We start from the raw sequence: 1,153,433 nt of genomic DNA, 5'->3' as shown, positions 1-1,153,433 counted from the left end.
CTCCTTCCCTCTCCGAATGAGCTCTCTGCGGCACTTACGACCTACTCAACCATCCTAAACACGCCTTTTTATGACATATGCCACTGCAAATGATACTTCCTAACACATTATTCGCAGTTGTTCCTTGTGGGTTTTAAATTTCCCTTCAGTTCCAAGGAACTTGATGATTCCAACAGTTGTCGCAATGTGTGACTGATACATGGATTTCATCGTAGCACTATTTATGTTTCAAAAATATTTAACAAGTGGTATATGCAACGCAGAGGCATTGTGGGCCACAAAATTTTTCGTCACTGTGGCATTTGAATGTAATAAGTCCCTTTAGCTTTGTAAATAAACAACCTATCTCAACATTTCTATACTCGTTAGAGAAATGTGGGACTCCTCCACCCCTTACAGCCCTCCTTCCCTCTCCGAATGAGCCTTCTGCGGCAATTGCGAACTTGCAACCGTCCTAAAACGCGTTTTTAAGACATATGCCACTGCAAATGATACTTCCTAACACATTATTCGCAGTTGTTCCTTGTGGGTTCTAAATTTCCCTTCAGTTCCAAGGAACTTGATGATTCCAACAGTTGTCGCAATGTGTGACAGATACATGGAGGTCGTCGTAGCACTATTTTTGTTTCAGAAATATTTAACAAGTGGTATATGAAACGCACAGGCATTGTGAGCCACGAAATTTTACGTCACTATGGAATTTGAATGTAATAGGTCCCTTTAGCATTGTAAATAAAGAACCTATCTCAACATTTCTATACTCGTTAGAGAAATGTGGGCCTCCTCCTCCCCTTACAGCCCTCCTTCCCTCTCCGAATGGGCTCTCTGCGGCACTTACGACCAACGCAACCGTCCTAAGCACGCCTTTCTAAGACATACACCACTGCAAATGATACTTCCTAACACAATATTCGCTGTTGTTCCTTGTGGCTTCTAAATTTCCTTTCAGTTCCAAGGATCTTGATGATTCCAACAGTTGTCGCAATGTGTGACTGATACATGGAGGTCGTCGTAGCACTATTTATGTTTCAGAAATATTTGACAAGTGGTATATGCAACGCAGAGGCATTGTGAGCCACAAAATTTTTGGTCTCTGTGGCATTTGAATGTAATAAGTCCCTTTAGCTTTGTAAATAAGGAACCTATCTCAACATTTCTATACTCGTTAGATAAATGTGGGCCTCCTCCTCCCTTTACAGCCCTCCTTCCCTCTCCGAATGAGCCTTCTGCGGCAATTGCGAACTTGCAACCGTCCTAAAACGCGTTTTATGACATATGCCACTGCAAATGATACTTCCTAACACATTATTCGCAGTTGTTGCTTGTGGGTTCTAAATTTCCTTTCAGTTCCAAGGATCTTGATGATTCCAAAAGTTGTCGCAATGTGTGACTGATACATGAAGGTCGTCGTAGCACTATTTATGTTTCAGAAATATTTAACAAGTGGTATATGCAACGCAGAGGCATTGTGAGCCACAAAATTTTTCGTCACTGTGGCATTTGAATGTAATAAGTCCATTTAGCTTTTATAAATATAGTACCTATTTTAAAACATCTCAACTAGTTTGAGATATGTGTGTCTCCTCCTCCCCTTACAGCCCTCCTTCCGTCTCCGAATGGGCCTACTGCGGGAATTGCGACGATCGCTACCGTCATAAACTCGCGTTTTTAAGACATATGCCACTACAAATGATACTTCCTAACACATTATTCGTAGTTGTTCCTTGTGGGTTCTAACTTTTCCTTTCAGTACCAAGGATCTTGATGATCCCAACAGTTGTCGCAATGTGTGACTGATACATGGAGGTCGTCGTAACACTATTTATGTTTCAGAAATATTTAACAAGTGGTATTTGCATCCCAGACTCATTGTGAGCCGCAAAATTTTTTGTCACTGTGGCATTAGAATGTAATAAGTTCCTTTAGCTTTGTAAATATAGTACCTATATAAAAATTTCTCCACTAGTTGGAGAAGTGGGGGCCTCCTCCTCCCCTTACAGCCCTCCTTCCCTCTCCGAAAGAGCCTTCTGCGGCAATTGCGACGTTCGCTACCGTCCTAAACACGCGTTTTTATGACATTTGCCACTGCAAATGATACTTCCTAACACATTATTCGCAGTTGTTCCTTGTGGGTTCTAAATTTTCCTTTCAGTTCAAAGGATCTTGATGATCCCAACAGTTGTCGCAATGTGTGACTGATACATGGAGGTCGTCGTAGCTCTATTTATGTATCAGAAATATTTAACAAGTGGTATATGCAACGCAGAGGCATTGCGAGCCACAAAATTTTTCGTCACTCTGGCATTAGAATGTAATAAGTCCCTTTAGCGTTGTAAATATAGTACCTATCTTAAAATATCTCCACTAGTTGGAGAAATGTGGGCCCCCTCCTCCCCTTACAGCCCTCCTTCCTTCTCCACATAAGCCTTCTGCGGCAATTGCGAACGTGCCACCGTCCTAAACACGTGTTTTTAAGAAATATGCCACTGCAAATGTAACTTCCAGACACATTATTCGCAGTTGTTCCTTGTGGGTTCTAAATTTTCTTTCAGTTCCAAGGATCTTGATGATTCCAACAGTTGTCGCAATGTGTGACTGATACATGGAGGTCGTCGTAGCACTATTTATGTTTCAGAAATATGTAACAAGTGGTATATGCAACGCAGAGGCATTGTGAGCCACAAAATTTTTCGTCACTGTGGCATTTGAATGTAATAAGTCGTTTTAGCTTTGTAAATAAAGAACCTATCTCCACATTTCTATACTCGTTAGAGAAATGTGGGCCTCCTCCTCCCCTTACAGCCCTCTTCCCTCTCCGAATGAGCTCTCTGCGGCACTTACGACCTACGCAACCGTCCAAAACACGCCTTTTTATGACATATGCCACTGCAAATGAAACTTCCTAACACATTGTTCGCAGTTGTTCCTTGTGGGTTCTAAATTTTCTTTCAGTTCCAAGGATCTTGATGATTGCAACTGTTGTCGCAATGTGTGACTGATACATGGTGGTCGTCGTTGCACTATTTATGATTCAGAAATGTTTAACAAGTGGTATATGCAACGCAGAGGCATTGTGAGAAAGAAAATTTTTCGTCACTGTGGCATTTGAATGTAATAAGTCCCTTTAGCTCTGTAAATATAGTACCTACTTAAAATTTCTCCACAGGTTGGAGGAATTTGGGGCCCTCCTTCCCTTACAGCCCTCCTTCCCTCTCCGAATGAGCCTTCTGCGGCAATTGCGACGTTCGCTACCGTCCTAAACACGCGTTTTTATGACATTTTCCACTGCAAATGATACTTCCTAACACATTATTCGCAGTTGTTCCTTGTGGGTTCTAAATTTTCCTTTCAGTTCAAAGGATCTTGATGATCCCAACAATTGTCGCAATGTGTGACTGATACATGGAGGTCGTCGTAGCTCTGTTTATGTATCAGAAATATTTAACAAGTGGTATATGCAACGCAGAGGCATTGTGAGAAAGAAAATTTTTCGTCACTGTGGCATTTGAATGTAATAAGTCCCTTTAGCTCTGTAAATATAGTACCTACTTAAAATTTCTCCACAGGTTGGAGGAATTTGGGCCCCTCCTCCCCTTACAGCCCTCCTTCCCTCTCCGAATGAGCCCTCTGCAGCAATTGCGACCTACGCAACCGTCCTAAACACGCGTGTTTAAGACATATGCCACTGCAAATGATACTTCCTAACATATTTTTCGCAGTTGTTCCTTGTGGGTTCTAAATTTTCTTTCAGTTCCAAGGATCTTGATGATTCCAATAGTTGTCGCAATGTGTGACTGATACATGGAGGTCGTCGTAGCACTATTTATGTTTCACATATATTTAACAAGTGGTATATGCAACGCAGAGGCATTGTGAGGCCTCAATATTTTTCGTCACTGTGGCATTACAATGTAATAAGTCCCTTTAGCTTTGTAAATATAGTACCTATCTTAAAATTTCTCCATCAGTTGGAGAAATGTGGGCCCCCTCCTCCCCTTACAGCCCTCCTTCCTTTTCCAAATAAGCCTTCTGCGGCAATTGCGAACGTGACACCGTCCTAAACACGTGTTTTTAAGACATATGCCACTGCAAATGTAACTTCCAGACACATTATTCGCAGTTGTTCCTTGTGGGTTCTAAATTTTCTTTCAGTTCCAAGGATCTTGATGATTCCAACAGTTGTCGCAATGTGTGACTGATACATGGAGGTCGTCGTAGCACTATTTATGTTTCAGAAATATTTAACAAGTGGAATTTGCATCCCAGACTCATTGTGAGCCGCAAAATTTTTTGTCACTGTGGCATTAGAATGTAATAAGTTCCTTTAGCTTTGTACATATAGTACCTATATAAAAATTTCTCCACTAGTTGGAGAAGTGGGGGCCTCCTCCTCCCCTTACAGCCCTCCATCCCTCTCCGAATGAGCCTTCTGCGACGATTGCGACGTTCGCTACCGTCCCAAACACGCGTTTTTATGACATATGCCACTGCAAATGATACTTCCTAACACATTATTCGCAGTTGTTATTTGTGGGTTCTAAATTTTCTTTCAGTTCCAAGGATCTTGATGATTCCAACAGTTGTCGCAATGTGTGACTGATACATGGAGGACGTCGTAGCACTATTTATGTTTCAGAAATATTTAACAAGTGGTATATGCAACGCAGAGGCATTGTGAGCCACAAAATGTTTCGTCACTCTGGCATTAGATTGTAATAAGTCCCTTTAGCGTTGTAAATATAGTACCTATCTTAAAATATCTCCACTAGTTGGAGAAATGTGGGCCCCCTCCTCCCCTTACAGCCCTCCTTCCTTCTCCAAATAAGCCTTCTGCGGCAATTGCGAACGTGCCACCGTCCTAAACACGTGTTTTTAAGAAATATGCCACTGCAAATGTAACTTCCAGACACATTATTCGCAGTTGTTCCTTGTGGGTTCTAAATTTCCTTTCAGTTCCTAGGATCTTGATGATTCCAACAGTTGTCGCAATGTGTGACTGATACATGGAGGTCGTCGTAGCACTATATATGTTTCACATATATTTAACAAGTGGTATATGCAACGCAGAGGCATTGTGAGCCTCAATATTTTTCGTCACTGTGGCATTACAATGTAATAAGTCCCTTTAGCTTTGTAAATATAGTACCTATCTTAAAATTTCTCCACCAGTTGGAGAAATGTGGGCCTCCTCCTCCCCTTACAGCCCTCCTTCCCTCTCCGAATGAGCCTTGTGTGGAAATTGCGAATTTGCTATCCTCCTAAACACGCGTTTCCAAGACATATACCACTGCAAATGATACTTCCTAACACATTATTCGCAGTTGTTCCTTGTGGGTTCTAAATTATCCTTTCAGTTCCAAGGATCTTGATGATTCCAACAGTTGTCGCAATGTGTGACTGATACATGGAGGTCGTCGTAGCACTATTTATGTTTCACATATATTTAACAAGTGGTATATGCAACGCAGAGGCACTGTGAGCCACAAAATTTTTCGTCACTGTGGCATTAGAATGTAATAAGTCCCTTTAGCTTTGTAAATATAGTACCTATTTTAAAATTTCTCCACTAGTTTGAGATATGTGTGCCTCCTCCTCCCCTTACAGCCCTCCTTCCGTCTCCGAATGAGCCTTCTGCGGCAATTGCGACGTTCGCTACCGTCCTAAACAGGCGTTTTTAAGACATTTGCCACTGCAAATGATACTTCCTAACACATTATTCGCAGTTGTTCCTTGTGGGTTCTAAATTTTCCTTTCAGTTCCAAGGATCTTGATGATTCCAACAGTTGTCGCAATGTGTGACTGATACATGGAGGTCGTCGTAGCACTATTTATGTTTCACATATATTTAACAAGTGGTATTTGCAACGCAGAGGCACTGTGAGCCGCAATGTTTTTCGTCACTGTGGCATTAGAATGTAATAAGTCCCTTTAGCTTTGTAAATATAGTACCTATTTTAAAATTTCTCCACTAGTTTGAGATATGTGTGCCTCCTCCTCCCCTTACAGCCCTCCTTCCGTCTCCGAATGAGCCTTCTGCGGCAATTGCGACGTTCGCTACCGTCCTATACACGCGTTTTGAAGACATATGCCACTGTAAATGATACTTCCTACACAGTATTCGCAGTTGTTCCTTTTGTGTTGTAGTAATGAGTGTCGGTTCCAATGAGCGTAATGAGTGAGTGATACAAAGACATTGACGTAGTACTATTTATGTTTCGGAAGTATATAACAAGTGGTATATGCAACGCTGGGCCGTGGTAAGGGTTTAAAGTTCTTGTCGTCTGTGACATTATAATGGAACACCTCTCTTTAGCCGGCCGCGGTGGCCGAGCGGTTCTAGGCGCTCTGTCCGGAGCCGCGCGACTGCTACGGTCGCAGGTTCGAATCCTGCCTAGGGCATGGATGTGTGTGATGTCCTTAGGTTAGTTAGTTTTAAGTAGTTCTAAGTTCTAGGGGACTGATGAGCACAGATGTTAAGTCCCATAGTTTTCAGAGGCATGTGAACCATTTTTGAACCACCTCTCTTTAGCCTTGTAAGTATACTCATTCGACCAAATATTGAAATTTAAGGGAAATTTAGTTAGAGTCCCCTGTACCTATTTAGTTAGCTTTATGTAGTTCTTTAATGACTGAATTATGTTATTTATAGTGTTTTGTGTTCATTGACTGTGTTTATGGCAACCATACAAGGATTGTGCAAAAAAGCGAAGAATAGGAAGGAAAATACGAAAGGGAAAAACCTTACGGAAGTATGTTTCCTGAAGATGAACCGAATAATATCTCTACGAGTTTTAAGTGTAGAGTCAAGATGAATGTTTGGTGTGCTCCCTGACAGTTCTGGTACATTCTTCCGTCCAGTCCCTTTCCATATTGAGTCACCACAGTAGCTCGAGTCATACCTCGTCTCAAATCTAACCCCACATATATTGACTTTGTGATGATGACGAAACAATCATAAGACAAGAGAATCAGGTCTATCTAAATTGTCCAATCCAGTCAGCGTTAGAATCACGAGCAACATGAACTTTGTCCTTGACGCTGCGTTCGCCTTACACCGACTTGCGTGAAGTACTCGTGAATTGTTTTCCTCCATCCTTGGAAAGTACATATACTATCTCAAATAATACTTTGGATTAAATTATACTCTGCTGTTTGATGGATACGCTGAGAAGAGAGCTGAAGAAATGGACAAAATCCGCTGAACGGGCCTGAAGAACCCTCGCTATGCCATCCGCTTTTGCTTTATTTGATCAGTCAATGTCGCCAACTATGCAAAATAATGTTTCTTAATAAACGAACTTGACAGTACATGTCTTATCTCTGTGTTGACGGAGAAAATATGTGTTGAGGAGTCCAACAGCCCGCTGAGGACGCGAACCCCCTGCTTGTTGGTACAGTCATAGAAAGTCCAGACCGGGGGTCAGCGTCCATTGTTGTGAAGATATTAATTTGTTGGTGCTGCTAACTTACAAGATAGCCAATAGCAGTCAGCGTAAAGAGCCCGGCACCAACAGCTTCCTTATGAAGCCTGGAAAAGGGAACCAAGAAACATTCTTCTACACTGACAACAGTTGTAAGCTTTCTCAAGAAGTCAAACAACACGTGTTATTTCTTTATGTTATCAGTGGCTGTGACACCACATCTACATTTCCTTAACATGGTAAAATCCAATTTGTTGTTGTTGTGGTCTTCAGTCCTGAGACTGGTTTGATGCAGCTCTCCATGCTACTCTATCCTGTGCAAGCTTCTTCATCTCCCAGTACCTACTGCAACCTACCTCCTTAGTATTTGTTTAGTGTATTCACCTCTTGGTCTCCCTCTACGATTTTTACCCTCCACGCTGCCCTCCAATGCTAAATTTGTGGTCCCCTGATGCCTCAGAACAAGTCCTACCAACCGGTCCCTTCTTCTAGTCAAGTTGTGCCACAAACTCCTCTTCTCCTCAATTCTATTCAATACCTCCTCATTATTTATGTGATCTACCCATCTAACCTTCAGCATTCTTCTGTAGCACCACATTTCGAAAGCTTCTATTCTCTTCTTGTCTAAACTATTTATCGTCCATGTTTCACTTCCATACATGGCTACGCTCCACACAAATACTTTCAGAAACGACTTCCTGACACTTAAATTAATACTCGATGTTAACCAATTTCTCTTCTTCAGAAACTCTGTCCTTGCCATTGCCAGTCTACATTTCATATTCTCTCTACTTCGACCATCATCAGTTATTTTACTCCCCAAATAGCAAAACTCCTTTACTACTTTAAGTGTCTCATTTCCTAATCTAATTTAATTCGACTAGATTCCATTATCCTCGTTTTGCTTTTGTTGATGTTCATCTTATATCCTCCTTTCAAGACACTGTCCATTCCATTCAACTGCTCTTCCAAGTCCTTCGCTGTCTCTGACAGAATTACAATGTCATCGGCAAACCTCAAAGTTTTTATTTCTTCTCCGTGGATTTTAATACCTACTCCGAACTTTTCTTTTGTTTCCTTTACTGCTTGCTCTATACACAGATTGAATAGCAACGGGGAGAGGCTACAACCCTGCCTCACTCCCTTGCCAACCACTGCTTCCCTTTCATGTCCCTCGACTCTTATAAATGCCATCTGCTTTCTGTACAAATTGTAAATAGCCTTTCGCTCCCTGTATTTTACCCCCGCCACCTTCAGAATTTGAAATCCATTTTATAAACACATATTTCGAAAGAACGCGAACCTCCAACACGTCCGCTCAGAATTTACGGATCCTAACGCCACTCCAGATGAGACCGCTGCGGCACAAGTTCATTGCGTGTCTATACACGTGTGGCAGCTTCCAACATTTCAATGAAATTCGTCCGCTGCTGTGCCAGAGATGTTTGTGGAGATATAACAACTTCAGTTTGGTATGTTTGCCTCCCACCGAAGCCACCCCTCGTCAGGACTCCCTAACTGTCTGCTTGCAAATTCAGATCTGGCAGCGCAACCACCCAACCGACCATACCCCAGGAACTGCTTCATCACAATATCCTATACGCGCAACATTTGATGCCAGACGAATTGTTTCTCCAAGAAAGAGCCTGTAAAGTGCTCGGCTATACGCAAGGACTGCAAGGGGATTTTATGTTTTATCTCTCTAACAGAAAAGGACATCTTCCTTGACTCGACACATATCGACTATGAGATTGACATCGTCGAAGAGGAAATCGAGTTAGATCGCATTGCCGCAAGAAGACGAAGGAGTAGATATTTCCTCCCCGGGAGCCTCTTCTCAAAATCACAGAGAAAAGTCAAAAAATGAACTGTAAGCTAATGTAATCGCCTCAAAAACGTTTGTAAAAAAATTTGGCGCTCACCAATTTTATACTATAATTTGAAGTATTTTTCCATTAATAATACATTTCATATCGTTTGTTCATTTGTAATCTCTCTTATTATCATCTTCCACTGCCGTGATAGTTAATTAATTGCAACACATAGAGCTAACTTCATACGTACTTAGGTACCTAATCTTGTTGCCCTGAAATATAAATACTTGGACAAATGTGGATGAATTGAGGACAGAATATAATTCCATTTCACAAACGAGTCTTAGCAGAAATTTAGCGCTGCGAATTCGAATTTTTATTTGTATCTTTGCAAAGGAATGAGTGAATTTTTAAGTTTAGGAAGCTCTTCTTAGGCAGAATTTGATACTGTACAGCTTTACTTGACCGCTAAGTTCGTAAAAATAGCCGTTCTCTGACGATCGAGTGTGGCTAAACTGCTGAACCGATTTTAACATTTAAGTAAGTCATTCTCCGTGAAATTTTAAGTTTTTTTTTATTCCGGTATTTCAGAAATTTTCGGTAGGCTGTATCGTTTTCGATTTATAAGCAAAGAACTGAAAAAGTCGAAAAATTTCGTGGTTTTTCGCCCCTCAAAAGCTTACCACAAGCCAGAAATCGTGGCACACTCATTTAACGTTTACCTGGGTGGTACGAAATGTTTCCTCCGCAACACATCGTAGGGGATCGCAGAGTGTGGGTGATGATGACTAGCACGATAAAGGTGAAAGTGAGCATGAAGGTGTGCGTTAAAGCGAGTTGTAAAGCACTGATGTAGATGCAAAGGTAGCTTGCAGGGTATAGGTGTAGATATAAACGTCCGTGCAGGTGTAGGTGTAGATAGTAGAGTTGGATGCAGATGTAGATGCAATGTAAGGTAGCTTGTAGAATGTAGAGACAGACGCAGACGGGACGTAGATGTAGACATAGACATGGACACTGGTCAGCCAGAACGTTATGATCACCGACGTGCTATAGATACAAACCCGTCCAGGAGGTGGCAGAGCCACTTGGAGAACAACGACTGCTAGTCAGACACACGCAAGGTGCATCTGGTATCAGCGAGCGTGCTGCCCTTGTGTAGAATGAGGAAGACGCGCGATCTGATAAACAACGACTCCAGGAATCATTGATGAAACCCATGATATGGTAATGGATGACAGAAGAGTTAAGGTGCATGAGATTGCTAGTGCTGTTGGCATCTCGAATGAATGGGTATACAATATTTTGCATAAACATTTGGATATGAGAAAGCTATCCGAAAGTTGAGTTCCGCGATTGCTCACGCTTGACCGAAAACGGAATCGTGTGCAGTGTTGCAGGAAGTTTTACAGCTGTTCAGGGAGAATCTGCAGCACTTTAAGCGTCGTTTCGTCACTGTGGATACATTACTATACTCCTGAGACCAAACAACAATCTAAACAATGGGTTACAAAGGGAAAATCTGCAGTAAAAAACACGGAGACCATTCCTTCGGCCGAAAAGTTTATGACGACTGTCTTTTGGGATTCGCAAGGGATAATCCTCACCGACTATCTAGAAAAGGGTAAAACTACTATAGGTGCATAATATTATTCATCGTTATTGGACCGTTCGAAAACCGAGCTGCAAAAAATACGCTGGCGATTGGACTGCAAAAAATTTCCTTTTCCATCACGACAGTGCACCAGCACACACCTCAGCAGTTGTGGCCACAAAAGTGATGGAAATAGGATTCCAACTCGTTTCACATCCCCCTTATTCTGCAAAACGTGACTCCCTCGGACTAGTATTTGTTCCACAATTTGAAGAAATGGCTGGCGGGAGAAAGATTTTATTCAAACGAGGAGCTGACTGCAGCAACTACTTGCTGTTTTGCAGACTAGGATAATTCCTATTATTCGTAAGGGATAAACAAATTAGAATAGTGTTGGACAAAGTGTATAAGTCTAAAAGGAGACTATATCGAAAAATAAAAAAAGGTTTACCCACAACACGTAAGTAGTTTTTATTTTTGCACGGACTTTCCAAACGCCCCTCATAGTATCTCTGTACACACAATGCACCGAACATTACAAACGACAGACCTCCGGAGCCGACGACCCATGTGTGTGCCAATGTTAACACCACGACAATGGCAATTACGATTGAAACGGGCACGTGACCATCGGCACTGGACTTTGGTGCCGTGGCAGACCGTTGCTTGGTCTGACGAATCCCGGTGCCTTCTTCATCACGCCGAAGTGGGAGCACGAATCTGTAGTCTTCCAGGGGACAGCTTATTGACACCTGTACTGCGGGACAGAGACAAGCTGGCGGCAGCTCCATTATGCTCTGGGTAACATTCACTTGGGCAGCGATTGGGCCAGTGGAGCTCATGCAAGGCAGTATGACGGCCAAGGAGTATCGTACACCGGTTGAAGACTACGTACACCCCTTCATGACAATCATGTTTCCTGGCGGCAGTGGCATTTTTCAACGCAAGGCGAAGAGTGTAATCGAGTGGTTCGAGGAACACACTGGCTAGTTCCAATTGATCTGCTGGCTCCCCAAATCGCCAGATCTGAACCCAATCGAACATATCTGGGATGTGATTCAATGTGGCGTTACAGCTCATAGCCATCCCCACCCCAACCGTAATTTACACGAATTAGGTGATTTTTGTGTGCAGATCTGGAGTCAACTCCATCCAGCGGCCTGCCGATATGTAGAGGAACTGTAATGTAGCTTGCAGAGGATAGATAAAGATGCAGATGTGGACGTGAGATGAAGATGAAGGTAATATCAATATGAAGATTAAGAGAAGATGTAAATTTAGATGCAGTGTGAGGTAGCATGAAGAGTATAAATGTAAATATAAATGTAGAAGTCCAAAAATATAAAGCAGCTTTCTACATCTACATTTATACTCAGCAAGCCACCCAAAGGTGTGTGGCGGAGGGCACTTTACGTACCACTGTCATTACCTCCCTTTTCTGCTCCAGTCGCGTATGGTTCGCGGGAAGAACGACTGTCTGAAAGCCTCCGTGCGCGCTCGAATCTCTCCAATTTTACATTCGTGATCTCCTCGGGAGGTATAAGGAAGGGGAAGCAATATATTCGATACCTCATCCAGAAACGCACCCTCTCGAAACCTGAACATCAAGCTACACCGCGATGCAGAGCACCTCTCTTGCAGAGTCTGCCACTTGAGTTTGCTAAACATCTCCGTAACGCTATCACGCTTACCAAATAACCCTGTGACGAAACGCGCCGCTCTTCTTTCGATCTTCTCTATCTCCTCCGTCAACCCGTAGTGGTACGGATCCCACACTGATGAGCAATACTCAAGTATAGGTCGAAAGAGTGTTTTGTAAGCCACCTCCTTTGTTGATGGACTACATTTTCTAAGGACTCTCCCAATGAGTCTCAACCTGGTACCCGCCTTACCAACAATTAATTTTATACGATCATTCCACTTCAAATCGTTCCGTACGCATACTCCCAGATATTTTACAGAAGTAACTGCTACCAGTGTTTGTTCTGCTATCATATAATCATACAATAAAAGTTCTTTCTTTCTATGCATTCGCAATACATTACATTTGTCTATGTTAAGGTTCAGTTGCCACTCCCTGCACCAAGTGCCTATCCGGTGCAGATTTTCCTGCATTTCGTTGCAATTTTCTAATGCTGCAACTTCTCCGTATACTACATATCATCCGCGAAAAGCCGCATGGAACTTCCGACACCGTCTACTAGGTCATTTATATATATTGTGAAAAGGAATGGTCCCATAGCACTCCCTTGTGGCACGCCAGAGGTTACTTTAACGTCTGTAGACGTCTCTCTATTGAGAACAATATACTGTGTTCTGTTTGCTAAAAACTCTTCGCTCCAGCCACACAGCTGGTCTGATATTCCGTAGGCTCTTACTTTGTTTATCAGGTGACAGTGCGGAACTGTATCGAACGCCTTCCGGAAGATCTACCTGGGAGCCTGTATCTAACATTTTCTGGGTCTCATGAACAAATAAAGCGAGTTGGGTCTCGCACAATCGCTCTTTCCGGAATCCGTGTTGATTCCTACAGAGCAGATTCTGGGCTTCCAGAAATGACATGATACGCTAGGAAAAAACACGTCCTAAAATTCTACAACAGATCGATGTCAGAGATATAGGCCTATAGTTTTGAGCATCTGCTCGACAGCTTTAAGTGTATAGGCAAAGATGTAGATGTGGATGTAGGTGAAGGTGTACATCTAGGTGCAGATTCAGTCTATCATTTACGCTAACTCCATTTGTTGAAGAAGACTGTGAGTGAGTACAAGCTACTGCGTACCACACGGCAGAGGTCACTTGCTACAATTGCTATATGGCGTGAGATGGGCGGGGACTGACCTTCAAAGTGCGGTTTCCGCCGCAGGCGGCCTGCTGCAGCTGCTCTGGACTCTGCAGCAGCCCGTCCCTCGTCGTCCAGTGCCCTGGAGACGCCGAGCAGCAGACGGCGACGCTCCAGCGGCGCCCCGCCGTCGCCGAAGCACGCCGACTCGGCCTGCTCTACCGTGGCGCGCAGCATGGCCCTGCAAACACGAGAGGTGCCACCGAGACGTTCGGCACACGGTCTATCTAGCTGGCACGGCAACGACGTAGTCCAACCCGTGGCTGCCTTTAAGGGTCGAGTACATCGGCCGAGTCGCGCTAGACACAGCACCCCTCCTATATCACAATCTGTGGAAGACATCGCGACCAGGCTTTCAGCAATGATCGAGAACAGAAGGAGCTCGTTCTTCACACACAAACAGAGGGTTCCAAAAAAATGTATCCACTGTTTAAAGGTCCATAACTGGCAAACTAATTGACGGAATTGTCTCATCTCAGACAGATATATTCCTTGCCTTCCGGAAAGCGTTTGCCCCACTGCAGACTCCTAACTAAGGTACAAGCATATGGGACTGGTTCCCAAGTATGTGAGTGGCTCGAAGACTTCTTAAGTAATAGAACCCAGTACGTTGTCCTCGGTGGTGAGTGTTCATCGGAGGTGAGGGTGTCATCTGGAGTGCCCCAGGGAAGTGTGGTAGGTCCGCTGTTGTTTTCTATCTACATAAATGATCTTTTGGATAGGGTAGATAGCAATGTGCGGCTGTTCCTGATGATGCTGTGGTGTACGGGAAGGTGTCGTCGTTGAGTGACTGTAGGAGGATACAAGATGACATGGACAGGATTTGTGATTGGTGTAAAGAATGGCAGCTAACTCTAAATATAGTAAATGCAGATGAATAGGAAAAAGAATCCTGTAATGTTTGAATACTCCATTAGTAGTGTAGCGCTTGACACAGTCACGTCGATTAAATATTTGGGCGTAACACTGCAGAGCGATATGAAGTGGAACAAGCATGTAATGGCAGTTGTGGGGAAGGCGGATAGTCGTCTTCGGTTCATTGGTAGAATTTTGGGAAGATGTGTTTCATCTGTAAAGGAGACCACTTATAAAACACTAATACGACCTATTCTCGGGTACTGCTGGAGCGTTTGGGATCCCTATCAGGTCGTATTGAGGGAGGGTATAGAAGCAATTCAGAGGCGGGCTGCTAGATTTGTTACTGGTAGGTTTGATCATCACGTGAGTGTTACGGAAATGCTTCAGGAACTCGGGTGGGAGACTCTAGAGGAAAGAAGGTTTTCGTGAATCACTACTGAGGTAATTTAGAGAACCAGCATTTGAGGCTGACTGCAGTACAATTTTACTGCCGCCAACTTATATTTCGCGGAAAGACCACAAATATAAGATAAGAGAGATTAGGGCTCATACAGAGGCATATAGGCAGTCATTTTTCCCTCGTTCTGTTTGGGAATGGAACAGGGAGAGAAGATGCTAGTTGTGGTACGAGGTACCCTCCGCCACGCACCGTATGGTGGATTGCGGAGTATGTATGTAGATGTAGATCTTTGAATGTGCAATAGTTTGTAGTTCCGGCAATCGCCACACAAGCTATTGCCTTGTTTTGTTTTGTCAGATGATACTTGCCAGATAGTTTTGTTCTTAGTTGGACATAGTTACTCGAGTAAACATGGCTGGCGCAAAGCTAACATTCGATGAAAGGAAGTCAGTTTTGAAGTGGTATTTTAAGTACGAAAACATTAATGAGGTTGAACGGCAATGGCGAAATGAGTATCAAACAGAGCCACCGACACGTTCAACGATTCGTCGCATTCGAGACAAATTTGAAGCTGAAGGCTGTGTTAAAGATGTACACAAACAACGATCTGGACGACCTGTAACAGTAACAAGTCCAGCTAACTCCCGTCGTGTGTTACAACAATTCAGCCCGCTACCAAAATCGTGTTAGGGCATATCTCGACGCCGGCCGAAGTGGCCGTGCGGTTAAAGGCGCTGCAGTCTGGAGCCGCAAGACCGCTACGGTCGCAGGTTCGAATCCTGCCTCGGGCATGGATGTTTGTGATGTTCTTAGGTTAGTTAGGTTTAACTAGTTCTAAGTTCTAGGGGACTAATGACCTCAGAAGTTGAGTCCCATAGTGCTCAGAGCCATTTGAACCATTTGAGCCATATCTCGACGAAAATCTACCAGGAAGATGGATAGGCCGTAGGGGTGCTGGGGAGTATCCACCACGTTCCCCTGACCTAACTCCTCTGGAGTCTGTGTGACAGTGTGCCCGTGAAACTGGAGTGAGTCGCTCAAGTGTTCGGCGAATTTTGTAGCCAGCAAAGTGGAAGTGCTACATCCCACGATTGCTACACGCCATGAACGAGGACGACCCAGATCGTAGAATGAAGTACTGCGAGTGGTTTACTAACATGGTGCCCAACGATGAAGAGTTTGCAGAGATGATTGTGTGGTCTGATGAGGCACAGCCGGCCAGAGTGGCCGAGCGCTTCTACGCGCTACAGTCTGGAACCGCGCGACCGCTACGGTCGCAGGTTCGAATCCTGCCTCGGGCATGGATGTGTGTGATGTCCTTAGGTTAGTTAGGTTTAAGTAGTTCTAATTTCTAGGGGACTGATGGCCACTGCAGTTAAGTCCCATAGTGCTCAGAGCCATTTTTTTGATGAGGCACAGTTCAAACTCAGTGATACAGTAAATCTCCACAATTGCATCTACTGGGCCGCCGAAAATCCGAACGTCCATGTAGACAAAGCCGTCAATTTTCCGGGAGTAAATGTGTGGTGTGGGTTGTCTTAACGGGGCCTGATTGGGCCATTCTTATTTGACGGCACAGCTACCGGTGAGGTGCGCCTTCAGAAGCTTCATACACCCATTTCACCTGCCATCCGAGAATAGTATGGAGACGGAAAAGGTTACTTTCAACAAGATGGTGCCCCAGCTAACTACCAAAATCGTGTTAGGGCGTATCTCGACGAAAATCTACCAGGAAGATGGATAGGCCGTAGAGGTGCTGTGGAGTATCCACCACGTTCCCCAGACCTAAGTCCTCTGGAATTTTACCTGTGGGGAACACTAAAGGACGTCGTTTATCGACAAAAGCCACGCACATTGGATGAACTTCGAGAATCCGTCGTACATTCATGTGTAAGTATCCAACTGAACACGCTGCAGTCAGTAGTTCGTGCTGCAGTTCGGCGGCATCGTTTGTGTGTGGATGTTAATGGTGACCATTTCGAACACCTGCAGTGATATCTTTAAGTTCGACTTTAAGCTATACTTTCACCACAAATGAGACAACTCCGTCAATTAGTTTGCAAGTTATGGACTTTTAAACAGTGGATACATTTTTTTGGATCCCTTTGTATTTGGAATGGACTAGGCGAGACTGGCACACTAGATGGTACACTTTAACACATCAAACGACGCATCACGTTCGAATTAATCGAATGGGATGGAATTCGGTAGATGTGATCTACATGTGTACAGACAAACAAACGACTAAAATTTCAGAAAAAACTGTTGATTTATTCAAGACCTCCACGAACTCAACAATTCAATAACGCATTGGTCCGCGTGTGGCCGTTATGCAAGCAGCTATTCAGCCTGGCTTGATTGATACACTTGTTGGATGTCCTCCCGAGGGACATCATGCCCAATTCTGTCCAGCTGGTGCGTCAGGTGGTCAAAACAGAAAGCTCCAAACGTTCTCAATTGGGGAAGAATCCGGCGATCTTGCTGGCCAAGGTCGAATTTGATACCATCAAACGCCGTATCACAGCAGTCTTCTTTTCGATGCCGTTAAAGGGAGTACTACATGCCATTTAAAAAAATTATTTTTGTTTCAATGTCTTGGTTGATACAAGACTTAACAGCATTAACTCTGCAAGAAAATACGTTTCTTTCTGCCTAATACAATTTGCGGGAAGCCTCCATTTCATATTATGAAACGACTCAAGATAGAAAACGTGTGTTAAGTCTTACACATGGAGAAAAATATGTTCAAAAGCAGGATATACGTATCTGCAGACAGGAACAGGGCAAACATAAACTTTTTATGTAGCTTCAATGTAAACAAGAAAATTAAGAATTGTATTACAGCTACAGAGAGCCTCCCAGGTACAGTAGCAAGACATATTTAAAAATAAACGAAAGCTGTTCCCCGCAAACCATGTAAGTTGTTGAGAGAAATTTGTTGCATTTGCTCTGTAAATTCATTTACATGGTAATGGATTTATTACATGCATTTACTAACGATAAGTAACGCATTTGGTTGCAGCTTCTGCAGTTAATATCATACAAAACGATTAGCTAAGCCAGATGCAGGAAAGTAGTTAGAGTGCGATAAATTTTGAAGTCAGCAACAGTGAAACTTTATCTACCTTGAACATGGCTTGCAGTTGATCCTTGCATGTTTGAATGTTACTCAGTATGTTTCTGTCAAGCAATTCACATGTTTCCATGCCACATAAAGATAAAAAGAAAAAAAAAATATAGCATTGTATTCATAATTGTCACAGGGTCACTTACCTGGGTGTTAGTTATGACTTTCAGACGAACGAAGTACTGGCCGACGAGGTGTTTCTGCAGAGTTTTGGTGCCTGTCGCCACCACGTGGTGATCGCTCTGTAGTCGTGGGCGGCAGTGGTGCTGTGTGTCTGCGACTGACGTGAGCAGGCGGCGCGTGCTGGCGGTGGCTGCGGCTGTGCCCATCTCGACCACCACTGGCATCTCCTGCCCATGGCTTTCACTGCCTAATCTTAGACCAGTGTCTTCAGTGAACTACCAGCAGATGCAGGAACTCTTCACCTAAGGCCTAGAAGGCCTAGTGTCTCACAAAGGAGAGTTTCGCAAATGTTTCTGTAAGTGTCTTTGTATCACCATTCGAATGATTTCTTAGTAACTCTCGTTGGTGGTGTGTGACACCCTGCCTACCCAAACAAAAGGAATACCCGTTAGCCAAAAATATTCGTTTCTTAAAATTGCTGCACCAAGAAGAAATGCAGATGATAAACTGGTATTCACTGGACAAATATATTATACTACAACTGACATGTCATTACATTTTCACGCAATTTGGGTGCATAGATCCTGTGAAATCAGTATCCAGAACAACCACCTCTGGGCGTAATAACGGCCTTGATAAGCCTGGGCATTGAGTCAAACAGAGCTTGGATGGCGTGGACAGGTACAGCTGCCCATGCAGCTTCAACACGATACCACAGTTCATCAAGAGCAGTGACTGGCGTATTGTGACGAGCCAGTTTCTCGGCCACCATTGACCAGACGTTTTCAATTGGTGAGAGATCTGGAGAATGTGCTGGCCAGGGCAGCAGTCGAACATTTTCTGTATCCAGAAAGGCCCGTACGGGACCTGCAACATGCGGTCGTATATTATCCTGCTGAAATGTAGGGTTTCCCAGGCATCGAATGAAGAGTAGAGCCACTGGTCGCAACATATCTGAAATGTAACGTCCACTGTCCAAGTGCCGTCAATGCGAACAAGACGTGACCGAGACGTGTAACCAATGGCACTCTATACCATCACGCCGGGTGATACGCCAGTATGGCGATGACGAATACACGCTTCTAATGTGCGTTCACCGCGATGCCGGCAAACACTGATACGACCATCATGATGCTGTAAACAGAAAAAATGACGTTTTGCCATTCGTACACCCTGATTCGACGTTGAGTACACCATCGCAGGCGCTCCTGTCTGTGATGCAGCGTCAAGGGTAACCGCAGCCATGGGCTCCGAGCTGATAGTTCATGCTGCTGCAAACGTCGTCGAACTGTTCGTGCAGATGGTTGTTGTCTTGCAAACGTCCCCATCTGTTGACTCAGGGATCGAGACGTGGCTGCACGACCCGTTACAGCCATGCGGATAAGATGCCTGTCATCTCGACTACTAGTGATACGAGGCCGTTCGGGGCCAGCACGGCGTTCCGTATTACCCTCCTGAACCCACCGATTCCATATTCTGGTAACAGTCATTGGATCTCGACCAATGCGAGCAGCATTGTCGCGATACGATAAACCGCAATCGCGATGGGCTACAATCCGACCTTTATCAAAGTCGGAAACGTTGTGGTACGCATTTCTCCTCCTTACACGAGGCATCACAACAACGTTTTACCAGGCAACGCCGATCAACTGCTGTTTGTGTATGAGAAATCGGTTGGAAACTTTCCTCACGTCAGCTTGTTGTACGTGTTGCCACCGGCGCCAATGTTTTGTGAATGCTCTGAAAAGCTAATCATTTGTATATCACAGCATCTTCTTCCTGTCGGTTAAATTTAGCGTCTATAGCACGTCATCTTCGTGCTGTAGCAATTTTAATGGCCAGTAGTGTACTTACTTTTTCCAAATGTGTAATTTCCATGTCCCGTTGAGTCATGAATCTAGTCACGCCCCTGTGATAGGTTCCTCTAGGGTTCTGCTTATCACTGACCTAGTAGATCGTGTCTATGGGTACCGATCTTTTCTATCTACACTCAGCAACCCAGACAATAATGCTTCTAGTTACCTATATGGTCGTTGTCTGCAGAAATGACTTCTCTTTCCTCCACGTCCTTTGTGGTCCCCTGAGGTGTATTACAAAACGCGTGCACAAATATTGTCACATTGTGATCGAGAGGCGTTAGACTTTACAAAGATTTATTTTGTTTGTTTGTTTTATTTTGTTTTAGGGCGTAAAAACAACTAGGGTCATAGGCTTCCATGTCAAAACTGTAGAACACCAAGACAAAGAGGAATTAAAAACGACAGCACTTATAAACATATTTTCGAGACTAGAAATCTACTCTGTAGGAATCAGCATGGGTTTCGAAAAAGACGATCGTGTGAAACCCAGCTCGCGCTGTTCGTCCACGAGACTCAAAGGGCCATAGACACGGGTTCCCAGGTAGATGCCGTGTTTCTTGACTTTCGCAAGGCGTTAGATACAGTTCCCCAGCAAATTTTTGAAGCTCTTATCTTGAATGAAACATCCATTTCTAATCATCTGTTTGTCTGTGCGTGTACATCATCTACATCTACATCTACATAGATACTCCCCAATCCACCATACGGTGAGTGGCGAAGGGTACCGCGTACCACCACTAGCACCTTCTCTCCCTGTTCCACTCCCAGACAGAACGAGGGAAAAATGACTGCCTATATGCCTCTGTAGGAGCCCTAATCTCTCGTATCTTACCTTTGTTGTCTTTCCGCGAAATCTAAGTTGTCGGTAGTAAAATTGTACTGCAGTCAGCCTCAAATGCTGGTTCTCTAAATTTCCCCAGTGGCAATTCACGAAAAGAATGCCTCCTTTCGTCCAGGGACTCCCACCTGCGTTCCTGAAGCATTTCCGAAACACTCGCGTGATGATCAAACCTACCAGTAACAAATATAGCAGCCCGCCTCTGAATTGCTTCTATATCCCCCCTCAATACGACCTGATAGGGATCCCAAACGCTCGAGCAGTACTCAAGAATAGGTCGTATTAGTGTTTTATAAGCGGTCTCCTTTACAGATGAACCACATCTTCCCTAAATTCTACCAATGAACCGAAGACTACTATCCGCCTTCCCCACAACTGCCATTACATGCTTGTCCCACTTCATATCGCTCTGCGATGTTACGCCCAAATATTTAATCGACGTGACTGTGTCAAGCGCTACACTACTAATGGAGTATTCAAACATTACAGGATTCTTTTTGCTATTCATCTGCATTAATTTACATTTATCTATATTTAGAGTTTGCTGCCATTCTTTACACCAATCACAAATCCTGTCCATGTCATCTTGTATCCTCCTACAGTCACTCAACGACGACACCTTCCCGTACACCACAGCATCATCAGGAAACAGCCGCACATTGCTATCCACCCTATCCAAAAGATCATTTATGTAGATAGAAAACAACAGCGGACCTACCATACTTCCCTGGGGCACTCCAGATGAAGCCCTCACCTCCGATGAACACTCACCATCGAGGACAACGTACTGGGTTCTACTACTTAAGAAGTCTTCGAGCCACTCACATACTTGGGAACCAATCCCATATGCTCGTACCTTAGTTAGGAGTGTGTAGGGGGGCACCGAGTCAAACGCTTTCCGGAAGTCAAGGAATATGGCACCCGTCTGTTACCCTTCATCCATGGTTCGCAAGATATCATGTGAAAAAAAGGCGAGTTGCGTTTCGCAGGAACGATGCTTTCTAAAGCCGTGCTGATGCATGGACAGCAACTTCTCTGTCTCAAGGAAATTCGTTATATTCGAACTGAGAATAAGTTCAAGAATTCTGCAGCAAACCCATGTTAAGGATGTTGGTCTGTATTTTTGAGGATCTGTCCTTCTACCCTTCTTACATACAGGCGTCACCTGCACTTTTTTCCAGTCGCTCGGGATTTTACGTTGGGCATCACATCTACCGATTTACTTTTCGTTCAAATAACCCCTTCGTGGTCCGTCTTTTTTTATTTTATTCAATTATTATTTATTTATTTATTTACTTATTTATTTTAGTGAATTTTCACGGGAAAGTTCCTCATAATAAGACTGAACGCTTTTACATAAATTATGAGAAACTGGTATTTGTAAGGAATCTGAGTGCGATGCTTTGTTAGTACCTGTGGATAGGCACACCGTAGCGGCGTTGACAGAGGCGACTGTTGAGCACGTTCTCCAGGACGTACCGCAGGAGGCAGGGCGAGCTGCGGGCAGTGGTGCTGGCCCGCTGCCTGCTCAGCGGCCGTGCAGAGTTCTCCCCCGACGCGGGAAGACCCAGCTTCGGCCCAGTGGCAGAGGATTCACCAGCAGGGACGGCGCGACCTGACGTGTCCCGTGTCGAACAGCAGCCGCACGGGAGGACCACGCTCTCCCAGAATCCGCGCTGCCGCTCCCACTGATGGAAGTTGCAAAAGCTTCCGCTGTAGAACAACCTTTGTTGTTGTTGTGGTCTTCAGTCCAGAGACTGGTTTGATGCAGCTCTCCATGCTACTCTATCCTGTGCAACCCTCTTCATCTCCCAGTACTTACTGCAACCTACATCCTTCTGAATCTGCTTAGTGTGTCCATCTCTTGGTCTCTCTCTACGATTTTTACCCTCCACGCTGCCCTCCAGTACTAAATTGGTGATGCCTTGATGCGTCAGAACACGTCCTACCAGCCGATCCCTTCTTCTAGTCAGGTTGTGCCACAAACTCCTCTTCTCTCCAATTCTATTCAGTACCTCCTCATTAGTTACGTGATCTACCCATCTAATCTTCAGAATTCTTCTGTAGCACCACATTTCGAAAACTTCTATTCTCTTCTTGCCCAAACTATTTATCGTCCATGTTTCACTTCCATACATACCTACACTCCATACAAATACTCTCAGAAACGACTTCGTGACACTTAAATCTATACTCGATGTTAACAAATTTCTCTTCTTCAGAAACGCTTTCCTTGCCATTGCCAGTCTACATTTTATATCCTCTCTACTTCGACCATCATCGCCTAGAACTTAAAATAAGTGAAGAGGTCGAAAAGAGACAATGACAAATTCAATAGTCCCCTTTATTCATAAACACAATTATGGGAGCAACAAAAAAATGAATAACTCAAAACCTATGACAATCATATCATCCATTTTTGCATTTACATTAAATGGAAAGCAGTGTCGCTCTCCTGGCAATGAAATTACTTCTTGCCCTCTTAAGAATTTAGTCTCTCTCAAATTCTAAAGGTGGCAGGGGTAAAATACAGGGAGCGAAAGGCTATTTACAATTTGTACAAAAACTAGATGGCAGTTACAAGAGTCGAGGGGCATGGAAGGGGAAACATTGGTTGGAAAGGGAGTGAGACAGGGTTGTAGACACTCCCCGATGTTATTCAATCTGTATATTGAGCAAGCAATAAAGGAAACAAAAGAATAATTCGGAGTAGGAATTAAAATCCATGGCGAAGAAATTAAAACTATGATGTTCGCCGATGACGTTGTAATTCTGTCAGATACAGCAAAGGACTTGGAGGAGCAGCTGAACGGAATGGACAGTGTCTTGAAAGGAGGATATAAGATGAACATAAACAAAAGCAAAACGACGATAATGGAATGTAGTCTAATTAAATCGGGCGATGTTGAGGGTATTAGATTAGGAAATGAGACACTTAAAGTAGTAAACGATATTTGCTATTTGGCGAGCAAAATAACTGATGATGGTCGAAGTAGACAGGATATAAAATGTAGACTGGCAATGCCAAGGAAAGCGCTTCTGAAGAAGAAAAATTTGTTAACATCGAGTATAGATTTAAATGTCAGGAAGTCTTTCCTGAAAGTATTTGTATGGAGTGTAGCCATGTATGGAAGTGAAACGTGGACGATAAATAGTTTAGACAAGAAGAGAATAGAAGCTTTCGAAATGTGGTGTTACAGAAGAATGCTGAAGATTAGATGGGTAGATCACATAAATAATGAGGAGGTATTGAATAGAATTGGGGAGAAGAGGAGTTTGTGGCACAACTTGACTAGAAGAAGGGACCGGTTGGTAGGACTTGTTCTGAGGCATCAGGGGATCACAAATTTAGCATTGGAGGGCCGCGTGGCGGGTAAAAATCGTAGAGGGAGACCAAGAGATGAATACACTAAGCAGATTCAGAAGGATGTAGGTTGCAGTAAGTAGTGGGAGCTGAAGAAGCTTGCACAGGATAGAGTAGCATGGAGAGCTGCATCAAACCAGTCTCAGGACTGAAGACCACAACAACGACAAGGTGTTCGAGATAACTGGCAACTATTTAATCCCGTAATTCTCCATCGGAACAGCGAATAAAAGCTGGCGACTGAGCCACACATTCAGCACCACTGCAAAAGGACGTGAGACAGGCCATCGACTTGGATTCCACAAGTGTGAAATCAAATTGAACTACTCTGCAAAATATGTTCACCGTAAAGGAGTGTTTGTATGAGGAAAGTAATGTCCGATCGCGCACGAAGTGGAAACCACAGTGAAAATCCGACGAAGCTTCGCACATATATGTTGGGCAGTACCTCTTGTATACCAGTCGATAGCGTCAAATCGCTCGTTTCAGTTCTGAGCGCACAGGGAGCACTTAAATATTCCAAGGACAAAAGTGTCTCCATATGAAGATGGTACCTGTTCTTTCGGACATGTCTGATAGAACATATACAATCTTCATATAGATAACGTATACTGGCGAATGATCTTCTTCAGTGCGGATGCACTCACATTGCCCAAACTCTTACAGGAATCGATAGATTGACTGCCACGAGTAATGAGTATAGTGGGCAGGGACACTACAAATGTAGTGTGTGGACAGTAAGTTGGAAATGTGGGTCTCACGGGGAGCGTGCAATGATTCAAATGGCTCTGAGCACTATGGGACTTAACATCTGAGGTCATCAGTCCCCTAGACATAGAACTACTTAAACCTAACTAACCTAAGGACATCACACACATCCATGCCCGAGGCAGGATTCGAACCTGCGACCGTAGCGGTCGCGTGGTTCCAGACTGAAGCGCCCAGAACCGCTCGGCCACACAGGCTTGCAGAGGTAAGTCCCTGTAGTCAGACTATGCTCTGTGTCCTCGATGGCTCAGATGGATAGAGCGTCTGCCATGTAAGCGGGAGAACTGCCCTTCGAGTCCCGGTCGAGGCGCACTTTTTCAACTATCCCTGTTGATATTTATCACCTCCTGTAAGCAGCTAAAGGTCTGGATTTCACTATAATTTCAAAAGTGTCTCCCGTTTGGTATGAAATCCTTGTGGGAGATTTCGCCCGATGTTATGCAGCCCACCTAGCATAACTGTCATGCGTTTCGTTTTACATGACAATTCTCGGTCTGCAGGGGAAATGAAGATGCTCCAGTAGCTTTTTCGATGGGAAGTGTTTTATTACCCGCAATACAGATCCTAATTGGCTCCTTTCGAATTTCATGGCTGCTCACATGAGCAGCTGGCTATTAAGACAACATTTTGGCACAGACAACGAACTGTCCACCAGCATAGAGAAGTGTCGGAAAATGTAGGCGGCTGGCCTGTACGACGAGGGTAATGGAATATTGCTTCAACGTTACGGCAGATGCCGAAGTCGGAGCGGTGACTATAGAGGGTGTTACAAAAAGGTACGGCCAAACTTTCAGGAAACATTCCTCACACACAAATAAAGAGAAGATGTTATGTGGACATGTGTCCAAAAGCGTTTACTTTCCATGTTAGAGCTCATTTTATTACTTCTCTTCAAATCACATTAATCATGGAATGGAAACACACAGCAACAGAACGTACCAGCGTGACTTCAAACACTTTGTTACAGGAAATGTGCAATATATCCTCCGTTAGCGAGGATACATGCATCCACCCTCCGTCGCATGGAATCCCTGATGCGCTGATGCAGCCCTGGAGAATGGCGTATTGTATCACAGCCGTCCACAATACGAGCACGAAGAGTCTCTACATTTGGTACCGGGGTTGCGTAGACAGGAGCTTTCAAATGCCCCCATAAATGAAAGTCAAGAGGGTTGAGGTCAGGAGAGCGTGGAGGCCACGGAATTGGTCCGCCTCTACCAATCCATTGGTCACCGAATCTGTTGCTGAGAAGCGTACGAACACTTCGACTGAAATGTGCAGGAGCTCCATCGTGCATGAACCACATGTTGTGTCGTACTTGTAAAGGCACATGTTCTACCAGCACAGGTAGAGTATCCCGTATGAAATCATGATAACGTGCTCCATTGAGCGCAGGTGGAAGAACATGGGGCCCAATCAAGACATCACTAACAATGCCTGCCCAAACGTTCACAGAAAATCTGTGTTGATGACGTGACTACACAATTGCGTGCCGATTCTCGTCAGCCCACACTATCCGAAAATTACCTCGAGCAATTAAACAGAGAACCGACTCGTGGAGATAACATCTTGGACCTACTGATAACAAACAGACCCGAACTTTTCGACTCTGTATGTACAGAACAGGGAATCAGTGATCATAAGGCCGTTGCAGCATCCCTGAATGTGGAAGTTAATAGGAATATAAAAAAAGGGAGGAAGGTTTATCTGTTTAGCAAGAGTAATAGAAGGCAGATTTCAGACTACCTAACAGATCAAAGCGAAAATTTCTGTTCCGACACTGACAATGTTGAGTGTTTATGGAAAAAGTTCAAGGCAATCGTAAAATGCGTTTTAGACAGGTACGTGCCGAGTAAAACTGTGAGGGACGGGAAAAACCCACCGTGGTACAACAGCAAAGTTAGGAAACTACTGCGAAAGCAAAGAGAGCTCCACTCCAAGTTTAAACGCAGCCAAAACCTCTCAGACAAACAGAAGCTAAACGATGTCAAAGTTAGCGTAAGGAGGGCTATGCGTGAAGCGTTCATTGAATTCGAAAGTAAAATTCTATGTACCGACTTGACAGAAAATCCTAGGAAGTTCTGGTCTTACGTTAAATCAGTAAGTGGCTCGAAACAGCATATCCAGACACTACGGGATGATGATGGCATTGAAACAGAGGGTGACACGCGTAAAGCTGAAATACTAAACACCTTTTTCCAAAGCTGTTTCACAGAGGAAGACCGCACTGCAGTTCCTTCTCTAAATCCTCGCACAAACGAAAAAATGGCTGACATCGAAATAAGTGTCCAAGGAATAGAAAAGCAACTGGAATCACTCAATAGAGGAAAGTCCACTGGACCTGACGGGATACCAATTCGATTCTACACAGAGTACGCGAAAGAACTTGCCCCCCTTCTAACAGCCGTGTACCGCAAGTCTCTAGAGGAACGGAGGGTTCCAAATGATTGGAAAAGAGCACAGATAGTCCCAGTCTTCAAGAAGGGTCGTCGAGCAGATGCGCAAAACTATAGACCTATATCTCTTACGTCGATCTCTTGTAGAATTTTAGAACATGTTTTTTGCTCGCGTATCATGTCATTTCTGGAAACCCAGAATCTACTATGTAGGAATCAACATGGATTCCGGAAACAGCGATCGTGTGAGACCCAACTCGCCTTATTTGTTCATGAGACCCAGAAAATATTAGATACAGGCTCCCAGGTAGATGCTATTTTTCTTGACTTCCGGAAGGCGTTCGATACAGTTCCGCACTGTCGCCTGATAAACAAAGTAAGAGCCTACGGAATATCAGACCAGCTGTGTGGCTGGATTGAAGAGTTTTTAGCAAACAGAACACAGCATGTTGTTATCAATGGAGAGACGTCTACAGACGTTAAAGTAACCTCTGGCGTGCCACAGGGGAGTGTTATGGGACCATTGCTTTTCACAATATATATAAATGACTTAGTAGATAGTGTCGGAAGTTCCATGCGGCTTTTCGCGGATGATGCTGTAGTATACAGAGAAGTTGCTGCATTAGAAAATTGTAGCGAAATACAGGAAGATCTGCAGCGGATAGGCACTTGGTGCAGGGAGTGGCAACTGACCCTTAACATAGACAAATGTAATGTATTGCGAATACATAGAAAGAAGGATCCTTTATTGTATGATTATATGATAGCGGAACAAACACTGGTAGCAGTTACTTCTGTAAAATATCTGGGAGTATGCGTACGGAACGATTTGAAGTGGAATGATCATATAAAATTAATTGTTGGTAAGGCGGGTACCAGGTTGAGATTCATTGGGAGAGTGCTTAGAAAATGTAGTCCATCAACAAAGGAGGTGGCTTACAAAACACTCGTTCGACCTATACTTGAGTATTGCTCATCAGTGTGGGATCCGTACCAGGTCGGGTTGACGGAGGAGATAGAAAAGATCCAAAGAAGAGCGGCGCGTTTCGTCACCGGGTTATTTGGTAACCGTGATAGCGTTACGGAGATGTTTAATAAACTCAAGTGGCAGACTCTGCAAGAGAGGCGCTCTGCATCGCGGTGTAGCTTGCTGTCCAGGTTTCGAGAGGGTGCGTTTCTGGATGAGGTATCGAATATATTGCTTCCCCCTACTTATACCTCCCGAGGAGATCACGAATGTAAAATTAGAGAGATTAGAGCGCGCACGGAGGCTTTCAGACAGTCGTTCTTCCCGCGAACCATACGCGACTGGAACAGGAAAGGGAGGTAATGACAGTGGCACGTAAAGTGCCCTCCGCCACACACCGTTGGGTGGCTTGCGGAGTATCAATGTAGATGTAGATGTAGATGTTGATTGTGAAAATTTACAATTTGATCACGTTGGAATGAAGCCTCATCCGTAAAGAGAAAATTTGCACTGAAATGAGGATTGACACATTGTGGGATGAACCATTTGCAGAAGTGTACCCGTGGAGGTCAATCAGCTGCTGATACTGCCTGCACACGCTGTACATGGTACGGAAACAACTGGTTCTCCCGTAGCACTCTCCATACAGTGACGTGGTCAACGTTACCTTGTACAGCAGCAACTTCTCTGACGCTGACGTTAGGGTTATAGTCAACTGCACGAAGAATTGCCTCGTCCATTGCAGATGTCCTCGTCGTTCTAGGTCTTCCCCAGTCGCGAGTCATAGGCTGGAATGTTCCGTGCTGCCTAAGACGCCGATCAGTTGCTTCGAACGTCTTCCTGTCGGGACACCTTCGTTCTGGAAATCTGTCTCGATACAAACGTACCGCGCCACGGCTATTGCCCCGTGCTAATCCATACATCAAATGGACATCTGCTAAGTTCGCATTTGTAAACATTGCACTGACTGCAAAACCACGTTCGTGATGAACACTAACCTGTTGATGCTACGTACTGATGTGCTTGATGCTAGTACTGTAGAGCAATGAGTCGCATGTCAACACAGGCACCGAAGTCAACATTACCTTCCTTCAATTGGGCCAACTGGCGGTGAATCGAGGAAGTACAGTACATAGTGACGAAACTAAAATGAGCTCTAACATGGAAATTATTTGTGTGTGAGGAATGTTTCCCCCTACCTTTTTGTAACACCCTGTATAATGATATGCCACAAACATACGCGGCCGTCGGAGTTGCTGCCGAAAACATTCCGAGCAGGTAATCAGCGTAACTCCCTTTGACCGTCACATACGTAAAGGCCACTTCCAGCTAACCAAGATGAGCCAAACTCACCATACGGCCATGGTCGAGCAGACTTGACCGGCGGAGCTACCACTGCAAGAGCTTGCGGTACCATCGTCCCTTCCCGTCTGTTGCCGGGGAAACGCCTACGACGTGCAACAACAAACATTTCCCTCCTAACATCTCTTGTTTTCGAAACTGTACCGAACGGGAGGGGAAGTAGGTTACTGTTCCATCTCTGGAAATGTATGCTAAGTGACATACGAGAGCGGTGGATGCCGCGTCTGGCGAAGCAAACCCTTTACTAACAGAGTTCTACTTTCTAGCTAAGTATAACACTGCCCGCGAGGTCGAAGTTGTGCCGTGAGCACATCATAAACCTCATCAGCCAACGTATTCAGCCTACCATCACATCTCTTAATCGAGGATTTTAATGATTCTTAGGTACGTTGTACACGGACTGCTTCTTAATACCTAGCTAGCGACTTTTCTTGCCAGTTCTAGTTTCCACGAAAACCGATGTGGATATTTTGTCCGTACCTCCTGTATCTTAACGTTAGTTACCTTTCAACCCAGTGAACGCAGCACCAAGGTTATGGTTAACAGCTGCCATGCTGTTAGTACGGTTTCAAATTTTTCCCGTATACCTTCTTTTCTTCAGTTTCAGCATACAGGATACAGTAATTAAATGATATATGTCAAGCAAAATTTTTCAGAAATAGTCGTTTTTGCCGCAGTAATTCCATTAATGAATCAGCCATTACAGTAGATTGTCTTAAAATGTGTATTCCATTTGTTACAGAATAGCTAGCAGAATCGACTTATTTCCTATTGCTTGCATCGCTTGCTGTGCTAGAACGGAACTTTTGCCGTGGAAGCAACCGAAACGCAAATTAGTATAGCATCAAGCACATTTAATGAAAGTTACTGCCTTGCAGGCACACTGATTTTTCAGAACTTATACCGGACAATACAGTTTGTTTGAATTCAAAAAAATTGTTCTTTCTTCGACCAACTTCGATGCGAACCACGCGTATATAGTCATTCCCGTGAATGCAGGTTTACAAAATAGTTGCTGAATTATAGAATGTACTATTATGCACTCTTCCCTCGAAACGATTTCTCTATGTGTCTTTAGCAAGTAGAAAATCTGTGCTGTGAAAATTTTAACCCGCCTGTAAAAATAAACATCAAGAGTTAGCAAAGCGGAGTACATTTGGGTGGGGTAATTTTTACGGTGCAAGTGCATGCTTTCCTCTCTTCTACAAAGCTGGGAGAGTCCTTAGAAAATGTAGTCCATCAACAAAGGAGGTGGCTTACAAAACACTCGTTCGGCCTATACTTGAGTATTGCTCATCAGCGTGGGATCCGTACCAGGTCGGGTTGACGGAGGAGATAGAGAAGATCCAAAGAAGAGCGGCGCGTTTCGTCACAGGGTTATTTGGTAAGCGTGACAGCGTTACGGAGATGTTTAGCAAACTCAAGTGGCAGACTCTGCAAGAGAGGCGCTCTGCATCGCGGTGTAGCTTGCTCGCCAGGTTTCGACAGGGTGCGTTTTTGGATGAGATAACGAATATATTGCTTCCCCCTGCTTATACCTCCCGAGGAGATCACGAATGTAAAATTAGAGAGATTCGAGCGTGCACGGAGGCTTTCAGACAGTCGTTCTTTCCGAGAACCATACGCGACTGGAACAGAAAAGGGAGGTAATGACAGTGGCACGCCCTCCACCACACACCGTTTGGTGGCTTGCGGAGCATAAATGTAGATGTACATATAGATGTACATGTAGATGTAGTATGTATGTCTTGACTTCCGAAAAGCATTTGACTAAGTATCACATCGACGCTCGTTCAGGAAACTGAGACCGTACTGGGTATCAAACGAAATTCGAACTGGTCTGACGACGTAGCGTTTTATCTTCGACTGAACGACGTCGACAGATGCAGGAGCAGCGTACCACAGGAAAGTGCACTGGGGCCCTTACTGTCTGTATTGTATATTAATAACCTACTGGACAATATTCGTAGTAACATCAGTCTTTTTGTAGATGATGCAGTTATCCAAGATCAAATACTACACCAAAATTGGCAGAAATATCCAGTCGGGTCTTGATAGTAAGTTCTTCTAAAAGTTCAGAAATTTAAAGCTGTGTCTTGCACAAACCGTATAAATTAATTTCCTATGACTATAATATCAATGAGTCACAATTGGAATCAGTCAACTCATACACACACCTGGATGTAAAAGTTTGTGAGGGTATTGCATGCAATGATTATACAAGACCCTTCGTTGGTAAAGTTGGTGGCAGAGTATTGGGGAAATGCACTCAGTCTCGAATGGAGATTGCTTAAAAAAGACCCATGCGATCTATCTTGGAAGTGGAGGCCACGAGATTGGGATCGCTTAGGCGTATCAAGAGACGGTTTGACTCCCGATGATACGTAGCAATTTTTTTTTTTCATCACTGGTGATATTATTTGAATTATATCACATATGAGAGGCAATATAATGAAAAAAAATACCATGTGTATTTGCATGAAGTTTCAATTTATGTTCCCCGTATCTGTGTGACAAATACCATCCTGCAACGTTTTATGTCGAGAACACATTCAACGAGTAATTGTACATCACCCTTGTGGTTTGGCACTTTGTGACTTGCTATATTTCTTACTGTGAATAACGTCGTTCGCATTATTGTTTATCGAGGTTTGACTTGGGCTTCCCAAGCCTGTCCTTCGTCCTTCAAAATTTAATTGCAAATAGTAAAGAGACCCATAACACTTCATGGAAATGTTCGCGGTGTTTCTTTTCGCCGGCCGGAGTGGCCGAGTGGTTCTAGGCGCTACAGTCTGGAGCCGCGCGACCGCTACGGTCGCAGGTTCGAATCCTCCCTCGGGCATGGATGTGTGTGATGTCCTTAGGTTAGTTAGGTTTAAGTAGTTCTAAGTTCTAGGGGACTGATGACCTCAGTAGTTGAGTCCCATAGTGCTCAGAGCCATTTGAACCATTTTTTTTTTGTTTCTTTTCATTATACTGCCTCTTAAATGTATAAATTAAGTAATGTGACCAGTAATGAAAAATAAAATAAAATAAATAAGTATTGGCTGGATTTGAACTATCGACTCGTCCACGATCTTCTAGCAAAACGTTAATAGTAATCGCTTGACCACAAAGACTTCTTACGACAGACGTCTACGCACAGATACATCAGTTACATAATAGACACGTGTAACTTCTCTTGCGATTTTCTCGGAATTGGCAGATAGTGCACCTACTTGCACGTTCTTTTGTTTTAACGGCCTACTAAAGGTGTGCACAGTTTGATGCAAATTGAGACCCAAACGTCGTGGCGTCACCTTGTTAGAAAATTGCAGAAGTGTGTGTGACCAATATCAGATAGCACTAACAGGAAATACTGAACTTACACAGCGGGGAGCCGCACGAATGGTCATAGGTTTTATCACTCGCTGGAGATCATCTCCGATATGCTCTAAAACCTGAACTGGTAGAATGGCTTGAAGGGATATCCCACAAAACCCTACGTACTAAGTTTCGAGAACCAGTATGAAGTGACAAATCCCCAAATGTACTGCCGCCTCCAAAGTATCGGAACCATAGGAACTGTGTAGGCGAGACTGACTAATTACAGAACCCACAGAAGCATTTAAGTAATCTTTCTTCCCGAGTTCCATAAGTGAATGGAGCTGGATGGAATTCTGTTGTGCAACTGAACTGGGTGTACTCTCTGCCATGCGCTTCACAGTAATTTGCGAAGTACCGGTTTAAATATAGAACACTCTTTTTGAATTACTAGACGCTTCACTTTATAAAATTTAAAATAACGTTAAAAAACGTATACAACCCCATTAAAAATGCTTGCTCTCTGTTCATACAACAGGTGACATTATTAATTATATAACAAAATTACGTGGCCGTCTGCGTACTATTATTAGCAAGAAACCGCCTTTCCATATCTTTAAATTGGGGATACGTTCGAATTATTCGCTGCGTTGACATTTAGACACACTATCCGTCCATACAGACACGTGTGTCATGTCAGCGCAGTGAAATCAGTAAACCGAGAATCGTCATTTATCTCTGACCAGAGGGAGCACTTACCTTAAAGGATAAGATGGCTCCACGCCGTACACATTCAGTCCCTCCGCGAAGGTCATCAAGATAAGCACCACGCACGACGACGACGACATCTCGCCTTCGCAGCGGCTGCGAAACGAATTCCGAACAAATAATCAGTATTCTTCCATTTAAGTGTCACTTTCAGTTTCAGAAGAAGAGATGAACTCACCGTAATATAGAACTCAAGCAGACAGATCGGTGAGGCGAGTACATCAGGAAGCTACGGCTGCATTTGTTTCTTCTCCCGGTTACCACGGAAACATCCACGACTTATATCAACAAAATGCTTCTCTCGATCTTCGGTTGTTTCCCAAAGGGCCGTAATTTCATTCGAGTATACAGCCTTATTTACATTCATTTTTAGTTGGAGTACGGATCAGCTTCCAATGTAAAGCACTTGAACTTTACTTTTAAAGTCGACGTTTACAAATATGTGTGTGAGTGCATCCGTGCGTGCGTCTATGTGTGTGTGTGTGTGTGTGTGTGTGTGTGTGTGTGTGTGTGTGTCCGCAAGTGTGCGTGTATAAAAGAAGTAAAAGTGGTTTGATAGCTATAAATTTAAATCAGAATCTCCACCCATACTCTGAAAACCATTGTGAAGTGCATGACAGAGGATACATACTAATATTGCCCTACATATTAGCGTTTCTGCCTTTGATAAGTTCTACAGTTCAATTCTTTTATCTTGACGGTTCGCGGATGCCCGCCCAGACGCGGGAGATTGCTGCGTTGCCAGTTGCAAACGACGCACGCGCCAAGAGAAGCAGCGCCATAGTATAGTTCGCAAACTTACGTTTAGGGGGACCGCGCAGTTTATGAAGAAAAGCCAACATGGCCGCATTAAGCCTTTCGCTGCTACAGAGACGTGCTCCCCGCATTCCGCGCTGTGCGCGATTTTGTCATCACTGCACTGCTCGCCTGTGCAGACACATGGTGTTTCGATTGCTTTGACACACTTTATCATTCGATTTCACAAAAACTATGTGGCCCAAAAATTTGGGCTAAAAATTTTATTTTTACACATCTTTTTGACTGATACGTTCCCCCAATAAATGACTTAATTTTGTTTCGATGTTCAAAGCAGTTATTGTGCAGCATTAGATGTACTAAACCATTGCACGAAATTTTGAAGAGTTTGCAGAGGTGAAAGTCCACAGCGTATACTTTCCATATGGTCTATTTTAGTTGCCACTAGAAATTTCAAAAAATTACATTCAAACGAATAAAATTAATGAAGTAAGACACTTCGATATTGTTTTTAAATAAAGAAAATATTAAGCACGGAACATGGTTTGAATTCAAAACCTTTCACATAGCAGCCATTCACTTTAACCATTACGCTAACACAACTCGTCATTCAATAGATCTCCCGGCGGAGGAGTTTAAAATATCACGCAAAATAACGACAAACACTGTAGGTATGACTATGAATTACTTACGTTTCGTCGAAGTACAATAGGAAATAAACAATTACCGCTGTTCTTTATTGCGAAAAAGCGGTTAGTGAGAATGATACAAACACCTTTTCTTGCTGTCGCCTGAATTAGGAGGCTTGTTGCTTATTTGGTTTAATTAATTAATAGAATATGAAGCAATTGGTATAAAGAATGCTTTTTCCAAACTTTCTATAAAAGAAAGTCTGCTATCAAGACATTGCTTCTGTTCAATTACTTTATTTATGGCTGAACGTTTCTAAAACTGAAGACACTCGTCCGTGCTCTGCTCTGCAGTTGAGACTGGCCACGTCGTTCTCTGTTCATTGGCTGACTGTGGTTTGTGACGTCAGATGCGCAGAACGAACGTAAACGGCCGCCGTCATAAATGACGCGCACTTCAGTGTCTGATTACATTTGAAACTGACTGGTGAATAGGACACCAGCATTCCTGCTCATTCCGTTCAAGTAATGCAGCGGGAGAAAAATAACTGCTTAATGAGTTTGTGAGTGCTATCATTAGTCTATGTGTGGTTGCTGTGGGAGTCATGCGTTCGAGGCTGTAGCATATTACTATGCACTGAGGTGACCGCGCTCACGGCACATCGATTTGCACGTGTACACATGGCGCTAGTATCGCGTACAGAAGGTATAAAGGGCCAGTATATTGGCTGAGACGTCATTTGTACTCCGGTGATTCATGTGAAAATATTTCCTACATGATTGTGCTCGCAAGGCGGGAATTAACATACTCTGAAAACAGAATGCTATTACAATGGAATGAACACCCTTAGCTGCTTACGGGCGTTGACATACGTCAACGGGGACAGATGAAAATGTGTGCCCCGATCGAGACTCGAACCCGGGATCTCCTGTTTACATGGCAGACGCTCTACCCATCTGAGCCACCGAGGACACAGAGGGTAGTGCGACTGCAGGGATTTATCTCTGGCACGCCTCCCGCGAAACCCACATTCTCAACGTATTGTCCCGCACTACATTCGTAGTGCCCCCGCCCATTATACTCATTACTCGCGGCGCGTTGCCGATTCCCGTAAGAGTTCGGGCACTGTTTGTGCATTCGCACAGAAGAAGAAGATGGTCAAGTGGACGGTGAGCCTTAACTATATATATACATATTGGGTATCCCGAGATTCACAGTATCAAATTTGTGCCAACAATACCAAATTACAGGCACTGCTCCTCACTTCGGACAAAGCAGTGGCCGACAGCTTACACTTAACGGTGGCGTTTGCGTAGAGTTGTCTGTGCTAACAGACAAGCAACACTGCGTGAAACAACCGCAGAAATCAATTTGGATTGTACGATTAACGTATCCGTTAGAAGAGTGCTGTGAAATTTACCATTAATGGGGCTATTACAGCAGACGACCGACGCTAGTGCCCTCGCTAACAGCACATGACCTGCTGCGGGCCGGCCTCTGTGGCCGAGCGGTTCTAGGCGCTTCATTCCGGAACCGCGCTGCCGCTACGGTCGCAGGTTCGAAACCTGGCTCGGGTATCGACGTGTGTGATGTCCTTACGTTGGTTAGGTTTAAGGGGGGTAGGACGTCAAACGGGACGACTTGGAGCAGCAGAGTCACCACACGACATTTTAGTTCCCACTGTCTATACTTTTAGAAATAAACTCATAAAACTTTGTCACCATGACCAGAAAGGATTGAGGACTCACACTCATCGCAGTGGAAGTTCTAAAACGTAGCAAAATACCTTTTTTTACATGTGAAATTTAATCATTTTTTCACTTATTACTGGCTGCATTTGTTGCTATATGTACACTTTTCTTCCTAAGTAAGAAAGATTCTTCGATGAATTTTTCATAGCATACAAACCATAGTTACAGCTGTATGAAACTCTAAAATTTTCCAAATCTATTAAAAAAACTGTGGAAGAAATTGAGATAATTAACTATAAAACTTGAGTTTTTTCTAAATATGAAGTTTAAAATGTAACAGTTCGTGAATTTTTTCATAAATTAAATAACTTCTACAGTTTCATACACCTGTAACTATGGTTTGTATTCTGTACAAAAGTCATCGAAGAATCTCTTTTACTTAGGAAGAAAAGTGTACCTATAGCAACAAATACAGCCAGTAGTAAGTGAAAAAATGATGAAATTTCACATGTAAAAAATTGTGTTTTGTTACGTTTTTGAGCTTCCACTGTTATTAGTATGAATCCTGAATCCTTCCCGGTCATGCTGTTAAAGTTTTATTAATTTATTTGTAAAATTATACACAGTGGAAATTAAAACGTCCTGTGGTGCCTCTCCTGCTCCAAGTCGGCCCGTTTGACGTCCTACCCCCCTTAAGTAGTTCTAAGTTCTAGGGGACTGATGACCTCAGATGTTGAGTCCCATAGTGCTGCTTACAGCCATTCGAACCATTTGAACCTGCAGCGCCGCTCCTGGGCTCGTAACCATATCGCTCGAACCCTAGACGACCGGAAAATCGTGGTCTAGTCGGATGAGTCCTTATTAAGTCCTTATTGCAGTCTGTAAGAACGGATGATAGCATTCGAGTGTCGCGCAGGCCCCACTAGCCATGGACCGACCCAAGTTGACAACAAAACACTGTGCAAGCTAGTGGTGGCTCGGTAACGTTTTGGGTTGTGTTCATGTGGAATTGACTGAGTCCTCTGGTCGAACTGAACCGATAATTTACTGTAAAAGGTTGCATTCGGCAACTTGAAGACAATTTTCAGCCATTCATGGACTTCATGTTCCAAGACAACTATGGAATTTTCATGGATGACAATGGGCCATATCAGAACGTCTACATCTACTTTATTCACACTGATGGCTCAAAAACATCATTTGGTGTTGGGAGTGCCTATATTGTTGGCGACACCCCAAATCGGTTTTGTACTGCGGAGCTTTACGCTGTTCTCCAGGCTGTCCGATACATCCGTCGCCATCAGCGGATATAGTATGTTATCTGCTCAGATTTGCTCAGCTCTCTCGTCAGTCTCCAAGCGCTCTACCCTGTCCACCCTCTGGTCCACCGGATTCAGGACTGCCTCCACTTGCTCCACTTGGGGGGCGTCTCTGTGGCGTTCCTCTGTGTCCATGTTGGTATCTGTGGAAATGAGGCAGCCGATATACCGGCCAAGGCTGCAGTCTCTCTTCTTCAGCCAGCTATCCGCATGATTCCCTTCGCCGATCTACGGAGTGTTTTATGTCGTCGTGTTGCTCTTCTATGGCACGCACATTGGTCGACACTTCCCAATAATAAATTGCGGGACGTGAAAGCTCTTCCCTGTGCTTGGACCTCTTCCTCCCGAACGCCCCGTCGGGAGGAGGTAATTTTAACTAGACTCCGGATAGGGCACTGTCTTTTTAGCCATCGACATCTTTTAAGGGGCGATCCTCCCCCACTCTGTCCCCACTGCTCTCAGCTGTGGACGGTGAGGCACCTTTTACTTGAGTGCCCCTATTTTATTCCGTTACGCGCCCGTCTACAGCTCACGCCTGATATATCTTCCATTTTAGCAGATGGCACGCTCTCAGCCGATCGCGTTCTCGAGTTTTTTAGTGCCAGTGAGATGACGTCAGTCATTTGAAGCTCTTTTTGGGGACAAACAACCCCCCTTCCATAGTGGTTTTTTTTAAGCTTCCCTTCTGTATTTAGTTTCCCCACTTTTTTGAGTTTCGTTCCCATTGCTGCTGGTTTCCAGTTTCGTTTTTTTTTACCTTTTCCTAAGTCATAGCCGGCCGCTGGTGGCCGAGCGGTTCTGGCGCTACAGTTTGGAACCGCGCGACCGCTATGGTCGCAGGTTCGAATCCTCCCTCGGGCATTGATGTGTGTGTTGTCCTTAGGTTAGTTAGGTTTAAGTAGTTCTAAGTTCTAGGGGACTTATGACCTCAGCAGTTGAGTCCCATAGTGCTCAGAGCCATTTGAACCATTTGAACCGGGTGCTAATGACAGTAGCAGTTTTGCGCCCTAAAACCATAACAAAAAAAATCTACATGTACGTGATTACTCTGCTATTCACAATAAAGTGCCTGGCAGAAGGTTCAATGAACCACCTTCGTGGTGTCTCTCTATCGTTCCATTCTCGAAAGGAACGCGGGAAAAACGAGCACTTAAATTTTTCCGTGCGAGACCTGATTTCTCTTATTTTATCGCCATGATCATTTCTCCCTATGTAGGTGGGTGCCAACAGAATGTTTTTGCAATCCGAGGAGAAAACTGGTGATTGAAACTTCTCGAGAAGATCCCGGAAACGCCTTTGTTTTAATGATTGCCACTCCAATTCATGTATCATGTGTGTGACACTATCCCACCTATTTCGCGATAATACAAAACGAGCTGCCCTTCTTTGTACTTTTTCGGTGTCATCCGTCAGTCCCACCTAATGCGGATCCCACACCGCACGTCAGTACTCCAGAATAGGGCGTACAAGCGTAGTGTAAACAGTCTCTTTGGTAGACCTGAACAATTCGACCGAATGAGCTGGACACCCACGTCACCTGACACGAATCCCATCGAATATTTATGGAATATAATCGAGAGGTCAATTCATGCACAGATTGCTGCACCGGCAACAGTTTTAGCAATTGTGGACGGCTATAGAGGCAGAATGGCTCAGCATTTCTGCAGGGGATTTCCAACGACTTGTTGAGTCCATGTCACGTCTATTTGCTGTACTATTCCGGGCAAAAGCAGGTCTGAGATGATACTGGGAGGTGTACCATGACTTTTTTCACCTCGGTGTATTCCCAACAACGTTTCACAGTTCCTAAATATAAATGGGAATTTTATATATGTCTTAATCTCGTCCTCTCCCTATCCCCCCTCCCTGTAAATCTCCTCCTCCTCCTGCTTTTCTCAATCATCTCTTCCTCCCTCGTTTCTCTGTGCATATTCTTCCCTTCCTGTCCATGCCCTCCTACCCCCTTTCTAAATTCACTTCCTCCCCCACTCTGTCCACCTCCTCTGCTCCCCACTCTCTGATTTATTGTTGTTGAAAAGGAAACCATGATTGGTAACTGAATTCGCTTAAAATGAATTGGTAAATCGGTTGCAATCACTCCGTGGACTAGCAAATTACTACCGAAAATTCGTCAAAGGGTTATGTGGAAATTGTACAACCATTGACTTGATTACTGAAAAGTAAGTTACATTTCACTGGATATCAGAGTGTCAAACAGAACTTCAATATTTAAGAGATAATAACTTCAATCCTGTATTAGTTTTTCCTTATTTTATCCAAGAATTTATACTATCGTGTGATGTAAGCAATTGTGCTTTAGGTGTCATTTTAAGTCAAAATGTAGTTGTTCAGGAATATCCAGTAGCGTCTTGCCAGCTAAAGAAGGCTGAACACAAATATCCCATTATTTAAAAAGAGATGTTAGCCTTAATATACAGTATTCTGTATTTGTATTGTTATTTATGCTATGTGATCAAAAGTATCCGAACACCTGGCTGAAAATAACTTACAAGTTCGTGGCGCCCTCCATCGGTAATACTGGGATTCAATATGGTGTTCGCCCACCCTTAGCGTTGATGAAAGCTTCCCCTCTCTCAGACATACGTTCAGTCAGATGCTGGAAGGTGTTTTGGGGAATGGCAGCCCATTTTTCACGGAGTGCTGCTCAGAGGAGCGGTATCGATGTCGGTCGGTGAGGCCTGGCACGAAATCGGCGTTTCAAAACATCCCAAAGGTGTTCTATAGGATTCAGGTCAGGAATCTGTGCATAAGAGTCCATTACAGGGATGTTATTGTCGTATAACCACTCCACTACAGTCCGTGCATTATGGAAAGGTGCTCGATTGTGTTGAAAGATGCAATCGCCATCCCTGAATTGCTCTTCAAAAGTGAGAAGCAAGAACGTGCTTAAAACATCAATGTAGGCCTGTGTTGTGATCCTGCCACGCAAAACAACAAGGTGTGCAAGACCCCTCCACGAAAACCACGACTACATCGTAACACCACCAGCTCCGAATTTTAGTATTGGCACTACACACGCTGGCAGATGACGTTCACTTGGCATTCGCCATACCCACACGCTGCCATCGGATCACCACATTGTGTACCGTTTTTCGTCACTCCACACGACGTTTTTCCACTGTCCAATCGTCCAATGTTTACGCGTCGTTTGGCATTTACCTACATTATGTGTGCCTATGAGCTGCCGCTCGGCCATGAAATCCAAGTTTTCTGACCTCCCGCCTATCTTTCATAGTACTTGAAGTGGATCCTGATGCAGTTTGGGATTCCAGTGTCATAGTCTGGATAGATGTCTGCCTATTACACATTACGACGCTCTTCAACTGTTGACAGTCTCTGTCACTTAACAGACGAGGTCGGCCTGTACGCTTTTGTTCTGTGCGTGTCCCTTCACTTTTCCACTTCACTATCACATCGGAAACAGTGGACCTAGGCATGTGTGGAAATCTCGCGTACAGACGTATGACACAAGTTACAGCCTAACACCTGAACACTTTCGAAGTCCGCGAGTTCCGTGGAGCGCCCCATTCTCCTCTCTGACGATGTCTAATAACTATTGAGGTCGCTGATATGGAGTACCTGGCAGTAGGTGACAGCACAATGCACCTAATATGAAAAACGTATGTTTCTAGGGCTGTCCGGATACTTTTGATCATATAGTGTACGTGGTTGTAAATTTAAAGCAGTTATACACTGATGAGCCAAAACACTATGGCCACCTGCCTTATGGCTCGTTTGTCGGTCTTTGAAAAGAAATACACCACTGATTCTGCGTATCAGGGATCCAACAGTTTGTTGGTACGTTTATGGAGGTATGTAACATCAAATGTCTACGCGTAGGTCATGTCATTTGCGTACATAATGGGCTACTGACTTACATGTGCATTGATGGCGCCCAGTAGGGACCCATACGAGTTCCACAGGATTTACAGCAGGCGAATTTGGTCACCGAGACATCAACGTGAGTTCACTATAATGCTCTTCGAACCACTGTAACACGGTTTGATTCTGAGACACGGACGATTATATTGTTGAAGGATGACATCGCCATCCAGGAAGACATCAAGCACGAAGGGATGCAGGAGGTCCGCAGCTGTCAGCGTGTCTTTGATTAGTACAGGTGCCATGCAAGTGCAGGAGAATCTCCCAAAGCATAATACTACTCCTGGCAGTCTGCTTCCATGGCACGCTGCGTGTTTTTGAGCCGCCCTTCTGCTCGATGACGGCATTTGTGGAACGACCATCGATCAAGTTATAGCGTCCCCAGGGAAATAACAAGAAAAGACTTAAAAAACAGTATTTATAAAGAAAAGACATTTAAAAAGTTAATTATATACATTTTTCTCATATGCCCGTATTATAATAATTTCTCAGTGTAAGCTTCGAGGGCAAAGATATAGAACAAAATTGTCCAAAGAGACGACAAGATACACTCTTTTGTTAATTTTTTAGTCGTCTTCACTTCTTCTCTTGTCTTGGTTGCGTGTAGACGGACCTCTTGCGAGTGCTGGCAAATGTAAGCATACTTGTACTAATTAAGCAGATAATATATTGATTTAATATTATTGTTTACTTTTAATTTGTAAGAGGTGATCCCGACTTCATGTCCACCTTCCTTTAAATTAACGTGCATTCGAGTAATTGACAGTGCAACAATCGCAGCGGCCGATGCAGCCAACGACGCCATTACGTGGCGATATTAACTTATAAAAAATTAGCGGAAGCGAAAAACTCGCCCGCTATTAACGTAATATACATTTTTCTCCACAGCCGCCCGACGTTGCAGAAAATACGTAGCTTTAAGATTCTTACTTTCAGTACAACAGCCGAGAGCCAGAGCCAGGACTCCGACTACAATGCAATGGTTAACGGTGGTAAGAAGAAATACCCTCGCGCGTGTGTGGGCCGCAATTGTAATTAATAACTAAAGATTTTTTGCTTTAAACTGAGTTGACTAGCCGAGGGAATTAATATGAGAAGTTTATTCCATTGTTCGACTTATATACTCATGTTTTAAGATTCAGCGAGTCTAACATTCATTAAAGTAACAAATAATTTAAGGTTAGTATTGTTAAAATGGAGAACTTCACAAAAGCATTTAATTGTAAATCAAGATTGAATGAAATAATTTGATTAAGGCCCACCACGTAAGTCGGCAACAATCAACGTTACTAACAAATAATAAACTAAATTACGACGGCCGACGGACGCGAGAAAGTGTAGCAAAAATGTGATTCACCCGAAGACCCGACACATTTCCACTGATCGACAGTCGAATCCTAATGAGCTCCTGCCCATTGCAGTCATAATTGACGATGTCGGTAGGTCAACATGTGAGCACATCGGGGTGGTCTGCTGTGGAACTCCATGTTCAACAATGTGTAATGAACAGTGTGCTCTGAAACACTTGTGTGTGCACCAGTATTGTGCTCTTTCAGCAGAGATGACACACATCACCATCTATTCTACTTTACGGAGCAAACAACCCTCCGAACCACAAGTTCCGTGAAGAGTCGTGGACACCCAGCCATTTAGCTCCTAGTGCTGGTTTGACTGTCCTTCTACGTCTTTCCCTATATGATAAAGCGAAGTTATTGAACGTAGTTTTCCGAAATTCCGTCACCAGGGAAGACGAATGGAATATTCCAGAATTTGAAACACGAACATCTGCTAGCATGAGTTTCTTAGAAGTAGATACCTTAGGGGTTGCGCAGCAACTCAAATCGCTTGATACGGGCAAGTCTTCAGGTCCAGATTGTATACCGATTAGGTTCCTTTCAGATTACGCTGATACAATAGCTCCCTACTTAGCAATCATATACAACCGCTCGCTCACCCATAGATCTGTACCTACAGATTGGAAAATTGCGCAGGTCGCACCAGTGTTTAAGAAGGGTAGTAGGAGTAATCCATCGAACTACAGACCTATATCATTGACGTCGGTTTGCAGTAGGGTTTTGGAGCATATACTGTATTCAAACATTATGAATCACCTCGAAGGGAACGATCTATTGATACGTAATCAGCATGGTTTCAGAAAACATCGTTCTTGTGCAACGCAGGTAGCTCTTTATTCGCTATCGACAGGGGATCGCAAGTTGATTCCGTATTTCTAGATTTCCGGAAAGCTTTTGACACCGTTCCTCAAAATTAGATTAGATTAGATTAGATTAGATTTACTTTCATTCCAATTGATCCGTAGTGAGGAGGTCCTCCAGGATGTGGAACATGTCAGAAAAACAACAATACATGACAAATATTTAAACTAAAAAAGCGACTTCTAATCAAGCTGCGGGGCTATAGGGTATCGTCTCAGTTGTGCGACTGGATTCGTGATTTCCTGTCAGGAAGGTCGCAGTTCGTAGTAATAGACGGAAAATCATTGAGTAAAATTGAAGTGATATCAGGTGTACACGAAGGAAGCGTCCTGGGACCTCTGCTGTTCCTGATCTATATAAATGACCTGGGTGACAATCTGAGCAGTTCTCTTAGGTTGTTCGCAGATGATGCTGTAATTTACCGTCTAGTAAGGTCATCCGAAGACCAGTATCAGTTGCAAAGCGATTTAGAAAAGATTGCTGTATGGTGTGGCAGGTGGCAGTTGAAGCTAAATTACGAAAAGTGTGAGGTGATCCACATGAGTTCCAAAAGAAATCCGTTGGAATTCGATTACTCGATAAATAGTACAATTCTCAAGGCTGTCAATTCAACTAAGTACCTGGGTGTTAAAATTACGGACAACTTCAGTTGGAAAGACCACATAGATAATATTGTGGATAAGGCGAGCCAAAGGTTGCGTACAATTGGCAGGACACTTAGAATATGCAACAAGTCCACCAAAGAGACAGCTCACACTACAATCGTTCGTCCTCTGTTAGAATATTGCTGCGCGGTGTGGGATCCTTACCAGCTGGGATTGACGGAGGACATCGAAAGGGTGCAAAAAAGGGCAGCTCGTTTTGTATTATCACATAATAGGGGAGAGAGTGTGGCAGATATGATACGCGAGTTGGGATGGAAGTCATTAAAGCAAAGACATTTTTCGTCGCGGCGAGATCTATTTACGAAATTTCAGTCACCAACTTTCTCATCCGAATGCGAAAATATTTTGTTGAGACCAACCTACATAGGTAGGAATCATCATTAAAATAAAATAAGAGAAATCAGAGCTCGAGCAGAAAGGTTTAGGTGTTCGTTTTTCCTGCGCGCTGTTCGGGAGTGGAATGGTAGAGAGATAGTATGATTGTGGTTCGATGAACCATCTACCGAGCACATAAATGTGAATTGCAGAGTAATCATGTAGATGTAGATGTAGATGTAGATGCTCATACCAGTAGCATGTGAACATTCGACCAGTTTCACCGTGTTCGAGATACTCGTTCACAGACTCTGCGTAATAATAATCCGTCCTTTGTCGAATTCGCTTATCTCAGTGGATTTCCCCATTCTCAGGGTGACCCCCCGTCTGTGTCTGCTCCACTTACCTTATCACGTGCCCGCAATGCCACCCGGCGGCATCCAACAAGGCGATCGGCAGTGTTCATAATGTTTCGATTTTTACTGTAGATGATCCATCCTTGAAGTATTTATTGGGACTAAAAGACGCTTCCAGTCGGTTAACAAGATGGACGGTGAAATTCAGCGAGTTTCAATATGAAGTAGTTTACAAGCCTGGTGTCAAACACATACACTAATGGCCATTAAAATTGCTACACCAAGAAGAAATGCAGATGATAAACGGGTATTCATTGGACAAATATATTATACTACAACTGACATGTGATTACATTTTCACGCAATTTGGGTGCATAGATCTTGAGAAATCAGTACCCAGAACAACCACCTCTGGCCGTAATAACGTCCTCGATACGCCTGGGCATTGAGTCAAACAGAGCTTGGATGGCGTGGACAGGTACAGCTGCCCATGCAGCTTCATCATGATACCACAGTTCATCAAAAGTAGTGACTGGCGTATTGTGACGAGCCAGTTTCTCGGCCACCATTGACCAGAGGTTTTCAATTGATGGGATATCCGGAGAATGTGCTGGCCAGGCCAGCAGTCGAACATTTTCTGTATCCAGAAAAGCCCGTACAGGACCTGCAACATGGGGTCGTGCATTATCCTGCTGAAATGTAGGGTTTCACGGGGATCGAATGAAAGGTAGAGCCACGGGTCGTAACACATCTGAAATATAACGTCCACTGTGCAAAGTGCCGTCAGTGCGAACAAGAGGTCACCGAGGCGTGTAACCAATGGCACCCCATACCATCACGCCGGGTGATACGCCAGTATGGCGATGACGAATACACGCTTCCTATGTGCGTTCACCGCGATGTCGCCAAACACGGATGCGACCATCATGATGTTGTAAACAGAACCTGCATTCATCCAAAAAATGACGATTTGCCATTCGTGCAGCCAGGTTCGTCGTTGAGTACACCATCGCAGGCGCTCCTGTCTGTGATGTAGCGTCAAGGGTAACCGTAGCCACGGTCTCCGAGCTGATAGTCCGTGCTGCTGCAAAACGTCGTCGAACTGTTCGTGCAGATTGTTGTTGTCTTGCAGACGTCCTCATCTTTTGACTCAGGGATCGAGACGTGGCTGCACGATCCGTTACAGCCATGCGGATAAGATGCCTGTCATCTCGACAGCTAGTGATACGAGGCCGTTTAGATCCAGTACGGCGATCCGTGTTACCCTCCAGAACCCACCGATTCCATATTCTGCTAACAGTCATTGGATCTCGACCAACGCGAGCAGCAGTGTCGCGACACGATAAACCGCGATAGGCTACAATCCGACCTTTATCAAAGTCGAAAACGTGATGATACGCATTTCTCCTCCATACACGAGGCAGCACAACAACGATTCACCAGGCAATGCCGGTCAACTGCTGTTTGTGTATGAGAAATTGGTGCCGGCCGCGGTGGTCTCGCGGTTCTAGGCGCGCAGTCCAGAACAGTGCGACCGCTACGGTCGCAGGTTCGAATCCTGCCTCGGGCATGGATGTGTGTGATGTCCTTAGGTTATTTAGGTTTAAGTAGTTCTAAGTTCTAGGGGACTGATGACCACAGCAGTTGAGTCCCATAGTGCTCAGAGCCATTTGAACCATTTTTTGAGAAATTGGTTGGAAACTTTCCTCATGTCAGCACGTCGTAGTTGTCGCCACAGGTGCCAGCCTTGTGTGAATGCTCTGAAAAGCTAATCATTTGCATATCACAGCATCTTCTTCCTGTCAGTTGAATTTCGCGTCTGTATCATGTCATCTTCGTGGTGTAGCAATTTTAATGGCCAGTAGTGTAAAAGTGGACATGCTTAGTAGGAAAATTGCCGTGTTGCAAGTAACTGGATTAAGTTGGACAGATCTGAAGAAGGCACAAACAGCTTACAAGAAATTCCAGTTATACAGCAAAAAGCCTCAGTTCCTCATGCATTATGGTTTTCACTGTAGGGGTTCTAATGCTGAACTGACCAAGCATAAAATCGTCTTTAGTTGTCATTGCTATTAAGATACTGATAACGTCATAACGAGCATCTAGGCTAAAAGTTTCGTCACAAGATCCCGCAACGATGCCTACGACATAGACAGGCCGCGGTGCGTACTTCGAGAAGGTAGGCCTGCGATAGCTCGCTCGCTCAACTCAGCAGACAAACTTCGTTTCTAGACCTATTAACTCGTAACTAGGTGTGTACGTGAGGTGTCAGGTCAGAGGGGTGTTCTGAACACAATTTCGACACAAAGCAGCTCAATAGGTTGTGGAGTGGAAGGGGTAGGCTAGCAATAGAACAGCGCATCACCATTGACTAGACACTCATTTATTGAACTCATAAGTCAGGTATTTCCCAAAGGGAACAATCAGTACAAATTACAAAATAATTATCTTTTCCTTTAAGTCACTCAAACATTTAAACAGGCAAATAGCAATCATTTAACTGAAAGCCTTTTAAGAAAGCAAATTTGAATGATGAGTTAAAATCATATTTAAATAGGCTCTGACCGAGCACATATTTTAAAACGAAATACTTCCCTTAAGGAACTAGTGATCAAAATTAATTACATAATCCTCAACAACCATATTACATCCAAGACATTTAAGATTAAACGGTAATATATAACATCAGAGGGCCGCAGTCCCAAGTTTTAAGCAGCACGTTTCAGATGGACTGCACTGCAACAGTACAACACAAGTCCCTCAGAGGATCTCCCCACGCAGGAAGTTATTGCCGCAATCGACAAAATATCAACATCATTCCATGTACAGACCTAAAACAAGCTAAAAGTTTGGTACAGTTAAATCCCTTTCAACGTAACATACATCACAAGTCTAACCCTAGGACGGCACCGACACCCCACAATTTAGCACGCGAAAAACTACAGCGAAGCACTCGTCACGTATCCTTGCAAGATCCAAGAACAGTGTGCGGGTTTGCGGGATGCTGATCTCGCCCTTAACCTCAACACCAGTTCAAATACTAGTCAGCCTACAATCTTGAACCACCATACACATTCCTTCAGTTAGTGCATAGAAAGCCAATGTGATAGGCAAACAGACCAGTATATGATAAAAGCTTAAGCAATTTCCTTACTAGACAACCCTTATGAATAGTAGCCGTATTTTTTTTAACGTGAGCACACCCACAATCAAAAGACCAACAACGCTAATCATAAGGACAGTAGTACATAAGCAAGTAGCAATGGTAACTTCTGCTTAGATTGGCTACAAATCAGCGCGTGATTTAACACACCAGAGAAAAGTCTTTACAACATAACCATCAATACAATAGCAAATTACTCGCACTTGTACTCCCACAGGATTTCGATTCGCAAAGCCATAGACAAAACGTGGAGAACGTATCACTTAGACCAACATAATGGTGCTCCCTCATTTACCCCAAATAACTGACTCCCTTAGTTGCACAGCAAAGAACCAGACCTAATGAAACCACCACTGTTTTCGCCTCTAAATTGTCACAGTACAAGTGAGACTCCATCACAAATGTAATTTTACATCACCAGTTCCCATATAGCCAATACAAGCGCCTGATTTTCACCCGTTTATGACGGCAGGCAGCAACATCGTACAGAAAAGAGCGTAGACACAAGCTCTTACCAATTCTCTTCTCCGAAAGCAGCCACCGCAACTCTCGGAAACCACTGGGATATCCAATGCAAAATCGTTACTCCTTCACACAAATTACAGGACGCCCGCTTCCCGCTGCTTGCTACGGCGCCTTCTTGTACGTATATCTCCATGCGATAGGTCCGGTCCCACACTCGCTGCGTCAACCCGACAGCCGTCTTCCACCACGTCCCGAAGCAAATCCCCCACAGGACCTCGCTTCGTTACTCCTCGCATAGGCCCCAGAAGGAGCTGCTTACCGCCCTGACCGTGGCAGGAAAGATAAACGACCAGAGTGGCACTATCGATATGAGCCGCCACGGCTCAATACGTACAAACGAGAATTGTGTTTTCTACTGGAATCAGCTATTGTGGAGTCTTACTGTTATTAGTCCTGCAGTGATTGGAAGTCCATAGGCCTAGTTTTAATTTGTTACGGCTGTACTGAGGTACAATAAAATTAAATGCATGCCAATATAATCAGTTGCGTAAGGCACCTCTTCTTGTATGAAATGAGGACTGTTAAGAGACTAAATGCTATAAACAACCCGTTGTACCATTTATATCAAGTATTAGTCTTAAATGCCGGCCGCGGTGGCCGAGCTGTTCTAGGCGCTTCAGTCCGGAACCGCGCTACTGCTACGGTCGCATGGATGTGTGTGATGTCCTTAGGTTGGTTAGGTTTAAGTGGTTCTAAGTTGCAGCGGACTGATGACCTCAGATGTTAAGTCCCATAGTGCTCAGAGCCATTTGAACCATTTTGATCTTAAATTGAATGCGAAGGAGGCATTCAACAGAAAGAGGAGACTCTTATGTGGTAAATTAGATAAAGGACTAAGAAAAAGGCTTGGAAAATGTTTTGTGTGGAGTGTGGCGCTATATGGGGCAGAAAAATGGACGCTGAGACGAGAGGATGAAAAAAGGTTAGAAGCATTTGAGATGTGGATGCATATGGAGAGCATAAGCTGTATGGAAAGAGTGAGTGTTGAAAGAGTATTGGAAAGGGCTGGTGAGAGAAGATGTCTCCTGAAGGTTGTAAGAGAAAGGAAAAAGAACTGGTTGGGACATTCATTGAGAAGGGAGTGCTTGCTAGCAGATGTTTTGGCAGGATTGGTTTGTGGGAGAAGACTGAGAGGAAGAAGGAGATACAAGATGATGGACGACACGAAGGGAAGAGGAAATTGTGCAGACCTGAAGAAGATGGCAGAAGACCGGACAGCCTGGAGAACTACCATGTGAAAACCTGCCTTTTGCCAGAACACATGATGATGATGATCTTAAATTTTGTTGTAGTACTGTTAATCAGTAAGACTTCATAATAGCAAATTCGAGTAGAAGACGCAATTCTCGTTGGTGCGTACACGCCCAGTTGCGAGTTAATAGACTTGGAAACGCATTTTGTCTGCTAAGCCTACCTTCGTGACGTGCGCGCCGCAGCCTGTCTTTCTCGTGGGTTGGGGTTGTTTGGGGAAGGAGACCAGACAGCGATGTCATCGGTCTCATCGGATTAGGGAAGGATGGGGAAGGAAGTCGGCCGTGCCCTTTCACAGGAACCATCCCGGCATTTGCTTGGAGCGATTTAGGGAAATCACGGAAAACCTAAATCAGGATAGCCGGACGTGGGATTGAAGTCGTCCTCCCGAATGCGAGTCCAGTGTTTCTCGTGGGCCTCGACCCAGCAGACTACCAAGCAACCATGGTATCGATTAACAGGTGTATCAGGTTCATATTTTACAAGAAGTACCCATCGATTATCGACAGTATGTTTACCGTTAGGCAGCCCTACTAACTTCCGAGTACCATTTTTGTCAAAGGCCTTCGTTTCTTCTTTTATTGAACAAAATCACTTGTCGGAATCATTTTCCACGGCTGCGAGCTCTTCATGTATTACTATTGTCAGGCAAAGTAATGTATTTGTTTCTCCAGAGGGACGAGCCTACTAACTTCATACGTCATCACTAAAGCTCACTGGTCGGTGTATTTTACGAACTGGACGACAAGCTGGCAATTCATCCCAACATTCTTGGTTACTAGTTTCCATTTCGTCAACAATAAATTTAACTTTCTGATACGATCGAGAATTACTCATCAAGTCACTCTCCTCTTCTATTTCTTCAGGTATGAAATTAAATACTATACGAACAGAATTTCCAGTTGTAGTTGTACATAACTTCTTTAGGAGGAAGTCAATATTGCATGATTTATTACACAATATTTTGATACGCTCCATACTTTGTTACCATCTTTGGCATTCACATGTCCATTAAAATGGACTTGGAACGAAATTTTTTGGGAAATAAACATAGCACTTTGACCCAAAAATGCGTAAATATCTAAAACTGTCAAACACTTTGTCAGTCCACAACTCGGAAGATGTTTCACCTTGAACACTGATCTCCGAGTACGACCGAGTAGTAAAACATATGTGTCGCATCTATGAACCCAAAAACATTAATGTAACTTGCAATATGATAACATGGAGCGAGCTAATTTCACAGTGTGTCAATCTGCTTTTTGAGCAGCACCATTTTGTTTGGGAGTATCGGGAGACGTGAGACGAAACTCAGTAAAACGATCACGTAGCACTGCAGTTACCGAGTGACAGTTGAGACACTGAGAACCATAGGAGCCCAAAGCCCAGAAACAAAGTTTGGAGAAAACAGATGTTTGTGAAAATCAAATTTATAGACAAACCAACAGTCTCAGAAGTCTGGATTGTTTCTTAAGCAAGTCTCAGCGTCCTATAATGCCTATAAAAAATGATTTACCCACTTCATGTTGTGAAATATTAATTAATATTTAAGATTATGTTTATTATTAAAGTTAATTCATAATAATTCCATATATAGGTAGGTAACAATACTTCCGGGAGTGCTAGTTCTGCAGCTCCGCAGGAGAGCTTCTGTGAAGTTTGGAAGGTAGGATACGAGGTACTGGCGAAACTACAGCTGTGGGGACGGGGCGTGAGTCGTGCTTGGATATCCCAGACGGTAGAAAAGTCGAACTCTGGACCTTTGAATTTCGCGGGCGAGTCTCGGTCCCGAACACAGTTTTTATCTGCCAGAAAGTTTCATACAGCGCAGAGTGAAAATTTCACTCTGGAAAGAATAGTGTTTTTTGACAGTTGTAATGCTTGTAAATAATACGAAATTAAAATCAGAGCGTAAAGAAAAGATGCTAAATTCACCATACACGCAGTTATGATGTATTCCAAAAGTTTATTGCCATCTTATTATCATTCTCATTAAGAACCTTCAACATCGCAGCGCGTCAGCAATCGTTGGTTAATATATTAAAAAACTAAAAACCCGCCTCGATTGCGAAAAAAGCACCTAGTGTTGACCCAGGTTTCGGCGTAGATAACTACACCTTCTTCAGAACAACAATAAAGCCCACAAGTGCCTAAGAAGACCTTTGTCAATGATTAAAAGAACACCATAGCTATACATTTATAAACTAAAAAGAAAAGGAAACACAAGCAGTACATATGTACAAAGTCAAAACCAGCATATTCCTACTAGAAGCGGTGACGGTACTAAGGGCTCTACTTATGCGAGACACCTTGTGCAAACGGCTCATGCGCCGAGCCCTCCAGTTAATATCGAGTTACTTCATGCCGAGGTTAAGGGCTTAAAACTGGATGTTTTTGAAGAAATGCAGACCTTTAAGCATCTGCAACATACTAAAGACAATATCCTTAACGACCAACTCCTACTAAGAAACAGAAAATTTTTTGAAGGTTTCGCACCTCTAATTTGTTCTTCATACTTGTAAATCTGATGATCTGGGGATTTTCACATGCGTACGCTGATTGGCGAACGCAGTTGGTCAAGCCGTTCATCTTCTTTCTTTTTATCCTCATTTTCCTTTTACGATGAAGGTGATGGTTCAAATGGTTCAAATGGCTCTGAGCACTGTGGGACTTAACATCTGTGGTCATCAGTCCCCTAGAACTTAGAACTACTTAAACCTAACTAACCTAAGGACATCACACACATCCACGCCCGAGGCAGGATTCGAACCTGCGACCGTAGCAGCCGAGCGGTTCCGGACTGCGCGCCTAGAACCGCTAGACCACCGCGGCCGGCTGAAGGTGATTTTAGCCCGTTGAACACCTCACGTTTTATCCCTATATCTTTATTACCACGACGTCTTTAGATTACGTCCCCTTAGCCCCCCTCCCCCCCCCCCCCGCCCTCCCCCAGTCTAACTACTGGCTTTAGGTTTAGTTTTTAAGAGTTCATCCTGTTGTCATAGGTAGCTTCATATATTTTTTTTTCCTAGCATAAGCAACCGTGTGCGGTTATTTTTAGGTTTCATCTCCTATTTATCTCGTCACTTATTCTATCCATTCCATTTTTTGATACACGTTGATCCACGGTTGGGAATATATGGGCTATTTAGTCCCGACCCATGTACAAACTTTCTCGTATTCGTATACGTATGCGCATTCAAGTAACTTCCCTTGTCTTGCGCATGTGCATAGGTAGCGGGTCGGGCTTGTAAGTGAGCGACCGTTTGTAGGTGCAGTTTGGTTCAAATGGCTCTGAGCGCTATGCGACTTAACTTCTGAGGTCATCAGTCGCCTAGCACTTAGAACTACTTAAACCTAACTAACCTAAGGACATCACACACATCCATGCCCGAGGCAGGATTCGAACCTGCGACCGTAGCGGTCGCTCGGTTCCAGATTGAAGCGCCTAGAACCGCTCGGCCACCCCGGCCGGCATAAAAAGAAATGTTAGCCCTAATATGCAGTATTTTGTATTTATATTGTTATTTATGCTATGTGATCAAAAGTATCCGAACACCTGGTTGAAAATAACTTACAAGTTCGTGGCGCCCTCCACATCCTAAGGCTTGAGGTTCAGATAAAACTTTCGATACAACTCTGACGGTGAAGTAGTCCTACTACATACACACATCAAAAAGTTTTGTATCACTCCAGTTCCCTGAATTCCTGAAGATAGACGTTGACTGTGGATATTGTATCACAGACACAGTCCCTTTCACTGTTCAGAGATGTCACTAAAGCCGCCCAAAGATGTAAACAACCATGGATGAGTAGCGCCTATTAGACAGAGGGGGTCATTCCTCCAGGAAGGAGGTACACGGCTCGTAATGTCTGTGGTTCAACCATGCCTAGACGGTCAATACCGCGGTTAGATCGCGTTCACATTGTTACTTTGTGCCGGGAAGGGCTTTCAACAAGGGAAGTGTCCAGGCGTCTCGGAGTGAACCAAAGCGATGTTGTTCCGACATGGAGGAGATATAGAGAGACAGGAACTGTCGAAGACATGCCTCGTTCAGGCTGCCCACCTGCTGCTACTGCAGTGGATGGCCGCTACCTACGGATTATGGCTCGGAGGTTACCTGACAGCAACGCCACCATGTTGAATAATGCTTTTTGTGCAACCACAGGACGTCGTGTTACAACCCAAACTATGCGCAATAGACTGCATGATGCTCCACTTCACTCCCGACGTCCATGGCGTCCACGATTCCATGCAGCGCGGTGCAGATGGGGCCAACAACATGATGAATGGACCGTTCACGACTGGCATCAGGTTCTCTTCACTGGTGAGTGTCGCATATGCCTTCAACCAGACAATTGTTGGAGACGTGCTTGGAGGCAACCCGGTCAGGCTGAATGCCTTATAAACACTGTCCAGCGAGAGCAGCAATGTGGAGGTTCCTTGCTGTTTCAGGGTGGCATTATGGGGGCCGACGTACGCCGCTGGTGGTCATGGAAAGCACCGTAATGGTTGTACGATACGTGAATGCCATCCTCCGACCGACAGTGAAACCATATCGGCAGCATATTGGCTAGGCATTCGTCTTCTTGGACGACAATTCGCGCCTCCATCGTGCACATCTTTTGAATGATTTCCTTCAGGATAACGGCATCGCTCGACTGGAGTGGCCAGCATGTTCTCCAGGCATGAACCCTATCGAACATGCCAAGGATAGATTGAAAAGGGCTGTTTATGGGCGACGATACCCACCAACCACTCTCAATTATGTACACCAAATCACCGTAGAGGAGTGGGACAATCTGGACAACTTGTAGATAGGATGCCACGACGAATACAGCCCTGCATCAATGCAAGAGGGGGTGCTACTGGGTATTAGAGGTAGTGGTGTGGACCACCACCTCTGAAGGTCTCGCTTTATGGTGGTACAACATGCAACGTATGGTTTTCATGAGCAATAAAAAGGGCGGAAATGATGTTTATGTTGATCTCTATTCCGATTTTCACATCTACAGGAAGGCAACGGCATACTAATTACTATATGTTTGGTATCGATAGCAACACATAGTTTCGAAGGTTGGCACTACCACGAGACACAGACGACACCGCCCTCTAGCCGGTGCTGTCGAGGTCTACGAGCTCCGCTTCAGCATTCAGCCTTTTTCATCAGGTGCAGCCAGCCAGTAAACTTCGTTTCAGTTTTCTCTCCACACGACGAGTCGAAGACTTCGCATCTGTACAAAGCTATGTATTCTTTCTCGCACCAGTAAACCATTTTTAAACTCGATCTTGTACGTTTTCAGGCTCAGCAAATGTCGCAGCTGCTTACTGCCATACATCTTCATCTACATCTACATTTATACTCCGCAAGCCACCCAACGGTGTGTGGCGGAGGGCACTTTACGGGCCACTGTCATTACCTCCCTTTCCTGTTCCAGTCGCGTATGGTTCGCGGGAAGAACGACTGCCGGAAAGCCTCCGTGCGCGCTGGAATCTAATTTTACATTTGTGATCTCCTCGGGAGGTATAAGTAGAGGGAAGCAATATATTCGATACCTCATCCAGAAACGCACCCTCTCGAAACCTGGACAGCAAGCTACACCGCGATGCAGAGCGCCTCTCTTGCAGAGTCTGCCACTTGAGTTTGTTAAACATCTCCGTAACGCTATCACGGTTACCAAATAACCCTGTGACGAAACGCGTCGCTCTTCTTTGGATCTTCTCTATCTCCTCTGTCAACCCGACCTGGTCCGGATCCCACACTGATCAGCAATACTCAAGTATAGGTTGAACGAGTGTTTTGTAAGCCACCTCCTTTGTTGATGGACTACATTTTCTAAGGACTCTCCCAATGAATCTCAACCTGGCACCCGCCGTACCAACAATTAATTTCATATGATCATTCCTCTTCAAATCGTTCCGCACGCATACTCCCAGGTATATAAATATAAATGGACTGGTCACGCTACAGACTGCAGCTACTTCGGCGCCTCCGACGCCACCGACTGTACCGACGCCGTCGCTGACGGAGCCGCCATTTCGTGCCTTCAAATGACTCTGAGCACTATGGGACCTGACATCTGATGTCATCAGTCCCCTAGAACTTAGAACTACTTAAACCTAACTAACCTAAGGACATCACACACACCCATGCCCGAGGCAGGATGCGAACCTGCGACCGTAGCGGTCGCGCGGTTCCAGCTTGTAGCGCCTATAACCGCTCGGCCACCCCGGCCGGCTTCGTGCCTTCAATCCAGACGTCGAACGCTGGCCAGAATACATCGCCCAGCTCGAGGCACACTTCACAGCCTGCAACATACCAGGTACAGAGCGGCTTGCTTTTTTCGTTGCCAACGCGGGTGTTGTGTCGGACCGTATATTCGTGAAATTGTTTCCCACCGCCCGCGCAGAAACTGAAACTTATGACGTAGTGATTGATGCTTTGAACTCCCACTTCCGTGACAGTGTAAATGTGGTAGCTGCACGTTACCCGTTTCAGACCCGATACGCACAATTGTGTGGGTGCGGTTTATTTGCGTTGCAGCATCATATTATTCCGCTATGCAGTTGAGTCCCAAGTCACACCAGTGTTCAGGAATTGCTGTTTCGCATACAACTCTATTTATATCGATATCTCGTTACAGCCGCGAGATATTGTGTCTTAATCTTTGGTAATTTTCAAGATGGCGGGTCGGAAGCATGTCTGTCGAGGTAAATGTTTATTGTGCTTTATTTATTGCGTTTTCACATTTCGAAAAATGTGTTTGAGATTCCGAAAGGTGTACAGAAGTAAATAAAAATATGTCCGCCACAATTATTTGAATACTTTCATAGCTACAATGACTGTAACATCCACACGCACAATTGTTGGTGTTGGAATATTTTACCGGCATATGATCGTTTTCGGTCGATGTTTGTGGTTACGATTCGGAACAGATTACGGAATAGATAAGTCATTTTACTATTGTATTTATGCATTATTTTCCCAGTTCGTTTGTTTGTTTCGTTTTAGGGCTTACCGACGAGGAAATTCTAGCCATATTAGATGACTCTGAAGTGGAAGTCTTCAGTAGTGGTGACGAATTGGTAGATACAACTTGGACTCTTCCAACAATCAAACCTAGACTTGGAGAAAGCTCTGAATCTTCTGACGAGGAGGAAAATTGTAACAATGCTTCTGCAACAATACTACCAGTTGCTCCAGAAGTTCAGGACAATTTTCCCAGTCAACTCAGTAGAAAGAATTCTAAAAAGAAAAAAAAAACAGTGGAAACACATCGTCGTTTGTCCACTTGGAGAAAAAGACCATTCACCTCCAAAATTTTTGCGCACTCAGAGAGTGAGGTAGGACAGGAAATTAAAACTCCAATGAGCTATTTCAGCGAGTACTACCCAGAAGATTGTTTTCAGTTAGCATCTGACTGCACTAACAGTTACTACTTTTCGAAGAAAGGGAAGTTGCTTCATACAAATCCTCAAGAGATAAAAAAGCTATATGGCATGCATGTACTTATGGGATACATTAGATGTCCTCGTACACATATGTACTGGCAGAAGTCATTGCGTATGCCAACTATTGCAGATTGTATGCCTAGAGACAGGTTCTTCACTCTCAGAACAGCACTGCATGTTGTGGACATTAACAACATTCCACGTGAATCAGAAACTAATAGATTGTGGAAAGTACAACCTGCAATTAATGTTGTATGCAGTGCTTGTTTGAGACTTCCACGCCCCTCTGAAAATGATTATTCCATTGATGAGCAAATGGCACCATTTACTGGACGCTCCACATTGTCTCAGCATGTTCCAAACAAACCGCGCCCTTTGGGAATTAAAAGCTTTGTTTTGGCAACAACGAAAGGTTTAGTACTTGATTTTGAATTTTATCAAGGTAAATCAACTCCTCTGCTAGATCTTGGCCTTGGGCCATCTAATACTACGCATTGCTCAAACATTACCTCAAGGTGCAAGACTATATTTTGACAGATATTTTACAGCTTTGCCATTATTGCAACACTTACTTGACGTAGGGTGGAAGGAACAGGAACCATAATGAAAAACAGAGAGAAACCAGTTCACCTAACAGAAGAAAAAAGACTGAAGAGAGGAGATATGGAAGAATTCTGCAGGGACGATGATAAAATGGTCATTGTACAGTGGAAAGATTCAAAAGCTGTGACCCTTTCCTCTACTTGTACAGGATGTGAACCTGTAAGCAATGTTGAGAGATGAACCAGAAAAGAAGTAAATCTTAGTGCAACGTCCTGCAATCTTAGTGAAGTACAACCTGTGTATGGGAGGAGTGGACCTCTGCGATCAAATGATGGAGACCTACAGTACTTTCTTGAAGACAAAAAAGTGGACTTTAAAAGTTTTGATTCATTGACTTGATTTGGCTTGCGACAATTCTTGGTTACAATACAAAGTTGAATGCGAAGCCAATAAAGTACAAATGAAAAACACTTTAGATCTTCTTGGATTCCGACAAGTGATTGGGGAGGCGCTAATTTCTTCTTCTTCTGGACAGGAACATGAAAGTGAATCCGATGAAGAGCCACCAAATAAAATGTACAAACCAGCAAACACACCATGTGATGAGAAGCGGCTAGACGGATATCGTCACTGGCCAACTGTTGATGATTTGCCTTCAGCTCGTTGCTGCAGGCAAAAACATTGCAAGAAGAGGACGAGAACAACATGTCTGAATTGTAATATTTATTTGTGTTTGTCAAAAGACACTAATTGCTTCCGTGAATATCACTGCAAGAAATGACATAAATATGTAAGATAATCCCAACCCACACAATCGTGTGGGTTCAACATTTGTATCAAAATTAAAAAATTAAATTTTCTAAGCAATTGGTCTACAATTCTATTTCTTTTTCAGTTACAAAAATGCATTTATTTGGGGGTCTGAAAGGGTTACAAATTCTTTCGTCTCCGGCGTGGCCCTACTCAGTCTAATAAATCTTGGTTAGCGGACCTTCAGGGACTAACTACTGATTGTGATTTTAACTGCTCATGTGGACGCTCATATGCGGACATAATGATTAGAGACGCTATTGCGCAGAATGTGACGGATCTCCGCATACGCGAGCAAATCCTCAGATTTAAAAACCCGTCTTTGCAGGGAGTAGTGGACTTGCTAGACAGGCAAGATACACTAGACATTGCTACTTCCGCGTTCGACGTGACCCCGGGTGTGTGTACTGTTAGCGCGGCACAGCACGTATCCGCACGTAAACATGGTTCAAACTAGGCACCCTCTAAGAAACTGAAATCATGTCCGAACTGCTTTCGTGCCCACCCACGAGACAGTTGCCCATCCCGTCAAGCACAGTGTTATTTTTGTAGTAAGAAAGGACATGTGCAAGCTGTTTGTAGTAAGAGAATTCACAACTTTTCTCCCGTTCGCGTGACTCGCATGGGCGTCACCGCAACGGAAACCGCCGTGATCATGATTGACATCAGCCTATGGACGTTAATGTCATTTACTCAAAGCCTTCTGCTTCACGTGCGCCAACAGCTCGTCGTGTGAATCAAGTTTTGTCAGACGCTTCCTGTCGCATTCAGCGCGATGCGGGGAAACTTTTTGTGACTTTCAACATTTGTGACCGTTCCGTTCACATGCAGTTGGACACTGGTGCGTCAGTTTCTTTACTGAACAAATCTAATTCTTAAGTAATGGAACCCAGTACGTTGTCCTCGATGGTGAGTGTTCATCGGAGGTGAGGGTTTCATCTGGAGTGCCCCAGGGAAGTATGGTAGGTCCGCTGTTGTTTTCTATCTACATAAATGATCTTTTGGATAGGGTGGATAGCAATGTGCGGCTGTTTGCTGATGATGCTGTGGTGTAAGGGAAAGTGTCGTCGTTGAGTGACTGTAGGAGGATACAAAATGACTTGGATTTGTGATTGGTGTAAGGAATGGCAGCTAACTCTAAATATAGATAAATTGAAATTAATGCAGATGAATAGGAAAAAGAATCCTGTAATGTTTGAATACTCCATTAGTAGTGTAGCGCTTGACACTGTCACGTCGATTAAACATTTGGGCGTAACACTGCAGAGCGATATGAAGTGGGACAAGCATGTAATGGCAGTTGTGGGGAAGGCGGATAGTCGTCTTCGGTTCATTGGTAGAATTTAGGGAAGATGTGGTTCATCTGCAAAGGAGACCGCTTATAAAACACTAATACGACTTACTCTTGAGAACTGCTCGAGCGTTTGGGATCCCTATCAGGTCGGATTGAGGGAGGACATAGAAGCAATTCAGAGGCGGGCTGCTAGATTTGTTACTGGTAGGTTTTATCATCACGCGAGTGTTACGGAAATGCTTCAGGAACTCAGGTGGGAGTCTCTAGAGAAGAGGAGGCGTTCTTTTCGTGAATTGCTACTGAGGAAATCTAGAGAACCAGCATTTGAGGCTGACTGCAGTACAACTTTACTACCGCCAACTTACATTTCGCGGAAAGACCACAAAGACAAGAGAGATTAGGGCTCGTACAGAGGCATATAGGCAGTCATTTTTCCCTCGTTCTGTTTGGGAATGGAACAGGGAGCAAAGATGCTAGTTGTGGTACGGAAATGCTTCAGGAACTCAGGTGGGAGTCTCTAGAGAAAAGGAGGCGTTCTTTTCGTGAATCGCTACTGAGGAAATTTAGAGAACCAGCATTTGAGGCTGGCTGCAGTACAACTTTACTACCGCCAACTTACATTTCGCGGAAAGACCACAAAGACAAGAGAGATTAGGGCCCGTACAGAGGCATATAGGCAGTCATTTTTCCCTCGTTTTGTTTGGGAATGGAACAGGGAGCAAAGATGCTAGTTGTGATACGAGGTACCCTCCGCCAGACACCGTATGGTGGATTACGGAGTATGTATGTAGACGTAGATGTAAATGAGCGTATGACTTGCTTGTTTCGCCCCCGCTCCGTCGTTCGCATTCCACGCTGACTGCATTTACTGGACAGGAGATATCAGTGCTCTGCGTTTGTAGTTTGCAAACCACGTATGGTGGAACGACGCGTACAGTGTCTTTCCATGTGCTCCGCTCTAGTGATGCAACCAACATTTTTGGCATGGACGCATTTGAACTTTTTGGCCTCGAAATTCGGGACAATGTGCTTTGCATCAGCGCTAGTGACCATGCCGACAGTGTTGCCGCACTCTGCGACGATTTTGCTGAACTCTTTTCTGATGGCCTTGGTTGTGCCACGGACTATGCAGCGCATGTTGTGGTTAAAGACAATGCCATGCCTATTTTCCGGCGCGCACGCCCGGTACCGCACGCACTACGCAACGCCGTAGCAGCTGAACTTACGCATTTACAAGACATTGGTGTCATTGAACCTGTTTCTGCTTCGCAAGGGGTTTCCCCTATTGTTGTTGTTGTTGTGGTCTTCAGTCCTGAGACTGGTTTGATGCAGCTCTCCATGCTACTCTATCCTGTGCAAACTTCTTCATCTCCCAGTACCTACTGCAGCCTACATCCTTCTGAATCTGCTTAGTGTATTCATCTCTTAGTCTCGTCGACGATTTTTACCCTCCACGCTGCCCTCCAATACTAAATTGGTGATCCCTCGATGTCTCACAATATGTCCTACCAACCGGTCCATTCTTCTAGTCAAGTTGTGCCACAAGCTCCTCTTCTCCCCAATTCTATTCAATACCCCCTCATTAGTTATGTGGTCTACCCATCTAATCTACAGCATTCTTCTGGAGCATCACATTTCGAAAGTTTCTATTCTCTTCTTGTCTAAACTATTTATCGTTCACATTTCACTTCCATACATGGCTACACTCCACACAAATACTTTCAGAAACGACTTCCTGACATTTAAATCTATACTCGATGTTAACAAATTTTTCTTCTTCAGAAACGCTTTCCTTGCCACTCACAGTCTACATTTTATATCCTCCCTACTTCTACCATCATCAGTTATTTTGCTCCCCAAATAGCAAAACTCCTTTACTACTTTAAGTGTCTCATTTCCTAATCTAATTCCCTCAGCATCACCCGACTTAATTCGACTACATTCCATTATCCTCGTTTTGCTTTTGTTGATTTTCATCTTATATCCTCCTTTCAAGACACTGTCCATTCCGTTCAACTGCTCTTCCAAGTCCTTTGCTGTCTCTCATAGAATTACAATGTCATCGGCGAACCTCAAAGTTTTTATTTCTTCTCCATGGATTTTAATACCTACTCCGAATTCTTCTTTTGTTTCCTTTACTGCTTGCTCAATATACAGATTGAATAGCATCGGGGAGAGGCTGCAACCCTGTCTCACTTCCTTCCCAACCACTGCTTCCCTTTCCTGTCCCTCGACTCTTATAACTGCCATCTGCTTTCTGTACAAATTGTAAATAGCCTTTCGCTCCCTGTATTTTACCCCTGCCAACTTCAGAATTTGAAAGAGACTATTCCAATCAACATTGTCAAACGCTTTCTCTAAGTCTACAAATGCTAGAAACTTAGGTTTGCCTTTCCTTAATCTTTCATCTAAGATAAGTCGTAGGGTCAGTATTGCCTTACGTGTTCCAACATTTCTGTGGAATCCAAACTGATGTTACGCGAGGTCGGCTTCTACCAGTTTTTTCATTCGTCTGTAAGGAAATCGCGTTAGTATTTTGCAGCTGTGACTTATTAAACTGATAGTTCGGTAATTTTCACATCTGTCAACATCTGCTTTCTTTATGATTGGAATTATTATATTCTTCTTGAAGTCTGATGGTATTTCGCCTGTCTCATACGTCTTGCTCTCCAGATGGTAGAGTTTTGTCAGCTTCTCCCAAGGCTGTCAGTAGTCTACTCCAGGGGCCTTGTTTCGACTCAGTGTGTGTGAAAAAACCAAACGGTCGTCTCCGTATTTGTGCTGAGTTTAAGTCTACAGTAAATCCCCAGACGGTGGTAGCTACATTTCCCTTGCCGCGTCCTGAAGACATTTTTGATAAGTTTGGTGCGGGAAAACTCTTTTCCACGATTTACTTGCGGGACGCCTACTTTCAGATTCCGCTCAACGAACAGTCGCAGCGCTATTTTGTGATCAACACCCATCTTGGCTTGTTCGAGTTTCGCCGCCTTCCCTTCGGTTGTGCTTCGGCTCCTGCTATTTTCCAGTCTTATTTGCAGCAGTTGTGTGCCACTATCCCTGGTTGTTCCAACTATCTGAACGATATAGTTGTATCAGGTCGCACCCGTGACGAACATTTGCAGAATTTGCGTGCCTTATTTACTCTACTTTTGCAGGCAGGACTAAAGTGTAACAGGGACATGTGGAAATTTTTTCAAACTGAGATTCAGTATTTAGGACATACGATTAATGGACAGGGTATCCACCCCTCGCCGTCACATCTCAGTGCAATTAGAGACTTGCCAGTATCCAGGAACTTGAAAGAACTTTGTTTTTTGGGCAAAATCACTTACTATGTTCGGTTTATATCAAATGCAGCGCAGATTGCAGTGTCTTTGCCTCGCCTTCGGCGTAAGGACTTTCCTTTTGTTTGGTCTTCGGAATCTACATACATACTCCGCAATCCACCATACGGTGCGTGGCGAAGGGTACCTCGTACCACAACTAGCATCTTCTCTCCCTGTTCCACTCCCAAACACAACGAGGGAAAAACGACCGCCTACACGCCTCTGTACGAGCCCTAATCTCTCTTATCTTATCTTTGTGGTCTTTCCGCGAAATGTAAGTTGTCGGCAGTAAAATTGTACTGCAGTCAGCCTCAAATGTTGGTTCTCTAAATTTCCTCAGTACCGATTCACGAAAAGAACGCCTCCTTTCCTCCAGAGACTCCCACCCGAGTTCCTGAAGCATTTCCGTAATACTCGCGTGATGTTCAATCCTACCAGTAACAAATCTAGCAGCCCGCCTCTGAATTGCTTCTACACTCCTGGAAATTGAAATAAGAACACCGTGAATTCATTGTCCCAGGAAGGGGAAACTTTATTGACACATTCCTGGGGTCAGATACATCACATGATCACACTGACAGAACCACAGGCACATAGACACAGGCAACAGAGCATGCACAATGTCGCCACTAGTACAGTGTATATCCACCTTTCGCAGCAATGCAGGCTGCTATTCTCCCATGGAGACGATCGTAGAGATGCTGGATGTAGTCCTGTGGAACGGCTTGCCATGCCATTTCCACCTGGCGCCTCAGTTGGACCAGAGTTCGTGCTGGACGTGCAGACCGCGTGAGACGACGCTTCATTCAGTCCCAAACATGCTCAATGGGGGACAGATCTGGAGATCTTGCTGGCCAGGGTAGTTGACTTACACCTTCTAGAGCACGTTGGGTGGCACGGGATACATGCGGACGTGCATTGTCCTGTTGGAACAGCAAGTTCCCTTGCCGGTCTAGGAATGGTAGAACGATGGGTTCGATGAAGGTTTGGATGTACCGTGCACTATTCAGTGTCCCCTCGACGATCACCAGTGGTGTACGGCCAGTGTAGGAGATCGCTCCCCACACCATGATGCCGGGTGTTGGCCCTGTGTGCCTCGGTCGTATGCAGTCCTGATTGTGGCGCTCACCTGCACGGCGCCAAACACGCATACGACCATCATTGGCACCAAGGCAGAAGCGACTCTCATCGCTGAAGACGACACGTCTCCATTCGTCCCTCCATTCACGCCTGTCGCGACACCACTGGAGGCGGGCTGCACGATGTTGTGGCGTGAGCGGAAGACGGCCTAACGGTGTGCGGGACCGTAGCCCAGCTTCATGGAGACGGTTGCGAATGGTCCTCGCCGATACCCCAGGAGCAACGGTGTCCCTAATTTGCTGGGAAGTGGCGGTGCGGTCCCCTACGGCACTGCGTAGGATCCTACGGTCTTGGCGTGCATCCGTGCGTCGCTGCGGTCCGGTCCCAGGTCGACGGGCACGTGCACCTTCCGCCGACCACTGGCGACAACATCGATGTACTGTGGAGACCTCACGCCCCACGTGTTGAGCAATTCGGCGGTACGTCCACCCGGCATCCCGCATGCCCACTATACGCCCTCGCTCAAAGTCCGTCAACTGCACATATGGTTCACGTCCACGCTGTTGCGGCATGCTACCAGTGTTAAAGACTGCGATGGAGCTCCGTATGCCACGGCAAACTGGCTGACACTGACGGCGGCGGTGCACAAATGCTGCGCAGCTAGCGCCATTCGACGGCCAACACCGCGGTTCCTGGTGTGTCCGCTGTGCCGTGCGTGTGATCATTGCTTGTACAGCCCTCTCGCAGTGTCCGGAGCAAGTATGGTGGGTCTGACACACCGGTGTCAATGTGTTCTTTTTTCCATTTCCAGGAGTGTATATCCTCCGTCAATACGACCTGATAGGGATCCCAAACGCTCGAGCAGTATTCTAGAATAGGTCGTATTAGTGTTTTATAAGCGGTCTCCTTTACAGATGAACCACATCTTCCCCAAATTCTACCAATGAACCGAAGACGACTATCCACCTTCCCCACAACTGCCATTACATGCTTGTCCCACTTCATATCGCTCTGCAATGTTACGCCCAAATATTTAATCGACGTGACTGTGTCAAGCGCTACACTACTAGTGGAGTATTCAAACATTATAGGATTCTTTTTGCTATTCATCTGCATTAATTTACATTTATCTATATTTAGAGTTTGCTGCCATTCTTCCCAGCAATCACAAATGCTGTCCAAGTCATCTTGTATCCTCCTACAGTCACTCAACGACGACACCTTCCCGTACACCACAGCATCATCAGCAAACAGCCGCACATTGCTATCCACCCTATCCAAAAGATCATTTATGTAGGTAGAAAACAACAGCGGACCTACCACACTTACTTGGGGCACTCCAGATGATACCCTCACCTCCGATGAACACTCAGCATCGAGGACAACGTACTGGGTTCTGTTACTTAAGAAGTCCTTGCTTCCTATCGCTCCCAGCTGTGTGGCACCCGCTCCCCAGCTGAATTGCTACATGGACGCACCCATCGGTCGCTCCCGCAGCTATTGCACCCGCCGCTGAACGCTCCCGCCGCATCGTTCTGGCTTGGCGCCGCGCCAATTGGTGTTCTACCGTGTTTTCTCTGGCAGGCAGCGCTGGGAGCAGGGTGTTGGGAACAATCATATTTTACTCTTTGATGTGTTATATGTGTGGTAGTTTATGTTTTCTCTTAGATCTTCGTTATGTAACATCGCTGAATAAATAGTCTCTAAAAATGTTTGTTCCTGGCAATATGGTGTATTGTGTGCTTGATTAAAAGGTCAACTTTATAATCTCACAGAGGACTAATTAGAGTCAATATCTAATAGGTTATGGGCCCAGGAGAAATTAGTGAACTTTCCATACCAAAGAAATAAACTGTTAAATCATGGTTACACAATTTTCGCGCGTGTTCAACGTGTTGCTATCGTATTTTCTGTTTGCAGGGAAACTATCAAGTTTTATTTGTTTAACGACCGCTAAAGAAGCATGGCAAAATTTACAATCTCCATTTGAAGATTAGAGTTTATCTGGTTATATTGGGCTGTTACAATGCTTAATGAATGTATGATTGGCTTCTGAGAAAAATATGGAGGCGTATTTGTCGAAAATTATGTCACTTGCTCAATAAATTTGAAACATTGATAAGAAAATGGACGATGATTTCGTAGCTGCAATTATGCTAAGTGGACTTCCAGCACATTTACAACCCTTGATTATGGCAGTTGGGAATTCGGGTGTGAAGATTACTACTGATTTAGTAAGTCAGCGATTAATTCAAGAATCGACGAAACGTCAGTTTGCATCCACAAATGAGACCACAGATTCGGCGCTGGTAGCTAGTAAGCAGGACAGTAAACACCAGAAGACAAATATCCCTGCGGAACACCTGATATGGTGTATTGTGTATTTGGTTAAAAGGTCAACTTTATAATCTCACAGGGGACTAATTAGAGCTAATATCTAATACAGGGGCGTATTCTTCGCCAGCTTGGCCGCGCCTTATTTGTCATTTCTGGTCCCTCCGGCGCTGTCAAGCGACACCAGAACCAGATTCGTTTGTGCCGTCCTCTGTTTACTGCTGCCGGTTGTTCTCCGGCAGAACTGGAGGCTTTGCGGCTCCCGCCGCCTCGGCCCACGACGCCACCGGCGGCGCCTCCGGAGCGGGCGCTCCTCCGGTCGTAGCCGCTGCCGGTCCAGTCACCTGCTTCGGATGGACGCCTCCCGCCGTGGCCTCGTTCCTCCGCGGTGCCAGAACCAATGGACGCTGAGGCGTCATTCCTCCGCCTCCTCCTCCTCCAAACATACCGAGTAGCAGTACGCGCCCTGGGCAGGTTTTCAACGGGGCGTTTTCCTGCTGTGAGGACATTCGCCGCGCCGGACATTTGCCACGCCGGACATTTGCCACGCCGGACATTTGCCACGCCGGACATTTGCCACGATTTTACGTGCTCCGAAGGGTTGGGCCCCTTGTATCCCCCTCTTCCTCCTCCTCATCACTGTCGCGCAGTAAGGGTACTTACTGAGCCTTTCCGCTGGTTTACTTAACATAGGACCAGAATCTCTTCGGATTTTCTGCCACATTTATAGAGCGAGTTTCGTTGTGGAAACTATTAAATGCATCTCCCATTAAAATCCGCACCCAATTTCGAACCTCAGTAAAACTTCGCCCATCTTGGAGATTTTGCGCTCGTCTAAATTATACGTGCCTTTCTTTGGTTCTCCTGCAGCAGTTTTCTGTCATGTTTTGTGTACCGTGGGGGATCAGTTCCGTTTCTTTTTAATTTATTTGGTATGAATCTCTAGAGTGCTGTTGATACTATTTCTTTGAACGTAAGCCACATATGGTCTTCACTTACATAGTTTGGAAACGTTGGAGACTGTCCTTAGAAAGCTGTCAACCGAATTTTTGGTTGCTTTTACAAACAGATATATTTCGCGTTTAGTTTTGGTGAATTTCTATGTTACGGAATTGAGCCTCGCTCGACTGTGTGTTCACTAATCTCTGTATCCGTCGTGACGCTCAGGATTATTTGTGGCTAAGAGGTCAAGTGTGTTTTCGTAACCATTTACAATTTGAGTGGCCTCGTGAACTAATTGATCAAAATAATATTAAAACAATCATTTAGAACAATTACGGAAGTTGTTTTCTATCTACAATATGGTCTGAAAATGTGTTTTTGTCAACATACGGAGGTGGATTGGAGTCACTGTCAACTATAATTATATGAGTATCGTGTTCGAGTCTCGGTCTGGCACACAGTTTTAATCTGTCAACAAGTTTCATATGAGTAGGGGACCTATTTCTGATGAGACTCAAGTTTTCTTTGAACTGTTCAGCAACTGTTTCATCTGAGACCAGGGGTCGGTAAAAGGAGCCAGTTATTAATTTATTCCGGTTGTCGAATATAACCTCTGCCCATACTAAGTCACAGGAGCAAACTGCTTCAATGTCGCTTGTGAGCTGAAACACACATTTCATTATTTTTCCTTAAGTTGTGCTTCTTGTTTCTGTTGCAGTGCAGATCATTACAATTACGGCTTTTCCCTCCAAAACCTAGGATGCTTTCTCTGTGATCCTGTAAATACCAGAGCTAAACAATGTAGAACAACAACGTACATTATAAGCATAGCACGCTGTATTACTTTGTTTCCTTATTTCTAACATTTTAAAATTGTATGTTGACTTTAGGTGACATGTCAGTCATAGATGTTCTTATCTCTATTTTGTGAACGTATCTGTAGTCATGTTTTGAACATTGCCCCGCTACACTTTACTAACTAATGTTTCGCCACAAGGGATATCGGATTTTAGAGAGTAAATTAATATGGAGTATGTCGTTCTTCTTTTCAAACATTCCCATTCCCATTTCATCTTTCCTTATTGTCTTTTGGGCATGCAGTTGTAGTAATTACAGTAGGTGCACATGGAGTGATCAAAAAGAAATGATTAGTGTACATTCGCATTCTCTTTACATCGTTCCTTTCTTGTTGCTCCCATGCCGATGGACTGTTTCTGTTGCAATCAGTAAGCGTGAAAGGAAGCTACTCTACAGACAGAGGGATCTATATTTATACTTGGCAGAACTAATTACATACTGACATAATCGTCGGTATTGCTTTCGTTTCCCAAAAGTTGTATATATTTCGATTTCGGAAAAGTAGCTCTTTATTTCGCCAAGATGTCGAAGAAGAAGGTCCCTTACTTACTGGTTGTATTGAGTAAGATGTGGAGACGCCGGGTTGAAAGCGGACAGAAGTACAAGGAAGGGCGTCCCTTACCTGAGGGATTGCTACTCAAGCTACCTGGCGAAGGGGCAAGTGTGGCAAATGTCTGGCGTGGCAAATGTCCGGTATTCGTTTCCCTCGCCCCCTCGGGAGCAGTTCGGGGTCGGGGTTGGACAGCGTGCCCTGGCGTATCCGCTGTCCACCCCCTCAGCTGGGCCGCCCCTGGGTCCCTCCACCCGCCATCGGCAACTGTACTCAACGACGGTCCGTCATTTCAGGGGGGGAGGGATGTGGTGTCGATAGCAACGCCTAGTTTCAAAGGTTGGCACTACCACGAGACGCAGACGACAGCGCCCTCTAGCCGGTGCTGTCGAGGTCTACGAGCTCCACGACTGCTTCAGCCTTTTTCATCAGGTGCAGCCAGCCAGGAAACTTCGCTTCAGTTTGCTCTCCATACGACGGGTCAAAGAATTCGCATCTGTACAAAGTTATGCATTCTTTCTCGCACCAGTAAACCATTTTTAAACTCACTGCAGTACCAACGTATTTTTCCTGCTCCTTCTCCTACCCAAGCGCCGCCTTCCAGGTGGGATACAAAAATATTACTCTGCTTCCTGAAGCATGTAGAGCGTGAATCAATATTTAAGGATACAGGGTACTTATAAATGGTGGAAAAGTCGATTTTTGTATGTGTTTATTAAATTCTATAATCATTCCTGGTTACATTGATGTATACAGTATAGGGTTTCAAATGAAAAATGACCTATATATACTAAATTTTAAAGTTACGGTCGTGTATGCTGCCACACCTCCTATATTTCTGTTACAGAAATTGTTTCCAGCGATTATACGTATGATGCATTGTATATGTTGGTAACAGCGCAGAATTCTAGTGTCTCTAAATGATTATCTTTGCTAGTATTTACTTTTATTTCACTGAAGCGTTCACGTGTAACTGAGTGTTTGTTGCCCAAGTGCTACATATATTTGTGGAAGTACATATCCTTCAGTGTGTAATAGATATGAACTATGCCACGCATCAATAAATTCAATAAAAGGAAATTCCGTGCTAACCAGTTCACAAAGAAAGCAAGCCACACTGTTGAAAGTAAGCTATGTATCACTTCTTCAGGGACGAAACTCCCACATGGCACGCCTCCTGCTGATTCAAATTTTTATGTTAACAATGACACTGTTTGTAGTGGATTTGTCGTTCTTATCTTCTTTGATAAAGGAAGTGGCGAAATGTAAACAATGTGATGCTGTAAGTTGTCTGGAAATAACTGAACAACAAAGTAGCAGGAAAGGTTTAGTGTCAAACTTTGTTGTTCTGTGTAGATCCTGCAATAAATCCACCTCGAAAATGGCTTCGAATGTTGTGCATAACTCATATGATGCGAATTTGAAGTTATTGAATGCAATGCATGCAATAGGAAAAGGAAAAAAGGCCGCTCAAACGTTTTGTGCTTTGATGGACCTTCCTTCTCCTAGTAAGTTCAGCAAGTACATAAAAATACTTTTAGGTGCCTTGACGATTGTGTCTAAACCATCTATGAAATGTGCAGTAAAAGAAACTGTAAATATTAGTGGATTCAGGGATATTTCTGTTGCACTTGATGGGACAAAGCAATGTCGAGGACATTGTTCCTTGAATGGTGTTGTAAGTGCTACTTCTCTGAAGAATGGCCAAGCAGCTGAAGTTGAATGCTTATTGAAGCACTGCAGCACCTGCAACGGTAACACTGAATGACATATCATCAGTGTTCTAAGAATTATGATGGTTACAGTGGAGGTATGGACTGTGATGGAGCTCTAAAAATATTTCAGAGGTCGGTGCCCATTTATAACATTAGATACACCATGTACCTAACCGATGGGGACTCTAAAGCTGTCAATAAAATTAATGAGTTCAATGTATATGGTGATACCCCAGTAACAAAACTGGAGTGTTGTGGGCATGTGCAAAAGGGGATGGCTGCTAGATTGAGGAAACTACGAAGAGAAATGAAAGGAAAGTTGCAATGTGATGGAAAATCTCTGTCTGACCGAGGCAGATAAACAGAAACTGAAATAGACATTCTTCAGAGCTATTATGTACTGGCCACAGACGAACTGGACCTCTGAATGATGTTAAAGCAATGAGAAAAGCTGTATGGGCCACCTACTTTCCACAGATGACCACCCTGTTTACAGAATTCGCCCTAAAGGAGCAGATTCTTGGTGTGGTTACCAAAAACCAAAGAAAATGGTCAAATATACCATCATAATCACTCTCTTCCTGAGCCCTTATGAATGAAATAAAACCGAATTTTTAGAGACCTAAGTGACCCTGTCTTCATGGGAGCACTCACAATACAAATGAAAGGTTCAACCATTCCATATGGGAAAGATTACCCAAGAATGTTTTTCTAGTGCTAAATACATTAAAAGTTGGTGTACTACATGCAGTGATATGTTTCAATGATGGAGTGATAGGAAGGTTTGAAGTCTTAAGAAATTTAAGCATAAAATGTGGCTCTAATATGGAAGATCAGTTGCTTGCATATGAGAGACAATCGGTGCATGAAGCTGAAAGATTCGCTCTTCAAGTTACCCAAGAAGGAAGAAGTGCTAAAAGGAATGCCAAGAGGAAGTTTGAAGATAAATAAATGCTACAGGATGAAGACTATGCTCCAGGAATGTTCTAAGGCACAGTTTAATTGGACTCATATCTTTATTTGCACCATCCTGCAAGTTGTATTTTTCAGAATTCTGCTACAAATGTTTCCTAAAGATTATAAAGCATTGCTCTAATTTTTTATGTAACTTTCAGTAGTCCATACTCATGTAGTAGATCTAAGCTTTACTGCAGAATCAACTAAATTATAGAAAAAATGACATTTTTATTAAAAAATTATGTAAGCTAGTCACTAAAAACCAGAAGAGTCCTCTAACTGGGTAGGTATCAAGAACGGTGTCCCACAGGGTTCCATCTTGTGTCCCTTATTGTTCTTAATTCATGAAGATGCAAAGCTAGTTCTTTTTGGTGATGATACAAGTATAGTAATCATACCAAACAAGCAAGAATCAGCTGAGGAAGTTGCAAATGGACTCTCACTAAATTTTGAGAAAACACAGTTTATACAGTTCTATACAGTAAATGGCATAACACCATTGATAAATATAAACTATGCACTATTTCTCAAAATTTCTGGGTGTGTGCGTTGTTGAGAAATTGGATTGGAAGAAACGCATCGATGATCTGCTGTAAAGGTTAGGCTCAGCTACTTATGCTATTAGGGTTATTGCAAATTATGGTGATAAACATATCAGTAAATTAGTCTACTATGCCCGTTTTCACTCACTGCTTTCATATGGCATAATATTTTGGAGCAATTCGTCATTAAGAGAGAAAGTATTCATTGCACAAAAGCGTGTAATCAGAATAATAGCTGGAGCCCACCTGAGATCACCTTGCAGACATTTATTTAAGGAACTCAGGATATTCACAGTATCTTCGCAACACATATATTCACTTATGAAATTTGTCACAAGTAACCCATCCAAATTCGTAAATAACAGCGAAGTGCATAGCTACAACACTAGAAGAAAGGATGATCTTCACTATTCTGGATTAAATCTCACTTTGGCACAGAAAGGGGTGAATTATGCTGCCACAAAAATTTTTGGTCATCTGCCAAATAGTATGAAAAGTCTGACAGATAGCCAACCAACATTTAAAAGCTAATTAAAAGAATTTCTGAATGACAGCTGCTTCTACTCAATAGATGAATTCTGAGATATGAAGTAATAACTAAAAATTAATTATTTTGGGTGAGGAAACTTATGTTAAAGTGACACATTCCACATCATTAAGAAATGTCATATTCATTATCTATGGAACAAGAATTAATGTGTGTATGGATGTTGTAATATACATAATAGGTGGAATTAAATGGGTCTAGTACCTCAGCCATCATGTCATGCATGTCTGGTAAAAATTTGGTCTCCTTAAAATGTATAACATTGAATTAAATGATACTTCAATATGAGGAAGCATTTGGGAAAAAAATTGCATCAATTTCTTTGTAATTTTTAATAGCCCTAAGCAGGTTCAACAATATTCAGAATATTTCTCATTTGTTTAGAAAGTGCGCTGCATTACCTGATATCAACAAAAAATCTGTAAAACATATACATTATAAACAGTGCCTCAAAGAAATAGGTGTTGATTCGACATAATATTGAGGTTTAAAAGTACCCTGTATCCTTAAGTTGATGACCTTTCTCGTTTAAATGCCGATATAAGATTAGGTAAAGATGGAAGGCAATGAAAACCTCGTAACTACTGTATTGGTGATGTATAGTAGAAGCCTTGAAATTGACATATTAGAGATATCTATGAACTTTCAAATCTTTCTTTGATAACGGTTTTATTTATTACTGCAGTTACGAGGTTTCCACAGAGAGATGGAATTACGAGGTTTTCGTTGCCTACCATCGAAATTTGAAACGCTGAACTCTGAAATTTCGTATTACTTAGTTGGCAGCATTGTGGTGATTCACCGAAGTAGCAAACCTGGAATAATCTGCAGTAGCTATTTAGCTGTTGGCTACTGTGGGTTTGCCGAGAAGCTTCTGTGCTGTGGTGATTTTCGTAGCTGACATAATGGTAGCAGACCTATGTCGGTCAATTATTTTAAGTGTGTTGACCGCAGTGATGTTCACCAAGTCACACTTTAGCTTTAAGCATATTTCCACTGTCATCCCCAAAGTTCAATGGCAGTGGTCACCAGTCCTTACAGTATGTGTGTGGATCACCTCCATGGAGGCAAACTCCGTACCCCATTGCCGCCACATTTCCCCTGCTTTAGTGTTTTCTGCAACTCATAACCATAAATTCGCTAAGAAGCTCAATCAGGCACATGTATTAGTTTTTGACTTGATTCTAGACCATTTCAGGTCAAATATACTAATCTTGAATAATGATCATCTATTTTATATGGCTCGTATTGCCGGATGCTACAGATTAGGTATAGACTTGTTCCTAAGTTCAGTCATGACCATTTGTGTGCTAAGTGAATAAGATGTTCATGCGTTGTAACCATAGCTAAGCAAGTGCTTAACAATTATGTCTTAAAAACTTCTAGACCTAGTCGTAATAATGATGATGTTGGTTTTATATTATTATTCCCATTCCTAAGTTCTTCTTAGGTGATTAAACTTCGTGCTTAAGCACAAAAATTGTCCTAGATAGGCCATATCTTGTAAGCATATGTCTTCCTCATATCATGATCAATGAATACTTCATAAATGTTAACACAGTCGATCTAATTACGTTCTGCACAGGTTAATATATACGCCCTTTTCCCCAGCTATACCTTTTATTTCACTTTACTAGTAAATTAAAGGTCAGGAGTTAAGTTCACGTTTTGTCCCAACAAATAACTATCATACAGTTTATGCGCAGGCGCAAGTTGTTGTGTCCGCCTAGGCGGGCCTCATGACGCTACGGTCAGTTCCAGTGGCTGCCGCATCGCAGTCGCGAAGTGGGGCCGAGGCAGTTCCAAATAAGTTTTTACAGTCTGACGATAATTTATGGATTTGTAGTTTTAGCTTGATGATGTCCACTATGGAAAGACGGTAGTTACTGTAAACTGAAGAAGGTTGGGTTATCCCGACTGAAACCTAGGTAAATTCTAGGCAAACAGTGCAAGTAAGGCTGTTAATTATTAAAATTAAAATTAACATTTACACAGTTGCTGACAGGGCCGTCAAATGTTGAAGGTCTGCCTAACACAGGCACCCTTAGGCGCAGCAAATCTAAGTCACTATACTGACGTATCGATTCACTCATTTAAAGTAAGGCACATGCTGCGGCTCCACGACCGCGTCGTTCGCGATGGCTGCTGGCTAAAGATTTTGCCCCTCAAAAGATCTAACCCTTTACAAAAGTATAATTTTCATCGGTCGCACTCTCGTGGTGTTGTATGAACCCTAGTAGAGGGTTGACCAGTGCAAGTAGGTGAAGTAGAGGGAGCATCTTTGGGTGCAAGCACAAACTTATCCACAACTGGTGATCGATCCAGTCTGTAGGTGCAGTTATCATCATATGTTCTTTCTTTGTTGTGATCAGGAGATGTAGTGGTGTGCTTATGTAGGTTGTGTACTGTGTGTCAGTGAAAATATCTCACAAATTTCTGATCCGAACTAATGATCAGCCGCGTCATGGGCTCACTATTTTCTACTGCAATTTCATATAGAGGCTGTATAGCTATTGACGTGGAGTGCACACGTGCCTCGAAACTATGCTCCAGTTCTTTGGGAGACATTACGGTGAGCGAGTTCCCTCCAGTTCTTTCTGTTCTGCAGTGCTCGCCCTGCAGCAAGCAGACTAGCCAATATTTCTCACTTTCGCCGGTGAAGCAGTGTAAGAAACGAGCACATTGGCAGATTGCCTGCGAGTGGAAGCATAGTCTCCGGCAAGATTTTATCGCAAAGGCCGTCTCCATTTGCAAACTCAGAAGTATCATCTGTCTTGCCTTTTTCTTATGTTCGCGGAAACAGGAACCTCTGCCTGGTAATATCGAGCACGGAACGGAAAGGGGAGAAAAACGTGAAAAACTTGATTTATGCGTGACGGCGCTCTCTAAAGGAAATACTCGCTGAAGACGGGACTCGTAGAGTCGTAGATTGATGAACAGAGCAGACTGAATTCATTCTTGGTTGAAGGTTACCTCTTCGAGAAACAGTTTCCGCTACCAAGGCCTTCCCCACCGGAACATTCCCGTTCGAGTTCAGTCTGCCTTTCCAGGTTTTCCTAATTTTTTTGGTAAGCTGTCCACGTCATATTCACTGTGTAGATTCGTGAAATACAAAAATCAGCCCTCTCTTCAAAAATAATTTCTCGCTAAGAATTCTCAGTTGTTCTCTCGTAGAAAGCAACATTAAAGCGACGACGTATTAAACGCAAAGTTCTAAGGCTGCGTGCGTATTTCACTGGGAAAATGACTACCACTGCATGATTAACAATTGCCTCACATGGAGCAGTTACCTAAAAATAGTACACAAATAGTTGTAGATGTACAGGGTATCCATAAATTATCTTTACAACTTAAGACTTAAATACCCTTAAAACTATACTAGATATCAACGAATGGTTTTCAACTTGTGACAAAATAACTCAAAAAGTTTTGTTTCCTCATTCATACGAGGGTGAATCAAATGAAAACCTTAAATATTTTTGTATATTATTTATTATGCAGAAGTGGTACAAAGATGTATCACTTTTCGACATAATCTCCCCCACGCTCAATGCAAGTCCTCCAGCGCTTACAAAGTGCATAATTCCTTTAGAAAAAGTTCTTTTTTTAGTCCGCGCAACCACTCATGCACCGCGTGGCGTACCTCTTCATCAGAACGGAACATGTTCCTCCCACTGCGTCTTTGAGTGGTCCAGACATACGGAAATCACTTGGGGCAAGGTCTGGTGAGTATGGTGGATGAGGAAGACACTCAAAATGCAGGTCTGTGATTGTTGCAACTGTTGTACGGGCAATGTGGGGCCTTACATTGTCATGTTGCAAAAGGACACCTGCTGACACCATTCCACGTCTCTTTGATTTGATTGCAGACCGCAGATGATTTTTAGGAGATCTGTGTATGATGCAGTGGTGACAACGGTCCCTCTAGGCATGTAATGCTCCAAAATTACGTTTTTTTCGTCCCAAAGGAGAATCAGCATAACCTTACCAGCTGATGGTTCTGTTCTCAACTTATTTGATTTTGGTGATGAGGAATGGCGCCATTGCTTGCTCGCTCTCTTCGTTACCGGTTGGTGGAAGTGAACCCAGGTTTAGTCACCAATAACGATTCTTGCAAGGAAGCCATCACTTTCTTGTTCAAAGCGCCGAAGAAGCTCTTCACAAGCATCAACACGTCGTTCTCTCATTTCAGGAGTCAGCTGCCGTGGCACCTATCTTGCAGACACTTTGCGAAACTGGAGCACATCATGCACAATGTGGAGTGCTGACCCATGACTAATCTGTAAACATGCTTCAATGTCATTCAGCGTCTCTCGGAGGTTTTCCTTCATTATGGCTCCAACTGCTGCAATGTTCTGTGGACACAACTCGTTGTGCCTGACCTGGACGAGGAGCATCTTCCACTGAAGTCACACCATTTGCGAACTTCCAACTCCATTCGTAGACTTGCTGCTGCGACAAACATGCATCACCGTACTGAACCTTCATTCGCCGTTGAATTTCAATAGGTTTCACACCTTCACTACGCAAAAACCGAATAACAGAATGATGTTCTTCCCTAGTTCCATCTTTATACTGATACTGCGATGGTATGTGTGCATTTGCACTACGCTGCCACCTACAGGCCATTCTGCACGCTGTTTGTAGCACGCTTACCAACTTACTGGATAACGGCGTGAAATTTCGATTTGTTATTACAAATTTAAGATTTTCATTTGACTTCCCCTAGTACACATCAACGTGTGCATCCTTAGTGACACGGATAATACCTAGTCGGTATTACATTTCTTTCCACGTACTTTTCGGGATCTCCATGCTGACATGTTCAAATGCATTGCGAACGCGTGCGTTCAAATCCTGTAGATCTCTAACCCTGGTTCGTTATACCAGATCCCCTACAAAACCCCACAGGAATAAGTCTAGCTATGTGAGATCAGGGGATCGTGGCGGCCATCGAATTGGACCATGTCGTCCAGCCCACCTATCCGAAAACTTTTCATCTAGAAATTGACGGACATTTAGGAACCAATGGAGTGGCGCCGCATTCTGCTGAAATATGACATCAGGTTGCAAGTGTTCCAATTGTGGCCCAGCAGACTCTAGTAACATGTCTGGGTAACCACCATCACTGACGACCGACTCGATGAAAAAGAATGCACTAATGATGCAATAGTGCATCAGTGCACACCAAACTTGGACTGTCTCTTTCCGTTACACGAGTAACATGAGGATGCAGTGAATCTCATATATAAATGTTATGACGATTCAGTTTTGCCGGATATATGAAACGTTGCCTCATAGGAGAAACAAATTGGTGTCTCTTGGCTTCGCCTTCGACGCAGCCAACCCGCTAAGCTCTGTACTACAAGAGAAACTCCCTCAGATTTATATGAAGATGGTATCTGTTCTTTCGGACATGTCCTACAGAACAGATACCATCTTTATGTAGTTAAGGCTAACCGGCCATTAACCTTCTTCTTCTGTGCGGATGTACACGCATTGCCCGAACTCTGACGGGACTCGGTAAGATTGTCTGCCGCGAGTAATGAAACTAATGGGCAGGGGCACTACGAATGTAGTGTGTGGGCATTAAGTTGTTAGTGTGGGTCTCACGGGGAGCGTGCAAGGGGTAAGTCCCTGCAGTCGCACTATCCTCTGTGCCCTCGGTGCCTCAGGTCGATAGAGCGTCTGTCATGTAAGCTGGAGATCCCGGGTTCGAGTCCCGATCGGGGCACACATTTTTCAACTGTCCCCTCTTGATGTATATCAACGCCTGTCGGCAGCGTAGGACCTTGATTCAATTACCATTCCCTCAAATTTAGTCGTAAGGATGGCCCAATTGATTGCCCGTCAAGAACTGAACACAGGCCAAGGATGAAAACAAGAAGAAGATGTACTGAACTGTGACAAAAATGTAAAATTAAGAAAATGAACGGTCCAAGCTTAACATGGGCAACATCGTTTTAACTTCAATAGCCGTGGCATCGTTGTTACGTGGTCACGATGTTGGCCTCCAAAAACGGAGACCCATTTTTTGATCTCAGTCTTACCCCATATCGTTTCACAGAATTATGAACTGTCCATCCAGTCATTGATGTGTCTGTTCGTTATATTCAAATTTGTGACTGTGCCGTGCTGTAACTTCCGTTTCCCACAGCGAGGTGTAGGGAAGGGGCCTTCAGTCTATGTACATCCTATTTGTTCTACACAAGTAACACATGTTATGCCTCTTGCGTTCCGTTTTGGAAGTTTTGACTCTTGAAATCCTTTGTTATAACATAGTTCACATTTTATTTGTTGTTTTCATTTCTGTGAGAGGTCATTTCAACATGCCGCCTGCTCTCACTATTCATCTCATTTACTTGCAACGGTAATACAGGGTGAGCACAAAGTCTTGCCCTGATTATAAAAATTTATAACAGAATAACCGTTTGACATAATAAGGTACATTTGATGCCATTACATAGGTTAGTGTTACTAGTTGTTGCCACCAATAGATGGCGCTAGTGCTCCACAACACCGACGCGGACTGTTAGGTCACGTTAGGTGCTGGCGAAATGGCGTCGAAGCAGGAGAAAGCGTAATGAGTGCTTTGGTTTCACGAAACGAAGTCGCCCATCAGTGTTCAGCGTAAATTTCGGGCTTCTTATGGACGCAGCCCTCCTGATGTTAAATCAATAAAGCGATGGTATGCAAAATTTAAGGAAACAGGCAGCGTTGAAGATCGTCATCGAAGTGGCAGGCCTCATGTGAGTGATACAACTGTTGATCGTGTTCAGCAATCGTTCCGCCTCGCCTTCCATGTACGCCTCCCGTTCCCCACGCGCATCCTCTATGACATCATTCCTTTCCCCCATCTGCTGCTATTCCTCGAACATCTCCGCATACTCTACATCTCCCGCCGCCTTAATCCCCCTCACCCCCTGGTTGCTCCTCTCCTCTCCCATCCCCGCCCCCTGCAACGGCTTCACTGTTGTGTCCCCCCTACCCCCCATCTCTACACCCTTCATCTCCTTTCCCGAGGTGGCTTCCATCAACTCCCCCTCCCGGATGACGCCCTCTCTCCCTCCATTTATCCCTCCTATCAACTCTGAGTCACCGTCGTCTAGGGGTAGCGTCTTTGATTCATAATCAAAAACGTCTTCGGCCCCGGGTTCGATCCCCGCCACTGCCTAAATTTTGATAAATAATCAGCATTGGCGGCCGAAGACTTCCGGCATAAGAAGTCAGCCTCATTCTGCCAACGGCCTTGTCAAAGAGGGCGGAGGAGCGGATAGAGGTTCAGGGCACTCTCTTGTCCTAGGGGTGGGAAATTGCCCCTAAAGGCGGAAGAATCAGCAATGATCAACGACATGAGGATGCAGAAGGCAATGGAAACCACTGCATTAAAGACACGTAATGTGTATCCACAGGACATGTGGCCTGTAATTGAAGAAGTGTCATGATGATCTCTCCATTGGCAAAAGATTCCGGAATAGTCCCCCATTCGGATCTCCGGGAGGGGACTGCCAAGGGGGAGGTTACCATGAGAAAAAGATTGAATAATCGACGAAAGGATAACGTTCTACGAGTCGGGGCGTGGAACGTCTAAAATTTGAAGGTGGTAGGGAAACTAGAAAATCTGAAAAGGGAAATGCAAAGGCTCAATCTAGATATAGTAGGGGTCAGTGAAGTGAAGTGGAAGGAAGACAAGGATTTCTGGTCAGATGAGTATCGGGTAATATCAACAGCAGCAGAAAATGGTATAACAGGTGTAGGATTCGTTATGAATAGGAAGGTAGGCCAGAGGGTGTGTTATTGTGAACAGTTCAGTGACTGGGTTGTTCTAATCAGAATCGACAGCAGACCAACACCGACAACGATAGTTCAGGTATACATGCCGACGTCGCAAGCTGAAGATGAACAGATAGAGAAAGTGTATGAGGATATTGAAAGGGTAATGCAGTATGTAAAGGGGGACGAAAATCTAATAGTCATGGGTGACTGGAATGCAGTTGTAGGGGAAGGAGTAGAAGAAAAGGTTACAGGAGAATATGGGCTTGGGTCAAGGAATGAAAGACGAGAAAGACTAATTGAGTTCTGTAACAAGTTTCAGCTAGTAATAGCGAATACACTGTTCAAGAATCACAAGAGGAGGAGGTATACTTGGAAAAGGCCGGGAGATACGTGAAGATTTCAATTAGATTACATCATGGTCAGACAGAGATTCCGAAATCAGATACTGGACTGTAAGGCGTACCCAGGAGCAGATATAGACTCAGATCACAATATGGTAGTGATGAAGAGCAGGCTGAAGTTCAAGACATTAGTCAGGAAGAATCAATACGCAAAGAAGTGGGATACGGAAGTACTAAGGAATGACGAGATACGTTTGAAGTTCTCTAACGCTATAGATACAGCAATAAGGAATAGCGCAGTAGGCAGTACAGTTGAAGAGGAATGGACATCTCTAAAAAGGGCCATCACAGAAGTTGGGAAGGAAAACATAGGTACACAGAAGGTAGCTGCGAGGAAACCATGGGTAACGGAAGAAATACTTCAGTTGATTGATGAAAGGAGGAAGTACAAACATGTTCCGGGAAAATCAGGAATACAGAAATACAAGTCGCTGAGGAATGAAATGAATAGGAAGTGCAGGGAAGCTAAGACGGAATGGCTGCAGGAAAAATGTGAAGACATCGAAAAAGATATGATTGTTGGAAGGACAGACACAGCATACAGAAAAGTCAAAACAACCGTTGGTGACATTAAAAGCAACGGTGGTAACATTAAGAGTGCAACGGGAATTCCACTGTTAAATGCAGAGGAGAGAGCAGATAGGTGGAAAGAATACATTGAAAGCCTCTATGAGGGTGAAGATTTGTCTGATGTGATAGAAGAAGAAACAGGAGTCGATTTAGAAGAGATAGGGGATCCAGTATTAGAATCGGAATTTAAAAGAGCTTTGGACGACTTACGGTCAAATAAGGCAGAAGGGATAGATACATTCCATCAGAATTTCTAAAATAATTGGGGGAAGTGGCAACAAAACGACTATTCACGTTGGTGTGTAGAATATATTAGTCTGGCGACATACCATCTGACTTTCGGAAAAGCATCATCCACACAATTCCGAAGACGGCAAGAGCTGACAAGTGCGAGAATTATCGCACAATCAGCTTAACAGCTCATGCATCGAAGCTGCTTACAAGAATAATATACAGAAGAATGGAAAAGAAAATTGAGAATGCGCTAGGTGACGATCAGTTTGGCTTTAGGAAAAGTAAAGGGACGAGAGAGGCGATTCTGACGTTACGGCTAATAATGGAAGCAAGGCTAAAGAAAAATCAAGACACTTTCATAGGATTTGTCGACCAGGAAAAAGCGTTCGACAATATAAAATGGTGCAAGCTGTTCGAGATTCTGAAAAAAGTAGGGGTAAGCTATAGGGAGAGACGGATCATATACAATATGTACAACAACCAAGAGGGAATAATAAGAGTGGACGATCAAGAACGAAGTGCTCGTATTAAGAAGGGTGTAATACAAGGCTGTAGCCTTTCGCCCCTACTCTTCAATCTGTACATCGAGGAAGCAATGATGGAAATAAAAGAAAGGTTTAGGAATGGAATTAAAATACAAGGTGAAAGGATATCAATGATACGATTCGCTGATGACATTGCTATCATGAGAGAAAGTGAAGAAGAATTAAATGATCTGCTGAACGGAATGAACAGTCTAATGAGTACACAGTATGGTTTGAGAGTAAATCGGAGAAAGACGAAGGTAATGAGAAGTAGTAGAAATGAGAACAGCGAGAAACTTAACATTAGGATTGATGGTCATGAAGTCAATGAAGTTAAGGAATTCTGCTACCTAGGCAGTAAAATAACCAATGACGGACGGAGCAAAGAGGACAACAAAAGCAGACTCGCTATGGCAAGAAAGGCATTTCTGGCCAAGAGAAGTCTACTAATATCAAATACCGGCCTTAATTTGAGGAAGAAATTTCTGAGGATGTACATCTGGAGTACAGCTTTGTATGGTGGTGAAACATGGACTGTGGGAAAACCAAAACAGAAGACAATCGAAGCATTTGAGATGTGGTGCTATAGTCAAATGTTGAAAATTAGGTGGACTGATAAGGTAAGGAATGAGGAGGTTCTACGCAGAATCGGAGAGGAAAGGGATATGTGGGAAACACTGATAAGGAGAAGGGACAGGATGATAGGACCTGCTAAGACATGAGGGAATAACTTCCATGGTACTAGAGGGAGCTGTAGAGGGCAAAAACTGTAGAGGAAGACAGAGATTGGAATACGTCAAGCAAATAATTGAGGTTAGCACAGGAAAGGAATTCGTGGCGGGCCGTATCAAACCAGTCAGAAGACTGATGACAAAAAAAAAAAAAAAGAAAATCAACTCTGATCCTCACCCCCCTCCTTTCCTCCGACTTTTCCCTGGGCTCCCACTTCTGCCCCTTCCATCCTGTTTTCTCCTCACCTACCCTCTTCCTACCTCCCTTCTCTCCCCTGAATCATTTCGTATTCCCCTCCTCTGCCTTCCCCACTCCTTGTCGCATCTGCCCAGCAACCCCCCCCCCCCCCTCTTATGGGTCCTCGGCTCCTTTCCACCCCTTCCCCCACTTCGTTTTTCCTCTCCTTCCCCCCTTTTTTATTTTCCCATCATCTGTCCAGGTTCCACCCCACTCGCCCTCGGCTGTGGTATGTCATATTTGCCAACTTTTTAGTGCAGTATTCAAGTGAGTGTTCGGTGTTGTTCGTCTTTCCAAAGTGTTGCGAACAGAAATCATGCTGTCGCTGGGTGTGAATTTTATGTCTCTTGCGAACAGAAACCAGACTGTCGCCGTGTTTTTTTAATTGTCTGCCTATTATTTTACCTGTCTGCTTCATGTGTATTTTATTAGTATCATCATCTCATTGTTTCTATGCTTTAAGTTCCACGATTTTTTCCCCCATGTTACCATTTAAGTCTCCGATTTTATCGCCTGTTTGTATTATTTATTATCTTCCACTTTTTAAAACAAATTCTGTAGGCTGAAAAGCGGCATACTAAGCTGCTGCCAGCCCGCCACCTCCGGGGGGGGGGGGGGGGGGGGGGGGGAATCAAAACTCAATAAAGCAAAAAATAATCGGCAATCGTTTCCAGCGGAGTCTGTCTAAATCAATTCGTCAAGAATCACGTGAACTTCAAATACCACAAGCAAGTGTGGTGAACATTCTTCATGAAATGCTTAGGTTGCATGCTTACAAAGTGAAAATCGTGCAGGCCTTGCAACCAAATGATTTGCTGACACGTGCTGAATTTGCAACTGAGATTCTCAACAGGATTGATGGCGCTAACGATTACTTAAATCGCACATGCTTTACCGATGAATCCATCTTTCATGTCAGTGGAATGTTAAATAGGCATAATGTCCGTATATGTGGTTCAGAGTCTCCACATGCTACTGTACAGTTACAGCGAGACAGCGAAAAAGTGAATGTTTGGTGCGGCCTCGTGCATAACAAGGTATTTGGACCGTTTTTCTTCGCCCAAAAATCCATTACCGCTAACATTTACTTAGGCGTTTTGCAACAGTTCATTGCCCCACAGTTAGGACAATATCAACCATGGATAATTTTCCAGCAAGACGAAGCACCCACCCCCACCCCCACTCCACCCCCCACTGGGCTTTGATAGAGCGTGATTTCCGGGATGAAACATTTCCGGATCGGTGGACTGGAAGGAACGGTCCAACACCCTGGCCACCCCGCTCTCCACACATTACATCCCTTGACTTTTTTTCTGGGACAATATCAAGGACAGAGTCTTCGTCACACCAGTTGCTGACTTCGACGAACTGAAGGCTAGGATTGAAGCTGCTGTGGGTACTGTGACAGAAAACATGTTACGAGACACATGGCGGGAACTGGAATACCGTCTCGACATTCTCCGAGCTACCAAGGGAGCACACGTTGAGGTTTACTAACGTAAGTGGTCTTCAAAAAAACTAATAACCCTAACCTATGTAATTGCATCAAATGTAAATTACTATGTAAAATGGTTATTCTGTAATACATTATAATCAGGGCAAGACTTTGTGCTCACCCTATACAGGGTATTACAAAAAGGTACGGCCAAACTTTCAGGAAACATTCCTCACACACAAATAAAGAAAAGATGTTATGTGGACATGTGTCCGGAAACGCTTAATTTCCATGTTAGAGCTCATTTTAGTTTCATCAGTATGTACTGTACTTCCTCGATTCACCGCCCTGATTTCATGCGGGATACTCCACCTGTGCTGCTAGAACATGTGCCTTTGCCAGTACGACACAACATGTGGTTCATGCACGATGGAGCTCCTGCACATTTCAGTCGAAGTTTTCGTACGCTTCTCAACAACAGATTCGGTGACCGACGGATTGGTAGAGGCGGACCAATTCCATGGCCTCCACGCTCTCCTGACCTCAACCCTCTTGACTTTCATTTATGGGGGCATTTGAAAGCTCTTGTCTACGCAACCCCGGTACCAAACGTAGGGACTCTTCGTGCTCGTATTGTGGACGGATGTGATACAATACGCCATTCTCCAGGGCTGCATCAGCGCATCAGGGATTCCATGCGACAGAGGGCCGATGTATGTATCCTCGCTAACGGAGGACATTTTGAACATTTCCTGTAACAAAGTATTTGAAGTCACGCTGGTACGTTCTGTTGCTGTGTGTTTCCATTACATGATTAATGTGATTAGAAGAGAAGTAATAAAATGAGCTCTAACATGGAAAGTAAGCGTTTCCGGACACATGTCCACATAGCATATTTTCTTTCTTTGTGCGTGAGGAATGTTTCCTGAAAGTTTGGCCGTACCTTTTTGTAACACCCTGTGTATTCTTACCACATGACTCACATACTACAGCCAGTTTGTAGTATGACAACTGCAAAGACTACAGAAGGAGAACAGACAAGTCAATGACCAAACGGGGGCTTCAAAATTTTGTGAGAAAGGAATAGGGCCCCGAGGGAGAGTTGAAAACGGATCTCGCGCGTTGCAGTTTAACACCGTGAGCACACAATCACGACGCCTTGATTCTTGCAATTCACATCTTGAGCTTGGACCGTTCACTGTTTTTGTTTTGCTTTTGTTTTCTATCCAGTGCACCTTCTTCACGATTTCATGCTTGATCTCTGTTCAGTTGATGTCGGGCTATCCACTGGGCCAGTTTATCACTAAATCTGAGGGGGATGCAATGGGGAGATTCCCTCGTTAGTGGGTTATCGTCAGCTCGACACGTGCATGTAGGCTGGTTTCCGCGGTATCCGGCTCAACCTCGAGACGGCCTCCCTGTAACCAGCCAGAGCGTGCAGAAAACAGCAACAGGGGTCGCCCCAGGCAAGCACATCTCGCTGCATCCGCCGCAAGTTCGATAAAACTTGTAACCTTCCGCGGCATGAGTATCTCTGCCAGCGTGGTGCCGGCTAGAGCCAGTTCGGTCTTTGCCAGCCAGCGACTGACGCGTCATCACCGTCTGGATACCATATCGATCGGCTGTCGCCTTCGCCTCCCAGAGGCCGCCCTCCCGCAGCCTGTGCTCCGAGTCTTGGTGCTCTGCGCCGTGGACAAGTCGTGGTGCTGGTGAATTAGAGATGGGTCGTTCGCGAACTAACGGGACCAAAGGAACGATTCACCAAGATGAACGGAACGAGCGAGGAACGAATTCTAAGGAACGGTCGTTCATACAGGTTTATTACGTATGATCGAAGCGATTTCACAGCTCTACAATAACTTTATTCTTTGAGATATTTTCACAATGCTTTGCACACACATACAAAAACTCAAAAAGTTTTTTTAGGCATTCACAAATGTTCGATATGTGCCCCTTTAGTGATTCGGCAGACATCAAGCCGATAATCAAGTTCCTCCCACATTCGGCACAGCATGTCCCCATCAATGAGTTCGAAAGCATCGTTGATGCGAGCTCGCAGTTCTGGCACGTTTCTTGGTAGAGGAGGTTTAAACACTGAATCTTTCACATAACCCCACAGAAAGAAATCGCATGGGGTTAAGTCGGGAGAGCGTGGAGGCCATGACATGAATTGCTGATCATGATCTCCACCACGACCGATCCATCGGTTTTCCAATCTCCTGTTGAAGAAATGCCGAACTGGCATTCTGCTTTAGCCTTTTCCGTAAGATTTTCCAAACCGTCGGCTGTGGTACGTTTAGCTCCCTGCTTGCTTTATTCGTCGACTTCCGCGGGCTACACGTGAAACTAGCCCGCGCGCGTTCAACCGTTTCTTCGCTCACTGCAGGCCGACCCGTTGATTTCCCCTTACAGAGGCATCCAGAAGCTTTAAACTGCGCATACCATCGCCGAATGGAGTTAGCAGTTGGTGGATCTTTGTTGAACTTCGTCCTGAAGTGTCGTTGCACTGTTATGACTGACTGATGTGAGTGCATTTCAAGCACGACATACGCTTTCTCGGCTCCTGTCGCCATTTTGTCTCACTGCGCTCTCGAGCGCTCTGGCGGCAGAAACCTGAAGTGCGGCTTCAGCCGAACAAAACTTTATGAGTTTTTCTACGTATCTGTAGTGTGTCGTGACCATATGTCAATGAATGGGGCTACAGTGAATTTATGAAATCGCTTCAATCATTTGTAATAGCCCTGTAGTTCACTTCGGTCGCGGCTTTCTACATATAGTTCCCGGGAGCGGGAAACGGCCGGTCCCGTTCCCGCAACGGCACGTCGGCCGGTCTCGTTCCAGCCTCGGTCCCGTTCCGTCTGTCTCGGTCTCGGTCTCGGTCTCGCTCGGCCGGACTCGTTCTTCGCGAGGCCGCTCGTCGCAGTTCCATTGCCCACTGCTCATAGTTCAGTATCGAGTTGTTGCTGTTCGTTTCGTTCGCTTCGCACGCCCATTCTAGATCTGTTTGAAACCTGTTTTGAACTCTCTTCTGATTCTTTTCGTATTCTATTCAGCGTCCACGACCGGTAATTAAAATATAATTTATAATTACGTAAATTACATACAAGTTATGTAGTATGTAATACATACATCTTTTCAGGTAACAAAACGGCGTATCAGCTTACTTCACTATTTCGATAAACAGCAGATGAAGTACTTGTGAAAAGCCAAGAATTTTTTGTTATTACACATGCAAAGGACTTCGGCAAGGCACACACGAGTGGCCATTTTCCGTCCTTTTTTTTTTATCCAAGGGACCGACTTATAACCGAATGAAGTCCGCGCTTCGTAGTCGAGTGTATGGTGTCACATTCTGTAAAGAGAATGTGATAACTCCTACAATATTATTTCTGTGGTACAGGGTGGCGCACGAAAAATCGGCCCCGAGTACTAGACTGCTCATTGTCGCTTACCAATGGTCAGCTATTGTTTGGAAGTTGTTTGCATTAATTTATTTGTTATTTCTTCACTAATTAATTATTGCATGTTTATCTATTCTGCTCGTAGCGATCAACAAATCGTGCGTAATTGGCGAGCAGTCTGCACTCGGGGCCGGTTTTTCGTGCGCCACCTTATATCATTTCACTGTGATCAGCCACAAAACGCTACAGTTAGATAAACGAAATGTTTTGCAGAATCACGCAAATTACAAATGTGTGAGAATTCTGTAATGTATAAAAACTCTGTACTCCAGGGGGAAGGCAAGTGCCCCCTCTTGGCGCTTTCAATCAGTCACCTATGCTACTAATTTTCAATTTTTCATAAGAACCATATACCAAGCACAATGAACGGTGAACGAGTAAAAATGAACTGTTCCCAAGAAAGAGCGATCACCAGTTAAGTAATTCCCAAGGATGAACGGATTTGCCCATCTCTACTTTGAATACGTACTTTGTTAGTTTTGAAGACAAACTTTTCATTGGCCAAGAGAACGTAATCTACGCTCTCAAAAAACTATTTTCTTTTCGTTGAACAACAATTGTTTGCAATGAACTTTCCCTTCACATTACTGAGAAGAATTACTCGAGAACGTTTATTTACTTTTGCTGCACTGCATCAGAAACAGCAGACTGTATGTGTCACAAGTTTCGTTGTTCGAATAAGCAAAGTTTAATGACGTCTACTTGTGGTCTTGTGGAAGTATTCCGAATGAGGACTAATTAACAAATCTTTTCCAATAGGTCGTTGTTTATGTCAATCTTGCCCAGCATAACCACTGCAAACTGTTCGCGCTGAGGTTTGGCCGTAGGTTTCAATACCTTGAAGCAGCTGCACCTTGCTCGTATAGAGCTGTCACCTCTTATGAAAGACACTGTGCACTGTTGATCGCGTCATGTCCAATTCTCTGGCCCCGTACGCACTCTGATATTGTCGGACCCCTTGCAAACGCCTGCCTTACCTCGTTCACGTTGGAATCTGAAACAGAGTGGCGACCTTCCCCCTTTTTACGGAAACCACGATCTGTTACCATAAATGACGCATGCCAAACACGAATAGTTGGTCAGGATGGTCGTTGCATTCTACACCGTTCTCGAAAGTTTCGTTGAGCTTGGTAATCTGATGTCGTGTGTATGAACCAGATCACACACTAAGCTTTCTCCTGTGGCGTCCACATGTTATCAGGATTTCAGGGTGTCAAAATTGTGTCACCTGGAAGGTGAAGAAGAACTTTATGAGTTATCTTATCACTTATTGTCTGTACAGAATTACGGCCAATCAGGACTGACTTTCAGGGCGCGGCTCGCGCCAAAATCTAGCAAGAACCAACCACTCCTCTCAGCTCAGTGACGTCATTAAAATAATCAACTCAAAACTCTCTTGTTAAACAAATAAAATGAAATAAACTTTAAGCTGTACTTTACGTCTGGAATTTAACTATATAGTCGCGAACGTTCTGGCAGTCTCTTATACAGGGTGAGTCACCTAACATTACCGCTGGATATATTTAGTAAACCACATCAAATACTGACGAATCGATTCCACAGACCGAACGTGAGGAGAGGGGCTAGTGTAATTGGTTAATACAAACCGTACAAAAATGCACGGAAGTATGTTTTTTAATACAAACATACATTTTTTTTAAATGGAACCCCGTTAGTTTTGTTAGCACATCTGAACATACAAACAAACAAATACGTAATCAGTGCCGTTTGTTGCATTGTAAAATGTTAATTGCATCCGGAGATATTGTAACCGAAAGTTGACGCTTGAGTACCACTCCTCCGCTGTTCGATCGTGTGTATCGGAGAGCACCGACTTACGTAGGGATCCAAATGGAACAGTGATGGACTTTAGGTACAGAAGAGACTGGAACAGCACATTACGTCCACATGTTAACACCTTTTTATTGGTCTTTTTCACTGACGCACATGTACATTACCATGAGGGTTGGGGTACACGTACACACGTGGTTTCCGTTTTCAATTACGGAGTGGAATAGAGTGTGCCCCGACATGTCAGGCCAATAGATGTTCAATGTGGTGGCCATCATTTGCTGCACACAATTGAAATCTCTGGCGTGATGAATGTCGTACACGCCGCAGTACATCTGGTGTAATGTCGCCGCAGACTGCCACAATACGTTGTTTCATATCCTCTGGGGTTGTAGGCACATCACGGTACACATTCTCCTTTAACGTACCCCACAGAAAGAAGTCCAGAGGTGTAAGGTCAGGAGAACGGGCTGGCCAATTTATGCGTCCTCCACGTCCTATGAAACGGCCGTCGAACATCCTGTCAAGGGTCAGCCCAGTGTTAATTACGGAATGTGCAGGTGCACCATCATGCTGATACCACATATGTCGACGCGTTTCCAGTGGGACATTTTCGAGCAACGTTGGCAGATCATTCTGTAGAAACACGATGTATGTTGCAGCTGTTTGGGCCCCTGCAATGAAGTGAGGACCAATGAGGTGGTCGCCAATGATTCCGCACCATACATTTACAGTCCACGGTCGCTGTCGCTCTACCTGTCTGAGCCAGCGAGGATTGACCACGGACCAGTAATGCATGTTCCGTAGATTCACTGCCCCGTGGTTTGTGAAACCCGCTTCATCGGAAAACAGGTAGAACTGCAACGCATTCTCTGTTAATGCCCATTGACAGAATTGCACTCGATGATTAAAGTCATCACCATGTAATTGCTGATGTAGCGACACATGAAACGGGTGAAAGCCGTGACGATGCAGTATGCGCATGACACTACTTTGACTCAGTCCACCGGCTCTCGCAATGTCCCGTGTACTCATTTGTGGGTTCATAGCAACAGCAGCTAACACACCAACTGCACCCACTGCACCCGCTTCTCCTGTGACGGGCCTGTTACGGATCCGTTTGCGTGTTACGACCATACCTGTTGCATACAGTTGGCGGTAGATGTTTTGCAATGCTGCTCGCCGACCGCTGCCCGTGTTTGTTACAACACGCAACTGAACGTCGGAGGTTTCAAGCGTCAACTTTAGGTTACAAAAATGGTTCAAATGGCTCTGAGCACTATGGGACTCAACTGCTGAGGTCATTAGTCCCCTAGAACTTAGAACTAGTTAAACCTAACTAACCTAAGGACATCACAAACATCCATGCCCGAGGCAGGATTCGAACCAGCGACCGTAGTGGTCTCGCGGTTCCAGACTGCAGCGCCTTTAACCGCACGGCCACTTCGGCCGGCCTTTAGGTTACAATATCTCCGGATATAATTAACATTTTACAATGCAACAAACGGCACTGATTACGTATTTCTTTATATGTTCAGATGTGCTAACAAAACTAACGGGGTTCCATTTAAAAAAACGTATGTTTGTGTTAAAAAACATACTTCGTGCATTTTTGTGTGGTTTGTATTAAACAATTACACTAGCCCCTCTCCTCACGTTCGGTCTGTTGACTCGGTTCGTCAGTATTTGATGTGGTTTACGAACTATATCTAGCGGTAACGTTAGGTGACTCACCCTGTATATTCAGACATGCTTGGACATCCGTCATCCACTAGTAGGGGAACCACTGGTGGATTCGTTCCCACGATACAAAGCTGGAACACTTGCAAGTTTCTGTAGAGAATTACAATAATAAATAAGTTGGTGAACTATTAACATATATTGATCTAGTTTTTTAAGTGTCGGATAACTACGTTTTTTACTGACTTTTTTGTAACTTGCAAATTATGACAGTTATTGACTTCAGATTTTGACAGATTGTTCCTTTACACAACAGAAGGTTATGTATCTAATGTATGGGACTTAACTTCTGAGGTCATCATTCCCCTAGAACTTAGAACTACTTAAACTCAACTAACCTAAGGACTTCACACACACCCATGCGCGAGGCAGGATCGAACCTGCGACCGTAGCGGTCGCGCGGTTCCAGACTGTAGCGCCTAGAACCGCTTGGCCACCCTGGCCGGCCTACCGTTCATGTTGGGAAGAAACATATTTCTCGATTCGTCCTGTTATAGCTAACTGTTTCAAAGCCCTCTGTTCTGTCCACAAACGGGAAATTAGTGTGGAACACAACAGCAATACTTTCCTCTCTCACCATGCGAAAACTACAGGTAAGTTAATTTCATAGAATGATTTTTGTGATCGGTGCAATTTACAACTACGTAAACATGAATTTAATTTAGTAATAACTGTCTTCAATATCATTAGGTCATACAAACAAGGAGAAAACACAAAGAAATCTTCCAAGATTTCTAGCTCCTTTTCTGCTAGATATAGCTGAGCCACAAGTGGATTAAGCAGACCTGTTGCAGCAGAACTGACATTTGTGTATCACACAATGAAACATAATCTCAACTACAACACCTTTGCCTGCATTATTAAAGTGGCGAAGAGTGTATTCAGTGATTTGGCAAAACTATTGTACATACACGTCTAGGATAGTTTTATTAGATTCACCAGACCAATAACAACAAAATAAATGGAAATCGTGCTTTACTTTAACCTTGTACAGTTTTGCGATGACTTCATATTAGCGAAGTTGGTAAATTTCAAGCAAAATCTGTTATTAGCCGTAACTCCGTAACTGAACATTTGGGGACCTATGTTCATATGAACAGTTTTCTTCAGTTTTACTTGTAGAATGTCATATTAAAATATTTGCATATCTTCGTGAATCACCCTGTATATATCAGCCGGAACCCCTTTCATTCTTATTAAGTCCTTTAACATCCTACCAAGAGGCAAGAGCCACCTAGCGTCTTATTTAACCAGTATTAGTTGTATTAACGTGGGTGCCCAACTCGCAGACGAGTGCAACCACTGCCACTCGCTCTGTTGTCTACTAAAACATTTGGGTCATTGGCCTACTTCACAGAAGACAAGTACAGTGTAGGTACTTGCTCTCACCAACAGTTGAATACTGATCACTAACTATTTGCGAGAAAGGCCTACTATCCTTGTTCAACTCTAAGCATGAAAATACAACAACACTTATAAAACACTTACTACTTGTGTACTAGTAGTGTCTCCTTGCCGGATTGTTACTGTCTTCTCTTGGATGAAATTCTACCACTCCGTCAGTTGTTGCTGCAATTAGGACTGTAACTGTTTGCCGGCAATGCCACTGGCCATGGCTTCGGCCTCGGCTTCTACTGCTTGATGCTAACTTATTGATGGTGACTACTTGATAGTGACTACTTGTTACTGATCGCACAGCCCTTTTATGTGCCTTGCGAAGACATTTCCCGCTCGTCTACATTGTCTTATTTCCACTTCCCTATGTATCCAAATTATTTTATGGGGCTTCTGGAATACGTCGTAGCCTGCCTCTGCATGTCAGTATTGACTTCTTTCCAGCAGGCAGACTGCCTTGTCGAAACTTTGCTAGGATGAGCAAGCGATGGCCCATCCGTGGTCACACAGTGTTTACCCTCAGTGTGGCTGTTAGCCCTCTATATATTCAGGACGTCTGCATGTCACTAAGTAGACCATGTGGACGTGCATGCCCAGAGGTTTTTGGTTGAATATTTTCCCAGAACAGTTTGAGTGATAATTAAAATTTTCTGTGGTCACCACATCTTCCCCAAAAGTGCATTAATGTGCACTACAAAAATTTCTGTTAATATGTGGAAGTTTTGACATGGTTTTCTTATGCTATCCTGAAAGAAATGTATACATACTACACATTATCTCCTATATGACTACCGTATCATCCATATGTTTTTCACATATTTCTATTTCCTCATCACTCTTTCCTGCCCACAGACGCAATCTAGGCGTCTCTGTTGCGTTTACTACCGTTGTCTTAAGACAAACGAAATAGCAACAGTTCCCTCCTCCATGCTCATCAGACAATTTCTTATACAAATATTTACAACAATTATATCTGGAACAACACAAAATACTATAAGAGTTATGATTAAACTCATCTCCACATACGAGATGTGTGAGAAAAATGCGACTAACAACACTGCGAGCGATCTCGCAACGCTGTGTTGTTCTACGTGTGTAGACTGGTGCGTTCATCACTTCCAGGTGCTCAGTCCGAGTTTAAGCTCCGTATAGCCATCACGTGATTTTTGAGAGCGCCATAATGATAAGTTGCGTTTTGTTTTGTGTTACGTAAATGGAACAGCGGAATTTAGAGCGACGTTATGACATCAAGTTTTGTGGGCCGCCCCGGTAGCTGAGTGGTCAGCGCGACAGGCTGTCAATCCAAAGGGCCCGGGTTCGATTCCCGGCTGGGTCGGAGATTTTCTCCGCTCAGGGACTGGGTGTTGTGTTGTCCTAATCATCATCATTTCATCCTCATCGACGCGCAAGTCGCCGAAGTGGCGTCAAATCGAAAGACTTGCCCCAGGCGAACGGTCTACCCGACGGGAGGCCCTCGTCACACGACATTTCATTTCATCAAGTTTTGTGTTAAACTTGGGAATCCGTGATAGTTAAAACAGGCCTGTTGCGAAAATTATTTATCAAAAGCAGAAGTTTTTCGATAGCACAAATCGTTTTTGAAAGGCCGAGAACACATTGAACTTGCGCCTGGCTCACGGAGACCGACAAAAAGGTCGAATGTGTGCGTGCTCTTGTGAGATGAGACCGATGTTTAACAATAAGGACCATGGGTGATCTGTTAAACACTTTCAACGTACATCAAATTTTGAGTGTAGTTTTGCACATTGCAGACAAGTGGGTGCTACATCATGTCAACGCCCCATGTCACAACGGCGACTTCCATCACGGAATTTTTGTCCTCAAACGGCATTCTTGATGGTCCACAGCCCACCTACTCACCATTACTGTAACGAGCTGTACTCTGGAGTTGGAGTAGGCCTGTTTCTTGCTACCTTGGTTGGGTGACGTAGCCACATACATTATCCTTAGTTCTTACAGGCCCTGCATAGGAATAAACGTGTATGTACTAAATCATTTGGGACATGGGCTCAGCTCGAGTCGGTTATCAAAGCGTTGGCTATTCCACGCCTTTCAGCTCCTTTATTTGCTTTGAATTTGTCCTTGGGTGTTCTTGTCAATAACTGCTTATGCTTGTTGATTTCCCAATGCTCCCTTTCTCATTTTGAAGAAGATTCGGAAGTCTCACACTCTGCTGTTTGAAAGATTTTTTGAATGTTTAAAGTATTATTCACATTGTAGTTATTGTAATATTGATTTTCAAGTAGTCAAAATAATTGTTATATCGATTGAATACGTCTATGGGCGATTTTGTAATGTTAATAAAATTCAGAGATTTTGCTTTGTTGTAAATTGAAAACGGGAATTCTCTCACATGTTCAAAGCACAGTTACTTACATTTCTGCTCAATTATTATGATGTTACCTTGAGCTTAATTGTTCGTCATAGTTTATGCTAAATTTAGTCTCAGTGGCAAATAACTGTGTTGAAAATTATTATCTTCGTAGTGCTCAGCACCTTACCACTCCCAGACCCATGGTCACTGCCATTTCAGTGACAGCAGAGCATGGTTCTAATAGTGTTTTGGTGTTATAAACAAATTCAGGAATTTTGGTAATTAACGACCTATCATAATGTCCTCCCCGATAGCTGAATGGTCATCGTGACGGACTGCCGTCCTAAGGGGCCCGAGTTCGATTCCTGGCTAGGTCGGGGATTTCCTCCGCTCAGGGATTTGGTGTTGTGTTGTCTTCATAACTATTTCATCCCCATCCGGCGCGCAGGTTGCCCAATGTGGCGTCGAAAGTAATAAGACCTGCACCAAGGCAGCCGAACCTGCCCCGTAGGGGGCCTCCTGGCCAATGATGGCAAACGCTCATTTCCATTTCCACCTGTCATAATTTATAATCCATTTAAAGAATAACGCTTTATTACCAAAAAATAGCATTTCCCCCACTATTCCAATCGTCAGAGTGACTCCTCACTTGGGCTTAGAACACCACAGAGCATTAGTCAGAATAAATTATTTAGTCAACTATACACTCATGCCTTGTCTTTATTTTATATATGTAGTACGACTGTTAATTTGATTGGGTTTGAGGACTGAATGTATGGTTTCGTAAATAATAACATGGAAATGGAGTAATTAATTTTCTACATTTGTTCATAATTTTTTTGCAATATGTTCTTGGTTACAACGTACAATACTTTCTGGTAACTATTTGTTTGTATGAAAACACACACACCACAAAAAAGTTTTGCGTCACCTCAGTTCCAAGAGTTCCGGAAGTTGTACAGAAAACTGAAATAGAGATCAACATAAATACGATTTCCGCCCTTTTTATTGCCCATGAAAACCACACATTGCATGTTGTACCACCATTCAGCGAGACCTTCAGAAGTGGATGGTTCAGATTGCTGTACACACCAGTACCTTTAATACCCAGTAGAATGTAATCTTGCATTGATACATGCCTGTATTCGTCGTGGCATACTACCCACAAGCTCATCAGGGCACTGTTGATCCAGATTGTCCCACTCCTCATTGGCGATTTGGACGTAGATCCCTCAGAGTCGTTGGTGGCTCACGTCGCCCATATACAGCCCTTTTCAATCTATCCTAGGTATGTTCGATAGCGTTAATGTCTGGAGAACATGCTGGCTTCTCTAGCCGAGCGATGTCGTTACCCTGAAGAAAGTCACAGGATGTGCACTATGGGGGCGCGAATTGTCGTCCATGAAGGCGAGTGCTTCGCCAATATGCTGCCGATGTGGTTGCACTATCGGTCGAAGGATGGCATTCACGTATCGTACAGCCGTTACGGCGCCTTCCATGACCACCAGCGGCGTACGTCAGCCCCACATAATGCCACCCCAAAACAGCAGGGAACCTCAACCTTGTTGCACTCGCTAGACACTGTGTCTAAGGCGTTTAGCCTGACCGGGTTGCCTCCAGACACGTCTCCGACGATAGTCTGGTTGTAGGCATTTGCGACACTCATCGGTGAAGAGAAAGTGATGACGTTTATCTTCAGGAGTCCTGGGAACTGGGATGATGCAAAAGTTTTTTTGATGTGTGTACTATAGGAATAACGACTAGAACCTAATACAGAGATACCACTTCTTTTTACTGTCATAATGCCTAGTAGCATGAAAATCTGACATAACAAAATGAACAGTTGAGTATGTTTCCCGAGAATGGTTTCACAGCTATCATTCTCTGTTGCAAAGGAATAAATCTTTACAATGTCAGTCGAAAGTAACTTCTTTCATCAGTGCTAAAAAAAGGATTAGGGAAGGAAATACGTAATACTAATGCCTTTGATGACCAGCAGCAATACACGCACGAATCCTCAGACACTCACACAGTACACATTTGCAGTTTACACACACACACACATGTTCTGCAGTTAGTTCATTCACACACTGATGTATACACACGCATTTACACAATTACAAATGGTCCATACTATTCCGCACACACACACACACACACACACACACACACACACAGGCACTGAGTGGGGTTACGTAGTCGTTAGCACTCTGGAATCGCATTCAGCAGTATGATGGTTCAGACCCGTGTCCGGCTGTCCTGATTTGGTTTTCTGTGGTTTCCCTAAATCGCTAAGTGTGAAAAAATAATCTCTCTTTCTTTACAATACGCTGTCACTACGATCATATCGAAATACTTTGTTTTATTATGAAAATGTCTCTCATTAATTCGGAATATCTGTATTAGCTGATCGTAATGTTTAGCAGCGAAAATGCAACCTCTGATTATCTGCGAACACACACAGCAACTATGGAAAGAATTTACATAAACGAAAGTTATCTTTCCATACCAAACTCATTTATCAGTTCTTTTCTTTTAACTAGTTTTCTTTTCATTCAGTCGGTAATTACGTAATAACCCTTCCTTCCCCGCTTTAACTATGTTAATAGCAAACTATACGATCAACTTACTTTTCACCAACCAATGATACGAATACTCTTTACTTTTCATAAGCTAATACTACTTAATTATTGTCGTTGTAGGTTTTTTCCGCCTTTGCCGATATTAACTCATTAATAATGGTAACTTTAGCTTTCCTAGGCAAAAGTAAAATTTGTAAACGTCTTTTTCTCTCAATAAACTTTCGTTTTCTTAGGACGTAGTACCAAAATATTTCAGAGATCAGAAACGCTACTATATACTGGAATGAAAAATTAATACAAATCATTTATTTTGGTTTACTCTTCAGGAACGTACGTAACTCTCCTTATCTGGACTTTAGGTATTTCAGACAAAACCAGTAGTTACTTTTTTTTTTTTTTTTTTTTTGAGTCTTCAGGCTTCTGACTGGTTTGATGCGGCCCGCCACGAAGTCCTCTCCTGTGCCAACCTCTTCATCTCAGAGTAGCACTTGCAACCTACGTCCTCAACTATACGCTGGATGTATTGCAACCAGTCTTCCTCTACAGTTTTTGTCCTGTAGTGTCATGGAAGTCATTCCCTGACGCCTTAACACGTGTCCTATCATTTTGTCTCTCCTCCTTGTCAGAGTCTTCCACACACTCCTTTCCTCTCCGATTCTGCGCAGAACCTCCTCATCATTCCTTACCTTATTTGCCCACCTAATTTTCAACATTCGTCTGTAGCACTATATCTCAAATGTTTCCATTGTCTCTGTTCCGGTTTTACCACAGTCCATGTTTCACTACCATACATTGCTGTACTCCAAACGTACATTCTCAGAAACTTATTCCTCAAATTAAGTCCTATGTTTGATACTAGTAGACCTCTCTTGACCAGGAATGCCCTTTTTGCCAGTGCTAATCTGCTTTTGATGTCCTCTTTACTCCGTCCGTCATTTTCTATTATGCTGCCTAGGTAGCAGAGTTCCTTAACATCATCTTCTTCGTGCCCATGGTAAGTTTCTCGCTGTTTTCATTGCTGCTCTTCTCATTACTTTCGTCTTTCTTCGAGTTACTCCCAGTCCATATGCTTTACTCATTAGACAGTTCATTCCATTCAGCAGATTAAGTAATTTCACTTTCAATCAGAACAGCAATGTCATCAGCGAAACTTATCATTTATATCCTTTCACCTTGAACTTTAATTCCATACCTTTCTTTTATTTCGTCATTGCTTCTTCGATGTACAGATTGAACAGTAGGGACGAAAGACTACATCCCTGTCTCACACCCTTTTTAATCCGCTCTTGATCGTCCACTCCTATTTTTCCCTCTTGGCTCTTGTAGATATTGTATATTACCTGTCTCTCCCTGTACCTCACACCTATTTTTCTCAGTATTTCGAATACCCTGCACCATTTTACATTGTCGAACGCTTTATCCAGGTCGACAAATCCTGTGAACGTATCTTGATTTTTCTTTAGTCTTGCTACCATTATCAATCGCAATGTCAGAATTGCCTCTCTCGTGCCTTTTCCTTTTCTAATATCAAACTAATCGTCATCTAACATATCCTCAATTTTCTGCTTCATTCTTCTGTATATTATTCTCGTCAGCAGCTTGGATGCAAGAGCTGTGCCATAATTCTCGTATTTGTCAGCTCTTGCAGTCTTCGGAATTGTGTGGATGATGTATTTCCGAAAGTCAGATGGTATGTCGCCAGACTCATAAATTCTACACACCAACGTGAACAGTCGTTTCGTTGCTACTTCCCGAATTATTTTAAAAATTCTGATGGAATGTTATCGATCCCTTCTGCCTTATTTAATATTAAAGCCTCCTAAACTCTCTTAAATTCTGATTCTAATACCGGACCCCCTACCTCTTCTAAATCGACTCATGTTTCATCTTGTATCAGACAAATCTCGCCCCTCATACAGGCCTTCAATGTACTGTTTCCAGCTATCCGATCTCTCCTCTGCATTTAACGGCGGAATTCCCGTTGCACTCTTAATGCCACCACCCTTGCTTTTAATTTCACCGAAGGTTGTTTTGACTTTTCTGTAAGCTGAGTCATTCCTTGCCACGATCATTTCTTTTTCGATTTCTTCACATTTTTCATGTAGCCATTTCGCATTAGCTTCCCTGTACTTCATATTTATTTCATTTCTCAGCGACTTGTATTTCTGTATTCCTGAACTTCCAGGAACATTTTTTACTTCCTTCTTTCACCGACCAATTGAAGTATTTCTTCTGTTATCCATGATTTCTTCGCAATTACCTTCTTCGTACAACGTCTTTCTTTCCATCTTCTTTGACTGCCCTTTTTAGATATTTCTATTCCTGTTCGACAGTACTGCTTTATTACTGTATGTGAGCCTTAGAGAACTTCAAGCGTATCTCGTCATTCCTTAGTTCTTCCGTATCCCACTTCTTTGCATATTGGTTCTTCCTGAATCATGTATTAAACTTTAGCCTACTCTTCATCACTACTATATTGTGATCTGTGTCTGTATCTGCTCCTCGATACGCCTTACAGCCCAGTATCTGATTTTGGAATCTCTGCCCGACCATGATGTAATCTAACAGAAATCATCCCATATCACCCAGTCTTTTCCGAGTATACCTCCTCCTCTTGTGGTTCTTGAACAGAGTAAACGCTTTTACTAGGTGAAATTTATTACATAACTCAATTAGTCTTTATCCTCTCTCATTCCTTGTCCCACGCCCATCTTCTCCTGTAGCTTTTTCTTCTAGTCTTTCCCTTATAACAGCATCCCAATCGTTCATGACTATTAGATTTTCATCTCCCTTTACGTGCTATATTAGCTTTTTAGTATCCTCATATACTTTCTCTATATGTTCATCTTCAGCTTGCGACGTCGGCATGTATACCTGAACTATCGTTGTAGGTGTTGGTTTGCTGTCGATTCTGATAAGAACAACCCTATCACTGAACTGTCCACAGTAACATACTCTCTGCCCCACCTTCCTATTCATAACGAATCCTACTCCAGTTACACCATTTTCTGCTGCTGCTGATATTATCCTATACTCATCTGATCAGAAATCCTTGTCTTCTTTCATTTCACTTCACTGACCCCTACTGTATCTAGACATAACCTTTGCATTTTCCTTTTCAGACTTTCTAGCTTCCCTACCACCTTCAAATTTTAGACGTTCCACGCCCCGACTCGTAGAACGTTACGCTTTCGTTGGGTATTCAATCTTTTTCTCATGGTCACCACCCCCTTGGCAGTCCCCTCCAGGAGATCCGGTTGGGGGACTATTCCGAAATCTTTTGCCAATGGAGAGACCATCATGAAACTTTTTCAATTAGAGGCCACTTGTCCTTTGGATACACATTATGTTTCTTTAACACAGTGGTTTCCGTTGCCTTCTGCAACGTCATGCCGTTCATCATTGCTGATTCATCCGCCTTTAGGGGCTGTTTCCCACCCCAAGGACAAGGGAGTGCCCTGAACCTCTGTCCGCTCCTCCGCCCTCTCTGACAAGGCCGTTGGCAACTTGAGGATGACATCAAACGGCGATTCCTTACCCAATGCAGCTTCCTTAAATGAAATTTGGCCTCTTGTCTTTAATAGTCGAATCAGGACTCAGTTGACCAGGCATGGTTTTCCAGTCGTTTAGGATCTATCTGATATGGTCATGAGCGCAGCAGAGGTGTTGCAAGCAATGTCGTCAGAGTATACGCTACACATCGCTAGAAGTGTGGCAAATTCTATCAAATACTAAGTTTCATAATTAGCGTTACGAGCAATGGCGAACGTAGGAGGAATCTGACAAGATGACATTACTGTTTACTTGTACAACACATTCCAGTGACAAAAGTCGCGTGATACATCTAAATAGCGTGTAGGGCCTCCTTTTGCCCACAGCAGTGTAGCAGCCCGACGTGGCAAGGAAAATCCCCTGCAGAAATATTGAGCTGATGCTGAGTCCATAGCCGTCCATAACTGCGAAAGTGTTGCTGGTGCAGGAATTTGTGCACGAGCTGAGTCTCGATTAAGTCCCGTAAATGTTCGATGCGATTCATGTTGGGCGATAAGAGTGTCCAAATCATTCGCTCGAAGTGTCCAGAATGTTCTTCAAACCATTCACGAACTGTTGTGGCCAAGTGACGTGGTGCATTGTCATCCACAACAATTCCATCGTTGTTTGGCAACGTGAAGTCCATGAATGGTTGCAAATAGTCAAGTCAATGACCGGTTCAATTGGACCACGGGACCAAGTCCATAAAATTATGGAGCTACCACCAGCATTCACTGTGTCTTGGTGACAACTTGGGTCCATGGCTTCGTCAGGTCTGCCCCACACTCGAACGCGGCGCTTACCCACTGAAATCGGGACTCACCTGAGCAGGCACGGTTTTCCAGTCGTCTGGGGTCTAGCCGGTATGGTCAGCCCAGGAGAGGCGATGCAGCCTGTGTCGTGCTCTTAGCAAAGGCGCTCTGCTGCCGTAGCCCATTAACACCATATTTCGTCACACTATCCTAATAGACACGTTCGCCGTAGGGTCCCACAGTCTGTTAGCACTGACGAATCTACGAAAACGCCGCTGCTCTCAGTCGTTAAGTGAACGCTCTCAGTTACTGCATTACCCGTGATGAGATATACTGCCCGAGATGTCATATTCTCAGCACACTCTTGACACTGGATCACGGAATATTGAATTTCCTAACGATTTCTGAAACGGTATGTCCCATGCATCTACACTCCTGGAAATGGAAAAAAGAACACATTGACACCGGTGTGTCAGACCCACCATACTTGCTCCGGACACTGCGAGAGGGCTGTACAAGCAATGATCACACGCACGGCACAGCGGACACACCAGGAACCGCGGTGTTGGCCGTCGAATGGCGCTAGCTGCGCAGCATTTGTGCACCGCCGCCGTCAGTGTCAGCCAGTTTGCCGTGGCATACGGAGCTCCATCGCAGTCTTTAACACTGGTAGCATGCCGCGACAGCGTGGACGTGAACCGTATGTGCAGTTGACGGACTTTGAGCGAGGGCGTATAGTGGGCATGCGGGAGGCCGGGTGGACGTACCGCCGAATTGCTCAACACGTAGGGCGTGAGGTCTCCACAGTACATCGATGTTGTCGCCAGTGGTCGGCGGAAAGTGCACGTGCCCGTCGACCTGGGACCGGACCGCAGCGACGCACGGATGCACGCCAAGACCGTAGGATCCTACGCAGTGCCGTAGGGGACCGCACCGCCACTTCCCAGCAAATTAGGGACACTGTTGCTCCTGGGGTATCGGCGAGGACCATTCGCAACCGTCTCCATGAAGCTGGGCTACGGTCCCGCACACCGTTAGGCCGTCTTCCGCTCACGCCCCAACATCGTGTAGCCCGCCTCCAGTGGTGTCGCGACAGGCGTGAATGGAGGGACCAATGGAGACGTGTCGTCTTCAGCGATGAGAGTCGCTTCTGCCTTGGTGCCAATGATGGTCGTATGCGTGTTTGGCGCCGTGCAGGTGAGCGCCACAATCCGGACTGCATACGACCGAGGCACACAGGGCCAACACCCGGCATCATGGTGTGGGGAGCGATCTCCTACACTGGCCGTACACCACTGGTGATCGTCGAGGGGACACTGAATAGTGCACGGTACATCCAAACCGTCATCGAACCCATCGTTCTACCATTCCTAGACCGGCAAGGGAACTTGCTGTTCCAACAGGACAATGCACGTCCGCATGTATCCCGTGCCACCCAACGTGCTCTAGAAGGTGTAAGTCAACTACCCTGGCCAGCAAGATCTCCGGATCTGTCCCCCATTGAGCATGTTTGGGACTGGATGAAGCGTCGTCTCACGCGGTCTGCACGTCCAGCACGAACGCTGGTCCAACTGAGGCGCCAGGTGGAAATGGCATGGCAAGCCGTTCCACAGGACTACATCCAGCATCTCTACGATCGTCTCCATGGGAGAATAGCAGCCTGCATTGCTGCGAAAGGTGGATATACACTGTACTAGTGCCGACATTGTGCATGCTCTGTTGCCTGTGTCTATGTGCCTGTGGTTCTGTCAGTGTGATCATGTGATGTATCTGACCCCAGGAATGTGTCAATAAAGTTTCCCCTTCCTGGGACAATGAATTCATGGTGTTCTTATTTCAATTTCCAGGAGTGTAGGACCAACTACTATTCCGTGTTGAAAGTCTATTAATTCCTGTTGTCTGGCCATAATCACGTCGGAATCCTTTCATATGAATCACCTGAGTACAAATGACAGCTTCGCCAGTAAACTGTCCTTTTATACGTTCTGTACGCAATACTACCGCCATCTTTATATGTGCGTATCGCTAGCCCATGACTTTTGTCACCTCACTATAATAGGGGAAATTAGAAATTTTTCTACAGACGAGTCACACACTGCTGGTCACAAACACACAATACATCTCTGTTATCACTAGGATGTGAATGGAGGAGGAGGAGGAGGACGAGGTACGCAATTTATTTAAAAATATTTTTCTGTGACCCACGCCATCAATGCACATAATATGTATGCCACCAGAAGAGCCCAGCTGGTGTGGCAGCTGACAGCTGCAATCGGCCTCTGTCCCCCAGTTCGGAGATCACCACAGCTACCGCCATCAGTGTGTCACACCATCCAGTAACCCTCAAAGCCAGATAGCAAAAATGTTTCAAATGGCTCTAAGCACTATGGGACTCAACGTCTGAGGTCATCAGTCCCCTAGACTTATAACTACTTAAACCTAACTAACCTAAGGATATCACACATATCCATGCCCGAGACAGGATTCGAACCTGCGACCGTAGCAGCAGCGTGGTTCCGGACTGAAGAGCCTAGAACCGCTCGGCCACAGCGGCCGGCGCCAGATAACAGATCAGTGCTAACAAACTAGTAGCAGCAGAAGCAGAGCCCCATTACCAAAATGCTGTATTAATTAGACAGTTTACACTGACATCCTTCGTTTAAACGTTGACAGCCTACTATGATCTTGGAAATCAAAACTTAACAATGGTTAGATCTGCACTGTACCACACAAGCGGCTCGTAGTGAAATTGCATGTTTATGGAATATCGTCTCAGTTATGTGACTGGATTTGTGATTTCCTGTCAGAGAGGTCACAGTTCGAGGTAATTGACGGAAAGTCATCAAGTAAAACAAAAATGATTTCTGACTTTCCCCAAGGTAGTGTTATAGGCCCTTTGCTGTTCCTTATCTGTATACACGATTTGGGAGACAATTTGAACAGCCATCTTAAGCTGTTTGCAGATGACACCGTCGTTTAGCGACTAGTAAAGTCGTCAGAAGATCAAAACAAAGTGCAAAACGACTTAATAAAGATATCTGAATGGTGCGAGAAGTGCCAGTTGACCCTAAATAACGAAAAGTGTGAGGTCATCCACATGAGTGCTAAAAAGAATTCGTTAAACTTCGGTTACACGGTAAATCAGTCTAATCTAAAAGCCGTAAATTCAACTAAATACCTAGGTATTAAAATTACGAACAACTTAAATTGGGAGGAACACATAGAAAATGTTGTGGGGAAGGCTAACCAAAGACTGCCTTTTATTGGCAGGACAATTAGAAAATCTAACAGACCTACTAAGGAGACTGCCTACACAACACTTGTCCGTCCTCTTTTAGAATACTGCTGCGCGGTGTGGTATCCTTACCAGATAGGACTGACGGAGTACATCGAAAAAGTTCAAAGGAAGGCAGCACGTTTTGTATTATCGCGAAATATGGGAGTGTCACAGAAATGATAAAGGATTTGGGCTGGAAATCATTAAAAGAAAGGCGTTTTTCGTTGCGACGAAATCTTCTCACGAAATTCCAATCACCAACTTTTTCCTCCGAATGCGAAAATATTTTGTTGACACCGACCTACACAGGAAGGAACGATCACCAAGAGAAAATAAGGGAAATCAGAGCTCGTACGGAAAGATATAGGTGTTCATTTTTTCCGCGCGTTATATGAGATTGGAATAATAGAGAATTGTGAAGGTGGTTCGATGAACCCTCCGCCAGGCACTTACATGTGATTTGCAGAATATCCATGTAGATGTAGATGCAAACCAACCAGTTACTTAGATATGTTAAAAAACAGTAGTCTACGCACTATTATATCGACATTGTAATAGATTGCTCTATTTTTGTATAAGCCTCTGCTTAAGAAACAAATACCTTACCCACCCAGCTATAGTGGCTGCACGTTTTTATAATCTCACAGGATGGGGTTGTGGGAACACAAGGCAGTTTTGCAAGAAAATATTGTTATTCATTAGATATTTCGATAAATCAGTAAAAATCGTACATTGGGTGCAGTAATTCATCATATTTTTAAATAATCACTGATTGTTCTTTTTTGCTACACCAACAGCTATTCGGTATTTTCCAAATAACTTTTTCTTAGACACCCTAAATCCAGCTGGTATCACAGTAGAACACATGGGTGCAACAACAAACTTAGATATTCCATCTGCAAATATCGTTTTTTTAAATTTAATACTTATGGGGTGATAACAGCAGACTTTGTCACTGGATGGACACATGAATTTAGACACTGTATTAAGTCATCTACTGTACACAATGCTCAGTCAGATGACATACAACATCCCTGAATACAGCTCTGCCATATGGTTGCAATCGCGCCAGTCTGTTTATACAATCCACAATGAGCTGCCTAGGTCGCATAAATTCAGAACGTGTAAGTAGCGAAACTAGATAGCGGAGTCATCCTATTTTACTTCGAGTACTGCATCCTTGTACATTTCTATGATAGTTTCAAATCAAAAATGTGGATGTCTTGAGGAGAAAGATATGGGCATATGAGCACTAACATATGGCCTCCAAGAACTGGCAGGCCACATCAAACTAGTCATTAAACAAACAAACAAAAACGTTACACTGGATGGTGAATGTTTTACAAAAACGAAAGTAAGATCGGTTGTTCACGAATGAAGCGTGATAGAACTACAGAGTTCTAATCTAAAAATCTCAATATACATAAACAATGAGATTGTTCAATGACGATGCTCTTGTCTGCAGGGAAGTATCATCGTTCGACGGTCGTAAGAAAATTTAGGAAGACTTGAGGCGAATTTCCACAACATGTCATGAATAACAGCTTTCTTTAAATACCAATACTTACTATGTCTCTAAAAAAGACCATGAAGGATTAAAAGATTGATGAACATATTAACAACATTGTATAAATATTTAGAGGCAATAATAAGAAGCGAAAATATAAAAATGCAGTAAATGAAGCAGGCAAAAACGAATACAAACGTCTCAAAAAGGAGATCGACAGGAAGTGCAAAATGCCTAAGCAGAGATGGCTAGAGGACAAATGTAAGGATGTAGAGGCTTATCTCACTAGGGGGAAAATAGATATTGCCTACAGGAAAATTAAAGAGACCTTTGGAGAAAAGAGAACCACTTGTTTGAATATAAAGAGCTCAGATGGAAACCCAGTTCTAAGCAAAGAAGGGAAATCAGAAAGGTGGAAGGAGTATATAGAGGGTCTATACAAGGGCAATGTACTTGAGGATAATATTAGGGAAATGGAAGAGGATGTAGATGAAGATGAAATGGGAGATACGATACTGCGTGAAGAGTTTGACAGAGCACTGAAAGACCTGAGTCGAAACAAGGCCCCGGGAGTAGACAACATTCCATTGGAACTACTGACGGCCTTGGGTGAGCCAGTCTTGGCAAAACTCTACCATCTGGTGAACAAGATGTACGAGACAGGCGAAAGACCCTCAGACTTCAAGAAGAATATAATAGTACCAATCCCAAAGAAATCAGGTGCTGACAGATGTGAAAATTACCGAACAATCAGTTTAATAAGTCACGGATGCAAAATACTAACGCGAATTCTTTACAGACGAATGGAAAAACTGGTAGAAGTCGACCTCGGGGAAGATCGGTTTGGATTCCGTAGAAATATTGGAACACGTGAGGCAATACTGACCCTACGATTTATCTTAGAAGCTAGACTAAGGAAAGGCCAACCTACGTTTCTAGCATTTGTAGACTTAGAGAAAGCTTTTGACAATGTTGACTGGAATACTCTCTTTCAAATTCTGAAGGTGGTAGGGGTAAAATACAGGGAGCAGAAGGCTATTTACAATTTGTACAGAAACCAGATGGCAGTTATAAGAGTCGAGGGTCATGAAAGGGAAGCAGTGGTTGGGAAGAGAGTGAGACAGGGTTGTAGCCTATCCCCGATGTTATTCAATCTGTATATTGAGCAAGCAATAAAGGAAACAAAAGCAAAATTAGGAGTAGGTATTGAAATCCATGGAGAAGAAATAAAAACTTTGAGGTTTGTCGGTGACATTGTAATTCTGTCAGAGACAGCACAGGACTTGGAAGAGCAGTTGAACGGAATGGACAGCGTCATGAAAGGAGGGTATAATATGAACATCAACAAAAGCAAAACGAGGATAATGGAATGTAGTCGAATTAAGTTGGGTGATGCTGAGGGAATTAGATTAAGAAATGAGACACTTAAAGTAGTAAAGGAGTTTTGCTATTTGGGGAGCAAAATAACTGATGATGGTCGAAGTAGAGAGGATATGAAATGTAGACTGGCAATGGCAAGGAAAGCGTTTCTGAAGAAGAGAAATTTGTTAACATCGAATATAGATTTAAGTGTCAGGAAGTCGTTTCTGAAAGTATTTGTATGGAGCGTAGCCATGTATGGAAGTGAAACATGGACGATAACTAGTTTTCTACAAGAAGAGAGTAGAAGCTTTCGAAATGTGGTGCTACAGAAGAATGCTGAAGATTAGATGGGTAGATCATATAACTAATGCGGGGTATTGAATAGGATTGGGGAGAAGAGAAGTTTGTGACACAACTTGACTAGAAGAAGGGATCGGTTGGTAGGACATGTTCTGAGGCATCAAGGGATCACCAATTTAGTATTGGAAGGCAGCGTGGAGGATAAAAATCGTAGAGGGAGACCAAGAGATGAATACACTAAGCAGATGCAGAAGTATGTAGGTTGCAGAAGGTACTGGGAGATGAAGAAGCTTGCACAGGATAGAGTAGCATGGAGAGCTGCATCAAACCAGTCTCAGGACTGAAGACCACAACAACAACAACAATAAGAAGCGTTATGAAACGGGATGGTAACATAAAATGAGTATTAGGAAAGGCGATTGTATGACTTAGCTTTCCTGGTTCTGGGGAAATGCAATGCGTCTAAAATGGGAAAAAATGAAATGGTCATATGGGATTATTGGACAGGAAACCCGCCGGGAGTTACCCGGCCGTATGGTGGAAGTCTTCCGATTTTACGCCACTGCAGCGACTTGCGTGTCAATGAAAATGAGATGAAGCTGCACTGTCCAGTCATATTAATATGGTCACCTATCAAAAGCCCAAATACGAGGCGTGTAAGGTCCGTTTTTTTGTAGACTCTAGTTGTTCGCGAACATACCGCAACGAGCACATGCGTCGTGTACCGGCATGCCTCGGGAACAACTGTGCTCAGTTTCAGATCTGTAGTTAACCTGGACGGTTCTGTTCCATGCTTTCAAAATGTTTAAGACTATCAATTCCCCCACAGCGTGTGAGGTTCGCTCAGTGATACTGTTTTTGTCAGGAAGGAATCTGTCTGCTGCAGAAATTCATCGACAGATTTGCGAAGTGTATGGTGATACTGTTATGAGTGAAAGCAAAGTGCGTAAGTGGGTACAAGAATTCAAAGACGGCCGTGACAACGTCCATGATGAGGACCCCTCCGGTCGCCCTTCTTTGATTACAGACGATTTGGTGGCTTCAATTGAAGCGAGGATTCGTGTGAACAGGCGCTTCACAATAACGCCGGCCGTTGTGGCCGAGCGGTTCTAGGCGCTACAGTCTAGAAGCGCGCGATCGCTACGGTCGCAGGTTCGAATCCTGCCTTGGACATGGATGTGTGTGATGTCCTTAGGTTAGTTAGGTTTTAGTAGTTCTAAGTTCTAGGGGACTGATGACCTTAGAAGTTAAGTCCCATAGTGCTCAGAGCCATTTGAACCATTTTTTCCCAATAACAGATCTCTCAAATGAATTTCCTGACTTGTCGAAATCAGTCCATTACAACATTGTTTCTGAACACCTAAAGTTTAGGAAACTGTGGTCCCACTGGGTCCCGAAACTCCTAACAGACGATCACAAAAACCTAAGATCTGAGTGTACGATGAAGTTCTTGACTCGTTATTACGAAAAAGGTGACGGCGTCTTGAGTCAGATCATAACTGGAGACGAAACATGGGTTTCGCATATCACGGCCGAATCGAAGCAACAGAGGATGCAATGGAGACATACGCTCGCCTGTAAAGGTGAAGGCCAAACAGACTCTGTCCCAGTCCAAAATCATGGCTTCGGTGTTTTGGGATAGGCATGGTGTTTTGTTGGTCCACTTCATGCAACGTGGAGCCACTGTCAATGCAGAAGCATACTAAGAAAGCTACGCAGAGCGATTCAAACCAAAAGATGCGGCATGCTGTCAAAGGGAACTGACCTTCTCCATGACAATGCAAGACAGCAGGTCAGACCTGCGATTTATTGGACAGTTTTGGCTAGGAAGTTTTGGACCACCCACCCTACAGTCCTGATCTTGCGCCGAGCGATTACCATCTGTTTCTCCACCTCAGACAACACCTCAGTGGCAACCATTACAATGATGGTGACGACGTGAAAACGGCAGTGAACTCTTGGTTATCAGAGCAGGCGGCAAGTTTTTCTGAAGAGGGTACTTTAAAATTGGTTGAGAGGTATGATACGTGTTTCAACCAACTTGGCAACTATGTCGAAAAGTAGATTGAAGTGTGTAGTTTCTGAAAATAAATTTACTTTTTCGAAATAACCTTACATTGTGTACTTATGTTCAAACGGACCTTACTTAAAAAGCACACCTCGTAACTACCGTTTGCAGTGCGGTCTGCTGTGAGACATGCAGATGAGTCAATGAGATTCTGGAAGGTACCGACAGGGATGTGTAGCCATACCGATTTTGGTACCATAACCGGCTGCGCTAAGTCGCTCGGCTGATGATCCATGGCGCGAACAGTCTGATCCAAGCGGTTATCAGATTCTCGTCTGGGTTTAAACCCGAGGATTTTGGTTCCCAGGGCGTAGGGGAAACTCATCCTGGTCCTCTTAGAACCATGCACGTAAACTTGCGAGCCGTGTAACATATTGCTTTGTCCTGCTCATAGATGCCATCGTGCTGAGGAAAACCAAACTGCATGTAGGAGTGGACATAGCCGCCAAGGATAAATGTATACTTGTGTTGATCGATTGTGCCTTCCAGAATGACGAGATAACCCAGGGAGTGCCAGGAAAACATTCTCCAAACTATGATGCTGTTGCATAATGTTTACTTTCAGACGTTTCACGGCACACACGGTTACGACCATTTGCCCGACGGAGCATAAAACGTGAGTCATCTGAAAAGACCACCTGCAGTATTGGCCAGCAAATTCCAGCCTTCGTCGCTGATGAACAGCGGTCGTCATGGGTGCATGAGCCAGGCGCCTATTGCGAAGGCCCGTACACATCAACGTTCGCTGAATGGTCATTAAGGAGATGCTGCTGGTAGCCCCTTGGTTCATCTGGGTGGTCAGTTGTTCAACAGTTGCACTTCTAGTCGCCCACACACTCCTCTACAGTTGTCATCCATCCCTGTTATCTGCAGCCCCACGCGCATCACAGTTGCCTCAGCACTGCTTTTGGATAGCGCCACTTTGCCATGCTTGGGCCAAAAGCTAACGATCATGCCATTTTTTATGTCAAGTGGATCGCACCATTTTCGCATTAGCAATCTAGGGGCAACGACACTAACACTTTTTCTTCGCTCTGCCTGTTTCTTTGTCATTTCCCGTCAGCAGTCTGTGCAGATGTCGCACGATACTCGTCAAATTCCATACATGAAAACTTCAGTCAGTTTTCTCACTATGGAGGGCGGCCCATCCCCTGACGGAACATGGTGACCTACCGTCCCAGCTATAGTGTGAGCACGAGCTGCGATGCACAATCTGTAAGGAATATCGTGTACGAGATGATAGTGCAAGCAAGTTCACAGTGTTGTTTCAGTGCTCAGAGTGCTTATCAAGAAGGCATGATAACAGACACCGAACGATTTCAGGATCGTAGCAGGTCAGTGCGCGCCCATACAAAAGGGTAACAGAAATCCTTGGCGGACATAAGTGGGCATCCTTAGAAAAAGAGGACGAATTTTTCAAGAAACGCTGTTGGGTAAATTTAGAAGACGGCTGTGCGGCCATTACGCTGCCACCATCGTATATCTCCCATAAGGACCATGAGATTAAGGTAAGAAAGATTAAGCCACCTACAGAGGCATATAGACAACTCCTTTGCTCAGTGCGCGAGTGGAATAAGAAAATCAGTGTACTGGTACGATGTGCCCTTTGTCACGCACTGTACAGTGGCTTTCGGGATATACAGTGTGTTCCAGGAGGAATGGTGAATATTCAGGGACATGACAGCAACGATCATACGAAGCAAAAAGTCTAGTAAACATGGGCTCTACAATGAATACCATATTAACTATGAGGAGTTCTTCGTGTTTCATACTGTGAACCAAGTCTCTTCTACTGCAAGCTCCTCCATATTTAGGAAGAGGTATTATGGATCAAAACAGAACAAAAATGTCCAATAAACATGGGCTCTAAAGTAAATATCTTAATAGCTAAGAGCAATTGTTCACCTTCGCTACTGTGAAACACATGTCTTCTCCAAACAAGTACTCATAACTCTTAAGGTATTCATTTTAGAGTCCACGTTTACTTGACATTTGTGCTTCGAATGATCGTTCCTGTCATGACCCTGAATATTGACCGTGCGTCCAGAGTCATCCTCTATTTATATAAAGGTAGAAATGCGTAAGCCCCGCGTATACAAGACTATAATAATTGCAGCTCGTGCAAGAGGCATTTAAACAGTTATTCTCCCCGCACTCCATACGAAAACTGAATGGGAGGAAACCCAAATAATTGATACTAAGCGAAGCACCCTCTGCCTTGCATTTCACTAGGTTTCCAGAGTATGGAAGTAGATGTAGATGCATGTACTAAATCAATGTACAGTAGTTGCCATAAACAATAAAATGTAGTGTGCCCTTTCTGTTTATTTAGTGAAGTAACTGGAAACTTGCCTATAACTGCCAACAGTCCCAACCTGCTGCTGCATGTGCTTAAACAATAATATAGTTCTGGTTTGTGTGAAGGTGTGTCAACAGGAGCATAATACATATAATGCCTGAAAATGCGCATTTGACTAAATTGTCCAATTGTGTCCTTAAATGTGCATCTGACTGTGCTCTTCTCTACATAAAAGTTTAAGTTCCAAGGAAACTCTAGCTCTCTCAAGGAATAAATGGCCAGGTTAGCTGCCAAGTGGTGTAAGTCACAAAACTTGGAAAATGGGCTGATACCAGTTATCATCACTACACAGGTCGACCTTTGTATCTAACAAGCAGCAGCATGGTCTTAGTTCAATAGTTCGCTCAAACTGAATGAAGCTGCTGATCGCCTTGGTAATCGAATGACATACTGTACATCCAAATGCTCGTGGCAGTCAGGTCTGCTACCACCAACCGATAATGAATAAGTCTGTGGTTTATGAAATGCGACATTCAGATTTTCTGACAAAGACCTTCAAGAGTGTGTCACTAAGACAAAAAAAGTTTTCCCAGAAATGAAAGCAACTGTCAGAAAATGAGTTGTATCAAGTACAATATCAAGTACAATAAAGCACATGGAACATCTGTTCTTTATGAATATACCTTTAATGTCAATGTTGAATTCCAGGAACTTGGTTTGAGAAAAGGGCTTTCATTAAATGCTGTTGGGCTCCACAGACTCTTTGGCCATAGACTCGTTGTCATGCTGACATCATCATGCGCGCTCCGGGGCACACAAGAAATGCGGGCCCCCACAACGAACTTGTGACGTCACACTAGGCGCCTTATCGGCAATAGCAAAAGCTCAGCTGCGTGCAGGGCCCACAGGAAATCAATATGTCACTTAAAAGATACCCACTAAAGTTCTTAACTTTGTCATGTGCTATCGAGAGCTTGCAAATATTTAAAGACGTAGTTAAAAATTATAAAATTTATCTGTAATAGTTACTCACTCCCCCGACGGAAGCAGCTGCTAGCACTCGTAAGTGCAGTGTCAAAGTGCTGCGGGCGAGTTACTTTACTGAAACAGTTTTCAAAAATATTAATACTCGTAGCTTAATTCTGTCGCTCAGTAACACTTCTATTTCACATCGACATAGTCCTATTACTTAACAGGAGGGAATAAAATAGGCGTCTGGATGGTCGATATAGGTAAATGATCACAACAGTGATTCTGTCTTGCTTTCAATTTTTTTAGAAAATTTACACAGTTTGTAAAACAATGGAAAGTCCAGGATGGAATGTAACAATATTATGCAGAGGACAGCTGCTACTTACAATATAGCGGACATGTTGAGTCGCAGATAGGCACAACAAAAAGACTGTCACAAAATGAGCTTTCGGCCAACAAGGCCTCTGTCGATAATACACACATACACACTGTTGTGGCGTAGCAAGACAGCCACGCCACGGAAGTAGCCGAAAGGCACGCGTTTAGCAGGCAAGAGATAGGTCTGTAACAGGATACATAATGAATGCTATAAGTAATACTTAACTTTAATCCATCCGTTTGGTACATCTGGAGATTGTGGCGATACAAGTGAGACTCTTTAGATACATGCAATGTTACTAATGGCGCCTTGCTAGGTCGAAGCCATTGACTTAGCTGAAGGCTATTCTAACTATTGGCTCGGCTAATGAGCAATGCTTCGTCCATGTAGTCGCTAGCAAAGTCGTCCGTACAACTGGGGGGAGTGCTAGTCCGTATCTCGAGACCTGCCTTGTGGTGGCGCTCGGTCTGCGATCACACAGTGGCGACACGCGGGTCCGACATGTACTAATGGACCGCGGCCGATTTAAAGATACCACCTAGCAAGTGTGGTGTCTGGCGGTGACACCACACACACACACACACACACACACACACACATACATACACACACACACACACACACACACACACACACACATACATAGACACACACACACATACACAAATACACTCTCACTCATGCAAACGCAACACACACACACATGACCACAGTGTCTGGAAGCTGAAGGCAAACCAGCTTCAGCCACCAGAGACTGTGCTCATGTCTGTGTGTGAGTTGCGTTAGTGTATGAGTTTGCGTGTGTGTGTGTGTGTGTGTGTGTGTGTGTGTGTGTGTGTGTGTATGTGTGTATGTGTATGTGTGTGTGTGTGTGTGTGTGTGTGTGTGTGTGTGTGTCGTCTATTTTCGACGGAGGCCTTGTTGGCCGAAAGCTCATTTTGTCACAGCTTTGTTCCTATCTGCGACTCAACATGTCCGCTATATTGTAAGTAGCAACTACCATTTTCATAATATTGTTGTGTACAATTTGTAATTTATTTCATTCTTGGAGGTGCGGTTCTCTCACTGATGCCAGTCGATCCTTGAAATCTGCGTCTTTGGATTGTTGAGGCTGTGAACTTAATGGCTTGAGACCAGCTGATCTGGTAAAAATTTAACTATCTAATTTATTAGAGGATGTCTTCAAAATACCATGAGCTCGCGCTTGAAATTTTTATTTGTCAAAGCGGTATTCGTGTGTGTAACTCATTGTCAGTGACATCTGATACAGAGGAACAAACAACTGCATGTAGATCGATTTCACAACACGCCGCTGACCATAGGTTATACATCCGACCGACTACTGGTTTGGCTAATAAACGTTTCAACTGCAGCTCATGGTATTTTGAAGATGTCCTCTATTAAATATCTTAAGGATGCGGAGCACCAAGCATTCAATTTCTTTTAATTGTCGATTTATTTTATGTCAACCACAGTACTTACACTGAGTGCATAAAACGTTGAATCTTTCTCTGTACATTAAATCTGGAATTTTATTTTCAATCAGTGAGGAATAACTTTTTTCCATAGTCCTTCAAAGAAGAAGTTGCGGCTCTGTATGAATCTCGGCTAAGATCAGAAGAATTGATGACGACGAAAGCAAGGCAATAAAAACATGAAATGTTTTTATGGAAACGTTACTGTTTAATTAGAAAAATATATTTACCGCGTGACGTTAATCAGTTGCTGCTTTTTTATACTCATTATCGATCTGTAAACAGCTCCTCTGGTTCAAAACCTGTAAGCAGACCCTAATAATCAAATGCACCCTACTACCGGTATGGTTCAGGTCTACTACTGTGACTCCTGTTAGCATGTTTGCATCAAAATTCGTTTAGAGTTTCTTAATGCGAAAATTTTCAATATGTGGATAGTTTATTTCATCCACTTTCTGCTAAGTTGCTTCTAACCATCGTTAAAAGAGAAGGTGTACACAAAATGCAGGAGTAGATTATACAGCGACGTACAGAAATTCCTGTTCGATTTTCAAATTTCCTCCGAACTGCCTTGCCGAGGCTGGTATAATTTCAGATTCACCTTCTCGAAACGTAGCGCCGTGCCGCGGCGTGTCCGTCAGAAAGCTCTGCGAAGAATACCTTGCGCGCTATCTGTACACAGCGCTTTCAACTACATCAAGGTGAACCGGGAGTGGCAAATCGTCCGGGGGCCGATTTTTTATAGAATGGGCGGGATATGGACAATACTTAGCGTCACGTGGAATGCAGTCACACATTTCAGAGAGGCTGAAGCTATTTCAGTTTTTGCTGCTTATATATTCATCACTGAAGTTAGTATCCACTAAGCGTTGAAAATTTTCTCGTGTCTCCTCATGAAGTATGTTCGACGTATCATCGCAGCTCTAATAACTTTTTCTTCACCCCACCTTCTGCACTTAACACTCCCATCACTACACAGGACATCAGCCTCACACTCCGCACTAAACGCAACACTGCTCCCGGCCACGACTGCGTTACCTACACTGCCCTCCCTCCTTCCTTTCCCTCCTTGCCACCCTCTACAATGTCATCCTTGCCACTGGCTTCTATCCCGACCTGTGGAAAACCTCCCGTATCCTGATGTTCTCCAAACCCAATAAGCCTCCATCTGATGCCTCTTCCTATCGTCCTATCTGTCTCACATCGGTGTTCAGCAAGCTCTTGGAATCCATCCTTTCCCGGCGCATCCATCTCCACCTCCACCAAAACCACCTCCTCCCAAACACCCAATGTGGCTTTCGACCCTCCTTCTCTGCTGATGACCAACTCCTCCGCCTCACTCATCTCCTCTCCCTCCAGCTTAACTCCCGTCGCTCCGCCATTTTTGTCTCACTTGACCTCGAAAAGGCCTACGACCGTGTCTGGCATCCCGGTCTCCTGTTTAAACTCCAAACCTACGCCCTTCCTATCAACTACATCCGTCTGGTGGCCTCCTTCCTCTCCCACCGCCCCTCCTATGTTACCGTCCATCATGCCAATTCCCACACCTTCTACCCCTCTGCCGGTGTGCCCCAGGGCTCTGTCCTCTCCCCTCTCCTCTACCTCCTGTACACGGCAGATATGCCCCAACCCCCCCCCCCCCCTCCAGTACACCTCTTGCAATATGCTGATGACACCGCATTCCTCGCCCTCGCTCCTACCCTCCAACGGTCCCAACGCCTTCTCCAGAATCACCTTGACCTTTTTGCTGCATGGTGTAACCAGTGGCTCCTGAAACTCAACCCTTCCAAGACCCAGGCAATCATTGTAGGTCATACCACTCGCTCCTTCCGGCTCCTGGATTTCTCCCTTACTGTCTGCGCACGTCCTGTTCGCCTCACCCCCACCCTCACCTACCTTGGCCTCACCATTGACCGTCACCTCACCTGGATACCTCATCTCCGCTCCATCCAATCCAAAGCCCACAACCGCCTCCGACTCCTCAAACTCCTCTCTGGCCGGACATGGGGGTTGCACCCCTCTACCATCCTCCACACCTACAAATCCTTCATCTGTCCCATCCTCTGTTATGCCAGTCCTGCCTGGATATCTGCCCCCCCAAATTCTATCAGTCCCTCCAGATCCTTGAGCGTCATGCACTCCGCCTCGCCTTCCGTATCCGCCTCCCGTCCCTCACGTGGATCCTCTATGATCTCATTCCTTTCCCCCATCTGCTCCTATTCCTCGAACATATCCGCATCCTCTACACCTCCCGCCGTCTTGAACCCCCTCACCCCCTGGTTGCTCCTCTCCTCTCCCGTCCCCGCCCCCTGCCACGTCTTCACCGTTGTGTCCCCCCTACCCTCCATCTCTTCACCCTCCATCTCCTTTCCCAAGGTGGCTTCCATCAACTCCCCCTCCCAGATGATGCCCTCTCTCCCTCCATTTATCCTTCCTATCAACTCTGATCCTCCATCCCCCTCCTTTCCTCTGTCCTTTCCCTGGGCTCCCTCTCCCCCCCCCCCCTTCTGTCCTGTTTTTCTCCCCACTAAACCTCTCCCTACCTCCCTTTTCCCCCCCAGTCCTTTTGTATTCCCCTCCTGTGCCTACCCCACTCCCTGTCGCGTCTGCCCCCCACCCCTCTTATGGGTCCTCATCCTCCTTCAGCTCCTTTCCCGGCTCCCCCCCTTCTTTTTTACTCTCCTTTCCCCCCTTTTTTGTTTTCCCATCTTCTGTCCAGTTTCCCCCCACCTGCTCTCGACTGTGGTGTCACATTTGCCTACTTTTTAGTGCAGTGTTCCAGTGACTATTCAGTGTTGTTTGTTTTTCTCGTGTTGCAAACAGAAACCATGCTGTCGCTAGGTGTGAATTTTATGTCCTTTGCGAACAGAATCCAGACTGTCGCCGTGTTTTTTAATTGTCTTGTTTTCCCTGTCTGCTTTGTATGTATTTTATTAGCGTCATCATCCCTATGTTGTTGTTTTAAGTTCCACGATTTCTTTTCGCCTTGTTACTCTCTAAGTCTCCGATTTTATCGCCTGTATTTCATTATTTGTTCTCTTGATCTTTGTCACAAAATCTGTCGGCTGAAGAGCGGCATACTAAGCTGCTGCCAGCCCGCCCCCTTCGGGGGGAATTGAAATTCAATAAATGAAAAAAAAAAAAAAAACTTTTTCTTGTAGTGGGGACTAAGGAGGACGTTTTCCTGCGTTAATATTTCGAATCACTAAAAAATAACGATGGTTGGCAGCGTAAACCTCGTAACTGTATTTTCGTAAATTTTCCAGGAGAAGCAAAAACGGTTTCTTAAATAAACAGTATAAAGTGATATAGATAACGTTGCTATATGTATAACTATGTAGCAGGAGCCTAGCTGCTGACAGATTAGCAAAATCCATGCACTTTCAAAGCTCTCTTCGACAATGAAAATACTAGTTGGTACTGGAATTACGTGATTTTCAAAGACAGATGAAATTACGAGGTTTTCATTACCTACTATCGATGAAGATCTTTATTTACTTTAATGTTACATGAAGGTATCGTCATAGGCGATGAAGAGGAATTTGCACATATGTGTATCAAATTCAACAAATTTTGTCGTTATGTTCATGGAGAGACTAAAATAAAATAGAAACGTGTGTACTTTGATAAGTCAATAGTCCGCAGTGTAACATTAATTATCCACGGTTCACAATGCATTATGCAGTAAATGAGGAGATTGCAGTATATAGACTCACGCCCACGAAAATACAGAATTTTTGTTCTTCTGTTAGCAACAAATGTACGCTGCAACGCCAATCTGTAGCCTGCGACGCTAGTAAGTTATTTTAGCAATAGATAGTATGAAAAATTACGAAATGTTCACTTCAAATAGAAAGGAACTATCCACTACGTAGCTTTACGATTTCTATCTTTCCCGTAAATTACCGGTCCGCTATTTCCATTTTTATGTGTTCGTGAAATAAGCATGTGATGCTATTGTCAAAAAAATGGTTCAAATGGCTCTGAGCACTATGGGACTCAACTGCTGAGGTCATTAGTCCCCTAGAACTTAGAACTAGTTAAACCTAACTAACCTAAGGACATCACAAACATCCATGCCCGAGGCAGGATTCGAACCTGCGACCGTAGCGGTCTTGCGGTACCAGACTGCAGCGCCTTTAACCGCACGGCCACTTTTTTTTTTTTTTTATCTCATTTTGTTCGTTAGTGTACGTTGCAATTGTTCGTGGTGGACGTCCCCAGACGCCAGTTGAAGTTCATTATTGATCCATTAACTCAGTTTTTTTTATTACAGAGGGCAGCTAACCCTCTGACCGAACACGCTGAGCTACCGTGCCGGCATCACTTCGGCCGGCTGCTATTGTCACTTATGCGTTTACAGCCAGCCAGTAGTGCTCGTGAAACAAGCATATGAAGCTATTGTCAGTTATGCGTTTACAGCCAGCAGTGGAAGTTTGCTTCTAGATCGTCGTTCATAATTATGAAAGTCAGCTACAACCAGTAAATCACTGTTAGTCAAAATTTAGCCTACAAAAACTGCTGCAAAAATTCGTAGACTATTGTCAGAGAACCGATGTACAGGACTAATCCTTCTAGATGTTACGGAATGACAGAAGACATGTGATGATTCGACGAGACGCACCATTTTTCCATATACAAAAAATATACCACATAACGCCATTTGGAGATTTTACACAATCTATAACACTCGTAATATCACGCACCTTACACTAGCGCAGTGGTTCCCAACCTTTCTTAGACAATTACCCCCGAGTGCAGTCAGACATTAGCTAGTACCCTACCATCTCCTCCCCCCCCCCCCCACCCCCCACACACACATTATAGACTGAAAGATTTTTCTTGGAACACTTTTATTTTTAAAATGACGAAAGATGAACGGCATTTTGTTTTTATGTGTCTGAACTGGAGCAAATTGAAAGACTTCAGGCCGTTAATGCTCCATGTCTGACCACAGCCACTAATAGTATAGTAATAATAATAATAATAATAATAATAATAATAATAATAATATTGTGTACCAGCCCTTATGTTGTTACTGCTGTGTCGTGCTGTCAGTTAATTCATTTCTGTGTCACGAAGCAAGTAATGAAGCAATTTCTGGACTACTGTAGGTACTATATACAACTTGGAGAAGACATTTGATGAGATATTTAGCAATTTTTATGTATATGTGTAGCCTAGAGTCATACAAAAAATCAAATGGCTCTGAGCACTATGGGACTTAACATCTATGGTCATCAGTCCCCTAGAACTTAGAACTACTTAAACCTAACTAACCCAAGGACATCACACACATCCATGCCCGAGGCAGGATTCGAACCTGCGACGTAGAGGTCGCGCGGGTCCAGACTGTAGCGCCTAGAACCGCTCGGCCACCCCGGCCGTCTACCATTGATGCATGTATCTAGCAGTTATCTGAGAAAACGGGAATAACTGTTCATAAATTTGTTACAAACTTCAAATAAAACCCCTCATTACACCTAACCGCGACAGCACATGAAAGTAGAAGTTCTGCGACCACTCCCCCCCGTCGGAGGTTCGAGTCCCCCCTCGGGAATGAGTGTGTGTGTTACCCTTCTGGTAAGTTAGTTTAAGTTAGATTTAGTAGTATCTAAGCCTAGGGACCGATGACCTCAGCAGTTTGGTTCCATAGGAACTTACCACAAATTTCCCCCCCCCCCCCCCCCCCAAAAAAAAAGTGCACACACTGCCGTGCAAAGCATCATATTCTTATTCATCCACCCAGAAATCCTAGTTTAAACCCATCACCAACATCCAAGTCCTTACCTGTCCCTACTGCTGCCTCTATAACCGTGTGAAAGTGTAGCTAGCGCAAGATTTTGTGCACGAACTGACCTCTCGATTATTGCCCATGAAAGTTCGATGGGATTCATATCGGACGATGTGAATGATCAAATCACTTGCTCCAATAGTCCAGAATGTTCTTCAAACCAATCGTGAACAATTGTGGCCCGGTGACATGATATCGTTTTTTGGAAACATGAGGTCCAAGAATGGCGGCAAATGTTCGAGTAACTTACGGGTTTGCTGCCGGGTGACGTCATCGGCCACCGCCGATATTTCGTCAGGAGCACACCCTGCCATTCTCAAGGCACAACTGCAAGGAGGAAGCAATGCGCAAGGGAATTTGATACCTCGGTTCACAGAGGAGAAACAAGGCATTCCCGGCGAGATCTTGACATGTCGTATAATCGGATCTACTGCCGGATGTTTGTGTCGCTCTGGCACAATATTTCGACCAAGTAACTCGTTGCCTTCTTCAGGTGCTACCTGACACTGCCGTACTGGAGGATCTTCTCCAGTTCCCGCGCCCGGGTTCCCGGGTTCGATTCCCGGCGGGGTCAGGGATTTTCTCTGCCTCGTGATGACTGGGTGTTGTGTGATGTCCTTAGGTTAGTTAGTTTTAAGTAGTTCTAAGTTCTAGGGGACTGATGACCATAGATGTTAAGTCCCATAGTGCTCAGAGCCATTTGAACCATTTTGATCTTGTCCAGTATTTACCCTCTAGGCATAAATACTGGACAAGATCCTCCAATACGGCAGTCTCAGGCAGCACCTGATGAAGGCAACGAGTTACGTGGCCGAAATATTGTGCCAGAACGACACAAACATTCGGCAGTAGACCCGATTACTCCACATGTCAAGGATAGTGTTATTAAGGAAGCTGTTGAAAACAAACTACCAAGCCACCTTATAAACAGAGATGCTGGATTCTGTTTAAATGTTACGTGGATTCCGGCTCTGTCTCTCATCAAAAAACGGAGGGACAGAGTTAGTGCTACGTCACCTGTTGATTAATAGTCACTATCGATATTACTGATGTTGGTTATCTTTGGTTGTGTGTTGACTCTGCGGTTACTTGTTCTGTGTGTGGTACAACGAGTTAAAATTTCATAGAGTGGCTGAGATACTAGTTACAGCGCTCCTAGCGGCAACCAACGCTAACTCGGCCGCCATGTTCTCCTTAGTCAAAACATTAGGAAAGCGTTACTGTTGTTTGTGTTGGAAGTGTGTCAGCTGTTGTGATATTACTGCAATATTTAACTTTTCTAGTTGACTTTTTTGTTACAAAATATAAAGTCAACATGCCTGCAGTGCGTTCAGCGTTCAACTGCACAAATCGCAGCGATAAAACAACAAATATTTCATATTATAAGTAAGTATATTAGTACCGAAATACGATACACGTTTTTTAATGTTTATTAAAGAGTCATTTGCATTGGAACTGTAATTATGCTTAAGACAAATGCAGGAAAGTAATTTATTTATCGTTGATTACAGATTTCCTTTAAAAGATAAGGAAATTGCAAAAAGATGGGTTATAAATATGAAGCGAGAAAACTGGTTTCCTACTACAGCCAGTTACCTCTGTTCAGCTCATTTTGAAGAGAAATATATGTACCACACAAATGTCCAGAGGCGCCTTTTGTCAAAAGCAGGACCTACTATTTTTAACTTTCCACCACATTTACAAAAGCAAGATAAAGTATTACGACCACAACCCAGAAAGCGATCTTTCGACAATTTGCAAGATAGTGCTGTTACAGTGACATCATTAGCACAAAGTAAGTCAATAATTTAATTTTACTCCGTGTTCTTATTACTTTGAATTACATACTTTCTATTATAATCTTATGGTGTAACTCTGTTATAAACTTATGATGTAACTGCATTCTTTCAGTGCCTGTCGGACCCACATCTGTTTCTGCTGACCACAATTACTGTCTACCAAGCCCTAAGAAGTTGAAAACACAATATAACAGAGTACAAGCAGAGAATGTGCGACTAAAGAAGCGGATAAAGCAAATGAAGCAACTTAGTGTACGACACAAAAGAAGAATAGTGCTGTTACAGACTTTAGTTGCTGGTTTGAGAAGGAGGCTATGTAGTTCAATTTCTGATATGTTAAACAGCGAACATGTAGTTGGTTTGTTGAAGGAGCTATTGGAACTTCAGTGCAGTGCTAAAGTATGCCATTATTCTCAGCAAATATGGAAATTTGCCCTGACCCTACACTTTTATTCTGCCAAGGCATAGCGATAAAAATACCGCATTTCTGCACCCGTTACTGTTTCTAATAGTTAACCACAGCATGTTTAGAAGTTTCACCATAATATTCTGGTGGTACCTGCTCTAATTGCATTAATTTATGGGCAACAAGTAACGTTATAGTGGATGGACAGACTTATTTGAGTTGTCTTGTAGTGTCATCTACATCGAAAAGTTTAGCCATATTTCGACAAAAACATCTCTTTTTGCTGTGAGTGTACACTGAAATCACTGCTGTCTATTGCTTGTTTTAGAAAAAATAAAGCTAGTATGGGCTATTTCAAGTAAGTCAAACGTAGTTACAAGGGGGCGGGACACAGCAGACGATTGCCTTGACTAAAGAAAACATGGCGGCCAGAACTTCAATTTGCTTCAAACATGGCGGACCTATAGCCACTCTATGAAATTTTAACTCGTTGGAACAGAGGTATTAAATTCTCTTGCACATTGCTTCCTCCTTGCAGTTGTGCCTTGAGAATGGCAAGGTGTGCTCCTGTCGAAATATCGGCGGTGGTCGATGACGTCACCCGGCATCAAACCCGTAAGTTATTTAAACATTCAATTCGCCGGAAAAAGTTAAGGTCTCACATGGCTGCAAATGGTCTCCAAGAAGCCAAACATAACCATTTACAGTCAGTGATCGGTTCAGTTGGATCACAGGATGCAGTCCATTCCATGTAAACACAACCGGCAGCATTACGGAGCCACCACCAATTTGAACAGTGCCTTGTTGACAACTTGGGCCATAGCTTCGTGGTGTGGGGGCCACACTCAAATCCTACCACCAGCCCAACTGAAGTCGGCACTCATCTGACAAGGCCACAGTTTTCTAGTCCAACCGATGTGGTCTCGAACCAAGGCGAGGCGCTGCAGGCAATGTCATACTGTTAGCAAATGCACTCGCGTCGATCGTCTGCTGCCATAGCCCGTTAATGCCAGATTTCGCCGGACTACCCTAACTGACTGGCAATGGCAAGGAAAGCGTTTCTGAAGAAGAGAAATTTGTTAACATCCAGTATTGATTTAAGTGTCAGGAAGTCATTTCTGAAAGTATTCGTATGGAGTGTAGCCATGTATGGAAGTGAAACATGGACGATAAATAGTTTGGACAAGAAGAGAATAGAAGCTTTCGAAATGTGGTGCTACAGAAGAATGCTGAAGATTAGATGGGTAGATCACACAACTAATGAGGAAGTATTGAATAGGATTGGGGAGAAGAGAAGTTTGTGGCACAACCTGACCAGAAGAAGGGATCGGTTGGTAGGACATGTTCTGAGGCATCAAGGGATCACCAATTTAGTATTGGAGGGCAGCGTGGAGGGTAAAAATCGTAGAGGGAGACCAAGAGATGAATACACTAAGCAGATTCAGAAGGATGTAGGTTGCAGTAGGTACTGGGAGATGAAAAAGCTTGCACAGGATAGAGTAGCATGGAGAGCTGCATCAAACCAGTCTCAGGACTGAAGACCACAACAACAACAACCCTAACGTATACGTTCGTCGTACGTCCCACACTGATTTCTGCTGTTATTTCCCGCAGTGTTGCATGTCTGTTAGCACTGACAACTCTAATCAAATGCCATAGCTACGGTCGTTAGCTGAAGGTCGGCGTCCACTGCGGTGCCCGTTGTGAAAGGTAATGACTGAATCTTGGTATTCTTTGTACACTCTTGACGTTGTAGATCTCGGAATGTTAAATTCTCTAACGATTTCCGAAATGGAATCCCATGCGCCTAGCTCCAACTATGATTCCGCGTTCAGAGTCTGTTAACTTGCATCGTGCGGCCATAATCACGTCGGAAACCTTTCCACATGAATCACCTGAGTACGAATGACATCTCCGCCAGTGCATTGCCCTTTCTTACTAAATGTTCAAATGTGTGTGAATTCCTAAGGGACCAAACTGCTGAGGTCATCGGTCCCTAGACTTACGCACTACTTTAACTAACTTATGCTAAGAACAACACACATACCCATGCCCAAGGGAGGACTAGAACCTCTGGTGAGAGGGGCCAAAGGCAACACTACCACCACCTGTATATGTGCGTATTGCTGTCCTATGACTTTTGGCACCTCGGTGTAATTCGATATCCATCACCAACGCCAACACTGTAGACCTGGTGAGAGTTGGCAATACTCTCTAAGGATCTAAAGGTTGGCTACAGCGTGCATACACACAAGCTCTGGAATCTAAGATATTGTTGTCGCACTTCGCAGACCACGGATTAATAAGTGACAGTTTTGAATCCAGTGTAGGAGCTCGGCTGCTGTGGTGCGCACGTGTATTGGGCGAGGGGGTCGTCGCCGAGCTGCCGTACTGCCGTGTCCGCCAGCAGCGACACAGGATTTGGTATTTAGTTGATATTTTTTATAATTTGCAGCGCTCTTACTAATTTAAAGAAAAGGGTTTGTGTATGTTCGTAGCATAATTTTGATAATGATGGGAACTGAATTCTTAAGGGAAACTGTTGTCAGACGAATAGATTAAGAATTGATTTTTTGTCATTGTTTTCTTTTGTAATTGTCAGGGAATTTTTTCACTATGTATTTAATTGAGAAGTATTTCAGTCTGTCTCAAGAGGTTGATTAATTTGTAATATTGCTTTAATGCCACTGGAGGCAGATTTACATACGAAGCGATTGTTCAAAGAGCTTCTAGCGTTTTGTTAACTGAATGAGAAAGAATCGCTTTCAGAATATAGTTTTTAAAAAAAGGGATTACTTGTTTTGGTTATCATTTATCAAATGGTTCAAATGGCTCTGAGCACTATGGAACTCAACTGCTGTGGTCATTAGTCCCCTAGAACTTAGAACTAGTTAAACCTAACTAACCTAAGGACATCACAAACATCCACGCCCGAGGCAGGATTCGAACCTGCGACCGTAGCGGTCTTGTGGTTCCAGACTGCAGCGCCTTTAACCGCACGGCCACTTCAGCCGGCTATCATTTATCGAGTTTAGATTTGACCAAACCCTTTCTCTTGAATTATATGTAGTTGTAGTAAGCAGCAGCAGCAGTCGCAGCAACAGCAGGAGCCGCCATACAGAACATGCATTGCACTCAGCATGGATAATAGGTTTTTTTATGTTTTTGTTAAATAATGGAATGCAGCAGATCAAGCAGTGGCAGCAGAAAGACCAAGTAAGTTTTTTCTTGCGCGCAGGACCAATTTAAAAAAAAAAAAAAAGTTTAGGTGATCTCTGTAATAGTAAAGTTAACAAGAGTACAAGCACGATATTTTCAGTAGAAAACACGAGATAAGAAGAAAGAGCTGGGGTGTCATTGGGAATGTTCTGCGTTGTCTGTCGCTGACGTAAGAACAGTCTCACCACAGTTCTTTCCTCCATTTTCCCTTCTTTGTTTCCGTACTCCTCTCATTCCTCCGCTTCGGCGTTTGAGATTCCTCTTTTTCTTCTTCCTCCCCGTGCGCCCCTGAAGACCGGCCCACGAGTCTGACGCGTAAAAGGTGACTGGATAACACGTAATCCCCAGCCCTGGGCCGACAAGTAGGGTTTGCACGTACCCCCTGGTACAGGAAAGGCCCAGGGAGGGATGACTGCCTGAACTGCAACCTTCCCAAATTGACGATTGGTCCCTCTGTCAGGTGTTCGGGAGGTGTGACCTGAGGTGCGAACAATCACCTACGGCGGGTGCGCCCCCTTGTGAAGGGGGTCCCCAGTTGGAAGTAGCCCGCCTTCGGAGACGATGGCAGTTATGGGGGATTTTCTCGCAATGAGTCAATCATCTTCACAATCAACGTCTATGAAACGTATTGATTCAAAGATCCTTCCCGCTGCACCGCGGTTCCTTGTGGTCTCAAGTACTGATGACGGTCAGTCCTTCGCCACGATAAATCTGTTCATTAGTCATAAAGGTGTTGATGCAGTTGCCAGCCCTGTGAAATCCTGCTCTCGTTTATGGAATGACACTTTGCTTTTGGAGACTACTTCTGATTCTCGAGCACACCAACTGCTTGCCGCCTCGCTTCTCCATGGCTACCCTGCTCATGTCGAGGTCCATAGAACTTTAATTCTTCCCGTTGTAATTTACACTAGGCTGCTCGGCAGACTAACCGAGGCCGAAATCTAGTGGCTCTGAGCACTATGGGACTTAACACCTATGGTCATCAGTCCCCTATAACTCAGAACTGCTTAAACCTAACTAACCTAAGGACATCACACACATCCATGCCCAAGGCAGGATTCGAACCTGCGACCGTAGCGGTCACGCGGTTCCAGACTGAAGCGCCTAGAACCGCATGGCCACACCGGCCGGCCCGAAATCTAGTCTTACCTCTTTGATCATGATGTCATTGCCATCCATCATGTAATGAAAAAGGTAGATTCCTCCTTAGGGCCCACCTGCACTCTTTTCCTCACCTTTGACAGAGTGGTGCTTCCATCCAAGATCAAAACAGGCTATGAAATTATCACAGTCTGGCCGTACATTCCAATCTCGATGCATTGTTGTGTCATCGTTTCAACCACACTATAATGTCTTGTCGACACCCAGCCAAATGTGTAACCTGTGGTAGAGATGTGCACAAGGACAATTGTCCGCCTCCTTCTCTCCACCATATCAACTGCAATGGCAGCCATGTCGTCTCCTCTCTAGATTGTCGCATCTATCTTGATGAGCAGGCTGTCCAAGAGATCCGGTTAAAGGAAAAAGTGCCTTACCCAGTCGCTCGCAAGCTATTCGCTAGTCGCAAACCCTGTGTTCTCCCATCTGGCACCTATAGCTCTGTTCTTGTTACCCCTTTCTCCGTGAAGGACATGGCCACACAGACATGTGACCTCCAGTTCCGCTCTGAGGTTGTGAAATCGCCCAGTGTCAAGGCAGCATCGCCATCCCCCTGTCCAGCTGTGCAACAAGCCATCAAATTCTCGCCTCAAGAGGCGAAGCCACCAGCTACACAACTGGTAAGCCAGAAAGGACAAAGAGTAATCCCTTGAAGACTTCCTCCATCCCCCCAGCCAAACAACACCCGTGCCTTCCTCTAACCGGAAAGGCTCAAAGAAGTCCACCAAAGGCAAATGGTCTTCCCCTTCGCCAACTCGAAGATCCTCTTCAACGGTGTTGCCACATGCTACCTTAGCTCTACCAGCCTCCATGTCGCTGGTGTGCACCACCAACTGTTTCTCGGTGTTGGACTCCACAGACTGACCGTACAAGCAATCTGATGCTTCTGTGGACCCCATGGAGCAGGATCCTCCTGCTTCTGTGCCCTTTAGTAGCGACTCTTCAAGGTTGTCACTCAGAAGCTACTGAGGTGACACCCCTTCATCTCTTCCTCGTCATGACTCTCCTCCAATAGAACGTTTGCGGCCTTCAGTGCCACAAAGAGGATTTACAGCTGCTTTATCATCACAGTGTCCTCTTGTACTCTGCCTTCAGGAAACGAAATTGCGCCCTCACGACTGCTTTGACCTTTCACATTTCTTACTGGTTCGTTTTGACCTTCCCCATAAGGTTGGCATTCCATCTCATGGGGGCGTCATGCTGCTCATAAGGGATGACATTCATAGTCAATCCATCTCCCTGACTACCCATCTTCAACCCATTGCAGTTCACCTTTTCCTTCCCCACCTGATTTTTCCCCTGTACCATTTATGTCCCTCCATCATTCGATGTCACCACGGCAGACTTCCTTCAGCTTATTGGGCTGCTGACTCCCCCATTTCTGCTACTTGGTGACTTTAATGCGCATCATCCCCTTTGGGGCTCTCTCATGATCTGTCAGAGAGGTGCCCTCTTCACTGACCTACTTAACTGACTTAACCTTTTCTGCCTTAACACTGGCGCACCCACTTTCCCTTCCGACTCCTCGCACACCTATTCCCATTTGGACCTATCCTTCTGCACTGCCCAGCTTGTCCATAGTTTGAGTGGTCCGTTGTTTCTAACACCTACTCGAGCGACCATTTCCCGTGTGCTATCCATTTGCTGACTCCTACCCCATCCGTGTGCGTGCCCAAATGGCATCTTCCTAAGGCTGACTGGCAGCTTTACTCCTCCTTGGCGACCTTCGAAGAACAAGATTTCCCCAGTTGTGACGACCAGGTAAATATCTCACAAACGCTATCCTTACTGCTGCAGAACGTTCCATTCCCCGCACTTCCTCTTTACCACGCCGTGTCCCGGCCCCTTGGTGGACTGAGGCATGCCGCGACGCAATTCGCGCACGTAGACGTGCTCTCCGAGTTTTTAACCGTCGTTCCACGATGGAAAACTGCATTCATTATAAACAGATGTGTGCAAAGTGTCGTCGTGTTCTTCGGGATAGCAAAAAAGCTAGCTGGATATCATTCACTAGTTCTTTTAACAGTTCCACCCCTTCCTCTATCGTATAGGCCAACCTCCGACGGCTCTCTGGGACCCAGATTCATTTCCTAATTTCCGGCCTGACAGTAGCAGACGATGTCATCGTGGACCCTATTGCTATCTCCAACACCTTGGGCCCCTATTTTGCGGACATTTGGAGCTCTTCCCACTATCGGAAACGAGCGGAGGAGGCTTGGGCGATACCCTTCTCTTCTGCAAATCGTGAGTGCTACAGTGCCGCCTGTACTATGAGGTAGCTAGATCATGCTCTCAGTTCATTCCGATCCTCCGCCCCAGAGCCAGATGCCGTCCACATTCAGATGTTGCAGCACCTCTCTCTTGTGGGCAAGCACTCAACACATACAACCGCATCTGGGCAGAGGGCACATTTCCTGGACGTTGGCGTGAAGCCACCATCATACCCATACCTAAGCCCGGTAAGGAGAAAAACCTTCCTTCTAGCTACCACACCGTCTCTCTTACCAGCTGCGTTTGTTTCTGCAGTTGACGATCTCGTTACTTTGTCCACCCATGTCATGAATGGTTTTCTGCGGAAACCCAAGACTGTAGCAGTGTTTTTAAATTAGGAGAAGGCCTATGATATCTGCTGGAGAACTGGTATCCTCTGTACGCTTTACACGTGGGGCTTCCGTGGCCTTCTTCCCTGTTTCCTACAGGAGTTTTTAAAAGACCAAGTTTTCAAGGTGCCTGTAGGTTCTGCTTCGTCGGACACCTTTATCCAGGAAAACGGTGTGTTATTTCTACAGCGTTCTGAAAGTTTAGCTTTAATTATGATCACACAGTATATTAATAATTAAACAGTAAATGTAAATGACGGAAGTTACGCTCCTTTGCACCAAGCCTCGCAGGTGAATCCCTGTTGCCTGTACTATAAATTCCAGCATGATACGGCTCTCTGCTACTGATCGAGCTTGAGGCATTATCAAGTGATGTGGATGCATCGTCACGGTGCTGGGAGCTGTTTAATCAGGCGATTGACGATTATCCGTCGCTATCCATCGTCAATGTACACCTACTTTCTCGCAGTTATCTTTCAGAAGAGCCGAAACATTTAGTAGGAGGTATTTAGGTTATGCTGAAACGTGCTCAGAAATAAAAAGCATCCTCCAGTCTCCCTGTGGCAACAGTTGGCCACCCCAGAACTCAATTCGACATTCATTGAATTCCTGTGACTTAATCAAGCTCTCCAGGCTCTTGGGGAAGACGTGAACAGATACGGGTGAGTCTCCACACCAACAATTCGCCGCGCTTTTCGGATGACACATGCCGCTACTAAATAATTCATGCCAAGAGTACGGGACTATCCGAGGACGATGTTTTGCAGCTCATAGAATTTATGGGCGAGGAAGTCGATGGGCGCTTACCACGCAAAATATTAGCGGCGGTCTTTCCACCACCTCTAGCACGACACCCACGGCTGCCGCACTCCACGTGAACACGAAATCGGTAACACCATCCCTGAAAGATACTAGGGCACAAGAACGATTCTGCGTCCTTTGTGAACCTCGCGGCATTAAGCGCTGGGGTGTAGCGATATCTTACGTGTAAGTGATCGAAGATATTGAAACGAGCAAACGGATATTTTCTTTGTCTCCAAGATGGGCATATAGTCTCAGATTGCAGGAAGAAGGAAAAAGCTCACTGTCCTAAGTGAAGAAAACTGTATAATAAGTGCGATTCGCGCTAAGGGAAGGGGTAATAAGACTCTTGAGGCTCACACAAACATTATTTCCGTGGGAAAAATGGTTGTTGCTCCCCACGGATTCACGTACCTTCAGACAGCTCAAGTACGCGCCTCAGAACTTACAGGCTTGAGCAGTACAACTCGGTGTGTGTTGGATACCGGAAGTCAATCCAGCTTCATAGCAAAATCGCTGACTGATAATTTGAAACTGCAGACTAGATCGACAAGAATTATCTTCACACCACCGCAGACTTGTTCAGTTTAACATGAACGGGCTTTGAGAGAATTCTTCGGTGTTACTCACCGCCTACGAAAATCTTCATAGGTTTTCATACTCGTCACCTGCTCCTCGGCATATTTATCATGCGCCCTTAAGATTACTCTAGCAGATCCCAAATGTGTCGTGCGGACACGTTTCGATATCGGTAGTTTCCGCTCGTTATTAGCCTCTCTGGGCGCAAAAGCTTCTCGAGGGTTTGTCTCCTGCCGAGAACAGATCTGTAGGCCAGCACACAAGCGCTGTCGCCGCCAAGACACACTCTCGAAGTGACGGGCGGTTGTGCGGTGTGTGTGACAGCCCAACTGTATCCTTGACCCACTGCTAAAAGTTCCGTTTACGGTCACTGCGAGATTCTGTGGGATAGAGTGAGTGTTGGCTTGAATCGTGAAGACTGCTCGTTGAAAAAGCTATCTCTACGCAGTACACGGAACGCGACTTGTTCTCGGCATCTGAATTTGCAGGAAGCTAGTGTCCAGTGTGGTACCAGGTTGGATTCCTGTCTGCCAGTTTGAAGAACAGAGTGCGGTGGCTCTGGTGAAGAGGATACTTCGGTGCCTGAGTCTTAGCAAACTCGTCACAACACCTACTTGATGGCAGCCCTTGGTCGAGCGGTTCCCAACTTACTCTTCGATCTGCAAGAAGTTAAGGTGAGCGTCCGATTATAGTGTGCATGATTATGTTGTGTCACTCAGTGGTTATTCTAACTCGCCATTCTGGTTGTCCATCGTGAAATGTAAACATCTTCATTCACGAATACTTCAAACTACCTCACCCAAGTTACATTTCTATGAATGTGTGTGGCTAAACTAGTTGTGCTCGAGCTGTTTAACTTAGTTTGGCGCATCTATAAGAAAAATATGTTGTTCATTTTGAAATCAGGTCGCCTTTTGCAATTGTTTTTACAATGTCTATTTGTTCTGTAAATGCAAATTGTTAATTAGTGTTTCGTATGTTACAGGATAGCTTGATGTGTCTGTTGTTTACATTATGGGTCCAGCGAACGAGGCCTGGCATTTATCGAAATGTCTTTATTGAGAGTGTTTATCTCTCTAGTGGCGATCGTCATCCACACTTAAGAGAAGAAAGAGAAATTGCTTGGTTCTGCAACTCCCACATGTATCATACTTTGAATTTAATGCTGTCAGATTATTCCGCTTGCTTGGACCAACGGTATTCCCTCTAATTATCTGCAAACAGTCACCTGATAGTGGATGGCTGATGTTATTGACCTGGTAGCTATTTTCATGATGTTTTTGGAACTTGTAATGTGGAATCTGTAGGTTAATTTTATAGTCTTGTGATCTCACTAGAAATCTGTGCTAAGTATCTATCAAACCTTTTGAACTTAATGTTGTTCTCAAATTTTTTTTTTTTTTAAATTTCAATCAGTCATTTCTGAAGGTTATGTAGTATCTACCTACGGGTGTATTGTTGGAAATTAATTTAATTCATTTCAGGGGTAGCTGCTCAGACTGTCTTGCATCATTTTCTGTGTTTCAATATATTGGTTTGTGTTTTTAATAAATATGTTAATTTTGTGCCTAAGTATCCTTCCATTCAACACCAGTTCCCTACCACATTGCACAAGAGCCGACTCAGTGGAAGATATTTCCGTGGAGTTTCTTATAGGGGTTGATTTTTAGTGGAAAATAGTGAAGGATAGTTCGCCAGTATGCATCTCTGAATCTTTATTCTTCGTTCCTTCCATATTTGGCTGGATACTGAGTGTGCAGGGCAGAAGTTTGTCTGTGTTCATGCATCTGTGGTGAATTTTGATCACACTGACTTGTCGCCTCTGCCCTCGGATTACAACATCAGGCACTTTTTGGACTATAGGGATTACTGCCAATCAAGATCGATCCACGAGCAATAAGGACATCAGACTCCTTGAGTTCAGAGCACCTTCCTGTATAAAGGGGCAAGGTGCAGTGGTTTCATGTACAGAGAGGCAGGATAAAACCCTTCCGAGTACAGACTGACTGTGGAGAAATTTTTCAACCACTTGAATATAAGACATTTAGGCAGATATACTATGACTCAGTGCCAGACTACATTACGAAGAGGCAAGTAGAAGTTACTCCCACCCAGCTCTCAGAGAAGGCACTCTTTTATCTCCTACATCATGCAGTGAGGAAAGAGAAACATGGGAAGACTAAGTGGAGGATAGTTGTCCACACTTCATCTCACGAAAGCAATGCTTCTTCTCTGAACAAAGTGCTAGAGGCAAGACCCTATCTACTACTTGAGATCCCAGAGATTTCATTGTGATACAGACTACATTCCACTGCTGTTGTCATGGACGTCAGGCAGGCGTTCCTTCGACGAGTTTTTAATGAAGAAGACAAATACTTGACCAGATTTTTCTGGTTCAGAGTTAACCAGAACAAATTGGATATCTTCAAACCACGGACGACATAATACAATACTGCTTCACCAGACTCCCATTCGGTCTGACCTGCAACCCATTTTTACTGTCTGCAACTCTTAAGACAACATGCTGACAAGTTTATGACATGATTTCCCACGGTGGCGGCTGTTATAAACAGGAATACATACATCTACAGCTTCGAGATCGAAGTAGAAAATGATAATTTGGGGATCACCATATACTATGGACTTGTAGCCCTAGAAAAATTGATCAGCCTCCCTTTATCGAAATGTGCTACAAACTCTCAATACCTTAAAACTATATTGAAGGCAGAAGGACAGTTTTAGGTGTAGACTGGAACACCAAGGATGACTATATCTGTATTGACCCCAGCAACATCACCAGAAAGTCATCAGGAGAGCCAGAGCCACCAAATGACAGCTCTTGCAATGTATGGCTAGTTTTCATTACCCACTTAGACTATTCTCCCCTGCCCCTCTTGTTGGAACATTGTTATTCCAGGACAGGATGTATGGTGGAGGGAAACTGGATGGGATGAACTCATGCAACGGGGCCTAGGAGCACGTTGACACACTTGGGTATCTAGCTTACAATCATTGTCACTGGTATGTGTCTCCAGATGGCTAGCCACAGCTCACGGAAGAGAGACTAAGGTGCACGTATTCTACAACTCACCAAAAAAGGCATAAGGCGCAGCTGTGTACATTCATACAGCCTTAGAGAATAATGCCTTTACTCATTTAATCTGTAGCAAGAACAGACTTGCTGGTATTAAGGAGGTGGCCCTGCCCCGATTAGAACGTTTAGTGGCTGCAATGAGAACCTGACTGCTGTGTCACTTCTGCCGTGCAACAGATGTTTAAATTACTCATGTGATATTGTGGACAGATGCTGCAGTCACACTAAGTTGGATTCGCAGGTGGAAGACCTTCGTTTGTAATCATGTGATGGAGATATGAGCACACTTGACTCCCACACAGTGGAGGCACTGTTCAGGACAAGATAACCCAGCTGATTATCTTTTATGAGGACTCCTTGGGAGTTGAATACATCCACTGGCAATCTGGCAGCATTGACCACCTTGGCTTACATGCCATCCTGAGTGTTGGCCATCCGACTGCATCCTGAGGAGAAGATGAAGAAAAATTATAGCCAAATTCTGTTGATGTCTAAACCAACCAGCCTCATGAACCTATCTAAATTCAGTTTGTACTGGAGGCTCACTCATACTAGAGAATGGACACACTGTTTTCCACACAACATTTGTCAGAAGGAGAAATCTTGAGGAAAGCTTACATACACTGATTATCAGCTGCCTGAATGTATTGGATATGAATCCTTTTACACATAACTATGCACACTTCAAAATAACTTACCACTGCCAAGAGAGGAAAAAATTGCACAATACAACTCTTTCATGGAAGACGGACTGATATGTCTAGGAGATCGACTGCAGAGCACTTGCCTCAATAGGGAACACAAACATCCAGCACTCCTTGATAGTGTCCACTATTTCACACAATTGATCATTCCAGAGACATATGTCCACCCTCATCACTTTGGCATTCACTCTGTACTGTCAAACTCCAAACTGAATTTTGGATCCTCAATCCTACACTCTTGCTTCTTGTGTAAGATCCTGAGGAACCCACAATGACAACAAACAGAATGGGTTATGCTTGCTACCCCACTCTGTGTAACAGAGGTCGACTTTACTAGACCACCATTCATCAAAGTTGGAAGAGAAATGCACAAGTTACTTATCACACTTTTCACATGTGCTACCAAGTAAGCAGTGCATTTCAATCTCTTTACAGACTTGTCAAAAGAAAAGTTTCTCATGACACTGTAATGATTTGTGCACTATCCCATACCTTTTAACAGACAATGTGAAAACATTCCACATCACAAATATGGAATTAGCATAATTTTGGAAGGCATTAACTACCACAAAGACTTACCAATTCCTTACCCACCAAGGTACTACATGGGAATTCATTACTTCATGTGTAGCATGATGGGAAGGATGGTACGAAAGATTGGTGGCCACCATAAAGCATTGCCAGTGGAAGGTGTTGGGGATTCTAAGGCTCAGTGAGGAACCATTGAACTCCACCTTGATTATGCAAAAGCTGCTGTGAACCCAATGCCCAGCACACAAGGAGACAATGTAGATACTCTGCGCCCTTCCAATTTTCTGACTGGAGAGGAACATGCAACAATTCCAGCAGGACCATAGTCTATGGTGAACATGAACCTCCTGTGACAGCAGTTCTCTGTCAGCTTTTGTAAACAATGGACAAAAGAATACCTGTTGGAACTGAGAAACTTCCATGAAGTTAAACACCCACTGGTACAACTCATCAAATTTCACCCTGGAGATGTTCTGATACAAGACAGCACATGCCCATGACACATCTGGGGGAAAGTCACAAAATAGAGAGAGTACTACCAGGAAAAGGTGACAACATAAGAACAATAATCCTTTTCACACCAGGTCACACAACTGGTCATCCTATGCAGCTGGTCATTACTTTAGAGGTCGACCAGGGAGGCAAAGATGTTGTAGAATGGGATACCTGTTATGAATGAGAGACTGTATGGTTATTCTTTGGTGTAGTATCATTGACTTGTTGAGGTTTGTTAGTATATATACTTCTCTGATGAGAAATAAAGTGGATCTAGTACACTCTGTCACTACTATATTTTGATGACAACTTTATTGTTGCCATCAAATCTATAACCAAAGTTCCTGTCTGGTCCTTTTGCTAAGTGTTTTTTTGTTTGAGGTTGACAGGAAGCCACTAGGATCTCTTTCACTGTACCAGTTGCAAACAATTTCATTTTTGACCACAAGGTAAGAACATAATCACTTGTGAAGAAGTTATCAAAAAATATAGTATCATTTTCAGGATGATGAACAACTTTCAACAAGTTCGTTACAAACTTTTGACTTAAACCCAGGTTTTCATTAGTCTTCTGTGTAGCTCCACCATAAAGGTCAAACTGATGCTCGTATCATCCAGCTGTGGATATACATCATAATTTGAATCCACACCTTACTGGTCTCCCTTATATGTACACATTCACAGAGTGGCATTCAAAAAAAATGTGCCATATCTTAGAAAAATACACAGAGGTACATGTATCATTTATTTAGTTCATAAAAAAAATGTTTTAGGTTCAAAACTTTACAGATTTGCCTGACTTATCATTATCAAAAAGATATATGTACTTCTTCATTTCAACAAATCTGACTCATGGCATTCTTTTTCATACAAGATGGAGCCCTTTATCTTCATTTAAACACCAGCAAAATTTTTTTTGAGGGAGGGGCTGATAACCAGTGAATATAAGCATAACAATAAATTTGTTTTGAGTCAGTATATGACATAGCAATCTACATCTACATCTACATCCATATTTTGCAAGCCACCTGACGATGTGTGGCAGAGGGTACCTTGTGTACCTCTATCAGTTCTCATTGTTGGTATGCCTCTGTGTGGGCTCTAATCTCTCTGATTTTATCCTCATGGTCTCTTCATGAGATATATGTAAGAGGGAGCAATATACTGCTTGACTCCTCGATGAAGGTATGTTCTCAGAACTTCAACAAAAGCCCGTACTGAGCTACTGAGTGTCTCTCTTGCAGAGTCTACCACTGGAGTTTATCTATCATCTCCATAACACTTTCACGATTACTAAATGATCCTGTAACGAAGCGCGCTGTTCTCCGTTGGATCTTCTCTATCTCTTCTATCAACCCTATCTGGTGCGGATCCCACACTGGTGAGCAGTATTCAAGCAGTGTGCAAACAAGTGTACTGTAACCCACTTCCTTTGTTTTCGGACTGCATTTCCTTAGGACTCTTCCAATGAATATATCTGGCACCTGGTTTACCAACGATTAATTTTATATGGTCACTCCATTTTAAATAACTCCTAATGGCTACTCCCAGATAATTTATGGATTTAACTGCTTCCAGTTGTTGACCTGCTATATTGCAGCTAAATGATAAAGGATCTTTCTTTCTATGTATTCGCAGCACATTACACTTGTCTACATTGAGATTCAATTGCCATTCCCTGCACCATGTATCAATTCGTTGCAGATCTTCCCGCATTTCAGTACAATTTTCCATTGTTACAGCCTCTTGATATACTACAGCATCATCCACAAAAAGCCGCAGTGATCTTCCGATGTTATCCACAAGGTCATTTATAAATATTGTGAATAGCGACAGTCCTACAACACTCCCCTGCGGCATACCTGAAATCACTCTTACTTCGGAAGACTTCTCTCCATTGAGAATGACATGCTGCGTTCTGTTATCTAGGAACCCTTCAATCCAATCAAACAATTGGTCTGATAGCCCATATGCTCTTACTTTGTTCATTAAACAACTGTGGAGAACTCTATCAGACGCCTTGCGGAAGTCAAGAAACACGTCATCTACCTGGGAACCCGTGTCTGTGGCCCTTTGAGTCTCATGGATGAATAGCGCAAGCTGGGTTTGACATGATCATCTTTTTTGAAACCCATGCTGATTCCTACAGAGTAGATTTCTAGTCTCCAGAAAAGTCATTATACTTGAACATAAAATGTGTTCCAAAATTCTACAACTGATCAAAGTTAGATACATAGGTCTGTAGTTCTGCACCTCTGTTCAACATCCCTTCTTGAGAATGGGGATGGCATGTGCCCTTTTCCAATCTTTTGGAATGCTATGCTATTCTAGAGCCCTACAGTACACTGCTGCAAGAATGGGGGCAAGTTCCTTCACGTACTCTGTGTAAAATCGAACTGGTATCCCATCAGGTCCTGTGGCCTTTCCTCTTTTGACCAATTTTAATTCTTTTTCTATTCCTCTGTCATCTATTTTGATATCTACCATTTTTTCATCTGTGCAACAATCTACAGAAGGAACTACAGTGCAGTCTTCCTCTGTGAAACAGCTTTGGAAAAAGACATTTAGTATTTCGGCTTTAGTCTGTCATCCTCTGTTTCAGTACCATTTTGGTCACAGAGTGGCTGGACATTTTGTTTTGTTCCACCTACCGCTTTGACATAAGACCAAAATTTCTTAGGATTTTCTGCCAAATCAGTACATAGAACTTTACTTTAGAATTCATTGAACACCTCTCGCATAGCCTTCTTCACACTACATTTCCCTTAGTTTAATTTTTGTTTGTCTGCAAGGCTTTGGCTATGTTTATGTTTGCTGTGTAGTTTCCTTTTGTTTTGTCACAGTTTTCTGACTCTGTTGTTGTACCATGGTGGCTCTATTCCATCTCTTACGATCTTGCTTGGCACATACTCATCTAATGCATATTGTTCGATGGTTTTGAACTTTGTCCACTGATCTTCAACACTATCTGCACTTGAGATAAAACTTTTGTGTTGAACCGTCAAGTACTCTGAAATCTGCTTTTTGTCACTTTCACTAAACAGAAAAATCTTCCTACTGTTTTTAATATTTCTATTTATGGCTGAAATCACTGATGCTTAACCACTTTATGATCACTGGTTCTGTGTTCTGCGTTAGCTGTTTCAAATAGTTTGGGTCTGCTTGTCACCAGAATGTCTAATATGTTATTGCCACGAATGTGATGGTTTTCACCTTGAGCATATTTAATTGAAAATTGTACTATGTCAACCAAAATTGGTTTACCTAAGAAAATTTCAAACATTTGTATGGGTGTCAATCCCCCACTCTTATTCTTTTTTTTTCTTTAACTAATTTCACAGTTTTTAAGGAGTGTCAGTGTAAGTTGGGGCACACTTCAGCCATTTTGTTATAGGTTTCTTCTTTTTCTGATTTAGTTCTTCAGAAGTATTTCATAAAGTTTCAGGTGCCAATATATCTGTTTTGTCATCTAAGATAGCATTAATTTCAAATGTATCCACCACATCTATTGGTAAACCATCACACCTCTAATTGATTATCATAAGTCAATCTTGTATTTCTTCTTCATCAGTAAGATCCTCTAATTCAGGAAGTACAATGACTGCTTCAGTGACTTCTCTGCCTCTAATCCCTCAAGAACATCTACAGTTTCCTCACCTGTTTGAAATCTCTGTGAGGAGAAAGCCATTTCCAAATTCTGTATTTGAAAAATAGGGCCATTAATGCATCCTGCTCTAAAAATGCAGCATTGCTTGTGTGGAAAACTAAATGTCATAATAAATATGAAACTCATAATGTAATATTATAATACAATGTACTTACAAGGTAGGTACAATGTTTCAAAAATATTCACATTGAAACATAAAGCCAGATATCATTCTAAATTAATGACATTAGCTACTAGTGGTCATTGATTAAATCAATGGGGGAAGTTGAAAATTTGTCCCACACTGGAATTCAAACCCAAGTATCCCCATCCAGACACAGTGGTCTTCGCAACTGCACGGACTACCCTAGCATGCCTCCTGTCAGAGCCAAATTCTTAACTTATCGACACACTACTGATGTAGTGTCCCTTGCCCATCACCCTCAATACTCATGGCATTTTTCAGAATCCCGCAAGAGTTCAAGCATGGTGTGCATCCACACTGAAGTGACTATTGGTTGTCCTCACCTTAATTATATATGTTGTGTCTATTCTTTCAGACATGTCCTAAAGAACAGACACCATTTTGATCCTGCAGCCAGTATGAAAAAGACACAAAGGAATTAATGCCACTAGCTGCCAGTGAGCATTGATTAAATCAATGGTGAAAATTGAAAATTTGTACCAGATAAAGATTTGAACTCAGCTCTCCTGCCTAGATGAGGACGGCCAATGATCACTTCAGTGCAGATGCACACCATGCTCAAACTCTTATAGGATTCAGCAAAATGCCATAAGTAATGAGGATAATAGGCAACAGTTACTACATCAGTAGCCTATGGATAAGTTGAGAATTTGTGTCTCAGGGAAGGAGTTCAAGGCTAGTCTGTGCAGTTTTAATGAGCACTGTGTCCTAATGGTGCACTGGGCAGCACATCTGCCTAGTCAACAGGAGACCTGGTTTTTAATCGTGGTCCAGCAAAATTTTCAACTTTTTCCATTGAATCAATCAATGCCCACTGCAGCTCGTGTCATTGACTCCTTTGTGTCTTGATTCAGAGTGGCTACAGGATCAAATTGGTGTCTGTTCTTTTGGATAGATCTGAAGGAACAGACACCACATAAAGCAAATGTTCATTTAGTTGACACCATAGGTCATGACTCATCACAGAATGAACATGAGGTAGGCAATTCCCTGCGTTGCTTCAGGGCCCAGGAATATAAATCATTCACTGCTGTGTCATAGGTCTAATACATTCAAGGAAAAAATATTTATGTATCCCGCGTATATTGCTCTATTTTCAAGATGAACAGGAAAGGAAATGACTTGTAATAGTACAGAGTACCCTCCTCCATACACTGTATGGTGGTTTGCAGAGTATGTATGTAGATGGATATGTATACAAAATCAGGAATATGCTAATAAAGTTGAACTAAATACATTTTGACACTTCACATAAATATCTAGAAAAAACAGGTTTTCAATCATTCATTTTTTTCACAAACTGTTAGACTATTTGTGGAACATAAACTCATAGAAAGATATGCCTGGACGCCTTTAACACATGTATGATGAGCTTTGTGCAATAAGTTCATTTTTATGGCATTTTCTGAAGTTAGACTTTGTATTGCCTGTATGCAGCACTGGTAAGATGAGCATGCCGAAATACAAAAAAAGTAAAGAAAAAAGACCAATTACCAGAAAAAGACCATTACTGCCATAATGGGTAGGACTTCTTCATTTTGGGAGGAGATCGATGATATCATCAGTCAGCTCTGTGGAAGCAGCAACCTGGCAATATGGCAAATGTCCAACCAGACAAATGTTGATCTGAAGCATGTTTGCCTAGAGCCAGTGATATCATAAACTTGTGGGAATCCAGATAGCTGCTGTACCCAATGCTTCACCGTCTAGTACTGAGAAGATGCCGTGTCAGTGCCTGCGAGCATATCATTATGAAAGGGGAACTAATATCCCCTGAAACAAGTAACTGGCTCACTTCTAGTAAAATATGTCAAATTTTGTTTATAAATCATAACACTGATTAGTTCCTTTCTCTTACACAAATATTTTGTCATGTTGATTATAAATGACAACAGTAGATAATTTCAGGAGATGGAAGTTAATTTTAATTATTTTGCAGTTTTTATTTTATCTTTTGTTTTCAATAAAATTATGAAAAGATAACAAGAATGTGTCAACATAATCTATTCCAAAATGTTAAGTATATCCTTTTGCTACCAGACTAGCCTTATATCAAACTATTTCATTACTTGCATTTAATTTTGTAGTAAAGACCCATCAATTTGCAATCATTTGTTTGTTTTTGCTTTGCAAACTAGTTCCCATGTTTTATTTCCTTTTAGAGCACTCATTTCTCTCTCCATTGCTTTCTCTCATTCTTCAGAATTTTCTGACTGCACTGCTTCTTTACAGTTCCCTGGTGTATCACAAAGAAGCATCAGTTTTGATTGGTGGGCTGAATCTTCACAGTAGCATGATGGTTTCTTCCAATTTCACCATTCACGCAAATTTTAGCTTCCTCTGTCTTCAATTATTGCTTCCAAGTTGCTCTCAACTTGTCTTTTAATGTCACACAGTTGGTTAGTAACATTTTCATCACTTATTGCTACATCTTGGTTCATACAATCCCATTGACTACCTCCTTCAAAATAAACATTTTCATGTTGATTTTCTGTAACATTTTCATCTCCATCTGATACGTCAACAACCCTTTTAGTCTCTTTAGTAACAGGATCCTGTATTTGTTTGCAGTTGAATTTTACATCTCTGCTACATACCCAAGCACCTTTTCAGGAAAATAAACACAGCATCCTCGATCATCACAACCAACCACATATCCTATTAAAGATTTAGCATCAAACTTCTTCTATTTCTTGGAGGAACCCAAGCATAGCATTCCACTCCGAATATCACCAAATTATCCAAACAACCTATTCCTTCAAAACTATTTCAGATAATCTTTGAGGGACCAAATCGATTTAAAGTGTATGTTGCAGCCAGAACAGCCTCACCTCACAATGCTTTTGGTAGGTATTCAGCAGAGCAGAGCCAAGAGCATACCCTCTCGCAAAGTATTCTATTTTCCCACACAGTAATTCCATTCTGAAGTATATGGTGCAGTAACTGAATGTTTCAGTTCAGTTCAGTCAGCAAACCTTTCTTATGAAACTGCTTGCCACTGTCTGTGCATAATTCTTTCACAGTAGCATTAGCTTCAGTCTTTATCATTTTAATGAATAGTGGTAATTTTTCTTTAATTTCATCTCTGTGTTGCAAAAGGAATATTACTCTAAAACTGGAAAAATTATCCTTAAAAACAGCAAAGTATTGACGACCTTACAAATCATTTTCTTCCATTGGTCCACAAACATTTGCATACAGCAATTCTCCAAGTTTAGTGGGTTGCTGCACTCTTTCACCAAACACTACCCGATGATGTTTACCATAGGCACATACCTCATAAAAGCTACTGTCAGTTTTTGTTTCTGCACCACAATCCTTCAAAAACTGGTCCACTTAGCATTTATTTTGATGATCCATTTTTTCATGCCATCACTGTAAAGTGTCATCAGTTTCAGCTACAACACAAGACTTTTCTTGAGAACCAACCTTCACAGCTAAACGATGAAGCTCATTTTCACCATTGAATGTAGTAACTGCATTATAATATTGTTTTTGAAAAATGCCAAAGATTTGTCATTATTTTTGATTATTCGATTTATTCATTTCTGGGTAGCTTTTGTTAAAAAAAAAATAGGTCACAGGATCCATCAAGGCAAAACAAAACATATTTAAATAATCGTTCTGTCCATCTTTGTTCTTTGAACACCTTGAACATCAATTCGACCTGTACCAAATGCTTCAATTTTCTCACCATTCTTGGCACTATTCATCTTCCTCGGAGTTTTAAATAGTTCATAGATAGTGTACCAGTCACAATACTTTGTTATGTGATTTTTCGCCCCACTGACAATGTATCACTCATCACAGTCTAATGAATTTACATTTACAGAAAAATTGTTGCATTCCACAATTAAAATATTTTTTCTCAGTTTTTTAAGTAGGCCTATCTGTGCAACTACAACTTCTTAAATGTTCCATTGATGTTACACCTTTTGATGGTGTAGTACACTCCTCTCTTTTCTCTGTGGTAATAAATGCATTTAACCAATGGCCCTTTTTCTTATATTTGAAACAAACCAACGTTTTACACTGTTTTGATAAGTGACCTGCTTTACCACATGAAAAGCATTTTCTGTCGTCATTCATTTTATAATGAGTTGTTTTTAATGTATTAGCTTCAGATAAAGAGTGTTTGTGTCTTGGTTGCTGTTTATTAATCTTCATTTTCAACATCATTGCTGTAGCAACACTTTCATCATCATGGTCTGTTATCCTCATTTCATGATTTAAACACTGTTTCTATAACTCATTCCACATCTTCTCTTCAGCAGGTAAGTCATGCCATGTAATAATATAACTGTAATGGAACTCTTTGGGAAAAGTTTTCAAAAATCGTCCACAGAGGACACCATCGTCAATCAGCTTCCCTAACAATGAAAGTTGAGTTTGTACTTCATCAAATTTGGCTGAATGGTCTTCTATACCATCAGTTGCTTCCCACATAATGTTATGAAATTTGTGTCAAAGGAGATCAATCTTTTCAGCTAAGTGAACTTCATAACATTCATGTAGCTTATCCCAAATCTTTTTAGTAGTCTTGCATTCTCCAACATGAAGTAAACGCTTGGTATCAAGCAATAGAAATAGCCAATTCCTTGCCTATATATTAGCCTTGATTCATTTAGTGAGGTAGGTTTCATAATTATGTTCACTTTCTTCTGGCTTAAGGAGCTCACCATTTATGACGTCAAAGATTTCATCACATTCTAAGATAGTTCTCATTATGATTCTCGATGCCCCCAGTTTTCTTCACCAGTTAATTTTCCAATTTGCTGTCTTTTGTCGGCCATTGTCGTCTTTTACTCTGCAAGAATGTCGAGTTACTGTGGAAATCAGCTACAACAATCACACGTTTCGAAAAATGTATCAACCATGCACGTCTGCTACCATGTCGATAAAACACTAAATACCATTTTGAAATGAGACATTTATTCAAAAAAACCACAAAAGTATGACAATACATACCATCATTGAATAGCAATAACACCCTTTACATCACAGCCAGTCATTACACACAACTGAAAAACCAAAGAACAAAACTGTGATGACCTATGAGATGCAACTTCCAACGATAATTAATACACATACATAAAACAGCACTGAAAACACTATTACTTTCACAATTTTGATCTGCAATGGTCTAAGTGGGACTCCCAGAATATTTGGCTGCTCATCACTACAGAAGCAATGAGCACAGATGAATGAGCTGTACAAAGGGCCTTCTTGGTGTGGAATGGATATCAGCTGTCAAAATGGGGGTATTTTAGAGGGTTGGTGGGTTTGATGTGGTCTGAGTTACTGATGGAGCCATCCATGAGCTCAACATCAAGACAGGAAGTGAATTATTGGGGTCAGAAAGAACAGATGAACTGAATGATGGAGAAGCATCTACAGTTCTGGAGGAATTTGGATAGGGTGTCCACACCCTTGGCCCAGATCATGCAGTTGTCATCAGTGAATCTGAACCAGGTGTGAGATTTGGGATTCTGGGTCATAGGAAAGCTTCCTCTTGATGGCCATGAAGAGGTTGGCATAGGCTAGAGCCAGGTGGGTTTCCCTAGATCCACAGGGAATTTCTTTGTAGCTTTCTCTAGAATGTGTACTGATTATTGACAAAATTGTGACAGTCTCACTTCTGTTTTGTGACGTGGTAGTTTCTGAACTTCCTGCCCACACCAGGGTGGGGAAGTGGGGCTCACATTTCACACTACCAGTGCTGAGACTGTAGTGTCTTTTTTTTTAGGCATTAGACTTCTGACTGGTTTTATGCAGTCCACCAGGGATTCCTCTCTTCTGCCATTCTCTTCATCTCAGAGTAGCACTTGCACCTGACATCCTTCCTTATTTGATGGATGTATTCAATCCCAGTCCTCCCCTACGGATTTTCTCTCTACTGTTCCACCTGGTACCATGAATGTTATTCCCTGATCTCTTAAGAAATATACTATCAGCCTGTCCCTTATTCTTGTCAATACTTTCCATTCGTTCCCTCCTTCAGTTATTCTGTGGAGACCTAATTCTTGGTTAGGAATTGTTAATTAATAATATTCTGTCATCAGACACAAATTTATTTTCTAATTGCTTTCCTATGTGTTTTGGAGCTTCACTTTTTCATCTAACAGTAACATGATGACACCGATGTTAGATTTAATGAGATAAATTACACCTCCAGTGAGATTAATGAGATAAAGAAAGAGAAATGTGAGAAATATCGTCTAGTAACATATTTTCTGCGTTTGACCACATTACTTCCATTTTCTGTATTGGTGAAAACCGTCCACATTTGCAAAAAAAAAAAAAAAAATGGTCAAATGGCTCTGAGCACCATGGGACTTAACTTCTGCGATCATCAGTCCCCCAGAACTTAGAAGTACTTACACCTAACTAACCTAAGGACATCACACACATCCATACCCAAGGCAGGATTCGAACCTGCAACCGTAGTGGTCGCGCAGTTCCAGACTGTAGCACCTAGAACCACTTGGCCACCCCGGCCGGCCCACATTTGCACTTATATTTTTAAACTACTCATAATTAACTTGTTAACTGCAGTAGTGTATGACTCAGATGGTGTATGTTAACCTAAGTTACAGTGATGTATTAGATTTCCTGTTATTTGCATTTACATAACTGATGAAATAAAATAGGGGAACTGAAAAATTATTTAGAGAAGTGACAGTTAACAATTTCAATTAGACATGCTTACATATTTGAGACCAAATTCAACATGTTTACTTACATACAGAGTGACTTAACAATCATTGCAGTTTACTTCTTCTATTGATAAGTATATCAACAGTGTCATTCTGCTACTGTTAAGTGAAAAACTGGATCAGATATAAGAACTAGTATAACCATACAGTCTTTGAAACTGCAGTTGTAGCTCTGAAACATGTTGGACAGCAATTAGAAAATTTAAAAAATTGTGACCTTCAAGATACAGTCTCAGACAGCCCACAACATAATGCCTATTAATACATCTACATCTATGAGATTACTCTACTATTCACAATAAAGTGCCTGGCACAGGGTTCAATGAACCACCTTCAAACTGTCTCTCTACCGTTCCACTCTTGATCGGCACGTGGGAAAAACGAGCACTTAAATTTTTCTGTGCGAGCCCTGATTTCTCTTATTTTATCATGATGACCATTTGTCCCTATGTAGGTGGGTGCCAACAGAATGTTGTCACAATCAGAGGAGAAAACTGATGAGTGAAATTTCATGAGAAGATCCCATGACAACAAAAAATGTCTTTGATTTAATGATTGCCACTCCAATTCACGTACCATGTCTGTGACACTATCTTCCCTATTTCATGATAATACAAAACAAGCTGCCCTTCTTTGCACTTTTTTGATGTCATCCATCAGTTCCACCTGATTCAGATCCCACACCGCACAGCAATACTCCAGAACAGGGTGGGTAAGCGTGGTGTAAGCAGTCTCTCTAGTAGATCTGTTGCACCTTCTAAGTGTCCTACCAAGGAATCACAGCTTTTCGTTTGCTCTACCCACAATATTATCTATGTGATCGTTCCAATTTAGGTTATTTGTAATTGTAATCCTTAAGTATTTAGCTGAATTTACAGCCTTCAGATTTCTTATTGCTGAAATTAGTTTCAGCTCTCTGAGATTGCAGATGTTTGTGCAAGTTGCACTTGCGCGTGTGTGTGTGTGTGTGTGTGTGTGTGTGTGTGTGTGTTTGTGTGTGTGTGTCTACTGCTGACAAAGGCCATAATGGCTGAATGCTATGATTGTGTGAATCTTTTTATTGGGCCTATCGCAGCTCAGCATCTCCGCTATATGGTGAGTAGCAACTTTCCTTCTCTCGTATTGTTACATTCCATCCTGATTTTCCATTGTTTGTCTTTCTGGTTTCTGTTGTTCGCTATCATACTATGCTGTGCTTCCACATGGGAAAAATATATTAAAAAAAGATGCTGTGACTTACCAAACGGGAAAGTGCTGGTAGATAGGCACAACAAAAAACACACATTCTCAGACATTTCTTCCTCAAATTAAGGCCAATGTTTGCTGCTAGTAGACTCCTTTAGGCCTGGAATGCCCTCTTTGACTGTTTTGGTCTGCTTATTACTTTCTCCTTTTTTATGTTACTGTGTTCTTTTGCGTCCAAGGTAGCAGAATTCCTTCACTTCATCTACTTAGCGATCACCAATTTTGGTGTTAAGCTTATGACTAATCTCATGTCTAATACTCTCCATTACTTTTCTCTTTCATTGGTTTACTCTCAATCCATAGAATGTGCTGATTAGACAATTCATTCCATTCAACGATCCTGAAATTCTTCCTCACTTTCACTGATGACAGCAATGTCATCACTGAATCTTATCACTGATATCCTTTCACTCTCAGTTTTAATCCCACCCCTGAACCTCTCTCTTCTATCTATCACTGCTACTTTGATGTAAAGTGTACACAGTGGGGAAAAAAAGGCTATATTATATCTTACCCTTTTTTTAATCCAGGCACTTTGCTCCTGGTCTTCCATTCTTATTGTGCCCTCTTGATTCTTGTACATATTTTACATTAACCATCTTTCCTGTAGCTTACTCCTATTTTCTTCAGCATTTTAAACATGTTACATCATTTTACATTGTCAAACATTTTCTTTAGGTTGACAAATCATATGAACATCTCTTGATTTTTCTTAAGTTTTGCTTCCATTACCAACCACAATGTCAGAACTGCCTCTGGCCTCATTAACCTTCTGAAAGCTGAAATGATTGTCATTTCATAGATCCTCAGTTTCCTTTCCCAGTTAGCATTTTGTATGCATGAACTGTTAAGCTGATCAAAACTACTTATCTACTCTTGGTATCTTTGGGACAGTGTGAAAGACATTTCTCTGAAAATTTGGTGATATGTCTCCAGTCTCATTCTACATATAAACGCCAATGGTCATTTGGTTGTCACTTTGGCTAGTGATTTTACAAATTCTGAACGAATATTATCTATTCTGGCTGCCTTATTTGATTACAAGTCTTCTACACTTTGTTAAAATTTTATTCTAATAATGGATCCTTTATGACTTCCATATCTGCTCTCCTTCATTCTTCTATCAGGTTATTAGATGACAGTTCCTCACTCTCACAGACACCTTCAGTGCACTCATTCCATCTGTCTGGTATTTCTTTGCATTTACCAGTGGAATTCCCATTGCACACTAATATTCTTCTTCCTTCTCTTGTTAGTCAGTTGAAGTATTACTTCTGTTACCTTCCTTGTACCCATATTTGCCTGTACAACTTCCATGACTGATGCTTTGAGAGATGTACAGTCTTCAACTGAACTACCTACTCTGGTATTCATTATCACAATATCTACATCCTTAGAGAACTCCAAACATATTACATCATCACTCAATACTTCCATATCACTCTTTTTCCCGCATTGATTCTTCCAGATAATCATCTCAAAATTCAGTCTCCTATTTGTCATTATTAAACTGTGCTCTGAGTCTATATCTGCTTCTACATATGCCTTGCAATCCAATACCTAATTTCAGAATCTCTATCTGCCTATGATGTAATCCATCTAGAATCTTCCTTGGTCACTGGGCCACTTCCCAAGTATGCGCATGCCTCCTCCTCTTGTGAATTTTGAACAGTGTATTCACTATAACTAGCTGCATGCCTCCTCCCCTTGTGAAATTTGAACAGTGTATTCACTATAACTAGCTGAAATTTACTCCAGAACTCAATTAGCTTTTCTCCTCTTTCATTTCTACTACCAAGCTCATATTCCTCCAAAACTCTGTCTTTCATTCCTTCTACTCCAACAGAATTGCAATCCTCCATGATTATTAGATTACCATCTCCCTTTACAAACTGAATTACCCATTCAGTGTCCTAAAACATTTTCCCTACCAACTCATATTCTACTTTTTGTTGGCATGTATACCTGAACTATTTTTGTTGCAATTATTTTGTTGTAGATTGTGATGAGAACAGTCCTAAAACTGGGTGTTCCTACTATCTTACTCTCCCTATCTTTATATTCAAAATGAATCCTACTTTCATTGTATGATGTTCTGCTGCTGCTGATATTACATACCCGAATATGTATTTATTTATTCTATGTGCCCAGAACTTAGATAACACAAAATGATATATATAATAACAAAATTCTGCAAGGCACTGCTAATTTTCTGTTAGGTGGAACACAAGCTCCAAAATTCTGCTGTCTTGATGGCTTTATCAGTTGCTGCATATAATATCTTCTGTGGTGCAAGAATCTGGCAGGTTTCTGCCAACTAGGAGATGTTGTGGGTCCTGCAGGTTACCACACTTGCAGGGCTTATCTTCAGTCATTTAGCCCCACTTCTTGAAGTTCACCTTGCTCATGCCACTCATGTCCTCAGTTGGTTTAGTGCTTTTCATGTAATATATGACAGATGAAAGCTCACAGCAGGTTTCTCTTTCATGTTCTCCCCAGCCCTACAGTTAATGACTTTTGCAATAGGTCTTTTCAGCAAGGTGCTGATGGAGTTGTTCTTGTTGTGTGTGTAGAGCCCCTCCATGACTTTAGACTAGGTTTTTGTGGTTCATATCCAGACAGGAGGTGTCTGGGATCAGTTCCCAGCTTCTTTTTCTCCACTTCCGTGACTGTTCTTCTGCAGATGCCACATGACACTGCACCCATAATCTGATAAATTTTGGTGACAGGAATTAGTCATAGGCAGTCCAGTCACAAATTGTCCAACATCATTCAACATCATATCCACCCATTTACAGATGATGTTGTTCTGGATAGATACTTTTAGCTTTGTTTCTTGGCAGTGGTCTTTGAATGTGAGACTATAATCCGGGGTATTCTGGAGTATCATAGTGGCAACTTCCTCCTGGCTTCCCAGTTTCTCAGATAAAAGGTACAACTGATGCCTTTCCAGGATTTGGTTTTATGTGATTATCATCATAACACTTGCTGAGATATTCAAGGGCTACTCCCAGATTCATCTCCACTTTCTCAAAGGTTTTGCCTTGAGATGCAGTTGCTGTGTCATCTGCGTAAATAAATGTCCTTGTTCCTGATTGGTTTGTGTAGATGCTGTACAGCAGGCATTACAATAGACTGCCCTGAGGTACACTATTCTTCTAAGTCCTCCATAGGCTCTTCTTGTTAAACAGAGTGACAAAACCTCCTGTTTTGCAGCAGACACTGGATAAACTGTGTTAAATGGTTGTCTTTTGTGATTGACAGCTGCCAGATATATGAATGTCACTTCTGTAATTTGTTCTCATTCACATCCATATTCAAGGATTTGAGCACAGCATGATTTTCCTGGGTGGAAACCTGACAGCTCTTTTACAAAGTTTTTATCAAGAGAGGTGACTGAGTGATCAGCCTTTCCAAGATTTTATACAGTTAGCAAAGAAGAGAATCTGTTTCTGACCATATTTCACTTGACTCACCCACCACTATATCTATATTGAACCTTTGCATTTTCCATTTCATATTTTCTACTCTCCCTACCATGTACAAACTTCCAGTTTTCCAAACCTGACTCAAAAGAACATAATCCTTTCATTGATTATCCAATTTTTTCCATAACATTACCTCCCTCTTGTCAGTCTCCTCCTAGAGATTCAAATGAGGGATTAATCCAGATCCTTTTGAAAACTGAGAGATTATCATTACAGTCTTCTTCAATTTCAGAGTGCATGTCCTTTGGATAAACCTTATGTGTCTTCAGTGTAACAGTTTTAATTGATTCCTGCATCCTTGCACCCTTGATCATGGCTGATTGACCCACTTTTTTAGGGGTAGTTTCCCAGCCCAAGAACAATAGGGTGCCCTGAAACTGTGTCTTCTCCTCCACGCTCTTTAACAAGGCTATTGACAAAATTATAGTGACTCCTTATACCAGATGTTTTCTGTCACCATTGGTGATAATTCTTATTCAAAATGTAAGCTGTAGTGGGGATCAAACCTGAGACCCAGGACATTTTGAATACTTGTCAAAGATGATACCTCTAGACCATGGTGGCCCATGGGCCCATGTACCCCTGTCCAAATAAACCACTCATGTTTCAGAGGAGAAATAATTGTGACAGAGTATATAGATGATCATAGCGACCAGAAAGGAGAGTGTTAGTTTGGAGTTAGGTATTGGGAAACATAAGTTGTGGATATTTGGGATGCTGGTGTAGAGTGAGGTGGTATCAACAATGCCACAATAATCTGGTAATAGGCTTTCTGGAAACTGATGACAGTGAGTAGCTGAGGAAGAAGATGTGTAATATGACGATCAGTTTGCCTTTAGGGAAGATAAAGGCACCAGAGAGGCAGTTCTGTAATTGCAGTTGATAATGGAAGCAAGACTAAAGAAAAATCAAGACACATTCATAGGATTTGACGACCTGGAAAAAGCATTTGACAATGTCAAATGGTGCAAGATGTTCGAAATTCTGAGGAAATTAGGGATTCTCTATAGGGAGAGATGGGTAATACATAACATGTACAAGAGCCATGAGGGAATAATAAGAGTGGAAGACTAAGTACAAAGTCTTCAGACTGAAAAGGGATGTAGTCTTTGCCCCTGTTGTTCAATCTATGCATCAAAGAAGCAATGAGAGAAATAAAAGAAAGGTACAGGAATGGAACTGATATTAAAGGTGAAAGGATATAAATGATGCAATTCACTGATGACATTGCTATCCTCAGTGTAAGTGAAGAATTACATGATCTGTTGAATGAAATAAACAGCGTATTGAGTACAGAATATGGTTTGAGAGTAAACTGAAGAAAAATGAAACTAATGAGAAATATCAGAAATGAGAACAGCAAGAAACTTAACACCAGGATTGGTGATCACAAAGTAGACGAAGTTAAGGAATTCTGTTATCTAGACAGCAAAATAACCCATGATGCATGAAACAAGGAGGACATAACAAGCAGACTAGTACTGGCAAAATAGGAATTTTCAGCTAAGAGAAGTCTATCAGTATTAAACATATACCTTAATTTGAGGAAGAAATTTCTGAGAATGTTGGAGCACAACATTGTGGGTACTGAGACATGGAGTGAGGGAAAACTGAAACAGAAGAGAATTGAAGCATTTGAGATGTGGTGCTACAGAAGAATGTTGAAAGTTAGAAGGTAGAAAGGTAAGGAATAAGGAGGTTCTCCAGAGAATTGATGAGGAAAGGAATGTATGGAAAACACCAATAAGAAGAAGGAAAGGATGGTAGGACATCTGCTATAGTGTCAGGGAATAACTTCCATGGTACTAGAGGGAGCTGTAGAGCGTAAAAACTGTAGAAGAAGACAGAGATTTGAATACACCCAGAAAAAAATTGAGGGTGTAGTTTGCAGGTGCTACTCTGAGATGAAGAGGTTGGCATGGGACAGGAATTTGTGAGACGAAACCAGTCAGAAAACTGATGACTGAAAAAGATTTCAAGTGTCCACACTAAAAATCCAAGAGATTTAGATTGGGGAAATGAGCTGTCCAACATGCTGGACATCCATGACCAATCTGTTGCCTTTAAATTTCTGTGCAAGATGTTCTCAGATGTTTTGGAGAAAATGGGCCGGTGTTCCATCAAGTATGAATCACATCCCCAGTCATTGCTAAGATAGTATCTCCTCTAGCAGTGCAGGTAAGTTATTTTAAAGGAACTGAAGATGCATTGCACAAGTCAGTCTGTTGATAGAATTTAAGATCCTATTAATCTGTTGTCAATAATACCTGCCATACAGTCACTGAAAATTGGTGCCAATGCTTTGCTTTGCTTTGACCGCATGTGCATTTCCATCAGACCATGCATTGGCTTATGAAAAATTAACAATCCTGTATTAATTGCAACCAGCCTTTACATGTAAACAGTATCTTTGTTGAGAAAAGTAGGTCTTCACATTTTTTAAACAGCCATTAGAAAAGCTGCATTCTTGCAGACTGATCTTGCAGCCAAAGGGTTCAGACATGTTGTATGTGATATGGGTATAGCAATTGTTCATGCAGGATAACCCAGACGAGAGAGTGTTTAACCTTGATAGATGCTGAAATTCACAGCAGTTGTTAAGGTGCGCGTTTTAGAACATATATTTGCTGGACATTTTTGTTTTGTTTGGTATATAACACCATCTTATTAGCCATACTGAAACCAAATAAAGATCCCACAAAAGTGGAAAACTATCGTCCAATAGCACTCTTAAGTATCACTTATAAACTCCTTGAGCGCCTGATCTACAACAGAATCTGTGAAACAATCAACCATCATATTCCTATCGAGCAAGCAGGATTTAGACCTGGGAGAAGTTGTAACGATCAGGTACTATCTCTCACTACGCACATTGAAAATGGGTATGAGAAGAAATCAGTAAGTGTGGCTGCCTTTTTGGATCTATCTGCTGCCTATGACACTGTCTGGCGAGAAGGACTCCTTTTAAAATTTGTGAGTGTTATCCCATGTCGTAAACTCACGGCCTTACTCAACAATATGCTAAGCAATAGGTACTTTCAGATCTACTCAGATAATGATAGGAGCAGAATGTTTAAACTAAATGACGGCTTACCTCAAGGGTCTGTTCTGGCTCCCCTCCTTTTCAATTTGTATACACACGACTTACCAGAAACATCTTCAAGGAAATTCATATATGCTGATGATATTTGTCTGGTGACTCAGTGCTCCAACTTTGCTGATGCTGAAACTATTCTATCCACTGATCTGGAAGCCTTAGACAAATATTTCAAGAAATGGTGCCTCCACCTAAATCCTCAGAAAACAGTTATATCTGCATTCCACCTACGTAACAGACAGTCAAATTACAAACCAGAAGTTGTATTCAGAGACCAAGTGTTGCCATACTGTAGTACACCAAAGTACCTGGGATTAACACTAGATAGAACTCTGTCTTTCAAGCAGCATTTATCAAATGTGGCTGCTAAAGTTAAAACTAGAAATAATATTCTTCAGAAGCTTGTTGGTACATCATGGGGAGCCAATACTAACGTCCTGAGATCTACAGCATTAGCTCTGTCATATTCTGTTGCTGAATATTGCTGCCCAACCTGGATCAACAGTGTTCACACTAAGAAGATAGACGTGCAACTCAATCAGGCAATGCGATTAATCACAGAATGTATTCGGAGCACAAACACGCTGTGGCTGCCGGTTCTAAGCAATATCCCACCTCCAGCCCTAAGAAGATCAGAAGCTCTCCTAAAGACGTGGAAAAACATTCAGCAGAACCCCCAGCTCCCCATCCATCAAGATATTGTACAAGGAACACACCAACGCTTGAAATCGAGGAAACCACCATGGCGCACAGCACTCGACCTTGAAGGATCTGCTTTCAACATTAACAGTTCATGGAAACTCCAGTGGGATCAGTCTTCAGTAGCCAATAAACATCTAGTCGAGGACCCTTCCAAGCAGACGCAAGGATTTGATCTTCCAAGGCGTCAGTGGAGGATCATTAACCGCATTCGAACTGGACAAGGCAGATGTGGCTATCTACTGCACAAATGGGGATGGGTTGGCTCTGCAAATTGTGACTGTGGTGCCCCCTCACAGACGATTCATCACATTGTTGCTGACTGCCCTCATCGTACTTTCAGAGGAACTTTAATGGACATTCATCGTACATCGGATGAAGCAGTCAAGTGGATTGAAGAACTAGACATAGAGCTGTAAAATTGTACGAACTTGTGATTGTACATTTTAGTCCTGAAAATATTGTATATAAATGTAAATCAATGTACACATCATACGATAAATAAATAAATAACCATCTCTTTTAATACCCTGTACATGCATACACACACACACACACACACACACACACACACACACACACACACACACAAGCATGGGCATTAATATTTGTGTGTTTTTGCTGATGAATAATGCTTTACATATTAGATAAACAACTGCTGTCTCCCTCTATACTATCACATGTAATAGATCAGGACATTCAAAGCAAAATTATACAAACACTGTGTCTGAGTATCAAGCTATGGAGCCAATCCTCATAATAAGTATAGATTGGATATTATTTCATCAATTGGTGGTCTCCATCCATTTCTACACCCTGAAACTTACATAGCGAAAAGGTTATTACAAAGATATCTTCTTTCACAGTACTTCGTTTATTTGATGCACTTAATTTAAAGTGTAGGAGATTTGTTTTGTATATAATAACTTGTGGGAACATCAGTCCACAATAAGCCATGAAAGATGTTAATGACACACAGCTATCACCATCCATAGAGCCTAGATTCTAGGATGAATGTGTATTTGTGCCAGACAATCCTTCTAGCTCTTGCACTGACTGGATGTAAGACTAGGGAAACTGGATGAGTGTCCTGTGGGGTTTAAAATGGTAATGTTGTAATCTTGCCAGCAACTGCATGAGTTGATGTAGGTATCAAGTGTGGAGACTGGTCTGGTGACAGTTTAGGTTGGTCAGCAGCTGCATTATGTGACACAGGTGTCGAGTTGTGATGAAGCAAGCTGGGATGATTTTTCTTCCACTCTTGTTTCGCCATCTGCCTACTTAAATACGTTTCTTTTTTTTTTTTTTTTTAATTTTAACTTATTACCATTAACATACATTAATATAATCTGCATTTTCATAAAAGAGAAAGGCTGGCCCTCAGTTTTAAAGAATATAACACCAGATATAATTTTGTGCTTAGTTTTAGTTATGTAATTGATTTTATAATTTATTTTGACTATGCCTAGTTAGCATCTTTTGTTATAGCATGAAATCAGTGATTGTTTCACAACTTAAATTCTATTGTTGATGTATAAACAAATATAAATTCTGTAATAATTATAAATGTTTGGAAGACAAAATACTAGTAATCTTAAAGGATCTATTTAGCTCTATTCTAAAACATGTTAGCAAAGCCAGCCATAATTAATTCCAAAGTAATTAACAGTTTTATCAAAAGTATAGTTTGCATAACAGTATTTGTTAATTTCATAATTTAAACAAATAATTTGGCTTAACTCTTGCGGTAGAAGAAACTTAAAAAAAGTGCAATTTTTCGATGTATTCAGTTAATTTAATGAGTTAAGTTTTTATTGTGATTTCTGTAAATTAAAGATTGAACAATGTGTAGTTGCAGGGCCTGTTATTGTAATGATATATAAGGGCCCGATTTTTGGTCACAAGACAGTGAGTCCACGGCTGAGTTTCAGACGAGGAACCTGCATTGGTTAGAACGACAACAATGCTTCAACTTAACAGTGAAATAAGTGTTACACCACTAGGCGATGTGTTAAAGCAATGACAGTGTCTGTTCCATATGTACCTGATTATTCTGAAAGAACTGCGAATTATGTTATGTTTTTACTCCTCTTAGATGTTCAACAGGAAACTATTGTAGCAGTATGTGGATGTTTGCCTGAAAACTATTAATGAGGCTTATGGAAAGTTAAACAATAGTGTATTGGCCATATAAATGGTTGTGAAAAATGAAAGTAAAAGACAGTGAAATGCAAAGATGCATCTGTCGGCTACATCATTTACAGTAGACAGTACTGCATGTCCACCCCTTATTTTTTTCAGTCAGTACATCGACACCAAGGACAGCAAACAAAGAAACAAAGTAGGTGAACTACTACAGTTTGACAAAGGGAGCCCAAATCGCAGCTTCATCCACCTGGAGCAGATAGACTGCCTTGGCATATTTGACAGACACCTTGATGCACTTATCATTGACCAATATTGTCACCATGCTTTGATTGTGTTCCAGTACTAGATATCGATCTATGTAAGGCATTTTTAACAGATATTTTATGGAGCCATATGTATCATAACCTGAGAGCATGTACTTTGATCTTCGTGAACTGTGTGATGGATGAAAGTTGGAAATATAGTTCCTGATTTCTTGTAGTAAGAATGGAGGATCTCTAGGTGGATGGTCATGTTGTTGGGTGCGAGATGTTGAAGGTAGCCTGAATGGTTTGTTGTACACAAACTTCACAACTGAAACACAAATATTGGGTTGGAATGCAGCATCTTGACCCAGCAACACTAGGGGCAGGGCCAAAAACCAAGAAGAACCACAACACATCAGAGCCATTTTTAAAGTTCAATTCCAAAGTTACACAATTCCTTTAGTGGACAGATGATAAGTGATGGGGTGATGATGTGTGAAACCATATAAATTTGCCAGTTCACAGAATGAAGTGGACTCAAATTGATGGCCTTAATCCACAGTTATATTGGTTTGACAGCCAAACCACAAGACCACAAGAACCAAGAGATTACAAAGGTCTGTGCAACAGCTTGTGCCAATCGGTCCTTGATGGGCACTGCTTCTACCAAGCAGGTAGACCTAACATTCGCCAAAAAAATATACTCAAAGCCTTGCACAAGGGTCAGAGGTCTGACCAAGTCAATATGGATGTGAAAAAAATGATGTGTAGGCTCCTTGAATGAACCAATATGTTTTTGGGTATGGGATGCCATCTTAGACATTTGACAAGACAAGCTGCAGTCCCGCTTGATGCCTGGCCACACAAATCTTTCTTGCACAATCCATATAGTGCAACTGGCTCCAGAATGAGTGAGTCCATGGATGGAATTGAGAACTTGTTTCTGAAAATACAGTAGAACAAAGGGACAAAGTCAGTTTTGGGGAAGTATCACACAGCATTAGACATTTTGTCCTTTGGAAAGTTCTGCAGATGTAAACCTACCTTTGGGTTCTTCATAAACTCTTGTAATACCACATCAGTGTCTTGTGCCATTACTAATCACCTGAAGCCAGTGCTTGCAAAAATCACATTACTTCTGGAAAAATGATTGGCCACAATATTACCTGCACCCCATACATGCCTAATGTCAGTGGTTAACTGACGGACAAATTCCAAATGTCAGAATTGTCTTGCTAAAAATGAGTTGCATGGGATGCTGAAGGAAAGGAAATAGGTTTCTGATCAGTGAAAACTGTGATGTGACATGCTTCTGCATTCAACCTGAAATGATTAATGACTTCATACACCATCAACAAAAGTTCTCTGTCATAGGTGCCCCATTTTGTTTGCAATTCCAACAGTTTGTGGGAAAAGAACCCGAGCAGTCGCCACATATCTCTGCTGTTGAAGAACCACTCCTACTGCTGTCTAGCTAGCATCAACTAAAATAGCTAGAGGCATGGAAGGGACAGGATGCACCAAAAGAACGGCATCCCTTAAACTGGACTTGATCCTGTTGAATGCCTATTACAACTCTGAAATCCAAATGACGGGGCATTGTCCCCTTGAAGTTGGTCCTGACATTGTGGCAATGAGGGGCATCTGTAAGGCTGCAGCACGGAAAAAATGGAATCTGTAGAAGTTCACTATACCCCGAAAATGGTGTAACTTTTGGAATGTGTCCAGAAAAGGCACAGACTGAAACAGGAGCTGAATGCTGGAAGGATTAATATGATGACACAAAAATACCACTTCTTTCTTTCTGAAAACACATTTGACTTTGTTGATCTATAACCCGTACTTTGAAAGGTTATCAAAAATAATTTGTACATGCTTGTGATATTCTAGCAGAGAGTTTCAGAAAACTAACACATTGTCCAGATACACAAAACAATAGGGCAGACCATGAGGCACTTCATCAATGAAATGTTGTCCTCTTTCAGCCACATTCTCTAGACCAAATGGCATTCTGATGTATTCCAAGGGATCAAAAGACTTTATCACTGTTGTTTTCGGTATATCTGTCAGTGCCACAAGAATCTTGTAATAGGCTTTCTGGAAACTGATGACACTGAGAAGCTGAGGACCTGCTAATGCATATGTGAAGTCCTGGAGGTATGGAGCAGGGTAATAGTCTGGAGTTGTCTATGCATTCAAAGCATGATAGTCCCTGTGAGGACACCTAAACTGTCTTTCTTCTTTACTAAATGGAGGGCCAGTACCCACAGGCTGTTGAAATATTGGATAACCCATGCAGTTAATAAATCCTCAAATTCTTTCTTTGCTGCAGCAAACTTTTCAGGCATAAACTTGCGGGCTTTGAAAGCAACTGGCAGTCCCAATGTAGATGGAATGTGAAGGCCAGTGTTGTGTACCACACCAAGTCAGCGAAGGTTAGGAAGAGAGAGACTTCTTCATTTAATTTCCATAGCTCAGTCTGAGCTTTTCATAGGGCAGCAGTGTGTTCACCAATTTGAGCACATTAACACTTCATTGTCTTTAGCTAAGCTTGCTTTCACTTCCTTCTAAGGCCACTAATTTTCCAAGCAACTCACTGGCTTGGTTTGAATTTCTTCTTTCAATGACACTTCTGTGTTGATAGAACTTAGTCGTTGCTGCACCTGAAACAGTGGTGTTATACAATTCATGATGTATGTCCGTAAACAGTCTCAGCATTCATGCAGAGTTGAGCCTTCCATATGGCCATGTCAATGTGAAAATGATGTAGGAAATCTGAATCAAGAATAGGTTCAATGACATCAGCATCCAGGAAGGTCTATTGCAGTTGCTTCTTAAAATCCAAGCTCACCACCCCATTATATTGTCTGAAAGTAGGTATCTTTCAGTTATTAGCTGCATTAGCCCAGGAGGTAACAGAAGATCACTTTACCAGCTTCATCAGAAGAATCCTGACACATGTTATTGAATTGAATTAATAACTTCGTGAAATGCATTGACATGGGAAAAGACACAAAAATAAGACAGGATTTTGAAGCATTGTTAATTCAGCATAACATGAAAGTAACAATAACTGCACCAACAAGAGTGACTTCCCAAAGTGAGACAGTTATTGACAACATAATTACTAGTATGTGTAACTATGAGTCACATGTAGTTCAGACAGAAATATCTGATCATCATGGACAGCTAATCAGCTTTTGCAGAAGTAATGACACAGTATCAGAACCAAAACAAACAACCAAAGAAATTAGGATCATCAGTGAACAAAATATCAACATCTTTAGAACAATGTTAAGTAAGAAAACCTGGAGTGAAACCCTACAGGCCCAGAGTGTAAATGAAAAATATGATGCATTTATTTCAACAGTTAAATACCATTTTAATGTAGCATTTCCAAAAGTAAAGAGACAAGAAAGGCTGCAAGATCAAACACAGTGGATTACCAGTGAAATACTAGAACAGCAAAGGAAGGTGCAGGGTCTGAGATGGATGGGCAAAGCTGAAAACTATAAAATGTTAAAAAAGAGTTATAGAAAAACAATAAGGGAAGCAAAGGCAAGAGCAATTGACACCACCATAACGAACTCAAAAAACAAGGTAAAGGCAGCTTGGAATGCAATTAATGCTAAAAGAAAGGAAAAAGATGGATCAAACAAAGAAGAAGGTATTAGGTCAATTAAAATAGACAACACAGTGGTCACAGATGGTGTGGAAATAGCAAATATGCTGAATAATAACTATATCAGTGTAGTAGAAAACTTAAAATTGGAAAGAAATAGTCAAAAACAGAAGATAATTAAGGTACCAAAAAGATCATGACCGGTCACAGAAGATGAACTACAGAAAACTATACAGAAACTTAAGTCCAAGAAATCAGGTGGTGATGATGAAATATCAAATCATGTAATAAAGCTGGTAAGTGAGCAGATAATAACACATAACACCATTGCTGTACATAGCAAACTGTTCTTTCAGACATGGAATTTTTCCAGAAAAACTGAAGATAATGAAGGTGGTGACAGTGTACAAGAAAGAGGATAAGGATGACCCCAACAAGTACAGACCAGTTTCACTTATGTCAGGTTTCTCGAAAATCCTAGAAATGCTTATGTATACCAGATTAGTTAATTATTTGGACAAACATAACTTTCCATACCCTCACAACATTGTTTCAGAAAGGGTAAATCTACAGAATCAGCAATTGCCAGTCTAACAGAATACATTTTACAGTCCTTAGATGAAAAAAAAGGTTGTCTCTGCAATGTTTCTGGATCTTTCAAAAGCATTTGACACCACTGACCATGAAATGCTGTACATAAATTAGGTGACTATGGCATTCGAGGGCAACCAGGTGAATGGATAAAATCATACTTGTACAGCCGCAAGCAGTATATATCATTAGGAAACTCACACCAATCAAAAACCAAACCCATCAAATATGGAGTGCCGCAGGGTTCCGTAATGGGGCCATTGTTATTTAATGTGTTTGTTAATGATATAGGTGTTGAGGAGGAAGAAAAGAAAATATTGTATGCTGATGACATGACAATACTAATTAGTGATCAAAATATAGAACAGCTTGAGAGAAGAGCATACATATCTGCAAATGTCACAGCTCAATGGCTGTTGGAAAATGAACTGGTTATAAATCTAAAAAAGACTATGTTTTGGGTGTTTAAAAACAAGGAGAAGGATGTAGACATGGCTTAATGTTGATGGAACAAGGCTGGAAGAAGTAGAATCTGCTAGATTCTTAGGTATTTTTGTGGATAATGAACTGAAATGGAGAAAAACATATTAATAACGTCTGCAAGAAACTGAGCTCTGTCATATTTTTAATGATGCAGCTATCATAGTATTCAGGCAAGAACATTCTGTGTACAGTGTTATCATGGACATTTCGAACCATACTTACAGTATGGAGTGACTGTGTGGGGAAACTCAAACAAACAAGAGACAAAACCAGTGTTCACATTACCAAAAAAAAAAAGCAATTAGGACCATTTTAAGAAGAAAGACCTCTGAAACGTGCAGAAATTGTTTCAAGAAGTTAGGTATCTTAACTTTTCAATGTTGTATGTATACAAAACAATAATGTACATCACAAAAGCTAGTGAGGACTGGATTACAAATACTTGTGTACCCACCTACAATACAATAAGGAGAATGAAGTACGGTGCATACCCCACCGACTGGCAAAGATAGAAAAAGGACCCAGTACTCTGGTATCAGACTACTAAGAAGTCTGCCTAAAAGACTGCAGGATAGCGTACTTGACAATGACTTTCCAAAGAAACTTAAAGACTATCTCATTGAAAAAGAGTTTTACAGTATTGTAGAATACTTATGCCAATAAATTTGTATATATTGTTATTCATTATCAATTATGTAAAAATGTAAGCTAAAGGGGTAGAAAAATAAGTGGTAATGAATGTTACTACTTTGACATGTCTTATATTAAATGTACATTTACTGTACATAATGTAATCTTACAGGATCAAATAAAATTCAAATCAATTCAATTCAATCCAATTGCCAATAACCTCTAGACTTGTTGGATTCAAAGATCTGTTGGTTTGCACACTTGATGAAGCACATTGTCCTTAATGTGCATGTATTTGCACATAGATGCCATGTAATGAACAAACAATGTCTGACAATAACAGCAAAGTTTCAGTGTTTAAAGTACTGATGGTCAGAACAAATTGTAGGTTGTCATCACAAATACCAAATTCTGTAAAAAGAGTTATAGAAGCTGGAACCATGGATCTAGCTGTTGTGATATGTATTGAGAATCACAAATTTTTCTCACAGCATGGGAGATGCAATGCAGCTTATCGGCAAATTCTCCATGAACTGTAAATCATGTGAAGTTCCCAACACGTGTCCAACATTTTTTTCCACTAGAGGAACACCAAACTGCACAATGTCTATTCTGGTGAGCCAGTGTCCAGAGTAGCCAGTAGAGTGTCCCCACACTTAATATGTTTTTATTGGCTATGACCTTCCCCAGTGTCATCACTTGTGGGACAATAAAGCTGAACGATATTAATGCACACACTTTATTAAATTGTCAAGTTAATACATGCAACACTATAAAAAAGGTACTCACTATGTGAAACATGAAACACACTGTCAGGAAAAGAATACAAACAAAAATATTCTACATTTCCATTTTTATTCTTAGTCTTCGAGTGACTGTGTCGTCACAAACTCTTAAATTTCTCAAAATTATGTTTTGATTTGTCTATAAAGTGTTGTTCCTCTCTACTCAGACTAATACTATCTTCCCAGCTGATTCCATTAGTATCACCAGCATACAACATAATCTGAGTGTTGTTGTCTAGAGCAACTAGGAAACCACTGACATAACTGCTACAGTCATCACAGAAACCTACTGCAGTGGCTCTACCACAGACAGACCAGCAACATGGGTTGCCCACTTGTCCTATATCATCATATACTTTTCTGCACACAATGTATGATTTACAGGATAAATAAAATTACAATTACAATTACAATGTCACTGACACTAACGGCCTTATTTCCATCTTGGAAAATTATGGAAAAAATTAGTAATATAATTTCATTGTAGGGGTACACACCATGTTATCTTGGATGGAGAGTAATCAACAGATGCAGAACTAATTTCAGGTGTGGACCAGGAATGTGTATTAGCATCATTGCTGTTCATGTTGTATATTAGTGACCTTGCTGACAATATTAATAGTAACTTAAGATTTTTTGCAGATGATGCAGTTATCTATAGTGAAGTACTGTGTGAGAAAAGCTTCACAAATATTCACTGAGGCCTTGATAAGATATCAAAATGGTGCAAATATTGAAAACATGCTTTAAATCTTCATAAATGTAAAATATTGTACTTCACAAAATGAAAAGTCATAGTATCCTATGACTACAATATCAATGAGTCACAGTTGTAATTTATCATAAAAATACCTCAATGTAATAGTTTGTGGTGATATGAAATTAAATTATTACAAATGGTAATGCAGGAGCAGGCTTTCATTCGTGAATAGAATACAAGGGAAATGCAATCTGTATACAAACAATACAGCATAATAAACACTTTATATATAATAGCTACATATACAGTGAGAATATACTCCATTCATTAGACAATAAATTACAGGCTACTGGTATATCTTGTGATCTTTCAAAGTCATTTGACTGTGTAAATCACAATACAGGGTGGCCACTCTAGTGGCTGGTTGGATTTCCCTGACTGTTCCAGGACTTTACCACACTTTTATTATATTTTTCATGGATAGTCTTTTCAGGGATGGAAACTGAATGTTGAGCATGCTTTAAATATTCAGTATTTCTACTGCTTTTATTTTTAATTGTTGGTTTTATATGATAGTGTATAACAGAAAAAATGTAATGTACTCAAGTATTCTGGCATTGCAGTGTACCACCAAATGCCAAGGTAACTGCAATAGACAGGTAAAGTACAACGTATCAGACAAGAAATATTCCAGATGTTCCAGATGTGAAGTGTGCATATACTAAATTGATCCCTAAAATACAATTAAATTAACTGACTTGACCATCAAAAATTGTGATAAAAATTGAAAGTAATACATGAATTCATTGTCTGTGGTCAGGTAATGATAAGTTTAACTAATGATCTACTACTTAAATAAAAAATATTGGCAAAATACTTACAGTGTAACGTAAATCCAAAATTTACACACTCTTTGGAAGACTTCTCGTGAATCAGTATTTAATAAATTGAGCTTCCCTTTGATGATGTGGAAAGTATAGTTCCTTTATTTTAATGTTACACAAATGAATATTTAACAGAACAATACACAAGTTACATTAATACACATTATGTGTACATAATCTTCTCCATACACTGATTTAAAGAAATCTATTTTAAAATTATAATAAATTCTGTAGAAGTCTCAAACATACAAAACTATAAGGAAGAAAGTTTTATGTGAAATTACTTTTTAAGAGCTTGCATTTATTCTTCAACAAGGGCCACATCCCTCTCAGTATTTGCTAATAATTTTAACTTTTTCATTGTAAGAAGTTTAATTTCTTCAGCAGCTGTCTTTTTATACCTCGCTTTTCCTTCTGTTCTCTTTTTCCTGCTTTTCCAGTGACTCCACATAATGAGAAAGCATTTTTCACTGAATGTATCAATTGTTTCATTATTTCAACATTTACTATCCCTCCAGAAGAAATGCTAGCATTAATAATCTGCCATTGAGCAGTCAGCATTATTTCTTTTCAATGTCCTATGACACATTCTGAAATCACAGAAAACCTCCATTCCAATGACACATTCCCATGAGAGAGTATGGGAATAAATCTTACCAAAGATCTTAGATTAGGAAATTCCCCTTCTTCAGATGAGCTTAAAAGTATGACCTAACGATGACCTAGTCTATGTCCCTTTCATTTGTACATGGACATTTCTTCTTTTATTCACAGTAATGAAATTAATTCCTTAAATTGATGGTTTCAATTACCAGCCTGCATTCCAGGAAGCCATTCTCTCTGAAGGCATAAATGTAAATGAGTGGTTGCTTCTTCTGATTTGAACGCCACCAAATTTGGATCTAAAATTAAAATTGCCTTTGTCAAAAGAAATTTCAGTGGTGACTCTCCATTAACTTCTGTAACAGCATCTTTACACAGGTTGAACAGTCATTTCATAAATGCAGCATTGCAAATCAGTGATGACTTTAGTAATATTTAAATCACTTTTTGTTACAAAACCTTGATCATTACTTTTCGAAGGAATAAAATTATCTTTCCTATTTATGTCGTTGAAGGAAAAGAATATATGCTGTTTAAAGCACTTATTTTGTGACATGTTCCATAAAAATGGACTCATGGTGAGGCTGACCTGGAATTTTCATTCCTGAAATCTCTTAATATCTCCTCCAAATTAAATTTCACATTGTCCTATTCCAAATCCTGTGCCACTTTCCTTGATGTTGATCATGTCCTCACCACAGGCCAGCTACACACTTCTGCCACATTAAACCTACCAACAAACAACAGTACTTACATTTTGACAGATGCCATCCTTTGCATGCCAAACATTCCCTCCCAAACAGCCTTGTGATTCGAGGCAAACGTATTTGTTTGGATGCAGACTCTTTACAGCAATACACCACCATTCTCACCTCAGCCTTCATTGGGCATAATTACCCCTTCAGCCTAGTTCAAAAGCAGATTTCCCAGGCCATCACATTCAATCCTGGTACTGCTGATCCCTCCATACAAGCAACTATGTAGCACACCACTGGTCAGTCAGTATTATCCTGGCCTTGACTGTATTAATCAGCTATTTCAACAAGGCCATGACTTCCTAAAATCATGCCCTGAAATGAGATCCATTCTGTCCAACATTTTGCAACCACACCTAGAATAGCTTTTTGCCACCCTCACAATCTCCTTCCACGCCCTTCTCCTTGTGACCATCTCCACTCCAAGACTTGCCCTTTGCACCCTCTTGCCACCACCTATACCAGATCTGTAACTGGCAAAACATATACTATCAAAGGGAGAGGCACTTGTGAAACGGCACATGTCGTATACCAGCTGTCATGTAAACACTGTTTGGCTTTTTACATCAACATGACTACCACCAAATCATCAATTAGGATGAATGGACATAGACAGAGGGTGTGTACTGGAAACATGCTGTATCCTGTTGCAGAGCGTGCTCTACAACATGAAAATCATGGCATCGGTGCCTGTTTCACCACATGCGCCATCTGGATTCTTCCCCAAGACACCAGTTTTTCAGAACTCCGCATGTGGGAACCAGCATTCCAACATGTCCCTCCTTGGTTCTCACCAGCCACCTAGCCTTAATTTATGTTGATTTCTTCCATCTCAGCAATATTTCACAGTAACTACTCTTTATTCACTCTGTTTCAATTTTCTACATCTTTCATTGTCTTACCTGTCTATTTTTCACCACATCCTCCTCCCGCCTCTGTTACATACAATGCGCTTAGCTTCTAAATCTCATTAACTCATGGATGATGTTTAAGCAGTAATCTCTGTTTTGCATATTACCCTGTCTTTCACCTTTAAGCTCTCAGGTTTTAAAATCTCATCCGATGCAGTCCTCACAAGTCAGTCTTCCCTCTCATCATGTCCGGTAAGTCTCTCCTGACCCACAGTTCTGGGTGACTTTCCCAAAATCTACCCCTTTTCCTACACCTCTCCAGTCCTTTCCCTTCATCCCTCTTCCTTCCCCTTCACCCCTTCTGCCTGTAGAAGGAGCCACTGGTCCCAAAAGCTTGCCTAATTTTAACCTTCTTTTATGTGTGTGTTCTGCCGCCATTTGGTGAGAAGATTTTTTATCTGTTCAATTAAATGACCTTTCATTTGTAACATTACTGGCTGCCAATTTTGATTTGTTTGCAAATGATACAGATATTTCCATAAATAGCAAATTAAGCATAGTCTTGGAAAAACATCAATACATGTTCTTAACCAATTCACTAAATTGCAAAACATACATTATATGCAGTTTAGAGCTTGCAAGAGGTTTTCTACCAGTATATGACTAAAATATGATGATAAGCAGATAGAAGAAACAGACAGTGTTAAATTCTTCGGATTTCAGCTTTATAATAAATTCAACATGGGTTAATATACTGCAAAACTGCTAAAGTGTCTAAACAAATCTCTATTTGCAACAAGAATATTGTCAGATATAGGCATTATAAAAATTAAAAAGCCAACAAACAGTGCTTATTTTCATTCTATGATGTCATCAAGCCAAGCTGAAGTCTTCTGAGTCCAAAGTGTGTAGTAGAAATTATTTATGGTGTGAACTCAAGAACATCCTATAGAGGACTGTTTAGGGAATCAGGAATACTTTACTAACTACTGCTTCCCACTACATTCATTAAGGGTAATGAAATCTGTCATTCAAAACACATCTCTTTTTCAAGCCAACAAATCAGTTCATACAATAATCTTCACAAAGATTTACAGTCATTTACTTTAGACCAAGAGGGTGACGATATTCAGGAATACACTATTTTCAAAACCTTTCCAGCAGCCATAAATAGATTAACATCTAATAAATATCAGTTCAGGAGGAGCCTAAAGGATTTATTGGTGGCCATCTCCTTATACTCCATTGATGAAATTCTCAGTAATACCAACAGATGTACATATATTACTAATAATACCAAACAATACAAGTATTATGTACAATCTGACAACTGTACAAATTTAGTGCAGTAATGCAATCATTGTAAATAAATGTTGTAAAATGATTTTTCTGTTTGAAGATGCATGGCTGCAGTAGCTTAAGAATTATCATAGGCACATCAGGGTACTGAACATTTACATGTTTTTTGACAAGCTTGATATTACCTTTTAAATGAAAATATTTTTAAAATTTTTTGACTCTACTCCATGTCCGTAAGGGCCATTTCACTTGGATTCTGTTGAAGACACATTAACATATTTGTTTTTCAGTGTACATATTTTTTGTGTTTTCTTGTTTTCTGACATGCTCTACATCTGGAGGCTCTCCACACTTGCTCAGTATTGATTTATTTATTTCATCTTTGATCATTTTTCATTCTATTGATGTTAAGTTTGTACAAATTGAATAATATATAAAGGTACATACAATAATAAAGAAAAACGTTACATCACATAGACTTACATTCAAACATAAGTTAAAATTTTAGATCTTCTTTTGCACAACCAGAAAATTCCCCTATGGCACAGAAAACCATCTTTTTAAGCCAGTTTTGTAGAACATTTCTGAGGGTTTTCAGTGAGGTAGTGTATGCTTCTGGCAGCAGTGAAGTCAACAGATTTACTCCAAGGTATATATAGCTATTGTGAGTATCAGTTACTTTTGTAAAGGGCTGGTCAATCTTTTCTTTGTGGCATGTATTGTGATGATGAAATGATTGCCTTAATGTGTAGTTCCCTTGGTTTTCTTTTGTGCAGAGTAGGCAACGAAGTATTAATAATGATGAGACTGTTATGAAACCCAGTTTCTTGAAAAGCATGTTGTGAAGCAAGCTGGGATCTCTTTACTTCCTCTCTTGTTTTTCCCTCTGCTCCATAAATTCATTTTATTTTCATTTTTTCCTAATTATCATTAACACGCATGAGTGTAATCTGCATTTCCATAAAAGAGAGAGGTTGCCCCTCAGTCTTAAGGAATATAGCACCAACTCTAATTTTGTACTTAGTTTTTGGTATGTAAATAATTTCCTAATTTATTTTGACCACTCCTGGTTAATATCTTTTGCTATATATCATTGTAGGGTGAAATTAGTAATTGTTTTCTGACTTAGATTCTATTGTTGACTTATAAACAAAAGTAAATTCAGTACTAATTATAAACATTTGGAAGAAGAACTACTAGGATTCTTAAAGTATTTATTTGTCTCTATTCAAAAACACATTAAAAAAGTCAGCCCTTAATTAATTCCAAAATAATTACCAGGTTTGTCAAAAGTGTTGTTTGTATAATTATATCTGGTAATTTCTTTAATTAAACAAATAATTTGGCCTAACCTTAGTGATAGAACAAACTGTTAAAAAGAAGGAATTTTTTGATGTATTCAGTTACTTGAGTGAGTTATGTTTGAATAGTAATTTCTGTAACTTATACATCGAACAATGTATAGTTTCACTGTCTATTATTGTGAGGATATATAAAGACCAATTTTTGGACCCTAGGCAGTCAGTCCACAGCCAATTTCCAGATGTGAAACATGAATTGGTTAGATTAACAACAATGCATCAACTTAAGTGGAATAAGTGTAACACAAATAGGCTGTGTGTTAGAACAATTAATGACAATGTCTGTTTAATTTATTTGAAAAATAGCGTCACACGTACTGTATTATTCTGCAAGAACTGTGAATTGTGTGGTTAGGATTTTACTGCTCATAGATGTACAACAGCAAACTATTGTAGCAGGCAACATGTTGCCTGCAACCTATTAATGAGGCTTATCAACATTTACCAACAGTGAACTGGCCATATAATTGTGTTATCTTGGGCGGTTGTGAACAGTGAAAGTAAAGCACTGTGAAATGCAGTTATGAAACTATCAGCTGCATCATTTACAGTAGTCAGTGTTGAACTTCCATCCCCCATTTTTCAGCCAGTATAATAATGCAGTAAGTTGACACTGAGGACTATCAACGAATAAATAAAGCAGGCGAATGTCACAAGCAGCCTACATGATAGATTGTTTTTGAAAATACCCACTACACATCTGATCCTTTTTCTGCTACACGGAAACTTTTTTTTGACCCAGTGGAGCTACACTAAAGCAGCCTGCAGTATGTTATGCGACTACAAAAAAAAAGTGTAATAGGAGCTGGGCACAATGTTTTCACTCATACACACTCTAAGTTTATGTAACAGGTATATGACTCTTGATGATTTTGTGCATATTGAATCTGTGTGGAGGTTCCAAGTTAATTTGGAACACAAGTGTACACCAAGTAGCCAACACAGAGTCATTGTTGGTACTATATAAACTAAAAATTAGATTTTTTATTTTATTTTGGTTTATGGTTAATTCATTGTCTTTCAACCAGTTACCAGAAATTCTTAGGTCAGCTTTGCTTTGTTCCTTTAGATCCTTTATGTCATTCCCAGTTGCAATGAAAGTGATATTTTCAGCAAATGGAACAGATTTACAAGGCATGATACTACATATGTAATAAATATAGATTATAAACAATAAGGGTCCGAGTACAGAACCTTCATGCATGCCTCTTGAAACCTAGAAATCCAGAACTCACACCATTAAAGTATACCTTCTGCTTCTGCTTTCTATTGTCAAGATATGATTCTATAAGGCTGAGTTCTGTATCTTGATACCATAGCACCTCAGTTTATCTATTAGAATCCCGTGACTCATAGTGTGAAATGCCTTGCTTAGGTCAGTAAATGGAGCATCAACAGATTTTCCTTCAAAGGCACTGAGTATTGTTGAAACAACATTTTCAGAACCTTTCAGTGTTTTCCCTGAATCCATACTGAGTCTCTGCCAGTGTTCCATAGCAGGTGAAATGTTTGTAAATTTGTAGGTACACACAAAGTCCTACTATTTGGAAAGTATTGCTACAAGACAAATAGGCTGGAAGTTATCAACACATGTTTATGTAGATGGATAACTACTGTTATATTTATGCAGGTTGTAAAAGAACAATTCATAAAAATCCAATTTATTGCTACACAAAGTCACTGTATTATAATGTCCACTATCTTTTGAGAACAATATTTGACAGACCATACTTGTATTCTCATTTTGAGTTGCTCTATTTTTAGTGGAACCACAAGTGATTGTATTGGTAGAACCCAGTTCTGCTTTGCTAACTCTCCAAGCAACCTTGCATTCATTTTGTGATTGCTGAATATAGTTTCTCTTTTCTCCACTTGAATGTAGATGTTGCAGGTTTGTTGCATGATATGAATCTTTTTTTTTATTTTTTATTTTTTTTATGCCTGACTTACAGTTGTCATTTTGTTGAGTTGGATTGAGTTGGATGTCCTTTATTGCCAGAATTAATAAGGAGTTATTCATTTCGTCAGGTGTGATATTGGTAGTATCACAAGTAGTTCTGTTAGTATTATCCTGTTCCGCTTTGAGTAACCTTGCACTTGTTTTGTGACTGCTTTGCTAACTCTCCAAGCAACCTTGCATTCATTTTGTGATTGCTGAATATAGTTTCTCTTTTCTCCATTTGAATGTAGATGTTGCAGGTTTGTTGCATGATATGAATCTTTTTTTTTATTTTTTATTTTTTTTATGCCTGACTTACAGTTGTCATTTTGTTGAGTTGGATTGAGTTGGATGTCCTTTATTGCCAGAATTAATAAGAAGTTATTCATTTCGTCAGGTGTGATATTGGTGGTATCACAAGTAGTTCTGTTAGTATTATCCTGTTCCGCTTTGAGTAACCTTGCACTTGTTTTGTGACTGCTGAATATAGTTGCCTTGATGTAAACTTCTATGATTACTTTTGCTTTGTTTCTCCTGGTGTCTTTTTAATACTTCCGGGCAGCACTTATTAAACAATTTAGAAACTAGATTGACAAAGTTGTCAAAAGCTTTATTAACATTTGTAAATTGATGCAGGAAGTTGGCCCATTCTATCATACATAGCTGCAATCTGGAAGCATTGATATGAATATCATTAGTGATTCTAACATACCTTTAAGATTTTTTGTCAGCAATTTTATGCATATCCTTCATGATCTGATAGATACACAGTATTAAAAATCCCTGTTTCATATATATTTCTTTCTATATTTGTTATAATGTTATTCATATATGGTAACTTTCTTGTTGGATTGTTGTTTACACAAAAGATATTGTGTAACCTGAGGATGTTAAGCAAGTGTAAGAGCTTTGTTGTTGTAACCCTAAGGTCAATATTTATATCCCCAAAGATTAAAATTCTATGTTGATGTATTTTTGCAAGTGGGAGATTATTCTATCTAGTACCTCTATGAAGACATCACCATTGCTGTACAGACTCCACAATTAGTTTGGGACCTGACAATAATATAGCAGCTGCCTCAAATACACAATCAGTGCACAAATTATAGATGTCAAGATTAATGCATTTTGCCCAATGATCATTGCTGATGTATACTGAAGTACCTCTATAGTACTTCAGACTTCAATAGAAACTTGATATTAAACATAGCATGATGGCTCACACAACTACAGTTGATTCACATTTAGCCAGTGTTCATTAATTCATAGAACAGAATTTTTGCTTTCTCCTAGTTGAACACTTGTGGTGTGCGTACTGTAAGACCTTCATTACACACACCATCAGATTATTTTACTTGTCACTCTAACGAAGTAGGCGAGTGTCAGCAATATGTCTCGTGGTCTCATCGTGGTGTGTTTATCTTCCTGGCGCTGCAGTCCGGAACCGCGGGACTGCTACGGTCGCAGGTTCGAATCCTGCCTCGGGCATGTGTGTGTGTGTGATGTCCTTAGGTTAGTTAGGTTTAAGTAGTTCTAAGTTCTAGGGGACTTATGACCTAAGATGTTGAGTCCCATAGTGCTCAGAGCCATTTTTTTTGTTTATCTTCTGCCGTTAGGTCGACGATAGAAATGCCACTTGCACGCTTAGAGTAGCAGATTAACAGTGACCAACTTTAAACAGAACTTGATTAATTTTCACACACATTTATTAAAATAATAAAAAGCATAGACATTATGTAACTTCATTCTGGGTGCTATTTACAATTGACAATCTGAAGTTCCTTCGGTCTTGGTACGTTAATCTTATTCTCACATATCTCTGATACTTGACAAAGTGTCTATACATTTCTCATCATGGCTATGTACAGGAATATGATAATCTTATTAGGTGCAGACTGAAACTTGACTACAGACTAATGCAGACTGAGTAATCAGAGGTCTGTACACTCGTTATAATACCTCGCACGTTCAGGTATCACTGCGCGAGTGTGATCCGTGAGGGGAAAAGGTTCTACGTTAGCAGCAATCTCACTGGCTGTGTTACATATTAATACACGGATCGGCGGAAGCAGAATTTGGTCTGTCTCTAAGACAGCGCCATCTCGTAGTGCAGAGATGGACGAGTGCTGCGCCTGCGCTGTTGTGCTTAGCGGGGCACGCTCTAGTGGGAAATTTGTGTACGCGCTGACTACGCGGAACTATGTACACAACAACACTAAAGTCACCTGCCTTATTTTTTAAAGATCTGATGTAGACGTGCAAAAATAACTTTGAGTTGTTACAAGACGGAGTTTGTCCTGTCTGAATGTACACACATCAAAAGAAGTTTTGCATCACCCTGGTTCCCAGAACTCTTGAAGATAGATGTTGACTGTTGATACTGTAACACAGGCATAGTCCTTTTAACTGTTCAGAGATGTCACTAAACCCACCCAAAGATGTAAACAACCATGCATGAGCAGCACCTATTAGACAGAGAGGGACCGCCAGCAGATCAGTTCCACTCATTCCACCAGGGAGGAGGTACACGGCTCGTGTTATCTGTAGTCCAACCATGCCTAGACAGTCAATACCACAGTTCAGTCATGTCTGCATTGTTATTTTGTGCCAGGAAGGGCTCTCAGCAAGGGAAGTGTCCAGGTGTCTCGGAGTGAACCAAAGTGATGTTCGGACATTGGGGAGCTACCGAGAGGCAGGAACTGTCAATGACATGCCTCACTCAGGCCGCCCAAGGGCTGCTACTGCAGTGGATGACCACTACTTATGGATTATGGCTCGGAGGAATTCTGATACCAATGCCACCATGTTGAATGTTGCTTTTTGTGCAGCCACAGGATGTCATGTTATGACTCAAACTGTGTGCAATAGGCTGCAAGATGTGCAACTTCACTCCCAAAGTTCATGGCGAGGTCCATCTCTGCAACCATGACACCAAGCAGCGACGTACAGATGGGCCCAACAACATGCTGAATGGATGCTCAGGATTGGCATCACAATCTCTTCACCAATGAGTGTCACTTATGCCTTCAACCAGACAGTCATCAGAGATGTGTTTGGAGGCAACCCAGTCAGGCTGAAGGCCTTAGACACACTGTCCAGCGAGTGTAGCAAGGTGGAAGTTCGCTGCTGTTTTGGGGTGGCATTATGTGGGGCCGACGTACATCGCTGGTGATCATGGAAGGCATAGTGCAACCATATTGACAGCATATTGGCGAGGCATTCACCTTCATGGATGACTATTCGTGCCCCCATCATGCACATCTTGTGAATGACTTCCTTCAGGATAATGACATCACTCAACTAAAGTGGCCAGCATATTCTCCAGACATGCTTGGGATAGATTGAAAAGGGCTGATTATGGATGATGTGACCCACCAACCACTCTGAGGGATCTACCTCGAATCACCGTTGAGAAGTGGGTCAGTCTGGATCAACAGTGCCTTGATGAATTTGTGGATAGTATGCCATGACGAATACAACCATGTATGAATGCAAGAGGGCATGCTACTTGGTATTAGAGATACCGGTGTGTACAACAATTTGGACCACCGCCTCTGAAGGTCTCACTGTATGGTGCTACAACTTGCAATGTGTGGTTTTCATGAGCAATAAAAAGGATGGAAATGATATTTATGTTGATCTCTATTCCAATTTTCCGCACAGGTTGCGGAACTCTCAGAAGTGAGGTGATGCAAAACTTTTTTTGATGTGTGTAGTTCACTTTGAAATTTGTCAGCACAATCAGTCTTCACATGTAAACTAAAAAAGAACTGTAGTGTGTCTGTTGATCCAATTCTAGCGTTATTTTCTGTGCATTTAGTATGGGAGGCTTGTTTACTATTATACAAAGCATGTTCTTTGTTACTAGATATTTAACTAGCCCATTTAAATGTAAACCTTGGCAAGTGTGAAATCTGCATCCAGTTCCATTTCCATTTATCATATTAACATTTTTGAAGTATTTACATATATTTTTGAACTGTTCACTTACTGCAGTATTTCTTAGTTAACTCTGGACCACCATGGCAGATCATAGCAGTGCAGTGTTGAACACTAGAGCGTTCGTATACACCAGCAGTCCCAAATATTTCTCCAATTTCCGGGTGGATATGGTTGGTTTGTTGTTATAAGCATCATTCAATGCTTCAATGAGCACAATGAAACTGTTGGAAGACAGCTCGCCTATTTCTGATAGCTTTGTAAGTTTGTTAATTTTTGTAAATGACACATCAGCCTTGACGAATGTAGTTACACATATTTTAGTGCACTCAGTTCTCTTTTCACTTCATAGCAGTTGCCCACTAAATTTGCACTGCTTTCACACTTTTTTCAGTTTCCCGCTTTTTTGCTATTTCAATTGCTTATCCTCACCATTCTAGAGTACTTTATTCACTTGCAGAGTCTTCATAATTCATTCTAGTCGGACCTGCCGGAGATGATGGTCACATGTGCTTTAGTGTGCTTGCTTGTGTGAATGAATGTGTGTGTTTCTCTGTCTTTTTCTAAGTAATGTTGTGGCCAAAAGCTAATGTGCCTGCCTGTCTGAAACTTAACGTGTCAGCATTACGGTAAGTAGCAATTTATCTTTTCCTTATATTGTTCATTGTTCATTATAGTTAGTGCTCCATAGAGGTTGTTGTGTGTGAAATTTGCACTGTTTTCACACTTCTTTCAGTTTTCCACTTTCTGTGGACTGTTTTTGTACACAACTTATCTCCACTTGTCTGAAGAAGTCATGATTTCTTGATTGAATTTCATCGTATTTTCCTTCGACATCAGCTCATGATTTTTGAATGTAATTTTACTTACATCTACTTTTAGCACATTCATCATAAGTCATAAACTAGATATATATTCATTTAGCTTTGATATTTCCTCTTTAAATTTTATACACACTTTCTTTTTACCAGCAAAATTTACTCGTTTTTGAGGAGCTGTACTACAATATTTCAAACTGACTGTCATCTTCCTTGCCTCTTATCTATCTGCCTATCCATCATCTGCCTACTGGAATGAATAGTACACCAAATCTAATATAGCGTTTATAATAGAGGGAAACATTTCACGTGGGAAAAATACACTCCTGGAAATTGAAATAAGAACACCGTGAATTCATTGTCCCAGGAAGGGGAAACTTTATTGACACATTCCTGGGGTCAGATACATCACATGATCGCACTGACAGAACCACAGGCCCATAGACACAGGCAACAGAGCATGCACAATGTCGGCACTAGTACAGTGTATATCCACCTTTCGCAGCAACGCAGGCTGCTATTCTCCCATGGAGACGATCGTAGAGATGCTGGATGTAGTCCTGTGGAACGGCTTGCCATGCCATTTCCACCTGGCGCCTCAGTTGGACCAGCGTTCGTGCTGGACGTGCAGACCGCGTGAGACGACGCTTCATCCGGTCCCAAACAATCTCAATGGGGGACAGATCCGGAGATCTTGCTGGCCAGGGTAGTTGACTTACACCTTCTAGAGCACGTTGGGTGGCACGGGATACATGCGGATGTGCATTGTCCTGTTGGAACAGCAAGTTCCCTTGCCGGTCTAGGAATGGTAGAACGATGGGTTCGATGACGGTTTGGATGTACCGTGCACTATTCAGTGTCTCCTCGACGATCAACAGTGGTGTACGGCCAGTGTAGGAGATCGCTCCCCACACCATGATGCCGGGTGTTGGCCCTGTGTGCCTCGGTCGTATGCAGTCCTGATTGTGGCGCTCACCTGCACGGCGCCAAACACGCATACGACCATCATTGGCACCAAGGCAGAAGCGACTCTCATCTCTGAAGACGACACGTCTCCATTCGTCCCTCGATTCACGCCTGTCGCGACACCACTGGAGGCGGGCTGCACGATGTTGGGGCGTGAGCGGAAGACGGCCTAACGGTGTGCGGGACCGTAGCCCAGCTTCATGGAGACGGTTGCGAATGGTCCTCGCCGATACCCCAGGAGCAACAGTGTCCCTAATTTGCTGGGAAGTGGCGGTGCGGTCCCCTACGGCACTGCGTAGGATCCTACGGTCTTGGCGTGCATCCGTGCGTCGCTGCGGTCCGGTCCCAGGTCGACGGGCATGTGCACCTTCCGCCGACCACTGGCGACAACATCGATGTACTGTGGAGACCTCACGCCCCACGTGTTGAGCAATTCGGCGGTACGTCCACCCGGCCTCCCGCATGCCCACTATACGCCCTCGCTCAAAGTCCGTCAACTGCACATACGGTTCACGTCCACACTGTCGCGGCATGCTACCAGTGTTAAAGACTACAATGGAGCTCTGTATGCCACGGCAAACTGGCTGACACTGACGGCGGCGGTGCACAAATGCTGCGCAGCTAGCGCCATTCGACGGCCAACACCGCGGTTCCTGGTGTGTCCGCTGTGCCGTGCGTGTGATCATTGCTTGTACAGCCCTCTCGCAGTGTCCGGAGCAAGTATGGTGGGTCTGACACACTGGTGTCAATGTGTTCTTTTTTCGATTTCCAGGAGTGTATATCTAAAAACAAAGATGATGTGACTTACCAAACAAAAGTGCTGGCAGGTCGATAGACACACAAAACAAACACAAACACACACACAAAATTCAAGCTTTCACAACAAACGGTTGTTCATCAGGAAAGAGGGAAGGAGAGGGAAAGACGAAAGGATGTGGGTTTTCCTTTCGTCTGCCACCCTACCTAAAACCTCTTTCCTCATTACCTTAGCCAGCTTCATCCTGACCCACAACTTCTTCACTTTCGAAGGCCAGACATACCAACAATTAAAGGGAACAGCCATGGGTACCAGGATGGCCCCTCATACGCCAACCTATTCGTGGGTTGCTTAGAGGAAGCCTTCTTGGTTACCCAGGCCTGCCAACCCAAAGTTTGGTACAGATTTATTGATGACATCTTCATGATCTGGACTCACAGTGAAGAAGAAGAAGAACTCCAGAATTTCCTCTACAACCTCAACTCCTTTGGTTCCATCAGATTCACCTGATCCTACTCCAAATCCCATGCCACTTTCCCTGACTTTGACCTCCACCTGTCCAATGGCCAGCTTCACACGTCTATCCACATCAAACCCACCAACAAGCAACAGTACCTCCATTATGACAGCTGCCACCCATTCCACATCAAACGGTCCCTTCCCTACAGCCTAGGTACTCGTGGCAAATGAATCTGCTCCAGTCCGGAATCCCTGAACCATTACACCAACAACCTGAAAACAGCTTTCGCATCCCGCAACTACCCACCTGACCTGGTACAGAAGCAAATAACCAGAGCCACTTCCTCATCTCCTCAAACCCAGAACCTCCCACAGAAGAACCCCAAAAGTGCCCCACTTGTGACAGGATACTTTTCAGGACTGGATCAGACTCTGAATGTGGCTCTCCAGCAGGGATACGACTTCCTCAAATCCTGCCCTGAAATGAGATCCATCCTTCATGAAATCCTCCCCACTCCACCAAGAGTGTCTTTCCGCCGTCTACCTAACCTTCGTAACCTCCTAGTTCATCCCTATGAAATCCCCAAACCACCTTCCCTACCCTCTGGCTCCTACCCTTGTAACCGCCCCCGGTGTAAAACCTGTCCCATGCACCCTCCCACCACCACCTACTCCAGTCCTGTAACCCGGAAGGTGTGCACGATCAAAGGCAGAGCCACGTGTGAAAGCACCCACGTGATTTACCAACTGACCTGCCTACACTGTGAAGCTTTCTATGTGGGAATGACCAGCAACAAACTGTCCATTCGCATATGGACACAGGCAGACAGTGTTTGTTGGTAATGAGGATCACCCTGTGGCTAAACATGCCTTGGTGCACGCCAACACATCTTGGCACAGTGTTACACCGTCCGGGTTATCTGGATACTTCCCACTAACACCAACCTGTCAGAACTCCGGAGATGGGAACTTGCCCTTCAGTATATCCTCTCTTCTCGCTATCCGCCAGGCCTCAATCTCCGCTAATTTCAATTTGCCGCCGCTCATACCTCACCTGTCTTTCAACAACATCTTTGCCTCTGTACTTCCGCCTCGACTGACATCTCTGCCCAAACTCTTTGCCTTTACAAATGTCTGCTTGTGTCTGTGTATGTGCAGATGGATATGTGTGTGTGTGAAAGTGTATACCTGTCCTTTTTTCCCCCTAAGGTAAGTCTTTCCGCTCCCGGGATTGGAAAAACCCACATCCTTTCGTCTTCCCCTCTCCTTCCCTCTTTCCTGATGAAGCAACCATTTGTTGCGAAAGCTTGAATTTTGTGTGTATGTTTGTGTTTGTTTGTGTGTCTATCGACCTGCCAGCACTTTCGTTTGGTAAGTCACATCACCTTTGTTTTTAGATATAATGTAGCGTTTGACGCTTAAACAGGTGAACAATGTCTGAGGTGAACTCCTAAACCTCCCCATAGTGTATCATGAAGCAAAGATTGTTGATACATTCCTTTGATGCAGAGATTAACACTAGAACTGCACGAGTCAATTTAATACTTTTCATTTTAAGATGCAAATTTCTTTTGTGTTTAAAATGGCCTACTCCTGTGATTTTATTCCTTTTAAGTGTTACAGAGGATATTTAACTTGCTTTAATTGTTTTGTTTGGTAACTGCAATTTTTTAAGATAATTACACATTTACCATTGGTTCCCAATGATGGTCAAATGACAACTTCTTGCAGCATGCATTTTCCCTAATTTATTTGGCACTTTTATTAGCCAAAAATGATGAACTTCATACAGTGGTGCATGCAACAGTTTCTGTGCATCTGTTTGTTGTCACTAGCAGTTCAACTGGTAACTATTGGGTTGGTCCATAAGTTCGTAGTATTTTTCCATAACACAACAGATACTTGCCACAGAGACATTATTTATCAATAATATATTCTGCTCCACTAACTACAACAGTCTATCAATGCTAATTGTAGAAATAATGTGGATTTGAGGTGAGGAACTCATTGAAACATGTTCAAAATGCATTTTCATCTGGTTCCTTGAAGAATGTTTGATAGAGAGCAGAAAGGTGAAAAAGTGAGGGTGCAAGATCAGGAGAGTAAGGTGGGTGCAAAATGGCTTCCCAACTCAACTTCTGTACATCTACATTGATACTCCGCAAGCCACCCAATGGTGTGTGGCGGAGGGCACTTTACGTGCCACTGTCATTACCTCCCTTTCCTGTTCCAGTCGCGTATGGTTCGCGGGAAGAACGACTGTCTGAAAGCCTCCGTGCGCGCTCTAATCTCTCTAATTTTACATTCGTGATCTCCTCGGGAGGTATAAGTAGGGGGAAGCAATATATTCGATACCTCATCCAGAAGCGCACCTTCTCGAAACCTGGCGAGCAAGCTACACCGCGATGCAGAGCGCCTCTCTTGCAGAGTCTGCCACTTGAGTTTATTAAACATCTCCGTAACGCTATCACGGTTACCAAATAACCCTGTGACGAAACGCGCCGCTCTTCTTTGGATCTTCTCTATCTCCTCCGTCAGACCGATCTGGTACGGATCCCACACTGATGAGCAATACTCAAGTATAGGTCAAACGAGTGTTTTGTAAGCCACCTCCTTTGTTGATGGACTACATTTTCTAAGCACTCTCCCAATGAATCTCAACCTGGTACCCGCCTTACCAACAATTAATTTTATATGATCATTCCACTTCAAACCGTTTCTTACACATACTCCCAGATATTTTACAGAAGTAACTGCTACCAGTGTTTGTTCCGCTATCATATAATCATACAATAAAGGATCCTTCTTTCTATGTATTCGCAATACAGTGTTTTTAGATGTCCAGCAGAATGCGGGCGGTGTTATCATGGAGTTGCATCACTTCATGCTGTCTTCCTGGTCATTGTTCTTGAATTACATCTGTAACATGCCTCTGTTGTTGATAATAAATGTCAGCAGTCATGGGTGTGGAAGCAATTCTTAGTACGCCACTCCATCACTGTTATACCAGATGCAAAACAATATTTTTTGTGAAGGCACACAGATTTTTGTATGAAGAGCTGTTGCTTTGTTTGGCCTCAACAATTCCTTTCTTTTCCTCATGTTAGCATAAAGACATCATTTCTCATTGCCAGTAACGACACACGATGGGAATGGTCAGTGTTGTTCGCAATCCAATTGATGACAAGCAAGCAGAGATGCACAAATGTCCACCCATTGATTTTTGTGATTTTGGCTTTGAGCATGCACTACACACACAACTGATTTGAACCTTCCTCATTGTATGCAAATGTCACACGATTGTGTAATGATCACATTTCATCACGTCTGTCAGTTGTCAAGTACACTGAAAAGGATCATTGTGGATTAATGCGTTTAACTGCTCTTCATCGAACCACAAATGTGGGAATCACTACTGTCAAAATTATCCTCCCTAAAATCAGGAAACCATTTTCTTGTTGTGCTCTGTCCAATGGCGTAATCCTCATACATATTGCAAATATTTCTGATTGCCTCCACTGCTGTCACTCCTGCATTGACCTGAAACAGAAGAATATGTTGGAAATGTTCCAATCCTTCCACTTGGCATTCCATTTTCTAGTGTCGACATCTCCACACACTGTATCCAAATGACAATATGTAAACTCAAATAGCAACAGTTAACTACAAATAAAAAATTGTAATTGAAAAATAAAACCATAATAACTGGAATGTCAAGGCGCAAAACAAAACTGCTACGGATTTATGCAACAACTTAATATAATAGATTAAAGAAGCTCTTCAGATTCCTCCAATTTAGTCTGAAGCAGAAGAATTTCAGAGAGAGTGCAATGTAAGTGACACACTGGACAATGAATACAGTCCTCTTGCACATTCAAGTAGTGATTCATCAGAAATCAATTACAATAATGGCCAACCACTGGTTTCTTCCAACCACAATGATGATGTAACTTGTGTTGATAGATATGGCATTGATTTGTGACCTGTTAAAATTGGTACTCATCATAGAGGGAGAGGGAGAGGAAGTAAAATATTACACTTAGAATAATTGTAAAATACAAAATTTATTTATTATTATTATTATTTTTTTTTTTTTTTTTTGTCTAACCTACATTTATAAAATTTATTTTCATATTATTTACATTGATATTTCTCACAAATCCAAATTTTGTATGTTCTACAGTGAGAGCTGATATTGACCACCAAGATTGTTCAGGAGTAACGACAAGTGCTGGCATGAAGATCAGAGAAGAGAGGGCTGTGAGACGACGTCAGCCAGAAGTACCCTCTCTAGGATGACACCAAGACAGGAGCGACATCTACTCGAAGAGAATATAAGCATCGCACCACATTGCCATGGCCACAGTGGAGGACGGGCCATCATAGAAATGCTACAGCAGGGACTTATGAACTGTATTGTTTTGCCTGCAGTGAAATTGTATATACCAAAGGATGCTGATTATTTGCATGTCACCATTTGCTTGCGACACATCTTTGTGAAGATGCAAAGTTAATTATTGTCAATTTAACTTGCTGTAATAAGCTTCATTAATAAGATGTGATTGAACTGTTGTCTAGCAATCCAAGAAAACATTTTTCTAGGCACCTTATATTAGAGGAGTAGGCAGGATACAAAAAATTGATGATGTGGATTCAAAAAGAAACCCCATGCCTCATGGCCATGGAATTTTCTTTTGTGTTTTGCTGGCGCCTTAATTCTCTCTTGTCTTTTCTTAGCAGGGGTGTTTACTTGCTTTAACAGTCTCTTATCATGTTTTTGCTAATCGGTGTTTTCGAGTGGGCATTGCAGACATTTTCTTTGCTTTTGTACTTATTTTTCTTGTTTGCCTTGTCTGTTTCTTGCATTTGTCTCTTCTGACATGCCCACCCCACCTATCCCACCCCCTGCTGAAGCGCCACAGCTGCCACCATTAGATGCAACACAGCTAACGCAGATGTTTCAGTTTCAGAGCCAGCAAATATCCTCACTGCTAAACACGGCACAGAAGCTCCTGGTGAACCAAACTACTAATGCAGCACAAGCAACACCCACAGCAGCTCCAAGTGCTAAACCACCTTTTCTCCAGTTTCATGAACAAGAAGAGGAATAGCTTGAGTGGTTGCAACAGTTTGAAGCCCAGGTAATTGCACACAATGTACCAGGTACTGTGAAACTTCCCTAGCTATTGTCTATGGTAGGAAGTGCAGTGTTTAGACTCATCCAAAAACTGTTTCCTAATGCCACTTTCATATGATCAGGTTGTAGATTCACTAACTAACTATTATGACCAACAAGTGAATGTGGTAGCAGCTAGGGATCAGTTCTTTAATTGCAAAGAGCAGTCAGAACAAATTTATCAAGAATGGGTAACAAGTGAATGTGGTAGCAGCTAGGGATCAGGTCTTTAATTGCAAAGAGCAGTCAGAACAAATTTATCAAGAATGGGTAACAGATTTTCATGGTATGATGAGGAAATGCAAATTCAAATGTGCTTGTGGTGCTTTATATTCAGATGTTATGTTGCTTGATGTGATCGTGTACAATGTAACCGATGTCAAACTCAGAGAACAGATTTTGAAACAGTCTGATCCATCATTTCAGCAAGTACTGCAAATACTATACCAGTACAATTCAGGGGCCCTGACGGCCAATAAATTTGAGCAGCCAGCAATTTGTTGCATTGAGTCCCTTGTTTGTGAACCAGCCCATTCAGCAGTGGCAGCTTGTGCTCATCACACCGAGTAAACAACTCTCCACACCATATTAAGAGCTTGCTAGACAGGCAGCTACACAGGCGAACAGAATTAAGTCATGCCCTCAGTGTTATTCATGGCACAAATGCCAAGACTGCCTCTCCTGACAAGCACAGTGTTACGCTTGTGTTAAGAAAGTCCATGTACAATCCATATGTTTCCAATGGAACAAACTTAAGAATTCGGCCCACTCACAAAAATCTAGTCACAAGGTCCACGTCATCAATGCAGTATAATCAAAGTCTGCAACAAGCAGTAGCAAAACTAGCAAGCGAGCATTTTCTTCAGTGCTACGCCAGTCCAACGAACTTTTTGTTCATTTGCTTCTTTCTGTGAAACGTGGGAAATTTCATTTGGACACGGGTACCACTGTTACACCGCTGAACCATCAGACATACAAGGTTTGTCTGGAAAATACGTATAAAAGTTGAATAATAACTTTATTTTACAATTATTCAGGTATTACAATCTGGTCTCCTTCAAAGTACTTGCCCTGAGACGCGATACACTTCTGCCAACACCGTTTCCACTGTTGATGACATTGCTGAAAGTCTTCAGTTGTGATGTTGTTCAGTTGCCATGTTGTTTACACCTTAATGGCTTCCACATCTCCCAAGTGCCTCCCCCGAAGCACCATTTTGCATTTCGAGAACATGAAGAAGTCACACGGGGCTAAATCAGGTGAATAAGGCGGGTGGTCTGTCACGGTGATTGAGCTTCGGGCCAAATACTCACGCACAACGAGTGACGTGTGAGCGGGCGCATTATCGTGATGAAAGATCTACCTGCCCCATTTTGCCAACTCCGGTCGAACTCGGGTCACACGAGCTCTGAGACGTGTCAGAACTTCAACGTAAAAATTTCTGTTCACTCTCTGGCCGGGAGGGACAAATTCCTTGTGAACAATGCCTCTATAATCAAAGAAAACAATCAACATTGTCTTCGCATTGGACCTTGATTTTCACAACTTTTTTGTTCTCGGTTCTCCTGCTAGTTTCCATTCCTTGCTTTGAGATTTGAGCTCCACATCAAATTTGTAAAACCAGGACTCATCTCCAGTGATGACTCGGTTGACAAAGTCCCCTCGTTCCTCTGCTTCCAACCAATCCTCATAGCACTCAACCCTCTTTGCTTTCTGTTCTGGCGTCAAGAGCTTCGGTACAATTTTCGTACACAATTTCTTCATTTGAAATTTTTGTGTCAGGATTTCGTGAACGATTGTTTTGGGGATTGACAGCTCATCAGCAATCATTCTGACTGTCAACCTATGGTCTTTAAGAACACAAGCCCGAATTCGTCCAACATTTGTGTCAATACTCGATGTCGACGAGCGTCCTGGGCGAGGGTCATCGTTCACTTCTTCTCGGCCATCCCTGAACCTTTTTAACCACTTGTTCACGGTTGGTTCCTTCAGAGAATTGTTTAAAACACTCAAAAATCTCACGGCCATTCTTGCCTAGCTTTGCAAGAAACTTGATGTTGACGCGCTGTTCCTCAATCAGAGAGAGCTCCATGCCGATGGCAGGTGAAAATGGGTAACTGTCAACAAGCTGCCACACACTCCCACCTTAACACAGAGTGCTCTGACTCGAACTGAGCATTGATGGGATTGAATACAGCAGTAGTCCCACCTGGCAGTGACTGCAACTTGTAACATAAAGACATTATTCAACTTTTATACGTATTTTCCGGACAAACCTCGTATGAAATGTTAGGCTCCCCACGGATGTCTGATATTAACACACACCTCACGACTTATAATGGACAAGACATTCCCATTCTCAGAAAATGTACTTTGCCTGCCATGTATCACCCACATATGAGAACAGTGACTTTTACAGTGATACAGTCACGCAATGTGAGAACATGTTTGGTCTTGATTAATTTGATTTGTATGGCTTTAACATTCAGGACAACATGTTGTCAGTATCAGCATTCCAGGCAAAAGACAGTCTACCTAGCTTGCTGAAAGGATTCCTGGAACTCTTTTCTGGAGTTTTAGGCAAGGCTAACAATTTTGTTGCAAAGACAATGCTCAGCCAAAATTTTGCCAAGAGAGAACAATCCCTATTACATTACGGGACAAAGTCACTGCTGAACTCAAAGAATTGCATGATAGTGGAGCTACTGCACTTGTACAAGCTACTCGATGGGTGAGTCCACTGGTTTTGCCAACCAAACCTTCAGATCGCATTCGCCTCTGTGTTGACTTTAAGTCTACGGTCAACCCACAGACTGTGATTGATACTTACCCATTGCCACACGCAGAGGATCTCATGGACAGATTAGGCACTGGTTGCAACTTTTCGATAATTGATTTGTACGATGCGTATCTTCAAATACCGCTGGAGGAAGAACCTTAAAAAGTGTGTGTAGTGAATACTCATTTGGGCTTGTTTAAATATTTGCATTTGCCTTTTGGCAGTGCTTCCACACCTGCCATTTTCCAATTGTATTTAGAACAGCTCAAGTGCCAAACTGTTCAAACTATGTGGATGATATTGTCGTAGCTGGTCATACACCTAAAGATCATATTGCAAATTTGCATGCTTTGTTTCATGTGTTATCTGATGCAGGACTAAAGTGTAGACTGGACAAGCGTGATTTTTTAAAACCTGAGTTTCAGTATCTTGGTCATGTCATAAACAGTTAAGGTGTACACCCTCTTCAGTCGCATTTATTAGCCACATGAGATTTGCCAGTTCCTCGCAATGTCCCAGAATTGCACTCAGTCTTTGGGAAAATGGACTATTATATTTGGTTCATACTGAATGCTCAGTGATCAATGCTTAGTTCACTTTGATCCTGACAAACCAGTTACCTTGCAAGCCGATGCTTCCTCTTATGGAATTGGTGCAGTGCTTTTGCACAGAATTGATGATGCAGTCCTTGTTTCATCCAAAGAAAATGGTTCCTGTATGAACTGCGCAAAAATTGCAAAGATGGTCTTTGTTGTTGCCTCAATACCAGTACAACCTTGTGTATTGTCCAACAGCTCAACATGGTAATGCGGACACACATCCACGTCTTCTGATTGGCCCTGATACAGACTTTGATGCTTCTGCTGAATCTTGTTCTCACATCAATGCTCAGGATTCTGAATAACTTGAATCTTTTCTGCTGAACTATAGGAAAATTGCACAGGCCAAGGAAGCTGATTCACATTTGAACATTTTGCTAACATACATTCACACATTTTGGCCTCGTTCCTTGCATAGCATAATGAACCCAATAGTGGGCCGATACTTTGCGTGTTGGTATAGTCTCACTATACATAAAGGTGTGATTTTTGTTCAAAATGATAGTAGACAGTCACATGTTTTGATCCCTAAAGCTTTGCAAAAGGAAGTGCTGCAGTTACTTCACGCAGAACACTGGAGGATTGTTCGTACGAAACAGCATCTCGACACTGTACTTGGCAGGGTATGGACACAAAAATAGAACAGATGACCTCACAGTGTCACACATGTGCAGAAAACCATCATGCCCCACCACAAAAATTCTCTGCTTGGCCTAAGTTGCAATCACCATGGGAATGTGTGCACATAGACTTAGCGGCACCTTTTTGGAACACTCGTTGGTTGACTGTGGTTGACTCTTATAGCAAGTTTCCTTTTGCTGTGCCAGTGAACAATTCAGGTGTGGTCCTCTATTTTTTGCCTCGAAGGTTTACCTGAAGTCATTGTGTTGGAACACTGTCCTCAATTCACGTCAAATGAATTTGAAACAGTCTGTGAAACGCAATGGCATACAGCATCTAGCTAGTGCACCATTCCATCCACAGTCAAACAGTGATGTGGAACGTTTTGTCACAATGTTCAAGCAGCAGATGGCCAAACTTGCATCACACACACCAGAGATCAAGCATTGCCACTGATTCTTGTCTCCTATTGTTCACACCCACGAGACAAACCATTGCCAGCAAAATTACTTCATGGCCACCGCCGTCGGACACTGCTCTACCTGCTCCACCCATCTCAGCATCCAGCACCAAAGGAAGGCCGCAAGCATCACTTCATGCCACATGATATTGTCTTTACAGGGTGTTTAGCAGCTGCGGACGGTGGGCACAAGGCGAGATCATCCGTCGACTTGGCGCTTACACTTATCTTATTTCAGGTCCAGAAGGATTGCAGCAGCAATGTCACAATCAACTTCAGCACTGTCATGTGCACAGTGATCCTTCTGTGTATCTTCCCCCAGATTCAGAGATCCTGAGGACACCTTGGTCATAGCAGCTGCAGAGGGTGTCATCACGACACTGCAGGATGACCCCATGGGGACGGAGTCTTTGCCTCCTCCACCTCCTCCCCTTCTACTGATGGAGCTGGACCCACCCACACCACAGCAGCTGACACCTTCTACATATGGTTAGTGGCCTCCGGAGGTGGACACATACCCTTCTGGTTGTTTTCCGGGGGACGTTTCCGCCAGAGTGCAGGCCGGATGGTGGGGTATGACTGGAAGCTTGACACCCGCTGCAGCCACAGCTTCTTGTCTGGTGAAGCATCCACCCTCCTGCCTCCCCTGCCATTTGTCTCACTCCCTACATGACAATGGCTCACCGCTTTTGGGGGGGGGAGGAATGTTCCAGCGTAACGACAAGTGCCGGCACGAAGATCAATAACAGAAGAGCAGAGAGGGCTGTGAGACAATGTCGGCTGATAGTACACTCTCTACGAAGACACCAAGACAGGAGCAGCATCTACATGAAGAGAATATAAGGGCCGCGCCACCTAGCCGTGGCCACAGTGGAGGATGAGCCATCATACAAATGCTACATCAGTGACTTATGAACTGTATTGTTTTGCTTGCAATGAAATTATATATACTGAAAGATACTGATTATTTGCATGTCACCATTTGCTTGCGACACATTTTTGTGAATATGCAAAGTTAATTATTGTCAATTTCACTTGCTGTAATAAACCCCATTAATAAGATGTGCTTGAATTGTTCTCTAGCGATGCAAGAAAATACCTTCTTAGGCACCATATATTGGAGGAGTGGGCAGGATACAAAAAAGAGTGTGGTACCGATGGAACAGCATGGACACACATTGCACCTACAAACTCTGCAGGAAGGAAGGGGCAGCAAAATGTTATTCAAAAGATTGCTGGACCTACAGGGCATGAAAAGCATATTGTTGGGGAAAATCACCAGCTAGTGCACTTCACCTATTCATTAGTGAAAATATGTTGGGCCTGGCGAAAAAAGTGCCTTGAAACACTCACTATAATCTGTGGAACTTGAGTTTAAAGGAGTTGGAAGTATTTATTGCCATATTGTATGCTTGAGGGGCATGTGTTGCATAGAGTCTGTGTGAGAGATTCATAGAGTCATGAGAGGGGTCCTGCCTTTGTCATTCAAAAAATGGCAAGAAATAAATTTTTAGAAATTATACGATTTCCTCACATTGACATCAGGGATACCAATTAGCAGTGTAAAGAAGCAAACATGTTTTATGTGGCATTTGACATCTGATACATATTTATAGACAATGCACTGCATGTTACAAACCATCTGAATTCTTAGCTGTGGATGAGCTTTTATATCCGACAAAATGCCAATGTCCTTTCACTGATTATGTGAGTGACAAAGTATTGTCTGCTCACAGATGATAGAGTCAGATATGTTCCAAATCATTTCCCTCATTTGGGAAAAGATGAAGAAAGACTTGCAGATACTAGCATGGGAGAACAAATTACACTAGACCTCACGGAATTACTTACTTACAAGGGAACCTCCCCATCGCACCCCCCTCAGATTTAGTTATAAGTTGGCACAGTGGGTAGACCTTGAAAAACTGAACACAGATCAATCAAGAAAACAGGAAGAAGTTGTGTTGAACTATGAAAAAAATTAGTAAAATATACAAACTGAGTAGTCCATGCGAAAATAGGCAACATCAAGGACACTCGGAGTCAAGGTGCGCCGTGGTCCTGTGGTTAGCGAGAGCAGCTACGGAATGAGAGGTCCTAGGTTCAAGTCTTCCTTTGAGTGAAAAGTTTAGTTTTTTATTTTCAGTTTACGTGACAAACTCTTATGTTTTCATCACTATTTTGGGAGTGATTATCACATCTACAAGAAAACCTAAATTGGGCAAGGTAGAAGAATCTTTTTACCCATTCGCTAAGTGTACAAGTTAGGTGGGTCGACAACATATTCCTGTCCGTTATAATTATCCGGGCTGTTATGCCGTGGTCGGTTGACGAATTCTGTGTCGATTCCCAACGTTTCGTCTCCGACTGCGGGAGACATCTTCAAGGGGGCCTGTAGCTCAATGGAAGGTCCAACACACCCACTGGCTTGCTACTGACTGACACCAGATAATTATAATGGACATGATATTTCCGGCCGTGAAAGTCTACATTTTAGTATCAACATATTCCTGTCATGTGACGCACATGCCGTCACCAGTGTCATATAGAATATATCAGACGTGTTTTCCCATGGAGGAATCGGTTGACCTATGACCTTGCGATCAAATGTTTTCGGTTTCCATTGGAGAGGCACGTCCTTTCGTCTACTAATCGCACGGTTTTGCGGTGCGGGTGCAAAACACAGACACTAAACTTATAGCAGTGAACAGAAATGTCAATGAACAAACGGACAGATCATAACTTTGCGAAAATAAAGAAAGTAAAATTTTCAGTCGAGGAAAGACTTGAACCAAGGACATCTTGTTCCGCAGCTACTCACGCTAACCATGGGACCACGGCGCTGCTGAGCTCGCATTCTCCTTGATGTTGCCTATGTTGCGTATGGACTACTCAGTTTGTATATTTTACTATTTTTTTTCATGGTTCCACACAACTTCTTCCTGTTTTCTCGATTGATCTGTGTTCAGTTTTTCAAGGCCTATCCACTGTGCCAACTTATAACTAAATCTGAGGGGGGTGCGATGGGGAGGTTCCCCTGTTAGGATAAAAGTGTAATTAGTGAAAAGGTAAGCAGTTCTACGATAATAGCATTTTTTCCTATTGTTGTGTGATGTAAAACACAAACACTGAATGTGTAAGCAATTTTATGTACCCCTAACACAGTGTCACTTATTCTTGTGTGGTGTAACAAAAATAAAATTTAGCAGATTCAAATAAGAAATGTGCAAAATTAATTACTGTACTTGAAGAGAAATATTAAAGACAAGAAATATGAAATGTCATTACATTTTGTAAAAATGAGTGAGGGAGCTAAAAAAAAAAAAAAAAGGGTGTTCTAGCAGATAATTCAAAGCTGGGTGTTCAAGTGCTATGCTTGGAAGCTCCCAAGGTTATATTCAAGAGAAGCAGTACGCAACATCAGTACAAAACATGAGTCTGCACTCTACATGTAATCGTGTCACTGACATTAAACAATTACACTTACTACATTGCATTTACATTGCACCAATACTAGCCAATACTGACACATTCATCAGGTTCTCCCAGCCAACATTACAAAAAGACCTTGCTTTCTATTAAATCAGATTATCTACTAACATTGATTACCAATGCTGTGCATATGAATGTTCATCTAGAAGAATATGCTGATCGAAATTCTTAATGGCCAATTTATTTGATTTTCATATACAATAGACTTTACACACAGCTAAAATGACAGGTGTATTGTGACCTCTCAATCACTGGTATTGTGAACAAATACAGAGTTTAATCTTAGGTTCTGACTGGACACTTTCTCTTTGACATACCTTGGGGCTTCAGCTAAAGCTTGGCATTCTTGTTGTTGTTGTTTCAGGTAATGAATCTGGGCTTAGCAGATTTCCTTGTAGTCTGTTCCTTCCTTCTAGTACTGGTAAATATTGTACTGTTTTAGCCCTTTGTTTTACTTTTTAACCTTGATTCTTATTTACACAATAGGTCACATCTTCAGGTCATACTTCACAACAGCAACCTTATTGACATTATTGATTGCAAGGAAAGAAAAAACATAGTAATTTTCTAACGAAAGAAGAATAATGACATCATAAATTAAGTTCACACATTTTATGAGAAGTCACAGCTGACTGAAAATGTGTGTACTATTAGAACACATCCATCATTTAAACAATTTTTCCAGTATTTTTTGCATTTACTATAGCTCATGCTATTAATCTTCCATCTGTGTATTTTTTCTATACATAGTAGCAATGAGTCCAGAACACCACACTCTCTCTCTCTCTCTCTCTCTCTCTCTCTCTCTCTCTCTCTCTCTCTCTTCACAGGGCATGGTGAGTGAATTATCCCAACAATTATCAATAAATGACATAAAAGACCAAGAATAGCCGAAAAGGTACATACAAAAACAATGTAACTTCTTAATGTAATTGGATAGATAAAAAAAATCTGCTCACCAGGTGGCAGCAGGAAAACACACACATTAAAGAAGGTTATACTTATGCAAGTTTTCAGAGCCTGTGATGCCTTCTTCCGGCACAAGGGTTGAAGAGGAAGGAAGTGGAGTACAGGGAAAGAACTGGAAAGGTCTAGGAAACATGGTAGCTTCTGGAGAAGTCACCCAAAGCTGCAAATCAGGGGAGACTTACTGGACAAGATGAGGGGAAAAGACTGATTGTTGAGGAATGCACTGGATGAGATTTGAAAACCTGAGTGCTTAAAGGTGGAAGACAGGGAAATATGCAAGACAGGGATTGCTGCTGAAACATCATGCATGAGTTAATAAGAGTGAAGACCAAACAGAGGTGGGACTCTGCAGCATAGAACAGACAGGTCAAAATATGAAATAAATATAAAACTAAAATGGAGTGAAGATATTAATGTAAATTATGGCCAGGTTGGTGGCAAGGACAACACAGGACTGCCTGAAATTGTGCCCTGAACTGAGATCCATTCTGTATGAGATTTTGCCCATCACACCTATAATAGCTTTTCATCACCCTCCAAATCTCCACAATATCCTTTTCAGACCCTATGCTTCTTCTGCACCCATCTCACTGCTATATGTCTCCTACCTCTGTGACTGTCCCCACTGCAAGACTTGCCCTATGCACCCTCCTACCACCACCTATACCAGCCCAGTAACTGGCAGAACATATACTATCAAAGGGAGAGCCACGTGTGAAACAACATTTCATGTAGCAGCTGTTAAGTAAACACTGTTCGAACTTTTAAATAAGCATGACTACCATCAAGTTATCAGTTAGGATGAATGGGCATAGGCAACATGACAATCATGACCTCAGTACCTGTTTCTCCACATGTACCATCTGGATTCTTCCCCCAGACACTGGTTTCTCAGAACTCTGCAGGTGGGAACTAGCACTACAACATGTCCTTCCTTGGCTCTCACCACCCACCTTGCCTTAATTTATGTTAACTTCTCCAGTCTCAGTATTTCTTCACAGTAACTACTTCTTTCTTCACCCTGTTTTAGTTTTTTGTTTCATTTTCTGACATGTCTGTTTCTTGCTGTCCCCCCCCCCCCCCACCTGCCCCCCTCCCACCCCCTATCTTCCATCTTTAAGATTTCAGGTTTTCAAATCTTGTCCTGTGCCATCTGCAACAATCAGTCTTTACATCTCATCCTCTCCAGTAAGGGGAGTTCTGGGTGACTTCTATGTAGTCTACCACTTTTCCTAAACCTCTCAGTCCTTTTCTCTCACCCCTCTTCCTTCCCTTTCAACACTTCTGTCAAAAGAAAGAGCCAATGGCTCTGATAGCTTGCATAAGTATAACCTTCTTTTATGTGTGTATTTCCCTGTCACCGATTGCTGAATAGATTTTTTTTTTATCTATCCAATTACATTATACTGTAAAAAATTACCTTCATTATAACTTCTTAGTTAGTTATTCATCAGTACCAGTCATCATGAATTATACTGTTATAAGAAAATGAATAGTTGTGTGTCATGTGATCTGTTTAAATGTGAAAGCTATGTTTCTTACCAATCCAGTAATCAGATCTGAGTGAAATGAAGTTCGTAATATGAATGGACATTCCATGGAATAAGCTGAATAATCTAACATTCAACATAGTGAACATCAATGAACACAGCAATGGAAAATCCAGGACAGGGCATAAACGTATTATGGAAAATAAATATTTTATATACAGAGTGTTTCACAATTAATGTTACACTTCTAGAGGTTGTAGACAGAACTTAGTAAATAAAGTTTTACACAGGAACCCCTGTCCAGAAAAGTCATCCAACAATGTTACAGACATAAAAGTTATAGGCACCATTGCCTGTAAATATATGTATTTACACAGTGATTCCATGATGATGTTACAAACTTTCTGGGATGATGGAGAAGGAGAAAAGTATGAATCCTCAGAAGGGTTCCTGTACTGGAAAAGAACAAGTTGAAAGTTATAAGCAAAAACCATTCTGATACCTGTGACAGTGAAATACATGTACTAGTGCTGTTGTTGCCAAGACTGTAGGGTAAGTAATGTTCAGAGGGGGTAGTATGGACCAAAACAAGGAAAAAATGTCCAGTAAACATGGGCTATAAAAATTGTACTTGAGGAGCTATTGCATTTACCTGAGTGTAAGACGATCCTGAATATAAAATAACCCCCTCCTCACCCCCATTTTTTTTAAGAGGATCCTTGAGAAAAATTTATTTATAAACTGTTTTACACACAAAGTATCTATCATTGTAGATATTCTAAACTTAGGCCATTTATTGATTGCCTACATTTTGAGAAACAAAGTAAAGAATTGGTTAACATTAATTTTTATCTTCACTACCTGTTTTGCTTACTAAGTTGTGATCTGGGGTATCATTATTTTTAATCATCACCATCATTCTAATAGCACAGCTGTGAAATTTATATCTTCATTACCTCAAATATTTGGCTGTTCTTTCCAAATACGTTGCAATTTTTGAGTCTGTTTTTGTGGTGGGACCTGAGAACTTAGTGGTTTTTGGCTGAATAAATATTGGATGTTGCATGTCTACTGACATGAGTATGTGACAATGTTTCTTGTTTCCAAATATATTGTCTCCCAGCCACCCTCTCATTGGCTGTATAGAACTAGCAAGTGACACACCCCGCCGCAGGTAACATGTTAAGTACACCTCTGGCCCCTCTTCCATAGTGCTGTGCTTGAGCCATTGTGAAACATGGACTGCAATATCTTCTAGGATTCAGGTCGTATGTCAACTAATACATATATATCAACTAATAAATATATAAAAGATTGCAATCACAATTCAGCCCAGCTCTCAAACTTTTGCTCATCACACGATCTAGCAAATGTCTGTCAGTTTTATTTTCATGATGGGTCTCCCCACTGTAATTTATTCTCACAATAACAGTTACAGTCAGTTTAATATGATTTATTTCATTTTTAGATGTTTAATTCTAGATTAATATTCTTTCTTGCTTCATATGAATGTCACCATCTTGTTCGAAAGCTGATTAAAAGGCAGTAACATTTTTAGCCAGTACTCTAATACATGAACAGTGATTGAATTTCTCATTTGCAACCCACTTGATAAATCAAAACACTGTTTCACAACCAAATTAAATATTGTGTTCAGAATCAAGTAACAGTTTTTAAAGGTGATATTTTCATGTTTTCATATTAACATTATTTAAGAAGCACTATAAGTATTTGTATCCACAAATGTATGAGAACTTTTATCACAAACCTGTTCAAATACAACATGAGTTTATAGGCTGATAGAATTTAATGCTATGTCCTCTTGTGTTGCCAAATTTCAAGCAGAGTAATAGATCGTCGTGGTGGCTACTTCTTAGTTACTCATTTATCCCTTGCACTAGTGCCGTGCGAGTCAAATGTCACATGACTGTTCAAGCAACACAATACTATATCGAGCATTTCAGTGTATTGGGAAATCTTGAGCATGTTCAAGCGTGAATATAATTTGTCTGTCTTACCCTTCCATACATAATCTCTAAAATAAATCTGCACGCGACCTCAATAGCCAAAGCTTCATCTGTAAACATAAACCAACCCCTATATGAATCTGTTAAACAATGTACAAATGTTGACCTCAGCAACAATAGTCAATAGTGTAACCTGCAGGTGTAAGATGACCCCACTTTTTTCCTGATGATTTTGGGGGGGGGGGGGGGGGGGGGCAGGGGGGGGGGGGGGAACCTCATCCTATAATCAAGTAAATACACTATAAGCAGTTGTTCAAGTTCACTACTTGAAACATATCTCCTGTATTGAACAAGTGCTCATAGCTCTTAAAGTGTGCATTTTAGAGTCCATGTTTACTGGACAATTTTTCCTTGTTTTGATCCATACTACCCCCACTGAAAGTTGCCTACCCTACAACCTTAGCAACAACAGTACCAGTACAGGCATTTCCACTGTCAGAGGTATCAGAATGGTCTTTGCTTATAACTTTCAACTTGTTCATTTCCAGTACAGGAACTCTTACCTCAAATTGATAAATTTATCCTTCTCCAACATCCTAGAAAGTTTGTAACATCATCATAGAATCACTCTGTACATACATACATTTACAGGTGCCAGTGCCTGTGACTTTGACACTCTGTAATGTCATTGGATGACATTTCCAGACGTGGGTTCCTGTGTAAAACTTGATCTATGAAGGCCCTTCTACAAGTGTAAAGTGTAACATGAATTGTGAAACACCCTGCAGATATCCAGTATTCAGTTTATTCACCATTGACCACTTACAGTGGAATAGGTCTGAACATTAAATATACAATTAACAATAACTTTACAGTAAAGTTTTTACAATTTAATTCCTTTTCTTTTTGGAATATTCTTATATACTAATGTCAATGATTATTTCAAAATATTCTGTTATCTTATAAAATGGGTGTTTGAGTAACCAGTCATAAACCTTACATTTGAAAATATTACTGGTCAGTGACCGAGCAGATGCTGGAAGTTTATTGACGAGTTTTAAACTCATTATTTTGTGTGAGTTTGCAGTCTTTGTGAGTCTGTGTCTTGGTATGTCGAAGTCCAGTTTGCCTCTGGTGTTGTGGGGATGTATGTTCTCTCTGGTCTTGAACTCATTTAAGTTGCTTTTGACATAAAGCAGTGCTGTGTAGATGTACAGATTCACAACAGTTAATATCATGTGCTTGATAAAGAGGGGGCGGCAGTGTTCCTTGGGCTTAACTTTGCTCATTATTCTGATTACTTTTTTTTTAATTTTCAGAATTTCACTGACAAAGCAAGAATGTCCCCATAACAATATGCCGTAGGAAATGTGTGACTGAAAGAGGCCAAAATATACCACCTTTAGATACTCATTAGTGATTACATGTGTCAGTCTCCAGATGAGATAACACACTCTTGCTATTCTCTTGCAGATATGGCTAATGTGTTCCTCTCAGTTTAATTTTGAATCAATGTGGAATCCTAACAATTTTATTGATTTGCTTTCAACAGCTGTAGTTAAACCCAGAATTAGTTCTTGTGTTTTATCAGGATTACACAGGAGTTCATTAGAAGAAAACCAATCCATTACTAGTTCTAGTTTTTCCTGTGTTGCCTGATGCAGTTCTATTGTGTCATGGTGTGCATTGAGCAATGTTGTATCATCTGCATAACACACAATTGGATTTGCTCCTACATGGTAAGGTAAGTCATTAACAGCAATGATGAACAAAAAAGGACCTAGGATCGAGCTCTGAGCCACTCCAGTCCGAACTTCCTTCAGTGAGGAGTATCTATTTTTAATTGATACAAGCTGTCTCCTGTTGCTTAAGTATGATTCGATTACATCCAAAGATGGTTTGTGTATGCCATAAAATTCCAGTTTTGCAAGTAGGGTGTTAGATGGTATGCAGTCGAAGGATTTGCTAAGATCACAAAGTACGACTGATACTAGATCCTTATTTTCGAATGCAGTTAACACCTGGTTAACAACTTCAGTGACAGCAGTAGTGGTATTTTTACCATGTTGATATGCAAACTGTCTGTTGGAGAGGAGATCATGCTTATCCAAATAGTTATTTAGTTGACTGTACATTACATATTCAAAAACTTTAGAGAAAATTGGGACAATAGAAACTGGTTGATAGTTTTGGGGCAGATGCTTATCTCCCTCTTTAAAGACTGGTATCACTTTAGCATTTTTGAGTGCATCTGGGAAAACTCCAGATTCTAAACACATATTAAAAATGAAAGAAAGAGGTTGTCAGATAAAGTGTATTATTTTTTTCATTACATAGTTAGAAAACCAATAACAGTCCGTGATTTTTGGAGTTGGTGAACCTTGCCACAGCTTTTACAATATCCTCGGGGGTGACAACATTCCAGTGGAAAATATACATCCTATGGAGCACAGCACCAAGATGATCTAGTGCACAAGTGCCATTTTGCTTGATTTTGTTTTTCAGCTCGCTCACTGTGGTTAGGAAGAAATTATTTACTTCTTCTGGGACCAGCATTGCATCTTGTGTATGGGTTTGTGAATTATATTGGTTGATGATATCCCATGCTGCTTTACATTTGTTGGGAGCACTTTCAATGTAATGTTCACATACTTGTTTTTTGACCAAGGACAGTTTGTCTTTGTAGATTTTTTTACATTTTAGATAAGCTCTATAAGAGGTATTATCTAGCTCAGGTCCTTGTTTACAAGAATTTTTATATATTCTGTACAGTCTGAGCATCTACTCCCTAGTGAGAGCTAGCTCATCTGTATACCAGTTTAGCTCTTTGTTTTTCTGTTTATGCTTAGGGCTACTTTTGATTAATGATTTCATTGGCATATGACCTACTTACCATATCAGATAGTGAGATGAAGCCTCTTACAACTAATTCTTTAATGCTAGAAATTACATACAACTATAGAGATACAATGGCTTGACTAAGTTTCTACTCTATAAGAAATGAGCTCTAACTCGAAGTTAAAAATGCAAATTCTTGCTTTCTACAATTTTTGTAAATTTCCAGCATTTTTAATAAGAATGATCATCACAGGAATTCAAGGAGCCTTTGGCACTGATGTATGATGTAGTTTTCAATAGTGCATTCACTGTGTTTTCCTGGCATTCAATTTCATGGGTATTTATTCCTTCTTGTGTCAAAATTTAAAAAAGTGACTAACATATGTATCCATCTACTAATTTTGATACTTTGCAGTTTTTAGCTGCTGGAGTTTTTATGATACACTATCTGGTCGAAAGTAGCCAGACACCCCAATGTAATGCAGAATTGGCCACTGCATGTCATGAAAGGCACATCCAACAGTAACAAGGAAGTGAATATTGTTTTGGCGGTGGAGAAGCAGTAACAGGAGAGCTCACTGGCTTCAAACATGAACTAGTCGCTGGGTGCTACCTGAGAAGCAAACCCATCAGTGACATTTCAGAACTTCTAAAGCTGCCCAACTTCACTGTTAATGTAATTGTGAAGTGGAAATGCAAACAAACATGGCTAAACCAAAACCGGGTAGACCTCATGGACTGACAGACAGTGATGTTGGGCATCACAGAGGTTGTCTGTAAAAAATCCTGTGAAATAACTAGAAAGAATCACTTGAGAATTCCAAAGTGCTACCAGAAGTCCAGCTAGCAAAGTGGCTGTGCATAGGGAGTTCAAAAGAAAGGGGTACAATGGTCAAGCATCTCCTCATAAGCCACACATTTCTGTACTGAGTGCTAAGTAATGCTTGAGACAGTTAAAGACCGACACTGCTGGAAAGTGAATGACATGAATCGATAAACCACATTGTATCCTGTGAAAATATGATGGAAATATTTGGTTTTGGTAAATGCCTGGATAACATTAGCTGCCATTATGTGGAGCACCAGCAGTGAAGTTCAGAGGAGGCAGTGTTACAGAATGGGGATGTTTTTCATGGTTAGGCATACGGTCCTTGTATTCCACTTAAGTAAACACTAAATGTGGAAGGATATTGTGTAGTGTGTACAGTAGAGGAATAGTTTGGAGACGATAAATGTTTCCATTAGCATGACAATGCACCCTGTCATAAAGCACCAACTGTGAAAAAATGGTTTGTGGACAATAACATTCCTCTCTAGGACTGGCCTACCCAGTGTCCTGACCTGAAACCAATGGAACAGCTTTGGGGTATTTATTTATTTACACATCTAGTTTCATAGGGCCAAATTTAGAAGCAATCTTCAAGCTTATGGAATGTGCCAGTACATGAAATTATAACATAAAGTGATAACAGATAAAATAAAATATTTATGAACCCAAAAAAAAGTCAAGCCATAAGTTTAAGTAAACACAGTCAACAATATAACATGAGAATCAGCTTGATTTTCTAAGGAACTCCTTGGCAGAATAGGAGTGACCCATGAGGGAACTTCAGTTTCAATATGAAAGTGATTGGATTACTGCTAAGATTTTTGAATACTTGTGGTAGCTTATCGAAAATGGATGTATACCTTTCTGCACAAGAGTTACAGAAGTGTGATCCAAATGCATATTGGATTTCTGCCTGACATTAATTGAGTGAAAGCTGCTAATTCTTGGGAATAAGCTGATGTTAAAGAATATATATATTGAGGGGCCAATGTCAGAATACCCCAACTAGTGAACAGAGGTCAACAAAAGGTTTGAAAACTTACACCACTTATTGCCCAAACTGCCCGTTTCTGAGCCAGAAATATCATTTGAGAATGGGCAGAGTTACCTCAAAATATAATGCCATATGATACAAGCAAATCAAAATAATCAAAGTAGACTAATTTTTGTGTCGAGTGATCACTTACTTCAGATACCCTTCAAATAGCAAAAATGGCAGCATTAAGCCTTAGAACAAGATCCTGAATGTGGGCTTTCCATGACAGTTTACTGTTTATCTGAACACCTAGAAATTTGAACTGTTCAGTTTCACTGATCATATGCCCACTCTGTAAAGTTAAAAAACCTGGTTTTGTTGAATTGTGTGTTAGAAACTGTTAAAACTAAGTCTTACTGTGATTTAGCATTATTTTATTTTCTGCAACCCATGAACTAATGTTTTGAGCTGCACTATTTGAAATAGAGCCAGTGTTGCACACAACATACTTTACTACCAAGCTAGTGTCATCAACAAACAGAAATATTTTAGAATTACTTTCTTCAAGACACCAGCGTCAAATATGACTACCTTGTCTAGTTTTAGCTCTTGAGGAAGAATGGGCTGCCATTCTCTGATTGACTTTCAGATACCTCACTGAAAGTGTCCCCAGCAGAGTTCAATCTATCATCAAGGTGAAGGGTGGACATACCTCATATTAATGTCCTGTAACAATGTATTTAAGACTTCCTTTCTGAAAAAAAAGTTCCCTATAGTGGCTGGATGATCAGCATGCCTCACTGGTAAACAAAGGATCCATATTTTACCTGCAATACTGCTAGGAACATTTTCCTGATAGTGAGAATGAAATAGAACCTACTCCATCTCATGATAGCAACTTCAAAGCTACTTGAAGAAGCAGCTGTCATTAATAGCTGGAAAAGCATAAAAAATGGTCAGACAGCTCACCAGTATCCACTAGGATTACAATACCATGGTGTTTCATTTGAATTTATTTGCTTTTTCTTTAATTAACATTTGTTATTAAAGCTGTGTAATTACCACCATGAGATATAACATTAAGGAAACATCTCACTGATGTCACAAAGCTTTCACAACTTTGACCACCATGAAACATAAGAGAGGACGATTAGGGTTACTGTCCCAATCACATCACAATTATGTAGCTCCAATTGTACAAACAAGAGCAAGGAATCAGCTGCAACCCTATTACGGGGATCTCCCAGAAACCAACCCAAAGTAATTATGAAACCACATAGAACTACAAGCAGAATAGACGGATATTAATTTGTGTATTACCCCAGAATATAAGTCCAGTGGCTAAACCACTGCATCACCTTGCTAAGCTATGAAACTGAAGTACTAAACAAAAATCAGCTGCAACACTTTTAAAATAGGAATACATACTCAGTAAAATAACAACCTTACCAAATTTTACTTTTCTGTCTCTTTCTACAGAAAAGCAAAGTGTGTCAATACATTTTAACATGAGGCTTAACAGGCACTGTAGAAAGTATATCCACACCACAATATGATTCCTTTTCAGTTTGTATTAACAAGTTATATTGGGGTATGAAACTGGCATCAGATACTCAAAACACAAATGCCTAGACTTAATTCATGTTCGACACATCAGGGTGGAAAGGAACAAACTACTGTTTCATTTTCATTATAAAACACATTTATTTATCAGCTCTGTGTGCTTCAATACTATTTGTACATGAAAATCAATTGCTGCAGTACAGAAAATTAATAAATTTCATTTGTAATATATGTCAGTTAGTCACTTTCTGAGGTAATATCTTATTAGAACATCAGACATGGAAGTATTTCATGGCTGTTCTTATTCTCAGTAGCATACTAATATTCTTTGCTTAGAAAAACAGCAAAGTCTGGCAAGTTATTGCACAGTAATAGTAATTTTCTCATTTTTTAACCACTAATTTGTAATGATTCTATTTAAAATTTCAAGTTACGATTATAAGAAATAATAAATTATTATAGCTAATTGATCAGCTGACAACCACATTCAAGGTATGTACCAGTTTTCATTCTCACTGTACAATATGTTCTGTTGTACATAGGCAATAACATTTGAAATAATCACTTTGGTGTAATTTTGTTTATCTGCACATATTTTGCACATGATGACAACTGGTAACTTTTTAAGTAGATCATTCGAGCCAGCTATTTCCATAACGACAAAATCTTTCACCTTCACCTTTATCATTTGGTATAGTGAACACATTTCTTTGCTATGACACTTATGCTTTAACAAAGAATACCAAAACACTGACAAGTACAAAAAGTTAATACACATCCTTTACACTCAGTGCAAATAATCAGCAAACATATATGTAAGAAATCTATTTTTTATGGAATGTACCTGAGACCAGTCTACCACATTATTCACATAAATTCTATCAAATATATTTTACATGGGGTTTGACAATAATAAATAAAATACTGCTTTTAGTCTTCACTGTTGACAACAATGTGGACGGGTTCATTCAAAAAATAAGTAGGAAGCTGCCTGTTTAGTCATTGACATATGACTTTTACAGAGAACATTGCACCTTAGCATGGACTATGAGAAGTACTCAAAGATCCAGCAGCAAAATACTGACCAACACTGGCCGTCTGTTATTCAGTCCTAGAATCAATGGTTTTCTTTAATATCAGTCAATGTCTCGAGCATGATTTGTGTGCCCATTCATACTGATAGTATGTATAACTCCTGGTCCATCTTGCATTGTGTCTGGAGATGTTGGAGTTGCAGCTTGCAAAGCCTGATTTAGGCCAGAGGGAGGAACATAAAACCACCATGCCAAGAAGAAAAACAGTAGGGATGCTGCCTTTCCTATGAAAGCCAGTGCAAGCATGTATCTGTAAAAGGAAAACAATGTAATAGTTTTATTAACTTAACTTTCATGTTTACTGAAAAAACAAGTTTGCAGTTCCGTCTAGCGAAAACATTATAAATTACAACCATTCCCAGTAATTACTGTATAGTTATATTAAATTAACACTGATGATAAAAACTCAAAAAGTTACATACAAGCACTTATTTCATTTACATAACCATTACATGAACCTAAAATTTTGACTTCACAATTTTTTTTATTTACCAATGGCTGAATCAATTCTGATCACAAAGAGTTCTTCTTAAGGGGCAGCTGCATCTGCACAAGTCCATTTTGAAAAACGAAGAACATCGCAGAACAGGTGCTTAATGCACAATCTTTTATTGAGTACATAACCAATTTTGGAACATTTGCAGTTCCATTATCTGGTACAAAAAATAACATCACTGAATCATCTGAGGTCATACTAACTCCAATGTTGTCATGGAACCAAAGATTCCATGTCAACAAAGTAAAGGAACAAAAATTCCATAAAAACCATTCTCTCATCATGCATGACCAGGAGTAAAAACAGGAAAACTGTAATAGCAAATATTGGCTGTTATAGAATTTTTGTCCCTTTTACATTTTTGACATGGAATCTTTGGTTCCACGACAACATTAACATTGGGGTGAGGATCACCTCAGATGATTAAGTGATTTTATTTTCTTTTTTTCGCGAGATGATGGTACTGTAACTGTTCCTCATTTTTCAAAATTCTGATCAGTTCTCAATGTAGTTTCCTTGTGAATAACATTACAGTCTTTCATGGTGGCCAGGGCTCGACATATTCTAAATAGACATTGCATTGAATGGTGACAAATTTATAAATCTTTTGTATCTATACATATTTTTAAATTCAAATCTACTGTTAGCAGCTGACACTCCAACTGCAGCAACAAAGTTATGTATTATTTTACTATTTGACATTAGATGTAGAATTAATTAACATCTGAATTCTCTGTTCATGAACAGCACCTGTTCCTCACTCCTGTATCGACTAAAAAACCACACAGTGAGCAAAGACATCATATCATAGACAAAGCTCCAAGGTTTGATGGAACGTCTGTCACATTCTGTACAGAATTTGCAGCTGAATTAGCTCCTATTTTAACCACAATATACCATAGATCCCTTGAACAGAAAACTATGACCAGTGACTGAAGAAAGCACAGGTCAAACCCATCTACAAGAAGGGTAGCAGAAGTGATCCACAAAACTGCCTCCAGTATCCTTGAAATTCATTTGGTGTAGAGTCTTAGAATATATTCTGAGCTCAAATGTAACAAGACGTCTTGAAAAAAAAAAAGATTCAGAAACCATCAGTCATGTAAAACCCAAAGCACATTTTTCTCACATGACATTCTGAAAGTCAGATTCTCAGGTAGATGCAGTATTTCTTGATTTCTGAAAAGCATTTTACTCAGTACCTCACATACATCTGTTATCAAGAATAATTTTATAAGGTACCAAGTAAAATTTGGGTTTAGGATTTCTTTGTAGGGGGACATATTATGTTATCTTGGATGGAGAATCATCAACAGATACAGAAATAATTTCTTGGAGCCCCAGGAAGTGTTTTGGGACTCTTCCTGTAAATGTATATCAACAATCTTGCAGACAATATTAATAGTAACCTCTTAGTTTTGCAGATGATGCAGTTACCTGTTATGAAGTACTGTCTGAATAAAGCTGCACAAATATCCAGATGGATCTTGATAAGATTTCTTCTTTAGATGCATGGGAAAAAAACTGGGAGATATGAGAAGTGACAATTGTGGTGCTGCAGTCACTGTTGTAGTCACTGTCACTGTTGTAGTCACTGATCTTGTGGCAGTAGAATTCTCTTTGTATACAAAATGTAATGAAGGTCAGAATACAAATAATAAACAAAAATGAGTAAAGACAACCACTCACTTGCACTTGCAGATGATGTACAAGTGTCACACAGACACATGTAACAGGTAAGAAATTCTATCATTACATTGCCCTCTTACCAATTTTGCTCACTAGGGTCATTTCCCTTTGGGTGATCCAGGTTTAAGATCTATCCCATACACACATCCACCAGAGCATACATCATTCTAGGAGGTAGGAATCCGCTACATTCTGCCAGCATTGTATACTTATGACAACTAACAACCTGCCTACTGCCACAAATGACTTCTGCCAAACTGCAAATCACTGCAAACTTGACCACCCAGTTTTCGAAGAGGCCGCACCACATGAAACTATTGACTTCGGTAAATGCTACAGTACCACAACATTTAGTTCCTTCACTAACTAAAGCTCTCATGAAATGCACAATGATAACTGTCCCTCCACCATGCTCTCTGTTCCAACAATTTACTGGCACTCTTTTGCTCCCAGCCTTTCCTCTCATGTTATTTTCGACCCAGTTCCTTCTTTGCCCCACCATTTCACTCCCCCAGTTCCACATCTCTATTCCTATCCCTTTCATCCCCTCTCATACCTCCCAAGGGAAGAAGCTACTCCATCAGTTCTCCATTCGTAATAATCGATCACAATATTATTGCACCTAGGAATGAGGGTGCTTCAGTTGGATTATCACAAGTTTTTACCATGATGTTTCATGAGGTCACACTGAAACATTTGTTAGTGTATGCACTTCTTTCATGATCATTCACAGTGACATGCATTTTCCTTAGTCACTGCTCTACTTGTTTACTGTAAAGTTACCGTATATTTCTGATAATGACCTTGGGAGACCAAGTACAATACTATGATGGTGGGGTAGCACTATTTACTAAGATATAAACAACATGCCTATTATCTAATCATAGGGTTTTTCTCTTCATTTTTGCACAGAAATGAAATTATAGCAACATCGTGTTTCTGTTCATCAATGATACATCAGCACAGCTCTTCAAGATGGAACAAGTACAAATAATAACACTGTCAAATTCTTAAATTTTGAGATGTACACTCTTAGTTGGAAAATGAAAGTGAGTGAAGTCTACTGAATTGACCTACTGTGTCTGGGACAGTACTATTCTGTATCACTTAAAAATTCGATAAAGTGTATTTAGAATTTTTTCTTCAGTTCATCCTATTCCTTCCTGTGACACATAAGTCTTGAATCTGCATTAATATTATTTTATTTCTACACCTCTTGAAATTCCCACCTGCACCTATTATGCTTCTGTTATTACCATTTTTTAATGTTTTCCTACCAGGGTCTCTCTTTTATCTTCTCTCAATTTATCCTATTTCATTATGTTTTCATCATCATCATCATAATCATCATCTTCTTCTTCTTCTCCTTCTTCTGATACCCACACACCCTCTCCTCTTATTCCACTGAACCTCTCTTCTAGTCCTTTGTAATCTCCTTCTGAAGACCCATTGTCTTGTTACTCCCACCCCCTCCCTACCTGCCACATTTGTCATTCTGTTTCCTACAACTCAATTTATTCTCTCCAGTTTAACCAGCACTCCAACAGCAGACATCCTTCTCCATTCTCCTGTATTTGGGATTGTTGTCTATTTCCCACCCCTCTTACAGTCTTCCTGCTGGAAATACTGGTCTTCTAACTCCATTACATGGTCTTATTCCACCTACAGCCCTCTGATACTCTGTGCTATCCTATCTTTCCTCATTGTCAAGTTCTCTCACAGTTCTCCATCTTCCCTTGACCCCCAAATCGTATAACATTTTGCAGCAACATGCACATAATGTGCATACATCATGACTGCATGTGAGACTTGCTCTTCCTCACCTTGGATAATGTTGTTAATTTACAGACTTAAGAATAAATAGTCGCATTTTGCAGTTCTAGTCAACACTTGACATTTCATCTTTAATGTGATGGGACATCCATTAATTCTGCCACAACATACTACCGTCATGCGTTTCCCCTTGCCTTTAAAACTTGTCAGCACATCTTTTTTAATTTTATGACTATATTACAATAATACAAATGCAACCAGTACTTACCTTCCCATGTAAGTATTGTCATAAACCTGACAAGCACCTCTTTCGTGACAACTCTCAAACCACTGGAGGCAAGTTTCATCAATTAAGGCACCAAATACCATTGGTGCAGGAATGGTACCGATAAGCCGTACCTTTATCCACTGGATTCCGAGGGCAAAAGAACGCTGATCATCCTGCACACACCTAAAGAGAGAGAACATGAGTCATCAGATGGGTAATTTTGTTCTAATTTATATTGACTAAAATAATTTCAGCCATTGTTTCTCCTTATTATCTAACAGCTTCTTTTTCGAATTTTTAAATATGTATGAGGGGACTTCAAAAAGTAAGTTACACATTACCAGTGGGAAGTTGCTCCTGTCAGAGCACAAAAAAGGTGTACATTCCTTTTTAAAAAACTCTGACAGAAAAGGGAGGAACCAGCTGCCTCAGTCATCAACAAAAATTTTGGCATGTGAACATATGCATGCTCTTTTAACACATAACACTCTAAATCCTTTTACCCAGTCTCTCTTTGTAATGAAGCCTACATACACAACAGCTGCCTCTCACTGCAATTGTCTATTTAAGTCTCTATGTCTGTGTCTCTCTCTCCCACACTGTATCCTTTTTCTGCCATTGATTTACCGTATATCCCACAGCCACTGTCTCCGCACTCAATTACACTGTCTCCCTTGGCCTTTCTTTCCCATCTCCACCATATCTTGGCAGCTCAAAAATTCTAGTACCACTTTGGGCATAGTAGTATAGGCATATAGGCATGAAGTGCCCATTATACAGAGACAGTGTGTCATAAGGTTGTATTGGTGAAAAAACATGTTTTGGTTACCTCAAAAACCCTGCAATGACTCTAGAACCCTTTCCATGTTCCACTACACCAGTTAAAAATATATTTATGCCTCAGACTGGGGATTATGTGCATATTTTTTATGCATAAGTACAAATGTATAAAGAATGTATAGTTAAAATTTTAACCACTTGCCATGGTTAATTATTTTGTTATTTGCAGCTCATGGATCAAAAAGCTAAAAACCAATTTCTGCAGTTTTCTCCTGTATAGGCAAGGTAATTTTGAATCTCTGAATCAAGGTAATGGATAATGATATCAAAAAAGTTTTGAAGTTTCCCAAGAATATCATCTTAAGAACATATGGTAAAACTTTTGACAATCCTCCATGGATAGAAACTATAGAAATGGCCATCTCCACAACTAGTACTTTTTGTACCCAACAATCATATTTTCTTCAGGTTTTCTCAGGACTGTCCATGAACAAATGGTGCTTTTATAAGCTGCTTAAGTCCACCTTACATGCCTAACGCAAACAAACCAACCGATTTGCACAATTTGCTGATCTGGAGGAAATATGTAATGTTCAAATTTTGACTCTGTGTTGCAGGATAACTACAGAATGACCATTCTTCCGATAGGTATACAAATGGTCACCACATCACAGGCTGTCCAAAATGTGGCCCTCTGAAAAATTGGATTTTCGCACGCAGCTTTTTGGAACATATTGGTAGCATGTTTTGGTGTGCACAGAGTGATTAAGGCAGGTGATGTAACTTTTACTGAATGCTGCACTACGGTTCAAAGTGACATTGATACATGACACTACTTTTTAACATAGTCACCAAGTGTTGGTAAACAAGGATTTGAACATTCTACCAATCATTCAGTTCCTCAATGAAAGAAATATACTTCTCAACAATTGAGTCAATTGAGAACTGCTGTGTGTCCTTATCATTGTAAAATCTTTTTTTCTGCAGATGTTCTTCCAGCCTGCTGGAAACACTGCCAGGAGATTTTCATCTCTTGTTGATGTCAATGGCTTTCCTTTCCCAATCAGCATCACCCATATCTGTGCAGTGTTGGTCAAATTCTTGGACCTATTTTGCTATGGCTGGACCTGACATTGCATTTGGTCCATATACTCCCAGAATTTCACAATGAATCTGTGTAAAACTTGACATTTTCCCACAAGAGTTCTACTGTCTGCATGCTTCATCTTTGGAGTATGTTTCCAGCTGCCACCTCATTAGACTTGCACACTATGATGCAATGGTTATCCATATCACAGCAGAGATGTGTCTGCAGAAAACCTGGATCATGTACTCTTTTCTGATAATGTGTCACTCTTGCTGCACGATGGTCTCAGGAAAGGACAACATGGGTACCTATTCTCTGAAGTCTCTAAATATTTTATGTTTCTTATACTCATTGAAATTGATTAATTATTTTCTGTGAAGCTATATTTTAGTATTTCACTCTAAGGAAGCCTAAACAAAGAGTGATAAAATGTCTGCACCAGGAACAACCAAAATTCTGTTGCTAAGTGCTGTTCAAAATAGTAACAATGTTCCAGCAACTTATTTCATCACTCACATCACATGGACATCTTCAACTCTTCAAAACCGGGTACCCCTCATCCTGGAGTCTGCGTGACCTGCCCTTCCTTTTTGAGCTTCCCCACCCCATACCTCTCTCCTGCGTACAGAAGCAACCATTAGTTCTGAAAGCTAGATAGAGTGTTGTTTTTACTTTTATATGTATCTGTGAGTGATACTACACATATTGCCTGGACAGGAATAATCTTAGAAGAAAGATTAAGAAAAGGCAAACCTACATTTCTAGCATTTGTAGACTTAGAGAAAGCTTTTGACAATGTTAACTGGAATACTGTCCTTCAAATTCTGAAGGTGGCAGGGGTAAAATACAGGGAGCGAAAGGCTATTTACAATTTGTACAGAAACCAGATGGCAGTTATAAGAGTCAAGGGACATGAAAGGGAAGCAATGGTTGGGAAGGGAGTGAGACAGGGTTGTAGCCTATCCCCAATGTTATTCAATCTGTATATTGAGCAAGCAGTAAAGGAAACAAAAGAAAAATTCGGAGTAGGTATTAAAATTCATGGAGAAGAAATAAAAACTTTGAGGTTCGCCGATGACATTGTAATTCTGTCAGAGACAGCAAAGGACTTGGAAGAGCAGTTGAACGGAATGGACAGTGTCTTGAAAGGAGGATATAAGATGAACATCAACAAAAGCAAAACGAGGATAATGGAATGTAGCCAAATTAAATCGGGTGATGCTGAGGGAATTAGATTAGGAAATGAGACACTTAAAGTAGTAAAGGAGTTTTGCTATTTAGGGAGTAAAATAACTGATGATGGTTGAAGTAGAGAGGACATAAAATGTAGACTGTCAATGGCAAGGAAAGCATTTCTGAAGAAGAGAAATTTGTTAACATCGAGTATAGATTTAAGTGTCAGGAAGTCATTTTCTAAAAGTATGAGTGTAGCCATGTATGGAAGTGAAACATGGACGATAAATAGTTTGGACAAGAAGAGAATAGAAGCTTTCGAAATGTGGTGCTACAGAAGAATGCTGAAGATTAGATGGGTAGATCACATAACTAATGAGGAGGTATTGAATAGAATTGGGGAGAAGAGGAGTTTGTGGCACAACTTGACAAAAAGAAGGAACCGGTTGGTAGGACATGTTTTGAGGCATCAAGGGATCACAAATGTAGCATTGGAGGACAGTGTGGAGGGTAAAAATCAAAGAGGGAGACCAAGAGATCAATACACTAAGCAGATTCAGAAGGATGTAGGTTGCAGTAAGTACTGGGAGATGAAGAAGCTTGCACAGGATAGAGTTGCATGGAGAGCTGCATCAAACCAGTCTCAGGACTGAAGACCACAACAACAACAACTATTTTGTCTCATAATTTATTACTATTTTCAACTGAATTATCCTTTGATACACTTTCACCTGGTCTTACAATTATTTCTTCCCTTTTTGTCTTCTAAGCTTTCCTTCTACATTCCCAGTTTTTTCTTGCATTTATTAACTTTTTATTCCTGTCTGTACCTTTCATATAGTACTTGAATATATATAATAGTTTTCATCTGTTACCTACTAATTACCACCTCATTATTATTATCACAACGGATTTTTATCCTCAACTATTATGTGCTGTAGCTTCATTTTTCCTTCCTTCAGAGAGACATACATCTGCTTCTTTCTTTTCCCATTCTCCAGAAAAAGAATAATTTTAAGTGGCTAAAAGTTAGAGAGGCAACAGGTCCTATATTTTTGTAACCTTATTACACACAGTCAGCTTCATCAAACATTATTATTATTCATTCTTGACCGTCACTTCAAACCAACTCAGTTTCCTGGGCTATGATGTTTGCATTGGCTTTTATCTCTGATCTTATGGAAGATGTTTAGGTGGGAGCTATTATACAACGTACACAAAGACGAAAATTTGTTGTCACCTCAGTGAAGTACAGTGAACATTATCAGCTATAAACAAGTACAGTGAACATCGTCAGCTACAAATGCCACAAAAGTTCCATATTTTATTGTGTTATGCTATAATAGTAATTTTTACCTAAAGATAATGTAAAATTATTAAACCTTTTAGCCGTAAGCAAATTTCATGATTAGGTTTATATCTGACGTGTGTGATGGAGAACTGCAGTGGTAACGTGTGGTCCCCTTCCCTGAATCAGCTAATCAACCAGCGATTAACATTCACTGCATTTTAATTCACTGAAAAATGTGGTCCAAGAGTATGATTAAAAGAAACAACTTGTACAGCTATTTGTTTTCCAGAAATAATCAGTTCTTGAATTCACTACTTAAACTTCATTTATGCCTTTTAAATGGAGAGAGGTTATAAACTGAAAATTATAACCTGCACCTGAAAGTGGACTTTAAGTCTAGAAGATTGATGTTCACCTATTTAGTCAATCTATTAATTTCTAAAGGCTATAACTCAACACTCCAAACACTCTTCTCTTTTTTGTGTCATCCTCTTCATTTCTTCTTAATTTTGACTATTGTTATTTCCAATATATTTAATACTATTTCTTTCTTGGCCTCCCCTTGTTTTTGTTTCCCAAAACTTTTCTGTGCAACATATTTGTTAAAATCTGATTGTTTCTACATATATGCACAAAAAGTTTTGTTCTCTTTTTATGAATGATTCCTGTACCCCCCAGGTTTCTTCCAAAATATTTTCATTGGATTTTCTTTCTCTCCATATCATCCTTTTTAGACTTTTCCAAAAAAAACACATTTCCATTGCTTCTAAGTGTTTTCTGTGTCATCAACACTGTCCATCTTTCACGGATACACAGCAAATTCCAAATGAATGTCTTGAACATTGTTTCCTGCTTTACATCTACATCTAGATCAATACTCCACAAGCCACCTGACAGTGTGTGGCGGAGGGTACCTTGAGTACCTCTATCGGTTCTCCCTTCTATTCCGGTCTCGTATTGTTCATGGAAAGAAAGATTGTCGGTATGCCTCTGCGTGGGCTCTAATCTCTCTGATTTTATCCTCATGGTCTCTTCGTGAGATATAAGTAGGAGGGAGCAATATACTGCTTGACTCTTCAGTGAAGGTATGTTCTCGAAAGTACAACAAAAGCCCATACCGAGCTACTGAGTGTCTCTCGTGCAGTCTTCCACTGGAGTTTATCTATCATCTCCGTAACGCTTTCGTGAATACTAAATGATCCTGTAACGAAGTGCACTGCTCTCCGCTGGATCTTCTCTATCTCTTCTATCAAACCTATCTGCTACAGATCCCACAACGGTGAGTAGTATTCAAGCAGTGGGCAAACAAGTATACTGTAACCTACTTCCTTTGTTTTCAGACTGCATTCCTTAGGATTCTTCCAATTAATCTCAGTCTGGCATCTGCTTTACCAACGATTAATTTTATATGGTCATTCCATTTTAAATCACCCCTAATGCCTACTCCCAGTTAATTTATGGATTTATCTGCTTCCAATTGCTGACCCGCTATATTGTAGCTAAATGATAAAGGATCTTTCTTTCTGTGTATTCGCAGCACATTACACTTGACTACATTGAGATTCAATTGCCATTCCCTGCACCATGCGTCAATTTGTTGCAGATCCTCCTGCATTTCAGTACAATTTTCCATTGTTACAACCTCTCAATATACTAAGCATCATCCGCAAAAAGCCTCAGTGAACTTCCGATGTTATCCACCATATATATTGTGAATAGCAATGGTCCTACAACACTCCCCTGTGGCACACCTGAAATCACTCTTACTTTGGAAGACTTCTCTCCATTGAGAATGACATGCTGTGTTTTGTTATCTAGGAACTCTTCAATCCAATGACACAATTGGTCTGATAGTCCATATGCTCTTACTTTGTTCATTAAACAACTGTGGGGAACTGTATCAAATGACTTGTAGAATTCAAGAAGCACAGCATCTACCTGGGAACCTGTGTCTATGGCCCTCTGAGTCTCAAGGACGAATAGCGCGAGCCGGGTTTCAAACGATTGTCTTTTTCGAAACCCATGCTGATTCCTACAGAGTAGCTTTCTGGTCTCCAGAAAAGTCATTAAACTCGAACATAATAAGTGCTCCAAAATTCTACAATTGATCGACATTAGAGATATAGGTCTATAGTTCTGCACATCTGTTCGACGTCCCTTCTTGAAAACGGGGATGACCTGTGCCCTTTACCAATCTTTTGGAACACCACTGCAAGAAGGGGGGCAAGTTCCTTCGTGTACTCTGTGTAAAATCAAACTGGTTTCCCATCAGGTCCAGCAGCCTTTGCTCTTTTGAGTGATTTTAATTGTTTTTCTATCCCTCTATCATCTGTTTCGATATCTATCATTTTGTCATCTGTGCGACAATCTAGAGAAGGAACTACAGTGCAGTCTTCCTCTGTGAAACAGCTTTGGAAAAAGACATTTAGTATTTTGGCCTTTAGTCTGTCATACTCTGTTTCAGTACCATTTTGGTCACAGAGTGTCTGGACATTTTGTTTTGATCCACCTACCGCTTTGACATACGACCAAAATTTCTTAGGATTTTCTGCCAAGTCAGTACATAGCCCTCCTCACACTACATTTTGCTTCATGTAATTTTTGTTTGTCTGCAAGGCTTTGGCTATGTTTATGTTTGCTGTGAAGTTCTCATTGCTTCCGTAGCAGTTTCCTAACTTGGTTGTTGTACCATGGTGGCTCTTTTCCATCTCTTACAAACTTGCTTGGCACATACTCATCAAATGCATATTGTACAATTATTTGAACTTTGTCCACTGATCCTCAACACCATCTGTACTTGTGTTAAAACTTTTGTGTTGAGCTGTCAAGTACTCTGAAATCTGCTTTTTGTCACTTTTGCTAAACAGAAAAATCTTCCTACCTTTTTTAATATTTCTATTTACGGCTGAAATCACCGATGCTGTAACCACTTTATGATCGCTGATTCCCTGTTTTGTGCTAACTGTTTCAAATAGTTCAGGTCTGTTTGTCACCAGAAGGTCTAAAATGTTATCACTAAGAGTCATTTCTCTATTTAACTGCTCAAGGTAGTTTTCAGATAATGCACTTAAAACAATTTCACTGGATTCTTTGTCCCTACCACCCATTATAAACGTTTGAGTCTCCCAGTCTATATCTGGTAAATTAAAATCTCCACTCAAAACTATAACATGGTCAGGAAATCTATTCGAAATATTTTCCAGATTTTCCTTCAGGTGTTCTGCCACAACAGCTGCTGAGCCAGGGGGCCTATAGAGACATCAAATTACCATGTTTGAGCCAGCTTTAACCGCGACCTTCACCCAAATTATTTCACATTTTTGATATCCATCAATTTCCTTTGATATTATTGCACTTTTTATTGCTATAAACACACCTCCCCCTTCACTGTCCAGCCTGTGTCTGTGGTATACATTCCAATCTGAGTTTAGAATTTCATTACTGTTTACATCAGGCTTCAGCCAACTTTCTGTGCCTAGTACTATGGGGGGATTGTGACCGTTGATTAATGAGAGCAGTTCTGGGACCTCTCTATAGATGCTCCTGGAGTTTGCTATTACCACATTAATATTGTCATTCCCTGTTGAGTTTTGCCTACTGCTACGTTGTTGCATCTCAGGAGGTGTCTTGCAGGGCCTAGGGAGGGAATTCTCTAACCTAAAAATCCCCACATGTGCACTCCACATGTACTCCGCTACACTTGTAGCCACTTCCTGCATGTAGTGTACACCTGACCTATTCAGGGGGACCCTACATTTCTCCACCCAATAGCGAAGGTCGAGAAATTTGCACCCCAGATCTCCACAGAATCGTCTGAGTCTCTGGTTTAAGCCTTCCACTCGGCTCCAGACCAGAGGACCGTGATCGGTCCTGGGAACAACACTACAAATAGTTAGCTCAGATTCCACCCCGCAAGCGAAGGGTGCAGAGATGAGTTCTCTTGTTGTTAAGCCAAATTGTTCTTCAGATTCTAGTTATGTTTCTCATTTCTTAATGCTATATTTCAGTATTTTTGCCAAATGTGAAAATTACGCTTATCATTCTGGAAATGGAGCCATTTGTTGCATAGTGTTTTTTAATGAATGTGTGTTGTTTTTCTTTCTAGAAAAACAATTGGAAGAAACCTAGTTGTAAGAGCAGCAGATAATTTTGAACTGTTCACCTTTCAATTTTCTCAACAATTCTGCCAGAGCTCAGGTAGCACCTGACCCGTACAACTTTCCGTGGGCTGTCAGTGCTGCTTCAAATCCCATTTTTGTAACTGGAGGACTTACTTCATCAACGGGGATAGTTGAAAATGTGTGCCCCGACCGGGACTCTAACCTGGGATCTCTGAAAGAACAGATACCATCTTCATATTACTTCATCTGTGTCGCATAAAACAGGAAGAAAAATCTCTAAATCCTGAACTTATGAATGCACTTGCAGAAGTGAAAGTAATGGGTACAAAAGACACAGATGTCAAATACCAAGAAACCCTTTCATTCCCATCACAATTCTATATAAAATATTGTCCACTGCAACATGCAGTCAATATTAGGAACAGCACACTGAACCTCTGTATTCCATAGCACCATTAAGATACAGTAGGACTTACAAGAAGATTAGAATATATCATCTTCAGAACCTTCTGTGGGTGATAGTGAAAGTTTTTTAATTCCTTTGATATCCCTAAAATAAGTCGCTTCAACCTACAGTTGTCTAAACCACAAAGACAGGTGCAGTTGCAGTATGTGTACAAGACCACACTCTCTCACTGATCTTTACCACAGTTCTACACCGTTAATTCCCCTCTACTTCAGTTTTCACCATTTGTATATTTGCCATGAATTGATATATTTTTATCTTTTTTCTACAAGATCCACTCTGTAACTCTGATTTTGTAAGGCTAATGTGATAAAGAAAAGGAATGAACAAAACCTAAATCATTACCAGTCGATGAGAACTGGATCTTAATGCATAGTGCTCTTCTTAACTAAATTTCCAAAAATTTATATTCTGCATTGCAATTATAAATTAAGTTCTGCAGTTTTTTTTTCCCTCACCAACTACCTTACCCTTATGAACAACATTTACTGTAGGAAACATCTTACGTGAAAATTACTTTTAGCAGATAGTTAGAGAACCAAAATGAGAGGCCAATTCTTAGATGTCTTAGTAACTAGCAGACCTGAACTTTTCAAATCAGTTAACATTAAGGAATAAATTAGTATGATTAGGTTGTGACAACATCAATAATTGTGTGTACTGCAAAGAATGTGAAAAAAGTATAGGAAAATATTTTTTTTTAACTGCAGTGACAGGATACAAATTTCAGAACACCAACATCAAGTATTCAGCTTTGTGAATGAAGATGAGGAGCACATATGGATAAAACTCAAAAGCATTGCACAATAATCCTTAGAAAAGTATCCCAGCAAGGTTGTGAGAGATGGAAAAGACCCATCACAGTTCAATATCCATGTTAGAAAGTTCCAGAAAAAGCAAAGAGAGCTTCAACTCTGATTTAAATGAACTCAAGGCTGAGTAGACCAGAAAAAGGTGAATGAAGCCAAAATGAGCATAAGGAGGAAGAAGCATTTATTGAATGTGAAAGTAAAATTTTGTCTAACAATCTGACTAAAGGAAAACTTATGTAAGGTCACTAAGCAGACCAAAATCATCTGATCAGTCACTGATTGACTGAAACAAATGATAACACACAGGAGGCCAAAATACTTAATTCGGTCTCCCAAAATTGTCTTAATCATCACAGGAATGCCGAAACTGGAGTACCTCAAGGGAGTGTTCTAGGACAGATTCTGTTTATTGTCTATATTCATGGTCAAATGAGTAATGCTGGAGGTTCTGTGAGGCTTGGCAGTTGGCCCTGAATGTAATTAAATGTAATATAATGCACATAAATAGGCAAAAGGTCAACCGTTATTTAATTATACTATTGATGCCATATCACTGGGAACAGTAACTACAATAAAATACCAAAGTGTGACAGTCCAAAGTGACCTAAAGTGGACTGATCACATGAAACAAATTGTAGGAAAAGCAGACATCAGGCTGAGGTTCATTGCAAAAATCATAAGCAAATGTAAGTCACCTGTAAAAGATGTGGCTTAAAATGTCATTTGTTTGACTGATATTTGAATATTCTTCATCAGTCTTGGACCTTTACCAAGTAAGATTAATAGAGGAGATCTAGAAGATCCAATTAAGACTGAAGTATTTCATCATGGGATGGTTTATTAAGTGCTGTGGTGTTACAGAGATTCTCACTCAACAAACTCCAATGGCAGACATTTCAGAAGACATATTGTGCATCATGAAGAGGTTTACTGTTGAAATTTTGAGACCATACATTCAAACAAGATTCAGGCAATATGTTTCCTCTCACGTATCTCATGTGAAATGGCCATAATGAGAAAATCAGAGAAAATAGAGCTCACACAGAGATTTACCAATGACTGTCCTCCTATATGCCATTTGTGAATGCAACAATGAAGGGGGGAAAAACAGTGGTACCAGAAGTGCCCTCTACCATACAAGAAAAATACACATTCTCTCAAAAATAAGAGCTGATCTGGATTTTATGGTGTTTCTGGCAGAGTACTAAAGACTTGTTAATATATGATAAGTGCTATCTTTTCTGAAATTTGTAATCCATCACCAACAGAGGGCATTTTTCCAGAGCGATTGAAATACACCAATGTTAAACACCTTTATAAGGAAGGTGATGTGAGAGAGGATAACAACTCCTGACCTATTTCATCACTAACATAATTTTCCAAAATTTTTGAGAAGGTCATGTATTCTAAAATGCACTGCCCAGTCACTTTAACGTGACCACTTGTCAAAAGCATGAATAACCAACTTTTGCAGTGTGGATCACTGTGAGGTGGGCAGGAAGAGAGGCAGTGAGGTTCTGGAAGGTACTGACAGGAATGTGGCGCCTTGCTGACTCCAGTACTGTAGTCAGCTGCACCAAGTTTCTTGGTTGAGGATCCATATTGCAAATAGCCAAATTGAGCTGGTCCCACAGATTCTCAGTTGAGTTTAAAGCCCAAGAGTTTGGTGGCCAGGAGAGTACAGTGAAATACCGGTGCTCCTCGAACCACATGTGTTCACTGGAAGCTGTGTGATGTACTACGTTGTCCTGCTGGTAGATGCCATCGTGTCAAGGGAAAAAAAAATTGCATGTGGGGGTGGACATGGTCCCCAGGGATAGATCATACTTGTGTTGATCTCTTTCACCTTAAAGACCGATAAGATCACCCAGACCATAACACATGTAGGGTGTTCACTTTCAGATGTTTCAAGCCATACACACCTATGGTCATCTGTCTGATGCAGCATAAAATGCGATTCATCTGAAAAGGCCACCTGTTGCCACTCAGCGAATGTATAGTTCAGTGAACATCCAGTTGCAGTACTGACTTGCAAATTCCAGCTTCCATCAACAACGAACAACAGTCAGCATGGGAGCGTGAACCAGGTGATTGCTGCAGAGGCCCATATGCAGCAACGCTCACTGAATAGTTGTTGAGGAGACACTTTTGGTAGCTCCTTGTTTCATCTTGGCAGTCAGTTGCTCAACATCTGCACATCTATTCCCCGACAAACATCTCCATAGCCATCATTCACCCTGTCATCTATGGCCCATGGTGCACCACAGATGCATCGACTCAGTTTCACATAGTGCCATTTTGCCATGCACTGCATACTTTAACCATGGCAGCATGCAAACAGTTTACAAAGTTAGCCATTTCAGAAATGCTTTCACCCTTGGTCCGAAAGCCAGTGATTATGCTCTTTTGGGCATTAACTACATCCTTCCATTTCCACATTTTGACAAAGACTGCTCTGTTTTCCACGTCTTGCCCTCCCTTCCTCCAACATGCTGTATATACCCTCCACTGCTAGTGCTGCTGCCACCTGCAGTATGTGAATTGATTGTTGCATGTTGAAGTCGAACATATGGAGAGGTCAATTTAGTGACTGGACTGTGTAATATCTTCCCAGAGCAACAGTAATATTCTCAGTAAATCATAGTTTGGATTTCAGAAGTATTGCTCTATTGAGAATGTCATTTACATGTTCACTCACTAAATTTTACAAGCCCTATATAACAAAATAGAACTGGTTGGCATTTTCTGTGGCCTAAGACATTTGACTTTGTGAATCACAATATTCTTATAGATAAACTGACATTTTATGCCATTGTCAGTACAGTCAGCCATTTGATAATGTCATATCTAACAAAAAAAATGCAAAAAATTGTACTTAGTAATTCAACCAATGTAGCCCAGGAACGTTATTATGACTGGGGAGAAATCATGTACGGAATTCCCCAACACTCAGTTTTAGGTCCACTATCCTTCATTGTATATGTAAATGATCTTCCATCTAATATGCAACAAGCAGAATTAGTTCTTTTTCCAGATGACACTAGTGTTGTAATTAAGCCAAGCACATATAAGCAACAGAAGAAATGGTAAAGAATGTTCTTAAAAGTATGATTGACTGGTTTTCTGCAAATAGTCTCACCCTCCACTTTAAAAAGTTGAGTTATGAAAATGTTGGAGTACTACACTTGCAACACATGGTGAGGAAATAATAAATACAGTGGAAACTTCCAAATTCTTAAGTGTCCATAATGATGGAAATTTAAACTGGAAAAAGCACAGTTTGAAACCCCTACAACAACTACTCAGCTAAGTGTTCAATGCTCAAAAATGTAGATGGTCAATGCCACAACCAAAACTTTTTAGCACTTACCCAGTGACATAAAATGTCTGACACACAGCAAAGTAAAAGTTGAAAATGAATTGAAAAGATTTCTCCTTGACAACTCCTCCTATTCCGGAACAGAATTTCTATTATTGCAATGTGTAAAAAGTGGTGGGTAGGAATTACTAACCAACATCTTTCTAAAGAATAAATAAATAACAATAAAAAATAAATCATCTGTAAATGATCACCATATAGGCATATTTACAAAATAATTTGTGATATGAATATAATGACTCATTCCACATCATTACAATTTATAGTGCAAATGATCTATGGAACATGAAACTAACTGACTAACTAAGAGTAACTCAGCTGCTTATCAGCATAGCTGTTGCCCTATATCTATATTACTATAAATATTAATAGTAAAATGAGTAATTTGTACCTTAGTGTTGCAGAAAGAGCAGGCATTGTGCTGAGGAATGTGAAGAACATGGTGCAGAATGCAAGGACAACAAATGGCCAAAGGTAGGGGCATTCTGAGGCACACATGCGATTTTCTGCTTGAAAGTAGCCATCCCCTGCTTCTGGCCAAAGATCTGTAAGGTTGCGTCCTGCATCTGATATACAAGCACAGTCCGTATAAACCTGAAACAAAGCAGAAAGACTTTACAAGCTTGCCATGGCCAAAATAATTATGATAATTTCATTAGCAGTCACCTATATGTTACACAATGTTTTACATTAATTAAGTGGAATATGCACAAGAACATAAGAAAGCTCCTTGACCCATTACCAAAAACAGAAGTAAGAGGAGTCAATGCTAAACGTTTTTAATACCCACTATGTCATCACAGTCTATATGGATTCATAACACAACGAACTGATGCTAAACCAAATCAATATGAATATGATAACATAGTCCCACTGATACAATATAATAAGAACAATGGATGATGATGATCATTAGAGCTGTAGGATGCTAAATATCAAAGTCATCAGTGCCCTTGCATAAAATAAATAGAGATGAGGAAACGAAAATCTATTAAAAATAACAAGAAATTTCAAAACCAAGCTGTATCAACACATAGGTATTTAAAAAACAACATTCGCATTTCAAAAAATACAAATCACAAAATTCCAATAAACACAGCAGGAATAATGGAGCCCTGCATGTGTATGCTTGTGTGCATGTGTGAATTCTGTATTAGTCAGCTCTGAAGGACATTATTCAAAAGCTTATCTACATTTTCAGTCTTTATTATGTGCGTATTGACCACTCAAAACCTCAGCTATAAGGTGAGTTATTATCTTTACTCCTGATATGAAACCACTTGCCAGAGTGCACATGTGGGACATTCATGTAACATCTGTCTATTTCATATACCTTCTTCACATGCAAGGCAAGCCTCAGTACTAGCTGATGTTTAGTCTTACTTGAATTATATTTTCTAACTGACCAATTATCAAATACAAACTGGATGGCATTATGCACACAAATATATTTTTGCCTTGTTGTTTAACTTCTCTGAAGTCTCAAATGTCATTCACATTTAGTGTGGGATATTTATTATTTTACAAAAAAAATAGTTCAAATGGCTCTGAGCACTACGGGACTTAACTTCTGAGGTCATCAGTCCCCTAGAACTTAGAACTACTTAAACCTAACTAACCTAAGGACATCACACACACCCATGCCCGAGGCAGGATTCGAACCTACGACCGTAGCGGTCGCGCGGTTCCAGACTGTAGCGCCCAGAACTGCTCGGCCATCCGGCCGGCTATCATTTTACACTATATTATAGCCACAGTGTAGTTAGGTGTGCAAAGTGCATGCAAGTTCTTGTGGTATGAGTGTCATATTTAATGACTTTCTAAATTCACTATGGTCTGTAGTATTACAACAACAAAAATTTTTTCACTAACTGACAAAACTGCTTAACTTCATAGTTAAAAATATAAAATTTCATCATTCAAAAATTTAATATTCCTGTTTTTCCATGATAACTATGTGATATTCAGCCTGCTTGTTCAGTTGTTTGCAGTTTTGGATATGTCAGCGATCACTGTGACTTAAACATGGGAAACCTATTAACACAAAAACTGCTGATTTTGTAGACCTATTTTGTATGGTTCTGTACTGTTGTATTGTAATAGGCAAATACTCTACTTAGAGGATATGTGATGAAATTGTTTCATTGAGAAACAAGCTTGAAATTTAATAAAGAACCAGTAGCCATCCCGCCAACACTCAGAGCCTATGTAATTACTGTAGTACCAATTGTTTTCCAGAGCTGATAGTATGTCTAGTTGTATTGCTCACATCTGTAGCCACTGGGCAGTGAAATAGTATCTCAGTTTCTAAAACTGAGACAGTACTTAAACACAATGTTTAGTATTGTGATTTTAATGTCATTTTGTCTTCAATGAACCTCTTCCTGGCTGTGTGATATCACACACTCGACTGAGGCATGATAGAAGAAACAACAAGAATTTTGACATTAAAGAAGAGTGGTGCAGGAGGTGTAATCAGCAACAATAAAACATTAAGGTGTTCAAGATCCATCTGCCAGTCTACCAGCATGTAATCTGAAGGCAAGTGAGTAGACGCGATTGAACAGGATAGGAACCAGTCACACCAGGTGCAATCATCTGATGCACAGATGCGGTTTAGACTCTCCACAGCCTGTGATTGTGGAGACCATGAACAAACCATTCAGCATATTGTCAGAGATTGCCCTCTGAGAAAATGCGCAGGACCATTCAGCGATTTTATTAATGCTGCTCCCTCTTCTATCAATTGGCTTCATTGGCAGATGTTGATCTCTAAATGTATCTGTTTTAATTAACAGTCCTAATTTTATAGTTCAAATGTCCTCCTTTTAATTTTATTGAATTATTAACTTTAATAATTTGAATATATTAATTCTGTGCCTAAATCCTTAAATGTATAATTGTAAACTGCATGTATTTCTCAATATTTGCTGTTTTTGCCATATGATAAAGAAATAAATAAATTTTGCTCTGTGCCTGATGAAGGTGGGTGAAATTATTTATAATCTCTTAATAACTTAATACAATATCTGACTATTTTTTGTTTTCTGGAAATTTTACGCTAATATTATGCTATAGCAATGCCCATTCCACATGATTTATATTTGCCTGAAACACATTATTTATACTGATGTTATGTGCAGTTCTTTGTCTTTTTTGTAGTTTCAGAGCCATCTGACACTTTACAAGTCAATCTTGTATATAAAAGTATCTGAGGACTGATTAGCAACCTGTTGCATCTTAGACTACACTTTATCCTGTGTTATGTGACAGAAATTAATACTTTTAATTTAAATTTTATATTGTGTATATAGACAGAATAATAGACATTATCTCTTTTCCCTGCAGAGAGCCTAAGAAGGCAAAGAATAACTGCTCTATTAAGCAACCTCTAACACACTCTTCATAATGGCTGATCTGTTTCAAGAGCTGGTAATAACTGCCTATCCAACACACTAAACATAGTAATTTTCTTACTCTGATGAAACTGCTGAGGTTCTACCACTATCAAAAATAAAAAGCTATGGATATCAGTCTAAATGGCAAATACACTTATCGTGTACATTTTGGAACATACCTAACTCAAATTGTCTGCTTATTTAACACACCTTTTCTTTAAAATCAAATATATTAACATAATTTCTAAGCTATTTTTTTTTTTTAATGTGATTGACGGAATGTATGCTATGAGATATCTAGCTTAATAATTTTTTGATAATGTGGGTCCAAAGTCATAATATATTTCTTTAAAGTCAGTACCACCATTAGACTGTTGTTTATTTACAGTGTTACATTTACACTTACACAATAATGATTTTGGCTTCAAAGTACCATTATCAAGTGTTTTGAAGTGTTATAAATTGCTTGTTGACAGTATTCCATGGGATGGCATACTGTTGTCCCAAGCAATTTAGAACACTTAAAACACTTGATAATGACACTTTGAAGCCAAAATCATGATTGTGTAAGTGTAAATGTAACACTGTAAATAAACAACAGTCTAATGGTGGTAGTGACTTTAAAGAAATATCTAGCTTAGATGACCATTTAATTGTTAATTTATTTGTACATTCACAGACAATATGCACAGATGCATGTTGTCAGCATCTGTACATTGATTAAATGCACATAACTGCTAACAGTTTAAATAATTACAAATACCTACACACAATTTTTCATACCTCATGTTACATATTTGTACAGTTTACATGTCTGCTGTATTGTAAATATTGTAAACTGTCTCTTGATCATATTGCATTGTGTTTATTTGGAAACCATTTATACAGACAATTCAGAACACAAGTATATGTCACTGTCACATTAAGACTATTACTGAGACCATTTTATCATGTCACAGGAGAATTAATTTAGAAATTGCATTAATTTAATGTTAATGTATTGTTGAGACCATTTTATCATGTCACAGGAGAATTGATTTCGAAATTGCATTAATTTAATGTTAATGTATTACTGAGACCATTTTATCATGTCACAGGAGAATTAACTTAGAAATTGCATTAATTTAATGTTAATGTTTCATCAATTCTATAGAAGCTGTTGTCTGTCAGCATGTTCTTTCAGTATTTTTTAACTTGTGCAATTCTGAAATATGCTTGCGTCTCTGAGGTAAAGAACAGGATAAAATCTTTGGTTTATGCAGCACATCTTTTTATACAGACTTGCTCTTTGCATTTTCTTCTAATTTCTCTCTCTCTCTCTCTCTCTCTCTCTCTCTCTCTCTCTCTCTCTCTCTCTCTTCATACTTATGAAAATTTCTGTTTAATACAGCCAGGACCTAACGAAACTCACTCCATATATAATGGCTTACACAGTCAAAATTTTGATAGACTGTTCACTTCGGCAAACCCCTCTTACGATTTATACACCTTTTATCTAAAGTTTAAGGATTCAGTGTGCTACACTCAGTTTTCTGTTTACTGACTTTCCCACTTTTTCATACTTCTAAGAATTTTGTTTGAATGCCTCCTGAAGTTTACAGTTCCCAAATTCCATTACTACGTTAGATTATTCCTTGGTTCTTAAGTAGCTGCAACTCAGACACACACTTTTTTTATCATTCGCTGCCAAACAGTAATGGAAAAGTCATTTTCCTACCCCTTACTTTGGTTTTCTGCTTCAGTTCTGCTTCATTTAGTCCTTTAATAAAAGAAAATGGTATCATCTTCAAAAATTAATGCATCTGCTGCAGATAACTGTTGTAGTAATTCATCAAAAAAAGCCAAGAACAGCTAAGGACTTCACACAGAGCCATTCATTGTTCAAGTTTTTGACAACCGATACAATGGTCTTTTTCAGATACTACAGGCAAAAGCACACACCATCCTGGGTGGGTGGGAGTTCAGGCAATGAACACATAAGACAACTGGTCAGAATATCTTAAGAAGATGACTGGGTCAGATGGCAAAATGATGTGTACAAAGTGGACTCATCAACTCAGCTATAAACCTGAAAGCATGTCATAATATTAATGTACACTGCCTGATAAAAGAAACTGAAGCACCCACAAGGAAATCAAGAAATGAAAGAATCTTCATGGTTTGTGGGAGGATGGGGTGGGGGAGTGGGGGGTGGGTATGTGATGTTATTTTGGTGACTATAGAATCGAGTCAAATCTACAATGACACTGTACACCCCCCCCCCCCCCTCCCCCCACTCTGGCCTGGATACATGCACTGTTTCAGTTGTACAGGGTGTCATAAAGCTGTTGTATCCTCTGGTGAGTCAATTTGTCCCACAACTGTTGCAACTGATCCTAGATATTGGCACGGCCAGGATAGTGCCAAGGGACGGACCAATGACCTCCACAGTTTGGTCCCATTGTCCTTACTACAAATTCAATTCAACAGTGCCCAGGGCTAGGCCATTCTTTTGTCAGTGCCATCCAGGATTACATAAAACTGTCTGTTTTGTAATAAGCATCCAATTATTTTAGTGAGCTGGTTGTGATGGGGAATCACAATACCTTCTAAATACTTGTCTCACAGAGATGCCCCATGAAAATTTCAACAAGAAAAGCAAGCTTGTTGAACCATAGTTACATCTTTCTCTGAGAATAACAAGAGGCTTTGTCTTCTTGCACAATCAGACAATAAGCTGAGTGACAAAAAAGTTTAAGGTGTATCTGTCCAGTGTCACAATATACAATCATTTCCATGTTACATAAGAAATATTCATTATGAAATAGTGTAATACTTAAGAGCTAATACGAATCAAGTCATAACCAAAAATAGCAGTTTCAGGATTTCCTTTGACTATATGGAGTTGAACAATTTTACTAACAGAAAATCTTTAATTCATTCTTAAACTCTACTATATTACTTTTGCTTTCAGAATAGATAGGCCTGCATACTGATAATGGCAAAGGACATTAAGCTGTCAAAATTCAATCCGTATACAACATCACTGCTTGATCTTCTAGGAACATAAGGAATATTATTTCTACCTGGCTTTTGCATTCTGAAAGTGTCACCTTTTTAAGTTGAAAGTCTCGAGAAAATTAATCTGTGAGTCACCAGTGAATGGAATAGTAATAAAGAAATAGCTTCCTAATTTTTAAATCACCTACAGCTATAATCACACATACTGCAAAAGTTGTTCAGCTAAAGTGATTCGTTACCTCTATTATGTGGGTTTTCCAGTTCAGGTTTTGAATTGTTGTAGCTTACTTTTTTTATTCTGTTTCTGATAAGGTTACTGCTACATGCTATATCATCAATTGGAAAGCACTGACTTTCTTCAGAAACTGAAAGACAATCTATTTGATTTGAACCAATTACCAATATTTTCAAATATTTTATAAGTTGCCCTTTCAATAAATTTACGTTCCATTACTTAAAGTCTCTTCACACAAAACCTTCAATTTGAAAATCAGAGACAAAAAGGGAGAGGTCATATGGTAGATAACTAATGGAGTTAACAGTGTGGAAACCACTTTCCACTGGATGGAAAGTGACATGTCAATGGACAAAGCTGGAGATACCCTCTTTGACAGAGCCACTCAAAATCTTTAAGCAAAACAACTTATTGAGAAAGAAACTATGACTCTTGTGACTCCTGCTGTTCATCTCATAATTTATATTTCCATCACAACTTGAACAGCTTTGCAGCTGCAAGTGTTTGCTTGGTGTGAGTGAAACATGTTGAGAGACTAAATTGAAATGTGTGTGAAATCTTATGGGACTTAACTGCTAAGGTCATCAGTCCCTAAGCTTACACACTACTTAACCTAAATTATCCTAAGGAAAAACACACACACCCATGCCCGAGGGAGGACTCGAACATCCGATGTGACCAGCCGCACAGTCCATGACTGCAGTGCCTTAGACCACAAGAGACTAAAGTAATGTAATATAGTTATTCTTTATGTTAAGCAGCTAATGTGTTCCAAGTATGTAGATATATAAGAGAACTGTATGTTAGGTATAAATAATGAGGTGCTGGTAGTGCATTTGTGAAGACACTTCCGGGAGGATGGAGGTTCATGTTCATACTGGTTTTCTTAAATCACTTCAGGCAAAAGCCAAGATGGTTCCTTCACAATGTTACAGCCAAACAACTATTCCTGCCTCATTATACACATGTGTACACTTATATGTCCGTATATCTGACATATGCTTTCGCCAGCATTCAGCTGAGAAATCCTACATCATTCTAAAATCAACATTGCATGAACAATTACTAATTACTAAACTAAATAATTCATATACAGGATGTTGGCACATACCTTAACGTTGGAGAGGAGCACCTCACTGCGGCAGCCAGCATAGCAAGGTGAGTAGTACATGACACCATCTGCACCACACACTGGGTCAAACTGGGCAGCACTGCACCCACACTGGGCATTGCAAGAACTATCCAACCCCAATGCCGTCACAGGACTGCTGCTGCTGGGGAAGCATGTATCATTTTATTTTGAGAACATTAGATGCAATGTTTATTCATTTAATTGCTTACGGTGAATAAAAAATTATTTGTATGGATGTTTTCAGACTCCTAAAAAAAGTTTAATATTATATGGTTCAGAAGTGTGGACAACAAAATGGCAACTGAAATCAAAATTATTAGCCACAGAAATGGATTTCTGGAGACGTTCAGCAAGAATATCAAGACGAGAAAGAATAAGAAATGAAGTAATCAGAGACAAGATGAAATGTAAAAATTCAATTATTGATTTCATCGAGCACAAACAACTTAAATGGTATGGACACATCAGACGAATGGAACAGGAAAGGCTACCAAAATGCATAATCGACTGGGTACCAATTGGAAGAAGAAAAAGGGGACGACCACCTGATACATGGATACAGGGAGTTCAGTCAGCAATGAGGAAGAACAACATTCCTGAAGATTTATGGACAAATAGAAAAGAGTGGAGAACAATAATTAGTGACTTACTGTAATCTAGGATAGGTGCTGGAAAAATGTACTCACATTGTAAATAATAATATAATTATTATTTATGAATAAAACAAAAAATTATGGTACACACAATTGCTAATGTTACATACTTGTCTTCCAAAATTTTATAAATTGTGCTTCTTAAACAGGATATGTCTTTTATTAAATTGTGTTCGTACATTGAGTATATCACTAATTTCTTTTGGCAGAATCGACTTGTGTATAACGTGGGATGCTGATTTTAAATTTCTTTTTTAAGGTTAGAGGTAAACACTGATGAGACTGGTTCCATATCCAGAAATCTTTGTTATAAATCATTTAGAGCTATGAGCGCTTATAACACTTCTGGCTACTATTCTGATTACTCTTTTCCACAGAAAAAAGTTTTTTATTAGTTCAAGAATTTTTAATATTTAGTGGGAAACACTTTCTAATGTTCTGCCAAATTATATTTATTTGGTCGTAAATTGGCTTTTGGCTTCTTAGGCCATCTTATGGTGACACCTAAATGTTGCAAATACAGACAAAATAATGATGTTAGTATTTTAAGCATTCTGAATATGGGTTTGCAGTATTCTGTGGAGGATCATGCATTATTATTTGAATAGCCTCTTGGGCAGTACCAAAACAAGTTGTTTTAAATAGCAAATGGTGGAATCCCAAAACATTACTCTATATGTTGCAAGACACTGAAAATAGCCAAAGTATGTCATCTAAGCAATTTTTTTCTTTATTGCTCATCATTGTGCAGACTGAATAACATTGGGGATAGACTACAACCCTTTCCAATAACCTCCTCAGCTACCACCTCTCTTCCCTGCATTTCCACAATTACAACTTGTATCCAGTTTCTGTACAATTTTTAGGTAATTTTGTGCTCCCTGTATTTATACCCTGATACTTTCGGATTTTCAAATAGTGTGTCCCACCCAATGTTGTCAAAAGCTTTCCCTAAATCTAAAAAGATGATACAGAATCTGAAGGGTCACCAATGCCTCATTTTCACCTGCATTTCTCTAGAACTCAAACTGGTCTGCCCTGTCGGCCGGTGTGGCCGAGCGGTTCTAGGTGCTTCAGTCTGGAGCTGCGCGACTGCTACGGTGGCAGGTTCGAATCCTGCCTCGGGCATGGATGTGTGTGATGTCCTTAGGTTAGTTAGGTTTAGGTAGTTCTAAGTTCTAGGGGACTGATGATCTCAGATGTTATGTCCCGTAGTGCTCAGAGCCAGTTTTTTGATCTGCCCCGAGGTCACCTTCTACCAGTATTTCTATTTTTCTAAAAATAATTTGTGTTATTTTATAACCATGCCTTATTCAACCGATGGTCCCAACGACAACTGACAACAACCGACCACGACCGACTATGAGCAACACAACAAGGAAGAGATAAACAACGGAGGCTTGTGGAAACCACAACACCAAACGTAAATCCACTCGGAACCAGAGCATGTCAACAACGAGCAACGACCAGAACGCAGTACCGCCGAGATAGAAACGAAATTCAGAGCAAGTACCAGACTGGCTGGACTAGGTCAGAGCAGGTCCCTATATACGAAACCGGAGGGAGCGGCTATTGGGTGCTGTCTGCACGTGGCTTAGCAGTGGCACCCTCGCTGCGCGAGAGCTGCTGCACGGAATAGCCGCCGCGGAGGCGGAGCCCTCTATGGGCTGACCACGTCCATTTGTTCTGCCGCCTGTTCGACTTCCGCGGCAGAAGGTACTAGACAGTAGTACTCACACATGTGAGCACTTACTGTCTCTGATATTGGGATTATTGCATTCTTCTTGAAGTCGGAGAGTATTTCACCTGTCTTGATATATCTTCATACCAGGTGGAATAGTCTTGTTATGGTTGGTCCTCACAAAGATCTTGATAATTCTAAGTAATGCCATCTATTCCAGGTACTCTCTTTTCTTTTTTCATTATATTTTCTTCAAGTTTCTATCCCTTGTATATTCCTCCTATTTATTCCTTCCATCTTCCTGTCCTCTCACGAAAGGAGTCTTTAACTTTTCTGTATGCAGCATCCATCTTCCCCATAGTTATGCATGCTACTACGACTTTTCACTTCACCTCTAACCATTCCCACTTTGCCATTTTGCTCTTTCTGTTTATCACAATTTTTAGACATCTGTATTTTCTTTTTACTGCTTAATTTGCTGCAAAGTTATCTTTTCTCTTTTTGTCAAAAAATCCATTGTCTTGTGTCTTTTCTAAGAAAAAAAGGAATGAAATGATCATGTGGCACTGATGGTAAGTAGGCCCCACCTGGGGAAGTTTGACCACCAAGGCGCAAGTCTTTTCAGTTGACACCACACTGGGCGACTTGCATGCCTATAATGATGAAGTGATGATGAGGACAACACAACACCCAGTTGCCAATCAGAGAAAACTTCTGACCCAGCTGGGAATCAAACCTTGAGCCCACTGCATGGCAGTCAGACACACTGATCACTCAGCTAAGTGGGCAAACCTCTTTTCTAAAGTTTGCTACTGAACCTTTTGCCTCATTGTTCCACTACTGCCTTCACTTTTTCATCACCCAAAGCTACTCACTCTAATTCTGTTGAATTGCTTTCCTCTGTGTCAGCCAACAGTAGCATTATGCTCCCTTTGAAACTTTCTGCAACTTGTGATTCTTTCAACTCATTCAGGTCCCATCTTCTTAATTCCGTACCTTTCTACAATTTCTTCAGTTCTAATTTGCATTCTATAGCCAACACATTGTGGTCAGGATCCACATATGCCCATGGAAATGCTTTATTACAGTTTAAACTTTGTTTTCAAAATTTCTGCCTATGATTACATAATCTACCTTAAATTGTGCAGTGTCCCCAAGTCTCTTTCATTTATACAACCATCAACAGTAACTCTTAAATCAGTATTAACAATGTTTAAGTTGTGTTCTGTTCAGATCTCACCAGGTGGGTTCCCTTTCATTCCATTCCTCAGTCCACATTTTATTAATGTTTTCTCTTTTCTTCCTTTCAATGCTGTTCAATTCCAAGTGTGGGAATAATGATCCACGATTAAGTGTGAACAATATTGGCAATACACACTTCATTAATTTACCAAAAGGATACATGCAAAACATAATGGAGGACATGCTTTCCAGAACATAGCAAGAATACAATGGCAGGAAAAACAGAATACAGTAAAAAACTCATCAGTAAGAAAAACAAAGGTATTCCACACCATCACTTTCTCCTATGTTTGCCACACAGTCCCCCACCACAACTATAACTGCTCCCCAGCAAAATATTTTACATGTCTAATAAAAATTTTAATTGTACTGGACAGATTATGTAATTTATATTTTTTAATGTATACATCAGTGAAACTTTTGTGATTTTGAGAAGATATATGTTAATTTACTCATAAGTTAAAATGTTAATGTGGATGACGCTGATTCGGCTGTGATATAATGGTGTTGTTGATGGTGCTTGAAAATTATCAAGTTCACAGCAGATGTGGAACAGCAGGGAGCAACTATGATGTTTATGGAGGAGTAGGATGGAAGAGTAAGAAAACAGAAGGATGGTATGAGGTGGAGGATTGTTGATTAGGATGAACAGAAAGGTGTTTCCTAAATGAATCTAACTATTGGGTAGCGTGAGTTGGTTGAAGCTCTGCTGGAAGAGGTTAAGATATGGGAAGTAAGATACGGATGTAATGGCACAGTAGGGTGCCTGGGTTGGTGATTAGCGGACGGAATATTGGATGCCGGTACTGGATTTTCTGGTTAATGTATCTGGTTCATAGTTGCTTCAAGAAGAGAAGGATTTATGGGAAATGGATGAGCTGGTATAGGATGCAAGTTGTGGTATGAAAGTATATGTGGAAGATGAGGTGGAGTGCATGTCTTTCAATGAATTAGTAGGATTTATAGGATAATGATACAAGGATTAAAACTCAAGGTATGGCTTGTTAGTAGTTTTATTTGGTTTTGGGACTTAATGTTGGATTGTGATGTGTGCATTCCATTTTAGTTTGCTGTCAATGGTTAGTCCTAAATACTTTGCTGTGTTAGTGAGAGAAATGTGTTGGCCACAGATGGAGAGATGGAAATCCAGATGACAAAAACACGAAGTGGTGTGGCCAGAAATGGTGGCTAGACTTTTCTACGGATTTCTTTAAGTTTCCACACAGTACTGCCATGCAATGAAATGTCCACTGCCAGAGGGACAAAATGCATGGTGATGGGAAGTGCCCTGTGAATGTGTGCTACACAAGTATCAACATCCTAGTGTCAAACATGAACCATCTCTTTGTGAGCTCGGTAAGTGGGCAAATATTGTTTGTTCATGTTGTCGCATCTTCACCATCTAACATGACTAGAACCTGGCACTGCTTCTTCTGATGAGGGATAGTGTTACACCACTCCACCAGGAGATTCAAGAGGCAATGGATGGTGCTTGTGGGCACTCAACGGTGAGGTTATCAGCAAAAATTGCGATGGAGGGAGATGTGGGAGGACTGGAGTGGTGAAGCCAAAGATGATGGCTTGGCTTTTCTGTGGTGTGGCCAAAGATGAAGGCTTCACCTTCGGTGGATTTTTTTTAAGTTTGCATATATTGCACTCCTTGACCATGTGGTTCAGATGACATTGGAGGGAGGTATGACAGTGTTGGAGGGTGTGGTGTGCAGTTAGGAAGGCAGTGTTGGCAGCATATATTAGGATGTAAAAGAGGGGGGATAAGAGCCTTGTAGCACACCAGCAGTAGGGTAAAGATGCGGGAGCAGGTGTGGTTTATTTACTTATTTATCCAAGTCCAAAGAACATTAAAATATAATATAAGAAAAACAACAATGTAATAGTAATCACAGCGAATTTTGCACTTTATAATTCCAACATTCAACAAGTAGAATGGCATGGTTATTTGCTGCAAACAAGTCTTCCATGTCACGAGGTTTGCTCGGGTTACTACAGACCAACAAGTGTTCAGAGTCCTGCCTTACGACACATTCACGACATTCATTATCACACATATCCCACTTCTTCAGATTAGTCTTGCACGCTGTCACCCCTGTTCTCAACCTGTTGATTGTAATGTGTGTAGGACGGTGGTGGAGGAATGATGCTCTAATGCAAACATTGTTTGTTGCTTGAAGAGCAGTCCAGAATTCCCTACCTAATCGAAAGCTTCTTGGATACCAAAAGAGACAAATATGGTGGAGAATCATTTATTTGGTTGATGGGAGGTAATGTGGGTAGGGTAAAGAAGACGTTTTTTTCCTTTCTCCCCTTTGCCCCCTGTGGGAGGGTTGAAGGGGGATAGGGCTTGGCAGTGGTACAAACAACCCACACTTCAGCCAGTAGTAGTGTCTCTAACTTAGATAATAAAATTAAAAAAAACTAGGTGAGATATGTACCATGAATTTAAAGTTATTTTAAAGGTGATATTAATGGAAGAAAGTAATATAATGCTATCTTCATGAACTATTTGAAACCAGTGATAAAAATGCAGAGAGACAGCACAGTTAAAAGCATCTGAAAAACACCTGAAAAACACTAAACACCTGAAAAACACTCAACATGATGGAAGATACATTGACTATTAAAAACAGAGCACTGTACACTTCACTAAACCTGGAAAAGGACCTGCTCTGTGATGGTGGATTGTTGATAAAAATAAAGGTGAACCATGGACCTTGAAGTTGGTGGGGAGGCTTGCGTACCTCAACGATACAGATAGCTGTACCGTAGGTGCAACCACAACAGAGGGGTATCTGTTGAGAGGCCAGACAAACGTGTGGTTCCTGAAGAGGGGCTGCAGCCTTTTTAGTAGTTGCAGGGGCAACAGTCTGGATGATTGACTGATCTGGCCTTGTAACACTAAGCAAAATGGCCTTGCGGTTCTGGTACTGCGAACGGCTGAAAGCAAGGGGAAACTACAGCAGTAATTTTTCCCGAGGGCATGCAGCTTTACTATATGATTAAATGATGATGGCGTCATCTTGGGTAAAATATTCTGGAGGTAAAATAGTCCCCCATTCGGATCTCTGGGCGAAGACTACTCAAGAGGACGTCGTTATTAGGAGAAAGAAAACTGGCGTTCTACGGATCGGAGCGTGGAATGTCAGATCCCTTAATCGGGCAGGTACGTTAGAAAATTTAAAAAGGGAAATGGATAGGTTAAAGTTAGATATAGTGGGAATTAGTGAAGTTTGGTGGCAGGAGGAACAAGACTTTTGGTCAGGTGAATACAGGGTTATAAATACAAAATCAAATAGGGGTAATGCAGGAGTAGTTTTAATAATGAATAAAAAAATAGTAGTACAGGTAAGCTACTACAAACAGCATAGTGAACACATTACTGTGGCTAAGATAGACACGAAGCCCACGCCTACTACAGTAGTACAAGTTTATATGCCAGCTAGCTCTGCAGATGATGAAGAAATTGATGAAACGCATGATGAGATAAAATAAATTATTCAGGTAGTGAAGGGAGATGAAAATTTAATAGTCATGGGTGACTGGGATTCAAGAGTAGGAAAAGGGAGAGAAGGAAACATAGTAGGTGAATATGGATTGGGGCTAAGAAATGAAAGAGGAAGCAGCCTGGTAGAATTTTGTGCAGAGCATAAATTAATCATAGCTAACACTTGGTTTAAGAATCATAAAAGAAGGTTGCATACATGGAAGAACCCTGGAGATACTAAAAGGTATCAGATAGAATATATAATGGTAAGACAGAGATTTAGGAACCAGGTGTTTAATTGTAAGACATTTCCAGGGGCAGATGTGGACTCTGACCACAATCTATTGGTTATGAACTGTAGATTAAAACTGAAGAAACTGCAAAAAGGTGGGAATTTAAGGAGATGGGACCTGGATAAACTGACTAAACCAGAGGTTGTACAGAGTTTCAGGGAACAATTGACAGGAATGGGGGAAACAAATACAGTAGAAGAAGAATGGATAGCTTTGAGGGATGAAATAGTGAAGGCAGCAGAGAATCAAATAGGTAAAAAGACGAGGGCTAGTAGAATCCCTTGGGTAACAGAAGAAATATTGAATTTAACTGATGGAAGGAGAAAATATAAAAATGCAGTAAATGAAGCAGGCAAAGAGGAATACAAACGTCTCAAAAATGATATTGACAGGAAGTGCAAAATAGCTAAGCAGGGATGGCTAGAGGACAAATGTAAGGATGTAGAGGCCCGTCTCACTAGGGGTAAGTTAGATAGTGCCTACAGGAAAATTAGAGAGACCTTTGGAGAAAGGAGAACCGCTTGCATGAATATCAAGAGCTTTGATGGAAACCCAGTTTTAAGCAAAGAAGGGAAAGCAGAAAGGTGGAAGGAGTATATGTACTTATGGAGAATATTGTGGAAATGGAAGAGGATGTAGATGAAGATGAAATGGGAGATATGATACTGCGTGAAGAGTTTGACAGAGCTCTGAAAGACCTGAGTCGAAATAAGGCCCCCGGAGTAGACAACATTCCATTAGAACTACTGACAGCTTTAGGAGAGCCAGTCCTGACAAAACTCTACCATCTGGTGAGCAAGATGTAAGAGTCAGGTGAAATACCCTCAGACTTCAAGAAGAATATAATAATTCCAATCCCAAAGGAAGCATGTGTTGACAGATGTGAAAATTACCGAACTATCAGTTTAATAAGTCACAGCTGCAAAATACTAACGCGAATTCTTTACAGACGAATGGAAAAACTGATAGAAGCCGACTCCGGGAAAGATCAGTTTGGATTCTGTAGAAATGTTGGAAAACATGAGGCAATACTGACCCTACAACTTATCTTAGAAGACAGATTAAGGAACAGCAAACCTACTTTTCTAGCATTTGTAGACTTAGAGAAAGCATTTGACAATGTTGACTGGAATACTCTCTTTCAAATTCTGAAGGTGGCAGGGGTAAAATACTGGGAGTGAAAGGCTATTTACAATTTGTACAGAAGGCAGATGACAGTTATAAGAGTCGAGGGGTATGAAAGGGTAGGGAGTGATACAGGGTTGTAGCCTATCCCCGATGTTATTCAATCTGTATATTGAGCAAGCAATAAAGGAAACAAAAGAAAAGTTCGGAGTAGGTATTAAAATCCAGGGAGAAGAAATAAAAATATCAACAAAAGCAAAACGAGGATAATGGAATGCAGTCGAATTAAGTCGGGTGATGCTGAGGGAATTAGATTAGGAAATAAGACAGTTAAAGTTGTAAAGGAGTTTTGCTATTTGGGGAGCAAAATAACTGATGATGGTCGAAGTAGAGAGGATGTAAAATGTAGACTTGCAATGGCAAGGAAAGAGTTTCTGAAGAAGAAAAATTTGTTAACATCGAGTATAGATTTAAATGTCAGGAAGTCGTTTCTGAAAGTATTTGTGTGGAGTGTAGCCATGTATGGAAGTGAAATGTGGATGATAAATAGTTTAGACAAGAACAGAATAGAAGCTTTCGAAATGTGGTGCTACAGAAGAATGCTGAAGATTACATGGGTGGATCACATAACTAATGAGGAGGTATTGAATAGAATTGGGGAGAAGAGGAGCTTGTGGCACAACTTGACAAGAAGAAGGGATCGGTTGGTAGGACATGTTCTGAAACATCGAGGGATCACCAATGTAGTATTGGAGGGCAGCGTGGAGGGTAAAAATCGTAGAGGAAGAACAAGAGAGGAATACACTAAGCAGATTCTGAAGGATGTAGGCTGCAGTAGGTACTGGGAGATGAAGGAGCTTGCACAAGATAGAGTAGCATGGAGAGCTGCATCAAACCAGTCTCAGGACTGAAGACCACAACAACAACAACAACAACAACATGGAGGGAAACAGGAGAGTGGTGATGATTAGGACTGGTAAGAGGTGGTGATGAAATGAGGTGACTGTGGGAGACGAGAAGAGATTGGCTGCAGGTATTGGGAGTTACAGGTTTGATAAGAAAAGGGGATGGGGCCACAGGGAAGGGGAAAAGAACAAAAGGTGTGGTATGGGATGTGGAAGGAGGATGAGGAGGGAGCGCCTTTGGGGGATGGGGGGAGGAGGGCTGAGATGGATGAGTAGGATGAGTATATGTTGGGGTAGATTTTGTGTTCCAGAAGAGGGAGACAGTTGAAATTGTTTTGGGAGAGGACATGGAGGTTGTGTGCAGGTGGAGGTCTGGTACGACTTGTAGGTAGAGATTGGATGTGTAGGCAGAGACGCAGCACACTAGGACTGGAAATGAGAGGGGAGCACATTAGGACTGCTGGAGTTAAGTTGACAGATGGTATAGGTTATTGGGAGGTGTTCGGTATGAGTGAGGTGAATAATGGAGGTGTTTTTCTTTTTCCTTTATTTTCTTTCTGTGCCCCATCTGGGGCAAGCTGGCAGCAGCATATGCACTGCTCTTCAGCTGAAAGACATTAATTATACTATAGAAGACATTTAAAATAACATAAGGAGAAAATATGTTGCACATAGATATAAAAAGGGGGAACATTATGTAAGAGAACAGACAAAAAGGGGGCGACTGCAAAATGGAGGTAAAAACCATAAAGGAGTAGCACACACAAAAACAAACTCACACACTGGGACAATTAAAAGAACACAAGGCGAAGTATGGCCAGAGCATAAAAGTGTCTATGTACAGCGTAGCACATGACAGTAACGTTATGTACAAGTCCAGCACACAACTAAAATCACAGCACTTGACGTCACGGGAGAACAGCACCAAACACAACACTGATGTAGTACACTGATGACGATTAGTAAACTGAAAGGATCTGTCAGGGGCATATTGACAAGGGAGGAAGGAAGAAGGGACGGAGAAGGGGGCGAGATGGGAGGGGGGGCACACCGGAGATGGGTGGGGAGGGAAGGGCATAGGAGGGAAACAGTCGAGGAGGTGGGTGCAGGGGCTCAGGAGGGGAAGGAGGAGTATCCATCTGGGAGAAGGAGGGGAGAGGAAAAGGGGGGCCCTGGGGAGGGGGTGAAGTTCAACATCCGGGAGGGAGACATGCTGGAAATTGCCCCGATGATATAAAGGAGTTTTTTTTCCTTTATTGTATTTCAGTTCCCCATTAGGGCAGCAGCATATGCTTCTTCCGAAAGACATTCTTCTGCTGAAAGACATTAATTATACAACAGAAGACTATTAAAATTACAAAGGAGAAAATATGGCGTACATAAATATAAAAATAGAGAACATAATGGAAGCGAACAGACAAAAAGGGGGCAGTTGTAAAATGGAGATAAAAACCTTAAAAAAGTATTGTGCACAAAAAACCACACACTGGGACAGTTAAAAGAACACAAGGCAAAGTATGGCTGGAGCATAAAAGTAGCGATGGATGGCGTAGCACATAACAATCACTGACAGTAACACTATGTACAAGTCCAGCATTCAATTAAAATCACCGCTCTGGACGCGCAGGAGAACAGCACCCAACACAACACTGACATAGCACACTGATATCGATGAGCAAACACTGGATCTGCCAGGGGCATTGAGATGAGGGAGAAGGGAAGAAGGAAAGAAGGAGGGGTGGAGAGGGGGAGGAAATGGGCGGGGGCACTTCAAAGAGGGCTGGGGAGGGAAGGATGTGGGAGGGACACAGTGGAGAAGGGGGTACAGGGACTCAGGGGTGGGGGGAAGGAGGAAAAATCTGCTCTGGGAGGAGGGAGAGGAAAAGGGGGACCCTGGGGAGGGGAGGGAACAAGGCCATGTTACAGTTGGAAGGAAGGGTAGATGTCACGACAAAGTTCAACATCCAGGAGGGGAAGGCGCTGGAAATTGACCTGATGAAGGAGATGGAGGGAGTGAACGTGGAGAGAGGGAGGGGTACAGTGATAGAGGCATGGCAAAAGGCGGGGAATGGAGAGGAAGGAGGAATTCAGGAGGTGGGGGGGATCAAGCCTGCGGACAGTGTAAAGGATGCGGAGATGTTGGAGGAAAAGGAGGAGGTGGGGGAAGGGGATGAGGTCATACAGGGGTCGCATGGGGGATGGAGGGCAGATACGGAAGGCAAGGCGGAGCGTATGGCATTCAAGGATTTGGAGGGACTTGTAAAAGTGGGGGGTGGAGATCCAGGCAATGCTGGCGTAACAGGGGATAGGACGTATGAGGGATTTGTAGGTGTGGAGGATGGTGGAAGCATGCAACTCCATGTCCGGCCAGACAGGAGTTTCAGGAGGTGGAAATGGGCTTTCAGCTGGAGAGGGGGCCAGGTGAAGTGAGGTGACGGTCGAGGGTGGGGTCAAGGTATCTCAAGGTGGGGGTGAGTTGGATGGGACGATCATATATGGAGAGGTAGAAATCGTGGAGACGGAAGGAGCGGATGGTGCGGCCTATGATGATTGCCTGGGTTTCAGAGGGGTTGAGATGAAGTGACCACTGGTTACACTAAGTGCTGAATTGGTCGAGGTGGGTTTGGAAGGAGCGTTGGCACCATTAAAGAGTAGGATACGGAGCCAGGAAGACGGTGTCGTCAGCATATTGGAGAATATATGAGGTGATCATCGATGTAATAGTCGAGTGGAAAGCCACATTAGGTGCTGAGAATGGATAGGTGGGTTGCAAGGTGCTGCTAGATTCGTTGTGTCAGGATGCTTTCAAGCCTTTTGCTGGAGACTTACATGTGACTGATAGGTTATTAAGCAGCGGAAGTAAGTACCATCCTTGCATACACCTTGTACATTCTTTCTGATGGTAGTAGTACAGGCAGCATACAGTGTACAGTTTCAGCGGAGCGTGGTTCACAACTTCGCCACTTGGCGGCGCTCCAGGTCGCCGGATACCTCTGAGCCCCGCGCGAAATGAGCGCCGGCTGGACGCCGGCCGAGGAATTTAATAAACGCCCGACGTCGCGACACGAACCGCCGTAAAGATAGGAGGGGAGCTCCGGGGCGCTGATAGCGGATGCGTCGTCTTACCAGCAGGGAGCCGTCCAGTCTCGGCCTCGCTGGTGTAGTATGCGACGGCCGTGACTGCGCGATCGTTTTATGGCCTTCGGGGACGAGTGGTCGGCGGAACCGCATTGAATGCTACGCGCACAGGTCAGGGGAAATGGTATGCGCGCGCAGAACTCAGCGACTGACGGCGTAATTACGCTCTAAAGCTCATTCGCGTTATTTCTGTGATTTTAAGTCCGAAGACTGTCTTGTGGCAGCTCTCCACGCTATTCAAACCACGCAAGCTTCTTCATCTCTGTGCGACTACTGTTAGCTACATCTATTTAAACCTGCTTATTGTTTGACACTTGGTCTCCCTCTACAATTTTCACTCTCACACTTCCCTCCGTAACCAAAATGACGGAACAGTCTCAGAATGGTCCCTATCAATCCACCCCTTCAGTTAGAAAAGATGCGTCATAAATTTCTTTTTTCTCCAATTTCAATCAGTACTTCGTTGTTAGCTATCCAACATATTCATGCAATTTTCAGCATTCTCGCGAAGCAGAGCATTTTAAAAGCACTTATTATCTTCTTGTGGTTCATGGTGTGGGTTCCTGTAGTCATGTCCTAGTTCATGAACCACGGGCAACGTATGAGTGGCCAAGTAAGTGGTCCCGACAGTCGGGATACCAGTTACTTTGGAATAAGGCTGGGCATCTCGGACATATTCTAAGTCGTGGTCACCTTTGTGCTCATACGGCAAAGACTACCAAATCCACCGGTTAGTCCCTCAGCCGTTAGGGGTAAAACCCAATGGGACTCGGGGCAAGTAAGGCTAGCAACCTGCTTCCCTGGTACTTTAAATATGATGCTGGCAACAATCAGAGCAAAATGCCTCGGACCTTTGGAGGTGATGGAGTCCTACCTCTAACTGACAAACCAGGGACTCCTAAGATACAACTTGGCAAACAAATGGTAATGAGATGAGGAGCTATTAATATCAATGGAGGCTACTCTGGGAAGAAGGTAGAACTGGCAGAGGCTGCAAGTAAGATGGGGCTGGACGTTTCAGCTGTTAGTGACACTCGGGTAAGGGGTGAGAAAGAAGAGGTAGTGGGAGAATACAAGGTCTACCCGTCAGGAGTCAAAGCAGGAATAGCACAATGGGGTGTAGGGCTTTACATCAGGAAAGAAATGGAACCCAGCGTAGTTGCAATAAGGTATGTAAACGAACGACTGATGTGGATAGATTTGACAGTGTCTAGCAAGAAAATTAGGATTGTGTCAGTATATTCGCATTGTGAAGGGACAGATCAAGATAAGATGGATAGTTTTTATGAGGCACTCAGTGATGTAGTTGTTAGAGTAAAGGACAAGGACAGTGTTCTGCTCATGGGTGATTTTAACGCCAGGATTGGAAATCGAACAGAAGGGTATGAAAAGGTTATGGGTAAGTTTGGAGAGGATATGGAGGCCAACAGGAACGGGAAACAACCCTTGGATTTCTGTGCCAGTATGGGCTTAGTAATCACAAACTCCTTTTTTAAACATAAGAACATTCACCGGCATACTTGGGAAGGCAGGGGAACCAGATTTGTCACTGACTATAATAACAGATCAGGAATTCAGGAAGGCTGTGAGGGACACACGTGTATTCAGGGGATTCTTTGATGACACTGATCATTATTTAATCTGCAGTGAAATTGGGATTGTGAGGCCGAAAGTGCAGGAGGTCAGGTCCATATGTAGGAGGATAAGAGTGGAGAAACTTCAGGATAAGGAAATCAGGCACAAGTACATAACAGCGATCTCAGAAAGGTACCAGTTAGTTGAATGTAGTCAATTACAGTCATTGGAAAAGGAATGGACAAGGTACAGGGACACAGTACTAAAAGTGGCTAAAGAATGTCTTGGAACAGTAGTGTGTAAAAGTAGGATGAAGCAAACAGCTTGGTGGAATGATACAGTCAAGGCAGCCTGTAAAAGGAAAAAGAAGGCGTATCAAAAATGGCTACATACCAGAACCCAGGTAGACAGAGAAAGTTATGTTGAAGAAAGAAACAAAGCCAAACAGATAATTGCAGCATCCAAGAAGAAATCGTGGGAAGACTTTGGAAACAGGTTGGAGACTATGGGTCAAGCTGCTGGAAAACCATTCTGGAGTGTAATTAGCAGTCTTCGAAAGGGAGGTAAGAAGGAAATGACAAGTATTTTGGACAGGTCAGGAAAACTGCTGGTGAATCCTGTGGATGCCTTGGGCAGATGGAGGGAATATTTTGAAGAGTTGCTCAATGTAGGTGAAAATGCGATCAGTAATGTTTCAGATTTCGAGGTAGAATGGGATAGGAATGATGATGGAAATAGGATCACATTTGAGGAAGTGGAAAAAATGGTCAATAGATTGCAGTGCAATAAAGCGGCTGGGGTGGATGAAATTAAGTCGGAACTCATCAAATACAGTGGACTGTCAGGTCTTAAATGGCTACACAGGATAATTGAAATGGCCTGGGAGTCGGGACAGGTTCCATCAGACTGGACAAAAGCAGTAATCACACCAATCTTTAAACATGGAAACAGAAAATATTGTAACAACTACAGAGGTATCTCTTTAATCAGTGTTGTGGGTAAAATCTTCTCAGGTATTGTTGAAAGGAAAGTGCGAGTATTAGTTGAGGACCAATTGGATGAAAATCAGTGTGGGTTTAGGCCTCTTAGAGGTTGTCAGGACCAGATCTTTAGCTTAGGGCAAATAATGGAGAAGGGTTATGAGTGGAACAGGGAATTGTATCTATGCTTTATAGATCTAGAAAAGGCATATGACCGGGTTCCTAGGAGGAAGTTATTGTCTGTTCTACAAGATTATGGAATAGGAGGCAAACTTTTGCAAGCAATTAAAGGTCTTTACATGGATAGTCTGGCAGCAGTTAGAGTTGACGGTAAATTGAGTTCATGGTTCAGAGTAGTTTCAGGGGTAAGACAAGGCTGCAACCTGTCTCCACTCTTGTTCATATTATTTATGGATCATATGTTGAAAACAATAGACTGGCTGGGTGAGGTTAAGATATGTGAACACAAAATAAGCAGATGACTTAGTTGTGATGGCAGATTCGATTGAAAGTTTGCAAAGTAATATTTCAGAGCTAGATCAGAAATGTAAGGACTATGGTATGAAGATAAGCATCTCCAAAACGAAAGTAATGTCAGTGGGAAAGAAATATAAACGGATTGAGTGCCAAATAGGAGGAACAAAGTTAGAACAGGTGGACGGTTTCAAGTACTTAGGATGCATATTCTCACAGGATGGCAACATAGTGAAAGAACTGGAAGCGAGGTGTAGCAAAGCTAATGCAGTGAGCGCTCAGCTACGATCTACTCTCTTCTGCAAGAAGGAAGTCAGTACCAAGACTAAGTTATCTGTGCACCGTTCAATCTTTCGACCAACTTTGTTGTATGGGAGCGAAAGCTGGGTGGATTCAGGTTACCTTATCAACAAGGTAGAGGTTACGGATATGAAAGTAGCTAGGATGATTGCAGGTACTAGTAGATGGGAACAATGGCAGGAGGGTGTCCACAATGAGGAAATCAAAGAAAAACTGGGAATGAACTCTATAGATGTAGCAGTCAGGGCGAACAGGCTTAGATGGTGGGGTCATGTTACACGCATGGGAGAAGCAAGGTTACCCAAGAGACTCATGGATTCAGCAGTAGAGGGTAGGAGGAGTCGGGGCAGACCGAGGAGAAGGTACCTGGATTCGGTTAAGAATGATTTTGAAGTAATAGGTTTAGCATCAGAAGAGGCACCAATGTTAGCACTGAATAGGGGATCATGGAGGAACTGTATAAGGGGGGCTATGCTCCAGACTGAACGCTGAAAGGCATAATCAGTCTTAAATGATGATGATGATGATGATGATATTATCTTCTTGTCTGAACAGTTTATCGTCGTCGCTTATCTTCCGTACACAGCTACACTCCAGATCCTTAGAAAAGACTTAAATTTCCATTCTATTTCAACAAATTTTTATTTTTCAGAAATATTGTTCCTGGTACTGCCAGTTTCCATTGCAAATCCTCTCTACTTTGCCATCGACATTTATTTTGCTCCCCAAATACAAGAACTCCTTCTACAAGTTGCAGTGTCTCATTTACTTAACTAATTCTCCCACCGACACCTGACTCAACTAGACTGCAATCCATCACCCTTGATCTCGTTTTGTTCACGTTCATCTTATAGCCTCTTTTCAGGACCCTACTACTCTTCCAAGTCCTTTCCAGTCTATGACAGAATTACAGTGTCACTGGCAAACCTGGAAGGTCACCACTGTAGAATTTTTTATAAATCATTTTTATTGCCTTAAAACACGCTTTGAACCTAAAAAATGAGGCAAAAGTCTAATCCATGAAAAAAACCTGTCCTATAAAATTCCGAGCTGCTCCTCTAGCGCTTCCTATGACCCAAAACGGCCTACCTGCGCCAGCTCGATACCCCATGTAGTGTCTTTGTACAATTAGAAGCTTTCCAAAATAATAATACGTTAGCCTGGCGTCGCAAGCGTCAGAATGTAAACGAAAAAAGACGTTCTTTCGCTTCGAATCTTGATTTTTGTGTACAATATTGACTTTTGATAGGGTTTTTTTGATACAGTTTTGCCTTTCAAATAAGAATGAGCGGTGAGAAAATGTACTCGGACAGAAAAGGTACATCGTACCCAATGCGGCGTCGAAGCAGTACGTCATCAAATCGTCCAAATAATGTATCTGAGACCGAAAGCAGTTCAGGAGGCAGTGCCTCCACTAAGAAATCGAAAGACAGTGACCAGGATTTTGATGAGAATTACGGATTAAACAGTAGGATTTAAAAAATTTCTTGCCTTTTCTCTCTTATTTCTCAACATGCGAAATGTAAAACGTGCAGAGCAGACATCACGCTGCAGGCACGAAGTCATGGAGGCTTAGGCTTCGCAATAGTTATTGCTTGTCCAGACAGCCCAGAAGTTGTTATACCATGTAATAAGTTTATACGGAACGCATATGAAATCCTTGCAATGCGCCTGCTTGGAGTAGACCTAAACGAAATTGTTTTGTGCGTTCATGGAATTGCCACGAGCGATATTTCAAACTTTCTATGTTAAAATAGTGGATATGATTTCGATGGCAACGGCAAAAGTATGACAGGTCAGTTCTGGGGTATCAGATTAATTGTGAAGAGTTGTCTAAAAGAAGAATTTTTTCATTTGTTCATGTCTGTAACACATTTCAAAACTTCACACGCGTTTTTCTCGAAATATGATTTTTCAGAACGGCAATTTAACTTTTCAAATGAGCCACATAGGGGATTTCCGATTAGTTAATTTTAACAATATTAACAAACAGCTATCCTTTATTGGTGAAAATTGAACGATTTTATTAAAACACAAGTCAATTACACAAAAATCAATATTTCTAAAATCCTCTTCGTGGTTCACTAGCTACACTCATGTAGATAACATAGAACTTTTTTTTCCAGATTCAAGTTGGCACCAGTTACAGTGCACGCCGCACATCGTCTCAAATTTAAAATGCCTTGGGAAAGTTGCTGTAATGTAGCAATTTCGTAAAAATTTTATTATATATTTAAATATACGCTGAATAACTTCCCAAGCATTATTTCTGTATCACCTTTCCTTCCGCCCCCCCCCCCCTCCCCGCCCCCACCAGAAAAAAAGAGTAAAGAAAACGCTTCCTTTTAGATCGTTACAATGGTGTTACCCCTTAATTTCTTGACCCAGAATTTTAATTCCATTTGCAAATGTCTCCTTTGTTTCTTTTACTACTTTTCAACGTTAACACTGAACAACATTAGAGACTGGCTACAAGCCGTGTGTCACTTCCTTTTCAACTACTGTTTCTTTTCCGTATACTTCGATTTCATAACAGTTATCTGATTTTGTAAAAGTTGAGTACTGAAATATAAGTTGCAGGTACGGACACGCAGACGTTTCCAACCTCCACAGCGCTGTTGATGTTTTGAGTTTTCAGCTAAAGCTGCCGCATAGCTAACCACTGAATACACCGGCCAAATTGGAAACTTCGAATCAAACTACAGTTGACCAAACTGAATCCATCCTATTCTGGAAAAAATATGTTGTACAAAAACATGCCCAACCGTATACATGTTGTGTAAGAAATAGTTTCATGTGGTATGTTTGTATGTGCTGTTCCTGCGTTTTTCCCAGAGGACCGGTATAACCGTACAGAGGTTTAGTCACTCCCTTAAGAAGGCACACTTGTTGTGGAGCGCTGTTGGTGGTGTAGATTTTAAAATATTTGTTTTCTTAAAATACATAAATTATTCTCGAGACATATCAAATCATAAGTACTGAATATTATAGGTAACACAAAAAATTTACTAAATAAGGTTTATGGACGAAAGAGCAACCAGCCACAAGTTGAATCAAACGATGCCCAGTTCGGATTCCTTCCATCTTCAGATGGTTGTCACAGGTTTCGTTGTTTTCCTGCTGGGGCCTCGATATGTATTCGTTAATAGTTTGCTGCACTAGGATAGACAGGAACGAAAACTATAGCCACCATCTGAAAATGGATTTGTAAGAAATCCGAAATAGGTCTGGTTTTAAACCATGCTTGTGGCTGGTTGCTGTTTCAGTTAAAACCTTATAATATCACAGCCACGGTTCTCAAAATCGTCAGTTTTCGTCAAAATATCGTAAATTTATTATATCGCACAGAACTGATGGATATCCACTATAAATACGGATAAAAGCTCTGAACTCCAGATTCCGAGGAGAGAATGTGATGGGCGCCCCCCTTCCCCTTGCTGTTGCCTATGGCAATCCAGAACCTTCCCACTGCGCTACCTCCTTAGGCGCTAACAAAGTTTACTTCTAGAGCTGATGCTGCTCATAGCACCTGTTCCTTGAACTTTCTTTGCGCCACGTCTAGGAAAAGAACGAACTGTTTGGTCCACTGCTTATTTGTACACACTTCAAAAAAAGGTTTCGCATCACCTCAGTTCCGAGAGTTCCGGAACCTGTACAGAAAACTGGAATAGAGATCAACATAAACATCACTTTCGCCCTTTTTATTGCCCATGAAACCGCATATTGCATGTTGTACCACCATACAGGGAGACCTTCAGACGTGGTGGTGCAGATTGCTGTACAGCGGTACCTCTAATACCCTATAGCACGTCCTCTTGCATTGATGCATGCCTGTATTCGTTGTTGTATACTATCCACAAGTTCATCAAGGCACTGTTGGTTCAAATTGTCCCACTCCTCAAAGTTGATTCGTCGTAGATCCTTCAGAGTCGTTGGTGGGTCACGTCGTCCATAAACAGCCTTTTTCAATCTATCCCAGGCGTGTTCGATAGGGTCCATGTCTGGATTACATGCTAGCCACTCTGGTCGAGTGATGTCATTATCCTGAAGGAAGCCATTCACAAGATGTGCACGATGGGGGCGCAAACTGTCGTCCATGAAGGTGAATGCCTCGCCAATATGCTGCCGATATGGTTGCACTATCCATTGGAGGATGGTATTCACGTATCGTTCAGCCGTTACGGCGCCATCCATGACGACCAGCGGCGTACGTCGTCCCCACATAATGCCATCCCAAAACAGCAGGGACCTCCACATTGCTGCACTCGCTGGCCAGTGTGTCTAAGGCGTTCAGCCTGACCGGATTGCCTCCAAACACGTCTCCGACGGTTGTCTGGTTGAAGGCATATGCTACACTCATCCATGAAGAGAACGTGATGCCAATCCTCAGCAGTCCATTCAGCATGTTGTTAGAATAATCTATACCGCGATGCATGGTGTCGTGGTTGCAAAGATGGACCTCGCCATGGACATCGGGAGTGAAGTGCGCATCATGCAGCCTATTGCGCACAGTTTGAGTCGTAACACGACGTCCTGTGGCTGCGCGAAAAGCATTATTCAACATGGTGGCGTTGTTGTCAGGGTTTCTTCAAGCCATAATTCGTAGGTAGCGGTCACCCACTGCAGTAGTAGCCCTTGGACGGCCTGAGCGAGGCATGTCATCGACAGTTCCTGTCTCTCTGTATCTCATCCGTTTCCGAACAACATCGCTTTGGTTCACACCGAGACGCCTGGACACTTCCCTTGTTGAGAGCCCTTCCTGGCACAAAGTAACAATGCGGACGCGATCGAACCACGGTATTGACCGTCTAGGCATGAGCCGTGTACCTCCTTTCTGGTGGAATGACTGGAATTGATCGGCTGTCGGACCCCTTCCGTCTAATAGGCGCTGCTCATGAATGGTTGTTTACATCTTTGGTTCAAATGGCTCAAATGGTTCAGAGCACTATGGGACTTAACATCTGTGGTCATCAGTCCCCTAGAACTTAGAACTACTTAAACCTAACTAACCTAAGGACAACACACACATCCATGCCCGAGGCAGGATTCGAACCTGCGACCGTAGCAGTCGCGCGGTTCCGGACTGAGCGCCTTAACCGCGAGACCACCGGCTGTTTACATCTTTGGGCGGGTTTAGTGATATATCTGAATAGTCAAAGGGACTGTGTCTGTGATACAATACCCACAGTCAACAGCTGTCTTCAGTTCTGGGAACCGGGGTGATGCAAAACTTTTTTTGATGCGTGTAATTTTGAAAGTACGGATTCTACGTTTCTTCTTTACACTGATGAACCAAAACAATATGACCACTGCCCACTGTGACTCTGAATGACGCCTGGTGGCGTGGAGGCAAACAGCGCTGTAAGGAAAGTATGTGAGCGGAGCAGAGCGAATGGCGGATCATTCTAGCGACGATACGGGTGCCAGGCAAACGGGTAAGTGCACTGACGTAAGTGACTTTGATAAAGGGCAGATCGTTGTATAGGACCGGCGCCTGGGAAGGAGCTTCTCGGATACAGCTGACCGGATATTTAAGTGCAAGTGTGGGGAACATCTATGGAAAGTGGCTGAGAGACGGTGAAACTATGAATAGGTGACAAGGTGTCGTACGTCCACACCTCACAACAGGACGTGTAGTTCTGAGGCTTGTCCATTCTGAAAAGCAGGATAGGTTGCGAGCTGTGGCAGATCTGACGACAGGGTGCAATGCTGGAGCGAGCGCAAGTGTTCCGGAGCACGCCGCTAAGCGCACGTTGTTAAACATGGGCCTCCGCAACAGACGACCCTTACGCCGCTTTCACACTATACGGTTTTGACCGTACGGCAAAAAGCCGTACGAGTTTTAGCCGTGCCTGTGTTGCTTTCACATTACACGGCTTTTTGACGTGACCAGTTGTTGGTGTCTATTCAGTTTGCTTAATGTGTGTATCAAGATGAACCGTAAACGAGTTGTTGCTTTGTGGTTGCTTCATCGTCGCCGCAAAAGAAAAGGTCGTCTTTTGTGGGTACACCCCATTAACCAGAGAAGAGACGAAGTGGGTTTATTTTATACACTCTTTGAAGATTTGAGGAACGACGGAAATAAATTCTTTAACTATTTCCGAATGTCTATTACCTCGTTTGACGAATTACATAGAAAACTAAAGGATGTGTTACAACGACAAAACACACAATTCCGCAATTGCATCCAACCTGTTCAAATGCTGGCTATCACGTTAAGGTAATTTAATACATAAAAACTAGTTCTGTTTATTTACTTATTTATTTGTGTTTTACATTTTTATTACGCTCAGATTATGAAGTAGAAAAGTCAATATCAATATCAGCAGTTGAAACCAAAGAGTTTGTAGCAGGACTGACTGTACTGTCACTTTGTGGCGACAGGCTCTCTGCAAAAACGTTGTAGAACTGCGTTGTTGATGGTGGGCCTTCATGGCTACTTGTGGAAGGCGAAGGGTATGGTGGTGGCACTTTATTAATTCGTTGATAAGAACTGCGACCTTGAGAAGTCTGTAATGGTTGTTCGAGAAAAGTAGTTGGGTTTGGTGCAGCTGGAGGAGGACGAATCTGATGCGTATGGTAAGAGGATATTGGAGCAGCATTTTCCATAGGTGAATAAGAATAAGCTTGAAATCTATTATTATAGGGCATGGGAGGTGTGTAATGGGTAAATGGAGGAGGTTGAGCTGTCAATATATTTCTCCTTTCATATATATTTTCTATAACTTTGAGGACTCCCATCTGAAACTGAAGATAATCCTGTTCATCAAATTTTTCCAGATGAGGCTTCAGACTAAGTAAAAATGACATTTTGCTGCAAGGTTTGTCTTCTTCCAGAGCTCGTAATATTTTCATTTCGATTGCATCAGGTTTTCTATGTTTTCTGTTTGTATGGCACTCGCTTTTGGATGTTTGTTGTGTGGGTGCTGTATCAAATGGCCCAGAAACATTCTCAGTATTTTCGACGGAGCCCTGCGTTTCTATATCTTCTTCCAGTCTGGCGGTGCGTTCCGATTGAAAACTGTCCTCCGTCTCTCGAGCATCATACAGCTTTTTTAGAAACTGCAGCTGATCAGAATATACATACTTTTTCATTTTCTTTGCTGCTGAGCCACTTTTTTTCGCAGCTTGAATTTTTATGTTTGACTTCACAAAGGAGTCTCGTAGATTGGTCCACCTCCGTATTACTTCTATACCTACATCAAAAGAAAACAAAACTGTATGAAAACATTTTAATTTTGTATAGAAAAAAGCAAAACTGTAACAAAAAATGTCCACTGCAAACTAAATGTCACTGATTTTTTTTCGTTTTGTTCAGGTATCTGGCAAGCGGTTGTTCCTTCACTGACTTACATTTCCAGTACAGAATTGGGATTTCTACAGCAAGTAAAGTGGTTAATGATGTATGCACAGCAATTTGGTCATCACTGCGGGAAGAATGTATACAAAGACCGACCAAAGAGGTATGGGAATCAATAGCGGCTGGATTTGAACGTACTGCTAATTTCCCCCACTGCTTAGGAGCGGTGGATGGAAAACATATCCGTCTTACTGCCCCATTTAATAGCGGATCAATGTACTTCAATTACAAAGAATACTTTTCTGTGGTTCTGATGGCTGTAGCGGATTCCAACTACAGGTTCATTTATGTCGACGTAGGAAGTTATGGCAAAGACTGTGACTCTTCAGTGTTCAGACGGTCCAGTTTATGGAAGTCAATAGAAAGTAATTCCCTGGAATTTCCAGACGTCCAATGTCTGCCTGGTACGGAAGGTCCAAAAGTACCCTACTTCTTCGTGGGAGACGCAGCATTTGGCCTACACACGCATTTGCTCCGGCCTTTTGGGGGAACAAACTTGACAGTTGAGAAACGTGTATTTAATTACCGTTTGTGCAGAGCAAGGAGGTATGTGGAATGTGCTTTTGGCATCCTCACCAATAAGTGGCGGTTGTTTCACCGACCTTTAAATGTTCATCCAGATTTTGCAGTAAAAATGGTTAAAGCTTGCATTGTTTTACACAATTTTGTACGTCAGAGAGATGGATTTATAATTGAAGACACCACATCCTTCACTGGTTTGGAAGACTTAGCCCAAGATGCCAACATAAGAGGAGGACTGACAGCCAACGCCATAAGGAACACTCTTTGTAAATATTTTATGACAAATGCTGGAAGCGTGTCATGGCAGATGTCAAAGATATAAATTAACAAGCCTTTTCCTTTTTGTAGATTGTTTGTGAAAGCCTGCGACTGTATAGTAAATAGTTTTCTTTATAAATAAATTACTGCTACCACTCACGTTTTTAATCGTTTTGTTTATATTTTGTACGACGCGTTTCGGGAAATAATTCCGATCTTCAAGTGCGTTTTTTTCTCTAAGTTTTCATTATGTGTAGTGTTTTTTTATTTGTGAGGTCTTGTGCGTGTTTCTCTTATAAATTACAGTAAAGAAAACAGAATGCAAGACCTGACACATAAAAAGACACCACACATGATGAAAACTTAGAGAAAAACGCACTTAAGGATGGGAATTATTTCCCGAAACGCGTCGTGCAAAATATAAACAAAACAAAAAAAACGTGACTGGTAGCAGTAATTTACTTATAAACAAACGATTTACTTTTAGAATAAAATTTATAACGTTAAATAAAAACTGTTTAAAACGTATTAAATGTAATATTAATATATTAAATAAATACTTACCAAACGCATTTTTATCTTTGTCTTCCATCTCATCAAAATCTTGCTTCAGTGCTACGCAAACTTCCCGCCAAGCATTCTTTGTAGCAATACGATCTCTATACGCATCTAGAGTTTTGTCCCACAGAACAGGTCTTACTTCCACCAAGGTTATCAAAAGTTCAGTATCAATTTCATCCATTCTTCTACACTTTTCAGTAAACAAGAATAAACACAAATGAATAAAACGACACTACAACGAACTAGTCGACGCCGTACGGCTCAAAACCGTCCAGTGTGAAAGCATGCACTTAGTCACGTAGGCCACTGTTGTCGAACTTGCCGTACGGCGACCGTCTGTTGTAGTGGCAAGACACGGCTGCAGCACGGCACGGCAGCGGCATTTTGCCGTCGCCGTATAATGTGAAAGGCGCCATACATTTCTTCACACCTACAGCCGTACGGCTTTTTGCCGTACGGTCAAAACCGTATAGTGTGAAAGCGGCGTTACACGTCACAATCTAACGTGTATAGTCACTACTGGGAATACGAAAATGTCAGAAGTGCAAGGCCCGTGTTACGACACGGAAAGAGAAGACACCAGCGCTCCAAGTGGCGTAGCAGTGAACTTTGAATACGAGAAGTATGGCGCGGAAATCCGTATTTTTGCTTTTCGAAATACGAGTACTGGATGATAATATTTTTTATTTATACTCTATGGGGGGATCTAGATGTCTGACGGTAATGTGTATTTATTTGTAAAACCCAATATTGCAATGTCGATCGTCTGTCTGTTACAAGCGAAAATTATGTTCCAGATTACGACCTTCTTGTGCGAATTGCACTCTTTGATCTGCTACGTAAATATGAGGCTCGTAGTCTGCTTAATGTTTGCTCTCATCCGTAATATTCGGCGAGGCATATTATTCCATATTCGTTTTTGTTTCATATGATACAGAGGCTGATTTCGTCGCATGGTATTCTGTGGACTCGTGCCTATTTTTTATTACTTACGAATTCGTGTGTGAAATGCTCGGTTTAAATGGAATATCAGTACATTGCTCGTATCCTGCGTAATTTTTGTTAACATCTGTTTTTCGCACTCTCGCGTTTAATAGAGGCCACCGAAATTTTCGCTGACTTTGCAAAGATATACTGTTTATAATAACTTGTGAAAACACTTGCGTAACTACTACCGCATTTTTACACTGAAGCGCCAAAGAAACTGGAACAGCCGCGCGTTCTAGGGCGTCTTGTCACGGTCCACGCGGATCCCCCGTCGGAGGTTCGAGTCCTCCCTCGGGCATGAGTGTGTGTGTTGTCCATAGCGTAAGTTAGATTAAGTAGTGCGTAAGCTTAGGGACTGATGATCTAAGCGGTTTGGTCCCATAAGACCTTACCACAAATTTACAAACGGGTACAACTGTACTCAAGTACAGAGATATGTAAACAGCCAGAACATGGCGCTGCGATCGGCAGCGCCTATATAAGACAACGAGTGTCTGTTATAATGGCAGGTTATCAAGATTTAAGTGACTTTGAACGAGGTGTTATAGTCGGCGTACGAGCTATGGGACACAGCATCTACGAGGTAGTGATGAAGTGGGGATTTTCCCATACGACTATTTCACGATTTTTATTAAAAATGAAACTCCTCCAGCTGTAGTTAAGGTTTTATATTTATTTGGCTACTAGTTTCGACGTTGCGTCAACACTGAGCGAGGTGGCGCAGTGGTTAGACACTGGACTCGCATTCGGGAGGACGACGGTTCAATCCCGCGTCCGGCCATCCTGATTTAGGTTTTCCGTGAGTTCCCTAAATCGCTCCAGGCAAATATCGGGATGGTTCCTTTGAAAGGGCACGGCCGACTTCCTTCCCCATCCTTCCCTAATCCGATGAGACCGATGACCTCGCTGTCTGGTCTCCTTCCCCAAACAACCCAACCCAACCCCGTTGCGTCAACGCCACCTTCAGGCCCGTACACTTTGACGAAACCAATTGCCTGTGGCTGAGTACTAAAAGTCCGCGGTGAGACCAATACGTGCTCCACATGGACGGCGGGCAGTATCGTGAATATCCGGGAAAACATCAAATCTCCGACATCGCTGCGGCCCGAAATCGTTCAACGTGACGGAAGTGCGACCCCTCCGGAAATTGCTGCAGATTCCAATGCTGGGCCATTAACGAGTGTCTGCGTGCGAACCATCCAACGAAAAATCATCGATATGGGCTTTCGTAGCCGAAGGCCCACTCGTGTACCCTTGATGACTGCGCGACACAAAGTTTTACGCCTCGCCTGACCATGAGTGGAAGCATGTTGCCTGGTCGGACGAGTCTCGCTTCAAGTTATATTGAGCGGATGGACGTGTACGGGTATGGAGACATTCGGGCTGCTAGACTTGCTACCGGTAGGTTCGAACAACACGCACGTATCATCACAGACATGCTTTGGGAACTCAAATGGGAATCTCTGGACGGGAAGGCGACGTTATTTTTGAGGAGCACTACCGAAAAAATTTAGAGAACCGGCATCTGAAGATGACTGCAGAACGATTACATTTCGCGTAAGGATCACGACGATAGGAGAAAGTAGGGCTTGTATGGAGGCATATAGACGGTTTTTTTCCACTTGCTCTATTTGCGCTTGGTACAGGACAGAAAATGACTGGAAGTGGCACAGGTTACCCTCAGCCACGCACCGTACTGATCTTGCGGAGTACGTGTATAGATATAGATTTCAACTAGTGTCTGTCCTGCTTTAAGCCACGAAATAGCAGCAACTTGGTTCTGTTTGGACGCATTTGGTAATAATGTCGCCATAGTTAATGTTTACCATTAACCACAACAAGGTCGGAAAGAGACGAATGTCACACTAATCTCTGGACTGTATGTCGATGCTTATATACCCGCATCGGAGTCTCGCTATGCTGTACATACACCGCAGCAACGCCCTAGGGTTGCTATGACTTCCATATTTAAGGGTTCTCTCGTATTTTACCCAATTTCCTCCTGTATTTTCGACAGGTCTCCTATATTTTACGGGTTTTCCCGTATTTCACCCATCTCACGTTTTTTACGTGTTTGATATTATTTTCCCTCGTGTTTCACAAAGTTTTATTTATTTATTTATTTACGCTAAGATCTCCGTAACACGCAAAGATTATCGTTCCCTTATCAACAATGAAAGTTGCTGTAATTAAATATTACGGTAAATACGAAATTATGCTTAATGCTATGAAAATTGTTTTAATTATTCTTAAGTACCATCTACAATGACGAATTCTCGTTAATTTGCAACCCGTTTTGTGAAAGGAGTCAATATGTAAACGCTTCCGGAAACACTCATTATTTGCGTACATGTTTGCGTGCAATTGTCTATAATGGCCTCGTAAAGGTAAATCATGCCGATAATGTCGCGATGGGACTATTTTGGTCATCGTTTCCAAAATCTCCCGTATTTTTAGTTTGAAAACCTAACAGCCCTACAACAGCCTCAAACGGAAACTTTTTGATCTCCCCTTATACAATATATCGGGTGATCAAAAAGTCAATATAAATTTGAAAATTGAATAAATCACGGAATAATGTAGATAGAGAGGTACAAATTGACACACATGCTTGGAATGACATGGAGTTTTCTTAGAACCAAAAACATACAAAAGTTCAAAAAATGTCCGACAGATGGCGCTTCATCAGATCAGAATATCAATAATTAGCATAACAAAGTAAGACAAAGCAAAGATGGTGTTCTTTACAGGAAATGCTCAATATGTCCACCATCATTCCTCAAGAATAGCTGTAGTCGAGGAATAATGTTGTGAGCAGCACTGTAAAGCATGTCCGGAGTTATGGTGAGGCATTGGCGTCGGATGTTGTCTTTCAGCATCCCTAGAGATGTCGGTCGATCACGATACACTTGCGACTTCAGATAACCCCAAAGCCAATAATCGCACGGACTGAGGTCTGGTGATCTGGGAGGCCAAGCATGACGAAACTGGCGGCTTAGCACACGATCATCACCAAACGACGCGCGCAAGAGATCTTTCACGTGTCTAGCAATATGGGGTGGAGCGTCATCCTGCATAAACATCGTACGTTCCAGCAGGTGTTTATCAGCCAGGCTGGGGATGATGCGATTCTGTAACATATCGGCGTACCTCTCACCCGTCACGGTAGCAGTTGCAAAACCAGAATCACGCATTTCCTCGAAGAAAAAAGGCCCGATAACGGTAGATGTGGTAAATCTAACCCATACCGTGACTTTCTGGTCGTGCAATGGAGTTTCCACGATAGTTTTAGGATTTTCGGTAGCCCAAATTCTGCAGTTCTGGGCGTTGACAGACCCTCGGAGCGTGAAATGAGCTACGTCGGTCCACAACACGTTACTCAACCAATCGTCATCTTCCACCATCTTTTGAAACGCCCACACCGCAAATGCCCTTCGCTTCACTAAATCGCCAGGTAATAGTTCATGATGCCGATGGATTTTGTACGGATAGCATCGGAGGGTACGCCTCAGTGCCAACCAAACAGTAGCGTGTGGAATGCCGGTGAATGGCGGTGCGACGTCCGATTGTACGAGCGCTGACTTCCCCGTGCATAGACGAACCCGCTACAGTCTCCATTTCTTCCTGAACTGTCTCAGCAGCATTACGCCTTGTGCTCGGTCGGCCACTATGGGGTCTATCGTCTAAACAACCCGTGGCTTCGAACTTCGAAATCACTCTCGCCACAGTTGCATTTGTCAACGGACCTTTACCCGATCGAATCCCCTTTCTATGGTGATAGGATCGTAACGCTGAACTAGCACATTCCCCATTCTGATAATACAGCTTCACTAAAAGCTAACGTCAACATGCTGCGACTGCTGGCGCATCTGATTCTCTCTCTCATTACAGCTCCTTTTATACACGATTGTCATGCGCAGTCACTGACGTTTTGCTGTCCAGCGCTATCTGTCGGACATCTTGTGAACCTTTTTTTTTTTTTCTTCTAATAAAACCCCATGTCATTCCAAGCATGTGTGTAAATTTTTACCTCTCTATCTACATTATTCCGTGGTTTATTAAGTTTTCAAATGTATACTGACTTTTTGATCACCCGGTACTCATGTTCGCAGAACTCACAAGTAACCAGATTCAATTGATGAGCGATTTCCAGTAGCGCTGACACTTTAATATCCATACATGATACCCCATTCCAGATTTCATCCCTCTTAGCACGTCTATCAAGTAAAAAAAAATTGCTTCTCCCTACAATCTTCTACAGAACTGCTAAGTCTGTCTCATTTAATTTATTAAGGAAATCTGCATAGCGAGAGTGGCCGGGTTGTGTGTTTTCTTACGTAGATTGCGGTGGAAATTGTCGGAAATTATCCCCGGCTTGGCCCGGAAAATATGGCTGTTTAATGCAGATTGCCTGGCACGCTGCGCGCCGTGCCTGGTACAGTACCTGAAGAGGCCTGCTTTAATTCCGTATGCGACAATGGCGGCTCCTTTGGTTTATGACTTTAATTTAGTCTCGTGTTATTCTTAGGGCGCATCTGTCACTGGGAACTTAGCAGCTCCGTACTGGCGGTTTAATAGACTCAATTTCGTCAGCGTCTTCTTACCCCGGCGAAGGAAGCTTTTAATTACGCTATACAATTCTTCTCGGCTGATATGTGCGGCTGTTCTGTGCAAGGAAAACCACGAATATGTTCCTGCAAATGTTAGACTTCGTTTGTTTATTCGCTACTGTCAAGTACGGCATCTTCTCTCTGTTTCCCTTTTCAGAACCCTTTCTTATTGTTTCATTTCCCTCTACAATTAACTAAAATGCAGCGTGGGCATAACAAGTAGTATCAGTTTCACGGTAGTATTGAACTACGCATCTACCGCTTTTTCTGTGTGCAGAATATCCGGGCAAGTTGGGACGCAATAACCGTCAAGAGAGAAAAACGGTAAGCGAAGAAAAGAATTCTGAATCGACATTTTCAGTTTTTGGATGATGTTGTGTGTTTTCAGTACTTCGCCAATCGTTTGCAGACGTTACTTAAATGATAAGCTGTCTAGCATAATTCCTGGGTGTTTTATTGTGCTCAGTGAGACGAGTACCCACCATCATTACCATTAACCACGCACTGCTCAGAACTCTTCTTAAAGGAGAAGCAAAATGACATTTTTCCATGATGTCCTGAGTGGCTCTGATTTCACTGCCTGTGGAAAACTTGTAGCTTGTCTGGCAGCATACGTCCTAACTACACCGGCTCGATCGCGCTGTCTCTTAGCAGGTGTGGTTTCTCGGTTTTTGTTTCCTATGGCTAGATGTCTTTTCTCGAACACTTGTGCCAAATTAAAACTTTGTACCATTCTAGACTCGAATCCCAATACTTGCTGTTTCCTGGTAGTGACACCCAATCAGACCTCATAGATTTTAATATTCCAACAACAGTTTTTTTTTTCCTTTTTTTAGTCTGCAAAGTTACCGACCGACTGTTCTTTTTAATCTTCTCTCCTGGTTCGAATCACTGCGGTAGACTGTCCACAACAATCTCCCTTCCGCAATTTAAATGCTTTTATGTTATTCGGCTATGTAATGTGGAAAATCCGTATCACAGCACAGGATACGTATCAGTTCTGTCACCAGACGTCGAAAAATCAGAACAAACAGGAAGTCACCCATTTAGCAAAGAGACCTATGGAAGCGGTGTGATTTAGTGAACATCGAATCTGGTTTACTATGTTTCTTGATAATTGCTCTTGCCTTTGCATTTTTCATTCCCCCTCCATTCACAACGTTAACCCTCGTCTTCCTCCCCTCCCCATTTTCCTAACGGCAGTGGCGCTCACCTGGGCAAATACGTGTAACTACAAATAGCAAGAAGTCATCAGCATCTCTCCATTCCCTACAAAAATATATAAAGCTTTTCCCTTTCGACCAGCAAATGAAACATGTACAAACGATTATACCTCCAGTCGTTCATTACAACGGTGTTATCGTGAAAGCTTTTTCTCAATAAACTTCAGGGCGTCTAGAACTGGTGATAAACGCTCGTGTGCAATTTATCAATGCCCTTCGACATTTTGATCGTATTTCACCGTCTTATGCTTGGCTACCCTATTCACGGACGGAGATCTACACATTCTCTGCCGTCTTTGACGTCTTATCAACACATACGGTGCCTCATATCTGTCTTCGACCTTCAGGCTCTTGTCTGGACAATATAGTAGGTACACTCTTTCATGTCTGAACAACATCCTTTCTGTCCCACTCCATAAGACAGCCGTCTTCCCGAAGTCCTTTTCAGAACCAGAAACCTCACTTTGTAATGATTTTTTTTGAGTCATCAGTCTTCTGACTAGTTTGATGCGGCCGGTAACGAATTCCTCTCCTGTGTCAATCTTAGAGTACCACTTGCAACCTACATGATCAATTATAATCTGGATGTGTTCCAGTCTCTGTCCTCCTCTACAGTTTTTGTCCTCTACAGCTCCCTCTAGTACCATGGAAATCATTTCCTGATTCCTTAACAGATGTCCTATCATCCTGTCCCTTCTCCTTGTCAATGTTTTCCACATATTTCTTTCCTCTCCGATTCTGCGCAAAATCTCCTCACTCCTTACCTTACAAGCCCTCCTAATGTTCAACATTCGTCTTTAACACCTCGTCTCAAATGCTTCGATTCTCCTCTACCCCGGTTTTCCCACAGTCCATACAATGCTGTGCTGCAAAGGTACATTGTCAGAAATTTCTTCCTCACGGCCAACGTTTGGTACTACGAGGGTATTTTTTAAAGTACATAGACCTGTTTATTTCTACAATGGTTTACATCACTTTACAGCTTCAACATTTAGCTATTTTTCGACTAATCACCATTTCTGTCGATGCATTTTTGTAGACGCTGTGGCAGTTTTTGTATGCCCATGTCATACCAGCTCGCCGCCATGCTGTTCAGAAAGTTACGAAACTCTTCTTCCACCTCGCCGTCAGAGCTGAATCGCTTTCCGGCTAAATGTTCTTTTAACCCAGGGAACAGGTGAGTCACTGGGTGCCAAGTCATGACTATAGGGTGGGTGGGTGGGTGAGTGATTATGTTCCACTGAAACGGTTTGCCGAGCGATGTGTGGGCGAGCGTTGTCATGGAGAATGTGTACGCTCTTGCTCAACATTCCTCTTCTCCGGTTCTGAATTGCCCGTTTGACTTTTTTCAGAGTTTCATAGTACCTGTCAGCGTTAATTGTGGTCCCAGTGGGTTTAAAGTCAACCAACAATACCCCTTTCCGATCCCAAAAAAGGGTTGTCATGACTTTACCGGCAGACTGTGTTTGTTTGAATTTCCGCGGCTTTGGCGAAGAAGGATGCCGCCACTGGCGTAAAGTGGTAGGCCCAGGTTTCGTCACTCGTGACAATTGAGTCCAGAAAGTTGCCCTGTTCGGCTGCATGGCGGTGAAGAAATGTGCAGGAAGAATCAGCTCGTTGCCGCATGTGGTCCTCAGTCAGCATGCGTGGCACCCATCTTGCGCACACCTCCCGGTAGTTCAATGTCTCCGTTAAACTTCTGTGAGCGATGCTTCGGGAAACCTCAGGAACCAAAGGGCAAAGATCATCCAGGGTGATCCGCCGACCTTCACGCATGCTTTGCTCAACCTTCAACACTGTCTCCTCATAAATTGACGGACTCCCGCTCCTTTGTTCGTCGTGAATTTCGGTGCGATCAGCTGCAAACTCTCTGCACCACTTACGAACATTTTTGACATCCATGCACGACTCATCATACACTTCCGTCAATTTCCGATGGATTTCAATCGGCGCAGTGTCCTTTGCGTTCAAAAACCGAATAACTGCGCGCAATTCGCACTTGGCGGTAACATCCAACGGGAGCTCCATTCTCAACGGCTGCCAAGCCTAGACTTTGCGCCTCAGCGCGGCGTGCGCATGTTTACACAGCGCGTGAAGTGTGACCAACTGCCACACAAACAGAGTTCTGTACTTATAAAAAATAGGAGACCTTATTTTTGGGATTACCCTCTAACAGACTTCTCCTGGCCAGTAATGCCCTTTTTGGAAGTGCTAGTCTGCTTTCGATGTCCTCCTTACTTCGTCCGTCATGGGTTATTTTGCTGCCTAGGTAACACAATCCCTTAACTTCATCTATTTCGTGACCATAAATCCTGGTGTTAAATTTCTGGCTTTTCTCGTTGCTGCTACTTCACATTACTTTCGTCTTTCTTCGATTTACTCTCAGTCCAAATTCTGTACTCATTAGACTGTTCATTCCATTCAGCAGATCATATAATTCTTCATCACTTTCACTCACGATAGCAATGTCATTAGCGAATCGTATCATTGATATTCTTTCACTTTTAATTTAATTCCACTCCTGAACCTTTCCTTTATTTCTATCATTGCTTCTTCGATGTACAGATTGAACAGTAGGGGCGAAAGACTGCATCCCTGTCTTACCCCCATTTTAATCGGAGCACTGCGTTCCTGGTCATCCACTCTTATTATTCCCTCTTGGCTCCTGTATACATTGTATACTACTAGTCTCTCCTTCTTTGTCTTTCCTATTTGTCTCAGAATTTCGAATATCTTGCACCATTTTACATTGTCGAACGCTTTTCCAATTCGAAAAATCCTATGAACATGTCTTGATTTTTCTTTAGCCTTGTTTCCATTATCAAGCGCAACTTCAGAACTGCCTCTCTCGTGCCTTTACCTGTCCTAATTCGAAACTGATCGTCACATAACACATCCTCAATTTTCTTTTCCATTCTTCTGTATATCATTCTTGTAAGCAACTTGGATGCGTAAGCTGTTAACCTGATGGTTCGATAATTCTCGCACTTGTCAGCTCTTGCCGTCTTCGGAATTGTGTGGAAGATATTTTTCCGAAAGTCAGATGGTATGTCGCCAGACACTCAAATTTTGCACACCAACGTGACTAGTGATTTTGTTGCTACTATCCCCAGTGATTTTAGAAATTCTAATGGAATGGTATCAATCCCTCTTGCTTTATTTGATCTTAAGTCCTCCAAAGCTCTCTTAAATTCTGGTTCTAATACTGGATACCCTATCTGTTCTAAATCGACTCATGTTTCTTCTTCTATCACATCAACCAAATCTTCCCCCTCGTTGAGGTCTCAATATACTCCCACCTATCCGCTCTCTGCTCTGCATTGAACTACGGAATTCCCGTTGCACTCTTAACGTTACCATCCTTGCTTTTAATTTCACCGATGGTTATTATGACTTTCCTATACGCTGAGTCAATCCTTCCGACTATCATTTGTTTTGATTTCTTCACATTTTTCATGCAGCCGTTTCGTCTTTGCTTCCCTGCACTTCCTATTTATTTCATTCCTCAGCGACTTGCATTTCTCTATTCCTGTCTCTCCCGGAACATTTTTGTACTTCCTTCTTCCATCGATCAAATGAAGTATTTCCTCTGTTACTCATGGTTTCTTCGCAGTCACCGTCTTTACACCTATGTTTTTCTTTCCAACTTCTGTGACTGCCCTTTTTAGAGATGTCCATTGCTCTTCAACTGTACTGCCTGCTGAGCTATTCCTCATTGCTCTATCTATAGTCTTGGAGAACTTTAAGCGTATCTCGTCATTTCGTACTACATCCATATCCCACTCCTTTGCGTGTTGATTCTTCCTGACTAATCTCTTAAATTTCAGCTTACTCTTCATCACTACTACTCGTACGTTATGAGGTGAGTCTATAACTGCTCTTGGGTACGCCTTACTATCCACTATCTGATTTCGAATTTCTGTCCGACAATGATAATCTAACTGAAATCTTCCTGTATAGCCCGGCCTTTTCCAAGTATACCTCCGCCTCTTGTGATTACTCGACAGAGTATTTGCTATTACTAGCTTAAATTTATTACAGAACTCAATTAGTCTTTCTCCTCTCTCGTTCCTTTTCCCAAGCCCATATTCTCCTGTAACATTTTCTTCTACTACTTCCCCTACAACAGCATCCCAGTCCCTCATGACTATTAGATTTTCATCTCCATTTACATACTGTATTACCCTTTCAATATCCTCATATACTTTCTCTATCTCTTCAACTTGCGACGTCGACATGTATACCTGAACTATCGTTGTCGATGTTGGTCTGCTGCCCATTCTGATAAGAATAACCCTATCACTGAATTATTCACAGTAACACATTCTTTGCGCTACGCTTCTATTCATAACGAATCCTACTCTAGTTATGCCATTTTTTCTGCTGCTGTTGATGTTACCCTATACTCATCTGACCAGAAATCATTGTCTTCTTTCCATTTCACTACACTGACCCCTATTACATCCAGATTGAGCTTTTTCATTTCCCTTTTCAGATTCTCTAGCTTCTCTACCACGCCCAGACTCGTAGAACGTTATCCTTTCGCTGCTGATTCAGTCATGGTCACCTCCCTCCTGGCGGTCCCCTCCCAGAGATCCGAATAGAGGACTATTCTGGACTCTATTACCAATGGACAGATCATCACGACACTTTTTCAATTGCGGGCCACATGTCCTGTGAGTACACGTTACCTGACTTTAATGCAGTGGTTTCCATTGCCTTCTGCATCCTCAGGCCATTGATGGTTGCTAATTCTTCCGTCTTTACGAGCAGTTTGCTATCCCAAGGACAAGAGAGTGCCTTGAACTTCTATCCGCTCATCCGCCCTCTTTGACAAGGTCGTTGGCAGAATGAGGGTGACTTCTTGTACCGGAAGTCTTCGACCGCCAATGCTGATTTTTATTCAAAATTTGAGCGGTGGCATGTTTCGAACCCGGGACCGAGGACGGAAATTGGAAATTTGTGGTAATGTCTTATGGGACCAAACTGCTGAGGTCATCGGTCCCTAAGCCAACACACTACTTAATCTAACTTAAACTAATTTACAATAAGGACGATAGCCACACGCAAGTCCGAGGGAGGATTCGAACCTCCGACGGGGAGGCGCCGCGTGGACGGTGACAAGACCCCTTAGAACCCGCGGCTACCACGCGCGGCGGACCAAGAAAGTTTTTGATTACTAATGAAAGACGCTACCCTTCTTTTTTTAATCTCATTTTGTTCGTTGTTATTCGTTCTATTTGTTCGGTGCGGATGTCCCATGACGCTTATTCAAATTGATCGTCGATCCATTAACTCAATTTGTTATTACAGATGGCAGCTATCCCTCTGACCCAGCACGCTGAGCTATAGTGCTGGCAACGTGCTGACCTACCGTGCCGGCTGCCCTAGACCACGGGTGCTCTCTGGTAATGATATGCCTCACTAATTCAGATAACTGATTAAGATCCCTAGGTAATGATTTATTTACTAAAACACCAATAATGTCAACCCCCTGCTCTGTACGAACACCTTACCCCCATGATGCAAAGTATCCTCCATTCCCAACAAATCTCTCTTGTTTCCCAGTTCTTGCTGGTCAATATATCTAATTTACTCTTTCGCAGAATACGCCTATGCCATGAACTCTTGATCTTGTACACCCATACACGTGTCTTGTATCTCCAGCTGTCACTGTCATTATTATTTTACTGTTATGATTATTATAAGTTCCCATTTGAGAGCGTTGCTGCAGCGTATATGCGACGTAGCGCGACTCCGATGGGGGTATGTAGGTAAGGGATTAGCGCCGCATTCTTGTGTTTTCGACGTGCGTTTGGTAAACTCGGAAATTTAGACTATGACGACGTTATTACCAAATGCGTCCAACAGCATGTTACCAAATGCGTCCAAACAGGACCAACATGCTGTTGGACGCATTTGGTAATAACGTCGTCATAGTCTAAATTTCCGAGTTTACCAAACGCTCGTCGAAAACACAAGAATGCGGCGCTAATCCCTTACCTACATACCCCCATCGGAGTCGCGCTACGTCGCATATACGCTGCAGCAACGCTCTCAAATGGGAACTTATAATAATCATAACAGTAAAATAATAATGACAGTGACAGCTGGAGATACAAGACACGTATATGGGTGTACAAGATCAAGAGTTCATGGCATAGGCGTATTCTGCGAAAGAGTAAATTAGATATATTGACCAGCAAGAACTGGGAAACAAGAGAGATTTGTTGGGAAAGGAGGATACTTTGCTGTCATGGGGGTAAGGTGTTCGTACACAGCAGGGGGTTGACATTATTGGTGTTTTAGTAAATAAATCATTACCTAGGGATCTTAATCAGTTATCTGAATTAGGGAGGCATGTCATTGCCAGAGAGCACCCGTGGTCTAGGGGAGCCGGCACGGTAGTGAGCAAGTTTCCCAGACGACTTACCTGTCTGCTGCATAGGACGCAGTGATGCAAGCATAAAACAGGTTGGAGTAGATGAGGAAGACGCAGATGTATACTGTGGAGGTATGCACAGTGGAACTGACCTGTCTGCAGAATAGCGTGCGGCGACGCTGGCATAGCATAGGTTGGGGCAGGTGAGGAAGAAGTACACAGACAGTAGGTAGGCATACCAGAGAACGGAACTGCGCGCAGGATGGGGGCCGGTGATGCTGGAGTAACGCTGGTTGGGGCAGCTGAGAAAAAAGTAGGCAGGTAATAGGTAGGTACGCGCAGTGGACTGACCTGTCTGCGCTACAGGGCGTAATGTGGGTTGGGGCAGGTGAGGAAGCAGCAGGTGAGAACTATGGAGGTATGCACAGTGGACTAAGCTGTCTGCAGCATAGAGCATGTTGGGGCAGCTGTTGAAGACGCAGACAGGTACTAGGTAGGTATATGCAGTGGACCGACCTGTCTGTGACACAGGGCACGGTGATGCAGACATAAAGCAGGCTTGGGTAGGTGAGGAAGAAGTGGGTGAGTTATATGGTCTGTAGCATAGGACGTGGTGATGCTGGCGTAGCACAGGTTGGGGCACTGAGGAAGAAGTAGTTGATGGGTAAGTATATGCAGTGGACTCACCTGTCTGTGGTATAGGGCATGGTGATGCAAGCATAAAGCAGGTTGGGACAGCTAAGGAAGAAGCAGTGAGTACTATGGAGGTACACACAGTTACCTGACCTAATGAAACAGACGGCGCAGGTTGGGGCAGATGAGGAAGAAGTAAGGTAGTTATGCCTGGGGGCTGAACTGTCGGCAGCATAGGGTGTAGTGATGCCGGCATATCGCAGGTTGGGGCTTCTGAGGAAGAAGCATGTAGATAGTAGGACTGACCTGTCTGCAGCGTAGGGCGCGGTGATGCCTGCGTAGCGCAGGTTGGGGCAGGTGAGGAAGAAGCAGGCGGTGAAGCCGGCGGCGACCAGCGTGGCTGCCACGCACAGCTTGATGATGCCGGCGCAGTGCAGGCTGAGCCGCTTCACCAGGTAGCCCCCCAGGAAGGTGCCGCCCCCGCCCGCCGGCACCGTGATCAGGCCTGCGGAAACACATTTCCTCACTGCAGTCGCTGCACCTCAGGTCCAGTCTCCTCATACTTCTCAGTGAGGTACAGATATTTTTTTATTCTTACAGCTCATATCTTTTAAGAGGCTCGATGCCTCAGATGTTGTAGTTGTACTGGGAAAGTCCCTGAGCTGCAAGCGCTAATAGAAAGCACAGAAGCTGAAATCGTTATAGGTACAGAAAGCTGGCTAAAGCCTGAAATAAGTTCTGCAGAAATTTTTACGAAGTCTCAGACGGTGTTCAGGAAAGATAGAGTAGGCAGAATTGGTGGTGGAGTGTTTGTGTCTGTCAGTAGTGGTTTATCTTGTAGTGAAGTCGAAGTAGATACTCCGTGCGAATTGGTATGGGTGGAGGTTATACTTAACAGCCGAACTAAGTTAATAATTGGCTCCTTCTTACCGACCCCCAGACTCCGATGATACAGTTGCTGAATATTTCAGAGAAAATTTGAGTCTCGTAACAAATAAATACCCCACTCATACGGTTATAGTTGGTGGAGACTTTAACCTTCCCTCGATATGTTGGCAAAAATACTTGTTCAAAACCGGTGGTAGGCAGATCACATCTTCCGAGATTGTCCTAAATGCTTTCTCCGAAAATTATTTCGAGCAGTTAGTCCACGAACCCACGCGAATTGTAAATGGTTGCGAAAACACACTTGACCTCTTCGCAACAAACAATCCAGAGCTAATAGAGAGCATCATGACTGATACAGGGATTAGTGATCACAAGGTCATTGTAGCTAGGCTCAATACCGTCTCTTCCAAATCCACCAGAAACAAACGCAAAATAGTTTTATTTAAAAAAGCGGATAAAGTGTCACTAGAAGCCTTCCTAAAAGACAATCTCCATTCCTTCCGAACTAACTATGCAAATGTAGACGAGATGTGGCTCAAATTCAGAGATATAGTAGCAACAGCAATTGAGAAATTCATACCTTATAAATTGGTAAGAGATGGAACTGATCCCCCATGGTACACAAAATAGGTCCGAACGCTGTTGCAGAGGCAACGGAAAAAACATCCAAAGTTCAGATGACCGCGAAATCCCGAAGATTGGCTAAAATTTACAAACGCGAGAAATTTGGCACGGACTTCAACGCGAGATGCCTTTAATAGGTTCCACAACGAAACATTGTCTCAAAATTTGGTAGAAAATCCGAAGAAATTGTGGTCGTATGTAAAGTACACAAACGGGAAGACGCAGTCAATACCCTCGCTGCGCAGTGCCGATGGTACTGTAACCGACGACTGTGCCCCGCTAAAGCGGAGTTATTGAACGCAGTTTTCCGAAATTCCTTCACCAGGGAAGACGAATGGAATATTCCATAACTTGAAACACGAACAGCTGCTAGCATGAGTTTCTTAGAAGTAGATACCTTAGGGGTATCGCTTGATACGGGCAAGTCTTCAGGTCCAGATTGTATACCGATTAGGTTCCTTTCAGATTACGCTGATGCAATAGCTCCCTGCTTAGCAATCACATACAACCGCTCGCTCACCGATAGATCTGTACCTACAGATTGGAAAATTGCGCAGGTCAAACCAGTGTTTAAGAAGGGTAGTAGGAGTAATCCATCGAACTACAGACCTATATCATTGACGTCGGTTTGCAGTAGGGTTTTGGAGCATATACTGTATTCAAACATTATGAATCACCTCGAAGGGAACGATCTATTGATACGTGATCAGCATGGTTTCAGAAAACATCGTTCTTGTGCAACGCAGCTAGCTCTTTATTCGCACGAAGTAATGGCCGCTATCGACAGGGGATCGCAAGTTGATTCCGTATTTCTAGATTTCCGGAAAGCTTTTGACACCGTTCCTCAAAAGCGACTTCTAATCAAGCTGCGGGGCTATAGGGTATCGTCTCAGTTGTGAGACTGGATTCGTGATTTCCTGTCAGGAAGGTCGCAGTTCGTAGTAATAGACGGCAAATCATCGAGTAAAACTGAAGTGATATCAGGTGTTCCCCAGGGAAGCGTCCTGGGACCTCTGCTGTTCCTGATCTATATAAATGAACTGGGTGATAATCTGAGCAGTTCTCTTAGGTTGTTCGCAGATGATGCTGTAATTTACCGTCTAGTAAGGTCATCCGAAGACCAGTATGAGTTGCAAAGCGATTTAGAAAAGATTGCTGTATGGTGTGGCAGGTGGCAGTTGACGCTAAATAACGAAAAGTGTGAGGTGATCCACATGAGTTCCAAAAGAAATCCGTTGGAATTCGATTACTCGATAAATAGTACAATTCTCAAGGCTATCAATTCAACTAAGTACCTGGGTGTTAAAATTACGAACAACTTCAGTTGGAAAGACCACATAAATAATATTGTGGGGAAGGCGAGCCAAAGGTTGCGTTTCATTGGCAGGACACTTAGAAGATGCAACAACTCCACTAAAGAGACAGCTTACACTACACTCCTTCATCCTCTGTTATAATATTGCTGCGCGGTGTGGGATCCTTACCAGGTGGGATTGACGGAGGACATCGAAAGGGTGCAAAAAAGGGCAGCTCGTTTTGTATTATCACGTAATAGGGGAGAGAGTGTGGCAGATATGATACGCGAGTTGGGATGGAAGTCATTAAAGCAAAGACGTTTTTCGTCGCGGCGAGATCTATTTACGAAATTTCAGTCACCAACTTTCTCTTCCGATTGCGAAAACATTTTGTTGAGCCCAACCTACATAGGTAGGAATGATCATCAAAATAAAATAAGAGAAATCAGAGCTCGAACAAAAAGGTTTAGGTGTTCGTTTTTCCCGCGCGCTGTTCGGGAGTGGAATGGTAGAGAGATAGTATGATTGTGGTTCGATGAACCCTCTGCCAACCACTTAAATGTGAATTGCAGAGTAATCATGTAGATGTAGACGTTACTCCACAAGTGCTTGAATCCAAGGGAGTGTGGCCATAGCTTGTTAGGCACCATAATCATTTGAGATGATAAGATTATACAAGTTCACTGCACATAGGCAGGTAGGTATGTATGAAATTGCTACTCCATATGTTGTATCAACATTTATTCGCTTGCAGCGACTAGAACTTGGACTACTTCAGTTAAGTGTATAGTATTCTTTGGAAATATGATTAGAAAAGGAGCCTGTGACTGCTGAAAGATAGTATGACACAATGGCCAAACATTGTACAGGGTGCGTCAAAAAAATGTATACACACTTTAACTGTCATAGACAATTTATTTCCCGTTCTACAAGGTTAAATATCTGTGAGAAAGTAATGTTATGTTTCTTCAACAGGTGGCAGCAGTGGCAAGGAAGTAACTGCAACATGGCGGACGTGCGTTTGAGCTTTGAAGCGCGGAAGCAGATAATTAAGTGGTACTGGAAGTTTGAGAATGTAGCTGCGGTTCGAAGACAGTGGAGAAGTGAGTATGGTACAGAACCACCTTCAAAGTTAACAATTACACATCTACGAGACAAATTCGAAATTCATGGAACAGTGTGTGATGTGCATAAAGGTCGATCAGGGCGACCTCGTACAGCTACAAGTGATGATTCCACAACTGCGGTCTTGGAACTGTTTCAGCGTTCGCCTCAAAAATCTTCAAGGCAAGCGGAACGTGAGAGTAATATAAGTGCGAGTGGTGTGCTACGCATTCTGAAGAAAGACAAGTTTAGTGTGCAGATTCCAAGGCTGGTGCAACAGCTAAGTGACGACGATCCAGATCGAAGGTTAGAATTTTGTGAATGGGTTCAGGAGACGGTGAGACGTGAACCGGGATTTATGGGTAGCATAATTTTGTCGGATAAAGCCCAATTCAAATTCAAAGGAACTGTCAATAGGCACAATTGGGTGCACTGGGCTGAAGATAATCCTCACATTACAGTTGAAATGGCTGTGAATTTGCCTGGTGTAAATGTGTGGTGTGGTTTGTCTGCAAGGAGACTCATCGGGCCCTTCCGCTTTGAAGGTACTGTTACTGGAGAAACGTACCTAACAATGCTTGCTGACTCCATATTCCCTGCCATTCATGCATTATACGGTAATGATGAGTTTTGTTTCCAACAAGATGGCGCCCCGCCGCACTATCATAGGGACGTACGAGCATACCTGGATCACAATGTGCCAGGCCAGTGGATAGGACGCAGGGGACAAATCGAGTTTCCTGCACGCTCTCCAGACCTCACGCCGCTGGATTTCTTCTTATGGGGCACAGTAAAAGATGAGGTGTACGAACGTAAACCACGTAACGTGGACACACTTTGGAATGAGATTCAGGCGGTGTGCGTAGAAATCTCATTGCACACTTTGATACGATGTATGGAATCAGTGGTGACTCTTACTCAGAAATGTATTGATGCTGAAGACCACCAGTTTGAACATTAATCACATTTGCAAAGTACATTTATTCTTCCATTTCCAGAAATTTAACATTGTAAAACGGGAAATAAATTTTGCTATGACGCTTCAAAGTGTGTATACATTTTTTTGATGCACCCCATATATACAGTGTAAGAGGGCCATGACAAAGGAATTTATTGCTAGCGCACTCGAAAAGGTGTAATTTCGATGGACTGCTCACGCGCTGCCTGCGATATGTGAGCTACAATAGAATCGCAGACCAGAGAGCAGTGTCGGCAGTAATAGGAGTAGTAAGTAACTCGCAGTCGAGCGGTTGGGTCAGGTCGTTCTTAGAGAGCAGTTGTCTCGTTGTGTAGCTCACAGAGAGCACTTATGTCCTATATGGAATTACCAAGGACGGTTGCGGAGAACGATGGCGGTGCCTGACCGATGTAGTATAAGGTAAAAGCAAAAATCATTATTTATAGCCGCGCGCATGTGTAATTTGTAACAACTGATTTTGTGCTATTGTTATATCAAGTCCCACGTAAATGCTTTTAAAAAAATCTTTTAATAATAATCATTTTTATAAAAGTAACTTTTGACAATCATTCACCTGAATTTAAAGATTTTACTAATTTCTTCTATCCATGGTCATCCCGATTACCGTAAAGAAAAATCAGTTGTTTCTCTTTATACATAACAAATCTAGTGGCCAGCATTGCACTGGGCTGTGCCACAAAAATTTATTATAGGAGCAGATATACAGGGTGAGTCACCAAACGTTACCGCTGAATATATTTCGTAAACCACATCAAATACTGACGAACCGATTCCACAGACCGAACGTGAGGAGAGGGGCTAGTGTAATTGTTTAATACAAACCATACAAAAATGCACGGAAGTATGTTTATTAAAACAAACCTACGTTTTTTTAATGGAACCACGTTAGTTTTGTTAGCACATCTGAACATATAAACAAATACGTAATCAATGCCTTTTGTTGCATTGTAAAATGTTAATTACAACCGGAGATATTGTAACCTAAAGTTTCAGTTTATTCAGAATAACTTTTCAGGGCCATGACGCAGCATTGCTGACGTCCAGATTTACCAATTTAGATTCACAGTAAGTTAATTAATGAAAGGTTATATATAAGTCACATTTTTATTGAGAGGTTAGACACATTTTTATTGCGAGGTTACGGAATATAATAAACTGTTCGGAGGTTACAACAGTACATATACATCTAAATCTAGATCTACAAACGTATTCCTCAAGTTACTATACGGTGCGTGGCGGAGGGTACCTCGTACCCTTTCCTGTTTCGGCTGGATGACCATTATCAAGCTATCTGCAAACATATGGAGTTGTTAGTTCACATATCTGTGCCTGTTTATAACTAATAACAATTCTGTATGTATCTGTCGTAGTACTTATTCCCATAACATATCGTCAACGCTGTCGCTTTCTGATAACTTGTATTGCTGCTTATTGTAGGTTTAGCGTAGACAAAATTATTTTCTTGATATGTAATGTCTCAGCAATGGAATAATTGGCTGAGCTGAAACTACTAGCGCACACCCACACATACGTACGAGGGTGAGTCAAATGAAAACCTTAAATATTTTTTTAAAATATTATTTATTGTGCAGAAGTGGTACAAAGCTGTATCACTTTTCAACATAATCTCCCCCACGCTCAATGCAAGTCCTCCAGCGCTTACAAGGTGCATAATTCCTCTAGAAAAAATTCTTTTGTTAGTCCGCGCAACCACTCATGCTCCGCGTGGTGTACCTCTTCATCAGAACGGAGCTTCTTTCCTCCCATTGCGTCTTTGAGTGGTCCAAACATATGGAAATCACTTGGGGCAAGGTCTGGTGAGTATGGTGGATGAGGAAGACATTCAAAATGCAGGTCTGAGATTGTTGCAGCTGTTGTATGGGCAGTGTGGGGCCTTGCATTGTCATGTTGCAAAAGGACACTTTCTGACAGCAATCCACGTCGCTTTGATTTGATTGTAGGCCGCATATGATTTTTTAGGAGATCTGTGTATGATGCACTGGTGACAGTGGTCCCTCTAGGCATGTAATGCTCTAAAATGATGCCTTTTTCGTCCCAAAAGAGAGTCAGCATAACCTGCCCTGCTGATGGTTCTGTTTGAAACTTCTTTGGTTTTGGTGATGAGGAATGGCGCCATTCCTTGTTCGGTCCCTTAGTTTCCGGTTGGTAGAAGTGAACCCAGGTTTCGTCCCCAGTAACGATTCTTGCAAGGAAGCCATCACCTTCTCGTTCAAGGCGCCGAAGAAGTTCTTCACAAGCATCAACACGTCGTTGTCTCATTTCAGGAGTCAGCTGTAGTGGCACCCATCTTGAAGACACTTTCTGAAACTGGAGCACATCATGCACAATGTGGTGTGCTGAGCCATGACTAATCTGTAAACATGCTGCAATGTCGTTCAGTGTCACTCGGCGGTTTTCCTTCACTATGGCTTCAACTGCTGCAATGTTCTGTGGAGTCACAACTCGTTGTGCCTGACCAGGACGAGGAGCATCTTCCACCGAAGTCACACCATTTGCGAACTTCCTACTCCATTCGTAGACTTGCTGCTGTGACAAACATGCATCACCGTACTGAACCTTCATTCGTCGGTGAATTTCAATAGGTTTCACACCTTTGCTACGCAAAAACCGAATAACAGAACACTGTTCTTCCCTGGTGCAAGTTGCAAATGGGGCGGCCATCTTTATACTGATACTGCGACGGTATGTGTGCATCTGCACTATGCTGCCACCTACAGGCCATTCTGCACGCTGTTTGTAGCAAGCTTACCAACTTACAGGATAACAGAGCGAAATTTCGATTTGTTATTACAAATTTAAGGTTTTCATTTGACTCACCCTCGTATATAAAATCAACTGTAATGACTGCGAAAAATTCTATGCAGACCAAACGAACAAGAATTTCAAAATCAGATACCGAGAACATACCAGAAACGGTTTCACAAACCCATTACAGTCTTCAGCCACACGCAGACAGAAAACAATAAAGTAAAGCAGATCGAAAATGCGATGGAAATTCGTTTGCAAACTGACTACTGCGTAATACCCAGAAGTCAGCTAACACTAGCAGTTTGAGGTTCTGTTGTTTGTTGTTTTCCGAGAAGCAACAAAAAGAAATTCAACTGCACAAAAGCGTGTATTTGTTTTGCAGACATGGCTGAAACATGATCATAATTACAGCGATGTTTGTGATTTATTTGTGGAAAGCTTTCCAAACACCCACCTTTTACAAAGGTCCAACATCTAACACGACGTGATGTTCGACCGAGCGAGGTGGCGCAGTGGTTAGCACATTGGGCTCACATTCGGAAGGACGGCGGTTCAAACCCGCGTCCGCCCATCCTGATTTAGGTTTACCCTGATTTTCCTAATTCGCTACAGGCAAATGCTGGGATGGTTCTTTTGAAAGGGCACGGCCTACTTTCCCAATCGTTCCCTATTCCGATATGACTGACACGTCGCAGTTCGGACTCTTCCCGCAAATCTGTCAACTAACCAATACAGCCTTCGCAATGAATGTTCTTATCTGAAATTCCGGTGAATTATATTTGAAGTATAAACAATGGCAACTAAATGTTGTTGCAATGCACCTTTACAGTGTTTTGAAGCTAAAATTTAGTTTATTCAATGCATTTCCACTGTTTTTACTAGCTGGGCCAGTTAACCTAGTCGGTTTGGTTAACGGATCACTTTTCGAGTTAGTTAATTAGCTCAGATTTCACAATGCGTTGAAAAAAATATGTGACCCAGACTTCCTACAAAATCTGATGAAGGTGATTTACATAGAAACACATTTTTGAAATCCCTTTCCGTAAACTCGGGCCTTCATTAACAGTCTGCAATTTGGCACTGTGTCAGAAGCTTCCGGGAAATCTACGAACGTGCAATTCATCTATGGCCCACAGGACATCGTGGGAGACAAGGACAAACTGTGTTTCACGTGAACAGTGTTTCCTAATTCCGTGCTTATTTCTGGACAGAAAATTTTCGTTCAAGGAAATGTATTACATTCGAACATTGAAAGGGTCCTGTAGCCACCTTTCACTGCCAACTCTCGTAGTGGTCAAGTCGGCAAAGAGGTTTCCGCTACTTGGGAGAAATCCACCTGCGTTAGGTTGGTTGCGGAAATGGCATCCTGGGGTTTTCCGGTCCACGCGGAGCGTGGAAGAGGCTGGAGAAGCGGGAGGCAGTCTGCCGCCGGTACGGGAAGCGTACACAGCTGTGCTCCAGTTGAAGAAGGGTGAGTTGGACTGACCGCGTGGCGCGTTGTCACATAGAGAGGGGAGCTTTTAGCTTTTGGTCTCGAATTTCGTCTTATAAAGATTTACTTGCTGGGTTGCAGCAGGGAATGCAAGGCTTTTGTAGACTTTCAGTTTGATTCCCAATGCAGTCTTGACTTTGATCCGTGAGAGGAACACAGCACAAAGGAGTTGCATATGTTGAAGTGCCCTCGGTTCAGTGTGAATGTTTATGTGCCTACAACTGTGTGTGTATGCTTCTAATCTTTTCCGGATCTTGGTAATTTTTGTGTATTTGTGAATTTTCTTTGTCTCATGTGATTAAAATTTGGCCACGGTCCATAGAAATTGTCTCCGCGGACCGAGTGGGCACGCGAGTCTGTTATGAAACGTATAGTATTTCACAAGCAATTGTACATAGTTAGCATGCAACAGCAGTCTATAGATGCACTACATCAATGTTTTAAGTAATAAATAATTTTGCCTTCAATCTTATCTTGTGTACCGATGTTACGTCGCCGTTACCTTCGCCATTTACCTTGTTGGCCCACCTATAGCGTTTCCATGTGCACAGGTGTAGTGATTAGTGTCCCTTTTTTTTATCTGAAACAAATGCTCTGGAATAGATCGTGTTTTCACGAATCTTGCTGCAGGCTGCACTTACGCATGGTGTTCACGACCTATTTACTTTACTCAATATTTGATTCACGGGAAGAATGCCTGGATCATATTAATAACTACATCCCATTCTCTATCAATGACTTTACAATGAATGTTCTTTTGTGAGTTTTTCTTATTAATAAATTAAGTAATTTTCCGACTCAGTGCTACTTCTTCTTTGTCGTGTGGCTAGAGTTGGTGGCGACCCTATCTTTTATATTGATTTCAGTGTCAAGTAGCATTTTCTTATTCTAAGTGCGCGTGGCTCTTTTAGCTATCAGGATACATTCAAAGGGCGCTTCATGCTTCTTGCACATAGCGTCCTTTTATCCACGCTACTTACACATGGCTTACCCTGCTCACGGATTTCGGTAAACCAGAGATCTTCTGATGCGCAGTGAGGATTAGTTATTTACGGTTGTATGTGCTAATTGGTATATTGTCTTTCTGTGATACAGAATTTACGTGAATTTATGATATAGGTGTGCATTTTCTTACATGTTTTATCTTGTATATGTATTACTGTATAGATATTGTGATTTAGTATTCAATTGTGTTACAAGTGTGGGTTGACTCTTGTCCTGTGGCGTGTATCGGTGTCATATAGTAAATCTTGGGTGCTTTGTGGGGACTGTGAGTCCATTAGGAGACTTTGGCATTATTCTTGTTGTATTTTGGAGCACGGAGTAACTATCCTTATAATGGAGACGCGTAGCTGTTCAGGGAGCCGCGATCGGAAAAACCTGCCAGACAATAACCCTGAACAAGGACGAGGTCAAAACGTCGAGTCCGACCAGGAACGAAACGCGGAAAACACAAGTACAAGTGTTGTCCATCCTGAGCCCGCCGTAGTGATTTCGAATCATTCGATAGATGCAAATTCATTACAAGCTATGCTACGACAATTACTAGACAGTAATAGGAGACATATCGAGGAAGTGAATAAAAAACAAGCAGAAGAAAATAGGAGACATATCGAGGAAGTGAATAAAAAACAAGCAGAAGAAAATAGGAGGCATATCGAGGAAGCGAATAAAAGATTGACTAGTGAAATAGTACAGGGTATTGGGGAGAAACTGGCGATCATTGACCAACGCATCTCCGCCTTAGAAGAGGGGTACCAAGTCATTAGCAAGCAAGTGATGGAGCAAGAAGAAAGGTTCGCTGGGAATATACGTATACTAGCAGAACAATGCCAGAGTGAACAAGCGGCTCTCGAGTCCCGAGTAGGACGAAATACCGCCAGGGATCTCTGCGCGTTAGCAGAACAATGCCAGAGTGACCACGCGGCTCTTGTGTCCCGAATAGAGGACACTGCGGCTAAGTGCCCGGTCCACCTTAGCGCGCAGGTAGAAACCCTCAGCCAGGCGATAATAGCTCTCGAGCGAGAGCAAGGGCTTACGCAAACAAAACAAGACACGGCCCACCGAGAGATGCGAGAAGAAATAGCCAGGATCTCAGAGGCAGTGGCGCGTAAGTCTGACAATAATAGGGAAACGATTACCTCGTCATCAGCGGATGCAGACGAAATACGGTCGATAACGAAATGTCCGCGTGGACAGTGTGAAATAAAAATACAACAAAGAGGGGTTACCGAGGGAATATGTGAGCGCATGGCCCGTTTAGAACTTCACCTAAAAGGGTTAAAGGCCCGTGAAGTTGAAAGAAATGAACGAAAGGGCCATTATTCCGACGATGATTCCGGGAACGATGGCGAATTTGATCATCGTCATGATCACGGATCTCGTACCAGGTGGGAACGGCGCGGATCCCCTCAGGAACGTTCGCCAAGGGAAACTCACGAGTTTGACTTTAAACATTTTCTGACCGTGAGGAAGTTTGAAGTCTTCCGTAACTCGGCTACGGGGATTCACCCGCGGGCCTGGTTACAGCAGTTCGAGTTCTCCCTCCCTCCTACGTGGCCCAGTGCGCACAAAATAGAGTATATGTGCGGCTACCTCGAAGGTGAGCCAGCGGCGCGGATGAGGTCAATTGCACGCAATTGCTACACTGTTGGGGAGTTTCGTCAACACTTCCTGTCGATATATTGGTCAGTGGCAGCGCAAAGTCGTGTAAAACACGGACTCATGCTACCAGAGTTAAACAGGTCAAAATTCTCCAGCCCTGTGCAGATGTTCGAGCACATGCTGCAGGCGAATGAACATCTTGACGATCCTTATGGACCTGCAGAAATTATTCGTATTTGCCTGGGAAAGTTTCCAATGCAGTTGCGGCACGTTATCCTTGCAGGACGATGTAAGGATGACGTAGAGGGGTTTCGCAATTTCCTTTTAGAGCTTGAGTGCGATGCGAATGGCACCACGCAGAATTACGGTCAGAGCGCCTACGAGCAGCGGCCGCGCGAGCGAAGCCGCAGCCGTAGAGACAGGTGGCACTCCAGACGTAACGGGTCGCCTCAGAGTTACAGGGCGCGCGAGCGTTGGCAGCGTCGCGATTCCTCACGGAACGCGGGCAGAACGAACGATGCCAATCGTCATCATTCGCCGAGAGTAAATCAAAGACACCCCCGGGAGTTTAGAAGATATGGTAATGAGCAGAGATATTGGAGTAATTATAGCGGACCTAGGAACGGTAGTCGTGACCGACCACAGAATAATTATCGAACAAGCAACAACAGGGGTGCTGTAAACAGTACGGGTGGTCCGCCATTGGGTGTTGAAATTCGTCCCGCAAACCCGCGTCACAATCCGCCACATGACCCTAATCAAAGGGATCAATGACTAGCGGTTGACTCGGTTGGTGACAACTTAATGAGGACCAGTGATATTGATGTGCATTTGATAGAGGAAGACGATATTAGGGAAGATTTGTTGAGGGAGGACCACAGTATTGGTGTGCCCGCGGTAAACCCAGTCGTGTCTGTTTACATTCGGGGAGTCAGTCTTAGATGTGTACTCGATACAGGCAGCCCCTTTTCGCTGATTAGTGAGGCGGCGTTTCGGAAGTCTGAGGAAACGGGTAGTTGGCCAACTTTCCAGGTGAGAGGAACTACAGTCAGGGGCGCGATATATGGAAAAAGTGTTAAAATTAAAGTTCAGACTCGAGTAAACTTCGTCTGTCAAGGACATGAGTTTGAATTCAATTTTTTTGTGATGCCGCTGATGAGCGTGGCGATGATATTGGGGACTGACTTCATGAATGCCCACCGCGCCGTAATCGACGTGGTTGGCGGTGTTATGACTATCATTGCCGGGAGCAACCCTGTCAGTCTAATTTTCGAGGAATGTGTTTTGCGCAAGGAGTCTGAGGTGAGCTGTCTGAAATTCCACGTTAGGACTGAGTCGCGACCTGGGCAGGAGGTTTTGGTCAATCTGATTAGTGACCTAGATTCACAACCTAATGAGTATGGTAGGAACGATGTTTTCACGAGCGCGGTGAAAAGGTGTATTGCTGGTGCGGGAGCCTCGGAAGCGAATCGTATGGAACTGTGTCGCGTTCTGAGAAGCCATTCCCGAGTATTTTCGGATTCACCGGGGGCAATTGATGGATTTCTGTACCGCTTTACGGTGCGCGAGCATCTTCCTTTCTTTGTCAAGCCCTACCCCATCCCACTGGTGCACAAGAGCAGTGTGGAAGCCGAAATAAGTAGGATGCTGGAGCAGGGTATAATAGAGCGAGCTAGGAGTTCATACAACTCGCCATTACTCGTTGTGCCAAAGCGGGACAAGTCCGTGCGTTTGGTGTTGGACTCGCGGCAAATAAATACGGTAATCATGTCTGAGACAGATAGGCCAGAAGGATTGGAGGAACTGCTGCAAAGGTTTCATGGCGTGAAAGTTTTGTCATCCGTTGACCTCCGAAACAGCTATTGGCAAATTATGCTCGATTCGTCTTGCAGGCAATACACTGCCTTCCTCTGCTATGGGAGCTGCTACCAGTTTAAACGCCTCCCTTTCGGGTTGAATGTTTCTTCAGCTGCCTTCATAAGAGGCCTGAATAGCATACTACCTGACGACCTAAGAGCGCGCGTAACTGTGTATGTGGACGACATTCTAATTGCAGAGAAGTCATGGGAGGAACACAACCGGGTTCTAAATCGATTGCTCGAAGTATTCGAGAAAGCGGGGGTGACCGTGAATCTGGACAAATCCCAGTTCGGGCGTGAAAGCATAAAGTTTCTGGGTCATATTGTGTCGGCGGATGGAATTCATCCGGATCCCGAAAAAATTTCAGCAATTGCGGAGTGCGCAACGCCCACGTCAAAGCGTAAGCTCAGGGGATATTTGGGGCTTTGCAATTTCTACAAGAGATTTATAAATCTCAATGTGTTGTCCACCCCTCGTTTATGTGCACTGACGGGTAAGAACACCGTTTGGATGTGGGACGAACAAGCACAGAGCGAATTTGACGAATTAAAGAATGCACTCGTTAACGCTCCATTGCTCGCCCATCCGGATTTGAATCAGGAGTTTTGCCTGATGACAGATAGTTCGCTGACGGGGCTGGGAGCGGCGTTGTTCCAGACGGATGGTGGAAAGGACCCGTCCACCTGGAAAACTATCTCGTTCGCCAGCCGTGTGCTCTCGCGGAGTGAACGGAAGTACTCTGTCACGGAGCTTGAAGCCCTGGCGATTGTCTGGGCATTCAAGAAATTCCGTTACTATTTGTTCGGGCGCACGACCAGGGTGTACAGTGACCACCGAGCACTACAATTCCTAATGAGCGCCAAAATCAATCACGGTAGACTCGGACGGTGGACGGTGTTCCTCCAGGAATACCACTTCACGATAGAGTACATTCCGGGGCACAAGAACATCATTGCTGATGCTCTATCTCGGATGCCTATCGGGCTCACCCATGCTGAGGATAACGCTATTGATGAAAACAATTTCATTGTGTTATACCTTCAAAATGTGGCATTCGAGAATTATGTCACTACGTCACTAGGCAATATCGGGGCGGAACAAGACAAGGACGAAGTCTTGCGTGACATCAAAGAGAAATGGCATGATAAATCCCACGCGGCCATCAGGCAGTATTATATTATCCGGAATGGCATCCTATTTAAGAGGCGAGCTCTGGATGACTCCAGGTGGCTGTTAGCGATTCCGGAGGAACTGGTGAACAAGCTCGTGTGGTACGTGCATTTGAGCTACGGTCACTTTGGTGCGAGGAAATGCTTGGAGAAGCTGCGGGAAACCTGTTACTTTAATAATATGCTTCGGCGTATACGTAAAGTAATTAGGGTATGCAAGCCCTGTCAGCAAGCCAAGCCGCCCACTGTGTCGTTTGCCGCACCAATACACCCGATCGTTCCCAATAAACTCAGGGATCTCGCAGCAGTAGATCTATTCGGTCCGCTAGTGCGTTCTAGGAACGGATTTACGTACATTTTTGTGGCAGTAGAGCTGACGTCAAAATTCGTCTGCCTCACCCCGCTGCGTAGGGCCACCGGGAAGGCAGTGGCTGCCGCGTTCGCAAATCACTTCTTATGGGAGGTTGGCACTGTGAAGCGTGTGATTTCGGACAACGGGCCACAATTCAGGTCACGTCACTGGGAGTATATGCTTCGGAGAAAGCGAGTGAAACCGATCTTTATCTCCCTATTCTGCCCTTCAGCAAATCCTTGTGAAAGGTGGATGAAGGAGATTGGAAAATTGTGTAGGTTATACTGCCACCGTGACCACCGGACGTGGGACACGAAACTAGCCGGTTTCCAGAACATACTAAATGAGTTGCCAAATTCCTCGACGACGTTGCCACCGATTCTGGTCCTGAAAAACAAGGAGCCTCCGAGTAAAATAAAAGAGGTGGTTCCCTGGCCAGTAGAACCCAGGTTACGAAGATCTGCAATTGTGGAGCTTGCCCTGAAAAATATAAAGAGTGCCGCCGAGGCTCGGATAAGAACCTACAAAAAGAAGGTGCGGAATATAACTTTTCACGTGGGCCAGAAAGTACTTGTACGCTCGCACAAGCTCTCTAATAAACGGGCTGGGTTGTCAAAGAAGTTCTTCTTCTTATTCAACGGGCCGTACAGAATCAAGCGGATTCCACATCCGAATGCGCTTGAAGTAGAAACACTCCGCTCTCGAAAGTCGAAGGGCTTGCACCACATCTCCAACGTAAAACCTTACATTGAATAAGAAGCAGAAGATCTTGCCCCTCGGAGGTCGGAATGACGTATTGCCCATATGCTTTTTCGCACTCATTCTTTTGGAGTAAAATTACAGTGCATATTTTCCAATGTTTTGATTCACACTGGTGTGATTAAAATTAAAGTGTATATTTTCTGTGTATTGTAAAGGGTCCCCCAATATGTGTGTAGTTATTTCTTCTTGTCAGCAGAAAGGAGTAGTGTTGTGCAGTTTCAAAACATCTGAATGTGAATGATTATGAGGCTCATATGAAGCGTTTCCTATTACAGTAAGATGGCTTTCGTTCTTTGATGACTAAAAAGGTATCGGGTGTGTTGGCGTGGCGAGTCAATGGTCGTAAGGTAATTCTTGATGATAAATTACTGTTTTAGTGTTCTTATTCCCCTTAGGTGAGCATGATTCAGTGAGATTTTTCAAATGTACTGCGATGTTAATGAAGCAACTTGGCGACTTGTAGGTGAAGGACTTGTGTATGAAGGGAGATTAATAGTGTTTGATTTTCAGAGTTGCCATCTTATAAGATATTTAGAAAGTGTAACTTGCCGTCACATACTACTAGGTACGGTTGAGGACACCAGGGTGTGAAACCCCAGAAGATGTATATGGAAACAGCTTATAACCTCAAGCAGCTTGATATTTAATAGAGAATCAATGCGACTACCTCCAAGCTAAAATAACATGACGAGGACCCCTGGGGACATGTGGTGAGTAAGTGTGTAATCATTATGAGTATCTTATGATAGCAGTAAGTTGGGTACTCATGGCCCTGGACAATGAATTTCTTTTGACAGTATTTTTTTATGTGCTTATAGGACGAAGTGTTTATGTGTTTGCTAATAGGATAGGATGATTTTTATTTTCATTTTTATGCCCACTGACCTTTTGCATTAGTCTGATGAATAGATGTTGAAACATTTACCATTCCAGATGTGACTTGAATGAACCTTCTGTGTCTCATTAATCATAACTTTTATTATGCAATATCCATAGAAAAGAAGTCTCGGAAATTTTTCACAGATCAGCAAACATGTTCTGCAAACCTTGGAGGAGCAGTCAATGAACAACGATATGGGTATTGGTGTTGAAAGGAATATTTTGTTTATATGTGGGAATTGTAGTCGGGCTATATGGTGATGGTGACTAGTACGAGCTGTGTAGATTGTGTGTGAGAGCGTAGTTAGGAGTAGGTAGAGTTTTGTGTCTGTAGCTAGCAGCGGCGCCAAATCCTATCCAAATCCTGACCAAAACTTGTACAAGATCTACCCTGAATGATTGACAGCAGATGTAATGCTGGAACTATATTTTATAAAAAGGATTTTTTTGTTTGTTTGAATATTGGTTATTTAATTTTCTTCATTGTTTTTTTTTATTAGTAATGTTAAGAAGGCCCTTTTTGTCAAGTTAATTTTGGGCACTATTCCATGTATTGATCAGGAGTGAGAAACTCCGAAGATTTTGTGGTAATCTGTACACATGATATTTTGTAACGATCCCTGTGAGCGCAGTTCTTAAGTGGGTGCAAGGCCGCCTAGGGAGCCTCCGCATCAGAAAGCACAGGGCTTGGTCCACCGGCAGGCGTTGCCGAATCCTGGCATCAACGGCGAAGCAGTGATGCGGCGAGCGGTCACAGCTGTTTCCCCGTCAGAGGGGAGGGGATGCTGGTCTTCCCCCCGGCGCAGGCTCACACCGGAGCCCGCAGGCGTGTCACCACGGCAGCGCCAGCTGATGGCCGGCGTTCCACCCCATGCGCTAGTCATCTGACAAGCGAAAGGGAAAGTATGACGCACACCAGGCGAGGCCGCCGATCCCTGAGCGCCGCTAGTCCAGACGGCTGCTGCGGTGAGGTAACGCCCACTGCCCGGAGGGACGCGGGTCCCACCACTGACGCATCAGCTGAGACGGTGCAAAGAGGTGACAAGCGGGTCTCAAGCCCGACACCCGCACGAGTTTACGTCGACCTCGATGCGACGCAGAAGAGCGCGTGTCTCCCCATTGACACGACAGGAGACGGGGGCGTGTGTCGGTAAAACACATTCCTCCACAACACACGGACGACGACCGCCAAGCCGCCTTCTCGATGATGAGGCAGGGCCCACAAGTGGCGATGTCCTGCAAATCTGCAACGCCGAAACATCCCACAGTATGGACGCAGAGAGTGGAAACGGGCACGAGGTAACGTCGCGGGGTGCTGTCTAGGATGAACAACCTGGGTTACAACGGACGTTACAATCAACGCCGCTGCGAACTCCCCAGTTCAGTGTTGTGGTCCCCTAGTAGCTTATCCTCCAAGTCGCCTTTAGAAGAGACGCCCACCCCAGCACCTAAAGAGAATACCCAGTGAAACAACCATGTGGCGAAACTGAAAAATGACAGCGTGTCAACGAGTTGATTTCTGGATGTGTTTTTGTACTCATGTCTTATTTTCCATAGGTGATTATTTATCAGCTGTCATACCACTGGGTTCATTAATGATTTTGTATCAGTGTATTTGTTGTGAATATTGTATTTTGCACTTTCACTTGCATGTTTTTATATATGTCAGCACCAGACGATACTGCTTTGGTTCGTGATAATGATTTTGCATCATTGTATTTGTTTATATATTTATATATATTATGTACCTGTTCACCTATGTCTCTATGTTAACTTTTGATAGTTGGTTAAAGCAATTTTAGAATAATATCTCATGGTTGTGGTCGTAGTAGGTCAGATGACATGATGTTAGCGTAGTATATCACGCTTAATTTAATTTGTTCTGTTTGCTTTGCGGACCACATGAGGTCACAATTATTGACTAAGGTCAGATAAAGCTCACTTGGATATAAGAGATTAATCAACTCCTTTGTGCTGCTGTTTACTGTTGCAGTTGTTACTCGTTAGGGTATGTTTGTTTCGAAGACTGTTGGCGAATCTCCTAGCATGGCGAGAAAATTCGCGGCACCGTCTTCTCCGGGACGTTTGGGGTGATGAAAGGGTCCTGTAGCCACCTTTCACTGCCAACTCTCGTAGTGGTCAAGTCGGCAAAGAGGTTTCCGCTACTTGGGAGAAATCCACCTGCGTTAGGTTGGTTGCGGAAATGGCATCCTGGGGTTTTCCGGTCCACGCGGAGCGTGGAAGAGGCTGGAGAAGCGGGAGGCAGTCTGCCGCCGGTACGGGAAGCGTACACAGCTGTGCTCCAGTTGAAGAAGGGTGAGTTGGACTGACCGCGTGGCGCGTTGTCACATAGAGAGGGGAGCTTTTAGCTTTTGGTCTCGAATTTCGTCTTATAAAGATTTACTTGCTGGGTTGCAGCAGGGAATGCAAGGCTTTTGTAGACTTTCAGTTTGATTCCCAATGCAGTCTTGACTTTGATCCGTGAGAGGAACACAGCACAAAGGAGTTGCATATGTTGAAGTGCCCTCGGTTCAGTGTGAATGTTTATGTGCCTACAACTGTGTGTGTATGCTTCTAATCTTTTCCGGATCTTGGTAATTTTTGTGTATTTGTGAATTTTCTTTGTCTCATGTGATTAAAATTTGGCCACGGTCCATAGAAATTGTCTCCGCGGACCGAGTGGGCACGCGAGTCTGTTATGAAACGTATAGTATTTCACAAGCAATTGTACATAGTTAGCATGCAACAGCAGTCTATAGATGCACTACATCAATGTTTTAAGTAATAAATAATTTTGCCTTCAATCTTATCTTGTGTACCGATGTTACGTCGCCGTTACCTTCGCCATTTACCTTGTAGTTTTCCTTGTTGGCCCACCTATAGCGTTTCCATGTGCACAGGTGTAGTGATTAGTGTCCCTTTTTTTATCTGAAACAAATGCTCTGGAATAGATCGTGTTTTCACGAATCTTGCTGCAGGCTGCACTTACGCATGGTGTTCACGACCTATTTACTTTACTCAATATTTGATTCACGGGAAGAATGCCTGGATCATATTAATAACTACAGCCCATTCTCTATCAATGACTTTACAATGAATGTTCTTTTGCGAGTTTTTCTTATTAATAAATTAAGTAATTTTCCGACTCAGTGCTACTTCTTCTTTGTCGTGTGGCTAGAGTTGGTGGCGACCCTATCTTTTATATTGATTTCAGTGTCAAGTAGCATTTTCTTATTCTAAGTGCGCGTGGCTCTTTTAGCTATCAGGATACATTCAAAGGGCGCTTCATGCTTCTTGCACATAGCGTCCTTTTATCCACGCTACTTACAACATGATACCTAATCAACTTAGATAAATCCACGTAATGATGGAGATATAATCCTCCGAAACGCACAGCGAAAAATATTCATATACACTATAAAAATGGATGCCCGTGTATATAAATGTATGTATGTATGCATGTGCTACACCTCCTCCTAAACTACAGGACCGATTTCAGCCAAACAGGGTACACGTATCACTTACTGTCTGGAAATCATCGCTGTGGAGGTAAGAACCGCTTACGTATCAAATGAGTGGTAGCTTGGGTGCAAAAGTAGTGCAGCCCACGACGCATGAATATCCATACGTTTGTCGTCCAGTATTTGAGAGCGAGAGCACTTAAGAGACTTGCAAGAAGCTTTACACATAGTTACAAACCTTTACAAAACTTTTTCTCGCTGATGACTCCGCACAATATGATAAAATAAGAAAATGTATGAATGCAGAGTCTCGCGGCGATAACATTGAATAAAATGTTCTCGGGTTTCCAACCGCGTCAATTGCTTAAAACTACACGAGCTTTCGGCCAAGCACTCCCCTGCCATTGTCAAGTGGTATGACTTGACAATACTCGTACCACTTTGACAATGGCCAAGGAGTGCTTGGCCGAAAGCTCGTGTAGTTTTAAGCAATTGACGCGGTTGGAAACCCGAGAACATTTTATTCAAATAAGAAAACGTTTATCTCTTGCTATATTTTCGCTTTTCACGCAGTAAAACTGCCGCATGAGGTTGACGTTTTAATTTATTACTTCTTTAGCAGTAACTCCATACCCAACACTATTTGCAGACAGTATAATCGAACTTAAAACCTAATTAACTTGGATAAATTCACCTAATGATGGAGATATAATCCTCCACATGTACCTATAAAAATACTGTACGACACATAGTGTAGGAGATATGACGTCAAATACTGAGATGCGTGAAAAACTGCGGCATCGTGTATGACCTTTCAATTTATTACTTATTTAGAACTACGTCTATTCGGAACATATTTCGGAGACAGTATTAACATATGCTGCTGAACGTACCTAGAAAACCATATCACTGTACGACACATAATTCAGGAGATATGATGCCATAAACAATAAGCTGAGTGAAAATGAAGGTGCAGGGCGCGAAACTCACTAGAGAAACAGGTGAAATTTGCGTACAAATACGTGTGGAATATGTTAAATATATCTGAAATATATATATGACTTCAAAGCTACGAGTAAAAAGCTCACTGTAAACCCCTGGAACGACACCAGTCAAATGTGGTACACACATTAGTTACAGTCTGGAAAGAAGTACTGTGGTGGTAAGAATGACCAGCCTACTCTACGAGTGAGAGAAAGGGAGAGGGGGGGGGGGAGGGAGGAGATGGCCACAGACAGGGACAGGAAGAGGTGGATAGAGGGGGGACAACCAGAGGAGGGAGGAGGGGATGGGCAGAGAAAGGAAAGAGGGAGAGATGAACAGAGGAAGGGGGAGGAAGAGCTAGGCAGAGAGAGGAGAAAGGAGGAGATGAACAGAGAGAGGGGGAGGAGGAGACTGAGAGAGAAAGAGAGGACGAGGAGATGGACAGAGAGAGGGGAGAGGAGGAGCTGCACAGAAAAAGCAAAGAGGACTAACTGATCAGGGAGAGGCGGGGGGGGGGGGGGGAAGAGATGGACAGAGAGAGGGGTGAGGTGGAATCAGATAGGGGGGGGGGGGAGAAACAGAGGGGGAAAGAGCAGTTGGACAGAGAGGGAGGAGGGGAGCAGATAGAGAGTGGGAAGAGATGGATAGAGAGGGAGTGAAGGAGGAGATAGGCAAAGAGAGTGGGAGGAAGGAGGTAGAGTGGCACAAGATTGAAATAAAAAAGTGTTATTGCCCAGATGACAATTGATACATATACTGATTACTTATTTCAGCAAAGTTTTCTTGACATCTTCAGAATACGTTAATTATACATGAGCCGTGGTAAAATTTGCTGTTTTGAAGAGCGCGCCGCAGCGCGTTGTGTGAAGCAGTTGCCTTCAATTTTTGGCGGTGGCGGCGCAGTGGCAATCGCAGCTTTGATGTCTCCTTCTGGTGGGAATGGGGAAAAGTTGCCTGTTCACGTGCATTTAAGGGGCGCTTTGAGCTCGGCAGTGGGTCAGTCTGTCAGTCCTCGGCGAGTGCGGTCAGTTGGTCAGCCGGGTCAGTGGGGGGCAGTGTCCGTCTGTCGTCCGTGGTGCTAGTATGTGTTAGGCCGCCAGTCTGCTCGAGTTTGTTCAGGCAATGGGCATTGGCGGTTGGATCGATCGGTTAGTCACAAGATGACTTGTCGGCGCATGTGTGGTCGCCACGTCAGTCCAGTGGGCCGCGCCGTTTAGCGAGGGATAGTGACTTCGTGACCGTCACGAGAGCAACAGGAGTCAACCCACGACGTCGGTCTGGCCGGGGCGAGATGCGACGCCGTGAGACGGGAGATCGGCGCGCCTTCCTGCGTCCGTTGAAGCGGCTGGCAGCAGACGGTTCGGGAGAGCGTTTTGGGGGTGCTGCGCCAAGTCTTCGCCAGAAATCGCAGTTATTGGAAGTTAAGTGATTCCTTATATGTTGTTTCAGTTACTTGTTAAATTCTACTTCTTTTGTTGGTCAGTCTCTCGTCCCCAGTTTGCTCGTCTGTCTCCCGTCCGCATTTGTTCGGCAGTTAGTGTCGGTCTGCCATACGTTAATAGCTGCCTCTGTCATGTTTGTCGGATTCGGTGTTAACGAATTTATTGCTTAAGGTATAAAGGCCGAATTCCTGAAATATGTTTTTATCTTGCCTATCATCTTGCGAGGTGGTATATGTGTAATGTACAGCATGTTGGTACATTTTATGTAAAATTGCATTTCATGGATTTTATTTAAATGGTCATTTTAGTATATAAAGTTGCCACCCTCCCACCGTAAGAGTTCTCTTAAAAACAAGTTGCACTTTCGGTGGCAAATAATTTTTTATGTGAGTGTTGTACCATTTCCATCCCTTTTACGGGATGCGTAGTTTATGTGTTTGTGTGAGTTGTTAAAATTTTTAGTTTAAAGTAATCTGATGTGTTGCAGATTTGCACCAGTGTAGTCTTTCAGAGGCTGTAGTGAGCGGTCGTGACTACGGCCGTGTTAAAAGGCAGCGGCAAGGTTCTCAGCCCGAAAGCTCATACTATCAACAAAAAAAAGATTGTTATTTCTGCCTCTGAATTAATTGTAACTTGATATTTACAGGGCGGTTTCTGACTATAATTTTAAATCTGTTTAAAAAAAAAAGGCGGCTTTTAAGAATAAAATTTCCATTTATTAAAAAAAAATTAATTTGTTTCATCAGTTACCAATTGGCAACTACTTCCACGCCCACATAGTGTTAAATGTGTTAATGTTCTTGATGAATCGCTAGTAAATAAAGTAAATTCTTTAAGAAAAGATATTGAAAGTTAAATTCACGGTTCAATAAAGCCACACGTGGCTCCAAACTGGGCAATAAAACTTTTAGTTTGGAAGTTTTTTGACACTGATACAGGGTTATTTGGTAAGCGTGATAGCGTTACGGAGATGTTTAACAAACTCAAGTGGCAGACTCTGCAAGAGAGGCGCTCTGCATCGCGGTGTAGCTTGCTGTCCAGGTTTCGAGACGGTGCGTTTCTGGATGAGGTATCGAATATATTGTTTCCCCCTACTTATACCTCCCGAGGAGATCACGAATGTAAAATTAGAGAGATTCGAGAGTGCATGGAGGCTTTCCGGCAGTCGTTCTTCCCGCGAACCATACGCGACTGGAACAGGAAAGGGAGGTAATGACAGTGGCACGTAAAGTGCCCTCCGCCACACACCATTGGGTGGCTTGCGGAGTATAAATGTAGATGTAGATGTAGATCGCTCTCCTCCTGAAAATGCGACTGGTTATAGCAATTCGTGTTTTCAGTCGATATTCATACTGGTCACGCCCAAAGATAACGTCGATTAACCACTTTTCATATCTTAGCTGTCCCCCGTGGACGAAGGACGCAATAAGTTTATAGAGGCGGCCCGGAACAGCGAGGGAAGAGACGAGATGAAAAGCGTGTGTCGCCTGCAAGTGTGGCGGGCAGCAGTGGCAGCGGCCGGAGATTGCGCAGCGTCTTGGTCGTAACTCAGGATGCGACGTCTGTTGCCGGCAATGCCACGAGCTCCCGGCGGACGCCGTCCGTTACGGTGGGGAGGGACGGTGTGGGGGAGGGGTGGAGCACAGGCGGCAGGCAGAGGCGCTGAAATTTGTCTTTATGAGCGGGAATTCCATATGCTCGATAGAGCAGACCAGTTCCAAGGCAAGGCTGAAGCCGTGGCAACGATTTCAACGAGTTTATTTATACCCACTCTGGCACACATTAACTCTCTCTCTTTCTCTCTCTCTCTCTCTCTCTCTCTCTCACACACACACAAAACACACACACATGCCCCCCCCCCCCCCCCGTATCTCTCTCTCTCTCTCTCCCTCTCTCTCTCTCTCTCTCTCTCTCTCTCTCTCTCTCTTCTCCATTTGAATGGGAATATTGAGAAACCCTCCCATTTTCAAAAAACTAAACTTTTCAGCAAACACTAGAAATTTTTCCAGACCTTAAAATCATGCGGAAATTTCGTCTTTCATCTCATTTTTCTTTAAAATGAACGTAGAGGGAAGAATGCCAATCCACTGTAGACAGTCTTGATACATTTTCTTGACATTACATTAAAATTTATGTAGTAAACATGTGGGCTTTCTCAATATTTTGTTCAAATGGCTCAAATGGCTCTGAGCACTATGGGACAACATCTGAGGTCATCACTCCCCTAGACTTAGAACTACTTAAACCTAACTAACCTAAGGACACCACACACATCCATGACCGAGGCAGGATTCGAACCTGCGACAGTAGCAGCAGCGCGGTTCCGGACTGAAGCGCCTAGAACCGCTCGGCCACAACGGCCGGCTCAATATTTTGCAATAAATAAACATAAATAATTAGTTAACTTGTACTTTATTGCTAATATGGGCAAAAAAGAAGCAGATTACGCCTATTTTCCATTCTCTTTGGCTTTATACTGCACACATGGTTCATTCTTTGACACATGTTGCTAACTACACATGTCAAAACAGAAGTTCGTGATGATTTCCTCTTTTCGTTGGCATGTCACGCTACTTGATAAATTTGCTAGATTTTTTCATGAGCAGTAAGATTTTCTCATATGCTATCAAGCAACTGAAGTTGGAAGTTACATCCTGAAACCCGTTCCGTGTGTACAATTTTATGCAAGTAAAAAATTTATCAAATACAATCGGTGTGGATTTATTCATCATGAAGAAAATCACTAATTTTGTCTTTTTAATTTCTTCATATTCAGATTGAAAATTACATAATTACATGGTTGAAGACTGGCAATTTGGGTGATTCTATCCCGCCCCCAGTAAGGAAAATGTAAACGCCTTTAATTAATTTACAAAAAACATTTAAGAGAGTGAGTCAACTGAAAACCTTAAATACTTTTTTTCTTACAAGTGATTTATTGCACGAATGTGGAAGATAGGTGTATCTTTTTCGATATAGTACTCCTGACGTTCAACACACTTCCTCCAGGACATAGGAAGTGCATCAATTCCTCTGGAAAAAAATTCTTTTGGGCTGTGTGTGCAATCACTCGTGCACTGCCTGCTGCACGTCTTCCTCGGAGCATAGTTGCTTTCCCCAATCGCTCGTCATGAACAGTGCACTGAGTCATGACTAATGTTTAGATGCACAGCTATTTCACACACGATCGCAAGGCAGTTGGCCACCACAATAGTTTGCGCTGCCGTAACAAGATTCGAACGCAGGTCTCCTGCTTACTAGGCAGATACACTGAACACTATGCCATCCGAACACAGTGGTCACCACAACTGCATGGACCACCCCAGCACGCCCTCCCATCAGACCGAAATTCTCAACATGTACCACACACTACTCATACAGTGGCCCTTCTCATTAGCCTCATTACACTCGCGGCATCTCGCCAATTCCTGTAAGAACCAAGCGAGGCGGGGCAGTGGTTAGAACACTGGACTCGCATTGGGTAGGACGACGGTTCAAACTCGCGTCCAGCCATCCTGATTTAGGTTTTCCGTGATTTCCCTAAATCGCTTCAGGCAACTGCTGGGATGGTTCCTTTGAAAGGGCGCGCCTGATTTCCTTCCCCATCCTTTCCTAATCCGATGGGGCCGATGACCTCACTGTTTGATCCCCTGCCCTGAATAACCCAACCAACCAATCCACGAGAGTTCGAGCTTTGTGTGCATCTGCACTGAAAGGTTCATTGGTGGTTACCGCCTGAATTACACACGGTGTCCCTCTCAAACCTCCCTGATTTCAAAGACCCAGGGAAAAAAAAAACACAGTAGACACGACAATGAAAAATGCACCACACTGTAGAGCATCTTAAAGAATTTATTTATTTATCATCAATACACCTCTATATGTGAACCATCTGTAGCACGAAGAATGTCGAGTCTATATTCACTTTCTTGCCAAGTTCTTTGTAACATTTCCTCTGTTACTGTTGCAAGCGCATTAATGATGCGATGTCGCAACGTAGGAATAGCGTCCAATTTGGTCTCATACACGTGATCCTTCACGAATCCCCACATGAAGAAATCATGCGGCGTAATGTCAGATGAACGTGGTGGCCAGGCAATGGGTCCTCCGTGTCTGATCCAATGATTGGGAAATTTCCCATCCTGGAACTTGCCAACAGCCATTGACCAATGCGGCGGAGCTGCATCTTGTTGAAAAAAATGTTGAGTTGCAAGTCTTATATCTGAGAGGATATACAAACTGCTCCAACATGTCCAGATACACTGACCCATTCACTGTTTGTTCCACAAACAAGAATGGTCCAACAATCCTGTCGTACGTTAGCCTGCACCAGAGGTTTAGTTTAGGGCTATCGCTAACATGTTCAATGACAATGTGCGGATTTTGCGAACCCCAAAACTTAACATTATGCCTATTAACCCTTCCTGATAGATGAAAGGTTGCATCATCTGCGAATAAACATCTTTTCAGGAAACTGGCATCCACATCAATACGCTGTAGCATACCCGGAGCAAATTGCTGTCGGCGTGGTTTGTCGTCCGGCGTCAGATGTTGCAGAATTTGCACTTTGTAAGCACACATACGAAGGCGCTGGTGAACTACATGATACAATGTTGATCGAGGTACATCAAGTTGCCTAGATGCTTGACGAATTGACTTACGTGGGCTTCTGGGAAACGTTTGTCCTCCACTGTCTCTTCTGAAACTCCATAACGTGCACCGCCAGAATGTTTGAGAACACTTCCTGTTGCCAGAAATTTTGCAGTGAAAATCATTTCTGTGACAATGATTTTATATCAGCTGGTCTGCCTTATGTATCGTTATATCCAAATGATTTATGCATGTTAAGCGACATTCAGGTATGGTTCAAATGGATCTGAGCACTATGGGACTTAACATCTATGGTCATCAGTCCCCTAGAACTTAAAACTACTTAAACCTAACTAACCTAAGGACAGCACACAACACCCAGCCATCACGAGGCAGAGAAAATCTCTGACCCTGCCGGGAATCGAACCCGGGAACCCGGGCGTGGGAAGCGAGAACGCTACTGCACGACCACGAGATGCGGGCACATTCAGGCATATGGTGCTGTACTAATAGTAATATATATAGTGTAATGCATGTAAGCCCTCCCTCAAACATGTCATGTTAAAACTTCACAGTTCCGATGATGGCACCATTAGTGTGTTGAAACCGGTCATCTAGTAAACAGTGTTTAAACGATCTTGGCTTTTGAATTATTTATGCTTGACGAATTGACTTACGTGGGCTTCTGAGAAGCGTTTGTCTTATGTCCTCCACTGTCTCTTCTGAAACTCCATAACGTGCACCGCCAGAATGTTTCAGGACACTTCCTGTTGCCAGAAACTTCTTATATCATTCCTTAATTGTTTTCACATCAGGTGGATCGCATTCATACACACGACGATAATTTCTTTGCACAGTAACCGACGAGTTTGTTTCTGCAAACCACACTGCTGCTTGCGCGCACTGCCTTTGGAGTCGCCATTTTCACTTCATGCGACCGTACTGCGCTCTGGCGACGACGCTTGGTACTTCTGACGCGGGAATATAAATTCTTTGAGATGCTCTACAATTTGGTGCATTTTTCACTGTCGTATGTACTGTGGTTTTTCTCCCCTGGATCCTTAAAACAGGGAGGTCTGAGTGGGACACCCTGTATTGTAGTGTCTCTTCTTTAGGACATTTCCAAAAGAACAGACACCATATACGCAGTGCAGTATGCCTGTCCTGGGTGGCAGGCTTCGTGCCGTTCCTCTGGTTCCTACTCCACTCGTACTCCTTGATGTCTCTCGATCTTCCACCATAATCGAGTCCATCAACATGAGGAGGCAAATATGAGGTAGCCAAGGAGGTGGAAACGTGGGTTCTGCTATGCCGAGACTGCTTGGTAGCTACAACAGGGAAACACAGTTAATTATCAGGAGTACAAAATAAGAAAGTACTTATTACTTAACTTTGCTGTAGTCCATGATCAGTTGGTTGACAGTTATAGAAGACGTGACTAGACTAAGCGTCTGAAAATGACCGAATTTACAAGTCACAAATCTTGCATTGACGAATTAATCTCTCGTAATCTTGGATGTCGAATCCGGTGACTTTTAAGACTAACTTGGAACGGAGCTACAAAGGCTTGATGGCAACAATGACTGAGCTTGCAGACGATGGCTAACATCGGCGCTGACAGACCACTGAGCGCGGCTACGAACTGTAGACTGGCACAACTGCACTACACACGAAGTGTCCTAGAGGCGCCTCGCGGCGAGCATTAAGTACTGCGACTGGCTGTGTACTCTTTGTCTAACACAGCCGTTCTTCGATTTATCGAGAGAATCACATCGGGCGGATCGATCTCTCAGGCGGCGGTGTGGCCGTATGACTGACGACATCACACTCCTATTGCAATCATAAACACGCCTCACCTTCGCTCCTCAGAAAGCATATGGATGAACGCCGCTCTGCGTTCGTGCTTGCCGCGCAATTGTGGCAGCCGTAGTAGACAGGTATTGTGGCAGCGTTTGGCTTGCCTTCTGTATGCTGTCACTTAGGTTTTCTTTAAAGCAGTGATACGTTACAGAACAATGGAAATAGAACTTTTATTACGTTGTTAATGTTTTCAACTTACTCGCCTCGCGCAACACGAGGTGAAAAGGCCAAGTCACTGGAAGGGCAGAAGACGAAGATACTGACCCATGAGCATGGCGGCCCAGGTGGCGTTGACGCTGAACTGGTTCTCGATGAGCTTGGGCAGGAAGGCGGCGAAGCCGGCGATGAGCAGCCCCTCGCTGGCGCCGGCCAGGTTCAGGAAGAAGAAGGTGGGGTTGGCCACGAGGTGTCGCAGCGCGCGCGGCATCTCGCGCACCTTGCTGAACGCCTCCACGCGGCAGTTTCCGTGCGCCTCCGACACCTTCTGCGCGCGCAGCGCCGCCGAGCCTGTGCAGAATAGGACTTGTAAACAAACTTCAGCAGCCGCGCGACTCTGTGGCAGAGCCGCCCTATATTTTTCAGTAATGGATTACAGATTGGGCGAATATCAAGGTGGTTTCAGGACATCAAGATCCTGTGCAGAGCGGATCCATAACCTGACACCTGTTATATCATACGCCAAATCAAGATCAAAAACGTTTGTTGTGACCGTTGTCGACTTTCAAAAAGCGTATGACTCAATTGATCGAGAAACAATAAAGAACACCCTTGCCGAATTTGGTCTAGATAGGAAAACAAGGGAAAGCAGAAAGGTGGAAGGAGTATATAGAGAGTCTATACAACGGCGCTATGTGCTTGAGGGCAAATTATGGAAATGGAAGAGGATGTACACTGCTGGCCACCGTAAATGCAACACCAAGAAAGACAAGAGGTAGCACAACAAAATTTATTTTGTAGATAACATGTTGACCAAGTATCAAATGATTACGTTTACAGACGTCTGTGACATGTGGTTCCTGCCAGAATCAGTAGCCAGAGTAGCCGCCATTGTTGGAGATCACCGCTGCCACACGTCTCGGCATTGAGTCAAAGAGACGTTGCATGTGTTCCTGGGGTACAGCAGCCCAAGCAGCTTCCACACGTTGCCAAAGATCATCTGGTGTGGCAGCTGGGGATGTAATCTGGGTCACTCGTTGAGCAACCATGGACCACATGTTTTCTATCGGCGAAAGATCCGGAAAGCGAGCCGGCCAGGGAAGCACTTCAATCTGGTTATTGACGAAGAACCTTTGGACAATGCGTGCCACGTGTGGTCGCGCATTATCCTGTTGAAATATGGCTGTGGCCGAGCCCTGAAGGTAAGGAAGGACAACTGGCTCCAGCACCTCGGATATGTAGCGCCGGCTATTTAAAGTACCAGCAATGCGTACTAGAGGCGTGCGAGAGTAATATCCAATACCGCCCCATACCATAATACCCGGTGCAAGACCAGTGTGGCGGTGCATAATGCAGCTGTCCAGCATACTCTCTCCACGGTGTCTCCACACTCTAATCCGACCATCGTGGTGCTGCAGACAGAAGCGTGCCTCGTCAGTAAAGACAACGTCATTCCATTCTGCCGTCCACATCCGTCTGTCATCACACCATTGGCGACGGAGACGTCTGTGGTTCTGCGTCAATGGTAGACGAAGCAATGGACGTCTTGCGGACAGACCACTCTGCTGTAAACGGCGTCGAATGGTACGCGCAGACACTGGATGATGCGTTACATACGCAATGTGCTGTGCTATGGTTCGGGATGTCACTGAGCGATCCGTCACTGCCATGCGCACAATTTGACTATCAGCACGTGCAGTGGTGCACCGAGGTGAATGCGATCGACCACGTCGGTCCGTCGTACCCTCCTGCATCCAACGGTCACATATCCGCATTACAGTTGTTTGGTTTCGTCCAACACGACTGGCGATTTCTCTGTATGATAATCCACAATCTCGGTAAGCCACTATCCTTCCTCTGTCGAACTCGGATACTTGATCAAACGATGTTCGCTGTTGTCTACGAGGCATAACTGATCGTCTTGTGAAACAACCATAGGTAAACACACGTGCCGAACGTACACTCGTCGAAATCGCCAAGCCTTAAATTGCGCTATGAGGTGGCGCCACAGGCGCGCGTGATGTGCGTCTGCGCTGAAATTCTGATCAGTTGCATATCTCATCGCTGTGAACCCATGGTGTAAATTTCACTTGATTCGGATGCTTCCTTCAGGGTGTTGCATTTACGGTGGCCAGCAGTGTAGATGAAGATGGGAGATATGATACTGCGTGAAGAGTTTGACAGAGCACTGAAAGACCTAAGTCGAAACAAGGCCCTGGGAGTAGACAACATTCCATTAGAACTACTGACAGCCTTCGGAGAGCCGGTCCTGACAAAACTCTACCATCTGGTGAGCAAAGTGTATGAGACAGGCGAAATACCCTCAGACTTCAAGAAGAATATAATAATTCCAATCCCAAAGAAAGCAGGTGTTGACAGATGTGAAAATTACCGAACTATCAGTTTAATAAGACACGGCTGCAAAATACTAACGCGAATTCTTTACAAACGAATGGAAAAACTGGTAGAAGCCGACCTCGGGAAAGATCAGTTTGGATTCCGTAGAAATATCGGAACACGTGAGGCAATACTGACCCTACGACTTGTCTTAGAAGCTAGATTAAGGAAAGGCAAACCTATGTTTCTAGCATTTGTAGACATAGAGAAAGCTTTTGACAATGTTGACTGGAATACTCTCTTTCAAACTCTAAAGGTGGCAGGGGTAAAATACAGGAGCGAAAGGCTATTTACAATTTGTACAGAAACCAGATGGCAGTTATAAGAGTCGAGGGGCATGAAAGGGAAGCAGTGGTTGGGAAGGGATTAAGACAGGGTTGTAGCCTCTCCCCGATGTTGTTCAATCTGTATATTGAGAAAGCAGTGAAGGAAACAAAAGAAAAATTCGGAGTAGATATTAAAATCCATGGAGAAGAAATAAAAACTTTGAGGTTCGCCGATGACATTGTAATTCTGTCAGAGACAGCAAAGGACTTGGAAGAGCAGTTGAACGGAATGGACAGAGTAGATCACATAACTAATGAGGAGGTACTGAATAGAATTGGAGAGAAGAGAAATTTGTGGCACAACTTGGCTAGAAGAAGGGATCGGTTGGTAGAGCATATTCTGAGGCATCAAGGTATCACCAATTTGGTATTGGAGGGCAGCGTGGAGGGTAAAAATCGTAGAGGGGGACCAAGAGATGAATACACCAAACAGATTCAGAAGGATGTAGGTTGCAGTAGATACTGGGAGATGAAGAAGCTTGCACAGGATAGAGTAGCATGGAGAGCTGCGTCAAACCAGTCTCTGGACTGAAGACCACAACAAAAACAACAACAACAGGAAAACAATCAATCTGATAAGCGCCACTTTAAATAACACAGTGTCAAAGGTCCAGTTCAGAGGCGATCTGTCAGAACCATTTGAAATCTGTACAGCAGTGAGACAAGGTGACCTGCTCTCTCCATTGCTTTGCAACTGTGTCCTGGAAAAGATAGTCAGAGAGTGGAAAACAACCGTACCGCCAGATAATCGGATTCAACTTGGACACAAAAGAAATGGCCTCAGTGGAAAATGTTTGGCTTTTGCTGATGATCAGGAACTCATTGCAAATAATAATGACGAAGCTAAGGTTCAAGTGTCCAGCCTACAATCAACTGCTGCTAAGACTGGCCTAAAAATAGCATTTAATAAAACGGAATTCATCACAAACATCAAACACGCTCCTCCTCATATTGAAATACAACAAGAGAAAATCAAGCAGTAGAAGAAATTTAAATATCTTGGAGAAATAATTACACCTGACGGTTCAGAAAATGCAGCTGTAGAAAGCAGGTGTTCTAAACTAGAAGGTGCTTTTCATCTGTGCAAAGACTTATACAAAAGCAAAAGCCTGTCTTTAAATCTAAAACTTTGTCATTATAACACCGTAACCAGACCATCAGTTTTGTATGTATCAGAATATTTAAACATGACGAAGAAAGGACCACTACGAAAACTTGAAATAAAAGACCGGAAAATTTTTGGCCCTATCAAAGAAAACGGAGAATTTCGCCGAAGACACAACTGTGAATTATACGAACATACAGAAGACATTGTTAACAGCATGAGGAAGCGGGGAATGATGCTTTTTGGTCATCTGGAAAGAAAGAACGCGCAAAGACTTACTCATCGCATAGATTCCACAATTTCAAAAACAAAATCGCGTTCAAAATGAGCAAGCTATGTTAAAAAGGATTTGCAGGAAGCTGAAATTTCATTTGAGGACATTCAGGATCGAGAAGTTTTCAGAGAAAAAGTCAAAATTTCTAAAAACCTTATTTCGCTTACTACGCCAGTTCCACGTCCTGCCTGCAAATGGTTAAAACAGAGAAAAGAAGCACAGTCAGCCAAAATGAAAATCTACTGGCAAAATAGGAAAACACAATCAGGGAAGAGATAAAAATCTTCGTGGTCCATAGCAGGCCGAAACGATAGAAAAAACACGTCGCATTTCCAACACGTATTTAAATAATGACAGCTACAGTTTTTGAAATGGTTGATACCTAGTGATGTTTTTCAAACAGTTAGCAGCTAGTCTTAATGCTGCATACTGAAATGGCCGTTAGCTCCATGCAGCAAAAGTTTTGGGGGCGTGGCTGCTACGGTAGAGTTATTAAACTACCGTCGCCTACCGTAGAATAAAATACGTAATCGCAGACTACGGTACTTTTCCTAGTAGTTTTGGTCAGTTAAGATAGTATCCGCCTTCCCTACATGCTGGATGTGTTGCATACGTATTGGGCGTTACCTTATAACACAATCGCTTTCTTTAGGGATGCACTCAGTGTCTTATTACATTCCAGTAAAAACCGGAAGCGGTGTACTTTGTAGAAACTAACTGATGATACATAAAGGACCCAGTAACCTACGCAACATTCTTCTTCTGCATACTTATCCTCCTGTATGTTACTTGAACAACCAGCATTTATAGCAAAACTGAAACTGCCAATGTTTAATTCAGGTTCTATTCGAAAATTGTTGATTTTTAACGTGAAACAGGGGATGCTGTAGTAAAAATAAAGAAGACAATATAATTTACCACACAGCACTAGAAAACGCAAATTCCTCAAGAAAAAGGTAAAGTAGAAAAGAATCGCAAAACAAAAATACATCAAACATCGCTTCAATACTTGGTCGAACTGATATAAAACATGTTTCTATTACTCATAAACAACCTCCTCATTTATCAGTAATAACAGAGAACTCTTGCCTTTGATCATGATGAAGAAAGTTGAGTGCAACATAACAACAATAATTATGTACATGTGTTTATGTTTGTGCTCGTAAACTGTACTTGTATAAAAAGTAATTGCTTTAGTTACATAAAAGCGCAGAAGCTATGCGAGCAACAGATCTTGTGTGCTTCAAATAAACCACAAAAGAACAAAGAGGAATTGTCGGCTCCCATTTTCTGTCTTACACATTCATAGCTCTGTTCTTTACCTCCACATGATTTTACGTTTCGCTGGTTAAAACGAAAGGGAATCAACAGACTTGCTGAGACCTCGCTGTCGAATCCCTGTCTCTATAAACTTCCATTATGCTTCAATGTGTCATTAATCGACGAATAATATTAATGTTACGATAGTGCTGAAGACAGTTTTTTGTTTCTGGCGAGAGTAGTTCTAACCCGTTACTGGGAAGGCAGTTCTAATCCGTTATAGGACAGACATATCTGTAAATTAATGCGCTACAGAAGTCGCACCACCTAGCGACAGTTTTACGAATGATTACAAAGAGTAAGCAAGCGAAACATGTCCCGTACCTTTCGTTAGGCATTTGCGGCAAAAAGTGTGTTATTAGCAAGTTTCTTTTTGTGTGTTTTATTTTCTTGTGAATAATTGTAGCATACCGCGCGTCTGAAAACAGCTCAATATGGATTAACTGTGCAGATCACCATAGTTAAGCGATGTCGGGCTGGGCTACAACTTGGATGGGTGACCATCCGGTCTGCCGAGCGCTATTGCCAAGCGGGGTGCACTCAGCGCTTGTGAGGCAAACTGAGGAGCTACTTCACTGAGAAGGTGCTTACTGTTGGGCCTTCATGGCCTGTTCGGGAGGAGTGCAGTTTATTAGGCACTAATTTGGAACATGAGCTTAAAATGGAAGAGTATGAACAAAGTGCCCCGAAACTCAACCTAAACATCAATCAAGAACGAAAACAGTGCAAATCCTGGCAAGGACCTATATGTAATTTCAACGGAGCAATGAGCTATAGGATCGACGTCACATTTTGTGACTCTTCAGCGCAACTAAACGTACTAAAAATAACGCCTGTTGGAAAGATTTTTAATATAGTGCATGCTTAAACTGATCTCGGAATCTCTGTCTGACCATGATGTAATCTAACTGAAATCTTCCCGTGTCTCACGCCCTTTTCCAAGCATACCTCCTCCTCTTGTGATTCCTGAACAGACTACTCGCTGTCAGTAGCGAAATTGATTACAGAACTCAAATTAGTCTTTCTCCCCTCACATTAGTAGGACCCAGCCCATATTCTCCCGTAACCCTTTCTTCTACTCCTTCCCCTACAACAGCATTCAAATCCCCATGACTATTGAATTTTCATTTACCGTTACGTACTGCATTACCCGTGCAATATCCTCATATATTTTCTCTATCTTTTCATCTTCAGCTTGTGACTTCGGCATGTATACTTAAACTATCGTTATCGATGTTGGTTTGCTGTCAGTTCTGGCAAGAACAACCCTGTCACTCAACTGTTCCCAGTAACTCACTCTCTGCCCCACCTTCATATTTATAACGAATCCTACTTCCGTTATACCATTTTGTGCTGCTGTTGACATTACCCTTTACTCATCTGACCATAAATCCTTGTTTTCTTTTCATTTCACTTCACTGACCCCCACTACATGCAGAATGAACATTTGCATTTGCATTTTTAGATTTTCTAGCTTCCCTACCACGTTCAAGCTTCTGACATTCCACGCCCTGACTCGTAGAACGTTATCTTTTCGCTTATTATTCAATCTTTTTCTCATGGTAACCTCACTCTTGGCAGTCCCCTCCCGGAGATCCGAATGAGGGACTATTCTGGAATCTTTCGCCAAAGAAGAGATCATCATGACACTTTTTCAATTACAGGTCACATGTCCTGTGGATATACATTATGTGCCATTACTGCAGTCGTTCCCATTGGCTTCTGTATTCTCATGCCGTTGAGCATTGTTGATCTTCTGCCTTTAAGGGCAGATCCCCATCTCAGGACAAGAGAGAGCCCTAAACCTCTGTCCGCTCCTCCGCCCTCTTAGGTAAGGGCCTTTGGCAGAATGAGTGTGACTTCTTAGGTTGGTAGTCATCGGCCGCCAAAATTTACACGTTGGTGGCGTTCGAAACCAGGACCGAGGACGTTTTGATGACTAAACAAAGATGCTACCCCGAGACCACGAGTGCAACTTAGACGACAGTGTAGTAATGATGAAGAGTAGGCTGGACAGGCAGTACAGTTGACGAGCAATGGACATCTCTAAAACGGGCAATCACAAGAGTTGGAAAGAAAAATATAGGTACAAAGAGGTAACTGGGAAATAACTATGGGTAACAGTAGAAATACTTCAGTTGATCGACGAAAAAAGGAAGTACAAAAATGTTCATGGAAAGGCACTGAGGAATGAAATAAATGAGAAGTGCAAGTAAGCTAAGACGAAACTGCTGCATGAAAAATGTGAAGAAAGCGAAAAAGAAATGACTGTCGGAAGTACTGACTCAGCATAGAGGAGAGTCAAAACAACTTTCGGTGAAATTAAAAGCAAGGGTAGTCTTGTCTGATGACGTGACAGAAGAAAAAACAGGAGTCGATTTAGCACAGGGGATCTAGTATCAGAAAAGAGCGCTCTAAAATGCGTATCTTAAGAGCTAGTAGCACTTGTTCAATAAAGGAAATGTGTTTCACAGTAGCGAAAGTGAACAACTGCTCATACCCTCTCAGGTATGCATTCTAGAGCCCATGTTTACTAATCATTTTTTGCTTGCTACTGTCTCTGAAAGTTGGCTAACCTACAGTCTTTGCAACAACAGTACCAGTACATAAGTTCCACTGTCAGAGGTATCAGAAAGGTTTTCACTTACAGCTTTCGACGCGTACGTTTCAGTTATATGGACCCTCACCTCTAACTGATGCATATATCCTTCATCATCCTAGAAAGTCTGTAACATCTTCACGTAATCATCCTGTCTACACCGCATTCACAGGCGCCGGCGACGGTAACTTTGGCGGTCTGTAGCGTCGTCGGATGACATTTCTGGATATGAGTTCCTATTCAGAATATTACGTAATCATTCTACAAGTCCTAGAAGTCTGTAACGGGAATTTCTGAACATCCTGTTTAAGCGAAACACTGTGGCAGTCGAGGCAGCCAGTGATTTCACCTCCTGGTTACGTGCCGGAGACAGCTATCTAAAAATCGAGTGTTTTGTTCGACATGCCGAGGCATGAAAACCAAGAACATTTTACTGAAGCAGTCCACCACGAAGGACTCCAAGGACAAATCCCCTGTTGTTAACAGTTTCCAAGGAAACTAATGAAAACACTAGGGAAGTCTACCATCAACTGCAATGCATTTTGCAGCTCTTGTGGACAGCTGCTGTGTTGCTGGTTTGAGCTCATTCGTACGATCCTTTGCTTGAACATACGCATGTAAAATACGAGAGAGACGTTCCATGTAGTAAAGAATATCCTGGCTGTTGTTTCTGTCGAAATGTCCATAATGGAAGCAGCATCACTCAATTGCCGTGAAGGCATATACACTCATGCTCATAAATTAAGGATAATGCTGATACATGGTGAAACAACGCTCTGGTGGGCGGTTTGCGAGTTTAAATTACCTCGGGCTATGACCATGCGACGCATCTGACCTGCGCTCGTCGCGCGGTGGCGCTGGCAGCAGTCCACATACGCAGAGGTGTGTTGGTGCATGTCAGAGTACGGTGCAGCGAGTAAATGTGCAGACGTTTTCAGACGTGCTAATGGTGACTGTGTGTTCAAAATGGCTCCAAGAACACATATTGATGACGTTATGTGGGGTAGAAGACTAGGGTGACTAGAGGCTGGTCAAACACAGCAGGTCATAGCACGGGCCCTCCTTGTGCCACAAAATGGGATCTCACGATTATGGCAACGATTCCAGCAGACAGGAAATGTGTCCAGGCGCTACAGTACGGGACGTCTACAGCGTACAACACCACAAGAAGACCGATATCTCACCATCAGTGCCCGCATACGGCCAGGGAGTACTGCAGGTTGTCTGGCTCAGGACCTTACCGCAGCCATTGCAACAGTTGTCTCCAGACACACAGTCTACAGACGACTGAGTAGACATGGTTCATTCGCCCGGAGACCTGCAAGGTGCATTCCACTGACCCCTGGTCACAGGAGAGCTCGTAAAGCCTGGTATCAAGAACTCAGTACATGGGCATTGGAACAGTGATCCCAGGTTATGTTCAAGGACGAGTCCAGGTACAGTCTGAACAGTGATTCTCGCCGGGTTTTCATCTGGCGTGAACCAGGAACCATATACCAACCCCTTAATGTCCTTGAAAGTTGCCTTTAAGGAGGTCGTGGTTTGATGGTATGGGGTGGTATTATGATTGGTGCACGTACACCCCTACATGTCTTTGACCGAGGAATTGCAACATGTCAGGTGTATCGTGATGTCATTTTGCACCACTATGTCCGCCTTTTCAGGGGTGCAGTGGGTCACACCTTCCTCCTGATAGATGATAACGCACGGCCCCACCGAGCTGCCATGGAGAAGTACCTTGAAACAGAAGATGTCAGGCGAATGGCGTGGCCTGCCTGTTCTCCAGACGTAAACCCCATCGAGCACGTCTAGGATGCTCTTGGTCGACGTATCGCTGCACGTCTTCAAACCCCTGCGACACTTCAGGAACTCCGACAGGCACTGGTGCAAGAATGGGAGGCTATACCCCAGCAGCTGCTTGACCATCTGATCCAGAGTATGCCCACCCGTTGCGCGGCCTTTGTACGTGTGCCTGGTGATCATATCCCATATTGGTGTCGGGGTACATGCGCAGGAAACAGTGGCGTTTTGTAGGTCATGAGTTTCGGGAAGGTTTTCTCAAGTTATCACCAATACCGTGGACTTACAGATCTGTGTCATGCGTGTTCCCCACGTGCCTATGCTATTAGCGCCAGTTTTGTGTAGTGCCACGTTGTGTGGCACCACATTCTGCAATTATCCTTAATTTATGAGCATGAGTGTAGGAACCCTAAGGCTGAAAGCTGCGGGTCCGCTAAGTCAACGTGTATGAGGGAAAAAATGAGTTGTTTCAGAAAAACGAGTTATGGTCATTAAAGACAACACTACGTGGCCTAATGTTGCTTTGGTTGTATTTGCATTTAAGTGCTGGTGAGGGAGGACATATGGCAGACGCCCCTGATTTTCAAACAGCTGGCTGTCGGAAAAAGGCATATATTCATTTGAAGTTTTTTGTTCAGAATCACAATTACTACCATCCCTTAAAGCTTGTAACTTTCCTCCTGACTCACCCTGTTTAAGGGTCTATCAAAGAGTTTCCGTTTGAAGGCCGTAGAGTGCAGAATCGGTATACCAATCAGGCAAAATCGCAGTGAGCATTGAGACAATCATCCAACCGAGGCGCCGTGTTGAAGATACCCATTTAATAAAACACCGTGCACTGTTGCATGAAAAAGTCCCTAACCGCCTGCTGCACATCCTAGGCCGACAGGAATCGTCGACCCTTCAAGACCCTTTTTAAGGAACCGTAGGCGTGATAATTGTATAATCGCATGGGAAGAGATCAAGTCTATGTGGCGTGTGCTGTAGTGTCTCCCACTTGACTTGGCGTAACTTCTGGGAGGTGCATTCAAGTTCTAAGGCCTCCGATTTTTTTTCTCCGGACTGGAAAGAGATAGAAACATGCGCATTGTTTTAAAATGAGGCCGCATTCATTGTCAATACGGCCCAGAGATGGCAGCACCGTACGGCAGATGGAATTTTACCGCTAGCGGCGAGAATGAGAACTGTTTTAAATACTTAAAATGGCGACGTTTTCCTTACTTGAACAGCGTGCAATCATTCGTTTTCTGAATTGGCGTGGTGTGAAACCAATTGAAATTCATTGATGTTGAAGGAGACATGTGGTGATGGAGTTATGGATGTGTCGAAAGTGCATTCATGAGTGCGACAGTTTAATGAAGGCAGAACATCATGTGACAACAAACCGAAACAACCTCGGGTTCGCACAAGCCGTTCTGACGACATGATCGAGAAAGTGGAGAGAATTGTTTTGGGGGATCGCCAAATGACTGTTGAACAGATCACCTCCAGAGTTGGCATATCTGTGGGTTCTGTGCACACAATCCTGCACGACGATCTGAAAATGCAAAAAGTGTCATCCAGGTGGGTGCCACGAATGCTGACGGACGACCACACGGCTGCCCGTGTGGCATCTTGCCAAGCAATGTTGACGCGCAACGACAGCATGAATGGGACTTTCTTTTCATCGGTTGTGACAATGGATGAGACGTGGATGCCATTTTTCAATCCAGAAACAAAGCGCCAGTCAGCTCATTGGAAGCACACAGATTCACCGCCACCCAAAAATTTTGGGTAACCGCCAGTGCTGAAAAAATGATGGTGTCCATGTTCTGGCACAGCGAGGGCGTAATCCTTACCCATTGCGTTCCAAAGGGCACTACGGTAACAGGTGCATCCTACGAAAATGTTTTGAAGAACAAATTCCTTCCTGCACTGCAACAAAAACCTCCGGGAAGGGCTGCGCGTGTGCTGTTTCACCAAGACAACACACCCGCACATCGAGCTAACGTTACGCAACAGTTTCTTCGTGATAACAACTTTGAAATGATTCCGCATGCTCCCTACTCACCTGACCTGGCTCCTAGTGACTTTTGGTTTCTTCCAACAATGAAAGACACTCTCCGTGGCCGCACATTCACCAGCCGTGCTGCTATTGCCTCAGCGATTTTCCAGTGGTCAAAACAGACTTCTAAAGAAGCCTTCGCCGCTGCCATGGAATCATGGCGTCAGCGTTGTGAAAAATGTGTACGTCTGCAGGATGATTACGTCGAGAAGTAACGCCAGTTTCATCGATTTCGGGTGAGTAGTTAACTAGAAAAAAAATCGGAGGCCTTAGAACTTGAATGCACCTCGTACATTACGACATTTGCGATATGGGGATGTGCAGCAAGCCTTGTCGCACATTCCACAGCGATTGTATCCGACAGGCATGCTGCCCCATACACATTCTTCATTCTCCAATGGATGTTTACCGCCGTTTCTCCTTCGGCATCAAAGAGAAGAATAACAGCATGTTGTTCCTGTTTGGATGAATCTGGTAATAACGTCGTCATAGTATACGTTTCCGAAATTACGGCACGCGCGTCGGAAAGACATGAATGTCACACTAATCCCTTTCCCAAAATGGCGGTGATTAGATACCCCATACGGAGTCGCGCTACGTTGTATATACGTTGCAGCAACGCCCTCACACGGGGATGATTTGATCGCCCCTTATACTCGTATTAAGACAGAAGTATTCATAATATTTTTGATCATTTATCAGTAATGTTAGTTTGACCCAGAAGATTAAAAGGCATGTAAACAAAAAATTTCTGAGATCAGCAGAAAATCCTGTTGGTTATTAACAGAAACATTTAGCAGAAATGTCACCGAATAATGCTCTTCAATGTGGCTTTACAGGACATAAACTTTAAAAACAGTTGTTCAATTTTTAACTGTGGTGTCACTGCCAGACACCACACTTGCTAGGTGGTAGCCTTTAAATCGGCCGCGGTCCGTTAGTATACGTCGGACCCGCGTGTCGCCTCTATCAGTGATTGCAGACCGAGCGCCACCACACGGCAGGTCTAATCTAGAGAGATTCCCTAGCACTCGCTCCAGTTGTACAGCCGACTTTGCTAGCGATGGTTCACTGTCTACATACGCTTTCATTTGCAGAGACGACAGTTTAGCATAGCCTTCAGCTACGTCATTTGCTACGACCTAGCAAGGTGCCAATTTCAGTTACTATACTTAACTTCAAGAATGTATTCTGAACAGATAATATTGTGAATCATGTACCGTCAAGAGCGACGTTCATCATTGATGGATTAAAGTATCAAACTAATTACGTCCGCTTTCTGAATTCTCATTCCTTGTCATGTTCCAGACCTCACGTCAGTATAGTTCTTCCCTCCTCCCTCCTCACGCCAGCCTGCGTGAGCTAAAACGCGTGCATTTCGGCCTCCACTCGTAACACGGTGTTGGCTCTTCTGCTAACACAAAATTAACACTTATTTTGGTTACAAAACGTCTGATCACATTATGTTAATGTATTTTATGAGTTATTTTCATGCTTGCTATTGTTTTCGGTGTTCGATGGCGTATTTAAACTTCAACAAAGATGTTTATTAAAATTAGGTATTTTTCTTGTTTGGGTGAGACCCAGCTCGCGCCAGACAACCTCTTAAAACAACCTTCCATAACAACTTCCCAAAGCTAGCTCAAACTGCCTGCTGCAACCGCTTCTCGAGAGTGTACAGTTGAATTCAAATTCTCTACGTCTTTCCAGTGTGACACTCCATTGTACAGCAATGGAAGCTGGATTGCTGTATTCGTAATTCTACGACTATGACTGCAGCTATTTTTGTCACCATGAGTTTCGAAAAGGTCCCGGTTCCTGGAGTGGAGAACTTTTGTGTCTTGAGATTTCTCAGTTATTTCGTCTCTTCTATCGCAGAGAATGTTCTCTTCTGTTTCTTACACCTCTTGCGCCGCCTCCCCCGTCCCTCCAACACACACACACACACACGCACACACACACACACACACACACACGCACACACACACACGCGGTCGGTCGCCTATGCCTGCTGACAGAACTTTCCGACTTTCAAGGACCAGGTGTCGTGACCATCTGTCAGTTGTGGGGTAAGAAACCTGTCAGTATACCAGCTCACACAGCAGCGAACACAGTTATTCTGAATGTAAACGGGACAGTCAAATGGAAACCTGTCTGTATACCAACTTGCACATCTACAGCAGCGAATGCAGTTATTGTGAATGTATACAGGACAATCAATTGAAAACCGAACATCCGCCACAACGAAACCATAGAATGGTCCACTTCAAATGTAATCGCCACACGCGTTAAGACATTTATCCCTCTGGGAGACGAAACGATCAATTCCTGTTTCTAGAACGCGGTCGGCCGTTAACGGGCCCACAATCGCACACACTCTTGCGCCTCCTCGTCCGACTAAAGCCGACGTCAACGGTGAAAGATCTGGGCTGTACGGAGGACGTTACACCGTTTCTCAGCAAAATTGCTGAAATATAGCCTTCGTCCGATAGGAAGTGTGTGTGCACACGTTATCGTAGAACAGAACGATTCCGTCCGACAGTATTCCTGGACACTTTGACTTCATGGCACGCTGCAGTTTCTGCAAAGTGTCTTGGTGCCGCTGCGCACTGATTGTGGTACCACTCTCGAGGGACTCATCCAGAGGGGCCCTGCAGTCGAAGAAGAAGGTTATCATGAAATAGCGTGATGCCACAATTTCGATCCCAAGGAAGTGGTAAAGCCTACAGTGGAAACAGCCCACCTCTCCCCTGCGAAAGAAATCCAAAGCTGTTCACACACGTTCCGGTAAGGTCATGATGACCTCCTTCGACTGCAGGGGCTCTCCGCTCGTCGAGTTTTTCGAGAGTGGAACCAAAATCAATGTGCAGCGCTTTGAAGACACTTTGCAGATACTGCGACGCACCATAAAGTCAAAACGCCCAGGAAATGTTGTCTGACGGAATCATCCGATGATTATGCCCGCCTAGACACTGTCAGTCGGACGAGGCGATCTGGTTGAGAAACGCTGAAACATCCTCCGCACAGCTCAGATCCTTCACCGCGTGATCTTCACGTCTTTGGTGACCTGAAGAAGGACGTGCATGGACGTAGGTTTCAGTCGGGCGAGGTGGTGCGGTTGTGGATCCCTCACAGGTCGACCGCGTTTTTCGAAACAGCAATTGATCGTCTCTCCTCCCAATGGGATAAATATCTTAATGCGTATCCTAAAGTAAAAAAATGTCGTGTGACGAGGGCCTCCCGTCGGGTAGACCGTTCGACTGGTGCAAGTCTTTCGATTTGACGCCACTTCGGCGACTGGCGCGTCGATGGGGATGTGAAATGATGATGATTAGGACAACACAACACCCAGTCCCTGAGCGGAGAAAATCTCCGACCCAGCCGGGAATCGAATCCGGGCCCTTAGGATTGACAGCGTCACGCTGATCACTTAGTTACTGGGGGTGGACAAATGCGTATTGTGATTACTTCTGAATGGAACACTTCCATGGTTCCGTTCTGGTGGGTGTTTGGTTTTCATTTGACTGCCCCTCATATAACCAAAATGGTTCAAACGGCTCTGCGCACTATGGGACTTAACATCTGTGGTCATCAGTCCCCTAGAACTTAGAACTACTTAAACCTAACTAACCTAAGGACACCACACACATCCATGCCCGAGGCAGGATTCGAACCTGCGACCGTAGCGGTCACGCGGTTCCAGACTGAAGCGCCTAGAACCGCACGGCCACACCGGCCGGCTTTATGTAACCGATCAGGACTCGCAATGTGGTATATACGCCACAGTGGTTCCATTCTCGTAGTGTCGGAAATGTTCACTGTCTTTATTAGAGGTATTCAAATTGGCTCCTTACTGAGAAGTGCCTTTCGTGCATGGTGTTCAACGGGTAAGAGCGACTTACCCGGTAGGGCCGGTGGGAAGGCGAGCAGCGGCACGGCGAGGGCGAGGCAGACGAAGGCGGCGAGCACGAAGCCGATCCACCAGGCGCCCACCCACACATTGCTGTCCTGCGTCAGGCCCATCCTGCAACAACAGCCACACGGCAACCATGTCAGTAGCGCTCCAGTTAACTCCTGCTGCTCCGCCAACGTGCCAGTAGACTGAGGTGTGATACAAAATGACACAGTAACAATACACACAACACGACAAAGAAAAAGTTGGTGGCAATTGAATAGTCTCGAGCTTGTGCCAGTGGAAGTCACAATAATGAAAGTTGTTTAAGTATACAAAGGCAATCCCAGAATAAGTTCTGCTATTTTTTAGGGACGTAGAGAAACTGTTAAGGCAGGCTCTCAATCAAAACGGTTGAAAATTCGATTTTTTAATTCCATTTCTGAAGAGTATATGTTTCTAGAATGTTGGGATAAAAAGGCATTTTTAATCCGTGCAATACAAAAGTTTCTACACAGCCCATTGTTCGAAGCAGTGTCACAGCCGCTGTGGCACACTCTCAGCCGGAAACGCCCATCTCAGAAAACTTGTTGTGCCTTGACGTACGTTCACAAAATGGTTTATAATCCAGTATTCATGCAAACATATTCGTCGTAAAAGATGACGAACAACATGTGCAACTGCCTAACACAGCGTGTTCAGCTCAGCCAGGTCGGCTTTTCTCTCCCAGAAGAATGAGAGAATTGCTCTCCAGGTACAATTCTCGAGTTATAGGAAGGGTTGATATACGGTCCTGCAGTTGCAGCCTAAACGTAAGTAAAAGTATTTTTTTTTTGTCAAATTTTGGTCGAAACTGATCAAAAACTAATTTTTGGTCCAGCAAAATGGATTGACCATTTTGGACTTCGGATTTTGCAAATCTAACTTCAGATTTGTGTTCAGCGACGTCAAAAATATCTAATAACATGTAGTTTTTATGCAAATTGAACTAACAATAAATATAAAAAGTTTTTCCTAGACTTTAAACAGGTGTTTCTCGAGAAACGATTTTTCAAAACTGTGTGCAACATAAAATAAAAAATGTTCAAGCTATTAACTTCTAATTTTGACTGCCCTCAAGTAAACACTTTTCTTGGGAGCCTATACCTGTAACATATGAAATTTGTTGTTAATAACTGTTTTTTGTAAAGCCATAAAGAGTGAAACAGACTCCCAAAAGTCGAACTCAAAGTTGGAGTTAGCACCATAACGTTAAATTTAAGGTTATTTCATTGTGGTTAGGTATAAGCTCCCATAAATTTAATGTAGTATCGACTGATGTTATCCATATTTTATTCCAGATAACTCCTGAGGGGATACACTGCACGCAATCTGCGTACTTCCAACTCGCAGGCCCTTGATCAAACCATAATTACGGCCGCCATTTTGTTTTTTGTATTGAGAATCTAAAATAAAGTTCAAAATATGCTCTAGCATAATCCCCAAACAGATCCTTTGTATGTCTTTAAACTGTCTCAAAAAATATTTCTGAATTTTGCCTATATTTTGCTCATTTGAATCAGAACTTGGCCTTAATACGGTAGTGTGATTATAGGTTTCCCCGACCACAAAAGTCTCGGGTATTCATCAGGGTGTCATTGTCCAAAAGTTACGGTGTTTCGGCAAGCCGATTTCTTGCCATCTTGATGCTTTGTGATATCTGCTAGATGCCGCCTTTATATCCTCTCCCTCACTTCCGCCGTGTCCAGTCAGCCGCGGACCTGATGCGGCGGTGGGGAAAGACGTCGGGCGTCGATCCAGGGTCCTCGGTAGCGCAGTGGCCGGCGCCGGATGCTGATTTCTGCTGGCTTGGCGACAGTACTCCTCTGTCCAATCCCAGAAGGTCTTGGATTGTTGCGACAACTTGGTATCGTCATAATTCATGGGATGTCTGTCAGATATGCAGCGCTCTACTACGGTGGGCTTTGTCAGCTTAACCTTGTCAGTGTGGCGTTTACGCTCAGTGCAATTCTCCTGGATCGTCCGAATAGTCTGGCCTACATAATCTTCTCACACTCACTGGTGGACGGAACACGCAGTTGACGTTATGTTTCCGGAGTATTCTTCCGATTTTTGCTGAAATGTTCCCATTATATGGAATAATCGCCGTCGCAGCCGCTTTATCCTCGTCTTCTCTCTTTTATTCTCAAAGAAGCTGTAGAGGTCCGACTGGATAACAGACTAATAAATAAGGACAGCGGTTTTCAATTAAGCAAGACCGGCACCCGGCCTTGAGCGTTACCAGAACACAATGGCATTCTACGTGGAGGCCCGCTCCCGTCATGACAACTGAAGAAGCAATGTCACCACGCCAGCAGCAGTCAGCGCCCGCACTGGTTACGACGCTACTGAAGACCGTGGATCGTCTCTCGAAGTTGCACTTCCCCCACCACCGCACCAGTTCCGCGCCCAGCGGGGCGGGGGAGGGGAGAGGGGAAGGCTGGAGACGGCGGGAGGTGTGGGATTGGGGGAAGGCGGCAAAGATCCAATATTACTCACTTATCAGTCATTAGGAACAGCTGAAGAAGGCAAGAAGTCGATGTGACGAAATACCCGCCTTTTGGACGACGCCACCCGGCTGATCACCCGAGAACATTTCAATGTTAATATGGTTGTCGGCCCCACTTTTGTGAGAGGCGCTTCCTCCAGTCCCTAATTAGCACGCACAAGCTCCGCTCGGATTCTGAGTCTAGCCTTGGTAGCCAATCAAAATGGAGCTCCGTTGAAAACTACTGCCAAGCGCGAAGTTCTCCCAGTTATTCGATTTTTTAACGCAAAAAAACGTTAAACGGACTGAAATTCATCGCCAGTTCAGGAAGTGTATGGTCGGTGGTGCCTGGATGTCACAAACGTTCGCGAGTAGTGTGGAGAGCTTACAGCCGGTCGTACCGAAATTCACCACGAAGAAAGGAGCCAGACAGCCAATTTCCGATGGCACAGCTGCGAAAGTTGAGAAAATCACGCGTATAAGATCGGAGGAGCACTCTGGATGCTCTCTGCATTTTGGCTCCTGAGCTTACACAAAACACTATCCACAGGATTTTGACGGAAAAGTTGGAATATCGGGAGGCGTGTGCAAGATGGGTACCGCGTATGCTGACCACAAACGGCAATGACTTGATTCTACCTCGAATCTCTTTGCCGCTATGCGGACGAAGAGGACAACTTCTTGGACTCGATTGTCATGGGTGACGAAACCTGGACATGCCGCTCTACACCTGAGACAAAACAACAGTCATCCGACTAGCGGCGCCCAAACCGCGAAAGTCATGTTAAAGCCAAGGCAACTGTGTTTTGGGACTGCAAGGGGGTACTGTACGTCTACTTTTTACCTGCTGGGACAACATCAAACGCTGACGGGTAATGTGGAACACGGCTATGAAGCATGTAAGGAATGTTAAATGAATGAATTGTTTTAGAGCTTCCACAGAATATGGCATCCCATACAGAACACTGAAATCCCGTCTGGTGAAGAACGATGAAAACATGCATGCAATGGGCTCACAAAGTAAGCAGTATTATATTGATTATAATGTTATCCTCAATTAAGGACCAAAATAAGTATAGTTTTAGCCGTAAAAGTGTACTGAATTAAAAGTTAAAGATTCAAAGGCAAATATTTGAAAAAAATTAAAGCAGTCTAGATCGCGAGCACATTTGTTCAAAGGTGACCAATTCGATTATTACACGACCATTCTCAGACTTAGCTGTAATATAATACAGGATATGAATTAGGGGAATACACTAAAAGATCTTAAAATTGGCTATAGAATTACAAAACGTAGATGTATCCATTTTGAAGAACAATGGCTATGAATAGAGCAGGAGCCGCTGAATGACAGTAATCAACTGCTGGAGACAACAGTACAGCTATTTCTAAAATAGTGGAGGCTTCTATTTTCGAAATGGAATGTCTTGTTTGTCTAGCCCCAATTATCATCCCTCGTTCAGTCTACGCGATACTACTGCTGTCTGTATATGTGCCTATCGCTATCCCACAGCTTTCGTCCCCTCAGTGTATACTGTCCTCTGTTTACGTAGTATGTGATACACAGACAGGAGCAAGACGAAAAAATGTGTGTGAAATCTTATGGGACTTAACTGCTAAGGTCATCAGTCCCTAAGCTTAGACACTACTTAACCTAAATCATCCTAAGGACAAACACACACACCCATGCCCGAGGGAGGACTCGAACCTCCGCCCGGATCAGCCGCACAGTCCATGACTGCAGCGCCCAAGACCGCTCGGCCAATCCCGCGCGGCGAACAAGACAATTCAGAGAAGATTCCAGTGGACGGAGTGTCTCAGAGTAGCCTTCGGTTCACTTTGTTACAGCTTTCAGTAGTTATGTAAGTTACTTTAGGCAAACGAAACAGGGATAACTGAGACATAATTCGGCTGGTGTTACGACGGAAGAAGGATGTACTTGTAATTCATCGAAACATCAGGAAGACCACCATGTCGTTATCTTTAGATCTGCAGATGACAACACATTTACCGTCTCCAGGACATTGCGCATTCAAGCCAACATACAACTTTTTTATGCCTATTTGGTAATAGTAATGAATTAAATACGAGGTCTGTTCAAAAAATTCCGGAACATTCGTAATTTCGCACCAACTGGAGCGAAATGCGGTTTGCATCCCTGCACACGCCTGTGTTTAATGTATAACTGCCAGAACTTTTATTGTTGTGCGTCTGTTAGTTATTGTTGAGTGCTGTATTGAATAGAACGTTGTGTCGCACAGTTTGCGAATTTCGAGAAGGCACAGTTTGAGGAGCAACGCATCTACACTAAATTTTGCGTGAAACTCAAAGAAACCTCTACAGGAACACATCAAATAGTGTAGGAAGCCTACGGTGATGAGTGCTTCAGCCGTACTCGCGAATGGTTCGCATGGTTTAAAAATGGCCAAATGGAAGTTAAAGACCATCCTCGTTCAGGACGCCCTTCGATGTCTACCGACGACGATCATGTCAGGAACGTCGACGAAACTGTGCGTCCAAATCTAAGACTGACCGTGCGAGAGATTACAGAAGATCAAAACACTTCAGTTGGATCATTTCACGAAATCCTGACAAATCATCTTAGAATGCATCGTGTTGCCGCCAAGTTCGTCCCACGGCTCATGAGTCAAAACCAGAAAGACATCCGCCTTTCAATCTGTGAAAAGGTTTTGGATCGCGCAAATGATAACGAGATGTTCCTTAACGAGAATCATAACTGGTAATGAGACGTCGGTTTACGGTTATGATGTTGAGACCAAGGTTCAATCATGAGGTAAGTTTCTCCAAGACCAAAATAAGCTCGTCAGGTCAGGTCAAATGTCAAAGCCGTGCTAATACTTTTTTTTTTTTTTTTTTACTCTGAAAGATTAGTTCATCATGAACTCGTGCCACAGCGACAAATCGATGGTACGCCTGCGAGAAAATGTGAGAAGGAAACGGCATGAAATGTGGCGAGACAATTCGTGGCTCTTGCATCACGATAACGCACCCACATATTCATCGCTGTTGGTGAGTGACTACTGCACAAAAAACTAAATCACTGTGCTGCTTCATCCTCCATACTCTCCAGACCTGGCCCCAGCGGACACTTTTTTTAATTTCCAAAGTTTAAAACCCCACTGAAAGAAAGATTTGCAACAATGGACGAGATAAAGAAAATTCGCAGACGGCGCTTCGCGCGATCCTACAAGAGGCGTACCAAGACTTTCCGGAAGTGGAAACGGTGTTGGGAGCGGTGTATCAATTGTGGGGGAGAGTATTTTGAAGGAGACCATGCGCAATAAGGAAAAGATAAGAGTAGAACAATTTTGTGGACAAAGTTCCGGAAATTTCTGAACAGACGTCGTTATACTGGTGTGCAAAACGTAAGGACGAAAGTAAATTTCGCACGATGTGTAACTGCCAAGTAACATAGCTCAATGAAGCTTGTACCATATAATGAACAACTGACACAGAAGAGTACAGAAAGCTACTGAAAAAAATATGCAGCGAGACGAAAGTCTTCCCATCTCTCGTCATATGATGGTACATAATGCACCATCGTTTTGTTGGTCCAGGTGTTACGGTGTGGGGAGGTATATTCTTGCATGGGCGTACTTACCTCCAAATCTTTCAGTTCGTTACAGGTGCTCCAGCTGCACTGTTTGATGCCATCATTTACTGTCATCCATAAACACACATTCAGGGCCGAATGAACTCATGGAGAGACGCATATGGGGAAGGAGTACCGTGTTACAATAATGTTGACCCGTGATTGTACCGCATTAAAAGATTTGGAAGTAAGTACCCTCAGGCAATATTATACTTCCCCGCACCATAACACCTGGACCAACAAAACAATCATATTCGACAATACTTGTGGGTGCATTACGCACTCTCATATGGCGAGTGCTGGGAAGACTTTCGTCTCACTGCGTAAATCTTTCAGTCACTACTAGACTGTGTCAGTTCTTTCTATGTATGATCAATCTTTCATCAAACTATGTTACTTGACAGTTACAAACCATGCGAAAATTACTTTCGTCCGTAAATTTTGCAGTCCCGTGTAATTGTTGCTTTCTGTGAATCAGAGTATTCAAAATAAATGCCCTTGACTATTTTATCCTTATTTCAAAATTTTTTTGTATCACGTACCGTTTCTTCTTAATGGAATAAGGTTTATTTTACTTTTAGTTATAGCAATTTTATAGGATAGCGAGCTGGGTACACGAAAATGTGCCGCTTTTTGAGTGAGCAGGTTAGCTGGTCAAAGGAAAAGCATTAGAATTTAAAGGTTACGCCAAATCGGATACTTCGAACTAAATGGTCCAAATGGCTCCGACCACTATGGGACTTAACATCTGAGGTCATCCGTGCCCTAGAACTTAGAACTACTTAAACCTAACTAACCTAAGGACATCACACATATCCATACCCGAGGCAGGATTCGAACATTAGAATTTAAAGGTTAGGCCAAATCGGATACTTCGAACTAAATGGTCCAAATGGCTCCGACCACTATGGGACTTAACATCTGAGGTCATCCGTGCCCTAGAACTTAGAACTACTTAAACCTAACTAACCTAAGGACATCACACATATCCATGCCCGAGGCAGGATTTGAACCTGCGACTGTAGAGGTTGCACGGTTCCAGACTGAAGCGCCTAGAACCGCTCGGTCACAACGGCCGGCGCTTCGAACTAGAAACATCTTTCATGAACCGCTTACACACCACAATTATGTATTTATATTGCTTCCACCACTACATAAGTGCCCTTCATCAGCCAAGAAACATTCTTGGTCCTCTATTTCAGTAGTTAATGAAGGAATACAAGTTCAAGACTATAATACGTTTTTGAGAAATATATGCACAGACTGCCTCCACATCTGATACTGATACATTTCTAGCGCATAAGGAGCATTACAAATACACTGACAAAACCTGGGTGTAAACGCAGGAAACGTTTCCACCAGCTCATTAAGAACATGGAGACGAGATGCCAGGAAAGGTGAAATGAAAGTAGCATGGCTGCTGTTGTTGGATGTTGAAGTGGTAAAGTAAAGATAAAGGTTCTGCAAGAAAATGAAAAAGTGTTTGAAAATTAAATGTTGCTAAGGAAAGTATTTGTACGAGGGCGTGCTGAAAAGTAATGCCTCCGAATTGTTTTTCCGTTCTCAATATCGGTGAAAGTATTACGCGTGATGCATATTACACGATCGACTTTCCTGATTTCCTGACGAAAAGCTGCAACCCTCTGTTGCTAGAAGCCTTCGAACTGAAGCGTGTAACATGGCGATTTGTAACTATGTCGATGAGTGAGAAACGGCGTGCCGTAATTAGGTTTCTAACAGCAGAAAACAGAAATGTGCAGAAGAGTTCGTCCAACCATGGAGCAGCCTGTCCCTGAGCAGTGCGACGTCTGCGACAATCCGACGCCTTGGACTCACTGTCATCGATAATGCTCCATAAAGCCCCGACTTCGTCCCACCCGATTTTCACTTAAAGGACACCTTCGCAGAAGCAGATGTGAGGTTGTGGCTCTGTCAACAAAATCGAACATTCTACAATGAAAGTATCAAAAAACTGTTCTCTCGTTACGAGACGTGCTCGTCGCCAGGGAGGAATAAATAAGCAGAGATGAAGAATAAAGAAGATAGAACGTTAATAAAGTTTGCTTCATTTAAGAGTTTTCACATAAAATATTCAGAGACATCACTCTCAGTACGCTCTCGTTGTATTATTAGTATATGGCTAAAAAAATTAAACAATAATTTTAAAAATATGGAAGTTGACTGAAATTTTATTTTAATATTTGTACTTCAATTACGTATATCTTTGAAATACGATTTATGGTGGGAAACCATGAAGTGGTAGGACAAAATAAAGGTAACTTTCAGAATCAGCATTACAAATTACTTCTAGATCATATGGTTTTGAGAAATCGCCTGAAAATTTTTTTTTAAATGCAGCCTTGTGGTATTATTATTAATGATCGCCTGTAATATTTTAAAAAAAGACGAAAATTGTAATACTGACACAGCCCTCTAACTTTTAACCACAAAGCAATTACTATTGCGAATACTCGCAGATACACCGTTACATATTCGCATCGCCGCAGGCTGTTATCCGCAAAGTCAATAATACTGCGGGCATCTGTTGAGTCCTATAACTACCGGGGACGCAGTAGAGATGGAAGGCAGGCGCGCAGACAAGACAGACTGCCCGCCCGATGCTATCGCGGAGCATATGAGGCTAATACACTTGTAATATCCGCCCCCCCCGCGCTGATTCATAGCGTTTACACACTTGACGCTCCCGGCCCCTAGCCGCAGTGACGCAGTCGCGCGGGACAAAAGACGGTCGCGGCGGCAGTAATCAAGAGCAACAGATCTCCAGAGGGGTCGCCCTCCACCCACGCCAAGCAGGGGAGCGCTCCATATTCCGGCCGCAATAATGGAGTCGCCCAGAGACGCCGGCCTGCAGCAACAGAGGGACCCCTGTGGGCCAGCAAAGTGCGTTTGTCCCCTCGCACCACCCTACCGACGTGACGCAGGGAAGCGCTGTGCGTGAAACCCTATCTACTGGCGCCTCCCGCCGACGCCAATAAACCCCAGTTAGCAAACAGTTCCACAATCTGTGGCGGCCTGATTTACGCTCCTTCATCCCTCCATCCAACCTCTCCATTCTCTCTCTCTCTCTCTCTCTCTCTCTCTCTCTCTCTCTCTCTCTCTCTCTCTCTGCCTCCTCCCCCTCCCTCATAGCCTACTCCCCCTTTAAAAAAAGTCACAGATCTTACTAAAAAAAAAGGGAGGCCACGACGTTCAGGTCACCGATTTACTCCAAATTTTGCATCCTTTCAGTTGTCCATTACGATAACATAATGTGCAATCATCAATGAAATTCGCCAACATCCGTGTAATTGAGATGTTATTTTGTTTTATTTTAGTTAATTCTGATTACCGGTTTCGGCATTCAACTATGCAAACCGGTCGTGTGGGAGCAGGAGAGGTGCCACAGGACATTTTAATTCCACTGTCCTGAATATAGGTCTGATGGCTTCCATTACAAAATATACACGTGAAACATCCCCTTAGAAAAATTATGAATGACTGTGCTGGTAAACTTCTACGTTATTTGATTTTCAAACAGCTGAGCAAAACTGAACGTACTCGGACAGTTCTCTCCTTACTTATTCCGATCACCACTAAATTGACACACAATATTTTTAGCGCAACGCAACCTGACTTCTCAATAATCCCTACAAAAGAATGGCCCTAGCAATAACCTGTACCTTTCGTGAATCACTTACCTCACAAAAATCTTGGTTACTCGAACTACTGCAATACAGCGAGTGCCAATACTGCCAGCTAAATTAAAGATGCTAACTACTGAAGGCATTAACTACTGATAGGTATGTTAGCGAATGAAAGATTTTGATAGAGGACAATCAATGTATTTACCTTAATAGCATCCAAAAGTCATAATTTTGTGACATCCAACTAAACAAATTTCCTTTTTCTGACGGACACACGTCCAGATTGTCCGCTCAAAACTCTGTCATCTGTCTCCCCACATCCATCACTGCTGGCCGCTCACCTCCAATTGTTCACATCCAACTGCCCAACATTACACAAGCCAACCAACCAGGGACTGCACACAGCACAGTCAGTGATTTTCATACGGAGTGCTACGTGGCGTTACCAACATAAAAACCTAAACAGCCTACTTACACACTTCTGAATTCCACAGAGAGAAACACAGTGACATGCGATAGCACCTCCAGGCATTTTTCAAAAATAAACGATATTGTCATATACTATCGTATATTCCTGAATATCGTGAATTCATAATCATATTCCAAGTGCTTTATTCGAAGACTTGATTGTGATCAAGTTTATCGGTGGATCGCTGCATCGAGTGGTCGATCGGTGCATCGAGTCTCACTCACTTTCTTTTCGTTTTTTTTTTTTATTTATAATTTTTTCACCACTAGTCATATTATTTCATACACGTTACATTCGAAAGGTAGTGTGATGAAAACATACGTGTATTTACTTGAACTTTTATTGAATTTCGAATGATATTTGGTTCTTTGCTAACTTTTATTACCATAACAAAGGTTATAAACTGCTGAAAAAACATTAGTACACCTCCAAAGACGACATCGATTTTGATCTGATGACGGCATATTCCACTCGGTGGATAGAAGATGTACTGATAACGGTTTCAAGTCGTCCAGCAACAGACACCGTAATGGCATAGCTACCAGACCTCCATCCTACAGCCAACCGAGCGAGTCTGAAAGAGTGACACCTTGTGGCCTTCCGAGTGGCGGGATGGTCCTTTCGGAGAACTGCCACACAAGTTGGACGCGCAGCGTCGGTTGTACAACGATGCTTGTATTAGATGTCACGTAAACATTCTCACACCCACTGACGAGATTCTGGACGTCATGCACCACAGACACCCGCAAGGATCTTCGAGTTTCAAGGGCAGCAATGGCGGATCATACATCTACCATGGCGCAGTTAAGAGGGCTTGTAAGTCCAGACTTGTCGCCGGCCGCTGCGACCGAGCCGTTCTAGGCGCTTCAGTCCGGAACCATGCGCCTGCTACGGTCGCAAGTTCGAATCCTGCCTCGGGGTTGGATGTGTGTGATGTCCTTTGGTTAGTTAGGTTTAAGTCTAGGGCACTGATGACCTGAGATGTTAAGTCCCATAGTGCATAGAGCCATTTGAACCCAGACGTGTCAAAACGAACTGTTGCGAACCAGTTATGAGCAGTGCGACTTCGGGCACGCACGTCTGTACCCCGTCTTCCACTCACACCGCAATATCGACATCCACGGCTCGACTGTGCCATTAGAGGATCACCTGGAAGATTGAATCGCGCGCCGTGGACTTCAGCGACGAAAGCAGATTCTGCCTGTACATAAGTGATGGTCGTTTGCACGCTCGACGTAGTCCTGGTGAGCGCTGTCTCGTAGAGTGCATTTGTCCAAGACAGACTGGCCCCACCGCAGCCCTATGGTCTGGGGAGCGATAAGATACAACCCCAGATCACGTAAGAAACAGATTGCCCGATCGCTTGGTCTAGCAGGCAACCCTTGTCAGGGAACTGCCACCAGGCGGCAACAGCGCCACACCCTTACTTCTGGAATCAACCACTAGATGGCACTCCGTTCTGTGAAATATGTGGCAACATCGGCCAAATGTGTGCAGCTTTCCACTATTTGGCGTCTGTGAAGTACAGCTGTTTCTGACATACCGGTGGTAGTGGGTCGAGTCGTCATACCGAGGACCTACGAGTATATCAACTGTGGAAGGAGTAGACGAACAAATCCTCAACTAAAAATGTTCAGATTTCCCGTCGAAGATAAAGAAAGGTTACGCGAGTGGATTTTAAATTCAGGCAAATCAATAAATCAGTTACGAGTAAGAATTAATAAAGAGCCATAAGCATTCGATCCTATTTAAATTTTGTCGATGTTATATTCGATATAACGTGGCAGCCCTTCCTGTACAAGAATCATATCATATAATTTTTAAATGAAATCTTTGCTGCGATTTGGACTTTTTAAAAGTGTTTATTCACTTCACTATCGTAATTTTGGGTGTAGAGGCATTTTTGTGTGCAATGTGAAAACTGAAACCAATCTAACATATGGATAACAAAATGCAAAGCATAGTGTGGTAACATTTGGTAAACAATTTAAGAAGCATTACCTTACAAGACCTTTCCCTTGGTACTCGAAAATGGCTCTAGAGCTGAAATCGCAACAGTGAAATAAATGAATAATAGCCGTCATCTAACTGCTAGATCATCGGTCCCCCTAAATCCTGGTATATACTAGAGCGAACGAGTGTAAAACATCGTTTACACTGCTGCAAACGAGTATTCATAGATAATTCGCCAATGTTCACTGCCATTCGTTTATACTTGTGAACAAACGTTTATACTGGAATGAAGGGAGGAGAATAGAAGAGAACGAGCATAACACGCAAACTATAGACGCTGCCTATTTTAATTTTTTTTAATCTGTGCGCTAATAATCCTCTCACAACTTTCACTTGAAAACAACATTACTTATAGTAACAGGTCTGCGCGAGTGCGGATATCCCTAGTAATAACTGTGTCTGTTGCCAATATTTGCGGGTTATCTTTAAACTGTACAAAGTAAATTTTTAACATAATTATGGTTTGCCGTCTGTGGCTCTTCAAAGTTGACACCGCCAAAATATGCTCGAAAAACACGCTTTCACTTGTATATTACCGCGTTTGCAGCCCCCTTTCAACAACAATCCAAAATTCATCGTTTTGTGCCACTCTTACATCATTTACGATAAGTTACATGCAAAGTAAAAGAATTTAAATTAGAAATGACTGTCACTGAAATATGTCCAGCCTTAATTCGCATCATAACCGAGTGCGGATTTTGAAAACTTTCTAGTGTTAACCTGCACGTGGAGATCTTTTTTACCACCATAATCCGTATCAGAAGAGCTGTATAGCAAAGAGGAAATCGACGGCATGGAAGGCGAGTGTAAAACCCTTGCGACTGCAATACAGTCTGCATTTAAACAGTAACTCGCGATAAATGTTTGTGTGTTACTTTTCATTTATTTCATTTCGCATATGATTGTGAGAAATAAACTTGGTTTGTAGAATTACAGGAGCTAATCTACATTCTTAGATTGAAAACTCGGGAAAAACCACAGCCGATAATGAGCTACAGTCAGCAGTGTGACGAATGCATTTCGCGCGCAGCGCTCTAGCCGAACGCAAATGAGCTTCATCACGTCACCGAAGATACAGCGTTGCCAATTCCGCGACATGGACAGGTCAGTTAGCATTGTAGCGTCCCCTGCGACATCTGTTGACCGACGGGAAAACTATTTTTACGGTTGCCTGTTTCGCCGTAAGGATGATCAATTTGTTTCTTACGTGATCTGGGATACAACGCTCGTTCACCTTTGGTCTTTGTGGTGGGGACCCTAATCAGCCGAACGCAAATGAGCGTCATCACGTCACCGAAGATACAGCGTTGCCAATTCCGCGACATGGACAGGTCAGTTAGCATTGTAGCGTCGCCTGCGACATCTGTTGAGCGACGGGAAAACTATTTTTACGGTTGCCTGTTTCGCCGTAAGGATGGTCAATCTGTTTCTTACGTGATCTGGGATACAACGCTCGTTCACCTTTGGTGTTTGTGGTGGGGACCCTAATCAGCGCTCTTGTACGTGCGGAATGTTGTTGGACACGTTCTTGCAACAGGAAGGTGATGTGTTGTTCCAACAGGATAATGCTCACCCAGTCTGCCCATGAAAACGTGCTCTGAAAGACGTGCAGCAACTTCCCTGGCTAGCACGATCTCCGCAGACTTGTCTCCAAGCAAGCACGTGGGGGATATGAAGGGACGAAAAGTGACTCGTCAACCAATAACTCTCACATAACTGCGTGAACAGGTCGAGCAGGCGTGGAATAACATATTCCAGGACAGTATTCGTCATCTGTACGATCCACTGGATGGTCGGCGCCTGCATTGCTGACCGTGGAGGCCACACACACACGGGTGTTTCAGCATGGGTAGATATATGGTACCTCAGAACCGCTTGTGCTACTGATCTGGAAATGCGATCATTTCGTGCACTCCATATGCGCTGTTGCAACAATAAATCGTGAGTGAATGGGAAATCTCTGAAAGGGTGTACTAATTGTTTTTTCGGCAGTGTATTTATAACTATCGACAAGTAAACGACTACATACATAAGGTTTTCCTGAGAATGTATGCCCGTCGTGATTTTCGCAAATCCCTTATACGAGAATTGGAACTTAAATAGTGGTAACTACTTATTCACAGCTGATACAAAAGAGTTACATGTTTGCACCTGTTACTATCCTTCAAATTAGTCATTAGTGTTGTGTAGAACCCGTTGCCAGCGATGTGTAAGGCGTAGTATACCGTTAGCAGAGCCTGTTCTGTTGACGGTGCGAATGGAGCGGCCTACTGCCTGTCGAATCTGTGGAACAGTTCTGAAGCGAATGCCACGAAGTGGTTCCTTCATCTTCGGAATCAAATCAAAGTCACAAGGACTTAAGTCCGGGGAGTATGGTGGATGGTACATTACTTCCCAGTCCCATCGACCGAACAGAGCAGCCACAGCTTGCGTTGTATGCGCCGGCGCATTGTCGTGCAATATGATGGATGGGTTGCGCAGAAAGTGTCGCCTCTTCTTTCGCAAAGCTGATAGCGGGTGATGCTTCATAAACGAACAGTAATACTGTGCATTGACGGTCTGCCGTGGAGGAACGTAATGCGTTAGGATAACATCATCACAGTCGTACACGAGAATCACCATAACTTTCACCATACTGGGGCTCTGACGCACTTTCGAATTTCGCGGCGACCCGTAATGACGCCATTCGTTTGATTGGCGTTTCAGTTTTGGCTCGTACGATGTGGCCCATGTCTCATCCAGTGTTACGATACGGCGTAAGAAAGCCTCTCCTTCGCGCTCATAGCGCTCCAAGTGCGTCTGAGCAGTGTCGTAACGCATCCATTTCTACATACCCGTCAAGTCATGCGGAACCCATCATGATGCAATTTTTTACGCATGTCCAGGCGTCCTTCAGGATGCGAAGCACAGTCCTATGCGCTAATCCGGTTTCGCGGGCGAGCTCACGAATCGTATGGCGTCGATCACTGTCCACTAATGCGGCAACGGCATGCACTTCTTCTTCAGAGACGCTAGAACGACCTGCCAGATGCATGTCTGCCACACTTTGCCGACTTTCGTTGAAGGCTTTTACCCAACGTGCCACTGTTATGTACCGCAATACCAACTCCCCGCACGCCTCGTGAAGACCTTGATGACACTGTCGTGCTGTACGACCTCTGGCACATTCAATCTTGATCCGACTCCGTTGTCCCTGTTTCGAAAACATAGTAACATCGTTGCGTTAGACCGCTCGCTCACAAGTTATTGTTTCCCCTGATTGTGTGCACGCCAGTGACGTGGGACGAGCGAGTCCATTTGCTCGGAGGTAAGGTAGGTATGTCAACAACGTGTGCAATCAACGACAATAGCAGATTCCATTGCAAAAATGGCTCTGAGCACTATGGGACTTAACGTCTGAGGTCATCAGTCCCCTAGACTTAGAACTACTAAAACCTAACTAACCTAAGGACATCACATACATCCACGCCCGAGGCAGGATTCGAACCTGCGACCGTAGCAGCAGCGCGGTTCTGGACTGAAGCGCCTAGAACCGCTCGGCCTCAGTGGCCGGCGATTCCATTGCACAGTGTCTCCACAGCAGTGTTGCCACTATTTAAGTTCCAACCTACGTACCTGCACTCGGGTAAGGGACCGAAAAATGCTTTGCACCTGGACGCTCCGATCTGCAGACACTTAGTTTCAAGGACGAGAGAGACACTTTAAGTAGCTTTATTCAATACTGCAATGAGTTACATTATCCAGAATACGAGGATAATGTGCGATTAGTCATCAGATGTGTTTTCGACATTACAAGTTGCAGGATGATATCTTCTATACAGACACGGAAAACAAAGTTGCACCTACTAGATCGAATGAATACAATTTTTCCGCTTGCGTAAGAAATCTTCAGGGTTTCTAAGGAAAAACAAAGTTCATTGAAATTTTGAGAAATTTTTATTTCTTCCAACAGTTTAGATGTAAATTATGGATAACTCAATATTTTTGCAAATATCGGTGTCGAAAATTGGCTATGTACGTCTGAATGTGTTTAATAGTATCTTCACCAGAAGCAATTTCCGGTTCGTTGTCAATCAATTACGAACAACTTTAAAGAGGCTTGATAAAGCTTTTAAGTAGCCTATAGAAATAAAAGTCGCATAACATTTGCTGTATACAGCGAAATAACATTAAAATTCAATAAAAGTTCATGCAAATACACGTGTCTTTCTATCATTTTACCTTTCATATGTAATACGTACCAAACAACATGACTAGTGTGCAAAAATATTTAAATTTAGAAAAAAATGAGAGGAACTCAATCCAGCGATTACCCGCCACAACGCTAACCAAACGATCGCCGCCATTTCGCGCTCAGGGGTGAGTGGGTGTGGTGGTTTGGGAGGAGGGGGCCAAACAGCGAGGTCATCGGTCCCATGGGATTAGGTAAAGAAACCGGCCGCGCCCTTTCAAAGGAACAATCCTGGCATTTGAATGAAACGATTTAGGGAAATTACGGAAAACCTAAATCTGTATGGCCGTACGCGGGTTTGAACCGTCGTCTTCCCGAATGCGTGTGTAGTGTGCTAAAAAACACTGCGCCATCTCGCTAGGTGGTCAGAGACGCAATTCACCGGTACATCACTAACACGTAAAATTTCTCTTGCGATTTTTTCCAAATCATTTAAGTTGTACGTCTTACTTGCATATTGCGTTGTCCTAATGGACTACTAAATTTGTAGAAAGTTTGAAGTAAATTCGTGATCCGAACGTCGTGGTCTTCTCTTGTCAGTACTCCACGGCTAGCCCTGTGGACGGTCCCAGTTGCTGGTTCCTAATCTAACATCTTCCACGGGCAACAAAAACTTGATTTTCAGTATTTCGTGTAATTATTTACCGAATTTAATAATTTAAAATGCTGTTGCAGTGTACTGAAAATGGTTCAGATGGCTCTAAGCACATCTGAGGTCATCAGTCCCCTAGACTTAGAACTACTTAAATGTAACTAACATAAGGACAGCACACACAAGACCGAGCGAGGTGGCGCAGTGCCTAGCACACTGGACTCGCATTCGGGAGGACGACGGTTCAATCCCGTCTCCGGCCATCGTGATTTAGGTTTTCCGTGATTTCCCTAAATCGCTTCAGGCAAATGCCGGGATGGTTCCTTTGAAAGGGCACGACCGATTTCCTTCCCCATCCTTCCCTCACCCGAGCTTGCGCTCCGTCTCTAATGACCTCCTTGTCGACGGGACGTTAAACACTAATATCCTCCTCCTCCTCCTCCAGCACACACATCCATGCCCGAGGCAGGATTCGAACCTGCGACCGTAGCAGCAACACGGTTCCGGACTGAAGCGCCTAGAACCGCTCGGTCACAACGGCCGGCTCGCAGTGTACTCATTAAATGTACAATTTTAGGTTAAAAATTTAACACAGTAAGACAAGTACTAAAGAGATGATATACAGGGTGATTCTGTGATGATGTTACTAACTTTCAGGGATGGTGGAGAAGGGTAACTGTGTCAATATAAGGAAACGACTAAGTCGAAAGGTATAAGGGAAAATCGTTCTGGTATCTCGGATCGTTTTGTACACCTGACAGCGGGATAGGTATACCGGTGCTGTTGTAACTAAGATTGTAGGGTAGGCAATTTTCAGAGGTTCTAATACAGACCAAAACAAAAAAAGTCTAGCAAACATGGGCGTACCTTAGCAGCTATGGGCACTTGTTCATCTTGGGTACTGTGAAAAACAGCTCTTCTACTGTAAGCTCTTTGGTTTCCATTTTTTGGAGGAGGTAATGTGGACCAAAACAAAAAAATATATTTACAGTAAACTTGGGCTCTAAAACGCATACCTCAAGAACTATGGGCACTCGTTCATAGGAATAATGTGTTTCACAGCTGCGAAGACGAACAAGTGCTCATAGCCGTTAAGGTATGCACTTTAGAGCCCATGTTTACTAAAGGTTTTTGTCTTGTTTTGGTCCGTAAAATCTCCTGGAATACTTTTTTTGGCACCCTGCATGTTACTAGACAGCTTATAACGGTCACCCAATTAAACGACTCCCGGTTGCTGGTTGCCTATATAACGGCTTCCAGGGGTAACAAAAATGTGATTTTCAGTATTTCATATAATTGTAGACGGAATTAAAAATTTTAAAATGCTGTTATAATCTACTCATTAAGAGGTACAATGTTACGTTAAAGGTTTAAAACACTACGTCAGGTATTAAAGTAAGAAACTGTGTACATGTATTCTTCTTCTTCTTCCTGGACTTTATCCTCTACCTTCACTGGGTCGTCATGTTATTTACTGGATTTGTCACTGTTAGTGGTAGACGGTGTCCAAAGGCCTTTCTTGTCGCCATCTCTCAGAGTAGGAATTTTCCAACAGCCTCAGTTATTTGCCGGATGTATTCCATTCTCTGTCTTCTACAGTTTTTACCCTCTACAGCTCCCGCTAAAACCATGGAAGCTCTCCGATATCGAAACACATATGCTATCATCCTATCTCTCCCCACTGTTACTGTTCTCCAAAAGTTCCTTTCCTCGCCAGTACCACAGAGAATATCCTAATTTCTGAATTACGACGTGTCTTAAAAATTAAAGTTTCCTATAATTTTAAGCTGTGCTGATAGCCAGTTACAGAGATAATTCAGTACACTGAAATGACGTTGGAAGTCCCACATACATTATATACCGCTTCTGATCACATGCAAATCGTGTTTGTAATATATTGGTTCAAACTAGGTGAAAGGAGGTCGAAGCGCTAGAAACATACGAGTACAAAAACAAAAATCATTAGAAAGATGCCATAATAAAATTCAAACAGAATATTATCGTGTTGTGTAGCACGCAAGTCCATTTTACCAAAGGATTATGAAACTATAATCGGATTTTGCCTAGGCAAATCCATACGAAAATTATTGATACGCATTTATCGATGTTTTAATTACAAACAGTAATTGCAACACTGTCATTACAGTGAAACTAGTTATCAGACTCGTGGTATTTTGACCTCGTCCGTCGATTGAAATACATTGTTTACTTCAAAAAGCTTTTCTTATAAAGTGTCCAAATGAAGACGAGCCGTTTTCTCGTATCCAGCTTCGCAGTTCATGTGCGCTATCCACCGCAATACCTGTTATGTCACCGAGAATAAAGGGTGAGTCTAACTTCCAATATATAGACTGATTCCGAGACGATGTTACGAACTTTGAGGGATGATGGAAAAGGATAAATGTAACAATTTCAGGTAAGGGGCCCTGGTCCGGAAACGACAGAATCGAAAGTTCTAAGCGAAATCGTTCTGATACCTCTGTTCAAAAATGTGTGCGAATTCTTATGGGACTTAACTGCTAAGGTCATCAGTCCCTAAGCTTACACACTACTTAACTTAAATTATCTTAAGGACAAACACAAACACCCATGCCCGGGGGAGGACTCGAACCTCCGCCGGGACCAGCCGCACAGTCCATGACTGCAGCGCCTTAGACCGCTCGGCTAACACCACGCGCCGATACCTCTCTCACTGGAATGCATGTAACGATACTAGATTGCAGGGTATGCATCTTTGAGAGGTTGTAATGAGGACCGAAATAAGATAAAAATGTCGAGTAAGCATGGGTTCTAAAATTCCTACGTTAAGAGCTATGGCAACTCCTCCAGTATTTAAGAGATGGGTTTCGCAGTAGCGAAGATGAACAAGAACTCATAGCCCTTAAGGTAAGCATTTTAGAGTCCATATTTACTGGGCATTTGTTATTGCTTTGGTCCATACTACCTTCTCTAAAAATATGGAAACGAAAGAGCTGGCAGAAGACGAGATGTGTTTCTCAGTATCGAAGATCAACAAGTGCTCGTAGCTTTTAAAGTTTACATTTCAGAACCAATGATTACTAAACATTTTTTCATGTTTTGATCTCTACCACCACTCCTGAAAGTTACCTACTCCACAATTTAGGCAGCAACAGTTTCTTTAAATGCATTCCACTGTCAGAACTATTTCGCTTATAAGTTTGGTCTCGGTCGTTTCCAGACCAGAGTCCCTTACCTCAGATTGATGCATTTACTCTTCTCCATGATCCCTGACAGTTTGTAACATCTTCACGGAATCATCCGGCATGTATGTGTCTTGAGGCAGAGGAACTCACGGGGCGCTAATTATCCAAATTACACCCATCTATATTTGAGAATGAAAGCATTCAGCGACCTTCAACGAACTTTCCACATAATTTCAGACCTCTTCGAAGCTTTATCTCGTTGTCACTCCCACAAAATAATGAAGGAAAAAAGTATATTGCTTACTAGATTTTCGCTGTCCAAAAACTATAATTTCAGCACCAGGAATAATATTTTAGTTTATTACTTCTTTACTACTAACGGTATTCGAAACACACTTTGAAGACAGTATCTACATAACTGGATGCACCTACAAAATTACAACATTCTGCGACACATACTGCATGAAGTTAGCATTAAGATGTGGGGAAAATTTACTTTTCTTGAAACAGAGCGGAAATTACCCAGACTACACTTATCCAGTGTTTGATAAAGCGAGTTCCAAAGTAAAGTAATCAGACGTCTGAAACTATTTTACATATGAGAGACCGATTCTTTGAAAAGTCGAAGTGAAGGGTTATTGGTCGAATTGATTAAAAATGATCGCTTGACCACTTAACTGCAGAAGGTGACCAAATTCCATTGACTGGGCGTGGCATTGTCAAAACTGTTAAAGCGTGCTGAGACGTGACCACATTATTTCGATAAATCTTATAAAGGTGAGAGGTGGCATGAGCCCCCTCTCATATTTCTATCTTACTCTGAGTAATTCGATTTTCCTCTCTAATTGCATGCGGTGAAAAGTCGCTATCCTTCACACGCGGACTTACCACGCAGAGTCTCTCGACACCCAGGTGGTCCGGTGACAGGCGGGTTCTGCTGAACTTGAAAGAGTTAAGCTGACGGGTGTGATGGAGTCGAGTGGATGCTTTCCAGACGCCGACATTGTCATAAGAGCAGGAGCGGCATGCCCACAGGGGTCTGACGGAGCGGCTGGGCAAGAGATTCCGTTACTTCGCAGAAACTTGTTGAAAACACTTTCTGGCGGGCTACCAGCGAGGCGTGCGAATGACCTGTGCTCCCAGGCAGTCTTGGCGGGCAAATTCCCGCGTTTTCTGCAAAATCATAACTGTGATTGGCTGGCTCAGGGTATAGCTCTGTGGCGTAGCAAAATTGGCGCAATAGAGTGGAATTTTCCGCCGGTTTTGCTGATTGGAACGTTTTAACCACAGCCACTGTCGTGGGGGCGGGAATGTTCTGTGTTCGGCTTGTACAGGTGCTCTTCAGAGGGTTGGTTCTCGCCTTTCGGTCGGAATAGGTTACAAGACTGAGCTCTCGCTGCTCTGGACAGCCTGCCTTCCGTTGGTTGTCTAATATACTTTCATTTAATTGTAACTGTTTGATGAAGTTGCTGAAGTTTCGACTTCAATGTAACTTTCCGAGTACAGTTGGCAAGTGAGCGTTCTGCGTACAAGCGGCCTATGTTGTCCGTCTTGAGCAGTTTTGGCTAAAGTTGACTGTATCGGAGTTACTGTGTGACTTCTCTTGTTAAAATCACTCACTGTACCGTCAGTGCTTGTGTAGCGAGCCTTCTTCGTCTCCCTCAGAGACGTATTTGTGTTGCTAGGAAGTCTTTAGTCTGGAACGACCAGACCAGGAGAATTTGTTTCGGGCTATACTCACGACATTATAATCACCACGATGGGACGTCGAAGCAACCAGCCATCGCCTCTGGTACGCCAGATCGTGTCCTTGCAGTTAAGAAGACAGCTTGGTAATGTATGTCCGCAGCACCGGTAGATTAGGGAATTTTGCTCTGTGATAATCAGAGCTCAGCAGAGCACGCCTGTTCCCGTTTTTTCTTACGTGGTTCTGTCTTGGATGTTCATTGTCTGAGTTCTCACTACTGTAGCAGCAATTAATGTTGGGTTGGCCGGGTGTTTCTCTTAAGATTTGAGTTGCAAGGAATTGGCTCCACATACTGCTTGCTCATAAACGTCACAAGCTAGTTTATGGACAACCTCACCTTCACAACATTCATTTGAGTATCCAATTTGACGTGTTGTAAATGTTTCATGTGTATTGTTTATTATTTTGAGTTTAGTCATAATAAATCAAATTGTTATTTTGTACAGAAGTTTCATCCTGTGAATCGGTAAAGCAACCCTTTCATTTCTCACTACGTTAATGAAACTTTCCTTTATCTAATTAATTTCAATTCAATTAAATTATTGCAGGTGCCAAACTTGCAGGGTCGATTACAGTCAGTTCGCGTTTCATTTTCATATGTAGATTCTAGAAGAATGTAGTATTAAATACACTGCTAGCCCTGGCACCTCGTAAAGCGACCTTAGTGTTTATCTGTTTTGAAAAGGCATTCGAACCGGTCAGTTATCGTTACCTTTTTAACACTGGGAGAAATGAGATTTGGAGGACAATTATTAAAACACCAAGAAAAATGGTCGTAGTGTTAAAAGCTCGAATAACCATTCATGGAAACTGCGCTGGGGTAGACCACTCTCCATTTGGCTATATGTTGTAGCAATTAAACCACTGATTATTAAATTTCATGACATTCACAAAAAAGTGACAAATATCTACGCAGATGTTTAGGAGTTATAACTAGAAATTATGACAACTTTGTAAAATTAAAGGACAGAATCCATCATCACTGCAGTGCCACGGTTGCTGAAGTGAGAAAAAAAAAGTCCATTTATTAATAAAGGGCGGAGCAAATAAGTGTCCAGGATGAATGGATTTGACTGGACGTGAATGTATGCATATAACTAAACACCGTGATGTGCACACCGTTTGTACGGCCGCCACGTAATCCACACCGGTTCAGAGCGTAGTGCGGGCTGTGTCAGTGTGAGTGGGGCAGCTGTCTTCACATTTTCCGCAAGTCTGCTTGAATCACACATTTTCGAAAAGCAGTCAACAACAGTTCTGTTACTCTGTGCAGGTTTAACATTTATGTGTTTAACTGGGGAAGCGTGACTTTCTATTTCGCTTTTAACGCAAGTAACAATCACGTTACACACTTAACACCACGTCTTTCTGTTGTCTGCTTCAGCGGTCTCCAACCACCGTTTAAATCTGTCAATTTGTAAGCCAAGAGTCTTGGAAAGTTTTAGCATGTTTTTTCCACATCTAACTCACTGCGCCCGGATTTCGATTTCTGTGCACTCGAAGGACCGCAGTCTGACATTCTTAAATGAGTAGAAAACAAACCTCTCAGAAACAATTTTTATTTAATAAGATCAAGATTCACACATAAGTCCACGCGGCAACCAACGGTAAGTAAATTCAAGTGACACTGAACTGAGCAAATTAAACCACTTCAAACAATACCATATAACAACGTGCTCATTACAGTTTAACGCGCCGCTTGACGTGGACTCCCGTTTACTTGCAGTCTGAAATACACTGTTTTTTCGGAAATTCGAAAATACTTCACACGTATAATTCATAAAGAATGACGTATTTAAGTCGTGCATACGAAACGAAATTTGAACTAACAATAGCTACTATAACGTGTGCTGACCGCTGGTTGAACAACTGACAGTCAGTGGGTGTCGTGTAATTACTTCCGTGAGCTGTTTCACCTCATTTTCGCGGTATGTGACTATCTATAACAGTGCATGTGTGTTACCGTTACGTAAGCAAACCAGTTGTCCCCATAGTGAGAATGTTGACTGCTGGTTGTACAAATGACAGTTTGCCGGCGTCGTGTACTTAACGTCCGTGTAATGTTTTATCTTTGGTGTCGTATGTACCATAACCATTACTACACTGTGCTCGAGGCAGCAATTAAACGTCCTGTACTCATCTAACTTTTTGAAAAAAAAATCCCTCTGTCCTTTCCTGAAAAATATTTGTCAAAATGCCCCACAATATGGGACAAATTCCACAGGTTGGCAAAACTGCTACCGACGCGCGTTTACGGAAACAAAGGAGTTACGCGCATGCGCATACGGTACCAACTGCCGCAAGCAAACACAGAAAACATTTTTAGTTTCCATTTTTATAGAAGCATACCGCCAATAAATATCGTAATTACTTCTCAAATTATTACATTTTATATTATTATATGTTTAACCCAGATACCCTGTATCTGTGTCCGAGACAGGGAAACAGGAGACCACTTTCGACGTGATGTGTGAAGAGAGATGAGGCCAGTTGGCGACCACAGATCAAAAGCGCCTGCCGGCCAGACTAGTTGTTTCGGCTCAGCCCCGAGGCTCACGCACGTGCGTGTGTCGGCGACAAAGAGCGGCGGCGCTGCACGTGGCAGGACACGTGGGCCTCGGTAATGAGCCTGTCACCGCAGGCAGCGGGCAGCCCATCATACGCCCACCGGCACAACGACAAACAAGACACTGCGCCGTCCTGTCAGTGCGCTCCACTGGACTTCCGCCGTCGCAACTGGCTCTCATTCAGCAGGCAGCAGTTGCGATGCGACAGCGGCCAACCAGGTTCCAGTAAGTTACCACTGCATTTATGGTCAAACAGGTTGTGCGGAGCTTGCAAGCACATTCCCGATAACAAATTAAAAAAAAAAAAAAAAAAACAAAAAAAAAAAACTGAAGAACCCACTAGAGGAGGAGGAAATAAAGTGAAACTTCACGGGTTGCGACGCCCTCTCGAAACTACGATCGTCTGGGCTTAGCTGTGAGTTCTTTGATTGCTCTTCGGTATGGCTGATCGGAACTACAACATATGAAACATTAGTTCACTTTATTATATGAATGATAAAAAGATATACTAACTTTATACAATCCATTGCCACAGGAATATATCGAATATTTACAACTATCTTTGAACAGTGAACCATGACTTGACGCACGCAATTACAAACTCTTATCTTGAAGTACAACATCTACGAAGTGTTCCATCTGAGACTTGAATAGCACTGGTGTTGTACCTAGAGGATGTTGCCTGCTTCATCTGATGTCTCGAACTGAGTTACAGCGAGTCTATGCTCAGCTCTATATTGACCTCCGTGCGATGGCGCTGCGGTGCTGAGGCAGGGGATGCGTCTTCAGGAGTGTCTCCCATTCGTCATTACAGACTGCAGTGAGACATCGCTAATTTTTCTAGTACCGATGCGTGTTACCGACTTTGGTGTGGCACTGTCATCCTTGGACGATACCGCAATATGATTATAAAGTCAAATCAAGTCAATTTAGAAACATGATGTCGCATTCCCTCTAACCTGGCTGCAAGCACTGGTTCTGTTGGGAAAGGTGTTATAAAGCCATTGTGTCCACTTCTGAGGCAAGCTGGCCCTCAGCTGTTGTAACAGGTCCTTGATATCCTGGATATTGCCGCGCTGGGTAGCCGTGCGGTCTAAGACGCTGCAGGCATGGGCTGTGCGGCTGGTCCCGGCGGAGGTTCGAGTCCTCCCTCGGGCATGGGTGTGTGTGTTTGTCTTTAGGATAATTTAGGTTAAGTCCCATAAGATGTCACGCACATTTTTGAACATATCCTGGATATTGACACTTGGACAGAGTTCATGTCAGAGTTGGTCTTATATATGTTCTATTGGGGACACATCTGGGGGACATTGCTGGCCATAGGAGTTCCTCGTCGTCATGTCAGCAGTTCTTAGAGGCATATGTCATGTGTGGATAAGAGTTGTCCTGTTGAAAAATGGCATCATGATACTATCGCATGAGGTAAAACATGAGGACTCAAGGTGTCTGTAACGTACCGTTGCGGCGCCAGAGTTCCCTAGTCACTGCCAGCAGTCACCTGAAGTCATACCCGATGGCTCCCATAACCTGACGCCAGAAGTAACACCGTTGTGCTTCTCGAAAACAGTGGAAGAATGTGAACTCTTCCTCTCCGCCAAACTCGCCAATGATGATGATCATAGGTAGCGGAGAACCGCTTTTAATCTCTGAAGACAATGTGACGCCAACAATAAGCAGTCTATGTTTCCAGTCGCGGTACCCCTGTAAACACAACTGTTTGTGCTGTTGACGGTAGCCTACACATGGTTCGATGGTCATTTCCTATTCAGGCTGCTGCTAACCTCCGCCCGATGGTGCAGGATCTCACAGAATGTTGCAGGGAGTCCATTACTTGTTCTGAGAAGACGGGAGCAGAGGTAAAGGGGTCACGATGTGCCTGGTACACAATGCGGCAGTCCTCCACCGTGGTGGTCACTCGTGGTCGACCAGAACACTGACGATGAGCAAGCTTTCCCTCGCGTTCCCATACAGTCCAACATCAGACCAGTATCACAACTGAATGCCTCACGAATCTGGATAATGCACGATTCGACTACCCGGCCGTATGGAGACCCACAATGGGGGTAAGGTGCTGATAATGCTGTCCTATACGAGTACGAGGCATCTCTGTGTCCTTCACAGCGATTAACATGTGACGCTGTTCACACCCTTGGTAGTAACAGTAAACACAAACAACACTATTGAAATCTGGTATGTTTTCTACCTGTCGCAAGGAATTTAAACCCTAGTCATTTCCATACCCGCCTATGGCGTGTAAATATACGAAGTTACATTGATATATTGGCATTCGATCATGTCTTCCCGGTGATTCACTTTTTTTGTCAGGTATGGTATTACTCTATTGCTTTTAAGACGAGAGTAGTCGTAAAGTTTTAATTATCACCTTGAGGAAATCCAGTCACGTAATAATTTTTTTGTTTATTAGCAGGTATATGTCTGCAATTCTCGTGCATATTGAATCCCAGAGCCACGGTGTAGTAACAGGCCGGTAGAGGAGCCATAACAAAATGGCGCAGACTTCTACTCCACAAGTTCACAAGTAAGTCATCCAACATCGCATTGAAATCGGAATATTTAGAAAAGTAAATCCTCACCAAGTTTCATGGTTGCGTGCCTAATTACAATAAGTTTAGTTACCAAGTAGGTTAATTAAAAAATGAGGCTTGTCGTAAATAAAACTGGTACCCTTGTGACGTAAACTATTTCAGTAGGCGAAGTGGAGACTTTCATTATATATTAATGACCAGTTTCAGAAATCCAGTAGGTCCGGGCAGGTCATGGGAACAAACGGTTAATGTGATGAGTTTAGCAATTTGTATCCGTTTTCTGATGCTTATAGGCGGAGGAATACCAGCTGGAGAGAAAAATATTGTTTAGTAATCCTACAACGACACCCCCTGGAGAGGAAGAAGGCACCCTGTGACCAGAATTTCTCCTTGTTATGACGTATGGATTACCACAAACCAGTGGAGGAAGTGGCGACCAACGACTATTCAACCTGGTTTGTGGAATCTATGAGTCACGAGTCATAGCAACAGATTTTCGTAAGTGTGTTATCCACATAATCCACAAGATATCAAGGGCAGATAACTGACTGAACTATCACATAACCAGCTTAAAAGCTCGTGCTACGTTGCTGATAATAATAGCTTGCAGAAGAAAGGAAAAGAAAATTGAGGATATGTTAGTTGACGCCCAGTTTGGTTTCAGGAAAGGTATTTCTGATGATGTGGTTGAAAATGACAACAGGACTTAAAAAATATCAGCACACGCTTATGGCGTATGTCGACCTAGAAAAAGCGTTCGACGATGTAAAATATAGGGTTATTGTAAATGATGGACCCATACTTAAAAATTCGTATGTATTCAAGTACAAATCCAAAATGAACAAGCTTTATACCAATAAAAAGAGGACATTGCAAAGTTTTTGGAGGGCGGTGATGGTTTCAGAAGCGGCCAGAAGTGTTTGCGCCACAATATGGCCGTCATTCCGTTTCACTGTCTGTTGTGTGTGAGATGGCGACTGTGGAACACAAGATTTTCTGCGTTCTTTAGTTCGCGAAAAGAGAATCACAAATTGCAGTGCAGCGGGCATTTCGAACCAAATTCGGTATTCAACCACCAACTCGAAAAAGCATTACACGTTGGTTTAAGCAATTTAAACAGACTGGGAGTGTGTGCACAGGAAAAAGCACAGGCCGACCACGTGTGTCAGGGGATGATGTCTGACGGATTCAAGAAAGTTTTGTGTGCAGTTCCGGTAAGTCTACCAATAGAGCCAATCGAGAACTTGGAATACCCCAAACAACTGTATGGGAACTTCTGAGACGGCGTTTGCTGTACAAGCCCTACCGATTACAACTTGTGCAGGCTCTCAACCCCAATGACAAAGAGAAGCGTCTCGCATTTTGTGGTTATGTGCTAGGATGACGTATTTCTGCAGCGTGTAATTTTTAGCGATGAAGCGACGTTCCACCTTAGTGGAAAAGTCAACAAACACAATGTTCGCATATGGGGTTTGGAAAATCCACATTCACCATTGCAACGCGAAAGAGGCTCACGGAGGATCAACGTGCTCTGTGCTGTATCCCATACAAAGGTTTATGGACCATTTTTCTTTGCGGAAAGAACTATAATGGGAATCACATACTGGACATGTTGGAACAATGGCTGTTCCCTCAAGCTACGCAAGATTCCCAGGACTTCATTTTCCAACAGGATCGAGCTCCGCCCCATTGGCACCGTGATGTACGAGGCTTTTGAATGACTCTCTTTCTCAGCGCTGGCTCTGCACTTTGGCCACCGAGATCTCCTGATCTCACATCCTGCGACTGTTTCTTATGGGGCTATATGAAGGAAGCTGTTTACGTCCCGCCTCTACCAACCACTCTGAACGATCTGCGGAACTGGATCACTGCTGCCGTGCCCTCAGTAACAGCAGATACGCTTTCGCGTGTGTGAGACGAGTTTGGCTACCGCATCCGTGTTTTCCGTGCAGCCAACGGTGACCACATTGAACATTTATAACATTTATTACATTTCTAATTATTAAATAATTATTAAAAAACTAATTACAAATTATCATTAATTATTAAATTGATATCAAACATTATGACAAAAACAGTGAAACTTTCTCTTTTCATTGGTATAAAGCTTGCCCATTTCGGATTTGTACTTGAATAAATACGAAGTTTTGAAAATGGGGCCATCATTTAGAATAACCCTGTAGTCTACGATTTTTTAAATGCTCATAAAAACAGGAGTAAGCTATATGGAAATAAGATTAGTACAAAATGTGTGCAAGAGTCAAGGCGCAAAACAAAGAAGAATGAATGGCCAAGAACAGTGTTCGGATTAGATTGGGTATAATACAAGGATTCTTGCGCCCCTAATGTTCACTCTGCACATCGAAGAAGCAATGAAGGAAACAAAAGAAAGGTTCAGGAGTAGGATTAAGATTCTATGACGACATTACTAACCACAGTGGAGGAAGAATTGCAGGACTTCTTGAATGGAATAGTCTAATGTGTATAGAAAATGGAGTGAAAGTAAACATAAGAAGAACGAAAGTAAGGGGAAGTAGCAAACATGAGGTTAGCGATTAATTTAATATGAAAATTAGTGACTACGAAGAAGACTAAGTGAAGGAATTCTGTTACCTTGGAAGCAAAATAACACAACACAGGCGAAAGAAGGAGGACATAAAAGACGACTAGCACACACAAAGGGGGCATTCCTAGCGAAAATAAGTCCACCAGTATCAACCATCGGCCTTAATTTGAGGAAGAAATTTTTGAGACCATCCCTTTGGAGCACAGAATTGTATGGAAGTGAATCGTGGTTTGTGGAAAAATCCAGAAAAGAAGAAAATCGAAGTTTTTTTAGATGTAGTGCTATAAAAAAAGTAGAAAATTAAGTACTCCGCAAAATCGGCGAGGAGAGGAACGTGTGGAAAACATTGACAAGAAAAATAAACAAGCTTTTCCAGATATGACAAAAGTCGTAAGCTTTGCAAATATTTGCATTTGAAAAGTTACTGGTGATAGCCTTGTATAACATCCTAAAACAAACAGTGGTTCCTTATAAATAAATTAGCTGTAAACAAGAAAAAGTTCAAGCTTGGAACATTGGAACATATGTATGCTACAGCGTTGTCAAATCAGCTTTTTTTAGAACTAACACTAACTTCTTTTTCGTACCATTTACCTAGCAAATGAATGAATTAACTGGGGCTCAACAATAGCTTTTTTCACACTTATTTGGCTTTCTGCCGGGTCTCTTCTTCTTGAGTATAGGAAAAGTATTAAAGTCGATGTTGACTACGGAAAATTATTTGCACTGAAGTAAGATTTCAGGGAACAGGTTTCAAATTGTAAGACATTTCCAGGGGCAGATGTGGACTCTGACCACAATCTATTGGTTATGAACTGTAGATTAAAACTGAAGAAACTACAAAAAGGTGGGAGTTTAAGATGGGACCTGGATAAACTGACTAAACCAGAGGTTGTACAGAGTTTCAGGGAGAGCATAAGGGAACAATTGACAGGAATGGGAGAAATAAACACAGTAGAAGAAGAATGGGTAGCTCTGAGGGATGAAGTAGTGAAGGCGGCAGAGGATCAAGTAGGTAAAAAGACAAGGATTAGTAGAAATCCTTGGGTAACAGAAGAAATATTGAATTTAATTTATGAAAGGAGAAAATATAAAAATGCAGTAAACGAAGCTGGCAAAAAGGAATACAAACGTCTCAAAAATGAGATTGACAGGAAGTGCAAAATGGCTAAGCAGGGATGGCTAGAGGACAAATGTAAAGATGTAGAGGCTTATCTCACTAGGGGTAAGATAGATACTGCCTACAGGAAAATTAAAGAGACCTTTGGAGAAAAGAGAGGCACTTGTATGAATATCAAGAGCTCAGATGGAAACCCAGTTCTAAGCAAAGAAGGGAAAGCAGAAAGGTGGAAGGAGTATATAGCGGGTCTATACAAGGGTGATGTACTTGAGGACAATATTATGGAAATTGAAGAGGATGTAGATGAAGATGAAATGGGAGACACGATACTACGTGAAGCGTTTGACAGAGCACTGAAGGACCTGAGTCGAAACAAGGACCCGGGAGTAGACAACATTCTATTGGAACTACTGACGGCCTTGGGAGAGCCAGTCCTGACAAAACTCTACCATCTGGTGAGCAAGATGTATGAGACAGGTGAAATACCCTCAGACTTCAAGAAGAATATAATAATTCCAATCCCAAAGAAAGCAGGTGTTGACAGATGTGAAAATTACCGAACTATCAGTTTAATAAGTCGCTGCTGCAAAATACTAATGCGAATTCTTTACAGACGAATGGAAAAACTGGTAGAAGCCGACCTCGGGGAAGATCAGTTTGGATTCCGCAGAAATGTTGGAACACGTGAGGCAATACTGACCCTACGACTTATCTTAGAAAATAGATTATCGAAAGGTAAACCTACGTTTCTAGCATTTGTAGACTTAGAGAAAGCTTTTGACAATGTTGACTGGAATACTCTCAAATTCTAAAGATGGCAGGGGTAAAATACAGGGAGCGAAAGGCTACTTACAATTTGTACAGAAACCAGATGGCAGTTATAAGACTCGAGGGGCATGAAAGGGAAGCAGCGGTTGGGAAGGGAGTGAGAAAGGGCTGTAGCCTGTCCCCGATGTTATTCAATCTGTATATTGAGCAAGCAGTAAAGGAAAGAAAAATTCGGAGTAGGTATTAAAATCCATGGAGAAGAAATAAAAATGTTGAGGTTCGCCGATGACATTGTAATTCTGTCAGAGACAGCAAAGGACTTGGAAGAGCAGTTGAATGGAATGGATAGTGTCTTGAAGGGAGGATATAAGATGAACATCAACAAAAGCCAAACGAGGATAATGGAATGTAGTCGAATTAAGTCGGGTGATGCTGAGGGAATTAGATTAGGAAATGAGACACTTAAAGTAGTAAAGGAGTTTTGCTATTTGGGGAGCAAAATAACAGATGATGGTCGAAGTAGAGAGGATATAAAATGTAGACTGGCAATGCCAAGGAAAGCGTTTCTGAAGAAGAGAAATTTGTTAACATCGAGTGTAAATTTAAGTGTCCGGAAGTCGTTTCTGAAAGTATTTGTATGGAGTGTAGCCACGTATGGAAGTGAAACATGGACGATAAATAGTTTGGACAAGAAGAGAATAGAAGCTTTTGAAATGTGGTCCCATAGAAGAATGCTGAAGATTGGATGGGTAGATCACGTAACTAATGAGGAGGTATTGAGTAGAATTGGGGAGAAGAGGAGTTTGTGGCACAACTTGACAAGAAGAAGGGATCGGTTGGTAGGACATGTTCTGAGGCAACAAGGGATCACAAATTTAGTACTGGAGGGCAGCGTGGAGGGTAAAAATCGTAGAGCGAGACCAAGAGATGAATACACTAAGCAAATTCAGAAGGATTTAGGTTGCAGTAGGTACTGGGAGATGAAGAAGCTTGCACGGATAGAGTAGCATGAAGAGCTGCATCAAACCAATCTCAGGAGTGAAGACAACAACAACAACAACAAGATTTCAATACACGCTTTAATATCCCATGAATATGTATTACTAGATAGCATTAAAAAGCACAACAAAACAAACTAAAGATGTGCTGGTGTGTGTTCTGGGCTCGTCAGAATACATAAACAAGAACAAGATATAACTACGAAATACATACAGTTGGCAGCGTAACTGGAAACGCGGTTGCAGCAAAGTTGACATTGGCAAAGTATCGCAACTTCACAATTATAAAGGAAGCTTTTCTAAGCAAAGACGAAATTGATTTATGTAGGGATGAATGAGAAGTAAGACGATTCACAGTTCCAATAAACAATGTGCCAGCGACTAAACTGAGGAGACGAACTGCGAGCTTCTATGCAGCGCAGTAGTTTGCTAAGGTGTCAACCTCCGTACGATGCACCGATGATTTGGCTTCAGTTATACTAAGAATACTTTCATGGATACAAAGTAATGTTAAAGTTAACATGTATGTCACCCATTTTGAAGTTTTAGAAACGCACGTCTATTGATCGGGTATTATCAACGATGCGTAATTCAAATAATGCTATACATTCACAGTAATTGTTCGCGTTACTGCAGTGTCCAGCAGATTCCAAATTAAGAAGATAAATATAAATTTATGCTAGTCTGTTACACGATATAATTATTGCAGAAATAATATTGCACATAATACACCTTATTTTATTTCAGTTTCCTTCTGGCTTTTTTGTAGAAACAATGAGATTCTTTCCTTTTGGAGAATAGGCAGTACTGGCACTTCCGCATTGTTACAGTCAAGAGCAGAAGCAGAAAGTGAACAGTCGGCTAGCAGCCATTAAAATCGTCGACAGTGCTTGCCGTTATCATGGTTATGTCATAATAGAGATAAAGTGTTGGCGTCTCTCAAATCTTTACGCAGCTTCTGTACAAAATTAATCTACTGCTTTGACGTGGAGGAATAATAAAAGAACAATTAGGTTAGAATACTCAGTCAAGCCGGAGGACACGTCGACGAGCAATGAGCCGGAATTTCGAAGCCGTAGTCAAAATTTAAAAAAATATAAAATTAATAGTTACGAAATTTCAGCTAGACGATAGGGTATGGTGATGTTCAGACTGTTAAATCCCGCTCAACGAAACAGCCGCCAGCTTAATCCGATTATTGTATTTCAGGTAAAATTTTTTGCGCTGTTTTGGGTGATACGTCGAGCTAGCCGGGCGGAGAAAAGTGGAGGTCTTTCATGTTAAATATTTTTGTTCTCTATACTCGGACCACGAAGTTTTAAAATGGAGGCTGCTGCAGGAAATATTTGTTTAAATACGAATGCTTATTTAATACTTTAATCGTATAGCCACAACTGTTTTTTGTTACTTAATGTTCATACTGAAAATCAATGAAAGAATTGTAAAGAGACAACTTTCACATTGTTCCGCCCTCCGAATTTTCTAATTAAATATCCACTGTTTTTTTCGTGAAAAGTAAAATTTAACCACTACTGTTCCAGCAGCTTATTACATTTGACATGACAGCTGCTTTATGCAATCAGTTGAACATTTCGTGAATATCGATTAAAAAGTGTAAAATTTAGTCCAGAGCGATGCAAAAAGGGCAATAGCCGAACGCTACAGCACCATTATGCAAACACAAACATCTTATCGAATGGTGATACAACGAATAATGGTAGTGTTACATGAAATAAATAAAGTGACTTTCGGTATTGTAACTAACATGTAGAACTAATAATGTTACAATATCCGGCGATGACGGCGTAGATCTGTCGAAACCAGTCATAATAATATAAAGAATTGTTAGCGATCTTGGCTAACTTGATTCTTCAAGCATAATATAACTTTCAAAGCGCCTGTTAAACATATTATAATATTTCATGATGCTGAAAAGTCCCCTCCCAAATAAACTTCAGGTAATTTTTATCATACTGGGAAGTCTCTGGACAGAAATGAATGGACGTTCCACTTCAGTGCTTTACAGTGTGAGGCAAATTATTTTAAAGCAAAACTGAGGGCAAAACATCTGGAAGAAGGGAATATGACTACTTTTATAAGTTAAACGAACGTCTGAATAGTTGTATCCTTTCGTTGCGCAGACAAGAAAGAAATCATCGGGTCGTCCTTAAAAATAGTTTGAAGAATTATTCTACAGTTCAAAACAAGGAAATTTCGGTGATCTTTTTCAAATTATATCAGCCGAGCTATCATACTCCGCAGAAATGATTCACATAATTTCAGGAAAGTTGGACGTTTCACAGGTTTAAGTTAGGAATATTCATCACTCTTGTTTTTAATTTAATACTAATTTTTCCGTCGGGTTCCCTAAGAATCATGTTGCCGGAGTTTTGCCGTATATTATTTCGTTCCGCTCAAAAGTTGAATTGCATTCGAAACAATATTGTTTTGGGGTCGTGTCTTTTTACGTCTGAACTGCTACTTTTCACATCGGTGCAGGTTAGTTGGACCAGCTGGCTGGCCATGCTGTCCAAGTTAAAATGCACCGGTAAAGACGTTGTCCCGTATTATCTCAGAGTCGACGTGCGAATAATGCAAAAAAGGTATCACTATAGTCTACTTCAGTGTTATGGAAACTATTTGGGTTCCGCTCCGCTTGAAACGAAATCCAGTGAGATTCCAGCAAACGCGGAAAAATAGATAGTTCAGGTGTTTTCTTATGGTGTACACAATTTAGTCTCTGCGGTCGAGTCAGCTGTATGAATGCTTTCGCTGATACTGTAGGTTTGAGTGTTTTCATTTACAGCCTGTTGTCTGACAAAAGTCTCTGTCACTTACTGCTGTTATACGAATGGCTTCACTCCGGACTTGACTTTCGTCTTTCCGGAACCTTTACTAGAGGGTTACCAGCTTGCTTTTTTAAGAGACAAATAAAATACTTCATTTCCAGGAGTAGTGAAATAAAAAATTGTAAAAAATAAATATTAACAAAATTAATGTTTTTTTAATGAAGTTTACATACTTCTAGCATTAAATATGGATTTGTTGTCGGTTTTAAAAGATTACGTTATAAAGTAATGTTCAAATAAATGAACAATTACTTTTTAATTTAAATTTATTGAAGCTCTGCATTCATCGCCGATAATTCTATTTCGGTAAATGCTGAGGTGACGTGAACAGCAAGCATATAAGGTACAACTTCTTAAATTGTTTGGTGACTTACTCGCTTGCTTTTTAAGCATATACTGCACCTGTCCGAAGTATTTATTTTGCGAGAATTATTTGTAATCATTCGTCAGTTTTCACTGACTTTCTTTAAGCAGTACAGTGTCATAATATGAATCTGTCCTTGCAGATATTGTATACCGCATTGAATTTCTCTAAAGGACCTTTTTTTATCCAGCCAATGAGCGTTCCAGTATTCTGTTCCGGACACAAAGTTCACTACTAAGACAACCTCTTCATAAGTCATGGACGAAACACTGAACTAAAAGCTATTTGTTGGCACTCAATAAAACGAAAATGTCGAAATGCCACTAAACAGTGACGACTGGTGGCAACAGCGTGCAGTCAACAATAATAACTTAACAATGGCAAAACGATCGAATGCGCCAGGCTGCGTCGACTGTTAACAATCGGTCGCTCCCATAAGACTGGTTTTACTCGAAAGAAATGAATGAATAATAAAACCTCAGATATTTCAACAATAAACGGTAACTAACAGAAATATAAACTGAATTTTCTTCTAGTTATTCACAGTTATGTAAATTAGGCTATCAGAATAAATATATTCCCATACACTCGCTTGCACTGCCATTCCCAGTGTTATGTTTACAAATTAATCTACAACATTTATTTGGGACGTAACTTGTCGATTTCGGCTGAACTGATATGCAATAACGTGACTGAATCACAAAAATCGTCGAATGATGCGGATGTATCTGCACGTTAATGTGACCAATCTTTCCAGTGAAACTGAAGCAAAATTACGCTCAATTACGACAAAATATAATGCTTTTCCGGTAGTGGATGTCCGACAAAAGTAAAAAAATGCCTCCACCGTGACAGTGTTTTACCACTGCCGTGACCAGGATTCGAACCTGGGTTATTGCGGCCACAACGCAATGTCCTAACCACTAGACGATCACGGCTAACCGGAGGACGGACGTTAATGGTCTTCGCAGCGGCACACACTGCACTAACCCAGCGCCATCTGCCAGTGTTATCTCGCCCTAGACGTTGGCGCCATCTGTGAGCTCTACAACGAACTTAACTCACAGCTGAAGGAATCGCCGCGCACGTGGCTGCCGCAGTAAATATCGGGTCACAGTCAGTTCCATACATTGCCTGACACCTCAAAACCAGAAAAACGATAGAGGCCACACGCTGCGGGCGTTTTTAATCCTCTAATGGGGCGGGGTTGTATGGACATACTACCTCCCTATCTCTACTCTGCACAAATTTAAAATCTGCTGTTGGTGAGCATTAATATTTCCTGAAATAATCGTGAAAAAGATAGGTTAATGAGCAGTGTATATTACAATTTGTTACTCATATTAATCTTCTTCCTGTGGAAATACAGATATAAAAACACTCCACGTGTGACTTACCAAGAGCACTCAAACATGTAAGCACTACCTTTCTAAAATATTGTAGTCCGAACATGAACATTGTTACCAGTTTATATACCTTTCGTTGTTCCTTTGTCGGTAACTTGATTATTGCGATCTTCTTGAATATACGAGTATACGATCCTTCTTCGTGCCGAATTTTGATTTGAACTGCCAAAGGCTATTCGATAGTTTTACTTTTGAAGCATACTTCTACATTACAGCAACACAGAAACAACATTGAAACCTTTTCATCACGAATCTCCTTGTATTACACACATGGTAAAAAGCAAAAAATGTACTATAACCCTATAAGGATAAGAAAAAACACTCAAGACAATAATAAATGTTTTATGAAGCTAGTGCTTACGCAATTGGATTGTTATTGATAAATATTTGAGAAGTGTTAATGAAAGAGCTACTACAAATGATTCATTCGTTTTCAGAGCTCTGTGTTCTCTAAAGTATTACATGTACAAATATGACTGATGCATGAATAGATCGTAAACTCATGAAGTACGCATTTTGCGCACCACTAATGTTCTATGAATGCCCTATGGTCACACGACACACGTCAAGCGGTAGTGAAGTTCGTTCCATACATTATGTAGCCAACATACTGTCAGTGTGAACAGGGTAGCACTGATACGTTCTCTGAGCTGTTCCATTGTTTTTGGCCGTGGAGGGTACATAAACACGGTCCTTAATAAAGGTGCCGGTCATAATCGTACGGTTTTAGTTATTGCACGAGCTGGAGACGGTACGATTTGAAATGTAACCGCCGCTCAAAATCTTCCATACAGTTTGTTGCCCTTATTCCAAGTTCGTACCTTGTGTAGATCGTTGATTCTTTTCACCCTCTCCATGGTTTCATCTGCCAAACTTGCTCGACCGGTACCTTTCTGTTATCAGAGACAACCGGTGCCTCTAAGTTGTTGATACCAAAGCACTACACTCTGTTTACATGGCGGTTCTTCTCCGTAATTCCTTCTGAATAAGAACTGCACTGCCATGACAGTCAAAACATCTTGCATATTCCAAGATACAAGAACTGTTTTCTCGCTTTGTCGCCATTTGCCAAGACACTGCACTCGTAACGCCAACTGGTGGTCACAATGCAAACCCGGTGAGTTTACGGTTCTATTCGCACATCAATTAGGCTTGTTCATGTAATATAGAACTCTGAAAACAAACGAATCATTTATAGCAGTCCTGTAGCGGTGTATCTGTTGTGGCCAGAATATCAAAAAAATTCTGTAAAAAGAAAATGAGTGCCTACGAACAAGATCTGCACACAACGCATATAGTTGAAGATCTGCGATGATCTGTGATTGGACAATTATTGGAGCAACGCTGGATGTCTAATGACAGTTAAGGGAACGATAAAGTGATGCATACATTCCAAGAGTGCCATGAGTGATAACAATGTCTGCACCACAACACATTAACTTCAAGAATGATACTCATGTCTTTCTAAATAAATGATGATAAACTCCAATCCACTCAGTTTCGTAGGTAGAGTGTGTAAAGTCTAGAAGAAACTTTCTGAGATAACTACATCTAAAACTTTGAAACTACTTTTAAAACTTTCGGCAAATCGAATTATTAAGGTGAAATACCCAATAATTGAATTAATATTTCATTATGTCTCTTACAACACTTAAATTTCTTCCTTCATTTATTTATTTTTTATTTTATTAATCAAAACAACCATAGGAAATTTGATGTGAACGCACTTCACTGATAAAACGAACAGCTAGTATTCGAGAGGAAAAAATGAATACATCAACAAAGTCGATCAATTTTTCAATATTTCTTATTTTCACCAGCTCTTTAAACATCGGTCTGCCATTTCTATAACGATAAAATAACATTATATAAGACCATTGTTACTAACGCTATTAGTCGGTTATTCGTTAACATGAACCCCAAGGCGTTCTTTACGCCCATTGATGTCATACTTAACCTACTTCCTTTACTTGATAGAAAAAGAAAATATATACGGCTGAAAAAAAACAAAATTTAAATCTAAGTTACGAGTTGCTCACTCCATACGTTTTGCGGGCGGAATTAAAAATTTACGACGCCCTCCCAGTTCTTATCATTCAATATGACTACCTTCTTTGTATGAATCTGTCTACTTTTAACAACTTATTGAATCTCTTGATTGGTAGAACTCAGAGCTAAATGCTTTCTTTGAACATCAAAATACTCAACATAAAATAAAAACGTCTTATGTATCAGGGAGGCACTTCCACAAATTTGTTAGTCCGTAATTCCGCTGCATAGTGCATCACCTTAAGTCTCTTCCAATACCGGAATCAGGTTTTCAAAAGAGCAGACTGACGGCAAATGTTACACATTGACTGCATGAACCGGCGTCTTTTCAAATATTATATACCGAATTTCGATTACGACTGTATCAGTACAAATGCAGAACGGAATCCCGTTTGTCTTCGTAATGAAAGAGCAAAAAGTTTCACTTGTCTCCCTGCTAACAGGGACACCATGAATGTAACCGATTGCTACTATCATCGAACCTATTCTTACGTAAAAATATCGTATTCAATTCGAAATGAATACTTCGCTGTTGTTTTTCAAGCTGCAGTGAAATCCGAACATTTGTTTTGGCTACTCTGGCCCCCATCCAATTCAACTCGTTGAGTCGCAGAAGACAATAGCATACGTTCCCGCGTGGTGTATTGTTCGAAAAGCATTGTCAGCATGTTTTATAACACGTAAAAGCCACAGTAAGGCAGTCGCTCAGACAAAACAACCACGCTGAATTTTGATATTTCGAATTTTCATTTCTAGAAGATGCAATGAAAGTAGAAACGATTTGTTATTGACAATTGTTAATCTGAAAAGCACTGTGTAAACCATTGACAGTTGTGCACTTGCTCCATATTCAAGTACGAAACAAGTGAAATTATTGTTAACTAAAATAACAACTGCAAAAATGTACTGATTAATAAAAATGTAGCCGGCCGGGGTGGCCGAACGGTTCTAGGCGCTTCAGTCTGGATCCGCGCGACCGCTACGGTCGCAGGTTCGAATCCTGCCTCGGGCATGGATGTGTGTGATGTCCTTAGATTAGTTAGGTTTAAGTAGTTCTAAGTTCTAGGACACTGATGACCTTAGAAGTTAAGTCCCATAGTGCTCAGAGCCATTTAAAAAAAAAAAATGTAACGGAATAACTGTGGTGTCACCGCCAGACACCACACTTGCTAGGTGGTAGCCTTTAAATCGGCCGCGGTCCGTTAGTATACGTCGGACCCGCGTTTCGCCACTATCAGTGTTTGCAGACCGAGCGCCGCCACACGGCAGGTCTAGAGAGACGTCCTAGCACTCGCCCCTGTTGTACAACCGACTTTGCTAGCGATGGTTCACTGACAAAATACGCTCTCAATTGCCGAGACGATAGTTAGTATAGCCTTCAGCTACGTCATTTGCTACGACCTAGCAAGGCGCCATTATCATTTGCTATTTATCTTGTGATGCATGTCCCGTCAAGAGCTATGTTCACCTCTTATGGATTAAAGTTAAGTATTCCAGCAGCTTCGTACTTTATTTGCTAGTCTCAATTACTTTACCTGTTCCAGACCTCACGCCAGCCTGCGTGAGGTTAAACGCGTGCCTTTCGGCTACCCGTCACTGTGGATTGGCTGTCTTGCCAGCCCACAACAATAACGTGGCCATTTTGAGCACAAACTTCGCTCTTACTTGGCATGGTTTCTAACTCAAGTCCTGCCACAATATACTATCTCTCTCTACAGTGTTGTTTGTACTTGATGAAGCACATGGTAACGTTGCATGATGTGAAAAATAGTAAAGAAATGTTGCTTAAGAGTTGAACTTCACATTTTTCATACCGAACTAATAATTTAAGCTGTACTTCAGATTTACAATTAGAAAACATGCCTTTAGTGATATTAATACCGCAGGAAAACACATCAATATAGAATTCGGCGAGGTTAGCGCAGAACAATTTGCATTTCCGAATGTAGATTCTAGACACCGTATTTCATAGACTTCAAAGAGTCATGCTGATTCTTTGAAAAGAGCTCTTCCTAGTGAAATATAATATTCGTAGTCTGGATGTGCCCTATGGTCCTGCAACACGACAGTCATATTGGTATGTAATTCTATTCATCTGTTCTTTTACCCTTTTGTAAACAGGATTAGCCTGCTTTCTTTTCTTGATATGCGGGAATGTTTGCTGTGCGAGAGATTCCAAGTAAACATGATGTATGAAATTCGTTGTCTTTAAAAAGCCTTTGACACATGAAAAGCGGAAAGCCTATTTGAACCCACAGCACAATCAAGAATTTTCAGAGTTACTGAAATTGACACAGTGTTACTTTGCTGTTTGAGGCTATAATGACAACATCGTAAGGTTTTGTCTTTCATAAACGGCCAACGGACAATGATGCGCAATAAACTGAAAACCGACACAGTCACAAATATGATAATGTTGTTGAGTAATTTAAAATTATCCTGTGAAGAGTACCACAAAATGATCTCCGTGAAAAATAATGTTCTTGACAAGGTGGGTTCAAACAAGGAATGTTAGTATTTGACTAGAGACTACTGTTATTCCTCCCCCCCATGAACCATGGACCTTGCCGTTGGTGGGGAGGCTTGCGTGCCTCAGCGATACAGATGGCCGTACTGTAGGTGCAACCACAACGGAGGGGTATCCGTGGAGAGGCCAGACAAATGTGTGGTTCCTGAAGAGGGGCAGCAGCCTTTTCAGTAGTTGCAGGGGCAACAGTCTGGATGATCGACTGATCAGGCCTTGTAACACTAACCAAAACGGCCTTGCTGTGCTGGTACTGCGAACGGCTGAAAGCAAGGGGAAACTACGGCCGTAATTTTTCCCAACGGCATGCAGCTTTACTGTATGGTTAAATGATGATGGCGTCCTGTTGGGTAAAATATTCCGGAGGTAAAATAGTCCCCCATTCGAATCTCCGGACGGAGACTACTCAAGATGACGTCATTATCAGGAGAAAGAAAACTGGCGTTCTGCGGATCGGAGCGTGGAATGTCAGATCCCTTAATCGGGCAGGTAGGTTAGAAAATTTAAAAAGGGAAATGGATAGGTTAAATTTAGATATAGTGGGAATTAGTGAAGTTCGGCGGCAGGAGTAACAAGACTTTTGGTCAGGTGAATACAGGGTTATAAATACAAAAACAAATAGGGGTAATGCAGGAGTAGGTTTAATAATGAATAAAAAAAATAGGAGTGCGGGTAAGCTACTACAAACAGCATAGTGAACGCATTATTGTGGCCAAGATAGACACAAAGCCCACACCTACTACAATAGTACAAGTTTATATACCAACTAGCTCTGCAGATGATGATGAAATTGATGAAATGTATGAAGAGATAAAAGAAATTATTCAGGTAGTGAAGGGAGACGAAAATTTGTCATGGGTGACTGGAATTCGAGAGTAGGAAAAGGGAGAGAAGGAAACATAGTAGGTGAATATGGATTGGGGGAAAGAAATGAAAGAGGAAGCCGTCTAGTAGAATTTTACACAGAGCATAACCTAATCATAGCTAATACTTCGTTCAAGAATCATAAAAGAATGTTGTACACATGGAAGAATCCTGGAAATGCTAGAAGGTATCAGATAGATTATATAATGGTAAGACAGAGATTTAGGAACCAGGTATTAAATTGTAAGAAATTTCCAGGAGCAGAAGTGGACTCTGACCACAATCTATTGGCTATGAGCTTTAGATTAAAACTGAAGAAACTGCAAAAAGGTGGGAATTTAAGGAGATGGGATCTGGACAAGCCGAAGGAACCAGAGGTTGTACAGAGTTTCAGGAAGACCATAAGGGAACAATTGTCACAAATGGGGGAAAGAAATACAGTAGAAGAAGAATGGGTAGCTCTGAGGGATGAAGTAGTGAAGGCAGCAGAGGATCAAGTAGGTAAAAAGACGGGGGCTAGTAGAAATCCTTGGGTAACAGAAGAAATATTGAATTTAATTGATGAAAGAAGAAAATATAAAAATGCAGTAAATGAAGCAGGCAAAAAGGAATACAAACGTCTCAAAAATGAGATCGAGAGTAAATGCAAAATAGCTAAGCAGGGATGGCTAGAGGACAAATGTAAGGATGTAGAGGCTTATCTCACTAGGGGTAAGATAGATACTGCCTACAGGAAAATTAAAGAGATCGTTGGAGAAAAGAGAACCACTTGTATGAATATCAAGAGCTCAGACGGAAACCCAGTTCTAAGCAGAGAAGGGAAAGCAGAGAGGTGGAAGGAGTATATAGAGGGTCTATACAAGGGCGACGTACTCGAGGACAATATTCTGGAAATGGAAGAGAATGTAGATGAAGACGAAATGGGAGATACAATACTGCGTGAAGAGTTTGACAGAGCACTGAAAGACCTGAGTCGAAACAAGGCCCCGGGAGTAGACAACACTACTGACGGCCTTGGGAGAGCCAGTCCTGACAATACTCTTCCATCTGGTGAGCAAGATGTATGAGACAGGCGAAATTCCCTCAGACTTCAAGAAGAATATAATAATTCCAATCCCAATTAAAGTAAGTGTTGACAGATGTGAAAATTACCGAACAATCAGTTTAATAAGCCACAGCTGCAAAATACTAACGCGAATTCTTTACAGACGAATGGAAAAACTAGTAGAAGCCAACCTTGGGGAAGATCAGTTTGGATTCCGTAGAAATATTGGAACACGTGAGCCAATACCGACCTTACGACTTATCTTAGAAGAAAGATTAAGAAAAGGCAAACCTACGTATCTAACATTTGTAGACTTGGAGAAAGCTTTTGACAATGATGACTGGAATACTCTCTATCAAATTCTCAAGGTGGCAGGGGTAAAATACAGGGAGCGAAAGGCTATTTACAATTTTTACAGATACCAGATGGCAGTTATAAGAGGGATTCAATCTGTATATTGAGCAAGCAGTAAAGGAAACAAAAGAAAAATTCGGAGTAGGTATTAAAATCCATGGAGAAGAAATAAAAACTTTGAGGTTCACCGATGGCATTGTATTTCTGTCAGAAACAGCAAAGGACTTGGAAGGGCAGTTGAATGGAATGGATAGGGTGTTGAAAGGAGGATATAAGATGAACATCAACAACAGCAAAACGAGGATAATGGAATGTAGTCGAATTAAGTCGGGTGATGCTGAGGAAATTACATTAGGAAATGAGACACTTCACGTAGTAAATGAGTTTTGCTATTTGGGGAGCAAAATAACAGATGATGATCGAAGTAGAGAGGATATAAAATGTAGACTGGCAAAGGCAAGAAAAGCGTTTCTGAAGCAGAGAAATTTGTTAACATCGAGTCTAGATTTAAGTGTCAGGAAGTTGTTTCTGAAAGTAATTGTATGGAGTGTAGCCATGTATGGAAGTGAAACATGGACGATAAATAGTTTGGACAAGAAGAGAATAGAAGCTTTCGAAATGTGGTGCTACAGAAGAATGCTGAAGTAGATGGGAAGATCACATAACTAATGAGGAGGTATGGAATAGAATTGGGGAGAAGAGGAGTTTGTGGCACAACTGGACAAGAAGAAGGGACCGGTTGGTAGGACATGTTCTGAGGCATCAAGGGATCACAAATTTAGCATTGGAGGGCAGTGTGGAGGGTAAAAATCATAGAGGGAGACCAAGAGATGAATACACTAAGCAGATTCAGAAGGACGTAGGTTGCAGTAAGTAGTGGGAGACGAAGAAGCTTGCACAGGATAGAGTAGCATGGAGAGCTGCATCAAACCAGTCGCAGGACTGAAGACCACAACAACAACATTGTTATTCCTTTATGAATCTAACTGAAATGACAAAAGTTATGAATATATTTTCGTTTTCCGTCCCTGAAGAATGGATACATATTTATTTTGTCTAATGCAGAACTTTTAGTTTATTCTGAAATAAGATCATCTTAGGAAGAAAACTGAGCAGTTAAGATGTCTGAGCACTTAATTACTATAATAATTGGAAAATTATAGTACTCTAAAATTTCTGAAAGCCTTCTGTAACTGGAGCACAGCGATCGGTATAAAATGTTGTAAATCAAATAAAAACAGTCTCGATCTCGTTTTCAAATTTTTTCTCTACGGATGTCACTCCGTCTGCCGCCAGCAATTGCCATAATGGCTAGGAAAATCTTGAAGATGGTGTGAGGAAAGGGTCGTAACCGGTTGTTACAGAGTAAAAATCTGAAAACGCGGTCAAGACTGCTTTTATCTGATTTTGAGAATTATAGATCTGTTTCCTTTTTTTAAAGCACGTCTAAGGTTGATCTCACAAAAATTCAGAGTAATTAGTTATTAATAAAATAGGTAGTCCGGCTTTTAGGGCAAAATCTCCGACTAAATAAAACGGCGGGCCTGGTTTCTCTGTTTTTGGATCTAGCAACCCAGTCTGAGGCACAACATTGTATGGAATTAAATCAATGGAACACTATGTAACCGTACCTTCCGAAACGAAGGGGAGGGGGAAAAAAAGCAAATATGTTATCATCTTCCTGTTACAGGTTCGCCCCAACGTCTTCACCTTGACAAAGGGTAACGCCAGTCTACAATACACGAGCACTTTGTGTGAATATGTAATTATCGCGACATGTCTGGTTTTCGCTAAAGCACTGTAGCAGAGAAGAGAGACACTCAGTTCTTCGTGCTAGCAAATATCTGCACAGCTATCAAATCTTTGGCTCTTCCCGACAGGCGGATGTCCGCGAACGTCCAGCGAGTATTATCTGGCGAGAACATCACATTAGGAAGGGTGGGTAGGAGAGGAGGGGGGAGTGGTGGGGAGGGGAGCGGAGGGGAGGGAAGGAGAGAGGAGGGGTAGGGACGGCGTATCGGGCTGCTATCGCATTAGCGCGCAGCGTCTCGTGGGGGATTCGCGGCCACTTCCCGGCTCACAAAGCTCGCGCCGGACTCGGCTGCGAGGCCAGAGCGCTGTTTGCACAGCCCGGAGCCCCCCAGGGGGCAATATCGCCGCCGCCGCAGCCTGTTTAACTTCCTGCCGCGGACCGATTCGTAAACACCGTCTTATTTGCATCCGCTCGTACGACTTGCCGGCGACTCGTTGCTCGAAATTGGATAACGTCCTTAGCTGTCCGGCCAGGCGGCCTTGCCCGCGGTGGACTGTTGGCAAATACGGTCCCCAGAGGCGGCCAGCTGCTCACGGAGAGCAGGGAAGGAAAATCGTGTGCCGTCGTCTGTCCAACTGGGGATTTGATCTCCTCATTCGAAAATACCGTGTCGCTATAATTTAAATGCGGCTTCTCACGGAAGTCCAGTGGGCGCTGTAATTATCGTATGACATCGAAAATTATGCGTTAATGCGGTACCGATTTACGTTGGAAAAAGTAGTTCTAACTGTGGCCACTAGGTGCAAGTCTAGCGCTCTACACTATTTATATGACTATGATATCCACGCTGTCATTTAACAATCCATAACGTGAGTGAGCAGTATGTTTATCGAGAAGAGAGACCGTGCGTTGTCAGTGTGTTTTATGTGAATGACAGCAATTATATATGTGGTGTTTGTTGTTTCGAACACGCCCAAAGGAATAAATGACATTTAACTGCTAGTGGGCATTGACTTACATCCACGTGGAAAGTTAAAAACTTGTACCAGACGAGGATTCGAACCTCCAGCTCCTGCCTACTAGGCAGATACTCTGAGTATAAAACCATACAGACTCAGCGGCCATCGCAACTACATGGATTACCCGATCACGCCTCCAGTCAGACCCAAATTCTGAACTTATTCACACACTACTGTCGTACTGGCCCTGCCCATTATCCTCATTACTCGCGGTGTTTCGTCGATTCGCGTAAGAGTCAGAGTGTGGTGTGCATCTGCACTGAATGGATCATTGGGCAGCGTCGCCCCAAATATATATATAAGGTGAGGCTGGCCAACGATCCCTCCCTCCCCCCCTCTCTCTCTCTCTCTCTCTCTCTCTCTCTCTCTCTCTGCAGAGACCGGGCCAAATAGCGTCAAACGAAAAAACTACAAAGAACGAAACTTGTCTAGCTTGAAGGGGGAAACCAGATGGCGCTATGGTTGGCCCGTTAGAGTGCGCAGCCATAGGTCAAACGCATATCAACTGCGTTTTTTTAAAATAGGAACTTCCATTTTTATTACATATTCGTGTAGTACGTAAAGAAATATGAATGTTTTAGTTGGACGACTTTTTTCGCTTTGTGACAGATGGCGCTGTAATAGTCACAAACGTATAAGTACGTGGTATCACGTAACATTCCGCCAGTGCGGACGGTATTTGCTTCCTGACACATTACCCGTGTTAAAATGGACCGTTTACCAATTGCGGAAAAGGTCGATATCGTGTTGATGTATGGCTATTGTAATCATAATGCCCAACGGGCGTCTGCTATGTATGCTGCTCGGTATCCTGGACGACATCATCCAAATGTCCGGACCGTTCGCCGGATAGTTACGTTATTTAACGATACGGGAAGTGTTCAGCCACATGTGAAACGTCAACCACGACCTGCAACAAATGATGATGCCCAAATAGGTGTTTTAGCTACTGTCGCGGCTAATCCGCACATCAATAGCAGACAAATTGCGCGAGAATCGGGAATCTCAAAAACGTCGGTGTTGAGAATGCTACATCAACATCTATTCCACCCGTACCGCATTTCTATGCACCAGGAATTGCATTGCGACGACTTTGAACGTCGTGTACAGTTCTGCCACTGGGCACAAGAGAAATTACGGGGCGATGACAGATTTTTTGCACGCGTCCTATTTAGCGACGAAGCGTCATTCAACAACATCGGTAACGTAAACCGGCATTATATGCACTATTGGGCAACAGAAAATACACGATGGCTGTGACAAGTGGAACATCAGCGACCTTGGCGGATTAATGTATGGTGCGGCATTATGGGAGGAAGGATAATTAGCCCCCATTTTAACGATGGCAATCTAAATGGTGCAATTTATGCTGATTTCCTATGTAATGTTCTACCGATGTTACTACAAGCTGTTTCACTGCATGACAGAATGGCGATGTTCTTCTAACATGATGGGTGTCCGGCACATAGCTCGCGTGCGGTTGAAGCGGGATTGAATGGCATATTTCATGACAGGTGGATTGGTCGTCGAAGCACCATACCATGGCCCGCATGTTCACCGCATCTGACGTCCCCGGATTTCTTTCTGTGGGGAAAGTTGAAGGATATTTGCTATCGTGATCCACCGACAACACCTGACAACATGCGTCAGCGCATTGTCAATGCATGTGCGAACATTACGGAAGGTGAACTACTCGCTGTTGAGAGGAATGTCGTTACACGTATTGCGAAATGCATTGAGGTTGACGGACATCATTTTGAGCATTTATTGCATTAATGTGGTATTTTCAGGTAATGACGCTGTAACAGCATGCGTTCTCAAAAATGATAAGTTCACAAAGGTACATGTATCACATTGGAACAACCGAAATAAAATGTTCAAACGTACCTGCTTTCTGTATTTTAATTTAAAACACCTACCTGTTACCATCTGTTCCTCTAAAATTGTGAGCCATATGTTTGTGACTATTACAGCGCCATTTATCACAAAGCGAAAAAAGTGGTGCATCTAAAACATTCATATTTCTTTACGTACTACACGAATATGTAATAATAAATGGGGGTTCCTATTTTTAAAAAAAACGCAGATGATATCCGTTTGACCTATGGCAGCGCCATCTAGCGAGCCAAACATAGCGCCATTTGGCTTCCCCCTTCAAGCTAGACAAGTTTCGTTCTTTGTAGTTTTTTCGTTTGACGCATATTTCGTGAGATATTTGCCCCGGTCACGATCAATGGACCACCCTGTATATATGAGATCACTGTGTCCGGATGGCTTAGTAGTCGGAGCATCTGCGTAGCGAGCAGGAGCCCTGGATTCGAATCTCTAATTTCGGTCTGGCACAAATTTTCAACTTTCCTCATCGATATAGTGTCCACTAGCAGCTAAATGTCTGATTCCTTTATATCTTAAAGCATTGTGAGCATCACCGAATGAAAGGTCTGAGGAGAAGAACGATGTCATTAAATGGTTTAAAGAAGATGATAATGAAACTCGAAAACGCAGATGAACTTGATTAGGTACGTGGAAGAGGAAGGCGTCCTATCCCATTGGAAATTATTGACGAGGTTGCTGTTGCTGTAACGAGAATCGTCCATCTTGTGGTTAACTACACGGGAAGTTTAGCCGTCTATCTTACACCAGTCTCTGTACAAGATGCACGCGGTGCAGCAACTGAAACCTCATGATCCGCAGCAAAGTTCTGGATTTTCTCTTCGGCTTCTGGCAACACAAACAGAAGTTGATGACATGTGGACGAGCAATATTCCGTGGAGCAACGAGGAACATTTTACAGCACAGGGTGCAGTGAATACGCAGAAATGCCGAATTACCGTTAAGCCGTGTCTTGTGAACGAAGAGCCACTGCACCCACCGTATGTGACTCTGTGGTGTGGATTCAAATGCACCTTTATTCTCTGTCCGTTCTTCTTTGAAAAGGACTTGTCAAGTGCCCTGACTTAATGCAAGCTTCTACGAACATGTTACCTCTACATGTTTTTCAAAAATGGCTCTGAGCACTATGGGACTTACCTCCTGAGGTCATCAGTCCCCTAGAACTTAAACCTAACTAACCTAAGGACATCACACACATCCATGCCCGAGGCAGGATTCGAACCTGCGACCGTAGCGGTCACGCGGTTCCAGACTGAAGCGCCTAGAACCGCACTGCCACACCGGCCGGCTACATGTTTTTCAGATGAATGGCCTGCAAGGTCATCTAATCTGAACCAATGTGAATTTTGGCTCTGGGGATATATAAAAGAACGCATTTGCCATGGACACGTTCGGTCTGCACTTGAACTGTAGTCCAGTACACGGGAACACGTTGCTCAGATTCCATAGGAACTGCTGCGAGCAGTGTTGATCTCGCTGGTTTATGGATGCAGCACATCGTCAACATCTCTGGTGCTCATAGTGAAGAAATAGTCTACGGTGGTTTATGGATGCAGCACCTTGTCAACGTCTCTGGTGCTCATACTGAAGAAATAGTCTACGCCGGTCTGTGGATGCAGTTTCTCGTCAACGTCTCTGATGCTCATACTGAAGAAATAGTCTACGCTGGTTTATGGATGCAGCACCTCGTCAATGTCTCTGGTGCTCATACTGAAGAAATAGTCTACAGTGGTTTACGGATGCAGCACCTCGTCAACGTCTCTGGTGGTCATACTGAAGAAATAGTCTACACCGGTTTATGGATGCAGCACATCGTCAACATCTCTGGTGCTCATAGTGAAGAAATAGTCTACGGTGGTTTATGGATGCAGTACCTCGTCAACGTCTCTGGTGCTCATAATGAAGAAATAGTCTACTCTGGTTTATGGATGCAGCACCTCGTCAATGTCTCTGGTGCTCATACTGAAGAAATAGTCTACGGTGGTTTATGGATGCAGCACCTCGTCAATGTCTCTGGCGCTCATACTGAAGAAATAGTCTACGCTGGTTTACAGATGCAGCAGCTCGTCAACATCTCTGGTGCTCATACTGAAGAAGTAGTCTACGCAGTGGTATATTATAAAATCAACATTACGCCTTTCTCGCTTGTTTGACATCTTCTGCCCACATCCTTTTACATACAGAAACATTTCTATAAGTCTTTTTTGCATTCACAGCGCCAGATTTGTACCTGGTGGCGAAAATTGGAACTAATTTTTTTCCAGCGTAAAACGATTTCGCATTAACGCATGAGAATATCTACCAACCTGCCCTGCCATACGATGATTACATCCCACACTGGACGTCTGTGAGTAGCTGCTCTTTAATTATAACGACCCCTTAGTTTTTGCTTATTAGAGACTTTTCTTCGCCAGAGTGAGATTTTCACTCTGCAGTTTGGAAGGTAGGAGGCGAGGTGCTGGCAGAAGTAAAAGCTGTGTGGACAGGGCGTGAGTCGTGCTTGGGTAGCTCAGTGAGTAGAGCAGTTGCCCGCGAAAGGCAAAGATCCCGAGTTTGAGTCTCGGTCCGGGACACAGTTTTAACCTGCCAGGAAGTTTTCTTCGCTAAATAACTAATCTAGGAATAAATATGTATTGTTAAAACAGTTACTTCTATCAGACTTACTCATTTCATAAAAACCGATATCTTAGTAAATTTCTGTGAATAATGGAATAACATGTTTACTGTAAAGGGTGAGCCAGGTGAGAGACTGCCGCAAAATTTATCCTGACAGATCAAATATATCGAGGCGTAGTTTTCGCTAAGTTATAGCAAGCAATACAAAAAAAATTTCTGTCGTATGCTATAATTTTTAATTTTCGTAGCTGCCGACCTATACCGACAATAGGTAATTTTCTTCTAGAGTGTTTGGCGGGTAAGAGCTGGCAGTCTAGGTGTAAACGTGCCTTTAAATAGAATGGTTGCTTAGTAGTGCAGCAGAAGAGACAAGAACGATTAGGGTGCAATAAGAATGGAAGACCAAGAATGAAGTGACAGTGAAAAAAAGGTGTCTTTCATCGCTACTGTTCAATCTATACATAGAAGACGCTATGACAGAAATAAAACAACGGTTCAAGAATGGAATTAAAATTCTTAGTGAATAGATATCAGTGATAATGTTGGCCGATGACTTTCCTACCCTCAATAACAGTAAAAAAAGAATAACATCTTTTGAATGAAATGAACGGTCTAAAGTGTACAGAATATGGAAAAAGAGTAAAACGGAGGCAGATGAAAGTAATAACGAGTATCAGAAATTAGATTCGTGATAAAAGTAACACCAAAATTGGTGACCACTAAGTAGATGACAGCTCGGAAGAAAAATAGCACATGACGAACAAAGCGAGGACGACGTAAAAAGTAGACTCCACGCCACCACAATTTCGATGATGGGACTTCCTCTACTTCGTCCTTGTGTTTCGTGAACGACTGAGTGAAGTGTTCCTTGGTCAGTGGATAGGACGTGGGATTCCAAATTCACCATCCTCTTATCTCGCCTCGAAGTCCGTCCTGACCTTACGACGACCATAAAATCATGCGTCACAAAGAAGCAGTTCGTGAATAACAATGGTCTACAGGCTAGTGTACCTCAAACCTTACAGCAAGCGACACTGCAGCTGCTAAAGCGGGTGAATAGGACAACAAGGAGGCGTATGAAACTATACAGGGATAGCGGTAATTGCAAGGACGTTTCGGGCAAATATTTTAAGTTACAATGAAGTAACTGCACTCGTAAAGGGACGTTCTGGCCACCTCGTACGGCAACCAAGCAAACCACACCTCGTACAGCAACCAAGCAAACCGGGTGCGTCGACCTTGTGTTCAGTGATCGATGTAGCTACGTTGTCATGGTCCCCCACGACAATGCCTTTTATATCTCAGGGATCAGTGACGGGGGTGCGCGTCATGTAACTGTGGTGGTCGCGCATTGTTAATCAGGATGGAGTGTAATCACGCCAACAGGCGCCGGATTTTGTGTGTGACTAAGCAAAATCTAGCGCCGTATGCAATCCTATTGCTGTTTCAACATTCTCTGCATCCTGCTTAGCTGGGTGGGCCGGCACGGTAGCTCAGCTTGTTCAGTCAGAGAGCCGGTTGGCCTCCCTAATAAAAAAAAAAAAAAAAAAACTGAGTGAAAGGATCAACAAACGAACTTCAGCGGAAGTCATGTCCGCAACGCCAAAAATTTTTTTTTTTTTTTTTAATTTTAAAAAATGGTGATAACGTGTTTGCCTACCATGCAGAGGGCTCGGGTTGGGTTTCGTGCCAGGTTGGGAATTCTCCCTGCTCGTGGACTGGGTGTTGTGGTGTCATCATCATCGCCTCATCATCACCACACGCAAGTCGCCCAAGGTGGCGTCACGTGAAATAAGACTTGCATTCGGAGGCCCAGTTCCCTGGATGGGGCCTCCCGGCCATCATTGCCACACGATCATTTCATTTTTCATTTCCTGCAGACCATTTCATGCTCTCAGTGCTACAAGCGACAATATTCATATAAAATAAACGTCTTCGAAAGATTTATTTCATGTTAACCCTAACCTTAACGAATTCACGACATTAAAGCCAGCACAAATGTTTCGTATATCGCATACGGCACACCAACACACGATCTACACTATTGGCCATTAAAATTGCTACACCACGAAGATGACGTGCTACAGACGCGACATTTAACCGACACGACGAAGATGCTGTGATATGCAAATCATTAGCTTTTCAGAGCATTCACACAAGGTTGGCGCGGTGGCGACACCTACAACGTGCTGACATAAGGAAAGTTTCTAACCGATTTCTCATACACAAACAGCAGATGACCGGCGTTGCCTGGTGAAACATGTAAGGAGGAGAACTGCGTACCATCACATTTCCGACTTTGATAAAGGTCGGATTGTAAGCCTATCGCGATTGCGGTTTATCGTATCGCGACATTGCTGCTCGCGTTGGTCGAGATCCAATAACTGTTAGCAGAATATGGAATCGGTGGGTTCAGGAGGGTAATGCGGAACGCCGTGCTGGATGCCAACGGCGTCGTATCACTAGCAGTCGAGATGACAGGCATCTCATCCACACGGCTGTAACGGATCGTGCAGCCACGTCTCGATCCCTGAGTCAACAGATGGGGACGTTTGCAAGTCAACAACCATCTGCACGAACAGTTCGACGACGTTTGCAGCAGCATGGACTATCAGCTCGGAGACCATGGCTGCGGTTACCCTTGACGCTGCATCACACACAGGAGCGTCTGCGATGGTGTACTCAACGATGAACCTGGGTGCACGAATGGCAAACGTCATTTTTTCGGATGAATCCAGGTAGTGTTTACAGCATCATGATGGTCGCATCCGTGTTTGGCGACATCGCAGTAAACGCACTTTGGAAGCGTGCATTCGTCATCGCCATAGTGGCGTATCACCTGACGTGATGGTATGGGGTGCCATTGGTTACACGTCTCGGTCACCTCTTGTTTGCATTGACGACACTTTGAACAGTGGACGTCACATTTGAAATGTGTTACGACCCGTGGCTTTCATTCGATCCCTGTGAAACCCTACATCTCAGCAGGATAACGCACGACCGCTTGTTGCAGGTCCTGTACGGGCCTTTCTGGATACAGAAAATGTTCGACTGCAGCCCTGGCCAGCACATTCTCCAGATCTCTCACCAATTGAAAACGTCTGGTCAATGGTGGCCGAGCAACTGGCTTGTCACAATACTCCGGTCACTACTCTTGATGAACTGTGGTATCGTGTTGAATCTGCATGGGCAGCTGTACCTGTACACGCCATCCAAGTTCTGTCTGACTCAATGCCCAGGAATACCAAGGCCGTTACTACGGCCAGGCGTGGTTGTTCTGGGTACTGATTTCTCAGGATCTATGCATCCAAATTGCGTGAAAATGTAATCACATGTCAGTTCTAGTATATATTTGTGCAATGTATACACGTTTATCATCTGCATTTCTTCTTAGTGTAGAAATTTTATAGTTCCACGATCGTCACTTAGATGATGTATATTATTGTCTTTCCATTGTATGTAAAGGGGTCTTTATTAACGGACGATTATACTAGGCATGTATGGGAATTTAAGAAGAAGAAGAAGAAGAAGAAGAAGAAGAAGAAGAAGAGGGGAGAAAAAAACCTCATAAAACATTTTTTAAACCAAAATTTACTTTTACATGAAAGGGCATTTGTATAACTATTTTTTATATAGCTTCCTCCATAGTTCAGACATCTGTCATGGCGGGAAATCAACTTTTCTATGCCCTCTTCACAGAAAGGTGCCGCATTCCACTGCTTTTGTTTTGAGATGCGCGGCGAAATTTTCTCGGTGTTTCACAGTTCATTACGGCATTGTCGATTTAACCTCTGGATAGGGACTCAACATGCAGAATGCACTTTCTGTCCCAGCAGAACACAGTACACAGGTTTTTTTTTTTTGTGCTGACAATGTTGTTCTGAATTTTTTTTTTTGGAGGGGGGGGGGGAAGGGGGGGATTGTGAATGCCTCCACTCTATCGACTGTTGTTTTGTTTCTGGAGTGACACGACAGACCCAGTTTCGTCACCAGTCACAATTCTGTTTAAGAATTCCTCTCCCTCGTCACTGCATCGGGTAAGAAATGTCACAGCACTGCCAAGTCGCTTCGTTTTGCGGACACCCGTAAACATTTTCAGCACCAAACTGAATACAATTCACGAAAATTAAAGCCATTTGTGACAGCCTCATGCAAAACAGTTCTTGAACTATTTGGTAACTCATCACAAAGTATTCTTATTATGAACCGTCTGTTTTCACGAATTTTCTTATTCACTTTCTCACCCATACCATCACTGACAGTAGCAGACTGCCCACTCTGTGCGTCGTCACGAACATCGTTTCGTCCATCTGTGAACTGTCTCACCCGCCGACGAGGTGGCCGAGCGGTTCTAGGTGCTACAGTCTGGAACCGTGCGACCGCTACGGTCGCAGGTTCGAATCCTGCCTCGGGCATGGATGTGTGTGATGTCCTTAGGTTAGTTAGGTTTAAGTAGTTCTAAGTTCTCGGGGACTGATGACCTTTAGAAGTTAAGTCCCATAGTGCTCAGAGCCCTTTGAAGCATTTGAACTGTCTCACCCACTCTCTCGCCATTGCATCAGACATTACATTTTCACTGTAAATCTCTGCAAATTGGCGACGAATTTTAGTTCGCTTAACATTCTTTGCATTCAAGAACAGTCTTACAGCCTGCGGTCCCACAGATTGTCTTAATCATTCTTTATGATCGCTAACAAATATAAACACAGTACGGCTGTAATGCTGTCATAGGAAAGACAATGAACCAGAGAGACGAGTGCAAATTTGCGGAACTGCGCCATTAGTGCTGCGGTGGCGGGAGAACGAAACGGTACTTAACTTTTCGGACACGCCTCGTACCAACGTCCGCCTCTGTAACAAACAATAAGTGGTCAGCGTGTGTGACTGCTATGCGGAGAATCCGGGTTGAGTTCGCGGTATTGCCAGGTATTTGTCCTTGGTGGCAGGACTGGAACGGCGTGCGGTCGGCATCCTGATACCACATGAGAAGCTGCTTGAGTGGGAAGCAGCGACACCAAGATCTGGAAAACACATGGTTGCGAGAGCGGTGTGTTGACCCCACGTCCCTCCATACCGCATGCGAGTGACATTGGCAAGAGGACGGACGACACCACCACCGGAAGGTACTGAATGGCTCGTCAGAAAGAGTGGGCGGTGCTGGTTATTCTACGGTTTAAAGTACTCGGTTGTTGCATTAAAAGGATGTGTTCCGACTAGTATTACAAAATAGGAAAAAAAGTGAGCCAAGAGAAAATATAAAAGAAAGTAAAATCCCCTCCCATCTACAGAGTGTTTCACAATTCATCTTTCACACTTCTAGATGTTGTAGAGGGGACTTAGTAGATCAGGTTTTACGAGGAAACCCATAACCGGACGCGGTTCGTTTCCATGTTACGAGTGTCACTCCAAAAGAAAGGCACACTATTTTTTTTAAAATACAGTTTTCATTCTGCATGTGTGAAAGTTGTACAGTCTGTAGATACATCCTTCCCGCTTGTTTTCAAACTTAGTTCAACCTGTTCCCGTGAGTGGCCCCGTCACAGCATGTCTTCAAGATGGCTGCTACATTTGACGTTCGTCAGAAGCAACGTGCTCTCATAGAATTCCTGTGCTGTGAAAACGAGATAGTGGGAAACATCCGCAAGAGGTTGAAAAAGGTGTATGGAGATGCTGCTGTCGATCGCAATACAGTTAGTCGGTGGGCAAGCAGGTTACGTGTTGAAAGCGGGCACGGCAATATTGAGGATTGTCCTCGCAGCGGCAGGCCTCGTACTGCACACACTCCAGACAATGTGCAGAGAGTTAACGAAATGGTGACTGCTGACAGACGCATCACAGTGAACGAATTGTCACCCTACGTTGGGATAGGGGAAGGAAGTGTCTGCAGAATACGGAAAGTGTTGGCGTTAAAAAAGGTTTGTGCCAGGTGGGTTCCCAGGTTGTTGACAGTGACTCACAAAGAGACAAGAGAAACGGTATGCAGCGAACTTTTGGAACAGTACGAGAATGGTGGAGATGAATTTCTTGGAAGAATTGTGACAGGTGATGAAACATGGCTCCATCATTTTTCTGCAGAGATGAAGAGGCAATCAATGGAGTGGCTCCAACAGGTTGGTCCAGAATTTTACCGTGCGGGTATACAGGCGCTGGTTCCAAGATGGCGTAAGGCAGTTGAGAGGGATGAAATTATGTGGAGAAATGAAAACATGGTTCCCAAAGGACGTATCTACACACTGTAAAACTTTCAAACATGTAGAACAAAAGATGGATTTAAAAAAAATAGTGTGCATTTCTTTTGGAGTGACCCTCGTACAATGAAAACAAGAAGCTACTCAACCGCGTGCTATGTGTTTCTTACGCAGTTCGCCTGCTACACACATTCATGAATGGTACGATGACGCGGTGTCCTCTGTTCCCAGCCGGCCGGAGTAGCCGTGCGGTTCTAGGCGCTACAGTCTGGAACCGAGCGACCGATACGGTCGCAGGTTCGAATCCTGCCTCGGGCATGGATGTGTGTGATGTCCTTAGGTTAGTTAGGTTTAAGCAGTTCTAAGTTCTAGGCGACTGATGACGTCAGAAGTTAGGTCGCATAGTGCTCAGAGCCATTTGAACCATTTGAACCTCTGTTCCCATCTGCCTAGCTTTCATGCTTCCTGGTGATGCGTCAGTTGACATTACGGTGACTGGTACTACAGTAACAGTATGCCTGAGTACAAGTTCGCGGAGTACACCGATACGTTGTTAATCTAGGGTCAACCTCGCCATAAACGTCTGTGCTACGCGTACTTTCCAAACCGTGTGACTCCATCTCATCCCATGTGTGCCAAAGTAGAACAACAGCTGCGGGAAAGCGGGAAATTGACGAGCGATATAACAAACTGCGGTGCTCCAAGGAGGCAGCGCATTGTCGTATTGTAAGAGGAAGTGCTTCATGAAGTCGAAGAGAACTCGTCGATGAGCACTCGAGCCATTCCACGTGACTTGCATGCTCTGCACGAATAGCAACTCCATCCACGTCAGCCTCAGTAGGCACGCCATGATCCCGGCTGATTTTGTGTCTCAGCCGTGGTCCGGCTCGCGTTTGTGCCGATGACAGGTTGGCGTCGTGTGCTCGGATTGTGACCTCTCGTTTTCTTAGTCCGTTCACTTGCGCCACTACGTTTGCTCGCTTTGTCTGTCCGTCAGTGACAGCAGCAGCGCTTATCGATAGCGAGTTTTGGGGCACTACCTTTGGAACGACCTCTAGTATTTCCGGGTCGTCGTGTGTCGGAGTTCAGTTGAGTTGGGACGGAGCAGCAGCGAGGTCCGCACAGCGCCAGTACTCGCCGAGTGATCTGGCGACACATGCACTGCCCCATGGAAGGATGTGGCCACGAGAGTGCACGACCACGTCAAGGTCCGGATTCAGCGAGTTTAAGTTGAATGGATCGTTATGTTCGAGTAGTGCAACTTCGCTTGTGTGTGTGTGTCCGTCCGTTGAAGTGACCTCATGCCATCAAGCTGTCAGTTGGCGGTTTTATACTTCGACGTTTCCCTTGCCTGACTTGATTGGCATCGACTGATGGTTAGTCGTTCGGTCGGTCGTCTCAGTGGACGACGTGTATCTGGTCTTTCGACTGTTTCTGTGTTCTTAGCGTTCATGTCTAGGCGCTACAGTCTGGAACCGCGCGACCGCTACGGTGCAGTTTCGAATCCTGCCTCGGGCATGGATGTGTGTGATGTCCTTAGGTTGGTTAGGTTTAAGTAGTTCTAAGTTCTAGGCGACTGATGACCACAGATGTTAAGTCCCATACTGCTCAGAGCCATTTGAACCATTTCGTTCATGTCTACGTGCAATTCGTCTGCCTGACATGGGTTATTCCATCGTTGTATTGGGCATCGGACGTTAGCTAGATTTTGCGAGAGTGTTGGTCTTGCGTTTAAACTGTGGCTGGTTTGAGTTGCCATCCTGTTAAGTGAGCATAACACTGGGCTGCCTGTCTGACCTTGCTTACGCTTGAGCGATTTTCCCAGGTCGATCCTTGGATCACTCCCTTCTTTATTTCGTCTGATTGTGTCAACTGTTTAAAAATAATATTATGTTTAAATTACTCCTATTGCTTGTGTCATTCTGCCGACAAATAATTTGAATTCTTCTTAAGGGGGGTAGGACGTCAAACGGGCTGACTTGGAGTGGGAGAGGCACCACAGGACATTTTAATTTCCAGTGTCTATCCTTTTACAAATAAATTCATTAAACTTTGTCAGCAACACCAGGAAGTATTCAGAATTCACACTAATAGCAGTGGAAGTTCTAAAACATAACGAAGTAATTTTTTGCGTGTGAAATTTCATCATTTTTTTCACTTACTAATGGTAGCATTTGTTGCTATAGTTACACGTTTCTTCATAAGTTAGAGAGATTCTTCGATGAATTTTGCACAGCATAATTAACTATAAAATTTGTGTTTTTTCTAAACATGAAGTTTAAAATATAAGAGTTCATTCGTTTTTTCATAAATTAAATAAATTCTAGAGTTTCATACACCTGTGAGTACGGTATGTATGTTGTGCAAAATTCATCTAAGAATCTCTCTAACTTGTGAAGAAAAGTGTACCTATAGCAACAAATGCAGCCATTAGTAAGTGAAAAAGTGATGAAATTTCTCACGTAAAAAAAATTTATTTTGTTATATTTTCGAACTTCCACTGCAACGAGTGTGAATCCTGAATTCTTCCTGGTGATGCCGACAAAGTTTTATGAATTTATTTGTGAAAGTATAGGCACTGGAAATTAAAATGTCCTGAGATGCCTCTCCTGCTCCAAGTCAGCCCGTTTGACGTCCTACCCCTCTTAATAAGTCCTTCAGCCGTCAGTGTAGCTTGTCTTACAGTCAATTTTTTTAATATGATTGTTTTGAAAAATGATTTCGGTATTTTCAACGTGTAATTGTCTTCCTTATTTGTAATTCAGGCCTTCAGCCGTTAATTGTTCTGAAGTATTGCTCGTGGCCTTCAGCCGACAAATAATTTGAATTCTTTATTAGTAAGGCCTTCAGCCGACAGTGTAGCTTGTCTTACAGTCAACTTTTTTAATGATTCTCTTAAAAATTATTTTGGTATTTTCAACGTGTACTTGTCTCCCTCGCTTGTAATTCAGGCCTTCAGCTGCTAATTGTTCCGAAGTATTGCTTGTGGCCTTCAGCCGACAAATAATTTTGAATTCTTTCGTAATAAGTTAGCCGTTAGTGTAGCTTGTGTTTCAGTCAAATTTATTTTAAAATAATTGTTTTTAAAAAATTATTTCCTTAAATAAAGTGTACGTGTTTACTGTGCAATCAACGCTAACTGATTACGCCCCGTCCACACCTTTTCCTGCCTTCCCTAAGTCCCACATTTCAGTGTCAATTTTTGTGCTTGGTTTTTAGACCGTTGTGTGGATTTTCTTCAGTTTCCAAGGCGCATTTTGTTCACCGGCGAAGCATATTTGAACAGGGAAGGTGTTTTGAACGCTCCAAATAGCCACATATGGGATCAAGAAAAACCCAAAGCCATGTGCTCACAGCATACCTTCAACATCAATATATGTTTCTACGCACCGAAGGAAGGATTCCCTGCCAGCATGAGGCGAAACATAATGATCCTAGAACGAAATTTTCGCTCTACAGCGGAGTGTGCGCTGATATGAAACTTCCTGGCGGATTAAAACTGTGTGCCGGACCGAGACTCGAACTCGGGACCTTTGCCTATCGCGGGCAATTACTCTACCAACTGAGCTACCCAAGCACGACTCACGCCCCGTCCTCACAGCTTTACTTCTGCCAGTACCTCGTCTCCTATCTTCCAAACTTTACAGAAGCTCTCCTGCGAACCTTGCAGAACTAACATTCCTGAAAGAAAGGATATTGCGGAGACATGGCTTAGCCACAGCCTGGGGGATGTTTCTAGAATGAAGGTCCCGAGTTCGAGTCTCGGTCCGGCACACAGTTTTAATCTAGCAGGAAGTTTGATATAAGCGCACACGCCGCTGTAGAGTGAAAATTTCATTCTAGAAACATCCCCCAGGCTGTGGCTAAGCCATGTCTCCGCAATATCCTTTCTTTCAGGAGTGCTAGTTCTGCAAGGTTCGCAGGAGAGCTTCTGTAAAGTTTGGAAGGTAGGAGACGAGTTACTGGCAGAAGTAAAGCTATGAGGACGGGGCGTGAGTCGTGCGTGGGTAGCTCAGTTGGTAGAGCACTTGCCCGCGAAAGGCAAAGGTCCCGAGTTCGAGTCTCGGTCCGGCACACAGTTTTAATCTGCCAGGAAGTTTCATAATGATCCTGTTTCCTTACCATAACACTTTTACCGCAGTCATTCGCCCACTATCGCATCACATGAAGCCCTGTGTGCTACGCAAGCGCCACTGTGGACAACAGCAGCATCCTGTAGGTAGAGGGAGGAGCTTAATGCTGCATTTCACAGTAGACCCACGCTTTCCCAATAGTTGTGCACTAGGTCAAGATTGGGTGGACCGATGGCTTGACGTTCGTCATAGACCGTAGGGATGAAACCATAAAGACTGTTGGGAAAGGCAGTACATTTTGAAGTTGGCGTTCGAAACCTTCTGAACGAAGCCTCCGGGGATAGTTGGATCGGTCAAGGTGGACCACATGCGTGGCAACCGAGATCCCCAGATTTAACCCCTTTGGAATTTTTCTTGTGAGAATACATGAAGAGTATTGTTTGCGAGACTCCTGTCCAATCGGAGGACGATCTGGTTAGTCACTTCTGCTGCAGTAGAAGTGACAGCTACACGGTGTGCGCCGAACTTGGTGGTCGTCATATCGAACAGCTGTTGTAATTTCACAGTAAATAGGAGTGAAATCTGTACATCTTGTTTTCCCTCTAACATGGAAAAGAAACGTTTCCAGACATGGGCTCTTGATGTACAGGTTGTTTCAAAAAGGTCTTTGCAACTTTAAAAACTCATATAAATTTATTGAAAGAACATATAGAGCTAGTTTTAGTGTTATTTTGTAGAGAAACACATCAAGTTTTTTACCTTAAACTAAACGGGCCTGAAGATGGCGTTGAGGCAACGTCGAAACTAGTAGCCAAATAGATATGAAATCTTAAGTGAAGCTAGAAGATGTTCAATTTTAACAAAAATTATACCAGCTGATGTCGCACCATCATCCAATCCAAATATCGATGTACACGGTTAGCCTGCACATATCCCATTCGAAGTCAATTTCTTCCCAAACTCGCTGTAGCATTACAGGTGTATCTTCCTCATTGGCGGCGTAAATTCATGCTCTTAAGTTCAGGTAGAGAAGCCGACACAGGAGGTACAAACATGATATCCTTGATGAATCCCGATTTAAAAAAAAATCGAGTGGTGTCGGGTCTAGGGAACGTGGGGGCCATGCAATCGGTACATCATGACCATTGACCTGGAAAGCGCTCACTTAGAACATCCCGGACGTCAGCAATCATCTTTCATGTAGTAAATAATTCGTTTTTGGTCATGATCATCAATCTGTGGTATCAAAAATTGTTGTATCATATCCAGGTAAACTATCACTTTGATGGTTCTCTCACGGAAAAAAGGGGCCGTACACTTTGTTCTTGCTCAGTGCACAAAAATCGTTCAGTTTAGGGCAACCACAAACATGTTGCAATGTTTGATGTGGATTTTCACTGCCCCAACTCCTACAGTTATGTGTGTTAACCTTGCCATATAAGTGAAAAGTCGACTCGTCAGAAAAGATGATTTTTTCCAAGAAATGTTCATCCTCACGTAATCGATTTAACATATCCTCACAGAAGTTATTGTGAGGAATTTTATCGGTGTCTTTTATTGCTTGTACGATCGTCAATCTGTTCAGTTTCAAATGCAAACGGTTTCTCAACACACGCCAAAGAGTCGTATGGGGGATTTGTAGTTCGCGAGATGTACGCCGGGTCGATTTTGTAGGTCTGTTGACAAAACGTTGTCTCACTCGCTCAACAACGTCGTCAGAAGTACTTGGACGACCTGATGATTTCCCATGTCTTACCTAGCACCCTGTTTTACTAAACCTTTCTGCCACTTGGGATAATTCTTGTTTTGTTAATTTTATATATGACAAGTGCCTCTTCGGCTTCGTCTAATCTAATGAACTACCATCAACCGAAACAATTAGTCACACCGTCTTCTGTTGACAATCGTCTCCTACCAGTTCCAGAACTTTTGCTCACTATAAGTCGCCGACTGTCCCCCATCTCTAACGTGTGAACTGTACGAGGCCTTTTACTGTTAAGCTTCCCAAGTGCTACAGAACCTATGCCTATAATGCGCTGCAAAAGTTGACCGAACAGGTAATCGGATGGTGCTTTGCGACCTGGATGTTTTTCTCCCGAGAGGACACAGCCTTCTGTTAGCTAAATCATAGCAGAAAATCGTCTTAACCCTGTCAGTTACATTACCAGTACAGACAAAAGTTAAGTAATTTTTGTAAGTAGGTAAGACACTACCCAGAACTGCAAGTACTTTCCTGTAAAATAATATTACCACAAATGAAACTAGAGAACCACACAAATCGAGCCACACAACTGACTGCAATCTATCTGTTATTTCTCGTTCTAATGTGTACCTCTAGTGATACAGAGCAACAGAGAAAAGCACTGTGGACCCTGTTGGCTGAGAGCCGGTGCAGTTACTGTGTTCATATCCGCAACAAAAACGCCTTTCGGCCCTTCGTGTGAACAAGTTTTCAGATCTCATAAATGTGAGTTTCCAAACCCATGTTTACTAAATTTGTTTATCTAGTTTCAATGGGCACAGTCACCTCTCAAAATTTTCGACACTTCTTTTTTTTTAACACCCTGATCGACAATGATCATCATTGCCCTCACTTGTGTCATGGCTTTGCTTACTTCTTGCCTTTTGGATCTTTCATCCCTAAAATGTGAGTCTGCTATTTTTATATCACTACCGTATCTTCATAACGGGAGCTAGCACTCGGACGTGGCTGCCACGGGAACTGAATAGAAAGCTGCGCATCTGCGGGATTTACTCGCTTGAAAGCCTCCGCGTAATTGGAAAGAGTGCTGCAATCTTCTTCCGGTAGCGGAAAAAGTGTTTTAGAATCTCAATTATACAGTTTAAATAAAAATGACTCGAGCGGGCTCCGCAGATTGCCATTTTATAGCGGAGAAAATATAATAGGCCAGCCGCCCCGTTCATTAGTCATATCTGCGATGAGAGCCGAGCGCGCTACGAGTGTCTCACAGCGATAAGGCGGAAGGCGGCGCCGGCCAAGAATGGTCGCCCCTGGCAGGGAGGGGGGGAGGGGGGGGGAGGATACTGGGAGAGAGAGGAGCGTGTTGTGGAGTGGTGGGAGAAGGCAGCAGGGAGGGCGCACTTCTGTGAAGACGGCATCTAAAACTCAGCAAGCTGAACACTGCTACCACACACAATATTTTTGTTATTCTGTAGTTTCGTTTTCGTAATGTTTTTGTTGTCATTATTGCTCACATTTAGAATAATGTCCTGATGGGCAGACTTTCTGACTACAAACATTACTGTCAGCTGTTGTACACCTGTTTTTTTTGTTTACTTATGTATGAAGTGGTAGTTTAACCAATGATGTCTTCAATTGTAATACGAGGTGAATTCAAGTTCTAAGGCCTCCGATTTTTTTTCTAATTAACTACTCACCCGAAATCGATGAAACTGGCGTTACTTCTCGACGTAATCGCCCTGCAGACGTACACATTTTTCACAACGCTGACGCCATGATTCCATGGCAGCGGCGAAGGCTTCTTTAGGAGTCTGTTTTGACCACTGGAAAACCGCTGAGGCAATAGCAGCATGGCTGGTGAATGTACGGCCACGGAGAGTGTCTTTCATTGTTGGAAAAAGCCAAAAGTCACTAGGAGCCACGTCAGGTGAGTAGGGAGCATGAGGAATCACTTCAAAGTTGTTATCACGAAGAAACTGTTGCGTAACGTTAGCTCGATGTGCAGGTGCGTTGTATTGGTGAAACAACACACGCGCAGCCCTTCCCGGACGTTTTTGCTGCAGTGCAGGAAGGAATTTGTTCTTCAAAACGTTTTCGTAGGATGCACCTGTTACCATAGTGCCCTTTGGAACGCATGGGTAAGGATTACGCCCTCGCTGTCCCAGAACATGGACACCATGATTTTTTCAGCACTGGCAGTTACCTGAAATTTTTTTGGTGGTGGTGAATCTGTGGGCTTCCATTGAGCTGACTGGCGCTTTGTTTCTGGATTGAAAAATGGCATCCACGTCTCATCCATTGTCACAACCGACGAAAAGAAAGTCCCATTCACGCTGTCGTTGCGCGACAACATTGCTTGGCAACATGCCACACGGGCAGCCGTGTGGTCGTCCATCAGCATTCGTGGCACCCACCTGATGACACTTTTCGCATTTTCAGGTCGTCATGCAGGATTGTGTGCACAGAACCCAAAGAAATGGCAACTCTGGAGGCAATCTGTTCAACAGTCATTCGGCGATCCCCCAAAACAATTCTCTCTACTTTCTCGATCATGTCGTCAGACCGGCTTGTGCGAGCCCGAGGTTGTTTCAGTTTGTTGTCACACGATGTTCTGCCTTAAACTGTTGCACCCACAAACACACTTTCGACACATCCATAACTCCATCACCACATGTCTCCTTCAACTGTCGATGAATTTAAATTGGTTTCACACCATGCAAATTCAGAAAACGAATGATTGCACGCTGTTCAAGTAAGAAAAACGTCGCCATTTTAAGTATCTAAAACAGTTCTCATTCTCGCCGCTGGCGGTAAAATTCCATCTGCCGTACGGTGCTGCCATCTCTGGGGCGTATTGACAATGAACGCGGCCTCATTTTAAAACAATGCGCATGCTTCTATCTCTTTCCAGTCCGGAGAAAAAAAATCGGAGGCCTTAGAACTTGAATGCACCTCGTAACTCTTACTTTGCCAAAAATGTTTTGCTTCATTCCAAAGCAACACTCATGTTAAAAATTAAGGTTTCACTTTTCTAATTCAATTTAGTGCATAATGTACCTACACTGGGTGTCCCAGAAATGTTGTGACAAACAGTGACTTGCTGTAGAGGGTGTCTTGACTAACAAATCGAGGACAGGAACCCATATCTGGAAACGTCATTCGAAGACACTACAGAGCGTCAAAGTTATAGACGCCAGTGCCTGACACTAGGCCATCCCCTTGGCAGCAAAGTGGACTTCGCACGCTGGTGGATCATAGGTGGAGTGTATCGCAATGTTGCTTTTTATTCAGTGATTGCGAGTGACTACCACCATCGCCAGTGGAGAAGATGCAGCTAGCTGCTATGTAGACTAACTTTGTCACCTATGAACGCAATGCTCTTTTGCCTTATTGGTTGACAAAGACAGTATCTACACGCAGTTTCTTTTTCTCCTGTACACCAAAAAAACACTGTAGATTTAAAGGGTTCCACGGGAAAACTAAAGTGCAGATGGAAGCAAGTGTTCGAAACGGTCATCCACCGGGATAACGGAGCATCGCATTCATAGGAGACAAGGCTTTTCTATGCAGCAGCTAGCACCATCTTCTCCACTGGCGATCGTGGCCATCAGTCGTGGTCATTGAATAAGGAACAACATTGCGAGATGTTCTGCGTATTGTCCGTCAGCATACAAAGTCACGTTTGCTGCCAAAGGGGCAGGTGCTAGCGCCTGTAACTTCGTCGCTCTATAGAGTCGTTGGGTGACATGTTCAGACACAGGTTCCTATCCTCGATCTGTTCCTCAATTCACTCTCTACGACCACCCGAAGTCTGTCGCAAGATTTTTGGGATACCTTGCATTCACAGCCTGACAAAAGAAGTGAAGCACCCAGAAGACATGGTTGGAAGCCAGTATGTCTTGTACACATACACGCTCTCAGTGGATTTATAAATGACTAGAGCTGCAGTTCTCTGTGACAGGTACAATTGCCACTAGAATTCATTAGTGTTGTTCATACTCCGTATTCTTACCAGGCCTGGTAGGGTATATAAGGAGCACCTACAGCACCAGATGTTGAGTGATCAATGTGAAGGACATGGTGATGCCTTGACTCTTGTGAGGCATCTTCATCAGCACCTGACAGAGTTTGAAAGGGATCTCATTGTAGATTTCCATTTGGCCAGTTGGTCAAAACATGCTGCATCCAGATCTGTGGAGCATTTGGATGTGAGAGTGGCCCGATGTTTAACTGCATGGGAATGTGAGGAAGCTACACCCGTCGTCAAGATGCTGGTCGACCACATCTGACCACCACAGAGGAAGATCGCCAATTTGTGCACCAATCACATCGTAACCCCTTCACGTCTGCACCTGCTTTACGAGAACAAGTAACGTACTCCGTACAACATTTTGTGTCAACCTGCACCATTCGTCAGAGTCTAGTAACAGCCAGACTAAGGATAAGTCCACCCACACCACAGCATACATGGCTGTGTTTGGAGTGTTGCTGTGACAGTGAAGCATTGTGATCAGCGATAGATCGCGGATCCACACTACCCTGGATGACCATCATGCCGTGTATGGAGACGAGCTGCGGAGAGATCTCATCCTTCCAACGTTTTGGAAAGGCACAGTGGTATTACTTCTGGCGTCATGGTGTGGGGAGCCATCAGGTGTGACTTCAATGCATGGCTGTTAGCGACTGAGGGAGCTCTGAAAGCACAATAGTACGTCCTGGACAACCTGCGTCCTCATGTGTTACCTCTCGTGCCACAGTATGGTGATGCGATTTTTTATCTGAACAATACCCGTACACCCATGGTATGCGTCTACAGGGTGGTCCATTGATCGTGACCGGGCCAAATATCTCACGAAATAAGCGTCAAACGAAGGGACGAAACTTGTCTAGCTTGAAGGAGGAAACCAGATGGCGCTATGGTTGGCCCAGTACATGGCGCTGCCATAGGTCAAACGGGCATCAACTGCGTTTTTAAAAAATAGGAAGCCCCATTTTTTATTACATATTCGTGTAGTACGTAAAGAAATACGAATGTTTTATTTGGACCACTTTTTTCGCTTTGTGATAGATGGCGCTGTAATAGTCACAAACATATGACTCACAATTTTAGATGAACAGTTGGTAACAGGTAGGTTTTTTAAATTAAAATACAGAACGTAGGCACGTTTGAACATTTTATTTCGGTTGTTCCAATGTGATACATGCACCTTTGTGAACTTATCGTTTCTGAGAACGCATGCTGTTACAGCGTGATTACCTGTAAATACCACATTAATGCAATAAATGCTCAAAATGATGTCCGTCAACCTCAATGTATTTGGCAATACGTGTAACGACATTCCTCTCAACAGCGAGGAGTTCGTCTTCCGTAATGTTCGCACATGTATTGACAATACGCTGACGCATGTTGTCAGGCGTTGTCGATGGATCACGATAGCAAATATCCTTCAACTTTCCCCACAGAAAGAAAACCGGGGACGTCAGATCCGGTGAACGTGCGGGCCATGGTATGATGCTTCGACGACCAATCCACCTTGTCATGAAATATGCCATTCAATACCGCTTCAACCGCACGCGCGCTATGTGCCGGACACCCATCATGTTGGAAGTACATCGCCATTCTGTCATGCAGTGAAACATCTTGTAGTAACATCGGTAGAACATTACGTAGGAAATCAGCATACATTGCACCATTTAGACTGCACATCGATAAAATGGGGGCCAATTATCCTTCCTCCCATAATGCCGCACCATACATTAACCCGCCAAGGTCGCTGATGTTCCACTTGTCGCAGCCATCCTGGATTTTCCGTTGCCCAGTAGTGCATATTATGCCAGTTTACGTTACCACTGGCTGCTGAATGAAGCTTCGTCGCTAAATAGAACGCGTACAAAAAATCTGTCATCGCCCCGTAATTTCTCTTGTGCCCAGTAGCAGAATTGTACACGACGTTCAAAGTCGTCGCCAAGCCATTCCTGGTGCATAGAAATATGGTACGGGTGGAATCGATGTTGATGTAGCATTCTCAACACCGACGTTTATTAGATTCCCGATTCTCGCGCAATTTGTCTGCTACCGATGTGCGGATTAGCGGCGACAGCAGCTAAAACACCTACTTGGGCATCATAATTTGTTGCAGGTCGTGGTTGACGTTTCACATGTGGCTGAACACTTCCTGTTTTCTTAAATAACATAACTATCCGGCGAACGGTCCGGACACTTGGATGATGTCGTCCAGGATACCGAGCAGCATACATAGCACACGCCCGTTGGGCATTTTGATCACAATAGCCATACATAGACACGATATCGACCTTTTCCGCAATTGGTAAACGGTCCATTTTAACACGGGTAATGTATCAGGAAGCAAATACCGTCCGCACTGGCGGAATGTTACGTGATAGCACGTACTTACACGTTTGTGACTATTACAGCGCCATCTACCACAAAGCGAAAAAAGTGGTCCAACTAAAATATTCATATTTCTTTACGTACTACACGAATATGTAATAAAAATGGACGTTCCTATTTTTTAAAAAAACGCAGTTGATATTCGTTTGACCTATGGCATCGCCATCTAGCGGGCCAACCATAGCGCCATCTGGTTTCCCCCTTCAAGCTAGACAAGATTCGTTCTTTGTAGTTGTTTTGTTTGATGCTTATTTCGTGAGATATTTGGCCCCGTCACTATCAATGGACCTCCCTGTATATGATCTGACTGCACAATGGTGAGGTACTCACGTGCTTAACAGTATCCCCAGATCTGACCTGTGACTCTGTCGTAGTGCCAGTATGCAGGTATAAAAGGCCAGTTACAAAAATTGCGCCACCAGCTTGGCTCAGGAGAGGCACAAAGTTTTTGGGGTATCCTTTCCATCCGAATAAGCACATCCATGCGAGAGGAGGTGCAAAACCTTACTGAGAAGTGGGTTCATATTGCCAAGTTCTTTGTAAATCTGACTCGATTTTGTAATCTCTGCAGTAACATCACATACCCTCTCAACCGGGGAAGTTTCATTTCGTTACCTCCTCTCCTTCTGGGTGCTTCACCATTTTTGTTAGGCAGTGAAAGTGGATTTTTATTAATTTTCTGAATTATGTACTGTTGAGTAAGTTTCAGAGTACATTAATGTCAGTTTCTGGCCTAAACAATGGGCCAGGTTTGGCATGTGCCAGTTTGCAGCGTACATTGTGTAGTAGTGTGCATGAGAGTGAGTCACTGTGTAAATGCACATGTGGGAGGTAGTTCATACTTGATAGCTTCTGGCCACATCGGTCTGTTCTGAAGTATGACTTGTATTATTTGTAGGGCTGTCCGTGTGATAGTAGCACGTGCTCTGTCAAGAAAGGAAATGAGACAGAACTGATAAAAAAAAAACATAGTACCACATTTGACAACTTCTGAGTTAAATTGCGACCATCGCAGGAATTTCCTGAACCATCAGAATCAGTTTGTGTGCTCGATCCTTGTGCAGCCCTCATGCTAGCAGCTTGATCAGAATTATATCTAACAAGTCAATAGCAAAAGTCTTCTTACTAGTTTATGTGGCCCACCACGAATTCCTCTCCTGTGCCTGTGCACCGCATATGCGGATGATCTGATGATCGTCATGCGTAGAGCTGCCGATATGACGGCGGCTTTGGACTGGATTGCAACCTACGGCACAGCTTCTGGTAGCCAAATCAACGTTGACAAGTCCGTCGCCTTGAGCATAGGGGTAGGACTACCGCAGGAACACATTGCCCCCCTTACGCTTCAGTATGCTGTCCGCTGCTTGGCCTTAGATTTCATGAACGACATGCAACGCGTGACGACACTCAATTATCGACGCCTTCTTAACTAAATTCAGGCCGGAATTGCAAATCAGCGCTTGCGGTCCCTCAACATCGTTGAGCGGGCGCTTTATGCCAATGTATACCTTGCGTCCCCAAACGCTACCCATTCCGAACCCCTTGGCGAGTAGCATTATGGCATCGCTGGGATGCTTTGTCAGCGCTGGTATGTTACTGAAGATCAGATACGTATCTCTTACTCCCCCCCCCCCCCCAAGGAAAAAGGTGGTCTCGGCCTAGTTAATGTACTTGACAGGGCCGTTGTCCTCTATTTTAGCTCACATTTACGTCGGCTGCGCCGTTGTCCTACAAGCCTCACAAGTTTGCTTCTGACGGCGCTACTACCTGCTTCGCAAAGAGCGCCGGTGCCGCTACAGGACATCCCAGCGCCCATCTTTATCTGAGAGTAGCACTTGCAACCCACGTCCTCAATTATTTGCTGGATGTATTCCAATCTCAGTCTTCCACTACAGTTTTTACCCTTAGAGAACCAGAAATTTCTATTGAAAAACACAAAAAAACTGTAACCGAACGTAGGAAATCTGACAAACAAATTAGTCACCGTGTAACACTGCCTCTAGCTTGATAACGGCCTCAATTCGTCTAGGAAAAAAGTTCACATATTTCTTCAGGCATGTCAGATACAATTGTAGCAATCATTGTATAGAGACGCTGACTGCTAGTGTGCACCCAATTTTCCACGTTGTATCAGATATTTTTATGAGATTAAGATCGCGTGATTTAGTGGGACGAATAGGGTGCCTGAGCGTTTGTCAAACCAGAAAAATGTACGTGCAGAGCAACGAACAAGACTGCTATCTCATAAGGCAGCGTACTTATCCAGATATAGAAGAGAGGGCAAAACTTGGCCACCACATGTCGAGTTTGAAACTAACTGTCACTGACAAGGTGTCACCGGTCTCTGTCAGTTAGGATCTTTCTACACTGCAAAATCATATAATGGTAAAAATTAAGATGCGTTCCCTGGTAACGCAAGAAGCCAAGGAATGGAGGAATGTTAGGCAATGCCCATGTGCAGGCCATTGAACCATCTAGCAGCATAGAATAAAACGGTCTTATGAAGAAGTATTCCATCATTTTGGTGGCCAAACACGACTGAACTGGAAACCATGTCAGACGCAAGAGTAACTATGCAGCATAGTGAAATGCAGAATTAACCACCCAGAGTGCCTGAAAAGTAAAGCTGGAGCATCACGGAGCGTGCAGAAAAGTTGGTAAGATGGGAAAAGCAGACCAAGTGATGTCACTATCGCCTCACGGTAGCATGACAAACATGACAAACATGACGTAGTCTTGCGTGCATATCTCTCGTTTCGAGTGAAGGTTTTTTGGTCTGCAGCCAGTCAGCCCGGAGGAGGGACCTATGTCGCTCTGCCATCTGCTCAACTAGCTGCCTGTGAGCTTCTATGAAACAGCAAGTTACCCTGGGGACTTCAATGATGTTAGCAACAGCACCGTCATCCATGGTGAGTATGATGAGAAGAACTTCGACCTTTGGGCTGTTTGGAGTGATCTTCTACAACGCACCTTCCACCATGGAGGTCTCTAGTTCCCATCTGGAGCTTGCAGCTACCCTTCTTTCATCAAGAAGGGTGAGCTATTTCGACTGCCGACCTCCTGCTCCTGAGGGCAGACTCTTACGTTTGGTGCCATGATGTTTATCGAAATGTTGGGGAACGAGCCAGTACGAATTACGTATACATAATTTGTTTGTCACCATGACTACTATTACACACTTAAGTTTTACTAAATGGCACACTAGCTAAAACTTAGTAAGAATTGATATATTAGTTTTTAATACTACTCATGTGACTAGCAACACACTTTAGCTTTTTTAGCTACATACGTTATTAGTCCTCAACTGAAAAAAGTAATCTAAGGGACAGAAGCAGTTATCCAAAAAAAACTTAGTTTGGGCAAGATCAAAAATATTCTTTGCTACCTGCAAGGCGTTTTGTGATGTTGAGAAAATGACCTAAGATTTTTGTGGCGGCCTACCCTACCAAACCCGTTCTAAGTCACTGAGAGCTTTAGTTGTAAGGTTCTAGTGAATGCCCTTCTGAGTCCATTATGACTTTAGTTGTGGGCTTTTAGTGTTGTGGCTGTGGATGTCAGCATTCTTTCAAATTTAGATCGATTATTTGCGACGAATTTCAATAGAGAACATACATAACAGTGACCAAAATACCTAACCTCTTGAATAGCCATATACAATATGAGTGTGGATTAATGGATCACTGTTCGCTTTTGGGCAATCAGTACTTGCTTTCTGATTGGTGAGTTGCTCAAAAAATATTCCAGAAGACATTAATAAAGGGAGATAAGCGAAAGGCGTTATGACACTGTTTTTTTCTCTACGTACAAGAAGTTGCTGAACTTATTTGTCTGAGTTGCTCATGCCACTTAAACACTCCATCAGTAGCAACACGCAAAAATGTGGAACATTCTATCCTATTTACTTAATTATGTTCATGTACTACATTACTTGGTAGTGTTATCACATTCGTTATCCAGAACTCAATATACTGTTTTTCTTTCTTTTTTTTCTTCAAAATTAAGGAAGATTACATTTCCAGTGAATCACATAATAATTCTTCAAAAACAAAGCTTATAGTCTCTTGTGTTGGTGTATTTCTAACAGGATTAATGAAAACACTTGTGTGGCCTACAAAAAGTGTATTGCCTCTGCCTGATTATGTTACGTGGAAGTCGTTCACATACACAGAGTACAGTGTGATTCGCATAATAAGTAACACTAATTTCATTTCGTGAAAGTCTTGCGATACCGAAACGAGTTTTTCGGTAAATAATAGCAAACGCGTTCTATGGTCAATCCTTTTAATTCCTGCATCAACGGAGACATACACAGATGAGCTTAATAGCTTGTTTGTCCTTCTTTGGAACGAAACAGATCAGTGATTCTGCGTATCAGGGGTCCAACAGTCTGTTGGTACGTTTGTGTGGGTATGTGGCATTAGATGTCTACGCACACAGGCCATGTAATTTGCGTAAATAACGGGCCACTTGCAGGAGTAGGTTTAATAATGAATAAAAAATAGGAGTGCGGGTTATCTACTACAAACAGCATTGTGAACGCATTATTGTGGCCAAAATAGACACAAAGCCCATGCCTACTACAGTAGTACAAGTTTATATGCCAACTAGCTCTGCAGATGATGAAGAAATTGATGAAATGTATGACGAGATAAAAGAAATTATTCAGGTAGTGAAGGGAGACGAAAATTTAATAGTCATGGGTGACTGGAATTCGTCAGTAGGAAAAGGGAGAGAAGAAAACATAGTAGGTGAATATGGATTGGGGGGAAGAAATGAAAGAGGAAGCCGCCTTGTACATTTTTGCACAGAGCATAACTTAATCATAGCTAACACTTCGTTCAAGAATCATAAAAGAAGATTGTATACCTGGAAGAATCCTGGAGATACTGAAAGGTATCAGGTAGATTATATAATGGTAAGACACAGATTTAGGAACCAGGTTTTAAATTATAAGACATTTCCAGGGGCAGATGTGGATTCTGACCACAGTCTATTGGTTATGAACTGCAGATTAAAACTGAAGAAACTGCAAAAAGGTGGGAATTTAAGGAGATGGGACCTGGATAAACTGAAAGAACCAGAGGTTGTAGAGAGTTTCAGGGAGAGCATAAGGGAACAATTGACAGGAATGGGGGAAAGAAATACAGTAGAAGAAGAATGGGTAGCTCTGAGGGATGAAGTAGTGAAGGCAGCAGAGGATCAAGTAGGTAAAAAGACGAGGGCTACTAGAAATCCTTGGGTAACAGAAGAAATATTGAATTTAATTGATGAAAGGAGAAAATATAAAAATTCAGTAAATGAAGCAGGCAAAAAGGAATACAAACGTCTCAAAAATGAGATCGACAGGAAGTGCAAAATGGCTAAGCAGGGGTGGCTAGAGGACAAATGTAAGGATGTAGAGGCTTGTCTCACTAGGGGTAAGATAGATACTGCCTACAGGAAAATTAAAGAGACCTTTGGAGAGAAGAGAACCACTTGTATGAATATCAAGATCTCAGATGGCAACCCAGTTCTAAGCAAAGAAGGGAAGGCAGAAAGTTAGAAGGAGTATATAGAGGGTTTATAAAAGGGCGATGTACTTGAGGACAGTATTATAGAAATGGAAGTGGATGTACATGAAGATGAAATGGGAGATAAGATACTGCGTGAAGAGTTTGACAGAGCACTGAAAGACCTGAGTCGAAGCAAGGGCCCGGGAGTAGACAACATTCCATTAGAACTACTGATGGCCTTGGGAGAGCCAGTCATGACAAAACTCTACCATCTGGTGAACAAGATGTATGAGACAGGCGAAATACCCACAGACTTCAAGAAGAATATAATAATTCCAATCCCAAAGAAAGCAGGTGTTGACAGATGTGAAAATTACCGAACTATCAGTTTAATAAGTCACAGCTGCAAAATACTAACACGAATTCTTTACAGACGAATGGAAAAACTGGTAGAAGCGAACCTCGGGGAAGATCAGTTTGGATTCCGTAGAAATGTTGGAACACGTGAGGCAATACTAACCTTACGACGTATCTTAGAAGAAAGATTAAGAAAAGGCAAACCTACGTTCCTAGCATTTGTAGACTTAGAGAAAGCTTTTGACAATGATGACTGGAATACTCTCTATCAAATTCTGAAGGTGGCAGGGGTAAAATACAGGGAGCGAAAGGCTATTTACAATTTGTACAGAAACCAGATGGCAGTTATAAGAGTCTAGGGGCATGAAAGGGAAGCAGTGGTTGGGAAAGGAGTGAGACAGGGTTGTAGCCTCTCCCCGATGTTATTCAATCTGTATATTGAGCAAGCAGTGAACGAAACAAAAGAAAAATTCGGAGTAGGTATTAAAGTCCATGGAGAAGAAGTAAAAACTTCGAGGTTCGCCGATGACATTGTAATTCTGTCGGAGACAGCAAAGGACTTGGAAGAGCAGTTGAACCGAATGGACAGTGTCTTGAGAGGAGGATATAAGATAAACATCAACAAAAGCAAAACGAGGATAATGGAATGCAGTCAAATTAAATCGGGTGAGGCTGAGGGGATTAGATTAGGAAATGAGACACTTAAAGTAGTAAAGGAGTTTTGCTGTTTAGGGAGTAAAATAACTGATGATGGTCGAAGTAGAGAGGATATAAAATGTAGACTGGCAACGGCAAGGAAATCGTTTCTGAAGAAGAGAAATTTGTTAACATCTAGTATAGATTTAAGTGTCAGGAAGTCGTTTCTGAAAGTATTTGTATGGAGTGTAGCCATGTATGGAAGTGAAACATGGACAATAACCAGTTTGGACAAGAAGAGAATAGAAGCTTTCGAAATGTGGTGCTACAGAAGAATGCTGAAGATAAGGTGGGTAGATCACATAACTAATGAGGAGGTATTGAATAGGATTGGGGAGAAGAGAAGTTTGTGGCACAACTTGACTAGAAGAAGGGATCGGTTGGTAGGACATGTTTTGAGGCATTAAGGGATCACAAATTTAGCATTGGAGGGCAGCGTGGAGGGTAAAAATCGTAGAGGGAGACCAAGAGATGAATACACTAAGCAGATTCAGAAGGATGTAGGTTGCAGTAGGTACTGGGAGATGAAGAAGCTTGCACAGGATAGAGTAGCATGGAGAGCTGCATCAAACCAGTCTCAGGACTGAAGACCACAACAACAACAACGGGCCACTGATTTGCGTACGCGATGATGGCGTCCGATAGCGACCCAGATGGGTCCCATATAATTTACATCAGTCGAATTCGGTCGCTGGGACATTAACTTGGGCTCACTATTCTGTTCCTCGAACCACTGAAGCACGGTCCTGGCTCTGAGACACGGACAATTATACTACTGAAAGATGACATCGCCGTCGGGGAAGACGTCAAGCACGGAGGGATGCAGGTGGAGGTGGTTCGCAGCTGCCAGCGTGTCTTCGATTACTACCACAGGTCTCATTCAAGCGCAGGAGAATGTCTCCTACCAGCCTGTGTCTGTGACGCGTTGCAGGTGTCGAGCCGCCGTTCACCTCGATGACGGCGTTTGTGGAGACGACGATCGACGGAAGTGTAGCAAGATACGATTCACCCGAAGAGCCGACACGTTTCCTTTGATCGACGGTCGAACCCCGATGGTCCAGAGCCGACTGCAATGGTAACTGACGTCGTTGGGTCAACATGTGAACACGCAAGGGTGGTTGTAACGCCGGAAATGCATATCCTCCTATTTCCATCTATTGTACCATATTTTTTCCTTATTTTGTTACCTGAAGATATAACATTTCTGTGTTTTAATATTTGTATATATATATATATATATATATATATATATATATATATATATATATATATATATATATGCATTTACGTCGATATATAATTGGTTTGTTTTGTAAATATTATTTGTATTTTTCGCTGGGTCTTGCCTAGGGAAAACTATGCTATCGAACGAGCGAAAGTGTGTAGGATCTTTGGTAGTGTTAACTCTGCCGCGTGGAGCGCGGGCAGCGAGGGGGAGTCTGGTTGGAGTAGTGCGATTGAGCAGGTGTGTTGTGTGACGCTCCCGCAAGTTGCAGGGCTTTCGGGGTTTGGCAGCATGTAGTTGCGATCGACTGGCTATGGTAGTTTCTAGCACGGTGTCGCGGACGGGAAACATTAGCTGGCACACATCAAGAGCCCGTTTCGCCTGGTGACCGTGTCGAGAAGAAGGCGCGCCAGCATCCAGCTTCTGCAACAGCGACGGGCGACAATGAGTGACTGTCGCCACCTCCTCGATCGGCGACTTCAAACCTTCAATCAACCAACAAGGAAGACTAAAAGCACGTAAAGTTTCAGAACTGTATGGCAGACCTCAGCTTTTCAAACTGTTCAAATCACAAAATTACAGCAACGTAGCATGAACCTTTGTTGCTCCTTGTCCCAATTGCATTGCCAAGCAGGGTCCCTTCCTTTTCCGAAATGAACCCGAGTGTCGTTGAAATTCAAACGCCAGCATTAAAGCATTATAATTCGATTTCACTGCTTTAATTTCAAAGTTCAGTTAAAGTATTCATAGCTGGCTACAATATTGAGATTACACAAGCACAAATTAAGAGTGCGAGTTTTGTTACCGTATTTTAGCTTACCTGTGACTGCAGCTCAGCTTGGTACGTACAAAATTTTACTATTGTTAATTGTTCAGAACCATTTAATTCAAGTTCAAAGTTAAATCTCTTATTTCTAAATTGCGTAGAGTCAAGTTGCTTTTGAAATGATTGTTGAGGTAGTCCAAGACTAACCGTATTTTACTGAATTTCGATGTGCTTCAGAAAGAAAGCTCACTATTAACTTCAGTCACTAAATTAACTTTCGATTTTCCGGTTTTATTAATTCTTTTGCTAAATTAAGTCAGAGTGTAGCGAAATTTATTACTTCTGACAAACTTTCAGTTTTCACACTACGCGTGTCAATCTTCAGTTGCCACGCTTCTAGTGCTAATTATATGTGTAATAACCTTCCTTTTTCAGTTACTATAGTAATTGTCCTTAGGACTGGCGACCGTAATTTCCCCCAAATCTCAAATATCTAATTACCGCTAGGTAATTGTTAACGTAACGGCCGCACATTTACTTTCTTTATTAACTTTACCCCTTTTCAAAATTAATTTCCACCAGTGTCATTTGCATTTTTTCTTTCATTTAGATGTAACCCTTTCCTCCCTCTTTACCGACAGATTAACTTCGGTGACGATTGCTTTCCCAAATTTCCATTAGGTACACGCGGTTTAATTTTTCACTGTCATTAAGGTCGATAAGTGTGGGGGAGGTTACATGGTCTGCTGCGAAGCTCCATGTCCAACAATGTACGATGGACGGTGTGCTTCGAAACACTTGTGCGTGCATCAGCATTGTGCTCTTTCGGCAGAGATGCCACAGATCACCATCTGTCATGCTTTGCAGGGCATCCAAGCCTCCGAACCCTACGTTCTGTGAAGAATCGTGGACGTCCAATTATCTATCGCCTAGTGGTAGTTTCATTGGCTTTATACCTCTTTCCGTTGATGCCCACGACAGTAGCACGTAAACATTCGACTAGCTTCGCCGATTTCGATATACTCGTTTACAGGCTCTGTGTAATAATAATCCTCCCTTTGTCAAAGACGCGTAATGCAATAGATTTCGCCATTTGCGGCCCATATCATAACTAGGGTGATCCCCCCCGCCTGTGTCTGCTCAACTTACATACTTTTGTTACCGCGTCACGTGCCCGCAACGCCATCAGATGGCATCCAAAGTCACGGTGGGCAGTGGTCATAACGTTTTGACTTATAAGTGTAGAAGCAAGTATGGTTGTTAATTGAACGATATGCTTTTTTAGCCGTTGAAAACTATAGGGAAGATGAGTGAAACGATAAAACGCAGTTGGCGTTAAAGCTTTCTGGAAAATATCCGAGAAATATGCAACGATGTAAAGGCAAGGCCACCGGAATCGGCAGTTGTGTCGTAAACACCACGAAGCGGGGATTTCGTATCACGCCTCGTCATCGTAGCAAATCTTTCGACTGTTTATTTGGTTCCACAAAATCTGTTTACTTAACGTGAATATCACACAGTTTTAATCTGTCAGAAAGTTTCGTATCAGCGCACACTCCACTGCAGAGTGAAAATCTCATTCTGGAAACATATGAAATAGCTTTCCTGAGTCCCTTCTGATAACCTCGACATCAGCATACAGCTCCATTTACAACGTCGTTGCTGACCCTGTATCTATGTTGTATAAACTGCAGCGTCGCACAGTGAGCCAGAATCTTGAAAACGTGGCCAAAAAGGAAAAAAAAAGTTTAAAGATGGGGATTTTGGACTATCAGGTTGGCAGCAGCAATGCTGGGACAACTGAATGCCGGCTGTGCGGACGACCAGATGTTCATTTGTTCGGTAATATCTCAGGTCAAATGCGGCAGTTCATTGTTTGCGTGCGCGCAGCTGGCAAGGCTACAAAAACAGTCGTGTTGTTGAAGGAAGTTATTTATCTTTTGTGCAAAGCATGTATAAAATGAAGTTTTCAGATTCGAGTATTTCAGATGCAACTTTATTTCTCACATCGCTTGTTCCACTGAAAGTTGCAGGTGTAAACTAAGAAACTAAAGAAGAAAAGATCTTATGGATTAATCCGAAGCCGTCTTCAACCCTCTTTTGCAGACCACTGAAGTTAGAATTTACAAAGGAAACAGAGCAAACGTCTTTAAATAAGAAAGCTTATTACGACAAACAGATCGAACAACTCCAGTCATTCGAAACAGTTATTCATGGGAAAGACATATCGATTAAATACAATTTAAGCATGACCATGGTAGATGGTAAAGTGTGCAATGCTATCACCAACACGAAATCTGCGCATCGGTGCTATCTCTGCAAGGCTACGTCTGCCCAATTTAATAACATTGAGATGTTTTGAAAAAACAAGTTACCGCCGATTATCTGCAGTACCGACTATCAACTCTTCACGCCTGGATTCGATGTTTTGAATGTTGTATTCATTTGGCATACCAAATGAAAACAAAAAAGTGGCAGGCACGTAAAGCAGAAGATAAAGAGGAAAAAGCAATACTGAAAGCCAACATTCAAAAAGCTTTCAAAGAGCAGCTTGTAATTGTAATTGACATGCCGAAACAAGGGTTTGGCAGTACGAATGACGGAAACACCGCTCGACGTTTTTTTGAAAACACTCCAACATCAGCGCTGATAACTGGAGTTTTCGAAGAACTAATCCACCGTTTCCATATAATTTTGCAGACGATTTCGAGCGGACGTCAGATCGACGTTGAAAAGTTTCGAGCATACGCCTTAGCAACTGCCAGGCACTACGTGAAAGAATACCCCTGGTACAACATGCCAACAGCAGTCCATAGATTGTTGATTCACGGTCCAGACATTATTTCTTCGGCCATTCTACCCATCGGTCAACTATCGGAGGATGCTCAGGAATCAACCAATAAGTTGATAAAGCAATATCGCCTGAGTTTTTCTCGAAAGTTTTCAAGAGTTAAGACTATGGAAGACGTGTTCAGGAGATTGTTGGCAACGACAGATCCCTACGTTTCTTCCTTACGCAAATCTTCGCCGAAGAAACTGAAGAGTTTGTCGCCAGAAGCCGTTGCCCTCTTAGTTCCTGTGGCGGAAGACTATGAAGATTCAGGTGCAGATGCAGATAATGAGGAAACAGTGTTTGAGGATGATGACGATTCAGTTGAAGCAGAAGATGAAAAAGAATAAGAAAATGAAAACTTGTAAATTAAGTTATAAAAAATTTACAAAATAAATAATTGTAATTAAAATGAAATAATTTTTTGTAATATTTTACACCATCTTGTAACCTATATTTGGTCCTTTCTTCGAGTTTTCCACTTTTTTGGTTTATTTTTTAAGCATTAACTACAATAACCCCTAAATACTGACTTTTATATGAATAAAAATATATAAATATAAATAAATGAAAAGACATAGATTTTGACTGCCATCTTGGATCCACCATTTTTAAATTTTTTGAACTCTGTCATCATCAGTAACCTCGATAATTCCCTAAAAATTACTTTTATACGTAAAAAATGATAGTAGGGTACATAGAGCCTGCCATCTTGGGTCCGCCATTTTGTTTTTTTCGCTTTTTGATATCATATTCTTAATCAGAAACTCCGTAAACCCTTACATATTAAGTTTGGTACAAATTGAACATCTACTTATATTTTGACCAGCTTTTTGGGATTCTGACCCACTGTGCGTCGCCAAGTGACAAACAGTGTACTGACGTGGAAACAGGGAACATTTCACATTATGAGGCTTACAGCGCCATATTTTCGCCTGGTGGCTGAAAGCGCAACTATAATTTTTTCAGCATACTCCGCGAGCGCACCGATTACTGAACATGCCTACGATGCTTCAGCGTTCTGTGATGTGTACGATCAATACAGCAGCACTCGGAACGCCGTCAGTTTAATTAAAACCACACAATATTTTGAAATGTTCCCACTACTTTAGGAAGCATTCCAATTGCTATCGATTTGATAAGAGGGTTCTTCACACGTTAAAGTTTACATCGAATAGTAATGACTGCAGTTACAGAATTAGGCGCACACATATTTGTCTCCTCCACCACAGATAAACATCCGGAAAAGCTAAAAGAATTGTGTCTATAACGCCAGTTCTCTGTTTCTGTATGTGTTATGGTAAAGGCAATACTTAAATTCCTTGAGATGTAGATTGCTCCGCAAGGAAAGGAAATCCTAGGTCTCACTGCAGCTGGTCTTTCTATATGCGTACGACAGAATAATAATCTGCAGAATTTGTATTTGAATCATCGTCGTTTCTTTACGGATAATACAAACACATTTCCACTTCCAAAATGTTCTATCACAACGAGCCACGTGCATTCAACTGCCGTTAAAAACTAGCCTCCAAAACCGATCTTCCCCCTCCTCCAGCCTATCTCCTCCCAAGAACAAACAACTGACAATCATTAATATCTTTGGAAATGGAAAAATAATTAACAATTAATATCAATAATTATGTCACACCAGAAAACGCGTAATTAAAATCTGCACATAACATAAAAGTTATTTTCATAAAACCGGATGTAGAACATATTGCTATAAAACGTTTGGTTAAATAATATTACAGAAGTTATTTACATAAAACTGACAATGGACAATGGGCTTGGCAAAACAATCATCAACTTTGGATAAAGTACATAAGTGGCAACACTCCCATCAACCGACGGATAATATAATAACAAGGACAATGCCCTGGTGTAGGCAGAGTTTCGGTACCACTGGTACTACTGGAGCAGGTGGCTGTAATTCGTTGCAAAATTAGTTAAATAATTATAAAATGGGTCTCTTCAGAGGGTTTATGGTTAAAGGAAGGAATGAGGCGGACGAGAGAGTAGGAAGGAAAGGGGATGGTAATGGGAAGGATAGAAATGGGAAAGTGGTTCCGTTTCACTACCTTGCAGACCTTTTACTAACATCCGTTAGTGGAAAGCTCTGCTACAACCAGCAGGACGATTGTATGTGATACTTGGAAAATTAATGGAAAGGATAGAAATGGGAAAGTACTTCCGTTTCAGTATGAAAGTTCAACTTTTTGTGCACCGCCAAGGGTCTTTACATCTCAGTATATGACATAAATTTCGACTTGATTCCACCACCTGTTCCTGAGAGAAAGGGGTCTTAAGAGATCCACAGATAGACGGACAACAAGTGATCCTGCATTTACAGGAAAACAGTGTACAGTAGTACTTGCTCTTCTCTTTTAATAACATGCTAATATCCTGGAAGAATCCTAAGGCAATGCAGTCCGAAAACAAAGGAAGTAGGTTACAGTACACTTGTTCGCCCACTGCTTGAGTACTGCTCACCGGTGTGGGATCCGTACCAGATGTTACAGGATCATTTAGTAATCGCGAGGCTGGTCCCGGCGGAGGTTCGAGTCCTCCATAGGGCATGGGTGTGTGTGTTTGTCCGCAGGATAATTTAGGTTAAGTAGTGTGTAAGCTTAGGCACTGATGACCTTAGCATTTAAGTCCCATAAGATTTCACACACGTTTGAACTTTTTTTTTCTTTTTAAGTAATCGCGAAAGCGTAACGGAGATGATACATAAACTCCAGTGGAAGACTCTGCAAGAGAGACGCTCAGTAGCTCAGTACGGGCTTTTGTTGAAGTTTCGAGAACATACCTTCACCGAGGAGTCAAGCAGTATATTGCTCCCTCCTACGTATATCTCGTGAAGAGACCACGAGGATAAAGTCAGAGAGATTAGAGCCCACACAGAGACATACCGACAATCTTTCTTTCCACGAACAATACGAGACTGTCTAACAACCCTACCACAACAAAGGTCGGCATTTAATAACGACTGTGGTGTTGCTCACGCTGCTAAATACTGCATTTTCGGGCAACAACAGTCATATTATGTGGCAGGTGTCATTAGAGCACAGTTAATAAAGTCATTTCATGTAATAATCAAAAACTAGGCACTCATCTTTTTGTGTTTCCCACGCTGGTCTCGTATTATCATGGCTCAATCATTGAAAATCTAGGTGGTTATGATTCCAAGCTCGGATGCAAAGAGGCCTAGTTTTATCCTGCTATATTCAAAAGTTTTGTAGATGCGCTTCACAAAACATTCTTCATGATTAAACCTTTCAAAGTTAGCACAAAAGTGATGTAAAAATAACAATCAGCACTCCGAATTTAAGATACACTTCCTTTTAATTGCTTTTATTGCAATATCACGTAACACACAAAACATCAATTCACAATACAAAACATACTTGAAGACATCTTCCTCACAGTCACTGTTAAAGTTCACATTTTATAAGCTGACGACAATATTCGTCTTTCCAACATGACGCCCACGACTTGACTTTCTCAAGGTCCGACTCTCTAACAACTTAACAACTAACTAACTATCGCTTACGCGCCAAAAAATCAGAGTTACGAGTACGTCAAAGATCATAGTGACAAAAGAAACAATACACATAAGAATAATATCATTGCAATATAAACGTATCGATGTATCACAAATCAAATCAAATCTGAATGTTGTCTCAGAAATATGTCAACTACTTTGCAGAAACACAGTAGAATATAGCTGGTATCGAGAGGTTCAGGTGAGGTGCCGTAATGGTTGCGTAATTCAAGTACCATTACAACTGGAATAGAAGGGAGAACCGATAGGGGTACTCAAGGTACCCTCCGCCACACACCGTCAGGTGGCTTGCGGAGTATGCATGTTGATGTAGATGTAGATATATTTCTTAATTTGTGGAGTATACTCAAGTGCTTACGTCAGTGTCAATTTTAGATGGCTAAATACTTCGCGCACGCGCTTTTGTTTGTGTGTGTGTGTGTGTGTGTGTGTGTGTGTGTGTCTGGGAAGGATGAGGTGAAGTATGAGGGCTACGTGAGTCAGTGCCACCGCTAGCACGTACAAGGTCGCTGCTTGCGGCCTACAACGAGGAGTCGGTAAGTCCTCGACGGAGGCGCTGTTGAACCGTCCTGGGCACAGTGACCCTCTTAAGGCGTCCCGTGAATGGGAAGCAATCTCAGAGACACAAGGGACCCGCCGGCTGCTCATAATTCCGGCATTCTCGGCCGCGCGGTAAGGGCAAACGACTCGGCCTCCTAAATAAGCCGCGGAGCGTCGTCAAGGAACCGACCGCGCCGCCACAAGTCGCGGCCGTTATTCTGCATCTGCCCTCCTCCCCCTCCCCTCCTCACCCCTGTTGTGGGGCTGAAAAAGAGGAGCAGAGAGAGGCGGGGAGGGCTGGGTGGCGACGGGGGTCGTCGACAGCGACGAGATGAAACACGCAAGGAAGCTAAACAGGAATACATAATATGGCGGCAATGGTGCGGCGACTGGCGGGTCCAGACAAAGGAGGGCGTGCTGAATAATTCAGCGCCGGCGCCAGACGCCTGGAATTGCTCTCGTGCATCAGCGTGTCCACGCGCTGCTGAGGTGCCCGCCCACCCCGCGGAATTAAAGTTTTTCTTCTCCGCGAGCGGGCTGGGCTAGCTGCGCGCGGGGGTTTGTGTTTACTACTCTGAGCACGCGGAGAGGTCCGGATATCCCGTCCCACCGCCGCGTCTCTCTCTCATAACACGCTTTGTCCTGAAACAACAATACGCGCCACTTGCTGGAAATCCATCTCTTAGCAGAACTTCTCGTCAGGCTTCCCCAGCCAGTCGATCTTGAAGCGGACCGGTCTCGCTTACGTCCCATTTAAGGGGCCTGCACATGTTCAGTATTTATTGATGATGGTAGTTTGTCAAACCTGCATTATATTGAAGCGACCTCATATCGTCAATAATATTTACAGAAATCGTGAGCTGACATCCCGCTTTTACAAGGTTAACGTCGAAAACACGGTTCACTAACTAATTGCGCTTTGAAAAATAACGAAGCTGTATTATGAAATAGAAAGAGCACAAAAGACTGCAAAGAAGTCGTACTGAAAAAAAGTACTCGTTTCTCAACCACAGTTCAGGGTGTAAAAAATAATTAATCAACTGCTTCACTTTGCGGTTCATTCTACATCCATATAGCATCTGTATAGCTTGCGAGCAACAGAAAACAGCGAAAAGGAGGAAATGGGTCCGAGAACAGTTGGAAAAAAGGAGAGACTGGTAGAGATAGGAAAACACGACCGGTTAAAACCGATTTCAATTCTGAATAACCGGTATTTTTCGGTACTTGTTTGATCTTGATTATGACAGGTGTTTCTATTTTTTGGTGATAACATGTTATAAAACGTATATACCAATTTTCCGCGGCAGTAGTGCTAAAATTTCAGGTTTTTAAATAAAAAGCCTTTTCTAAAAGCGAGTCAACCTACAGATCGACGCTTTAAAGAAAGAGTATTTATGAACATTAACCAACGCATTAATTCATCACTGAAATTTTAACTATTGTCATATAACTGTTCCTACTAAATGTCATATTTTGCCTGTTATCTAACATTTACATTTCAGTCTTTTGAAAGAGCACTTTTTGTTTGGCAAGTAAAAAATCAATTGTATTCAAATTCCCGTTAAAAAGTAAAGATATATATCTGACGAAAACATGCGTTTTTCATGGGAAATAATAACAAAAAAAACAACGTATTTTACATAAAAACTTATTATTTGCTGTCATTTATATGAAATAATAACACAGAAATGAACTTATTGAATCAGTAATAAAAACTTAAAAATTCATTCGTAGTTTGCAATAAAATTGGAATATAGCCGGTCTATATAATGTATATTTATCTGCTTGGACACTTACCATGAAAAATAGAGTTCTCCAACCTCAATTTTCACCCTTTAGCACTGACTATTCATAATGCCCAAATACTGGAATTACCCTCGTTTACAACAAGATTTTTGAAGAATAATATAAAAATTTTGCATCCGCACAGGAATACTGTTGCAATTTTTGTAGTATTCTACCTCTCATGACTTTTCGAGAAAAATAATAATTGGTGGAGAGATTAAGTTTTCTTTTATTTACCTATTTTATTTGATATTTTGATTGTATTTACACTACTGGCCATTATAATTGCTACACCAAGAAGATATGCAGATGATAAACGGGTATTCATTGCACAAATATATTATACTAGAACTGACATATGATTACATTTTCACGCAGTTTGGGTGCATATATCCTGAGAAATCAGTACCCAGAACAACCACCTCTGGCCGTAATAACGGCCTTGATACGCATGGGCATTGAGTCAGACAGAGCTTGGATGGCGTGTACAGGTACAGCTGCTATGCAGCTTCAACACGATACCACAGTTCATCAAGAGTAGTGACTGGCGTATTATGACGAGCCAGTTGCTCGACCACCATTGACCAGACGTTTTCAATTAGTGAGAGATCTGGAGAATGTGCTGGCTAGGGCAGCAGTCGAACATTTTCTGTATCCAGAAAGGCCCGTACAGGACCTGCAACATGTGGTCGTGCATTACCCTGTAAAATGTAGGTTTTCGCAGGGATCGAATGAAGGGTAGAGCCACGGGTCGTAACACATCTGAAATGTAACGTCCACTGTTCAAAGTGCCGTCAATGGGAACAAGACGTGACCGAGATGTGTAACCAATGGCACCGCATACCATCACGCCGGGTGATACGCCAGTATGGCGATGACGAATACACGCTTCCAATGTGCGTTCACCGCGATGTCGCCAAACACGGATGCGACCATAATGGTGCTGTAAACAGAACCTGGATTCATCCGAAAAAATGATGTTTTGCCATTCGTGCAACTAGGTTCGTCGTTGAGTACACCATTGCAGGCGCTCCTGTCTATGATGCAGCGTCAAGGGTAACCGCAGCCATTATCTCCGAGCTGGTAGTCCATGCTGCTGCAAACGTCGTCGAACTGTTCGTGCAGATGGTTGTTGTCTTGCAAACGTCCCATCTGTTGGATCAGGCATCGAGACGTGGCTGCACGATCCGTGACAGCCATGCCGATAAGATGCCTGTCATCTCGACTGCTAGTGATACGAGGCCGTTGGGATCCAGCACGGCGTTCCGTATTACCCTCCTGAACCCACCGATTCCATATTCTGCTAACAGTCATTGGATCTCGACCAACGCGAGCAGTAATTTCGCGATAAGATAAACCGCAATCGCAATAGGCTACAATCCTACCTTTATCAAAGTCGGAAACATGATGGTACGCATTTCTCCTCCTTACACGAGGTTCAAATACGGCTCTGAGCACTATGGGACTTAACATCTGAGGTCATAAGTTCCCTAGAACTTAGAACTACTTAAACCTAACTAACCTAAGGACGTCACACACATCAATGCCTGATGCAGGATTCGAACCTGCCACCGTAGCAGTTGCGTGGTTCCAGACTGAAGCGCCTAGAACCGCTCGGCCACACCGGCCGGTTCGTTACACGAGGTATCACAACAACGTTTCACCAGGCAACGCCGGTCAACTGCTGTTTGTGTATGAGAAATCGGTTGGAAACTTTCCTCATGTCAGTACGCTGTAGGTGTAGCCACCGGCGCCAACTTTGTGTGAATGCTCTGAAAAGCTAATCATCTGCATATCACAGCATCTTCTTCCTGTCGGTTAAATTTCTTCGTGGTGTAGCAATTTTAATGGCCAGTAGTGTATCTACATCTACATCTACATCTATACTCCGCGAGCCACCTTACGGTGTGTGGCGGAGGGTACTTATTGTACCACTATCTGATCCCCCCTTCCCTGTTCCATTCACGAATTGTGCGTGGGAAGAACGACTGCTTGTAAGTCTCCGTATTTGCTCTAATTTCTCGGATCTTTTCGTTGTGATCATTACGCGAGATATATGTGGGCGGTAGTAATATGTTGCCCATCTCTTCCCGGAATGTGCTCTCTCGTAATTTCGATAATAAACCTCTCCGTATTGCGTAACGCCTTTCTTGAAGTGTCCGCCACTGGAGCTTGTTCAGCATCTCCGTAACGCTCTCGCGCTGACTAAATGTCCCCATGACGAATCGCGCTGCTTTTCGCTGGATCATGTCTATCTCTTCTATTAATCCAACCTGGTAAGGGTCCCATACTGATGAGCAATACTCAAGAATCGGACGAACAAGCGTTTTGTAAGCTACTTCTTTCGTCGATGAGTCACATTTTCTTAGAATTCTTCCTATGAATCTCAACCTGGCGCCTGCTTTTCCCACTATTTGTTTTATGTGATCATTCCACTTCAGATCGCTCCGGATAGTAACTCCTAAGTATTTTACGGTCGTTACCGCTTCCAATGATTTACCACCTATGGCATAATCGTACTGGAATGGATTTCTGCCCCCATGTATGCGCATTATATTACATTTATCTACGTTTAGGGAAAGCTGCCAGCTGTCGCACCATGCATTAATCCTCTGCAGGTCCTCCTGGAGTACGTACGAGTCTTCTGATGTTGCTACTTTCTTGTAGACAACCGTGTCATCTGCAAATAGCCTCACGGAGCTACCGATGTTGTCAACTAAGTCATTTATGTATATTGTAAACAATAAAGGTCCTATCACGCTTCCCTGCGGTACTCCCGAAATTACCTCTACATCTGCAGATTTTGAACCGTTAAGAATGACATGTTGTGTTCTTTCTTCTAGGAAATCCTGAATCCAATCACAAACCTGGTCCGATATTCCGTAAGCTCGTATTTTTTTCACTAAACGTAAGTGCGGAACCGTATCAAATGCCTTCCTGAAGTCCAGGAATACGGCATCAATCTGCTCGCCAGTGTCTACGGCACTGTGAATTTCTTGGGCAAACAGGGCGAGCTGAGTTTCACATGATCTCTGTTTGCGGAATCCATGTTGGTTATGATGAAGGAGATTTGTATTATCTAAGAACGTCATAATACGAGAACACAAAACATGTTCCATTATTCTACAACAGATTGACGTAAGCGAAATAGGCCTATAATTATTCGCATCTGATTTATGACCCTTCTTGAAAATGGGAACGACCTGCGCTTTCTTCCAGTCGCTAGGTACTTTACGTTCTTCCAGCGATCTACGATAAATTGCTGATAGAAAGGGGGCAAGTTCTTTAGCATAATCACTGTAGAATCTTAAGGGTATCTCGTCTGGTCCGGATGCTTTTCCGCTACTAAGTGATAGCAGTTGTTTTTCAATTCCGATATCGTTTATTTCAATATTTTCCATTTTGGCGTCCGTGCGACGGCTGAAGTCAGGGACCGTGTTACGATTTTCCGCGGTGAAACAGTTTCGGAACACTGAATTCAGTATTTCTGCCTTTCTTCGGTCGTCCTCTGTTTCGGTGCCATCGTGGTCAACGAGTGACTGAATAGGGGATTTAGATCCGCTTACCGATTTTACATATGACCAAAACTTTTTAGGGTTCTTGTTTAGATTGTTTGCCAATGTTTTATGTTCGAATTCGTTGAATGCTTCTCTCATTGCTCTCTTTACGCTCTTTTTCGCTTCGTTCAGCTTTTCCTTATCAGCTATGATTCGACTACTCTTAAACCTATGATGAAGCTTTCTTTGTTTCCGTAGTACCTTTCGTACATGATTGTTATACCACGGTGGATCTTTCCCCTCGCTTTGGACCTTAGTCGGTACGAACTTATCTAAGGCGTACTGGACGATGTTCCTGAATTTTTTCCATTTTTGTTCCACATCCTCTTCCTCAGAAATGAACGTTTGATGGTGGTCACTCAGATATTCTGCGATTTGTGCCCTATCACTCTTGTTAAGCAAATATATTTTCCTTCCTTTCTTGGCATTTCTTATTACACTTGTAGTCATTGATGCAACCACTGACTTATGATCACTGATACCCTCTTCTACATTCACGGAGTCGAAAAGTTCCGGTCTATTTGTTGCTATGAGGTCTAAAACGTTAGCTTCACGAGTTGGTTCTCTAACTATGTGCTCGAAGTAATTCTCGGACAAGGCAGTCAGGATAATGTCACAAGAGTCTCTGTCCCTGGCTCCAGTTCTGATTGTGTGACTATCCCATTCTATACCTGGTAGATTGAAGTCTCCCCCTATTACAATAGTATGATCACGAAACTTCTTCACGACGTTCTGCAGGTTCTCTCTGAGGCGCTCAACTACTACGGTTGCTGATGCAGGTGGTCTATAGAAGCTTCCGACTATCATATCTCGAAACGTATAACGTAAATATGTGAGGGAATGTCAGAATTTTTCAGTCTTTGCTCGATGTCTGTGCTTATTGCTGAAATTAAAGCAATAAAAAACCGAAACTCATTTCCTTCAGAAACCGATTCTTTTGAGCGGTTTTAGCAGGTTAAACTGGAAATAGAAAAGAGCGTACAGCCAGCGGAAAACCGGTTGTTTCGACGAAGAATAGCCGCCGTTCATAACGACCAATCACATGTTAATTTACTGACAAATCAGAACCGCGGACCAGAAAGATTTCATAAATTATTTTCCAACGAGTCTTGCATTGTACAAGTTATTAATGTTGATACGAAATAAAATACGTTCAGGAGAGAAGCAGCCGCAGTCGACAAGAGATTTTGAGTAACTTTTGAGATTTCTGGTGACAGGTAAGTCATTCGAATGCTCGAAATTTAGTTCTGTAATATCAGCAAACATAACTAGGGAAATTCAATGTAAGGGGGTGAAGCACTCATATATGCCTGGCAAGGATACATTTGTTTTGTCTCTAGGCAACTGATGTAAATAATTTTTTACGCATTTTAATAACTTGGTGAAACTGACATACATTTCGCTTTACTTTTACTAGTCATTGCAGATATATGACGTATTTTTCGTTTTTCCAAAGTGCTATGTAATTCACCAACCTATACCATATTTTCAAATTAATACAGTACGCCGTGTAATAGAGAATTCTCCACTGACCTTCCTGAAATGGTGCATGCAATGATTGCCCTCTTAGGTCTATTAAAATTGTTTTGTAGTAAATACTACTTGAAAAACTGGATGTAGGCAATGACATGGACAAAGGCGAAATGAAAACATAAATTGTGCACACGAACGTCGTGTGCCTGATTCATGAAGCTCTGTCAACATCTGAATGGAGAACGTCAAACCGTCAATACTTCACCTCATACGCTGAGTATCTACTGACAATACTAAAATATCTTCCGGGCCGTCAGACCCGCTCGTCAATATTTCTAGCATTGAAAATACGTCACTAAGACCTCAGACAGTCAATATATTGACAGTTTGTCAGTATTACTGAAGGTGTGAAGGCCTTTTTTTTACAACCAGCTTTCTTGCCTCAGTCGACTACTCGTGGCAAGTAATTCTACTACATCGTCCCTGACGTTTTATACTTGTGCTGACAAGGGGACATCATGGACTGGCCTCATCGATTTACCTCATACCTATATGACCTGAAGTTCAGTGCCCAGATATCAACTTCCTGAAGGATTCAGCTCTGTATGTCCGTAACGCAATAAATATACTTTTCCGGCCATTGGTTCCCTATCTCCATTCAATCAGTTGTGGACCCACTATCACCGGTTTCAGTTTGACCCAAAAGATTTGTGACATCCTGTATTCGTGTGCAAGAAAGGTGACATCAATCAACTCTAAAAAGTTCATTTAACTTTTTACGATGGCGTCAGTGTTGATAGAAGTTGAAATTTGCGTAATATAACATTTGGGATCTAGGGTGTCAAATGACACGGCGTGGGATTAATAGTTATTCTGTCAGGAAATGTAGTTTATTTATCATTCCACTTGTAGTTCCACATGTCCACATGAAAATCTCGACACATAAAACACGGAACTTTTCTGTGGTCTATCTACCGTACAGATTGTAAAAGAGCTTTACAGGTGTTATTTCAATCCACATCGAAAACAGTATGACACAGTTAATGTCTGAGAACAATAATATAAAACTGTTTTCTTTCGAAGCTTCTAGAACTTTCGATGAATATTACGAGCTGTTGTCTCTCTAAGCATCTAGAACTTTCGACTAGTGAACATTACGTTAGTGTGATTCCAGTTTTTAGATTACTCATCAAATTTAGTCTATTGAACGTTTCTTGAGGACATGTATTTGTGTGAAGATTTTTGCTAATAATATCTGATAACAAAAGTTAAAACATTTGCAAATATTAAAAATGGAAACTCCCTGTTACACAACAACATTTATTACAGCTCGGCGTAAGAAATCTAAAAATGTAAATGGTAACGCAAATTCTAACTTCAGTTGGAATAGTCAGTTGAAATTATTAATAAATATTTAGTTTTGTTGCTGATGAATTTTTGTAAACAAGTTAAGTGCATCTTTGCATGAAGTGAATATGTCGATGCATAAACAAAAAATGTATTTACGGCAAAATTACGCTCAGGAGCTAGAAGCGTTCGTAGACATGCAGAGTAACGGATTATGTACTTTATAAACGAAAACAAGACCAAATATGGCCTTGATTTGGGTGGTAATCACATACTTCACTAGTTGGGAAGAAGGTTCCTTCAGACCATGTTTTGTTACACGGTTAAATGGGCACTGCTTTTTACCCAGACCTTGAAGGTTTTTTATCTGTAGCATCACTTCACGAAAAATATTCTGTTTCCCTCTGGAGGCTTGTAATGTCATGCTTACCACCATAATTTCGCTATAAACGAAGAACCTTCAGTCATGCCGAATGAAGACTAAATGCTTACCAATAAAACGGAGGCACGCTCCATACGGAATCAGCGTTCCTCTGACAGCGGTGATGTTAGGATATCTTCTTCTCAGTAAATAAACTAAACATTTACCTATACGGTGCACAAGCATATCCGCAACATTTGCTGAATTATATAGTTTACGGAAACAAGACAATGCGGCAATGTGAATAAAGACAATGCGGCAGCCTAAGTTTCCAGTTCCCTTGCGGGTTCGTTGATAGCAAGGAAGCCCCGCTATCTCCTTCCGCTACCAAATGAGTCTTCGTTTCATTGTTCTACCAAAGTGGTGGGCAGGGGAGGATGATTGCAAGGGAATTTCGAGATAGCAGCTCCGTTCGGATATCCCCGGGGTGCCGTTCCCGACTTCCCCGCAACTGAATGAAATTGCCCCCCGGCCGAGTACGGCTCTATGCGGAGCTGGTACACCGAGCTGCGCGGTTGGCCAACCTCATGCTACACAGCGAATGGGGGATCAAGGAAATTTCTTGTTACAGCAGAACAATAATGGCATTTCCTTGTCGAATAAAACTGATCGTGAGGGATCAGAAAGTACAAGGCGATACAAATATAAAAAATTACAATGGGTCACAATTTTCGTCCGAAAACTCGTAGAAACGGGAAATTTTTTTAATGATTTCAGCAGAAAACTCGTAGAGACTTGTCACTTTTTTAGCCCTTTCGCGGGCCGTGGGGGATACACTTCCCATTGAACGTATTTCCTCACAGCGTTTAAGGGAATCTATGTTCCCACTTCTGTACGCTTCTGGCATCTAGTGACACTCCGATGCACCAGCTGTAGTTTCTGTTTGTGATGACGTATAGCCTTCACAGGGGTGCCGACTTATAAAAAATATTGGGGGGTCATACTGGGGGTCTTGCTCCGGGAAATTTTCTAAATTTTAGATGAAAAATAGTAACTTTAAAGTTTTTTTAAGTATTTTAGAGTCATATGATCAACATTAGAACCCCGAAAACAGGACTCTCGATAACTCGACACTCCAGAATACTCGACAAGCCTGACACATTTTTCGGCTTTGAAAAAAGAAACAAAACATTAACACGCACAATATTTTCGTAAAAAGCTAATGTAATTTACAGTTAAGAATCATGCTTATAGACTATTAAAGAGCAGTGAATATATAGCTCTGAAAAGTCTGAAATTATATTTGAATAAATCCTAAATTATCATTAAAAGAATAAAACATAAAATATTGCTGTCGCACAGTAATAGCACTTTCATTAATAAGTTAAATAGCTAATTTAAGCTTACTTTGAATAAGGCTTAGGGTTCATTAAATAAAAAAAAATCTCAAAGTTAATGCTTTAATAAAGTTAATACAGTACACCTAATACTTTTAGTCAAAAAGTATGTAAATAGCTGGTTTTAATTGGGTCTTACACCCTAAAAATATTTAAATATTTGAAAATAACTAATACAATACTACAATAATATAGTAATACAGTACTAAACTAGTACTAACATTTCGAAACTGAAAATTTAACATTATGTTTGTATTTTATTCTCTATTTTACAAAGATTTTTAATATTGCTCTAAATGCCATTATTAGGGCTAGAGTGTCCTTATAAAGGTGCAAATATCGACCGTCTGACTGGATTACTGAATATGAAGTCGTTGATGACTGGTCGGACCGATTCATCCAAAACATCTCGGTGGCCATGAAGAACAGCCAAGTTGTTCAATCGCTTCTGTCCCATTGTTGATCGGAGATATGACTTCAGACGTCTAGGGGCGCTAAATGACCGTTCTGCTGTTGTTGTCGTGATTGGAACTACTTGGAGAAGCTTAATGCACTGCACTACTTCACATAACATTTCTCCAACTGCAGGCTCTTGTGTAATGTACTTTCTTACAACATGCATGCTTTTTAAGACCAGTTGTTTTTTTTTATTAGCGATATCGACTAACATGTTCAAGTGCAAGTGCAGTCTCTCAATGTCTAGGACATTTTTGAAAAACTCAGTTGATTTTTTCCAAATTTGTTTCACCTCTGTTTACTAAAAGCAAGCACTCTTGTTCAACTGCAATGACCTGTGTGAGTCCAGTTGAAGCAAACCGCTCAGTAAAGCAAGATTGCACCGTTCCACAAACTTCAATCTAAATAGCTTCGTACATTCCTTTGGGGTTTTGGAACTGTGCGGTGAGCTGGCTTCGTTGTTTTCACACTTCTTTGATACACTTCGATTCCGAGGAAGCAAAGGATCATCAGTTTGTGAAGGTTTTTCTTTTAAACACAATTCCCAAAAGTGCTCAAAATTATCACGCCTTCCATTCAGTATAAATCAAGCCCTCATATATTTTTTCCAGATCAGCAACACTTATATGAGGTTACTGAATTTTTTCATTGACATCCTCTACTGGGTTCATTGTATGGCAATAAAGACGTAAAAAGAAATAAGTCTTGAATTGTAACATTGACTCAAGGTAGCCTGCACATTTGTAACCTGCCGCTGTTTGTCCTCTGCAGAAAATGTTTCATAAAACTCCAGAAGTTCTTCAAAGTTTTTGAATATTCTCAAGATACTAGAAGCTCGGATAGCCCATCCAGTCGAGCAAAGGGGTCGTAGACCAGCTTGGTCGTTGGCGCTCTCACAGCTTATTGTTCTGAAAAGTCCCATCCTTTTGTTGGATTCCTTTGCTGTGTTTATTAAGTTCTTGGTTAAATCCATAATATCCCTCATAGACGTATGATGGCGGAGACTGTCTACAACTGCCAAGTCTAAAGTGTGAGCAGTGCAGTGCACATAACGTGCTTTTGGATGTATATCCAAAATTAACTTTTTTAGTGCTTTGAACTTACCTCTCATATTCGAGGCACCATCATAGCACTGTCCTCTTAAGTTATCCACTGAAAAACCTAGACGAGTAAAAACGTCTTTTAAAATACTAAGCAGAGTTTGTGATTCAGTGTTGGAGGTCTCGTATAAGGCAATAAAGTCTTCGTTGATGATGAAGGTATCATCGACAGTACGAATACAAAAGGACACTTGTTCGTGAATCGAAAAGTCATTTGTTTCGACAACCATAATAGAAAAATGTTCAGTCTTCTTGATTGAAGCCAATACCTTTCTCAACACAGACTTTCCCAGTAGAGCAACGATCTGGTTTTGAATGTCGTGGGACGTCCACTTATACCCCGAACGCTTTAACCAATCTTTAAACTCAGGTATGTCATTCTTTCGAAGATCCAACAATTGAAAAAAAATTGATTTTATATCTTCGTGCCCTCTAGTTGCTAGAAATTGCACGACAGTAAAAATTGTCTCAAGAGCTAAAAGGCCTTTCTTCATATCACTATCTAACTGTTCATTCCATTGGGAGGCCACACTTCGGTTAGTGATAGAATTTCTTTATGCGTAAACGTAGTTTCATGAAGATGGAATTCTTCCAAATTCCTTTTTCCAGTCAGAAAACTCTACGGAAGTAAGTGCATCTTCTTTCTTTGAAGAAAATTATAATACAATTTTAGCATCTGCTCTTTGCAGGTTTTGCAAAAAACTTCTTTGGTAGATGCTTCACACTCTAGCCATGCATATTTGATCAACCAAGACTTCTGAAATAACCTTCCCTTACCGGATTGTCCAGGTTTTGGCTGTGAACGGTTCTCGCCCGAAGACGACGAGGCAATTGACGACACAATAATTGTTGGAGGTTGACTTGCAGTATCATCAACTTCCATGCGCGCCTTTTTGGTAACAAATTTATACATTGAGAACCTAATTCACAATACAGTAAGAGACTAAAGCAAACGAATAAAATACAGTCATATAAAACAGCCCACTAGTCACTAAAGTCGGAACACTAAATACGCCTGCAGCATGCACTGAACGAAACTATCAACAATGAATGACTGCGACAGAAGGGTGGGCTTTATATAGCCGCGGCGCCGTAGTGTCTCGAAGCATCAAGGCGACGCGAGGCATAAGGTTCCAGGCGCCTCTACTCCAGTCCTTTTGATGTCGCCGCGGCCGCAGCGCTGGCCCGCCGGCGCCAGACTTTGCCCGAAAGTTCGTGCACCGGGACAAATTCTAAGTGTGTCTGGAGCACCGTAACACTGTCATGATTCACACCACTCGTTTTCAGCTAATCTGCTTACTACCGTAATACACTACTGGCCATTAAAATTGCTACACCACGAAGATGACGTGCTACAGACGCGAAATTTAACCGACAGGCAGAACATGCTGCGATGTGCAAATGATTAGCTTTTCAGAGCATTCACACAAGGTTGGCACCGGTGGCGTCACCTACAACGTGCTGACATGAGGAAAGTTTCCAACCGATTTCTCATACACAAACAGCAGTTGACCGGGGTTGTCTGGTGAAACGTTGTGATGGCTCGTGTAAGGAGGAGAAATGCGTACCATCACGTTTCCGACTTTGATAAAGGTCGCATTGTAGCCTATCGCGATTGCGGTTTATCGTATCGCGACATTGATGCTCGCGTTGGTCGAGATCCAATGACTGTTAGCAGAATATGGAATCGGTGGGTTCAGCAGGGTAATACGGAACGCCGTGCTAGATCCCAACGGCCTCGTATCACCAGCAGTCGAGAAGACAGGCATCTTATCCGCATGGCTGTAACGGTTCGTGCAGCCACGTCTCAATCCATGAGTCAACAGATGGGGCCGTTTGCATGACAACAACCATCTGCACGAACAGTTCGACGACGTTTGCAGCAGCATAGACTATCAGCTCGGAGACCGTGGCTGCGGTTACCCTTGACGCTGCATCACAGACAGGAGCGCCTGCGATGGTGTACTCAACGACGAACCTGGGTGCACGAATGGCAAAACGTCATTTTTTCGGATGAATCCAGGTTCCGTTTATAGCATCATGATAGTCGCATCCGTGTTTGGCGACATCGCGGTGAACGCATATTCTTGGCTTGGCTCTGAGCACTATGGGACTTAACTGCTGTGGTCATCAGTCCCCTAGAACTTAGAACTACTTAAACCTATCTAACTTAAGGACATCACACACATCCATGCCCGAGGCAGGATTCGAACCTGCGACCATAGCCGTCGCGCGGTTCCAGACTGTAACGCCTAGAACCGCTCGGCCACTCCGGCCGGCGAACGCACATTGGAAGCGTTTATTCGTCATCGCCATACTGGCGTATCATCCGGCGTGACGGTATGGGGTGCCATTGGTTACACGTCTCGGTCACCTCTTGTTCGCATTGACGGCTACTTTGAACAGTGGACGTTACATTTCAGATGTGTTACTACCCGAGGCTCTACCCTTCATTCGATCCCTGCGAAACCCTGCATTTCATCAGGATAATGCACGACCGCATGTTGCAGGTCCTGTACAGGCCTTTCTGGATACAGAAAATGTTCGAATGCTGCCCTGGCCAGCACATTCTCCAGATCTCTCTCGAATTGAAAACGTCTGGTCAATGGTGCCCGAGCAACTGGCTTGTCACAATACGGCATTCACTATTCTTGATGAACTATGGTATTGTGTTGAAGCTACATGGGCAGCTGTACCTGTACACGCCATTCAAGCTCTGTTTGACTCAATGCACAGGCGTATCAAGGTCGTTATTACGGCCAAATGTTTCTTAGAACTACTTAAACCTAACCAACCTGAGGACATCACACACATCCATGCCCGAGGCAGGATTAGAACCTGCGACCGTAGCGGTCACGCGGTTCCAGACTGAAGCGCCTAGAACCGCACGGCCACACCGGCCGGCTATTACGGCCAGAGGTGGTTGTTCTGCGTACTGATTTCTCAGGATCTATGCACCCAAATTGCGTGAAATGTCAGTTCTAGTATAATATATTTGTCCAATGAATATCTGTTTATCATCTGCATTTCTTCTTGGTGCAGCAATTTTAATGGCCAGTAGTGTAATTATTAGTTATTAACTCATTACTGGATGTATTTGAGAAGGTAACTATCGTCAAACAAGAAAAATAAAAAATTTCAACTTAATTTTGTGATTTTACAAAGGATAATATAACTAATAATTTTCTTAAATTATTGGGGGGCTCTGCCCTCCCCCCCCCTCCCCCTCCCCAACGAATTTTTGAGGGGTCTCGGGCCGCCTCAGGTCCCGTGGAGTTGGCGCCTGTGAGCCATCAGGACTGTGGGACATATATACCGCACCAAACAACGGTGTTTGAATGGTTATTGGGAAGTATGGTTATCGCCAACGTAGTTTCTGAAGGGGTTTGGGATGTATATTTACCACAAAATTAATCTGTCATTTGTGGTCCTTATTTACCACCAACTTAAGGTATCAGAAAACTTTTGGAATACGTTTTACCACCTCTATCTATGCCTGACATCTTGTGGTAGTACGCTGCACCAGGCGTATAAAAACTGCTATCACAATCAGTTTCTGTTTGTCGTGGGATCACTACTGTTGTCGGAAGACGTTGCTTTGCATCTGCAGTCTACATTATTTTGACCTGTATCGGCTCATACCTTTATTGCGTGATAAAGTTTCAAGCAGTGTTTACACTGTGTTAAGTACACATTAATAACGGTAACACACATTTTTTTTAAAAACAAAGTTAAAGTAAACAGTGTTCATTTTTTTACGAGTAATGGCAACACATTAACCAACATAAAAGGGAAGTGGAAAATCCATTACCACCAACTTTAATGCCTCACAAAAGTGCCATGGTGATATGTGTACCACCGTTGTGTTTGGTCCTAACCCACGAAAATAAAATTATCAAAAAATAAATATAATCAGTTGATCACATTTCTAATAGGACAGCAAAAAATTATCTTCGATGAGTTGCTACAAAAAATGCGCCCGTGAAAGGGTTAATGATCTCAGTAGTTCTGGGAGAATCAGAAGTATCTCTCGTTGTTGGCAAGCTGGTTGTTGTTTCTTCGCATGAGGTCCTTTGCCCGGTATAACACAGCGCTTGCTCGGCTCGTGTTAGTTCGTTCTTAGTCCCGTCACGGGAGATTTCTGAAATTTGCGAGTGTGTAGTTGGGGTCGTGTGACAACAACGAGCAAATTTGTGATTAGTTCGCAGTCTTTCGCTGGCAGAAAAATGTAGTACATACTTCGAGGGAAGGCAGACCCTTTGATTACAACACAACGGACATTACTGAGAGGATTCAGCGTGCGCGATGTTACAACAAAGCCAATAATTTAATCTATTGTAAGGAAGCTGGATAAACTGGTGTACTAAACAAAATGGTAAACACAGACCACCACTGAGTGCAGAGGTTAATGAAAAGACTAATGTTCGAAGGCGCTTGGAGAACTCTTCAAGGATATCGTTGCGTCGACCGAGCCAGGTGACAGGCATTTCGTATGAGACGAGAGCTGCCAAGAACTCGCCAGTGCGACCGTACAGAGCGCACATGATGCAAACATTGCAACACAGATAATGAGAAAAGAATGCATTACTGTCGATGGTTTCAGGTATTCCTTATTCAATGTCCGGACACTGTCTCCATAACTTGCTTTAAAGATGAGAGATGCTTCCATCTGTCAGGTTACATCAACACACAAAACATCAGGTACTGGGCTAGTATAAACCCCACATATCTTCAAGAAGAATATAAAAATTCCGATCCCAAAGAAAGCAGGCGTTGACAGATGCGAAAATTACAGAACTATCAGTTTAATAAGTCACGGCTGCAAAATACTAACACGAATTCTTTACAGACGAATGGAAAAACTGGTAGAAGCCGACCGCGGGGAAGATCAGTTTGGATTCCATAGAAATGTTGGAACACGTGAGGCAATACTGACCTTACGACTTTTCTTAGAAGAAAGATTAAGGAACGGCAAAGCTACGTTTCTAGCGTTTGTAGACTTAGAGAAAGCTTTTGACAATGTTGACTAGAATACTTTCTTTCAAATTCTAAAGGTGGCAGGGATAAATAGAGGGAGCGAAAGGCTATTTACAATTTGTACAGAAACCAGATGGCACTTATCAGAGTCGAGGGGCATGAAAGGGAAGCAGTGGTTGGGAAGGGGGTGAGACAGGGTTGTAGCCTCTCCCCAATGTCATTCAACCTGTATATTGAGCAAGTAGTAAAGGAAACAAAAGAAAAATTCGGAGTAGGTATTAAAATCCATGGAGAAGAAATAAAAACTTTGCGGTTCGCCTTTGGAATTGTAATTCTGTCAGAGACAGCAAGCGACCTGGAAGAGCAGTTGATCGGAATGGACAGTGTCTTGAAAGAGTATATAAGATGAACATCAACAGAAGCAAAACGAGGATAATGGAATGTAGTCGAATTAAATCGGGTGATGCTGAGGGTATTAGATTGGGAAATGAGACGCTTAAAGTAGTAAATGAGTGTTGCTATTTGGGAAGCAAAATAACTGATGATGGTCGAAGTAGAGAGGATATAAAATGTAGACCGGCAATCGTAAGGAAAGCATTTCTGAAGAAGAGAAATTTGTTAACATCGAGTATAGATTTAAGTGTCAGGAAGTCGTTTCTGAAAGTATTTGTATGGAGTGTAGTCATGTATGAAAGTGAAACACGGACGATAAATAGTTTAGACAAGAAGAGAAGCTTTCGGAAAGTGGTGCTACAGAAGAATGCTGAAAATTACATGGATAGATCACGTAACTAATGAGGACGTATTGAACAGAATTGGGGAGAAGAGTAATTTGTGGCACAACTTGACTAGAAGAAGGGATCGGTTGGTAGGACATGTTCTGAGGCATCAAGGGATCACCAATTTAATATTGGAGGGCAGTGTGGAGGGTAAAAATCGTAGAGGGAGACCAAGAGATGAATACACTAAGCAGATTCAGAAGGATGTAACTTTCAGTAGGTACTAGGAGATGAAGAAGGTTGCAAAGGATAGAGTAGCATGGAGAGCTACATCAGACCAGTCTCTGGACTGAAGACCACAACAACAGCAACATCTTCCACGAAACACCGCTGCATACGAAAAGGTTGGAGTGTGGTGTGCGCTGATAGCTTCCAGAATTTAGGCCCCATTTTCTTTGATACGACAGTTTATACTACAGTTTGTACGGGCATCTTCAATACATTTGTGGGGCAACTGGACGACGGCGAACTTACAGAACGTTATTTCCAACAAGACAGAGCAACGTGTCACACAAAAGCAACTTGTAACCAGTTTCTTTGGTGACCCAATAATCCCAAATAATAATAATAATAATAAAGAATTGCGGCCCTCCGATCACTTGACCTAACCCTTCCCCCTGGATTTTTTCTGTTGGGAGTATTTTGAAAGCTAAGTGTACAAGAATACATCATTGTCAACCGCAGAGCTCCATGATGTCGTTACACATCATTCACAGAACGTCGCGGAATAGCGAGAAACGAATGTAGTTGTGCATCGATACTGGTGGAGGGCATTTCCAGCATTTGCTGTGAGGACTTTGTGTGTATGTATGTACGTACGTATGTACTCTCCAAATTGTGTATTATCACCTCCAAAAATTGGAAATTTGTCCCATTATTCGCTGAAATATTATGACTCAGTAAAGTAGTTCAGGTCTATATGGGTCGCAATGTATAATTCTTATTGCACGCTTATTCAGCTACTTTATGTCCGTGAATTAGGCTCGTTCCGTAGGCCAATTTAGCGACATACAAGGGCAATTTTAAAAATAAAGAACATTGTTTTCTCCAGGAATTTTTATTCAAGTAATGAAAGGAAACTTACCGGGAGTTTCAAATTGAGTATTTGGTTTTTAAGGCTTTCTGGGCTTTTAAGTTTTTCTAGAATTTAAGTTGGTCAGATCAACTGGTAGCAGAAGCACACATACATGGCCCTTTATGAACCCTCAAAGATAAAAATTGCATGGCGTCGGATCGCGTAAACGTGGAGACCATGTGAAACAAGCTCTGATATCCAGCCTCTTACGACCAATCCAGCAGTCGCTTATAACAACGTTTAACCAATCACGTAATGAGTTACACCAGTGAGGCGGCGTACTAGCTTGCTGCCAAATACAGTTCTGTGGTTCAGCTTCTTTCAGTAGTGGAAGGAGCCATAGGTGTAGCGCACCAAAATAAGACACATCATTTACAGTTGCTACACTGAAAAGAAAGGTCCACACACTTTCTGCCAGGATATTACACAAAAAACATTCGAGTGTGGGGAATATCGTTGCAACTTTGCTATCTCCAAGCCTGTTACCGCTTCATTAGATAGATCAGAGTTGAGCAAATTGCCTTCGCTAGATCTATATCTGGCTAAGCCTTATTTCTGTTCTCGCCTGTGAGGGGTAACTTAATTCTTCCCACACATACACACGATCACACTTGCATACATAGTTTGCAAATAAAAAAATCACAATAATATTTATGCAAATATTTAGATAGATAAGTTATTTCTCTGTCGTGTTTGAATGGTTGCGCAACACTGTAATTGGAGTGAATTTTCTTGTGTAAAATTAAAAATGTTTAAAACTGGTGTGAATTATGGATATGTGTGTAAAAGTGAAGATCGTAAGGAGGCAGTAACATGGAGAGTCTATCGCGACATTGCTACTGCATTCAGTTCGCGTATCGACAGTTCAGTCTCAGTTAATATACACTAAGTGATCAAAAGTATCCGGACACCACAAAAACATAGGTTTTTATATTTGGTACATTGTACTGCCACCTACTGCCAGGTACTCCATATCAGCGACCTCAGTAGTCATTAGATATCGTTAGAGGCCAGAGTGGGGCGCTCCGCGGAACGCAAGGACTTCGAACGTGGTCAGGCGACTGGGTGTCACTTGTGTCACACATCTGCACGCGAGATTTACACACACTCCTAAACTTCCCTAGTTCCACTGTTTTCGATGTGAAAGTGAGGTGGAAACGTGAAGACACATGTACAGCACAAAAGCCCAGGCCAACCTGGTCTGTTGACTGACAGAGACCGCCGACAGTTGAAAAGGTTCGTAATGTGTAATAGGCAGACATCTATCCAGACCATCACATAGGAATTCCAAACTGCATCAGGATCCACTGCAAGTACTATGACAGGCGCGAGGTGAGAAAGCTTGGATTTCATGGTCGAGCGGCTGCTCATAAGCCACTCTTCTTGACGGTAAATGCCAAAGAACGCCTCGCTTGGTGTAAGGAGCGTAAACATTGGACGATTGAACAATGGAAAAACGTTGTGTGGAGTGACGAATCACGGTGCACAATGTGGCGATCCGATGGCAGGGTGTGGGTATGGCGTATGCCCGGTGAGCGTCATCTGCCAGCGTCTGTAGTGCCAACAGTAAAATTCGGAGGCTATGGTGTTATGGTGTAGTCATGTTTTTCATGGAGGGGGGGGGGCTGGCACCCCTTGTTATTTTGCGTGCCACTATCACAGCACAGGCCTACATTGACGTTTTAAGCACCTTTTTGCTTCCCACTGTTGAAGAGCAATTTGCGGACGGCGATTGCATCTTTCAATACGAACGAGCACCTTGTTCATAATGCACGGCCCGTGGTGGAGTGGTTACACGACAATAACATCCCTGTAATGAACTGGCCGGCACAGAGTCCTGATCTGAATCCTATAGAACACCTTTGGGATGTTTTGGAACGCCGACTTCGTGCCAGGCCTCGCCAACCGACATCGATACCTCTCCTCACTGCAGCACTCCGTGAAGAATGGGCTGTCATTCCCCAAGAAACCTTCCAGCACTTGATTGAATGTATGCCCGCTAGAATAGTGGCTGTCATCAAGGCTACAGGTATCCGGATTGTGGAAGTTTTGATGTGCATGTCCTTGCTATGCTAATAAAATAGTATAGCAACGTATAATGCTTGTTTTGGTCCTCACAGTAAGTAATTTAACAATAATGAATCTGTTCGCAGTGAACTTCCTGAAACACGGAGATCAACATTCATGTTCCATACCATCACTGTAGTTCACGGTCTCATGGTGTCTCTTGGATGAAATAGCACTGTTATCTCCGTGGCACATAACCTCTGCTGTTAGATATTTCCATTTTTGTGATGAAAACTGTTTGCCACTCTCTTCTTTCCAACGTCTTGTGAATCTTGACCTCCTGTTGTCTTTTCCACTGATCCTTATACTAATTCTTTAGTCTTGAGTCTTGCTTCTCGATTCTTCTCTCTAGCAGTCTTTTCATTTGATGATTCTAAATCACTGAGCCACTTCTTAAAATAATCTGCTGGCAACGTCTTCGTTCCGATAATCTCTGCACTCTCAAAATTCTCTTTTGCACGTTACACCTTCCCATTATTACCACAAAGAAAACCACCCCTTTTCCGCTGCAAAACATTGCTGTTTTCTACTAATAAACCGACAAATCCCATCCGTCCGTCTTTACAACTGAACTACCCAGTTTCAACCTCAACTGTTCATCTTCATCTGTCGCTTATGTCTACCTATCACGCCGCAGCACATACACTGGTGTCCAAAATTAAAGCAACAAATCGTTATTTCCCCGTACTTGTCTTATTCACGATATAATCATCAACTAGATGCCCGTATAATCTTGTTCTGCACGGAAAATGGCATTACGGTCAACGGACAACCATGCCAACGATGACGTCAGGGCACCTATGAAACGAGGTTGTTTGCCGTGTAGTCCCACATCCACAATCGCTGTGTACACAGTCACAGACGGAGCAGTGTAGCACAGAGAGAATCCTACCAGATTCTCTGCTCTCGAGAGCCGCAGACAGAACGGAAGCAGGATCGTCGCAAGCTGATATGGACCGATGGCTTAGTGTGAATGGTTCCGTTGTTTCTCGGACGTGGCGACAGTTTCTAGAGACCGAAACTGTATCCCGAAGACCAGGACAGGGCCGACCAAGTGTGACTTCAGAGGAGAGGACCGCCATTTCGCTGTAAGGCCACGACAGTACCGTCTTAGCCGCGGCAACTGGCATGTGAGTTGGCAGCATCCACTGGACGTGTTGGCAAACGGCGTGCAGAAGGCTTCAGCAGAGTGGCTTTTATGTCCGAGACCTGCTTTATGTGTACCTCTGACGCGTCTTCACAGAAGAGAACGTCTAGGGTGGAGTCATCAACATGCCACCTGGACGGTCAAACAGTCCAAATTTAGTCTGCAGAGTGATTGTCGATGGATTCGCATCTGGAGGGAACGTGAAAAAACGATTTAGGGACCCAAACATTGGAAAGAGACCGATATCGAGGAGGATCCCAAATCGTGTGGGAAGGAACTATGTTTACCAGTCGAACCCCTACTCATGAAATGTACGGGTGAGTCGGCAAGGTTTAACTGCTGTCAGATATGGTGACGATATCTTGGGACCTCATTTGCCGTTGTTGCGAGATGCTGTGGGCCCAGACTTCGTATTGATGGACAATAATGCTCGACCTTATAGAGCACGGGTGGTTGATGTTTCCTTGGAAATGGAAGATATTGAACCTATGGCTTGGCCTGCTCGCTATCCCTATTTGAATCCCATTCAGCATGTCTGGGATGCACTAAGGAGGTGACTTGCATCACGTCAGCATCCACCAACCAAAAGGATGGGCGTTATTGCTTCAACATGAGACTGATGACATCATTCACTGCGTGCCCCATCGTTCTAAGGCCTGTATTGCTGCCAGAGGGGGTCACACCCCATACTGAGCACATCAACCAGTTGTCGGATGTGTATGCAAGTTGGAAAAAATGAAGAACGCTACAGTCTGGAACCGCGCGACCGCTACGGTTGCAGGTTCGAATCCTGCCTCGGGCATGGATGTGTGTGATGTCCTTAGGTTAGTTAGGTTTAAGTAGTTCTAAGTTCTAGGGAACTGATGACCACAGCAGTTAAGTCCCATAGTGCTCAGAGCCATTTGAACCATTTTCTACTTTACTATCATCTGTTTATACTGTTTTGTGGCAAAATAAAAGCAACCTTCTAAAATTTTTGTTTGTTGCTTTAATTATGGAGAGCAGTGTATTAAATTTTCTTTAATTTGTACCAATGTATACATACATATGTATATAAGAAAGAATTCAGTAAGATATAAGCTAAGTTAGGTCAACATTAGACAGGATGGTCAGTAGCAGTCTGAAAACATTGTAAGGCTGTGCTGAGAAATAACTCTTAAGGAAAAACTTGGTAAGTTGCGCCGTTTCCGATTTAATTTTAACTGATATTAGGCAATCTGCCGGTTGCGCGCGCAAATTCCAATGGCCCGTCAGGGACGACGTCGCCAAACGAATGCTTCGTTTGATTTCCCAAAACTGAGAAAGAGAGAGCGATACAAACGGTAGTAGGGATCGTACCCGAGCCACAGACTGAGCGTACATTATGTTATTTAGGTAGTGGAGAAAATATCCGCCACGGAATCAAAAGTTATTAAAGGTAGCAAAAGTTAGCCGCCTCGCCCCGTGCGGTGGATGAACCGCTACTCGCCTCGTTAGCGGACACCGATACCGAGCTGGGGTGCCGTCACTGGACGCCCAGATCCCCTTGACTGATGCCTGTTGTTGACATCGACGTCGGCGCTACGCTGGGACATGAGCATCAGAGGCCAGCTGCAGAGTGACGGGGGCAGGGAGCGTGACAGAGTACAGGGCCGTGACTCAACGGGGGCTGTCGCCCCGGATGAGGCGATATTGAACTTGATCAGATGCTGCGGCTGCAGTTCCTTCCCACGCGCTTTGGTGACGCATTAAATATTTGCGGTGTGATGCAGTAATTTCCGCGGTCACGGTGAATCAGTCTTTATTTGATAGTATCATCATTGGAGTATAGAAAAATCAAAATAACCATCTGTACAGTTAGTTACAAACAAGGGCGATTATGTTAAGAAGTTGAAAGCAAGGGCGGTTGTTATGTTAAGTGTGCAATGATAATTACACTGCTAAGCGCAGAGGAGAGAGTGGACAGGTGAAAACAGTACATCAAAGGCCTCTACGTTGGTGAGGATTACATGATTGAGGAAAAAAATGAGAGGAGAATCGGTATGGAAGATGGTGGGGGTTCCAGTATTACAACCAGAGATTAATAGAACTTCAGAAGGCTTCCGACCAAAGACGGTAGAAGTGATAGATAACATTACTTCAAAATTTCTGAGATCTTCAGGGAACTGGTGACCAATTGACTGCTAAGGATTTGTCTGATTGCATGACTGAGGAAATAATGGGTTCAAAATGATTTAAATGGCTCTGAGCACTAAGGGACTTAACATCTGGTGGTCATCAGTCCCCTAGAACTTAGAACTACATAAACCTAACTAACCTAAGGACATCACACACATCCATTCCCGAGGCAGGATTCCAACCTGCGACCGTAGCGGTCGCGCGGTTCCAGACTGTAGCGCCTAGAACTGCTCGGCCACCACGGCCGGCGAAATAATGGGAGTCAGTATGGAAGATGGGGGGGTTCCAGTATTACAACCAGAGATTAACTTCAGAAGACATCCGATAAAATACGTTGTAAGGGATACATAACATTACTTTGAAATTTCTGAAATCCTCAGGGTAACTGGTAACTAAGTGGCTATTAAAGTTGGCGTGTAGAATTTCTAAGTCTGGTGACACACCATCTGACCTTCGGAAAAATATCATCCACACAATCACGAAAACAGCAAGGTAAAATAACTGCGAGAACTATCGACAATCCGCTTGATAACTCATATATACAAGATGCTGGCAAGAATAATACGGAAGAAGGGAAGAGAAAATTCAGGGTATGATATACGACGATCAGTTTCATTTTCAGAGAGTTAAAGACACCAGAGAGAACAGTTCTCACGTTGTGTCTGATAATGAAAGCAAGACTTCAGGTAAAACAACACACGTTCATAGGATTTCTCGACCTAGGAAAAGCGTTTGACAGGATATAAGCCCCAGGATGTTCGAAATTCTGCGAAAACTGGGGTTTTAAGCTGTAGGGCAAGACGGGTAGTATTCAATATGTACAAGAACCACGAGGGAGCAATAAAACTGGAAGAGCAAGAACGAATCTCTCGGATTAAAAACGGTTTCAGTCAGTTATGCAGCCTATCGCACCTACACCGAAGAACATTCGCAGAAATGAAAGAAAGGTTCCAGAGTGGGATTGCAATTCGAGGTGAGAGGATATCATTGGTAAGATTCGCTGATGAGATTGCTGTCCTCAGTGAATGTGAAGAAGAATTACAGGATCTGTTGAAAGGATTGAACAGTCTAATGAGAAAGATGAAAGTAATGAGAAGTAGCAGAAACGAGATAAGTGAGAAATTTAACAACAGAAATTGAGGACCGCGGAGCAAAATAACACGACGGATGAAGGAAGGAGGGCATAAAAAGCAGACTAGCACATGCAAGGAGGGGTATCGTGGCCAAGATAAGTCTGCTGGTTTCAAACATCGGCTTCATTCAGAGGAAGGAATTGCTGAGAATGTACGTTTGGACCACAATATTGTATGTTAGTGAATGACAGACTTTGAGAAAACCATAACAGAAGTGAATCGAAGCGCTTGAGATGTGTTGCTATAGAAGAATGTTGAAAATTAGTGGACTGATAAGATAAGGAATGAAGAGGTTTTCTGCAGAATCGGCAAAGAAAGGAACATATGGAAAACGCTGACAAGACAAAGCGACAGGACGATGAGACGTGTGTTAAGACATCAGAAAATAGCTTTCATGGTACTAGAGGGACTTGTAGAAGGTAAAAACTGTATGGGAAGGCAGGGTTTGGAATACATCCAACAAATATTTGGGGCTGTAGTGTGCAAGTGCTCTAGTGAACCAGTGGGACTGACGCCTCGAAAAATTATCGTTTCTCTGTTGGCATCGCAATGATAAGCGAAACACCTTACAACTGGAGATCGAAAGTCGTAGGCTTTCTGATACGAAGACACAACATTTTTGGATTTGAAACTCAATACCGCGGATTAGCTTACGACTCGCAAAGGAATGGAAAGTAAAGATGCAGATCTGGTGGAAATGGCAGGAAACAACATTTTTCATTCAGAGCAGCACTACCATTTCCATAATTCGCCAGACCAAAATGATTCCACTATTATGCTCGAAAAGAGAGATGAAAAAAGCCCAATTCATTTGAAGCTCGTGCTCTTAAAAAAAAAAAAAAAAAAAAAAAGGAACTTCTTTTGTTTTTCATTCCGAGCTTGTGAGAACAGGATGAAGTGTTGTAGTATTCCGTCGTTTTCAACCAAATACTCTCTTTCAAATCCTGAAGATGGCAGGGGTCAAATAGAGGGAGCGAAGGGCTATTTACAATTTGTGTAGAAACCAGATGGCAGTTATAAGGGTCGAGGGACATGAAAGAGAAACAGTGGTTGGGAAGGGAGTGAGAGCTGTAGCCTATCACCGATATTATTCAGTCTACGAGGGTTGGAACTTTAATAGTGGCAACTATTTATTTACAGCTCGTACAAAATAGATACGTGTTTCAAAGTTTTACTGACGTTCAAAGTAGTCATCAGCATTGTGTATAACCCGTTGCTAGCGATATGTAAGTCGTAGAATGCTCTTAGGAGTGCCAGTTGTGCTGGCAGTTCGAGCGGCGCGGTCTATTGCTCGACGAATTTGTAGCAGTTCTGAAGCGAATGCCGTGAAGTGTTTCCTTCAGTTTAGAAATCGAGTTGAGCTCACGAGGGCTTAAGTCAGGCGAGTGCAGTAGGTGGTATAGTACTTAGCAGCCACATCAGTCAAACAAATCAGTAACAGCTTGCACTGTACGTGCTTGAGCATTGTCCTGCAAAATGATGGTCAGATCCTGCAGAAAGGGTCACCACTTCTGTCGATATGCTGTTCATTTTTGGAACACAACCTACGACCAGCTCCCCCTTCAAACGTCATACTTTGTGTGATCTTGGAGACGTGTGGTCGCGCGTTATCGTGGAACGCTATCACTCTCTCCGTGAACAGCCAAGGCTGTTCGTCCTTGATGGACTTATGTAAGCTACAAGCTACGGAATGCCTCACAGGACACGTAACTGTCAGTGGGTTTTCTGTGCTCAAGGAATTCCGAAAGTGTCGACCCCGGACGTCGAAAAAGACGGTGACGGTCACCTCGCCTGCTGTAGGCACTGTTTGTTGTTGTTGCGGTCTTCAGTCCCGAGACTGGTTTGATGCAGCTCTCCATGCTACTCCATCCTGTGCAAGCTTCTTCATCTCCCAGTACCTACTGCAACCTACATCCTTCTGAATCTGCTTAGTGTAGTCATCTCTAGGTCTCCCTCTACGATTTATACCCTCCACGCTGCCCTCCAGTACTAAATTGGTGATCCTTGATGCCTCAGACCATGTCTTGCCAACCGATCCCTTCTTCTAGTCAGGTTGTGCCACAAACTCCTCTTCCCCCCAATTCTATTCAATACCTCCTCATTATTTATGCGATCTACCCATCTAATCTTCAGCATTCTTCTGTAGTACCACATTTCGAAAGCTTCTATTCTCTCCTTGTCTAAACTATTTATCGTCCATGTTTCACTTCCATACATGGCTACACTCCATACAAATACTTTCAGAAACAACTTCCTGACACTTAAATCAATACTCGATGTTAACAAATTTCTCTTCTTCAGAAACGATTTCCTTGCCATTGCCAGTCTACATTTTATATCCTCTCTATTTCGACCATCATCAGTTATTTTTCTCCCCAAATAGCAAAACTAGTTTACTACTTTAAGTGTCTCTTTTCCTGATCTAATTCCCTCAGCATCACCCGACTTAATTAGACTACATTCCATTATCCTCGTTTTGCTTTTGTTGATGTTCATCTTATATCCTCCTTTCAAGACACTGTCCATTCCGTTCAACTGCTCTTCCGAGTCCTCTGCTGTCTCTGACAGAATTACAACGTCATCGGCGAACCTCAAAGTTTTTATTTCTTCTCCATGAATTTTAATACCTACTTCAAACTTTTCTTTTGTTTCCTTTACTGCTTACTGTTCCGTAAAACCAAGGATCTGACAGCAGAAGCATATAAAGAAGAGGTACTCACTCTGCCGGGTTGACGGTGAGGACGTCGGTGTAGATCTTGAGCAGCTGTCCACCCAACACGTAGCCCAGCGCTGGCCCGATGATGGCCGTCGTGTAGTAGATTCCTGCAACACCGCCGTACAGGCTTTTTACTCACAAACCCGCACATTATCATTATTATCGCATGCATCAATTACAGTAATACACATTTAGCAAAACAAAGAGAGAGATATAAAAATGAATATGTGAAATTATACACAGTGCACAAGTTTTAAAACGGCTCAGACTACACTCGGATGTTGATGGACTCGATCCAGCGGAGTGCCTCGTGGGATGCTTGATGGAGCTTCTCAATGCCACCATGGAATCGTCTGATTGGGCATTCATTCACAATGTGGCTCATTGTTTGGGTGTCACCACAGTCACACACACTGTCACTTGAAAAGCCCCACTTGTGCATGTTGTATTTGCACCTACCCTCTTAGATCCAGTATCTGTTTAACTGCACCCACACCACCCTCGGTTGGTGGAAGCCTGGAACTGGAACTGTTGGATTGTCTACAAGTTCGTGGTTTCGGGTTCTTGTAGCTTGCCACTCACGTTTCCACTCTGCGTCCTGGTCGAATCCTGTGGATAGCATTTGGACTCTCATATGCTGGTCTTCTAGATTTGAAGCGTTTCCTGGACAGTGATAGCAAATTGTCATGAAGAAGGATCGAGTTGTTTTCACAAGCTTGCTGACAGAGGATGTAAAGAGCAGCCTTTCGACGGAGGTCTGGTGGACAGATGTTTGAAAGCACTGGTAGCCAGCATGTAGGTGTAGATCGGACTGAACCACCAATTACTCTCGTAACTGAGTTCAGTTGGACGTCTACTTTCACTACGTGGGCGCTTCGGCGCCAAACTGGTGCACAGTATTTTGCCGCAGAGTATAGGAGTGCAAGGGATGCTCCTCGGAGGACTGATGTGGTTGCTCCCCATGTACCGCCTGCCAGCTTTCTCACAAGGTTCACTCGTGTTTGTATCTTCTTGGCCAAGTTGGAAAGGTCTTTTTTGTATGTTAAAGTTCTGTCCAGATTGGCTACCAGGTATTTTGGGCTTTCGTTGTATCTGACTGTGCCAAGAGGGCCGAACTGTGGGCTAATCTTTGCTGATGAAAGGCGATTAGAGAGGTGGAACAGGCTTACCTCGGTTTTGAAACATTTGGTCTCAGTCGCCATGTCTCAAAATACTCAGAAAGTTTAATAAGGCTGTTCGTTAGGCGTTCTTCGCATTCAGGAAGGTCTTCACTCTGATATGAAATTGCCAGGTCATCTGCATATTGAAATTTTCGGCAGGTCACCTGTGTGGAGGTTGAATAACACTAGAGCAAGAACAGAGCCCTGAGGTAATCCGTCATTGAGTACATGCCATCTGCTTTTCTCTTCTCCTTGATGTACTTTAAACCGCCTGTTGCTTAGCACGTTATATAAGAGGTTGCCTAGAGTTTTGCAAGGTATTGCTCTCAAAAATTTCAATAATAGGTCCTCGCACCACACCATATCATAAGCTGCTGACAGGTCAATGAACACTACTCCAGTTTTCTTTTGGTATCCAGATTCTATGTGAGTAGTCAAGGAGAGCACATGTACACAGCAGCTTCTATAAGGTCTGAATACAGCTTGTTCAGGTTGTATCATAGCATGGCCAGAATGGACAGTGTCTCGAAAAGAAGTTGTATGACGAACATCGACAATGGGTAAAAGAAGAATAACTGAATGTAGTTGAGTACTGTGAGTACTGGTGAGGGAATTAGATTAGGAAATGACACGCTGGCAGTAATAGAAGGGCTTTGGAATTCGGCCGCGATCCTGCAATGACTCCACTCACCAAGTGGTGTTACTGCCACATATTTATCGTAGAACCTCTGCCTGTACAGTTCGGCAACCACAAGTGGAAACATTAAAGACTGTTAAGTTTAGGTCAGCCCTGGATGCGCTCTCTCATAAGGCAGCTGCTCACGACAAGCAACTGGCCTTTGTGGCCGAGCGGTTCCACGCGCTACAGTCTGCAAACGCGCGACCGCTGCGGTCGCAGGCTCGAATCCTGCCTCGGGCATGGATGTGTGTGATGTCCTTAGGTTAGTTAGGTTTAAGTAGTTCTACGTTCTAGGGGACTGATGACCTCCGCTGTCAAGTCCCATAGTGCTCAGAGCAATTTGAACCATTTTTCGCGACAAGCATGAAATCCGGGTTCGCGTCCCAATTGTCACAACATATTCATTCTAAAGATAAAAGCATGCACTCTATGTTGTTGTTGGAAATGAAGGACAATTCATGTAGTTGAATGCTGTGATTCAATTACAAAGGAAATTTTGACCTGCACTGGCATTTCACAAGTACCACTAGTTATCTATGGCAAAACGACTTTTTATAATATGAGTAAGCCTTAAAGTAGTAAAGGAGTTTTGCTATTTGGGGAGCGAAATAACTGATGATGGTCGAAGTAGAAAGGATATAAAATGTAGACAGGCAATGGCAAGGAAAGCGTTTCTGATGAAGAGAAATTTGTTAACATCGAGTATAGATTTATGTGTCAGGACATCATTTCTGAAAGTATTTGTATGGAGTGTAGCCATGTATGGAAGTGAAACATGGATGATAAATAGTTTGGAGAAGAAGAGAATAGAAGCTTTTGAAATGTGGTGCTCCAGAAGAATGCTGAAGATTAGATGGGTAGATCACATAACTAATGAGGAGGTATTGAATAGGATTGGGGAGAAGATGAGTTTGTGGCAGAACTTGACTAGAAGAAGGGATCGGTTGGAAGGACACGTTCTGAGGCACCAAGGGATCACCAATTTAGTATTGGAGGGCAGCGTGGAGGGTAAAAATCGTAGAGGGAGATGAATACACTAAGCAGATTCAGATGGATGTAGGGTGCAGTAGGTACTGGGAGATGAAGAACCTTGCACAGGATAGAATAGCATGGGGAGCTGCATCAAACCAGTCTCAGGACTGAAGACCACAACAACAACGAGTAAGCCTATATAGTGATGTACACAAATCTCCCTCAGTCTATCTATTACTGAAACCGTATCAAAATTCGTAAATTAGATCTGAGATTAGTTTCCACATAAAAACGCAGCGGTGGCCTTTAATCAATATATTGTATTATAAAAGTGTACAATGTGCATGCCGCTAAAACTCAGAAACGATTCCCGTTACGATCAAGGGAGTTATATGATGTGTTAGCCCTCTATGTCCCATCCATGAAGTAGGTGTACGTTCTTACCTGCAGGGCACGCTTTTGAAGATAAAAGGGATTAAATGTTTCACCCTCTAGAAATTTCTACAATATTCCAGAACATTCGAGAGAATTCGAGAGCATTCCAGAACATTCCAGAGCATTTCACAACATTCCAGAATGTTCCGGAATGTTTTACAGTGATCTGCGATGTTTTGGATTGTTCGGGAATAGGCTGGAACATTCGGGAAGATTCCAGAATGTTCAGGAACACCCCAGATCATTATGAAACATTCCAGAACAGTCTTGAATGTTGTGGAATGTTCTGGATTTGTGGACAATTTGAAGCCATTTTGGTATGTTTTAGAATTCGCCAAAAGTCTTGATTTTTGCATGCGAGCAAAGCCACGGGTAAAACATTCATCCTAAATCCTTGAAATGATTTCAGTCAAATTTGGTACACATATTAGTTACAGTCTGGAAAGAAATACTATAAGGTTAGAAACACCAGCCTCTTATTCAGGTGGGTGTGATAACATAGAGAGAGAAGGGAGGTCGAGGAGATGGTGAGAAAAGGAGCAGGAAGGACAAGACAGGCACATATAGGAGGAGGAGGAAGAGATAGACACAGTACGCAAGCTAGAAATGGACAGAGAAAGTAAAGGGAAGGAGATGAGTAGAGACAGGGGAGAGGAGGAGATGGACACAGAACAGAAAGGGGACGAAGTCAACAGGGAGGGGGGCGGAGAAGATAGAAAGAGGGGAAGGAGGAGACGGATGGAGAAAGGGGGAGGTGGTTATCGACAAACAGAGGGGAAGGAGGAGATGGAATCACAGGGAAAGAAGGAGATGGACAGAGGGAGGAGGGAGCAGATTGACAGAAAGAAGGAAGAAGAGCAGGAGATGGACAGAGATTGGAGGTTTATTAGGTGGACAAAGAGAGGGAATGGTGCAGATGGATAGAGAGAGGGAGGGGTGGAGGTGATGGACACAGATAGGATGGTTGGGTAGAGAGAGGAGGGATAAGAGTTGCATATTTTTTTCCGTTATTGTATTTCGACTCCCCCCCCCCCCCAAGGGGGCGGGCTGGCAGAAGCTTATTACGCTGCTCAGTAGCCTACAGACTTTTTAAAACGTAAGAAGAAGTTAAGAAACAATAAAAGCAGGCAATAAAATGGGGACTTAAATTGTAAAACGGTGGAAAATTGTGGAAAGTTAAAACATAAAGCAAAGGGTTGGCAAAGCGAATAAAATACACAGGATGCAGACAGGTAACATAGTAGGCACACAATTAAAAAACATGGCGACAGTTTGGTTTCTGTTCGCAAGAGATATAAAAGCACACCCAGCGACAGTATGATGGCCGTTCGCAACACTTCAAATAAGACACACAACACTGAACACTCACTGTAAACATTGCACTAAAATGTTGGCACAAAGAGGACCACCATAGCCTAGGGCAGATGGGGGGGGGGCGACCTGGACAGATGAGGGGGAAAACAAGGAGGGAGAAGAGGAAAAACGAAAGGGGGGGAATCAAAGGAGGGAGAGGACTCATAAGGGGAGAGGGGCAGGGCAGATGCGAGACGGAATGGGAAAAGGCAGAGGAGGGAAATGCAAAAGGACTCAGGGGAGAGAAGGGGGGGCAGAGAGAGGGTAGGTGGGGAAAAAAGAGGATGGAAGGGCGGGGGAGAGGGAGCCCGGGAAAAGGACTGAGGAAAGGAGGAGGAAGAGTTGCATGAAGAGAGAGGGGATTAGTAAGGGGAAGGAGGAGATGGATATAGAGAGGAGGAGATACAGAGAGGGTGCAGGAGGAGATGTTCAGAGAGAGGAGGGAGGACGAGATGGACTAATAGAAGACTAAAACTAATATATACCCGTGCCACGTCGGGTTTCTCAGCTAATTTGTAATATGTACAGAATCTAGTCAAGCTGCGCTGCTCTCTGGAGTTGCGACTATTTTTCCCGCCAGATACCGCCTCGCCGCTTGCTGACCAGCTCATAAACTCCCTTCATTGCCACTAGATGTCACTCGAAACATCAATTCAATATGGAACGAACAGGTAACAAAACATAAAATGCACTCACGCCATTACTATAAATAATACGTACGTGCGCGACAGCATGCGCTACCTAATATGTTCCAAAACGCTGCGCATGAAAGCAGGATTTTTCCAGGGCTCATACCTAGAGTTATATTGGTGACAGGAGATAGGGTCACGTATTTTGGTTAGTCCTTGGACTAGGAACCATTTGCATAACCAACACAAGGCTCGTCTGACTCTATCTTACTGTACAGTGTCAAACACGTCCTTTAGTTTAGACAAATGGAGAAAACCGCTTGGTTCTTTTAGCATTATATCTTGTCAATGGTGCGCATTAAGGGGTTTAAGGAGGCATCATTTTTGTTAATGGGGGTTCCTGAGAAAACACGAAAAATGTGGTTTTTGGGTACCAAAATTAAGCCGTGGATTTCAAGGTGGATATGCACAGCAAATGGCTGTAATTTTTGTGATACATTCCTAAGACCCCGATCTCGATAACCTTAAAAATTGTCTTGATATTTTCATCCGTTTCAGAGATACATAGGTCTAAAGTTACCCTACCTGTATATGTAAAATACGCACGGAGTATCTGGTGCGAGGCGAAAATATAGTTGGTATAGCGACGCAGCACGGGGAAATGCGCCATAACGTGTCTCCATTATGATCATATCATTAGTAGGGTTCTGGGAGCTCCAATTTGCAGTAGTGAAGCACATGCGAAAATGTTGTGCGTAAAATCCTGTCTGAGGTGTAAAATTAGTTTTGCGTTATTTCAATTTCATATACGTAAACTATCAAAATTTTACTGAACCCTGACGTTCTTTTAATACGCGTGATTTGCCCAGCTGTAACAGGGAAAAGAAAGGAACAAGTGGAAAAATGTTTCTGTCGGAGCTCCTGTTTAAAAGACTTTAAGTGAGAAGGCTGGTACCATCTGCGTCATTCTACCTTCCTCCGCACATTTAAAAAGTTTCCCAATAATATTGTCATGTGAACATATTTAAGATTTTGATTCTGAGAGACAAGAGACAGCGCCAGTGGGAAAGAGATTGAAAAGTGATAAATACTAGCAAATAACAGACAGCTGCTGTGGTGTAAAAAGAAGGAAGAAGACAATGGCTGTGCGAGTGAAAGAGAGAGAGGAAGTGTCAATGGATTATAGTTGACAGAGACAAAACAGTGCGAGAAGAGAGCAAAGTATGCAGTGCCAGTGGGTGAGGAATAAAGAGAAGGAGAAAGAGGAAGTGGGAAGTGAGTGAAAGCCAGTGGTAATGAGAGACACAGTCTATGATAATTATAACGAGAAACAGAGAGATAGTGACTCAGAGAAGAGATAGCAGCAGTGGGAAGGAATGAATGACATAGTAGCACTAAGAGAGATCAAGAGGGGGAAAATGTCAGTGAGAGGAGACAGAAGTAGAAGGGCAGAACGAAACAGACTGTTGATGTGAGGCAGGAGATAGTGACAGAGAGACACAAAGAGGTAATGAAAATGAGATGGGCTGAATGAGTGAGATAGAATGAGCAAGCGGAAGTGCGTTGGTGTGAGCGACTTTCAGCGATGTACTAGTGGGTATGAGCGAGTTACAGATAGGGTAGCTTATGCGAGTGAGATGTGAGTCTCATGTTAAAAAGTGCACGAATACGTTGGCACGGAAATTTTTTTGGCAAATTTTTTAAAGGTGCCGAAGAAGGTAGAATAAGGCAGCTCCTACCCTACTTTTCACTTAGAGTACTTTAAAACAGGAGCGAATTAGCCTTTTGTGTACTGGCAGATTGTATATACAAACCTTCCTCACGGTTCAGTCTACTGGTGAAAATCGTAGCAGAATCCCTACAGTAGTTCCTGAAATTAGTTATATCATACAGATAAGAAAACGCGGTGGTGCCTTCACCTTACAATGTGTACAGATGGAAACGGTGTTATCGAGAAGTGCACCTAGTAAGACTGCTATCACTGTAATAATTATATATCATTATGGCTAGTTTCATCATCACTATTGTTATTATGTCCGCCTCCATAGCGCAGCGGTAGGGTTACCGCCTACTACGCAAAGGGGCCCGGGTTCAATTCCCGGCAGGAGACTGAGAGTTGTGTGTCCTTCTTCATCATTTTCATCATCATTGACACGCAAGTCGCCGAAGTGGCGTCGACCAAAAATACTTGCAATACAGTGGCCGAACCTCGAAAGGGATATCCCTGCCAATAAATGCCATACGATCATTTCATTTCCTTTCGTTGTTATTATTTGTATCTTCAATGTTACTGAAACAATGTTTTCTGCATGGCGCGAAAAATTTGAAAGCGAACTTCTAAAATGACACCTGGAAAATTAAGAGGATGCCTGCAGATCCTGATCTTGGCAGATAAAAGAAATGCATAAGCATTTTTACATTTTAAATACATTGCATGATACTGACTCTATTGTCGTCACCAAGTGCTCTTTGTGTCAAAGCAGCTACATATCCCCATCACAGGACTGAACAAAATTAGGCAACATTCAGTGCAAATAATGGCAACACAGATTAGCAACAATTTACAATAATATATTTACAGAAACCTTAAGAATACTTAATGTTAGTACGAAGACGGTGCATGGCCACAGTTCAGAGTTCACTTGCACTAGTCCATCTTTAACTCTTTGTCAATCATTAATCCAATGTACAATAACTACGACCATTGTACGATTTCCAGTTTGGTTCTTCTTGCCGGCGACAGTAGACACGATCCTCATGCTTTCCTGATAAACTGTCGATACTGTGCTGACACGGTCTGAGTGGAACCGTACATCGATTTATGTATGGGTTTGGAGGATGGCTATACACTTGGGAACTATTTGTATGACGTAAGGCAAATGAACAAAATAGCCCTTGCCCGTGGCGCCCTCTGGCGAGGCTAACTGCAACTACGGTGCGCCTGAGTTGTAGGCAGCTCCGTGTTCCGTATCTTCTGGAGGACACAGCAGAATCCTATCTCGGTTCCTCGACTGCGTTACGTATTGTACTCCTAACGTCCTCCAGGCGTGGTTGGCTCGCGGTTGCTGTGAAACCAGGTGAGCAGGCCGGAATAGGTCCCTGGACAGCGGTGCTACCTGCTGCAGGCGCCATCTCTGTCTGCTGCACGGCAGTAATTGAGAGCTGTCGTTAGGCGCCAGTGCCCTCTGGTGGGCCGTTCCCTCCCAGGCAAGGAGGCTTCCACGACGGAGCGCCGTAATCACACGGGCTGCTCACGCTGCCCGTTTCCCCAATACATATTACCAGCTCTTCCTCATTTAATCAGCATTTACCCCTAAATCAGTACTCCGCAAGACAGTGTGGCGAGATTACGAAGCAATAAGAAAATTTCTCGTACTGACGCAAAGATTGCGTCGACTCTATTGAAACTTTGATATTGTTACACTGGAACCTACTACCGAAGACATCGCGTTAAAACCAGCAGACCCGAGCCAAATCATGGCAAAATCTTACATGCCTAACTTAACAACGACCACCTCACCCAAGCACCCACCATCAAACCATGACCTCCATACAGGTCCCTTTCAAGGACGTTAAGAGGTTGGTATCTGGTTCCTGGTTCACGCCAGATGAAAACCCAGCGAGAATCACTGTTCAGACTATACCTGGACTCGTCCGTGAACATAACCTGGGACCACTGTTCCAATGACCATCTACTGTGTTCTTCACACTAGGATTTATGGGCTCTCCTGTGACGAGGGGTCAATGGAATGCACCTTGCAGGTTTCCAGGTGAATAAACTTTGTCTGGTCAGTCGTCTGTAGACTGTGTGTCTGGAGACAACTGTTCCAGTGGCTGTGGTAAGATTCCTAGCAAGGCTACCTGCAGTACTCCGTCGCCGTCGGCGGGCACTGATGGCGAGATACCGGTCTTCTTGTCGTGTTGTATACTGTGGACATCCCGTACTGTAGCGCCTGGACGCGTTTCCTGTCTGCTGGAATCGTTGCCAAAATCTTGAGATCACACTGTGTGGCACACGGAGGGCCAGTGTTACGACATGCTGTGTTTGAGGAGCCTCCAGTCACCCTAGTATTCTACCCCTCATAACATCATCAATATCTGTTCTTTGAGCCATTTTCAGAACACAGTCGCCATTACCACGTCTGGAAACGTCTGCACACTTACTCGCTGCACCGTACTCTGGCATGGAGCAACACACCTCTGCGTATGTGGACTGCTGCCAGCGCCACCGTGCCGCGACCGTAGGTCAAATGCGCCGGAGGGTCATACCCCGAGGTGATTTAAACCCGAAAACCGCCCACCAGAGCGTTGTTTCGCCGTGTATCAGCATTATCCATAATTTATGGGTATGAGTGTATGAAGTCATATACTGAGGTGCTGTAATTTATTTCTTCTTTACTAATAATTGTATTCATAACACATTTTGTAGACAGTAGCCACGTATACCAATGGATGTACTTGCGAAATTATATCATTGTACGACACAGATCAGGAGGTACTTTTGTGTCGTCTCGTTGTCACTGTAGGCTTGTACCATGGGAAAGAAGGAGAGGATGTTGTTGGTGGCCAGTATGCGTATGCGTGTATGTATTAAGAGGGTTCTTTATTAGCATAAACAGAGAGCTACGTATCTTAAAGCAAGTTGTTGTTGTATAAGCTCTCCAGTAATAGAACACATTAGCCTCACTGCTGGTGAAATACAAGTCCCATTATGCACACCGCTCTGGTCGCTATGTGCTGCCTGAAACTGAGATTCTGACTGTGACTCTCTGTGACTCCAAGTGTCTGGGCTGTGACTGATGAATCGACTGTCTGCGACTAACTGGGCCCTCCGGACCGCAGCGGCGATCTAAATACTTGCGGTCGAGAGAACGTTGGCGGCGCGTTTCTTGCGAGTCTGTCTTTGGCTTCTCTTCTGATAGGCACGCTTGATCCAGCGCCTACTATCGATCTCGTCGCAGCCTCTTTGCCGACCACAGTGTGCTGGCAACAGCTTACGCCAGCACAGATACGACGTCATAAACGCTGAAATGCGCGAAAACGAAACAACAGGTCGAAATTCACTAGAGATGTGTACAAGTACATGTGAAATATGTTAAATATATGTGAAAGGTATTTGATATGTGTGTATGCAGGCAAAGACAAGGTAAAAAGCTCATCCTAATCCTTGGAACGATTTCAACCAAATTTAGTACATATGCAGTCATGACCACGAAAAAAAATACTGTGGGTGGTAAGAACCAGCAGCCTCCTATTGGGGTTAGGGTGAAATGTGGAGTCGACCGCGGTGGTCTAGCGGTTCTAGGCGCTCATTCCGGAACCGCGCGACTGCTACGGTCGCAGGTTCGAATCCTGCTTCGGGCATGGATGTGTGTGATGTCCTTAGTTAGGTTTAAGTAGTTCTAAGTTCTAGGGGACTGATGACCACAGATGTTAAGTCTCATAGTGCTCAGAGCCATTTTTTTTTAAATGTGGAGGGAGCAGGGGGAGAGAAGGAGGTGGCATAGATAGAGGAAGATGAAATGGGCAAAGAGATGGGGAGGAGCAGATGGTTTTACATGGGGAGGGGGGAGGAGGAGAGAGACCGAAGGGTAAGGAGCAGATGGATAGAGAGAAAGGAAGGCAGAGATGGACTAATTGGAGACTGGAATAAATACGTTCCCGGTGCAACGCCAGATGCTTAGCTAGTGATATAATACAATCGTGCCATATACTAGTACTGCGACGGCATCCCTTGCCGAATGTTCCGCAGCCAATCACTACCACTGCCGGCATGAAGGCCCCTCAACAACGAGGGGGCAGCGACCGAACTGATAACGGAGACGGATGGACTCCGCCGTAGCCATGTGTTCCAACTACTGCTATCGGTGACAGCGGGTCTTGGCAGCAGGCGGACGAATGGTCCCTCGCGGGAGGTCTACACACACACACACACACACACACACACACACACACAAGTACACACCGCGCCGGCGCGGCGTGCGCCACAAATTGAGAGCTGCATCCGGCTGGCACGCCGCCCGGAGGCTATAAACCACAATACAGCCACTTAGCAGGTGTCACCGCCTCCTCTAAATACCGCGCCGCTCCCTCCCAGACAGCTGTTCTAATGGCCCGTAATACGCCGTGTATTTTATGCATACTACCGGAATAAACGGCCTAGAAAGGGCGTCTCCCTGCTGTAACTCTCGTTTTCTCTGTCGTCTCCCCTCCCCGCTCCATTTCATCACCCTCCCCTTCTCTACCTAGCTCGCGTACGAGTGGGTGTAGCTTTCGCATCTCAAGAAGACCGGTATAGCCGTCTTCGAAGCCGAAGATTTGAATCTCCTCGTGAAACGCCATCAAAACAGTAGGATTACTCTTCGATGCTGTGGTTTGTTGCTTCTTTAGCGGCTACTGCGAGCGCAAAAATTGCCAAAATGAAGCATTAAGCCTTTCTGAGACCGCCAGTAACACCCCATCCGCGATTACTTAAGGAATCGAACTTCCATTTAAAACCAGCCAGTTTTTTTGCCGATCTTGGTGTTTATGATGTCATCCCTCCGGAATTGTGTGTCGCGCGGTGATATAATTTTACAGGCACATTCAGCGGCACATATGGATGCTGAAACTTTCTGGTAGATTAGTGGCGGCCCAGAATTGGAACCTGCCTTTCGCTGGCAAGTGCTCTAGCTATCCGAGCGAGATAACGGCCCGCCCTTACGTCCCTGAAGCTGCCAGTACATCTATATTCCAGATCTGAGAGGGCGGGTTGGGAGTCTTGCTTGGATAGCTCAGTTGACGGAGCACTTGCTTGCGAAAGGAAAGGTAACATATTCAAGTCGCGGTTCGACGCAGTTTTAATTTGCAGGGGAATTTCAAATAAGCTTACTCTCCGCTGCAGAGTGAATACAGAGGGGTTCAAAAAATGTAGACAGTCTTTGATAGTCAATATTAATTATAAAAATGACATACTGTTCAACTCTCGCACGGAGGAAGGCTATTTCAGGGGTTCAAAGTGACCCACATTAACAGCCAAACAACGTCGATGCCACTGAACTGTTGACCAAACTACGGCTGTCAGTGTTGCCGGTGTGATAGCCGAACAGGACGCCTCGATGGCTTCTCGCAGCTCGTTCAGTGTAACTGGGCTTCTGTTGATAAACTTCATTTCTAACCTATCCCATCCCCATCTAACCTAACCTAGCGCAACCCAACAGAACCCAACCCAACCTAACCTAACCTAACCTAACCTAACCTAACCCAACCTAGCCCAACCCAACCCAACCTGACCTAACCTTCCAAGATCCCCCCCCCCCCCCCACCCTAGAAGTGGGTGTGACGTCTGGAGACAGCGGTGGGTAATCAACAGCTCCTCTTCGACCTACCCATCGTCCAGGTAGATTTTCATCTAGGCTCTGACATCTCAGGTAGTGAGACGGAGCGCCATCTTGCCACCTCTCGGATGGCGGATAAAATCGTATTTTACGGCATATGAAGATACTGTACACTTCACCCGTTACGGTATCTTCACAGAAGAATGGGCCAATCAAAACGCGTGATGTCAGGCCACACCTCAGATTAACACCCGGCAGATTAACACGTTTGTCTACGTGAACGTGAGGATTTTCAGGAGCCCAGTACACGCAGCTGTGGCGGTTTACAGTACCGTTCAGATAATCATCCCTGAAAACTGCTCAGCCTCGCAAAACATGCTTTCAAACCAATCGCAGTACTTCATCCTTCGGTCCTCGCCGTCTTCGTTCATAGAGCGCAGCTATCTTGGAATATAAACTGTCCACTTTGCTGTCTTCAGTTTTCGTTGTACGTTTTATCGGCTTACCCCGCTTTCACGTGCATTCTGCTTCACAGATTTTTCAAGTGACCTAATAAAATTTTGCAACAGAGCATCGCCGGAAGCTGGACTTCTTGATGTTTCTGGTTGGTTGGTTGGTTGGTTTTGGGGAAGGAGACCAGACAGCGTGGTCATCGGTCTCATCGGAATAGGGAAGGATGGGGAAGGAAGTCGGCCGTGCCCTTTCAGAGGAACCATCCCGGCATTTGCCTAGAGTGATTTAGGGAAATCACGGAAAACCTAAATCAGGATGGCCGGACGCGGGATTGAACCGTCGTCCTTCCGAATGCGAGTCCAGTGTCTAACCACTGCGCCACCTCGCTCGGTATGTTTCTGGTAAGCCAGACTTTTCCTTATGCACATCCAGAACAGAACCGTCGGCTTCAGATTTATCCCGAATACAAGAAATTGTTGTACTTGTTGGAGGCTGAGTTCGGTACACAATATGCCATTGCCGTTGTATCTCCATCATGTTTTCGTACTTCCAGTAACACCTCATTGCTCAGACGACAATCTTAATTCATTCACTGCTGCACTGTCATCTGCTGGAAAACGCGCACCAAGATCTGTTGACAAAATAATGGCTACGCTACCACGCAAAATTGCAACGATATGTCATTTTGTTCCAAAGATATTAACTACCAAAGAGTGCATAAATTTTGCTAGACCCCTCTGTATTTATTATGTGGCTCAATCTCACAACTCTGTCGCTTATAGAGTAAAGAAGTAATAAATTAAAACATCATTCTTGACGTTGACTTAACTGACAGGTTGACAAGTGCGAGGTGCTGTAGCCTTGGCAGGCCGTAAAGTGGCAACTTGGAGGTAGCTGCTTCCGAAGGCGCTATCGTTTTTATGTATGCAGGTTTGCCTCCCTCTTGTGTCGCCTGGCGACACACACACATGGATGCCTGCCAACGATGTCCGTCGAACTGATTGGATGCTGCCCGCCCCGAATTCCTCTCTCCCGTGCCAACCTCTTCACCTCACAGTAGCAACGTACATCCCCAATTATTTGCTGGATGTATTCCAATGGCTGCCTTCCTCTACAGTTTTTACCCTCTACAGCTCCCTCTAGGCCATGGAAGTTACTCCGTGATGTCTTAACACATGTCGCACTATGTTGTCCCTTCTTCTTGTCAGTGTTTTCCGCATATTCCTTTCCTCGCCGACTCTGCGGAGAATCTCCTCATTCCGTATCAGTCCACCTCATTTTCAACATCCTTCTGTACCAACACTTCTCAAATGCTTCGATTCCCTTCATTTCCAGTATTCCTTCAGTCCATGTTTCACCACCATAAAATGATGTGCTTCAATTGCACATTCTCAGAAATTTCTTTCTCAAATCAATGCCTATGTTTGATATTAGTAGACTTGTCTTGTCCAGGAATGCCCCGTTTTCCAGTGCTAGTCTGCTTTTTATGTCCTTCTTGCCCAGTACATCATGGGTTACCTTGCTGCGAAGGTAGCACAATTCCTCAACTTCCTCTGCTTCGTGATTACCAACCCTGATGTTAAGTTTCTTGCTGCTCTCACTTCCGCTACTTCTTACTTCTGTCTTTACTCTCAATCCATATTCTATACTCATTAGACAGTTCAATCCATTCAACACATTCTACAATTCTTCTTCACTTTCGCTGAGGATAGCAATGTCATCAGCGAAGCTTATCATAGACATCCTTTCATCTTGAATTTTTATTCCGCTTTGAACCTTACTTTTATTTCCGTCATTGCTTTTTCGATGTCTAGATTGAACAGACACCCTATCTTATCAGGGAAATTCGCTCTTGGTCTTACACTCTTATTGTTCCCTCTTTGCTCTTTTGTCGTATTGTACATAGCCCGACTTCGCCTACAGCTTACCCACATTTTTCTCAGAATTTCGAACATGTTGCACCACTTGATATTGTCAAGCGCTTTTTTCCAGGTCGACAAATCCCCTGAATGTGTCTCGATTGTTCTTTAGTCTTCTTTCCCTTACCCATCACAAAGTCATAACAGCCTCTCTGGTGCCTTCACCTGTCCTAAAGCGGTGAAGAGATCCTTCAGTGAAAAGAAATGACACCCCGAACATGAGGGTTGTTGGGCTGTAAGGCAAATGACAGGCGGGTTCGTACGTCACCAGTGTCCGGGGCGTTTCCACACACGTCTTCGCTTGTCGTCGGGATTGGGTTGAGGATGAGTCGGGCTTTAAACGTATATACTGTGCTCATTTTGGACAGTTTTGAAATAGTCGACAGCTGTCTTTAAGTTTATTGGTTTTGCACTTAGATATAACCGGAGGACATCAGTGTGACAAAACTGATGGCATATCACTGGCATACGATGGAAAGATTACTAGGACTTAATAACGAAGCCTTGGAGAACGCTTGATGCTACCCGACTCTGCTTAGACCTTATTGCACCGGTGGCGCGAAGTCAGGTATGATCGAAACCACTTCAGTGCACTTCTAGAGAAATTTAGTCTGCTATATTTGACAAGTACAGCATAAGGGTCGACAGTGTCAAATGCTTTGTAATCTAAGAAGCATATGAAATCCGTCTCTTGTCCTTCCATATAGATATGAACGAGAGTTGTCCAGAAAGTAAGTTCCGATTGGTCGCGAAATGGAAACCACAGTGAAATGTTTTATTTGCAACAATTAGGTACACCTTCCACCTACTTCTCTACATAATCGCCGCTCCAACTTCGAGTTTTGTCGCAGTGTTGTATCCTCTCTCCAATATCCTCGTCATAGAAAGCAGCCGCCTGTGCTTTCGGCCAGTTACCTGCACAGGTCTGCAGCTCGCTGTCTGTGGAAAAAGTCTGTCTTCATAGGCAGCGGTTCTTGTGAGCAGAGATGAGACACAGGGGGAGCCAATTACGGACTGTATTGTGGATCATCAAACACTTCTCATCGGAAACATTGCTGGAGCGTCTTCATTGCCCCTGCAGTGTGCGGCCGAGATTTGGCTTGAAGAGGGGACTGCTCGACAGTTGTGTTATGTGGGCTGCACTCAAAACCGAAAAGAGCGACGCGATACGATCGACGGGCATACTAGAAACACTGCCCAACACATCTGTGCAAAGCTTCACCAGATTCGACATCAGTTGTAAACAACTCGCAAATACACAGTCTGTCAAAGGCACAAGTGCAATTATTTCTAGTCGTGACTGAGGCCACTGTACTGAACAACATTACATCAGTATTTCAACAATGGAAAATCCAGGATGGAATGTAACAATATTATGAAAGAGATCGTCGCTATTCAGCACATAGCAATGATGGCTATTCAGCACATAGCAGTGATGCTAAGTCACAGATAGGCACAACAAAAAGATTGTCTGAAAATGAGCGTGTGGTCTCAGTAGCCAGTATCTGCGGTCATGTGTGTGTGGGATGCGTTTGCGTGAGTGTGTGCGTGTATGTTCTATCTCCGACGAAGACCCTGTTGGCCGAAAACTCGTCTTCTGACAGTCTTTTTGTTGTGCCATCTGCGACACAGCATTTCCGCTATATGGTGAGTAGCAGCTATCCTTTTCATAGTACTACTACATCAGTATTTACTTCATTTGCAGACTAATAATTGTAGCTACTAGGAGTAGTGTGTTTTTAGGTTGGTTAGTACCTCCAAGTACGTGCGGCACGAACAAGCACTAATACCTATTTTTCCCTGGGGTGCAGATCTGGTATTGAAGTGTGGGCGCCAAACGGGATGTCTATATTGACAGGCGTAGTCCACTTCGCGCCGCGGTTACGACCGTGCAGAAAACATCAGGTAGGCAATTATGTGACACTTGAGTGTTAGACGCAGACAAAAAACAACTAACCCACTGAGGTGCGTACATGTCAAGGTACCAATTATCACAATATCTGTACTTGTACCCGTAACGCGCTGTATATAAGTTTTACACTACTGGCCAGTAAAATTGCTACACCAAGTAGAAATGCAGATGACAAACGGGTATTCATTGGACAAATATATTATACTAGCACTGACATGTGATTACATTTTCACGCAGTTTGGGTGCATAGATCCTGAGAAATCAGTACCCAGAATAACCACCTCTGGCCGTAATAACGGCCTTGATGCGCCTGGGCATTGAGTCAAACAGAGCTTGGATGGCGTGTACAGGTACAGCTGCCCATGCAGCTTCAACACGATACCACAGTTCATCAAGAGTAATGACTGGCGTATTGGGACGAGCCAGTTACTCGGCCACCATTGACCAGATGTTTTCAATTGGGGAGACATCTGGAAAATGTGCTGGCCAGGGCAGCAGTCGAACATTTTCTGTATCCAGAAAGGCCCGTAAAGGATCTGCAACATGCGGTCGTGCATTATCCAGCTGGAATGTAGGGTTTCGCAGGGATCGAATGAAGGGTAGAGCCACGGGTCGTAGCACATCTGAAACGTAACGTCCACTGTTCAAAGTGCCGTCAATGCGAACAAGAGGTGATCGAGACGTGTAACCAATGGAACCTCATACCATCTCGCCGGGTGATACGGCAGTATGACGATGACGAATACACGCTTCCAATGTGCGTTCACCGCGATGTCGCCAAACACGGATGCGACCATCTTGAAGCTGTAAACAGAACCTGGATTCATCCAAAAAAATGACGTTTTGCCATTCGTGCACCCAGGTTCGTCGTTGAGTACACTTACTGTGATGCAGAGTCAAGTGCAACCGCAGCCATGGTCTCTGAGCTGATAGTCCATGCTGCTGCAAACGTCGTCGAACTGTTCGTCCAGATGATTGTTGTCTTGCAAACGTCCCCATCTGTTGCCTCAGGGATCGAAACGTGGCTGCACGATCCGTTACAGCCATGCGGATAAGATGCCTGTCATCTCGACTGCTAGTGATACGAGGCTGTTGGGATCCAGCACGGCGTTCCGTATTACCCTCCTGAACCCATCGATTCCATATTCTGCTAACAGTCATTGGATCTCGACCAACGCGAGCAACAATGTCGCGATACGATGAACCGCAATCGCGATAGGCTACAATCCGACCTTTATCAAAGTCGGAAACGTGATGGTATGCATTTCTCCTCCTCACATGAGGCACCACAACAACGTTTTAGCAGGCTACGCCGGTGAACTGCTGTTTGTGTATGAGAAATCGGTTGGAAACTTTCCTCATGTCAGCACGTTGTAGGTGTTGCCACCGGCGCCAACCTTGCGGTAATGCTCTGAAAAGCTAATCATTTGCATATCAGAGCATCTTCTTCCTGTGAGTTAAATTTCGCGTCTGTAGCACGTAATCTTCATTGTGTAGCAATTTTAATGGCCAGTAGTGTATTGTCGCCTGGAGTGCAGATTTGAGATTGAAGTTTGGACGCAAAATGGGATATCTATATTGACAGGCGTAGTCCACTTCGCGCCGCTGTCATGACTGTGCAGAAAACATCAGGTAGGCAATTATGTGTCGCTTGTGTGTTAGATGCAGACAAAAAACAACTAACCCACTGTGATGTGCACATGTTGAGGTACCAATTATCACAATATCTGTACTTACGCTCCTAACGCGCTGTTATGTAAGATTTAATTTATTCTCGTGGCGTATTTCACTTTAAAAATATCGGACGCAGCAACTCGTCACCATAATCGTGATGGGATATTTACAGCAGCGTTGCCGTTGGTGAGTGTCACAGATCTGCTCGAACCGTGGCGCGGCGAGTGCGCTGGGTGGGCAGTAAGCCCTCGCTCGTGAGCGAGATCCTCAGTGCCGAGGGCGCTAATCCGCGTAGTAAACCTCCTCCATTACCAGCCAGTCGCGTGCGTAGCGGAAGGTTCTGAATGGCGGCGTGCCAGGCAGGGAGATAATACCCGCGGAGAAGTGGCGGGGAGCAGTGGGGAAGGGGGGGGGGGGGGGCGCCAGCGATCACACGAGGAGCGAGTTAAGTCGCGCCGCGGGCCGCAGGATTCCTTTCAGCGCTGGCGCCATCAATAACGGCCGACAGCACGCCATCTGTCAATAGCAGCACAGCGGCGGCCCGCGAGGGGTAAGGAACGCGCCGTCTTTGTCGCTTGGCAACGCGCGGTACGTCCGCTTCCCACGGCGTGCGTGTATGCGGGTTGGGATAATCCAGCTATTATACTGACTGACGGACAGTCTCGTGTTTACAGTTCTATTCAACGGGCACTGTCTGCATTTGAATTCAGTTCCAGGTAAAACTGCAGCATACATCCGAAACCGATTAAAAGAAATGTTCATAGTACATACAGGGGATAGGCACAATGATGTGAATACCTGTGCTTACTTCGGAATAGTTTATTAATAAGGGGTTGGAACCTCATTCGCCCTTAATACAGCTGATTACATACGGGGGATAGGCACAATCATGTGAACACCTGCACTTACTTGGGAATGGTTTATTAATGTGTTGGACCCTCATCTGCCCTTAATACAGCTGGATTCTTCTTGGAATATTGACATACAATGATTGTATAGTCTCCAGTGAACTGAAGAAACTGCAAAAAAGGTCGGAATTTGAGGAGATACTGGATAAACTGAAAGAACCAGAGGTTGTAGAGAGCTTCTGGGAGAGCATTAGGGAACGATTGACAAGAATGGGGGAAGAAATACAGTAGAAGAAGAATGGGTAGCTTTGAGAGATGAAATAGTGAAGGTAGCAGGGGATCAAGTTGGTGAAAAGACGAGGGCTAGTAGAAATCCTTGGGTAACAGAAGAGATATTGAATTTAATTGATGAAAGGAGAAAATATAAAGATGCAGTAAATGAAGCAGGCAAAAATGAATACAAACGTCTCAAAAATGAGATCGACAGGAAGTGCAAAATGACTAAGCAGGAATGGCTAGAGGACAAATGTAAGGATGTCGAGGCGCATATCACTAGGGGTAAGATAGATACTGCCTACAGGAAAATTAAAGAGACTTTTGGAGAAAAAAGAACCACTTGCATGAATATCAAGAGCTCAGATGAATGCCCAGTTCTAAGCAAAGAAGGGAAAGCAGAAAGCTGTCTCCAGTGGAATGTTATACCACTCTTCCATCAGAACCTCTTCTAACTAATGTAATGACGAGGAAGTCGGAAATCTGCTCCGGAGTCTGCGCCCCAATAGCGACCACAAGGGGTCGATAATGTTCAAGTCCGGGGACTGTGCTGGCCAGGGAAGCATGCAGTTCAGTTGCATGCTCCCTATACCAAGATTGTCCTGTCCTGGCTGTCTGAATGGGTGCATTCGTCGTGAAATGTGTCATCATTGTTGGGGAACAACACTTGTATCATGGGGCGCACCTGATCACCTAAGATGTCCACATAATCGTTGGCTGCAACACGGCCTTTGAGAGTAATGATGGGACCAGCAGAATGCCGTGGTATGGCTGCCCACACCGCCACACTTCCACCTCCATGCTTAACCGTTGGAATCAAGCAATCGGGATTGTGTAGGCTTCTTTAGGGGTTCTCCACTTGTAAGCCCAGCCCGATGTTGGAAATAACGAAAACGTTGACTCGTCGGACCATATGACGTGTTTCCACTTATCAGCCATCCAGGATTTATGCTCCTGACACCATGTTTTAAGCTTCTTTGTGTTGGTTGTCGTCACTAATGGTTTCAGTATAGCAGCTCGTCCATGAATATTCGTTTTATGAAGTTCTCGGCGGACAGTGTCGATAGATGAGGCGGTCTCTAAGATGGCTATTGAGCTCTGCAGCCGGCCGTTGTGGCCGAGCGGTTCTAGGCGCTTCAGTCTGGAACCGCGCGCCTCGGGCATCAATGTGTGTGATGTGCTTAGGTTAGTTAGGTTTAAGTAGTTCTAAGTTCTAGGGGACTGATGACCTCAGATGTTAAGTCCCATAGCGCTCAGAGCCATTTGAACCATTTTGAGCTCTGCAGTCACTTTAGCCGCCGCAGTTTTGTGTTGTTTTGACACAATTCGTGTTAGCATACGACGGTCTCAGTCATTTAGTTTTGATTTGCGCCCACTATTACGTTTGCACGATGATGTCCTTCCATGTTTTGTGTAGGCTGTCATGACTGTTGAAGCAGTTGCTCTTGAAACATTGAATGAGTTGGCTGTCTTGGGTACTGATGCTCCAGCTAATCGGCCCCCCACAATCTGCCCTCTTTGGAATTCTCTTAGGTCTTTCATTGCACGTCGACCTCGGCCTCTGAACGCAAATACGAAGTGTGCACTACTCGTAAACAACCTGCACTGATGATAGTCCGTACTGAACACGCACAGTCCAGCGCCACACATCGTGCCTTACTTGCGTTGTTGACCGTCGAACACAACCATCCTATTACTACCACTGTTCACATTATTTTGGCTATCCCCTGTATATGACACTTAAATGTAAACGGTACCGGGTGATTCAAAAGGAAAGAACAGATTTCATTCCATAGACGAATTATAAAACTTAGAAACACATTGCTCATACCACTGGCTAGAGGAAGATTTTTTTTGTAGCGACATGGCGTAATAGTAGTAGTAGTAATAGTAGTAGTAAGGTATTCTGCCTCACGGCAGATATTGTCATGGGTTAAGCCTCTTCCACTTTTGTCTGTCCATAGCCAGTCTTTTCATTTCTGAATATTTTCCTCCTTTGATATTCTCCAGCATTTGATGCCTTATTTTTCCTCTTCCCCTTTTTCCCTCCCCCATTCCTTCTATGCCGTCCTTCAATAAACAGTCCCTCCTCAAACAATGTCCAATCCAGTTCCGCTTTCTCTTTATGATGACTTTCAGCATGTTTCTTTCTTCTCCAACTGTTCTTAATACTTCTTAATTCCTTACTCGGTCTTCCCATATCACATTTTCCATTCTTCTCCATATCCGCATCTCTAATGCCTCCAGTCTTCTTTCGTCTTCCTTTCTCAATGTCCAGGTCTCCGCATCATATAGTGCAACGCTCCAGATGTAACATTTGACAAGTCTTCTCCTCAGATCTTTGTTTAGTGGTCCACGAAGTAATTTCTGTTTCCTCTTGAATCCTTCTTTTGCCATTGCAATTCTTTTCCTAATTTCTGTCGAGGAATACATATCATACATTATTACACTTCCCAAGTAATTGAAGTTATTCACTTGCTCTATTTCCTCTCCCCCTATTTTCATACGGCATTTTCTCCCCTTTCCTCCAATTACCATGCTTTTCGTTTTCTCCTTGTTAATCTTCATTCCATATTCTTCTAATTTTGTGTTTAAATCATCTAACATTTGTTCCATCTCTCTTGCACTCTGCCATCACAACCATGTCGTCTGCAAATCTTATACGCTCCACTCTCCGACCCCCTATACAAACTCCTCTCCTTCCATCAAAACTTTCACTAATAATTTCCTCCAGATATATATTGATCAGTGTTGGTGATAAACAACAACCTCGTCTTACACCTTTTCCCAGTTCGGTTTCTTCACTCATCACACCTCCTATTCTTACTCTTGCTCTCTGCTTCAAATATAAATTTCTAATTAGCCGTCTATCGCTCCAGTCAACTCCATGTTTCCTTAGGATTTCCACCAGTTTGTCCCATCTGACACAGTTAAAAGCCTTATCAAAATCAGTGAACACAACATACACCTTCCTTTTCTTCTCCAGGTACCTCTCCCCCATCACTCACTGTAGCCCAATGGCATCTCTAGTTCCCACTCCTCCCTTTGTGGCGACTACATCACAAAAGAAATCATTTTCTGTTGGAATTTGCTCTAAGTCAATCTATCGTTCAAGTGCAAAGTGCATTCCGCCGTCAGTTTAGCAAGAAACGCCTCTGCACACTCAGATTTCTGACAAGCATACAAAATTCTTAGACGCTGAGAGCACATGCAAAGGGAAGAGCACTGGTAGGCCACGCACGTCTGATGAAAATGCGGAGCGTATCCGAGATGCGTTCACATGGAGTCCTCGGAAGTCCACAAGACGGACAGGCCAGGAACTTCAACTTCCTCAAACAACGGTGCGGCGTGTTCTGAAACGACGCCTGCATCTGAAGCCTTACTAATTGCAGTTACTGCAGTAATTGCGTCCCGGCGACCATAACAGAAGGTTCGAATTTTGTATTCGAACTGTCCAGGAAATGGCAGAGGACATTTTTTTCCCGAACTATTCATCTTTTCGGACGAATCGACGTTTCATCTATCGGGGAAAGTAAACAGCCATAATTTAAGGACGACGAACATGAAAGAGACTCACCAAAACTGAATGCGTCACGTGCCGTTTCTGTTCACAAAGTTCATGAACCTTTCTTTTTTGCAGAGGAAACTGTGACAGGAATGTCATGCCTGGACACGCTGCGAAATTACTTATTTTCTCAACTACACGAAGATTCTAATGATTTCATTTTTATGGATGACAGCGCCCTGTCTCACCATCACGTTGGCATGTGCCGCTATCTCTAACAACACCATCCCACTACGTTTGATTAGAAAAAGTGGACATCAAGATCTTGTTCATTGATTTTCGCCACTGAGGTCACCAGATCCACATCTCAGGATTTTTTTCTGTGAGGCTACATAAAAGAGAGTCTTTGTCCCACCTAAGGCAGCTACTTTTCAAGAGCTGAGAAATCGAACTGTTGAAGCTGACGATTCAATAAACAGGGACCTGTTGATTCCACATTCCTGACCGATACCACATACATTTAGTAAATAACTTCCTTAGATATTCACTCAGAATGCTCGGGTCATATCTGGCGAACTTTATTGGTACACTTACAGACCCCAGTTTTCATTTGTGTAGCCTCCTTCCGTGCCTTCTTTCGTAATTAATTTCTCTGCCCTTTCACCCTCCTAGTTCTCCCCTATCTCCTCCCACTTCATTTCTTTGTACTCTGTCCTTTCTTCTGTTAGCAGGTCTTTTAAAATGCTTCTCCCACTCTACCACATAATCGCCATGTTTGCTTTTTCCTTTACTTCTTTCCTCAGTCTTGCAACAACTGTCCACTCTGCCGCCACTTTTGTGACCCCCATGTAGCGATCGACTTCCTCGCGTTTATCCTCCCAGATTTCATATTCCTGTAGCAGATGTTCTTTTTTACTTCTGTATTCTAACATACAAGGCTCCATCATGTTTAACTTTTGAATGCATTACGGGAACAGCAGTGATCAATGTCTTATAAATAATTACTATTACAAACAGTTTTGATCACGATTTATTTAACAAGGTGACCGGTTTCGACCACTAGTGATTCTCCAACAGAAAGAGGTTCCTACTCAATGGTCTGAAGATGACGACAGTAGTGGTCGAAACCGGTCACCTTGTTAAATAAATCGTGATCAAGACTGTTTTTAATAGTAATTATCTATCATGTTTGTCCCTTGACCCAACGAATTATTATAAGACATCTTTTTTAGCTTTACTTTTTCTTCAGTGCTTTGAGTCCACCATTGTGGGGGGCTGCTTTCTTTCTTAGCTGACCCAGTGCTTCAAATACTACTTCATGTGCGCATTTTCTAATTCGTTGGTACGTATGCTCCACCGTTCCTTCTTCTAAATGTCTCTGTTTGACAACCATAATTTATAAAGAAATTGTACAGTCTTCTTTTAAGCTATCTGTTTTATTTCATAGCATCCATTGTCCTCGTGGGAATATCTAACCTCTTTAATTCGTTATTGGCCCTTGGATGTCACTATCATCTTTGCACCTAACAGGAAGTGATCTGAGCCACATTCTGCAGACTCTCTAACATCCTTAGTTCTTATGTTGCAATTTTTGTTTTGAATAATGTAGACTATTATTGACCTAACATTTCTGAAAGAACTCTCCCATTTGTATTTGTGGATCTGCTTGTGACGAAAGAAACTATTTAAAATCTCAACGGAAACTGTCTCACACATATCCACTAACCTTTCCCCATTGTCATTTAATGTCATCTCCATGTCTTCCCACTAAACCACTGTCGGTGGCCATCCTCAACTTTTCCATTAAAATTATTGCTTTGCGGGAGCTCTAACACACTTGTTAATTTTCCATGAAACTCATCTTTGACTTTGCTGTCAGTGCTGTTTGTGCTGCATAAGCTCATATAACTTCATGGCCATATTTTGAGATATCTACGGTAATTGCTCCGATGGTTAAGTCGACAATCGACTGTGCCCGAAGCGTCTTTCGCGCCAAGTTCAGAAATTTATGGGAGTGCCATGTTATCTGGCCGATTATTCAGGTTAGCGACAGTGAAATAAATGACTCCAGATTTGCTGAAGCTCTTAATGACTCGAGCGGACAATTCATCGTTCCATTGCCCAGCAGCTCAGAAAAAAATAAATAAATAAATTAACAGTATTATCTGAAATTAACATGTAAGTGTTATGTAAACGATATACTACCCTGGCCAGCCTTGGTGATTATATCTCCAAGATCTCTCAGAATTGCAAAACATTGAAACGCTGTGTCTACTCGTAGCAGCTGTCTTGCTTCTTAAAAGGGGTATGAATGACCCGTCAAAAGTTCGTGTGATTTTTTCATTGTCTTTGCCCTCTCTACATGTTCAAGATGGGCTATTGGTCAGCACTTATAGTTTCTTCCATTTGCTCACATGTAGCAAAGGCACATTCAGCAACCGCAAATTGCCGTTGCAACCACACATTTTTTGCACAATAGCCACAAGATATTAGGAAAATGTTTTACGAAACAACGCCAGTTCACCAAAACAATAATGCAGACGTGCTGACCAAAATCAAAAACTATAGATACAAGGTACATTTAAAGACTTATCGCTCATTGTTTATGCAGGATGCGGCAGAAACAATGACCTGCTTTACGTTGCGTGGCATTGTTGAACGACGCCATTAGCTGACAAAAGTGGTGTCCGCGAATCTTCGGCTAGCTCTGCTGTCCGAGTTTCTCCGTGTCTGTATTTCTCCTGCGTTCGTAGCAAGTACCCTCTCCCACGCATTTCAAGCTATACACACTTCGTGGTGTAATGAATACATCAAAATGACAATAAAATATTAAATAAAGTTCTGAAATAGATTTTTTAACCGAATTGTGATGCATAATGTCATTTGTGGTAGGCATTACATCATGGGGCAGTTCAGGATTTTGGCGTGTTGTGTTTGCCTTCATACCGACTGATGTTGCTTTGTACATCCCCTCCACACTGCTCTGGGGGTTCCTGAACCAATGTAGGTACAGCGCCGGCTTCGGAGACAGAAAGGCCAACCATTCCACCTGCAGAAAGTACAGGAGCTGACGCCTGTAGACTACACTAGACGTCGGAATTTCTGTCAGTGGTTACTCGAGCGCCATACTGCAGATCCAATGTTCGGTCGCAGAGTACTTTTTACGGACGAGAGCCTGTTTACCCGTGCGGGTATCGTGAACGCTCGTAACATGCCCATGTGAGTGTATGAGAATCCTCGCATAACTACAGCACGAGGACATCAACATCAATTTACAGTGAACATTTGGGGTGATACAGTGGACAAACAGTAACTCGGACCGCATGTTATTCCACAGCGCCTGACTGGCAAGAATCGACAGTTTTTGGAACAAGAATTGGGAGGTCTGCTTAATGAAGCCCCACTCGCTACACTAAACAACTTAATCTCTAGGCACGACGGTTCCGCAGCACATTTCAGTCGGGAGGCAAGAGATTGTCTCACTGTTGCATATCCCAATATGTGGATAGGACGTGTAGGACCAGTTGCTTGGCCCACCGGATCTTAACCCCAGGACACTTTTGGGGCCGTCTCAAGAAGCTCGTGTATCACAACTACAGCACGAATTGAAAACGGCTGAGCAACTGTGCAGAATCAGGCGTACGTTCCGAGAGCGGTAAGACTTCGCGCGCACGTCACTATCTTCATCTACATGGACATCATTTTTCATCATGTTCTGGGGTAGAAGTAGATCACGTGGATGGTATGAATTTGGAGTCCCTTCGTGTCGTCACTTTTTGAGAAGAATTAATTTTGATTGTTTGTGTTGCACCTGTGACCCCCTGCTCTACTGCACAATTCTGAAATAAAGCAGTTTCGGACAAACCGTTATTTAACAATTTACGCTTATTTTTTTTATACGTTACACCCACGAAGTGTGTACAGTTACTTTCGATTCATCCTGTATAAAATTTTTTTTAATGTGGGTTGCTGCAGTAAATATTTTACTCGTGAAGTACGACTTGGACCCCTGTACACAGAAGGCGACTGTGATCTGTATATTGCTCTTCTACCTGTTGGCTGTTGCCCTGCTTCCTTCTCTAATATACGGGGCGATTCACGAATATATTCAAATATTTTAGTATGTTACTCTACAAGTAAAACTAAAGAAAAAGTTGATATAAACATTGGTCCGCAAAATAAATAAAAAATTTTGCCTGAAATTTAGCAACTTCGCTAATATGAAGCCATCGCGAAACTGTACGAGGTTAAAGTAAAGCACGATTTCCATTTATTTTGTTGTTATTGATCTGGTGAATCTAATAAAACATGTTTCAGACTTTATCTGCAGTAGCTTTCCAGAACATCCAGAGAAGCATAGACGTAATTTCGTAAAATTTTTAATTTACTGACTACTTGGCCCAATTTGTTTTTTAAATTCTAGACAATTGCGCAAGGTTTTCAACAGAAGTTGTAGAGAATTTAATTTTGAAAAAATGATGGTAATAACGTTAACTGAAACTGTATAAATGTGTCAGATAATCCGTTTTGATTAATACCATAGCACACGTGAATTCATGTTAAACCGGAAAAAACAGAGCTCAGTGTTTAGGAAGTTGTACAGTGTACATACAGTTTCGCAATACATTCTCAATAAATGTTAGGAAACGACTGTAACAACTCACTAATGGTTGCCAACAATGACGTAAAGGTTTCTACATTCTCAATGGAAAGTAAACAAATTTACTTGTATACTTTGCTTCTCTGGATGTTCTGGAAAACTACTGCGGATACACGTCTGGGACATGTTTTATTAGATTCACCAGACCAATAACAATAACATAAATGGAAATCGTGATTTACTTAAACCTCGTACACTTTTGCGATGGTTTCATATTAGCGAAGTTGCTAAATTTCAGGCAAAATCTTTTACTAGCCGTAACTAAACATTTGCGGACCTATGTCTATAAGAATTTTTTCATTAGTTTTACTTGTAGAATAACATATTAAAATATTTGCAACGGACCTAAACTCTCGATTTCTCGTAAATGACTGCTGACTTGATTATTTCACCGACACGGAAACGTGGAGTCATAAGCTCGGCCACAGTGTTGTACTAATTACTTTAAAATGTTCCCCGATTTGTATCCCAAAGTTCGTCGACGTACATTTCTGTCGAGTTTGCAGAACTGCACAATCTGAATGTCAATAACCAATCTACACGAACAAGAAAGAAATACTTCCTTTTTGGCTACTAGGCTTACTTGCTAGTGAGACAGATTTGCTGTGAAATCGGACTGATACAGCAGCATATATGTATGTATAGGTTTCCTAAACGGAATTGTATAGTTCTAACAATAAATGCCGCTTGCATTTAGTGTTCCAGCTCATGTGCAAATGAGTTATTTCACTACATTTGCGCCATTTCGGTTAGAAATGCAATGTCGTTGACAGGCTAACGCGTGTGCAGTGCTTCACATTTCAGCATGTATGGCTGCCTCATACATAAGTGGTTGCGGCAGAAAATTATGCGAGATTCTTGAAATGTAGAAGACACTGCGAAAAATTCCAAGTGTAGAATAGCGCAGGTCCGGCCCGTAGCATCACGTTCCGCCATTCCCCAACAGATGTCGCAGCACGCAGCGGCAGCTACGGGAAGCTTTATCTGTTGGCAAGGCAATGTTCCCTCGTTCTCCGGTTAGCCGTGATCGTCTAGTGGTTAGGACATTGCGTTGTGGCCGCAATAACCCAGGTTCGAATCCTGGTCACGGCAGTGGTAAAACACTGTCACGGTGGAGGACATTTTTAATATTCTGCTGCGAATAGTCCTCCCGTGGAAATGCTGTGTTCTCTCACGATCTCGAACTTGACGTATTACACGTAATCTATATACAAGACGTCGATGCGTTTGACTTGTTGCAGTCCCCATAATCGTTTATCTTTTTACGTACAACAAATATATCGTGCAGAACCCCAAATAGAGAAATATCTAGGTGAATTTCGGAATAGCTGATAATGCAGCTAACAAATCTGGAATCTAAAATCTATTCTGTGAATGAGACAGCTGAGAAATAGATATACAACAGTTACATTTGTAGATTCCAAGGCAGTGTATGATTCCAGTGGCAGAAAATCCCTCATAAATAATATGAAAAAGTTCGTTTTAGATCCAAAACATTAGATTAACTATTTGTTAATGTGTCTTAGACAAAGTCAGCTTCTCTGGAAAATTCTCTGAAAACTTTGCCATAATATAGGGAGATGAATTGTTACCTTCGGTTACCCAGCTGCGTCCTGAAAGACCTAGAGAGAGAAGAAATTCCACAAGAAAGGCATCGAAGTGGGATACAAAAAAAGATAGCATCTATGTGGACTTTCGCAAATGACATTGTCTTGATAACAGACACGCCAGAAAGTGCCAAAATCCAGAAAGGAAACCTAAATGTGCAAGCGGGAAAAATTAGTTCACAAATTTTTCCCAAAGACGTTAACATTTGTCCACAGAGATTACTCGTAAACGAAAACAAAATCCAGAAAGCAATCTCATACAGATATTTAGGTGAGTGGCTAAGCATAAATAACAATGACAAGTAGAGTCTTGGGATAAGAACAAATAAGATGAACATTGCGTTTCAGAACACCAGAACTGTACACTAGATGAAAGCTATATCGCGGGAGACCAAAAATAAAGATGAGACTTGAGGCTCTGTATAGCGTCGAAACACTAAAACTAGTTCGGAAAGATGGCATGAACAAAATTATGAGAATAGCCCCAAGGATACCACAAACAGACAGAAAACGCCACGACCTAACAGAGAAATCTATGAAGATGTAGTGAACATAACAGACACAAAGCGCAAAAGAAGAATGTCGTTCTTCGGCGTTGGCTTGGCTACAATGGATGATGATAGACTCACGAATCGAATTAGCTGAAAGGACAACCAGAGTGATTTACACAGACAAAAAGAAAAAAAATGGTTCAAGTGGCTCTGAGCACTATGGGACATCTGAGGTCATTAGTGTAGTGTTGGCTGAAGAGCCAACACCGTGTTACTAGAGGAGGCCGAAATGCACGCGTTTTAGCTCACGCAGGCTGGCGTGAGGAGGGAAGAACTACACTGACGTGAGGTCTGCAACATGACAAGGAATTAGAATTCAGAAAGCGGACGTAATTAGTTTCATACTTTACTTTAATCCATTAATGACGAACGTCGCTCTTGACGGTACATGAGTCACAATATTATCTGTTCAGAAGACATAGTAACTGAATATGGCGCCTTGCTAGGTCGTAGCAAATGACGTAGCTGAAGGCTATGCTAAACTGTCGTCTCGGCAAATGAGTGCGTATGTGGACAGTGAACCATCGCTAGCAAAGTCGGCTGTACAACTGGGGCGAGTGCTAGGGAGTCTCTCTAGACCTGCCGCGTGGCGACGCTCGGTCTGCAATCACTGATAGTGGCGACACGCGGGTTCGACGTATACTAACGGACCGCGGCCGATTTAAAGGCTACCACCTAGCAAGTGTGGTGTCTGGCGGTGACACCACAATTAGTCCCCTAGAACTTAGAACTAGTTACACCTAACTAACCTAAGGACATCACACACATCCATGCCCGAGGCAGGATTCGAACCTGCGACCGTAGCGGTCGCACGGTCCCAGACTGTAGCGCCTAGAACCGCTAGACCACACCGGCCGACTTACACAGATACAAAATGACATCAAAAAAGCAAACAACATAATGGGCAGACCTAACTGGAACTTATTTAGTACCAAAAATTCAGAAAGCGGTTTTCTGTGACGAACAAGAGAGAAAAAGTAAACGACCACATAACATCTAATAGCTGCGGAAGCTGACATCAGAACGTTTGAAAGGGATGTGGGCGAATAGGAAGAAGAATTCATGCAGCAGGAACTGAAATATTGATTTAACTTGTTATGCAAAAGGAATTTCCAATAAATATATAAAGTAACATTTCAGCAGATAAAATAGGTCGGCTAGTTTCTGTAAATAAAACACAAGATAGGTAAATTTAACTTTTTTTTTTACTTCGCAATTAACAAACCTTTTGAGTTGTGGCAACGCTTCGGCCCGTAAAAGAACAACTTATCAGCAGCATAACCTGCGCTGCTGTAAAGAGAAAATTAAAAATGCATTTTGCCTACTTTGCCATTTTACGATTTCTTTTGGTTCAACAAACATTACTCTCAGTAGTAGCATTGGTTTACGCTAAACACCAACAAATAACGAATCACTTGTTATAACTGACTAAAATTGCCCACTAACGCAAACAGATGCACTATCGCGGTACGTGAAATTTTTACTCAATCTCTCAAATACCCATGTTGACGCACAAACAGGCAGACCGCTCGCATCGCACACCGTAGCTAGCAGAAACATTGGCTTCGTCCATTAACGACTTGGTGTGCCATCACAGAAAGAAGTGAGGTTCGCTTAGCTGTTAATTGAACTGGAATGAACACACAAAGATGGTAGCGAACAGACAGTTGTAAGCATGTCAGCAGCGTGGAATATCAAATGCCTCATAGTTTATTTATTAATCGAGAGTACGGAACCATACTCAATCAGAGCAGAAAGGAATTTCAAATAGCAGCTTTAATAAAACTTTCTTCTAAAAGCGAAAAAAGTCTCGTATTTGGTTTTTCCTTCTGTGTCACAACTGAATTTCCTCTTCCTCCTATCGGGTGCTTCGTAATGCTTAAAATTTATTGTAAACGTAGTTCCCCGATCTACTCACAGCTGACGGAAACAAAGATTTCCGTAGGCGCAAACTATTGCTAGAATTTGACCATATTGTCGCAGAGGGCAATGAACAGCAAAGCTATTGGCCAATGTCCTTGACGAAATTAACGAAATTAATGACAGTTCTCGCCACCGCGTAATTATGTGAAGCGATTCGCAGTGCCATCTCTGTATAGTTACGAATGCAACAGACGGTCGAGGAACAAACAGCAAATTCAGCTCGTAACGACGCCTGTTAACTTGCACGCTGTCACCAATCCGGAAATTAATGTTTTAATCAGAAATCTTCCAGCAGACCGCAGCCGGCACCACCGCGATTTTAATTTCCTGTCCCCGCCCAATCGCGGCCGGAATTCGAAAACACAGCGCGGCAATTCAAACACCTGCTGCGTTATCTCCCACCGGCAATCGACAAACAACTGTCACAGTAGATGTGACACATATCGATAGAGCTGAGGATTCAATGCTAGCTCGCACCTATAGAGGGATAACACGGTCAACGGTACATTCACGGTGTTGCATGCAGAATGAACACTGTTCTAGGTAGCAGAGGTTGTTCTTTTTAAATTTGTGGCGTCTTACTTGCCGTGTTCAGACTGCCTGAACTTACATACTTGTAGGACTTTAAGACCAGTGCTCGGACAACACTTCCCTAAAGAGGTACGATGCTGAACAGCTGAAGATTTTGGAACACTGGTAAGTAAAAAACATCATGATCTTTAACAAAGCCACCGTTACCTGAGAGCGTAGCGTTGAAGCCACATAAACGCGAAGTCGTTGGTTTAATTTTCGGTAGCAGTAACTTTTTTTTTTACTTTTATTCGAATTCTGTGTTTTAGTTTCAAACGTACATATCCTACATTTATGAAGAAAATCGAAAAGGGCCAGTCCATAATGTCCCCTTGAAAGAGGATGCATGTTAGCTTTCATGCTATCCTTGCACACGAGTTGATTATCGAAGATCAAAAGGAGAAGTAATTCAGATCATACAAGGAGAGCCGTATAACATGGGTAGTCCTAATATTTCATGAGTGGATAAAATTACAGGAGTTAAACTGTCTACAAATGATGGAATGCAAAGGAGAAAGTTGTAGCTGTAGTTTAAAACTCATATCCGTTTTATGGACACTGCCGATCGTCCAGTTCCCTATAGATACCAGAATATACCATGGCTATTGTTCAGTAAGCAGTGGAATATCACACAATTGGTGAACATGTGAGATTTATGTGTTCGTTTTTATATACATGCAATATTATCCAGAAGAATGTTGTGTACATGCAAAGTAGTTGCCTGAACTGGTATATTTGTTTACCTGTGTGACGAATGAATCAGATCCCATACTGTCCTGTTATTCCCCGTAGTATTGTGACGTCAGCAGTGTACTTGAGGCAGTGGTACGATACATACTGCACTGCGCTTCCTTACTGACAGCTGATCGTGTGCACATCGTTTTACGACTCCAAGAGTGTAGGTAGCGATAGACGAATGTGCTGTAATTGAAACAGTCAGACAAGCAGGCTCATCTATGCGCCAAATTTCGAACAATATGGCGCATCTATAGGAGATGTGTATTACACAGGCAGAAGACAACAGGTGGAAATAAGGAATTATCACGACCAGGACGACCTGGTAAAACAGCTGGAACTGATGGCAAATTCATCAGAATTACTAGTAAAAGAATATTAACAAAGAGATAGAGGGGCTGGCCAGTACTTACCTCAGCTCAGTAGAGCCGATAGATACACATAAAATAGAACTGAAAATTTACATTCCTAGCTTTCGGAACTTTGTTCCTTCATCAGGGAGGAGAGAGGGGAAAAAAGGGAAGAAGGGAAAGTGGATTCAGTTACTCACAACCCAGGTTATGAAGCAACAGGGAAAGGTAAACAGGGAGGGTAGCAAGGATGGAGGCATGGTTGTCAGAGGGAAGCCAAAGATATTCTACTGTAAGTACTGTGCCAGCTTCAAACCAAAGAGGTTGCATACAGAAGTAAAGAGGTATATAGTATAAAGATAAACACAACTATGTAGGATGAAAAGATGCGTGAATGGCTAAAGAGGAAAGGGAAAGAGGAGAAGACTGAAGAGTAAATGAGAGTGAGGTTGTTTAACGTAGGTTCAGTCCAGGGGGATGGCAGGATGAAAGGATGTGTTGGAGTGCAAGTTCCCATCTCCGCAGTTCCGAGGGACTGGTGTTGGGTGGGAGAAGCCAAATGGCACATACTAGTAAAAGAAATAGGTTCAAAACCGCAGCACAAATTCGGGCAGAATACAACGGCCGCGCGGGATTAGCCGAGCGGTCTGAGGCGCTGCAGTCATGGACTGTGCGGCTGGTCTCGGCGGAGGTTCGAGTCCTCCCTCGGGCATGGGTGTGTGTGTTTGTACTTAGGATAATTTAGGTTAAGTAGTGTGTAAGCTTAGGGACTGATGACCTTAGCAGTTAAGTCCCATAAGATTTCACACACATTAGAACATTTTTTTAGAATACAACGAAATGAACAAAAAAAAAACTTATCTGTTGCAACAGTGAAAAGGAAACTGATTGATGCTGGCTTGAAAGGGCGTGTAACGGCGAGGAAACCCCTCTGAAGCTCGTAAGTAAGGAGACTCGAATGGGCCAGGACTCATAGTAAGTGGACACATGAAGAGTGGAAGAAAGTGTTATTCACAGATGAATCGAAACTCCTGATTTTTGGTACCAGAAGGAGAATATTTGTTCGTCGATCTGAAGGAGAAAGAGTGGCCCGAAAGTGCATTCTGCCTACAGTTAATCACGGTGGCGGTTCTTTTATGATTTGGGGGCGTTTTCCAGGAGATCGAGTTGGCAATATTGTGGAAATAGAAGGTTATAAGGACCAGAAGCACTGTCACCGCGTACTTCAGTATCTTGCGATATTATGTGGATTGTGCTTAATAGCGAAACGGTTCACAGGATAATGACCCAAAACAACGGTCGGTATTCCGTAATAAGTACGCTGCGTCAAAGGAAAAACAGGTGGTACCGAAAGAAGCATTGACTATAGCCCCATTGAAATGGCCTCGGACGACGTGGATAAACGTACCCGGTAACTTCACATAACAAGCAAGCCACATGCCTGGAATGTCGTTAAGGGTGTGTGGAATCATAAAGAGTCGCAGTAAGTACAACAACTTATTGACTGCATACCTCGAGTTTGTGAGGCAATCATTACATCCAAGCAAGGGTACTTTGATGAAAGTAAAATACACACATTAAAAAAAGTTTTGCATCACCTCGGTATCGAGAATTCCGGAACCTGTGCAGATAATTGGAATAGAGATCAACATAAGGATCATTTCGACCCACATTGCATGTTGTACCGCCATACAGCTAGACCTTCAGACGTGGTGGTTCAGATTGCTGTATACACCTGTACCTCTAATAGCCAGTAGCATGTCCTCTTGCATTGATACATGCCTGTACTCGTCGTGGGATACTATCCACAAGTTCATCAAGGCACTGTTGGTCCAAATTGTCCAGCTCCTCAACGGCGATTCGGCGTAGATCCATCAGAGTGATTGGTGTCACGTCGTCCATAAACAGCCCTTTTCAATCTATCCCAGGCATGTTCGATAGGGTTCATTTCTGGAGAACATGCTGGCTACTCTAGTCGAGCGATGTCGTTATCCTGAAGGAAGTCATTAAACAGATGTGCACGATGGGGACGCGAATTGTCATCCAGAAGACGAATGCGTCGCCAATATGCTGCCGATATGGTTGCACTATCGGTCGGAGGGTGGCATTCACGTATCGTACAGCCGTTCTGCCGCCTTCCACGACCACCAGCGGAGTACGTCGGCCCCACATAATGCCACCCCAAAACATCAGCGAACCTCCACATTGCTGCACTCGTTGGACAGTGTGTCTAAGGCGTTCAGTCTGACCGGGTTGCCTCCAATCACGTCTCTGACGATTGTCTGGTTGAAAGCATATGCGACACTCATTGGTGCAAAGAACGTGATGCCAATCCTGAGCGGTCCATTCGGCATGCTGTTAGGCCCATCTGTTCCGCGTGACATGGTGTCGTTGGTTGCAAAGATGGAACTCGCCATGGACGTCGGGAGTGAAGTTGCGCATCATGCAGCCCATTGCGCACAGTTTGAGTCGTAACACGACGTACTGTGTCTGCACGAAATGCATTATTCAACATGGTGGCGTTGCCACAATCCGTAGGTAGCGGTCATCCACTGCAGCAGTAGCCCTTGGGCGGCCTGAGTGGGGCATGCCATCGACAGTTACTGTCTCTATATCTCCTCCTACGAATCTTGGGAGAAAGGTTTATTGAAAAAGGAAGAGACCTATAAATGTGCTTCATCGATTTAGCAAAGGCATTTGACAATGTGGTTTGGGACAAGCTGGCGACTATTATGAGGGAAAAGAGAGTGGACTGGAAAACCAGAAGACTTATAAACTCATTATACCTTAGTCAAAAAGTTTCAGTTAAAGTGAGAGGAGAAAGTACAAACTGGATCAGACTAGGGAAAGGAGTAAGACAAGGATGCTGTTTATCACCTACTCTTTTCAACCTGTACTTGGAAAATATGATTGACCAATGCTCATTAGATGACAATGGAGTAGAAATTGGAGGAAGAAGAGTAGGGTGCTTGAGATTTGCTGATGACATGGTCCTTCTAGCCACAGGGGAAAAAGAATTACAGGATTTGGTGGACACCATTGCAACTAAGGGAAAAAAATATGGAATGAAAATTAACACAAATAAAACAAAAGTATTGGCAATAGGAGGAAATAAGGAAATAAAAATTGTGCTGAATGGAGAAACACTAGAACAGGTGCAAAATTTTAAGTATCTTGGGAGCAGGATAGACACCGACTGGAAGTGCACCACAGAAATTAAAACAAGGATAGCAATGGCAAAAGAGGAGTTTTATAAGAAAAGGAGAATCTTCTGCAGCGGTCTGGACAGAGAACTCAGAAAGAGGCTCATAAAATGTCTTGTATGGAGTGTTCTTCTATATGGCGCTGAAACATGGACTATGAGGAAAAAAGACAGAGAAAGGCTGGAGGCTTTTGAGATCTGGACATGGCGGAAGATGGAAAGAATAAGTTGGATGGACAGAGTAAAAAATGAAGAGGTACTGAGAAGAGTGGGAGAGAAAAGACAGTTACTAGATGTAATAAAGAGAAGAAAAAGAAATTGTATTGGGCATATTTTAAGAAAGAATGACGGACTGATAAAAACAGTTTTAGAAGGTTATGTAGAAGGGAAAAGGAAGCGAGGAAGGAAGAGATTCCAGATACTGGATGACATGATGGACGGTACAACATACAGCAGCCTTAAGAAGGAAGCAATGGATCGCAGAAAATGGAGAGGCAAAGGACCTGCTAATATAGCAGATAACTGATGATGATGATCTCCTCCATGTCCGAACAACATCGCTTTTTTGCACTCCGAGGCGCCTGGACACTTCCCTTGTTGAGAGCCCTTCCTGGCAGAAAGTAACAATGCGGACGCGATCGAACCGCGGTATTGACCCTCTAGGCATGTTTGAACTACAGACAACACGAGCCATGTACATCCTTCCTCGTGGAATGACTGGAACTGGTCGGCTATCGGAGCCCCTCCGCTGCTCATGCATGGTTGTTTACATCTTTGGGCGGGCTTAGTGACATCACTGAACAGTCAAAGGAACTGTGTCTGTGATACAATATCCACAGTGTACGTCTATCTTGAGGAGATCTGGATACCGGGCTGATGCAAAACTTTTTTTGATGTGTGTACTTGAAATCAGGTAACAGTCGTGGTTTGTTGAAGTTAATGAGCGATATTGTATCAAGGCACTGAAACTATTACGTTGCTTCAGATGGAACGATGTGTGTTCATCCCTTGTTATTCGTCTGAAAACAAAGTTTTACTTGTATATCCGAGTATCCTCTTCTGTTTTCAGAGAAACGTGGGGTAACATCGTCATCAAGAGATATCGAGCGGTCGAGAACGTGAGTGAGTTCTCACTCTGCGACGTAAGATTTTGCATAAGGCGCGATTATTGCGTCGAGAGAAACGACACTGCAGATGTGGCCGACACGAATGAACTGAAGCATTCAAACGTCGTTACAGCCGTCTGCAGCGTCATACTTGAGGCCCGCGACGAGTGTTATTTTGAGTGCAGGTCTTTAAAAAGAAGCGGCGCCGCGGAGACCACACCGTCGCGGCGTTCAAAAGACGATAAGGCGGGCAGAGGCGCCGTGAATGGGCCGTATCTCCTTAACGTGAACAGTGCTGCCACCCACCGCTGCTTCCGAGCAGGCGCAAACGTGAACTTCGCACGAGGCATGCCGGGAGATTCAGTTGCTTTGACCTTGAGCTCCTTTTCTCTGTCTCCGATATCAGTACTTGTGCAGACAATATGTAGAGAATATTGCAGCAAAAAAAATTAGGTAAATGCTTTCTGCTACATTTTACGGCAATGTACAGAAGTTCAACACTGCTATGGTGTTTAGGTAGAAGACACACTATGAAGTAAAGGGACTGATACTGTCACAGAGGAAGTACGCATGCGCCACAGTTCAACGACTAATAGCTTTTAAACGTGATGCCTTCTCAGTCGATTGCGGCCTGCCCGCATCTCGTGGTCGTGCGGTAGCGTTCTCGCTTCCCACGCCCGGGTTCCCGGGTTCGATTCCCGGCGGGGTCAGGGATTTTCTCTGCCTCGTGATGGCTGGGTGTTGTGTGCTGTCCTTAGGTTAGTTAGGTTTAAGTAGTTCTAAGTTGTAGGGGACTTATGACCACAGCAGTTGAGTCCCATAGTGCTCAGAGCCATTTTTGATTGCGGCCTCTTTGGTGTCTGTAGACAAATAAATGCGGCCTTCGCCTTTCGTGTAAGAGCTGTTATTTTATTTTTCTGGCAAAAAATAGATGTAATAACAGAGCAACGAATTGTTGTGAAGTTTCGCATGAAATTTGGAAAAACTGATATTGAAATCTATCTTTTACTAAACGGTGTATATGGAGAAGACTGTTCATCACGTACCCGAGTTTTTGAGTGGTTTACCCGTTTCTAATATGTCCGAGAAGACGCTGAAGATGATTCACAGATTGCTGAAACTGCAGAGATTGAGAAAGAATGCATAAGGCAAATTTACATAACAAATTAAACATGTGAAAACTGTGTGCGAAACTGGTGCCGAAAATTCGCACGATCGAACGAAAAGACACTCTGAATACTACTGAACAGGATCGATCTAAATTTCTTGGGAAGAGTGATGACCTGCGACGGATCTTTATTTGTTCACTTTTGTTCCAGAAACGAAGCGCCAATCCAGGCATTAGAAAGAACCAACTCCATAGAGAGCGAAAAACGCTAGAATGAGCAAAAAAATTTTGAAAGTGATCATGATTTTTTTTTCGATATTCATGGAATTGTGTATCTTCACTGGGTCCCGAAGGCCAAACTATTAATCAACATTAGTAACTTGAAAGGCTCGCTCAACTCTGTGCGGAAATAAGGAAAAAACGACCCAAATTGTGGAAGAAAAACTCACGGGTTCTGCTTCAAGACAACACACCACCACTTATCGCTTTGCCCATTAAGAGGTTTCCAACTAAGTACAGTACCCCAGTTTAGACCATCCACCTTAGTCGCCGGACATAGCACCTTGTGACTTATCTCTTGTCAAGGTCAAATCTGGTGTCCCAATCAAATCTCCCTGATTTCAAAGACACAGGAAAAAAACCACAGTAGATACGATTTGAAAAATGCACCATATTGTAGAGCATCTTAAAGTATCTATTTATTTATCATCAGTACACCTCTTCATGTGAACCATTTGTAGCATGAAGAATATCGTGTCTATATTCAATTTCTTGCCAAGTTCTTTGTAACATTTCCTCTGTTATTGTTGCAATCGCACTAGTGATACGATGTCGCAACATAGGAATATCGTGCATTTTGGTCGCATACACGCGGTCCTTCACGAATCCCCATATGAAGAAATCAAGCGGCGTAACGTCGGGTGAACGTGGTGGCCAGGCAATGGGTCCTCCGCATCCGATCCAACGATTGGTAAATTTCTTATCCAGGAACCTGCGAACAGCCGTTGACCAATGCGGCGGAGCTCCATCTTGTTGAAAAAAATGTTGGGTAGCAAGTCTTGTAGCTGAGGGTACACAAACTGCTCCAACATGTCCAGATACACTGATCCATTCACTGTTTGTTCCGCAAAAAGAAGAACGGTCCAACAATCCTGTCGTGCATTAGGCCGCATCAGACTCTAGTTTAGGGCTAACACGAACATGTTCAATGACAACGTGCGGATTTTGGGAACCCCAAATCCGAACATTATTCCGTATATATCCGAACTTCATTAGCACGTATGAATTGCTGTCACATGTGTGAAGAGCCGGATATCTACGGAATCAGGTACGAATATTGGTGCCTTGTGTTATACGTGCACGAGTGGTTCCCGGTGTCGTTCATGCGGTAAGCCTGAAGATGACACGACTGCAACGTCGAAACTGGTTGCTTAAATAAACAATATGAAAATAACGGCTGTTGGTACAGTACTATTACATTTAGTTTTCCTGTGTGTCTTACGGACAGAAAAAAAATTGGAGAACGACTAATGTAGTTGTATATGTATCTGAAGTATGGCTGTTGATAAAATATCAATACAGTGCTATATCGATACCTTTTGAGGTAAATGTATCGATATGCGTCCTCGATATTCTTTCATCGGCATATCGACACACCTACATCGAAGTAAGAACATCGAGTACTGACATTTTTATTGTATATTATATTTTTTCACAATTTTCGATAAATATTTGAAGTTTTTCTTTTGAAATTGCAGTAGAACATTATTTTACTTACGCTGTGTGAAAGAGTCTTACTATTTATCGAGCTTTCATCACGTCCAGTCTTTCTCTTTGACTGTGAGAAGTAAGCATAGATGGCACAAAGAAGAAGACCGATTGCACTTGAAGGTGGCGGTGTGAATAGAATAACAGGTTATCCGATGTGAAGAAATAGCAGACCAGTTGGGCGAAACAATAATTTTTAACGCAACTAATGTGCTATTTCTACAAATCCGCATTGTTCAAACAGAGTTGCTGAAACTGGTGAACAAAAATCTAAATGACAAGAAACTGGTGAACAAAAACCTAAATGACAAGACTGGTGTTTCCGGTGGGCGGAGACGTGTGAAGGGAAATGCTGACGTAATCGGCGCCCGGCACTACCAACAGAAACTGTAATGTTGGGGAAGTCGACATGACGTGTTCTAGAAGAACCCGATACGTGACGAAACCGAGCGACGGACCCATTGGACACCTTTTATTGTGCCACTTACCTGCAGCTACCATTGTTAGCAAAGTGGTTACCGCCAAGCGTTTACGTGCATCGTTGTGTGTGTGTGTGTGTGTGTGTGTGTGTGTGTGTGTGTGTGTGTGTGTGAAATATTATGGGACTTAACTTCTAAGGTCATCAGTCCCTAAGCTAACACACTACTTAACTTATATTATCCTAAGGACAAACACACACACCCACGCCCGAGAGAGGATTCGAAGCTCCGCCGGGACCAGCCGCACAGTCCCTGACTGCAGCGCCTTTTTTTAGACCGCTCGGCTAACGTGCATCGTTTTTCTTTCAGTTCTTGCCCTGAGGAGGATAAGCAGGCTGCTAGCTTGATGATGTACAGAATATCAAATACTAAATCAATACTTCAATATACAGCTCTGAAATTGGCAGTATATTTACAACGTGTAGCCGATTTCTTTTTTTGGCTGGTAAGTCGATATTTACTTCGTCCATACATCGATAATTTTTTCGATTATGGATAGCCGGCTATGATATTTTTTAAAATATTGCTGTATTGGTTTCCTGATATTTTTAGCAATATCAACAATCCTAATCTGAAGTTACCTCCCCAAAGACAGTACCGAGGTATACAGTCTCGTGCGCTGAGAAAGCACCGCGGCAGCTGCGTATAGTGCGAGGAGAGCACAATGGGGAAAATGAGCGGAGGTATCCGGGATGGGAAATGAGTCGGCCCGGTTTCCAGGCCCTCCCGACTGCTTTCTGCGGAAGCCGCAAGCCGCACGGAACGCCGCGGACGGCCAACTCGAGCGCCGAGTGGTGAGGCGGTTCGGTCACTGGGCCAACGCCAGAGAGTCGCTGAATGCAGTCGTTAGCCAGCCAGCCTCTTTGTGCCCGCGCGGCTAATACCGGCCATTGTTCACCACTTTGCGAGGCGCATCGGTCCTCGTCGCTCTCTGACAGCCACGCTACTACCTCCAAACGTTTCGGATGTCAGGGCAACATGCGTGGTCGCTCATGTTGCTCCCGGCAGGGATAGTGCTCCAGCCACTCTTCAGTACAATGGTTCACTACTGACTTACAGCAGACAACCACCTACCAGAATGAGTTTCCTTTAATTTACGGCAATGGTCACAGACTGTTTGATAACAGAGTGTCCAATATAATTATCCGGGCTGTTATGCCGTGGTCGGTTGATGAATTACGTCTCAATTCCCAACGTTTCGTCTCCGACAGCGGGAGACATCTTCAAGGGGGTCCGTAGGTCGATGGAAGGTCCAACACACCCACTGGCTCGTTACTGTTACTCGCAGCTTGTGACACCTACCAGAAGATAGGGTACTTTAGAGCTACAGCCGGCCGGAGTGGCCGAGCGGTTCTAGGCGCTTCAGCCTGGAACCGCGCGACCGCTACGGTCGCAGGTTCGAATCCTGCCTCGGGCATGGATGTGTGTGATGTCCTTAGGTTAGTTAGGTTTAAGTAGTTCTAGGGGACTGATGACTTCAGAAGTCCCATAGTGCTCAGAGCCATTTCAACCATTTTTAGAGTTACAGCAGCATTTCCAGCTACCAGAAGCCACGGTAAGCAATCGGCACACGGTCAGAAACGATGTGCCGCAACGTGGTATACACGATCGCTGCGAGCAGCAGCGGCAGTTGCTGGCTGTATCTGATTCGCAAATCACATTATTTATGACATGGACGGGTGTAAAATTCCTTGCTTCTGGTAGTATACACAAACAGAAACACCAATATACCGGGTGATCAAAAAGTCAGTATAAATTTGAAAACTTAATAAACAACGTAATAATGTAGATAGAGAGGTAAAAATTGACATACATGCTTGGAATGACATGGGATTTTATTAGAACAAAAAAAAAAAAAAACACTCCATATTGCTAGACGCGGGAAAGATCTCTTGCGCGCGTCGTTTGGTGAAGATCGTGTGCTTAGCCGCCACTTTCGTCAGGCTTGGCCTGCCAGGTCCCCAGACCTCAGTCCGTGCGATTATTGGCTTTGGGGTTACCTGAAGTCGCAAGTGTATCGTGATCGACCGACATCTCTAGGGATGCTGAAAGACAACATCCGACGCCAGTGCCTCACCATAACTCCGGACATGCTTTACAGTGCTGTTCACAACGTTATTCCTCGACTACGGCTATTGTTGAGGAATGATGGTGGACATATTAAGTATTTCCTGTAAAGAACATCATCTTTGCTTTGTCTTACTTTGTTATGCTAATTACTGCTATTCTGATCAGATGAAGCGCCATCTGAAGGACATTTTTTGAAGGTTTGTATTAATTTGGTTCTAATAAAACCCCATTTCATTCCAAACATGTGTGTCAATTTGTACCTCTCTATCTACATTATTCCATGATTTATTCAATTTTCAAATTTATACTGACTTTTTGATCACCCGGTACATTTTAACACACTCTTCTTTCCATGTTATAGCTAAAAATGTTTGATTAACATACTCTTAGAACACGAGTCTAAGTTCAATGAAATGCTTGAGTGTGTACTCATCTCGTTGGTTTTGACGACTTTTCTCCACGGATGTATAAACTACTTCGCCGCATAAATCCCAGGAGTCAATGTGAAAAGCCGATGATATTAAACAATTTACATCAACATATAGTTTCATTTTGTGTTAATGTTTATATTGTTCTAGAACATTAGTGCAATGCACAGCTCAAAGAAACTTACTTTACAGATCACGTATTCAAACTGATTGAAAACAACTGCTACTCTACTGCCACTCTCGACCTCTTAGGATCACTGCTTATATAGTTCCTTAACAATACAAGTGCTTTGAATGTTTTGTTCAACAAAGTCACATTAATTGAGTTACAATTAAAATCGGCTGTTTTATAATAAATTACAGTTACAATTTCGAGGATAATAAATGACTGATTACAACAAATGTGATTTATAAAGTTGCACTTCAAATTTAGTATCGAAATTCTACTTGAGAAATGTGACTAACGATACCTGATACAAATTAATTAATATATCGTTAATTACAACAGGAATTTTGATGCTAAGATATTGTAGAATACTTTACATAATATGGAAATAGATTTTGAGGTTCAAATTTTACATAATAATCTCGTTTTGACTAAATTATCGAAATAACAGTTTGTTTATGACAGAAAGTTCTAGAACTCTTAATTACAAAATTAATTACAATGAATCTGATTCGAGTTTTTATAGAAAAATAATCTCTTGAGAGTAAACGTAATTTTCAATGAATCTATTGACCAAAAATCTGCCCACAACATTAATTTTCACTTTTTATGAAATAATCAAATTTTGATCATTAATTTCTCATTTAATGACTGAAATGATTTTAACACTAACATTTCTACGGTATTATTGTCTGATAGTTACACAAAAGAAATAATTAGTTTTTCTGTAAATTTCGTAAAGTTTCCACTAATTAAAGATTCCTGTTAATTGTATTCAAATGAGCTGAAGGTGACTAAATGTGTGTTACATTTTGTATATCTCGTGTACAATGTTACTTGATACAATACTGAGCACCAAAACTTGCATTTTAACATTTGCTGTACTATGAAATGTGTATCGTATAATACGTAAAAGCGTGGTACCGAATATGTCATATAAATATTATATGACATATAATAATAATATATAGATATTATGCCCTATCACACCATGAACAAGTTATAATGCAAAAAGGAAATTACAGTACCATTTCCAGTCAATAAGGACATCGGTTATTGAAGTTCCATTACAAATACTGTGATACAAATTTAGAATAGTTCTCCATATAAGATAAAAAAATTATCATTCTCACATTTTAGAAAAACACTAAGGTGATTCCTACTTGATCACTGTTCCTAATCAGTAGAAGAATCTTTATAATATGTGAAATGGGAAACGTAAAACAAAGAAGTGCAAAATATGTTACGGCAAATATTGCAAGCCGTCTCAAGATAAAACCACGCGAACGAACTCACTCCTCAGAAAGAGCTCATGTATATTTACATAACATCGAATATTATAGAATACACTTCTATTAAACTACAACAAAGACTCAGAACACACTAGAAAACGCAAGGGTTAGGAAAAAAATTGGAGCCAATGAGAAGTGAACCAGTAACACATCACCCGTTACTTACAATTCTGCGTCTCTGCACGTTACAATACACCGACCACGAATGATATACGACTATACATCTTAGCCCCTCCTGAAAGCTTTAATCGTAGATATGTTATCAACAGACACTTAATTATAACTAACTGTACAAAGAACAATGGGCTTTTGATGGACCCTCAGTGTGCCATTGCCTTGAAAGGGCATATTTTCAGAATACGCAACTTACAACAATTCTTTAACCACCAATACGACGTTTCCTGTCATCTTACTACAACAAATCGTATAACTAACTACGGGTTTTCGAGAGATCCTCAATTTGCTGATGCATAGAAACGTTAATATACACTTAGCAGCCAAAACATTATGACCACATACCTAACACCTGGTGCACCCACCTTTGGCACAAATAACAGCGGCGACGCGTCGTGAGATGTGGAATGAAGGCAATGAGGGCTTCGTAGGTGGCTGGAGGGAGTTGGCACCACATCTGCACCCACAAGTCGCTTAATTCCCGTAAACTCCGCGGAGGGGGGCGATGAGCTCTGACGCTACGTTCAATCACATCTCAGATGTGTTCTTTTGGGTTCAGGTCCGGCAGTTGGGGGGGGGGGGGGGGACAGCAGCACATCAATTGTTAACTCAACGCTATGTTCCACGAACCACTTCATCACACTCCTGACCTTGTGACGCATTATCTTGTTGGAAAATGCCACTGCCGTCGGGAAACACGAACGTCATGAAAGGGCGCACGTGGTCTGCAACCAGTGTACGATAGTCCTTACCCGTCGTGATGCCTTGAACCATCTCCACCGGACGCATGGATGCCCACGTGAATGTTCTCCACAGCATAGTGGAGCCGCCGTCAGATTGTCTCCGACCCGCCTTACACCTGTCACGGAGCGGTTCCCCCGGAAGACGACGGATTTCCGACCTCCTATCGCTGTGCTGAACGAGGTATCGGGCTTCATCCGACCGTGCAAGGCCGTGCCACTGCGGCAATGTCCAGTGCCAACGGTAACGTGCCGATTTCAGTCGTATTTGCCGATGTCCTGATATTGACATTGGCACATGCATGGCTCGTCAGCTGCGGAGGCCCATCATGCAGGTGTGTTCGGTGCAATGTGTGCTCAGACACACTTGTACTCTGCCCAGAGATAAAGACTGATGTTAGTTCCGGAACAGTCATCCGCCTGTTCTGTTTCACCAGCCCCAGCCTGCGACGTCCGATATCTGTAATGAGGGGTGGTCGCCCAACCCCACAACGCCTGGACGTGATTCCACCTCCGTTTCGCCACGTGTTGGACACTCACCACTGCACTCCTCGAACACCACCGACAACTCGTGCGCTTTCCGAAATGCTCGTGCCGAGCCTCTGGGCCATCAAATCTGCCCTCGGTCAAACACAGACCCCTTTCAACGCACTGACAGCACTCTCACTGATACTACATCTACATACATACTCCGCAATGCACCATACAGTGCGTGGCGGAGGGTATGTCGTACCACAACTAGCATCTTCTCTCCCTGTTCCACCCCCAAACAGAACGAGGGAAAAATGACTGCCAATATGCCTCTGTACGAGCCCTAATCTCTCTTATCTTATCTTTGTGGTCTTTCCGCGAAATATAAGTTGGAGGCAGTAAAATTGTACTGCAGTCAGCCTCAAATGCTGGTTCTCTAAATTTCCTCAGTAGCGATTCACGAAAAGAACGCCTCCTTTGCTCCAGAGACTCCCACCCGAGTTCCTCAAGCATTTCCGTAACATTCGCGTGATGATCAAAGCTACCAGTAACAAATCTAGCGGCCCGCCTCTGAATTGCTTCTATGTCCTCCCTCAATCCGACCTGGTAGTGATCCCAAACGCTCGAGCAGTACTCAAGAATAGGTCGTATTAGTGTTTTAAAAGCGGTATCCTTTACAGATGAACCACATCTTCCCAAAATTCTACCAGTGAACCGAAGACGACCAACCGCCTTCCCCACAACTGCCATTACATGCTTGTCCCACTTCATATCGCTCTGCAATGTTACGCCCAAATACTTAATCGACGTGACTGTGTCAAGCGCTACACTACTAATGGAGTATTCAAACACTACGGGATTCTTTTTCCTATTCATCTGAATTAATTTACATTTATCTGTATTTAGAGTTAGCTGCCATTCTTTACACCAATCACAAATCCTGTCCAAGTCATCTTCTATCCTCCTACAGTCACTCAACGACGACACCTTCCCGTACACCACAGCATCATCAGCAAACAGCCGCACACTGCTATCCACCCTATCCAAAAGATCATTTATGTAGATAGAAAATAACAGCGGACCTACCACACTTCCCTGGGGCACTACGGATGATACCCTCACCTCCGATGAACACTCACCATCGAAGACAACGGACTGTGTTCTATTACTTAAGAAGTCTTCGAGCCACCCACATATTTGGGAACCAATCCCATACGCTCGAACCTTAGTTAGGAGTCTGCAGTGAGGCACCGAGTCAAACGCTTTCCGGAAGTCAAGGAATATGACATCCGTCTGATACCCTTCATCCATGGTTCGCAAGATATCATGTGAAAAAAGGGTCAGTTGCGTTTCGCAGGAGCGATGCTTTCTAAAGCCGTGCTGATGAATGGACAGCAACTTCTCTGTCTCAAGGAAATTCATTATATTCGAACTGAGAATATGTTCTAGAATCCTGCATGCACCGTGCGTGTGTCTGACTAGCAGTCATCCTTCGCCAGGTCACGCTGCTACTGCCTGGATGGTCTTATACTGACAGCAGGCCGGTGGTCATATTGTTCTGGTTGATCAGTGAATACCTATGGGCTTCAGCTGAAAACTAACATGGCTTTTCGCTACTCTGTATCGAAGAGAAAGAGAGATGGCGTCATGTCATTGCTCTAGTTCAAACGCATGTTCAGAATATCTGACATGCTAGATATTGTTCTGCTCGTTCGGAAAGACCCCCCACTACCAACGTGCTTTTTCCACGCTGTAACGTCAGAAACTCGACACGCTCAACGTTGGTGTTCGAATGCACGGACCGAGAGCTGTGGTTAGCACACTGGACTCGCATTCGGGAAGACGATCGTTCAAACCCGCGTCAGGCCATCCTGGTTTAGGTTTTACGTGATTTCCCTAAATCGCTTCAGGCAAATGCCAGGATGGTTCCTTTGAAAGTGTGTGGCCAATTTCCTTCCGCAATCCGAGCTTGTCCTCCGTCTCTAATGACCTCGTTGTCGATGGGAGTTAAACACTGATCTCTCCTCCTCGAATGCAGAGTACGTGAGCCGACGGCTTAAGACAGTATACATAGCAGCTACACGACCTGGCACTGGCAGGTGAGTCCAGGTGTCTGGAAACACCCTGAATTCTACATTAGATACAGTACTCCACGGTGTCTGACAGAGGACACAATGATTACCAATTTCATACCTACCCCATCTCTCCATTCCTTTCATGGATTGTACTTGGAGGAAAAGACAATCGGCACAGTGCGGGCGATTCATTAGTCCTACAACTCATTTGATGCGGTCCGCCAGGACTTCCTCTACTGCGCCAACCTCTTGATCTCAGAATGATGCAGCACTTAACCCTGACACCCTCTGTTATTTGTTGGATGTATTCCAGCCTATTGTTTCTTGAAGCAAGTGTTAGCTATGACTAAGTTATTGGTTCAAGAATCATAAGGTTGTATACATGGAAGAGGCCTGGAGATACTCGTACGTTTCAGGCAGATTATATAATGGTAAGACAGAGATTTAGGAACCAGGTTTTGAACTATAAGACATTTCCAGGGGCAGATGTGGACTCTGACCACAATCTATTGGTTATGAACTCTAGATTAAAACTGGAGAAACAGCAAAAAGGTGGGAATTTAAGGAGATGGGATCTGGATAAACTGACAGAACCAAAGGTTGTAGAGAGTTTCAGGGAGAGCATTAGGGAACAATTGACAAAAATGGGGGAAAGAAATACAGTAGGAGAAGAATGGGTAGCTTTGATGGATGAAATAGTGAAGGCAGCAAAATGCTAACACGAATTCTTTACAGACGAATGGAAGAACTGGTAGAAGCCGACCTCGGGGAATATCAGTTTGGATTCCGTAGAAATGTTGGAACACGTGAGGCAATACTGACCCTACGACTTATCTTAGAAGAAAGATTAAGGAAAGGCAAACATACGTTTCTAGCATTTGTAGACTTAGAGAAACCTTTTGACAATGATGACTGGAATACTCTCTTTGAAATTCTGAAGGTGGCAGGCGTAAAATACAGGCAGCGAAAGGCAATTTACAATTTGTACAGAAAGCAGATGGCAGTTGTAAGAGTCGAGGGGCATGAAAGGGAAGCAGTGGTTGGGAAGGGAGTGAAACAGGATTGTAGCCTATCCCCGATGTCATTCAATCTCTATATTGAGCAAGCAGTGAAGGAAACAAAAGAAAAACTCGGAGTAGGTATTAAAATCCATAGAGAAGAAAAAAAAAAAAAACTTTGAGGTTCGCCTTTGGCATTGTAATTCTGTCGGACACAGCAAACGACGTGGAAGAGCAGCTGAACGGAATGGACAGTGTCTTGAAAGGAGGATATAAGATGAACATCAACAAAAGCAAAACGAGGATAATGGAATGTATTCGAATTAAATCGGGCGATGCTGAGGGTATTAGATTGGGAAATGAGACGCTTAAAGTAGTAAAGGAGTTTTGCTATTTGGGGAGCAAAATAACTGATGATGGTCGAAGTAGAGATGATATAAAATGTAGACTGGCAATAGCAAGGAAAGCGTTTCTGAAGAAGAGAAATTTGTTAACATCGAGTATAGATTTAAATGTCCGGAAGTCGTTTCTGAAAGTATTTGTATGGAATGTAACCATGTATGGAAGTGAAACATGGACGGTAAATAGTTTGGACAAGAAGAGAATAGAAGCTTTCGAAATGTGGTGCTACAGAAGAATGCTGAAGATTAGATGGGTAGATCACATAACTAATGAGGAGGTATTGAATGGAATTAGGGAGAAGAAAAATTTGTGGCACACCGGGACTAGAAGAAGGGATCGGTTGGTAGGACATGTTCTGATGCATCAAGGGATCACCAATTTAGTATTGGAGGGCAGTGTGGAGGGTAAACATCGTAGAGTGAGACCAAGAGATGAATACACTAAGCAGATTCAGAAGGATGTAGGTTGCAGTAGGTACTGGGAGATGAAGAAGCTTTCACAGGATGGAGTAGCATGGAGAGCTGGACTGAAGACCACCACCACCACCACAACAACAACAACAACAACAACAACAACATTCCAGCCTCTGCCTTCCCGTACAGCCTTTACTCTCCAGAGCTCCCTCTATCACAACGGAGATTATTCACTGTCTCAGCATGTGTCCTATCGTCATGTCCCTTTCTCTTGTCAGTGTTTTCCGCATGTTCCTCCCCTTGCCCACTCTTTGGTGAACTTCTTTATTTCTTACCTTATCAGTCCACCTCATTTTCAACATCGTTCTACAGCACCCCAATTGCTTCGATTCATTTTCCGGTTTCCCCACTGTCATCACGTCCATACAATGCTGTGTTCAAAATGTATTTTCTTATAAATTTACTTCTCAAATTAATGCCGGTGTTCTTCTGGTCAGGAATGCTCCCATTGCTGTGGTAGTCTGCTTTTTAATTCCAGCATGCTTCATCTGCCATACTTTATTGTGATTTCATACTGCTGCTAAATTCATCGCTAATCTCAGTTCTACTACTCCCAATTATTTTGGTCTTTCTTTTACTCCCAATTATTTTGCTCTTTCTTTGCGTCAGTCTTAGTCCATAGTGTGTCCTCAATAGAATGACCATGTTATTGAACAGGTCCTACAATTCTTGCTAATTTTCATTGAGGATAGCGGAATTACGTCAGCGAATGGTATGGGGAAAGCAAGACTGTCGGTAGCGTACCCCTCTGTAAGGCCGGAATTTCTCTAATTTTACCATCACGGCTACTACCCGAGATGTTTGTTCGAGTAAATATGTTTCTTCTTTTATATTCTCCCAACAACAATCACAAAAGAATTTCGAATAGCAGTTATTCGTTACGAGAAGCCGGTGAACGTCATAAGATTGTCTAAATGCACATGTAGCAAGCAGTGACGTAATGTTTCCGTTGAGTTGTTAACATCACGTATTTTCTAAATTGCTTAGACTTTCGCGGCTACTTGGTGGTGTATTGCCTGTCTCGCGATCTTGGGCCGACGTTTGCTTAGTGATTTTTCTGACGCTTCGCCAGCACGAGTGGCTGGCATTGTCAAAGATTTTTTTCACCCTCCATTGGTGATGGAGTCCGCAACCGACAATGGAGGGTGAACCTTTGACAGTGCCAGCAACTCGTTCTGGTGGAGCGTCACAAAAATGACTAAGTAAACGTCGGCGGAAGACGCATGGACACAAACGCTCATTCACAGCTTCACCATGTTTACGTGAAATGGGTAGTAACGAATGAGCTCTACAAAACTCGTGTAACGTAATTCAATTCGCGCCAGGCAGATTAGCATTTAACAGCCTTGCGCTATCGTCGCTAAACAGATAACCTGCGCTTCGCCCTAATCCACCTGCTCAAACAAAAAACAAAAAATGAATACCCAGTAATCTTCATTTTGGTGCACTGCGGAATACTTACTCGGCAAATGCATTAGCGATAGTCTTGGCTAATAAACGAGCTAGCCCCGACCTTTATTACCGATCCAGGATTTTGGTCGCAGTACAAAAGGCAGGAACCACTGCATTACTGGAAGAAGGAATTTCACCGGTAGGGAGCGCGGTTGACATTAATTACTGGAAATTTTGTAATAACGTGATAAGCCCAGCAGGAGCGTTTTCGACTTTTTTCCGCCACCCCTCTGACGTTTTTTAATCTGTGTTTTGTTCCTGCCTCCCCCCTTTCCCTCCCCCCTACCACTTCCTCATTGCACCACCTCTGCTACCTCGCCTCCCGCGTGCCCCACTGCCTATATGCTCTCTCACCCCCTCCCCGTCCCCCACTTTCCCCACGGCCCCTGACAACCTCTCCTCGATTTTGCGGCGCAGGGTCCCCTCCCACATACACCACACACACACCGCGTAACCCCCACGCCACACGTGTGAAGCGGGAGGAGAGCTATGCCCGAAATTAAAACCTCGCTTGTTATTAAAACAACGCGTGTCATTGCTGCTTCGGGGGGCATGCCAATACCGACAGCTCCGCCGCTGTGGTGTAACGCCTTTGTACGAGGCAGTCACGGTGGAGGGGGGGGGGGGGAGGGGGGGACAGGAAAGTGTGGTGGAGGAGGGACAGGCTCATGATGGTCCAGCGCTGCCTAACAGCGAAGCAGTCGGAGGTCGCCCGCCTGGTGACGTGGTTAGCGTGATTGAGGACCATCTTGACAGAGTGAGATGTACTTGATCGATACATTTCCGCACTGTCGCCTGATGAATCAGACCGGCTTTGTCATGGGACAGTCTGTTCCTAGCAAACAGAACTGGGCACATCATCCTCAACGGATAGAAAATTCAGAAGTAGAAGGAATTTCAGGCGTACCCAGAGGCACTGTTGTTGTTTCCTAGGTTCTCGGGTGTACTGCAGGATGCAATCGTCGAACGTCCACGGTGTTTCGGCGAACAACCGTTCCGCCATCGTCAGGTGGTACTGTTGGGAGGAGTCTGCGGTGCTCTCTCGGTATACACGGTGGAGAAAAATAGTGTCACCAAATTTTAACCCTGGATAGCTGATGCCAGTAGGAACCAAAATTACTAATGTTGTGTAGGTCGACCACGCACCATTTTTAAACTACGGAAACTTGGCGCCACGGGCGCCGATTGGCCGTGGGTTTGCTCTGTTGTCGTTCGTCGGTTGAAGGGCAGCGCTATGGTTGCCCGTTCACACATACAAACGTCCCTCGCCCCGTCACTGCCCCAACTTGATACGCGTACGCGTAGAATAGGTGCTGCTGTTTGTCTCCACCTCATGTCAGAGGCATTCACACGTAAGCTTCGCTTCGAAGCACACACACGTCACTTGAGATTTAGTCATACCGTATTTGCTTGAACGAGATATGGTTTTTGTTTACGGACTAGGTGACGGTAATGCACATGATGTAGCTCGATGGTTGTATGAGGAACACCCGCAAACGTTTACAGCAGTTCACCGATGACTTGGCGATACAGGCTCGTTAGCGGGATATCAAGGTGACGCTGGAAGACCTCGAACACGACGACATGATGCACTTGAAGCGGCTGTTCTCGAGCGCTTCGAGGAAACACCTACGACAAGTACTCGAGCGGTTGGACATGACATGGGGGTCACTTATCAATTAGTCTGGGAGGTTTTAAGGGATGACGACCAGCATCCATTTAGTTTCCACCCTGTCTAAGACGTAAATCCAGTGGCAGACTATGAGCACAGGCTAGGGTTTTGCCGGTGGTTTCTGCGACGTGTTGCACGAGATCCCGACTTCCCCGCAATTGTGTTGTTTACCGACGAGTGCACCTTCCATCGGGGTGGCCTTTACAACACTCGAAACGTTCATTACTTGGCAAAGGGTAAATCCTCAGGTCACGTACGTCCACGGACACCAGGAACGATTTTCGCTCAACATTTGGGCAGGCATTGTGGGTGACCATCTGACTGAGCCGGTCCGTCTATCTCCTCGACTTACCAGGGAAAATTACGTTCACTTTTTGCAAAAAACTCTGCCCAGCCTGCTGGAAGATGTTCCCCTGGATATACGGCTACACATGTGGTTGCAGCATGATGGAGCGCCCGCACATAACAGTCGTTCTGTGCACAGATATTTAAATGAACTCTTCGACGGCCGGGTAATTGGCACAGGTGCTCACGGGACATGGCCCCCGCCATCACCAGACCTCTCACGCCGCCGAACTTTTTCCTGTGGGGATTCTTTAAGGTCCTAGTTCACCCACCCAGACGCGAACCACCTAGAAACGAAGAGAAATTAATGTATCGTATTCAACACGCCACCAATCACATCAGGACAATTCCAGGAATCTTAGAAAGAGTTCGGGAAAAGACCGTTCGACGTTACCAAGTTTGTGTCGCGTCAGAAGGTCGCCAGGTCGAGAACCTGCTTTAAGTAAACAATGTCCCAGCTACAAAAAAGGCCCGGGACCGACACAATTTGAAAAAGACTTTCTGTACGCGAACTAGCAGCTGTTATTATGAAACTGCAATGGATGTGTCCGGACCCGGCGGATTCGCCCCCAGGCCCCCAGAATGGAACATTGCGATCTCCGGGAGGCAAAGCATTCTCGGTCATGCGTTTTCCAGAGCATCCGCTAACAGAGCAAACCCGCGGGCAATTGGAGCGCGTGGCGTGCGTTGTCGACCTACACATAAGTAATTTTGGTTCCTACTGGCATCAACTATCCAGGGCTAAAATTTCGTGGCTCAAGTTTCTCCACCCTGTTTATACCTGCGGTCCAGAGTTTTGGTCTTGCAGGCTCCGCGTAATATTCATTGGTGTGGGGGGGGGGGGGGGCATGCGGCTGTGGTGGAGGGGGGTGGAGGGGGGGGCAACCTCAGGTGTCTGCCGGCCGCCTGCGTCGCATCTTGGGTCCGGATGTTACGATTTTCTTTGACTGAGCGAAGTACTGGCTCCCATGCCTGTGTCACTGTTCATTAAATTATCCGGCACACGTATTTCAATAGCTTCTTCAGAAATGCAGTCCCAAAATTGTTCTCGTTGGCCAGGACTTTCGTTTGCTGATAATTCATTGAATGTATTGAATGTCCATTCTCAGTGCAATGTCCTGGTATTGCCAACTTGCTGGGCAGCAGGAAGCGAGTGTGGTGCTCGTGTTCTTTGCAGCGGTCTTCAATACTGCGGATTGTTTGACCAATAGATTTTCCCGCATTCACCCTGGACTTGGTCCACCCCCCCTTTTTTGCGATGCATATCGTCTTTGACCGACCCTAACAGGGCCCGTATTTTGGCTGGAAAGCGATACACTTGCGTTATTTTGTGTTTTTGCTGTAGTCTGCCAATTTTGTGTGTTACATTGCCAGCAAACGGTATGAGAGTGGTCTTCTTATTTTCTTCTACTTCCAGGTTTTCGTCTTCCGTGGCGTTTTGGGGTTCTTGCGTTGAAGGGCCGACTGAATATGTCGGCTGGTGTATCCATTTTCGCGGAAGACAGATTCCAGGTGTTGCACCTCCGCCTTCAGACTTCGTGCACCTGGAATTGTGTACGCCCTGCGTATGCGGACTTCAGTACGCTCTTCTTATTGATACTGTTGTTGTGGTCTGTAATCCGAAGACGAGTATGATGCTACTCTACCTTGTGCAAGCCTTTTCATCTCTGAGTAACTACTGCGACCTACAGCCATTTGAATCTGCTTATTGTATTCATGCCAAGTTCTCCATCTACAGTTTCTACACCTCACACTTTTCTCCATTACCACACTAACTCTTTCTTGATGATTTAGGATGTGTCCCATCAAACAACCTCTTCTCTTTTTTCTTTAATTCGATTCGGTACCTGCTCAAAAGTTATTCGATCTACCCAACTACTCTTCACAATTCTTCTGTAGCTCTGTGTTTCAAAAGATTCTACTCTTTTCTTGTCTGAGCTGCTTGTCGTCCACATTTCACTGCTGTACGAGGCTACACTAGTAGGAAGGTTGATACCGTTCCTCACAAGCGACTATTAATCAAATTACGTGCATATGGAGTATCGTCTCAGTTGTGTGACTGGATTCGTGATTTCTTCTCAGAGTGGTCACAGTTCGTAGTGATAGACGGTAAATGGTTCAAATGGCTCTGAGCACTATGGCACTTAACTACTGAGGTTATAAGTCCGCTAGAACTTAGAACTACTTGAACCTAACCAACCTAAGGACATCACACACATCCATGCCCGAGGCAGGATTCGAACCTGCGACCGTAGCTGTCACGCGGTTCCAAACTGAAGCGCTTAGAACCACACGGCCGCACCGGCTGACGGTAAATCATGGAGTAGAACAGAAGTGATACCTGGCGTTCCGCAAGGTAATGTCACAGGCCCTCTGCAGTTCCTGATTTATATAAATGATCTAGGTGATAATCTGAGCTGCCTCCTTAGATTGTTTGCAAATGATGCTGTAATTTACCGTGTAGTAAAATCACCAGACGATCAATTCCAATTACAGAATGATCTAGAGAGAATTTCTGCATGGTGCTAAAAGTGGCAATTAGCAGTAAAACAAAGAAAAGTGCGAGGTCGTCCACATGGGTACTAAAAGAAATCCGATAAATTTTGGGTATACGATACCCAATTCGACTAAATACCTAGGAATTACAATTACGAGCAACTTAAATTGGAAAGACCACATAGATAATATTGTGGGGAAGGCGAAACAAGGACTGCGCTTTGTTGGCAGAACACTTAGGAAGGGCAGCTCGTTTCGTGTTATCGCGCAATAGGGGTGAGAGTGTCACTGATATGATACGCGAGTTGGGGTGGCAATCACTGAAACAAAGGCGGTTTTCTTTGCGGCGAGATGTATTTACGAAATTTCAGTCACCAACTTTCTCTTCCGAATGTGTAAATATTTCGTTGAACTCACCTACGTAGGGAGAAATGATAATCATAATAACATAAGAGAAATCAGCGCTCGAACGGAAAGATTTAGGTGTTCCTTTTTCCCACGCGCCATTCGAGAGTGGAACGGTAGAGCAGTAGTATGAAAATGGTTCGATGAACCCTCTGCCAGGCACTTAAGTGTGAATTGCAGAGTAACCACGTAGATGTAGATGTAGATGAATGCATTCGCAGTCATCGGGTCCAATATTCTCCTTATGTAAGCAATGAAGTCTCTCGGGCTTGGGTCCAAATCACGCATGGGCGCTCTTCCACATGTAAACAATGACATCACTTACGTAAGCAAACTGCACACTTTGCTCTTGTGGTTTATTTATTTAAGTCCCGAATATTTATCCCCTTCAAGTTGACACCACCCCCCCCCCCCCCTCTCCCCGCTCCCTAACTAGATTATGTATTAATGGCGTGGCAGGCCGACTTCCTATGATTTAGGACATCAGATGGTCTGCCACAGGGTTCGGCACTAGCACCCGCTCTCTTCAATCTATATATAGCTGACTTGCCAGAAACTAAATCACGCAAATTTGCATATGCAGATGACCTGGCCATCGCATATCAGAGTAAAAACTACAACGATCTCGACGAAACACTGAATGCAGACCTTGAAGTCCTGAACTAAATACCTAGGAATTACAATTACGAGCAACTTAAATTGGAAAGACCACATAGATAATATTGTGGGGAAGTGGCACCTACTTCCCAACCCCAACAAAACAACCAGCACTATAATGCACCTCAACAACAGAGAGACACACAGAAAATTACAGATCTTTTCGAATGGCCAAAGCATAAGACATGAGGATAAGCCTAAATATTTGGGAGTGAAACTAGACCGGACCCTAACGTACAGCTCACACCTCGAAGACACAAAACAAAAACTAAAATCCCGCAATGCTATCCTTTCAAAACTGGCTGGTACAACATGGGGATGTGGAGCGAGCACTTCGAGAACTTCAGCACTAGCCCTTGTCAACAGTGTAGCTGAATACTGTTCACCAGTCTGGAGGAGAAGTGCACACGTATATAAAGTGGATGTCCAGCTGAGGGAGACAATGCGAATAATCTCGGGAACACTCAGGGCCACCCCCTGTGCATGGCTTCCTGTACTAGCGAACATAGAGCCTCCAGAAATCAGGCGATCACAGCTAGCCCTAAAAACCTACAGGAAAATTATAGACAACCCGGACCTTCCTATCCACCAAGATCTGACACCGACAAACAGGCTTAAATCCGGATCACCCTTTTGGAAAATCGGTGAAGAACTACAAGCCTTTGAGCCGAGAACGGCCTGGAACGAAGTATGGTCGGCAAGTGAATTTAAGAACAAAAATTTAGTACATGAACAAGAAGATTGATGGCTTCAACCTACCAAGAAGAGTGTGGACAGCTCTAAACCGGGTCAGAACGAGTGTTGGGAGATGTAAACACCTGATGAACAAGTGGGGCCTGGCAGACAGCGCTGTATGTGAGCGCGGTGAAATACAGACAATGGACCATTTACTCGTGTGCAAAGTCTATGGCTATGGTGGTGAACTCATGGACATACATAGACTCAGTGACTCAGCCATAGAGTGGCACAAAAACATATCTAACATAGTGTAGAATTATATTGTTTTCTTTTTTAGTATATTGTGATAAGAATATTATAAATTATGCCTCTGTGATGCCGAACGAGTAAATAAATAAAAATAAGGACATCAGATACGTTGACAGTGTAGTGTATATGATGATGGTACTGGCTACAACTTCCAACACTACCCACGAGATCATTTATATTTATATCATTTAACCTAGTCCTTAGTATTCGAGAGAGTGGGAAGAATGATTGTCGGTAAATCCCCTGTATTTCCCACTATCGCCATTTCGGAAGACTTGTGCGGGAGGAAATTGGCAATATTCATGGGTTACCTCCTAATATAGTGTCGGACCTCCTTTTGCCGGCGTGGTGCAGCAGCTCAATGTAGCATGGGCGAAACAAGTCGTTGGAAGTCCCCTGCAGAAATATTGAGCCGTGCTGCGTCTATAGCTGTCCATAATTGCGGAAATGTTGCCGGTGCAGGACTTTGCGCACGAACTGACCTCACAGCTATGCCCCATAAATGTTCAACAGTATTAATGTCGGGTGATCTAGGTGGTCAAATGATTCGCTTGATTTGTCCAGAATGTTGTTCAAACCAGTCGCGAACAGTTGTGGTCCACTGACATGGGGCACTGACATCCACAAAAATTCCATAGCCGGTTGGAAACATTAAGTCCGTGAATGGTTGCAGATGGTCTTCAGTATCCGAACATAATTATTTCCAGTCAATGGTCGGTTCAGTTGGACCAGAGGACCCAGCTGATTCCGTGTAAACACAGTTCACACCATGACGGAGCCACCACCAGCTTCTACAGTGCCTTGTTGACAACCTGAGTCCATGGCTTCGTGGTGTCTTCGCCACACTCGAGCCCTACCATCAGCTCGTATCAACTGAAATCGGGACTTGTCTGACCAGGCCATGGTTTTTCACTCGTCTAGCGTCCAGCCGATATGGTCAGCAGTTCAGGAGAGGCGCTCAAAGCGATGTCGTGCTGCTGGCAAAGGCATTCGTGTCGGTCATCTTCTGCCATAGCCGATTAATGTCAAATTTCGCCGTCCCATATTGATCTCTGCAGTTGCTTTACGCACTGTTGCTTGTCTACTAGCACCGACAACTCCACGCAAAAGCTGCTGCTCTCGGTCGTTAACTGAACTACGTCGGCCGCTGCGTTGTCTGTGGTGAGAGGAAATGCTTGAAATGTGGTAGTCTCGGCGCATTCTTGACATTTTGGATCTCAGAATATTTAATTCCCTAACGATTTCCGAAATGGAATGTCGCATGCTTCTAGCTCCAACTTCCATTCCTATTTCAAAGTCTCTTAATTTCCGTCATGCAGCAATAATCATATCGCAATCCTTCTTACATGAATCAGCAAATGACAGCTCCACCAGTTCACTGCCTTCTATACCTTGTTCAAATGGTTCAAATGGCTCTGAGCACTATGGGACTTAGCATCTGAGGTCATTAGTCCCCTAGAACGTAAAACTACTTAAACCTCACCAGCCTAAGGACATCACACACATCCATGCCCGAGGCAGCATTCGAACCTGCGACCGTAGCAGTCGCGCGGTTCCGGACTGAAGCGCCTAGACCCGCACTGCCACAACGTCCGACCTATACCTTGTATACGCGATACTACCGCCTTCTGTATATGTGCATATCGCTAACCTATGACTTCTGTCACCTCGATGTATTTCCCACAACATACTCCGTCAGATTCTTTAACAGTAAACCACTCCTCGATGCACAACAATTGTCTTATACCGTCTGTCTCTGAAGTTCATTTAACTTATTGCGCCGGTTAAACTATGCCTTGAAAAACGCATTGCTCTTTATTGGGTCTTCTATTAATCTGACCTGGTAAGGAGACTGATGAGATATTCTTAAAAATTAGTCGAATGAGTGTTTTATATTTCGTGGATAAGATTCCTCTCAACATGGCGTCTCCTTTTCTTACTATTTGCTTTATGCACTCATTCCATTTCAGGTCGTTCCGGATGTTTACTATTAGGTATTTTATGACTGTTACTGTTTCTAGTAATTTTTCATCAGTAGTGTAATGGATTAGCGGTGGGTCTCTTTGCTTATTTAAATGCAGTACCCTACATTTATTTGCACACAGCTCCAATTCTCAGTCTTCTACAGGTCTTCTGTAAATCACTATGGCCTACTTGGTTGCAACCCACCTGTAGAGAACAGCATCATCTGCGACGCCAGCATCTAAACACAGCCCTTTACAGTTCTTGGCGGCGGCGGGGGTGGGGGGGGGACATCAGTATGTAACAGTCTCTGAGCGTAGTTTTAATGGAACATTTCTTAATGGCGAGAATATACGGAAAGGTACATTGAAAGTTCTGCAGAGCAGTGATCAAGTACGCCTTGCTGGTGCACCTCAAATTACACATTGCTTTGTGCGACAGTATCGTTCACATGAGGGAGTAACTCAGAATGCAGAACTACTTTGAGCACAGACAGATTATGCATTTTAAGTGTTTCGAGCAGAATAATGTTCTTAGTTATTACTCCTACTGGCCATTAAAATTGCTACACCAAGAAGAAATGCAGATGATAAACGGGTATTCACTGGACAAATATATTATACTGGAACTGACATGTGATTACATTTTCACGCAATGTGGGGGCATAGATCCTGAGAAATCAGTGCCCAGAACAACCACCTCTGGCCGTCATAACGTCCTTGATACGCCTGGACATTGAGTCAAACAGAGCTTGGATGGCGTGTACAGGCACAGCTGCCCATGCAGCTTCAACACGATACCACAGTTCATCAAGAGTAGTGACTGGCGTATTGTGACGAGCCAGTTGCTCGGCCACCATTGACCAGACGTTTTCAATTGGTGAGAGATCTGGAGATTGTGCTGGCCAGGGCAGCAGTCGAACATTATCTGTATCCATAAATGCCCGTACAGGACCTTGAATATGCGGTCGTGCATTATCCTGCTGAAATGTAGGGCTTCGCAGGGATCGACTGAAGGGTAGAACCACGGGTGGTAACACATCTGAAATGTAACGTCCACTGTTCAAAGTGCCGTCAATGCGAACAAGAGGTGACCGAGACGTGTAACCAATGGCACCCCATACCATCACGCCGGGTGATACGCTAGTATGGCGATGACGAATACACGCTTCCAATGTGCGTTCACCGCGATGTCGCCAAACACGGATGCAACCATCATGATGCTGTAAACAGAACCTGGATTCATCCGAAAAAAATGACGTTCTACTATTCGTGCACCCAGGTTCGTCGTTGAGTACACCATCGCAGACGCTCCTGTCTGTGATGCCGAGTCAAGGGCAACCGCAGCCATGGTCTCCGAGCTGATAGTCCATGCTGCTGCAAACGGCGTCGAACTGTTCGTGCAGATGGTTGTTTTCCTGCAAAACGTCCCCATCTGTTGACTCAGGGATCGAGACGTGGCTGCACGATCCGTTACAGCCATGCGGATAAGATTCCTGTCATCTCGACGACTAATGATACGAGGCCGTTGGGATCCAGCACGACGTTCCGTATTACCCTCCTGAACCCACCGATTCCATATTCTGCTAACAGTCATTGATCTAGACCAATGCGAGCAGCAATGTCGCGGTACGACAAACCGCAATCGCGATAGGCTACAACCCGACCTTTATCATTTCTCCTCCTTACACGAGGCATCACAACAACGTTTCACCAGGCAACGCCGGTCAACTGCTGTTTGTGTATGAGAAATCGGTTGGAAACTTTCCTCATGTCAGCACGTTGTAGGTGTCGCCACCGGCGCCAACCTTGTGTGAATGCTCTGAAAAGCTAATCATTTGCATATCACAGCATCTTCTTCCTGTCGGTTAAATTTCACCTCTGTAGCACGTCATCTTCGTGGTGTAGCAATTTTAATGGCAAGTAGTGTATTTCGGAATCTCATCGTGATGCAACAGTGTCGTTCCCAGTAGATAAAAAAGGTTTGTCGAGTCCCAACTTACGTGTAGCATTACACGTACATAAATGCTTAGAGTTGAAATTCTCCTGCGACAGGTGTAACGACCACCCGAATGCGTTAGTGTTGCTCGTGTTTAGCGTTGCTACCTCGCCTCGTGGGGTACGTAAGGAGTGCGAATAGCCTCAGATGTTGGGAGATGACTGTGGAGGACGCGGAGATTATGCTTACCCGCGCTATCGGCACATAAGGAAATTAAAAGCGCCCTTATTCTGGGTGTCCATTTGGCCGGCTGCAAATTCCAGATCTGTGCAGATTCCGATGTGGCAGTGGCCACTGGTTGGAAACATGAGGGCAGGCATACTCTTCGCCAAGATTCCACGTCTGACCGCCACAAGGGAGAATCGCCGTGTTGTGCACCAAGAAGATCATAACCCCCTTACATTTGCGTCTGCCATCCAAGAGCAAGTAATGGACTTCCTGCAACACGCTGTGTAAATCCCGCACCGCTGGTCGGTCACTAGCAGCTGCTGGACTGTGGAATTGCAGTCCCATGTGTAGGCTACCGTTAACACCACAACACAAACGGTTGCATCTGGGGTGGTGCTAAAAGAAAAGGTTCAAATGGCTCTAAGCACTATGGGACTTAACATCTGAGGTCATCAGTGCCCTAGACTTAGAACTACGCAAACCTAACTAACTTAACGACATCACACACACCCATGCCCGAGGCAGGATTCGAACCCGCGACCGTAGCAGCCGGGGAGTGGTGCCATGACGGGACAGCATGCACTGCTGTTCAGCGTGAATCGGCGTTCTCTACCACCACCCTGAATGACCGTAATCTGTGACTATGGCGATGACCTGAAGCAGTGGTCCCATTCTTCCAGTGTTTTCGAGAGGCACAGCTGTATTACTGCCGACGTCATGGTGTGGGGAGCCATCGAGTATGACTTCCAGTCATGGCTAATAACAACTGGGGGAGCTCTGACGGTGCAGCGGTACGTCACGAACATCCTGACGCTCATGTGTAACCTCTCATGCGAGAGTAACGTGGTGCCATTTTTCAACAGGACAATGCCCGTCTACACGTGTCACGTACCTCTATGAACTGTCTGCGTGATATTGAGGTTCTCCTGCAGTCAGCTAGATCCCCAGATTGTCCCCTGTAGCACATCTGCGCGACGATTTCGGACGTCAACTCCGTCCCAGTGTCAATATGCAGGATATCAAGGACCAGTTGCAACGAATGTGGACCAGCTTGCCTCAGGACAGGATACAACGGTTTCCCAATCGAATCAGTGTATTCACTCAGGCCAGAGAAGGTGCAAAGTCATACTGACAAGTAGGCTCATACAGCCGAGTTCTCTGTAAATTGGAATCAATTTTGTAATCTCTGAAATAACATCAGATACTCTCTCAACCTGTGAAGTTTCATTTCGTTTCCTCCTACCTTTCTGGGTACTTTTTGTTAGGCAGTGTAATTCCAGATACCTCTCCGCACACACTGCTTACTTGTTTCAAAATTTCTGTCTTACCACACCTACACTATGTGAATAAAGGTGGTGCAGTGACTTAGAACTGTACAGGATGTTCGGAATTTTCCATTACAAACTCGTAGAGGGGAGTGAGTAGATAATATTTTGATTAGGAACTGTCAGCCAAGCCGTTGTGGCTGAGCGGTTCTAGATGCTTCAGTCCGCAACCGCGCTGCTTCTACGGTCGCAGGTTCGAATCCTGCCTCGGGCATGCATGTGTGTGATGTCCTTAGGTTAGTTAGGTTTAGGTAGTTCTAAGTTCTCGGGGGCTGATGACCTCAGATGTTTAGTGCTCAGAGCCATTTTTTTCTTATTCGGAACCCATGTCCGGAAACGCACCGTTTCCGTGATACATCCGTTTGAAAACTGTTTGCAAGGTACGTTTGCAATATTCGCGTGCCTGCGACCCTAAGAGTTGCTATAGAGTGTTGGAAGTGGTGTGGCTGTCGTTGTTGGTCATCCAGAGCACAACTGACGGCGCTGGGGGTAACAACCATTCCACGCGTAGTTGCCCGCGTACTCGTCTACGGGTTCTCTTCAACGTAATGTAGTACGGCTTCTTCTCAATCGGGTGAGCGGCGTCTACTTGGAGCACCACAGTCACGCCTGCTGACGGTGAAGGTACCCTTTCTCGAAGCCGTTGACTACTTGTGGTGAAAAGGGTGTGCAATCGAGTCGGACGTTGTGAATAGCAATTTTAATTAACGCTGCGATCAGCCATTACCGTCTGCTTCGCCATACAGAAGGACCATGTCGGTGTAATCTGCAAAAATCTACTCTGCCACGTTGCGCTAACACCCACAGACAAGCCACACTAGTAGGCTTGTCCGCCACACTTCGCGAAAGCTCGGCCCCGAGCACGACCCACGGGAAATCGGTACGTAACTGAAAAAGATACACACTAAAGGTCTTCATTGTATGCTATCCAGAGCTTCGTTGCATTTAAAAGCGCAGTCAAGAGTTATTAAACTCGTCTGAAATACACTACTGGCCATTAAACATGCTACACCACGAAGGTGACGTGCTACAGACGCGAAATTTAATCGACAGGAAGAAGATTCTGTGATATGCAAATGATTAGCTTTTCAGAGCATTCACACAAGGTTGGCGCCGGTGGTGACACGTACAACGTGCTGACATGAGGAAAGTTTCCAACCGATTTCTCCTACACAAACAGCAGTTGACCAGCGTTGCCTGGTGAAACGTTGTTGTGGTGCCTCGTGTAAGGAGGAGAAATGCGTACCATCACGTTTCCGACTTTGATTAAGGTCGGATTGTAGCCTATCGAGATTGCGGTTTATCTTATCGCGACATTGCTGCTCGCATTGGTCGAAATCCAATGGAATCGGTGGGTTCAGGAGGGTAATACGGAACGCCGTGCTGGATCCCAACGGCCTCGTATCACTAGCTGTCGAGATGACAGGCATCTTATCCGCATGGCTGTAACGGATCGTGCAGCCGCGTCTCGATCCCTGAGTCAACAGATGGGGACGTTTGCAAGACAACAACCACCTGCACGAACAGTTCGACGACGTTTGCAGCAGCATGGACTGTCAGCTCGGAGACAATGGCTGCGGTTACCCTTGACGCTGCATGACAGACAGGAGCGCCTGCGATGGCGTACTCAATGACGAACCTGGGTGCACGAATGGCAAAACGTCATTTTTTTCGGATGAATCCAGGTTCTGTTTACAGTATCATGATGGTCGAATCCGTGTTTGGCGACATCGCGGCGAACGCACATTGGAAGCGCGTATTTGACATCGCCATACTGGCGTATCACCCGGCATGATGGTATGGGGTGCCACTGGTTACACGTCTCGGTCACCTCTTGTTCGCACTGACGGCACTTTGAACAGTCGACGTTACATTCCAGATATGTTACGACCCGTGGCTCTACGCTTCACTCGATCCATGCGAAACCCTACATTTCAGCAGGATAATGCACGACCGCAGGATACAGAAAATGTTCGACTGCTGCCGTGGCCAGCACATTCTCCAAATCTCTCAACAATTCAAAACGGCTGGTCAATGGTGGCCGAGCAACTGGCTCGTCACAATACGCCAGTCACTACTCTTGATGAAATGTGGTATCGTGTTGAAGCTGCATGGGAAGCTGTACATGTACACACCATCCAAGCTCTGTTTGACTCAATGCCCAGGCGTATCAAGGCCGTTATTACAGCCAAAGGTGATTGTTCTGGGTACTGATTTCTCAGGATCTATGCACCCAAATCGCGTGAAAATGTAATCACATGTCAGTTCTAGTATAATGTTTTATCCAATGAGTACCCGTTTATCATCTGCATGGTGTAGCAACTTTAATGGCCAGCTTCTTGGTGTAGCAATTTTAATGGCCAGTAGTGTAGTTATTGGCTCCCCGCCGGAGACAGCTGCTGGCACTCGTAAGACCTGCAGTGTCACGTGCTGTGACGTGGACACAGAAACAGATAGGACAGTCGTCAAACGACGTTGTTGTTGTTGTTGTTGTTGTGGTCTTCAGTCCTGTGACAGGTTTGATGCAGCTCTCCGTGCTACTCTATCCTCCGCAAGCTTTTTCATCTCCCAGTACTTACTGCAACCTACATCCTTCTGAATCTGCTTAGTGTATTCATCTCTTGGTCTCCCTCTACGATTTTTACCCTCCACGCTGCCCTCCAATACTAAATTAGTGATCCCTTGATGCCTCAGAACATGTCCTACCCACCGATCCCTTCTTCTAGTCAAGTTGTGCCACAAACTTCTCTTCTCCCCAATCCTATTCAACACCTCCTCATTAGTTATGTGATCTACCTATCTAATCTTCAGCATTCTTCTGTAGCACCACATTTCGAAAGCTTCTATTCTCTTCTTGTCTGAACTGTTTATCGTCCATGTTTCACTTCCATACATGGGTACACTCTATACAAATACTTTCAGAAACGACTTCCTGACACTTAAATCTATAATCGATGTTAACAAATTTCTCTTCTTTAGAAACGCTTTCCTACCCATTGCCAGTCTACATTTTATATCCTCTCTACTTCGACCATCATCAGTTATTTTGCTCCCCAAATAGCAAAACGTCTTTACTACTTTAAGTGTCTCATTTCCTAATCTAATTCCCTCAACATCACCCGACTTAATTTGACTACATTCCATTATCCTCGTTTTGCTTTTGTTGATATTCATCTTATATCCTCCCTTAAAGTCACTATCCATTCCATTCAACTGCTCTTCCAAGTCCTTTGCTGTCTCTGACAGAATTACAATGTCATCGGCGAACCTCAACATTCTTATTTCTTCTCCATGGATTTTAATACCTACTCTGAATTTTTCTTTTGTTTCCTTCACTGCTTTCTCAATATACAGATTGAACAAAATCGGGGAGAGGCTACAACCCTGTCTTACTCCCTTCCCAACCACTGCTTCCCTTTCATGTCCCTCGACTCTTATAACTGCCATCTGGTTTCTGTAGAAATTGTAAATAGCCTTTCGCTCCCTGTATTTTACCCCTGCCACCTTCAGAATTTGAAAGAGAGTATTCCAGTCAACATTGTCAAGAGCTTTCTCTAAGTCTACAAATGCTAGAAACGTAGGTTTGCCTTTCCTTAATCTAGCTTCTAAGATAAGTCGTAGGCTCGGTATTGCCTCACGTGTTCCGATATTTCTACGGAATCCAAACTGATCTTCCCCAAGGTCGGCTTCTACTAGTTTTTCCATTCGTCTGTAAGGAATTCGCGTTAGTGTTTTGCAACCGTGACTTATTAAACTGATAGTTCGGTAATTTTCACATCTGTCAACACCTGCTTTCTTTGGCATTGGAATTATTATATTCTTCTTGAAGTCTGAGGGTATTTCGCCTGTCTCATACATCTTGCTCACCAGATGGTAGAGTTTTGTCAGGACTGGCTCTCCCGAGGCCGTCAGTAGTTCCAATGGAATGTTGTCTACTCCCGGGGCCTTGTTTAGACTCAGGTCTTTCAGTGTTCTGTCAAATTCTTCACGTAGTATCATATCTCCCATTTCATCATCATCTACATCCTCTTCCATTTCCACAAGTGGTTCTCTTTTCTCCAAAGGTCTCTTTGTTTTTCCTGCAGCCAGTATCTATCTTACCACTAGTGAGATAAGCCGGCCGCGGTGGCCGTGCGGTTCTAGGCGCTGCAGTCTGGAACCGCGGGACTGCTACGGTCGCAGGTTCGAATCCTGCCTCGGGCATGGATGTGTGTGATGTCCCTAGGTTAGTTAGGTTTAAGTAGTTCTAAGTTCTAGGGGACTGATGACCTTAGAAGTTAAGTCCCATAGTGATCAGAGCCATTTGAACCATTTGAATCAGTAATACTGTTTACCACAAAAGAGAGCATTTAAGTGCCTTGTGTCTTGTAGCGAGCGTGTGAACATGCGTTCGATCATTGCGTTCCGCATCATCAACAATCAACCGCGCCGCGACGGTAACGCGCACGCTCGTACAACTGAGAACTGTAAATTTAACTGTGTGAGCAGTGTTAAAATTTATTATTGGTGTCAAGGAGGACTGGTACCAGATGTCTGTGTATGCGTGACGAGCGTATGAACTTTCGTGCGATCATTCGGCTTGCGCATCAGCAATCATCCGCGTCGTGTCGGTTAGGTGTACAATCGTCTGAATGATATTGTGGACTGGTAAGCATCCATTATTTGGGATAAACACTTATGAATTAGATGGAAACAGTGCAACTTGCGACTGTCTTTTATCGTCTCAGAATATAGTTGTTCGTACCAGACGTAGAACAGTGTTGTGCTTGACATTGAGTGGCTCCCCTAAACCCGCTTGCATACAGGGCTATTACAAATGATTGAAGCGATTTCATAAATTCACTGCAGCTCCATTCATTGACATATGGTCACGACACACTACAGATACGTAGAAAAACTCATAAAGTTTTGTTCGGCTGAAGCCGCACTTCAGTTTTTGCCGCCAGAGCGCTCGAGAGCGCAGTGAGACAAAATGGCGACAGGAGCCGAGAAAGCGTATGTCGTGCTTGAAATGCACTCACATCAGTCAGTCATGACACTCAACGACACTTCAGGACGAAGTTCAACAAAGATCCACCAACTGCTAACTCCATTCGGCGATGGTATGCGCAGTTTAAAGCTTCTGGATGCCTCTGTAAGGGGAAATCAACGGGTCGGCCTGCAGTGAGCGAAGAAACGGTTGAACGCGTGCGGGCAAGTTTCACGCGTAGCCCGCAGAAGTCGACGAATAAAGCAAGCAGGGAGCTAAACGTACCACAGCCGACGGTTTGGAAAATCTTACGGAAAAGGCTAAAGAGAAGCCTTACCGTTTACAATTGCTACAAGCCCTGACACCTGATGACAAAGTCAAACGCTTTGAATTTTCGGCGTGGTTGCAACAGCTCATGGAAGAGGATGCGTTCAGTGCGAAGCTTGTTTTCAGTGATGAAGCAACATTTTTTCTTAATGGTGAAGTGAAGACACAATGTGCGAATCTGGGCGGTAGAGAATCCTCACGCATTCGTGCAGCAAATTCGCAATTCACCAAAAGTTAACGTGTTTTGTGCAATCTCACGGTTTAAAGTTTACAGCCCCTTTTTCTTCTGCGAAAAAAACGTTACAGGACACGTGTATCTGGACATGCTGGAAAATTGGCTTATGCCACAACTGGAGACCGACAGCGCCGACTTCATCTTTCAACAGGATGGTGCTCCACCGCACTTCCATCATGATGTTCGGCATTTTTTAAACAGGAGATTGGAAATCCGATGGATCGGTCGTGGTGGAGATCATGATCGGCAATTCATGTCACGGCCTCCACGCTCTCCCGACTTAACCCCATGTGATTTATTTCTGTGGGGTTATGTGAAAGATTCAGTGTTTAAACCTCCTCTACCAAGAAATGTGCCAGAACTGAGAGCTCGCATCATCGATGCTTTCGAACTCATTGATGGGGACATGCTGCGCCGAGTGTGGGAGGAACTTTATTATCAGCTTGATGTCTGCCGAATCACTAAAGGGGCACATATCGAACATTTGTGAATGCCTAAAAGAACTTTTTGAGTTTTTGTATGTGTGTGCAAAGCATTGTGAAAATATCTCAAATAATAAAGTTATTGTAGAGCTGTGAAATCGCTTCAATCATTTGTAATAACCCTGTATTTTGGTAGATAATTTCAGGCAAGCCAGCAGCCGTGTGGAGCACAACAGTAGGACTGCCGCAGGATTACCAGGTACGTGCTGTGGATAGGGCGCACCAGAAGTGAAAACAGTTTAAAGGTACCCCACCCATTAGTACTCCCGGGCGTCTTACATAGGGCCCGGGTGTGAGTCCCAGCTGGGTCGGAGGTTTTCTTCGCTCAGGGACCGTGTGTTGTCCTAATCATCATCACTTCATCCCCATCGACGCGCAAGTCGCCGAAGTGGCGTCAGATAGAAAGACTTGCACCAGACGAACGAACTGGAGGCTCTAGTCAGACGACATTTATTTATTTATTTTAAGGGGCTCCGGAAAGACTCAAAATCATGAAAAGTTCAATTTTTACTTTTTTGCGTTTTCTGAATCTGCAGACTAATACCTTTTAATAGATATATAATTTATTCAATTCCGAAGACTACAACTACTTTTAAATTTTTTTTGAAATGTGCTCTACATGGGCGTGACCCACTGTGGCGCTGTTAAACTGCTGTCAAATGGTGTTATTATTAACGTCCGTGTTCATCAGGTACTTTTTAGTGATGTGAGATAAAGTATGTGTTGTGGCTAACCTGTGATGGTTCAATATATATCGCTGGTGTGATTGTCGATTGTTTCATGTTTATTTACTCTGTCGTTATCTCGAAAATATTCGTAATTAATTCTGTTCCTTGAGTCTCTGTTTTGTTGAAGTATAATAATGAGTAAAAGTAAAGTTATTAGAAATCCTCTGAAGGCTTTTAAGAAAAGGAGAAATGTTGGAAAGCCAAAGATATGTGTTATTACTGTAAACAATAAAGACGATAACCAAGTGAGTGAACCTAACTTCTCAAGTACACTTGCCCATAGCAGTCAAAGTGGGAAAGAAAATACTTCACAGAAGAAGCTTGGTTCAATGAGTGAAAACTATGAATGTTTTATTGGCGAATCGGATGTGAATGAGATATTTGATATGTCGGTTCTCAAAGGAATTTTTTCAAACTGTGTAAGATGTATTCATTGTAGTGAAGTTGGTCTGGAACTCTCCATAATAAAGCACTTAGGACTTGCTAGTGAAATACAACTGAAATGTGATAAGTGTTCATACATGACCACCTTTTGGAACAGTGTTGCAGTAACTGCAACTGAAGAAAATGGTGGCAAAATCTACGAACACAACAACGAGCGATGCTTGCTTTAGACAAGGAACGCCTTCGGGCTGCAGACAGGGCTGTAAAGAGTCTAGAAATACAAGCAAGAGTAAACAGGAGGAGGAACAAGAGGAAGCTGGAGGAGGAGTTTGCAGAGGATGAAGATAATCCATCCTATGGACCTGGAATGCACTAAAAAGTTAATCCAATCTTTGTCGCTCGATTCCCAAAACTTTTATTTTCTCATACTAATTACATGTTTTCTAAGGATCTTCCAAACATATTTGTTTCAAACTTTCAGTAAATGTTACACAGTACCTTCTGCATAATTTAACACAGCCTTTTTCCAAAAAAAGCTGTTTATTTTTTAATATATAAATAAAAAATTGCAAAAAAATGTTGTGAATTTTCATTACAATTGAAAAAAAAATCATCTTTAATAACTGATCTAAAATTTTGTAAAATCCCTGTGTTAAGTTGTAGCCCATATTCCAGTAAATAATCTGTAAAAAGTTCAACTTCCTACCTCAAATACTTTGTGAGGAAAGATGTAATTTATAAGCGTTATTTTGACATTGCAAGTATAGGGCGTTCCGGATCCCCTTAACGGAAGGTGGAGGGAGGAGAAAGGAAAGGAAAGGGACGGAACTATTGATGTTAGCTGTGTCGGGACTTAATTTCTTTCCCTTTTCTTGGGGTAGGGGGGAGAGTGGGGAGTGTGAATACTCCCACGAAGCCCCTTCTTTTCCCTCTGCGCCTGTGCGTAGCGTCGGTACCTGTTATCAGCTCCACCTTGCGACGTGAACCAGCACGGGGAGGTTACCCCTCCCCTCACGGCACAAAACATTCCTTCTCGCCGACAGGAGGTGCCGAACAACAGGCTTGGCGCATCAATTCCCGGCCACCTCCCGCTCGTGCCGTGCCATTTATCTCGCCGAGCAAGCAGCCACGCCGGCACAGGCAAGCAGTAGCTTCCCCGCTGTCACCTCAGGTCGTGGGAACCGCGCTGCGCTATCAGAAAATGAGATCTGGCCCGACGGCGTTTTGTGCGCTGTCGCAATAGACACACCAGAAGCGCGCGGCCACGTGGCCCGCCGAGATAGCGCGCACGCGCCTCGCCGAGTACCTGGCCCTCCGTCGTCGAGGGCGGCGCGAGCTGCGACCGGGGTGACGGGGCGACGCGCGTATGTCGCTGCCAACCGCGAGCTGGCTTTGTGCCCTGATCAGCTGTCTGTGTAATCACACTCCGCGAGGTAACTACAGGGTTATTACAAGTGATTGAAGCGATTTCACAGCTCTACAATAACTTTATTATTTGAGATATTTTCACAATGCTTTGCACACACATACAAAAACTCAAAAAGTTTTTTTAGGGATTCACAAATGTTCGATATGTGCCCCTTTAGTGATTTGGCAGACATCAAGCCGATAATCAAGTTCCTCCCACACTCGGCGGAGCATGTCCCCATCAATCAGTTAGTTCGAAAGCATCGTTGATGCGAGCTCGCAGTTCTGGCACGTTTCTTGGTAGAGGAGTTTTAAACACTGAATCTTTCACATAACCCCACAGAAAGAAATCGCATGGGGTTAAGTTGGGAGAGCGTGGAGGCCATGACATGAATTGCTGATCATGATCTCCACCACGACCGATCCATCGGTTTTCCAATCTCGTGTTTAAGAAATGCCGAACATCATGATGGAAGTGCGGTGGAGCACCATCCTGTTGAAAGATGATGTCGGCGCTGTCGGTCTCCAGTTGTGGCATGAGCCAATTTTCCAGCATGTCCAGACACACGTGTCCTGTAACGTTTTTTTCGCAGAAGAAAAAGGGGCCATAATCTTTAAACCGTGAGATTGCGCAAAACACGTTAACTTTTGGTGAATTGCGAATTTGCTGCACGAATGCGTGAGGATTCTCTACCGCCTAGATTCGCACATTGTGTCTGTTCACTTCACCATTAAGAAGAAATGTTGCTTCATCACTGAAAACAAGTTTCGCACTGAACGCATCCTCTTCCGTGAGCTGTTGCAACCGCACCGAAAATTCAAAGCGTTTGACTTTGTCATCGGGTGTCAGGGCTTGTAGCAATTGTAAACGGTAAGGCTTCTGCTTTAGCCTTTTCCGTAAGATTTTCCAAACCGTCGGCTGTGGTACGTTTAGCTCCCTGCTTGCTTTATTCGTCGACTGCCGCGGGCTACGCGTGAATCTTGCCCGCACGCGTTCAACCGTTTCTTCGCTCACTGCAGGCCGACCCGTTGATTTCCCCTTACAGAGGCATCCAGAAGCTTTAAACTGCGCATACCATCGCCGAATGGAGTTAGCAATTGGTGGATCTTTGTTGAACTTCGTCCTGAAGTGTCGTTGCACTGTTATGACTGACTGATGTGAGTGCATTTCAAGCACGACATACGCTTTCTCGGCTCCTGTCGCCATTTTGTCTCACTGCGCTCTCGAGAGCTCTGGCGGCAGAAACCTGAAGTGCGGCTTCAACCCAACAAAACTTTATTAGTTTTTCTACGTATCTGTAGTGTGTCGTGACCATACGTCAATGAATGGAGCTACAGTGAATTTATGAAATCGCTTCGATCATTTGTAATAGCCCTGTACTTCCTTCTAGACCTTGCAGTCAGTGCCCAAATACAGGGTGTTTATAAATGAATATCAGGGGTTTTAACGCTTTATAATACTTGTTACATTGAACTTACAGTTATAAATGATATGTCAAATGAAAGAGCAACTCGAACAGTTGTGTTTGGCAACATTGCGCATGCGCAGCGCGCAATGTTTCCGCCGCAATCTGCTAGACAGCGGTAGTAGCGAAGATGGCGACTAGTGAACAGAAAGCTTTTTGCAGTTTGCAAAGACCGAATCTGTAGTTACTGTGCAACGTGTGTACCGGCTGAAGTTCGGTTGTGATAATAACATTTGTAGGTGGTATCATCAATTTGAACATACTGGCTGCCTTTGTAAAGGGAAGAGCACAGGAAGACCAAGAGTTAGTGAAGAGACTGTTGAGTGAGTGTGAGAGTCGTTCACTCGCAGCCCAAAAAACTCAAAGAAAGTCCGGAAGGGTTGTCGTGAATTACAACTTCCCATGTCGAGAGTTTGGAGAGTTTTAAGAAAACGCTTACAACTACATCCTTACCGTTTACAGTTATTACAGGCTCTAAAGCCGGCAGACCATGGATAACGTGCCAACTTCACAAACGAAATGTTGTTTCATGACGATGAAGATTTTCTGGATCATGTTATCTTCAGTGATGAATCGACCTTTCACCTTAGTGGACATGTTAACACTCAACAATGTGCGCATCTGGGGCTCAGGAAATCCTCACGAGGTGGTACAAATGCAACGAGATTCCCCTAAAGTGACTGTATTTTGTGCCATATCCCAGCGAAAATTTTATGGGCTTTTCTTTTCTGGTGAACCTACTGTAACTGGTACTTCTTACGTTGATACACTAGAGCAATGGCTCTTCCCTCAGAAGAAGATGAGCCAGAGAACTTCATTTTCCAACAAGATGGGGCGCCACCTCACTGGCTTAGCGAAGTACACAATTGGTTGAACTTCACTGTAACCAACCGCTGGATAGGCCACAAGGGGCTCAATGACAGGGCTTCCTCTGCATGGCATCCACGTTCACCCGACCAAACGCCATGCGATTTTTTCCTTTGGGGCTTCATCAAGGACCGTGTGTACGTGCCTCTGCTACCAGCAGACCTCCCTGAATTAAGAAACCAGATTGAAGTAGCTGTTGCTACAATCACTCAAGATACACTTATCAACATTTGGGAAGAACTCGGCTATAGACTTGATGTGTGTCGTGTGACAAATGGTGCTCACATTGAACATTTATAAGGTTCTTGGTAAAACTGTCTGAGTTACTCTTTCATTTGACATATCATTTATAGCTGTAAGTTTAATATAACAAATATTATAAAGCGTTAAAACCCCAATATTCATTTATAAACACCCTGTACACTGTTGAAAATAACACGTGCATACTGATGGGCTGCATCGTCAAGGTCAGGTTCTCAGTCAAAATAGTCGAAAATTCGATTTTTTTGTAATTGCATTTTTTTAAAGGTGTATGCGTCTAGAGTGTTGCGACAATAAGGTATTTTAATCCGTGCGATACGAAAGTTTCTACAAGCCATTGTTCCCAACAGTGTCACGAGCGCCGTGGGACGCAGATGCCAGGCTCAGGTAGAAAACTTACCATGCCGTGGCGCACGTTCACAAAGTAATTTATATTGCAGTATGCATGTACACATATTCGCCGAAAAAGCTGACGAACAATGTGTGAAGGCTGCCGTAGGTAGCATATCCAGCCCAGCCACATCGGCTTTTCTCGCCGAGAAGAAAGAGGGATTTGCTCTCCAGGAACAATTCCAGTTAGAGGAAGGTTGACATACGCTCCAGCAATTGCATACTAAACGTAAGTAACGAAATCACTTTGGTCACGCTTTTTGCCAAGATTCGCCACATTGGATTAGCCATTTTGAATTTTGAAAATCTAAGTTCAGATTCGTGTTCAGCGACATCAAAAATATACACTGAAGCGCCTAAGAAACTGCTATAGGCGTGCTTATTCAAATACAGAGATACGTAAACAGGCGGAATATGGCGCATCGGTCGGCAACGCTTGTATAAGATAACAAGTGTCTGGCGCAGTTGTTAGATTGGTTATTGCTTGTACAATGGAAGGTTAACAAGATATGAGTTTCAACGTGGTGTTATAGTCTGCGCACGAACGATTTGACACGGCATCTACGAGGTAGCGATGAAGAGGGGATTTTCCCGTACGACCATTTCACGAGTGTACCGTGAATACCAGGAATCCGATAAAACGTCAAGTCTCCGACATCGCTTCGGCCGGAAAAAGATCCTGCAAGAACTGGTCCAAAGACGTCTGAAGAGAATCGTTCAACGTGACAGAAGTGCAGCCCTGCCGCAAATTGCTGCAGGTTTCAACGCTGGGCCATCAGCAAATGTCAGCGTGCGAACCATTCAACAAATCATCATTGATATGCGCTTTCGGAGCCGAAGGCCCACTCGTGTACCATTCACGACTGCACGACAAAAAGCTTTACGCCTCGCCTGGGCTCGTTAAAACCGACATTGGACTGTTGATGAGTCAAAACGAGTTGCCTGGTCGGACAAGTCTCGTTTAAAATTGTATCGAGCGGATGGAGGTGCACAGGTATGGAGACAACCTCATGAATCCATAAACACTGCATGTCAGCAAGGGACTGTTCAAGCTGGTGGAGGCTCTGTAATGGTGTGGGGCGTGACAGTTGGAGTGATGTGGGACCCCTGATACGTCTAATTACGACTCTGACAGTGACGTATGCACCCTGCCTGATCACCTGCATCCCTTCATACCCGTTGTGCATTCCGATGGACTTGGGCTATTCGAGCTGGACAACGCGGCACTCCGCACGTCCAGAATTGCTACAGGGTGGCTCCAGGAATACTCTACTTAGTTTAAACACTTACGCTGGCCACCAAACTCCCCAGACATGAACTGTATTGAGCATATCTGGGATGGTTTGCAACGTGCTATTCAGAAGAAATCTGCACCCCCTCGTGCTATTACGGATTTACGGACAGCCCAGCAAGATTCATGGTGTCGGTTCTATAGTTTTTAAGGTCGTCAAATCCTATGAGGATGTCTCTAATTTTCTTACGGGTCGCATGGATAATTAAGGATAACACCATAACTGTCTCTCCGACCTTTACCTTTCTTAACTCGTGACCTCAGGGATCATCAATATTTTCTTTTCCATTCTTCTGTAACGGTAACCAATTCTTCCGCAACTGATACGTGCTATTACTGTCATCCTTTTTCCGCTGGTATTTTTTTCCTTTTCATTAAACTGTCTGGAACCTTGTTTTGAAGAAAGTAATGTAGTATATTTCTCTCTTCAGTCCAGGGTATCTTTTTTATGGGCTTCATCACTCGGCCTTTGTGCAAAACGAGCAGTTCGCCATTATGTTTTATATTTTTTTTCCCTTTTCTCTCCTTTTTATAACGCTCTCATTTCTCGCGGCCCCAAATCTGGGCGCTCGGAACGTCGCTCATTACCCCGTGCGCGACAACAGCAAACGCCCGACGGGAGCAAATCCCGTGATAATCCGCGGGCATTTTTTAACTTCCTTGGGCAATTTCGTTTGCGTAAGCGAGCCCGGGGGTCGCGCGCGGATAATCCCTTTATTGTTCCGGTGGGAAATTTCTCCGTCGCCGCAAGCGTCACTTTTAATTATGCACCCGGGGAGGCGGCCCCTAACCGCTGCCGCCGCCTGCGAGGCCGAGGCGGGCGTATTTTATTTTATTCCTGTGCGCCTCATTTTCACCCCCCCCCCCCCCCCCCCCAGCCAGGCCACGGGCTACACGGCTCTTTCACGGCTTACCGCCCTGTTGCGCCCCCGGCGACTGCTGCGGTAAACACTGGCAGAAGTTGGCGGCACTCCGAGAGGCGTGGGGTATCCCATTACCGGACACCACGTGCACGCACCCGCTGCGTGGCTGCCGTAGAAATTTGCTGAATTTAATTACTGATAAAGGCAAATGTATGCACATATAGTTCTCCTATAGTTCCACTGACTTTCTCTTCACTCTGCGACCAGACATCAACATCTAAAAAGACTTACAAATTATTGGATTATTTCATAAAACTTTTTAAAATACTTTCAACATTTCGCGGCCCTGTCAGCAATTGTATAAATATTAATTTTAATTTTAAAAACCAACAATCTCAGTTGCAAAATTTACCCAACCTTCTTCAGAATAAAAGTAACTACCGTTTGTCCATAGTGGACATCGTCAAGCTAAAACTACAAATCCACAAATTATCGCCATACTGTAAAAACTTACCCGAAACTGGCTCGGGTCCACTTCGCGACCGCGATGTGGCAGCCACGAGTGCGGTACTGGAACTGACCGTAGCGTCATGAGGCCCGCCTAGGCGGACACAACACTTTGCGCCTTCGCATAAACTGTGTGATGGGTACTTGTTGGGACAAGACGCGAACCTAACTCCTGACCTTGAATTTACTGTTGTTGTTGTCTTCAGTCCTGAGACTGGTTTGATGCAGCTCTCCATGCTACTCTATCCTGTGCAAGATTCTTCATCTCCCAGTACTTACTGTAACCTACATCCTTCTGAATCTGCTTAGCGTATTCATCGCTTGGTCTCCCTCTACGATTTTTACCCTCCACGCTGCCCTCCACTAGTAATGTGAAATACATCTACATCTACATCTACATCTATACTCCGCGAGCCACCTTACGGTGTGTGGCGGAGGGTACTTATTGTACCACTATCTGATCCCCCCTTCCCTGTTCCATTCACGAATTGTGCGTGGGAAGAACGACTGCTTGTAAGTCTCCGTATTTGCTCTAATTTCTCGGATCTTTTCGTTGTGATCATTACGCGAGATATATGTGGGCGGTAGTAATATGTTGCCCATCTCTTCCCGGAATGTGCTCTCTCGTAATTTCGATAATAAACCTCTCCGTATTGCGTAACGCCTTTCTTGAAGTGTCCGCCACTGGAGCTTGTTCAGCATCTCCGTAACGCTCTCGCGCTGACTAAATGTCCCCATGACGAATCGCGCTGCTTTTCGCTGGATCATGTCTATCTCTTCTATTAATCCAACCTGGTAAGGGTCCCATACTGATGAGCAATACTCAAGAATCGGACGAACAAGCGTTTTGTAAGCTACTTCTTTCGTCGATGAGTCACATTTTCTTAGAATTCTTCCTATGAATCTCAACCTGGCGCCTGCTTTTCCCACTATTTGTTTTATGTGATCATTCCACTTCAGATCGCTCCGGATAGTAACTCCTAAGTATTTTACGGTCGTTACCGCTTCCAATGATTTACCACCTATGGCATAATCGTACTGGAATGGATTTCTGCCCCTATGTATGCGCATTATATTACATTTATCTACGTTTAGGGAAAGCTGCCAGCTGTCGCACCATGCATTAATCCTCTGCAGGTCCTCCTGGAGTACGTACGAGTCTTCTGATGTTGCTACTTTCTTGTAGACAACCGTGTCATCTGCAAATAGCCTCACGGAGCTACCGATGTTGTCAACTAAGTCATTTATGTATATTGTAAACAATAAAGGTCCTATCACGCTTCCCTGCGGTACTCCCGAAATTACCTCTACATCTGCAGATTTTGAACCGTTAAGAATGACATGTTGTGTTCTTTCTTCTAGGAAATCCTGAATCCAATCACAAACCTGGTCCGATATTCCGTAAGCTCGTATTTTTTTCACTAAACGTAAGTGCGGAACCGTATCAAATGCCTTCCTGAAGTCCAGGAATACGGCATCAATCTGCTCGCCAGTGTCTACGGCACTGTGAATTTCTTGGGCAAATAGGGCGAGCTGAGTTTCACATGATCTCTGTTTGCGGAATCCATGTTGGTTATGATGAAGGAGATTTGTATTATCTAAGAACGTCATAATACGAGAACACAAAACATGTTCCATTATTCTAGAACAGATTGACGTAAGCGAAATAGGCCTATAATTATTCGCATCTGATTTATGACCCTTCTTGAAAATGGGAACGACCTGCGCTTTCTTCCAGTCGCTAGGTACTTTACGTTCTTCCAGCGATCTACGATAAATTGCTGATAGAAAGGGGGCAAGTTCTTTAGCATAATCACTGTAGAATCTTAAGGGTATCTCGTCTGGTCCGGATGCTTTTCCGCTACTAAGTGATAGCAGTTGTTTTTCAATTCCGATATCGTTTATTTCAATATTTTCCATTTTGGCGTCCGTGCGACGGCTGAAGTCAGGGACCGTGTTACGATTTTCCGCAGTGAAACAGTTTCGGAACACTGAATTCAGTATTTCTGCCTTTCTTCGGTCGTCCTCTGTTTCGGTGCCATCGTGGTCAACGAGTGACTGAATAGGGGATTTAGATCCGCTTACGGATTTTACATATGACCAAAACTTTTTAGGGTTCTTGTTTAGATTGTTTGCCAATGTTTTATGTTCGAATTCGTTGAATGCTTCTCTCATTGCTCTCTTTACGCTCTTTTTCGCTTCGTTCAGCTTTTCCTTATCAGCTATGATTCGACTACTCTTAAACCTATGATGAAGCTTTCTTTGTTTCCGTAGTACCTTTCGTACATGATTGTTATACCACGGTGGATCTTTCCCCTCGCTTTGGACCTTAGTCGGTACGAACTTATCTAAGGCGTACTGGACGATGTTTCTGAATTTTTTCCATTTTTGTTCCACATCCTCTTCCTCAGAAATGAACGTTTGATGGTGGTCACTCAGATATTCTGCGATTTGTGCCCTATCACTCTTGTTAAGCAAATATATTTTCCTTCCTTTCTTGGCATTTCTTATTACACTTGTAGTCACTGATGCAACCACTGACTTATGATCACTGATACCCTCTTCTACATTCACGGAGTCGAAAAGTTCCGGTCTATTTGTTGCTATGAGGTCTAAAACGTTAGCTTCACGAGTTGGTTCTCTAACTATCTGCTCGAAGTAATTCTCGGACATGGCAGTCAGGATAATGTCACAAGAGTCTCTGTCCCTGGCTCCAGTTCTGATTGTGTGACTATCCCATTCTATACCTGGTAGATTGAAGTCTCCCCCTATTACAATAGTATGATCACGAAACTTCTTCACGACGTTCTGCAGGTTCTCTCTGAGGCGCTCAACTACTACGGTTGCTGATGCAGGTGGTCTATAGAAGCATCCGACTATCATATCTGACCCACCTTTGATACTTAACTTAACCCAGATTATTTCACATTCGCATTCGCTAATAACTTCACTGGATATTATTGAATTCTTTACTGCTATAAATACTCCTCCACCATTGGCGTTTATCCTATCCTTGCGGTATATATTCCATTCTGTGTCTAGGATTTCGTTACTGTTCACTTCCGGTTTTAACCAACTTTCCGTTCCTAATACTATATGCGCACTATTTCCTTCAATAAGAGATACTAATTCAGGAACCTTGCCCTGGATACTCCTGCAGTTTACCAATATTACGTTAACTTTTCCTGTTTTTGGTCTCTGAGGACGGACGTTCTTTATCAACGATGATAATGTCCTCTCTGGTAAGCCGTCAGGTATTTTATCGTTTCGCCCAAGGGGGGGTCCCTCTAACCTAAAAAACCCCCGTGTGCACGCCACACGTACTCTGCTACCCTAGTAGCTGCTTCCGGTGTGTAGTGCACGCCTGACCTGTCTAGGGGGGCCCTACAGTTCTCCACCCAATAACGGAGGTCGATGAATTTGCAACCATTATAGTCGCAGAGTCGTCTGAGCCTCTGGTTTAGACCCTCCACACGGCTCCAAACCAGAGGACCGCGATCGACTCTGGGCACTATGCTGCAGATATTAAGCTCAGCTTGCACTCCGCGTGCGATGCTGGTTGTCTTCACCAAATCAGCCAGCCGCCGGAAGGAACCAAGGATGGCCTCAGAACCCAAGCGGCAGGCGTCATTCGTTCCGACATGCGCTACTATCTGCAGCCGGTCACACCCAGTGCGTTCAATAGCTGCCGGAAGGGCCTCCTCCACATTACGGACGAGACCCCCCGGCAAGCACACCGAGTGCACACTGGCATTCTTCCCCGACCTACCCGCTATTTTCCTGAGGGGCTCCATAACCCGCCTAACGTTGGAGCTCCCTATAACTAATAGGCCCGCCCTCTGTGACTGTCGGGACCTTGCCGGAGAATCGGCCACTGGCCCAACAGGCGAGGCATCCTGTGGTGGCTCGGAAACGATGTCATCACCACTAGGAAGCACCCCGTACCTGTTGGAAAGGGGTAAGGCAGCTGCCACGCGGCCAGATCCCACCTTCGCCTTTCGGCCAGGCACGCGCGAGCCCACCACTGTCCGCCATTCACCCTGGAGTGATGGCTGACCGGTAAGATGCTCACTGCCGGAAGACGCAGCGACATCAGGGGTTCCATGTGATTCCAAGGCCACCGAAGTAGGCATAGGTCTCACCACAGTTGCCCCAACGCCACTACGAGCCGACGCCTGCGCCTCGAGCTCGATGAGCCTAACAGACAAAGCCTCCACCTGCCCCCGAAGAGTGGCCAATTCTCCTTGCGTCCGCTCACAACAACGACAGTCCCTACACATGACTATGTTTACCCTACTCTATACGGTGACAAATTCCCAAGATAATCTTCTGATGAGCTACTCTGATAATCAAGAAACACTCACTGAAATACGAGACGCGAAAACTGCGCTAGGTTTTCCCAGAAAAACTATTTAAAAGCTAAGCGCAGCAAATAAGTACAAAAACGCTTTATACAAACAGTACTCGCTGCTGCTGGTGCTCTCGCTCTGGCTGTCACAAGACAACTGCTGATTCAAGTGACTAGTGGCTAACGGCCGCGAAACAAAGAAAAGACGGTTTTAGGGCGCTTTCTGTTCTAAACGATCAAGAAAACACTAAGAAATCTAACACGAAAACTACGTAAAGTTTTATCAAGAACTGTTAGTTACTATGCAGAGCAGATAAACGCAAATAGAATCCCTTCCTTAGTGGAAGGTCGTAAACAAAATGCAAAATAAGGTACAGCTGAAGAAAAGGGCGTATATGTTATCCTGTGCAGAACGTACTTAGATCGACTGTCTTAACATTTATGAATTATTTGTTGGTCATGATATGAGGAAGATATCACGTTCTTACAACGTATGGCCTGTCTAGAAAAATTTTGTGCTTAGGCACCAAGTTTAATCACCCAAAAACAACTTAGGAGTGGGAAGGATAATATAAAGCCACCATCGTCATTATTATGACTAGGTCTAATTCTTTTTTTTTTTTTTTTTTTTTTTTTTTTTTTTTTTGAGATGTAAATGTTAAGCATTTGCTTAGCTATGGTTACAATGCATCAACATCCTATTGACTTAGCACACAAAATGGTCATGAATGAACTTATGAACAAGTCTACATCTAATCTGTAACATCCGGCAATACGGGCCATTTGTAGTTTTAGCTTGATGATGTCCACTGTGAGCAAATGGTAGTTACATTTATTCTGAAGAAGGTTGGGTTTTCCCGACGGAAACCTAGGTGAATCTAGGTAAATTTTGCAACTGAGGCTGTTGGTTTTTAAAATTAAAATTAATCTTTAAAATACAGTTCCATTTTCCACCTTCGCTTGATTACGACCACGGTCGCTTATTTTATGCGATCAGTCGATTTCGGTGATGCTTGTTTTTTCAAGGGCTTACTCCTAACCTCGTAATTTACACAATTTTTTATCGTTACTGTTATTTCATTCCCTCTCGCCATGGGCTGCCAACGATGCAAAATTTCGCTCTTCAACCAAAAGCTTTAAAATATGAACAGAGATGAAACAAATAGGATTAAAAGACGAAAGGTTATAGAGGTTTTTTCAAGGTACATAAAATGACGAATTTTGTTGGCGTTTTCATAAAAGAATGAAACTTTTTATTTTATTTGTCGTGTAAATAAGATAGGATAAAAATAGAAAATATATTTTTTAAAACACTTTGCAGAAATGGTGACGTACTGCTAAAAACGGTACTGCACTCTCACTAAAAAGCTTGAAAGACATGTACTCGGAAAAAAAATGGATTTATGGAGCGGAAAATGTGTTCTACGAGGCGTTTCTTTTTTAAAGTAAGTACCGTTTTGAAATAAAACAAGTAGACCTTTCTTGGCAATTTTATTTTTGCATGAAATTCTGTACTTTACTCTTCTTTTCTACATAATTCCCACCAATTTAAGGCATGTATCGCACAACCACCTCTTAAATCCCATCTTCATAGAAACATGGCGCCTGATGAGGCAACAATTGCATAAGAAACACTTCTTGGGTACGTTTATCACGTAATGTCGAAAGCGTAAAATGTCTGTTCTCGCTCGCTTTTTCATCAACATTCTGCACCAAATTGTCAGTGATGACTGAAGGTCGCCCACATCGTTTATCATCATGCACATTCGTTAGGCCATCTTCGAAAGCTCTCACATATTCCCGTTCCATCCCACGGCTCATAATGTTTTCTCCATACACTTCACCGATCCGACGATGAACTTCAGCCGCTTTTACGCTTTTAGCACTAAGAAAACGAATCACAGCGCCGATTTCACAGTCGGTGGGCTCCTCTATCGGAGCAGGCATTTCAGGCGCTCACAAGCGAACGTAAATACGCCGAATATTAGTGCGAATTGTGTAGAAAAGTACATGAAAACATAGGCTTCCACGTAAAACTTGCTAAAAAACTCTACTTGTTTTATTTCTATCTTTAAACGGTTACGTACTTAAAAACCACATCTCGTATAAGATGGAAGAGTGCTATCGTTGCTGTTGTGGTCTTCAATCCGAAGATTCGTCTGATGCAGCTCTCCACACTATTCTATCCTGTGCAAGCCTTTTCATCTTCGAATAACTGCTGCAACTTCTGAATCTGCATCTTTATACGTCCCTTGGTATCTCTCTACAATTTTTAGCCCCCACACTTCTCTCCAAAACTAAATTGGTGATCCCTTGATGTCTCAGAATGTGTCCTACCAACTGATTCCTTCTTATAGTCAGATTACGCGACAAATTTCTTTTCTCTCCAATTATATTCAGTAGCTCCTCATTAGTTACGTGATCTACCCATCTAGTCTTCAGCATCTCACAAGCTGCAACATTGTCGCGAATAAAACAGTGACCCGAATACAGAATAAATTTCTTTTACTTTACATCTATGGTCAGACACTTTTTGACAACAGATTACCGGTTTCGGTCTATAATGACCATCTTCAGATCTGCAGCAAAATATGGGAAAATATAAATACACGAGCGAATTGTCTACAGCTCAAAAAAATAAAATAGACCGCAGTGAACTGCTGACATTATATACATTTGTGCGCTTTAAGTATGAAGAGGCTTACCTGTTCTATAAGAACATGTCCTAATGTAGTGCAACCATAGTGGCATCGTCAAACGTTAAATGCAAAATCAGCGCGAGCATCGTCCAATGTACATAAATAACAGCAGATGCAAGAGTCATCTTGTCAGTTGCACTACAGTTCAAAACAAACTGCCGTACAGTAGGCACAAGACGTTTGTGTTGTACAGGGCTATTACAAACGATTGAAGCGATTTCATAAATTCACTGTAGGTCCATTCATTGACATATGGTCACGACACACTACAGATACGTAGAAAAACTCATAAAGTTTTGTTCGGCTGAAGCCGCACTTCAGGCTTCTGCCGCCAGAGCGCTCGAGAGCGCAGTGAGACAAAATGGCGACAGGAGCCGAGAAAGCGTATGTCGTGCTTGAAATGCACTCACATCAGTCAGTCATAACAGTGCAACGACACTTCAGGACGAAGTTCAACAAAGATCCACCGACTGCTAACTCCATACGGCGATGGTATGCGCAGTTTAAAGCTTCTGGATGCCTCTGTAAGGGGAAATCAACGGGTCGGCCTGCAGTGAGCGAAGAAACGGTTGAACGCGTGCGGGCAAGTTTCACGCGTAGCCCGCGGAAGTCGACGAATAAAGCAAGCAGGGAGCTAAACGTACCACAGCCGGCGGTTTGGAAAATCTTACGGAAAAGGCTAAAGCAGAAGCCTTACCGTTTACAATTGCTACAAGCCCTGACACCCGATGACAAAGTCAAACGCTTTGAATTTTCGGCGCGGTTGCAACAGCTCATGGAAGAGGATGCGTTCAGTGCGAAACTTGTTTTCAGTGATGAAGCAACATTTTTTCTTAATGATGAAGTGAACAGACACAATGTGCGAATCTGGGCGGTAGAGAATCCTCACGCATTCCTGCAGCAAATTCGCAATTCACCAAAAGTTAACGTGTTTTGTGCCATCGCACGGTTTAAAGTTCAGTGCGAAACTTGTTTTCAGTGATGAAGCAACATTTTTTCATAATGATGAAGTGAACAGACACAATGTGCGAATCTGGGCGGTAGAGAATCCTCACGCATTCGTGCAGCAAATTCGCAATTCACCAAAAGTTAACGTGTTTTGTGCCATCTCACGGTTTAAAGTTTACGGCCCCTTTTTCTTCTGCGAAAGAAACCTTACAGGACACGTGTATCTGGACATGCTGCAAAAATTGGCTCATGCCACAACTGGAGACCGACAGCGCCGACTTCATCTTTCAACAGGATGGTGCTCCACCGCACTTCCATCATGATGTTCGGCATTTCTTAAACAGGAGATTGGAAAACCGATGGATCAGTCGTGGTGGAGATCATGATCAGCAATTCATGTCATGGCCTCCACGCTCTCCCGACTTAACCCCATGCGATTTCTTTCTGTGGGGTTATGTGAAAGATTCAGTGTTTAAACCTCCTCTACCAAGAAACGTGCCAGAACTGCGAGCTCGCATCAGCGATGCTTCCGAACTCATTGATGGGGACATGCTGCGCCGAGTGTGGGAGGAACTTGATTATCGGCTTGATGTCTGCCGAATCACTAAAGGGGCACATATCGAACATTTGTGAATACCTAAAAAAACTTTTTGAGTTTTTGTATGTGTGTGCAAAGCATTGTGAAAATATCTCAAATAATAAAGTTATTGTAGAGCTGTGAAATCGTTTCAATCGTTTGTAATAACCCTGTAAGTTCACCAGATGTCGCTACTGTAGGCATATACAAGTCTTCAGACTTTACCGATTGTATCCCCCCTTTATTTTACGTTGTTCAATTAATCATTGAAGACTTGTGTACGCCTACAGTAGCACTGCGCAGACATGCGCAGAACGGGAATCTGCTGTAATGCATTGCTTGAGCTATGTTGAAATATCTGAAGTTCCACAACACCTTTGTGACCCCCCCCCCCTACTTCTGTTGCACAGGGAGACTTTTTAAGCCTCTGAGCCTCTTCAGGTGCTGGGTGAGCTGAGGATGGGATGATGGATTTGATATAGCTCATGCTATGAATAGTACTGCAGTTGTGATTTACACTGGAGATAAGGATATCGATATTACATTGGGCACAGGCTACTCAGTGTGTAAGACAGGTGACAGTTTCAGTTGATGATCTTTTTAACATAATAGCTCACTTAACAACTGCAAAGAAGTACTGATTTAATGAACAGAAAATGACTCTACTGTACAAACACGAGCTCAGTGAAGTTATTTTGTCTATTCACGTAAAGCAGGGCTTCACAATATACGTGCTCGCGGAGCAAGCTGTGAGCAGCAAGGCGCGAGCACGGAGCATCGCGAGCATGCTACCCCCAATACCGGACAAGAGCGGAGAGTGGGGAGAGTCACGTGGGGTACACAACAGCTGCCGCCAGTCGATGTAAATCCGCGGCCACCTGCAGGGATATCACTCACGAATTATTACTGCGACAAATGAAACAAATAAAGGAGAATGTACACGAGCCACATAATTTTATTAGCTTAGTGTATGCCTCTACCATCTGTAGACACTGAAACTAAAGAATTCCACGACAATCCTCTATTTTCAACACTTTCTTCAACACTACTTAAAATATCACCTCCGGTTGTAGTGTTCTTCATGGCTACTACATGGAGGAGCTCCTCCCTCACCTGAAGATCTCTATCAACACCTCTTCTTCGGATAGCTTCCTTTTAAGTTTAATAACTTCCTGTGCACGATCTGGTCAATCACATTTTCCACGTCCGTAGTCTTTCGCGTGGTACGACATATAATGTCGCTGCAAATTAAATTTCGCAAAAGAATTCAGCATTTTGTGACATACTAAACATTTTGCAACACCATCTTTTTCAGTAAACAGATACAATTCCTCCCAATGGGGGTTGAACTGCGAAAGCATGGTTGGGGCTACACAAAGGCGTCTTTACATGATTCTTAACCAGCGAAGTGACTGTTAAGAGCTGATCGTAGTACTTTAAACGTTACGCAGTCGGCGCGAATTCAATAGGCACGCTGCGGCCCTATTCAAACGTGCGCGCGCATTTCCCCTCCCTCCCCTCCCTCGCTACTCCGCGACCTTGCACCTGCTCGCGAGCACGTGCCTGAGCAGACGCGAGTACTCGCGCTCAAAACCGGCCAGTTGTTAAGCCCTGACGTAAGGGAACTGGTCAGGAAATGCTGGGCAGATGTAGTCTGTCTGTAAACTGCGCTCATGGTGGGGGAAGCTGCCTTTCCAGCCGGCCGCGGTGGTCTCGTGGTTCTAGGCGCGCAGTCCGGAACCGTGCGACTGCTACGGTCGCAGGTTCGAATCCTGCCTCGGGCATGGATGTGTGTGATGTCCTTAGGTTAGTTAGGTTTAAGTAGTTCTAAGTTCTAGGGGACTGATAACCACAGCAGTTGAGTCCCATAGTGCTCAGAGCCATTTGAACCATTTGAACCAAGCTGCCTTTCCCAGAAGAACGCTACGGCTCCAGTACAGGATGACTGAGAAACAGTTTCCACTCAGTGTGCAGAGATTTACGTCAACGTATTTCTTGCGTTAGTATTATTACTAACTCATATCTGTGTTCCATATAATGTTAACGCACATTGGATAAAATAAGTACTCACTGGCGACGTGTGCACACTGCATCGCCACTGATTCATATTGTAAGGCGAGCTGCGGAAGAGTCGGTATAACTTTGTGAAGCGCCCTGTAGTTGCTTCTTGTAACGTAGTGGGTTAGATTGAGTGGTGAATCACATGCTCGCACTTTAGTTTGCAAACCTCTAAAGTAGGGAGGTGCATGAAAATAATTCAGCGACCTACCTTCCCCCGCACTCTTACATTCCACTTCCGCCCCCTGTTAGACCCCCAGATTAAGAGATAAATAGGGCTCTACAGCACATAGACGCCTAACACACAGTTAATGTTTGTTCATAACCCAATTCATTTAACACTAAACATTAGTTTTATACCGTTAGTGCTCCGGTTAGCCGTGGTCGTCTAGCGGTTCAGACACTGCATTGTGGCCGCAATAACCCAGGTTCGAATCCTGGTCACGGCAGTGGTAAAACACTATCACGCTGAAGGAGTTTGGCCGTGCGAAGTGGCCGCGCTGTTTGAGGCGCCATGTCACGGATTGCTAAGTGCCAACACACAGTCTAATCCTCTCGATGGACAGATGATCATAAACAGCATTACGTATCCTCAGTTCATGAGACACTACATAGAGCTCTGAAACTGAACCCAGGACACTGGCACAATTTCTGGTAATCATGAACTTTACGCCAACACCTCCTTCTGCCGATCAACTACTGGCTGTGAAAATTTTGGATCAGGTTGACGCCCACAAGAAATAGGGCCCAGCAACGAACTTGTGACATCACATTAGTTGCGTTGTGCGCCATACTTCGCGAACACTCGGCTCGGCGCAGGGCCCACGGGAAATCAATATGTCAATGAAAAGGTACCCACTGAAGTCCTTAACTTTGTCGTGTGCTATCGACAGCATGCATGCTGTAAGCTTCCCATTAGTATAAAAAAGGAGATTAATAATGGACGGGTATTCAAAAGGAAACTAAAAACATTCCTCATAGATCACATATTTTATGAAACGCCTGCATTCTGAATTGTAAGGCATCTAATTATTAAAAGAAAAACATGATACTTTTAGTTAAGACATGAAGGTAATAACATTGCATTTTAATTTCAGTCATGATGTAAATTTATTTATTTATTATTTATCTATGTTAGCAGCAACTGACGTAGTTGCCGGCCTGTGTGGCCGAGCGGTTCTAGGCGCTTCAGTCTGGAACCGCGCGACCGCTATGGTCGCAGGTTCGAGTCCTCTCTCGAGCATGGATGTGTGTGATGTCCTTAGGTTAGTTAGGTTTAAGTAGTTCTACGTTCTAGGGGACTGATGACCTCAGAAGTTTTCCATAGTGCTCAGAGCCATTTTTGAACTGACGTAGATACTCGCTTCCCACCGGGGACGGCTGCTGCGTCACGTGCTGTGACGTATGCGCCCCGGCCTGTCTTTCTCCTGGGTCTCGGCAAGTTGAGCCGTGAAGTAGTGATGATGTGACGGGTGACGTCACAACTTAAACGTTATCTTTGTTCGTCTTAATAATAAAAGAAAACAGTGACAACAATTTATGTGAAATTGGAAACTCTTAACGAGCTCATCTCCGTATCGATAATAAGGTTCTTGTCCTGTGCGGTACTTGCTTTGAGAAATCGAGGCTCTCTTTATGTGCTACAGTGATGTTAACACATTATTTATTTCAGAATGAGATTTTCACTCTGCAGCGGAGTGTGCGCTGATATGAAACTTCCTGGCAGATTAAAACTGTGTGCCAGACAGAAACTCGAACTCGGGACCTTTGCTTTTCGCAGGCAAGTGCTCTACCATCTAAGCTACCCAAGCACGACTCACGCTCCCACAGCTTTACTTCAGGAAGTTCCATTATTTATTTGCTTGATTCCATCGTATGATTTGTTTCTGTTGTCACGCTTTGTGTTAGTATCGTTTTTTGGCTTTATATATTGGTATTGTTTTTTTTGTTTTCTTTATTGTTATCGACTTGTGGATCACTGTGTTGGTAACGTGCTGTTAAGGTTGATCTAGGTAGATCAAGTGATATTTTTGATATAACACTTCCGTAATTGCTGCCATTGGTACATACAGGGTGTTTCAAAAATGACCGGTATATTTGAAATGGCAATACAAACTAAACGAGCAGCGATAGAAATACACCGTTTGTTGCAATATGCTTGGGACAACAGTACATTTTCAGGCAGACAAACTTTCGAAATTACAGTAGTTACAATTGTCAACAACAGATGGCGCTGCGGTCTGGGAAACTCTATAGTACGATATTTTCCACATATCCACCATGCGTAGCAATAATATGGCGTAGTCTCTGAATGAAATTACCCAAAACCTTTGACAACGTGTCTGGCGGAATGGCTTCACATGCAGATGAGATGTACTGCTTCAGCTGCTCAATTGTTTCTGGATTCTGGCGGTACACCTGGTCTTTCAAGTGTCCCCACAGAAAGATGTCACAGGGGTTCATGTCTGGCGAATAGGGAGGCCAATCCACGCCGCCTCCTGTATGTTTCGGATAACCCAAAGCAATCACACGATCATCGAAATATTCATTCAGGAAATTAAAGACGTCGGCCGTGCGATGTGGCCGGGCACCATCTTGCATAAACCACGAGGTGTTTGCAGTGTCGTCTAAGGCAGTTTGTACCGCCACAAATTCACGAAGAATGTCCAGATAGCGAGATGCAGTAATCGTTTCGGATCTGAAAAATGGGCCAATGATTCCTTTGGAAGAAATGGCGGCCCAGACCAGTACTTTTTGAGGGTGCAGGGACGATGGGACTGCAACATGGGGCTTTTCGGTTCCCCATATGCGCCAGTTCTGTTTATTGACGAAGCCGTCCAGGTAAAAATAAGCTTCGTCAGTAAACCAAATGCTGCCCACATGCATATCGCCGTCATCAATCCTGTGCACTATATCGTTAGCGAATGTCTCTCGTGCAGCAATGGTAGCGGCGCTGAGGGGTTGCCGCGTTTGAATTTTGTATGGCTAGAGGTGTAAACTCTGGCGCATGAGACGATACGTGGAAGTTGGCGTCATTTGGACCGCAGCTGCAACACGGCGAGCGGAAACCCGAGGCCGCTGTTGGATCACCTGCTGCACTAGCTGCGCGTTGCCCTCTGTGGTTGCCGTACGCGGTCGCCCTACCTTTCCAGCACGTTCATCCGTCACGTTCCCAGTCCGTTGAAATTTTTCAAACAGGTCCTTTATTGTATCGCTTTTCGGTCCTTTGGTTACATTAAACCTCCGTTGAAAACTTCGTCTTGTTGCAACAACACTGTGTTCTAGACGGTGGAATTCCAACACCAGAAAAATCCTCTGTTCTAAGGAATAAACCATGTTGTCCACAGCACACTTGCACGTTGTGAACAGCACACGCTTACAGCAGAAAGACGACGTACAGAATGGCGCACCCACAGACTGCGTTGTCTTCTATATCTTTCACATCACTTGCAGCGCCATCTGTTGTTGAAAATTGTAACTACTGTAATTTCGAAAGTTTGTCCGCCTGAAAATGTACTGTTGTCCCAAGCATATTGCAACAAACGGTGTATTTCTATCGCTGCTCGTTTAGTTTTTATTGCCGTTTCAAATATACCGGTCATTTTTGAAACACCCTGTATTTTGGCTATGTGAATGGATATCGGGCTTTTCAGTTAAGCTGTATAAGTCACGTGATGTTTCCGATACGTTATAGCTGGTTCACGGTAATTGCATGTATGTGTTCTTTCTCTTTTTCGTTTCTTCTTTGATATCAGCCATTACATCACGTTTCTTTCAGCTTGTTTTCTTTAGTATATTTTAGTATTTGCGTTATTTTGTGGTTGCTATTTTAAATTTTAGTTTTTTCCCTACCCAAAACTCCCATTTTTCATTATATATATATATATATATATATATATATATATATATATATATATATATATATATAAGGCTCACCGGCCATTTGATCATCTTCTTCTGTGCAGATGCACAAACAGCGCCCGAACTCTTACGGGAATCGGCAGTAAAGCCGCGAGTAATGAGTATAATGGGCAGAGGCACTATGAATATAGAGCAGGACAATAAGTTCAGAATGTGGGTCTCACGGGAGGCGAGCCAGGGATAAGTCCCTGCAGTCGCACTATCCTCTGTGTCCTCGGTGGCTCGGATGGATAGAGCGTCTGCCATGTAAGCAGGAGATCACGGGTTCGAGTCCCGATCGGGGTACACATTTTCAACTGTCCCCGTTGACTTATAACAACGCCTATATGTAGCTAAGGGTATTCATTTCATTGTTATCCCATTTTTCTTGCAATCATCCTGTTAGATCCAAAACTTAGTTTCAAGATCCCGAAACATATATATGTTCATACTTTCGCCACGGCAACGGATGACATCATGTCCGCCATTCTGAAATCTTTGTGCGGTGTTTTAGGGATTCTGATGAAGACATTAGCGGAAGCGCATAGGAGATCCCAAACATTCTGGTTTATCCGAAATTTCTTCCATCACTAACAAGTAAGACTCGAAGGGTTACCTCCACCTGCCGGTCAAGGGCCACCGCACAGGCGACCTGGTTAAGGAAGGGGGATGTTTGTACCTGCCGCAAACGTCACTGCGTACCAGAGTGTGCAGACGAGCATGTGTACCGATGACGTATTTTCCTAGTGCTATAGGAGGCAGTGACTCACCCAGGTAGACGGAGGACATCTTCTTGGAGACGTTCTCGTCGATGAAGGTGACGCCGAGCGTGTAGAGCGGCGAGGCGCCGGCCCCGTGCAGCAGCTGGCCCAGCAGGAACAGCCACACGTACGACGACAGGTGCTCCGACTCCGCGGACTGCTCGCGGCAAGAGCCCTGCAAGCGAACAGCACGTCCCGTATCGCACACACACACACTCTGCGCTGTTTCTAGAATAGCGAGAGAAAGCGCCACGCCAGCCAAACATACGGTGTCCACTCGAATGTAACTGCCTCTGTCAAACAGTATTGTAGAACACGATACACGAACCTAATATCCAAACCTATTAAAAAATAAAAAAAAAGCTTCTAAAACTTAGAGAGGTGGTAGTCCTCATCGAAACATGTAACTTAAGTCCAATAAACATGGCTCCAGAAACGCATGATTTCCGAGATAAACGTGTTTATAGGAAGGGCTGCGCGACACTTGGTTGGTGATATTAGCACAGTCGTTACACTGGCGCTCCGTCAAATGGGTCGGCAGAGTATTATGATGTCTTCCTTACAGTACATAATGTCACGTAGAGGAAGGTGTAACTAGATGAATGACGAACACTGCCGGCCGGGGTGACCGAGCGGTTGTTGGCGCTACAGTCTCGAACCGCGCGACCGCTGCGATCACAGGTTCGACTACTACTTCGGGCATCGCTGTGTGTGATGTCCTTAGATTAATTAGGTTTAAGTAACTTCCTGGCAGATTAAAACTGTGTGCCCGACCGAGACTCGAACTCGGGACCTTTGCCTTTCGCGGGCAAGTGCTCTACCATCTGACCTACCGAAGCACGACTCACGCCCGGTACTCACAGCTTCACTTCTGCCAGTACCTCGTCTCCTACCTTCCAAACTTTACAGAAGCTCTCCTGCACTTGACCGCGAAAGGCAAAGGTCCCGAGTTCGAGTCTCGGTCGGGCACACAGTTTCAATCTGCCAGGAAGTTTCATATCAGCGCACACTCCGCTGCAGAGTGAAAATCTCATTCTGGAAACATCCCCCAGGCTGTGGCTAAGCCATGTCTCCGCAGTATCCTTTCTTTCAGGAGTGCTACTTCTGCAAGGTTCGCAGGAGAGTTTCTGTAAAGTTTGGAAGGTAGGAGACGAGGTACTGGCAGAAGTAAAGCTGTGAGTACCGTGCGTGAGTCGTGCTTCGGTAGCTCAGATGGTAGAGCACTTGCCCGCGAAAGGCAAAGGTCCTGAGTTCGAGTCTCGGTCGGGCACACAGTTTTAATCTGCCAGGAAGTTTCATATCAGCGCATACTCCGCTGCAGAGTGAAAATCTCATTGTAGGTTTAAGTAGTTCTAAGTTATAGGGGGCTGATGACCTCAGAAGTTAAGTCCCATAGTGCTCAGAGCAATTTGAGCCATTTTTTGACGAACACTAACTTCACTTAACGAAGTTTTATTCAGCACTTGCACATACAAGACCGCGGAGGGCACTGCCTCCGGCCAGAACACACACGGTATATATACAGCTACAGAACATTCCAGTACAATGATTCTTGCCATTTGTGGATACTTCTAGAATGTATTCGAACCGAATACAGAAATTAAAATGTTTCAGTTCGGATGAGTTTTCAACTCACGACCCACCATGCAACAATCTAGTATCATAACCACTACACTTCGGCGACGGTGGTACTTGGCTTCTTCTGCGACATTGCTCCCTTCTTAAGAGAACAGCGTCTCGGTGTTACGTCCTCCTAGTCCGGGAACGAGTCTTCGGTCCTGCATACTCCGACTCCCGATGACTGATGTTCGCCCTGGCGGTGATCTTCCTTAGAACTTCCCTTGCCGCTACGTTCTCTGGTACCTTTCCTCTTGTTGCCCGTCGCTGGAGCTTCGGGTTTACCCTGGGTTTCAGGATCCTTATAGGGCTTCATTCGAAGGACGTGGACCGTATCTCTGACATTTCGTCGTCTTGTGTCGGGGTCGAAATCTTCATCTTCATAAGTAACATCAGACATCTGTCTTACGAACTTATAAGGTCCAAAGTAGTGCCTGAGGAGCTTCTCAGAGAGACCAACGTTCCGAACAGGAGTGAAGATCCAGACGAGGTCACCAGGCTGGTAGACAACAGGGCGGTGGCTCTCGTCATACCTTTGTCGATCGTTTTCTTGGCCCTCCAGCGTGCGGAGTCGAGCTAACTCCGATCTTCCTCAGCTCTGGTTAACACCTGGCCGATGTAGTCGCCATCCACGTCATCAGGATGTAACGGGAACACAGTGTCCATCGTCGTCGTCACCTCACGCCCATACACCAGGAAAAATGGCGTAAATTTTGTGGTATCTTGTTTGGCGGTGTTGTATGCAAACGTCACGAAAGGTAGCACCTGATCCCAGTTGCTCTGCTCAACATTGGCGAACATTGATTGGATGTCGGTCAAAGTCTTATTAAGACGTTCAGTAAGCCCATTAGTTTGCGGATCGTAGGCAGTCGTCATGTGATGAGTAATGTTACACCGACGGTTTGTCTCTGTCACAAGATTCGATTGAAAAACTTTCCCTCGATCCGTACTTAACGACCTTGGGATACCGTGTTTTAATACAATGACTTCTACGATGAATTTGGCTACCTCGAATGCTTCAGCTGTTTTCACGGCTTTTGTAATGGCATAGCGCGTCAGCGAATCAGTGCAAACAATAATCCATCTGTTCTCACTAGCAGACGTTGGAAATCGTCCGAGGAGGTCAACCCCAACACAATGGAAACGCGTTTCGGCTGGTGGAATTGTATTACGTAGTCTACAGTCAGTTGTTTGGTTCGAGTCGTGTTGTATGCTACGTTAGTTTTTGTCGTGTTTGTGTGCCCTATTGTACAGTACTGTCAACTCAGGGTACGTATCATGGTGTTATACCTTCTTCCAAACGCGGATTCACTTACGTGTTTATTGTTATTGCGCTGTTTCTACGTACAAATTCCACTCTCCCTCCACTTGTCAGCAGTGGGAGCGTACTTACTACTCGACAAGTGAAATGGCGTATGCGATATTCGGCTATTATTTAGCAAATGGGCGTAGCCTGCGAGCCCCTGCGCTGAAAAATATCCACAGCGCAGAGTGGCCTCTGATAAGCTGTTTGGCAGACTTTTCCAGCGCCTGAGGGACACGGGTAGTCTTGAGCCTCGGAAGACTGACAGTGGAAGGCCCCGCACAGTCCGTAATCCTGACATGGAGAAGCGTGTGCTACGTTCAGTAGAAAAAAACTCCTGGGACCAGTGTGCGTCAATTAACAGCGGCAGAAGACGTGTCTCACTCTTTTGTCTGCGGTTAATTCATGAAAATTGCAGTACTCCTACCATCTATAGCGCGTTCAAGCCCTAAGGCCACAGGGTCATCACGGCAGACGGTTAGTGTTGTAACCTGTTGTGACCGTGACTGGAACGGTCGCGGGGTGGCCGAGAAAGCGCGCCGGGACCAAACAGAGAGCGGCCCGCGAACAAACAAAAAGGACGGACACGAAACAACGACGGACGATGGAGAGAGACCTTACGACGACAACACGCAAGAAGCAACGGAGTGACAGACACAGCTAAACGAATCCAAGACGTCCACTAGTAATGAAAACAAAGAACGATAAACACGCTGTATGTTGTCGAGGCGATGTGTCGAGACTCATGCAACGATTAGACTCATTAGACTCGCTGGCTGAGCTTTTTTTTTTTATTGATTTTCAATTCCCCCCGAAGGGGGCGGGCTGGCAGCAGCTTAGTACGCTGCTCTACAGCCTACTGACTTTTTGTAAAAAAAGGAAGAAGAAAGAAACAAGAAAAACAGGCGATAAAACGGTGACTTAAAGTGTAAAATGGCGGAAAAAATGCGGAAAGTTAAAACAGAAAGCAGAAGGGGGTTTGCAATCTTGATAAAATACACAGGAATCAGACAAGCAACATAGTAGACACACAATTAAAAAACATGGCGACAGTCTGGTTTCTGTTCGCAAGAGATAAAAAATCACACCCAGCGACAGTATGATGGCTGTTCGCTACACTCCCCAAAAGACACAACACGGAACACTCACTGTAAAAACTCACTGTTAAACTCTGCACGAAAATGGCGGCACAAATATGACACTCCCGAGCCAAAGCAGATGGGGGGGGGGGGGACTTGGAGGAGGGGGAAAAACAAGGAAGGAGGAGAGGAAAAAACGATAAGGGGGGGGGGGAACCAAGGAGGGAGAGGACTCATAAAGGGGGGGGCAGGGCAGATGCGAGAGGGAATGGGAAAAGGCAGAGGAGGAAAATGCAAAAGGACTCGGGGGAGAGGAGGAGGCAGAGAGAGGGGAGGTGGGGAAAAAAGAGGATGGAAGGGGGGAGAGGGAGCCTGGGAAAAGGACAGAGGAAAGGAGGGGGAGTGAGGATCATAGTTGATAGGAGGGATAAATGGAGGGAGAGAGGGCATCATCTGGGAGGGGGAGTTGATGGAAGCCACCTTGGGAAAGGAGATGTAGGGTGTAGAGATGGAGGGTAGGGGGGACACAACAGTGAAGACGTGGCAGGGGGCAGGGATGGGAGAGGAGAGGAGCAACCAGGGGGTGAGGGGATCAAGGCGGCAGGAGGTGTAGAGGATCTGAATATGTTCGAGGAATAGGAGCAGATGGGGGAAAGGAATGAGGTCATAGAGGATCCGCGTGGGGGACGAGAGGCGTATACGGAAGGCGAGACGGAGTGCATGGTGCTCAAGGATCTGGAGGGACTTATAGAATTGGGGGGGGGGGGGGGGCAGATATCCAGGCGGGACTGGCTGAGCGAGAGGCAGGCGCTTAAATGCTCTATCGGGGGCGCCGCCATTGGCTGCTGGAACCACATGTTCCACTGTGGCGCCCTCACTCTAACCGCCGCCACAGCTTACGGCGCGATGGTGGAGAGGTCTAGGGGTCTTCGACGTCCATGACGTCTGGCAGGGATTCAAATACCGCGGCGCGCGGTACCAGAGTTAGGGATTACAATTACAAATTACCTAAATTGGAACGACCATATATAATATTGTGAGTAGAGCAAACGAAAGACTGCGATTCATTGGCAGAACACTTAGAAGGTGCGACAGGTCCGCCATATTCTGGAGTATTCCTGTGCGGTGTGGGATCTGTATCAAGTGTGACTGACGGATGATATCGAAAAAGTACAAAGAAGGGCAGCTCGTTTTGCATTATCGCGGAATAGGGGAGGTAGTGTCACAGACATGAGACGTGAATTGGAGTGGCAATTATTAAAACAAAGGAGTTTTATGTTGCGACGGGATCTTCTCATGAAATTTCAATCACCAGTTTTCACCTCCCATTGCGAAAACATTCTGTTGGCACGCACCTACATAGGAGAAATGATCATCACGATAAAATAAAAGAACTCAGGGCTCGCACAGAAAAATTTAAGTGCTCGTTTTTCCCGCGTGCCGTTCGAGAGTGGAACGGTAGAGAGACAGCTCGAAGGTGGTTCATTGAGCCCTCTGCCAGGCACTTTATTGTGAATAGCAGAGTAATCACGTAGATGTAGCTTGTGGTTCTGTCAATGGCTGTTGCAGAACTGTGCCGCAGATCCACTTTTCACTTGTACCGGTGAGGCAGGATTCACAAGAGATGGTGTTGTGGATTTCCATAACCAGCATGTATGGGTAGATGTAAATACCCGAGCAATTCAGGAAAGACGGCATCAGCACCGATTCTCAGTCAACGTATGGGCAGGCGTACTTGGCGAGAGATTAATAGAGCCATACGTGCTGCCAAGAAGGTTAAGTGAGGCGCATTATCTGAACTTTCTCATTAATGTATTGCCCACCTTGCTGGAGGCTGTGTCACTGCACCAACAAATAAAAATGTGCTCCATGCATGACGGCGCACCAGCACACTTTCGTCGCAATGTGCGCGAACATCTGACGCAAAAATTTCTGGACCGCTGGATGGGTCGGGGGAGGGGGGCGGGGGGGACGGGGGAGGGGGGGGGGGACGACGACTCACCTAAGCCTGCTCGTTCTTCAGACCTCAATCCCCAAAAGTTCTGGTTATGGGGAAACTTGACGTAATTGGTGAACGCCACACCAAACAACGAAGTGCGGACAGTACAGAGTCCCGTCTTCAATGCGTGGCATCAGGTACAACAATAACCGGGTATACTTAGAAGGGTGATCCATTACTTACGCCCGGTGGGCAGAGGGGTGCATTCTTCTGAATGGACGCCACGTTGAACACCTCCTGTAAACACGTCTTTATCGTAGAAAACATGCATTTCCAGGCCGATGTTTACTCTACTCATCTCAGAAAGTACGCATTTCCGGACCAATATGTTTTGGACTTATTTTTCTTGTTTCAATGAGTACTGCCACCTCTTAAAGTATTCGACACTCACGTATATATATTTCTTATTCGTAATTTATCTGTCGAATCTTTGCATTACTTTTCAGTTTTGAATATATATATATATATATATATATATATATATATATATATATATATATATATATATATATATAAATTTTGATAGTTTTACAGAGAATTTTTCGTCATTTAGAACTTCAATCTACACTCCGATTAAAATCATTTGGCAGCTGACATCTATCACTTGCCGGTACAGTGTTCCCACATCGGCTCCCGGCTACCGGTTGGTTAGTGGCAACACATAAACATGGTGGATCACTTCGCAAATGCTGTTAATGACTAACGACTGAGTTGCCGCCGCGAGGTATGACGGACGGAAATTGAAGGTATTCTGTCCACAGCTGATTTTAAGTGACCAATGAATGAAGTGCGGCAGACGACGCGCTTTATGGTCTTAAATTTAAACTCATGTCCTAATCACCACCTCGTGATGTGTGATGTATTCGAGAGAACGGCGGTCATCTGTCTGTTGCAGTACTGAAATCACTATCGCATAGTTCGCGGCGATAAAAGCTAACCTACCTGTTACCAACTGTTCGTCTAAAATTGTGAGCCATATATTTGTGGCTATTACAGCGCCATATATCACAAAGCGAAAAAAGTGGTCCAACTAAAACATTCATATTTCATTACGTACTACACGAATATGTAACAAAAATGGGGGTTAATATTTAAAAAAAAAACGCAGTTGATATCCGTTTGACCTATGGCAGCGCCATCTAGCGGGCCAACCATAGCGCCATCTGGTTCCCCCCTTCAAGCTAGAGGAGTTTCGTACTTCGTAGTTTTTTCGTTTGATGCTTATTTCGTGAGATATTTTGCCCGGTCACTATCAATGGACCACCCTGTATAGGCGTCGCCGACCGCAGCGCCGTATTCTTACATATCTTAGTATTTGTTGCGCATGCCTATACCAGTTTCTTTGGCGCTTCAGTGTAGTGTAGAAGAGGAGTAGCAATGGGCAGAATGGGCTGAAGCGTGAATTGTAAATTGTATCGGCTAGGGAGACGTATTGGGGTATTCAGTGCAGGCGCAGTCGCCGTAGTGCCAGTGTGCCGCAGCGGATAGCGAATCTGCCTAACAAGGGAACCTCCCAATCGCACCCCCCTCAGATTTAGTTATAAGTTGGCACCGTGGATAAGCCTTGAAAAACTGAACACAGATCAATCGAGATAACAGGAAGAAGTTGTGTGGAACTACGAAATAAATGTAAGCAATATATACAAACACAGTAGTCCATGCGCAAGATAGGTAACATCAAGGATAGGATGAACTTAGGGGTGCTGTGGTCCCATGGTTAGCGTGAGCAGCTGTGGAACGAGAGGTCCTAGGTTCAAGTCTTCCCTTCAGTGAAAAGTTTAAAAATTCCAGGACATTTTCAGATTTGCTTGGACATATGCAGGATTTGACGGTCTACACACGGAAAAATTTGAAAACGTTAAAAACATATGTCTTGACATAGCACAGGGAAACGTGCGACTGTGAAACTGTTGCATTCATTTGTTGCAGTTTATGTGACAAACTCCTATGTTTTCATCACTTTTTTTCGAGTGATTATCACATCCACAAGAAACCCTAAATCGGGCAAGGTAGAAGAACCTTTTTACCCATTCGCCAAGAGTACAACTTAGGTGGGTCGACAACATATTCCTGTCATGTGACGCACATGCCGTCACCAGTGTCGTATAGAATATATCGCCGGCCAGTGTGGCCGTGCGGTTCTAAGCGCTTCAGTTTGGAACCGCGTGACCGCTACGGTCGCTGGTTCGAATCCTGCCTCGGGCATGGATGTGTGTGATGTCCTTAGCTTAGTTAGGTTTAAGTAGTTCTAAGTTCTAGGGGACTGATGACCTCAGTAGTTAAGTCCCATAGTGCTCAGAGCCATTTGGACCATAGAATATATCAGACGTGTTTTCCTGTGGAGAAACCGGTTGACCTAAGACCTTGCGATCAAATGTTTTCGGTTCCCATTGCAGAGGCACGTCCATTCGTCTACTAATCGCACGGTTTTGCGGTGCGGTCGCAAAACACAGACACTAAACTTATTACAGTGAACAGAGACGTCAATGAACGAACGGACAGATCATAACTTTGCGAAAATAAAGAAAATAATTTTTTCATCGAAGGAAGAATTGAACCAAGGACCTCTCGTTCCGCAGCTGCTCACTCTAACCACGGGACCACAGCGCTCTTGAGCTCACATTATCAACGATGTTTCCTATCTTGCGCATGGACTACTCAGTATGTATATTTTGCTTTTTTTTTTCGTAGTTCCACACAACTTCTTCCTGTTTTTTAGATTGATCTGTGTTCAGTTTTTCAAGGCCTATCCACTGTGCCGGCCGGAGTGGCCGTGCGGTTCTAGGCGCTACAGTCTGGAACCGAGCGACCGCTAGTTAGGTTTAATTAGTTCTAAGTTCTAGGCAACTGATGACCTCAGAAGTTAAGTCGCATAGTGCTCAGAGCCATTTGAACCTATCCACTGTGCCAATTTATAACTAAATCTGAGGGGGGTGCGATGGGGAGGTTCCCTTGTAAGAATCAGGAAACTCGGGTTCGAATCCCGGCGATGGTACAAATTTCAGTTTATAGATCCAGGCTACTTTTTTTTTGGAAAATATTCGCTTTACTTGATGAACACATGTGTTCCGCTGCCCTTTCCCTTGTACTCACCAGAGCGTCGGTGGCGTTGTGGGGCGCGCAGGTGTCTGCGAGGTGGGCGGCGCCTCGGTAGGGGCCGACGGCGAAGTGGGGCGCGGCGAAGAGCAGCGAGCCGAGGCCCATGAGCGCCACCCCGGCGCCGAGCCAGCGCGGCTTGGAGGCGCCGGCGCGGCCCCCCAGGTAGGTGACGGGCACGAGGCAGGCGAACGACGCGATGTCGTAGCCGCCCGCCACCAGACCCGACTGCGACGACCGCAGCCCGAAGCGCCGCTCGATCGTCGTGATCACCACGTTCACGAACCCGTTCACCACCATGCCTGCGAGCACAACACCCAGGGTACCGTACAAGTGTCACTCCATACATATGAATAATTACCACCCTGTGTTACAATAGAGGTGCCCAACCAAAGCAACTATCAATGCGGCCCAACAAGTGAGCATCTATCACGATAAAATATATACAGGGTGTTTATAAATGAATATCGGGGTTTTTAATGCCCTATAATATTTATTGTATTAAACTTACAGTCATAAATGATATGTCAAATGAAAGAGCAACTCAAACAGTTTTACCATATTTAATGTGAGCACCATTTGTCAAACGGCACACATCAAGTCTATAGCCGAGTTCTTCCCAAACGTTGATAAGCGTGTCTCCAGTGATTGTAGCAACAGCTGCTTCAATCCGGTTTCTTAATTCAGGGAGGTCTGCTGGTAGCGGAGGCACGTACACACGATCCCTGATGAAGCCACAAAGGAAAAAATCGCATAGTGTTAGGTCTACATCTACATCTATACTCCGCAAGCCACCTCACGATGTGTGGCGGAGGGTACTTTGAGTACCTCTATCGGCTCTCCCTTCTGTTCCACTCTCGTATCGTTCGTGGAAAGAAAGATTGTCGGTATGCCTCTGTATGGGCTCTAATCTCTCTGATTTTATCCTCACGGTCTCTTCGGGAGATATACGTAGGAGGGAGCAACATACTGCTTGCCTCCTCGGTGAAGGTATGTTCTCGAAACTTCAACAAAAGCCCGTACCGATCTACTGAGCGTCTCTCCTGCAGAGTCTTCCACTGGAGTTTATCTGTCATCTTTCGCGATTACTAAATGATCCTGTAACGAAGCGCGCTGCTCCTCCCCAAATAACAAAACTCATTTACTACTTTAATGGCCTCAATTCCTAATCTAATTCCCTCAGCATCACTTGTTTTAATTCGACTACATTTCATTGCCGGCCGCGGTGGTCTAGCGGTTCTGGCGCTGCAGTCCGGAACCGCGGGACTGCTGCGGTCGCAGGTTCGAATCCTGCCTCGGGCATGGGTGTGTGTGATGTCCTTAGGTTAGTTAGGTTTAAGTAGTTCTAAGTTCTAGGGGACTTATGACCTAAGATGTTGAGTCCCATAGTGCTCAGAGCCATTTTACATTCCATTACTCTTGTTTTGTTTTTGTTGATGTTCATCTGATATCCTCCTTTCAAGACACAGTCCATTTCGACCGAGCGAGGTGGCGCAGTGGTTAGACACTGGACTCGCATTCGGGAGGACGACGGTTCAATCCCGCGTCCGACCATCCTGATTTAGGTTTTCCGTGATTCCCCTAAATCACTCCAGGCAAATGCCGGGATGGTTCCTTTAAAAGGGCACGGCCGACAAACTTCCCCGTCCTTCCCCAATCCAATGAGACCTATGACCTCGCTGTCTGGTCTCCTTCCTCAAAACCAACCAACCATAGTCCATTTCGTTCAACTTCTTTTCCAAGTCTTTTGCTGTCTCTGACAGAATTACAATGTCGCCTGCAAACCTCAAACTTTTTATTTCTTCTCCGTGTATTTTAATACCTACTCCAAATTTTTCTTTTGTTTCCCTTACTGCTTGCTCCCTACACAGATTGAACAACATCGTGGGTAGGTTACAACCCTGTCTCACTTCCTTCATAACTACTGCTTCCCTTTCGTGCCCCTCGACTTCTATAATTGCCATCTGGTTTCTGTACAAATCGTAAATAGCCTTTCGCTCCCTGTATTTTCCCGCTTCCACCTTCATAATCTTTTTGACAGTTTTACTGATCATTCCAAGTAGATAGAAGTTAGAAATCTTCATGTGGATCGCAATTACCGTCAAAGTTTGCTATCTAACAGTACCGTAACTCTGTTATGACAGGTTTAATTTGATATCGTATCTACTGCTACAAGTACGAACCACATCTGAACATGAATTTCGCTATAATGGGCTTCATTTAGTGTGCAATTTCTACTGTAGCAGGTGATTGGTACAAAGAGATGAGCTTTTGTTCAGTTTCTTCATTCGCAGCCCACGGATTAGCTTCCTATGGGATTGAACCACCGTCAGTTCCAAGAATTCCTCAGAAGTTTAGATGATGAGTATGGTGATATCGTACATTATACAGATTAAGGTTGCTCAGTCGAGACCAAATGTTAAAAAGGTTTTATAGCGTAATTAATGAAATCAAATCGTTCATCGTACCAAAGGCAACATCTGTGCCACAACTTGACGATACCTACAGAGTGGAAGATTTAGCATTTTAAGGTAGATTTGAATACTCATTTAGGTGACTTAAAACAATCATTTTCAAAGTAGAAACCTACACTGATGTCCAAAATTAAAGCAACAAACGGAAATTTTGCAAGGTTGTGTTTATTTTGTCACAAAACAGTATAAAAATGTGATAGTAAAGTAGAAACAATGTAAAGAATACACAACGTAAAAAACTACCATATGCATAACGGCAGACAGAAATGACTTTTTTTTGCCACCTTAACGGACTTGCACACACATCCCGATTACTGGTTAATGTGCTCAGTACGGGTTGTTACCACCTCTGGCAGCAATACAGGCCTTTCGACGACGGGGCATGCTGCGAATAGTATCATTAGTCTCATGTTGAGCCAATAACGCCCATTCTTCCTGCAGAGCTACGCGCAAGTCTTGGAGAGTGGCTGGTGGGTGGTGAAGTGATGCATCCCGTCTTCCTAGTGCACTCCAGACGTGTTCTATGGGATTCAAATCGGGATAGCGACCAGGCCAGGCCATGCGTGCAGTATCTCCTGTTTCCAAGAAAACATCAACAGCTCTTTCTCTATGAGGTCGAGCATTATCGTCTATCAATACGAAATTTGGGCCCGCACCAAATCGCAACAATTGCACATGTGGTCCCAAGATCTCGTCACAATACCTGACAGCAGCTAAACCTTCCGATTCACTCATACAATTTCATGAAGAGGTATTCATGTGGTCAACTTAATAAATGCTCACAACATTAGGGATCCACCCCGATATCGTTCTCTTTCCATAATGTTTGAGTCCCGAAATCGTGTTCCACGTTGCCTCCAGATCCAATTGCACTCTCCAGACCAAATCGGCAATCGTCTGTGAGAAGAGCATTGCGTCACTGTTTGTCCGCCCACGTGGCATGGTGACGACTCCACTCCAGACGTCCCCTTCTGTGAAGACGCATCTGAGGTACATATACAGCACGTCTCCAACAATCAACGCCACTCTGCCAAACCTTCTGGGTAACGTTTGTGTCGATACAACATGTCCAGCGGACGCTGCGAAGTCAGATGCCAGTTGCCATGCAGTGCTAAGGCGGAACCATCGTGTCCTTACATCCAAATAACGGTCTTTATGGTATCACTCGTGGTCAGTCCTGCCCCGGTGTTTGGGGTACTGTTTCGGTCTCTAAAAATTGTTACACACCCGAGAAACAACGGAACTATTCTCTTAAGCCATATGGCCTCATCAGTTTGCGACTGTCCTGCTTCCATTCTTCTTATGTCCCTCCGCCACAGAGAGTCTGGTAGGCGTCTTCTTTGTGCCATTCTGCATTGTCGGTTGCTGTATACACAGCGACTGTGGATGTGGGACTACCCAGCAAACACTATCCTGTTTGACAGGTGCCCTGACGTCATCGCTGACATGGTTGTCCGTTGAGCGGAATGCCATGTTCCCTGGCAGAAGACGATTGTACGGACATCTTTTCACAGTTTGTATGATTATACAGTGAATTAGACACAAGACGGGGAAATAGCGGTTCGTTGCTTTACTTTTGGACCTCGTGTACTATCAGTACAATGTTTCAAACAACAGACGCATTAAAATGAAAGTGAAATTATGGCAATGACAAGTAAATGCAAACTTTTTCATTTCAACACGCTGACCAAACATAATCCTATAGAGGGGATGAGATACACAGCCAATGATGCAAGAATTTCAAAATCGATTTCACTATTTTTGAAAACACAAAATTTTTGTATTTATGCGACACCTTTCGTAAACAATATAGACACGTTGCCTGAAGTTTCTCAGATGGAATGCATGGAGATGCAGTCTGACATCCAATTAAAAGAAACATTTTATCATGTATCTTTTTTCGGCTTTTGAAAATCACACCTGCCCATGCCGATGAAGACGACACGAACACCCAGTCCCTGAGCGGAGAGATATATATGTCGTTTAGTTTGGAAGCACGTACGTTTGTGAACAGTTATTTTCAACAGTGAAGCAAACAAAGAGCAAAAATATGACCAAAATCTCAGATGAACACCTTGGGAACACTCGGAGAATTGCCACTTTTTCGATCGAACGTTCCAGTTACTTCTCTACACAGTTGCCACTCCGACTTAGACATCTGTCGCAGCATGATACCAACTTTCCAACACCCTTGTGATAGAAAGCAGCCGCGTCTGCTTCCTGCCAGTTTCCTACGCTGGTCTGCAGATCGCTATCTCTGTCAAAATGCTGTCGTCATAGCCAGTAGATTTTTAATTTGTTGGACTTTTGAATGTGTTCATACAGCTATTTCAATCCTGGAAAAGTTCTGCTACAGTTGATTTTGACAGTGAAAATGAAATGTTGTGCGGTGAGGGCCTCCCGGAGGGTACATCTGATCGCCTGGTGCAAGTGTTTTGAGGTGACGCCACTTCGGCGACTTGGGCGTCGATCAGGATGAAATGATGACGATGAAGACGACACAAACATCCAGGCCTTGAGCGGAGAAGATCTCCAATCCATCCGGGAATCGAACACCCCCCCCCCCCCCTCCCCACGGCATTACAGGCGCGCGCGCTGTCCACTCAGCAACGGTGGCGGACGTTTTGACAGTCAAATACAATTAAAATAATTAAATATAATTACAATAGTACATTAGCTTAAGTCATACCCTGGTACGAAGTTACACAACTTTAACAAAGGATATGTGTTGTTGTTGTTGTTGTGGTCTTCAGTCCTGAGACTGGTTTGATGCAGCTCTCCATGCTACTCTATCCTGTGCAAGCTTCTTCATCTCCCAGTATCTACTGCAACCTACATCCTTCTGAATCTGCTTAGTGTATTCATCTCTTGGTCTAACTCTACGATTTTTACCCTCCACGCTGCCCTCCAGTACTAAATTGGTGACCCTTGATGCCTCAGAACATGTCCTACCAACCGATCCCTTCTTCTAGTCAAGTTGTGCCACAAACTCCTCTTCTCCCCAATTCTGTTCAATACCTCCTCATTAGTTATGTGATCTACCCATCTAATCTTCAGCATTCTTCTGTGACACCACATTTCGAAAGCTTCTATTGTCTTCTTGTCCAAACTGGTTATCGTCCATGTTTCACTTCCATACATGGCTACACTCCATACAAATACTTTCAGAAACGACTTCCTGACACTTAAAACAATACTCGATGGTAACAAATTTCTCTTCTTCAGAAACGCTTTCCTTGCCATTGCCAGCCTACATTTTATATCCTCTCTACTTCGACCATCATCAGTTATTTTGCTCCCCAAATAGCAAAACTCCTTTACTACTTTAAGTGTCTCAATTCCAAATCCAATTCCCTCAGCATCACCGACTTAATTCGACTACATTCCATTATCCTCGTTTTGCTTTTGTTGATGTTCACCTTATACCCTCCTTTCAAGACACTGTTCAGTCCGTTCAGCTGCTCTTCCAAGCCCTTTGCTGCCTCTGACGGAATTACAATGTCATCGGCGAACCTCGAAGTTTTTATTTCTTCTCCATGGATTTTAATGCTTATTCAGAACTTTTCTTTTGTTTCCTTTACTGCTTGCTCAATATACAGATTGAATAACATCGGGGACAGGCTACAACCCTGTCTCAGTTCCTTCCCAACCACCTCTTCCCTTTCATGCCCGTCGATTCTTATAGCTGCCATCTGCTTTCTGTACAAATAGTAAATAGCCTTTCGCTCCCTGTATTCCGGTATAAAACAAATTTTACATCCACAGTATGCTAAATCAAGTAAACAAGTCGAATATTTAAAAAAAAAAGTTCAAATGTTTGTGAATTCGTAAGGGACCAAACTGCTGAGGCACCGTTCCCTAGGCTTACACACTACTTAAACTCACTTGTGTTAAGAACAACACACACACCGATATGCCCGTGGGAGCATTCGAACCTCCGGTAGGAGGGGTCGCGCAATTCGTGACATGACGTCTCAACGCCGCGCAGCGACGAAAATTTAACACAGGAAACACAGGGGTAGTATGCTATAAAAGTCATACTGGTAACACAATAAATAGCCAGCAATCCCTGTGAGCAAAGAGCTCGAAATCAGAGGGAGCCAAGTTCGGTTCAAAAATGGTTCAAATGGGTCTGAGCACTATGGGACTTAACTTCTGAGGTCATCAGTCCCCTAGAACTTAGACCTACTTAAACCTAACTAACCTAAGGACATCACACACATCCATGCCCGAGGCAGGATTCGAACTTGCGACCGTAGCGGTCACGCGGTTCCAGACTGTAGCGCCTAGAACCGCTCGGCCACCCCGGCCGGCGCCAAGATCGGGCTGTATGGTGGACGATCGAACTGTTCCCATCGAAAACGCTGCAGAAACGTCATTGTTGCACCTGCAGTGTGAGGCCGAACATTTTCATGAAGAAGGAAACGCATGACAGTTACGTTATGTAGGGTACGTGATATCAGGCAACACCCCCCCTCCCTCCCCCCCCCCCCCCTCAACAGGTACTTCACACATTGCTTTGCAAGCATCTTTACGTGCTCACTGTGCGCTCAGAATTGAAAAATGCGACGTGACGCGATCGACGGACATACTAGACATATTGTGCAACACATCTGCGCAAAGCTTTATCGGTTTATCATTGTGGTGTTAATATTCCGACCGATCAGAGCAAGAAACCTCGTGTCTATGTATAAAGAGCGACCATAAAATTTCCGTTCGAAGGCCATAGCTGCCCCTCACAGCATTTACATCCGCGCATCCGCGTCTCGCTGGGTTTGCATATACGCCGCGGCAACACCATGAAACGGAAACATTTTAATCGCCCTTTATGCAGGATGCAATGGTAAAAAGTGTAGATTTTTATATGTGGTACCTTGATATGTAGAAACATCAGTGTGCTGGTTGCTTTTTCCTCTACATCAGTCTTCCCACAAACACGAAACATAATTTACTACCACATACGTAACTGCACCTCCAAGGTGGACTACGCCTCTCAGTGTAGACTAACCGTTTTGCGTTCATGCATCCATACTTCAACACCTGGCCTCCTGGCCAAAGGAAAATAAGCATTAATAGCCAGCTCTTGCCACATCTACTTGAAGGTACTGCTCAACCTATAAACATCCGAATAGGTTTTTTTTTTTGAGTCGTCAGTCTTCTGACTGGTTTGATGCGGTGCGCCACGAATTCTTTTTCTTCGCCAAACTCTTCATCTGAGAGCTGCAATTGCAACCTACGTTATCAATTATTTGCTGAATGTATTCCGATCTCTCCTTTCCTCTACAGTTTCTGTCTTCTACAGCTTCCTTTAGTACCATGCAAGTCAATCCCTAATGTCTTAACAGGTGTCCTATCATCCTGTCCCTTCTTGTCAATGTTTTCCACATATTCCTTTTCTTTCCAATTCTCCACAGAACCACCTCCACCTAATTTTCAACATTCGCATGTACTGATGTAACGTTGTTCAGTACACCAATAAAAATATCTGTACTTACACTTGTTACGAGCTGTGTATCTTTGTAGAACTTCGTTTCTAAAACGGGTTCGAAGTGGCAGCTGCCGACCTCGCTTAGAAACGTTATTGCTTAAAACCGCAATTAATGAGCCACTTAAAGGTATTAATTGTCACCCCCACTGAACTCTCCCCCATTTCCTCTAACTTTGCCTGTTGTGCGACATTAATAGCGTTATATAAACACTAATGTTACGAATAAGGGCTGGAAAGCTGCCTCGGACACCTCAGGACAGTAAAAAGGGCGTCAATTTTGGCCGTTAAGCGAAGGGGAACACCACAGTCCCTTCAGCCTGTCGCCAGTGGTCCCGAACACTATACGCCTCCACTGCCATCGGCATTACTTGGCGCGCGTTTAGAGGCGCCATGTCACGGACTGCGCGACCACTCCAGCCGGAAGTTCGAGTCCTCCCTCGGGCATGGGTGTGTGTGTTGTTCTTAGCATAAGTTAGTTTAAGTAGCGTGTAAGTCTAGGGGCCGACGGCCTCAGCAGTTTGGTCCCCTAGGAATTCACACACATTTGAACATTGGGCACAACTTAGCCACGTTTTGCCAACTGTAGAGGATGCCTGTCACTGGCTCGTATTAGAGAAGAGTCGGTAGCGATTCTTTCAGTTCACTCCCACACGTGTTGCTGCTGGAGCCAGATGGTGCGGGCCTGGCCGCCAAACTCCTAAAACATGCGCTTTATTGAGCGTATCTGTGATGCCTTCCAACGTGCTGTTCAGAAGAGATCTCCTCCCGCTCATGCCCTTACAGATTTATGGACAGCCCTGCAGCATTCAAGGTGTCTCTTCCCTCCAGCACTACTTTAGACATTAGTCGAGTCCATGCCACGTCGTGCCACAGCACTTCTGCGTGCTTGCTGGGCCGTAAAATTCGAACCGCGAGACCATGAAACGACCATCATGCCGTTGTTCTCTCTCATTTTGTCTCAACTTTTGGCAGGGGTTAGTCGAGTTACGTGACAGTCCGTGGTTCGTCTCCGCCGCCGGTTTGCGGACACGTAAGCTGCTTCCATGAAGTGAGACGTCTTCATCTCTCTACTCTCTCTTGAGGCATACTCAATCGTTTCCTCTCGGTTGAGACTCTTCGTAACGTGATTACTAGGATGTCCACCTGCAGTTATGCTATGTGCTGCCTCTGGTTTTTCTTCTTTCCGACGTGTGTGTTCGCTCCTCGTAATGGCTCTGAGCACTATGGGACTCAACTTCTAAGGTCATCAGTCCCCTAGAAGTTAGAACTACTTAAACCTAACTAACCTAAGGACATCACACACATCCATGCCCGAGGCAGGATTCGAACCTGCGACCGTAGCGGTCCCGCGGTTCCAGACTGTAGCGCCTTTAACCGCTTGGCCACACCGGCCGGCGCTCCTCGTAATGTTTTATTCAATTTCGGAGCACCCTTTGTACACAGCTAGGTGCTAATATAAAACAAGTGAACATGGTTCTGATACACCAAAGCTGTACTGTTGTCGAAATTCCGTAATAAACTTCAAGCAACAGTTTTTCAGTGAAATCTTTATCTTATTACTGTATTCAGTAGTGGCGGTAGGGAGGAGTTACCCGGTCCTTGCACGACTTGGTCACAAACAGTAAAGCAATTACGGGACACGAACACCTCCCGTAAGTAGACTAGCAATTCCGCACTGCCAGTGCAAATAGAGCAAAGACTTAATCATACTAGTTGCTCAGTTATCAGTTACCTAATCGAAGCGATTCTTTCCTCCTCTCACCTCCGCCCGCGTCTTCTGTCTTCTTCTATTTATAAATGTTACATACTGAAGTCCTCCGCCGCGGTTTCCGTCTCTATGTTCTGGCTAATCTCAGAAACTACTATAATACAGGGTGATTCAAAAAGAATACCACAACTTTAGGAATTTAAAACTCTGCAACGACAAAAGGCAGAGCTAAGCACTATCTGTCGGCCAATTAAGGGAGCTATAAAGTTTCATTTAGTTGTACATTTGTTCGCTTGAGGCGCTGTTGACTAGGCGTCAGCGTCAGTTGATGCTAAGATGGCGACCGCTCAACAGAAAGCTTTTTGTGTTATTGAGTACGGCAGAAGTGAATCGACGACAGTTGTTCAGCGTGCATTTCGAACGAAGTATGGTGTTAAACCTCCTGACAGGTGGTGTATTAAACGTTGGTATAAACAGTTTACAGAGGATGGGTGTTTGTGCAAAGGGAAAAGTTCTGGACGGCTCGACTCGCAGAGCTAGCAGAGAGCTGCAAATTCCACAATCAACTGTATGGAGAGTCCTATGAAAAAGGTTAGTTATGAAACCTTATCGTCTGAAATTGGTTCAAGCACTGTCTGCAGCTGATAAGATTAAAAGGGATCGATTTCTGTGATTTTATCCTTGCTCAAATGAAAACAGATGAATCTTTCGTTTCAAAGATTGTGTTTAGTGATGAAGCAACTTTCCACACTAACGGGAAAGTCAACCGTCACAATGTCTGCATATGGGGCACTGAGAATCCGCGGGAAACAACTCAGTATGAACGTGACTCGCCTAAGGTGAACGTTTTCTGTGCCATTTCAGCCAATAAAGTTTTTGGTCCCTTTTTCTTCGAAGGTGCTACTGTAACTGGACTACAGTATCTGGAGATGTTAGAGAATTGGCTGTTCCCTCAGCTCGAACAAGAAGCACAACAATTCATATTTCAGCAGGATGGAGCGCCACCACATTGGCACTTATCTGTCCGTAACTACCTGAACGTCAACTACCCGAGGCGATGGATCGGCCGCCAGGCAGTCCGTGACAGAGCACTTCATCACTGGCCTCCAAGAAGCCCTGATCTTACCCCCTGCGATTTTTTTTTATGGGGGTATGTTAAGGATATGGTGTTTCGGCCACCTCTCCCAGCCACCATTGATGATTTGAAACGAGAAATAACAGCAGCTATCCAAACTGTTACGCCTGATATGCTACAGAGAGTGTGGAACGAGTTGGAGTATCAGGTTGATATTGCTCGTGTGTCCGGAGGGGGCCATATTGAACATCTCTGAACTTGTTTTTGAGTGAAAAAAAACACCTTTTTAAATACTCTTTGTAATGATGTATAACAGACGGTTATATTATGTTTCTTTCATTAAATACACATTTTTAAAGTTGTGGTATTCTTTTTGAATCACCCTGTATTTCATAGGCGTTTGGAGTGATTTCTCGTGGCAATGATAGGTGCTAGAAGCTGGTCAGCTAGAAAGGAGGCGGTGCCTTGTGGGAAAAACAGTAAAGTAACAGGCATCGAAAACCAGACAGTCAGGTGGATAAGATGTAACCGGATTGACTTCCCAACCAAACTCCTGTATAGAGTTTTTTGTCAGTCTAGTAGAATTCGGGCGGGCGTTATCATGGAGTAGCATCACTTCACACAGTCTTCCTGGTCGTTGTTCTCGTATTGCTTCTGCAACACGTTTCAGTTGCTGACAGTAAATGTCAGCAGTGATGGCTACGTCTTGGGGAAGCGACTCGTAGTACACCGTACCGTCACTGTTCCACCAGACGCACAACATTAGTTGCTGCTTTGTTTGTGCTCAGGCATTCCTTTCTTTTGCTTATGCTAGCATAAAGACACCATTCCGCGTCACCAGTAACGATAAAGAATGGGAATGGTCGCTGTTGTTCACGACCCAATTGATGACGAGCAAGCAGAGATGCACATACGGCAACCCGCTGATTTTTGTGATTTTGGCGTAGAGCATCCGATACATATACACCCGATTTTTGAACCTTCCCCACTGCATGCAAATGTCGCACGATGGTGGGTGGAATCATCACAGTTCATCACATTTGCCAGTTTTCGAGTACACTAACGGGGAGCATTGAGAATTAATTCTTTTAAACGATCTTCATCAAACCCCCAAGTTCTTCCTGAACGTGGAGAGTCGCTAATGTCAAAGTGATCTCCACACACGGCGTTAATGTTTCTGGCTACCTCCGCTGCTCTCACCCCTTTATTTCACCAATTTTCACTCCATTTCATGGAGTCCACAGCTTCATTCACTGTCTCCAAATGACAATATGTAAACTCAAATAGCAACAGTAGACTAGAAATAAAAATGACAATCGATAAATGAACCCACAGCAAACGGAATACCAATATGCTAAACAAAAACGAAGCGAACTTGTGCACTGACCTATTATAAAGTACCACGCCGTGTCTTTTTGCCTGTGTCTGAAGGATTTTGATACAGTTAATACGAGGGCAGTTCAATAAGTAATGCAACACATTTTTTTTCTCGGCCAATTTTGGTTGAAAAAACCGGAAATTTCTTGTGGAATATTTTCAAACATTCCCGCTTCGTCTCGTATAGTTTCATTGACTTCCGACAGGTGGCAGCGCTGTACGGAGCTGTTAAAATGGCGTCTGTAACGGATGTGCGTTGCAAACAACGGGCAGTGATCGAGTTTCTTTTGGCGGAAAACCAGGGCATCTCAGATATTCATAGGCGCTTGCAGAATGTCTACGGTGATCTGGCAGTGGACAAAAGTACGGTGAGTCGTTGGGCAAAGCGTATGTCATCATCGCCGCAAGGTCAAGCAAGACTGTCTGATCTCCCGCGTGCGGGCCGGCCGTGCACAGCTGTGACTCCTGCAATGGCGGAGCGTGCGAACACACTCGTTCGAGATGATCGACGGATCACCATCAAACAACTCAGTGCTCAACTTGACATGTCTGTTGGTAGTGCTGTCACAATTGTTCACCAGTTGGGATATTCAAAGGTTTGTTACCGCTGGGTCCCTCGTTGTCTAACCGAACACCATAAAGAGCAAAGGAGAACCATCTGTGCGGAATTGCTTGCTCGTCATGTGGCTGAGGGTGACAATTTCTTGTCAAAGATTGTTACAGGCGATGAAACATGGGTTCATCACTTCGAACCTGAAACAAAACGGCAATCAATGGAGTGGCGCCACACCCACTCCCCTACCAAGAAAAAGTTTAAAGCCATACCCTCAGCTGGTAAAGTCATGGTTACAGTCTTCTGGGACGCTGAAGGGGTTATTCTGTTCGATGTCCTTCCCCATGGTCAAACGATCAACTCTGAAGTGTATTGTGCTATTCTTCAGAAATTGAAGAAACGACTTCAGCGTGTTCGTAGGCACAAAAATCTGAACGAACTTCTCCTTCTTCATGACAACGCAAGACCTCACACAAGTCTTCGCACCCGAGAGGAGCTCACAAAACTTCAGTGGACTGTTCTTCCTCATGCACCCTACAGCCCCGATCTCGCACCGTCGGATTTCCATATGTTTGGCCTAATGAAGGACGCAATCCGTGGGAGGCACTACGCGGATGATGAAGAAGTTATTGATGCAGTACGACGTTGGCTCCGACATCGACCAGTGGAATGGTACCGTGCAGGCATACAGGCCCTCATTTCAAGGTGGCGTAAGGCCGTAGCATTGAATGGAGATTACGTTGAAAAATAGTGTTGTGTAGCTAAAAGATTGGGGAATAACCTGGTGTATTTCAATGCTGAATAAAACAACCCCTGTTTCAGAAAAAAAATGTGTTGCATTACTTATTGAACTGCCCTCGTATATATACATTGTATATATTTCAAAATTGCTTGAAAATTTAATTCCGCTGCCGCTGTGAAAACGATGCCATTACCATATTGCCATCTAGCGGAGATTGGCGCAAAGCCACCCAAGTGCAGCGTCAGGCCATTTAATTTGTTTTTCACATTTTCTTGACGCCACTTGATATTCCGGAACACCATTACTTAGACACACCGCTCGTCACCTTTTTAACATTTTCTTGCGTATGAAACTTTTCATTAAGACATAAATGTTCTTCTCTTATCCCTTACTGTACCTGACTCTATACCTATCTCTCATACCGGAATGAATGTCGTCAACGGGTACACATCTGAAAACGTATTCAAACATTACCATCCCTCACTCTCTAGCAATAATAATACTTAGGAGATTTGACTGGAATGTGCTCGAAATTAGTTTACCGAAAATATATATGCCTGGCTAATCAAACAGAGCAAATCATAAACACCACTCTCACCTGCTGATCTGCACGTCCAAGCATGTTTGTCAGTAAACGCAACATACGAAGTCCAGGTTTTTATATGAGACAGCGACGCCTAATCACACACCAATAACGGCCAGCGATCATATTTACGTGACGTCCTCCGGCACTGCGCTAACCAATAACGCTGTAACTGTCGAGATCGCAACCGGAGCGCGGCGCAGCAACGCTGCATGAAAACCGAAAAATCCACGAAACGTGGGATGAATAACGCGCGGAGATATGATGCCCGCCATAATAAGAACGGCCGAAATGCGGGCCCCGGTAATAATTCAGAGCGCAATCAGCGGCATGACATTTTAATATCGGTAAGCTAGAGCGCGCGCGCGCACACACACACACACACACACACACACACACACACACACACACACACGCGCGCGCGCGCGCGCGCGGATGAAATCAAAATTCGACGTCAGCGTTTACCTGCGTGGACTGTTGGAGGCCTGTCCAGAGGAAGATGTCGCAACAGTACGGGTTTCAGCACTAACCGAAATACATTACCGTTAATGACGGATGTAAACAGAAAATTGGCTATTTTCGTCTATTATTATGGCAATTTGCTGTAACATTGATTGGTGTCATGTATAATTTTGGTATCTGAATCGATTGTGAGCGAGCAGCGATGTTGTAAAGCTGTATCGCAGAAGTTAGATTATTATCTTTGGTGTGCGAGGAGGCGCAGTGGGCAGATAATGTTATGCTGTGCTGGAGTGAGGAAGCAGTTGTAAACTTATGTTTCAAATGTAAACTCTCAATTTATCAATGTGTTTAATGAACATGATTATATCGAGATTGTAACGGAAAATGATTTGTGAAAGAGGAAGTTTACCGGAGGTAAGAGTATACCATACGTGGAATGTCAGAGGTAAATATTATATTGATGCTTCTTTTTTTCATTATTGCCGCGCCATCGGGCTAACTTGGTTATTGTATTGAGAGTGCTAGAATTGAAAGATAGGAAAGTGTATTGTTTGGATGTTAAGACGTACATTAAATTTAAAATCAGCCTTGAGCACTTTTTCACAGTATACAAAAAAACTTAGTGTTGTCATTTATACCCATTTTTAATTTTTCACCTACCTTTCTCTTACAGTTTTTAACTGATCATGTTTTTTTTTCAAAAGTGGAAAAGGAACCAAATACTTCGATTTGCAACTAACAGAGAACTCTGCATCTCACGAGTGTCTACGTGTAGATACAGCTTTAGCATAGCGGCGCGCGTGACAGGGCAGTACTGCAACGCGTTATTCAGATTTGCGCAGAATTGAGGTAACGACTAAATATCTTGATGTGTCTTTTTATTCAATCAGGGCCTACTAACGTCATTCAGAGACAGTTAGATTTTCTATGTTGTGTATCACTTTTAGTTCTGGGATCTATGATTAGTTTTGCAAAACTAATTATCGTAGGTTTTGTATCAAAGTTCATTATTCAGGCAGTTTATAATGTCCAAAATTCTTCCAGTCAAATTGCTAACTCTTGAAGTATGAAAGACTTCCCTTCATATTACGACAATTAAATATTATTACTGTGCTGCTTTGCCTTCACATTATGACAGTAAAAGTTACATTACGATAGTTCATTTATCACTACAACTCAGATCTTACTATCAGAAACAGTACGTCAGTCATATTTTTACTACTTATAGAGAACCTTCAACATCGCATTCATTACAGTTTTTGGCAAGAATAATATACTGAAGAATGGAAAATCTGTTAGCTGAGTAACAGTTTGGCTTTAGGGAAGATAAATGCACCAGAGAGACAATTACGACATTGCCTCTGATAATGGAAGCAACATTTTAAAGAAAACAAGGCTCGTTCACAGGAACTGTCGACCTAGAAAAAGCGTCGGATAATGAAAAACGGTGTACGCTGTAGGGAAAGACGGGTAATAAACAATATGTACAAAAACTCATGGGGAAGAATAAGAATGGAAGGCCAAGAACGAACGATGTAAGACGGGGATGTAGTTGTTCGGCTCTTCTGTTCAGTCTATACATCGGAGAAGCAATGAAGGACATAAAAGAAAGGCTCGGAAGTGGGATTAAAATATAGGGTGGAACGGTATCAAAGATAAGATTTGCTGATCACGTTGATGTCCTCATTAAAAACGATTAGTTGGAGGACCTGTTAAATGGAACGAAGAGTCTAATGAGCACACAGTATGGATTGAGAATAAACCATAGACAGACGAAAGCTACGAACTGAACATCAAAATTGGTGAGTAATCTGTCCTATAATTTCATATTTGAAGTTAAAAAATTTTAAATATTGTAATCACTAATGATAATAAAATATTTCTTCACTTAACATTTGTATTATTCTTTTGAAAGACGTGATAATCGACAATCTATCTCTATTATAGATGGATTTTAAAACGAGAGTTGGGGAGATTGGAGTCGATAAAGAGTACTTACTCTAATCTTTTTATCAAGGATAAGAGTCAGTACCTCAACTTATTGCTACTTTTATTTCCATAGTTTTATGGCTACGATACTGTTCTTATGATAATACTCACAAGTTTATTGAAAACGGTACCTAACACACATTTCCCATTTGCGAAACTTATCAGGACTTGTAGGTCTATAGGTGCCATAGTCAGTAGACACAATATCAATAGAGTTCTGAGTGTTCTCCATTCATAAAATACGTCTCGTATTCGGACACATCGCAAGTATGTAGTATCTCGCCGCGTTATGAGGTGCTGCCATTGGAACGTCTGTAAGATATCTGTTGACAGGGGTAACGCCAAATTAAGAGTTCAAATGCAACCTGCTATGCAGTCCACATGCCGCTTACAAGATCAGCTTGTAGTTCGTTGTTTACAGACCAATATCTGCTTGGGGGGAGGGGGGATACCAACTAGCGGAAACCTAGCGTGAGTTCATAACAGTCAAATTCTGAGTAAGTCGTCATATTTTTGCATATTTTAACAGCATGAATGGCTTTGAAAGAGGGTTGTGTGTCTCGTCAAAAGTAGTTACCAACTTTTTGAAAAACAATCTTTTCATTGCTTGTAGCTTGTTCAAGAAGGGAAAAGCATAGTTTAAAATCTATTGTCAATAATTAGACAGAATAAAAAAGTCAAGAATATGCTAGCTTTTCTGAGGAATGTCATATCCGCTGGGCCATTTACGTCACTGTTTACGGTTGTCATCGCTGTTCCTATACTTTTCTCGGTCAATGTCCAGCTGACCTTAAAAAGTTTACTTGACTTCTGACTGGTTCCTCTGACAGCTACGATTTGTTTTTCAGTGGCAACCCATCCATCTCAGAGTAGCATTTACAGCATACATTTATTGGCTATATTCCTCGGCCTATAGTTTTGTCGCCTCTACGGTTTCGTCTACGGCCGTGTAAGCTACTCTCTAACATATTTACACACATTCTTTCATCCTATTCTGTCATCTAGTCAGACTTTCCTTACGTCACCGATCCTATGGAAGGACTCCTCATTCCTTACAAATAGTTGGGTGTGCATCGTGACACAGTACTTTGTGCAGTTCTGAAAACATTTTCGTGGATGTTGTTTCGTCATCATTGTAATAGTGACAAGTGATGAGGTTCGAGCAACGTAGATATGTTAAAGGGGAAGATTGTATGATCCATGTTGCCAATGTCAATTATGAAATTTTTTGACCCATTATCTTGGAAAGTTTTTAAAACACAAACGTCCAATATTCCATAAGTATTGAATGGATTGTTGTTTTAGATATACTGATCTACAATTATTGCAAAAACTGCATTATGAGGCGCGGTTTCTGTCAGAATTTTGTAAATAAATGAACATACAAACTAAACACATAGGATATTTTTATTGTTCTAGTTCCATGTGTGTTGAATCTTATTCTTGACATGCTGTGAACATATCATATTCACCTCTTTTTGAGATAACGTATCACTTATAGCAAGAAGTAGTCCCGAGATTTTGGGGTTCAAAGTATTCGAAATTACAAAGTTATATTCAGATCTACAATTCTGACTCTTTCATGCACTACAATTGTCCTGGCCCATATTCTGTATCCTCTTCAGCGTCACTGTCGCCCAGTGTTTGCTTCTTCTTTTCTTTCTTTGCTTTCTTTGTCATTCGCTGTGCAGAAAAGTCTGTTTGGCGTATACGAAGACTATCCAGTTCTTGCAGTCCTCTGTCTGAGTCGTTCGTTAATCTCTTCGCTAACATATCGAGAACCTTAAGTCTTTTACATTATAGTCCCCACTGTTGAAATTACAGCATCAGAAAATGGTAACTTCAAAGTCATGTGCCCAACGAGAGCATGTTTAGGCACATGGGACCACACAACGTTACTGAAGGAATCAATCACATTCTGGGTCTTTTCATGCAAACATTTTTTAGTAGGTCTGGATTTGCGGAATATTTCAAATGTTTCAAATGGCTCTGAGCACTATGGGACTTAACTTCTGAGGTCATCAGTCCCCTAGAACTTAGAACTAATTAAACCTAACTAACCGTAGCGGTAGCGCGGTTCCAGACTGTGGAATATTTCAATATAGTTTTGACTGCCTCCATTACTACTAAACAAAGAGAATGTTTACGTGTAAATGCATCTAGGTTACCAGAAAATTCGGCTTGCATATACGTACGCCAAACACTAGAGTGAGTGGTCACTTTTGAAACATTATTCTTGTTTTTACATTTCATTCACTGTTTACATACGTGTTTCTGCAACGTAAGAAATAAATTCAGAGCTGGCATATCTGTTACCCACAAATTTACGTTTCTTTTACACTTTTACGTACGTATAAAAGAGAAATATATCCAAGTACACTACAGAAATCGCTGGCTAGCGTAATATTTTAAAACCAGTGCCAGAAACAAGGGACCGATTTGTTTATTGGTAATGCCAATTTCTGCGATGTACCAGTGGCATCAAACCAAAGCAATTCACAGACTCCTAGACTGTGTGGTTCCCAAGATATGACGAGTTGGTGAAAATTGTCAGCCACGTGTCAAATTTAAAAATAGTATTTGAAGGTTTTAAAATTTTCTGATTTTAGTGTATGACATACCAAACAAAATGTCTAAACTACATTGAGGCATAGAAAAACATAACGCCGAATTTCATCGAATTTGACATATAACCTTCCCTTAAAATGACTCAGCCTTCACTAGACTGAGTAACTCGGGTGAAATTCTCCTTTGGCGTCAACAGCTGATCGCACATACGAGTTGTATGAGAAAAGTAATGAGATTGACAACACTGAGAGCGATCTGGCAACACACTCTTGTTCTGCTTGTGCAGACCGGTGTCTTCATCCCTTCCAGATACTCAACCGGAGTTTCAGCTTCGTACAGCCATCACGTGATTTTTGAGAGTTCCATCAGTGAAGTTGCGATTTTGATGTGTATTACTAAAGAGGAACAGTGGAATTTAGAGCAAGCTTTTTGCTAAAGTTGGTAAACTTGGGGAATCTGCGAGTATGAGCTTTGAAAAGCAGAGCACAAGTTTTTCGCTGGCACAAATCACTTTTGGAAGGCCAAGAACGTGTTGAAGATGAACCTCGCACAGGGAGACCTCCAACTCCAAAAACCGACGAAGACGTCGCGTGTTCTTGTGAGATCAGACTGATGTTTAACAATACGTATGATGGGTGAGCTGTTGAACACTTTCTCCATACATCAAATTTTGACCAACGTTTTGCACATGCGAAAAGTCTGTGCCGAAATGATCCCAAAAAACTTCACAACTGAGTAGGATAATCGAAAAAATGTCTTGGTGATCTTAAGAGAATGGCCAATGACCGTGAATAGTTCAGTAGTGTGACCACAGGTGATGAACCTTGCACTTTTCAGTATGGGCCTGAGAAAAAGCAGCAAAATGAGCAGTGGCACAATGAGACATCCCCTCGACCAAAAAAAGCTCGAATGAGCAAACCAAAGATCAAAACAATGCCGATTTGCTTTGTTGACATTAGGGATAACGTGCATAAAGAACCAAGTCTTTTACAAAGATGTCCTTGAAAGGTACAGGAAAAGGGTGAATCGAGTGAGACCAGCATCACAGACAAGTGGACGCTGCATCATTACAACGCTCCATGTCACACAGCCCCTTCCATCAAATGGCATTCCTTTTGTTCCACAGCCCCCTCTTCACCTCATCTGACAAGGGGAGGCCGCCAATTGTGAAATTCAGATTCGATTCATACTGCGCATAATAAAAGCTCATGGCCAGAGGTGTAATGTGGCAAAGCACCAAGATGCACTTCTCAGCCGTTGTCGAGAAAATCGACAGTTAAAAGAAACCGTTGCGGTGAAATACTCTCTACAATTAATAACTTTCCACAGCGTCGTGGCGCAATGATAAGCACTTGGGTTCGTAATCCGAAGGTCGCCGGATCGAATCTCGCGCCATGCAACTTTTTTATTATTAGTTTTTTGTAATTCAAATATATATATATATATATATATATATATATATATATATATATATAAAAATGAATTGCTTATGTATATTGGTGAAGGCGGATCGCTCTCCAATTGTACCGCCTCAATTTTTCCGTTTTTTTAACAGGGTGTACCAAAGCTCTCCCGTCCGCACTGATTTTCGACGATGTTATAAGTTGCGCTAGGGACCGCATCTGCCTTCTTTCGAAGTTGGCAGGCAACTACGCTGTCATGCGGCGGCTCGTTTCGGCCCATTCAACATCTGTCCTTCAAGTGTAACGAGCGAGTAACGGAGTTTATATTTCATACCTGCCACAGCGAATTTGTGTTCGTAGGGTCTCTATTCTAATTCGAACGTTTGACTTACGCTATACGTATTCGTTTCGGAATATCGTTTCTACGTCTTCCGTTAACATTATGAAGACAATTAATAACGTATGTGAAATACAATTTTGTTTGCGGAAAACATAATGATGTTCGAAGTCGCCAGTTTTTCCACGACAAACAACATTCAACAACTTATTATATGCATAATTGTTGCAACTGATTGCTGGGAATTATATATATATATATATATATATATATATATATATATATATATATATATATATATATATGTGTGTGTGTGTGTGTGTGTGTGTGTGTGTGTGTGTGTGTGTACACATTTGAATTACAAAAAACAAATACTAAAAAAAAAAAAAGTTGTATGGTGCGAGGTTCGACCCGGCGACCTTCGGATTACAAACGAGAGCGCTTACCGCTGCTCCACGACGCTGTGGAAAATTACCAATGGTAGAGAGTATTTCACCACAACGGTTTCTTCTAACTGTCGATTTTCTCGACAACGGCTGAGAAGTGCATCTTGGTGCTTTGCCACATTACACCTCTGGCCATGAGCTTTTATTATGCGCAGTATGAATCGAAGCTGAATTTCACAATTGGCGGCCTCCCCTTGTGAGTTTTGTGGCTTTTTTTCTCTTCCCGCAACTGAAAAATGTAAAAAGGATGTCATTTTGGTATAGGTAGGTGCGCAGACAACAGGGCAAGTGTAGTTAGGGCGGTAGTGGTGGGGTCTGTGGGCAGGCGCAGATGAAATGCCGAGCACTGGAGGGGAAGTGCCATCCCACACTAAAGCCTATGCCCACATTTTCTGTAAATATTAAGTGGGGCCCCTCCACGGTCACACTCGCATTCAGGAAGATCTGCCGTCAACTCTGCTGTCATTAGCATCTAAAAAGAATTCCGCTAAAAGTCCACTGATTTATTTTCACGTGGCTTGTTAACCATTTGTAGCTTTCAGAGAAGCGTCGTGAGTGGCGGATTTTGAGCAAAACTTACACATTTCCGTTGCTGCCATGTTAAAATTTGCTACTTTTTCCGAAACACAGTGGAGTTTACAAAGTCTCACCTCACTAACATGTGTTGGCCCATTTGCGAGAGAATTCCGAAACAGTGGTTTATTAACTTTATTAAGTGAGGATGGTTCAAATGGCTCTAAGCACTACGGGACTTAACATCTGAGGTCATCAGTCCCCTAGACTTAGAACTACTTAAGCCCAACTGACCTAAGAACATCACACGCATCCATGCCCGAGGCAGGATTCGAACCTGCGACCGTAGCAGCAGCGCGGTTCCAGACTGAAGCGCCTAGAACCGCTCGGCCACAACGGTCGGCTATTAAGTGAGGAATTGAGGAAAAGTAAACTCAGTAGTTTATGAAAACACACATCCTAGGTACAAAAAAACGTGTAATATCTTCACTTATACTGTGTCAAAACCAACAGCATTTATCTTGCCACCAGCTGTCGATGGCCCTTAAAGTTACATTCTTGCATCGAAAAAGCCTGTAGTTAGTGGAATATCACGGCAGATAATGAATTTCTATACAATAACAAGATGGAAGAATACTCTTCTCTTTGCGTGCTATGAATTGCCAAAATCTCATTTCGATATCTGCAACCGTTTATGAAGTATGAGGAGTTTTGTGAGTATTTCACTCTAGCTTTATCACTGGCGCGACGCGATCGCAAATGAGTGCGGTACGTGAGATCAGTTTTCTCGAGATCGGTGACAGATAGATACTTCTACCCAAGTCTAAAGAAAAATTCAGTATGTTTGCTAAATTTCGTACGCAACAACATATTATGTAATATGCACCAAACTGAAAGTCATAGCGACCTCTATGTTACAATGCAAACTTTACGAATTTCGTGCAGCGTCCTACTTCCACGTAAATATTACAATAAGTATGAAAATTAACGAAATGATAGCACATCACCATGTACCTGACACATAAAGCTACAAGTAAAGCAAAAATGAAATTTTTTCATCGAACAGTTTCTATAAAATCGTTCGAGAAAGACTACTGGCCTTGCGCCTCGATTCTACGATCGCCGACCGGCCGAAAGATAGAAAACACTTATCGGCCTCCGCTTCCACACAAACGGATGAAATGGCCTAGCACCTTGGACAAAAGTGATCACTGCGCGTCAGCCACCGTATCCTGCACGGACTCTTCTCTGGAGAACATTCAAAAGCATGTAATCGTCATTTTGAAGGCCCTTCGAGCTGAAGCCTTTCAGCGCTGCTACCAAGACTGGAAACGACTCTGCCGGTATGTTGTTGCCCAAGGGAACTACACTACTGGCCATTAAAATCGCTACACCACGAAGATGACGTGCTACAAACGCCAAATATAACCTACAAGAAGAAGATGCTTTGATATGCAAATGATTAGCTTTTCAGAGCATTCACACAAGGTTGGCGCCGGTGGCGACACCTACAACGTGCTGACATGAGGAAAGTTTCCAACAGATTTCTCATACACAAACAGCAGCCGGCCGCGGTGGTCTAGCGGTTCTAGGCGCTCAGTCCGGAACCGCGCGACTGCTACGGTCGCAGGTTCGAATCCTGCCTCGGGCATGGATGTGTGTGATGTCCTTAGGTTAGTTAGGTTTAAGTAGTTCTAAGTTCTAGGGGACTGATAACCACAGCTGTTAAGTTCCATAGTGCTCAGAGCCATTTGAACCATTTGAACCAAACAGCAGTTGACCGGCGTTGCCTGGTGAAACGTTGTTGGGATGCCTCGTGTAAGGAGGAGAAATGCGTACCATCATGTTTCCGACTTTGATAAAGGACGGATTGTGGCCTATCGCGATTGCGGTTTATCGTATCGGGACATTGCTGCTCGCATTGGTCGAGATCCAATAACTGTTAGCAGAATATGGAATCGGTGGGTTCAGGAGGGTAATACGGTACGCCGTGCTGGATCCCAACGGCCTCGTATCACTAGCAGTCGAGATGACAGGCATCTTATCCGCATGACTGTAACGGATCGTCCAACCACGTCTCGATCCCTGAGTCAACAGATGGGGACGTTTGCAAGACAACAACCATCTGCACGAACAGTTCGACGACGTTTGCAGCAGCATGGACTATCAGCTCGGAGACCACGGCTGCGTTTACCCTTGACGCTACATCACAGACAGGAGCGCCTGCGATGGTGTACTCAACAACGAACCTGGGTGCACGAATGGAAAAACGTCATTTTTTCGGATGAATCCAGGTTCTGTTTACAGCATCGTGATGGTCGTATCCGTGTTTGGCGACATCGCGGGGAACGCACATTGGAAGCGTGTATTCGTCATAGCCATGCTGGCGTATCACCCGGCGTGATGGTATGGAGTGCTATGGGTTACACGTGTCGGTCACCTCTTTTTCCACTGACGGCACTTTGATCAGTGGACGTTACATTTCAGATGTGTTACAACCCGTAGCTCTACCCTTCAAATGGTTCAAATGGCTCTGAGCACTATGGGACTTAACACCTGAGGTCATCAGTCCCCTAGAACCTAAACTACTTAAACCTAACTAACCTAAGGAGATCACAAACATCCATGGCCGAGGCAGGATTCGAACCTGCGACCGTAGCGGTCGCGCGGTTCCAGACTGAAGCGCCCCGAACCGCTCGGCCACACAGGCCAGCTCTACCCTTTATTCGATCCCTGCGAAACCCTACATTTCAGCAGGATAATGTACGATCGCATGTTGCAGGTCCTGAACGGGCCTTTCTGGACACAGAAAATGTTCGATCGCTGCCCTGGCCAGCACATTCTCCAGATCTCTCACCAATTGGAAACGTCTGGTCATCGGTGGCCGAGCAATTGGCTCGTCACAATACACCAGTGACTACTCTTGATGAACTGTGGTATCGTTTTGAAGCTGCATGGGCAGCTGTACCTGTACACGCCATCCAAGCTCTGTTTGACTCAATGCTCAGGCGTATCAAGGCCGTTATTACGGCCAGGGGTGTTTGTTCTGGGTACTGATTTCTCAGGATCTATGCACCCAAATTGCGTGAAAATGTAATCACAAAAATGGTTCAAATGGCTCTGAGCACTATGGGACTCAACTGCTGAGGTCATTAGTCCCCTAGAACTTATAACTAGTTAAACCTAACTAACCTAAGGACATCACAAACATCCATGCCCGAGGCAGGATTCGAACCTGCGACCGTAGCGGTCTTGCGGTTCCAGACTGCAGCGCCTTTAACCGCACGGCCACTTCGGCCGGCAATGTAATCACATGTCAGTTGTAGTATAATATATTTGTCCAATGAATACCCGTTTGTCATCTGCATTTCTTCTTGGTGTAGCAATTTTAATGGCCAGTAGTGTACTTTGAAGGGGACAATATTGTTGTTTGAAAAAAATAAAAACTGTCGTAGATAAAGAAAGCCAGTAAAATCAGTGTCATTACTTTTGTTGTAGACCTGGGACCGTTGTACTCTGAGAGTGCTCCTACCGAAGTGTCTGTCCCATCCCAAAGTAATCTGAACAGAGCAGACGTAGACGCGCGCTATGCTCCTGCAGTTCGTGGAGCAGCCCCGCTACGGCAGTGCGCCTTGAGCGCTGCGGACTCGCAGAAAGCCGAGAAGCGGTCTGCCGCCCACCTGCTGGCAGAGGCGTCAATCATTGAGCGCCGCGCGGCCTGAATTTTGCACGCGGCTGCGCTCCCGAGTGCTGGGGTCGCGGCGCGCAAATGTTTCACGACACCGCTCTGTCGACTCGCGGCTTTTAAAGCGCATTAAAGAACGATTCGCCAGATTCACGCCGCTGCTGCGACACCCGTTACCCGACGCAAAACAGCCGTAGCGCGCGCCGGCAGCGCCACTGCGTCCGCTCCGGCAAACACAGCGCCGCAGCACGCTTCTCGGCTTGTTTACATTCATCCGCTGCTAGAAATTATGAGGTCAGTAGAACGAGAAACCACTCCAAGTCGCAAATTTTTACATTTTATTCATTCGATCACTAGTTTCGGGCGGAGACCCATTTTCATATCAGCATAACAAAGCCGATAATGGCATTTCCGAAGATGTCGAAAATGTGCAATTATCTGTATGCGATGTAAATGTTCTTTGCACATTTTCGATATCTTCGGAAATGCCATTTTCGGCTTTGTTATGCTGATTTGGAAATTGGTCTCGACTCGAAACTGGTCATCGTATGAATAAAAATCAAAAATTTGCAAGTTGGACTGATTTTCATTTCTACTGATTAACAGACGTTGCCGGCCCAAACTACTCCAGCATGCTGAAAGTTCTTCATTATGAGATCGCTTCACACACAACTGCGTTGTGAGTTTGCCGTCACCGCTATTATTAGTGTTGATGTTGGGGCATACGGAATAAACAGTGATGGCGAGGTTTTTGGCAATAAACCAGTAACCCCTCCAAACCCGACTCTTTAAATAAACAAACAGTGAGCCAGAAAAGTACTCGTCTAGCTGTATATGGTTTAAAAAAGTAAATTTGTCGCCCGTGAAAAGAAGCGAGTACAAAATACAAAGAGCCTGGCAGTACGTCAGTAAATAATTTTTGTTGAAAATCGAGAAACAATATACACCACTAATAAAGTACAAAACTTCATAGAAAAGCTATTTCATAAAGTATTTGTCCACTCATGTTTCTTTTGACACTTGGAGCCTGAAAATACGGTTTAAATTACAAAAATTATTATTTAGTGGGGTTTCTTTTTGCAGTTATTACTGCTTGCAGTCGTCTGGGCATAGAGGTGACTAAGTTTGCTGCCACAGAGGATAGAATTTTGTCCCATTCTTCCTGAAGAGCTTGTTTCAAGTCTTCCTTATCAGAAATTTGTCTTTTTTCTTATGTCATCCTCGAGCACTTTGCAGTGGGATTAATATCTGGGCTCTCAGGAGGGGTGTTGAGTTGCTTCGCTTTATTTTATAGAAACCACATTCTCGTCTTTCTAGCCGTATACTTCAGGCTGCTGTTCTGCTGGAAGATGTAATTTCCTTGGAGACCTACTTTTTCAGCGTTAACATTTAGATTTTTCTTTAACTCTAGATTAGCAAACCCTCGTAAGATTTGTGATTACCGTTGGTACCATTTCGCGGTTCTCGCCAGTCTGGTACTGTCACTCGTATAACGTGCAAAACCGGCCATTTTGTACTTATTTTGTATGTGACATACCATTCGAGACTTCACTTTTGTAATTAACTCGTGCACAAACTATACATTATGACATTCTTCGAATAAAATATGGGGAAGTAAAAATTACGAAGGTTTAGTAACAATGTGACTTTTCCTCTCTTTGGTGTTCAAGGGTTAGCCGGCCGGAGTGGCCGAGCGGTTCTAGGCGCTACAGTCTGGAATCGCGCGACCGCTACGGTCGGAGGTTCGAATCCTGTCTCGGGCATGGAAGTATGTGATGTCCTTAGGTTAGTTAGGTTTAAGTAGTTCTAAGTTCTAGGGGACTGATGACCTCCGATGTTAAGTCCCATAGTGCTCAGAGCAATATGAACCATTTTTGTTCAAGGGTTAAAATGTTGATATACATTTTGTGATCCATCGTACCCTCTACAAAATGTAGTTTTCCAACACCCGCTGCTCTCATACATCCCCACACCACGAGAGAATGCCCACTGTACTTCGTCGTGTGCACAAGATTCTGCGGCGGTATCTCCGTGTTTTTATTCGCCACACCTTCCGCCTGCCGTTCGACCCGAATATGTTATATTTACTTTCATCAGAAAACGTAACTATACTCCAGAAGTCTTACTTCTTGAATCTCTGTTCCAGGACAAAATCAACACATTTCTTCCGATTCCGTTCACTGACCCAAAAGTTGTAGCGACCCATGCGGCCATTATACCGGTACTTCTTGCAGATGTTTCTTACTGTGTTGGTACTTACCTTCTAGCTCCTCGACTCTAATGCCCCAGCCAATTCCAGAATGCTGATTTTAGAATTTTTCTTAATTCCATCCGCGTCGATCAGTAAGCAAGGATGTCCGGTCCGTGGCTGGTTCCTCAGTGTTTTGGTTACTCAAAAGCGACCTATTATCTATGGAACCATCGATTTAGGTCTACCGACTACTTTAGGATCTCGTAAAAGGATTTATATTGATTATGCTTGCGTAGAATACGTTTTCTCTCAGTTAGGCTCGTCACACTGCCCTTACGTGCCGTGTCGCTAACTGTACTGTCCCAGCGCCGGTCAAAAGAACAGGTGGCAGACTGTGGTTGCGAACAGTTGACGGTGGAGTACGCCGTGAAGTTTCGTCTCAGAGCGCGAATTTTAGCATATTTAGATGATGGACTAATACTTTATGAAGTAGCTTTTGTACGAAATTTCATATTTTGTTAACCTTGATATCGCTATGAATTTGTTCTTTTCTTTGTTTTTTAGTAAACATGATTTACTGAGGCACTTTCAATAGGATTGGCCCTTCAGATTCTGTGTGCTCGTGTGCCACGGATTTACGTTTTTAAACAACGTACACCTAGAAGAATACTTTTTCGACTCACTGTAGTTTTTCTAGCATCTCTATATTTATGTCTTCATATCGCCTGAACGATATGTCCCGCAATGATAAAATTTTGCATGTACACTCAGTGGTATATATAGATATGGCTGCAAAATATGTTGCGAACAGAGATAGTAGTAAGGAACCGTAATAAATTAGGAAGTCATGCCTAAATGCTTAGGTTTTACTGCGTGAATAGGAGAAACTTGATAAGCGATAAAATTTCACCTTCCATAATTTTCTGTTGTGTGTTAGCAAGAAAAAGTTTCCAAGAGATTTGAAATTCGCTATATATTTTGTTGTAAGCCACTAACTGCTCTCATTCTAAAACATTGGATGAGTATAGTCTGCGTAATTTGCGTGCTATGTATTATGCGGCCTCAAGACATAGAGAGTTTCTAACTGTAATACTTGACTCTTGTATTAAGGTTTTAGCTAGGATTATATCTCTTAGTGAGTAGATTACGACAGCATTCAAAATTTTTAAATTTCATCAATGATTTTATGACATACCGAAAATCAAATTTTTGTTGCTCATGCAAATCGTTAGATAGACAATTTGGAAATGGTACTGGGCTACAATTTAGCCATTTAGTAATGAAGATGTTCAAGCTAACCAGATACGTTTAGCTCGTTATAACGGAAGATATCTTGTGGACATATATCTTTAATTAAACGTGTTGTCTCTAAATGTATCTTATTCTTTTGTTTTCTTGTCTATCTCTATGGCATTTTTTCTGCGCTAATATAAAATCGGCAGTAAACTGTAAAACTTTATTCTGTATATTGCCCGTATTCGTGTGAATTTCTTTTTCGTTTGTATGTAATGTATGATGCAAATACACTGAAGCGCCAGAGAAACTGGTATAGGCATGCGTACTCAAATACTGAGATACGTAAGCAGGCATAATACGGCGCTGCGGTCGGTAACGTCTACACAAGAAAACAAGTGTCTGGCGCAGTTGTTAGATTGGTTACTGCTGCTACAGGGTGTTTCAAAAATGACCGGTATATTTGAAACGGCAATAAAAACTAAACGAGCAGCGATAGAAATACACCGTTTGTTGCAATATGCTTGGGACAACAGTACATTTTCAGGCGGACAAACTTTCGAAATTACAGTAGTTACAATTTTCAACAACAGATGGCACTGCAAGTAATGTGAAAGATATAGAAGACAACGCAGTCTGTGGGTGCGCCATTCTGTACGTCGTCTTTCTGCTGTAAGCGTGTGCTGTTCACAACGTGCAAGTGTGCTGTAGACAACATGGTTTATTCCTTAGAACAGAGGATTTTTCTGGTGTTGGAATTCCACCGCCTAGAACACAGTGTTGTTGCAATAGGACAAAGTTTTCAACGGAGGTTTAATGTAACCAAAGGACCGAAAAGCGATACAATAAAGGATCTGTTTGAAAAATTTCAACTGACTGGGAATGTGACGGATGAACGTGCTGGAAAGGTAGGGCGACCGCATACGGCAACCACAGAGGGCAACGCACAGCTAGTGCAGCAGGTGATCCAACAGCGGCCTCGGGTTTCCGTTCGCCGTGTTGCAGCTGCGGTCCAAATGACGCTAACGTCCACGTATCGTCTCATGCGCCAGAGTTTACACCTCTATCCATACAAAATTCAAACGCGGCAACCCCTCAGCGCCGCTACCATTGCTGCACGAGAGACAGTCGCTAACGATATAGTGGACAGGATTGATGACGGCGATATGCATGTGGGCAGCATTTGGTTTACTGACGTAGCTTATTTTTACCTGGATGGCTTCGTCAATAAACATAACTGGCGCATATGGGGAACCGAAAAGCCCCATGTTGCAGTCCCATCGTCCCTGCATCCTCAAAAAGTACTGGTCTGGGCCACCATTTCTTCCAAAGGAATCATTGGCCCGTTTTTTAGATCCGAAACGATTACTGCATCACGCTATCTGGACATTCTTCGTGAATTTGTGGCGGTACAAACTGCCTTAGACGACACTGCGAACATCTCGTGGTTTATGCAAGATGGTGCCCGGCCACATCGCACGGCCGACGTCTTTAATTTCCTGAATGAATATTTCGATGATCGTGTGATTGCTTTGGGCTATCCGAAACATACAGGAGGCGGCATGGATTGGCCTCCCTATTCGCCAGACATGAACCCCTGTCACTTCTTTCTGTGGGGACACTTGAAAGACCAGGTGTACCGCCAGAACCCAGAAACAATTGAACAGCTGAAGCAGTACATCTCATCTGCATGTGAAGCCATTCCGCCAGACACGTTGTCAAAGGTTTCGGGTAATTTCATTCAGAGACTACGCCATATTATTGCTACGCATGGTGGATATGTGGAAAATATCGTACTATAGAGTTTCCCAGACCGCAGCGCCATCTGTTGTTGAAAATTGTAACTACTGTAATTTCGAAAGTTTGTCTGCCTGAAAATGTACTGTTGTCCCACGCATATTGCAACAAACGGTGTATTTCTATCTCTGCTCGTTTAGTTTTTATTGCCGTTTCAAATATACCGGTCATTTTTGAAACACCCTGTACAATAGCAGGTTATCAGGATGCGAGTTTGAATGTGGTGTTATAGTCGGCCCACGTGCGATGGGACACAGCATCTCCGAGGTAGCGGTGAAGTGGGGATTTTCCCGTACGACTATTTCACGAGTGTGCCGTGAATATCAGGAATCTGGTAAAACATCGAATCTCCGACACCGCTGCGGCCGTGAAAAGATCGTGGAAGAACGGGAGCAACGGCGACTGAAGAGAATCGTTGAAAGTGACAGAATTGCAACCCTTCCGCAATTTGCTGAAATTTCAATGCTGGGCCATCAACGAAAGCGTGCGAACCATTCAACGAATTATCATCGATGTGGGACTTCGGAGTCGAAGGTCTACTCGTGTACCCTTGACTACTGCACGACACAAGGCTTTAAGCCTCACCTGGGCCCGTCAACACCGACACTGGACTGTTCATGACTGGAAACACGCTGCCTGGTCGGACGAGTCTAGTTTCAAATTGTATCGATCAAATGGACGTGGACGGGTATGGAGACAACCTCATGAATCCGTGGACGCTGCATGTCAACAGGGGATTGCTCCAGCCGGCCGCGGTGGCCGTGCGGTTCTAGCGCTGCAGTCCGGAACCGCGGGGCTGCTACGGTCGCAGGTTCGAATCCTGCCTCGGGCATGGATGTGTGTGATGTCCTTAGGTTAGTTAGGTTTAAGTAGTTCTAAGTTCTAGGGGACTGATGACCACAGATATTAAGTCCCATAGTGCTCAGAGCCATTTGAACCATTTGCGGTGCTTGTGCTTGCTCGCAGGACCCTACGCGATATCAGGCAGGTATTCTAGTTTCTTTGGCTCTTCTGTGCAGATCTACTCTGTATTGAATGCAGTGCACTAGTTCAGTTAGTAGGATTTTGCCAGAGCGGGAAATTACTTTGTTAAAACAGGAGATTATCGGTAGTCTTGTTGGCATGTGGGCGCGGAAACGAAATGGTGCGCTAAGTTTTCTTTAATTTACTTCTATGGTCACAAATTTTTTGTTAACAGATTACCGGTTTCGGTCTATAATGACCATCATCAAATCTGTTTTATAAAAACAAAGTTTGACAATGCCACTATGGCTGCAGTACATTAGGACTTTGTTTTTATAAAACAGCTCTGATGATCGTCATTATAGAGCGAAACCAGTAATCTGTTAACAAAAAGTTTGTGACCATAGACGTAAATTAAAGGAAACTTATAGTATATACGGGTCACTGTTTTATTCGCGACAATGTCGCAGCTTGTGAACTGGTGTGCGCTAGTTTCGGAAATTTAAACCCAGTTGTGTGATAATTTGAAATCGAGAGGTAATAAGACTCGGGAACTATTTTGAAAGACTTATAGTTGGGAAGTGTTTGGCTGTTTGTGGAACCGCGAATATGTGTAACCCATCGTCAACGAAGAGGCGCTGTTCCGTCGATAAAGGAGACCAACATTGGCAGCTTAGATTGCTGATCTGAACTGTGTGGGAGGAAGTAATCCTAGTTAGTACAAGGACTTGATGAAAAACGTGGACTGTGATATAACTGCTGTCAACAGCAATCGACAGTAAATGATGATCTTCAGAACGGTGTATAGGAGTTAGGAAGACGAAGAAATTATTACGAGCATGATAGCAGCAGGCTAGCAGTAAAACGAAATTGTAACGCCCATTCGCATGTTTTGTTTGTGTCGAAACAATCTAGAAGCATACGTGCACATTGTAAGCCGATTAATAGTTTTTCACTTACATTTCGGACTTAAACCTCTCATCCTGATCCTTCTCATTGCTACGGAACTCCGATGCGTGACAGGAAGAACGATGCTGGCCACCCTACTATGCGGAAAGTCAAAACCTAAATTTCATACAGTATTAATTATGATACAGAAAAAATGAATTCGCCAATACGGTCGACGACCATCCTTTATGGTCCAGCAGAATACGGAGAGGTTACAGCATGAGATAGCTGACTCCCAACGCAGACACAGCAGGAAGATACGTCTTTGCAATTTTGTCGCGTCTCTGGAGCCGGCGATGTCAATGAAAACGTAACGTTTCAGCAACTAGCGAGTTTTACGAAGTTTTACCAGAATTAAGATTGTGACTACAACGGCTAGTCAACGTCTTTTGATTCAGAATTAATTAAAATACCGTATCCTAATTCCGTTAAAAGACTGTAATCTTTTGTGTAGTGGGCGAGTTGAAACCTAGGAAATTATTTTAACTTCACTACGGCAGAACATGCAACAGCAATATATACATAGTGTCATAGTTTAAACATTTGCTGAAATATCCTCATGACATGTTTCTTTAATAAATTAACTAACCACACGTAGTCATTCACTCTCTTCAAGCACAAAATAATTAATGGACAGATAGGATTATTCAAAACAGTTTAATTATATTAAAAAGTGTATTCATACTTCAGTTAATATAGAGTGGAAATTGTTCTACCTAATACCAAAGTAACTAATATCAAGCGTATTTAATACATTTTATTTTACGACATTATTGTTGCTGTTCTTTTTTTGTTCGACTGAGAAAGAGAAAGATAGTGTGAATGATAAGTGCGTACGTGTATGTGCCACATTTTCTTCCTGTGACAGTGTCAATAACTAAAGAGTAATTCCTTCCAACAGTCTCTGCAACTTCAATCCTCACTTCATTTTATCAAAGCCCAGTTCTTCTATTAACTCAGCCCATAACGACAGAGTAGGAAATCGTCCGTGTTTATAATGAGGGACTTGTGGCAGCTTTCACTTGAGAAAATTCTGAGAAAATCGCAAGGAACGTAAATTAAGCCTCATTCGTTGCTAACGCGGACTTAAAGCCTTAACCACTACGCCGCTTCACACGATTTTGATGGTCTAAAAGTTGGGTGCTAGACAAACACAATAGTAAAATCTGCCATCATCTTCCGCCACTTTTATTCTTCATTTTACTGTTGGTGCCTTTTGCGCCCTGTAGTTTGTCTAACTGTTCGAGTGACTTGCCGTTTCCCCCCCCCCCTTTTTTTTGTTGTTGTTGCCTTTGAGTCATCAGTCTTCTGACTGGTTTGATGCGGTCCACCACGAATTCGTGCCCTGAGCCAAAGTTCTGATCTCAGAGTAGCAATTACAACCGACGACCTCAGCTATTTGCTGTACGTAATCCAATCTCTGCTTTCTTCTACAGTTTTTATCTACTACAGCGTCTTCCAGTACCATGGAAGTTATTCCCTGATGTCTTATAGATCTCCTACTATCCTGTGAGTTGGTTCAAATGGTTCTGAGCACTATGGGACTTAACTTCTGAGGTCATCAGTCCTCTAGAACTTGGAACTACTTAAACCTAACTAACCTAAGTACATCACACACATCCATGCCCGAGGCAGGATTCGAACCTGTGACCGTAGCAGTCACGCGGTTCCAGACTGAAGCGCCTAGAACCGCTCGGCCACCCCGGCCGGCCTCCTGTGAGTTCTTCTTGTCTGTGTTTTCCTCATATTTCTTTCCTTGCCGATTCTGCGAAGAACCTCCTCATTCCCTACCTTATCAACCCACCTACTTTTCAACATTTGTCTGTAGTACCACACATCTAATGCTTCTGTTCTTTCTGTTCCTGTTTTCCCACAGTGCATGTCTCTGCTCCAAACGTACACACAAATTTCTTCTTCAAATTGATACTAGAAGACTTCTCTTGGCCAGGAATACCCCTCTGCCGGTGCTAGTCTGCGTTTTATGTCCTCCTTGCTCCGTCCAACACGGTTTATTTTGCTGCCTAGCTAGAGAATTACTTAACTTCATCTGTTTCGTAATCACCAATTAGGATGTTAAGTTTCTCGCTTCTCTCGTTCCTACTACCTCTCATCACTTCCACAACCGCGGTGTACTCCTGAATCGGCAGTCACAGCGTCGTCGTCTTCGTTTCTAACGGCGAGGCAACGCAGCACAGACCATTTTCCGACTGCAGGAGAGGTGCGAAGTAATCGAACATCATGCGCTTATCGAATCTCGCCGTGCCGGAACGAAATTACGGCACCTGAGGGAGACGGCCTCCTTTTCGGTGGCCGCTCGGGCGGAAAAGTTACGTCGGCTCTTGCAGAGCGACCCAATTTTCCAGGCGGAGGGAACCGAGGCTCATAAGCGCGTCGGATGGGAAAACTTACCGGATGGAGGCACAAGGCGAGTCGCTAAACGGCTTTTTCCTCTTTACTTTTTTTCCCCCCCTCCCTCTTCGTTACCGTCTGCCTTCAGGCCTCGCGCCTAAGGCACCTCCGGCATCTTCAGGAGACGTTGACGCGAAAAAGCTTTCGCCGAAGTCACACCCTTTATATATCATCTCACCCCTTCCCCGGCTGGAGCGGCGGGGGTGCTTCCTTTGGACGGGGCTGTTTGTTTTCCCGTGCCAAACTAATTTTCCTCCGCTCCGTGCCAGGTGGCCGTTCGCGTATCACGGCCTCGTCGCTTCTTCGCCCCGAGTCACAGCCCTGCCCGAACCACCATCTCCTTCAGCTATCGTATTTTGTTTTAGGGTCGCCCAACTTCGTAAAATTACGCCGCTTTCCAGCGCGGAACGGCCGCCGCGCCGAAGCGAACAAAAAAAAACTGCAGAAGACTGTGAAGAGCGTGGTGGCGGCGGTGGGGGGCGGAACAGGAAAGCTGCCGCGGATCATTTTTTCGCGAGGTTTAATGAAATTAGATTCTGCAGAAGGGTCGTGAAGCGCACTGCCTCTCCATTATACGCCATCCCCTGGGCAGGAGGTGATAACAATAATAATGGAATCAAAAGAAGACCGACCCTCGCAGCGGTACTGGTAGTATACCTGCGGTGCCCGTCCGCGTGTGTTGGCTTAATCCCGAGGCAGCAACCCGAGGGCTTCCGCAGATATTGGCAACGGTCCTCGGTGGGGGAGCTGTGAGCGCCCTTCGTTATTACACGCCCAGACCCCACCCACTTGTAAAAGCCGCCAGCTCCTCCCCATTTATGGGACTGATTGGAACTTAATAAAAGGACGCCACAGCCCGAGAAGTGAAAGCAGTGCAGCTGTCCCCGTCAGTACAGCACCGGACCACATCTGCAGGGTTCCCTGTCCTGAAGACTTCCACAAACATACCGGGTGAGTCTAAAAGGACTTTACAACTTTGGAATAAAACAGAAATTTATTGAGATAACTTACATAAACGGTAGATGTGTCATTTTGTATCGATATCTACATCTACATCTACATACATACTCCGCAATTCACCATGCGGTGCGTGGCGGAGGGTACCTCGTACCACAACTAGCATCTTCCCTCCCTGTTCCACTCCCAAACAGAACGGGGTAAAAATGACTGCCTATATGCCTCTGTACGAGCCCTAATATCTCTTATCTTCGTGGTCTTTCCGCGAAATGTAAGTTGGCGGCAGTAAAATTGTACTGCAGTCAGCCTCAAATGCTGGTTTTCTAAATTTCCTCAGCAGCGATTCACGAAAAGAACGCCTCCTTTCCTGAAACATTTCCGGAACACTCGCGTGATGATCAAACCTACCAGTAATAAATCTAGCAGCCCGCCTCTGAATTGCTTCTATGTCCTCCCTCAATCCGACCTGATAGGGATCCCAAACGCTCGAGCAGTACTCAAGAATAGGTCGTATTAGTGTTTTATAAGCGGTCTCCTTTACAGATGAACCACATCTTCCCAAAATTCTACCAGTGAACCGAAGACGCCTATCCGCCTTCCCCACAACTGCCATTACATGCTTGTCCCATTCCATATCGCTCTGCAAAGTTACGCCCAAATATTTAATCGACGTGACTGTGTCAAGAGCTACACTACTAATGGAGTATTCAGACATTACAGGATTCTTTTTCCTATTCATCTGCATTAATCTACATTTATCTATATTTAGAGTTAGCTACCATTCTTTACACCAATCACAAATCCTGTCCAAGTCATCTTGTATCCTCCTACAGTCACTCAACGACGACACGTTCCAGTACACCACAGCAGGACTATCATTTGTGATATGGCAGATATCCCAATGGTAATCAATTTCTCCGCACACTCGTTGCAGAAAATCGGGCGTAACTTCTGCAACGGCAGCGTAAATTGGATTTTTAAGTTCGGTTAAATCGTTCGGCTGCGGAGAAACTTACACGCGGTGTTTACTGAAACCACAGAGAAAGGAATCCAGTGGAGTTAAGTCTGGGGAGCGAGATGGCCAAGCGACTGGGCCTGCACCGCCAGTCCACCGACTTGGGAAGCGATTACCGAGGAAACCTCGAAATTCCGTGAGGAAATAAAGTGGTGCATCGTCTTGCTGGTAGTAAACCAGCCCATCTCGGTCATCTTCAGCGATCTGTGGAATTAAGCATATCCAGATACACAATACCAGTGACAGTTTTCTCCATGAAGAAGAAATGGGCGTAAACTTTCAACTTGCTAAGGGCGCAACACACATTAACTTGGGCTGTCATGAACGTGTTGCGGGGTTTCAAGTGGATTTTCGCTGTCACATATTCTGCAGCCGTGGGTGTTCACCATGACACTGATACGAAATATTGACTGACCGCTGGCGATTATTGTGTTCAGAAATGTCTTTTCGTCCTCTATCCGATGCAACATTTCCGCACAAAATGATGAAAAGTCTGCGGACTCAAGACCACAACAACAAAATGGTTCAAATGGCTCTGAGCACTATGGGACTCAACATCTAAGGTCATAAGTCCCCTAAAACTTAGAACTACTTACACCTAACTAACCTAAGGACATCACACACACCCATGCCCGAGGCAGGATTCGAACCTGCGACCGTAGCAGTCCCGCGGTTCCGGACTGCAGCGCCAGAACCGCTAGACCACCGCGGCCGGCCCACAACAACAGACATAATAAAATTTTCACTCCGCAGCGGAGTTTCCGCTGGCTTGAAACTTCGTGGCAGATTAAACCAGTGTGCCGGTCCGAGACTCGAATTCGGGACCTTTGCTTTTCGCGCGCAAGTGCTCCACCCACTGAACTATCCAAGCACGACTCACGACCCGTCCTCACACCTTAACTTCTACCTGTACCTCATTTCCGAACTGGCAAAATGAGTAGAATTACTCCGGCGAAACTTACAAGTTTCGAAGGAGATTCTGCGATGTTTGGAAGGTGAGAGTTGAGGTACTGGCGGAAGTAAGGCTGTGAGGGCCGGTAGCTCAGTCGGTGGAGCACTTGTCCGCGAAAGGTAAAGGTACCGAATTCAGATCTCGGTCGGGGACACATTCCTAATCTGCCAGGAAGTTTCAACAACAACGAGTGGAACATAAAAACAAAAACATAATAAATACACTACTGGCCATTAAAATTGCTATACCACGAAGATGACGTGCTACAGACGCGAAATTTAACCGACAGGAAGAAGATGCTGTGATATGCAAATGATTAGCTTTTCAGCGCATTCGCACAAGGTTGGCCACGGTGGCGACACCTACAACGTGCTGACATGGGGAAAGTTTCCAACCGATTTCTCATACACAAACAGCAGTTGACCGCCGTTGCCTGGTGAAACGTTGTTGTGATGACTCGTGTAAGGAGGAGAAATGCGTACCATCACGTTTCCCACTCTGATAAAGGTCGGATTGTAGCCTATCGCGATTGCGGTTTATCGTATCGCGATATTGCTGTTCGCGTTGGTCGATATCCAATGACTGTTAGCAGAATATGGAATTGGTGGTTTCGGGGGGGGGGGGGGTAATACGGAACGCCGTGTTGCATCCCAACGGCCTCGTATCACTACCAGTCGAGATGACAGGCATCTTATCCGCATGGCTGAGTCAACAGATAGGGACGTTTGCAAGACAACTACCATCTGCACGAACAGTTCGACGACGGTTGCAGCAGCATGGACTATCAGCTCGGAGACCATGGCTGCGGTTACCCATGACGCTGCATCACAGACTGGAGCGCCTATGATGGTGTAGTCAACGACGAACCTGGGTGCACGAATGGCAAAACGTCATTTTTTCGGATGAATCCAGGTTCTGTTTACAGCATCATGATGGTCGCATCCGTGTTTGGCGACACCACGGTGAGCGCACATTGGAAGCGTGTATTCGTCATCGTCATACTCGCTTATCACCCGGCGTGATGGTATGGGGTGCCATTGGTAACACGTCTCGGTCACCTCTGGTTCGCATTGACGGCACTTTGAACAGTGGACGTTACATTTCAGATGTGTTATGACCCGTGGCTCTACCCTTCATTCGATCCCTGCGAAACGCTACATTTCAGTAGGATAATGCCCGACCGCATGTTCCAGGTCCTGCACGGGCCTTTCTGGATACAGAAAATGTTCGACTGCTGTCCTGGCCAGCACTTTCTCCAGATCGCTCACCAACTGAAAACGCCTGGTCAATGGTGGACGAGCAACTGGCTCGTCACAATACGCCAGTCACTACTCTTGATGAACTGTGGTATCGTGTTGAAGCTGCATGGGCAGCTGTACCTGTGCACGCCATCCAAGCTCTGTTTGACTCAATGCCCAGGCGTATCAAGGCCGTTATTACGACCAGAGGTGGTTGTTCTAGGTACTCATTTCTCAGGATCTAAGCACCGAAATTGCGTGAAAATGTAATAACATGTCAGTTGGAGTATAATATATTTGTCCAATGAATACCCGTTTATCAACTGCATTTCTTCTTGGTGTAGCAATATTAATGGCCAGTAGTGTATTTGAGCGTGAATAATGAAAAGCGTACCGCAGACTGTACACAAGTGTTGGCAGGCGCAGGTGTCGCTACAGGGTGGGTATTAGTCGGCAGCCGTGGGGGCAACGCCCCTTCGGCCGTTTGAAGCGGGGCTGGGTTGGCCAGGCGTGTAAATTGGCCTCTGCCGCCTCTCGCCTGCCGTGTCGCGCTCTGGCCGATGTTGCCAATCCAGTGAGCATTTCGTAACTCTTTATAGCGTCTCTCCAGAGGCTTCATTAGATCGATATCCACTACGCCGACCGTGCTTCCGCGCTCAGACCGAAGCGGCTGTCAGATGAGAACAAATGTGTCCTTTTTAGGGTTTCGCGTATCAGTGGGTAAAATCGGAACCCTTACACGATCACTTTGTTGACCATGTCTGTCTGTCTGTCTGTCCGACTGTTCAGAACCTTTTTTTCCCGCACAGATAGACGTAGGTCCCTTGGCGGTGTAAAAAATTTTATCTTCTAAGTCAATGTAATCAAAAGACATGGTCACTTATGTCACATTTCTTGACACTTGCAAACTCAGGCTGCTTCCCGTTCATCTGCAGTCATGAAATATGGCAAGAAGCAAGGTTTCGTAGTACAAGTAATAGGAAAAAATCCGAAAACTATTAATTAATAACTACATCACATTAAAAAATATATCTTTTCCATTTGTTGTCCGACCGACTATCCGTCCATCTGTTAAGACCCCTTTTTCTGAGGAAAGGGTAGAATCAAGTTCAAGTTCAATGTTATGTCACATATTAAGGTCTATGGTCCCTTGACGGTGCAAAAAATGTGAGCTTCTAAGTCAATGTAATCAAAAGATACGGCCATTTATGTCGCATACTCTGATACCCGCAAACTCAAAGAATACTTTCCGTTGGACTGGAGTCATGTACTTTCGCAAGAAACAAGGTTTCATTGTACAAGTAACGGAAAGAGTACGAAAAGTGTTAATTTATGACTACACGAGGGTTACTCCAAAAGAAATGCACACTATTTTTGTAAAAGTACAGTTTTCATTCTGCATGTGTGAAAGTTTTACAGTGTATATATACGTCCTTCCCGCTTGTTTTCAAACTTAGTTCAACCTGTTCCTGTGAGTGGCGCCGTCACAGCATGTCTTCAAGATGGCTGCTACACTTGACCTTCGTCAGAAGCAACGTGCTGTCATAGAATTTCTGTGCTGTGCAAACGAGACAGGGGGAAACATCCACAAGAGGTTGAAAAAGGTGTATGGAGATGCTGCTGTCGATCGCAGTACAGTTAGTCGGTGGGCAAGCAAGTTACGTGTTGAAAGCGGGCACGGCAATATTGAGGATTGTCCTCGCAGCGGCAGGCCTCGTACTGCACACACTCGAGACAATGTGCAGAGAGTTAACGAATTGGTGACTGCTGACAACCGCATCACAGTGAACGAATTGTCACGCTACGTTGGGATAGGGGAAGGAAGTGTTTGCAGAATACTGAAAGTGTTGGCGTTGAAAAAGGTTTGTGCCAGGCGGGTTCCCAGGATGTTGACAGCGGCTCACAAAGAAACAAGAAAAACGGTATGCAGCGAACTTTTTGAACAGTACGAGAATGGTGGAGATGAATTTCTTGGAAGAACTGTGACAGGTGATGAAACATGGCTCCATCATTTTTCACCAGAGACGAAGAGGCAATCAATGGAGTGGCATCATGTAAATTCACCGAAAAAAAAATTTGAGAACCACACCTTCTGCTGGAAAAGTTATGACTACGGTGTTTTCCGATTCCGACGGACTCTTGCTTGTGGACATCATGGCAAGTGGAACGACCATAAATTCTGATGCATATGTGACAACAGTGAAGAAACTTCAAGCTTGACTGAGTCGTGTTCGACCACATCGGCAAAAGCAGGATGTTTTGCTGTTGCACGACAATGCACGGCCACATGTCAGTCAAAAAACCATGGACGCGATCACAAAACTCGAATGGACAACACTGAAACACCCGCCTTACAGACCTGACCTGGCTCCATGTGACTATCATCTCTTTGGGAAACTGAATGAATCTCTTTGTGGAACAAGGTTTGAAGGCGATGTCTCCCTTGTGCACGCTGCCAAACGGCGGCTCCAACAGGTTGGTCCAGAATTTTACCGTGCGGGTATAGAGGCGCTGGTTCCAATATGGCGTAAGGCAGTTGAGAGGGATGGAAATTATGTGGAGAAGTGAAAATATTGTTGCTAAAGGATGTATCTACACACTGTAAAACTTTCAAACATGCAGAATAAAAGATGGATTAAAAAATAGTGTGCATTTCTTTTGGAGTGACCCTCGTATCACACCAGTCTTTGAATTCCAGGGGCCAATATCCTGCCAGTATCGGTATCAAAAACAAGCAAAAATCGTCGAGGTTCTCCATTCTCGGGATGGATTGAACTGTCTATGTACATAATTAAGTTTGCACGGACCCACAGTGTGCGAGTACCAAAACATTAGTCCGATCAGTATACACAAAGTGAATTTTACATGATTTTTTTAAGATTTTTTATTTCAGTATTGAAACAAATCTTTCTTAGTTATCAGTTTCAAATATATGAGTCATTTGTAGTGCTAGAGGTTTTAATTGTCCCCTTCTTTCCACCGCCTTCATTGCACATTCATTGCACGGTGTCTAGCCAGGGAGTTTCGAGCAATAGAGCTGGTCTACCTGCAATCCATCGAAACCTGTGTTCGTTCATTAGTTCCATAATTTTGGAGTGAACATATTTATGGTTCTGATGCGCTTTTGACTGTCGTTTGTTTCAATTTTTTAGTCTGGTTTGACGTTCACGAACTTTTGATTTGTTCTGTCACTTTTCATTCTTTGTGTGTGTGTGTGTGTGTGTGTGTGTGCGTGTGTGTGTGGAGCTGTTCTTTTGGACCACTTATATGGCCAATAGGACAGTTTATCATATTCAAACTAACAGCTCAGTCCAGGTGGAGTGTGACCGACAGCGCACTCATTGCCGGACACATGTCCGAACTGCATCTGCATCTACATCTACGTCTACATGGTTACTCTGCAGTTCACACTTAAGTGCCTGGCAGAGGGTTCATCGAACCATTTTCGTACTACTTCCCTACCATTCCACTCTCGAATGGCACGTGAGAAAAAGGAACACCTAAATCTTTCCGTTCGAGCTCTGATTTCTCTTATTTTATTATGATGATCATTCCTCCCTACCTAGGTGGGTGTCAACAAAATATTTTCGCATTCGGAAGAGAAAGTTGGTGATTGAAATTTGGTATATAGATCTCGCCGCAAAGGAAACCGCCTTTGTTTCAGTGACTGCCACACCGACTCGCGTATCATATCAGTGGCACTCTCACCCCTATTTCGCGATAGCACGAAACGAGCTGCCCTTCTTTGCACTTTTGCGTCCTCCGTCAATCCTACCTGGTAAGGATCGCACACCGCGCAGCAATATTCCAGCAAAGACCGGACAAGTGTAATGTAGGCTGTCTCTTTAGTGGGTTTTTCGCATCTTCTAAGTGTCCTGCCAACAAAGCGCAGTCTTTGTTTCGCCTTCCCCACAATATTATCTATGTGGTCTTTCAGTTTAAGTTGCTCGTAACTGTAATTCCTAGGTATTTAGTCGAATTGACAGCCCTTAGATTTTTTTATCGTATACCCAAAATTGATCGGATTTCTTTTAGTAACCCATGTGGATGACTTCGCACTTTTCTTTGTTTAGTGCCAATTGCCACTTTTCGCACCATACAGAAATTCTCTCTAGATAATTTTGTAATTATCATTGATCGTCTGATGATTTTATTAGACGGTAAATTACAGCGTCATCTGCAAACAATGTAAGGGGTCTGCTCAGATTATCACCTAGATCATTTATGTAAATCAGGAACAGGAGAGGGCCTATGACAGTACCTCGAGGAAAGCCAGATATCACTTCTGTTGTACTCGATGATTTCCGTCTATCACTACGAACTGTGACCTCTCTGAGAGGAAATCACGAATCCAGTCACACAACTGAGACGATACTCCATGTGCACGCAATTTGATTCATAGTCGCTTGTGAGGAACGGTATCAAAAGCCTTCTGGAAATCTAGGAATATGGAATCGATCTGAGATCCCTTGTCGACAGCATTCATTACTTCATGGGAATAAAGAGCTAGCTCTTTTGCACAAGAACGATATTTTCTGAACCCGTGTTAGTTATGTATCAATAAGTCATTTTCTTCAAGATGATTCATAATGTTCGAGAGCAGTATATGCTCCAAAATCCTACTGCAAATTGAGGTCAATGATATGGGTCCGTAATTCAATGGGTTACTCCTATTTCCTTTTTGAATATTGGTGTGACCTGTGCTACTTTCCAGTCTTTAGGAACAGACCTTTCGTCAAGTGAGCGGTCGTATATGATTGCTAATAAAGGCGCTATTGTGTATGCATACTCTGAAAGGAACCTGTTTGGTATACCATCTGGACCGGAAGACTTGCTTTTCTTAAGTGATTTGAGTTGTTTCGTAACACCTACGATATCTACCTTTATGTCACTCATGCTAACAGCTGTTCTGGTTTAGAATTCTGGCATATTTACTTCGTCTTCTTTCGTGAAGGAATTACGGAAAACTGTATTTAGTAACTCTGCTTTAGTGGCACCATCATCGGTAACATTTCCATTGCTATCGCGCAGTGACGGTATTGACTGTTTTTTGCCACTGGTGTACTTTACATACGACCATAATATCTTTGGGTTTTGTACAATATTTTGAGACAATGTTTCATAATATGGTAGAAAACCCAAAGAGAGAGAGGGTGACGGACCGATAGGCGCACGTGCGTAAACAACTCAAATCATCCCTTGCACAGAATGAACAGATACAAAAAACGCTGGCCTGACCACTGTATGAAGGGAGTAGCCACCAATCTTACGCACTTAAACACGCTCTAATTTTATAATTGTAAAGACTGCACGAGGTACATGTGGTCTTGCTTATCTTGGTGACAGATATCGCCACAGAAACCTCGAAGGTGGCGCACAGCCACTGGCCGTAACAAGTCGGAAATTTTTAAACTACTGCTGTCCAAACTAACAGCTGCGCGTACCGGACATGATCGTGTTGTATTGCCAATGGAAAAAAATCACAACACCATGAAGGAGTTATGTGATACGAACGAAAGTTGGTAGGCGTGTTTCTACATCTAAAAGATTATGTCTATTCAAATTTCGCGCGAATCGGAGTCACCACTGTGAGGATGCAAATCAGGTTTGCTTTAAATGCACGCTGTAACGGTCGTAAGCTTTAGTTACATTTGAGATGTGGTGAGTTGATGTTACTAAAAAATGCCTTTAAGGCGACAAAGGCACCATTGTGAACATCTCACTGAGTTTCAACGAGGTCGTGTAACAGGGCATCGAGAAGCTGGATGTTCCTTCTGCGAAACTGCTGAAAGACTTGGCAAGAATGTACATGATTGCTGGCAGCGGTGGTCAGGAGGGGAACAATCAAGAATGGGGTGCCGCAAAGTTAGGTCTTGGGTCCTCTGCTGTTCTTAATATATATTAATGACTTGCCATTCTATATTCACGAAGATGCAAAGCTGGTACTTTTTGCCGATGATACAAGTATAGCTATCGCACCCGACAGACAAGAGTTAACTGGTGAAATTGTAAACGATGTTTTTCAGAAAATCATTAAGTGGTTCTCTGCAAATGGGCTCTCATTAAACTTTGACAAAACACAGTATATACAGTTCGACACAGTAAATGGAATGACCCCATTAATAAATATGGACTTCGATCAGAAATCGGTAGCTAAGGTAGAATATTCAAAATTTCTAGGTGTATGCATTGATGAGGGATTGAACTGGAAAAAACACACTGAGGATCTGCTGAAACGTTTGAGTTCAGCTACTTATGCTGTTAGGGTCATTGCAAATTTTGCCGATATACATCTGAGTAAATTAGCTTACCACGCCTATTTTCATTCTCAGCTTTCATATGGCATCATATTCTGGGGTAACTGATCATTGAGTAAAAGAGTGTTTATTGCACAAAAGCGTGTAATCAGAATAATTGCTGGAACTCATCCTAGATCATCCTGCAGACACTTTATTAAAGAGCTAGAAATCTTCACTGTAGCCTCCCAATATATATATTCGCTTACGAAATTTGTTATTAACAATCCGAAGGAATTCAAAAGTAATAGCAGTGTACATGGATACAACACTAGGAGAAAGGATGATCTTCACTACTCAAAGTTAAATCTAACTTTGGCTCAGAAGGGGGTAAATTATGCTGCCACAAATGTCTTTGGTCACTTACCTAATAGCATCAAAAGTCTGACAGATAGCCATATAGCATTTAAAAGGAAATTAAAAGAATTTCTTAATGGCAACTCTTTCTACTCATTAGATGAATTTTTGGATATAGTAAGTGGGTAATTTCCCAACCCCCACAAAAAAATTGAGTGTCGTGTAATATTTTGTCTAATGTAATATCTTGTATAGACACCTTTTATTAACCTGACACGTTCCATATCATTACGAAGTGTAGTATTCATGATCTATGGAACGAGTACTAATCTAATCTAAGGAGAATGTCGCAAGCACACCGGGCTCCTGAAGGTCATGTGGCACTACCGAGAAGGAAGACCATCGTGTTCGGCATATGGCTCTATCGCATCGTACTGCACCTGCAGCAGAGATTTGAGCAGCAGTTGGCCCTACCATTACACAATGAACCGTTAGAAATTGGATAGTTTGATAGCTTCGAATCAGACGCCCTGTAGCGTGCATTCCACTGCGCCCAAATCACTTCCATTTGCGACTTCAGGTCAGGAGAGAGCTCATAGGAGGTCAGTGCGCAACTCTGTTGTTTTTTCCGATGAAAGCTGGTTCTGTCACGATGCCAATGATAGGACTGTGTTGGTTGCCAGGATACCAGTTGAGGACCTGCGACCAACTGTGTTCTAGATACATTGGACCTACACCTGGAATTATGGTCTGGGGTTTGACTTCGTATGACAGCATGAGTACTCTCGTGGTTATCCCTGGCTACAAATCTGTACATCAATCTGGTTATTCAGCCTGTTGTGCTGCCATTCATAAACAGCATTCCAGAGCGTGTTTTCCAACAGGATACCGCTCGCCCACATTCTGCTGTTGCAACCCATCATACTCTATAGAGTATCGACATGTTGCCTTGGCATACTCGATCACCACATCTGTCTGCTATCGAACACGTATGGGACATAATTGGACGACAACTCCAGAGTCATCCACAAACGGCATTAACCGTCCCTGAACTGACCGACAAAGTGAAACAGGCATGGAACTCAATCCCACAGACATCTGGCACCTGTACAACGCAATGCATGTTTGCATGCTTCCATTCAACATTTTGGCGGTTACATCAGTTATTAATCTACCAGCATTTCACATTTGCAATGACTTATCTCGCACCTACATTAATCTGTGATCTCGCAACGTTAATCGCTTAAATATGTTACCTAGATAAATGTCTTCCCAAACTTTCATTACTCTACTTTTTTTTTTTTGGTGTTGCGATTTTTTTCCACCAGTGTATAGCGATTGTGGTGCTGGATACAGGACATGAACTCATCTGGAGAGATGATGTGCCACTCCTCTATCCCGTGTGTCATTGAGCGCACCAAGGTCGATGCGGCTCTCGCTGCTACCGCCTCAATGGGAGCCGCATGGTTAAAATGGCTCTAAGCACTATGGGACTTAACATCTGAGGTCATCAGTCCCCAACAACTTAGAACTACTTGAACCTAACTAACCTAAGGACATCACACACATCCATGCCAGAGGCAGGATTCGAACCTGCGACCGTAGCGGTCACGCGGCTCCAGGCTGAAGCGCCTAGAACCGCACGGCCACAACGGCCGGCTTGTTCTTGGTGTTTGTACTTGTATGACTTCTAGCCGATTTTTAGATTAACGTTGTTTTGCCCTTAAGCCGTCAGATGGTTTGGGCCTTCAGCCTAATTTAAGAACTGTTTCACGTAAAGCCTCTGGCATTTTTAAAATTAATGTTATTGAGTCGTAAGTGTTGGGCCTTCAGCCGATTTTGAATTTAAGTTGTTTGCCCTTAAAGTGTCAGATTCTTTGGGCCTTCAGCGTAATTAAGGAACTGTTTTAAGATAAGGCTTTGCCGTTTAAATTTCTCATTTTGGTTGAGCTTCAAGTTATTGGCTTTCAACCGTTTTTAAATTAAAGTGGTCTTGCCCTTAAGGCATGAGATTGTACGGCGCATTCAGCCGCTAATTAAGTTCCAAAACTAAAGCTGTGTTTTCTTTTTTTTAAAATTTTCTTGGCTCTTGTAATGTTTGATAAATAAAGCTGTATGTTCGAGTGTAACCGACAGCCGCTTATTTGGGCCCCTTTCCACAAGTTAAACTACCTGTCCTGTCCTGCGGGTTTAGCAGGGCGTCTCAACTAATACTCTATACAGGGTGTCACAAAAAGGTACGGCCAAACTTTCAAGAAACACTCCTCACACACAAATAAAGAAAATATGTTATGTGGACATGTGTCCGGAAACGCTTAATTTCCATGTTAGAGCTCATTTTAGTTTCGTCAGTATGTGTTGTACTTCCTCGATTCACTGCCAGTTGGCCCAATTGAAGGAAGGTAATGTTGACTTCGGTGCTTGTGTTGACATGCGACTCATTGATCTACAGTACTAGCATCAAGCACATCAGTACGTAGCATCAACAGGTTAGTGTTCATCACGAACGAGGTTTTGCAGTCAGTGCAATGTTTATAAATGCGGAGTTGGCAGATGCCCTATTGATGTATGGATTAGCACGGGGCAATAGCCGTGGCGCGGTACGTTTGTATCGAGACAGATTTCCAGAACGAAGGTGTCCTGACAGGAAGAGGTTCGAAGCAATTGATCGGCGTCTTAGGGAGCACTGAACATTCCAGCCTATGACTCGCGACTGTGGAAGACCTAGATCGACGAGGACACCTGCAATGGACGAGGCAATTCTTCGTGCAGTTGACGATAACCCTAATGTCAGCGTCAGAGAAGTTGCTGCTGTACAAGATAACGTTGACCACGTCACTGTATGGAGAGTGCTACGGGAGAACCAGTTGTTTCCGTACCATGTACAGCGTGTGCAGGCACTATAAGCAGCTGATTGGCCTCCACGGGTACACTTCTGCGAATGGTTCATCCAACAATGTGTCAATCCTCATTTCAGTGCAAATGTTCTCTTTACAGATGAGGCTTCATTCCAACGTGATCAAATTGTAAATTTTCACAATCAACATGTGTGGGCTGACGACAAGCCGCACGCAATTGTGCAATCACATCATCAACACAGATTTTCTGTGAACGTTTGGGCAGACACTGTTGGTGAAGTCTTGATTGGGCCCCATGTTCTTCCACCTACGCTCAATGGAGCACGTTATCATGATTTCATACGGGATACTCTACCTGTGCTGCTAGAACATGCGCCTTTACAAATACGACACAACATGTGGTTCATGCACGATGGAGCTCCTACACCGAGCGAGGTGGCGCAGTGGTTAGACACTGGACTCGCATTCGGGAGGACGACGGTTCAATCCCGCGTCCGGCCATCCTGATTTAGGTTTTCCGTGATTTCCCTAAATCAATCCAGGCAAATGCCGGGATGGTTCCTCTGAAAGGGCACGGCCGACTTCCTTCCCCATCCTTCCCTAATTCGATGAGACCGATGACCACGCTGTCTGGTCTCCTTCCCCAAACAACCACGATGGAGCTCCTGCACATTTCAGTCGAAGTGTTCGTACACTTCTCAGCAACAAATTCTGTGACGGATGGATTGGCAGAGGCGGACCAATTCCACGGCCTCCACGCTCTCCTGACTTGACTTTCATTTATGGGGGCATTTGAAAGCTCTTGTCTACGCAACCCCGGTACCAAATGTAGAGACTCTTCGTGCTCGTATTGTGGACGGCTGTGATACAATACGCCATTCTCCAGGGCTGCATCAGCGCATCACAGATTCCATGCGATGGAGGGTGGATGCATGTATCTTCGCTAACGGAGGACATTTTGAACATTTCCTGTAACAAAGTGTTTGAAGTCACGCTGGTACGTTCTGTTGCTGTGTGTTTCCATTCCATGATTAATGTGATTTGAAGAGAAATAATAAAATGCGCTCTAACATGGAAGGTAAGCGTTTCCGGACACATGTCCACATAACATATTTTCTTTCTTTGTGTGTGAGGAATGTTTCCTGAAAGTTTGGCCGTACCTTTTTGTAACATCCTGTATATCAAAGCAAGTGTACACTGCCTGCCAGTAGGGTCGTTTGTTTAATGCCTCCTTTGTGGTGTTGCGGTTTTCAAGGCCAGAAGTGTGGTAACTGGATGGAGTGTGGCGAATAGTGGAATACGTCACGAGCAGACGTGACAGAAAGACGTCAGAAGTCCAGATGCCGAGAACAGTTCCCAGTCTCTGGAGAGATGACGGCAGAGCGTTAGAGAGGGGACGCTTTCTGTGGCCACGTGGCGTTAGCAACTCGACGCCCGTGGACAGCGTCAGGACGTATCGGCTACTCGTGGCGGCGAGCCCAGATTGATGAATCGACGCCCTCGGCCTGCCTGGAGAGTGGGTGGTGGGGGCTGATGGGGATGGGCTCTCGCCGGTGGGGTGGGGTGAGGGGGGGGGAGGGTTAGGGGCAGCGCGTGTCGCTGAACCCATCACGGAAGCTGCGAGGTTTCCCATAAATTCCACACTTCATCCTTAATGATCAAATACGTTTCCATTGTTCACACTTGCTAAAGTACCGGCAGCCAGTGAACATTTCCCTCCAGATAAGATAACTCGCTGTAAATAGTATGGCTGTTCCCCACTCCCCACATTCCATTGACTAGTTCCTCCCCTCTTGCCGCCACCCTCTTTTTCTTGTTCATCATATAATGGAGCCAGCCAATGGCTCACTTTTTATTAGGTATTGGACTACTCGATACGTTTCATAAATTTACTATACGATACAGATAAGTGTAAAATTTTAATCTCCCATTTCGTAAAGCTTTAAGCACATGTATTAAACAGTTTTGTGCACTTTTACACAAACATGAATTTAACATAAATAATATTGATTTTATCATTTGGTTGGTGCAGAAGTTCGTACTGTTTTTGTTTCGCGTCTTTGTATTCCGGTTGCTATGGGTTTATTTACCGACTGTAATTTTTTATTTGTAATTCCCTGTTGCTGTTTGAGTTTACATAATGTCATTTTGTCGTTTGGAGATAGTGAGTGGAGCTGTGGACACCAGAATATGGAGCTCCAAGTGTCGAAATCCGAACGTTTCCGACATATTCTTCTGTTCAGTAGAGGGGTGAGAACAGCGAAGGCAGCCAGAAACATTTACGCTGTGTGTAGGCATAATGCCATTGGACATAACAAGGTAAGAAAATGGGTTTATCGTTATAAGGAGGATCGTTTTGACATTAATGTCTCTTCACGTTCAGGAAGATCGTCGGGATTTGATGAAGATCGTTGAAATGCATTAATCCACAATGATCCACGTCACTGTACTCTAAAACGGAAAATATGATGAACTGTGATCTTTCCACAATCGTGGAACACTTGCATGCACTGGGAAAGGTTCAAAAATCGGTACTGCATGCTCTAAGCCAAAATCACAAAAATCAGCGGGTTGCCATATGTGCACCTCTGCTTGATCATCATCAATTGGCTCGTGTGCGACACCGACCATTCCCATTCTGTATCGTTACTGATGACGGAAATAGTGTCTTTCTGCTAACATTGTAAGCTTATTTGTCCGACGCTGACATAGAAAACCCCAAACCTTCTTTCCTTCCCTTCTGGGTAATCTGTGCAGTGATTATTAGAGTACATGTAAAGCTTACTGGGACAGGGTAAACGCTAGCTACAATGAAGTCGATAATTAGATTGTAATATTGGCATTTTAATTTGATATCACCCACAACTGACAAAATTTACAAAAAAAAATGTGAATTTCTTTGTCCACCGACACACTCATGAAATGAAATGAGCGTTTGGCGTCATTGGCCGGGAGGCCCCTCGCGGGGCAGGTCCGGCCGCCATATCGCAGGTCTTATTACATTCGGCGCCACAGTGGGCGACCTGCACGCCGGATGGGGATGAAATGATGATGAACACAACACAACACCCAGTCCCTGAGCGGAGAAAATCTCCGACCCAGCCGGGAATCGAACCCGGGCCCAGAGGACGGCAATCCGTCACGCTGACCACTCAGCTACTGGGGCGGACGACACACTCATGAGAACGGCACATTAACAATTTGCAATTACGCGCCGATAATAACCGACAGCTGCGTTGATAATTACTCGGCACCTCGCAAGGATAACTACCAGATGAAGAATATTAGGTAAGTTGTTGGAAGTGGTTAAGCGTTGGTGAAAATCTCGCTTCTGAGCACACAAAGAGCTCTAACCGCAGAACTCTGCACGGAACACGCGTGTGTGCAATGCTGCGATACAGACCGTATATCTCCCTTCGAACACGATGACCAAGACGCCGTCTCCAAGTACCGCTCGATGGCTGAAGGCGAAGTCCACTCTCTCCACAATTCTCCCGTCTCCCACGCGTACGAAAACGCGGTGGAAGAATACTCAGTTTCGGCCAATGTCGAACGCTCTATCATCGCCGAAATCCGTCCAACGGCATTTCTGAGGTCTACCCAATGATCCAGTAGGTCATATCGCCCCTAGGCAAACGAAATTCCCGTCTTCGCCACGTGTTGCCCAGCACAGGTGGTTCCGTATGCCGGGCTATCCCCGAAAGCGCCGTATTGTCTCGCGTTTCCGGTGACCGCTACCTGCCGCCCACAGCGGCCTGGCGAGCTACGGCCATCTGCAGACTTTACATTCCACAATTCTCAACTTCCGACACTTTTCACCAACGCTGTAAGTCATGCAGACATGCAGGGAATACTGCTCGAGAGTGCCTCATATTTGTCATAATTCAATAGAGTCAAGATCTGATGCTGTTGCCAGTCCCTTTATTATTAACAGTAATGTTGGTAAGCTAACGTGTAAGTGCCCATGTCCTGGCACCTTAAAACATAAGGAAAACAAAGGAAAAGGTTGAGATCACAAAAAGCAGCAACTCCCTGTACTTTAAAGACCAGCGCGCGTCCACAAAAGATAATATTATGCATCTGATGGAACAGCGACAGTGTGGTGTGCTACGAGTTATTTTCTCCACGTGTAACATCCCTGCTGACATTTACTGTCAACAGCTGACACGTGATTGAGACGCAGTCTAAAAACAAGACCAGGAAGACTGCGTGAAGTGACGCTACTCCACGATAAACGCCCGCCCGCGTTCTGCTAGACTGACAAAAAACTGTACAGGAGTTGGGTTGACAAGTCATTCCGCATCCACCTTATACACCTGATCTTCCACTCTGAGGTTTTTATCTTTTCCAGACTCTATTGAACAACTTTTAAGGAACCTCCATTCCAGGGGAAATTGCTCTCCGAGTTCTTCGCCTCAAAAGCACGTGATTTCTACAGTCGTGGAATCGTTACGAACTTATCCACCAATCTAATATCTTTCAAAAAAGTTAATTATTTGTCATATACTCGATGTATTTCAAAATTTCCAAAATTTGGTTATCCAGACACTTGAAGTCATTCAAAAATGGCTCTGAGCACTATGGGACTTAACATCTATGGTCATCAGTCCCCTAGAACTTAGAACTACTTAAACCTAACTAACCTAAGGACATCACACAACACCCAGCCATCACGAGGCAGAGAAAATCCCTGACCCCGCCCGGAATCGAACCCGGGAACCCGGGCGTGGGAAGCGAGAACGCTACCGCACGACCACGAGATGCGGGCTTGAAGTCATTGACAATGGAATTGTCCATTATGAACTTTGAAAATAACTTCAGAAAAAAAATTATAGATAAGTAACTCATTCGCTATGTAAAAGATTATTATCTTTGTTCTTTTTGACTAGTAGTTGGAAGTTGCTGTAGGCTTTCGTGTATCTATCCTTCTGACTGGACTGCCAGCTGTTGCCAGTTGATGGTTGGAATGCTGACGTAACAGCTACAGACAGTCAGTGTAAACCAGTTATGTTGGCTACTGATGCAGCGTATATATGGATCGTGATGACCCCTTCACCATCAACTAAGGCCTGAAGATGGCGCATTGGAGCGCCAAAACTGGTAGCTACACGATAAATAAAATGCCAAGGACGGCTGTAGGCGTATCATTTTCTCACAGTTGTTACCGGTGGTTGGCGGGAAGTTGCTGCACGTTGGGGGAAGTTACTGCACTGTGTGTGTGGAATGTTGTATTATGAGTTTCAGAGGTATCTGAATGTTAAAATTGTGCTGTGTCAGAATGACGAGAAGTAAATGCTCTACGTGAAAGATAAAGTGCTTGCAACACGTTATTTCGCGTACATATTTTGAACTAAAATTGTAAATTCCACCTGAAGGCAGGAGACGTCGAAATACATCAAATGATCATTCTTTCCGCTCGCTATACGAGATTGGAATAATAGACAATTGTGAAGGTGGTTCGATGAACCCTCTGCCAGGCACTTAAATATGATTTGCAGAGTATCCATGTAGATGTAGATGTAGAAGACGATAAGTAAGTAATGGAAACTACTAAATTTATTTCCTGTCACAACCTTTATTTTCTCGTATTTGGTCTCAGTGGCATAACATCTCACGCAAACATATGCAAATAAATAATTTGAGAGTTTTGTTATAAAATTATATTTTGACAAAGCAATAGATAAAAAAAATAGATTTGAATTACATTCTCCACTTATTTTGTTCATATACCATACTAGTCTGTGCCAGCATTACGTTGTGTACTCTTTTACTCTTTATGTTAATCTACTTTTAATCTCTGAGTATAACGTTGTGAAAGGTTGATTTGCTCATATCTTCTTTGTGTGTTGCACGATGCTTACGTTTTCCGTTCAGATATATAGTCGTAAAATGGTCAGATATCTCTGGTAAAACTATCTTTGTACACTTATAAGCTCTGGTTATGACATGTGGACTATCTGTTTAGTCTTAAGCTATCTGAGGTTGGCTTACAATGGCGAAAGCCAATTCACAACGAAATATAACTTAAATATTGTAGTGGAACATTAAGACCGCGTGTTCCACTTTTTAATTTTTCGTTCTACTTGTTGATGTTCAGAAATCACATCTGCACTCGCTAGAAACACCACACAGTCAATTTTACCCGTCATTCGTGGCGACAGTGCTCAGGTGACAAGACGAGGGAATCAGATGTGCTGCATTTCTTTCACGGCTGTCGGATTCCGGAATCTGCGAGTGCTATCGCTGTCGGCGATCCAACGCAGGTTTTCCCCCAACGATGCGAACGTGCCGCCAATGCATTAAACATGAACTCCGTACGCCGCACGTGCGTGTCCGACCAACTATCGATACTCGACGGGTGCTACGATACCGGCTGTCAAATCAGCTTTATTTTCGATTCGCCCTAAAGCCAGTGCGCCCCACGGTCATGCTGTTTCAAATTTTCATGCGACTAAACACCTGGTCTGCCACCTGCTTTTTTTCCGCTCGCAGGGTGCAACCAATTACCAAATCAGCGAGCAGGATTTAAACAGAAATATTTACTGTGCTGTAGCGGAGTTTCCTGTATTTTAAAACCGAATCCACAATGGATTCGTTTTTGTTATTCAACAGGCGCGTTCTGCCCTACGGTAAATCGATTGTTAGATAATGACACTCGATTTGTTTTGTTAAACGACTTCTGGACTGAGTCTTACCTCTGTGTGGGTCAGTACCCCATAATGAATACTCTTGATACATTAAAAACGTGAAGAACACTTTAAAAGCTTGTAGTGTAACAAAATGTAAATAACGGCACTCATATTTCTTCCGCTTCAGAAACAGCGAAACAAGGAATATATGCATTTGTTATTTTTAATAATTACTGCTCTGCGTAAAAACTGATGTCTCGCTTTGTGTTTCTTATGTTTCATTCCCATCGAACCAGAATGCTGCCGAGCGAAGTCCGTCTTGCGTAAATAACCGACAGTTCGCGGAGCTAGCCGTTATAGAAGGGGTTCCCAAACTTCTCCTCTAACGGACCACTTTCAGAACCTAGTACTTTAAAATATAGCACCTTGTTTATTTTAAAGGTTAATAATTTTTTTTAAAATGAGAAAAAACTTGTTTCATTCAGTGATTAGTTCCATCTTCAATCATAAACATAATAACACAGAAATCATAATCAAATTTTTAAAAAATTTAGTATCATCAAAATGCGGAAAAAAGTCATGTTTTTAATAGTTTTTCCCAGAGCACTTATTTCTCTTCCCGTGAAACACGACTGTTTCGCAGAAACAGTTTGGGAAATCCTCCATCATAGAAACGCATGTCGCAAATATGCGATCAAAGAGGAAAGACTTTTTCTGACTGCGCGATCATTTATTATTATTATTTAATACCTAAAATACGAAAAATGATACTTTTGATTTGTATCCACGATGTTGCTATTTGGTTTGCCTGGCGAGTGGCTGTTATATTGATTAAAAACTATAATATATTACTATTACAACTGCAGTTGGAACTTCATTTCCTAGCGGCGAATATTACACCGCGAAAATATATAGTGAAATTCACAGAAAAAGTGTATGTGTTCGATATTGAGAGTTTCAGTGATTTCTTTGTGAAATTGCACTTCCTAAGGAGAGACCGCGCAGGATACTGCATCTGATGCGCAGTGACCAACTTTCGTCCAGTGCGCTGGACGAGTTCATTCATTAGTTCGGAAGGGGAGGCACATACAGTTTGCCGTAATATGTTGCTGCGTATGAAATTTTGCTAACGTATTTAATATTTCTTTAGACTTGGGTGAAGGTCTCTGTCTGTCACCAATCTCGAGAAAATTGATGTGACGTAGCAGACTTGTTTGCAATCGCGCCACGCCAGCGATAAAACTAGAGTGTAATATCCACAACATTCCTCATATTTCATGCACTGTCTGAGATATCAAAATGAGAATTCTGCAAATGATAGCACGGGAACAGTAGAGTGTTTTGCTATACTGCTATTATGCAAAATTTCGTCTACCGTGTTATTAGATTAACTAAAAACTTTTTCGATGAAATAATGTAATTTTTAAGGGCCATCGATAACTAGTGAAACGAGAAATGCTATGGGTTTTAGAACAACGAAAGTGAAGCCATTACACGTTTATTTGTACCAAGAATGCTCTTTTTCATATAAGATAGTGCCCTTAGTTTCCCTCAGATCCTTACTTAATAAAGTTAATACACCACTGTTTCGGAATTCTCTCGCAATTGCGTCTGTACAACATGTTAGTGTGGAGCGACTGTGTACACACGGCTCTGTTTCTGTAAAATGGGCAAATTTCAACGTGGAAGCAAAAAAAAAGTAAGTTTTACTTAATATTCGCCACTCACGACGCTTCACTGAAAGTTACAGATGGTTAACAAGCCAGACGAAAATAAATCGCTGCATTTTCGGCGAAATTCTTTTTAGATGCAAACCACAGCAGGGTGAGAGATCTTTCTGAATGGTCACCAGGCAAGTGTTGGTGCGGAGTGGTTCCACTTGATATTTACAAAAAAATTGAGCCCTCTACAGCACCTGCCCACAACCGCCACCACTACGGCTCTCCCCACACGTGCTCCTGCCATACTTGCGTCTACCGGCCACGATATTCTGCGTGGACTCTTATCATACAACTATGGCCACCATTAAGTATTCTAAATGATTTGAGGCAAGGAGATCCATACTATTCAACTTGACCTTGGAAAACTGAGCCGTGACACTGGTCGAATAAGATAATCTGAGATGGTGCGAGCAGACAAAACACTGGCATTTGCTGTCGATTTGGTGATTCTTGGCGACACCCTGGAGCAAGTATGCGCTGATACTTCCCGAATTCTCCACAACATGGAGATATTAAAACAGAATATCTCGTTGTATTACCCCGTCGGTCTCTCCCTCCTTCCACCGTCGTGGACGGCATACCTCTGAACCAGTTCAAGCATTCTGGTACCTGGGATCCATACTGGCTAATAAAAGCAAGCCGTGTGACTAGGACCTCCCGTCGGGTAGACCGTTCGCCTGGTGCAAGTCTTTCTATTTGACGCCACTTCGGCGACTTGCGCGTTGATGGGGATGAAATGATGATGATTAGGACAACACAACACCCAGTCCCTGAGCGGAGAAAATCTCCAGTCGTGAATCGAACCCGGGCCCTTAGGAGTGACAGTCCGTCACGCTGACCACTCAGCTATCTGTGGAGGACATAAAAGCAAGTGACGAACGAAGCGCATCGTTGTATAACAAACGCTAATTGCATGTCCTTTAATCTGAATAACTTATTCAGCTCACGCCTGACATTCCAGAAAAATAAGATTCAGCTATTCATGACACTAGTACGGCCGGTACTTTTACATGCTCGTCAAACCTGGGCGAAATCCGCGTCAACTAAAGAAACAATCTGTTTTCGACAGTTCGATACAGTTCCGCACAGTCGTTTAACGAACAAAGTAAGAGCATATGGACTATCAGACCAACTGTGTGATTGGATTGAAGAGTTCCTAGATAACAGAACGCAGCATGTTATTCTCAATGGAGAGAAGTCTTCCGAAGTAAGAGTGGTTTCAGGTGTGCCGCAGGGGTGTGTCGTAGGACCGTTGATATTCACAATATACATAATTGACCTTGTGGCTAACATCGGAAGTTCACTGAGACTTTTTGCGGATGATGCTGTAGTATATCGAGAGGTTGTAACAATGGAAAATTGTACTGAAATGCAACGAATTGACGCATGGTGCAGGGAATGACAATTGAATCTCAATGTAGACAAGTGTAATGTGGTGCGAATACATAGAAAGAAAGATCCCTTATCATTTAGCTACAATATAGCAGGTCAGCAACTGGAAGCAGTTAATTCCATAAATTATCTAGGAGTACGCATTAGGAGTGATTTAAAATGGAATGATCATATAAAGTTGATCGTCGGTAAAGCAGATGCCAGACTGAGATTCATTGGAAGAATCCTAAGGAAATGCAATCCGAAAACAAAGGAAGTAGGTTACAGTACACTTGTTCGCCCACTGCTTGAATATTGCTCACCAGTGTGGGATCCATACCAGACAGGGTTGATAGAAGAGATAGAGAAGATCCAACGGAGAGCAGCGCGCTTCGTTACAGGATCATTTAGTAATCGCGAAAGCGTTACGGAGATCATAGATAAACTCCAGTGGAAGACTCTGCAGGAGAGACGCTCAGTAGCTCGGTACGGCTTTTGTTGAAGTTTCGAGAACATATCTTCACCGAGGAGTCAAGCATTACATTGCTCCCTCTTACCTATATCTCGCGAAGAGACCATGAAAATCAGAGAGATTAGAGCCCACACAGAGGCATACCGACAATCTTTCTTTCCACGAATAATACTAGACTGGAATAGAAGGGAGAACCGATAGAGGTACTCAAAGTACCCTCCGCCACACACCGTCAGGTGGCTTGCGGAGTATGGAAGTAGATGTAGGTGTAGATGTAGAAGGTCCTTCGAAAGATCTATGGACCCGTCGACAATACTGTGGAAGGCAAAGGGGAATAAAGAACGAAAGATCTGTACCAGTAGTAGATACACTTTGACCGAAAATTAGGACAGAAGAGGCTACCGTGGTTTGGTCACATCTTAAGAGCTCATGTATCAATCCCTACTGAGTCGTCCATTCTCAACCTGTTGCAAATGCCCCAGAGGACGTTCAATGACGCGATGAAAGAATCCATAACCGAGTACCACAATTTTTAATCGTCTTTTGCAAGACTTCTTTGTAGGAAACCAATTTCAGTAAAAAAAAAATCTAGCGGGAGGGTCTGACAAACAAAATAATATGTAACAGGTTGAAGATAGAAATTTTGATTTAGTCGATATTTTTATTTGTTGCCATACGACAACTAATCAAAATATTGATTAATTAATAACTGTTCAGTTATAGAGACAGGCAACATAATCTGTACTGTCATTAACCAACATGTTACGTACTTCAAACATGTTTCTAGATGTGATCTAAGTGGGAGATACAATTTACTCTTTCAGCTCCTTTTGCGTGTGTTTACGTACACTCGACTTTCAGCAAAGATTATGGATTTCGAACTGTTTCTGCCAACATAACGACGCTAAAGGCAGCCTAGCTCGATGCAGCGACACTGTGTGTGTTACCAGACGTCAACATCGTGCATGTGCGCTCACGTTCAGGAAGTTAAAAAAAAAAAAAAAAAAAAAAAAAAAAAAAGAAAAAAAAAAATTGAACGACTAGAGATAGGACGTTCACCTCCACAGCCCATGTACATCAGTATGTTCCGCTGAAGTGAGTAGCACTTGAACAATGGCGATATCGCGGCGCAACACCATCTACCGCTATAATGTACCTGCGCCTCTCATTGTCGCTATAAACCAAGGTAATGGATCAGTGTGCTTGAGCAGACGCGCAGGATGGCTCGCAGACGTATGCGCGAACCATACCGCCAAATCAATGAGTTTGAAAGAGGGCGCATTATTGTTATGAGAGAAATGAGATGCATCCATGCGGGAAGTTACTGCTCGTGTGGGACGAAGTGTTACGGCAGTGTAACGGGTGTGTGCAGAATGGTTCACGGAAGGCCGTAGAACACGACGAGATGGGTCACGTCGCACCACCCAGACCATCCCATGAGAAGATCGACACCTCAACCAAAAGGAATTGCAGGACAGATCTGCGTCCTCCTCGGCTCTGGCGCAAAATTACAACAGTGTAACACATCGTAGACTATCAGGGGTGACAGACCGTCGCCATTTGTTACGGGATGGGTTACGCGCGAGTCGTCTACTAGTCCGCGCTACCCTTATGAATGTGCAGAAACATGTTAGACGTCACTGGGGGCAGGAATAGTATCAGATTGTGTTTCCGGACGAAATCCAGGTTCTGTCTGTTTAAAAATGATCGCCGTATTTTGGTTCGCTGCAGACAGGGGGAGCGGCATCACAGTGACTACTCGATCAAGACATACAGCGCCAACCAAGGCCTTATGGCGTGGGGTGCTGTTGGGTACAGCCACAGATCGCAGTTGGTGCGTGTCCAGGCTACGGTTGTCTACATCTACATCTACATTTATACTCCGCAAGCCACCCAACGGTGTGTGGCGGAGGGCACTTTACGTGCCACTGTCATTACCTCCCTTTCCTGTTCCAGTCGCGTATGGTTCGCGGGAAGAACGACTGTCTGAAAGCCTCCGTGCGCGCTCTAATCTCTCTAATTTTACATTCGTGATCTCCTCGGGAGGTATAAGTAGAGGGAAGCAATATATTCGATACCTCATCCAGAAACGCACCCTCTCGAAACCTGGCGAGCAAGCTACACCGCGATGCAGAGCGCCTCTCTTGCAGAGTCTGCCACTTGAGTTTGTTAAACATCTCCGTAACGCTATCACGCTTACCAAATAACCCTGTGACGAAACGCGCCGCTCTTCTTTAGATCTTCTCTATCTCCTCCGTCAACCCGACCTGGTACGGATCCCACACTGATGAGCAATACTCAAGTATAGGTCGAACGAGTGTTTTGTAAGCCACCTCCTTTGTTGATGGACTACATTTTCTAAGGACTCTCCCAATGAATCTCAATCTGGTACCCGCCTTACCAACAATTAATTTTATATGATCATTCCACTTCAAATCGTTCCGCACGCATACTCCCAGATATTTTACAGAAGTAACTGCTACCAGTGTTTGTTCCGCTATCATATAATCATACAATAAAGGATCCTTCTTTCTATGTATTCGCAATACATTACATTTGTCTATGTTAAGGGTCAGTTGCCACTCCCTGCACCAAGTGCCTATCCGCTGCAGATCTTCCTGCATTTCGCTACAATATCAGTGAGACCTAAATGAAATCCTGCGGCCCGTGGCCCCACCCTATTTGCACAACACCCCAGACGCCATTTTTTAGCAAGATAATACAGGACCACATGTTGCTGCACGAGCACGTGCCTCCTTGGTGTCGCAGGATGTCAGCCTTTTGCCCTGGCCCGCCAGATCACCAGACCTGTCACTAATCCCAGATGTGCGGGATACGGTGAAAGGACGAATGCACTGCTGCGACCCAATCCGAACCATCACTAATGGGCTTTGGAACCAGGTGACTGCAGCATGGATACAGTACGCCATTCGTGCCTTATACGCGTCGATGCCATCACGCAAGGAGAAGTTATCACGGCCGTGGTGGCCCCCGTGTCTACTAGGCAACAGGACACATGCTGAACCGAAGTGACTGAAATGTTAACCATTTCTGCAGAACATACTAGTGTACAGTCGTGGACAAAACGAGCGAGACCCCTCGCCTTTTCGTTATGCTGATCCGCACGGCTTTAAAGTCTGCTACACAGCATAACAGGCAAGGCGACCAAGTGGTACCAACATACCATGCACAGGCGTGAAATTGGAAAACTATCCGAACTTTGTTAGACTGTTTTCAGTCCAGAAAGATCTACGCAACGGAAACTGCACCATTTTGCCATTTTCATCACGAAATTGCCGGCTTATTCATGTCTGGGGTAATAATAGGGGACTGTTTGCCTGGGTTGTCTGCTAGTATAGTGAAAGGTGTTTGCTGCTGCAAGGGAGGTCTGGTTTGTTTTCGGTTCTAATCTCGATGGAGGCCAGATAGACTATCAGTAAAGCAATTTTAAGAAATTCTCGCACCCCCAATACGTTTTATTGTTACCTTTATTCTGTACCGGCGCCCTTTGGATGTCAATATGAAACTTTCATACTTGTTACTGCCTACTTTATCCGCTTCCGTCAATAACTGAATTGACTTAAGTGTGGCACTGAATGATTTCTAACTGAATTTCGTTATGAATCTTCACGCGTTGCTAAATTTGCACACTTTCATGGTAGGTGAGCAACGGTAATCCAGTATGACTGGTCTGAACTTTGACACAGACCGTTTCGCAGCCGAATGCGCGTAATATTTTCCTAATTCGTAACGATCTGGGGTACTTTGTCTTACTAAAACAGTTATGTTATATCGATAAGCTGAAATTCATTTTTATTAGCACAGATCATACTAATTAGCGTTTCTTCTTTCATTTATATCTTATATTTACGTGTTGTGTTTAACACACTAATCAGCATTATAGTCTTACACGTGATTGAAAACAGTCCGACAAAATTCGGATAGTTCTTCAATTTCACGCCTGTGCATAGTATGTTGGTAGCACTTCGTCGCCTTGCCTGTTATGCTGTGTAGCAGACTTTAAAGCTGGGCGGATCAGCATAACGAAAAGGCGACGGGTCTCGCTCGTTTTGTCCACGACTGTACATGTCCTGTGAATATCCATGTCCAATTTCTAACCGTTAAACGTGTTCTGTTTTTTTTTCTGAACATGAGCGTAAGTGTGGTTTCCTTAACGTCATACGTAAATTTGCGATTTGTTGCACAATGGCAACACTTTGCAACAGGTTAAACAGGTGGAGCCCACAGTGGTGGAACATCTAGCTAGCGCCTGGCAACGAGGGGCTACCATCTGCATTAGATATCTCTTCCGATGTGACTGGCTTACCTTTGGTATTGTGCATCTTGTTAAATGGTCTTTTATAATTTTTTTGTAGTGTGGAGTTTATATTTTCCTTCTGTAATGTGGCTTTCACTTTTTTCTTGTTGTAGGTCTCAGACGCACGTTAACACAGAACATGATGAGGATGCTGAGCCGCGCGGAGTGGCCGCGCGGTTTGAGGCGTCATGTCACGGATTGCAGGACCCCTTCCGCCGGCGGTTCGAGTCCTCCCTCGGGCATGGTTGTGTGTGTTTTCCTTAGCATAAGTCAGTTTAAATTAGTTTAAGTAGTGTGTAAGTCTAGGGTCCGATGACATAAGCAGTTTGGTCCCTTAGGAATTCACACACATTTGAACCTTTTTTGATGATATTCATCATCATCATCATAGTCATCATACAGAAAGACGTCGCCAGTAATAATACCAGTTGTTCGTCAGTATTTAAGCAGCAATAAGATCAAAATTCTGATTTGAGACAAATATTTATCGACGATATTCTCTATACTGGTTTACATCTACACATCATCTGTAGTCTGCAAATCACTGCGAAGTGAATGCATGGAGTCATATACCATGCGATTTCTGGTTGCAGTCTCGACTGGCATTAAATGAACGTGCACACTGTGAACTACCAATTAACAACCTGGTCCCACGCAGCATTTTAAAAATATCCGTTTGTGACTGTTGGTACGCCACTGGATCTCGTCAGAACTGCCGTGCTCTGACGGCGTACAAATTTAACTTTCAACTTCCATCTGCGTAATAGACTGCTGCGGCGCTGATAGGGGTCCTAGTCTATAAGCCCTACCGCGTGTAATCCGATTTGGAAGGAAATGATCAGTGGCGATGACCTCGCAAACTCGATAAATGATACACACTTCACGGTCGCCGACCCGCGACCCTGTACTCGGGGCGCGCTAGGCCGAGCCGCTTAATCCCGCAGTCGATAGCGGCGTTATTTCCAATCTCCGTAATCCAATTAACCGCGCGTTACAGTATTTCTCCGGAATGGCGATACCGCAGGGGTATAGCAGCGAACATTGCTTTAGCTCAGGGTGTACCATCCATCCTACCTATTTAACAGTTTGGTGGCGACGCAGCCACTCCGACATACTAATTATAGCTCCCAGTGAGTGCTTTTACTATCCGTTGTAACAACAACAAAAAAAACTGAAAAAAGCAGACGAAGGACGCATCAGCCATGTCCGGGTGGTGAAGACTCGTAATCGTTGTGATGATGAACTAGATAACACCGACATTCCTGCATCCATGTTTTGCAAAATACCTACTACACTGACGGAAATAAAGTGTTACACTTTAGCTCAAATTTATCGCAAATCTCTCACCAGAGCAAAATCCCATGCGACTGGGAAAAAAGGCAGTAAAACTGCTGTATCTAATAAGGATAAAAGAATGGACCTGCAAAATTACAGACCAATATCCTTAACATCGGTTTGCTGCAGAATTCTTGAACATACGAGGGTGAGTCAAATGAAAACCTTAAATATAATTTTAAATATTATTTATTGTGCAGAAATGGTACAAAGCTGCATCACTTTTCAACATAATCTCCCCCACGCTCAATGCAAGTCCTCCAGCGCTTACAAAGTGCATAAATTCCTTTGGAAAAAAATTCTTTTGGTAGTCCGCGCAGCCACTCATGCACCGCGTGGCGTGGCTCTTCGTCATAACGGAACTTCTTTCCTCCCATTGCGCCTCTGAGTGGTCCAAACGTATGGAAATCACTTGGGGTAATGTCTAGTGAGTATGGTGGATGAGGAAGACACTCAAAATTCAGGTCTGTGATTGTTGCAACTGTTGTACGGGCAGTGTGGGGCCTTGCATAGTCATGTTGCAAAAGGACACCTGCTGACTGCAATCCACGCCGCTTTGATTTGATTGCAGGCCGCAGATGATTTTTTAGGACATCTGTGTATGATGCACTGGTGACAGTTGTCCCTCTAGGCATGTAATGCTCCTAAATGACGTTTTTTTCGTCCCAAAAGAGAGTCAGCATAATCTTCCCTGCTGGTGGTTCTGTTCGAAACTTCTTTGGTTTTGGCGATGAGGAATGGCGCCATTCCTTGCTCGCTCTCTTCGTTTCCGGTCGGTGGAAGTGAACCCAGGCACCATCCCAAGTAACGATTCTTGCAAGGAAGCCATCACCTTCTCGTTCAAACCGCCGAACAAGTTCTTCACAAGCATCAACACGTCGTTCTCTCATTTCAGGAGTCAGCTGCCGCGGCACCCATCTTGCAGACACTTTCTGAAACTGGAGAACAGCATGTACAATGTGGTGTGCTGACCCATGACTAATCTGTAAACATGCTGCAGTGTCATTCAGTGTCACTCGGCGGTTTTCCTTAACTATGGCTTCAACGGCTGCAATGTTCTGTAGAGTCACAACTCGGTGTGCCTGACCTGGACGAGGAGCATCTTCCACTGAAGTCACACCATTTCTGAACTTCCTACTCCATTCGTACACTTGCAGCTGTGACAAATATGCATCACCGTACTGAACCTTCGTTCGTCGATGAATTTCAATAGATTTCACACCTTCACTACGCAAAAACCGAATAACAGAACGCTGTTCTTCCCTGGTGCAAGTCGCAAGTGGGGCGGCCATCTTTATACTGATACTGCGGCGGTATGTGTGCATCTGCACTATGCTGCCACCTACAGGCCATTCCGCACGTTGTTTGTAGCACACTTACCAAATTACATGATAACGGCGCGAAATTTCGATTTGTTATTACAAATTTAAGGTTTCCATTTGACTCACCCTCGTACTCTCAGTTCGAATACACACTGAAGAGCCAAAGAAACTGGTACACCCGCCTAACATCGTGTAGGGCCTCCGCGAGCACGCAGAAGAGCCGCCACACGGCCTGGCATGGACTCGACTAATGTCTGAAGTAATACTGGAGAGAATTGACACCATTAATCGTGCAGGGCTGTCCATAAATCCGTAAGACTGCGTTGGGGGTGGGGATTTCTTCTGAACAGCAAGTTGCAAGGCATCCCAGATATGCTCATTAATGTTCATGACTGGAGAGTCTGATGACCAACGGAAGTGTTTAAACTCAGAAGAGCATTCCTAGAGCCACTCTGTAGCAATTCTGGACGCGTGGGATGTCGTATTGTCATGGTGGAATTGTCCAAGGCCGTCGGAATGCACAGTGGACATGAATGGATGCAGGTGATCAGACAGGATGCTTACGTACATGTCACATGTCAGAGTCGTATCTAGACATATGAAGGGTCCCATATCACTCCAATAGCACACGCCCCACACCATTACAGAGCCTCCACCAGCTTCAAGAGTCCCCAGCTGACATGCAGGGTCCTTGGATTCATGAGGTTGTCTCCATACCTGTACACGTCCATGAGATAGACACAATTTGAAACGAGACTCGTCCGACCAGGCAACATGTTTCTAGTCATCAACAGTTCAATGTCCATGTTGACAGGCGGAGGTGAGGTGTAAAGCTTTGTGTCGTGCAGTCATGAAGGGTACACGAGTGGGCTTTGGCTCCGAAAGCCCTTATCGATGACGTTTCGTTGAATGATTTGCACGCTGACAATTGTTAATGGCTAGCATTGAATTCTGCAGCAATTTGCGGAAGGGTTGCACTTCAATCACGTTGGACGATTCTCTTCAGTCGTCGTTGCTCCCCTTCTTGCAGGATCTTTTTCCGGCCTAAGCGATGTCGGAGATTTGATGTTTTACCGCGTTCCTGATATTCACGGTACACTCGTTAAATGGTCGTATGGGAAAATTACCACTTCATCGGTACCTTCGAGATGCAGTGCCCCATCGTTCGTGCGGCGAACATAAAACCACGCTAAAACTTACTTAAATATTGATAACCTACCATTGTAGCAGCAGTAACCGATCTAACAACTGCGCCAGACACTTGTTGTCTAATATTGGCGTTCCCAACCTGTTTACATGTATCTGTATTTGAATACGCATGCCTATGCCAGTTTCTTTGGCGCTTGATTGTAATAAATTTCCTTGAGACCGAAAAGTTTCTGTCCACCAATCACCACCGATTTAGAAAGCGTCGCTTGTGCGAAACTTAGTTTGCCCTTTTCTTGCATAATATACTGCGAAGTATGAATGAAGGAAATCAGGCAGATTTCTGAAAATAATTTGAAACGGAGCCCCACTGCAGACTGTTAACGAATGTACTCGTACGAACATGTAGAACAGGTTCCCAGATATTTGAGTGTCTGGAATATTTGTTTAGTAATAGAACACAGTACGTTATCCACGACGGAGTGTATTATCAGAGACAAGAGTATCGTCAGGTGTGCCTCAGGAATGTGTTGTGGGACCGCTATTCTTTCCTACGTATACATAGTTGATTTGGCCGATAGAGTGGGCAGTAATCTGCGACGGCTGCTGATGATGCTATGGTGTAGGGGAAGATCTTGAAGTTTAGTGACTATAGGAGGATACAAGATGACTTAGACAAAATTTCTAGTTGGTTTCATGAATGGCAGATTGCTCTAAATGCAGAAAAATGTAATTTAATACAGATGAGTAGGAAAAAGAAGCCTTAATATTACAATACAGTATTAATAGTGCGCAGGTTGACACAGTCACGTCGTTCATATATCTGGGCTTAACGCTCCAAAGCAATGTGAAATGGAACAAGCATGTGAGGATCGTGGTCGGGAAGACGAGTGGTCGACTTCGGTTTATCGGGACGATTTTGGGAAAGTGTGGCTCATCTGCAAATGGAGGTCGCATAGAGAATAGTACTGCTCGAGTGTTTGGGATCAGCACCGGGTCGGATCAAAGGAAGACATCGAAGCAGTTCAGAGGTGGGTGACTAGATCTGTTACCGTTAGCTTTGAGGAACACGCAAGTATTAAGGAGATGCTTCGGGAACTCAACTCTGAGTTCCTGAAGGGAAGGCGACGTTATTTTCGAGAAACACTATCGAGAAAATTTAGAGAGCCAGGATTCGAAGTTGACTGCAGAGCGATTCTACTGCCTCCAACGTTCATTTCGCATAAGGACCACGAAGATAAGATACGAGAAATTCAAGTAACCAAGTACAGTTAAACTCCACCGGAGGGTGGCTTAAATTTGCCAACTTGGAAACACACAATGTTGCTTGTGGGAATATCCCAACAGCCGAAACGAACTCCAAACGACAAAATGTGAACAGTCGTGACTTGCTGGTATATTAAGTCAAAACTCAACTTTCATGTTCAGAATTGGTGAGCCACGAACCTCGTAGCAACCTCGTAGCAACCACGAACCTCGTAGCATCACCACACACTTCGGCACCGCATAGAGGCAGCCAGCGGGCCCGGCCAAATTACGCGCCGCGGAGATTTCCTCGCTGCTCCACGCCAACCAATCAACTGTCCAGGCCCGGAAACGGTGAAAGGACCAAATATACAGGGTTATTACAAATGATTGAAGCGATTTCACAGCTCTACAATAACTTTATTATTTGAGATATTTTCACAATGCTTTGCACACACATACAAAAACTCAAAAAGTTTTTTTAGGCATTCACAAATGTTCGATATGTCCCCCTTTAGTGATTCGGCAGACATCAAGCCGATAATCAAGTTCCTCCCACACTCGGCGCAGCATGTCCCCATCAATGAGTTCGAAAGCATCGTTGATGCGAGCTCGCAGTTCTGGCACGTTTCTTGGTAGAGGAGGTTTAAGCACTGAATCTTTCACAGAACGAAATTGCATGGGGTTAAGTCGGGAGAGCGTGGAGTCCATGACATGAATTGCTGATCATGATCTCCACCACGACCGATCCATCGGTTTTCCAATCTCCTGTTTAAGAAATGCCGAACATCATGATGGAAGTGCGGTGGAGCACCATCCTGTTGAAAGATGAAGTCGGCGCTGTCGGTCTCCAGTTGTGGCATGAGCCAATTTTCCAGCATGTCCAGATACATGTGTCCTGTAACGTTTTTTACGCAGAAGAAAAAGGGGCCGTAAACTTTAAACCGTGAGATTGCTCAAAACACGTTAACTTTTGGTGAATTGCGAATTTGCTGCACGAATGCGTGAGGATTCTCTACCGCCCAGATTCGCACATTGTGTCTGTTCACCATTAAGAAAAAATGTTGCTTCATCACTGAAAACAAATTTCGCACTGAACGCATCCTCTTCCATGAGCTGTTGCAACCGCGCCGAAAATTCAAAGCGTTTGACTTTGTCATCGGATGTCAGGGCTTGTAGCAATTGTAAACGGTAAGGCTTCTGCTTTAGCCTTTTCCGTAAGATTTTCCAAACCGTCGGCTGTGGTACGTTTAGCTCCCTGCTTGCTTTATTCGTCGACTTCCGCGGGCTACGCGTGAAACTTGCCCGCACGCGTTCAACCGTTTCTTCGCTCACTGCAGGCCGACCCGTTGATTTCCCCTTACAGAGGCATCCAGAAGCTTTAAACTGCGCATACCGTCGCCGAATGGAGTTAGCAGTTGGTGGATCTTTATTGAACTTCGTCCTGAAGTGTCGTTGCACTGTTATGACTGACTGATGTGAGTGCATTTCAAGCACGACATACGCTTTCTCGGCTCCTGTCGCCATTTTGTCTCACTGCGCTCTCGAGCGCTCTGGCGGCAGAAACCTGAAGTGCGGCTTCAGCCGAACAAAACTTTATGAGTTTTTCTACGTATCTGTAGTGTGACGTGACCATATGTCAATGAATGGAGCTACAGTGAATTTATGAAATCGCTTCAATCATTCGTAATAGCCCTGTACGTCGACCGATGAGACGACCAACCGAACGTCCATCCCAACCGAACGACCAACCAACGGTCGTCCCGCTCCAACCTCCCTCCGTCGGACAGTTCATGTGTGTCGCCGGCGGTCGGCGAGCTCTGGCTGTCCGCGCCTCACCGGCGCTCCGTCCCCGACTTCACTGCTGCTGCGTCCCGACTGCATTGCTGGTCCGTCCCGAACTCACTGCTAGACACACGACGACCCGGAAAAACTGTCGGTCGCTCCAGAGATGGTGCGACAGTGCACTTATCGACACACGCTGCAGTACCGTAATAGAAGATGACAAACAATAAATGGGATAAACGCGAGTCGTGCACGGCTCAGCGTACAGATAGTCGTTTTTCCCTTGCTCTATCTGCGAGTGGAACAGGAAAGGAAATTACTAGTACTGGTACAGGGTACTCTTGCGGAGTAAGTATGTAGGTGTAGATGTAAATGAACACCTTGCCTGAGCCGGCCGGAGTGGCCGAGTGGTTCTAGGCGCTACAGTCGCGAACCGCGCGACCGCTACGGTCGCAGGTTCAAATCCTGCCTCGGGCATGGATGTGTGTGATGTCCTTAGGTTAGTTAGGTTTAAGTAGTTCTAAGTTCTAGGGGACTGATGACCAAAGAAGTTAAGTCCCATAGTGCTCAGAGCCATTTTTTTTTAACCTTGCCTGATCGTTACTGATACTCCAGAGGCCAGCTTTATTCTAGTCTTCCTTTCTACAGTGTTATGTTCTGTAGTACTTCTGTGCATTCTTGACGAGTTTGTCATAGCTAGTTTCGTACTATCGTCATCTACACACAAAACACACTGTTTATGAAGACAGTGTAACCTCCCCGCAGAAATGATTGAAAATTTTTAAATGTTAATGGACATCGTGCTAAACGTAACCTCCCAGCAGAAATAAAAGAAAAGTCTATGATAACGAAAACGAGCCAAATGCTTGCTCCCCACAAAAATTATATAATAATACTGAACCAAATGTAAACTCGACACAAAAATTGAGAAATGAACATTAATCATTAAACCCACAATAATAGGGCGGCATCGCTGACCTTAGGCCCTGTGCAACAATTAATCTGATAAATTGATTCTGGGAGGAAAAGCATAGGAAATATTGTTTCAATTAGAATGATTCTTTTTTTAAAATCGATTGCTTTGAAAACAAAATTATTATTGGGGCATTTCTTGAACAAATTGATTACAATTAACATACATTACATTATCAGATGTGCGCAATGCTGCTTCATTACCTTATTTAACAATATACCTCGTCCCGAATCGTGACCAGAGACCCATGTCGACGCCCGCCGACTCCTCACACACAACTCCCGACTGAGTACAACTCGCAACTGCCTACTCGCAACTGAACACTCGCGCGGTCAAGCGCAGACTAGCAACGATAAATAACTCTCTGGTCAGAGATTCTGTCATGCCTCGCCATCGCTGTTAATGAATACACTGAATACATACGTGTTTCAACAGATACCACGAAATTAACGATGGCAAGCTATATACTAGGATGTACTGAAAAGTAATGCCCTCGAATTTTTTATGTGAAAACTCAAGTTTTTCTTAAATTAAAATAAACGTTATTAACATTGTTCGTCTCTATTCTTCATACTTGCTGCCCTCAGCCGCAAGAAGGAGCCGTACTGTAGCGTCCAACATGGCGGTATGTAGCGTAACTATGTCGATGCGTGAGGAGCAGTGCCGCATTCGAGCTTCGAATTCAAAGAATTCGTCCACGTGACAACGCCGGACCACACACGACCGCTGCGACATCTGCAACAATCCGAGGCCTTGGCTTCTCATCGATCATCCTCCCTACAGTACCCGCTTGGCCCCGTCCGATTTTCATCTCTTTCCAAAATTTATTTTTGAACGCCTTCGAGGACATCACTTTGATAGTGATAAAGCGCCGTAAGTAGAGGTGAGGTTGTGTGTTGTGACTTGGCAAGACAGCCAAGCCACTAGGAGGTAGCCGAAAGGCACGCGTTTAAGCTCGCGCAGGCTGGCGTGAGGTCTGGAACAGTTAAATGAATAGAGACTAGCAAAAAAGGTACGTAGCTTCTGGAATACTTAACTTTAATCCATAATTGGTGAACATCGGTCTGACGGTACATGCATCACAAGATAAATAGCAAATGATAATGGCGCCTTGCTAGGTCGTAGCAAATGACGTAGCTGAAGGCTATGCTAACTATCGTCTCGGCAAATGAGAACGTAATTTGTCAGTGAACCATCGCTAGCAAAGTCGGCTGTACAACTGGGACGAGTGCTAGGAAGTCTCTCTAAACCTGCCGTGTGGCGGCGCTCGGTCTGCAATCACTGACAGTGGCGACACGCGTGTCCGACGTATACTACCGGACCGCGGCCGATTTAAAGGCTACCACCTAGCAAGTGTGGTGTCTGGCGGTGACACCGCATTGTGGATCCGTCAACAAAGTCAAACATTCTACAGAGGCCATATCAACAAACTGGTCTCTCCCTGGGAGAAACGTGTTCATTGCCACGGTGACTGGGGTGAGAAATGAATATGTAAATATGAAGAATAAATATACAGAATGTTAAACGCTAGTTTCCTTTAAAAAAGGAGTTTTCACGTAAAAAATTCGGCATTACTTCCCAGCACGCACTGAAATTAGTACTGAAGGTACATTCTAGAAAATAATTCCTGAGTAAAAGTATCCACTGATGGTTGCACAAATGCGCTGAAACATATTTTAGCGACTTTTTGCGTAGAAAACGGACCTGAACTCTCACAGTTGCCTACGAAGAGTACGGTAGCAAAGAATCACTCGCGAATGCGGAGCGTGACTGTGGTATTCTCTATAGGCAGTGCAGCTTTCCGCTAGTATAAGTTCATCTCCATTGAGAGTGTACGCTCTGGAGAAGCCTTTTTCTGGAAACCTGTTTCCTGTTAGCGGAAGAACTTTCACACACCAGCAGAATACGCGCTGATTGCAGATCGCTGCGTGAGAGTAATTCCTCCGCCGGACACGGATCGCCAGCTTTCTCTCGCAGCATCAGAAATGGGCCTGACGTACACAGTTCGCCGTAACTTCGCATCTTTCTGTCTTGTTGCCCGCGACTCGTGTGCTTGAGATAACATTTGAGGATGCTCTTTCTGAACATATCCACTGCTTCTACACACTTTGTAATTTCATAAAAATCCATATACACTCCTGGAAATGGAAAAAAGAACACACTGACACCGGTGTGTCAGACCCACCATACTTGCTCCGGACACTGCGAGAGGGCTGTACAAGCAATGATCACACGCACGGCACAGCGGACACACCAGGAACCGCGGTGTTGGCCGTCGAATGGCGCTAGCTGCGCAGCATTTGTGCACCGCCGCCGTCAGTGTCAGCCAGACCGGCAAGGGAACTTGCTGTTCCAACAGGACAATGCACGTCCGCATGTATCCCGTGCCACCCAACGTGCTCTAGAAGGTGTAAGTCAACTACCCTGGCCAGCAAGATCTCCGGATCTGTCCCCCATTGAGCATGTTTGGGACTGGATGAAGCGTCGTCTCACGCGGTCTGCACGTCCAGCACGAACGCTGGTCCAACTGAGGCGCCAGGTGGAAATGGCATGGCAAGCCGTTCCACAGGACTACATCCAGCATCTCTACGATCGTCTCCATGGGAGAATAGCAGCCTGCATTGCTGCGAAAGGTGGATATACACTGTACTAGTGCCGACATTGTGCATGCTCTGTTGCCTGCGTCTATGTGCCTGTGGTTCTGTCAGTGTGATCATGTGATGTATCTGACCCCAGGAATGTGTCAATAAAGTTTCCCCTTCCTGGGACAATGAATTCACGGTGTTCTTATTTCAATTTCCAGGAGTGTAGATGTTCATAACTGAGCTTCCGGAAGACTGGAGCTATGTACAGCTCGACAATCTGAAGACACCTGCACTACGAAATGGTAGATAATATGTTGAAATGTCTTCTCGGATGCATATTTCTGTCTGGTTACTGTACTGTTAGGCTGAGAATGACAACTATGAATGTCCTCTGTATATCTCTTGAACTTTATCCCGTATCTGGGTATGTTAATTTTTCGGATGTGGCAATGTTACTGGTAGAGGATGGCGTGACAAAATTTGTGTACTCCCAACTGTCAGTGTCAAGTGTTACTATACGTCAAAGTGTGCGTATCGTGCGTGTAACTGAGGCAGTACTTTGGTACCAGCCCTGTATTCACTTAGTCAGATGTGGGAAACCGACTAAAAACCACGTTCACACTGGCCGGCCCACCGTCTTCACGAATACCGGAAGCAGCACGCTAACGTGCGAGGCTAAGCCGGCCGGAGTGGCCGAGCGGTTCTAGGCGCTTCAGTCCGGAACTGCGTGACCGCTAGGGTCGCAGGTTCGAATCCTGCCTCGGGCATGGATGTGTGTGATGTCTTTAGGTTAGTTACGTTTAAGTAGTTCTAAGTTCTAGGGGACTGATGACCACAGAAGTTAAGTCCCATAGTGCTCAGAGCCATTTGAACCATTTTTTGCGAGGCTATACATATGATGAAAGTTATCGTCGGACCTTATTCCTTTCTCAAAATTTTCTTAGTATATCTAGTGAAAAATTTATGTAGCACGTGCCCTAGCTAGAATTCACTGTGTCATTTACCTAATCGTTCAAATAACATGGCAGCCAAAAACATACACTATAAAATTTCTATCATTTTTGCGCATCAGAGAGATAATTTCATCCAAATTTAATCAAGATGTATTCATCATTTGTCTACAGAAGATCTTGATGCTGTGCTCCATTTTACCATAGGCCTACACTATAAATTTCTTCGTTCCATATTCGAATGCTGGAAGCATCTGCATTTTTACCCTTTAATCCTTCACTCGATCCATTATCAGATTAACCACACTGGTTTCCACGAATTTGCAATGAATCATAATGCGGCAATAATACGAAAATGTATAGTAATTAGCACGTGTGATGATAATGCTAACACTGGAATGCTGCTAAAAGCTGCGTGTGAAAACAAGTGGTGCTCAAACCTGCTTACGTCATCTGTAAATAATAGATATTTGCATTAATTTACCTATCGGAACGGCGGCTGATCTCTATTAATTTCATAGTGTTAGCCTATCACTTGGCGCTTGGTGACGGGATTATTTGTATCAGTGTTGTGTTAATAAACTGTAAAACTGTGATATACTATGTGATAAAAAGTATCCTAATACCCGACAAAAAACATATGCTTTTCATATTAGGTGCACTGTGCTGCCAGCTGCTGCCAGGTACTTCATATCAGCGACCTCAGTAGTCATTACACATCGTGAGAGAGCAGAATGGGGCGCTCCGCGGAACACACGATTTCGAACGTGGTCAGGTGATCGGATGTCACTTGTGTCACAGCCAGCCGAAGTGGCCGTGCGGTTATAGGCGCTGCAGTCTGGAACCGCAAGACCGCTACGGTCGCAGGTTCGAATCCTGCCTCGGGCATGGATGTTTGTGATGTCCTTAGGTTAGTTAGGTTTAAATAGTTCTAAGTTCTAGGGGACTAATGACCTCAGCGGTTGAGTCCCATAGTGCTCAGAGCCATTTGAACCATTTGAACTCGTGTCACACGTCTGTACGCGAGTTTTCCACACTCCTAAACATCCCTCGGTCTACTGTTTCCGGTTGGTTCAAATGGCTCTGAGCACTATGGGACTTAACATCTATCAGTCCCCTAGAACTTAGAACTACTTAAACCTAACTAACCTAAGGACATCACACAACACCCAGCCATCATGAGGCAGAGAAAATCCCTGACCCCGCCGGGAATCGAACCCGGGAACCCGGGCGTGGGAAGCGAGAACGCTACCGCACGACCACGAGCTGCGGGCCTACTGTTTCCGGTTTGATAGTGATGTGGAAACGTGAAGGGACACGTACAGCACAAAAGCGTACAGGCCGACCTCGTCTGTTGACTGACAGAGACCCCCGACAGTTGAAGAGGGTCGTAGTGTGTAATAGGCAAACATCTATCTAGATCATCACACAGGAATTCCAGACAGTATCAGGATCCACTGCAAGTACTATGACAGTTGGGAGGGACGTGAGAAAACTCATGCTCATAAGCCACACAACACGCCGGTAAATGCCAAACGACGCTTCGCTCGGTGTAAGGAGCGTAAACGTTGGACGATTTAACTGTGGGAAAACGTAGTGTGGAGTGACGAATCACGGTACACAATTTGGCTATCCTATGGCAGGGAGTGGGTATGGCGAATGCCCGGTGAACGTCATCTGCCAACGTGGGTAGTGTCAACAGTAAAATTCGGAGGCGGTGGTGTTATGGTGTGGTCGGGTTTTTCATAGAAGGGGGTTGCACCCCTTGTTGTTTTGTGTGGCACTATCACAGCACAGGCCTACATTGATGTTTGAAGCACCTTCTTGCTCCCCACTGTTGAAGAGCAATTCGGGGATGGCGATTGCATCTTTCAACACGATCGAGCACTTGTTCATAATGCACGGCCTGTGGCGGAGTGGTTACACGATAATAACATCCCTGTAATGGACTGGCCTGCACAGAGTCCTAACCTGAATCCTACAGAACACCTTTGGGATGTTTTGGAACGCCGACTTTGCGCCAGGCCTCACCGACCGACATCGATACCTCTCCTCAGTACAGCACTCCGTGAAGAATGGGCTGCCATTTCCGAAGAACCCTTCCAGCACCTGATTGAACGTATGCCTGCGAGAGTGGAAGCTGTCATCAAGGCTAAGGGTGGGACAACACTATATTGAATTTCAGCACTACCGATGGAGGGCGCCACGAACTTGTAAGGCATTTTTAGCCGCGTATCCGGATAGTTTTGATCACATAGTGTATATTTATTGTGTTTTTCCTGGTTATAACAGTTGATAGGAAGTTCTGTGGTTTCCTAAGGAATGGTACCGTCTTTGAATATTTTTTCTGATGAAAGTTGTCGATTTACAGGTCAGCACCTTATAGAACGAGTACTTATGAACAGATTGGTCAATAAAAATTGATCAGCTGACGTAACTCATTGCTGGAATTTTTTAAGTACTGACAAATAATTGCCCCTTGTAAATGTTCTGTTTTACATACTATAGGAAGTGTTCATTTGAATTTTTTGAAAGAAGATTTTTAGTTTTTCATCCAAAAATCAATTGTATTCAAATTCCTGTTAAAAAGTAAAAACATATTTTTGACTGCAAACGACTTTCATTCGAAATAATTGAATGAAAAGAAGTCTAGAAAATTTTAGTCAGTCGTTTATTATTTGTCTGCCGTTTCTATGAAATAATAAAAGAGAAAATAAATTAAGGATATAGCAATAAAACAATAACTTAACAATTCATTCATTGTTTATAATAAAAATTTAAAAATACATGATCTGCTGCCTGTGCCTACGTAATACGTCTTTATCTGTTTGTGGCGCAACAAGAAAGCAGAACAAGAAAAATAGTCTCCAATCTCGCTTTTCCACCCGTTAGCACTGACTACTCCTAATTCCCAAATAGTTGTACGATACTCGATTACAACATGATTTTTGAAAAGAGTTTAAAAAAAAATTAGAAATAGTACCTGAAAAGTGATAATTTTTTTTAATAGCATTCAACCCCTTAGTACTTTTTGAGATAAGTAGCAAACAGCATATGGACTAAGTTTTATTTTATGTGCCTATTTTAAATGGAATTTTGATTCTAGGTATATTGTATGGTATAATGCAAGAGCCTGAGAGAGTCCTACAACTTTTCAATCATTGTTCGAAGTCTGCGTTTATTATTGGAAATAATACCAATTAAAAGCTGAAAATCCGTTATTTCAGAAATCAGTCTTTTTAACAGTTTCAATAGATAGGTTAAACTGGAGATGAGAAAAGAACGGTGCAACGGAGAAAAGGATTATTTCAGCGACAACCGCCATCCCTAATAGGGGACGTGGGAGGGGTGGGCTGACGATGTCTGAGCGTCGACATCCTCCCTTATAACAGTATAAGGTTTTAATAGTACAGCAGTCTCACCTACAATGTTACCTTTTTCCAGGATTTAGAGTTTAACCATGAAAGTGATCGAACTGTAATTCGGCACCTGAAATGTTACGTATTGAGGGGATGCGACCGTTATTCTAGCGGGAATCGAACCAACTTTATTATAAATGGAGAGTAAAACTGTGGTCACGCAAATAAATACGGCTGCCAGCCTAATTAGACAGCAGTGGTTTTACGTACATGTACATTAAACAAAGTAAAATAATCACCACATTAAACACCACTCTACTGAGAAATTTGAATGGAATTTGGATACAAAAGGACAAAAGCGCACACAACTATGTTTTAGTGAAGTGAGTAACCATGAGGCAGACAGATAAATGTTTAAATGTATTGGTGACAAAATACTTCACACTAATGTACACCGCCTGCTTTCGAGTGTAAACGATATTGCTAATTATAACGTACCACTCAACAGAAGACTAGTATTAAAATTCGGAAATGAGATGGCTCTAATATTTCATAGCAGAAGGACAGTAATTTTGAAGTAGTTACCAGGCTGTTATTTTAACTAACATGAACTAATAGAGTTTACAGAATGTATAGAAGTTTTGTTTAACTGTTCCAGCCTATACTTGGTTTCTGTAACCACTGGTCTACTTTGCAGAGTTTAATATCTGTGCAGTGATTTTAGCAATAATTGAAATTCATCACTACTTCTAAACACTTATTCTTTTGCTATAATTTAACTTATCATTTCATAGACAAGATTCAGAAAATTATTGCCCACGAAATTTAGCAACAATTTTAAACAATACTTACTATACAGGGTGAGTCACTAACTATTGCTGTCAGGAATAACTCCGAAAGTATGATAGTAGCTGAAAAGTTTGTGGGTCAAATGCTGCATGGGAGAACAGGGGCCATAATATGACGTTGGTTTTCTGTTGCTAGGAGGGGTCGAGTCAGAGATATGAAGGTAAACTTCGTTTTTTTTTATTATTTTTTTTATGGGATGCTACAGTTTGGCACTTATTTTCTTATAGCGACTTTCGAGACAAATCCAATTATGTGTAGCATTAAGGTCTTTGAAGGTCAACGAAAGTCACGTCCATTTACAGAAGGTGTTCGAAGTGATGAGCCCGGGCCTCCTCGTGGGTTAACCTGGCCCTGTGTATCCCAGCACAAAATTTAACTACACTTAATTTCGTACAGACAAGGTCCTGAAAATTAATCTGGTGAGAAGCCTCTTTAGAGCAGACACTTTCAGTTTGCCTGTGTACCACACCAAGTGACTTTTGTGTCTGTGGTTGTTACAAGACGAAATTTTAATGTTATTTGGCTCGCCCAGTTTTATTGGGTTTTCAGTGTTCTAGCAGTTACAGTATCTTCTGTTTCAGTATTATGTATTTATTTGTTAAAAAATATAAAGAAGAATCTCTGCGAAGTTATGCATTTTCTTCTGTGGGACTAATAGTTTGGGCACAGAGAACCAGAGAATATGACAAACGCGCGAGTGCATTTTGAAACTGTAGTGAGTTGCATAACACCTATCGGTAGGGGCAGCTGAATCGACCTGTACAATAAAATAGCTACAACAAGAAGAAATTCAGATGAGAAACGGGTATTCATTGGACAAATATATTATACTACAACTGACATGTGATTACATTTTCACGCAATTTCGGTGCATAGATCCTGAGAAATCAGTACCCAGAACAACCACCTCTGGCCGTAATGACGCCCTTGATACGCCTGGGCATTGAGTCAAACAGAGCTTGGATGACGCGTAAAGGTACACCTGCCCATGCAGCTTCAACACGATACAACAGTTCATCAAGAGTAGTGACTGACGTATTGTGACGAGCCAGTTGCTCGGCCACCATAGACTAGACGTTTTGAATTGGTGAGACATCTGGAGAATGTGCTGGCCAGGGCAGCAGTCGAACATTTTCTGTATCCACATGCGGTCGAGCATTATCCTGCTGAAATGTAGGGTTTGAAAAAATTGCTCTGAGCACTATGGGACTTAACTTCTGAGATCATCAGTCCCCTATAACTTAGAACTACTTAAACCTAACTTACCTAAGGACATCACACACATCCATGCCCGAGGCAGGATTCGAACCCGCGACCGTAGCGAAATGTAGGGTTTCCCAGGGATCGAATGAAGGGTAGAGCCACGGGTCGTAACACATCTGAAATTTAACGTCCACTGTTCAAAGTGCCGTCAATGCGAACAAGAGGTGACCGAGACGTGTAACCAATGGGTGCCCATACTATCACGCCGGGTGATACGCCAGTATGGCGATGACGAATATACGCTTCCGATGTCCATTCACCGCGATGTCGCCAAACGCGGATGCGACCATCATGATGTTGTAAACAGAACCTCGATTCATCCGAAAAAATGACGTTCTGCCATTCGTGCACCCAAGGTCGTCGTTGGGTACACCATCGCAGGCGCTCATGTCTGATGCTGCGTCAAGGGTAACCGCAGCCATGGTCTCCGAGCTGATAGTCCATGCTGCTGAAAACGTCGTCGAACTGTTCGTGCAGATGGTTGTTGTCTTGCAAACGTCCCCGACTGTTGACTCAGGGATCGAGACGTGGCTGCACGATCCGTTACAGCCATGCGGATAAGATGCCTGTCATCTCGACTGCTAGTGACACGTGGCCGTTGGGATCGAGCACGGCGTTCCGTATTACTCTCCTGAACCCACTGATTCCATATTCTGCTAACAAGTCATTGGATCTCGACCAACGCGAGCAGCAATGTCCCGATACGATAAACCGCAATCGTGATAGGCTGCAATCCGACCTTTATCAAAGTCGGATACGTGATGGTACGCATTTCTCCTCCTTACACGAGGCGTCACAACAACGTTTCACCAGGCAACTCCGGTCAACCGCTGTTTGTGTATGAGAAATCGGTTGGAAACTTTCCTTGTGTCAGCACGTTGTAGGTGTCGCCACCGGTGCCAATCTTTTGTGAATGCTCTGAAAAGCTAATCATTTGCATATCACAGCATCTTCTTCCTGTCGGTTAAATTTCGCGTCTTTAGGACGTCATCTTCGTGGTGTAGCAATTTTAATGGCCAATAGTGTATATATATACAGGGTGAGTCACCTAACGTTGCCGCTGGATATTTTTCGTAAACCACATCAAATACTGACGAACCGATTCCACAGACCGAACGTGAGGAGAGGGGCTAGTGTAATTGTTTAATACAAACCATACAAAAATGCACGGAAGTATGTTTTTTAACACAAACATACATTTTTTTTAAATTGAACCACGTTAGTTTTGTTAGCACATCTGAACATATAAACAAATACGTAATCAGTGCCGTTTGTTGCATTGTAAAATGTTAATTACTTCCGGAAATATTGTAACCTAAAGTTGACGCTTGAAACCTCCGACGTTCAGCTGCGTGTTGTAACAAACACGGGCCACGGTCGGCGAGCAGCATCTGCAGGGACATGTTTACGATGACGACCGTGTTTACGAGTGTGGCTGTAGTGCACTGTTGTGGTTTGGTCTAGCTGTCGCAGTGTCCGCATGTAGCGCTTGCTGCTATTGTTATTCTGCATTCGTCTCCGCACGCAGACCAACTGTAGTACACCGTGTTACCAGACGTCTGTGATAGTGTAGTGTTGTAGGAACTGTGACCATGGTGTATTCGAACTCTGAAAAGGCGGAGATGATACTCATCTATGGCGAGTGTCGACGAAATGCAGCTGAAGCCTGCGGGGTGTATGCAGAACGGTACCCGGACAGAGAGCATCCAATGTGTCGCACATTGCAAAACATCTACCGCCAACTGTATGCAACAGGTATGGTCGTAGCACGCAAACGGGTCCGTAACAGGCCCGTCACAGGAGAAGCGGGTGCAGTTGGTGTGTTAGCTGCTGTTGCCATGAACCCACACATGAGTAGACGGGACATTGCGAGAGCCGGTGGACTGAGTCAAAGTATTGTCATGCGCATACTGCATAGTCACCGCTTTCATCCGTTTCATGTGTCGCTACATCAGCAATTACATGGTGATGACTTTAATCATCGAGTGCAATTCTGTCAATGGGCATTAACAGAGATTGCGTTGCAGTTCTACCTATAATGTTACTTAAAATCCGTCTTCATTGCAAATTTTTAATTCATATGACCGGTTTCGGTTCATTCAGAGCCATCTTCAGATCTGATATTTCAGTTACAGGAGTAACACTTCCAAATCCAGCAACTTTCACATGCTACTTTCACGTAGAGTTGCTGGATTTGGACGGGTTACTCCTGTAACTGAAATATCAGATCTGAAGATGGTTCTGAATGAACCGAAACCGGTCATATGAATAAAATTTTGCAATCAAGACGGATTTTAAGTAACATTATAAAATCACTGATTGCTGTTATCCCATAAGACATTAGGTCTGTGTTTGCAGTTCTACCTGTTCACCGATGAAGCGTGTTTCACAAACCACAGGGCAGTGAATCTACGGAACGCACATTACTGGTCCGTGGACAATCCTCGCTGGCTCAGACAGGTAGAGCGACAGCGACCGTGGACTGTAAATGTATGGTGCGGAATCATTGGCGACCACCTCATTGGTCCTCATTTCATTGCAGGGGCACAAACAGCTGCAACATACATCGCGTTTCTACAGAATGATCTGCCAACGTTGCTCGAAAATGTCCCGCTGGAAACGCGTCGACGCATGTGGTATCAGCATGATGGTGCACCTGCACATTCCGCAATTAACACTAGGCTGACCCTTGACAGGATGTTCGACGGGCGTTTCATAGGACGTGGAGGACGCATAAATTGGCCAGCCTGTTCTCCTGATCTTACACCTCTGGACTTCTTTCTGTGGGGTACGTTAAAGGAGAATGTGTGCCGTGATGTGCCTACAACCCCAGAGGATATGAAACAAGGTATTGAGGCAGCCTGCGGCGACATTACACCAGATGTACTGCGGCATGTACGACATTCATTACGCCAGAGATTGCAATTGTGTGCAGAAAATGATGGCCACCACATTGAACATCTATTGGCCTGACATGTCGGGACACACTCTATTCCACTCCGTAATTGAAAACGGAAACCATGTGTGTATGTGTACCTCACCCCTCATGGTAATGTACATGTGCGTCAGTGAAAAAGACCAATAAAAAGGTGTTAGCATGTGGACGTAATGTGCTGTTCCAGTCTCTTCTGTACCTAAGGTCCATCACCGTTCCGTTTGGATCGCCACGTAATTCTTTGCTCTCCGATACACACGATCGAACAGCGGAGGAGTGGTACTCAAGCGTCAACTTTAGGTTACAATATCTCCGGATGTAATTAACATTTTACAATGCAACAAACGGCAGTGATTACGTATTTGTTTATATGTTCAGATGTGCTAACAAAACTAACGGGGTTCCATTTAAAAAAAACGTAGGTTTGTGTTAAAAAACATACTTCCGTGCATTTTTTTATGGTTTGTATTAACCAATTACACTAGCCCCTCTCCTCACGTTCGGTCTGTGGAATCGATTCGTCAGCACTTGATGTGGTTTACGAAATATATCCAGCAGTAATGTTAGGTGACTCACCCTGTATATATATCTGGTTACCTAAAGTTACAGAATAAGAACAACTATTTCCATACGATTTATGTCGAAGAATATAAAAAACAGAGATATTGCTGTATCTATGGGAAACATAGATGTTTTGCAAAAGTATCATACCAAAGATAAGTGTTACACTGGCATCCATCGGAAAGATTTCATTCCGATCGTATGGTAAGCATTTCCGCCTGCTGGAGGAGCCCTTCGTGTGAGCCATTCCCTTGCCTGCGCTGTCCAGCCCGCCCTGCGGTCTGAACCTGGTGTGTGGAGACAGGCGCAAACAGCACGCCGTATGCCGATATGCGCCATAAAACGCCGGGACGCTCGCGTCCCGTGTCCACGGCCGGGAAGTAAATGCGTCCGCGATTCGGCGTCTGAGTGTGCTGTCGCTCCCCGTCTCAATACGCGGGCCCAGCGCGGTATAATGCAGCAGGCCTCCCGCAGAGATCGAGGACGCTGCCGACCGACTTGCCTTTATGTGGCCATCGTTGTCGAGAGAGCACCGCGAAAGAAAGAAGGCAAAAAAGAAGTCTTTCGCTCAGAGATGCTGCTCGAGAATCCTTCACATAAACAGCAGGACTGCTAGAGAAGCAGGGGGAATGACGGGGAAGGGAGGAGGACGAGGGGAGAGGGGCGGGGGATGAAAAGTGGGAGGAAAGAAAAAAAAAAATCCTGCAACTCTTATTCGGCCGAACTGACTCTTCCCGGCAGTTGTCTGGTAGGCGTACGAGAGCGCCTAAAACGAACAAATAAAAGAAATAATAAAATAAAATGGAAACGAGGATGAGACGAAGAGTTGTACTCCACTTTCTAGGGATTTTTATTTCGGATAACGAATAAGTAAACCGATATCTGGAATGTTGCGCTCGCAGTTAAAGACCTTTCAAATGGTACGAACTTCAGTGCCGATATTGAAATTTGCCCATTTTGTATTAACTCGTGATGGAGTGTGCCTTCTTCCACTCGCCTCCAACAGAATATAGGAAGAGACGGCAGCGTTCGGCAGTCCACTGTAGTTTTTTGGACAACATGGTTGTGGAGATGAAGCAGCGATTAGTATGATTAATCAATTATTTAAAAACAGTGTTAATCGCATTTATTTTTATACCGCCAACCGGTTTCAGCCCGACGTAGGGGTCATCTTCTGGGCGTTTACACCATTGGTCGATTGCTGGTGGTGTCACTCCTGTCTACATAACGGCAGGAAACTATGTAGACAGGAGTGACACCACCAGCAGTCAAATGGTTCAAATGGCTCTGAGCACTATGCGACTTAACTTCTGAGGTCATCAGTCGCCTAGAACTTAGAACTAATTAAACCTAACTAACCTAAGGACATCAAACACATCCATGCCCGAGGCAGGATTCGAACCTGCGACCGTAGCGGTCGCTCGGTTCCAGACTGTAGCGTCTAGAACCGCACGGCCACTCCGGCCGGCCCACCAGCAGTCGACCAATGGTGAAAACGCCCAGAAGATGACCCCTACGTCGGGTTGTAACCGGTTGGCGGGATAATAATAACAATAAATGCGATGAAGACTGTTTGTGAATAATTGAGTCCACTGTAGTGACTCGTCAAATATTACCAGCTGAGGTTTCCACGTTGAGCTAGTGGTAATTTGTGTGGAGCATCATTTGGCTTTCACGTTTTTGCAGAGACAGCTGGAAAACTGTGACTGTTGTAGCCTCTAGATTGAAAGTGGACTTCGTACCAGTCAAACTGCACATCGTACGGCGAAATGAATTCTGCTACCAGGACAGCAAATTAACGTATGACGGACGGAGGAAGGAGGACATAAAAAGCAGACTGACACTGCCAAAAAAGGACTTCCTGTCCAACGGAAGTCTACTAGTATCAAACCATAGACGTCAGGAAGAAATTTCTGAGAATGTACGTCTGGAGCACAGCATTGTATGGTAGCGAAACGTGGACTGTGGGAAAACCGGAATAGAAGAGAATAGAAGCATTTGAGATGTGCTGCTACAGACGAATGCTGAAAATTAGTTGGACTGATAAGATAAGGAATGAAGAGGTTTTGCGCAAAATCGGAGAGGAAAGGAATATGTGGAAAACACTGGTAAGGAGAAAGGACAGGATAAGACATTTGTTAAGACATGAGGAAATGACTTCAATGGTACTGGAGGGAGCTGTAGAGGGCAAAAACTGTAGAGTATGACAGAGACTGGACTATATCCAGCAAATAACTGAGGATGTAGGTTGCAAGTGCTACTCTGAGATGAGAAGTTTGTCACAGGATAAGAATTCGTGGAGGAATAAAGATTCATGTAAAGACCAGAAGAAGATTAAATGAAATTAAGGAGTGGGAAGGTATCCCTATTTTGAGAAAAGCAAAGCACAGCAAGAAAATGCAGCTACCTGCCTTGGATGTTACAAGCCAAATCTTGAATAAAAGATGGAAGATTTGAGTGAAATGATGCAGTACCATACAAATAATGACCACATACTGTTTTACAAAACTAGAATGAATTTTTACTGTCGTTTACTGGGTACCGAATTGTCGCAGGTAGACCTTTTCTTTACATTTCCACTTTCAGTACGTTTTTCATACTTTTTCAATGTCTGCAATTTCCTTTGGATGCTACATCCATACGGTGCTTAACTTTCACATAAAACACATCAATAGTGCGGTTATGATGATTAATTACCTAGTATACTTGAAACTCATTTTCCTTAAATTTATGATTTAGGTCCTTAAGCCACTTTATTTCAAGTCTTCAATTGTCACATCTCCCCTCGCAACCACAGTCAGAGAGATCGCAATTAACTGACGGAAAGTCGAGTAAAACAAAAGTGATTTCCGGCGTTGCGCAAGGTAGTGTTACAGGTCCTCTGCTATTCCTTTTCTATGTACACGATTTAGCAGACAAGCTGAGCAGCCGTCTTAGATTGTTTGCCTATGATGCTATCGTTTATCGTCTAGTAAAGTCATCAGAAGATGAAAACAAATTAGAAAACGATTTAGGAAAGATTGTATGATGCAAAAATTGGTAGTTGACCCTAAATAACGAAAAGTGTGAGGTGACCCATACGAGTGCTAAAAGGAGTCCGTTAAAGTTCGGTTACACAATAAATCAATCAAATCTAAAGGCCGTAAATTCAACTAAATGCCTAGGACTTATAATTAGGAACAACTTGAATTGGAAAAAACACATAGAAAATATTATGGGCAAGGCGAACCAAAAACTGCGATTTATTGGCAGAACGCTCCGAAAATGCAACAAATCTACTAAAGAGACAGACTACAATACGCTTGTTCCTCCATTTTTGGAGTACTGCTGCGCAGTGAGTGATCCTCACCAGACAGGATTAAAGAAGTACATCGAGGAACTTGAGAGAAGAGCAGCACGTTTTGTATTATCGAGAAATAGGCGAGACAGAGTCACTGACATGGTTAAGGACTTGGGTTAGACATGACTAAAAAGAAAAGGTGTTTTTCGTTGCGGCGTAATCTTCTCACCAAATTTCAATCATCACGTTTCGTGGCGATCGAAATTATTAAACAACCTGACAACATCAACAGAGAAGATGGCTACAAACTCCCGGCGTCCTGGCTGCCGGCCATCCTAGTCCAACGGGCCGCGAGTGGTCGCGGGGCAGAAGCTATATACACGGGACACGGACGTATCTGCACAAACAGCTGTAGAGCAGCTGTCAGTCCACTTCCGCGCACACCAGGAGGAAAACTTGCCGACCAGAAGCCGAACGCTGATTGGCGGACAGCTACCAATCGTTGACGACATGGACATCCACGAATAGCCTCTTTCTTTCCATCTTCCCTTACGTCATGACTAGGCAATCATATTAGAGGGCCAATTAAAAGTTTTACAACAGAGACGTCAGACATCAAATGGTTCAAATGGCTCTGGGCACTATGCGACTTAACTTCTGAGGTCATCAGTCGCCTAGAACTTAGAACTAATTAAACCTAACTAATCTAAGGACATCACACACATCCATGCCCAAGGCAGGATTCGAACCTGCGACCGTAGCAGTCGCTCGGTTCCAGACTGCAGCGCCTAGAACCGCACGGCCACTCCGCCCGGCCGTCAGACATCGATGTTGTTGTTGTGGTCTTCAGTCCTGAGACTGGTTTGATGCAGCTCTCCATGCTACTCTATCCTGTACAAGCCTCTTCATCTCCCAGTACCTACCGCAACCTACATCCTTCTGAATCTGCTTAGTGTATTCATCTCTTGGTCTCCCTCTACGCAGACATCGATAGTCTGTAATAAATACAAGCACCTATCCCCATGCGAAACCAGTCGTGCCCTGAGGACAGCCGTTGCAATTCGGCCGAAACGTCGGCTTTAGTTTATTATTGTTGTTAGTTTTTAGCAGGTGTTGACAGATGTGAAAATTACCGAACTATCAGTTTAATAAGTCACACCTGCAAAATACTAACACGAATTCTTTACAGACGAATGGAAAAACTAGTAGAAGCCAACCTCGGGGAAGATCAGTTTGGATTCCGTAGAAACACTGGAACACGAGAGGCAATACTGACCTTACGACTTATCTTAGAAGAAAGATAAGGAAAGGCAAACCTACGTTTCTAGCATTTGTAGACTTAGAGAAAGCTTTTGACAATGTTGACTGGAACACTCTCTTTCAAATTCTAAAGGTAGCAGGGGTAAAATACAGGGAGCGAAAGGCTATTTACAATTTGTACAAAAACCAGATGGCAGTTATAAGAGTTGAGGGACATGAAAGGGAAGCGGTGGTTGGGAAGGGAGTAAGACAGGGTTGTAGCCTCTCCCCGATGTTGTTCAATCTGTATATTGAGCAAGCAGTAAAGGAAACAAAAGAAAAATTCGGAGTAGGTATTAAAATCCATGGAGAAGAAATAAAAACTTTGAGGTTCGCCGATGACATTGTAATTCTGTCAGAGACAGCAAAAGACTTGGAAGAGCAGTTGAATGGAATGGACAGTGTCTTGAAAGGAGGATATATGATGAACATCAACAAAAGCAAAACGAGGATAATGGAATGTAGTCGAATTAAGTCGGGTGATGCTGAGGGAATTAGATTACGAAATGAGGCACTTAAAGTAGTAAAGGAGTTTTGCTATTTGGCGAGCGAAATAACTGATGATGGTAGAAGTAGAGAGGATATAAAATGTAGACTGGCAATGGCAAGGAAAGCGTTTCTGAAGAAGAGGCATTTGTTAACATCGAGTATAGATTTAAGTGTCAGGAAGTCATTTTTGAAAGTATTTGTATGGAGTGTAGCCATGTATGGAAGTGAAACATGGACGATAAATAGTTTGGACAAGAAGAGAATAGAAGCATTCGAAATGTGGTGCTACAGAAGAATGCTGAAGGTTAGATGGGTAGATCACATAACTAATGAGGAAGTATTGAACAGGATTGGGGAGAAGAGAAGTTTGTGGCACAACTTGACCAGAAGACGGGATCGGTTGGTAGGACATGTTCTGAGGCATCAAGGGATCACCAGTTTAGTATTGGAGGGCAGCGTGGAGGGTAAAAATCGTAGAGGGAGGCCAAGAGATGAATACACTAAGCAGATTCAGAAGGATGTAGATTGCAGTAGGTACTGGGAGATGAAGAAGCTTGCACAGGATAGAGTAGCATGGAGAGCTGCATCAAACCAGTCTCAGAACTGAAGACCACAACGACAACAACAGTTTTTAGCAATGACGCGGTTTAATACCCAGAAGAATTTTAATCACTATCACGTTTCTCCTCCGAAAGCGAAAGTATTTTGTTGAGGCCGACCTACATAGGGAGAAATGATCATCATAATAAAATAAGGGAAATCAGAGCTTGCACGAAAAGATAAAGATGTTCGTTCTTTCCGCGTGCTGTTCGAGACTGGAATAATATAGCATTATTGTGAAGGTGGTTCGATGAACGCTCTGCCAGAGGCCGGCCGAGGTGGCCGAGCGGTTCTAGGCGCTACAGTCCGGAACCGCGCGACCGCTACGGTCGCAGGTTCGCGTCCTGCCTCGGGCATGGATGTGTGTGATGTCCTTAGGTTAGTTTAAGTAGTTCTAAGTTCTAGGGGACTGATGACCTCAGATGTTAAGTCCCATAGTGCTCACAAGGGGAGGCCGCCAATTGTGAAATTCAGATCCGATTCATACAGCGCATAATAAAAGCTCATGGCCAGAGGTGTAATGTGGCAAAGCACCAAGATGCACTTCTCAGCCGTTGTCGAGAAAATCGAGGGTTAAAAGAAACCGTTGCGGTGAAATACTCTCTACGATTAATGATTTTCCACAGCGTCGTGGCGCAAGGGTAAGCGCTCGGGTTCGTAATCCGAAGGTCGCCGGATCGAATCTCGCACCATGCAACTTCTTTTTTAGTATTTGTTTTTTGTAATTCATATATATATATATATATATATATATATATATATATATATATATATATATATATATATATATCGTGGGGTCTCTATTCTAATTCGAACGTTTGACTTAAGCACTATACGTATTCGCTTCGGAATATCGTTTCTACGTCTTCCGTTAACTATACGTGGTAAACATTACGAAGACAATTAATAACATTTGTGAAATACAACTTTGTTTGCGGAAAACATAATCATGTTCGAAGTCGCCAGTTTTTCCACGATAAACGACTTTCAACAACTTATTATATGCATAATTGTTGCAACTGATTGCCGGTATATATATATATATATACTAATAAAAAAAGTTGCATGGCGCGAGATTCGATCCGGCGACCTTCGAATTACGAACCCGAGCGCTTACCGCTGCGCCACGACGCTGTGGAAAACTATTAATCGTAGAGAGTATTTGACCGCAACTGTTTCTTTTAACTGTCGATTTTCTCGACAACGGCTGAGAAGTGCTTCTTGGTGCTTTGCCACATTGCACCTCTGGCCATGAGCTTTTATTATGCGCAGTATGAATCGAATCTGAATTTCACAATTGGCGGCCTCCCCTTGTCAGAGCCATTCGAACCTCTGCCAGGCACTTAAGCGTGATTTGCAGAGTATCCAAGCCGATGTAGATGCTGGTTTAGATCTCTAGATTACTTACCCTTTGTGGTTGCTTCGGAGAGAGGAATACAATATTGCCATCCACATCCATCATCGTTACCAGAACTCGCCCATATTTTGCCGGAAGAACGGTGCAGCACCTGTATTTATCCGTTTCGAGACGACTGGAAGGTGTTCCGAATGCCAATGGGTATCCTACACCGTATTAGCCACGGTAAAGTGTTTTTGGTTCTCCGATATTTTCCGTATTTTTTACAAAAAATGTTCAAATGTGTGTGAAATCTTATGGGACTTAACTGCTAAGGTCGTCAGTCCCTAAGCTCACACAATACTTAACCTAAACTATCCTAAGGACAAACACACACACCAATACCCGAGGGAGGACTCGAACCTCCGCAGGGACCAGCCGCAGAGTCCATGACTGCAGCGCCACAAACCGCTCGGCTAATCCCGCGCGGCGTATATATATATATATATATATATATATATATATATATATATATATATATATATATATACAGGGTGTTTCAAAAATGACCGGTATATTTGAAACGGCAATAAAAACTAAACGAGCAGCGATAGAAATACACCGTTTGTTGTAATATGCTTGGGACAACAGTACATTTTCAGGCGGACAAACTTTCGAAATTACAGTAGTTACAATTTTCAACAACAGATGGCGCTGCAAGTAATGTGAAAGATATAGAAGACAACGCAGTCTGTGGGTGCGCCATTCTGTACGTCGTCTTTCTGCTGTAAGCGTGTGCTGTTCACAACGTGCAAGTGTGCTGTAGACAACATGGTTTATTCCTTAGAACAGAGGATTTTTCTGGTGTTGGAATTCCACCGCCTAGAACACAGTGTTGTTGCAACAAGACGACGTTTTCAACGGAGGTTTAATGTAACCAAAGGACCGAAAAGCGATACAATAAAGGATCTGTTTGAAATATTTCACGGACTGGGAACGTGACGGATGAACGTGCTGGAAAGGTAGGGCGACCGCGTACGGCAACCACAGACGGCAACGCGCAGCTAGTGCAGCAGGTGATCCTACAGCGGCCTCGGGTTTCCGTTCGCCGTGTTGCAGCTGTGGTCCAAATGACGCCAACGTCCACGTATTGTCTCATGCGCCAGAGTTTACACCTCTATCCATACAAAATTCAAACGCGGCAACCCCTCAGCGCCGCTACCATTGCTGCACGAGAGACATTCGCTAACGATATAGTGCACAGGATTGATGACGGCGATATGCATGTGGGCAGCATTTGGTTTACTGACGACGCTTATTTTTACCTGGACGGCTTCGTCAATAAACAGAACTGGCGCATATGGGGAACCGAAAAGCCCCATGTTGCAGTCCCATCGTCCCTGCATCCTCAAAAAGTACTGGTCTGGGCCACCATTTCTTCCAAAGGAATCATTGGCCCATTTTTCAGATCCGAAACGATTACTGCATCACGCTATCTGGACATTCTTCGTGAATTTGTGGCGGTACAAACTGCCTTAGACGACACTGCGAACACCTCGTGGTTTATGCAAGATGGTGCCCGGCCACATCGCACGGCCGACGTCTTTAATTTCCTGAATGAATATTTCGATGATCGTGTGATTGCTTTGGGCTATCCGAAACATACAGGAGGCGGCGTGGATTGGCCTCCCTATTCGCCAGACAGGAACCCCTGTGACTTCTTTCTGTGGGGACACGTGGAAGACCAGGTGTACCGCCAGAATCCAGAAAAGCAGTACATCTCATCTGCATGTGAAGCCATTCCGGCAGACACGTTGTCAAAGGTTTCCGGTAATTTCATTCAGAGACTACGCCATATTATTGCTACGCATGGTGGATATGTGGAAAATATCGTACTATAGAGTTTCCCAGACCGCAGCGCCATCTGTTGTTGAAAATTGTAACTACTGTAATTTCGAAAGTTTGTCTGCCTGAAAATGTACTGTTGTCCCAAGCATATTGCAACAAACGGTGTATTTCTATCGCTGCTCGTTTAGTTTTTATTGCCGTTTCAAATATACCGGTCATTTTTGAAACACCCTGTATATATATATATATATATATATATATATATATATATATATATATATATATATATATATATCTTCAAACGCCTGCCAGTCTAGGTCTTCTGCGTGACGGTCTACCATTGCTCCAACACACTTCTTATCATTCATGTTGCCTTCTATCGCCACCGTCCCGGGCCTCGTCCAATGTACGCACGCGTCAATGTTCGTCCCTCGGCTAGAAATGGCGAATGCTCTCTTTCGGTGAGCCGCGAGGTGCCGCAGCGAGTGAGCCAGGTTACGAGCGTATACTCCAGAGGCCAGCAAGTAGCGACGGGCGAGTGTGAGCGTTGTCCAGCAGGCTGGGGCCTGATCGATTGGCCTGCCGGCATGTATATTTACCACCCCACGGCGCAGCACGCCACACGACAGCACGTGGCGGCGTCTCTGCCTTTCCGTGCGTCAGGCGCGGTCCCAGCCGCAGGAGGGACCATCAATTCCCCGGCCGACGGCGTCAACCGGGCCGGCACCTGCTGCCACTTCTCTTCGCACCGCCATTTACACGCGAACGGACGCACTAGTTAACGCTGTTTACACGTCAAACGTCCCCGGGAGGATGTCCGTTGGGCCTGTTAAGGACCGTCAAAGAGAGTTTGCTAACCTCGGAATGGACACCATTAGCCTGTTAAGCACATACGTTTCGCCTGCCTCTCTGTCTCTAGCTTTGTCACTCCATTCCCCTGCCGCTCAGTCGTACACACACCCACACGTACACACATTTCCAATCAACGCAACAGCAAGCGTCAGACGTCCTCGTCGTAAACTTAGCTTCCTGCCCGCAACAGAGGGTTCCAGAAAAATCACCGCATTTCACAGGACTATATCTTTTACACGAAGAAGATACAAAACTTTGGGGGCTTGGGCGCGGGGGGTGGGGGTGGGGGGTGGGGGGGAGCTGATTTTTAGATTACGCACCGAAACTAAAAGTTGGGGCCCCAACTGTAAGTTGCCACTTTATATGGTTTCCGATAAGCAAATATATGGTTTCAGGAAGCAAAGGCAGTTGCACTCGCGGTACAAGAAAGATCGGGAGAATGAGGACAGGCAAAAGTTAGTAGAGATTCGTGCTGCTGTAAAAAGAGCGATGCGCGAAGCATTCAACCACTACCACCGTCATACCTTAGCAAAAGATCTTGCTGAAAACCCAAGGAAATTCTGGTCTTACGTAAAATCGAAAAGCGGGTCGAAGGCTTCCATCCAGTCACTCACTGATCAGTCTGGCCTGGCAACGGAAGACAGCAAAACGAAAGCTGAAATTTTAAATTTAGCGCTTGAGAAATCTTTCACGCAGAAGGATCGTACAAACATACCGCCGTTTGAGTCTCGTACAGATTCCCGTATGGAGGACATAGTGATAGACATCCCTGGGGTTGTGAAGCAGCTGAATGGGTTGAAAATAAATAAATAGCCAGGTCCTGATGGGATTCCAATTCGGTTTTACAGAGAGTACTCTACTGGCTCCTTACTTAGCTTGCATTTATCGCGATTCTCTTGCCGAACGTAAAGTCCCGAGCGACTGCAAAAAAGCGCAGGTGACGCCTGTATATAAGAAGGGTAGAAGGACGGATCCTCAAAATTGCAGACCAATATCCTTAACATCGGTTTGTTGCAGGATTATCGAACATATTCTCAGTTCGAATATAATCAGTTTCCTTGAGACAGAGAAGTTGCTGTCCACGCATTAGCACGGCTTTAGAAAGCATCGCTCCTGCGGAACGCAACTCGCACTTTTTTCACATGATATCTTGCGAACCATGGATGAAGGGTATCAGACGGATGCCATATTTCTTGACTTCCGGAAAGCGTTTGACTCGGTGCCCCACTGCAGACTCCTAACTAAGGTTCGAGCATATGGGATTGGTTCCCTAATATGTGAGTGGCTCGAAGACTTCTTAAGTAATAGAACCCGGTACGTTGTCCTCGATGGTGAGTGTTCATCGGAGGTGAGGGTATCATCTGGAGTGCCCCAGGGAAGTGTGGTAGGTCCGCTGTTGTTTTCTATCTACGTAAATGATCTTTTGGATAGGGTGGATAGCAACGTGCGGCTGTTTGCTGACGATGCTGTGGTGTACCGGAAGGTGTCGTTGAGTGACTGTAGGAGGATACAAGATGACTTGGACAGGATTTGTGATTGGTGTAAAGAACAACAGGTAACTCTAAATATAGATAAATGTAAATTAATGCAGATGAATAGGAAAAAGAATCCTGTAATGTTTGAATACTCCATTAGTAGTGTAGCGCTTTACACAGTCACGTCGATTAAGTATTTGGGCGTAACATTGCAGAGTGATACTAAGTGGGACAAGCATGTAATGGCAGTTGTGGGGAAGGCGGATAGTCGTCTTCGGTTCATTGGTAGAATTTTGGGAAGATGTGGTTCATCTGTAAAGGAGACCGCTTATAAAACACTAATACGACCTACTCATGAGTACTGCTCGAGCGTTTGGGATCCCTATCAGGTCGGATTGAGGGAGGACATAGAAGCAATTCAGAGGCGGGCTGCTAGATTTGTTACTGGTAGGTTTGATCATCACGCGAGTGTTACGGAAATGCTTCAGGAACTCAGGTGGGATTCTCTAGTGGAAAGGAGGCGTTCTTTTCGTGAATCGCTACTGAGGAAATTTAGAGAACCAGCATTTACTGCCGCCAACTTACATTTCGCGGAAAGACCACAAAGATAATATAAGAGAGATTAGGACTCTTACAGAGGCATATAGGCAGTCATTTTTCCCTCGTTCTGTTTGGGAGTGGAGCAGGGAGAGAAGATGCTAGTTGTGGTACGAGGTACCCTCCGCCACGCACCGTATGGTGGATTGCGGAGTATGTATGTAGATGTAGATGTAGAAGGGTGTCCCTGATATACACTGAGGTTACAAAAGTCATGGGACACCTCCCTACATCGTGTCGGACCTACTTTTGCGCGGTGTAGTGCCCAACTCGACGAGTCATGGACTCAAAAAGTCGCTGGAAGTCCCCCACAGACATATTGGGCCACGCTGTCCATAACTGCGAAAGTGTTGCCACGGCGGGATTTTGTGCACAGTGTGACCTTTCAATTACGGGATTCATGTCGAGCGATCTGGGTGGATAAATCATTCGCTTCATTTGTCCAGATCGTCCCTCACACCAATCAGAAACAACTGTGAGCCGGTGACATGGCACATTGTCCTCCACAAAAATTCCATCGTTTTCTTGGGGACATTAAGTCCATGAATGGCTGCAAATGGTCTCCAAGTAGCCGAACATAACCACTTCCAGTCGATGTTCACTTCCAGTCAATAATCGGCTCAGTTGGACCATTCCATGTAAACACAGACCAGGCCATTATGGAACCACAATCACCTTGCACAGTGCCTTGTTGACATTTCTGCATTTACTGCTTTGCCGGGTCTGCGTCACACTCGAACCCTACCACTAGCTCTTTTTTTTTTGGTCATCAGTCTTCTGACTGGTCTGATGCGACCTGCCACGAATTCTGTGCTATCCTCTTCATCTCAGAGTAGCATCCCGGCGGAGGTTCGAGTCCTCCCTCGGGCATGGGTGTGTGTGTTTGTCCTTAGGATAATTTAGGTTAAGTAGTGTGTAAGCTTAGGGTCTGATGACCTTAGCAGTTAAGTCCCATAAGATTTCACACACATTTGAACATTTTTTTTTTTTCAGAGTAGCACCTGCAACCTACGTCCTCAATTATTTGCTGGATGTATTCCAATATCTGTCTTCCTCAACAGTTTTTCCCCTCTATAGCTCCTTCTAGTACCATGGAAGTCATTCCCTCATGTCTTAACGGATGTCCTATCATCCTGTCCCTTCTCCTTATCAGTGTTTTCCACACGTTCTTTCCTCTCCGATTCTGCGTAGAACCTCCTCATCCCTCACCTTATCAGTCCACCTACTTTTCAACATTCGTCTGTAGCACCACATCTCAAATGCTTTGATTCCCTTCTGTTCCGGTTTTCCCACTGTCCATGTTTCACCACCATTCATTGCTGTGCTCCAGACGTACATTCTCACAAATTTCTTCCTCAAATTAAGGCCGATATTTGATAATAGTAGACTTCTCTTGGCCAGGAATGCCCTTTTTGCCAGTGCTAGCCTCCTTTTGATGTCCTCCTTGCTCAGTCAATCATTTGTTATTTTACTGCCTTGGTAGTACAATCCCTTAACGTCATATACTTCGTTTCCATCAATCATGATGTCAAGTTTCTCGCTAATCTCATTTCTACTACTGTTCATTACCTTCGTCTTTCTTCGATTTACGCTCAGTCCATACTCTATACTCATTAGACCATTCTGTTCACCAGATCATGTAATTCTTCTGCACTTTCACACAGGATAGCAATGTCATCAGCGAATCTTATCAATGATATCCTTTCACTTTGAATTTTAATTCCACTCCTGAACCTTTCTTTTATTTCCATCACTGCTTCCTCGACGTGCAGACTGAACAGTAAGGGCGAAAGGCTACATCCTTGTCTTACACCCTTTTTAATACGAGCACTCCGTTCTTGGTCGTCCACTCTTATTATTCCCTCTTGGCTGTTGTACATATTGTATATTACCCATCTATTCCCATAGCTTACCTCTACATTTTTCAGAATTTCGAACATCTTGCACCACTTTACACTGTCTAACGCTTTTTCCAGGTCGACAAATCCTATGAAAATGTCTTGATTTTTCTTTAGTCTTACTTCAATTATTAACCGCAACGTCACAATTGCCTCTCTGGTGCCTTTACCTTTCCTAAAGCCTAACTGATCGTCATCTCGATCATTCTCAATTTTCTTTTCCTTTCTTTTGAATATTATTCATGTAAGCAACTTGTATGCATGAGCTGTTAAGCTGATTGTTTGATAATTCTCGCACTTGTCAGCTCTTGCCATCTTCCAAATTGTGTGGATGATGCTTTTCCGAAAGTCAGATGGTATGTCTCCAGACTCATACATTCTACACACCAGCATGAATAGTCGTTTTGTTGCCACTTTCCCAATTATTTTAGAATTCTGATGCAATCCCTTCTATCCCTTCTGCCTTATTTGATATTAACTCCTCCAAAGCTCTTTTAAATTCTAATACTGGATCTCCTATCTCTTCTAAATCGACTCCTGTTTTTTCTTCTGTCACATCAGACACATCTTCCTCCAATAGAGGCTTTCAATGTTTTCTTCCCACCTATCTGCTCTCTCCTCTGCATTTAGTATTGGAATTCCCGTTGCACTCTTATTGTTACCACCCTTGCGTTTAATGTTGTTTTGACTTTCCTGTATGCTGAGTCTGTCCTTCCGACCATCATTTGTTTTTTTTTCTGCAGCCATTTCGTCTTAGATTCTCTGCACTATCTATTTATTTCAATCTTCAGCGACTTGTATTTCTGTATTCCTGAGTTTCCCGGAACATTTTTGTACTTCCTCCTTTCATAGATCAATTGAAGTATTTCCTCTGTTTCTTTGCAGTTACCTTATTTGTACCTATGTTTTCCTTCCCAACTTCTGTCATGGCCCTCCTTAGAGATGTCCATTCCTCTTCAACTGTACTGCCTACTGAGCTATTCCTTATTGCTGTATCTATAGCCTTAGAGAACTTCAACCGTATCTCGTCATTCCTTAGTGCTTCCGTATCCCATTTCTTTGCGTATTGATTCTTCCTGACTAATGTCTTAAACTGCAGCCTACTCTTCATCACTTCTGTATTGTGATCTGAGTCTTGGTGTCAAGAATGTGTTTTTCGTTGCAAGATGTATATTTTTCTTGGATGGGAGTCATCACAGAAAGATTTAAAACGCATATTCTTATTGTAGTATGGAGGAAATAACGTAGATGATAATTTACGCGAAAGCTGGGATTATAAGTAGAATTAAATTCGCGCTAAGTGAGGAATAGGTTAATGAATGCAGTAACACTGACGAAAATGTAATATAACAAAATAGAAGCAACTAAATCGAATTTCACCTCATATTGGCGCTACTAGCGCCGAAATTGTGCGACTGGCGCGGAATGTAAGTAGACATCATGTGAAATTTAAAATTTTGCCGGCGACTTAAATGTTCGAAGAGATTTCGGGATTGCAGCCGCTCGTCGTAAATGTGGAATAAAGTTTACAAAAGCTGGTCGTCGTAAATGTGGAATGAAGTTTACGTCGCACAATTTCTTCTTGGTGTTGCTATTTTCTTTCCGACTGTGTATTTGGACGGCAAAAAAAAACATAACACAGTTACAGTATAAAATATTATGTGCAATTGCGTATGAAGAGAATAAAGAAAGAATCATATTGACATTTTAAAAGGATGGAAAATTCAACAACGATCCTTTAGTCAACTCAGAATATCTTCCGCAGTTCTAGATACTTAAATGTCAGGCCTGTTACACAGCAGGCAAAAGCGGTTCGCCAGTGGCGGCCTTTACAAAATTCTGTGGCGGCAGTCAGCCCCTTTTCAGCCATGCCGTGGTCTGCGCGCGCTCCAGACGTGCACCGGCAGTGCCGGAGTCGATCAATCAATCACCTGTCGAGACATCGCTCGTATGTCCCGCGCTGTCGATATCAGCGCCTGGCTTTTACATGCCCACCGGTGGAACCGAAACCGCTCTGCTGTGCCGGCTTTCCGACGCAATTTCCTTTCTGATGGCCCGTGCTACTTTTTTCCCTTTTGGTAAACGTTCAGTCGGCTGCTATGGTGCCGCGTCCATGACTTGTATCGTGCGTCAGTTTTATCACATCTGTACATCTATTAATCCGACGCTTCCAGAAACCATTGCTAAAGTTTCATTCAACGACAATTTTTATCCTCATCAATTTGATCAGCTGGAAAAACACAGTGTTTTTGCGCAAATGCACACACTTCACAGTTAGTCAGCTGAAGAGCTTCCAAGTATGTCTGAGCAAATAACAACCTCGTAAGATACTGTGTTTATCAGTAACCCCCCCCCCCCCCCCCGACCTCAGATTCCTTAAAGAATCGATCTCCCATGTATGGAACGTCTGATTATTTTACAGATGAGTTAATGTGTCAATGAAACAGTCAAAACCAAAAGTTTGTTCGCATTCGTTAAATGACCTCATTACGGAACTCTGGATGAGTGTAGTGCGGGGCATTTGTGGTCCGTTTTAGGAAGCTAGTTTTTGACGCATCTCACTGTTTATGACTACTTATCGTGGAATGACATAGTTTTGCAGGCGCGTTCAATGTTATGTATCGATACTGTCTGCAAAGTTTGTTGCGTATAGAGTCACTAGTCCTTGTTTAGCAAATTAAAACGTCATGTCTGATGCTGAAGTTTTAGTTCGTGAATAGTGAAAATGTAGTAAGCGAAAACTTCGTTATTTTCATTATCTGGTGTGTGTGTGTGTGTGTGTGTGTGTGTGTGTGTGTGTGTGTGTGTGTGTGTGTGTGTGTGTGTAGGTGTGTAGGGGGAGGGGGGAGCGGGGGGTGAGTTGTCAGCAAAAAAAAAAAAAAAAATTCTGAAAGGCTTGAAATTATCTATAAAGTTCTTTGGAAGTCGCTAAGTGCCCTGCCCTGCCCTGATTTTCAAACACTGAATGTTTATAATCCGAGTAATTTGGGCGCTGTGCGTTACACTGACTGACGTTATGTACGGATTATCTAACTTAAATACCTGCCTTATTGTACTAAATATTTAACGTAAGATTGTAACTGTTAATAAGTACGTGTCCTCGGAGTCTTTCGTAGCGGCATGTCTGAATAAAATCTTCTCAATTTTTCAGCTGCGTCACGTATGTTATGGCAGCGTTTTAAATTTTAAATTCGGTCAAAAAATAAAATTTTTCTTGGCGTTAGATAAACAACCTGAAACTGGGTGGCCGTTTTAGCCGTTTGTATCATAGATAAACTAGACATGAATGCCAGGACCCGTTCACTAATATTCATCAATATGAGCTAGGCAATATCGGCAACATTTGCACTTTTTAATCAGTGTTGAGTTCTCCTCCTCCAACTGTTTTTTGGGGGGAAAATATTATAAACTTCTTGGTCAAAGTGAAGGGAAGATACATTTGGATGAATGTATGGGTTGAGGACGCAAAAAGACGATAAAGAAGCATGAGAACAAGACAGATATTTATAAATAAGCAGTCACTTTTTAAAACAGTTGCGAAGAAAAAACTAGAATCAGCACGACAGTAAGGAGGAGGACTGAATCTTTTTGACGCGCTGGCTGATATAATGACATGGTGAACGACTTATTGAAACCGTGTACGGTGATTTAGGTAGAACACCATAGAGGCAATCGTCAAAGTGGGCCCTAGTTTACCAATAATGAACGAAAAACAAATACGTAATTTCGTGCAATTCTCTAGTACCTTAAAATAGTCATATTATGTAGAGTGATTGCGTCGTGTAGTGGTTGAGGTAACATTTAAAACATGAATTCTTGTTGGACTATGGACAAAATAACGGAGACAAAGAGTTAAACGGAAGAAGGGATTATAGACAAAACGAAATTAAACCAAAATGAGGAATGAAAATACTGACTGCTATAACATGGACGAAAAAATAAGATGATAAAATATAAAAATTAAATCGAAGGTACTACAAGAATTTAATTACAATTACATGGAGAATGATTCCAAAGGACGAAAGAATGAAGAAAGAAAAAATGAGAGAAAATAAAGAAGTTGATGTGATGATGAAAATTATGCAGCAAAGGACTTGAAATAATTAACTGTTTGAAACTAATGATCAAAGTCATTTCGATAAAGGTAATAATTTATCCATTTCACTGGCTATTAAGCTCTGTGGCTGTGGATTGTGCTATTTTAATAAATACAGGCACAAGCCATTACGTTATGTATTTTGATTTAAGCTAATATGCGTTTCGGGCTTTCAACCATCTTCTGTCAATTTTTGTAGCTATGCCCTGACGTAAGACTCAGTTATGTATTACGTTAATTGAAAATGGGTGAAATCCCAAAGCACGTATTAGCTTAAATAAAAATACATAACAAAGTGTTTGGTTGCTGTATTTATTAAAATAAAATAATTTCGATAAAAATTAAAAAAATAAAATTTGAAAGTAGCTGACAGGATTCGAACCCTCAACCTTCTTCACGTCAGGTACGTATCCCAGCCACCTCGCAACTCTGTATACTATGATTACTTTAAGGTACTAGCGGAGCACACGAAATTCCGCAATTCTTTTAGTCGTTTATTCGCAACGAGGGCCCACTTTGATGAATTCCTCCACGGTGTGATGCCTGGGACCCCAACCTAAATAACCGTATAGGTGGTTTCAGAAAGCCGTTCCCACAAGTGGGAACCTCTCGCGACTTTCAGCAGGACACTTAGTTATAGTGCACAAGAAGTAATGTATGAGAGCTCTTCGTAAAAATAGCTTTCCATTGGCTATTAAAAAATAAATAAATACTTATAGTTTCATGGCGCTTGCGTGGTACGAAAAAAAAACACTTTGAAGGTCACGGTGAGGCGATCAGCTACCTTTTTTCTTCGTCAGTGTGTGGGTAGCAAGGGACTGAAATGGATGGAGTTTTCATGACTCGCCGCAAGTGACTGCAGTCAAGTCTTCGAAGGAAGCACTTGAGAGTTCAAGACATCTAGAAAAAGATGGCCCCAGTACGCCAATACCGATAATTTTTGGCAGGTGTATATGGGCCTGAAGAATGAAGATGAAATACTGAATTGCCGAAGCTAGTAGCGAAAATTAAGTAAAATAACTTCTCATTTGCACGGCTGTTTGGCGAATTTATTTGTCAAACAAAGACATGTTGTCGGCAAAAGGTTTGCTCCATGGGCCTAATGCAAAACACGGAAAGCTCAAACCGTGATTCAGATCGGGAATGCTTGTAAAACACAGCACATACCTGAAGGTAATGCAGTTTAAGCCCTACAAGTATAGAATAAGAAACGGGAAACCGACGAGCTGAAGGCTCGTTCGTTTTCCAAACACGTGGCTCTAGCCACACAGTCATACCAATAAAAAAATATAAAAATTCCGAAAATTCGGTTAATCCGCGGGAAGAACTACCTATATTTAAGTAAATTATCGCGGAATAATTTCCAGATGAAACAGATTCCTATAGCTGAACGTTCTCCAAAACAATGACAAATATATGGGATTGAGCAAACAAAGCTACACGCACTAACGGATGGAAATTACTGAATAACGACGAAACTAACGAAACAGAAGAAGAAATAATATAAAAAACACAAACACACGCATATTCGCACACGAAATATAATTGAGACTAAGCAGAGTTCGCACACCACGCGCCAACATTTCTAAGTTCTGGTTGAACAAAGAAGCTACTAGTAAAATCGAACAATTACGAAAAACTCTACTAATCACCATTCCGAATGAAATATCTTGCATGATTATAAAGGTTTGAAGCTAGAAAAGAAATGGTTTAGAACTTTGACTAGGCTGAAACTTAAACAAACTCAGTTACCACTCTCACTACTGCGAGCGAGCTACCATGAACTAACTACCTCTCTCTTCAAAATCCCAGTACGGAGAGTCCAGCACCCTGACGTAATCGGGGCCTCCATAGACAGGTAGCGGATGCTTTCAGTGAACACCCTTACTGCACCTTGCCAGGTTAAGTGTAATAGCTCTTCGACTAGAAGGTAACGAAACCTCTTTGCCACACTCTAATCTTACGCTCAAGTCGGCTAAACTGCCAGTTTAGCCACCACCAGACATCACAAATACTCAATATACATACCCATTTACTCACTCCACCATTCTAAGAGGGTACGAATGGGAAAGGATAGCGGTACAATATAAATACATTGTACTCAATTGTGGGGAAGGTATAGGAAGCACAGTGTGTAATAAATCAATACAAGGACATAAAATAGACACAGAATAAGCATGAATTCAGTGAATGTGTGCAGTTGGGGCAGATTGGAGCATGCTCAGCTGACGTTTATTTCTCCCGGCATGTTTACTGAATACACCGGAAGTAAGGGATATGTGAAATAACGATAAATTTTATTCAAACACTATGAAGGGGCTAATATGGTTTATTATATTTTAATTAATTTATTTATTTAAAGAAATTTTTTTAATAAAATTCTTTGCTTCTTATTTATTTTTGGTATTTTTAGTTATGATATCCAGAGGTTTTATTTAGGTTTCAGCTTCAGTCTTTTAAAAGCTAAAGAATATGGCTCTTTGGTTTTAAATACCACAAGAGAGCTAGATATATGTCCCGCAGCGTCGATCTCGCTGATAGTCCTCGTCGGAACTGATCCACCTGAAATCTCTAAAATGTTTATTTCGGTACGAAGATCGTTCGGCACAACTAGGTGCTATGTCGTATGATGCGTATGGGTTGATGTGTCTTTTTTATCAACGAAAAGTTTATTGCTTGTGAGATATTCTCTCGAAGAATATTGACCGTGAAAAGATGCAGGCTCGCACTATCACTCCACACTGCAGCTCCGATCGATCTACGTCACCTGGTATCTGAAGAAAGTTTGTCAATTCTTTTATAAATTGATAAATACACACCTTGAATACGTATTGTTTCCTTGAATTTGTTTATTGTGCCATAGACTAACTAAACGTCCACAATGGAGCTTAATAGCGTAGCACAACAATAGCAAAATCTCTCCAACATAAAACACGTCCGATATCTGTAGTCGCTTCACACAGAGATCCCTAATATACATCTTTGGTTATTTATTCCAGAGAGATGAGCGTCCGTAGCACGGGACGTCCAATTCCCGCAGGCAGTTTATACTGCTCTCGGCGTTAATAATTCGCGGCAGCTGTGATTAAAGCTTTCTATATTTGCCACTTTGGGACCACACTACCACGCCGCTGGCATCGACATCCGGTTCCCCTAAACATCGTAGAGAAATCGGATTCCGACCATGGCTAACGATAGGCCTGGCACGCCCACCACGGACGCGTCCCTTGGCGGGACTAGCCACCATTCTACGTCCAATACTTTCCAACCACACCTGCCCACGTTAGGCAAAATTTTTGTGCCTGGCTCATGTAGTACTGTCACCGTCAGAGGGTGGTTCGGGACTACAAGTCCCACCGCCGCACCTCCACAAGTGAATTGCAGTGACGCAGTCACGAGGGTGGTACGGGACCACAAGTCCCACCGCCACACCTCCATAAGCGAATTGCAGTAACGCAGTCACGAGGGTGGTACGGGACCACGAGTCCCACCGCCACACCTCCATAAGTGAATTGCAGTGACGCAGTCACGAGTGTGGTACGGGACCACAAGTCCCACCGCCACACCTCCATAAGCGAATTGCAGTGACACAGTCACGAGGGTGGTACAGGACCACGAGTCCCACCGCCACACCTCCGTAAGTGAATTGCAGTGACGCAGTCACGAGTGTGGTACGGGACCACAAGTCCCACCGCCGCACCTCCATAAGCGAATTGCAGTGACGCAGTCACGAGGGTGCTACGGGACCACGAGTCCCACCGCCACACCTCCATAAGTGAATTGCAGTGACGCAGTCACGAGTGTGGTACGGGACCACAAGTCCCACCGCCACACCTCCATAAGCGAATTGCAGTGACGCAGTCACGAGGGTGGTACGGGACCACGAGTCCCACCGCCACACCTCCATAAGTGAATTGCAGTGACGCAGTCACGAGGGTGCTACGGGACCACGAGTCCCACCGCCGCACCTCCATAAGCGAATTGCAGTGACGCAGTCACGAGGGTGCTACGGGACCACGAGTCCCACCGCCACACCTCCATAAGTGAATTGCAGTGACGCAGTCACGAGTGTGGTACGGGACCACAAGTCCCACCGCCACACCTCCATAAGCGAATTGCAGTGACGCAGTCACGAGGGTGGTACGGGACCACGAGTCCCACCGCCACACCTCCATAAGTGAATTGCAGTGACGCAGTCACGAGGGTGCTACGGGACCACGAGTCCCACCGCCGCACCTCCATAAGCGAATTGCAGTGACGCAGTCACGAGGGTGCTACGGGACCACGAGTCCCACCGCCGCACCTCCACAAGTGAATTGCAGTGACGCAGTCACGAGGGTGGTACGGGACCACAAGTCCCACCGCCACACCTCCATAAGCGAATTGCAGTGACACAGTCACGAGGGTGGTACGGGACCACGAGTCCCACCGCCACACCTCCATAAGTGAATTGCAGTGACGCAGTCACGAGTGTGGTACGGGACCACGAGTCCCACCGCCACACCTCCATTAGCGAATTGCAGTGACGCAGTCACGAGGGTGGTACGGGACCACGAGTCCCACCGCCACACCTCCATAAGTGAATTGCAGTGACGCAGTCACGAGTGTGGTACGGGACCACAAGTCCCACCGCCACACCTCCATAAGCGAATTGCAGTGACACAGTCACGAGGGTGGTACGGGACCACAAGTCCCACCGCCGCACCTCCATAAGCGAATTGCAGTGACGCAGTCACGAGGGTGGTACGGGACCACGAGTCCCACCGCCACACCTCCATAAGTGAATTGCAGTGACGCAGTCACGAGGGTGGTACGGGACCACGAGTCCCACCGCCACACCTCCGTAAGTGAATTGCAGTGACGCAGTCACGAGAGTGCTACGGGACCACGAGTCCCACCGCCACACCTCCATAAGTGAATTGCAGTGACGCAGTCACGAGGGTGGTACGAGACCACAAGTCCCACCGCCACACCTCCATAAGCGAATTGCAGTGACACAGTCACGAGGGTGGTACGGGACCACGAGTCCCACCGCCACACCCCCATAAGTGAATTGCAGTGACGCAGTCACGAGTGTGGTACGGGACCACGAGTCCCACCGCCACACCTCCATAAGCGAATTGCAGTGACGCAGTCACGAGGGTGGTACGGGACCACGAGTCCCACCGCCACACCTCCATAAGTGAATTGCAGTGACGCAGTAACGAGTGTGGTACGGGACCACAAGTCCCACCGCCACACCTCCATAAGCGAATTGCAGTGACACAGTCACGAGGGTGGGACGGGACCACAAGTCCCACCGCCGCACCTCCATAAGCGAATTGCAGTGACGCAGTCACGAGTGTGGTACGGGACCACAAGTCCCACCGCCACACCTCCATAAGCGAATTGCAGTGACACAGTCACGAGGGTGGTACGGGACCACGAGTCCCACCGCCACACCTCCATAAGTGAATTGCAGTGACGCAGTCACGAGTGTGGTACGGGACCACAAGTCCCACCGCCGCACCTCCATAAGCGAATTGCAGTGACGCAGTCACGAGGGTGCTACAGGACCACGAGTCCCACCGCCACACCTCCATAAGTGAATTGCAGTGACGCAGTCACGAGTGTGGTACGGGACCACAAGTCCCACCGCCACACCTCCATAAGCGAATTGCTGTGACGTAGTCACGAGGGTGCTACGGGACCACGAGTCCCACCGCCACACCTCCATAAGTGAATTGCAGTGACGCAGTCACGAGTGTGGTACGGGACCACAAGTCCCACCGCCACACCTCCATAAGCGAATTGCAGTGACGCAGTCACGAGGGTGCTACGGGACCACGAGTCCCACCGCCGCACCTCCATAAGCGAATTGCAGTGACGCAGTCACGAGGGTGCTACGGGACCACGAGTCCCACCGCCACACCTCCATAAGTGAATTGCAGTGACGCAGTCACGAGGGTGGTACGGGACTACAAGTCCCACCGCCGCACCTCCACAAGTGAATTGCAGTGACGCAGTCACGAGGGTGGTACGGGACCACAAGTCCCACCGCCACACCTCCATAAGCGAATTGCAGTGACGCAGTCACGAGGGTGCTACGGGACCACGAGTCCCACCGCCACACCTCCATAAGGGAATTGCAGTGACGCAGTCACGAGTGTGGTACGGGACCACAAGTCCCACCGCCACACCTCCATAAGCGAATTGCAGTGACGCAGTCACGAGGGTGGTACGGGACCACGAGTCCCACCGCCACACCTCCATAAGTGAATTGCAGTGACGCAGTCACGAGTGTGGTAGGGGACCACAAGTCCCACCGCCACACCTCCATAAGCGAATTGCAGTGACGCAGTCACGAGGGTGCTACGGGACCACGAGTCCCACCGCCGCACCTCCATAAGTGAATTGCAGTGACGCAGTCACGAGGGTGCTACGGGACCACGAGTCCCACCGCCGCACCTCCATAAGCGAATTGCAGTGACGCAGTCACGAGGGTGGTACGGGACCACGAGTCCCACCGCCACACCTCCATAAGCGAATTGCAGTGACGCAGTCACGAGTGTGGTACGGGACCACAAGTCCCACCGCCACACCTCCATAAGCGAATTGCAGTGACGCAGTCACGAGGGTGCTACGGGACCACGAGTCCCACCGCCGCACCTCCATAAGCGAATTGCAGTGACGCAGTCACGAGGGTGCTACGGGACCACGAGTCCCACCGCCACACCTCCATAAGTGAATTGCAGTGACGCAGTCACGAGGGTGGTACGGGACTACAAGTCCCACCGCCGCACCTCCACAAGTGAATTGCAGTGACGCAGTCACGAGGGTGGTACGGGACCACAAGTCCCACCGCCACACCTCCATAAGCGAATTGCAGTGACGCAGTCACGAGGGTGCTACGGGACCACGAGTCCCACCGCCACACCTCCATAAGTGAATTGCAGTGACGCAGTCACGAGTGTGGTACGGGACCACAAGTCCCACCGCCACACCTCCATAAGCGAATTGCAGTGACGCAGTCACGAGGGTGGTACGGGACCACGAGTCCCACCGCCACACCTCCATAAGTGAATTGCAGTGACGCAGTCACGAGGGTGCTACGGGACCACGAGTCCCACCGCCGCACCTCCATAAGCGAATTGCAGTGACGCAGTCACGAGGGTGGTACGGGACCACGAGTCCCACCGCCACACCTCCATAAGTGAATTGCAGTGACGCAGTCACGAGTGTGGTACGGGACCACGAGTCCCACCGCCGCACCTCCATAAGCGAATTGCAGTGACGCAGTCACGAGGGTGCTACGGGACCACGAGTCCCACCGCCACACCTCCATAAGTGAATTGCAGTGACGCAGTCACGAGGGTGCTACGGGACCACGAGTCCCACCGCCGCACCTCCATAAGCGAATTGCAGTGACGCAGTCACGAGGGTGCTACGGGACCACGAGTCCCACCGCCGCACCTCCACAAGTGAATTGCAGTGACGCAGTCACGAGGGTGGTACGGGACCACGAGTCCCACCGCCACACCTCCATAAGCGAATTGCAGTGACACAGTCACGAGGGTGGTACGGGACCACGAGTCCCACCGCCACACCTCCATAAGTGAATTGCAGTGACGCAGTCACGAGTGTGGTACGGGACCACGAGTCCCACCGCCACACCTCCATAAGTGAATTGCAGTGACGCAGTCACGAGGGTGGTACGGGACCACGAGTCCCACCGCCACACCTCCATAAGTGAATTGCAGTGACGCAGTCACGAGTGTGGTACGGGACCACGAGTCCCACCGCCACACCTCCATAAGCGAATTGCAGTGACACAGTCACGAGGGTGGTACGGGACCACGAGTCCCACCGCCACACCTCCATAAGTGAATTGCAGTGACGCAGTCACGAGTGTGGTACGGGACCACGAGTCCGACCGCCGCACCTCCATAAGCGAATTGCAGTGACGCAGTCACGAGGGTGCTACGGGACCACGAGTCCCACCGCCACACCTCCATAAGTGAATTGCAGTGACGCAGTCACGAGTGTGGTACGGGACCACGAGTCCCACCGCCACACCTCCATAAGCGAATTGCAGTGACGCAGTCACGAGGGTGCTACGGGACCACGAGTCCCACCGCCACACCTCCATAAGTGAATTGCAGTGACGCAGTCACGAGTGTGGTACGGGACCACGAGTCCCACCGCCACACCTCCATAAGCGAATTGCAGTGACGCAGTCACGAGGGTGCTACGGGACCACGAGTCCCACCGCCGCACCTCCATAAGCGAATTGCAGTGACGCAGTCACGAGGGTGCTACGGGACCACGAGTCCCACCGCCGCACCTCCACAAGTGAATTGCAGTGACGCAGTCACGAGGGTGGTACGGGACCACAAGTCCCACCGCCACACCTCCACAAGTGAATTGCAGTGACGCAGTCACGAGGGTGGTACGGGACCACAAGTCCCACCGCCACACCTCCATAAGCGAATTGCAGTGACGCAGTCACGAGGGTGCTACGGGACCACGAGTCCCACCGCCACACCTCCATAATTGAATTGCAGTGACGCAGTCACGAGTGTGGTACGGGACCACAAGTCCTACCGCCGCACCTCCATAAGCGAATTGCAGTGACGCAGTCACGAGGGTGCTACGGGACCACGAGTCCCACCGCCGCACCTCCATAAGCGAATTGCAGTGACACAGTCACGAGGGTGGTACGGGACCACGAGTCCCACCGCCACACCTCCATAAGTGAATTGCAGTGACGCAGTCACGAGTGTGGTACGGGACCACAAGTCCCACCGCCGCACCTCCATAAGCGAATTGCAGTGACGCAGTCACGAGGGTGCTACGGGACCACGAGTCCCACCGCCACACCTCCATAAGTGAATTGCAGTGACGCAGTCACGAGGGTGCTACGGGACCACGAGTCCCACCGCCGCACCTCCATAAGCGAATTGCAGTGACGCAGTCACGAGGGTGCTACGGGACCACGAGTCCCACCGCCGCACCTCCACAAGTGAATTGCAGTGACGCAGTCACGAGGGTGGTACGGGACCACAAGTCCCACCGCCACACCTCCATAAGCGAATTGCAGTGACACAGTCACGAGGGTGGTACGGGACCACGAGTCCCACCGCCACACCTCCATAAGTGAATTGCAGTGACGCAGTCACGAGTGTGGTACGGGACCACGAGTCCCACCGCCACACCTCCATAAGCGAATTGCAGTGACGCAGTCACGAGGGTGGTACGGGACCACGAGTCCCACCGCCACACCTCCATAAGTGAATTGCAGTGACGCAGTCACGAGTGTGGTACGGGACCACGAGTCCCACCGCCACACCTCCATAAGCGAATTGCAGTGACACAGTCACGAGGGTGGTACGGGACCACGAGTCCCACCGCCACACCTCCATAAGTGAATTGCAGTGACGCAGTCACGAGTGTGGTACGGGACCACAAGTCCCACCGCCGCACCTCCATAAGCGAATTGCAGTGACGCAGTCACGAGGGTGCTACGGGACCACGAGTCCCACCGCCACACCTCCATAAGTGAATTGCAGTGACGCAGTCACGAGTGTGGTACGGGACCACAAGTCCCACCGCCACACCTCCATAAGCGAATTGCAGTGACGCAGTCACGAGGGTGGTACGGGACCACGAGTCCCACCGCCACACCTCCATAAGTGAATTGCAGTGACGCAGTCACGAGGGTGCTACGGGACCACGAGTCCCACCGCCGCACCTCCATAAGCGAATTGCAGTGACGCAGTCACGAGGGTGCTACGGGACCACGAGTCCCACCGCCACACCTCCATAAGTGAATTGCAGTGACGCAGTCACGAGGGTGGTACGGGACTACAAGTCCCACCGCCGCACCTCCACAAGTGAATTGCAGTGACGCAGTCACGAGGGTGGTACGGGACCACAAGTCCCACCGCCACACCTCCATAAGCGAATTGCAGTGACGCAGTCACGCGGGTGGTACGGGACCACGAGTCCCACCGCCACACCTCCATAAGTGAATTGCAGTGACGCAGTCACGAGTGTGGTACGGGACCACAAGTCCCACCGCCACACCTCCATAAGCGAATTGCAGTGACGCAGTCACGAGGGTGCTACGGGACCACGAGTCCCACCGCCACACCTCCATAAGCGAATTGCAGTGACGCAGTCACGAGTGTGGTACGGGACCACAAGTCCCACCGCCGCACCTCCATAAGCGAATTGCAGTGACGCAGTCACGAGGGTGCTACGGGACCACGAGTCCCACCGCCACACCTCCATAAGTGAATTGCAGTGACGCAGTCACGAGTGTGGTACGGGACCACAAGTCCCACCGCCACACCTCCAAAGTGAATTGCAGTGACGCAGTCACTGCCCTGTGGATAAATATAGTGCCTCACCAACAGAGTCAGGCCGCAATTGACCGGTGATGCTGTATTGTAACATATCTCCAAAAAAAAAATAATAGTCTAAAGTTTTCACCTTTTGTACAATGGTGACCCTTCACCTAGATGGACCATTGATGCCGCCAGAGTTGGTAGCCTTGTGCACCAAACTTCGCACCCCTGCATACCCTCAAATCGCCTACAAATTTAATCTTGTATTCTCCCCAACGTACTGTATATTGATCAGTCAAAACATTATGACCACTGCCCACTGCAAGGCTGGATGCCTCCTGGTGGCGTTGCGGGCACGTGACGCACTAAGAAAAGTGTGTGAGCCGAAAAGTGACGGATAGGGGATTACCCTAGCAAAGATATGCGCTCCAAATGAAAAAATCCACCGAGGTAAGCGACTTTGAAAAAGGGCAGATTACTGTTATGCAGAGCGTGGGAACGATTTTTTCGAAAACGGCGAAGCTGACCGAATGTTCACGTCCAAGTGTCGTGAGCACCTAAGGAAAGATATAGAAGGACATTGGAACTATCACTTGGCGCTAAATGGTAGGTAGAATGCCCACAATCTTCACAGAACGTGGGTTTGGAGGCTTGTCTTGTAGGATAGACGGCGATGTGTGGCACCTCTGGCGAAAGTGCACAATGCCGGTGGACGCACATGTGTTTCAGAGCACACGGTGCAGTGCACATTGTTGAATGAGGGGCTCCGCAGCTGACCACCCATGCGAGTTCAAATGTTGGCTCGACGACATCGTCAGCTGCGACTTTAGTGGGCTCGGGATCATCGAGATTCGACAGTCGATCAATGGAAACGTCTCGGCTCCCTTCGAGTTAATCACATTTTTGCTACACTGGGGCAGGTTGGTCTCTCCAAAAACGCCGTCTTCCAGGAGAACGGCTTCTCGAAACGTACACCTCGCCACAGATACTGGCTGGTGAGGGCAGTGTTATGCTGTGACAAATATTCTGCTGCTCTTGCAAGGGGCCTGTGGTAGTAATCGAAGACACCACTTCAGTTACAGACCACCTGCATCCTTTCATGCTTGGCGTTCTCCATGACGGGGACTCAACTTTCAGCATTACAGCTGTCCATCTCGAACCCAGACTCGTGAGACAGTGGTACGAGGGGCATACTAGTGAAATCACGTTAATGTATTGGCCACCAAATTCGCCTGATATGAATCCGATGGTTCCCAGCTGGGTCGCTATCGAGCGCCCTTACCGCGTACACAGATCCGCGGCCAGTTATTTACGGGCATTACATGATTTGCGCGTAGACACCTGGCACCATACAGCTCCACACGTATACCAACGGACTGTAGAATCCATGAAACGCGGAATTGGCGATATATTGCGTTACAAAGATGGCCAAAGAAGCTACACTACAGGCCATTAAAATTGCTACACCACGAAGATGACGTGCTACAGACGCGAAATTTACCCGACAGGGAGAAGATGCAATAAAAATGAGGAAAGTTTCCAACTGATTTATCATGCACAAACAGCCGTTGACCGGCGTTGCCTGGTGAAACGTTGTTTTGATGACTCGTGCAAGGAGGAGAAATTCGTACCATCTCGTTTCCGACTTTGATAAAGGTCGGATTGTAGCCTATAGCGATTGCGATTGATCGTATCGCGATGGTCGAGATCCAGAGACTGTTAGCAGTATGTGGAATCGGTGGGTTCAGGAGGAGCGCCGTGCTTGATCCCAACAGCCTCGTATCGCTAGCAGTCGAGATGACAGGCATCTTATCTGCATGGCTGTAACGGATCGTGCAGACACGTCTCGATCCCTGAGTCAACAGATGAGGACGTTTGCAACACAATGACCATCTGCACGAACAGTTCGACGACGTTTGCAGCAGCATGGACTATCAGCTCGGAGACCACGGCTGCTCTTACCCTTGACACTGCATCACAGACAGGACTGCCTGCGATGGTGTACTCAACGACGAACCTGGGTGCACGAATGGCATAACGTCATTTTTTCGGATGACTACAGGTTCTGTTTACAGCATCATGACGGTCGCATCCGTGTTTGGCGACATCGCGGTGAACGCACATTGGAAGCGTGTATACGTCATCGCCATACTGCCGTATAACCCGGCGTGATGGTATGGGTTGCCATTGGTTACACGTCTCGGTCACCTCTTGTTCGCACTGACGACACTTTGAACAGTGGACGTTACATTTGAGATTTGTTACGACCGGTGGCTCTACCCTTCATTCGATTCCTGCAAAACCCTCCATTTCAGCAGGATAATGCACGACCGCATGTTGCAGGTCCTGTACAGGTCTTTGTGGTTACAGAAAATGTTCGACTGCTGTCCTGGCCAGCACATTCTACAGATCGCTCACCAATTGAAAACGTCTGGTCAGTGGTGGCCGTGCAACTGGCTCGTCACAATACGCCAGTCACTACTGTTGATGAAGTGTGGTGTCGTGTTGAAGCTGCATGGGCAGCTGTACCTGTACACGCCATCGAAGCTCTGTTTGACGCAATGCCCAGGCGTATCGAGGCCGTTATCATAGCCAGAGGTGGTTGTTCTGGGTACTGTTTTCTCAGGATCTATGCACCCAAATTGCGTGAAAATGTAATGTCAGTTCTAGTTAATATATTTGTCCAATGAATACCCGTTTATCATCTGCATTTCTTCTTGGTGTAGCAGTTTTAATGGCCAGTAGTGGGTTAAGGAAGTGGTCGTAATGTTTTTGCTCGTCAGTGAAGACGCGCAATAAGAAGCATTTAGCTGTTCGCTCCCCCCTCCTGGTGTTGCAGTTTCAATGGCCGACAGTGCAGCAATGGGAACCGGACGCGGCAGTCTTCGCCTCTGGACGGTGCACGCCGCGGCATCTATTCTGCGGAGCAGACGGGTGCTCGTCGGCGGCGGCTCCCGCTGCGATAAATAAACGGAATCGCGCCGCAGTCTCGCCCACAAATCAGCGGCCGCGGACGCGCGGCATCCCCGCGCATCCCGTACGTGTGCGGCGCGTATATCTCCCTCCCCGCCACTGCTGCGCTCCATGCGGGATCAGCTCTAGGGCTTCGCGCGCCCATCTTGGCGCGCCTCTCGGGGAAACGAAACGGTGTGCGTTACAGTAGCGCCGAGCTGTGACAGTATCACGTATGAGAACACCACTGTTCCATGCCGACCCAGGCCTGAATCCGTGCTGCCGTTCCTTTTGGAGAGATTGTTGTATTTATTTATTTATTAATTTATTGCTTATTTAGCCCAGGCAGATTAGAACCTTAAGGCCCTCTGTTACATTTGACCAGGAACAACGCACACAAGAAATGTTACGTAAATATCACAAAAATAATAATTTGCATTGTTAATAAATGCAGGGTTGTAGCCTCTCCCCGATGTTATTCAATCTGTATATTGAGCAACCAGTAAAGGAAACAAAAGAAAAATTCGGAGTAGGTACTAAAATCCATGAAGGAGAAATAAAAACTTTGAGGTTCGCCGATGAGATTGTAATTCTGTCAGAGACAGCAGAGGACTTGGAAGAGCAGTTGAACGGAATGGACAGTGTCTTGAAAGGAGGATATAAGATGAACATCAACAAAAGCAAAACGAGGATAATGGAATGTAGTCGAATTACGTCGGGTGATGATGAGGGAATTAGATTACGAAATGAGACACTTAAAGGAGTTTTGCTATTTGGGGAGCAAAATAACTGATGATGGTCGAAGTAGAGAAGATATAAAATGTAGACTGGCAATGGCAAGGAAAGCGTTTCTGAAGAAGAGAAATTTGTTAGCATCGAGTATAGATTTAAGTGTCGGGAAGTCGTTTCTGAAAGTATTTGTATGGAGTGTAGTCATGTGTGGAAGTGAAACATGGACGATAAATAGTATAGACAAGAAGAGAATAGACGCTTTCGAAATGTGGTGCCACAGAAAAAATGCTCAAGATTAGATGGATAGATCGCGTAACTAATGAGGAGTTATTGAATAGAATTGGGGAGGAGTTTGTGGCACAACTTGACAATAAGAAGGGACCGGTTGGTAGGACATGTTCTGAGGTATCAAGGGATCACAAATTTAGCATTGTAGGGCAGCATGGAGGGTAAAAATCGTAGAGGGAGACCAAGAGATGAATACACTAAGCAGATTCAGAAGGATGTAGGTTGCAGTAAGTACTGGGTAGCATGGAGAGCTGCATCAAACGAGTCTCAGGACTGAAGACCACAACAACAACAATAAAAATAATAATTGGCACTAATAATGATGATAAAATAACGGAGGAAATACGAATGATATTTAATTAGTTATTACATAACAAACTAAGTAACAATAATTTGCATTATTAAGCAAAGTAACACACTGAGGAAACAGAAGTCACGGGATGCCTCCTGATATTCGTGACGGACCTCCTTTCGCCCGGCGTAGTGCACCAACTGCACGTGGCATGGATTGAACAAGTCGTTGCAACGCCCCTGCGGAAATATTGAGCCATGCTGCTTCTACAGGCGTCCATAACTGCGAAAGTGTTGTCAGTGCAGAATTTTGTGCACGAATTGACCTCTCGATTACGTCCCATAAATGTTCGATAGGATTCATGTCGGACGATCTAGGATGGCCAAACCATTCGCTCAAATTTTCGAGAATGTTCCTCAAACTAACAGTGAACAATTGTGGTCCGGTGACATGGCGCAAAGTGATCCATAAAAATTCCATCGTTATTTCTGAACATCAAGTCCATGACTGACTGCAAATGGTCTCCAAGTCGTTGAACATAACCGTTTCCAGTCAATGATCAGTTCAGATGGACCAGAGGACTCAGTCCATTCCACGTAAACATACCTCGCACCATTATGGAGCCACCACCACTTCGCACAGCATCTCGTTGACAACTTGGGTCCATCGCTTCGTGGGGTTTGCGCCACTCTCAAACACTACCATCATCTCTTACCAACAGAAATCGGATCTGACCAAGCTGTGGTTTTCCAGTCGTCTAGGGTCCAACCGTTACGGCCACGAGCCCAGGAGAGGTGCTGCAGGCGATGTCGTGCTGTTACCAAAGACACTCGCGTCAGTCGTCTGCTGCCATAGCCCATAAACAACAAATTTCGCCGTACGTCCCACACTGTTTTCTGTGGTTACTTCAGGCGGTGTTGTTTGTCTGTTAGCACTGACAACTCTACGCAAACGCCGCTGCTCTCGGTCGTTAAGTGAAAGCCATCGACCACTGCGTTGACAACGGTGAATATGGTATAATCGGCACACTCTTGACACTGTGGATCTGAGCATACTGTATTCCCTTACGATTTCTGAAATGGAATTCCCCATGGTTCTAGCTCCAACTACTATTGCGCGTTCAGAAGTTGTTAATGCCCATCCTGCGTCCATAATCACGTTCGACGCCTTTTCACGTGAATCACCTGAGTAGAAATGACAGCTCCGCTATTGCACTGCCATTTAACTTGTGCCCGCGATACTACTGCCATCTGTATATGTATATATTGCTGTCCCACGACTTTTCCCACCTCAGTGTTATTTTCAATAATAATAATGAAATAATGGAGGCTTTAAGAATGATATTGATTACTTTACCACTATTGAAGCCTTGTTTGGTATTAGAAGAAGTGGAAGGACAAATGAAAGAGGAGAGGGTTGAAATGAAAGTGATAATGGTTGCTATTAAAGAAGAGAATTACAGTGGAGAACCCTTTACACAATGGGAGGGAAAAGTGGTGAGGGAAGGAGCGTTGACGAGAGTGAGCTCGGAATGTGAGCCACTAACTGTCATCTGAAGTTTGAAAAGATTTTAATTTCTCCAGTATTTTGAGGAAGATTGTTCCAAAATCTGGCCCCTGGTACAGAAAACGATTTAGAGAAGTTGGTAGTGTTGTGTAGTCGTACAGAGAGGATTTTACTGTCTTGGTGTTATAGAATAGGAAGCCAAACTTTTTTAAATTTGACTCTATCTGGAAGTTGGGAGTACTGAACCACAGTACAGACTGGCAGACGATTAGAGGTTAGATATGGGGAACAAGTTGCTCTAGAGTGGAGTGGTACTGCTGGTAAGTCAAATTTCGCCAAACGCCTGATAATTTGTCTGTGATGTTCTCACGCACGAAGATGTGGCATCCATGCGAGAAGGATGGATTCCTTGTGCGCCATGTACATATCAGTATGGATTTGTTGGAGGAGGTCGACATTTTTCGCCATAGAGCGTCTCCTGGTGGGTCGTTGCTCGGTGAGCAGGTGACCACGAGAGCTTCCCGTTTTTTGGAGACATTTGGAGATCGATCAAAAGAGGTGGACTCCAAACACACACGGATTTGGCTCAGACGACATATTTATAGGTGTCCACCTCCAACACTATTTAACGGTATGCGTGCACTGCATATGAGGAAATCCACTGAGACAAGCGACCTTGACAAACAGCAGGTTAGCTGGCTGGAGTGACCGAGCGGTTCTAGGCGCTTCAGTCTGGAACCGCGCGACCCCTACGGTCGCAGGTTAGAATCCTGCCTCGGGCATGGATGTGTGTGATGTCCTTAGGTTAGTTAGGTTTAAGTAGTTCTAAGTTCTAGGGGACTGATGACCTCAGCTGTTAAGTCCCATAGTACTCGGAGCCATTTTTGAGCCAAACAGCCCGCATCTCGTGGTCGTGCGGTAGCGTTCTCGCTTCCCACGCCCGGGTTCCCGGGTTCGATTCCCGGCGGGGCCAGGGATTTTCTCTGCCTCGTGATGGCTGGGTGTTGTGTGCTGTCCTTAGGTTAGTTAGGTTTAAGTAGTTCTAAGTTCTAGGGGACTGATGACCATAGATGTTAAGTCCCATAGTGCTCAGAGCCATTTGAAACCATTTGAGCCAAACAGCAGGTTATTTTTACGCAGTGCCTGTGAACGAGTATCTCGAACACGACGAAGCTGGTCGAATGTTCACGTGCTACTGTCGTGAACATCTACGGAAAGAGGTAGAAGGACAGTGAATCTAACACGAGATACTAACTAAATGGTTGGACGTCCACGACTCTTCACAGAAAGTGGGGTTCGGAGGCTTGTCTGCCTTGTAAAGTAGGATGGGTGGTGACCTGCGCCATCTCTGCCGAAAGAGCACAATGCTGGTGCACGCGCAAGTGTTTCGGAGCACACCGCTCACCGTACATTGTTGAACACTGAGCTCCGCAGTAGACCACCCGTACGTGTTTACATGTTGACCCAACCACTTCGTCATTACGATTGCATTGGGTACGGGACCATCGGGATTCGACCGTCGACCTATGGACCTATGGAAACGTGTCGAATCTTGGGTTAACCAATTTTTTGCTACACTAGGTCGATGGTTGTCTCCACAAAAGGTGTCATCGAGGTGAACGGCGACTCGAAACGTGTAGTGCGCCACGGAGGCAGGTTGATGCAAGCAGTAGAAAGCTATGGGAGACACTCTCCTGCGCTTGCAAGGGTCCTATGTTAGTAACCGAAGGCACGCTGACAGCTGCGAACCACCTGCATCCTCTTCATGCTTGATGTCTTCCCCGACGGCAATGTCATCTTTCAGCAGTAATTAGACTATCAGTGTCTCGGAGCCAGAACCGCGCTACAGCGGTTTGAGGAGCGTTGTAGTGAATTCATGTTGATGTCCCGACCACTAAATTCGCCCGATGTAAATCCTACGGAACGCATTTGGGTCGCTTTTCATAAGCCACACTTTGAAATACAGACCGTTTCGACTTGCCACCGGTTATTTATGGACTGACTAAACAGATAAGCCGTGGCTACAAAGTGCCTTAACCACCGTGTCGCCACGATCAGATGCAACCATAATACGGACGAGCGGCGAACCGACGTCATTCTGGAACTATAAGAATTCCAGGGAAGCGAATTCTTAACTGATGTACCGCTATAAAAAGTTTCTTGTCAATGTAAGTCACATTTTCTTAACCCTAGTAGCTAAGTGGTCAGCACAACGGAATGTCATACCTAACGGCTCGGATTCGATTCCAGGCTTGGCCGGAGATTTTCTCCGCTCAGGGACTGGGCGTTGTGTTGTCCTTATCATCATCATTTCATCCCCATCGACACGCAAGTCTCCGAAGTGGCGTCAACTTGAAAGACTTTCACCGGGCGAACGGTCTACCCGACGGGAGGCCCTAGCCACACGGCACTTTCTTTAACAACCGCTGGATTCCGTAAGGCTGAAAACTGCTTATGCACATTGTGTTCTTTTGCGACCACTGTTACGCACACACTGGGCCTCGTTGCCATCTCTCTTCGGTACAGAGCACCGTGACATCACTCTGGCTTTCAATTAAAGCTCTCGTATAAATGCCGTTCCTAAGCACCAGCAAATTTTGGATCTCTCAGAAACCCGTCGTTAATTCTATGGTTTGTTGTAATAAAATGACGAGGAACGTCATATTGGTGGTTAAAGAATTATTGTAACTTGAGTGTTATGAAAGCAAGCCGATTCATGGGAAGGGAATATTGAGGATCCATCAAATATGTATTATTTTCGGTACAAATTTGTTATAATTAAATGTCAGTTAGTAACATATCTACAATTAAGTCTTTCAGGAGATGGTACTATAGAATAGTCTTAAATTATTTATGGTCGATAAAGCGCAATGAGTAGAGACGCAGAGTAGTATGGTAACACATGATGTGTTGTTGGTTCGCGCCCCACTGGATCCAAAAAATTGTTACTAACATTTGCGTTTCCTAATACGTTCTGAACTTCCTTATTAGTTTAATAGAGAATATAATATTCGACGTTATGTAAATATAACTGCGCTCTTCCTGAGGAGTGAGTTTGTTCGATTGGCTTTATCTACATGACAGTTTGCACTACTTGCATAAGATGGTCTGCACTTTCTTGTTCCAAGCTTTGTATTTCACATGTGGTAAAGATTCTGCTGCTGAATAGGAACAGTCACCAAATAAGAACGACGTTATGCTTTTTACTAAAAAGTGAGGCTGTTGAAATAATTTTTATCTTACGCGGAGAACTACTATAAATTCGTATCGTACTGTTTGTAATGGAACTTTTACAAGCCGATGTCCTTATTGACTGGAAATGGTACTTTCGTTTATGGCTTATACGGTGTTCATGAATATTCAAATTTTTATTGATGTTATAACGGTACAGCCTCCCCCAGGACTCAAATGAAAGGTCCAATACCACCATTTTTATATGCATTTGTGTAGTTATCGGACAATTCTGTGCTTCCTAAGGCCTTGTATGTGTGTCTTTATATGTATCATTCTGCCCTACTTGATAAAAAACGTGATATTCATTGCGAAGGCATTTGGAATGTTCTGGAAGGACGTACGTTGTCGTATTGATAAACACATATACTAAACTAAGTAACTAATCCAGAAATTGAAATAATAAGTCCTTAGCAATAAACAACTAGAGACTGCAGAGATGTTAGCATGAAAAATCAATGCTTCTAATTAACAAAATACTAATCTAAAAATGCAGTAACAGAAGACCTTACTATCTTGAGAAACAGCTTAGAAGTTATTACCAAGCCATGTATTTTCATTTGTTATTTATTTTTATGTCTTCCTCTGTAATTAATATTGTTTGTAATTACATTTCTCATTAACTCTCAAATTGTTTCCATCTCACAGTTTTCCAATTTCCAGAATTTGAGGCCTTATTTGTGCATTTTATGTATGTAATCGAATAAAGCAAGAGCTCTGTACTACCACTGAATATTAGTAACCAAATCGAAACTGTAATTAATTACGTAACTAAAATAATACGAGAGACATTATTGTAATTAAAGTTCAGAATGATTTTCGTATGGAAAACTAAAGATATTACTATAAAAGATTGTCATTGGATATTGTATTTTATACGTTATTCAGCTGTAACATCAGTTTCTTTACGTTTTGTAAATTTTAACTGTAACATCAAAATTGTACAAAATCAATAATGCATTATTTTGGAAGCTATTGTTAAAATTCTATATAAAGCGATGCTGCAACAAGTCAGTTTTGAAGTTACTTTTGGAAGTCAAAGAGATCAGTGAAGTCTGTCCGTGTTTTGTTTACATGACGAGTGTGCAGTTCGGATGTCAATTAACGTGAATAAATTTTGTGAAGCATGAAAATTTCGCATTCATTCATCAATGGACCAGGCAGAAGAAACTTAAGTAACATTCAGCATGACTCGTTACAATGTATTCTACAGTCAGAACAACATGACTAGCATATAGACAAGGGAAAAATGTGTGTCTAACGCAGCAATTTTACGCCGTCCATTTCGTAAACATTGTGTTTTGCGAGCGAGTTACAGCCGACATCTGCCGCTGGAGCGCGCTGCGATCGCTTATACTAAGATGAGGCACGCGAGCCGCATCATTCCTGACTGCCCAGCAGCACGTCGAACACGGAACACTCAACACTGTCGTTCGAAGCACGGTCCGTGCGCCGACAGCTTTATGCACTGGTCGGTCCGGAAAACGTCAAACGTCGCCAAGCAGAGCAATAAATCTGAGAGTAAAAATACGCGCTGTTGATGAAGCGAATGGTGATCAACAGTGACATAAATCCTCTTTCATAACCTCCGAGTCAGTTAAATGAATGGAGTAATCCGGAACGCGTGGTAGATCTGCGACGGGCCGGAGATGGCCAGTGCATACGTCTTCTTTCCCCCCTCACTGACGCGGACAGACACCGCGGCAGTGATGCAGTGCCGGCGCATTACTGGCGCCACTTTAAATTCGCGCCGGTTGCCGGCGACTTTCCGGCCGCGTGTGTTTTCGGAGAAAGCCGGGAGAACAGTGAATGGAGTGGCAGGGGAAGGGGGGAGGTGGCACGAGTGGGAAAATATACAGCCAGCCTTCTGGCGAAGGGCTGGCACACGGATCACTGGCTTGACGACCGCCGCTGGAGCAAGCGACGCAGCTTAATGAGTTGGCTGCACGCGCTACTTCGTTTGCGCGAATTTCACAGTTGCGTGCTCCGCCGCTTGCTCCGTGCTGCTACTTTCTCTCCCCTTTCCTCTTTAGTTTAATCCCATTCCTTTTCTCTCTCTCTTTCTCCATTTCGCCCCAGTACATGTCGTGCTTCCCCAAGCGCAACCGAGAAGACCTTGCAGCTTTCACCTTGACTCATCTACCAATGGGTAATTTTCATTCTGCTTCCATGAACGAGGAATATTGAACCATTCCAGACGCAGCATTCAGGAGACGTCAGAAAGACATCTCTCTCTCTCTCTCTCTCTCTCTTTCTCCCGCCCATCCTCCACCCTCTGTTAACATGGATCAGAATAACCAAGTGATGGACAGCTAGTTGTTTAGAAGACAACTGCCACAGCAAAAACCAATCAGAGAAAGGGACTGGATAAAAAGTTCTCGGGTTTCCTGCCGCGTCAAGTGATTAAAATCACACAAGCTTTCGGCCAAACACTCCTTGGCCGTTTTCAAATGGTGTGACTGCCAGTGGACTGCTGGTACGCCGTTATATACACTATCTGCGGCTGTGACGTCACTTGTGCTAGCGACATCGCCATATATGGGCATACGTTGATCCGGCGTTCGAAGTGCCCGTTTCAACCACGTTGTCGCTGGATCCTTGTCGTGCTGAGCTGCAGGCCACCATCTCTATTTATAGATGATTTTTATTTCAATGGCTTCTTTAATTACACATCTCCAGAAGCTTTTAGTGCGACCCACGAGAGATGTTCTATCAAATTTTATCCGATAGCCGTTTTCTACGGCATACTCACCTAAAGTAGATTTCTCGGGGTTCCTGCTTTCGTCTGCAGTACTTACCGTTTCTCCGACGTAAGACTGGCCACACTCGCAAGGTGTATTGTAGACCCAGGTGTTCTGGGACCCGCTGCGTCTTTATCTGAGTAACTGATAGATTTCGGTCGGAGGGCTGAAGAGCGATCTGATTTTGTGTCTTTTCAGCAGGCAGCTTAGCTTGCCTGACACGGACGGCAAGAAATCAAGCTTCTTTTCCTTCTCTCTGCCAGAGGTATTATCGCGATTCTTGCTTGAGATCATTTAGCTGATTAACGTTTAGCTGTTGTTTTTGAAGACACTCCGTAGATGGCTCAGCTCATGGGGCAGCTTATCAGCGTCTGATATTCTTGCACGATGCAGCAGTGTTTGTAATACAGTGCGCTTCTGTGCTGGGTGACGATGGCTGATCCCGTGCATGTACAGATCGCTGGTCAGATCGCAGGTCATATTATGTAAGTTTATTTTGTTCTTGTTCAAATAAACTAAGATTAAACTGTGATTTTGATCTTACATAGCTGGCCGGTGTGGCCGTGCGGTTCTAGGCGCTTCAGTCCGGAACCGCGTGACCACTACGGTGGCAGGTTCGAATCCTGCCTCGGGCATGGATGTGTGTGACGTCCTTAGGTTAGTTAGGTTTAAGTAGATCTAAGTTCTAGGGGACTGATGACCACAGATCTTAGGTCCCATAGTGCCCAGAGCCATTTGAACCATTTTTTTGATCGTACATGACTTACTTCCGTAACATAAGGGAACCTGTTCTATACATGTGTACAAAGTGTGCCGCGCGCCCGTTCGAAGGTTAGTGATCTATGAATCCATATCCATACTAATATTATAAATGCGAAAGTAAGTTCGTATGTTACGCTTTCACGACAACCGCTGAACCGATCTTAAAAAAATGGTAGGAGATAGCTTGAACGCTGAGGAAAAACATAAGCTACCAAAGAAATGTGTGTGGTACAACATACTTACTGATTTGCAGAATATGACGTGAAATATGGAGGAATAATTACTCTTTGAAAAAGCTATTTGTTCTTTGAATTTTGAACTTTATCATATTTGTGAAAATGCTTTTATTGTTTGATATGTTCTACATAATATGATTCAACGTAATGAATACAATGTTTATACAATCCTCTGCGTGTTTAATCCATATTTCCATACCAATATCAGTCACAAATCCGTCACATTTTAACCGCTGAACGTCATGCGTCTGTTATAACTTCTATGTTGCTTTCAAATTTCGGTGTGTAGCTCATGGTCATGTGGTTAGCAATTCTGTTTCTCGCTCAAGAACTCCGGCGTTCGATTCCCGCCCTCGTCCTTTTTTCTGCTCGTGTCTGGATGTGTGTATCGTTACCATCATTTTATCATCATCGACGTGCGAACCACCGGAGCGGCGTCAAATAAGAAGACTTGTACCAAGCTCCTGAACATCCCATCTGGGGTCTGCCGGCCAATAAAGCCACACGCACATTTCATTTCACTGTACTGAGAAGCGAGCGCAGCTTTGGGTAACAGCTAGAATACAGCGCTTATACAGTCCTCAATGTGTTTAATCCATATCAGTCTCTAATTCCATGCTAATATTATATATTAAAAAAGCACTCCCTCTTCAGGCCACGAGTGGCCTACCGGGACCATCCGACCGCCGTGTCATCCTCGGTGGAGGATGCAGATAGGAGGGGCGTGGGCGAAATTAATTCTGTCTGTTACGTTTCCACGACTGAACCTCTGAGCCCATATCCATGAAATTCGGCGTGAGATAGGAAAGGCGAACTCTGAGGAATTGTGTAGTACAAGATAATTCCGCGTGACCGCTACGGTCGCAGTTTCGAATCCTGCCTCGGGCATGGATGTGTGTGATGTCCTTAGGTTAGTTAGGTTTAAGTAGTTCTAAGTTCTAGGGGACTGATGACATTAGAAGTTAAGTCCCATAGTGCTCAAAGCCATTTGAACCATTTTGAACAAGACATTTGTCGACTGGAAAAATATTATGCAAATTAAGGAAACATATTTACGCTTCGAAGAAGCTATTTACTCTTTCACTTTTGAACTTAATAGTATTTGTAAAAATGCTATTATTGGTTTATATGTTCAACGTAATATGAGCCAGCGTAATCAATACAATCCTTATTCAATTCTCAACGGCATTAATCAATACTTTCATACTGATACCAGTATTATTAACAGCGAAAGTAGTTCTGTTCTGTTTTCAGGACTGTACCGCTGTACCAAGGAAATTTAGTAGAGATACCTTGAACCCTGAGGAATAGCCTAGGCTACTTTAGAGAGTTTTACCTTTTTCGGTATTAACATTTTTAAATACGGTATAAGTGTTCTTACATATGGTATACGTTGAGTGGCATGCTGGTGCCTCTTAATGTCTATAGATTTTCCGTGGCAGTGCAAATTCAATTTTATTGTGCGCGTGGTTTATGTTATTGAGTGGCTACACAACCTGGCATTTCTGGAGAGCTTTGATGGAGATGCAACAATAAAATCTGACGGTAACCCCGAGTACTATATTTCAAGCTATTACAATAAGCCTCGCAAACGTTTAGTCTGAGAGAACTCAAGCTACGAAAGTTAGTCGAATCCAGGATACATCAGAGCGGTCTCATGTCGGCCAGAACTTGACTGCAGAAGGTCAGGCGGTCGTCAGAGCTACAGAGACATTAGAACAATCATGAACCCGTCGAATTTTAGACGCTGAGTCATCTCTTACAGCTTCTAAGACGCTTGATGACTCACACCGACGGCTTTAGTTAAAGGCTGTACGACAAACAGAGTCGTACTTTTACAAATGGAACGTAGCACGCTTTTGGTGGGGCTGAATTTGATTATAATCTGTTAAATGATTATGTTATTCATAAACTGGTCCCCATAGGGGATGGATCAAAAATGTAGGCACTGTACGAATTAAAATGGAAGGAAGAAAGGTTGTTGTGTGTTGCTCTGGTGGCAAACTCTCACATCCAGTACCAGGTGAGCCATAGCAAACCTATTTCTACACAACTAATAAAATCGAGGCCTTCTTACTATATAATTAGAAAATATAATCCACGCTATCAGATTCGATATACAGCGAATAATAAAAATACGTTCATTGTATACCTACATACCGGCACTGCATACATTTTTTATGCATGCATCTCTACATCACTATATACACAGACATCTCGTAATATTACTAGCTTACGTACTCACCAACATTCATCACGACAAAACTACTGATATGCGAGCCAAGCAGCAGGTAACGGCAAGCACCTGCATATTTTGTGTAAGAATCGTTGACGTATAGCTCCTTTCTCTATTTGGTATGTATGTTGCAGAGAGACTTGTATGGCAACTAATAATTTGATTATTATCATTAATAATATTTTACAATAGAAAAACTATTCAGTAATGTTTTAATATTGGAAAACTCCACCAGTTACATACAGTTTTTGCTAAGCACAACGAGTTTCGAGAATTTATTCTCATTTTCAAGTGCATTTGTTTGCATCATTTGAATAATATTTATCATATTAAAATGATATTCTTAGGTAAGTATGTTGTGAAACCATGGTCAGAAGTAAGTGAAGGCTTAATGGTCCTAATAAAATGAGGTTAAATAAATAAATACTTTTTTATATTTGCATGTGTGATTTTCTGCTCCTCTTGCACTGTAGTTGTCTTTTTGAGGTTGCAATTGAAAAAACGAGCGATTTTCTGCTACTTTTGCACTATAGTTGTCTTTTTGAGATTATACAATAATTGGAAAACTGGACAGTTTTGTTCAGTATAACTTCAAAAAGACAACTACAGTGCAAAAGAGGCAGAAAACCACACACACAAACATAAGAGAAATATTTATATAAACAAATGCACTTGAAAATGGAATATAATCTCGGAACGCGTTGTTGTAAGCGAGAAAAAAATACGTAACTGGCGCAGTTGTATAGTATCTACGTTATGGATGACACAGATGCAGGCTTTCCAAAAACACAGATTACGATAAACGAAATTAAAAGACATTATTCGGCTCCTGAGCATCAAGGGACCACGAAAACACACGTTGCTACGTTTGTGACACACTGTATGTAGCAGATGCTGAACATAAAGATCAAACGAGTGACCTGACCGCGATAAAAACTCCTCAATTTCGAGTACTGTACTGCAAAACAGACTGTGAGCAGGCAATTGTAACAAGATGGTCAGTAAAAGTAAACAGGAAAATGCTGTTGCTATACGTGAAAAATAATAACATAATAATTCGATCCACTATAAATTGTCATTTGTCATTCCGGTTACCTGCGCCCTTGACAATACAGCAGCTACGGACGCCGCGGAGTAAGGGTGCAGCCTAACTAGATTTCCAAAACTGAATAAGCAATCAACGCGGTTGTTAGGCGCACGACCGCTCGCTGGCCTCGGAGAGTTAGGTCCCCCTCACGTTCTAACCGCATTACGCAGCCCAATGGGCGGCAGCCGAGTTCCCATTTGCAAACTCACATATGAAGCTACGCGGAAGCTAATCTAATTGCGAACGGCGCAGGGTTATGGTCCACTCAGCGTTTACCGCCACAGCGAGTGCATTAACACCCCGGTTTCAAATCTAGTGGCGCGTCGGCCGCCATTCAAAACATTGCTGTCTTCTCTTCGTTAAATGTTCTCTGAAGTCTGCCACACCTCATCGTCCTCGATATGGAGTGCTATATGGATTACAATGTGGTTCACGCTAATCGCAGGCACTCGCGATGCCCGCTTCTATGGAAGTTGTTAGCGCCTGACGGTTGTGATACACCAGCGCCCCTAGCGGCAAGGAAGGCACTCGTCACTTACCTACATATGTGCAATAATATCTTTGTTTGTCATTCTTTTTCTACTTAATTTACGAATTAATTATAACACTTCTGCGTCTCTGACATCAGAAAACTACCTAGAGACCTGAGTAATCGTAAAATAAATGTAAACAGAGCCAAAACTCATGAATGAAATGGAATAAGCTGCGTTGTTTTCACGAAGAAATGCTTTGAAATTGCACATAATTGCAACCTATCCGACTAGAGGCAATGTAGTATAGACACTGAATTTCAGTCATAAGAAATATGTAATTTCTGTCGCTAACTGTTCTTATGTTTGGTACTTTCTTTTACTCACCACCATTTTGCATGAACTATAAAATTTGCTAATTGTTGCACTTCACTAGGCTTTGTATTTCTCTAATATTTGTTTGGAATAATTACTTTTTCTTCAAAATACGACTGTCTAGAAAAATTATTATGGTCGGTTGCTCCGACGTTGCCACAATTTCGGAATTGGTTTCTTTTGAGTCGGAAATAGTTTTATTGATACTATTTCGCAAATAGCAGAATGTTATGCTTTTATTGTTTTTTGTCGTTTTATTATTAACACTGTGTGGTGGTTTTCGCTTCAGCTACATTTACAGTGGCTTATCTGATGTGTTAAATAATCCAGGAACTGCATTCCGTGTAATATCCCTATTTTATGTATTCATTAACTGGTTTGTTTGGCAGTGTAGTGAACAAAGTACACACAAAAACGTGAAGTTAATTTATGTACGCCGTTTTTCTGCAATTCACCATATCTTCTGATGTTTACGATCGAATTCCTGTTCTTAAAAAATAAATATTATTCTTCAGTAAATTTCTGTAGGTTATAAGAAATCGTAAATACATAGTTCTCTAATGTGCTGTTTCATAGCTCTTGTGGTTGGTTCTTAGGAAACTTACAGAATGACAAATTCGGTGTCTTCTTTTTGTTACTACAACTTATTACACAACGTGCGTTTCTTTTTGTACAAATCATGTTGCACATCAATTTAAACGATATTATTTGCGCATTGCACTACTGTCGTAGAGTACAATAAAAATGAACACGAGTGTGGCGAATGTGTATGTCCTACGATGATTGATGTGGATTGTCTTTCGATCTTCTCTGATGCCGACGCCACATACGGGAGCAGATGACTGGCGACGCAGAGGGACAGAACTGTTATTTCTTCGTGAGAATTTTCAACGGTTCACTACACTGCGGAATGATATAAGTTCATATTCGGCAGTCTAAACACTTTGTAGCTACTGGTATAAATCCATTCTATTTTGTAAGTAGTGGCCAATCTAAATCTGTGCGGAGAGAATGTTGGCCATCTTTCACAGCGACCTTTCCGCTGCTCTACAGAAAATCGGGTTAGCAGAAGAGTTTGCGATACTAACCGTCGACTTCGATCACTCGATTTAATCGTTTTATCGGTATTTTTCTTTGCGATAAGTATATTTTTTCCAGTTCGTACTGTTCATCGAGGTCTCCAAAAGCGCTGTAGAGCTTCTTTTTGATACTCGATTACTTTTCTTTGCGATAAAAAGTTAATTCTTCTTATGTTACCCATTTCAATTTAGGCTATTACTGAAAAGGGCATATATTCGAAACTTGAGCTATGTAGCTAGTTTTTTTCTATACTAGCGACAATTTACTTGCGGTAATTAATTTTTCAGTTCGTATTGTGCGTAATGATGTCTGTTGCAGCCGTCGAGTTGGTTTTTACGGTACTCCGTTCGTATTATTTCCAAGAGATATTTCTCTTATTTGTACATGATTGATCAAAATATGTAATATTCGAACTATTTTTCTCTCGCTGTAGTAAATCTTTGTAATCAAAACCACGTATGCTGATTATGTTTTAAAATATCGCAAATTGCATGCGGTTATAATGGCCATGTCATTTTCGTCTTTTGTCGCATGTTTATCACGTTATTTGTCAAGGCCGATGGCTAGTATATCTCTTTACACAAAAGATGCATGAACTAACACATCCTGTGTTCTGATCTACGTGTTTTATGAAATTTCGTAGAAAAATTGGTTGACTTAGATTCTGATTAGTATTGGTGTTCTACGGTACAGATAGTTCTGTTTTTTGTTTGTTGTCATTTTTAGTAAGTAAAGTATATTGGGAATTTATTTGGGATGTGGCGGTTTAGCTTGAATAGCTGTAAGTATATCGACATTCCGTAGGGCACTTCCTAATGTGTCTTTTACGTTGGGCTGCACTCAGAATGGGGCATGAAAGCTTAAATTGTAATCCTGCGCACTTATATTGTTGCTACGGAATTATGTCTGACATTCCTTTGTACATTGCTTTGCACACACTACAGAGTTTCTCTAACGGAAATCGTGAAATTCATGAGGTTACATGCATGTATCAAGGGTAGTGCTATCTGTGGAGGTGAGATGGCGCTACAGCCTTACGCTGTATGTTACTTTGCAGCTGACGCCGCCATCTTAGTTTGACCAAAACATTAGCAGACGATTGCTTCTTGTTCTTAATTTCCGTCTTGCGCAAGCAACAGTTGTTTTAAATAGTAAATATTAGAGTTATTTTGTAATTCAGTACCAGGAACGCATTTTGAGACGATTTTCTGGTCTTAAGTGCCTATCTGATGTAGTAATACGACGCACTGCGCCTTATTAATGGTAACTCTCTTTCTCTTATACGTTTTGAATAAACAAGAATAGAAGAATGTGACACGAAAAGGTTGCTTCCACAGTCCAGCATTTTTCTTAACTGGCGAAACTAATGTTCGGTCAAGTCCCGCTCCCAAAATTGCTGAGATCATATTTTGCATGCTTGGTTGGTTTCCAATCTTTTGTTTACAGAGTGTTTACAAGAGAGATTTTCCAGTTGCACTGATAGGTAATCTAAAGTTAAATGACAGAAAAAACCACTACACTAAAAGTAACCAGCGCAAATAACATTGATCCATGTAAAAGATAATATCGCCTGAACGAGTCCACTGGCGAATGAAACGTGATTGATTTACACATTACACTATAATAATTGATGGAATCTAGCATATTTTATCAAAACGCGTCCACCAGAAGTTAAGGTTTGGCCACACTAACACGGCGGACTTCGGCACCAAGTTTGTGACGACATGACAATTCACGGTGTTATCAGCTACCCCATTTTAACTTTCGGGGGGGGGGGGGGGTATCAATCAATTAGAACCCGTATTTTGAATATTTTTTACAGTGGAATGCTATAGAATTCAGATACAATAATAGCTATGTCGAGCAGCAGAAATGCACTTTATATGATTATCCCTTTTTAGATAAATGTGTTTAACTCGTTTGTTAGTTTGACTACAGTGCTAAACCTATGCCACAGTTATATCTCACATACAACATACATTACTGTGTACCTTGCTAAAATGGTGTGCTTGGTACACATAATTTTATGTCTTGTGCTTGTTTACTTTGTTTCACATTAACTTGTTTGGGAATCAACAACTTTTATATTTTTCATTAGAAGCATAACCACTGCAGTTCTTGTTCAACACCCTTATGAGTCACCACAGCCTCTCGCGATCGACTTAAGGCTGATAAACGCTGTTCGTCAACAGAGCAGAAGGCGACGTATATTCACACTAGACGCAACGTTGACAAAAAGTCACCAGTAACTAAGAGTGGAAGTGAGGTTTTGAGCCGGCTGCGGTGGCCGTGCTGTTCTAGGCACTTCTGTCCGGGACCGCGTGACTGTTACAGTCGCAGGTTCGAATCCTGCCTCGGGCATGGATGAGTGTGGTGTCCTTAGGTTAGTTAGGTTTAAGTAGTTCTAAGTTCTAGGGGACTGATGACCTCAGATGTTGAGTCCCATAGTTCTCAGAACCATTTGAACCATTTTTTTAGGTTTTGAGGCACGATCAGTAATACAACACGTCGGAGTCTAGTTCGAGAATTAGGAAAGCAGCAATGATCAGGAAGAAGGTACAGGTAATAACCGTCTATAACGAAGCCATTAGAAACATGGGCGAAGGAAATTTGTCGATATGCAGCAGGATTTTGGAACATATATTGTGTTCGAGCATTATGAGTTATCTCGAAGAAATCGGTCTATTGACACACAGTCAACATGGGTTTAGAAAACATCGTTCCTGTGAAACACAACTACCTCTTTATTCACATGAAGTGTTGACTGCTATTGACAATGGATTTCAGATCGATTCCGTATTTCTGGATTTCCGGAAGGCTTTTGACACTGTACCACACAAGCGGCTCGTAGTGAAATTGCTTGCTTATGGAATATCGTCTCAGTTATGTGACTGGATTTGTTACTTCCTGTCAGAGAGGTCACAGTTCGTAGTAATTGACGGAAAGCCACCGAGTGAAACAGAAGTGATTTCTGGCGTTCCGCAAGATAGTGTTATAGGCCCTTTGCTGTTCCTTATCTATATAAACGATTTGGAAGACCATCTGAGCAGCCGTCTTCGATTGTTTGGAGACGACGCTGTCGTTTATCGACTAGTAAAGGCATCATAAGATCAAAACAAACAGCAAAACGATTTAGAAAAGACATCTGAATGGTGCGTAAAGTGGCAGTTGACCCTAAATAACGAAAAGTGTGAGGTCATCCACATGAGTGCTAAAAGGAACTCAAACTTCGGTTACGCGATAAATCAGTCTAATCTAAAAGCCGTAAATTCAACTAAATACCTAGTATTACAATTGCGAGCAAATTGGAAGGAACACATAGAAAATGTTGTGGGGAAGGCTAACCAAAGACTGCGTTTGATTGGCACGACACTTAGGAAATGTAACAGACCTACTAAGGAGACTGCCTACACTTGTCCGTCCTCTTTTAGAATACTGCAGCGCGGTGTGGGATCCTTACCAGATAGGACTGACGGAGTACATCGAAAAAGTTCAAAGAAGCTCAGCATGTTTTGGATTATCGCGAAATATGGGCGAGAGTGTCACAGAAATGATACAGGATTTAGCTGGACATCATTAAGAGAAAGGAGTTTTTCACTGCGACAGAATCTTCTCACGAAATTCCAATCACCAACTTTCTCCTCTGAATGTGAAAATATTTTGTTGACACCGACCTAAATAGGGAGGAACGATCACCACAATAAAATACACACGCCTTCGATCACACGCCGTTCCAGTTCAACGATCCGGCATTCTCATTTTGGATTACACTTACGACCTTCTCTATTGATACTACAACTCTGGCTCGCAACTACCTCTGTTTATTTCTGATTTTTTATTATCCTACTGAACTATGAGGTGCAATCAAAAAGTTTCCGTTCGAAGGCCGCACAGTCCAGGTCGGTATGCCAATCGGGCAATATCGCCGTATGCACTGAAGCAATCATCCAGCCGAAGACCAGATTGAAGATACCCGTTTCGTTAAACACCATGTCCTGCAGTTGGAAAAAGTCAGTACTGCCTGCTGCACATCATCGTCCCGCAGGAATCGTTGACCCGTGAAGGCCTTTTTAAAGGAACCGAAGGCGGTGTATTCGCATGGGGGAGATCAGAACTATAGGGCAGGTTCTCGAGTGTCTCCCAATTGAGTTGGCTTAACTTCTGCGTTACGACATTTGCGATATTGGGACGTGCGTCATCAAGAAGCAGCGGCACCTCTCGTGGTGGTGTGGTTTTCGACGGACATGCTGCCCCGAACACTTACTCCGATGGACATCTACCAAGAAAATAATAAAAGCACGTTGGTCTTGTTTGGATGCGTTTGGTAACAAACTTCATCATAGTTCACGTTTCCGCATTTACTGCACGGATGTCGGAAAGATACAAATGTCACTCTAATCCCTGTTCTTCATGTCGGTGCTTATTTACCCGCATCGGATTCGCGTACTGCGTATATCCCGCAGCAACGCCTTCGAACGTAAACTTTTTGATTGCCCCTTAGGTCTCGGCACTCTACTTGTTGGATGGTATGCCTCCCGTGCCCCCGTGCTTCCATCCATTACAAACTGACGTCTCCTTGATGCTTGAGAATGTGTCCTATCAGTCGTTCCGCTTAGTCGTGCTACAGATTTTTTTCCCCAAGTCGATTCAGTTCCTCCTCATTTGTTACTCGATCTACCCATCTGATCTTTCAGCGTTCTTCTACAGGACCACATTTCAAAAGCTTCTATTCTCTTCTTGCCTCCACATTTCACTTCCATATCAGGCTGCACTCCAGAAAAGACTTCCTGACACTTAAATTTAAGTTAGATGTTAAATAGCTTTAAACAGCTCCTTTTAACTCAAGCTCAGAAAAAAACAGAACACCATGAGCCTCTAAAGATAGGATGTTCATATTCACCGGACATGTACAGTTTGTACTCCAGAAATGAGTAGCATTTCAGTCACTTCGATTCATGATGAGTCCTGTTGCCCAGTAGGCACAGGGTCCGCCAAGGGCTCTGATAACTTGTTCCATGCGTGATGACATCGATGCATATAAGGAGCGAACGGCGTCCTGTGGTATAGCCAGCCATGCTGCATTCACCTGTTGGCATTGGGTCACAGCGCTACTCCTGTCGTTTCACCATATCCACATATTTTCGATTGGCGACAAGTTTGGTGATCTGGAGGCCGGGGCAAAAGGTTGGCATCCTGTGACACCAAGCAACATGAGGTCGTTCATTGTCGTGCTGAGAAATTGCATCTAGTGTGACGTGCAGGAAGGGGATGGCTACGGGTTGCAGGATGTCATTCACGTAGACTATACTGGTCACAGTGCTTTGGACACGCACCAACTGGGATTTGTGGTTCTACCCAATAGCAACACACACCATGAGACCTTGAGTTGGCGCTATACGCCTTATGCGAATGCAGTCACTGTGATGCCACTCCCCTGTCTGAGGCGAACCTAAATGCAGCCATCTAGATCTGATGCCATTCCTGGCCCCAGAGACGTCGTCCCATACATCACTGCCGTCTAGCATTTTTCTGCGCATTCTTCAAAGGTAGGCGGAAAAGTGGACGACGCGCGCGGAATTCATGGTGTAATAAACGGCTACAGACTGTCATCCCTTGTAGTGTTCGATGTGTTACACTATTCCACTGTTGCGCCAGAGTCTAGGAGGACGCAGATCTGTCCTGCACTGCCATTCGAATGAGGTGTCAATCTTCTCGGGAGGGGGGAGGGGGGGGCGGTCTGGGTGGTGCGACCTGACCCATCTCCTAGTGTTCTACGGAACCATTCTGCACACACCCATTGTACTGCCGAAATACTTCGTCCCACATGAGCAGCAATTTGCCGGATGGATGCATCACATTCTCTCATGCCAATAATGCGCCCTCTTTCAAACTCACTATTTTGACGGTACGATTCGCGCATACGTCTGCGAGCCATCCTCGACGTCTGCTCAGATCACGCTGATCCATTAGCTTTCGGTTTATAGCGATATCGAGAGCCGGAGGCTGCGATATCGATGTGTCCTTAAACCTGCGGGCCGACATGGATGACATACTAATCATTTCTGCAGAACATGCTAATCTACATGTCCTGTGAATATGAACGTCCTATCTCCGGTCGTTCAAGGTGTTCTGTTTTTCCTGAACATGAGTGTACTTTTCCAGTCATTGCCAGCGTGCATTTTTTATGCTGTCTACTTCAGCCATCATCAGTTACTTTGCTGCTGAATTAGAAAAACTCACGAACTACTTTTAGTGTCTCACATCCTAATATAATTCACTCACCATCAGCTGATTTAAACAGTCTACACTCCGTTACCTTGATTTAATTTTTCCTGATATTCGTCTTACAATCTCTTTTCAAAACACTATCCACTCCATTTATGTGCTGCTCTCAGTTCTTTGCTGTTTTGGACAGAATTACAATGTCACGGGTTAACCTCATAATTTTTAATTGTTCCTCCCGAATTTTAATTAACTTCCAAAATTTCTCCTTGGTATCGTTTACAGCTTGCTCGAACTACTCATTTAATACTGTCGGAATTAAGCTACAACCCTGTCTCACTCCCTTCTGACATCCTGCTTCCCTTTCACGTCCTTAGACTGTTCATACTGCAGTCCGGTTTCTGCCAAAGTTTTAAATAACCTTTCGCTCCCTGTAATTTATCACTTCTACCTCCCAAATTTCAAAGAGTGTAGTCCGTCAAAGTTCGTGAAAACTTTCTTTAAATCCACAAATGACATAAACCTAGGTTTGCCTTTCTTTAACAAATCTTCTAGATTAACTCATATCGCCTAGAGTGTTGCGACATTTCTCGGGAAAATCAAACTGATCTTCCCCGACGTTTGCTTTTACTAGTTTTTTAATTCTCTTTTAATGTACAGCAGCTGGTGGAAATGGTCTTCGTAGAACGGCCTCGAATGTCGTTCTGTTCTGGTGAGAAGAGCAATGCATAATTTTTTAAAAAAAAAATATGCTGTCGCTGCTTTATTTTCCATACTAAGAGAAAGAACTGTGTTAACTCTGTGTTTATTGATTTGTAAATCATTGTGTTGACCTCTCATCAAGTGCAACAGCCAAATTAGGGAATAACGCCAGAGGAAACGAGGCGCTATGAAAACACCCCGTGTTTGTCCTAGCGTTACGTGTAACCGAATTATTTTACGTAACACCTTAACGAGCAGCCCGTCATCTCGTTACTCAATAAAATTAAGGTGCCTGTTCCTCTGTTGTTTTACGTAATGGCTAAACAAGCAGCGGTTCTCTGTGCTTGGGCCCTCGTTATCCAATGAAATTAGGTCACCGTTTCTTCTGAAAGAATTTTGTATTCGTAAATGGTATTGACTTGAAACGTTTTTATTATTGCTACTGTGCAGTGCCCTCCTTTAATGGCATTCCGGAACTGTTTCGATGGCTGACTTCTCAATATCGTTAGCCATGTGGATCTACAAGCGTAGAGGTCAATGAACGTGTTTCGCTGCCTGACAAATGCGGGCCCAAGAACTCAAAAAAATAGAAGCTCCTGTAAACTGTGTTTGTACGACGACGTTACAAAGGCAGGTCACGTATTTTGCAGAAACATGCGTCTTTGGAGATGCCTTTTGAACCAAATGAAGCGTTACCGACTTGGAATTATGCCTTTTTAGTCCCCTGGATAATAGTTCCGTATTTCTGGATTTCCAGAACTCTTTTGACACGGTACCACACAAGCGGCTCGTAGTGAAATTGCTTGTTTATGGAATATCGTCTCAGTTATGCGACTGGATTTGTGATTTCCTATCAGAGAGGTCACAGTTCCTAGTAACTGACGGAAAGTCATCGAGTAAAACAGAAGTGATTTCTGGCATTCCCCAAGGTAGTGTTATAGGCGCTTTGCTGTTCCTTATCTATATAAACCATTTGTGAGACAATGTGAGCAGCCGGCTTCGGTTGTTTGCAGATGATGCTGTCGTTTATCGACTAATAAAGCCATCAGAAAATCAAAACAAACTGCAAAACGATTTAGAAAATATATCTGAATGTTGCGAAAAATGGCAGTTGGCCCTAAATAACGAAAAGTGTGAGGTCATCCACATGAGTGCTACAGGGAACTCGTTAAACTTCGGTTACACGATAAATCAGTCTAATCTAATAGCCGTAAATTCAACTAAATACCTAGGTATTACAATTACGAACAACTTAAATTGGAAGGAACACATAGAAAATGTTGTGGGGAAGGCTAGCCATAGACTGCGTTTTATTGGCAGGACAGGACACTTAGACAATGTAACAGACCTACTAAGGAGACTGCCTACACTACCCTTGTCCGTCCTCTTTTAGAATACTGCTGCGCGGTGTGGCATCCTTACCAATAGGACTGACGGAGTACATTGAAAAAGTTCAAAGAAAGGCAGCATTTTTTGTATTATCTCGAAATATGGGAGAGAGTGTCACAGAAATGACACAGGATTTGGGCTGGACATCATTAAAAGAAAGGCGTTTTTCGTTGCGACGGAATCTTCTCACGAAATTCCAATCACCAACTTTCTCCTCTGAATGCGAAAATATTTTGTTGACACCGACCTACATTGGGAGGAACTATCACCGCGATAAAATAAGGGAAATCAGAGCTCGTACGGAAAGATACAGGTGTTCATTCTTTCCGTGCGCTATACAAGATTGGAATAATAGAGAATTGTGAAAGTGGTTCGATGAACCCTCTGCCAGGCACTTAAATGTGATTTGCAGAGTATCCATGTAGATGTAGTTTTCACAAATGTTCTTCGTAGGCTTACTTGATAATTAAACAATTACTAAATAAATGTATACAATACTGCTGAATTTACTTTTTCAATCTCTTCAGTTTATTGATACCAATCACACGATGATCACCTTTCTTCTAATGTATTCATATTAATTTAATAACACAGGTCACTTTGAATTGTCTCACTAACTTCACAAGTGCTAAAATTTAACATCGTGGCAGTTCCGATTAACTACAGATGTATACATACTGACTAATGGGTGCTGACTGACTTGATAATACTGAATAATAATGAACTAAAGGACGTGCATTCGTTGATGACCGGTTACCGACTGAATATGACTCATGGGCAACGCCTAGATAAAACTTTGCGTAGGAGAGATGCTATAAAATATTAATTCACAACACTACTGTATTTTGGGAATTAACATAAAGCATGAAGAAATGAAACATATTAAAGTAAAACTCTCCGCGTTTCCGCCAAGAATATTTCGCAATGTGCAGAAGTTATGACGTTGTCTTTGTTGAAATAGTAAGGCAACTGATTCTCGTAAGGACTTCTCTGATGATAGCAATATGCTCAGCGCAGTAATTCACTATTTCTAAAAGTGATGTTTGTGTACTTGCTAAGCATAATGAGGGATACCATTTGCCAAAACGAGTATTAAAATTACTGATATTTTCAAGGAACTGAAGAATCAGACTTAGTGAAGCGCCACTACCTACCCGATTCTTTAAGGACTCGAGTTAATGTGTTAAATATCAACTAATGTTGACAGGTCGCTAGTAACAGTCACAAGATTTTAGTTGAACTTCTTTACTGCATTACGCGTGTCGGGCATAGCCCATCATCAGATGATCAAAATAAAAAGTTGATGAACAAATTTAGTGCCAAGTCATCAAATCGACGTCAATACACATCTCACGTATGTACTGACGTTGATTTTGATCACATCGCCCAACTATCTTATACTTCTAGATTTTTCTACGTGACAGTATTTGCGTCTAAACGTTTTCATCAACTTTGTATTTTGATCATATGATGATGGGCTACGCCGGAAACGCGTAATGCGATAAAGAAGCTGAACTAGCGTCTTGTGACGGTTATTAGAGATCTGTCAGTATTGGTTACAAGTTTTAAAAGTTTCAGTATGGTCGCAAACATCAAACACGACTTTTCGTCGTATTTAAAACATTAAATATTTGCCTTTAAGCATGTAAGCAAGAAATAGTTGGGGAAATATTTGAAATTGTGCTTCACGTTTGTTGGAAGTCCCGAAGTGCTCTCATTATGAAACAATGGTTGAACATAAACTGGATAACTTGCGCTCCATTTTAAGTAGAAGTTAGTTTTCCACACGTCTAAATGCCTATGAGTCACATCTCTTGAACTAAGTGTCGTACAACGATATAATTTTGCAGGAACATTTAGTTATGTACACACATCACCTCGGTTCCGAGAGTTCCGAAACCTGTACAGAAAATTGGAATAGAGATCAACATAAACGTCATTTCCGCCCTTTTTATTACTCATGAAAACCTCACTTTGCATGTTGTACCACAATACAGCGAGACCTTCAGAGATGGTGGTCCAGATTGCTGTGCACACCGGTACCTCTAATACCCAGTAGCACGTCCTCTTGCATTAATGCATGCCTGTGTTCGTCGTAGCATTCTATCCATATGTTCATCAAGGCACTGTTGGTCCAGATTGTCCCACTCCTCAAAGGCGATTCGGCGTAGATCCCTCAGAGTGGTTGGTGGTTTACGTCGTCCATAAACAGCCCTTTTCAATCTATCCCAGGTGTGTTCGATAGGTTTCATATCTGGAGAACACGCTGGCCACTCTAATCGAGCGATGTCGTTATCCTGAAGGAAGTCACTCACAAGATGTACACGATGGCGGCGCGAATTGTCGGCCATGAAGACAAACGCCTCCCCAATAAGCTGCCGATATGGTTGCACTGTCGGTCGGAGATTGGCATTTACATATCGTACGGCCGTTACGGCGCCTCCCATAACCACCAGCGGCGTACGTCGGCCCCACATAATGCCACCCTAAGACAGCAGGAAACCTCCACCTTGTTGCCCTTGCTGGACAGTGTGTCTAAGGCGTTCAGCCTGACCAGGTTGTTTCCAAACACGTCGCCGACGATTGTCTGGTTGAAGGCATATGCAACACTCATCGGTGAAGAGAAAGTGATGCCAATCCTGAGCCGTTCATTCGGCATGTTGTTGTTCCATCTGCACCACGCTGCATGGTGTCATGGTTGCATAGAAGGACCTCGCCATGGACGTCGAGATTGAACTTGCGCATCATGCAGCCTACTGCGCAAAGTTTGAGTCGTAACACGACGTCTTGTGGCTGCAAGAAAAGCATTGTTCAAAATGGTGGCGTTGCTGTCAGGGTTCCTCCGAGCCATAATCTGTAGGTAGCGTTCATCCACTGCAGTAGTAGCCCTTGGGCGGCCTGAGCGAGGCATGTCATTGACAATTCCTGTCTCTCTGTATCTCCTCCATGTCCGAACAACATCGCTTTGGTTCACTCTGAGGCGTCTGGACACTTCCCTTGTTGAGGGCCCTTTCTGGCACAAAGTAACAATGCGGACGCGATCGAACCGCGGTATTCACCGTCTAGGCATGGTTGAACTACAGACAACACGAGCCGTGTTCCTCCTTCCTGGTGGAATGACTGGAACTGATCGGGTGTCGGACCCCCTCCGTCTAATAGGTTGTTTACATCTTTACATATTTTGGCGGGTTTAGTGACATCCCTGAACAGAGGGACTGTGTCTCTGATACAATATCCAGTCAACGTTTATCTTCAGAAGTTCTGGGAACTGGGGTGATGCAAAACTTTTTTTGATATGTGTATTTTTCTTTATTCATTGTACGGAAAATTTGCTTTATTTTTTTTCTTTTCACATCACTATCCTTTTTTTATTTATTTCGGGAGCAGGGCAGAGAGAATCATTGGAAGCCGCTATCTTTGATTATTTTTAAGGCGACTATTCGTCGTGCTGTTGAGAGCGTATTTGTCACAGACGTAAAGATACTTGACATTCACATTCCGTTCTGTTCAATCGGTTAACAACATCCGCTAACAGGCACTGTCCCACAATGGTTGAAGTCCAATAAAATAGCGAATTCGCAGTTTCTGCGCCCATCTGTGGTGCCTACTGCCTAGCTCTGTTTACTGATCGCAAAATCATCCCCCCCTCGCCCCCATGCCATCACCCCTTCGAATTCAACAAACTACTCATTTTCTCTCGGGCAACTGTCACCGCTGTTGCCAATGGCCTTGCCACAGCGGTAACACTGTTTCTCGTCAGTTCACGGTAGTTAAGCGCTGTCGGGCTTGGCTAGCACTTGGATGGGTGACCGTCTGCTCTGCCGAGCACTGTTGGCAAGCGGGGTGCACTCAGCCCTTGTGAGGCCAATTGAGGAGCTACTTGACTGAGAAGTAGCAGCTCCGGTCACGAAAACTGGCATCGGTCGGGAGAGCGGTATGCTGACCTACCGCCCCTCCATATCCGCATCCAGTGACGCCTGTAAATTGATGACACGGCTGTCGATACGTACCGCTGAGTCTTCGAGACCCGTTCGGACGGAGTTTTTAACTGTGACTGCTGACATGTAGCAGCTCGTTTCACTGATTAGATACATCCAGCGAACCGCAAACAGTTAGCTGTGTGTCTTGGCCATTACAGAGCTCGTCCCCGGCGTGTTCCATTTTTTGCCAACTGATTGCTTCGACGATGCAGCACAGCTGTACGTCTCATCAACCATGAAGATCGCGTCATACCATTATCTAACGAGTGAATGATGTCGAGACCCCTCGTAAAAAGATGCCACATTACAAAAATGCTAGCCGTTTCATGCAAGGTGTCAACCTACGATAACAAGTGACGTGTTCCTACTAGACTACTTTTACTAGTTTCCTACCACAGGACGTATTTACTTGTCTAGAACGGAAGAAACACGTAATGCTGAGTGTCCTGTTCGAACTGTAAGGCACGATAGAGTAACAGTGTCCGTCATAACACAGTAATTACCAGTGTGTTCTATGGCCTCTCTGATGGGGAAGGTAGCTTGAATCAGTTTTGGATGATCATGTCCAATCAATGGCGTAGATACTGTTCACGGTATAATATGGATTTCCTGACTGATACTGCATCTTTTCATGCTGCTGAAATGTCAGTGAGTGTTATGAAGAGGATAATACAGCTAGTCCCCAATCGCTAGACTAGAATGTGAGCGAGTAATTTTGGTCTACATGGAAATCACGGACTCCTAGCCTCCTCCAACATTTCTCAAGAAATTGCGACAGCATTTCGACAACCTGTGGTGCAAAATCTTTCTGGTGACAATCAGGATTTATATTCCTGATATCTCTGAAAGATTCGGTTGCTTTGGATGCCGTAGGCAGTCCTACACCGTACTATGTTGACGTCACAGTTTCTTAAACCAAAATGAGCACTTACCACGAACGAGTTCTCATATCTCAGAAACACTGTGGTGAAAGATTTTGGTCTTACTTGCTGAAAGTGTGTAACACATCTTTATATTTTACAGTTTGGATTAAGGTGTGAGGCTATTGCTTTGAGACAGGACCTCCTGCCGAAAGACTAAATAAATGAGACAGATTACATCATAGCTACTTGCGGGCGCGGATCCCGAATTGGGTTCTGAAGAGGGAGGGCTGAGTTTGTTATCGTCTTTACCCCCACCCCGCTCCCTCTACCCCTTTCTTCCTGTGTTGTCCACGTTTTACTGCTGACGCCATGCTTCGTCCCACGCTTCGGTGTGGGTAGGCACATATTTTTCAAAGCTTGTTACCTGTGTTTTATGTTCTGTTTTATCTTACTGTTCTGATTATTTTCTTGACACCCGTCTCACTGTGTTACTGAGCGGCCGCTGAAGAACTTGCTGTCGTGCGCCGAAAAAGAAAAAACCCTCTGCTCCTCTACCTCGACCTGAAGTACATCTTGTCATCCGCCATGTGCAGAAATGCTTAAGATTTTAGTAATAATAAACTTTATAAAATGTTTCAATGTAATAGATACAAACGTTTAATTACACCATAAAATACAAAACGTGATAATGTAAGACTTATCCATTTACATCAGTGCTTGATACAAATGGTTAACAAATCTTTCAAGGAATTGCATTTCGGGGAAATACAGCTTTTGAAAAGTATGCATTCTAAAATTTGACAAGTAGGCATGTTACGCATTTGATTGAAGAGCAATAAGGTGGGGAAAATAAAACTGGTCCAGGGAAAAAAAAAAAAAAAAATTGCTGCACCTGAAGATAGGCAACCCAACTTACACCATGGTGACTAAAAGTCATGGGATAGCGATATGCACTTATACAGATTATAAAAGGGCAGTGCATTGGCGGAGCTGTCATTATTTAGTCAGATGATTTAGGTGAAAAGGGTTTCGACGCGATGATGCCCGCACGACGGGAATTAACAGCTCTGAACGCGGAGTAGTAGTTGGAGCTAACGTATGGGATATTCGATTTCGGAAATCGTTAGGGAATTCAATATTCTGAAATCCACAGTGTCAAGAGTGTGCCGAGAATGTCAAATTTCAAGCGTTACCTCTCACCACGGGCAACGAAGTTGTGGTGTCACCGCCAGACACCACACTTGCTAGGTGGTAGCTTTTAAATCGGCCGCGGTCCGCTAGTATACGTCGGGCCCGCGTATCGCCACTATCAGTGATTGCAGACCGAGCGCCGCCACACGGCAGGTCTAGATAGACGTACTAGCACTCGCCCCAGTTGTACGGACGACTTGCTAGCGACTACACTGACGAAGCCTTTCTCATTTGCAGAGAATATAGTTAGAATAGCCTTCAGCTAAGTCAATGGCTACGACCTAGTAAGGCGCCATTAACAGTTTATAGTCTTGAACGTACCGTCCAGAACGATGTATTCAAATGATGGATTAAAGTTAAGTATTCCAGGAGCTACGTACTTTTCTTTATAGCATTCATTACGTATCCTGTTTCAGACCTCACGCCAGCCTGCGTGAGCTTATAGCGTGTATTTCGGCTTCCTCAAACAACACGGTGTTGGCACTTCTGCCGACACTTCAGAAGTGGCCGATGGCCTCCACTTAACGACCGAGAACAGCGTGTCTGCGTATAGCTGTCAGTGCTAACGGACAAGCAACACTGATGAAATAACCACAGAAATCAATGAGGGACGTACGACGGTCGTGTCCGTCAGGACTGTGCGGCGAAACAGTGCTTTAATGGGCTACGGGAGGAGACGATAGACGCGAGCGCCTTTGCTTAATAGTACGACATCGCCTGCAGCTGCACTACGGGGCTCTTGACAACGTCGGCTGGACCCTAGACGACCGGAGAACTGTGGCTTGGTGAGATTAGTTCAGATTTCAGTTAGTAAGAGATGAGGGTTGGGTTCGAGTGTGGCGCAGACCGCACGTAGCCATGGACCCGGGGTGTCAACAAGGCACTGTGCAAGCTGGTGGTGAATCCATAATGGTGTGGGCTGCGTTTAATGGAATGCATTGGATCCTCTGATCCATTGACTGGAAATGGTTATATGGTTCCCAAACAACGACGGGATTGTTATGGATGTCAATGTATCATGTCAAAGGGCCGCAACTGTTCGCGATTGGTTTGAAGAGCATTCTGGACGATTCGACCGAATGGTTTGTCCACAGAGATCGCCGGACAAGAATCCCATCGAATATTTACGGAACACAACGGAGAGATCAGTGCGCGCACAAAATCCTGCACCGGCAACTCTTTCGCAATTATAGATGGCTTTACAGGCAGCATGGCGCGTTGTTTCTGTAGGGACTTTCAACGACTTGGTGGGTCTATGTCAAGTCGAGGTGCTGCAGTACGCTGGCCTAAAGGAGGTCCGACACGATATTGGAAGGCATCCCATGACCTTTGTTACCTCAGTGTTCCAGATGTGGAAAATGTAAGTTGGGTTGCCTATCTTAAGGCACATGAACATGTTTCCGGTCCAGTTTTATTTTGCTCACTCCATATAAAGGCAACAAACTCTCATAACTTCGACAAAATTAAAATTTACTCAATGTATAAAATCAAAGTGTGTATTTACTATTACCAGTATGTAACTTATAACTACTCTTAGACACACTACGGCTACCAGGGCGTGCAAATGAGGGGATGCCATTTCTTTCACTCATTTCCGCCTACGTTCGAGAAGTCAGATTTTCTGGGCTTTTTTTTCTTTTTGTTTTTTAATGGAAGATCCTTTCTGTCTTACGTTACTCACCTTGATTGCCGATTCTACCTGCGGACTCTTGACCAGTGCGTGATTTGTTTTACACGGCACCTAATGGTCTGAGAATGTGCGCATTTCCCTGTCTAGACTCCTCTCTGCATCGTATTGGGCACCAAGTACATCCATGTGGGCAGGCCCTCTAGCTAGCAACCGAAAATCACCCTGCGTTAAACGTAGCTTACAGCTTCTAGCATTCCTTACCATCTTCGAGGCTATTAGTTTTGACGTCACTTTACTTTCTGAAAGTTAGCTGAGAAATTTGGAAATTGCCATGCGTAAGAATATAAATATTTACTGAATTCTTCAGTTAAAACTCCCGGGCTGAGAGGCAGTGGTCGACGTATAAAACTGTTTCTGACGTTTCGTCTCCTACTGTGGGAGACATTTTCCGAGGTACAACAGCTATTGCCACTAAGGTTAGAGGGGCTCTCGCATTTACAGAGCGAGTAGAGGACACCACCATACGTTTCGCGATGCCGACTGTGTGACTATCTCTGAATGGCGTCATCATTCTCGATTAAAAGTAATGGATTGTCATTCTGTTGGTGCAGAAGTTGACATCTATATTTCACCTAACTTCAAACGTTCTTCACTTCTATTAAAATTATTATAGCGTTTGTATTGCTTCTCTGTACATGCGTACATAATAATGCGACGTCCATTCTCGTCTCATTGAATTTTATTCCGTGGTTCCCATCTCGAGAAACATTGTCTGCTGCGGCCAATTTTTCGGCATTTCCCAGACATATCAACACCCACAGAGCCGAAGACAAAAGGAACTATCGTCTGGGACTTGCCGAAAAATAGGCCTTAGCTGAACTTGTTTTTCGAGACGGGAGCCACAAAATAAAAGTCACTGAGATGAGCGTCTTAACAAGGACATGGCATTGCACGCACGTATTAAGAAGCGATGGAGATTCACAAACACCATAATAATTTTAATAGGAAAGCTGGTCTGAAGTCAGATAAAATATGGATGACGACTTTGCGCCAATAGAATGACAATCCAGTATGTTTAATCGAGAATGATGATGCCTACCAGATAGACACACAGTCGGCATTACGCGATGTACGTTGGGGTCCTCTGTGCGGTCACGCCTAAATAGCAGTAGCCGTTCCACTCGGAAGATGTCTCGCGCAGCTGGAAACGAAACGTCGAAACAGTTTTATACATTGACCACGGCCTCTCAGCCCGGAAGTTTCAATGAAGAAGACGCCGTCCGTGAAAGCCTACATTGTATAATCATTTACTGATTTTTTAGTTTTGCTTTTTTAATTTTTTTTAGGGGAGTGTCATAGTTATCATGACAACTCCCCGGATCTGCGCCTGACTACGGTTTTGGCTGTCTAGCACACAAGTACCTGGTTGCGCCCTCTTTTGAGCCTGGGACGAGAGGCTCGCGAAGAGCAGACGTCGGCGCTCACTCAACCCAGCCGGGTAAACCTGTTGGGCCGCTAGAGTATCTCTCATTTCGGCCTTGGCAGGTCAACGAACTGCCACCGTCTCGAGCTCTGAAAGACGACTCCGGCCGCTAACGAAGTACGTCCCGCTTTTAAATACGCGCCGCCTACCAAACTAAGTCGCTCGGGGCTGGCGGAGATATTGAATACGGCGCTGCGCGGTTCGGGCTACCGTTCTCCCGGCGGAGGCTGCCGAAATTTGCTGAAAAGTACCTGGCCGCGCTTCCCGGAACTCCTAGGAGCGCTTGAAAGAGCTCCTCCGCCTTTCTTTTTTTTCCAGTCCCGTTTCTTTTCTCTCCCCGCGAGGTACCCGGGAGGTGGGTGACATCCCGACGAGATGACAATGGCCAGCCGCCACCAGCCAGGGGGCGGACGCCGAAAACAGCAGAATTCCGAGGCCGGCGTTGTCTGGGCTAAAACCTCGCGCATCCACCCCAGACTCGTGTATCGGAACCAGCCACTAGCGCAGTGTTTGCTTTATACACCATGAAAACAGTTGTCTGCCGTAAAATATTCGGAAACCTTGACAATAAAATGCGCCCAGTGTCTTTTCAGTAGCGTATTTACGATGCCAAGGTACATTTTGAAGCCGCAGCTTCGTCATCAGGCTTCGTTTCTTATGCAGAACTGGAAAAATAAGGCTGACATGAAAAATATTTACCACTAGCTGCTGTATCCGGCATTACTCGGGATGTTTAATAGCCGCCACAGAAGCTGATTGGCCTTGTGCCTTGTTAAACTCATAGAGAATGCAAGCCCCATGGGAAGCTGGAGTCGCTTCAAATTGAAGGGCATATTTGAATCATTGGGTGTCAACTGAATACGACAAATGAATAAATCTTCACCGGCGGCATTCATAAAAATCAGGTTCTGACTTTCACAAATGTTCACCAATATTAAACGAAAAGTTAAGCAATAACAATTACATCATTCATTATGTTTTGATCCCTTTTTAAATTGCAAGTTAAATTAATGTGTCTGCAATGCATTATAACTTTTCGAGATGTTTGGGACAACGGTTCCCCTGTATTGTGTATATATAGCTTATGGCCGCCCAAATCTTCATTAGGGGATCGCCTAGAAACTTGAAGTAAATCGGCCAAGAATTTTTAGAGACTTTTGGTAACAACCTTTCCCCTTTATGTATTACATACATATATAATGCAAGTCAGATCACGAAATCTACTGTAAACAGTGATCTTCTTTTTGCTTGAAGGTAAAGTGTGCAAAGTTTGGAATAAAACGGTAGATTTGTGTGAATTACAAACAAACAAACGGAAATTCTTCTTTATATATACACATAAAACTGAGGCGCGAATGACCCTTGTTGGAGAACATATTTGTTTAATATAAATTAGAAAGTTGCTGTAGTTGTGGTGGACTTCAGTCCAGAGACTGGTTTGATGCAGCTCTCCATGCTACTCTATCCTGTGCAAGCTCCTTCATTTCCGGATAACTACTGCAACTTAAAGCCTTCTGAATCTGTTAATTGTACTCATCTCTTAGTCTCCCTCTACGTTTTGTACCCTCCATCCTTCCCTCCAATACTAAATTGGTAATCCCTTGATGCCCCAGAACGTGTCCTACCAACCAAATTCCTCTTCTCGTCAATTTTATTCAGAACCACCTCATTAGTTTCGTGGTCTACCCATCTAATCTTCAGCATTCTTCTGCAGCAGCACATTTCGAAAGCTTCTATTCTCTTCTTGTTTGAACTGTTTATCGTCCATGCTTCACTTCCGTACATGGCTACACTCCATAATAATACTTTCATAAAAGACTTCCTGACACTTAAATCTATACTCGATGTTAACAAATTCCTCTTCGTCAGAAACGCTTTCATTGCCATAGCCAGTCTACATTTTATATCCTCTCCACTCTGACCATCATCAGTTATTTTGCTCCCCAAATAACAAAACTCATTTACTACTTTAAGTGTCTCATTTCCTAATCTAATACCCTCAGCATCATCTGATGTAATTCGATTGCATTCCATTATCCTCGTTTTGCTTTTCTTGGTGTTCATCTTATATCCTCCTTTCAAAACATTGTCCACTCGGTTCAACTGTTCTTCCAGGTCTTTGCTATCTCTCACAGAATAACAATGTCGTTGGCAAACCTCAAAGTTTTTATTTCTTCTCCATGGATTTTAATTCCTGCTCCTTTACTGCATCTTCAGTGTAAAGATTGAATAACATTGGGGATAGGCTACAACCCTGTCTTACTCCCTTCTCAACCACTGCTTGCCTTTCATACCCCTCGATTCTTATAACTGCCATCTGGTTTCTCTACAAATTGTAAATAGCCTTTCGATCCCTGCACTTTACCCCTGCCACCTTCAGAATCTATTCCAATCAACATTGTCAAAAGCTCTCTCTCTCTCTCTCTCTCTCTCTCTCTCTCTATCTATCTATCTATCTATCGCTTGCGCCTTTGTCCCGCATTTTGCGCGGGGTTGGGGTGGTTAAATCGGATTTGGCATGTTAATGTGAAGGGGTGGCCGGATGCCCTTCCTGCCGCCACCCGGGATGGAATCAGAGTACCCCATCTGTCGACGTCCAGTGTAAATCATGGAAAAATCTGGATGTGTTTCAAATGTCTGTGAGTCGTGTAACTGAGGCGGGACGTGGGGACCAACCCGGTATTCACCTAGAGGGATGTGGAAAACCACCTAAAAACCACATCCAGGCTGGCCGGCAAACCTGCCCTCGTCGTTAATCCGTCGGGCGAATGCGATCTGGGGCCGGCGCGCCTATCCTAGTCCAGGAAGCAGTGCATTAGCGCTCTCGGCTAACCTGGCGGTTTTGTCAAAAGCTCTTTCTGAATCTACAAATGCTAGAAACTTAGGTTTGCCTTTCCTTAACGTAAGATAAGTCGTAGGGTCAGTATTGCCTCGCGTGTTCCAACATTTCTACGCAATCCAAACTGATCTTCCCCGAGGTCGGCTTCCACCAGTTTTTTCATTCGTCTGTAAAGAATTCGTGTAAGTATCTTGCAATTAGAAAGTTATGGAGAAAAAACCATTGTATGACAGATGGGAAGGACGGAGAGAAATACACAGGAACTTACTATGAAGGAATAAAAAAAGGCCTCAAAATTTAAATATCTAGGTGAAGTAATATAACCAAATGTTATCGACAAAGAAGGTAACTTAGCAAGGCCAAGGAAAATGGAAGTATCTTTTCAGTGAACAAAACGAGTGTATAACAAGAAGTCTATTTCCATATGTGCAAAACTCCGGCACTACTACACTGACATTATATCACAATGCCTTTATGCCTGAGAATGTATTTCTTTAAATACATCCAAACAGTTACGTGAAAATGAAAAGAAGGAAAGGACTGAAGACAAATCAAGACAGTCATAGGATTTATCGACATAGAAATGGTTTCGACAATTCACTTGGTGCAAGATGTTCGAAATTGTGAGAAAAGTAGTAGTAAGGTATAGGTAATGGCGGGTAATACACAACACGTGCAAGAACCAAGAGGGAACAATAAGAATAGAAGACCAAGAATGAAGTGCTCGGAGTAAAAAGAGTGTAAGACAGGTATGTAGAGCGGTTAAAGGCGCTACAGTCTGGAGCCGCACGACCGCTACGGTCGCAGGTTCGAATCCTGCCTCGGGCATGGATGTGTGTGACGTCCTTAGGTTAGTTAGCTTTAAGTAGTACTAAGTTCTAGGGGACTTATGACCACAGCAGTTGAGTCCCATAGTGCTCAGAGCCATTTGAACCATTTGAACAGGTATGTAGTGTTCCGCCTCAACTGTTCACTCTATACATCGAAGAAGCAATGAGAAAAATAGGAGAAAGGTTCAAGAATGAAATTAAAATTAAATCTGGAAGGATATCAATGATATTGCTATCCTCAAGGAAAGTGGAGATACAGTATCTGTTGAATGGAATGATCAGTCTAGTGAGTACAGAATATGGATTGATAGTAAATCGAAGAAAGACGAATGTGATGAGAAGTACCAGAAAGGAGACCAACGAGACCCTTAACATCAAAACTGGGTATCACGAAATAGAGTGAGTTAACGAATGCTGCTACTTAGGAAGCAACATAGCGCATGATGGACGGAGTAATGTGGAAATAAAAAGCAGACTAGCACTGGCACAAAGGGTTTCCTGGCCAAGTGAAGTCTGTTAGTATCAAACATATGCCTTAAGTGGAGGAAGACATTTCTGAGAATGTATATTTGCAGCACAGCATTGTATGAAGTAGTGAAACATGGATTGTGGGAAAACCAGAACAGAAGAGAATCGAAGCATTTGAGATGTGCTGCTACAGAAGAATGTTGAAAATTAGGTGGACTGATAAGGTAAGGAACGAGGTGATTCTCTGCAGAATCGGCAAGGAAAGGAATATATGAAAAACGCTGACAATAAGAAGGGACAGGACGATAGGACAATGGTTACGACTTCCGGGAATAACTTCTATGGTACTAGAGGGAGCTGTAGAGGGTAAAAACTGTAGAGTAAGGCAGAGACTGGCATACGTCTAGCAAACAATGGACCAAGAGAGCAATTGGTGGTGGGCCACATCAAACGATGCGGAAGACTGATGACAAAATGATAATAATAACAGTAATAATAACAAAAAGAAATTATATGCACACGTCAGAAAACTGTCCACACTGCCCACTATTGCTTGGAGAAAATGGAACATCAGCATCTTTACGCAATTTGCAGACATTTGGGGTGGCCTACTATAGCTGTGTCAGCCTGTATATTATTGCAAATGTTTGCCAACTACTTTTTCAAGCACTTAGTGTATTTGCTGTGATTAACATTGATATAAAACTAAAATTGGGCACATAGATTCATCATCCTTGTTTCTGTAGAAATTGACAGTTTACATACACAGTGGAAAAAATAAAACTGGCCCGGAAAATATTTCATGCGATTCATACGATTAGGCAATCTATCTGACATTATCTGCACCGGGAGTAAATGAAATAAGCTGGGTTGCCTGTCATAAGGTGCACGAAATGTTTTCCGGGGCGGTTTCACTTTGACTGCGCTACAGTATATACTATTGCCAGTTCCAGCAAGCAAAGTGCGCCAGTGTTGTATACATGGAACTACGATCGTAGATGGTCCGCGATTGTGTAGGGCTGAAAATGGATTGCAACCAGTGTTACTGAGCGGTGTTTGGGAGTACGAGGGGGGAAGGGCCAGAAAGGGAAACTGGCGCTGCTGGCGCCGCTGGAAAATCTCATTTTCCGTCTGGCGAGCTCTCAATTATGGCCCGAGAACAGCGCAGCCCGCCGAGGCCTAATGTAATCACGCCGCTGTCAGAGCCACCTAGCGGCCGCCACGTGCAACAACAAACACCGCCGGCGCTGCGCCACCACTTAACTGCGACGTGCAGGCCGCGGCCGAAGCTACGTAGGGGGGGGGGGAAAGCTGGAAGTGTCCCCCCCCCCAACTAGCGCGACAATAGCTTGCGCACCGTCTTGGCCACCCTCGCCAGCTCTTGGAAAGAAGTGTAATTGTTGTACCCCTGCGGCGCAGTTAATTAGATTGTCCCCGACAGGTCTCGAACTGGAGTTGACAGCCCAATGCACAAGAGCGTTCTGAGGGTGGCACAAGACTGCATCGTCAAACACTCCATGATTCAGCTAACGTTCCTCTGAACTTAAGCCAACGTTCGCAAAGAGGGATAGTCGTAAAGTTTTAGTTATCACCTCGAAAAAGTAAAATCACATAATTAATTTTTCATTTGCTTGCAGGTTCACGTCTATACTCCTGTTACATACAGAAATGTCCGCGCCACAATACTGCAGCACGTCGCTCTAGGAGCCAAACCAAAATGGCCGAGTCCACAGAGAAAGTGAAGTATCGTACGGTAATTCGTTTTCGGCAGCAGTGGAAATGCAGGAGCTGTTTCATGTCAATCTAGGCGACCAAAAAAGTCCTCTCGATTGGTCTGACACTGCTTACGATGATCGTTTAGCGTTCTGCTTTAAATAACGTGGTCTTATATCAAGGTTTTGCCGCCACACGTACCATTACGTTTGCGCTTCACACACACACACACACACACACACACACACACATGCGCGCGCGCGCCCGCTCACACACGCAGGCACCCGCGCACACACATATATACACTACTGGCCATTAAAATTGCTACACCACGAAGGTGACGCGCTACAGACGCGAAATTTAAGCGACAGGAAGAAGATGCTGTGATATGCAAATGATTAGCTTTTCAGACCATTCACACAAGGTTGGCGCCGGTGGCGACACCTACAACGTGCTGTCATGAGGAAAGTTTCCAACCGATTTCTCATACACAAACAGCAGTTGACCGGCGTTGCCTGGTGAAACGTTGTTGTGATGCCTCGTGTAAGGAGGAGAAATGAGTACCATCACGTTTTCGACTTTGATAAAGGTCGGATTGTAACCTATCGCGATTGCGGTTTATCGTATCGCTACATTTCTGCTCGCTTTGGTCGAGATCCAATGACTGTTGGCAGAATATGGAATCGGTGGGTTCAGGAGGGTAATACGAAACGCCGTGCTGGATCCCAACGGCCTCGTATCACTAGCCGTCGAGATGACAGGAATCTTATCCGCATGGCTGTAACGGATCGTGCAGCCACGTCTCGATCCCTGAGTCAACAGATGGGGACGTTTTGCAGGAAAACAACCATCTGCACGAACAGTTCGACGACGTTTGCAGCAGCATGGACTGTCAGCTCGGAGACCATGGAAGCGTGTATTCGTCATCGCCATACTGGCATATCACCCGGAGTGATGGTATGGGGTGCCATTGGCTACACGTCTCGGTCACCTCTTGTTCGCATTGACGGCACTTTGAACAGTGGATGTTACATTTCAGATGTGTTACGACCCGTGGCTCCACCCTTCATTCGACCCCTGTACAACCCTACATTTCAGCTGGATAATGCACGACCGCATGTTGCAGGTCCTGCACGGGCCTTTCTGGATACAGAAAATGTTCGACTGGTGCCCTGGCAAGCACATTCTCCAGATCTCTCACCAATTGAAAACGTCTGGTCAATGGTGGTCGAGCAAATGGCTCGTCACAATACGCCAGTCACCACTCTTGATGAACTGTGGTATCGTGCTGAAGCTGCATGGGCAGCTGTACCTGTACATGCCATCCCAACTCTGTTTGACTCAATACCCAGGCGTATCAAGATCGTTATTACTGCCAGAAGTGGTTGTTCTGGGTACTGATTTCTCAGGGTCTATGCACCCAAATTGCGTGAAAATGTAATCACATGTCAGTTCTAGTATAATATATTTGTCCAATGAATACCCGTCAATCATCTGCATTTCTTTTTGGTGTAGCAATGTTAATGGCCAGTAGTGTATATGCTCCTGTCATAGCACAAAAAACGCAATTAAGACCTGGGCAGAATTGGGGACGTAAAACAAGGGAACTAGCTTCACGACATATCTGGCAGCTTCAAAGTAATTCAAACCAAAACAGCTTGACATATCTGCGTTTTTAATCAACCCCTAGAAATTTTGCCCCTCCATCTCATAAAAACTATTTTAGCTATTTCTTGTATGCTCGTCAGCCATACGATATTATACAGTATACTGTTTACTATGTCTGGCGAATATTCCGGATTTTGCGCACAGGATCGGGGACTGTCGCCTATAAACTGCTAGATTCAGGTGTGCATCTCCTTGCAGCTAAGAGAGCCCTGTGCGATGGGGAAGTAGGGTCAAATCGTAAAAAAGCGCGAATATGTCGAAATGTTTTGATTTGAATGTTTTTGAAGCTGCCAAATAAGTAGAAAAGCTGGTTCCTTTCTTTTACATCCCTAATTCTGACCATGACACATTGACCTTTATTGTGCTACGACAGGAGCATTTTTCATTGATACACTCAGCCCTTGTGATGCCAATTGAGGAGCAATTTGACTGAGAAGCAGCGGTGAAGACTGACAACGGCCGGGAGAGCGGTGTGTTGACCAAATGCCCCTCCGTATCCGCATCCGGTCATGCCTGAGGTCTGAGGGTGACACGGCGGTCGGTCGGTAGTGTTGGGCCTTCAAGGTCTGTTCGGACGGTGTTTGTATTGTTCATATCTAGTAAGGATAATAACAATAATATTATTATTATTAATAATAATAATGTAAATAATAATTTCTTGCTAATACGGCAGTGTTGCGCGGGCGCGAGACAGTGGCCAGTACAGTGGACGTGGCTTGGGTAGCTGACATCTTCGTGGTCGACTTGAAAGTGTAAAGTCAGAGGTCGATCTGACTCGTAAAGGGCTTGCCAGGTGTTTCCGCCAAGGTCTCTCCCCAACGTAATGCTGCTTGGGCAAGGTTTAGCTCTTCACACAGCTTATTCGCCTTGCTCGTAACATATCGGTAGAATCAGATTCATCTACTATCTAAAAAAAAATGTTTTTCCCAGTCAGCAAACTATGCACGGCAGGGGAAGCATAGTGTAAGTAACTGTGCTCAACCCGCATGTTATTTTGAACACTACAATGTCTCCTATTGGAGATACCATGTTCCTGTCGTTCTGACCTTTCAACTGATTCGCCTCCGTAGCGCAGCGGTAGCGTTACCGCTTTCCACGCAAGGGGGCCCGTGTTCGATTCCCAGCAGGGGACAGGGTGTTGCGTGTCTTTCATCATCTTTGACACGCAAGTCGCCGAGTTGGCGTCAACTAAAAAGTCTTACAATATGGCGGCCGAACCCCGAAGGGGATATCCCGGCCAATAAATGTCATATGATCATTTCATTTCAACTGATTTACTCGTGCAGTTATAGGGGATCTACAGTTGACCCCGAACCATGGTGTAACCACAGTCTAACACAACATTCGCGACACTCCGTTTTGTTTTTGTTACCCTCTGCGATAGTAGCGCCCCAGGCAGCCAGCAAACTATACTGTTCAGGTTGGTTGATTTGGGGGAGGAACCAAACAGCGAGGTCATCGGTCCCATTTCAAAGGAGCCATCCCGGCATTGCCTGAGACGATTTAGGGAATCACGGGAAACCTAAATCAGGATAGACGGATGCGGGTTTGAACCGCTGTTCTACCGAAAGTGAGTCTAGTGTGCTGGTCACTGCGACACCTCGCTCTTTATGTCCAGTTCGGCGGGTTTTCATGAAAGCCATTGCGAATCGAAATTGTTTATACCGATTTGTAGAAAGCTTCAAACAAACGGGACCGTCTATAGCGCAAGAAATTGCAGCAACAAGAAGAAGAACACATCACACTTGTCTTTTTTTTTTTAGGTTTTCTAAGATCCGTGAGAAGTAAGAAACGGTACATTACAGGACAGTTTATTTACGATTCTTTTGTGATCTAATTTACTGAATAACGTCCTTTTCTTTTAAGAACAAGAAATAGCTTATGAGCAGCAGAAGAGCTAACCTTATGCAGAAATCGTATATGTGCTCAACAACATGAAGTTTTCTTTTCTACACTTCCACTATAATCAGTGAACGTGGAACGAAGGAAACGTCTATGGAATGCAATTTCTACATTACCTAACCTACCAAATAAATCACCACAACTGTAGCTGAAGGAGAAACCACACAGACGTGATAATAAAATGCCAAAAGCAATAAAATTGTTCCCCAACGCCGGCCGGGGTGGCTGAGCGGTTCTAGGCGCTACAGTCTGGAACCGCGCGACCGCTACGGCCGCAGGCTCGAATCCTGCCTCGGACATGGATGTGTGTGATGTCCTTAGGTTAGTTAGGTTTAAGTAGTTCTAAATTCTAGGGGACTGATGACCTCAGAAGTTAAGTCCCATAGTGCTCAGAGCCATTTGAACCATTTTTTGTTCCCCAACACAGAAGAAAGCAATTCCACAATTGTTACATCCGAGTCATAAACGGCAATAATCTTCAACACCTTTGCTTTTGACGCAAAAGTAATTACATTCACAGAATTATTCGTGATTTAGAAGTCGAACGGAGTGCAACAATGATGCGAATCGTTAGACAACATTGTTACGTGACAAGGAACGACCTGCTATAGTTAGAACAGGCAACAATATATGCACATTATGCATGAAATATGTGTGTATTTTCTCTCGCTTCCAGCGGATAAACTGCTGTTATAATCGTATTCGGAAGTATTTCCTCACGAAAAAGTTTTAGTAAGACATCACTGTTACAAGAAGATTCTGTTTTCCACATTTATTTCGCAATCATTCAAGTCTTCTGTTATTACTCAAACTATTGCAGGCAAAAAAATAAAAAAATATTTCGTATAGTACACAGAAAAGGAATTAAAAACAAACGTTATCCTTACGACACGTGACTGTGCTTTCTCACCGCTTGGAGCGCTAGTGTCGCTCCAGCTGTCACACGGTAACAACTTTCACACCAGACTGTTACGCATTAAACTGTGGTATATCTGAAATTAACTATTGTTTTTCTTTCTCACAATATGACTGGTTTGAAGCGGCCCGCCACGACTTTCTCTCCTTTTTTTGTCTTTCACTTAAGGTCCTCAGTTATTTTTTGATGTATTCCAACGTCTGTCTTCCCTACAGTTTTTACACTTAACAGCTTCCTTTATAGTAGCACGGAAGATGTTCCCCGATGTCTTAACACATCTTGTCTCTTGTCAGTGTTTTCCATTAGTTCTTGTCCTCGCCGATTCTGCGGAGAACTCGTAATTCTTTATTATATCAGTTCATCTAATCTTCAACATCCCTCTAGAGGACTGAAACTGAAACGCTTGTATTCTCGTCTTTTCCGCTTTTACCGCAGCCCGTGATTCACCGCCACACAATGCTGTGCTCCACAAATACGTTCCCGGAAATTTCTTCTTCAAATTATTAAGTCCTGTGTTTAGTACTAGTACACATCTTTTAGGGAAGAACAATCTGTTTGCTGTGCTGATCTGTTCCTTATATCCTCCACGCTTTCTCCCTCATGAGAAATTTTGCTTCCTATCAGAATTTCTTCACTTCGTCGATAATGTGGCTCCAATTTTAATATTTCGATATTCTCATTTCTGCTACTTCTTATTGCTTTCATCTTTCTTTGATTTACTCTCAGTCTATGTTCTGTGTTCATCAGACTGTTGATTCCATTCGAGACATCCTGTAATTACCCTTCACTTTCACTGAGAAGAGTAATATCATCAGCCAACCTTATCATTTACATCCTTTCACCTTGAATTTTAATCCCACATCTGACACTATCTTTCATTCCTCCTTCGATGCACAGTACAGCTTGAATAGTAGGGAAGAATGACTGCAATCAAGTCTTACAACCTTTTTAAACTGAGATGTTTTGTTTTAGCCTTCCATTCTTATTGCTTCTCTTGCTTTTCACATTTATTAAACATTACCCACTTTTCCTTACAGCTTGTAACTAATTCAAGGAAGCACGAGAAATGGTCAAATAAGCGTTAAGGTGACAGGATTAATCCCACGTCTGAAACACGTCCCTTGGGATTCGAAGTATGACATTGTATGCAAATGTGGTGGTTTTCATTATTTAGTAGTGTACCCACACTGAGGTGAAGAAAGTCATTGGATGCCTCCTAATATCGTGTCGGACATCCTTTTACTCGGCGTAGTGCAGTAACTGGACGTGAGATGGACTCAACAAGTCGCTGGAAGTCCGTCCCCTGTTCCTCCATAGCCGCCCACAATCGCGAAAGTGTTACCTGCGCAGGATTTTGTGCCTGAACTGGCATCTCAATTGTGTCCCATAAATGTTCGATGAGATTCATGTCGGGCGGTCTGAATGGCCAAATCATTCGCTTGAACTGTCCAGAAAGCTCTTAAAACGAATCGCGAATAGTTGTGGTCCGATGACATGGCACAGTATCATCCATGCAAATTCCATCGTTGTTTGGGAACATGAAGTCCATGAATGGCTGCAGATGTTCTCCAAGTAGCCGAACATAACCATTTCCGGTCAATTATCGGTTCAGTATGACTAGACGCCCAGTCCATACCATGCAACCACAGCCCAAACCACTATGGAGACACCACCAATTTGTACAGTGCCTTGCTGAGAACTTGGGTCCATGGCTTCGTGAGGTCTGCGCCACGCTCGAATTCCCATCAGTTCTTACCAACTGAAATCAGGAACCATCTGACCAGGCCGCAATTTTCGGTTAGTCTGGGGTCCAAACGACAGGGTCTCGAGAATAGGAGAGGTGTTGTAGGCGATGTTGCGTTGTTAGCAAAGGATTGGTTCAAATGGCTCTGAGCACTATGCGACTTAACTTCTGAGGTCATCAGTCGCCTAGAACTTAGAACTAATTAAACATAACTAACCTAACGACATCACACACATCCATGCCCGAGGCAGGATTCGAACCTGCGACCGTAGCGGTCGCCCGGTTCCAGACTGTAGCGCCTAGAACCGCATGGCCACTCCAGCCGGCGTTAGCAAACGAACTCGCGCTGATCGTCTGCTGCCATAGCCCATTAAAGCCAAATTTCGCTGCACTGTCCTAACGTATACGTTCGTCGTACGTCCCGTATTGATTTGTGCCGTTATTTCACGCTTATGTAAACGCTGCTGCTCTCGGTCGTTCCGTGAAGAACGTCGGCCATGCGAGGTAATGCCTGCTCGGAAGACCCTGACACTGCGTACCTCGGAATACTGAATTCTCTAACAATTTGCGAAATTGAATGTTTCATGCTTCTAGGTCCAACTACCACTCCGAGTTCAAAGTCTGTTAATTCTCGTCCTGCAGTCATATTCACGTCGGACAACTTTCCACATGAATCACCTTGAGTGCAAATGACATCTCTGTCAATGCATTGCTGTTCTATATCTTGTGTAAGTAATACTACCGACATCTGTATATAAGCATATCGCTATCCCATGACTATATGGTTCAAATGGCTCTGATCACTATGGGACTTAACTTCTGAGGTCATCAGTCCCCTAGAACTTAGAACTACTTAAACCTAACTAACCTAAGGACATCAGAAACATCCATGCCCGGGGCAGGATTCGAACCTGCGACCGTAGCGGTCGCGCGGTTCCAGACTGTAGCGCCTAGAACCTCTCGTTCACTCCGGCCGGCCCCATGACTATATGACCTGACTGTGTGCCATATGGCAAATACAGGAAGGAAAGGTATCGCAATTTCTTTATTTATCTGCTTCATTAATACACCGCCGAAAGCAAGCGGCAGAGTATTTTCAGAATCACTGCTTCATTGGGCGTCCACCGGTAACAACACTGCACAGCTACCCTGAAGCCGTTTGTTCGGCAACGGCCGTTCCCGCCTCCGCGCCTCTCGCAGAAACACATTTCGGCCGGTGCTTTCTACTACACTAAATGCAAATATTTGACGTTGGGCGAAATCCCCTGTGGACAAATCGCGGCCGTGAATTCGGAAAAAAGTGGCCGCCCGTTCCATTCTTGCCGGGCCGCAGGCGGGCGCTGCACCCTGTCGGTAAACCACACACGGGCGGTGACAAATATTGCCTCTCCCTCTTTCCGGCTTTGTTTTGCTTCCTGCAGGCTACCTGCCGGCGTGGCAATCCTATTCCGCGAATGCGGTCCGCACCAATTGAGTGTCCGCTCCCCGCCTTCCCGAAGCCGCCCCGACCCCGACTGCCACTCTCGGCTTTTTGCCTCCCCGTGTTTACTGGTCCCACTTTCGCGAGCCGGCGCGCACAAAAGATTAATTAAGCCTCGTTGCTTGTTATTTAAATTGAGTTAGACGTCTAAACCCCCTCGCGCGTGGCACAATACTCTCCCACTTGCCTCTTTTTTTTCCCCTCCCTGTCGGCTCTGCGTAGTGGCAGGTGCTTCCACCCGCTGCCGTGTCTGTTTAAGAGAAACCGATCGCTGACGTTGCCCCGTTAGTTCGTTAGAAAGCCAGAGGCACCACTGTTGTAGATTTACACAAAAACATAGCACGGAAGGATTTCAGAAGAACCACGTTCCTGACATTTAGATGCAACGTGTCCCCTCTATAATGGCAGGCAGAAGTGACGATAGAACTGCAACCGTTCAGCTTGGTTGATAGATAGCTTTGGTTGATTTGGTGAGGGACCAAATAGAGAGCTCATCGGTCCCATTGCAAAGGAGCCATCCCGGCATTTGCTTGAAGCGATTTATGGAAATCACGGAAAACGTAAATCAGGATGGCTCATTACCCGAGAAAATGGCTCTGAGCACTATGGGACTTAACATCTGAGGTCATCAGTCCCCTAGAACTTAGAATTACTTAAACCTAACTAACGTAAGGACATCACACACATCCATACCCGAGGCAGGATTCGAACCTGCGACCGTAGCGGTCACGCGGTTCCAGACTGAAGCGCCTAGAACCGCTCGGCCACACCGGCCGGCTACCCGAGAGAGAAACAATAAAATTTAACAAGTAGCTCATCACCTTTTCATTCTTTGACTGGTCCGGTGCATATCTCTTACTTGGCTTTCCCAGACTTCTACGGACTATCGGACTATAATTTCTGAGTTATAACGTAGCCTGCCACTGTTCATTCTGTCGTGAAGTTGACTCAGTTACCTTCCGTTGTCTTCAGTTTCGTTTCTTCTACATCTGCATCGTATTCCGCAAGCCACCTAATGGTGTGTGGCGGACTGTACTTCTAGAACCACTAACCGATCACCCCTTCCCTGTTCCACTCGCCAATCGCGCGTTGGAAAAACGATTGTCGATAGGCCTCTGTATTGACTGTACGAACTTCCTCCTCGTAATCATTACGCGATATGTACACTGATCAGCCAGAACATTATGACCAGCGACCTCCTCGTATTCATTACGCGATATGTACACTGATCAGCCAGAACATTATGACCAGCGACCTCCTCGTATTCATTACGCGATATGTACACTGATCAGCCAGAACATTATGACCAGCGACCTCCTCGTATTTATTACGCGATATGTACACTGATCAGCCAGAACATTATGACCAGCGACCTCCTCGTATTCATTACGCGATATGTACACTGATCAGCCAGAACATTATGACCAGCGACCTCCTCGTATTCATTACGCGATATGTACACTGATCAGCCAGAACATTATGACCAGCGACCTCCTTGTATTCATTACGCGATATGTACACTGATCAGCCAGAACATTATGACCAGCGGCCTCGTCATATTCATTACGCGTTATGTACACTGATCAGCCAGAACATTATGACCAGCAACATCCTCATATTCATTACGCGATATGTACACTGATCAGCCAGAACATTATGACCAGCGACCTCCTTGTATTCATTACGCGATATGTACACTGATCAGCCAGAACATTATGACCAGCGACCTCCTCGTATTCATTACGCGACATGTACACTGATCAGCCAGAACATTATGACCAGCGACCTCCTCGTATTCATTACGCGATATGTACACTGATCAGCCAGAACATTATGACCAGCGACATCCTCGTATTCATTACGCGATACGTACACTGATCAGCCAGAACATTATGACCAGCGACCTCCTCGTATTCATTACGCGATATGTACACTGATCAGCCAGAACATTATGACCAGTGACATCCTCGTATTCATTACGCGATATATACACTGATCAGCCAGATCATTATGACCAGCGACATCCTCGTATTCATTACGCGATATGTACACTGATCAGCCAGAACATTATGACCAGCGACATCCTCGTATTCATTACGCGATATGTACACTGATCAGCCAGAACATTATGACCAGCGACAGCCTCGTATTCATTACGCGATATGTACACTGATCAGCCAGAACATTATGACCAGCGACCTTCTGTCGATATAAACCCGTCCAGGCGATAACAGCGTCACCTGGCGAGGAACGACTGCTAGTCAGAAACACGCACAGCGCATGTAGCATCAGGGAGCTTGCTGTCCATGTGTACAATGGGGAAGGCGAGCGATTTGCCTGAACTGACCGAGTGCAGACTGCCATGGTCCGGAGGCTCGGAACGAGGATTTCGGAAACCGCACGACTTCCACCCATCATTGCAGATGTCGGACGTCGCAGGCTGGGCAGACTGGAAAAACACGACAGCTGGCGAAGTGTGGCGGAACTAACATCAAACTTCAATGCTGGGCAGAATACAAGCATGTCTGAACACACAGTGCACCGAACACCCCTGACAATGGGCCGCCGCAACCTACGACCCGTTCATGTGCCAGTATTAACACCAAGACATTCGCAACTACGATTGAAGTAGGCACGTGACTATCAGCACTGGGCATTGGCGCAATGGCAGAGCGTTGCACGGCCTGATGAATCCCGATATCTTCTTCATCTTGGGAGAGCGCGAATTCCAGGGGACAGCTGCTTTACTGTGGGACGGAGACAGACTGGTGGCGGCTCCATTGCGCTGGGGAACGTTGACGAGGAGCATCAGTGGCTCCGCTGGAGCTCGTGCAAGGCACCACGACGTCCAAGGAGTATCGTACACCAATTGCAGACCGCCTACACCCGTTCATGACCATCACGTTTCCCGACGGCAGAGGCGTTTTTCAACAAGATAATGTGCCATGTCACAAGTCCAGGAGTGTGAAGGTGTGGTTAAAGGAATACAGTGGCGAGTTCCTATTGACGTGCTGGACCCTCAGTTCACCAGAACTGAGCCCGATCGAACAAGTCTGGGATGTGATTGAACGTGACGTCAAAGCTCATCGTCTCCTTCCCCGGAATTTACGGGAATTAGGTGACTTGGGTGTGCAGATGTGGTGTCAACTCCCTCCAGCGACCTAAGACAGTCTCATTGCTCACGACGCATCGCTGCTGCTATCCGCGCCAAAAGTGGACATCCCGGCTATTATTTAGGTCATGATAATGTTCTGGCTAACAAGTGTATGTGAGGGAAGTAATATGCTTTCCGACTCACACAACACTTTCAAACACATTTTTATATGTAAATCTTATCATACCGTGTTTCCTATGAAATCCACATCCGCCTCCTTCACGTAGCGTATATGATGTCTTAAGATATTGTCATCTCCTTCCCTTCCGGTGTGAAAGAAAATAATGGTTCAAATGGCTCTGACAAGGGAACCTCCCCATCGCACCCCCCTCAGATTTAGTTATAAGTTGGCACAGTGGATAGGCCTTGAAAAACTGAACACAGATCCATTGAGAAAACAGGAAGAAGTTATGTGGAACTTTGAAAAAATAAGCAAAATATAAAAACTGAGTAGTCCATGGGAAAGATATGTAACATCAAGGACAGTGTGAGCCCGGAGGCGCCGTGGTCCCGTGGTAACGTGAGCAGCTGCGGAACCAGAGGTCCTTGCTTCAAATCTTCCACCGAGTGAGAATTTTAATTTTTTATTTTCAGTTTATGTGACAAACTCTTATGTTTTCATCACTTTTTTGGGAGTGATTATCACATCCACAAGAAAACCTAAATCGGGTGAGGTAGAAGAATCTTTTTACCCATTCGCCAAGTGTACAAGTTAGGTGGGTCGACAACATATTTCTGTCATATGAGGCACATGCCGTCACCAGTGTAGTATAGAATATATCAGATGTGTGTTCCTGTGGAGGAATCGGTTGACCTATGACCTTGCGATCAAATGTTTTCGGTTCCCATTGAAGAGGCACGTCCTTTCGTCTACTGATCGCACGGTTTTGCGATGCGGTCGCAAAACACAGACACTAAACTTATTACAGTGAACAGAGACGTCAATGAACGAACGGACAGATAATAACTATGCAAAAATAAAGAACGTAACCTTTTCACTCGGGGGAAGGCTTGAACCAAGGACTACTCGTTCTGCAGCTGCTCACGCTAACACGGGACCACGGCGCTCCTGATCTCACACTCTCCATGATGTTGCCTATCATGCCCATGGACTACTCAGTTTGTATATTTTTCTTATTTTTTCACAGTTCCACACAACTTCTTCCTGTTTTCTCAATTGATCTGTGTTCAGTTTTTCAAGGCCTATCCACTGTGCCAACTTATAACTAAATCTGAGGGGGGTGCGATGGGGAGGTTCCCTTGTGAGCACTATGGGACTTAACATCTGAGGTCGTCAGTCCCCTAGAACTAACCTAAGGACATCACACACATCCAAGCCCGAGGCAGGATTCGAAGCTGCGATCGTAGCGGTCGCAGGGCTCCAGACTGAAGCGCCTAGAACCGCTCGGCCAAAGCGGCCGGCCCGGTGTGAAAGGATGAATGAGTGTGAGCTTTGTATCCTGCATGAAAGGCGGCGCATGGATCTGTTCCTGTAAACTGAAGGGTAGGCCGAATGTGGGAAGTGAGTAGGAGCAGGTGAGGTAAGATTCTCGGTACAGCTTTTTACGTCAAAGTACATTTAATTATTAGTCAATGAGATACGTAACTTTACACTGAAGAGCCCGTAGGTGCGATACCGTATTCCCGTCGTAAGTAGATACATAATCTCAATAGCAAGCTGAGGTTGAAGCGATGTTTCCAGGCCGTCTGCTCTTGATTAAATGGGCAGAATCTGGAGCATAGCTCGTAGAGCTCTCCAGCACCGGCTAGAGTGCGTTATCGTCGGTGTCTGTCGTAGTGCCAACCTAGAAGACCGCACCTACGTTGTGGCAACGTAGCTATCGATACCACAGTGAGTTGCATGCTCGGAGGTAGCAGAGAAGTTCTGTCTGCTAGAGAACAGTAGTACCAACGTCTGATTAGGTAGATACGATTTCTAAGGCAAAGAGGTTTGTCTCCTTGGTGTGGTTCTGTCAAGTTGGTAAAGGAAGCTACCTCTCTGATCACTTCCTATTGTATATGTTTCGAGACTAATTTGATTACTACAGGCTTTGGTCGCGTCTCTCATAACAACTGCGAAGTAAGACAAGGACAGACAAAAGTGTCTTCAACATCTCTCGCCTCAGAACAAAAAGTCGCGTAACCAAACTATCCATCTTAGAGATTCTCTACGCGGATGATGTATGCATGATGGCTAATTCTTGCGAAACTCTTCAGACTTACATAAATCTGCTAAATGCCTCCTGCAGAAGATTTGGCTTAGCTATTAGCATCACTAAGACGCAAGTTCTCAAACAGCCACTTAGAGGTCTTAATGCAGATGACTCCAGTATTGAGATAAATAACAAACCCTTGCAAAATGTGTCAAATTTCAAATACCTGGGAAGCCAAATTAGAAGTGACAACAGCCTGACAACGGAAATCGCAGCGCGTATAGCCAGCGCAGCCTCAGCCTTCGGTAAGCTTAACGACCGAGTATGGAAATCACATGATCTCAAACTACAAACAAAAATTGCAGTCTACAAAGCAGTAGTATTATCCACCTTACTCTATGCCTCGGAAACCTGGTGCTGTTACAAAGCTGACATTAAGAAGCTAGATAAATTTCATCTTCGATGTCTGAGATCAATTCTGCGCATCAAATGGGAAGACCGTGTCCCAAACACGGAGATTTTGCGCCGCGTGAAACTGGCTGGTATTGAAGCTTTAATAATGAAACATCAACTGATGGCTGGTTCAAATGGCTCTGAGCACTATGGGACTTAACATCTTAGGTCATCAGTCCCCTAGAACTTAGAACTAGTTAAACCTAACTAACCTAAGGACATCACACACATCCATGCCCGAGGCAGGATTCGAACCTGCGACCGTAGCAGTCGCGCGGTTCCGGACTGCGCGCCTAGAACCGCAAGACCACCGCGGCCGCCTCATCAACTGAGATGGAGTGGTCACATAGTACGCATGGATGACAGTAGGCTACCTAAAGCGGTGTTCTACTCGCAGCTCTCGTGCGGGAAGAGGAGGAAAGGTGGTCAACACCTGCGATATAAAGACACCATTAAACGCCACCTTGCAGCCTGTGGCATTCCAAGCAACCGTTGGGAGGAGCTAGCATTGCGCCGATCGGAGTGGCGATCAACTGTACATAAGAGCATCGAACAATTCGAGCAAAAGCGTCTAATGAACCTGGATGCTAAAAGAGAGCTCCGAAAATCTCAGCTCAAGCCTGTCGACACGTATACTTACAACTCTGCTGGTCAACTTCACTGTGCTTCATGCAACAGGATATTCAAAGCGAAATTCGGATTCGCGAGCCACATCCGAGCCTACCACAACAAGGACAGAGAAGACTGACGGAGTCGCTGTCGCCGGACACGGCGAGGAGGACATCATCATCATCATTGTATATGTGGGGTACCCTCGGATGGCGCCCACGCTAGCCAGTCTGCGGTCAGTTTCTCAAGTGGTAACATCTCCGGGTAAGCGTGTTTGCTGAGTCCGAAGGACAATGAAATTCTTAAGTTTTCAGCCTAAATGAAATATTATTTTTCTTACAGATCTACATCGAAAATGTTTTATATATTATTTTCAATCGGGATGCAGTGCGATTTCAGTGTTGGTTTCGGAGTGTATTGCGGTAGTTGCTTTGTTTCCACTCCAATAAAGGAAAGTGGAAGCACGTTGTCATGAAGCGTAATTCTGATTAAAACCATCGCTCTTTAGTGTGAATGTGCGTATAAGTGTTTTCTGTCGTTGAAAATCTTAAAAATTAATAATCTCTCTTTGTGTTCAACATACATGGTGTGTGCTTTGTAGTAGCAGTACCACGTGCTCGTAAAATTGTTTGAGCCATCAGGTCAATACTATGCCGTTATTAACGCAGTTCGGAAATTTCTTTTGTAATTAATGTGTTTGGATTTGATTTCGTCATTAAAATCGTTCTGGAATTACACATTTTCTGTAAATGTCTGTTGCCTATTCGTTGTTTCCTATTTTTAGAAAATCACGTTTTATGTTAATTGAACCCCTTCCGAGTAACACTTTTCTTAATTAATTTACAATAGCAAATAAGGCACAAGCTTTGAGACAGACTTAGCATGTGTTATACGTTTTGTTGAACACTGATGAATTTTAAAATAAATATAAAAGTTTAAACTTACTTTACTTTTCTTTAATTTAATTTACGCATCATCTATTTACTTAAAATAATAAAATTATTTAAAAAAATGAGCTGATAATGTCGGTGACTATTCTATAGATTTAAAAATTCGTAACAACAGTAAAATTTTGTTAGTCACCCACACATACATTCCGCCTGGGCTCGGAAGGTTTTAAAAACACTAGGCTCATTGTAACAGTCCTGCCTCATAAGAATCCCATATTGATGAACAGTAATCAAAAATAGATTGAACATGCGTCTTATAACCCACTTCATTTGTGGAAGGGTTACATTTCCTTAAGGTTCTTACTATGAATCTATCTGGCATCCTACTTTACTGCTGTTTGTTTTATGTGGTCAGTCCACTTAAGGCCGCTCTGGATAGTTAATCCTATATATTTTACGGTATTTCCAGCAAATTTTTCATCAGTAGTTTAGTTGTACAATAGTGACTTTCTTTTATTATATACGCGTTAAATACGTTTAATTCATTCCTGATGTCGCTGGTTCTTAATCTTCCTACTCTGGTACAGCTTTTCCACAATCCTAAGAAATCTCATTTCAGCTGCCTGGATATTACTTCCTTGTCGTTTGCAAACGACCCATTTATTGCCTTCGGAAACAAGTGTGATGACGGTAATTACTTTATAAGACTCCATTCTTCTTATTTTGGGTCTTTTTTAAAACTTCCTATTTATTATTCTGTATATGTTTCCAAATTGTGCTACTTTCTTGTCTATATTTTTATCATATCGTATGTCATACCAGCTCCCAGAAAATTAAAATAGCTGATCTGTTCCACTTCTGTTTTGCTCACTATGGGTTCCCATCCTATGAAAGCCATTGTTTTAGTTTTCTTTGTGGATATCGTAGTCACACTGTAGGCTTTAGCTGTTTTGCTCGGAAGGTAAATTCCTTTTTGTACGTCATTCTTGTTCTCTGTTATAACCGTCACACCGCCTGCGCATAAAACGCAACTCGGAGTAGCCTGCTTGTCTATTGTAATACCTGCATGAGACTTGATTTTCCTTTCAATCTTACCCAAAGAAACATTCATCACATTAAAAAACTGCCAACATCGCCTGTACAGCACACGCTAAACGTAATTTTAAACACGAACAACCATCTGACGATTATCCGTAGCTTCGTTACCCCAACGGCGCTATTTGTTCTTAATAAAGAGCCACTTTTAATTATTTTATAAAAATAAACATGTATTAAAAGAATGTTTAGATTATTTCCATCCTCTTATATACTGAGTAGTCAAACTAAAACTGGCCCGAAAAGTGTAGACATCTCCACGGGATAAGCAGAGAAACAGTAGTCGAGATTAGATACCTATACTTTTGGAGAGTAATAACCTCAGCGAGTATGTGTCTTTTAGTGTAGAAAATTGAGTCCTTATGCCACAACGGAAGTTGTTACCAAATAATTCCCTGCTTCATTAATAGATGCGACGTTTTGTTTTTGGCCGGCCAGAGTGGCCGTGCGGTTCTAGGCGCTACAGTCTGGAACCGAGCGACCGCTACGGTCGCAGGTTCGAATCCTGCCTCGGGCATGGATGTGTGTGATGTCCTTAGGTTAGTTAGGTTTAATTAGTTCTAAGTTCTAGGCGACTGATGACCTCAGAAGTTAAGTCGCATAGTGCTCAGAGCCATTTGAGCCATTTTTTGTTTTGGGCGCTCTACCGGCGTACTACTTTGCTGTGGCGCGAAGATTTTAGTGCGCTCCAAGGTTGCAGATATGCACCTACAAATAAACAAAAGATTACTTATGTAACTTTTTTCCGAGGTGGTAACTAAAACTTTATGACTATCTCTCGTATCGTTCGGAGAAGCCTGAGAAGTTTGGCTCTGAGCGCTATGGCCGTCAGTTGAGTCATAGCCGGTAGACCTCCACGCGCGCGCTACTCATGTTATAGTCTCGTACGGTGTGACCTGGTAAAGCCTTGGTAAGTGTCCAATAGCCAATGTTTTGAAACCGAAAAATGCGACTCTGAGATAGTTGCTAATATAACAGAGAGATTCTCTATTCTTTTTTAACATTAGCTTTACAAATAAACAAATAATCAAAAATCTGAGAGATTATAATACGGAAACGCGTTTAGCATTTATATATTTTATTAAGGCCTTCGCTATTGTTGATAGTCATTTCGGAGTGTAACGAGAAAAAGAGGTTATCAACAGTACCTAATTAACGCTTTGAAGAGTCCACACAAACACACTACTGTAATGTCTATATATAAAAGACAATGTCCCGACTGACTCACGTACTCACTGACTCATCATCGCCCAGCACAAACCACTAACGACAGAAACTTGATATGTGCAGATGGTGTTGCTCTTATACTGTAGTTGTCGTTTAGCAAGGGTTTGTTCGAAATTCCACTCTCAAGGGGGTGAAATACGGGATGAATGACTTTTCGAAAGTATGTCGCTATTAAGACAATTTTGGACCTAAAACTTCCTGCCAGATTAAAACAGTGTGCCGGGTAGCTCAATTGGTAAAGCACTTGCCCGCGAAAGGCAACGTTCCCGAGTTCGAGTCTCGGCCCGGCACACTGTTTTAATCTGCCAGGAAGTTTCATATCAGCGCACACTCCGCTGCAGAGTGAAAATCTCATTCTTGAATTTTGGACCTACCCGCAACCAAGTAGAAGACCTAGCAACAGTTGAACCAGCACACTGGCAACAAGTTAGAGTTCCCATGGCAATATTACAGGACGAGTAAACCATGCTCAACAAAAAATCAACAACAAGAGAACACTCTTAGTCACAGCAGGGGCGAGCGCATAAAGGACCTAAATTAGTGCTCAATGGCCATAAAAGTTTACATCGGTGCCCCAATTTATGAAAATAAAAGGTATCCCTAGTAAGAAACCCTACTACCTACACTTGAGCGACCAACCTCCGCACTAGGTTGAACCGTAGCCATCGCACAACACGAAAAAAGAAAAAAAAGCTAGAACTACGAGAACTGATATTTGGTTTCTCAGTCAGAAGTACGACAATACGTGTTCGTGTCCAGCTCTTTTGGGAATTCAACCACTAAGGGTGTAAAATAGCGGGTGAAAGTCTTTTTTGAAAATAAACCATTAATAAAGAACTACTAAAGCATTATTAAAGTTATCTCTCTGAAAATTGGTATTTGCCTCCTCGGTTAGAAATAAAAAATGCGTGTTTCAATGTTTCTGGTAATTTAACTCCTTAAGGAGTGAAATAGGGGATGGAAATTTTTAAGAAAATATTTCGTTACATTAAAAAAATTTTAAACCTAAATCTATGAAAACTGGTATTTCAGTTCTCGGTTAGATAGAAAGAAATATTTGTTACGGGACGAAAGTTGCTGTGGAAATATCTCCATAAGAACGCAGAAGGCATGATTAACAAAAACCTTGGACTCCAGATACCAGAATGGCTTTTTGGTCACCCGAAGCACATTCGCCAATGATCATGTCTCTGTGATCTTAATTTGCGTGAAAAGTTTAGAAGCTATTGAAATTTGTGAACAACATAAAAATTCGATTAAAGAAAAACTAAAAAAATCTACGCAGGCCATACAGCCTACGCGAGCTAAGCAGCAGGCTCTAAGATAGTTTTGTATATAAACTGTATGCTAATACAGCCTATAAGCACAAAGAAAAGAGTTAGACGAGGGTTCAGCATTTCACCCGCACTTTCTAACATATATCAGATGATGCAATCCGGAAATGGTAATAGATTTTTAACGGGGTAATTAAGAATTACAGGATTTCCCGCTTCAGTTTTCTTTTACATGCAGGACGACACCACATTGCTGGCGGAGGATGAAAGTGATCTACAAAGAGGAATGCATGTATTAAGTAAGATCTGTGAGAAGTACCACGTAAGGCTTTCAGAAGAGAAGTTAAAGTAAATGGCTTTTAAAGGTGAACGCCCTGTACGGATAATAATTGTGATTAAAAGAATAGAACAAGTCAGCCATTTCAGGTATTAACTACGACAAAGAGAGGAAATGAGCAAAGTTTTGGAGTGTATGTTTAAAAAATAAAACGTGGACATAAACAAGACTGAAATTTTACAAGACAGTGGCAGTCCCAGTGATAGCTTACGGAAAATACTCGTGGACATAAATAAACGCCAAGAAAGTAGCATTCAAGCAACAGAGACGAGATTTCTAAGAGTAGCAAAGGACTACAGAGTTGACAGATTTCTATATCCGGAAAGTAGGGAAGAGCTGAATATTCTCAATATCCTCAACAGAATACAATAAAATGGCAGAAACTGGAATGAACATCTCAAAAGGATGAGCGAAGAAAGGCTAATTCTCCAGATAAAAAGATTTAGTCCAGTTGCGAGATGAAGCCAAGGAAGACAGAGAAAGCGTTGCGTTCCGTAATAGACAAAACAAAACAAAAAAAGCAATGTGCTTTAAAAGAAGAAGAAGAAGAAGAAGGTGATGATGAAGATGATGACGACGAAGGTCATCTTGATAATGATCAATACGAGAGAGAAGATGGCAATTATATTGTAGTTGAGCTTTGTAAGGAATAGATGAAATCAATATTGCGCCACTCCAAAACATATTCCTTTTTCTGTTGACATACAACGATTTTTTTGCCTTTGTGCTTACTCCATTTTCCGTGGTAACACCAGTCCCCATCAGACCACCGAAGTTAAGCGCTGTCGGGCTGGGCTAGGACCGTGATGGGTAACCGTCGGAGTCTGCCGAGCGCAGTTGGTAAGCAGGTTGCACTCAGCCCTTGTGAGGCAAATTGAGGAGCTACTTGAGTGGGAAGTAGTCACTCAGGCCACGAAAACTGACAACGGCCGGGACAGCGGTGTGGTGAACTCACGTCCCTCCATATCAGCATCCAGTGACGGTGACGCCTATAGGCTGAGTATGACATGGCGGTCGGTCGGTACCGTTAGGGTCTTCCGAGACCTGCTCGGACGGAGTTTGGAGTTCAGACTTACTCCATTTACGTTCCTGAAGCTGTCAAATCTGATTTTTTTATTATTAATTTGAAATTTCCACTCATTATCCAAACTGTTATTCAAGTAATGTACCTGGCATCAAACACGGGGCTTAACCAAAGTGAGCACCACAACCTAGATGACGATGTAAAGGAAGGAGTGTACATTACATTAGGAATCACGCAGCAGCAACACGGAGACGCACTGGTGCTTAAGTCGGACGGAGGCATTTTATCGGGCATGGCATGTGTAATTCTCGATGATAATGCTGATATACTTTATTTGGAGAATATTTTTAATGGTACACCTTCACACGTTCAACCGAATTGTTATTTCCACTTTTCTGCACGATATTTCGATGGGCGATTCAGTCGTCTTCTCGGTGTCGCGAGGTGTGTTATTACGTGTCCTCGTTTCCTGGACTGCAACCAGACTGTGAAGCGTTGCTGGTGTGGGGCAACTTGCAGGCGAACTCAACTCTCGGCGCCGCTACGCCCTTCGGTGCTCACTAGATTTTCACAGTCTGAACTACGAAATCTTAATAAATTTAGCGGCAGATCCCAAAACTTGCTAAAATTGAAACCCCTGTCATGGTTCATTGAGTTTTCCGACATCTTCACCTCGACAGAACTCTAAATTACGCTGTCCTAGAAACTTGGCTTTTGCACTACGGCAATGGACGGAGGTTTCAATTTAAGCTAAGCTTCGGGCCCCAGCACTAAATTTATTAAGATCTCGCCGACCTTCTCACTCACCAGAGGTGTAGAACTCTAAGAGAATGCGCGATTTGCGGAATAACAGTCCTAGTTCCGAAAAACAAATGATCATCAAAGGACGTGGCGGTCAGGCAACGAGGGTCGAACTCGGGTTTAAGGACGACGTGACACCAGCAAGAACTTGGGTCGGAGCTGGGGTCTACATCCTTCTACCACTATCCTGATCTATAAATCCCTCAACCACCATACCCTAATTTATGCTAACAATGCCTGGATCTCCGCCTTCACTATATCCTAATGACCTTGTTGTCGACTGGACGTTAATCTTTCTTCCTTCTTTGTATTTCAAAGGGGAAATCGTTAATGACACGCACTCCCGCCTCGCCTTCCGCATTCGTCTACCTTCCCTAACTGGCATCCTGTACTCACTCTTCCACTTCCCATACCTTTTCTTTTCTTGGAGCACCTTCGCTCCAACACCTGAACTGCAAAACGCATTCCCAGTATCTACCCACTACTCAATAATGCATGTAACCTGCTGCAACACTACATCCATATCCCACCTTCCACGTGTTTTCATTCCTTATCCATCTTGTTCTGCCGGAACTTCAGCCAACTTCTATTACCCAAAAATGAAATCCCGAGATACAGCCCTCTTTCAAGCCTTAAGACACCAAACACCATCTATTTTCCTCTTCCGCCCTTCTTCCTCCTCAATGATTTTTAATCACTACCGGTGGTTGCTTAGGGCCCCATATTCAAACTCATCATTCCACCTCTTTCAACATCTTGATCAATTTCGTGCACCAGCAGCATCACCAATCACACCATAGCAACATTAAAGTTATTATCAGTGATTATATTTTAACTATAATATAAAATCATCTAAAAAAATTAAGACATAAAGTGTCCACTAACGCGTTTTAAAAAAACACTTTATTGCAATTTGTTTTTATGTATTTTAAAATTTCGTTTAAATGCGTATAATATGTGGCTGAAAAGTTGTTTCACCCGCTGCCAGCCCGCCCCTTCGTGGGAAATAAAATAACACAGCAATATTTCACAGCCTTATTGGAGAGCAGGCAGCGAGTGTGTGTAACACAGCACCTCCACCTCGCAACTCCTGAAGAAAGATACGTCTGAGACGGTCGACAAAATATCGCGAAGGGAAAATGGAAACAACAACTCGGCTGAACACCTGAAAATACAGCGTTAATAAATCACGTTGAGAAAGCCGGAGAGATCACGGATAATATTTTTCTTTCTTGCGTATCCCGTACCCGTATGCTAACATCTGTATCGTCTGATTCTTCCTGAACGCACGATGCACTGAGATACGGTGTGTTTAAAACCTTTCCCTTTGCCTGAGTCGTGCATGAAGTCTGTGTGTAATGAGGTATCTCAGAGAGAGTCACCTGCTCCATGCCAACCAGCTGATTCCGAAAACATCGATCATCTGAAACTCAACTTTTCGTTTCCTCACGTGATACACTGAAAGCTTCGGGTCAAGACAGACAGGTGGCTTCAGTATTTCTCGAGTTCCGAAAAGCATTGGACTCAGTACCAATTCTACGTTATTATCAAAAGTACGATCGTATGGGGTATCAAGCGAAATTTGAGACAGGACTGAAAATTTTTTGGTAGGGAGCACGCAGCAGCTTATGCTGGAATGCGAGTTGTTGACAGCTGTAGAAAGAAGGAAGAAAAATTAACGTCCCGTAGACAGCAAGGTCATTAGAGACGGAACAGATGTAGAAGTAACTCCGAGTGTCCCCCAGGGAAGTGAGTCTGGAGCATTGTTGCTCATGTTGTATATTAACAACCTTACGGACAATATTAATAGCGACCTCAGAGTCTTCGCAGATGATAGAGTTATCCATAATGAAGCACTGTCTGAAAAGAGCAGCACAATTATTCAGTGAGATCTTGATAAGATTTCAAAGCGATGCAGAAGTTGAGCACCTTGCTTTAAATATCCGTAATATAAAATTGTGCATTTCACGTAACGAAAAAACTACAGTGTCTTACGACTATAATATCAATGAGTCGTAGTTGGAATCGGTCTACTCAAAGAAATAGGTAGATTTGACACTGTTTTGGGATATAAACTGGAATGATCACATACCTGTTGCCTCAGTTCTGATAAGGCAGGTGGTAGACTTCGGTTTATTGATAGAATACTGATGAAATGCAATCAGTGCACAAAGGAGATTGCATAGAAATTAGTTGTGTGACCCATTCTAGACTATTGGTCAAGTGTATGGGACCTATATCATATAACACTAACAGGGGATATTGAACAGACACAGAGAAGGGCCGGCCAGAGTGGCCGAGTGGTTCTAGGCGCTACAGTCAGGAACCGCGTGACCGCTACGGTCGCAGGTTCGAATCCTGCCTCGGGCATGGATGTGTGTGATGTCCTTAGGTTAGTTAGGTTTAATTAGTTCTAAGTTCTAGGCGACTGATGACCTCAGAAGTTGAGTCGCATAGTGCTCCTAGCCATTTGAACCACAGAGAAGGGCAGGATGAATGGTCACAGGTTTGTTTGACCCTTGGAAGAGTGTCACAGAGATGCTGAAGGAAGTGAACTGGCAGACTTGTAGATAGACGTAAACCATTCCGAGAAAATCTACTTACAAAGTTTCGAGATCTGGCTTTTAATGACGACTGTGATATACTACAACCCCCTCCATGTCGCTCTCGTAGGAGTGGTGAGGATAGCTCTAAACTCTGTCCGAACAGGCCTCGGAAGGCCCACCAGAACCGACCGACCGTCGTGTCATTCCCAGCCCATAGGCGCCAGTGGACGAGGATATGGAGGGGCACGTGTCAGCACACCGTTCTCACGGTCATTGTCAGTGTTTGTGACCGGAGCAGATATTCTCAATCAAGGAGCTCTTCGATTGGTCCCACAAGAGCTGAGTGCACCCGTCTTGACAATAGCGCCCGGCAGACCCGCACGGGTACCCATCCAAATGCTTGCCAAGCCCGACAGCGCTTAAATTCGGTGATCTGACGGGAACCGGTATTAACACGGCGGCCAGGCCATTAGCAATCGTGATGACAAGATTAGATTAATTACAACACGTTTGGAGACTTTTAAACAATCATTCTTCCCGAGATTCATATGCGAATGGAAGGGGAAAAACCCTAATAAATGGTACAATGAGACGTACCATCTGGCACTCATTTTACAGTGATTTGCAGAGTGTAGATGTAGATACAGATGTAATGCTTTGAAATGGGGCAAGCGGGAGTGTGCAGACTGGCCAGCTCTAGCGTCGGAGAAGATGAGTTTGTTTGAAGAGCTGAGCGTTAGCGAGACAAACAAGAGGGCAAACATGGTGATGTCGGGCCGTGCTGGCATAACCGGGCGGGTGTCCCAAACCCTGACCCTGTCCCGGGCACTGCCCCGCTAATGCGCTTTTACGGCCGTCTGCAGTGGGGAGTCCGAGCTGCTCCTAGCACCCCGCCTGCGGCAGCAAAGTTCCACCAGCGGATTCTGCTCGTACGGCCGCGCCATTCATGCACCACACTGTTCGCTCCTATCAGTCTGACCACTTTCTATCGAGGCTCGTGTGCTATGCTACCGTGGCGTTTCCGATCCTATTGTCTGTGTGACAGGTGCAGTGGTATTTCCGACCAACCAGTTTTGCATCGCAGTATTTCCGACCACAGTCTTTCCACTGTTGAGTTTTCCTTTGACAGTCTGAAAACGGAAGAAAATTTGTGGCCGGAAACACCACGCTGACGTCACAGGTCGCGAAGACTACGGTCGAAAAGTCCACGACACTGTCTGTTGATATTATCATGCCTTTAACTCCTGCCAGAGATTCATGTAGCCGCCCAACTGAGTTGTGATACGGTTCGTGAGTGTTCGTCACCGCAGAAACGTATGCGTCCACCCCTTTGAACGAGGCTGTTGTCGCCTTGGGAGTGTCCACAGCGTAATTATCATGAAGAAGTATCACAGTTAACAGCTGAGGATGTCGAAATAAAGATCGTGGTGAATGTTCACGGTAATCTGAATGAGCAGTCCCAAGTACGAAAATCAACAAAACATCTTAGAACCACATCAGGCCTCAACTGCACCCTACAAACACAAAGGGTTAAGCGTCTGTTTGGGATGTTGGTGCACTCAATGACTTGCATCATTAAAATAGAGGCAAAATCGCAATATGTCGGACCACACTGCACCCCTCCAGTTATCTGCTGTACAGTTTCATAGTTTCATTGTTTTTCAGTTTTTTTTTATATGCTGCTGTGAGCAATGACCGTTTGCGAGGTACGCGATAGAGATAAGAAACGAAGGGAGTACGAATCTGATATTCTGGCTGCGTACTTCACAAATCAAGACGCCGCTATTATATCAGTGTTAACGGGCTTCTTTCGTTCCCGCCGTAGTTCTGCGAGTATGACTAATCTGGGAGCTGTAGCGCCGTGCTCTCTTAAGCAGCCGGCATACGAGACGACTTAGCTAACGCTGACTGGGCGCTCTACGAGTTTAGTGACGTCAGTTCCTGCTATCTCACGGCTAGGACCCATTTCGTCGCGTGAAACGCGAAATAAGTTCTGCGCCATTTCGGCGAAGTGTCACGTAAAGAGGAAGTAATAGGAAGCAAGAACGCTTCCTACGTCACAAACAGAAAGCTTGCGGCCCGCACAAAGCAACACACCGTATCGTATTTGTCGTGTTTACTAGAAGAGGTTTTATGTTATACGTTACACCTCATGAATATATGCTGTTTATAGGCACCAGCATGTTGAATATCTCTAGAACAAATCGTTACTGGAGCGATTTGTTGTAATCAAACGACGGGGAACGTCGTCTTGGTTATTAAAGAAATTTCGTATTTTGTTACTATCCCGTTATGACTCACGTGTTATCAGAGTAAGCCGTTTTAACCCAACGGCAGATTGAAGACTCATGAAAAACTTGTCGTTCTTTTTATAATTTGTGATAGTTAAATGTAAATTAATAAAATTTCTGCTATCACACCCTACAGCAGACATAAAGATAAAAATCCAGAATTGCGAAGCTACAGCCTGCTAGTGTGTTTAGGGGCACCTTGTTACAGATCAGCGCTTAAGTTGGTGTAGGATTCGAGTTCTTTTGTATATAAATTACTTTCACCTTCTCATTTTCCAAAAGCTGTGGGATTTCTTTTACGAAATTCTTAGAAATAATATCTGTAATACTTGACGTTATGTAAGTACAGGGTGATTTTTGGCACCGTGTACAAACTCTAGGGATTGATCGATGAAAGGATACGGAACAAAAAAGTCTAATTAACCAAAGTCCGGACCGGCCCGTGTGGCCGAGCGGTTCTGGGCGCTTCAGTTTGGAATCGCGCGATCGCTACGGTCGCAGGTTAGAATCCTGCCTCGGGCATGGATGTGTGTCATGTGCTTAGGTTAGTTAGTTCTAAGTTCTAGGGCACTGATGACCTCAGATGTTAAGTCCCATCGTGCTCTTAGCCATTTGAACCAATTTTGAACTAAAGTCCAGAAATGTATGGTTTTCATGCTAGAGACCATTTATTTAGTCATACTTTGTTACAGAAACTGCGGTCTAATAAGCACTGTACCATGCAGCCACAGCTACAGTGCGCATAGATTGCTCTTAGAGTGTGGTACTGTTTCTCACACGTGATGCCCTAGCGCCCTCTCTTGCCATAGTAATTGGTAATGTTGTGTCCGACTCACTTCTTTTGCTGACTCACCTTGTAGTGGATGTGATACAGCGCTTACCGACAGCTTACCGACATGGTGTTTACTTACGGAAAGGCAAACAGCAACGGGTGGCGGGCAGCAAGGTAGTATCGGGAAACCTACCCCCGCCGACAACAACCACAGCATTCAATGTTCGCAATAGTGTTTCGTCGTTTCTCTAAGAAGGGTCGTTTCAGGAAGCAGGAAATCATGAAAGACGAACCCGAAATGTTCGGACAACAGACTTGGAGGAAAATGTGATTAACACTGTGGAAGGCGACCGCCGTGTCAGTACCAGGCAGTTGGCCCGCCAGTACAGCCAGACGACCGTGTGGAACGTTCTCCATGACAATTGTGACTACCCTTATCACTTATGGCATATGCAGGGCTTACTAGCGACAGACTTTCCACATCGGGAGCATTTTTGTCACTGGTTTTTTCACCGGGCAACCACGATTCCGAGACTTGTCATCCAGCCTAATCACAGATGAGGCCACCTTTACAAGGAGTGGTATCTTCAACTTTCATAACAATTATATGTGGGATACTATGCAGAACCACATAGTATGGTGACAGCGAATCGTCAGCTTCGGTACAGCCGGGATGTGTGGGCCGGGATAATTGGCGATCGTATTTTGTGACCAGTCTTCCTTACACGTCCCCTAACAACCCGGAACTATAGGCGTTTCTTTCCGGTGACTTTGCCCCCCTGCTGGAAGAAGAGCCATTCATGATTCGAAGGGTTACGTGGCCGCTACATGATCGTGCTGCTCAAGTCCATTTCGCCGCTAACATCCGGACATATCTCAATCGTGTCTTCTTTGGTCGATGGGTCGGACGTGGGGGGTCCAGTTGCATGGCCTGCTCGTTCACGGGAACTCAACCCGTGGGATTTCTGGTTATGGGGCCATCTCAAAAGTATCGTGTATGCAGAGCCCATTCCAGATGTGGAGCCACTGAATAAGCGTATTCATGCTGCCTTCGACACTGTTCGGATGCGGCCTGGCCGATGTGAACGTGAGAGACAGAAATGCGCATGCACGCATCCGTTGAGGCACTGGAAACCATTTCAGCACGCACTGTAACTGCGTGTTATCTCTACATCTACACGGATACTCTGCAAATCACATTTAAGCGCCTGGCAGAGGGTTCATCGAACCACCTTCAGAATTCTCTATTATTCCAATCTCGTATAGCGCACGGAAAGAATGAACACCTATATCTTTCCGTACGAGCTCTGATTTCCCTTATTTTATTTTGGTGATCGTTCCCTCCTATGTAAGTCGGTGTCAACAAAATATTGTCGCATTCGGAGTAGAAAGTTAGTGATTGGAATTTCGTGAGAAGATTCCTTCGCAACGAAAAACGCCTTTCTTTTAATGATGTCCACCCCAAATCCTGTATCATTTCTGTGACACTCTCTCCTATATTTTGCGATAATACAAAACGTGCTGCCTTTCTTTGATCTTTTTCAATGTACTCCGTCAGTCCTATCTGGTAAGGATCCCACACCGCGCAGCAGTATTCTAAAAGAGGACGGACAAGCTTAGTGTAGGCAGTCTGTTTAGTAGAGCTGTCACATTTTCTAAGTGTCCTGCCAATAAAACGCAGCCTTGGTTAGCCTTCCCCACAACATTTTCTATGTGTTCCTTCCAATTTACGTTGCTCGTAATTGTAATACCTAGGTATTTAGTTGAATTTACGGCTTTTAGATTAGACTGAGTTACCGTGTAACCGAAGTTTAACGAGTTCCTTTTAGCACTCGTGTGGATGACCTCTCACTTTTCGTTATTTAGGGTCAGCTGCCAATTTTCGCACCATTCAGATATTTTTTCTAAATCGTTTTGCAGTTTGTTTTGATCTTCTGACGACTTTATTAGTCGATAAACGACAGCGTCATCGGCAAACAACCGAAGATGGCTGCTCAGATTGTCTCCCAAATCGTTTATATAGATAAGGAACAGCAAAGGGCCTATAACACTGCCTTGGGGAACGCCTGAAATCACTTCTGTTTTACTCGATGACTTTCCGTCAATTACTACGAACTGTGACCTCTCTGACAGGAAATGACAGATCCAGCCACATAACTGAGACGATATTCCATAAGCACGCAATTTCACTACAAGCCGCTTGTGTGGTACAGCGTCAACAGCCTTCCGGAAATCCAGAAATACGGAATCGATCTGAAATCCCTTGTCAATAGCACTCAGCACTTCATGTGAATAAAGAGGTAGTTGTGTTTCACAAGAACGATGTTTTCTAAACACATGCTGTCTTTGTGTCAATAGACCGTTGTCTTCGAGGTAATTCATTATGTCCGAACACAGTATATGTTCTGTAATAACGTATGGCTGAATAAATGGTCCCTAGCATGGAAACCATGCTTCTCCGGACATAAGTTCATTAGACCTATTTTGTTCCGTATCCTCTCATCGATCAACCATTTGTATAGGCGGAAAAAAAATACCCGTTATAAGTGCGTTCTTTGTCAGAACTGAGTTTGTTCGACTAGGTGAATTTTTATAACCTTCCTGACCTGGACACGTATCTTTCCTTTCTGACTTGTTACATGTTCACGAATTTTTAAGTTCTTATTTTTGTACACCACTGACAGAAGAAGATGACTAGTATGTGGTCAAGGAAGGAAATTTGAGATTTTATAGAGGTAACGTAGTAATTTTACGTGCGTCCATTTCCGTGAACAAACCGTAGTGTTTAGTAGCCAAATGAAGCCGACAACTGCCGCTCGTGAGCACTGAGAGCGCAAAATCACGTTCACCAGCTCGTGGCGTGTGCCAATGGCGCCATGTCTCGTGACGCTGGATATGCTGGTTGCGTGCACGTCAATGTTAGCTGCCTCGTCTCGTGTTCTGACGGCTATAGTCAAGCATGTATGAGAGGAAAGCTAGTCGTGACGCACCGTTAATACGGAAGATGAGTACACGATCTCCCTGCTGTAGAGTAGCACTGACGAGGCGAAATGACGGGACCAGGTGTCCTTTAACGAAGCTGTATTTTGTAAGACCATGGAGGGTGTAATACGAAGATTAGTCAATGCAAACATATAAAATCGCAGGAGTGTTCCGTTAGAGGGGAAGTTACCTAGAATAAGTTTCACACTATAATCCACGCCCTAGCCGGCCGCGGTGGCCGTGCGGTTCTGGCGCTGCAGTCCGGAACCGCGAGGCTGCTACGGTCGCAGGTTCGAATCCTGCCTCGGGCATGGATGTGTGTGATGTCCTTAGGTTAGTTAGGTCTAAGTAGCTCTAAGTTCTAGGGGAGTTATGACCTAAGATGTTGAGTCCCATAGTGCTCAGAGCCATTTGAACCATTTTGAACCACGCCCTAGCGAAAAACATACAAATTTCATTCAATACAAAAAAAAATGGTTGTACTCTTATTTATTGCAGCTCCATCACGACAAATGTGCTGTAGGACACAGCAAAGACACTGTGATATCCTTGGGACAAAAAAGTTCGCTATTCCTGTATTCATTTGGTCATGATAATCAGCGCTTATGGGCAAACAGTGAATTGCGTAGCTTATCTTTCAAATTTGTAGTTTATTTTAATAATTAATCACCAGTCCACTTATATACCCGACAACAAATGCAGGCGACGAGTGGACAGCAGCGGAGACTCACGAGTCGCATCAAATTAATTCGCAACAGAGAATAATGACCATCATTGGCTGTAGAGTGGAATGACGGCAACGAAAAGTTGTGCCAGACCGGGTCTCGAACCCGGATTTCCCGCTTATCACGATCCGTCGCCTTACCATTTGGGGTTCCGTGCACGACCCACGGCCAGACCCAAATTTCAATATGTCCGCAACCATGCTTCTACGACCTGTACCCGTATATCCATTAAATACAGGGTGATTCAAAAAGAATACCACAACTTTAGGAATTTAAAACTCTGCAACGACAAAAGGCAGAGCTAAGCACTATCTGTCGGCGAATTAAGGGAGCTATAAAGTTTCATTTAGTTGTACATTTGTTCGCTTGAGGCGCTGTTGACTAGGCGTCAGCGTCAGTTGATGCTAAGATGGCGACCCCTCAAGAGAAAGCTTTTTGTGTTATTGAGTACGGCAGAAGTGAATCGACGACAGTTGTTCAGCGTGCATTTCGAACGAAGTATGGTGTTAAACCTCCTGATAGGTGGTGTATTAAACGTTGGTATAAACAGTTTACACAGAATGGGTGTTTGTGCAAAGGGAAAAGTTCTGGACGGCCGAGAACGAGTGATGAAAATGTAGCACGCATCCAGCAAGCATTTGTTCGCAGCCCAGGAAAATCGACTCGCAGAGCTAGCAGAGAGCTGCAAATTCCACAATCAACTGTATGGAGAGTCCTACGAAAAAGGTTAGTTATGAAACCTGAACGTCAACTACCCGAGGCGATGGATCGGCCGCCAGGCAGCCCGTGACAGAGCACTTCATCACTGGCCTCCAAGAAGCCCTGATCTTACCCCCTGCGATTTTTTCATATGGGGGTATGTTAAGGATATTGTGTTTCGGCCACCTCTCCCAGCCACCATTGATGATTTGAAACGAGAAATAACAGCAGCTATCCAAACTGTTACGCCTGATATGCTACAGAGAGTGTGGAACGAGTTGGAGTATCGGGTTGATATTGCTCGAGTGTCTGGAGGGGGCCATATTGAACATCTCTGAACTTGTTTTTGAGTGAAAAAAAAACCTCTTTAAATACTCTTTGTAATGATGTATAACAGAAGGTTATATTATGTTTCTTTCATTAAATACACATTTTTAAAGTTGTGGTATTCTTTTTGAATCACCCTGTATATTCCCTTACAGGTCAGACGTTGCATTTGAAACTCGCTTGCCCGGTATCGGCATATAAATACGATATTGCAATGCCTGTGTTATTCTAATTACGATGCAAAGTTCCTTTGGACATGCAGGTATTACCATATCGTATACTCACGAGTGGAGTCCACGGGCACACGGAGACAGCGATAACGGAGATGACGTCACAGGACTCGCTGGAGAATCTGAAGCGGGAATACGGAGCTCATTTCTGACCTTTACCACCCGACTACAAACGTGCATTGCATGCGGTCCCTCTTCTCTCTGTTCGCTCGTTATCTGTCTTGCAGTCACTGGCTGCAGCAAATATGAGTCAGGTTAGAATAGGATTCTGCCATTGACAAGGCGCGACACTAGCCTTCAGTCCCTATGAGTTACGATATTTTTAGGACCACTCTTCCTTCGCTGTGTCACATGGCAGGAAGAAGGATATCTTTCCTTCTGTACACGTTGGGAAGTCCCCGTAAATGCACGAACAAACCGGGAAACTACATTCATGATGAGTTCATGGGCGCGTGTAAACACTACAGTTGCCTTCTGACATTCCGTTCACGTCTCCACCTTGAACCATCTTACTACCGTAAGCTGTTCGAGTACTACAAAGACGGGCGCCACATCATCTGCATGGGGAGAAATTACAATGGGAGTCCCACAGGGCTCGATCAATAGGCCACTACAGTTGTTGCTTTATGTTAATAATCTGCCGTTTTATTTGAAGCAGAACCCAGAATTAGTCCTGTTTGCAGATGATGCAGCCATAGTTATGAAGACGAGCTAAGAGGCGTCAGCAGAGAAAATAGTAAATGAAGTTTTTGTGAAAGTTACTGAATGGTTTCGCAAAAAAGAGGTACCTTCAAACCTTGGGAATAAAACAGTTCACATAGTTTTGTACTGTCAAAAAATACCACCTCCTGTTAAATTACTAAACCAACAACAAGTAATAAAAAGTGTAGATAATACAAAGGGTGTTGTAAAAGTTTTGCACAGTCGTCTCTAATTTTTTTATTTTTTGCAGGAGGAGAATGAAATTTTTTGTGAACATATTTGGGACATATAGCTATAAGGTGGTATATAAAAGTATTTTCTTTTATTTACAGGTGAGCCATAATGGACCATGAAGTAGATGTCAAATTGTGACAACGGTCTGTGATGGAGTTCCTCTTCAAGACCGGAATGACTCTGCCACATCGATTCACAGAAAGTTGGCCCCTGAGGAGGACACAGTAGATCGCAGCAGTACCCAGCAGTGGTTGCAGAGGTTGTCTCTACTGGACAATCCAATATGTGGTAGACCATCGACGGCAGTGCGTGATGTGATCATATCATCCAAAATGACAGATGTGTGACGACATGGAAGCTTGCTAAAATGACTCGTTTGTCATTGGGTAGTGTGGATCATATCATCCAAAATGACAGATGTGTGACGACATGGCAGCTTGCTAAAATGACTCGTTTGTCATTGGGTAGTGTGGTATCATTGGCATAGTCACTAGAGTACAGAAAAATCTGTGCAAGTTGGGTGCCTAGATTATTGACAAGAGAAATGAAAACGATGAGGAAGAATGTGTGCGAGGTTCTCATGAAGACCTTTACTGAAGAGTGGAAACAGTGTTTTGACGGCGTCAATACCCAGGATGAAATATGGTTGTTTTTTGTCCGAACCCGAGAGCAAAAACCAATCCATAGAGTGGCTTCATACGGGTTCCCCTCGGAAGAAGAAACTAAGACTTTCACGAACAGCAGGCCGAAAGGTGATGGCCTCCTTCTTCTGGGATCAGTGTAGTGTCATTTTCATTGACTTTTTGGAACGTGGCTCCACAATTATCCGGGACGGTTACTGTTTGTCATTAGACAAGCTGCGACATGCCATCAAGACCCACAGACCACAGCTTCAGGTTCAGCTCATCAGACTACACCATGACAATCGCAAACTCCATACAGCCCTTATGACGCTGGAGAAAATCAGGAAAATGGCTTGGAAAATTATTCCTCATCTTCCCTACAGTCCGGACATGGTTCCGTCTGATTTCTACCTCTTTGGTCGTCTGAAGGCCCACCTGCGCGATAAGACATTTGATAGTGAGCAAGACCTTATTTCCTGTGTCAAGCGATGGTGTAAAAGTCAATCCCCAGAATTTTACGAAAGTGCATTTACATCATGGAAAGAATGTTGGGCCAGATGCGTTACAGCTGATGGAGGCTACATTGAGTAGGGGCAATGTATAGCTAAATTTTCCAAGTATTTTCACAAAAAATTTCATTCTCCTTCTGCAAAAAATTAAAAAATTAGAGACGACTGTGCAAAAGTTTTTGAACGCCCTTTCTATATACTGCAAGTATTCTGATCGGAGAGCTATCAGCAGATTGTAATATTTGGAGAAATACTTCAGAGCCAAGATGCTCCAGACGAGCACGTGTGCGGCCGCAGGTACACGTCGAAAGTTGCATAGCAACGTGATTGTAAATACTATTTTTAACGACATGCTGATTGGTTGTGATCTACATGCTGGCAGAGCTTGCATTTACAAACTATTTATATTTTCAACACTGTCAAAATATATGCCATAATTTTGAAAAAAAAGAGGAATGTTACCGATATGTAAAATACACAAACGGAAAAATATCGCATCACCAAGAAGGAATTGTAAGACATTAACGACAGTTCATAGGCGTGTTTCTACATCTGAAAGATGACGTCTGTTCAAATTTCACGCCATTCACAAAAGAGTAATGCTAGTAACACCACTATGAGGATGCAAATCAGATTTGTTTTAAATACAGGGTCAGTACAAAGTCTTGCCCTGATTATAAAAATTTATAATAGAATAACCGTTTGACATAATAAGTTACATTTGATGCCGTTACATAGGTTACTGTTACTAGTTTTTTTTAAAGACCACTTACGGTAGTAAACCTCAGCGTGTGCTCCCTTGGTAGTTCGGAGAATGTCGAGGCAGTATTCCAGTTCCCGCCAGGTGTTATCATGTGTTCTGTCATAGTACCCACAGCAGCTTGTATCCTAGTCTTCAGTTCGTCGACGTCAGCAACTGGTGTGACGAAGACTCTGTCCATGATTAGCGCAAGAAAAAAAAAAAAAGTCAAGGGGCTTAATGTCTGGACAGCGGAGTGGACGGCGTATTGGACCGATCCGGTTATTACTCCCCTCTCCAGACTTTACGCCCCTTGGTTTTTTTTTTTTTTTTCTGGGGCTGTATCAAGGATAGTGTCTTCGTCACACCAGTTGTTGACGTCGACGAAGGCTAGGATTGAAGCTGCTGTGAGTACTGTGACAGAACACATGTTATGAAACACCTGGCGGGAACTGGAATACCGCCTCGACATTCTCCGAGCTACCAACGGAGCACACGTTGAAGTTTACTAACGTATGTGGTAAAAAAAAAAAAAAAAAAAAAAAAAAAAACTAGTAACACTGACCTATGTAACTGCATCAAGTGTAAATTATTATGTCAAATGGTTATTCAATACTACAGTGTTATAATCAGGGTAAGACTTTGTGCTTATCCTGTATATTCCGTAAATTTCGTGAGCGTTAGTCACCTTTGATACTGGACGTAGTGAATTGAAGTTAGTCAAGAATACCGTTAAGGCGACAAAGACGCCACTATCAACACCTCACTGAATTTGTACGATTTCGGGTAATAGCGTTACGAGAAGCTGGGTGTTCCTCCTGCAATATTGCAGGAAGACTTGACAGGGATGCAGCCACTGTACATGATTGCTGGCAGCGATGATCACGAGAATGTACGGTCGCAAGAAGACCGGTCTTCGTAAGGCCAAGTGGCACTACCAAGAGGGAAGACCGCTGTGTTCGGCGTATGGCTCTGGTGCACCGTACTGCATCTGCAGCTGCAATTTGGGCAGCAGTTGGCACCACAGTGACACAACGAACTGTTACAAATCGGCTCGGTGCCAGACGCCCTGTAGCGCGCATTCCACTGACCCCAAACCACCACCATTTGCGACTTCATCGGTGTGAAGCGAGAGCTCAGTAGAGGGCTTATTGTGTTTTCTGATGAAAACTGATTCTACCTCGGCGCCAGTGATGGCCGTGTGCTGGTTGGGAGGAGGCCTGCAAACAACCTGTCCGTGTGCTGGAGTTATCGTCAGGGATGTGGCTATGAGCACTATGGGACTCAACTGCTGAGGTCATTAGTCCCCTAGAACTTAGAACTAGTTAAACCTAACTAACCTAAGGACATCACAAACATCCATGCCCGAGGCAAGATTCGAACCAGCGACCGTAGCGGTCTCGCGGTTCCAGACTGCAGCGCCAGAACCGCGCGGCCACTTCGGCCGGCTTGTGTGGGTATGGTCAGGGATGCGATTTCGTATGACAGCACGAGCACTCTCGAGGTTATCCCACGCACATTGACTGCAAAACTGTACTTCAATCTGGTGATTCGGCTTGTTCTGCTGTCATTTATGAACAGTATTCGAAGAGGTGTTTTCCAACAGGATAACGCTCGCCCACATACCGCTGTTGTAACCCAACATGCTTGCTCTGCAGGTTGTCAACTTGTTGCACTGGTCTGGCCGGACATCAACGGACGGCAACTCCAGTGTCACACAAAAACAGCATTAACCGTTCCCTTATTGACCGACCAAGTACAACACGCATGCAACTCCAGTTCACAAACTGATATCCGGCACCTGCGCAACACAATGCATGTTACACGGCTATTAACATACCAGCATTTCAAATTTACAATGGTTTATCTCGCACTTACATTAGACTGTATTCTCCAAATATCATTAGTCTACAGGGCGGTCCACTGATCGTGACTGGGCCAAATATCTCACGAAATAAGCGTCAAACGAAAAAAACTACAAAGAACGAAACTTGTCTAGCTTGAAGGGGGAAAACAGATGGCGCTATGGTTGGCTCGCTAGATGCCGCTACCATAGGTCAAACGGATATCAACTGCGCTTTTTAAAAAATAGGAACCCCCATTTTTTATTACATATTCGTGTAATACGTAAAGAAATATGAATGTTTTAGTTTTACCAATTTTTTCGCTTTGTGATAGATGGCGCTGTAATAGTCACAAACATATGGCTCACAATTTTACACGAACAGTTGGTAACAGGTAGGTTTTTTAAATTAAAATACAGAACGAAGGTATGTTTGAACATTTTATTTCGGTTGTTCCAATGTGATACATGTACCTTTATGAACTTATCATTTCTGAGAATGCATGCTGTTACAGCGTGATTACCTGCAAATACCACATTACTGCAATAAATGCTCAAAATGATGTCCGTCAACCTCATTGCATTTGGCAATACGTGTAACGACATTCCTCTCAACAGCGAGCAGTTCGCCTTCCGTAATGTTGGCACATGCATTGGCAATGCGCTGACGCATGTTGTCAGGCGTTGTCGGTTGATCACGTTAACAAACATACTTCAACTTTCCCCATGGAAAGAAATCCGGGGACGTCAGATCCGGTGAACGTGCTGGCCAACGCGAGCTGTGTGCCGGACATCCATCATGTTGGAAGTACATCGCCATTCTGTCATGCAGTGAAACATCTTGTAGTAACATCGGTAGAACATTACGTAGGAAATCAGCATACAATGCACCATTTAGACTGCACATCGATAAAATGGGGGCCAATTATCCTTCCTCCAATAATGCCGCACCATACATTAAGACGCCAAGGTCGCTGATGTTCCACTTGTCGCAGCCATCGTGGATTTTCTGTTGCCCAATAGTGCATATTATGCCGCTTTACGTTACCGCTGTTGGTGAATGACGCTTCGTCGCTAAATAGAATGCGTGCAAAAGATCGGTCATCGTCCCATAATTTCTCTTGTGCCCAGTGGGGGAACTGTACACGACGTTCAAAGTCGTCACCATGCAACTCATGGTGCATAGAAATATGGTACGGGTGCAATCGATGTTGATGTAGCATTCTCAACACCGACGTTTTTGAGATTGCCGATTCTCGCGCAATTTGTCTGCTACTGATGTGCGGATTAGCCGCGACAGCAGCTAAAACACCTACTTGGGCATCATCATTTGTTGCAGGTCGTGGTTGACGTTTCAAATGTGGCTGAACACTTCCTGTTTCCATAAATAACGTAACTATTCGGCGAACGATCCGGACACTTGGATGATGTCGTCCAGGATACCGACCAGCATACATAGCACACGCCCTTTGGCCATTTTGATCACAATAGCCACACATCAACACGATATCGAACTTTTCCGCAATTGGTAAACGGTCCATTTTAACACGAATAATGTATCACGAAGCAAATACCATCCGTAGTGGCGGAATGTTACGTGATACCACGTACTTATACGTTTGCGACTATTACAGCGCCATCTACCACAAAGCGAAAAAAGTGGTCCAACTAAAACATTCATATTTTTTACGTACTAGACGAATATGTAATAAAAATGGGGGTTCCTGTTTTAAAAAACGCAGTTGATTTCCGTTTGACCTATTGCAGAGCCATCTAGCGGGCCAACCATAGCGCCATCTGATTTCCCCCTTCAAGCTAGACAAGTTTCGTTCTTTGTAGTTTTTTCGTTTGATGCTTACTTCGTGAGATATTTGGCCCGGACACTATCAATGGACCACCCTGTATATTATCTTTTGGTGTTGCGATTTTTTCCGTCAGTGTTATTATATTTAAGTATTTCATTACTACAGACACAGAATTACAATTCTACGTCGTTTTGCAGGTTCGAGAAAGGCAGCAAAGCAATGATCAATTAAATATGTTAAATGCGGTCTTGTCTATGAAGTATTTCTTCGAATATTACGAAGGTAAAAAATTGTAGCTCCTTAGGTGCACACATAGATGAAAAACTGGATAAACCATATAGTGCACCTGCTAAAATGTATACGTTTGACTACTTTTGCCAAAAGAATATTTGCCAACTTTGGAGATATATAACTTTGTCCATCACCACGACAGGCCAAGGCAGTTTACAATGATACAAATCGCACTAAAGAAACGAATTAGATGAGGATGTTCCTTTTGCTGTACATCCCATCCCATACTTTTGTTCAGATTTTAGCGTGTATTTTCACGCTGGAGGACACTGCTGTAAGTATTTCCGAGCCCAGGTGAGTTATGTGGACAACGTTTACTGTCCGCGTCCGCGTGGAAACAATGCGCATGAAAATGCATAATTGAAACTAACTGCCAAAAAATCAAACGAAACGGAACAACAGTTCGGACGGGGGGGAAGGGGGGGGGCGACCTTTTCGTTTTGTTTGTGCATCACCATAGCTATTCGGACAAGGGGATGGGGGCCGCGTTTCGCCCCAACCTCGTGAGTTTGTCCGCCCACCTGATAAATGAAAACTGAATTCAAATGCGGATGCCGGCGGAGCGTCAAATTAAATTCCAGATCAGATGGCCAGGAAAACAAACGCGACGGCGCATTAATCGTTGCAGCACGGGACATTAGGTCGGTGGGCCGTTCCAGGCCGTGTGGCGCTGCTTTCGTCTGAACGTCCGCCTGCCTGAGCACGCCTTAACAAAGCCGTCGGCACACGGGCCGTGCTGTCGAATGTCGACGCTGAGCGCGCCGGGGTCGACGTGCCGCTGAACGCTCAAAAAGGTTCGACTTGTGCATGCGATACGTGGGACCCAATGCGCTCTAGCGGCAGTTGTTGGCTGTACCTGACTCGTAAATCACACTGTTTACGAAATGGACGGGCATGTATGTCCAATATTGGTTCTACTAAAACGTACTTTCCTCCCTTATCCAAATGCTAGTCAGGTTGTTTTGTCTGTAATACACATAAAAAATTCAATATCTGTGAAAATATTATAGGCAAAAAAGAAAATACCACGTCCAGTCAGTACGGACATCGGCTTATATAAGAAATAGTGCGAAACAAATTTACAATAGTTCTCCACATAAGATAACATTATTTCATCAGTCTCACTTTTTAGTAAAGTCCTTCCTAAGTTCATTCTTTCTTGATCACTGTTCCTCTCAGTAGCAGAATCTCTACAACATGTGAATTACAGAACTTAAAAGAAAAAAAAGGAAAAATATCTGATTGCAAACAGTGCAAGTTGTTGATAGAGCCAATCGAACGAACTCACTCCTCAAAAAGAGTGCCCTTATATTTACATAACGTCGGATATTACATACATTCTTATTAATCTAATTAGAATGTATCAGAGATCATATTAAAATGGGAAGGACAGAAAAAAATTTGGATTTGATGGGACGCGACCTGCCAACACTTAATAAATTTATCCACGATCCTGATAAAGCGACCACTAATATTAGGCGAACTTATCTAGCTTGGTGCCATGCCCTGAAAGATTTCATCGTAGCTATATTACTCATTGAAATTTAATTACAATAAACTGTACGAAGAACAACATTCCGTTGCCTTCAAGTGGCATGGTCTCATAATACACTCCTGGAAATTGAAATAAGAACACCGTGAATTCATTGTCCCAGGAAGGGGAAACTTTATTGACACATTCCTGGGGTCAGATACATCACATGATCACACTGACAGAACCACAGGCACATAGACACAGGCAACAGAGCATGCACAATGTCGGCACTAGTACAGTGTATATCCACCTTTCGCAGCAATGCAGGCTGCTATTCTCCCATGGAGACGATCGTAGAGATGCTGGATGTAGTCCTGTGGAACGGCTTGCCATGCCATTTCCACCTGGCGCCTCAGTTGGACCAGCGTTCGTGCTGGACGTGCAGACCGCGTGAGACGACGCTTCATCCAGTCCCAAACATGCTCAATGGGGGACAGATCCGGAGATCTTGCTGGCCAGGGTAGTTGACTTACACCTTCTAGAGCACGTTGGGTGGCACGGGATACATGCGGACGTGCATTGTCCTGTTGGAACAGCAAGTTCCCTTGCCGGTCTAGGAATGGTAGAACGATGGGTTCGATGACGGTTTGGATGTACCGTGCACTATTCAGTGTCCCCTCGACGATCACCAGTGGTGTACGGCCAGTGTAGGAGATCGCTCCCCACACCATGATGCCGGGTGTTGGCCCTGTGTGCCTCGGTCGTATGCAGTCCTGATTGTGGCGCTCACCTGCACGGCGCCAAACACGCATACGACCATCATTGGCATCAAGGCAGAAGCGACTCTCATCGCTGAAGACGACACGTCTCCATTCGTCCCTCCATTCACGCCTGTCGCGACACCACTGGAGGCGGGCTGCACGATGTTGGGGCGTGAGCGGAAGACGGCCTAACGGTGTGCGGGACCGTAGCCCAGCTTCATGGAGACGGTTGCGAATGGTCCTCGCCGATACCCCAGGAGCAACAGTGTCCCTAATTTGCTGGGAAGTGGCGGTGCGGTCCTCTACGGCACTGCGTAGGATACTACGGTCTTGGCGTGCATCCGTGCGTCGCTGCGGTCCGGTCCCAGGTCGACGGGCACGTGCACCTTCCGCCGACCACTGGCGACAACATCGATGTACTGTGGAGACCTCACGCCCCACGTGTTGAGCAATTCGGCGGTACGTCCACCCGGCCTCCCGCATGCCCACTATACTCCCTCGCTCAAAGTCCGTCAACTGCACATACGGTTCACGTCCACGCTGTCGCGGCATGCTACCAGTGTTAAAGACTGCGATGGAGCTCCGTATGCCACGGCAAACTGGCTGACACTGACGGCGGCGGTGCACAAATTCTGCGCAGCTAGCGCCATTCGACGGCCAACACCGCGGTTCCTGGTGTGTCCGCTGTGCCGTGCGTGTGATCATTGCTTGTACAGCCCTCTCGCAGTGTCCGGAGCAAGTATGGTGGGTCTGACACACCGGTGTCAATGTGTTCTTTTTTCCATTTCCAGGAGTGTAGGTAAGTTACAACTTCGTTTATATGTGACGTTTCTCGTCCTTTTATTGCAACGCATCATTCAATTAACGGCGGGTTTTCGTGAGCTCCTCAGTTTGCTAGTTCTCAGAAACGGCATGTATACAGACGGGCTTCAACTGACAATATGGTGCCTCACAACTCTGCACCGAAGGGAGGTGGCGTGCATGTGACGTCATTGGTCAATGTTCAAACGCACGTTCAGGATATCTGCCATGCTAGATATTGCTCTGGACGTTCGAAAAGACTCCCAAACGTGCTATTCCACGCTATAACGTCAGAAGCTCGGCACGCTCAGCGTTCGGATGCACGGTCCATGTGCCGATGGCAGGTGCCCCAAACCAACACGTGATCCGTGCCCACGTCGCTGCAGTCACATCCGCGTGCTGTTAACAGGCGAGCGTCGGCTAGTTTCGGACAGCGGGTTGTGTCGGACGAGAGCGTTTCTATGACAAACCGTGTCGCGCTACTGTTATGTGAACTGTTGAGGAACCAGACCGCTCACGCGGCTCTGAATCAAAACAACCTGTGGCGGATCGTGAGTATACATTCTGAGTGCTCACCAGTTTTTAGATACAGATAAATTTCAGAGTGTGGTATTAATACATCTGTTGTATAACAGTTATGAACAAATTTATACAACTATAGCCACTGCCAATAATAATAATAATAATAATAATAATAATAATAAATGCAGGTTGTTCCTGGCAAGCCATTCATGGCAAAGGCTTGAACGTTTTTAATTTCGGAAATATCTGACTTGAGCATACCTGCTCGAAACTGTGACCATTACTTTCTTGCAGTGTAATTTTACGGTTTCTTAAAATTTCGTTCTAATGAAGACGTCCAGGGAGGTGACGAAAACTAGGTCAATGTACCTAACAGTTATTTGTAACCGGTTGACTATGCGATTCCTATGCTGAAACTTATGTACGGTTGTTGAGAGACAGCCATGTTTACAACTGTAAGAATTCTAATATTATTATTCAAATTCTTCGTTTGTAGTACAAAAGTAAAAGTGAACTTAAGTGAAAGTCTGGAAAATGGCCACAGTGTCCATTCCGTAAGGATAGTGATGAGAGACAGAGAAAAGGTAAAAGAAGTCAGATGAAAATTTTGGGCCACTGTGAGTAGCAAAAACTTGTGGAAGAAATACACATTTATAGACTCATAATTCAGTTAAAGAAAAAAATATTTCACTATATTAATAATTTACCAAATAACGCAAAAGGTTAAGAATCTAAAACCAATTATTAATACACAGTTCAAATGATCCCAGTGCCTGTAATTAGAGCATCTAATCCAGTCTTGATTGTCCTTAGCGTTAGAGAAAGTTTCGTTACTATACAAGCGCTTAGTGTCCTAGTCTTCTTGACTTCGTTCTGCAAGCTATAGCATTTTGAACTCTACCTGATCCTTTCCTTATGGTGCATGTGCTTTCTTATTAATGATTTCAGCAGGTTAGAATCCTTTTTACTCCTTTCTTCCGTTCCTATTGGCTTCTTTCTTCTCATATTGATCTGCTTATTTCTCTTCAATTTATCTTCTGACAGTTCAGTCTTCTGTGGTGTCGACGTTACTATCGTTGCGTTGCCATTTCTTTGGCTTCTTTGGTTTCTCCTTCTGTTGTTATTGCCCAAATTTTAATCTTGGCAATCGTATGATGCCTCTCGGTCTTACTGCGAAATATGTCGGTGAGGTGGCACCTCACATACAGTAGCGACGAATGGGCCTTCAGTATTGTCATTGACACTCACTTGATGCACAACTCCATTTTCATCCAGAGGCCTATCAATTGCTTCTTCCGTATTTGTGCTGCCAGTCGCTGTGACCGAGCGGTTCTAGGCACTTCAGTCCCGAACCGCGCTGCTACTACGGTGGCAGGTTCGAATGCTGCCTCGGGCATGGATTGTGTGATGTCCTTATGTTAGTTTGGTTTAAGTAGTTCTAGAGGGACTGATGACCTCAGAAGTTAAGTCCCATAGTGCTTAGAGCCATTTGAACGGTATTTGCTGGCGCACCTACTACACCATCTACTCATCTTCTTCAGTAGGGCTACTGACTACTTCTTCAACACTTGTGTGCCCATTTTCAGACCCTTCGTTTGTCTCATTTACTGTGCCACTTCTGTTGTCACTCATCTTGTCTTTAGGGCCCATGCCAATGTCCGATAGGCCCACCTCTGCAGCGACAGAATTTGCATCTGAAAGAGCACATGCGTCCAAAGGGAGCAGTCCCATATTTGCGAAATCCACTTATCGCTGTAGTTGGTACAGCTGCCTGCAAAAATGCTGGTCCAAGAAGTTTGCTGTTTTGCAATTATGTCGTCACTCTTCCTGGGTTGCTTCGCTTTTCAGAAGCTATAGCGTAGAGCGTTTTGAAAGCTGCCATGAACGAGACACCTAGAGGGTATTATGTGTGCCTGTAAGTTAGTGGTTAGCACACTACAGCTGTACGACTTTGCCTGGCTTTTTCTATGATGTCTGTTATTTTTGCGCATGTGACATGTCCATCCAGAATTAGAAGCATTGGGTCTTCGGATGTAGGCTACACATCATTCACGAAATGCGCAGACAATTTCAGGAAAATGTGACCACCCACTCATCATTAAGCGGTTAACTCATTGCTGAGTGTCGAGATAATTTCTTCTATCATTTCTTAAGTAAGTGCATCTTCAACTAGACGTCTCATTCCACGGCGATCTCCAGCTCTTCCTGCTATAATGTCAAGAGGTAGGCTGGTAAATATCTTCGCTTGATCCAACCATCTACTTGTTGCTCTTCTTCGTGGTTCCCTACCTTTGATTTTGCATTGCAAATTGTTCTTCCCCAAATTATACCCTTCTCTTCTCAAAATGTGTCCAAGGAAGTAGAAGCACCCGGTGGTTATAACTTAAGTGTAGCTAATAACGGAGGTCCAGTGTGGGCTGTAATTATCTATGGCAGCGAAACTAGGTTAACACGGAAGAGATTTACGCTGGAAAAAATTAGTTCTAGTTTTGACCGCCATATGCAAATCTGGCGCTGTGGATGCAAGATAGACGTGTATAAACGTTTCCATACGTAATAGATTAGGAACAGTACGTGAGCAGAAAAGGTCAGACAAGTGAGAAAGACATAATGCTGATTTAATTATCAACCGCCGCTTACATAATTTGTTCAGTATGTGGACCGCAGACATCGATGAGATGCTGCATACGTAAAATGACGTGATCAACAGTTGCTTGCAGCATTTCCGATGCAATCTGAGCAACTTATTCCTGTATACTGGCCTTCAGATCGTGTAGCGACCGATCGTGTCCCTGGTACACACGTTCTTTTAGGCATCCCCAGATCCAAAAGTCACAAAGATTCAGATTAGGTGATCTTCCAGGTCATGCATCTCGATAACTTCTGGAGATAACACTTTCATGGAGCGTTGCATTAAGCAGATCTTTCACTGAGCGAACAACATGAGGTGTTGCCCCCATCTTGCATGAAAACAGTGGTTTGCACACAGTTGCGCTCTTCCAAACCAGAAATCACACGCTGTACAACGAGTTCTCGATAACGTCCAGACGTCACGGTACACCTGACAGGCCTTCTGGGTGTATTCTCTTCGAAGAAGAATGGCCCGGAAATAATGGTGCTTGTCAAACAATACTGCACGGTAACATACAGCGAGCGCATCGGTTCTTCGTACACAACACGCGGTTCAACAGTACCCCAAATTTGGAAGTTCTGTGTATTCATTGCACGCTGCAGTGTAAAAATGTGCCTCGTCATTCCATAGGATACTGCTCGGCCACACGTCATCAATTTCGATCTGTGCCAGAAAACAAAGAGCAAATACAGAACGTTGCTGTGGATGATGAGGTTTACGTTACTGCACCGCCTGGATCTTGTACGGATACTAGTGTAAAATACACTGCTAAGCGTACGATCTCTCTTCTCGGTATCCATACTGCTCATTCACTTTACTACTTGTCAGATGACAGCGTAGGTGCCACACCGTCATACTAACAGTGTTCACCGGCAGATTTGCACCTGTTGGCAAGAATTGGAACTAATTTTTCCGCATTAACGCATATGCATATCTAACAAGTTTCGCTGCCATACGATAATTACAGCCCACACTGGACCTTCGTGAGTAACTGCCCTTTAATTATAACCACCATGTATCTGTGGTCGACACAGGAACATAACCTTCTCGTGATGCTAATTTCTTGTATAAAGAAAGCATTTGTTTTTATTTCTGTCCACGGAACACGTCTCGAAGACATCAATCCGGCTCTTATTAACTTTCACGGTCTATATCCCTCAGCAGTAGGCCTATAAGAACACAGCGGATCTTCCTTGTTTTGGATATTGTTCGGTTCTTATTAACTTTCAAGGTCTATATCCCTCAGCAGTAGGCCTATAAGAACACAGCGGATCTTCCTTGTTTTGGATATTGTTCGGTTCTATAAGGTCTTAGTGAATTTAACCATTGCGGTTCGATCAAGGACGATTCATTGTGTTATTTATTTATCATACCACACCCAATGTAGCGAAATGCAAGTCCTGAGGGAGTACCAGCTTCAACTTTCACTTTGGAAAATATCAGAAAAGGAGGAACAGATGTCCCTCTTGCAGACATGCATATGTCTGACTACTAGGAGGATTACCTGGGAATACCTATTTGAACAGAACGGACTGCCTTACCTGGTCCACCATGATGATGATGGTGTTCATTTTTTCGTCTGCCGTATCAATGACATCATAGTCATCGAGGATTTGCGCAGACGACTTCGTCCCATTGCTGACTGTGCTGCTTGATCAGTGGGCCCCTGACAGAGCAGCTACTGGGGAAGCGGCGTGATGGAGCATGGGGCCTCTTAGTTCTCCGCAGCCGGGAGAGGAATCCGGAGGGCCAGCGGCAGACTAAGAGCGGTGTGAGGCGGACGCCCCCGTGAATATATTGCGGGCATTAGAGCGCCGGGGCTTAAGGGCCCGCCAGCTGCCGCTGCTGATGGAACAGATTACGTGTCAAAACTTGCCCTGCGGCTTCTCCGCACTTCCCCAGGAAGAGCCCAAACTATGATCGATAGCGGGACAGCACAGACTGCCCGCATCACCTCTGAAACCAGACCCACACCCAGACCAGATGCCCTGCAGGCCTGTCTCCTCGTGCTCCAGTTTAATAGAGGTACCGTACAGTGCGCGGACTGCATTTCCAGGAAAGAGCACTGTGAACGAGACCAGCTGACTCACGGGACGCGGTTACTGACGTCGAGTGGAACACGCAGAGTTCATCAAACGAACAGTGCATGTAGGACTACTAGACTCGCGTGGCCAGATCTACGACACGGCCGTACCTGTGTTGTATCCGTAGGAAACGAGTATCTGCTATGATTTCTTCATGCCTGCATATTTGCTGTCTTCTGCCGCTACAGAGCTCCGAATTGTAGCGTGTAACATGGCAGTGTGTAATGTAACTGTGTCGGTGCGTGAGAAACAGCGTGCTGTAATAGAGTTTCGTCCACACACGAAGCATCCTCCTCTTCAACATGACAATGCCAGACCACACACGATTTAGTACAATTGAAACCGAAGTCCCTAAATTATCTGATTTTAGGTTGTGAGCCAAAAAGCATATTTCTACTCTGATGGATATCATCAGGTCCATAAGATAGCCGCTAAACTGTTTCTTCAAATGACGTTAATGATTTGTTTCAAAGAATTAAGTCCTTCTTTGAAAATGTACCCTCCCTAAATTTTGAGAAAAATCCATTATATTCAGTTCTGTACAACAAATAGTCATACCAATGTTTCTCTCCACTCCCAATATGAGAGCGTAAACTGTAAACAGAGCAATAATCGCCCTAAGCTGCTCACTTATTATACAAGGTGTTAGCGAAACTACGTCCGAACTGGCCTCGGAACGCCCAACAGTACCGACCGACAGCCGGGTCATCGTCAGCCGAGAGGCGACATGGGATGTGGATATGGAAGGTCATGTGGTCAGCTCCTGGCAGCTGCCAGTTTTCGTGACCAGAACCGCTACTTCTCCATCAAGTAGCTCCTCAATTGGCCGCACAAGCGCTGAGTGCACCCTAATTGTCAACAGCACTCGGCAGACCCGAACGGTCTCCTCTCCAAGTGCCAGTCAAATGGCTCAAATGGCTCTGAGCACTATGGGACTTAACTTCTGAGGTCATCAGTCCCCTAGAACTTAGAACTGCTTAAACCTAACTAACCTAAGGACATCACACACATCCATGCCCGAGGTAGAATTCGAACCTGCGTCCGTAGCGGTCGCGCGGTTCCAGACTGTAGCGCCTAGAACCGCTCGGCCACCCCGCCCGGCAGTGCTAGCCAAGCCCGACAGCGCTTAACTTCGGTACTCTGACAGGAACCGATGTCACTACTGCGGTAAGGCCGCTGGACTGTGTTAACAAAAAGTATTCCACATTTTGAGAACTAGTAGTATTAACCAAACCAAGGCAAAAATGTCCAGTAAATTCGGGCTCTAAACTGTATATATTAAGAGCTATGAGCACTTGTTCATTGTCGCTGCACTGAACTACAGCATGGGGAGGGATTATTGGCAGCCAAGACTAATAGGACCTTAAATACTACGGAGGCGTGCTGAAAATTAAAGTCTGTGAATTTTTTATATGAAAACTATTAAAGCTTCTTAATTAGAATTATATATTCATACCTTCAGGTGCTGACGGGCGTTGATATATATCAACGGGGACAAGTGAAAATGTGTGCTTCGACCGGGACTCGAAACCGGGATCTCCAGCAGTGAGAAACAAAAAAGTGCTTAAAATATCAATGTAGGCATGTGCTGTGACACTGCCACGCAAAGCAGCAAGGGGTGCAAGCCCCCTCCATGAAAACACGACCACACCATAACACCACCGCCTCAGAATTTTACTGTTGGCACTATACACGCTGGCAGATGACGTTCACCGGGCATTCGCCATACCCACACCCTGCCATCGGATCGCCACATTGTGTACCGTAATTCTTCACTCCACACAACGCTTTTCCACTGTTCAATCGTCCAATGTTTGCGCTCCTTACACCAAGCGGGGCGTCGTTTGGCATTTACCGGCGTGACTTGTGTATTACGAGCACCGGCTCGACCATGAAATCCAAGTTTTCTCATCTCCGGCCTAACTGTTATAGAACATACGGTGGATCCCGATGCAGTTTGGAATTCGTGTGATGGTCTGATAGATGTCTGCCTATTACACATTACGACCCTCTTCAACTGTCGACGGACTCTTGTCAGTCAACAGACGAGGTCGGCCTGTACGCTTTTGTGCTGTACGTGTCCCTTCACGCTTCCACTTCACTATCACATCGGAAACAGTGGACCTAGAGATGTTTACGAGTGTGGAAATCTTGCGTACAGACGTATGACACAAGTGACACCCAATCACCTGACCACATTCGAAGACCGTGAGTTCCGCGGAGCGTCCCACTCTGATCTCTCACGATGTCTAATGACTACTGGAGAACGCTGATATGGAGTACCTGGCAGTAGGTGGCAGCGCAATGCACCTAATATGAAAAACATATGTTTTTGGGGGTGTCCGGATACTTTTGACCACACAATGTAGCTGCGAACGTACCAGTTTCTCGCAGCCGTTGCTGCAGTCGGGCGAAAACGTTATTTGATATATTTACAACAGGGACTGACGGAAACCTCTTCTGAGTTTATGTGCATACCGTGAAGCGGCAAATTGAAAATGATTAGATTTTTACACTTAGTTCAAATCCAAACGGTACGTTTCCGGACAAGGTTGCTTGCCAAAACTTCATCTATTAATTCCCCTCTACAGCCCCTCGAAGCGTTAACAAGAATTCAGAGACACTTTATAAAGTAAAACTGCAATTTCCGAGAAAAATTCAATACAGTAGGAGAAGTAATCGCCTTTGAGTACTAAGGAGCAGTACACGCTGAACCTCGATAGGGGCAACTGAAGGAAAGAATAAGGCCTGTAGATGCAAATGTCGTCCTTAGGACCAGAGCACATGCTTGGATAGGGGGTAGTGCTCTTTGAAAAATGCAAATATCAATTTATTGATTTATTCATAATCCAGGGATCTCTGACTAGAAGAATGTTTAACTTAAGTACAAAAAATGTAACACAAAACTTTAAACGCATATTTTTCAAATTGGCGGGAATCGTAACTTGTGAACGGTACATGCGATTTTGCTCGGAATTTGATGCCGGTATTCTAAGTTGAATTCTTTATCAGAGTACGTAGCCGTTTTCCGATATCTTCTAAAGTCTATTTTCGTTAAACGCTTTTGTCCCGTTTTTGTGAGCGAAGGAAATGACATGTTTCAACACGTCACCATTTTGTTGGAACTCAATGTTTTTCAATTATCCTATGTATGCTGATAAAAAGTATATTGAAATTGACTCATACAACATTATTTTGTTACACATCCAATAGGAGGGCTTCGGGAATTCCCGCCAATGACCAATGTTTCGGCTGCAAATAGTTAGAGGGAACGTCCGATTTGGACACAAAAATAGAATAAAGTATAATGAATAAAACCAAAGCCGGCCGCGGTGGTCTGGCGGTTCTAGGCGCTCAGTCCGAAACCGCGCGACTGCTACGGTCGCAGGTTCGAATCCTGCCTCGGGCATGGATGTGTGTGATGTCCTTAGGTTAGTTAGGTTTAAGTAGTTCTAAGTTCTAGGGGACTGATGACCTAAGATGTTAAGTCCCATAGTGCTCAGAGCCATTTGAACCAACCAACAATAAAACTAAATTAGGTTATGTAGCATTACTCTTTATTTTATTTCATAAAAAAATTGCTAAAATAACTTATTCTTCATGCGTTCAGAGAGGGCTGCCCCCTTAAAGGAACCACTTTGGCGTCTGTCAACAAGTGACTGACACCAACGGAGATGAACATCAGAGGACTGAGTAGCAGTTGTTGTTCTCTATACGCTGTCGCTGAAAACAGTTCAAAGCCGGCCCGGGGGAGGGGGGGGGGGGGGGGCTCTGGAGAGCTCCGGTGCATTCGAGTTTTGTTTCTGGCATCACGAACCCCGATAAGTGTTTGTTTTTATTTCACAGTGCACCGTCGCTAGACTTTTCGGAATATACTCTCGAAACAACGCTTTCTACGTCAGTGATAAATAATTCGTACCATTTCCATTAGTTTCTCACTAGACGCAACTCCATCAGGAATACCTCTATTTTGACGCAATGGAATTTTGAAGTTGCTCGTAAAACACAGAAGGCTGCGTTTCCATACGTCCGAACTTGAGAACGCAGCAACGTCGTACGTTTTGTGCCGTTTTTGATCATCTTTTCGACTCTGCACCGACAATTTGCGTGTATTAACATGCGGTGGCACTGTCAACGTCGCCTGCGTTAGAAAAAAGGGAGTTTGTTCGAGAAACTGCACCCTAATAGCTATATTCTTGTCTTGTATACAAGACTATGTCCTCTCGGTTCAGGCATTACCTGAAGATGCAACTTTCTACGCAAAGCCAGCTTTCCTCACAGGAGGCTCACAGCTAAGAGAACTTCCTTGACACTCATCCCCCATGAACAACTTCAGCTTCACAGCGACAGCGCGTCGATACGCGCATACGCGCCTTCATCATGATGACGTTTAAGGCCTTCTAGTGTACCGACAACGTGAAGCTTAGCTCTAGCCTTTCAAATGATAAGTTACGCAGGAAGTGGTAAACTGATTACGTCTGACAAGCTTGTTTTAATCCGTCGTCGGAATTTTGAGCTAAACATCACATTCATTTCGTTTAATAGTGCTCGTTGACCTTTGACGGTTCGAAAGAAAGCTGTCGTCGTGACTTGAACCGATGCTACTGAAAATATCCACACTACAATCGTAATAGCAATTAGAAAAGATAAGGCAAACAGGTGGAAAGGCAGATCCCACATTAATAGTAACTGCGTGCATCATCTGCCTTTATTCTTTGTAAACCAGTCATATTCTGGACGCAGCAGTATGTGAGATATATAATTTTACTGAACTCGCCGTTCTTTCCATAAAGCAAAGATAGATTACGACCACTCGGTCTATTCCAAATCGAAAACTTTAGATGGAAACTCCTTTGCAAACTATAACCTGAAATTATACGTAACAAAAGCTGCTTCTGATATCACACTTATAAGAGGCACTTTCGTCCACTATGTAAAATTGCTCCAAATTGATCGTCTTTGCCATACTGACCTTTTTACTTGTATTTTACTTTATCACTTTTCTTCGTGTGGCTAAAGTTTCCGTTTTTGGTTTATCTTCTAGAACTTTTATATGAGTTTGTCAGTGTCATTGAAATTCACCAACAGCCGTGTACCTTAAGACCTTATTTTACTTTATTTTGAAGGCTACCAGTTTCAGCATTTCACTATGCCATCTTCAGGCCCTAGATGCATCTCTCCAATTAAACGAAAATGTCATATACAAATGGTTCAAATGGCTCTGAGCACTATGGGACTCAACTGCTGAGGTCATAAGTCCCCTAGAACTTAGAACTACTTAAACCTAACTAACCTAAGGACAACACACACATCCATGCCCGAGGCAGGATTCGAACCTGCGACCGTAGCGGTCGCGCGGTTCCAGACTGTAGCGCCAGAACCGCTCGGCCACCAGCGGCCGGCTGTCATATACAGCCATAAATCAATGGATGTCGTGAATCCAATCGTTACACTAGTAATTTATGGCTGTATATGACATTTTCGTTTATCTGGAGAGACGCATATGGTGCCTGAAGATAGCGTAATGAAATACTGGTACTGGTGGCCTTCAAAATAAAGTAATAACATCTAAGGTTAGATGGCTGATGGTGACTTTCATTGACGCTGACAATTATTTAACCAGCTGACAGTGGTATTATACGTGTGGTGTTTGTTCTTCTGACATGATTCTGCGCCCGTATATACAAGACGAAAGTGAATCACTGATCTCAGCCGCATAAGGGTAATGAAATAATTCAACGGCGGCAAGTCAAAATTTGTGCCGGACCGAGACTCGAAACCGGGTTCACCACTTGACGCGTGCAATCGCCTCGACCGCATCGGCTATCCGTGCACGATTCGCATCCGATGCAAATTCTCAACTTGTCGCACACTACCTCCGTAGTGGCCTAATGTACATCATTCCCACTGCTCGCCGCACTTTAGCTGGATTTCCGCAAGATGCCGGAACTTCCACACTGAAGATGTATGTCATGAAGCGCTGCTCAGCCCGTTCCATTGCAGACAGCCTATCTAACGGCTTCTAAGGGTAACAAAAATTTGATTTTCTGTATTTGAAATAATTACTGACCAACTTAAAAATTTAAAGTGCTATGGTAAACTGCTCATTAAGAGGTATAATCTTAAGTTAAAAGATTAACACAGTAGGAGAAATGTTACAGTTAGAAACTATGTATATTTATTCTTCTTCATCATCACCTTCGTCTTTTTTCTTGTCTTCATGTCGTATGTACACGGTGTTGTCATGTTAATTATTGGATTTGTCACTGTTAGTGGTAGATGGTTGCCGGACGCTCATCCTGTCGCTACCTCTCGGAGTAGTACTTGCATCCTACGTCCTCAATTATTTGTCGGATGTATTCCATTCTCTATCTTCCCCAACAGTCGTTATCCTCTACCGCTCCCACTAGTACCACGAAAGCTCCACATATCTTAACATACGCCTGTCATCCTGCCCCCTCTTGCTGTCAGTGTTCTCTGTATGTTCCTCTCCTCCCCAGTTCGCGAAGAATCTCCTCATTTGTTTCCAGAATGAGATTTTCACTCTGCAGCGGAGTGAAAATCTCATTCTGGAAACATCCCCCAGGCTGTGGCTAAGCCATGTCTCCGCAATATCCTTTCTTTCAGGAGTGCTAGTTCTGCAAGGTTCGCAGGAGAGCTTCTGTAAAGTTTGGAAGGTAGGAGACGAGATACTGGCAGAAGTAAAGCTGTGAGTACCGGGCGTGAGTCGTGCTTCGGTAGCTCAGATGGTAGAGCACTTGCCCGCGAAAGGCAAAGGTCCCGAGTTCGAGTCTCGGTCGGGCACACAGTTTTAATCTGCCAGGAAGTTTCCTCATTTGTTGTTTTATCAGTGCACCTAATTTTCAACATCCTTCTATAGCATCACATATTTGATGGCATTGAAATGACGAAATAGTTCGCTGTGTAGTTTCATATGCGACTGAGATTTACAGTTATCTTTTCGCACCATTTAACCGCGATTATCGCCAAATGACGCAATACAGAGTGAAAAGTATTTAAACCGACAAACTCTGGGAGGTTGTAGGGGAATCAAAACAAATATTTTCCCCTAATGTCATTTTTTCCTATGAGGAGTATTTAAACCAGTAGAGGAAGGTTACTCTGGCGACAAATTAATTAAACCAAGAAACACTTTTCCATTTTTTCTGACCAAGAGACAACACATTCACACAACCCAATTTCAATTACGGTAGATTTTCAAAAATGCCTCCATTGACACGTAAACAAAGGTTACACCGTCGGAACACGTCCTGTCTGACACGAGCAAAAACCCTAGGAGTATCCTGAATTGTTCCTGTTGCTGCTACTATCCGGGCAACCAGATCCTCTTCTGACGCAACAGGAGTTGCGTAAACAAGGTTGCGCATCTCTGCCCACACAAAAAAGTCAAGAGGGGACATATCTGGGGATCGAGCAGGCTACGGTACAGGACCACCTCTGCCAATCCACGTTTCTGGGATCCGTCGGTCCAAGAATCGATGCACACAACGACTGAAATGGGCCGGCACCCTGTCATGTTGGAACCACATGCGTTGTCCTGTAGGGAGCGGGACGTCTTCCAACAATCCTGGCAATGCTCTGGCGAGAAAATTGTAATAGTGTCTGCCATTTAATGGCCTAGGTAGCAGATACGGCCCAATTAAACAGTTCCCGACAACACCGACCCACACATTAACGAAGAACCGCACTTGATGAACGCTACTAACTGTGGCATGTGGGTTATCCTCGCCCCAAACATGCGAATTGTGCATGTTGAAGACTCCATCACCGATAAACAACACACAGGATGAAAATGTAGGATGCATTTCACACTGTTCCAAGTACCACTGCGAAAACTGTGCTCTAGGTGGACAATCAACTGGTTCCAGGTTGAGGAGACGCTGTAAGTGAAATGGACGTAACAACTACTCTCGAAGGACTGTTCTTACATTCGTCGGATTAGTCGCCATGTTACGTGCAATTGCACGAGTGCTGATTGAAGGATCCCGCTCCACATGCTGCAAGACAGCTTCCTCAAATTGCAGCGTACTTACCGTGCCACGGCGTCCCTGTCCAGGTAATCTGCTAAATGACCCGGTCTCACACAGATGTTGGTACAAAGGTGGTATGTTGTGGGATACGGTGATCAGGATATAGTTGTTGATAAACCTGGTGTGCAGCTCGTCCGTTGTGGTGCGCTACGTAGTACGCACCAACCATATCAGTGCACTCACTCCAGGTGTATCGCTCCATTAGTAAACAGAGACAATGCACTACTACTACATTGGTGGACAGCAGTTGCTTACAACTGAAGAGCGTAATACGCCCTCTAACAACTGAAGAGCGTAATACGGCCTCCACCGATTTAAATAATCCTCATAGGACAAAAATGACATTAAGGAAAAATATTTGTTTTGATGTCCCCTACAACCTCCCAGAGTTTGTCGGTTTAAACACTTTTCACCCTGTATAAAGTCCTTTTTGGCATCTACCCGCTTGAGTACATTATGTACAAAATGCTATCTCTGAAATCTTTACGAGAATAAATCGTACCCATTACTGCGTCTACGATATATCATACAATATGATCCATCATATGGACTGATGGAATTTGCTGTCGACGTATAATCTTCGACGTATAGAGCAACAATGCTCAAACAGAAGTATCAATTAATTCCTTCGAGCTAGAAGAGAAGCTAAAGTGGGTACAACAATCTTTATCCGCGAACAATATATTTCGGTAAGTTGCTGATAGAGACGTACTGATGTCTTTTGCTAGAGGGGTAGACCACCAAGGCAAGGGACGCGTAATCCGTCACGCCAGTTTCTTTGCCTGCTCTGTATTGTGAACGCGGAACTGAGATCAAGAATGAAAGCAGGGCGCAGAAGCAGTAGCGCCCAAGGAAAGCTTGATCCCCTGTTGAATGGCTGCTCCCCGGCGTCATCGGCTTACTCCAGAATAGGCCCAAGGTTCGCAGCTGGAAACGAACAACAGGCAGGGCGGCCGGGATCGTTTTCAAAGTCACGTAATCCCGAGTCAGAAGGAAGCGGAATAGGAGGGTTCCAGAAGGGAGCGTGCGGGTCTTCACCCGGATAAGTATTAACGGTTCTGTACAGCGAGAGGGTGACGCGCCACTCCTGTAATGTCTCTGTCACGACTGTGGGACGTCATTTGGAGTTTGCCTTCCATACGATAACGGAAGGAATATGCTTCTTATATTAGTGTATTCGTCTATACCCGAATCTATGACATGCAAGCGTAACGACGGGGAGGTGAGGTGTTATTGTGGGGTAATGAGTCACAGAGATTAAAAACCTAGGATACTAGAAGAAATCTTTGAACGTACTATTGAATGCTTTACCGTTCATTCGAAAATGGTATTATCATAGTGTAGATATGGCACCCCCATATAAGCAGACAGGGCTGCCTGCGATATAACTAGAAGTTGGAGAGAGGTTACCAAGGCTGTTTCTTTCACCTACTCTGTGTAATATCTATTTGGATGATTTATGTAACTCCGGCATTGTGTTGTCGTAAGGATTAGCAACTGTATTTAGTCGAATTATTTCTTTATTTTTCTAGGTGAGATTGTGTTGATGATAACTAGTTTCGAATGCGTTCGTTCATTATCGAACGATTACCTGAGTGGTTCTAAAAAGATTAATAAAACAATTTTCGTATATTTTTAACTATACAGAACTGTTCAACTACGAATACTATGTACTTAATGTACATAGTATAGTGTATATCAGCAAGAAGGAATGATAATCAAATGTGTAAATTTTGTTGATGACATGGAATTACAAACTGCAAATTAAAAGATAACAAACAATATGTTAAAGGAAATGAACACCAGTTGTGAAGAACACTAAAATAACGATTCTTACAAGGCAAATGCAAGAAAAGGAAAAAAATTGTGGTGAGTTGGTGGAAACAGTTGTTAGCTTGAGGTACCTTGGATGGAAAAAGTCAGTAACATGCAATCAAGAAATTGAACCAAAGATAACTACTGCATAAGAAATGTTTTATGGGAAAAAAGAATGAAGGAAAAGATTAATAAAATGTTGCCCCCGTATGGCAACGAAACATGGACACTACACTAGATAGGGCAGAAATTCTTAGACGCTTTTGAGAGGTCTTTACGTAGCAGTCACGTCAGCTTCATCTGTATTTATAGATCTGTTGGGAATCGATTTCGGTGTTACACCATCTTCAGATCCTTCTGTGATACCATGTGGTAATGTGTGTAGTAGGTTCAAATGGCTCTGAGCACTATGGGACTTAACATCTGAGGTCATCAGTCCCCTAGAACTTAGAACTACTTAGACCGAACTAACCTAACGACATCACACACATCCATGCCCGATGCAGGATTCGAACCTGCGACCGTAGCGGTCGCGCGGTTCCAGACTGAATGGCCTAGAACCGCTCGGCCACAACGGCCGGCTGTGTAGTACGTGATCATCATTATTCAGGATGTAAGTAAATTCCCTTTGGCCTTTACGGATGTCGAGCACTTGTAGTGGAGACTAAGACGGTTAACTTCAGTACAGGAACTCATGTCAGGAAAGTACCGTTTCCCCGGAACACGGAAAATGCCACAACACACGTTCAAATTTCTCGTATTTTCCGCGCCACAGACTAGGGTATTACGTACGCCATTCACAGATCACCTGATGTCCCACGTCGATTACAGGTTTGTTTACATGCCATCCCGCTGAGTTTGTGATCTGCCTAGAGAGTTTTGTTTCTGGTGTTGCGGTTGTGGTATTCATTCATACTCTACTACTGTACCAGTCAGGAGAGGTTGGTACCTGCTTCTGTGCTTGTGGGTTTGGTTTCTACCTTACTACCGTACAATGGTAACCATTCGATTCAGTACAGAATACAGGTTCCAAGTTTATTTCATTTCTAGTTTGTTGCTGTTGACCATGGTGAATTGTATATTTGCGGAATACGCTTCAGTCTGGAACCGCGCTGCTGCTACGGTCGCGGGTTCGAATCCTGCCTCGGGCCTGGATGTGTGTGATGTCCTTAGGTTTGTTAGGTTTAAGTAGTTCTAAGTCCAGGGGACTGATGACCTCAGATGTTAAGTCCCATAGTGCTCAGAGCCATTGATGTTATTGTAAAGCGAAGCAATAGCAGGACTGGTCGTCAGAGGTATCCGGAGCGTTTTCCACACCAGCGGACCCTTTCACAGTCCCTCTTCGCTACGGTGCACCATTGGGCCTCGGGGGACAGGTACATTCACCTCAGCAGGGCAGAGTGTGGTGATCCATGGCGGCGTCGCACACCCGAGTTTGAAGAGACTGTACTCCATGCAGTGGAAGAGGACGCGACGAGGACTGCCGGAAACATAGCAGGTAGACTGTATGTGGATTACCAAACCGTCTGGCGTGTTCTGCATGAGCAGCAGCTTCACCCGTACCACCCCCAGAAGGTACAGGCAATGCAGCCACAGGATTTTGCAACACGAGCGCCCTTCTGCAGGTGGTTCTTGCACGGCTGTGTGGACTACCTCGACTTCTCACGGAAGATGCTTTTCACGGATGAAGCCAATTTCAGGAAAGATATGGTCTGAACACTTTGACAAGGTTCCTGGGAAGATGTGTAATCGGGCTATACCTTCTTCCACCATCTCTCACGGGTGCTGCGTACTTGCGATTCCTTAACGGCGTACTGCATGGGCTCTTGGAAGATGTGCCACTGCATGTGCGTCAAAACATGTCGTTCCAGTGCGATGGTGCACCACCTCTTTTTTCACGTGCGGTACTAGATCATATGGACCAACGATTTCGGCAACGGTGAACAGGTGGCGCTATTGCTCGACTTGAACCCGATATACTACCACTGTGGGGTCCATGAAATCCTTGATTTACGAGATCCCTGTAGCGTTCGAGGAAGACCTTCTGGCGCGAGTTACGGCTGCGGTAGATGTTGGAGGACCACAGATTGGTGATCGCATGTATCGGACCACGGTACGGATCTACCGTATCTGCCTTGACGTCGGTGGTCGTCACATCGAGCCCTACCAAGACGTGGACGCAGACGACAAGCACAAAAGAGTCAGAGAACAACGTGTATTATGCTATTTTGCGTGTAGCGGGAAAGCTATACGTTTCCAGACTTGAGTTCCTATGCTTAACTTAACGATCTCACTACAAATCCTCGAAGTCTGTAAAGTAAATTGAGTTACATCCTATAAACCTCACATAGGATACAAAAAAATCTGTGTCTGCTATGCTGAACCTTCTTTCCTGCTTATGGTGTGAGCGGAGTCAGCACATGGAATTTTGGTAGGAAGTACACAAACTTAGCGAAGTCATAAACACTGACAACACCACAATGTGTACTAATCTCTGTATACTAACCTCTGACAGAAACAGTGGGAAAGGAGACATACTCATGGTCAGTTCTTTGTTAAATTTAATACAGTTGTAATATGCGATGTACGCCTTTTCGTCATGGTATGAAACTCCTAATGTGTGTCAGTCAAGTGTCTTATTTCAACAGGTGGCCGATGCCACAAAACGCAACCACCATAAGCGTAGTATGGAAACCACAACAGTATGTAGCGCTTGTATACGAAGGGGGTGGATATCGTGTGTAAAAACAACATAACTTTTTGCAATTACAAGTTGTCATAAAGTCTTACTATTTAAGTGGTGGCTCCGATTTTTATGGATGTTTTTTGTGATGTTGATTTGGAGGAGAAATTAAGATGTGAAATGGCTGAATAAAATAGGGAATGAGGTTGTTTTACACAGGATGGATGAGGAAAGATAAATACTAGAAATAATTAAGAAGATGGAAAGAAATTGGTTAGGACACTGAACGAAAGAGACTACATCGTAAAGGATACACTAGAAGTAATGGTGCCTAGGAAGAGAACCACAGGAGTAATAAGGTACCAGATAACTGACGACATCAACATAAATGCATGAATCTCAGCTACGACGGAACTGATAAGTTACATATGACACTTACGCAAAAAAAAAGCCAACACCAAGAAGGATTTGTGCGACGTGCATGAAAACTGGTAGGTGTGTTTCTACATCTGTAAGATGATGTCTATTCACATTTCTCGCCAGTCGCATAAGAGTACCTCTAGTAGCACCTCTATGAGGATGCAGATCAGGTTTGCTGTAAATACACGCTGTAACGGTCGTGGGCGTTAGTTACCTTAGAGACTAGACGTGGTGAGTTGATATTAGTCAAGAATGCCTTTAAGGCCACAAAGACACCATTATCAACACCTCACTGAATTTGAAAGAGATCGCGTAATAGGTCTAGAAGAAGCTGTGTTCCTCCTACGATACTACTGAAAGACTTGGCACGAATGCAGCGACTGTTACATGACTGTTGGCAGCAGTGGTCAGAGAATGTATGGACGCAAGAAGAGTGGGCTCCGGACGGTCATGTGGCACTACCAACAGGGATGACCACCGTGTTCGGCGTATGGCTCTGGAGTATCGTACTGCATATGCAGCAACAATTTGAGCAAGAGTTGGCACCAGAGTGACGCAACGAACTCTTACAAATGGGTTCTTCAAGGACAGCTCGGAGCCAGATGGATTGTAGCGTGCATTCTACTTACCCTGACCCAGCGCCATTTGCGCCATCAGTGGTGTCAAGCGAGGGCAGGATGGAGGTCTGTTGTGTTTTGCGATGAAAGCTGGACCTGCCTCGCTGCCAATGGTGGCCGTGTGTTGGTTAGAAGGCCAGTTGAGGGCCTGCAACCAACCCGTCCGCGTGCTAGACGTGGACACCCTGGATTTATGGTTTGAGGTGCCATTTTGTATGACAGCAGGAACACTCTCGTACGTATCCGACGCACCCTGACTGCAAATTTGAACGCCAATCTGCCAATTCTACCTTTTGTGCTGCAATTCATGAACAGCATTCCATGGGGTATTTTCCAACACGATAATGCTCGCCCACATACCATTGCTGTCACCGACCATGATCTACAGAGTGTCGAGATGATGCCTTGGCCTGCTCGAGTACCAGGTCTGTTGCCAATCGAGCACATATGCGACGTCAACTCCAGCATTATCCACAAACATCATTAGCCATGCCTGTATTGACCGACCAAGTGAAACAGGCATTGCATTTAACTCCGTTCCACAAACTGCCAATCGGCACGTGTACAACACAATGCGTGCAAGTTTGCATGCTTGCAATCCACTGTCTGGCGGTTAGACGGGTTATTAATGTAACAGCATTTCAGATTTGCGATGGCTTATCCCGCGATTACATTAACCTGTGATCTTGGAATGTTACTCACTTAAATATGTCACCTAGACAAATTTATTTCTGAAATTTCATTACTCTCATTATTTATTTTTTGTGTTGTGACATATTTTCCGTCACCGTTTTATGGCAGGCCAAATAACGTTTATTGAATGCAGCGCAAGACTTCAAAGTGACACAGACACTTGACACAATTTTCATCATAGTGACCAAGTCCGGGTAAACAAAGCTCGGAATGTTCTATCAAACGTTCACTTTCTCGACGACAGGAATCCACTCCTTGGAGCGTGAACATCCTCAACGTTGGAAAATCTCTTTCGTCCCACATGTTCTTTCAGCTAACCGAAAAGATGTAAACCGCACGGTGCAATTTCTGGACTTACCGATGAGCATCCTCCACGTCTGTGCGGCCTTGATCAAACTGCCGGCATCATTTCACTGGGCTGTGAAGAAGAACCTGTGTGGAACGTTTTGCCCACAAGAACTGTACTGTCGCGCGTACTGCAACTTTGGAGTACGTTTCCAGTCCCTTCAGGACTACACTCGCACGCTGTGATGCACCTGACATCCGTACACCAGCAGAACTGTGTCTGTATGAAAACCAGAACGTGTATTCAGTCACGACAACGCCCCACTCGTGCTGTCCAGGGTCTTAGCATGGGACGACATACTGCTGACTGCTTAAGCGGTTCATTCTGACCACTGGAGACCGTATTGTGGCAGTCAGTCTTCGCCTCTACCGTCGAGCAAAACTGAAGCGCGAAGATCGACTTCCAGGCCACCAGATATCCGCTGCCGCCTCAGCGTTCCGATCTCTGCCATGGTATCTGTGGATGGTCTCGCTGCTGTGCAGCTATCGATACTGGCAAGCCATTGCTGCAGCAGCCAAATACAGGCCTAGCTGTCTCTGCTGCAGCGAGTACATACAAATACCCACAGGGGACAGCATGCACACAATAACGGTTACAGCATGCCTGTCATTTTGTTTCTTTTACTTACGGGGACCTCTGCTGTTCCTGATCTATATAAATGACCTGGGTGACAATCTGAGCAGTTCTCTTAGGTTGTTCGCAGATGATGCTGTAATTTACCGTCTAGTAAGGTCATCCGAAGACCAGTATCAGTTGCAAAGCGATTTAGAAAAGACTGCTGTATGGTGTGGCAGGTGGCAGTTGACGCTAAATAACGAAAACTGTGAGGTGACCCACACGAGTTCCAAAAGAAATCCGTTGGAATTCGATTACTCGATAAATAGTACAATTCTCAAGGCTGTCAATTCAACTAAGTACCTGGGTGTAAACATTACGAACAACTTCAGTTGGAAAGACCACATAGATAATATTGTGCGGAAGGCGAGCCAAAGGTTGCGTTTCATTGGCAGGACACTTAGAAGATGCAACAAGTCCACTAAAGAGAGAGCTTACACTACACTCGTTCGTCCTCTGTTAGAATATTGCTGCGCGGTGTGGGATCCTTACCAGGTGGGATTGGCGGAGGACATCGAAAGGGTGCAAAAAAGGGCAGCTCGTTTTGTATTATCACGTAATAGGGGAGAGAGTGTGCCAGATATGATACGCGAGTTGGGACGGAAGTCATTAAAGCAAAGACGTTTTTCGTCGCGGCGAGATCTATTTACGAAATTTCAATCACCAACTTTCTCTTCCGAATGCGAAAATATTTTGTTGAGCCCAACCTACATAGGTAGCAACGATCATCAAAATTAAATAAGAGAAATCAGAGTTCGAACAGAAAGATTTAGGTGTTCGTTTTTCCTGCGCGCTGTTTGGGAGTGGAATGGTAGGGAGATAGTATGATTGTGGTTCGATGAACCCTCTGCCAAGCGCTTAAATGTGAATTGCAGAGTAATCATGTAGATGTAGATGTAGACGTAGAAATTAATTTTTATGTAAGTAATTTGTATTTATGTATCTATTTTTTATAAATTTGGCTAAACCAATCACTGTAGCATATCTTACGCATGGTTCATTGTCAATTATGTAATGCTGTAGAGGACTGGCAGAGATTACAGTATATAATATGGACTACAGCTGCCTTATTCAGCAGTGACATCCTTACTCCTACGAATCTCGCTTCGTCTGCCGCGACCAGTAGCCATACTGAGGGTAACGTCGTCCTTTTTAATTATTGCAGTTTATATTTTAGACGTTGTTTAGCCATATTTTCACCCTGCTTTAATGAATGTGGATTATTACTGTATTGTAGCGGGAAAAAGGTTGAGGATGGTCTGAGGAACGAGGCCGAAACCGGTTGTTAACGAACAAAAATCTGAAAACGCGACCGAGACTGCTTTTATTTGATTTTTAGCTTTCTACAGTCCCTGCGTGAAAAAAGGTTGGCGGGAAGCGGGTAGATGTGGAGAATAATGAAATTTCGGTTATGGACCAGCGTAATGGCCAGAAGACATCATGTACCAATGTTCCGACGATATTGGGGTCCATACAATGGGAAACGGTTGCAAACGTCTACACGGGCGCGTTGGAGTCACGATGTTTTCGACAGTGGGAAAACAAGTTCGAAATGGACGACATACGTTAGGAGTGTTCAGTGTATCGTTTACAGTGCGGTCATAGGAGACGGTGCACTCAACGACACTCGATAAGTAGTTTGGACGGCATAACCCGCGAGATGCGAGTACTGGCCAAGGTTACGTTTAGGATCGTCGCAGAGGAAATGCGTAAGGATCGTCGATCACTGCATTGAAAGCAGAATTCGTCCACGTGCCCAGCGTTCTTCAGCTGCTTGTTTACGGTCACCCGAGTTTGTTCTGTCACTGTCGTGTGTCAAACATTTTGACGTTTGACTTATCGCGAATACTGCATGCACTATTGTAGAGCAATACGTATACCGTAACCAGGGGTAATTCAGTATTAATGATGTTAGTAAGGTCCACGTGTTTTGATAGATTTCGAAATACCCGCCCAGAATATATGGTGTAACAATACATGTTGTGAATGTAGTTCGTAGAGTTGTGACAGCGCGGAAACAATCACTACCACCAAAAACACTAAGTTAAAGCCGCGCGGGATTAGCCGGCGGTCTCAGGCGCTGCAGTCATGGACTGTGCGGCTGGTCCCGGCTGAGGTTCGAGTTCTCCCTCGGGCATGGGTGTGTGTGTTTGTCCTTAGGATAATTTAGGTTAAGTAGTGTGTAAGCTTAGGGACTGATGACCTTAGCAGTTAAGTCCCATACGATTTCACAAACATTTGAATTAAGTTAAAGTGACAATAAAAATGTTTCGTCATACTCACGAAATCAAGAGCTAAACACACGGAACATGTTCTTTTAACTCACAAACAGGCTCATTTTTCGCATATCATCACAAAAACTGAGAAAAATGGAAGTAGATATTACCAGTGCAGCAGTTTGGCAGAAGTAGTAGCAGCAACTGAATCGTAATATTAAGTGAGAAGATAGCTCAAAGATTAGTAGCTCAATCTCGAGCTTATATTTTCATTTCATCGAGAGTACAGTAACGTAAATAATCCCTCTACACTGCAAATGAGAAGCGGTATAGAAATATCACCTATGCTAAACAGTACAGTACTGTAGGAAAATTAACTGCAAGGTATGCTGTCAAACGTGTGTTTTTCTACGAACATTTTTTTTGAATCTGATTGCTACAACCCCAACCTAATTGTAATTCTCTCCGATATTTCTTAAGTTTTACAGCAAAATAAAGAGAAATCCACTGTTGGTGGTGCTACATGACCGAAACTTGAGTGAGTAAAAACTGAATAACAAAAAATTGTGTCTTGCTCTTGAGTACATAGTGAACAAAAAAACTGTGATTTTCTGTAGGCGAAACTCTCAAAATTTATTTAACCACATTCCACACTCTGTACAAGTCTAAGTCAGTCTCATAATGAGTCACTTGAGGGTTGACGAGGATCATCCCTAACTGTCCTGGGGCAACGTTATATTGGAATTGGTTTATCATTGCATTTCATCCATCTGTTGGCAAATGGCAAATTTGTCGATCACTTCAAGGGCCATCAGTGATGGTTGCTGAGCGTAATGTTGAGTTTGCGCTTTTGTGGTAGAGTGTAGGATAAAAGGGAGATAAAAGGTGAAACCATGTGCCTGTACAATGTCTAACAGCACCAGAAGGACCGCCCAATTTCGTCCTCATCCGATGGATAGTTCACCACCAACAATGTCACAGGCCCTCACTCTGTGAGACTTTGCACAGAGGAATGGAATTCAATCTACGATTTTGACGTACGCTATGGGGATAAAAACCTTATGCCAAACACTGATGACTAAAATGTTCTTCTACCCCCAGAATTCGAGCCAGCTGCCACCGGTACTCCCCTACAGCAGTGCACGTTAGGAAACTCGGTTAGGGAGGCAGTCTACACCGTCTGTCATGTAAAATAGAAACAAAAAAGCTGCTGAAACACCAATTTTTAACATCTTCAACTTTTATAGACCTGAGGTCCTCAGTTGCGTATAATATTAAGGTATACTGATAATTATTATTTTAGGACAATCACAACTGAATAAAACATAACTTTCATCCCACACGCGTTTCTATGTCACCTAAATGGTATAAACAAAAATATGTACATATTCCAGGCCACTGAAGATGCCTAGCAAAGAATAAAGGCGAAAGCGTGTAGCGCAAAAACTATTTTTTATTTAGCTGTGAAGTTGTGATTAGACGGTCCCAAAGTAATATACATCATTATAGAGTAAAAGTAATTTTTAACTCTGTAACTTAGGCCTCGGTTCCTACTTTTGACAAATCGTTCAATATGAACCGATCTTGCTGTTAGGGACTGTCGTTTACAGCCTAGTTAAGCCACTGGAGGGACAGTCAAGTCACTGATGTTGTGTCCAATTGAAAGGCTTGCGCTAGGCCACTGAACCAGACGAAATTATTATTCTCTGGAGATCAAAAGAACTGTAAAATGTTTTAAAAAAGGTGTATGCATCGTGCGGAAAAAGGAAATTGACACTAAACAATAATAAGTGTAAGTTCATCCACATGAGTGCTGAAAAAAATTCCGTTAAATTTCGATCACGCAATTAATAACACAAATTTAAATTAAACTAAATACCGAGGGATTACCGATACAAACAACTTTAATTTGAACCATCACACTGCAAATGTTGTGGGGAAGGCGAACCAAAGAGTGCGTTTTGATAGCAAACATTACGAAATTTCAAACATCAGCTTTCTATCCCGAATAACAAAATACTTTGTTGACTCCATCTACATAGAGAGAAAAAAATCATCGTCATAAAACAACAGAAATTAGAACTCGCACGGAAAGATTTAGGTGTTAGTTTTTTCCCCGTACTATTCGAGAAATAGTTGAGATTGTTCTATGAATCCTCTACCAAACCCTGAAAGTGTGAATTACATAGTAATCGCGTAGCGGTAGATGTAGTGTCATATTCAACTCTTTTTCCGGGAGGACGGCGGGTTTATATACCCATCCTGCTAACCAGATTTAGATTTTCCGTAAATGGCTTAAGGCGAACGCTGGGATGGTTCCTTTGAGACAGTACGGCCGATTTTCTTTCCCATACTTACCCCAGTCTGAGCTAATGATCAATCTCTAATTACATATCCGTCGACGGAACGTTAAACACTAGTTTTCTTTACATTCATACGTTCAGTTGCCTGCTAAGTCATATTTTCTGTCGGCATAGAAATAAGAAGTTATCAGATGTCGCGAGTCCGCCAAGTGGCCTCCGAGAGACACACGATTCTCATTTAAATTCCGAGAAATAGGACACTGGAACATATTAACATTTCAGAAGCATGCTATTAAGAAACAGAATGAGAGAAAAAAAATTATGCTGAGTGTGGAAGCAAATATCTCGTAGGGTCGTTACGTTCATCGTTTTGTAATGACCACTTAATGACCGGTGTCAAAGCGAGGAGCTCTGGTAAACATCCCAGTTAAGTAAAGGTCGTCGCATTTTATGTAAGGTGAATGCCCGGAAATGCCGTGTCGAGAGAAAGAGTAAACGTCCCCACTACAACGACGTCATTGAAAAAATTATTAATGTATTCTTGAGTATGAGAGACATTAACTCTATCGTTCGTTCAAGTAATGTGTTAACCTACTCTCTTCGCTGCCAGCGTGTCGTATACGACACATGGAACTGGTGACCTGTTAAGTGCAACAGAACTCATGTAACGTCAGAGATACACTCGCCAATAATTGGTTTACCTTCTTCAAGGTGTCATTACCTAATGCAACAAGTTTATGCGCTCGGTTTATGTAATGGAAATATTAGAGGGACACATATGCCGCTAGTGCTCTGGAGCTGAAGGAAAATTGGTTATAATTGAATTTACAGTTAGAATACAGTATGAAGAAAAAAAGTAAACCGGTGCAAGTATGTAGAACTGAAGAGTTAACGGCCGGGCAACACGTTTTAAGGATCTCGCATAGTTTACTTTCCGTATTATCTGCTACTTATAAATATACTGAAGTCGGGCGATGTTCCCGTACTGCCACTTTATCCATGCAAAGAATTCTGTCTTACACTTTCAAACATGCCTCGAATGTTTTGAATAAGCATGGACTCCAGGACTCGTGACCGAAGTGGAGAGCAGAGGTTAATACACTGAACTCTTCCGAGAAGAACTGAGTACACTTTCCGGTCAGGTAAATTTGATTTAGGTTTTCTGTGGATTCTCGAAATATCGCAAATAAATGGTGGGATGACACAGTATGCGAAGCGGAGATGTGAGATACTTTGCAGCGCCTCGCAAAGTCGATTTGCCATAATCGACTTTACAACCACCTATCGTATTTATTCGCATTAATTAGGGCACTGACTTCATGAGTAATGAAATTTATTCCTACCTAAAGCGACATATGAAAATGAGTGGCAGACCAATGCTCGAACCAGGATTACCCGCTTATCGCGTGCGGTTGCCACCTAGGCTATCCAATCACACTTTCCCGGACAGATCGAAACTACCGTATGTCACACTCCTATCAATTTCTCCCCATAAGTGTACATCTATAGCTATTACAGTTAAGAAAGGAAGGAAGGAAGATTAGGTTTAACGTCAGTCGACATCGAGGCATTAGATTGTGTCAAGGGTGGGGAAGGAAATCCTTTTCAAAGGAACCATCCTGGCATTTGCCTGTTGCGATATAGGGAAATCACGGAAAATCTGAATGACCGAACGCGGATTTGAACCGTCGTCCTTCCGAGTGCGAGTCCAGTGTGTTAACCAATGCGCCACCTCGCTTATTTGTGATAGTCAAGTTGAATTTCAGGAATATTTCATGAGGCGTTTATTAACAAATTTGTCGCAGTTGCAGTACATGTGTCTGGCTGTTTGGCGACTAGTTCCGAACCAACTGGTTCATTCTCAAGCCTGACCTACGGACACTACAAAAATAGTACTTAGCTGTCAGTGAATAGTGAATATAAATGTCGGCGCATGCTTTAAAAAAAGGAATAAATTACAGTATTTGAAGCTGTAGTCCACCATCAGATAAGAATAAGTATTTGAATAACGTTAAGTTTCGGATCAGATAAGAATTTCCGGAAAATCATAGCTCCCCATGTTTTGTTGAAATGACTCTGAGCACTATGGGACTTAACATCTGAGGTTATTAGTCCTCTAGAACTTAGAACAACTTAAACCTAACTAACCTAAGAACATCACACACATCCACGCCCGAGGCAGGATTCTAACCTGCGACCGTAGCAGCCGCGCTGTTCCAGACTGAAGCGCCTAGAACCACTCGGCCACAATGGCCGCCCCCATGTTTGCTCAAATTAATAACGGCTGTGAACGATTACCATACTGAAGATGGACGAGCAAATAGAGGTCTATAAAATTGAGGTCATTGAATATTGTTATTGAAGTTTCCACTGTTTTTTGTTGCGCTGGCTTGCAACACAATAACAGCTTTCCTGTAACGCGTAAAAGATCTATTTCTCTCTACTAGAGGAGTTAAATTATAGAAAATTACAAGTTACTGGCGTAAATAGCTGCAGAGGATATCCAAACTGGTGTCATACTATTTAATTTTAGACAGAAAAACTATAGTTTGCTGACATCTTGCGGCTATCCGCAGTGGAGCACCCAGCAACAATTCGCAATAATGTTGACGTCAAGACTGCTTTGACACGTGTGCTCCCTCATATCGAGGTGCAAAGCCCTTGCAAGACACTGACAATATGAAGAATATTTGTAAATATTTCAAATGCAAACGTATCCCGTCTGGAAAGGTTTTCGCAAGTACTGTTATTAGTCCTAGTTAAACGTGACATTGAACCAGAGGAATTTACGTTTTGAAATCGTATCTCATCCACAGTATGACTGTTCATTCGCTTAAGAAGGGAAAGTAGTGTGCGTTCTACGTGATCAAGGAGAACAGAAAAAATCCTTTATATCACCGTATGCTGTCCATTCCTGACCACTGCATTTTATTGCCGCGAAGCACATCCTAAATCTGACGCACCATACCAGTCAAGTACTGAGACAAAGTTGTTGTGAAAAAGCACCGAGGCTTCTTACTGATAAAACAATGACAACACGTTACTAGCTCACACCGTAGTTTGCTACATCTCTGTTAATCAAAGAACGTCGCCTCGGTAAACCAGGCTACTTTTTGTAGAACAGGGTGCAATGGACACGTAGAACGATCCGTGGCCTATCACATTTTCCTTTTAACAGAGAGTGCAGTAGTTGCGCTAAATGGACGGTATATATTAGGGCTTTAATGATTCTCGGAGTTCACGTACGCCTCTCATTAACGGTGTGGAGTTTCTCAAGTTGTGAACGTATCCGTAGGTATTGTTCAAAAAATTTGCAGCAACCTGGGACACACATTTCCTCTAGCCTTCCTCAAAAGTTGTGCGCTGTTTTGCATCATGGAAAATTATTTTACTGCAGTGAATGGAATCGGCAGGAAAAAATCAAGGCTCGTTTATATGATTGTCGGTTGAATTTTCCATGATTTCCCACAAATCATTCCGGATGAATGCTGGGATGGCTGCTACTTAATATGCCATGTGCAGCATCTACCTCTTTTGTGTCCTAAAATGCGGGGGACGGTTTCTTGGCGTGTGTTTCAAGCGGATGCATAAATATCACCCAAACTCCTAGGGGTATCTGGATTTACGAGTAGAGAGTTTAATGGACGAGGAACAGTGCATCGCAGCGTGCGATAAATTGGAAATGTGACTCGGTCAGGGACCGGGTCGAGATGGGCGAAGCGGTTAAGGCAAAGACGTAAATCCGGGTTCGAGTATCGGTCCGGCACAAATTTTAAGCTTTCGCCATTGCATTATGGCTGGCCGTCACGGTTTCTCACCTATCTTTACCTTTTCCTTTCCTACATTTCATGTTTACATCTACCACTTTGCCTGTCCGTTATTTAGACGTATGTACTGAAGTAAATGTTTGAGCTGAATTTTGTCGGATTGCGTTACTGACACAGCACTCCAGCTGAATAAAAACAACCAAATAAGATCCCAGTAATCAAACTACGGTCGTCCGTGAAGAACACAGGCACGCAGAAAGCTCACGTACAGAGGCAGCTCAAATTTTAAGAAAACGGCATCGTCTAATTTGCTGATAAGACACTGTAAACCATAGATGACAAATATCAAAGCACTCAACAGCATTCCTGAAAAACCGGCCAGTTCAGTTAGCACAGTCGGCGTCCAGCCTGATTACACTGGGCGACTCTACTAAAAGCTGTCAGGGGTGTTTTCTCCGGTGTTTATTTTATGCGAAGCGCAGCGTAGCGAGTGAGGTGGCGCAGTGGTTAGCACACCGGTCTCGCATTCGAGAGGACGGCGGTTCAAACCAGTGTCCAGCTCTTGATTTAGGTTTTCCGTGATTTGCCTAAATCCCTTCAGGCAAATGCCGGGATGGTTCCTTCGAAAGGGCACGGTCGACTTCCTTCCCCATCCTTCCCTAATCCGATGGGACCGATGACTTCGCAGTTTGGTCCTCCCCCCCCCCCCCCCCCCTCCGAAACCAACAAACCAACCGTAGACGGAAAATGACGGTATGATTGTCGTTACAAAGAAAACATTTTTGGAAGTGGAATTTTGTGTGCTAATTCGATAGAACGGTGCGATATTTTGTGTAACGATACATGTTGACAGCGACAGTAAAAGAGAAAGAGGAAGCAGTACTCTAGCAGCGACTGAATAGCCCTACTGCATTGCATGACTAGACTGGGCGAAGCGGGCAGCCACACTTTTACGGGAAAAGTCGGGCCAGCAAGACGCGGACAAAAAACGTTTATCGTTTCGACATGTCCTTCAGGACATATCATTAAACAGAATACCGCACTATTACTCGATGAAGCGAACTTTAGACCCGAGCAAAGCCAAAACCCAGTTGAGAGCGGAACGCGCGTTTCCTTGGCAATTAAAGCACGGAAAGCGAACGCGGAAAATATCTTCGCGGGCAGCCGTGACGCCTTGCTGTTACCATTATTGCCGGCCGGTGTGGCCGTGCGGTTCTAAGCGCGTCAGTTTGGAACCGCGTGACCGCTACGGTCGCAGTTTCGAATCCTGCCTCGGGCATGGATGTGTGTGATGTCCTTAGGTTAGTTAGGTTTAAGTAGTTCTAAGTTATAGGGGACTGATGACCTCAGTAGTTAAGTCCCATAGTGCTCAGAGCCATTTTTTTGTTACCATTATTAACCCTAGAACACTAAAGGGAGGGGAATGTTACATTGTTACTGAACCATCGTAAATTTTACTACTCCAGATTTTATTCAAAGGAAGTCATAGTTTATAGTTTATGCACTACTTAATTGCTTTTATAAGGTCTCCAACAGTATATTCGGGAAGACGACGGTTCAACCCCGCGTCCAGCCATCCTGACTTAGGTTTTCCGTGATTTCCCTAAATCGCTTCAGGCAAATGCCGGGATGATTCCTATGACAGGGCACGGCCGATTTCCTTCCCTAATCCGATGAGACCGATGACCTCGCTGTTTGGTCTCTTCCCCCGAATCAACCTCATACAATAGTATGTCACATACAAAATAAGTACAAAATGTCCTTTTTTACACCCTATATCGACAATAACATATTGGGGATAAGCGCGAATTGGTGACAACTGCAATCGTAAATTTTACGGAGGTTTAGCAATCTAGGATTAAAATTACGGTCGACGGGAAGGAGAACAGGATGACAGTGCTGACGGAAAAGATGATGTGACGTGCAAGCAAAATGTTGAAATTGCGTAAGTCGACAGTGTCCAGATTACGGCAGACGGGACACAGCGCTGAACGGAAAAGGATTCAGGTACCAGTTTCAGAAAAGAAGCTTCCCAGAACAAATACACCACTGACGATATGAGTAAAAGTGTTATTAGGCAGCAATTTATGCGATATCATGATCAACACAAAGAAATATTAACTGTGCCAAAAAACAGCTTTTGTCGCTTGGAATTATACCCAAGGCTAGCAAGGAAAGTCTGAGATAAACCTGTCTACGGAAATTCCTTTTAAAATGTGCCACGATATACGCGCCATGTCAGTCAACTAGACGACAGTTTCAAAAAAGAAATACTGTATCAGATTTTTGCAAAAAAATGGTCACTGGGTTATTCATATGAAACGTAGATCATACTTAATTTCACTGTGAATAAATGTCAAAGTGTTAGTGCGTGACGGTATTGTACAAAACTGCTGCTCAACGTTTATATTTTATTTCATTTATTTACTGTAATTGGCTTTCAGGACGCGCCCATAAAACCATTTCATCAGTGGAAGGTACAATAGTGTGTTGCGACAATTCAGAGGGTTGGGTTGGGATATTTGGGGGAGAAGACCAAACTGCGAGGTCATCGGTCTCACTGCATTAGGGAAGGAAGTCGGCCGTGCCCTTTTGAAGGAACCATCCCGGCATTTGCCTAGAGCGATTTAGGGAAATCACGGAAACCCTAACTCAGGATGGCCGGATCCGGGATTGAACAGTCGTCCTCCCGAATGCGAGTCCAGTGTGCTAACCACTGCACCACTTCGCTCGGTGACAATTCAGACATTAGGACCAAGCCATAACCTGGTACGAAGTTACATATGCTTAGATTTGTCATGTGAAGCCATGCTGGCGATTTTCGTGTCAGTCATGACGGTACGAATATTAGAAGAACACAACACTCAGCCCCCGAGCGGACAAAATATCTGACCCAGACGAGAAATGTTTAGTTTTTATGCTGCCTGGCACTGGCGTGTAGACAGCGCTCCGCATCAGGCACGACTACAGAAGGGAGAGGATCCTTCTTCTCAAAAATACATTTTAGTACAAGAGTTTATAGTGTCAGATATATAATTTTCCAAATTTAACAGCTAATTTTCGGAGAAAAGTAAGAGTTCTGAAAATGGCGAGGAATTTTAGGAAATTACAGATGCATTTAGCAAGCGATTCTTTTCAGATGGTTGTGCGATGGCCTGCGCCCACATGGAAGGCTCACTACCTGACCGGTAACATTTCAGCCATGTAAAGGCACACATACCAATGCTGACAGTATCGGCTATCAACAACAAATACCGGACGGTTCGTAAGTGCACAGGTAGAACCTGAAAACATCAAGACGTTGAGGAGCGGGGGACAGAAAGGGAAAAACCCTCTACTAACAAGGGAACCTCCTCATCGCACCCCCCTCAGATTTAGTTATAAGTTGGCACAGTGGATAGGCCTTGAAAAACTGAACACAGATCAATCGAGAAAACAGAAAGAAGTTGTGTGGAACTACGAAAAAATAAGCAAAATATACAAACCGAGTAGTCCATGTGCAAGATAGGCAACATCAAGGTTAATGTGAGCTCAGGACCGCCGTGGTCCCGTGGTTAGCGTGCAAAGCTGCGGAACGAGAGGTCCTTGGTTCAAGTCTTCCCTCGAGTGAAATGTTTAATATTTTCAGTTTATGTGAAAACTCTTATGTTTTAATCACTTTTTTGGGAGTGATTGTCACATCCACAAGAAAACCGAAATCGGGCAAGGTAGAAGAATCTTTTTACCCATTCGCCAAGTGTACAAGTTAGGTGGGTCGACAACATATTCCTGTCATGTGACGCACATGCCGTCACCAGTGTCGTATAGAATATATCAGACGTGTTTTCCTGTGGAGGAATCGGTTGACCTATGACCTTGCGATCAAATGTTTTCGGTTCCCATTGCACAGGCACGTCCTTTCGTCTACTAATCGCACCGTTTTCCGGTGCGGTCACAAAACACAGACACTAAACTTATTACAGTGAACGGAGACGTCAGTGAACGAACGGACAGATCATAACTTTGCGAAAATAAAGAAAATAAACTTTTCACACAAGGGATGACGTGAACCAAGGACCTCTCGTTCCCCAGCTTTGCACGCTAACCACGGGACCACGGCGGTCCTGAGCTCACATTAACCTTGATGTTGCCTATCTAGCGCACGGACAACTCAGTTTGTATATTTTGCTTATTTTATCATAGTTCCACACAACTTCTTCCTGTTTTCTCGATTGATCTGTGTTTAGTTTTTCAAGGCCTGTCCACTGTGCCAACTTATATCTAAATCTGAGGGGGGTGCGATGGGGAGGTTCCCTTGTAAGAAGAAAAAGTGACAGATAGTCAGACTTCCCGAACTTAAGTGGGCACTACTGGAATAAACATTCCCCTCATTCGTATGCTAACGAATGCAGATCTCACAATTGCAGCGCTAAGTGAAACATTGCTAATGGTGAGTAGTTCCAAGAGTCTGCCACTACAAAGTTCTTAAATTAATTTTATGACGCATGTTGTTCTCAAATTTTCAGACGAATGCTTTTCAAATGTAATATTTCTATGAACTGCAATTTCTTGGATGTTATGCCAACGCAATGTACTAAGTAGTGATGTAAAGAAATAATACATGTTCTGTACATGGCTACACTCCATGCAAATACTTTCAGAAAAGACTTCCTAACAGTTAAATCTATATTCGATGTTAACAAACTTCTCTTCTTCAGAAACGCCTTTCTTGCCATTGCCAGTCTACATTTTATATCCTCTCTACTTGGAAGAGCAGTTAAACGGAATGGACAGTGTACCACTGGAATAAACATTCCCGTCATTCGCACGCTAACGTAGCCATAATGTGCAGACCTGTGTTCACAACTGCAGCGCTAGGTGAAACATTGCTAATGGTGAGTAGTTCCAAGAGTCTGCCACTACACGGTTCTTAAATTGTATGACGCAAGTTGTTATCAAATTTTCAGACGATTGCATTTTAGATTCAATATTTCTATGAACTGCAATTTCTTGGATGTTATGCCAAAGCAATGTACCAAGTTCTGATGTAAAGAAATAATATATTTTATGCACGGAATTTTATTGTTATTGTTATTCAAGTCATAGATATATGTGGCATGTTAAAGGTGCGGGAAGCCTCAATTATATTTGTGTGTGTGTGTTTGGGGAGGGGGGAGCAGTAAGAAACTTTGGGTTCCTCTGACCCACGGACGGAACCGTGGATCAGCGTCTCAATCTCCAGTTGTAAGAATACTTCAGTGTACGCTGTTACTACCGCACCTCCCTTCCCCCTCCCACACGCTCATCCTGTTACTCGAGTGTAAACATGGGGGTACTGCCACACTGACCAAGTACTCAGTAATTTAGGGCCATTCCGTTCATGGACTGGATGCCTGACTCCACCAACACTCGACAAAAAAACCGAATTACAATTAATATGTTTGTTTGCATGACCGTAATACGCAGCAGCTGCTATGTATCAGTAGCTGATTTTCCCTGTCTTAAGGTTACTGCAAATTAAGAGCATTTTTCGCCACATACGTTTCGTTTCCGGTCGTCATTGGTGGTATTGGACTGCAAAACATGTAAACCTGAGGCAAAAACACCAATCACTTACGAGTAAAAGCGAAACGCCTTTGATGAATAATGCTCCTATATTGCTGTAAGTTTAAGTCGGGAAAGACAATAATAATTTACACAAATCACGAACACCGGCCGAAGAAATGCGCCTGGCGACACTTTAGTGGAGACCCCCTGCTTACAAGGCAGCGCGCACAGTGGACAGTAAGCTGTCGTGGGCGGCTTACCTTGCATGGCGCCGGCCCAGCACAGCCAGAAGAGGACCCACTTGGCGGTGCGGAAGCGCTGCAGCAGGCGCGGCCGGAAGAAGCACCAGCCGCAGCGGGCGTCGGACGAGCCGCCCCCGCCGTCGCCGCCGAGCTGCGAGCTTCCGCCCCCGCCGCCCCCGGGCTCGCCTCCCGCGCCACCGCCGCCCCCGCTGCCCTGCAATGGCAAGAAGCACGTCGGCATCGCTTCTTCCCTACGCTGACATCGGCTCGTCGATCCCTGTAGCAGCTCCCTCCGACACAGTACAGTTCGCCAACAGTTCACGTCGTCTTCATCGCAGCATCTGCTGCCCGAAGTCGATCACAGCAGAGAAGAAACGCTACAGTCTAAAAACGTCCTTAGCATCACCTCCGCGGAGTCGTAATTTTTCGCACTGTCACTTTGCAATGGCACAGTCAAAATTTCTCAAGTCTAGCTTTAAAAATTTCAAAACCTTCTCACAGTCAATAATTCACCCTATCTGCAACACTCCTTCCTCTAAACTTCAGCAAAGTCTTGTAGTATTGCCAACGCAAATACTTTTTCGCATGTAACAGAAAACTGCCAGGGGCAACAGTTCTCTAAATAACGTGCAGACGGTCTTAAAAGTCCTGGAGAATAATATTATCGGCCGTTATGCGCCGATACGTTAGCTCCCCGCTGCCATCCGCGGGTAAAACTTGCGTTATTGCCAACGCAAACACTTTGCGACACCCAAACTAATTTTTCGGTAGTAATTCTCCGAATCACATCAAGACCGCTACAAATCTTCTGTAGAGAAACATAATATTGTCACTGTTACGCGAGGAAGCTTGTTCTGGCCGCACTGCTATCCCTGTCACAGCGCTGCTTTTTTAATAAGACGAGCGGATTCCTACCACAAAAATTCTGTCACCAACTGATACGCGTAGATCAATGGCCACGTATCATCCGTATGAAGATTGGTCTGTTTATGGCTCCCTTCTGCATCAGGTGGACCGGACACTGGATTTTGGCACAGTGTCCAAACAATGCGTATTCTCAGCACACAGGATGCACACCTACGCCTCCTCTTCTCAGAACTGACGGCTCTTCGGCCGGCTCCGGTGTGGGAATGCTTAATCGGCACACCTTCTGCGCGCGAGATGGAGCCGCCGGCGCACTGAACTCACTCGAAGAGGAAACAACTGACTCTCCTCCGTTTGTTGTCTCTCCGCCGCTGATAACGTCCACTTTCCCCGCGTCAACTATTTCCGACGCGCTGGCTCGCTGCGAGCACAGAACTCGTCCTTCGGAGCGCGCGGGAAGGCGCGTTTGTGTGCCGAATTGGTTCACCCGCACGATACACACAGCACGTGGCCGAAATCCTGCGTGTATTGATTTCGCCAGAGGAGCAACAAGTCTCCCTCCTAGCGGGCCACGTGGCGTAGAACGCCGCCGCACGCGCAGCAGGCAGCCTGGCACGTTGACCGTCACGTGTGCGTGTGACACACTTGCACTTCGCAAACTACCGCTGAGGACGGCTGAAGACGATGCTCGTAGCTCCGTACCTCTGCTCGTTCCCAGTGACTTGTAGGTGCGTCTCCCTGAAAGCGGGGATACGTCACTCGGAATGGCAGGCGCTATTACAGAACAGTTCACAAATCAGGCGGCAGGTGGACAACAGTTATGCGAGCCAGCTGTCTCTTGCGTTCCGTCACGCTGCACGTCGTTAGCATACCGTTCAGAGAGTGACGCGCAAGGCCACTGGAAGATGACAGGAAACGACGGCGTTACCTAGCCATTTTCTGCTCTACCACCTCTCCATACTAGCACCCGTTTCGTAGTCTCTTTACTCAAACGGATCTCTTTATCTTTATCGCAGCTAAAAATATTCCTCCTCACTGATTTAATACCTCAATCACTGTCACAGAGAGGAATAGTTCTTTACGCTATCACCTGTGCTACATTCCAGCCGTCTGTATTTGAACAACACGACTATACAATTCTTTTTTGTCTCCGGAACACTTCAGTGCAGCTTTACCATCACAGTAGCAAAGTATTTGTTGTGGTGGTTAGCCAACGACTCTCTCGTAAATACGTAGCGATAGCAGCTAGTTGAGAATGGATGAAATAACCAAACAAAAGTTTCAGATTTACTTAATTGTAGCACAGAATTCAAAAGCTAATAATGTTCGAGGTAATATTCGACACCACAATCATCAAACGACGGGAAATGTCATTCGCGTGGTAAACAGCACAAGCACTTGGCGTCGCTGCGACGAGAGTTATTTCCTGTAGCTGTATGTGTAATTAGACGATTACAGTAACAGCAGTGCCGTTAACGTATCGCATAGGTATACTTATTGCTAGCACAGATTCAAGATCTAACAATGTTCGAGGTAATTGTCACGCGACGGGAAATAAATCTTTTTCGCCTGGTAAATATGACAAGCACTTCATGTGGCTGCGACGAAAGGTACCGTCTGTAGCTGTTTGTGGAATTACACGATCACAATGAAAGCAGTGCCAGTAAAGTTTCGTATAGCTGTTCCTCCAGTAATAGCCGAATAACTGCACAGATAAACCAGCGATCGTCACAAGTCTCTGGTCCGTCCGAGTCTCGGAACAGGCGACGTGCTGCGACCTGAAGTGCGAAGAGCTCCGAGCAGCAGGTGAATCTCGTGGCGTGGTGTACCCGCGCGGAGGACGCAGCCGCCGGACGCCAGCCGTGATCCCTCAGCCGCCCGCAGGGTGTCGCTGTAGCGACTGCGGCGGCTCGCCCCCTCGCACGGCATTTATACCGCGCTGCTCCGCCCACCGGCGACGCCACGCACCCACCACCGAGGTGCGCATGCGTCGCCGGCGACGTCGGAAAACATCGCCACCAAACAGTGGAGGGCCCTCGTCCGTCCACAGTACCTTCCCCCTGCAGCGACACTGCTACGACGGTCAGTCGGAAAGTAGTGCTTTCTATTTTATAATTTTTGTTTTACAAGAAACACAAGTACTATCGTGTTGAGGTTGTTGTTGTTGTGATCTTTAGTCACTGGCTGGGTGCCCGAGCGGTTCTAGGCGCTTCAGTCTGGAACCGCGCGACCGCTACGGTCGCAGGTTCGAATCCTGCCTCTGGCATGGATGTGTGTGATGTCCTTAGGTTCGTTAGGTTTAAGTAGTTCTAAGTTCTAGGGGACTGATGACCTCAGAAGTTAAGTCCCATAGTGCTCAGAGCCATTTCAATCATTTTTTTGTGGTCTTTAGTCCGAAAACTGGTTTGATGGACCTCTCCATGCTGCTCTATCCTGTGCAAGCCTCTTCGTCTCCGAATAAATACTGCAGCCTACAACTCCTGGATCTGCTTACTGTTCAAAAATGGTTCAAATGGCTCTGAGCACTATGGGACTTAACTGAGGTCATGAGTCCCCTAGAACTAAGAACTACTTAAACCTAAGGACACCATACACGTCCATGCCCAAGGCTGGATTCGAACCTGCGACCGCAGCGGTCTCGCGGGTCCAGACTGTAGCGTCTAGAACCGCTCGGCCACTCCGGCCGGCCCTGCTTACTGTATTAATTCCTTTGTCTCCCTCTACAATTTATTTTTACCTTCTCTGCCCCCGCCCCCGTGCTTCCCTCAAACACTGAATTTGTGAGCCCTTGATGCCTCAGACCGTGTCGAATCCTACATTTTTCTTGTCTCCCCAATTCTATACAGTGCCTCCTCCTTAATTATGTGATCTACCCATCTAATCTTCAACATTCTTCTGCAGCACCACATTTCTAAAATCGTCTACTCTCTTTTTGTCTAAACTGTTTATCCTCCATGTTCCATCACCATACATGGCTACTCATAGCACAGTCAATGTCTCTTTGGCACTAGGATGTACTGTGCGGCTGGTCTCGGCGGAGGTTAGAGTCCTCCCTCGGGCATGGGTGTGTGTGTTTGTCCTTAGGATAATATAGGTTAAGTAGTGTGTAAGCTTAGGGACTGATGACCTTAGCAGTTGAGTCCCATAGGATTTCACACACATTTGAACAACACTAGAATGTACAGGTGAAGGGTTCTGGGCAATGAAGCGTCTACGCAAAGCGTTAGCGGCTGTGGAAGGTGCAGGATATACAGTGAGTTGTTTTCGTTCTTCAACTGAAAAAATTGTAATTGAATGATTAATGTTAGACAAAATTTGATTAGTAAAGATGCATAATGCTGCGAAATGTTACACCTTCTGTCGCCCCAGCTGTTGCAGACAATATTACTGCAAGGGGTTTGTCCAGATCGTCTTCGTCTTCTGTATATAATTGCCGTCGATGTTGGAGCGCGACCCTTCACATTGCTGGCACAGTTTCGTGCAGAACAGTCCTGCTCGCCTACACCCGCATCGCCCTTGGCAAACAGTCCTGTATTTGCAAGAAGCCTCTCGGGAGCCGAGATTTTCAGTGTGGTAATGGGAGTAATGGGAGCATTCTGTAGAAAATTTCGTCTGCTTTAATGTTGTGTCGAGTGGTCATCTTCTAGAAACGCATAGTTTTCGAAATGTTGCTGTTGTTGTTTTTGTTATTGTTGTGGTCTTCAGTCCAAAGACTTGTTTGTAACAGCTCTCCATGCTGCTCTACCCTGTGCAATCCTTTTCATCTCTGAGTAACTACTGTAATCTACATCATTCTGAATCTGCTCAGTGTATTCATCTCTTGGTCTCCCTCTACGATTTTTACCCTTCACGCTTCCCTCCAATACTGAACGTGATCCCTTGATGCCTCAGAACATGTCCTACTAACCGATCCATTCTTCTAGTCAAGTTGTGCCACAGGTTCCTCTTCTCCTAAATTCTGTTCGGTATCTCCCCATTAGTTACGTGATCTACCCATCTAATCTTCAGCATTCTTCTGTAGCACCACATTTCAAAAGCTTCTATTCCCTTCTCGTCTGTACTGTTTATCGCTCATGTTTTACTTCTGTACACGGCTACACTAGATACAAATACTTTCAGAAAAGACTTCCTAACAGTAAAATCTATATTCCATGTTAACTACCTTCTCTTCTTCAGAAACGCTTTCCTTCCCATTGCCAGTCTACATTTTATATCCTCTCTACTTCGACCATCTTCCGTTATATTGCTTCCCAAATAGCAAAACTCATTTACTAGATTAAGTGTCTCATTTCCTAATCTAATTCCCTCAGCGCCACCTGATTTAATTCGACTAAATTCCATTATCCTCATTTTTCTTTTGTTGATATTCATCTTGTATCCTCCTTTCAAAATTCCTACTCCAAATTTTTCTTTTGTTTCCTTTACTGTTTGCTCAATATACATACAGATTGAATAACATCGGGGATAGGCTACAATCCTGTCTCACTCGCTTTTCAACCACTGCTTCCATTTCGTGCCCCTCGACTCTTATGACTGCCTTCCGGTTTCTGTACAAATTGTAAAGAGGCTTTCGCTCCCTGTATTTTACCTCTGCCAGCTTTATTATCTGAAAGAGAGTTTTCCAGTCAACATTGTCAAAAGCTTTCTCTATGTCTACAAATGCTGCAAACTTAGATTTGCCTTCCCTTTACCTATCTTCTTAGGGAAATCGTAGGGTCAGTATCGCCTCGTGTGTTCCTACATTTCTCCGGAACCCAAACTGATCTTCCCCGAGTTCAGCTTCTACCACTTTTTCTTCTGTAAAGAATTCATGTTATTATTTTGCAACCATGACGCATTGAACTGATAGTTCGGTAATTTTCACACCTGTCATCAACTGCTTTATTTGGAATTATTACATTCTTCTTTAAGTATAAGGGAATTTCGCTTGCCTCGTAGGTCTTGAACACCAGATGGAAGAACTTTGTGATGGCTGGCTACCAAGGCCAACAGTAGTTCTGACGGAATATCGTCTACTCACGGGACCTGTTTCGACTTAGATCTTTCAGTGCTCTGTCAAATTCATCACATTGTATCGCTTCTCTAATCTCATCTTTGTATACGACCACTTCACTTTCTATAATATTGTCGTCAAGTTCATCTCCCTTGTATACAGTCCGTATACACTCCTTCCACCTTTCAGCTTTCCCTTTCTATGCTTAGTACTGGTTTTCCCTCTGAGCTCTTGATATTCGTACTGCTGCTTGTCTTTTCCCCAAAAGTCCTCTTCAATTTTCATATAGGTGGCATGGAAACAGATGAAAATCGGATTGGGCAACACGGACCTGTTATGGAGGATAACGCCCGACAGTGAAACCATGGCGTCTGATTGTTGCAGACTTTGCAAGTGCTCATGTGTGGTCTGACATTTCCAAGCTGAAGCAGAGGGTGCTTCATGATTTGACAAACTCTTATGTGCTTAGAAACTCGATTACAGCACGCTGTTTGTCACGGACCGACATAGTTACATCACACACCATCATGTTACACACTCACAATTCGGATTCCTCTAGCGGCAGAGGGTCAGCGAATCGCGAAAGTCGTTTGAGTGATACGTATGAAATGTGACAGCTTAACCAATACTGAGAACGCAATAAAAAAATCGTACGCACCCGTACATTACCAACTTAATGGAGGAGAAAAGAATAGGAGCCATTATTTTCTGACTGGTCCTCGTATTATGTCTGGCGAGAAGAACCACTTTGCATACGATTCGATGTCAGTTTTGCAGTCTCTGAGGCATAAGAAGTAGAATTCCAACACAAGCAGCAGCATCTTAGCAATCGTTTGGCAGTGCAGCTAGTCTGACATTCAATGTTAGACGATAGAATTGTTGTGGGTTGAATCTCTCTGCGGCATCATTCATAGTAAAGCAGTCGATATTCTTGCTAAAGAAGCCACAAAATCCTGAACTTTAATCTGCGTCACATATTTTTCTTTTCAGCTGTGTCCTCCGGACACGTAGAAACCCTTTAAACAGTAGCAGGAGGATTGGATCTCAATTAATCACGCGAAGATATTAATCCTGTGTTTAGCATGGTAGTCCACACAGACCATGGTTCTACTATGTTAGTCTTCCTAGATGACTGTTATCTGTCGCCTGAGCTTCAACCATGGAAGTTTTCCAATGCACCTTCATCACACTGGAGTAAATCTAATTCCGTTCTGTGACTGTACTAACACTTCAAAATGTGAAATCAGTCTCATTCTCTTTGCATGCGCGAAACTGGAGCGGAATAGACAATCGTTTTCGCAACAATTACCTCGTCTGAAAGTAGTTTCCCACGAGAGTACTTTCTCTGATTTTTAACTAGCTTCCAAGAGAGCTTTGTAGGAACAACGCGGCATTGGGGATCTATGATAACAATCACTTCATGTTAATATGTATTTTATATGTAGAATTAGGCATCAAACATTTGCATCGCCATTGCTACCTACTGCTTTTTGTTTTATTTCTTGAACTCTATCATTGTCTAATTACACTGTAAAAGTTTAAACGTCGAATACCTTTACCAAACACCTATTTTTATATTTACACAGCCAAGTCACATTAATGTGACCGCCGGCAATGTTCACGCCAACGTACAATAGCCATTCACAGACGGCAGCACTAGCCGTGGAGGGTACACAATGTGTATCGGAGGAGCTCGGAGAACAGTGAAACCGTTGTCGTAATGCAGGAACAGAGCGATTTATCTGACGTTCAAAACGGAATGGTCACTGGTTTTCAGGCTAAAGGGTGGAAGCATTTCCGAAACGGCTAGGTTTTTAAACTGTTCCCCCGTGGTTAAAGTATACCGTGTATGGCACAACGGCATACCCAGAACTGGCGCCGACCCAGCTGTGGTGCACCACAAGTCAGAGATGACGGGTGAGAAATGGCTGCAGAGATGTGTATGGGCGAAAAGACGTGCAAGAGTTGAGCAACTGACAAGTGCCACCATGTCCACCCGTAGATGCAGTTTGTTATTCCTCGGCTAAATTGTATCTACCAGCAGGACACACAGCTTGCAGTGGACGCGCATGGCTCAAAGAGCACCAGGATCGGTCTACTACACTCCTCTGGCCACCAAGCTATTCGGATTTAGACTCAATCGAGAATCTGTGGGGCTGCCTCGACAGGGCTGTTTGCGCTACGGATCCTCAACTGCGAAACCTAGCGCAGCTGCCCACGTCACTGGAGTCGACATGGCTCCACATTCTTGTCGGTACCTTCCAGATCCTTTGTCACTCTCTTCCTGCATGCCTCGGAGCAGTACGCGCTGCAAAAGGTGGTTATTCAGGCTTTACATACGTTGTTGCATTAATGTCGCTGGACACTATATATCTGTTTCACAACTTGTTAATCGTTAATATTCTTATATCGCTCCTCCACCTTTTCCTTTAAATTAACCGATCTTATTGTTCAATATTTTACATAGACTACATAACAAGTTACAGTAGGCCTAAAAAGAGCTCATATTATGTCATCAATTTATATTTTATACTGTATGACCGCACGCTACCTTTTAGCTAGTTAAATGGCTGTTCGACGACGACGACCAAATAAAAAGACTATAAAATAAACTTTCGACGGTAGTCGCCAACTTCGTCAAACCACTTCCCGTTTAACAACTGCTGGAGGACATCCACTGTGGACGAAGTTGTGACTACCTGGCAGTATCTACAGTACCAGCTACAAGCAGGATACAGCTATTCGAGATGAAGTATGACGGTTCCTATAATAGTAGCAGCAATAGTAGTAATAGTAGTAGCAGTAGCAGTAGTACGTGCACTATCAGTATTTCTTTCGAGTGGCTACAATAAAACTGGCCCGAAAGATATTCCATGCACCTTACGACAACCAGCCCAACTAGCATTGTCTGTCCTAGGTCTGAATCATGTAAGTTGAGTTGCCTGCCTTAAGCTGAAAGAATTTTTTCCCAGGCCAGTCTTATTTTGCCCAAGCCTTTATTTGTTTATTTCAAATGGTTCAAATGGCTCTGAGCACTATGGGACTTAACATCATTGGTCATCAGTCCCCTAGAACTTAGAACTACTTAAACCTAACTAACCTAAGGACATCACACACATCCATGCCCGAGGCAGGATTCGAACCTGCGACCGTAGCGGCCGCGCGGCTCCGGACTGAGCGCCTAGAACCGCGAGACCACCGCGGCCGGCTTGTTTATTTCGAACGAATAGGTATGCACCTGTTGGGCATGATGCCTGCAGCTCTTCCTGAATCTGCAAGTAGATCTGTTCTCCTAACGCAAAGGTAAAGTGCGTAGAGGAGAGTACATGACATACTACTATCATTTTCCCTTCCTGCTCCAATCACGGATGGTACGGGGCCTGAAAGGCAGTTCGTACAGCACCGTATGAGATCTTCATCTACACTGTAGCGTAGGATCTGGGTGGAGTGATATTTGGGCTGTGGGTTGTACAAGTGTAGACTCAAGTTTAAAAAACATTTTACTGAACATACAATACTCTTCTTCAGAATAGACAATATGTAATGTAACTGAACTTCATAGAATTACTTTACTACAGTATAACAAAATTTAAATCAGACTGCGTCCCATTAAGCAAAATTGCGCCAACAACACCAGTTGACAATATATGGCCCTTGACCACAGACACTAAAATGGCAAATTAAAATATCTTCCACGAATAACCACTTAAACAAGCAAAATGTCAGAGACAACACTCTGAATTAGCACTCAACTACGAATATAGATCTGCGAGCACTCCCACCTATCATCAACTACTGACGAAAACAACGCTACTGCCGGCCGCGGTGGCCGTGCGGTTCTAAGCGCTCCAGTCCGGAGCCGCGCTGCTGCTACGGTCGCAGGTTCGAATCCTGCCTCGGGCATGGATGTGTGTGATGTCCTTAGGTTAGGTAGATTTACGTAGTTCTAAGTTCTAGGGGACTGATGACCACAGCAGTTCAGTCCCATAGTGCTCAGAGCCATTTGAACCATTTTGAACAACGCTACTACCAGCCCACTGAATTTCTATCTACACAAACTTCACCATTACAGTTTTCAGTACAATGGCACATAAAAAACAATCACCCTCATAGCGTAACAATAACAGTATACTTTTGTGTACAATGGCACATACGCAATGAATCATGCTCACAGCTTAATAATGATTAAATAGTTTTCCATATGGCATATACAAAATCTACCACGCTTACAACGTAAAACTGAACGAGCGTGTCATCCAGACCGTCTAAGGCCCAAGCGATGTCGACCGATCGCCGTATCACCCTCTGCTTTGCAGCGTCATGCGGATGCGGTATGGAGCGGCGTGTAGTCAGCACACCGCCCTCCCGGCCTTCTTGCCGACTTTCCAAACCGTGGAACCGCTACTTCTCATAGCTCCTTAATCGGTATCGCGAGAGTGAGTACACCCCGTAGCAGTTCACTCACCATGGAAAGCTAATTGGCAGTACTGGGAATCGGGCTCGAGTTACATGGCAGGCATCTATGCTGTCCACTTAGTGTAAAATTAACAAAGCCAGTATGTCTCGCACTTAGAGAAAACGCTGCACGCCAAGCGTGCCTACAGAATAACAGCACCACGTCGCACTGTACAAACGGGTCTTCTGTTTGGAAAATAACTGGTAATTTGTCACACTGAAAGCACAGCTTGTAGTCCTCACTATACACTGTGCTGCATCACTCAGTGAACCAAATGCCGCTGTCGGTCACCGAAGCACCCTGCTAATGCTGCTCGTGTAGTGCGGAAGCCCATGTCTGCTTCTCCTCTGGAATCGCCGTCCTCCCGCCCGGGAATAGACACCGACTGCTCCTGAAGCGTCCTTTATGTCCACACAACGATCACGCCCCACGCTGTCTATCAGTGAAGTGGTGAACTCGTCTCTTGGGCCCACCACCTTTGGAGTAGGCTTCCCGTTCTTAGAGTGAGTGCTACCTCCCTTCACCATCGCTGTCCTGCAGTTGCGGATACTGCGCCATCTTCGGCCTGCTAAACTGACAAGTGGAAGCCCCGACGTTCTGATCACGGATTTAATTCACATTTTCTACACCTTTAATAGTCCTTTAGGGCAGCATAACGAGCAAGTAGTAAGGTGTACTACACTCATGCTCATAAATTAAGGATAACTGCAGAATGTGGTGCCACACAGCCTGGCAGTACACAAAACTGGCGCTAATAGCATAGGCACATAGGGAACACACACGATACATGTCTGTAAGTCCACGGTATTGGTGATAAGTTGAGAAAACCGTCCCGAAACACATGTGCTACAAAACGCCAATTTTTCCTGCGCATGTACCCCGACATCAATATGGGATATGATCACGTACACAGGCCGCACAACGAGTTGGCATACTCTGGATCAGCTGCTGGGATATAGCCTCCCATTCTTTCACCAGTGCCTGTCGGGGCTCCTGAAGTGTCGTAGGGGTTTGAAGACGTGCAGCGATATGTCGACCGAGAGCATCTCAGACGTGCTCGATGGGGTTTAGGTCTGGAGAACAGGCAGGTCACTCCATTCGCCTGATATCTTCTATTTCAAGGTACTGTTCCACGACGATGGCAGCTCGGTGGGGCCGTGCGTTATCATCTATCAGGAGGAAGGTGGGACCCAATGCACCCCTGAAAAGGCGGACATACTGGTGCAAAATGACGTCCCGATACACCTGACCTGTTACAGATCCTCGCTCAAAGACATGCAGGTGTACGTGCACCAATCATAATCTCACCCTCACCATCAAACCACGACCTCCATACAGATCCCTCTCAAGGACATTAAGGGGTGGCTATATGGTTCCTAGTTCACGCCAGATCAAAACGGGTGAGCATCACTGTTCAGACTATACCTGGACATGTCCGTGAACATAACTTGGGACCACTGTTCCAACGACCGTGTATTGTGTTCTTGACACCAGGCTTTACGGGCTCTCCTGTGATCCTGCGGCCAGGGGTCAGTGGAATGCACCTTGCAGGTCTCCAGGCGAATAAACCATGTCTGTTCCAGTGTCTGTGGTAAGGTCCCGAGCAAGGCTACCTGCAGTACTCCGTGGACGTCTGCGAGCACTGATGGTGATATATCGGTCTTCTTGTGCTGTTGTACACTGTGGACGTCCCGTACTGCAGCGTCTGGACACGTTTCCTGTCTGCTGGAATCGTTGCCATAATCTTGAGATCACACTTTGTGGCGCACGGAGGGCCCGTGCTACGACCTGCTGTGTGTGACCAGCCTCCAGTCGCCCTAGTGTTGTATCACTCACAAAGTCATCAATATGTGTTCTTTGAGTCATTTTCAACACACAGTCACCATTAGCACGTCTGAAAACGCGTGCACACTTACTCGCTGCACCGTACTCTGACATACACCAACACACCTCTGCGTATGTGAACTGCTGCCAGCGCCACCGTGCGACGATCGCAGGCCAAATGCATCGCATGGTCATACCCCGAGGTGATTTAAACCCGTAAACCGCCCACCAGAGCGTTGTTTCACTATGTATCAGCATTAGTTTATGAGCATGAGTGTATTTAGGTCAATGATGTACCAGAGCACTGCGACCCTGAGCCCGAGCTGGCGGCAGTCATGTAGTTAGGTTTCAAGCTCCGTAATCGGTGGATCGCTGGATGGAGCCTCACTCACGTTCTTCTTTTTAAATTTATATATTTTTAATATGTCTTATTATTTCGCGCATACTATATTGTATGGGAATATAATGACAAGACAGGCGTATTTGCGTGAAATTTTATTGAATTTCCAAAGTTATTTTGATGTTTGCTAATTTTTATTATTACAACAAATACTGAGAGATTGTTAGTTGGTAGCTTGATTTAGGGAGGAGAGGACTAAACAGCGAGGTCCTCGGTCCCATCTGATTAGGGAAGGATGAGAAAGGAAGTCGGCCGTGCCCTGTCAAAGGAGTTATCTCGGCATTTGCCGGAAACGATTCAGGGAAATCACGGAAAACGTAAGCCAGAATGGCCGGACGCGGATCTGAACCACCGGCCTCCCGAATGCGAGTCCAGTCTGCTAACCACTACGCCACCTCGCTCGGTATACGACTCTTACGAGGGTAAGTCAATTATTATCCGCAATTTAGCTACATTTTTGTTTATTATGGTAGTACTGTCGTTTTACGTTTTACATTGATGACGCATGCTTTGTTTATTTGTTGTTATCTCTTTGCAATTTTCAAGCTGCTAGTTAAGTTTCGTTATAGCTGCCGTGTGTTAATCATAGCTGCTCCGCTGTCTATTTGCACCAAAGAAGAGTAACGCTCATCGAAGACTTTCGGTACAGTACGGGAACAGTATTTTGCCACAACGGAGTGTCTACGAACGGATTGAAAAATTCCGAAATGGTCGCACTAGTGTTACGCACGATGAAGGAGCCGGACGACCTTTTACCGCCACAAATGAAGAAACCATTGAGCGTTCACGTGAAATGATTCTCTTAGACAGACGATTAACTATTGACGAAGTGGCCCATCGTGTGCAAATTAGTCACAGTTCTGCCTACGGAGTTATCCACAGCACACTTGGGTTTCATAAAGTTCGTGCAAGATGGGTCGAAAAATAACTCACACAGTTGCATAAACAAACGCGCTTGGACATGTGCAAAAAACATTTGGACCGCTATGGTAACGAAGGGGACAACTTCTTAGACAGGATCGTTACTGGTGACGAAACATGGATCCATCATTACGAGCCGGAGAGTAAACGGCAGAGCAGGGAATGGGAACAATCAAATTCGCCTGCAAGAAAAAGTTCGAGACCCAACCGTCCGGAGGAAAGCTGATGCTTACGGTTTTTTGGAACGCACAAGGTCCAATAGTGGAACAGAATGGGGAAAGGGGCACAACAATAAGCAGTGTACGTTACAGTGAGATGCTTACTGTCAGGCTAAAGCCTGCAATTCGAAGCATACGCCGAGGATTACTGTCAAAAGGTGTTGTGTTGTTGCACGACAGTGCCCGTCCGCATACTGCTGCCCACACAGCTGAAACGCTCCAGAAACTTAAATTTGAAGTACTGGATCACCCTCCATATAGTCCCGATATCGCCCCTTCTGACTATCACTTGTTTGGTCCACTCAAACACGCATTAACGGCCGTCGATTTGCCTCGGACGAAGCAGTGAAAGAAGCGGTGCATTCCTGGCTCGCAGCTCAACCGAGAAACTTCTTTTATGAGGGCATCAGGACGCTTGTACAACGATGGACCAAGTGCGTTGAAACTCAAGGAGACTAAGTCGAAAAATGATGTTCTTGTAAGTTTCCTATTTAATTACAATAAAATTTTATAACTACTTTGCGGATAATATTTTCACTTACCCTTGTATGTCTGCAGGTAAGTTAACAGCTTCATCAAGTACCTTTAGACTTGTTCATATATGATTGACGACGAACGAGAAATTACTTCTTGTCAAGATGCTATTAAAATACAGCCGGCCGAAGTGGCCGTGCGGTTAAAGGCGCTGCAGTCTGGAACCGCAAGACCGCTACGGTCGCAGGATCGAATCCTGCCTCGGGCATGGATGTTTGTGATGTCCTTAGGTTAGTTAGGTTTAACTAGTACTAAGTTCTAGGGGACTAATGACCTCAGCAGTTGAGTCCCATAGTGCTCAGAGCCATTTTATTAAAATACATCTAATTTTCGGCAGCGATATTTACGTAAATGTTGAGTTACGCATGGTTTGCATCCAAACTGTTGGAAGAAAGAGAAATTTTTCAAATTGTTAACTAGCTTTCTTTCCTTAGAAACTGAAGGTTCCTTCATGCGGGAAAATTGTGTAAATTCGATGTAGTAGGTGCGTTTTTAATTTATGTTTTCCGTGTCTGTATGAAAAATATCATCCAGAAACTTGTAACGTCGAAAGCATTTCCGAAGATTTATCGTACATTACCCTCATATTCTGGCATATAATTACTCATTGCATTCTTCAATAAAGTTTTTTACACTTTTATTTATAGATGTTTGACTTGGGATTTCCAGGCCTGTTCCTCGTCCTTGAAACCTGTGTCAGCAGATCGAAGTGCTCAAATGCAAAACAGTTCTCGGTGCCTTACCGGATTGCAGATGCAAGGAATTTTGGAAATTACGAGAGGTATACATTTTCAGGGAAACTTTATGCGTTTGGTCATTTACTTGTCGACAGTTACAAATGGTTGAAATGGCTCTGAGCAGTATGGGACTTAACATCTGAGTTCATCAGTCCCCTAGAACTTAGAACTACTTAAACCTGACTAACCTAAGGACATCACACACATCCATGCCCGAGACAGGATTCGAACCTGCGACCGTAGCGGTCGCGCGGTTCCAGACTGAAGCGCCTAGAACCGCTCGGCCACACCGGCCGGCGACAGTTGCGAATTTAATAATTGTTGCGATAATAAAAATCAGCAGACCATCAAAAAACAGTGGAAATTCAGTAAATGTTTATGCAAATACACGTGTATTTTGATCATATTACCTTTCAAAAGTAATACATATGAAATAATATGACTAGTGTTGAAAAAAAAATAAAAGAAAAAAAGAACGCGAGCGAGACTCGATCCAGGAATCTACCGATTACGGAGCTTGAACGGTAACCACATGACCGTCGCAGTTCGTTCTCAGAATCGCAACGCACCGGTACATCGTCGACGCGTAATATTTCTACCGCATATTTCTCGAAATCGCAAAAGTATATTATATTGTCCTTGTTGTGGCGTAGCAAGACAGCCACGCCACGGAAGTAGCCGGAAGGCACGCGTTTAGCTCACGCAGGCAAGAGATAGGTCTGTAACAGGATACGTAATGAATGCTATAAAGAAAAGTACGTAGCTGCTGGAATACTTAACTTTAATCCATCATTTGTATATCGCTTTTGACGATACAAGTTAGACTCTTTAGATACATGCAATATAATGCTAATGGCGCCTTGCTAGGTCGTAGCCATTGACTTAGCTGAAGGCTATGCTATCTATATTCTCGGCAAATGAGAGAGTCTCCGTCCGCGTAGTCGCTAGCAAAGTCGTCCGTACAACTGGGGCAAGTGCTAGTACGTCTCTCTAGACCTGCCGTGTGGCGGCGCTCGGTCTGCTATCACTGAAAGTGGCGACACGCGGGTCCGACATGTATTAATGGACCGCGGCCGATTTAAAGCTACCACCTAGCAAGTGTGGTGTCTGGCGGTGACACCACAGTCCTAATGTACTACTAGACGCGAACAAAATCTGAAATAAAGTCGTGATCCGAACGTCGTGGCCTCCCCTTGTGAGACGAGTCCAGCTAAATGCTCCAGTCTGGCACGGGCGCTTCGTCACAACTCGTCAGCGGCGTGTGCACGGCTACCGGTGGAGGCCCTCTTTGCTATCGCCGCATTTCCTGCTCCGCTGCCCTCACCACCAAGCTTAGCTAACGTCAGCAACGTCGGCTGCCGCCCTTGCTCTGTCACCGGCGATGCCGCAGGCTTTGCGACTGCTGCCCCGCGGCCACGGTACTCGCTTCCGCTGATAGCGGAGCAGCTGACTGCCTTCCTTCCGCCTCACGTTGTCCAGCTCGGAGCTGCGCACGACGGCCGCCGACCGCAGCCTTTCAGGTCCCCGTATACTGGCGGATCAGTCGGTCGACTCGTCCGCGGAGCGGGTCTGCCCCGACCTGTCCTCCTGTGTGTAGGCGGTGGGTTCGTGGTCAGATCCCAGGTCGGAGTGCGTCCATTTGACTGGCGAACCTCTATCTACCAGCTCCAGTCGCTACCTGCCAGCCCGCACCCCGTCAGTGCAGAGAGGCAGGTTCTGCCAGGGAGCCGCCGTTGCCCGCACACAGTCGGAAGAGTCGCAAGAGGGTAAGTGAGCGAGTTGGTAGACCGGTCGGACTGTGAAGGAGCGGGTGGAGCACGAAGAAAGATGTGCCTCGAATTCCAAACGCAGGGCACATCATTTGGGGTCATGGCATTTACGCAAGATATATGTTGGAATAAATAGTATAGCTCTTGACATATGTTGTTTCCTGAAATTTTGTGAGTAAGGCTTGCTTATAGGGATGGGCTATGAGCGCGCTCGAGAAACGCGCGACGCGAAGGCAATTTCTCGAGAATTTCTCGGGTACGCTCGAGAAGTTGACAGTGCTGCGCTCTCTGAGAAATTGCGCGAACCTTCAGTACACGAAGCACTGAGCCGCAGCGGTCGTACTCGTCGTACGTACGTGCTCGGAAAACTTTGAAAGCCTATGATTGATATCAACTGTACTACCGTTATTAATGTGTACTGAAGTATTAGTATATGTCTCATAAGACAAAAATCATAGAATTGTTGTTTAAAACAAAGCACAAAATTCGCATAAAACAGAAGCTTTATTCTTACAAAATAATTACCTTGTACATTCTACATGTAAGCATGCATGCTTAAACGTAAAAGAGAAGTGCTATAGCCTTTTATATACAGAAACTGCGTGCATGCATGCGTTTACTTACTGAAGGAAGAAAGGAAATAAAAGTTGTTCAGCAGAAGGTACACTCCTGGAAATGGAAAAAAGAACACATTGACACCGGTGTGTCAGACCCACCATACTTGCTCCGGACACTGCGAGAGGGCTGTACAAGCAATGATCACACGCACGGCACAGCGGACACACCAGGAACCGCGGTGTTGGCCGTCGAATGGCGCTAGCTGCGCAGCATTTGTGCACCGCCGCCGTCAGTGTCAGCCAGTTTGCCGTGGCATACGGAGCTCCATCGCAGTCTTTAACACTGGTAGCATGCCGCGACAGCGTGGACGTGAACCGTATGTGCAGTTGACGGACTTTGAGCGAGGGCGTATAGTGGGCATGCGGGAGGCCGGGTGGACGTACCGCCGAATTGCTCAACACGTGGGGCGTGAGGTCTCCACAGTACATCGATGTTGTCGCCAGTGGTCGGCGGAAGGTGCACGTGCCCGTCGACCTGGGACCGGACCGCAGCGACGCACGGATGCACGCCAAGACCGTAGGATCCTACGCAGTGCCGTAGGGGACCGCACCGCCACTTCCCAGCAAATTAGGGACACTGTTGCTCCTGGGGTATCGGCGAGGACCATTCGCAACCGTCTCCATGAAGCTGGACTACGGTCCCGCACACCGTTAGACCGTCTTCCGCTCACGCCCCAACATCGTGCAGCCCGCCTCCAGTGGTGTCGCGACAGGCGTGAATGGAGGGACGAATGGAGACGTGTCGTCTTCAGCGATGAGAGTCGCTTCTGCCTTGGTGCCAATGATGGTCGTATGCGTGTTTGGCGCCGTGCAGGTGAGCGCCACAATCAGGACTGCATACGACCGAGGCACACAGGGCCAACACCCGGCATCATGGTGTGGGGAGCGATCTCCTACACTGGCCGTACACCACTGGTGATCGTCGAGGGGACACTGAATAGTGCACGGTACATACAAACCGTCATCGAACCCATCGTTCTACCATTCCTAGACCGGCAAGGGAACTTGCTGTTCCAACAGGACAATGCACGTCCGCATGTATCCCGTGCCACCCAACGTGCTCTAGAAGGTGTAACTACCCTGGCCAGCAAGATCTCCGGATCTGTCCCCCATTGAGCATGTTTGGGACTGGATGAAGCGTCGTCTCACACGGTCTGCACGTCCAGCACGAACGCTGGTCCAACTGAGGCGCCAGGTGGAAATGGCATGGCAAGCCGTTCCACAGGACTACATCCAGCATCTCTACGATCGTCTCCATGGGAGAATAGCAGCCTGCATTGCTGCGAAAGGTGGATATACACTGTACTAGTGCCGACATTGTGCATGCTCTGTTGCCTGTGTCTATGTGCCTGTGGTTCTGTCAGTGTGATCATGTGATGTATCTGACCCCACGAATGTGTCAATAAAGTTTCCCCTTCCTGGGACAATGAATTCACGGTGTTCTTATTTCAATTTCCAGGAGTGTATTTTTACATCCCATTGCTACACTGCCGTCGATTTTTGTTTAGAAATATGATTTTATTAACCAATTGGCCCTTTAGTCTGCTTCTTTGTTTGTTTATAAGTAGTCTTGTTTTCGAAAATATTCTTTCACTGGGAACAGACGCTGCAGGTATTGCAAGATATTTTTTTGCCACGACAGCTAGACCTGGGTAACTGTTTTCAGTTTTTTTTCCAGTAGTGTAAAGGATTATCTGTGCGTTGTAGGTACGGTTCTTCTCAATATCGTTGTACCTCCTGATCTATGCTATCACAACCGCTTTTCATTAGATTTTTATTGGAAACCTCTTCACCTAAAGAAGCCCATAAGGAACTACTGGTGTTTTGTACGAAATGGTACTCGTGGCTAGTGTCGTTAGCAGCCGAATGAGTAGATTGTACGGTATCTACCACGTTTGTGCACTCTGCAATTAGGCTTGCAACGGCATGTTTTGAATGAATGGGATTCGTAAATGGTAACGTTTTTAATCTTGGGTGTTTGTTTCTATTAATCCTAGCCGGGCTGTTAGTGAGTTGTGCAAATGTTGTTGTAGCTGTTGCGCTGTCGTGGTAGCCCACTTCCAATTGCATACGTTATGATTAGCTGTCTGATTATTGGAATAGCTTTCGAAAGAGAGGTATAGTTTTCAGTTAATATTTCACTTGTTACCACTTCAAATGGCTGTAGTACACAAAAACATTCGCTCAAAATTCGCCACTCGTCAGCTGTGAGGTTCTCTACACCTGAATACAAAGTTGATAAACAGGCTGCAATGCATTCCTTTTGCTCCACTAGACGCTGTAGCATATAAAACGTACTGTTCCATCGGGTTTCGGTTTCCTGAATCAATTTATGAACAGGTTTATTCATTAGATCCTGGATCTCATGGAGTTTTTCATTAGCATTGCAACTTGTTTTAAAATAGCTAACAATTTTTCTGGCCTTATCCCGCATTATGCAGAGCTCACTGTTGCTGTTCAAAGAACTTTTCACAACTAAATTGATGACGTGTGCTAAACAAGGCACATGTTGCATATCTGTGTTGCCACTGTGAATAAGTTGTACGGCCTGCGTCATGTTACTGCCGTTGTCGGTTGTGATGCTTACAACTTTGTTTTCAATGTTCCATTTTGAAATCACGTTATCTAACGCCTCACTAATATTTAGCGCTGTATGCTTTTCCGGGAAACGGAATGTCTTGAGAGCTAAAGCTTTCAGGCACCAACTAGTGCTAATGAAATGACCCGTTACAGCAATATATGCCTCACTATTGAGTGAGGTCCAAATATCGGTCGTTAAAGAAACACAAGTAGAGTCTTCCACGGCCAAGTTTACGGCCTCTTTCTGTTTATGGTAATCGTCCTCAATCATGAGGCGCAACTTTTTTCGATTTGGTATCGAGTATTGTGGGTCCAACAGTGAAAAAAAACGTCGAAAACCAGTGTCCTCGACGATTGAAAGCGGTTGAAAATCGTCTATTATCAAGGCCACTAGTGCTTCATCTAGCTGTTGTTGTCGTTTACTTCCCTCTATGAAGAGAAACGTAAGATTTAGATCAGTGCTCCTGCGAGGGGATACGTTATGCTCGACAACTACTCCAATAAAATTACATATCGTATCGTGCAAAAGCTAGGATAGTATAGGTTTGATTTTGGGGTATGTTGTAGATTATCGGAGTACGATTAAAAAATCAATGTTTTATAAGGGTCGCGGACCGCTTCGGACACTATCCGAACTTTTTGCACGGAATTCACCTTTTGTACCATAAGTACCTGGATATTTTGTCTGCCTCGCACTATTGGAAGAATGGGCCTCTGCATCCACGGACGTCGCTGTTTTATTGCTCGATAAATTGTGCAGTTTAAGATGTCTAATCATGGCCGTTGTATTTTTTGATACATTACGGAGATCTTTACGACAAATGTTGCAAGTAACGTTATCTCCATCCTCCGTAAAGTATTGCCAGCACCATGACGTTCGTTTTCGAGTGTCCATATGGATTTGAATAACTTGACTCGAATGAAACCTGAGACATACTAGTTACGAACACTGCGAGCGTGTTTGTCTAGCGGCGGCATTCAATTCACAAAACGACAGCGGCACACGCCGCCGAGCAATTTCTCGTGAGCTTCTCGAGAATTGCTTGAGAACTAGACACTCGAGAAATTCTCGGTGCGCTCGAGTCGCCGCGCTTCGCCATCCCATCACTGCTTGCTTAGGCAAAGTGAGTGGAAAACATTAAATGTCCATGTGTAATCTGCACCCAGAACACTCGGTCGAATGTCAATTTAACCTCGTACATGTGCACACCTTAAGTGGGAATACAAATGATTGAAGTTTCAATTCTCACTCGCAGATACAATGTCCAAAGGAGTGCATTAGTGTTGTTTGTCGTTAATGTTGATATCTGGCCTGGTAGGAAGGATAAGGGTCGATGTCAGATGTTGAGTGATCACTGTGTCGTCGAGTTCAGCACCTGACAGAGTTTTAAAAGAGCCTCATTGTAGGTCTCTAGTCGAATCGTGCAATATTCAGACTTGTGGAACGTTTGGGTGTGACAGTCGCGCTATGCTGGACTGCATGAGAACATGAAAATAGGCATACTAATCATAAAGGTTACAGTCGACCATGTATGACCACCATAAGACCACCTATGACCATCGAGCACATCATAATCCTTTCACACCTCTGTGATAGCCATCCACGAACAAGTCATGGACTCCTTGAAACATTTGTGTCACCCTGCAGCACTGGTAGGAGATTAGCAATAGCCGGACTGGGGAAACACAGTCCCATACAACAGACTGCTGTTAACACCACAACGGAAATGACTTGCGTTTGAAGGGGTGCTTTCACTGGAAAGCATGGACTGCTTCACACTGTATGCAGTGATGAATCACAGTGCTATCTCCAATAACTATCTTGGCAGGTATGGAGAAGAGACCTTATTTTTCCAGTGTTTTGGAGAGGCATAACGGTGTTACTCCTGGCGTCATCGTGTTGGGAGCCATCGGGCAGGACTTCAAGTCACGACTAGTAGTGATGAGGGAACTCTGACAGCACAGTGGTGAGACACAGACATCCTGCATCCTCGTAGGTTACCTCTCAAGAGATATTATTGTGGTGCCATCTTTCAGCAGGACAATCAGTGTTTACACAAGGTACGTGTTTTTTTGAACTATCTGTGTGATGCTGAGGTACCTCCGTAGCGCATAAGAGCCCCATATCTGTTCCCTGCTCGGAAGTCAACTCCGTCCCTGAACCAGCATCCAGGATATCAAGGACCATTCACAACATTTGTCGGCCAGCTAGCCTCAGAAGAGATACGAAGGCATGGCACCCGTTCCAACCCAGACAATAGATGGTGCAATTTCATACTGATAAGTAACCTCACACTGCCAAGGTCTTCCTAAATTCGAATCTGATTTGAATCAGAATCCTCCACTCCTTCTGCGTGATTCACTTATACTGAAGAGCCAAAGAAACTGGTACACCTGTCTAATGTCGTGTAAGGCCCCAGTGAGTACGCAGAAGTGCCGCAATACGGCGTGGCATGTACTAGACTAATGTCTGAAGCAGTGCTGGAGGGAATTCACACCATGAATCCTGCAGGGCAGTCCATAAATCCGTAAGAGTACGAGGGTGGAGGTCTCTTACGAACAGCACGTTGCAAGGCATCCCAGATATGCTCAATAATGTTCGTGCCTGGGGAGTTTGGTGGCCAGTGGAAGTGTTTAAACTCAGAAGAGTATTCCTGGAGCCATTCTGTAGCAATTCTGGACGCGTGGGGCGTCGCATTGTCCTGCTGGGATTGCCCAAGCCCGTCGAAATGCACAATGGAATGGAGGTGATCAGACAGGAAGCTTACGTGCCTGTCACCTGTCATAGTCGTATGTAGGCGTATCAGGGGTCCCACATCACTCCAACTACACACGCCCAACATCATTACAGAGCCTCTACCATCTTGAACAGTCCCTTACCAGCGGAGACGGCGATACTGGCAAATACAATAATAAATTACCTCAATGTACGAGATATGTTCAAAAAATTCCGGAACATTTGTAATTTCGCGCCAATGGTGTCTTGGAGCGAAATGCGGTTGGCATCCTTGCACACGCCTGTGTTTAATGTGTAACTGCCGCAAATTTCATTGTTGTATGTCTATTATTTATCGTTCAATTGAGTAGAACGCTGTGTCGCACAGTTTGCGAACCTCGAGATGGAAGAGAAACGCGTCTGCATTAAATTTCGCATTTGCAGCTTTACAGAGACACATCAAATGATGCAGGAAGCCTACGGTGATGAGTGCTTAAGGAGTACTCGGTGTTACGAATGGTTCACACGGTTTAAAAATGGCCAGATGGAAGTTAAAGATGACCTTCGTTCAGGAGCCCTTCGACACGAAATTGTGCATGCCAATCGAGGACTGACTGTCCGAGAGACCGCAGAAGAATGACATTTCAGTTGGATCATGTCACGAAATTCTGAGACGGCATCTTGGAATGCATTGCGTTGCCACCAAGTTCGCACCGCTGCTTGTGGGTGAAGAACAGAAAGACCTTCGCATCGGAATCTGTGAAGCGCTTTTGGGTCGCGTAAAAGAGAACGAGATGTTTCTTATGACAATCATAACTGGTAATGAGACGTGGGTCTACGGTTATGATGTTGAGACAAAGGTTCAGTCTTGACAATGGGTCGGGAAAGTTCTCCAAGACCAAAAAAAGGACGTCAGGTCAGGTTGTAACCTCCCCCCTCACTTATCGACCTTAATGACAGTGAAAAATGAAACCGCGTGTACCTAATGGGAATTTTGGAAAAGCAATCGTCACCGAAGTTAACCTGTCGGTAAAGAGGGAGGAAAGGGTTACATCTAAATGAAAGGAAAAATGCAAATGAAACTGGTGGAAATTAATTTTGAAAAGGGGTAAAGATAATAAAGAAAGTAAATGTGCGGCCGTTACGTTAACAATTAACTAGCGGTAATTAGATATTTGAGATTTGGGGGAAATCACGGTCGCCAGTCCTAAGGACAATTACTATAGTAACTGAAAAAGAAAGGTTATTACACATATAATTAACACTAGAAGCGTGGCAACTGAAGGTTGACACGTGTAGTGTGAAAACTGAAAGTTTGTCAGAAGTAATAAATTTCGCTACACTCTGACTTAATTTAGCAAAAGAATTAATAAAACCGGAAAATCGAAAGTTAATTTAGTGACTGAAGTTAATAGTGAGCTTTCTTTCTGAAGCACATCGAAATCCAGTAAAATACGGTTAGTCTTGGACTACCTCAACAATCATTTCAAAAGCAACTTGACTCTACGCAATTTAGAAACAAGAGATTTAACTTTGAACTTGAATTAAATGATTCTGAACTATTAACAATAGTAAAATTTAGTACGTACCAAGCTGAGCTGCAGTCACAGGTAAGCTAAAATATGCTAACAAAACTCGCACTCTAAATTTGTGCTCGTGTAACCTAAATATTGTAGCCAGCTACAGAACTTTGAAATTAAAGCAGTGAAATCTAATTATATTATTTTAATGCTGGCGTTTGAATTTCAACGACACTCGGGTTCATTTCGGAAAAGGAAGGGACCCTGCTTGGCAATGCAATTGGGACAATGAGCAACAAAGGTTCATGCTAAGTTGCTGTAATTTTGCGAGGCAAATGGAACAATTTGAAAAGCTGAGGTCTGCCATACAGTTCTGAAACTTTACGTGCTTTTAGTCTTCCTTGTTGGTTGATTGAAGGTTTGAAGCCGTCGATCGAGGAGGTGGCGACAGTCACTCATTGTCGGCCGTCGCTGTTGCAGAAGCTGGATGTTGGCGCGCCTTCTTCTCGACACGGTCACCAGGCGAAACGGGCTCTTGATGTGCGCCTGCTAATGCTTCCCGTCCGCGACACCATGTCAGAAACTATCATCGCGAGTCGAGCGCAATTACATACTGCCAAACCCCGAAAGCGCGGCAACTCGCGGGAGCGTCACACAACACCTGCTCCACTCGCTACTCCCGCCAGACTCTCACTGCTCTGCCCGCGCTCCACGCGGCAGAGTTAACACTACCAAAGATCCTACACACTTTGATTCTTCACACGACCTATCGATGTAATCGTTCGATAGCAGTTTTCCCTAGGCAAGACCCAGCGTAAAAATACAAATAATATTTACGAAACAAACCAATTATACATCGATATAAGTGCATAAATATATATATATCCAAACAGTAAAACAATTACAATATGTGAAGACACAGAAATATCATATATTCAGGTAGCAAAAATAAGGAAAACAAATTATAGTACAATAGATGGAAATAGGAGGATATGCATTTCCGGCGTTACAAGGTCAAATGTCAAAGCCATGCTGATAGTTTTCTTTGACTGTGAAGGATTAGTGTATCATGAATTCGTGCCACAGAGACAAACTGTTAATTGATGGTACTATCGGGACGTTTTTAGACGCCTTTGAGAAAATGTGAAGGGGTAACGGTCTGAAATGTGGCGAGACAATTTATGACTCTTGCATCATGATAAAGCACCCGCACTTTCATCCCTGTTGGCGCGTGACTGTTGCACAAAAAACGAAATCACTGTGCTGCCTTATCCTCCGTACTCTCCAGGTTTGGCACCTGCGGACCTTTTGCGGATTCCAAAGTTGTAAACCACGTTCAAAGAAGGAAGATTTGCGACGATAGACAGTATAAAAGAACATTCACTCGATCCAGCAAGAGGCGTACCAAGACTGCTTCCGGGAGTGGAAACGGCGTTGGGAGCGGTGTGTCAATTGTGGAGGAGAGTATTTCGAAAGAGAAGATGCGCAATAAATAAAAGGTATGCGTAGAAAATTTTGTGGACAAATTTCCGGAATTATTTGAACAGACCTCGTAAACATGTAACTGTCTATTACGATGCGAAAAAGTACTGCCTGCCAGACGCAAGACTTGAACCCGAGCCCCATCCGTTGAAGTAGCGCATGTGGGCCCGGAGTCACACCGATGTGAATACTTGACTTTGTTTGGGATGATCAGGTACGACACACCGAAGGCTCCACCGCTGCACTTGCGTCGAGGTACACAATCTGGTGACGTCACCTATTCAACACTGTCATCCACTTTTGGGGAATTTCCGGACATTTGCAACACCATGTGTCTTACAAAAGGGGCTCTGAGCACTATGCGACTTAACTTCTTAGGTCATCAGTCCCCTAGAACTTAGAACTACTTAAACCTAACTAACCTAAGGACATCACACACATCCATGCCCGAGGCAGGATTCGAACCTGCGACCGTAGCGGTCGCTCGGCTCCAGACTGTAGCGCCTAGAACCGCTCGGCCACTCCGGCCGGCATGTGTCTTACATCAAGTGACTTGTCTCAGCGCCATCTACCTAGCCTCAAGTGTTTTTAAATGTTAATAAGAATCACCCATCTTGTATTACTGGACACTGTTATGCTTCATTAGTAAAAGAAGCTAAACATATATGACTGACACTTAAAAAAATCTGTTGTTCATCCACAGAAATAATTCCTATAAAAATGAAAGGTAAGAACGATGTGTACATTTATTTCCTATATTTTGTAATGTTGCGGCCACAGGATACCAGCATTACACGCCGACAATCGTGGGTCCAGCACGGCTACTCGACTGTAAAATCACAACTGTAAAAACATCCGCATCATACCTCACAAGGTACCTAACTCTATGTGGCAGAGGGTACTTCTCGTAACACTAACTGATACCCCCTTCCCTGTTCCACTCGCGAACGGGTGCGGGAAGAACGTTTGTGGATAAGCCACTATATTGGCTGTAATTTTTCGAATTTTCTCGTCGTGATCACTTTGCGAGGAGGAAGTAATATTTTGTCCGACTCTTCTCGGAAAGCGTTTACTCGAAATTTCTACAGCAGACCTCTCCGTGTTGCATAACGCCTCTCTTCTAACGTCTGCCACTGAAGTTTGTCTAGCAAAGTAAACGATCCCTTGACGAAACGCACCGCTCTTCGTTGGATCTTCTCTATCTCTTCTATCAGTCCTACCTGGTAAGGATCTCTTGTTGATGAAGAGTTTTCTCTCACGCCTAGTGAACCCTTATCTCAAGTGCATGTTATCAATAAAATGAAGTCCTCATGCTGAAAACCTTTTAAATGATACCGACACTAATTCCCTCAGCTTTGCCTCATTTAATTCAGCTACATTCTATACACTTGTTTTACTTTTGTTGATGTTCATCTTATGAATTTTTTTTTCAAAACTTTATCCATCAAATGATCTTCCAAGACCTTTGCCGTCTCTGACAGAGTTACAATGTCACTAGCAAACTTCAAAGTTTTTATCTCTTCTCTCTGAATTTTAATTCCTTCCATCAGTTCTTCTTTGGTTTCTTTTCATTGAATAACAACGGGGATGGGCTACAAGCCTGCCTCACTCCCTTCTTAAGCACTGCTTTCCTTTCATGCGCTTCGACTCTTATAACTGCCATCTGGTTTTTGTACTCTTATACCGTTCTTCAACCTATTTGCCAAGATATGTTGTAGTCAGTATTACCTAGTATGTTCCTACATTTCTCCAAAACCCCAACTGATCTTTCCCGAGGATGGCTTTTACCTGTTTTTCCAGTCCTCTGTAATTCATTTCAGTATTTTGCAACTATGCCAACGACCTTGCCACAGTGGTAAAACCGGTTCCCGTCAGATCGCCGAAGTTACGCGCTGTCGGGTTTGGCTGCTCCTTGGATGAGTGACCATCCGTCTGCCGACCGCTGTTGTCAAGCGGGGTGCACTCAGCCTTTGTGAGCCAAATTGCGGAGCCAGCTGACTGAGAAGTAGCGGCTCCGGTTGCGAAAACTGAGAGCGGTGTACCGACCACACGCCCCTCCATATGCGCATCCAGTGACACCTATAGGCTGACGATGACACGGCGGTCGGTCAGTATCGTTAGAATTTTCCGAGACCTGTGCGGACGGAGTTTAGTTTTGTAATTTTGCAACTATCATTTATTAAACTGATAGTTCGGTAATATACACACCTATCAGCACCTGCTTTGTTTGGAATTGGAATTGTTACATTATTTTTTATGTTTAAGGGTATTTCGCTTGTTTTATATGTCCTGCATTTTTTCCTGACTGGTTTGATGCTGCTCACGGTTAATTCCTCTCCCGTGCCAGCCTCTTCATCTCAGCGCAGTGCTGCACCCAACGTCCTCTATAATTTGTTGTATTTATTCCAGTCTCTGTCTTCCCCTACAGTTTTTACTCTTTACAGCTCCGTCTAGTACTATTTATTCCATGATGTCTTAACACCTGTCCTGTCATCCTCTTCCCGCTTCTTTTTGTCAGTGTTCTCGCTATGTTTCTTTTCTCGCAGATTCGGAGAGCCTCTCCTTTCTTATTAGTCCACCTGATTTTCAACATCCTTCTAGGCACCACGTCTTAAATTCCCCCATTATCTTCTTTTCCGATTTTCCCAGTGTCCGTGATTCACTACCGTACAATGTTGTGCTCTAAAAGTACTTGTTTTAGAAATTGCTTCCTCAAATTGTGGCCGATGTTTCATACTAGCAGATTTTTCTTTGGCCGGGACTGCTCTTTTCGCCTAGGCTATTCTGCTATTTATGTCCTCCTTTCGTCGTCCGTAATGTATTATTTTGCGTTACAGGTAGCAGTCTTTCCTTCATTTCGTCTATTTTGTGGTCATCCATTTTCATGTTATTTTTATTGCTGATCTCATTTGTGCTACTCCTCACTACTTTCGTCTTTCTTCGATTTACTCTCAATCCATATTCTGTACTAATTAGATCGTTCATTCAACAGGTCCTGCAATTGTTCCGTGCTTTATGTGAGGATAGCAATGTCACTAGAAAATCTTATCCTTGATACTCTTTCAACCTGAGTTTTAGTCCCAACCCTGCAGCTTTGTTCTGTCCGTCATCGCTTCTTCTACGTATATATGTAATACAGTACGGCCGAAAGATTACGAGCTTACACCCTTTTTAATCCGATCACTTCGTTCTTGGTCTTTGATCCTCATTGGTCCTTCTTGGTTCTCGTAAGTTATCGTATATTATCCGTCTTACTCTATAGCTTATTCCTATTTTTCTCAGAATTTCGAACATCTTGCACGAGTTCACATTGTCGAACACTTTTTCTAGGTTGACTAATCCTACTCTTAAGTCTTCCATTAGCAATCGCAACGTCAGAACTGCCTCTTTGCTGCCGGTATATTTCCAAAAGCCAAACTGATCGTCGTCAAACAGATCATCAATTTTCTTATCAATTTTTTTTTTTTTTTTTTTTTTTTTTTTTTTTTTTTTTTTTTTTTTTTGTGTATATCATTCTTGTCAGCAACTTGGTTGCATGTGCCGTTAACTTGATTGTACGATAGCTCTCGTACTTATCTGTCCTTGCTGCCTTCGCAACTGTGTGGATGATTGGATGATATTTTCTCGAAAGTCAAATGGTATGTGTGCAGACTCGTAGATTCTACACACCAACTTGAACAGTGGCTTGCTTACCATTTCCCCTAATGATTTCAGAATTTCCGGAAGAAAGTTATTTATCTCTTCTGCTTTATTTGATCGCAAGTCTTCCAAGGCTCTGTTACACTCTGATTTATCCTCTAAATCTTCCATATCGACTCTTGTTTCTTCCTGGGTCACGTAATCAGACGAGTCCTCTCCCTCGTAAAGGTCTTCAGTGTACTAGCGTACTCTTTCCACCTATCTGCTCTTTTCTCTGCGCTTAACAGTGCAATTCCCATCGCAGTCTTATTGTTTTAATTTCAACGAAGGTAATTTTGACTTTTCAACATGATTTTTATTTCTTCAAATTTTTCCTCAGCCTACTTCACCTTGGCTTCCCTGCACTTCTTCTATATTTTATTGCTAAGTGGCTTATATTGATGTACTCCTGAATTTCTCTGAACATTTTTGTACTTCCTTCTTTCGTCGATGAAGTGAAGTGTTTCTTCTGTTGCTCAAAGAGGTTATTTGTCTGGAGTGTAGCGATGCACAGAAATGAAACGTAGCCTATACACAACACAGACGAGAAAAGAAAGCTTCTCAAACGTAGTGCTACATAAGACTGCCGAAGATTACGTAGGTAGCTCGGCTAACAAATCAAGGGGCACTGAATCGAGCCGGGGAAAAAAGAAATTAATTGCACAACTTGACTCAAAGAACGGATGGATTGATGGGGAAAAACCCACCGTGGTACAACAACAAAGTTAGGAAACTACTGCGAAAGCAAAGAGAGCTTCACTCTAAGTTTAAACGCAGCCAAAACCTCTCAGACAAACAGAAGCTAAACGATGTCAAAGTTTGCGTAAGGAGGGCTATGCGTGAAGCGTTCAGTGAATTCGAAAGTAAAATTCTATGTACCGACTTGACAGAAAATCCTAGGAAGTTCTGGTCTTACGTTAAATCAGTAAGTGGCTCGAAACAGCATATCCAGACACTCCGGGATGATGATGGCATTGAAACAGAGGATGACACGCGTAAAGCTGAAATACTAAACACCTTTTTCCAAAGCTGTTTCACAGAGGAAGACCGCACTGCAGTTCCTTCTCTAAATCCTCGCACAAACGAAAAAATGGCTGACATCGAAATAAGTGTCCAAGGAATAGAAAAGCAACTGGAATCACTCAACAGAGGAAAGTCCACTGGACCTGACGGGATACCAATTCGATTCTACACAGAGTACGCGAAAGAACATGCCCCCCTTCTAACATCCGTGTACCGCAACTCTCTAGAGGAACGGAAGGTTCCAAATGATTGGAAAAGAGCACAGGTAGTCCCAGTCTTCAAGAAGGGTCGTCGAGCAAATGCGCAAAACTATAGACCTATATCTCTGACGTCGATCTGTTGTAGAATTTTAGAATATGTTTTTTGCTCGAGTATCATGTCGTTTTTGGAAACCCAGAATCTACTATGTAGGAATCAACATGGATTCCGGAAACAGCGATCGTGTGAGACCCAACTCGCTTTATTTGTTCATGAGACCCAGAAAATATTCGATACAGGCTCCCAAGTAGATGCTATTTTTCTTGACTTCCGGAAGGCGTTCGATACATTTCCGCACTGTCGCCTGATAAACAAAGTAAGAGCCTACGGAATATCAGATCAGCTGTGTGGCTGGATTGAAGAGTTTTTAGCAAACAGAACGCAGCATGTTGTTATCAATGGAGAGACGTCTACAGACGTTAAAGTAACCTCTGGCGTGCCACAGGGGAGTGTTATGGGACCATTGCTTTTCACAATATATATAAATGACCTAGTAGATAGTGTCGGAAGTCCCATGCGGCTTTTCGCGGATGATGGTGTAGTATACAGAGAAGTTGCAGCATTAGAAAATTGTAGCGAAATGCAGGAAGATCTGCACCGGATAGGCACTTCGTGCAGGGAGTGGCAACTGACCCTTAACATAGACAAATGTAATGTATTGCGAATACATAGAAAGAAGGATCCTTTATTGTATGATTATATGATAGCGGAACAAACACTGGTAGCAGTTAGTTCTGTAAAATATCTGGGAGTATGCATGCGAAACGATTTGAAGTGGAATGATCATATAAAGGCGGGTACCAGGTTGAGATTCATTGGGAGAGTCCTTAGAAAATGTAGTCCATCAACAAAGGAGGTGGCTTACAAAACACTCGTACGACCTATACTTGAGTATTGCTCATCAGTGTGGGATCCGTACCAGATCGGGTTGACGGAGGAGATAGAGAAGATCCAAAGAAGAGCGACGCGTTTCGTCACAGGGTTATTTGGTAACCGTGATAGCGTTACGGAGATGTTTAACAAACTCAAGTGGCAGACTCTGCAAGAGAGGCGCTCTGCATCGCGGTGTAGATTGCTCGCCAGGTTTCGAGAGGGTGCGTTTCTGGATGAGGTATCGAATATATACCTCCCGAGGAGATCACGAATGTAAAATTAGAGAGATTAGAGCGCGCACGGAGGCTTTCAGACAGTCGTTCTTCCCGCGAACCATACGCGACTGGAACAGGAAAGGGAGGTAATGACAGTGGCACGTAAAGTGCCTTCCGCCACACACCGTTGGGTGGCTTGCGGAGTATAAATGTAGATGTAGATGTAGATGTACACACTGAGCCGTTAAGTAATCATCAGTTTTGTAATGGCATGAAGTGTATGTGGTGTGTGTGTGTAGGAGGGGGGAGGAAGTAAAAAATGTAGTGGGAATCCAAAGCTTCGCTATAGTAAGCAGGATGATAAAGGATGCAATAGTTGTGATACAACGTTTAAGAGGCTTGCGGAGAACACACTACCGTGGAAAGATGCATCAAAACACTCGTCGAACAGAAGGCCAGAAAAATAACAACTGTTATAATATGTGCATGTTGTTATGCTTAAGTGCAAAAGTGGAAGGGGTAGGGCGAAATTCTGTGCGTGTCATGGCCTACTCCTCTAAAATGCATAAAAAATATCGCCTAGCTAAGCATATGCGTCCAATACTGTAATCTACAGGGTGGTTATAATTTAACTTTCGCTACTTGAGATCACCCCATGAAAAACGAGTGAGTGCAGGACAATGAAACTTTGTGGAAACTTTTGTAAGGACATGCGGAAGAGAAATGTCGAATAAATCACAAAAAGAAACACATTTTAATTTCCACAAATGTTTAAGGACATGCAAAAAAGAAACAGCGAATAAATCACAGGAAGGAACACATTTTAATTTCCACAAACGTTGCTCAATGTGACGAACATCTGCTTCCGCGATAGCCTGGAACCGCTCTAAATTGCTCTACTGCGGCCTGAAACATCTCAGGCGGGATATTGGATACCTCCGTCTCTACGCTCCATTTTCAACCTCCAACGTGTGTTAGTGTCCCAATGATATACCCTGTTCTTCAGATAAACAAACAGCCAGAAATCTCACCGGTTAAAATTTGGTGATGTCGGTGACCACGCAGATTGGAATGATCGGCTAATGAGTCGGTTTTATCCAATGTGTCACGGAGTATCTGAGAGTCCTCACGAGCAATGTGAGGTGGAGCTCTATCGAGCATGAAAGTAGCTGATTCCAAAGTACCTCTCTTCTGTAGAGCAGGCATCACATGTTGGCAAAGCAGATCACAGTAACGTGTTTGATAAAAAAAATTCACCAAACAGCCGTGAAAATTGAGAAGTTATTTTATTTTTCACAATAAAAGGATGACAGCCAAAAACAGTTGCAGGATAAAATTTTTTATTAAAATTCTTGACCAAGGTTTCGGTACATATAAATATACCTTCATCAGAAGTAAAACTTCTAGAATTACATCATGCAATGGAGAATAATAAAACAATTATTCTCCATTGCATGATGTAATTCTAGAAGTTTTACTTCTGATGAAGGTATATTTATATGTACCGAAACATTGGCCAAGAATTTTAATAAAAAATTTTATCCTGCAACTGTTTTTGGCTGTCTTCCTTTTATTGTGAAGAATTTTAACAGTTGCTGCTGCAGCCATGTTTAAAATCTTATTTTATTTTCCCTGCTGCAACTACAAGATGCAGTTAAGTCTTCGAGGGAAGCACTTCAGAATTCAGGACATCCAGAAACAGATGGCTCCAGTACGCCAGTATTGATAATTTTTGAGAAATGCATATGGGGCCTGAGGACGGCATATTGAATTGCCGAAACTGGTTGCGAAAATAAAATAACTTCTCAGTTTGCATGGCTGTTTGGCGAATTTCTTTGTTAAATATTTGACCTGTAGTTGTCCCAAGTCCACAATGGATCAACAGACACACAGTATGTGTGCCGTTCACGCTGCATATCCTTGATCCTTGCGATCCGAGTTCCTGCCTACGTCGCAGCGCTAGTACCGGCGCCTAACGGCAAGTCATGACACTTAACACTACTAAATAAAATCCTGCAGCGCACAGTTTAATTATAACCACCCTGCACCACAACTTCTCCGGTCACAAAGAGCGACAGGACGCAGTGCGTAATATACCATATTCTTATTTGGGTTTCCCGCCAGCCTGATTTAGGATTTCCAGCGAATGCTGGGTGTGGTTCCATCGAAACGGCCGCGGCCAGTATCCTGCCCCAGTTTGTCCAACCGATCTACATCTCCATCTTCAGGGGTCCGCACTGTGGACGAAATGTTAATTTCCTAACTTTTTTCCTTTCCACTTTTCAAGATTACTGAGATGAAGCTTACAAATTAACCTGCGGATTACGCACATACTCTGCAACTCTATAAGGGATGTTTATTTGTAAAATGTATCTGCTCACAGCGGAATTCAAAAAATGGCTCTGAGCACTATGGGACTTAACATCTATGGTTATCAGTCCCATAGAACTTAGAACTACTTAAACCTAACTAACCTAAGGACATCACACAACATCCAGTCATCACGAGGCAGCACAGCGGAATTAGTCACTTCCGCACGGGAGTATCGAAGCAAGCGGTATCGTGGTTTTCGAATAATGCAAGGAAAGATTAGTGAAATCTTCTCGGGTGATCAGCCGAGTAAAGGCGTCGTCTTCTCGCAACGTTTCGAAGGGTTTCGTACCCATCATCTTCAAGCGAAGTGTCGAGATGCTGCTGCACTCATCTAATACTTTCCCCTCTTTGGGGAAGTGTGAGGGGGAGTTTATAGCCTTTTGGCTTTTACTCCCCTGTGTACGTGTGTGTGTGATTTTTCTATATATTTTTGGTGTCTGTGATATGTGATGAATTGTTGTGTGTGTATCTGGGACTTGCCTGAGGTAGGCGAGATGATTGGTGATATATGGGAAGGAACTGGATTAGGGATTGGGTATTGGGATTTTTCTCTTCGACTTAATCGTCGAAGATCGTCATAGGGCGCTTGTGTTTGTCACGGGACATGTCATACCGACCAAGGGAGTGGATGAGTGCATTTCCGGATCTGGAAGTACCTTCATAGAAGGCCCTTGCCAGATCCTGGAAACGCTCTCTCAGGAGTGGGATATCGGCTGCGGCGTGCAGGTCGTCTGTGGGGAATCCGAGAGGTAGATGCAGTGCCCTTCTGAGGGCGCGGTTTTGCAGCCTCTGGAGTTTGTCCAGGTGCTGCTTCGCCGCGTATCCCCAGACAGGGCACGCATACTCCATTACTGGCCGGATCAGGGCCTGATAAACGTTCAGTGCTACTGGGCAGGGAAGGGAGCTGTTTGTGTTCAGGATAGGGTATAGGCTGGACATTCTGGCGCAGACCTTCCTGTGGACCTCGTCTATGTGGGGTTTCCACGTGAGACGAGAGTCCAAGGTTACGCCAAGGTACTTGGCGGTTCTGCGCCAGGGGAGTTGGGTTCCATTTAGGTGGAGGTGGAGGGGGGGACGTTGAGGAGGTTCGCGCCTTCCGAGCCTGCGGGTAATCAGCATTGCCTGCGTCTTCTCCGAGTTGATGGTGATGCGCCAGCGACGGGCCCAGGTTTCTGTGTCATCTAAAACCCTTTGTAGCCTACGAATGACCAGGTCCTTGTTCGCATTTCTCGTGTAAAAGGCTGTGTCATCGGCGTACTGCGCGGTGTGCACCAGGGGGGCCGTTGGAGTGTCCGCAGTGTACAAGCTGTACAATACGGGCCCCAGGACCGATCCCTGTGGCACTCCAGCACGAATGCGCCTTCTGGTGGAGGTGGCAGTTTCTACTTTGACGGAGAAAGTCCTATTCGTGAGGTAGCTCTTGATTAGCTGAACTATGCTCCCTGGAAACCCTTGTGAGTACAACTTGTAGAGTAGCCCTCTATGCCATACTGAATCAAAGGCTTTGGCTACGTCTAGTAGCACTATCCCGCAGTAGCCTCTGTGGTTGAAGCCCTCTGTGGCTGCTTCAACCATTCTCATGACCTGTTGTGGGGCAGAGTGGTTCTGCCGGAATCCAAATTGGAAATCCGGCAGAATTTGCTCTCTGGTAATATGTTCTTGCATGGGTTTTAGCAGGAGGCGCTCATAGATCTTGCTGAGTGTTGGCAAGAGGCTAATCGGCCTGTAGTGCTGCGGGAATAGAGGGTCTTTTCCTGGTTTGTGTATCGCGACCACTTCCGCATGTTTCCAGCAAGCTGGGAACTCACGGGAACGAGTAATCTCGTTGAGGACGTTCGCGAGGTGTGTGATCGCTGTGGGTGGGAGTTTTTTGACTAACTGGTTTGTGACACTGTCGTGCCCTGGCGCCTTTTTTGTAGGGAGGGACCTGATTACTCTTGCCACGTCCTCGGGGGCAAAAAGTATGGGTTCGTCCTCTGGGTCCTCCTCAGCATTGAGGAAGACAGCCAGTTGACGACTGACTACCTCTTCATGCTCTTCATCCTCGGGTTCTGCCGTTTGGAACTGCTTCTCGAAGGAGTCGGCGAGGGCGTTGGCCTTCTCAGCATTGCTGTAGACCAATCCCCGCTCGCCGTGCAGTGGCGGCATCCTAGCGCGTCTTTTTGTGAATTGTTTGGTTGCTTGCCAAAGTGTATGATCGTCTACTTTGAGAGCTGTGAGGCGGTTTTGCCATTGCTGGTTTCTGTGCTCATTGAGCGCTACCTTCAGTTCTCTCTGTAGACGATTGAGCAGCCTCCTGGTGGCCTGATTTCTGGTGATCTTCCACTCTTTTGCCACTCTGTTCTTGTGACGGATTTGAGCTAGTAAGTGTTCCGGGAGCTGTATTTGCGGTGGAGGGCCATCCCTTTGTGGTGGGGTGGCCTCTTCCGCTGCCTGCAAGATGGTGCCTGTTAGGTCTTGTAGCGCTTGTTCTACTGTTTCGGCAGTAGGTGGCGGAGCGCGAGCGATATCAGAGGCGACAGTTTCTTGGTATCGCTCCCAGTCTGTTCGTTTGTAAGACGTCTGGTACCGTGGGAGTGCTACCCATTCTCCCACATCGACTTCTAGAATCACTGGGTTGTGGTCGGAGGACATTCTGTTGATTGTCCTTGCGGTCACAAATCCTGCGATCCTCCTAGTGAGAGCTATGTCTAACACATCGGGCCTGCTTCCGTTTTTCGGAAAATGTGTGGGCTCGACTGGACCCCATGTTTCGAAGTGGTGGGCGCGCGCTAGTTGTTGCAGCTTGGCGCCTGCTCTGGAGGTTACTCTAGAATTCCAGTCAGGGTGTTTGGCATTGAAGTCTCCCCCTATTACGAGTTTGCCTTCAATTTGCCCTAGAGCAGCTATGTCTCCCTCATCTATCTGGTCATGTGGGGGTCGGTAGACTGCAACAATTGTTAGGGGTCCAGTGGCAGTGGTTACTTCCACTGCCACTGCTTCGATTTTGTTGGTAGCTGGTAAGAATACCTGGTGGTGGGGGATCCCTCTTTTTACATATATGGCCACTCCTCCGCCTTGGGTTGGCCTGTCTTTACGGTAGCTAATGTAGTTGGGAACTGTCGCTTTTACTCCCGGTTTCAGGTGGGTTTCCCCCATCATGCATATGTCGATGGAGAACTCCTTCATGAGTTCTCTGAACTCGACCTCTTGATTAACAATGCCGTCTGCGTTAAAGACGCACATTGTCAGGCCTTGAATATTCGGGCGTCTATTCATGATGGGGTGTTGATACTACTGGGGAAGTCGCAGAGGGGAGCGACTGCTGGACTGTTGCCTGAAGGGCGACGAGGATCTGTGTGTTTTGCTTTTGGGCTTCCCTGAATTCCTTCATCATTTCCATGACGAGGTTCATGGTCTGCATCATCACGCCTAACAACTGATCCATGGGGGGGGAGTGTGTGTGGGGTTCCCTAGAGCTTCCTCCGTCATGGAGGACCTGGTCGTTGTTGCTGTGTGTTTCCCGGTGTTGTTGTTGTGATAGTGTCTGGTGTTGCGATGATTGGGCCACGCTTTCATGGTTTTTCGGAGGAGAAACCACTTCCGCGTAAGTCGCCCTCGGTGTGTCCGGCCTTGGTTTTACCCAGGCCTTGTCTGTGTGTGTTGTCATGTTTTGGTGTCTTGTGTGTCTGGATGGGTTCGTGGTGTTTCCTCTTCGTGTGTGGGGGGCGGCCTTTGCGCCCTTTGCCTGTTGTGTGTGTTTTTTATGGACCTCGCAACCTTGGTAGCCCGCTGTGTGGTTTTTGCCGCACAGCGCGCACCTTATTTGCGGGTCCGTGTGTTTTACGTTACAAGTTCTTGTGTCATGGGCCTCGGCGCATTTTCTGCACCTCACTGCCATGGAGCAGTGTGCCGCAATGTGGTTGAGGCCCTGACATCTGAAGCACTGCACCGTCTTGTTTTTGCGGCGCAGTGGTTCAGTGGTCACAGGGACCGCCAGGATCATCTTAATGTCCCTTTTGTTTTGTGGGACGTCCGGCAGTGTCACCTGATACAGGGGCCATTTGCTCCCAATGTTTCCCATCTGTTGGACCGCCTTGACGATGTACCCCTGGGCATTCAGGTCTGTTTTGATCGCCTGGGGGGCCACTCGTCTTGGTAGGTCCCTGATGACTATGTTTTTATTACGTGTTTTTGTTGTGGGGAAAGTGTAGTGGGGTATGTTTTTGCTGTTCAGAAGTGTTTTTATTGTGGTGTAGTGCTCGAGTGTGATTAATGTAATTTTTATTTTGTCACCACCAGCAGGTTTCGCCTTGAAATTGCCTCCCCCGATTGCTGTTTTTAACATTTCGTAGAGTTCCTCGTAGTTCTCAGTGAACTCTGCGACGATCGGAGGGAGGTGGTGGGTGACATGATTTTGTGTTTGTGTTGTAGTGTCTTGTGGTGCCTCTGGCTCATCGGCCACCGCCTGGAACCTGTTCGGGGTGGGTTCCACTCCCCGGGCCGGCGGGAGCCTCGGCTGGCGAAAGGTTTTCCTCGCCAGCACGAAACCATCCGAATCCTGCCCGTTTATGCGGTTCCCTTCCAGTTCCGGTGTTTCCTGGTCCCCTCCTAGGACGACGACAGGTGCTGTCGGGGGCGCGGGCTCCTCAGAGGGTGTGGAAGTGGTTGGGATGGGGGTGGTGGATTGCTTTTTCCCCTTGGAGTGCTTCTCCTGCTTGTTCTTCCTTACACGCCTTTGTCGGGATGTGGTGGACTTGAGTGGGGGGGATTTGAGGAATTGGGATCTGGTAGGGGGTTGGGTGGCAGTCGCGGGTTTGGGGAGGATTTTAGTCGGTTGACTGGGCTTCTGCTTGCCATTTAGGCTGCGGATATGTTCAGCAAGGAGGCCACAGCCGTTGGCAAGCAGGAGAGGGCTGAGGAGAGTGGAGGGAGGGGCGGGATCGCAAGTCCTGACGATGTATTTGTCTGTCTGTGTTTTGTGTAGGTTTGCCATGTCCGTAGCGGGAAGGGGGCTTGCTGCCAGGTTATTGTCAGTTGCCACCTTTGTTGTCACCGTTAGGTTTTCCGGTGGCATTGCTGACCCTACTATCACGATGGCAGACGCGGAATTCTGAACGGGGGCGGCGGAAAACATTTCTGTGGTTCCGCGGCCCGCTTCCAGGTCCTGGCCTACATTTTCCCTGTTCTTGGGGGGGGCAGAGACTGACTCTGCGGCAGCCGAGGTGCTAGAGACGGCCGACCGCGCGGCCCGCGGCAACAAGAAAACGCGCCTCGTGTCGTCGGCGGAAAGAGACCGCCGCGACCCCAAGGCGCCACCCAAGCTCGACATTCCACAACGGCGAGAAGACACGACAACTCTGCCAGGCGACGCCATGCAAAATTTTCTCCAAGTGCCGTCCGTGCTAAGACCTAGGCGCAAGTGCCCGTCAATGTTTTGATAAAAACAGAGCCGGAGAACACTTCTGTTGGTACTCCCGTACTAGCGGGGGCCTATGGCTGACAGTACGCGAGTGAGAGGAGCGATGCTCAACCCTCGACTGCTACTCAGCGAGTGTCGAGATGCTGTGTTGCGCGGTCCTATAAAGGCTCCTGGACCAGTGACTGATTCCGGGCGCCGACCAATCAGGCGCCCGGAATCAGTCACTGGTCCAGGAGCCTTTATAGGACCGCGCAACACAGCATCTCGACACTTCGCTTGAAGATGATGGGTACGAAACCCTTCGAAACGTTGCGAGAAGACGACGCCTTTACTCGGCTGATCACCCGAGAAGATTTCATGAATGGAATACGCCGAGAAAGTCTCAAATCACATTTAAGGAAAGATTATCCATACGGAAAGAATCCACAAGAGACTATTGATCCTGCCACGTGCTGTGGTGGATAGCTATGGTAGCTGTGTTACTCTACTGCGCTGTATAATTGTTCTTCTTTTTCTTCGGCGTTTGTTCCGCCTGGTGGCAGGGTCTGCCGAGTGAATTCGCTGTCTCCATTTTCTTCGGTCGTGGGCCCCGTCCGTATTAAGATTCACAGCCTCCAAGTCCTGTGCAGGGTATTTACTTATGCCGTAAACACCAAAATCGAATAAAACGCACTAGTTCCTCCGTAATGGAAAAAAAGTGAATCAAACCTTTTAGAACCATCAACACTATTCTGGGTCTGCCATGAAGAGAAGGGTTCTTCTCTGCATTTGTCATCGTGTCTTATATCGCGGTAATTCATCAACGTCTCATGAGATAGAATCTGGTGTGCTTGGCAGTCAGACTAGACTGAATAGCGGGAAGAGCCCTCCACCACACACTTCACAGACACATGAGTCATCTCGGTACGGATGAAAACACGCAGCAAGACGACTACTGTTTCTCCTTCAATGAGAAACGGTTGTGCTTCTGGAATTATGCGAATGAAAGCAACAAACTCTCCGCTGTTACTTGGCCAAAGTTACGTCCGACAACGTGGCTAGCATCTTAACGTCTTCCCCTCTGCCTGCCCCCCTCCGACGATTATGACACTCCTGTTACGTGTTCGTCAGTGAACGTTATACACTGCCACTCACTCTATGACAAGTAGCATCGAGTGTTTTTTACTGTGCCACATAATAAAACTTGTTCTTGTTACACTTTCGAATTAAAGAGAGAGAAAACGACTGTTTGTATAGCTACTGCCAGCTGTCAACCGTTTTATTTTATCTTCACAATCGCTTTCTGAGACTGTGGAGAAACGTGTTTAGAGCTAGAGAACGTTGGTACACTGCATCTAGGAAACCAGTCCAAAAGGACTGCCACGTAATACTGACCGTCTGACTTTGAGTGTCTGCCAACGACTCAACACTCTTCTATCATCCAAACAAGACTATAATTGAAACTTCCTGGCAGATTAAAACTGTGTGCCCGACCGAGACTCGAACTCGGGACCTTTGCCTTTCGCGGGCAAGTGCTCAACCAACTGAGCTACCGAAGCACGACTCACGCCCGGTACTCACAGCTTTACTTCTGCCAGTTCCTCGTCTCCTGCCTTCCAAACTTTACAGAAGCTCTCCTGCGAACCTTGCAGAACTAGCACTTCTGAAAGAAACGATATTGCGGAGACATGGCTTAGCCACAGCCTGGGGGATGTTTCCAGAATGAGATTTTCACTCTGCAGCGGAGTGTGCGCTGATGTGAAACTTCCTGGCGGATTAGAGCACTTGCCCGCGAAAGGCAAAGGTCCCGAGTTCGAGTCTCGGTCGGGCACACAGTTATAATCTGCCAGGAAGTTTCATATCAGCGCACACTCCGCTGCAGAGTGAAAATCTCATTCTGGAAAACTATAATTATTCGCGCTGCTGCTCTGTATACTTTATCGATGACCTCTATTGAACCAATACGATACAGACGACACACACACACACACACACACACACACACACACACACACACACACCTAAGTAGCATTCCAGTATACGAGAATGTCAAGTAACCATCTTTCTTATATGCACTGCTTAGTATATCATCAATGAATCGAGACTTCCCACTTCCTTTACGTGCGACTGAACTTCCATGATAACTTCGCTTTATATCACTGCTTATTGTTTCCCTCCAGCACTCGCATGACAATACTGTCTTCTGGCTTCATTTGTTGTTGTTATTGTTGTCATCGTCATCAGTGCGAAGACCGGTTTGAAATAGCTCTTCATGCTAGTCTCTCCAGCGCAACACTCTTTTATCTTCTATCAACCGATCGCTTCTTTTGATCAAGTTGTGCCACAAATTTCTAAATTTCTCACTTTTGTTCAATACCTCTTCATTAGTTATCTGATCTACCCATCTCCTTTTCAACATTCTTCAGTAGTTCCACATTTGAAAAGCTTTTATTTTCTTGTTGTGTGAACTGCTTATCGTGCAGGTTTCACTGCAGTGCTAGGCAACACTCCATATAAAAACAAAAGGATTCCTAGCTCTTTAATTTGCAATCCATGTTGACAAATTTGACGCTTTTCTTGTTTTTGCATTTTACATCTTCTCTACTGTGGTCTGTTATTTTGTTACCCAAATACCATAATTCAGCGACTACTTTTAGTGTCTCACTTCCTAATCGGCCGGCCGAAGTGGCCGTGCGGTTAAAGGCGCTGCAGTCTGGAACCGCAACACTGCTACGGTCGCAGGATCGAATCCTGCCTCGGGCATGGATGTTTGTGACGTCCTTAGGTTAGTTAGGTTTAACTAGTTCTAAGTTCTAGGGGACTAATGACCTCAGCAGTTGAGTCCCATAGTGCTCAGAGCCATTTGAACCATTTGAACTTCCTAATCTAATTGTGTCAGAATCACCTGTTCCGGCGTAACTCAAGCGCCGGCACGACGGTCAGGGACGTTACAGCAGAGAGGGATAAGAGACGACGTCAGCCATTAGTGCGCTAACAGACCCCTCTCTAGTACGACACCGAGACAGGAGCGGCGTTTAGGCATAGAGAACATAAGCGCCGCTCCGCCGGGCCGCAGCCCAGTTGAAGTCTAGTCGATCTATGAACGCTACAGCAGTGAATTAGAAATTGTATTACTGGACTGGTAGTGGAATTTTATAAACTGAAGAGACCGCTTATGTCGCCCTTTGCTTGCGACATCTCATTGTAAATTTCTCAAAGTTAAGTATTGTCATTTATCTTACTGTAATGAAAATATATTAACAGTATTTGCTTGGATTGTTGGCTATCGATCCGAGAAAGCAGGCTTCCTAGGGACACTAGGTTAGATGAGTGGGCAGGACACAGTTAAATTCCACAGTCAACAGGTCATACACTTAAGTTACCTGAAGTACATATCTTTATTGAACTGAGACATAAAAGGTACTGCAGCAGTTACTTTTTTCCCTGGATAGCATAACGCTCTTGTGCAAGAGTCGTCCAGGAAGTAAGTTTCCCTATTTTATTTCTCTGCAAAATAACCTGTGCCCGGAACACGCGAGGGCTGGCTAGTTCGACTGATACATGTTGAGAACGATCACACCGACTTATGATGCATACCGCAGTATCTTACCAGCATGCAGCCAGTTAGCATGGCCGCTACAAATAGTGTTCGCTTGTGAGCTGCGCTCTATCATTTGTTTTTTCGCTGAAAAACAACTATCCTTCGGGAGTTAACCTCTGTCTGTGGGGAAGATTAGATTAGATTAGATTAGTTTTTCGTTCCATAGGTCCATGCTGAGGAGATCCTCGTGGATGTGGAACATGTCAACCATTTTTCTTTTTTTATATATGGTTCAACGCTGGCTCGGAAGAATCAACAGAGAAGTGTTCCCACACCCTCCATATTCACCAGATCTTGCCCCAAGTGATTTTCACATGTTCCCCCAACTCATAGGTCATCTTGGAGGTAAGTATTTCAATAATGATGATGAAATGAAATGTCGTGTGGCGAGGGCCTCCCATCAGGTAGACCGGTCGCCTGGTGCAAGTCTTTCGAGGTGACGCCACTTCGGCGACTTGCGTGTCGATGGGGATGAAATGATGATGATGAGGACAACACAACATCCAGTCCCTGAGCGGAGAAAATCTCCCACCCAGCCGGGAATCGAACCCGGGCTCCTTGGGATGAAATTCCGTAACGCTGGCCACTTTTTTCTTTCAAAATCAAAATCTATTGCTCCACTTTCACATATAACTACAGTACATTAAACTATGGAATTACATACATTACAGTTATTTACACAAACATTACGTCAGTATTTACATCATTTGCAGACTAATAATTACGACTATTACAAGTCGTATGTTTTTAGGCAGCAGGTCAGATGTTGGAGTGTGGACGCGTGGGCGTATGGACGCAAAACTGTTAGTCTATACTGACTGGTTTCGCCACTTAGTAGTGAGTTTACGACCATGCAGAAAACATGGGATCGTAAAGTTTGTGACGTGTTTTTAGGAAGATTCTTTGACCCAGAGGAAAACAAACCAACATACTGACGTGTGTGGTTATTAAAATGCCACATATAGGAATATCTTCACTTGCATCGCTTAGACCCTGTATGCCTGTCCTCTCGGGCGCTAGCTGTGCAGGGCCGCTGAGATCCTGCATAGCGTTGAGTATGACAGTCCTGAACCCATCGATAATCGATTCCATATTCACGTGACAGTCGTGGGTTCCTGACCATGGTGAGCACTAATACCGTGGAACAATAAATTGGGGCCTCCGTAGGCTACGATCCTGCTGCAGTCTCATTAGATGTTTCTCCTTACACGAGGCATAGCATGATTTTCTCTCAAACAAACCAATATTGAAATTCGTTTGCTGAATCTTCCCTTGTACACAGTCGGATTAATGTGACCACCGCGTATGTTAGACGGCATTGTGAAAAACCCCTCACAGACGGCAGGTGGAAGCGCTAGCAGTGAGTGGACAGTGTATGAAGTGTGTCGGGGGACGCGGAAAACAGTGCATTCATTGTCGTAATGCGGAAACGGCGCGATTTATCTGAAGTGCGAAATGGCATGATCTTTGGCTTTCGCGTCAACGGTGGAAGCGTTTCGGAAACGGCTAAGTTCGTTAAGTGTCCGTGAGCCGTCATGGTTAAAGTATACCATGCATGGCAAAACGGCGCTATTCAAAACTGGCACAGAGTCAATTGTGGTGCGCCACTGGCCACAGATAGCAGGGCTGAGCGGAGATGTGGATGGGCGAATAGATGAGCAACTGCTGAGTAACTGACTGCGCAGATGAACCAGGGGGCCACCAGCAGTGTCTCCTCAAGGGCCGTTCAGTGAAATGCTAATCATTTGCATATCGAAGCACACACACTATGTGATCAAAAGTATCCAGACACGCCTCAAAACATACGTTTTTCATCTTAGGTGCATTGTGCTGCCACCTACTGCCAGGTACTCCATATCAGCGACCTCAGTAGTCATTAGACATCGTGAGAGAGCAGAATGGGGCGCTTCGCGGAACTCACGGACTTCGAACGTGATCAGGTGATTGGGTGTCACTTGTGTCATACGGCTGTACATGCGATTTCCACTCCTAAACATCCTTAGGTCCACTGTTTCCGATGTGATAGTGAAGTGGAAACGTGAAGGGACACGTAGACCACAAAAGCGTACAGGCCGACCTCGTCTGTTGACTGACAGATACCGACCACAGTTCAACAGGTTCGTAATGTGTAATAGGCGGACTTCTATCCAGACCATCACACAGGAATTCCAAACTGCATCAGGTTCCACTGCAAGTACTATGACAGTTAGGCTCGAGGTGAGACAACGTGGATTTCATGGACGAGCGGCTGCTCATAAGCCACAAATAACACTGGTAAATGCCAATCGATGCATTGCTTGGTGTAAGAAGAGTAAACAGTCGACGATTCAACAGTGGAAAAACGTTGTCTGGAGTGACGAATCACGGTACACAATGTGGCGGTCCGATCTGAGGGTGTGGGTATGGCGAATGCCCGGTGAACGTCATCTGCCAGCGTGTGTAGTGCCAACAGTAAAATTCGGAGATGATGGTGTTATGGCGTGTTCGTGTTTTTCATGGAGGGGGCTTGCACCCCTTGTTGTTTTGCGTGGCACTATCACAGCACAGGCCTACATTGATGTTTTAGGCGCCTTCTTGCTTCCCGCTGTTGAAGAGCAATTCGGGAATGGCAATTGCATCTTTCAACACGATCAAGCATCTCCATAATGCACGGCCTGTGGCGGAGTGGTTACACGGCAGTAGCATCCCTGTAATGGACTGGCCTCCACAGAGTCCTGACCTGAATCCTATAGAACACCTTTAGGATGTTTTGAAACGCCGACTTCGTGCCAGGCCTCACCAACGGACATCTCTTCAGTGCAGCACTCCATGGAGAATGGGCTTCCATTCCCCAAGAAACCTTCCAGCACCTGACTGAGCGTATGCCTGCATGAATGCAAGCTGTCATCAAGGTTAGGGATGGGCCAATACCATAGCATCATCAATGGAGGACGCCACGAACTTGTAAGTCATGTTCAGCCAGGTGTCCGGATACTTTTGATTACATGGTGTGATACACTTCATGTCAATTTGGCGTTGCTTCGATGCTTCCTTCATGGTGTTGGAATTGTAATGGGAAAAAGTGTAGTTAGGGTGACTATCTGTATACATGTATTTCAGAGTGTTCTCTTCTTTTCTTCCCTTGTAAGTTGATAATGGAGTCCAGTCAGAAGCAGCGTGCTGACACTGAATTTTTCGCGAAGTTGGTGCAGGCTGTAGAGTGTGCACAGAGAGGACGTAGTTTACAAGATCAGTGTTCACGTAATGAAGACCTTTACGGGAGGAAAACCAGTATTAATGGCAAACAGCGGGTGAGCTTGCGCACCACTGGAATGTGGCCCCTAATGACACAGGAGGTAGTGAAAAGCATCAGTTATCGGAAAGTGTATGAGAAATGACCACCCCATGGAAATGCATAATCAAACTCCTGTTTGACAACAGAGCAAGTGACAATGTGTTAACGCTTGCATACCCTGTCTTATGTGACAACATAGACAATTATCATCTTGAACTCCCACAACGTTCTATAATGGGAATAAAATCTTTGAGCGGCATCCAATAAGAAAGTTTCCATGTTTTGTAAATAAACATTACACACAGTTTATCATGTTGAATAATTTTACTGACATTGTACAATGATTCCGTTACTTTTCTACATAGTCGCCATACTTTTCCAGATATTTTTGGTAATGTGACGAGAGATTCTCCAAACTAGTGTTGTACCAGGTCCGGTCCTGCAGTCGTAACTAGCTGTTCCATGTGACTTATCAGCATTATTGTCCTCCCGGTAGCTGAGTGGACAGCGCGGCGGAATGCCATGCCAAGGGGCCCGTGTTAGATTCCCGGCTGGGTCGGAGATTTTCTTCGCTCAGGGACTGGGTGTTGTGTTGTCCTCATCACCATCATATCATCCCCATCGACACGCAAGTCACTGAAGTGGCGTCACCTCGAAAGACTTGCACCAGGCGACCGGTCTACCTGATGGGAGGCCCCAGCCACACGACATTTCATTTCATCATCGTTATTGAAATACTTACCTCCAAGATGACCTATGAGTTGGGGGAACATGCGAAAATCACTTGGGGCAAGATCTGGTGAATATGGAGGGTGTGGGAACACTTCTCTGTTGATTCTTCCGAGCCAGCGTTGAACCATATATAAAAAAAGAAAAATGGTTGACATGTTCCACATCCACGAGGATCTCCTCAGCATGGACCTATGGAACGAAAAACTAATCCAATCTAATCTAATCTTCCCCACAGACAGAGGTTAACTCCCGAGGGATAGTTGTTTTTCAGCGAAAAAACAAATGATAGAGCGCAGCTCACAAGCGAACACTATTTGTAGCGGCCATGCTAACTGGCTGCATGCTGGTAAGATACTGCGGTATGCATCATAAGTCGGTGTGATCGTTCTCAACATGTATCAGTCGAACTAGCCAGCCCTCGCGTGTCTCAGGCACAGGTTATTTTGCAGAGAAATAAAATAGGGAAACTTACTTCCTGGACGACCCTTGCACAAGAGCGTTATGCTATCCAGGGGAAAAAGTAACTTCAAAAAATGGCTCTGAGCACTATGGGACTTAACAGCTGTGGTCATCAGTCCCCTAGAACTTAGAACTAATTAAACCTAACTAACCTAAGGACATCACACACATCCATGCCCGAGGCAGGATTCGCACCTCCGACCATAGCAGTCGCGCGGAAAAAGTAACTGCTGCAGTACCTTTTATTATTCAGTTCAATAAAGACATGTACTTCAGGTAACTTAAGTGTATGACCTGCTGACTGTGGAATTTAACTGTGTCCTGGCCACTCGTCTAATATAGTGTCCCTAGGAAGCCTGCTATCTCGTTTCGATAGACAACAATTCAAGCAAATACTGTTAATACATTTTTATTACAGCAAGATAAATGACACTACTTAATTTTGAGAAATTTACAATGAGATGTCGCAAGCAAAGGGCGACACAAAACATAAGCAGTCTCTTCAGTATATAAAATTCCACTACAAGTCCAGGAATACAGCTCCTAATTGACTGCTGTAGCGTTCGTAGATCGGCTGGACTTCAACTGGGCTGCGCCAGGCGTAGCGGCGCTTATGTTCTCTATGCATAGAGGCCGCTGCTGTCTCGGTGTCGTACTAGAGAGGGGTCCGTTAGCGCACTAATGGCTGACGTCGTCTCACATCCCTCTCTGCTGTAACGTCCCTGACCGTCGTGCCGGCTCTTGAGTTACACCGGAACGGGTGATGCTGACAGAATTAGATTAGGAAGTGAGACACAAAAAGTAGCCGATGAATTATGGTATTTGGGTAACAAAATAACAGACCATAGTAGAGAAGATATAAAATGCAAAAAAAAGAAAAGCGTCAAATTTAACATGGGATGCAAATTAAAGAGGTAGGGATCCTTTTCTGAAGGTATTTATATGGAGTGTAACCTTGCACTGCACACCGTCCACAGTCACCAATAGAGATACTTGCACTTATACCTGTCACACCCTGTATTGTTCACTCGGCCACATCAGCTACCTTGAACAAGGAAGAGCACTTGTTTCCAGTAAAACATGAATCCACACGACGACGTCTAACACTGAGGCGATTTCCTTTGACACAGCAGCTACGTGTGGCGCGCCGACAGTGATGCGCCCTATCACAGCACTGGGCAGAAGACTGGCAAAACATCGTCTTCAGACGAATACCGGTTCTGCACGCAGCATCACGACCAATGTCATCCGTGTGTAAAGGTTACGAGCACAATGAAAGTTGGCAGTTTGCATTCGTCGTCATCATCATATGGGCCTAGCACACGGCGTGATGGTATGCGGTACCATTGGGTGCACAACACGATCGCCTCTGGTTCGCATGGACGTAATTTGGACAGCAGTCGTTACATTTCTGACGTGTTAAGGACTGTGGCTGTACCCTATTTTCGAAGTCATCGGACATCATCTTTCAAGAAGATAACCCAAGACAACATCCTGCCCATGATGTACTGACCTAACTCGATACAGAGTCTGTTCAGCTGTTGACTTAGCCAGCCCATCCTCCCGATCTCTCACCCATTGCACTGAAAACACCTGGTCTTGGATCGCCGAGAGACTGGCTCGTCACCTCTCAACAGCTTCTACGAGTGATTAATTCAGCCGTAGAACTGAAGCAGCATACAATGACGTACCCTTATCTCTCGACTCGATGCCTATCCGGGTTAGAGCCGTTGTTGCTGCTGCCAGAGGTGGCGGTAGCAAGTGTTATTAGTCTTTATATCTACAACGAGTACAATTTCATTATTTGCTACGCTTTCTGTGTTGCATTTTTGATGTTCAGCTTTATACACTCCTGGAAATGGAAAAAAGAACACATTGACACCGATGTGTCAGACCCACCATACTTGCTCCGTACACTGCGAGAGGGCTGTACAAGCAATGATCACGCGCACGGCACAGCGGACACACCAGGAACCGCAGTGTTGGCCGTCGAATGGCGCTAGCTGCGCAGCATTTGTGCACCGCCTCCGTCAGTGTCAGCCAGTTTGCCGTGGCATACGGAGCTCCATCGCAGTCTTTACCACTGGTAGCATGCCGCGATAGCGTGGACGTGAACCGTATGTGCAGTTGACGGACTTTGAGCGAGGGCGTATAGTGGGCATGCGGGAGGCCGGGTGGACGTACCGCCGAATTGCTCAACACGTGGGGCGTGAGGTCTCCACAGTACATCGATGTTGTCGCCAGTGGTCGGCGGAAGGTGCACGTGCCCGTCGACCTGGGACCGGACCGCAGCGACGCACGGATGCACGCCAAGACCGTAGGATCCTACGCAGTGCCGTAGGGGACCGCACCGCCACTTCCCAGCAAATTAGGGACACTGTTGCTCCTGGGGTATCGGCGAGGACCATTCGCAACCGTCTCCATGAAGCTGGGCTACGGTGCCGCACACCGTTGGGCCGTCTTCCGCTCACGCCCCAACATCGTGCAGCCCGCCTCCAGTGGTGTCGCGACAGGCGTGAATGGAGGGACGAATGGAGACGTGTCGTCTTCAGCGATGAGAGTCGCTTCTGCCTTGGTGCCAATGATGGTCGTATGCGTGTTTGGCGCCATGCAGGTGAGCGCCACAATCAGGACTGCATACGACCGAGGCACACAGGGCCAACACCCGGCATCATGGTGTGGGGAGCGATCTCCTACACTGGCCGTACACCACTGGTGATCGTCGAGGGGACACTGAATAGTGCACGGTACATCCAAACCGTCATCGAACCCATCGTTCTACCATTCCTAGACCGGCAAGGGAACTTGCTGTTCCAACAGGACAATGCACGTCCGCTTGTATCCCGTGCCACCCAACGTGCTCTAGAAGGTGTAAGTCAACTACCCTGGCCAGCAAGATCTCCGGATCTGTCCCCCATTGAGCATGTTTGGGACTGGATGAAGCGTCGTCTCACGCGGTCTGCACGTCCAGCACGAACGCTGGTCCAACTGAGGCGCCAGGTGGAAATGGCATGGCAAGCTGTTCCACAGGACTACATCCAGCATCTCTACGATCGTCTCCATGGGAGAATAGCAGCCTGCATTGCTGCGAAAGGTGGATATACACTGTACTAGTGCCGACATTGTGCATGCTCTGTTGCCTGCGTCTATGTGCCTGTGGTTCTGTCAGTGTGATCATGTGATGTATCTGACCCCAGGAAAGTTTCCCCTTCCTGGGACAACGAATTCACGGTGTTCTTATTTCAATTTCCAGGAGTCTATAAAGGTAGAAGTGTCCTAAAGTGACACAGTGCGGTAAAATGACATACATCGTGTTCCTTGTTACCGCCACAAGAGGCAGCACTTTTTGGGACAAGGTTACGATCTTGTGTTGGCAACACTGTTACACCAAAAATAGCAAGGCCGTTTGTTGACGCGTTATTTGAGGAGTCCGTGCACATCGGGTTTTATAAGTTCTCAAATTGTTCTCTTGTTGCATAGTACGCCTGTGTTATTTGATTTATAATATTTTTACGCAGAAGAGGAGTAAACACTACCTTAGCAAACATGCTAAGCATATTTCTGGGTACGTGGGTCCATGTGTTTATGAGTAGTGTACACGGAATGCGGGTAAAATGATATACCATGAAAAGGGCGTAAAATGACCTATCCATGCCATTTTACCCACAACGCAGTTTATGCTTCCTGTCATTCCACTCGTTTCTATTTATGGTAATGTAACATGCAGTTCATTACTATTATTATAATAAAAATTATTATTATTGTTACACACGCTACAGACCACGCGAAACATTCATGACTACTTGTTCTTCCTTTTCTTCCAGTACTCCTTCTTTCGTTCAGTGAAGGCTCTCTTCCTTTCTTCCGTCCACTTTTGCCTTTGGGCTTTAGATGCTGTTTTCTTTTACATCACTTCCCACTTGTACACCTTGTGTCTATTGACGCCTTTGTCCATGACTTCCGCTGAATCTATCTGAGCTCTTTCCAGATCAATTTTGACTTGTCATCCAGGGTGTGGTGGTCTTGAGTCCCTGGATGTACCTAAGGCTTCTGTTGTTGAGTCTGGTCTGAGGGAGTCTGCTGATGTGTCCATAAAATTTTAGTCGCCTCTTTCTAATGTCCGTTGCGATGTTGGAGAACTTCTCTGTGGTGTCCTTGCAGTGAAGCCTGTTCCTTCGTCCAATAATTTACCTAATGATTTTTCTTTCCTGTGTGAGAATATTCTCCAGGACGATCTTTGTGTGTAACATCAGTGTAGCACCTCAAGTTTGGTTACACTGTTGTAGTGACGAATTTTGGTGCAGATGAACAGACATTTCTGATTGTAAATACCCTGCGTTTTGCATAAGGCTCTCTTCATTTTAAATAACCTAGTGTTCTGGGCAATTTTCTCTTTTCCTGTCGGTTCGAGCACTTCACCTAGATACTTAAAGTGTTTGATCCTGTTGATCTTGCCATAATTTGTGTTCAAATTTGGTATGTTTAATTTCGTGCAGAAGAATTCAGTTTTCTGAAACGAGATCTGTAGCCCTACTTTTTCTGCGCACTCTTTGAGTGCTTCTACCTGTCTGATTGCTGTGGTTTCCTTGTCTGTGAGTAGTGCCAGATCGTCTGCGTAGGCTATACAGCCAACCTCAAGCTTGTCCTTGGGTCGTCCAGGTCGCACTCGCTTCCAGTGGCCTTGTATTTGCAGCTCTTTCTCCCATTCCTGGATGATCTTATCCAGCAATAGGATGAGGAGCAGCGGTGGGAATCCGTCACCTTGGCGAACGCCTGTCTTGATCTCAAAGGGTTCGGAGATTTCCCCCTGGAACTTCACCTTAGATGTCGTGTCTGTCAGTGTCTGATCAGTCGCAGTGTCTTGCTATCCAAACCTTGTTCATGTAGAATGTTGAACAATGACTGGAGGTCAGTAATAACGGCTGGAAATTTTAACAGAATCGGTAATCACCTGTCATATGATTCAGAGATCACGCAGAAGACTATTGACGCTGTTAATAACAAGCAATCTTCAAAGCGATCTTCAAAAACTGTTCGAGGTTCCTCAATCTGCTTCAACCCTTTGAGTAACAATATGAAAAGAATGTTTTCCGTCGTTTCGTTTCCCAAGGAGGTTGAAACTACAAGACGTAGCGGAAACACACACACCAGTAGACAAAGCATCTCTCCACGTTTGTAACACACTACAGGTACTCAAAATGGGCTTTGTTTGTGATGTGGCAAGCGTCAATTCGTGGGTGCTAGGCGCTGACACTTTGTGGATGAGAAGGTGCGGAGGCAACCCGCTTTGCGAATCTGTTAATTGGGTTGCCTATCTGCAAGTGGGAACTAATTCGATGTGACAGTACGGAGACGAGGGTTAACAACGAAACTTGAACAACTTAGAAGAGCAATCTATAACTGTAAGAATTGTGCTAACCATTAGTAGGCCTCCATTTATCAACGGGACATTGACACATAACAATAACATGCAGCAGTTCTCTGATAACCCGTCGTGGAACACATACATCCCGATGGTAGACAAAGGGTTAAAATTACAGTACAAGGCAAGAATAAGCAAGCAGTAGCAGCTGATAAAGGTTTAGGTTCGTTGCAAGAAACTCTGCGAATGTATCTAAAAAGTGAGCTACCTGTATTGTAGTACATTAAATACCTCCAGTCCCGGATATTTGGACTTACAATGGATCGTGTAAGCAAAGTAGCATCTGAGTTAGCCAACTGGTAATCGATCCAGCAAGCAGACAATGATGGCAGGTAAGTACCTATTGTATTTAACCAAACAAACAATAAGCATTGAACATGCACCTAAACGCGATGAACCTCACATTTGTGAGGTTTAGATGTGACGTCTGCAAATGAAAGTGAGTATCTATAGAAGACATAAGAGTATGTTACTTTGGCCAACGATTCTCACGACATGACAATGTGTCCTAATTATGCCTGTCCGGCTAGCCGCGCAGTCTAACGCACTGCTTTCCGAGCGGGAAGGCGTACCGGTCCTCGGCACGAATCCGCCCGTCGGATCAGTGTCGAGGTCCGGTGTGGCGGACAGTCTGTGAATGGTTTTTACGCGGTTTTCCATCTGCCTCTGCGAATGCGGGCTGGTTCCCCTAATTCCGCCTCAGTTACGCTATGTCGGCGATTGCTGCGCGAACACTGTCTCCACGTACGCGCACATCATAATTACTCTACCACGCAAACATTTGGGGCTACACTCGTCTGGTGTGAGACTGAGAGCCGAACCGCACAATAACCCTGGGTTCGGTGTGGGGCGGCGGTGGCCTGTTGAGGGGTTGTGAACCACTGAGCGCTATGGTGGGGCGAAGCCTCTCTGTCGTTACTAGGTCCCCGGTTTAATACACACAATACACACTACACAAACTGGCATCTGAGTTACCCAAGAGGAATGAAACTGACCATCGATTCAGCAAGCAGACATTGATGACAGGTAAATACCGATTTTATTTAACTAAGCAAACATTAAGCATTTAACAGTCCACCCACAACGCGATAAACTACACTTTTGTGAGGTTTAAATGTGACGTCTGCAAATAAAAGTGAGTATCTACAGAAGACATAAGAGTATGTTATTTTGCCCAAAGATTCTGACGACATGAAAATGAGTCCTAATTATACATGGTAATAATCATATAATGTAGAATATAGTTTTCCTTCGTGAATAGTTTTTGACGTTATCTTATAGAAAATAAATCTTATAATTAAAAAATGTAACCATAGCATAATTTTTCCCTTACGATGTCATTTTAGGTCACCTTCCCCTTCGTAAGCTGGCCGATCTACATGTCACGTTACTGCTACTTTCGTATTACTTTCGGTACAGTCCTACGGTCCCTAGCTGCATATCGCTGCACAGATTTTGTGCATCTTTCATCACCTGAAGCTCGTGCGAGACTGAGTGTTTCATACGAACAATGAGCGGATGTGCCTTTCGGTGGTAATGACTTGAGAGAAAGGCCTGTCCTACGAGACCGGTTACAAGAACTAGCCAGTCGCTGGGAAGCAGTTCACAACGCTATTGTGCCGGGAGACACAATAACATAATTTGTGGGAGAGTGTGCTGAGTGTGGAAGTGATGAATCAAGTGCGTAAGTCTCCACGGCAAGTGTCAATATGGTTACGATCCTTCTGAGCGAAATAGCGCATCTTGTAAACCAAAATGAAATATAGCCTATCCCACGTTTCGACCGACCTGCAAACTTCGAAAATGCTGGTTCCTGCTGTTGCGTATACAAGGTGTCCTACTTAACTCGACCATCCAAATAACTTTTAGTCTAGAAGCAGCATAAAAAAACGTATAAAGTGAATGTTGTTTAACTACCAGGGGGACGTTACCAGCATGAGACCCCGTCTTGTATCGTCGTTCGTTACGAAGATATGAACAGCAGTATGTGCTTTTTTAAATGGTACCTTTTACTTTTTATTCGGTAATCCAAATCCTCTCCTCAAAATCTGTTCAATAACTTATGCATGAAACGCGACGTTATTACAAACATAACACAAAACTGACTCACTCTCCTGAAAAAGCAGACAGTACAGGTAAACAATGAGTAACATAACTCACGCACATCCTGTACTTGACAGTAAACAAATTTAACGAGAAGGAAAATGTAGACCGGTCATTCAGTCACCAGTCTTCAGTTTTAGGTTTGTGTGAGTACAACGTACACCAAATAAGAGAAGGTAGAAGTGCTACTCATCTAGGGAGAATGTAAATTAGTTATATCTTACAGAGAAGGAGAAAGCGATCAGATATAATACTCTTAAAATTGTAAGAAAATTGCTAGAAATATTTTTAATTATCTACGTGGCGTACATTCTAAAATAATAAAATGTGATGATCAGATTCAGTTGACTAAGCACCCATCTTCAGATCACTCACGATAAATAAAATGTCAGCACGCAAAGTACTGAAAAAACATCGGATTGTGGGTCCACTTAACACTTCTGTTATTTATTTATTTATTTAATTCCCAAATCAGTTTCGGCGACAAATATCGGCATCGGCAGTAGGTTCTTTGATTCTAAACCCTGCAGAAGTGTCATACTTACAAAACATTGTAAAACATTATTAAATGAGTGCTATTTTGTTCCACATATTGTTTCTGTGAAATTATTTTTGCAGTCGTCTTCTGAACGGTTGGATGCGGCTCGCCACCATTCCCTCTATGCCAACCTCTTCGTCTCAGAGCGGCACTTAAAGACAACGTCCTTAATTATTTGTTGCACACATTCCACTCTTTGTCTTCTCTTACAGATTTTCGCCGCACTGTACGGCAACGTCTATAACTATGGATCGATAATCACTGATGTCTGGACGCATTTCCTATAGTCATACCCGTTGCAGTTTTACACATATTCCAGTCCTCGACAATTCTGCTGCAAACATCATTTTGCGTCACTTAATTTTCAATGTCATTTTGTAAAGACTACGACCTGAACGCCTTGGTTCTCTTCTTCTGTGGTTCATGAATCGCATCCATATAATGCCGTGCTCCAAATGTACATTCTCCAAAATTTAATCCTGAAATGAAGGTCTATGTTTGATACTCGAAGACATATTTAGGTTACGAGGCCTCAATACTGATGTTAAGTTTGTCGCTAATCTCATTTCTGCTGCTCCTCAGTGCTTCTGTGTTTCTTTGGTTTACTCTGAATCCATGTTCAATGCTCAGCAGATCGTCCATTCCATTCAACAGGTCCTTTACGTTTACTCACTTTCCCAGAGGACATCCTTTCACTTTTAACTAAAACCCCTATTCTGAACCTTCCTTTTATTTTTTTCATTGCTTCTTCGATACATAGATTGAACAGTAGATGAGAAAGACTCCAGCCCCGCCTTATGTCGTATTTAATCTGAACATTTTCTCTTGGTCTTCTATTTTTATTGTTCCCTTTCGGCACCTGTGTATTTTAACTGTATATTGCCCCTCTTTCACTGTAGAGGATACCTATTTTTCTCAATATTTTATACATCTTGCATTATCTTAAATTTCCTTGACCTCGTCAACAATCGTCCTCCATACATCTGCGTTTCTCTTCCATCCTCGGATCTCCATCTTGGTAAGGTCAACCATGACACTATCCAGCCCTCTAGCTTTTGGTCGGCCCTTCCTACTGCTGGAATACACTCTGCCTTTCATTATTCGTTTGGGCAACCTTCATTTGTCATTCTCTCCATATGTCCTACCAAGCATATTCTTTGAAATTTAACAAATTTCACCTATCTTTCCCTTGTATAAGCTGTAAATAATGGAAGCAGGTAACAGCTTTAAAACATTTATTGGAGGCCTTCAGGCCATGTGGTGTTCTTCTTGCCTTAGAGAATTGGACACTGCCATGTATTTCGTCTTGTTTTCGTTTACCGTTTGCTCCTTCTGCTTCCATTATTTCGTACATTTCTTTAAGGGGGTTTACATCTCTTGTCACTATTGCAATATCATCTGCGTATGGACGTATCTGACTGGATTGCATTGTTATTTTTCCTCTCTTGCACATTTTTTGTATTAGACTGTGCAGTGGTAAGTTGAACAGGACTGCAGAGAAACCATCACCCTGTTCCGGTCCATCTGTAAAGCTAAAGCTCTTGGTCATTTTGTTGTTCATTCACTAGACAATCCTACCAATATGAAATGATTTTTCTTCAGTTCTGTAGTCTTAGGCCCTTTCTCTAGCCATTAACGTTCCGGATCAACTGAAAGTGGAAGAACCACAAGAGATTGACTATAAATTAATGCCAGAAAGATTCATTGGAAGAATCCTAATTAATCCTAATTCATGCACGAAAGAGACACACTGTACAATATCTCTTCCTTCATATTCCCCCATCTCCCTGTATTCGTTGGGTTCTTTTTTTTTTTTAATGAAGTTGCCTACGTAATCCATATGGTCTGTACTTACAATTGCTAAGTCTTGCTTTTAAATGGTACTTGAATTACTTTCCATGTGTAATACCTCTTCACATTGCCTCACCAAGTAGTGTTTTCATTTTGCTTGGTTTTCTTTATTTGGCGCAAACTGTTAAATAGGCATAGTTTTGAGTATAGTGTTAATGTTTTTCTTGTTTTCTCCTTTTATATTTGTATACTGTTTAACTTCTAACTCTTTAAAATGTAGTACCACGACAATCTCAAAGCTGACATTTACTGTATGTTCCCTCACACTCCTCCACTTTCCTGAATTTATTCATGTCTGTTTATCTTACTGATATTGCTTAAGTTCTTCACATATTCTGTAGTTAAATTGATAATTCTTTCTTTTAATTGGTTTGTGCACCACTCCCCATATTCTGTACCTCCTGAAGTAGCGTTGTCAAGTACCAATTTTATTTTATTTTATTGGTTTTGTTTATTAACATAAACGGTTATTTTGGCTTGGTGTTCCAGATTTGTGTTAAAGTTGTTTCCTGTTTACTCCCTTTACATTTATTTACTGTTCAACTTTTTGCTATTTACATTGCATTACCATCACATTGTCAAACATGTTAGTTATTGTAGGTTTCTGCTTCAGTCTAGATGTGTAACTTCTTTTCCAATGTCGTTTACAAGCATTGTAATTTCTTTGGCGATAATACTCAGTAAATATCTGAAGATGGCCTTTCAAACCGAAAACCGGTTAACACAATAAAAGTAATACTGTAGAACAAAAGCGAACAAGCAATTTTCATTTATTATTTCCTGATTTGATTTTCAAGGCTGTAAAATATATCCTCTGGCAATAAATATGGGTTTTAATTAAAAATGGTCGATCCTTATCCAAAACAAAATGGACATTGATGAATCTAATACGAAATTACCACTAGCCATAGTCGCAAGCGTCCAGTCGAAGACGTGCTGCAAAGTGGATGGATGAAGGAGGAGCGTTGCATCAAAGACGAGAAGTACATTCGACGCATCATTTGATTGCTCTTCATGTTTTGAGATGTCCTGCGATAGTAATTTGATCAAGGGTCATCTCTTTGGCGCCAAGAGTTCCTCTCAAGCAGAGTTTCGTTTTGCAAAACCTTGCAATTCATAATTCTTCGCTCAAAGTTTGTGATAAATACCACCAATGCTTAACTAGCCACGGTGTGGTATACACTTGTCTTCTGATTAGACATACCCAGTCTATTATATAGGAAGGTACATAATATTGTGGGAGTAAAATAGTGAAACCTCATTTTTTTCACATTCGCAATAATTCTGTATTATGAAATAGAGGCATTCTTAGGCATGTTGAAAACTGCGGTAAATTGTATTTTGCACGATCATTTAGCCGCGAAACAGATAGTTCCCTGTGGATCCCGCGATCTCTACGTAGGAGACTCTCTGTGGAGTGTGTGAGTACGAAATAAGTGCTGTTAAGTGTAGTATCGTAGATAACAAGCTGCCAAGTGTAGAGAATGAGCCATAGCAGATTAAACAACGGAATGCCTGTTTTAAAAGTAATCTTTTCGTACACACAGTCACCTCAAGAAGTGAAGGTAAATCCTTAAGCTGATCAGAGGACTACAATGCTTTACTAGGCGTGATTGTACTGTTGCCTTCCTCCGACCTATAGTTTAAAGTGGACTCAGAACCAAGGAGCAGCTCGGCAGTCCAGCACTTCACCACTGAACCACTGAGGTATCTGAAATAAAGTATGTAAGCTCAGAAAGTCCTGAAAGCAGTTGCAGATTGCAGAATTCAGACTTCACATTTCCTGAGTATCTACTGAGCGAGAGTCCCATGTCCTCCATTTAGGAAACAAGGGCCAAAAACTCAATCTGTTGGGAACCCTGGAAATCGATAACCATCTGGGCCAAAGTCCAGAATTAATATCAATTGTCCAGACACAGCTCAATAATCCTTCTACTCGCAACTTAAGTGATTGTTTCCCTACGACCCAGGAAGGGAATGAAAAAGATCATGGAGTAGAAGCGAAGTCAAGAACATGTAAGTTACCCCTTATTTGGAGATTAGAGTGCCTTTTTCTTTATTTCCAGCTTTGCTCTTCCACATATGTGACGTGGATGTATCAGCGCTGCACTATGTGCGGAGTAAGGAGAGAGCGGTAGGTTTTCACGCTGGTTAGCAGAGCCGTTGGCCATCTGGCGCTTTCGGACCCATGCGATGAGGTGCCGAAGCAGAAATCGTGCGTGACGTCAACAGAGAGATACGTTGTGAAAGTATATTTATTCTGACGCGAATCAGCTAATTGTTATTTACAAATATTTGCTAACAAAAATTGCCTTTTGCTACTCAGACATTAGGACGAGCCTACGGGCCATAAAAACTATCTTTCAACAATTTTACAATGCCAGGAAACATTGATATTAATAAGTAAATGAATAACTTTAGCATAACCGAAGATGTACGATCTTATACGAACTGTGCCGATTGTAAGCTGAAGTTACAGACTGTGCGCCATAGTTGGCATTGGTCGATAGGATGCCTTTCGATCTAGTCATGCAGCAGACCATGCTCTCGTACCGTTATTACTTGGCTTACAATCGGTGTGCACAAGTTCATTTAACGGTGCTCCACAAATAAATGCACCATAATCGCACCCCGTGTAAAACTTGTTTGCATTTAACTTCTTCCCACTTCATCATATAAAACATACGACAGTAGTATTGCACTTTCAGAATCCGAAGGCGCAGCTATAGATCTGTCAGGGCACATAAAACTACGAGAGCATTTCCATAGAACAGGTAGGAAGTACTCCTACGAAGTGGTTCACTAAGCCAGTTCAAGGACGGACTGACTTAATTATCGCAAAATTCGGATGGGAAAGCGTGGCCAGTTATACTGTACGCCCCTTAAAGAACCATCTACGGACTCACCGGCTAAAATGAGACATTTCTGGAGGTTGCCTACGAGTGGGGGATTCTTGCAAATAGAAGCCTGGTTGGTAATCCAAATACACCAACAGAGGGTTTTAACCTTTCGAGAAGAGTATGGAGTACCCTAAACCGTGTGAGGACAGGTGTCGGAGGATGTAGGGATATGATGATAACATGGGCCCTCTCGAACTACTCTCTATACGAGTCTGGACCAGGGGTGTACAAATTCTCCTTCCAGCCTTCCTGCCCCTAACTCCGCGGCAACCACTAAAGTAGCTAAGCCTGCCGCAACGGAAACACAAAAGTACATGTATACTGAAATGCAGTGGTTGGAGCAGACCAGCCATAACACTACAATGAAAGCGTACAGAAGACACTGCTACGTAGCGTAGCACTGCGGGAAGACGGGCAGGCAGGCAGGCAAGGAAAACTGCTTTAGCCTGCTTGGGTTGGTCAGCCTCCCATTTCTGCTTTTCACATGCGGCACCTTGCCTGCCTGATTGGCAGGCATGGATAGGCGGTTAAAAGTGGAATGTATACTCCTCTGGTGTGGACTCAACAAATCGACGAACTTCCTGATGGAGTGGACTGTGCACGGCTTTAGTGGAACTTGAGGACATACGTAAACTCACGAACAATGTCACTGGCTGCCTTATAAACATGTGATATTATGTAAAATTTTGTATTATGTAATTCTGAATGTGTCCTATTTTATGGTGTAATCTCTTTTCTAATGTGTAAGTTCCAAAGGAATAAATAAAATAGTCTTCATATTTTTCCAGTTCTTCCCATACTGTCTGTTCCACTTGTGACGTATAATTTTATATACATATATATAAATTTTCGGTGCCTACACTGTCACGTCATTCTGTGTCACACAAATTTTTATTTTTAAAGGGGATCAATTAAGACTATTTCCATGGGTTCGCCCCTCAAATTTCTCCCTCATATCACAAATTTGTCGTCTGATGTAGTACAAACTGAAAATATAAATTCCTTTTAAAGCACAGTTTCGTATATAATTTATATTCAAAACCTTACACCTGTGTTACAGAACAAATCCTACATCGAGAATACTTTACACAAGTTTAAGGGAAGAAATGCTTCCGATAATTATTACAGTATTTCAAGAACGTCAAAATATGAACAGGCTGAAATGAACAAACAGTACATGAGACTATGTTAATCAATTCAACTGTAAAAAGCTAAGGAGCATATTATTAGCAAAATGAGAAATAAGCAAAAGTGAAATGCCAAACTGAGCACTTCTCAATTAGAAGTAAATCAAAACAATCAGAATGGCTGAAAGAGAGCACAATAACATGAGCCATAAACGAATAAGAGCTAAGCAAATAAGAGAATAGGCAAAAATGAGATGCCAACAAAGTGAGAGCTGGCCGAACTCCGTCGGCACTTATATACGGTTGCGCTCGTGGCGGCACCTCGCGGCCCGTACGCAACACGCGCGCCTGCGATCGCAATGCAGTCTTCGCGCTCGCGGCGTCGTCTAGCGGTCCGTACGCGGGTTGTGCGATAGCTGCCGCAGGTCGAACCTTAATCCATGATGTTACACACTCTATTTCCCAATTTTTCCTGTGCATATTTATTTTATTGTGATTGTTTATGTATTCCGTGTATCCTGTTTATAGTGTGTTCATCTTCCCTGCAGTAAGGGAAATGCCTTATACCACTGTTACGTAATTTAATTTATGAATTCCCTATTACATTTGTCAATTCTATCTTTTTACTCTGTTTCTGTATCACTTTCCATATATAATACCTCTTCAAGCACAACTGTTTTCCTGTATGAATTTTATTTATTTAGTCCCTGCAGTCGCACTATCCTCTATGTCCTCGATGGCTCAGCTGGGTAGAGTGTCTGCCACGTAAGCAGGACATCCGAGTTCGAGTCCCGGTCGGGGCACACATTTTCAACTGTCTCCGTTGACTTATACCAACGCCTGTATGCAGCTAAGGATATTAATTTCATTGTAATTTCATTCTTACACTTTTTTGCATCACGCTCGATGTGTAAAACCTATTCGCAGTGTTGTTCACCAATATTGCATCCTTTTTGACACCAGTCAGTTAAAGTCTGACCATGGCCTTGCAGGCTGAAAACAGGTAAACGAAATAGGTTGGTACTGTAGTAAATTCTCAATATTATGCTCTTCATTAATAATTCACAGTTACGAAAATTCTCTCTATGTACGTACGAGCCCATAGTTCTGCTCAGTTGTGACGCAGACCGGCCACCAGTAATGTCGTGAGTCGGCAATACTGGGCCGCACTGGAGTGGACTCGGACTGAGGCAACGTGCCGATGGGGGTGAAGGTCGGGGAACAGCTGCTGCAGAAAGTAGCGCGCCGCGACTGGTTTGTCGGCGTGACGTCTCGTCTGCGCAGAACAGGTTCTGGACGGCTTACAAATAGGCACACGCTGGTCGAGAAAACGACGGCTCAAGGTACGCACACTCGAGCGAGCCTCGTTCACACCGTTTGCTTGCTTACAGTGGGCTTTAAATATGTACGAATGGACGAGTGTTTTGAGTGTAACCAAAACATGTCTGTCCGTCAGTACTCACTTGCAAATAGCTGCTCAACCAAAGCTGTCCATTACTGTATATCCCAAGATGGATAAACATTTTAATCCAAGTTGTAAAAGAGAGCAATTTGAAGACAATATAGAATAAAATAAGAATACAATGTACATAGAATGGCAATGGTAACTAAAGTATTTATGAAGAAGAGAAATTTGTTAACATCGAATATAGATTTAAGTGTTAGGAACTCTTCTCTGAAGATTTTTGTCTGGAATGTAGCCTTGTTCGGAAGTGGAACGTGGACGATAAGCATAGGACACATTCTGAGACATCATGGGATAACCAATTCAGTATCTGGGGAAGTGTGTGTGTTGGGGGATGGGAAGGGGTAAACACAGCAGATAAAGATCAAGAGACGAGCACAGTAAGAACGCCCAAATGGATGTGGGTTGCAGTAGTTGCTCGGAGATGAAGAGGCTTGCACAGGACGTAGTAGCGTGATGACTTATATCAGACCAGTCTTCAGACCACAACAACATAGAAAGAAGGGAAAGGTAAATAGACGAAAATTAGAGGAGAAGCACCATACACCGCATGATATTGACTGAGCTCTGAAAGACTTAAGTCGAAGCTGCAGCGCTGGAATAGAGATATTTCCCCTGAATTACGCAGATCCTTCGGACAGTCAACAATGACAAAACTATTTCACCTGGTATGTAAGATATATGAGACAGGCGAAACACCCTTTCATTTCAGAATACTGTTAAGAATTATTCAGAGAAGAATGGAAGAACTAATGGAAGTCGAACTTGGGCAAGATTAGTCTGGTTTCTGGAGAAATGTATGACCACGCAATGCAGTACTGATCCTATGACTTATCTTCGATGATAGTTCGAAGAAAAGCAATCCTATGTTAATAGCATTTATGGATTTACAGAAAGCTTTAGATAATGTTGACTAGAATCCACTCTTTGAAATTCTGAAGGTAAAAGGGATAGAATACATAAAACGAAAATTATATGCAATTTATACAGAAACTAGACGGCAGTTGAAGGAGATGAAAGAGAAGAAATGAATAAAAGCGAGTGATACAGGGTTGTAGGCTATCCCCAATGTCATTCAACTTGAAAGTTGAGAAAGTCGTGACGGAAACCGACGAGAAATTCCGAAGGAAACTGAAGTTCAGGGAGAAGAAACTGAAACGTAAAGGTTTGCTAATATCATGAATCTCTCAACGACGTCAAATGACTTTAAAGATCAAGTGAACAGATCGGATAGTACCTTGAATAGAGGGCATAAGGTGGATATCGACAAAAGTAAAACAAGGGTAATGGAATGTAACCGAATTAAATCATGAGATACCGAGGAATTTAGACTACGAAATGAAACACTGAAATCAGTATGTGCGTTTTGCTGCTTCCTCAGCTGGATAACTGATGTTGGCCGATGGTTCAAATGGCTCTGAGCACTATGGGACTTAACTTCTAAGGTCATCAGTCCCCTAGAACTTAGAACTACTTAAACCTAACTAACCTAAGGACATCACAAACATCCATGCCCGAGGCAGGATTCGAACCTGCGACCGTAGCAGTCTCGCGGTTCCGGACTGAGCGCCTAGAACCGCTAGACCACCGGTTGGCCGATGTTGACAGCATATAAAATGCAGACTGGCAGTAACAAGAAAAGCCCTTCTGCAAACAGAAATATACTAACATGTTATATGAACCTAAACGTTAGGAAGTCTTTTCAGAAACTGTTTGTATAGAGTGTAGCCTTACATCGAATTGAAACGTGGTTGATAAACAGTATAAGCAAAAGCAAAATACAAGGGTTTAAAATGTGATACTACAGAAGAATGTAGAAGATTCGATGGCTACCTCGAATAACTAAAGAAGAGGTATGAAACTGAGCTAGGGAGAAGAGACTGTTATAGCACAACCTGACCAAAAGAAGAGATTGGTTGATAGGACACATTCCCAGGCATACAGAAATAGCCTATTTCGTTATGGAAGGAATGCAGGAAGTAAACATTGTAGAGCGAGACGAAGATTTGACTACAGTAAGCAGGTTCATTTTGATATAAGTTGCAATAGTTATTCAGAGGTGAAGAGGCTTGCACAGGATAGAGTAGTGTGGAGAGGTGCATCAGATCAGTCTTTGTACTGACGACCACGACATCGACAGTTCAACTATGACAGCATGTGTGGCACATTGTTCTCAGTCAAATAAGTTGTAATTGAAGTACAACTCTACTAGGACTGAAGCACTTGAATTATCTTTGCAGAGACATCTTTTACTAATGCAATATGGATATACAAAACAAAACGAACATGAAACTTCCTGGCAGATTAAAACTGTGTGCCGGACCGAGACTCGAACTCGGGACCTTTGCCTTTCGCGGGCAACTGCTCTACCAACTGAGCTACCCAAGCACGACTCACGACCCCTCCTCACAGCTTTACTTCTGCCAGTACCTCGTCCCCTACCTCCCAAACTTTACAGAAGCTCTCCTGCGAACCTTGCAGAACTAGCACTCCTGAAAGAAAGGATATTGCGGAGACATGGCTTAGTTACAGCCTGGGGGATGTTTCCAGAATGAGATTTTCACTTTGCAGCGGAGTGTGCGCTAATATGAAACTTCTTGGCAGATTAAAACTGTGTGCCGGACCGAGACTCGAACTCGGGCCTTTCGCGGGCAATTGCTCTACCAACTGAGCTACCCAAGCACGACTCACAACCCGTCCTCGCAGCTTTACTTCTGCCTGTACCTCGTCTCCTACCTGTAAAGTTTCACTTCCATTCACGTTACACTACAGAGAAATACCTTCAGAGCACTTAAATCTACATTAGATGTTAACAAATTTCTCTTATCAACAAATGCTTTTCTTGCCATAGCCAGTCCATATTTTATATCCTCTAGCACTGGAAGAAAGGATATTGCGGAGACAAGGCTTAGCCACAGCCTGGGGGACGTTTCCAGAATGAGATTTTCTCTCTGCAGCGGAGTGTGCGCTGATATGAAACTTCTTGGCAGTTGGTAGAGCACTTGCCCGCGAAAGTCAAAGGTCCCGAGTTCGAGTCTCGGTCCGGCACACAGTTTTAATCTGCCGGGAAGTTTCATATCAGCGCACAATCTCATTCTGGAAACTTGTGGCTCCTGAAGAGGGGCAACAGTCTGGATGACTGGCTGACCTGCCCTTGTAACATCAACCAAAACGGCATTGCTATGCCGATACTGCCAACGGCTGAAAGCAATGGGAAAGTACAGGCGTAAGTTTTCCCGAGGTCATGCAGCTCTCCTGAATGGTTAAATGATGATGGCGTCCTCCTGGGTAAAATACTCGGGAGCTAAAATGGGCCCCCATTCGGATATCCGGGCGGGGACTACTCAGGAAGATGTCATCAAGAGAAACAAAACTAAAATATGGCGTTTCAGTCTTTTGAGAAACAAAACTGGCATTCTACGGATCGGAATATGGAATGTCAGATCCCTTAATAGGGTTTTAGAAAATTTAAAAAGAGAAATGGATAGGTTAAGTTAGATATAATGGGAACTTTATGTTCGGTGACAGGAGGAAGAGGACTTATGGTCAGGTGAATGCAGGGCTATAAATACGAAGTCAACTAGAGGAAATGCAGATTTAATAATGAATAAGAATAAGGTACGCTGAACAGCATAGTGAACGCATTATCGTATCCACGATAGATGCCAAGCCCGCCCCTGCCAAAGCAGAACAACTTTATATGCCAGTTAGCTACGCAGATGATGAAGAGATTGAAGAAATGTATGATGACATAAAACTAATTCTCCAGATAGTTAAAGGAGACGAAAATTTAATTGAGATGGAGGACTGGAATTCGATAGCAGGGAAACGAAGAGATGTAAAAATAGTAGGTGAATATCGACTGGGAGGCAAGGAATGAAAGAGGATGCCGCCTGGTAGAATTTTGCACAGAGCATAATTTAATCATCGCTGACCGTTTAAGAATCATGAAAGAAGGTTTTATACGTGGAAGAGGACTAGAGACACTGGAAGGTTTCAGACTGACTATATAACGGTTAGTCATGTATTTAGGAACTAGATTTTAAATTGTAAGATATTTCCAGGGGCAGATGTGGACAATGACCATAATTTATTGGTTGTGAACAGTAGAGGAAAACTGAACAAATTGGTAAAAACTACGAAATTAAGGAAATGGGACCCGGATAATTTGAAAGAACTACACGTTTTCGAGAGCTTTACAGGGAACATTAGGCGGCGGTGAATTAGAACATGGGAAAGAAATACAGGAGAAGATGAATGGGTAGTTTTAAGAGATGAAATGCTGGAGGCAGCAGAGGATCAAATAAATTAAAAAGACCAGGCCTAGTAGGAATCCTTTGATAACACAACAGCGTTTACCGCAAAATAATAATAATAACTGAAAAAGCAAGAATGGTTAAAATGTAACTACTGAAAACATTGCACCTTATAGTCCCGCTTGTCAACTAACTTACGGCAGTGCTGTTTCTGTAACGAGACATATTATATCTTACGAAATTACTAGCATTGCGATATCTCTAGAGTAACTGATTTAGCAGTCAAGCTTCCCGCAATAAATAAGAGATGAATCGCTCCTAACGAAACGAGCTTTGGATAGGAATTTAAGGGTTGGTTGACTTGATTGTTCATCTTTAACAATCATCTAGAGCTAATGTAATCGAGAATTGATCTTTTTAACGTAACTGATATCAGCAAGGAGGAGTCAGATTAAATGCACATACTTTCGCGTGCTCGTCACTGGTTGCCTGCCATTTTATGGGTGTAGCTGGTCAATGTTGGACTTCCGACCTATGGCTATTTGGCACATTTTGCTCGCTTCAATGCCCTCTGCCTATTCATGTACGTCTACAACTACATACATATTCCGCAAGTCACCGTACGCTGCGTGGCGTGGGGTACCCCGTACCGCTACTAGTCATTTCCCTTCCTATTCCAGCCGCAAACAGAGCGAGCGAAAAACGACTGTCTACATGCCTCCGTATGGGCCCTAATCTCTCGTATCATCTTCTTGGTCCTTACTCGAAATGCATGTTCGCGGCAGCAGAATCGCTCTGCATTCAGCTTCAAATGCCGCTTCTCTAAATAGTGTTCCTTGAAAAGAACGTCGCGTTCTTCCCAGATACACCTACTTGAGTTCCCGAAGCATCTGCCGAGGCAAGACTTTTATGCGCTCTCTATATGAGACATCCGCTTAGTTAGGCAGCGTCGGTATTCGGATACCACATAGACCGACCGAACGGACTAAAAGGGTCCTGGTACACCTAGGAACAGGGTAGGCCCATAATAGACAATGAACTCCATGATCTGAAAAGTGAAAAAGAAGTAGGAGAGAAGAAAAGGAAAAAAATAAACTATACTATCTGACTGACTTTTCAGTTAACGACATGTTATGATAAATTCAAGTTGTCTCATACACAAACGGGTACATTTTCCACTAGCTACATGCAAATTATTGTAATTCTCAGATCTTCAATTAATTCCATTTCGTGTTTCAAATCTTTCTATCCTGTTGACGACTGACGTCTAGTGGGTGTTTCGGGAGGAATAGTCAGTATACAAAATATGACAGGAACGATCTTTCGAGGGAAAAAAACCTGCTAAACATAGACTCTACACTACATACCTTTACAGCTGTGAGCACTTCTTCATCCTCGATACTGCGAAAAAAATCTCTTCTTCCGCAGATTCTTTGCTTTCCACATTTGAAGAGGTGGTAGTATGGACCAAAAGAAGAAAAATTATCCAGTAAACATGGTCACCGAAGTGCACACCTTAAGAGCTATGTGCACTTGTTAATTTTTCGCTACTGTGAAACACATCTGCTCTACTGAGCAAGTGCTCAGAGCTCTTAAGATATGAATGTTAGAGCTAACGTTCACCACACTTTTTTTTTTGTTTTGGTCCATACTACCTCCGCCCAAAATATGGAAAGCAAAGAGCTTACAGTAGAAGTTTGTTTCACTAGTATCCTAGATGAAAAAATATACATTTAGAGCCCTTGTTTACTACACTTTTTGCCTCGAAAGATCGTTCCTGAAATATCGCTGATTACTTATCATTCCTCTTGGAGCACCTTGTATTCTCAGGCGATTGCAAGAGACCTTCGACCGTAATCTCATATCAATTAATAAATAAAAAATTTGGTTTGCATATTGGCAACTGAAATAAGGAGGCCCATTTGTGAGCGAGGAATATAAAAACCAGTAACAGTCGTCCCTTTTGAGAGAAACAGACGGTGATATATACGCAAGTTTGGGGAAATGATTGAGACTCGCAAATGAGATTCACCGCGCAGCCAGTGTCCCTAGGCAAACAGTCTTAGCATGTTATTGGCGGTGGCTGAATACGAGATCAAAAGACAGGCTTCTCTCTCGAACGTTAAAGCCAATGCTTTCGGGAACGTTTACCGAAACTAGCTTCACCAACATATAAAAAAAAGTTGTAAACTGTAGGACCCCGGAGAGGAGGTAAATTTCAAGCTGGCTGACAAATATAGAATGATTCAGCTACCCTTTCACGTCGGGTATTTCCTGAAGCGTTTGACACCGTAATTCTGTTTTTAACTAAATAAACAGTGAATAAGTCCTCACTGTCTGATGTGTAGTCTCGTCGCATAGCTATATTAATTACAGAGACATCGGTGTCAACTCTGCTTTTTCGAATCGAACTACAGTAATTTGTACTGCCAGTGTCGTATTTCTGAGACAGAGGTATACAGCGGCGCTTCACTCTTCAAAATACGACTACTAGGGTCGGAGTCATTGCGATATTGAGAAGATAGGATTTATCTGTTTTGTATATACACTACTGGCCATCAAAATTGCTACACCACGAATATCACGTGCTACAGACGCGAAATTTAACCGGCAGGAAGAAGATGTTGTGATATGCAAATCATTAGCTTTTCAGAGCATTCACACAAGGTTGGCGCCGATGGCGACAGCTACAACGTGCTGACATGAGGAAAGTTTCCAACCGATTTATCATACATAAACAGCAGTTGACCGGCGTTGCCTGGTGAAACGCTGTTGTAATGCCTCGTGTAAGGAGGAGGAATGCGTACCATCACGTTTCCGAATTTGATAAAGTTCGGATTGTAGCCTATCGTGATTGCGGTTTATCGTATCGCGACATTGCTGCTCGCATTGGTCGAGATCCAATGACTGTTAGCAGAATATGGAATCGCTGGATTCAGGAGGGTAATACGGAACGCCGTGCTGGATCCCAGCGGCCTCGTATCACTAGCAGTCGGGATGACAGGCATCTTAACTGCATGGCTGTAACGGATCGTGCAACCACGTCTCGATCCCTGAGTCAACAGATGGGGGCGTTTGCAAGACAACAACCATCTGCACGAACAGTTCGACGACGTTCGCAGCAGCATGGACTATCAGCTCGGAGATCATGGCTGCGGTTACCCTTGACGCTGCATCACAGACAGGAGCGCCTGCGATGGTGTACTCAACGACGAACTTGGGTGTACGAATGGCATAAAGTCGTTTTTTCGGATGAATCCAGGTTCTGTTTACAGTATCATGATGGTCGCATCCATGTTTGGCGATATCGCGGTGAACGCACATTGGAAGCGTGTATTCGTCATCGCCATACTGGCGTATCACCCGGCGTGATGTTATGGGGTGCCTTTGGTTACACGTCTTGGTCAGCTCTTATTCGCACTGACGGCACTTTGAACAGTGGACGTTACATTTCAGATGTGTTACGACCCGTGGCTCTACCCTTCATTCGATCCCTGCGAAACCCTACATTTCAGCAGGATAATGCACGATCGAATGTTGCAGGTCCTGTACGGGCCTTTCTGGATACAGAAAATGTTAGAATGCTGTCTTGGCCAGCACATTCTCCAGATCTCTCGCCAATGGTAGCCGAGCAACTGTCTCGTCACAATACGCCAGTCACTACTCTTGATGAACTGTGGTATCGTGTTGAAGTTGCATGGGCAGCTGTACCTGTACACGCCATCGAAGCTCTGACTCTCAATGCCCAGGCGTATGAAGGCCGTTATTGCGGCCAGAGGTGGTTATTCTGGGTACTGATTTCTCAGGATCTATCCACCCAAATTGCGTGGAAATGTAATCACATGTCAGTTCTAGTATAATATATTTGTCCAATGAATGCTCGTTTATCATCTGCATTTCTTCTTGGTGTAGCAATTGTAATGGCTAGCAGTGTAGAAGCGATTGCTGTCTTATGCGGAAGTTTATGATTCCATACCGAAATACACAAATACGTCACGTCAGATAAGTAGGAAGTAAGGTGTTGCATCGTCACGACACTGGTTTGAAAGGGCCGCAGAGGAAATTTAGCTTTCATTCTACATGAGCTGGTTACTTTGAAAAAATACTAGTCTTTCACAGTGCTAGTTCTTCATGGAGTACACTGAAGAAACGCGACGACAAAGTTGAATTTTACGCTCAAAGGTATACCGACAAACGCTGTCTAAGAAGAATGAAAATGAATCTCTAAGGTCATGCAGTGTTGCTTAATTAGAAGGTCGATGCACGCGGTTGTGGAGGTGCGACCAAAGTGTTCCCCGAGTTGCTCCCGCGGCATGAGTAATGTTTCGCTATGGTCGGGCTATACCTGTTTCTGTCCCTGCCATAGCCCAGGCAAATAGCGGTTCGTCGTAATGAAATTGTGGAAGTTTTTTCCGCAGCGGTTATATATGTTCCTCTCAAAGTGTTCGCACTTTTTTAGTTTTTCCATTGTATCTCGAAAACTATGCGTTTCTAGAAGATAACACTTCTGTGCAAAATTAAAGTAGACAAACTTTCCTGCAAAAAGGAGTTCATTATTCCCATTACCACACTGAAAATCCCGGTTCCCAAGAAACTTCTTTCGCTTATCTCTTGGGAATCCAGGACAGATTATCAAGGCCGGTAAAGTCAAGTCACGGGCATGCACCACAGACTTCACTTTTATCACTTCCTGAAATATAAAGGGCAGTCAAGTGAAAAATAAAGACCCACTGTTCCACTCAAAAACAGCTCATGGGTTAAGACACTCTTCCCACTGGTACATCAATTCCTGTTTCGTAGAAAGCGGTCGGCTGCTGACGGATCCAAAACAGCGCCCGCTCTTGCACTTCACTGGTCGATTGAAACTGACTTCCACGGATATCTTCTTCCTTCAGGACGCCAAAGATACAAAAACCGCACCGTGAAATATCCGGACTGTATGGAGGAGGTTGCAGCATATCCCAATCACAACGCTGAAGTGTAGCCTTCATCCGATTGGCATTGTGGGGGCGAGCGTTATCATGCAACAGGACGACTAGCTTTGACAGCATTCCTCGGCGTTCTGACCTTATAGCGCGTCCCAGTTTCTGCACCGTGTCTTTATAGCGCTGCGCATTGATTGTGATTGCATGCTCAAGGAACTAGACTAGAGATCCCCAACAGCTGATGAAAGCCGTCATGAACTTACTGCAGATAGTGTGAAGAGCCTTGGATTTCTTTGGCGGGGGAAATGTGGGCTTTGCGTGTAGCACTCTGGTTGTCGGAATGATGTCGGACGGAATCATCCGGTTATACGATAACGCCTACCCCTAGCCTGCCACTCAGACGAAGGCTACATTTGTGCGATGTGGTTGGGAAACAATGCAACTTCCTCCATACACTCCGGATCCTTCGCCGTGCGATTTTGATGTCTTTGGTGACCTGAAAGTCGGTTTCAGTTGGACGAGGAAGTGCTAGAGTGGGTGCGGCTGTGGATCCGTCAGCAACAGGCCCCGTTCAAAGAAACAGGAATTGATGGTCTCGTCTCCGAGTGGGATAAATGTCTTTCTGCCTATGGTGATTACTTTTGAATCGATCCATTCCATGATTCCGTTGTGGTCACTGTTCGTTTTTTCATTTGACTGCCCCTCATGTTTCTATTCTTCCTGATACAATATACGACCACAAGTATCCGTACACCCCCCAAAAAATACGTTTTTCATATTAGGTGCATTGTGCTGCCACCTACTGCCAGATGCTCCATATCAGCGACCGCAGTAGTCATCAGACATCGCGAGAGAGCAAAATGGGGAGCACCGCGGAGCTCACGGACTTCGACCACGGTCAGGTGATTGGGTGTCACTTCCGTCATACGTCTGTACGCGAGGATTCCACTCTCGTAAACATCGCTAGGTCCACTGTTTCCGATGTGATAGTGAAGTGGAAACATGAAGGGACACGTACAGCTCAAAAGCGTACAGGCCGACCTCGTCTGTTGACTAGCAGAGACCGCCAACAGTTGAAGAGGGTCGTAATGTGTAATAGGCAGACATCTATCAAGACCATCACGCAGGAATTCCAAACTGCATCAGGATCCACTGCAAGTATACGACAGTTAGGCGGGAGGTGAGAAAACTTTGGATTTCATGGTCGAGCGGTTGCTCATGAGCCACACATCACGTCGGTAAATGTCAAACGACGCCTCGCTTGGTGTAAGGAGCGTAAACATTGGACGATTGAACAGTGGAAAAACGTTATGTGGAGTGACGAATCACGGTACACAATGTGGCGATCCGATAGCAGGGTGTGGGTATGGCGAACGCCCAATGAACGTCATCTGCCAGCGTGTGTAGTGCCAACACTAAAATTCGGAGGCGGTGGTGGTATGGTGTGGTCCTGTTTTTCATAGAGGAGGCTTGCACCCCTTGTTGTTTTGCATGACACTATCACAGCACATGCCTTCACCGATGTTTTCACCACCTTCTTGCTTCTCATTGTTCAAGAGCAATTCGGGGATGGCGATTGCATCTTTCAACACGATCGAGCACCTGTTCATAATGCACGGCCTATGGCGGAGTGGTTACACGACAATAACATCCCTGTAATGGACTGGCCTGCACAGAGTCCTGACCTGAATCCTATAGAACACCTTTGGGATGTTTTGGAACGCCGAATTAGTGCCTGGCCTCACCGACCGTCATCGATACCTCTCCTCAGTGCAGAACTCCGTGAAGAATGGGCTGCCATTCCCCAAGAAACCTTCCAGCACCCGACTGAACGTATGCCTGCGAGAGTGTAAGCTATCATCAAGGCTGACTGTCGTCCAACACCATATTGAATTCCAGCATTACCGATGGAGGGCGCCACGAACTTGCAAGTCATTTCCAGTCAGGTGACCGGATACTTTTGATCACATAGTGTACATGCCGTATGAAAGTGAACCACGTTCCAGCCTCAGCTGTATTAGCGAGACCGCTGGTCCCGCTGTTCTGCACAGTGGACTTGGACTCTAGGCTGTAGCGAGCGAACACCACTGCAGTGGCAGGCGGCCGCATATCACCGTAATTGCGGTCCCAAGTCTGCGAGGTATTAGCGCTGCCAGCTGCTGGTGGTGGAGGATCTCCACACCGGAAGAGGAAGAACGCCAGCGCCAGCGGCAGCGACAGCAGCAGCAGCAAGAAATTGCTCTCATTTAGGCTGCAATATTTGCGCTGCGGGGGCTCGTAACGCGACAGCCGCTGGCGCAGCTCCACAAAAAGGCCGGTGTTCCCGCAGGCCCTGGCTAATGAGTCACCCCCGGATCGCTGTATTAATAACAAAGTTAATTCTAATGAGCGGCCGCCACGTGGCGCCGCCAATTTTAAATGAAATTTGTAAAAGCCTTTCCTCCCTTTTCTTCTTCGGGCGAGGAGGAGGGGGCGGCGGTGGAGGCGTCAAAACTTTTATGCCCGCTCCGGATGGTAAACGGCGTCCCGGAACGGAAACTCGACTTCCTTTTCTGTAATTCTGTTCCACGTCAAAAATAAACCGGATGCAGAAAGACAAGGATACAATGCGCGTTCAGTCTCCAAATTAGGCGTCTACTGCGACAGGAAAAAGCTGAAAATTTGCAGGCGAGGGAATTCTTCACTGTAACAGTGCAAATAATCACATTGAACAAAAGACGCCACGGAAATTCTGTGTAACACCGCCTCTACCCTTGATAATGGCTTACGTCATCCGTGGAGGAGAGTCCACAATATCCCCAGGTATGCCATACACAGCGGCAGTAATGATAGCCATTTCCCCACGGCTTCGTTTGCATACATTTATCTGACCCATATTGCAAACACTTCCTCCATCACTCTCTTTTTTTCCATATCCTCCTCCCCTCTCTGACCTCCTCATCCAGTACAGAGTTTCAGAGAGAAAATGCAGATCATCATTAGTAATTTTCCTGATCATGTTTTTGTAATAGGAGGTGGCTTCAGCTCGCGAGTTATATGCTGGGAGAGCCATGCCAGAGACAAGAACTCGTGCGACATTATTCTGAATATCTTGTCCGAAAATTACTTTGAGCGGATAACTAGAAAACCAACTTTAAAAGGCAACGTCTTAGACCTACTAGCAACAAACAGATCTCAGCTTACCGCAGAGCAGCTTACGTAGAGCAAGGCATCAGCTATCATCAGGCTGTGATAGCAACCACGACCATGACTATTACAGGGAATATCAGGAAACGTAGGAAAATATTTTTACTTAGCAAGAGTCACAGGATACAAATTGCAGAGTATCTGAATAGTAAGTATCAAATATTCAATGATGAGGACAAAGACGTGTAGCAAAAATGGAAAAAAATTCAAAAGCATCGTTCAATATACCTTAAATAAGTATGTTCCGAGCAAGATCTTAAGGAATGGGAAAGGCGCGCCGTGTTTTAATAGCCTTGTCAGAAAACTGCTACGTAAACAAAAGCTGAAGGAAGCGAAAAGGAGCGTAGGGGGAGCAATGAGAGAAGCGGTCAGTGACTCTGAAAGTCAAGTTTTGTCAACCGATCTGAGTAAAAACCTTGAGAGGTTTTGGTCTCACGTAAAATTAGTAAGCGGTTCGAAACCCTCTAATCGTTCACTCAGTGACTATACTGGCATCAACATGGGAGATAACAGAGAGAATGCAGAAATACGTAATTCGATCATCCGAAACTGTTTCACCGCGGAAGATCGTAACACAGTCCCTCCTTTTAACCATTGTAGTAATGACGACATGGCAGATGTTGAGATAACGCATCGCTGAACAGAAAAGCAACTACAATAATTTAGTAGTGGAAAGGCATCAGGACCAGATGACACATGTACAACGTTCTGCAAAAATTTTGCGAAAGTACTTGTTCCCCTTCTAGCAGCAATTTATCACAATTTCTAGGAGCAACGAAGGGGACCTACAGAATGGAAAAAAGCACAGGTCATTCTTGTTTACAAAAAGGGTCGTAGGTGAGATACACATAATTGTAAGGCTAAGTCGTTTACGTGAATGTGTTGTAGATTTATGGAACAGGTTTTATATGAAAAAATTAAGTTGGTTTTGGAGAACGAAAGTCTCAGCTGTAAAAATCAACATGGATTTCGCAAATAGAGACTTTGACACACTCAGTTCGCTCCGTTCCTACACGAGATCCATAGAGCTGTAGAGAATGGCGCTCAAAATTGATGCCGTGTTCGTTGACTTCAGGAAGGCATTTGACACCGTCCCGCACTGCCGTTTAGTGAAAAAAAAACGAATTACCGAGTACCGGGCCAGATTTGACATTGGATTCAAGACTTCCTTAAAGATAGAACTCAACGGATCGCTTTTAACGCAACAAAATCGACAGATGTAAAGGTAATTTCCAGGGTACCTCAAGGAAGTGTGATAGGACCTTTACTATTTACAAATGAATATAAAGGATCTAGTAGAAATCGGCGAAAGCTCGAAGATTGTTCGCAGGTGATGCGGTTGCTTATAAGAAAGAAGCAGCGCCAGAAGACGGTATCGATTCGAAGAATGACCTACAGAATACTAATAAATGGTGCAGGCTGTGGCTGTTGGCCCTGAACGTAAATAAATGTAACATACTGCGCGCACAGAGGAAAACATATGCACTACTCTACAACTACAGTATTGATGACAAATTGCTGGAAACGGGATGTACAGTAACATATCTAGAAGTAACTATCCATAGCGAACTTAAGTAGAATACATAAAACAAACAGTAGGAAAAGCAGATGCCAGAATGAGTTCCACAGGAAGTGTCTTAAGGAAATGTAACTCATCCACGAAAGAAGTGGCTAACAAGGTGTTTGTTCGACAAATTCCTTTCTTCACCCTGGGACCCTTACCAAGTAGGACTGATAGAAGACCTAGAGAAGGCCCTACGAAGATCGCCATGTTTCGTCACGGCATCGTTTAGTCGGCCGAGAGCGTTACAGGAATGCACAACAAATTCTTGTGGCAGACGCTATAAGAGAGGCGTTGTGCATCAGGGGGAGGTTTACTATCGAAATTTTGAAAGAGCACTTTCCGGGAAGCCCGCATCTCGTGGTCGTGCGGTAGCGTTCTCGCTTCCCACGCCCGGGTTCCCGGGTTCGATTCGCGGCGGGGTCAGGGATTTTCTCTGCCTCGTGATGGCTGGGTGTTGTGTGCTGTCCTTAGGTTAGTTAGGTTTAAGTAGTTCTAAGTTCTAGGGGACTGATGACCATAGATGTTAAGTCCCATAGTGCTCAGAGCCATTTGAACCATGTTTGAACTTTCCGGGAAGGGTCGGACAACACGTTACTTCCTCCAACATACATCTGACGATATGACCACGACGAGAAAATCAGAGCTAATACAGAGGCTTACCGACTATCATTTTTCTTAGGCGCCATTCGGGTGTGGAACGTGATAGGGGGGACGAGTTATTGATACCAGAAGTACCCTCCGCCAGGCAGCGTTAGGTGGATAGTGCAGTATAGTGCAGTTGACAGTAACTCTCTACAGTTCGACCAAACAAAAGTCCTCACCTACCTAGATTGGTGATCTTTTCGCCTCTTGTGAGCACAGTTCTTGTGAAGCCGTCCGCACGCGGACCATACTTTCGAACGTAAACGTTGAACGTGGCGAGTTCAACGTGGTGCTGAACGCTCAGAAACGATGGGACTTGTACATACGGTACGTGTGTCTCAACGTGATATACGTTATCGCAGCGCGCTCCAACAGCAGCTGTCGGCTCTACGAGTATCTGGCTCGTAAATCAAAAAATGGTTCAAATGGCTCTGAGCACTATGGGATTTAACATCTGCGGTCATCAGTCCCCTAGAACTTAGAACTACTTAAACCTAACTAACCTAAGGACATCACACACATCCATGCCCGAAGCAGGATTCGAACCTGCGACAGTAGCGGTCACGCGGTTCCAGACTGAAGCGCCTAGAACCGCACGGCCACACCGGCCGGCAGGCTCGTAAATCAAACTGAGTACGAAATGCGCGATCGTAACATTGCTACGTTAGTTCTGTTAAAGCTGACACCTCCTCCACTGTCCATATGTTAGTCATCTTGTTCTGTCTGCAGTATGCATAAGCAAAAACTTCAGTATCCATGGACATCTTATAGGGCAAATCGAAAGTACCAGTCAAGCCTATAAGAACATCGGCTTATTAAAGTTCTATTACAAATAGAGTGACACAAATTTACAATAGTTCTCCACATAAGATAAAAATTATTTCATCATTCTCACTTCTTAGTAAAACCCTAAGATCATTCTAACTTGTTCACTGTTGCTAGTCAGTAGGGGAACCTTTGAACATGTGAAATATGAAACTTGAAACGAGAAAGTCCAAAATATCTCACTGCAAGAAGTGCAAGCTGTCTTGTAGAAAAAGCCGACCGAACTGCTCACTCTTCAGGAAAAGCGCACTTATATTTAATAAAATATCGAATGTTATAGAATACACTACCATTAAAGAAATAAGAAAGTATCATAACATATTAGAAAACGCGAAGGTTAGTAAATGAATCTTGGGATCCGGTGAGAAGCGAACCATCAACACATCGCATGTTCCGTACAATTTTATGTCTCTACTCACTACGCTAAGCGAGCATTAATGGCTGATGACCATACCATGTGTCTTGCAATCTCCTGAAAGGTTTAATAGTAGATGTATTATAAACTGACATTTAATTATAAAAAGTTGTACCAAGAACATGCATTTTTGATGGATCCTGAAAGTTTAAATTGCATACTTTTATAATACGCAAGTTACAATAATTCTTTAAGCACGGATTTGACGTTTCCCGTCCTTTTACTAGAACAAATCGTACAATTAACGACGATTTTTCGAGAGGTCCTCAATTTGATGGAGCTTAGAAACGGCATATATACATACTGACTTCAACTGATTTCAATATGGCTTCTCCCGACTCTGTACTGAAGAGAGAAGGCGTCATGTGACGTATCTGTACTGAAGAGAAAAGGCGTCATGTGACGTATCTGGTCTTCTTCCATCTCATTGGTCGACCTTCAAACGCTCGTTCAGAATATCTGACTTGCTATATATTGCTCTGTACTTTCGGGAGGTTCCCGAACGTGCTTATTCCGTGCTATGACGTCAGAAACTCGGCATGCTCAACGCTCAATTTTCCGTGTACCGACGTATTAAATAGTATCATAGTCGCTGCGATGTAGCAATCGTGTACAATCGGTTACGTGCACTCTTACCTAAGAAGCAACCTAGGTCCTGAATAGTGAACTACGCTCGTGAGTTGCCACCTCCTCGCTGTTCACTCTCTCCCTCTTCTTTCTCAATTTACGTCCGAGCGTGAAAGCCGGCGGTTCCTGGGACCACAGACGGCCGCAGCAGGCTCTTCAAGGCGCTGAATAATGCAGCCGGTTCGAGAACACTTAACGCTAGTTCTCCGAGGTCGCGCAACATTTTTACAGTTAATGGTGCCAAGAGCGCTCTGGGGCGAGCCGGTGGGTAGGCGGCCTGCATTACCGGCTGCGCCGTCAGCTGCTCCCGGCTACGACACCTGCCGCGGCTGGGCTCAGCCGCAGCACTGTGCAGTATATGCTGAGGACATCAGCTGCTCTACTTATTAGCGTATACCGTTCCACATCTGCTTATATACACTGAGGTGATAAAAATCATGGGATAGCGATATGCACATACACAAATGGCTGTACTATCGCGTACACAAGGTGTAAAAGGGCAGTCCATTCGCGGAGCTTTCATTTGCACTCACGTCGTTTCTGTGATGATGTTCAGTTTGTGGGGCGCTCAACTGCGCGGCCATCAGCGCCCGTACAAAGTCCCAGTATTTACACAGTCTAATTTTTTTACACAGTCCAAAAAATGGTTTAAATGGCTCTAAGCACTATGGGACTTGGCATCTGAGGTCATCAGTCCCCTAGGCTTAGAACTACTTAAACCTAACGAATCCATGCCCAAGGCAGGATTCGAACCTGCGACCGCAGCAGCAGCGCGGTTCCGGACTGAAACGCCTAGAACCGCTCGGCCACAGCGGCCAGCTTAGGAGGTATCCCATGACTTTTGCCATCTCAATGTACATTGTCGAGCTGTGTTGGCCACACGGTAAATGTGACACCTATAATGACCAGGTCACTCACTACACACGGCATATGATATGCTGCACGGTCTTCAGTGCAAAGACTGCTTTGATCCACCTAATAACGGAACTGGTCAGTGATACACTTTCATTTTCTAGTATACGATACATACAATAAATTCACTACCCGATCAAGTAACAGTTCTCGCACAATATTTATTTTCGATTTCCATTTACATCCAAACAGATATTAAAATACTGGCTGTTTATGAAAGAATTTTAAAATATACACAGAAAAGTTATCATCCATGGAATATCGAAGTACTAAAAATCTGTCAAAATTATTTTGCATTTCTGAAAAACCAGTAACACCAATTATTAGGTTAACGTTTAAGTTCATATCGTTTTTGTTCTGCATGTTTGATTCCGGTTGCTGAGGCTTTATTTGTCAATTCTCATTTTTATTTGTAGTTTACTGTTGCTATTCGAGTTTATATATTTTGGCATTTGGAGATAGTGAGTGTGCTGTGTCGTCCGAACAAGACACAGCCAGGGCAAAAGCACCACAGGCGCAAAGATGCGAGCCGGTGACAGTGCCGTAGAGACTCGCCACTTAACGCGAGTTCCACCAGCGCCATGGGCGACTCAGAGGATGAAGATATCGACTTCGCCTCTGCCATTGCCGACCGCGTACAATCCGCCAATGACTGGACGACAACGGACAGAGACCTACCCGAAAGACAGAAGAACAGCCCTTGCCCGCTTGGTCATAGATCATCGTCAAGGGCTGACTTAGACAGGGAACGTCGTTTAGCGAATTCTTACAAGGGGACCTCCCCAGCGCACCCCCCCTCAGATTTAGTTATAAGTTGGCACAGTGGATAGGCCTTGAAAAACTGAACACAGATCAATCGAGAAAACAGGAAGAAGTTGTGTGGAACTGTGAAAAAATAAGCAAAATATACAAACTGAGTAGTTCATGGGAACATATGCAACATCAAGGACAATAGGATCGCAGGAGCGTAATGGTATCGTGGTAACGTGAGCAGCTGCGGAACGAAAGGTCCTTGGTTCAAATCTTCCATTGAGTGAAAATTTTTATTTTTTATTTTCAGTTTATGTGACAAACTCTTATGTTTTCATCACTTTTTTGGGAGTGATTGTCACATCCACAAGAAAACCTAAACCGGGCAAGGTAGAAGAATCGCCAAGTATACAAGTTAGGTGGGTCGACAACATATTCCTGTCATGTGGTGCACATGCCGTCACCAGTGTCGTATAGAATATATCAGATGTGTTTTCCTGTGGAGGAATCGGTTGACCTATGACCTTGCGATCAAACGTTTTCGGTTCCCATTGGAGAGGCACGTCCTTTCGTCTACTAATCGCACGATTTTGCGATGCGGTCGCAGAACACAGACACTAAACTTATTACAGTGAACAGAGACGTCAATGAACGAGCGGACAGATAATTTTACTTTATTTATTTTTGCATAGTTATTTTCACTCCAGGGAAGACTTGAACCAAGGACCTCTCCTTCTGCAGCTGTTCACGCTACCACGGGACCATGGGACCACGGCGCTCCTGAGCTCACATTGTGCATGATGTTGCCTGTGTGGCCCATGGACTACTCAGTTTGTATATTTTGCTTATTTTTTCACAGTTCCACACAACTTCTTCCTGTTTTCTCAATTGATCTGTGTTCAGTTTATCAAGGCCTATCCACTGTGCCAACTTATAACTAAATCTGAGGGGGGTGCGATGGGGAGGTTCCCTTGTTAGAATTGAACAGATAGTTGTAATTTGCATTTGCTATCTACTGTGAAGTTTACCTACGATAATTTGCACTCTGCCATTGAAGGCTTTTTTTTTTTTTTTTTTTTTTTTTTTTACGGGGTGTTCAAAAAATCTCTCCGCAGTACCGTATGATTGTTAGCCGCGCGTGCCGTATGCCGCAGTGAATATACCGAAATGAAACTCAATCAAATATAAGTTATTAATTTATTGAATATTCATTTTTACTTACAAATTTTCACATTAAATGATGAAAGTGCCGTCCCCCCCCCCCCCCCCCCTGTTGATGAATACACAATTCAATTCGTCTAATCATGTTTCCAAACACAAGCTGTAACATTTCTTCTGTAAGAGAAGCAGTCAAAGTGGATATTTCAGTTCTCAATTCATCGATGGATTTTGGACGGTTTTTATAGACAGCTGCTTTCGCTGCACCCCAGAAGAAAAAGTCAGGTGGTGTTAGGTCAGGCGCCGGCCGCGGTGGTCTAGCGGTCCTGGCGCTGCAGTCCGGAACCGCGGGACTGCTCCGGTCGCAGGTTCGAATCCTGCCTCGGGCATGGATGTGTGTGATGTCCTTAGGTTAGTTAGGTTTAAGTAGTTCTAAGTTCTAGGGGACTTATGGCCTAAGATGTTGAGTCCCATAGTGCTCAGAGCCATTTGAACCATTTTTTGTTAGGTCAGGCGATCGTGGAGGCCAAAGTCCCTGTCAATTATGCGATCACCTAAAACATCAGCAAGCAGTGACTGGAACGCGAGCTGAATGCGCGGTTGCACCATCTTGTTGAAAATAACCGTTCATCATTTCACTTAACACAAGTTCTCCTATGAATGGGTACAGAATTTCACTGCAGTGTCGTTGTGCGTTTGCTGTTTCGTTGAAAAATATGGGACCCACAATCCGACGTCTAGAAATTGCAATCCAAACTCCTATTTTCACAGAATGAACTGGTTCTTCATGAATACACAATGGATTTGCAATACTCCACATACGAGAACTTTGTGAGTTCATGTACCCAGATAAGTGAAACCACGCCTCGACAGTGAAAAACGTTTCACTGAGAATATCCCTTACATTTTGTTGAACGAAATTTTTGAACCACTGACAATAATGCAGTCTCTTGCCATGACCAGTATTTTGCACGACTGTCACTTTGTATGGAAAAAGTTCTAATTTTTTCCTTGCGGCTGTGTGGGCCGTTCCGACACTAACATCGATTTCCTGGGCGAGTTTTCTTGCTGACGTGTTCGGACTATTGGGCATTTTATCGGAAATATCGAGTAGTTTATCCTCAGACAAAACACTAGGACGACCACTTCTCGGAGCATCTGTCACTGAACCCGTACTTCGAAATTTGTTAGTCAAATCTCGCACAGTAACGCGATGTGGGAGTGTTGTCTCCGGAAAAACTAAATTAAATGTTTCTTCCAGTCCGTATGTGGCATAACAGGAAACCAGTGCTTAACAGTATTGGTTAAAAACAGTCTTGGTTGCAATTTTAGATTTTTTATTTTTCAACGACGCGTTTCGCCTTATTTATGTATCTTCAGGTTATCTTTTCTAGATGGACGCGAGAGGCACCAAGATCTGCATAACGCGTTCCCGTTCATAGGACTCGCGAAGGCGAAATTAAATGTTTGACGAACTGAAACTGCGTATTTACCGCCAGCTTTGAACACTTAGTCGACTAAAAACACACGTTCTTCAATGGTTAGCATTTTATCAGTGACAAGAATGAAACAGACGAACAGGGGAACTAAACTTAAAGTTCACGTCAACACGTAACGCCACACACCAACGATACTACTGACGTTGGCTGAGATAAACGAAACAGTGGAATGTTGGGAGAGTCCACTTGAAGGAAAGTAACCCAGGCAGGTGAAAAATCATACGGCACGCGCGGCTAACAATCATACGGCACTACGGAGAGACTTTTTTAACGCCCCGTATTGTGTTGCAGACTTAATCATTCAACCTTTTTACTCATTTGTGTGACTTTGTTACTAATTTGTTGGACTGCTGTAGTACCTTCTTTCTCCTATCCTGTCACCTGACCCTGGGGCAGAGAGAACTTGCGTTAGCGGTGTACTGCACCAAAAGCCATTTCACGGGGACACAAACTCGGCCTACCGTAACAACAGAGGCAACTCGGCCTCCACAGCAGTAGCGACGAGGCCTTTACCAACGACGAGCGTGTACAAAAGAGTGGAGCTGTGGACACCAGAAAATGGAATGTCAAGTGAAGAAATCGGAACATTTCCGACATATTCTTCCGTCTGTGTTCACTAGAGAGGTGAAGCAGCGGAGGCAGCAAGAACCTTTGCGCCTTGTGTGGGGACGTTGGACAGCGCACGGTATGATAATGGTTTTCTCGTTTTCAGGACGATCGTTTTGACATTAGTGACTCTCCACTTTCAGGAAGACCGCTTAAACGCATTAATTCACATTGACCCACGTCAGTGTATTCGACAGTCGGTAAAAGTGATAGACTGTGATCATTCCACCGTTGTGCGACACTTGTACGCTGTGGAGAAGGTTCAAATATCAGTATTGGCCATATGCGCATCTCTCCTGCTCGTGAAAAACACTGACCATTCCAATCCCGTATCATTACTGGTGACGAGGAATGGTACCTTTATGCTAGTGTAGAGAAAAGGAAGGAATGACCGAGCCCAAAAACAAAGCCACAACTCCCCGTACAAAGACCTGCGTGCAACCGCAAAAGTTAGTGTTACGCATCTGGTGGAAGAGCGACGGTGTGGTGTACTTCGAATTGTTTCCACGAGATGTAGCCACCACTGCTGACATCTATTGTCAACAACTGAGACGCACTGCAGTAGCAATCCACGAGCTGGCCAGGAAGCCCGCGTGAAGTGGTGGTACTCCACGATGACGCCCGCCCGCAATCTGCCAGGCTGACAAAGAACACTATACAAGAGTTGGGTTGGGGAAGTCATTCCGCGTTCACCTTATTCACCTGATCTTGCGCCCTCAGAGTTTCACCTTTCCCGTTCTCTATCGAACAACCTTTAACGAACTTCCTTTCCGGATGAAAATGCGCTCCGAACATGGCTCAAGTTTTACGCCGCAAAACACGTGGTTTCTACACTCGCGAAATCGGAAAGTTACCCCATCGTAGGCAGACAGTTGTAAATAGCGAAGGAGAATATACAGGGTGATTCAAAAAGAATACCACAACTTTAAAAATGTGTATTTAATGAAAGAAACATAATACAACCTTCTGTTATACATCATTACAAAGAGTATTTAAAAAGGTTTTTTTCACTCAAAAACAAGTTCAGAGATGTTCAATATGGCCCCCTCCAGACACACGAGCAATATCAACCGGATACTCCAACTCGTTGCACACTCTCTGTAGCATATCAGGCGTAACAGTTTGGATAGCTGCTGTTATTTCTCGTTTCAAATCATCAATGGTGGCTGGGAGATGTGGCCGAAACACCATATCCTTAACATACCCCCATAAGAAAAAATCGCAGGGGGTAAGATCAGGGCTTCTTGGAGGCCAGAGATGACGTGCTCTGTCACGGGCTGCCTGGCGGCCGATCCATCGCCTCGGGTAGTTGACGTTCAGGTAGTTACGGACAGATAGGTGCCAATGTGGTGGCGCTCCATCCTGCTGAAATATGAATTGTTGTGCTTCTTGTTCGAGCTGAGGGAACAGCCAATTATCTAACATCTTCAAATACTGTAGTCCAGTTACAGTAGCACCTTCGAAGAAAAAGGGACCAAAAACTTTATTGGCTGAAATGGCGAACAAATGTACAACTAAATGAAACTTTATAGCTCCCTTAATTCGCCGACAGATAGTGCTCAGCTCTGCCTTTTGTCGTTGCAGAGTTTTAAATTCCTAAAGTTGTGGTATTCTTTTTGAATCACCCGGTATTATTGACGGCTAAAGTCTACGTTTATGTGTATCTGCTGTGTTTATTAATCTTATGGAAAGCCGCTATGACCCTATGCACCAACCTAATTATGATGCACAATTATTACCATCATTAGCATTCAGTTTAAAAATAACAAAATTGTAAATCAAAAATACATAAAAACAATTGAATCTATATCTGTCGATACTGTCAAGTAGTATCTTTGTAAAGTTCGCTGTGTCTCTAACTGCTTCTGGCGGGAATGAGTTTTAGAGAGACGTGTAAGATGTAAACTGCCGTGGGCATGTTTATTGAATAGATTTTTGTTATTTCAAGTAAATGTATACTATCAGTAATTATTCTCAAGTCGATGTATACTACGAGCAATTACTCAAAGAACTTTATTAAAAACGAAAAAAAATGACGCAGAATGTTTCATTCATAACACACGTTACTATACACGAGCTTGGATTTTCTCCTAAAAGTTGGAAATTTCATTCCTCAGGACACGCTGTGCCAACGGGAAATGGAGTGATTTACGAAGAAGAGAAAAAGCTAAGAAAGAGAAAAACTGTTAGAACATGTTGAGATTTAAATTTATCAACAAGCGTCTAATTTCGCAAAAAAAAGTTCAAATGGCTCTGCGCACTATGGGACTTAACTTCTGAGGTCATCAGTCCCCTAGAACTTCGAACTACTTGAACCTAACTAACCTAAGGACATCACACACATCCATGCCTGAGGCAGGATTCGAACCTGCGACCGTAGCGGTCGCACGGCTCCAGACTGTAGCGCCTAGAACCGCTCGGCCACCCCGGCCGGCGTCTAATTTCGACTCCAGTATGTTCTCGAGGTACTGAGAACTTTTGTGTGTGCCACACCAACAATATTACCGGCCACACATCTTCAAGAACTTTGCCAATACTGTAAATTGTAAAAAACAAGTCAGGACCCCGTGAATGATAAATGCTTCTGGGCGGTAGGGAGCTTCCTTGGTTCAACACGGCAAATATTAATGCCTAAAAATAGATTGAAACGTACTTAGAAGTGGCAGGTAACTATTGAGCGCAATCATAGCTGTACGCTTATGGAGAAGGGTCACTCATATTCACAAAAAGAAATTGCCGATTGTCCAGAACAACCTGCTCAGAACTTCGCTGATACTCCATGATTCATTACAAAGTATGTGATCGGACAAAACTGATAACCGCTTTTTATCCTCATCATCATTCAAGCCAGAACACACTTTATGCGAACGTTGTACCTTTCCCCTCATTTCAGTGCATCGTTACGTAATGACCCCCTCGAGAGAACCAACGAACAACCTTTAAAATTAAAACTTACTTGTAGATTAAAACTGTGAACCGTACCGAGACTCGAACTCATGACCTTCGCCTTTCGCCGGTAAGTGCTTATTCAGGAACCTTTTAAAATCCTTGTAATATATTTTAAGTATTAGGTACACCATTATTCTCACTCATACGCAAAGGAAGACACATAGTGTAAACTCTAATCAAATACTTCTAAATGCACTAATGGAACAGTAGGCAGGGCAGCCTCCGCCATACCTTCGAACGACATATAGGCCCTTAGGTGTACAATTGATACGCAGTTTTCTCACTGTCATCACGTAAGATTAAAGCTGTCCTCAAACCGCAGTTTGTTTTGCTCACGATATTGCTTTACTTGCCTTGGGCCTATTAGAACTGATATAACCTAGCTTCCTACGAATTCGGATCTAGCTTACCCAACTGGTTATTTGGAGAAATTACAGCTGAGACTGGATGCTGAACCAAGAAGCGACTGACATTTTTCCGGTAAATAGATCAGTGCTAGAGGTGAATGAAGTGATAATTGGCAAAACAAAATGCTATGACGCGCTGACAAATGAATTGTAAACGTTGTGATTTATAGCCTGAGACTCACTTAGCCAGCAAGACCCACGTTCATGTGTAAAGGCAGCAATTCGTACGGACTAAAAAGGAAGCTTACAATCTCTTTTACGCACGAATGGCAATATTTGAGAAATGATTAAGCGCGTGAGCTATTTTTCTACACGCCGAGCAAGGTGACACAGTGCTTATCATACCGGATGCCGGTTCAAATTCCGATCCAGCAAACCATATTTTGGTTTTTCGCGTAAGGCCAACACCGAGATGGTTTCTATGAAAAGGACCCGACAGATTTCCTTCCACATGACCTGTTTACTTCGCATTTGATCGCTGCTCGAAGGCGAGGGACTCAACAGGATGTAAGCGATATCTGTTGACAACGAACCACAGAGGTATGGGGAAGTCGAGACGAATAATTTGATACAGGATACTTGTCTATCAAGTCCGGAAACAACCTAAAACTGGCTTACTAAGGCTGCCTAAGCTACAGCGCATGCGCGAGGTTTTCAGTATCCTCTCGTTGACTTCCGCAACCGGTTTAGTGGGCTATTTCGTTTACATTATTAATTCAATTTCCCGTGAAGCTAATGAAAGAAAAAAGTCGTTTGTAAGCGTTACACAAGAAGTAACCGCGTTTACAATTCGAACTAAACTTAACAATTACAACCACAGTCCTTGAGCACTAAGAAGTCCAAACAAACAAAGCGATTTCATTGTTAATTTTACGCTATTAAAATTCACAATATAGTGAGGTAAACTTTACAGAATCGTCAATTTTGATTTTGTAAGTGCAAGAACAAGGGGTTTTTAACATTCAAGAGCGATTTTAGCCTGAAAAAGAAATGAACTAGCTGAGCGCGCGTGCGCTGTAGCTTATAAGCAGTCAGCACACGGGACGAGTTCGCTAACGCTGCCGTGGCGCTCTACGTGTTTTGTGACACCACTTTCTGCCATTTCACATTGAAGAGCCATTCCTTCACGTGAAACACAGTGTCTGTGATATTTCGGCAACGTGCCATGTAAAGCAGAACTAATTAAGAAGGAAGAATGCTCCCTACATCACAAATAAAAAAAACAAGACGTTATACTTTATTTCTCGTGTTCAGTAGACGCCCATATTCGGCAGGTTTTATGTTAAACGTTACACCCTATGAATGTACAAGCTGTTCCTGAGCACCAGCGCATTGAATATCTCGAGAGCGGATCGTTATTGGCACGATTTGTTGTAATAAAATAACTGGAAACGTCACATGGTGGTCAAAGAATTTTCGTATTTAGTTACTTTCGCGTTATCACTCGCGTGCAACGAGAGTAAACCGTTTTGAGGCAACGACTCATTGAAGAGTCATTAGTTATTGTTAGGTTTTCTTACGATAATATTTCCAGTTAATAACATTTGATACTAAACCTTTTAAAAGTGTTACATAAAATTCGAGTTCGCTTGTAAAAGAGTTCTTGCTTGGTTTAGATGCCACAGAACTGAGGGTACATCGGTCAAGGGTTCGTATCGTGTTGTATAAAATCTTTTTTCATCTTCTTGTTGTGTTAATACAAATGATTTCTGTAATATTTGATGTTAGGTAAATATAAGTGCGCTCTCTCTTCGATTTGGTGACCTTTATAAGCTGGTGTCCTTACTGAGTCGACACGTATCATTTTCGTCCTACTGCGCGTTCACGGAAATACAAGTTTTTATTTGTGTATCCCACAAGTGTATCCGCCAGGTTAGCAGAGAGCGCAAACGCGCTGCTCTCTGGACTCGGGTAGGCGCGCTGGCCCCGGATCGAATCCGTCTGGCGGATTAACGACGTGGGCCAGTGTGTCGGCCAGCCTGGATGTGGTTTTTAGGCGGTTTTCCACATCTCACTAGGTGAATACCGTGCTGGTCCCCACATCCCGCCTCAGTTACACGACTCACAGCCATTTGAAACACGTTCGCACAATTTCATGGTTTTCAAAAGACGCAGACGGTTGGGGTACGCTAATTCTGTCCCCAGGGGGTATCAGGGGTGCCGGCAGGAAGGGCATCCAGCTGCCCCCTTCAATTAACCGTGCCAAATCCGATTGTAACAATGCCGACCCTGCGAAAACTGCAGGACAAAGGCACAAGCCAAAGAAAGAAGATTTGTGTATCCTACACGTATCTATTTTAGTGAAGAAACTGTATGTTTTTGAGCCAAATAAAGCCAACAACTGCTAGTGGAAAGCGCCAAATCACGCTAACCAGATCGTCCCACGTGCTGACGGCGCCATGTTCCGTGACATTAGATATTCTGTACGCTTGCACGTGGTTAACTGCCTTGTCCCGTGGGCCAACGACACGTGGCTTCTGAAGGCCGATCGGAGGTTTTTTCCCAGCTGGACAGACCACAAGTGTCCCAAATCAAACTGTTCGTCTCGACTTCACTTACAACAGTGGTATCTTGTGAACAGTTATCATTTACACCGTGCATATATGATTCGATTGCTCTGGAGCTTGATAATGCTTTACTGGTGCAAAATTCAGTGGCTGCCTATTTTGCACGATCTTGTAGCAGCCAGTAGAGACAACACAGCGAATATGCACTCATGTTCAGAAAAAACAGAACATCTTGGATGACTTCAGATAAGACGTTCGTATTCACAGGACATGTACATTAGTATGCAGAAATGATGAGCATTTCAGTCACCTCCGTTCAGCATGTGTCCTGTTGCCTAATAGATACAGGATCCGCCATGGGCCCTAATAACTTGTTCCATGCGTGATGGCATCGACGCGGTATAAGGAAGCGAATGGCGTCCTGTATTATAGTCATTGATGCTGCATTCACCTGGTTCCAAAGTTCATCTGTGGTGGTTGGCACTGGGTCACTGTGCTGCACCCATCGTTTCACTATGTCGAATGTACACTCCTGGAAATTGAAATAAGAACACCGTGAATTCATTGCCCCAGGAAGGGCAAACTTTATTGACACATTCCTGGGGTCAGATACATCACATGATCACACTGACAGAACCACAGGCACATAGACACAGGCAACAGAGCATGCACAATGTCGGCACTAGCACAGTGTATATCCACCTTTCGCAGCAATGCAGGCTGCTAGTCTCCCATGGAGACGATCGTAGAGATGCTGGATGTAGTCCTGTGGAACGGCTTGCCATGCCATTTCCACCTGGCGCCTCAGTTGGACCAGCGTTCGTGCTGGACGTGCAGACCGCGTGAGACGACGCTTCATCGAGTCCCAAACATGCTCAATGGGGGACAGATCCGGAGATCTTGCTGGCCAGGGTAGTTGACTTACACCTTCTAGAGCACGTTGGGTGGCACGGGATACATGCGGACGTGCATTGTCCTGTTGGAACAGCAAGTTCCCTTGCCGGTCTGGGACCGATGACCTTTGTAGTTTGGTCCCTTTAATCTTTAACCCAACCAACCAACCAACCTTGCCGGTCTAGGAATGGTAGAACGATGGGTTCGATGACGGTTTGGATGTACCGTGCACTATTCAGTGTCCCCTCGACGATCACCAGTGGTGTACGGCCAGTGTAGGAGATCGCTCCCCACACCATGATGCCGGGTGTTGGCCCTGTGTGCCTCGGTCGTATGCAGTCCTGATTGTGGCGCTCACCTGCACGGCGCCAAACACGCATACGACCATCATTGGCACCAAGACAGAAGCGACTCTCATCGCTGAAGACGACACGTCTCCATTCGTCCCTCCATTCACGCCTGTCGCGACACCACTGGAGGCGGGCTGCACGATGTTGGGGCGTGAGCGGAAGACGGCCTAACGGTGTGCGGGACCGTAGCCCAGCTTCATGGAGACGGTTGCGAATGGTCCTCGCCGATACCCCAGGAGCAACAGTGTCCCTAATTTGCTGGGAAGTGGCGGTGCGGTCCCCTACGGCACTGCGTAGGATCCTACGGTCTTGGCGTGCATCCGTGCGTCGCTGCGGTCCGGTCCCAGGTCGACGGGCACGTGCGCCTTCCGCCGACCACTGGCGACAACATCGATGTACTGTGGAGACCTCACGCCCCACGTGTTGAGCAATTCGGCGGTACGTCCACCCGGCCTCCCGCATGCCCACTATACGCCCTCGCTCAAAGTCCGTCAACTGCACATACGGTTCACGTCCACGCTGTCGCGGCATGCTACCAGTGTTAAAGACTGCGATGGAGCTCCGTATGCCACGGCAAACTGGCTGACACTGACGGCGGCGGTGCACAAATGCTGCGCAGCTAGCGCCATTCGACGACCAACACCGCGGTTCCTGGTGTGTCCGCTGTGCCGTGCGTGTGATCATTGCTTGTACAGCCCTCTCGCAGTGTCCGGAGCAAGTATGGTGGGTCTGACACACCGGTGTCAATGTGTTCTTTTTTCCATTTCCAGGAGTGTATTTTAGATGGGCAACAAGTCTGTTGATCTCGGACCCAGGCCAAATGCTGACATGCTGCGACACCAAGAAGGCACATCTTCGTGCAGCAACATGTGGTCGTGCATTGTCTTACCGAAAAATGTCGTTTGGGGTGTTGTGCAGAAAGGGTGTGGCTAAGAGACAGGATGTCATTCACGTAGTTCACGCTGGTCAGAGTGCCCTGGACACGCGCCAAATGTGATTCGTCATTGTACCTAGCAGCGTCACATACATAAGGCCTTGAGATGGCGCTGTTTGTCTTGTAGGAAAGTAGTCACTGTGATGCCGCTCCCCCTATCTGCGGCGAACCAAAATGCGGTCATCATTTTCAGACAAATTCAAACAAACAGAACCTAGATTCATCCGAAAACACTATCTAAAGCCATTCCTCTCCCCAGTTGCATACACTATGGCCGTCTAGTATGTTTCTGCACATTCGTCATAGGTAGGCAGACAAGTAGACGAAGCGCACGTAACCCTGGCCGTAATAAACGGCGATAGACTGTCATCCCTGATAGTGTACGATGTGTTACACTGTTTCAATGTTGCGCCAGATCCGAGGAGGACGCAGATCTGTCCTGCAATGCCATTTGGAAGAGGTGCCGATCTTCTTGGCCAGGAAGGCCAGGGTGGTGCGACCCGACCCATCTCGTCGTGTTCTACGACCTTCCGTGAACCATTCTGCACACACCGGTTGCATTGCTGCCGAAATACTTAGTCCTACACGATCAGCAATTTCCCCAACTGATGCACCACATTCTCTGATGCTAATAATGCGCCCTCTTTCAATCTCACTGATCTGATGGTACGGTTCTCGGATGCGTCTGCGAGGCATCCTCCGCATCTGCTCATATCACACTGATCCGTTGTCTTCGGTTTATAGTGACGACGAGAGGCACATTTTACCGACGAGAGGCACATTTTACCGACGAGAGGCACATTTTACCGACGAGAGGCACATTTTACCGACGAGAGGCACATTTTACCGGTAGGTGGTGTTGTGCAGCGTTGTCGATGTTGACCTTGAACCCGCGTGGCTGACACTGCTCAAATGCTAATCATTTCTGCAGAACATACGAGGGTCACTCCAAAAGAAAGGCTACATTTAAAAAAAAAAAATCCATCTTTTATTCTACATGTTTGAAAGTTTTATAGTGTGTAGATACATCCTTTAGGAACAATATTTTCATTTCTCCACATAATTTCCATCCCTCTCAACTGCCTTACGCCATCTTGCAACCAGCGCCAGTACACACAAACGGTAAAATTCTGGACCAACCTGTTGGAGCCACTGTTTGGCAGCGTGCACAAACCTTGTTGCACGAAGAGCGTATTTCAGTTTCCCAAAGAGATGATAGTCACATGGAGCCAGATCAGGACTGTAAGGCGGGTGTTTCAGTGTTGTCGATCCGAGTTTTGTGATCGCTTCCATGCTTTTTTGACTGACATGTGGCCGTGCATTGTCGTGCAACAGCAAGACATCCTGCTTTTGCCGATATGGTCGAACATGACTCAGTCGAGCTTAAAGTTTCTTCAGCGTCGCCACATATACATCAGAATTTATGGTGGTTCCATTTGGCATGATGTCCACAAGCAAGAGTCCTTCAGAATCGAAAAACACCTTAGCCATAACTTTTCCAGCAGAAGGTGTGGTTTTGAATTTTTTTTCTTGGATGAATCTGCATGATGCCACTCCATTGATTGCCTCTTCATCTCTGGTGAAAAATGATGGAAACATGTTTCATCACCTGTCACAATTCTTCCAAGAAAATCATCTCCACCATTCTCGTACTGTTCCAAAAGTTCGCTGCATACCGTTTTTCTTGTTTCTCTGTGAGCCACTTTCAGCATCCTCGGAACCCACCTGGCACAAACCTTTTTTTAACGCCAACACTTTCAGTATTCCGCAAACACTTCCTTCCCCTATCTCAACGTAGCGTGACAATTCGTTCACTGTGATGCGTCTGTCAGCAGTCACCAATTCGTTAACTCTTTGCACATTGTCTGGAGTGTGTGCAGTACGAGGCCTGCCGCTGGGAGGACAATCCTCAATATTGCCGCCCGCGCCCGCTTTCATCACGTCGCCTGCTTGCCCATCGACTAACTGTACTGCGATCGACAGCAGCATCTCTGTACAACTTTTTCAATCTCTTGTGGATATTTCCCACTGTCTCGTTTTCACAGCACAGGAATTCTATGACAGCACGTTGCTTCTGACGAACGTCAAGTGTAGCAGCCATCATGAAGACATGCTGTGGCAGCGCCACTCACGGGAACAGGTCGAACAAAGTTTGAAGACAAGCGGGCAGGATGTATCTACACACTGTAAGACTTTCACACACGCAGAATGAAAACTGTATTTTTACAAAAATAATGTGCATTTGTTTTGGAGTGACCCTCGTATTAATGTACATGTCCTGTGAACATGAACGTCCTATCTGTAGTCGTTCAAGGTGTTCTGTTTTCTTTCTGAACATGAGTGTATTTCTGTTTTACAGCGAGAGCTTTCGCTCCAGCAGAGCCCTTGCTCAACTAAGAGTTTGACGCAACTCAAAACCGTACGTTCTTATGTCACTCCATCTTTCGCGTGGACCTTTTACAACAGATACGGTAAATGGAGCAGTTAAGTCAGATATACGAAAAAATCAGCTGAGTTTTCCATGGGAGGCTCGCAGCTGGTACAGCTTATCAATGGGCGCTGTTCTTACCTTGTCTGTGAGGTCGATCTCCACGTAGTTCCTGTCGTCCGGTATCTTGGTGATGTACTCATCGTTGTCTGCGAACGCTTCGTTTATGTGTCCCGCTTCTCGGTTCATTATCTGCGGCGGCTGGGCTTCACGACACTGCACAGAAACGGAAGACAACAAAATGTTAAAAATCTACGAAAAAGGTGGGGCATCAGACAAGCGCAATTATTATCATAATCCTGGCATCAAGGACTGTGACCTCGCCTAAATGAATGCCTAGCACTATTAATTTCGTCTATAACGCACACCTTCGTGGAACTTCCGCATGAAATAAATCTCAAATACCGGGTGATCAAAAAGTCAGTATAAATTTGAAAACTGAATAAAAAAATGGTTCAAATGGCTCTGAGCACTATGCGACTTAACTTCTGAGGTCATCAGTCGCCTAGAACTTAGAACTAATTAAACCTAACTAACCTAAGGACATCACACACATCCATGCCCGAGGCAGGATTCGAACCTGCGACCGTAGTGGTCACGCGGTTCCAGACTGAAGCGCCTTTAACCGCACGGCCACACCGGCCGGCGAAAACTGAATAAATCACGGAATAATGTAGATAGAGAGGTACAAATTGACACAGATGCTTGGAATGACTTGGGATTTTAATAGAACCAAAAAAATACAAAAGTTCAAAAAATGTCCGACAGATGGCGCTTCATCTGATCAGAATAGCAATAATTAGCATAACAAAGTAAGACAAAGCAAAGATGATGATCTTAACAGGACATGCTCAACATGTCCACCATCATTCCTCAACAATAGCTGTAGTCGAGGAATAATGTTGTGAACAGCACTATAAAGCGTATCCGGAGTTATGGTGAGGCATTGGCATCGGATGTTGTCTTTCAGCATCCCTAGAGATGTCGGTCGATCGCGATACACCTGCGACTTCAGGTAACCCCAAAGCCAATAATCGCACGGACTGAGGTCTGGGAACCTGTGAGGCCAAGCATGACGAAAGTGGGGGTTGAGCACACGATCATCACCAAACGACGCGTGCAAGAGATCTTTCACTCGTCTGGCAATACTTTTCTTTTTTTGGTTCTAATAAAACCCCATGTCATTCCAAGCATGTGTGTCAATTTTTACCTCTCTATCTACATTATTCCGTGGCTTATTAAGTTTTCAAATTTATACTGACTTTTTGATCACCCGGTACTTACCTGGATTCTTAAAAGTAGAAAGCAAAGAAAGAACAGGCTGTATTAATAAAAAAGCACAGCCTGTTCGCAACTTGATCGTCGCTTTCATTTTATTTTTAGGTCGAAGAAAATTTCGGAAAACGAATATGAGTGCAAAGTTACAAGACACCATGGCAAACTTTCGCGGTCACTATAACCATTAGTCATTTTAACGAAGGTTTGAAAGACATGTAGAACGGAACGGACAAGCTACATTGATCTCAACTAATCACAAACGGAACAAATGCGAAAGTGATGAAGAGCATCAACAATGTGGAAAGTGACATATTGAACAGAACTGGCGAAAACGCAGTTCGAGAGGTCTAAGATGAAAAACTTCGCATGTTGGTTCATGTGAGACCATAGGGTAAGAATGCCTCCTTCAACAAAAGAGTATTATCAGTCTCAAATATTGACGTAGAATCGAAGCGTGTATTTGGAGTCTAGTGTTGTACATAAAAAGTCGAACAAGGACTAAGAAAAGACTGGAAGGATTTAAAATTTGATGCTACGATTTATGTTAGAAAATTAAGTTTGCAGATAATGTACAAGAATGGCTGGACAGAGTAGAATCTTGAGATCGAGTTACTAACACATGAGCTAAACCATATAACCAATGCTGACTCTACTCGTAGATCGGAAATTTATCTAACCACCTCAAGCGTTTCGACTATCGACATCACAAGAATCTGTGCTAACACAAAAAAAACAATAAGTCGCAGGTACTAAACCAAAGTGTCATGCCCAAGTGCACAAAAGAATACGCATACCAGCATCTACACAACAGATGCAATGAGTTATGTGAGGAACAGTGCCTCCCTGTGCTATCCGTAAGTGCTAACTATTAGACATGCGTAAAGCGCGTTGTGAGGAAATTGGGTCAGCTAATCGTTAGACGGCGCTGAATGCAATATGAATGTGCTATAGGCATCACTGGGTGCGCATATAGAGGGGCATGTGGTCAGAACTCTGCTCTCCCTACCGTTGTCACTTTACGAGACCGGTATGATGTGAACCACTCACAATTATCAACGTATTCTTAAACTAAATTATTTACAAACATATCCCCCTCTGTAAACTAAGAGACCATAGCTCATCGTCGTGGTGAATTCCACCCCATAAAATCCGGGAGTGGCTTCTTTGCACAAAAAGTAAGTTACACTGGACGCTCAGTCACGCAGCCGAGCCAACGTTAATGTATGCAGTTTTAAATATTGTACACTGAAGGCCCTAAAATAAGGCGAAAAATTAAAACAGCTAATTTTTCACTCACGAACCGACAAATAAAAACTGTTACTCCGTCACTCGCTTACCTCACTTGTCATGCAGTTTAATGAATATTTTTTTGGTGAATAATGTTTTAAAAGGAAATCCAATTTTTCTGGCACTACCGCTGCAGGTATGAAATATGAAGAATTAATAAAAGAAAAGCTTCACGTAATGGAATATCGAATCTGACTGCACGAGCTCGCATTTTGTGGTGATCTACAATCGCTTTTCTGTTGTTTAGCAAAGCAAAGCACTTTGATCTCCTTTTTCCAGTACGTGAGGTTACTTTAAGTTGAAGATAGCATTCACCATTTTCCAGACAATAAAAAAAGCCGTCGAGATACAGTACAATGGAAAGACAATAATTGCTAAAAATGTCATACTAACTGAAAAAAATGTAAATAATTATAATTTAAAGTTTTTAACAGGAAGAGTACTAGAAGTTGTCATAACACAGAATCGATCTTGCGTCTATTATCCTTCAAGCTCGCGTATTACGGTGTTGGCCGCTTTGATGGTGAGTGTAAGATCGTAGCACTTTCCCAAATTAATACTGATCCCTTTGGGTTTACTGCGCACTTTCTACATCTACATCTACACGGTTACTCTACAATTCACATGTAAGTGCCTGGCGGAGGGTTCATCGAACCATTTTCATACTACTTCTCTACCATTCCACTCTAGAATGGCGAGTGGGAAACATTTCCGTTCGAGCTTTGATTTTTCTTATTTTATTATGATGATCATTTCTCCCTACGTAGGTGGGCGTCAACAAAATATTCGAAAGAGGAAGTTGGTGATTGAAATTTCGTAAATAGATCTCGCCGCAAAGGAACCCGCCTTTGTTTCAGTGACTGCCACCTCAACTCGCGTATCATATCTGTGACACTCTCACCCTTATTGCGCGATAACACGAAACGAGCCACCCTTCTTTGCACTTGTTTGATGTCCTCCGTCAATCCTACCTGGTAAGGATCCCATACCGCGCAGCAATATTCCAGCAGAGGACGGACAAGTGTAATGTAGACTGTCTCTTTAGTGGCTTTGTCGCATCAAGTGTCCTGCCAACAAAGCGCAGTCTTTGTTTCGCCTTCCCCAAAATATTATCTACGTGGTCTTTCCAATTTAAGTTGCTCGTGACTGTAATTCCTAGGTATTTAGTCTAATTGACAGCCCTTAGATTTGTGCGATTTATCGTATACCCAAAATTTATCGGATGTCTTTTAGTACCCATGTGGATGACCTTGCACTGCTAACTGCCACTTTTCGCACCATACAGAAATTCTCTCTAGATCATTTTGTAACTGGAATTGATCGTCTGATGATTTTACTAGACGGTAAGTTACAACGTCATCTGCAAACAATTTAAGGGGGCTGCTCAGATTATCACCTAGATCATTTATATAAGTCAGGAACAGCAGATATCACTTCTGTTCTACTCGATGATTTACCGTCTATCACTACGAACTGTGACCTCTCTGAGAGCAAATCACGAATCCAGTCACACATCTGAAACGATACTCCATATGCACACAATTTGTTTAATAGTCGCTTGTGAGGAACGGTATTAAAAGCCTTCTGGAAATCCAAGAATATGGAATCGATCTGAGATCCCTTGTCGACGGCACTCATTACTCCATGGGAATTCGTGTTGGTTATGTATCAACAAGTCATTTTCTTCAAGGTGATTCATAATGTTCGAGTACAGTACATGCTCCAAAATCCTACTGCAAATTGAGGTCAGTGATATGGGTCTGTAATTCAGTGGGTTACTCCTGTTTACTTTCTTGAATATTGGTGTGACCTGTGCTACTTTCCAGTCCGTAGGAACAGACCTTTCGTCTTGTATATGATTGCTAAGAAAGGTGCTATTGTGTCTGCATGCTCTGAGAGGAACCTGATTGGTTGAGTTAGGTCTATCTATTCAAAACCACCGTCCCGTTAGTGGTGCAAGAGCTAACCAGCTGTAAGAGTACCTCTGATAAGTGCGTAACACAGGGTATGGAAGGGGCGTAGGGATTTGGCACTGTGAACTCGAATCATGGGAGAAGGTTGTGAGGAATGATGATCCTCGGCAGTTGTTGGTAAACGACAGTGGCTGTATCGCTAATCACATGATGTGGCACCTCAGCCGGCCGGTGTGGCCGTGCGGTTAAAGGCGCTTCAGTCTGGAACCGCGTGACCGCTACGGTCGCAGGTTCGAATCCTGCCTCGGGCATGGATGTGTGTGATGTCCTTAGGTTAGTTAGGTTTAAGCAGTTCTAAGTTCTAGGCGACTGATGACCTCAGAAGTTAAGTCGCATAGTGCTCAGAGCCATTTGAACCATTTTTTTGGCACCTCACGGCAGCGGGATGCGGCAGTGACCAGTAATCATATCCAGATGGAGGATGTTAACCAAGCGACCGACACATAGACCTGCTGGTAGATCACGTGCTCTTGTCATGTTAAACTACAATACCCATGTGTTGGTCACCTATACGGTCAGTAAAATAGTGCACCTCCACAACAACTCTCCAATCGTCTTGCATCACATTTACCTGTATCACAACTTGCATGGTACTTCAGAAATATTTTTAATAAAATTGGTATACGATTTTCGTATCCATGACGATGAACTCGTAAGGTGGAGGAGATTGTGTACGAACAGATATTTGAAAATCATAGCGAAGCTACTTAATCTGTTCACAACTGTATCATTAAACCAACTAAGTTACATGTCTTGTGGAATTAACAATAAATCTGGTCAAAATGCGAAACATCAAACATTAAATAAAATGATTTTTTGTTTATGAACACTGAACAGTATTCTTGATATAATACTTTTGCATTTGACAATAAGGTTTTCCGAATTTCTATATCAAATTTTAATTTATTTTCGTGAGATTATTAGTGACTAGGAAGAAAAAGGTTCTATTTTTACTAGAAATTAAGATTCAATATTTATTAATTTATATTGCAATTTGAAAACCAATATAAAATTCAGATAAAACTGAAAAAAGGGTTCCTGCCGACGACAATTGGACCAACTATTTTGCTATATATAAGACTTGCACACTACGCACTTTGCTGACAGTGGCCCCATTGAGATGCTCAAAATGTATTTCACTTCACTGTGCTCCAAAATCGTCAGTTATCAAAGGCGATTTTTTTATAGTTGACCTCCTACAGGTATATTAAACTGATTTCCGGAAACTGACTAAGACTGTTGATTAAATATCGATCATCGATATTTTGTGTACAAAACATCGACATACAACATCAATATTTTTATTTTATATTATATTTTTTCACCATTTGCGGTAAAATTTTGAGGTTCTCCTTTTGAAACGCTAGTACAACATAATTTTACTTTCACTTTATGGAGGAGTTTTACAACTTTTTGAACTTTAATAACGTCCGATCTTCCTCTTTGACTGTGTGAAGCAAGGATATGTGACACTAAAGAAGAAGTGCAATTGCACTGGTGAGTAGTGTGCGGCTGGTCCCGGCGGAGGTTCGAGTCCTCCCTCGGGTATGGGGGTATGGGTGTGTGTCTTTGTCCTTAGGATCATTTAGGTTAAGTGATGTGTCAGCTTAGGGACTGATGACCTTAGCAGTTAAGTCCCATAATATTTCACACACATTTTTTTTTTTCCACTTGTGAGTGGCGGTGTGAATGGAACAAGATTTCTGATGTGAGGAAACAGCACAGCATTTGCATCACAAAACAATTTTTAACGCAACTAGCGTGCTATTTACTCACATCGGCATTCCTCAAAAACAGTCGCTAAAAATGATGAACAAAAATCTAAATGACAAGATTGGCCTTCACGGTGCGCGGAGACGTGTGAGGTAAAATGCTGACGTAATCGGCGCTCGGCGCTACCAACAGAAACTGCAACGTTTGGCTTCACCACGCTATTTTGACGCTACAATTGTTAGGTCGCTGGCGTTGGCAGAAATGAAAAACCGGGGAATTTCATATGAAGGGTGCCGGACAAAACCGATGTGTGGCGAACGACGAACCCATCCGACACCTTTTATTTTGCCACTTGCATGCAGCTACCGTCGTTAGCAAAGTGGTTATCGCCAGGCGTGAGCATACATAGTTTTTATTTCAATTCTTTCCCTAAGGGGCATAGGCAGGCTGTTAGCTTGTTGATGTAATGAATGTCTAATAATAACTAAATACTTAAATATACAGCTCTTAAACCGGCAGTATATTTACAATGTGCAGCCGATATTTTTATAGACAGATAGACACCTTTTCTGTTTGTAATCGATATATCGATGTGTCGATTCTTTCCTACTAGACTATTGCAGTATTTTAAAATATCCATATTTCGGATGGACATTATTTTTGAAAATATCAATATAGTACTGACCATGAAATCCTTTGAGTACGAATAAAATCGAAGAGGATCTGCCCATAAGATCATCTTGTTAAGAGCCATTGGTGAGCAAACAGATCTGTTGGTTGGGGTGTCAGTGATACGGCATGTCTTTGTGTGATGAATACGGGTGCTGTGCGCAGTCTGACGTTAGGCAATGCGGGCAGGAATGTTGCTGACCCACCGGAAGGCCGACGCTGGCTGGCACACTTAGCCATACGGGAGAACGACCGTTCGCCGCGAGTTAAGGCTGGCCGGCCACCGTCTGACGTAGTCATTGAAGACGCTCCGTCTGCTCCATTCCAGGCCCGACTTTCCTGTTGTGACAGCGACGTCATACGTGAAGGATAGTCATAAAGTCTTAATTGTTGTTGTTGTTGTTGTGGTCTTCAGTCCTGAGACTGGTTTCATGCAGCTCTCCATGCTATCCTATCCTGTGCAAGCTGCTTCATCTCCCAGTACTTACTGCAACCTACATCCTTCTGAATCTGCTTAGTGTATTCATCTCTTGGTCTCCCTCTACGATTTTTACCCTCCACGCTGCCCTCCAATGCTAAATTTGTGATCCCTTGATGCCTCAGAACATGTCCTACCAACCGGTCCCTTCTTCTTGTCAAGTTGTGACACAAACTCCTCTTCTCCCTAATTCTATTCAATACCTCCTCATTAGTTATATGATCTACCCATCTAATCTTCAGCATTCTTTTGTAGCACCACATTTCGAAAGCTTCTATTCTCTTCTTGTCCAAACTATTTATCGTCCACGTTTCACTTCCATACATGGCTACACTCCATACAAATACTTTCAGAAACGACTTCCTGACACTTAAATCTATACTCGATGTTAACAAATTTCTCTTCTTCAGAAACGCTTTCCTTGCCATTACCAGTCTATATTTTATATCCTCTCTACTTCGACGATCATCAGTTATTTTGATCCCCAAATAGCAAAACTGATCAACAGTCTGTATGATTGACTGATCTGGCCTTGTAACACTAACCAAAACGGCATTGCTGTGCTGGCACAGCGGACGGCTGAAAGCAAGGGGGAACTACAGCCGTAATTTTTCCCGAGGGCATGCAGCTTTACTGTATGATTAAATGACGATGGCATCCTCTTGGGTAAAATATTCCGTAGGTAAAATAGTCCCCATACGGAGCTCCGGCCGGGGACTACTCAAGAGGATGTCGTTATTAGGAGAAAGAAAACTGGCATTCTACGGCTCGGAGCGTGGACTGTGAGATCCCTTAATCGGGCAGGTTGGTTAGAAAATTTAAAAAGGGAAATGGATAGGTTAAAGTCAGATATAGTGGGAATTAGTGAAGTTCGGTGGCAGGAGGAACAAGACTTTTGGTCAGGTGAATACAGGGTTATAAATACAAAATCAGATAGGGGTAATGCAGGAGTAGGTTTAGTAATGAATAAAAAAAAATAGGAGTGCGAGTAAGCTGCTACAAACAGCATAGTGAACGCATTATTATGGCCAAGATAGACACGAAGCCCACGCCTACTACAGTAGTACAAGTTTTTATGCCAACTAGCTCTGCAGATGATGAAGAAAAGTCTTAATTATCATTTCTAAACAGTCAAGTCCTTATCATGAAACATGGTGGAAATGTTAATTCTCTACATATTCACTCCTCAATATGACATATTTTTCCCAAAGATTTGGCAAAGATCTTGATTGTAGAAGTGTATATTTTTGCTATTCATAAAACGTTCCACCTCGAAAGTCACGTCGTCGTCATTCTGGAAATGTGTGTCACCCAGTGCTTTCTTCATCTGAGGAAAGAGAAAGAACGGATTAGGTGCAATGGCAGCAGAATAATGGAAGGGGGGTGGGGGAAGCAAAACTGGATAGACCAGAAAAGCAGATTATGTGACTGTCTTCAATACAGAATGAACTGAGGCATTCTTGTGGAAGAAGAACATCTCCCTAGACAGAATCCCCTAATGTAATCAACAGATTCTGTTGCATGGGGTATACTGCCATAACTGTTAGCACCACACCATTCTACTTATTAATAATAATAATATTATTATTACTATCGGTATGCATGCGGCAACTTGCTACCTAATATGTTTCAAAACGGAGCATAAAAACGGGATTTTCCGGTGCCCTTATCTCTGGTTCTACTGTAACAAAAAAGTAGTGTCGGGTGTTTTGGATAACCCTTGGGACTAGGGGCCATTTATATACTCTACAGAAGCATCGTCTTAGTGTCACTACAGGGTCAAAGTATGAATATTTCACATTTCCCCCTATTTAGGCAAATGGAGAAAATTGGTTGATCGGTTCAAATGGCAACTATGGGACTCAACATCTGAGGTCATTAGTCCCCTAGAACTTAGAACTACTTAAACCTAACTAACCTAAGGACATCACGCACATCCAAGCCCGAGGCAAGATTCGAACCTGCGACCATAGCAGCTGCGCGGTTCCGAACTGAAGTGCCTAGAACCGCTCTGTCACAACGGCCGGGAAAAATAGTTGGTTCTTTTTGGATTTTTGTGGTCTATTGTAAGCTTGATGGGACTTTTGGAGGCACCATTAGTTCCTAGGCGGCTTTTTACTATGAAACTTCTTGGCAGATTAAAATTGTGCCAGACCGAGACTCGAACTCAGGACCTTTGACTTTCGCGGGCAAGTGCTCTACCAATCTGCCAGGAAGTTTCAATCAGCGCACACTCCGCTGCAGAGTTAAAATCTCATTCTGGCTTTTTACTATGTTTTCGCAGTGACCTGCGGACCCAAAATCAGCCGAGGATTCCATATTTCTAAGATCCCAATCTTGAGAAACATTGAAAATTTACTTGATGTCTTCATCCGTTTCCAAGATACAAAGGTTCAAAGTTACCCTACTTCTTGACGCAAAATCCGGTATGAGGCGAAATCTAAATAATACATAACCGCATCAAACTGCTCAAATTTTAACTGTATATTCTCTAGGCATCTATCTAGAAGAGCCTACTCCTAGTTTTCAAAAATCATTATACGTTATCAAGAAACACTCCAAAAACTTGTTTTTCGGGTTCCAAAACCCAGCCGTGGTTTCTGAGGCGGCTGTTTTTTTACAATAAATTTCTAAGATCCCAATCTCGAATAGCTTTGAAAATATTCTTCATATCCTTATCTATTTCTGAGATACAGAGGTTCAAAGTTACACTACTTCTACACGTAAAATCCGGTTTAAGGCGAGAAGTTAGATTATTACGTGACGTAGCATGGATAAATGTGATGTAAAGGGTCTCTGTTATCATCTGGGAACCCCATGTTGTGGTGCTGAAGTACACCCACAATGTTTTGGCATGTAACATCGGTCAGAGATGTAACATTAGTTTTTCGTTATTTCAGTTGTACACAAGTAAACTACTGTACCTAAATTCTACTGTCCAATACAATTCTTTTCGTATGAGTTGCATGATTTGCTGCAGCAGGGAAAAGAAAGGAACCAGCGGAAAAATGCTCCTGTCAGAGCACGAAAAATACGAATATGTTTGAGTTTATTTAAGAGACTCTGAGTGAAAAGTTGGGTATCAGCTGCCCCTTCTGCTTTCCTCAGCACCTTTAAAATTTTTCCCAAAAATTTTGGCACACGAACGCATTTGCGGTTTTTTGTGCTCGGAGTGAAGAAGACAGTGGCAATGGCAAAGAGACGGAAAAGTAATAAATACTGGATGATAGACTATGGTTGTTTTATAGAGAAAGCGAAGGAGACAATGAGATAAAAAGGACACAATGGCCGAGGAGCATATTTGACAGTGATAGAACAGTGGTAGGAAAAGATTGAAGCTGACAGTGGCAGTGCGAGAGGAATAAAGAGAGCAGAAAGTGGAAGTGGCTGAGAACCAGTGATAATGAGAAACAGAGTACATGACAATGACAGTGAAAAGAAACAGCAGCAGTAGGAAGGAAGGAATGAGATAGTAACAGTAACAGAGAGAAAGAGACAGCGACAGTGAGACTGTAGAAATGGAACAGAACGAAAGGGACTGTGCCTGTGACACAGAGACAATGGCAGAGAGACACACGATAATGACAATGAGTTGGGCTGAATGAGTGAGTGAGACAGGGTGACTGGGAGTGGATGGATACGAGCGACTTACAGCGATGGATTGGTGGGTGTCAGTGAGTTACAGTTAGGAGAGCTTGAGAAAGTTTGAGGTGAGTTGCATGTTTAAAAAAAACCGCGAATATGTTCGCATGCCAAAAGTTTTTGGAACATTTTTAAAGGTGCTGAGCAAGGTAGAACGGGGCAGATGGTACCCTACTTTCAGTCAGTCTTTTAAATAAACAAAATCATGTTTCATTTCTTTGTGCTCCGATAGTAGCATTTTTCCGCTGGTTGTTATTAGCCTATGAAAGTTATTCGCTCCTCACATCACAATGCAATACCAGGTAGTTCTATCTTGGCATTTAATTTTCCAGTCCAGTTCATCACATGTAAGATTTTCATGTTCATTCTGATGTAGCGCACTTCTGGTCTTTCGAGTGGCCTTCTTCCTCGAGCATGTTCCGAGCAGACTTGAGAGATTTTCCTCTCTTATTGAGCTCGAAGTATGTGTCTAATTCAACAAAGTCGCCTAGCTTTAATTTTGGATACGATGTCTGGCTCTCCATACCAATCATATACTTCTTTGATAGTTAATATTCTCCATTCCGCTGTGTTATCATCTTGAACCCCGCCAAATGTCTTCCTCAAATATCGCCTTTCAAATATCCTTAATTTTGCTTCTTCTTTGCATGTCTCACAAGCGTATATCAGTATAAGGGTTTTATACATACAAAGCTTTGAATTTCTTGAAATACGAGTAAGTTAGCTTTCAATACGTCCAGTAACACGAAATAATATGTATTGGCCTTCTTGTATTTATTTCTCCTTTGACATTGTTGCCTGTAGTTAGCAAGGTTCCAAGGTAACTGAACTTTTCTCTGAGGCTATTTTAATGGTGTGATCTGCTATAGTTTCCCGTAAGACAATGACGTATTTGGTTCTACTTCTATTAATTTCTAGTGGTGTTCTAAGTAAGCCACTTACAATACTGTGTGAAACAGTTCATTTCTTGTTCATTTTCTCCTCAACTTACGTCTCCATCTTCATCTACATCTACATGGTAGAGGGTATGTCTCATTATACCAGTTTTTCGGGTTACATTCATGGAGCCAGGGAAGAGTGTTTAAATGCCTCTGTGCCTGCTGTAATTAATCCAATCTTGTCTCGCGATCCCTACGGGAGCGATACAGTGGGCCGTAGTATATTTACAAGAATCATCATTTAAAGCCGGTTCTTGAAACTTTGTAAGTAGGATTTCTCGGGATAGTTTACGTCCGTCCTCAAGAGTATGCTAGTTCAGTTTCTTCAGCATCTCTGGGACACTCCCCCACGGGTCAAACAAATCTGCGACCATTCGTGCTGCCATTGTCTGTATATGTTCAGTGCCCTCCGTTAAACTTACTCGGCACGGGTCCCACAAACTTGAGCAATATTCTAGAGTGGGTCGCACGAGTAATTTGTAAGCAATCTACTTTGTAGACTGATCGCATTTTCTTAGCATTCTACCAATAAACCGAAGTCTACCACTTGCTTTACCCACGACTCAGATTATGTGCTCATTCCATTTCATATCCCTACAAAGTATTACATTCAGGTATTTGTAGGAGTTGGCAGATTCCAACTGTTACTTACTGATATTTATTTTGTGAAGTGCACAAATTTACATTTCTGAACACTGAAATCAAGTTGTCAATCCTTGTACCACTTTTAAATCGTACCAAGATCTAACTGATTATTTATGCAGCTTGTTTCAGACAGTACTTCGTTCTACGTAACTGCATCATCTGCAAAAGTCTAAGGTTACTATTAATAATGTCCGCAAGGTCATTAATATACAACATGAACAGTAAGGGTCCCAACACACTTCCCTGGGGCACACCCAAAGTTACTTCTACATCTGACGATGACGCTTCATCCAAAATTACATGCTGTGACTTCGCTATATATAAAAAAAAAATAAAATAAAATAAAATAAAATAAAAAAAAACCCTCTGTCCAGTCACAAACTTCGGTTGATACGCCGTATGATCGTACTTTTGACAACAAGCGTAGATATCGCACTGAGTCAAATCGTTTTCTGAAATCAGGAAATACTGGATCTATCTGCCTTGATCAGAAGCTTTCAGTATGTCAGGTGAAAAAAAGGTAGGTTGGGCTTCGTATGACAGATGTCTTCGCAATCCATATGACTGGAATGGACGAGGACTCGTGTGTGCAGTCATTCATTTGGTTTCAAATGGTTCAAATGGCTCTGAGCACTATAGGACTCAAACATCTATGGTCATCAGTCCCCTAGAACTTAGAACTACTTAAACCTAACTAACCCAAGGACATCACACAACACCCAGTCATCACGAGGCAGAGAAAAACGCTGACCCCGCCGGGAATCGAATCCCCTAGAACATAGAACTACTTAAACCTAACTAATCTAAGGACATCACACAACACCCAGTCATCACGAGGCAGAGAAAATCCCTGACCCCGCCGGGAATCGAACCCGGGAACCCTGGCGTGGGAAGCGAGAACGCTACCGCACGACCACGAGCTGCGGACCCATTTGGTTTTTTACTGTTTAATTTCAGTTGTCAGTAACGACACACGTAAATAACAAGATGGCTGGAATGTTTTGTAGCAAAGAAAGTGGATTTTAAAGTGTTATTGAGAATGTGGAAATATGAAAAAAAGTGCAGAGACGATGGCGGTCAGAGTTTGATGCTGCCCCAAAGTCACGTGTAACGACAGAGAAATTATGCGATGAATTTTAGATGAAAGTAAGTGTGCATGAGCTGATGAAGAAACGGTGTGGTAGAAAGAAATCAGTAACGGACGAAAGATGGGCCGACGTGGTGCTACAACCTTTCAAAAGATCCCCAAAGAAGTCCATACGATAAGGTGCGTGTGAATCATGCGTAAACTAATCAAGTGTTCACCGCATTTTAAAGCAAGCAAAGTGGAAACCCTACACACTCAGGTTGCTTCACGCGATGGATAACGACGACCCTGCTAGGAGCCTCGAATTTCGTGAATGGATTTGCGATAATGAACAGCTGACTGATGTCGATAATATTGTGGAGAGAGCAAACCAATGACAGCGGTTTCTTGGGAGAACACTTAGAAAATGTAACAGGTCTTTTACAGAGACCATTTACACCACGATTGGCCGCCCCCTTCTGGAGAACTACAGTGCGGTGTGGGGATTAGCATCAGTTAGCATTGACGAATAACATCAAAAAACTCCAAAGAAGGGCAGCTCGTTTTATATTATCGTGAAATAGGGGAGATAGTGCCACAGGTCCGGTAGGAGAATAGGGGTGGCAAACATTAAAACAAAATCGTTTTTCGTTGCGGCAGGGTCTTCTCATGAAAACTCCATCACCAACGTTCTCCTCAAAGTGTGAAAATATTTTGTTGGCGTCGCCCTATAATGTGAGAAACAATCATAATAATAAAATAAGAGACATCAAAGCTCGCACGGGAAAATTTAAGTGCTCGTCTCCCCGGATGCTGTTCGAGAGTAGAATGGCACAGAAATAACTTGAAGGTGGTTCGATGGAACCCCCTGCCAAGCACTTTGTTGTGAATTGCAGAGTAATCATGTAGATGTAAATGTAAATGCAGATGTCGTGGTTTGGTCTTACGATGCGACGTTTAAATTCAGTGGAACCATAAAACGCCGTACTGTGCGTTCTGGGCAAGACGTAATCCCCGTGTTACGGAAGAACGAGCTGTTAATCTTTCTGGGTTATCTGCATGGTGGGGTACGTCTGGCAGAGAAGTTGTAGGGCCATTATTTTTTTAAGGAACAGTGAGTAAGTGTAAAGTACCTTACCATGTTGCAGGAACGAACTGTACCAGGTGTTCAGCTGCCGTACCGAGATGAAAGGTGTTTCTTTCAACATGTTGGTGCACCATCGCATTACCATCGCTACGTGCGGCAATTTCTGTATGAAACATTTGTTGAAAGGTGGATAGGCCGACGAGAAAGTGTCGAGTTTCCACGTATATCTTCCGATCCAAGGCCCTTAGAGTTCTTTCTGTGCGGAACTGAAGGACACCGTCCACGCCACAAAGCCATGACGTGAGAGAGGGGATTGTGACATTCTGTAATTCCATTCCATTGGCAATCATCACAAACGTGTGTCGACCTATTCTTCAGAGTTAGAAACGCTGTATTGCTGGCAGTGGAGGGCATGTCGAACACCTTCAACACGAAAACATCAGTCATATCCTGGCCAGCTATGTGGCTTAAAAATTTATAGTTTTTGTTATTTTTGGTCGAGTTATTGAAGTTCACTTGTAACAACGATACTAATAACTTATGATACGAGGGTGAGTCAAATGAAAACCTTAAATTTGTAATAACAAATAGAAATTTCACGCCGTTATCCTGTAAGTTGGTAGGCGTGCTACAAACAGCGTGCAGAATGGCCTGTAGGCGGCAGCATAGCGCAGATGGACACATACCGTCGCAGTATCAGTATAAAGATGGCCGCCCCACTTCCGACTTGCACCAGGAAAGAACAGCGTTCTTTTATTCGGTTTTTGCGTAGTGAAGGTGTGAAACCTATTGAAATTCATCGACGAATGAAGGTTCAGTACGGTTTGTCACAGCAGAAAGTTTACGAATGGAGTAAGAAGTTCGAAAATGGTGTGACGTCAGTGGAAGATGCTCTTCATCCAGGTCAGGCACACAGAGTTGTGACTGCACAGAACATTGCCGCCGTTGAAGCCATAGTGAAGGAAAACCGCCGAGTGACACTGAATGACATTGCAGCATGTTTACAGATTAGTAATGGGTCAGCATACCACATTGTGCATGATGTGCTCCAGTTTCACAAAGTGTCTGCAAGACGAGTGCCAAGGCAGCTGACTCCTGAAATGAGAGAACGACGTGTTGATGCTTTTGAAGAACTTCGCCGCTTTGAACGAGAAGGTGATGGCTTCCTTTCAAGGATCGTTACTGGTGACAAAACCTGGGTTCACTTCCATCAACCGGAAACGAAGAGAGCGAGCAAGGAATGGCGCCATTCCTCATCTCCAAAACCAAAGAAGTTTCGAACAGAACCACTGAAAGGGTACAGTACCGCCTGACATTGAAAATAGGTACAACATTCTTCGTTATTCGTGTCAGAACAACATAATTTTTGTAATAATAAATCAATTTCACTTAATACACCTAAGCCGGATACCAGTGTAGGAAAGAATGACAATTTATTTATTTAATTGATCACATGTGCACTGCCACAAAATAAATCCCTATATCCAACTTGGTGAGATCTGCGAAATGAATGAATGTATGGTCGTCTGCTAACCGCAGATAGTGAATGTTCAATATATGACCAACTTTGAGACGGTCCTTTGGTCACCTTTGGTGGAACCAAAGAGATGAAATTTACCTGAGCTTTGAGCGCCTGCCGGCCGCGGTGGTCTAGCGGTTCAGGCGCTCAGTCCGGAACCACACGACTGCTACGGTCGCAGGTTCGAATCCTGCCTCGGGCATGGATGTGTGTGTGTCCTTAGGTTAGTTAGGTTTAAGTAGTTCTAAGTTCTAGGGGACTCATGACCACAGATGTTAAGTCCCATAGTGCTCAGAGCCATTTGAGCGCCTGAAATGTGGCTGACCAATGGGTAGCATGGTGTTCCCCCACCTCGACAGAGGTGCGAGATCACCTGAAGAACGGCCGTGTTTCAGCACTCTGCCGCTGTATCTTGTGTTGGTAAGACCTGTCTTAGGTGTGAAAAGAGTGGAGACATGGTATGCATGTGAAATACTTAGAGTAGTTTGGAATAATAATTTATCTATTTCAGGAACTTTTGTGGGGAGAATTAAATGTCAGGCAGGTAATATTAAGGGGATCGTAGTAATCTTCGGAAGTGACCAACGGTCACTATGAAACCACGTGTAGCAATAAGTGGTAATACTTCCGAGTGCTTAAGTTAAGCTGAATAACTGGCATGTGTACTATAAGTCGGAAATATTTACGAAATGGCGTGTGCAGGACTTGAAATTAGAGACGTGTACTTCCACATGGTGAATACTGTGTGAGTCTCAATCTGTGTGTGAGACAAAGGATAAAGAGAAGTACTCGTCCATGGTATCAGTTGAGGACTCGCGTGTGTGACGAATATGTTCTTAATATTACTTTGCGTGTTATGTTTCCGTGTGACGCTTGATTCAAACTCTGAGAGAGAAGCAAGGTGAGTCAGCCGTCTATCCAGCAACGCCACTCGGCTTGCATTGCACAGGAAGGCGTGCATATATCCTCCAGAGTTCATAGTAGGAAAGAAAAGTTACGAAGTGGGGCAGTGTCGTGTGAAACTGGGATAAATACTAATTGAAGTGGGAAAGCTGAAAGTGATGTGATTATAACGTTGTGACTCTTCCTTGTGTTGTATTCCATGTTGCCAGTGTGGTGTATTTCATGTAATTTAAGTATGTGTGGTTTGCATGGGAGAGTAGCAAGATATGTTCAGAGGCAGTGGGTTATACATGCTCCTTTTTGTACCGCTCGGTCTGGACGAAAGTTTCGTGATGATGGTTGTGAGAGTCGAAGTGTGAGATATAGCAAAAGATCCACCATCCTATCCAGAAAGTGCACTGCAGTGTTAGATAATTACGAGACCATAAGATAGAGAATCACCAATGTAAAGCCATGCCCACTGGGCGGAGTTTCTCATGTGCAATTGTTGTAGAAAATGTACTGGTGTGTTTAGGTTATAGAGTTTATCGGAATAAAAAAGATAATGAAAAGAAAAAGATTGGTGGCCTTTTCCTTCGAATAGTATGTTGTCATGATATCCAGAATTTTTAATGTGTGCGCCATTCATATTCAGTGCGATGGCCACGTGTTGATCAAAGCCGTTAAATAAGAAAGAAAATGTGGTATTGCCAGAGTGTAGTGAACAGTCAGAGTTGTGTAAATTACTAATAGTCAGAAGTGCGTTTCCGTTGCGTAATATTCAAACAGGAGAATAACTTGTAACTTAATTGTGAGTACTAGAGTCCATGTTACTCGATAAACAAGAATGAGTCCACTCGCTTGGCAGACCACTCATCTTGTAGGCCTGACTGCTTGATGCCACAGTATGAGCAAGGCATGTGGGTGCCTCTCACCACCAGCAGGGAAGGTTATGCTTACTCTCTTTTGGGACGAAAAAGACGTCATTTTGGAGCATTACATGCCTAGAGGGACCACTGTCACCAGTGCATCATACACAGATCTCCTAAAAAATCATCTGCGGCCTGCAATCAAATCAAAGCGACGTGGATTGCTGTCAGCAGGTGTCCTTTTGTAACATGTCAATGCAAGGCCGCACAGTGCCTGTACAACAGTTGCAACAATCACAGACCTGCATTTTGAGTCTCTTCCTCATCCACCATACTCACCAGACCTTGCCCCAAGTGACTACCATATGTTTGGACCACTCAGAGACGCAATGGGCGGAAAGAAGTTCCGTTCTGATGAAGAGGTACGCCACGCGGTGCGTGAGTGTTTGCACCGACTACCAAAAGAATTTTTTTCCTAAAGGAATTTATGCACTTTGTAAGCGCTGGACGACTTGCATTGAGCGTGGGGGAGATTATGTTGAAAAGTGATACAGCTTTGTACCACTTCTGCATAATAAATAACATAAATATTTGACTCGCCCTCGTAGTTCTATGAAATCAAAATTACCGATCCAGAAATATTTTTACATACTTATTATGCAACTGTATTTAAAATTTATTCACTCCACTTTTCAGTTGTTCGCATTAATTGTGTATTCTTCAATACTAGTTCTGTACTTAAGGTTTCGTCACTGCCTGTAACGATTCGCGTCAGTCGTCTGCTGCTATAGTCCATTAGCACGTTCAAACTCTTGTTAATTGCCGTCGTGGGGCCACAGCCACGTCGGAAACCTTTTCACATGAATCACTTAAGTACAAATGACAGCTCCGCCAATACACTGCCGTTTTACGCGTTGTGTACGCAATACTAATGCCATCTGTGATATGTATATATCGGTATCCTATGACTTTTCTCACCTCGGTGTACAACGTATTTGTAGTACCATTCTGGAGAACACATTATGCAACCTCTGGCAGTTTTATTCTGTATCTATACAAATACTGTAAGAGGAAAAGATCACATTCCACCTGAAAACTGGATCCTGACACTCTGGTTTAATACAGGGACGTATTTACTGTTTGGTTCACGTATATGCCAAAACGATACTACCTTCTGACACACCTTGGAATGCGTTTGCCCTTGAGTTTCGTGAAATCCGTCATAAATATGAAATACTGTTTTATTAGCGGAGTTTTTCTCAGACTCCTTTACTGCGGTCTGCGTTCTGCGTCGTTTCGGCATTAAATTCAGCAGCGCTGTAGACCTGTGCATATGCTGTTACTCTTTCATTCCTACAGAATTAATTGCGAAACTTTTGCTTTGTTGCTAATATTGTGCGTTCGCAGCGCTTTTCTCGCGCACACCAGGAATGTGTAATATTTCTCCACCCAATAGGTGTACGGTGGAAGGAGTACTTGTTCAATATAGTATGGTTATAACTGGTGACAAAGAAGATTAAAATTCAGGGCGCCCATGAGATGGCGCTATGCGACAAACGACAGAATGGATTTATTATGAAATGACTTTTCTGCTAACAGTTAGGGACGGGTTTTCGAAAAAGATTCCAACTTTCAAGCGCGTTTCCTGTGTGCTACGCCATCTTTTTGTGATGTCTAGAACGTGTGATGTGCTCCATTTTTCTGTTGTCTTTACTGTAATACACAAAACACTCGTAATTTTTAATAAATTTGGAAAAACTTCTAATTGCGGTTTCTTTGTCTTCCATTTCTAGAAACAGTTACAAAGATGTTTTCATACGTAGTCAACAGAGGTTAATTTATGGGTCGTCCACAGAGAAGATACTTCCACAGTATTACAAGAATGTATGTACCATATCTCCTCCAAACCACTGGACCGATTTCAACAAAACCTGGCACACACATCACTTACTATCTGTAAAGATGCACTGTATGGGCAAGAACCACCTGCCTCTCAAAGGGATAAGAGTGGTAATGAAATAGAGCTGTAATTAACCGCGCGTAAATATTGAAATTATATTCATCCAGTATTTTAGAATGAGAGCACTTGGCGACTTCCGACAAACTTTTAATATAATTTCAAACATTTTCTTAACTTTTTCTCGCTTTGTGGGGCGGCGAATAAGTTGTAAAAATAAATTGCTGTATAAATGCTTGCATGTTGAATCCGTTTCAGGCTTTTAGAATGTTGTTAATGCTGTCTTTCGCCGTTCTCAACACTGGCTCTCTATTTACTTTTTTAGCACCCAGAAAGTGATTTAACAAAACGTGAAGCCTGTAATTAGAGTTCCTAGTGCCCACTTCATCTGAGAATACCATTATAGCTGCAGCTTATAGCTCTGAGGAATTAGGAGATTGTCTGGGATTTCTAATCAAAAACGATTTTCCAAAATAGTTGAGTATATTCTGAAATTCACTGATAAAAAACACAAGTATCCCTACAACCTAACTAACAGAGCAGTTCAGAGTCTAATGCGCTGATGCAACTATAAATGTCCGAATTAAATGTTAAAAAGAATGCTCGCCATAATTTGATGAAAATATTTCATCAAACGCCACGCTAAATATTTGGTAGAATATCTGTCCCGCGACGGCACGTGAAAATACGACAATACCCAAACTGAAGCTAGATAATGAAAATCATCCCAGAATTAACCCTTCACTTGAAATGATTTCATGGTTCCGCGTATCTCTAGTAACTTAATATGGCACCCGAGGCTGTTTGTAGCAGTGATACCGATGCGACGCGACTCCCGACACAGATGGCGTGTTATTCAGCGTCTGGAGAGAACTGGGGCCTTGCTTCCTCGCGCAGCGTTCTTATATATAAAGCCGCGGTGCGGACGGCTAAGGGAACGCCTGATCAAATCGGCTCTCCCGACTAGCCGCTGGGCTAGTAACGCACCGCTTCAAGTTACATAATGATTTATAGCTTCTTTTGCTGATGGCCGATGAAGCTCTTAATTTAAACGTGCATTCAGCACGCAGGTAAGTATTGATAATAAAATTTTGACGTGGCTAAGTTAAATATTTTGGGCGAGAGAATTAATTTAATTACACTGCACGCAGTAGATGAGCTCTGAACTGGCCCTTTTGAGATCCGCTATCGCTATTATTTTATAGGTATTCAAAAGAAACTTTTCACATCTTCATAGTCATAGTGGACCTCCAACCTATTTAAATCTAAACATCCTAGCCTTATTTATTAGCCTACTTAATCTATCTTGCTTGCTTCAGTTTTGAGACGAAAACCAGAAAATCATGAATTTCCACTAAAGTCTTAATTTGTGAAATCCAAAGTACTGTTTTTATTAAATCATTCTGAAAGATGAATTTAAATATAAATTTTGAAGTCTCTAGCTCTTTTCTGTTGCGCCAATGATTTTTTTCAGAAAAACGTCCAAATTTCGAAAATGGCTGAAGTTATGGAACTGATATTTAACACACATTAATTTAGTATTATTCCTGACATGCTAGAAAAGTTTTAGGTCATTTGCTTGATTTTTAAGGTATTGCGCAACATTTATGACGTCAGAGCTAGTTACAGCAGAGTGGCTGGCACACAATGGAAAGTGATGTGAATTTACTACAGCGTGAGTAGGTTGCTTCCCTACAGCTTATACGCTAAACGTCAAATATTTAACACATTAACTCATTAATTTTGTAAAGTAATCAGAAGTCTGAAGCGGTTTTATACAGGGGACTTCGATTCTTCAAAGAATTCGGCTTACTGCTCACTTACTATCTTGATAGTAGCACATCCCTTAGGGATGGGAATGGAAATGGGGTGACACAGAAGCGTAACTTGGAAACACGTGGAGGAATTTCAACCAAATTTCTTGGATACATAACTTATTATTTGTGTAAAGATACTGCGGGAGCAAGAATCCTCACTACAGTAGGTGTAGATGTGTGGATGAGAAGGGATGACATAAAGAATATTCGAAAACGACCTGTTGATGTTAATTTGCTGTATGTAGTTGAGCAGGAGTAATTTTAAAAGTATGGAGCGCAATTTGTCTCTTATTTTTATAGTTTATTGTGTCAACCAGGTCGCAAGAATGAGTTACTTACCATCTGGGAAGAAATTCTGGGGGAGGGGTTAAAAAGCACCAATCTCCCTCCCACTGGTATGGGATGGGGGTGATAGTGGGGTTTATGTAAAGACGTAGAGGTGAGGAGATGGACAGACACAGAGGGGGAGGAGATGGATAGACGGAAAGGGGGATGACATGGGGAGAGGGAGGAGCAGGAAGCGATGGATTGATAGAGGAGGGGGGGGGGGAAGATGATCAGAAAGTGGAGGGAGGAGATGGATAGGGAGAGAGCAGGGAGGAAGATATCGATTTAGAGGAAGAGGATAAAGGGGGAAAGGAGGTGGTGGATTGTGAGAGGATAAGGAGGGGGTTGACAGAGTGAGGGAGGGGAGGAGGAGATTGACGGAGACAGGGGGGATAGAAAGGTTAGAGGAGGAAGTGGGGAGAGGCGAGATAAACTTGAAGCGAAGGGACGAGGAGATGGAGAGGACGGACAAGAAGGTGGACAACAGAATACTGGAGCAGATAAATACCCTGGCTAGTACTTAAATAAAAATAGTGACACATAGAAATAAGTACTTTTGTATATATACGTATACTGTAAGCAAATGATGATCCAGATTATTACGATACATACCATCTGTAAAATCCAGCGAAAGGCTATTTACAATTTGTACAGAAACAGGAAGCAGTTATAAGAGTCGAGGGACATGAAAGGGAAGCAGTGGTTGGGAAGGGAGTGAGACAGTGTTGTATAGCCTATTCCCAATGTTATTCAATCTGTATATTGAGCAAGCAGTAAAGGAAACAAAAGAAGAAGGGATCGGTTGGTAGGACATGTTCTGAGGCATCAAGGGATCACCCGTTTAATATTGGAGGGCAGTGTGGAGGGTAAAAATCGTAGAGGGAGACAAAGAGATGAATACACTAAGCAGATTCAGAAGGATGTAGGTTGCGGTAGGTACTGGGAGATGAAGAAGCTTGCACAGGATAGAGTAGCATGGAGAGCTGCATCAAACCAGTCTCTGGACTGATGACCACAACAACAGCAACAACCATCTGTAAGACTCAGTGGACGACCCCTAGCGTTACCTCTGTTGACTAAATGCAAAAGCATATTTCAGACTGTTTTTTTTGTAGTTTATGTATGCTAAGTGTGTACTAAGCACAAAATACTGAGCGTGGTGTTTAATATATATGTGAATTACCGGACGAGTACACCACAAAAAAACTATAAGTACATTTTCTTTCCAAATTTCGCCATTACCTCTACATAAAGATTGATCATATATTAAAAATTAGTTCGCATTTTTATGTATTACAGTAAAGACAACATAACAGTGCAGCACCTCATACATCGTAGACATCACGAATAAATGGCATAGCACACAAAAAAACATTTCCCGAAACGCATCGTGCGAAATGTATACAAAAAGAAAATCATGAATGGTAGCAGAAAAGTTATTTCGTAATAAAACCCACGTTCTTTTAGTCACAGCCTTTTATCAACCACACCTTATGGAACAAATCGAAACGAGTGAAATTCTTCATTTTGTGTTTTGTGCTTCGTCTGTTCTATCCTGCGAGTTTCGACTACATTGCATCGTTCCCGTTGACAGTTCGCTTGATTTTCTAAGCCGTTGCTCCCACAGTCTGATACATTTCCTTTAGACTGTGAGATACACTATTGCATAAGACTTCTGTATTAGTATATTTTTTCGGTCCTCACATTTCACAGAGTGAGAAGAGAGCGGAAATTTATGAATATCTACTTGAAATAATTAAGATAAAATGATGACAGATCGCTGTCCATAGTGACATGTAATTACTTAGTCGTCTACTTTTAGATAAGGCACTAAACCGATATAGCACTGTTAGGTAAAAAGGTAAATATTTTGTTTCATTTATCTAATTTCCATTACGTTACGGCGTTCTACAATAGCAATGAGGCATCAGCCTTACAATGGTGTACAAACAAATATTTAACGGCTATATCGGAGACGCTGACCGAAGGAAGGATCCCTTATTACAAGGAAGAAAGGAAGTAACATCAGGACCAATAAAGGCAGAGCGCTAATTTCGGAATGGAGAAGTCTGGAGAAAGAAATCAGCTATGAAAGCGTCAAGTGTTCTAGAGGAGTACAAGAATATACTCGTAAAATTAAATATTCTGGTGCAAGTCACAATCTTCCTTTTCTTATGTTCTGTACAACGAGTTTACGGGAATAATTGCCATTATCAAATACGTTGTTTTTCATGGATTATGACTTTTTTAGGCGCGATGTTTATGATATATGAGCTTCTGCGTTATTCTGTTGCCTTTATTGTCGTACAAACACACCCAGTTCTTAATAAATTATGTATCATTCTCTATAGATAATAATGAGAAAGGCATATTATGCAATCCGGCTGCCATATCCCCCCCCCCTTTTTTTTTTTTTTTTTTTTTTTTTTTTTTTTTTTTTTTTTTTTTTTTGTTTGTTTTTTCCCCCTCCAGACTTCTGATTGGTCTGATGCAGCAGGCCACGAATTCCTGTCCAATTCATCTTAGTGCAGCACTTAACCCAACGTTCCAATTTTTCTTTGATACATTCCAGTCTTTGCTTCCCCTACAGTTTTTCCCCTCTACAGCTCCCTCTAGTTCCACGGAAATTATTCCCTGATGTCTTAACATATGCCTTAACATCCTGTCCCTTTTCCTTGTCAGTGTTTTCCACATGTTCCTTTCTTAGCCTATTCTACGGGGAATCTCCTCATTCTTTACCTAATCAGTCCACCTAATTTTCAACATTCAACATTCTCCTCCTCCTCGAACGCGTCGATTCTCTTCTGATCCGGTTCACACACAGTCCCACGACTCACTTTCATACAATGCTGTTTTCGAAACTTAAATTCTGAGAAACTTCTTCCTCAAGTTAAGGGCGCAGTAGTAGACCTACATGGCGAGGAAAGCCCTCTTTGTGTGTGCTAAATGGCTCTTTATATCCTTCTTGCTTCGTCCGTCACGTGTTACTTTGCTTCCTATGTAGTAGAATTCCTGTTTTTCGTGTACCGGTGTTAGGTTTGTCGCTGATGTCTTTTTTTGCTACTCTTCATCACTTCCCTCTTTTGTCGGTTTACTTTCGATCCATAGTGAGAGCTCGTTAGACCATTCCATTCAACATGTCCTGCACATTTAGAAACGGTGTCTGTATGGTGCAAAAATTGGCAGTTGCTCCTAAATAACGAAAAGTGTGAGGTCATCCACATGAGTGCTAATAGGAATCCGTTACACTTCGGTTACACGATAAATCAGTCAAATCTAAAGGCCATACATTCAACTAAATACCTAGGAATTACAATTACGAACAACTTAAATTGGAAGGAACACATAGAAAATGTTGCGGGGAAGGCTTACCAAAGACTGCGTTTTATTGGCAGGACACTTACAAAATGTAACAGATCTACTAAAGAGAGTGACTGCCTACACTACGCTTATGGAGTACTGCTGCGCGGTGTGGGATCCTTACCGGATGGGAGTGACGGAGTACATCGAAAAAGCAGTATGTTTTTTATCATCGCGAAATAAGGGAGAGATGTCACTGAAATGATTCAGGATTTGGGATGGACATCATTAAAACAAAGGCGTTTTTCGTTGCGCAGGAATCTTCTCACGAAATTCCAATCACCAACTTCCTCCTCTGAATGCGAAAATATTTTGTTGACGCCGACCTACATGGGGAGAACCGATAACGATGATAAAAGAAGAGAAATCAGAGCTCGCTCGGAAAGATACAGGTGTTCGTTCTTTCCACGCGCTGTACGAGGCTGGAATAAAAGAGAATTGTGAAGGTGGTTCGATGAACCCTCTGCCAGGCAGTTAAATGTGATTTGCAGAGAATCCATGTACATACAGAATTCTTACTTGCTTTCAACGAGGGCAGCGACGTCATCACCCTTTCACCCTAAATTTTAATGCCACTCCTGAACCTCTCTTTTTATTTCACCCCTTTCTTCTTCGATGAACGTCCGCAGCTCGTGGTCTTGAGGTAACCTTCTCGCTACCCGTGCACGAGGTCCCGGGTTCGATTCCCGGCGGGGTCAGGGATTTTTCCTGCCACGTGATGACTGGGTGTTGTTGTGTCGTCTTCATCATAATCATCACTCATCCCCATTACGGTCAGAGGAAGGCAATGGCAAACCCCTCCACTAGGACCTTGCCTAGTACAGTGGTGCGGGTCTCCTGCATCCACATCGTCCCCTACGCTCCTCGGGGTATGGGACCTCATTATCATTATCTTCGATGAACTGAAAAGGAGGGACGAAAGACTACACCGATGTCTTATACCACGAGCACTTCGTCTTCCATTCTTATTATTTCCTCCGTTTTTGTACATACTAGACACTATATGTCTTTTTCTATAGCTTACAACTACAGGGTTATTACAAATGACTGAAGCGATTTCACAGCTCTACAATAACTTTATTATTTGAGATATTTTCACAATGCTTTGCACACACATACAAAAACTCAAAATTTTTTTAGGCATTCACAAATGTTCGATATGTGCCCCTTTAGTGATTCGGCAGACATCAAGCCGATAATCAAGTTCCTCCCACACTCGGCGCAGCATGTCCCCATCAATGAGTTTGAAAGCATCTTTGATGCGAGCTCGCAGTTCTGGCACGTTTCTTGGTAGAGGAGGTTTAAACACTGAATCTTTCACATAACCCCACAGAAAGGAATCGCATGGGGTTAAGTCGGGAGAGCGTGGAGGCCATGACATGAATTGCTGATCATGATCTCCACCACGACCGATCCATCGGTTTTCCAATCTCCTGTTTAAGAAATGCCGAACATCATGATGGAAGTGCGGTGGAGCACCATCCTGCTGAAAGATGAAGTCGGCGCTGTCGGTCTCCAGTTGTGGCATGAGCCAATTTTCCAGCATGTCCAGATACACGTGTCCTGTAACGTTTTTTTCGCAGAAGAAAAAGGGGTCGTAAACTTTAAATCGTGAGATTGCACAAAACACATTAACTTTTGGTGAATTGCGAATTTGCTGCACGAATGCGTGAGGATTCTCTACCGCCCAGATTCGCACATTGTGTCTGTTCACCTCACCATTAAGAAAAAATGTTGCTTCATCACTGAAAACAAGTTTCGCACTGAACGCATCCTCTTCCATGAGCTGTTGCAACCGCGCCGAAAATTCGAAGCGTTTGACTTTGTCATCGGGTGTCAGGGCTTGTAGCAATTGTAAACGGTAAGGCTTCTGCTTTAGCCTTTTCGGTAAGATTTTCCAAACCGTCGGCTGTGGTACGTTTAGCTCCCTGCTTGCTTTATTCGTCGACTTCCGGGGGCTACGCGTGAAACTTGCCCGCACGTGTTCAACCGTTTCTTCGCTCACTGCAGGCCGACCCGTTGATTTCCCCTTACAGAGGCATCCAGAAGCTTTAAACTGCGCATACCATCGGCGAATGGAGTTAGCAGTTGGTGGATCTTTGTTGAACTCCGTCCTGAAGTGTCGTTGCACTGTTATGACTGACTGATGTGAGTGTATTTCAAGCACGACATACGCTTTCTCGGCTCCTGTCGCCATTTTGTCTCACTGCGCTCTCGAGCGCTCTGGCGGCAGAAACCTGAAGTGCGGCTTCAGCCGAACAAAACTTCGAGTTTTTCTACGTATCTGTAGTGTGACGTGACCATAATGAATGGAGCTACAGTGAATTTATGAAATCGCTTCAATCGTTTGTAATAGCCCTGTATTTTACTGAGAATATTGAACATCTTACACCATTTAACATTGTCGAACACTTTTTCTAGGTCGTCGATCCTATGAACGTGTCATGATTTATCCGAAGTTATGCGTCCCTTATCGAGCGAAACGTCAGAACGGCCTATCGGACGCCTTTGCCTTTCCTAAAACCGAATTGATCATCTACCAGAATTTTACTTTTGTTTTTCATTTCGTAGGCACGACACTGAAATCAATACCTAAGCGTATCAAATGTATTTCTTCCGAGATCAGTTTGAAACTCTTCTACCGGCATTGACCCTGCCATATTCCCAGTTTTCCGATCTACATCTACATCCAGACTCCGCAAGCCACCTTACGGTGTGTGGCGGAGGGTACTTTGAGTACCTTTATCGGTCCTCCCTTCTATTCCAGTCTCGTATTGTTCGTAGAAGAAAGATTGTCGGTATGCCTCTGTGTGGGCTCTAATCTCTGATTTTATCCTCATGGTCTCTTCGCGAGATATAGGTAGGAGGGAGCAATATACTGCTTGACTCCTCGGTGAAGGTATGTTCTCGAAACTTCAACAACAGCCCGTACCGAGCTACTGAGCGTCTCTCCTGCAGAGTCTTCCACTGGAATCTATCATCTCCGTAACGCTTCCGCGATTACTAAATGATCCTGCAACGAAGCGCGCTGCTCTCCGTTGGATCTTCTCTATCTCTTCTATCAACCCTATCTGGTGCGGATCCCACACTGCAGAACAGTATTCAAGCAGTGGGCGAACAAGGGTATTGTAATCTACTTCCTTTGTTTTCTGATTGCATTTCCTTAGGATTCTTCCAATGAATCTGTCTGGCATCTGCTTTACCAACGATCAACTTTATATGATCATTCCATTTTAAATCACTCCTAATGCGTACTCCCAGATAATTTGTGCAATTAACTGCTTCCAGTTGCTGACCTGCTATTTTGTAGCTAAATGATAAGTGATCTATCTTTCTATGTATTCGCAGCACATTACGGTTGTCTACATTGCCATTCCCTGCACCATGCGTCCATTCACTGCAGATGCTCCTGCATTTCAGTACAATTTTCCATTGTTACAACCTCTCGATATACCACAGCATCATCTGCACAAAGCCTCAGTTAACTTCCGATGTCATCCACAAGGCCATTTATGTATATTGTGAATAGCAACTGCCCTGCGGCACACCTGAAATTACTCTTACTTTGGAAGACTTCTCTCCATTGAGAATGACATGCTGCGTTCTGTTATCTAGGAACTCTGCAATCCAATCACACAATTGGTCTGATAGTCCATATGCTCTTACCTTGTTCATTAAACGACTGTGGGGAACTGTATCGAACGCCTTGTGGAAGTCAAGAAACACGGCATCTACCTGGGAACCCGTGTCTATGGCCGTGGGCGAATAGCGCGAGCTGGGTTTCACACGACCGTCTTTTTCGAAACTCATGCTGATTCCTACAGAGTAGATTTCTAGCCTCCAGAAAAGTCATTAAACTCGAACATAATACGCGTTCCAAAATTCTACAACTGATCGACGTTAGAGATATAGGTCTATAGTTCTGCACATCTGTTCGACGTACCTTCTTGAAAACGGGGATGACCTGTGCCCTTTTTTCCAATCTTTTGGAACGCTACGCTCTTCTAGAGACCTACGGTACACCACTGCAAGAAGGGGGGGCAGGTTCCTACGCGTACTCTGTGTAAAATCGAACTGGTATCCCATCAGGTCCAGCGGCCTTTCCTCTTTTGAGAGATTTTAATTGTTTTTCTATCCCTCTGCCATCTGTTTCGATATTTGTTTTGTCATCTGTGCGACAATCTAGAGAAGAAACTACAGTGCAGTCTTCGTCTGTGAAACAGCTTTGGAAAAAGGCATTTAGTATTTCGGCCTTTAGTCTGTCATGGCGGTCGTGGCGGTATGTAGCCAGCCAGCCAGCCAACCATTAACCACCCTCCCGCCACCACATCGCGCCCTAGACCATCTATCTCAATCTCGAAATCACGGTCGGTCCAATCTACCGCCTTGCCCTCGCATCACTCGCACTGAGGCCCATATCTGCGCCCCCGCCCACGCTGTGGAAGCAGCTAAATGCAGCGGCCACCCACGCGGGGCGTTCCCTTTCCGGTTCCAATCTTGGCCAGAGTGCTGCAGCTGGCTTGTGGAAGCTCTGTCCAGACCGCTCCTTGATGAGGAAGTCGCGCGGCCTACGCTGCTCTGAGTAAGCAGCGCACACACACACACACACACACACACACACACACACACACTGCGTGCGGCTTAGAATGCGGCGCACGCTCGGAGGCGCCTGTCACGCGTGGGTTGGTGGAGTAACACGCACATTAGTACCGTTTACGCAGCGCTGGATTTGTAAGAACCCGCCGACATTGCTGATAGCGCCTACGCACTCGTTTCCGTCCGAGTCACAAGCTGCGTGCAAATGTTGTGTGGAAGCCACCGAGTAAATCATGAGGATGATAGGGCCACCTTCGTTCTACCAACGGCCTTGTCAGAGAGGGCGGAGGAGTGGACAGTGATCCAGGGCACTCTCCAGCCCTTGGGATGGTGAACTACCCTTAAAAGGGGGAAGAACCAGTAATGATCAACGGCATGAGGATGCAGAAGGCAATGGAAAACACTTCATTAAAGACAGATAAACGTTATCCACAGGACATGTGGCCGGTCATTGAAAAAGTATCATAATGATCTATGCGTTGGCAAAAGATTTCGGATTAGTCCCTCATTCGAATCTCCGGCAGAGGACTGCCAAGGAGAAGGTGACCAGGGGAGAAAGGTGGAATAACCTACGAAAGAGTAACGTTCTACGAGTCGGAGCATGGAAAGTCAGATGTTTGAATGCAGCAGGAAAGCCAGAAAATTTGAAAAGGGAAATGCAGAGGCCCGATATAAATATAGTGGGGGTCAGTGAAGTAAAGCAAAAAGAAGATAAGGATCTCTGGTGAGAGAAATGTACGGTGATGTATGCTGATGTCAACATCAGCATGAAATGATATAACAGTAGTAAGATTCCTTATGAATAGGAAGGTAGGGGAGAGAGTGAGCCACTGTGAACTCCTCAGTGACAGGGTTGTTGTCATGAGATGCGACAGCAAAATTGTGCCGTCAACTTTAGTTCAGGTACTCATGCCAACATTGCTAAAATGCTGGCTGCATTTCCCTCATCGATTGCTGTTCTTTTTCGTTGGCAAACTTTATCCTTCGCACTTCCATTTTCTTGAAATTTCTTCATAATGTCTGCAAAGATACAGTGCGCCATTTTGTCAAAATCAGAACCCCTTTTATCATACAGTCAAACACATCCACTTTTCGACTATAATACTCATTTTGAAAGTCTCAACAGCTTCACAAGCGGGTTGTCTGATCGCTACAACAGCGAAGCAGACTGATGGGCCTCAAGCGCAAAGTTTAATACACGAATTGTACCTCTTCTCCTGAAGGCCACACTGCTCTTTGCGACTCTTTTCTCTGTTTCTTTTTTTTTAATTTATTGGCCTTTGGCGTTAATAATTAGCCACAGAACTGAGCAACAACAGATTTGTTACACAATATTGTATATACAGTATAGACATTAGAAATTACATTATTTACAGGTAAACTTCATGGTACACTTTGCACAATCACACACTTGACACAGTCCATATGTCACAGCTTCACACGCCGGATCCTTTATGTCTGACATAACTTGATACCTGCTTCTTGCGACGCTGTTGCCTTGTTATTTTTTAATCAAGCTTTTAAAGCTACGTGCAACGCCGTATAAAAAATTGAAAAAAGGAACTGGTCTAAATCCGCACTATAAAGGTTAAAATTTCAGGAAATTTGCCACTTTGTACGTTATGACTTAGCGAGAACCATAGCCCGATATATTTACTCATTCTGGATATATTTACCCGCCTCAAACTCTATATGGATGTATGTCTGTGCGCATGTTTCAGCACAGTTCTGGAACTGATGAAGCAATTTCAACCAACCTTGCTACACATACGATTTTGTAAAGGTAATTACCGTTTTCGTAAGGCATCCTTAGCACCCATTTCTTCAATGGTTGAAGGTCTGAAAGTGGTAACATAACCATAACCGTGAAACGTTGTCGACTTACCTGCAGGAATTAGGCATATGCCTGTTCCTTCCTCACAAAGGTTATGTCCACCGTTTCTTTAGTCGACCTATGTTAGAAAAGCCTGCAGCAATTTCAGCCAAAGTTGGTACATGGCTGGCTTACTATCTGGGAAAAATTCTGTGGGACTAGATTTTATTTCTCTTCCAATCTAATAAGACTGGGACTAATAAAATACTGGCCAACGCCACGTATTGAGCTGGTACGCTAGATTAAATGCTGCCGGCCCGCTATCCCTACATCGTACTATTAGAACTAGGAATGTGCGGCGTTGGAAAATTTTCGATGCTGATTTCGATTCCATCATCGTCGCCTAAACATTGATGTGCGATACCAGTCGAACCCAAAACACTGACGTTTTTAACATCGATGTCAACTCATGGATTTTGTAGAATGGCGTAAAGAGAGAGTATACCAATACATCTAATGTCATAAATATTATTAAATAGGGAGCATTTCCTAATTTTCTGCAAAATTATATTCCAGTTACCACCTTGCGAAGGCCTAAGAAACCGAAAAAGCCAGTTCGTGACCAAATAAATATAATTTTAATTCATTCTTCTGTTACTTGGTAGACTATAATTGAAAAGCACAATATTATGTACGCTCTGCAGTATTAATTTATTTAGTTAACCATTTTTCGGCTTACAATGCCATCATAAGACTTTAACTGACTAGCTTTGTCAAAGAAATTACAGTATTTATAAACAACATTAGAAAAGACATAACACATGTAGACAGAGGCACAAATACAACTAACATCCGGCCCACAACCTTTATTAAATATTAAATGACCGAACAAAGCTAATACTTCCCTCAACTTCACGTAAATATCAGTTTTCCACTACTTCCCACACTGTCTGTTCTTTTCTATTCCCCCATTTTTCTGTATTTATTTATTTTTATTTTACCACGATTGCGATTTATTCTACATTTTGTGTTGTTACAATTGTCAGTTCTATCTTTTGCTCTGTTTCTGAATCACTTCCCATATTTAACACATCTTCATGCTATTCTTCAGTAGTCTTGTCAAGCACTAATTTTATTTTGTTGGGATTGTTAATTTAATGTCAATTGCTATATAGGCAATATTTTTCAAGTTTAGTGTAAATGTTTTTCTTGGTTTGTTCCCTTTATATTTATTTATTGTTCAACTTTTTATTTTTTTAATTACATTACTATCGCAGTGTCAAAGGTGACATTTTATGTGTGTTTGTGCCCCAGCCTAGAAGAGTACATCTTTTCCAATGTTGTTTACAAATACTGTAATTTTTTTGACGACGACAATAACTTAGTTTGATGATGGCCTTGTAAGCCGAAAATCGGTTAACTAAATGAATTAACCCTGCAGAACATACCCTATATTGCGCTTTTCATTCATTAAATAAATATAATTATGCAGAATTCTAGGAACTGCTCCCTGTCTAGTATTGTTATCACGTTCTACCAAGCACGAACGAAAAATTGAGTTGATAGTATCATAATTGTTAATCAGTAAATGGAGCAACAGTTAACGTTACATATCCCCCAACTTTTTGTATAAAGACTGTAAAAATACCAGAGGTTTCCCCTTCACTTTTGCGGTGTTAACTGAGAGCATATTCTCCTTTTCAGAACAGCCGTTCACAACCTAATGATGTGCGTATATAGCTTATAAATACTTCACTGCAAATTTTTAGATAATTAGTACCAATGACGTGATTCCAAATTTATAAGATCTTGTTTGAGATCTAGAAGATGATCTTTCATATAATAACTGAACTTTGATGGTAAGGCCGTTTCTGCTCCAATCCGAAAATTATTCTTTCCTTGTGCTACATTAAAAGGTCCACTCCACAAATCAAATTTGATTTCTCGCATTTTTCTTGTAATGAGTCAGCATGTTGCTCATGGACGGGATCGAGCAACCTTGGTATGGTTAATTTGTAAACACTTTCAGTTGGTAGTAAGCGTTTTCTTTTCATTTATGTTATGACATTACTCTTCAGATTTTCTACAGAAGTCCATATTGGTTGAATGTCTGATATTGTGACATTCAACATACCAGTTATTGAGGTTACTCTACTGCTTTCCTAAGCAAATTTCAGGAGTGGACACTTCTATAGGACGCCGAATGTCACAACTCTCTACCAGGAGGTCTACAATATCTAAGGCTGTTGACATGTGTGCTAAACTAGCATGGCAGTTAATGATATGAACAATGACTGGACACAGCTGGAAAAACTTTTCGCATAAATGCTGAGTTCTATGTAGGTGATGCTTCCTGTATTACGGGGTCGGCGGAAGAAAGTGCAAATCCTAAATTTATTTAAGGTAAGTCTGATCACTTTATCTGCAGCGTTTTAGAATACTCGTACATCACACGCTACCAACAAGCAGTTCCACATATACAGATAGAAAATACTGTCTACTACATAAAATTCTTTGTCCTGTAATTTTGTTGTTCTCCACGAATTTAATCAAAACTACACTCCTGGAAATTGAAATAACACCGTGAATTCATTGTCCCAGGAAGGGGAAACTTTATTGACACATTCCTGGGGTCAGATACATCACATGATCACACTGACAGAACCACAGGCACATAGACACAGGCAACAGAGCATGCACAATGTCGGCTCTAGTACAGTGTATATCCACCTTTCGCAGCAATGCAGGCTGCTATTCTCCCATGGAGACGATCGTAGAGATGCTGGATGTAGTCCTGTGGAACGGCTTGCCATGCCATTTCCACCTGGCGCCTCAGTTGGACCAGCGTTCGTGCTGGACGTGCAGACCGCGTGAGACGACGCTTCATCCAGTCCCAAACATGCTCAATGGGGGACAGATCCGGAGATCTTGCTGGCCAGGGTAGTTGACTTACACCTTCTAGAGCACGTTGGGTGGCACGGGATACATGCGGACGTGCATTGTCCTGTTGGAACAGCAAGTTCCCTTGCCGGTCTAGGAATGGTAGAACGATGGGTTCGATGACGGTTTGGATGTACCGTGCACTATTCAGTGTCCCCTCGACGATCACCAGTGGTGTACGGCCAGTGTAGGAGATCGCTCCCCACACCATGATGTCGGGTGTTGGCCCTGTGTGCCTCGGTCGTATGCAGTCCTGATTGTGGCGCTCACCTGCACGGCGCCAAACACGCATACGACCATCATCGACACCAAGGCAGAAGCGACTCTCATCGCTGATGACGACACGTCTCCATTCGTCCCTCCATTCACGCCTGTCGCGACACCACTGGAGGCGGGCTGCACGATGTTGGGGCGTGAGCGGAAGACGGCCTAACGGTGTTCGGGACCGTAGCCCAGCTTCATGGAGACGGTTGCGAATGGTCCTCGCCGATACCCCAGGAGCAACAGTGTCCTTAATTTGCTTGGAAGTGGCGGTGCGGTCCCCTACGGCACTGCGTAGGATCCTACGGTCTTGGCGTGCATCCGTGCGTCGCTGCGGTCCGGTCCCAGGTCGACGGGCACGTGCACCTTCCGCCGACCACTGGCGACAACATCGATGTACTGTGGAGACCTCACGCCCCACGTGTTGAGCAATTCGGCGGTACGTCCACCCGGCCTCCCGCATGCCCACTATACGCCCTCGCTCAAAGTCCGTCAACTGCACATACGGTTCACGTCCACGCTGTCGCGGCATGCTACCAGTGTTAAAGACTGCTATGGAGCTCCGTATGCCACGGCAAACTGGCTGACACTGACGGCGGCGGTGCACAAATGCTGCGCAGCTAGCGCCATTCGACGGCCAACACCGCGGTTCCTGGTGTGTCCGCTGTGCCGTGCGTGTGATCATTGCTTGTACAGCCCTCTCGCAGTGTCCGGAGCAAGTATGGTGGGTCTGACACACCGGTGTCAATGTGTTCTTTTTTCTATTTCCAGGAGTGTATAACACGCAGTAACACAAGAAACACTCTTATGGTTCAGCACATTCATCCGCCGACCCTTCGATTAGCTTGAGGTCAGATTCATTTCTTAGCTCATCATTTGCAACACCAGTTTGTTTTTAAACCGCATTACAATTATGGCCGTGCTAGTGTAACGGGTAGAGCACTAGAATCCGGCCCTGAAAGCCACGACTCGAGTCTCGGATGGTGGAGAGGATTTCTACTCGTTACAGCCCCTCCAGGACTGCTCCGGTATCTTTTCCGGGGTTACAGATGGCGATGGCGGAGAAAGGGCGCAGGACAACAGCCTAGTCAGGTGCTTGCGTCACAGACTACCTTTTTACATTGAGATCCTTTCACAACAGTACTCAGGTCACGCACTTTATAAATATCTTCAGTAGATTATTAAGCTACCAAATGGAGCATGTGGGCGAAGCACGCTGTATGAATTTTTCTTCCAAATGCTGCTTGTACTGCCTTGGCCACTATAGTGATGTCATTATGACACATGTTCCGAAAAGGTTCGTTTAAATGACCCAAAAAGTATTGATGGTCGCAGCAAATAGACTGGTGCTTTCTGTGCATAATCTGAAGTCGATATTTGTCTGCGAGATCGATATTAAAATGTTCAAATACTTTAGTGTCCATTTTGAAACATCGGTGTTTAAACTAATAAAACATATTTTTTTAATATCGATGATCGTCGAACATCCCCAACGAGTAGAACACGGCAAGTGCCGTCACCTGATTTTCCACGGACACGTCACGGCTTGTCCGTAGACACTCTATCGTTCGTCAAAGTTTTCGAGGAATTTTATGCGCCGTTTACCACGCAATATCCTCAGGCGATTTGGTGGCTCAGAGATTAGCGTTGCGGCTTATTAGATTTTGCGCCCCGTGTTCGAAACCCGACTATTGTTTTCAATTATTTTATCTTTACTGTTTTCATCTATTTACTCATGTCGGTAAGTGATTACTACGGTAATGTTTCTAATCATATTAGTGGTTACAAGGACGTTATATTAATCGTAAAATTACAGCTCGATTTCAAAATAAGTGCCATACATTTATTACATAAATGTGCGTGACATGTTGAGGTGTTACACGATTTCTAAATACACATATTCTGATACTTTATTCTAATATCAATTCTTATATTTTATTCATATGTTTATTCTTGAGAGAGATTTGGTGCATTTCCTTGGACGATCCAATCGCAGAAACATTCGCAACACTTACCATCCGAAAACCACGAGCATTGCGCGATAGCAGGTTTGTCACAGTGTCATTTCGTCGTATGCGTCTCACTCGGGAAAGAAACGTCGTTAACACTGCTAAAGATTTCTCGCATTGGCAACAATTTCGCTGCAAACCACGCATTTCGGATCACTGTTCCGAAAACTGGCGCTTGCAGTTGATTTTGAATCAAGATACACTATAGGACTTTCACCGAAAACAGTTTCAAATAAATTTGTCATTCTTTTCTTTAATTTATTCATCTGGGATACAATTGGTGAACAAATGAAGACAAAGTTATATCAAAGTATAGTGGAAAACATACCTGTACCGAGGTAGAATTTTCCGACACGTCGGTCAGGGGCCTCAAGATGGTGTAGTAAATCGCCGAAACTGGTAGCCAAATATAACAAGTTTGGAAACTAGATGGATGAAAAGTGCTTAATTTGGCACCCTGTATCCCTGTAGTGATCGCCTACGGACATGGGTATATAAGAGAAAAACAAAAATAAAAGTAATAATTGGCATTCGAACACACGGCGCAAAATCAAGGAGGCCCGACGCTAACCACTGTGCCGCCATTTCATCTGAGCCCAGCACGCGGTAAAAGGCAAGTAAAGTACCACGAAAATACGTGGAAAACTTTCACCGTCGTTTTTCCAGATACGGTCGAGTCTGTATGGATAAGCCGAGATACCTGTTAGCTTATTTTGACCCCTCTTCATTTACGTAAAGGTTCTGGGCAATCGGCTTATGGCACTTGCCGTGTTCTGCTCGTAAGTGGAATTGTGTTCAAGGCGAGTGTGTGTGTGCGCCTCGCAACCCGCTCCCCTGCGGCGTGGCGCTGTGTACACTCGAGAACCGAACCGCCGGTGGCTATCAGTCCTTCACGCGTCAGGCCGCAATCAGCGTTTAAATGCAGCGGCGTTAAACCGGTCTGACCAGCCGTTGGTGCTAGCAGCTGACGAGACGAGCACAAGGTCTCTTAACTTTTAACTACAGCGACCTTGTGGCAGTAGGACTGCGGCTGGACACGGTACCAAATAAACCCGCTCGATTCCCTTCCACGAGAGGACTCTGGCAAACTGACGCCAAAGTGAAGGCCCTATTTGCTGACAAGTTCATAAGCGCCATAAGGAATTAAAGACAGAGAAAGAAAAGTAGAAAAATCGTACTGCACCGTTGCACACACGGCCTTGTCTGCTAGGACACTAGTAACGTCTTGCAACATGTAGGTTCGCACTGGCTCGTTGGACACCGTAACTGCGATACAACATAGCTTTCTTTACTGCCGCAACCAAGTTTTTTCTTCGCTGCTCATTCTGTAGTCCACGGAGTAGAGTTGGCCTTTTGAGATCCGTCTCAGCACACCAGTCGCGATTATTTTCAGGCAATTACGAGGCTGGGCAGGGGGCTTCTCAATTGGGTTAAAAATTGGAGAAGATTACTAGCTCCGGAAATTGCCTTTCAATTAAGGCAAACCTCCAGAAACCTTGGTCGGAAACTAGGGAGTAGAACTAGTCTTCTTCTTCCCTCCCATTCCGTCCATCTAGTAAGCACGTGACAATTTAAATTGCTTCTCATACGTTCTTCTCTCTTTCTTCAGGCTTCTTCTACCTCTTCTTTTACTGCTTCTGTCTTGTAATCCTTCTAAATCTAACACTTTCCTTCTGAAAAAGTCCTTTCCTGGTGCTCCTCTGCGTTTATGTCGTGCGTCTTTAAATCCTTGAAGCGACTCCAGAAGAGATAAGTGCTTGTGAAGGTCCATCAGGTCTGTGCAGCCTTGGACGGAAATAACTCGCTGAGTCGCCACTCCTCGTGACAAGTTTAATTAATCAAAATGTATCTCTAGCTCAGATATTACTTCCTGTACTTCCACAGATAAATCAGACCTGTCATGTTGGCCGCACTGCATCGGATCTCTTAAACGAAAACATACCGGGTGATCAAAAAGTATAAATTTGAAAACTGAATAAATCACGGAATAATGTAGATAGAGAGGTACAAATTGACACACGTGCTTGGAATGACTTGGGGCTTTATTAGAACCAAAAAAATACAAACGTTCAAAAAATGTCCGACAGATGGCGCTTCATCTGATCAGAATAGCAATAATTAGCATAACAAACTAAGACAAAGCAAAGATGATGATCTTTACAAGAAATGCTCAATATGTCCACGATCATTCCTCAACAATAGCTGTAGCCGAGGAATAATGTTGTGAACAGCACTGTAAAGCACGTCCGGAGTTGTGGTGAGGCATTGGCGTCGGATGTTGTCTTTCAGCATCCCTAGAGATGTCGGTCGATCACGATACACTTGCGACTTCAGGTAACCCCAAAGCCAATAATCGCACGGACTCAGGTCTGGCGACCTGGGAGGCCAAGCATGACGAAAGTGGTGGCTGAGCACACGATCACCACCAAACGACGCGCGCAAGAGATCTTTCACGCGTCTAGCAATATGGACTGTTCGGTTCTAATAAAACCCCATGTCATTCCAAGCATGTGTGTCAATTTTTACCTCTACATTATTCCGTGGATTATTAAGTTTTCAAATTTATACTGACTTTTTGATCACCCGGTATGTTTCAGCTGAAATGTGATTAAACTTCGAGGGGCGTTCAATGAATAATGCAACACTCTTTTCTGAAAGCAGACTGATTTTTTTCACGATTCCAGTACACCATATTATTTCCCAGTCTTCTGGATACAAAACGCTGTTTTTCAAAAATGGCTCTGAGCACTATGGGACTTAACTTCTGAGGTCATCAGTCCCCTAGAACTTAGAACTACTTAAACCTAACTAAGCTAAGAACATCACACACACCCATGCCCGAGGCAGGATTCGAACCTGCGACCGTAGTGGTCGCGCGGTTCCAGACTGTAGCGCCTAGAACCGCTAGGCCACACTGGTCGGACGCTGTTTTTCAACGTAATCTCTGTTCAATGCGACATCCTTACGTAACGTTACTAGGAGGGCGTGTATGCCAACGTCTTGCTACATCAATAACCTCCTCATCATCATCCACGTACTGCTTCCCGCGGAGTGTATATTTCATGGGCCAAATAGATGGAAGTCGAGAGGTGCGAGATACGGGCTGACGGTTGGATGAGGAGTTCCTCTCTGGTGCGGAGACTTTCCAGAGGGTGGCACAACACTGTTCGGAGTTGATTGTTGCACTACGAGGGAGCACATCAAACATAACCCCTTGAGAGTCCCAGAAGACCGTCAGCATGAGTTACCGGCTGAGTGTGCGGCTTTGGACTTTTTCTTCAGGGAAGAGGTGCTATGGTGCCACTCCATGGATTGCCGTTTTGTTTCCCGTTCGAAATGATGAACCTACACAACTGGCCATTAAAATTGCTACACCAAGAAGAGATGCAGATCATAAACGGATATTCATTGGACAAATATATTATACTAGAACTGACATGTGATTACATTTGCACGCAATTTGGGTGCATAGATACTGAGAAGTCAGTACCCAGAACAACCACCTCTGGCCGTAATAACGGCCTTGATACGCCTGGACATTGAGTCAAACAGAGCTAGTATGGCGTGTACAGGTACAGCTGCCCATGCACCTTCAACACGATACCACGGTTCATCAAGTGTAGTGACTGGCGTATTGTGACGAGCCAGTTGCTCGCCCACCACTGACCACACGTTTTAAATTGGTGACAGATCTGGAGAATGTGCTGGCCAGGGCAGCAGTCGAACATTTTCTGTATCCAGAAAGGCCCGTACAGGACCAGCAACATGCGGTCGTGTATTATCCTGTGGAATGTAGGGTTTCGCAGGGATCGAATGAAGAGTAGAGCCACGAGTCGTAACACATCTGAAATGTAACGTCGACTGTCCAAAGTGCCGTCAACGCGAACAAGAGGTGACCGAGACCAAGGTCACTCCATACCATTACGCCGGGTGATACGCCAGTATGGCGATGAGGAATGCACGCTTCCAATGTGCGTTCACCGCGATGTCGCCAAACACGGATGCGACCATCATGATGCTGCAAACAGAACCTGGATTCATCCGAATAAATGACGTTTTCCCATTCGTGCACCCATGTTCGTCGTTGACTACACCATCGCAGGCGCTCCTGTCTGTGATGCAGCGTCAAGGGTAACCGCAGCCATGGTCTGCGAGCTGATAGTCTATGCTGCTGCCAACGTCGTCGAACCGTTCGTGCAGATGGTTGTTGTCTTGCATCTGTTGACTCAGGGATGGAGATGTGGCTGCACGATCCGTTACAGCCATGCGGATGCCTGTCATCTCGACTGCTAGTGATACAAGGCCGTTGGGATCCAGCACGGCGTTCCGTATTACCCTCCTGAGCCCACCGATTCCATGTTCTGCTAACAGTCATTGGATCTCGACCAACGCGAGCAGCAATGTAGCGACACAATAAATCGCAATCGCGATAGATTACAATCCGACCTTTATCAGAGTCGGAAACGTGATGGTACGCATTTCTCCTCCTTACACGAGGCATCAGAGCAACGTTTCGCTAGGCAACGCCGGTCAACTGCTGTTTGTGTATGAGAAATCGGTTGGAAACTTTCCTCATGTCAGCACGTTGTAGGTGTCCCCACCGGCGCCAACCTTGTGTGAATGCTCTGAAAAGCTAATGATTTGTATATCACAGCATCTTCTTCCTGTCGGTTAAATTTGGCGTCTGTGGCAGGTCATCTTCGTGGTGTAGCAATTTTAATGGCCAGCAGTGTATATTTCATCGCCTGTGACGACGTTCGGTAAAAAACTGTTACGATCAGCCTCGTAACGCACGAGCAGCTGCTCTTTATGATGTTCTGTTAGGCAGCGAGGAGCCCATCGGTCACACAGCTTTGGGTACCCCAACTGGTGATCGAGTGTGTGCACTACCAACAGAGACGTCCGGCTGTGCAGCGAAGTGATTCGTCGATCACCTCGAACGAGTGTGTCCTCACGTTCCAACACTGCAGCAGTCACGGCTGTGTGCGGCCGAATGGCACGCGGGTGTTCGGACACGTTTGTTCTATCTTGTTGCGATGATGACAGACGCGTCGCACGACGACTTACCGTGCTTTTGTTCACTGCCAGGTCTCCGTAGACATTCTGGAAGCGCCTATGAATACCTGCGATGCTCTGTTTTTCCGTCAAAAGAAATTCTGCTTCGAACGCGCCTGCCTTACAGATACCACTTTAAAGACTAGGTATAGCACCACTTAAAGGAACTTGAAATTATAGGAGGTAATGCAAGAATATTCAACGTTGTCTCACAGCAAATTCTGCGTTTTATTCAACCGGCAGTGATCGAGATAAAAAGGTGCTGCATTACTTATTGAACGCCCCTCGTCTTTACAGACACGGGGAAACGCTATTGGACTAACTGAGACACTACAAATTTAATTAACACCGGTGTATTGCTCTTTTTGTGAAAAGTGAGACACCCTTCACAATGTAGAAACAACCATGAGTCCACGACTTCAGAATACAACTGGCGTCAGGTAGCTGTCCAAGGACTAGAACTGCATAAGGAAATAACAGTGAGAGTTCGTCGATGGTTTCGAGAAATACTCATACTGTTGAGAGAAAACCAATCAAGGGAGATAGGTTTAGACGACGAAACGAGAGTTTGCGTCTGCGCGTTGCCTACCTTATAGGTGCGTCCACACGATGTTTTTTTCCGTTCAACTAAGCGCATGTGCATGTCCAACAACGCAAGTACGCATGCGCATTTGTGCATTTGGCAGACGACAGGCAGTTGGGGGCCACGTTGTTTCATTCTGCAGCGTTGACGTTACACCGTGAAGCGATTAATTTGCAACAGTCTGCTGAATCCAAAGGAAGCACGCTTAACTTTATAGATAATTATAAAAAAATGCCGTATGGAATACAAGTTTGAGCTGTGATGCCCTGCGCGTCATCATATTATTGTAAATAATAAGATACTCAAAGTTTAGAAGTAGGAAAACAGAGAAGAATAAGACAGAAATGTATGAAAAGTGTATATGACGAATATTCATACTATGGCGATTTAAAGCACAACTATGGAGGCTGACATCTGAAGAAAAGAAATGATGGGGCATGTGTAGCTCCTCAACAAACTATTAGAAATAGAAATGAACGACACTGATGATGCAAAAATTGGAAAAAAACAGCCTCCGTTCTAGTGGATTTTGGCATCCGTGCAATTTCCACACTTGTCCAGTCCGAAGGTGTTAATCTACATACAATTTTTCATGATTGAAACTGTGCAAATAACTTGTTTATAAAATAAAACACAAAAGTCACATAGAAAGTGCATGTGTAAATAACTTGTTTATAAAATAAAACACAGAAGTCGCATAGAAAGTTCATTAACCTTTACGTAACGACTAAGAGCCTCCCGTAAGTACTTCGCAGTTTCAGGAATAATCACTGAAATGCTTTGTTTTGAAACTGGTATATACGTCGCCGGTTAGTTTTACCTTCGCTCATCATTTCGTGATTATCCCACATATGCCCACACGGTCGATAACGATCCTACTACGACTCAACAACGTCAACATACTATTCTCACTGGTCACGTCACATATTTTGATTATTCGTGTTTCTCACTAGTGTACGACGGTATCTGCCCATGGGGTCATTGTTAATCCCCTGAAAAAAAAAACCTCCTTCAGAACTCACAACTACCAATTACTGTCACAAGTTTTGTCTGTGGTCACTAATAAAGGACATATGTGACAATCATAAAACTCCGTGTTAAAATACGTGCTGGGCGTACATGGGTAATGCAGACACAAATACAAGCCGTATTTTTAAATAAATGAAAATGTGTTTACGCTGTCATTCGTTAGTTTCCACCTTTTTTCCCAATAACGCTAAGTGTTTTGGAGACACGCTCTCATCATCAGATGCATGTATATTACGAGGATCATTCAATAATTGAAGAGACAAATTGGTCTGGGGAAAAAAAACTGTTAGTAGGGCAAGTTTAGCACTTTTATGGCTTTAAGTTGGCATCACTGGGATGAGCCCTGATCAGCTAATGTATCAACATTGTTTTGTTTATAGCCTCAAAAATACATTTCAAGCGAAACGTCCACATTAGTTGAACAACGTTCTGTTATTCGTTTTTTACTTGCTGAAGGCGAGAAACCGGTGAATAATATTGTAGAATGTCTAAAGTTTATGGTGAAGTTTGTATGAATCTTGCAAATTTTTACAATTGGGTAGAGCAGTTCAAAAATGGTAGCGACTCAGTGACTGTAGAACACCGTTCTGGCCGGCCAGTTGCAGTTTCAACTCCCTCACTTGAAAGTCGAATCGATGATATTATTCCTGCCGACCGCCGTGTGACTGTGGAAATTATAGTTGATAGTTACGGTACAGTTTATAACATTATCTGTAACAAGCTGAAGTACTGCAAAACATGGGCAAGATGGGTCCCAAAGGAGTTGACGCGCTACACAAGGTTCAAATGGTTCAAATGGCTCTGAGCACTATGGGACTCAACTGCTGAGGTCATTAGTCCCCTAGAACTTAGAACTAGTTAAACCTAACTAACCTAGGGACATCACAAACATCCATGCCCGAGGCAGGATTCGAACCTGCGACCGTAGCGGTCTTGCGGTTCCAGACTGCAGCGCCTTTAACCGCACGACCACTTCGGCCGGCACTACACAAGGGAACAAGGTTGAGAGTGTGCACAGAGCTAAAGGAACAGTATGAAAAAGGTGAGCACTTCCTCAACAAAATTTTAACAAAGCATGGAATGGAAGCACACCAACTTACCTGTCAAGAAAAAATTCAAAACCCAAGCATCAGCAGGGAAAGTCATGTTGACGGTGTTTTGGGATGCTGAAGGTCCAGTTTTTTGCGACTATCTCGAAGAGCAGCGTACAATGAACAGCCAATACTACTCGGACTTGCTTTTAAACAAGGTGTAGCCAGCCATGAGAGAGAGACATCGTGGTTCCCAGAGGAGAGGTGTGATTCTCCAGCAGGACAACGCACGTCCTCATATTGCTCGACTAGCCCATGAAACCATCGATAAAATGGGCTTGGAAATACGGCCTCATCCCCATTACAGCCCTGATTTGGCACCCAGTGATTTCCATTACATTAGATGACAGAACTGTCTACGCTTATGTGCAGTTGGCGTACTAGTGTGAAAGGAAAAACTACTTGTTAACAGGGTTTAAAAAATCTTATGACATGGTTATAGTCCAAATTCTCATGTGATCGTCACTAAACCTGCAGTGATAAAGGGAACAGTGAACAGAGAAAAGTCTTTTAAGGATAGAGGGAACAACGTGAGTTAAATGGAAAGAGAAAAAACATTGAAATTTACGACCTTTCAAGATAGAAATTTTCTCCCGTTTTCCATAAATGTCAATCAAGAGGCAAACGGCCAGAGTCGCTCCCGGTGACTCTGCAGTACATGTCTGGTCCACTGACAACAGTCACTGAAGGAAAGAAGTTTCAGTGGTAAAGCGCATGGCTGCAAGCCAAGAAGACGATGGATTGAATACCGATCGAACCACGGAAATCTTTCACTTTGCCTGTAACCTTGCCTCCAGCTCTCAATGATGCGAAAATTCGCCAGCAACGTCGTTAGCCATGTTAAAGCGTACGTAGCTTTTCCCCGGCAGGCTGCTGCGATAGGATGGGGAAGCCAAAGTCGCTGATGTGGCGTCCAATTGAAAGACTCGCAATTGGCTACTGAGCCACTCGAAATAATTGTTGTTGTTCAGAGAATGCTTGCGATGGTGCCAGCTCTTTCAGTAGGCGCCGAGGGATGACTGTCCTCTAATAAGTACCATTAATTTAAAAATAAGTCCCTTGAACACATGTACGAAAACAAGTGAAATCACACTCACAGGTGTAGCAACTGCTGATATTTAATACTTTAGAAAGCAAGCAGCTCTGGAGCAGTTTGATGTATGTCTACACATGACGGATTTTATTCCCCATAAAAACATGACGTAACTCGTAGGATGACTAGTAAAGTCTCTGACTGCCCACGCGTGTAACATTTACGGCTGCTTTATCTCCTTCGCGAAAAGTTATCTCTTGCGACACACTTTACCGAGCGTTGGAGAGACATTCTGACAGGCGTACGGAACTGTATGGCTAGGAAAAGAGTGAATAACTTCCTCGATTACATGAAAAAAGTATTACAAAATACACTCCTGGAAATGGAAAAAAGAACACATTGACACCGGTGTGTCAGACCCACCATACTTGCCCCGGACACTGCGAGAGGGCTGTACAAGCAATGATCACACGCACGGCACAGCGGACACACCAGGAACCGCGGTGTTGGCCATCGAATGGCGCTAGCTGCGCAGCATTTGTGCACCGCCGCCGTCAGTGTCAGCCAGTTTGCCGTGGCATACGGAGCTCCATCGCAGTCTTTAACACTGGTAGCATGCCGCGACAGCGTGGACGTGAACCGTATGTGCAGTTGACGGACTTTGAGCGAGGGCATATAGTGGGCATGCGGGAGGCCGGGTGGACGTACCGCCGAATTGCTCAACACGTGGGGCGTGAGGTCTCCACAGTACATCGATGTTGTCGCCAGTGGTCGGCGGAAGGTGCACGTGCCCGTCGACCTGGGACCGGACCGCAGCGACACACGGATGCACGCCAAGACCGTAGGATCCTACGCAGTGCCGTAGGGGACCGCACCGCCACTTCCCAGCAAATTAGGGACACTGTTGCTCCTGGGGTATCGGCGAGGACCATTCGCAACCGTCTCCATGAAGCTGGGCTACGGTCCCGCACACCGTTAGGCCGTCTTCCGCTCACGCCCCAACATCGTGCAGCCCGCCTCCAGTGGTGCCGCGACAGATGTGAATGGAGGGACGAATGGAGACGTGTCGTCTTCAGCGATGAGAGTCGCTTCTGCCTTGGTGCCAATGATGGTCGTATGCGTGTTTGGCGCCGTGCAGGTGAGCGCCACAATCAGGACTGCATACGACCGAGGCACACAGGGCCAACACCCGGCATCATGGTGTGGGGAGCGATCTCCTACACTGGCCGTACACCACTGGTGATCGTCGAGGGGACACTGAATAGTGCACGGTACATCCAAACCGTCATCGAACCCATCGTTCTACCATTCCTAGACCGGCAAGGGAACTTGCTGTTACAACAGGACAATGCACGTCCGCATGTATCCCGTGCCACCCAACGTGATCTAGAAGGTGTAAGTCAACTACCCTGGCCAGCAAGATCTCCGGATCTGTCCCCCATTGAGCATGTTTGGGACTGGATGAAGCGTCGTTTCACGCGGTCTGCACGTCCAGCACGAACGCTGGTCCAACTGAGGCGCCAGGTGGAAATGGCATGGCAAGCCGTTCCACAGGACTACATCCAGCATCTCTACGATCGTCTCCATGGGAGAATAGCAGCCTGCATTGCTGCGAAAGGTGGATATACACTGTACTAGTGCCGACATTGTGCATGCTCTGTTGCCTGTGTCTATGTGCCTGTGGTTCTGTCAGTGTGATCATGTGATGCATCTGACCCCAGGAATGTGTCAATAAAGTTTCCCCTTCCTGGGACAATGAATTCACGGTGTTCTTATTTCAATTTCCAGGAGTGTATAATGTAGCCTCTATTCGTGGCGAAAATATCTTTTCTGGAATACCAGATACATATCGTTACGGAACAAGCTTCCTAAGGCAGATTTCTGCCTCTGTGCAATGTGGCTATAATATTCGATGTTTAAAATCAGTTCCATGACTGCGCCAGACACATATACTAAGTACTTACGAGTACGAGGAGGTGGCAACCTCTTCTGCACAGCACGTTGCAAGGCATCCCATATATGCTCAATAATGTTCATGTCTGGGGAGTTTGGTGGCCAGCGGAAGTATTTAAACTCGGAAGAGTGTTCCTGGAGCCTCTCTGCAGCAATTCTGGACGTGTTGGGTGTCGCATTGTCCTGTCGGAACTGCCTAAGTCCGTCGGAATGCACAATGGACATGAATGGATGCCAGTGATCAGACAGGGTGCTTACGTACGTTTCACATGTCAGAATCTTACCTAGACGTACCAGGGATCCCGTATCACTCCAACTGCACACGCTCCGCACCATTACAGAGTCTCCACCAGCTTGAACAGGCCGCTGCTGACATGCAGGATCCATAGATTTATGAGGTTGTCTCCATATCCGTACACGTCCATCCGCTCGATACAATTTGAAACGAGACCCGTTCGACCAGGCAACATGTTTCCACTCAGAAACAATCGAATGTCCGTGTTGACGGGCCCAGGTGAGGTGTAAAGCATTGTGTTGTGCAGTCATCGAGGATACACCAGTGGCCCTTCGGCTTCGAAAGCCCATATCGGTGGTGTTTCGTTCAATGATTCGCACGCTAACACTTGTTGATGGCCCAGAATTGAAACCTGCAGCAATTTGCGAAATGGTTGCCCTTCTGTCACGTTGAACGATTCTTTCTTCAGTCGTCGTTGGTCCCGTTCTTGCAGGATCATTTTCCGGCCGCAGCGATGTCGGAGATTTGATATTTTGCTGGATTCCTGATATTCACGGGACACTCGTGAAATGGTCGTACGAGAAATGTTGTGTCCCTTCGCTAGAACACCGTGTTCAATCTGACCGCAGCGCCGTGTTCTACATCATAAATCACTGTATATGAATATGTATGCCTATACCAGTTTCTTTGGCGCTTCAGTGTACTTACACTGATGGGAAATAATCGCAACACTAAGAAGGTGTCGCCTGACATAAACGAAAGTTGCTAGGCGTGTTTCTACATATGAAAGGTGATGTCTATTCCAGTTTGGCGCCAATAGCGACAGAGTGGAGTTTGTAGCGCACTAAGAGCATGACAATCAGATTTGCTTTAAATACACGCTATAACGGCCGTGAGAGTTAGTTACTTTTGTGTTTGCACGTGGTGAGTTGATGTTAGCAAAGAATGCATTTAAGGGGCAAAGAGGCCATTATCAGAACCTGACCCAGTTTGGACGAGGCCGTGTAATAGGGCTGCGAGAAGCTGCATGCACCTTGTGCGATACTGCAGAAAGACTTGGCAACACTACACACTGAAACACACATGCGTTGATCACCAAATGGAAGTGAAAGCGAAACATGCGACGTGACAAATGTGTATAAACAACGCCAGAAATCGGCCAGATGGAGTATGAAGACCGATAAATACATCTCCAGGAGCACATACATGTGTTAACAGCGCTGGAAATCGTAACACCGAACGATACATTCACATTAGGGAACTTGTGCTACAAAAGTTGCTTCTGATGTAAAAAGCAAGAGAAAAACACGATAAAATGTAATATATCAGCATATTATATCTATTGCATAATACGTTTATTGTATGTATAAAAAGAAACATGTATTTCAGGCCACTGATGATGCTTCCCTAATATATGAAGCGAAACGCGTATGGCAAGAACCAAACTGACTTCATTTACTTGCATAGACGGTACATACCTCCATGAAAATTATATAGGTTTTAATAGTATTCTTATTTCCTTTCTTATAAATCGCTTATGATTAAATTTAAGAAATAGTGTGAATTTCTGACTCAGAAATATCTGATTTACCTTCAATATTACTTTTTAAACATTTATTGTGGATAAAATTGTGATGGTGTGAGCTCTCAAGTCTGCAAATATGCATTTGCGGCCTGTATTTTCTCTGTGCAATTAGGTACAATATTAAATATGTGTTTTAAACGCCTAAATAGAATAGAAACTCTGGAGGTAAAACAAAAACATTCTAGAATTCCTTACCGTTTTCGAGACTCTTAGTTTTAGTGCTATCTTATTCTACGAAAGTGAGCTTTCAAATTTAGAATACGTACAGGGTGATCAGAAACAGTCTGAAAAGTTTGTGTGTTGCAAGCTAGGTTGTGCTGAGAAATAACTGTTAAGAATGAAATTCGATACTTTGCGCCGCTTCCGAGTTAATTAGCATTGAAGTTAGCCAGTCAGGGCGTTGCGCGCGCAAATTGAAGATGATTCTGTCGTTTATCTTCTATTAAAGTCATCAGAAGATCAAAACAAATTGCAAAACGATTTAGAAAAGTATTCAGCTAAATACCTAGCAATTTCAGTTACGAACAACTTGGAAGGAACACAGAGAAAATGTTGTGAGGAAGGTTAACCAAAGACTGCGTTTTATTTGCAGAACACGTGGAAAATGTAACGGATCTACTAAAGAGACTGCCTACACTACGCTTGTCCGTGCTCTTTTAGAATACTGCTGCGCGATGTGGAATCCTTACCAGATAGGACTGAAGGAGTACATCGAGAAAGTTCAAAGAAGAGCATCACATTTCCTATTATCGTGAAGTAGGGGAGGCAGTGTCACTGACATGATACAGGATTTGGGGTGAACATCATTAAAGTATAGGCGTTTTTCGCTGAGGCGGAATATTCTCACCAAATTTCAATCACCAAGTGTCTCCTCCGAGTGCGTAAATATTTTTTTGACGCCGACGTACACAGTGAGAAACGATCATGACGATAAAATAAGGGAAATCAGAGCTCTCACGGAAAGATATAGGTGTTCGTTTTTTTCCGCGTGCTGTTCGAGAGTGGAAAAATAGAGAATTATTGTGAAGGTGGTTCGGTGAACCCTCTGCGGGACACTAATGTGTGATTTGTGGAGTATCCATGTAGTCGTAGAAATGAAACAAGGCAGAAAACGAAAATACAGAAGAGAAGCCTTCAAGGCAAAGAGGACCCTGAGTACAAATCTGGGGTCTTTTGAAGGGATCACATCAGAAAAAAATATTAGGTTGAACTTTAAAAATTGTACTTTGAAGGTTATCTACCTTTTTCTCAGAATCTGTGAAGGCGAAAATTATGAAATTTTGTACATTCATTTCTATAAATCCACTAAATGTTGTGTCAAGAGTAAATTCTGAGTGCAAGTTGAGATACGGGACGAAGTGTCTGGAATGTTGCATGAACTTTATATTGTACTTAGAGAATATAGTATTGGTTAAAAACAGTCTTGGTTACAATATTAGTTTTTTATTTTTCAATTTTGGCATTATGCTTACTACCTGAGCCCCCGTCTTACTCCGTTACTCGCTCCTGTGAACGGGAACGCGTTATGCAGATCTTGGTGCCTCTCGCGTCCATCTAGAAAAGATAACCTGAAAATGCCTAAATAAGGCGAAACGCGTCGTTGAAAAATAAAAAACTAAAATTGCAACCAAGACTGTTTTTAACCAATAATGTTAAGCACTGGTTTGCTGTATGCCACATATGGATTGGAAGAATTTCTGTACTTAGAGAATTGTAATTTTAAAAAAAATATTAAAATTCTCCTCTTCGATTTGTTCAAAAAAATCTCATGTGAGAAGCTTAAAACTGTGAAGCGATTAAACAGACAAATTTTTGTAGAAACCTCTTGAATAGTTTCTGAGAAAAATCCACGAACATTATTTTTTTTAAATAAAATCTATAAGTTACAAAAAAGGTTAAATGTATATAATCCAAGGAACTTAACAGTAAATGTGGCCCGCCGCGGTGGCCGAGCGGTTCCAGGCGCTTCAGTCCGGACCCGCGCAGCTGCTACGGTCGCAGGTCCGAATCCTGCCTCGGGCATGGATGTTTGTGATGTCCTTAGGTAAGTTAAGTTTAAGTAGTTCTAAGTTCTAGGGGAGTGATGACCTCAGATGTTAAGTCCCATAGCGCTCAGAGCCATTTGAATTTGAACCAGTAAATGTGTTAATTTCACGTAAGGCACGAAACAAAATTTCATTGCCTTATCTTAAAACTTGTGGAATTGGTGCTTCCTTTAAATAGTGTGAGTGTTTCTCGTGAACGTCCCCCTTTTAATTAGCAACTTTCCGTTTGGCTAATGGTATTCAGAACTTAAGTTCTCTTAAATAACCATGACGTCCCTCTGCAGGTTGAAGTCTTCGTTCTAAGCGAAGGCCTTCCAGAAGTAAATGCGCCCTTCTCAAAGTGACAGCACAGCAGACAGTTCTGCGCCCGCGGGCGGTGGAGCTAAATCAAAAGAAGACGCCAGCCGCGCGCGGAACACGCAGCCGTGGCGATGCGAGCGCGCGTTGTTTCCGGATACACTAATTACGCTTTGTGGGCAGACGACACGCAGCGGCAGCGCTAATTATGTCGTAATACCCGACCTTGTCGTCCGGCCCTTAATTGGCAGCGATTCCCTTTTGCCCGTCGGCCCTAGGGCCAAACGGCGGTCCTCCCAACCGGCGGCGAATCACAAGGGGGCCGCTGTGTGCGGGGACACACAGGTGGGGTAGTTACAAACTTTTCTCAAGGGGACCTTATTAAAGCAAGGGGCGCAGGGGCGAGGAACACAGCCACGTAGGCTTAGCGGCTGCCTCACCGACTGTCATCCGCCCAAATACTGCGCGATGCTACTACAGTACAGCAACCACGGATATGTCCCATGATACAAAGTTTGATTTATTTTTGACAGAATCGCTTTTTATGCCACAATTACAACCGGTATAGCCTTCCATGAACCTTTGTTCACAAAATATATTTAGAATGTGGAGCTGATATTTTATTTTATTTGTTTATTTATTAATTTATTTTTTGCCGGTACGTCGATATTTCCTACTGCGATATATCGATAACATCTTTCATGAGCATTAATTATATTACTTGTAATATCGACATATCGGACTCCCAATATTTTTAAAACAATTAACAGCCCTACATGCAGGCTTGTCTAGCATCTACATTTATGTTCCAGCACGCATTTATCGCGGTGTTTCCACATTTTTTTCCAACTTCTGTATGTGTAGCACGACAGATTATCAGAGATCCGGTGGGAATTTGCTGCACGTTATTGCTACACTATGTAATCAAAAGTATCCGGACACCCTCAAAAACATAAGTTTTTCATATTAGATGCACTGTGCTGCCACCTACTGCTAGGAACTCGACATCAGCGACCTCGGTAGACATTAGAAAGCGTTAGAGAGCAGAATGGGGCGCTCCGCGGAAGTTAAAGAATGGTTCAAATGGCTCTCAGCACTATGGGACTTAACATCTGAGGTCATCAGTCCCCTAGATTTAGAACTACTTAAACCTAACTAACCTAAGGACATCACTGTGATCCATGCCCGAGGCAGGATTCGAACCTGCGACCGTAGCAGTCGCGCGGTTCCGGACAGAAGCGCCTAGAACCGCTCGGCCACAAAGGTCGGCTCCGCGGAAATCACGGACGTCGAACAACGTCAGGTGATTGGGTGTCACTTGTATCATACGTCAGTACGCGAGATTTCCACACTCCTAAACATCCCTAGGTCAACTGTTTCCGGTGTGATGGTGAAGTGGAAACGTGAAGGGACACGTACAGCGCAAAAGCGTACAGGGCGATCTCGTCTGTTGCGTGACAGAGACCGCCAACAGTTGAAGAGTGTCGTAATGTGTAATACGCAGACATCTGTCCAAACGATCACACAGGAATGCCAAACTGCATCAAGATCCACTGGAAGTATATAACAGTTAGGCGGGAGGAGAGAAAACGTGAATCTCATGGTCGAGTGGCTACTCATAAGCACGCCAGTAAATGCCAAACGACGCCCCGCTTGGTGTAAGGAGCATAAACATTGGGCGATTGCACAGTGGAAAAACGTTGTGTCGAGTGACGAATCACGGTACACAATGCGGCGATCCGGTGACAGGGTGTGGGTATGGCGAACGCCTCGTGAACGTCGTCTGCCAGCACTTGTAGTGCCAACAGTAAAATTCGGAGGCGGTGGTGTTATGGTGTGGTCGTGTTTTTCATGCAGGGGGGATGCACCCCTTGTTATTTTGCGTGTCACTATCGCTGCACAGGCCTACATTGATGTTTTAAGCACCTTCTTGCTTCCCACTGTTGAAGAGCAATTCGGGGATGGCGATTGCATCTGTCAATACGATCAAGCACATGTTCATAATGCACTGCCTGTGGCGGAGTGGTTACACGACAGTAACATCCCTGTAATGCACTGGCCTGCAGAATCCTGACCTGAATCCTATACAACACCTTTGGGATGTTTTGGAACGCCGACTTCGTGCCAGGCAATACTGAGCGACATCGATACCTCCCCGCAGTGCAGCACTCCGTGAAGGATGGGCTGCCATTCCCCAAGAAACCTTCCAGCACCTGATTGGTCGTATGCCTGAGAGAGTGGGAAGTCATCAAGGGTAAGGGTGGGTCAACACCTTATTGAAATCCAGCATTACCGATGGGGGGCGCCCCAAACTTGTAAGTCATTTTCAGCCAGGCGTCCGGATACTTTTGATAACATAGTGTATCTATCAATTACCCACCGGTATAGGGAAGCCTGCTAATGGTTTGCAGAACTCTTATACTTAGACTGCATCGTAGGTTTCATTGTTAACCGTCTGCTTGCTGGCTATGCCGCCATAAAAAAGTCACTTGCAGAGCAAATGACTGCATTGGGGAAAAAGATGCGATTATCAGAAGAATCTCCAGGCAAATGCCGGGATGGTTCCTTTGAAAGGGCACGGCCGACTTACTTCCCCGTCCTTCCCTAATCCGATGAGACGGATGACGTCGCTGTTTGGTCTCTTCCTCCAACCAATCCAATCCAATCCAATCCACAAGTATAAGGATCGATGGCAAAGTCACAGAAGACACTCGAATTTGTATGTAAAGATAAAGAGCTTGTTATTTGGAATAATCTACCGAAATGTCAAATACGCTCTAAGATATATAAAACGACACAGCACGATGGAATTGTCTGAATGGGACGGAAAGCGGTAGATGTGATGTAAATGTGTAGACAAGAAAACCATTACAATTTCAAAAAAATTAAGTTATTTATTCAAAGAAAGGGCTGTACAAATTGAGCAAGTCAATGACGCATTGGTCTACCTCTGGCCCTTATGCAAGTAGCTATTCGGGTTGTCATTTCACTGATAAGCATTTTTGGATGTTCTCCTGAGGGATATCGTGCCACGTTCTGAAAAGAAACGGCACCCCAGACCACCACTCATGGATGTCGGGATGTATGGTGGGCGACAGGTTGGCATCCGACTGTTGTCCAGGAGTCTCCAGGCACGTCTTCGTTGGTCATCGGGGCTCAGTCCGGCACAGGACTCATCACTGAAGACAATTCTACTCCAGTAAGTGATATTCTAGGCTGAAGACATGTCTGGAGACGCCCCGTACAGTTGGGATACCGACCTGATTGTCGCTCGCCATACGGCCCGACAACCGTGAGTCATAGTCTGGGGCGACATTTCTTTTCATAGCAGGACCACTTTGCTTGCCATCCGCTGCACCATCACAGCAAAGAGGTACGTCGACGACATTGTGCGCGGCGTTTTGTTGCCCTTCATGACAAGCCATCGTGCGTTTACATTTCAGCAAGATAACGCACACCCGCAAGAGTTTCTACTGCTTGTCTTCGTGCTTGCCAAACCCTACCCTATGCAGATAGGTCGCAGAATCTCTCCCTAATTGAGAACTTTTGGAGCATTATGGGTAGGGTACTCCAACCAGCTCGGGACTTTGACGATCTTACGCACCAAATGGAAATAATTTGGCACGATATCCCTCTAGAAGACATCCAACAACTCTGTTAATCAATTCCAAGCCGAATAACTGTTTTCATAAGGTCCAGAGGTGGACCAGCATGTTACTGACTTGCTCAATTTGTGAAGCTCTGTCTCGTGAATCAATCAATCGATTTTTCTGACATTATACCACTTGTATGTCTGCACATGCACATAACATCTACCGATTTCCGTTGCGTGGTTGTCTTTTTTGTCATAGAGTGTACTTATAATCATCAAAACGATCGAAGTGCTTTTCTGAAAATATAATAGGATGATCACTCATGTCATTACGACGAGGACGTAACAGGTCCAACGTCAAAATACCGGTGGGCTACATATAGGATTACTCGTAAGTACCTCCTAGGTTTCAGATGGCGACTGCACAAAACAAGACATACAGAAAAATGACACACATCAGTGGATAGAGAATCCCTCCAGGTTTCGTTTCGTAATACGCTCCGTGGCTTTGTTGTACGTAGGGGCAGGCATGTCGCAACATGTGGAGAAACCACCCGCTGCAAATTTTCGCCTCGGATTAGTTCCACCTACAGATAGGCAACCCAGTGGACAAATCTGCAAAGCGGGCTGCTGTCGTGCATTCCCAACAATTCGTGTCAGTGAACTTCACGCACATATTGCCCTTTGCCGCGTCACAAACAGTGCCCATATAGATCACTGTAATGCAAGTTAAAAACTTGGAGAGATAAACTGTCCAGTCATACGTATCGTTTTTCTGTGTGCCTTGTAGTTTTTACAGTTCTCTTCTGAAACCGGGAAAAGAAATCGCGTGATACGTTTTTTTTTTCTTACTGTTAGTTCTGATTAGGACAATAATTAAAATAACCGTACATTAATTTCTTTCACGACAGAAAAAAAATTCGTTAGTGTATATGTTTATACACTTATTAATATTACTGGAGAATCCTTTGAGCTGTTTTGTTGATGGTATTTAAATGGTTCAGATGGGTCTGAGCACTATGGGACATAACATCTGAGGTCATCAGTCCCCCAGAACTTAGAACTATTTAAACCTAACTAAGCTAAGGACATCACACACACCCATGCCCGAGACAGGACTCGAACCTGCGACCGTAGCGGTCGCGCGGTTCTAGACTGTAGCGCCTAGAACCGCTCGGCCACCCCGGCCGGTGATGGTATTTAATTCATCTTCATGTGCGTCATAACGCCCTCTCAAAACAACATTTTAGTAGAAACGTAAGTATTTTTACAAACATCGGTTACCAATTTTGACAGCTGATTTTGAGGGAATGAAGAAGCATGAAAACTGAAGGATACTTTCCAGTTGCTTCCGTGAGGTCGTGCCCTCGTGGATGTGTTTCCAGCCTGGTTCAAAAATGGTTCAAATGGCTCTGAGCACTATGGGACTCAACTGCTGAGGTCATCAGTCCCCTAGAACTTAGAACTATTTAAACCTAACTAACCTAAGGACATCACACACATCCATGCCCGAGGCAGGATTCGAACCTGCGACCGTAGCGGTCCAGACTGTAGCGCCTAGAACCGCTGGGCCACAAAGGTCGGCTCTAGGCTGTGAGTAATAAATCAGACGTGATTCCACATTTAGGGCAGGAAGCCCAAAGGAGCTGAGTAGGAAAGACAGGGGAAAGACCCTCAACCAACAAAAATAAAACTATGTATCAGAAAGACTGGCTTCCCAAACTTAGGCGTAAACGACTAAGAGAAACAGCGTTCCTCTATTTACGCAGCCATAGTGTGCACACCTATGTTCATAGTCGTACTGCTTAGCGAAATACTAATAATATCGACTGCATATGTACTTCTAAAATTTTCGAGGAGTGCCTTTCAAATACTACACTTTCATAAATTATTAGGTCTTGGACATCACGCTAAAGCATTGTACAAAGCATGTATGTAAACAAATTATTATTGTTATAGTATAACATTTGATGTATTTCATTATTATTATTAAAATCGCAAGGATCTGTACAAAGTATTATTATAATAAAACATTTGATATATCTTATTATTATTGATAAAACCGTAACCACCAGTTTCAACTTAAAAGTGAGCGTAACTGGAAAGTAATATTTGCGTGTGTGTGTGTAAGAGGAGGAGGGGGGGGGGGGGGAGAAGAGGAGACAGACATTAACACACACACACACACACACACACACACACACACACACACACACACAGGCGCGCGCGCGCTCACACACACGGACACCGACACACAGAGGAAGGAACCCCGAACCGACGCTTGATTCAAATGATCGATTTCGAAATTATGCAATTTCATCTTCAGACGTGCTATAAGCAAAACATATAGCAATATTGGGTATAAACTCATCACAATGCACCAACATAAGAGTAAAAAGTGTCGTCACAAATACAGGGTGGTCCATTGATCGTGACCGGGCCAAATATCTCACGAAATAAGCGTCAAACAAAAAACCTACTAAGAACGAAACTTATCTAGCTTGAAGGGGAAACCCGATGGCGCTATGGTTGGCCCGCTAGATGGCGCTGCCATAGGTCAAACGGATAACAACTGCGTTTTTATAAATAGGAACCCCCATTTTTATTACGTTTTCGTGTGGTACGTACAGAAATATGAATGTTTTAGTTGGACCACTTTTTTCGCTTTGTGATAGATGGCGCTGTTACAGTCACAAACATACGGCTCACAATTTTAGACGAACTATTGGTAACAGGTAGGTTTTTTTAAATTAAAATACAGAACGTAGATACGTTTGAACATTTTATTTCGGTTGTTCCAATGTGATACATGTACCTTTGTGAACTTATCATTTCTGAGAATGCATGCTGTTACAGCGTGAATACCTGCAAATACCACATTACTGCAATAAATGCTCAAAATGATGTCCGTCAACCTGAATGCATTTGGCAATACGTGTAACGACATTCCTATCAACAGCGAGTAGTTCGCCTCCCGTAATGTTCGCGCATGTATTGACAATGCGCTGACGCATGTTGTCAGTCGTTGTCGGTGGATCACGATAGCAAATATCCTTCAGCTTTCTCCACAGAAAGAAATCCGGGGACGTCAGATCCGGTGAACGTGCGGGCCATGACATGGTGCCTCGACGACCAATCCACCTGTCATGAAATACGCTATTCAAGACCGCTTCAACCGCACGCGAGCTATGTGCCGGACATCCATCATGTTGGAAGTACATCACCATTCTGTCATGCAGTGAAACATCTTATAGTAACATCGGTAGAACATTACGTAGGAAATCAGCATACATTGCACCATTTAGATTGCCATCGATAAAATGGGGGCCAATTATCCTTCTTCCCACAATGCCGCACCATACATTAACCCGCCAAGGTCGCTGATGTTCCGCTTGTCGCAGTCATCGTGCCCAATAGTGCATATTATGCCGGTTTACGTTACCGCTGTTGGTGAATGTCGCTAAATATAACGCGTGCAAAAAATCTGTCATCGTAATTTCTCTTGTGCCCAGTGGCAGAACTGTACACGACGTTCAAAGTCGTCGCCATGCAATTCCTGGTGCATAGAAATATGGTACGGGTGCAATCGATGTTGATGTAGCATTCTCAACACCGACGTTTTTGAGGTTCCCGATTCTCGCGCAGTTTGTCTGCTACTGACGTGCGGGTTAGACGCGACAGCAACTAAAACACCTACTTGGGCATCATCATTTGTTGCAGGTCGTGGTTGACGTTTCACATGTGGCTGAACACTTCCTGTTTCCTTAAATAACGTAACAATCCAGCGAACGGTCTGGACACTTGAATAATATCGTCTGGATACCCAGCAGCATACATAGCACATGCCCGTTGGGCATTTTGACAACAATAGCCGTACATCAACACGATATAGACCATTTTCGCAATTGGCAAACGGTCCATTTTAACACGGGTAATGTATCACGAAGCAAATACCGTCCGCACTGGCGGAATGTTACGTGATACCACATACTTAACCGAGCGAGGTGGCGCAGTGGACTCGCATTCGGGAGGGCGACGGTTCAATCCCGCGTCCGGCCATCCTGATTTAGGTTTTCTGTGATTTCCCTAAATCGCTCCAGGCAAATGCCGGGATGGTTCCTTTCAAAGGGCACGGCCGACTTCCTTCCCCGTCTTTTCCTAATCCGATGAGACCGATGACCTCGCTGTTTAGTCTCTTCCCCCAAACAACCCAACAACCACGTACTTATACGTTTGTGACTATTACAACGCCATCTATCACAAAACGAAAAAAAGTGGTCCAACTAAAATATTCATATTTCTTTACGTACTATAGGAATATGTAATAAAAATGGGGGTTCCTATTTTAAAAATAGGTATCCGTTTGACCTATGGCATTGCCATCTAGCGGGCCAACCATAACGCCATCTGGTTTCCCCGTTCAAGCTAGACAAGTTTCGTTCTTTGCAGTTTTCTCGTTTGACGCTTATTTCGTGAGATATTTGGCCCGGTCACGATCAATGGACCACCCTGTATATGTAACGAAAAAAATAGAAAAATAATTATTATTTATTCTTATTGTAAGGAAATAAAGGAAGCAAAAGGGGAAGTTAAGGTCAACACTGGCAAGTGTTCAAATGGCTCTGAGCACTATGGGACTTAACATCTATGATCATCAGTCCCCTAGAACTTAGAACTACTTAAACCTAACTAACCTAAGGACAGCACACAACACCCAGTCATCACGAGGCAGAGAAAATCCCTGGCCCCACCGGGAATCGAACCCGGGAACCCTGGCGCGGGAAGCGAGAACGCTACCGCACGACCACGAGCTGCAGACTGGCAAGTGTATTTGTGGACCTAACGTGCACAGGAACGTCGCTATATGATATTAAGCTCCCCTCATCGTACAGTGTAGTAAGAAACTGTCAAACTAAAACGCCGTTGGCCTGTCAAGATTTCATGAAAACATTTTCTCATCAGCGGTCTGATATCTATAGATTATAGTAATTGTTCCGGCGTAACGACAAGCGCCGGCACGACGATGAAGAGCGGAAGAGCAGAGGACTGTGAGACGACGTCAGCCAATGGTACGCCGAGTAGGGCGTCACCACGGCTTCTACACGAAGAGAATATAAGCGACGCGCCGGCTAGCCGCGGGCGCACTAGAAGACGGACCAGAAGACGGGCACTACAAGAGCCATCCATGGCTTGTGATCCAAATCAATTATTTGCATGGAAACTGTATATTTCAAAGGACACTTATTATTTGCATGTCGCCAATTGCTTGCGACACCACCTTGTACATACGCAAGTTAAGCATCGTCAGTTCAGTTACTGTAATAAACTCCATTAATATGATTTGCTTATATGTTGTCTAGCTGTCCGAGAAAACAGCATCCTAGACATCCTATAATAGACCAGTGGGCAGGATACCACAGTAATGGTCATATGTACCAGCCGTGGCTTTAAAGTGTGTGTGGCTCCCACCCATAAAGATGAGTCAAACCAAAAATTAATTATTGAAGTAAGTAAACGAAATCTGTCTTCAATCCAAAGCCTGGTTCGAACACCAAAGTGCGTTACTAGAGATGTTCACATTGGGGGTGCTATGTCCTTGTCTCCCTCGAATTTCTGATCGGGGTTCCTCCCTCTGCCAGTTACAAGTGAGATCTACGGTTTAACGCATTTTCCGAATCACGGAGACTGTTGGCGTTTTCCGAATAATCAAAACTTTGCTGATGCGCAAGGTCTTTTAAGTGACAGAAAATTAACCTAGGACCGACTGAGAGTTCAATGCCGCATCTCTTGGATTTGCACCCTCAAAATGAGCTTCTAAGCCGCCAAAGCCAATTACTACAGCAGCCTAGTTTCCCACTTTCAGTGAAGGTACATTAATTTTGTGGCTTTTAATTTTAGTCAATGCTAGTTTTAGACTCTGCAACAGAGTAGGGGTGGGTTAATAGTTGCATACGCTGAAAACGGTGACCAAAAGAACAAGTGCGCAAACTTCAACCAGCTGGCCACCTGAGAGAGAGCTGTTTCGCTTTAAAATAATGAATTAGCCGGTGACCTCACAACCACTGAAGGTGCCATGTAACTAAGGCGAAACGCGTCAAGGTGCACAAGATAAATAAAAAGAAACTTAATGAGCAGCATGCAAAAAGTGTTTTCTTCTGAACTATTGCAATTTAAGACTACGACAGGATGTAGTTAAAAGCTACATCGTGGGCGAGCCACGTTGTAAACCATAATATCGTTAGATGCAGGAAATAAAGAAAGAAATTTAGTTCTTTACCAATGCAACTGGCCATTTTCCTTCTTCTACTATAAGTTTAAGGGTTACGAAGTGCCCGCATCTCGTGGTCGTGCGGTAGCGTTCTCGCTTCCCACGCCCGGGTTCCCGGGTTCGATTCCCGGCGGGGTCAGAGATTTTCTCTGCCTCGTGATGGCTGGGTGTTGTGTGCTGTCCTTAGGTTAGTTAGGTTTAACTAGTTCTAAGTTCTAGGGGACTTATGACCACAGCAGTTGAGTCCCATAGTGCTCAGAGCCATTTGAACCATTTGGTTACGAAGTCTCTACCGAACGTCTTTGTCTGGAGTGTAGCCTTGAGTGGAAATAAAACATGGACGATAAACATTTTGTACAAGAAGAGAAGCTTTTGAAACCTGGAAATACAGAAGCACCCCGAAGATTAGATGAGTGGATGGAGTGGATAATGAGAAGGTATTGAATCGAATCGAAGAAAATAGATTTTTTGGCACAACACGACCAGGGATCGGTTGAGAGGACACATTCTGAGACATCAAAGGGTCACCAGTTTAGTTTTGGAGGAAAGTGTGGGGGAATAAAAATTGTAGAGGAAGACGAAGAGATGAATACACTAAACTGATTGAGAAGGATGTAAGCTGCAGTTGTTACTTGGAGATGATGACACTTGCACAGGATAGATTAGCGAGGAGAGCTAGATCAAAGCAATTTTCCGACTGAAGACCACAACAACATTCCAATGTCTCTTCCCCTACAGTTTTTGTCATCCATTGTTCCCTCTAGTACCAGGGAACTTACCACCTAATATCTTAACAAGTGTCCTCTTATCATGTACCGTATTCCTTTCCTCGGCGATGCTACGGAAAATCTGAGCAGTTACTGTCTTGTAAGTCTCCCTCATTTTCAGCATTCTTCTGTAGCACCACACCTGAAACGCTTCGGGGTCTCTTCTTTTCCAGTTTTCCCACAGTCCATGATTCACTATCACGCAATGCTATGCTCCAAACGCACATTCTCAAACATTTCTAACTCAAATTACGGCCTACATTTGATATTTGTGGCCTTCTTTTAGCAATTAACATCCTTTTCACCAGTCTTGGTCTGCTTTTTATGTCCTCCTTGCTTCGTTCGCTGTGGATTTTTGTGCCGAAAGGTAGCAGAATTCCTCCGCTTCCTCTAATGCTTCAGCCCCAGTTACGATGTTACAATTACTGCAAATCTCACTTCCGCTACTCTCATTTCTTTTGTTTTTCTTTGCTTTACTTTCAAATCATTTTCTGTGCTCATCAGACTGTTCATTCCATTCGACATATCAAGTTACTGTACCTCAGTATAACAATGTTATCAGCCAATCTGTCTCTAAATTTTAATCCCACGTCTGAACCTTTCTTTATTTGTGCCATTGCTTCTTCAACGTAGAGCTTGAACAGAAGGAGCGAAAGACTGCATCCGTGTCTTACTCCATTTCTAATCCGAACTCTTGATATTCCATTCTTACTGTTTTCGCTTGGATCCTGTACATACTATACACTACCCGCATTTTCCAATAGCTTATTTCTATTTTCCTCACAATTTCAAATACCTTACACAATTTTATGTTGGCTAAAGCGTTCTCTTGTCAATAGATACTATTCTTGATTTTTCTTGCATTGCTTCCGGTATCAAGCATAAAGTCAGACGTGCCTCTGTTTTGCTGTTACGTTTCCTAAACTGATCGTTATGTAACAGATTCTTCATTTTATATTTCAGTCTTCTGTATATTGTTCTTGTCGGCGACCTAGAAGCATGAGCTGTTAAGCTCATCGTGTACAGGTTCTCGCATTCATGTGCCTATGTTATCTTCGAAATTGTGTGGATGATGTTCTTCTGAAAGTTCGATGGTGTGTCTTTAGTCTCATAAATTCTGCACACCAACTCGATTAATCCTTTGGCTGATACTTCTCTCAATGATTATAGAATTTCTGAATGAGAATTCTCTCTCCCCTTTGCCTTGTTTTACCGCAAGTTTTGCAAAGCACTATCAAACTATGATTCGTAGAGGCCTTCAATGTACTCCTTCCAGCTACACGTTCTCTCCTCTGCGTTTAATAATGGAATTGCTTCTGCACTATCAGAATTGAGGCATTTGGTTTCAATTTCACCGAAAGATCTTTGCTGAATCCGTCCTAACGATGACCATTTACTTTCAGATTCCTTCACATTTCTTCTGTGGCAGTTTCGCCTAGGTTCCCGGCACGCCCTACTTATTTCATTCCTAAGTGACCTATACTGCAGTTTTCCTTTCTTTTCTTCTTTCACTGATCAACAGCAATTGCCCTTTTTATGGATGTGCATTCCTCTTCTACTGTACTGCTTACTAAGGTATTAAAATCGCAACCTCATCGATCTTCAAACACACGTCATCATTCCTCAATACCTCAGTATCCTGACTCTTCACACTTTGAATTTTCCTAATGATTCTATTAAATTGTAGCCTTCTCATCATCAATACTAAATATATGATCCGATTATGTATCAGTTCCTGGATACGCCTTACAAAACAATATATGATTTCGTATCTCTGTCTCATCATGCTGTAATCCGATCAACGGAGACAACAGTAAGGAAAGTGTAAAAGTGGTCCCCCTTAACTGTCTCTCTCTCTCTCTCTCTCTCTCTCTCTCTCTCTCTCTCTCTCTGTGTCTGTCTCTGTCTGTCTGTCTGTGTGTGTGTGTGTGTGTGTGTGTGTGTGTGTGTGTGTGTGTGTGTGTGTGTGTATTATGCGTCAACTGCATACAACATATGGCTCTGAGCACTATGGGACTTAACATCTATGGTCATCAGTCCCCTAGAACTTAGAACTACCTAAACCTAACTAACCTAAAGACATCACACACATCCATGCCCGAGGCAGGATTCGAACCTGCGACCGTAGCAGTCGCGCGGCTCCGGACATACAACATATACTTTATCAACTAAGTAGGGGTTACATACAGTAAGAAATCAATATAATTGGCATGTGATGGTATAGCCTTACGACGAAGGTCATTGAGGTAGTAATATACAAGAGCTTATGAAGAACGTGAGAGCAAACATATACATACGTACCTGAAAACTCTTAGGAAGTGCTTCGGATTCCATTTACCACTTGTAGTTTCGTTCTTTCAAATAGATATCTTCAAAAGACAAACGAAGTTGCGAATACATCACACATGTCAAACACAATAAAACTATTTTCTTGTTGGGGTTTGACTGCTGCCACTGGGACCCTCGGGTATCTGGAATATTTTCTTCAATTTTGTTTCTGGATACCCTGATCCTTTATATAACCGTCTTTTGGGAAATCTGTTACACATATCTCCATTATGAAAGTAGAGTAAATCATTTCTGAATTAAGGCGAATTTCGTGTAAAAGTAGTGTCCTCAGGCAGATACGGTGGTCAGTGTAATGATCGCTTCTTAAATGCGAAATAAAATTTGAAAGATGCTTCTACTGCAACTGTGTCATAAACGGCTTCTGCTTGCATAAACACGTGTGCACTACATTGGCAATTGTATGGTCTCGTGGCCCTGAACGCCAGACTAGCGGCCTTGTCGGCCTAACAGGATGTATCGGAAACGGTGGCAAATTACAACCTTCGCTGTTGTGCCCCGTCATTGCGAGCGAATCAAAGATTGCCCTTGAACAGGAGAGTCAATGAACGGTAATGCTAGACGAGAAATTGTGAGCTTACTGAAATAACATGTATTAAAAACGTTGGCAGACAAATAAAAGAGAAAAGGTAAGTGTGGTGTGGTGTGGTGTGGTGTGTGTGTGTGTGTGTGTGTGTGTGTGTGTGTGTGTGTGTCAGAGAGGGAGTGATGGAGGGAGTGGAGTGAAAGAGGGGGGGGGGAGAGAGAGAGAGAGAGAGAGAGAGGGAGGGAGAGATATAGAGAGAGAGAGAGAGAGAGAGGGTCGCAAAAGGAGACCTTATTGGATGGCATGAATTAGTACTGAAGGAGAAAACCAACAAATATTTATAACTCTGTGTATTTTCATGTTTTCCTTCACTGTGTTACCTTATACGTCTGCACTCCTACCAATCTCAGATTTTTATTCTTATAGGGCGATTACATACCACGTTAAGCAGCGTCTATACGTTATCGGAAACTTCCTTTTTGCGCAAAGACCCAGGTTTTCCCGGTTTGAAATGTCCTCTGATTTTAATCCGCTGTTTTCAAAGCCTTTTTGTTACTTATGGAATGATTTGTCTGAGCTTGAGGTCTGCTGTCCAGAGGCTTACATATGTTTTTCATTTGTCGCTTTTCAATGAATCTATAATAGGTCTAATTCGCTGTCTGATATAATTATTTTCGTCCACTTCACCTATACTGTCCGGTCCACAATCTCTGGCCTGGTAATTTTGCAAGACATTTTCTTTTCAAGTTACTTTTCCCTTCTTGGCCCAGCTGTTCTCATCATTCAGATGGTTACACTTCCGAAGTGACAGTTTTCCTTAATCCTGTATTGAAATGTTTGAGTTACCACAGCTTGATTGATCCCCATCGTGTCAAGGCTGTATGTCCCATGAAAAGTAGCACACGTGCCGTCTGAAGCTGCTGGCGTCTCTTTTACCTGTTTCAGTTTCGCAAGCTCCCACAAGGTATTTAAAGCTGTCGACTCTTTCAATATTGCGAAAACCTGCCTCAAGGTGGTCCGGTGCAGTTTTAAAAATGTATCTTACTAACATCAGAACCTACGCATCATTCTGTTCTCAAGTGTAGCCAATAATAATGGGGTCAGCCGTTGTGTAAGTGTATTTCGCCTTTGTATCGCTTTCAGCTTGTCCTACATCTGAGGTTTGTCTTCAGATGTAATTAATAGTGATGTGTTTCCACACGAATTTCGTACGATTGGTCGTACAGTGAAGCACTTAAACGCAACCACGTAGATAGGTCGTAAAACTGAATATTAATTCCAGTTAACACCGAAGAAAATAACAAACAATTCTCAGGCACTATTTTTTCACTTCTACATCGATATCTATACTCCGTAAGCTACTTTATGGTGCGCGGTGGAGAGTACTTTATGTAGTACTGCCACTTACGCCCTTAACCTGTTCCAGTCACGAATGGTCCACAGGAAGAACGATTACTAGTAAGCTTCTGTGAAGCTTACGCGCTTACAAAACGAACCAGTGACGAAACGCGCTGCTCTTCTTGGGATCTTCCCTATTCTTGCTGTCAATCCTATCCGGTACGGAGCCCAGACTGACGAGGAACGTTCATGTACTGGGAACATTCATGTACTGGTCAAAAGAGGATTTTGTAAGCTACTTCCTTCGTAGGTGAACAACACTCGCTGAGTATTCTTCTATGAACCTCACGTCAGGCAGCTGCCTTGTTCGGCAGCCGTGTAATCATACAATAATGCGTCTTTCTGTCTACTATGTTGAGGGCCAACTTCCAATACCTGACCGGGCGAGGTGGCGCAGTGGTTAGACACTGGACTCGCATTCGGGAGGACGACGGTTCAATCCCGCATCCGGCCATCCTGATTAGGGTTTTCCGTGATTTCCCTAAATCGCTCCAGGCAAATGCCGGGATGGTTCCTTTCAAAGGGCACGGCCGACTTCCTTCCCCGTCCTTCCCTAAACCAATGAGACCGATGACCTCGCTGTCTGGTCTCCTTCCCCAAAACAACCAACCAACCAATCCAATGCCTGCAGTAAGCGTAGGTCCTCTGCCCTTCGTTACAATTTTCTAGCGCTGTTACTTATCTATATACAACAGCTTCGTCCCCCGAATAGTCATGGAGCTCCCGCCGTTACCCGTTAGATCATTTATACAGAGTGGTCCATTGATAGTGACCGGACAAATATCTCACGAAATAAGCGTCAAACGAAAAACCTACAAAGAACGAAACTTGTCTAGCTTGAAGGGGGAAACCAGATGGCGCTATGGTTGGCCCGCTAGATGGCGCTGCCATAGGTTAAACGGATATCAACTGCGTTTTTATAAATAGGAACCCCCATTTTTTATTACATATTCGTGTAGTACGTAAAGAAATATGAATGTTTTACTTGGACCACTTTTTTCGCTTTGAGATAGATGGCGCTGTAGTAGTCACAAACATATGGGTCACAATTGTAGACGAACAGTTGGTAAAAGGTAGGTTTTTTAAATTAAAATACAGAACGTAGGTACGTTTGAACGCTTTATTTCGGATATTCCAGTGTGATACATGTACCTTTGTGACCATATCATTTCTGAGAAAGCATGCTGTTACAGCGTGATTACCCGTAAATATCACATTATTGCAATAAATGCTCAAAATGATGTCCGTCAACCTCAGTGCATTTGGCAATACGTGTAACGACATTCCTATCAACAGCGAGTAGTTCGCCTTCCGTAATGTTCGCACATGCATTGACAATGCGCTGACGCATGTTGTCAGGCGTTGTCGGTGGATCACGATATCAAATATTCTTCAACTTTCACCACAGAAAGAAATCTGGGGACGTCAGATCCGGTGAACGTGCGGGCCATGGCATGGTGCTTCGACGACCAATCCACCAGTCATGAAATATAATATTCAATATAGCTTCAACCGCACGCGAGCTATGTGCCGGACATCCATCATGTTGGACGTACATCGCCATTCTGTCATGCAGTGAAACATCTTGTAGTGTCATCGGTAGAACATTACGTAGGAAATCAGCATACATTGCACCATTTAGATTGCCATCGATAAAATGGGGGCCAATTATCCTTCCTCCCATAATGCCACACCATACATTAACCCGCCGAGGTCGCTGATGTTCCACTTGTCGCAGCCATCGTGTATTTTTCGTTGCCCAATAGTGCATATTATATGCCGGTTTACGTTACCGCTGTTGGTAAATGACGCTTCGTCGCTCAGTAGAACGCGTGCAAAAAATCTGTCTTCGTCCCGTAATTTCTCTTGTGCCCAGTGGCAGGACTGTACACGACGTTCAAAGTCGTCGCCATGCAATTCCTGGTGCACAGAAATATGGTACGGGTGCAATCGATGTTGCTGTAGCATTCTCAACACCGACGTTTTTGAGATTCCCGATTCTCGCGCAATTTGTCTGCTACTGATGTGCGGATTAGCCGCGACAGCAGCTAAAACACCTACTTGGGCATCATCATTTGTTGCAGGTCGTGGTTGACGTTTCACATGTGGCTGAACACTTCTTGTTTCCTTAAGTAACGTAACTATCCGGCGAACGGTCCGGGCACTTGCATAATGTCGTTCAGGATACCGAGCACCATACATAGCACACGCCCGTTGGGCATTTTGATCACAATAGCCATAAATCAACACGATATCGACCTTTCCCGCAATTGGTAAACGATCCATTTTAACACAGGTAATATATCACGAAGCAAATACCGTCCGCACTGACGGAATGTTACGTCATACCACGTTCTTTGTGACTATTACAGTGCCATCTATCACAAAGCGAAAAAAGTGATCCAACTAAAACATTCATACGTCTTCACGTACTACACGAATATGTAATAAATAATGGGGGTTCCTATTTCAAAGAAAACGCAGTTGATATCCGTTTGACCTATGGGAGCGCCATCTAGCGGACCAGCCATAGCGCCATCTTGTTTCCCCCTTCAAGCAAGACGAGTCTCGTTCTTTGCAGTTTTTTCGTTTGACGCTTATTTCGTGAGATATTTGTCCCGGTCACTTTCAATGGACCACCCTGTATACAACACCGTCGTCTCCCGAGTATAGCCATGGAGCATGTTATCTTTTTTTTTTTTTCAAACACTCAATTTTTGACAGAATTTTGTAAATAAATGAACAAAAAACAAAACAACTCAGGATATTTTAATTATTCTAGTTCCATTTGTGTTAAATCTCACACTTGAAATGCTGTGAAAATTTCATGTCTCTACCATCGGTACATTTTTAGAAAACGGGTCATTTATTGCAAAAAATACAGTTCAGAGATATTGAGGTTTTAAATTTTTTTTTTTTACCAATTCCTATACAGACTTACATTTTTCCGTCTTTTATGCTCTAGAATTTCCCTGGCCCATAGTCTGTGTCTTCTTCAGAACACCCCAATGCTTGCCGCCTCCTTTTCTTTCTTGCTTCTTTTGTCATTTGCTGAGCAGCTAACTCTGCTTCACGTACACGAAGCTCATCCAGTTCCCGCAGTCCTTTAGCTGTGTTCTGTCCAAATCTGTCTCCAGAACCTTAAGTGTTTCATAGTTCCCACCATTAAAAGTTATTACAGACAATGCTAACTTTAGAGTCATAAGGCCAACAAACACATTTTTAGGCACACGGCAGCACATAACAGAAGGACTCATTCACAGTCTGGGTCTTCCCATGTAAACACTTCTTTAGTAGCTCAGAATTGCCAAATCTCTGTAAAGAAGTTTGATTGCCTCCATTACTGCCAAACGAAGAGAATGTTTACGTGTAAAAATTGTTTCAAAAGGCTCTGACCACTATGGGACTTAACTTCTGAGGTCATCAGAACTACTTAAACCTAACTAACCTAAGGACATGACATACATCCATGCCAGAAGCAGGATTCAAACCTGCGACCGTAGCGGTCGCGCAGCTCCAGACTGAAGCGCCTAGAAGCGCTCGGCCACCCCGGCCGGCTGTTTATGTGTAAATTCATGCAGGGTTCCTGAAAATTCAGCTTGCCTGTATTTAAACCAAGTGTGTCCTTCACTGTTAACACACTTGTTTTCAAGTACTTCAGAAGAAAATGCAGGTATCACATATGTGTTATACCCTCAAATTTGCGATCCTTGAAGTTACTTTTACGCTTAGTCATTTTATTTACGTATAAAGAGCAATAGAAATTAGCTTACTACAAAAATAGCCGATAATCACACTGTTAGAAACGAAAACTAGTATCAGAAACAAAGGACTGATTTGTTTATTCGTAAGGCCAACTTCTGAGACGTAGCAGGAGACACAAATCGAAGCAAGTCACAGCCTTCTAGACTGTGTAGTTCCCAAGATATGACGGCTCAACTGTGGCAGTATATGGGTAGTGGCGAAATTTGACAGTCACACGCCAACATTCAAAATATTATTTAAAGGTCTCACAATTGTCTGATTTTAATATATTGTATACCAAAATGTCCAGGAAAGCCCAAAGCACATTATGGAGTAGAAAACAAAAAATGTCAAATTTCAACGAATTTCACGTACAGTGTCACCGTAACCGACGGACGGGGACCGTCGAGCACTGTGGAGAGTGATTGTAAAAATCGCATGAAATCAGCGGAAAGAATGACTCGCGAGTTTCAAAGTGCTACTGGCCAGCGAGCTATCACAATGACAGAGCGTATGGAGTTAAAAAGAATAGGATACAGTGGACGAGCAGCTCCTAAAGAAGGAAGGAAGAAAGACTGGGTTTAATGTCCCGTTGATATCGAGGTCGTTAGAGACGGAGGACATGCCTGGATTGTGTCGACGATGAGGAAGGAAATCGGGCGTGTCCTTTCACAGGAACCATCGCGGCAATTGCATGGAGCGATTTAGGGAAATAAAGGAAAACCAAAAAATGGATGGCCGGACGCGGGTTTGAACCGTCGTCCTCCCGCATGCGAGACCAGTGTGTCAACCACTGCGCCACCTCGCTCGGTGGCGAGCAGCTCCTCATAGGCCGCGCATTTCTGCAGTCAGTGCTACGCAACATTTGAGCTGATGTAAAGAGCGACACCACTGGACACAGACGACTGGAATACTGGGATCGAGTGATTTTTAGCGATGAATCACGCTTTACTGACTGGCTTTCCGCTGGAAGGGTTTGCGTTTGACAACAGTAAAGGATGCATAATGTGATGTCACAGTGTAGAGGTGTTTGTCGTGGTTAGGGTATTGTCCCTTATTGTGCTTAACAAAACGCTAAATATGGAAGGATATGAACGTACTTTACACCACTGTATACTGCGTACAGTAGAGGAACAGTTCAGAAGCGATGGTTTCCTGTATCAGCCTGACAATACGTCCTCTCATAAAGCAGCGTCTGTGAGGCAATGGTTTTTCCATAATGACTTCCCTGAAGTGGACTGGCCTGTTCAGACTACCGCTCTGAACCAAATGGAACACCTTTGGGATGAGTCAGAACATCGTCGACTTCACTCCTGATCCCAACGTCCAAAATCACAACCTCCTTGAGGAAGACTGGGCTGCCACTCGCCCAGACTACCAGAATCCTCACTGAACCGTCCGCTACAAAGTTCAAGCTGTAATAAAGGCGGAGAGTGGGCACATCCCATACTGATGTACACTAATAAGAGTCGGGAAACTTTTGATCGGATAGTGTATATTGTGAATAGTAATAATCCTATAACACTTTGGGGTATGCCCGATGTTATTTTTAGGTTAGAAAATACTCTCCTTTAAGAATAACCACGCGTTTCAGACAGATGTCGTCAGCGAGATTATCTTGTTCCAGAGTAAAAGCATGCGCGCTAAAGCTACACTATGGGTTGATCGAAAGTATCCAGACACCTGTCTGAAAATGACTTACAAGTTTGTGACGCCCTCCATCAGCAATGCTGGAATTCAATACGGTGTCGGCCCACCCTTAGCCGTGATGACAGCTTCCACTCTCGTAGGCATACGTTCAATCAGGTGCTGGAAGGTTTCTTGGGGGAATGGCAGCCCATTTTTCACTGAGTGCTGCACTGAGGAGAGGTATCGATGGCGATCGGTGAAGTCTGGCACGAAGTCGGCGTTCCAAAACATCCGAAAGGTGTTCTATAGGTCAGGACTCTGTGCAGGCCAGACCATTACAGGGATGTAATTGTCGTGTAACCATTCCACCACAGGCCGTGCAATATGAACAGGTGCTCGATCGTGTTGAAAGATGCAATCGCCATCCCCAAATTGCTCTTCAACAATGGGAAGCAAGAAGGTGCTTAAAACATCAGTGTAGGCCTGTGCTGTGATAGTGCCTCGCAAAACAACGAGGGGTGCAAGCCACCTCCATGAAAAACACGACCACACCATAACACCACCGCCTCCGAATTTAGCTGTTGGCACTACACACGCTGGCTGATGACGTTCACCGAGCATTCACAATACCCACACGCTGCCATCGGATCACCACATTGTGTACCGTGATTCGTCACTCCACACAACGTTTTTCCAGTGTTCAGTCGTCCAATGTTTACCCTCATTACTCCAAGCGAGGCGTCGTTTGGCATTTACCGGAATGATGTGTGGCTTATGCGCAGCCGCTTGACCATGAAATCCAACTTTTCTCACTTCCCGCCTAACAGTCATAGTACTTGCAGTGGATCCTGATGCAGTCTGTACTCCTGTGTGATGGTCTGAATAGATGTCTGCTTATTACACATTAGGATCCTCTTCAACGGTCGGCGGTCTCCGTCAGTCAACAGACAAGGTCGGCCTGTACGCTTTTGTGCTGTACGTGTCCCTTCACGTTTCCACTTCAACTATCACATCGGAAACAGTGGACCTAGGGATGTTTAAGAGTGTGGAAACCTTGCGTACAGACGTATGACACAAGTGACACCCAATCACCTGACCACGTTCGAAGTCCGTGAGTTCCGCGGAGCGCCCCATTCTGCTCTCTCACGATGTCTAATGACTACTACCTGGCAGTAGGTGGCAGCACAGTGCACCTAATATCAAAAACGTATGTTTTTGAAGCTGTCTCGATACTTTTGATCACACAGTGTATGTGACATATTTCCATTTTCTGATGTACACAATAAATCTAAGGTTTTGGAAATATATGGAAAGCAAACTCTCGCTTTGTGTCAGAGGATAAAGTTTCGCTACATTTCAAATTACTCCCGACTGAAATTCCTGAAATTCGTGATACGTCATGTCGTGGCACACCTCTGTCTACCTTGACCTCGTGTGTGGCCTATCATTTGCATAAATGAGTGACTGAAATACTTACATCTTATAGAAGATGTTGTGAGTGGAAATGCCGGATCAGAACTTGTTGGTGGCGCTTAGCTGACTCCTCTTGCAAGATAGCAGAAAATCAAGAAGGGCTTACCATGCGAGTCCCTTTCCGTGTCCGCACACGATTCCATTCCAAAATTCAAACCACCGGCAAACTATTTGATGACCCGGAACTGCTTACTGCAACACGCCATCCTTAAGAGTCAACTTTTCGTGATCTGTGATACTGAAAGCTTCAGGAAAGAACCTTCAAGAAGCTAACCATTCACCTGTCGGCTCTGAGACCCCCTCCCCCCGACCCTCCTCCAGCTACCTGGTGCCTTCTTATGACACCCCATTACAGATCATACAGGTAAAAATAATCTGGTGATTTTGTGGTTGTCTGAGTTAGTCAGAGCAGACGCTCGAGGCAGCACTTGAACCTGCAGCCTGCCAGTTCTGGTGCTGGCAACTTCACGATTCACAGCGGACAGCTACCGAGGTCAGAGAAAGTTAAACGGTTCTGCTGCTGCAGTGCACTGCAGTGCTAGATACAAGATGTTCCACAATCGTTCACAAACGACGTGAAAGCGAAGCTGAGCAACATTTACGGCCACAAAGGATGCTTGTGATTTCAGGAACTGGATTCTTGGCACAGTTTTAAACCTCGTAGCAAAGTATGCAACTCTTTTCGTGTTATTCGCTCGAGATTGCATCAACGCACAAAATAGACCTCTAAAGATAACAATGATGTTTCTTGACCAAAACAGTGCGTTAATGACAGCTTTTTCAGAAAAACACTCTTTTGTTACGTTATTTGTCTTTACCTAAGTATTACAATGTTTACAGTCAAGACAGACAATATTACACAGGTGTGTATCGCTATAGAATGTACCTCATCATATGTACCTGTTCACAATAGACACATACAATAAACCAGCGCAATACGTAATACAGTTACGTTACATACTGTGTTAAGTGCAAACAAATTCATTGACCTCTTCCTGTCGTGAAACTGATTCATGGCGCTTGTATTAATATCAAGAGTATACATAATCAAAAACCTGTATAGTAACAGGCAAGCCACAGCTATCCACTGATGTCGCCTAAATTTCGTATTTAAGGGCGAGTAGCTCCTCAATTGGCATCACGAGGCAGAGTGCATCCCGAAAAATGGCAACAGCGCATGGCAGCTGGATGGTCACCCATCCAAGCGCCGGCCACGCCCGAGAGTGCTTAACTTTGGTGATCTCACGGGAACCGGTGTATCCACTGCGGCAAGGCCGTTGCCACACAGTTATACGTTCAGGATTAACAGCCTTCTAGATGTATCCCGTGTGTTTCTTGAAAGTAATTCACGGCATCTTTGTTCACCGCGCTAGTACTGAAGTGTCGCTTCAAAGACCAATTGTGGCAGGAAGGTCAGGTCACATATGTAATCATTTTTCTGGCTCTTCGGGTACGATTTCATCGTTGTAACTTTGGGAACTTATTATCCGTGAGTTCTACTAACAAATAAAAAATAAACTGAGAATTTAATAATTTGCATGAAAGTTCCCCCTTAAGCATCCACATGCACCGTGTGCAATGCAATTTGTACTACGCACTACACTGATTTCTTGCACGAGGTCTGTTAGAAAAGTACCCTGTAGCGTAGATAAATGCAGTTGTCTACATCTTTGAGCGCCGACCCTATTAATTTTGTTGTTATGTCGAACAGTAGAATAACTGGGCATTTGCAAGTAGGCCAAACGCAGACAGAAGTCATCTATGTGCCGCAAAGTGTTACCTCCAGGTCCTGCCGCAAGTTTCAGTCCGTCGGATACGTCAAATGCCGTACACACCGGCGGTCAGTACTCCTTGGCAGAGTTATTTAGGTCAATATGTTGTTGATGTATGAATACCTAGAACCTGGGATCACATTTCACGGCAGCTAAATGACCACACACTCCAGAGCAAACAGCCTGTTGGTGGCTGCACACCGCTAGCCGCCACGTGTTGCGTGTGATCTCGCCTACGTCTGCGTAGAAGTGCTCAGGTAAACCCTCAACCCATGGGGCGATTGGATCTTCTACAACGAATTGCGATTCGGTTTGCAGGCTAATTTTCGAGACATACAGGTCTGGAGCGGGCATGGAGCTTGATAGAAATGGCATAACGCAATCTGAAGGTAACTGTATAAAGTTGTTGTCATTGAGACGCTGTAAGGTCTGATTAGATGACCGCCCATACCCAATATCTAACGCTGACTTCAGTTACTCCATATTGCTACACTACTGGCCATTAAAATTGCTACATCACGAAGATAACGTGCTACAGACGCGATATTCAACCGACAGGAAGAAGATGCTGTGATATGCAAATGATTAGCTTTTCAGAGCATTCACATAAGGTTGGCGCCGGTGGCGACACCTACAACGTGCTGACATGAGGAAAGTTTCCAGGCGATTTCTCATACACAGACAGCAGTTGACCAGCGTTGCCTGGTGAAACGATGTGATGCCTCGTGTAAGGAGGAGAAATGCGTACCATTCCGTTTCCGACTTTGATAAAGGTCGGATTGTAGCCTATCGCGATTGCGGTTTATCGTATCGCGACATAGCTGCCTGTGTTGGTCGAGGTCCAATGACTGTTAGCAGAATATGGAATCGGTGGGTTCAGGAGGGTAATACGGAACGCCGTGCTGGATCCCAACGGCCTCGTATCACTAGCAGTCGAGATGACAGGCATCTTATCTGCGTGGCTGTAACGGATCGTGCAGCCACGTCTCGAGTCCTGAGTCAACACATGGGGACGTTTGCAAGACAATAACCATCTGCACGCACAGTTCGACGTTTGCAGCAGCATGGACTATCAGCTCGGAGACCATGGCTGCGGTTACCCTTGACGCTGCATCACAGACAGGAGCGCCTGCGATGGTGTACTCATCGACGAACCTGGGTGCACGAATGGCAAAACGTCATCTTTTCGGATGAATCCAGGTTCTGTTTACAGCATCATGATGGTCGCATCCGTGTTTGGCGACATCGCGGTGAGCGCACACTGGAAGCGTGTATTCGTCATCGCCATACTGGCGTATCACCCGGCGTGATGGTATGGGGTGCCATTGGTTACACGTCTCGGTCACCTCTTGTTCGCGTTGACGGCACTTTGAACAGAGGACGTTACATTTCAGATGTGTTACGACCCGTGGCTCTACCCTTCATTCGATCACTGCGAACCCTACATTCCACAGGATAATGCACGACCGCATGTTGCAGGTCCTGTATGGGCCTTTCTGGATACAGAAAATATTCGACTGCTGCCCTGGCCAGCACATTCTCCAAATCTCTCACCAATTGAAAACGTCTGGTCAATGGTGGCCGAGCAACTGGCTCGTCACAATACGCCAGTCACTACTCTTGATGAACTGAGGTATCGTGTTGAAGCTGCATGGGCAGCTGTACCTGTACACGCCATCCAAGCTCTGTTTGACTCAATGCCCAGGCATAGCAAGGCCGTTATTACGACCAGAGGTGGTTGTTCTGGGTACCGACTTCTCAGGATCTATGCACCCAAATTGCGTGAAAAATGCAATCACATGTCAGTTCTAGTATAATATATTTGTCCAATGAATACCCGTTTATCATCCGCATTTCTTCTTGGTCTAGTAATTTCAATGGCCAGTTGTGTATATCCGCAGGTAATGCGACGCAATACATAGTGTTCATACCTACAACATTAGAAGGAAAAAAATAGTCCTATTACTAATTATTTAAGGTGTCCGTCGCTCAGAAAGGAGTTAAAAAGTTTTTTAAATCATTTGGTCAATAACATAAGATTGACAGGTTGCAAGCAAGTTTAAATTCTTCTTGACTGCTCCATAAACGCATTTTTATTTAAAAACTGGCAGCTAGTAAAAAAATAAAAAACAGGTTTTAAGTGTTTTCACATTATCAGGACTGAAATATAATTATTCGGTAATGTTAAAACTAATCATGTATACACAGCCCGTAAACTGCCTCGTGACCACAGGTCACAGTTCCCTTCTATCAAAATACTCAGAATACATCCGTGAACAACTTCCGAAATTTTGTGGAATGAGCTCGGGTTTTCTCTGTATTACACCAGTATGACAGTGTTACAGAAGGCTGTTGAACAGTTGCCTGCAGCCCTGTTTTGTATACCCAGTTCAACTACCCGCAAACACTACTGCCTGACGAAGCAGCACACGCAGCTACGGCGGTGTAACACATAACAAAGTCCAAACGTGACAGCTAGTAGCTAATGAAATTCGTCATAAATAATCCGTCACAATATGAAGAGGACTGTGATGTCCATGCCGACAACACTGGAAGGAAAACTGACCTTTATTACCCGTTGTTAAAGCTGTTAGTGGATCAGGAAAGAGTTCAATATACAGCAATAAAAATTTATCATTTAATCAATAACATAAAATGTCTAACAGGAAGCGAAACAAATTTCAAATCTAATTTAAAATCATTGCTCTTGAACAACTCCTTCTGTCCCACTGACGAATTTCTACTTAAAAATTGATAGCCAGTGAAAACAATAAAAAAAACTTGTGTAGTTTCATGAGTGTGACTAAAAATGTGTTCATCAATGTTCAAACTAATCATACCCACATATCCTGTAAACCGACAAGTTCCACATCACTTGAGATAAAAGAATCGTTCAAGTGATCTATGGAACATGTAGGTAACTAAGAAATGGAATTTTATCATTCAAATGAAGTGGAACAGCTCTTCTGCTAACTCTGATTTTGCTCCTCGGAAACATAATTTCACTAAAAGCGGTGTTGCACTCACGGAATAGAAGCAACTAATACAGAGCCGCCAACAATCACCGTTCGTAAATGCACCTCCAAGCAGTCTAGTGAGACATCGCGGAAGTTCTTTCGTCACGGTCAGTCAGTTCGTTTCCTCCCAGGCGATAGCCCCGCGAGCAGTAACAGGGACCGGTCGCTTGGGATTGAAGATTGATGATCTCGTTGATTAGATATCGACCCGGTTCTCCTGCAGCACGCATCGCGTGCAAGGAGGAAGAACTTTCGCGGTATTATTCAATTCGGTGATGTCAGATTAATAAGATCAGAACGTGATGGAGTGTCACGGTGTTTGCATATGACGCTAGTCATCCATCCGTGAATTCTCTAATGACAACTTATTTTGTGGTGAAGCAGTCTGTTTGCATTTTTGCTACTGTGCCCGCGTGCACTGAATTGTTCGCTACGAATGTTGTATGACACTCGTTTTGAGAAGGTACTTTGTGCGTGGCACCCTTTCTTCTTTGCAATGTATATGACGATATCCACTCCACACAGTTATTTCGCATGTTATCTGTTGTGACTTGGCAAGACAGCCAAGCCACTATGATTGGTAGCCGAAAAGCACGCGTTAAGCTCACGCAGGCTGGCGTGAGGTCTGGAACAGGACAAGGTAATTAATATAGCCAATAATGCACGTTGCTGCTGGAATACTTAACTTTAATCCACAATTGGTGAACATCGGTCTGACGGTACATGCATCACGTGATAAATAGCAATTGATAAAGGCGCCTTGCTAGGTCGTAGCAAATGACGTAGCTGAAGGCTATGCTAACTATCGTCTCGGCAAATGAGAGCGTAATTTGTCAGTGAACCATCGCTAGCAACGTCTGCTGTACAACTGGGGCGAGTGCTATGACGTCTCTCTAGACCTGCCGTGTGGCGGCGCTCGGTCTGCAATCACTGACAGTGGCGACACGCGGGTCCGACGTATACTAAAGGACCGCGGCAGATTTAAAGGCTACCACCTAGCAAGTGCGGTGTCTGGCGGTGACACCACATTATCAATGTATATAAAGGTGCCCACAATGATCATATCTTGCCATAACTCTTTGTTTCTGATTAGCCCAGCGTATCTACTCTCTGTTCGTAGAATTGAAAAGATAACCCCATGTTTGTCTCGCAAAAATCTTTCTTTTCTCCGATGGAGACTTTCAACTGGTAAAGAACCAATCTCTTTTCAACTTATGATGTCTTGTACTATTTTGGGACTTTTTTTACGGGAAACGGTTGATGTAGTGCTTAATTTCTTATCGGGTGGCATATTTTACTCAAGTGTAAATGGCCTTCTTTATCTGAGTGGTGACGCTTCAGTTTGTGTGTGTCTACAACCATAGCTAACACGAAGATACAAAATGAGGAATAATGTTTTGCTATTATGAGAAAAAATTGTTCAACTACGATACAGTACCTACAGAAAAGGACACACGACCTTCTCAAAGCTGTAAGGGTCCGTCTATTGCCGATGTTACAACGTTTCACGTTAATATTCTAGTGACGGGATTGATTGAATGACCAAAGTGGCACCTGGGCAGCCGAGCGTATTGATATTGTTCAAGAGGGGGAACTTCCTTGTCTTAACGAAATGAAATACGTTAGAGAGTAGCGGGATACTTGTGTTCAAAGTTGTCAGCCACGCTCGGGGAACTGAGTACCTGACCACTGGCAACATATAACCGACGGCTGGTCAAAGATGCTACTGACGCCAAAGAGAGAGATTATCGACGGTAAGGAGCCTTTATACCGACAGCAGCCGCTGGAAAATTAATATAAAAAACTTCAAAAGGTAAAGGGGCAGTTCTTTTACGTCATACTCATATAATGACCGAACAGTGCCGAGTTTACTTTAACTGAACTTTGATTGATGTTAATGAATTTCATAGTAGTCTGGGATTTGAAAGCGTACTTGTACGAGTTATGTGGAAATATATCTGTGTTACTGTGAATACCTTTGAACGTGATTTAGTAGTTTAAACATTACTAAAGTGACAGTATGAGCTGCGTGACATACTGCGTTAAGGTTCTTCAGTGCGGTTCCAATGAATTTCCCATTATAATTTAATTAGTGATAAATTTTACGAACAGTATTTGATTTATTCTGAGAAAGTGAACTGTTCTTTGACTTTTCTGAATTTATATTACACTCGACTTCTTCTGGTTATTCAGAGTAGCAAATATCCGTTTATGTGCAGCAGATTTAAGTTTTGTAGTTCAGTCCCTGGTTGTGTGGGTTCCTGCTGAGGCAGTAATTACAACTAGAATCGCTCTGTTTTCAAATAGGTCGAACGGTGGACAGAACAACTACGCCCCAAGCAAACCTAAAGACTGACTGAGAAGGGCGTCGCCACAAGTCAATAAAACAGACGGAAATGAAAAACGTAGATCCATAAACACCTTGACCGAACGTTACCAGACTTCGAGATCATTGAAATTTCGCCCTTATGCGAGATTACTTTCAGTAAAGAAAAAAAGCCATTCACACAGATGATGAATGATTTGATTACAAGATGGCTCTTGCGTGTGTCTAACATTGCTGGAACATTTGATGTCGCCGCGAGGGTAGCCGTACGGTCTGAGACACCTTGCCACGGTTCGTGCGGCTGCCCGCTGTCGGAGGTTCGAGTCCTCCCTCGGGCATGGGTGTGTGTTGTCCTTAGCGTAACTTAGTTTAAGTTAGGTTAAGCAGTGTGTAAGCCTAGGGACTGTTGACCTCAGCAGTTTGGTCCCATGGGAACTTACCACAAATTTCCACATTTCCATTTGATGTCGATATCGCAACACAGTCTGCCCAGAGGAAGTGCAAATGCACACTGTCGCCGTCTTTCGGATTCGAGAATTGACGAATCACTGGCTAGAAGGATACGGAAGCACCTAACCAACAGATGGCACAGAAAGTTGTCTTTAGCGCAATGACAGCCGAACGGGTGGCGCCTATAGTCGTGTCGGCGTAAGAAGATCCCTGACAGTTGCAATGGACTGGGTGCGGTAGCTTCACATCCTTACCTCAACTAATGACGTAATTCCATTTCGTAAACGTCTCTACGCCATTGTCTCGGTCCTATCGCAGCTCGATGCAATGGTCGTGGGACAGCTCCCAATATCGCATCGGAGATCCTTGTGTCGGGCGTAGTGCAGGTACTCAACGTGGCATGGACTCAACAAGTAAGTTGGTAGTCCGCTGCAACAATACTGAAGCATAGCCGGCGAAAGTGTTGTCGGAGCAGGATTTTATGCACAAAATGACCTATCGATTACGTCCCACAAATGTTTGATGGGATTCATGTCGGGGGATCTGGGTGGCCAAATCATTCGCTCAAATTGTCCAGAATGTTCTTCAAACCAGTTGTTCACAACTGTGACCTAATGACATGACGTCATTGTTAGGAAACATGGAAGTCTATGAATGGCTGCAAATGATCTCCAAGTATCCGTACATAACCATTTCCAGTCAATGATTGGTTCGCTTGGATCAGAGTACCCAGTCCATTCCGTGTAAACAGAGCCCACACTGTAATGGAATCACCACCAGCTTGCCCAGTGCCTTGTTGACTATTTGGGTCCATGGCTTTGTGGGGTGTGCGCCACACTCGAACGCTACCACCAGCTTTTACCAACTCAAATCTGGGCTCTTCTGAGCAGGCCACAGTTTTCCAGTCGTCTAGGGTCCAACCGATATGGTCACGAGCCCAGGAGAGATGCTGCAGGCGATGCCGTGTTTTTAGCAAACATTAGCCCATTAGCGCCAAATTTCGCCGCCCTGACCTAAAGGATACGTTCGTCGCACGTCCCACATTGGTTTCTGTCGTTATGGTGCTTGTCTGTTAGCGCTGACAACTCTACTCCAACGCCGCTGCTCTAGGTCGTTAAGTGAAGCCCTGTCGGCCACTGTGTTGTCCATGCTGAGAGATAATGCCTGATATTTGGTATTTTCGGCACACTCTTGACACTGTGAATCTCAAAATAATTAATTCTCTAACGATTTCCGGAATTAAATGTCCCATGCGTTAGCTCCAACTACCATTCCGCATTCAGAGTCTGTTCATTCCCGTCGTGTAAACCACAAATCACGTCAGAAACCTTTTCACATGATTCAAATGAGTATAATGCCAGCTCCGCCAATGCACTACCCTTTTATACCTTGTGCACGCGATACAACCACCATGTGCACATGTGCATATGGGTGTTCCACGACTTTTGTCACCACAGTGCAGAGGACTACTGTTACGCTTCCAGATGTTTACGCTTGGAGCTAAAAGCTGCAAAAGCCTCCCATCTGTCAGGGAACTTCTGAACCTGACTCGACTCTAGATGGACTCAAGAAAACAGTGTGGCAAGAAGACTACGCATAGATTCTTCCAGAACGACTGTATTACGAGAAGATGGCAGGTCTGTTGGAACTGACTCTGAGGAGTAAGAGCTGAAATATGGACTGAGGTTTCAGGTACAGTGTCACCTCGGAGCCGTTGGGAAAAGATTATTGGAAGATTAGTTGAGATCTGGCGTTGCCATGCGTCGTTTGCCACAGACAACTACAGAGACTTCCAATGCGTAGTGTCAGGGAGCACTGGGACGTTTAGTGACTTTCTATGGTATTGAGCAAAGATTGTAGCTTCTTGCAATGGACGTGAGATCAACGCCAACATGTTCGTAGATGCTTTGGTGATAGATGAATACAAGCAGCGATTTTCGAGATCTGTACCTCTAGAACTTCTGGAATCATGGTGAAAGAAGATATTGAATCGGAAAACAGGACTGATCTGATAGTTGTCGAAGAAAGGCTGAATGCTCGCTAGCATGTAGCAAGTATAGTAAACCTTGTCATACCCTTCATGAGCGAGGTAACAAGTGCAAGTGCAGCATGATAATGCAACACCTTGCACGGCAGTTCACACCACAACCGTCTTGAGGAATGTACGGACTCTCTTCTGTCCTGTGTAGTCCCCTAATTTGTCATCCATAGGGTATGTGTGCGCTGCAATGGGAGACGTTTAGTTTCATAGCAGCATCCAGCCAACAGTTTCCTTCAGGCAGAAAAGCTTCTGTCGCAAATCGGCACTGTTTTAGGAAGCATCGCTCGAGCGAAAGTCAGCTTGTCCCTTTCTCACATGATATCCTGCGAATCATGGATGACGAGCAACAAGCAGATTCCATATTCTTAGATTTCCCGAAAACTTTCGACAAGGTGCCCCACTGCAAACTGTCAACGGGCGTACCAGCAAGTGGAGTAGGTTCCCAAATAAGAGAGTAGCTCGACGACTTTTCGAGCGATGGAACCCAGTACGTTGTCCTTGACAGTGAGTGTTTATCGAAAACAGTGCTGTCGTTGGGAGTGCTCCAGGGAAGTGTGATAGGATCGGTCTTGTTCTCGACACACATAAATGACCTCATGGACAGGGTGAGTAGCGGCCTGCAGCTGTTTGATGACGTCGCTATGCTGCATGGGAAGTCGTCGTCGTTCAGCGACTGTAGGAGGATGCAAGGCGACTTACACAAAATTTCTAGTTGGTGTGATGAATGACAGCTCGCTCCAAATGCAGAAAAATTTACGTTAATGCAGGTGAGTAGGAAAATGGACCCATAATGTTCGGATACAGCGTCAGTATTGCGTTCATTTCGACTAAATATTTAGGCAATATGCAAAACGATATGAAATGTAACGAGCGCTTGACGACTGTAGCAGGGAAGGTGAATTGTCGAGTTCGGTTTATAGGGAGAATTTTAGGAAAGTGTGGTGTGTCAGTAAAGGAGAAAGATATACGAGGTTCACTCCAGTAGAACTGCACACTATTTTTGTAAAAATACAGTTTCCATTCTGCATGTGTGAAAGTTTTACAGTGTGTATATACATCCTTCCCGCTTCTTTTCAAACTTAGTTCAACCTGTTCGAGCGAGTGGCGCCGTCACAGCATGTCTTCAGGACGGCTGCTACACTGGACGTTCGTCAGAAGCGACGAGCTGTCGTAGAATTCCTGTGCTGTGAAAACGAGACAGTGGGAAACATCCACAAGAGGTTGAAAAAGGTGTATGGAGATATTGCTGTCGATCGCAGTATGGTTAATCGGTGGGCAACAGGTTACGTGATGAAAGCGGGGACGGCAATATTGAGGATTGTCCTCGCAGCGGCAGGCCTCGTACTGCACACACTCCAGTCAATGTGCAGAGAGTTAACGAATTGGTGGCTGCTGACAGACGCATCACAGTGAACGAATTGACACGCTACGTTGGGATAGGGGAAGGAAGTGTTTGCAGAATACTGAAAGTGTTGGCGTTAAAAAAGGTTTATGCCAGGTGGGTTCCCAGGATGTTGAAAGCGGCTCACAAAGAAACAAGAAAAACGGTATGCAGCGAACTTTTGGAACAGTACGAGAATGGTGGAGATGGTTTTCTTGGAAGAATTGTGACAGGTGATGAAACATGGCTCCATCATTTTGCACCTTAGACGAAGAGGCAATCAATGGAGTGACATCATGCAAATTCATCCAAGAAAAAAAATTCAAAACCACACCTGCTCGAAAACTTATGACTATGGTGTTTATCGATTCCGAAAGACTCTTGCTTGTGGACATCATGCCAAGTGGAACCACCATAAATTCTGATGTATATCTGACGACATTGAAGAAACTTCAAGCTCGACTGAGTCGTGTTCGACCACATCGCTAAAAGCAGGATTTTTGCTGTTGCACGACAATGCACGGCCACATGTTAGTCAAAACACCATGGAAGCGATCAGAAAACTCGGATGGACAACACTGAAAAACCCGCCTTACAGTCCTGGCCTGGCTCCATGTGACTGTTCTCTTTGGGAAACTGAATGACTCTCTTCGTGGAACAAGGTGTGAAGATGATGACTCCCTTGTGCACGCTACCAAACAGTGGCTCCAACAAATGGTTCAAATGGCTCTGAGCACTATGCGACTTAACATCTATGGTCATCAGTCCCCTAGAACATAGAACTACTTAAACCTAACTAACCTAAGGACGTCACACAACACCCAGCCATCACGAGGCAGAGAAAATCCCTGACCCCGCCGGGAATCGAACCCGGGAACCCGGGCGTGGGAAGCGAGAACGCTACCGCACGACCACGAGATGCGGGCTGGCTCCAACAGGTTGGTCCAGAATTTTACTGTGCAGGTATACAGGCGCTGGTTCCAAGATGGCGTAAGGCAGTTGAGAGGGATGGAAATTATGTGGAGAAATGAAAATATTGTTCCTAAAGGATGTATCTACACACTGTAAAACTTTCAAACATGTAGAATAAAAGACGGATTTAAAAAAAAGATAGTGTGCATTTCTTTCGGAGTGACCCTCACAGGATGCTAGTGTGACCTATTCTTGAGTACTGCTCCAGTGTTTGGGATCCGTACCAGGTCAGATTAAAGAAAGACATCGAAGTAATTTTAGGACATGTTGCTGCATTTGTTGGTGGTAGGACTGATCAACACGCAAGTATTATGGAGATGATTCGTGACGTCACATGGGAATCCCCAGAGGGAACACGACCTTATTTTCGCGGGACACTACCGAGAAAATTTGAAGGATTGAAGCTGACTGTAGAACGATTTTACTGCGGCCAACGAACATTTCGCGTGAGGACCACGAAGGTAAGATGAGAGAAATTAGGATTTAATTGGAGGGATAAAGTCAGACGTTTTCTCCTCTCTCTGTTTGCGAATGGAACGAGACAGAAAAAGACTGGTAGTGGTACAAGATACCCCCCGCCATTCACCATGCGGTGGCTTGAGGAGTATGTATGCAGATGCAGACGTAGGGCTTCAGGAAGTGACAGCTTGTGTTTCAGGCATGACGAGAAATTCCACAAAGTAACACTCAGAGGCTGATTGTTTCCGTGCCACTGTGAATTCAAGAGAGCATTCGTGAGCGCAGGGGTCACACTTCATACTGACGCTGGCGAATGGAATGGAAGTAAAATCATTTAACACTCGCTCTGTGATGATCATCTCCACGAAGTCTGGTAAACATTGGAGATTTGTTTGGTGGTGTAACACTTTCCGTTTCCGTCAGCGTGTACGGAAATTTTAAATCCAATGCGTTTTGGATGACAGAGATACGATTATCAAAGAGCGAGGCTGGGTGTGCTTTGTTTGCCGCGTAAGTATTACGTAAGAGCTCCTCAGCGTTTCTTAACACGGCATAGCTTCCAGAGAAATGTCGCTGGTGTTTTATTTGTCATTAAGGCGTATGTCGAGACCCTCTTTACACTGGGTGACGTGGCGGGCAGCAAACAACGCTAAGGCGGTTATCACCGTGCCTAACTAGCCGGAGAGCCGCACTTCCCACTTGCGACACAGTACGGGAGACCCGGTGCCCACACTACCGCCGACAAACACCGGCGCAGCCCCGGGGCATACGCTCACTGCAACTCGTATGGGAACTTTAACGCGAGAAAACGCAACCTTCTAGTTTAGTAGCGTCCCACACATCGCGAATATACGAGATGCATTCAAGTTCTAAGGCCTCCGATTTTTTTTCTAATTAACTACTCACCCGAAATCGATGAAACTGGCGTTACTTCTCGACGTAATCGCCCTGCAGACGTACACATTTTTCACAACGCTGACGCCATGATTCCATGGCAGCGGCGAAGGCTTCTTTAGGAGTCTGTTTTGACCACTGGAGAATCGCTGAGGCAATAGCAGCACGGCTGGTGAATGTGCGGCCACGGAGAGTGTCTTTCATTGTTGGAAAAAGCCAAAAGTCACTAGGAGCCAGGTCAGGTGAGTAGGGAGCATGAGGAATCACTTCAAAGTTATCACGAAGAAACTGTTGCGTAACGTTAGCTCGATGTGCGGGTGCGTTGTCTTGGTGAAACAGCACACGCGCAGCCCTTCCCGGACGTTTTTGTTGCAGTGCAGGAAGGAATTTGTTCTTCAAAACATTTTCGTAGGATGCACCTGTTACCGTAGTGCCCTTTGGAACGCAATGGGTAAGGATTACGCCCTCGCTGTCCCAGAACATGGACACCATCATTTTTTCAGCACTGGCGGTTACCCGAAATTTTTTTGGTGGCGGTGAATCTGTGTGCTTCCATTGAGCTGACTGGCGCTTTGTTTCTGGATTGAAAAATGGCATCCACGTCTCATCCATTGTCACAACCGACGAAAAGAAAGTCCCATTCGTGCTGTCGTTGCGTGTCAAGATTGCTTGGCAACATGCCACACGGGCAGCCATGTGGTCGTCCGTCAGCATTCGTGGCACCCACCTGGATGACACTTTTCGCATTTTCAGGTCGTCATGCAGGTCAGAAATGCCAACTCTGGAGGCGATCTGTTCAACAGTCATTCGGCGATCCCCCAAAACAATTCTCTCCATTTTCTCGATCATGTCGTCAGACCGGCTTGTGCGAGCCCGAGGTTGTTTCGGTTTGTTGTCACACGATGTTCTGCCTTCATTAAACTGTCGCACCCACGGACGCACTTTCGACACATCCATAACCCCATCACCACATGTCTCCTTCAACTGTCGATGAATTTCAATTGGTTTCACACCACGCAAATTCAGAAAACGAATGACTGCACGCTGTTCAAGTAAGGAAAACGTCGCCATTTTAAGTATTTAAAACAGTTCTCATTCTCGCCGCTGGCGGTAAAATTCCATCTGCCGTACGGTGCTGCCATGTCTGGGACGTATTGACAATGAACGCGGCCTCATTTTAAAACAATGCGCATGTTTCTATCTCTTTCCAGTCCGGAGAAAAAAAATCGGAGGCCTTAGAACTTGAATGCACCTCGTACTAATCTGAAACGTAAAATGAACGCTTTGCAACAATAGTTTTAATCGGTACGTAAATTTTTTTTTTAATTACCGCTACCAGTCAAAAACTTTGTTAACTATTGTATTATTTTGCGACATGTTTCGAGGGAATACCTCATCTGCAGGCTAAAGGGCATTACAAAAATAATTTCACAATAAGATCATACTGAAGTTACGTAGTCTTTTTATAAATGCTGTGGTTATCCTGTGGAAGAAGAGTAAACTTAGTTAAGAGCTGATGTTAATTTGGAAGCTGGACTGATGTTTGCATGAAAATGTTTGGTAACAGTCACTCATTTGTTCTCCTGGTGTGGCAGTCTCGTTGTGATGAGCTGAGGTGTTTCCATTTCCGTGGTTCTCTTTGATCACTGTTCACGAATTTTCACTAATGTAACAGGAACTTGGGAACACGATCACAAAAATAAATCTGTAGTGCAGTGAAAAGGATGGCGGTCGAAATACAGCTGGTTTCGATTTGACTATCGATGTGTCGATCTATGTGGTGTCAGATGTTTACATGTCTTCTGCACGTCTTATCTTATTACAGATGTAGGTGGACGAAATACGTTACAAATTGAGCACCTGTTACAATATTATTGCACAAATTATGATATAAACTATTTATTTTACATATTTCCAAGCTATAATTGCTGGGGCTAGAGTCAAAAGACTGCCCTGTTATGTATCTTTTGTTCTAAGAGTACTGTAGTGAAATTGGAAAAGAAATGTGAATTTTAGAAGTCTGTCATTTCATTCAACATCTTGTTATTCCCCATATGGCCATGGATGAATATTTCCATTTCTTCCAGTATGTCCATTTTCCAGCTCTTTTCTAAGTTATGTAGTACTTTGAGATCGTTGTCTATTGTAACACTGTGTCCTGTTTCATTTATATGTTTTGCTATTGCTGATTTATTCGGTTTGCCAAGTCTGAAACAGGCAATGTGTTCTTTAAAGTGGGTTTTAAAATTTCTTCCCGTTTGGCCAATGTAATATTTGTTGCAATGACTGAATGTAATTTTCTAAATTCCAGCTTTGTTTAGTTTCTCTGTGGGATGTGAAATATAATGTATCAGTTTATTTTTGAAGGTGTTGTTGGTGGCAAAGGTGATCTTGGTTTTTTGTTTTTTTTTACGTTAGTGAAAATTCGTGAACAGTGATCAAGAGGGCCACGGAAATGGAAACACCTCAGCTCATCGCAACGAGACTGCTACACCAGAAACACAAAGCGAGTGACTGTTACAAAACATTTTGATCAAACATCAGTCCAGCTTTCAAAGTGACATCTAAGTTTTCTCTTCTTCCACAGGATGACCACAGCATTTATGAAAAAGACTACGTAACATCAGTATGATAATACTGTGAAATTGTTTTTGTAATGCCATTTAGCCTGAAGATGAGGTATTCCCTCGAAACATGTCGCAAAATAATAGAATAGTTAACAAAGTTTGTGACTCGGAGCGGTAATTTAAAAAACTTTTACATAGTTCTTGAGACAGTCACGGTCGAAAAATAGTCAAAATGGCTTCAAATAGTTTCAAACGGTCCTTGTAGACTCAAACTGCTAAATTGAATGCAGATTCAAATGGTTCAAATAGCTCTGAGCACTATGGGACTTAACATCTATGGTCATCAGTCCCCTAGAACTTAGAACTACTTAAACCTAACTAACCTAAGGACATCACACAACACCTAGCCATCACGAGGCAGAGAAAATCCCTGACCCGCCGGGAATCGAACCCGGGAACCCGGGCGTGGGAAGCGAGAACGCTACCGCACGACCACGAGATGCGGGCTAATGCAGATTCACAGTGAAATTCTAGCGGTATATGAACCAAATGCAATGTCCCGTCCAGCCGTACTCAAATGATGCGAATAGTTTGACCAAGACCGCACAGATGCGGGTGATGCCAATACGGAAGGAAGGCTTCCGACATCGACCACAGATGACAATTTAACTTTCAGGATAGCCCGTCAGAAACTGAACACAGATCAATCATACGAAGAGGAAGAAAATGTGAAAAAAAGAAGCAAAAGAGACACATTGCAACATCAAGCTAGTTCTAACAGACAGGGCGTTCTGGTTGTGTGGTCACAGCGTAGGATTACAAAGTTGGAGATCCTTGTTCAAATCTCCCTCGTAACCTAAGGGACTGATGACCCTGTAGTTTGGTCCCTCTATCCAAATGGTTCAAATGGCTCTAAGCAGTATGGGACTTAACATCTGAGGATGGATGACGCAAATCCCGGAATCGTGGTTGCCTGGTGAAGAAATCAGTGGCAAAACTGTTCCCAATGTGGACACGGTGTAAGTGATATGGGTAGTAACAATTGTCATGGAGAATGTTCCACACGGTCGTCTGGCTTACCCTGTACTGGTGGGTCAACTGCCTTGTACTGACGCGGCGGTTCAAAAATGGCTCTGAGCACTTTGGGACTTAACATCTGGGGTCATCAGTCCCCTAGACTTAGAACTACTTAAACCTAACTAAGGACTTCACACACAGCCATGCCTAGGATTCGATCCTGCGACCGTAACAGCAGCGCTGTTCCGGACTGAAGCGCCTAGAACCGCTCGGCCACAGCGGCCGGCGACACGGCGTTTGCCTTCCACAGTGCTAATGACATTTTCCTCCAAGTCTGGTGTCCGAACAGTTCGGGTACGTCCTTCATGGCTTCCTGCTTCCTGAAACGTCCCTGCCTCAGACAAATGGCGAAACACTGTTGGAAACAGTGTGGTTGTTGGCGGGGATAGGTCTGCTGATACAACCTCGCTGTCCACCACCCACTGTATTTTGCCTTTCCGTAAGTAAAGACCATGTCGGCAAGCTCTCAATTGAAATGCGGAACCATTGCGTAAAACTCTGTATCATACCCACTGCAAGGTCAGTCAGCAAGAGAAGTGAATCGGACACAACATTACCAATTACTATGGCAAGAGAGGGCGCTAGGGCATGACGCATGAGGAACAGTACCACCCTTTAGAAGGAAACCAAGCATGCAGTAACTGTGACTGCATATTACAGCGCGGATTAGACCGCAGTCTCTGTGACGAAGTATGGTTGAATAAATTATCTCTAGCATGGAAACCATGCATTTCCGAAGTTCCGTTTTCTCTCATCGATCAATCTCTACAGTTTGTGTACGGTGGAAAAAACCACCATGTATACGCGGAAATCACTGTAGTGACGACAGGGGCCGCAGATGGGAAAATCCACTGACATACGAGCACACTGTTATGACCCGGCGCCTGTGAATGAATGCCTCGCTGTTCGCGTTCTACCGTCTTGAGGGTGTGTGCAAGGTCACTCTGCAAAGCAAGGTACGTGGTAAATGGAAATGCCGTGTGGCTAGGGCCTCCCGTCGGGTAGACCGTTCGCCTGGTGCAAGTCTTTAGAGTTGATGCCACGTCGGCGACTTGCGTGTCGATGAGGATGAAATGGTGATGATAAGGACAACACACCACTCAGTCCCTGAGCGGAGAAAATCTCTGACTCAGCCGGGAATCGAACGCGGGCCGTTAGGTATGACATTCCGTCGCGCTGGCCACTCAGCTACCAGGGGTGGACAAGGTACGTGATGGTCTCTGGCTGGTATGATGACAGAGTATAATGCTGGTGGAGGTACAAGAGTTTCGGAGCACATCGTACAGCATACATTCTCTAATACGGGGCACCATAACTGGCAATCCATACGTGTTCTCATGTTCACCCAACGACATCGTTAATTACTATTGCAGGTCATCGAGAATGGACAGTGGGTCAATCGAAACGTACCGCATGGTCGGATGAATCACGTCTCATGTTACACCAGATCAACAATCGTGACCGGAAACACCTTCGTCCAGTCTACTACTGTCTGTTCGAAACGTGAACAATGCCGCCAACACAAGTCGGGAGTGGGGGTGGTGGTGGTAGTGGGGGGGGGGGGGGGGGGGGTGGGAATTTACGCATCAAGGACTTTTCAAATGCTGTATTGTGATCCAAATGTCGACCAACACACTATCATGCAGGTGATCATGAAGTTTCTGATCATTTACCTTCCGTTTCTAGTTTGGTGTGTCACGATCAAAAAACTTTCCATATTGTTGACCATGGGACGGAACTGCAGAAACACTGTCACTGCCTGGGGCACGTGCTGCATGGTCAGTTACAGCATCAGCAACATCGTTAATAACTTCCACCAATACAGAACGCCTTCCTCTTTCAGGTGCCATACCAAGCTCACCGTGCTTTCAAATTCCGTTATCGTCTCCTTTAAACCGTTTAATGACATCGGGCCCGCCCTCAGAACTTTCAGTTGGCGATATTCTCTCAGTGCAGCACTGTAATTGCTGCCGTTCACATAAAACAGTTTCACTAACAGCGCACGGTCTCTCTTTTCAGTAGCCACACTGTTCACTCACTTTATAGCTTGCCAAATGGCAGCATCGATGTCATACCGTCATACGAACATCTTACAGCGCCAGTTTTCCACCTGCTAAACAAAATTGGAACTAATGTTTTTTTCCAGTGTAAATTCGCTCCACAATAACGCATTGGCATACCTATGACGTTTCGCTGCCAGAAGTAGACCTCTTGCAGTAGGTGCACTTCAGTTATAACCACCCATATGTGTTGAGAGTTTCTAAGCCTTCATACAATTTATTTTCTCCTTTCACAAATGTGCTGGTTTGTATGGCTATTGAAGACAATAGCGCAAGAAAAGAACGAGCATTTAAAATATAGTGAGCGAGGAAATGGATTGTGTTTCTTACTAATTAAAGTACACCCTGTGAACAAATTTTGGACATGGTAGCCCGTCACATTGTAATATTAGTATCTGTTTCGATAGCTTAAATAAACTTACATTCGATAATCTAACCATGCAGGTTCATAAAACCCATCTGTGTATAGATGTCTTAGATCGTCGCTGAGCAGCGACCACCTGATATTTCAAAGCGCGGAATAGGAATTGTTCATAAATTGTATCGATAGATATTTTGTGTTTGTTATTTTCCGACAGCTGAAGAATTGTAATCCACTTCTGTTAACACAGTCGTGATATTTTTTAAAGACGGCGGACGCGTATATGGCGTGGTCCGCAATCACTAATTAGTTATTATAAAATATTTCTATCGTTCAGTGCTATGTAAGAATTTATGTGTGTATCTAAGATGAAATATCGAAGATGTTAAAAGACTTTATTTAAGAAAACAGCCAGAAAGATAGTAAATTGAAATTGTACGGAGCCTATTGTAAGAAATACTGACTAATGTAATTAAATAAGTTATTGTGCTCTCAAATGCAGAAGTGCCTGCTTATTACTTAAAGTATTTCTATGCTATCAACCTCCTATTAATAGTAACAGAAATAACGGTGTTTTTATAATTTTCATGCAGCTACCAGGGACCGACTGCATGTCGGCAAGCGTCGTAATTAAGGCAGAAGGCGCACTGCCATTTAACTTATTTGTGATTTAATTCCAACTTCTTTTAATGTGTGGTGTAGTATAGCAAAGAAAATTTCGAGCTCTGTCTGGTCCCTTAGGTTTCTCTGTTCGTAGTTGCCATGTCTCATATCCGGTCGTGATCGATCATGATTACGACACAAATAAATTAAGTGGCAATGCGAAGTCTGTTCTTGATCTTGAGAACGCTACGCCTTCTGCAAACGACTTCAGGTGACATATAAAATATGACATACAGTACTTGAGATTTTTTTGAAAAGTCTTTGCTCTTCCCGCCAAGACGTGGTGCAAAACTCACAACAGATTTCTGATTCTTCACAAGAGAATAATAATGTAAACAAAATATAATTAAAAAAAAAGAAAACACCACAACATCTTTGGTACCCCAAGCGGCCGCTCGTGTCGCTTGCGCCTTAAACCGCCTCTGCGAACAGAATTATATAATTGGATTTTAAAAAAAGGAGGAACATTGAACGAGCCTAAATGAACGCGTTCCAAAAAGGACTAGTTCCAATAGAAGACGAATTTGCCTATTTCTACTCTTGACAAGACTTCTCAACAAAAAAAATCATAGTCAAACGTTGAAATTCTACACGTGTGAAGGTAGTGCAGAAGCGAAAAGGTTTGCGTCGGTATGAATGCAGCGCGCGGCCCGCGCCCTAAATCTGTCGCCGTAAGAAGGGGACAGGCCGCGCCGCACGTACGAGGAATATGAGCCCGGCCGGGCAGTGAACCTGCCGAGCATACAGTTCGCTGTCAGCGCCTGCCGGGGGCGGGGACGGGGCCGGCCCAAGTTTGCAAGAAAACGCGCGCGGGGGCGGTGGGGGTGGCGCCGCCGAGTGGCGCGCCGCGAGTCTGCGGAAAATAATAGCGCGCGCGTGCAGCTGCTGCCAACAGCGGCGCGCCAACTTCCCCGCCGCAGCCGAGTGGGCGGTATATCACCGACGCGAGCCGCAAGTGGTTCCGCGAGGGTGCATTAGTCAAAACGCGAGATTACTTATTTAACTCGCCGCGCCCCCTGCTTAAATATTAATTTCTTCTGCTCTCCGGCCCGCAGTAAGTCTTGGGCGGCCACCCCTCTTAATCAGCGGAGAACACGCGCTTCAGCGCCGTAACGCTAATGGCTGGCACGTGGTCTTCTCTAATAGATAAGAGGCTTGCAGTGTTACGGCTAGCGCGAGAGTGGCGAGTTCCAGTTTGTTATCTGTGTCTTTTCTAAGAGGGACAAGGAAACGTACTTACTAGGGTTGTTCATAAAATATCATTATATCGATATTTTTTCCTAAACACATCGGCGCTACTTCTTCCGACAGTATATCGATGTATCGAATCAAAACAACAACATTGAGTGGCGATATTTTTATTTTGTATTACATTTTTTTCGCAATTTTCGGAAAATATTTAAAGTTGTTCTTTCTAAATGTTAGTAGAACATAATTTTACTTTCACTGAGTGAAGGAGTCTTACTACTTTTTGAGCTTCCATCACGTCCAATCTTTCTCTTTGACTGTGTGGCACAAAAGCAGAAGTCCGCAGATTGCACCGGTGAGGGGGGGGGGGGGGGGGGTTGACGGCATGAATGGAAAATTTTTGAAATTGGAGGTAAGTTCCTGTGGGACCAAGCCGCTGAGGTCATCGGCCCCTAGTCTTACACACTACTTAAACTAACTTACGCTAAGAACAACACACACACTCTTGCCCGAGGGTGGATTCAAACTCTGACGGGGGCAGCCGCGCGAACCGTGGTAACGTGTCCCCTAGACCACACGGCTACCCCGCGCGGCTGTGAATGGAATAACAAGATGTCCGATATGCTTGAAGTAGCAAACAAAAAAAAAAAAAACTAGTGTGGTATTTCTTCACGTCGAATTCTTCAAAAACAGTTGCTGAAAATGATGAACAAAAATCTAAAGGACAAGACAGGTCGTTGCGGTGGGCGCAGACGTATGAGGGAAAATGCTGACGTAGTCGGCACTCGGCGTTGCCAGCAGAAACTGCAACGTTTAGCTTCACCACGCAATTTTGACACTCCTTACTGCTAGGTCACTGGTGTTTGCAGAAATGAAAAAACAGGAAGTCAACACGAAATGTTCCGGACAAATCCGATATCTGACGAAACAGAACTACGGACGTATCAGACACCTTCTATTGTGCTACTTGCATGCGGTTACCTTTGTTAGCAAATAGGTTATCGCCAAGCCGCCAAGCGCGAACGTGCATCTTTTTCCTTTCAGTTCTTGCTCTAAGGGATATAGATAGGCTTGCTAGCTTGTTGATGAGCATAATATCTAATAATAAATAAATACTTAAATATACAGCTCAAAAACCGGGTACCGATGACGCAGCAGTTTGGTCCCTCCCCCCCGTCCCTCAACCTACCTATCGACCAAAAACCGGAGTATATTTACACTTTGCAGCCGATATGTTTATAGTCTGGTACTCCGATATTTTCCTGCTGACATACAGATACGTATATTCGATATATCGAGAACCGATTGCATCTGATTCCAGATATTTTTAAAAATAACTACAGCTCTAGTACTTACTGTCCGCAGCTCGTGGTCGTGCGGTAGCGTTCTCGCTTCCCTCGCCCGGGTTCCCGGGTTCGATTACCGGCGGGGTCAGGGATTTTCTCTGCCTCGTGATGACTGGGTGTTGTGTGATGTCCTTAGGTTAGTTAGGTTTAAGTAGTTCTAAGTTCTAGGGGACTGATGACCATAGATGTTAAGTCCCATAGTGCTCAGAGCCATCTAGTACTTACTGATCCCACACCTTTACTTGGCCCCTTCGCGATCGGTAAAAGTCGGCTGCACAGGAATGTTTGCGCTCGATGCCAACCATAGCTCCGCAACAGTATTGTGCTCCGTAGCGATGAGTAGCCATCGTGAATAGAGTGCTAATCCATGTGCGCTGTTGTGCGTAATAGTTCTTAATAATATTTACAAAAACGAGCGAAGACGCTGTACCTGTTGGATATGAGGTCCGCCAGTTATACAGAACACCGTTTTTTCTCAGTACCCAAACATGTTTCGGCACCACTGTGCCATCATCAGTGGGATTTCGTTTTTATTTACGCTGCAATGTGAACAGTTTTGTTAAATGATTATAAAATTATGTGCATCTTTAGTTCAAACAACAGATCGTTTCTTTTTGCAATTACCTTTACATTTGGCGTGCATAAATTTTCTGGATCACTTGTGTATTAATTAATACAGGTAGCTTGTCATCTGCAACCAAACGATGTTCAAAATGGGTCAAATGGCTCTGAGCACTTTGGGACTTAACATCTGAGGTCATCAGTCCCCTAGAACTTAGAACTACTTAAACCTAACTAACCTACGTTCATCACACACATCCATGCCCCAGGCAGGATTCGAACCTGTGACCGTAGCGGTCGCGCGGTTCGAGACAAGCGCCTAGAACAGCTCGGCCACACCGGCCGACCCAAACGATGTTGATGTGAAAGTTTTTTTTGCTGGGACTTAACGTATGTTCTAGAATGTAATTTAGTTTGTCGCGATGTTTTCGCGCATATGTTCGTTTTTACTTACGTTTTCGTGCGGTAAACACTTCCATTCTCCGCATCATGCTAAGGTGTTGTGATGCACACGTTACTATAACAAGTATTTTCCACAAATAACGTAGTAAAACAATTTTCACCTCAACAAAACAGTGTGATTGTGGTTTGTTGTGTCTCCCAGCCCAGTCAGTGTTCATTTGTTCACCAGAGAGTTCGGCGCCAAATTTGAATTTTGTTTGCATTTTATCTTTGTGTGTGTGTGTGTGTGTGTGTGTGTGTGTGTGTGTGTGTGTGTGTGTGTGTGCTGTCCCTGATCCTTCTAGTGGTTCACTATAAACTTATCCGACACCTTAATACATTACGTGTTTGCTTCATTTATATGCTATACACTGGTTGCTCTGGGAAAAGAAGGCGAAGATTGTCTCAGTAGTCAACGTGTTAGGAGCCGATCCCAAGTTTTCGCTGCCACCATCCTACGTTCAGGGGCCAAGCAAAAGTGTGCGATCAGTACATGCAGCATCAACAGTCTCATGGCTGACGTTCAAAGATTTGGAACAAAATCCTTAAAGTCTACGTGGTTGATGTTAAAAGCTTCTGCTGACGCTTTGCTTAAATAAATAACGTCTTAGACCTCCTAGCAACAAAAACACCTGAACTTATCGAATCAGCGTAGAAGAAGGTATCAGTGACCGTAAGGCTGTGATAGCAACTATGGCTGCGGGTTTTGCAGGAGATGTTAAATGGCTCTGAGCACTATGTTTTTGCTTAGCAAGAGTGACAAGATGAATTTTAGAACACCTGAGTACTCAGCACCAAATATTCTGTGATGGGGACGAAGATAAGCCACACAAATGGAAAAAAAAATTCAAAAGCATCGTTCTGTGTGCCTTATTCTTGTATGTTCCGATTAAATTTCTGCTTGTTCAGATACATAGTAAATCGCCGTGAAAAACCTATGTTCAGGATCTTGTTCAGACTTAATGCTCCCATTTTTACTGTTAGAGTAGTAGTGATAGTTCGACAGGAAAAATAGTCTACCTTGCTTATTTTCATTCGCTTCAACGTATGGTATTATATTTTGGAGTAACTCTTCCCATTCCCAAAGAGTATGTTTGGCTCAGAAACAGGTGGTTCGGGCGATTAGCGCAAATTTGCGAACCTCTTGTCGGCCCCTATCCACGTTAGCCGTATTGCTGTTAAGTCAAAAGTTTGGGTCGTGGGCTCTCGTACTACGTAACTCACGGTGCCCAAATAATCCAGATTATATTTTTCTAGTATCTGAGAATCACAGCACTTGGCGACTTCCAATCCAACTGAACTTTTTTTCTCGCTTACAGCCCCACAAAACAATGAAAGAAAAACAGTTTATTGCTTATTAAATGTTCGTTATTCATGCAGTAGAACTTCAGCACCACGCCTGACGTTTCAATTTATTATTTTTTTACTACTAATTATTCGATAACCCGTTTTGCGGTTCTCATATGACTCTACTATATGGGGCCCATGACTACCGAATTAAGTAAATTAGCGTGAGTGTCATTATAACTGACACTGTATTTCGAATAGAGACATAAGATAATATTAAACATTTAGCAAAGATTTTATGTAACGTATCGTTTGTGACGAAACTGTTGATAGTATTTCCGAATAATTTAGCGTCCTGGGTATTTAACGCATTACCTAATTTGAAAGTAATCACACGTTTGAAGCTATTTTACACACGAAGTTCGATTCCACAAAGAATAGCGGATGGGGAGGGCGGGGGGTTACTGTGGTGAAAATCAGTGACAAAGTGAAGTTCTGACACAAATGGACGCGGGGAAAAAACAAACTGTACGTAGTAATTTATAAGAAATATCCCGACAAATGCTCAGTTTAACTTATCGGAAGCTAGGAATAGCAGAGAAGGCAATCCACGCGGATTTTGTCTTCACATTGTTCAGTTAGAATTCTGTTTCGTTCTTTTAGATTTTAGGAATATTTTTCTTTGAGATGCTTTTTACACCTTTAAAACCGTTATTTTCCCGTCATCTGGTGTTATATAAAGCATAATTTCTGTTTCCTGATGTGAGATGGTACATGCCGAACAGATTTACTTCGATCCGAACCTGTTCTCAAGAGGGATTGTGTTTAGGAAGTGCGGACAGACTTCCTGTAAAGGGTGGACCAAAGAATCGTGAAACATATTGTTCTTTATAATGAGAAAATTTTGTAAGGATTTACAGCAAAATTGACAGACCTGGCAACCATATTCGTAAGGAGTCATTCTGTTCTTAAAGTCAATTGGTCGACTACAAGGATCTGGAAATTATTTTTAAAACTATTGTACACTACATGAAAAGGAAGATTTTTACATTTAAATTATTTGTTATCATTGTCGATGACGATGATGATCAGTTGAATGTTAATTTTCAAAGTTTCATACATCCCATCAGTAAACTCGGATACTAGTGATAATAACACTTCGTCTGCGCACAGCTATTGCTCACCACAGACTCAATCGAAACATAATGCTGACTGTCATGGAACATTACAAGATGACTGTTGGATGTCAGTTAATATTGCTTTGTGCGCAACGTCTATTTAAAGACCCCCTTAGATCAGTTATCACAAACTGTTAAAACACAAAGTTATTATACATTAGATAATAACTTAAGACAGGAAAATTAGAGAGTACATAAAAACATTAGACGGAGAAGTTATTTTGATTAACGGTTGGCTCATTATCCTTAAATTGGTACAAAGAATGGTTCTATTTTATATCGCGGAAGTACTAGCGCCTACCAGATTTACAAAAGCCCGTCAAGAATATTCTGGAAACTTAAAGTTTGTAATTGGAATGTTTCACAAAATAACATGCATTCCAGCAAAATTAGACACTTTTAGAGTCAAAAAATTAGGGCTGCTAAGGATTACTTATGTGGATTCGAAAATTCTATAATACTTAAGACAATAAATTTGATTAAGAATAACTTTTTAAATTCACAGTTTTTAGGAAAGACCAGTAGCGTCCCGACCTGCGATTCCTCAAAGAATTGAACGCGCTTGCATAAAACAGCTTCAAACGTTGGATCCCTTCTGAAATGGTTTAATGTGTTAAATATTTGAAGTTGACAATGTAAAACCTGTATGGTCGCAGAAGGAAAACCCCAATTGTGTTGGTTTTATCAGCGGTATATATGGACACTGATTGCGCATTAAGTGGCGAATAGAATTAGTAGTAAAGAGGTAATACATTCAAACAGCCTGACTGATGCTGAACTTTTACTGCATGAACATTTAACATTTAGTAAGCAGTGAACTGTTTACCTTCGATTAGTTAGTGGAGCTGAAAGTAAGAAAATGTTAAAAGTTTTGAAATAATGTTTTTATAACTTGTTGGAAGTCCAAAAGTGCTCCTATCAACACACACTGAATGAGTATACTGTGGGTAATTTGAACTCCGTTTTGAGAAAAGTTAGTTTTTCACGCATCACAACGTTTATAACGTTATATCTCTTGAAGTCTGTGTCGTACTGTAATATAATTTTGCAAGTATGTTCAGTGGTGTATGGGAATACTGTCTGCAAGATGACTTGGGAATACGAGTTAGTATTAAAGAAGCAATAAATTCAATCATCGTGCTTGACGCTTACGTTTTAATATATTAACTAGGACTGTTGATATTTTTAAAAATGTCGGGAACGTGATATACAGGCTGTTACAAAATGGTACGGCCAAACTTTCAGGAAACATTCCTCACACACAAAGAAAGAAAATATGTTATGCGGACATGTGTCCGGAAACGCTTACTTTCCATGTTACTTCTCTTCAAATCACATTAATCATGGAATGGACACACACAGCAAAAGAACGTACCAGCGTGACTTCAAACACTTTGTTACAGGAGATGTTCAAAATTTCCTCCGTTAGTGAGGATACATGCATCCACCCTCCGTCGCATGGAATCCCTGATGATGCGCTGATGCAGCCCTGGAGAATGGCGTATTGTATCACAGCCGTCCACAATACGAGCACGAAGAGTCTCTACATTTGGCACCGGGGTTGCGTAGACAAGAGCTTTCAAATGCCCCCATAAATGAAAGCCAAGAGGGTTGAGGTCAGGAGAGCGTGGAAGCCATGGAATTGGTCCGCCTCTACCAATCCATCGGTCACCGAATCTGTTGTTGAGAAGCGTACGAACACTTCGACTGAAATGTGCAGGAGCTCCATCGTGCATGAACCACTTGTTGTGTCGTACTTGTAAGGGCACATGTTCTAGCAGCACAGGTAGAGTATCCCGTATGAAATCATGATAACGTGCTCTATTGAGCGTAGGTGGAAGAACATGGGGCCCAATCAAGACATCACCAACAATGCCTGCCCAAACATTCGCAGAAAATCTGTGTTGATGACGTGATTGCACAATTGCGTGCGGATTCTCGTCAGCCCACACATGTTGATTGTGGAAATTTACAATTTGATCACGTTGGAATGAAGCCTCATCTGTAAAGAGAACATTTGCACTGAAATGAGGATTGACACATTGTTGGATGAACCATTCGCAGAAGTGTACCCGTGGAGGCCAATCAGCTGCTGATAGTGCCTGCACACGCTGTACATGGTACGGAATCGAGGAAGTACAGTACATACTGACGAAACTAAAATGAGCTCTAACATGGAAAGTAAGCGTTTCCGGACACATGTCCACATAACATCTTTTCTTTATTTGTGTGTGAGGAATGTTTCCTGAAAGTTTGGCCGTACCTTTTTGTAACACCCTGTATATTATCGGCCCTCGATACATCGCAGAAGAATATCGACATATCAACGAAGAATCATGGACGTACCGGCCTATAAAAGTGTTGGCTGCACATTGTAAATTTACTGCCGGTTTCAGACCTGTATATTTAAGTATTGATTTATTATTTGAGATTCGCTGCATCAATAAACTAGCAGCCTGCTTATCCCCGTTAGAGCAAGAACTGAAAGGAAAACGATGCACGTTCACGACTGGCGACAATCACTTTGCTAACAATGGTAACTGCACGTAAGTGGCAAAATAAAAGGTGTCCGATAGGTCCGTCGTTTTCATCATGTATCTGTTTGTCTGGAACACCTCATGTCATCTTCCCTGATTTTTCATTTCTCCAAACGCCAGCGACCTAGCAGCTCTAGTCTGCGTGGTGAAGCTAAAAGTTGTCTGTTAGAAGTGCCGAGCACCGATTACCGTGGGCATTTCCCCTCACACGTCTCCGTCCACCACAAAGATTAATCTTGACATTCAGATTTTTGCTCATCATTTTCAGCAACTGTTTTTGAAGAAAGTCCATTTAAGATATAGCACACTAGTTGCGTTAAAAATTTCTTCAGATCGGAAATCTTGTTACTCCATTCACTCCACCATCCCCCAGTGCAATCGAACTTCTTCATTGTGCGATCTACACTTGCCTCACACAATCAAAGAGAAAGACTAGAATCGATGAAAGCTCAAAAAGTAGTGAGAGTCCTTCACACAGGGTAAGTAAAATTATGTTCCACTAAAATTTCAAAAGAACGATTTCAAACATTTAACAAAAATTGCGAAAAAAATATAATGCAAAATAAAAATATCGGCACTCGATACTGCTATTTCGATGTCTCAACATATCGACATGTCTGGAATAGGAATATCGGCGATATTTATCGATGTTATTGGAAGATATATCGCTATTTCGATATATAGGTTTTATATCAACGGTCCTAGAATGAACTGCGAAAGCATTAGCGATAAACTTCGTTTCTTTTCATCATTATTTGGGAGAGAGAAGTTTCGGAAAGATTTGAAAATGTGTGTAAAGGTTGTTGGAAATCGCAAAGTGCTCTCATTCTCAAATATTGGAGAATGTGGTCTGGGTAACGCACGCGCCGTGAATTATGCTGCCTCAAGAGATATACACAGATTCTAACTTTAACACTTAAGTGTGTTAACGTAGGATTGTACCTGTTAATGAGCAGATTATGACAGCTTTTTAATTTTTTAAATTCGGCCAATGAACATATGAAAGATCGAAAATCAAATATTTGTTGCCCTTTAGAAGTCCGTAGATAGGCGACTGCAGCTATGACCGGGCTGCCCGTTTTAGCCGCTAAGTAAGTATAGAAAATACGTTCTTTAGACAGAGGTATAACAGATTTCAAAAAAGGTATGTCAATCCTGAAACAAATAATTATTAGCACGATCCAATTTTTGACAGTGCATGTGGCTTTCACGGACTGTAAACTCTTAATACCTCTCTAGTCAAAATGTATTTCTAGATTACCAAAAGGCTTTAGACACTGTACCACATAAGCGGATTGCAGTGAAACTGCGTGCTTATGAAATATCGTCTCAGTTATGCGACTGGATTCGTGACTTCCTGTTAGAGAAATCGTAGTTCGTAGTTGTTGTGGACTGGCAAGACAGCCAATCCACAATGACGGATAGCCGAAAGGCACGCGTTTAAGCTCACGCAGGTTGGCGTGAGGTCTGGAACAGGTCAGGGATATGAGACTAGCAAAAATAGTACGTATCTGTTGGAATACTTAACTTTAATCCATAACTAGTGAACATCGGTCTGACGGTACATGCATCACAAGATAAATAGCAAATGATAATGGCGCCTTGCTAGGTCGTAGCACATGACGTAGCTGAAGGCTATGCTAACTATCGTCTCGGCAAATGAGAGCGTAATTTGTCAGTGAACCATCGCTAGCAAAGTCGGCTGTGCAAGTGGGGCGAGTGCTAGGAAGTCTCTCTAGACCTGCCGTGTGGCGGCGCTCGGTCTGCAATCACTGACAGTGGCGACACGCGGGTCCGACGTGTACTAACGGACCGCGGCCTATTTAAAGGCTACCACCTAGCAAGTGTGGTGTCTGGCGGTGACACCACAGTAGTAACTGACGGAAAGACATCGAGTAAAACGGATGTGATTTTTGGCGTTCCCCAAGACAGCGTTATAGGCTGCTTATCTATATATAACGATCTATGAGACAATCTGAGCAGCCGTCTTACATGGTTTGCAGCTCATGCAGGAGGACAAGACAGTCAGTGCCTTCATGGAGAAATGTTTGCAGCTGCTTACGATGCCATGATTGTACGCAGAAGTGCATCTCTTTGTCCGAAGCAAATCGACGCCCACGAATGTCTCTTCAGGGTCCCAGAAACATGGAAATCGCATGGGGATGAATCGGGATTGTATGGAGGATGTGTAAGGGTTCTTTGAGTGCAAGGGCCCGTTACTAATTGACTTTCTGAAAAACGATGTCACAACTAAAGCACAGCGATATACAGTTTGAACAAATTGAACATGTTCTCAAGACTAAATGTCCTGCAACATTGACGAACGGCAGGATAAAGCCCGTCCACACGTTGCCGAGGATGTTTCGACTACGCTGCAGGATTTTCGCTGCGAAACCCTTACACATCCTCCATACAGTCCCAATGTATATCCGTGCGATTTCCATATTTTTGCAGCTCTGAAGAAAGACATTCGTGACCGTTTATTTGTTTCTGACGAAGAGTTGTAAATCGGGGTAATTATGACTTCGTTGTCAACCTCTAACATTTTTCCATGAATCTGACCATCTTACCTCACAGTGGGATTAACATATTACCAATTATGGCCATTACTTTTCAAATAATAAACAGTTTACTTACTTTTTTCCCAATAGTGTCGTTTTCATTAGACTGTCCCTCATATACTACTTGATCAAAAGAATCCGGACACCTGGCTGAAAATGACTTACATCAATCGGTAATGCTGGAATTCAATATGATGTTGGCCCACCCTTAGCCTTGATGACAGCTTCCACTCTCGTAGGCATATGTTCAGTTAGGTGTTGGAAGGTTTCTTGGAGAATGGCAACCCATTCTTTACGGAATGCTGCACTGAGGAGAGGTATCGATGTCGGACGGTGAGGCCTCGCACAAAGTCGGCGTTCCAAAATATCCCAAGGGTGTTGTAGAGGAGCCAGGTCAGGATTCTGTGCAGGCCAGTCCAATACAGGGATTTTATTGTTGTGTAACCACTCCGCCACAGGCCGTGTATTATGAACACGTGCACGAACGTGTTGAAAGATGCAGTTGCCATCCCCGAATTCCGCTTAAAACATCAATGTAGGCCTGTGCTGTGATAGTGCCACGCAAAACAAGGGGTGCAAGCCACCTCCATGAAAAACACGACCACACCATAACACCACCGCCTCCGAATTTTGCTGTTGGCACTACACAGGCTGGCAGATGACATTCACCCATTCACCGGACATTCGCCATTCCCACACCCTGCCATCGGATCGCCACATCGTGTACCGTGATTCGTCACTCCACACAACGTTTTTCGACTGTTCAGTCGGCCAATGTTTACGCTCCTTACACCAAGCGAGGCGTCGTTTGGCATTTACCGACCAGATGTGTGGCTTATGAGCAGCCGCTCGACCGTGAAATCCAAGTTTTCTCACCTCTCTCCTAACTGTCATAGTACTTACAGTGGATCCTGATGCAGTTTTGAATTCCTTTGTGATGGTCTGGATAGATGTCTGCCTATTACACATTACGACCCTCTTCAACTGTGGTGGTCTCTGTCAGTCAACAGACGAGGTCGGCCTGTAAGCTTTTTTGCTATACGTGTCCCTTCACGTTTCCACTGCACTATCACATCGGAAACAGTGGACCTACGGATGTGTGGAAACCTTGCGTACAGACGAATGACACAAGTTACACCCAATGACCTGACCACGTTCGAAGTCCCTGAGTTTCGCGGAGTGCCCCATTCTGCTCTCTCACGATGTCTAATGACTACTGAGGTCGCTGATATGGAGTACCTGGCAGTAGGTTGCAGTACAATGCACCTAATTTGAAAAACGTATGTTTTGGGGGTGTCCGGATACTTTTGATCACATACTGTACAGTTTTGTTACTAGCATACCGCAAAATAAACGCTGAATAAAAAATAATTAGATTTCTCATTGCCTGACGTATGCTTTACGTATGGAATTAGAGAAACGAGGAAGGGAAAAAAATTATACTCATTTTAGGAGTGACATTATAGCAAGTGGAGCTATACGCCTTACGGCGTTCCAAACACGTTACATTTAGTAGATAAGAATATACAGCCTACAGTTGCAGGTTAACTTTATAATTTATCTAGGTTTCAACGTTAGTAATAACGTCTTCTTCAGAACATAAAATATTATTTAAATGTTTGCCTAAAACAAGCCATGTCCTAAGTCAACTTTATAAAACTTGCTGCATAAACATAAGGTTTTGACACTTCTATTAAACAAGCTGTGGCAAATTCACTTTAAGCCCCTGTGACAAAACCTTATGGTTATGCATCAAGTTTTATAAAGTTGACTTAGGATATGGCTTGTTTTAGGCAAACATTTAAATAATATTTTATGTTCTGAAGGAGACGTTATTACCAACGTTGAAACCTAGGTAAACGATACAGTTAACCTGCAACTGTAGGCTGTATATTGTTATGTAAACAATATCAATTGCTGTCGCTGCATAAAAATGTTAAACATTACGTTACATTTAAGACAATTTCTAATTTTTTTAAGCACACAATTACGAATGTTGCTAACAAACTATAGGACGGATTTTTAAAAAATAAGATCTGTTTCTCAATAAGAATGTGAATAACGTGCTATCACAGTAATGCGCTTGCGCGGGGGTTTCCAGCATGCTTCACGCGCGTGTAGTCGCAGTATCGTCTTTGTGCTGTGCTTGTGAATTACAGTCTGTAATTCTACTTTAGAGTGCAAGTTACTTGGCAGCAGCGTAAATGCATCATCAGATTTGTGGAGTTTAAGATGATAATTTTATGAGCGACAAAAAAGTTGCGATGTGTGTGCGAATGTTAAAGGATGTTTGGGCTAATCTGGCTGATGAGCCACACGCGTACCGACCTACTCTGATTTCTGAAGATTTGCCTCGTGATATGAACGACATAATACGAGACACCCGATGATTCACGATTACATAGTTACCAATGGAATGCCCACAGGTTGTAAGATCTGTTTTGTACACTACTGTTACGAGGAGCAGTATAAGGCCTATTGAAAAACGTGCCGTCAGTGGTTTCCAATACTGCTTTCTGACGATGACAAAATAAACAGTTTAATCTGTGCTTTGACTCGATACAATCAGGAGTGAGATGAATTTCTGGACCACATCGTTATAGGCGATGGGACTCAAATGTCTCACATGACTCGTAAGTCCAAGCAACGGTCAAGGAAATTGTGATATGCATAGCCCATTTTGTAGTATAGACAAAGCACTCAATTATTTTCACTTGTTTCGGTGCATAAGGAGTTCCGTGGTGGCCAGGGGTTCAAACAACGATGTAATGAAAACTGCTGTCTTCACAGGTAGCCGAATTCTTTGATGCCACAATTAAACACTTTTTGAATGGTGTGACAAGCGTTTGAACAGTAGCGGAAAAGTAGATAAAAAAAGTGTAGAATATGGACATAAATATATTTTAATTTTTTATTCTCCGTATTAGAAAACTGACCTTACATTTAAAGCAATATCCCTCGTACAATCGTCCAGTGTGACTTGGAACGGCATCGCGTGGATAGGAATATTTTGCGCCTGTAAGCCTATCGGCAAGTATTATACGGAGGTAGCCCGCGTTGCGCGTTGCAATGCAAGCGCACGCCACGCCACGCCTCGCCGGCGGCCGTCACGATTGGTGGCTGCATGCGTTATGACCGGAAGCCGTGGGGCCGTGAGAGCGTGGCGTGGCCGGCGCGCCTGTGGATGGTTCCCTCAGCTCTCACTGCGAGAGCGACGCTGGTGTCGCTCACCCAACTACCCACACTGTTGGCTGCCATAGAGTATACAGGGTGTTACAAAAAGGTACGGCCAAACTTTCAGGAAACGTTCCTCACACACAAAGAAAGAAAATATATTTTGTGGACATATGTCTGGAAACGCTTACTTTCCATGTTAGAGCTCATTTTATTACTTCTCTTCAAATCACATTAATCATGGAATGGAAACACAGCAACAGAACGTACCTGCGTGACTTCAAACACTTTGTTACAGGAAATGTTCAAAATGTCCTCCGTTAGCGAGGATACATGCATCCACCCTCCGTCGCATGGAATCCCTGATCCGCTGATGCAGCCCTGGAGAATGGCGTATTGTATCACAGCCGTCCACAATACGAGCACGAAGAGTCTCTACATTTGGTACCGGGGTTGCGTAGACAAGAGCTTTCAAATGCCCCCATAAATGAAAGCCAAGAGGGTTGAGGTCAGGAGAGCGTGGAGACCATGGAATTAGTCCGCCTCTACCAATCCATCGGTCACCGAATCTGTTGTTGATAAGCGTACGAACACTTCGACTGAAATGTGCAGCAGCTCCATCGTGCATGAACCACATGTTGCGCCGTACTTGTAAAGGCACATGTTCTAGCAGCACAGGTAGAGTATCCCGTATGAAATCATGATAACGTGCTCCATTGAGCGTAGGTGGAAGAATATGGGGCCCAATCGAGACATCACCAACAATGCCTGCCCAAACGTTCACAGAAAATTTGTGTTGATGACGTGATTGCACAATTGCGTGCGGATTCTCGTCAGCCCACACATGTTGATTGTGAAAATTTGCAATTTGATCACGTTGGAATGAAGCCTCATCCGTAAAGAGAACATTTGCACTGAAATGAGGATTGACACATTGTTGGATGAACCATTCGCAGAAGTGTACCCGTGGAGGCCAATCAGCTGCTGATAGTGCCTGCACACGCTGTATATGGTACGGATACAACTGGTTCTCCCGTGGCACTCTCCATACAGTGACGTGGTCAACGTTACCTTGTACAGCAGCAACGTCTCTGACGCTGACATTAGGGTTATCGTCAACTGCACGAAGAATTGCCTCGTCCATTGCAAGTGTCCTCGTCGTTCTAGTTCTTCCCCAGTCGCGAGTCATAGGCTGGAATGTTCCGTGCTCCCTAAGACGCCGATCAATTGCTTCGAACGCCTTCCTGTCGGGACACCTTCGTTCTGGAAATCTGTCTCGATACAAACGTACCGCTCCACGGCTATTGCCCCGTGCTAATCCATGCGTCTAATGGGCATCTGCCAACTCCGCATTTGTAAACATTGCACTGACTGCAAAACCACGTTCGTGATGAACATTAACCTGTTGATGCTACGTACTGATGTGCTTGATGCTAGTACTGTAGAGCAATGAGTCGCATGTCAACACAAGCACCGACGTCAGCATTACCTTCCTTCAATTGGGCCAACTGGCGGTGTATCGAGGAAGTACAGTACATACTGACGAAACTAAAATGAGCTATAACATGCTAATTAAGCGTTTCCGGATACATGTTCATATAACATCTTTTCTTTATTTGTGTGCGACGAATATTTCCTGAAAGTTTGGCCGTACCTTTTTGTAACACCCTGTATACACAGAAGAGCACGCAGAACTGCCGCAAAACGACGTGGCATGGACTCGAATAATGTCTGAAGTGGTGCTTGAGGGAACTGACACAATAAATCCTGCAGGGCTGTCCATAAATCTGTAAGAGTACGAGGGGGTTGGAGGTCTCTTCTGAACAGTATGTTGCAAGGCATCCCGGATATGCTGAATAATGTTCATGTCTGGTAATTCTGGTGGGCATTGGAAGAGTGTTCCTGGAGCCACTCTGTAGCAATTCTGGACGTGTGAGGTGACGTATTGTCCTGCTGGAATTGCGCACGTCCGTCGGAATGCGGAATGGACATGAATGGATGCAGTTGATCAGACAGGATGCTTACGTGTCACCTGTCAGAGTCGTATCTAAACGTATCAGGGGTCCCATGTCACTCCATCTGCACACGCCCCACACCATTACAGAGCCTCCTCTAGCTTGGACAGTCCCCTGCTGACATCCAGGGTCTATTGATTCATGAGACTGTCTCCATACCCGTACACTTCCACAATTTGAAACGAAACTCTTGCGACCAGGCAATATGTTTCCAGTCATCTACAGACCAATGTCGGTGTTGATGGGACCGGCGAGACGTAAAGCTTTGTGTCGTGCAGTCTTCAAGGGTACACGACTGGGCCTTCGGCTCCGAAAGCCCATATTGATGATTTTTCGTTGAATGGTTCGCACGCTTACACTTGTTGATGGCCCAGCATTAAAATCTGTAGCAGTTTGCGGAAGGGTTGCACTTCTGTCAAGATGAACTATTCTCTTCAGTCGTCGTTGGTCCCTTTCTTGCAGGATCTTTTTCCGGCTGCAGCATTGTTGGAGAGCTGATGTTTTACTGGATTCGTGATACTCACGGTACATTCGTGAAATAGTCGTACTGGAAAACCCCACTTCATTTCTACCTCGGAGATGCTGTGTCCTATCGCCCGTGAACCGACTATAACACCAAGTTCAAACTCACTTAAATCTTGATAACCTGCCATTGTAGCAGCACTAATCGATCTAACCAAATGCGCCAGACACTTGTAGTCTTTCACAGGCGTTGCCGATCGGAATGCCGTATTCTCGACATCAAACCGGGCTAGTCACGTGTTTTGGGACGACTCTGCTTGTCTACAGTTTCCGGTAGTAGTGAAACTTCAAGATTACACATATTCACATTGTTTTATTTACATTTCTGCACATTTGAGTTTTGGTTGCTGTGGTACAGTTTTGTCTTTGCTGCAGATGGAAATAGAAGTATGTGAAAGGAGAAACAGTTACTTTTCATAGGTATGTACAACAACTGTACAATTGTAAATGAGGTACTTCATATTTTTAAAAATCGAGACGCTATGTTATAAAGTCGTCTATTGCAGAGATAATTTTTGCAATTTTAGGACCATGTCAAGGGCTAGATAAATTTGCACTTGTGTTTGAATAAATTGCCAGTCAGTGTACATATATTGGTGCTCTGTTCATATGCTGATAACTTTATACATGACAATCTAATTTCCTCCAATTTATGCAGGCTGTCAAACCTTTGCACATATCTCAGTATTTCTGCATGACACAGTTTCATATACAGTGTCATAGTAACGTAATTAATTAGAAAAGATTTGACAATATGAATAAGTGCAATAAAAAACGTTAAAAATATTGTTGGTTGTTACTTCTTATCCCGTTACCTGCAACGTAAATAAAGTGCAATCTGATCTATGATACTGTGACGAAAAATCACAATACCTATGTTCTTCACATCTTTAAGTCAAGTTCGGGTTATATAGTTGTTAACATGGCAGTAAAGCACGTGAACAAAATTTTAGTGCCTTTGAAGGTGATTTACCTGTAGCAGCAAAGGAATGAAACTCAAAATACGCTGAGCTCTATACGAGCTAAATGCGCCGTCCCAAGATCACTTGAATAGATGATGCAGGCAGAATTCTCGTTCGGTGCATCTGTATGTTCACTCCATAGATATTTATCTTAGCTACCCTTCGTCCACACACACTGGTGCCAACGTTGGCGCCCACATTCAGTTGAATTCGTGTAGAGCCTACGTAAGCATATCTGACGGACTGATCGAGGACCGTGCATTTGCTATCCTGAACGTGAATAATTATATTTTGTTATTGTAAAACATAAAACGAAAGTAACGAAAAAAAGATGGTGGACAACGACCGTTAAACTTACATCCAAATACTTCAGTTTCAAGACGATCTATTGCGTGACATTCAGAATAAGAAGACATGGTCTGGAAAATTCAGTTTAGGATGTGTCTTCGTGTTGTTTAATACACCCTTTACTATAGATTTAAGATACACTAATGCAGAATAATTCCAATATCACTTGGGGAGATGTGTAACTCACAAGTTTCGGAGAACAGAGTTAAGAGCAAAACCTTCTAAAAGGTTTATATACATAATATGTAGCATATGTTTAAATTTGTATTTGACTTTGAAATAAACTGTTTATTGTGTGGATCAAACGCGGAAACTTTAACTCACGGATCAGATACAGTACATTATGATCCAACCCAACGAGTCGAATATACAATGTAGTTTTTTTGGGTGATCGTGAGTTTATGAACTTAATATTTAAAACACTACCTAGCTTTCTCCTTAATTGGTTTATCATTTGTTCACAGTATAGATACAAACTTTGCAAAATGACTATCCATGTACACTCCTGGAAATGGAAAAAAGAACACATTGACACCGGTGTGTCAGACCCACCATACTTGCTCCGGACACTGCAAGAGGGCTGTACAAGCAATGATCACACGCACGGCACAGCGGACACACCAGGAACCGCGGTGTTGGCCGTCGAATGGCGCTAGCTGCGCAGCATTTGTGCACCGCCGCCGTCAGTGTCAGCCAGTTTGCCGTGGCATACGGAGCTCCATCGCAGTCTTTAACACTGGTAGCATGCCGCGACAGCGTGGGCGTGAACCGTATGTGCAGTTGACGGACTTTGAGCGAGGGCGTATAGTGGGCATGCGGGAGGCCGGGTGGACGTACCGCCGAATTGCTCAACACGTGGGGCGTGAGGTCTCCACAGTACATAGATGTTGTCGCCAGTGGTCGGCGGAAGGTGCACGTGCCCGTCGACCTGGGACCGGACCGCAGCGACGCACGGATGCACGCCAAGACCGTAGGATCCTACGCAGTGCCGTAGGGGACCGCACCGCCACTTCCCAGCAAATTAGGGCCACTGTTGCTCCTGGGGTATCGGCGAGGACCATTCGCAACCGTCTCCATGAAGCTGGGCTACGGTCCCGCACACCGTTAGGCCGTCTTCCGCTCACGCCCCAACATCGTACAGCCCGCCTCCAGTGGTGTCGCGACAGGCGTGAATGGAGGGACGAATGGAGACGTGTCTTCAGCGATGAGAGTCGCTTCTGCCTTGGTGCCAATGATGGTCGTATGCGTGTTTGGCGCCGTGCAGGTGAGCGCCTCAATCAGGACTGCATACGACCGAGGCACACAGGGCCAACACCCGGCATCATGGTGTGGGGAGCGATCTCCTACACTGGCCGTACACCACTGGTGATCGTCGAGGGGACACTGAATAGTGCACGGTACATCCAAACCGTCATCGAACCCATCGTTCTACCATTCCTAGACCGGCAAGGGAACTTGCTGTTCCAACAGGACAATGCACGTCCGCATGTATCCCGTGCCACCCAACGTGCTCTAGAAGGTGTAAGTCAACTACCCTGGCCAGCAAGATCTCCGGATCTGTCCCCCATTGAGCATGTTTGGGACTGGATGAAGCGTCGTCTCACGCGGTTTGCACGTCCAGCACGAACGCTGGTCCAACTGAGGCGCCAGGTGGAAATGGCATGGCAAGCCGTTCCACAGGGCTACATCCAGCATCTCTACGATCGTCTCCATGGGAGAATAGCAACCTGCATTGCTGCGAAAGGTGGATAAACACTGTACTAGTGCCGACATTGTGCATGCTCTGTTGCCTGTGTCTATGTGCCTGTGGTTCTGTCAGTGTGGTCATGTGATGTATCTGACCCCAGGAATGTGTCAATTAAATTTCCCCTTCCTGGGACAATGAATTCACGGTGTTCTTATTTCAATTTCCAGGAGTGTATAAAGGATACCAAGATTATGTTTCATAGAGAACTTTGCACCTTTTTATTCTGCTTACAAAAGGACCTTATTGTAATTCGCAATTATAATTTAAAACAAGAAACTATCACTATACTTCCAGCAACTAAGTTTTCAGTCACAACAAAAACTTACGACCATATGCTCCTGACGTTTTGGAATGCTAAGCATAATGCAAGCCTTTGTCAGGATTCTGAATCGTCACAGACTTCTCCGAATATCATGTGACTTAAGGAATATGGCAAAAACTTTCATGTAACACGCTTTATTGCACAATGAAACAAGTATATCAATGTACACATAACGCGACACAGTTACAGCACACACACAAAATATATTTACTAGTACACTAACAATCAGTCTTTTTGAGATATGTGATAGTCACACCCTGAGTGTGGTGTCACCGCCAGACACCACACTTGCTAGGTGGTAGCCTTTAAATCGGCCGCGGTCCGTTAGTATACGTCGGACCCGCGTGTCGCCACTACCAGTAATTGCAGACCGAGCGCCGCCATACGGCAGGTCTAGAGAGACTTCCTAGACCTCGCCCCAGTTGTACAACCGACTTTGCTAGCGATGGTTCACTGACAAAATACGCTCTCATTTGCCGAGACGATAGTTAGCATAGCCTTCAGCTACGTCATTTGCTATGCCCTAGCAAGGCGCCATTACCAGTTACTATTGATACTGTGAATAATGTACCGTCAAGATAGACGTTCACCATTCATGGATTAAAGTTAAGTATTCCACCAGCTACGTCCGTTTTTTCTAAATTCTAATTTCCTTGTCCTGTTCCAGACCTCACGCCAGCCTGCGTGAGCTAAAACGCGTGCCTTTCGGCCTCCTTCTAGTAACACGGTGTTGGCTCTCCTGCCAACCACAACACTGAGTAGGTATGATTTCAAGCCAACCACAACACTGAGTAGGTATGATTTCAAGAAGAGATTCAGCAGTTCTGTACTCTTCGTCTGCCGTGCATCTGCAATGAGACTATGTGTATTTTTTCCCCCTATTTTTCTTCAGTCTTCTGAGTGGTTTCATGCAGCTGGTCACGAATTCCTTTCCTGCGCCAACATTTTCGTCTGGGAGTAGCACTTGTAACTAACGTCCCCAATTATTTGCTGGATGAATCCCCATCTCTTGGCTTCCTATACAGTTTCCACCCTCTACAACGCCCCCTAGTACCATGGAAGTTATTCACAATGTCTTCCCAAATGTCTTATCATCATGTTCCTTCTTGTCAGTGTGTTCCATATATTCCTCTGCTCGCCTATTGTCCGAAGAACTTCCCCATTACTTACCTTATCAGTCCATCTAATTTTCAACTTTCTCCTGTAGCACCACATCTCAAATGCTTCGATTCTATTCCTTTCCGGTTTTCCCACAGTCCTTGTCTCACTGCCATACAATGCTGTGCTCCAAACGTACATTTTCAGAAATTTCTTCCTCGAATTAAGACCTAGTATGCTCGATACTAGCAGCCTTCTCTTGACCAGGAAGGTCCTCTTTGCCAGTGCTGGTCTGCTTTTTATGCCCTTGTTCCGTCCATCGTGGGTTATTTTGCTGCCTAGATAACAGAATTCCTTAACTTCATCAACTTTTTCATCACAGAGTTTAAGTTTCTCGCTGTTCTCATTTCTGCTACTTCTCATTACTTTCGCCTTTCTTCGATTTCCTCTCAATCCATACTATGTACTCATTGGACTATTCATTCCATTCAACAGATGCTGCAATTCTTCTTCACTTTCAATGACGATAGCAAGGTCATCAGCGAATCTTAACTTTAATATCCTTTCTCCTTGAATTTTAATCCCGCTCTTTCACTTTTCTTTTATTTACATTATTGCTTCGTCGACATATAGACTGAACAATAGGTGCGAAAGACTACATCCCCGTATTACACCCAATTTAAACCGTGCACTTCTTGGTCGTCCACTCTTATTGTTCCCTCTTGGCTCTTGTACAAATTGTATATTTATTATCTGTCTTTCCCTCTAGCTAACCCCTATTTTCCCCAGGATTTCGAACATCTTGCAGCATTTTACACTGTCGAACGCTTTTTCCACGTCGACAAATCCTTTGAGCGTGTCTTGATTTTTCTTCAGTCTTGCTACCATTAGCAACCGCAGCGTCACCACTGCCTCTCTGGTGCCTTTACATTCCCTAAAGCCAAACTGATCGTCACCTAATACGTCCTCAATTTTCTTTTCCATTCTTCTGTATATTATTCTTCTCAGTAACTTGGATGCATGAGCTGTTAAGCTAATTGTACGATAATTCTCGCACTTGTCGGCTCTTGCAATCTTGAGAATTGTGTAGAAGATGTTTTTGTTGCCACTTCCCCTAATGATTTTAGGGATTGCGATGGAATGTTACCTATCTCTTCTGCCTTATTTGATTTTAAGTCTTCCACAACTCTTCTAAATTCTGATTCTAATGCTGCATTCCCTATCTTTTCCCTGTCGACTCCTGTTTCTTCTTCTGTCACGTTATCAAGTAAGTCCTTCCCCTCAAAGACGCTTTCAATATACTCTTTCCACCCATCCGCTCTCTCCTCAGCATTTAACAGTGAAATTACCATTCCAATCTTAATGTCACCGACCTTGCTTTTAGTTTCACCGCAGGTTCTTTTGACTTTTCTATATGCTGAGTCATTCCTTCCAACAGTCAGTTTTTCCTGCTGCTCGTCGTCGGTCTTATTGCTTTTTTTTTTTTTTTTTTAAAAAAAAAAAAAAATCCCTCATAGCAGGATTCCACAAATGTACCTTTTGGTGGATAAGTTCCAAAAACTCAAGAACTTGCATGTTACTCCACTGTTCCTAAGATACTGTGATGTCAAATATCTAGTTTGGAAGTGGAAGCGACATCAAACTCGGGTTTCGAAACGTCAATGAAAACGAACAACGTCGGCGCCAATATTTGAAATACAGACAAGGAACGGATCCATGCCAACATTGGGGTCAATACTGGTTCCAGTGCCATTTGATCGATCGACTTATTGGAGCAATACTGTAGGCCCAATGTGAGAATCCGGCCTTACACTACATGCAGCTATCGCGTCTCTACTCAAACCTAGTAAAGTCCTAACACTCCTTGCTGATACCTAATGCGCGTGACCATCACATCTCAGGAAACACTGTTCATAAAATATCAATTACATCCATTATGGATTACGTTTTTGAGAGCTACGACTGTCATTTAAACGACAGAACATATAATACTGTATCGGCCACCATAATTTATTATATCCATTAGGCTCTTCGATGGTTAACCTCATCAGGTAGAAGGCATCTTGTAAACGATGATTTTAGTGGAAAGCAATGGTGATTTTGTAAATTTCTGAATAACTTCTTGGCCGTCTCTAATGCTTCTTCACAAAATAACCAGTGCTTTCCACTAAATCCAACCATGCAGAATACATCTTACACCTGATGGCTAACTATCGAAACGCGTATTGCATATATTAAATTATCGTGTCTGAGACGCCCAAGTATACTTTCTTTCACGTGTTGTTCACAGAGCTTGGCGATAATCGTCGCTAGACATTAAGTTCAAGCCTGCACAGACCCTATTCGCGCGTATGATGTGTATATTCCCGTCTACATTAGTGATCAAGATGGAAACAAAGTTCTAACAGACGTTCTGTAAAATGAAAAGAATGCAGAGTCCAGCGGCGCTAACACTGAACACAGTGTTCTCCGGCTTCCAGCCAAGTGAAGTGATTAAAATGCTGCCAGCTTTCGACCAACCACTCCTTGGCCATTATCAGGTGGAATGACTGCTAATGGGCTGCTGGGGTACGCTTTTATATAATCTAGCTGCTCAGTGTGACGTCACTGGTGTTCATGGCATCGCCATATATGAACATACTTTGGCTCCGCATTCGATGCATTACCTTCCAACAGCGCGATCGTTGGATCCCAACTGAGCTGCAGACCGCGTCAATATCAACGGTGTTCTCAGACATTTTTGTGGTTTCTTTAATTACACAATTCTAGAAGCCTGTAGTACAAGCCACGACAGAGAGTTCGTCATATTTGATCTGGTGACCGATTACTAAGGCACGCACAGGTAAAGAAGACTTTTCGGGATAGTGTACGCGCTAAAATCTTTCGAAAGCTCATTCCTGCGTTGTTCTACAGCAGTTTTAGTCAACCAGATCCCCACGGACCACTAGTGGGTGTCCCAGCTTTCTTGGTGGGCAGTAGGTGGTAAGGGTATTGAAAACATTTTCATTAGGTATTCGGTAAGTAATCATTATTGTATACTTTAACTGCTTTATGGATGCTGTAAAGTAGAGTTACTTCCCTACAAGCACGCCCGGTTAGCCGTGCAGTCTAACGCACGGCTTTCTGGAGTGGGAAGAAGCACCTGGTCGCCGGCACGAATCCGCCTGGCGGACTTGTGTCGAGGTACGGTGAGTCGGCCAGTCTGTGGATGGTTTTTAGGCGGATTTCCATCTGCCTCGGCGAATGCGGGCTGGTTCCCCCTATTCCGCCTCAGCTACTCTGTCGGGGATTGCTGGACAAACAAGCTCTCCACTTAAGCGTACACCACCATTACTCTACCACGCAAACACAGGGTTACACTCGTCTGGTGTGAGACGTTCCCTGACCGAACCGCACAATAACCCTGAAAGAGTGGTTCGGTGTGGTAAATCTGGTGGGCATTGGAAGAGTCTTCCTGGAGCCACTCTGTAGCAATTCTGGACGTGTGGGGTGACGTATTGCAGTAGTCGTCTTGGGATTGTGGGCCACTGCGGCTGCGGTGGGGACGGAGCTTCTCCGTCGTTTCTAGGCCCCAGGTTAACATACAATACAATACTTCCCTACATTATAAACCAGCATTACTGAGGAACGGATGGGCGGTTCGAAAATTTTGATGCTAACAAAGGTAAGCAAGTGGACGGTAGGTAAGAAAAGCTGACTACTACTGTTCTACACTGTGCACTGTTTGTCCGTCGTAGAAATGGTTTGATTCTCAAGGTATCTTCTAGACCGCAGGGCGGATTTTTAACTGGTATCAGTAGTTCCCAGGTTTTTGACGGTGGCATCTCTCCAGCAGACGACTTATCTTACTCGACAGAGAGCTACAGACCGGCAAGAATGTAGCTTGCTTTTACTGTTCCCCATTGTTGGTCATACTGCGATTCTTGCTTGAGACCGTTTCATGTATCTGACCCCATGAGCTGAGTCACCTCACGCAAGGTTTTCAGGAACAACGGCTTCAGCGATCACGACATAATGAAGTGATTTAAAGCGAAAATCGCAATAAGCAAGAAAAGAAATTTGCTTTCTTGCCGTTCTTTGGCTCCAGGCAAAATAAGTCGTCTGCTGAAGAGATACAAAATCGAATCGATCATCAGACCGCCATAAAAAAATCCAGCAATTACTGACACCAGTTTGATGCGGCAGGTCTCAGAACACTGCGGCCAAATCTTAAGGTCGGACAAACAGTGCGCACAGCAGAACCCATGCAGCGAGGATTGATCGGCTACGCTTCCCCGAAAAATCGGCATCATCTCAGCATGCCCTAGAGAAAGGTCACCGGAGCAGATTTGACGACCCCTCTGTCGCGGCTCGTAGCAACGACTCTGGCACTATGTGATTAAAGAAGCCATCGAACTGAATCACTACCCTTAAGGGGGTAGACTAGGGTGACACTCGATTTTGGAACCGGTATTCAGGATTCTTTTTTCAATAAAATAACAAACAAATTACGAAACCGTCTTATACGTTTATTGTACGCCCTTAAGATTGTATTATCTATTTTTAAGCAAAAAACTTGCACTCATACTACACTATACAGCACCGAAGAAAAGGCTTTGATGTAGTTCAGGGCGGCTGGTGGGGGCTCTGAACGCCACAACTTTCAATCCAGAGCAAAATTACAAAAACTGCTTTGAACTGATATTGTCTAGCATAGTATGTAGGGATATTTAAAAAAAATGGTTTATATCGAAATGGCAGCACTCTGAAATAAAAATCAATTTTGAGAAAAAACAGTCGAAATGAAACTGAGCACCAAAAATGATATTAAAATACATCACAAAAATTCTACGTACTACAGTAGAAAAAACGCTGACTCACAATTTACAAAAACGTATACTGTAATTGCATGTATATTTCATGAGTTACAGCTCCCGCCAACTTGAAAAATGTTGTTTTGAAAAACAAGTGTTTAAAGTTTTAGTTTGTTTTTTAATACTGAAACTGAGCAAACATTTAATCCTCAATGCGAGCACTGTACAGATGGCGTTTTTCTCGCCGATGTCGAAATACTGTCATTTTGACGAAATTATATCGATTAACTGATTTCCGCTTACCAATCGAAGCATGTGTTGCAGTACTGGGATTACGTTCCGAATCTCTTTTATCCGTATCAATACGTTTGTCTGTCGGTTTCAAGCACTCGTTTTTTACTTCGCATAAAAAACAAGCGAAACGACAAGTTAAGTAGACGCGAGACAAGCACGGGCTCTCAAACTGTTTACCACAAAAGAATCATGTTAAGAAGAGGAATCTCGTTGAGATTGGTATTTTAGTTGACACTAATGCCTTTGTGATAGTATCCGAAATTATAGTATCATATCGGTTGCAGTCGAGTACTGGAATGCAGTAAATCGCGGTTTTAACATATTTGAACGTTTATGGAACACTTTATATGAATGGATCTTAAAAACAGACTATCTAAGGAACATTTAAAGTCCATAAAATGTTAGGCAAAAAGAATTTCTACTCTGGTCTACCCCTTAATAACGAAGAAAGGAAGGAAGACATCGAGATTATTAGACGCAGCACAAGATCGGATTCTGTCAAGGATGGGGAAGGAAATCAACCGTGCTTTTTCAGAGGACCATCCCGGCATTTTTCTTGGAGTGATTAAGGGAAATTACAGAAAACCTACACCTGGATGGGAGGACGTGTGTTTGAACCGCTGTCCTCCCAAATGCGAGTCCAATGTGCTAACCAGAGCGATAGTTTGCTCGGTCTACCCTTTAATAAAGATGGCGGCCTACAGCTCGGTTTGGCGTGAGATTCGACTATCGCGAGGCATAGTTCCAACACTGCAAACCCATCAATAACGACAACATAATATCAGTGTCATAGAGCTTTGCAATAGAGCTGTTTTATTCACTACAGATCTGCTTCGTACGTCGACGGCGAAGAAGCGGTAGTCGAACTCTTGGAATATTCGTCAAAGCCATATCACTACTGCGTCAAAATGACCTGAAAATCACTATCTAAAAATTCTTTTGCACTACTCGTAATTAATACTTACGATACTCTATCGGATTTCGCCTGTCTTGATAATAGAGGACATCAGAATGCTACCGCACCTAAAAAAGAAAATGCATAAAGTTTAACTTCGCATGCACAACTGTATTAAAACAAAGATTAATGCATCATCACAAATTCATTAGTAATTCCATAGCTAAAATATTGTATTATTCTCACCTGAGCAAGGCCGTTTTAAGCCCCAAGCGACACAAGCAGCCACTTCAGGCACAAAGCTGAGAGGGGCGTCACGTTGAAAATTTGTGCAAAATTTGTACCTGGTGATTATAATTGGTCGTAAAGTGCAACCGCTCACGGTGGTCGATTGTGGGCTGCAATTATGCTATAGCAGCGGAATTTGGTAGATATGCTAATGCGTTAATGGGGAGCGGATAAACGCTGGAAAAATATTAGTTCATATTTTGGCCATCAGGTGAACATCTGGCGCTGTACATTGTTTTTATGACGGTATAATATCCCCGCTGTCATTTGAAAACCCATAACGTGAGTGAACCGCAAGGCTTTCGATAAGAGAACACTGCGCTGTTAGTGAAACAGTTTTTATGTAAACGGCAGCAGTTATGATGCTGCACTGAGAGAGTATCGCGGACTTAAAGGTCTGAGGAGAAGCCTGACGTCATTAAATAGAAGATAACAATGAAATTCGAAAATACTAGTGACTGACGAGGTCACTGTTGCTGAACTGACCATGCCGTACACGCCCCAGGTAGTGCTACTGCTCGTGCAGTACCACGAGAATTGTCCACCCCTGGGTTAACAATACGTACAGTTCTATGGCAACAATGTTCTGAATTTGGTCTTCGGTTTCTGGCACGGATCGAAACTGATGACATGCGGGCGGTCGTTCTTACGAAGTGACGAGACGCATTTTACACTAGAGTGTGCAGGAAATACACAGAACTGCTGAATTTAGAGTTAATGTTAAACAGCGTGTTGCGTACGAAGAGGCGTTGCACTCGCCGTATGTGACTGTGTGGAGTGGATTCACGTGTAGTTGGATGTCCTGAGGGTTTCGTACCAAATTCTGTCCAACTAGTCCTTTCGATAGTCAGAACCGCAAGATGGATGGAGGGCGCTGCCGTTATCAAGACCTTCTTGTACAGCATATAATTCCTGCTTTGGAAGAGCGCAGCTGTGTGGAAACCACTCTATTCATGCAAGATAGCTAATAATTAAATCATTGTTTGACCTTTTCTGTCTACATCCAGTTCCTAATCCATTACATACGGAAACATTTCTACGCATCTTTCTTGCTTTCACAGCATCAGATTTGCACCTGGTGGCCAAAATTGGAACTAAATTTCCCAGCGTAAGTCAGTTGCGCATCAAACCATTAGTATATCTACTAAGTTTCGCTGCCTTGCGATAATTAGGTAGACTGGCAATGGCAAGGAAAGCGTTTCTGAAGAAGAGAAGTTTGTTAACATCGAGTATTGATTTAAGTGTCAGGAAGTCGTTTCTCAAAGTATTTGTATGGAGTGTATATACTTAATATCATTGGTTTTAAATTAAAATGACTGTAGAGCCCACTCGACAGCGAGAGTCGGCGATATGCCTGTCGGCTGTTCTGTTGGCGAATATGCCACAAGAAGCTAAGGAATTACAGCCAAAGTTATGACCAACTGCTTACCTCTGAAGTTGAGACGTGGCAGTATTATTTCTTTTTCTGTCGAAGATCATTATCGACTGTAGCGTAAGTTCAGTTGAAACATAAATTATTGTTTACTAGGCTTGAAAATAACCAGTGGAAAATTTCCGAGTTCATCTATGCAATCCAACAATCGAACCTGTGGTTTGATCTCTACGCAACTTTGGAGGTAGTGAAGCAGCAGAATTCAAAGACGAACAAGGTCGCCATGCTTGCTATTGTCCCGTAGAGCGAGGGTCGGGCAGCGGCGATGCTCGTATACGCGTAAGCTCTCTGACGTAGAAGTGCCAACGTGGAATCTCGAAGATTCTAGAAAATCGATGTATGAATACAATTCCGATGAAAAGGGAAGTAAGTCGCAGTTTGCGTGGAAGGATACGTCTTAGCCGCGCGGAGTGGCCGCGTGGTTTGAGGCGCCACGTCACGAATTGCGCGGCCCCTCCCGCTGGAAGTTCGAGTCCTCCCTCGGGCATGGGTGTGTGTGTGTGTGTGTGTGTGTGTGTGTGTGTGTGTGTGTGTGTGTGTGTGTGTTTTGTTCTTAGCATAAGTTAGTTTAATTAGAGTGTAAGTCTAGGGACCAATGACCTCAGCATTTTAGTCCCTTAGGAATTCACACATATTGGAACATTTTTTTTTTAAGGACACGTCTTGGACCGAAAAGCTATTTACAATTTGTACAGAAATCAGATGGCAGTTATAAGGGTCGAGGGACATGAAAGGGAAGCAGTGGTTGGGAAGGGAGTGAAACAGGGTTGTAGCCTCTCCCCGATGTTATTCAATCTGTATATTGAGCAAGCAATAAAGGAAACAAAAGAAAAATTCGGCGTAGGTATTAAAATCCATGGAGAAGAAATAAAAGCTTTAAGGTTCGCCGATGACATTGTAATTCTGTCAGAGACAGCGAAGGACTTGGAAGAGCAGTTGAACGGAATGGACAGTGTGTTGAAACGAGGATGTAAGATGAACATAAACAAAAGCGAAACGAGGATAATGGAATGCAGTCAAGTTATCTCGGGTGATGCTGAGGGAATTCGATTAGGGAATGAGACACTTAAAGTAGTAAAGGAGGTTTGCTATTTGGGGAGCAAGATAACTGATGATGGTCGAAACAGAGAGGTTATAAAATGTAAACTGGCAATGGCAAGGAAAGCGTTTCTGAGAAAGAAAAATTTGTTAACATCGAGTATAGATTTAAGTGTCAGGAAGTCGTTTCTGGGAGTATTTGTATTGAATGTAGTCATGTATGGAAGTGAAACATGGACGATAAATAGTTTGGACAAGAAGAGAATAGAAGCTTTTGAAATGTGGTGCTACAGAAGAATGCTGAAGATTAGATGGGTAGATCACATAACTAATGAGGAGGTATTGAATCGAATTGGGGAGAAGAGGAGTTTGTGGTACAACTTCACAAGAAGAAGGGATCGGTTGGTAGGACATGTTCTGAGGCATCAAGGGATCACCAATTTAGTACTGGAGGGCAGCGTGGAGGGTAAAAATCGTAGAGGGAGACCAAGAGATGGATGCACCAAGCAGATTCAGAAGGATGTAGGCTGCAGTAGGTACTGGGAGATGAAGAAGCTTGCACAGGATAGAGTAGCATGGAGAGCTGCATCAAACCAGTCTCAGGACTGAAGACCACAACAACAACAACGATAATTAGATCCACAGTGGATCTCTGTGAGTAGGTGTACTTTAATTATAACCATCCGGTCGATAAGGTGTGCCTTAATTAGTAGCAAATACAACCCATTTACAAGTTTATTCTATTCTTTTTTAAAGTTTGGTTGTCTTTCCTTACGCTCTTGGTAATCTGGAGGCTAAAGAATGGATTCAGAAAATATCATTCTTGTGAAACGCAACTAGCTCTTTATACTCATGAAGTAATGAGTGCTATCGACAGGGGATGTCAAATTGATTCCATATTTTTAGATTTCCAAAAAGCTTTCGACACCGTTCCCCACAAGCGTCGTCTAACCAAACTGCGTGGCTACGGAATATCGCCTCAGTTGTGTGACTGGATTCGTGATTTCCTGTCAGAAAGGTCACAATTCGTAGTAATAGACGAAAATTCATCGAGTAAAACAGATATAATATGCGGCGTTCCCCAAGGAATTGTTATAGGCCCTCTTTTGTTCCTGATCTATATTAACGACATAGGAGACAATCTGAGTAGCCGTCTTAGATTGTTTGCTAATGATGCTGTCATTTACCGTCTTGTAAAGTCATCAGTTGGCCAAAACGAATTGCAAAATGATTTAGATAAGATATCTGTATGGTGCGAAAAGAGGCAGTTGACCCTGAATAAAGAAAAGTGTGAAGTTATTCAAATGAGTACTAAAAAAAATCTGATAACTTTCGATTACGCAATAAGTCACACAAATCTGAAGGCTGTAAATTCAACTAAATACTAAGGGATTACAATTAGAAATAACCTAAAGTGAAACGATCACATAGATAATGTTGTGGGTAGAGCAAACCAAAGACTGCGATTCATTGGCATGAGATGGGACTGATGGATGACATTGAAAAAGTACAAAAAAGGGCAGCTCGTTTTGTATTACCACGAAGTAGAGGATATACTGCCACAGACATGATGCGTGAATTGGAGTGGCAATCATTAAAACAAAGGCGTTTTTCGCTGCGACGGGATGCTCTCATGAAATTTCAATCACCAGTTTTCTCCTCCGATTGCGAAAACATTCTGTTGGTACTCACCTACATAGGGAGAAATGATCATCACGATAAAATAAGAGAAATCAGGGCTCGCACAGAAAAATTTAAATGCTCGTTTTCCCCGCGCGCCTTTCGAGACAGCTTGCAGGTGGTTCATTGAACCCTCTGCCAGGCACTTTATTGTGAGTAGCAGAATAATCACGTAGATGTAGATGAGATGTAGAAGTAATGTATGAAGGGGGGTGAGTAAAAAAACTATAAGATACACTAAGCTTTTGTTTCAGAGTAAAGTTGAGTCTTATCGATGTATTTAATATTTCAGCATTACCGATTTCTTTTTCTGTCCACTTATAGTATTCTTTTCTAAATGTACATTGAGGCCGAAGCCAAAACAATAGTACAGACACACTTAAAATTACGACATTTGTTCCTTTTACACAAATAGTCATTTATTAATATACAACCTAAGACGAAAAGAAGAAAGAAAGAAAACGATGCACCACGAAGAATTATCCGAATGGGACGGAAGTCGTTAGATGTGATGTACATGCACAGAAAAACAACTGATTACAGTTTCAGCAAAATTGGATGATTTATTCAGCAAACGAAGCTTCGCAAATTGAGGAAGTTAATAACGCGTAGCTCCACCTACGGCCCTTATGCAAGCAGTCGGATTGCTATTAATTGATAAAGTAGTTGTATGTCCTCCTGACGACATCGTACCAAATTCTGTGCAGTTGGCGCGTTAGTCAAAATCCCTAGATAGTTGGAGGGCCTTGCCCATGATGTTCCAAACGTTCGCAACCAGGGAGATATCCGGCGACCTTGCTAGCCAAGGTAGACTTTGGCAAGAAGTAATCTTCTGTTCTTCTTTTATCCATTTTGGTTACATAACACCACAGGTGTTTTCCTCAGTTACACTAAAGAAAATACTGCAAACAGCCACAAGTTTTTTGAAATGATTTTATAATACCATTACAAGTTTCGAGCCTGAACCCAACTCCATAAGGTAGCGCTGACGCCTTTGCAAGTTCTACATTTGCGTCCTAATTATTTACAGGTTTTTTGTGATCACATAGTTTTACACTTGTATATGATCTACACATTGTACTTAGCTCATGGAAACCTTTCCTTTACATAAAACAGAGGTTTTGTTTTCATTCACGATCCATGCTGATGAGTGAACCGAACTAAATAAATACAAAGATGGCAGATACATTTGCTTCCGTCAACTCCAAATCTGATGTGCCAGAGATCGTGATATGTCTACAGAAATTTTTACGATTATACATTCACTTATTTAGGTTTGAAAGATGCAGGTAATGGGCAATGAAGAATTTCCTCACTGTCAATTAATTATCATTTCTGTCATTTGTAATTATAGGAGATGTAAAATTTTGTAGGTGTATTTGGGTTTTTAATTCTAATGGTCTTTCAGGATGTAGTCAGGTTCACAGTGAACGTGGCTGTATATTTCTAATTCTTCTAACAAATTCATGTATAGTCCTTTTTCGGAGAAATGTAGCATCGCTAAGTTCTCTTCGATACTTATCTCTGTTTCCCGTGTTGGGCCAAGTGAGCAGCGAAAGTTGACTTACTGAGGGTTGTTGAGCCTGAGAGCATCCATGTGTTCACAGTATCGTACGTTGAAACGCCTACCAGTTTGACCAAAGTAAAATTTGGTACACACAGAATAATTTAGTTTATAAATGCCAGACCTGTGGTGTACTTTATCTTTTAAATTTAAGTTGTGAACAAGATTATTTTTCATTTTATTGTTTGTTGCTTGGTTGATTTGAGGGAGGGGACCAGACAGCGAGGTCATCTGTCCCATCGGATTACTGAGGATGGGGATGGAAATCGGCCGCGCCCTTTCAAAAGAACAATCCCGGCATTTGCCTAAAGCGAATTAGAGAAATCACCGAAAATCTAAATCAGAATGGCTGGACGCGGATTGGAACCGTCGTCCTCCCGAAAGCGAGTCCAGTGTGCTAAACACTGCGCCACCTCGCTCGGTTTATTGTTTTTGGAAAATCTAATTTCGACTTTTTTTGGCACGGACTAATTTTGCAGTCTGTTATGACACTATACAAATGAATGGTATGCAGACATATTTCTGTGTTTTGAGCAGCTATTTGTGCTAAAGTGCTGTTTGATTTGGACTTAGGTCTACGCTTGTTATTGTATTTGTTTTTAATTCTATTGTGAAGCTCAGTGATGGCGTCAGAGGTGTAATCGATATTGTGGGCTATTAGTTTGATTGTTTTTGGTTCTTATAGTTTGTCTTCAGTGTCCAAAGAATATTTTTCCGTTCTCTTGAGCATTGCCTTATAACATGGCATTTTGTGTTGCCCGGAGATGCGTGATGAGCTGTCGACTGTGAAATCCGTTGTAGTGGGTTTCCTGTTTATTTTACGTTTACTTTTACCGCTGTACTTACTAATTTTTAGATCCAAGCAATTTATTCCATTATCAATTTCATGCTCAACAGTAAATTTTATGTTTGGTGGAGTTAGATTGTTAATCAATTAAGATCAATGTGTCATCCACATAGCGTTTGTAATATATGATTTTTTTCTTTATTGTCATATTGGCATTGAAAAGGATGAGAGCCTGGATGTGTGTGATGTCCTTAGGTTAGTTAGGTTTAAGTAGTTCTAAGTTCTAGGGAACTGATGACCTCAGATGTTAAGTCCCATAGTGCTCAGAGCCATTTGAACCATTTTTTTTCTAAAGCATGGTTCTAAACGATGTATGTAAATTTTAGCTGACAGGGTAGCTAGGCAACTGCTCACTGCAAGACCATCTTGTTCTTCATAAAATTTGTTTTTTGAAAGATGAAGTAATCAAGTGGTAGCATGAAGGTTAGAATTTCAACAGGCTCATAAATTTCAGGTAGACTGACCTTTTTATGTTTAAGCAAGTTATTTTTCATTACTGAGATTGGTTCTTTTACTGGTATATTTGTATACAAGTTAACTCTATCAAGGGATGCGAATATGGCAGTGTTTGGTATGAGAATGATGCTTTCTGAAAGCTCATAGATATTGCTTGTACAAAAATTATCTTAATATGTAAAGGTCTTCTTGAGAATCTCATTAAGATTTTTTCTGATGTTGTAGAAAGGGTTCTTTTGTGAACTCACAATCGGATATATCAGACAATGTTCTTTGTGAATCTTTGGTTGCGATCGATGTTTTGGGCTGAATGGTTGATTATTGTGTATTCAGATTTTTCAGTTGAGGTTAGGAGGAAGTAGGACTCTTTGAAGACTTTTTTAAGCTTAGCCTAAAATTTTAGGATTGGATCGGAATTAATTTCTTTTATGTCGTTGTTTCAGAAAATATCTAATCTATTATTTATGTAATCTTTTTCATACATTAGTACAACGGAGCTTCCTTTGTCTTTTGTAACTACAAGTGCTTTATCCTTCTTGAGTTTATTTATTTTTTTCTGGATCATTGACTCTTTGTAAAAATTAGCAAAAATCGCTCTAAGTCCAAATTAAACATCACTTTAGAACAAATACCTCCTCAAAATATGTTTGCATACCATCGACTGAACGTGTTATAACAGATTGCAAAATTGTTCCGTGCCAAAAAATATCAAAATCAAATTTTCGCGAACAATAAAATGAAAGACGAAATTGTTGGCAACATAAGTACATCAAAGGTGTGCTGGGTGCCCGAAATTATACATTGTACAAATTGGTAGGAGTTTCAACGTACGATACCCTGATGCACTCGGGCTCAACAACCCTAAGTAACGCAACTTTCGGTGCTCACTTGGCCCAACACGCAAACGGAGAGATAAGCATTGAAGAAAACTTAGATATACTACATTTTGCCGAAAAAAGAGCAGACCCTGAATTTGTTAGAGGAATTAGAAATATGCAACCACGTTCACAGTAATCTAACTGCATCCCGAATGATCAACTAGAATTTTAAAAAAAATGTACCCCCAAAACTTCATAGCAGTCATATAATTTCAAATGATAGAAATAATAATTGACAGTGAGAAAAGTCTTCATTGGCCGTTATCAGCATCTTTCAAACCTCAGTAAATAAATGTACAACCATAAAAAATTATCTGTACTACGAAGAAGTATCTTTGCATTCATTCCAGATGTGTGCCATACCTGTAAAAGTATCATGTTCTTTGGCACATCAGATCAGCAGCCGTTGTAAACGACTCTAACAGCCATCTTGTATTTAGTTCAGTTCACTGATTAGCATGAATCATAAAAGAATACCCAACCTCTGTCTAAGTAGAATGCATAGAGCGTATATAATTGTAAAACTACGTAATTACAAAAATGTAAAACCTATCGTAAACTATACAATCAGAAAACTTTGTTACATTCTAGGATGCAAATGTAAAACTTGCAAAGAAGTTTACGCTACCGTCTGGGCTCAGGCCCGAAACTGGCAACGGTACAACTAAATCATTTTAAAAAACTTGTGGTTTGGTGCAGTATTTCCTACAGTGTAATTTTCTGTTCCTTTGCAGTTGCATGACTACAGTCCCGGTAGATGTTGAAATCCACGCTCCACATTCCCGTAGGACGCAGCTAAAAGGGCCAAAATACAAATGGCGCAGCCCACTGATAGAGCACATTATCAAGCGGTAATTTGTGTTCTGCATTTTAAGGGAAGTAACGCTGCCACAATTCTAAATTGGTGGAAGTATGCGGCCACAAAGCATCATTTTATGGCACAGTGGTTAGATAACGAAGGCACTTTTAGGGTGGTCAAATATTTTTTTTCTTTTTTGAAATGCACAATGTATGTTCTTTCGAAAGACCATACACCATGCAGATCCAGCAGCTGTGAAACACTATATGCAAACTGAGGGGAGTCACTGCTATCAGCTGCAACAGGACTTTAAATGGAATCAGCGGCGACGGACAAAAATGTATAGCAGACTGGGATTCAAACCCGGAGTCTCCTGCTGACGCGGCAAGTATGTTAAGGGGAGTCGTACCGCCAAAAATGATAAAATTTGACATTTTTACTGTTATGCAAATTATGAAAATATGGATGTTTATGCTTAATTTGTTGTTGGTTTTATTGAAATATTCGATTATTTACTATTTTAAATAAATATTTGAAAATAATCATGCGATGACATTTCCGAGAATTTTGTTTTCTATCATTTCGCATTTTGGCATTTTTTCCTGGAACTGTGTAGTCTAGAAGGCTGTGGTTTCTTTTGTTTTGTAGAGAATTGTCCATTTCATAAGTTTCCTACACTGGCGGTACCTCGCAGTAAACTCTTTGAACTGTACATTTGTTTGTGTTTGACAACAACAGTTATCCACTAGCTGCGTTTTAGTTTCCGTGTTTCCTGTGATAGCTTTCGTCATGACTGAACCAAAAGGAGTGTTTAAAAATACGAAGCAAAGGAAACAGATACTACAGAACAAATATAGCAGCAGTAAAATGAGTGGTTAGCGCCGAAGGGCGATAATTTGGTTGTAAACAGTGACAGTCCTTCTACTCCTCCGAGTGCTTCCAAGAAAAACCTGCTGGGTAATGATGTAAAATACAACGCAGCTTCAGACAGTGAAACAAACTGGAATATCATTATTAATCTCCGTATACTTATTTCAGATTTGTGTGAAACAGTGTGTTGTCGTATATGTGGAGGGGAAATTGAAATTTGTGGAAAGTTATCTCAACGCAATGGTCTGGAGTGCACTTTACTGATAATGTGTTTGAACTGTAAAAACGAAAAGACTTTAAAAACTTCAGATGTAAGTGTAAGGAATGGACTTTTTGACACTGATCTAAGATACTTCTATGGGCCTAGATGCATAGGAAAAGGCCATTACGCTGGTAAGCTTCTTTGTGGCTTGCTGAACCTCCCTAGTCCCCCTACAAAATCTATCAAATATCACTCCATAGTAAGAAGTAGTGTCAAGGCGTGTGCTATGGAGTCAATGACTACAGCAGCAGCGCAGGATGTAGCAGAAAATGGTAGTTCTGATATAGCAATATCATTCGACGGATCGTGGCAAAAAAAGAGGTTTCCAGTCAAAGAATTCATGGCCATCTATTATCAGCATCGACAATGGGAAAGTGTTGGATTTTAATGTGTTGGCCATGTACTGTCAGGGTTGTAGGCAAGCAGGCAACTGTACTGAAAAGCAAACTAAGCGTGAAATGAATTGTCAGAGAAACTATGAAGGAACTAGTGGAGGGATGGAGGTTGCTTCTGCAGTGAAAATGTTCCAACGTTCCCAGCATGACCGTGCTATTCGCTTCATGAGTTTTCTTGGGGATGGAGACTCACGATCGTATAAGACAGTGGTGGAGAGTAAACCCTACGGTGATTTGTCAGTTACAAAACTAGAGTGCATTAATCATGTGCAAAAGAGGATGGGCACGAGACTACGTAGACTCAAACAGCAGTTGGGAAGTACCAAGATATCTGATGGTCTAAGACGTCGACTGACTGATAAACAAATTGATCAGATTACACAATATTATGGTATGGCGATTAGAAGTAACAGAGATAATTTAGATGATATGAAGAGAGCTGTTTGGGCAGTTTATTTTCACAAGCTGTCTACAGATGCTGAACCAATACACAACCTGTGTTCCACTGAATGGTGTGAATACTTAAAAGGCAAAAGAGGATGGTAAAGTAGGCACTTTCTCGCCAAAATTACTGTACCAAATTCTGTTATGCTTGCCACGAAACCTGTGTTTCAGGATCTTGTCCAACCAGGGCTGTTCAAGAAATGTCTCAAGGGCAAAATACAAAATGCGAATGAATCATTTAACAATGTTGTATGGTCAAGGATACCAAAAAATGTGTTTGTTGGAAGGTCAGTCTTTGAACTTGGTGTTTTGGATGCTGTTCTTACTTTTAATGATGGCTATTCTGGAAGACTACAGGTTTTGGAATATCTTGGCATCCATAAAGGTTACAACACCATTAAAAGTGTGATGGACTTGGACCAACTGCGAATCATGAAGGCAGAGATTGCAACAAACAATATGTCAAAAGAAGCCAGATCCAAGAGAAGGAGGGCAGCACTGGGTGAGGAAGATGAAGGAGGAGATGAGGACTACCATCCAGGAGGATTCTAACATATTTTTTATGTATCTGTTGGCTGTATATTAAAATTTTTTCTTTAAACGCAATTTTCAAACATGACAGTTTTCAGTATAAAAGCCTCTTTTTCTCAGAAACTTCTGAATCTACAGGGTGATCAAAAAGTCAGTATAAATTTGAAAACTGAATAAATCACGGAATAATGTAGATAGAGAGGTACAAATTGACACTCACACTTGGAATGACATGGGGTTTTATTAGAACCCAAAAAATACGAAAGTACAAAATTTTCCGACAGATGGCGCTTTGTCTGTTCAGAATAGCAATAATTAGCATAACAAAGTAAGACAAAGCAAAGATGATGTTCTTTACAGGAAATGCTCAATATGTCCACCATCATTCCTCAACAACAGCTGTAGTCGAGGAATAATGTTGTGAACAGCACTGTAAAGCATGTCCGGAGTTGTGGTGAGGCATTGGCGTCGGATGTTGTCTTTCAGCATCCCTAGTGATGTCGGTCGATCACGATACACTCCCGACTTCAGGTAACCCCAAAGCCAATAATCGCACGGAATGAGGTCTGGGGACCTGGGAGGCTAAGCATGACGAAAGTGGCGGCTGAACACACGATCATCACCAAACGACGCGCCATCTACCGGACATTTTGTGAACTTCATTTTTTTTGGTTCTAATAAAAGTCGGAACTCATCAAATACAGTGGAATGTCAGGTCTTAAATGGCTACACAGGATAATTGAAATGGCCTGGGAGTCGGGACAGGTTCCATCAGACTGGACAAAAGCAGTAATCACACCAATCTTTAAACATGGAAACAAAAAAGATTGTAACAACTACAGAGGTATCTCTTTAATCAGTGTTATGGGTAAAATCTTCTCAGGTATTGTTGAAAGGAAAGTGCGAGTATTAGTTGAGGACCTATTGGATGAAAATCAGTGTGGGTTTAGGCCTCTTAGAGGTTGTCAGGACCAGATCTTTAGCTTACGGCAAATAATGGAGAAGTGTTATGAGTGAAACAGGGAATTGTATCTATGCTTTATAGATCTAGAAAAGGCATATGACCGGGTTCCTAGGAGGAAGTTATTGTCTGTTCTACAAGATTATGGAATAGGAGGCAAACTTTTGCAAGCAATTAAAGGTCTTTACATGGATAGTCAGGCAGCAGTTAGAGTTGACGGTAAATTGAGTTCATGGTTCAGAGTAGTTTCAGGGGTAAGACAAGGCTGCAACCTGTCTCCACTGTTGTTCATATTACTTATGGATCATATGTTGAAAACAATAGACTGGCTGGGTGAGATTAAGATATGTGAACACAAAATAAGCAGTCTTGCATATGCGGATGACTTAGTTGTGATGGCAGATTCGGTTGAAAGTTTGCAGAGTAATATTTCAGAGCTAGATCAGAAATGTAAGGACTATGGTATGAAGATTAGCATCTCCAAAACGAAAGTAATGTCAGTGAGAAAGAAATATAAACGGATTGAGTGCCAAATAGGAGGAACAAAGTTAGAACAGGTGGACGGTTTCAAGTACTTAGGATGCATATTCTCACAGGATGGCAACATAGTGAAAGAACTGGAAGCGAGGTGTAGCAAAGCTAATGCAGTGAGCGCTCAGCTACGGTCTACTCTCTTCTGCAAGAAGGAAGTCAGTACCAAGACTAAGTTATCTGTGCACCGTTCAATCTTTCGACCAACTTTGTTGTATGGGAGCGAAAGCTGGGTGGATTCAGGTTACCTTATCAACAAGGTTGAGGTTACGGATATGAAAGTAGCTAGGATGATTGCAGGTACTAGTAGACGGGAACAATGGCAGGAGGGTGTCCACAATGAGGAAATCAAAGAAAAACTGGGAATGAACTCTATAGATGTAGCAGTCAGGGCGAACAGGCTTAGATGGTGGGGTCATGATACTCGCATGGGAGAAGCAAGGTTACCCAAGAGACTCATGGATTCAGCAGTAGAGGGTAGGAGGAGTCGGGGCAGACCGAGGAGAAGGTACCTGGATTCGGTTAAGAATGAATTTGAAGTAATAGGTTTAACATCAGAAGAGGCACCAATGTTAGCACTGAATAGGGGATCATGGAGGAACAGTATAAGGGGGGCTATGCTCCAGATTGAACGCTGAAAGGCATAATCAGTCTTAAATGATGATGATGATGATGATGATAATAATAATAATAATAATAATAATAATAATAATAAAACCCCATGTCATTCCAAGCATGTGTGTCAATTTTTACCTCTCTATCTACATTATTCCGTGGTTTATAAAGTTCTGAAATTTATACTGACTTTTTGATCACCCGGTACATCAGTGAATTATTTACCACATAACATAGATAGTACAATGATGTTGTAGCTCTACTTTAGTAGTATTTACTGTAATAGTTAAAATTCAAGAAATTAAAATTGTGAGAATTTACAACAAAAAATTATATGTTTAGGAAAAAAATTCATAACTTTTTCCAGTTATTATTTGAAAGTGCTTGTAGAGCAATACAGTCACAAAACATGGGAGAACATGTGATAAATATACTCAACAGTACCTGAGAAAACGGGGCATTTATATAGCCAATTCAACATTGTCGACATACGGCTGTACGACTCCCCTTCTGCGCCATCCGGCATACAGCGTTATCGCAGCTGCACGGACTATCTCTGCACGCCTAACGGCCGATCGGCACTGCCGGATGGCGCAGTGGCTACCGCACCTGCCTGGTAAGCAGGAGATCCCGGGTTCGAATCACGGCCCGGTACACATTTTCGAACGTTCTGGTCAAATAAGTTTCAATGGCGAAGAACAAAGTGGCAAACCATCTCTCTGTGAAGAATCGGGAATTGCTAGACATGTGGTGGCCCTGGTGCTACAGGACCGGCGTTTAAGATCGAGGAGGTGGTACACAAGTGAAAAAAAGTCGTCGATCAGTTCTCAACATATTGCACCAAATTTTGAACATGACAAAGATGACTATCCGCTTTGTACCGCAACTACTTACACAAATTCACAAAACTAGCCGAAATGAGGCAATGTAAAAAGATATCCATATGCCAGCTGGTGGGCATTTTTAAGCTACCGATGTGTAGCTGATAAGGTTTAGATACGATGCAACAGCGATATATTCAGATTGTGATTCTTAGCAGTTTTATCGAGACGTGCTTCATTTTCTAGTTTAGCGTTACTAAGTGCACTAAACACCGTATATTATTCTTTGTGCCTGGGTATCTTTCGTTACCTAACACGTTTCTGACACTGTGCTGTTTGAGCGCAAGCAGGGTGCCCTCGTGCGAGCTTCGGTCGCTCAGTGCACATCGCCAGCTGGGCTGTGACGTAACCTCAAGGTCCGTGGCTTCTGGGAAAACGCCAGCACACCTGCAGCGATAGTCCACCAACGCGCTCAGGCGCTAGTGCAGGGCCTCGCTAGTAGAGACGGTATAATTTTCTAAGTAGCGATACAGCGACATTTCGGTAAATCATCCGACTGAAATCGATGCTGACGATACATCGATAGAAAAAAAAATCAATATTTTCCACGTATAGCTGTTCTTGAGTTTTCGAAAAAGAGTGATTCTTATTCGATAAAAAAGTGGTTCTTTGAGCCCCCACACGACCAAACAATTTGTCGAAATTTACTATACTTCTGAAATATTTCATCGTGTTCGGTGCTGTTTGGCATGTTCTTCAAACATAGAGCGTTTATGAGGTGATTGACACAAATTCTGACTGATAGAAAACTTGACAAGACGGCGGACATTGTTTATGTCGATGTTTCACAGCATACTTTGGGTAAAAAAACAGTTTTATTACATTTTATCTCACTGTATCTTGAGTTTCCACCAAAATTGAAACTAAAAACAAAATACCACTTGTAGCTACCAAAATGGTAGACGTTGAACGTCTTTCCCAGCCATACATTAGGTCCACGCGGGAAGAGGTTAAGAAGAAAATCAATATTCTACGCACAATATACCGGCTGGAGTACAATAAAACCAAAGAATCGAAGTTCTCCGGTGCTTCCACGAGCGAGATAGGCTATATGAAGGGCTTATTTCAATAGTAGTACAATTCCATTTTTGTTCATTTTGAGATACAGAGTCCTAAAGTTAAATGAGCGCTGAAAAATCTGCAGTTGAGATACCAGAAATATTCAAGCATATGGCCTCTTGCTAGAGATGAACCTTTCTTTCTGTTTGTTTGGATCATTAATTTCAGAAGCATTATAGGCAGAAAAGTGGAGATAATGGACTTGTACCACTATTGCATTAAGCCCTTCATACGTTCCCACGTTGTGATGAACTATTATTAGAGAACCAACTACATGGAAGCGAATAAATTTTCGCTTACTTGTGACTTTTTATTTTTTTCCTCAATGTGAAGGCGAAGTAACGTTACACAAGATATTAAAAGTTTCACTTTCCATTCGTAGAGAGTAAATGTAATCATCACGTTCTGAGTGTAATTTTCCTTTTAACAGGCTTTCAAGTGTATGTTTTTTCTCTCATTTTAAACCATTCCCTGGACTAGCATCTTGTTTCCTTTTTCTTCTTTTTCTTTAAACTCTGAATCAATGTTAGAAATGCTATATGTGCATTTGTATCCTTTCCCACAAATGTCAAAATACAGAATATACATTTGCTTCAAAAGTGAGTTTAAATTGGCAAATGCCGGCCGCGGTGGTCTAGCGGTTCTCGGCGCTCAGTCCGGAGCCGCGCGACTGCTACGGTCGCAGGTTCGAATCCTGCCTCGGGCATGGATGTGTGTGATGTCCTTAGGTTAGCTAGGTTTAAGTAGTTCTATGTTCTAGGGGACTGATGACCATAGATGTTAAGTCCCATAGTGCTCAGAGCCATTTTTTTGAAATTGACAAATTTTGTTGGTATGTGTATGGGCTTGTTTCACATATCTCTGGCTAGATAAGAGCGAATTTGACAAACGAGTTTGATGTTTATAAGAGTCTTTAAGTATTTAAATGGAAAACTCTTATGATTCATATTTGCTGTATGAGAGATATGCCACTGGTGCCTTACAAACAAGTTTTATTAATATTTATCAGTTTTTTTAAATAAAACCATACTTAATATCATTGTTTTTAAATTAAAATGATTGTAGAGCCCACTGGATAGCGAGATTCGGCGATATACCTGTCGGCTCTTCTGTTGAAGAATATGCCAGAAGAAGCTAAGGCATTACAACAAAAGTTATGGCCAACTGCTTACCTCTGAAGTTGAGACGTGTCAGTATTATTTCTTTTTCTGTCGAAGATCATTATCGACTGTAACGTAAGTTCAGTTGAGACATAAATTATTGTTTACTAGGCTTGAAAATATGCAGTAGAAAATTTCCAAGTTCATCTATGCAATCTAACAATCAAACCTGTGCTTTGATTTCTATGCAACTTTGGAGGTAGTGAATCAGCAGAATTCAAAGACGAACAAGGTCGCCATTTGCTATTGTTCCGCAGAGCGAGGGAAAACGGCCGGTCTGGCAGCGGCGATGCTCGTATGTGCGTAAGCTGTCTGCCGTAGAACGGCCAACGTAGAATCTCGAAGGTTCCAAAAAAATTGGCATATGGATACACTTCCGATTAAAAGGGAAGTAAGTCGCAGTTTGCGTGGGAGCATACGTCTTAGCCGCACGGTTTGAGGCGCCACGTCACGGATTGCGGGGCGCCTCCCGCTGGAGGTTCGAGTCCTCCCTCGGGCATGTGTGTGTGTGTGTGTGTGTGTGTGTGTGTGTGTGTGTGTGTGTGTGTGTGTGTGTGTGTGTGTGTGTGTGTGGTGTTCTTAGCATAAGTTAGTTTAAGTAGTGTGTAAGTCTAGGGGCAGATGACCTCAGCAGTTTGGTCCCTTTGGAATTCACACATATTGGAACATTTTTTTTTTAAGGATACGTCTTGACTACAGAGGAACGTATTCGTCCACGTCCTTGTAGTCGGGAGACAAAACAGTGCGTCAGTAATTGTACTGTATAGACGATTAATTAAACATACATAACACAATTCTCGCGAACGATGGTCCGAATATGAATAAGCGTTCGTCACAGTCGGTGCCAACAAAATTATTTTGATTAGTTACCTACGAAAATTGTATCTGATGCCAAACCGAGGAAAAGAGTTTGCTTCTAGCAGTCCCTTGTTTTGAGGATAGTGTGACGAAGGTCGATGGAGCGGAGGTGAATTCGATGACGCCGGTCGGACCTCAGTGGCGTAATAGGCTGCATTATTTGTGAAACTGATATTAACAAGAGAAATATGTAAAACAGCGAAGGAAATAACTTTTAAATTTTGAACTAACGTATCATTTTTATCGTGACAGTACTTCCACGCTTGGACGTAATCAGACATTGTTGAATCAAGTTCCAATCATTGCGTCATTGCTCGCTTTTGCGATGTTAACAGTGGTTGGACAGAAATATGGAAACACCAAAAACACAACACATTATCAATGCAATAATTTTTTTCCATAGTGGGACGCCACAGTCATAATACACTACTGGCCATTAAAATTGCTACACCACGAAGATGACGTGCTACAGACGCGAAATTTAACCGACAGGAAGAAGATGCTATGATATGCAAATGATTAGCTTTTCAGAGCAATCATGCAAGGTTGACGCCGGTAGCGACACTTACAACGTGCTTACATGAGGAAAGTTTCCAACCGATTTCGCATTCACGAGCAGCAGTTGACCGGCGTAGCCTGGTGAAACGTTGTTGTGATGCCTCGTGTGAGGAGGAGAAATGCCTACCATCACGTTTCCGACTTTGATAAAGGTCGGATTGCAGACTGTCGTGATTGTGGTTTATCGTATCACGACATTGCTGCCCGCGTTGGTCGAGATCCAACGACTGTTAGCAGAATATGGAATCGGTGGGTTCAGGAGGGTAATACGGAACGCCGTGCTGGATCCCAACGGCCTCGTTTCACTAGCAGTCGAGATAATGGAAATGTCGTGTGGCTAGGGCCTCCCGTCGGGTAGACCGTTCGCCTGGTGCAGGTCTTTCGATTTGACGCCACTTCGGCGACCTGCGCGTCGATGGGGATGAAATGATGATGATTAGGACAACACAACACCCAGTCCCTGAGCGGAGAAAATCTCCGACCCAGCCGGGAATCGAACCCGGGCCCTTAGGATTGACAGTCTGTCACGCTGACCACTCAGCTACCGGGGTGGACAGCAGTCGAGATGATAGGCATCTTATCCGCATGCCTGTAACGGATCGTGCAGCCAACAGATGGGGCTGAGTCAACAGATGGGGGCGTTTGCAAGACAACAACCATCTGCACGAACAGCAGCATGGACTATCAGCTCGGAGACCATGGCTGCGGTTACCCTTGACGCTGCATCACAGACAGGAGGCCCGCGACGGTGTACTCAACGACGAACCTGGGTGCACGAATGGCAAAACGTCATATTTTCGGATGAATCCAGGTTCTGTTTACAGCATCATGATTGTCGCATCCGTGTTTGGCGACATCGCGGTGAACGCACATTGGAAGCGTGTATTCGTCATCGCCATACTGGCGTATCACCCGGCGTGATGGTATGGGGTGCTACTGGTTACACGTCTCTGTCACCTCTTGTTCGCATTGACGGCACTTTGAACAGTGGACGTTACATTTCAGATGTGTTACGACCCGTGGCTCTACCCTTCATTCGATCCCTGTGAAACCCTACATTTCAGCAGGATAATGCACGACCGCATGTTGCTGGTCCTGTACGGGCCTTTCTGGACACAGAAAATGTTCGACTGCTCCCTGCCCAGCACATTATCCAGATCTTTCACCAATTGAAAACGTCTGGTCAATGGTGGCCGAGCAACAGGCTCGTCACAATACGGTATCGTGTTGAAGCTGCATGGGCAGCTGTACCTGTACACGCCATCCAAGCGTGTTACATTTACGCGATCATGATTTCGGCTTAAAATACCATTATACCGAAATCATGATCGTGTAGATGTAACACTGCAAATAAAAAATAGTCTAATGGCGGTAGTGACTTTAAAGAAATATTATCATGCCTAATACGGTATACGAAACTTGCTGGCACTGAAAACAGCTTCCAGCCGCCTTGGAATGGATAAATGGAGGTCCTATATGGTTTTTAAGGGAATCTTATACTATACTTCCTGAAAAATTGCGGTATGTCCAGGTGATGGAGGTAGATAGCGATTACGCGCCCTTCTCTCCAAAGTACACACCACGGGCTCAGTAATGTTGAGACCTGGTCACCGTCGTGACCAGGGGAGATGCGACAATTCATCCTCGTACTTCTGGACGATGTGAGCTGTGTTAACAAGGGCCTGCCGTCTGGGAATACATTGAGGAACAAACGTTGTGCTTTGGAATGGGCCTGATCAACCAAAATGGTCACATAATCCTTGGCAGTAATGCCATCTGGCATAGTAACTATGGAGCCCGTGGAATACCACGTTACGGCTGCCCAATCCATCACCGAACACCCTCCGTGTTTCACTCTTGGGAAGTAAACTCAACCAAAAGTTGGAAACAATCTGAAACAAGACTCATCCGACCCAGTTACTTTCTTCCATAGTCCATGTATTATGGCTTCATCACCACGTTTTCCTGTTACGGGCATTCGCATCACTAATGAGTGATTCTGGAATTCCAGTTCAGCGTGCAATTCCAAGATTATGGAGCCCCGTTAGTGTTATTTTGGTGCTGACAGGGTTCCCGAGTGCGACATTCAGTCCTGCAGGGACTTTTGTAACTGCCGTCCTCTTATTGTTCTTCACAATCCTCTTCAACGATTGTCTGCCACGATCACTCAACACTGACTCACGTCCACTTTTTAACTTTGGGGATGATGTTCCTCAGCGTTCCCTGTATACGATTGGACTGTTGATATGTTTTAAAAAATACAAGGAATCCGACATATCTATCTTTAAAGAAAAATCATTATCTGCCGTCGATATATCGAGAAAAAGTATCGATATATCGATGAAGAGAGAATCGACGAACCAGTCGATAAAAACATAAGCTGCACTTTGTAAATACACTGCCGGTTTTAGAGCTGTGTATTTAGGTATTAATTTATTATTAGTTATTCTACACAGCAACAAGCCAGCAACCTGCTTATCCCCATTACAGCAAGAACTGAAAAGAGAACGACGCACGTTCACGTTTGGCGATAACCACTTTGCCAACGATGGTAACGGCGTGTAAGTGACACAATAAAAGGTGACCGATGGGTCCGTCATTCGGTTTCGTCTCACATTGGATTTGCTAGGAACACTTCATATCGATAAGTTTCCTTTAATTTACGTCTATGGTCACAAACTTTTTGTTAACAGATTACCGGTTTCGGTCTATAATAACCATAATCAGATCTGTTTTAAATCTGTTAACAAAATGTTTGTGACCATAGACGTAAATTAAAGGAAACTTATTGTATATACGGGTCACTGTTTTGTTCGTGACAACGTTGCAGCTTGTGAAACTTCATATCGACTTTGCTGTTTTTTCACTTCCGCAAACGCCAGCGACCTAGCAGCTGTAGCGTCAAAATTGCGTGGTGAAGTAAACCGTTGCTGTTCGTGCTGGTAGCGACGAGGGCCGATTACGTCAGCATTTCCCCTCATACGTCTCCCCCCACCGCAAAGACCAGTCCTGTCTTTCAGAATTTTGTTCATAATTTTCAGCAACTGTTTTTTTAAGAATGCCGATATGAAGAAATAGCAGACTGGTGTGCTGTTTCTTCACATCGGAAAATCTGTTTTTCCATTCACACTGCCATCCCTCAGTGCATTGGACTTCTTGTTTCAGCTATATTGCTTCACACAGACAAAGAGAATGACTTGACGTGATGAAAGCTCTAAATTTAGTAAGACTCCTTCACACACGGTAAGGAAAATTATGTTCTACTTCACTTTCGAATACGAGAGTCACTCCAAAAGAAATGCACACTATTTTTTTTTTAAAGCCATCTTTTGTTCTACACGTTTGAAAGTTTTACAGTGTGTAGATACATCCTTTTGGAACAATATTTTCATTTCTCCACATACTTTCCATCCCTCTCAACTGCCTTACGCCATCTTGGAACCAGCGCCTGTATACCCGCACGGTAAAATTCTGGATCAACCAGTTGGAGCCACTGTTTGGCAGCGTGCACAAAACTTGTTCCACGAAGAGTCTTTCAGTTTCCCAAAGAGATGATAGTCAAATGGCTCTGAGCACTATGCGACTTAACTTCTGAGGTCATCAGTCGCCTAGAACTTAGAACTAATTAACCCTAACTAACCTAAGGACATCACACACATCCATGCCCGAGGCAGGATTCGAACCTGCGACCGTAGCGGTCACGCGGTTCCAGACTGTAGCGCCTTTAACCGCGCGGCCACACCGACCGGCAGATGATAGTCACATGGAGCCAGGACAGAACTGTAAGGCGGGTGTTTCAGTGTTGTCCATCCGAGTTTTGTGTTCGCTTCCATGGTTTTTTGACTGACACGTGGCCGTGCATTGTCGTGCAACAGCAAAACATCCTGCTTTTGCCGATGTGGTCGAACACGACTCAGTCGAGCTTGAAGTTTCTTCAGTGTCGTCACATATGCACCAGAATTTATGGTAGTTCCACTCGGCATGATGTCCAGAAGCAAGAGTCCTTAGGAATCGAAAAACACCGTAGCCATAACTTTTCCAGCAGAAGGCGTGGTTTTGAACTTTTTTTCTTGGGTGAATTTGCATGATGCCACTCCATTGATTGCCTCTTCGTCTCTGGTGAAAAATGATGGAGCCATGTTTCATTACCTGTCACAATTCCTCCAAGAAATTCATATCCACCATTCTCGTACTGTTCCAAAAGTTCGCTGCATACCGTTTTTCTTGTTTCTTTGTGAGCCACTGTCAACATCCTGGGAACCCACCTGGCACAAACATTTTTTAACGCCAACACTTTCAGTATTCTGCAAACACTTCATTCCCCCATCCCAACGTAGCGTGACAATTCGTTCACTGTGATGCGTCTGTCAGCAGTCACCAATTCGTTAACTCTTCACACATTGTCTGGAGTGTGTGCAGTACGAGGCCTGCCGCTGCGAGTACAATCCTCAATATTGCCGCCCGCGCCCGCTTTCATCACGTAACCTGCTTGCCCACCGACTAACTGTACTGCGATCGACAGCAGCATCTCCATACACCTTTTTCAACCTCTTGTGGATGTCTCCCACTGTCTCGTTTTCACAGCACAGGAAATCCATGACAGCACGTTGCTTCTGACGAACGTCAAGTGTAGCAGCCATCTTGAAGACATGCTGTGACGGCGCCACTAACGGGAACAGGTTGAACTAAGTTTGAAAACAAGCGGGGAGGATGAATCTACACACTGTAAAACTTTCACACATGCAGTATGAAAACTGTATTTTTACAGAAATAGTGTGCATTTCTTTTGAAGTGACCCTCGTATTTACCGAAAATTGCAAAAGAATAATATAAAATAAAAATATCGGCACCCAATTTTGCCTTTTCGGTATCGATATAGCGGGGAATAATGTCGCTGATAAATATCGATATTTTCTGGAAACAGTACTGTTACTTCCATATTTTATCAAGAGCCCTAGTATGTGGTAACGGTGCAATAAGGAGGAAATGTAGGTACATAACCCAACTGATTACAAAGAATAGTTTTGCTGTTCTGCTCAAATTGAAACAGGAATCGCACTCACGTCTGCCCACAGGAGCATTTCGATGCCATTCCACTGTGTGGTACTATCGGCAGTACAATGCATCCCTTGATACGCACAGTGTATTTTATAATTATAAAGCGAAGCAGCTTATGTCACTTAATAAACGGAGGTCTTCCGGTTCAGACTGTGTACGTTAGATTCGTTTCAGGGTAAGCTGATCAAATAGCTCGATTTAGATGTCATGTACAGCCCACTCCCTAGACAAAGTCACCATGCATACTATGTTCCAACATTATGAAACACCTCGACGAAAACGATCTATTGACACATAACCAGCATGGATTCAGAATATGTCGTTCTTGGGAACCACACCTGATTCTTTATTAGCAGGAGTTAATGAATGCTATCGACAGGGAATCTCAAGTTGACTCAATATTTCTGGATTACCTGAAGACTTTTGACACAGTTCCTCACACTTATCTTCTATTCAAACTGCATGATTATGGAATAGTGTCTCAGCTGTACGACTGAATTCGTGATTTCCTGTCATAAAGGTCACAGTTCGTAGTAATAGACGGGAAGTCGTAGAGTGAAACTGAAGTGATATCTAGAGTTCCCCAAGGACGCGTTATAGGCCCCCCTGCTGTTCTTAACATACATAAACGATTGAGGAGGCAATCCAAGCAGTCCTCTTAGATCCTTTGCAAATGATGTTGTCACTTACCGTCTAGTAAACTCATTATTAGATCAAAACAAACGACAAAAATATTTAGAGAGGACATCTGCATGGCTCGAAAAGTAGCAATTGAGCTTCCAGAATAAAAAATGTGAAATATTCCGCATGACTACTACAAAACTGCAAAATAAATTTCTGTTATAAGATAAATCACACAAATTTAAAGATTCGTATTCAACTAAGTACTTCATGATTACAATTGCGAACAATTTCAGTGTGACCCGTCGCATAGAAAATGAAGGGAATACGAGCCCAAGACTACGTTTTATTTGCAGAACACTTAACAGGTGTAGCAAATATACCAGGGTTGGACCTAAAATAGTGGCAACTATTTATTCACAATCGATACAAAAGAGTTACATGTTTGCACCTGTTATTATCCTTCAAAGCAGTCACCAGCGTTATGTAGAACCCGTTACCAGCGATGTGGAAGGCGTAGTGTACCGTTAGCAGAGCCTGTTGTGTTAATGGTGCGAATGGAGCGGTCTAAAATTATGGTGACTCTCGTGTACGACTGTGATGGTGCTATCCTAACGCATTACGTTCCTCCACGGCAGACCGTCAGTGCACAGTATTACTGTTCGTTTTTGGAGCATCATCTGCCACCAGCTTCGAGAAAGAAGCAGCGACACTTTCTGCGCAACCCACCCATCATTTTGTACGACAATGCGCGGGCGCATACAGCGCAAGCTGTGGCTGCTCTGTTCGGTCGATGGGACTAGTAAGTACTGTAACGTCCATCATACTCCCAGGACTTAAAGTCATTGTGACTTTGATTTGATTCGCTTCAGAACTGTTCCAGAGATTCGACAGGCAGTAGACCTCTCCATTCGCACCATCAACAGAACAGGCTCTGCTAACGGTACACTACGCCTTCTACATCGCTGGCAACGGGCTCTACACAACGCTGGTGACTACTTTGAAGGACAGGAACAGGTACAAACATGTAACTCTTTTGTATCGGTTGTGAATAAATAGTTGCCACTATTTAAGGTCCAATCCACGTATTAAAGAGACTGCCCACACTACAGCTTCCGTAACACATGTCGCACAGCAGTATGTGCCGGGAGAGGAAAGACAAGCGTACCGTGGGCAGTCTCTTTAGTAGATTTGTGGCACAAGGCGTTTTATTGTCAGAAAACTTAGGAAGATGGAACAGGTCTACTGATGAGTGTCTTCACTGCGCTTGTGCGTCCTCCTTTGGAGTACTACCGCGCAATACAGTTTCCCTACCAGATAGGATTGAGAGAGGACGTTGAAAATTTTCAATGGAGGCTCGTTTTGCATTCTCACGAAATAAGAAATAGGGGACAGAGTATCACAGATGTTGTTGTTGTGGTCTTCAGTCCTGAGAGTGGTTTGATGCAGCTCTCCATGCTACTCTATCCTGTGCAAGCTTCTTCATCTCCCAGTACGTACTGCAGCCGACATCCTTCTGAATGTGCTCATTGTATTCATTTCTTGGTCTCCCTCTACGATTTTTACCCTCCACTTGCCCTCCAATACTAAATTGGTGATCCCTTGATGCCTCAGAACATGTCCTGCCAACCGATCCCTTCTTCTAGTCAAGTTGTGTGACAAGCTCCTCTTCTCCACAATTCTATTCAATACCTCCTCATTAGTTATGTGATCTACCCATCTAATCCTCAGCATTCTTCTGTAGCACCACATTTCGAAAGCTTCTATTCTCTTCTTGTCCAAACTATTTATTGTCCATGTTTCAATTCCATACATGGCTACACTCCATACAAATACTTTCAGAAACGACTTCCTGACACTTGAATCCATACTTGATGTTAACAGATTTCTATTCTTCAGAAACGCTTTCCTTGCCATTGCCAGTCTACATTTTATATCCTCTCTACTTCGACCATCATCAGTTATTTTGCTCCCCAAATAGCAAAACTCCTTTACTACTTTAAGTGTCTCATTTCCTAATCTAATTCCCTCAGCATCACCCGACTTAATTCGACTACATTCCATTATCCTCGTTTTGCTCTTGTTGACGGTCAGCTTATATCCTCCTTTCAAGACACTGTCCATTCCGTTCAACTGCTCTTCCAAGTCCATTGCTGTCTCTGACAGAATTACAATGTCATCGGCGAACCTCAAAGTTTTTATTTCTTCTCCATGGATTTTAATACCTACTCCGAATTTTTCATTATAAGGATAAGCGAACTGGGTGGCAGTCATGGCGTTTTTCGTGGCGACGAGATCTTTCCACGAAATCTGAACCACTAATTTTCTTCTGTGAGTGCCTAAATATTTTGCAGGGGTCTACCTACGCAGAGAGAACTGATTCTCGTGATATAATAACAGAAATCAGAGCTGGCAAGGAAAGATGTAAGAGTTCATTTCCCTCACGTGTTGTTCGGGAGAGGAACGCTAGGGAAACAGTTGGAAAGTGGTTCTCTACATCCTCTGCCAAACGCTGTAAATTGCGGGGTAAACAAGTGGATGCATATGTACAGTGTTCTGTGAAGTAGATTTCCAAGAACCTGTGGAGTCGTCGACAATTATGTTTCTCAATTGAAGCATGGTTGAAGTTGACGATCCTCTGTCGATACGAAAATGTATCGGAGAAAATGTTAAAAACGCGAAACATGGCACAACGAGACAATTACATTGGAGGACGAATTGTTATTTGGTTGGGAATCACTTTCAATAACAAGGGACACCATAAAATATATTCGTAGCGGGGAAAGTCAGACGGGAAAAGCGTTGTACGAATATCGCAGAGGTATGTGTACGATTAATCCGTGATCGATATTAGCCACAGATTTAATATTATGGACAGTACTATTCCATACGCACAGAACAGACACATTCCTGGCCATGGAAAGTGATGATATTGCACAAATGGAGTAGCCTGTATATTCCCTAACCTGAATCCCATGCATACGAATAAACGTGGGACGTTCTCAGTGGGTGCGTTGGACGTTGGATGTTATCTCCTTGGCCCCTGAGGGGGAACAAAAGTGCATTGTGAGAGGAATATTACGAAGTGTGTACAGAACGTGAGAGAGTCCCAAATATATGTAGATTGTGTAATGCTGACCGTGATGAACATATTTTGTGATTTGTTGGTATGCATGGCGCAATGGCGGTTTCTATCAGTGTGCTGATTTCCTCCAGAGCGGCGTTTACTTTCCGTATCACGTGAGTAAAGTTGACTTATTTTCTAGAACCTGTATGTTCACATAGTTCTAGTCCTATGATGTCCCAATACACATGTTAATGGAAGGTGTAACACCGATACATCGTTGTTCCTCTGCAGTTGTCAAATGGGGTAATTAGTCTTCCCAGTAAGAGCTGATCATCACAAGTAAGATTCTAAATCATGAATTAAATTTTGTGTTGGTACTTGACACAACAAGATAGGAGTAATAAAAAAAAAAAGAAACTCTTTGCTGGTGTTCTGCAACAACTTTAAATTATTCACTAAATGGTTTTCAGCTTATTAGGTCATCACCAAGTGAGAACAAACTTTCGTCACAGGTTCATTTAGCAGACGCAGAAGCCTCACGCAGATGCTCGTGAGACAGACAGAGACATTACGTGACACAGAACTGAGAGATTAAAATTGTTTGTCTGATCTTAAAACACAATTTTTTATACAGTTAAATTCTTACTTTACAAGCAATAATTTTATAATAATTGTAATAATCGAAATCTCTCACGTACGCATAAATGAAACGTTGGAGAGCAAAAATGGTAATTTTCCTTTTCATTCATAGTCTTAACAGTCTATGATATGCTTGTTGATCTCTAGTATTTTCAGGGACGTCATCTTTCTTCCTTGCTTAAGTATGTACGACGACTGTCACACTGCACATCATATAGATGGTTTCCTACGAGCAGATACTCGGTAACAGTTAAATAAGTCTCTCCTCCTCCTCTCACTTCCGTCACAGGTTCGTTTAGCGGACGCAAAAGCCTCACGAAGATGCTCGTCCAACTGCACTGGCAGACACGGCATGAGAGGCGTTGTGCTTTACTGTTATAATTTTGAAGGGTTACGTTCCTAGAACAGTTAATCAAAGAGCTTCCCCCTCATATGTTTCAAGAAAAGACTATGAAGATTAAATATGTGAGACAGTATGTTAACTGTTGAATATTATCCTAGCTATGTTATTGGTATTAAAAAATGCATGTTCGTATTTGCTGAGTTTTTGCGAGAGTTAAATTTGCCAGTATTTCGTATAGTGCACTATTTTTTTTCACAGCTGACTGTTTCGTGTTGACCTGTGTGCAGAAGGAGTAGAATTTTATGTCTTCCTTTTGTGGAGAGTGTTGCCACTTAGGTTAGATTTGCACATACTGATTGTTCGTAAGTCTGTTTCAATAGCAGATTCTAATAGTTCAAAAGATATGAGGCAATGAAGGGTAGAATGAAAAGCTGCTTGCATGTGATTTAGTGGGTACTGGGAGCTTGCAGGGATTACAGTACCAATGAGTCTTATTTTCTGTAAATGCAAAATGAGCGTTTGTGCGTGTTAATATCTACACTGACGGAAAAAAATTGCAACATAGTTGTGCGACATAAACAGTAGTTCGTGGGCGCGTTTCTACATCTGAAAGATCAAGTATATTCAAATATAGCGCCAGTCGTATAAGCGTAGCGATAGTAGCGCCAATATGAGAGAACGCAAATCAGGTTTGCTTTAAATACGCGCAGTAAAGGTCTTAGCTTCTGAGATTCGACGTGGTGAGCTGTTAGTCAAGAATGCCTTTAAGGTGACAAAGACGCCTTTATCAACACCTCACTGAGTGTGAACGAGGTCGTGAAATACGGCTGCGAGAAGCTAGATGTTCCTTCTGCCACACTGCAGAAAGACTTGGCAGGAATGTAGCCACTGTACATGACTGCTGGCAGCGGCGGTCACGAGAATGTACGGTCGCAAGAAGACCAGACTCCGGACGGTCACGTGGCACTACCAAAATGGAAGACCATCGTGTAGTGTGTATGGCTCTGGTGCATCGTACTGCATCTGCAGCAGCAATTTGAGCACCAGTTGGCACCACAGGGACACAACGAACTGTTACAAATTGGTTATTTCAAGGACAAATCCAAGCCAGAGTAGCGTACATTCTACTGAACACAAACCACCGCCATTTGTGACTTCAGTGGTGTCAAGCGAGAGCTCAATGGAGGGCAGAGTGGAGGTCTGTTATGTTTTCTTAAGAGAGCTGGTTGTGCCTCGTTGCCAGTGATGGTAGTGTACTGATTACAAGGACGCCAGTTGACGACCTGCAACCAACGTGTCTGCGTGCTAAACACAATGAACCTACACCTGGAGTTATGTCTGGGGTGCGATTTCGTATCACAACAGGAGCACTCTCGTGGCTATCCCACGCTCCATGACTGCAAATTTGTACGTCAGTCTGGTGATTTGATCTGTTTTGCTGCCATTCATGAATAGCATTCCAAGGGGTGTCTCCCAACAGGATAACGCTCGACCACACACCGCTGTTGTTACCCAGTATGCTCTTCAGAGTGTCAACATGCTGCGTTGACATGCTCGATCACCACATCTATCTATCTACATATGAGACATCTCGGATGACAACTCCAGCTTTATACATAAACAGCAATAACCGTTCCTTTAGTGATCGAGCAAGTGCAACAGGCATGGAATTCCATCCCACAAACTGACATCCGGCACGTGTGCAACGCAATGCATGCACGTCTGCATGCCTGCATTCAACATTCTGTCTGTTACACCAGTGATTAATGTACCAGCACTTAACACTTGCAGTGGCTTATCTCGCGCTTACATTAATCTGCGATCTTGCACTGTTAATCACTTAAATATGTCATCTAGGCAAAAATATTCCCAAAATTTTGTTAGTCTACATTAATTATTTTTTGATGTTCCGATTTTTTCCCGTCTTTGTATATAAGATTTCATAGTTGGACAAAATTTGATATAATCTTCCTAATAAAGTTAAAAGCCCCTCAAATACAGCTGACTTTTAATAACACCACGAATACAGCCAAAATATTATTCAACAATAAAGGTACAATAAATCTCTGAAGCAAGCATCGTGGAGGGCTTGGTGTAGATCAGTGAGGTATTCCTCTGGCAAGAGGGTTGTCTGAACGTGAAAGAAACTGACGGCTCCAAAGACACATTCAACTATCAGCGATCATCTGCTATTGGAAAATCAAAGGTAGAAAGATTACTCCAATGAAAATATGGAAAATCAAGAAGCATACGAGATGGAATGTTACCTGTGTTTTAATGTACGCGCACAATTTCCTTTCCCTCTTCTGTTACATTAAGTTTTATTTGTGCATAGGAGCGGTACTAGAAAATTACGGAATTAAAATTATTTTTATTTCTGTTTTGAAAAGCCCTTTCACAGAGCATGTTAAATCAGTATTTCAATTCTTGTTGCATGCATTCTTCTTCCTCTTCGCCCACTTTCGTTTCTTATGTTTTGATATCTGCTTCCAGAGCTGTTCCACGTTACGAGACCGTTTTCTTTTCCTCTCTTGTTCGTTCCTGAAGATCACTTTTTTGAATTTTGTTCCTAAATAAATTCCTGTTATGTGTGTCCATTGCCAAAGGCCTTGCCGCAGTGGTAGGTAACACCGGTTCCCGTCAGATCACCGAAGTGAAGCACTGTCGGACTTGGCTTACTTGACAGAAGTAGCGGCTGCGGTCACGAAAACTGACATACGGCCAGGAGAGCGGTTTGCTGACCACATGCCCCTCCATATCCGCATCCAGTGACGCCTGTAGCCTGAGAAGCACACGGCGGTCGGTCAGTACCGTTAAGCCGTCGGCACACGGACCGTGCATCCGAACGTTGAGCGTTGAACGTGCCGAGTTTCTGGCGTCATAGCGTGGAATAGCACGCTCGGGAGTCTTTCCGAACGTGCAGAGCAATATCTGGCATGTCAGATATTCTGAGCGTGCGTCTGACCGTTAACCAATGAGATGTCACAACGCGACCTACGTCACAAGCACGCTGTCTCCCTTCGAGGCGCCATATTGGCATTCATTTCAAGCCTATATGTATATATGCCGTTTCTGAGCACTAGCAAATTGAGAATCACTGGAAAAACCGTTGTTAACAGTGTGGTTCATTCCAATAAAGTAATAAGACACATCACATTCGTGGCAAAAGAATTATTGTAACTTGCGTATTATGAGAGTAGGCTATTTGAAGGCAGCGACACACTGAAGATCCAACCAAAACGCATTGTTCTTGGTACAATTTGTTATAATTAAATTTCAATTAGTAACATATCTATGATTAACGTTTTCAGCAATGCGTAACATGATATGATTACGTTCCGTAGGTCTGCTGTTGGTTTAGTGCAATGAGTAGCGTCATTATTCTGTAAAGAGTTGTTTGATGGGGTGGTGGTTCGTGTCTAGACACTCCCAATTTTTTTTTTCGTAACATTAGCGTTTTTATTAGGTTCTGATACTTTATTATTAATTTAATATAAGTATATACTGTAACATGTGATGTTATGTAAATATAAGTTCACCTTTTTTTGAGGGGTGACTTTGTTCGATTGGCTTAATCTACAGGACAGCTTGCGCTACTTGTATAAAGATATTTTGCTCCTTTTTCTTTTACGCTATCGTAATGCACATGTTGCAAAGATTCTGCTACTGGGTAGGAACAATGATCAAGTAAGACTGACCTTGGGGTTTTACTAAAATGTGGGAATGATGAAATAATGTTTATCTTATGCGCAGAAGTATTCCAGATTTCTAACGCACTGTGCGTTTTCAACTTCTCGCGGCGTAATGAATAATCGATTAAATTTCGGGCATGCAGCCACGCAAATAAAATTTCCTCCACTGATATTTCGGCCGCGTATCGTCCGGCCATCCTCAGAGTGAGCTTGTGACTCACTCTGAGGATGGCCGGACGATACGCGGCCGAAATATTTGCGCGGCTGCATGCCCGAAATGTAATCGATTGTAACGCACCGTGTTCCCCCCATGAACCATGGACCTTGCCGTTGGTGGGGAGGCTTGCGTGCCTCAGCGATACAGATGGCCGTACCGTAGGTGTAACCACAATGGAGGGGTATCTGTTGAGAGGCCAAACATGTGGTTCCTGAAGAGGGGCAGCAGCCTTTTCAGTAGTTGCAGGGGCAACAGTCTGGATGATTGACTGATCTGGCCTTGTTACATTAACCGAAACGGCCTTGCTGTGCTGGTACTGCGAACGGCTGAAAGCAAGGGGAAACTACAGCCGTAATTTTTCCCGAGGGCATGCAGCTTTACTGTATGATTAAATGATGATGGCGTACTCTTGGGTAAAATATTCCGGAGGTAAAATAGTCCCCCATTCGGATCTCCGGGCGGGGACTACTCAAGAGGACGTCGTTATCAGGAGAAAGAAAACTGGCATTCTACGGATCGGAGCGTGGAATGTCAGATCCCTTAATCGGGCAGGTAGGTTAGAAAATTTAAAAAGGGAAATGAATAGGTTAAAGTTATATATAGTGGGAATTAGTGAAGTTCGGTGGCAGGAGGAACAAGACTTTTGGTCAGGTGATTACAGGGTTATAAACACAAAATCAAATAGGGGTAATGCAGGAGTAGGTTTAATAATGAATAAAAAAATAGGAGTGCGGGTTAGCTACTACAAACAGCATAGTGAACGCATTATTGTGGCCAATATAGACACAAAGCCCATGCCTACTACAGTAGTACAAGTTTATATGCCAACTAGCTCTGCAGATGATGAAGAAATTGATGAAATGTATGACGAGATAAAAGAAATTATTCAGGTGGTGAAGGGAGACTAAAATTTAATAGTCATGGGTGACTGGAATTCGTCAGTAGGAAAAGGGAGAGAAGGAAACATAGTAGGTGAATATGGATTGGGGGGAAGAAATGAAAGAGGAAGCCGCCTTGTAGAATTTTGCACAGACCATAGCTTTATCATAGCTGACACTTGGTTCAAGAATCATGAAAGAAAGTTGTATACCTGGAAGAATCCTGGAGATACTAAAAGGTATCAGATAGATTACATAATGGTAAGACAGAGATTTAGGAACCAGGTTTTAAATTGTAAGACATTTCCAGGGGCAGATGTGGATTCTGACCACAATCTATTGGTTATGAACTGCAGATTGAAACTGAAGAAACTGCAAAAAGGCGGGAATTTAAGGAGATGGGACCTGGATAAATTGAAAGAACCAGAGGTTGTAGAGAGTTTCAGGGAGAGCATAAGGGAACAATTGACAGGAATGGGGGAAAGAAATACAGTAGAAGAAGAATGGGTAGCTCTGAGGGATGAAGTAGTGAAGGCAGCAGAGGATCAAGTAGGTAAAAAGACGAGGGCTAATAGAAATCCTTGGGTAACAGAAGAAATATTGAGTTTAATTGATGAAAGGAGAAAATATAAAAATGCAGTAAATGAAGCAGGCAAAATGGAATACAAACGTCTCAAAAATGAGATCGACAGGAAGTGCAAAATGGCTAAGCAAGGATGGCTAGAGGACAAATGTAAGGATGTAGAGGCTTGTCTCACTAGGGGTAAGATAGATACTGCCTACAGGAAAATTAAAGAGACCTTTGGAGAGAAGAGAACCACTTGTATGAATATCAAGAGCTCAGATGGCAACCCAGTTCTAAGCAAAGAAGGGAAGGCAGAAAGGTGGACGGAGTATATAGAGGGTTTATACAAGGGCGATGTACTTGAGGACAATATTATGGAAATAGAAGAGGATGTAGATGAAGATGAAATGGGAGATAAGATACTGCGTGAAGAGTTTGACAGAGCACTGAAAGACCTGAGTCGAAACAAGGCCCCGGGAGTAGACAACATTCCATTAGAACTACTGATGGCCTTGGGAGAGCCAGTCATGACAAAACTCTACCATCTGGTGAGCAAGATGTATGAGACAGGCGAAATACCCACAGACTTCAAGAAGAATATAATAATTCCAATCCCAAAGAAAGCAGGTGTTGACAGATGTGAAAATTACCGAACTATCAGTTTAATAAGTCACAGCTGCAAAATACTAACGCGAATTCTTTACAGACGAATGGAAAAACTGGTAGAAGCGGACCTCGGGGAAGATCAGTTTGGATTCCGTAGAAATGTTGGAACACGTGAGGCAATACTAACCTTACGACTTATCTTAGAAGAAAGATTAAGAAAAGGCAAACCTACGTTTCTAGCATTTGTAGACTTAGAGAAAGCTTTTGACAACGTTAACTGGAATACCCTCTTTCAAATTCTGAAGGTGGCAGGGGTAAAATACAGGGAGCGAAAGGCTATTTACAATTTGTACAGAAACCAGATGGCAGTTATAAGAGTCGAGGGGCATGAAAAGGAAGCAGTGTTTGGGAAAGGAGTGAGACAGGGTTGTAGCCTCTCCCCGATGTTATTGAATCTGTATATTGAGCAAGCAGTAAAGGAAACAAAAGAAAAATTCGGAGTAGGTATTAAAATTCATGGAGAAGAAGTAAAAACTTTGAGGTTCGCCGATGACATTGTAATTCTGTCAGAGACAGCAAAGGACTTGGAAGAGCAGTTGAACGGAATGGACAGTGTCTTGAAAGGAGGATATAAGATGAACATCAACAAAAGCAAAACGAGGATAATGGAATGTAGTCAAATTAAATCGGTGATGCTGAGGGAATTAGATTAGGAAATGAGACAATTAAAGTAGTTAAGGAGTTCTGCTATTTGGGGAGTAAAATAACTGATGATGGTCGAAGTAGAGAGGATATAAAATGCAGACTGGCAATGGCAAGAAAAGGGTTTCTGAAGAAGAGAAATTTGTTAACATCGAGTATAGATTTAAGTGTCAGGAAGTCGTTTCTGAAAGTATTTGTATGGAGTGTAGCCATGTATGGAAGTGAAACATGGACGATAAATAGTTTGGACAAGAAGAGAATAGAAGCTTTCGAAATGTGGTGCTACAGAAGAATGCTGAAGATAAGGTGGGTAGATCACGTAACTAATGAGAACGTATTGAATAGGATTGGGGAGAAGAGAAGTTTGTGGCACAACTTGACTAGAAGAAGGTATCGGTTGGTAGGACATGTTTTGAGGCATCAAGGGATCACAAATTTAGCATTGGAGGGCAGCGTGGAGGGTAAAAATCGTAGAGGGAGACCAAGAGATGAATACACTAAGCAGATTCAGAAGGATGTAGGTTGCAGCAGGTACTGGGAGATGAAGCAGCTTGCATAGGACAGAGTAGCATGGAGAGCTGCATCAAACCAGTCTCAGGACTGAAGACCACAACAACAACGCACTGTTTGTAATGGAACTTTTATAAGCCTGTGTCCTTATTGATTGGACATGGTACTTTCCTTTTCGTGGACGATGGAGGAAACGCGCGTTTTAATAGAGCTAGTGTGGGAATTTTACACGTGCCCGTTGAGTAAACAGTGTGATTTAAGAACTAGAAACATCCCTCAACTTCCGCTGGAGTGCGTCGCGATCGCGTATACCACGTTGGGGCCCACGTACCGTATGCGCAAGTCGCATCGTTCCTGAGCGTTCAGCAGCACGTTGAACTTGGTACGCTCAACGTTAACGTTCGACAACACGGTCCGTGTGCCGACGGCGTTAGGGTCTTCCGAGACCTGTTCAGACGGAGTTTAGTTTATATGTGTCCATTACGTTGATGTGTATCATCTTGGTACACGTTTCTGATATTCTGGAATGCAATGTTTATTTTAGTCGCTCTTCTCTCTAGAATGTCTTGCTCATCGTTTATGCTTAGCCACTCAGCTAAATAATTCAATGGGTAGACTTTCTTGATTTTTTTTCGATTTATGAGTAATTTCTGTAGACAATTTTTTTACCTTTCTTTTGAAGTGTCTTTAGGAAAGAAATTTGTAAAGTGATATCTCCTGCTTGCACAATTAGAATTCTGGTGTATTTATAAAGTTTTATACATAAAATCAGCATTTTAAGATCGTCATTATATCCAGTTTTGGTTTAAGCATCATTAACTGTGCCATTTTAATGTCGACTGCAGCCGATCTTTCACCTCTTCTTACGATACCAAACATTTCTTTTCCCTTGGATTGTCTATTTGTAAACTAATTTCGGTATTCGTTTATCTGATATCCTATAAATGTGTTCATTCCATTTTTTTTGACGCCCAGTTCACAACTATTCCACTATTGTTTATCCGATCTATGAGTTTGAAACCAGCAGGAGGTCCTATCGAGTCCTGTCTCTGCAGCTTCAATCCATCTCCAGTGACTGGTTGTTAAAGTCTCTGACCGTAGGCTAGAATTGCTACTGCGATCACATCATAAAATTTTAGTACTATCTCTTTCGTAACTTTTTTAGAGAGACTGAGATTTATAGTATCTACTTATTGTAGAAATTTTTGTAATTTGTAATCTTCATCATTGGATCTAATATATGAGATCTCACATCCCAGGTATTTGAAAGTACATAGTGGTTCTAGCTATCATCAACTGCTATCTCTGCTTTTAAATGCTCTTTACTACTGAATGCCATTCTAAGATTTCATCGATATAACTGCATGAATACAGACATTTATAATGCATGTTACATCTTTTTTCTGGTCTCAGCGCATTTATTGCAATAACTCACATGATAGCAAGGTTTAGTAATTTTTTTCGACGTATTAAACCAAAAGTACAGAACATGAGTAATTTCGCGGAATTGTGTTACAGCCTGTAAATCTGATAGTGAGCCCAAGCGACTCAGTTCGGCTTAGTAGATATCGGTGTAAGTCAGTATACTTCATGCCAACAAATTTTAAAAAATGGTTCAAATGGCTCTGAGCACTATGGGACTTAACTTCTGAGGTCATCAGTCCCCTAGAACGTAGAACTACTTAAACCTAACTAACCTAAGGACATCACACACATCCATGCCCGAGGCGGTTCCAGACTGTAGCGCCTAGAACCACTCGGCCACCCCGGCCGGCCAACAAATTTAAACAAAAAGGGGAAGTAATCAAAATATTTTATTATAACCTAATACAGCTTGCATTAAAAACGCAAATTTGAACCAAGACTTTTTTGTACATCAAATCAAATTTTGCGTATTATTCTGCGGCAATAATGAAGATGGAAGCCAAAGATAATTGGTGGAATCACTGAAAATTATTGAAGAGGTTAAAAAAAAAGGAGAATGGATGTTGTAGCAATAGATAACATGAATGAAGTTATGGGATCAAATCTTGATTTTGAGTTCATGAAGTAGCCAAAAATATTTTGTGGGGAACTTGTAAAACAGTTTCTACTTTATCTGAATTTCTCCGAAACGTCTTGATTTAAATATGCTTGTGTCACTTCCTGTGACATAGAAAGGTCATATTGTATGTACAAAAATGTTCTCTCTGATAAACGCATGAGCGTAAACGAAGATAATTTGAAGAAGTTGGTTTTTGTGTACTGTTTTAGAATACAGTAGAAAAAATAGAGAACTGAATTTTGATTCTACATTTATCGTTTTACTGCCTCATTACGCATGTTAAATCATATGATACTGCATGAATGCATGCTTTCATTTGATAGTGCTCGAGAATCTAGGCCCTATCGGTACATTTTAATACGTCGAATCTTCTGCAAGACCTAATACACGTATCTGTCTGTCCTATGTTCCAACAGGTGTCACGTGAGTGGGGCTAAGAAAACTGTGGAGTGGCTGTATAAAAAAAGCTGCAGGAGGTCAAGAGAGGAGCATTTCTCTTTTGTTATTCCCCTAAACAGCAACGCATTCGTAACAGTTTCTTGTATCTGGTTAGATGAAAGGACGTTTCTATGTTGACACGCGATCTCGACCACTTTTACGGGAAGCCTCACATAATTAAATCGAACTCGTTGCTCGAAATTTCATTTTACGAAAACGCGGCACGTCACCCACCAGCATTTCTTTGTGCAGTACCCCTTCGGTAACTGGGAGTCGAGAGCAATTGTTGTGCCGTGGTGAGCACAAAACGGGCGGGAGACGGGGAGAAAAGGCAGTAAGCTGAATGGGGAGGAAGTTCCAGGAATAGAGCAGTGTTGTGCCTGCAAGTGGCGGTAAGCACAAAGGGCGCGGCCGGCAGAGGCCGCTACAAAAGCCGCCGGTCGCTCGCCGATAACGCGCTCGCCGCCCAAACAATACCTGTCTCTCCGAGCCTGTCGCCCAGATAACCATCACCAGCTTCCTTCCGCCTTCCGCCTCGCCGGCCACGCCGACAACAATTACCTGTCTTTTTGATTTGCAGCTCCTTCTATTTGCTGTGTCTGCAGTTAAAATTGCTGGATGAGATGAGGTCCGCCAGTTATGCAAAACACCGTTTATCTCAGTACCCAAACATGTTTCGGCACCACTGTGCCATCATCAGTGGGTTTTCGTTTTTATTTATTCTGCAATGTGAACATTTTTGTTAAATGATTATAAAATTATGTGCATTTTTAGTTCAGACAACAGATCGTTGCCGGCTGGTGTGGCCGAGTGGTTCTAGGCGCTACAGTCTCGAGCCGCGCGACCGCTGCGGTCACAGGTTCGAATCCTGCCTCGGGCATGAACGTGTGTGTGTGTCCTTAGGTTAGTTAGGCTTAAGTAGTTCTAAGTTCTAGGGGACTGATGTCCTTAGAAGTTAAGCCCCATAGTGCTCGCCGGCCGCTGGTGGCCGAGCGGTTCTGGCGATACAGTCTGGAACCGCGCGACCGCTACGGTCGCAGGTTCGAATCCTGCCTCAGGCATGGATGTGTGTGTTGTCCTTAGGTTAGTTAGGTTTAAGTAGTTTTAAGTTCTAGGGGACTTATGACCTCAGCAGTTGAGTCCCATAGTGCTCAGAGCCATTTTTGAACCCATAGTGCTCAGAGCCATTTGAACAGATCGTTTCTTTTTGTAAATACCTTTACAATTGGTGTGCATGAATTTTCTGGATCACTTTTGTGTTAATTACTACAGGTAGCTTGTCATCTGCAACCAAACGATGTTGATGAGAGTTTTTTGCTGGGAGTTACCTATCTTTTAGAATGTAATTTAGTTTTTCGCGATGTTTTCGCTCTTATTTTCGTATTTACTTACGTTTTCGTATAGGAAGCACGTCCATTCTCCGCATCATGCTTTCTCATTAACATCGTTTGGTTGCAGATGACAAGCTACATGTAGTAATTAACACAATACTTATCCAGAAAATTCATGCACACAAAACGTAAAGGTATTTACAAAACGAAACGATCTGTTGTTTGAACTAAAAATGCACCTAATTTTATAATCATTTAACAAAAATGTTTACATTACAGAATAAATGAAAACGAAAACCCACAGATGATGGCACAGTGGTGCCGAAACATGTTTGGGCACTGAGATAAACGGTGTTTTGCATAACTGGCGGACCTCACATCCAACAAAAATTACCTGCTTCATTCCCATTTTCTTCAACCACTGCCAGGGTCCGCGCAGTCAACTCCGACTGCCATGTGAATGCCGTGAACTATTTTTCAGCAACTACATTCTAAGAAGAGCCAAAACCACGGCCATAACCAGCACTACATTATTGGGGGAGAAGATAGGGTCTAAGTGGGAGAATCCCTGTGAAAGAAAGGTGAAAAATTATGACATAAAACCACTTTTTGGAGCGTTATGGTCAGCTCAGACCATACATTTCAGTGGCACTTAAAACTGCTAAAGCCTGGATTAAAAGGTATTGTGCGATTACTGAGTGTGAATATAGATATTTTTGTATGCTGCGTTAGTTTGAGTAATAAAACTTGTTTAAGAGTAAATAATACGCCAGAAAGTACAGACCTAAAATTCTATGCTTTTAAAGCATGGATAACGCTGGAAGCGTGTTACTTTAAAGCGCGCACGCACTACGTCAACGAAGGCCAACGAACGACAGATATGGCTTCGGCCGAACGTTGGTTACGTATGCATTGGCGTTCGGCTTCTCATCAACACCAAACGAAGGGTTTGGGGCCAAGGGATCCAGCCACGTGCAATCACAGTTGGCAGTGACGTCGACGTGGCTCTCTTTATGTTATTATTATAAATTAGCGGTTTAATAACAGTTTCGTGGGCCGATATAATGAGGAAAGAAAAAGATTTAGCAGTCGTCGCATGTGCAAAATTCATTTTACTTCAAGAAGCTCATCATCAGAAAAAGAAGTAAAACGCCGCCGATGAACGACCACTCTTTTAAAAAGTTAGGAGCAATATGGTGCGACAGAATTTATGTCTACTTTAAAGCTGGATCGGAATGTATGTTATTTCATATTTTTTTCCCTAATGAAAGCCACAGATTTCAAATTGTAGTTGAATTTTATAGGCCCTAAAATTTCGGAAGATCACACCTCTTTTAACAGAGCCATACCTGCAGCACAAAGCCAATAGTTACTCTCATTGTTTGTTTCCCTTTATCATTCACGTCGAAGATTGTCAATAAAGGCGCCATTTCCTTTTTCACATCGTGCATAATTCTTTCTAATAGCTGAGTTATTTCCCTTCAAGCGTCCAGTCTCTTCGGTTTGTTTTTACAATCGCAGTTCTTAGGGGCTCGTCAACATTCCCGTTCACGATAAAATGATATCGGCTTTAGTCCTGTCTTCATATTCCGCTCTAAGCTCCAGTATTTTTAAACAGAACAAACACAGATCCTTAGTGAGGGAAGGCATTGCCTGTAGAGGAAACAGCAACTGTTGAAATAACTTTTTCTGAACAGTCACAGGTCGTATTCAGTACGTTTTACTGACTGGTTTCGCTCTTCAATTGAACAAAAATGGCTCTGAGCACTATGGGACTTAACTTCTACGGTCATCAGTCCCCTAGAACTTAGAACTACTTAAACCTAACTAACCTAAGGACATCACACACATCCATGCCCGAGGCAGGATTCGAACCTGCGACTGTAGCGCCTTTAACCGCTTGGCCACCCCGGCCGGCTCAATTGAACAGCCAACTATTGTATTTTAAATTGTAAACTCTACTTTTTTTTAATGATACTCCTGTTAAACCGTTCAATGAAACACATTCGTGCGACTTTTGGCTTTCCTGAAAAACTTAAATACACACCCCCTTCTACACATCGCTACTGAACCAACGAACATTCGACCCGGAGTCCACACTAGGAGAGGGAGTCCCAACGCCAACCAACCGCCAACGCTTTGATACCGCCTCTAGAGCGAACCGCAACCAAGGCCAACCGCTTCTTTGGTTCCGATTTGCCGCCCGTACACACTAAGCATCTCGGCCAACGAAGCGGTTGGCTGCCGTTTATTGGCCTTCGTTAGTCTAGTGTGTAGGAGCCTGTACAAGAAAACCCTCCAGAAACTCAGAATGCGTAGTTTTCTTTTACTCAGTAATGCGGGCAACAGGTAAACTGCTAGTTTACTATAAACCTTTTTGTAGGCACGAATAAAGGAAAAACAATATATGTATAGAACATAATAGGCTGTATGCTGTACTTCTGTTTAAAAACAGCTGATAAATTCCTGTAAACTATGTATTCTGCTACACTGCAGTGATAAAGTTGAGCAAACTGGAATACATTTTGTAATAAATATTATTCTACCATAATTCCTTTGCCTTTCAAAAACGACAATACTGATGAATTGCCTTGAACTTTCTTCATAGCAATTCCTCTTGACACATGCACTGGCTATAGCTTTATTACCATATCAATGCCTGTGGCTGTGAGTGATCGTGACGTAACGTTCGATTGTTAACCGTCCACCTCACCTTCAGACTTAACAGTAAGACGAAGCAGACTCGTGCGTATCTATCACGGCCCTTCATCACTCCTTGTCATACAACACAATTCATTAAAACTTGGAATATAGTCTTTTTAGTCAATAATATAAGTGGATATGATTTACTAGCACGTTAGTAAATCCTGCAAATCATTAATTCTTACTGCACAAAGGCTTTTAATATGTGTAATTAATTAAGCTAGGATATGTTCGCCTAACTGAGTCATTTTTTTGCCAACAGAGACTCAAAAAAATTAATCTTCATTTAAAAATAATATTGTGGGGGAGAGGGAGATGGGGGGGGGGGACACGGCCCTTCTGCCCCCCCCCCCATCCGGCAGTGACGCCCATGAGCAAGCCATTACGACCGCCTGCATAATAGGGTTTTGGCCCAACCTTTGAGCACACTACAGCAGCGATTCTGGATGGCGTGTATCCAATAACTTCTTGGTATGTTTCCAGAATTACATCAGATATCTACGCACAGATTATGCAACTCCAGTAAATTGCGGGTCGACAGGTTGTGGGTATGGAGCTGGCGTCTTACAGCTTGTGCAACCCATTCTTGAGTAATGTTCGTATGTTTGCGATCGTCACCAGGCAGTATTACAGAAAGAAAACGAAGCAATTCAGACGCGTACTGCTAAGTTTATTACAGGCAGGGTCCACACGTGAGTATCACGGAAATTTGTAGTCTTTCGGACCGCTGCGCTGTATATTATGTGTTTCAAGGACATTACGGAGTAATTACTATTTCAAAAACACTGCTAAGTAGGTTCGTTTTTTTCATTACAACAAGCCTATTTCGACAAAATAGCCATCGTCACGTTATCTGTAAGTAAATTGAATATAATTTTGCTACAATATTAATACTATTATAGGTATTATAGGTATATGTGTTACATACGTCCGATGGTTTGACTACCATACATTATGGTGGTTCATTCGCTGTCTCTCTGTTTTGATTCCATTCTATTAGTGTTCTTGGAGTAGTAAGGGTTGCTTATACTACATATACTGCATACCTAGGAAAGATGTGTAATAAAATTAACTCGCTGGAAAAAAAAATACAAATATGAGATTCGCTTACCACACACGACACACAATCTTAGTTCACAAACTGAATCGGGTTAAGACGAAATTATCAATTTTCTCGAACCTGGCATGGACAAAATTCAATGCAATGACTGCGTTTAAAGTTTTGCATAGGTCAGTCGGGTAGAAACTTCAGTATTCGATACCGCGAACAAATTATTTACAGTGACAACAATCCATCTCTTTTTTTTTCATCACTTAAATACCGAACAACACACACCAGATAGTTTACAACAAGCTATCCCAATTCTATAGGTAACAACCAAAGTTTTGAAGAGACGGAAATCTATTTACAAACACACAACTACCCACAAAATATAGTTAATGAGCAAATCGACCTAAAACAAAAAAAACATCGAAAACTTTATTGAAATAATCAATCTAGAGAACTGATAGACTGGCAAAGTAGAAAGAAAAAGGAAGACAAATTGAAAATTAAATCAGGTGACAAGTGATATCTAGTACAAACAAACGTTATAACTCCAAGAACATTAATAAAGGTAATTAAAAAGAAAAGAGAGACAGCGACAGAACCACGCTAAAGTACGAATGTCACGTCCACATGACGTTTGTCACAAAATTTGTAATAATATTTTCTAATTAATATTTACCTTTCATATTAGAAACATTGTACCAAAATTATGCGCCATTTACTTACAAATAACCTGACGACAGCTATTTTGCCGAAATATGTCTATAGTAACGAATAAAACCATCTGACTTAGCAGCGTTTTTGGAATCGCAGGTACATACACATTACGGAAATGCTCCGTAAACTCAAATGCGATTCCATGGAGGGAAGAAGACGTTCTTTTCGTGAAACATTAATAAGGAAGTTTTGAAAATTGCGACAGACTGTAGAACGGATTTACTACCGCCAACGCACTTTTTGCATAATTACCGTGAAGACAAGATCAGAGAAATCAGGACACGCACGGAAGCATGTAGATAATCGTTTCCCTGCCGCTCCATTTGGCGCGGAACAATAAAGGGAATGATCAGTAATGGTGCAAGGTACCGTTCACTGCGCACCGTACGGTGACTTCCAGAGTACCGGGTGATCAAAAAGTCAGTATAAATTTGAAAACTGAATAAATCACGGAATAATGTAGATAGAGAGGTACAAATTGACACACATGCTTGGAATGACATGGGGTTTTATTAGAACCAAAAAAATACAAAAGTTCAAAAAATGTCGGACAGATCTGATCAGAATAGCAATAATTAGCGTAACAAAGTAAGACAAAGCAAAGATGATGTTCTTTACAGGAAATGCTCAATATGTCCACCATCATTCCTCAACAATAGTTGTAGTCGAGGAATAAAGTTGTGAACAGCACTGTAAAGCATGTCCGGAGTTACGGTGAGGCATTGGCGCCGGATGTTGTCTTTCAGCATCCCTAGAGATGTCGGTCGATCACGATACACTTGCAACTTCAGATAACCCCAAAGCCAATAATCGCACGGACTAAGGACTGGGGACCTGGGAGGGCAAGCATGACGAAACTGGCGGCTTAGCACACGATCATCACCAAACGACGCGCGCAAGAGATCTTTCACGTGTCTAGCAATATGGGGTGGAGCGCCATCCTGCATAAACATCGTACATTCCAGCAGGTGTTTATCAGCCAGGCTGGGGATGATGCGATTCTGTAACATATCGGCGTACCTCTCACCCGTCACGGTAGCAGTTACAAAACCAGAATCACGCATTTCCTCGAAGAAAAAAGGCCAGATAACGGTAGATGTAGTAAATCCAATCCATACCGTGACTTTCTCGTCGTGCAGTGGAGTTTCCACGACAGTTCTAGGATTTTCGGTAGCCCAAATTCTGCAGTTGTGGGCGTTGACAGACCCTCGGAGCGTGAAATGAGCTTCGTCGGTCCACAACACGTTAATCAACCAATCGTCATCTTACGCCATCTTTCGAAACGCCCACAGCGCAAATGTCCTCCGCTTCACTAAATCGCAAGGTAACAGTTCATGATGCCGATGGATTTTGTACGGACGGCATCGTAGGGTACGCCTAAGTGCCAACCAAACAGTAGTGTATGGAATGCCGGTGCGACGTGCGACTGCACGAGCGCTGAGTTCCCCGTGGATAGACGAACCCGCTACAGTCTCTATTTCTTCCTGAACTGTCTCAGCAGCATTACGCCTTGTGCTCGGTGGGCCACTACAGGGTCTATCGTCCAAACAACCCCTGGCTTCGAACTTCGAAATTATTCTCTCCACAGCTGCATTTGTCAACGGACCTTTACCCGTTCGAATCCCCTTCCTATGGCGATAGGATCGTAACGCTGAACTAGCAAATTCCCCATTCTGACAATACAGCTTCACTAAAAGCGCCTTTTCAGGTAACGTCAACATGCTGCGACTGCTGGCGCATCTGATTGTCTCTCTCATTACAGCTCCTTTTGTACACGATTGTCACGCGTAGTCACTGACGCTTTGCTGTCCAGCGCCATCTGTCGGACATTTTGTGAACTATGTTTTTTTTTTTTTTTTTGTTCTAATAAAACCCCATGTCATTCCAAGCATATGTGTCAATTTTTACCTCTCTGTCTACATTATTCCGTGGTTTATTAAGTTTTCAAATTTACACTGACTTCTTGATCACCAGGTATGTGCGCACATATGATACAGAAACCAGCCCTCAAGGTGACAGTTGTACCCAATGCCACTCAGAGGCATTCTTTATAATCGCCCACTCTTCCATGCATCGCCTAGCACGAGATTTACAGGGGGCGTCCCTTCTGATAGAATGAGCTTTGTCTCGTGTTCAGGTTGCGTGAACAAATGTAATACCTTCCCAGTTGTGGTTCCTTGAACTGCCACCCTCTCGGATTCGAGTCCATGTGTTATCGCCGCATCACCTTGCTCGGCGGGAGCAAGACGAGGTTGGTAGTGTCACTACTAGAATTCCACGCTGCAATGTGCACTCCGAGACAAAATAATAATAATGATAATAATAATAATAATAATAATAATAATAATAATAATAATAATAATAATAATAATAATAATAAATAATAATAATAATAATAATAATAAAATATCCATACCCAATACAACAAATATACAAAAGAAAACAGGAGAAAAAATTGAAAAATACATCCAACTGGCTGAGGAAGTCAAAGACATGTGGCATCAGGATAAAGTTGACATCATACCAATTATACTATCAACTACAGGAGTCATACCACACAATATCCACCAGTACATCAATGCAATACAGCTGCATCCAAACATATATATACAACTACAGAAATCCGTAATTATTGATACATGTTCAATTACCCGAAAGTTCTTAAATGCAATATAACACATACCGTACAGTTAAAAGGAAGTGACGCTTGATCAAGGTCCGCGTCACTCCATTTTTAACCGGACTTAACGTCTGAGAAAGTGAAGGAAATAATAATAATAATAATAATAATAATAATAATAATAATAATAATAATAATAATAATAATAATATTTCTGGTTCTGTCTTGCTCTGAAACCACTATCCAACATGCTAAATAATACAAATTATGGATATAATATTACTGGAATATACCCACACAAAATCACACATTTGCTATACATGGATGATCTAAAAATACTGGCAGCAACCAATCAACAACTCAACCAATTACTAAAGATAACAGAAGTATTCAGCAATGATATAAATACGGCTTTTGGAACAGACAAATATAAGAAAAATAGCATAGTCAAGGGAAAACACACTAAGCAAGATTACATATTGAATAACCACAGTGACTCCATAGAAGCGATGGAAAAAACAGATGCCTATAAATATCTAGGATACAGACAAAAAATAGGAATAGATAATACGAATATTAAAGAAGAACTAAAAGAAAAATATAGACAAAGACTAACAAAAATACTGAAAACAGAATTGACAGCAAGAAACAAGACAAAAGCTATAAATACTTATGCTATACCAATATTGACCTACTCATTTAGAGTAGTGAAATGGAGTAACACAGACCTAGAAGCACTCAATACACTTACACGTTCACAATGCCACAAATACAGAATACATCACATACATTCAGCAACAGAAAGATTCACATTAAGCAGAAAGGAAGGAGGAAGGGGATTCATCGACATAAAAAACCTACATTATGGACAGGTAGACAATTTAAGAAAATTCTTTCTAGAACGAGCAGAAACTAGCAAAATACACAAAGCACTCACTTATATAAATATATCGGCTACACCACTGCAATTTCATAACCACTTCTACAACCCTTTAGATCACATAACATCATAAGATACGAAGAAAGTAAATTGGAAAAAGAAAACACTACATGGCAAGCACCCGTATCATCTAACACAGCCACACATCGATCAAGACGCATCCAACACATGGCAAAGAAAAGCCAATATATACAGTGAGACGGAAGGATTCATGATTGCAATACAGGATCAAACAATAAACACCAGATATTACAGCAAGCATAATATTAATGATCCCAATACCATAACAGATAAATGCAGACTTTGCAAACAACAAATAGAAACAGTAGATCACATCACAAGTGGATGTACAATACTAGCAAATACAGAATACCCCAGAAGACATGACAATGTAGCACAAATAATACATCAACAACTTGCCATACAACATAAACTAATAAAACAACACGTTCCCACATACAAGTATGCACCACAAAATGTACTGGAGAATGATGAATACAAATTGTACTGGAACAGAACCATTATAACAGATAAAACAACACCACGTAACAAACCTGACATCATACTCACCAATAAAAACAAGAAATTAACACAACTAATCGAAATATCCATACCCAATACAACAAATATACAGAAGAAAACAGGGGAAAAATTTGAAAAATACATACAACTGGCTGAGGAAGTCAATGACATGTGGCATCAGGATAAAGTTGACATTATACCGATTATACTATCAACTACAGGAGTCATACCACACAATATCCACCAGTACATCAACGCAATACAGCTACATCCAAACGTATACATACAACTACAGAAATCCGTAATTATTGATACGTGTTCAATAACCCGAAAGCTCCTAAATACAGTGTAACATATACCGTACAGTTAAAAGGAAGTCACGCTTGATGAAGGTCCGTGTCACTTTCCATTTTTAACCAGACCTAAGGTCTGAGAAAAATAGAAATAATAATAATGGTGCACCCGAGGAAATTATCCGATATTTGCTAGTATTTACTTTTGTTTCGCTGAAGCAGTTTGTTCACGTGTTACTGAATGTTGCCCAAGTACTACATATATTTGTGGAAGTACATATCCTTTAGTGTGCAATAAATAGGAACTATGCCACGCATCAAGAAAGTCAATAAAAGGAAATTTCGTGGCAAGCAGTTCACAAACAAAGTAAGCCACACTGTTGAAAGTAACCTATGTATCAGTTCTTCAGGGAAAAAACTCCCACATGGCCACCTCCTGGTGATTCAAATTTTTGTGTTAACAATGACGCTGTTTGACGTGGATTTGTTGCTGTTGATGTGGGCATCTTATCTTCTTTGATAAAGGAAGTGGCGAAATGTAAACAATGTGATGGTGTAGGCTGTCTGGAAATAAGTGAACAACAAAGTAGCAGGAAGGATTTAGCGTCAAAATTAGTTGTTCTGTGTAGGTCCTGCAATAAATCGACCTCTAAAATGACTTCGAAAATTGCGCACAATTGATATGATGCGAATTTGAAGTTAGTGTATGCAATGCGTGCGATAGGAAAAGGAAAACAGGATGCTCAAACGTTTTGTGGTTTGATGGACCTTCCTCCTCCTCCCAGTAGGTTCAGCAAGTACATAAAAATGCTTTTAGATGCCTTGAACGTTGTGCCTAAATCATCTGTCTTGCGGTAGAAGAAACTGTAAATATTAGTGGAACCAGGACATTGCTGTTGCTTTTGATGGCACATGGCAACGTCGAGGACATAGTTCCGTGAATGGTGTTGTAAGTGCTACTTCTCTGGAGAACGGAAAAGTCGTTGATGCTGAGTGCTTATCTAAGCACTGCCACACCTGCCATAGTACCACTGAAAGACATACTGAACATCAGTGTTCTAAGAATTATGATGGCTACAGTGAAGGTGATGGAGAATCTACAAATTTTTCAGAGATCGGGGCCCATTTATAACGTTAGATATACGAAGTACCTATGTGATGGAGAATCTAAAGCTTTAAATAAAATTAATGAGTTCAATGTTTATAGTGAGTTGTGGACATGTGCAAAAGAGATTGGGCGCTAGATTGGGAAAGCTACAAAAAGAAATGAAAGGAAAGTTGCTACCTGATGGAAAATCTCTGTCGGGCCGAGGCAGATTGACAGAAACTGAAATAACCATTCTTCTGAGTTTTTATGGACTGGTCATTAGACGAACTGCGCCTCTGAATGATGTTACAGCAATGAGAGAAACTGTATGGGCCACCTACTTTCAGAAGTTGTCCACAGATGACCACCCTGAGGAACAGATTCTTGGTGTGGTTAACACAAAGTAAAAGAAAGTGGTCAAATATACCATCATAAGCATTCTCTTACTGAGCCTGTTATGAATGAAATAAAATCAATTCTTACAGACCTGAGAGATCCTGTTTTGCTTAGTAAATGTCTTCATGGTGGCACTCAGAATACAAATGAAAGTTTCAGCCATTGCATATGGGAAAGATTACCCAAGAATATTTTTGTAGGATTAAATACATTAAAATTCGGTGTACTAGATGCATTGATATGTTTTAATGATGGAGTTCAAATGGTTCAAATGGCTCTGAGCACTATGGGACTCAACTGCTGAGGTCATTAGTCCCCTAGAACTTAGAACTAGTTAAACCTAACTAACCTAAGGACATCACAAACATCCATGCCCGAGGCAGGATTCGAACCTGCGACCGTAGCGGTCTTGCGGTTCCAGACTGCAGTGCCTTTAACCGCACGGCCACTTCGGCCCGCTAATGATGGAGTGATAAGAAGCTTGGAAGTCGAGGAATTTAGGCATAAAATGTGGCTCTAATATGGAAGATCAATTGCTTGCGTGTGACAGACAACGGGTGCATGAAGCTGAAAGATTCGCTCTTCTAGTTACCAAAGAAGCAAGAAGTGCTAAAAGGGATGCCAACAGGAAGCTTGAAGATGAAGAAATGCTGCAGGATGAAGACTATGCTTCAGGAATGTTCTGAGGCACAGTTTAATTGGACTCACATCTTCATTCTCAATTTCCGCCAGTTGTATTTTTCATAATTCAGGTACATATATTTCCTGAAGTTTATAAAGCATTGCTCTAATTTTTTTCTGTAACCTGCAATAATCCACATTATGTAGTAGACCTAAGCTTTATTGCAGAATCAACTAAATTATAGCAAAATAACATTTTTACCAGGAAAAAAATGATAAAAATTAAAATGTAAGGTGTGATACTTTAATTCCTTGTAATATACGTAATGGGAGGAATTGAATACGTCTTGTACTTCAGCCATCATGTCATGCATTTCTGGTAAAATTCTGGTCTTCTTCAAATGTATAATATCGGATTAAATGGTACCTCAATTTGAAGAAGCATTTTGGAAAAAAATGCATCAATTTCTTTATAATTTTTTTAATAACTCTAAGAAGGTTCAAAAATATTCAAAATACTTCTAATTTGTTTAGAGAGTGTGTTGCATTACCTGATATCAACAAACAATCTGTAAAACATATACATTATAAACAGTGCCTGAAAGAAATAGGTGTTGATTTTTACATAATATTGAGCCGGAGAAGTACCCTGTATCCATAAAGCTCTTCTGAACATATTTAGCACCTACAATGTTCTTCGGGTTATTTTCCCCGTGTATGCGACCATTGCTAATAGAGTTAACGCAGCTATTTCGAGTACGTTTTCAGGATCAAAATCTGCCTGTTTGCTGTACCATATTTTTACGACAACTGCCGCTGGAGACTGCTGGAGTCGAGGGGTGATGTCGGTGAGCAAGTGATTCCTGAGCTCACGCCTGCCCCCCCCCCCCCCCCCCCCCCCCCCACACTGGAAATTGCGTCCAATTGCGCATTGCCGTCTCGTGTGAGAACGGTTGAAGTCTGGCAAATAAACAGAGGCTATTCGAAAGTCAAGGACAGTCTACTAGAAGAGGTCAGTGAATATGTCTACCTTGGCCAGATTATAAATATGAAGGGAGACATAAGGCCAGAAATCTATCGACGCATCAAGCTTGGCTGGCAAGCATTTGGGAAGAATTCAGAAGTATTCAGATCAAAAATGCCAGTAAATTTGCCGGCCGAAGTGGCCGTGCGGTTAAAGGCGCTGCAGTCTGGAACCGCAAGACCGCTACGGTCGCAGGTTCGAATCCTGCCTCGGGCATGGATGTTTGTGATGTCCTTAGGTTAGTTAGGTTTAACTAGTTCTAAGTTCTAGGGGACTAATGACCTCAGCAGTTGAGTCCCATAGTGCTCAGAGCCATTTGAACCATTTGAACCAGTAAATTTGAAGAAAGCAGTATTTGATCAATGCATTCTTCCTGTGATGACGTATGGCTGCGAGACATGGACACTGAACTCATTTACAAAAGGGAAACTTAGGACAGCACAGAGAGCCATGGAGAGATCAAAGCTGGGCTATACAAGAAAGGACAGGAAAAGGGCAGATGACATCCGGTCTGTGACGAAGGTTAATGACATCTTAGAGACAGTAGGTTCCTTGAAATGGCAGTGGGCTGGCGACGTCGCAAGAAGAAAAGACAACAGATAAACGAAGCTAGTACTGGAGTGAAGTCCGAGAGAGCACAGGAGGCCTAGAGGAAGACCACCAGACAGATGGGACAAAGGCATCAAGAAGATCGCTGGTATCACCTGGCAGAGAACTGCCCAAGACCGTCCCACTTGGAGAAGACTGCTGAAAGCCTACCTGAATCCACGACTCGAAGAGGCCACATCATTTAATGATTGAATTGGCTGATGATGATGATAATGATGATGATGATGATGATGATGATGATGATTCGAAAGAGGCTTTATGAAGACGTAGGTGGCAACTGGCGAGTCTTCTCCGCTTCTGAACTTCGCAACTGTTCATAAGTTTGTGGAAGGCAATTCTTGGCGCTAAATCCGCAACTTGACAAGTGCTTGCTCGCTACTCCGGAGCGACACACCTCTGTAGCGTTTGCGACGGCCACTTAATTCATCAGCACGGTGCTGGTATCGCTGGCCTACGTCACGCACTGCACCGCGCTGTCGCCCGCTCTACTTGACCTGCGCCAACCTCGCAGATGAGCTCACCAGCTGCCCAGACAACTTGTAGTGTAGGATTTTCGACACTTCACGAATGGGTTCAACAACCTGGAGTTAGTGCGTGTGGGAACTATTAGAGAAAACTGAACTGAACTTGATTCACAATTGATTCAGTACGAATCGTAAATTATTTTGGAGATAACATACTCCTAACACAACATTTGTGCTGTGTTGGCAGAAGAGCCAACACCGAGTTGCTAGAGGAGGCCGAAATGCACGCGTTTAATTACACGCAGACTGGCGTGAGGTCTGGAACAGTTAAATGTAATTAATATAGCCAATAAGGTACGTTGTTGCTGGAATACTTAACTTTAATCCATAATTGGAGTACATCGCTCTTGACGGTACATGCTTCACATAATAAATATCAATTGATTACGGCGCCTTGCTAGGTCGTAGTAAATGACGTAGCTGAAGGCTATGCTAACTATCGTCTCGGCAAATGAGAGCGTATTTGTCAGTGAACCATCGCTAGCAAAGTCGGCTGTACAACTGGGGCGAGTGCTAGGAAGTCTCTCTAGACCTGCCGTGTGGTGGCGCTCGGTCTGCAATCACTGACAGTGGCGACACGCGGGTCCGATGTATACTAATGGACCGCGGCCGATTTAAAGGCTACCACCTAGCAAGTGTGGTGTCTGGCAGTGACACCACAATTTGTAGGTGTGGTTGCCCAATATCTGGAGCAATTTCAATCAAACTTGGTACACAAATGACTTAGTGCCACGCTACATCAACCGTGAGGGTAAAACATCCCTGTTTACAATTGCGGTAGCAGAATACTTGGGGCAATTTGTACCAAACTTGTTACGTACGTGATTTAGTACAATGCGACTGTTACTGTGTGGGTAAAACACCCCTAATACGATATTTGTAGGTGTGGTACTACCGTACTGCCCGGAGCTTATTTCGATCAAATTTGACAGTTACTGTGGCGGTAAAACGCACACCGATTGTGGGTGTGATAGCGGAATGTCTACAGCAATGCCGCGCGGGATTAGCCGAGCGGTCTCAGGCGCTGCAGTCATGGACAGTGCGGCTGGTCCCGGCGGAGGTTCGAGTCCTCCCTCGGGCATCGGTATGTGTGTTTGTCCTTAGGATAATTTAGATTAAGTAGTGTGTAAGCTTAGGGACTGATGACCTTAGCAGTTAAGTCCCATGAGATTCCACACACATTTGAATATTTTTTTCTACAGCAATGAAGTTGTTAACGTGTTGCACCGCGGCAAGAACATTATAACTTGTAGTTCTGTTCAATTTGGTCTGACGTAACACTCCACGCTAGTGTGTCCAATAGAAGCCTATTCATCTGCGCTCAACTACAGCAATCTGCAGCGGTTTGAATCTGCTTAATGCATTGGTTCCCAACAGGTGGTCTGCGGGCCTCCAGGGGCCTGCGAGCTATGCCAGAGGGGTCCCCAAGATGCTGTTAGAATAAAAAACATATTAAATACATTTCGTATGATAACAGCTTTTTTGTTTTGGCCGCTTCCTGCATGAGCAGAGCTTTAGCGAACGCTAACGTCTGCGTCTAGCGCCCTCCTAGAGCCAACTGACACTAGCACACTCTAGCGCAAAACTAGAATTAGATAGAGGAAAATAGTTCCACTGTATGCCGTTAGATCCTTCCATTTGCAACCACATATCGGTGTGAGCAAGCATTTTCTTTCATGTGTTTCATGAAGCACAAACATAGGAATCGGCTCGACATGCGGTCGGATTTCTGAGTGACAGTTTCAAGTTTGGAACCTAATATGTCAGAAATAATGGACTCAAAGGTCAAACTGAACTCATCTCATTAAGAACTGAAAATTAAAACTGACTGTGTACTGATGGAGTACTCTGTTGTAACTATATTTTATCAAATGAATAATACCTTCTACGAAATTAGTGTTTTTTTATTTTTCGCACATGTCTACTCAATGCAATCTCAAGTGTAGTACACTTGAAAGACCAATACACTCAGTTTTAATTTTTTCCTGTCATTTTCAGTTCATACTCAATTTTTATTTTTTTAAGGAGTTTATTGTACTAAACGCCCAGATTTGAAGACAAAGATTTTGAGCAATAATCAAAATTTTAACAATAACAATGATGGCTAAATTGAAAAAGTGTTAAGCTCAATATTTTTTCAATAATGAATATGTCAGAGCTATTTCTAAGTACCAAAAATAGAAAACGTATAAAAAGAGTCTTAATTTGGCTTTTTTAGGTACTTGATAGTGTGATATGACAAGGTACCAATCATGCTCGATGAGGGGGTCCTCGAGAAAATTTTGTTGGGAACCCCTGGCTTAATGTATTGAAGCTTTGATTTCTCTCCACAATTTCCACCCTTCACGTTTCCCTTTTATCAAAAACACGATTCTTTGATGCCTAACATGTGATCCCCTGTTTCAGTCAAGTTGTGCTATTAATTTCTTTTCTCCCCAGTTCGATTCAGTATATCCTCATTCTTTAATCAATCCTTCGATCTTTAACATGCTTCAGTAGCAGCTCATTTCAGAAACTTTCTTCTGGGCTGAATTATTTATCATATAAGTATTACTTCTGGGCAGAGCTACACTTCAGAAGAGAATTTCTAATCTAATACTTGACGTTAAGAGATTTCTCTTTTTCGGAAACGCTCTTACTGCCATTACCAACTGCATTTTGCAGTCTTTCTACTTGCCGCTATGATCGGTTACTCTGCTACTATCTTTTTTGTCTCTTTCCTAGCCTAAAGTGATACTACATTACATTAAGCTTGTCTTACATTTGTTGATGTTCACTCCACAACCTCTTTTCAAGGGACATTCAACTGCTCTTCCCAGTCCTTCGCCGTCTGACAGGATTCCGAGCACGTGCTGAAAAGTAATGCATCCAATTTTTTGTGTGAAAACTCTTAAACCTTTATCAATAACACAATCGTTTTTAACACTCCACTTTTTTTGTCGACATATTTATTTCTCAACATAGTCATCCTGCCTACAAACACATTTCTCCGAACGAGAGACCAGCTTGTTGGTGTCGTCACTAGTATAGAATATTTGACTTTGTTGACTGAGTCACAACCACACCTGCGATTGCACCGCTTCAACTCTTATCAGAGTGGAGTCCCCGAAGGTGCTCTTTAAGTTTTGGGAACAGGTGAGACTCGGATGGGATTAAGTCTGGACTGTATGGAGGATGATCGATGACAGTGAGCCCAAGGCGTCATACTCTTGTCGATTTCGCGGCTTTCGTGTGTCGTCTGACATTGTCACGCTGGAGATGAGGGTGCTCCATGTGGGGACGAACTTTTTGAATTGAAAACTCGATTACAGCACACTTTTTGTCACGTACCGATGTAGTTACACTATGCGATCAAAAGTATCCAGACACCCCCAAAAACATACGTTTTCATATTAGGTGCATTGTGCTGCCACATACTGACAGGTACTCCATATCAGCGACATCGGTAGCCGTTAGACGTCGTGAGAGAGCAGAATGGGGCGCTACGCGGAACTCACGGACTTCGACCGTGGTCAGGTGATTGGGTGTCACTTGTGTCATTCGTCTGTACGCGAGATTTCCACACTCCTAAACATCCCTAGGTCCACTGTTTGCGATATGATAGTGAAGAGGAAACGTGAAGGAACACGTACAGCACAAAATCGTGCAGGCCGACCTCGTCTGTTGACTGACAGAGACCGCCGACAGTTGAAGAGGGTCGTAATGTATAATAGGCAGACATCTATCCAGACCATCGCACAGAAATTCTAAACTGCATCAGGATCCACTGCATGTACTATGACAGTTAGGCGGGAGGTGAGAACGCTTGGATTTCAAGGTCAAGCGGCTGCTCATAAGCCACACATCACGCCGGTAAATGCAAAACGACGCCTCGCTTGGTGAAAGGATGGTAAACACTGGACTAGCAAACAGTGTAAAAACGTTGTGTGGAGTGACGAATCATGGTACACAATGTGGGGATTCGATGGCAGGGTGTGGGTATGGCGAATAGCCCGGTGAACGTCACCTGCCAGCGTGTGTAGTGCCAACAGTAATATGGTTCAAATGGCTCTGAGCACTACGCGACTTAACTTCTGAGGTCATCAGTCGCCTAGAACTTAGAACTAATTAAACCTAACTAACCTAAGGACATCACACACATCCATGCCCGAGGCAGGATTCGAACCTGCGACCGTAGCGGTCACGCGGTCCCAGACTGAAGCGCCTTTAACCGCACGGCCACACCGGCCGGCCCAACAGTAATATTCGGAGGCGTTGATGTTATGGTGTGGTCGTGTTTTTCTTGAATGGGGCTTGCCCCCCCCCCCTTGTTGTTTTGGGTGGCACTATAACAGCACAGGCCTACATTGATGTTCTAAGCACCATCTTGCTTCCCACTGTTTAAGAACAATTCGGGGATAGCAATTGCATCTTTCAACACGATTGAGCACTTGTTCATAATGTACGGTCTATGGCGGAGTGGTTACACGACAATTACATCCCTGCAATGGACTGGTCTGCGGCCGGCCGAAGTGGCCGTGCGGTTAAAGGCGCTGCAGTCTGGAACCGCAAGACCTCTACGGTCGCAGGTTCGAATCCTGCCTCGGGCATGGATGTTTGTGCTGTCCTTAGGTTAGTTAGGTTTAACTAGTTCTAAGTTCTAGGGGACTAATGACCTCAGCAGTTGAGTCCCATAGTGCTCAGAGCCATTTGAACCATTTTTGACTGGTCTGCACAGAGTCCTGACCTGAATCCTACAGAACTCCTCTGGGATGTTTTGGAACGCCGACTTCGTGCCAGGCCTCACCGACCGTCATCGATACCTCTCCTCAGTACAGCACTCCGTGAAGAATGGGCTGCCATTCCACAAGAAACCTTCTAGCACCTGATTGAATTTATGCCTGCGAGAGTGGAAGCTGTCATCAAGGCTAAGTATGGGCCAACACCATATTGAATTCCAGCACTACCGATGGAGGGCGCCACGAACTTGTAAGTCATTTTCAGCCAGGTGTCCGGATACTTTTGATCACATAGTGTACGTTACACACCGCCATGTTGCACGCTACAATTCGGAGCCCTCTAATGGCAGAAAGCTACAAATATGTAGACATGAAGAATAAAGATGTAGAACGTTAATTGCTTGTGGCTGAAGGCTGTTGTTCCTTATTATTAATCACTTTCGTTTTAATTAAAAAGCTTTCAGAGTTTTCACATAAAAAATTCAGAATCATTATTTTTCGGCATGCCCTCGTACAATGTCGTCCTCAAACCTCAAACTATTTATTTCTTGTCTTTCCAGATGTCTTCATGGTTTCCTTTACTTCTTGCTCACTTACTATACAGAGAAATATGATGTTGTTGGACGTCTGTACTACGGTTGACGGAGCAGTGTGAGTGTGAAGGAGATGATGTAGGACACCACAGTTTTTGGGATCGGTAGAACGACAGGAAACATTATCTAAAGTATGTAAGTCAAATTTTAGTACAAGACAACGGTTATAACTCTGTAAAACCATATAGACGGATTAGAAACCTGCAGGTCATTACCTAATGCCCTTTTTCTTTTTGGAAATCATCCATCTTCGTGTGCAGGTAAATATACACCGGTATTTAAAATCGAGGTTGGAAGCACTCCGTCTTCAGGCCACAAGTGGCCCATCGGGACCATCCGACCGCCATGTCATCCTCAGTTGAGGATGCGGATAGGAGGGGCGTGTGGTCAGCACACCGCTCTCACGGTCGTTATGATAGTTTTCTTTGACCGGAGCCGCTACTAATCGGTCGAGTAGCTCCTCAATTGGCATCACGAGGCTGAGTGCACCCCGAAAAATGGCAACAACGCATGGCGGCTGGATGGTCACCCATCCAAGTGCCGGCTACGCCCGACAGCGCTTAACTTCGGTGATCTTACGGGAATCGGTGTATCCACTGCGGCAAGGCCGTTGTCGAAGGTTGGAAGGGGCGAGTGAATTTATGGGACCGATAAGTAACACGATCAGCTGACTTTTTTCCATAAAATTAGAGGGTGCATAAAATTCAACTGACAACTGTCCAGCCGGTATGGTTCCCCTGAAAGGACACGGCCGACTTCCTTCCCCATGCTTCCCTAATCCGATGAGACCCAAGACCTCGCTGTTTGGTGCCCTCCCCCAGAACCAACCAACCAATTCATTCAAATAGAGATACTAACATTACCCGACAAATCCAGCTGTCGCGCTAGAATCGGTTTGGTGTTGTTCGAAGTCCGTTCTTAAAGGTAATGATTGACGTTTGCACAGGCTGGCTGTAATTAAATTTTCGCTACTTGATCCCCACGAAAAACGAGAGATCGTAGGGCAATGAAATTTTGTGAAAACTTTTGTAAGGACAGGCGGAAGAGAAACGACGAGTAAACCATTGAAAGAAACGCGTTTTACTTTCCACATGAGAGGATAACACTTGTTAATTGCGTATCATGTTTACGTTCCAGGTTACAAACGTTGCTCAGTGTCACTAGCCACGACAGCCTGGAACCACACTAGAGACACCATTCCACAGTTGTTCGCAGCACTTCCCGAACGGTGGGATCGAGCAAGGTGGCGCAGTGCTTAGCACACTAGACTGGCATTCGGAAGGACGGCGGTTCACACCCGCATCCGGCCACCCTGATTTACGCAGTGATTTCCCTAAATCGATTCAGGCAAACACCGGGATGATTCCTTTGAAAAGGCGCGGCCGATTTCCTATCCCATGCTCCCTGACCCGAATTTGTGCTCCGCCTCTAATGACCTCGTTGTCGACGGGACGTTAAACACTGATCTCCACATCGTCCTCCGAATGGTAGGCCATGGAATGTTCAGCTGTCGTGACACTGCCCCCCCACCATTCTCAGCCATGGTAACAGTAACTTCTTCAATAATTTGTGGCGCAGCCAACCATCGGCCTCTCCTAGGGGCAACTCTCGAATCGCCAGTTAATTCGAACTTCCGAATAACGTTCTTACACCCCTCTGGAGAAAGGGGACCTCTCGGTATTCCTTTAACACATCGATACCCGCGATGAGCAGCAGAAGCATTGGTGTTGTTTTGATAAAACAGCTTTACGAGTAAAGCCTTGCTCAACTTGTCCAGACCCTTGTTGACTGTCGGCTACTACTCGTATAATGCACGCAGACACTTGTGTTTCAGTGTGCGTCGCCGTATCAGCACCGGCACCTAACGGCAAGTCATGACACCAACACTACGAACAACGCATATCCTGCAGCGTAAAGTCTGAAAATCGTTCCTATACAGTTAGGTACCCATACGGTAAACAGTTTTGCGTTTGTACTGGCACAAGTAGTGAAAGTTTAATCATAACCACCCTATACACTAGCAGCTAGCACAACAGATACACAGATGTGATTCAGTTACTGTAAATTGTCAAACAGTGTTTAAAATAATCATATAAAATATGTAAATTGTCATTATCCTTCTATGAAGAAGATAGTGACTGTCTCCTAAATTACGCTTCTGAAGCCCGCATCTCGTGGTCGTGCGGTAGCGTTCTCGCTTCCCACGCCCGGGTTCCCGGGTTCGATTCCCGGCGGGGTCAGGGATTTTCTCTGCCTCGTGATGGCTGGGTGTTGTGTGATGTCCTTAGGTTAGTTAGGTTTAAGTAGTTCTAAGTTCTAGGGGACTGATGACCATAGATGTTAAGTCCCATAGTGCTCAGAGCCATTTTGAACGCTTCTGAAGATGACAAGTTAATCTGTCGAAACCGGTAAAGACAATAAAATTTGCAACTGATGACTGAAGTTTATCCTGAAAAAATAATACTACGGTTGCTGAAAATTACAGCCATGTATAAAACAATGTTATAAAAGTTTAATGTAAGTAAACCTGGATCAAGTTAATAAATTGTCAAAAAAAGAACAAACTGTAAAATCTTATGAAAAACACATAATTGTTCAGAATATAAGAGACCAAGAAAGTAACGACTAGACACAGGTTCAGGCCGTGCGGAGTAGCCGCCCGGTCTTAGGCGCCTTGTCACGGTTCGCGCGGCTCCCCCACCGTCGGAGGTTCGAGTCCTCCCTTGGGCATGGGTGTATGTGTTGTCCTTAGCGTAAGTTAGTTTAACTTAGTTTAATTAGTGTGTAAGTCTAGGGACCGATGACCTCAGCAGTTTGGTCCCATAGAATCTTACGACAAATTTCCAAAAATTTCCAAGGTTCAGTACCGTACGTACACACGTTATGAACAACTTAACGTACGTATACTTTTGCGCATATTCTACGTAAACTACCAACTAATTCATGACATCTATACTATGTATAATGACTGCAAGCTGTAATCACAATAACGCCAAAAGAAGCTTATAGTACGAAAGAATAATAAACTCTAAGCACTTAGCAAGAATGAATTATTCTTTAAAATATCATACTATTTCAGAACGTTAAATGTTAGAATTTACTGTGTACGCATACACATTGAAGATATTCGCTAGGTCGTCCTCGTGTCTGGGCAGTGAGACACAAATTCACTCAAACACAATCAGATCGTCCCGTAAATTTTAATAAAACTGCACAGTTAACTGTTCCAATTCTTGTACCACATGAAAGACAAAGCTGCACCAATCATTTCTGAGATGCTCCTAGATAGAAAAATCGTAAGTCAGGTGATATCTGAGGCCAAGGTACAGGCCCTGTCCAACCAATCCAGTTTGAACCACAATGACGCTTTACACGTCGTCTTTCAACAGCAGCAAAACGTACCGGTGTCCCAATATGCACGAACCTCATTCCCCAATATTGTGCATGGTTCAACGGTGTCATTCAAGCCCGCTTCGATGAGGACTTAATCGGAAAGTATACATATCAAACAGAAAAATATTTCATACTGACAAGGGGAGGCCGCCAATTGTGAAATTCAGATTCGATTCATACTGCGCATAATAAAAGCTCATGGCCAGAGGTGTAATGTGGCAAAACACCAAGATGCACTTCTCAGCCGTTGTCGAGAAAATCGACAGTTAAAAGAAACCGTTGCGGTGAAATACTCTCTACGATTAATAATTCTCAACAGCGTCGTGGCGCTGCGGTAAGAGCTCGGGTTCGTAATCCGAAGGTCGCCGGATCGAATCTCGCGCCATGCAATTTTTTTATTATTAGTTTTTTGTAATTCAAATATATATATATATATAAAGTATTAATGAATTGCTTATCCAATTGTACCGCCTCCATTTTTCCGTTTTTTTTAACGGGGTGTACCAAAGTTCTCCCGTCCGCACTGATTTTCGACACTGTTATAAGTTGCGCTAGGGACCGCATCTACCTTCTTTCGAAGTTAGCAGGCAACTACGCTGTTATGCGGCGGCTCGTTTCGGCCCATTCAACATCTCTCATTCAAGTGTAACGAGCGAGTAACGGAGTTTATATTTCATACCTGCCACAGCAAATTTGTGTTCTTGGGGTCTCTATTCTAATTCGAACGTTTGACTTACGCTATACGTATTCGTTTCGGAATATCGTTTCTACGTCTTCCGTTAACTATACGTGGTTAACATTATGAAGATAATTAATAACATTTGTGAAATACAACTTTGTTTGCGGAAAACATAATGATGTTCGAAGTCGCCAGTTTTTCCACGACAAACGACTTTCAACAACTTATTATATGCATAATTGTTGCAACTGATTGCCGGGAATTATATATATATTTGAATTATAAAAAACAAATACTAAAAAAAAGTTGCATAGCGCGAGATTCGATCCGGCGACCTTGGGATTACGAACCCAAGCGCTTACCGCTGCGCCACGACGCTGTGTAGAATCGTTAATCGTAGAGAGTATTTCACCGCAACGGTTTCTTTTAACTGTCGATTTTCTCGACAACGGCTGAGAAGTGCATCTTGGTGCTTTGCCACAATACACCTCTGGCCATGAGCTTTTATTATGCGCAGTATGAATCGAATCTGAATTAAGTGCATCTTGGTGCTTTGCCACAATACACCTCTGGCCATGAGCTTTTATTATGCGCAGTATGAATCGAATCTGAATTTCACAATTGGCGGCCTCCCCTTGTGAGATCAGTGGCGGCTCATACGGCCGTCCTCACATAAGAGGTGAAAGCGCAGTCGAGTTTTGTGACATCAGAACTTGGAATTTCACGGTTCAGAACATCCCGAAGTGTGAAAGACTGAACAAGACATGTCAGATTTCTGCTTCGTGGAGAGCGACATGGGCAATGAGATGCATCATTGCTTTCTACATCACAAGCAGAACTTCGGAGACACCACACCACACACTGGTTACAGTGGAAGCCGATGTTTGGTCGGTTTTGTATTGTAGCTTACATCATGAATATACGCTGTTTCAAAGCAACAGCACATTCAGGACCTCTCGAAAATACGTCGTGTTTGGTACGATCTGTTCTAATGAAATGAAGGGAAATGTCATAGTGGTGGTTAAAGAATTTACGTATTTGGTTGCATACACAACTTCACCTTTACGAAAGTATGTCATTCCAAGCCAATGACACACTGAATATTTAACAAAAACGCGTCGTTCTTGGAAATATGTGTTGAGTTAAATGTCGATTAATGGCATATCCCCCCCCCCGTCGGAGGTTCGAGTTCTCCCTCGGGCACGGATGTGTGTGTTGTCCTTAAGTAGTGTGTAAGCCTAGGGACCGATGACCTCAGCAGTTTGGTCCCATAGGAACTTACAACGAATTTTATCACGAATGACATATCTGCCTTCAGAAAATCGTAACATAAAGGCATAAGCTTTTGTAACAGCATTTCACTGTAAAAATTATGTAGTGGATAGAAGTTTGTAATTTTGACTCCAAATGTAACTGGTCGGCATCCTGTTACCTGCAACTATTTTTTAATTTAATTCTTATACATGAAATACAAAAAATTTAACACTAGTATTGCAGGAAATTGAAGGAATGATCTTGTATTGTATTGTATGTCAACTGGGGTCCTAGAAACGTTTGAGAGGCTCCGCCCCTCCGCAGCCGCAGTGGTCCACAACCCCACGACGACTGCCGCAGTCCACTTCACCCCTCCGCCGCCCTACACCGAACCACTCTTTCAGGATTATTGTGCAGTTCGGCCCCCGGTGGACACCCCCCCCAGGGAACGTCTCACACCATGGAACCACGTAATCCCTATGTTTGCGTGGTAGAGTAAAGGTGGTGTAAGCGTACGTGGAGAACTTGTTTGCGCAGCAATCGCCGACATAGTGTAGCTGAGGCGGAATAAGGGGAACCAGCCCGCATTCGCCGAGGCAGATGGAAAACCGCCTAAAAACCATCCACAAACTGGCCGGCTCACCGAACCTCGACACAAATCCGCCGGGCGGATTCGTGCCGGGCACCAGGCGCTACTTCCCAATCCGGAAAGCCGTGCGTTAGACCGCACGGCTAACCGAGCGGGCAGGAATGATCTTAATGTTACATAAAATTAGTGAAAAAAAGTCTAGATCGCAACGGTTATTTCAGTTAAAATGACCGGTTTCGGCGCTGCTGAAGCAAATCACGATGAGGAGAACGTTCTGTATGACGTACCAGGTGGTTATAATTAAACTGACGGTCTTCCGAGTGCTACTACAGTGCGGAGTGCATAATTCGCAGGTATCTTCATTAATTGGTGCGCTCGGATAGTACGCTGAAAGAAATAATAATTCCATTTTCTGCCACCACGTGAAAATATGGCACTGTAAGCCTTGAGAAGGTGGTGTGGGTGTAGGAATAGGGGAAGAACAATAAAACACATTATAACGGTGGACCCCCCTCCCCCCCCCCCCCCCCCCCCCCAAGGGAACGTCTCACACCATGGAACCACGTAATCCCTATCTTTCCGTGGTAGAGTAAAGGTGGTGTAAGCGTACGTGGAGAACTTGTTTGCGCAGCAGTCGCCGACATAGTGTAGCTGCGGCGGAATAAGGGGAACCAGAACTTGTGGCCATATCCTAATAAAAGTAGGATATGGCCACAAGTTACAACATGTATTCAATATGGCCTCCCAACTCGGCTGCATACGTAACACAGCATCGTCGACAGTTGCCCACAGTATATCCAGTGTAATTGGAATGATAGGTCGTCATATGCTTATCAAAGAATCCGGATGTATTCCTGGTAGACACGATCATTCAGATATCCCCACAATCAGAAGTCACATGGATTTAGGTCGGGGTATCTCGTAGGCCACACATCTTGAAACTGCCTAGAGATGATGTGGTCGTTTCTCGAATTAAATCTTTTATCTGGCAAGCGACATGTGGTGTCGCCGCGTCTTGCTTGAAAACAATGGCGTGGGCACAGTTGTGTTCTTACAAATCATGCATTGCTCAGGGACGTCTTTATAACGAGCAGACGTCACTGTACACGCAGCAGGCCGGCAAGGTGTCATCTCCTCGACGAAAAATTGACTGAGAATTAAGGAGCTTGTGAAACCACACCACACAGTCACATAATCTGAGTGTAGTGGATCTTCCTGCACAACAAGTGGCAGAGTAGAACCCTATATGCGACAATTATGTGCATTCACGACACCGTGCAGAGTAAAATGTGTCTCGTCCATCCAAAGAATACTTCCCCCATTTACATATGTGCCAAACAACGAAGGGCAACGTCGCGGCGTTGTAACCTATCTTGGGACTTCATCTGCTGCACATTCTGAATTTTGTAGAGGTACCAGTGTAAAATGTGCCGCAAAATCTTTTGAACTGTTGGCCACGGCAGAGACAATTCCTGTGACACAGTTCTAGCACTAGCTGCAGAATCTGAAACACGCATTTCATGGTACGCTACAGCTACATCAACAATCAACAATTGCCATGCGAATGGGCCGCCTCCCTTTCCATGCTGCACCATCTAATTCACCTGTTTCTTCAAATTTTCTAATCATATCCCTTAGCCCTTTATTGATATGGGGCCTCTTCGCAGCTCTTTCTGCTGGCGATATTCATGCAATGCTGCGCTGCTATTGCTGTCGTTTAAATAAAACAACTTTACTGGCAGTGCACAGTCTTCCTTCTCGACACCCATTGCGTTTCTTATGAAAAACTTCAACCTTCTTAATCGTTTACATCAACAGTCACTTCTCAAATGAACTAAAAAGCCAAGCGACAAACAGCATACTGACGTCAAAACTGGGAACATTTCACACTCTGACCGCTTACAGCGCCGTATTTCACCTGGTGTCAGAAAGTGGAACTACCATTTTTTTTTTTTCAGCATACTCCACGAGCGCACCGATTAATGAACATACCTACGATGTTTCAGCGTCCTACGTTGAGTATAGCTCGCACTACAACACTCACACAGAAGCTTTTCTTTCTGAAGGAAATTTGTTATATTTCAACTGAAAATACACTACTGGCCATTCAAATTGCTACACCACGAAGATGACGTGTTACAGACGCGAAATTTAACCGACAGGAAGAAGATGCTGATATATGCAAATGATTAACTTTTCAGAGCATTCACACAAGGCTCGCGCCGGTGGCGACACCTACAACGTGCTGACATGAGGAAAGTTTCTCATACACAAACAGCAGTTGACCGGCGTTGCCTGGTGAAACGCTGTTGTGATGCCTCGTGTAAGGAGGAGAAATGCGTACCATCACGTTTCCGACTTTGATAAAGGTCGTATTGTAGCCTATCGCGACTGCGGTTTATCGTATAGCGACAATGCTGCTCGCGTTGGTCAAGATCCAATGACTGTTAGCAGAATATGGAAGCGGTGGGTTCAGGAGACATTTGCAGATGGCGACATTTGCAAGACAACAACCATCTGCACGAACAGTTCGATGACGTTTGCACTGGCATGGACTATCAGCTCGGAGACCATGGCTCCGGTTACCCTTGACGCTGCACCACAGACAGGAGCACCTGCGATGGTCTACTCAACGACGAACCTGGGTGCACGAGTGGGCAAAACGTCAGTTTTTCGGATGAATCCAGGTCCTGTTTACAGCATCATGATGGTCGCACCCATACTGGCGTATCATCCGGCGTGATGGTATGAGGTACCATTGGTTACACGTCTCGGTCACCTTGTAAGAGGTATGCGCTGCCTGCGATATGTAAGCTATAAGAGAATCTGAGACCAAAGAGCAGTGTTGTATGCAGTAGGAACTGTGTAGCAGTAAGTTGTTGCTAGCGAGCAGTCTGGTGTATCGTGTTGGCTGGGCCGGTCGTGGTGCAGCGATGGTAAAGCCTGAGCGTTATAGTATAAGGTAAAAGCAGCCTCGCGCACATCTAGTAAAGTTATGTGAACTCCCATGTAAATCTTTTAAAAATGTCCTAATAATAATCTTTGTCATATAACGTAATTTCTAACAAGCATTCATTTCAATTTAAAGAATTTACTAATTTCTCCAATCCATGATCATTCCGATTGTTGCAAAAGAAAAATCAGTTGCTTCCTTTAATAAATGACAAATCTATAGGCCAGCATTGCACAGAGCTGTGCCGGAAAAAGCTATTGTAAGAGCAGATAGTTGGCAACTTTATTGAGTTAAGAATTTTTGCTTTTTTTTCAGAATGATCTTACAGGGCCATGACGCAGCACTGCTGTCGTCCAAAATTTACCAGGTTACTGAATTAATTTTTTTTATTACGAGGTTTAGGAATTTTTCTGTTTCGAGCTTACATTAAATGAGAAAAGAATTTTGTGGGTACATTAAATGGGAAACAAATTTTGTGTGGAGGTTAAACGTGAATGAATTTCTGTAGGGAGGTTACACTAAATTAGAATCACATTCATTACTATTATTTATTAATTTCTGTGGGGAGGTTACAACCTCTTGTTCGCATTGACTTTGAACAGTGGACGTTACATTTCAGATGTGTTACGACCCGTGGCTCTATCCTTCATTCGATCCCTGCGAAACCCTACATTTCAGCAGGTCCTGTACGGGCCTTTCTGGATATAGAAAATGTTCTACTGCTGCCCCGGCCAGCACATTCTCCAGATCTCTCACCATGTGGAAACGTCTGGTCAATGGTGGCCGAGCTACTGGCTACAGACGCGAACTCTTGATGAACTGCGGTATCGTGTTGACGCTGCATGGGCAGCTGTACTTGTACACGCCATCCAAGCTCTGTTTGACTGAATGCCCAGGCGTATCAATGCTGTTATTACGGCCAGAGGTGGTTGTTCTGGGTGCTGATTTCTCAGGATCTATGCACCCCAAATTGCGTGAAAATGAAATCACATGTCAGTTCTAAAAAAAATGGTTCAAATGGCTCTGAACACTATGGGACTTAACATCTATGGTCATCAGTCCCCTAGAACTTAGAACTACTTAAACCTAACTAACCTAAGGACATCACACAACACCCAATCATCACGAGGCAGAGAAAATCCCTGACCCCGCCGGGAATCGAACCCGGGAACCCGGGCGTGGGAAGCGAGAACGCTACCGCACGACCACGAGCTGCGGACATGTCAGTTCTAGTATAATGTATTTGTCCAATGAATACTTATTTATCATCTGCATTTCTTCTTGGTGTAGCAATTTTAATGGCCAGTAGCGTATCAAGAATTCCGCAGTATACCGATCTTAAGGATATTGGTCTGTAATTCTGCGGCTCCTTTCTTTTACCTTTGTTATATTTGGGAGTCATACGTGTTTTTTTCTTTTTTTCAGTCCCTTGAGATTTAAGCTGGCCGACAGTCACCTGCGGTTCTTCCTTTTTTTTAATCCCTTTGGACTGCTGGGCGAGAAATTCGTGGTAAACTCAAGCGAACTAATTATCTCACCGACTGAACGATACGGGCGCGGCTTACGACCCAGGTTCGAGTCCCGGTCTGGCACACAGTTTCAGGGCTCTGTCTTGTGCCACCGGGAACGTAGCCGTGCAAACGGAAGCTTTTAATGGAGGCAGTGCCTCCGCAGAGTTCGGTCAGCCTGTGCGTTGCGAATGCGCAGCTAGGAGGCGGCGGCTTGCACCGCCGTAACGGAGCAGCGTGCAACCGTGCGTGGTCGGGGCGACCCGGAGACCCACATAGCGGCGACTAGCTGGACGCCGGCTGGACACGCGCCAAGCGCCGCCGCCCCGTGACGCACGGAAGAAAGTGACAGCCGCAAGCAGCAAGGTAAGAGCTACCCGCGCTTCGGCGCAGTCTAATGGAAGAACGTGAAGCCGATAAATATTTCTTTGTTGACTATTTAAGCTGCCCAGTAGCTACAGTTAAGCAGACTGCCTGAAAGAAAAAAGTGAAGCACCTAGAAGTGGAGGAAGAAACAGGATGAAACTTCTTCATAGACTGAGAGGATACGTGATGTTGTTTCAGTGATAACCAAATAGAGCCAAATACACAAAGAACTCTGAACTACGAGCACACTTATCAGTATGAAGCTGCAACCCCTCTGCCTGGTTGCACGCACTGATTCAGTTGGGAAGTGTGTCACAAAACCGTTGTACTCTCCTGAGGTAAACTGGTCCTCAGGCAAATGACAAAGATACTACAAATAACTGTTGCGAGAGAGCGTATAGCCCTTTCATTGTTGGATATCAATAATTTAATTTATACTCTTTTCTTCGGAGGCTATGCTACCGACATACAAGATATTATAATAAATCGAGAAAAGCAGTATCAAAAACATTTTATACAAAAGCATATAATATCACTAATGAGGAGGTATTGAATAGAATTGTGGAGAAGAGGAGTTTGTGGCACAATTTGACTAGAAGAAGGGATCGGTTCTTAGGACATGTTCTGAGGCATCAAGGGACCACCAATTTAGCACTGGAGGGCAGCGTGGAGGGTAAAAATCGTAGAGGGAGACCGAGGGATGAATACACTAAGCAGATTCAGAAGGATGTAGGCTGCATTAGGTACTGGGAGATGAAGAAGCTTGCACAGGATAGAGTAGCATGGAAAGCTGCATCAAACCAGTCTCAGGACTGAAGACCACAACAACAACAAACAATAATCAACAAATTATCCGAAGGGTAGCTCGTTATTTCTGTACTGATCGGCTGGTAACGCCTAAGGATCTAAACTGACAAATCATAAATAAAATGAAATAAAGTGGTTATGTTAGTTTCATGCAGGAAAGTACCTTATTTCATGAGATTTAAAGCAACTCTGAATCAAATTATACAAAAATTACTCTTGATTCTAAATTATACTCTTCACTTTGATAACCTTATATCCATATGTATAATCCCTCAAAATATGTGATGAAATGACCAAATGTATGTAAAAAAATGCTACACACATCAAATGCGCATGAGGGAAATAGTCGTCTATTATTATGCAGGTGTGATAAATTTACTGAAAATCCTAGGAGTTAGCTTCACTGACTGCTAGTTCGAAGACACTCGTACAGTAGTTTACTTGCGTGCCCACACAGCGCCATGAGACCAACGACTGCTGCTTGAATAAACGAACACTGAACGAAAGATGTCAAAGAGGCTTCCAGCAGCAATACTTGTACTATGCCTTGAGTAATATGATCCTTGATATGCTGGATATTGGCAGTGGGACGGTATGACGTCCGAGCTGATCTGATTTATGTTCTATGAGGGACAGATATGGGAATAGTGCAGGCTGCAGGAGTACCTCAGCATCTTCCACATAGTCCACTGAGACACGTGCCATGTGTGGATGAGCATTGTTTTGTTGAAAAATGGCGCCACTATATAGTCGCATGAAAGGTAACATGTGAGGACCTAGGTTGTCTCTGATGTATGTACCATTGCAACGTCAGAGTTCCCTCAGTCACTGCCAGCTGCGACCTGAAATCATACCTGATGGCTCCCCATGATGGTAACACTGTTATGTGCCACCAAAACATTGCAAAAAATGGGACGTCTCCCCAGGTCGCCCCCATAATCCCCAACGATGGCCATCCAGTATAGGGTAGAGCCGTGATTCGAACGCAATGCGACGCCATTCGTCAGTCTAAGCTTCGTGGTAGCTGCACCACTCAAATACATCCGTTTGTGTTGCGGGTTTTGCCGGGCGCTGTGGCCGAGCAGTTATAGGCGCTTCAGTCCGGAACTGCGCTGCTGCTACGGTCGCAGGTTCGAATCCTGCCTCGAGCATACATGTGTGTATTGTCCTTAGTTAGGTTTAATTAGTTCTAATTCTAGGTGACTGATGACCTCAGATGGTAAATCCCATAGTGCTTAGAGCCATTTGAACCATTTTTTGTTGTGTTAAAGGAAGCCTACCCTATAGACGGTAATTCCCTAGTCGCTGCGCGGGGTAGCCGTGCGCACTGAGGCGCCTAGTCACGGTTCGCGCCCCCCCCCCCCCGCCCCCCCGCCCCCCCCCCCCCATCGGAGGTTCGACTCTTCTCTCGGGCATGGGTGTGTGTGTTGTCCTTAGCGTACGTTGATTCAAGAAAGATTAAGTAGTGTGTAAAAATCTAGGGACCGATGACCTCAGCAGTTTGGTGCCATAGAAATTTACCACAAATTCCCAAATTCAGATAGTCCAGCTACTGCTGCTAGTCTGTGACCAATAGTGCAGGATTACACAGAATATTGCAGGGATTCCATTCTTATTATCAGACGGCAGGCACACGTGTGTAAGGATTACGACGTGGTTGATGCGTAATATGATTCCTCTTGTGGTGGTCAGACTGACCAGAATCTTTAGATGAGCAGTATTCCTGCCCTCACGTTAGCGAGCAGTCCAACTTCGGACAACTGCCCCATCCGAATGCTCCGCAGATACAGATACTGATCGAAAATGAAGAAATGGAGACCCACAATGGGGTCCCTTCCAAACTCAGGTGCTTACAACGGTGTCTCCAGGCGTCCCTAGGTCCTTATATAACCTACCATGCCTGGTAACAACACTAAGCACGAACAGTACTATTGCGCTCTGGTGGTGATCTACTTGTCACAGAGAACTGCGACTCTAAATCTGCTACATACTCGTCGAAGGTTTATACATGTACCAACATCCTCACATCAACATCCGACCATGTCTTCTGGGTGCTGCAGTTCCTTTTTTTATCAGGCAAAGTAGTTGTTTTCGGCTGGATATTATGGAATAATCACAGTGCTGAGGTTGGAAGCCCCTGTTGTTGTCTTTCCTTTTTTCTTAATAACACTGACGGAAATAGTGAGTGTTACACCACGAACAATTTGACCGATCGTATGCAATCTGATACTCCAGCATTTCCATGCTTGAGCAAAATGTTAACTTCATCCTTATGCGACCTTATTTTCAGTATTTCCAGTGCAGAAAACGTGATTCTGAGTGATGAAGAGTTATATAGAAATCATAGTGGGTGGGATCATATAGGTGGACATCGGAACACACCATGCCCAAAGGACACGCACATGCAACTTTTCGCCACCTTTCGAACTTTCGTGTGGCTCGATGGTCATCACTTGGACGCCACTTGGATGACTTGTGTGTCCCTAACCTACCCCAAACCAACCGAGGAAAGGGGAGCTACAGTTAAACGTGAAATCAGAACCATGTGTCGTTCCTGGTGACTCTTCACATCGTTCAGAGGTGAAGCCCAGATTAAAGGCAGACTGAAAATTTGCGTGGTACGCCGGGGAAACGCGCTCGCGATCTGTCGGCTTCCCGGCACGCGCTTTACCGATGGACCACAAGGCCCGACTTTCGAACTCTAAGGAAGGTAGAATTATTGGCATGAGGGACATGGGAGCATCGAACCAAACGGGCAGTTAGCTGTAGCGCGATGACTGCAGAACGAGGACACGGATCTTTCCAGAAGAACTCCACCAGAATATGATCCTACTGTTATACAGCGGTATGTTTCGCTTCTGTATTGGCGCTCAGACCGGCACTCATATCTCTGTATATGACCTAGTCAAGGGTCACGGGAGACAGCGATTCTTGACACCTCTGTCTCCAGAAGCCATAGTGTGGCTGAGCTACGAGGTATGACAATAAGGGAGGCTGAATGCTCGCCAGTATGTGTCAAGAATGATAAACTCCGTTGTCATACCCTTCCTGACCAGAGTTCGATGTGGCGCATTCCAGTAGGATAAAGCAAGATCCTACCCCATTACGAACGCCTTGGGGGACGTGCGGATCCTTGACTGGCTTACCCAGTCCCCTTTCTTTTCACGCATAGAAGATATCTGGGATATGAAGGGAAGACTTTCACTTTCATACTAACCTTCAGCCCCTTTCATCAACTGACACAGCATCTGGTTTTGGCATGGCAAAAAAGTTAGGTGACGTTCGGGGGCTGTTTGCTTCCATGACACAATGAATTCTTTACCGGTTTCGGTCACTCACAAAATCATCAGTGGAATAAAAGGCAAGTACATTAGATGGAAAAGCATTTCATCTTCCTCTCAGACGTTTCGAAATTCGTCAGCGTTGCAATGATTGTACATGCCAATCTATTATGTATCACGACCTTAAATACCAACAAAATGGTCTTACAGTAACACACGATCAGTGTAAAAGAACTATCGTGACGTCTGGTACCAGTTGACTAGAGAACAACACAGATCACATATTTAGTAGCTAAACATGTGATCTGTGTTGTTATCTAGCCAACTTGGATCAATCTTCGCGATAGTTTCTTTAGACTTTGTCGTGTGTTATTCCAAGACCATTTTCTTGCTATTTAAGGTCGTGATACATAATAGATGGGCATTTACAAAAAATATTGTAACGTTAAGGACTTCCCAAACGTCTAAGAGGCAAATTAACTGCTTTTCCAAGTAATTTATTTGCCTTTTCTTCCAGTGATAATGAGTGACAGAAACCGATACAGAATAAAAGTTTATTTTACAACTGATGGTTAGAAATGTAGTTAAAGTATCTGAGAGCTGTAGAAAGTCATATCACAAAAATATTGAATACAAAAGTGTATTTCACACATCGCAGCGATGTTGATGATGTAAATCGGTTCCGAATGGAATGGATGTTAAATGATTTAATACCCGTTAGGTGGTTAAGATCTTCACAAATTTCGATAAATATCGGGCAGCTGTTTTACTGTGTAACACTTTCCCTTTCCGTCAGTATTAATCTGGTTTATAAAAGTTCACTTCAACGAAACATACTGTTTCCCCTTTTTCTTACCCTTTACCCGGATATGTTTCGACAACTATTCGTCTTCCACCTCACTCTCAGCGTTACCGCAAGTTTTCATACGGAAAACGAAATTTAGAAAAATTGTCAGTATAGTACAGTTACTGATAGTAACATAATCTCTCAGTGAAAACTTGCGACTACAGGCAAGAATGAGATGAGAAAGGAAGGATGTGAACGGCACTGTGCATCATTACTACCCACAAAACACACCAAAGGAGCGCACAGTAAAAGGAAAAAATGCCAGGCAATATAGCTTAAAGATACATAAAAAAAGTACGATACAATCATTTAAAATTAATACAATTTCAGAAATAAAACAAGACATTTGAACATGACACAAAGGTCTCGAAACATGTTCGGATAAAAAGGTAAGAAGAAAGGAAAAAATATCGTGTTTTTAAAAGGCAGAATTGAAAAAGAATGACGTTAGCAGAGCCACATTATTACCCTAAAGCGCGTAGCTCATGACGTAACATCAATTAATATGTACTGACAAAATCTGAGAAAAAAGGAAGGAAGGATGGAAGATAGTTTTTAACGTTGCGTCGACATTGAGGTCATTGGAGATGGAGTACAAGTTCGAATTAAAAAACGATGGGAATAAAATCCACTTCTGCGATTCGGATAAATCATGGAAAACTTTAATCAGGTGGTCGGGCACGGATTTAAGCTGTCATCCTCCAGAATGCGATTTATCTTACGAAATATTAAGGAATTCGCGTTACCTCTGGTGTTGGTCAGAGACCATGTAACGATACAGAGAAACTGATGGTGCGGGATATGAATCCTTGTCAGTACTGACATGACTCGCTGGTCACTGAAGAATAATACAAAATTAATTACGGCCATTGTAAAACTCCACTCATTCTTAGTTTCTGGAGAAGTATAGCTATCTTAATAAAACGGTACCTTTATGATTTACAATAATAAAAGCTACTGTTAAAATCGGAAATCGTGTATCACTTTCTTATTGCATTCCTTCCAGTTCAGAGAATATGAATAATTATAGGCCTATACAGTTATGGTCATCAATAACAGTTCAGAGAAAGTTCAGAAACAATATTATACAATTAAATTATACATTATTTCGAATAGTAGTTCAAATATGGCCAACGAAGAACGTGCTGCCTTATCCATTTATATTCAAAGATAATTTTTTTATTGTAACAATATTCAAGGGAATTAAATGCCTGATTAGCGATGTGTCTCACGTTTTTTCACAATACGAGCAATAAAACTCGATTACAGAAAGTCCAGTGTGTGGTACCTCGCTCGCCAAAGTACCTAAGAGGACTGATCGGTTGTACGGAAGCAATTATTCAGTATTATCATAACTAAATGAGATAATACAATGAAGGCTCTCACGACCGGATGTTTCAGCTGCTGAGAATTCTTCCGGGTTGTATGGCCGCGGTCCATGGAACTCTTCAATCCCTGACGTTTCGTTCAATGCTACGTTGGACATCTCCGGAGGTACTCCTGATTGTGGTGAGTCTTGCCGACTCAGAGTTCCATGGACCACGGTCATACAACCCGTAAGAATTCTCGGCAGCTAAAGGAGCTGAGTTACTAGACTTTCAAAAAGAAGTGAGCGAGAAGAGCAGTGTTTCTGAAACGGCGAAGTTCGTAAACTATTTGCAACCCTCTGCCGCGTAAGTGAATAACGAAAATGGGAAGTTGCGGTACAGAAAATGGCCCGGAGATCACCAGAGTGTGTGTGTGTGTGTGTGTGTGTGTGTGTGTGTGTAGTGAGTGAAGTGTTATGAAAGAAAGTGTGTATAGTGTGTGTGCAGGGACTGATAGTAAGATATGAGTGAACAGTGTGGCATTACATTATTTAATATGTTATTTGTAAAAAAAATGTTGTATACCAGCAGTAAATCTAATGATCGTCTCTAACTGTTGTTGTTGTTGTTGTGGTGGTCTTCAGTCCTGAGACTGGTTTGATGCAGCTCTCCATGCTACTCTATCCTGTGCAAGCTTGTTCATCTCCCAGCACCTACTGCAACCTACATCCTTCTGAATCTGCTTAGTGTATTCATCCCTTGGCCTCCCTCTACGATTTTTACCCTCCATGCTGCCCTCCAGTGCTAAATTGGTGATCCGTTGATGCCTCAGAACATACGAACCGATCCCTTCTTCTTGTGAAGTTGTGCCACAAACTCCTCTTCTCCCCAATTCAATTCAATACCTCCTCATCAGTTATGTGATCTACCCATCTAATCTTCAGCATTCTTCTGTAGCACCACATTTCAAAAGCTTCTATTCTCCTCTTGTCTACACTATTTATCGTCCATGTTTCACTTCCATACATGACTACATTCCATACAAATACTCTCAGAAACGACTTCCTGACACTTAAATCTATACTCGATGTTAACAAAGTTTTCTTTCTCAGAAACGCTTTCCTTGCCATTGCCAGTCTACATTTTATAACCTCTCTGTTTCGACCATCATCAGTTATTTTGCTCCCCAATAGAAAACTCCTTTACTGCTTTAAGTGTCTCATTCCCTAATCGAATTCCCTCAGCATCACCCGAGATAACTTGACTACATTCCATTATCCTCGTTTTGCTTTTGTTGATGTTCATCTTACATCCTCGTTTCAAGACACTCTCCATTCCGTTCAACTGCTCTTCCAAGTCCTTTGCTGTCTCTGACAGAATTACAATGTCATCGGCGAACCTTAAAGCTTTTATTTCTTCTCCATGGATTTTAATACCTACGCCAAATTTTTCTTTTGTTTCCTTTATTGCTTGCTCAATATACAGATTGAATAACATCGGGGAGAGGCTACAACCCTGTCTCACTCCTTTCCCAACCACTGCTTCCCTTTCATGCCCCTCGACTCTTATAACTGCCATCTGGTTTCTGTACAACTAACTAGAAGTCTGTAAATATATGTCTATACGAATTAGGTTATTTTAAATTGGTCTAAACTTGTAAATACTTTGAAATGTCCTATATCCTTGCAAAAGAGATGTACAGATGAATATAGCTATTACTACTACTACTAGTACTACTACTGCTACTACTACTAGTAGTAGTAGTAGTAGTAAAGACACCATTGTGAATAACTGACACTGATGTGGTAAACGCCGACTATGCGAGGTCATCGGTCTCATCGGATTAGCGAAGGACGGTGAAGGAAGTCGGCCGTGCCCTTTCAAAGGAACCATCCCGGCATTTGCCCGGAGCGATTTAGGGAAATCACAGAAAACCTAAATCAGAATGGCCGGACGCGGAATTGAACCGTCGTCCTCCCGAATGCGAGTCCAGTGTGCTAGCCACTGCGCCACTTCGCTCGATATATATGGGAGAAACCAAACACCCCACTACCACAGGTGTTGCTGTTAATGAGGCTCTAAAGCAGGTGGATGGTTTTTAAATCCAGGCTGATAACGCTGCATCACCGAAGAATACCTGACTTTGCACGACAGAGTCCAAACTGGATTGTTGACTGGTAGCGGAGAGACATTTGAGAAGGTTTCCATTCACTGTATCACGTAGTGAACTTGTCATCGTAAACCGTAAGGAAATAATAAAAAAAAAACCAACGCCCTGTAAGCAGTCTTGGGGTACATTTATGCTGCAGCCTCGCTTGCTCGCACATCGCCGGCTTAGTCCAGTGATGATGAAACAAGCCCAGAGGCATTTTTCCACTCGACACCGGTGACCTCGCCGTCGCCCTGAAGTGGAGAAATAATTATGAAAAAGGAAAGAAAAGTGACCTCCCAGATTTTAGCTAGCCTCCGCCCACTGACCTTACCAACAAACTGCCGGGAAGCCCAGCGCGATGATTTCGTAGCTCTGCTAATGACACTGGGGCGGCTCTCAAAGGGCCATTTGTTAAGCCACGGAGTTGATCGCAGAACTCACTGGGCAAAACATAATGGCACTGATCAGATCACGAAGCAACCGTGGAACCTCACCTTTTCTTTGTACCGCCGATATTTCCCATATGTGTGGGTTTCCCATTTTTCACCTCTTTCCTGTTATTTCATTATTTTAAGAAATACAGCAACCAGTCACTTTTTAATGTATTTTTACAGTATGCCAATATGCGTTTCGGAGTTCCACCCATCTTCAGTTGGCGTAATACACATTTAATCTCCATTTAGTGGCGGGTGATTATAATTAATTTAAGTGCAGCTACTCACAGACGCCCAACGTGGCCTATAACTGTCGTATGGGAACGCAACTTGGTACATATTCTAATGCGTTAACGAAAAACTGATTAGTTCCAGTTTTGACCACCAGGTGCAAATATGGCGCTGTACACTGTTTGTATGACGGTATGGCATCCACAACGTCATTTGACAAGCTCTAACGTGAGGAACAGTCAATGTATCGAGAAGAGAGATCGCGTGCCGTTAGTAAAACTATCTTATGAGAAAGGCAGCAATTACAGTGCTGCATTGAGAGAATATCGCCGACTGAAATTTCGGAGGAGATGTCCGATGTCACTAAATGTTTTAATGAAATTTGAAGATTCAGATGAGCTTCGTGTGGCACCTCGCAGACAAAGACGTCCTATACCGGTGGAGGCTATTAACAAGGTTGTTGTTGCTGTAACTGAACATGCAAAACGTGCCCCAGGTAGCGCTAATGTTCGTGCAGTGTCACGAGCATTGTCCACCCCACGGTGAACAGAGAGGAAAGTTTTGCGGTATTATATTGGCACTCGTACAAGATCCAGACGATGCAGCAACTGAATGAATCCTCGTGATTGGCAGCAACGTGTTCGATTTGATCTTCGGTGTCTGGCATGGATTCAATTTGATGACATGTGGCGGGGCAATAATCTATGAAGTGACGAGGCACATCTTACACTACATGGTACAGTGAATAAACAGATCTGCCGAATCTGGGGTACTTTAAACCGTGAGTTGTGCACGAAGAGCCAATGCACTCTCCGTATGTGGCCGTGTGGTGTAGATTCACAAGCACGTTCATTCTCGGTCCGTTCCTATTTGAAGAGAATACACCCAGAGGGTCTGTCAGGTGTACCGAGACGTCTGTACGTTATCGAGATCTCCTTGTGCAAAAGTGTGATTCCTGCTTTGAAAGAGCGCAGCCGTGTGGAAACCACTGTTACCGTGCAAGCTGGAGAAACAACTAATGTCAGCCGGCCGCTGTGGCTGAGCGGTTCTAGGCGCTTCAGCTCGTAATTAATGAACTGTGTAAGCGGCGGTTAGTAATAAAATCATTATATCCTTCTCACTTGTTTGACGTTTTCTGCCCACTTCCCGTTCCTAACTCATTACGTATGGAGACATTACCATGGTTATTGAATTATGAGTGCTGTTATTGTTATTCAGAATGTCCTGAGCTGCGGTTGCCTCCCCCCCTCCCCGCCCCCTCCCCAACCAAGAAAGTTGTTAATATCTACCAAGTTTCACTGCCATACGATGATAACAGCCCACACTGGACGTCTGTGAGCAGCTGCACTGTAATTGTAACAACGTAGTATATCTTCACTGTAACCATACAAGAATGGAGACGGTCTTCTGGGACTCTAGAGGGGGTCATAATCTTTGATTTCCTCCCTAATGGTGTAACGAACAACTCGTAAGTGTATTGTGCTCTTTCTCAGTGAAATTCACTAATGAAGTCTCCACAGGCTGTCAGCCGATGACGCTGTGAATGAGCCAGTAAACCTAGAATGTTTTACCAAGAATCTGAAGACTTACTCGCAGGTGACATAATGTATGAGCTCCTCTTGTTATGTTACTGTGAGCTACACAGATCGGTATCATGAACTTTTGCCCTGTTGATATTTGGCATCAAGGCAAAGGCAACCTACGCTGAAGAGCCAAAGAAACTGATACACCTGCCTAATATCGTGCAGTGCCCCCCCTCCCCCCCCCCCCCCCAAACACGCTGAAGTGCCGCAACACAACGTGGCACGGACTCGACAAATGTCTGAGGTAATGCTGGAGGGAACTGACACCATGAATCTTGCAGGGCTGTCCATAAATCCGTCAAAGCATGAGGGGCTGGAAATCTCTTCGGAACAGCACGTTGCAAGGCATACCAGATATGCTCTGTAATGTTCGTGTCTGGGTGTTTGGTGGTCAGCGGAAGTATTTAAACTTAGAAGTGTGTTCCTGGAGTCACTCTGTAGCAAATCTGGACGTGTGAGGTGACGCATTGTTCTGATGGAATTGCTCAGTCCGTCAGAATGCACAATGGACATGGATGGATGCAGGTGATCAGACCGGGTGCTTAAGTACGTGTCACCAATGAGAACCGTATGTAGACGTATCAGGGGTTCCCATATCATTCCAACTTAGCACACCCCATACCACAACAGCTTGAACAGTCTTCAGCTGACATGCAGGTTCAGTGGGTTCATGAGGTTGTCTCCATACCGGTACACGTCCATCCGCTCAATATAACTTGAAACGAGTATTGTCTCACCAGGCAACACGTTTCCAGGCATGAACAGTCCAATGTCGGTGTTGACGGGCCCAGGCGAGAAGTAAAGCTTTGTGTCTTGCAGTCATCAAGGGTACATGAGTGGGCCTTCGGCTCCGAAAGCCCATATCGACGATGTTTCGTTGACTGGTTCGCACGCTGACACTTGTTGATGGTCCAGCATTGAAATCTGCAGCAATCTGCGGAAGGGTTGCACTTCTGTCGCGTTGAACGATTCTCTTCAGTCGTCGTTGGTCCCGTGCGCCGACTTAGCACCACGTTCAAACCCACTAAAATCTTGCTAACCTGCCATTGTAGCAGCAGTAACCGATCTACCAATTGCTCCAGACACTTGTTGTCATATATAGTCTTTGCCGACCGCAGCGCCGTCTTCTGCCTGTTTATCTATCGTTGTATTTGAATACGCATGTCTATACATATTTCTTTGGCTCTTCAATGTATATTGACAACCGGCGTCGAAATAAAAGACTGAATTACTGAACTTTTGAATATAGTAACAATTCACCTAGAAAAAAATAATTTTAACTGTTGGGAGTCTGAAAAAGTAATGTATTCAGGAGTAGCTTCACGTATTAGTAAAACTAAAGTACTAACAAAATGACAATTTTTTTCAGAAAGGCTTTTCAATAGAAAATGCTATGTTTTCAGAAAGGCTTTTCAACAGAAAATGCTATGTTTTCAGAAAGGCTTTTCAACAGAAAATGCTATATATGCTTTCACTGACCAAATATTAAGTGCCCTGAACATCACCAAGTGGGATTTCCTGTGATCTCTCAAGGGCTTTTCATTGTGTAAATCATGGAATTCTTATAGATATGTTTAAGTATTGCGGTATGAATGGGACAGTTCACAAATGGTTTGGTTCCTATTTAACTGGAAGGGGACAGAAGGTTGAAAAAAATAGTTCATATAACGCACAAAAAATCAGTAGATTCCTCAAACTGGGAAAGTATCAAGTATGGGACCCCACGAGGTTCAGTCTTGGGTCTCTTATTGTTCTTAATACATATATGACTTACCACCCTAAATTTTCGAAAATGTGCAGCTATTTTTTTATGCTGATGATGGAAGTATAGTAATCACACCCAACAAACAAGAATCAGCTAAGGACATTGCAAATAATGTCTTTCAGGAAATTATAAGTGGTTCTCTGCAAATGGACACCTTTATTAATTTACATGCAACAAAAAATAGTGATAATAAAAAAGAAACTGAAAAAAACAAAAAGAGTCTGGGAAGAACTTGAAACGGATATAGCCAAAATTCCAAAAGATGATGTGACAATTCCACTCGGTGGCTTCAATGCACTAACTGGCAGAGAACACAGATACAAGATTACAGTAGGAAACTATCCAGCACAGAAATTTACCAATAGAAATGGCACACGACTCAACCTAAAAATTATGTTCATCTCACTTCGGAAACATACTAAAAAACAAAATAAGACCTCAAGGAGTGGGCGCTACAAATATCTTGAGTTATCTTTACTTTTACCGTGATAAAAAATAATCAAGTCACATGCAAAGTTTAATTCTCGAATAAACACTTCATTTGCACTGAAAAATGCAACACTAGTACACTTAGCACTAAAACACACACGGCCACACTCCGCGTATTTCTAATACCACTAAGCACAACACTGAAGTCCGTGGTAATAGCCAGTAATGGCTGTAGTTCACTTTTTTATCACTTCCAAGCTATCGCGACGATTGTAGCTTTCACACACTAGCTGGCAGCGACTCTGCTTCCATTGCGTATATGTGGCTCGGTTGTTTCGAGAACATTCGCTGCCAGAATGTTCGCTTCCAGACTTTTATGGAGTGTGTACAAATTCCTACTGTGAAAACGACAAGCCAATACGTATCTCACGACATATAATATAAGGGCGAGTTTCCAGTGATGACGCCATCCGGCAGTTTAAGTGTGTGGAACTTTTATTGTCGATTCCGATCCTTTCTAGTGTATTCGATAGAGGGCCTATATAGTAACAATTCGGTTTTAAGAATCTTCTCGAAAGTCAGTATTACCGGAGGTATACGCATCAATAGTTTCCCGTACTTAACTCGTATTACGAGTTAGGTATGGGAAACTACTGTTACGGTATTAGAGTCTCGTAACAATATTTATTATTTCTACTGAGAAATTACTATGAATTACCAGTATTAATACTTCACAGTCAACTGATCACTCTCACTCTTGACTAATCTTCACACTTGCACTTGCTACAACTAGGACTTTTTTCTTATTCATTCTTCAGTCTTAATATTTCTGCTTCTGAATGTAAACTAGCTTCCTATTTGGGGAATAGTCCGTATTTATAACGCTACGTATCGAAGGTTCTCTGTACAAGAAAACAGTAGAATATTCGCGACTTTTCTAGAACAAATGACAGACAGAATAACGTATCGAGACCAGTACAATGGCCGCGACTTTTCTAGTAGCTATCTATGTGCCAGACAGAAACTTATAAAATACGATGACGCGGACGCGCGTGCTACATAGGAAGGTACCACTACTCGATAACTCGATTCAGTCGAGTCGACTGACGAAAGAAACGAACGAATAGCGCGTGAGCTGAATGGCGGCGGCGGCCCCCGTGCGCCCCCGTATGTATCCACCACTGCTTCAGACACAAAGCAGACGAATGGGAAGTTGTATCAGAGCAACCAAAAGATAATCAGTACAGACCAAAGTGGTCGGATGAGCGTAAACAAGCCTTTTCGGAAAGAATGAAAACCTATTGGAAGAACAAGAAGAACCCAAAGAAATATTGATCGAGTTATTTGCTTAACGTCTTCCATTTCTGGAGAGATTTCGTTAATAACAATAACAATGAAAATACGAACAGATATGATGATAGTTCTTTTAACATATAATTTTCTCCTGACCCATTTTTATCAGCTGTTAGTAATGGGGGTGCTGAGAATTTCCGAAGTAACTATAAGAGAAGACTTAAGACAGGAGAGCGTGAGGTAATTGACGAAAGAGATAGAGAGAGAGAAGGAAATACGAGGGAAAATCAGCAGAAGACAATATGAGGAACTAAGTCGATACAAAAGAAAAATAAGAGAAAGAAGAGATACAAAATACGCAGGAAAAGACGAGAGATACTTTAAATGCGAACATTTTAGATTGGGCTTCACCGTGAATGTTGGTAAAATAGACTGAACAACAAGTTTATCGTTACCAGACACTGTTATTTCCAAACGCGTTTCAAAGGTTTAAACCTCCATCATCAGGTAGATTTATTTGTATCGATATAATATGTGTGTTGTGTTACTTCTTTGGGGTAACCTGTGGCACTGTCTAGTAGAGAAACAAATCACTATTTCAGAACATGGCTCTGTGGAGGACTTCGATAAAAACTTAACGTAAATGTTAATGTGCTACTACAAGAACTGAAATATAGCATCTCCAGTGGTCACAGGCTCCTTTCTCTGTCGTAATACATCACATATAAACTGTTACACTTTCCAAGCAAGTATTTCTAGAAACTGAAAGGCGCTAAGAGCATATAGCAAAAACAGAAACATTATTTCAAAGTACAAAGAACTTATAGCAAAACAAAACCATTATTTCGGAGTAAGTCTTAATGTACTGTGGATATCTTTGGTTGACTATTTAATCTATCTATTCAATATTTCGAGTGGTACATGAGAATCTTTCCCTGTTAAGTTCATATAGCTAAATAATGTACTCATTTTACATAAATGATGGACGTTTAAATATTTGACGCGTGTTGTCGATGGACATTTAAACCTTTGAAACGTGCTGTGGAAATAAAGTGACTGGTAACAGTAAACTTGTTGTTTCATTCGACGAGAGATGTCGACGACCGGACTGAGATGTTAGACATGAAAAAAAGAGAGAAAAAATGGACGCTACACCAATAACAGGAAAATCTTTTGTACTTTCTTGAAAATTACGCGGTTCTGGATCGCAGGAAGGTAACAGTGTACCTTCAAGTGTGGCGGGAAGGAGTTAGAGCAAATTTTAGCGTTATGCATATACTCCCAGATAATGGGCGTATCAAATCCCGTTTTATAATCCTTTTCTTACTAAAATCTTCATTCAGAAGAGAAATGTGTATTACAGTGTAGGTTTGTGCATTAAAATATATGGTGAAGTGGGATATGAACATGGATCCCTGATAAATATGTCTGAGGTCTATGTCTCACTCCCGATCTGGTGAACAACAATAACCTATAAATACAAATGCATTGCCCATAACGGGTAATACGAGGGGAAGGGGTACTTCGTGTCCACCACCTAAAAACCTAAAAAAATACAAATTTCGTTAAATTTGTTTCACGTTTATTAATTACTCACTTCTAGCTACAGAACCTGAAAATACCTTTTAGCACAATCTTAGCAACACCAATGCGTTTTCCGTAATGTTTTCAGCGAATGAAGTGGTGATTTATGACCACCACAAAAAAATTTTAAAAATGCAAATTTCGTTAATTGTCGTTGGTTTTCATTCACAACATACGTTTTAAAGCTATATAGGTGTGTGAGAAGGGTCATGAACATGAAAATATGAATATGACATATTTGTTGCGAAAAGTCACATTTTTGAGGCAAGTTTTACTGGAAAAAGTGAAATTGTTGTGGAATTTGATGAGAGAAATTATTAAAAACAATCAATATTTTTCCAAAATTTTAAAATATTTAGTACCAGACTAGATTACGAAATTTCCAACAGATGGGCACAAAGTACTTCCTACCCCCTTGGTATTCGGAGGGTTAATTTGAAACAAGAACTCTTTTTGCATCGCGCTTTTTTTTTTTTTTTTTTTTTTTTGTATTGCGGACAAATCTCCCACCGAAAGCGACAGTATTATAGTTTGTACAACTACCCTAATGTGATTGCGATCTCCTGTAGTTTCCAGAAGGAAATCGACTTCTCCTTCAATCGCCTGTACTAGTAAATGAATCAGAGAAACCCAAATCGGCAAGGCAAAAGACGTAAATCACGGTCGCTTCAGTTTACGGCGCATCGTCAAGTCGCGGCGCCAGTACGACTGTAATTAAGGTTAATACCTGTTTCTGGCACAGCAAAGATATGATGAGAGCTTACACTGCCGTGGAAACCGACATGCAGCACTGCAGACACGACAACTAAATTACTATGGAGGAAGCAGACAGCTGACGCAAGCGGCCAGCCTACTTCGTTGTGCTATCACGACCGGTTAGTCATAGGAAAGCACGGTCCTCTTCATTACAAAGCTGGGAAGTTGCATGGCGACAGTTCAGCAAGTAGGTTGCCAAGCACTAAATGTCGCAGTACAGGAATCATTAAGTAACCTCAGCTGAGAATGAATGCAGTATTTTGTTGACAATAGTTTTTCGTTCGTTGGTTGCGTAGGCAGTGTCGGAAAAGAAATCCAAAGTCTCCGCGATGTCCAGTCGGTCCTAAACTTGTTTATTCTTGATATACAGGACATAAACTCTCGTCCGAGGCCTGCGATCATTTTTGTGTTAATTATTGGCAACCAATGCTGTACAATCGCAATGAAGCCATGACATGTTCAATTGACTCTTTTATTAGAACATGTTACGTGTTTCGGGATTATACCCATCTTCAGACATCACAAACTTCAACTCCTTCCTAACCAGCCAGGCGTACAGCGTTGACAACTCAAAGAAGTGTCCAATAACATATAACTGCGACACAAGCAGTCTTGAAGCAAGTTAGGGAGGAGTTGAAGTTTGTGATGTCTGAAGATGGGTATAATCCCGAAACGCGTAATATGTTCTAATAAAAAAGTCAATTGAACATCTCATGACCTTATTGCGATTGTACAGCATTGGTTGCCAATTATTGTTTATTCTTATCTCCAATCGTCTGTTTCACTTCTGGTAACTATGCGTACAGGTGTCCCAGATATTTTGCGACAAACTTCGAGGGGTTGTAGATGGTGTATCGAGGTACAAATAGAGGATTGGAACCCGTGTTGGGAAACGTCATCCAACGACGCTACAGGCACCGGCTTCTGCTATTAAGCGACCCCTCCAACAACAAACGTGATTTTGTACGCTGACGGACCTTAGGCGGAACGTCTCGCAATGTTGTTTGTTATTCAGTGGTCGTGGCTGATTGTCTTGTCTCCTATGAATTTGATGTTCTGTCACCTCGGTGAAGATGGTTTCAGGCACATGTTTCCATCTGCAGTTCATTTTAAATCTCCAATGTTTCTCGGTATACAGGAGAAAAATAAACTGCAGAAGGCAACAGAGCATCGCACTCATAGGAGACAAGGCCTGTCCACGGAGCAGGAAGCTCCTCTTCTCCACTGGCGATCGTGGCAATCAGTCACGATCACTTGAATAACAAGCAACAATGCTACACGTTCCGCCTTCAGTTCGTCAGCGTAGAAAGTCACTTTTGCTGCCGAAGAGGTTGCGTAGTGACAGCCGCCGTCACATATAACACTGACGCTCTACAGCGTCGCTGGGTAACGTTGTGCTCTAATACGTCAGGTATAAATGAAAACAGGAACTCTCTGCTGCTACTCACACGTTGCACCCGCATGTGTACAACGATAACAAGGAATGTTTAGCATTGGAAGACAGATTTAGCAAAAATCAGTATATCCTCTTAGCATTTATGAATATAGAGAAAGCCTTCTACACTATAGGAAGAAATGAGATGTTTTCAATCCTTAGAAGATTGGGCTACACCTACAGAGGTCTACATATAATTTATGACAGCTACAAAACCCAGATAGGAGTAAGGCTAGATGGCTGCCTACGATCAATTTTATTCAGCTTGTATACCGAAGAAGCATCAAAGGAAGTGAAAGAAAATTTCGGAAGAAGAATAAAGGTGCTGAGGGAACAGATGCCACTGTTAAGATTCACAGACAGATATAAGAAAAACTTAAAAGACCTGTTGAAATTATTGGTCAACATAGTCAGCAAGGAATACAGCATAAGGATTAAACAAAACATAGATGCAGATGATGAAGGAGAATAACGACTTGCTAAACACCGACATGAGGAATGAGACCGGTGTGCTGAGAGAACTGAATACGGAAATACCCGATTCATTCACGAGTATGTGCTACACTTTTCAAGTGCAATACACGAACATACTTCTATATTCAATAAGTTGAACCACATTTATGATCGTATTTCTTTCTGTCACACGTTTTAATCGTTGTTTAGTTTCATTCAAAGTAATTTAACGACCTACAAAAGGCAAAATGGTCATCAGATTTCATATGCAGAATTAAGAAACCATTCGGATCAAAACTTTATGTATAAGAATTTCAGTTGATTGAATTTGGTTGCTACATATACACGAGGACATAAATTCGTTTTGTATTGCAGTTTTTGTATAAAATAAGCAACACTATCAAACAGTTGAATGCGGAAATTGTCTTGAAAGGAAGATATAAGATGAACATCAACAAAAGCAAAACAAGGATAAGATCTAAGTATTTAGCAAAACTTGGTAAAATTAAATTTACCGTTTTTCATGTTAAAACTTCGAAATTATCCTAATCACATAAAATGTAAATAACTGTGAATGAAATAAGGAATTTTAGTTACGTAACATAGTGTTATATGACCTTTTCTATTTATAAACGAAATTATCGACAAACAACCATGAGTATCGCAGGGTACAAAATGTGTATCAGGTTTGATTACATCACAGCATCCAAGGAGATATGATTTCCTGTATTTTTTCAGCAATTCTTCATTGGTAACTATCTCTCCACCTAATCCTCACCATCCTTCTAGAGCACCAAATCTCTTGGGCTTCTATCCGTCTTCTCTCTCGTCTTTCTACTGACCATTATAGCGCCCCACTCCAACCAAATGCTTTCATGAACCATTCGCTTATTTCCACACTGATATTCTTGATGGTGCGTATGGTCTTTATCAATCTAAATGCAGTCTTGGCCTGCAGTATTCTGCCCACAATTCCCATCCGTCTCTTCCATCCCTTAAGATCCTGCCTCCAAAATATATTAATTCTTTTGTAACTTCTGAAACTTCTATTGCAGTTCTCATTCTCGGGGATCATTTTATTCTTCAGTTCCACATGCCATCACTTTAATTTTCTCTTGTTTATTCTCATACCATTCTGGTTACAGAAAATACCATTATGGTGAGGCCCTTCCCTAGATTTCCTTTAGTCTTCTTTCGATTTATCACAATTGTTATCAAGAAAATCACTAACTGATATTTCTAACTTTGCGTAACGTTACTGAATTCCCAGAACTTTATTCAAATCCATCAATTTTTGTCATTTTTATCTGCCATTGCCAAGTAACTTGTTGGTTATTTAAGTACATTGGATAGTAAAACCTGCTGTTCGCATGACTTGTCCAAAGGCCGGCTTGAAGTGAAAGAAATCGCTTCAGCTATACCAAAACGGCTTACAATCTGAAGACTATCGGCAGCCAACCATTTGAGTGATCTAAGAAGAGGTGAAAAGACGTTATCATCAAGGTAATTGGGATTATTGGCCTCTATCCAGAAGACACAACAGATTGGATAAAGTTGTGTTCCAAGAGCAAAAGCTGGCCGCTATGACCTAGCGGTTCTAGGCGCTTCAGTCCGGAACCACGCGGCTGCTACGGTCGCAGGTTCGAATCCTGCTTCGGGCATGGATGTGTGTGATGTCCTTAGGTTAGTTAGGTTTCAGTAGTCCTCGAAGTCTAGCGGACTGATGTCATTGCAAGAGCAAAAGAACTGAATGGATCCTGCTAAAGAGGGAAAACGCTAAGATGAAGAACAAGAATACAGTGTTAGAGTCTACTTGAAAGAGTATCTCACGCAGAACTGCACAGGAAACAATTCTCCATTTTTCCTCAGTGTTGTGCGTTTTTCCAAGATTTTCCATAGTTGTGCAGCACGTGGATATTGTAATTTATGTATTGAACTCATAGGACTAAAATAGTTGGATTATTTATATAATTCTAGATTATGTAGAAGGTCTTTCATATATTACGCAGTTTTTAAACTGAGTGGTAAATTTTTGTTTTCAAGTTTACGGCAATGTGTTTATCACTTTTAGTATTGATTGTCATTCCGATTACTTGATCACTGGTTGTTTGTGGGTTTCAGGATCTCAGTTGCCTTGGAGCGATTCACAAAAGAGGAACGTGTTATCACTGTGAAAACCCATTACAGAACCGGTGAGTGGTATAGTGGTATGCAGAGACCATTTGTAGACTTCGGACTTCGGGGGGGGGGGGGGGTCTTCGAACGTAATAATGTTAGAACATAAACTGTGGTTGATAAAGAAATTCGAGGAAATCAGGAGGGGGGGGGGGGGGGCCTGCAACCATAAAATCGCCCGGACGAAACCGTACGTACGGTTCGTATGGAACAAAACACTGGAATGGTGCAGTGTAATGTGGCTGTGAGCTCTAACAGTCGCTTCAACGTCGTTATCAACAACTGGGAATTTCGACTTTGCAAAGAATTTTCAAAAAGGATCTTCATATACACCCATACAAGATTCAGTTGACGCAATATCTTAAACTCATAGATCATTTGAAACGAGGAAATTTCACCCAGTGGATTTGTCACAAAACATGAAGAGGACCACAATAATGCAAAAAAAACAAAAAAAAAAAAAAATAAAAAATAAAAAAAAATAAAATAAAATAAAAATCTTCAATGACGAGGCACATTTTCATCTGTCTGGATCCAGTGACGCAATATCTTAAACCCGCAGATCATTTGAAACGGAGAAATTTCGCCGAGTGGATTCTCACAAAACAAGAAGAGAACAACAATTTTGCAAAAAAAATTATCTTCAATGGCGAACGTTTTCATCTGTGTGGGTTCATTACCCGAGAAAATTGCGATATTTAGGGTCAAGAAAACCCTAGGTTGATGCAAGAGAGCGAACCACACACAGTTCGGTGTGACTTATAGGCAGGTGGTGTTATCGGCCCATTCTTTTTTGAAGATATCGACGTCAGTACAGTAACAGTTAACGGTGAGCGTTATCTTGAAACGGTCAGAAACAACTTTTGGCTTCCTCCAGATGAATTGGATATAGCCAATATGTGGTATGAGCAGCACGGGGCTACTTATCTCACATCCCGCGAGACAGTAACCCTACTCCACGAAAAATTCCCTCAGTCTGTGATCTCACTTCGTGGCGACTTGGAAAGGCCCCCCCACATCTTGTGATCTTACTCCATGTGACTTCTATTTATGGGTTTATGTGAAGTCCAAGGTCTACGAGAACAAACCACAAACAGTTCTACAACTTAAGGAAGAAATTCAACGTGTCATCAACGACATGTCTGTAAAAAGGTCACTGCGTACTTGATAGACCTAGTAACTGCGTGCCGAGACAGTGGAGATGGACATAAGCCAGATATAATTTGCCGCACTTAAATGGGAGTATATGTAGATAGAAATAAAAATGCATTTTTGACTTAATTATTGCATTTTTTAAAATTGCGTAATACATAAAAGACACTATACAACAACGGGAAATGTTTGGAAAATTTCTCAGCAGAAGACAATAGCGATGCTTATGACGCACGATGTCTACCACCGTACAAATCTACGTGTCAGCTACAAAGCAATCGTTACGATTTACGCAGTGCTTCCAAAACAACCGACCCTGACCATTTGAATGAACGTCTGCCTTTGTTTCGAGACAATGCGCGACCTCCAACTGATTTGCGCATGCCTACAACGGCTTGTGAGCTGCTACACATACAGCTTGAAGTTCAGGACTTCCTGTATTTTCAGACTGTTTATTTACTAGTATTTTATTGTTACCGATCGCACAGTGGTAGTGTCATAATGGCAAAGTAGGAATGAGTAGAGGAGAAATGCAGAGCTCTAGAAGTATGCATGACTATGGGAATTCAATTCAGTTCATTGCCATGAATTTTGGACCCATTAGCATGTATACTTTACTACAGTGGCATTCTATCTGATAAACAATAATGGTCTTCCTTAGCACCAGATTAGAGGTAATCAGGTAAAACATACAATGGTCAAGTTATCCCCTTTACAGTCGATAATAGGTGTGTGAACATCGCTCTCTTGCAAGGAAACAACCCGAAAAATCCGCAATGGCAGAGCACTAGTTAGCTGAGGGACACGCGATGAAATCTGAGACACAGCCGGTTGATACCACTTCTTGTTATTGTGATTGTTTTCTGAAGGAACCCATTGAAATTATGTTGCCACTGAAATTATGTTATTAATGTCCGCCCCCGGTAGCTGAATGGTCAGCGTGACGGACTGTCAATCCTCTGGGCCCGGGTTAGATTCCCGGATGGGTCGTGGAATTTTCCCCGCCCAGCGACTGGGTGTTGTGCTGCCCTCATCATCATCCTATCATCCTCATCGGCTGCAGGTCGCCGAAGTGGGGTCAAATTAAAATACCGGCACCCGGCGAACGATCTGCCCGAAGGGGGCCCCAGCCATACGATTAAATAAAAACACATAAATCTTATTAATGGGGACAAGGGCTATCTTCTGAGCACGCCATGGGACCATACGCTGACCCACGTTTCCACTGTATTGTATGGTGTCATTTGGCAACAAACCGTAAATTTACGTGTAATGTTAAGGAAACCACTTGTATACGCACAATATTGCCGTCTGGTAATACATACGGTCCGGCTGCATCGGGCTCGATTGCGTTTAGTGACATGTGTGCAGAAATGGAAGAAAATCGATGGTATTTGCTGAAGGTCGGTGTACGTTAACACGTGAAAATCAGCTGAAAGAATGAATTATTTCTGCCACTTAGATCACATCTTGTTACATTTTTAAGCTATTTAAAAATTGTGCTTAATGATAGCACAGTTCTGCTTCCATGTCTCTGTAACTGAACGATTAATAATTAATCAGTATTTTCGGTTTGTTCCCAACTCAACAAATCAAAATTTCTATGTTCAGTTACGTAGTGTACAGCTCAACAAAAGTTGGGAATGTCAGCCGGCCGTTGTGGCCGAGCGGTTCTAGGCGCTACAGTCTGGAACCGCGCGACCGCTACGGTCACAGGTTGGAATCCTGCCTCGGGCATGGATGTGTGTGCTGTCCTTAGGTTAGTTGGGTTTAAGTAGTTCTAGGGGACTAATGTGCTAAGAAGTTAAGTCCCATAGTGCTCAGAGCCATTTGAACCATTTTTTTGGGAATGTCATAGAGTTTACTACAACTACAGTACACCCATTTAAGTTTGTGCAATATCTTACTAAAAAAGTAAACAATTCCTTCTGGAAGCAAGAAAGTCTTTGGTTAGTGACTAAAAATCATAACAAAAGAAAGCAGCCTCTCTCCTAACTGTATATCTTGAAAACAAGACCAGTGAAAATCTTTATCTCATGATGCCGATTATCAGTCTTTAGTATTGAGTAGTAGTATGAGGTCCCTATCCTCAATGGCAGCTTCAGTGAGGTCCTCAAGATTGTCAGATGGCTCTGGACGCTGAGAAATGGCCTCGTTCAACAGGTCACACGCATACTCAACTGCATTCATGTCTAGGGAATGTGCTGGCCACTTCATTCGGTTGTGATGTTGCATCTTTGAAGATACCGAGACCTTGCACTGTCGTAGACTAGGTAGAAGTTGTCACCGACTTCACATCTGTAGGGTCCTAGAATCGTTTGTAGGACCCCTTGGAGGTATCGGGGACCAGTCAAATTGCCCTAGATGGGAATTAGAGGGATCTGCCGTCCCACCATCATTGCCACCTTCAAATGGATGGACTTCCTGAAAGTATCGGCGTGCCTGGTGTCGTTTAGCACTTCTCCAAACCCTAACACGTCTAGTGTATGGTCACAAACCAATCCAGATGTCGTCAGCGAAAACGACATTACTCCAATCTGCAACGGTAAAATCCCGATGTGCAAAAGTCCAGATCTTTTGACTGCGTCGGTTGCGTTGGTTTAGTGCAAAACTTCTCATTGGTCTTCTGGAATGAAGATCACCTTATGTAATCTTATACGCACTGTTTGGTGTGATATTGAAACCCTGTTGCCCGGGAGAGGTCATTTCCAATATTTCTGGCAATTGACATTGGGCGCCTGAGAGCCGACATTTGGAGGAAATGATCCTGCATTGGTGTTATCATGCGAGGATGACCACTGCGAAGTCTATCTTTCAGATTTCCCGTCTCTCTGTACTTTCTCCACACCTTAGACATACCACTTCGAGTGACATGTAACCGATCGCGAACATCTTACTGTGTGTGACCAGCTGAAAGTAAAACCAGTATAAAAGTGTTGTACGCCTCTAAGTGACATGCTACTGCAGTGTTGAACACAAACAGCACGAAGCTGTTATTGATACTGGTCTGATCGTGGTGTGCTGCTGCGGCAGCAGTATGTTTACATAACTAAGAAACGGCCACAAAGCATGCCAGTATATGGGATGTAACTGGATAATGCATGAAGTTCCTAGGTCAGTGAGACCTGTAGTATTGTAATTAACGATAGTATTCCAAACTTATGTTGAACAGTGCATTTTGTGTGTCAGAGTCTACCCATTCTCAGCCTGCACATGAATTTGACGATTAGCTACGGCAGCGATACCCCGTTTTCGTTTGCTTTCACCACCGGCGGCGTTCCTCGTATACTTTGTAGTGGGATCAGCGTTCACGGCAACAGGCGTCTCTGCTGTCCTACAGAGAAGCGCCGTCAAGACTCAGCTACACCAGTGTCTCACCTGGGGATAACGGCCAGTTATATCGACCTGACTTGAAGACCGACTGCAAACCCGACAAGAGTGTCAAAAGTTATTTCGCCGGGAAAGCTTAGGAAATTACTAAGGCGAATTATTTATAGAAAAAGTGGAGAGAAGTAGAATCCGATTAAAACTGCTTTGTGATTGACATTTCAGCTAGTCGAGTAGTAGGGGCCAGGTGCCAGCCTGTTCACTTTATTGCCAGTAGTGTAGCTACATGCAGACCGTTGCCTAGTCTGCCTGTCTGCACGCCGACAACACTGCAATCTGTCAATAGCAAAGTCATTTTCATCGGAGTATAGAGCCCTAACTCACCGAAGATCAATTTAGGTTCCGAGGGAATGTTAAACGCGAGGCACAACACTAACCACACGACCTGCGGTCTAGGTTAAAGAAAGCCAATTCTACTTATACCAGGAACAAAACAGGAGTAGCCGTCCGTTGTTTCCAACTTGTACATAAATCAGACTGGAGTTGTTTGAGTTGAAGGACAAGAAAAAGAGGCAATAGTAAAGAGAAGGGAGTGACACAGTGTTGTAGCTTATTCCCCATGTTATTTAACCTATACGATGAGCAAGCGGTAAAGAAAAAACATGGAGAAATTTGGAAAGGGGAGAAATAAAAAGGTTTACCGATGACATCGAAATCTATGGGACACATCAGTGGGCTTGGATGACCGGCTCAATGGAACGGGTAATGTCTTGAAAAGAGGTTACAAGATGAAACAAGATAATACGGGTGATGTCAAGGAAATTAGATTTGGAAATAGTGGATGACTTTTTCTGTTTGGGTAGCAAAATAAGGGACAATGGTCGAAGTAGTTTTGTTGTTGTTGTTTCAGTTCAAGGGCTGGTTTGACGCATCTCTCCACTCTAGTACACTGAGAATGAAAACATGGTTCAGGTGGGCTGTATTCTTTTTATATCCGTGCAATTGGACAATTTTAACGGTTGGTAATTTTCAAGCACATATAAGCTTGCAGCTTCATTTCACATTGTAATACATCTCTGGCACATGCAGGCAGGTATATATCGTATTTCTGTGCGTATGTGGCTCAACAATAATACAGTAGTGTACCTAATTACGTCCATGTAATCGTGTTCACCATTGTTTTTGTCGCACATACACACAGAAATAACATATGTGCCATCGATGTATTACAATTTGGAATGAATCAGGAAGCTTATGATATGTGTTGTGGACTGGCAAGACAGCCAATCCACTATGACGGGAAGCCGATAGGCACGCGTTTAAGCTCACGCAGGCTGGCGTTAGGTCTGGAAAATGACAAGGAAATGAGACTAGCAAAAAAGGTACATAGCTTCTGGAATACTTAACTTTAATCCATAATTGGTGAACATCGGTCTGACGGTACACGCATCACAAGATAAATAGCAAATGATAATGGCGCCTTGCTGGGTCGTAGCAAATGACGTAGCTGAAGCCTATGCTAACTATCGTCTCGGCAAATGAGAGCGTAATTTGTCAGTGAACCATCGCTAGCCAAGTCGGCTGTACAACTGGGGCGAGTGCTAGGCAGTCTCTCTAGACCTGCCGTGTGGCGGCGCTCGGTCTGCAATCACTGATAGTGGCGACACGCGGGTCCGACGTATACTACCGGACCGCGGCCGATTTAAAGGCTACCACCTAGCAAGTGTGGTGTCTGGCGGTGACACCACAATATGTGCTTGAAAATGACCCACGGTTGAAATTGGCCAATTGCACGGATATAAAAAGAATACAGACCACCTGGACTATGTTTTCATTCTCAAAAAATATAACTTCCAAACTCTATTAGACTTACATCATATGCAAACTTCTTCATGTTAATAACTACTGCAACCTTCATCCACTTGAACCTGCTTACTGTATTCAAACCTTGATCTCCCTCAATACCCCCCCGCCCCCTTTCTCTCCTCACCCCATTTCCCACCATTACCACGATGTGTTCTGTCAACCGATCTCTTCTTTTAGTCAAGTTTGACCATAACGCTCATTTCTCCCCAGTTCGCCTGTGTAGGTCTTCACTCTTTATTCGGCATGTCCATTTAATCTGCAGCATTCTCCTGTAGTGCCACATTTCAACAGCTTCTAATGTTATCTTGTGTGAACTGTTCTTGCCCACGTTTGCCCTTCGTACATGGCTACACACCAGAAAAAATCTTCAACAAACTTCTTAACAGTAGTTTTTATTCTTTGTTAGAAAATTGCTATTTATGATCGAAACACACACGACACTTTTGCTATATTCATCAATATTTATTGTTTTACTAACTGCTCTCTGGCTATTAGGACATCATCAAGTACACAGACAAATATATGTAGCTGTGAATTTTGTAAGAACAAAAATTTTAAACTAGGTGCATCCAAAGTGTCTCTCAACTGAGTGTCGGAGATGACAATTATTGAAGTTCGATATAAGAAAAAAGCGATAGGAATTATTTCGATGAAAATGTAAAGTAAAACTATTTAACGAACATAAAATGTATGGCACACTGAATTAATAAACCACATGATAAATTGCAATTGTGCAGACGATGAAAATAAATTGAGTAAAATAAAACTTCGAGGGCATGTTTCAACGGCATGACTCAACAAGATAATATTTTTTAAACAAGTATAATATTACTAGCGAGACACATGTGAGGCTAAATTGGTAATTCAAACAACGGTAATTTTATATTACTATTATCTTTGTACCTGATGATGGAAAAGAGCTGAAAAGCGGTTAGTTAAACAATAAATATTGTAGATTATTACACAAATGTAGAGTGTTTTTAATTCATAACGTATAAAATAGTCTACCAAAAACTAATGGAACAATTAATTAACGCTTATTTCTCTTGTTCAAAAACTCTTTCTTGCAACTGTTACTCTGCATATTGTATCCTCCCTACTTCGACCTTCATCAGTTATTTTCCTATTACTTTTAGTGCCTCAGTTCCTATTCTAACTCCCCCAAAATCATCAGCAAACTTCAAACTTTTTATTTCTTCGCTCTGAACTTTTAATCCTCTTTCTAGATTTCTCCATGGCTTTCTTTACTGCTTGCTCAACGTATAGACTGAATAACGTTGGGGATAGGCTACAACCCTGTCGCTCTCATTTCTCAACTGCTGCCTCCCTTTCATAAACTACGACTCTTAAAGTTGCAATATGGTTTCTATGGAAGTTGTAGATAACCTGTACCTCCCTGTATTTTACTCTTCCCATCCTCTGAATTTCAAACAATATGTTCCAGTCAATATGTCGAAAGCCTTCTCTAAACTTGAAAATGCCATAAACCTAGGTTTGCGTTTCTTCAGACTACCTTCTAAGCTAAATAGTAGGGACAGTATCGCCTCGCGTTTTCCCACATTTCTCCCGAACACAAACTGACCTTTCACCAAGGTCAGCTTCTACCAATTTCTTCATTCTTCAGTGAATAATTTGTGTCAGTATTTCGCTTCCATGACTTACTAAGTTGACAGTCCGGTAATATTTATAAGTGTCAGCACCGGGCTTTGGAATTGGAATCATTATATCTTCCCTAAAGCCTGAGGGGATTTCGCCTATGTCATGCACACCAGCTAGAATAGCCTTCTCATGGCTCTCCGAAGCATCTCAATGATTCTGAGGAATTATCTATTCCTAGAATCGTGTTTTCATTGCGTCTTTCAGTCCTTTGTCAAATATTTCGCGCAACATTATATCCTCCAGGTTTTCTTTGTGTTATCATCAGTCTTCTGGCTCGTGTGATGCGGCCCACCAAGAATTCCTCTCCTGTGCCAAACCTCTTCATCTGCAGGTGTGCACACACTAGACCAACGAAGGCCAACGAACGACAACCGACCACTTAGTTGTCCGAAATTTGTTAAGGGTGTTTGGTGGGTGATTAATTGGAGCCAACGAAACGGTTGGCCTTGGTTGCGGTTCGCACTGCCGGCGGCAACATCAAAGCGTTGGCGGTGAGTTGGGCTTCGGACCCACCTCCTACTGTGGACGGTGCTGAATGTTTCTTTTTTTCAGTAGCGATTTGGTGTGCCTGTTGAACGGGTATGTATTTATTGCGTCCAAAAATAATTGAGTAATGAGGGAATATGGAGAAGCATTAAAGCTGACAATTTTATCGTGAACAGGCTTGTTTATGGGATCCTACGAACTGCGACTGTAAAAAAAAAAATAAAATAAAATAAAATAAATGAAAAGATAATTGGTTTGGAGGGAAATAAGTGAGCTGTTAGCAAATATTGTGCACGATGTTACAAAGAAAAGTGGAATCCTTATGGATATTTTTTTACTGTCGTGTAGTGCTCTCCTGAAAGAGGCATCATCTTTGGAAATTTTAAGGACTACATAATGGAATAACAATTCGAAATCTGTAGCTCTCGTTCGCGTAAAATTATGAAATGGCCCTTATTGCAATTCAGCTCTAAGGTCAGACGTTAATTTTGTACCACCACAGTGCTCCTTACTTTTGAAAAGAGACGTGCTCCACCAGCATCGTTTCTTCTTCTGTTTCTTTTTCTGATGATCAGCTTTTTGCAGAAGATAAACGCTGCAAATGCGATGACTCCTAAATCATCTTCTTCTCTACTAATATCGGCCGGTTAAAATGTAAATAAAACACTACTTTATAATAATGCCAAAGTGAGAGCATCCTCGACAAGTCATCAGAGCCAACTGCGATTCCACATGGCCCAATCTCATGGTCCCAACCCCTTGGTTCGATGAGAACGACAGGCCGAACGCCAATCCGTTGGCGATCAAAGTTCGGCCGAATCCCTTCGCTGTCGTTCATCTGCCTTCGTTGGGCTAGTGTGTACACGGCTTGGGAGCAAAAGTTGTCCCCGACGTCCTCAAATATTTGTTGGATACGTTCCAGTCTATTTTCTCGTACAGTTTTTAATCTATACCCTCTAGTACTGTGGAAGTTATTCCTTGATGTTCCAGCTACCCAGTCCCATCTGATCTTCATTTATTCCTTATTTCCTCTTTCTATTAGAGTGGAAGTAAAATACAGAGTACTATAGAAACAAAAGAGTTTTAGAACTGGAGAAATATGCTAACATCAAAAATATAACTGTTAAGAAGTCTTTTCTGGAAGTATCAGTTTGGAATGTAGCCTTACGAGCAAATGGAAGGCAGACAATAAACACTACAAACCAGAAGAGAATAGACGATTTCTCTATAGAAGTTCGTCGAAGATTAGGTGGATAGTGGAAGAAGAAAAATTTATGGCTGAACTCGTCTAAAAGAAGAGACCGGTTGACTGGGCACATCCTATGGAACCAGGAAATAGTTAACTTACTAATGGAGGGTAGTGTTAGGGGTTGTAGAGGGAGACCTAGTAATGAATAAAGCAGTCATCTGGTTGCTAACGTCGGCGATATCGAGGTGAACACAGAAAGTCTTGTCATATCTTAATTTGGGATTTAGACCGTAGTCTTAGCTTACGTTTTTTCCTGCATGTTAGTTGAATGTACAGGAGCGTTAGCTGCTCAGTACCGACGAAACAGTTTTTTTTTACTTTTTATTCGTATGTACTTATGGGTGCTGGTTTTACACGCTATTCCTTGATAGGACGCGTGACTCAATCGAAATCCGCAAAATTATACTGCCTCATATACATTTGGATATGCCCTCCCTCCCTGCATGTACCAATCTTACTTGTGAAACCATTTAGCCATAGAACTGCTGGGCTACCTTCAGACATTTTGTCCTCTGTTATAGAAGATACCGACTCAGGCCACAGAGATAAGTGTTAAGATTCTCCGACGTTACTGATTGGAAAACCAATGCTTCAAACTTTTTATTGGTGGAAATAGCGAAAACATGAGAACTTTTTATTGCTTTTCGAATACAAATATAGAATTCGCATGTATCGGAATACGAAATACGAGTTTCTTGTACTTGTATTTTCTACTAGTAATGTTTCAAAGGTTGGAGAATCTATATATCGACCTGCTTAACCTCAGCTATGTGTCCCAAGTGGCGACGGAAATTTAGGCAGTACATTTTGGTTAGGATCACGGCCTAAACAAGATGTCACCAGCAAGTAAACAGTACTATACGAACAGAAGTGGCAGTCTTATTTTCCTTGTCTTATATAACCTTCCTCAAACCGAGTGATAACTATCTTCTCCGTGAGGTCACAGTTATATTCTGCTTTTACCCCGACATCATGATTCTGCAAAAAAAAAAAAATATCTAGGTTACTAAACAGGCAGAGGCCTTCTTGAGCGTTCTGACGCGGCATGTGTACATTTGTGCTCTAGAGATTTGGTAATAGCTCTTCCTTCTGTACTAGAAAAGCGTCTGTAATGCGCTTGGAAAGTCTTATTTTCTCTACTTCTTTCTTGTGAAGCTCTCTTCCATATTGCGTTAACAGACTGTTCCATAGTTTCTTGGTATAATATTTTATACATTATGAACGAAAAACACGACACTGGTGCAATATTTTACAATATCAGTTATCTTACGAAGCGGTTTTCGGCTGTTACCCCATCTTCATGTACAACGTTGAATACGTATGCAAGGCTGTAAAATTTTTGTGGGATCAAAGATTTAAAGTAGTGCAACTACAGGGTATCTCAGTTGTCTTCCAAACCTTACACGGAAGAGAACATGTTGTAATCAGCCTTTGGTTGAGAGAAACATTCTCGACATAAATGCACAGCATTTGCAATATCGTGACGTACGTGTGAGAAAAGTATGGCATTTGATATACGCGGCCCTTTCAGGAAATTCCGGAACTTTCTCCACAACATTTTTACGCTTACCTTTTACTTACTGTGCATGGTCTCCTTAGAAATACTCTCCTCCACAAGTGATACACCGCTCCCAATACGGTACACACCATGCTGGATCGCGCGAAACGCCGTCTGTGAATTTTCTTTTATCTTGTCTGCTGTTGCAAATCTTCGTCCTTTGAACGAGGCTTTCACAACTTTGGAAAAAAAAAAAAGTCCGCGGGGGCCAGCTCTGGAGAGTACGGGGGATGAAGCAGTACAATGATTTCGTTTTTTGTGCAATGGTCAGGCACCAACAGGGATGAATGTGCAGGCCCGTTATCGCGATCCAAGTGCCATGAATTATCTCGTCACATTTCAGGTCGTTCCTTACCTTCTCACATTTTCTCGTAGGCGTCGCAACACGTCCCGGTAGTACCATCGATTAACAATTTGTCCCTGAGACACGAATTCATGATGAACTAATCCTTCAGAGTCAATGAAAACTGTCAGCATGGCTTTGACATTTGACCTGGCCTCCCGAGCTGTTTTTGTCTTGGACAATCTTTCCCGGCCCATTGCGAAGATTGAACCTTGGTCTCAACATCATAACCCTAGACCCACGTCTCCTCAACAGTTATGATTCTCTTAAAGAATTATTTGCGCGATTCAAAAGCTCTTCGCAAATTTCGTCGCGGATGTCTTTCTCGTCTTGACTCATTAGCCGTGGGGCGGACTTGGCGCCAACACGATGCATTCCAAGGTGCTGTGTCAGGATTTCATGACTTGATCCAACCGAAATGTTGCATTTTTCTGCAATCTCTCGGACAGTCAGTAGTCTTCGATAGGCACGGACAATTTCGTTGACGTTCCTGACACGAGTGTCGTCCGTAAACGTCGAAGAGCGTCCTGAACGAGGGTCATCTTTAACTTCCATCCGGCCATTTTTAAACAGCCTGAACCATTCGTAACACCGAGTACGGCTTAAACACTCAACTCTGCAGCCTTCTTACACCATTTAGCGTGTCTCTATAAAGTTTATCTTGAGTTTTACGCACAAACAATCCACAAACTGTGCGACACAACGTTCTACTCAATACAGCACGGAACAATAACAGACATACAATAATGGAACTTCCGGCAGTTAAACATTAAACACAGGCGTGTGCAGGGATGCCAACAGCATTTCGTTCCAACATACTATTGGCGCGAAAATACAAATGTTTCGCGATTTTTTTTTAACCGACCTCGTACATAAATAGTGGCCCTATAGCACAAGAGACTATCAAGTGGTATGGCACTACACTGTAATAATGTTGTACGCGTGAGACAACGTCGTCAGAACCCGTCAGAGCTGGAAAGATGTCTCATTGTGGGTCTCCGTTTGGCCGGCTGGTCGAAAGGCGCAATATCGAGATTTGTGGAGCAATCGGATGTGACAGTGGCCAGATGTTGGACAGCATAGGAACGTGAGCGCAGACGCACTTGGTTGTCAACGCTCCAGCCGACGACATCTCACCACCTCAAGGGAGAACTACTGCATTGCCCACTAGCCGATCTTTTACAGAAGCTCGAAATTTAGCGCAGATGCTTATAACAGTTTCCACAACTACACTTTGTCTCGAAACCTGGCACAAAATCCAAAGAGATTCTGGTCGTATGTGAAGTATGTTAGCGGCAAGATACAATGAATGCCTTCTCTGCGCGATAGCAATGGAGATACCATCGAAGACATTGCTGCCAAAGCAGAGTTACTAAACACAGCCTTCCGAAATGCTTTCACAAAAGAAGACGAAGTAAATACTCCAGAATTCAAACCGAGAACAGCTGCCAACATGAGTAACGTAGAAGTAAATATCCTCGGAGTAGTGAAGCAACTTAAATCACTTAATAAAAGCAAGTATTCTGGTCCAGACTGTATACCAATTAGGTTCCTTTCGGAGTATGCTGATGCATTAGCTCCATACTTAACGATCATATACAACCGTTCGCTCGACGAGAGATCCGTACCCAAAGACTGGAATGTTGCACAGGTCACACCAACATTTAAGAAAGGTAGTAGGAGTAATCTAAATTATAGGCCCATATCGTTAACGTCGATACGCAGCAGGATTTTAGAACATATATTGTGTTCGAACATTATGAATTACCTCGAAGAAAACAGTCAACATGGGTTTAGAAAACATCGTTCCTGTGAAACACGACTAGCTCTTTATTCACATGAAGTGTTGAGGGATTTCAGATCGATTCCGTATTTCTGGATTTCCGGAAGGCTCTTGACACTGTACCACACAAACGGCTCGTAGTGAAATCGTGTGCTTGTGGAATATCGTCTCAGTTATGTGACTGGATTTGTGATTTCCTGTCAGAGAGGTCACAGTTCGTATTAACTGACGGAAAGTCGTCGAGTAAGACAGAAGTGGTTTCTGGCGTTTCCGAAGGTAATCTTATAGGCCCTTTGCTGCTCCTTATCTATATAAACGATTTGGGAGACAATCTGAGCAGCCGTCTTAGGTTGTTTGCAAATGACGCTGTCGTTTATCGACTAATAAAGCCACCACAAGATCAAAACAAACTGCAAAACGATTTAGAAAAGATATTTGAATGGTGTGAAAAGTGGCAGTTGACCCTAGATAACGAAAAGTGTGAGGTCATCCACATGAGTGCTAAAAGGAACTCGTTAATCTTCGTTTACACGATAAATTAATCTAATCTAAAAGCTGCAAATTCAGCTAAATATCTAGATGTTACAATTACGAACAACTTAAATTGGAAGGAACACACAGAAAATGTTGTGGGGAAGGCTAACCAAAGACTGCGTTTTATTGGCAGGACACTTAGAAAATGTAACAGACCTACTAAGGAGACTGCCTACACTATGCTTGTCCGTCCTCTTTTAGAATACTGCTGCGCAGTGTGGAATCCTTACCAGATATGACTGACTACATCGAAAAAGTTCAAAAAGGGGCAGCACGTTTTGTATTATCGCGTCATATGGGAGAGAGTCTCACAGAAATGATACAGGATTTGGGCTGGAAATCGTTAAAAGAAAGGCGTTTTTCATTGCGACGGAATCTCCTCACGAAATTCCCATCACCAACTTTCTCCTCCGAATGCGAAAACATTTTGTTGACACCGACCTACATATGGAGAAACGAACACCACGATAAAATAAGGGAAATCAGAGCTCGTACGGAAAGATATAGGTGTTCGTTCTTTTCGCGCGCTATACGAGATTGGAATAATAGAGAATTGTGAAGGTGGTTCGATGAACCCTCTGCCAGGCACTTAAATGCGATTTGCAGAGTATCTATGTAGATGTAAGCATATTGTAATCCTTGCACATCTCCACATGCCATCTGAGAACACACAATGGACTAGCTGTAACATTCTCTGTCATCCGACACCATTGGTCGGAATCTAGCAGCAGCCGGACGACAGAGTTACCGTCCCATTCCTTGGCTGCATTTCAACACCACAACACAAAGGGCTGTGTTTGGAGTGCTACTGTGACCGGGAAGCACAGACTGTTGATGAATGCTCAGAGACTGAAGCGCTTTTGAAAATCAGTGAAGCTCACATAACACTAGGTACAGAAAGATGACTAAAACCTGAAGTTGATAGTACTGTTTTTTTGTGGGCAGGGGGGGAAAGGGAGGAGGAGGAATTTAAGTGCATATAGAAAAGACGAAGTTTGCACCCGTGGTGTAGGGGTACAGTCTATGTTAAGTAATGAAAACATTCTCGGTCCCAGGTTCGAGCCCCGCCACTGCTTAGATTTAAAATAAAAAGCATCAGCATTGGTGGCCAAAGACTAACACCATGAGAAGTCACCCTCATTCCGCCAAAGGCCTTGTCAGTGACGACGAAGGGGCGAACAGAGGTTCAGAGCACTATCTTGCTCCTGGGGTGGGAAACTGACCCTAATAACAGCAGAATCACCAATGATCAACGGCTTGAGGACGCAGAAAGCAATGGGAACCACTTCACTAAAGACACGTAAAGTGTATCCACAGGACACGTGGCTTGTAATTGAAAAATTGGCATTATGATCTTTCCATTGGCAAGGTATTTCGTATTAGTCCCCCATTCATATATCCGGGAGGGGACTGCCAAGGGGGAGTTGACTATGAGAAAGAGACTGAATAGCCAACGAAAGCACAGCGTTCTACGAGGCAGAGCGTGGACTGTTAGAAATTTAAAGGTGGTAGGGAAGCTAGAAAATAGGAAAAGGGAAATGCAAAGGCTCAGTCTAGATATGGTGGGGGTCAGTGGAGTGAAATGGAAAGGCTAGAGCGTAATATCAACAGCAGCAGAAAATGATATAACGGGAGTAGGATTCGTTATGAATAGGAAGGTAGGGCAGAGATTTGTTAATGTGAACAGTTCAGTGACAGGGTTGTTCTTATCAGAATCGATAGCAAACCAACACCTACAATGATAGTTCAGGTAAATATGCCGACGTCGCAAACCGAAGGTGAAGAGAGAGATAGAAAGTATATGACGATATTGAACGGGAAACAGTACGTAAAGGGAGAAAAAAATTAATAGTCATGGGGGACAGGAACGCGGTTGTAGGGTAAAGAGTAGGAGAAAGATTTACAGGACAATATGAACTTGGGTATAGGTAGGAGAGAAAGATTAATTGAGTCGTGCAGTAAATTTCAGCTAGTAATAGCGAATACTCTGTTCAAGAATCACAAGAGGTGGAGGTATACCTGGAAAAGACAGGGAGATACGGAAAGATTTCCATTAGATTACCTTATGGTCAGAAAGAGATTCCGAAATCAGATGTTGCATTGTAAGGCTTATCCAGGAGCAGATCACAATTTAGTAGTGATGAAGAGTAGGCTGAAGTTTAAGAGACTATGTTAACTGAACCTTCCGTCTGTTCTTGGTAGAACAAAATTATAATAAATGAACACAAACTAGCGCTTTTCCTTTATTTACGAGATCAGTCAGGAAGACGTGGGATATGGAAGTACTACGGAATAACAAGATACGCTTTAAGTTCTCTAAGGCTATAGATACTCCAATAAGAAATAGCTCAGTAGGGAGTTCAGTTGAAGAGGAATGGACATCTCTAAAAAGTACAATCACAGAAGTTGGAGAGAAAAACATAGATACAAAGAAGGCAATTGCTAAGAAACACTGGGTAACAGAAGAAATGCTTCAGTTGATCGATGAAAGAAGGAAATACAAAAATATTCAAGAAAATTCAGGAATACAGAAATACAAGTCGCTGAGGAATGAAATAAATAGGAAGTGCAGGGAAGCTAAGAGGAAATGCTGCAAGAAAAATGTGAGGAAATCGAAAAAGAAATGATTGTCGGTAGAACTGACTCAGCATGCGGAAAAGTCTAAACAACCTTCGGTGAAATTAAAAGCGGGGGTGGTAACCTTAAGAGTGAAATGGGAATTCCGCTGTTAAATGCAGAGGAGAGAGCAGATAGGTGGAAAGAGTACACTGAAGGCCTGTATCAGCGGGAAGATTTGTACGATGTGATAGAAGAAGAAACAGGTGTCGATACAGAAGAGATAGGGGATCCAGTATTAAAATTTAAAAGGGCTTTGGAAGACTTAAAATCAAATAAGACAGAAGTCATATATAACATTCCATCAGAATTTCTAAAATCATTGTGGGATGTGGCAACATAACGACTATTCACGTTGGTGTGTAGAATGTATGAGTCTGGCGACATACCATCTGATTTTCGGAAAAATATCATCCACACAGATCCACAGACTGCAAGAGCTGACAAGTGCCAGTGTTATCTCATATTCGGCTTAACAGTTCATGCATGTAAGTTGCTGACAGTGATAATATACAGAAGATTGGAAAATAAAACAGAGGATGTGTTAGATGACGATCAGTTTGGCTTTAGGAAAAGTAAAGGCACCAGAGAGGCAGTTCTGGCGTTCCAATTGATAATGGAAACAAGACTTAAATGAAGACACGTTAACAGGATTTGTAAACTTGGAAAAAGCGTTCGACAATGTAAAATGGTGCAAGATGTTCGAAATTCTGAAACAGGCGTAAGCTACAGGGAAAGACGGGGAATATACAATATGTACATGAACCAAGAGGGAATAATAAGAATGGGAGACCAAGAACGAAGTCCCCGATTAAAAAGGCTATAAGACAATGTAGTCTCTCTTCCCTGCTGTTCAACCGATACATCGAAGAAGCAGTGATAGAGATAAAAGAAAGCTTCAAGGGTGGAACTGAAATTCGAGGTGAAAGGATGTCAATGATATGATTCGCTAAGAACATAGTGAAAGTGAAGAAGAATTACAGGGTCTGCTGAATGGAATGAGCAGTCTAATGAAACGGAATATGGATTGAGAAGTAGCAGAAATGAGAGCAGCGAGAAACGTAACTTCAGGATTGATGGTCAAGAAGGTGATAAAGTTACAGAATTCTGATACTAAGCAGCAGAATAACCAATGACGCACGGACCAAAGAAGAAATCAAAAGCAGACTAGCACTGGCAAAAAGGACATTCTTGGCCATGAAAAGTTTACTAGTATCGAACATAGGCCTTAATTTGAGGCAGAAATTTCTGACGATGTAGGTTTGGAACACAGTATCGTATGGTAGTGAAACATTAACTGTGCGAAAACCGTAACAGAAGAGAATCGATGCATTTGAGATGTGCTGCCATAGAAGAATATTGAAAATTATGTGGGCTGATAAGTTAAGGAATGAGCAGATTCTCTGCAGAATCGACGAGGCAAAGAATTTATGGAAAACACCGGCAAGAGGAAGGGACAGGATGATAGGACATCTGTTAAGACATCAGGGTATAACTTCCATGATAGAAGAGGGAGCTGTAGATGGCAAAAACTGTAGCGGAAGACGGTGCAATATATCCAGTAAATAACTGAGATCGTAGGCTTCAAGTCCTACTCTGAGATGAGGAGGTAGTCAGCCGCATCCAATCAATCAGAAGTCTGAGGACTCTATAATCACTGAGACAGAAATTGAAGCTGCATGCGATATGTTTGGGCAAGACTCAGTATCAGCGGCGGGGGTAAATTTGTAACTGAATTCTTCTATCGCCCGCCAGAGTCACTTCCTGAAGTAACCGAAAATTTTAGAGGAAAGCTCAGTTCGATTGTACGTAAGTTCCCCAGTCATACTTTAATTATCAAACAATCAACTGGGAAAATTACAGTTTTGTTAGAGAGGGGGGGGGGGGGGCGTGAGAAGATATCCTGTGAAACATTACTAAATGCCTCTTCTGAAAACTACTTAGCGCAGATAGTTCGTAACTCTACTCACGACGGAAATATGGTAGATGTAATGGGAACAAACAAACAAACAAACCAGATCTCTTTGAGGATATCCACATCGAAACTGATGTCAGTGACCATGAAGCGGTTGTGGCAACAATAACATCCAAAGTACAAAGGTCAAATAAAACAAGTAGAGAAATACGTTCAACAAACTAGATAAAAAGGGAGTAGTCTCGATCTCAAAGAGGAATTTGAAACTTTTAGCTCAGGGCAGGAGCATTAAAGGAACTATGGATCGTGTTAAAAAGGATTGTTGTCTATGCACTGTACATATATCTTCCCAGTGGAACAGTTCATAATGGAAGGGACTCTCCATGGAACACAATTACTGTAAAGAAACTTCTATAGAAGCGGAGACAATAGCATAATGCGTGTAAAACAAAGAATAGGACTGTAGACAGAGAGATGCTACAAGAAACGCGTTTGGCTGCCCAGAGAGTAATGCGCGAAGCCTTCGATGACCACGTAGGAGAATATTGAAAAATGGTCTTTCGCAAAACCCAAACATATTCTGATCGTAGTAAAAGCTGCTAGTGGTGCCAAAGTTAGCGTTCTGTCACTCGTGCATGAGACAGCAACTGAAACTGAGGATATCAAAAGAAAAGCAGAAACGCTTAACTCTGCTTTAAAATATTTCTTTACGGCGGAAAATCCAGTAGCCCCCGTTTAATTCTCGTACCACTGAACAAATGAGTGCAATACGTTTAGTGTCAGTGGTGTTGAGAAACAGTTGAAATCATTCAAACTGAACACAGCTCGAGGACCCGATGGAATCCCTACCCGAATCTATACTGAATTTACTGCTGTTAGCTCCTCTCTTAACTATAATCCACCGTGTATCCCTCGAACAAAAAACTGTGCCCAGTAAGTAGTTAGAAGAAGGTACAGGTCACACCCATTTACAAGAAGGGTAGTAGAATTGAGCTGCAAAACTACTGTCCACTATCCTTGATATCGATTTGTTGCAGAATCTTACAACATATTCTGAGCTCATAACGAAGTTTGTCGAACAGAGTGACCTCCTTCATGCCATCCAGCATGGATTCCGAAAACATCGATCATATGAAATCCAATTCGCACTTTCCTCATATGAAATACTCCAGTCTTTGCTTCAAGGCAGTCAAATCGGTTAAATATACACTCCTGGAAATTGAAATAAGAACACCGTGAACTCATTGTCCCAGGAAGGGGAAACTTTATTGACACATTCCTGGGGTCAGATACATCACATGATCACACTGACAGAACCACAGGCACATAGACACAGGCAACAGAGCATGCACAATGTCGGCACTAGTACAGTGTATATCCACCTTTCGCAGCAATGCAGGCTGCTATTCTCCCATGGAGACGATCGTAGAGATGCTGGATGTAGTCCTGTGGAACGGCTTGCCATGCCATTTCCACCTGGCGCTTCAGTTGGACCAGCGTTCGTGCTGGACGTGCAGACCGCGTGAGACGACGCTTCATCCAGTCCCAAACATGCTCAATGGGGGACAGATCCGGAGATCTTGCTGGCCAGGGTAGTTGACTTACACCTTCTAAAGCACGTTGGGTGGCACGGGATACATGCGGACGTGCATTGTCCTGTTGGAACAGCAAGTTCCCTTGCCGGTCTAGGAATGGTAGAACGATGGGTTCGATGTCGGTTTGGATGTACCGTGCACTATTCAGTGTCCCCTCGACGATCACCAGTGGTGTACGGCCAGTGTAGGAGATCGCTCCCCACACCATGATGCCGGGTGTTGGCCCTGTGTGCCTCGGTCGTATGCAGTCCTGATTGTGGCGCTCACCTGCACGGCGCCAAACACGCATACGACCATCATTGGCACCAAGGCAGAAGCGACTCTCATCGCTGAAGACGACACGTCTCCATTCGTCCCTCCATTCACGCCTGTCGCGACACCACTGGAGGCGGGCTGCACGATGTTGGGGCGTGAGCGGAACACGGCCTAACGGTGTGCGGGACCGTAGCCCAGCTTCATGGAGACGGTTGCGAATGGTCCTCGCCGATACCCCAGGAGCAACAGTGTCCCTAATTTGCTGGGAAGTGGCGGTGCGGTCCCCTACGGCACTGCGTAGGATCCTACGGTCTTGGCGTGCATCCGTGCGTCGCTGCGGTCCGGTCCCAGGTCGACGGGCACGTGCACCTTCCGCCGACCACTGGCGACAACATCGATGTACTGTGGAGACCTCACGCCCCACGTGTTGAGCAATTCGGCGGTACGTCCACCCGGCCTCCCGCATGCCCACTATACGCCCTCGCTCAAAGTCCGTCAACTGCACATACGGTTCACGTCCACGCTGTCGCGGCATGCTACCAGTGTTAAAGACTGCGATGGAGCTCCGTATGCCACGGCAAACTGGCTGACACTGACGGCGGCGGTGCACAAATGCTGCGCAGCTAGCGCCATTCGACGGCCAACACCGCGGTTCCTGGTGTGTCCGCTGTGCCGTGCGTGTGATCATTGCTTGTACAGCCCTCTCGCAGTGTCCGGAGCAAGTATGGTGGGTCTGACACACCGGTGTCAATGTGTTCTTTTTTCCATTTCCAGGAGTGTACATTGATTTCCGGAAAGCATTTGACTCAGTGCCAAATCTACGCCTGTTATCCAAAGTACGATCGCGTGGGGTATCGAACGAAATTTGTGGCTGGAATGAGGAATTTTCGGTAGAGACTAGAGATGAGTCCTTCGCGAACTAACGGGTCCACAGGAACGGTCCACCAAGATGAACGGAACTAGCGAGGAACGAATTCTAAGGAACGGTCTTTCATAGTTCACTTCGGTCGCGGCTTTCTACTTACAGTTCCCGGGAACGGGAAACGGTCGGTCTCGTTCCCGAACAGCACGTCGGCCGTTCTCGTTCCCCAGCCTCGGTCCCGTTCCCCTCTGTCTCGGTCTCGGTCTCGCTCGGCCGGACTCGTTCTTCGCGAGGCCGCTCGTCGCAGTTCCACTGCCGACTGCTCGTAGTTCAGTATCGAGTTGTTGCAGTTCGTTTCGTTCGCTTAGCACGCCCATTCTAGATATGTTTCAAACCTTTTTTGAACTCTGAACTTCTGGTTCTTTTCGTATTCTATTCGGCGTCCACGACCGGTAATTAAAATGTATTTTATAATTACGCAAACTACATAAAAATGACGTGGTATGTAACACATAGATATCTTTCCAGGTAACAAAACGGCGTATCAGCTTACTTCACTATTTCTATAAACAGCAGAATAAATACTTCTAAAAAGGCAAGATTTTTTTGTTATTACACATGCAAAGGACGTCGGCACGGCACACACGATTGGCCATTTTCCGTCTTTTTTTGATCTACGTTAAAAGAGCATGTTGATTGTTATGGAAGGCAAATCGACTTACAACCGAATGAAGCCCACGCTTCGTAATCGAGTGCATGGTGTCATCCCCATTTTGTAAAGAGAATATAACTTCTACAATACTATTTCAATGGTACAGGATGGCGCACGAAAAATCGGCCCCGAGTACTAGACTGCTCATTGTCGCTTACCAATCGTCATCTTTTGTTTCGAAGTTGTTTGCATTAACTTGTTCTTTCTTCACTGGATAATTGTTACATGTTTATCTATTCTGCTCGTAGCGATCAACAAATCGTGCGTAACTGGCGAGCAGTCTGTACTCGGGGCCGGTTTTTCCTGCGCCACCTTATATTATTTCGCTGCGATCAGCCACAGAATGCTACAGTTGGCTAAACGAGAGGTTTTAAAGAATCACCAAAATTACTTCTACAAGTGTGTGAGAATTCTGTAATGAGTAAAAACTCTGTACTTTAGGGGGGAGGCAAGTGCCCCCTCTTGGCACCTTCCAACCTCCAGTCACCTATGCTACTAATTTTCAATTTTTCATAAGAACCATACACCAAGCACAATGAACGGCAAACGAGTAAAAATGAACGGTTCCCAAAAAAGAGCGATCACCAGCGAACTAGTTCCCAAGGATGAACGACTTTGCACATCTCTAGTAGAGACGACGCAGCAAGTTACCTTGGATGGAGAGTCATCAACAGATGTAAAAGCAACTTCCGATGTACCTCAGGGAAGTGTGTTGGAACCCTTGCTGTTCATGTAGTATATCAATGACGTTGCAGACAGTATTGACAATAACCTCAGACTTCTTGCAGATGATGCAGCTATCTGTCATGAAGTACTACCTGAAAGAAGCTGCATAAATGTTCAGTCAGATCTTGATAAGATTTCAAAGTGGTGCAAAGATTGGGAACTTGCTCTCAACGTTCAGAAATGTAATATTGTGCACTTCACAAAAAACAGCATCATATGACAGTGATATCAGTGAGTCACAACTGGAATCGGTTAACTCATACAAATACCTGGATGTAATACTTTGTAGGTATGTGAAATGAACACATAGGTTAGGTCCTGGGTAAAGGAGGTGACAGACTTTGCTTTATTGGTAGAATGCAGTCAGTCTACAAAGGAGATTGCTTACAAATCACTCGTACGACCCGTCACAGAATACTGCTCTGTTCCCAATCTGTGCCCAACAGGACTAATGGGAGATATTGAACGTACACAGAGAAGGGCAGCACGAAAGGTCACAGGTTTGTTTGACGCGTGGGAGAATGCCACAGAGATGTTTCAAGGCAGGTTCTTGAACATAGACATAAACCACTTCTAGAAATCCTTTGCAGAAATTCAAGACCTGGCTCTATGCGATGCACCCCGTACGTATCGCTCCCACAGCGACCGTAAAGACAAGATTAGAATAATTACAGTACGCACGGTGGCAAAACAATCATTCTTCTCGCACACCATAAGTGAATGGAACAGAAAGGAATCCTAATAACTGGTACAACTGGACGTACCCACTGCCATGCACTTCAGTGTTTTGCACAGTAAAGATGTAGACGTAGCTGTAGATAAAATGGCGTCACATTGTGTTCCGCGAGGAATCGCGGTTCTGTACTAACTCCGGATGACCTTTGCCGCCGAGAATGGCAGCGACCTGGGGAGAAGTACCATTCTTCCAATATTTCGGAGAGGCACAGCGGTATTACTCCTGGCATCGTGTAATGAAGGGGCCCCCATCTGATATGATTTCAGATCACGGTTGTTAGGGATTAAAGTCACCCTGATAACATAAAGGTACGATTAGCCATCCTGTTCCCTTATGTGTTACCTCTCATCCGACAGTACAGGCTGTCCCACTCAAACCTCCCTGATTTCAAAGACCCAGGGAAAAGAACACAGTATATACGACAATGAAAAATGCACCACATGGTAGAGCACCTCAAAGAATTTATTTATTTATCATCAATGCACCTCTACTTGTGAACGATTAGCACGAAGAATATAGAGTCTATATTCAGTTTCTTGCCTAGTTCTTTGTAACATTTCCTCTGTTGTTATTGGAATTGTTAGTGATACGACGTCGCAACGTAGGAATATCGTCCACTTCGGTCGCATACAAGCGGTTCTTCACGAATCCCCACATGAAGAAATCAAGCGGCGCAATGTCGGGTGTACGTGGTACCCAGGCAATGAGTCCTCCGCGTCCGATTCAACAATTGGGAAATTTCCTATCCAGGAACTTGCGAACAGCCGTTGACCAATGTGGCGAAGCTCCATCTTGTTGAAAAATGATGTTGGGTTGTAAGTCTTGTATCTGAGGGGACACAAACTGCTCCAACATGTCCAGATACGCTGACCCATTCACTGTTTGTTCTGCAAAAAAGAACGGTCCAACAACCCTGTCGTGCATTAGCCCGCAATAGACGTTTAGTTTAGAGCTATCACGAACATTATCAATGACAACGTGCGGATTTTGCGAACCCCAAATCCGAACATTATGCATATTAACCCTACCTGATAGGCGAAAGCTTGCCTCATCTGAGAATATACATCTTTCCAGGAAGCTGGCATCCATATCAATACGCTGCAGCATATACGCAGTAAATTGTTGTCGGCGTGGTTTGTCGTTCGGCGTCATATGTTGCACAATTTGCACTTTGTACGCACACATACGAAGACGCTGGTGAACTACACGATGCGGTGTAGATCAAGGTACATCAAGTTGACTGGATGCTTGATGAACTGATTTTCATGGGTTTCTGCGAAACGTTTGTCTGATGTCCTCTGCTGTCTCTTCTGAAACTCCGTATCGTGCACCGCCAGAATGTTTCAGAACTCCTCCTTGTGCCAGAAACTTCCTATACCATTCCTTAATTGTTTTCACATCAGCTGGATCACATTCATACTCACGACGGTAATCTCTTTACACAGTAATCGGCGATTTCGTTTCTGCAAACCACACTATTGCTTGCGTGCGCTGCTTTAGAGTCGCCATTTTCACTTCATGCGACCATGCTGCACTCTGGCGACGGTACTTTCCACTTCCGATGCGGAAATATAAATTCTTTGAGATGCTCTACAATGTGGTGCATTTTTCACTGTCGTATCTACTGTGGTTTTTCTCTCCCTGGTCCTTGAAATCGGGGAGGTTCGAGTGGGACACCCTGTATTATGGTGCCATTTTTCAACAGGCACTACTCGTCCAAACTCGGCACGAGTCTCTAGTAACGGTCTGCGGGATGTAGAGGTTCTCCCCGGGCTAGAAAAATCTGCAGATCTGTCCTGATATAACATGTGTGGAACAGTTCGAAAATCAACTCAGCGTATCAATGGCGATTTACAACAGTGGTTCTGCTTGCCTTAGGAGAGGAAACAACGTCTTTATGAAAAATTTCTCACTCGACTCAATGCTTTCCTCTGGGCCAGAGGAGATGTAACGTCTCACCAGTGAGTGAGTTCATACTGCGGAGTTCTTAGTAAATTTTACTAGATTTTGTGATCACAGAAATAACATCACGTACACTCTCAACAAAATAAAGGAGTGGAATTAAAATACAAGGTGAAAGGATATCAATGATACGATTCGCTGATGACATTGCTATCCTTAGGTGAAAGTGAAGAAGAATTGAATGATCTGCTGAACGGAATGAACAGTCTAATGAGTACACAGTATGGTTTGAGAGTAAATCGGAGAAAGACGAAGGTAATGAGAAGTAGTAGAAATGAGAACAGCGAGAAACTTAACATCAGGATTGATGGTCACGAAGTCAATGAAGTTAAGGAATTCTGCTACCTAGGCAGTAAAATAACCAATGACGGACGGAGCAAGGAGGACATCAAAAGCAGACTCGCTACGGCAAAAAAGGCATTTCTGGCCAAGAGAAGTCTACTAATACCAAATACCGGCCTTAATTTGAGGAAGAAATTTCTGAGGATGTACGTCTGGAGTACAGCATTGTATGGTAGTGAAACATGGACTGTGGGAAAACCGGAACAGAAAAGAATCGAAGCATTTGAGATGTGGTGCTATAGACGAATGTTGAAAATTAGGTGGACTGATAAGGTAAGGAATGAGGAGGTTCTACGCAGAATCGGAGAGGAAAGGAATATGTGGAAAACACTGATAAGGGACAGGATGATAGGACATCTGCTAAGACATGAGGGAATGACTTCCATGGTACTAGAGGGAGCTGTAGAGGGCAAAAACTGTAGAGGAAGACAGAGATTGGAGTACGTCAAGCAAATAATTGAGGACGTAGGTTGCAAGTGCTACTCTGAGATGAAGAGGTTAGCACAGGAAAGGAATCCGTGGCGGGCCGCATCAAACCAGTCAGTAGACTGATGGAAAAAAAAAAGCTCTCAACCACGGAGCGAGGTGGCGCAGTGGGTTAGCACACTGGATTCACATTCGGGAGAACGATGGTTCAAACCCGCGCCCAGTCATCCTGATTTAGGTTTTCCGTGATTTCCCTAAATCGCTACAGGCTAATGTGGGAAGGATTCCTTTCCAAGTGCGCGGCCGACTTCCTTCCCTAATCCGATAGGGCCAATGACCTTGGTATTTGGTACCCTACCCCCCCCCCCCCCCCCACCTCAACCAACCAACCAACCACCCAACCTCTCAATCCGTGACGTTTCATTTCGTTCTCTGCTACACTTCTGGGTGCTTCACTTTTTCTGACGTAAATGCTTGCAGATCCGTCTTAAGTTGTATCAAGAAGTATCTTTTATTTTATTTCTTGATGGTAACTAGTTTCGGAAGCTGTGTCCATTTCCAAATCATCCATATTGTAAGACTGCCCCTGCAGTGATGTTCAAAGAGGCCCCACGGCCGACTCAATTACACTAAATAGACCACATAGGACGGACATTAGGAAACTCTTCAATTTTTTGGCAGGTACTGTAATTAAATCCTCTCAAAATGGCGATCCGACATCAGATTTCGAAATGCTGTTTCTCAGTTGGTCAGGAGTGTGTCTATTACAGTTTCCTTTCCATCTAAACCTTTACTAAGGGATTAACTTTCGTTTAAAGTTTAGGGAACCTCGAAATAAAGTAGAAAATCAAATGGTTCAAATGGCTCTGAGCACTATGGGATCTGAGGTCATCAGTCGCCTAGACTCAGAACTACTTAAACCTAACTAACCTAAGGACATCAGAAACATCTATGCCCGAGGCAGGATTCGAGCCTGCAACCGTAGCAGGCGCGCGGTTCCGGACTCAAGCAACTAGAACGCGGTTATTAGTTCACCAGCGAGTTACTGATTTGGAATAGGTCTGGATTTCTCAATAATATACAGATAGTTTGTTTTAACTTGAGACAGCTAAATATCTCGAAAACGACGCATCATATACGAAAAAATTGTTCGAGGTGAAAAGCATATGTTAGTAAAGGCATCTGTCTGTGCTACAACTGTCCCCTACTAACTACCACTCATGCATGGATGGGGTCAACTTGGTATTTTCAATTGGGAACCAACCGTTTCTACTGCATATTCGACTTCTACGGCAAAAAATACGTATAGTGCAGAAAAACCATTGTTTCCCATCTATGGTAGAAAGCAATGTAATTGACCTACATCAAGTGCGCCTGTTTTTGCAATGAAGAATACACGCACTTGGTACTTCATTTCATTCACTATGCAAATGTAAACTTTTGTGTTCTAACGGTTAGCATTTCTGTTTGAAATTTACTTTAGTGATGCAAATTTGATTGCACAGTACAACATGGTTCAAATGGCTCTGAGCACTGTGCGACTCAACTGCTGAGGTCATCAGTCCCCTAGAACTTACAACTACTTAAACCTAACTAACCTAAGGACATTACACACATCCATGCCCGAGGCAGGATTCGAACATGCGACCGCAGCGGACGCGCGGTTCCAGACTGTAGCGCCTAGAACCGCTCGGCCATTCTGGTCGGCCCACAGTACAACATGAGTAGCCGTTTCAATGCATGGTTCGGAAGTACGTTTAGCGTGTTCTGTGAGTAATGACGTGGATGTACTATTTTCTGTTCCCACTGGGATGCTTGATATCAGTGGGACCCGTTGCGTCTCACCATTGGGTCGCTTGATCTGGGTGAGTATCCATGGCAGGTACCCCTGTCGCTAACACTTCACTCACGGACATTGCACCTGTGGTTTGCATTTCGACGGTAGCCGCGTAGCAGCCAGCGCGAGAGTTCCGGCGGTTGGATGGAAACAGACACCGAAATCAGTCTTCGAGGGCGGGGTTCCAGAGTGGCCAACAGTATCAAGTATTCAGATGGTTTAGGGATTCACCACAATCGTCCCCACAGGGATCAGAAAACTACGTCACCATATAAGTAGCTAATGTGTCAGAAATTTCAATGTCTAGCCGTATTATTTGTACTGCACAACGACATTTGCAGTACTCAGGTAATGTTGGGCATCAGCGTCAACTGTTAGGACACAAGAGGTTTACATTTACATCGTAAAGACAACGTAGAATTAAATGCGTCTGTTCTTAATCGCACAAAGAGGCACACGTGATATTTGTCGATTACAGCGCCATTTACCACACGTGGGAAACAATGGTTTGAGTAAACTGTAAGTATTTTTTGGCGTACAGTCCGAATATGCAATAGGAATGGGGACACTACCAGTATCGACATGCCAAGTGGTTTAATTTTTTTACCAGTGGCCTTTCTATACACCGTGTGTACTTCCTAGTCTGCGTTAGTGTCTCGCGTTTTAGCCTGATTAGTCGTGTAGACCTGTGACTTACGGACGGCAGTGCTACTCGAGTCGGCGTCCTTCTCAACAGTGGCGCGGGCGGTGACAGAGGGCCACCTGTTGCTGGCGCTGCTGCAACACGTGGCTGGCTGGGGTGTCCCGTTCTGGGGGCGACTCTAGCAGTCGCTGTACGCACTGGGAAGGAATGGCACTCTGCCTGTCATTTGGGGGAAGCGTACCAGTCCCCGTACAAGTATCCTAGTTTTGCATCTTTAATGATTCTGATTGACAAACCTCAACTACTATTACCATTATCTTACTGACGTTTAGGTTAGGACCATCTGTAAGCAACTGTATAAAGGCAATTTTAGAACCTTCAACATCGCAGCGCGTCAGCAATCGTTGGTTAATACACTCCTGGAAATTGAAATAAGAACACCGTGAATTCATTGTCCCAGGAAGGGGAAACTTTATTGACACATTCCTGGGGTCAGATACATCACATGATCACACTGACAGATCCACAGGCACATAGACACAGGCAACAGAGCATGCACAATGTCGGCACTAGTACAGTGTATACCCACCTTTCGCAGCAATGCAGGCTGCTATTCTCCCATGGAGACGATCGTAGAGATGCTGGATGTAGTCCTGTGGAACGGCTTGCCATGCCATTTCCACCTGGCGCCTCAGTTGGACCAGCGTTTGTGCTGGACGTGCAGACCGCGTGAGACGACGCTTCATCCAGTCCCAAACATGCTCAATGGGGGACAGATCCGGAGATCTTGCTGGCCAGGGTAGTTGACTTACACCTTCTAGAGCACGTTGGGTGGCACGGGATACATGCGGACGTGCATTGTCCTGTTGGAACAGCAAGTTCCCTTGCCGGTCTAGGAATGGTAGAACGATGGGTTCGATGACGGTTTGGATGTACCGTGCACTATTCAGTGTCCCCTCGACGATCACCAGTGGTGTACGGCCAGTGTATAGGAGATCGCTCCCCACACCATGATGCCGGGTGTTGGCCCTGTGTGCCTCGGTCGTATGCAGTCCTGATTGTGGCGCTCACCTGCACGGCGCCAAACACGCATACGACCATCATTGGCACCAAGGCAGAAGCGACTCTCATCGCTGAAGACGACACGTCTCCATTCGTCCCTCCATTCACGCCTGTCGCGACACCACTGGAGGCGGGCTGCACGATGTTGGGGCGTGAGCGGAAGACGGCCTAACGGTGTGCGGGACCGTAGCCCAGCTTCATGGAGACGGTTGCGAATGGTCCTCGCCGATACCCCAGGAGCAACAGTGTCCCTAATTTGCTGGGAAGTGGCGGTGCGGTCCCCTACGGCACTGCGTAGGATCCTACGGTCTTGGCGTGCATCCGTGCGTCGCTGCGGTCCGGTCCCAGGTCGACGGGCACGTGCACCTTCCGCCGACCACTGGCGACAACATAGATGTACTGTGGAGACCTCACGCCCCACGTGTTGAGCAATTCGGCGGTACGTCCACCCGGCCTCCCGCATGCCCACTATACCCCTCGCTCAAAGTCCGTCAACTGCAAATACGGTTCACGTCCACGCTGTCGCGGCATGCTACCAGTGTTAAAGACTGCGATGGAGCTCCGTATGCCACGGCAAACTGGCTGGCACTGACGGCGGCGGTGCACAAATGCTGCGCAGCTAGCGCCATTCGACGGCCAACACCGCGGTTCCTGGTGTGTCCGCTGTGCCGTGCGTGTGATCATTGCTTGTACAGCCCTCTCGCAGTGTCCGGAGCAAGTATGGTGGGTCTGACACACCGGTGTCAATGTGTTCTTTTTTCCATTTCCAGGAGTGTATATTAAAAAAACTAAAAACCCGCCTCGATTGCGAAAAAAGCACCTAGTGTTAAGTGTTTCGGCGTAGATAGCTACACCTTCTTCAAAAATGGTTCAAATGGCTCTGAGCACTATGGGACTCAACTTCTGAGGACATTAGTCCCCTAGAACTTAGAACTACTTAAACCTAACTAACCTAAGGACATCACACACATCCATGCCCGAGGCAGGATTCGAACCTGCGATCGTAGTGGTCTCGCGGTTCCAGACTGCAGCGCCTAGAACCGCACGGCCACTTCGGCCGGCACACCTTCTTCAGAACAACAATGAAACCCACAAGTGCCTAAGAAGACCTTTGTCAATGATTAAAAGAACACCATAGCTATACATGCGCGCGCTGACTGGCGGGCGCGGTTGGTCAAGCTGTTCATCTCCTTTCTTTTTATCCTCATTTTCCTTTTAAATGAAGGTGATTTTAGCTCGTTGAACACATCACGTTTTATCCCTATATCTTTATTACCACGACGTCTTTAGATTACATCCACTCAGATTACTAGCATAACCAACCGTGTGCAGTTATTTTTAGGTTTCATCTCCTATTTAGCTCGTCTCTTGTTCTATCCATTTCATTTTTTGATATACGTTGATCCACGGTTGGGAATATATGGGCTATTTAACCCCGACCCATGTATAAACTTTCTCGTATTCGTATCCGCATGCGCATTCAAGTAACTTCCCTTGTCCTGCGCATGTGCATAGGTAGCGGGCCAGGCTTGTAAGTGAGCGACCGTTTGTAGCTGCAGTTTATGGCGGGTCATGGCCCATCGAACATACGCCGGTGTGAGGTGGAGCGTACACCATTAACTAGTGGTTTTGACTTTGTACATATGTACTGTTTGTGTTTTCCTGTTCTTTTTCGTTTATAAATGTTTAACTATGGTGTTCTTTTAATCATTGACAAAGGTCTTCTGAGGCACTTGTGGGTTTTATTGTTGTTCTGAAGAAGGTGTAGTTATCTACGCCGAAACCTGGGTTAACACTTAACACTAGGTGTTTTTTTTTCGGAATATAAAAGGCAATATTTGTTTGGCAGACGCGTTTCACCTCAGTTTATGATAGAATCATAAGTGACATGAATTACACAGTATAATAATAATGGCGTCTGACGACGGAGAGTCGTTGACTCACCTCGGAAGATGTTCTCCGTAGTTGAGAACGAAACGTCAGGGAGAAGAAGTTCTACAGATCGACCACGGCAACTTAGCCCGGAAGTGTTTACTGATGATGCCCTATAATGTTCGTGCCTGTGGAGTTTGGTGGCTAGCGGAAGTGTTTAAACTAAGAAGAGTGTTCCTTTCTGGACGTGTGGGGTGTCGCACTGTCCTGCTGGAATTGCCTAAGTCTGTCGGAATGCACAATGGACATGAATGGATGCAGGTGATCAGACAGGATGCTTACGTATGTTACCTGTCAGAGTCGTATGTAGACGTATCAGGGGTCCCATATCACTCCAACTGTGGTTTGTCGGTGGTTTGATGTTTTATCGGATTTCTGATATTTACGGTACACTCGTGAAATGGTCGTACGGGAAAGTTCCCACTTCATCGCTACCTCGGAGATGCTGCGTCCCATCGCTGATGCGCCGACTATAACACCACGTTCAAACTCACCTAAATCTTAATAATCTGCCATTGTAGCAGCAGTAACCGATTTAACAACTGCGCCAGACACTTGTCTTATATAGGCGTTGCCGACCGCAGCGCCGTATTCTGCCTGTTTACATATCTCTGTATTTGAATACGCATGCCTGTACCAGTTTCTTTGGTGCTTCAGTGTATTTTCACTTGTTTGCAGCGCTTTCGACTAGCATATTCTGCTATTCTATATGTAATTTACAAAGAGTTCTAACCTAGGCACCGTTTGGAAAATAATGTTTTATTCATCATCATCATCTTGGACAGTTTCCAGCCACTGGCTGGGTCTGTCGGGAACACAAGCCTCTCCATCGTGTTCTGTCTTTCCACCATTCCCCCTCTTCCACCTTCGTCCAGTTCTCTCCTCTTCTCGTCACACATTCCTTCACTCCCTTCACCCATCTATCTCTCGGTCTTCCTCTGGGCCTCTTCCCCTCCAGTTGCAGATCAAACATCCTCTTTGGAATTCTTCCCTCATCCATTCTCTTCGTGTGTCCATACCGCTGCAGTCTTGATTTTTCTATCCTGTCCTGTACTGGTTCCTCCTTTAGTCTTTCCCTCACATACACATTTCGCAATCTGTCTCGTCTCGTTACACTCAACCTGCTCCTCTGGAACTTCATTTCACTAGCCTGTATTCTACTTCTGTCGCTTTTGTGCATTACCCATGTCTCACTTCCGTATGTCAATATGGGGACAAAGTAGGTTCGGTATATAATCCCCTTGGATTTCTGTGGCACCTCCTTGCTCCAAATAAGCCCCCTAATGCATTTGTAGAACTGCCCTGCTTTTCTGCACCTTTCATTTATTTCCCTTGCGTTTCCCCCCTTACTTTCAATCATGCTTCCCTGGTACTTGAAGTTCTCTACCACTCGTCCAAGTCGTGGGAGATGGGCAACGGCACAAAGTAGGGGACTGCCTATAGGGGCGATGTACAGCGGGGACTTCGTGTGCCCCAGGACCGCTACGGTAGCTGGGAAGGCCCTGTGGGAACCCTGAAACGTGACGGCTAACGGGGCTCTGGTGAAGCTGCGATAGGCCTAGCAAGCCAGTAGTGGATAAATCAACTGCTTTCAAAAAGGGAACATGCCTCGGATCACGGAACGTATTTAAAGGAAACCGACCAAGCAATGGAAAAGGATTACGAGATGGTTTACGACTGGGCACCTTAAACATAAGGACTCTAACTGGGAAGTTAGAAGAAATTGTAGAAATGATGGAAAGGAGTAAATGTTTTATTACTTACTACAAAGCAAAAGAATTGCTACCCAGTGGTAGGGATACATAAATAAACATACGAATTGCAAAAATCTTTAAGAAAAAAGAAGGTCTGTGCATAGCATAACAAACGAAAGACACACTTGAAATATATTTATGAACCTCAGCACAGAAGGGTAAGCCACCTATCAACTAATATGTCAAAGTTGGTTCAGTGTATGTTGGAATGACAAGCAGCAAATTAATTTCAATATATTCGGTCCAGTGACATTAATGTCGCCACGTGTCAAAAGCTTGAATAACCACCCTTTGCGGCGTACACATGGAGGAAGAGAGCCAATGAGGTCCTGGGAGGTTCCGACTGGGAGGTCGGGCCATGTCCATTACAGCATGTGTTGTAAGTAGGCTGTTTATGTTTTCTCTATGTAAGTAGGCTGTTTATGTTTTCTCTATGATAGGACACAATTTTGCAAATACTGTAGATTCAGGTTTTGCGTCCTCACCGTTTTCTCAAATAAGTCAAGACACATTTTCAGCTTGTCAAAATGTGAATGTTGCCGGTGCAAATGCACTGCCGAAAAGAGTAGAGGAACAGATTCCAGACACTAATGCATTGTTATTACAACTAATGCAACAAATGGAACAAAATCAGAGACAAACACAGCAAAAGCTGCAAAAGTTAGACACAATGGAACAAAATCAGAGACAAACACAGCAAAAGCTGCAAAAGTTAGACACAATGGAACAAAATCAGAGACAAACACAGCAAAAGCTTCAGAAGTTAGACACAATGGAACAAAATCTTCGGAAGTTAGACACCACACTTGAACAAACACGTGAAGATTTAACTACTGAGTTACATAACATTGAATCGAAATGTCAAAAAGTCTGTAATGACGTAAAAACACAAATTTGTGAGCATTTCCAACCTATTTTTTCGCGTCATGAGAATGCATTACAGAATCACGAAGCAGCCATAAAAGAGCTGCAAACCATTGTTCATGAAAATCATGAGACCTTGTGGGCTAAAATTGACTCAGTTGCATCTACCGATTCGGTTACGCAACTGGCAAAAACTCACGAAAACTTAAAGAACACAGTAGATTCGATTTCAACACAAATGGACACTCTGAAACTTGGTTCAGAAAAACACACTGAGGAAATGTGTTCACTATCGGAGAAAGTAGCCGAACTTTCGGATCAGGTCACTAACTTATCTACAAAGGTAGATGATGATCTGAAGGACACAAGACCCGTAGCCTTCACTGACACAGAAGAGTATGAACAAATAAGAAAATTCAAACAAAATCAGAATCAAATTAATACGCAATACAAAAGAGAAATGCGGGAAGTACAAGATCAGCTGACACAGGTAATACAAGAATTACGTATTTCAGAGGACACTCGCGCCCCAATAAGGGAAGAGGGACATAGAAATACGGAACAGCCGCAAAATAATAACACAGGGCATTTCGGTAATTATGAAAGAAATTGGCAAGGTACACCGAATTTTGAGATGGAACCGCCGACACGACGTAACAATGACCGATATGCTACTCGCCGACACGATGATTTTGACTATAAGCTGTTCATTACTACACGTAAATTCAAAACGTTTAAGAATTCTGCCAACGACATTCATCCACAAGCGTGGCTCCATCAATTCTCTCATTGTTTTCCTCCCAACTGGTCATTGGAGCACAGGTTAGAATTTGTGTGTGGCTACTTAGAGAATGAACCAGCTGTAAGAATGCGATCGGTCATTCACGATTGCCACAGTGAAGGAGAATTTTACCATGCCTTCCTCTCAGCATATTGGTCTCAAGCCACACAAGACCGCGTAAAACATAGCATCATAATGATGAAACACTTCGAACAATCTGAATTTTCCAGTCTTGTGAAATATTTTGAAGACATGTTGCACAAGAATCAATACCTGTCAAACCCATACAGCCCCTCAGAACTTATCCGCATTTGCTTAATCAAACTGCCTGAACATTTACGACATATTATTTTAGCAGGACGTTGCAAAGACGACATTGAAGCTTTTCAGGGACTGTTACAAGAATTAGAAATTGACACAGACAGTCGCGGGATGCGAAAACAGGAAAACAATCACTACAGGTCACATCCGTCACAATTCCGTGACGACAGAAACGATAACTGGACGCGACAAGGCTATTCTCACCACACAAATCGTGACCAAAATAGACACCACCCGTATGACAACCGTTGGCAGAGTAGTCATAATTACAGGGAAAGATCACCTCTCCGCAGTAATGACTATCACAGAGACAATCAGAGAAACAGACAATATGGGAACCAAAATAACTATTATCAAGGGAGACAGAATAACTTTAGACGCAACGGTCCAGCGCGCAGTTACGATTCAGGGAGAAATTCTCCACCACGTGACCGACAAGAAAGAAACTATCGAATCTACCGACATGACAACAGACGATATGATCGTGACGACAGACCTGAACTGCATCAGAACTGGCGAGATTTAAACAGAGCAGGGCCCTCTCGTCACGGTGAATTTGTAGAAGTTAGGTCTCCAAACCCCAATAACGACGCGCGCCAACAAAGAGACAATAGGCAATGACTCACACCGCTGGCAGCCACAAAACATACTTATGAAACTGACGACGCAGCTGCCGTAGCTAGTAATTACGTAAAAATGGAAGACATTAGGGACATCTTACTCCAGGAACACGACATAAAACATAAAAACATTGCATATCCTGTGATTCACATTACAGTAAATGATGTAAAATTTACGGCAGTACTTGACTCTGGAAGTCCCATTTCAGTAATTAGTGAAACGGCCTTTAGCAAATGCAACAAATCGAACGATTGTCCCACACTTCCGTTACGTAAGATTAAATTACAAGGTGCAATCTTTGGAAAAAGTGTAGATGTACGCCAACAAACCAACTTAGAATTCTTTTGCCAAAGTCACAGCTTCTCTATGAACTTTCTTATTGTTCCATTATTGTCGACGGAAATTATACTGGGAGTAGACTTTTTGAATGAATACAAAGCAATCTTAAGCTTTCACGATGCTGAAATAAGTTTAGAGAAAGAAGGTAAGTCAACAGCTATGAAATTTGAAGACTGGCTCTCAAACCATGATGAGGAAATTAATCGGCTTTACCTTCTGTTACATAACAGTTCGGAATTTTCTACGGAACTAGACACTAACAATCACTCTGCAAGTACTGACAGGGATGATATCGACGGCATGTTTGAAATTAATGAGTTAATTCAGAATAAAATTCAAACAATTGAGAATTGTAATGAAACTGATAGGCAGGACCTTTTTGAGATTTTACAAGCACATTCCACAGTTTTTACTCACAAAACAGGAACAATCAAGGGATTTCAATACCAATTTCGTGTTCGTGAGCATACTAAATTTTGTGTAAGACCATACGTAATTCCAGCACATTATAGGGACCGTGTTAGAACAGAAATACAATCTATGCTTGTCGAGGGCATTATTGAGCCTGCAGAAGCTCATACAACAATCCATTACATGTTGTTGAGAAGAAAAATGGATCGATCAGACTTGTCTTAGATTCGAGACAAATCAATACTATCATTATTCCTGAAACAGACAGACCGCAGACGATGGAAGAACTTCTTCAAAATTTTAATGGTGTAAAAGTGTTGTCTTCCATTGATCTCAGATCCAGCTTTTATCAGATCGAACTTCATCCAGAATGCAGAAAATACACAGCTTTCCTTTGTTTCGGCGTTTGTTATCAGTTTCGGAAACTTCCTTTTGGTTTGAACATTTCTTCGGCAGCATTCATTCGCGGGCTAAATTCCATATTGCCTGAGTTCTTAAAACGTCACATCACCTTATATGTGGACGATATTCTAATAGCAGAAGCTTCATGGGAACAACATAATCGCATCCTCAACAGTTTGTTACGTATTTTTGCAGAATCTGGAATTACAGTTAACTTGGAAAAGTCTGAATTCGGTAAGACAAAGGTGAAGTTTTTGGGACATATTATTTCTTCAGAAGGCATTCAGCCGGATCCTGAAAAGTTAGAAGCAATCAGAGCCATTCCAGTTCCATCCACAAAAAAACAAGTCCGTAGTTTTCTAGGTCTCGTAAATTTTTACCGTCGTTTTCTGAATATGCAAATTCTTGTTACACCAAAACTTTGTTCTCTCACTGGAAAAAATACTATTTGGAACTGGGACGAACAAGCACAGTTGGAATTCAATTCTTTGAAAGAAGCGTTACTTCACGCGCCAATATTAGCTCATCCAGATCTATCACAAGATTTCTGCCTTAGCACGGATTCTTCTAAAGTCGGTCTTGGTGCCCACTTATTTCAAGAAGCCATAGAAAATGACATTACTGTTCAGAAAACCATTGCTTTTGCTAGCCGAGTGCTAACAAAATCTGAAAAAAATTATTCCGTTACTGAATTAGAAGCTTTAGCTATCGTTTGGGCATTTAACAAATTCCGTTTCTTTCTTTCTGGTAAGCACGTAAAAGTATACAGTGATCATCGTGCATTACAATTTCTTATGTCTTCAAAATTAAATCATGACAGGTTAAAACGTTGGGCATTGTTTCTGCAAGAATTCCGCTTCACAATAGTCTACATTCCCGGCAAGGAGAACATTGTTGCGGACGCACTGTCACGCGCACCGGCTGGGCTTGAGAAAAGTAACAAAGAAGGCAACCTCGAGAAAAATTTCATTATCTTTACATTCAGAAAGTCGCCTTTGAAAACTTCATCACCACATCTTTAAAAGACATTGCTCATGAACAAGATAAAGATCCGATTTGGAGAGACATCAAAAGTAAATGGCATGAAAAGACACACACTCAGATTCGGCATTATTAGAAACAACATACTCTTCAAACGCTGCACTGTTGATGACAAGCTATGGGTACTTTGCATTCCAGACGATTTTGTTAATAAGCTCATTTGGTACATTCATTTCAGCTACGCACATTTTGGCCCACGAAAATGTTATCATATTCTTCGAACGACTTGTTATTTTAACAATATGGAAAAGCGAATTCGAAGAGTCTTGTCTATTTGTAAACTTTGTCAAAAGGCGAAACCATCTACTATCTCCCATAGTGCTCCGCTGTTTCCTATCATTCCTTCTAATTTAAAAGAATTTGCTGCTGTTGATCTCTTGGGACCGCTTGTCAGAACATCTAATGGATTTTCGTACGTTCTAGTCGCTGTTGAACTTACTTCAAAATTTGTTTCTTTCACGCCGTTACGTAAAGCCACTGGACGGTCTGTGTATCCAACGCCTTTGTTAAAAATTTCTTACGTGAAGTTGGACACGTTAGTAAAGTCATTTCAGATAACGGACCGCAATTCAGATCTGCTGTTTGGTCACGCATGCTTCGCAACCATAAAATCAAACCTGTTTTTATTTCATTGTACTCACCACATTGTAACCCGTCTGAACGGATTATGAAAGAAATCAATAAGCTTTGCAGACTTTATTGTCACAGAAAGCATCAGCATTGGGACAGATATTTACACTTATTTCAAAATGTGCTGAATGAAATGCCTCATGATTCCACTGCTTTACCACCTACTCTTGTACTAAAGAATGAAGAACCACCGAACAGAATCAGAGAGCTTGTACCTTTCCCAAATACACGTAAACTTCGACACAAAGACATAATTGATTTGGCTCTTAAAAATATAAAATCTGCAGCAGACAAAAGGAGAAAACTACACGGTAAAGCAAATGCAAAGAAATTGTATATTGGTCAGAAAGTTCTCATTAAAGCTCATTCATTGTCACATAAGAAGAAACACTTGAGTCACAAATTCTTTCTAGTTTACAATGGACCTTACAGAATCCGACGTATACCACATGATAATTGCGTTGAAGTTGAAACTCTGCGTACTAGGAAGAGTAAAGGTTTACACCACATTTCACATGTAAAACCGTTTATTGAAAGATAATATGCTTTTTAACTTTGTCTTTGCCATAAAACTTTTCACTTCACATTTCTGGTATGCTTTGTCAGATTTAGAATCTGTTAACATGTAACAATGTTTGAAGTGAAATATCCAGTCAAGAACCAAGAGAACTTATTTAAACAGAAATTACGAATGCATTGTTATAATGAACAGACGACACAGTGTTGTTAATTGTACATTCTTGCTTGTTAGTTGCACGATTACGTAACGACTATCAGGCTTACGTACTTAGGACACATACTGGTACTGCTAATGAGATTTTAATGCAACTTTTGGTTTACTTGAAAATACATTCTGGGTTTAAAGTACTTTCTGTGAGATACCAGAGGACACAGTGGTTAGTTTATGTGACAGTTACACGATGTTATCACGACGCTACTAATGAGTGACAATTCACAATGTTGCTTTTGCAGTGTATCTGTTTTATATCTGCACAGTTTTCTGAATTCTTCTAGGAAGAAAAACATGTTTTAGTAGTAACTTTTGTGGTATAGCAACAATGAGACAGCCTTTTTCGTGGCATAACAATACGTTACTGTACAGTACTTTCTTCATTACAACAATAAGCGTAATAACTACGATATCTATACGCAAAGCATTTCACTTTTGTGTATTATGAGGTAAGTACATTGACTTATGCAGAACTTAGCTTTCGGAGGACGATAACTACGACACTTCCACACAGATTATGTTGCAACAAGACGCACATTTAGCGCTACAGTACACGTATTTGAGTGATTAATTTTGTACTTAAAACATATATTTTTAAAAATTTTTGAATTACAAAGAAAGTTTTCCGTGATACATTTCACTGCATTGCTGTAATCTGTAACACCTGAGGGTATAATTACATTAATCCTCAGGGGGGTACGCGCTTACTTTGTGTACCATGTGTGTGGCAACCACAAGGAACCCTAGCTAATATGGTATTTGCTTATACAACTTTACACATCGGTACCATATTTCTCTAAAACATAAATTACACAGCTATCTGATCATTTAACTGAGAGAGACAAACCTTTTTACTACGTTAGTGACAGATGTTTACGCAATTACACAGTTGGGTAACTTCACACTTACGAAATTGTATTTTGTCTGTACTGTGTGAACTGTTCATATTTTTTTTGGAACCATTGTGATACTATGAGAGCTTTGAATGATGTATTTGGTATGGATTCATGATTTTTAAAGTACGTTTGAGGCAGATGACACTTTTGACATGAGCAGAGAATTTTTTTAATTATTGGAGGAAGCTACGACGATTTTGAGATTTGACTGAGGTGTTATGATGTTATTTTTACGACGACGATGTGTATTATGCTGCTGAGGTATGTTTATGATTAATAGGCTGATGCTATATGAGTTATTTGATTATGATACTTATCTGTTATGATGCAATATTGAAGAAGTGTCGACGAATAAGGTAAGGAGTAATGAATAGTGGTTAGGGACGCTGACTTTTGAAAAAGGATGTTGGAAACCGAGAATCGTACTTTAAGAGTTATGAAATGTGTGTGTAAATGCGTGAATGTATCACAATGCCGGCGAAAATTTTTTTGGACACTGTTATATTCATAGGATTTTGTTTCTACACACTTGCAACGCAAATTCTCGACCCGTGAAATTTTGTATATGAGACTGTCTCTGTAGCGGAAACTGCTGTCGTAAATATTTCCGTAAGAAAGTGACCACCTGCACGTGCGTCGTCGGCACACAGCTGTGTCAGACACCTGGAGAACAAGCCATTAGAGTGAGGGCCTTTCCAGAGGCACAGGTAAAAAAAAAAAAAAAAGGAAAAAAGGCAGGCCTTTTCCTCGCCATTGACATTCCTTTAGAGAAAATATTGCAAATGCGACACCCTCATTACTTCCATTAACCTTGCTATTGATATTTCTTTGTAGAGGGCATCGCTAATGCGACACGCTCGTTACTTGAAAACATATGATTTTTGTAATGCGTTGTGGGCACACAGCTGTGTCAAACACCTGGAGAACAAGCCATTAGGGTGTGCCTTTCATCGCTAATGCGACACCCTCGTTACTTGAAAACATATGATTACTCGTACTTTGTGCTAATTACTGCAATGCTTATGAATTGATGGGAAATATTCGTACATCTGCACACCTGATTATGACAAGTGTCTTTCTATGAGAGTTGAGAGCTACTGACTTACGAAATGCCACATGACTATTGAATGATATTTTTATGCTTTGCTTTTCGTAGTTGCTTATTTCACTTGATATCTGGTTTCCAGTTGTGTTGCAGCATTGCTTTTATAAAATGAAATGCATTTGCTAATGTGAACACTTTCTGTCAACAGACCTATTAAATAATTATTTTATGATCCACATTCTTTAAAAAAGGAGCACTTGGAAAGGAAAGAACAATAAGAAGGAACTAGTAACAGTAACACATAATTTTCTTTTCAAGTACATGGTAATATTTTTTTTACAATAAGTTGTTATGGTGCACCACTTTAATTACATAGACATTAAGATGTGAATATACATTTCCCTTGTCTGCATTATCGTCTTTAGTATAATATTTTTTCTGCTTGCGCTATGTAATGTTTAGGTATAAGTTGCTGCTGTTTGCCAGGCATAGTGTTATTGAATTTGACTTTTGCTAATTTATGCTGCTAGCTTTGCCAATTTGCATTTTTTGTCATTGCTGTTTGTGTTAATTTGTTATGTGATGCTGCATTGCCTCGTCCCTTGGTATATATATCTCTGAGCTCAATAGATTTAAGTTAGCTTAAGAGGGGGTAGACTATATAAGAAACTGACTATGGAGAATAGGTAAAGAATGCAATGCGAAGTTATATGAAAAACGATTTGGGCCCAAATGAGTATTGTACAATCAGAAATAATTATTTTGAAAGAAATATGCACAGAATACAGAAAGCAGGCTTAGATAGGACTTTTTGGAAATAAATAATGAGGTAAGACATACGTGAAATAAATACAGAAAGCATGCTTGGATAAGATTTTTTTGGTGGAAGCAAAGGTTGAAATAAGACGAAAGATCTATGGAATGAAGTTTTGGGATGGACTGCAGTACCAAATGTTACACTGAAAACGAACCCTGTCCTTTCCTTTTGTGTTATCCCTCTATGTGTTTGTGTACCCTTGTGTATTTGTTTTCTTCCTGTCTCTGTGTAGTTTCATAGAATTTTTTTCTCTTTTAATATTAAGCTACATTCACTATGATGAGGAATCCTATTATCCTCAAATATAATTGGCATTAATAATATGTTATTTACTTTGTAAAGATGTTAGACATTATTCATTCTGTTTAAATGCTCATGTGTGAAGTTGATGTTTCAATAATTATTCTGATCTTCTATGTATGTACTCATGTCATAATTCCTGTAACACTGACGTATATGTCTATTTCTATTCTTTTGTAAAGCCCCTATTACTACAAATGTTATCTGTATTATTATGTTCTTCAATGATGTATTTTGTATCTTTGTAATTGTATTTTCATGTTGTAAATTTATAATTGTACAGACACCAGTTCTTCCAATTAAGTTACATTTCACTGCACACGTTTCTGTTGGTCATAGTATATGGGCAATATGTGAGAAGTAGGGACTGTTAGTGTTTGCACGTGTGTTAATAATTCAGCAAGGGACTGGATAACAGCATTGCTGGTTCTAAGGACAATTCCAAAAACTTTGTGAGTGCACAAGTGGTGGTTTATGGACTTGCTATATTCTCCGCAAGACTCTTTGATGGTGAGTGTGCACCTGCACAATCGCAACAGATGGCTGCTGGCCATCTCTACAAGGACTACAGTGGGTCTGCATCTTTGATGGCCCATCATTACCATTATCTCTACAAGGACTACAGTGGGTCTGCACCTCTGGTGGCCCACCAATACCGTAATCTCTACCATAACTACAGTGGGTCTGCTCTGTGATGACCTACCTACCAATATTCTTCCATACTACGACTGACTCTGCTGCGGGTTTGCTCTGTTGTGGCCCATTACCTGTATGCATGTCAAGAGTCAGCACTGTCTTTCCGTTGGAAGGACAACACTACTTCTTCAAGACTGCATGGAAATCCACTGCTTCTGTGTGCAATTTCTTTTACTAATGAGACTTTGTGAAAAAAAACCTGTAATTACTGTTATGATGAATGATCAGGACTATCTTTATGGACTGTGAGAAAATTTTAGCTTTTGACCAACATTGTATCACTAAGTGTGTGCATTTGATTTCTTTGTTATTGTAATTATGAAAAAATTTATCAAATCATTATTGGCCACTGCCCAAAAAAAATTTGTAAAATTTTTGTGGGGAGCATTGGGGCTATGTAAGTAGGCTGTTTATGTTTTCTCTATGTAAGTAGGCTGTTTATGTTTTCTCTATGTAAGTAGGCTGTTTATGTTTTCTTATTGGCAACGTTACGTAGCGCTCAATATGAAAATCACTGGCTGTGCTGTGTGCAGTCTGTGGCTGCTTTGCATTGTTGTAATACTCGCCATTGTAGTGTTAGGCAGCTGGCTGTGAACAGCGTGTAGCGTTGCGCAGTTGGAGGTGAGCCGCCAGCAGTGGTGGATGTGGGGAGAGAGATGGCGGAGTTTTGAAATTTGTCATGAACTGCTATATTTATATATGATGATATCAAGGTAAATACATTGTTTGTTCTCTATTAATATCTTTCATTTGCTAACTATCCCTATCAGTAGTTAGTGCCTTCCATAGTTTGAATCTTTTATTTAGCTGGCAGTAGTGGCGCTCGCTGTATTGCAGTAGCTTGAGCAGCGAAGATTTTTGTGAGGTAAGTGATTTGTGAAAGGTATAGATTAATGTTAGTCAGGGCCATTCTTTTGTAGGGAATTTTGAAAGTCAGATTGCGTTGCGCTAAAAATATTGTGTGTCAGTTTAAGCACAGTCGTGGAAATGGAAATGAGCGTTTGGCGTCATTGGCCGGGAGGCCCCTCGCGGGGCAGGTCCGGCCGCCATATCGCAGGTCTTATTACATTCGGCGCCACATTGGGCGACCTGCACGCCGGATGAGGATGAAATGATGATGAACACAACACAACACCCAGTCCCTGAGCGGAGAAAATCTCCGACCCAGCCGGGAATCGAACCCGGGCCCAGAGGACGGCAATCCGTCACGCTGACCACTCAGCTACTGGGGCGGACAGCACAGTCGTGTATAATTGTTATAAGGGGACGTTTCAGTGTGCACTGAACCAGGCGACTGCTGTGGGGGCCCATGGGCAGCAGCGTTCGCTGAACGGTCGTCGAGGAGACACCGTTGGTGCAGCTCCTTGGTTCATCCGCGTGGGTCAGTTTCTCAACCGTTGCATGGCCATTCTCCCGCACCCGTCATTCACCCTTGTCATCTATGACCCTTGGTGCACCACAGATACCTCGACGGCGATTTTGGATAGCGCCATTTTTCCACGCACGGTCTACTTTAACCATGGCAGCACACTAACAGTTTACAAGCTAACCGTTTCGGAATTGCTTCCACCATTGGCCCGAAAGCCAATGCTCGTGCCCTTTTGGACGTCAGACGAAACGCTCCATTTACATATTACGACAAAGACTGCACTGTGTTCTGCATCCCCCGACACCACTTGGATTCGCATTCGGGAGAACGACGGTTCAGTCCCGCGTCCGGCCATCGTGATTTGGGTTCACCGTTATTTTCCTCAATCGCTTCAGGCAAATGCCGGGATGGTTCCTTCGAAAGGGCACGACCGACTTCCTTTCCCATCCTTCCCTAAGCCGATGAGACCGATGACCTCGCAGTTTGGTCTCTTCCCCCAAACAATTCAACCCGACACCACTTACGCACTTGCGATACATATCCGTCACGGCTAATGCTGCCATCTGTCGTCTGGGAGCGGTTATTGCACGTTAACGTCGAACATAGGCGAACGTCACACTAATGTGATTGGTCCGTGTATAAATAACATATCGGATGTTGAAAGTGCGAAATTATGCATAACTTTTAAATGTCGACACATAATCCGAACGTTGCAAGAGGCGACAGGTGCGAGAATTATCACACAATCAGCTTAACAGCTCATGCATCCAAGTTGCTGACAAGAATACTATGCAGAAGAATGGAAAAGAAAGTTGATGATGTGTTGGATGACGATCATTTTGGCGTCAGGAAAGGTAAAGTTAGCCAGAGAGGGAATTCCGAAGTTGCGGTCGATAATGGAAGACACGTTCATAGGATTTGTCGACCTGGAAAAAGCGTTCGACGATGTCAAGTTGTGCAAGATGTTCGAAATTTTGAGAAAAATAGGGGTAATCTATAGGGAAAGACGGGTAATATACAATATGTACGAGAACCAAGAGGGAATAATAAGAGTGGGAGACCAAGAACGAAGTGCTCGGATAAAAAAGGGTGTAAGACAGGGATTTAGTCTTTCGCCCCCACTGATCAATCTATACAACGAAGAAGTAATGACGGAGATAAAAGAAAGGTTCAAGAGTGGAATTAAAATTCTAGGTGAAAGTATATCAATAAGATTCGCTAATGGCACTGCTATCCTGAATGAAAACGAAGAACAATTACAAAATCTGCTGAGTGGAATGAACCATTTAATGATTACAATATGTAGACTGAGATTAAACCGGAAAAGGACAGAAGTAAGGAGAAGCAGCAAACATGAAAACAGCGAGAAGTTCAACATCAGGATTGGTGATAACGAAGTGGATGAGGTTAAGGAATTCTGCTACCTAGGCAGCAAAACAACTCTTGAAGGACATAGCAAGAAGGACATAAAAGTTGGACCAAATGAGATGTGGTGCTACAGAACAGTGTTGAAAATTACGTGGGCTGATAAGGTAAGGAATGAGGAGGTTGTGCCCAGAATCAGTGAGAAGAAGACTATATGGAAAACAAGAAAAAGGGCCAAGATGGCAGTGCACCTGTTAAGACATCAATGAATAACCTCCATGGTACTAAAGTATAGGAAGACAAAGATTGGAATACATCCAATAACTAACTGAGGACCTAGGTTGCAAGAGCTTCTCTGACAATGAGATGAAGAGGTTGACACAGGAGAGGAGTTCGTGGCGGTCCGCATCAAACTAGTGAGACGACTAATCTCTCCGAAAAAAATCCGTCACCCCACAAATACGGAGGAGCAAGACATGTAAATCATGAAAATAAATAACCACAATAAATGTCTCATCCCAATAACTATCACTTCAAAAACGCCATTGCAAAATGCAAGCAACTGATAAATGACTAGACAGATAGAAGTCACTACTAAACTTGGCCAAAGGGCTCCTCCCTCCCTCCCTCCCTCTCTCTCTCTCTCTCTCTCTCTCTCTCTCTCTCTCTCTCTCTCTCTCTCTCTCTCTCTCTCTCTCACACACACAAACGCACGCACGCTCACGCACACGCACACGCACACGCACACACACACACACACACACACACACACACACACACACACACACACACACACAGATAGGAGGCTGAGTCAGATGAAAACCTTAAATATTTTTAAACATATTATTTATTGTGCAGAAGTGGTACAAAGCTGTATCATTTTTCAACATAATCTCCCCCATACTCAATTCAAGTCCTCCAGCACTTACAAAGTGCATAAATTCCTGTAGAAAAAAATTCTTTTAGTAGTCCCCACAACCACCTATGCATCGCGTGGAGTACCTCTTCATCAGAACGGAACTTCTTTCCTCCCATTGCGTCTTTGAGTGGTCCAAACATATGTAAATCACTTGGGGCAAGGTCTGGTGAGTATGGTGGATGAGGAAGACACTCAAAATGCAGGTCTGTTGCACAGACAGTGTGGGGCCTTGCATTGTCATGTTGCAAAAGGACACCTGCTGACAGCAATCCACGTCGCTTTGATTTGATTGCAGGCTGCAGATGATTTTTTTAGATCTGTGTATGATGCACTGGTGACAGTGCATCTAATGCTCCAAAATGACGCCTTTTTCGCCCCAAAAGAGAGTCAGCATAACCTTCCCTGCTGATGGTACAAATGGCTCTGAGCACTATGGGACAACATCCGTGGTCATCAGTCCCGTAGAACTTAGAACTACTTAAACCTAACTAACCTAAGGACATCACACACATCCATGCCCGAGGCAGGATTCGAACCTGCGACCGTAGCGGTCACGCGGTTCCAGACTGAAGCGCCTAGAACCGCACGGCCACACCGGCCGGCTCCCTGCTGATGGTTCTGTTCGGAACTTCTTTGGTTTTGGTGATGAGGAATGGCGGGATTCCTTGCTCGCTCTCTTCGTTTCCGGTTGGTGGAAGTGAACCCAGGTTTCGTCCCCAGTAACGATTCTTGCAAGGAAGCCATCATCTTCTCGTTCAAAGCGCCGAAGGAGTTCTTGACGAGCATCAACACGTCGTTCTCTCATTTCAGGAGTCAGCTGCCGTGGCACCCATCTTGCAGACACTTTGTGAAACTGGAGCACATCATGCACAATGTGGTGTGCTGACCCATGACTAATCTGTAAACATGCTGCAATGTCATGCAGTGTCACTCGGCGATTTTCCTTCGCTATGGCTTCAGCTGCTGCAATGTTCTGTGGAGTCACAACTCGTTGTGCCTGACCTGGACGAGGAGCATCTTCCACTGAAGTCACACCATTTGCGAACTTCCTACTACATTCGTAGACTTGCTGCTGTGACCAAGCATCACCGTACCGAACCTTCATTCGTCGATGAATTTCACTAGGTTTCACACCTTCACTGCGGAAAAACCGAATAACAGAACGTTGTTCTTGCCTGGTGCAAGTCGCAAATGGGCAGCCATCTTTATACTGATATTGCGACGGTATGTGTGCTTCTGCACTATGTTGCCACCTACAGGCCATTCTGCACCCTGTTTGTAGCATGCTTACCAACTTACTGGATAACGGCTCAAAATTTCGATTTGTTATTACAAATTTAAGGTTTTCATTTGACTCACCCTCGTATATAACCTTTGACCATGAGCATCACAAATACACACCACAGTTGGGAAGACTACATACCACTAAGCTAATTAACATGGTGGAAGAGTGCGTTTGCAATCTTTGTCCTGTACTGAGTTTTTAGGCTGAACTACAGCTTCATCAACAGTACAACAAGAGCACGTGTACCAATATCAACAAACACAGCGTATGATATAGAGCAAAAGGTGCCTAGACCAGAACTGTATGTAATTTACATGAAAGGGCTACATACGAATGAAAATGTGTATGTATTTCAGGTCGCTGATTACGTCTTAAAGGGGCGATGTAACATATTGATTTAGGTTCAAAAATGGTTGAAATGGCTCTAAGCACAATGAGACTTAACATCTGAGGTCATCAGTTCCCTAGACTTAGAACTACTTAAACCTAACTAATCTAAGGACAGCACACACATCCATGCCCGAAGACAGGATTCGAACCTGCGACCGTAGCAGCAGCGCGATTCTGGACTGAAGCGCCTAGAACAGCTCGGCCATATTGATTTAGGTTTTCCTACAAAATGCCGGGGTGGTTTCTCTGAAAAGGCTTTACCTGATTTACATCCCTACCTTCTCCCAATTAGAGCTTTTGCTACGTCTCTAATGATGCCATCGTCTGCTTGACTTTAACCCAAAATTTTCTTTGTTTCCTTTTCACAAAAACCGTTTTCGCGTTCTCTTTGGTGACATTAAGCATTGCTCATGAGATGAGATTCTGTCTCTTTTCAAACAATTGTACTTTCGATCCACTCTTCTAGAAGTTGTGGAAAACGTTATGACTGAATGCGCTGAATTTTATTTTCAAAGAACTTTGCAAATTCCAATGTCAAAAATTGCTTGTCAAGTCTCATAAAAAATATCGTTCAATGTGTTCGTTGTGTTAATTTATGTAGATCAATAACACTGTAGGAAGTTTTGGGCTTTTAGGCGGTCGTCGTTGACTTGATTGCACCTGCAACTCATCCTTCAAGACCCATTGAAGACTTCGATGCCTCACATAGGCATGACTGGCAGGCGCCCAGTCGAAATATCGCGCGACGAAATGAACGACAACAGGCTGCAAGCCCGAAACTTCCTTCAGTATTCAGTTTACCGGGAAAATTTTAAAATTTGCACTGTTAACTAAATCTTCCATCGGTTCTTGATAGAACAACATTATAATAAATGAAAGGAGCTAGTTTGCTTTTGTTCTAGAGTATTAATTTTATTGTGTTAACCGGTTTTCGGCTTACAAGGCCATCTTCAGACAAATGTTTAGAAACACTGTAACTTCTTTGGCGACAATAGTCAGCATATGTCTGAAGATGGCCTTGTAAGCCGAAAACCGATCAACGCAATAAAAGTAATACTGTAGACCAAAAGCAAACTAGCGCTTTTCATTTATTATGAAATTCACAATGATATTCTCAGACACTATTCATAGTTACGCCTAACTATAGTTCAAATTCAAATGGCTCTGAGCACTATGGGACTTAACATCTGAGGTCATCAGTACCGTAGAACTTAGAATTACTTAAACCTAACTAACCTAAGGACATCACATACATCCATGAGCGAGGCAGGATTCGAACCTGCGACCGTAGCGGTTTCGCGGTTCCAGACTGTAGCGCCTAGAACCGCACGGCCACTCCGGCCAGCCCTAACTATAGTATTAACTGAATTACTGTGTAGACAACATTAAGAGCACTAAATCGCAATTATCTTATGTAAATGCGGGAGCGTCAGTGTCGCGGATTTTGTTTTAGAAGGAACCTAATATTTTAGGGAACGAGGCCCGTAAGAAATTTGTATACAGCTGCTCCCTCTTCCCCCCCCCCCCCCCCCCAGTCGAAACAAAAGATACACTATAGCTCGGAAAATTCATACTGAGAACACGAAACTAATGTAAGACGCGTCTAAAAGAGAAACAACTAAATTATTGAAATTAAGTACGATCAAATACGACCAAATCACTGCACGATTTTCTTCTTCTGAAAGTACTGTGAATTCAGATGACAATTTCTCTTTATCTTCAAACTCTTCTGATATTTTGCTAGACTAATGCAAATTAGACTACTTCGGTCGAAGTCCACAGTTCATTGGTGGCAAGTTTTTGAGGATTCTAATCAGTCGACTCTGAGTGACTATTGCCTTTATGTGAGCTGATAAACTTAAAATGCTGTATGTAATGTAGCTGTTCTGTGATAAAATTTTCGCCAGTTCTTACAGAGTTCCCTGTCTTGTATACCCAGACGTATATTCATCGTAAGAATGGAAGTAATAAATGTACTGCGCATTTTTTATTGATTGTAATTACATTTATTCAGTTTTGCACAGCTCAAGCGTTAAAAAACTACTTACCTCTGAGTTAAACAGTGTGGTTAGAATCTGAGTTCCTTTTTCTTGTCTGTGGCGTACACAAACAATTATACTTCTTTTCTTCGTGGACGGACAAGTAAAAAAGTAACTGTTTCAAAAATCGGGGAAATTCCCAGTAAAAAAGAAAATTACATGTTACAGGTCACGTTACTTGTGAAAGTTCCTTGATAATGACCAGTACGCTATAAAAATATCTTAACTATCACTCGTCCTACAAGAACTATATAAAAAATGAGGTTAAGTATGATTCAGTTGTGTATATATGATTATGGTAACAACGTGTAAATATGTGACAATAAATATTCCTCTCCACCGTGCCAATTGCGGAAATATTTAAGGAATTGAAAAGCTTTGAGGCGAAATGATTCAGTAAAGTTTTCGATTGGGGGAAGAAACGCAGTTGTATACAATTGACTTCACGTTTATAACTAATTTTATTAACGTATACAACTCACAATTAAGGGCCAGGTCCTGGTTCCCGAATGTCACTGCGGCATTTTATGGGCCACCTTTTTCTTCGTTCGGGGTCACTTGGAAATCTAAACACGCAAAAACCATTATTGCAATGGTTAGTGCCGTTCACAGCTGAGCAGCCACGCGCATTTACGACGAATTCTTCAATACATTTAATTAGAATAGTGTACCGTATTGTGACTCATTTGTAAACAAGTATGAATGTGCTGTACTTTGGGAAAAACATGTACAGTTCAGCTCTGGTTAATAGGAGCCTATGCACTGTCGAGGCCCCCCGTGAGGCAGCAGCAGAGAGTGGTCCTACAAGAGTGGTGCGTCCATCGACAACATTGGCTTGACAAAGGCACGGATGGCACCGAGTCGTCTTTTCACACGAGTCCCGATTCTGTGTAGAGCATCACAATGGAAGGATCCGTGGGTGAAGGCTCCGTGGAGAACCAACGTTGCCAGGTTTCTTTCGTCACCGTCGTACATAAGACTCAAATTACTTGAGCTGAACTACCAACCATGTTTTCCTCAAAGAATATGACATTCATAATTGTTTACAAATGAGTCACGATGCGGTACAGAATTCTAATTAAATGTATTCAAGAATTGATAGTAAATATGGGTGGCTACTCAGATGTGAACTGCATTAACTTTCAAATGGTTCAAATGGCTCTAAGCACTATGAGACTTAACATCTGACTGTGCGGCTGGTCCCGGCGGAGGTTCGAGTCCTCCCTCGGGCATGGGTGTGTGTGTGTGTTTCTCCTTAGGATAATCTAGGTTAAGTAGTGTGTAAGCTTAGGGACTTACGACCTTAGCAGTTAAGTCCCATAAGATTTCACACACATTTGAACATTTTTGATCTTAACATCTGAGGTCGTCAGTCCCCTAGACTTAGAACTACTTAAACTTAACTAACCTAAGGGCATCACACACATCCATGCCCTAGGCAGGATTCGAACCTGCGACCGTAGCAGCAGCGCGGTTCCAGACTGAAGCGCCTAGAGCCACTCGGCCACAGCGACCGTCTTATTAACCACTGTAGGTTTTCACATATTTAGATTTCCAAGTGACTACAGACAAAGAGAAAAAATGGTCCATAACTTTTCACAGAGAACTGGGAACTAGGACCTGGAACTCAATTGCGTATTGTAAGCATATGTTAATAAAAGCAGTTATAAACATGATACAATTTGTACGCAAATGCGTTTCTTTCCCCAGTCGGAAACTAGACTGAAGCAATTCGTTTCAAAATTTTTCGGTTCCTGAGATATTTTCGCAACTGGCAACGTGGAGAGGAGATTCATTGTGATGTATTTATATGTCGTTATCATTCACATACATGCGCTAAATGAGTAGTTAATCCCACTTCTTACGTATGGTAGTATGAGTGATTTTTATTGCGAATCAGTCACTGTGAGCGAAACCTGCTCAAGTAACATAACCTTCAAAGAGTGAAGTTTTGACCACAGCTCAACAACCAACAAATTTTCTGTCTTATTTTTGTGCCAACGATAAATACATTTAATAACAGCATGGGTCTGGAGGGAGTGGGGGGGGGGGGGGAGGGGGCAGGGGGAGGGGGTTGGTTACTCAAACCTCCCTGCTGGGCAAGAACTAATTTAATCTAATGAACAAAAAAATAACAAAATGTTAGTTTCGGGTAATAGGGCCTGTACGAACAAACTTTTAGAACTGAGTTATGCGTTGTACAATTCAAGGGACTTCTTAGTGCCGCATATCTTGAAATACCTACGTATGATTGAAAAATAAAAACAGCTGTTGCAACTGCCTATATACAGGCAAAAATAATTAATCAGAGGTTGTTACCGCAGAAAACACATATCTAAAGATAATGGTACTGAGTTGTTAACTCGTCACATTTAATAATAATCAACTCCCACACAAATTCTGAGGCAGTATTCCTATAGCCGTGTAATATTACATTTCATTTTTCTGTTGCATGAAAAGGACATTCTAAATATCCCTATACACATTAATTACTGCTAATTATACTTTATAGATACAACAGCAAATATTTTATGGGATATATTGTAAGAAGTTGCATGAATAGGTTAACCAAACACAAGTAAACAATGTCGAATCCTCGGAGTTGAGGAAATAATTCGGACGATTTAGCCTACTATATACAGGGTGAGTCACGTAACATTACCGCTGGATATATTTCGTAAACCACATCAAATACTGACGAATCAATTCCACAGACCGAACGTGAGGAGAGGGGCTAGTGTAATTGGTTAATACAAACCATAAAAAATGCACGGAAGTATGTTTTTTAACACAAACCTACGTTTTTATAAACGGAACCCCGTTAGTTTTGTTAGCACATCTAAACATATAAACAAGTACGTAATCAGTGCCGTTTGTTGCATTGTAAAATGTTAATTACATCCGGAGATATTGTAACCTAAAGTTGACGCTTGAGTACCACTCCGCTGTTTGATCGTGTGTATCGGAGAGCACCGAATTACGTAGGGATCCAAAGGGAACGGTGATGGACCTTAGGTACAAAAGCGACTGAAACAGCACATTACGTCCACATGCTAACACGTTTTTATTAGTCTTTTTCACTGACGCACGTGTACATTACCATGAGGGGCGAGATACACGTACACACGTGGTTTCCGTTTTCAATTACAGAGTGGAATAGAGTGTGTCCCGACATGTCAGGCCAATAGATGTTCTATGTGGTGGCCATCATTTGCTGCACACAATTGCAATCTCTGGCGTAATGAATGTCGTACATGCCCAGTACATCTGGTGTAATGTCGCCGCAAGCTGCCACAATACGTTGTTTCATATCCTCTGGGGTTGTAGGCACATCACGGTACACACGGTACATGATGGCCACCACATTGAACATCTATTGGACTGACATGTCGGGACACACTCTATTCCACTCCGTAATTGAAAACGGAAACCACGTGTGTACGTATACCTCACCCCTCATGGTAATGTACATGTGCGTCAGTGAAAAAGACCAATAAAAAGGTGTTAGCATGTGGACGTAATGTACTGCTCCAGTCTCTTCTGTACCTAAGGTCCATCACCGTTCCCTTTGGATCCCTACGTAATTCGGTGCTCTCCGATACACACGATCGAACAGCGGAGGAGTGGTACTCAAGCGTCAACTTTAGGTTACAATATCTCCCGATGTAATTAACATTTTGCAATGAAACAAACGGCACTGATTACGTATTTGTTTATATGTTCAGATGTGCTAGCAAAACTAACGGGGTTCCATTTAAAAAAAACGTAGGTTTGTGTTGAAAAACATACTTCCGTGCATTTTTGTACGGTTTGTATTAACCAATTACACTAGCCCCTCTCCTCACGTTCGGTCTGTGGAATCGGTTCGTCAGTATTTGATGTGATTTACGAAATATATCCAGCGGTAATGTTAGGTGACTCACCCTGTATACTAAAAAATGGTTCAAATGGCTCTGAGCACTATGGGACTTAACTTCTAAGGTCATCAGTCCCCTAGAACTTAGAACTACTTAAACCTAACTAACCTAAGGACATCACACACATCCATGCCCGAGGCAAGATTCGAACCTGCGATCGTAGCGGTCGCGCGGTTCCAGACTGTAGCGCCTTTAACCGTTTGGCCACCCCGGCCGGCTCACCCTGTATACTGATCAGACAGAACATTAGCACCACCGACCTACTATCAATATAAACTTGTCGAGGCGATAGCAGCGTCACCTGACGAGGAATGCTTCCTAGTCGGACACATAGTACGTCTACTATGAATGAGCGTGCTGTCCGTGTGTAGAATGTGGAAGCCGCGCCACCTATCTGGGATTGACCGAGGGGAGGTTGTGATGGCCCCGAGACTCGGCACCAACATTTCGCAAACTGCACGACTTGTCGGGTTTTCAAGGAGTGCTGTGGGGACTGTCTTCAGCGTGTGCCGAAACCAAGGTGGAATCGCATCCGGACGCCGCTGAGTTGGGCAGCCGCCCCTCATTACAGATGTCGGACGTTGTAGGCTGGGCAGACTGCTTGAACAGGACAGGCGGCGAACTGTGGCGGAACTAACATCACACTTTATTGCTGGGCAGAGTACAAGTGTGTCTGAGCACGCAGTGTACCGAACACTCCTAACGATGGGCCTCCGCAGCCAACGACCCACGCATGGAGTGCCAATATTAACACCGCGACATCGGCAACTACGGCTGGAATGAGCCCGCGACGTTGGCGCAGTGACAGAGCATTGCATCGTCTAATCAATCCCGATACCTTCTTCATCATGCCAATGGGAGGGCGCAAATCCGTCATCTTCCGGGGCAACAGCACCTTCACACCTGTACTGCTGGACGGAGACAAGCTGGCGGCGGCTCCATTACGCTCTGGGGAACACTCATGTGGGCACCCATGGGTCCAACGGAGCTCATGCGAGGTACCACGATGGCCAAGGAGTACCGCATACTGGTTGCATACCACGTACACCCTTTCATGACGATCATCTTGTCACAAGGCCAGGAGTGTGATGGAGTGGTTCTACGAATATAGTGACGAGTTCCAATTCTGGCCCCCCTACTCGCCACACCTGAACCCTGTCGAACACATCTGAGATGTGAGTGAACGGTGAACGTGGCGTCAGGTCTCATCTCCCCCCCCCCCCCCTCTCCGGAATTTACGGAAATTAGGTGACTTGTGTGTGCAGATGCGGAGCCAACTCCCTCTAGCGACTTACCAAGGCCTCATTGCTTCCCTGCCACGACGAGTCGCCGCTGTTATCTGTGCCAGCTCTAGTTATACGGGCCGAGCTCCTGGCGTGACATTGAGTACTCAACACGACCCCCTCTGGTACGCATGGCCGGTAATTTGGTCAGCGGACGTTACATTTCTGGCTTCTCAAGGGCGTTATCCTCGAACAAGATAACACAAGACCGCATCTTGCCCATGCTGTCCTGACAAAATATATTTTAAAGCAGGAGGAGCCTCACAGCTCGTTTTTGAACAACGTCGTGGTTCACCACCAAGGCCTGCTGTCAGAATTTCTTCATTCAACAACAAGTTTCGGTCTACGAACCATCATCAGGTTCATAAAACATTTACACTATACTATGCGATATAAAATCAATGGCGTCAGATAATAAATCCATGGATTTTATTATTTGACTCCATTAATTTTATGTCACCTAGTGTGGCGTATATGCTTCATGAACCTGATGATGATACGTGGACCGAAACTAGTCGCTGAATAAAGAAATTTTGACAGCAGCTCTTGGCGGCAAATCACGACGTTATTCCGGTCTGACCTGTATCGTTAGGGAGTGTGTTCGACTGTTGCCCTGTCGAGCAAGTTCTCCGGATCTTTCACGTACGTAAAACATCTGGCCGTGGCTTGCACGTTAGGCAGTCACCACTTATTACGATTGATGAACTCTTGTAAGAGTTGAAGCAGCATGGAGTGACACACTCTTACCTGTCGTCCAAGTTCAATTCTACTCCATAACCAGCCAGGTTAGAGCCTCTGTTGCTACCAAAGGTACCAGCTCCGTGTAAAAATTTCAGACCGTGTGTGACCCCAAATCATCTACGAATTTAATCATGTATTCCTCTTAGCATACTTTGTACGCACAATGAGTAAAATTTTGTTATTCAGTATATTTCATGGTGCTGCAATTTTAATGAGAAACATAGATTTGGTAACTATAGCATGCAGATTTGAGTTCTCTGAATTTGGCTGTTGACTGCAGTTTCACACTAGTGTCTACTTTTTTATTGGTCTGGGGTACCGAAGGCCACACGAAATATGTATTCTCTCTTCTCTCCGTTTTTCATTCTTTCCCTATGTTGTTCTTTCTTCTGTCCATGTTGCGCCTGTCTGTTTCATTGTTTTCTCCTGGAAGCCCTTGAAACGTTTTACTTTTGCTCTGAATTTTTCTCCTTCCTATTTCTTCTTCCGTTATTTTTATGTCTCTCAGGTCTGCTTTAACTTCTTTGATTCACGGCATCTGTCAAAAGAGTTAAGAACTCTCTTTGTTATTCTTTTTTCTCATCAAGCCTTTTTGGTTGTCCATAAACACAACTCTTCTCTTCCTCGTTGTGTGTAATATTCGTTCTGTACTTTCATAAGCTTTTTTATTACTTCTTAATTTCCATTTCCCACTGTCATATTCTGGTCCCAAGATTTTCCTGATTATTTTCCTTTCCTTCTTTTCTGTCCGCCTGCTTAGTTGAGTGGTAACGTGTTTGTCTCCCATGCAGCGGGCCCAGCTTCGATTCCCGGCCGCTTTGGAGATTTTTCTCCGGCTCGTGGAGTGGAAGTTGTGCTGTCCTCATCATCCTTCCATCATCATCACATACGTGCACGTTGCCCAAAGTGGCGTCACCTGAAATAAGATTTGCAACCCGGCGGCCGAACTTACCCTGATGGGGCCTCCATGCCAACAATGCCTCAAGATCGCTTCATTCTTTTCCCTTCTTTTCTATTTCACTTAATTGTTTAACTGTACTTAAAGAAAGGCAATCTGAAGCACAAAGGCATTCCGGTCTAATAACAGTGCTGTAGAGCCGGATATCTCCATTTATGGATAAATAATTGAAAATCCTCTTCCATTACCGTTGCCCTTGCTAAGTGAGTTTCATTGTCCAAAGCATTCAGTTGTATTATTTCCCCTAGATAATAAAATTTTGTAGCTTTTTTTATTCTTCCATAATCAGTTTTCATGTGCTAGGGCTGCCTGTTTGGCATTTGCCATAACCTCTGTCTTTTCAAGAGGTATACAAAAGACTGTTTTTACAGATATCTCCTTTAAGAGATTTATCTGCATTCTTGCATCTCCTATAGACTCAGCTAAGATGGCAAGATCGTCTGCAAAAGCCAATTAATCAGATGTCAGATTATCCCCTTTCCTCCCAATTATAATTTTTTTTAAACTACTCCATCTTCTGTTCTTTTCTTCCTTTCCCTGACTGCCTTTTGCAGCACGCTGTTGAAAAGCAGTGGTGACACTCCATCTCCTTGCCTTGCACCAGTTTTGATCTCATAATCCTTGGCTGTTTCACATAAAAATTTAATTTTGCATTTTGTATTACTTAGTGTGCCACATTTTATGATTGCCACTGATTTGTTGTCAGCTCCGCTCTTTTAAAATATCGAATGAAATTTACCTGTCAATCGAATTAGGCCTCCCATACTTTTTTGAAGTCTACAAATGTTGAACAAATGCTTTTTCCTAGGTTTATTCATTCATTTACTGGTCCTGAGGTGAATAGAGGCTCTGTTGAGCTACTTACAGAAGACTCACTCTGTGTACAGAGCGGGAGAAAGCTTTTGGATTCCAGAACGAGTTAGTCTTCCACCTGGGAACAAACCCGGTGAGCTTGTAGACGTTTACAGTCCCCAGACTCAAGGTCAAGACCGCAATTTCAGAGCTTGCGTGTTTAAAAACCCTGTTCGCGGTCGCGATAAGGTGAAACAGCGAAGCACAGGCGTTCGTTCCGCGAGCGGCCATCCCCTCCACCAGTCTGCCTGCCGTTTCGCCCGCTGCACCCTGCGCAGCCGAGCGTCCGCAGTGACTCGGACGGCAACAGGTGCTGCATCCCGCATGTGGAGTGTTGGCTGCCCGTAAAGTACACTCGTTTGCAGCTCTAAGTGCGCGAAACATGGTTTACATTACCATATTCGCGAGGTCTACTTTTCAACCTATTTATTTACTCGATTGTCAAGCCGTGCATTACGTAACCGTACAATATTACAGGATACTGCTGAAACAACAGTTTACATAATTCACAGTTTGCATAGTTTATATAATTAAGCAAAAGAGGAGAAATCTAAATGATCTTAATATATGTGTGGTGTCTGTCCAAAGGTAAAGACACCATTCTTCATCCGGCAGCTGCACATAAAAAAATGGTTCAAATGGCTCTGAACACTATGGGACTTAACATCTGAGGTCATCAGTCTCCTAGAACTTAGAACTACTTAAACGTAACTAACCTAAGGACACCACACACACCCATTCCCGAGGCAGGATTCGAACCTGCGACCGTAGCGGTTGCGCGGTTCCAGACTGAAGCGCCTAGAACCGCTCGGCCACACCGGTCGGCAGCTGCACATGTACATGATGAAATGAAACAGGAATTCTGAGCCGTGCGGGATTAGCCGAGCGGTCTGAGGTGCTGCAGTCATGGACTGTGCGGCTGATCCCGGCGGAGGTTCGAGTCCTCCCTCGGGCATGGGTGTGTGTGTTTGTCCTTAGGATAATTTAGGTTAAGTAGTGTGTAAGCTTAGGGACTGATGACCTTATCAGTTAAGTCCCATAAGATTCCACACACATTTTAACATTTTTTTTACAAGAATTTCTGACATCGGGGACTGAAATAAATTCAATGGCGACAAGTTAAAATTTGTGTCGGACTAGGTCTCGGACCCGTATTTCGCGCTTTACGTGAGCAGTAGCCTTAATTGCTTTGGCTCTTCGAGTGTGCTTTCCATCCGACTGAAATTCCAAACTTGTCGCACACTTCTTACGTAGCGCCCCCTGTCTACTATACTCACTGGTCGCCGCATCACGCTGGTTTCCCGAAATTGTTCAGCAGAGAGAGTGCATCCGCACTGAAATGATGTCAACGGTCACAATTCGTACATACACTGAAGCGCCAAAGAACCTGGTACAGGTATGAGTATTCAAATACAGAGATACGTAAACAGGCAAAATACGGGGCTGTGGACGGCAACGCCTATAAGACAACAAGTGTCTGGCGCAGTTGTTAGATCGGATACTGCTGCTACAATGGCAAGTTATCAAGATTTAAGTGACTTGAACGTCGTGTTATAGTCGGCGCACGAGAGACGGGACACAGCATCTCCGAGGTAGCGACGAAGTGGGGATTTTCCGTACAACCATTTCACGAGTGTACCGTGAATATCAGGAATCCGGTAAAACATTAAATATCAGGCCGGAAAAAGAGCCTACAAGAACGGGACCAATGACGACTGAAGAGAACATTTAACGTGACAGAAGTGCAACCCTTCCGCAAATTTCTCCAGTTTCAGTGCAGTGCCATCAACAAGTGTCAGCGTGCGAACCATTCAACACTGGACTGTTGATGATTGGAAACATGTTGCTTGTTCGGACGAGTGTCGTTTCAAATCGTATCGAGTGGATGGACGAGCAGGGGTATGGAGACAACCTCATGAATCCATGGATCCTGAATGTCAGCAGGGGATTATTCAAGCTGATAGAGGCTCTGTATTGGTATGGAACGTGTGCAGTTGGAGTGATATGGGACTCCTGATACGTCTAAATACGAATGGCTCTGAGCACTATGGGACTCAACTGCTGTGGTCATAAGTCCCCTAGAACTTAGAACTACTTAAACCTAACTAACCTAAGGACATCACACACATCCATGCCCGAGGCAGGATTCGAACCTGCGACCGTAGCGGTCGTGCGGTTCCAGACTGTAGCGCCTAGAACCGCACGGCCACACCGGCCGGCTCCCTGCTGATGGTTCTGTTCGGAACTTCTTTGGTTTTGGTGATGCGGAATGGCGCCATTCCTTGCTCGCTCTCTTCGTTTCCGGTTGGTGGAAGTGAACCCAGGTTTCGTCCCCAGTAACGATTCTTGCAAGGAAGCCATCATCAACTCCCCAGACATGAACGTTATTGAACATATATGGGATGCCTTACAACGTGCTGTTCAGAAGAGATCTTCACCCCCTCGTACTCTTACGCATTTATGAACAGCCCTGGAGGATTCATGGTGTCAATTTCCTCCAGCACTACTCCTGACATTAGTCGAGTCCATGCCACGTCGTGTTGCAGCACTTCTGCGTGTTCGCGGGGGCCCTACACGATATTAGGCTGGTGTACCAGTTTCTTTGCCTCTTCAGTTTAGTTATACGCGGGGTGGAACTTACATAGTGGCAACTGTTTATTCATAACCGATACAAAAGAGTTACATGTTTGCACCTGTTACTGTCTTCAAAGTAGTCACCAGCGTTGTGTAGAACCTGTTGCCAGCGATGTGGAAGGCGTAGTATAGCGTTAGCAGAGCCTGTTCTGTTGATGGTGCGAATGGAACGGTCCAAAGTTATGGTGATTCTCGTGTACGACTGTGATGATATCATAAAGCATTACGTTCCTCCACGGCAGACCGTCAATGCACCGTATTATTGTTCGTACCTGCGACCAGCTTTGCCAAAGAAGCGGCGACACTTATAGCGCAATCCACCCACCATTTTGTACGACAATGCGCGGGCACATACAGCGCAAACTGTGTTCGATCGATGGGACTGGAAAGTACTGCACCATCCACCATACTCCCCGAACTTAGTCTTTGTGACTTTGATTTGATTCCGAAGATGAAGGAACCACTTCGTGGCATTCGCTTCAGAACTGTTCCAGAGATTCGACAGGCAGTAGACCGCTCCATTCGCACCATCAACAGAATAGGCTCTGCTAACGATATACTACGTCTTCCACATCGCTGGCAACGGGTTCTACACAACGCTGGTGGCTACTTTGAAGGCGTGATGACTGGGTGTTGTGTGATGTCCTTAGGTTAGTTAGGTTTAAGTAGTTCTAAGTTCTAGGGGACTGATGACCATAGATGTTAAGTCCCATAGTGCTGTATAAAGTGGGAAATCCGGATTCTAATCCCAGTCCGCTTGAAATTTTCACTTGTCGCCACTGAATTCTTTTCATTGCCTGATTGTGACCGAAAGTAATGAGAAGTGGCAGAAATGAGAACAGAGAGAAACTTAACATCAGGATTGATGGACACGAAATAGATGAAGTTAATTCTGCTACCTAGGCAGCAAAATAATCAATGACGGAAGGAGTAAGGAAGACATCAAAAACAGACAAGCACTGGCAAAAAGGGCATTCCTGGTCAAGGGAAGTTTATTAGTATCAAACATTGGTCTTAATTTGAGAAGGAAATTTCTGACAATGTACGTTTGGAGCACAGCAGTCGATAGTAGTGAAACATGGGCTGCGGGAAAACCCGAGATGTCGTGCTACAGGCGAATGTTGGAAATTAGGTGGACTGATAAGGTAAGGAATGAGAAGGTTCTGAGCAGAATCGGAGGGGAAAGGAATATGTGTAAACCACTGACTGGATGATAGGACATCTGTTAAGACATCAGGGAATAACTTCCATGGTATTAGAGGGACCTGAAACCAATATAAAGTCCTAGGATTTCTATCTGTCACTTATCCCTTCTCTCATCTCAGGCAATGTTTGTGTATGTGAAAAATGCCGAGTATCATTCTGACATGGCCGTGTGATCTTGTTTCATGACAGTCGTCGTCAAAAATACTTGTAACTTGGAAGTAAATACCGGGAAAAGGCTGCTTCCAATAACACCCTACGTTTATTTACTCGAAAAATTTCGTGACCAAGAACTTCACCTGAAAAATTATAGCATTAAGCAAAGTACGTGCTGACAGAAACCACCCAAGTTTTCGCCTCAGATTAGGGTTTGTGTTTCTAAACCCGCAGTGAGTATATGCATATAAACTGTAATTCATTGGTTATTGATTATGCCATACTTATGATGATACACACTGAGTTCGAAATGGAATAAGTAAAATCATTCTGCATTACTTAAGACGGAGAATTACCTGACGACTTAAACTTTCTTCGCTCTCGCCATTTATTAATGTCTTGTTTAATCTTCCGTTTAACTGGGGAAATTTAAATGAAACAACGAACAGATTAAAACATACAGTTCGAGGAACACCGTTTCAAGGATTTGTGTTTTGGTTACACATAGTTGCACCGTAAGCTGACCAAGCAACCATGGTGTTTCCTGATGAAACAGATCCTTCTTGGTGAGAGAAAATCGAATCGTCTATTCCGAAATACCATCGATTGAAAGTGTAGGAAATTGAGGACAGTGCAAGTGATTAAACTATCCTTTACACCCGAATTTAAAAACTACCAACTGCTGAACATTTTGCGGATCATGCACACAGATGTCGTGTTGATATCCGAAGATGACGTATACATACTTCGTAAACGTGAGCGCTAGCGTTTTGAACAGGGAACGAGTGAATCCACCCTGCATTGCAGTTCCTGCTTCTACTCTTCAGTCTCTGACCAACGCCACAAACAAGAATGTAATGGAGAAAGCTCGGGTGGCCTTGGCTATTATGCGCCCGATACGGCGCTCAGGAGAGAACCATTGGGTTGAAACTCCAGCCTGTTGCAAGTACGATTTAACCCTTGTTGGCGATACACTGCGTGTCTAAATCAACTGGAGCAAGGAGATGGTTATCAATAATACCGCAACAACTCGTTATCTGAGAAGTTATGCTTGGAACAGAATAACTGTGAGGGACAGACAGGGAAAGAGGGGATGCTGCTTGTTCGTTGTTACCCGCACGCCCGATATGACAGCGTCAGCAACAGATTCAAACATTTCCCGTTCAAATGGTTCGAATGGCTCTGAGCACTATGGGACTCAACATCTTAGGTCATAAGTCCCCTAGAACTTAGAACTACTTAAACCTAACTAACCTAAGGACATCACACACACCCATGCCCGAGACAGGATTCGAACCTGCGACCGTAGCAGTCCCTCGGTTCCCGACTGCAGCGCCAGAACCGCACGGCCACCGCGGCCGGCTTTCCCGTTTATCTGCAATACAGAGTCCGCCCTGTAACATCGTAAGTCTTCGCGCTTCCCTGCTCCCACTCTCCGTTAGCTGCATTGTTCTGCGTGTTCACAAAAAAGCAGCACAACGAAACAAAGCACATGGCTAGGACTGTTCACAACGATTACGTTAGTGTCGACCGCAGAGCAATATGGCAACGGCGAACGAAAGAAAAGGCGCGAGCAGTCTCGTTCGTTTCTCTGGTTGGTTGTTGCTGCGAAATGGCTAAGCAGGGATGGCTAGAGGACAAATGTAAGGATGTAGAGGGTTATCTCACTAAGATACTTGAAGTGTTGGCAGAAGAGCCAACACCGTGTTGCTAGAGGAGCCCGAAAAGCACGCTTTTAAACTCACGCAGGCTGGCGTGAGGTCTGGAACAGGTCAGAGAAATAAGACTAGCAAAACAGGAGGTAACTGGTACAATACTTAACTTTAATTCATAATTGATGAACATTGGTCTGACGGTAAAGGCATCATAAGATAAATATCTATTGATAATGGCGCCTTGCTAGGTCGTAGCAAATGACGCAGCTGAAGGCTATGCTAACTATCGTCTCGGCAAATGAGAGCGTACTTTGTCAGTTAACCGTCGCTAGCAAAGTCGGCTGTACAACTTGGGCGAGTGCTAGGACGTCTCTCTAGACCTGCCGTGTGGCGGCGCTCGGTCTGCAATCACTGACAGTGGCGACACGCGGGTCCGACGTATACTAACGGACCGCGGCCGATTTAAAGGCTACCACCTAGCAAGTGTGGTGTCTGGCGGTCACACCACAATACTGCCTACAGGAAAATTAAAGAGACCTTTGGAGATAAGAGAACCACTTGTATGAATATCAAGAGCTCAGGTGGAAACCCAGTTCTAAGCAAAGAAGGGAAAGCAGAAGGGTGGAAGGAGTGTATAGAGGGTCTATACAAGGGCGATGTACTTGAGTACAATATAATGGAAATGGATGAGAATGTAGATGAAGACGAAATGGGAGATACAATACTACGTGAAGAGTTTGACAGAGCACTGAAAGACCTGAGTCGAAACAAGGCTCCCGGAGTAGACAACATTCCATTGGAACTACTGACGGCCTTGGGAGAGCCAGTCCTGACAAAACTCTACCATCTGGTGAGCAAGATGTATGAGACAGGCGAAATACCCTCAGACTTCAAGAAGAATATAATAATTCCAATCCCAAAGAAAGCAGGTGTTGACAGATGTGAAAATTACCGATCAATCAGTTTAATAAGCCACAGTTGCAAAATACTAACGCGAATTCTTTACAGACGAATGAAAAAACTAGTAGAAGCCAACCTTGGGGAAGATCAGTTTGAATTGCGTAGAAATATTAGAACACGTGAGGCAATACTGACCTTACGACTTATCTTAGAAGAAAGATTAAGCATTTGTAGACTTAGAGAAAGCTTTTGACAATGTTGACTGGAATACTCTCTTTCAAATTCTAAAGGTGGCAGGGGTAAAATACAGGGAGCGAAAGGCTATCTACAATTTGTGCAGAAACCAGATGGCAGTTATAAGAGTCGACGGACATGAAAGGGAAGCAACGGTTGGGAAGGGAGTGACACAGAGTTTTAGCCTCTCCCCTATGTTATTCAATCTGTATATTGAGCAAGCAGTAAAGGAAACAAAAGAAAAATTCGGAGTAGGTATTAAAATCCATGGAGAAGAAATAAAAACTTTGAGGTTTGCCGATGACATTGTAATTCTGTCAGAGACAAAAAAGGACTTGGAAGAGCTGTTGAATGGAATGGACAGTGTCTTGAAAGGAGGATATAAGATGAACATCAACAAAAGCAAAACGAGGATAATGGAATGTAGTCGAATTAAGTCGGGTGATGCTGAGGAAATTAGATTAGGAAATGAGACACTTAAAGTAGTTAAGGAGTTTTGCTATTTGGGGAGCAAAATAACTGATGATGGTCGAAGTAGAGAGGATATAAAATGTAGACTGGCAATGGCAAGAAAAGCGTTTCTGAAGAAGAGAAATTTGTTAACATGGAGTATAGATTTAAGTGTCAGGAAGTCGTTTCTGAAAGTATTTGTATGGAGTGTAGTGAAACATGGGCGATAAATAGTTTGGACAAGAAGAGAACAGAAGCTTTCGAAATGTGGTGCTACAGAAGAACGCTGAAGATTAGATGGGTAGATAGCATAACTAATGAGGAGGTATTGAATAGAATTGGGGAGAAGATGAGTTTGTGGCACAACTTGACAAGAAGAAGGGACCGGTTGGTAGGACATGTTCTGAGGCATGAAGGGATCACAAATTTAGCATTGGAGGGCAGTGTGGACGCTAAAAATCGTAGAGGGAGACCAAGAGATGAATACACTAAGCAGATTCAGAAGGACCTAGGTTGCAGTAAGTACGGGGAGATGAAGCAGCTTGCACAGGATAGAGTAACATGGAGAGCTGCATCAAACCAGTCTCAGGACTGAAGACCACAACAACAACAACGACATTCCGGGAATAGGTAAAACGTTACTGTCCACAGTAGTGTTAGTCATTGGAGGCTTGACGCCTCCGATTGCATGACATTCAAATCACCGTATAGTGTAAACAATTGAGAATTGTGCAACAACTTCGAAATGTAAGCTCCGCAAATCAGTATACAATACGTGGCAAAGAGTACGAATTATTCCGCCATATATTAAGGTTGTTTCATTTTCCATTCACAGATGAGACCTGGGGACACTGGTTGCTTATACGCCTTACTTTTGAATGCATTATGGGAACAGCAGTGATCAATAAAATTGTAAATAATTACTATTAAAAACAGTCTTGATCACAATTTATTTTATAAGGTGACCGGTTTCGACCACTGCTGTGGTCATCTTCAGACCATTGAGTGGAAACCCCTTTCTGTTGGAGAATCACAACAGAAAGGGGTTTCCACTCAATGGTCTGAAGATGACCACAGCAGTGGTCGAAACCGGTCACCTTATAAAATAAATTGTGATCAAGACTGTTTTTAATAGTAATTATGCTTATACGCCTATCTGCGAACAGTTAGATTGATTTTATCTTCGCGGCCCCTACGTGTGTGAAACGTAGACGATTGGAGACGAGTGGCAGAGTCGACTGACAACCTCTCCCAAGAATTTTATGAGTAGGTCTCCAGGAAGTACCTGGTAACTTTCTTCGTGTGTCTGCAATTTAAAATTTCTCAGAATACCTGTGTCAGAGGCTCCAGCGAAAGCTGATGTTTTCTTACACCCGTTATGTTACCAGCTACAGAATCCACTTAATCAGTACTCTAGTACAGTACCGTATGTACAAGTGTTATGTAAAAAATCTTTTACTAAAAGTACTTCGATTTTTCAGTGGCATGGTATTAATTGGAAATCAGTCATTGATTTACTTTCAGCTGGTCCACTGTACTTCTTCTGCTACGTTTATCCAAACAATGGTACTCATAGGTATTTTCTATTACGTAACTGTCTCCAGCTGCGAGTCATTAACCGTGAAAACGGTTGCAACATTTCAGCTACACAACTGTAGGTTTCTCTACATTAAGAGCTCATTGGCAGCATACGCTTCAGACTGTTATGTGACGTCTTCCCTGTAGTATCACCATGGGACATTCGTCGGTTTCCTCTCGAGACGCTGGAATTGTTGTTGCTAGATATATAGTATTATATTTTGGATAATTTGGAAATTTGTGGTAAGTTCTTATGGGACCAGACTGCTGAGGTCATTGGTCCCTCGGCTTACACACTACCTAATGTAACTTCCGGTAAGGGCAACACAAACACCCATGCTCAAGGGAGGACTCGAACCTCCGACGAGGGAAGCCGCGCGAACCGTGGCAAGGCGCCCCAGACCGCACGACTCCGACGCGCGGCTAGATTTTGAAGATTCTACCTTCAGCAAAATACTATTTCTTCGTTCGCTCTGTTACACCATCAGCAGCGGGGTTCTCTTTATTTTGTTTTTTCATGTAGATGTCTGTCTTTTGCGGTACAGCACACACACTTTTACACAGTTGGTCATCTGTCTCCTTCGTGTACATGCTCTATAATGACTCACATCACAAGTTCCTGTCTTGTCATCATAATCACAACGTAACGCATCATTCATAAAACAAAAACATTGGTAGACTCCTCCTATGTTGCCGCTGCCTGCCTCTGAAACAAGCTACCCTGCACTCCGCGTACAGCTCAGTACTTTGTTGCATTTAGCGAAAACCTGAGGCACTTTCTTTTTTTTTATCTCAGTACTGTACCTGGATCATGAAGACAAAATGATTGACAGTTTAGAATGGAAAGGGGGCGGCGGAATGTTGTCAGTTCGCGCATGCGCAATATGGCTCCAATACAAGCAGCTGTGCGGCTCCATGCTAAGTATATTTATACTTTCCTCACTAACGAGCAGGACTGAGTTTTCTTTGTAGGATGCTAATAGTCTTATCTCTTTTCTAGTCTGTTTCATAGTTTCACATATTCCGCAAAATAAACATACCGCATAGGGAAATAAAGCGTATAATAACAAATCACAACAATAATGTTATATATTCGTAATTGTTGTCTGCAACTGACAGTTAGAGCGGTATGACAACTATGCACAGGATAAAAGATGTGACGATACTGGTGCTCCGATTTATTGTTGCTATGATAGCTGTCCTGTAAACAACTGGTTGTCAGTCACTGTGTTATTCGCCGGCCGGGGTGGCCGAGCGGTTCTAGACGCTACAGTCTGGACCCGCGCGACCGCTACGGTCGCAGGTTCGAATCCTGCCTCTGACATGAATGTGTGTTATGTCCTTAGGTTAGTTAGGTTTAATTAGTTCTAAGTTCTAGGGGACTTATGACCACAGCAGTTGAGTCCCATAGTGCTCAGAACCATTTGAACTAAAGCAAATTACTTTTGAATACATTATGGGAGTAACAGAGATCAATGTGTTAAAAACATTTACTATTAAAACAAGTGATTCTCTAGCAGAAAGAGGTTCCTACTCAACGGTCATGACCACAGTAGTGGTCGGAACCGGTCACCTTAATAAACAAATCGTGATCAAGACTGTTTTTATAGTAAATATTTAAAACCAAAGCAAATGTTTCCATCTGCTGCCAGTTACGTTTTTTTCTGTTTTCGTTTCTCACCCAGTGACAGCACCTTCTTCTCCCGTTTTTAATTGCTTATTTTTCTATCACGTTTTCCTCTCCCTCGCCTACCTCTTCTGCCAGTGACCTCAGTTTAATTCCACCTGAGCGTGAAATGCTTTTGTTGTTCTAATTCTCACGTACCACTATAAACTCTTACGTTTATCTACTGTAGCTGATCCAGCTTTCCACTGTTTATAGTATAAATACTCTACTAAATGTAAATCTTTTATAACATCTGTATCGTTATGTGAACATACAGAATGGCTGGTTAGTTGTAAGAAACAGCATGATAGCTCTAATCTAGCTAAGATAAATAAATAATCAGTTTTGTTGTTTGTTCGTAAATGTGTATGAATAGTATTCGAACGTGCTCTGTTACACTGTTTACGATACTTTAATGCGGTAATAAGTAAAATGAATATAAACCCACTGATGATGGTGTGGCATAACCGAAACATGTATGGTCGAAAAGAGAAGGGAGAAATCTTCGCAATAAATTAGTTGTCCAAGCGAAGGCGGACGAAATAGCGAGCTTTCCTAAACAAAAATTACCTGAAGGAATACCTGTGTTTGCTGACCTTAGAAAAAATGTGGACTGTTGGCAGCGCTGGCGTGTCGGCACGGAAGTGTGGGATGCTTTTGAGGCACTGCACTGACACTACACAGATCACAGACGCACTCGCGGCACTGGTAGAGCACACGACACAGCACAGCACGGAAAACGCGGCGCGCCACGACAAAGAACGCGCGGCAAGGCGACGCGGCACGAAGCTTGCAGCTGGCAGCAAGTCGCCGGCACCACTGAGGTGGGGGGACGCGCCAGCGGCCGGCGTTGCCTGGCCTGGTTGGCCGTGACGTCACTGGCACGCAGTCACCGCCGGGGCACGCCGGTTCCTCTTTCACCGCCACGGCCGGCGCGGCGACGCCAGCCAGGTGAGTGTGCGACCGGCTGCCGCTACCCAGAAGTCCTTACGCAGCTGACGTCACTGGAGAACCACGAACGCCCATCCGAGGAGACGCGTCACTGCCGGTAGCTGCTGCTGGTTGCTAATGCCGGTACGAGGTGACCCAGCAAAACCATCTTCTTTCACGAATACGAAGTAGAAGTGCTTGTGTTATTAAGAAGAACTGTGCAGTGGTACTTCGCACATACGTGCACAGTGTGTAAGCTTTTAGATGGCAGACCTCTCCCTAGTCCTGAATCGGTAGAAGTCGGTAAACGTCGGGAGGCTTCGGTAGGCACTAGAGATGGCCAAACTGAAACACGTAACTGTTTCGAAACAAACGAAACAGTACAGTGAAATGTTTCGATACGCTGTTTCGAAACAGTGAAAACAGTTTGTGTTTTGTAATCTAATAAACCTACACATTTTATCATCTTGAATGTCTACTGTATAATTATGTCCATATAAACAAAAATGAGGTGCGAGAGCGATAATCATATCGCAGAAAGTATGAAACTATCACTTAGGCGTCTTGGCAGTTTCGTATTTCCTGCAACAAATGCGCTGCTTTCGTGTCGTGTGACTTTCGTACTTTTCAATTGGCTGAGGACAGCCATAGCTGAAGACAGAAGAACCACCACGAACGGAACTGGAGGTGGGAGCAAACTGCAGGAACAACGAATATGCTACTGTGTTTACGGTGGTAAAGTGGTATGTTGTGTTTCAGTACCTGTGCCGAGCCCGAATCTCGTCCGACACAGAGCGGAATGAAACATCACTGTTTCGACACAATTAGACGGTCCAAGCACAGGTGGATTGAAAGAGCCTTATTTTGAAACAACATTCCGTTAGTATGGGTAATATACCCATCCTGCTAATTTCCATGCACACAGAGGGAATCATTGTGGATAATAGGCACAGTGACTATAGACTCACAAATAACGCCAAATAATTCGAATAAATAACAAAATATAACAGAAAAAAATTTTGTCTTTCAGGGTGCTTCGAACCGTTACTATAAATTCACCATGCTTCCTAGCCCTTCCCGTTCACCATTACACTATCAGTGATATGTCAGATTGCTTGCAATTATACCTACATCAAATTTATGTATATGTCTAATAACTGTCACTCTACGCCTTTTATATTCAAAATGTTGTAGGCTTACTTGCGTTTCTTAATATGATTACTGTACATGAACAGAGAAGCGTATGTTAGAACAAAAAGTGTAATTTAACCGAATGATTTTTCACATATTTATTATTTTGAATGTGAATAGTATTCGTTGTTTTACTGTTTGGTTAGTGTTTATAAAGCAGATGTTACCTCCATTTCGAAATAGGACAGCCAGCTAGAAACGAAGCTTTATTTTCGGATATCTTAAGCTTCATTCTATTGTTTGTCAAAAAGATTTCGACACTCTTGAAAGACTTTCATGAAGTGGTATGTTGTGTTTCTGTACCTGTGCCGAGCCCGAATCTCGTCCGACACAGAGTGGCCAAGTCTAGTAGGCACGCAGTTTCGACTGCTGCCAACTTCACGTAGCTGACAGTGTTGTACAAGGTAGCCATTGTCGTTTGCTTCGTTATTGTTTCGCGCTGTACTGTTATGCGTGTTTTTATTGCGCAGTTGTGCTAAACATTATCAAAATGAGTGAAGAGGCAGTTGCTCGCCCATCTCGGGAGTCGCCAACAACCCCTACCGGTAGGCCTACGGTTAGAAGGAAACCAGTATTACGTAGCGATGCTCGCAAAAATTATATTGCGTGTGATTGAATGCTGCGAAATGGAAAGGGAGCAGAAAAAATTGCTTCACCCCATTTAAAAATCTTCAGTGAGAGCTGCTACATACACAGGACAAAACATGCGTAGCATGGAAGATCCAAATAGTTTTCCAAGAATCATCCTGGTGCATCACCACAAACGTCTGGCAAGAAAAGGAGAGTTTCCATTTCAGATATTTTGTTCGCGATCACTTTGAAGGAGCCCCCTATTTCGTCCGAATTACCCTATATCTCATTTTGCCTTGCTACCGTATTGCTTTGTATGGAAACACCACTGGTTACTCTATTATTTCGAAACACATTCATATTACAGTACATTTCCAAATTCAAAAAAATACATGCAGTGCAGAAGGCATTTTCTTATAAATCTTTCTCGCTTTTAACGTAGGAAAAGAAGTGGAGAAATCGAAGTAATGATCGACGATTTCAACCAGCGTGTCATTCGCGACACGATAGCGGAATTTTATTCAGTGCGGAAGATTGTGCCGAGCCTGCGAACACTGCTTCCAGTTCGGAGAACAGCTCACCTAAGTTTCATTGCAATCGGATGAACGGTTTGTGAGCGCATAGTAGACAAACATACATAGTACATGACGATTTCAGTTTCGTTTACGAACAACATTTAAAGCGAGTTTTACTTCCAGGCCTCTCGTCTGCTTTCGTGTAAGCATGACGCGCAATTTGTAGTGCCAGCACTGCAACAGGTAGGCGTACTTTGTCCCCCCCCCCCTCAACGGCTCCTCCCCCTCGTCAGCCAATGCTTGCATCCTCCTCTCCCCAAACTCCCCTCACACGTCAGCCGTCTTACAATTAACACACTGTACCACAGACACTGTTCTTTCGATTTATTCGCCAATACCAGATTCTTGACTCTCAATAAATATGTTCTTCCTGGACAGGAATATACAGGCAGGATGTTTCCTTGAAGAGAGAGCAAAAACGTAACAGGACATCAGAACGCTCCACTGAATAATTTGAGGTAGGGAACGTGAGACCGGATAAGCCACCTTAAGGAGATATGGAAGTAAACTTTCAAAAAGATTTCGGGCTTGCAGCCGGTCGTCGTTAGCTTCCATCCACGAAATTTCGACTGGACAACTGCCAGCCATCCCCAGGTGAGCCATCGAAGACTGAAGAAGACGCCCTCCGTTCCGTAATATATAGCGTGCAGCGAGTACTCCGCGCATGCGTCAAAATCATACGGACAGACGAACCACGCCGCCCGCCAGCAGCGCCCTAGCTGGTGGAACTGCAGAACTCAGCTGTCTTCGGCGTTGTCAATTGTCGTGGCCATCGGAGTACTCTGACGTCTTCGTCTGGAGCAGATGTTAGAGATGACGGGGTTCCACGCATTATCTAGCTGGTACCCATTGTCACGGTTGATAAGATTGTCTGTCATGCGAATTTCCACTGATTCTTTTATGACGGAGTCCCAAAAGGATGTTGCTGTGGCCAAAATTGTTGTCTTGTCATACTCTATTGAGTGTCCAGTGGAAATGCAATGCTCAGCAATTGCAGACTTGCTAGGTTGCAAAAGGCGTGTACAACGTTGATGTTCAGTGCAATGTTCTTTTACTGTTCGCAATGTTTGTCCTATATATGACATGCCACACTGACAAGGTATTTTATAAATTCCCGCCTTCCGCAATACCAGATCGTCTTTCACTGATCCCAGCAGGTCGGATATCCTCGATGGTGGACCGAAAATTACTTTCACTTGAAAACCGTGGAGGATTCTTGCAATTTTGAAGGAAATGTTGCCAACAAAGGGAAGAAAAGCTAAACATTCTTTCTCCACTCCCTGTTTCTTTGGCTTAATTGCAAGTGCGTTGCAAATTTGCCGGGTAGAATATCCATTCTCTTTGAAAACCCTCTTTAGATGGGCATGCTCTTCAGGCAAACTATCTGCATCTGACGCTACATGAGCTCTGCGTACAAGTGTTTTAAGTACACTCATTGTTTACGATGGGTGATGGCAGCTGGACGAATTTAAATACAAATCAGTATGTGTGGGCTTTCGATAAACCGAATGCCCCAGAGAGCCATAACTCTTCTGTCTAACTAGCACATCCAAGTATGGGAGGCAACCATTTTTCTCTAATTCCATGGTAAACCGAATGTTCTCATGAGTGGAGTTGAGGTGATCTAAAAACTCCATTAATTTTTCTTCTCCATGAGAAGTAAACTTGTCTACCGCTTTGTCTAGCATTACCGTTTTCACCTTATTTGCAACTAACATGCGTACAGGTTTACACGTCTTGTGCCGTTAATTTACGTATACGTTTATGATTTCCTGCAAGGAAACAAGCCTGATTACTAAGAAGTCATGATACAGGTTTTGTTTACTTTACATGTGCACACGGTAGCTCTGTTGTATCGTATTTGCATTGTCCCATGACTCAACGTGCTATGAATCAGAGACAAACCCATTCATTACTCAGTGCTATTCACAGACGTACAGTACAATACAATGGAGCAGTACGGTACAGTTTCGCAGATCTCACGGACGTGCACCCTGTGTATGGGGAAGTACTTTGCAGTGCTCTCCTTGCTGAAAGGCTGTACAGTGAACGATTTCCTAACAGGCATAATCCATCACGACGTTTGGTTATTTCTCTCTATCGACGAATGCGCAAGAGTGGTTCATTGGAAAAAAAGAAACGAGGGACCTGGCAGCAAGAGAACCACTCGCACACCCGATTTTGAAAAGGTGCTGGAACCTGTTGCAGCGGAACCCACTACAAGTACTCGTACTGCACGTGAAATGGGCGCTGCACGTACTAACATGTGGCGGGTACTCGACGAACAACTATTACACCCATACCACCCACAACGAGTCCACGCAATGCTTCTAACTGACTTTGCATCAAGAGTCGCATTGGGTCAATGGTTGCTCCAAGAATGGACTGATCGACCAGATTTCCTCAGATCGTGCTGTTTACCGACGAGGCCTCATTTGATCGTGATGGTATTTCGATCAGCAGGAATAGCCATGTGTGGGATGAGAAAAACCTCCATGTTGTAGTAGAGTCACAACATGAAGTGTGTTTTGCTGTGGATAACTGGGCCAGTATTGAAGGCGACAATTTTACTTGGACGTATCTTCTACTTGGCGATGTGCACTTGAGGTTCATGGCTTGGACCTGAGCACTATGGGACTTAACTTCTGAGGTCATCAGTCCCCTAGAACTTAGAGCTACTTAAACCTAACTAACCTAACGACATCACATACATCCATGCCCGAGGCAGGATTCGAACATGCGACCGTGAGGTTCATGCAAAGCAAAGAGCTCTACCTGAGTTATTGGACAATGTACCTTTGGCTGTTGGCGAGAGTATGTGGATACAACATGGTGGTGCACCGCCTCACTTCAGTGTGGATATCTTCAACTATCTCCCTGGTCGCTGTCCTGTCCTACTCCATGGCCTGCAAGGTCACCTGACCTGAATACCCTTGATTATTTCCTATGTGAATTTTGTGTGTGAAACCCCAATGGATGCGGAGGTGTAATTAGTTGCCAGAATTCTGGCTGCCTGTGATGTGATTCGAAACACACCAGGGATATTTGCCAGGGTGCGTCAGGATCTCGTTCGCTGTCATGCTTGCATTGAGACCGATGCCTGTCAGTTTCAGCACTTTTTTAAGGTACAGTACAAAAGGTACGTTCATTGTGTCAGTGTTGGTATGTGTAGTTAACTGGAAGCAATGTAAATTTAAAAAAGTACACAGTAATATGATTTTATTCCTATTATCTCCTAAAGCTGGCTTCTCCGACCCCAGGTTCCCTACCTCAAATTGCTAAGTGTAACTTCTTCTGTGTCCGGTTAAATTTTTGCACACTCTTACGGAAACACCCTGTGCGTAACATATGAGAGCAGGTCGTGACACTTGGACGACGACATACGTTGATCTTTATTCCAAAAGGTACAGAATCTAAAAAATTTAAAAAACGGCTTGTAGGTGGCAGCCCGAACCTAATAGCTTGTTGGATCCAACAAATAAATATTTTCTTGCAAAAAGTACCAAATCTCTTATATACAGGCTGTCAAAACCGTCGTTCTATACCAAAACATACCAAATGCCTTCGAACTTTCATAGGAAGAGTCACCAAATCCTCTTGCGCTGATCTGGCTGAGTGCTGTGACGTCACATACGCAGTCAGCCAACTTGTTTCTTACTGTGTTATTTCATGTAATGTTATTGTCTTATCTGTCGGGTTTGCTTATGGTGAACACTTAAAATGTCTGATGAATATGTCGATGTGCCTGTGTAAGTAGGCTGTTTAGGTTTTTTTTATTGGTAACGCCCGCCACCTCTGTATAAAAATCACTGGCTGTGCTGTGTGCAGTCTGTGTCTAGTTTGCATTGTTGTCTGCCATTGTAGTGTTGGGCAGCGGCAGCTGGCTGTGAACAGCGCGTAGCGTTGCGCAGTTGGAGGTGAGCCGCCAGCAGTGGTGGATGTGGGGAGAGAGATGGCGGAGTTTTGAAATTTGTCATGAACTGCTATATTTATATATGATGATATCAAGGTAAATACATTGTTTGTTCTCTATTAATATCTTTCATTTGCTAACTATCCCTATCAGTAGTTAGTGCCTTCCATAGTTTGAATCTTTTATTTAGCTGGCAGTAGTGGCGCTCGCTGTATTGCAGTAGCTTGAGCAGCGAAGATTTTTGTGAGGTAAGTGATTTGTGAAAGGTATAGTTTAATCTTAGTCAGGGCCATTCTTTTGTAGGGAATTTTGAAAGTCAGATTGCGTTGCGCTAACAAAATATTATGTATCAGTTTAAGCACAGTCTTGTATAAATTTTTCTAAGGGGACGTTTCACCTGAATTTACAGGAAAGCCAAGGAAACGTAAAAGACCTGTAAATATGTATAAATTGAGTGTTTTGAAACACTGCAAATGCCCCTGCAAGTGCAAAATCTCAAATCACGTGTAAAAAAATGGTTCAAATGGCTCTGAGCACTATGGGACTTCACTTCTGAGGTCATCAGTCCCCTAGAACTTAGAACTACTTAAACCAACTAACATAAGGACATCACACACATCCATGCCCGAGGCAGGATTCGAACCTGCGGCCGTAGGGGTCGCGCGGTTCCAGACTGTAGCGCCTAGAACCGCTCGGTCACCACGGCCGGCTCACGTGTAAATAAAAAGATAATTTTTGCAAGGCATTATGCATATCAGAAGCTGACATGGTACATGAAAATAACAGATATTATAACACTGCAGATGCTGTGAGACAGGGAAACTTTTTAATGGGGTATATTGATAGGAACTATCCTAAAAGAAGATGGCCTGATCAAGGAAGAAAGAATGTTCAAGTAAAAAAAAGAACTATAGAGTACAGCTGACAAGCTTCTCTTCAGGGAAAGGTCCCTGTTTGTAGATTTACATTACCAATTATTTGTAATGCTGGGAGAAGGATGGTTGAGCATGTTGCTGATGAGAAAATGAATAGAGAGGCAGTTTCTGGCACAAGAGGTGGTGAAAGACTTGATATGAAGAAACTACAGCCTGAAACTGCAGCTCGCGTAAAAAGTTTTAAATGAGAGAACAGTACTGACGGAGAGAAAAAATATCGTTAAGAACATAATTGCCTCCGGAATTAACTACATGTAAGTTTATTTTGCGAGAAGAGAATGTTTGTTCATGAAGAATAATTTGTACACTTTTAAAATAATTTTTGTGATAAAAGCATGAAGTCCAAAATAAAATTCCTAATAACTATACAACAATAATGAGGAATACCTTAAATTTTTCTAAAGGACATATCGTGAGTCCTATACAAACTGTATATCAACTACGATTTACAAACGAGGATTATTATGGCTATAGGGAATCTTTCTGCTCTACTCAGAAAACTGCCCAGTTTGATTTGGTACGTTTTGGAAACAAGTTCCACATTTAGAAGTTTGGATCTGACCGTGATTCGTGCACAGATAGCCGAATCCGTTAAGGTGACCACTCGCCTAAAGAGGAAAATCTGGGTTCGAGTCCTGCTCCAGCACAAGTTTTCACTATCGTCATTGCAATATAATGCCGATGATGGTTTGTATTTGGAAATGCGAATACATTTCTTTTATTTCTTGACAGCTGTAGTCCCTGCAGTGCCATGCATACGTGTCCGTAGGAACATTGCTTCGTACTTCTACTAAGAAGGCACTATATTTCGTATTTATTCGTCAAAACCATGCCTTCGACTCTCTGTGAATATGTCCTACCTAGATGGGAATATTCGTTACGTATGAACGCAGTTCGTGACACATGGACGACGACATATGGAAGTTTTGGTATGGCCTGATTTGTGCACGGATAGCCGAAGCAGTTAAGGAGACCACTGGTGTAAAGCGGAAAATATGGGTTCGAGTCCCAATCCAGCACAAAATTTCACTGTCGTAATTCCAATATACAGCCGATGGTGCTTCAAATTCGCAATTGTAGATACACTTTCTAAGACGGATATTACCAATACTAAAACGAGGGAAAAGGATTGTAGTCGAATTAACTTAGACAATGCTGAGAGAATTACATTAGGAAACGAGATGGTTTGTTTTCTTTTCAGAAGAACTAAGTTTAATCCGTATTCGTTGTTCTTTTCTTTTCGTCGGACATAATATACAATGATGATACCATTGTGTCTGCTTTGCGATGTATAATTTAGCAGTCAACTCAAAAATTTCACGATGCTTCCTCGTTCACCTTGTGAACATTTCATTATTCTTCACTCGCTGCTTCTGCATCAATTGACAGCTCCGGTAACGAACAAGATGACACAGTAGCTTGCGCCATGGAGGTATAAAATGAAAGGGGAGACACCGACGCCACAACCGTTATGACAAGAAGTTCATAGGGTCGCCATCTTCATCCGACCAAAATACCACATAGCGTTGTCTCTAGTTTTTGGAAAGATTTTGAGCTATAATGCTGACGTACGTAGTGTTTGGGTGCACACGTCGTTCCGATTGTGACGCGAAATTTTTGAAATTTGTGGTAAGGTCTTGTGGGACCAAACTGCTGTGGTCGTCGGTCCCTACGCCTGCACACTACTTAGTCTATCTTAAACTAACTTACGCTATGGACAACACACAGCCATGCCCGAGGGAGGATTCGAACCTCCGACAGGGGGAGCCTCACGGACCGTGACAAGGCCCCTGACCGGGCGGCTTGACACTAAATCTAATGGAATAGCATTTCATGAGTTAGCTGCCTAACCAACGTACGAGGGCTATCCACAAAGTACATTACGTTTTGGAATTAAAAATAAATAAAGTATTGGAATTTTTTTTATTATATACAGATGAAAGCCACACTTAAATACTGCTTTTCTCCATAGTTGCCATTTAAATTAAGGCACTTATCGTAGCGATGGACGAGCTTGGAAATTTCTTCCTCGTAAAATTCGGCCGCCTGCGCCTTCAACCACGTGGTTACCTCTTCTTGAAGCCGTACGTCGTCATCAAAACACAATAACGGAACTCTCTATGAGTTTTCCACAAATTTGACGAAGTTTGTTGCACAAAATCATTACCGAAAAGCTTGGTTACCACAAGTTTTGTGCAAGATGGATACCAAAAATCTTGACAGAGGTTCACAAAAATCAGCGAATGGCTGCAGCGTTAACGTTTTTGGACGCTTACGAGAAAGAATGCGACTCATTACTCAATCGCATCGTTACTGGTGACGAAACATGGGTTAAGCATGTGAACTGCGAGACAAAATTGCAGTCAATGCAGTGGGGCCCACAAATTCCCCCCAAAAACCCAAGAAATGCATGCAGGCAATGTCGGCAAGGAAGGTGATGGCGACTGTCTTTTGGGACAGAAAAGGTGTGATTTTTGTGGATTTCCTGGAAAGAGGCACTATAATAAACTCTCAAAGGTATTGCCAAACTCTGCACAACCTCAGACGAGCAATACAAAACAAGCGCAGGGGAAAGTTGGGCTCAAAGATCTTGCTGATTCACGACAACGCCCGGGCCCACACGGCAAATGCCACTCGTGAAGTTCTCGAATCTTTTAAGTGGGAGTTGTTTCCTCATCCGCCGTACAGTCCCGACCTGGCACCGAGCGACTTCCACTTGAAGTGGTTGGCTATGCAGCTTTTTGATGACGACGCACAGCTTCAAGAAGAGGTAACCACGTGGTTGAAGGCGCAGGCGGCCGAATTTTACGACGAAGGAATTTCCAAGCTCGTCCATCGCTACGATAAGTGCCTTAATTTAAATGGCAACTATGTAGAAAAGTAGTATTTAAGTGTGGCTTTCATCTGTATATAATAAAAAGTTTTTCCAATACTTTATTTATTTTTAATTCCAAAACGTAATGTACTTTGTGGATAGCTTTCGTATTATTTTGCCACTTTTATTGCAAGCAAATTTGTACTACTTTTATACTTGTACTATAGCGTATTTTTCTCTCGTGCGAGTTCAGGTTTCCAAAAGATGAAAGCCGGGAAGCTCTGTGGAATAATGCCGTGAAAAGAAGAAAAACTAAGTTCTCAACATTTTCGAGAAGACGACATCGCTTGAACATCGCTTTCAACAGTTCGTCCAAGGGAAAATCCTGCGCCATAAAATTTTCCTGCTCATCCGAATCTTTTGTAAAAAGTACGTTGATTCATAGATTCCAAGTTCATTTTTCTGTATAAAGGATATGTACCAGAGATATTCGAAAAGTGTTAAATGAATTAGTTTCTCAATATTTATGATCTGATATCATAAACTCATTTTCAAAGTTAATAATAATTTAATTGGCCTACAGTATAAATAGGAGGTTGAGTAGTTTTACGATTCCAATTATTGTTTCAATAAATATTTTTATTGGCAGAAGAATGTTTCACGGCAATATTACTTTACTTAAATCTGGTTGTAGGTACCGTAAGCAAGATGTATCTTGTGGCCAGAAAAAACTGAATGCCTATCTGAAGTACATATACTCAGTTCTCCGAATTTTTAAGGCAGTAGTTTGTGAACGTCCTGCTTCAGTCGGTGTACTGTGCTGTATTTTTATTGTACTGTGTTTTGATAGTTTACGGTTATTTATGTTCTGGTAGTAACAGATTACAGCATGAGTTTTATTTAACTGCATTGATTTTGAAGTATTAAGGAACACCTACCCGTCTTTTGAATAAATGAATTTAACTCTCCAATCCGTTAGCACAGAGATTATTACATGATATATACAGATTTTAAGGAAGGAGCTGCTGCAACACCGAACTGTTCCTACCGTCACACAATATGTTTTAAAGATTATATTTGTCTCTACACGCTGTCATGTAAAAATACTTTCATTTATAAAACTCCTTTTTGATGAGCATTTGCTTATGCATCCAAGGATTCTTCGAGAAAAAAGTCAGGCGCATTGTTTACATTATATGTCTGCTTATACTAAAAATAAAAACCATATCTGGTTTAATTATTTAGTGAATTCACAGAACTAACATTAGGACTGGGTAAAATACAACTCTGCATCTGATATTAGTCACAGCAAATGCATATTTCTTATGTTTGATGCACTATTATATTTTTATCATGAACCACTATTGCAAAATTGGATATAACCCACAATTTTGTAAAATCAACCGTTGGAACAGTTACATTAAAAGTGTGCCAAGTGACAACACCTATGGTGATATATTTTAAACACTGAGGGTGTAGGTGTTCAAATCTTTCCACCAAGTGTTTGGTAGTCACAGCTCTACATGTAGGAGCAATCGCAGATTGTCTGCTGAACACTATCACAATGATTTTGTTAGAGTAATGAGTATTTTACAAAGAAAAGAAGTAGTTATTGGAAAATAAGATTTAAATTTCTGAAAGGATTAAGTTAGGAGTACTCATTAGGCTTTAATATGTTATACAACAATTTTTAATTTGTTTCCTTCTGTTTCCTTTTTTTAGAAAGAGAATAAGACAAATTCGAGAGAAGAAGACAAATTCGCCAGTACAATGGGAGAGACTTGCCTATCCGTCTTCAGTATTTGCTTTCACCAGCAGAGTGCAGGATGAAGTTTCCTCTCTTGTTCCTCACAACATCCCAGGTAGACTTGGCCACTGTTTCTATGTTTCGATACAGTGTATCGATACGTGGAACTGTTTCAGTGTTTCGGAACGGCTGTGGTTCACTGTTTCGAAACAGTGGTGTTTCATTCCACCCCTGTCTCGGATAACCGCACCAGATTCGATCTCGAGCCAGACACAGAAACTGTATCGTTGTTTCAAAATACGGCTGTTTCAGTCCACCTGCGCTTGGAACGGACTAATTGTATCGAAACAGTGATGTTTCATTCCGCTCTGTGTCGTACGAGATTCGGGCTCGGCACAGACACTGAAACACAACATAACACTTAATGAAACATTTTCAAGAGTGGCGAAATATTTTTGACAAGCAATAGAATGAAGCTTAAGATATCCGAAAATAAAGCTTCGTTTCTAGCTGACTGTCCTATTACGAAATGGCGTAACATCTGCTTTATAAACACTAACCAAACAATGAAACAACGCATACTATTCACATTCAAAATAATAAATATGTGAAAATCATTTGGTTAAATTACACTTTTTTTTATAATATACGCTTCTCTTTTCATGTACAGTAATCGTATTAAGAAACGCAAGTAAGCCTACAACATTCTGAATAAAAAAGGCGTAGAGTGACAGTTATTAGACATATACATAAATTTGATCTAGGTATAATTGCAAGCAATCTGTTTGACATATCACTGATAGTGCAGTGGTGAACGGGAAGGGCTGGGAAACATGGTGACTTTATAGTATCGGTTCGAAACACCCTGAAAGGCAAAATTTTTTCTGTTATATTTTGTTATTTATTCGAATTATTTGGTGTTATCTGTGAGTCTATAGTCACTGTGCCTATTAGCCACAATGATTCCCTTTGTGTGCATGGAAATTAGCAGGATGGGTATATTACCCATACTAACGGAATGTGGGAATCCCAGTAGCATATTCGTTGTTTCTGCAGTTTGCTCCCACCTCCAGTTCCGTTCGTGGTGGTTCTTCTGTCTTCAGCTATGGCTGTTCTCAGCCAATTGAAAAGTATGTAAGTCACACAACACGAAAGCAACGCATTTGCTGCAGGAAATACGAAACTACCAAGACTCCCAAGTGATAGTTTCATACTTTCTGCGAAATGATTAGCGCTCTCGCACCTCATTTGTTTATATGGACATCCTTATACAGTAGACATTCAAGATGATAAAATGTGTAGGTTTTTTAGATTACAAAACACGAACTGTTTTCAATGTTTCGAAACAGCGTATCGAAACATTACATTGTACTGTTTCATTTGTTTCGAAACAGTTACATGTGTCAGTTCGCCCATCTCTAATCCCAGGTCAATCGAACGTACGTGTGTCATCGTCAGAAACTAATGAACTCAAGAGGAACATGAATCAGTCCGTAACCAAAAATGGACAATACAGGAAAGAAATTAAAGCCCCTCAACAGTCTAAGCGACGACTGAAGAAGAAAGTGTCGTTTTTGAGTGCCATACTTACGGAACTGAAGGACAAGCACCTTGCTAATGTCAGTGGACTAAGTATCCTTGAAAGTATACCTGGGATGAAGAGCGATTTGCTGAGTTGGCTAGTGGACGGGCTGTACCCATGTCACACAGCACAGAACTGCGTTCCTTTACTCCGACTCTTCACTTTTATTCTCCCAGGGCATACACATTAGACGCTGCTTAAACACACGTCTGCCACACACCATGACGTTATCAAAGTGATACCTGTGTGTAAGTGGAGTACTGGGATTCACATCTGAGGCATTTAACATAATTAAAGCGAAAGCTTGCCACCCTGGAAGGAGGTATCAAACACTCTGTAACTCTTTGTTGTTGTTGTGGTCTTCAGTCTGCAGACTGGTATGATGCAGCTCTCCAAGCTACCCTATCCTGTGCGAGCCACTTCATCTCCGAATAACTACTGAACCTACATCCTTCTGAATATGCTTACTGTATTCATCTCAACGATTTTTGCAACCCACATCTCACTCCACTACTAAACTGGTGATCGCTTGGTGTCTCAGAATGTGCTCTTTCAACAGATTCTTGCTTTTGGTCAAGTTGTGCCACAAATTTCTTGTCTCTTCAGTTCTCTTCAGTACCTCCTTATTAGTTACATGAATGACCCATCTAATTTTCAATATAGCACCACATTTCAAAATCTTCGATCTCTGTAGCTTATTAGTGGATGAAATTCCATAAGCAACATTTACAATCTGATGGTGTCTGTTATTGTGGTTATGTTTACATATATGGTCTTCCGTAGAGAGGGATAACTTCCCAGTTGCCAAAGGTTTTTTTTTATTCATGCTTGTTGCCATTAATGCTTCTTGGAAGCTCCCAGTTGAGTACTTCTTGACTGGCGGTATAGCTGGCGAACAAGCCCAGTTACTTCAGCAATGCATCAGTCTTGCTAATTCAAGTGGTGCTCAAATTGTATCACTCACTTGTGAAAGTTCGGCCACAAATTTATCAATCGCTAGATGCCTAGGATGTGATCTTAATTATGAAACCTTGAAAACTACTTTTCCGGCTGAAGAGAATAGTCACTCATAAGTTCGTAGCGTTTTTCCGTAAGTTTAATAAATACATGTAACAGAGCCTTTAGTTATGAATAATACAGCGTGGTCCACTGATAGTGACCGGACAAAATATCACACGAAATAAGCATCAAACGAAAAAACTACAAAGAACGACACTCGTCTAGCTTGAAGGGGGAAACCAGATGGCGCTATGGTTGGCCCGCTAGATACCACGTACTTATACATTTGTGACTTGTATCACCATGCGCCATGTATCACAAAGCGAAAAAAGTGGTCCAACTAAAACATTCATATTTCTTCACGTACTACACGAAAACGTAATAAAAAGTGGGGATTCCCATTAAAAAAAACGCAGTTGATATCCGTTTGACCTATGGCAGCGCCATCTAGCGGGCCAACCATAGCGCCATCTGGTTTCCCCCCTCAAGCTAGGCAAGTTTCGTTATTTGACGCTTATTTCGTGAGATATTTGGTCCGGTCACTATCAATGAACCACCCTGTATATTATTCACTATTTACAACAGTCTGCCAACGGTGGGGTACCTTTTCGATTCAGCGACTGTATAACTGCCGTGCTTTTGATCCGAAGAACTCTTCGAGCCATGTTCGGCGCCCATTTTCATCCGGAAAAGAAGCTCCTTGAAGGTTGTTCGACAGAGAGCGGAAAAGGTGAAAATCTGAGGGCGCAAAATCAAGTAAGCAAGGTAAGTGCGGAATGATTTTCTAAAGCAACTCCTATACAGAGTTTTTGTCAGTCTAGCAGAATGCGGACAGGCGTTACCGTGGAGTAGCATTGCTCCATACCGTCTTCCTGGTCGTTGTTCTTGGAGTGCGTCTGCAAGACATCTCGGTAGTTGACAATAAATGTCAGCAGTGATCGTCACACCTCGTGGAAGCAATTCGTAGTACACCGCACCGTCGCTGTTCCACCAGATGCAAAACAGTATGTTTTGTGGATGCGGAAAGGTCTTGTACGGGTATTTGATGCTTTGTTTGGGCTCAACCATCCGTTTCTTTTCCTAACGTTAGCATAAAGACACCATTTCTCGTCATCACTAACGATAAGGGATAGGAATGGTCAAGGTTGTTCACGAGCTAATTGGTGACGGGCAAGGAGAGATGCACATATGGCCACCGGCTGATTGTGATTTCGGGTTATAGCATTCAGTACCCATATACCTGATTCTTTAACCTTCCATGTTGAGTGCAAATGTTGCACCATAGTGATATGATCACATTTGCCAGTTCTCCAGTTCACTGATGTGGATCATTGTGGATTAATGTTTTTAAACGATCTTCATCACACCCCGACGGTCTCCTTGAACGTGGAGAGTCACTAATGTCCAAAAGATTCTGCTTAAAACGAGAAAATCACTTTGTTGCCGTGCTATGTCCAATGGCTTCAACTCCATACACGGTGCAAATGTTTCTGGCTGTCTCCGCTGCTGTCACCCCTCTGTTGAACTCATTCACAAGAATGTCGGAAGTGTTCCTACGTGGGTAATCCCAAAAGTAAGGTCTCCTATTTTTTTTATAAGTACAGAACTCTGTTTGCGTGGCAGTTGGTCACACTGTTACGAAGAGTGCTTCACGCGCTGTGTGTAAACATGCGCACGCCGCGCTCAGGCAATAGACCGGTGATGCTGTATTGTAACATATCAACATATCACCCCGGACTACAAGTCCATTAACAAAAAAAAAAAAAAAAGCTCGGTGTTGGCTTGGCAGCCGTTGAGAATGGAGCTCCCGTTGGATGTTACCGCCAAGTATGAATTGCGCACAGTTATTCGGTTTTTGAAGCCCATTGCCAATTGACGGAAGTGTATGGTAAGTCATGCACAGATGTCAACAATGTTCGTAAGTGGTGTAGAGAGTTTGCAGCTGGTCGGACCGAAATTCACGACGAACAAAGGAGCGGGAAACGTCAATTTCTGAGGAGACACTGTTGAAGGTTGAGCAAAGAATGCGTGGAGATCGGCGGATCACCCTGCATGATCTCTGCACGTCGGTTCCTGAGGTTTCCCGAAGCACCGCTCACAGAATTTTGACGGAAACATTGAACTACCGGAAGGCAAGATGGGTGCCACGCATGCTGACAGAGGACCACATGCGGCAACGAGTTGATGCTTCCCGCGTATTTCTTCACCGCCTTGCAGCCAAACAGGACAACTTTCTGGACTGGTTAAAAGAACATTTGGCCGGAAAGCGATTCAGCTCCGACGACGAGGTGAAAGAAGAGGTTCATAACTTTCTGAACAACATGGCGGAGAGCTGGTATGACATGGGCATACAAAAACTGCCACAGCGTCTACAAAAATGTTTCGACAGAAATGGTGATTATGTCGAAAAGTAGCTAAATGTTCAAGCTGTAAACCATTGAAAAAATAAACAGGTCTATGTGCTTATAAAAAAATAGGAGTCCTTACTTTTGGGATTACCCTCGTATTTCTCCACTCCATTTTCTAGCGTCTACAGCTCCACTCACCATCTTCTAATGAAAAGATGACTATGTGTAAAGTCAAGTAACAACAGTGAACTAGACATAAAAAAGTATAATGGATAAATACAGTACACCCAAAGCAACCGGAATACCCAAATGAAAACGAAAACGCTGTGAACTTATGCACCAACCTAATACAATTCGCTCGTTTCGTACAATAATTATATTTGCTGTTGCTGATAAATATTTCTGCCTGATTCACAATGTGAAAGAATGCTCAAGATGTGGTTGCTGTTGCGATCTTCAGTGCGAAGCCTTGTTTTGAAAAGTCCACTTGGAAAAATTAATGAATGATTGTGCTGGTAAACCCCTAACGTTATTTGATTTTCAAACAGCTGAGCAAAACTGAACGTACTCAGACATTTCTCTCTTTACTTATTCTGATCATCACTAAACTGACATACAATATTTTTAGCGCAACGCAATCTGACTTTTAATAATCCCTACAAAAGAATGGCCCTCGCTAACAATAACCTATACCTTTCATGAATCACTTACCTCACAAAAATCTTCATTACTCGAACTATTGCAATAAAGCGAGCGCCAATACTGCCAGCTAAATAAAAGATTCTAACTACTGATAGGCATAGCTAGCAAATATATATATATATATATATATATCAGTTCATGACACCCAGTCTTACAAATTTACTGTCTCTGATGGACACACATCCAGATCATCCGCTCTCAAAACTCCTCCATCTCTCTCCCCACATCCACCACTGCTGGCGGCTCACCTCCAACTGCGCAACGCTACGCGCTGTTCACATCTAACTATCCAACACTACAATAGCAAACAACAATGCAAACCAGCCACAGACTACACACAGCACAGCCAGTGATTTTCGTACAGAGCGCTACATGGCGTTACCAATATAAAAACCTAAACAGCCTACTTACAGTTTGATGCAGCTATCAATGCTAATCTATTGAAGCCTCGACTACTGCAACCTATAACTATTTGAATCTACTTACTGTTTTGTTTCAATGCCATGCCATGTCTCCCTCTACAATTTTTATCCTGCATTACCAAACTGGCTATTCCTTGATGTCAGCCTGGAACCGCACGACCGCTACGGTCGAAGATTCGAATCCTGCCTCGGGCATGGATGTGTGCCATGTCCTTAGGTTAGTTATGTTTAAATAGTTCTAAGTTCTAGGGGACTGATGACCTCAGACGTTAAGTCCCATAGTGCTCAGAGCCATTTGAACCATTCCTTGATGTCACAGAATGTGTTCTATCAACCGATTCCTTCTTTTCGTAAAGTTGTGTAATAAATTTCTTTTTCCGCCATTTCGATTCAGTACGGTCCCCTCAGTTGTTCGTTCAACCCCGCTAACCATTGTCTTCGAATGTCATAAGTGTAGTCTGGTCTCGGTACAAGTTGTAAACCACCTTTCACTTACTGTATTTTATCCCCGCTAAATTCAAATTTTTGAGGAGTGCAGCCCAGTCATAATAGTCAAAAGATTTTTTAAATATTCGAATGAAATTCTTCATACTGTGTTCCCAGACAAGTCGTAGGGTCAATACTATCTCACTTCCAGAATGAGATTTTCACTCTGCAGCGGAGTGTGCGCTGATATGAAACTTCCTGGCAGATTAAAACTGTGTGCCGGACCGAGACTCGAACTCGGGACCGAGTTCGAGTCTCGGTCCGGCACACAGTTTTAATCTGCCAGGAAGTTTCACTATCTCACTTGTTCCTATATTTCTCTGGAACGCTAATGTATCTTCCCCGAGGTCAGCTTGTAGCAGTTTTTTCCACTCTTCTGTAAACAAATCGTGTCAATTTTTGCATCCATGATTTGTTAAGCTGAGCCGGCCGGGGTGGCCGAGCTGTTCTAGGCGCTACAGTCTGGAACAGCGCTACCGCTACGGTCGCAGGTTCGAATCCTGCCTCGGGCATGGATGTGTGTGATGTCCTTAGGTTGGTTACGTTTAAGTAGTTCTAAGTTCTAGGGGACTGATGACCTCCGCTGTTAAGTCCCATAGTGCTCAGAGCCATTTGAACTGTTGTGGATTGGCAAGACAGCCAACCCACTATGAGAGGAAGCCGAAAGGCACGCGTTTAAGCTCACGCAGGCTGGCGTGAGGTCTGGAACAGGACAAGGAAATGAGACTAACAGAAAACGTACGTAGCTGCTGGAATACTTAACTTTAATCCATAATTGGTTGGTTGGTTTGGGGAAGGAAACCAGACAGCGTGGTCATCGGTCTCATCGGATTAGGGAAGGATGGGGAAGGAAGTCGGCCGTGCCCTTTCAGAGGAACCATCCCGGCATTTGCCTGGAGTGATTTAGGGAAATCACGGAAAACCGGACGCGGGATTGAACCGTCGTCCTCCCGAATGCGATTCCAGTGTTCCATAATTGGTGAACATCGCTATTGACGGTACATGTTTTACAGCATCAATAGTAACTGGTAATGGCGCCTTGCTAGGTCGTAGCAAGTGACGTAGCTGAAGGCTATGCTAACTATCGTCTCGGCAATTGAGAGCGTATTTTGTCAGTGAACCATCGCTAGCAAAGTCGGCTGTACAACTGGGGCGGCGCTCGGTCTGCAATCACTGATAGTGGCGACACGCGGGTCCGACGTATACCTACGGACCGCGGCCGATTTAAAGGCTACCACCTAGCAAGTGTGGTGTCTGGCGGTGACACCACATGAACCATTTTTGTTAAGCTGATGTTTGGGTAGCATTCACACTTGTTAACATCTGGATTCTGTGAAACCGCAGTTATTACATACCTCTTAATGTCTGAGGGTAATTTGCCTGTCTCGCATAACTTGCACACCAGGTGATTGAGTAAAGTGTGAATCAGTCGAACTTACATTTAGAGCCATGAACGTCTAGTGACGTTTGCCAATCGGTGTGGATTTAGATATAGATGTTGCAACTCCCGGCCACAGGGATAAAATACCCGTACGTTGCCACAGCCGGGACTTCCGGCTATTCGCAAGTGAGGCGGCGCGTCGGTGTTTCCGGATACACAGAACATCCTGCGTGTAGCCGCAAGCGCGACCCACATACCGCTGTACACAGCGCAGCACCAATTCGTTGCTTTGTCAACACGTCCACTGTGTTCTGCTGATGACTCAGGCTCTTTGCAAATGCGGCGACCAGCACAATACCGAGGAAGTCTGTCACCTCGAGAACGTATTTTTTTCCCTCCATATGAGACTCTAGTTTCGGCAACAGATAAGTTCGCATATTTATTTGTATAAAACGATTTACAGACTAATGTGTAACGAAATGTGAACACGCTGAAGTTTTTTCGTAATCATTTATGTTTTCTGTGGTTCCTTAGTAGCTTCTACGACCAACGGCCTTTTCATGGTGGTAGCACCGGTTCCCGTCCTATATCCGAAGCTGAGTGCTGAAGGGTTTGGCTAGCACTTGGATGGATCGCCGTCCAGGTCTGCTGAGTACTGTTGGCAAGCCGGGTACACTCAGCCCTTGCGATATCAGCTGAGAACCTACTTGACTGAGATGTAGCGGTACCGGTTACGAAAACTGACAACGACCGGGAGAGCGGTGTGCTGATCACATGCCGCCCCGTATCCACATCCGGTGATGCCTGCGGGCTGAGGATGACACGGCGGCCTGTCGGTACCCTTGGGCCTCCAAGGACTGTTCGGCTGGTGTTCTTTTGTTTGTCTTGGTTGCTTCTAGAGAAGAGTTGCCTATATTGTACCGGTTCCTACTTCATACCACCACCAAGACCCTGTGTCTAGCCGGCCACTGTGGCCGAGCGGTTCTCGGCACTTCAGTCCGGAACCGCGCTGCTACTGCGGTCGTAGGTTCGAATCCTGCCTCGGACATAGCTGTGTGCGATGTCCTTGGGTTGGTTAGGTTTAAGTAGTTCTAAGTCTATGGGACTGATGACCCCAGATATTAAGTCCCATAGTGTTTAGAGCCATTTGAACCATTCTTTTTTAACCCCGTGTCTGCAGCTCATGGTCTAGCAGCTAGTGTTGCTGCCGCTGGGTCACAGAGTCTGGGGTTCGATTCCCGGCCGGGTTGGCAATTTTCTCTGCCCAGGGACTGGGTGTTTGTGTTGTCAACAACGTTTAATCATCATTCGTGATTGGATGGAGTGAAAATTGGACTTTGTACGGGCGCTGATGACCGCGTAGTTGAGCGCCCCACAAACCAAACATCTTCACCACTAAACCGCAAACCTCCATACGTCAGACACCCAGATCGGCACCAAACGTTGTACGTCGTTCGAGTATCAAATAAAACACCGATTTAGTTCGTGCTATGTGCTGTCATCCAGTAGCACATGCGTAAACGGTAATTAAATGTAACACGGAACTACGAAGCACAGGAAAAGCGTATCTGTGGGTGATTGTTTCACAGATCTCATGTGGGCGAGTTGGTAGAGCGTGCAGTGGTCGTATCAAAGGTCTAACTGTTTAGGAATGAAGATTTTCCTGACATGTGGAAGAGCTTTTCGGAGTTTTTAGCAATGAAATGTAATGTCGTGTGGCTAGGGCCTCCCGTCGGGTAACCTGGTCGCGTGATGCAAGTCTTTTCAGTTGACACCACTTCGGCGACTTGCATGTCGATGGGGATGAGATGATGATGATGATGATAACACAACACCCAGTCCCTGAGCGGAGAAAATCCCCCAGCCAGCCGGGAATCGAACCCGGGCCCCATTG

The 1,153,433-nt window shown here is 43.5% G+C and overlaps 1 protein-coding gene and 4 non-coding genes across 6 annotated transcripts; 2 read left to right on the top strand and 3 right to left on the bottom strand.

Annotated features, from left to right (window-relative positions):
* Nucleotides 1-205,053: 205,053 nt before the first annotated feature.
* Nucleotides 205,054-757,880, bottom strand: LOC126456793 (solute carrier organic anion transporter family member 4A1). 2 transcript variants are annotated; one of them, XM_050092582.1, is made up of 11 exons: nt 757,754-757,880; nt 529,348-529,652; nt 520,266-520,431; nt 426,851-426,953; nt 314,183-314,304; nt 298,524-298,766; nt 269,452-269,650; nt 230,724-230,886; nt 223,371-223,573; nt 209,871-210,053; nt 205,054-205,894 (listed from the first exon to the last, which is right to left on the bottom strand). In XM_050092582.1, the coding sequence occupies exons 1-11, from the start codon at nt 757,758-757,760 to the stop codon at nt 205,687-205,689; spliced, it is 1,902 nt and encodes a 633-aa protein (XP_049948539.1). In that variant the 5' UTR covers nt 757,761-757,880; the 3' UTR covers nt 205,054-205,686. The 2 variants fall into 2 exon arrangements, with proteins under 2 accessions (XP_049948539.1, XP_049948540.1); XM_050092583.1 differs by having other exon boundaries at nt 230,724-230,883.
* Trnah-gug (transfer RNA histidin (anticodon GUG)) lies at nt 350,817-350,888 on the bottom strand. The gene has a single exon. It is a non-coding gene; the product is annotated as a tRNA-His (tRNA).
* Trnah-gug (transfer RNA histidin (anticodon GUG)) lies at nt 455,655-455,726 on the top strand. The gene has a single exon. It is a non-coding gene; the product is annotated as a tRNA-His (tRNA).
* Nucleotides 757,881-822,952: 65,072 nt separating the features above from the next.
* Trnas-cga (transfer RNA serine (anticodon CGA)) lies at nt 822,953-823,027 on the bottom strand. Its single transcript has one exon. It is a non-coding gene; the product is annotated as a tRNA-Ser (tRNA).
* Nucleotides 823,028-987,789: 164,762 nt separating this feature from the next.
* Trnat-ggu (transfer RNA threonine (anticodon GGU)) lies at nt 987,790-987,862 on the top strand. Its single transcript has one exon. It is a non-coding gene; the product is annotated as a tRNA-Thr (tRNA).
* Nucleotides 987,863-1,153,433: the final 165,571 nt, after the last annotated feature.

The sequence above is a fragment of the Schistocerca serialis genome, chromosome 2 (assembly GCF_023864345.2).
Source record: "Schistocerca serialis cubense isolate TAMUIC-IGC-003099 chromosome 2, iqSchSeri2.2, whole genome shotgun sequence".
In the NCBI taxonomy this organism is placed as follows: Eukaryota; Metazoa; Arthropoda; class Insecta; order Orthoptera; family Acrididae; genus Schistocerca; species Schistocerca serialis.
The sequence above is the reverse complement of the archived record's forward strand: the minus strand, read 5'-3'. Positions and strand labels throughout refer to the sequence as shown.

Bases quoted from the DNA above. Each gene is read 5' to 3' on its own strand.
- LOC126456793 (XM_050092582.1), bottom strand. The intron at 426,954-520,265 runs GTGAGTCACTGC...GCGGTGTTGCAG, and splicing joins GATGTCCTCCGTCTACCTGG to GAATCTACTACACGACGGCC. The intron at 298,767-314,182 runs GTAAGTCGCTCT...TATTCTGCACAG, and splicing joins CTTCCCACCGGCCCTACCGG to GCTCGGCGGCGCTGCGCGCG.